Source organism: Lissotriton vulgaris, chromosome 8 (genome assembly GCF_964263255.1).
Source record: "Lissotriton vulgaris chromosome 8, aLisVul1.2, whole genome shotgun sequence".
Classification (NCBI taxonomy): domain Eukaryota; kingdom Metazoa; phylum Chordata; class Amphibia; order Caudata; family Salamandridae; genus Lissotriton; species Lissotriton vulgaris.
The window spans coordinates 447,109,868-448,263,300 of NC_141696.1; positions in this window are offsets into that span (position 1 = coordinate 447,109,868).

Consider the following 1,153,433-nt stretch of genomic DNA (forward strand, 5'->3'; position numbering starts at 1 on the left):
TGCCAATTTCTCCGCTACACTAGACCCAGTAGCTAACGCTTTGCCCAGTTGTCTCAGAGCTACGGCAGCTGCGGCAATTTCTATTAGACAGTCTGCTGGATTAGTGTTGGATAACACACTCATTGTTATGGTTCCACATGCAGTGGATACTTTGCTGATTAGAACCAAGACGCAGCATCTCACGAGTGCTCGTTTGTCTGGTTACGAGCTGACACTTCTAGCGAGCCATGTACATATTAAAAGATGTAACACGTTAAATCCAGCTACACTGTTGCCGCTCCCAGATGAGAAAGACGATCAGGAAAAGCATGATTGTTTTCTTCGAATAGAAGAAAAAACAAAGGGTAGGATTGATTTAAAGGACACTCCGCTGAAGGATCCGGACGGGATCCTATGGGTGGACGGTTCTTGTTTCAAGCTTCCAAATGGAGAAACTACTTCTGCCTATGCTGTCACCACCCTAAGCACAATTGTTGAGACGGCACGTATTGGACATAATTCAGCCCAAGCAGCTGAATTGATAGCCTTGACTAGAGCGTGCGTGTTATCGAAGGGAAAGAGAGTGAATGTGTACACAGATAGTCAGTTTGCTTTCGGTGTTTCACATAGTTTTGGCAAATTGTGGAGGGAGCGAGGATTCTTTACCTCCCACGGGACAAAGATTCAGCATGGTCAGTTAGTGACTGATCTTCTTGAGTCACTTACCTTACCTGCACAGATAGCGATCATAAAGTGCAGCGCATATAAGAAAGTCATAGATGATGTGGGTCGTGGAAATGCGTTTGCAGACGAGGTAGCGAAAACTACAGCTAGGAACACCACTAGTCGAATGTATGTGGCAGGTCCTGCAAACTGGGTTAGGGAAATTGGAATGTGTGAAGACACGATTGAGAGTGTGAAAACGATTCAGGGACAGGCTACTGAGAAGGAATTGAGTACGTGGAAAGAAAGTACGGGAATGTTAGATTTGATGGGTTGTTGGACGGAGTTGTCGGAACATCAGCGATGGTTGTTACCGGACGCTTATGTGTTACCGGTCGTGACTATGGCTCATGGTCCAGCTCACATTAGTGCAAAAGGAATATGTAAGCTTTTGGCTCCTGTGTGGCAGAATGAAGGAATTACGAAATGTGCCGAAAATATGGTTAAGCATTGTATTGTTTGTTTAATGCATAATACAGGAAAGGGTACCCCAACTCCGGCAGGTCATTTTGCTCCCCGTCATATCCTTTTGAAGTGTTGCAGATCGATTACATTCATATGGATCGCTGCAACAACCTCAAGTATGTTCTGGTGGTGGTATGTGCCTTTTCCTGCTGGATAGAGGCCTACCCCTTGAAAGATAACACTGCTCTGTCGACTGCTAAAGTGTTGATTAAGGAGTTCTTCCCCAGATTCGGTTTGCCGCGCATTGTCTGGAGTGACAATGGAAGTGAATTTGTGGGCCAGATTATGCAGAAAGTATGTTCTGGTCTTGGTATTAGACAAAAATTCCATGCGGCAAACCATCCACAGTCAGCGGGTTTAGTTGAGTGTTACAATGGTACACTCAAGCTTAAGCTGGCCACGATTCAAGCCAGTACGGGTCTTGCTTGGCCTGATGCTTTGCCCCTAGCCCTTTTGTCAACCAGAACTACTGTGCACTCTCGCATGGGACTTAGCCCATATGAAGTGGTATTTGGACGCCCAGCAAATGTTTGGGGCGTCCCCCATCCCAAAAGATATTCAGACATACCATATCCTCTGTTAATTGACTATTTGCATGATTTGACTACTAAATTAAGTGTTATTCGCCAACAGGTACAAAGTGTTTTGCCGGAGGCCTCCACAGACCCAGGTCACACCATCTTGCCCGGTGACTGGGTCTGTATAAAGAATTTTCAACGGACTAAGAACTTGAACTTGGAGCCTCGCTGGTCTACGCCTACGCAAGTTTTGCTCGTCACCCGCACAGCTGTGAAAGTGGTTGGCAAGCGTAACTGGTTGCATGGCGTGCACTGTAAGAAGGTGCCACTTCCATTACCCTTCGACCAGTGGATTCGCAGTGGTGTAAGGGAATCGGATGCTGCAGCGGTTCCTTGTTTTGTTCCTTTCAGTGATGCTCAAGTTTATGGGACTCAGTCTGAAAAAGCAGATGATGATATTCTTCAAGCCGCTGTGCTTGTGCATCATCGAATAGACACCACCAATCCAGAAACTCTATTCAAGGACCAGACAGTGCCGAGCAAAACACGTTACAACCTAAGACCGAGAGCTAACAAGGAGAACTGAACATTTTGAACATTTTTTATTACTTAAAGACATTTCTTTGAGGGTCCCCTTTTTGCCTACTTGTTTTTTGATGTGATACTAGTATTATATGTGCCATCTGTCTCCGTCGCAGGGTCACAGTAGGAGACTCAGACTGTAACCTGATTTTTGTTCTTTTAGTAAGTGGCTAGTGCCTCAGGATATACAGAAGTGAGTAGCTGAGTGAATAAAGGAAGATTGCCGTGAGTGACATTTTTTTAGATAAAGATGGATGGTACAACAATTGTAGGTAGGGAAAATAGGAAGCAGGAAATTAGATCAAAGTATTGTAAATTATTGGGTAGTCGATTTGGCGTAACTTTGTGTGTTCTTATGTTTTTGTGTATTTTATTAGCTTGCACAGGTTGGATCGTGCATGTTTTACAATCAAGAAATGTTGTTAATTCTACAATCTCTTTGCCTTCTCGTCTTTCTGTCTTTTCACACAAAATGCATACTCTACCCCCTCATGAACAGATAAGGAGAGCCGAATATATGAATAATACGTTTATTCTGTTGCTGCACCAACATCAGTTGGCTTTTAATATGACTGACTGTTGGGTGTGCGGACTCATGCCACACAATACACAAAAGGGAATGCCATATCTGGTTCTTCCTTTTTCATATGAAGGTTCAGCTTGGGCCTATTTGACTATGTTTTCAGCCGCATACCACAACAGACTTAGAAGCCCTGTAAGAACTTCTGGGAATGGATTAGATTTCAGTCACTGCTCCTTGATTAAAGGTATAGTGGTAATGGCTAAGATTATAGAGAAGAGATAGCTATATGGTATTAAGGAGAAATTCTAACGTACAAGACTGGAAAGGCAATGTTCAGTAGAGTGGTGCTGGGAGGGGGGGAAGTGGTGGGGGGAGGAAAGTCGACTACTACAGGGGAGATGTCACGAATACTGGGGTGCACAATGGCCATGATGTGGCAATGTACATGTTGGGGAATGTTATTTTAATTACTACGGACACGGTAGGGGGGGGAGGGAGGGTGCGGTATAAACAAAAGCAGGTTACCAACTGGACATGGAAAGCCCTAATGGACAATAACTTTACAATGTTAGCGGATGAATCGACACAGCGCCGTCCGGCCTCAGGGATGTGGGCTAATGGGCCGTGATAACACATGAGTTCAATAGCAATGTAAAATTGGCAGTTTTAGTAATGCGGCAAATGGGCTGACGTGATTCGTGTACCCTGCAACAAAAATAAAGTTTAAAAAAAAAAAAAAAGATTATAGAGAAGAATAAGATTCCATTAGATGAGAAGAGAGCTTATGATGGATGGAATGTTACCCACTATGTATCTATCCTTTGGTGACAAAACTAAGAAGGGTGAGTCTTCTCCAGTATGGAATGTACCCCATCAAGGTAATTTTTGTCTCCAAGTTAATAGCAAGAAAGCTGATATCAAGCAGAAATGTTCATACACGTACATTTTCTCGTCCCCTGATTTCCCTCCGTTAGTTCCGTCTCAAGGAACATATTTTGTCTGTAATGACCGAGCGTATACTTGGCTTCCTTCCAACTTTTCTGGAACTTGTTACATAGCTTTTCTCCTCCCCCCCACATATACGGCTTCATCAGACCACCACAGAGTTAGACATAGCAGAGGTGTATTTGATGCCAAAGACACAGCAGAACAAGAGTGAGGAGATTTCCTTAAAGGATTCCTTCCCTTTTGGGGCCCGATGGTCAACAGCAGACACATCAGGCAATTGGTTCGAGTGGTTGAGACCACTATTAATGTTACTGCAGGTGCGATAGGTAACATTACAGCAGAGCTTCAGGCCGACCGTCTTATGACGTTGCAAAATCGGATTGCGTTAGATGTGATCTTAGCAGACCGAGGAGGTGTCTGTAAATTGATCGGATCTTGTTGCTGCATTTATATTCCAGATGATGCCCCAGCAGTATACCAAGCCATTTCCAAATTGCACACGGTCTCCGAGTCGATTCATCAGGACGAAGGAGATTGGTCTTTTATGGGATGGTTTTGGGGAATACTGTCAACTTGGGGATGGAAGATATTAACGTTCCTTGGAGCAATTTTGGCCATCATATTCTCTTGTTGCCTAGCGTTCAATGTGGTCCTGCAGTTTGTGGCCTGTTGGCTACTTTATGTGTTCCACAATCTGCAACTCAGAAGACAGAGAATATTAGAATGATGGTGCAGCAACAGCTTGAGGATCTTATGAACATCAGTGTTGATTCCGACTCAGATTAGCATGAGTTGGTTTGTTTTTGCCTGAGTAATGGCAAAAGGAGGGTCTGAGGTTCTGTAAATTACGAACTTGTTCATGCTCAGCCTCCATTTTGTGATCGCCGCCATTTTATGTTGCCCTCACTCAGGCAGCTCGGGGAACGTGATGTATTTGTCGTTTCTGCCTTTGCGTGTCAGGTGGCTTCTTTGCTTATGTTTACTAACGAGTGTCAGGGTCTGGTCGAGTACACTAATTCCTGTCTGAGCTGATTAATCCCCGTCCGGACTACATGATGGTTCACACCATTGTTTCCTTTAAGTTATCTTATCTGCTGTCCTTCGCTACATGTCTCATGCATTCTCCTGTTTCACGACTGTCCTTCTATAACACGCAGCTGTGTTTTCTCTACTTGTAAATCAAACTGTGTGGATTCATTTGTAATTTACTTAAGGGGTCCAGTGATAAACAGAACCGGGAACTTGAGTTGCTTTGGTCTTAAAACATTGTCTATAACGTTTGCCTATAGCTCATGCTCTAGTGTGATTGCATTTTGCATTGTATTGTCTCATATATAAACCTGTGCGCCACAGGGTTAAGTGGCAGTCTCTGAACCTCGTTATACTGACGATTTCTAAGACCACTGTACTAGCTGCAGCTAATGAATACCATCTTCTACGTCAGACGAAGAGTCCGTGTCTCTGTTTCTGACAGGGCAGGGCCATGACGGAACCGCTCCGTCATCAGCACAGCCCCACCGCAGCTGATGACGGAGCGGTTCCGTCATCAGCAGACAAGGGGTTAATCAAGAAAAAGGTGATTCTGGAGAGGTGTCCACACTTTTTATTAAAAAAGGTGAACTTGCGTCCAGATGTCTTATGAACTTTAAACTTCTCTCTTCATATATCCACTAGCCCGATGTCTGACATTAATTGTCTCAGGGCCGTTCTCATTTTTTGAATGGCGGGGCCTGCTCTAATTGATGTGGAATCTTGCTTTTGGTCGAGGACCAAGTTGAAATCTCCCCCGGTTATAATCTGATCATTCACATTTACCAGATGGTGAAGTATCGTATATAGGGTAGTTGGGTCATCTATATTTGGCCCATAGTAACTTACAAAGGTTATCCACATGTCCTCTATCTTTACTCTGGCGATGACCCACCTCCCCCGAGGGTCAACCCGGCACTCCCCTAACAAAGCCTGGGCTGATTTTTTTATTAAGATGGCCACTCCTTTTACTGTGCAAGATTGTGTTGTTCAGACACAGTGTTCAATCCACTTTTGCTGTTTTACAACCCCCATCCCATTCCTCTTTAAGTAAGTGTGATTTTTGGACCAGGAAGACATTACACTCTGACAACTTTAAGTATTCTAATATTCTATTCCTTCTAGAAGGAACCCTTAACCCATTAACATTCCAGACCTCAGACACACTGAAGACCCTGCCATCATTTATAGTTCAACCACAGGCCTTCGAGCCTGTAAAACCCTCCTTGATAAAAAAAAGAGTATATGAGGACAATTTTTTTTAGTTTTTCCCGCATGCTCCCCCACCCTCTGTGCAGTATTTTTACTTTTCCCATTATACGTGAAAACCACCCACCCCCCCTGGGGAACCCTCCCTTATTTCTAGTAGAGGTAAGATTGTATACCTATAGTTTTCTTTTATTTAGGCTCTCTATTGGTCTGGCGCGACAGATATACACCTTAATCTATTCACTTGGCTGTGCTCCTAATTTTCTCAATTAGAGTGTTTGCCTCTTGGGGATCCCTAAAATTGTACATTTTATTGTTCCACATGACTTTGAGAGAAGCAGGAAACCGCAGGTTTGCTGTAGAGTGCAATTCGGAGTTCCTGCATCGATTTCCCTAACTCCCACTGTTTATCCTGAGTTATGTGGGAGATATCTGACCTTATGCGGAACGACCAATTGGCTCTCTTGTACACCCCTGCTTTTAGACCTGCAGCCAGGATTTTTTTTTAAGAGCATACATTTTAAAATTCACTAATATCCTTCTTGTTTTTTTTCACCTGGTTTTTTTGAAGTATGGGTCACGATGAATTCTTTGTATGTCGTCATCTAAGATTTGCTTCTCTACATCCGGGTGTAATTCCGCAAGCAGATTAAGTACAAAGGTTCTGATATTACCGCACTCCATATCCTCAGGAACATTCAAGAGCCTGATGTTATTTCCCCGTGCATCTTACCTGTTCTATAATGCCAGCTTTGTGGGGAGGAATGCGTGTTAGATATCTGTTCGACACTCCCATCAGCAATGCCAACAGATGTTGATGCTTTGCTTGGTTCGGTAATGGCTCATGCATTGGGTTGCCCCCAACAGCTACTAATCCTGATGACGGCATTCATTGAGGTCTCACAGACGCAAACTGCTGCCAGTGAGATACGTGGACCAACAGGCACACAGGTACCATCTATTGTGAACATTGCAAAAGTGACTGACGCTGATGGCGATGCATCTCATCTGTGTACGTTTGATCTACTTAATGAAGTGGTTCAACTTTCACCTACTGTGGTAGAGGATTACTTTGTCAGCTTAGACGATTTAATGTTTCCTCCTGACACCGAGAATAACTTTTGAAATTTGCACACAGCGTTCTCTCAACTGAGAATTCGACCTTCATTTTTTCAAAACAAATCTTCTAACTTTGGAACTCTATTTTTCTACTATTTTGATTTGATCTTTTTCCAAAACTGACCTTTTGTGGCACAAAAGTAATCTGCTTAAAGTAGAACTATTAGAGAACAAGAATTCTTTGAATCCTTCCAAGAGACAATATTTGATCTTGCCTACTACCAAAACAGTTTTATATATTCTGCTATAGAATGGTCTCGACCCTTTTATTCTGTAATTAAGAGCCATTTCATAATTGTAATTTCATGATTCATTCGGTTAGCATTACCAAATGTCATACTATATGCTTACAATGAAATCATTGCTTACAAATGCGTACAGTACAAATGCTCATTTTGTGTACAAACCATTTTTGAAATGCATCTTAAGTATTTTTTGGTGGGATTGTAAACACATGCTTTAGATATGTTTTAGTGCTTATAATTTAGTAATGTCAAACATAATAAAGTGGAGTGGGTGTTGTATAGGATTTTAGGACCCTAGTGTAATTTTCCAGATTCCTGCATTTATATAGTTATAAATCACCCTATTCTTATATAGGCATAGAAATCATAACCATATTTAGACAAAGCTCATGCAGTCCAAATACGGCATGGCTACTTCCACTAGTTCCGAAAACCACAATGATTTCTTGGAAAACGCCTTCAGCAGTCAGGGACTTCCCCTTGCTTAAATATTGATTTGTCCAAGAATTCATGGAGTTATCAAAGAACTGAGACTCTTTGATGACGTTATTATGTCCAACCTTACGTCAAACTCAGCACCTTCAAGGTATAAATATGCCCACACTTGCCCAAGCAAACACACAGTGGTTCGGTGCAGTTCGACTATCTACTTGCCCCGGTGGTGAATGGAGAGATTAGCATGCTGATGTGAGGGAGGGGTACACCTGGGATCTGAATAGGGCAGGGTTTTCCCTCCTCAATGCTGGATCCACCCCCTGTGGTGCATCTGATGTCCCTAACCTGGCCAGTTAAAGGGAGTTCCCCATAAGCAGTTGTAGCTGGTTCTCACATTGCCTACACCCTGCTAGACAAAGGGATTTTTGTGTATAAAAAGGGTGCTGTAACACCCTGAAAATGTTCTTGTGCTTCACTTGAAACAAACCAGGGGCGTGCTGCTACTGGGGCCCACAGGAAGACTTGCCTCCCTGGGCCATGCCCAGCTCCTGGATGGAGGAGGACTCTTTGTTGGGAGCTGGTTGGCTCCATCTTTGTTCTTCCTGGACGGCTTGTGGCCCTAGTGACTTGGGGGCTGCCCCAGCACATTGTGAGTGCTGGCGTTGTTTTGGAATGCCCCTGGGTCTCTCTCTGCGCACTGGAGCGCTTGAGTTTGACTTCTGGTAGAGCGCTGTGGTTATCCCAGGGGGAAGCGCTCCTGCATTGCATTGGCAGCGCCAGGCTGCCATTCCTCTTTATGGGGGTCCCCCCCCCTGCAGCTGGTGCATCGCAGGAGCCCACCCTGCGTAGTCAAGTCATTGATTTATGTTGCGGGTGTCACCCCGTTTATGGCACCGGTAGTGAGTGCCAACCTCGCTTCGACATTTTAATTACGCACCGAGGGAGCCTACCCCTCGTTATGCCCAAAAGGATTTCACCGCCGCAGCCCGGGGAAAACGCCGGAAGGAGATGTCCGGCCCTCCGCCTGGTGGGGGGTGGGGCCAAGAGGACATTGTTTCCGCTTCCCCCTGCCTGGGGGAAGCCCATCCTGGCACTTCTGGTCTCCCATGCGGAGAGGGAGACCGGAGATGCTGCGGCAGAGAGAGAGAATGCAGCAGGAAGGAGGTCGGGAGCCTACCCCGCCTCCAGAAACCTGAGGAAAAGCCCCTGAGTCCCAGGAGGGGGCCCGGGTGCCGAGAGATTGCCACCGGGAGAAGCCGAGGAGGAGAGTGCTGGAGTCCCCCGACAGACGCCCGGTGAGTAAAAGAGGGCTGGGGCTCCACGAGTCCGATGGTGAAGCCGGTCCCAATCCGGCTCCTGTGATGAGCAGGCCCGCCGTTGCTGGCCGCCTCCACGTGGAGGGGGACTAGGGAGTTCTGAGACCCCTGGGAGGGGCCCGGAGATCGAACGGCCCCGGTTGCCAGCGGGCCGCTCCGCCAGTGATAGCCTGTTGTTCCTGGCCCTACGCGTGTCTCCTGTTTTGGGGGGCACTTCAACTGTTTAGAGAGCCTGTGTGGCTCCGACTGGTTAATAGGTGTTTAAAAGGGTCCCGTGGGGGCCCGTGATCTTTCACCAAGCCAGCGTGCTCCAACATGGGGGTGCCATTGATGTCAGAACCTACGTGGCTCCAGCCTGGGGGCATGTTTGCTTTAGAGCCGTGAAGGCTTCCCTGAGGGCCCCAGTGAGTCCCAGTGTCAGAGGGCTCCAAAAGTGTGCAATGTGTATTTCAGAGCCAGATGGCTCAGCTTGGCGCAGTTTTGTTCTAGGGCCAGTGAGGGCCCTGGCGCAGTTTGGTTGATTTATAGCTGCCCAGCAAGTAGTGGGCAGCTGCACCTTTTAGGCTTTTTGTTTCTTTTAGGGGGACCTGTTCTTTGTGAACCCCGGAGTGAGTCGCACTCTCTTCACCTCTACCTTGGCCTGTCACAGCTGCGCAGCACTTATTGCCAGCTGCAGCGTTTAGACCCTTGTGATTGTTCTCAGCTGCCCAGCAAGTATTGGGCAGCTGCAACATTTAGGTTTGCGCCGGTGGCGCACCCCTGACTGGCGCTGCGATGGCAGAGCGCCCTGACATTCTGGACACAGGGCATTTGAGCCCTTCTTGAGATGGCCAGTTGGCCAGGGGGCTGATATGTGGGTAGGGCGCAAGGCCCTAATGTGATTTTTTAAGCAAAGTGATGTTACTATGTTTATGATGTTAATTGCCAAATGTGATTTATGGGCTAGATTGATGTTGTGCTAGGAAATGTAAAGCATTTAGTATGTTTTACGCACCCTGTGTTGATACCTCTAGAGATGGTTCTACCTATGGAGGTTGGTGTTAGTGAGATTTTACTTCACTGTGAGTTACGCCCCTGAATGTGAGTTATGCTTAGGGGGAGGGTCTAATGTGTTTAGACTAGTGAGGAGATTGCCTACCGTATTTTTACTGGTTGGACCTAAATGTGAGTTATGCGTAATGTGCAATGCCATTATGCATGTGATACCTCTAGATGTGCATTCATGCTGAGGAGGTTGGTTTGCCTAGTATAGTTTATACTAGAGAGGTTATGTGTCCATGCGTGATCTAGGCCTATGGTTATTAGTATTGAGTAGTGTGTACCTATCTGTTACCAGTGGTCACTGGTTGTGATCTTGAATTGTTATTTTGTGCTACACTTATTCTAAGTTCTAGAAGTGCTATTTCTGCTAAGTGTTGATTCGGACAGTGGCCCATGTGGCCCTGTCCTGGTGTAAATAATCCCGTGTGAATATTGCCCGTGCCAGTTGGCACAATGTATATTGTGTGATTACTATCTGATGTGTTTTGACAAAACAAAAGTTATTTTTATATAACCTCTTGTGGAGTTCCTTTTGTGGTGTGCCTAGGATGTTGTTGCTGTTGTGTGCGTGCGCAAATGCTTTACACATTGCCTCTGGGATAAGCCTGTCTGCTCGTGCCAAGCTACCAAGGGGGTGAGCAAGTGTTATCTTGGCGTGTGACTCCCTTGCCCTGACTAGAATGGTGGTTTCTGCCTGGCTTTGGCGTAAGCCTTAGCCAACCAGAAATCCCAGTTCTAACAGAGACGCTATTTTTTCTCTTGCCGAGAAATCCAGCTCCAGTGTTTCCAAGCTACCCTTGCAGGTTGTTGGGAAAACGAGTCCTGAGACAGAGAGATACCAGACCTCCTTCATTCTAAACCAAGGTACGGAGCTGATTAGACCCTAAGAAAAAATCTTGGATAGATTCTTGGCAAAGAGAAACTAAACTTATGCTACACCACACTTACTTCTTCCCTCGTACTAGACTTAGGTTAGGTACATCGGGGTAGGCGTACTTCAGAAGCACCAGTTGAGTACTTTTAGTCCTTATTTATTTAATGTATGTATTCTATGTATTTTATGACTTAGAAACCATACCATGCTTTTACAGTATTATTTTATACTGTACCCATTGTACTTTACAGCCAGTATTAAGATTGTAGCAGTTCATTTCCACTGCATGAGAAAGAAGACTGTTCAATAAATACTTTTTATTGAAAACACCCGTCTCTCTATTTCTCTGCACCTCTGGTGAAATGAAGCATGCACGATTGACTGAGTAAAATATCTATCTATTGTTTCCACGACTCTGAAGATCAGTTTTATCTTGGAGAAACAAAGTTGTCATATTTATGCGGTTGTCAGAAACTAATCCCTTCTTGTTTATTCAAGAAAGTTTCTAGTGACCTCTGAGCTAGCTGGCACTCACAATTAATAAGTCTAATATATTCAATAGAGACCTAGTAGACATAAGTCCTATGTCAATTCTATAGTATATATTATTCCAATGCGCAGAGCCTATTGAGAATGTAGGAACTATACTACATAGTGTTCACCAATCACTGTACATGAGTCACAAATGCCAATTCGAATCCCTTCCGCTGACTACCAATGTTAGAATTGGGGGTCTCTAGTTGGCACAGGTAGGTACTTGTGATAAATAGGGCCCCTCTCCTCTAGTCAGGATGAGGGGATTACACTCCTAAAATAACCCCTGCTCACCCCTTTGGTAGCGTGGCACGAGCAGAAAGGCTTTATCTCAGAGACGTTGTAAGTTAGGCATTTGTGACCACATACAGTAACCCAGTGACGACACTACAAATGGACACCACACAAGGTTGTATATCCAAAATAAGTATATTTTATATAGAGTTACCAATAAACAACGAAAAGAATCCACAGTACTATTAGATTTCAAGAGTTCTGGTTAAAAGGCTTAAATCAAGATTCTGTGCGAGTCGGTAGCCTGGTCTAGCTACAGCTTTGTTGAAAATAACACAGAGTCTAGCAAATCCAGCGGACCGCGTCGGTACGGGCCCACTCAAATGTTGACAGACTCAGTCACTGTACCTTTTACTTGGGGCGGCGGGCACGGATGTGCGAGCCGGTTCCGGTGTTCATCGCGGTGCAGAAAGGAAGCGTTGCAGGACGCGTTGTCCCTCGATGCGGTGCAGGCAGCGGCCCGTTGACAGAGTCAGTGGCTCCAAGGTGTGCGTAGCAGTGCAAGACGGTGATTCGATGCGGTGCTTGCAGTGCGGCGACAGAGCTGAATTTCGGGAGCTGGAGTCGATCAGTCAGGACAGCAGTGCGAATCGGGTGGTGCGTCTGGAAGCTTGCAAGGCGGTACCCAACTCTGGTGCGGTCACAAGACTCGGAGTCAGCAGCAGGGACCTCTTCGGTCAGACCAGTATGAGTCGGTGTAGTGAGGCGTTGCATGTCGCAGTGTCCACCTGTCGCGGTGCAGAATACGGCTCGGTGACGGCGTCAGCACGTAGTCGGTGAGCGCAGAGCTTGTGTTGTTCAAGGCGGACGTTGCTTGATGCGGTGCCTACAGGACACCGGGCCGGTCGTGAGAGTCGGTCACAGCTCCCTGCCTCTGTAGCCTCTGAAACAGCGTTTTCAGCAGCAAATCACAAAGGCTGGTGAAGTCCACTGCTCCTGGGACTTTGGTCAGGGGGCATGCTCTCTTCCAAGCCCTTGGAGATCTTTTGAACAAGTTGAAAGTAAAGTCCACAAAGTTCTTTCTCCTCTCTTTGGCAGTAAGGCAACCACTGCAGGCCAATCCCCCAAGCAGCACTTCAGCTTGGGAATAGTCTCTCCTCAGTTTCTTCAGGTTCCTCTCCTCATCAGAGGTTTCGTCTTGTAAGTCCAGAAGTGATCTAATTTCTTGGGATCAGGGTCCCAATACTTATACCCCAAAATCCTTTGTTCTCTGAGGGGAGAGAGGCCTTTGCCTAGTCCAAACCAGTTCCTGAGCATTCTGTTTACCAGACCTCTCCTTTCCTTTCACAGTGCAGGGCAGCAACATCAGACGCCCCACAGGAGGTGGAGCCAGCATTGTGGAAGGCAAATACAGTCCGGGAGCACTTTGTTGACAGTCTTCCTTCTCTTCTTTCAGTGTGCAGGGCAGAGACATCCAGCGCACCACAGGGGGTGGAATCGGCATTGTAGAGGGAAGGCCCAGCCCTATTCAAATCCCAGGTGCAACTCCTCCCTCTCAACTAGATGCAGATCTCTCTATTCACCACTGGGCTGCCCCAGCTTGTCTCCTGGAGTCCCTCAGCCCTGTCACTCACAAACCCAGACAAAGGAATACACAACCTGGCAGAGGAAGGCTTAAATTGTTAGGCAAGGAAATACCTACTTTCTAAAAGTGGTATTTGCAGACACAGAATATTAAAATAAAATTCACTAAAAGATGTATTTTATTATTCTGAGTCCAGGCATACTAAACTCGAATTTCTACCATGTTCTCTGGGTCAGTTAGGATTATAAGCATGTAATAATCTAGGAGCCCATTCTGGCCTATGGAGAACAGGTAGCCTTGCAATAGTGAAAAACAAAAATGGCTGTAATTTACTATTAGGCCATGCCACACATATCAGGGCTTTTCCTACCTCATACTTACAATGCAACCTGCCCTTGGGCCTACCATAGTGGTGACTAATATGAAGACAAGGGAAGGGTTAGGGACTGGCAAGTGGGTGCACTTGCCCAGTCAGCATGACAGTACCAGATTGCATGCAGGCCCTGCAATGGCAGACCTTAGACACGTTTTACAAGCCCGCTTCTGTGGGTGGCACAACCAGTGCTGCAAGCCCACTAGCAGCATTTGGATTTACACTCACTGGGCACACTCAGTGCACTGTACTAGGGTCTGACAAGTAAACAAAATATCCAATCATGGAACCACTAATCAATCCATCAATTTACAGTAGGGAGCACTCGCACTGTGGCACGGAACAGCAGTGGCACAGTGCCAAAAGCATCTAACACCAGCAAAAACACATGAGGCAACAGCAAAAATGGATGGGTGACCCACGCCAATGGTGCCAGGTCTCTGGCAATACACTTGTTTCTTCCAAGAATGGCAATGCCGGGTGGCTCAACAATGGCACAGAGGGGAAAACAGCATCTCTATCTGTGTCCTGCGACACGGCTCTCGCCATTCCCATGCCGTGCATCCAACCGTGTTTATCGTTGAGCGTGGCCTAGTCTGCAGTCTGTAAAGTACCATGTGTAAAGACGTTGAAGTAGTGTGGTCTTGTTCTGGCGACTTGTGCGCCATAAATTGAATTGTATAGAGCCAATAAAACCCAAACTAAGCTTACGCATAGTTGAAGGAGAGCTCTATGTCTGGGGCCCCTAGACCTCCCTGTTCAAAGGACAATGTCAGCGTCTCCCAAGAGACCCTGGGTTGTTTAAAGGCCGAAACAAGGCTGATCAGATTTGAGCGCAGTCTGCACCTAAAGTGTGTGGTAAGGGAGAGCGGGAGGTTAGCAAATAGAGCAACTTGGTAAGCACGACCATCTTTGCTATTGCTAGTCACCCCCTGAGTGACAGCGGCAGTGCTGTCCAGTGGCCTAGATGACTTTCAAACCATTCCAATGGTCTTCTGTAGTTGTATCGCCAGAGCTCCTCGATGTTATGGCTGAGCTAGATTCCCAGGTATTTCCCTGAGGTCTCTGCCCAAGTGGGTATTCCGACTGAATACGTTCAGTGACTGTTGTCAGAGGGAAGATAACCAATTTCCCCCAATTAATAATGACGCCTGCTAGACCACCAAATATTATGATTTCCCTGATCAGGGGGTCTAGATCCTCGTCTAGAAGCTTGACATAGATTCACATTGTCTGCGTACAGTGACACAAGGACCACCCTAGGGATAAATGCCAGTCCTCGTGTGCATGGTGCTGCCTCAATCACGCCACCAGAGGCTACATGGCCACGGCAAAAAGGAGGGGGGGACAACAGGCCCCCCTGTCTCATGCCACGAGCCACAGCGAAGGATGGAGAAATGATCCCAATAATCCGGAGCCTCGCCATCGGTGAGGAGTATAGCACAGAAGTCAACTTTAGAAATGTTGGGCTCATGCCCAGGAGGGATAGAAGTGCAAAAAGATATGGTCATTCCAAGGTCTCAAAGCCTAAGTGGTGTCCAGGAATATCGCAGCTGCCGAGAGGGAGGGGTCTATTTCTTACGAAGTCATGAAAAAGGTGCAAAAGTTGTGGGATGTACCCCTGCTGGGGCTCCAAGCTGCACTAGTTGTGGAGCAGCACAATGGGAAGCAGCGGGAGTAGTCTTGCTGCAATTAATTTAGCGTGAATTTTGTTGTCTAGGTTAACCATTGATAACAGTCTGTAAGAATCACACAACAGCGGATCCTTATCGGGTTTAAGAATTGTGATGATCAGTGCCTCTCAGAGGGATGGAGGAAGCATTCCTTACTCCATTGATTCCTCATAAATATTGATGAGGTGTGGCACCAGCAGCGGGACAAATTATTTGTAAAAAGTGGCCGTCAGGCCATCTAAACCTGTGGCATTATCTCCAGGCAAAGCACAAATCACTCCTAACACATCCTCCTCCAAAAACAGCTCCTCCAGATATTTACGGTGGCCGTCCCCTAGCCAGAGCAGCTGGATGGAATCAAAGAAGGCAGTCAGGTCAAGGGGGCAGATCGCCGACTCATTCTCTGCTGTACCTAGCTAACAAATGTAGTCATTGGCCCAAGGTTTTTTAAGGAGACTGGTAGGTGTTTTGCCCACACAGTCCTCCTCACCATACCATCTTGCGCTTGCTTCTTTCCCTAGGTAGAGTATTTACCTTAAAGTTTCTCCTCAAACTCGTCAATTTTACCTCCGATGTCCCTAAGAATCTCTGTCTTATTAGTGTTGACATATTCATTTTTGAGATCTGATATTTCTACCTCAAGGCACCTAAAATCCTCACATAGTGAGTGGAGTACACCAGCCTATTTAGTGATACATTCACCTCTAATCACAGACTTAAATGTCTCCCACAATGTGGAGGGGGATTCTACTACTGTGCCCTCATTCAGTGCAAAGTACTCTACAATTGCTGATCGGATAGCGTCGCAAAATACCTGGTCCCGCAGAGTCCCCTGTGAGATTCTCTAGCTAAATGCACTATTGGAAACGCCAGATAGGGTGAGCTCAAGCAGCACAGGAGAATGATCCGATAGAGTGCCAGCTAGGTAGGAAACCTTGGAGACCCATTTCACTACATCCTTCAAGTTCAGCCAGAAATCTATTGTGTACCAAGTAGGGCCAGCTGCACACACGCACGTTCCTTCCTCTTTGTGCATGCTATGGTAGCGCTAAATATCTGCCAGGCCGTAATCTATCATGAAAGTTTGCAGCTGAGATGCTGCCCGTGGGTGGGGGTGTCGGGAGTCTCCCGACTAGTTTCTGTTCGGTTCCAAGTCGACCCACCACAGTATCACTCTTGGACCCAGCGTCTTCGCCAGTCCCCACACCTCCCCAAAGAAGTCTGGTTCATCCACGTTGGCCCCTGTATACCGAAATCGGCCTAAATGGGTGTCCCTCCCTCAAACATACCCACTAATAGTACATGTCTTACCTGTGGGTCACATATTGCAGTGTTCGTGCACCAGTGTAGTCCATTTCTAATGAGAATCACAGTCCCTCTCACGTAACTGGAATAACTTGCAACTTATTTGTCCCCAATCCATCCTGCCCGCTGGTGCGCACAGTTAGCCCCCCTCAGATGCAATTCTTGTAAAAACAAATATCCACCCATGAAGGATAAGATATTCAGGGAACAGCCTTACTCTACTGCTATAATTCAGGCTGTGGACAATCCACGTTATTGCTTTCAGAGTTGTCACATTTTCAGTGGGTACGCCCATGCACCCAGCTGCAGTCTCTCCAGCATGCTTACCAGTTCAGCATCACTTAATGTGTGACATGGTAAACAACCGGATCCCCAATAACACCCCCCACCTCACACTACAGCTGCCCAAATTGGCAGAAGAAAAACAATTCCTCATCCCCAATACGGCCTTGAGTGTCCAACCAGCAAAACCAGAGTAGGAATCATCCCTGAGGGAGAACCACTAGGGGCTTAGCATATCGCAGCTGGTGGAAACTGGGTGGCGGGAAAAGGTTCACTCAGCAGGGGAGTCTCCGCTGTCAACAAGGCAGAGAATACAAATCCTTAAAGGGTGTCCTGAAAGGGTAAGTTTGACATGGAGATACAATGAAAGAGGAGGCCCAGCCATGCCAACCCGCAGAATATTGATCATTAGGCCAGCAAAGGACAGGCATTCAGTTGTTTTCACTGAGGGGGTCTCCCTCCGCCGTGTTCCTCTCCGATCGTGAAGGACGCTTGACTGGTCGGAGATACCGGGCAGATTTTGCAGCTAACTTGGGGTAAGTGAACTACGAAGTTTTAACCAAATAGAAAATACATAGTTTTGAGGAGGAGAGCAAAGAGTATTTAATGTCCTGTTTCTGGAGCATCCTTTTCACTGGCACAAACTCCCTTCTGGCAGCAAGTACAGCCAGGTTAAAAAACAGACACAAGGAGGCAGCGTTTCCCTGGTATATTGTTTCTTGCTGATCTCTGGCCTTGAGTAGCACAGTGTACAGGTAGTTTAATAAATTGGCTATTATTGGCTTAGCCGGGGTTCCCTGGGGAGGTCTTGGGCCAAGGTCTCTGGCGGCCAGCTCTACAATGCAAACTGCTGACAAGGAGTCACCGTACAGGGAGTACAACAAATCCTCCACATAATCTTCAACACAGTTCATAGCGGTGGACTCCGGATTCCCACAATGCGCAGGTTGTTACATCTAGATCCATCTTCTAAGTCCTCATTCTTGTTACTGATCACCTCTAAGACCTTTTCCATACAGAGCAGTTTTTTCTGCATTACTGCGCTCTCATCCTCAAGCGCTGAGGTGCATTATTCAACCTGACAATTGCATTCATCATGGCTCGATACCTTCTCCTTTAGCCTGTCCAATCTGTCAGAAATAGAGTCCCTTTTTAAGTCAATAGCTGTTAATGATTGTTTGAGCTCTTTGTACATTTCCCGGATGTTAGACTCTTGTGTAGGCGTTGCACCTGACTTTGCCTCCATCTGTTTGTCCTCCGAGGGGTTGCTGCCAAGGGGAAGTCTGCGCTGCTCATAGGACAGCTTTGATTGCCAGGTATCCATCTTCCCCATGATCACCCATCTCTTCTTGAATGTCTTCGGGGCCCTCTATAATGGTCCAGCAGGTATTGCTCTTGTCAGGTTTCCCCCAGTAAGTGCCAGTACCTCCAGGGGCAGCTCTTCTGGGTCCCCGGGCCGCCACCTGCGGTCCTCACTTATTCTTGATGATAAATTTCAAGGGTGGGACAAGATCGGATCTGGTGCCACCCTCAATAGGGAGGGGGGGGCGCCTCTCACCCTGGGCACCCACAGTGAGTAGTCTGCCACAGCACCGAGGCAGTATTTAACTGGATACTCGATTGTCGAGGGGCAGTCCCAGGCCCATTTAATGCCCCTGCACCTGTGCACGCCATGTGGCGCTCTTCCAGGTTCAATGGTCCAGCGTCCGCCACTCGGGTCCACTCAGCTGCGTAGCTCCCCACCGGGTTGCCCACTGGTCATCTTGGCTGGGGGGCCAAGAACTGTCCCCAACCTGGAGGAGCATGTTTGAGATAACATAATTTCCTCAGACCACAACCTGCTGGTGTAGGTCTACCAGTTCCTCAAAATCGGAATCAATTCAGATCCCAAACCACAGACTCAATAGGATCCTGGGCATTTATTCCCTGCGGCTGTCAACGTCGACGTTGCAGTCACACTAGTCCATGCAGCTTCCCTGACCCCATTATAAAGTCACACTTGGGTCATGTATTCATGCTTGTAGGAATGGACAGTTCAACTGTTTTTTGTATTGTCGTATTTGTTACCCATTTGTATAGTATATATATATATATATATATATATATATATATATATATATATATATATATATATATATAGCACTTTTTCACCACCACAAGTCACCTTTTCTGCACTTTAATCACTTCATCGCCATGCATTGTATTGCTTTACTGACAGCCATATGCATTGATATGTATACATAATATTCATACAATACAATCGTCATTTTTTGACCAAAAATATTTGTCCTTATGGTGTGTTCCATTTATCCCAATTTAGTTATTGAAAAGCGTTGTTGAACCATTTTCTACATTTTTTACATTAGGTTTGTAATGTTTGTGAAAATAAAACATTTGAGATGTATTACACACATTGAACAATGAAATTGTCACTCTCCAGACAGGACCAGTTCTTTACATATCATACATACCCAGGTTCTGAAGGACACAGGGTTACCCCATTATTGCTAATGGTTTACCAAGATCCTCAGGGGCAGTTTCCTCACCAGGGGCCAGATCATCTTCCTGAGGAGTCTGATTTTCAGTTGAAGTCTGGGTGGAGGATACTTTCTTACCCTCCCTACCTCTCTTTTTAGGAGCTGTCTGTGCCATTATTTTAGGCTCCAGTGTTCCTTGCTGTCCCTGATTCTTGACCTGTGCTCCAGTTGTCATAAATGCAAAAAGAACAATTGATGGACAGAATGCAGAACAATGGCACACATTTACCCTAGTGCAGAGATCTGGGCCCAAATCCATAGTTTTTTTTGCTCCCCACTAGGGTGGTAAAGTGAGCTAAAGAACAAAGATAGATTCAACCCAGATCTGTGAAAGGGGGTGAGTGTCTGAAAAGTTTCAGCACTCTATCCATCACCTCCTTGTGTTTGCTTTGTATGCCCTAAGTTGGCAGGATATGCCCAGACATAGGTCCCTAACTCTATTTGCCACTCGATTAAAGCTAGCCTGGCTGATGATGGGTGTCACCCCAAAACCAGTCCCAGTATGCTCGTTTCTGGTTTAGGGAAGACCTGGCTTGGCAGTTCAGGCTGCACTGTTCCCATGAGGAACAGGGTCAAGACTGATTTGCATATGGCTGGGTATGAACTGGGGTGGCGAAGTGAGCTAAAGAACGGTGATGGATTCAATCCAGAGCTGTGACTGTGAGTGACTGTGTGAAAAGTTTCAGCACTCGGACCATCATCTCCTTGTGTTTGCTAGATCTCACAAAGACATTTCCAAGGAGGCACAGCACGGCTGCATGGGCTTGTAACTCCACTTCATTTGAGGCTGAAGTCTCCAAATCATTGCCCATAAGACACCCTACAGGAACAAATGAGGATAACACAACACTTTTAGGGCCAGTAACCCCCCTAGTTGAAAATATTCACTGCCATGGAGTGGTTCTTGGTGATGTTCTCTGCATGGGTAACCTGGTAAGTGTGCCCAAGTAAAATCTGCTCAAGTGACCAGTTTCTCAGCCACTATAGTGACACTTACACATGTGCCCCTGTAAGCTTCTGCCTCAGTACTATTAATGAGAGAATGCTGCCTGTATTACCACATATTAGGAGGCCAGGCAGTCGAAGGGTCAAGGTCAATACCATCCTCTGATACCAGGGCAGCCTCAGTGGTATCTCTGACTAGGCTAGAGTCCAATGCAGTACTCAAAGTGAACTCAGCTAAACCCTTGGAGGTAGTACTGCTACTAGTGCTTCTACTAGGGGCACTAGGGGAAGTAGAAGCAATGTTGGTGTTTTTTCTTAGGTCAATGGGACCAGATGTATCATAAAAGGAAGTGTTATATTTGGGGGTCTCTAGTTGGCACAGGTAGGTACTTGTGACAAATAGGGACCCTCTCCTCTAGTCAGGGAAAATGGATAACAAATCTAAAATAACCCCTGCTCACCCTCTAAGTGGCGTGGTACGAGCAGTCAAGGCTTATTTCAGAGGCGTTGTAAGTTAAGCAGTTGTCACCACATACAGTAACCCAGTGACAACACTACAAATGGACACCACACAGGTTTTATATAAAAAATAAGTAGACTTTATATAGAGTTACCACAAGACCATAAACATCAAAAATACACACTATGATTACTTTAAGATGGTAGATTAAGCTTAGTTCAGCTTAGTTATTAGATGCGGCACTCTGTGTCAATGTACCTTAAGTTGCGTTGCGCTTCCACAACAAGCAATGTCGCAGCAATGGGAAATGTGGCAAAGTTCAGATACAAAGAAATAAAGACGTGAAGATCTTTCAGATGCGACACGCTTCTCAGGGATGCGAGAAGTTCTCGGTCTGATGCGTGGACTACAGCGGTGACATCCAAGATGCGACAACAGCAGCCTCAGAGGCGACACTCTTCTCCCACGATGCATGAAGCTTCCACTCGATGCGACAACTACAGCGGCGACATCCAAGATGCGACGGCAGCAGCTCTAACGGTGGCGTGCTTCTCGGGGATGCGAGGTGCTCTTGATCGATGTGGTGCAGTGCGCCAGTTCCAGCTGCGACACCCTCCTTCTCCGGAGTTGCGACGGCAGGCACAGCGACGGCAACACACTCGGACCTCGTTGCGAGACTCTTCTCCTGATGCGGTGCAGTGCGACAGCTTCAAAGGCGACACCCTCCTTCTTCGGAGGTGCGACGGCAGCAGCAGCGACACGCTTCCTCTTCCTTGCTGCACGCTTCTCTCCGATGCGGTGCAGTGCGACAGTTCCAGCGGCAAAACCCTCCTTTCTACGGAGTTGCGACTGCAGGCACAGCGACACGTTTCTTCTCGTTGAGTCGCGCTTCCAGCTCCTTGCGACACGCAGTTCCTCAGAAGGCCAAAAACTGCAGTAGGCACTTCCAAAAGAACTCTGGGGAGCTGGGGAGTGAAGTCAGTTATCCCTGAGACTTCAGCAGGAGGCAAGCTCTTTTCCAAGCCCTTGGAAATCCTTCACAAGTTGAAAGTAAAGTACACCAAGTTCCTTTCTTCTTCCTTTCCCAGCAAGGCAACCACTTCAGGCCAATCCCCCAAGCAGCACTTCAGCTTGGGAATAGTCTCTCCTCAGTTTCTTTGGGATCCTCTCCTCAGTAAAGGTTTCTTCTTGTAGTCCAAAAGTGATCTAATTTCTTGAGAGCAGGGTAGGGTCCCAATATTTATACCCCAAAATCCTTTGTTCTCTGAAGGGAGAGGGGCCTGTGCCTAGTCCAAACCAGTTCCTGAGAACTTTGTTTACCAGACTTCTCCTTTCCTTTCACAGTACAGGGCAGGAACATCAGACGCCCCACAGGAGGTGGAGCCAGCATTGTGGAAGGCAAGTACAGTCCTGGAGTACTTTGTTGACAGAACTCCTTCTCTTCTTTCAGTGTGCAGGGCAGAGACATCAGACGCTCCGCAGGGGGTGGAGCCAGCATTGTGGAAGGCAGGCACAGCCCTATTCAGAGTTCAGGTGCACTCCTCCCTCCCATCTAAATGCAGTTGGATTAGTTACTTACCTGTAATCCTAGTTCTCTTCCAGGGGTATCCTCATCAAAGTCATAAGCATTAGAATATTCCCGCCCATGCGAGGGACCCCGGAAACACTATATTATATGTGCTCCACATATATATACTCATATATATATATAAACATATATATAAAAATATGCAATAGCAGCCAAATAACATCAGAGCTGAAATATGCTGTGAAGAATTTCCACCATACATGAATAATATGCATTAGAAACATGAGAAACAACACCAAAGATTGTTTAGAAACTGTTTTAATGCTTAGAAATCAGCAGAAATTCTCATAACTCACTGAAAGCATAGACAGCTCCCAGGCTGCATTGCAAACACACAGTCTAAAAAGACTGAAAAGCTAACCTGTAGCTGCATAGCAATAAACTGACACCGTGCCTTTAAGGCACCCATGACCTCCTGTATCCCATCATGCCTCAGGGGTGACAGTTAGGTCAGTTGTTCTTTTCGGAGACTGAAAAACCCAAGTAACAAATAGGTTAACAATATCTCCTTATTAAAGAATGTCCTTTGCCCAGGGAGGCAGGAGGGTTACTTATGACTTTGATGAGGATTCCCCTGGAAGAGAACTAGGATTAAGGTAAGTAACTAATCCTTCTCTTCCAGGGGATCCTCATCAATAGTCATAAGCATTAGAATAGAATAGCGAGCCTTTCCTCATCCCTGCGGGCAAAGGAATAACAAGACAGTAATCTCATCAACAAGCCTGAGCAGGCGATAGGCTACCCAAACAGATTCCTCAAGGAGGCTTGTCCTACTTGAGAATCGGCCCTGGAATCAGATTCTAGACAGTAATGCCTCGTAAAGGTATGAACTGATTTCCAGGTTGCAGCCTTGCATATTTCTAACATTGGAATTTCATGCAAGAAAGTCACTGTGGCCGCTTTCCCTCTGGTAGAATGTGCCTTGGGTGACACCAATAAAGGCTTGCCTGCAAGCTGATAGGCCAATTTAATGCAGGAGACAATCCATCTAGAGAAGGACCTCTTGGCCGCTGGAAAGCCCGTTCTCATTGAACCATAGTTCACAAACAGCTGATCCGACCTCCTGATTCCCTTGGTTTTTTCCAAATAGAACTTGAGCACTCTCTTTAAATCCAAGGAGTGCAATGACCGCTCTGCTGGGGTCGCTGGATTTGGAAAAAAAGAAGGGAGGGAGATGGACTGATTTATATGAAAATCAGAAACCACCTTAGGCAAGAAGGATGGATGAGCCCTCAGGACCACCCTATTGTGATGAAAAACAGTATATGGTTCCTTCGCACAGAGTGCTTGTATCTCGCTTACTCTGCGCGCTGACGTGATTGCCACTAAAAAGGCTGCTTTCCAAGATAGATGTTGCAAAGAGGCCTTGTGGATAGGTTCGAAAGGAGGTGACATTAACCTGGATAGAACCAGGTTCAATTCCCAAGGAGGAGAAGGATTTCGCACAGGGGGATAGACTTTTTTCAACCCCTGGAGGAAGTCCTTAACCACCGGAACCTGAAAGAAAGAAATCTGATTAGGCGATTTCCTGTACGCTACTATAGCTGACAGATGCACTCTAATGGAAGCATATTTCAATCCAGAAGTTGCCAAGGAAAGGAGGTATGGCAGAATTACCACCTCCTGCCCTTTTGTAGGATCCAGGTGATGATCCCTACACCGTATGTAAAACCTTTTCCACTTGAACGCATAGGACGCTCTCGTGGAAGGCCTCTTAGGCTCCTTTAAAATGTGCATGCATTCGGGAGGCAAGTTCAGATGTCCATATTGCAGGACCTCAGGTGCCATGCTGTTAGGTTCAGTGATGGGAGCTTGGGATGCAGTATCTTCCCGTTCATCTTGCTCAACAGGTCCGGCCTGCAAGGAAGACAGATGCAGAAGGTCCGGGTACCACCACTGCCGAGGCCAATCCGGAGCTACCTAGATCATCTCCATGTCTGATCTGAGGAGCTTGGACACTACCTTCGGAATCAGAGCCAGGGGAGGAAACGCGTAAGCGAATGTCCCCGACCAATCCATCAGGAGAGCATTCCCCTGCGTCGTCCCTGGCCGGTGGAACCTGGATGCGAAGGCGTGGCATTTTGCGTTTTCGTCGTCTGCAAACAAGTCTATGGCCGGACGACCCCAGCAACGAAAAAGCTCTTCTACCACTTCGTTGTTTAGCACCCAGTCTGGCTGAACTTCGAAGTGCCTTCTGAGTGCGTCTGGTTTGACATTCAATTCGCGTGGAAGGTGCACCGCCACTACTGCAAGGCCTCGAGAGAGAGAGAAGCCAGTGCCAGATGGTTTGAGCCTCTCGGGAGAGTGGGCATGACCGCGTGCCTCCTTGTTTGTTCAGATAAAACATGGTGGTCGTATAGTCCGTCTGAACTAGGACTGAGTTGGACTCGATTGCTGGAAAGAAAGCTTTGAGAGCTAGAAACACCGCTCTGAGTTCCAGCATGTTGATGTGGTATGTCTGCTCCTGCGCAGACCACTGACCCTGAATCTGAAGCGGACCCATGTGCGCTCCCTAGCCTTGCAGAGAGGCATCCGTCACTATAGACTGGGAAGGAAGAGGTTGGTGAAAAGGCACTCCCACCAGCACATTCCTCGTCCGAGTCCACCATTTGATGGCATCCTTTGTTGCTTGGGAAAGAGTGATACGATCTTCCCAACGCCCTGTCGCTTGGTCCCACTGGTCTTCGAGAGCCTGTTGCTGAGGCCGCATTCTCAGCCTGGCGTTTGGGATGAGAAAAATGCAGGACGCCATGGAACCCAGCAGGGATGCTACTTGTCGGGCTGTTGGAAACCGAGACTCTAGCAGAATCCCACATATGTCATCCACTGGAGAGGATCTAGAAACAGGACTATCCGTTAGCGTAGGAGAGTAATCCCTCTTGGAAGACCTGGTAGAAGAGGTAGATGAAGTAGACGGAGTTCTTCGACGTCTACGGTGCACACCGTGCCTCCTCTCCCGTGATCTTCTTGGGTGGTCTTCCCTTCTAGGAGAGCGAGATCTGACTGGATCTTTTCTTCTGGGTGAACGAGATCTGACCGGATCCTCTCTTCTGGGAGAATGAGATCTAGCCGGATCCTCTCTTCTGGGAGAAGGAGATCTAACCGGATCTTCCCTTCGGGGGGAGCGGGATCTGGTTGGCCTTCTCACAGGTGATTTGCTTGCTTGGCACCTGGGAGGACTGCGTCTGTCCACTTCCTCCACCAGCCTCTGGAGGAGATCTGTGCTGAGGACTGACATACTCTTGCATACGTCTGGCAGCCCCTGACTCTCGCCAATGATCCAAAGACTTGTACCATCTAGGTGACAGTCTGACCTCCGCAGCCGGAGGATCTGGCTGCCATACAGGCGATCTGCGGACAGGACTTCTAGATCTTGAGGATGTTGTCGAAGAGCCAGAAGACTGTGACGTGGAATGGCGAGAAGCTGACTCCGTCACCATGATTACAGAGTTCCTCGATGATGATCGAGCTCTTTCAGAATGCCTCGACGTCGAGCGTTCCGGCGTCGAATGTCTTTCTCTCGAAGCTGAATGCCTCTGGGGAGTCGGTGGGGCCATCAATCTCGACGTCGAATGCTTCGGCAGCGATCGATGTGAGGATCTATGATCTCTCGACGCCGAACGGCCATGAGCAGCCGGCGGCGGAGCCTCCCTCGACGCCGAAAGGCGATGACCAGCCGTCGACGGAGCCATCTCTCTCGACGTTGAATGTCTGTGCGACGACGGCGGAGGGGTATTGGTCACCCTCGATGCCGAGCGTCGTCGAGACGGCGATGGAGACTGCCTCCTCAACGCCGAACGATGTTTTGTTGTCGATGGCGGAGGGGTCTTGGTCCTCGACGCCGAACGTCGTTTCTTAGACGACGGCAGCGGGGTCACACTTCTCGGCGCCGGTCGTCGCCTGGATGACGACGGCGGAGGAGTGACCTCCCTCGATGCCGATCGTCGCCGGGTTGACAACGGTGGAGGGGCCTTGGATCTCGACGCTGACCGTCGCCTGGTTGACGGCGGCGGAGAAACATTTCTCGACACCGGACGTCGCCCGGTTGACGAAGGCGGTGGAGTGACCTCCCTCGGCGCCGATCGTCGCCGGGTTGACGACGGCGGAGGGGATTTCGACGACGGAGCTAGATTCTTCGACGTCGTCGACATACCTGGTCTTGTTTTCGACGGCGAGCCCGCCGTCAACGGTAAATTCGAAGATAAATGACCCACCGGTGGTACTTTCCTCAGCGCCGAGCCCGACGCTGAAGCTGAAGGACGTGAAGACTTCTCTTTTGAAGATTTTCTAGCCTTCGTGGAGCCCTTCTTCACCGGAGACCTTCCTCTGGATGACCTGTGAGCCAGGCCATAAATGCAAATCCTCTCCCTGTCTTTGAGAGTTCTTCCTGACAGGTGCTCGTAGTGAGGACAGGTGCCTGGATCATGTTCCTCAGACAGACAAGGGATACAAACATCGTGGTTGTTTGTTTTTGCCTGCTTGTTGCCACAAGAAGGACATTTGTCAAAAAGCGAAGGCATTCTCAGTTGAAAATGCTCACTGAACTGACTTAAAAAGACAGTTTCTTACTTGACTAGAAGTAAAATGTCAAAGTAAGTAAAAAAGTTGTTAAAAGTGAAGTAATTTTCTGGCAGAAAACATAAATTAGTGGAGCTGTGTAACCAGGATCCTTCATGAAGGAGCCGGAAAGAACAACTGACCTAACTGTCACCCCTGAGGCATGATGGGATACAGGGGGTCATGGGTGCCTTAAAGGCACGGTGACAGTTTATTGCTATGCAGCTACAGGTTAGCTTTTCAGTCTTTTTAGACTGTGTGTTTGCAATGCAGCCTGGGAGCTGTCTATGCTTTCAGCACGTATGATTGGTAGCCCAATTAGAGTCGCACGCGAGGTAGGATGAAAGGTTACCAGCCTTTATTCAAGGTATAGACCAGTTCAATCAGCCAGTGGTTTAAAACAGCCTTGTTGCAGCCTGATGCATTTCGAATCAATCTTCCTCAGAGGCTTTGCGCAAGGTGCGTGCTCCAGCGAACCTTCTCCTCCATTAATGTGCATCTTGACACGCCCAATATATATATGAGTATATATATGTGGGGCACATATAATATAGTGTTTCCGGGGTCCCGCGCATGCTAATGCTTATGACTATTGATGAGGATCCCCTGGAAGAGAACTTTGTATTCACCACTGGGTGACTCAGCCTGTCTCCTGGAATTCCCCAGCCCTGTCACTCATAGAAACGAGACATAGGAATACACAAACTAGTGGTATTTGCAAACACAGAATATTAAAATAAACTTCACTAAAAGCTGTATTTTATTATTCTGAGTTCAGGCATACTAAACACGAATTTCTACCATGTTCTCTGAGCCTGTTAGGATTATAAAATTTAACAATTCTGACAGCCCATTCTGGCCTATGGAGAACAGGTAGCCTTGCAATAGTGAAAAACAAAAATGGCTGTAATTCACTATTAGGACATGCCACACACATTAGGGCGTGTCCTACCTTATACTTACAATGCTCCCTGCCCTTGGGCCTACCATAGGGGTGACTCATATGAAGAAAAGGGAAGGTTTAGAGACTGGCAAGTGGGTGCACTTGCCCAGTCATCATGACAGTACTAGACTGCACGCAGGCTCTGCAATGGCAGACCTTAGATGCATTTTACAAGGCTGCTTCTGTGGGTGGCACAACCAGCGCTGCAGGCCCACCAGCAGCATTTGGATTACACACCATGGCACACTCAGTGCACTACACTAGGGTCTGACAAGTAAACCGAATAGCCAGACATGGAACCACTGATTCATACATCAATTTACAATAGGGAGAACTTGCACTGTGGCACTGAATAGCAGTGGCACAGTGCCCAAAGCATCTAACACCAGCAAAAACACATGAGGCGACTCCAATGGTGCCAGGTCTAACAGGAAGTGTTTGTAAAGTGTAGAGCCGGCAAGTCATACTTTTAATTTTAAGGCTATGTAGCCTGCACATCTATGAGATCTCAAGCTTGCCCCACTTGTAAAGGTGTTTAAAGAGTGCAATGAGGAAGGGTGGGATATTGCTGTGCAGATAGGTAGTGTGAGTCCCAAACACTTGACGGCTGTCAGGGTCCACGTGAAACTCGCTTTGTTAAAGCGTAGCACTCATGGTTTCAGTGGGTCCGCCAACCCCATGCTGTGTGACTTCAAATAGTTAATTTTAAAGCCAGAGTGCTGCATGAAGCAATCCACCTCTATCATAAAAGCCAGGATTGTTTGGTCAGGAACGGTCACAAAGCAGAGGATATTGCTGCAAATAAGGCTTATGTTCTCTGTAACCCACCCTCAGGCCGTGGATGCTGGTATTGTTGTCTATGTTAGCTACTATAGGTTCCACTATTAGGGCAACTATCAGTGTGAGGAGAGGGCATTCCTTCCTCATTCCTCTGGTTAGGGAGTTCGGCATTGTATATTTCACACTTTTCTTGAGTTTGGTGGATGGAAGTTATATGGCTTATGTAGGAAGGTAGGATACTTCTAGCATTGTTAGCACCACTTTTTGCTTGGTGCCAGGGTGTTTTTTACCTAGTCTGCTGGGATTCTGCTAATCAGGACCCCAGCAACTGTGATTCATCCCATAAATTGACATGGTAAGTCATTTGGTACCTCCAGGATTGGCTACTGGTGTACTCTTGTAAGTCCCTAGTATATGGTACTAAGGTACACAGGGTGTAGGTACACCTGGGGTCTCCAATGGGATGCGGCATCTATTATCCCACCCATGGGAGACCACTTAAACTGTGGCTACAGGCCAGCTATTGCAGCCTGTGTGAGATGGAGCTTGTACTTCTCACGACAGATATAAGATTCCCTATATCTGAGGTCACTGCACTCAAAACCCATAAGTCACTCCTATGGCAGGCTTTTCAGTCCTGAGGGCAGGGTGATTGGTTACAAGTGTGAGGGTGTCCCTGCATGAGCAGGACACCCCTATAAACCCCTGAGCCGAATCTATAGGCTTTGTAAGTGCGGTCTGCCATTTTTAAACATATAGTCATTACAAGATGTCTAATTATATAGTGGATGCACCGAACCCGGTCATATTTGGTATAATAAATGTTGAAATCATACCCCAACCTGATCCCAGTGTTGGAAGTATGATCCCATGTACTGGGGGGAGCCCTTTGGGGAACCTACCGTACTCCTGGTAACAGCCTTTCTGGATCCACAAGCAAGCTAGTGCTGCTGCAAACTACACACATGGTTATGCCATCCTGCTGCTGAACCAGGCTCGAGCAGGGGAAGGTAGGACAATTGGTTTCCTGTCACAGGGAGGTGTGACCTCCTACCAGACAGGACTTAGTGTATTGGGCTGGGGTGGGGGTCTTCCCAGCGCCACCATATTGCTTTGAAGGGCACATTTGGTGCCCTCCTTGCAGGCTCCAGTTGAACTAGTTCAGGGAGCCCTTGGCTCTCGCTCTGGCGCAAAACTGGACAAAGGACATGGAAGTATCCTCCCCTCTTTCCAGCCCCTCCTCAAGAGGGACCCCCGAGTCGTCCTAACCCTTTTCTTAGGGTATTTAAGGGATCCTTGAGGGTGGATCCTCAGATTTGTCATGGGACAAGACTCAACTCTGAAACTATGTCGCTATTCAATCGTCTGCACACTTGGACTTCGTTGGACTTTTACTGGAACCAAGACTGCACCAAAAGGAAGACTCCTCCTGATCCTGGTCTAACTGTTCTTAATGTATTCTTCATCATCTGTGTCTGTGCTTCTCCGGGTACTTCAACAGACCTGTGGGTATCGAGAACACCAGAAGAAATCTCCCTTGGAGTGAAGAAGTCACTGCCTTGCATCTGCAGGCACCACCACAAACCTGTTCCACCTGTTTTTCTATGGACTTCCTGAGTCTTGGCTACACAAATGGTGGTTCTGCAACTCCCTCAAGGCCTGACCAATCCTCTGTGTAATCTTGAGGCCCGTACCGCTCGTCGGAACCGCTGGGACCAAATCCCTGTGCACTATGTCGACTTGCTGTTGCCAAGGCTTGTGAGCTCTGCACTACAGAGATCTTCTGGCTACAAGATCAGCATCCTCACTGCATCCACTGCACTGTCGACCTCCATCTTTGGTGAGCTTCTTGAGGTCCTCTTGTGACTCCTGTGCCTCCGTCCTGTGTGTCCTCCTGAGGGTCTTTTCTTGCTTCAGTGGACTGTCCTGCTTGCTCGCAGGCCTGCTCTGACTCTCCTGCTGTTGGTGATTCCCTTGGACTTTGTTGGTCCCAATGTTGCTCTTTTTACATCTTCCACGCCAGTTGCGGCTACGAAGGCCAGTTGGTGCTCCTTCAAACACCGACCACCTAGTCACCGACATCCCACATGGGACAGCTTGTGCAAGGCTCCTGGTCTTCCTCAGCATCGCCTGGTCCTCCCAGCTGCAGCAACAAGGTCACCGTTGACTCTTCAGAACCTCCAAACATTGGTGAGCATTGTGTCTCCGTGCCTGATTCCTGGGGCATCCATGGATGGGGTGGCTCTCCAACCTTCTGTCTTCCATAGGGTTCTTGGGGGTCCTCTGGGAAGGGTCCTTCTTCAGAACTGCAGCTGCAACTTCTCCATTGACTTCCATTGGGCAAGCGGCTCTGTTCCACTCTGCACACAGCCTCCACAGATACTGCTTTGAGTGCTTTCTATGGTTATCAAAGACCATTAAAATCACAAAAAGGAATGTAGACAAAACGTGTTGCACACTAAATTTGAGAAAGTACAGACACAAGAGATGTCTCAATGGACATGGAAAAGGTCAAATTTCCATCGTTGAAGAAAAGGGGACCACAAGTTTTTTGGCTCCTCTTTTATTGCTCATTCATAGCCAGCCGACACGTGTTTCGTCGCAAAGAAAATACACTATTTCCGCGACTCCTCAGGCTGTAGTTAATGGATGCTGAACCACAGGTCGCAGTGCCGGTGATAATTCCGACCCGGCCCCGCTCGAGACCGGGTTAAATGCTTTCAAGTTTTCGTCGTACGTGGTTCAGTTATAGTACTGTCCAGCGCGTATAGGGAGATGCTTCGAGTAGGAATATTAATTCAGTGAGAGAACTTCTGTATAAATTGTTCAGAATGGTGTCTGCGTCCACGTGGTGAACCACGGGGGGTGTAGAGACTCCTAAGTAGTGAAATCCCCGTAGTGCGGGGAGAAAAGTCCGTACTCATCCTGTCAGCTTTTTCTCCCAGCACTACGGGGATTTCACTACTTACGTACAACGAAAACTTGAAAGCATTTAACCCGGTCTCGAGTGGGGCCGGGTCGGAATTATCACCGTCCCTGGAATTATCACCGGCACTGCGACCTGTGGTCCATTTACTTTGCGACGAAACACGTGTCGGCTGGCTATGAATGAGCAATAAAAGAGGAGCCGTAATACTGGTGGTCCCCTTTTCTTCAACGATGGAAATTTGAACTTTTTCATGTCCATTGAGACATCTCTTGTGTCTGTACTTTCTCAAATTTAGTGTGCAACAGGTTTTGTCTACATTGTATATGGTGTGTCTCTTCACACACTTTGGAGGGGTTGTAGGGATTTTCCCCTCACCTGCATCCACCTACTGCCCAATACCACACCTCCTGCGCATTATCCGTGAGCAGTGCGCCCAGTTTTTCCCTCACTCTAAAAAACCCTGTCCGCAATTGTTCATCACCATAAGGAATACCTGGACTAGTGCAAGGTGCCTCACTTGAATACGTGTGCACCATAAAGCCAGCTTCCTACAGCTTCTGTCAATTACCTTAGAGAGGTATGACCAATCCAACCTGTTGAAAGCTTTCTGCGCATCCAGGGAGAGGAGAGCCGTTGGCTGATTTTGATTCACTGTCACCTCCATTAAGGTAACTGCAAGTTGGGTATTATCATTGGTCTGATGATTTTTAATAAAGCCTGATTGATAAGGGGTAATGAGCAGGGCATAAATGATGAAGTCAATGAACCAACATAGATGTAAAGACTTTTATGTAGCAATTGAGGAGGGCTTTTGTCCTATAGAATGTGCATCTTAATGGGTCTTGAGGAATAGAACAAGGTGGGACTCTGCCATTGTATGTAAGATCGCCTGGATCTCTGCTGTCTCTGAGACAAACTACCCATCCTCTGATGTTAACATTTTTACGTTGTTTCTCATGGAGAAAAGCTTGAGCTTGTAGGCTAGCAGCGTATCTGCTTTGTGGCCCTTTTAATAATAGGTTTGGTTAATATATAGGAGTTTCTTTGGGGCATTCTCCCCTGATTCTTCGCAAATCTCTCATAGTTCAAGAGGATTCCCTTTGTTTGTGTCTTAGCTCGGTCCAAGAAAGCTGCTGTTCCAGATCCGCTCTTGTCTCTTTGGCCAGGCATTCAAATGTGGCTGTATGAGAGATTAGGCCTCCAAGGAAAACTTCTCTGGCCACATTCCACATAGTGGAGGGATTAACCTCACCTGTGTCCTTTTCCATGAAGTAATGTTATATTGTGTCTTTGATGCAGTCTCTGAGGATGAGGTCTCGCAAGGCTATTTCATTTGTTATCCAGGGCCTTGAGAAAGGTTTTCAGTGGGGTTACAGGATTTATTCTACGCCAGATAGGGGCATGGTCAGAGTGCAATTTGACATCTATAGATGAGTCGAGAATGTTGGTTCAGTAGGATCTTGTGATTAGTAAATAGTCGATACAGGAACAAGTCTTAGGCACGTATGAATGAAGCATGTAATACCGCTCATCAGGATTGTGGTGACGCCAAACATCCACCAGATTAAGGGCTGTGATGCCTTGGAGCTGGGAACGTGGTGGTTTATTGTCACATAACTTGCATGAGAGCAGCTCAAAGAGGAATATGTGCTATTTTATAATCGCCTCCCATTATTATTTCGCCAGAGGACAATTCTTAGGAATAGATTGGAATCAAAATTGTTTCTATCCTCATTGAGGCTGTAGAGATTATGGTAAGCAGGGTTGAGGCCAAGGTTCCCTCGAAGACCCACGTGGTGACCCTTGTGGTCCTTACTTGTATAGGGACACCTCTTGTTTTACTTGTGTAATTTGAATGAAATTGTACGGGGTACAAATAGAATCGGAGCCAGCAAGCGTTGAGCTTCCTGTAGCAATGTTGAATTGACTTTCTTGTTTTGAGCCACTAAAGCAGTGTTCAGCACTTAATGGGGGAATTCAAGCCCTGTATATTGTTTGAGACAATGTTCAGAATGTTCGGTGATCTGTGTGACAGTAAGACACCAAGAACTATATTCGAAAATGGGCTAGTCAAACTGGTGACGTGATTGCGAGGTCATTTGCCTGTTATATGTCTCTTGCGAGTAAGGTTTATGTGTATCCACATGTGAGGAACTGAATAGGGCACATTAGGTGTACATTGCTGAGGGTCCTGGGTTGTCGGAGAAATTTGAAGCCCAAAGGAAGGCTAGTGTTGATGGACAGAATAATGAGAGCATTGAGGAAATGGTGGAACAGGTAATGAAACAAGAAGTCAAAGGAGCTTGCTCCACTTGTGATCACAAGAAGCGCCCCATCTGTGGAAGGTTAGAAGAGTCAATATCAGCATGTAGCCAGACCACCCCTGTGGATGAAGACTTGTATTCGTGGGATGCTGATTGTCTCCTTTCAAAACTGGGTATCTTACCTGGAGGACAGGTGGCGACATTCTTTGTGCTTTTGATGACGGAGTTGTCAAACGGCCTTCCTGGGTGTATGAAAGCATTAGTCTCCACCTTGGCGTGTCTAGTTCGCTGAAGTGTGGGCTTGATTTTGTTGTGATGATGGTGGGAAGGAAGGCCCAAAATCTTTTACGCCTCCTGTAGGTGTCTCATTACATGACCTTTATCCTTATATGTAAATAGAAGACGAAAGGGCCAGCCCCAGCAATAGGGTATCCTTTCCTTCTGGACATGTTATGTGATTTCTTGCAAGTATTCTGTTTTGCCAATGTGACACATCTTGAAAAATCAAGATAGTCTTCATGGAACAAGAAACATTCTTGATAGGCTGGGTAACCCTATGAGGACACTCAAAGTGGACAGTAGTATCAGTTGGGAGTGTGAATAAATGTGAGAAGAATAAGTAACTTACCTTCGGTAACGCTTTTTCTGGTGGATACAGTATCTGCCTGTGGATTCCTCACCTTGTGAAATTCCCCTCCTCCAGCAGCATTCGGAAATTTTTTGGAGCTCTCCACGCCAACGAGGACGACGTCACAGAACCATGGCTCCATTCGCGACTCCACTGACGTCACTGGAGCCATAAGAGAGCCTCGTCGGCGTTATGACACCAGTTCCGCCCTTTTTTTCTGTGCCTTCGAGGCACATGTTCGGACCGACACAAATATATACAGTATACACAGTATACAGTATTCAAACCAAAACACAAAGTGTGAAAACAATGCAGTAAAGCAAACAAAATTAAACACTTCCATTAAAAGCAACAGTAATAAAATAACATCATTGTGGACACCGGGGAGGCGGGTGGGTCAGTGAGGAATCCACAGGCAGATACTGTATCCACCAGAAAACACTGGGGAGGCGGGTGGGTCAATGAGGAATCCACAGGCAGATACTGTATCCACCAGAAAAAGTGTTACTGAAGGTAAGTAACTTGTTCTTCTGATAGATACATCTGCCAGTGGATTCCTCACCTGGTGAATAGGGTCCCACTGCAGTCATCACTCCTGGAGGAGGGTGTCCACCCTTCTATACCAAAAAGTCCTGAAGGAGGGAACGCGCAAAGTGTCCGTCCCTCCTCACTTCGGAATCTAAGCAGTAATGCTTCGCGAAAGTGTTGAGGGAGGCCCAAGTTGCCGCTCTAGAAATGTCCTTAACAGGAACACCTCTAGATAAGGCGGATGCAGAAGACTTTGCCTTGGTAGAATAAACTCTTAAACCCTCTGGAGGATCCTTACCGGCCAAAGAGTAACACATCTTGATACACAAGACAATCCATCTGGAAAGTGTGCGCTTGTGCACCGATCTGCCTTTCCTGCAGCCAGCATAACCCACGAAGAGCTGGTCATCCACACGATAGTCTTTAGTCCTATCTAGGTAAAAACTCACCACCCTCTTAGAGTCCAAATGGTGAAGCCGCTCCTCCTCCTTGGAAGGGTGAGGGGGAGGATAGAAGGAAGGAAGGGAAATGGACTGCCCCAGATGGAAGGGAGTTACCACCTTAGGCAGAAAAGCAGCCCTGGTCCTGAGAACCATTCTATCAGCATGAATAGTCAAGAATGAGGGTTTTGAACTCAGAGCTTGAAGCTCACTTACCCTCCTTGCAGAGGTAATGGCAACAAGAAATACAGTTTTTTTTATTTCACAAGGTTTTTTATTGGGAGTTTCAGCAAAAAAATACAAGTACAATAAAAGAATGAATGAAACAATACAAAAAAATAGAACAATCTGCAAATCAAGGCTAGGTACAGGATTGCGATGTGTTGATATTGCGTGAACAAAATCAAAAGGCAAGGCAATAATAAGCAACAGTCATGCACAAGCAAGCAAATACATAATAAGATATTACAGATGGTAATTCTTGTTCAGTGGTCGCGACACAGAGCTATATGGGGAAACATGGTATTATGTAGTGGAAAGTGTTTATGGACAATGTGAATTCAGGAAGGTTGGGTACTACAGAGTCTTGGGGCCAAGAGTCTAGAGAGGAGAAGAATTGCAATAAATAGCAGTGTCAGCGTTCACGGGGGCTTGTGTAGATTGAAGTAGGCGTCAAGTGAGGACCACAACATCCTTCGAGGGGGGCGCCAGGGAGTGTTCGCTAGTTCAATGTTATCATCGCCTCTAAGGTTGGCGATCCAATTGAACCAGTGAGGGAAGGAAGCCTTACGGGTATCCTTCCAATTGTTCAGGATTATTTTAACCGCAGCAGTAAGAAGAAGATCTATCAAGGCCCTGTCCTCATCAGCCATTGAGGCCCTGGAGAATCCAAATACTAAGGTGGAGAATTCTCGTGATAGGGAGGTGAAAAACACCTTAGTGATAAATTTGAATATTCTATCCCAGTAGTTCGAGACACATTCGCAACTGAAGATTAAATGTTCTGGATCCCCTCCCTCCCCTTTGCAATTCCAGCATGTGTCGTCATCTCTGATGTTATGCAAGAAAAGTCGATGGGGTGTCCAAAAGGCTTCGTGGAGGAGCCAGAATTTAGTCTGGGAGAGAATTGGGCTAACTTTGTGTTGTGTGGTAGACTCCCATGTACTGGCCCATTCCACGTCTGTGATCGGTGTAGAAGAGTATGAGTCCCAAAATTGTCTAGGTGGGTCAATGAGCTTGGGTTGCTGTGGTCTCAACAATTTATACAGCTTAGAGACCTGGTGACCTAACTTGTTAGGGGAAGCAAGGAAGGTAGGAAGGGAAGGTGTGATATTGTTAAGTTTCACTTTGGAAACCGTGACTTTGATGTTCAGAAAGTAGTAGAAGTCTGCCTCCTTAATACCATATATACCCTTGAATTCGGCAAATGATAATGGCCTGGCTTCGTTATAAAGCTGGTGTGGGAAGAATATCCCTTTTGCCACCCATGAAGGGTTGAAAAGTGGGATCCCTTTATATGTCAGAGTCAGATTGTGCCATAGCGATTCCCATATCGAGCGTTTAAATTGGTGTGGCAAATGTTTGCTGACTCTCAAAAGGGCAGCTTTTGTGTTCCTGAAAATGGGACCGGCGCAGATGGAGGGGCGCAGTGCCATGGTAAGGAAGGCAGCAGGATCGAGGGACTTAAGGAGGGCTCTTTCAACAGTGAGCCACACAGGAGTGTAGCCCAGTTGTGGCGCTAGCCAGTGTGACCCCTGTTTGGCCAAGAAGGCCGTTTGGTAAGATTTAAAATTCGCTTAGTTAACCCCCCCTCTTGCGATTTGTCAAGGCACAGTTTTTTAAGGCTGATTCTGGCTGTCTTTCCTTTCCATAGAAAGGTGGACAACAGGGTGTCTAGTCTGTGGTGGAAGTCATTAGAAAGGGTGAGGGGTAGCATGGTGATGAGGTAGTTGACCAGGGGAGAAATCATAATTTTGATGGTTTCAATTCGTCCCCTTCAGGTGATAAAGCGGGGGGACCAGCCATCCACTAGCCGTTTAAATTTGTCAAGGGTAGTGGTTTCATTATGGCGGAGTGTTTCGATCAAGGTGTCCGCAAACTCGATGCCCAAGTATTTGATGAAGCTGGTTTGCCGAGTGAAGCCAGACGTGCCTAGGACATCTCTGATAGTGTGTACTTTAAGGGGTTTGACCTCTGATTTATCCCGGTTAAGTTTATATCCAGAAAGGGCTGAGTATCTATCAATTGACGCCATATGTCCTTTAATGGATCTTTCTTGGTTTTCAGATGCAATGAGAATGTCATCTGCGTATGCCACCGATTTTACCCGTGTGTCGCCGAACTTCACCCCCGCTATTTCATCATTGCGCTTGATGTCAGTCAGGAGGGGTTCCAGAGCTAGGAGGAACAGCGCGGGAGAGAGGGGGCGCCCTTGTCTAGTGCCCTGGTACAGTGGGAATGACTCAGAGAGGGTACCATTGATGGCAATCCCGGCAGAAGGCGCGGAATAAAGGGCCATTCCCCTAGTAATATATGAGGGATCTAAGTTGAAGGACTGCATACATTGTCCTAGGAAGGTCCAAGAGACCTTATCAAAAGCCTTTTCGGTGTCCAGGGTTATGGCTACTGCAGGGGAGGGGGAGGACTTGGCTTTCTCAAGAATGTGGCACAGGAGCCTGGTGTTATCGTTTGAGAGACGATGTTTCAGGAACCCGACCTGGGAGGTGCTGATCAATTTGGGGAGCAGGACATTAAGTCTGGCCGCCAGGAGCCTCGCATAGACTGTGCAAACTTAGTTTATCAATGAGATGGGGCGGTAGTTCTTGTTTAAGAGAGGGTCCTTACCATCTTTGGGGATCACTATAATGATAGCCTCGCTCATTGAGGGGGAGAGGCTGCCGCTTGCAGCAAATGAGTTGAAATGTATTTGAAGGGTGGTAGTACGTTGCCTGTCAAAGGCCTTATAAAAGGATGCTGAGAACCCGTCAGGGCCTGGCGCTTTGTTATTTTTCAGGCCCTTGATGGCGGATAAGACTTCAGAATCTGTGATGGGTGTGCCAATGTGCGCACTTTCATCCTCTGAAAGCTTGGGAAGATTCAGGGAATCCAAGTAGTTAACACAGGCTTCAGTATCTAGGGACACCTCATTTTTGTAAAGGTCCTCATAATAGGACTTAAAAGTGGCTAGTATTTGAGCCTGCTTCGTGTGTTTTATTCGAGGGGTCCTTAATCGACGCAATGGTGGGTAGCCTCTGTTTATGTTTTAAATAAGAAGCGAGAAGTTTCCCCGCTCTGTTACCGTCACATAACTTTAGAGCTTTGAATTTGTTAACCCAGACCCCGGCCCATCTGCTAGTTATCGCGTTGTATACTTTTTCTTCATTAGGAGATCAAGGGGAACTGTGTTGCTGGGGGTTGCTTTGTAGATTGGTTCTAGGTTCTTGATTTCCCATTCGAGTTCATCTAGCTCCTTATTCAGTTTTTTGTTCGTCCTTGCTCTGATATTTATGATGACCCCGCGGATTGTGGCTTTGAGTGCGTCCCACAAAGTGGAGGGAGCTTTATCGGGGGTAGCGTTTATCTTAATATATTCTTCCATGGCTTCAATTATTTCTTGTTTATATACCGGGTCTGTCAGGGTTTCATTGTTAAAGCGCCAACGCTTGGGAGGTAAAATCGCTCAGGAACCTGCAAGTTTGGCGCTAACACATGCATGATCGGAAACTAGTATTGGGGCAATATCCGTTTCTTCGATGAGGTGAGTGAATGGGCTCGAGACAAGGATGAAATCGATTCGTGAATATGAGTTATGAGGGGCTGAATAGAAGGTGTAGTCCCTACCACTTGGGTTCTGTAGTTGCCAAGAGTCTTTTAGGAAAAAACGGTCACAGAGTCATCTAAGTGAATCATGTGAGCGGGAGGGGTGGAATAAACATTTAGATTGACGGTCTAGTATTGGGTCCATGGGAAGGTTGAAATCACCCCCTACTATTAGGAGGTCATCTTGTGGGATGTGTTCCATTGCTTGGGCTACCGAGTCCCAGAATTCCGGCGTGTCAGAGTTTGGCAGGAAATGTTCCCGACATGGATGGGATCGTTGTCCCTCAAGATATGAGTGATGAGAAGTCTGCCCTCTTCGTCATCTGTGTGAAAGACAACTGAAAGGTTGGACTTTTTCCCTACCAGTGTAATCACTCCACCTTTTTTGTGTACCGCAGGGGAACATAGTGCGTGTGAGATCCAGTGGTGACTAATAAAGCGTGTGTCTTCCTCCGACAGCTTGGTTTCCTGTAGCAACAGGATATCCCCTTTAGACTTGGTGGGGTAGTCCAAGACTTTCCGTCTCTTAATCGGATAGTTTAGGCACTTTACATTCAGGGAGACTATATTAAGGTTGTCTGATATGGATTTAGTACCAGACATTGGTGACATGGAATGCCGTGCATTGTAACATCAGAGCGCTAGAATGGTGTGTATTGCTTATTCTGAACTGCATGAGGAATCTAGAAGATGGGCCTAACCCAAGTCCCGTGACAATGAGTGGGTTGTGTAACAAAATATGTACGTGAGCTGCTGCAACCTGAAAAGACTGTAAGGCGAAATAAATGCAAACAAAGACATAAACAATGCAAAAATACTCCCTTTTTCTCCCCCCCTTTTCTCTAACCCAACTCCCCAACGTCCCGCACCACCCCCCTCCCTCCCCTCCCCCCACCATACACACTTAGGGAGTACCACGGCATACCGTTGCTAGGGGGAACAGGAATTTTAAACATCCTTACAATAACAAAGCGAAATCCCAATCGGGTCAGTTACAGAATTAACCAAAATGGTGATCAAACATATCCGAACAGTTCAGTATATGCCCTTGGTCAGGAGGTAAGGTAGCAACCACCAGGCAATCAATAATGGATCTAAGAACAATTACTCAACTCTCAAAAGAGGCCAACAATATCTAAGTATTCACATTGGTACCGTGTGCCGGCCTAATGATGAAACCGTGTCTAGAAGGCATCTGTACAGATATCAGAGCAGTACATCTGGTCAGTAGCCCCCTTAAGTGGGGCATGGCTAGAGCAATAATAAAACATGTGTTGTCAAGGACAAACCTAATACAAGGAACCAGATATTATAACCAGTAAGACTTGGTAGTCACTCAGTGCGTCACTCACGGTACAGGAAGACCATTATTGGTGGCAATCGGCATGCAGCAATGTCCAAATACAGCTCCCTGGACTGGAACATCAAGGAGCGCATGTGATGCAAGATGACAGTTCAAAATAACCAAGAATATGGCCGGTCGACAGGGATCAAGATGGAACGGAGTCCTGGGAATCATGTATGACTGTCTTCCTCTTATTGGACGACCCGCTTGATAGGTCCATACTTTGTGATGGGCGACCTTCCAAATGAAGCGCTAGATCTCTGGGATCCATGTAGAAGCGAGGATGACCATTCTCTATGATTTTGAACCTGGAGGGACCTGCAAAGGAGAAGGGAATGTTCTTTGCTCTGAGCTTGTCGCGAAGTTGGAGGAAACCTTTCCGGAGGTTAATTGTGTCCTTGGAGAAATCCTGCGTGAAGATAATGCGGCTTCCTTCCCACATGATATGGTGGTTCGTTCTTGCGAATTGGAGGATTGCCTCTACATGTTGGAATCTTAGCGGTTTACAGATCATCGGGCGAGGCCCTTTCCTATTTTTATCAATGAAGGTTGGGATCCTGTGAGCCCTGTCAAGCTCGAAACCATGTGGGAACTCAATTTTGGTCCATGCCTCTAAGAAAGCTACACAAGAATCTGCGTCTTTTTCAGCGTTTTCCGGAATACCAAAGATGCGAATATTCCCCCGTCTGTTGCGGTCCACCAATTCGGTGTTGTGTCGTCTGAGGGAGTCGGCGGTAGATTCCAGACGCTTCACCGCTTTTGATGATTGCAGGGAAAGGTCCTCCACATAGCTCAAGCGTTGTTCAGCTTCCCCGAAGCTTTTATTCATCGCACTCATGTCAGCTCTAATCGCCGCGGTTTCGAGTTGCATAGAGTCCGTGTTACACTTGGTGGACTTGGCCAGGTCGTGGACATCAGCCAACTTCTTAAGTATCATCTCCATGGTGGCTGCCATGTCTGCTTTGGCTTTGATGGGAGAGTCTGAGATCGTTGGTTCCACACGCACCTTCTTGTTATTGCCTCTGCTTTCTCTATCCGCCATCTTGGCCCAGACACGTCAAAACTAGGAAGAAGAGGGAAGAAAGCGTCTGATGGCTGAACTGCAGCGATGACCTGCTGAAGGTGTTCGGATCCGGCTAAGGAGAGCCCTGGTCCGCTGGTCCGCTGGTGAATACTCAGACTGGCGCAGGCCCCAGCTTGCAGTGAGTGGTTCAATTGTGTGAGCGACTGTCTGATGAGACCTGACCAGAGATGGAGTGTGGCCAAGTTACACCTCAGGTGAAACGACGATGGCACAGGGGAGCGTGAAGTTGACCACCAATAGTTAGGAAGTCTGGGCAGTTAGAGCAGTTAGAGAAGTTAAAGCAGGAACTTGGTAAGGCATACACGCAGTACTGGCACCAGGCGCGTTGGTAGAAAGGGCTTGCGTCAGATGGTTGACTGGCTGTTAGATAGAGGAGAGATAGGGATCTCTGACCTTTGGTAGCAGGTGGGCTTGTATCTTGCAGGATGGGTCTCTAGGTTCTAGTCCCGACGGTGGACAGGTCAAAGGACCTCAAGGACATGCGTGGCGTATGGCGTATGGCTAGAAGGCTCCCTTAGGTTTCCACTTCAAAGCTGGCCAAGACAGTGTACCTTAGGCATGTGAAAGAGAGCAAGGCATGCCCGCTGTTATTCCCAGGAGTGTAATGGTGCACTGGAGCAATGTAGAGCGCGGGTGCAGTTTACTGAAATTTATCGCTCTGAATGGGAGCATGCGAGGGCTCACAGGGTCAGCTTGTCAGGGTGTGGGGCAGTGCTGGGAGACAGATACCACTACAGGGAACCGGCCAACAACAGCACTAGACACCCCCCATGATTCTGGCTCTCCAAGTTCAGCCGCGCTGCATATTCGGTCACAACCGCCGCCATTTTAAGGTCAGCCAGGGCGGAATGCTTCAAAGCGAGTGGCCGCTCACAATGGAAGTACGCTCACCGCATAGGGGCACAGAAGGCAGTCCGGGTCCTCCACTTGCGATCCGGCTCATAGACAAGCAGCACTTGGGGAAACCTCAATATTGAGTACCTCAGCATCAGACAACACCAAAAGCAAGGCTTGGCGCCATCTTAGCTCGCTCGTCCCGGATCGCTGGCTCAAGGAAAAGTTGTTTCGGACTGTTCAAACGCTATTTTTCCTCTCCTTCGCCCACCAAGTAGGGTCGCACATCATAGGGAGTCGGTATGTGTAGAAGGCCGCAACCAAGCAGCGGGAAAACTACAGGAGTTTCGCTGAGTCGCTCTACTGTTCAGCGGAGCTCCCGGTTCAGGCAGCAATCTCCACTGCTGTTCAAGCCACGCCCCAAAGAAATACAGTTTTTAAAGACAATAATCTCAAGGGACACTTGTGTAAGGACTCGAAGGGAGAATCCATCACGGAGTTAAGACAAGAAATTAAGTCCCATTGAAGCACAATAAATGGAGTGGGCGGATATTTGTTGGTAAGGCCCTTAATGAATCGTAATACAATGGGTGATTTAAAAAAGCTGGCTGATCCGCCAAGCAAAGGAACACCGACAAAGCCGATAAATAGCCCTTCACAGTAGCCACAGCAAAACCTTGCTGGGCTAGAGAAAGAGCAAATTGAAAGATTTTGGATAAACAAGCTCTCAAGGGATCAACTTCTTCCCACACCAATGAACAAATTTGGACCACCTATTGGAATAGATAGACTTGGTTGAAAGACGTCTGGCGGACAAAATAACATCCACCACGTCAGAAGGAAGAGAAAAAGAATTCAGGTTGCAGCGTTCAATCTCCAGGCATGAAGGTGTAAGCTCTGGAGGTGGGGGTGTAGAACCTGCCCCTGCGACTGCGAGAGGAGGTCTGCCCTGAGAGGGAGATGGAGCGGAGTGCACAAGGAGAGGTGGAGAAGATCTGTGTAACACACCTGTTAGAAATGGGATTTCCTGTTGGCTAAGGCTTGCGCCAAAGCCAGGCAGAAACCACCACTGTAGTCAGGGCAAGGGAGTTACATGCCAAAGATAACCCCTGCTCACCCTCTAGGTATAAACATGCTAAAAACATGGCTCTTTTTGATCCGCCTCTGCCTTGTTCGGGTTTCTGATAGGAGTTTCTTCTGCAAGCGCTCTGAGACCTTTGGGTGATTTATGCGCTATACAAATGAAATAAAAGTAAAAAGTAAAGTAAAGTAGGTAATGTGACGCGAGCAGCAAGGCTAATCTCATAGGCAATGTAGGTTAAGTGTTTGCGCACGCACCCAGCAACAACACCCAAGGCCCACCACAAAGGAAACTCCACACAAGGTTATATATAAAAATAGTCTTTGTATTATACCAAACACATTAGATAATAAACACACACTTTACAATGTGCCAACAGGCACGGGCAGAATTTACAGAGGATATATGTACAGGACAGGGCCACATGGACCACTGTCAGGAATATGCACTTTTAGAACTAGCACTTGGTAGAATTAGCACTTTGTAGGAATAACGCTTAGAACATATAAAAACTGTAGCACCGAATAGCAAATGTAGCACACAACCAGTAATCACTGGTAAAAGGTAAGTACCACCTACGCAACCCTAACCCCCTTAGGAAAATATCACGCAGGGAATCCTGAACTCACTAGCATCACTATACTAGGCAGAACCACCTCCTAAGCATCACAATACATTCAGAGGTATAGGCACAAAGACATCACACATAATGCAGCAATGACATTAGGCAGGTATCACATTTGCGCAAAATATCACATAGGGCATGAACACGTACCCCACGCAAGGGTACAACAACAGAACTGTCCCCAGGCCAACTGGCCTCTCAGGGGCTGAAACACCATGTGTCGAGAAAGTCAGGGCAGGCTGCGCAGGCAGCCAACAGAATATTGCGCAAGGGGGCAAGCCTAAACGAAGCAGCTGCCCACTAAGTGCTGTGCAGCTGTAGGAATGAGGCCTGGGCTCTCAGTAGCCCTTTGAATAGATTGTGCCACGTTGGAGCCCTCTGGCTTGAGAAACAGGATACCCCCTGGAGCCTCGGGGCTCAAAATACCTGTGTGGCCACTGAGGGAGCGGACGGCTGCCAACCGGGGCCGCTCTACCCTCAGAAATTCCTGCGGGAGCTGAAGCCTCGTGGGCTCGAAAGAAAGAATGCCCTAGTGATCGTGAGAGCCTCGACAGGCTCAAACTAAACCACAATGCCCAAGAACCAAGAGAGCACAGGCAGGAAGCGGGGGGGCACTGGCAATTTGCCCCGACGCCCCCTCTAACAACAATGGCCCCCGGAGGTGGAGTCCTGCTCGGGGGACTCAAGACCAGCAAATGCCCCAGAGCCTCTCGTGGGCTCTAGACACAGCAATGTCCGCCACCGTCCGTGGCAGCGGCCCGCTGTCAACCGGGGCCGCTCTATGCAATCAGAAACTGCCCCTGCACTTACTGCAGTAATCCGGGGTAGGCTCCCGGTTTCACAACACGGAGTCCTGGCGGGGAATTCGAGGGGTAGGCTCTCTCAAAATAAATAATAAAGCGGGGAGGCCCCCGTTAAAATCAGCAATCTTGCGGGGAAAATGCCGGGTGGGCACCGGCTTGGAAATGCAGCCAAGGGGGATCCTCCCACACGCTGGGGGATCCCTTAGGTCAAGGATCACCGCTCCAGTGGCGCAAATGCGCTATTTCAAGCAGGGGGAGGCCAGCGCTTCCCAGGGGCTTGCAGGCAGGGATCCCCACAGTCCAGGAAAGTCTTGAGGAAGGAAAATGCAAGGGGGTGGGGGCAAAGGCGGGGCCCAGGGGCCAGCTCACTGGGCCCTCCAGGCAGGAAGGCAGTCCTAGTAGCGGTCCTCCTGGCGCCCAGCAGCAGCAGCAGGCCCCCCTCCAGTCAGGATCAGGAACAGAGAACCTTTAACAAGAGGTCACAGCCTATTTTTATACACCTAACTCCTTTGTCCTTAGGTGCAGGGTGGGGGGAAACCAGTTGCAGCTGGTTTTGGAGCACTCTGTTATGCTCAGCCCCTCTTTTCATTCACAGGGCAGGCTAGGGTCATCAGTCGCACCACAGGGGGTGGAGCCAGCATTGTGTGGGGAAAGCCCAGCCCTATTCAGGTCCCAGGTGCACTCCTCCCCAGCCATCAACATGCAGATCTCCCATTTACCACTGGGGCATACCCATCCTGACTCCTGGAGCCTGGCACACCAGCCAGCTCCAGCCAATCACAAGCCAGACAGCCAATTCACATATTTTACTCAGACAGGCTAACTTCTAGAAGTGGCACTTCCACACTAGACACAATCATGCCGTACACATCATCGCACAGCATTTGATCACACGAGTCCGCACATACTAAACTCGAGCTTGCACCCCCTTTTCTGAATTGCACTCCCCACGCATCAGGAACTACCAGGAAAACATACATTCCCCATGCATTCCTATGGGAGGGTAGGCCAACCTCACTACACGCACGCACTTTACCCTGGGACACAGTGGTAAAGTGTGCAGAAGCCAAAAAACAACTAGCACCATGCCGCAATTGAAAGCAAAAAGTTCAGGGGTGAACCTGCCAGAAGGGCCAAGTCCAACAACACCTTTCTTGGCCACCGGGGTGATCAATATGAATTGGGCCCGGTCTTGGCGAATCTTCCGCAGAACACGAGGAATCAAGGGTATGGGAGGAAACGCGTAAAGGAGTTTTAAGTCCCAATTCAAATAAAAAGGGTCCACCAAGCTCCCTGCATCGGATTCTGGAGACTGCAGTATGACGGGCAGTGAGCGTTCTCATGAGTGGCAAACAGGTCCACCTGAGGAGTTCCCCACATCTGAAAGACGAAACGAACCACCTCCGGATGAAGCCTCCACTCGTGGTTGGCAGAGAACTGTCGACTGAGACTGTCTGCACACACGTTCAGAACTCTGGCCAGATGATTTACCATCAGACAAATCTGATGGTCATGAATCCAGGACCAGAGTCGCAGAGCCTCTCTGCAGAGACAATACAAACCCCCTCCCCACTGCTTGTTAACATACTACATTGCGGTAGTGTTGTCAGTCAGGACTTGCACCGACTGACCGCGAAGGAAAGGGAGGAAGGCCTTGAGTGCCAAATGAATCGCCCGCAACTCTAGAAGGTTTATGAGAAGCAACCTTTCCTCTAAAGACCAAAGTCCCTTGATCTCCAGATCCCCCAGATGAGCACCCCACCCTAGGGTAGATGCATCCATTATCACTGTGGCAACCAATGGAAGAAAATGGAAAGGCTTTCCTTGAGACAGATTGCCCTCCACACTCCATCAAGACAGATCCGCTGCAGCTTCTCTGGAGATCCTCACAGACTTCCTGAGATCTCCGTTGTGCTGATACCACTGTCTGCGGAGGCACCACTGGAGCGTCCTCATGTGCCAGCGTGCATGGTTGACCAACAGAATGCGGAAGCAAACAGATCGAGCAGACAAAGAACCTTCAGGACTGGAACAACCGCTCCATTGTTAAACAAGGGAATAATTTCCTGTATGTCGAGAATTCTTTGAGGAAGTGGGAATGCCTGATACACAGTAGTGTCCAGTACCACCCCTATGAACAGGTTGCACTGAGAGGGCACCAGGTGAGACTTGGGTACATTTATTGAAAAAAACAATTTGTACAACAGCTGGGTTGTATCCTGCAGATGATGAAGCACCTTCTCTGGCCACTCTGCTTTGAGCAGCCAGTCGTCCAGATAGGGGAAAACTGGAATCCCCGATCTCCTGAGACGGGTTGCCACCACTGTCATCACCTTGGTGAAGACTCGAGGTGCAGTAGTAAGTCCAAATGGGAGAACTGCAAACTGATAATGTTGTGACCCTACCGTAAAACGGAGATACTTCCTGTGCGACTTCAGGATCGGGATATGAAATTACGCATCCTGCAAGTTGATCGACGCCATCAAATCCTCTTGTTGCAGCGCTTGAAGAACCTGCACAAGGGTGAGCATCTTGAACTTCTCCTGCTTCAGAAAAAGGTTCAATATCCTGGGATCCAGGATTGGAACTAGTCTGTCATCCTTCTTGGGAATCAGGAAATACAGGGAGTAGCATCCCTGACCTCTTTCTTGCTCTGAAACCACCTCTATCGCACCTTTTTTCAGTTAAGTTAGGACTTCCTCCTGCAAGAGAAGAAGGTGGTCTTTTGAGCAAAGCCCTTGGCAAGGAGGGTAATTTGGAGGGAATTCCAGGAAGGGAAGAGAATACCCATTCTCCACAAGATTGAGAACACAAAGGTCTTATTGTGGGGGCAGATGAGAGTTACATCGTTACATGTCATATAATAAACAAAAAACAAAATGGGAATTAGCCTGCAGTAAACATACATTTCTGGTCAAGAAAGTATTGGTCATTGTTTTTTATTGTTGTTTTCTAGAGTGACCCCCGACAAAGGGCGCTTGCAGACCGAAATGCATTGAGTAATTTTAATAAACACACTGCCTTGGACGAATTCTGCACTAGTCTTGTTTGTGCTAGAGGTCCAGATGGACACAGCGTGAATAACAGAAACTAGGAAAATGGCACACTATTCCGAGTGCAGATTTAAGGAGAAAGTTGAAGCAAAAAAGAAGGTTTAAATGTGATGGTTTAAATTGATAAACAAGGAAGAATATTCGGTTTGAAATGAAGCAAAAATGTTTGCCATGTTAGCGCGATTAGCAGTGCAGTTGATTGGGGCGAGAGGACGCCCCTTTCTCTTGAAGTTGTTAACTACTCAGGTGTCATGTGGGCAGGACACCTCGTCAATTTGCACGCATTTTCTATAAAATAAGGATAAATTTGACCAAATGGAATACTTGGAGTGCATCCCCACCCCCCAAATATGTTCACTGTAGTGATGGATTCCCAGTCTTGCAGAAAATGAGCAAGCCGACCCCCCACAGAACCAACATGATCCAGATTGGTGGATCTAGGGCTGCTTTGCTGTTGCAAGAGGGGGAGAGGTAGAGGAGAGGAGGAGGAGGGCGGACGTCCTCATGGGCAACCTCTGTTCTTGCCCCTGTAGGATTTATATAAGGTGTTTTGCTGCTGCTGTTGCTGCTGCTGAGGCTGTCTATAGGTCCGAAAGGACGACCTCCCAAATCCTCTGTATCTCCTGAAAGACGAGCCTCTAGACTGAGCCTAAAGGCCAAGAGATTTGGCTGTTGCTTTACTGTCTTTAAATCTTTCTTAAGCAGCATCCGCTTTTTTTCCAAAAGTCCTGAACCTTCAAATGGAAGGTCTAAAAGCGTAGCCAGAACATCTGAGGAGAATTCTGATGATTTCAGCCATGCAATCCTTCTAGTAGCCACAGAAGATCCCACGATTCTGGCGAAAGAGTCAGCAGTGTCTAAACCACTTTGTATTACTTGGCGTGCAGCTGCTTGAGTATCTTGTAATACCTCATTAAAATTCTTTCTATCTTCTTCGGACAACTTAGGCGCAAGCTGTTTCGCCGAATCCATTAAAGCATGTATATAGCGACCCAAAAGACAGGTGGCATTAATGGACTTTAGGGCCATGCTTGCAGAAGAAAATACTTTCTTTGCAGACTGGTCGAGTTTCTTCGACTCTCTGTCAGCTGGAACCTGTGGAAAGGCTCCTGAAGATCTTTTTGAACAGGCAGCTTGAACCACTAGGCTCTCAGAAGAAGGATCGGAAGATAAAAGTCAGGATCCCATGGAACCACCCTGTATCTCGTGGCTATGGATTTAGAAACTGCCGGAGCCGAAAATGGCTTGCCCCAGACCTCCATTACAGGCTCAGTGATTGCCTCATTGAATGGCAGTAAAGGTTCTATTACAGAAGAAGGTGAATGAAGAACTTCTGTTAAAATGTTCGATTTAAACTCAGTAGTAGGAAGCTGAAGATCCAAAAATTCTGCTGCCTTTTTGATCACTGTGTGGTAGGGAACCACATCCTTTGATGGAGTATCAGATGTATGCAAAACCAACAGTTGATGGACAGAATGCCGAACAATGATATACATTCACCCCAGTACAGAGATCTGGGCCTAAATCCATCGTTTTTTTGCACTCCACACCACCCCAGTTCAGACATGAACATATGCAAATCAGCCTTGACCCTGTGCCTCATGGGAACAGTCCAGCCCGAACTGTCAAGCCATGTCTTCCCTGGACCGGAATCAAGCATCCTAGGACCGGTTTCTGGCTATCAGCCGTCTTCAGCCAGGATAGCTTGACTCCAGTGGTGTGGAGAGCATGGGACTCACGTCTGAGCATACCCTTCCCACTCGGGGTGACAAATGCAAAACCAACAGTTGGTGGATAGAATGCAGAACAATGTCATACATTCACCCCAGTACAGAGATCTGGGCCTAATCCATCGTTTTTTTGCACTCCACACCACCTCAGTTCAGACATGGCCATATGTAAATCAGCCTTGACCCTGTGCCTCATGGGAATAGTCCAGCCCAAACTGCTTAACTGAGTATCAGATGTAGGCAAAAGTTCCCACCCTGGTGAAACATCAAGGCCACTTGCTTCCCTTAATTCTGTAAAATAGCCATCTGAGTCTTGAACCTCACCTTTCTCCATCTCCTCCAACTGATACCTCTGTTCCTCTATAACCCTGTGGGCTTCCCCGCTAGACCTTATTCTAGGTACCGGCGTTGATGGAGCCCAGACCGACTACGATGGATTCGGAGCCAGCGTCGTACACGGATCCGGCGGTCACAGCCTGCATTGAACGAGGTCGAGCTGACGGCGCCGGTGAAGATGGAAACGGCGTCGACATTCTCGGCACTGGGAAATTCCAAGACTGCGCCGCTGGAAGAAATGGCATGAAAGGGGCCTGGGCATAGGCTTGAGGAACCCCCGATTAAACGCTAATGGACCCATGGGACCCGAAGGCGCTCCAGAGTGGTACATAGCTCTATGGAAAACTCCATACATAGCATTAAGATAATGCAATGGATCCTGACCCGGGCCAGTGAAAGTAGGATAGGCCCCCGGGACAGATTCTGAAGCAGGCGTCACTGTGTTCGGACCAGCCGGCGGAGCCAATGGAGTGACCTGCTCATCCGGCACAGGAACCTCTTCTACTGGAGCTGGAGAATGTTCCAAAGTCGGTGAAGGAACCGGCGTCGGAGATTGAGCTGGAGAAGCTGCAGAAGAAGCCGATCTTGCAGGAGAAGCCAGATTCGAGGGAGAAGGAGACACGAAGTCCTTACGGCATCAATGAGTTGGAGAGGTCGACTTCGGCGCCGCTTCTTCATCAGAATGGCGTTTTGAAGAATGCCTCTTCTTCTTCTTGTGCTTCTTGGCTCTCCAGGCATGACCCGACGTCGACTTCGAGCCCGACCTCAACCTGGAACGAGACCTTGACCTTCTTCTACCTCTTTTCTCCTTCCTCATCCAAGCCATGAAGAGCTTCGCTTCTCTCTCCTTCAGTGCCTTTGGATTCATTTTCCTGCAGCAGGCACATCCCTTGATGCCGTGATCCGAAGACAGACAATAAACACAATCCTCGTGTGGATCTGTAATGGACATATGTCGTCAGCACTCCCTGCAGGGCTTGAACCCGGACTTCCTCGATGACATCCTTGAAAGGAAACAAGAAGAAGCACAGGAATACGGCCAGAAACACAAAGTATCAAGAGAAACTACAGAGAGTCCTAGAAAAACCGATAGCGTTGACGGCGCGGAAAAAAAGGGAACTGACGTCATCACGCCGAAGAGGTTCTCTTACGGCTCCAGTGACGTCAGCGGAGTCGCGAGCGGAACCATGGTTCTGTGATGTCGTCCTTGTCGGCATGGAGAGCTACAAAAAATTTCCGAATGCTACTGGCGCACAGAATATTCACAAGGTGAGGAATCCACTGGCAGGTGTATCCATCAGAAAAGAGCCTGAATGTGAACGTCAAGATCCAAGGCTGTTGTTGCAATGCCTCGGATGTGAATATTATTGCAGCAAGAACAAGTCTCTAGGTCATCTAGCTTATCGAACAGAGAGCGTTGTTGGCATTCCAGTGCTTCTAATTGCGATGTACGATCATTATTCTCCTGGGTGTGATCCGTCACAGTGGTTTCCACTTACCAATGTTCAATCTTGATTGTGCCATGTGTGCATATACTAATTTAATCTCATACTGAGAATCTTATATAAACTTCAATCTGGTGTTCCCATCTTCCCCCTGCTCTACTAGCGCAGTAATTAGGTGACGGAAATCTTGTCTTTACCATATTAGAGATAAAACCACCCACTTAGATACATCAGCCATGCATCCCATCAGTTGCATCCAGGGCCTTGCCTGAGGCAGTGGCCTGTGCCCAACTGGCCATACGTCCCACGGTTTGGAAGCAAGACCTTGTCACAGGCAAGACTTGCAGCCAACCTCCTATACATCATAGCAGGCCTGATAGGGTTTTTAAATTTGTAAACTTTGTGAAATTAGTGAATTCATGAAATCATAGAATTCACTGAAACTCACAAATATGTGGAAAAGGCACTCTTCCAAATAGCAGAAGTGCTCGAAGATTACTGAACATTTTAAATGTATAGTATCTCAAATTGATTTTTACAATTTTTTATACAATGTTTTTAATGCCTCTGTGTATGCGCCCTGGTGCTTAGAAACAGCCATCATGCATCCTTACACTGTACTGTGATAATATTATGGAATTTGACCTTTGCACTATAACAATTAATGTTTTGTTATTAGTACACTTGTTCCAAATAGGATTTGTTACTGGCCCACATTTATTTTCAACAAATGGAAGAAATATATACATTTGGTTTAATTGTCTTTTGACATTAAAAGAGACAGAAAACATTGCCTCTTTACAAAATGTGGGACCTCTGGTAGAGTCTGGAGGACCGAATAATGTCTGCCAGGGAAACCCAGTAAATTACTCCATCACCCTGACAGACATCCTGCCTCCCAAACTGAAAGAAATCCGACAACCCCAAGGACATCTTTGAATATTGGCATGAATTGCCATCTAGGCAGTTCCAATCTGAGTTTTAAAAGTTTGATGGACAACTCTGTTTAAAATGATGGACAGCCGTCAAACTTTCACTGTTTTCAAAAACAAACTCCCAAAGTGGGACTTAGTGTTTGCAAAAAGTATACTAATGACACTCACACCCTGAGAGTATTCTCCTTAGATATGAGGAGATTCATTCGTATTGTTACCGCTCCTCACTGCCAGGTGTTTCCTGACGGTGAAGGACAATAAATAAAAAAGCCATTCAACCACCCACTCTTAATAAAAAAGTCAAATGGCTAACTTTCAACAGCCCATACTCCATCGGGCCATCGGAGCAGTATGTTGGCAACAGAGCCAGAGTCATCTGCATACTGTTGGTCCGCCCACCTCTAAATAGGAAGGTCAGAATGTGTGTTTGGAGGAGAGAATACTCCACCAAACTCTCAGTCGGGCAATATATGTATTTAACATGCGTTCCTGGGATCCATTATCCTTTACAAGTACAAATACATTCAACTCCTAATGAATATCAAAGAAAATCCTTTGATAGAGAAACAATGATAATGACATTATTGTTCATGCGAGAAGGCTTTACAGAACGTTCTTTGTCAGTGAAAAGACGGCTATGAAGTGTGTTTTTGTGCTGTATGTCTATTTTTCAACACATATCAAAAGCTAATTCATAACATCCATTTGTTAATTAATATTGCCAAATTGCTGAGACATCTGGGAGTCTGTATATATTTTAAGTCATCAGTAATCAAATGGTACAAACCATTTAGTGAGAAATTGAGAATACATTTTTACCTTCCTTTACGTTAGTTTCGTTTTTCTTTTTACTGCTTAGTGGTCTGTTTTTGGAACCTGTCCGACCTCTACTCGGCAAAAAATGGCCACTGGTTGGCTTTCCGGAAGAACGGATGATACCAATTCCTAAAGGTAAATATAATGGCAATATTAATAGTATTGCAACAAAGAAATATACATAATAAATTTTGAAAACAAATCACATTTCCCAAAAATTAAAGAAATTGTTTAATTTGGGCTTAGGTCTTCATCATCTTTATTTTTGAATTGACAGATTACTTGCAGTAAAGGGTATGGCTTGACAATTTAGTGGCATTATACATACAGCAAACAGGCATTAAGAGCACAAACGCTTGCTAAGCATACGATTATGGAAGGATGTTGCAAGATTTTGAAATCTTAGGATTGCACTGACATTCCGTTACCAGAGCAAGTAATGTACAGATCGCCACTGAAGACACAGAAGCAGTAGCGAGATATAAAACCTGGTATAGGCCCACTGGTCTCAACATTACTATGTCCAAATACATTGCTTCTGCCTCTCTCTTTACCCTGACTCTCCAAAATATATGGACATTCAGCCCTCATGGGGGGAATGTTCTAGTAGCATTATCGCCTGTAGTAGAAGGCTATGCTGGCCATTAAAGGCATCTCCCTTGTTAAAGGCTCTCGCAGATGCTGGAGTATGCCTTTAATGGTCAGTATAGCCATCTTTTCATTTCCAATCTTTATTTCGACCATTCGGTCATAAAAGATACACAGTACAGATAAAAATCACATGTGACTCTGTCATAAACAGATAAAACATTGAAAACATATGTTAAAAGGATCCTGTACAGACTTAAAACATCTTAAAAAAGAGAAGATTTCTAAGTACTACCCAACATCTTTAAGAAGCGATTACGCGTATACCAGACATTAGTAAAGAATTTGGAAAGTGCAAAAACAGTTGGGCCGGAGACATCAGATTTTAAAATCCTGTACATTGGTGCATATTCCCTGCCACCCATATTCCTTATCAAAGGGAGGAGCCAGTATTTTCTAGCTGCCTTGTAGGCTGGGCAGAAGAAGACCACGTGCAAGTCGTTTTCCTCCTTGTCAGCACAGACAGGACAGTGCTTTGTGGAGGAAGCCGATGACCAGGAGCTTGTAAAGGACCGAAAGGGCAATGTGCCGTATCTCCATTGGAGGAACAGCTTTCTAGCAAGTATGGGGTAGATAGGATCCAATGCCTTCTCAAACCTATAAAGATCCTTGCTTTGCAAGAACACAGATGATAGGGACCCGTCTGGTTGGGTAGCTTGGGCCCTTGCCCATTTGTGTTTGTGGTACAAATTCGCCAGGGACCTCTTGGAGATGTTTGATGCTACAATCGCCGGCTCAGTCCATAAATCAGGGAGCCCTAATTCCATACAAGTAACTTGAATGTTTTTGACCCAGGGAATACTGAGCGCCTTGGGGTGATTCAGTAATTCGACCCATCTAAAGCAGGCCTTAAGGCTATATTAGTTGCTTACCTGTAACACTAGTTCTCAAGAAGTGGTATCTTTCATATTTTGATATGCTTGAATCAATCCCCGTCATCAGGCTAGGAGTCCCCGGTAATCTAAAATAATTAGTAAACAGTGTTAAAAAGGCCACAGGCCACCGTAGTGTTTGTTTAGGAGCGCATCCATCTCATTTGTGGCAACCCAAACATCAGTCAATGAGGTGGAAGTGCCGGCCCCCCTTCTCCCTAGAGGCCTCCGTAGCTCATATTTCTACAGCATGTTGCATGTGAAGGAGTGCCCAAGAAGAGCTGTGCTCTGGGTCTAATCTCTCGGTGACCTTATCCGGACACATTTTCTACTCTACCATGGAATTGGATCAGCCATACCCCCAGCTGCTCTCAGAGTACTGTAAATAGTTTTTAAGGAAATCCTCTTTCTGGGTTAGAGAAACATTTGATCTGCCAACTCTCACCATGGCTTCCAGAGAGAAAACATCTGTTTTCTACCTGTGTCAGAAGAAAATCTACACAGATGACCCACATGACTCTGCATGTATTGCCTTTATCAAGCGCACAAGCCTTCATACTGTGCTACTTGTAGAACATTGGCTTCAAAAACTCTAAAGGACAGAGAAAGGAGACTGGCCCGCTATGTATGTGAAAATAAACATACCCTCCTTCTAAGTTGGGATTCCCTCTACTTAGGGGATGAATTTGTGATAAGTGCACCTCCAAGCACTTCCAATAAGGTGGTGGAAAAGAGGGAAACATACAGATTTCCAGGAGATGGACTTCCAACCTAACCTACCTAGAGCCACCTTCACACACAAAAACGTTGGGGTGTCCTCAGAAAAATGCTCCAGACATGACAGGCACTAGCCTGCTTAACAAATCAAGCTCCCTAGATGTCCTGACTAATTTACAATCTCTGTTGGTGACTTCATCATCATCTACGTCCAGGAAAATTCCACTGTAGTCGACAATGCTTCTATTGGCATCATGCAAAAAGAACAATTAATGGACAGAATACAGAACAATGTCATACATTCACCTCAGTACAGATATCTGGGCCTAAATCCGTCGTTTTTTTGCCATGCCATTCCAGTTTGGGTCCATCCATATGCAAATCAGTCTTGATCCTGCGCTTAATGGGGACAGTCCAGCCCGAACTGCCCGGCCAGGTCCTCCCTGGACTGGAAGCAAGCATCCTAGCACCGGTTTTGGGCTTTCAGCCCTCATCAGCCAGGATAGCTTGACTCCAGTGGCATGGAGAGCACGGGACCCATGTCTGGGCATACCCGTCCCACTCGGGGTGACAAATGCAAAAAGAACAATTGATGGATAGAATGCAGACCAATCTCATACATTCACCCCAGTACAGAGATCTGGGCCTAAATCCATTGTTTTTCCAGGGAGGACCTGGCTTGGCAGTTCGGGCGGGAATGTTCCCATGAGGCATTGATTGAGGGTCAAGACTGATTTGCATATGGCCAGGTCTAAACTGGGGTGGCATGGTGAGCAAAAGAATGATGGATTTAACCCAGATCTCTTGACTGGAGGTGAATGTTTTGATTTGTTCTGCATTCCATCCATCAATTGTGTGTCTTTTTCTATTGGCATCTATACCACAGGCGTCAATAAAGATGTCAATCAGATCCGTGTCAAAGTCAGTACCATCAATGCTCAGATCACCGTCGTCAACAGCAACTCTCGCGACTTCAAGACTATCATCGACAATCAGACTCTCCTAGATGACAATAGCGCTGTCATGTGGAGATCTTTGTTGACCACCGTAGAAACCAACCTTGACTCTGTCAACAACAGTGTTTTCAGTACATATCACTTTTTTTGCCTAGTCAACTCTTCCTGTGCAAATTCTTGATTCTGAGTTAAAGGGTCGCCTCCTACTGAGGCTCGTGCTACAAACCGGTGTGACATCTGGCTCAATAGTCTTTGGGCAAAGCCCCTCTCTATCTATAGTCCAATACCTGAGTGTTTATAGTATCTCATTGGGGAAAAGTAACATTTCATCTTACTACAGCAGAAGAGAAAAAGTGGTCCCAGCAAAGCCCAATAGCCCAACCATTATTGTTCATCAAGCTCATAAAAACACATTGTTGCAACCATCAACTACACCACTTTTAAATTCAGGACTGAGTACTGGTATGACACCCCCCTCCCGATCAGAAAACATTGATAACACAGATAGGAACCAAGGAAACCCAATACATAGAGAGATTATAAATGTGAGTGCTCGAATAGATATTTACCCCTAGAAGATAACTCGGAGGGAATACAAGAAGAGCAAACTATTGGAAAAGATGGAAGTAGTTCAACTAACTTGAGCTTAATTGGTAGACATTAGCAGGTACAGCTACATGACACTCATACACTTGTGTTGGATCTCAATACAAAACTAAATGCAGTCCAAGAAGAGGTTTTGACACGTAAAAGAATGATAGAGGCATTAACTACCCACTTACTTAGAAATCCATAAGTTATAACTAATGCATTAGGGGACAGAAAACAAACAGAGAAGACATCTCATCATACCAATGCGGAGAATCATATAACTAAATTACCATCCAAAGTCACCTCAAATCATCCTCCAAATCAAACCTCAAATTAGGGTAAAAACACAATTCAAAAGCCCTTCCCTTTATCCATCTTGGAGAGACACGCGGCTAATATGCATGACCACTCTAGACTGCCCAAATTACAGCAACAGACGCAACGCACAAATGTAAACCTAGAAACTCCATACCCAAAAGGACCATCAAAGGGTGGCCAGTATTTTGGGAGGGGGTATAGGGGTCCCGAATGGAAACATGGACTATATCAGGCACCTCATCTTCATGAGACATTGTATTCAATGGTTGAGAATAGAGGTGTAATTGATTTTGATTACCAACTTAATGTGGATGCACCCCATGAAGGAGTTAGCCCTGATGAAAGACAAGTAATTACTATTCTGGAGCCAGAAGGGCTTAAATGCGTTAACATCGATGGTTCCCCCACTAATAAATCTTCATACATAACATCAGATTGTGATTGTTCCGCTACTAAGTCAACACATTCAATTCCAATTTGCGTGGAGATATTGTCTTGGAACATAGCCGGTCTTGCAAAAAAACTCTAAGAACCCGACTGGCGGGATTATATTGATACATTTGATCTCTGCCTTTTCCAAGAGACGTGGGCAAGGGAACCACTATTCAAAGTAGGCTATAGAACATTTAGTATAGAGGCCCAACAATCAATCAGAGGAAGACCATCAGGGGGCCTCTTAATCTGGATAAAAAAACAATATAAATGCCTCTATAGACATTCTACCTGCTGCCACAGATGATATACTGGGCTTATGCTTTAATGCTTTAAATTTCCCAATAAATCCTGGTTATACTTATGATATTTATATATATATATATATATATATATATATATATATATATATATATATATATATATATATATATATATATATATATATATATATATATATATATACATATATATATATATATCAAAACAAGGGGTCCTGCAATGCGTCTCCTCGCACCACCGTGGAACAGATCACAAAAACTCCAAAAGTAGATTTAAGATGTGGCTTTATTTTTCCTCGCCATCGGCATGACGCGTTTCGGCCGTCACAAAACGGCCTTGATCACATGGCCTCAAATTACCAATGGGGGTCTTTAAATTAAATACTGTGTCAAACATAGAGGTAGAAATGATAACAGTGAGTCCAGGGGGTCAAGGACATAGAAAAAATACTTTCGTTATGCGCATATGTACAAAATACGAATACTCAAATGGGCATTACATTATCTTGAAAATAGAATAAAGTGCTAGTGCAATAATTAATAATCGTATTTACAGATATATACATAAATGCCAAATGAGAAATAGACTTCATTTCATATATTATGACCGTCAACACGCATGTGCACAATTTTATCAAAACATGTCCAAAAAACATAATACACGACCTCCATTTATGTTATCAAAGAAAAAAGTGCTCAAGTGCCCGTAGTGCATAAAGATTTCGCAGAGAGTACATATATGCTGTGAAAGCAATCAATCATGACACGGAGATGTCATGAACCCCATGTACCTGCGCTAGTGTAATGAAACCCTCCACAGTTAAAAACAAATAGGCATTACTGCTGATGCTCAAAGTTCACTATAGCCATAGTGACTAAATAAAGTTTAAATGCCTAGACCAAAAGTGAATAAATCAGATAAGTTTAGCAAAGCTTATTATAATTTATACAGTTCTACTGAAAATTGGGTCAACAATTAAAGAATAGATTCCACAAGTTACAGCGGGAAAATAAAGAGTACTGACAGTAGTTATTCCAATCAAGTATAGAGCAAGAGGGGTTGATTCAAAGGTGAATTTACAGAAAAACTTGTAAATCTTCCCCCCTGTTAAGCCCATTGGGTATTCGGGTATTTAACAGGACAATATACTTGCTCTCTAATCGTCGCAGAGTCTTTTCACGATCCCCTCCCCGGATGTTTTTAGGGACGGAGTCAATAACAAAGTAGGTTAGATGGTTCAAGTTCTTAGCGTGTACAAGTTCAAAATGCCGGGCAACAGGGTAGTTGGAGTCGGAGTTCACTATTGCCCTAAGATGTTGCAAAATGCGGTTAAACACCTGTAACTTGGTGCTTCCCACATATTTAAGTTTGCATGTACACTCCAAAACATATACAGCATGGTCTGTACGGCATGTATATAGCTCTTTAATGGGTGTGGGCAAGGGATTAAAAGGGGATTGAAATACCTCCGTGTTTACCCCGAACTTGCACGCTCTGCATGAAATGCATTTGTGAAAACCCTTTTTATTGGAAATTCTGACTATGCTATTGCTCACTTCTGGGCTGGTTCTTACTAAATAATCTCTCATCGAGGGTCCTCTCCTAAATATGATGGAGGGTTCAGAGGGCAGTAGAGGAGATAGATTAATATCGGTGTGTAGAATAGGCCAATGTTTCTTCAGGATGCCCCTGATTTTTCTCTCTTCAGTATTAAAGGTGGTAATTAAACTGACCGTGTTGATGTCATGTTTAGGGGCATTCTCTACATTTTCACTGACAACCTCCGAACCATCTTCTCTCACAACATCAATACTGGCTCTGTTAGCTTTTTCCCTAGCCATAAGAAGATTATCCATGGTATAACCACGTTTTACAAATCTTTGAATTGCCTCTTCCTGGCAGATATTCAGGTCAGACTCAAGGCTACAGATTCTGCACATCCTTATAAACTCCCCATACGGGATACTTTTTATGAGGTGTTTGGGGTGCGCGCTAGACGCGTGCAGAATAGAATTGCCTGCCGTATTTTTTCGATGGAGTCTGGTGGCTAAGGTGTTGTGCAAGATGTAAATGTCCACATCCAAAAACTGGATATTCGTTTTACTAATTTGGCTAGTAAAAGAAAGATTCAGATTGTTAATATTGATGTTTTTGACAAAATCAATGGCAGACTTCTCATCCCCTCTCCAAATCATGCAGATGTCGTCAATAAATCTCCAGTAATGGACGATGTTATTGGCGAATTCAGGGAGATGCCTGAGGACATGCTCCTCCCACCACCCTACATGCAAGCATGCATAGGTTGGAGAGAAGCATGCCCCCATAGCTACTCCTCTTAGCTGTTGATAAATCTCTTTGTTGAATAAGAAGTAATTATTCATGAGACACAACCTAATCATAGTGACTAACATTTCATTATGGTTCTTATATATAAGGTTACGCTGACTGAGGTAATACTGTACAGCGTTCAGACCATCTGCATGCTTGATACTTGTGTAAAGGGAGCTGATATCGAGGGCAACCAGACTATATCCCTCTTTCCATTCCACCTCTTTGAGTTTAGACAGAAAGTGCCCAGTATCCTTAATGTAGGAAGGTAAACTAACAACAAAATTCTGCAAAAAGAAATCAACATATTTAGACATTGGTTCCATGAGACTCCCTTGGGCCGAGATAATAGGTCGGCCTGGGACCGGGGACACTTCTTTGTGAATCTTGGGTATTAAGTACATGGTAGGGGTTAATGGATGATCAACTTTCAGATACCCCAGTTCCTGCTTAGTTAAAAGGCCTTCCCTCTTCCATTGGTTAAGTTCTTTATGGATTCTTTCTTTAAGGTTACGTACTTCCCCCAAGTTCGCTTTTCGATAACAGGAAGGGTTTGAGAGGTGGCAATCAGCTTCTGTCAAGTATTGATCCTTTGGCCAGATAACGATATTGCCTCCCTTATCTGCCTTGTTGACAATCAAATTTGAACTGTTCCGCAATTTTTTCATTAGTTTGAAGTACTGTTTTTCCATATATTTTAATCTTTTGTTTTTCCTGGAAGTATTAATTTGCAAAGCCTTCAGGTCCTCTGTTATCATATCATTAAAAGTGTCAATAGCATCCTTAGGCATTAGAGGCATAAATGTGGATTTCGGTTTAAACGGGGTTTCACTTGCTGCATTGATGCTCACCCCCATTCTGTCACATTTAGTCTGAGTGCTGATACTGGAGAAACTCTCATCCAATGCCAGTTCATGGGCCGTTTGCAATGCCCCTATGTCCGCTACTTGGAACATGGAAGAAGGATGTAAGGAGCTACTGATGGTTGTGGCTTTTTCCTGGGCATGAGCAAGTTTAAAATGTTTTTTTAACTTCAGTTTGCGGATAAATTTGAAAGTATCAATCCTGGTTTGTACGTAATTGTATCCGTTCTTAGGACAGAAGGATAGGCCCAAGGACAAAAGTTGTGTCTCTGCTTTCGAAAGAACTTTATCAGATAAGTTGATTACAGTATTATCTAGGCTGGTAGTAGGTTCGCTATCCATGATATCTGGATTGCCGGATTCATGGTTAGTAGGCAGACTTGCGGTATTGTTGGTTTCTAACACAGTTACCATTTCTTGCCCCTCCCTCTTTTTGCGAAACCTCTCCTTGCGACATTTCCTTCTTTCGTGGCACTTGCGGTTTTTGCATTTGCGTTTTTGTTCCGCTGCTGTTGGGTTTTTGGCCGTAGAGTTTTCAACCTGTCCTCGATTAAAAAACCCAATTCCTCCGATGGTGCATAATGAGTGGGTACTGCTGAAGAAACACCCGCTGCTCGTTCATCATCTGAGCCTCCACTACTTGCATTGGAACTTAATTCTTGTTCTGACACAATTATTTCACCACTTTCATTAATTTCAATTGCTGGGGAAACGGCTTTTGGTGTCATAGCCTGTCTTTTCATGGTGTCATATTTCCTTGCAAACGTGAAAATTCTCCCAGTTTCATAATCTTGCTTGTCTCTGGCGAATTTGTATTGTTTGCGCAAGCTAATGGTTTCTTGGTGCTTGTTGAGGCGAGTGTTAATTTCTTCACGATATTTTTTGATATATTCAGTTTCTTTATGAGCATCCAATTCATTATTAAGTGTTTCTATTTCTTTGAGTATGTCTATCCTGTCGATTTCCGCATATTTGATCAAAATGCAAATCATATTTTTGGATGCCTCCAAGTTGTTAGTGGCCCATTCTTTTAGCATGAGGGGGTTAGGGTTTTCGAATGATGGCGCTATGAGTACCCTTAACCCCCTCGGGACTCTTCCCACTTCCAGATATTTTTCAAGGGATCGCTTTTCCCACCATTTTGTGGTCTCAGTCTTCAAAAGCTTTTCCAATTTGTTCAGTTTCCCCTTAAGATCAGTGTTGGGGTTATTATTATTTCTGTTATCTGCAACTGGTCTCACTGTCGGCAGGTTGGCGAACATGGCATCAGCCAATGCCTCCCGGCTTTTCATTGCCTCCGCCGATGAAGACATATTGGGAGGAAAAATAAGCTCTTTAGCCACCGCCCTTCAGAACTGATATCTTTACTCAAAACTGAGGGCGCAAACTGTACGGAGTTCAAAGTATCTCTCCACCCGTGCTATACAACTTCAAGCTCCAATGAGCAGCGGCATGCACTCACCAGTTTACCGCACGAGTCCTCGTAATCCTTCGGGGGTCCTTCGACTCACCAACGGTTTACTTAGAAACGCCGCGTTCTCGCTGGTAGTACTCGCCGCGTAGTTCTCCAGATTGCACGGGGAGCGGCTGCCAAGATTACTCCTTCCGGGTCAAAGAACACTCCGCATGCACGGTTTCGGCCATATCCATACAGCAACTCGGTGTAGGAGAGAGGATCCGTTTAGACAGAAACGGCCGTATTCTGCCTGAATTGTATCAAAACAAGGGGTCCTGCAATGCGTCTCCTCGCACCACCGTGGAACAGATCACAAAAACTCCAAAAGTAGATTTAAGATGTGGCTTTATTTTTCCTCGCCATCGGCATGACGCGTTTCAGCCGTCACAAAACGGCCTTGATCACATGGCCTCAAATTACCAATGGGGGTCTTTAAATACTGTGTCAAACATAGAGGTAGAAATGATAACAGTGAGTCCAGGGGGTCAAGGACATAGAAAAAATACTTTCGTTATGCGCATATGTACAAAATACGAATACTCAAATGGGCATTACATTATCTTGAAAATAGAATAAAGTGCTAGTGCAATAATTAATAATCGTATTTACAGATATATACATAAATGCCAAATGAGAAATAGACTTCATTTCATATATTATGACCGTCAACACGCATGTGCACAATTTTATCAAAACATGTCCAAAAAACATAATACACGACCTCCATTTATGTTATCAAAGAAAAAAGTGCTCAAGTGCCCGTAGTGCATAAAGATTTCGCAGAGAGTACATATATGCTGTGAAAGCAATCAATCATGACACGGAGATGTCATGAACCCCATGTACCTGCGCTAGTGTAATGAAACCCTCCACAGTTAAAAACAAATAGGCATTACTGCTGATGCTCAAAGTTCACTATAGCCATAGTGACTAAATAAAGTTTAAATGCCTAGACCAAAAGTGAATAAATCAGATAAGTTTAGCAAAGCTTATTATAATTTATACAGTTCTACTGAAAATTGGGTCAACAATTAAAGAATAGATTCCACAAGTTACAGCGGGAAAATAAAGAGTACTGACAGTAGTTATTCCAATCAAGTATAGAGCAAGAGGGGTTGATTCAAAGGTGAATTTACAGAAAAACTTGTAAATCTTCCCCCCTGTTAAGCCCATTGGGTATTCGGGTATTTAACAGGATAATATACTTGCTCTCTAATCGTCGCAGAGTCTTTTCACGATCCCCTCCCCGGATGTTTTTAGGGACGGAGTCAATAACAAAGTAGGTTAGATGGTTCAAGTTCTTAGCGTGTACAAGTTCAAAATGCCGGGCAACAGGGTAGTTGGAGTCGGAGTTCACTATTGCCCTAAGATGTTGCAAAATGCGGTTAAACACCTGTAACTTGGTGCTTCCCACATATTTAAGTTTGCATGTACACTCCAAAACATATACAGCATGGTCTGTACGGCATGTATATAGCTCTTTAATGGGTGTGGGCAAGGGATTAAAAGGGGATTGAAATACCTCCGTGTTTACCCCGAACTTGCACGCTCTGCATGAAATGCATTTGTGAAAACCCTTTTTATTGGAAATTCTGACTATGCTATTGCTCACTTCTGGGCTGGTTCTTACTAAATAATCTCTCATCGAGGGTCCTCTCCTAAATATGATGGAGGGTTTAGAGGGCAGTAGAGGAGATAGATTAATATCGGTGTGTAGAATAGGCCAATGTTTCTTCAGGAAGCCCCTGATTTTTCTCTCTTCAGTATTAAAGGTGGTAATTAAACTGACAGTGTTGATGTCATGTTTAGGGGCATTCTCTACATTTTCACTGACAACCTCCGAACCATCTTCTCTCACAACATCATATACAATATATATATAAAAACACAAAAAACCAAGTTGCCCACGTGGAGTCATCACTCGTGGAAGGGAAACAGCACACAGCCCCCGGCAGTATCAGCACAGCGCTCCCATTGCCAATTCTCCTGCAAACTGCCATACGCGTTTTGAGCCCAGTTGGCTCTTATAAGACCAAGAGAACATTCAAAAGAATCACCAATAATCTCAGCATTTAGAAGAAGCCCTCGACTCTATTAAATCTAACGGGCCTATTGTAATTGGAGGCGATTTTAACTGCTGCTATGAACCTTTGTCGGGATTAAATACAATTCTTGGGGTAACCATTGACTCTAAACTTTCATGGAACCCACAGATAATGAAATCGAGATCAATTCTAATGCTAAATTCAGCACCAGTCATAAAAAAACTTTTTGCAACTACGACAACGGCTATTACACCAGCTCTGGAAGTTTACAAGTCCGGGGCCCAAACTGCTGCCTTATATGGCTCAGAGCTGGGGTGGGGGAGTGGGGAGACATTCTCCACTTTAACTGTGGGGGAAAACAAGGTATTAAGAAGGCTAATTGCTCTTTCCAAAAACACACTTATGATCCCCTTAATGAATGACCTGGGCATAAAACGAATCGAACAAAGGGTGGTTTGTATGACTTTGTCATATTGGATAAGAATATGGACCACAGAGGAAGTGCAAACTTATAGACAAGCAATGAGTAAATTATTGGCTCTTGATACTCATGTCACTTTCCCGTGGTTGGCCCATATCCATAAATGGCTTTTGGACCTGGGATTGAGCAGATTCTGGGAACAACCGAGTATGTTGACTTCTGACTCAAAGCGGGAAATCAAAACCATTAACTGGAATTTTATAATGCACAGCGTCACTTTAAACTGTAGATCTGGTACACTCAAACCCAATCTCCGATGTTTAAAATAACCCCCTGTTTTGAACCGTTTTCAGATGAGATTGAACCTCTACTTGCTAAGGTATTGTATCTAAAATTTAGGTATGGTACTCTTCAGTTAAAGACTTTTACATCTAAGTGGGGAACAATACTGGAAGGGGGAAATGATTGTATGTGCACCCAGTGTCATTCAGGAAGTAAAGAGGACATTGCGCATATCTTATTTTTCTGCCCTGCATATGAAAATCCTAGAAAGAAATGGATAAAACCTTTGGGCAAGAAATTGAGTACTAGGAAATATACTGAAATGTTGCGTATTTAAAAAAAAATGACAGCTCACAGCTTATTGTATTTGGCACTAGTGGATTTCTATTTGCTGTTAATTTTATAAGGATGAAGAAAGGGCTTAAATTCAAATTTTATGAATTTATAAAATAAGTTTTGATTTTATGGGAGCCATATGAAATTCAAATGTTGGTGTTGTATATAGCCAATGATAGCACAAATGTACAGTGTACATCTACATTTCTGGAACTATGTTCTGTTAAAGTTGCCTTGATGATACAGTACTCTTCACTTTGCACTTTATCGAATTAATCATATTGTTGCTAACTGTAAAAACTAGCTCTCATGTACTGTATTGTAATGCACATGTTAAAGTATCCTTGATGATATAGTACTTTGCACTTTGCACTTTATGGAACTAATCATATTGCTGCTAACTGTAAAAATCAGGTCTTATGTACTGTATTGCAACCAACATGAGGATCAATGTACTGTATATAATTTTTTAATAACGTTTTTGTATTTATTGATGCTTTGATGATTCTGTGAATCGAATTAAGTTGCTTTGATTGATTGATTGAGTATCTGATTGCTAATTTTTGCTCATATCATTATGGGCAAATCCACTCAAGCAGATTGTTGATGTCTAGGAACTCCAATAACAAAGATATTTCTTGTGATACAACTCTTGTTAGAAGAGTTATTTCATGTATTAGAGTAATTGATGATTCAAACATTGGATAGATAGATGGCCCCTCCTACCACACAGGTTTTAACTTTGGAAGTTGCAAACCACAATAAAAGACTTGTTGCAACATCAGTGGTTAAAGAGGTGCTTTCACACTGATGGATGGCAATGAGGGCATTTCCAGTGAACTCTCCAGGATAGTTTCCTGAAAGGAGTTTATACACAAAAACACGGGTCTCACTTGTGGAGCACTTAGCTTGAGGAACAATAGATCCAGTGCTCACTTAGAGCTGCTTAAATCTATGATAGAATGCCAAGTTCTCTTGATACTGCTTCTTAGTAAGGTATTTGTTACTCATGTTTGTTAGACTAGTTATATTTGTTCACTAGAAAAAGATGAGAAAGCCAAACCCAGTGAGAAGAAAAACTGTTGGATATCCACCACTGAAATCCAAGAATTGAATAAAGAAGGAATAAGTCCAAACACAATCTTAAAACCAGTCAACAGACCAGATCCAATACATTTGACAAAGTGTGCTATGCAAGTTGTGTTGGAACAATTGAAAACAGAATGCAAGAGATCTGCAGAATTATAAGTAAACTAGGTTTGCAGGAGTATTTAAATCCCTGATACAGAGTGGGCTGTTTGTAAGGCAAAGGTTTCCACCACTGAGGTTAAGGACAACTCTACCTGCATTAATATCACAACGCGTTTATTACATTTGTCAAAATGCGTATTATCCAGGTCTATTTTAGGCCAAGTAACATTTTCAAATATCCTACGAGTGAAGGATACAAAGTTATACCACAACATTTTATTGTTCTTCATACAGTTAACACACAGGAGAACTTGCCAGCTACGTATCACATGCTTCATTTGTCCATGGCAAATAGGAATCATTACTCAAGAGTGTATGATAAGAAGGGGTCAATGGAACAAGTGAGACCAACAACTAAAATCTAGATTCAAAAGCTTACAAAATGCATGCAGAGTGATGGAGTCGCAGAGACTCGCAGAAGTGAGTGACCTAGTGCTCTGCCAAGTGGGTCGGTCGTTTCCGTCCCACACGTTATGGTAAACTTTGCTGCATCTCACCTGTCTGATAAAGCTTGTGTGAGTATGGCTCAGGCCTACTCCGACACAATAGGCAACACTTGTGCCACTGAGTCCCACACCATATGTGTGTATTGGCCCAAAACACACACGGTGTTCACCAACCACAGTGCTAGACTTGCGGAAGAGAACATCCTCTCCATTTCGGAGTCAGGAATGATGATGGAGTCAGTGACACTGCAGGACCTCAGCGGCACAGAGAATGGCAGCACTGGAGCTGGGCTCAAAGGAAGACCACGGCCTCACACTTGAAGTTGCTCCTATTCCAACACTGGATTCCATGGGGCCCAACTGGCGTCAGGGGTGAATATGCCAGTGGAGTCCAGTAGGGCCCCCCACACCGGACCTGTGGGGCATGATAGTGTTTCGGAGTGATCAGGCTGCTTGCTCTTTAAGTTAGGTGGGGGTCGCTCCGGGAAACTCAGGGAGGCAAAGAGTGGACCCAGGCACATACTCCACGGAGAAGTGAGGCCTTGAACAGTGTTGTCATTCCTGCGCTAAGACCGGTGACATGGACCTGCGTGGAAGAGCACTTGGACTTCTTTCCGTTGTGGGACTTAACGGATGACTTTGACTGTGAGTACGACCACAGAGAGTGGCTCCTGAAGCGGTCCCAAGACCTGCTGTATGACCTGGATTGAGTGTGTTGAAGGGTCATCCAATGGTGGGTGGGGAAGAGCTTCACGTAATGTTCCCTCAGTGCTTTAGGAACATGGTGCGGCAGTCCTTGCAGGCATTGGAGTTGCGGTCCCACTCCAAGCACCATAAACAGACCAAGTGTGCATCTGTCACAGACATCTGTGTGTAACATGCACCATATGGTTTAAAACGCATTGCTTTCCTGGGAGACATAGCTAACCACACCAGGAGAAAGTATTCTTAAAAAATGCTGTGACAAAATATCAGACAAAACAAAATCAAAATGTGAATGGCAGTAGCTGTTCTAGATCTGCCCTGCCTGGCGCAGATAGGGAAGAATTGATGTCCGTGCGCTAGGGTGGGAACTATATAGGCACTGCACACGCCACATCTGGCGCGGATGACTTTAAATGTTTTAATGTTTATCTTGCACCCCTGGCAAAGGTAATAGAGGCATTTGGGGTCAGAGTGGTCTCCTATGCTGACGATACTCAGCTTGGTATCTCTTTTAGGGACCACTCGGACCATGGATTGGAGAACTTTAAAACATGCCTCTCTAATATTGTCATTTGGATGACTAACAACACCTTAAAACTTAATACCGATAAAACAGAGGTACTATTTTTTAACCAAACATCCCCCTATTGTCGGGCAAGTGGTGACCTATTGAGTTGAATCCGCCCCCTCCCCGGTCAAAGTTGCACGCAATCTCAGCGTCCAAATTGACAATGAACTACCTTACAAAACCCAAATCCATAAGGTCAGTTCAGCCTGTTTTGGCAAACTCCACATGATAAAAAAGATCTCCCCCTATCTTCCCTCGGAGTCAATTAAGACAGTAATCAATGCCCTCATCACGTCTCATTTGGATTATGCCAAGAGCCTCTATCTGGGAGTGCCAGCCTACCTTCTACATCGGCTACAGATAGTACAGAATGCTGCAGCCAGGCTGATCTGTAAGGTCCCATACCACCACTCGATCCCTCCTCATCTGAAGAACCTTCATTGGCTGCCTATTACCGCACGTATCCAGTTTAAAGCCCTGGTGCTTATCTTCAGGGGTCTGAATGGTAAGGGGCCTGGATACCTCAGACGAAGGTTGAAGATAGTCCATTCAACCAGAGCACTCAGATCTAATCACCTGCGGCTCTTGCTTCCGCCCAGATTCCGTCTAGCTAGAAAGGTTGGCAGAGCCTTCGCAGTGGTGGCCTCCAGACTCTGGAATGCCCTGCCTGGATACCTCAGACGAAGGTTGAAGATAGTCCATTCATCCAGAGCACTCAGATCTAATCACCCCCGGCTTTTGCTTCCCCCCCATTTTCCGTCTAGCTAGAAAGGGTGGGAGAGCCTTCGCAGTGGGGGACTCCAGACTCTGGAATTCCCTGCCGGTTTATCTCTGCCTAATGGATTCAGAACCCCAGTTCAGGAGGAAACTAAAGACACTCCTATTCTCCAGCTGCTAACTTTTCAGGTTTCTCTCGTTCGCGTTCCACAGCGCCGGGACACCCCCATTGGGGGTAGCCGGGCGCTCAATAAATGTCAGAATATTAATAATGACTCGCAGCCGAACACCACCACCTATGGAAGGGCAGGGGTTCTGCTTGAAAATGTTTGGAATCCACTCTGAGCCTGGGAATATTTTAAAGTAAGGAATCAGCGACTACAAGACTATCATATACAGTGTAGCTGGCTCTCTCTCAGACATGGTATTAGATCGGTGCATACCTTTTTAGGAATTCAAGAAGAAAAAAATCTATCAGACTATTTTTAAAGGCCTAACTGTCTAGGATACTTTTTAAATTCTAATGCAATCGGACAAGGAGGCCTAACCAGGACCTTACAGATCAAATTCATCAAATTTCGAAACATCTACAAAAATGTAAAAATTATTTTTTAACTAACAGCAATTGTGGGTTTACTCAGTGGAATCACCTATTGACCAAGTGGCATCAGCAAATGTAAAGTCTTGTATCCTACTGCTGAACCAACAACGTAGGAAGCTGGGTCTCTATATAGTGGACCAAAATGAGGTACACTGTGTAGAGAATCCAGGCAACCCTTATTGGGCTACAGAGGCAAAAATGAAAACACTAAAAGCTCTCTTCTGTGGTAGTGTGGGCGATCAGTTTAGGCTTATGCGAGGGTAGTGCTAAGCATCTGTTGTACTCAGACGCAATAAATGTGATACACACTCAAATAATAAATCTTATATGAATTTAGAAAAATAACTAGTATTTTGGTATACATTTTGATACCAAAAACTTCGTTATCAGGTAAGTACTTTTTAAAATATTGAATTTTACAGGTAATTAAAATAGCCACTAAAATGTGTTTTTACGCGTAATGCTTTCCTGTAGGAGAAAAAGGCATACACAGTATAGAGGCCCTTGCAGTAGGTTTCCGGGGGTCCTCTTCAGGACTTAAGGTGGTCGGGGTCAATGCTCAATTTGTAAAAAATAAAATTGCCAGGGCTCTCGTAAGTAGGTTACCCTGACTTGCGCCACCCATTGCCACTGCCTTCGCTGCCGATGCCTTATCTACTAGCCATTACACTGATACATGTGTGACAATTCAGACTGTTCGAGGCCCCCCAACACTATTGGAATAGCTTGGGAGGCAGGTATTAGTTTTTTTTACAGTCAATTTGCCTAATAAACAACTATTGTTGTGGTCATCTCTAAAAGAAGTGACCTGATGCGGCCACCCGGGTCTCCTTGGACCACCTCTCAGCCTTCCATACCAAATGAAGAGTCAGAAGAACAGTGGAGAATATACAAATAATTGTTTTATTCAGATGAACTCAGAGTGGAGCCCAGTCTGTAGAGTCTCGAACAGTGGTACAGAAGGAACCGAAATCAACAAGCATAGAGATACAGTAAGTAGCTTTCAAACCCGGGCGAAGGCACACCCACAGTGGAATTTTCCAGGCAGATGCAGCTGGACAGTAAAATACAAAATATAGGTTTCAATTCTCGTATCTCACACAACCACAATGTCATCTCACCCTTGCGCCCGCCACCAGACAAGTGGGGGAGGGCCTTTATCTAGTGAGAAAGGTATGCATTAATATGAACAGTCTATTCATTACTGAAGCAAAACCTAACATTTCAGAAACAAAACTTAACAGAGGCTTTTTCTCAGAAACAGCAAAGGATTAGTTTCGATCATGATTCAAAATGGCACCTGAACAGAAAATGGTGCAGCGAATGCTAACTTATATAGGGCACTGCGTAAGCAGTCTCCTGTCCATTCTAACAGACCCTCCTTTTAGCATGAGCTAAAACATTTTCAGCTATAGCGGGAAAGAAGAGAAGTGCAGACAATAACAGAATATCAAATTGTGGTACAATTAGGAACATTCCATATCATCAACATCAGACAGTGACACAGCAAGGTGTTATGAATTCTCAAATAATCCTTCATCTATGTTCATGTAAATGTATTGGCATTTATATAGCGCACTACTTACCCGTAGGGTCCCAAGGCGCTTCGACTGCTGCGAAACCCTTCCTGGCTTCCCTGAGAGATGGTCCCTTAATGGGTATCTCCAGGGTGAGACCAGGCATCCCCGGCAGTCTGGTGGGGCCGTTAGTGAAGATGAGGCAAGCTAATGCCCAGAGTTGCCGAGTGTGATCGCTGATCAGAGTGGGCACCGAGGCGAGAGAATTATCGAGTCCGCTGACCCTGGTCCAGAAACCTGCCGCGCCGGGAATCGAACCCTGGTCCCGGGCCGTCCTCTGCTCTCGGGTCTGCCGCCTCTAACCAGTGAGCCACACTACTTCACTTCATCAAATCACCCACATCTTTCTGAAGCATTATGGCGACATTTGTATCATGAATTGATATTTTCTTTTTAGGTGTGAAAACAGTGGCACAATAGGAACAACAAAAAAGGAGACACTGAACAAGGATACAGCAGAGCAACTTATCTTATCCAGAATTTGTACAGCGCATGTACACCTGAGGGTTTCATGGCGCTAACCAACAGTGCTAGAAATTAAACCCAGGGAGGAAAGAGGGGAGATTACGCCAGCATCTGCACAAAGAGCCATGTTTTAAGTTGCTGCCTAAACTGGAGAAGAGTAGTGGAGGAACACATCTCCAGAGAGAGGGAGTTCCAAAGCTTGGTAGCAAGCGTGGCGAACCTACGTCCTCCCTTACGTTGGAATTTGAAACAGGGAATGATAAGAAGGGTTTGAGAGGCAGACCGAAGATTGCGTAAAGGGATGTATTTCGGCAGAAGATCTTGAATAAACTTGGGCTACGAACATTAAGGGCTTTGAACGTCATGCAAGCAGCCTTGAAGAGAGTGCGTTGCACAACAGGAAGCCAATGCAGTTGCTTGAGCAGCGGTCTAGCAGATTGCCAACGAGATAAGTCTGGCGGCTTGGTTCTGAGCCAGCTGCAGACGCTTGCTGAGGGCAACCGGGAGGCCAAGGTAAATGGCGTTGGAATAATCTAAGTGCGACAGCACCAGGGCCATTACAACCTGAGTCAGGGCGGATTGGGTAAACAATCGGCTAATCTTCTTTATTCTGCGAAGCTGGAAAAAACATTAAGACACAACAGCATTAACTTGGGGTCTCAAAGAGAGCTCATCATCAATCAATACCCCAAGCTTTTCACAGATTTGGATGGATTAGGAGGGGGTCCAAGTTTAGAAGGCCAATAATGTGGTCCCCAAAAAAGCTTACTTTTGCCGAAAAGAACCAATTCTATCTTTCCAGGATTCAGCTTGAGATGGTTACTATCCATCCATTGCCCTATAAAAAGCAGGGTGGATTGAAATTGAAGGGCAGATTCAGGGGAGTCGTCGATGGTGAAGGTGAGTTGCAGATCGTCTGCATAGTTGAAGGTGGTTACTTTAAAAGATTTTAATAGGTTCAACAGAGAGAACATGTAAATGTTAAACAGGATTGGTGATAAGGAAGAGCCCTGTGGAACTCCACAGGTAGTGTGCAATTTAGATGAGGAAAAGGGGGGAAGACCTACAGATTGGGAGTGGGACCTGAGGAAAGACCTAACCCAGTCGTGGGCGAGGCCACGTATGCCGGCTAGTTTGACACGGTCGAGAAGGATGTCATGGTCGACCGTGTCAAACGCAGCCGACAAATCAAGCAGAACTAGGGCCTGGGGAATGCCTAGGTCTGCATTGTGGCGTAGAGAATCCAGGACTGCTGTAATAATCGTTTCGGTGGAGTGGGCTGGGCGAAATCCCGCTTGAGCAGGGTCTAAAAAATCTGACTGCTCGAGGAAGTTAGAGAGATGAGTGGTGACGTGAGCTTCCAAGACTTTCGCCAGATAAGGTAACAAAGAGATAGGCCTGTAGTTCGATAGTATGGCAGGATCCCAGCCTGGCTTCTTCTGTAGTGGTACTACCACAGCCTCTTTAAAGGAGCCTGGCACCACGCCCGATACTAGGGAACTGTTAAGAAGTGTCAATATGGGCAGGGGAAGGGCAGTGATCATCTTTTTTAGGATCTGAGGTGGACAACAGTCATGAGGGGAGCCTGACTTGACCCTAGCTATCAGGGCAAGCAAGGAGAGTACATCCAGCAGAGGGAAGGAATCAAGGGAAGAAGTATTGGAAATCAAGGTGGCATCATGGAAAGTGGGAAGGGTGACTGGGATGCTGGACTTAATAAGCTTGATTTTATCTTGAAAATATTTATTGAGGGTAATACAAAATTCCTGTGTAGCTTTAGGTTTGAGCTGGGTTCTTGCCGGATTAGTGAATTTATCGACAATGGAAAAAATGTCCTTCGACCTATTGAGAGAGTTTTCAATAATGTTGGAAAAAAAATCCGCTTTAGCTAATAGAATGGCCTTCATATACGTAGAGCGAGCAGCCAAATATTGGGTTTTCACGGAGGGATCATAATTCCTTCTCCACTCGGTTCCTTCTGACGGACATTAAGTTTCTTAGTCCGGAGGTCAGGAGAAAACCATTTATGAGCGTCAGAATGACGCAAAGTTTTCGACATTTTGGGGGGGGAGTGAATGTTGCTGGCTTTAACCAGCCATTCAGAAATGTTAGCTGCAGATTGATCGGGATCGTCATTATTGGCAGGGACTGAATTCTGCAGACTATCAAGAAAAGCAGAAATGTCCAGAGAGCCCCATTTCCTAATCATGCCTTTATTAATTTCAACATTAGTTGAAAGTTTAGGGATGGAGATACAGAATTGGATCAAAAAGTGATCAGACCATATACAGGGCGAGATCGTGGGGAGTGAAACGCTGAGATTGGAGCTCCAAATCTAATCCAGCGTGTGTCTTTTAATATGCGTGACAACATCAATATGATGGCTAAAATTAAGTCCTGTAAGTAGATCCCTAAATTTGCTTGTTGCCGAGTCTCCAGACTCATTATCCAGCAAGTAATTGAAGTCACCAACCATCAAAATCTTAGAGTAGTCAGTGACCAACATAGCCAACTGATCGCACAGAGAGAGTGGGAAAGAGGGTATGCTTTGGGGGGGGGGGGGGGGGGTCTGTACATTAATATACAGAGAAAGGTTCCTGATCCAGAGTCAAACCTAATCACCAAATTGTCGACTGCTGGGAGGTCGAGTGACGTCAATTTGGTAAATGCTAAATGTTTTTTTATAATAGCAGCAACTCCACCACCTATTTTACCTGGGGTTCGATCTACATGTAAGATATAATAATTCTCAGGAAGTGCTTCTAAAATGTCAGGTGAGGAGTCCGCGTTAAGCCACGTCTCTGAAAGAAGGAGAATGTCGTTTTTTTGTTCGGCTAGGAAGAGAAAAATGTCCAATTGATGTTTAACTAACGATCTTGTGTTGAGATAACAGATGTATAGTTGTTGTTTAATGTCGGCTTTAATTAGGCTAGATGAAGTAGGCCTATAGGGCATAGGAGGGGGGGATTGATAAATACCTAATTGAGTAAGATGACTGATCATAGAAGGGCCAAGAGGTCTAGCGGTGTTACGAATATCTAGCAGGTCTTTCGAGGGGTAGATCAGGGGGGAAGTTAGGGAGGTGGCCCCTGGTCCCGGCCCGTCGCGGACGGGCGCAGACGGGCTTGCCTTTGGCGCGCCATCGGAGCGCCATCGGAGCGCCCGCTGCGCGGCCGGGAGGGGATGCACATTTAGGGTGTGCTCAGGGTCGGTCCTGAGGAAGCTGCAACGCCAACCCTGGGGTCTCTCCAAGATGGCGGACCCCCTGTCAGTCCCGAAGACAGCACCAAATCGGCTGTTCAGGATAAGCAGACAGAGGCAGTGCGGCCGAAATGTAGGAACCAAGGTGCAAAATACAATCTTTAAAAACAGTGGGAAATAAAGGAAGTAAAAATAGCAATCTTTAAAATGACAAGCGTAGCTCCCGGCTTTCCGCCTCAGGAGTTAGATAGCAAGCTACCAATACCACAATAAAATAAATCAACTTTTCAAGGATCCAGCCCCAACTGCAGAAGAGGGACCAACTCCAAATCCCACTCTCCATTCCCCTAAAGTTTTCAAGAATTGTTTGGTAACGTTCATTTCCATATCCTTAATCCCAACCAGACACTGATCGCCAGCTACTGCGCATACACCACCACTTTTAGCTAGGATAAAATCCACTGCATATCTAGTCTGGGGTGATGTCGCACAAAGCTGCCACTGTAGTAGTGGATAGAATTTGCAGCTTACATCCAAAGTATTTTCTAGCTTTCTCACACCGGCCAAGGAAGTAGCACCCAATGTGAAAATAGAAGAAAGGATGTGTCCAAAAGTGATACCATTATTGTAATTATTGACCTCTATATTGGTCACTCTTACACAAAATTCTTCCAATAGTGTCCTTTTAACCCACCTTATTTTAGGCTTGGCATATTTAAAAGGGACGCCCAAAGGCAATACGATTCCAAGAGCTATATCATCTGTACCATTATAGAAATTGGAATAAGTCCCATCAGACAAAAAGAAAAACCCTAGGTGTCCATAAATCGTCCACTCATAATCCACTGCAGCATACTTTGAATTCTTTCCACATGTACTTGGATCCTCCTGTTTCACTAAAAGGATCCTGTGTTTCTGCAACACTATTCCTGAACCATTTATATACATTGAAGTATCCCTACTGTTCACAATAGGACAACAAGCATGGTACTAATCAGCCTCTCGAGGGACTGTCAACTCCTTATAATGCCAACCTAGTAATGTTACATTCTGTTCTTTCATACAAAAATAATCGCAATATGTATTGTTATTACAACCCGCATAACCCACCCCCAGTGGGTTTCTATAGTTTAGACATGGCCCTGGATAACCAAAACCAAACACTCCTTTTACTTCTGTAAATTGGAGTGGTCGAGTATAAATGTAATTTTCGAGTGACAATGGATATTCAGTCCACAGATTGGTATCAGATTGGGTGGGGTAACAAGCAATCCCTTCACCAAAGAACCTCTTAAGTGTTTCCTGAAATATATTACTCGGAACAGTTCTTTTACTTCGTCCCTGGCAAATGACGTTACCCTTACTCTGTAAAGGCACACTGTGAGCATCTTCCAAAACCCATATTACCCCACACAGTGTTGTTATCAGCAGAATTAAAAGAACAACACATATTATTTTTCTCTTTCCTGACCACATCAAACTATGCTGTGCAGTAGGAACCATTGGCTTCTCCTCCTCTATAACCTTCTGTCGAAAGGGTGCATAACAAATTCAAAGGAGTAAAATGCTTGAAAATATAAAGTTCCTAGTGTCCATCAGAGCCTCACTGGTACAGGCTCCTATTGTCCATCAATAAGTTGGGGCTCTTGAGCACCGGCGGTGGAGCTTGCTCTGTCCTAAGCTCTTCTAATCTATCCCACATCGATAAAGGTGGTATACCAGCAGAGCATACTTTTTCCCTAACTAATGTTCAAACAGCAAAGGACAGGTAAACACAGAATTTTCCACTCATCTCAGTTACAGTTATGCGTTGGTATTGTCACTCAATACTACCTATTTTGTACAGTCCATCCCTAATATTTTTTCTCCTTGGATTCAGTAGCCCTCAATCAAGGGTGCAAAATGTATCTGGCAGCCCCAGGCACTGTATGGTTGGTGAACAACATCTCCTAAATAGCTCGAATATCTGGATGAACAGCTTCATTCAAAACATCCTCGTTCTCCTCATCTGTCTGTATTCAGTTCAATTTGGCATCACTAAAGGAGACAAACCTGGGCACCTGCACACACTCAGTGTCGCCGATGCCCTCCCTGACCCACTAATCATACGTTAATGATAAATGAATCCTCCAACAGTGGGTGGCATGCACCCAGTTCTTTTGACCAGCAACCTTTACAGCCGTCCGTGTCACCAACAGAACCTGCTCAGGACTTTTTCAGCAGGGCTCCAGACTTTTCTTCCTCTGGAAGTTCCGCACCAGGATGTTGTCCCCAGGTTGAATGTCGTGGCAGGGTCCCTCTGGTATAGGAGGTAGGGACTCCCGTACCTGTTGGTGAATAGAATAATGACTTTCTGTTAACTGGCCAAGATAATCAAGCAACACAGGCTATTCAATATTGAAATCTTTACAAGGTCGTGGGACGCCCCATACATTTTTCGGGCGTCCAAACACGACCTCGTAATGTGACAAGCCTGTTCTAGAATGAGCTGTAGTTCTAGTTGACAAAAGATCTAACGGGAGAGCATCTGGCCGTTTCAACCCTGTCGTCTCCTGGATTTTTGCCAATATCAATTTGAGAGTACCATTGTACTTCTCAACCAAACCTGCTGACTGAGGTTTATTGGTATATATATAGTAGGGTTCATGCCCAAATTACCCTCATATACCTGAGCAATAAACATCAAAGATGTAGAATCAAAGAAAACGGTATAAAGGGATCAATCAAAGCATTTTATTTTCACCCAGAGTACAATTAATTACCCTGCTAGTCCCAATTCTTATTTATGGCAAATTAATTACTGCTAATACAGCCTGTATACGTGTCAGGTGATGGGGCAAAACAAAATATAGTCACAGCGAACGAATACATATAAAGTTTTCATATATACACAATGTACACTTCATTACACAAACATTTAGAACACACTCATATATATGATACTATACATATATACACTTTATACAAGATATATCTAACATATACAAATATCAAAAACCAGTAGATCAGTAATTGGTTCCCCAATACTGAGAACAAAACACACAGAATGTACACTCTTAATTCAGAGCAATACACTATAAGGTAGTCCCTATTGCGCCTGAGGAATACCACCTCAAAACTATTAAAGTGGCTGTAGGAAGGTAGAACCTGACTATGGTTGCCCCCAACTTTTTGCCATGTGTTTTAGCTGTTTTTTGACATAGTTGGCCTGGGACCCTGCCAATCAGGACCCCAGGCCTACTGCTCTCTCTGTAAAAAGGATTCCATGTACCTTAGGTACATATCCAATTGGTACTGGGCCACCTTATCAGACCCTGTAACTCAGGGCATAGGTGTACCCAGGGCCTACCAGGGGCTGCAGCATGTACTATGCCACCCCTGGCTGGCCATCTAAATCTGACACAACTGGCTGCACGACAGCTGGGGCAAAGTGGTGTAATCACCCTTTGCTGTAGATATAGTATACCTATATCTAACCCTAAAATGGACACATGTATTCCTATCAGTCACTCCTATGGCAGGCCTTAACAATCCTGAAGGCAGAGTGCTTGGAATTATGTGAGATGGTGCTCTGGCATGAGCTGAGCCCGTCTGCAGCTTGCGGAACCAAGTCCTAATAGCTGTTCTATGATAACGCGTACCATATACTTTTTAGGGCATTATAATCCTCGCAGTTATTTGCTATCTTTGGTATCGCTTTATCAAAACATGTCGAGTAAGGTGTCATACGAATTGGAATACTAACCCCTCGCCAATTCTGGCGACTGGGTTAGCATTCCACCCTTCTAGAGGGACACGACATGTGTGTAACTGTAAACCCCGGTTAAAGTTAACTCGAGCCTCAGCATCACAAAATGGATGCTGCCACCACAGACACAAGTCTGACCTCATGCTGCTGGGAGTCCTTCCAGCGAGGAGAGCTTGGACAAAGGGTTTCCTGTCAGGGGCGGTGCTAGCACCATCCAAGACAGGGTTTTGTGTATCCTAGGTAGGCAGGGCTGAATAGGAACGTGACTGCAGGTGGCACCCAGGTGCTCACTGTGCATCTGCCAGTTTGAACCAGTTCCAGGGGCACACTCTTTATTCAGAGCAATACACTATAAGGTAGTCCCTATTGCTCCTGAGGAATACCACCCCAAAACTATTAAAGTGGCTGTAGGAAGGTAGAACCTGACTATGGTTGCCCCCAACTTTTTGCCCTGTGTTTTAGCTGGTTTTTGACATAGTTGGCCTGGGACCCTGCCAATCAAGACCCCAGGCCTACTGCTCTCTCTGTAAAAAGGATTCCATGTACCTTAGGTACATATCCAATTGGTACTGGGCCACCTTATCAGACCCTGTAACTCAGGGCATAGGTGTACCCAGGGCCTACCAGGGGCTGCAGCATGTATTATGCCACCCCTGGCTGGCCATCTAAATCTGACACAACTGGCTGCACGACAGCTGGGGCAAAGTGGTGTAATCACCCTTTGCTGTAGATATTGTATACCTATATCTAACCCTAAAATGGACACATGTATTCCTATCAGTCACTCCTATGGGAGGCCTTAACAATCCTGAAGGCAGAGTGCTTGGAATTATGTGAGATGGTGCTCTGGCATGAGCTGAGCCCGTCTGCAGCTTGCGGAACCAAGTCCTAATAGCTGTTCTATGATAACGCGTACCATATACTCTTAAGTGCATTATAATCCTCGCAGTTATTTGCTATCTTTGGTATCGCTTTATCAAAACATGTCGAGTAAGGTGTCATACGAATTGGAATACTAACCCCTCGCCAATTCTGGCGACTGGGTTAGCATTCCAAACTTCTAGAGGGACACGACATGTGTGTAACTGTGAACCCCGGTTAAAGTTAACTCGAGCCTCAGCATCACAAAATGGATGCTGCCACCACAGACACAAGTCTGACCTCCTGCTGCTGGGAGTCCTTCCAGCGAGGAGAGCTTGGACAAAGGGTTTCCTGTCAGGGGCGGTGCTAGCACCATCCCAGACAGGGTTTTGTGTATCCTAGGTAGGCAGGGCTGAATAGGAAGGTGACTGCAAGTGGCACCCAGGTGCTCACTGTGCATCTGCCAGTTTGAACCAGTTCCAGGGGCACACCAGCCCCTGAGCTGGGGAAAGTCCGGCATGGGAGAGGGGTGTAACCACCCCCCTTCCTGGTCCCACCCATGGGCAGGACCTAGTCCCGTACCAGCCCCTTTCTTTAGTATAAAGGTGGGAGTGGGGACCCTTCCAAATTAGATCATCTTTGAATCCTGAAACTACTTTCTACGAAAGGAACTCAAGACTTCTTCTCAAGATTTCTCCCTTGTGACTAAGGAGTAGTCACCCTGCATCAGCGGGCACCAACTAAGAACACTACGGTTTGCTGCACGTCCTTCCTCAGGAATCCGACCGACCAGCACGACGCGACCCGGCTTCCCTGGCACCTCTGACCTCTACCTACATCATCAGCCCAGCTGAGATCCGTGGGTGTGACGAGACCTTGAGGGACCGGCCATCTTCAGAATTGCACAACGCTTATCCAGCACGACCGCCGAGGGATCCTCGAGTGAGTGCTTTGGGGTGTGAGAAGCCCTAACCCTGAGCAGCTCCAGCACCGAAGTCCAGCCTCCCAGCATCCACGAGATCTGCGTGAGGCCCTTCTGGTCTTTGCTGCTCACCGCGTTATCCGGCCACTTACCTACTGGCTTGTAGCCCTCTCGAGGACGAACGAAGACACTTTCACCGCTGGTCTGGTTGCTCCAGACTGGCCCTTGCTCCCCTCCAACAGAGGAGCACCCCGGACCCTCCTGGTCCACTCCAGACGCCATTTTGAGTCCACCGCGTGGGCTTGCATTTGCCAAGAGTTGTTGCCCCAATCCTGGGTCCAGCGACGGCGACAGCAGATACCATCGTGGGACAGCTCGCACCTCCATCCTGGTCGCCGACAACGCCTCCTGGTCCGAGAGACAGCAGAGCCCAGCGTCGCCCACTCACCTGGTCGAGGTGACTTCGTCCGGTGCCATCCTGGTGCCCATCTAATCACCTGCTAGTGATTCAGAACTTGGTCCCCTCTGCTTACAGGTATCCTCCATCACCGATCCAGGCTTGGATCCCATCGAACTTCATTACTGGTCGTCTGCCAGCAACTTCTTCTTTCAGATTCCATAGACTGCAACGAGGATTCCCGATCTCTTTTCAGACCTATGCAGCCGCAGCCCCTGGGCTAGGTAACCTGAGCATTTCGGTGCTCCGGCATAGCTTAACTATCCAAAGGTCCAGATCCTTTTTCGTTTCAGCTCTACCTAGTCGGATTCGTCCGATAACACTAACTTTACGAAATCTAGCATCCATAGACTTTGTCCCGCATCCCGCGTGAGAGGGCACACTCTGCACCCGATCTCCCTAGGCCTCCTGCTAGTAATCTGAAGGTTCAGTAGTCCAGTCCTAGCGATCCTAAAGCCTATTAGAGTAGTACTTACCTGCTAGTAATTTTGCATTCCACTTTTAGACTATATGGTTTTTCGTGCCCCTCGGGAATTTGTGTAAATTGTGCGACTTTCAGTATTTTTATAAGAGCTTTGTATTGTGCTTAGCGCCCTGTCCTCATAAAGAGTCCAGGGCTATTGTGTTCTAAATAAATATCCTTTTATTTTCATAACAACTTGTGTGGTGTCCTTTCACTTGGTGTTCAAGGGGTATATGTGATGGTATAACAGCTGGCTTAACACGCCCTCTAGAGTTTAGCCTAAAGACTGCTCTTGTCCATGCTACTAGGATAGCTGGTCTAAAGGTTGACTTACAACCAATCATCAATAAGGGTCGTTTGGAATGATACACAGTGATCACTAGAATAGTGAGCACTACATATCAGGCCAACTTCTCACATTGGTGAGCAGCGGTTGGGATTTGAGCTTGCTGTTGTTTTACCACACGTATCCTAAGAATATCATTTGAAAGATCACATAAGTACCCAGGTACATATAACTTAGCTTAGAATACTCTGAGTTCTACTGAACCAGCTGTTGTAGTTCAACAGGGCCTAGCACACCCTGACTACAACTCTTAGCAAGGGATCAGTAGGCAAACAAATAGTGTAGGTAAGTGCACCACTTACACCTCACTAGAAAAGCATGTCAGACAAAGGAGGGAACGCAGAGGCCCCCCTTGTGTCAGTTGACCCTCCACAGGTCGTCTCAAGATATGCAGCTCTTAGCTTTCAGGAGATGAGACAGATATGTACCTCTAGGAAGCTAAAACAGGGTTCTAACCATACAATTCCCTTTCTGATTGGTCTCTTAGAGACTTATGATGCCAGAAGGATTGCTAACACAGATCCTTCTAATCCAGATGGGAACATGCCCCCCCTTAGAGGGAACCCTTGGGGACCCTGACCTCCATCTCAATGGAACAGTTAGTGAAGGAGAGGAGGATCAGGAAGTGTCAGGGGATGAGGCAGACAAGGGTCAGGTAGAAGTCAGTAGACTCACCAGGACCAACTTAAGTAGGCATGAGAATGGATTTGGGGGACCCCCAGGGCCACCTCAGGCAGACTTAACATTGGGAATGGACGAGTTGGGTCTCTATCCAGAGTTTCTAACAGATCCATTCGAGCCAATGGCTCTCAGACCTCTTCTCACAGAGGGATGACATCCCCTCAGAGAAGAGAGCATGAAGCTAAGATGAGGGAAGTCAATCTGAAGATTGAAAGGGAAGAACTTGCCCTGGCCAAAGATAGACTTGCCTTTGCTAGAGAGCAGAAATTGAGTGGGGTAGACCCCACTGGTGGCAGCATTTTACCTAGAGAAAAGGACAGGAGTTTAGACACTAGACACCTGAGTAAGATAGTGCCCCCCTTTAAACAAGGGGATGATATCCACAAATGGATAACTGCTTTGGAGAGGGCCTGCACTGTCCAGTGCGTCTCCCAGAGTCAGTGGGCAGCTGTCTTGTGGCTCTCCTTTGAAGGCAAAGGTAGAGATAAGCTCCTCACTACTAGAGCTGAGGATGCTAACAATTACCAAGTCCTGAAAAATACACTGATAGATGGGTTTGGCTTAACCACTGAGCAGTACAGGTTGCTGTTCAGGGATACCCAGAAAACTCAGTCTCAGGATTGGTCTGACTTTGTGGATTGTGCCACTAAGGCTTTGGAGGGCTGGTTGCTGGGCAGTGAGGTTACTGATTACACAGGATTGTACAATCTCATCATGAGAGAGCAAATCTTAAATAATTGTCAAAATCAGCTTCTGCATCAGCACCTGGTTGACTCTGCTCTGGCCACCCCCCAAGAATTGGGTAGGATGGCAGACAAATGGGTCAGAACCAGGATTAGGCCTAAGAACCAGGGTGGCAACCAAAAGACAGAGACTAACGGATTGGTGTCATTACAACGCATACATTTACAACGACCTACCATTACAACTGAACTTTTACAACGCAAAAACTTTTACAACGCATGTATTTATAACTCATGAATTTACAACGCAGGTACCTTTACAACGCATACCATTACAACGTAAGTATTGGTAAATATATATTAATTTTATAATCATAAATTAATTAAAAAAATATAATTTAATGTAATTTAATTTCATTTAATTTCATTTAATTAATTTAATTTAAATTTAATTTTAATTTATTTTTACCCTGTACCCCTGTACCCCAAAAACCCAAAACTGACCCTCAACCCCAAAAATACCCCTTTACCCAAAAACCCAAAACTGACCCTGAACCCCAAAAATACCCCTTTACCCCTTTACCCAAAAACTAAAAACTGACCCTGAACCCCAAAAATACCCCTTTACCCAAAAACTAAAAACTGACCCTGAACCCCAAAAATACCGCTTTACCCAAAAACTAAAAACTGACCCTGAACCCCAAAAATACCCCTTTACCCAAAAACTAAAAACTGACCCTGACCCCCAAAAATACCCCTTTACCCAAAAACTAAAAACTGACCCTGAACCCCAAAAATACCCCTTTACCCAAAAACTAAAAACTGACCCTGAACCCTAAAAATACCCCTTTACCCAAAAACTAAAAACTGACCCTGAACCCCAAAAATACCCCTTTACCCAAAAACTAAAAACTGACCCTGAACCCCAAAAATACCCCTTTACCCAAAAACCTAAAAACCGACCCTGAACCCCAAAAATACCCCTTCACCCAAAAACTAAAAACTGACCCTGAACCCCAAAAATACCCCTTTACCCAAAAACCCCAAACTGACCCTGAACCCTAAAAATACCCCTTTACCCCAAACATATAACATTTAAAATATAATTATATACTTACCAATACTTACGTTGTAATGGTATGCGTTGTAAAGGTACCTGCGTTGGAAAAAAAAGGCGTTGTAAATACATGCGTTGTAAAAGTTTTTGCGTTGTAAAAGTTCCGTTGTAATGGTATGTCGTTGTAAAAGTTGCGTTGTAAGTGATGTTTCCCAGACTAACAAGCCTCAAGAGAAGGGTGGGGATAAATCTACAGAGAAGACTTCCCTAGGGCCCCAAAACTCCAACAAGGGTGGTGGGTCCCAGAACACCCCTTCAGAACAGAAAAAGCCTTATTGTCATGCCTGTAAACAGGTGGGCCACTGGAAAACTGATAGCAGTTGCCCTAAAAATAGCAATAAGGAGAACATACCCCCAGGTACTACTCCCAGACCTCCTGTTACCACTAGTGGCAATCCCCCAGGTGGTGGGAGTGCCCCCAAGAATGTGGTGGGCATTACATTGGGAAACCAGGTGGATCATGGCCTAGCCAGATCCCCTAACACAACTCTTGTCTGTGAGACTGGCATGGGGGTTGCCAACTTCACTACTGGTTCCCACACTTTGAGAAAGTATAGACAAGAGCCCATTATCAGTGGTCAGAAAGTTGAGGCATTCAGAGACACAGGGGCCAGCATCACCATGGTGATTGACCATCTGGTCCCCTCTGCTCAACTGACCCCTGGTTTTAGTTATCAGGTAACAGATGTTCATGGAGTGAAAAGAAGGCATCCCATGGCAGTAGTCGAGCTCAGTTGGGGTAATGTCACAGGGCCATGAGAGTGGCAGTGACAGACAACCTACCTGTAGATTGTCTACTGGGGAATGACCTGGAACTCTCAGCATGGGCTGAGGTGGAGCGAGAAACCCACTCCATGATGATAGGCCAACCCAGAAAGGTTAGTGGGGCAGTAATAGCTACAGCCCCAATCCAAGCACCAGTCCTCCCTGAACAGGTTGGAAGGGCAGTGGTAGCCACTGCCCAGGCTCAGACAGACTTTCCAGAACAGGATAGGAGGGCTGTGACAGTCACAGCTCACACACAGACGGAGTGCCCTCCTGAAAAGGTTGGTAAGGTTGAAATGGTCTCAGCCTCTACTCAGACAGATAGTGGGGTTGTGAAGCCTGAAGCAATGGATCACTCCACCCAAACTGAGAGCATTGAGGAGGAAGAAAAGTCTTCCCCCTCCCAGACACTAGGTAAGAGCCAGCCTCCTCAGGGAACTGACTCTACCCCTGGTGAAGGAACTGCCCCAGAGGTAGTCAGGCCTAGCCTGGCAGAGCCCCTGATGGCAGTGGACCCTTCCCAGGTGGGACCTAGTCTGGAGCAGGTAGCCTGCACCTCTCTACCCTGCCTCAGTCAGCCCAGGGCTGCAGAGGTCAGGAAGGCCAGTGGACCCCACAGGGCCCACTGTCCACAAGAACCCCCCAATCAGCAGATTAAGGGCACTGAAGCTAGTAATCCTAGCCCAGTGAAAGTAAAACAAACTCCTGAGGGATCCCCCTTAAAATTAGCTAGGGACCTCCCACAGCTGGACACTGTTGGGCACAGCCAAACCTGGGGCATACAAACCCCAAACCTGACCTGTCCCTCCAGTAAGCCAAACAGAGAGACTCAGCCTCCAGATTTAGGTAGCCAGAGGTTGACCCTGAGAGCACAGTGCATCTCAGCTACAGAAAGAAAGGCACACCTGATGGATGGTGATTGGAGGAAGTTGAGCCAAAGGTGGAGGAGCCTCACTTCAGTACTCCATCCCAGCATCAGCCTTTTACTTTCCCAAGACACACCAAAGACAGAGATTCCCTATGGTGGAGACCCTCAGATACCCTTAGGGTGAGGGGTTGCTTAGTGGACCATGACACAGGGGGAAACCAAGCCAGAGCTGGTCCTTCCTTATATGGCCACTTAGGCAATAGAGGCTTACCTGGACAAGGATAGCCTTATCTCCTTTTGTTGGGGGGGGGGGGGGGGGGTTATGTAGGAAGGTAGATTCTGACTATGGTTGCCCCCAAATTATTGCACTGTGTTTTAGCTGGTTTTTGACATAGTTGGCCTGGGACCCTGCCAATCAGGACCCCAGGCCTACTGCTCTCTCTGTAAAAAGGACTCCATGTACCTTAGGTAGATATCCAATTGGTACTGGGCCACCTTATCAGACCCTGTAACTCAGGGCATAGGTTTACCCAGGGCCTACCAGGGGCTGCAGCATGTATTATGCCACCCCTGGCTGGCCATCTAAAACTGACACAACTGGCTGCACGATAGCTGGGGCAAAGTGGTGTAATCACCCTTTGCTGTAGATATAGTATACCTATATCTAACTCTAAAATGGACACATGTATTCCTATCAGTCACTCCTATGGCAGGCCTTAACAATCCTGAAGGCAGAGTGCTTGGAATTATGTGAGATGGTGCTCTGGCATGAGCTGAGCCCGTCTGCAGCTTGCGGAACCAAGTCCTAATAGCTGTTCTATGATAACTCGTACCATATACTCTTAAGTGCATTATAATCCTCGCGGTTATTTGCTATCTTTGGTATCGCTTTATCAAAACATGTCGAGTAAGGTGTCATACGAATTGGAATACTAACCCCTCGCCAATTCTGGCGACGGGGTTAGCATTCCACCCTTCTAGAGGGACACGACATGTGTGTAACTGTGAACCCGGTTAAAGTTAACTCGAGCCTCAGCATCACAAAATGGATGCTGCCACCACAGACACAAGTCTGACCTCCTGCTGCTGGGAGTCCTTCCAGCGAGGAGAGCTTGGACAAAGGGTTTCCTGTCGGGGGCGGTGCTAGCACCGACCCAGACAGGGTTTTGTGTATCCTAGGTAGGCAGGGCTGAATAGTTAGGTGACTGCAAGTGGCACCCCGGTGCTCACTGTGCATCTGCCAGTTTGAACCAGTTCCAGGGGCACACCAGCCCCTGAGCTGGGGAAAGTCCGGCATGGGAGAGGGGTGTAACCACCCCCCTTCCTGGTCCCACCCATGGGCAGGACCTAGTCCCGTACCAGCCCCTTTCTTTAGTATAAAGGTGGGAGCGGGGACCCTTCCAAATTAGATCATCTTTGAATCCTGAAACTACTTTCTACGAAAGGAACTCAAGACTTCTTCTCAAGATTTCTCCCTTGTTACTAAGGAGTAGTCACCCTGCATCTGCGGGCACCAACTAAGAACACTGCGGTTTGCTGCACGTCCTTCCTTAGGAATCCGACCGACCAGCACGACGAGACCCGGCTTCCCTGGCACCTCTGACCTCTACCTACATCATCAGCCCAGCTGAGATCCATGGGTGTGACGAGACCTCGAGGGACCGGCCATCTTCAGAACTGCACGACGCTTATCCAGCACGACCGCCGAGGGATCCTCGAGTGAGTGCTTTGGGGTGTGAGAAGCCCTAACCCTGAGCAGCTCCAGCACCGAAGTCCAGCCTCCCAGCATCCACGAGATCTGCGTGGGGCCCTTCTGCTCTTTGCTGCTCACCGCGTTGTACGGCCACTTGCCTGCCGGCTTGTAGCCCTCTTGACGACGAACGAAGACACTTTCACCGCTGGTCTGGTTGCTCCAGACTGGCCCTTGCTCCCCTCCAACAGAGGAGCACCCGGACCCTCCTGGTCCACTCCAGACGCCATTTTGAGTCCACCGCATCGGCTTGCATTTGCCAAGAGTTGTTGCCCCAAACCTGGGTCCAGCGACGTCAACAGCAGATACCATCGTGGGACAGCTCGCACCTCCATCCTGGTCGCCGATAACGCCTACTGGTCCGAGAGACTGCAGAGCCCAGCGTCGCCCACTCACCTGGTCGAGGTGACTTCGTCCGGTGCCATCCTGGTGCCCATCTAATCACTGGCTAGTGATTCAGAACTTGGTCCCCTCTGCTTACAGGTATCCTCCATCACCGATCCAGGCTTGGATCCCATCGAACTTCATCACTGGTCGCCTGCCAGTAACTTCTTCTTTCAGGCTCCATAGACTGCAACGAGGATTCCCGACGTCTTTTCAGACCTATGCAGCCGCAGCCCCTGGGCTAGGTAACCTGAGCATTTCGGTGCTCCAGCATACCTTAACTATCCAAAGGTCCAGATCCTTTTTCGTTTCAGCTCTACCTAGTCGGATTCGTCCGATAACACTAACTTTACGAAATCTAGCATCCATAGACTTTGTCCCGCATCCCGCGTGAGAGGGCACACTCTGCACCCGATCTTCCTAGGCCTCCTGCTAGTAATCTGAAGGTTCAGTAGTCCAGTCCTAGCGATCCTAAAGCCTATTAGAGTAGTACTTACCTGCTAGTATTTTCGCATTCCACTTTTAGAGTATATGGTTTTCGTGCCCCTCGGGCATTTGTGTAAATTGTGCGACTTTCAGTATTTTTATAAGAGCTTTGTATTGTGCTTAGCGCCCTGTCCTCATAAAGAGTCCAGGGCTGTTGTGTTCTAAATAAATATCCTTTTATTTTCATAACAACTTGTGTGGTGTCCTTTCACTTGGTGTTCAAGGGGTATATGTGATGGTATAACAGCTGGCTTAACACGCCCTCTAGAGTTTAGCCTAAAGACTGCTCTTGTCCATGCTACTAGGATAGCTGGTCTAAAGGTTGACTTACAACCAATCATCAATAAGGGTCGTTTGGAATGATACACAGTGATCACTAGAATAATGAGCACTACATATCAGGCCAACTTCTCACATTGGTGAGCAGCGTTTGGGATTTGAGCTTGCTGTTGTTTTACCACACGTATCCTAAGAATATCATTTGAAAGATCACATAAGTACCCAGGTACATATAACTTAGCTTAGAATACTCTGAGTTCTACTGAACCAGCTGTTGTAGTTCAACAGGGCCTAGCACACCCTGACTACAACTCTTAGCAAGGGATCAGTAGGCAAACAAATAGTGTAGGTAAGTGCACCACTTACACCTCACTAGAAAAGCATGTCAGACAAAGGAGGGAACGCAGAGGCCCCCCTTGTGTCAGTTGACCCTCCACAGGTCGTCTCAAGATATGCAGCTCTTAGCTTCCAGGAGATGAGACAGATATGTACCTCCAGGAAGCTAAAACAGGGTTCTAACCATACAATTCCCTTTCTGATTGGTCTCTTAGAGACTTATGATGCCAGAAGGATTGCTAACACAGATCCTTCTAATCCAGATGGGAACATGCCCCCCCTTAGAGGGAACCCTTGGGGACCCTGACCTCCATCTCAATGGAACAGTTAGTGAAGGAGAGGAGGATCAGGAAGTGTCAGGGGATGAGGCAGACAAGGGTCAGGTAGAAGTCAGTAGACTCACCAGGACCAACTTAAGTAGGCATGAGAATGGATTTGGGGGACCCCCAGGGCCACTCTCAGGCAGACTTAACATTGGGAATGGACGAGTTGGGTCTCTATCCAGAGTTTCTAACAGATCCATTCGAGCCAATGGCTCTCAGACCTCTTCTCACAGAGGGATGACATCCCCTCAGAGAAGAGAGCATGAAGCTAAGATGAGGGAAGTCAATCTGAGGATTGAAAGGGAAGAACTTGCCCTGGCCAAAGATATACTTGCCTTTGCTAGAGAGCAGAAATTGAGTGGGGTAGACCCCACTGGTCGCAGCATTTTACCTAGAGAAAAGGACAGGAGTTTAGACACTAGACACCTGAGTAAGATAGTGCCCCCCTTTAAACAAGGGGATGATATCCACAAATGGATAACTGCTTTGGAGAGGGCCTGCACTGTCCAGTGCGTCCCCCAGAGTCAGTGGGCAGCTGTCTTGTGGCTCTCCTTTGAAGGCAAAGGTAGAGATAAGCTCCTCACTACTAGAGCTGAGGATGCTAACAATTACCAAGTCCTGAAAAATACACTGATAGATGGGTTTGGCTTAACCACTGAGCAGTACAGGTTGCTGTTCAGGGATACCCAGAAAACTCAGTCTCAGGATTGGTCTGACTTTGTGGATTGTGCCACTAAGGCTTTGGAGGGCTGGTTGCTGGGCAGTGAGGTTACTGATTTCACAGGATTGTACAATCTCATCATGAGAGAGCAAATCTTAAATAATTGTCAAAATCAGCTTCTGCATCAGCACCTGGTTGACTCTGCTCTGGCCACCCCCCAAGAATTGGGTAGGATGGCAGACAAATGGGTCAGAACCAGGATTAGGCCTAAGAACCAGGGTGGCAACCAAATGACAGAGACTAACGGATTGGTGTTATTACAACGCATACATTTACAACGACCTACCATTACAATTGAACTTTTACAACGCAAAAACTTTTACAACGCATGTATTTATAACGCATGAATTTACAACGCAGGTACCTTTACAACGCATACCATTACAACGTAAGTATTGGTAAATATATATTAATTTTATAATCATAAATTAATTAAAAAAATATAATTTAATGTAATTTAATTTCATTTAATTAATTTAATTTAAATTTAATTTTAATTTATTTTTACCCTGTACCCCTGTACCCCAAAAACCCAAAACTGACCCTCAACCCCAAAAATACCCCTTTACCCAAAAACCCAAAACTGACCCTGAACCCCAAAAATACCCCTTTACCCAAAAACTAAAAACTGACCCTGAACCCCAAAAATACCCCTTTACCCAAAAACTAAAAACTGACCCTGAACCCCAAAAATACCGCTTTACCCAAAAACTAAAAACTGACCCTGAACCCCAAAAATACCCCTTTACCCAAAAACTAAAAACTGACCCTGAACCCCAAAAATACCCCTTTACCCAAAAACAAAAAACTGACCCTGAACCCCAAAAATACCCCTTTACCCAAAAACTAAAAACTGACCCTGAACCCCAAAAATACCCCTTTACCCAAAAACTAAAAACTGACCCTGAACCCCAAAAATACCCCTTTACCCAAAAACTAAAAACTGACCCTGAACCCCAAAAATACCCCTTTACCCAAAAACTAAAAACTGACCCTGAACCCCAAAAATACCCCTTCACCCAAAAACTAAAAACTGACCCTGAACCCCAAAAATACCCCTTTACCCAAAAACCCCAAACTGACCCTGAACCCTAAAAATACCCCTTTACCCCAAACATATAACATTTAAAATATAATTATATACTTACCAACACTTACATTGTAATGGTATGCGTTGTAAAGGTACCTGCGTTGTAAAAAAATGCGTTGTAAATACATGCGTTGTAAAAGTTTTTGCGTTGTAAAAGTTATGTTGTAATGGTATGTCGTTGTAAAAGTTGCGTTGTAAGTGATGTTTCCCAGACTAACAAGCCTCAAGAGAAGGGTGGGGATACATCTACAGAGAAGACTTCCCAAGGGCCCCAAAACTCCAACAAGGGTGGTGGGTCCCAGAACACCCCTTCAGAACAGAAAAAGCCTTATTGTCATGCCTGTAAACAGGTGGGCCACTTGAAAACTGATAGTAGTTGCCCTAAAAATAGCAATAAGGAGAACATACCCCCAGGTACTACTCCCAGACCTCCTGTTACCACTAGTGGTAATCCCCCAGGTGGTGGGAGTGCCCCCAAGAATGTGGTGGGCATTACCTTGGGAAACCAGGTGGATCATGGCCTAGCCAGATCCCCTGACACAACTCTTGTCTGTGAGACTGGCATGGGGTTTGCCAACTTCCCTACTGGTTCCCACACTTTGAGAAAGTATAGACAAGAGCCCATTATCAATGGTCAGAAAGTTGAGGCATTCAGAGACACAGGGGCCAGCATCACCATGGTGATTGACCATCTGGTCCCCTCTGCTCAACTGACCCCTGGTTTTAGTTACCAGGTAACAGATGTTCATGGAGTGAAAAGAAGGCATCCCATGGCAGTAGTCGAGCTCAGTTGGGGTAATGTCACAGGGCCCATGAGAGTGGCAGTGACAGACAACCTACCTGTAGATTGTCTATTGGGGAATGACCTGGAACTCTCAGCATGGGCTGAGGTGGAGCGAGAAACCCACTCCATGATGATAGGCCAACCCAGAAAGGTTAGTGGGGCAGTAATAGCTACAGCCCCAGTCCAAGCACCAGTCCTCCCTGAAAAGGTTGGAAGGGCAGTGGTAGCCACTGCCCAGGCTCAGACAGACTTTCCAGAACAGGATAGGAGGGCTGTGACAGTCACAGCCCACACACAGACTGAGTGCCCTCCTGAAAAGGTTGGTAAGGTTGAAATGGTCTCAGCCTCTACTCAGACAGATAGTGGGGTTGTGAAGCCTGAAACAATGGATCACTCCACACAAACTGAGAGCATTGAGGAGGAAGAAAAGTCTTCCCCCTCCCAGACACTAGGTAAGAGCCAGCCTCCTCAGGGAACTGACTCTACCCCTGGTGAAGGAACTGCCCCAGAGGTAGTCAGGCCTAGCCTGGCAGAGCCCCTGATGGCAGTGGACCCTTCCCAGGTGGGACCCAGTCTGAAGCAGGTAGCCTGCACCTCTCTACCCTGCCTCAGTCAGCCCAGGGCTGCAGAGGTCAGGAAGGCCAGTGGACCCCAAAGGGCCCACTGTCCACAAGAACCCCCCAATCAGCAGATTAAGGGCACTGAAGCTAGTAATCCTAGCCCAGTGAAAGTAAAACAAACTCCTGAGGGATCCCCCTTAAAATTAGCTAGGGACCTCCCACAGCTGGACACTGTTGGGCACAGCCAAACCTGGGGCATAAAAACCCCAAAACTGACCTGTCCCTCCAGTAAGCCAAACAGAGGGACTCAGCCTCCAGCTTTAGGTAGCCAGAGGTTGACCCTGAGAGCACAGTGCATCTCAGCTACAGAAAGAAAGGCACACCTGATTGATGGTGATTGGAGGAAGTTGAGCCCAAAGGTAGAGGAGCCTCACTTCAGCACTCCATCCCAGCATCAGCCTTTTACTTTCCCAAGACACACCAAAGACAGAGATTCCCTATGGTGGAGACCCTCAGATACCCTTAGGGTGAGGGGTTGCTTAGTGAACCATGATACAGGGGGAAACCAAGCCAGAGCTGGTCCTTCCTTGTATGGCCACTTAGGCAATAGAGGCTTACCTGGACAAGGATAGCCTTATCTCCTTTCGTTTGGGGGGGTTATGTAGGAAGGTAGATCCTGACTATGGTTGCCCCCAACTTTTTGCCCTGTGTTTTAGCTGGTTTTTGACATAGTTGGCCTGGGACCCTGCCAATCAGGACCTCAGGCCTACTGCTCTCTCTGTAAAAAGGATTCCATGTACCTTAGGTACATATCCAATTGGTACTGGGCCACCTTATCAGACCCTGTAACTCAGGGCATAGGTGTACCCAGGGCCTACCAGGGGCTGCAGCATGTATTATGCCACCCCTGGCTGGCCATCTAAATCTGACACAACTGGCTGCACGACAGCTGGGGCAAAGTGGTGTAATCACCCTTTGCTGTAGATATAGTATACCTATATCTAACCCTAAAATGGACACATGTATTCCTATCAGTCACTCCTATGGCAGGCCTTAACAATCCTGAAGGCAGAGTGCTTGGAATTATGTGAGATGGTGCTCTGGCATGAGCTGAGCCCGTCTGCAGCTTGCGGAACCAAGTCCTAATAGCTGTTCTATGATAACTCGTACCATATACTCTTAAGTGCATTATAATCCTCACGGTTATTTGCTATCTTTGGTATCGCTTTATCAAAACAAGTCGAGTAAGGTGTCATACGAATTGGAATACTAACCCCTCGCCAATTCTGGCGACGGGGTTAGCATTCCACCCTTCTAGAGGGACACGACATGTGTGTAACTGTGAACCCCGGTTAAAGTTAACTCGAGCCTCAGCATCACAAAATGGATGCTGCCACCACAGACACAAGTCTGACCTCCTGCTGCTGGGAGTCCTTCCAGCGAGGAGAGCTTGGACAAAGGGTTTCCTGTCGGGGGCGGTGCTAGCACCAACCCAGGCAGGGTTTTGTGTATCCTAGGTAGGCAGGGCTGAATAGGAAGGTGACTGCAAGTGGCACCCCGGTGCTCACTGTGCATCTGCCAGTTTGAACCAGTTCCAGGGGCACACCAGCCCCTGAGCTGGGGAAAGTCCGGCATGGGAGAGGGGTGTAACCACCCCCCTTCCCTGGTCCCACCCATGGGCAGGACCAAGTCCCGTACCAGCCCCTTTCTTTAGTATAAAGGTGGGAGCGGGGACCCTTCCAAATTCGATCATCTTTGAATCCTGAAACTACTTTCTATGAAAGGAACTCAAGACTTCTTCTCAAGATTTCTCCCTTGTGACTAAGGAGTAGTCACCCTGCATCTGCGGGCACCAACTAAGTACACTGCGGTTTGTTGCACGTCGTTCCTCAGGAATCCGGCCAACCAGCACGACCAGACCCGCCTTCCCTGGCACCTCTGACCTCTACCTACATCATCAGCCCAGCTGAGATCCGTGGGTGTGACGGGACCTCGAGGGACCGGCCAGCTTCAGAACTGCACGACGCTTATCCAGCACGACCGCCGAGGGATCCTCGAGTGAGTGCTTTGGGGTGTGAGAAGCCCTAACCCTGAGCAGCTCCAGCACCGAAGTCCAGCCTCCCAGCATCCACGAGATCTGCGTGGGGCCCTTCTGCTCTTTGCTGCTCACCGCGTTGTACGGCCACTTGCCTGCCGGCTTGTAGCCCTCTCGACGACGAACGAAGACACTTTCACCGCTGGTCTGGTTGTTCCAGACTGGCCCTTGCTCCCCTCCAACAGAGGAGCACCCCGGACCCTCCTGATCCACTCCAGACGCCATTTTGAGTCCACCGCGTGGGCTTGCATTTGCCAAGAGTTGTTGCCCCAATCCTGGGTCCAGCGACGTCAACAGCAGATACCATCGTGGGACAGCTCGCACCTCCATCGTGGTCGCCGACAACGCCTCCTGGTCCGAGAGACTGCAGAGCCTAGCGTCGCCCACTCACCTGGTCGAGGTGACTTTGTCCGGTGCCATCCTGGTGCCCATCTAATCACTGGCTAGTGATTCAGAACTTGGTCCCCTCTGCTTACAGGTATCCTCCATCAACGATCCAGGCTTGGATCCCATCGAACTTCATCACTGGTCGCCTGCCAGTAACTTTTTCTTTCAGGCTCCATAGACTGCAACGAGGATTCCCGACGTCTTTTCAGACCTATGCAGCCGCAGCCCCTGGGCTAGGTAACCTGAGCATTTCGGTGCTCCAGCATAGCTTAACTATCCAAAGGTCCAGATCCTTTTTCGTTTCAGCTCTACCTAGTCGGATTCGTCCGATAACACTAACTTCACGAAATCTAGCATCCATAGACTTTGTCCCGCATCCCGCGTGAGAGGGCACACTCTGCACCCGATCTCCCTAGGCCTCCTGCTAGTAATCTGAAGGTTCAGTAGTCCAATCCTAGCGATCTGAAAGCCTATTAGAGTGGTACTTACCTGCTAGTAATTTCGCATTCCTTTTTTAGAGTATATGGTTTTTCGTGCCCCTCGGGCATTTGTGTAAATTGTGCGACTTTCAGTATTTTTATAAGAGCTTTGTATTGTGCTTAGCGCCCTGTCCTCATAAAGAGTCCAGGGCTGCTGTGTTCTAAATAAATATCCTTTTATTTTCATAACAACTTGTGTGGTGTCCTTTCACTTGGTGTTCAAGGGGTATATGTGATGGTATAACAGCTGGCTTAACACGCCCTCTAGAGTTTAGCCTAAAGACTGCTCTTGTCCATGCTACTAGGATAGCTGATCTAAAGGTTGACTTACAACCAATCATCAATAAGGGTCGTTTGGAATGATACACAGTGATCACTAGAATAGTGAGCACTACATATCAGGCCAACTTCTCACATTGGTGAGCAGCGTTTGGGATTTGAGCTTGCTGTTGTTTTACCACACGTATCCTAAGTATATCATTTGAAAGATCACATAAGTACCCAGGTACATATAACTTAGCTTAGAATACTCTGAGTTCTACTGAACCAGCTGTTGTAGTTCAACAGGGCCTAGCACACCCTGACTACAACTCTTAGCAAGGGATCAGTAGGCAAACAAATAGTGTAGGTAAGTGCACCACTTACACCTCACTAGAAAAGCATGTCAGACAAAGGAGGGAACTCAGAGGCCCCCCTTGTGTCAGTTGACCCTCCACAGGTCGTCTCAAGATATGCAGCTCTTAGCTTCCAGGAAATGAGACAGATATGTACCTCCAGGAAGCTAAAACAGGGTTCAAACCCTACAATTCCCTTTCTGATTGGTCTCTTAGAGACTTATGATGCCAGAAGGATTGCGAACACAGATCCTTCTAATCGAGATGGGAACATGCCCTCCTTAGAGGGAACCCTTGGGGACCCTGACCTCCATCTCAATGGAACAGTTAGTGAAGGAGAGGAGGATCAGGAAGTGTCAGGGGATGAGGCAGACAAGGGTCAGGTAGAAGTCAGTAGACTCACCAGGACCAACTTAAGTAGGCATGAGAATGGATTTGGGGAACCCCCAGGGCCACTCTCAGGCAGACTTAACATTGGGAATGGACGAGTTAGTTCTCTATCCAGAGGTTCTAACAGATCCATTCGAACCAATGGCTCTCAGACCTCTTCTCACAGAGGGATGACATCCCCTCAGAGAAGAGAGCATGAAGCTAAGATGAGGGAAGTCAATCTGAGGATTGAAAGGGAAGAACTTGCCCTGGCCAAAGATAGACTTGCCTTTGCTAGAGAGCAGAAATTGAGTGGGGTAGACCTAGGCATGAGCGAATTTTGCGGATCTCGCGTTCGCGAATTTTGCGGATTTGCGGATTCGCAATCCGCAAAATCCGCGAATTCCCGCGAATTTTTTTTTTTTTGTGTTCGCCCGTGTTTCTGCCAGTTCGCGAGGGTTTTGTACACTTTCGCAAATTGCGAACTTACCTGTCGGGTCGCAAGTTTCGCGAACTTGTTGTTTCTACGTGTCCAGCCTGTTTGGGACACTCTTCTTCATCACTGCCACTCTCTGTCACCACTGCCACTCTCTGACTACTCATGCCACCCTCTGGCCCACCCATGCCACCCTCTGTTTCATCACCACACCCTCTGGTTGTCCAGTGTACATTATTTTCGGCAAAGCAAAGCACACCTTCCCTGCCTCAAGTGACCTGAATTAATTTGGGGCTGATTCATGTGTCACAGAATATTTTTTTAGCTGGCACCTGCTTCCTTAGTGCGCCCTGATTAGTGATCTTTTGCACTTGCTAAGTGCTTTCATTGTTGCAAAATTAGTTACAACACCTGCCCTGCCCCAACTGACAATAATGAATTAGGGGCTGATTAATGGATTTTAACTTCCAGCCTGGCTCCTGCTTGTCTCCCTTAGCTGTAATTCAGGACCTTTGTGGCATATGTGTAACTATTCTGAGGTTCAGAGCAGGGTCACATACTAGTTTCAACTGGCAACTGAACTCTGGAGGGGCCCCTCAGGAAGCACTCCAGGAAATGGCTACTAATGATGAGCCTGAACTTTTGAACCTGGTAAGTAGTTACTTTCAGTTTTGCTAAAATCGTATTTCTGCAATTTTGCACTTATTCGCGGGGCGCGAACTCACGCGAACAGTGCGAGCAGTGCGAGCAAAATCCGCTGCTCGCGGATTTGCGGATTTTGCGGGAAATTCGCAAATCTCGCGGATTGCGGATTTCCCGAAAATCCGCAAAATCCGCGAGCGGAACGGATTTTCCGCCCACGCCTAGGTAGACCCCACTGGTGGCAGCATTTTACCTAGAGAAAAGGACAGGAGTTTAGACACTAGACACCTGAGTAAGATAGTGCCCCCCTTTAAACAAGGGGATGATATCCACAAATGGATAACTGCTTTGGAGAGGACCTGCACTGTCCAGTGCGTCCCCCAGAGTCAGTGGGCAGTTGTCTTGTGGCTCTCCTTTGAAGGCAAAGGTAGAGATAAGCTCCTCACTACTAGAGCTGAGGATGCTAACAATTACCAAGTCCTGAAAAATACACTGATAGATGGGTTTGGCTTAACCACTGAGCAGTACAGGTTGCTGTTCAGGGATACCCAGAATACTCAGTCTCAGGATTGGTCTGACTTTGTGGATTGTGCCACTAAGGCTTTGGAGGGCTGGTTGCTGGGCAGTAAGGTTACTGATTACACAGGATTGTACAATCTCATCATGAGAGAGCAAATCTTAAATAATTGTCAAAGCTTCTGCATCAGCACCTGGTTGACTCTGCTCTGGCCACCCCCCAAGAATTGGGTAGGATGGCAGACAAATGGGTCAGAACCAGGATTAGGCCTAAGAACCAGGATTAGGCCTAGGAACCAGGGTGGCAACCAAAAGACAGAGACTAGCAAGCCTCAAGAGAAGGGTGGGGATAAATCTACAGAGAAGACTTCCCAAGGGCCCCAAAACTCCAACAAGGGTGGTGGGTCCCAGAACACCCCTTCAGAACAGAAAAAGCCTTATTGCCATGCCTGTAAACAGGTGGGCCACTGGAAAACTGATAGTAGTTGCCCTAAAAATAGCAATAAGGAGAACATACCCCCAGGTACTACTCCCAGACCTCCTGTTACCACTAGTGGTAATCCCCCAGGTGGTGGGAGTGCCCCCAAGAATGTGGTGGGCATTACCTTGGGAAACCAGGTGGATCATGGCCTAGCCAGATCCCCTGACGCAACTCTTGTCTGTGAGACTGGCATGGGGTTTGCCAACTTCACTACTGGTTCCCACACTTTGAGAAAGTATAGACAAGAGCCCATTATCAATGGTCAGAAAGTTGAGGCATTCGGAGACACAGGGGCCAGCATCACCATGGTGATTGACCATCTGGTCCCCTCTGCTCAACTGACCTCTTGTTTTAGTTATCAGGTAACAGATGTTCATGGAGTGAAAAGAAGGCATCCCATGGCAGTAGTCGAGCTCAGTTGGGGTAATGTCACAGGGCCCATGAGAGTGGCAGTGACAGACAACCTACCTGTAGATTGTCTACTGGGGAATGACCTGGAACTCTCAGCATGGGCTGAGGTGGAGCGAGAAACCCACTCCATGATGATAGGCCAACCCAGAAAGGTTAGTGGGGCAGTAATAGCTACAGCCCCAGTCCAAGCACCAGTCCTCCCTGAAAAGGTTGGAAGGGCAGTGGTAGCCACTTCCCAGGCTCAGACAGACTTTCCAGAACAGGATAGGAGGGCTGTGACAGTCACAGCCCACACACAGACTGAGTGCCCTCCTGAAAAGGTTGGTAAGGTTGAAATGGTCTCAGCCTCTACTCAGACAGATAGTGGGTTTGTGAAGCCTGAAACAATGGATCACTCCACACAAACTGAGAGCATTGAGGAGGAAGAAAAGTCTTCCCCCTCCCAGACACTAGGTAAGAGCCAGCCTCCTCAGGGAACTGACTCTACCCCTGGTGAAGGAACTGCCCCAGAGGTAGTCAGGCCCAGCCTGGCAGAGCCCCTGATGGCAGTGGACCCTTCCCAGGTGGGACCCAGTCTGGAGCAGGTAGCCTGCACCTCTCTACCCTGCCTCAGTCAGCCCAGGGCTGCAGAGGTCAGGAAGGCCAGTGGACCCCAAAGGGCCCACTGTCCACCAGAACCCCCCAATCAGCGGATTAAGGGCACTGAAGCTAGTAATCCTAGCCCAGTGAAAGTAAAACAAACTCCTGAGGGATCCCCCTTAAAATTAGCTAGGGACCTCCCACAGCTGGACACTGTTGGGCACAGCCAAACCTGGGGCATAAAAACCCCAAACCTGACCCGTCCCTCCAGTAAGCCAAACAGAGGGACTCAGCCTCCAGCTTTAGGTGGCCAGAGGTTGACCCTGAGAGCACAGTGCATCTCAGCTACAGAAAGAAAGGCACACCTGATGGATGGTGATTGGAGGAAGTTGAGCCCAAAGGTAGAGGAGCCTCACTTCAGTACTCCATCCCAGCATCAGCCTTTTACTTTCCCAAGACACACCAAAGACAGAGATTCCCTATGGTGGAGACCCTCAGATACCCTTAGGGTGAGGGGTTGCTTAGTGGACCATGACACAGGGGGAAACCAAGCCAGAGCTGGTCCTTCCTTATATGGCCACTTAGGCAATAGAGGCTTACCTGGACAAGGATAGCCTTATCTCCTTTCGTTTGGGGGGGGGGGGGGTATGTAGGAAGGTAGATCCTGACTATGGTTGCCCCCAACTTTTTGCCCTGTGTTTTAGCTGGTTTTTGACATAGTTGGCCTGGGACCTAGCTAATCAGGACCCCAGGCCTACTGCTCTCTCTGTAAAAAGGATTCCATGTACCTTAGGTACATATCCAATTGGTACTGGGCCACCTTATCAGACCCTGTAACTCAGGGCATAGGTGTACCCAGGGCCTATAAGGGGCTGCAGCATGTATTATGCCACCCCTGGCTGGCCATCTAAATCTGACACAACTGGCTGCACGACAGCTGGGGCAAAGTGGTGTAATCACCCTTTGCTGTAGATATAGTATACCTATATCTAACCCTAAAATGGACACATGTATTCCTATCAGTCACTCCTATGGCAGGCCTTAACAATCCTGAAGGCAGAGTGCTTGGAATTATGTGAGATGGTGCTCTGGCATGAGCTGAGCCCGTCTGCAGCTTGCGGGACCAAGTCCTAATATCTGTTCTATGATAACTCGTACCATATACTCTTAAGTGCATTATAATCCTCGCGGTTATTTTCTATCTTTGGTATAGCTTTATCAAAACATGTCGAGTAAGGTGTCATACGAATTGGAATACTAACCCCTCGCCAATTCTGGTAACAGGGTTAGCATTCCACCCTTCTAGAGGGACACGACATGTGTGTAACTGTGAACCCCGGTTAAAGTTAACTCGAGCCTCAGCATCACAAAATGGATGCTGCCACCACAGACACAAGTCTGACCTCCTGCTGCAGGGAGTCCTTCCAGCGAGGAGAGCTTGGACAAAGGGTTTCCTGTCGGGGGCGGTGCTAGCACCGACCCAGACAGGGTTTTGTGTAGCCTAGGTAGGCAGGGCTGAATAGGAAGGTGACTGCAAGTGGCACCCAGGTGCTCACTGTGCATCTGCCAGTTTGAACCAGTTCCAGGGGCACACCAGCCCCTGAGCTGGGGAAAGTCCGGCATGGGAGAGGGGTGTAACCACCCCCCTTCCTGGTCCCACCCATGGGCAGGACCTATCCCGTACCAGCCCCTTTCTTTAGTATAAAGGTGGGAGCGGGGACCCTTCCAAATTAGATCATCTTTGAATCCTGAAACTACTTTCTACGAAAGGAACTCAAGACTTCTTCTCAAGATTTCTCCCTTGTGGAGTAGTCACCCTGCATCTGCGGGCACCAACTAAGAACACTGCGGTTTGCTGCACGTCCTTCCTCAGGTAGACAGTCAAAATATCGAGTTGTTAATGTCGAAGTACCATATTATCGAGTCCTAAATATCGATGGTAAGAAATATCGAAAACCAAAATATCGTCGTAGAAAATATCGATTTATGTGTGTGTCAAAAATATCGAAGACATGAATGTCGAAATCAGTAATATTGAAGCTGAAAATATCGATTGGCAAAAATATCGATATGTAAAAGTGATGTTTTAAAGTATGTTAAGTAATGATATAGTTAAATGTTGTTTATATATAAGGAAATTTTTACATATAATTTAAATAATTTTAGTTAGAAGTGTAGGTGGGTGTAGGTGGGTAGTGTATTAAAAAAGTATAGTGTAAATATGGAATAATACATTTCGCATTTGAAGTAAAATTTTAAATTTGCGAAATTTAATTCAAATTATTTAAAATTGCGAATTTTTATATACATTTATTGAGTATTGTTAAATTATTTGTACTTTGCTTTTGTATATATATTAATAAATTGTGTAAATATATATAATTCTTTTATTTTTTACTAAATAATTGTATATTAATGTTAGGAGCGGGATGTAGAGTTTATAGGGGATAAGGGTGGGTAGTGTTTTAAAAAAGTATAGTGTAATTGTACAATTGTAAATTTAGAATTTCCTTTAAATTTCAAAATTTCGATAATTTAAAAAAATATTTGTAGTAGTCGAAATTTGATCGAAATTTAGGGAGTATATAAAAAAAAATGATTAATTTTTGTGTATGTACAAAAAAGTATTATAAATATTAAAATATTAAATTATATTTTAATAATATTTGTACAATAATTTTAGGAGCGGGATGTAGAGTTTATAGGGAATAAGGGTGGGTAGTGTTTTAAAAAATATAGGGTAATTATATAAATTAAAATTTCGCATTTTCATATAAATTTGCGAAATTTCTAAAATAAAAAAAAATATTTCGAATTATGCGAAATGATATCGATTGTTATCGAATATAGTACATATTTTTTAAGTTTGCTGTTGTGTATGTACTAAAATAGATTTGTAATTATAATATTTTTATATATTTTCAAACAATATTTGTCTAATTATTTTATGAGTGGGATGTATAGTTTCAAGGGGATAAGGGTGGGTAGTGTATAAACAAAGTATACTGTAATCATAGAATTAAAAATTTCGCCTTGTATTTAATTTTTGTTTCTATTCGAAATTTTATATACATATTATTTAAATCCGAAATTATGAACACTATTATGTTTTTGTTCTAAATTGAGATATTTTGTGTATGTAGTAAAAAGTATTAAAAATATATAATTTAGTAGATATTTACTAAAGAAATGTATCATATTTTTAGGAGTGGGATGTCGAGTTTATAGTGGATAAGGGTGGGTAGGTTTATCAAAGGTACATTTTGTGCGTTTAGGGTCTGTTTTTTGTGTATGTGCGAAGGGGTATTTTAAGTGTTCAGGGTCAGTTTTTTGTTTGTGGGTGAAGGGCTTTTGTAAGGTTTAAGGCTCAGTTTTTAGTTTGTGGGTAAAGGGGTATTTTTAGGTTTCAGGGTCAGTTTTTAGTTTGTGGGTGAAGGGGTTTTGTAAGGTTTCAGGGTCAGTTTTTAGTTTGTGGGTAAAGGGGTATTTTTAGGTTTCAGGGTCAGTTTTTAGTTTGTGGGTGAAGGGGTTTTGTAATGTTTCAGGGTTAGTTTTTAGTTTGTGGTGAAGGAGTTTTGTAAGGGTTCTGGGACAGTTTTTAGTTTGTGGGTAAAGGTGTTTTGTAAGGTTTCAGGGTCAGTTTTTAGTTTGTGGGTAAAGGGGTTTTGTGAGGTTTCAGAGTCAGTTTTTAGTTTGTGGGTAAAGGGGTATTTTTAGGTTTCTGGGTCAGTTTTTAGTTTGTGGGTAAAGGGGTATTTTTAGGTTTCAGGGTCAGTTTTTAGTTTGTGGGTAAAGGGGTATTTTTAGGTTTCAGGGTCAGTTTTTAGTTTGTGGGTGAAGGGTTTTGTAAGGTTTCAGGGTCAGTTTTTAGTTTGTGGGTAAAGGGGTATTTTTAGGTTTCAGGGTCAGTTTTTAGTTGGTGGGTGAAGGGGTTTTGTAAGGTTTCTGGGTCAGTTTTTAGTTTGTGGGTAAAGGGGTTTTGTAAGGTTTCAGGGTCAGTTTTTAGTTTGTGGGTAAAGGGGTTTTGTAAGGTTTCAGGGTCAGATTTTAGTTTGTGGGTAAAGGGGTATTTTTAGGTTTCTGGGTCAGTTTTTAGTTTGTGGGTGAAGGGGTTTTGTAAGGTTTCAGGGTCAGTTTTTAGTTTGTGGGTGAAGGGGTATTTTTAGGTTTCAGGGTCAGATTTTAGTTATAGGGGTACAGGGAAAACATAAATTAAGATTCTATTTAAATTAAATTTATTATATTAAATTACATTTAATTATATTACATTATTCATTTTTTAACATTTGATTTACTATAGTAATTTGTTATTATTTAATGTCCTGCAGTTACTTAAATTAATTGTTAATTGGAGTTGGAAGAGTAAATTTAATATGTTCTGTGTCCTGCACTTACTCTAATTAAATGGTGATTGCAGTTGTAATTGTAAATTATTCACGGTTTTTGAGAAGCAATTATCTAAAGTAAATGGTTATTGGAGTCGGAATATTAAAAAAATTAATTATGTGTCTTTCAAATATTGATATTATATGTATATGGGTGTATGAATAATATTTGTTATAACTTCAGTGTATAGTATGTTATTTATTTACATGTGGTATATAGAAATAGATAGAACATTACAGTTATAATACATTTGCAAAAATACATAAAAATGATTTTGTCATAGGTAATACAAAATAATGACACCAGTTTTCTTTCCTGAAATTTTTTTTATTCAACACTTGAAATATACGATCACATATACATTTTATCAAGCTATGTTTGGTATACATATAAACAAAAAAGGAGGACAATGTTCTTTTAATAATCACATTTTAGAGTAGTTTTCTTGAAAAGTACTTTTAATTTGTAGAGAAAAAATGGTTAGTTCACATAATGCAATGTATGATATTATACATACATAATACAATTATTGTTTCTTAATAAAACATTAAACATGTGTAATGAAAAACATAAGTCACAAAATTTTAATACATATAGTGATATACTGATGATGATATTAACATATGAACACTTTTAAATGTATAATATAATATAAATATCCTAATTAGAACATGTACATCATCATCAATGATTCTTTTAACAATACAATATTCTAATGTATGATTATTATTATTAATAAATACGTTTTAATAATAACAATTTTCACATATTAGTCATATTGTAAACAATTAAATCTGATAAACAAATACAATATTACACATTTAGTTATATAATAATTTTAATAAATATTACATTAAATATTTATATATTTTCATACTTAATGTAATAAATATTAAAAGTATGTAATATATAATTAATATACAGGCAAAAAGATTTTCTATTCACAATATACTATACAATTTTTTTAACATTACACATAATTTCGAGCCATATATATAACAATAATGGACATTTATAGTAGTACTTTTCACAGTTACATATAATTTGGATCTTTTATTTTGTAACCACTTTTGTAAAGGGAAAGTCGCGGTTGGAAGCAGGTTCACTTTTGAGTAGGTACGATTCTACTTTTATCTTTTTAAAGTATTGTAAAATTAAAATTAAAGGTTATATTTTGTTATTTTGGGGTTGGTAATTAAAGTATGACTATTTACATATAATGGAGTGGAATCAATACATATTTTCGTTCACGACTTTTTGAGCCATTTAAAATAGTTGGAGTTAATGAGTATGTGGTATAATTTAATTAAAATAAAAATAAATTGGAATGTTATGTGTATATATTATGGGATACTCGTTAGTGTTATGTCGGTGGGATTGTTTAGCTGTTTTTTTTCTAGTATTTTGAAACAGCTATTTCCGTTTCCGATTATTTTTTTTTTGGGGAAAGGAAGTGTGTTTCAGTTGTTAGAACGGAGATGATTTACATTCTTCCTTTATATTTTGAGTTCTGTGAAATATTTTTCACACTTTAAGATAACAGTCGTTATTTTAAATGGCATTTAAATAGTCGTTTAATTTGGATGATGGATAGTTTTAGCAGAGTTAAAGAAAACATAGTTAATGATTTGTTGGATTAAGTCTTTGACATTTACACATTGTATTGTCGGTAAAGGATTATCTTTATTATGTTCTATTTAAAGGTAAGTTATAAATTTATGTTATTTTATTTGGATGGAAACAGTTTTTAAAAACAAATATTGTGATATAATAATATATTTATTTAGTCTTTTTATAATAGTGTTAAAAAATAAATTAGACTAAATAAATATTTTTTTATTATATTAAAATATGTGTTTTATTGGATTAAGGATATTGTTTGATCTTTATCAATTAATTTAGTTATTGCAATTAGTTCAATGTTTTGGCTATCATTTTTAAATATTCCAGTCCTCTTGTTGTAGGATATAGTTGGACTTGCTGTTGAAGATATAAATACATTTGAGCAGTTTGTCTAGAGAGTTTTGGTTTCAGTTGTATGACAGATTGCTGCATACGTAGTTCCTGAAAGCTTTGCTCTTTTTGTATAGCTGTGACTAGCTTGTGTAATGTGGGTGTTGTACGTCCAGTAGAAGAGAGGAAGGCATTGTGCCAACCTTCAACAGCATTGTTCGTTTTTGCCTCTTGGTTGAGTGTTGGTAGATATACATTCCACCAGGGAATTGCAAATTTTGGCTGGCGTCTGTGGCCTGACCTATGTAGTCTTCCTACCCAGTTGTCCTCAAAGTAATCTAAAAGTGGGGCGAGTCTTTGCTCATTTTGGGTGTAGAAAGGACTTTCAATTAACAAATTGTAATGTTCGGCCACATCAGTTACTGGTAAATATGCCAGAGCAATGAGATGTTTGATTTGGCATGCAAAAGTTATATTTGTTGCATACTCAACACTAAGGGCAGATTTTTGTAAATGTCTCCAGAGACATTGATTGAAATGAAAATAACATCCTTGAATGGATGTGTGTGGGTAAGTTTTCAAAATAGAATTAATCATAGCTTGCTCGAAGTCTATGATGATTTTCATTGGGAAGTAGTCAGAAGTTTGTTCTTTTATTTTTTGTAAGATTTCTGAGTAAGTTGTGGCTTGTTTGTTTGGTAATAAACAATATATGAAGGGGATACAGGTATTATGATATTGCCCATGAATTGTGTATAACTGGTAGAAAGGTTTTGGGCATATAGAAAAAGTTCCATCCATCATCCAAGTAGTACTTTCAGTTAATTTCTTTATATTGTTATTAGTTGCAAACATGATTATTCTTTTGTCCTTGCTATGATTATCATAAAAAATAAATGGCTCATCATTATGAGTAATTACAAGCTCTGGTGGAATTATGACTTCTTCAAAAGTTTTAGGAGTTGGTATATTGGGTCTACTTGCTTTTTTTGTTCTTGCTATTGTTCTTTTAACGGAAGCAATAGATGGTAGCTGACCTCTTGCTTCTTTGGGAACTTTAGGTAGTAATTCTTTCAGAATTACGTTGGTAGGTAGTTCTGATCTGGTACTTAATTCTTTGATATTCTCAAGAGTGGATCTCACTTCTATTTCCGAGATGTTTGGTGGGTGATTATGTTCAGTGGTATTAATAACACTAGTTTCCCTTGTTGTAGCACGGCCATAGCATTTATTGGAGTAATATTTTGTACACTTCCAATTCACTTTAAGGTCTTTTTGTTTCTCCTGAGTATAAATGTGGCCCATATAGCATAACAAAAATGTGCCTTTCTGAGATGTAATAAATGTTGCATCATCAGTCATTCTTGAGTTCTGGTATCTAGAAAAGTTAATATACAAATAATAATACAATCAGAAATGTATAAAAGATTTTAAATAAAGCTAGTACTCTTCTAGTAATTTACTTACCAGCAGTAATGTTCTATTTATCGAAAGTAGATGCTTGTTCAGTTTGATGTTGTTGTTCTATTGCCACGGTCTGTTGAGAAATAATTAAGTATGTTATAGGAAAAGTTACAATTCGTTTTTTGGTAACATTTTTTTTACTTTATAACGTCTCTAAAAATAGTTTTGTTTATTTGGATTTAAAAAGAGAAATTTCCAAGATTATACTAACAGATGCATAAAAAGAGTCATTTTTATTTCTAGCACATTCTATAGAGTTTATAAAGACTAGTTATGTTTTATTTATGAACTTACCAAGAGAATTATAGTAGTAGCAGAATGTTTGTTCTTTGATGTGAATTATCTCTTTTCTGTATCTTTGAGTTCTGTTTAGAGAGAAAGTTGATGAAAATTACTAATGCGTTTATATGTTATATAAATAATACACATTTGTTATAAAGCATTGTTACTTATTTGCTAAAAAGAACCGGGGATGACACATGTATTATGAGTAAAAGCACAAAAAAACATATTTAAGAACAGGAAGATTATACTAACAGATGCATAAAAAGAGTCATTTTTATTTCTAGTACATTCTATAGAGTTTATAAAGACTAGTTATGTTTTATTTATGAACTTACCAAGAGAATTATAGTAGTAGCAGAATGTTTGTTCTTTGATGTGAATTATCTCTTTTCTGTACCTTTGAGTTCTGTTTAGAGAGAAAGTTGATGAAAATTACTAATGTGTTTATATGTTATATAAATAATACACATTTGTTATAAAGCATTGTTACTTATTTGCTAAAAAGAACCGGGTATGACACATGTATTATGAGTAAAAGCACACAAAAACATATTTAAGAACAGGAAGAAAACATTTTTTACACAGCATTGTAACGTTTTTTCCTCAAAACATTCTGGCTTCACAATATGTATTAAGATTTACAGGCTAAGAAACAAAGTATAGAGTTTTAAATTAGGACAATAATTGGCAAATAACGTTAACTAAATGTTAAACATATGTAGATACCTTTTTTAAATTTAAAGTGTCCTGTATCTTGAAGTTGAAGTATAACTTGATTTGTTTGTAGAGTCTGTTTAAAGGTAAAGTACATAAAGAAACAAAAAATTAGGTTACAAATCTTGGTCTATAAGTAATAGCAAAAAAACATTAGAATTTATTAACAGAGGTATATGATTACTTACTTGTAGTTTCAGGACGAATTTTCTTGCAGAGAAGAATATAGATGGTGCTCCCAAAATTGGCAGTATGTGGTCACGAAGAATATTTCCTGCAACTTGTATGGCTGTTTGTGATTGGTTTATATAGTCTATGTGTAATTAAGTTTGCTATCTGATTGGTCAGACATGTAAAGACGAGTTACTATTGGTTAGTTTGAATTTTTTTTAAGTTAAACATTTAAGATATATCTTCTTATATAGTTTATGTTGAGGAATTGAAATGATATATTTATGTTAAAAAAAATCTTGTAATAAATAAAGATTATGTAAAATGAGTACTAAGTATTAAAAAAGTATGTTTACAAAGAGTTTATATACAAATTTCGTCAGTTTGCGAAAACACAATTTTGTACACTAAATGTTACTTAATAAATTGAAAATACATTAGTGAAGTCATTTGAAATGTGTGTATTACTTAGAGAATAGATTTATTGGTGTTATATATAAAAAATGGAGTATTATTTAGCTATCGATATTTTGATATAGACGAAAATAGTGCTATCGAAATTTTAGTATTCGATATTATTGTAGTGTGTTATATGTAGTATTGAGTGTCGATATTATGGTTTTCGAAAATAATGTTAACGATATTTCTGTAGACGATATTTTTGTGCATCGATATAGTTTGCTCGATATTATTGTAGTTTTCATGTTAAGTATAGGGTGTCGATATTAGTGCTATCGATATTTGAGACTCGATGTTATAGTAGGTCGATTTTTTAGAAATCGAAATTCTGTCAGTGATTCCCTTCCTCAGGAATCCGACCGACCAGCACGACGAGACCCGGCTTCCCTGGCACCTCTGACCTCTACCTACATCATCAGCCCAGCTGAGATCCGTGGGTGTGACGAGACCTCGAGGGACCGGCCATCTTCAGAATTGCACGACGCTTATCCAGCACGACCGCCGAGGGATCCTCAAATGAGTGCTTTGGGGTGTGAGAAGCCCTAACCCTGAGCAGCTCCAGCACCGAAGTCCAGCCTCCCAGCATCCACGAGATCTGCGTGGGGCCCTTCTGCTCTTTGCTGCTCACCGCGTTGTCCGGCCACTTGCCTGCCGGCTTGTAGCCCTCTCGACGACTAATGAAGACACTTTCACCGCTGGTCTGGTTGCTCCAGACTGGCCCTTGCTCCCCTCCAACAGAGGAGCACCCCGGACCCTCCTGGTCCACTCCAGACGCCATTTTGAGTCCACCGCGTGGGCTTGCATTTGCCAAGAGTTGTTGCCCCAATCCTGGGTCCAGCGACGTCGACAGCAGATACCATCGTGGGACAGCTCGCACCTCCATCCTGATCGCCGACAACGCCTCCTGGTCCGAGAGACTGCAGAGCCCAGCGTCGCCCACTCACCTGGTCGAGGTGACTTCGTCCGGTGCCATCCTGGTGCCCATCTAATCACTGGCTAGTGATTCAGAACTTGGTCCCCTCTGCTTACAGGTATCCTCCATCACCGATCCAGGCTTGGATCCCATCGAACTTCATCACTGGTCGCCTGCCAGCAACTTCTTCTTTCAGGCTTCATAGACTGCAACGAGGATTCCCGACGTCTTTTCAGACCTATGCAGCCGCAGCCCCTGGGCTAGGTAACCTGAGCATTTCGGTGCTCCAGCATAGCTTAACTATCCAAAGGTCCAGATCCTTTTTCGTTTCAGCTCTACCTAGTCGGATTCGTCCGATAACACTAACTTTACGAAATCTAGCATCCATAGACTTTGTCCCGCATCCCGAGTGAGAGGGCACACTCTGCACCCGATCTCCCTAGGCCTCCTGCTAGTAATCTGAAGGTTCAGTAGTCCAGTCCTAGCGATCCTAAAGCCTATTAGAGTAGTACTTACCTGCTAGTAATTTCGCATTCCACTTGTAGAGTATATGGTTTTTCGTGCTCCTCGGGCATTTGTGTAAATTGTGCGACTTTCAGTATTTCTATAAGAGCTTTGTATTTTGCTTAGCGCCCTGTCCTCATAAAGAGTCCAGGGCTGTTGTGTTCTAAATAAATATCCTTTTATTTTCATAACAACTTCTGTGGTGTCCTTTCACTTGGTGTTCAAGGGGTATATGTGATGGTATAACAGCTGGCTTAACACGCCCTCTAGAGTTTAGCCTAAAGACTGCTCTTGTCCATGCTACTAGGATAGCTGGTCTAAAGGTTGACTTACAACCAATCATCAATAAGGGTCGTTTGGAATGATACACAGTGATCACTAGAATAGTGAGCACTACATATCAGGCCAACTTCTCACAGTGGCGCTTTCTTTCGTTCACACAACTCTAAGTGATGGGACTCCTTTGCGAATGTCGACGCTGGCGCTGTTGCGTTTCAGCCAGAGATTCCTTTTGGCTTCATCAGGACAGGGGGTTCAATATCTCTACAATAACAATAATAAATAATATATTCTGTATCTCATCAGATTAAACCAATTATCATGACTCAACTCACCCTTCAGTGACCGTGCAGCGCCGGAAAGGATCAAGTACTGTGCTCTGTGATGGGATGGAAGGAGAACACTCGAAAGTGCCCCAAACTCTCAAACAAAAGAGACCAAAAAAGAACAACAGAGAACATGTAACCAAGTCAAACATGCTCAACGGGTGTCAATGAAAGAAAAAGCCATCGCAAACCAAGAAAAAAACAATACCAAGGCAGCAAGGCAAATGACACACACAAAGTGGGCTAAAGCTTCAATTACCTGAATGGAATGTTAGCTCTCATGGGTAAACACTAAGTATGAGCGGAAAATCCGTTCCGCTCGCGGATTTCGTGGATTTTCGGTAAATCCGCGATCCGCGAACTCCCACGAATATACTGAAAATCCGCAAGATCCGCGAGCGGCGGATTTGGGGGGCAAAAGTTCAAGCCTGTTGAACTTTTAACTATTTTAGGATGGCGCCGGCAAGCTGCCAGCGCCATCCTAAAATAGTTACTAAGTTAGCTTCAACAGGAAGCACTAATAGATAAAATAAAGCAGGTGCTCGAGCACCTGCTTTATTTTATCTATTAGTGCCCTGATGAAGCTAATTTAGTAACTATTTTAGGATGGCGCTGGCAGCTTGCCGGCGCCATCCTAAAATAGTTACAGGATGATGTTTTTTTTTCTGTTTTGTCGAGGCTGGGTAGGTGTGCGTTCTCCCCATATCCATCGTCGAAAATGAGCTATGATGCTTGATGGAGGCCTTTGCATAATTGACTTTCACAAGCTCAATCCCTGTGCAGGTCCTGTGACCACGAGCTTCTCTGATCCATGCCTGTCCTTTTATACACACAAGAGGCATGTGAACTCGCATATAAGCCCCGTTCGTTTGGCCCCTCCCCACACACTAGTGGTGTGTGCACCGTCTTCGCGCCCTTTACCCACTTGATGGACAGCTCACTCGAGGGACCCGGGCGCTCTTTGGTGTGATGGCAAAGTTAATCAGCCCCCCAAAAATGTGTGTTTTGTCGAGGCTGGGTAGGTGTGCGTTCTCCCCATATCTATCATCGAAAAATAGCTATGATGCTTGATGGAGGCCTTTGCATATTGACTTTCACGAGCTCAATCCCTGTGCAGTTCCTGTGACCACGAGCTTCTCTGATCCGTGCCTGTCCTTTTATGCCGACAAGAGGCATGTGAACTCGCATATAAGCCTCGCCCGTTTGGCCCTGCCCCTCACACTAGCGATGTGCACTGTTTTCCCGCCCGGCCATTACCCACACAATCCGCAAAATCTGTGAATCCGCAAATTCGCGGATTTTGCGGATCGCGAATTTGCAAATTCGCAAAATTCGCGAATTGCGAAATCGCAAAATTCGCCCATGCTTAGTTAACATGGCTGGCAGGGACCTATCCCGCTGCCACCTTGCCGACAGTGGCCAATGAGCCCTAATACAAGAAAAACAACAGCATACACTACTAAGTAACATGCAAAGGCTGCGCAGGGACACTATCAATATTTCGATGTACCAGCTTCAGACAAAAAAGCCTTACTCCTACCTTGCGAGGCTGTATTCCACTCGTATAATGTAATGTAACGTCAAAGGTCTACTTAGTTTAAAGTTGAAAGAATACGCATGCACTCAATACCTAATGAACCAAATGAAAAGAGACAGATGGCAATTAGGGAAATCCTCTTCTCACGCTCCAACAAACCACATCGAGTTTCACGTGCTCGCAGAAAATACCAAATGTTAAGCACCTCCAGGGCAAATTACCTGCAACCACGAGGTCCCGTCACGAACACAAGGTTACAATCCACCTGCAACAGCAAGTTCCGCCGGACTCTAACATCGAGGAGGGACTACCAGTAAAGGCATCATCTAATACTACACAACCCAGCATCTAATACTACACAACCCCTCCTTAAGAAGCCTGGCCTTGCCCCTGAGGTTCTGGCCAACTATAGGCCCATCTCTCTCCTCCCTGCACTGGTTAAGATCTTGGAGAAACATGTGCATATAGTGCTCTCCAACTTTTTGGAGTCCCACGATCTGCTACACTCCTCTCAATCTGGTTTCCGCCCCAATTTAAGCACCGAGACGGCGCTTTTGGAGGTGTCTGATGCCATTAAAGAGTCGCTGGATTCGGGAGGCAAAGCCATGCTTGTCATGCTTGATTTGTCGACGGCTTTTGACACCGTCCCCCATGAGGGTCTCCTCGCCAGACTTTATGAGATCGGTCTGAGGGGGACGGTGCTCAGCTGGTTTAGATCCTTCTTGGCTGACCGTCGACAAACGGTTTGGGCCTCTGCTAGCTCTGCCGAGATGCCGCCCCTGGGAGTCGGAGTCCCTCAGGGCTCCGTGTTGAGCCCGACTCTCTTTAACATCTTTATGACCCCTCTGGCGGCATTGGTGGAGTCCTTTGGGGCCCAGATCGTATCCTATGCCGACGATACCCAGCTCCTCTTTACATGCCGGAAAGGAGAAGACTTCGACGGAGAGAGTATCCGCGAGTGCCTTGGGGCTGTTTTCAAATGGTTCCAGCTTAACAGCCTCAAGTGCAACTCAGATAAATCTGAGATACTCTTCTTCGGCTGCTCACTCGACCCAGATTGGCATGAATGGTGGCCTGCTGACATGTTCCCTCCAGCGCATTCGTCCCAGTTAGCTAAGAACCTGGAAATTAAGATTGATAACGGGTTGACGTTATGATCCCAGGTTCTGGCTCTCACGGGAACCTGCTTTGGCCTTCTCAGGATGCTCCGGAAGTTCTTCCCCCTGCTTTCTGAAGAGCATAGGAGGACTACGGTTCAGGCCTTAATTGGCTCAAGATTAGATTACTCCAACATACTATATCTTGGCCTGCCGGAGTATCTTCTGCAACGCTTGCAGGTGGTCCAGAACACGGCCGCGCGGGCCATCTTTGGCCTCCACAGGCGAGCCAGAGTCTCTAGCCTATTGCAGTCGCTCCATTGGCTGCCTATCCGGAAGCGGATAGTGTTTAAGGCCTTGACCCTGGCTCACAAGGCTCTGTATGCCTCGGGAGCTCAATATCTCCAAAGGAGGCTTGCCTTTTACCATCCGGCTCGATCTCTGAGATCTGAGTCTTTGTTCCTGGCTGTGGTTCCCCGAGTAAAAAAGGCCCGCATTGGAGGCCGCTCTTTCAGGTTGCGGGCTCCGCAGCTCTGGAACTCTCTTCCCTTGACACTACGCAGTACATCTAACCTACTGGCTTTTAGGAAGGGCCTTAAAACATGGCTCTTTGCTTGTTAGTGCGCTTTCTTTCTATTGCTGGATCTTCCTTATTCCTTCTGTAGTGGTCCTGTTTGTTGTGTGTTGTTTGTCTTTTTTCTGGTTGCTAATAAAAGCGCCGGGACACTCTATTGGAGTAGCCGTGCGCTATAGAAGACCAATCTAACATAACATAACATAACATACCACAATCGAAGGTAACGGAGCAAGGCTTCTGAGCAATAGCGGCATGGAGGAGAGTAGCCATAAAATAAGGTTAAACTAAAACCAAAATACTAAATAAAAGATAAATAAATTAATACAGAAAAAATGACTAATGCACAAATTATAAACACACATATCCCACTGCTATGCTCCAGGAGTTCAGGAACTCTCACACACTATACTATCAAATGGTAACCCTATCACAGAGTGTACACATCTACAGCAGAACTCCAGTCCTATAGAATCAGCCTAACGACGCATAACGAATATCAAGATACTAAAATCAAGTTCAAGTTCAAAACCACTTTAATCGATTAATTAAAATCCTAAAAGTTCATCAATATCACAATACATTACAAAAATGCATATGGATAACAGTGTTAATAAAAGAAGTTATCAATATACAAATATATATCATATATTATGTTAAAAATACACTAAAAATGCAAAGATCATTCATGTAATGGTCAATACAGGGCATCTAATTTTCTTCTTCCTAGCAGCAGCTACTAAAAAGTTTGCAATGTTCTAAATAACCCATGGGGTGTCCAGTAGTTGCAAATACAATAAGGCTGGTTTCACCTGTAAAAACCCCTTTCCTCTTAGTGGCATAATAAACTTTTTCCTACAATCGGAGTACAAGTCACAGAACAACACAAAATGGGAGGTATCTTGGATTGAGGTGTGGTCACATTCACAAAGTGCTGCATCCTCCGGTTTATTTCAGCCTTGATAATTCCCCAATATAAAATGAATCAGGTTAAAACGGAACCTTATCAATAACCAGCGATGGAACGGCTTGGTTACTGACTTAAGGTAGGGTTCGATAAATGGAGATGTGGTTAGAAGAAAATGAGCCCTTACCATGGGTTTTTTAAGTTCCTCGCTCTCACTTTCCTGTGCCATTAAAGACAAAAAATGTGTTTTTACCCAGCTAACGTCAGCTTTAGTGACTCCCACCGGTTTAACATACATTTCTGGGCGCCCTAATTTATGAAACATTTCCTTAACGTAAGAGAGCCATGGGATATTAGTTGCTCTATCTAAAAGCATACAGTCCTTTAAAATCAGACGATTCATAATGAGTTCTGAGTTCAGCCATGTTTTTATCCAGTGGATTAGAGGGGCCATGCTTATCAGATCTGAAACATAACCCATCCCCAGCTCCTGGTGGACAGCAAAAGTAGATGAAGATTTGGGTAGGGAGAGCAGGGAGCGAAAACATTTATTTTCAGCCGGCTGGACCCCCTCTGCTTTCTTATACCCCCATATTCCTGCACCATACACCACTATTGTGATGCATTTAGCTTTATAGATTGCAAGGATCGCCTCACTTGGCTTACCACCCAGACGACGAGCAAAACTTAGTATAGCAGATGAAGACCAGCTTACACTGTTACGTTTAGCTAAAAATTGGGGGGCCCATGACCCTCTGTCGTCAAATAAGACTCCTAGGTAAGTAAAAACCTTAATCAAAATACTCAAATCATATAATCGGTAGACACAATCCATACTGCAGGCAACGTAAAATAAACAGACACTGCACGGTCACCTACGAGAGTGCACTCTAAATAATTAAAAGGAAGGTACCTAAAGAAATAAAGGCCCAAGTAGAAATGGGACTGAGGATAAATGGCAGCATGAAATTTCTGTCTAATATGCAAACCATCACAAATCAATGTAATCACGTTCCCATTAAAATAAGACCCGTTGTCACTTCAGATAATTCGGGGAAGCCAAATTGAGGGCCGTACTCTTTAAGGAGTACCTTCACAGTTTTAATGGCTGTATCATTTTTAGTGGGGTAAGCCTCAACCCATTTGCTAAACACACATATAACCACCAAAACATACTTAAGATTATGCCATCTCTCTAGTTCAATGTAATCCATCTGGAAGAACTTCAAATGGAAAAGTAGGTGGTGCAAAATTACCAGGCGGTGTAGGGATACCCTTCCCTGGATTATGCCTGATACATGTCATACAATGTTTCACCAAATGCACAGCTGTCTTAGAGATGGTATCATTATGCCAAACAGGGGCTAACAATTTACAAATGCCTTTTGCACTAATATGGGCCTAGCCATGGGCCAATTTAACCACAGGAAGGACATATGTATCCGGCACCATCCATTTATGTTCTCCAGATTTATCAATCCAACATCCATCCTCATTTAACTGTGCTGAACTCTTCTGCCATTTCGCAAATTCCTCTATTGCGGCTTCACTTTTTATCTCCTTCACTCTTTCAAGTGTTTTCAAACATAGCAACTTCAGGAACCCACCTACTTGGACCTGCAACAAACATGTGTTTTATTATACTTCGAGCCATCTCCTTGGCTACCTGATCTGCAAATGCATTTCCTCTACCCACGTCATCAGTAACCTTCCTATGTTCGCTGCACTTAATGATTGCTAATCTCTTGGCTGATGAACTACGGGAGGCAATTTCGCCCTCTCGAATGGCAAAGCCCCCGGCCCGGATGGGCTACCAGCGGAGTATTACAAGGCCTGCTCCGACATCCTGATCCCGGAGCTACTCAAGGTGTACTCGACAGCGCTGGAAGAATCGGCTTTGCCCCGGTCAATGAATGAGGCGACGCTGGTGTCCCTTCTCAAACCGGGTCGAGATGGTTTGTCACTGGGGTCGTACAGGCCACTGGCGCTGCTGAACACAGACTATAAGATTCTGGCGTCGACTCTGGCCAGGCGCCTAGCAACCCTGGTGCCCGCCCTGATACAAGCTGACCAGAACGGCTTTGTGCCGGCCAGATGTACCTCCCAAAACATACGCAGGTTGTTTCTGGATGCAGACCTATGCGGTGCAGGAATGGCCGAGATCGGGCTGTCTGGTTTTGGACCTTGAGAAGGCATTCGACTCGGTGGAATGGCCTTATCTACTGTCAGTGTTGCGCAAATTTGAGCTAGGAGACGACTACATTGAGCTAGTCGGACTGCTGTACAGACACCCAGAAGTGCGAGTCCCCACGGGCAAGCTAATGTCCGACCCCATTAGAGTCCTACGCGGTACCAGGCAAGGCTGCCCGCTGTCCCCGCTGCTCTTTTCACTGGCTAAAGAACCCCTGGCCGAGATATTGCGCGCCAAAGGCACGGACTGGGGCATCCCGATGACGGACGGCATGCACATAGTGTCGCTATATGCGGACGACCTGCTCCTTTATGTCAGAGACCTCACTCAACTGCCGCCAGAGCTGTCGGACATCTTCCAGACCTTCGAGTCCATGTCTGGCCTCAAAGTTAACTGGGCCAAATCGGGAGCGTATGCGTTCGCTCCGGACACTCCTGACCCAGAAATCACGATAAACGGCGAGCGACTGCCATGGTACCACACCACGTTCAAATATCTGGGCATTCACGTGTATAGAACACCCCAAGATATCCTAGATGGCAACCTGACCCGCGCCATAACGTCCATAAGATCCCAGATTTCCTTCTGGAAGTCACTCCCTCTAAATGTGCCGAGCAGGGTGACGCTGGTGAAAATGATCGTCCTACCCAGACTCCTATATTATTTCGCCAACATACCGATATACGTTCAGGTTCGCACTTTCAGAGAGCTGGAAACCATGGTCAGAGACTTGATATGGAACACCGGGAGACCCAGAGTGGCCCTGAAAAAGCTATACGTACCGGTCAGTGACGGTGACCTCGCAGTACCAAATCTAGAGCTTTACTATCTGGCTGCACAACTGCAATGGGTGACTGCCTGGCTCGCGGGGAGAAACCTAGAAGACACGGCCTCGACAACAAATATGCTGTCCCACACACAGATACACTCCCTCTTCCACCCTCTGGCGCCCACGAGGAAAACCTCACAATTGCATGCGACTGTAGCCGTCAAATGTTACACCAGGTGGTTAAAACTAACCAGTCATGTCAAACCATATGACCCGGCACTCCCACTCTTGGGCACCCCCAAATCCACATCTGTTGTCACGGAAGTGGCGCTGGAACACTGGACACGTGCAGGGGTGGACACCATGGCAGACCTATACGAGGATGGCACCCTGCTACCTTTTCTGACGCTTACCAGCGACACGGGTCTCCCAGCAGGGCATTTCCTACAACACGCCTCCATCATCAGGGCATACACGCAACGATGGGGGAGCATCACTGAGGAACCACCCACTGATCAACTAATACAACACCTACATGTCATGGGCAATGGCACACACGTGGTACACTGGTTAACCCAAGCGCTGCTGTCCCACACGCAACATACATTACAGCCGCTACGTGACAGATGGGCAACGGACAGGGGCAGGGACTGGACAGATGGAGAATGGGCGATGATACAAACGGGCCCCAAGAACGACCCCTGAAATGCGCGTTTTAAGCTGATTCAATTTTACATACTGCATCGAGCATACCTCTCACCGGACAAAAGAAATCGATACTTCCCAGGCGCCGCAGCCAGCTGCCCGAGATGTACTCTGGAGGGTGCGGACTTGCTACATATGCTATGGCATTGCCCGCAGCTTCAAACATACTGGCAGACAGTGCTGCCAACTTTAGAGCGCTGCACCGCCATGCCGGTGCCACATACATGGGAAGCATGCGTACTGGGCCTATTCAAGCGGACCAAACATAATAAAGTCCACTCCCGTTTCTGGGACCTTGGCCTCCTCAAGGCCAAAAGGCTGATAACAAAGCATTGGAAACGTACCAGCCCACCCCTAGCGGACCACTGGCGCACTTCCCTAGACAATTGGGCACGGGCAGAAAGCATAACACTCCACAACGAGGAAACGGTGGGACTGCGAAAGTTCCCGATCGCGACACTATGGGACGAGATGTTGGGCTCTCTACATAGAGACGCTGAGACGCCGGCTGATGATACCCCACCTTGACCGTCATGTAGACACCCCACCTGGCACTCCACACGCACTACACCCCCCACCCCCCGTTACCGACCCATGCCACTCCCCGGCTCCTGCAGAACTCCTGTAGTCCATACTCGGAGGCACCCAAGAGCTCCCAATGCACTGATACACCCTAGCTCCGTAACACACACCACGTCCCCAAGTTGGGAGACCATAGCCCTCGTTTCACATATCCTTTGACATTTTCCTTTTTATTTTCTGGTTGAGAGATTCTGATGTCGTCTTCTTCACAGAGCCGACACGGCTGGAACATTTGTACTGTAATTCTGATGACCTGTATGCAACGCTGTACCACTGTAAAATAAGTTGCGTCCCGCGACCATGACTAGCATCCTTGTGATGTAGGGAAAAAACAAACACAAAACCTAGTGAAGAAATCAGATACAATCTCATCCTTCTTCTGTTGACAAGCTGTCAATCTAGCCCAACTTACTTTCTTAAGTGGAATAAGGATAAGCATATATGTAATAATACAACCAGGCAAGGCGAGTATCTCCACACGCAGCTTATCTCCTGGCTTCCTTTCTTGATCCCATCCCTTAATCACATCCCATGTGCCACCCAACGCTCTCTTGAGTGTGCACCTGCCGCCAAATATCGACCGGAAAAAGAAGACAAAGAACGTTTCAATAACAGCAAGAGTCATTACAGTAGAAGAGGCAGCTTCTGTTAATTCCTTATAATAAACTGTGGGATTTTTCCTAGGATCGAGCAGAGTTGTCTTAAGGGCTAAAACCTCACATCTTTTCCATGGAATATAAATCCTTTGCTCCTGAAAGCGGGCAGCTACGGCCGGTTTAGTGACCGTACCGCGCTGGTCCATTAATTCAGGTATTTCTGAGTGGTAAATCGGGTGGACTTCACGCATAAGGAACTGAGTTATTTCAGTAAGGCTCTTATCATACCACGGACCTCTATAAGAAACTATGGTAGTATCATTACCAATCACCTGTCCCGGTTCCAAATCGGTAATATAAACCCGGTCTCTAATGTCAAATAATATTTGGGGAGCCTCTGACCCAAGGTGTGTGTGCCAAAGATCAATCAATGCAGCTGACATATGTTGAAGGGCATGCTGTTGTAAAAAGGTCTAAAAAATCACATTTTGTAGTGTAATTCCTATATTCCCAATAGGCTCTGAACATTGGAATAGTATATCCTAAAGATATGACATAGGACTTGAAAGTCAAGCTGGTGTTTTCTTTCCATAAAGAGCTTGTAGAACTCAGTTTAGTTTACTCATAGTTAGGGTCATAAGGCATCCTCTAAAACTTTGGTTAAGGAAAATGCAGTTGAAGGATTACAACAATGCTTCAAACCAGTTTAAGGTAAATGGAGTCAATTATAGTTTGCTTAAAAGAAAGAATAATAGGAGGCAGAGAGTGAAATTAAAAGTCAATTGTCGTTGTTTTCCCTTAGAGCACAGACTGTTAGAAAAGAGCAATTACCAACATAAGAGAGAAGCCATAGCCTAGGTTTAAATAGGTAAATACTCTTCACATTAATAGTTACAAAATGTTTCAGAATATAGAGGATGTGCATATATACATGCACATGTTTTCCAATTGTGTCTTTGTTCAGGTGTGATCCAAGAAGGCACCATACAACCGACAGGTGAAGAAGACGTCAACTCTTCTGAACTGAGGCTGTGTCTCTTTTTCTTCCACTTCCCCTTTCCCCCCGCTTTAGACGTTACCCTGGATATTTAATATTCGGTGGCAGTTGAGGTGGCAGGGCAGTGGGACCATTGTCGATTCCTGTGGATATCCAAGGCACCTGACAGATCGAAGTGCCATACCTTATCCACCCGAGTTGAGATAGCGGAGGGTTTTGATTTAAAGACCCTAGCGGGAATCTTGGAACGGGTACAGAACCAATTGGCACAATCTGCTGAGGAAAATAGGAGTCTTAGGGAGGAAATTAAAAGGTCACAACAAGAAACCCATCGGATTAAACAGAGAATGGATGAACTTATAGCCAGAGCCACTCCGTTATCAGGGTTAGACCCAAGTCGTAGATCAGCAGCAGAAGTGGCTACTCAAGTCATACACTCGGTGGCACCCATAGTTCCTTTGGCCAATCCCGAGAGGTTTAGTGGGGACCCACACAAGGCCCAAATATTCCTCACCCAGTGTTCTTTACATTTTCTGTCCAGATCAGTAGTGTTTAAGGAGGATCAGGCGAAGTTTGCATTCATGCTGTCCTATTTGAGTGGTGATGCTGCTGCTTGGTCAATGTATTTAGTTTCGCGTAATGACCCAACTCTGTATGATTTTGAACTTTTCAAAAAAGAGTTTTTGAGGATATTTGATAGGAGAACTGCGAATCAAGCGACAGACAACGAACTGCTGGACCTTAAGCAGGGAAATCGTGATCTAGTAGCCTACATAGCACAATTTAATAAATTAATTGTGGAGACAGACTGGCCTGGAGGTAAACGATCAGCTATATCTTACAGAGGCCTTAAAGATGAACTAAAAGATGCGCTGACCCAGATACCTAAGAGACCACAGGAAATTTCTGAACTAATTGATCTAGTCCTTCAGATAGATCATCACTTATTTGAGAGATGTTCAGAAAAGAAGAAAGAATTTAGATCATTTGTTCCACGATTAGATCGCATAAAGTCAGAGGGTAACAAGGCCGAGGCTGCCTCAGGAGAGGAACCAATGCAGATTGGATCTATCAGAGGTCCTCTTACAAAAGAAGAAAGAGAAAAAAGGCGAACAAAAAACCTATGTATGTATTGTGGCAGCTCGGGCTATTTTGTAAAGGAGTGCCCTAAAAAACCCAAGGTTAATATGGGGTTAAAAGACAGATCCCACCAGTAGAGGGAGTTGACCTGGTGGGAAATTCTGAGGAGCCAACTCCTGAGCATCAACAGTTAGTCAACACTTTGCAATCAGCAGTCCCACATTTAACCGTTTCATTAACAGTTAGGCTTGGTTTTCAAGAAATTCACGGTGTGTCTGTCATGATTGATTCAGGAGCAACTGGGAACTATTGCGATTTAAGGTATGCGCAAGAAATTGGAATAAAAGAGGTCAAGAAGAAACGTCACGAAGTAGTCAAGGCCGTGGATGGCACCAATCTCACCTTAGGCCCGATAACTGCAGAAACAGAGACATTGGAATTAGTGGGATTACAGGGTCATCATGACTACATCAGGTTCCAACTCATTGATGCCCCTCAGTTTCAATTAAATTTAGGATTGCCGTGGCTGACCGAACATAACCCCACTATTGATTGGGAGAGAAGATAGATGAAAATGGATACGGAAGATAGCATTGAAGAACTGCTTTACAAGATCCAGTCATTAGTTTGAAGGATCCCCCGCCACTGAATTAGCTCAGTTTACCAACAGCAGTTGTGTATTGGAGACACAGGAAATTCCTACAAAATATCACTATCTGCAAGCGTCTTTGATAAGAAAAATGCAGAGAAACTTCCTCCGCATCATGAGTACGACTGCAAAATTGAGTTGGAGCCTGGAGCCACATTACCTTGCAGTCACATTTATGAACTGACAGAAGCTGAGAATGTCTACTTGAAGGAATACTTAGACGAGTATTTGAAGATTGGAATTATTAGAACATCACAATCCCCTATGTCATCGCCTTTGTTTTTTCGACCGAAGAAGGATGATACACTTCGCATCTGTATAGACTATAGGGCCTTGAACCAAGTAACTGTGAAGAACAGATACCCCTTACCCCTCACAGCACAACTTTTGGATCAGGTCAAGGGGGCCACAGTCTATACCAAGCTGCATTTAAGAGGGGCATACCATTTGGTGAGACTATCTGAGGGCGATGAATGGAAAACAGCTTTCAGAACAAAATATGGTCTGTTTGAATACCAGGTGATACTTTACGGTTTAAGCAATGCACCTGCAGCCTTTCAACACCTGGTCAACGATGTCCTTCCAGAGTTCCTGGACCGAGTTGCTATTGTTTACATAGATGACATATTGATTTTTTCTAATTGCATGGAGGATCATGTGAAGCATGTGAAAGCTATCCTAAAAAAACTGTTGGAAAATCATCTATTTGTCAAGCTCGAAAAGAGCGCCTTTCACACAAGTCAAGTGGAATTCCTAGGGTTTATCCTGTCTGCTGAAGGAGTGGCTATGGATCCTGCGAAGGTGCAAGTCATACACGAATGGTCTTCGCCTAGAAATGCGAAAGAAGTAAAGAGTTTCCTTGGCTTTGCTAATTTTTACAGAATATTTATTCCCAACTTTTCCGCAAAGGTCTCACCAATTACTCAACTTTTGAAGAAAGGAAAGAAGTTTGATTGGTCCAAAGAGGCGGAAGAAACATTTCAGTTTCTTAAAAAGGCCTTCATCACAGCCCCAATCTTGATGCATCCTGACCCAGAGCAAGCCTTCTTTGTCGAAACTGATGCATCCGATTTCGCTACTGGAGGAATTCTGTCTCAGAGAGACAAACAGACTGGACAAGTTCATCCTGTGGCTTACAGATCCAGGATATTGCCAGAACCCAAAATTAACTACTCAATAGCGGACAAAGATTTGTCAGCAGTAAAAGAAGCGTTTCAGGATTGGCAACATTACGTGTTAGGTGCCAAACATGTGTACTTGTATTCACAGATCATCGCAATTTACAACTTTTAAAATCAGCTAAAACGCTCACCCCTCGAAAATTAAGATGGTCCTTATATTTTTCAGAGTTTGATTTTGTGATCACATACAAACAGAGTGTGAAGAATGGAAAAGCTGATGCTTTGTCTAGAATTAATTCATCTGACGAAGTGAAAACTCCTCCTAAGGAATCCATTATACCTCTGAGCAAAATTGTTGGAGCAGTTCATTTGGAAGAATTTACCCAAGAGATTCAGAGGAATAATTCGAACGAACAGTTGAAGGCTTGGGTTGAAGATGACGACAAGAAAACTCTAGTAGAAGGTGTTCCACATTGCGAAGGGAAGTTATATCTTCCCACTAAAGAGATGCAGCAAAAGGCTATGAGAGCATTTCACGATGATTGACTGGCTGGTCACAAGGGCATTAGGAAAACCTTAGAGTTGATCAGGAGGTTGTTTTGATGGCCTGGCATTGCCACTCAGATGGGACAGTATGTTACAACTTGTGAGTTATGCATCAAAGGGAAACCAAACAGACAAGCTCCACAGGGGTTGTTGCAGCCTCTACCTAATGTACCACATCCATGGCATACTGTGTCACTAGACTTAATTGTGGACCTTCCAGTTAGTCAGGGCTACACTGCCATATTTGTGTTAGTAGATTCATTCTCTAAAATGAGTCATTTCATTCCATTAAAAAATATTCCCACGGCACCACAGTTAGTCCAGATATTCGATCAGCATGTGGTGCGAGCTCATGGAATCCCTCAAATAATCATTTCAGACAGAAGACCTCAATTTTTGTCTAAATTTTGGAAAAAGTTCATGCACAATTTGGGTATTGACACTCGGTATTCTACCAGTTACCACCCTGAGAGTGACGGACAAACAGAGAGAGTGAATCAGGAGTTGGAACAATATCTAAGACTCTATTTGTTGGAACAGGAGGGAAACTGGTCAGGATTACTGTGGACTGCAGAATTTGCTTACAACAATGCTGTACACAACTCCACTGGGTATTCCCCCTTTTATGTAAACTCAGGTAGACATCCCAGTTTAATGATAGAAAAACAAGATGAGACAATGCCCGGAGTCACCAATGAAGTGAATGAATTAAAGAATTCACAACCAAAGGCACAGAGAAATTTGCTTAAAGCAAAATAATCTAACAAAAAACAAGCAGATAAGAAAAGGAGAGTCGGGCCAAGTTCGAGGTAGGAGATCAGGTTTGGTTGTCCACTAAACATCTAAGACTGAGAGGGAGTAGTAAATTCCAACCTCGGTTCATTGGCCCTTTCAAGATTTAAAAAATTATCAACCCAGTAGTGGTAAAATTACAGCTTCCTAAAACATTAAAAACTCATTCTGCCTTTCACATTTCACTTTTAAAGAAAAATCCAACCAATGCCAAATTAAAAGAAACTCCATTGCCAATTAGAATAGAGTCCGGAGAAGAGTTTGAAGTCAGCAGAATCGTAGACTCTAAAATTTCAACAAAAGAAATTGTATTATCTGGTAGAGTGGAAAGGTTTTGGACCAGAGGAAAGATCGTGGGAACCCTCTTCCAACGTTCATGCACCAAGACTGATAAAACAATTCTACAAGACTCACCCAACAAAGCCCAAGTTGGGGGAGCCCATTTTGGAGGGAGGTGCTGTCATGATCTCAGTGGTTAATGCACAGGGCGAGAGACTCAGGTTGAGTCAGAACAGGCAAATACAGAGATTGTCCCAATATTCAAGGTGGAGGAGAAAATGCTTGGTTTCCACTTTAATAGTAAGACAATGTCTGAAAAACATGAAAAGACTTTGGTCCTAAAATGGCGGTGCAGGAAGGATGCAGCTGGGGTAGTTCGGCAGTCCAGTATTTCTCGGAACGTGATCAGCCAGGTATACGAGGTGTGCGTTCCAAATAGGAACAACGCACTTCAACTGTGATTTTTTCCGTGAGGATATGCATCTACTCTTTACCTTGGCATATTTTCTCTAAAATTGCTCAGGTTTCAGGTTTCCTCGTATCGTTTGTTCAGAGCACTGAAGTGTGATTAGCGCTTAACGAGCAGTGAAGTAAACCGCATGTGCAACGTGGGAATAGCGATCTACAACGAACAACGAGAAAGACGCGGCTGAGTGACTTTGTGTGCAGACGATTTTAGAAGCTATCTTGAAGTCAGTAGAAACATTAGAAAACTTTATTTCTTGATACCGTTATCACTGTGGCAATGTATTTTACCAGTGTACCGTGACTAGTTAATTAGCCTTTCACTTGAAAGTCAAGCTGGTGTTTCTTTCCATAAAGAGCTTGCAGAACTCAGTTTACTTTATTCATAGTTAGGCTTAGAAGGCATCCTCTAAAACTTAGGTTAAGGAAAATACAGTTGAAGGATTACAACAATGCTTCAAAACAGTTTAAGGTAAATGTATTCAATTATAGTTTGCTTAAAAGAAAGAATAATAGGAGGCAGAGAGTGAAATTAAAAGTCAATTGTCGTTGTTTTCCCTTAAAGCACAGACTGTTAGAAAAGAGCAATTACCAACATAAGAGAGAAGCCATAGCCTAGGTTTAAATAGGTAAATACTCTTCTCATTAACACCATGGCTGCTGGAGACTTTCATCTGCTGTGCTGAGACTCAATATAAATGGGTGTGGTCATGACGAGCTCAGCTCGTCATGAGCACATGAGAGGTGTACCTCATGACAAGCTGAGCTCGTCATGAGCATCGAAGGGATTAATAGTTAAAAAATGTTTCAGAATATAGAGGTTGTGCATATATACATATACATGTTTTCCAATTGTGTCTTTGTTCAGGTGTGATCCAAGAAGGCACCATACAACCGACAGGTGAAGAAGACGTCAACTCTTCTGAACTGAGGCTGTCTCTTTTTCTTCCCCTTCCCCTTTCCCCCCGCTTCAGACGTTACCCTGGATATTTATTATTCGGGTGACGGTTAAGGTGGTGGGGCAGTGGGACCATCGTCAATTCCTGTGGATATCCAAGGCACCTGACAAGGGGCAGTGTATGTAATAGAGGTCACAGTCGTCAAGGATGGCGACGGAAGAGAAAGAATAGGAGGCACAGTTACCAGAGCAGTGGATACAACGGCCGTAGATACAGGGGCAACTTCAGCAGACAAGGCAGGCTGCTGTGTCTGCAAAGAGATAACAGGGTATATACTCTGTTTGGCATAAGAAGGCAGGGGTCGAGTATCTAACAACTCCTCAACAAAGGTATCATCATACTCTTTGGCCACATAGGACTTATAAATATGCTACCGAAATCTCCAATCTTCACATTCTATTCCTGTCTCCTGCTTTTTTCAATCATACGCCACAACTTTCTTTGTAAGAGTCTGCATCCTTTTTTTCTGTGCATCTATCTCCATTTTAAACCATCTTTGCATTGTCTCTTTCAGCCAAGCTCGAAGAGAGTCATACATCAACTGTCTACCTCACCAATTGTTCTTGTAAAGATCCAATCTTCTGTTCATTAAAAGAGCCTGTCAAAGGGCACTGTAACTCAGCATTGTCCCTTGTATATTTAAGTGTCACATACATATCAAAATTTGGGCTGCCTTCAGGAGGCGCAGGCTGAGCTTCTTCCAACCGACATCTGCTACAACGACAACAAAAATTCCCAAACTTACTAAGGCCAGTCATTGCAAAAGAACAACAAAATTGTTATTTTTTTCCTGGCAAAGTATTTGCAAATACTTTTTATCGAGACAGTCCTTAGACCATACCAAACTCAAACCCAAATGGTAACATATCCACAAAGATCCAAAACAATCTCACCTGATATCAGTAGTAAAAACGAACCAGTTTTCCACTGCTGACTCCACAGACCAAACAGTCGGATCAAGGGATTTGCCGTTCAGGACTCCAGTCGGGATGACCACCGGATGAGACACCGTCCGGTGGGACAGAAGGAGCAGCTGCGCGTAATGGAAACTCCTCGTGCAGGGATCCCTGAGCCGTCAGTCAGACCCAACGATGCCCTCGTCCTCCCCCCGTCTGCGACAAGGGGATGGATGGATCAATCACCCGAAGGAGTTCCGGTTCAGGCGCCAACTGAAGGAAGTGACCCGCTTGGGTCAACCCGGGTCTCCTCGGACCACCTCTCAGCTTTCCATACCAAATGATGAGTCGGAAGAATAGTGGAAAATATACCAATAATTGTTTTATTCAGACGCAATCAGAGTGGACCCCCATCTGCACAGTCTCGAAGAGTGGCACAGAGGGAACTTAAATCAACAAGCATAGAGCTACATTACGCAGACCCCCCCAGGATATTGTGGCAAAGATTTGCAAATTTAGCGGCACAAAATGGAAATTCAGCAGCACAAAAATGAATATTTTGCGGCATTATTGCAGCACTTTATTTTACTCATAATCATTCCTTTTCAGCCCTAAATTAATGGAACCTGTTTTAGCATAGTATTCCACTTTAAAATTAGAATGTTTAAAGTTTCTGCAGCTCTACGGAAGCACAGCCACAATCTACTAACCTCATGGGAGGGGGGCCGTAATTCTCCCTGGGATGTTCTGGCACCCATGGATGCACCTCTGTCGGGACACCACTTTCACCACGACCGGGAAGAGAGACGAGACTCCGCCTCGAGAGGCCTGCCATGCTGTGTGTGGCCTAGAGCAGACCTGTGATCCCCGGCCTTGCGTGGCGGGAAGGCCTACTACCCTGGAGCTGAGGACGGACGCGGCCGGCGCCGAGAGTGGATGCATAGCAGCTCAACCCCCACAGCGCTCTTCTGGCGGTGGCGGGCGCCATGGCCGGCGCGGTGCCGGCTCGAGGCCTGGATAGCGAGCCCTGTGACCGGGAGGGGACCCGATCCCCCGGGGCTGTGGCACAGCCGTGATCGGCGGGGGCCAAGCGCAGCCCGGCGACGCATTGGCTCGGCAAGACCTGCACTGCTACATGCAACTGGCGGTGGCGATAGCCTGGATTGAAAGGGGAGACAGAAGGTGACTAGCACGGTGAGGAGCACAAAGAAGAGAGAGAAGCACCTGGCGGATTGGTGACCATCCCGGCGGCGAGGGGTTGGTACCCCCGAGTTGCGGGCCACGACCTGAGGGGGGCCCTCTACGCGGGGCTCCCCGGGGAGAAGGAGGAGGTAACCCCGGCCCCTGGGAGAGGCCGACTACTGAGGACCCCTGGTGGCAGCTGAGGCTCACTGGGACCCATCGAGGCGCTGCTGGCGAGGGCAGGGAAGAGTATAAAGTGTGGAGCACCACATCACGGACCGCTGCCTACTGCTTTCTCTTGCCCAGCGAGGAGGGGGACTCTGGGCTGCGGCGGCTTTGACCTGGAGCGTGGCCGTGGCATAGCGGGCCTGGAGGTGGACGACCCGTGCCGGCCGCTGTGGAGAGTGGAGCTGGCATTGTAGGGGCAAGCACTCATGACGTCCTGGTGGTGGTTCCCCCTGCCCTGAGTGGCGGGCCGCCCCCTGGAGGCCTGGCAGGACTCACGCTGCGGTCACCTCTGAACAGTCTGGAGACGGGTGCGGAGAGCCCGGTGGTTGGAGGCCCTACTACGTCTGGACCCACACCGCGTTGAGGGAGCTTCTCTGCCGGCCCAGAGGCGTCAGGGGAACTTGGTGGTCATTGCGGCGGGGGCACCTAGGGCGTGCCCCGACAAGCACCTGCGGGGGTGTTCAACATCAAGGAGCGGGGGCGCGGTGGCGGCGTGCATGTTCTACCTTACTGGTGATACTGGGCCACGACTGGAAACTTGAGAGATGGGGAAGCCGCGCAAGGTGCCTGGGGCAGTACACACGGACCAGGGAGAGGATTTACCTGACACCCAGGAGCAGGGCCCCACCGGAAACTCGGCTGTTGGGCTGCAACAACAACATATGGCCCAGATACTTAAAGCTATTTCGGACACTAGGGAATCGCTGCATCAGGATATATCGCAGGTGTCAACGAGCCTGGGCTTGCTCAGGGCGGACCATGATAAATTGACGGACCGAATGAAGAGCGCGGAGCTGGTGTTAGAAAAGCTCGAGCCGGCACAGCGAACAACGGATGCAGCGATGGACGATCTTCGGCGCCGAGTGCAACAACTGGAGAAGAGGGCGAGTATGTGGAGGGACGCAATCGGCGCAACAATATACGGGTGGTGGGCCTACCCGAGAAAGTCGAGGGGGACGACATGGTCTCCTACCTGGAAACTTGGTTGCGCAATGTAGTTGCCCCGGAGGGGCTGACGGACTTCTATGCTTTGGAGAGAGCGCATCGAGACCCGGCACGCCCGCCGGCGCCGGGCCACCCGCCTCGTCCGGTGGTGGCGCGCTTGCAGCATTTTAGAGACCGCGACCTCATTCTGCGACAGGCCCGTACATCTGGACCATATAAGGTAGATAATGCCTTTGTTTCTCTTTATCCGGACTATCCCCAGGAGGTACAAGGGAATCGCTTCTCATTCCTGACAGTCAAGAGGGCCCTTCGCGAGGAAGGGGTGCAGTACTCCCTTCTGTTCCGGGCTCGCCTGAAGGTGATGGTGGATGGGGTGGCGATCTTTTGTGACACACAAGAGGAGGCCTGGCAGTGGTTGGAACGCTATCAGGCGGGCGCAGATGGCATTGGCAAATGGGGAGGAACGGCAGAAGCCCAACTGAAGCCTCGACAGAGCTGCCGCAACAGGAAACGTACTCAGGGTAGGCGGTCCCCTACAGCCTCACAGATTGATTTGGAAAGGCACGCGGCGCTGCAGGCAGTATCCGTCATTTCTGGAGTGGTGGCAGCAACGTCTGTGGAGGACTCGGGCTCACAACATGGCTCGGATGAAGGGGGATCGGGAGGATCGGAGGTGAACCCCGACGCCACGGACTGCTGATGGCCTGCTGGATGAGTGACTCTGTTGGACATCAAAAGGTGTACAGTAAGGGGGCCTACCAGGACAGCTGCGGTTGCTAAAGCCTATTGGGATTGGTGCTGGGACATAAGACGGCGGGGGGGGATGCCTGTTGTGTGCCTGAGATAGGGGAGGCCCCAAGGGGGGGCTCTTGTAGATGGGGGTGGGCGGGGTTGTGGAGATTGCCGAGGTGAGAAGGCGTACATGGCAGGGATCAGGTTGATAAGCCGAGCTGGGGGTTCGCGGTCTAGTCCGGTTGGCGTAGGGTCACCCCCTCTACCTCACATATCTTGTGAGTCTCTGGTTGTTACCAGAGTTCCCCCGACAGTCGGGGGTTTGGGTTTGGATGCGTAACGACTGTTTGGAACCTGTTCTGGGGAGGGGAGGGTTGAGGGTCTGTTGGGGATGTTTTGAATTTGGGGGGAATGTCAGTGTGCCCGTGCAGCTGCGTGAAGGCGTAGGTTGTTGTATGCTTGCTTATGGCGACCCGACCTGAACTAAAATGTATAACCTGGAATGTGCGAGGGCTGAACTCCATGAGAAAGCGATATAAGGTGCATGGTTATTTAGTCAAATAGCAATCTTGCAAGAGACTCACATCACGCAGGCGTAGGGGCAGGCGTTGCAGAGGAGGTGGAGGGGTCAGCTATTTTACACCACATATTCGGCATATGCAAGAGGGGCTCTGATCTGGGTGCGCGCGGGGGTCCCTTTTCAGCCCGTGTCCACGATAGTAGATTCAGAGGGGCGCTTTGTGGCGGTGTTGGGCCGTCTGGATGGCCGGGATATCACGCTCTGCAGTGTCTATGCTCTGAATATTGAGCAGGCGGCCTTCTTCTTGCGGCTATCTGGGAGATTGGCGGCCGTCTTGGTCGGCACGGTGTTTATGGGTGGGGACTTCAACTCCGTCGAGGATGCGGAACTGGACAGGTCACACCCGCCATTGGCACAGTCGGCGGTGCGGAGACTGGCCAAGGTATGGCGGGAATGGCAGGCTGAGTGGGGCCTTGTGGACGCCTGGCGGACGCATCATCCCACCGATAGGGATTTTTCATTTTACTCCGCGCCGCATGACCTTCACGTGAGGCTTGATGACTTTTTGTATACACCGGGGGCGCAGGAGCTTACGCTCCATAGCGAGTACCTGGCGAAGACGATATCAGATCATAACCCGTGCCTGCTGACGGTCCTTTGGTCACACCAGCGTCAGGCGATACCCACTTGGCGACTGAACCCTATGGCCCTGGAGGACCCGGTGTTTCACGCGGCGGTCAAGCAGGGCATTGAGCATTATTTCGCCGAAAATGCGGGAATGGCGTCGTCCAGGGCACATGAATGGGACGCCTTCAAAGTAATGGTGAGGGGCTTGTGCATGGCGGCATGTCGCCGGGACACGTAGGACGCTACTGGACGATATAGAAAGGAAAAAAATGTGTTCATCTTCATTTGTTGTTTGTCCATGCTGTGTTTTTTTTCCTCTCTCCATAAAACTTTCCCAAAAACCCCCATTCACATCCAATTTTCAAACCCTAACCCTCTTCCCCCTGGCTGTGTGGTTTTCATTGAGGTGTGACTAAATGACAACAATAATTCCACACACTTGCTGGGGAGGATAAGGTCAAAGCAACAGAAAAATCATTCAAATCAGAAGTTCATGTGCGCTATCGTGGATTGATCATCAACAACATCCTCCTCCTACACGTGACAAATCGACTGCTTAATGCTTATGCTGCTGTGTCCTTCGCCTTCAATACTATTTCTTACAGTAGCCATACTCCAGGGAACTAGTACTTATATTTTGAATACTTTAGCACTGCTTAGGCTACAATTTATGGCACTATTCTCTACCGTACTATATATCGTACTGTTCTAATGCTACGCTCAGGCCACTCAATGTTTCATTTCCTTTTTTTTCGTATGCTGCTACTGCCAGTGTGTACCACTACTACTACCAGCACAACAATGACATTTCATCCGTACAGGATTCCATACCCAACCTTAATCGCCATTTGCCATGCAGCCAGCCCTGTGCCTAGCCCTATTCTTAAACACGAATCACAGGTAAGATAAGCATTTTGGGGAGGTAGAATAATGGGCTAGGACTCGGAAGAGAGGAGAGACTGACAGTAGTAATAGTAAAGTACCAGTAGGGCAATTGAATTCACTAACTCTGTTAGAGGCACTTTTGTACATTTTTGGACGTTTAGATAATTCATGCTGGTAAGTTTGAGGAAACGAAACATACAGAAACCCCCGCCCACCACTACACAAAATAATATGAACACGTATACTATGTTTAAGTATGTAAAATAAATAAATATATTTTCCCTAACAAAAATAAACTATTCAAAATACCCAACTCACCCCTCCCTAACCCCAACCAATGTCCAAATGTCCTCTCTTTGAATCCCCACCGCCCAATTCCCACCCCCCCAACAGTCACTTCTTCCGACGGTGTCCTGTGGACAGGTGGTCCCGCATCTCTTTGCGGAGGTCCCGGAGCCGGAGCTTCTCCACCACGCGCTCCAGGGAGTCTACTCTCCTGCGGAGGCGGCGCTGACGTGCCATCCAGGCTCTTGGGGGGGGGGGTAGCTGATGTTTTACTTGCTGCTTTGAGGCGGCAGCAGGAGGCTGTTGGACCACGGCGCCCTACTGGAGGCTGCAGGCTGGTGGACCCGGGGGCACTGGAGGAGGATGCAGTTGTTGCTGCCTCCTCCTGCTCCCAAGCCCACAGCTGCAGATATTCAGCACAAATGGACAGCCGTCTCCTTCCTGGTGAGCTTTTGTGGAGCATCTATATGAAGAAAGAAAGAAAATACTGTAACCAATACTCTTTAACATTAACACAAAATAATTCAACAGAAAGTTGTCTCAAAGTAACACTAGCAACTTGCAAGCACAGTATAACATTTTGGCATGTATCTTTCCGCCATTTTTGTAGGCCTGTAACATTAGTGGGAGTTTCAGGAATTCTACTAGCAGCACTATGGACTCACTACATAGTCAGAGAGAAGGATAGTACACCAGTCTTCTTCTTTTTTTTCTTGTTTTGCGAAAGAAATTACTTGTACATGAACTTGTGGTAGCCGGCTTAATGCCAGCTCACTCAGCTTGCACCCAAGAAAAACAGACACAAGTCATGATGACGCAGACTCGCATTACTTTAAGCAGTACATGCAGATGGGGATAGGGAAGCTTTTACTTTTCTATAGGGGTGGCACTGGCCATACTCGGTTACATCAAGGGCTACTGCTCAATGTAATTTATATTTTGCACTGCCCCCCGGGGCCTTGACTACTACAAAAGGAAAATTAAGATTATTCATTTCTGATCATATATCCTGCCGATCACATGATCTTTGCTTATAGGATGGATGACTTTAGGTGCTTTGATTTGGTGGATTGAGTGAACAACAGCGATAGCCCACCCATGACACAGCTGAAAGAAAATTATTACCATAGGGAGTGAGTGTGGTACTCATAATTGCCGGAGGAAGGGACTTGACTTGATATAATGTCAACTATACAATACATACACAATATATGCTGTGCTTGCAAAGTAAACTACTGTACTGTTAGTCAAGGGAGTATTTCTGAACAATCACAACTTCTAGTATTTGGATTTCCTCTGCTTTGCTACTCTGGCACGGACATGCTGTTCAAAGTAACTTTCTTCATCCACTGAGCGTCTGCTCTACACATACACCTCTGCTATCTATGAGGAAGAAGATACCATCCAGGCTTCCAAAGTAAACGTCTATCATTCTTCTTAATGTCTCAACTGTACCAACTTTACTTTTTCTCAACAACCAACTAACCCCCTTTTCATTTTATTTGGTAAACCACCGTCTTGACTTGCATTTGAGTTTCACCCAAATGATATATTGCAATGCGCACCACACATGCATTTTCTGATTCACCCACACAGGCAGTCATCTTTTCTTTCTCCTCCAACCATCCTTGCTTCAAGCAGCCATGCATCTGATTCCTTCCTATCAGCCACCTCTGCCTGCATTCAAAAACACGTTTTAATCTTTACAGTCATAGATGTTATGACTTGCTCGTCCTTCTTTACATCCTAAGTTCTTTCCCTTTTCGTTCATCACATCTCTCAAGTTCATCTGATATGACTTGGCTTCACGATAAAAGTTTCCCAGCTGAGTTGAAGTCAAATAGAGGGGGCCATTGCTTGCTCGAGAACTACCGCCGCTAATGCTATTGCTAAGTCAAGGGTGACTGTCTTCTCCGTGATTGGCAACAATGTAGTTCTAAATTAGTAACTGTTCTTAACAGTACAGTGTACTTGTACTAGTGTACTGTCTACTGTACAGTACATAATACACTCCTTTACGAGCCTACTCTAAAATGTCAATAAGTAAGGAGTATAATAACTTACCACCGTCCGCCGCTGCTGAGTCATCCCCCACAGCTCCTCCTGGTGGCACTTGTGGCATCGCCGCTTCACCCCCTGGAGTAGTGGACGCCTCCGCGCTGCTGGCCCCGGCACTGGTGGTGGGAGGTGCCGCATCCGATGTTGTGATGACGCCTAGAAAAAACATGTCATATTTTTAGATGCCATACACCACCCCCTATTTCGTCTCGTAATGGAAGAAAATGTTAATACGGAAACAATTTTTAATCATTGAGAATGAAAAAAGTGACGGTTTCAGGGAGGGTGTTAACCTTTTATATGCTTAGCCATTACATGCTAAACTTTTTGGCACAACTGATGAATGCTTGCTTTTTAACATGCACCATTTTTCTAGTAACAGACAGAAGATTCCATTGCCCTTCTGCCAACAAGAGCTTTTCAATTCACCACCTACTCCTGTCTTCATCACCACCAGTACTTGAAGTTCAAACAAGTTGAGGGCTCCCGCACAGTTATTCTAATAATTAGATGTGTTAAGTTGAAGTATATTGATTCTAGGGAAGGGTGTTTAAACTTTAACGTCATTTATCACCACTGCTCGCTCGGAATACTGCGCTAATAAAAATAAAGAAATTGTTTTTTTATTTCTTATTTGAAAACAAAACTTTAAAACTAAAAAATAATGTGTGGTTTTTGTTCACGAGTGAGTGAGCGGAAGGGTTTGCACTTCTGCACTTTTCAGACATGCTTCGGTGACTCTTATAGGTCGGGACTCGGCAGTAGTCTTCTTCTGTTCTTCTGGGTCGTATAATCATTGGTCAGACACACTAGATAGCCGGTCAGGGGATTGGGGGTTCAACTTCTGTTCGGACTGAGGTATGTGGAAAGTCGAACTGCACCTATCATCAACAATATCCTATTTCTCTTGTCCATACTTCTGTATGAGCAGAATAGTCCCTGAAACACTAGCGGTATGGTATGTGCTCCTATAAAATCAAAAAAGCCAACTACTAGCTTATTCTTGGTGGACACATTGACATTTTGTTGTTGGAAATTGTCAAAGTACTTACATTAAGAAGACTGGAATAGACAGCAAGGGCAACCCAGAGGACTGCACTCAGTGCCTAGAGCTATTGCTGGATTAGAGTTTTGTTTAACACCGTTTGCCGACTGGGCAAGCTTAGCTACCTACACAGACCAAATCATAATAATAGTAAATAGTAATAGCATAGAGAGTGATAGTAGAGGCAGGATAAGAATGTAGAAACAGCCTACAAGAAGATCAAAGACTATTTTGTAAAAAATAGAATTAGGAAACAGTTTGGAAGGAATAGGTGCTGTAAAAGTTAGGGAAGTATAATTAATAATATTAACAACAGAACAACTTACTGGGGCGAGCAGAAGAGACTGCAGAGGGCGGATCCTGCCCACCTTGTTCCGCCAGCGTCGCTGTCGTCCTCTTGCCGCTGGGAGTTGCTGATGACCATTAAATAAACACAAACATGGATGATTGTTTTTTTTAACACCATCAATGCTGATGGTATTCCCCTCCTGTGCTGAACATTATTGTTTCCCATTGTTCATGACGAGCTCAGCTCGTCATGAGTGTACGAGAAATGTACCTCATGACGAGCTGAACTCGTCATGAGCGTCGAAGGGGTTAAAAATATTTGATTTCTTTCACCACAATCTAAAATTATCTCGGGGAAACAAATTACCAACAATTGCACTACATGTATTGACCTATCTGATCGGGTCAACTAGGAGGATAGTACAGTATTGCTGGATTCGCAGACCGTCTACTTTGAAAGTTATGTAAATCACTAACTAAACCAACAACAAAAATGTTCTACTACGACTGCCAGCACTAAGCAGCACGCGACGTGACAGACACAGTCCGTCATCATGATTGCAGACCACTAAAAAATGTCCTACTACTAATAACAAGTCATAATATACTCAACCTATGAGCACAAAGTTGCTAACAAGTAAGCATAGCAGCAATGCCACTGAGCAGGCAAGCAGTGCACCTGCAATCACAGAAGCTATAAACATTAATTTACCTGCAATGTAATCGTATCGGCAGCATTCTTGCTCTTCGGGAAAAACATATATCAGCAATATAATAATAAAACAGAGTAGTTATTAAATAGCTACTCACCAAGCCCGGGGATCTCCACGCCTAGCAGGTCGAACAGGTCCTGCTCCCGGTCAAGGAGGTCAGCCCACCGGTGTGTCGCCTGATGGTAGGTGCGCCGGACCCCCGACTCTCTAAACATGGCCCGGCACACCTTATCCCAAAGCTTGCGACGCTCCAGGAGGCCATACTCTGCACCGGGCCTGCCACCTGCTGCGACGGTCTTCGAGAGGTGGCGCTGAACATAAAAGATAAGTGCGGCCACCTCCACCGCGCTGAAAATCTCCCGGGCCAATACAGCCTCCCCCCTTAATCGCCCGCAAGGGAGCCGGGTACGGGGTGCGGGACCCTTCCCCTTGTTCTTCCCGGCTCCCTTTGCCATGGTCCTGGACAGGAATGGAAATAAATAGGAAATAGAATAGGGAAAAAGTAAATAAAAGAAAAGAGTTAAAAAAAGTAGTTTTAAAGTAACCAAAAGTAGAAAAAAACACAAAATATAGATGTAGAAAAAGAGAGGGATAGATAATGAGTAAAAAAGATTTAAAAAAGTTCAAACAAACATAGGATTGCAAAGATGAAAGCAGGATAGAAAAAGCATGGCCATAACCATAGCAATGAATATAAAACAAGATGGCCGTGCCCATTGAGGACCGCGTGGGTAAGTTTGCGCGATATTTCCCCCGCGAGCACGCAAAAACGGACACGATGACGTAATTGCGCACTGCGCGTAGGAAATGCCCAACACGAGCATGCAACTAGCGCCCAGAAACGGAAATACGCTACGCGAACACTGAAAACAAGATGGCCGCACCCATGTACGACCGCAGGGGTAACTTCGCGGCCGGCGCGCTGAAAAAACCCCCGCAAACACCCAAAGCGCCTTGCGGACACGCAAAAAAATTTGCGCAAATTCGTGAATTTTGCGGACCGCGAATTCGCAAATTTTGCCCGTACTTAATCACAATGGGCTTTTCTGGTGCAGAGCCAAGAACGTTTATTTAGGATTTTTTTTCTGTTTAACTGCATCTATTTTACTGTCTTGATAGAAAACGACCATCAGAGGTCAGTAAAATACCAGAATTGCTTTCTGCTGAGGGACTTTCTTTTTTCAGTTTATCTGTCAACTGCATCTATTTAACTTTCTTGGTAGAAAACCGCCAGCAGAGGTCAGTACAATACCAGAATCACTTTAGCATTCTCTATATACCAGTCTATAGAAATTGTCTTCCACAAGCACCCGTAGACAATAATATTTTTGAAAAATCTTGTATTTTCAGTAATGTGACAACCAAAGGCCCTGATTTTATATTAAAAAACAAAACTTTGGACTATACCATTTCCCGCTGAAAGGCAATATTTCTCTCCATGTGTTGTCACACCTGGGGCTCGATTCAGATCCGGAAAAAGGCGTTTTGAATTACCGTACGAAGCGTTTTTTCACATACAAATCGTATCCGTACGAATCTGCAAGTACGATCTCAATCCAAAGCAGCACTCCGTACAACTCGTAAAAATCTACATACAAATCGAAAGTCCATACAAATGGCATTCGGATGACGATTCACGCTACGTCCGAACTTAAATTGACCGCGTCATCCGTACCAGGAAGTACGATCCGTGTCGAAGACACTCCGTACGACTCTTCTGCTACGAGAGTCAAAAACTGCCGTAAAAACAGAGTCCGTACCAACCCGCACCCCGGTACGCGACAAACAAGACATGAACCCCATCGTCCATGTCATACCAGTCCTGTACGCCCACCACCTCGTACATAGAAACCGACGACGGCGCACGTCATCGATTACGGGGTGCGGTACGTGACCACACAACACCAGTGCAATTGTCAGTCGTGCCGCACCCACGCCATCGATTTCGGGGTGCGGTACGCGACCGCACATCACCAGTGCAATTGTCAGTCGTGCCGCACCCACGCCATCGATTTCGGGGTGCAGTACGCGACCGCACATCACCAGTGTAATTGTCAGACGTGCCGCACCCACGCCATCGATTTTGGAGTGCGGTACGCGACCGCACATCACCAGTGTAATTGTCAGACGTGCCGCACCCACGTCATCGATGTCGTGGTGCGGTACGGGACCGCACATCACCAGTGTCATTGTCAGACGTGCCGCACCCAAGTCATCGATTTCGGGGTACAGTACGCTACCGCATTTCACCAGTGTAATAGTCAGACATGTGGGACATAAGTCTGAAGTCTCAGTGCAAGTGTAAGTGATGTGTACAAAACATACCCAGCAGTGTCCATCATCAGAGTGTGTGTGTGGCAAAGAGCCCCACCAGTGCCCAGCAGTGCCCAGCATAACAGTGTGTGGCCAAGACCCCCAGCAGTGCCCAGCATAACAGTGTGTGGCTAAGACTCCCCGCAGTGCCCAGCACAACAGTGTATGTGTGGCTAAGACCCCCACCAGTGCCCAGCATAACAGTGTGTGGCTAAGACCCCCAGCAGTGCCCAGCATAACAGTGTGTGGCTAAGACCCCCAGAAGTGCCCAGCATAACAGTGTGTGTGTGGCTAAGACCCCCACCAGTGCCCAGCAGTGTCTAGCATAACAGTGTGTGTGTGGTTAAGACCCCCAACAGTGCCAAGCATAACAGTGTGTGTGTGTGGCTAAGACCCCCACCAGTGCCCACCAGTGCCCAGCATAACAGTGTGTGTGTGGCTAAGACCCCCACCAGTGCCCAGCACAACAGTGTGTGTGTGGCTAAGACCCCCACCAGTGCCCAGCACAACAGTGTGTGTGTGGCTAAGACCCCCACCAGTGCCCAGCATAACAGTGTGTGTGTGGCTAAGACCCCCACCAGTGCCCAGCATAACAGTGTGTGTGTGGCAAAGAGCCCCACCAGTGCCCATCATAACAGTGTGTGGCTAAGACCCCCAGCAGTGCCCAGCCTAACAGTGTGTGTGTGGCTAAGACCCCCACCAGTGCCCAGCATAACAGTGTGTGTGTGGCTAAGACCACCAGCAGTGCCCAGCATAACAGTGTGTGTGTGGCTAAGACCCCCACCAGTGCCCAGCAGTGCCCAGCATAACAGTGTGTGTGTGGCTAAGACCCCCACCAGTGCCCAGCAGTGCCCAGCATAACAGTGTGTGTGTGGCTAAGACCCCCACCAGTGCCCAGCAGTGCCCAGTATAACAGTGTGTGTGTGGCTAAGACCCCCAGCAGTGCCCAGCATAACAGTGTGTGTGTGGCTAAGACCCCCACCAGTGCCCAGCATAACAGTGTGTGTGTGGCTAAGACCCCCACCAGTGCCCATCATAACAGTGTGTGTGTGTGTGGCTAAGACCCCCATCAGTAAAAGCTGGAACATACCATTGGTAACCTCATTACCATCTGGAAATAGACACATGTTAGTTACTATACCCAAATGTGAACATCACACCAGCTCCCAGGCACACAGCAGTCAAAGACATTAACAAACAAACTAAAGTACAGAAACAGAAATAAATAGCTTTATTCAGCTGGATCCAAAATGAAAATGCAAATAAGAGTCCTTGCTCTTTGAAGGCCAACGGCCAGTCCAAACAAGTGATCAAAACAGATTGTGCCACAATGGATGTTGAGACACCCAAACTTGCCTGCACATAGAGTTCAATCCGCAGTGGAAACAGTGGGGGCATCATCTGTGGAATCCCCCGGCACCGCAGGGACAGGGGAGGGAAGGACAGGTGTAGTGGGTGCAGGTGGTGTGGATTCATCCACACTGGCCGGTGCATTGCAGAATGTAGCAACATAAACTTTGCTGCACACTTCAGCCAGTTCTGTAAAACTTCCACCTGAACCCGGGGACACATTGGGGGTGGAGGTAGAAGGTTGTGAGTCTGTGGTTGTGGTTTTGTGGATGTGTGTGGTATGTCTGTCCCCTCTCCCTGTGGGTGTGCCTACATTCCCTTGAGATTGGGTACGTGGTGATTTGAGTTTCTTCTGCCGTGAGGGTGTGCTGGGTGTGTCTGTTGTTGTGTCTGCCCTGTGGTGTCTGCGTGTACTTTTGGAAGGTTGTGAGAGGCTGAGGTGGATGGGTCAGAAGGAGGGGGGCAGATGCTGCAGGGTGGACATAGCTGCCGTCAGTGTTGAATCTATGGCAGCCACACTCTGACATAGATCAGACATGCCAGATGACATGCCCTCCATGAACGACAACAACTGTGTAATGAGTTGTGTCTGTCCATGGAGGACAGTCAAAATGGATGTCTGACCTACTACACGCTGCCGGAGTAGGTCCACAGACTCAGCACTGAGGGCAGCAGGGGACACAGGGGCAGGTGCTGCGGTGCCGGGACCAAAGGAGACACAGGGCTAGCACGGACCCTAGGGACCCTAACAAGTGGGAGGGTGGAGATGGTAATGGAGGAGGAGAGGCCAGCCAAAGGTGAAGAAGAGGCCATTTCTGCATATTCCCCTCCTCCTGAGAGTCTGATTCCAAGCCGTCCGCATGGTAGGATGTGTCGGTCACATGGGGTCCGGCCCGCAGACTCTCCTCACCCTCCGTGCCACTGGCTCCCTCCGACTCCTCATAGTAGGTGGCACTGTTGCTGGGTCCCTCTGTGTGGCCCGTGTCTGTGTCTCCTCCAGATTGTGGTGATGATGCTGTTGGCAAGGAGAAAAAGAAATACATATCAGTCTCCTGTACACATCTGACAAATCCGCTTTAAAAAAATAGCACACATTTCTAAACATGGCCTGCATCATGAGTCCAAATCCACTGAACTATGCACAATGCCAAGCATAGTCTTGGGCAATATGAAGAGAAACTAAGTTCAATGTATACTAGGGTAGAAGTAACAGGCAAGGCAACAACTTGTATGAGAGAGACACATTGATGACCGACTGCCTGACAACCGGATAGATGATGATCAGTCACTGTTCATTTTCCCACCCTAACACACAAAACCAGACCTGGTGATGGTCGAATTGCTGTGCCCCTGTGCCACATGCTAAAAGTCCTTCATGAACTGCCATGTTAAGCCATCCTGGGAACTGGAGCCAAGTGTACCTTCACTTCGCACTGGCATGACAGATGTCTACACACAAAGTCACATTGTCTGGTTGACCATCTATAGGATTTCATAACAACATGCAACACATTTTGAGTATATGCACACACACACTGCACAGTGTGAGTATGCACAAGCCGAAATATTTACACATGTACAATGTGGTCCTGTAGCCAAGACATCACAAATAGAAAGTACACCATGGACCAAGGCCCCTGAGGCTGACTCTTGCAGAAAATACATGTTGATACTCAGTAGATCAGTGGGAAAATATGTAGAAGGGCAGACCCAGTGCACATGTGGTGCTACATGTAAGGTAACAACAGGTGTCACAGACCTCACTCCAACATGATGATGTGCTAAGGAATTTGCATATTAACACATAGCACCTTAGGAGTACCTGTGAAAGAAAAAGTGTTGGCACAGAGCTGGGCAAATGTGGCGTAGGGCAAGGCATGTAAAAAGCATCTCCTGAAACTTGGCCATTCTCATGCCAATGCATGAAGTGGCTGTCTGACAACACCACTCCAACTGTGGGAGTGTTAGCATGCCTGGGAGCACTGCAGGTAGCATGTGACACACATGACAACAAACAGACATGTACCTACCCCCTTCTTGCTGCTGTCTCCCCTGCAACTGCCTATGGAGGTCTGGGAACACCACTTCCAGGACCCGGAGCATGTGGGGGGTGAGGTGGCGGGTTTTGCCATGCCGGCGTGGAGCTTCCAGCTTCAGCTGTACTCTGGCGATGCGGCGGGTCCAGCACCAGATGTCCTGCCACCTCTTCTTGATGTTTCTGAGCCTCCTGCGAGGCCCCCCTCTCTCCTAACAGCCCTGGCGATGTTCAGCCAGATGTCACCCTTCTCATAGGCAGATACCTGTCACAAATGTAAAGATAAAGAACATCAGTACACCTGGTCCATGTCCCAAAGACACACATATGCACAAAATACTTGAGGACAACAGGCTATAGGATGATGAACACACTTGCATCATTGTCCAGGACGATGTGGCCTGTGAGCAAACAGAAATGCACTACATGCCATTGCAAGGCTACAGATGACATAAGGGCTGAAAACCACTCATTCAGCATGGCACTCACTGAGCAACATCTGCCACATCAGGCTGCACTGCAGCACGTGACATCCAGTCACACACCCCACTACAACAAATAACCCTCTTCAGACAATACTGTGCACATCGGCACTCCCTCAAAACAACATTGCATCTCTGAAACATACATACACAATGGCTGCAGTGTCACACACACAACAGGTGCACACTCCAAGGTCATGCACACATCACTCACCTGATCCTCTGGTCTCCCATACAGCTTGTTGTAATTGGGCAGGAGGGCATCCAGCAGGGCCTTGTTCTCAGCATCACTGAATGCAGGTGCCCTCTCCATGCTCAGCTAATCAGGGTCCAGAGGATACAGAGACAGCAGCTGTGTTTACCACTCCAAATTTGTGCAGGCAAGTGCCCTCCCTCAGCCACATGCTGCCTTATATCTGTGCTGCTGAGGGTCTGTGAGTGCAAGGAGTAGTGTGTGATAGGCCACAATAGTTAGCATGCTATATTCCATCCAATCCGATGACACATAAGGCCATGACACACATATGCATGGTTTGAAAAGTGAGCCAGAGCTGAACAACAACTTTTGCAACATTGTATTCTTTTGCCCAAGAATTTTCCAGATCACCTGTAGGACACTCTCAAATCTCTGTAACCATGAAAACCTGGCTGCATTATAATCCTACCACTGTTGCTCTAGATGTTTTCTATGTATTTTCTGAATATACACACAAGTACGGTGCGATTGCACTCGCAAACGCAACTCATTCAATGGTGAAACGAGGCGTACACAGGCACGTATGATTGGGGTACGCTCTGCTCGCGTATGTCTACAATGCATTGTGGAACGAGGCCTACACACGCACGTACGATTGGGGTACGCTCTGCTCGCGTATGTCTACAGTGCATTGTGGAAACGAGGCCTACACACGCACGTACAATTGGGGTACGCTCTGCTCGCGTATGTGTACAATGCATGGGGAAACAAGGCCTACACACGCACGTACGATTGGGGTAGCTCTGCTCGCGTACGTGTACAATGCATTGGGAAACGAGGCCTACACACGCACGTACGATTGGGGTACGCTCTGCTCGCGTATGTCTACAATGCATTGTGGAAACGAGGCCTACACACGCACGTACGATTGGGGTACGCTCTGCTCGAGTATGTCTACAATGCATTGTGGAAACGAGGCCTACACACGCACGTACGATTGGGGTACGCTCTGCTCGCGTATGTCTACAGTGCATTGTGGAAACGAGGCCTACACACGCACGTACGATTGGGGTACGCTCTGCTCGCTTATGTGTACAATGCATTGGGAAACGAGGCCTACACACGCACGTACGATTGGGGTAGCTCTGCTCGCGTATGTGTACAATGCATTGGAAAACGAGGCCTACACACGCACGTACGATTGGGGTACGCTCTGCTCGCGTATGTCTACAATGCATTGTGGAAACGAGGCCTACACACGCACGTACGATTGGGGTACGCTCTGCTCGCGTATGTATACAATGCATTGGGAAACGAGGCCTACACACGCACGTACGATTGGGGTACACTCTGCTCGCGTATGTCTACAATGCATTGTGGAAACGAGGCCTACACACGCACGTACGATTGGGGTACGCTCTGCTCGCGTATGTGTACAATGCATTGGGAAACAAGGCCTACACACGCACATACAATTGTGGTACGCTCTGCTCGCGTATGTCTACAATGTATTGTGGAAACGAGGCCTACACATGCACATAACATTGGGGTACAGTGCGTCAGACATGCTCAATTGAATGGTTGTGTAGGCCGCGTCCATGACCTCATACATGTCAACATTGGGAGAGTGAACCTAGCAAATCACATGGCAGGGATGTAGTGTTCACTCATGCTGACCATGTGGATGTATACATCTGCATGGCATCCTTCCATCAGCAGGCCCTATGTGTGGCAGGCAGTGATGAAGCACAGGAAATGTCATCTTGTGGCTCAGTTGATGTGTGAAGAGCTTTTGAGACATGTCAATTATCATGTTGCACATGTGGTTCACATACATACAACACGTATCACCTGAGTAACGTCTGCAACATATTGTGATGCACATCAACACTGGAAGTGCACACCATTGACTACATGGAACTGTCACATCATGACATTGACATGCCCACTGTCACAGATGTGAAATTGAAGCACACCATGACCCGGTGTGACCACGTCATGTGTGTGCCACATTTAACATTGTGCATGCTGACAGCATATGCAATGATCAGGTCAGTATAATTTTCCTCCCCTTACAATATCCACAAGCGTCAGACTGGATCTGCAAATTTGTGCTTAGCAGTACCCTTGTACGTCGTTGGCGTTGTGTGCGCCGTTATGACATTGTCTGAGTACTCAGACCCCGCCTACGTGTGCTGACGTCAGCTCCGATTTTTTCACACCAGGAGCGCAGTGCTGGTATAAGTGTCACCTAAGTTATTCAAAATCAAAACCTTGTACAATCACTTTTGATGACTTTACTTGAATTTTCTACTCTGGACGGTGCCAATGGGGATGTCCGGTGTCAAGCCTGTGAGGATAGCGACCGACTGATGTCGGTGACTGACTCTCACCGTCGGTGTCTCCAATGTCCCCACGTCAACCACGACAACAAGAGCTGCCCCAACTGCCGGGCCCTGACTTTGGAGGCTAGGCGGGAGTGGTCCCGCAAGCGGCTCCGACTACAGCAGTTGGCCTGCACTGCAAGAGCCAGGGTCTGGACGGAGGTAGAGGGACTGGGCGTGGGGTTTGAGCCATCAGAGCTCCGGGAGTCAACATCACTCCTCTGTGGCTAAGTCGTCAGCAAAACACAAGAAGTCAGAGAGGTCATCGCTCTTCCAAATCCCCACGATGCACGTGCAATGTGGCAGGGGACTTGTGTGACACCGCCCACACAGCTCTGTCAGAGTGGCGTGCGTCGTAGCCTGCCCCACAACCTCCGGTCCCTGGGCAGCATGGAACGCAGGATGAGTTTGAGTGCTTCCTCATGGCCATGATGTCCCTCACTCCTCCGACGGGCAATGCGGCGGCTTTGGGCCCAGCGGACACGTCTGGGGTCCCTAGTGGGTCTGGTGCTACTGGTCCAATGCCAACAGGTGCTTTGGCTCAGATGGTGCCGCCGCATTTGGCCCTGCACCGCTGGCCCACACTGGATCCAAAACTTGTTTCTGGTCCTGGCTGGTTGACCTCACGCACTCACCGTCTACAGTCCCCCAGGTTTCACCCTCAGCGCTGTCCTCGGGTGGTGCCGTCCCCAATACCACACTGTAAATGGCTCTGGCGTGGGAACGGCGCAGCCAAATGCCGCATTTGATGTTGCATGGGGATTATAAATTAGAGTAGCCGGCCACATCTGTTCACAACCCTGATAAGCATGAAATGGGTGTTAAGGAGTATTGGGATTGGTCTGAAGACCAACTGACACGTGAGTGTCAGTCCCAAGACGAATGGACAGGTGGACTGTGGGATGCGAGTGGTCTGCACACCTCGTCTGACACTGGTTTTGTCACAAATCCAACCGTGGCTTTTGAGGAGGGGCCAACCTACAGTGTGGTGTTGACGTAGGCGGACAAAGCCTTGCCCCTTCGTCTCACTGTCGCAGCCGTGAGGACCGACCTCCTCACTGAGGTCCTTAAAGTGCAAACACGCTTGGCTGAGCCTCTGCAGCCGTGTCATGAGGCATTGACTGACGCTATTTTGTGCACTAGGTCCAGGCCCGATGCAGGTTCGGCTGTAGATATGCACGTGGGCAGATGCCAACACCCGCCACCGGACGACCCATGTGTCCTGTCCTCCCACCCCACCCCAGAGAGCCTGGGCATCCAGGCTTCCAAATCACACACCGCATTCCCATCTGCTCCGCCGGGCAGGGTATCCAAGAGGTATGAGCAGTACGGCAAGATGGTATCATCCTCCCTGAGTCTGGGACTGCGGTCTCCCAATGTCACATGCCTCTTTGTCCGCTACACCCACTCTTTACGGGACACAGTTGCCGAACTGCTTCCCGTTGTCGGTACGGGCAAAACTTGCACGCGCCCTTGTGGAAGGGCAAGCTGCGGCATGGCATTTGATGCGGTGTGGGCTGGATCACATCAACTCACTGGGCAGGGCGATGGCAACCACGGAGCCAAATTGTAGCAAAGCCTGGTTGGAGTCCAACCAATTTGTACCCGATGTCCAAAGTACACTCATGGACATGCTGTTTGATGTTAGTTGCCGTTTTGGCAACAAGGTAGACCATGCGCTGTAGCACATTAAGGACTCCAGGGCTACGGGCAGGTCCATGGGCCTGTTGCCCCTGCACCAGAAAACTGGTACCTTTTGCTCTTTTTGTGGCCAAGGAAGTGGCACACACACATGTTCTGGCAGCCACGCAACGCTGACTAACATCCACCGCAGTAGCACCAGAGGTAACCGCTGTGGCGGCTGTCGGGGACATCGGGGAGGTCAGTCCACACCTCCCCTGCAACATCTGCCTACACACACACCTACTCTGTACTTTCAGGGCCATGTGACACCAGTGGAGGGCATGATTCGGCAACACCTCCACCACTGGCGCACTATCACTTTTGACAAGTTGGTGCAGAAAATCATCCCAAGCGGCTATTCCCTCACCCTTGATGCAACCACTGAAGCCATGCCACCGCAATACAAAAGCGTATGTGGAGATCATTGGCAACTGCAGCATGCAGGAGTTACAGCCCTCTTGGCCAAGGGGGCCATCATCCCCATTCCTGGGCCCAAAATAGGGTGTGTCTGCTACTCCGACTTCTTACTGCTACCCAAGAATGCCAATGGGGGCCTACCCACTATCTTGGAAACATGTAACGACAATGGCTTCCTCCGGAAGTAGACGCTCAAAATGCTGATAGTGGCTCATGTCCTACCTGCCCTGGACCAAGGAGACGGGATGGTAGCGGTGGACTTGCAGGATGTATATTTCTGCATCCCCATCCTGCCGGCCCGCCGGCCCTACCTGCGGTTCATGTTAGGCCACAAGCACTTTCTGTTTCCCAGATGCACTTTGGCCTTAGCTGCGCAACACGGATGTACATGTTGGTACTGGTATCCCGAGTTATCAGTATGTCAGTTGACCAGCCAGTTCACCTGCCTCTCGTGGAGGACCCTATGTTGCAGCAGCAGAGGACGGTCCACCACCCGTACCTGTACAGTCTCCACCTCCATGCTTGGAGATTGAGCGGCGACAGTAGAGGCCATTTGACTTTCATCCTAAAGTCTGTAATATCATCCATGCTGCCAGGCATCACTCCACAAAGTTGGAATACGCCTGTAGGTGGACCAGATTTGTGGCATAGTGCACACCAAGGGCTGTGGACCCTCCTTCTGCACCTCTTCATGAATTTCATCTCTTCCTTCTTCCTCATGCCCAGCAGGGCTCTGCTCCGGCCACTGTCAAGGGCTACGTTCCTGGCCTTTCACCCATACTAAGGCTGACTGATCAACTTTCTTTGTACTAGTCCCCTATTGTGAGTTGTTTTCTGTAAGGCATCAGACACACGTTTCATCATGTTCCGTATGTGATGACTCAGTGGGACTTCAACATGGTTCTTACATTTCTGATGTGTGCTCCCTTTGAGCAACTGCACAATTTTCTTCTCCACCTTCTTACTCCGAAGACTGCTTTTCTCTTTGCCATCAACTCTGCCAGGAGAGTGAGTGAGGTTCAGGCTCTTTCTACATAACCTTCTCACCTTTCAGTCTATCCGGACAAGTTTGCGTTTCAGAAAACACCCTATTTCCAGCACTAGTTTGACAAGGACATCCACATTGGGCACTCTTTCACCTTGTACACCTTATTCCTGCCTACGGATCCCCCAAAGGAGATGGAGCAGCTACACCGTCTGGACCCAAAATGTGTGCTCACATACTATGTGGATCGCACACAACAGTTCCTGGTGGATGAACACCTTTTAGTCTGTCACGTGTTTGCTGTAAAGTGAAGGCCGGTACACGAGCAGACCATCTCTCTGTGTGTTGTCTGGTGTATGAAGGCTCGGTACCCCTTCCCAAATACGTAGACTCATGTTGGGTTGAGGGCCCATTCCACTCGGGACACGGTGGCTACTACTGCCCTTGGTCGGGGAGTCCCCTTGCAGAACATTTGTCAGGCAGCTACGTGGGCCTCAATGCACACGTTTGGAAAACACTACTGCCTGGACAACCAAGTCCGGAGGGATGTCTTATTTGGCCGCTCCGTCCTCCTGGATTTTCTTGTGTGATTATTTTTTTCAAGACCCACCACAGGCATTGGTCTTGCTGGGGTATGTTTTCCAAGGTAGGAATCTGATGCAGACTACTGTTACAGATGATTCGTTACAAAAGGTATGTAACTTGTTCATACTGTTAAGTATATCTGCTGTAGGAGCATAGATGATGTGTCCTTGCTGTGATGAGAGGGTTTCCCATGTACGCACACCATGCCACTTGTTCCAATGATCCGTCCATATGTGTGATGGCATCATACACAAATAGTCAATAAGATAAATTTATGCTGTCTGATGATGCCTATGTTTGACTATTGGAAATGTCACACCGCAAAGAGAATATGTCTGATCAGTGCAAATGATGGAACATGTGTTGTGGGTGTGTGCACTGCTGTCTGGAGGTGCAGACAACCTCCTAATGCAAATCACGTGACGTGTGTGACTGACCAGATACATTGTCCCGCTCACTCAGACCTTCCCATCAGATCATTTGTATGCATGTCATATCCATTCCACAAACCACAGGTCTTGTACTTTACATGTAGGAGTGGCTTGGAGCTGTCACATGTTTCCTGTGTGTGTAGCCCACGCCACACTCACAATTGTATTGATGTGTTGAGCAGTGTTGCTTGTGCCATGTACATTGTAATTTTCTTTGTCTGACAGTTGTACACAATTTTTCACCGGAAAATATTTTGCAGGGCACCCCCTCTCGAAAGGCCGTTGCCAGACTTGGATGCCATGAGGGAACGTGATTGCATACGGCGTTACCGCTTCCCAGCACAGTTGATTCAGGACCTGACGGACAGACTGGAAGCACACCTGCTACCTTGACATAGGTATCCGACTGCGCTGACACCCAAGGTAAAGGTGATGGCGGCACTACATTTCTTTGCCACATGTACGTTCCAATTTACCATAGCTGATGTGGGAGGGATGTCACAGACAATGTTCAGCCGGGTATTAAGTGATGTATTGGATGCAATGTTGCTGCACATTGATGAATTCATCACATTCCCTACTCCTGAACAGTTGACAGATGTCAAGGGGGAATTCTATGCCCTGGGACGCATCCACATGTAATTGGTGCAATTGATGGTACACATGTTACTCTGGTGCCACCACAGGCTCAGGAGCAAGCGTACCGCAACAGGAAACACTACCGCTCGATAAATGCCCTGGTGGTGTGTCTTGCCAACATGCTTATCTCACATGTTTGTGCTCGCTTTCCAGGATCGTGCCACGATGCTTTCATCATGAGGCGTAGCAGGATACCACAGATGATGCTACAGCTGCACAACGATCGAGCATGTCTAGTTGGTGGGTGTACTCTGTTAGCCATGTATGTCAGTATGTCATTACTTCATGAACGGCATCATATTACACACTCATTTCCATGATGTCAATTTGCAGGAGACGCAGGATATCCAAACATGCCGTGGCTAATGACTCCCCTACGCAATCCCAGGACAGCTGCAGACCAGCGGTACAACAATGCTCATGGGAAGACCAGGCGGGTGATCGAGCGTACATTTGGACTCCTGAAGAGCAGGTTCAGGTGCCTGGACAAGACAGGCGGTGCACTCCAATACACCCCACTCAAGGTGTGTAACATCTTCATTGTGTGCTGCATGCTGCACAACATGGCAGTGGAGAAGGCTGTGCCACTCATCCTAGATCCTGATGAGCTGGAACATCCGCCCGTTGAGGACGAAGTCCTTGGCCAGGATGCGAGTGACGAGGAGGTTGAAGATGATATCCGGAGTCACCTCATCCGCAACTTCTTTTCATGATGGTGAGTCATAGGTGAAAATTGTCCAAACCTCAACTTTAGAGTTGCATGGGTAGCATGCTGTGTATGCAGCTGACTGTATGCAATGTCAATTTTATGTTTGATGTGCAGTGTCACACAGGTGCAGATGTATTGCAACACACATATGTGCTATGTGTGTACTTGGAATGTATAAGTGTACTACAACATCAGGCTAATTAACATGAGTATGTCAGAATGACATTCTACAGGACTTGACCCCTTGTGCGCCTCTCCCCAGCTCGCCCTGCCTGTTGTCCGCTGGTGCCATCTTGGTCATCCTGCTATTGCTCATCATGATTGCAATATCAGCCGAATCAAGGGAGCATGCATGGACATGTGGAAATGTCTATTTGGGTAAGGACTCATATAAGGCTGTTTAGCGTTGGTATGTTTTCAATAGTGTGGTACATGTTCTTGCGCATCTTGTTTGACCATGCATACATGTAACCACATCATGTTTCCTATTACATGTAGGCCCACTCCCATGACAGGATAGTCACCCCACCTGACAGTCATCTGTAGTTGTTTTAGACTCTGATGGCAGTATTAATGTGTGTTGACATTGACACTGAGACATTGCAAATACCATGGTTTGACATTGTGTGGGAGGTCACAACCACAGACTCAGTGGGGGATTGCAGCCTCACTGTGTGCATTACAATCACCTCCACCTTGTGGACCAGTCCAGTTTGGTACATAACAACCATGTTGTGTAGGTGTGGCCCAGTGAAAGTTCCACATGTTAAGACAACTGTCCTGTGATTCTGCTCGCATGGATGCATTACTCCTTGTTGCAGTATGTCATGTCGCTGTTGTGTCGTTACCTCACTGTAGGTTGTGACTACCGCTACACCACCTTCACTGTGTGAATGATTATTTGTAAACACAAATCTCATTGCATCGTAGCAGACTTGTGACCTTTACACAAGACTGAATTAGGTGACAGGCTGTTCTAGGTTTCATGTGTCCGTGTTACGTCATCTGCTCTTATGTGATAGCATGATGACTGCTCTCTAATTGGCTACAGTCGGTACACTTCACAGGTGTGACTGGTACAGTGAATATCATGTGGTATTTGTAGTGTCTGTGACATGAGATTGTACTCCTAATGCTTTTTTGCCTCTGTTTCAGGTCTCCCTCCCTGCAGTTCCCATCCTCTCCTTCCCTCGCCTGATCACCCTTTTGTGTCTGTCATTTGTACTCAGACCAAGGGGCTATTTGGAGGTGGAACCCTTTGAGCATCACACCACTCTGATGGAGTAAGGTACGGCCAGTCCCTGGCAGTCTAGTGGCGAATGTTTCAGCTGCATTCCAGGTGAGATCATTCAATGACTTATTTTGTCTACTGGTCAATGGCACTGACCATGTATGTTGGATTTTGCTCCATGGCCTCACAAGGTAAATCATCATGTTGTGCATGACATGTCATTCCAAACTAATATTGTGCATCCTTGATGTCAAGGGGCGTGGCTTGCAGCCGATGGGTACGGACGCAGCCTAGCCAGGCTCCTCGCCCACAGCCCGATAATCCTGAAAGGATCCGGAACCAGCAGAGGGATCCCCGTGAAACTCGGGTCGATCCCACAAATATCATCTGTGCCTACTCAGGCCGAGTGACGAGCCGACCGGACGCCTCCAAAGGGTGAATCGAGCCACAAAGGGCCCGGACCGGGGAGACACGAAATGGCGGCGCGGAGCTCGCCGATGACTGCTGGTGACCGCTAGAGCTGTTCCGTTGCCCAGACGGTCAACGACTGCAGTCCGGTGACCGGGCGAGCGCAGCCCTCAGCCCGACTCAGCACTCCGGCGGACCCGAGGTTGGCAAGCAGCGAGGCGGGGCCCGGACGGCCTGGCGGAGTCCCGGCCCGGAGCAGCTGAAATCTACACCCCGGCTTGGGGGCCTGTAACCCTAACGGCGGAACCCCACCGTTAATGTGCACGGCGGGACCAGAGCTGCAAATACGGCTGAAGCGAGCCGCACTACCTGCGACGTCAGCGGGGAGCCTGATCCGGGGCTGCTGAGTGGCAACGACCATCCGATGTCAGTGGCTCTGACCCGGAGTCTATTGGCCTGAAGGTAGGAGAGCAACGGAAACGGTGCGCAGGGATTGCCTGGGAATCCGTCTAGATTACTCGGACGCAGCCAGCGCCATTAGCGGAGCCCTACCCAGCCGGTAGCTAAGCTGTGTGTGTCCCGAGACCGGGCTCAGCTGCCCAACAAGTGCGCCCTACTACTGCAGACTATACTGGACACAGAAGGCACCGATAAGCGGGGACCTCACCTCCTCCGCGAAAGTTGTACCCAAGCCCCGGCTTTGCGGGGGTGCACCCTCGACCTACGCACCAGGCAGACCACCGGGGGGGGGGGGGGGGGGGGTAACCCATGAGGGTCCACACGACTGCTCCGAGCTACTGGTGACGCCACCGATGTGGGGCCCCTGCACTACCCAGTAAGGGACCCGGAGGAGTAGCAGAGGCGAGAAGGGTTAGCCCACCCTGGGTACGAAACCTTGACATCCCGGTTTTAGACCCTACTAACCCCCCCCTGCTGTGCACAGAACTACATCCAGGAACCCAGCACAGCAGCAGTGAGGAGCGCCCAGAGGTGGAGTGCCTAGCATCGGTGATCGGGAACTGAGCGGAGAGAGGAATCCAGGCGCGACGGAGCCCCATCACTGGGAAGTACGCCCACAGACACCATTACTGCTCCCCAAAAAAGGCGAACACACCACTGAGGCGGCAGAACCGAGGCCCCGACAGGCACCACCGGAAGGGAATCGGCAACCTCCGCGACACGAAAAACACCTTTCAGCAACGCGCACAGGGCTGGGGAGTGCGAACTGGCCACCTGCTGGGAGACCCGGCGACCAACGACTGCTTCATCGGAGACAGCTGTTCCTGCCAGAGCGACATGGGTAAGCCGCGGGGTCCGAAGGGGGACGCTGGCCCGACCGTGGAAGCTCCAGAGAACACTCAGCAACCTCCATCGGAGCTGCAACAGATGCAAGACAAGATCCTCAACGCTATCGCGGCCACAAAAGACGCCCTACACCGGGATATTGCCCAGGTATCGACAGGGCTGGGACTCCTAAGAGCGGACCACGGGAAATTGGCCGATAGGGTGAAGGAGGCGGAGGCCACCCTGAAAGATATCGTGCCGGAACATGCTCCGACGAAGGGGAGGCTACCTGAAGCGCTGGACCGCATACAAGCGCTAGAGAGACGGGCGGAAGACGCCGAAAATCGCAGTCGGCGGAATAATGTACGCTTGGTAGGCCTTCCGGAGAAAAAAGAGGGAACGGACATGGCAGGCTACCTGGACGACTGGTTGAGAACTGTGGTGGCCCCGGAGGGCCTATCCCCTTTCTTCACTATAGAACGGGCACATCGAGTCCCGGCCAGACCCCCGAAGCCGGGTCTACCCCCTCGTCCGGTGGTAATCAAATTACTCCACTACAAAGACAGAGACTGGTTACTGCAGCGAGCGAGGGAAGTGGGGCCCTTCCAAGTCGACAATAAAAATGTCACGCTCTTCCCGGATTACACCTTCGAGACTCAAAAACTACGTGCCTCCTTCCTGTCCATCAAAAAAGAACTGCGTACGGAGGGGCTACAATACTCGCTGTTGTTCCCGGCCAAGCTGCGGATACTAGTAGATGGGAAGGCCTTATTCTTCATGACATCTGCGGAGGCATGGGACTGGTGGGAAACTTATAAGGCTGGGACGGACGGGGCTCGCCACAGAGCGGAGGAAGAGCTTCACCAGCGCCCGGCACGGCAATCCAAGAGGCCCGGGACGTATAGGCGCAACTCCAAAAAACCAACGGACTCTCAGACGGAAGAAGAAAGGAAAGCAGCACTGCAAGCAGTGAAGAAGGTTTCTGGCACAACGCCGACACTAACGGAAAGGGACTCGAACTCAGAGGAACAAAAAACAGGCTCGGAGACGGAATTGTCAGAGGAAGACAGCACAAAAGACCCGAAGGTTACGCCGCAAACGGCAGAAGAAATCTTCGGCATCTGAGCATGGAACGTACAGATCTGACAAGGACTGCCACGGCTGATCCGGCACTCACGAACACTTGAGCAGGCAGCTGTAAGACTATACTACGTAAGCCTTGATACGCATCCCAGGGTGAGGGAATGGGGTAAGCGAACTGAACAAAACAAAGCTAATACACGCACCCAGAGGCCCATAAGGCCACTGCAGTACAAACTGCGGAGTACGAGGAATTGAGAGCACGTTGCTCTCCAGTTTGGATGGGGATAACTCTTTTGCGGTTAGGTCCTGTTCTGGGGAGGGGGGGGCCTGGAGAGGTTGGGGTTTCTCAGGGCGTAGTTGAGGGGGGGGGGGAAGGGTCTGAGCTGGGAAAAGCCAACGCTCAGAGAGGGAGTTTTGGGGTTTTGTTGGGGGCAAGTGGGATTGATGTCAAACCTGTAGTCTGGTCGCGAACGGAAATGGGTTTAATCCGACTGCAACGAGACAATGGATAATGTGGGATCATTAAAATGTGTGTCCTGGAATGTGCGAGGGCTGAATTCAATGGCGAAGAGATACAAAGTACACTCCTACCTGGTCCGTAGGGGGATTCACATAGCCTTTCTACAAGAAACCCACCTCACCAAGAAAGAAGGTATAGCACTGCAAAAGAGATGGAGGGGGCACCTGTTCTACACCTCATATTCAGCATTTGCTAGGGGTGCACTCATTTGGATTCGGGCGGGGGTTCCCTTCCAGATTACTAGGCACACTACAGATCCAGATGGGAGATTTGTAGCAGTTGAGGGACTACTCAGAGGCCGCCATATAGCACTATGCAGTATTTATGCGCCAAACATAGAACAAGCGGCATACTTCACTAGACTCTCCAAGACATTAGCTACCTACCTCACCGGGCCGCTGCTGATGGGAGGGGACTTTAACTCTATCGAAGACATCACACTAGATAGATCACACCCACCGCTGCATACATCCCCAATACACAGACTAGCGAAACATAGATTAGACTGGCGACAGCAATGGGACCTGACGGATGTATGGCGAATACAACATCCTACAGAGAGGGACTATTCCTTTTATTCCGGCTTACACGACCTGCATGTCCGATTGGATGCCTTCTTGTGCTCTCCACCGGTGCTGTCAATGGTGGCCCGGACTGAATATTTAACACGCACAATTTCAGATCACAACCCTCTGCTCCTGACGCTGGATTGGATGAACGGTATTACGCGGATCCCGACGTGGCGGCTTCGGCCTGACACGCTAGACGACCCACCGTTCCGTGCAGCGTTAGAGGATAGGATCTCCCAATACTTTGCAGAGAACGAGGGTACAGCTTCATCTAGAGCCGCGGAATGGGACGCGCTTAAGGTGGTGATACGAGGGCACTGCATAGGAAAGTTTGCGGGCGCACGACGAACATTGCAGGATGATTTAGACAGAGCGGAGCAAAACTTGAGAAGGGCAGAAAAAGAACGGCCTAACCACCCCGAACTCCAAGAGAGGGTCTGTACTGCGCGGGAGGCGGTGGCAGTAGAAGTAGAGCGCCTTCGTAGCTTTGACTATAAAACTTACCTGACTAAAACACTAGCTGAAGGGGATAAAACGGGGACGCTCCTGGCCTGGCTCGCCAACCCTACCAGGGGCAACACCCCGATCCTGTCCTTGAATGGACCGGGTGGCGAAGTTTATACTACCCAACCGGACATATTAGATTGCTTTAGGGTGTATTATGAACAACTATATAGAAGGGACCTGGGAGACCGACACGAGGCGATAGAAGCGCTACTGTCTGAGGTACGTCTGCCGCACCTAGACCAAGAACATACTGCTGCCATCGGGGGACCGATCACATTGACGGAAATCAGGGGAGCGATAAAAGGGATGGCGCGTAATAAAACGCCAGGAATGGACGGACTGCCCATAGAATTTTACGGGAAATATATAGATCTACTAGCCCCGAGACTCCAAATAATTTATACCGAAGCCAAAGTGAAGGGCATGTTACCCCACTCCATGCGCGAGGCGGTCATGATCCCCCTCTTAAAACCACGTAGGGACAGCGCTGAACCGGCTTCATATCGACCGTTGTCAATGTTGACAACTGACTATAAAATCCTAAGTACGATTCTAGCCACTAGACTGGTAGCCCACATGCGAGACCTGATCCATACAGACCAGTCGGGATTCATTCCTACCAGGAACACTTCGCACAACATCCGCAGGTTACTTCGGTTCATAGCAGAACCCCCACCGAATGCGAGAGCCCCCATGGTACTGGCGATCGATATAGAGAAGGCCTTCGATAGCCTAGAGTGGAACTATTTATACAAAGTAATGCACAGTTTCGGCCTAGGCGAGGGTTACATACGGTGGACGAAAGTGCTCTATGCATCGGCGGGCGCTAGAGTGAGGGTGGGGACTCTGATATCGGATCGATATGAGATACACAGGGGTACTAGGCAGGGATGCGCACTATCCCCTCTCTTGTTCGCGCTAGCGGTAGAGCCCTTAGCTGCATTGGCTAGGAATGGTGGTTATTACCACGGCCTGGAGGTTGGAGGGGCCCACCACTATATTTCACTATACGCGGACGACCTCCTGCTGTTTTTAGATAACGCCGAGGAGGCAGTGGCGGGGGCGGAGGAGCTCCTGGCACGGTTCAGAGATGTCTCGGGTTTAAAAGTTAACTGGACGAAATCTTGCCTCTTCCCCATATGAAGGACAGAAAAATGCTCCCTGGTCCATCCTCTACTACGCTGGGAGGCAGACTGCCTACACTACCTCGGGGTGTATATCTACCACGCGCCCGCAGACCTCTTGGACGGCAATATAGGCCGCTGCATCCGAGCACTGCGGGGCACCATGTCCTTCTGGGCCACCCTCCCCCTATCCATGACAGGCCGAGTGTCACTACTCAAGATGATAGCCCTGCCACGATTGCTATATTTCTTTAGGACCCTCCCCATATGGATACCGAGAGCGGTCTTTACACGCCTAAAATCCCAAATAGTGTCCTTCCTATGGGGAGCAGGCAGGCGGAGAATAGCACTGGCGACCTTGATCCGCCCGAAGAACGAGGGGGGACTGGCGGTCCCTGACTTCGAGTTATATTACCTGGCGGCGCAACTACAGTACTTCACGCAAGAGGTGGCGAGAGTGTACCGGGGCCCGGACCAGGAGAGGGATCTAGGCACCCCCCGCCACGTGTTGGCGTTTATAACCCTCCAACAAAGGTTAGTACTTGGCGGGCTATCCCAGGAAGAACAGACGATGAGGTTATGTTGGAACCGCATGCAAAAGCGGGCTGGTCCTGAACACCCCTATGCGCCTGAAATCCCGATAGGCATGTTAACAGCGCTGCCACATGGTGGAGACTGGTCGAGACTCCAACTTTGGGAGGAGGCTGGACTGCAAATGGTGGGGGACCTCTTTGACGACGGAGTAATGACTCCCTACCAGACCCTGCTAGAGCGTTACGACCTCCCCAGAGGCGACTACTTATTACATGCGGCTGTGACAAGGGCCATACAAGCACACTGGGGGGAGGGACTGATTGAACCCAAAACAACATCAGCATGCCAATACACGATGATGGTGGCGGGTACATACAAGGCAGTTACATGCCTTTACTCCAGAATGCATACGGAGAACATCCAACCTCTTACTCGCCTCAAAACTCAATGGGAAGCTGACCTACAAAGAGAGATCCCTGACACAACATGGTCCCAACTGGTTCAGAGAGCCAGGAAAAGCACCAGGAACGCCCGCTTCCAGTTAATACATCTTTACATTATCCATAGGGCTTATCTCACCCCACTCAAAATAGCAACATACTTTGATGCAGAGGACGCAGCATGCCCCAGATGTGCGCAACTGCATGCTGACCTCCTACATATGCTACGGGACTGTCCGCATTTGCAGGATTACTGGAGGGAGGTGGGCGACACCCTGAACGAAGTAGCAGACAGAGAACTGCAGTACGACGGCGCAGTTGCGATATTACACTGGTTCCCGCACACACGCAAAACCAAACTGTCAAGTAAATTTATAGACATGGGCTTACTCATAGCGAAGAGGGAGCTAACTAGAGGGTGGAAATCAAGGGCGGCGCCGACACACAGACGATGGCTGAACGAGTTCCTGAAATGGGCTGCGGCGGAGAGCACAATTAGGTACCAACTAGCCCGGCGTGGATCAGATGAGAAGGCTCAGGAAGCAGCAATGGCGTGGGAAATCCTGGTCCAGGCTCTCAGAGATAGTGCAGTGGAAAGCGACGAGGAGGAGGAGGCAGTTGACCCTGGGGCCCTGGGGGAGGCGATCCTGAACCCGGCACTAACACCGGACACATGAACACAACACTAGGCATACGACTCCTGGCATTCCCAATGCAGCTGGAACTCCCGACACCAGACTAGATCCAGACATCAGGGGGGAGGGGGGAGGGCGAGGGGAGATGAATCCTGATAATGATAGCAAACATATAAGCACCACATAGTTGATTGGGGGGGAGGGGGGGAGAAAAATTCAATGCGGAGAGCGGTAGACCAAAAGTGATGACAGCACTCATCGATGGAATGTACGGCCTACCACTGTTATGAGAACGCCACCCAGCCTCCGGGATGTGGGTAGTACGGCTGTGTGCTTGATTACCGGATGGAACCGAAGGACTGTGGGTCCCGCAACAAATATTGCCAATATTCTGTTCTACTTTCATTGAACTCTGCAATAAAAATTGTTTTACCAAAAAAAATCCTTGATGTCAATGCACATGTCCTTCTAATGTACATGTATAATATATGAACTATTGTAGGATCATTGATGATAGGTGTTTATGTGTACTGTGACAACATAGATGGTGTAGGCTGAGGCTTAAGTACAGTATTGTGTGTGAGGTAGATGTTTGTGTAGCTGCTGTTTTGCTTTAGACACAGTACATGTAGACTACACTTGCTGATGGTGTGTGTCCTGTGCCCCACTAAGGGGCCAGGTCCTGTGACTGTCATCTTTGCTGATTACTGTGTCATTTAATTTGCAGTGACCCTGAGTGACGCAGACACTCCTGCTTCCACATACACATGTGAATTAGTGGCTTGACAATGCCCTTGTGGTACGTGCTTGTTTTGCAAGTTGTCGCACACCTTCAGCCGTAATCTCTTCACTCATTACTGCTGCTGCATACACAGCCACTATGTTGCGCACACTACCCAGATCCAGGACCACACACGCCTAGAGATTACCCCTCCTTCAAGCCATTAGTAGAGCATGCTCCAGCCATCCTACACACAGGGAACACCAGACAATCATCCACCTGGTATCTGAAGACCTCAACCTCACCCCTCACCCATGACGGATCATCTGCCTGTGTGTGCAACACATACTGGCAAGACTATGCAGAGACACCTGACAGTGTGTCGACGTACAACCAGGTAATGTGCCTCGTAGGGCACACACACACACCTTCCTTACACCAAAATATGGACAGTGTTACCTTGTCAGCACCACAGCATCACACCTTGCCTTCCTTACAGTAACGTGGCAGTACACTACCTTGGCAGACCTGTTCTACATTTCCCTCACAGCTAGTGGATTAGCCACCGGGTACACACACCATTACCACGTCTCTTGGGTGTGGTATGATGTGGCCGTTCTGGTGAAGATAATTGTCACACGTGGCTAGGTGTTCTGTAGGCGTTGCACACATCACATCAGTTGTGTACTTGTAACTCCATAGGGGGAGGTCACGTGATCAGGTGAGCTTGTGTAGACTGATACAGCCCATAGGCCACAGTCTGTGCTGCCACCCTTTGCCTGTGCACCATTCATCACATCCACAGTACAGCAGCATGCTGATGATAGTTGACATACCTGAGGACACAGTTGTAGGTACTACCAACGTGGCCACCTAGCTTTATAGCCCTGATCTATACACCTCCAAGTGACTCTCCTGTGCCTGTCATTAACAGCAGTTTTGTGAGGCAAACCACCCTCCAGCATTTACTAACCATCACAGGTGTGTGTTTCCATCCATGTATCTAGTTGTTGGAATATTGTTACCTATGTGTGTCCTCATCCAGACGCATATCCAAGTGTGTGGATGGCTACAGTTTGTTGCGTACTCTTGCATTTCATACATTTGCACACACATGTGGCTACAGGATGACTACACAAATGTGTGTGATGAAATTTGAATTTATTAGGTGATCTTGTGCAGGAAACGTGAGTAGGTGCTGTACAGAAAGGGGGGAATCCAATGTTTACTGCTGGAGATGAGATGCCTTGCAGTTAAAGTCAACAGAGTCCAGCACACAGTGCTTGGCATCATTGGGCAGATTGTGACCAGCAAGTCCATGTGGGAGAGTCTGATGGGTGATGCTATTGCACGCAAGGCCAATATGCCAGGTCAGGTGTCCTGGAAGTTGTCCATGACCCACTGCCTCTCAACGTCTTAGCCGTGGATGACCCTTCTTCCTTGGGGGACCCTCAGGTGCAGGCCTGGGCGATGCATGGGACGCTATGTCAGACAGTTCCTCCTCCTTCTCCTGCATGTTACCAGCAATCCGAAGTAGTGATTGGCTCATGTCCCGATGCACCGTCAAGAGCTCAGCCAGTGTTGCCTCCACCCGTCCATAATGTTGTTCTTGCCTGGCATGTTGCTCAGCCTGCAGTTGTTTGAGTTCGGTGAGGGCCTCCGCTACCTGGCTAACCTCCCTGGTGTCCCGCCGGTATGCCTCCAGGATGGTAGTCAGTTCAGACCGGTCCCTGCAGCTGACTGGCCAGAATCTCGCCTCCACCTTGCACCACTCCCACCACCCTGACCCAAACAAGCACGGTCTGCGCTTGTGGGCACATCCGATCGACGGGACCCCCGAGTGCTGGCAGGGTGGATGTTGTCTGCCACCTCAAGGGTGCCTGTCAAAGAATGTCCCTCATTTTCAGACTGGCTGTCTGTTGGATCATGGGCAGGGATCTGACCTGTCTGCTGGGATGTGGTGGGAATGGGTCTGGTGGTTGGCACAGATGTAGCTGGGACAGTTGCTGCAGGGGTTTGGGATCCAGAGGGGCCAGATTGGTTAGGGTCATCTACAGTGCGTTGAGTGGCGTTGCTGTCGGTGGGGTGAGGGTCCTGCTGAGCCTGGGACTGGGATCCTTCTCCCCCCTGGTTGGGGGTGGTTTCCACACGGTGCCCTGTGTGTGTGAGAGACAGACACAGTTAATGCACTATCAGGATACAAAGATATTTTTTATCCATTATCAGCATCACAGTTCCACAAGCTTGACATTGTTGTCACTGTTCAGTTGTGTATGTAATGGTAGCAAATAGACATGTGGTAAAGTATTTTTTCCTTCTTCCATTCTCTTGACAATGAGTGACACAGCCATTGCTGTGTCTTGTCTTGCCAGCACAACATATATACATTTCACGCTACATTCAGGATACAGTGTCAATCCTTATGGCTGCGTCAGGCATGTACAGAGTTTAGATGCAGCAGGTTCTTGTAAGAGACAGAGTTTATTTTTTACTGATACATTCCAGTACTTTGGATAGTTGTTGCTGTTCTGTGATGGCCAAGCAATGCCAACCCCCCAGGACCTGTACACCCACTTCTGCATCATGGCTTTAGGACGTGGCACTTGTCCTAGAGGCATCACCGTGGCAATACACATGTCCATGTTGGGACTTAAGTGCATGCACAACGTTCATATGATGGGCCAAGTGCATTGTGTGAGAGGCACAATGGACTTGAGCATCTGCACTGTGCGTGTTATTGTTGTATGTGTATTCATATGTGAAACTGTTTAGTTGCGGTACATGACCATTGTGACAGTGTAGCACTCCATTGCCTGTCCCCATGGGATTACTTTCTGTACGGGGTGTGTGTGACAGGCCATGCTAGTAGTTGGTATGTCATTTGCAATCTTCCATCTTTTGGTGGTTTGGCTGTGCCCACATGAGACATGCTACCTTAATCGTGGTTGAGGGTTCCTACACAGGATGTCTGACCTTGTCCTGGAGTTTTTGTTTGCAATGTTCACAGGAGTGCCTTGTTCTGACTTCACCAGGGCCCATTGTCTACTACAGAGCGTTACAGACTGTGTGTCCTGTAACAGTACTGTGTCACCTGTAAATGCTGGGTGTGTCGCAGGCAGTTGGCACATTACTGCTGGTAATTGAGTAACATCCCTCGACACTCTGGTGTATGTTCTTTAATGGACCTATGATGTGCTGGGGTGTGACTGTGTGTGCCCAGGTCACTGGGGTGAGTTGACCATAGGAGGATAACTGAAGGCCTAATACAGAGGGAGGAGCGTGACAGGGTGTGTTATCCAGACCTAGGTAGGGAGACAGACAGAGGGAGAGTGAGCGGGACGGAGTTAGAGGGGGACGGAGACAGAGGGACAGAGACAGAGGTTGCCAGACACAGGGAGACTGTCGGAGGGAGGGAGACAGACAGATGGAAGAGGGCAACAGAGGGATGGAGACAGGTGGTTCGGCCTCACTCGCTTGCTACACTGCCTTACGGTGTCACCAAATGATGCATCTACAAAACATGTCTCAAGAACATGGAAAAAATAGTTTTGTGTGGTGTGCTGTCTTGTCTGTACTTTCACACTCCCTGTGCATTCAGCATGGTGCTTGTGTGTGTATCTGGGTCATATGGGATGAGAGCAGCCTCCTACCCTATGACTCCTACCCTTTCTGCCTCCCCCTTGCAACTACCCCCATACAGTTTTGCACAGCTGTGACTCATGGCCACCCACCCCACACTGCTGTGCACTGTGGTAAGTTCCACCATATTACATGTATTTGTTCTGTACTCACCAGGCTCAATGTCTCCTTCTATTCCGTGTACTCCCACCGGTGGCAGCAGGGTCATGACTTTCTCCTCCCAGGGATGGTATACTGGAGGTCTGCGGGGACCACCACCGCCAGTGTGGTGTGCAGCGGCGTAGTCCAGGTCCACCTTCTTCTTGACCATCCTCCGTAGATCATACCACCTGGACTGGCATTCCGCCTTGGTGCGTCTGATGGGTGCAACAGCATTGACCTTGTCAACGATCCTCTCCCACATGCGAGTTTTGTCAGCACTTCTGGTCTGTCTGACCAATGCGCCAAACAGCTGGGGCTCGACTCGGATGACTTCATCTACAAGGATCTCATTTTCCGGGTTGGTGAACTTTCGATTCTTTTGTGTGGTCATGGTGTGGGGTGTGTGTGATTGAGAGGTTGATGGTGTGTATGTAAGAGGGTGTGTGTGTGTCTGATTGTGAAGGGGGGGGGTGTGGGTGTATATGTAATAGGTTGTATGTGTGAAGGTTAATGGGTGCAGTTGGTGATGTGCTGGCAGGCTCTTCTTTTTGCAAGTAGGTATGTTGCAAGGGATGTTGGGTTGTATGTGTGTCCACTTTTATTGGTCCATTTGTGGGTGTGGCTTAGTTTGAATTGGTGGTGTGCGTGTTATATGGGGGGGGTGACTTGTGCCCTCTGTTTGGCTGTGGCCAGTACTTTGTTTGTCAATGGTGTGTACACAGGAGACATGTTTAGTGTTGTTGTGCGACTAGTTTGAATAGTCCTTGTGTTGGTTTTGGGGTTTGCGTTGTGTGTGCGTGTGGTGTTTGTGCGTGCGGGTGACTTGTACGGGCCGTGGGGATGTTGGGGTTCGTGTTCGCTTGAGGGGGGGGTGTTTGTGCGTGCGGGTGACTTGTACGGGCTGTTGGGGGTGTTGGGGGTCGCGTTCGCTTGAGGGGGGTGTGCCTGTGGTGTGCACGCGTGCGGGTGACTTGTAAGTGCCATTGGGGGCGTTGGGGGTCGCGTTCGCTTGAGGGGGGGTGTGCATGCGTGTGGGTGACTTGTATGGGCCGTTGGGGGTGTTGGGGTTTGCGTTTGCTTGAGGGGTGGATGTTTGTGCGTGCAGGTGACTTGTACGGGCCGTTGGGGGTGTTCGGGGACGCGTTCGCTTGAGGGGGGGTATGCGTGTGGTGTTTGTGTGTGCGGGTGACTTGTACGGGCCGTTGGGGGTGTTGGGGGTCGCGTTCGCTTGAGGGGGGGTGCATGTGGTGTGCGTGCGTGCGGGTGACTTGTAGGGGCCGTTGAAGGTGTTGGGGGTCACATTCGCTTGAGGGCGGCGTGTGCGTGCGTGCGGGTGACTTTTACGGGCCGTTGGGGGTATTGGGGTTCGCGTTGGCTTGAGGGGGGGTGTTTGTGCATGTGGGTGACTTGTACGGGCCGTTGGGGGTGTTGGGGTCGCATTCGCTTGAGGGGGGTGTGCGTGTGGTGTTTGTGCGTGCGGGTGACTTGTACGGGCCGTTGGGGGTGTTGGGGGTCGCGTTCGCTTGAGGAGGGTGTGCATGTGGTGTGCGTGCGTGTGACTTGTACGGGCCGTTGGGGTTCGCGTTCGCTTGAGGGGGGTGTGCGTGTGATGTTTGTGCGTGCGGGTGACTTGTACGGGCCGTTGGGGGTGTTGGGGGTCGCGTTCGCTTGAGGGGGGTGTGCGTGTGGTGTGCGTGCGTGCGGGTGACTTGTACGGGCCGTTGGGGGTGTTGGGGGTCGCGTTCGCTTGAGGGGTGGTGTGCGTGCTTGCGGGTGACTTGTACGGGCCGTTGGGGCTGTTGGGGTTCGCGTTCGCTTGAGGGGGAGTGTTTGTGCGTGCGGGGGACTTGTACGGGCCGTTGGGGGTGTTGGGGGCGTGTTCGCTTGAGGGGGGGTGTGCATGCATGCGGGTGACTTATACGGGCCGTTGGGGGTGTTGGGGTTCGCGTTCGCTTGAGGGGGGCTGTTTGTGCGTGCGGGTGACTTGTATGGGCCGTTGGGGGTGTTGGGGTTCGCGTTAGCTTGAGGGGGGGTGTGCATGTGGTATTTGTGCATGCGGGTGACTTGCACGGGCCGTTGGGGGTGTTGGGGTCGCGTTCGCTTGAGGGGGGGTGTGCGTGTGGTGTGCGGGTGACTTGTACGGGCCGTTGGGGTTCGCGTTCGCTTGAGGGGGGTGTGCGTGCGTGTGGGTGACTTGTATGGGCCGTTGGGGGTGTTGGGTTTCGCGTTCGCTTGAGGGGGGTGTGCGTGCGTGCGGGTGACTTGTATGGGCCGTTTGGGGTGTTGGGTGTCGCGTTCGCTTGAGGGGGGTGTGCGTGCGTGCGAGTGACTTGTACAGGCCGTTGGAGGTCGCGTTCGCTTGAGGGGGTGTGTGCGTGTGGTGTTTGTGCGTGCGGGTGACTTGTACGGGCCGTTGGGGGTGTTGGGGGTCGTGGTTGCTTGAGGGGGGTGTGCGTGCTGTGTTTGTGCGTGCGGGTGACTTGTACGGCCCGTTGGGGGTGGCGTTTGCTTGAGGGGGGGTGTGCGTGTGGTGTGCTTCATGCGGGTGACTTGACGGGCCGTTGGGGGTGTTGGGGTGCGCATTCGCTTGAGGGGGGTGTGCGTGCGTGCGGGTGACTTGTATGGGTTGGAGGTGTTGGGGTTCGAGTTCGCTTGAGGGGGGTGTGCCTGGGTGCGGGTGACTTGTACAGCCATTGGGGGTCCTGTTCGCTTGAGGGGGGGTGCGTGTGGTATTTGTGCGTGCGGGTGACTTCTATGGGCCGTTGGGAGTGTTGGGGTTGCGTTCGCTTGGGGGGGGGTGTGTGTGTGGTGTTTGTGCGTGCGGGTGACTTGTACGGGCCGTTGGGGGTGTTGGGGGTCGCGTTCGCTTGAGGGGGGGTGTGCGTGTGGTGTGTGTGCGTGCGGGTGACTTGTACGGGCCGTTGGGGGTGTTGGGGTTCGCGTTCGCTTGAGGTGTGTGTGCGTGCATGCAGGTGACTTGTATGGGCCGTTGGGGGTGTTGGGGTTCGCGTTCGCTTGAGGGGGGTTGTGCGTGCGGGTGACTTGTACTGGCCGTTGGGGGTGTTAGGGGTCACGTTCGCTTGAGGGTGTGTGTGTGTATGCATGCGGGTGACTTGTACGGGCCATTGGGGGTGTTGGGGTTTGCTTGAGGGGGGGTTTTTATGCATGTGGGTGACTAGTACGGGCCGTTGGGGGTGTTGGGGGTCGCGTTCGCTTGAGGGGGGGTGTGCGTGTGGTGTGCGTGCGTGCGGGTGACTTGTACGGGCTGTTGGGGGTGTTGGGGTTCGCGTTCGCTTGAGGGGGGTGTGCTTGTGGTGTGCGTGCGGGTGACTTGTACGGGCCGTTGGGGGTGTTGGGGTTCGCGTTCCCTTCATCGAGGGGTACACGGTTGGTATGTTTCGCTGCCGCTTGCTGTTAGGAGATGTTTCCGTACGAATCAGTCTTCATGCGCGACTACTTTGGCCCGTACGAATCGCGTACAGGCTTTCCGCACCGGATCGTACTAGTGTTGTTGTACGGCATGTTTAGTAATCGTACGGAAGGATTTCTGAATCTAATTCGTACGGGTCACCGACTTTGATTAGTACGGTGCGATGATTTTCGTACGGTAATCGACGAAAATTAATCGTACTACGCAGGTCGAACGGTACTTTCCCATTCGTACGGATTCCGCTACGAATACGAATCGTACGGCGGATTTTTTTTCCGGATCGGAATCGGCCCCCTGGTGTGTCATCCGTATTGGTGCTTACTTTCCCTCCATGGTAAAGAACAGTAGATGTTTCAGCACCCAGGCTATTGTGCTGCATAGCTAAATACATATAAGGTTGATTGCATTGCAAATGCTTCTTCTGTGCTGCAGTGAGTAAAGAGAATTAATTGAACTGAATATTTCTCTGAATCAGTACTTAATTTTTAGATAATATACTTTCAAAACAGTGGGCACTTGGCAAAACAGGAAGAGTTTCTTTAATTAAACAGTTCAGCCAGGAGTACCTTTAAAGGCATGAGGTTTGAGGACCGTCTCAATTTAAATTGGAATTGTGCTATTCTTATAGTCGGATCACTGACATAATATCGTCGACCACAATATTGAGTTGAAAAAATATCGGCGATATAATATCGACTACCATTATATCGACATCCAATACTTATTTAAGAACCTACAAAAATATCGACTACTAATTATCGAATATAATAAATATCGACAACAATAATATCGAAAGACAAAATATAGAATAAACAAATATTGTGTATTAAAAATGTAAACAGGACACAACAAAAATATAGAAACTAAGAATATAGATAACAGTAATATCGACAAAAATGGAATATTGACTCAATAAAATATAGCGAAAAAGTTTTAAATACTATCCAACTATATATTTTAAATATATAATAAACTCCACAAAAGATATAATACAAACATTAAGCATTTTATTCCACACATACAAGAAAATTATAACTTTTTACATTTATCATCAAAACATTGCAGTGATTTTATAAATAAACATGATACTTTTCACAAATATGTGCAAATTATTATAGCATACATTTTATAAATAAGAAAAACAAACCTGGTTTACTGCAAAACTATTAATTAAATAGCATTTCCACAACACCAAACATCGCAATTAAATTTTAAAAAATTCAAAACAACCAATGAAAAGCTCCCATTCTTACATCATCCAATCAAATGAAGTAACTAATCAAATACACAGTATAAAAAGATGACTTTGCTACTGCTATTTCTTGCTTCTAACTCTAGAGAGAGAAGAAGGTGACACTCTGACCAACTGTTTCCTGAGAAAACTACTTTTCCTGAGAAGACTCCAACAGAAATAATCAAAGTAAGTTAAACTAATTTTTAATTAAAACTAAAGTAGAAGGCTAAAAGTGTAACTATTTCTCTAAACAGTTTAAATAACATTTTTTTTACCTTTTACATTTCTTCTACAGACATCTCCAAAACACAGCTATAAAAGTAGAACTGATTTTAGACTACTAAATCCTTATTGTAAGTATTTTTAAATGTTCTCTAACCCACCAACTGCATTAATTGAAACCAAATATCTAATACACTTTTTATCTTTATTCTATCTTCCTAACATATTTTTTGAAGACATCCCAAAAATTACTCCTATAAAGCTAAAGAATACACAAAATAAAATTGTAAGTATATTTGGTAAATTATTTAAAAACGCTACAATTCTAACAACAAGACAGCTTCCCCCTAGAAACCGCACAAAATTTTATAAAATACTAGATTATCTAATCAGTTTCATTTTCTACCAAGAGAAATATAACAAGGAAATACAAGAAAAAGCTTGAAAACACCTTCTCAACATTTCAAATTACGACAAAGAACAAATGTAAGTATAATCATAGAAATATGAATGCATATAAAACATATATAGCAGTATTTAAACTTAAAATATATTTCTTTCTAAGCTTTCCTAGCACTACAAATAGAAACATGACTGAAGGTGCTGAGTTTGTTATGTCGCAGAAAAACATGCTTTTACTATGTTATATGGGGTATGTTTATACCCAAGAAAAACAGTCAGGACGCAAAGTATTTTGGAAATGTAGCAAATACTACTCTAAGAAATGCGTTACTTACCTGTAACTGCAGTTATCCAGTATTGGTATCTTTCATAGATTCACATGCCTGAATCATTCCCCGTCATCGGGGTGGGAGTCCCCGGTATATAAAGAAAGTAATGTCATAAAGACATATACATAACAATAGGCCAGAGGCCTCTCATTAGTAACATATCCATGTCCTTTTGTAAAAAGGACTGAACTTTGGCCAAGAGCCAATCAGATCTCACCACCCTCTAGAACCTTCCTGGAAGGAGCCCTAGTCCCTCAGATTTTCGTAAACACAGTGCTAAATAGTACCTACTGAGAGAACTAAGGTGAGCCCTTCCAGGGGAGGTGGGTGGGTTGCATGTGAATCTATGAAAGATACCAATACTGGATGACTGCAGTTACAGGTAAGTAACGCATTTCTTATCCAGTATTATGGGTATCTTTCATAGATTCACATGCCTGAATCAGAGTAACAAGCAATATCTAGCACATTTCGTAAGGTACAACATGTAAAATCACACGATATAAGAATACCATTTGTGAAACAGAACAAGTACCTCAAAACAATGAAATAAAGAAATGTGCAAGAATGCAGTAGGAAGGTGGGATGAAAGAGAAGGCTCACCTCTAGTGAAATAGATGACGAAGTACTGCTTGACCCACAGCTGGATCTTTCATGAGTTCAGAATCCAAGCAGTAGTGCTTGGTGAACGTATGTGGTGTCTTCCACGTCGCTGCTCTGCATATGTCGAGAATGGGCACTCCTGCAAAGAGTGCCATTGAAGTAGAGACAGCTCTGGTAGAATGAGCTCTCACTCTTGAATGCAGAGGATGATTTGCCTGTTGATGGCAGAAAGTTATTGCCGCTGAGATCCAACGGGAAATGCTCTGTTTTGTCAGAGGAAGGCCTTTTCTAGGCCTACTGAAAGCAACAAACAGTTGGTTGGATTTCCGAAACTGTTCTGTTCGATGAATGTAGAATTTTAGACAACGCTTGAGGTCTAAAGAGTGGAGAGACCTCTCCGCTGCAGTAACTGGATTTGGGAAAAAAGTCCGCAAAATTACAGGCTCATTCAAGTGAAAATTAGATGGAACCTTAGGGATGAATTTAGGATTCGTTCGTAGAATAACTCTGTCCTGTTTGAATTGCAAGAAAGGATCCTGAATGGAGAAAGCTTGTAGCTCACCAACCCGCCTTGCAGATGTGAGCGCCAGCAAGAGAGCGGTTTTCCAGGACAGGTATTTGATGTCTGCTTTGTGTATCGGCTCAAATGGATGTTTCATGAGTTGAGCAAGGACGATGTTCAATTGCCAGGTGGGTGGTAAAGCTCTCACCGGAGGAAATGTCCTGAAAAGGCCTTTTAGAAATTGTTTAACTAGTCTCTCGGACCAGAGAGTAGAGCCAGTCGATGAACGCCTGAAGCGCGAAATTGCAGCCAGGTGAACTTTAATAGAGGCATGCGCCAGTCCTGAATGCGCTAAATGGAGCAGGTAAGGAAGGATTTGTGCTGGAGTGGAAGAAAAAGGATGTATCTTATTTGTTTTACACCATACACAGAACCTTTTCCATTTAAGAGAATACGTTTTGTTTGTACTCTCTGCCCGAGCCCGGGCTAAGATGGTCCTGCATTCTTGAGAAATGTCTAGGTTCTGAAACTCTCTGAACTCAGGAGCCAAGCCGACAAACTGAGAGATGCTGGATCCGGATGCTGGACTTGACCTTGTTTCATTGTCAGGAGAGTCGGGCCAGGTTTGAATTGGATTGGCGGTGCCTGTGATAGGAGGTGAAGCTCCGTGAACCAGTGTTGGCGCGGCCACGCTGGCGCAATTAGGATCAGGGTGCAATGTTCCGCCTTCAGTTTCCGAAGAAACCTGGGAATCAGGGGAAATGGCGGAAATGCGTAAGCAAATACGTTGCACCAACTGATCGAAAATGCATTCCCCAGGGATCCTGGTTGGGGATGCCAGCTTGCATAATGTTGGCATTTTGCGTTGTGGTGAGTCGCAAACAGATCCACAGGTGGCTTGCCCCATCGGGCGAATACCGAGCTGAGAAGATGACGATCTAGCTCCCACTCGTGGCACATGGAACGTTGCCTGCTGAGAGAGTCCGCCAGGACATTGTCCGTCCCTGGGACGTATTCCGCCCGAAGGGAAATGTTGTGTTGTGCAAGCCAAGTCCAAATTTTTTGAGATTCTTGAGACAACGACAGAGAGCGTGTTCCCCCCTGTTTGTTTAGATAGTGCATTGTGGTGGTGTTGTCCGTTTTCACAAGCACTGGGGAATTCCTGATCCTGGGTAGAAACACTTTTAGTGCCAGGTATACCGCTCTCAATTCGAGGAGATTTATGTGTAGTTGTTTCTCTGCTAGGGACCATTGCCCATTGATTTGGAGGTCCTGAAGAAACGCCCCCCATCCTTCCAAGGACGCCTCCGTCGTTATTACGTGTGGCGAGGTTGGAAGCATGAAGGATAGGCCTCGTCGCAGATTTTGAAACTGACGCCACCAATCCAGAGCCTGGATTATGGCAGGAGTGATCCGGACGACGTCGTCGAAGGATCCTCTGCATTGAGTCCACTGAGCAGATAGCGCCTCCTGAAGTGGGCGCATATGAAGGCGGCAGTGTGGGATCAAGAGGATGTTCGAGGACATCATCCCTAGCAAGGACTTGTAGAGGCGCACGGTGATAGATTTTTTGGACCGAATCCGGGTGGCCAAGGTCCTTAGTTTTACTCGTCGTTCTATTGAAGGTAAGGCCTTCCTTTGAGCAGTATCTAGGACAGCTCCGAGGCACGTGATACACTGGGACGGTTGAAGGACAGATTTTTGTTCGTTGAGTTTGAGTCCCAGAGCACTGAAGAGTTGCAGACAGGCGTCGGAGGACTTGGTCACGCCCGCGTGAGTAGGTGCCTTGACTAGCCAGTCGTCTAAGTACGGGAATACCTGGTGATGTTTTTTGCGAAGGTATGCTGCTACTGGAGACAGACACTTGGTGAAAATGCGTGGGGCAGATTTTAGACCGAAGGGTAACACTCGAAACTGGTAGTGCTTGCCCGCCACCTTGAACCTGAGAAATTTCTTGTGGTTCTTGTGGATCAGAATATGAAAATAAGCGTCTTGAAGGTCGAGAGACACCATAAAATCATTTGCATTGAGGACTTGTAGCACCTCCTGGATGGAAACCACGCAAAATGACTGTTTTTTGAGGTATTGGTTGAGGTTTCGTAAGTCCAGTATAGGTCTCCATTTTTTCACCTTTTTCCGAATTAAAAAGAATCGGGAATTGAACCCTTTGTTTTTCTGAGATCGGGGAACTTTTTCTATCGCTCCTTTTCTGAGCATGAGGGAGATTTCCAATTGTAGTAGATCGTGGCTGTCGACAATGTTAACGGCAGGGCTGAAGATGTCACCAAAGGTTTCTTGAAGGTAGGATCCTGTAGAGAAACCTTTACAGCAGTGGCCTTAGAACGATCCTCTGAAGACTTGGACGTCTTCTTTTGAGGGGGCTGTACAGATGGTCCTGGAGATGAAGTTCTAGGCCTTTTAGGAGTAGAGTGTACACTCCCCATGGAACACTCACTCTCACCTGAAGAGACTGGTAGATCTTTTTCCTTAAGACTCTGGAGCCATATCAGAAGTCGGCCCTCTCTATCCTTGAGAGTTTTGGCCGAAAAAGTACATCAGATTTTACAGTCTTTAGCTGAATGGTCAGGATATAAACAGTACAGGCAGTCCTCATGCCTGTCATCCACATGAAGCCTCTTTTTGCTACAAGAGGCACAAGGTCTGAAAAGTCCTTTCTTTGGAGAATCAGTCATGACAAAAGCAGAAGATTCCTCGCAGGAATGAAGTTCTGAGTAAAATTGTGGAGATACATTCAGGAATATAAGGAAAACTGAGCAGAGCTCAGAGGAGACTCCCTTAGCACGACGTGCGGTAGAAAATCTGAGGGACTAGGGCTCCTTCCAGGAAGGTTCTAGAGGGTGGTGAGATCTGATTGGCTCTTGGCCAAAGTTCAGTCCTTTTTACAAAAGGACATGGATATGTTACTAATGAGAGGCCTCTGGCCTATTGTTATGTATATGTATTTATGACATTATTTTCTTTATATACCGGGGACTCCCACCCCGACGACGGGGAATGATTCAGGCATGTGAATCTATGAAAGATACCCATAATACTGGATAATAAATGTTATGGTAGGGCTACAACAGAAGAAGCTAATGTACTATCTACAAAGGAACACAATCCTCCCCCTAATATAACTGAAATTGGGGTTAGGGATGCCTTTGAAAGCATAAAAGAAGCAAGTACAGGGACTGACAAACCAACAACCCAAATACTAAAAGAGGAACTCTTAAAAGTTCCTCAACATGCTTCTGGCCAACTCCCCTCAATTGACTCCCTAACACGCACAATTGCAAGACAAAAAAGACTCACAACAACTACTCAACCTAACCCTCAAACGTTAGAAGAAGTAGTTATTCCCCCTGAACTGAGTATAACACATAATAATGAACCATTCTTACTATTTGACAACAAATGCCCTACCAACCGAATTATAATGTTTGGTACTGCTAACAATCTAAGAAAATTACAAGAGTGCCAACATTGATGATGGATGGGACTTTTAAAACATGTCCTAAACCATTTTACCAACTCTACAGCATACATGGATTGTACCATCATTCAAACATCCCATTTATTTACTGCTTGTTGCCCAACAAACAACAAAATACTTACGCAGAAGTCCTAAACACTATAAAACAGGAAACAAATAATTATTTTCCACAGAAAATAATTATTGATTTCGAACTAGCTATGATCAATAGTATATTAAAAACTTTTCCACACCCAGCAATACAAGGTTGCTATTATCATTTTAATCAAAGCATTTGGAGACAGCTCCAAAAATATACTTTAAGCATACAATATGCTACATACAGCACCTTTGCATACCAAATTAAACACTTAATAGCCCTATCATATGTGCCTGTTACAGACGTAGCAGAACATTATAACATCCTAATCAATAGCCCATATTACAAAAAAAATGAGGAAAAACTAGCACCACTCCTAGACTACTTCCAGAATACATGGGTGGGAAGGTTACATAGATCGGTACACAGACGCCAACCTAAATTTCACATAGCTTGGTGGAGTGTATATTTAAGTACACTGGATCAAGAAGCTAAAACTAACAACAGTGTCGAAGGATGGCACAATGCATTTCAAGCTACCACTAGCAGAGGAAAACCCACTGTCCAAAAACTAATAGAAGCTTTACAAAAAGAACAGAGCTACCAAGAGCTACGTATACAACAATCAGTAACCCAAATAGGACCTAAACTAACTAAACAAACAAAACAAATATTTAGACTACTCCAAAGCCAAGTCACCCTATATCCTTGTACAAGAGGCCTAGACTATCTATCCTTAATAGCCAAAAGCCTACTGTGAATTATCTACACATAAATAACAATACTCTCATTTATGTAAAAAAATTGCGATAATTAGCATAAACATTTTATATCATAATAAATATTCCATAATTGACTAACATATTTATGTACAAAAAAATATTTGTAGACAATTAAGCAATATTTGATATGATATAAAATATAACAATAATAATAACAATCACATTTCTCACCCAAATCAACATTTAATTAAATTACTTACAAATCATGTTGCTGAAGAATACGTAATCCAACCACTTGCAATCCGTGTACTCCACTGGTAATCCATTATAAATCCAATTTGTGAACCCTCAAATACCCGAAAACAACTTAAAATAGGAAAAAACGCTCCATGAAATCCCGCAAAAAAAAGTATGGTAACTTTATTAGTTAAAGTAACATACACACACTTTTGTAAAACAAAAAAACGCATGGTCTTCTTCCAATCCAAATCGATACCCTTAAAAACCCGAAAAATAGTCAAAAAGTGTACAAATCGCTCCATGAAACCACGAAAAAAAGAGAGAGAGTATAAAAACAATACTTTAATAAAGTAATACGATCTCTTCTCCCAAAAAAAAAAACGCATCCTTCTCCGGAACGAAATGGCGAAATCCCACAACCTGTAAAAAATATCGACAACAAAACCACCCACACAAAGACCCCAAACATTTCCAAATATACATAAACATTACTGTAAAACATTAAAATACACATATTTTTCTATCAAACTCTGAAAATACACTAGTCCTCAAACACTCACAACACCTCCGTAAAAGCCAAGTAACACCTAAAACATACCAAAGCCACAACTAAACACACACAGTAACACTACACACCTCCAAAATACACTCAAACACTACTACTCTAGAACATATAATAGTTAAAATTCACCTTACCTTTCGCAACGCGACGCTGCATCCAACCGCGAGCTTCTCCAGTCCTGAGTGAAGCAAAATAACCTTAAGCAGTTAAAAAATAGTCCCATTTAAACAGTAATAGAAAGTTAAACATATTAAATACAATGTTCTGAGTAAAATTAAAATACACTACTAGACTTATAAATTTATACAATTTTTTCTACCACTTATAAAAATAATCTTACAATAAATCTCTGTAGCAAATTATTAATAAATAAAAATAACATATTATTATTTATTATTAATACTTAATGTAATATATTTACATTGTAATAATTACACATAACGAATAAAACTTGTTTATATATTATTTACATTTATTTTTTATTTTTAAACTTACTATATAAATATATAACATTTGTAAATAATCATAATAATAAATAATAAAAAATATTTATTCTTATTATTAATCCTATTTATGTCTATATATTGTAAATAAATACAAATCCGAATTTACACTTCAATGATTATGTTAAAAATATGTTTATGTTATTTTTAAAAATATTTTATAATTATTTTACATGTGTAAATTAATAATATTAATGAATATAATATATTATTTATTATTATTAATAATTGTATGTATGTATGTAAATAATTTACAAACACATATCGAACATTGTATGCAACTGTATAAATGATTTACTATTTTATATTGTATTAAATTATTTTTTTTAATTTAAAAGCTTAGTATATACTTAATATTAATTAATTACAAATATTAATTATTATTAACAACATTGTATTTAATATGTATAAATGATATACAAAATATATTTAGCATGTAAATGCAGCAAATATATACTTACCTGTTTATAATTTTCTGTTCATGTAAATATTCGAAATATTTAATTAATACGATTAATATAGTATATATTAACATTATTAATTAAATATTTAATGAAAATTGAAAAAAATGTAAATTGAAAAAGAATAAAAAGTTAAAAATTGGTAACAAAGTTTATAACAATTTTGAAACAACATTATATATAATTTTTGAATAAAACTGGTAAAAACTTTATTTTTAAGGAATGTAAAACATTTATGAATACAAATATATGTAATGTAATACTTTCAATTTACCTAATTGTTTATAAAAAAGCGTACATAATTTTTATACTGTACTGTACATATTACAAATACAATCTGTCAATAAAAAAATTCAAAAACTGCATGTCTAATATTTTTACTAATAATAATAACATTTTATATTTAAATTGTGATTATTATAATAATATTTATATATTTACATCTACCTTTTTCCATTATTAATATTTATTCTACAATTATAATACTAAATCATATTTTTTTTACATTACTTTTCTGATTTAACTTTCTAACATATATAACTTACTATTCCCACTCTAATCTAATCACAGCCAAGACGCCTAATCTGAATATCAACAATCTCAGCAACTATCGCCCAATCTCCCTGCTTCCCTGGGCCAGTAAGTTACTGGAAAAAAATATCAACAGCCTCCTGACCAATTATCTAGAGAAAAACAGTCTCCTTGATCCCTCGCATACCGGCTTCCGCCCCAAGCATGGGACGGAATCGGCCTTATTGGCGGTCCTGGAGGAAACAAGGGGCATTTTGGATCGGGGAGGATTGGTGGCAGTCATCCTCCTCGATCTAAGTGCCGCTTTCGACACTGTAAACCTTACTATCTTATTACAGCGCCTCCAGGAGATTGGGATTCAAGGAGGAGCGTTGGAGTGGATTCGTTCATTCTTAACCAATAGAAATTTTCAGGTCTTCGAGGGAACTACCATCTCTACCAGCAGGCCCTTGGATTGTGGAGTCCCACAGGGTTTTTCGCTCAGCCTGACATTGTTTAATGTCTATATGAGGCCGCTAGCTGGGATCGTGCGTCCATACGGTATTAAGATCGTGACCTATGCGGACGATACCCAGCTGGTGGTCTCTCTGGTGAGGACCCTGTGGGTACAGTGGATCAGGTGGGCTGCTTGAGTGAGGTCAGCAGCTGGATGACCCTGTCTTGTCTCAAACTTAACGGGGACAAGACAAGGTCATGCTGTTGGGCCGCTCAGTTCCATCTGCGATCGACCGGATCTGGCCAGCCTGCTTGGGCACTCCTCCAGTCCCTAGGGATGTCATCAAGAGCCTGGGTGTCTGGTTGGACAAGTCCTTGACGTTTGACCATCAGGCTGTTGTACTATCTGCCACCTGTTTCGGCCTCATCAGAATGTTGAGGAAGATCCTTCCGTTGTTACCTTTTGAGGCAAGACAAATTGTGGTTCAAGGACTGATTCTTTCGAGGCTGGATTTCGGAAATGCGCTTTATCTCGGGCCCCAGATTTCACACTAAAGAAGCTACAGGTGATCCAAAATTGTGCGGCTCGGACCCTGCTTCAAATCCCCCGCAGGACCTCTGTGAAACCTGGACTAACAAAACTACACTGGCTCCCGGTGAAGGATAGGATTAGTTTTAAATCTCTCTGTGTCGCTCACCAGTCTTTCTGGGAAACTGGTCCAATGATCAGCCGACCATTAATTACTCCTTACCTTCCTTGCAGACAGCTATGGTCTACCAATGCTTTACGTGCTGTTGTGCCAAAGGTCAAACGGTCTAGATCAGGAGGTCGCTCCTTTTCCCTGAATGTGGCCAGGCTCTGGAACAGTTTACCTTTTTATTTAAGGTCCAATTCGGACCATACCTATTTTAGGAAACATTTGAAAACGTATTTGTTCAATAAATAGTTTGGTTCTGTTCTGCTCACTTACTCAACTGACAACACACTGTTAGTTTTCAGCGCTTGGACGCCCCAGGGCAGCTATCTGCGCTCTACAAAACCCATTTTCATTTCATTTCATTCATTTCATTTCACAGTTAATCAAGTTGCTGGACAGTGACGCAATATAATTTACTATTCCAACTCCAGTCATATGAAATACAAGTAAGGTGCTGGACAGTGACCCAATATAATTTACTATTTCAAATCCAGTCAAATGAAAAACAGGGAAGTAGCTGGACACTAACCATATACAATTTACTATTCCAACTCCAGCCACGTGAAAAACAGAGAAGGTGGTGGACACTAACCATATACAATTTACTATTCCAACTCCAGTCAGATAAAACTCAGGGAAGGTGCTGGACAGTGACCCAATATAATTTACTATTCCAACTCCAGTCAGATGAAAAACAGGGAAGGTGGTGGACACTAACCATATGCAATTTACTATTCCAACTCCAGTCAGATAAAACTAAGGGAAGGTGCTGGACCCAATATAATTTACAATTCCAACTCCAGTCATATGAAATACAAGTAAGGTGCTGGACAGTGACCCAATATAATTTACTATTCCAACTCCAGTCAGATGAAAAACAGGGAAGGTGCTGGACACTAACCATATACAATTTACTCTTCCAACTCCAGTCAAGTGAAAAGCAGGGAAGGTGGTGGACACTAACCATATACAATTTACTATTCCAACTCCAGTCAGATAAAACTCAGGGAAGGTGCTGGACAGTGACCCAATATAATTTACTGATCCAAATCCAGTCATATGAAATACAAGGAAGGTGCTGGACAGTGACCCAATATAATTTACTATTCCAACTCCAGTCAAATGAAGAACAGGGAGGGTGCTGGACACTAACCACATACAATTTACTATTCCAACTCCCGCCAAGTGAAAAACAGGGAAGGTGGTGGACACTAACCTTATACAATTTACTATTCCAACTCCACTCAGATAAAACTCAGAGAAGGTGCTGGACAGTGACCCAATATTATTTACTTTTCCAACTCCAGTCATATGAAATACAAGGAAGGTGCTGGACAGTGACCCAATATAACTTACTATTCCAACTCCAGTCAGATGATAAACAGGGAAGGTGCTGGACACTAACCATATACAATTTACTTTTCCTACTCCAGTCAAGTGAAAAGCAGGGAAGGTGATGGACACTGACCATATTCAATTTACTATTCCAACTCAAGTCAAACGAAACTCAGGGAAGTTGCTGGACAGCGATCCAATATAATTTATTATTCCAACTCCAGTCAGATAAGATACAAAGAAGGTGCAGGACAGTGACCCTATATAATTTACTATTCCAACTCCAGTCAGATGAAAAACAGGGAAGGTGCTGGACACTAACCATATACAATTTACTATTTCAACTCCAGTCAAGTGAAAAACAGGGAAGGTGGTGGACACTGACCATATACAATTTACTATTTCAACTCCAGTTAGATGAAACTCAGGAAAGGTGCTGGACAGTGACCCAATATAATTTACTATTCCAACTCCAGTCAGATGAAATACAAGGAAGGTGCTGGACAATGACCCAATATAATTTACTATTCCAACTCCAGTCAGGTGAAAAACAGGGAAGGTGGTGGACACTAACCATATACAATTGACTAATCCAACTCCAGTCAGGTGAAAAACAGGGAAGGTGGTGGACACTGACCATATACAATTTACTATTCCAACTCCAGTCAGGTGAAAAACAGGGAAGGTGCTGGACACTAACCATATACAATTTACTATTACAACTCCAGTCAAGTGAAAAACAGGGAAGGTGGTGGACACTGACCATATACAATTTACTATTCCAACTCCAGTCAGATGAAACTCAGGGAAGGTGCTGGACAGTGACCCAATAAAATTTACTATTCCAACTCCAGTCATATGAAATACAAGGAAGGTGCTGGACAGTGACCCAATATAATTTAATATTCAAACTCCAGTCAGGTGAAAAACAGGGAAGGTGCTGGACACTAACCATATACAATTTACTATTCCAACTCAAGACAGATGAAACTCAGGGAAGTTGCTGGACAGTGATCCAATATAATTTACTATTCCATCTCCAGTCAGATAAAATACAAAGAAGGTGCAGGACAGTGACCCTATATAATGTAATATTCAAACTCCAGTCAGGTGAAAAACAGGGAAGGTGCTGGACACTAACCATATACAATTTACTATTCCAACTCCAGTCAGATTAAACTCAGGGAAGGTGCTGGACAGTGACCCAATATAATTTACTATTCCAACTCCAGTCAGATGAAATACAAGGAAGGTGCTGGACAGTGACCCAATATAATTTACTATTCCAACTCCAGTCAGATGAAAAACAGGGAAGGTGCTGGACACTAACCATATACAATTTACTATTTCAACTCCAGTTAGATGAAACTCAGGGAAGGTGCTGGACAGTGACCCAATATAATTTACTATTCCAACTCCAGTCAGATGAAATACAAGGAAGGTGCTGGACAGTGACCCAATATAATTTACTATTCCAACTCCAGTCAGGTGAAAAACAGGGAAGGTGGTGGACACTAACCATATACAATTGACTAATCCAACTCCAGTCAGGTGAAAAACTGGGAAGGTGGTTGACACTGACCATATACAATTTACTATTACAACTCCAGTCAGGTGAAAGTCAGGGAAGGTGCTGGACAGTGAACCTATATAATTTACTATTCCAACTCCAGTCAGGTGAAAAACAGGGAAGGTGCTGGACACTAACCATATACAATTTACTATTACAACTCCAGTCAAGTGAAAAACAGGGAAGGTGGTGGACACTGACCATATACAACTTACTATTCCAACTCCAGTCAGATGAAACTCAGGGAAGGTGCTGGACAGTGACCCAATATAATTTACTATTCCAACTCCAGTCAAATGAAATACAAGGAAGGTGCTGGACAGTGACCCAATATAATTTAATATTCAAACTCCAGTCAGGTGAAAAACAGGGAAGGTGCTGGACACTAACCATATACAATTTACTATTCCAACTCAAGTCAGATGAAACTCAGGGAAGTTGCTGGACAGTGATCCAATATAATTTACTATTCCAACTCCAGTCAAATGAAATACAAGGAAGGTGCTGGACAGTGACCCAATATAATTTACTATTCCAACTCCAGTCAGATGAAAAACAGGGAAGGTGCTGGACACTAACCATATACAATTTACTATTTCAACTCCAGTCAAGTGAAAAACAGGGAAGGTGGTGGACACTGACCATATATTTATTTATAAAATTTCTAGAGCGCACAAATACCTTCCGGTGTCTCGGCGCTAGAGTTCGTTGAGATTGCAGAGAGCTTCTACAGAACTTACTGGTTGAAAAGCCACGTTTTAATGTGCTTCCGAAATATAAGTAGGGAAGAGCTTGATCTAATATTAAGGGGGAGCTCATTCCACAATTTAGAAGCAGCAATTGTGAAGCGTTTATCGCCCCATGTTGCTTTCTTAGTGCGTGGAATATGAAGTAGCTGGGATGCCGCAGAGCGTAAGGAACGATTGGGTTTATAGGGAGTGATGGATTTTTTTAAAAAGTCCGGTCCGGTATTGTTCAATGTTTTATAAATGATGCACAAAGCCTTGAACTTTGTACGGCTTCTCACAGGCAGCCAATGAAGTTGGCGAATAATGGGAGATATGGATGAGAATTTGGGTGTACCGGTTAAAATTCTTGCCGCAGCGTTTTGTACTAATTGTAATTTATTCATGACTTGTTCCTGTGCATTCAGCCATAGTCAATACAATTTACTATTCCAACTCCAGTTAGATGAAACTCAGGGAAGGTGCTGGACAATGACCCAATATAATTTACTATTCCAACTCCAGTCAGATGAAATACAAGGAAGGTGCTGGACAGTGACCCAATATAATTTACTATTCCAACTCCAGTCAGGTGAAAAACAGGGAAGGTGGTGGACACTAACAATATACAATTGACTAATCCAACTCCAGTCAGGTGAAAACCAGGGAAGGTGGTGGACACTGACCATATACAATTTACTATTCCAACTCCAGTCAGGTGAAAGTCAGGGAAGGTGCTGGACAGTGACCCAATATTATTTACGATTCCAACTGCAGTCAGGTGAAAAACAGGGAAAGTGCTGGACACTAACCATATACAATTTACTATTCCAACTCCAGTCAGGTGAAAAACAAGGAAGGTGGTGGACACTGACCATATAAAATTTACTATTCAAAGTCCAGTAAGAATAAATTCTGAGAAGGTGCTGGATAATAATCATATTTACTTTAATTATCCTAATACCATACATTTAAATAAAAATTAAAGTATTTACATCTCACTCTATATCTAATAATCCATATTAAATAAACCTCACATTCATATATTATATTATTTCATTCTAAATTTCTATAAAATGAATAAATATTCCTAAATATTTATACATATTTTTATAAAAAAATTATTATTTTGCAATTTTGATCAAATATTATACATTTTTATAATTATTTTTTAAATTCCCTAAAAATGTTTTAATTTTTTTATACATTTTTTGGGAATTAATTAATTATTATTTTTTAATTATTTATAACAATTTAATTTTTTTTTTGCAATATTTTAATTTTTTTAATTCTCTATAAATTTGAATGATTTTAATATAAAATATATATTCTAAAGCTCAATAATCACCATTAAACACAATTAACCACATACATTTTTTTATTTAAAAAAAAATTGTAAATTTAAATGTACATTTTTTTTGCATAAAATACAGTTTAAAAAAAAATAATATTAATAAAATATATACATAATTTTAACAGATCCTCACTCTTATCCCCTATTAACCCAACATCTTGCTCCTAAAATAACATATTAAAATATTAAGAATTACTTACATTTTTTTAAAAACTTTATTTAAAACACTCCCCACTCTTATCCCCTAATAACCCAACATCCCGCTCCTAAAATAACATAATAAATTTATTAAAATATTAAATTATTTTATTTTTAAATAAACTTTTTTTTAAAACACTCCCCACCCATCCCCTAATACCCCAACATCCCGCTCCTAAAATTTTAAATACTTTTAATAAATTGTAGAAAAAAATGTATATTTATTTTCTTTCATTTTCTGAAAAATTTATTATTTTTTTAAATTAATAAATATTATTTTATAACACTCCCCATCCTTATCCCCTATTAACCCAACATCCCGTCACTAAAAATAAACATAAAATACACAACTAAAATAATTATTACTTTTAACATATTATAATTTTTTTACACATTCTACAATATTAACCATTTATTTTTTTATATTATTAGAATTGTATACATTTTTCGATATTTTTTCCTGTCTATATTTTTTCCGATATTATTTTCATTCTATATATATTATTTCGATATTTTTAACTACACTAACAATTCGAAATTAACACTACACGATATTTTTGATTCGATACTTTTTTACTTCGATATTATGTCTTTCGATATTTCTCTACCAACGATATTTTTGACTCGATATTTAGTCCATTCGATATTTTGAATTCGATATTATGCCCAGTTACCCTTATATACATAATTACAACAAGCAATAGAAGTTACTGGCGTACCATATATGGGGAGGAATGTTGGTTGCTGCCTTAGAGTCATAAATGAATGGTCAAATGTATAATACAGGTGGGTCTCACCCTTGCATGGACAAAGTGTGGCCAGTGGTGAATGTGTCCACATGTCCAGCATGGGGAGGGCATGATAAGTATGTGTGCTAGATCCTGATTGGCTGTGTCTTCCTAACACATGTGGCATCTGCCATTATCGTATTTTCAGAAGCGCGTGTACCCCCTCCGCTATGTGTGCTTTATTGGGGCAATCTGCCCTGACCATTGTAATGTCGCTGTGCCTATCTGTGGGATTGATCAAGAGTTTCCTACCCAAGTGTTTGCATGACAGCTAAGCACCCTCCCATTTGCGACCATCAATCAGTAATCCAGGGCCTACGTCGCAGGGCCTGCCTGACTACATACTTGCGTGTCGAGGCAGATGTGGAGTTCAGAACGGGTGGTTCTATTTATAAAGACGATAGTTCATTTTTATCGATAAAAGTATTGTTATCCATATTAGCAAAAGATTGCCTGTTTCTGCTTCTGACAGGAAGTGTCTGAAAATAAAGCACTAACTCAGAGAAATATTGGGTTAAATTAATTAATTTTATATACTGAAGGCACATAAAACAGGTCTTATGTTCTGCGCTAACAAAGCCTATCTTGAAACAGTCCCACGTGTTAGTTGATGGCAGACAGAAACGTGAAGAGGCACTAAACGGCAGGTCTGCACCATGTATATCAAATAAAACAGCTGGCTGCAAATGTAGAAAAATAATGCCACTGAGAGACAAACAAGGTTGCACTGTATCAAGTAATTAGTCACTCATCAGTGAAGAAGGAGGGGCACCAACTATAGTTTGCTAACAGTATGTGTTTGAAAAATAGGCATAGTCGCTAGTTAGATGTTTTGATTTGATGAGTAGGACATTTGGAATATTCTTGGGAAACATATTGTATGCTATCCTTACTTTAGGAGGCTTGGGTAAGTTTACTTCATCCATTGACTTCATTTGTCAAAGAACCTTCAGTCATTGACTTGCGACATTGTCAATAACATGTTAAGTAGGCCAACAGCTGTTTGAGTGTGTTCTACCTCCATCGAATGCATAAGGAACAATTTTACATCTCAAATCAGATAGCAAGTGAGCAATAGCGTTGGAGAGTGAACACCCCCAAAAAAGGATTGCTTCAGAAAAAGTTGGTTTATTTTCTGTATTATCCATTTTTCAGATGCGTTGTCAGTACTTGCTCCCGAGTACTGCAACATTTCTCCCAAGTTACAATAAACGTTGTTGATATTTTGGAATGGTATTCTATTCTGCTTAACCAGCTCCTGATGGCCGCCACCAGTATAGTCAGCGAGTGAGCGGCCCGGCAGCACTAAGGTGCGAGCGCGGACAAAAGCATTTCAGAAAATTGATGATACAAAAAATAAAGCAAACATTTTAAGGTCTGGCAACAGATAGCTTTTGCACGGTAGCAGACCTTTTTTACCAATTCTATTAAATACAAATAGAGTGGTATTAGGCAATGTGTGTCTCATTGCATGCAATCGGTTGTTTGGTGTATCATTCCACCTCCTATGGCATTTTTACACTGCAATCCATAAAGGCCTATCTAAATACTACACTTATTCGTCAAAAATTCAAATCATACATATAGTCTATCCATATCACAATTACCACTCACATTACAATCACTATTCCTACCACCACAATTACCACTATCACTATTATCATCACTAACATTACTTTCATCACCACCATCACTGCCACTACCACCACTGGCTTTACTCACCACTATTGTCATCACTACCTTTATTGCGTGCTTCCTACCAGGAATAACGCACACATTAACAATCCTTGTTTTTCAGTAGCATTTACATTTCAGATACTCGTGTCTGTTCCTTGGTACAAGGGCTTGCATGCCACACAAGCCTCAAATCTGTTGACCTCTGTTTATTTGAAAGAACACTGCTCTTTCTTGTGTACAACACTGTACCCGAGTTTGAAATGTACTACCAAGTCCTTGGGTAAAAAGTCTTCACTACCAGCTAAACCTATTATTGAAGAGTGAGGAGTGTATAGGGTTACTTGGTCATTCCAAATGCAGTGGCGGCCCGTCAGTGCAGGATTCAGGGCTTCCCCCTCCTTTTCCAAAGCATGATGAGTGTCTGTCAGGTTATGCAAATGAATTCCTGACAGCCTCCAAATATACCAGGGTCAGGCAGCAAGATGCTCTACATGCACAGGAGCCTGGCAGCACGAGTCCAGGTTTGCTAGGCTGAAGATCTCACGGTCCTGAGGGCAGTGACTTCATCAGCCCGGAAAAGCTCCATGAGTATCCTTCCCCTGAGGATAAGCCTGCCTTGAGCTTTATGTTTAAGCCCTGAAATAACCAGGGCTGTCTATCAGTGGCCCTTCCTTCTACCCTTTCCCAACTCATCAGTGAGTGGGGAGGGATCAACAAGTTTCACTGACCCCCAATCTGTGACTACTTAGGAAAGTTCTTTCTCTTATTGGGTGGCCCATGATAAGGCTAGCGATTGGTAGGAGATGGCTGGATCTTCCCTTTCTTCCTTCCCTTTAGAAGCCTCCAGCTCCTTTCAGACAGTTGTGCTTCTCTCTCCTGCCACCCACTTGTCCTGCCTTCACTGCCATTGCTGGCCAGGTAAGTGCTTTATTGAATGTATAAGTGTATGTATAAATATATGTGTCTGCAAGTGCATGCTTGTAAATCAGTATATGCTTGTAATTGAGTGGGTGTGAGTATGCACACACACGTTAATGAATGGGTGGGTGTGAGTATGTCTGGGCATGTGTGTTTGTGAATGGGTTGGTGAGAGAATGTGTGCTTGTGCGTGCTTGTGAATGGGTCGCACGCGGATTAGTGTCTGCCCCTCTACAATTAACCAGCGGTCACTGTTCAGTTGGAGTATTAAGTCCCAAGAAGTTGAGACTTCCGTGGTAAGCAACAGAATACACTGTGAACACTACTCAGCAGGACCTTGAAAAAAAAGCCCACATTTTTTTGGGGACAATGTCTTATAATAATCATATGATACAAAACATTTTTAGCTTTACATTCAGAACAACATCCATTGCTTTATTACCTTTCATTCCTTTATGCACGCTACCTTTGCTGTTAATTCGAGGTCTGCTGCTACTTGTAGCTAAATTACATTGTCCCCTCACAAAATGACGTCCATAATAATACTTGGAGTTTGAAGCAACACTAGCTCCTAAGAAAAGGAGAGATTAGCCATGCTGTTGAAATGTTCATCAGATACTATTGTTGATAACACACAATAAGTACAATTTTAACAAGTGCTTTAATGCATAAGCCAGGATTACATTTATTTAATTACAACGCTTTTGCATAAACAATCCATATGTAGAAGTAAATCATCCATCACATGAATTCTCACTGAATCAGGGTGCGGTTACATTAATCATTTGGCCATATAACACCCATGAACCTTGTCCCTTTGCTAGTTACTCAAATGAGTGTGAATAAAGTACACTTACCATAAAGTACCATATAATAGGTGCCGTAAACAACGAGAAGAGGATTATATTGCAGACAGCAGGTAATGGGGGATTCAAAAATAACAACAGGAGGTAGTCACTGTGAAATTCATTCAGGAAAATCATATCTAGACCTTAATCAGCTAAATGTTAAAACCAAATTGGTAGTCAGTGTACATTTAGAATTCATTTAGAATATTTATTAAATTTGATGCCCACCAAGGATTGGGTCTCCTGGGGTCATAGAATAAAGCTATGTACTAATGATGAGATAGACTTACAAAACCACTAGCAAGGTTTTACATTTCCTCGGAATGGATTTTTAATGGTGTACCTCCTGTTTGAGTTCTTGAGGAAGTGCCAAACGTATTGAGCAGAAACGAGTGACATTACCATAAAGGAGAACAAGATTATACATTTTTCTCTGAAAATACAGTATTTAAGGAAGCATTTCCAAATGTCAGTGATTATTGTATTACATTCTTCATTGGAACAAATTATAATTTCATCAATAGATGATCCAAAAGGCTTTGAGATGTATTGACTTCGGTTGCAAGCATGAATACCATAACATGCCAAATACTTAGCAAGAGAAACAAGCCAAGCCTAAACTTACTCTTGGTTAATTCTGTAATATTCTTATTTAACAATCTTTGTTTGCAGTTAAAAAAACTAGTTCTGCAGGTGTTCAAACCTATGGTGAGATGAAGCTTTAGAAGCTCCTACATACCCGCGCTGTTTGTTACACTGTGTGACCCATGCGGTGATAGCTGTACCTTTATCCCAAAATATTCAATTTATCCCAAAATGCAAAGTTCCAGGCAGCTGAACTCTAAAATCATCTTGATGTTTTAATAGAACTATGCCTTCAAACCTATGCAGTTATTCAGTCAAAAAAACTCTTGATAACCCAGAAGAAGGGAGGATTGTTCCTAAATTTAGCAAAGCAAGTATGGGGGATATTCTCAAGAACGTGTGATAATCATCGCAAAAGTAACTTAACGCAACACATAACATTGCAGTCTATCGTGGGAAAATTAAGCTGTGATAACCAAGTATTCACAACCAGGCGGTACCATGCAATAGTCTCCAGATAAGGCGTCAAATAACTGCGTTAAAATCAATGCCACAAAAATGTTGCGATGAGGTCAATGGCGATACAAAAATCAGCAACAGTCCTGCAATTCATACATGTCAAGCGGGAACAATCAACATAAAAGTAGAAAGAAACAGACAAACAAATGACAAACAACAGCGAAGCACAATGGAGGCTACCAGAGCAAGTATGGAGGAGAACCAGAAACCCACAAGCCCCCTGGAGGACCAGCCTGGGACCTCGGGGTCAGGGAAGGCCAATTAGAAGAAGAGTAGGAAGAAGCGGTTCAGTCCGCAGGAAAACAGGATCATGATAACGGACGTGCTAGAACACCATCAACAACTGTTTGTCACCTCCACTGTCACTGGCAACAAAAAATGGACTATGGCAGTCCATCGTGGACAAGGTGCATGTATTCGGAGCCCTAAAGAGGATAATGGTAGAGGGCAAGAGGTGCTGGAATGATGTCAAGCGCAAAACCAAGCTGAAACTCGCCAGCAACTAGAAGGCAGCAATGCAGACTGGAGGTGGGAGTCCTGTGCCACAGGAGGAGCTGGACAAGATGGAGGAAATGGTGTCCACAGTCATCAGTGGGGAGACGGTGGCAGGAGTCGGGGGACAGGACACTGCTCAACATGACCGGACACAACAGCACCAGGGTAAGTAACGACCAGGCACTGGGGGGACAGGAGGAGATGGGCAAAATGGCACACATGCACAATGAAGTAGAGCACATCTGCGGACAACCCATGCCCTGGACCACCAGCTCCCACCAAGAGACCAATGTACCCAAGTATGCTACATGTCAGCACTGTACAAGCACAGAATTCAAAGGCACACCGCATGAACGGGATAAGGGGCAGCAAAATCAGAGCTGCAGGGGCGACTCCCCCAAAATGCAGCACACACACATAACATGCAGAGCACACACTGACAACAATGTTGTACAAACCACAAAATACCTACGACAGAACACAGGACACAACTGGTGCTGCTTGGGAGCAGACACTGGACAATCACGTTTGGCATTGCAGGGAAATGTGAGTTCATAATGTACAAACACAAACACGTCTGTTGTCGAAATGTCCAATGTCCCACATCAAATAGGCAGCTCCTCCCAAACAGCCACCTCAATGTACCCAGTTGTTCTGTCTCTATGAAAATATGTACAATGCAACAACATACATGTGGACACATTGTTAAAATGCATCTCCCCTTCACATTGCAGAGGGAGAATTAACACCTCCTACAGAGATGCCGACCCTCTCTTCTCTGACGACGAAGAGGACCACCACAGCTTCGACTCTTATTCCCTCCAACAGCTCATGGACAGCCTACTCAGCCCACTTCCAGGAGCTGGGCAGCCCAGCAGCTATGAGGACTCCCCACCCCCTTCACAGACCACACAGCAGGCAACACCCACCACCACTGCTGCCTCCCAGGACCCCCACGAAGAACACATGGCCTTCCAATGCTGTGTGTTGGGGTGCCAGGAGAATCTGGCTGAACAGGTGCGGTGGGCTTCAACCGCATGGCAGACAAACTAGATGCCATACGTGGGTGTCTAAGTCCCAACAGGGACCACTCACGGTCCCTAACGGACACCCACAGTCCATTACAAGCTCTCCAATGGACCATGGTTGACATCACTGGAGCCCTGACTCAGAAAAGATAACAACTGTCCAGTCAGAGTGGCTCTACGGATGTCACACAGGAGTTGGGAAAGATGCGGAGGTTAATTGAGACCATGGAGCGGGCAAATGTGGAACAAGCGGCTGCCAGGGCTGCACACCAGTGAGTGGTAGCTGGGTTTCTCAATGACCTCAAGACCATCCTCATGGCACTGCTGCCACAAGGCCTGACGCGGTTGCATGCTACTGCTACCACTACATCCACATCTCCGCCCCTGAAGTGTCAGTGCCACACAGTGTGGCAGACCTTCCACCTCCGGACACTGATATGTAACTGCCACACAGTGCTGGAGTCAAAATACCACCACCCCCACGTGAGGCACATGAAACAGCAAAGGACGAAGATGCGGATGAATCTGCCCTTGTGGTAAGAAGGACGCAGTAGTATGCATCTCCACCATATGGCCGGCTTCAGCTTGGTTCTGCCCTCTGCATCATCACCTTGCACTGTCCCCCGATGCACTCTGCGACATTAACCTTGGACCTCGACATGGACTGCCATATGGTGTTTGATCGCCAATGACACAGAAATCTGACTATGGACTGAACTCTTCCTCTGGACTTGTCATTCCCTGAAGGACTCTGGCTGGCCCTCTATGGGCCAACATCATCATGTGGGGTTTGCATGGCCCTGCATGGCCCTGTACCACTCCAGATGCAACACTCCACTGAATGTGCAATAAACATTCATAATCACACATATGTGTCATGTCTATGGTCTTTTAAGTGTGGAAGTATGGATAAATGTAGGCTCACTGGATTCCTCTTTCGTCCATGTGGCTCATATTGTAGAATAGGGGTCACAGGGTGACACATTGCGGAATTATTATTATTATTATTATTATTATATTCTTATATAGCACCAGAATCGACCCCCGAAGGGGTATCTCCGCGCTTGCCTTGGGAACCCGTCCTGGTTTTTCCCTGTGAGATAGCCCCTACAGGGCATCCCCAAGGTGAAAGCCAGGCATCCCGCCGCGGGGGGGGCCGTTGTGGAGATTAAGCAAGCTTAATGCCCAGAGTTGCAGAGTGTGAACCCATGATTAGGTCAGGCACCGCAGCGAGAATTATCGAGTCCTTGGACATTTGAGCTCAAGACCCTGCCGCGTTGGGAATTGAACCCTGGTCCCGGGTCTGACCTCTGCTTTAGGGTCTGCCTGCTCTAACCAGTGAGCCACACTTCTCCACACTTCTCGGAATGCGGTCCGGGTGGCGCTGACACAACAACAGGGACACACACATGAGTTACTTCCTTGTCCAGCCCAGTATTCAACCACGCCCAGGTCCCCGGGGTAATTTACCAACCCTTACAGTTGGACTTGGCCCTTTTTGCAGGGTCATCCCTGAACTTTTTGCCTTCCTCCTGTATTTTGGCTGACCTGTTTTTGTTGGTTTTATGACTGGGAACTTTACCACTGCTGATCAGTGCTAAAGTGCATATGCTCTCCCTATTGTAAATTGATGTATGGATTAGTGACTCCATGATTGGTTTATTTGGTTTACTTGGCAGACCCTAGTCCAGTGCACTGTGTGTGCCCAGGGTTTATAAATCATATGCTGCTGGTGGACTTGCAGCAGTGATTGTGCCACCCACCAGAGCAGATTGTAATATGTGTCTGAGGTTTGCCATTGCAGAGCCTGTGTGCAGACTGGTACTGCCATATTGACTAGGCAAGTGCACCCTCTTGCCAGTCCCTAAACCTTCCCTTTTCTATAAATTAGTCACCCCGAAGGTAGGCCCAAGGGCAGGGTACATTGTATGTAAAAGGTAGGGCATGCCCGGATGTGTGTGGCATGTCCTGATAGCGAATTACAGCCAATTACGTTTTTCACTATTGCAAGGCTACCTGTTACCCATAGGCCAGAATGGGTAGTTTGATTAAAACATCTTATAATCCTAACTGACTCAGGGAACGAGGTAGAACTTTGAGTTTAGTATGCCTGAACTCAGAATGATAAAATACATCTTTTAGTGAAGTTGGTTTTAACACTCTGTGTTTGAAAATACCACTTTTAGAAAGTAGATATTTTCTTGCCTAACTATCCCCCAGGCGTCAGACTGGTCCTGGAAATTTTTGCGTAGCAATACCCCTGCGCGTCGGTAGGCGCCATCTGCGGCTCCGCGTCTGTCGTTGGCGTCGTTAGCGCCGGAATGACATCGTCGGAGTACTTAGACGCCGCCCATGCGCGCTGACTTCAGTTCTGAAACACAGCTTTTCGGCGCCAGATACGCAGAGCCATGATAGAACCAACACTGGTGCCATGAAACTAGGGCCCTGAAAGGGGATGACCTTAACCCTAGATATCGGTTCGCAGAACGGGGAGGATGGGTGGGTCGGTAAGGAATCTATCACTAACTAATGTCTCTTACAGATATATTGTTACACAACTAGTAACTTGTGCATCTGAAAGAGACACGTTAGTGATAGATTCCTTACCTTTGAATAGATACCCCAGCAATACCAACCCCGGTGGTGGGTCTGTGAACCAATATCACACCAGAAAGTCCTGGAGGACGGAACGGCCAAAGAAGCCATCCCTCCGGACTTGACTGTCCAGGCAGTAGTGTCTTGCGAACGTGTGCAGCGAGGCCCATGTAGCTGCCTGGCAAATATCCTGTAAGGGGACTCCTCGGCCCAAGGCAGTTGTTGTTGCCGTGGCTCGAGTGGAATGAGCCCGTAATCCAACAGGGGGCTCCTTTTTGGCCATGGAGTAACATGCCTGAATACACAAGATGATCCAACGCGAAATGGTCCTCTTGTGTACTGCCTTTCCCTTCTTCGCTCCCACGCAACCAACAAAGTGTTGGTCATCCACCCCGAACTGGCGTGTGCGATCTAGGTAATAAGAGAGCGCACGTTTTGGGTCCAGACGGTGGAGCCTCTCTTCCTCTTTCGAGGGATGCGGAGGCGGAAAGAAGGTGGGCAAAGTAATGGACTGCCCGATGTGGAAGGCCGTGATAACCTTGGGCAGAAAGGAAGGTCGTGTACGCAACACCACCTTGTCCGGATGAACAGAGAGGAAAGGTGGAGTAGAAGAAATAGCCTAGAGCTCACTCACTCTCCTGGCAGAGGTGATGGCAACCAGGAAAGCAGTCTTCAGGGTGAGAAGACGGAGAGGACAGTTATGGAGCGGCTCAAAGGGAGCACACATTAGATAAGTGAGTACAAGATTCAAGTCCCACTGGGGCATCACGAAGGGAACAGGAGGGAACATGTGTGTGATGCCCTTCAGAAATCTATTTACAATGGGGGACTTGAATAAGGAAGGCTGATCAGGAAGCCATAAGAAGGCGGAAAGAGCAGAAAGGTACCCCTTAAGAGTGCCCAGAGCAGAGCCCTGCTGGTCAAGGGAAAGAAGGAAGAGTAGAACTTCAGAAAGGGGGGCAGAGAGATGGTCCACAGCCTTTGCTGTGCACCATGCCACAAATTTGTTCCACCTGCAGGCGTATACCGACTTTGTGGAGGGACGCCTGGCTGCCAGATTGATATTACAGACTTCGGGAGGCAAGTCAAATGGCCTCAACTGCCGCCACTCAATCTCCAAGCTTGTAGGTGGAGCCTGGACAGGTTCGGGTGCAGGACCGTCCTCTGCTGCTGCGACAGAAGGTCCTCCCGAAGAGGCAGACGAATTGGGGGATCGACTGACATGCTGAGTAGCTCGGGATACCAGTATCTTTGTGCCCAGTCCGGAGCCACAAGGATAACCTGGGCCCGGTCGCACCTGATCTTCTTCAGCACTCTGGGCAGAAGTGGTATAGGCGGAAAAGCGTACAATAGACGGCAACTCCACTCGTGATGAAAAGCGTCTCAGAGCGAGTGTCGCCTTGGAAATTCCAATGTGCAGAACAGAGGACATTGCGCGTTCTCTTCTGTGGCGAATAGATCTAACCAAGGCTCTCCCCATTGCTGAAAGAGGCCTTGCGTCACGTCTGAGTTCAGACGCCATTCGTGATCCATCATGCACCGACGGCTGAGTTTGTTCGCCCTGGCATTCAGAGAGCCTGCCAGGTGTTGAACCACCAGGGTCACGCCCTGACGTTCCAGCCACTGCCAGAGACGCAGAGCCTCCTGGCAAAGGGTCCACGACCCCACCCCGCCCTGTTTGTTGCAGTACCACATGGCGGTAGTGTTGTCCGTGAACACCTGCACTACACTCCCCCGGACAGAGGGGAGGAATGCCTTCAGTGCTAGATGAATCACCCGCAGCTCCAAAAGGTTGATGTGGAGCCGGGACTCCACCGGAGACCAGAGGCCTCTGATCTCTGCCTCTCCCATGTGGCCTCCCCAGCCCTGGAGGGACGCGTCCGTCACAACCATGTGCTCCGGGTGGGGTAGGGAGAGGGATCTGCCATTGACCCAATCGCGGTCCGTGAGCCACCACTGCAGTTGTCTCACAGTGCCCTCCGAGATCAAGACATGGTTGGACAGGTTGCCCTGATGCTGGGCCCACTGAAACTTCAGGTCCCATTGCAGAGCCCGCATCCGTGATGCACCAGAAGGATGCAGGAGGGCATCAGCCCCAGAAGCCGCAGCGTCAACCTGACCGAGACTCGGGATAAAGGCTGAAAGATGGGAATCAGAGCCTGTATATCCCGAACCCGCTGTTCGGGTGGGTAAACCCGAAACTGCGCCGAGTCGAGAACCGCTCCGATGAAGAGGAGCTTCTGAGAGGGACACAGGTGCGACTTCGGCACATTGATGGAGAACCCCAGCAAATGCAGGAGGTCGGCCGTAGTCTAGAGGTGGCTGACGACTGTCTGGGGCGAGCCCGCCTTCAACAACCAGTCGTCTAGGTAGGGTAAGACTGATACCCCTAACCTGCGCAGATGAGCTGCGACCACCGCCATCGCCTTCGTGAACACCCGTGGGGTGCTGGTAAAGCCGAAGGGGAGCACGGTAAACTGAAAGTGCTCTTGGCCTACCGTGAACCGCAGGTAACGCCGGTGGGCCGGCAGGACGGGGATGTGGAAATAAGCGTCCTGCAAGTCCAACGCTACCAGCCAGTCTTCTGGGTCCAGGGCAGCTAGGACCTGAGCCAAAGTCAGCTTCTTGAACTTCTCCTTCCGGAGGAAGCCGTTGACGTTCCGCATGTCCAAGATAGGGGGTAGGCCCCCTTTGCCCTTCTTGGGTACCAGAAAGTAGTGGGAGTAACATCCACACCCTACTTCTGGCCCAGGAACGCGCTCAATGGCCCCCTTGGCCAAGTGGGCCGTGACTTCCTCTTGCAGAAGTTGCAAGTTATCCCCCGACACGGGGTGGCATTGCAGTGGCATGGATGGAGGGCTCGCCTCGAAGGGGAGGGAGTAGCCCCTTTGGACGATCTGCAGCACCCACCTGTCCGGTGTGATAAGGCGCCAGTGGGAGAGGTGATGGCGAACCCTGCCTCCCATAGGCGTCACATGGGCCTGAAAACTCGGACTAGGAAGGTTTTGAGGCGGGTGCTGTGGAGGGAGGTGTGGACTGGCCTCGCCGTTGTCCCCGACCGCCACCACGGCGGTTTCCACGGCCGCCACCGCACTGTTGAAAATTCTGCGGCGCGTGGCTGGCAGCACGTGTGGGGGTGCCCCTTCCGTGGCCACGAAAGGAGCAAAAGGCACCCGATTGCTGGTGTGGGGCCGAGAGGCCCAAGGACTTGGCCGTAGCCCTGGAGTCCTTAAAACGTTCCAGCGCATGGTCTGGGGCCGATGGGAATGCGGTCTGGGAATTTGAGGCCTGGATAACCAGGCTCTCGGGGGTGGGGTGGGTGGACAAAAAGCATTGGTCACCCGGGGCCGGGCAGTATCGTCTGACCACGTTCCTATCCACAGGCGGACCTGTGGCGGGCTTGGACCAAGTGCCCCCAAGAACGTCACACAAGGCCTCATTGAACGGCAGCAGAGGCTCGCTGGAGCTTGACTGCGGTTTGAGGACCTCGGTGAAGAGGTTAGTCCTCACGGCCGCGACGGGGAGCTCAAGATTTAAGGCCTTGGCTGCATTCGTCAACACTACGCTATATCTAGACCCCTCCTCCGAAGCCACAGTCGGAGGGGAGACAAATCCAGTGTCTGGCGATGTGTCAATACCACTGGCCTCCCCAAGCTCGTATGTCCAGTCCTGTTGAGACTGGCACTCCCGTGCCAGAGGGTCCTCGGATCTCTCCCAATCTTCCTCGTCACCTGTGTCCTGTAAAACAGGATTAGTAGACAGGGCCTCCTCATGGAGATAAAAATCCCCAAAGGCCGACGGAATCGGCGCCCAGCGGCGCCGTTCCGGTGCCAGAGTCGGACCGCAGGAAACATTGGGGACGGCGTCCAGAGTTGGGGCCAGGGGCGACACCCGTGAGGCCGGTGCCGGAGAGGTCGTGAGGTCGATAGGATCCAGTGAGGTCCTGCGGCGCCGGGACCGAAGTCGCCGGCGGCGCCGGGCTGAAGCACCCGACGGTGTCGGGGCCGAAGCACCCGACCCACTAGGACCTCCAGTCGGGACCGTTGGGCCCGGAGGCGCCACGGAACCCGACTGAGGAGGGAGGGACCTAATGGCCATGAGGTACTGCGCGATCTCCTCCGGCATCGCGCTGTGCCCAGGGATCTGAAGGTGTGGGGCAGGCGGCGACGCTTGCGACTCCCACGGAGCCGCGTGGGCGGTGTCGCCTGAGCCCCCGGCCGCATCGTGCGAGCGTCGGGGTGGGTCGGAGGAACGATGACGTCTCTCCGACCTCTCATGCCTCTTACCTGAGGACTTGGATCCCGACGACCGGTGTCCACTCCCGGAGCTGCGATGACTCCGCCCCCGCGACCTGTCCCTCGACCTCCAGTGGGACCTGGAGCAGGTGCGGTCGTCGGGATCGAAGCCTAAGCACTTCAGGCACCGGCGATGGGGGTCCGTCACCGACATCAGTCGGTCGCACTTCGAGCAGGGTTTGAACCCGAGCATCCCTACCGGCACCGATAGAGTCGAAGACTCGAAGAAAAAGAATTATCAAAAAGATCAAAAGTTTAGTCAAAAAATGACTAGGGGTAGAGCTTCTCCGGATCTGCGCTAGCTGGCGCAGAAAAAAGAAGAACTGACGTCAGCGCGCATGGGCGGCGTCTAAGTACTCCGAGGACATCATTCCGGCGCTAACGACGCCAACGACGGACGCGGAGCTGCAGACGACGCCTATCGACGCGCAGGGGTATTGCTACGCAAAAATTTCCGGATCCAGTCTGACACCTAGGGATATTCTAAGGTAAGAAATCTATCACTAACGTGTCTCTTTCAGATACCGAAAGTCAAAGGAGTCGCCGCCTAGTGGTGGGGGCAACCAGTTATTGGTCTGCTCCGGCAGTGCAGAAGTTGCCCCCGCTCCAGCCCAGAAAGGGACTGCTTTACATCAGGCGCACCACTGTCCCGCCTGTCCACAATGTATCAAGCACTGGCTCCTTCTCCTCCATGCGCTGGTAAGCAGGAAGATTATCTATAGTGCAGGGTTCTCTGTTCTCCAATAGGAGGACCGGGCGCAGTCCACACTCCACTGTCCCCCTGCTAGCCCAGGTGTCCCTGCGCTTTCGTTGGCCCTATTTGTCAGTTGGTGGGCTCGGTCAGTTTTCAGTCTGCTAAATCACCTCCGGTGGGGTAGGTCCTGTTTGCCACTACCGACCCTCCGTTTGAACCTCTGCTAGGACATACAGGACACTGGCACCAACTCGAATGCACTCCTGCCAGTTCAGGTGTCACTCTGTACAGGCTCCCCACCGCAGCCTCAGTCCCCAGGGCCCCGCGGGCGTGCTTACCTCTTGAGGCACTTTGCAGGAAATGGGGGCGATCCCCTGTCTTCTGACCGGGCCAAGCCGCACCAGCCACCTCATGCACCCACACTCTCTCACCACTAGCTGAAGGAAAGCTCACCAGAGTCAATTCTGGCAGCGCCGGTACCCAGATCACTTCTCACCCTTGCTGAGTGCACTCCCACCAAGGCGCCCTAGATCAATTCTTCTCACCGGGCCAGATTGCTGCAGGACATAGTGCGTTAATCAGGTTGACATTAGAGGAGTGGACGAGTTGGCCTCCAGGTGGGCGCCATCTTAAAGTCAGTGCTACCAGATCCTCCTCACAGCAGTATATCGGCCCGGAGGTTCCCCAGCATGGGCCAGCACCCTCCAAGACGCACAAGACTTCAGGGACCCCAATGGGGCCAGTGGAGAACCGCCACAGTTGGTCTCCTCGATGTCACGGAAGGCGCTTCAGGGCGCGGGTGATGCGGCCGCCATGTTATCGCCAGCCTCAAAAACACAGCAGCCGGTCACCGGAATTGGGCGCACTGGTCAGCATGACAGCCTTCGCTCTGCCCCCAACTCTGCTGCACACCATTGGGCTCCACCACCCGGTACAGCCTTCTCCGTCATCATCAGAACGTCCGTGCAATCCGCCGGGCAGCAGCGGCAGCTGGAATCATGAGCCAACCGCCATTTTGTGCCAGGGTCCGCCCGGACAGGAGCTCTAGAATTTCTCCGCAGTCACCACCTCAGAGCCATTCCAGGGCTCCGCCGTCGGAAGCACCCAATTTCCGGTGCTGCACTCTGCAGATTCTGGCTCCCCCACCATGTCTGGGGGTCAGGATACTTGTGCACAGGGAAGCGGCGGTCCGAGCTCCTCAGCTCACGTCCGTCACCATTGGCTGCAAGCCACGCCCTCATATTGTTTTTAACAATATCTAAGTTACTATTATAATTAAAAAAATATCAAAGTCATTAATAGCGTTTGCAAAAATATTGTTGCTAAAAATATAGTTTTTTGTTAGTGTTATGTATTTTAGAATGTATTTTAAATGTATGTGTTCTATTTTTTTGTCTTCGTATTGCATTTGTCTTTTAATAAATGTATTACATTTTTAGAAGTTATTAATTTTATTTTAAGTACATTTTGTGGTTTAGTTCCATAGCGGGTTGTGGATTTATAGGGGATTAGGGTGGGAAGTAATTTAAGTATTATGAATGTATTAATAATTTTTAGAAGTTTTAATTTTATTTTAGGTAATTGTAAAGATTGGTGGGTGTAACCAGGGTTCACATACAATAGGTCATGACCCTAATATGGGTTGTGTGAATATAGTACTCAGGCAAATCTCTAATAAACACTAGCACATGAACAATGGCATTTGCCAAACAAAAAAATAAAAAGTGATCAAAACAAGTTTTTGCACCTTGGATACATTTTAATTAATTATTATAAAACATTATTCAATTATAAAAATTTGGTACATTCATATACATGAATGATAAAGTGTTTCAGCATTATAACATATGCATAAGTTCAGACATTTATCAAATACATTTACAATACAATTAAAAGATGGTTTCCTGTCTACGTGTTTCGACACAGGTGTGTCTTCCTCAGGACTGTACCATCGTATTTCTGTAAAACATATTAAAAATATTTACAAATCTATGTATTACAGTGCAAAAAACCGTTTCTGATTTAAGTTATGTTATTACATATACAAAGCTAGTGTTTCTCAATTCACATATTTGATAATACCGCTACGTACTGATGTATGAGTTTGCCAAAGAGAAAAAGAAAACATCATTTCTACATATATACATATATCTATATACAAGTCCTCAGACACCTATATACATAATTACAACATATCTCTGAACACCTAATGTTGTTTACTGTAGATTTTTTGTCTTAATACCCTCCTATTGAGGAGTATATTGCCTTTGAAACAAAACTTACCAACAAACAGACTTATGATAGAGGGTGAAAAACCATATAAGTGGACTAGAAATAATCCGCTAACGCCACCAAATCTGCGATGGGGAATGGTGAAATTCAGAAAAATGCAAAGCCAAAGGAGCTGCCAATTTTCGTGTTTTAATAGCAGATCTATGTTCAGTAAGTCGGAGTTTCATAGTTCTTGAGGTCTCTCCAACATAACCTAAGTTGCATGTCATTTTCCTTACTTAATTGGATTTATAACTATGTAGAATAAGCTCGATAAAATAATGAGAAAACATGCAGTAGCAGATAATAGATGAAATAATGTTGACTGTAAGGTTGGATTACTGCAATGAATTTTTGAACCCTTTTGTGCAGAGTCTAATATTCCTTATCCGTTTTCAGGAATTTTAATCAGCTGACTCCATACATCAATATATGACGTTAGCCGTTATTTCTAGTCCATCTAGGTAAGCGGATACTGAAATAAAACGCTGAGTCAACTGCAAACTGCCTGACGTGTTTTTTTGTAATATTCAAATAACCCAAACAAATCAGATAATGTGATACACATCATATAAAATCATTATGGGTATCTTTTGGGACATATCACTCTAATGTCTAGCCAAGGTACTCAAAATTCTACACAAATATTTCCTGTTTTTCCTGTCTCCCCCACTTGTATGGTTTTTCACCCTCTATCATAAGTCTGTTTGTTGGTAAGTTTTGTTTCAAAGGCAATCTACTCCTCAATAGGAGGGTATTAAGACAAAAAATCTACAGTGAACAACATTAGGTGTTCAGAGATATGTTGTAATTATGTATATAGGTGTCTGAGGACTTGTATATAGATATATGTATATATGTACAAATGATGTTTTCTTTTTCTCTTTGGCAAACTCATACATCAGTACGTAGCGGTATTATCAAATATGTGAATTGAGAAACACTAGCTTTGTATATGTAATAACATAACTTAAATCAGAAACGGTTTTTTGCACTGTAATACATAGATTTGTAAATATTTTTAATATGTTTTACAGAAATACGATGGTACAGTCCTGAGGAAGACACACCTGTGTCGAAACGTGTAGACAGGAAACCATCTTTTAATTGTATTGTAAATGTATTTGATAAATGTCTGAACTTATGCATATGTTATAATGCTGAAACACTTTATCATGCATGTATATGAATGTACCAAATTTTTATAATTGAATAATGTTTTATAATAATTAATTAAAATGTATCCAAGGTGCAAAAACTTGTTTTGATCACTTTTTATTTTTTTGTTTGGCAAATGCCATTGTTCATGTGCTAGTGTTTATTAGAGATTTGCCTGAGCACTATATCCACACAAAATGTTTTGCCCTGACTCAGGAAATTGATCCATATCAGGGGGTCCTTGTTTGCTTCACAAAATATTACCCACGGACCTTCCGTGTGGGACTCTAACTGCTATCTGTTGTTTACATACCGCTTTTTGTAATTTGAATATTAGAGTTTGTAATTGTAACTTCACTGTTGTATGCGAGAGAGATTATCTTAATATCTGTTTATGTAATAACTTTGCTTTCATTCTCCTTTTCCTCCTTTTTGTCTTCCTTATACTGTTCTTATCTCACAAAAAATGGCTCAGATGGAAACCTTTGGTTTCTCATACGAAGACTTTGCCACACTAGTAGGCATACCTGTACCTCAAAACCAAAGTTTGGCCCCTATTTTTCAAAATAATAGTGATTTAGGAAAATTATCTAACTTACGGAAAAAACTAATAAGGATAGAAGCCCATGGTGAGTTCATGTTGAACTACCTTAAAGCAGGTATTATCCCACTAGGACTAAGAATTAGGAACATCCCAGGGTTGTTCGTAGATGTAAAAACATTCCTCCATAAATGGAGTATGATAGCGAGCAGGTGTTCACGAGATCTTATGATCCTCATCATCGCAAAATCCAAAGAATTGGCTACAGAAGTCAAAAAAGAGATAGAAGAATTAGAGGACAAAATAAAAAAATCTACCACATTTGAGGAGGCAGAAAAACAACTGGAAGCTTTAAAAAAGGATATTCTGTCCTTCTCTGAATACCTCTCAAAAAGAAAGAATGAGAAATTTGCAAAGGATAAAAGATTTTACACAATTGAGCGAACTTACCCATATCTGGGGGATACCTTTTATAAAGCAGAATACCAACAAGGAGGACCTAACTATAATCCACCAAAAATTAACACCTTTTCTGACTCCTCAGACCCAGAATCAGATGGTGATTCCAATTATCAGGATGAGGGCCCATATAACCCAAGCAACGGACATAGAAATCAGCGCCAACCTTTTTTAGGGCAGCGCGGAGCGAAACGGGGACGACAACGAGTTCGATTTCAGCCCCAATCGAGAGGCCACTACCAATCTCATCAATACCCAATAGAGCCCCAACAATTTCTGGAGACTCGGAACAAACAATATCAAAGGCAGTGGATGTAATACCCATCTTCAACCTCTCTAAGCATATCCTCTCAGATTTTGATGTTTCCATCTTAACTAAAGGCTTATCATTCGTACCCCACTCCAACACCAATTTGTTTGAACTTCACCAAGATATACACTCCTTCTTTAGAAAGATCAGGTTACAGAAGTTCTTCATGAACAGAGAAAATATAGAGACAGAAGCAGATACTTATAACATCGTATTTTTACCATCCACCCTAACCCCAACCCTAGACCAGCTAGGTCCTGAGATGGCTATTTTTGAAAAGGTAGTCATCAATAAATTAACATCAGCTCTTCGGTATGTCCCCGAACCGAGATATAATATCTCAAAAGAGGAGCATACCGCTTTACACGACCTAAAGAATAACAAATCAGTAGTGATAAAAAGTAGTGATAAGGGTGGAGGCATTGTTTTAATTGATTCAGTTGCATATGAAACAAATATGCTTTCTATGCTCAATGATCCGATATTCTATTAAAAAATCACAAAAAAAATCCAGCAGAAAGAGTAGTCAAACTAATCCATAAAATAACAACTCAAGCTTTGAACAAGGATATAATTACAAAGAAGGAATATGAGTACTTAAACAAATCCCAGAAAAAGATAGCCTGTATTTATGGTACTCCTAAAATGCACAAAAATGAGCAAAAACCCCCTTATCGTCCGATTGTGTCGACAATTGGCACCCCTACGGAAGCCTTGTCAAAATATCTTGATAACATTCTAAGACCATACATCCAATTTACTCCCTCATATATCAAAGATACGGGGGCGATCATTGCTAAAGTTGAACATCTACCTTTCAATGAGAATAAGGATCTTTTAGTAACGTTGGATGTTGAATCCCTCTATAGCAATATCCCTCAAAATGAAGCTATGGAGGCCACGAGTTGGTTTATTGATTTACATCAGATACCATGCAATAAGCCATTCATTTTACAATGTCTGTCAGTGGTACTCAAGGAAAACGTGTTTCAATTTGGAGAACACATGCACCAACAGACGAGAGGCGTCAGTATGGGGGCAGCAATGGCTCCATCAATAGCCAATATATACATGGCTAAATTTGAATCCCAGAATATACATAATGAGATGGCACCATTCTATGAGTCTGTTTCCCATTGGTACCGGTTTATAGATGATATCTTTTTTATCTGGACCAATGGGGAACAGACTCTGCAAGAGTTTTTAGAGTGGCTGAACCTGGCACATAGCAATCTTCGTTTCACTGCACACATAGACTCAGCTAAGGTGGAGTTTCTCGATATACATATAAAACACGTATCAAATCAACTTGAGGTTGATTTACATATTAAGCCAACAGCAAGAAATACGTTGCTCCATTTCAGCAGCTACCACCCAAGGAACCAAAAAGATGGCATACCCTTCTCTCAGTTTCTTAGGGTACGTAGAAATTGTACCAATATTAAGGACTATGATGCTCAATCTGAACAGATGAAACAGAAATTTATTGCACGAGGTTACCCGCACAGATTAGTACGTGATGCATACAAACGAGCACGATACTTTGACCGAGATGTTTTGCTCAATTCTAACAAATGCCAAAAAGAACAAAAACTAGTATGTATCACTAAACACTCTCCTTTGAATGCCACTGTCAGACAAATCATCAATTCAAATTGGCATTTGTTAAATGTAGAACCCACCCAACATAAACTATCAAAGCCTATGTTTGCGCATCGTCGCAATAAAAACTTGAAAGATCTAGTAGTGAGATCACGCTTTGAGGGTTCCAATAATAAGATCCCATATATACAAAAATCATTTGAAGGCGGCAACGCGATCAAAGGAACCTCTAGATGTGGTACATGCCAATCATGTGATGGCATCATCTTAGGTGAAACCTTTACATTCAATCAAATTAAAATACAAGCCAAGGAACTATGGACATGTAATACTAGTAACATCGTTTATCTATTACTATGTCCATGCAACTTAGGTTATGTTGGAGAGACCTCAAGAACTATGAAACTCCGACTTACTGAACATAGATCTGCTATTAAAACACGAAAATTGGCAGCTCCTTTGGCTTTGCATTTTTCTGAATTTCACCATTCCCCATCGCAGATTCGGTGGCGGATTTTAGAAAAGATCCATACACGTAACAACAATGGTGGAGATAAAATAAGAAAAAAGAGAGAGGTGTATTGGATCTTCTCTCTGAACACATTTACCCACGGTCTAAACAATGATTTGCCATGGATAAACGCGATACTGTAGTAAATAAATAGGTTTAATATGTTACCTTTAACCATGCTCAATACTAAAAATAAACATATACTCAATCCCCCTATAATATGTGAACACAGGCTTTATAGATAGAAAGGTTTACATTACTGTCTAGGCAAAAATGAAATGCTTTCCCTTTAAGATGCACGTGATCGCAATTAAACCAACGGGTGTAGTCGGTACTTAAACCAATGCCTGCTTGCGGTTTAGATTCTTGCCGAAAAATTAGATACCGCCGGGATCTCCTTGCCACCGGTCCGCGCTTCCGAGGATAAATCACGGTAAGCCGAGTACTAGAGAAGCGCGCTATAAGTTAGTTTTATACCTTCCTTTTAATAATGCGAGTCATGTCTGTGTTTCCGCTATAGAAATAAAGACGCCGGGTACCATTTGCAGCCGGTTTACTCCGCGTGACATTAAAACAGGTAAAAACAATGATTATCATTAAGAGGTCGTCTATAGTTAGTAGATCCTTTCTGTTAATGACGCCAGTTCCGTTTCCGTCTTTTCTGTGTAGATACAAAGACGCCGGGAACCTTTGGCAGCCGGTTTATTTAAACTGATAACACTACAGGTAAAAATAATGTTTTTTGTCATGAGGTGCAGTAGGTCTAGGACACTTTATGATATAATCCATATAGGTCAATAACAATTACGTACGCTTTTCCTTTGATATCCTCAGTAAAGACGCTAACATCCGCGGCGCCATTACCAATCTATTTGAAACGTGACCACTAATCTGCTGGCTTTTTTAAATATGGTAAGAAGGCTATTATCTGCGATCCTATTAGGATATAATATGTTCTAAAACTTTAGAGGCTATAAAAGCTAATTAATAGAGTGAAAGATTAAGATCATTGGATATAACCTAATGCGTACCATACATCTTCTTTAAAATTTAAAACAAAATTTCCCAGTAAGGATGTTCTTTTCCATCAGCGCCTCACGGAAAATATCATTACAGATTCGTTTTTTACTTGGTAAGAAAACCCCTGCAAAAAATATTCTGTGAAATATGCTAGATTCTAACTAGGCATCTATTTGAGGAATTTACCACTGGCCAAGTATGACGCATCATGTCATTTTCCTTACCTAATTGGATTTATAATAATAAACTTTATTCAGATTTTTTAAAGATCCATAAAAGCAGTACAGATAAAAATAAATCTGCGGTACGATATGATTACAGATTACTTAAAAACAGCAAAGAGGAGTATCGGTGATTTATACAGTACTGTTATATTTAAAGGTTTTTCCTGTGTCCGTGTATACATTTCAGAAAGTTAAGAACATGGTAACATGTGGCTTCAGTATCCAAAAGCTGCAAGCTCAACATGGCTACTCGGCATTGTCTGAGACCCCAAGATTTTAAAAGAGTTAGTAACCAAAGTTTGCGGTGTTCCTGATAAAATTTGCAGAACAGAACAGTATGAAGGGTGGTTTGTGTTGATTTCCCATCGCATGGACATGGAAGTGGATTTGGGTCCCAAACGTTTGGCGTTGGAAAAGCTACCAGTTTGTGAAATATGTTCAGTCTGAATCTTATCAGGAGAAATCGGTCGAAGGTGCCAATGTCGAGGTTTAAATAGGGCTGCATTAAAAGAGTAGATTGGACCATTATTGCGTGCTGCACCGACTGTTTCCCAGCTTCTATTTGTAGTCTCAGATTACCCAGGTGGTCCAAAGCTCGTGTTTTTAAATTATTTTTTGAGAGTTCTCCAATTTTTTCGGGGTTTGAATAATATTTTTCTATTCCAAGGTCAGAGAGGAAGGTCCGGATATAGGCCAGCCATTTAATTTTTAAAACGTAGTCCAGAGACATTGCATCTGCCAGTATTGATTTTGTGATGTCGTTTTTATCTGAAGCCCAGATACGTCGCCAAAGGAGGAGTGGTTGAATTTTCGCAAGATCTTCGATATATGGCACCCCCAATTCTAAGTGGCAGGCGTAAGTCGAAGAACTTTTGGGGGCAGATAAGAGGAATCTGAAAAACTTGTTTTCTGCAATTTGCAGAGAGGTAACATCTGTGTGGCCCCATAGTCCTGCTCAATATAAAGCTGTAGATTGACATTTGGCTTTGTATATGGTCATCAATTCCCTGGGCGGACGTTTTCCTAATTTTTGTGTAAACGACACCAATGCGGCTAATGCTCTTTTAAAACAATGTTTTCTGGCTTCTACTGCTGGTTTCCAGGAGAGTTTATTATCTATCATGACTCCCAGATAGCAGTATTTATTTGTAGAATCTATTTTTTGGCTGTCAAGGTAGATAGAATTTTGCTGTTTCCTCCCAACCCCAGCCTTCATTACGAAAGTCTTTTTTACGTTTATATGAAGGTCAAGGGTTCTCATGAACTGCGAATATCTATTAAGGGACCTTTGGAGTTCACGGGGGGTTTGTGCAAGGAGGACGGCGTCGTCCGCGTAGAGCAGAGCGGGGATCGGGCGATGTTTGGCCAGTGGAAGATCGCGGGCACCCTTCAGGAGCTCGACCTCCAAGTTGTTGGTGTAGAGGGAGAAAAGGAAGGGTGCCAGGACACATCCTTGTCTGACCCCACGCTCTACTCTAAAGGACGCCGTCAGTTCCCCCTTTGTGCCGTAGCGGACTCTTACGGATGGGTTGGAATAGAGTTCCCTTAAAAAGTTCAGGAGTGATGGATCTACCCCCATCTGTGCTAAAAGGGACCACAATTTTGTATGGGAGACGCAGTCGAAAGCCGCGGACAAGTCTACGTAGGTCATGTAAAGTTTTGCTTTCTTTGCATGCACATATTTTCCAAGGATTACCGATAGATTTAGGGCTTGTTCCACAGTACCTAGTCCTTTTCTAAATCCGAATTGAAGGTCGGATAGGATGCCTCTCTCTTCCGCCCAGTCCTGAAGTCTTTCTAGGATCACTCTCCCTGCTATTTTCCCCAGTGAGTCCAGCAAAGAAATTGGGCGATAGCAGGCAGGGTCCATGCGGTTACCTTTTTTAAATATCGGCACCATGATGGACCTTGTCCATGACTCCAGAATTCCTATTTTTGCCGTTGCAGTGCAGACCCTTGTTAAAATCGGTGCCCAAAGTTCTGTTTGGTGTTTAAAAAAGTCTGCCGGGACTCCGTCCGGCCCTGGAGCTTTTCCCTTTTTGGTTGAGTTCAATGCCACAAGAATCTCAGAGATTTCGAAATTTATGTCTATAGGGTATGGTAGGAATGTTTTTTCCTCCTCTTCCGTCTCTTGATCAGAGGTTGGTTTTTGGAAGATGCTGGTAAAGTGTGATACCCAAGTTGCAGCGTCTATTGCAGCTTCGATTTTTGGGCACGTGTCGTCTGCCAAGAAAGGGGAAGATGCTGGTAAAGTGTGATACCCAAGTTGCAGCGTCTATTGCAGCTTCGATTTTTGGGCACGTGTCGTCTGCCAAGAAAGGATTGCAGCTTCGATTTTTGGGCACGTGTCGTCTGCCAAGAAAGGTATTTGGATTTATAACTATGTAGAATAAGCTCGATAAAATAATGAGAAAACATGTAGTAGCAGATAATAGATGAAATAATGTTGACTGTAAGGTTGGATTACTGCAATGAATTTTTGAACCCTTTTGTGCAGAGTCTAATATTCCTTATCCGTTTTCAGGAATTTTAATCAGCTGACTCCATACATCAATATATGACGTTAGCCGTTATTTCTAGTCCATCTAGGTAAGAGGATACTGAAATTAAACGCTGAGTCAACTGCAAACTGCCTGACGTGGTTTTTTGTGATATTCAAATAACCCAAACGAATCAGATAATGTGATACACATCATATAAAATCATTATGGGTATCTTTTGGGACATATCACTCTAATGTCTAGCCAAGGTACTCAAAATTCTACAAAAATATTTCCGGTTTTTCCTGTCTCTCCCACTTGTATGGTTTTTCACCCTCTATCATAAGTCTGTTTGTTGGTAAGTTTTGTTTCAAAGGCAATATACTCCTCAATAGGAGGGTATTAAGACAAAAAATCTACAGTGAACAACATTAGGTGTTCAGAGATATGTTGTAATTATGTATATAGGTGTCTGAGGACTTGTATATAGATATATGTATATATGTACAAATGATGTTTTCTTTTTCTCTTTGGCAAACTCATACATCAGTACGTAGCGGTATTATCAAATATGTGAATTGAAAAACACTAGCTTTGTATATGTAATAACATAACTTAAATCAGAAACGGTTTTTTGCACTGTAATACATAGATTTGTAAATATTTTTAATATGTTTTACAGAAATACGATGGTACAGTCCTGAGGAAGACACACCTGTGTCGAAATGCGTAGACAGGAAACCATCTTTTAATTGTATTGTAAATGTATTTGATAAATGTCTGAACTTATGCATATGTTATAATGCTGAAACACTTTATCATGCATGTATATAAATGTACCAAATTTTTATAATTGAATAATGTTTTATAATAATTAATTAAAATGTATCCAAGGTGCAAAAACTTGTTTTGATCACTTTTTATTTTTTTGTTTGGCAAATGCAATTGTTCATGTGCTAGTGTTTATTAGAGATTTGCCTGAGTACTATATTCACACAAAATGTTTTGCCCTGACTCAGGAAATTGATCCATATCAGGGGGTCCTTGTTTGCTTCACCTAATATGGGTTGTGGCACAAACCAAAACGGTGGTTTCCCCCAGATACCACATGGATCAAAGCAATGAGCTGTGTGATTGGTTTTGTGCTCTTTTAAATAGGGATTTCAGGGGTGCTTGAATCACCCAAATCATTTTTATGGTGTTCTTTTCCTCTTCATTTGAAGACATGTGCAGAAACAGAGAAACAGCACACACGTGTTTTGCCCGGTGCCAGCAAGCCAGGGCTTTCTCAATGCTGAAAGTGTTAGGTTTAAGAGGCTACGCATGTTAGGTATGTGGTGAATAGAGATTAAAACAGGAAAGGTGGAAAGTCATTGAGTAAGAGAGTGAGGGTAAAACGAGACGAGGATGGTAGAAAAGGAAAAAGAGAAAGGAGAGTGATGAAGGGAGAGAAAGAAAAAGTTAGGGCAGCATCAAAGAGAGCGGTTGATATAGTGAAGGAGGGGGTTGTTGGGTGGATGAGTGACATACAAAAAGCCCAGAGTGTATGAGGATACATTGAAAGTGAGAGGAAATTGTGAGTAAAAGTGTGAGAAAAGGGCAAGGTAAGTTGAAAGTGAGAAGGGGTACAATACAAATCATAATTAGGGATACAGTAATATTGCCAATGTAAATAATTAGGTCATTTCAACATTAGTCGTAAGCATACACCCTAGAGAAAACATACATATATAAGGCAAAGTTTGGAAAACTGGAAAATATGGTCATTAAATTGGCAACAATATATATCATACTACTACGATTCTGAGGAACAGAGCCACATTGGAGGCCTAACCAATTCTATCACCGGTAGGTCAGACTAGATTTAGCTTGTGTAACAAGTGTTTGAGATAGAGAGGGCAAAAGTACATTATACACATTGAATCATATAAGAGATTCTCCATTAGAGGCAACAAACTTGAGGGGACAACAGGGCAAGCTCATACAGGTTCAAGTATCAAGGTGCATATAGGCAGTAGAGTGTGGCCTGTGTGGTTTATATGTAGTGGGACACGGGGTGAAAGCATTTTTAGCCTGCATACGGTAAAACAAATGAGCAGTAGTTGACATAGTATATCTACGAGTATCTTTAACTCAAAATGGGAACATACAGTACAATACATTACCAGCTGTTGGTAACGTGCAGGTACTATTCTCTCTAGATGGGAAAATGCAGTACATAAGGTTACAGTGCAGAAAAAGCATTACACTGAAAAGGAACAACCAATATAGGAATTAATGAAGTGGTTGTGGAATGACAGTCGAGTTCAATTTAACATTTAACTCTTCTGTGGTTGGTGTGGCGTGTGGCGTATCTGTAAAGTGTTAAGATAGAGTTTGAGTGAAAAGTGATTCGAAAGGAGAGGCAGGAACCAGGTGATGGGAACCGGCGGTGCAACGACCCATGTGGGTGGTGCATCGCCAGGTCGAGACTGGGGGGTCGCGATGCCAGAGAGCGTAACATGCGGCCGGGCAGTGTTACCGTCGGTGAGCTAAGATTGGACAACAGGGCCAGGGAGGGTTATGATAAAACACTAAAACCGCATGAACAGGGAGACAAGAAATCCTGTGTAAGGATCTGGATCTGGGGCGTGAGGGGAAGTACTGGATGTACGAGGGTACAGTAACTTGCAGATCGAAGTGCACAACAGCAAGTGTAAACTGCTGGGTCGAGACTGGGGGGTCGTGATGCCAGAGATAGTATCATGTGGCCAGGCAGTTATCTAGTCGGTATGCTAGGATTGGACAAAGGTCCACGGAGGGTATGATAAAACAAGTAACTGCATGAAAAGGGTGACGAGAAATCCGGTATAGGAATCTGGATCATGGTTGTGATGGGAAGCTCCAGGTATGCGGGGGGTACAAATACTTACAGATCAAGGTGCACGATGGCAGGTGTAATCTGCTGGGTCCAACTGCGGTCTATGTAAGTTTACCGCGGTTGCTGCTCGGTCCTTATGTTGGACGAAAATGCTGCAAAACGAGAGAGGGGTGACGGCAAAGAGCCGTAAAAATGTAATTTCACGAGTTCTATTGTCAGGGTTTGAGGCTGCAGTCCGCAGTCTGTGAAGGAAACAGATCCTTCCTAAATTTCAAACAGGCTAAAATAAATAACACAGTTAATTGTTATATGAAAAAACCCACTCGGTAAACAAGGTGGTGGCTGCAGTAAAATTTACTGGGGGCCATAAAAAGTCAGCTTAAAAACCTGGAGCAGGAGTTTGAAGCTGCAATCTGCAGTATCTTGGAATTGCAGCCGGAGATAGTGAAATAAACATATTGTGTGCAGAATGTCAATGTACTCGGTAAACGAGTTCGCAGCTACAATAAATTAACCTGAAGTCCCGCGAAAGTGTCAAGTCAGATACCTGATGCAGGAGAAACAAGGCTGCAGTCTACGATATCAGAAGGAACAGATCCTTCTTGAAATACCAAAAAGTAGAAAGGAAATATGCATGTTCTAAAACTCGGCAAACAGGATAAAACAAGAACTAATCCAAACGGGAAGGACTACTTAATGAAACAATGGTTAGCGGCTGCAGTGCGTCTAGTGAGGGCTAGATCCGAAAAGGAGTCATCAAGGATAAAGTGTAAGTAGCGTTGGTAGTTGAAGCGAGTGAAAAGAGAGCAGGTCTTGAGTAGATAAAATAGGAAATGTATAATTTGGCAAGTAATGCGAGAAACAGGCTCGGGACAGAGATCAGGGGAAGACCTGAGAACGGGGGTCCGCTCATAGGAAAAATCTTTTGTGTGGGACCAGTGGTAGACTCAGGGCCATTTTAGGGTATCTTAGGACCCAACATTATATAGCCATATTCTTTGTGGAACCAGTGCCAAATAGTGTAGAAACAGATTCAAGAGACGTGTGATGGATCGGTTGATCGTCTGATTTATGCACAGGACTAGACAGTATTGAGTTAACTCACTTGTATAACCAGAAATGCATTTCTGCATCCCTGTTGAGCCCGGTATTGACAGAGTCCATGCGTAGAATGATTTCACTTTCTTTTTGCCACACCAGGAGTTCTCGGTTTCCAACTTTAAGGTGTTGCTTCACCTGTTCCAATCCGAAGAATTTGAAAGTTTTGTTGTGCGGGTGGTGTTCCTGAAAGTGTTCCATTAGTGGTGGGCCTGTTTCTGTCTTGTTGCGGTAGTGCTCTAGAATTCTGGTTTTGAATGGTCTGATTGTGATGCCTATGTAGAGTTTATTGCAAGGGCCGATGATGATGTAAATTACATAGTTCGAGTTACAATTTATCCACTCTTTGATCTTTATTGTTTGTTTGCCATAGGCAGCACTATAAGACCACTCAAAACCAGAATAGTAGTGTTGCCATGCTTGGTATGTTTAAAATGGTATTGATAAATCCTGCTTAGTGGTGTAGTTGGATTTTACATTACTATTTTTGAATGGCACTTTTAGAAAGTGCAAAAGCAACAATTGGTGGACAGAATACAGAACATTGTCATACATTCACCCCAGTACAGAGATCTGGGCCTAAATCCATTGTTGTTTTGCTCCCCATGCCATTCCAGTTTGAACCCAGCCATATGCAAATCAGTCTTGACCCTGCGCCCAATAGGAACAGTCCAGCCCGAACTGCCAGGCCAGATCCTCCCTGGACCTGAAACAAGAATCCTAGGACCGGTTTCGGGGTTTCACTCCTCAACAGCCAGGATAGCTTGACTCCAGTGGCATGGAGAGCATCGGACCCACGTCATGGCAATACTCGTCCCACAAGTGGTGACAAATGCAAAAACAATTGATGGACAGAATGCACAACAATGTTATACATTCACTCCAGTACAGAGATCTTAGCCTAAATCCATAGTTTTTTTGCTCCCCATGCCATTCCAGTTTGAATCCAGGCATATGCAAATCAGTCTTGACCCTGTGCCCATTGGGAACAGTCCAACCCGAACTGCCAGGCCAGGTCCTCCATGGACTGGAAACAAGCATCCAAGTACGGTTTCGGGGTTTCACCCCTCATCAGCCAGGATAGCTTGACTCCAGTGGCATGGAGAGCACTTTGCCACTGGATTCAAGCTAGCCTGGCTGATAAGGGCTGTTAACCTGAAACAGGTTCCAGGATGCTTGTTTCAGGTCCAGGAAAGACATGGCTTGGAAGTTCGGACTGGATTGTTACCATGAGGCACAGGGCCAAGACTGATTTGCATAAGCTGTGTCTGAACTGGGGTGGGGAAGTGAGCTAAATAATTTTGATGGATTCAACACAGATCAGTGACTAGGGGGGGGAGTGTCAAAAAAAGTTTCAGCACTCCATCCATCATTTCCTTGTGTTTGCTTTGATCGCCCTAAGTTGGCAGGGTATGCCCAGACGTGGTTCCCTAGCTCACTTTGCCACTGGATTCAAGCTAGCCTAGCTGCTGAGAGCTGTTAGCCCGAAACAGGTCCCAGGATGCTTGTTTCCCGTCCAGGAAAGACATGGCTTGGCAGTTCGGCTGGACTGTTACCTTGAGGCACAGGGTCAAGACTGATTTGCATATAGTTGTGTCTTCACTGGGGCAGCAAAGTGAGCTAAAAATTATGATGTATTCAACCCAGATCAGTGACTGGGGGTGAGTGTCTGAAAAGTTTCAGCACTCCTTCCATCATCTCCTTGTGTTTGCTTTGTTCATCCTAAGTTGGCTGGGTATGCCCAGACGTGGGTCCCTTGCTCACTTTGCTGCTGGATTTAAGCTAGCCTGGCTGATGAGGGCTGTTAGCCCGAAACCGGTCCCAGGATGCTTGTTTCCAGTCCAGGGAAGACATGGCTTAGCAGTTCGGGCACACTGTTCCCATGAGACAAGGGGTCAAGAATGATTTTCATATAGTTGTGTCTGAACTGGGGTGGCGAAGTGAGCTAAAGAACGGTGATGGATTCAACCCAGATCAGTGAGTGGGGGTGAGTGTCTGAAATAGTTCAGCACTCTGTCCATCATCTCCTTTTGTTTGTTTTGTTTGCTAGTTCAAGGAGACCCGGCACTAAGGGAAGTAGGCGGCTCCTCAAAGTTCTGTGGTGGAGTGTTTCAAATATGACTGATGAAGAAACAGTAGGTGCCGACATATCAATGTTCAGTTTGTTGGCACCCCGGCATAGAACCTCATTAAAAGTCCCGATATCATCAATAGGAGACACTCTGGCTGGGGGTTCGCCAACTATGTTGGTGAATAGTCCCTCATAGATGATCTTGAGGACAAGGACCATGAGGGAGACCTCTGTCTCCTCCTTCTCGGAGTAGAAGAATGGCGAGATCTAGATTGTCCACGTGGTGTTCTGGAGCGTGAACGTTGAGCCAATGGAGACCTAGCTCTCCTTGGGGACCTGCATGGAGATGCCCTTGTGGATGTGGTAGGAGGAGCCCCAACAGAGACTCTGGAAGGAGAGTATGTTTGGGAGAAATCCGAGCCTAGACTTCTGTGTGGAGCCTTCCAGTTTCAGGTACTCTCTAGCCACCATGGTGAAGGGTAGGCGGGCGGAGTCTGCTCTCCCGGAACCAGAGATCCAGCCGGTGTGATCTGTTATGTTATGTTATACCTTCTTGTATAGCGCTCGAATCACCGTGGGGCATCTCGGCGCTTAGAACTTACCCAGGAGAAAAGGAACAGAGAGGAAAGGATCCTTTAATACAGAAAAGCCTTTAGATGTTTCCTAAAGACATGATAGGATGGAATTTCACGTAGGGAAATAGGATGGCTGTTCCTGTATTTGGGGGCCAAGTAAGAAAAAGCCCTACCTCCTGACCTATGAAGTCTAATGCGAGGGACCTGTAGTAACAGCTGCGAGCTAGATCTCAGAGGACGGCTCGGGATGTATTTTACCATCTTATTCTGCAGGTATTGTGGGCCCTGACCCTGAAGGGCGTTAAAGGTCAGGCAACAGACCTTAAAGAAGGATCTTTGCTTTATATGCATCCAGTGCAGTTTTTTCAGCAGAGGCAGCGAGGAAGATCTCGCCGGCATGTTCAGCACCAACCTTGCCGCTGTATTCTGGATCACCTGCAGTTTTTTCAGGGAGTTTTTCACCGCTTCTGCTAATAGGGCATTACCGTAATCCAAACGGCTAATGACCATCGCTTGGGTTAGGGTTCTTCGGTGCTCTAGCGGGATAAAAGGGAGGATCTTCCTCAGGGGTCTTAGCCTGTAATAGCAGTACCCAGAAACGGCAGCTACATGATCCTGCATGGACAGAAAGTGGTTGATCTTAGTACCCAGGTTGTTAACACATTCTTTGGGTGTGGGTGGGGCACCCAGTTGTGTAGGCCACCACTCCTTGGACCAGACTGCCGAAGCCTTACCCAGCAGCATGACTTCAGTCTTCCCCGGGTTCAACTGGAGAAAGTTGTTGGTCATCCAGTTAGAGATTGCCAAGATACTCGAGGAAAAACTAAGTCTGTCTGCCTCCTGGTTTGGGCCGATGTTAAACAGCAGCTGGGTGTCATCAGCGTACGAAACAGTTTCGAACCCCAGGGCTTCCACTACCTTAGCCAATGGTGCCATATATATGTTAAAGAGCGTGGGGCTAAGGTAGGAGCCCTGGGGGACGCCCTTGTCCAATGGAGTTTTTTCTGCCTGATAGGGGCCCATGATGACCGTTTGGGATCTATCTATCAGCAAATTCAGCAGCCATTTGAGGGCTAGTCCCTGAATTCCAATGGCTCTTAACATCTCCGCCAGCCTAGCATGTGAGATGGTATCAAAGGCCGCAGAGAGGTCAAGAAGGATCAGGATTGCCGATCCTCCAGCATCCACCGACATCCGCAGGGAGTCAGTAACGGCTAAAAGTGCCCATTCCGTACCTAAACCCTTACGGAAGCCGGACTGCGAGGCGTCCAAAATACAGTTTGATTCAAGGTAGCTGTTCAATTGCTGATTGATCATGCTTTCAAGCGTTTTACCCAGTAAGGGGAGCAGCGAGATCGGGCGGTAATTGCCCAACTCTTGAGGGTTAGCCATAGGTTTTTTTAAGATAGGATGGACATGCTTCCTTCCAAGGGACTGGAATTACGCCCTCTGCAAGTGAGAGGTTAAAAAGTTCCTGTATAGTGGGAGCCAGAATGTAGGACAGAAGTGCCATGGCTTTTGGGGTACAGGGTCCACAGGGGAGCCTGATTTAGCGCTCTCTAGTGCTTTCTGAGTTTCTGCTAGAGTGATTAGTCTAAAACATTCAAGGGAGCAGTCAGACAGTATAACTTGATAACCTGAATTAGAGGAGGTAGGCGCGTCGTGTGAGAATTTGGAATAGATAATTTCAATTTTCTCCTGAAAGAACCTTGCCAGTGAGTTGCAGAGATCTTGGGACTCTGCAGAAGATTGCTTACATGCAGCTGGGGACACGAAATCTTTCACAATATCGAATAGCGCGTTACCAGAATTAGTGGCATTCTCGAATTTGGTTCCCAATGAACACACGTCTCGCAGCCTTTAGATTGTGATGGTAGGTTGTCAGGGAAGATTTAAAAAGAATTTTTGACTGGCGGGATTTTTTTCGTCGCCAGAGTCTCTCCAATCTTTTGCAAGACGATTTTTCCTGCTTAAGTTCAGATGTATACCATTGGGCGAAGCGTCGATTCAGCTGAGGAAACCTCCCGCTCCTCTAACATAGGGGGCACTGAGAACACTGCCTCGAATGCCTGGGGGGTGAGCTTGTTCCAAGGCCGCTGCATCAATTGGTCTCTGCCAGCGGGCTGTCCCGTACACGGAAATCGACGAGGCAAGCTCATAAATTTAATCATGGAGTGATCTGACCAGGTTAGAGGCCATGGTGCATCATACGCAAGCAAGTCGATATTTGTGAATAATAGGTCAAGAGTGTGTCCCCCGTTGTGGGTAGGGCCCTAGATTCTTTGGGAAAGCACAAGATGCTCCATATCTGTGAGGAGTTTATTCACTTCGGGAGATTCATGGAGCTCGCCCTGAAAGTTAAAATCACCTAGTAGTAGGAATTTGCTAGAGGCCAAGACGTGGGTAGCTATCAAATCTACAAGCCTATCTGTGAAATCCACTTTAGGACCAGGCCGGCGGTAAACTAAGGCCCCAGTCCAACTTTCTGGCGGAGAGAATGTGACTTTAAAAAGACCCAACTCCAGGTGTTTATCAGAGATCTTTTCAATCCAAGCAACTTTCAGGTGCTTTTTGAAAGCTATAGCAATGCCCCCCCCCACGGTTTTCCCCACCCTATCCAAATGGGTAAGCCCATAGTTGTCTGGGATAGCCATATTGAGCATCGGGAGATTGGCGGAATTCAGCCAGGTTTCCGTCAGGAAACAAATCTCCGGAGCATGAGAGTGGATCATGTCCCAGATTTCAAATGGGTCTTTAGCTAAGGACCGGACATTGCAATGGATGTATGACAAGCCCTCCGACGACGGGGTCCTGTGTGGGCGTGTTAATGGAACATGACTAATAAGTTGGTCCCTTGAAAGGAGCAGCTCCTACAGGCTATCGGACCTTCAAGGGGGTCGGGGAGTTTTGGTCGGACAGGTTAGCATGGCGCCCGATATGCCAGAGGCAGACTTCAGTATGTTACGGAGTTCCATGGACGAGTAACCGATCTTAGCCTGGGTATTGACCTCTGGCTGGATTCGAGCAGGGGTCGTGGGCTCTGGGCTCGTCAGAGCTCGGACGGGCGCAGACGTGCTTACCTTTGGCGCACCGTCGGCGCGCCGCAAGGGGCGCCCGCTGCCCGCGTCCGCTGCACGAAGACATGGACGTCTTCCTTTGTATTGATGCAGAGCGCATCAGAGTGCAAGACCGCCACCCCCACCGTCCCATCAGCAAGGTGGTCGTGGGGAGTGCCGGCAGGCTTACTAGCTGGTGGAGACTCCGCACCTAATCGGCGAAGTGAAGGACAACAGTTCCTCTAATCAGGCTACGTGCAAGTTTAAAAATACAGCAAGAAGTTAAGTACCAAAGTAACAAATTATTTTAAAAACATAAGCAGCGTGCAAAGGATTCTAGCTCCCTGCTTTCCGCTTCAGGAGTGTTCTCGGTGGGGCGCCTACGCGCAAGGATCTCCCTTTGTACTGACGCAGAGCGCGTCAGAGTGCAAGACAGCCGCCCCCACCGTCTTGTCAGCAAGGTGGGCGTGGGGAGTACCGGCAGGCTTACTAGCAGGTGGAGACTCCGCACCTAATCGGCGAAGTGAAGGACAACAGTTCCTCTGCACAATGTTAATGCCAGGAGAAGATGACACCTTCCTCGACATCAACAGTATAGACTTCAACATCAACCTCGGCCTGTCTAACAGTTCCACAGATGGCGCCGTAGTATTTCTTTCCCTCGACGTGGAACAATGGCCTCTCACCGATGACACAGATTGTGCCACCTTCTATGCTACGTATTCGAGGAATCCCGTCTATGCGAAGATGCCCTCAACGTCGGTTCCCTCGACGTCGACTGTCTGCAGGACTGCAATGGAGTCCTTGACGTCGCCTGCCTGCGGGACTGCGGCTGAGTCTTTGACGTCGTTCCTCTTGACACTGACTGTCGTGACGGCGGCAGAGATCTAGATGACGACCGGTGTCTCGATAATGATGGGTGCTTTCTCGGCATCAGTCCAGGCTTTGACATTGATTTAGGTCTCTCAGGAACAAAATACTTCGAGCCCGAAGTAGTATGCCTTGACGCCGAGTTATGTTTTGGCAACGGAGACTCTTGTTGCTTCGACGCTGAGGCATGCCTTCTTTGCTCTTCCAATGTCGATCCCTGCGCTGACAGTGAACAGTCAGGGATTTGCTTCCTTTTTGATGCTGGGGAAGCAGATCAGCGACGTTTTCTGTGTTTTTCCTGAAAGGAGGGCTCTTTCAAAGCAGGATTACTCTCAAGGCCACTTTTTGAAGGTCCCTTTCCTCTCTCCAGCAGGGTATGTAGCTTTATCTTCTCACTGTCACGAAGAGTTCTTCTGGAGAATTGCTGACAGTAGTAACCTTTTTCTCGATTGTGTGATGATGGTAAGCACACAATACAGACCGAATGTGGGTCTGATTTAGCCATTTTCTTACCACAGGAGGGATATTTTTTAAATAAAGTTGGAATTTCTGCCAGAAAAAAAGTTTTCAAAAATGTCGGAAAACACTGAAAAAGCTGCAAGCGGTCAAAAAAGTTGTGTAGAGATTAAATACAACAATTTCTGAATGGAATATCAAACTTTAACAAGCTTAATGCTCCAGGATCCTCAAAAAGGAGCCGAAAATGGGGGTCGTGGCTGTTAGAAGGGGCGATCCGAAGGGGGACAGAGGACACTCTCCTGACCACCCCGTGACCCACCTCTCCCAGGAACGCTGCCGAGCACAGGCATGAGACCCTTACAGGAGAGGGCTTCGCATTTAGGATCGTACACGCTGAGATTCCCCCACTCTATAAATGGACACCACACAGTGGCTTACTGAATAAAAGGTTCTTTATCCAACAGTAGTTATTATGTTCTTTCAGGTCAAACAGTCAGGTATTTACATTTAGAGCGAGGGTTCGTAAGTTCTTGGTTGCAGGGGTGTGGGAAGCGGGACAGTCACGGTACTGGGGCCAGTACGAGGAGTATCCGGCGCACGGCTCTCAATCCTCGAGCCGGGGGATACGGGGCTGCTATAGATGTAGGTCCTACTGGTTGCTCCACTCACTCTCCTCGAGCCACGTTGTTTCGGTAGTGCCGTCGGTCCAGCCGGACCAGAGTACCCCTCGAGCCATGACCAGGTCAGCAGGGCTCGAGCAGTAGTGAACGGAGTGTCCTTCAGTTCTTGGAGAGCCGCGACCACGTCAGCAGGCTCAAGCAGAGGTTGTTACAGCGTCGTTAGATTTCAAGGGAGCCGCGATTAAGTCAGCAGGGCTCAAGCCGAGGTTGTTAAGCGTTGTTTAGAGTTCAAGGGAGCTGCGACCAAGTCAGCAGGGCTCAAGGAGCTTCAGGCGGACATTCTTCTCCGCCAGGATGAGCCACGACCACGTCAGCAGGGCTTGCAAAGATTCCAAAGTTCGGGTAGCGATCTTCTTTTGAGATGGTTGAGTAGTGACCAGGTCAGGAGGGCTCTCCTCTTCCAGGATTCAACTGCCCGCTAGTTCCAGAACGGCCTTGTTATAGTCCTGTTTCCCTTTGAAGTCCGAGCCCTCCCAGGCGGCTATCTAATGTCCGGGGGCTGATTGTTGGGGTTTCCTGCTATCCAACCCTTTGATCACTTGAAGATGGGTCCGGGGGTTTCCAGACACCCAGCAGGGAGTGGGGCCAGCTCTCGGGGAGGCCGGAGGTGTGATCAAAATCAGTCTTCAGGGGGAGGCCAGAGGTGTGATCGAAACTACTCCACCCAGAGGAATCCCTTTACCCCCAGCCAGGCATGGCGCGTCTGGTGCCTATGTTTCTCTCAGGCCAGGGTCATGCAGGGGGCTATGGAGTCCGGGATCTTAGGGAAGGGTGATGGCTACCATAGGCCATCGGGGTTGATGTGGGTTGTGGGCGTCCGGTACCGGGAGGATAGATGACGGGATACGGGGGTGGTCGTCCTTTCTGTAGGGTCATGGAGGGAGCGGGGCGGACAGAGGGCGGGACGACAGGGGGTTTCTGCTGCGCTGGGGTAACTGTCGGGGCGCTGAGGGTTGGGGGAAACCACACAACGAGGCCAGGTCTAACACGCGTTCCCCCAGCTGAAAGGCAGGGAGAACTACCCATCCCCTTGGGGGTTCTCTTCACTGAGGTGAAAAAACCTGGACAGGCCGTCAGCGTTGGCGTGGTCAGTACCGGGGCGGTGTTCTACGGTGAAGTCCATCCCCTGGAGGGAAAAAGACCACCGCAGTAGCTTGGGGTTCTCTCCTCTCATCTGCATTAACCATCGTAGGCCGATGGTCGGTTTGGACCCGGAAGTGAGTTCCGAACAAGTATGGCCGCAGCTTCTTCAGGGCCCAAACCACTGCGAAGGCCTCCCGCTCGATGGTGCTCCACCTTTGCTCCCGGGGTAGTAACCTCTGGCTAATTAATGCACCTGGCTGATCTAGGCCTTTCTCGTTTAGCTGGGATAGGACTGCCCCGATGCCATGCTCGGAGGCGTCAGTTGGGACCACAAACTCCAGATAGTAGTCGGGGCCTGGAGTACTGGGGCGGTGCACATGGCGGTCTTTAGAGCTTCGAACGCCTCTTGGCAGGAGGGGTCCAGCGCATCTTCTTCGGCTGTTTCTTGGAGCTTAACTCTGTGAGGGGGACTACTATGCTGCCATATCCCTTGATGAATCCCTGGTAGTAACCGGTGAGCCCTAGGAAGGCCCTCACTTCCGTCTGGCTCGTGGGGGGTTCCCAGGCCACGATTGCGTCGATCTTGGGTTGGAGGGGGGCTACCTGTCCGCTCCTGACCTGGTGCCCTAGGTAGACCACTGATCCTTGCCCAATCTGGCACTTACTGGCCTTGATGGTAAGGCCCGCTCGACGCAGGGCCATCAACACCTCCCAGAGGTGCCGCAGGTGTTCGGTCCATTTGGGGCTGAACACCGCAATATCGTCCAGGTACGCGGCGCTAATTTCTTCCAGCCCTGACAGTACCCGGTTAACCAGTCTCTGGAAGGTGGCAGGGGCATTTTTCATTCCAAAGGGCATCACCCGGAAGTGATAGTGTCCATCCGGGGTGGAAAAGGCGGATCTCTCCCTTGCCCCCTCCGTGAGCGCAATTTTCCAGTACCCGCAGGTCAGGTCGAAGGTGCTGAGGTAGTGGGCAGATCCTAGGCGGTCAATTAGCTCATCCGCGCGGGGAATAGGGTGTGCATCGGTTCGGGTGACCGCATTGAGCCTGCGGTAGTCTACACAGAACCTCAGCTTGGGGGCGGTGCCTGGAGCCGCCGCCTTCGGAACCAGAACCACAAGGCTGGCCCACGGACTGTCAGAGGACTCGACCACCCCCAGGGCTAACATTTTAGAGACTTCTGCCTTAATGCAGGCCCGGACTCTGTCAGGGACGCGGTAGGCTCTGTGCCGTACCGAAAGGCTGTCCCCAGTGTCCACATCGTGGACGCCCCAATCGGTGACACTGGGGACGAGGGAGAATAGGTCTGAGAATTGTCCCAATAACTGGTGACAGTCCTCGCGTTGTTCTGGGGTGAGGGAGGAGGAGAGACTCACCCCCTCCATGGAGCCATCTTTTTCCTTAGCACACAGGAGATCGGGTGGAGGATCAGTGTCCTCTTCCTCTCCATCGTTGGTGGCTAGGAGCAAGCTCAACTCAGACCTCACAAAGTGAGGCTTGAGGTGGTTCACATGGAGGACCCTTAGCGGGTTCCGGGGGGAATGCACATCTACTAGGTAGGTGACTTGGCTCTTGCACTCCACCACTTTGAAGGGCCCGGTCCACTTGTCCTGGTGAACACAAGGTTCCACCGGGGCCATCACCCACACCTGCTGGCCCGGTTGAAACTCGACCAGAGTGGCATTCTGGTCATACCAGCGTTTCATTTCCTCCTGGGTTGCCTCCAGGTTCGCCTCTGCGAGTTCCCTGAATTTCCGAGTCTGATTCCGGAGGGTCAGGATGTATCGAAACACATCTCGGGAGGGTCTCGGGGCGCCGCCTCCCAGCCCTCCTTGACCAGGCTGAAGGTTCCCGGACGGGGTGTCCGTAAAGCAGCTCGAAAGGGCTGAACCCCAAGGACTTCTGGTGGACTTACCGGTAGGCGAACAGGAGGCAGGGTAGGAGGATGTCCCACTTGCGCCTCAGGGGCTCTTCGAGGACCATGATCATTCCCTGAGGTTCCGGTTGAATCGCTCAACCAGGCCATTACCTAGGGGGTGGTACGGGGTGGTTAATTTGTATGTCACCCCACATTGTTGCTACAGGGACTTCATATATTTCGAGATGAAGTTCGTTCCTCTGTCGCTCACGACCTCTCGCGGGAATCCCACCAGAGAGAATATCCCCATCAGGGCCCGCCCCACTACGGGGGCCGTCTCCGTTCGGAGGGGAATGGCCTTGGGGTACCTGGTGGCATGGTCCACCAGGACTAGGATGAATCGGTGGTCCAGGGCAGTCCGGGGATCCAGGAGTCCCACAATGTCGATTACCACCCGTTCAAAGGGGGTACTGACTACGGGGAAGGGTTGGAGGGAAGCCATGTGCTTCCCTCTGCTCTTCCCACTAGCCTGGCAGGTCGGGCAGGACTTGCAGCGGGTTTCCACGTTGACGCGAATTTGTGGCCAATAGAATTGGGTGACCAGCCGGTGATAGGTCTTATCCCGTCCCAGGTGTGCCGCCAAGGCACGTCATGGGCCAGGCCCAGGAGGAAGTCTCGGAATCGTAGGGGTACCACCAGCACCCGGGCTGACCCTAGTTCGGCAGACTTTTGCTCACTGTACAAGAGTCCATTCTCCCAGTAGGCCCAATGGGATACGGACTGGTCGCCAGCGGACTGGTCGCCAGCGGCCTGGGCGGTGGCCTGCTGTCGCGGACCGACGAGGGAGGGGCAGGTGGCCTGCTCCTGGCAGAACTCCTCCCGAGAAGGCCCACCTTCTTGGCGCCACTGAGCCAACTCAGGCAGGTCGCCTAATTTGGTGATTTGTTCGACGGTAGGGCCTAGGGGGCCTGCGTCGGGTCGATTTCTTATCACGTGGGGAGACCAAGGAGCTCTGGTAGCCCGCCCCCTTCCCCGTCGTCTGAGGTCTGGCCTATGCTCTCTGACTCTACCGCCCCGGGGGTGGGTAATCTGGCGGTCATGGACCGAGTAGTGGCGCACACCCATTCGGGTAGGCCCAGCATCCCCAGTTGAGCCTTCCGCTCTGCCTGCGCCCATGGGGAGCTCTCCAGATCGTTGCCCAGTAAACAGTCCACCGGCATGGTGGGTCGACGGCTACTTGCAAAGTACCGGAGACTCCGCCGCACACGAAGGGAATTTGAGCCATTCTGCAGAGACTTTCAGAATTGTCTGCCAAAATAACAGGGCAAAAGACGTGTGGTATCATTTGTTCTTCGGTGACCAGGTGACAGCGAACAGCCGTAACGCTCGCCCCGGTGTCGTGAAGGGCCCCTATGCGGCGCCCATTGACCGTCACCCACTGGCGGTATTTCTTGGTGTTGGCCAGCAGGGGGGCTCCAGGGATCATTTCTTTATCTCCTCGGGAGACAAGGGACATGGCTGCAGGCTCCCATTCCTCCGTATCCTCAACCTCTTCTTCTAGGGCAACAGTGGCTATCTGGCAGGCTGGGGGGCCCGCAGCAACAGGCCTTTTGTTCATGGGACACTGGGGGTCACTGGCATAGTGGCCTGGCTGTAGACATTTGTAACACGCTATGTTGGATCTTGGCCCCTGCCTACCCGGGGGGGGGGCCCTGCGCTGGACGTGGAGGGAGATGGAAAGTTTTGGGGCTAGTTCCATGAAGGGCTACGCTGGGGTCCTGACTAGAATTCTCGTTGTCTACCTTGGCCTCCCCACCCTCTCTGGCGGGAAGGTCCCTGACCATTCTGGGCATAGTCCCCTATGGGGTCCCTGGGGACCCGGGTGTTCACCCAGCGATCTGCCTCGACGGCGAGCTTTCAAGGGTCCGTCAGCTTGCTGTCAAGGAGATGCTGGCGCAGTTCTACAAAACAATTCAGGGACAGGTGCTCCCATGCTATTAAGTCAAACAATTCCTCAAACGTGGTGACCTTGCTGCCCTTGATCCACCCTTCTAAGGCCCGGCTGTAAAAGTTAACATACTCCACCCACGTGGTGCCAGGGATCTTTTTGCAGTCTCGGAATTGCTGTCTGTACATCTCAGGGGTGAGCCCATATCTAGCTAACTGGGCCTCCTTCATGTGGCTGTACGAGTTCAGTACAGTGGATGGCAGGTCTAGCAGGGTGTCTCTCCCCTCACTCAGGAACCGCCCCCACAACCCGGCCCCCTAATCCTTCTGTGGGACTCGGTGGGAGGTCATAGCTACTTCATAGGCTTTAAACCATTGCTGAATGTCGTCACTTTTAAAGTAATCTTTCACCACATCTTTGGGAATGTGTACTTTAGCCTCCACAGGGGGAGGGCTCCCTCGCTTCCGCGGGGGGGGGGGGGGCGGTTTCCTCACTCCTCGCCTTGAGCTTGATCTCTTTCAGGCTGCGTTCATGCTCCAATTGAAGTTTTTTTCCTTCATGTTCCCTCTTTAGTTTCTTCTCCTCCAACTCTCCTTGTAATCGCAATTGTTCTACGGGCAACTTTTTTTCGGCTAATTTGAGCTCTCCTTCTATTTTGATCTTAGCTAGCTCTAGCTCGTAGATTCTGCTTCTCTCTCGGTCCATCAGCTCCTCTGGGGGACAGGCCCCTCTCTGATGCGCTACTCCGTGCTGGGGGGTCGGTTCTTTCCCCCTCTAGGACTCTGGGTTCGTTCTGCTGCCACTCCTCCATGCAGTTTCCTTCTGTTTGGGGAAGGGGTGCCCCGGACTCCACCCAGGCCTTCAGGGCTTTTTGGAAATCCTCCTTGGTGCTCAAACCAGTGGTAGTGATTTTAAAGTCTTTACAGAACTGTTTTAGGTCTCTATGAGTGTATTCCTCCAAACGGTCCTCTTGGAATGTTGGATTCGCGTTGGCTCCAGTGGGACTCATGGTAGTTCTTTCTTTTATCTGTTTTGGGTCTTCGTTAGGCAGTGTGTTAGCCGCTCACTAAACGATCTCTAAATGTCGGCTCGGATCCCGTCACTTGCCACTAATGTTAGAAGGGGCGATCCCAGGGGAGACAGAGGACGTTCTCCTGACCACCCCGTGACCAAACTCTCCCAGGAACGCTGCCGAGCACAGGAGTGAGACCCTTACAGTAGAGGGCTTCGCAATTAGGATCGTACACACTAAGATTCCCCCACTCTACAAATGGACACCAAACAGTGGGCTACTGAATAAAAGGTTCTTTATCCAACAGTAGTTTTTATGATCTTTCAGGTCAAACAGTCAGGTATTTACATTTAGATCGAGGGTTCGTAAGTTCTTGGTTGTAGGGGTGTGGGAAGCGGGACAGTCACGGTACTGGGGCCAGTACGAGGCGTATCCGGCGCACAGCTCTCAATCCTCGAGCCGGGGGATACGGGGCTGCTGTAGATGTAGGTCGTACTGGTTGCTCCACTCACCCTCTTTGAGCCACATTGTTTCGGTAGTGCCATCGGTCCAGCCGGACCAGAGTACCCCTCGAGCCGCGACCAGGTCAGCAGGGCTCGAGCAGTAGTGAACGGAGTGTCCTTCAGTTCTTGGGAAGCCGCGACCACGTCAGCAGGCTCAAGCAGAGGTTGCTTCAGCGTCGTTAGATTTCAAGGGAGCCGCAACCAAGTCAGCAGGGCTCAAGCTGAGGTTGTTAAGCGTCAATTAGAGTTCAAGGGAGCCACGACCAAGTCAGCAGGGCTCAAGGAGCTTCAGGCGGACGTTTTTCTCCGCCAGGATGAGCCGCAACCACGTCAGCAGGGCTCGCAAAGATTCCAAAGTTCGGGTAGCGATCTTCTTTTGAGATGGTTGAGCCGCGACCAGGTCAGCAGGGCTCTCCTATTCCAGGATTCAACTGCCCGCTAGTTCTAAAGCGGGCCTTGTTATAGTCCTGTTTCCCTTTGAAGTCCAAGCCCTCGCAGGTGGCTATCTGGTGCCCGGGGGCTGATTGTCGGGGTTTCCTGCTATCCGGCCCTTTGATCCCTTGAAGTTGGGTCCCGGGGTTTCCAGACACCCAGCAGGGAGTGGGGCCAGCTCTCAGGGAGGCCGGAGGGGTGATCAAAACCAGTCTTCAGGGGGAGGCCAGAGGTGTGATCGAAACTACTCCACTCTATCTCACTCAGAGGAAGCCCTTTACCCCCCCAGCCGGGCATGGCGCGTCTGGTGCCTATGTTTCGCTGGGGCCGGGGTCATGCAGGGGGGCTATGGAGTCCGGGATCTTAGAGAAGGGTGATGGCTACCGGGGTTGATGCGGGTTGTGGGCGTCCGGTACCGGGAGGATAGATGGCGGGATACGGGGGTGGTCATCCTTTCTGAAGGGTCATGGAGAGAGCGGGGCGGACTGAGGACGGGACAACCGGGGGTTTCTGCTGCGCAGGGGTAACTGTTGGGGTGCTGAGGGTTGGGGAGAACCACGCCTCGAGGCCAGGTCTAACAGTGGCCAAGATGGCGACATAGACGGACGCAGGCTCCGGAGGCTCCTCCGCCCGACTCTCCTCTCTCGGCCAAAACAGCCGTAATTCACCCCATCTCCCCACCAAAATGTGCTAAGAGCCGGGGGAACACATTGAGCCTGTAATATTGATTTTAACATCGGCCCAGCAGCAACAAGAGGCAGATCCTGTCCAGCGGCCTGCGTCGCAAAATGGCGGCCTGAGCACCTTAGCCTCGTGGCGACTCCATCCAGCAGAGGGGCTCTCAAAACCACGGCAAGCGCCCAGCGCTCTCATGACAAAGACGCTGAGCCAATCTAAGCAGGGCCAGACAGGAGGCAAAGGTGAGGAGGAAGACAAGCGCAAAGTGGGGCGTGAGTGAAGCTCTTCGGCAGCGAGCGGCGTGAGCACCATGGAGCGGGCGGCAAGACGTAAATCGAGCCCGGGGCTTTTGGGCCTTGGAAACCTCTGGTGACAGCCGCTCGTGGTGGGCCCCTGCAATATCTCCACTCCTTCCCCCTCGCGGCACGTGGGCAGGCCCCGCAGGATCTCCAGGATGCGCAAGGCTGGGGGGGAAAGGCGACGGCAGCACCTACCCCTGGTGGGGCCCCGGACTGCCGAGGCCTTCCTGAGCAAGGCCAGGTTAGCGGGGACCGCATCAAGTGCAGGCAGCACGCTGGTCTGCGTGCAACACTGAGGGCTCTTTCGAGGGCAACAGACCACCACCAGAGGAGGCCGCAGGAGGGCCCTACAGCATCACAGTAGCAGCGTGGTTGGGAAAAGATAGTGGGGGCGCCACGGCTGACGACGCCCGGGCAGTAATGAGACAACTGCGGGAATCTAGAGAGGCTGCGAAGGCACCATCTTCTGTTACCCCGCCAGTTCCGGCGGCGGAAAATGCAACAGGCCCAAGTTCGGCGGCTAATGCAGCATCTGGTTCAGGTAAGCGGCCATTGCCGATTGCGGGGGAGGGGTCTGTACCTTCACGAAGGGAGAAGGTGGCTCAGCACGTTCCACTGGAAATTAAGGAAAAGATCTGGGCGAATAAGTATGTGAACATTTTTTCTTTGCTTACCGACCATTACGAGATGGAGCATGTTAAGAGCCAAAAGGAGCTCATGCACCCGAGTGTTTGGCGCGCAAAAATGGCCGCCTTTAAGGTTGATGAAAACATAGGTACTTGGGGCAGAGCATGGGGCATTTTTACCTCCATCGTGGGCGAACGCAGGCTCGAGTTGCTGACCGAGTTGCCTATTTATCAGTCACGTATCATGGAGTATTCCGGATCGTACGGGGGCAATCAGTGTTTCTGTTATGACAATATTTTTAGAAAAGCTAAGGAGCACGACCCCGATCTGACTTGGGATTGTTTCGACTCCGTTTCATGGCAAAAAATGGAGAGTTCAGGAATGTTAAAAGTGCCATTGTCGGGGAGTAACGGGGGTGAATCTTCCCGCCAATCCTCTGGGACACCCTTTCGGACGGGTGCAGGTAACGAGCACCACTCGAAGTCGAGTGGCAATGCAGGTAAAAGGGGGATTTGTTGGAATTTTAACAGGGGAAAATGTACGAGGCCCCAGGGGTCATGCAAGTTTAGACATGAATGTGGGGGGTGTGGGCAGCCATCCCATCCAGAGTCCATGTGCAGAGCCAAAACGGGTGATAACGGTGGTAGGGGAAGCGCCAAACAGGTCTGAAATAGTCCGAGGGGCGCCTTTACCTACTCCGATTGATACCATGGCGATGATTCCTTGACTCAGCGAATACCCGGATCATGCTTCCGCTGGGGTGTTGCGTGACGGATTTTCATATGGTTTCCGCATTCCAGTGGGGGATTTTCAGGGTGTAGCAAACTGTAAGAATCAACTGTCGGTCTTGCAGCATACGGCGGTGGTACAGGTAAAGATTGGGAAGGAGGTAACTCGAGGTCGTGTCGCCGGTCCCTTTGATTTGCCACCGGTTGCTAACTTTGTTTGTTCCCCTCTAGGGGTGGTCCCCAAGAAGGACCCAGGTGAGTTTCGGCTGATACATAACTTGTCAGCCCCACGTGGTCTTTCCGTGAATGAAGCGATTGACCCGGAAGTGTGTTCGGTGCGGTACGCAGCTTTCGATGAGGCCGTTGCCATGTTGAATCGCCTGGGGCCTGGGGCGCTGATGGCAAAATCAGACATCGAGTCAGCGTTCCGGTTGCTCCCGGTGCACCCAGGCGATCAGCGTCTCCTTGGTTTTACGTTTCAGGGTCGCTATTACATGGACAGATGTATGCCAACGGGGTGCTCTATATCCTGTGCCTACTTTGAAAAGTTCCGTTGTTTTCTGCAATGGGTATTCACAAGGAAGACGGGTTTTCAGCATGTTATGCATTATCTCGATGACTTTCTGTTTTTAGGGGCAGCCGGGGGTAATGAATGTGGACAGGCCTTACATGAATTTTGTGTCTTAATGAATCAATTTGGTGTGCCATTGGCACCGGGTAAGACTGTGGGTCCCTCAACTTTGCTTGAGTTTCTGGGGATCGAGCTCAACTCGGAAGAAGGTTGTTTTAGATTACCCAGAGAAAAAGTGTTAAAATTCAGGACATCCCTGGAATCATGTATTCGTGCGACAAAAGTAAACCTGCATCAATTGCAACAGGTGGTGGGTCAGTTAAATTTTGCCCTGAGAGTAATGCCAATGGCCCGCCCCTTTTCACGCTCGATTGCACAAGCCATGGTAGGCCTGAAGGAAGGGCATCACCGCACGAGGCTCTCGGCAGAAGTTCGCCAGGACATGCGCATTTGGTTGGCATTTCTGGCGGATTTCAATGGTCGAATTGTCTGGAACAAACCTGCGGTGTCCTCCGAGGAGCTGGGGCTTTGGACAGATTCGGCGGGGAGTGTAGGTTTTGGTGCCATATTTGGTACACAATGGTCGGCTCAAAAATGGCCGTCATGGTGGCACGAGTGCGGGCTGACGACTAACATTGCTTTTCTCGAACTCTTCCCTATTTTGGTGGCCTTGAAAACATGGCCGGAGGGGTTTCGGGATCACTCTGTGGTGTTCTGGTCTGATAACATGACCGTGGTTGAGTGTATCAATAGTCAGGCAGCACGTTGCAAATGGATTCTGAGACTGCTCAAAGAAATTGTGTTATTGTGTATGCAATTGAATGTGCTCTTTAGGGCAAAACATGTCCCGGGGGTACTGAACCAAGCGGCTGATGCACTTTCTCGTTTCCGTATGCAGGCCTTCTGGGGTTTTCTGCCCACAGCGGACCTGGTGGCGGCACCCTTTCCCGAAGCTCTCTGGTCTCTCGGTGCCCCGAACTACAAAACCTCGTGGGAGAGAGCTTAGCACCCAGGACAAGGAAGGCATATGAAGGGCGTTCCGTTCCTATTTGTCCTTTTTGGGTTCTGCTGGGGGTGAGCTTTGGGGACAGGAAGAGTTTGTCGTAAAATTTTTGCTGTCTTTACATCAGGCAGGCAAATCAGTAGCTACGGCCCAGAGGCATCGGGCCGCCATTTCCTTTATGGCAAGGGCTCATGGGATCCAGGACCCGACAGCGTCTTTTGTGGTACAGAAAGCGCTACGTGGGTGGCAACGCCTTGAGGGTCGCAGAGCAGATGAGAGGCACCCGATAGGTCTGGATAGGTTGACCCTGTTATTGTCCGTACTCCCTGCAACGTGTTCATCCCAGTATGAAACAGTGTTGTTCTGAGCCGCATTTGCGCTAGCATTCCATGGGGCTATGCGGGTAAGCGAACTAGTGGCAAAGAACAAGCAGGATACGATGTGGGGACTGTGCCGGGAGCACATTCAGGTCAAGGTAGAGACGATGACGGTCTCGTTTGTCAGGCCCAAAACCGATCAGGGCGCAATTGGGGACTGCATAGTCATTCAGAGGATTCACGGGTCTGCCATGTGCCCTGTTGTTTGCGTAGAGGAATATTTAGCGCAGAGGGTGGCATCATGGGGGGGGACCTTGTTGAGACACGCTGACGCCACCCCACTGACGAGGTTTCAGTTCCAGCGGGTGCTTGCGATGTCGATTTCGGCCGCGGGCTTGAACCCCGGCGAGTTCGGGACCCATTCCTTTCGGATAGGGGCTGCTACTGAGGCTACAGCCAGGGGTCAAAGTGTTGAAGAAATAAAACGTTTGGGGCGTTGGTCCTCGAACTGTTACAAAAGGTATGTGCGGTTGCACATGTTGTGAAGCTGTAATAATGTACTCACGCTTCTTGTTTTTGTTTGGTTTTCAGTTGCGCAAGCTTACGAGGCGGGGCGGACTGTGCAGTCGACCCGACACCTGGGGACCAGCGGTCAGACATCACCGGCTGCGAAAAAGGAGGTGTGGGTCGTGGGCCACTCATACGTGAGGCGTGCCGCGGACGTATTCAAAGCAGGTGACATGATTCACGTGGCTGGGGAATACGGGTACAGGGTGACCTTCTACGGAAGGGGCGGGCTCTGTATTGACCAGTTTCAATCCTTTTTCGAGGGTTTGTTAGGGCGGACAAGGTCACCGCCGTCTATAATCATAGTCCATCTTGGGGGCAACGATTTGGTGGCCACTGGTAGACGACTTCTTCTTGAGGCAATGCTTTCTACAGTAAGTTGGTTGGCGAGAAGAGTTCCAGGGTGCACAATTGCATGGTCCCATATGATCCCACGGAAAGTGTGGCGGGGGGCTATTTCGGTTTCTGCTCTGAATCATTCAGTAAAGAAAATAAATAACAAATTGAGTAGATTGTTTCGTTCAAGTACACTGCATTCTGTTCAGCATGGTTGTATCAAAGGGGGCAGTATGTATTTGGAGGATGGGGTTCATTTGTCCCGGGTGGGCAATGAGTTACTCATAGGTGATCTCATAGCTTGGCTAAAGAGTTTAAACCATGACCTTTAGGCAGGATTTGGTGTGGGGGGTCCGGATAGCCGGTCAACTATCCGGCCTGTGGCGGTAAGGTCATGATCGGTGAGCAGTAATTGGAAGATCCCTATGGGGGGGCGTCACCCATTACGGATGGGAGCGCTCGGGGGAGGTGGCCATTGGCCCCTGAACGGGGAGGCGGTCCCTTCTAAGGATGGGCCGCCGGAAGGAAAGGAAAGGCGGTCAAGGCCCCTTCCTGGATAGGAGGGGCTACGGGCCCTCCTGGGGAATTTCCCGGGGCCAGGACATCTGCGACGGCAGATGGGGTAAGTTGTGTGGGGGTTTGGGAGGGGGTTTACGCTACCTTTTAGACACCTCACACGAGTCCTCGGACAACCGTTAAATGGCGTCGAGTTCATTGGGGCCCCCGTCAAGTCAAAGGGAAATTGGTAGATGCACGTGAGGTACGCCTCTGTGCGGTCGCTCCCCTCACAAGTGAGGGGGGTATTCTGGTTTAGGGATCTGACACCGGTTACGACCTTGCCGTTGGCCCTTAACGTTAGGATGTACAATTTCAAGTCAAATGTTTTGTAGGATGTTAGTTCGGCTAGGAGAACCTTTGTATTAGAGATCTGTTAAGGTTAGCCAAACATCGTAATGTGGAAATGAAATTGTACATAATATGAAACTGTTATTTTAATGTTTTGATTTTGTTTCATATTTTAATAAATACGGCCGGGAGGGTCACTCCCTCCCGCCTTCCAAAAGTTCAGAACTGTTTCCGGTTTCCCATCCTTGGGGATTGTGTTGAGAGGGGGTGGCGGGTATCTCAGCCATATGGAAAGGGGCGACCATTCGGTCCCCCCGAACGTATAGTGGAGTACCCCGATCCCCCGGGAAGCCATCTTGGGCGGGAGGCGAGTCTCGGCTGGTATGCCCAAAGCGGCGTAGCCGGGGCGCGCTTTTTCCCGCCCTGGAGTGGGTTGTCCTAGACACTGACGCGGCCGGCCACGCCCTCGGAGGCAGGCGGGGGCGGGTTTACGCCCGCCCGAAGACGGATAAAAGAAGCAACAAGCCAAGAAAGCATCCTCTTGTTCCTGTGCTCTGAAGCCGCACCTCCCCGCTGCATGTGAGCTCGAGACGGAACGAAGAGCCAATTTTGACCCACCCACCAGCCCCTGAGGACAGCTAGTTGTTTTGAATATAGTTTTGATGTGGTAACTTTCTTTCTTGCAGGTTGTGATGATTGTCGTAATATTCTGAGTATGCATTAAAGAATGGTCATTTTCAGTAAGTTTTTTCAAATAAAGTAATTCTGCACTAGGGTGATCAGTAATCATACTTTAATAGTTATGGTTGTTTTGTAATTTAGTATCTTAGGTGATCAGTGATCATACTTTAATAGTTATGGTTGTTTTGTAATTTAGTATTTTAGGTAAATTGTCGTATTTATTTTGGTCGGGCGGTAAGGTCATGATCGGTGAGCAGTAATTGGAAGATCCCTATGGGGGGGCGTCACCCATTACGGATGGGAGCGCTCGGGGGAGGTGGCCATTGGCCCCTCAACGGGGAGGCGGTCCCTTCTAAGGATGGGCCGCCGGAAGGAAAGGAAAGGCGGTCAAGGCCCCTTCCTGGATAGGAGGGGCTACGGGCCCTCCTGGGGAATTTCCCGGGGCCAGGACATCTGCGACGGCAGATGGGGTAAGTTGTGTGGGGGTTTGGGAGGGGGTTTACGCTACCTTTTAGACACCTCACACGAGTCCTCGGACGACCGTTAAATGGCGTCGAGTTCATTGGGGCCCCCGTCAAGTCAAAGGGAAATTGGTAGATGCACGTGAGGTACGCCTCTGTGCGGTCGCTCCCCTCACAAGTGAGGGGGGTATTCTGGTTTAGGGATCTGACACCGGTTACGACCTTGCCGTTGGCCCTTAACGTTAGGATGTACAATTTCAAGTCAAATGTTTTGTAGGATGTTAGTTCGGCTAGGAGAACCTTTGTATTAGAGATCTGTTAAGGTTAGCCAAACATCGTAATGTGGAAATGAAATTGTACATAATATGAAACTGTTATTTTAATGTTTTGATTTTGTTTCATATTTTAATAAATACGGCCGGGAGGGTCACTCCCTCCCGCCTTCCAAAAGTTCAGAACTGTTTCCGGTTTCCCATCCTTGGGGATTGTGTTGAGAGGGGGTGGCGGGTATCTCAGCCATATGGGTCTGGTTATAGGCGCTGCGGTCCAGCATATTTTATCGCTTTGGGGCACTAACACTAGGCCCACACATACCGGTTGGCTACATAAAATATGGTATTTTTACAGGACAAGGGAAAACCCAAAAGGAGTAGCACTAGGGTCCTTGGGCAGTAATCTATTATACAAGACAGAAGACCCTAGTTATTTAGGATCATGTAAATGATAGACATATACTGAATAGTATATAACCTCTGTCCAGACGGACAGGAATTTATTGTTTAAATTTCTTTGTAGTAGTTCAGGTATTTCAACATTTATACAAAAGTGGCACAACCTGTGACCCACAGGAGACAAGACAAAACACGTGACAAGAATTTATGTAAAAAGCGCATTACATTGCATTTAGGGTCGGCCAGCTCGGGAAAACTACCGGGAATCGGTAATGTTCGTTCCTAGGTCGGGAGCGCGGCACTGCAGGGCTTCCACATGGGATGTGTGAGAGGTCTTGCTCGATGGCAGGACGGATGGGGTTCTGGCGGTGTGGAAGCCCTGCAGTGCCGCGCTCCCGACCTAGGAACCAACATTACCGATTCCCGGTAGTTTTCCTGAGCTGGCCGACCCTAAATGCAATGTAATTGTCTCGCGGCACCTTGACTGTAATACTGCTATCTTGCTCAGCCCCACCAGTGGTTATGTGACAATGTAAATAATTTCAAGACAAACATGACTTAATGGTTTTGTCCTGAAGATGATGCATGTATTTCTGAATTGCATCGAAACGTCGTCGACTTTAGAAGCACCATATGTTGCTTTGAAATCAAAGAAATGTCTTTAACAATGGGTTGCTTAAAATGAATCTTAGTCTGTTATACTGAATAATAGTACAGACCGCCTTGTGCGCTTTTTACATAAATTGTTGTCACGTGTTTTGTCTTGTCTCCTGTGGGTCACAGGTTGTGCCCACTTTTGTATAAATGTTGAAATACCTGAACTACTACAAAGAAATTTAAACAATAAATTCCTGTCCGGCTGGACAGAGGTTATATACTATTCAGTATATGTCTATCATTTACATGATCCTAAATAACTAGGGTCTTCTGTCTTGTATAATACATAAAATATGGTACACGTTGGGTATGGACTCCGGAGCCCATTCAGGCTACGACTTTGCAACCTATTTTATCACTCCTATCAATGGAATTTAACGAAATAACATGTCCAAAGTACCTCTGCCTTTTCCGCCTTACTAAGAGACCACCTCCTGAAGACGGCTCCGAAACCTAGTCACCAAACTACTTTCATATGTAAGACTTACATAAACTATGACACGGCACACTGGTTGGGGTGGGGGGAGTTTTTTTTTGGGGGGGGGGGGGTTCTGTTCTTGTTGATTGTGTTCGGGATGGGCACGAGTCCAGAAGCAAAAGCCTAGACTCAGATAACACCCAAGATTATGCGTCCCATCGACGAGCTTATGAATATCTGGGTTATCGAACAAAGGATAAGCCGGTACCATGTACTATAGTCACTCTAATCTTGTGGGTGTACATGAGAAATGTGCTGTACTTGCTTTATGTGAAACTGAATAAAACAAAGTTAAGCAAAAAAAAGGAGCCGGAAAAAAAACTGTCCTAACTATCACCTGTGGTGCATGATGAGAGCAGAGGGCTCTTGGAGGTCTTAAATTTAAAGGCATGGTGTCCAGGTTCTTGGAATCCTAAAAGGCAGGGTGCAAGTTCTTTAGTACTGTGAATTATTTTAATCTATGAAGCCTAGGGGCTAATTGCCTGTGATTTCTTACCCTTTTCTCTAAAAATAAAGGGCAGTGTTGGAACACTATTGCAGTGTATGTTCTCTGTTACAGAATTGATATGGGAGATTTGTTTCATTTAATGAAAAACCCTTGCATTCCTGGCATATTAGCCTATTTGAGTTATGGTAGACTGCATGTTTACATATGTATACATGTATATATGTATGTTTTGAAGGTACTCTGTACTTCTTGAACTAAAAATACACAAATATATGTATTTTTGTATATGCTCTGGGGTCCCGCACATGGGTGGGAATTATTAAGTGCTTATGACTATTGACAAGTATACCCTGGAAGAGACCAGTCAGGCTTAACACAGAGGCAATGCGTAAAACAAAGGCACAGCAGTCACTTTCGACATATACACTTAGCATCACAAAACAGACTTCAAACAGGATGTATGTAAATAACGATTGTATTCAATACACATAGTCAATCATTATATTTTGTACATATCGTATTTTGGGCATAAGACACATTTGGAAATATTACTAGCAATAATTGTAAATTCTAAAACAGTGTAAACTCAGGGAAATAACCAAGGCCCTAACAGTTAATTTTAGAAATGTAGAAAATCAACTAATTGAAAACATGCAAGTTAACTAGAGGCAATTTTGGGATTTACTTGTGTAGTCACTTACTGACCAAGTGGTATCGGCAAATGCAAAGTGGTAGACTCCACCGCTGATCCACCAGTGAATGATGCTGGCTCTCTATATGGTGCACTAACACAAAGTAAACTGTGTAGAGAGTTCAGTGGGTCCCCAATTGGTTTACAGAGGCTAAAGTAGATAATACTAACGCTCTCTTTTGTGGTAGTGTGGGCGAGCAGTTAGGCTTATCAGAGGGTAGTGCTAAACATTTGTTGTACTCACAGAGGTAATAAATGAGACACACAGTCAAAGAATAAGTCCGTAAGCAAATTTGAATAATAAAACTAATTTTTATATGTTGGAAAACCAAGCGCTTTGTTCAAAAATGAGTACCGTCTTTGTTAGCAATTTTTACAGGTAAATAATCTTTTCAAAGTTGTGTGTAATTATGCACAATGCAATCTTGCAGGAGGAAAAGACATTTATGTATAACAGTAAGTACAGTGGGTTTCAGGGGTTCACGCTCTGTTTTTCGTATTGTAGTGGGCCAAGATCCAAAGTACTACCAGCAGTCCTTCAGGAATTTAGCATGAAGCAGGGTGCTGGTTAGGTTGCTAGCTGTGCGAGCTACCGAGAAAGGGGGGGCAGCAGGAAGCAGGCTGCACTAGGGGAAAAGTACGAGAGCTCCCAAACAAGGGCTTGAGTCACAAGGGGCCTTGGAGCATGGGGGAACAGCCGGTTCTTCGGTACTCGGACCGAACGGCTCAGGTGCAGAGTTTTTAGATTGACTAGGCTGAATGCGCAAAGGTGCTCCTTGCGGTTAGCAACAAACAGCTGGAAGGTGCAAAATCAGGACAGCTGGGCCACTCATTAAGTGGGTCTTAGTGATGCAGATGTCCCTCAATTGCTGCTAGGTTGTGGTGCAGTGAGAATCCAGATTGGACTCTCGCTGTCAGCGTTTGGTGCAGGGCATCAAGAAGCCTGCAGATTGATGCTGAATGGCACCGGTTGGAGCACCTCCTCCTGGTCATCTATAGCATCGGTCAGGCCAGGCAGCTGCAAGGTGGTGCACCAGACTCTGCTTTTTTGGTGCCTGAAAACTGCAGGGGAGTAGCTCCTCTACGCCAAGGGAGACTCTAGGCAATTTTCGAAGGGCTGGCAGGCTACCCATGGCTGTGGTAGATCCCCAGATTGTAGGACGAGTCACTTTGTCGCGATTGTCGCGAGAGCTGCAAGTAGGCAGGGTTTTGCGCCAGAAGTTCACAGTTCTTCCACAGTTCTCAACAGACTCTTTTTCATCCTTCTTCTCTTGAGCCATAGAATCTGAGTTCTTTGCTTCTGGGGGCCAGCTAAATACCTCCATTTAGGGACATTAGGGAGAGTGCCAGGTAGCAGTCAATGGGTTGCCTACCTTTAGGGTGTCTACACTCTCTATGGGACCACCTCCTGCAGGAAGGGGGGCATAACACTGACCATAGAGGGCTAATTTTGTCCAAAACAACAATGAAGAATCTGAAATGGTGGTGTCCACATCAGCTAGTCCACCTTAGGGGTGGTGCTGGCTTGATGTGGGACACACTCCTAGTCTTACTAATTTTTCAGTTTGTCTTGCTGCTAAAAGTGGAATCTGGACAGGGGGGCGAGCCTTTCCACTTTCTGGAGAGGCCAGGGTCGCACAACGAAGGCAGTAGGGCCTTTGAAGCTCCCAGTCATGGACCGACCTCTCTGAGTAATGGCTCTCATCTCAGGAGGTCAGAAACATGTCTAGGGTGGTCAGCTGGTTGAGCCCAGTCTGTTAACACACTAGTAGTTAGCAGACATTCAGGGGGCACATCTAAGGAACTCTCTGGTTGCATTTCTTAATAAATCCAACACCGGCATCAGTGTGGGTATATTAAGACAAGGTGCTTGGTACCAAACATTTGGGATTATAACAAAGCCATCATGTAGCTGGGGAACTCATAGTCACGAGTGTCCAGCCCATGTACTTGGTATGGCTTTCCTGTGCACTTGTGGTACCTGAGAAGGGACTTAGATATCACAGGGACACATCCACACACGCAGATATGACCACACATGGGTATAGTGCACCCTGCCTTGGGGCTGTAAGGCCTGCTGTAGGGGAGATTATCTATACCACATGTAGTGCTTTGCAGGGCATGGTACACAGGGATGTGTGTCAGGGATGTGTGCCATGTCAACTCTTCACTTTTCCCTGCACCAAGACAAGCAGACTGTGATGGCAGTTTGCATGAGCTTGGTGAAGGGTCCCCCAGGGTAGTTCAATTCATGCTTCAGCCCTTAGGGACACTCTTTACCCCCAATGTCCTAGGTACCAGGGGTACCATTTGCTAAGGACTTACTTGGAGACTAAAGTGGTGCCAATTGTGGAACAATGGTACACTTTAGGGAAAGAATACTGGTACTGTGGAACTGGTTAGCAGGGACCTAGTAGACTTTCAGTCACTGTTGCCAGGCAAAAAGTGTGGGGTAACCATGTCAAAAAGTTGCACTTTCCTACACAACCCTCCTCAAACAAAAGAGGATGAGACTATCCTTTCCGAAGAGAGTCTTCATTGTCTAATTGGAATACCCTGAAAAGACCATCTGCTTTGGCATGGTCAGTCCAAGGTCTGTCTTCCATGGTAATGTCCATTCCCTGTAGGGAGATGGACTACCTCAAAAGTTTTGGGTATTCACCTTCCATCTGGATCAGCCATCTGAGAGGTCTGTGGTGATTGGACAAGGAAGGGAGAACCAAACAGGTAAAGTCTCAACTTCTTCAGGGACTACAATACAGCAAAGGCTTCCTTCTTAATGGCACTCCCACACTGCTTGCAGATCGCAACGAGGTACCGACGGACAGAGCGGGGCCTCTACCACCGAGCTGTTGCCAGTTGAGGTGGGGCTTACTCCCACAGAAAGCTGGGAATGACGAAATTGTTCTTATCTACACACACATGGGATTCATGTCGGGTAGGGTGGTAATAAACCACTGATCTATTCATTCTTTCACGTGTAAATTATCATGTACAACACATTTCATTGATTGCTTTTCCTGCAGTAGCGTTTAACAACTACTAGGTCCTGAAGAAAGCCGGGCTTGTTGGCCATACGGCTGAAACATGTCGACCTCAGTATTCGCCAGGAGATTGTAACTTTGTTTCATACTATCAGGCGATCCATTTAATCTCATGGCATTTGGAAAATACCTAATAAACTTATTTTTTTGTCCTTATAGTCATTTTTAAATTGCACCAGTTTATCACTTGCACTGCACTCCATCAGTTGTCTCATATCTTGAACAACTACTGTGGCTGAGATTACTGAGAGTAAGAGGTCAGGTATCTATCTATGTTAGCCTTGGAGCAACATTTGGCAACATTCGACCCTCCTCCCATAGTCTTCCAAATGACGAAGTTCCGCCAAATGGGTGGGCTGATGGAGACTTTTCTTATGCCAGGTACTGGGCAAGCTATTTACACCTGGTGAGCAGTTTCCTTTGAGCATTTGGGGTTTTGTTGTCATACCACTATACTGACCTTCTCCCTGTAATTGTGCAACTCCAACACCATTCCCTAGGGCGTAACCTCCTGCTAATAAAAGCAGCAGGCTGGTTATGGCCATTATAATTCGTTTAGGATAGGATGGATCTTATCCCTTTCTCAAAGGCATCAGTCTGCACAATGAACTTTCTAAAGTAAGTACTTTGCAGGCATGGCACACAGGGATGTGTTCCATGTCAACTCTTCATTTTTCTCCCCACCAAGGCATGCAGGCTGTAATGGCAGTTTGCATGAGCTTGTTAGGCGGCAGCTTAGGGAGGCACAATACGTACTGCACTCCTTAGGGTCCCTCTTCAGTCCCAATGCCCTAGGTATCAGGGGTACCATTTAATAGGGAATTGGAGTCTAAAGTGGTGCCAATTGTGGCACAGGGGTACAGTGTAGGGAAAGAACACTGGTACTGGGGACCTGGTTAGCAGGGACCCAGTACACTTTAAGTCAACGTTACATCAGTTTGAATGACAAGATCACAAAGAATTGCTTTATGCAGATAATCTCCAACTTGCCCTGACAGAGCCAAGCACTTTCCTTCCCCCGGTGGTCTATGCTCTACAGACCTATGAGCAAGTATCTGGGTACAAAATTAGCCTCATTCTCCTGCCGCAACATCTCCAATGCCTACAGGCACTTACCCCATTTCAATGGTCCTCTCACTCCATTCAGTACCTAGGAAGGAACCTTGTAGTTTAATTGATCACGCTATAGTAAGGCAATAATTGAAGACCTCCGGGCCTGAAGACCGCTCCACATTTTTCTGGGTCTCTGCCCTACATCATTGGCTGCAATGAAGCACACAGACTAGAAACTAATACGCCATTGGACGGGCACTGCCAAACAGCTTATAGCTGATCCTGGAGGTCTCCCTCGGCAGCGTCCTAGTTCACACAGCTTTGGCACACCATTGCCATGCAGCAGATAACACACAAAAAGTCCTTCATAGATAAAAGGTGCCTGTGCCTCTGGACACCTCTTATTGATTATATGACCCACTTAGAATACTTATGCTTCCAACCCTCCTGAGTGTGCCCCCTTTATCTGTTTGACACATCAGGGTAGGGGGAAGTTCCCTCCTGCCTCCTCTGGGTTCTAGCAGCTTGAAAACTACACTGCGACCAGCATCCCCCATCCTCCAACACTTCCACAATCAAGAGACACCGGCTGGAGACCCCTCCAACCTTCCTGATGTCCTCCTCTTCCCCTCCCTCCCCATCCCTGTTTGCTCATCTGTTTCATTCTTCATACAGGCATACAGCAACATGGGACCAAAGCACTTTTTCCTCCTCTTAGATTCTCTTGGTCTTGCCATCAGGAGCAATTTAGCTAACTGTAGGCCCTCCTCTTCACAGTTGTTTGGGACAGCTTCAATGTGTTTCCTACATATCTTCCTGTATGTACTGCTAATGGTATGCAAATGCTTATTGATTGTTCTTTCAATTGCAAATGTGTTGTAATGTTATGGAAGACTCAATAAACAGATCCTGAGTAAAAAATAAATTTCGCATCAGATACGAGGCAAAAAGTGGAGGGTAACCATGTCAAAAAGAGACACTTTCCTATACCCTTTCAAACTCTTCAATCAGAACCTTTGGAACCCTTGGCTATGCCAGACTGCTTAGATACCAGCTGGCATCTCCCTGTTCACTGACTTGTGCTGTTATATAGAGCCCGAAGATGTCCACTTGCATCAAGGCTGTTGAACAAGTTAGAACAAGGATCGCAGAGATATCACGTTCCCATTTCAGTAGTCATGCCAAGTATTACTCAGTGTGACTCTTGCGTCCTGGTAAAGTTGCCTAATGTTAGCCATCTGATCACTTGTACCTTCAAGTCTTGCTGTAGTTGTTTCCTAATCCCACATACTTTACCCAGCCTTTTCCCACTGATCATCACCTTTATTGCCTCCCACATATTGGCTCTGGTAGCGTGGTGTTACATTTAGCTAACATTAAATATTCGTGAGGAAATGGGGCGTATTATATGGAGTAGATGTGCGACCTCACCATGTATTACACTTACCAACCCCTTTAGGACCCTTGGGTTTCTTTGAAAAACCTTCAGCTCAGCCCTGGGTAGCTGCGGCTCTGAGCAGCAAGGCTCACACAAAGAATCAAGTATAAAGCATTTAAACAGCACCAAAATGAAAGTAGAAAAAATCAACAATACTCTAAAGACATCCAACCGTATTTTTATACACCTCAACAATAAAAATCCACCAGAGAGATCCAGAGATATAGACAACCAGTAGCCCAGTATCGTGGTCACTGGTCAATCTTTCCTGGATCGTAACTTGTCCTCTGGGGATCCCAGCTGTACTCTGATAGCACTCCTGGGCTCAGCAAACGTGGGTGCAACTTTGTGCATTGAGTCCTAGTCCCTGCTACAGGGCAGCAGCTGGTGGCATGTTAAAGACTTCAAGCTACCAACTTGCCCCAGCAGGCTTTTTTAGCTGTTGTACCCCTGTGCTGTGACAGAAGGCCAATGAGTTGGCCCTTGGAGTCGTTTGTCTTGAGCTGGGCTCTGGAGATGACTTCTTCATGAGCAGAACATAGCAAGCACAGTCCCTCTCCCGAGTTACTAACCAGGTGCAGCCCATGACGGTGCAGCCTCTCTTTGCTGGTTCCACACTGCAGAAAGGCAGTTATTTTTCCAGTCCAGCCAAGATGTGAGTTTGTGTGCCCCACTCATGCTCAGGGAATGCCCTCAGAGCAGCATGTGTCTGATAGCGAACGGCATACCAGGTTCTCTCCCACCTGATGACCACTTCCTGAGAAGTGTGGCATCTGCGCATCCCAGGATGCACCATTCTGCCCTCTTCCAATATGGCAGGATCCCTCTTCCATGTGTGGAACTCCCTAGCCCAACTCAGAGATGTGGTTGCCAAGGAGTTTACACGCCCCCAGAAAACCAGTTTAGCAACTGGTTTCCCCTCTCCTGTCTCGGGTCCAGCCTGTCTGCATGAACAAAAGAGGAGTCCCTCTCTCAAGCTTTCCTCATTTGCCCTTCAAAGGCGGCTTCCCCTTTGAACCTTGCGTTGTGGGCCAACACCTGTGTGGCCTCCGACCGGAGGGAGGTGACACCTCCTACCAGAGCAGGCCTCTGTTGTATCCTGTCTTGGGAGTTATTAGCATGTCTCCCAAGGAGGGCAGGAAGCTGTCTTGGCGAGAGGACCCCGTGTGTAATCGGTATGGGAACAGGGGACTAAAGGCAACAAAGTGGCAACTTTGCTAATGTTGCACACTGTAACTTGTTGTAATAATTTCAACTTGAGAATCAAGTCAGGCTTAATGTAACAAGTTGTTTGATACCTTGGATGACCCACTTTGGTCAGACAGTTCCAGAGTTAGTACAGATGAGAGGGTCAGCGTGTAGCTCTGTACTCGCCAATCGAGCGATCAAGCCTTTTCACACTAAAAACAACAGTTTTGCACTTTTACTATCGGAACATGTAATATTGCATGTTCTGCCTGTGAGATATGTTGCACCCGGCCTAAGTACTCGATAGGCCTGCCATAGGGACAACTTATACATATACTAGGGGGAAGAAAATAAGTTACTTACCTGTAACATCCGGATTGCAACTTAATGCATCATCAAGGGTAGATTCTGTACCAAGTACTTTCCAGTGTTTCCTTAAGCTCTTTTGTACTTGCCAAGATTTAGAGTGACAGGTGGCTACAAATCTGATCTTATTGCCATCCAAGTCGAGTGGTTTATCCTTGGGTACTAATAGTTCTGCCTGGCTAAAGGAACTGGCTTTTACAAATGCTGCCTTGATGATATTGACATTATAGCCTCTCTCAATGAAGCGTTCAGTCATACATTCAACCTCAGCTATGAAATCCTGTTCAGAGCTACAATTTCTCCGGGCCCGGAGGAATTCACCAAATGGTTTGCTCCGAATAAGAGATTTCGGATGGCCACTGTCTGCGTGTAACAGGGTGTTACCAGCAGTTTCTTTCCTGAAAAGCTTGGTAACAAGTTTCTTATTTGACACCTGGACAGTCAGATCTAAAAATTCCATCGTGCTGTCACTCATTTTCCCTTCTAGGCTTAGGTTCAGAGTATTCTGATTGAGTGTTTGGATGAATTGTTCTGCCAGTGTGCATGGACCGTCCCAGATGATAAACAGGTCATCAATGTATTGCAGCCAAAGGATCACATGGCTGCAATACAGATCTTGAGTCCGGGCAACTTGCTGCTCCCAGCTTGCCATAAACAAATTGGCAAAGCTGGGAGCAAAACAAGTTCCCATGGCAGTCCCTTGTCGTTGCCTAAAGTAGGTGTCATGGAAAATGAAAAAAATATTTTCCAGACAGAACAGCATCATCTGGAGTAACATCTCAGTATGGTTTAGAAATGAGATTGAATGGGCCTTCAGAAATTGACGACATGCTTGGATACCGTCAGCATGTCTAATTGATGCATATAGGCTACATACATCTAAAGAGATCAGCAGATAACCATCTTTCCAGTCTACATTTTTGATTTTAGTAATGTAGTCTCTACTGTCTTTCAAATAAGACAGATGTTTCTCTACAAAGGGACGCAAGAAGTGGTCTATATATTTAGATGTTTTCTCTAATAACGATCCCATAGAGGAAACAATAGGTCTCCCTGGGGGTTCCACTGCGTTTTTGTGCAATTTGGGTAAGAGATATAAAATTGCCACTTTAGGATTGCGATTGAGTAGAAAAGAATATTCATTCCACTCTGAGATCCCCTCTGCATGCCAGTTTTTCAACATCTCATGGTACACTTTGTTAGAGCTTTCAATTTTATCCAATGTTGTAATCTCATAGCAATCCGTACAGTTCAGTTGACGCATCCCCTCCAGTATATATTTAACAGTGTCCAAAACAACAACATTCCCCCCTGTATCCGACTGGCGGATTACAATTGAGGGATCACATTCTAGGGTACGTATTGCTAAACGTTCAGATTTGCTAAGGTTGTCATTAGACCAATGGTTTATTTTAGCCAATTTCTTTAAGTCATTTATCACAAGATTCTCAAAGGTATCAATGCCACACAATGGTAATGTGGGGTTAAAGTTAGATTTAGGTTTGCAAGTGTTGATGGTATTAAGGTTAGTATTGAAACCCAAGGATACTGCATTGATAGTTCCATCCTCCAGGTCTTCATTCTCCAATTGTTTCAAAACAATGAGAGTTTCAATCTCTCCTATAGTTTCAGTAGCTGGCGGCACCACTGCAGTATTTTTGACAGTGCCCTTAACTTTAAGTTTGTGCTACTTATGGAGTCTTAGTTTTCTGGTGAATTTGAACAAATCAAGGCGTTCTTGGGAGTAACAGAAGTTAGAGGTAGGGCAAAAAGAAAGACCATGTTGCAAAACATTATATTCCATATTAGATAGTGAACGGGAAGACAAATTTACCACATTCTTTAGGTTCAGGTTCAATTTCTTCGTTTTCTTTGACCCTGTGTTTCCACTCCCATTGGGGTTGCATTCATTTTGCTTCCTCCCTCCTCTCCTGGTTTGTTTTTGGATTGTATGGCCTCTCCTCCATTGTTGCCTTTTCCTCTCCCTCTTCCGCGAAAACCTCTGCCCTTCCCTCTGCCTCGATCTATCTGCCAGTTCTGCTGTTGAACAGATTGATTCATCATGCGAAATTCCTCCCAAAAATTTGACGATTTTGGAGGATTTTGTACTCCAACTGGCGTTGTGCCATCCTCTGAAATATCATTTTCACTTACTTCACCATCCACATCATTGCCTGCTTGTACCATATCCAGATTAGCCTGAATACCTTTCCGTTTCATGTTATCATATTTGCGGCTAAAGGTAAAGATACGGCCAGCCTGATAGTCAATCTTGTCTCGTGTAAACTTCCTTTCTTTTTTAGCCACAATCTCATCTTCATGCTTGCAGATCTGTTTGGTTATTTCTTCCATCTTCTTAATGAAATTCTCAGCTGTTTCTTCCTTCTCTATTTCATCCTTGAGTTCTGCAATTTGTTTAAGTAGCGCAAGTCTGTCTTTCCAAGCATGTTTAATCAATATTGACATCATTCTGTTTGAACAGTCCATGAGGTTCCCAGCCCATTCTTTAGCCAATTCAACATCAGGTTCCTCATGTGAGGGGGAAATCAAGATCCTTAGACCCCTAGGAACTCTCTTCTCTTCTTGATATTTTTCTAATGTTATTGCTTCCCGCCAACGGGACACCTCTTTGCGGATCAATTTCTCTAATTTTTGATACTTGTTCACAGTAGTATTCGAAATTGTTGACTGTTCTTTGTTAGACGCCTGCTTGTTTCGTTGTAAAAACATAGACTGCGCTCTCAGCCTCCTGCGTAACTCAATTTCATCTTCCATCCTGCTCGATATTTCAGGTGCCCTGCACCTATTATCCATGCATAATCATTTTTATTTGTTATCCCGATGTTCAAGCACGAATATCGTAAAATTTCTGATTTTTGGTGGTAAAGTTGGAGGTCCCCGCTGCCACGTACCAGTTAAACAGTGAACCGGAAAGTGGGCAGGGAAAGGTCGCGCTGCCATTCACGGAGCTTCACAATAGATTGAATGATGCGTGTAATTCAAAAACAGTACCGCGAGTTCATTACAGCCGGCAAAGGATAGAAACAAAGTATCGTCTGGAACTCACCCTGCGGGAACCAAGGGCAGTCGCTTGTTACATGCGCATAGTAGTCAGCGCTTTGTTTCTTCGATTCTTCCGTCGCCACAGGTTTAAGGTACGAGTTCGAATCCCGCCAAACTGTTTTGCTCGCAGTCACCGTTACTAGGAACACAGCAACAAACACGGCGCGCGGCAGTGCGGTCAACCGGATTACTTGACAATTAAGTTCCACACCTCCTCCGAGGTTGCCGGGACTCCAGGACAGCGGTGCACCCCAGGGTCGGAGGTTGCCCCGTCACGTAATCACAGATTCCCAAAGCACAAAAAGGCTGGCGCTCTCCACTCCAAAGAACGTATTACCACTTCATGGTTAAGTTTGCAGAAAAATCGGGTTTATTTAGTTCATGATGTTAAGCATGGTATATCGAGCCAGATGGAAAAAAACATCCAACACGTTTCGACGAAGAACTCGTCTTGCTCACGGGTAACACTCATGTCTCATGCAGTTCATTAAATAAAGTTCATACAAAGTGACAACACACAGAAAATGGGTAATCAACATGGGTGAAGGACTTCACATTGATTGCTATTGCAAGCAGCGGCCATCTTAAAGAGGGGTTTTCTATAGATAACAACTATCGAATGCTATCTAGATTCTATAGTACACAAATAAGTTGTACATCATTGAAGTTCATGGCAACGAAATAACCGCCTACATAGTATCAGGCATCAAAACTTTAGCATTTAGATTATTGTGATTCACATAACCATTGTGAGGGTAAAGCAATTTAAATCGAGTGGGTACTGCCAAATACTTTTGCCACGTTAATTGAAGCATTCAAAGGTGAAAGGGGCATTTAGTACCACACCAATGCAACAAGATTTGATTATTTATGGCTTATTTCAACTGTTGACCCTGCAAGATACAGCACGAATTGTCCATTGTTTATTACTAACATGTCCCAATAACTATCGCATGATTGCGCTCCTCGACTCCATCGGAAAGGTCTTTGCGAAATGCCTCCTGAGTTCTCTTTCCGATTGGGTCGAGGAGCGCAATATCCTGCCCTTGGAACAGACCGGTTTCCGAAGGGAACATGGTACGCTGGACAACCTGACTGCCCTGCAGGTTATTACAGATAAATATGTCCAGGTGAGAGGAGGAGTGGTATACGCCGCATTCATTGATTTCTCCACAGCGTTCGACAAAGTAGATCGGGGAACGCTGTGGAGAAAATTGGCGATGCTGGGCCTCCCTTCACACCTGTTGGAATTGGTGCGGGCTCTGCACACTGAGACCTGGTGCAGGGTCTTAATGGGGGGTGAAAGGGGGCTTTCGGCCAAAATTCCAGCTCAGAATGGCCTTAAACAGGGTTGTCTATTGGCGCCCCTGTTATTCTCCTTATATACAACTGACCTCCCTGCTGCTGTGTCCCTCAGCGAGGGGATCGCTCCATCGATAGGAGGGGTGCCAATGGCCTGCCTGATGTATGCCGATGATGTGTTATTGCTTGATTTAACACCCGTGGGACTGGCAAATCGGCTTCAGGCTTTGCAGGGTTTCGCCAGGGAGCATCATATGAAGATCAATACCAATAAAAGTAAAGTGATGTGTATTGCTGGTCGAAAGAAATGCCGTTCCACAGACTTTCGTTGGGCCATCGGAGGGCACAGATTGGAGGTTGTTACTTGTTATACCTTTTTAGGGAAAATATTCTCGGCCAATATGAGCGAGAGTCTTCATATAGAGCATTGCTCTCGCAAAGCTCTCGCCCATGGCAACGGGTTAAAGTCCCTATATCTGGCAACGGGGAGAAGACATTTTTCTAGTCTCTTGGAAGTATTTAGAGCTAAAATCCCCGCAACCATTTTGTATGGTATAGAAATAATTGAGTTAAAATATTGGGACTTTTGCAACAAGACTGAGGGAAAACTCCTTAGATCCCTCTCGACTCTCAATAATGCCTGTTCGCTGGCCGCCTGTAGGCTGGATTTTGGACTCAGGAGTGCCTGGGTGCAGGGTCTATGCGCCTTAATAAGGTGGGTAGCCAGTCTGGCTAGAGCGAGAGAAGGAACCTTGCGAGCTTTGCTCAAAAAAGAACTTTTGGGCAATTTCAAGGAGTTCTCCAAACTCGTTGCCAATTTCAGAAGGGCGGTGAAAATTTTGGGGCTGGAGGAAAGTGCACTGTTCTCCTACACTCCCACGCAGTTAAAACAGGTCCTTAAGGAGGCTTCATGGGAGTACTGTTTCTTAACCGATAAAAAAACAGTTGGTGACAAAAGGAACGTGGAGTCGTTAATCTCCTCCTATAGGTTGAAACAGCCCCAACCATACGCCCTGTGGAATTTACCACATGGCATACGCAGGTTCTGGTTTTTATTACGGTATGACTTAATCCCTCTTAATGTGCTGCTGTCCAAATGGTATGGCACCTCGCCGTTGTGCAATTTATGTAAATTGAATAACCAGGACTGTATGCATGTACTTTTGATCTGTCCTATGTTACGTAGCTTGCGCAACCGATGGCTTAAAGTAATCTGTCTACGCCTCAGCATCGTCACTTTTCAAGACTTTCTTCATGCACTTTATTGCCCACCAAATGAAATGTTCTGTGCCTATGTTTTTAACTTTTTTAAAGGATTTTTAGCTATTTATTAATCTTCTGGAAGGTGGTCCTGGCCTGGGCTTGTGGGACTGATGGTTTGCAGTGCACCTATCTCGATTTGTATAGTATGTTTTTACAATTCTTGTATTCTATTGTGTTGTGTTTTATGTACATGTTTATGTGGCCCTCTTTTGAGAGCCAAAACATAATAAATAAATTTGAATTTGATAATGTCATAGGTTATTACCAGCTTCTTTTACCTTTGAATGCTTCAATTCACGTGGCAAAAGTATTTGGCAGTACCCACTCGATTTAAATTGCTTTACCCTACCGATGGTTATGTGAATCACAATAATCTAAATGCTAAAGTTTTGATGCCTGATACTATGTAGGCGGTTATTTCGTTGCCATGAACTTCAAAGATGTACAACTTATTTGTGTACTATAGAATCTAGATAGCATTCGATAGTTGTTATCTATAGAAAACCCCTCTTTAAGATGGCCGCTGCTTGCAATAGCAATCAATGTGAAGTCCGTCACCTATGTTGATTACCCATTTTCTGTGTGTTGTCACTTTGTATGAACTTTATTTAATGAACTGCATGAGACATGGGTGTTACCCGTGAGCAAGACGAGCTCTTCGTCGAAACGCGTTGGGTGTTTTTTTTCCATCTGGCTCGATATACCATGCTTAACATCATGAACTAAATGAACCCGATTTTTCTGCAAACTTAACCATGAAGTGGTAATTACGTTCTTTGGAGTGGAGTGCGCCAGCATTTTTGTGCTTTGGGAATCTGTGATTACGTGACAGGGCAACCTCCGACCCTGGGGTGCACCGCTGTCCTGGAGTCCCGGCAACCTCGGAGGAGGTGTGGAACTTAATTGTCAAGTAAGCCGGTTGACCGCACTGCCGAGCGCCGTGTTTGTTGCTGTGTTCCTAGCAACGGTGACTGCGAGCAAAACAGTTTGGCGGGATTCGAACTCTAACCTGAAACCTGTGGCGACGGAAGAATTGAAGAAACGAAGCGCTGACTACTATGCGCATGCAACAAGTGACGTCCCTTGGTTCCCGCAGGGTGAGTTCCAGATGATACTTTGTTTCTCTCCTTTGCCGGCTGTAATGAACTTGCGGTACTGTTTTTGAATTACACGCATCATTCAATCTATTGTGAAGCGCAGTGAACGGCAGCACGACCTTTCCCTGCCCACTTTCCGGTTCACTGTTTAACTGGTACGTGGCAGCGGGGACCTCCAACTTTATCACAAAAATCAGAAATTTTACGATATTCGTGCTTGAACATCTGGATAACAAATAAAAATAATTATGCATGGATAATAGGTGCAGGGCACCTGAAATATCAAGCAGGATGGATGATGAAATTGAGTCACGCAGGAGGCTGAGAGCGCAGTCTATGTTTTTACAACAAAACAAGCAGGCGTCTATTATTATTATTATTTTTTTTTTTTGCACTTATAATGCGCACAGATACCCACAAAGGGTTTCCCGGCGCCAGGACTGAGAGGCCGAAAACACAGAAAGCAACCCGGTCAAGACCACAATTATTTATTAAAGAGCCAAGTTTTAACGTTTTTCTTAAAACTGGCGAGGTTTTCCTCCTTACGTAAGGCTAAGGGAAGGGAGTTCCAAAGGACTGGTCCCAGATGGGAAAAGGACTTTCCCCCCACTCGGGCCAGTTTAAATCTAGGAACCAAAAATTTGCTCCATTTAAAGAACGGAGGTTGCGTGCAGGAACGTAGGGCCCAACCAGTTTTTGCAGGTACTTTGGTGCGGTCCCTGCCTTGATCTTAAACATGTAAGTCAACGCTTTGAACCGGACCCGGTTCTCAACTCTGAGCCAGTGCAGGTCCTTAAGGTGCTTCGAGATCCTTGCTGTCCTAGGGATCTTACACAGCAGCCTGGCTGCGGAGTTCTGGACAAGTTGAAGCCGCCTAATCACAGCTAAATTGGAACCCAGATATAAGATGTTACCGTAGTCAAGCCTAGATGTAATCAGTGCATTGACTACGGTCTTCTGGGTATCCACAGGCAGCATCCAGATGATCTTCCGCAGCCATTTGAGGATAGTGAAGCACGTACCAGCCGCTTTATTGACCTGCTGTTTCATCGATAAAGAATCATCGATGCACACCCCTAAGTTTCTGACCTGGGTAGCCGGGCTAGGAAAAGCACCCAAGGATGGCGGCCAATGGGTATCCTGCCACAGATCTCTCTTTTTACCTAGGAGAAGGATCTCCGTCTTCTCCCCATTGAGCTTCAGCTGGTTCGTTGACATCCAGCTGAAGACTTCGTGAAGGCCTAATTTCAGCGCAGAGGGGGATGAAGGCTTTGAGTTGGTAAGAGAAAAAATAATCTGCGAATCATCCGCATAGGTCATGAGTTCTAGACCTACACGCTCTGCTAGATCGGCGAGAGGGCAGAGATACAGGTTAAAAAATAGCGGACTCAGAATTGAGCCCTGAGGCACGCCATGGGGTGAGAAAAAGGTGTCTGACTGAGCTTGCGAGGACGAGATCTGAAACGTCCGGTTGCTCAAGTAGGACGCAATCCAGTCCAGCGCTTTCCCTCCGACACCATCCTCACTCAGCCTGGTAAGCAGTCTGTTGTGTGAACAAAGAACAGTCAACAATTTTGAATACTACTGTGAACAAGTATAAAACATTTGAGAAATTGATCCGCAAAGAGGGGTCCCGTTGGTGGGAAGCAATAACATTAGAAAAATATCAAGAAGAGAAGAGCGTTCCTTAGGGGTCTAAGGATCTTGATTTCCCCCTCACATGAGGAACCTGATGTTGAATTGGCTGAAGAATGGGCTGGGAACCTCATGGACTGTTCAAACAGAAGGATTTCAATATTGATTAAACATGCTTGGAAAGACAGACTTGCGCTACTTAAACAAATTGCAGAACTCAAGGATGAAATAGAGAAGGAAGAAACAGCTGAGAATTTCAGTAAGAAGATGGTAGAAATAACCAAACGGATCTGCAAGCATGAAGATGAGATTGCAGCTAAAAAAGAAAGGAAGTTTACACGAGACAAGATTGACTATCAGGCTGGCCGTATCTTTACCTTTAGCCGCAAATATGATAACATGAAACGGAAAGGTATTCAGGCTAATCTGGATATGGTACAAGCAGGCAATGATGTGGATGGTGAAGTAAGTGAAAGTGATATTTCAGAGGATGGCACAACGCCAGTTGGAGTACAAAATCCTCCAAAATCGTCAAATTTTTGGGTGGAATTTCGCATGATGAATCATATTGCTCAACAGCAGAACTGGCAGATAGATCGAGGCAGAGGGAAGGGCAGAGGTTTCCGCGGAAGAGGGAGAGGAAAACGAAACGATGGAGGAGAGGCCATACAATCCAAAAACAAACCAGGAGAGGAGGGAGGAAGCAAAATGAATGCAACCCCAATGGGAGTGGAAACACAGGGTCAAAGAAAACTAGGAAAATGAACCTGAACCTAAAGAATGTGGCAAATTTGTCTTCCCGTTCACTATCTAATATGGAATATAATGTTTTGCATTATGGTCTTTCTTTTTGCCCTACCTCTAACTTCTGTTACTCCCAAGAACGCATTGATTTGTTCAAATTCACCAGAAAACTAAGACTCCATAAGTGGCACAAACTTAAAGTTAAGGGCACTGTCAAAAATACTGCAGTGGTGCCGCCAGCTACTGAAACTATAGGAGAGATTGAAACTCTCATTGTTTTGAAACAATTGGAGAATGAAGTCCTGGAGGATGGAACTATCAATGCAGTATCCTTGGCTTTCAATACTAACCTTAATACCATCAACACTTGCAAACCTAAATCTAACTTTAACCCCACATTATCATTGTGTGGCATTGATACCTTTGAGAATCTTGTGATAAATGACTTAAAGAAATTGGCTAAAAAGAACCATTGGTCTAATGACAACCTTAGCAAATCTGAACGTTTAGCAATACGTACACTAGAATGTGATCCCTCAATTGTAATCTGCCAGTCGGATAAAGGGGGGAATGTTGTTGTTTTGGACACTGTTAAATATATACAGGAGGGGATGCGTCAACTGAACTGTACAGATTGCTATGAGATTACTACATTGGATAAAATTGAAAGCTCTAACAAAGTGTACCATGAGATGTTGAAAAACTGGCATGCAGAGGGGATCTTAGAGTGGAATGAATATTCTTGTCTACTCAATCGCAATCCTAAAGTGGCAATTTTATATCTCTTGCCCAAATTGCACAAAAACGCAGTGGAGCCCCCAGAGAGACCTATTGTTTCCTCTATGGGATCGTTATTAGAGAAAACATCTAAATATATAGACCACTTCTTGCGTCCCTTTGTAGAGAAACTTCCGTCTTATTTGAAAGACAGTAGAGACTTCATTACTAAAATCAAAAATGTAGACTGGAAAGATGGTTATCTGCTGATCTCTTTAGATGTATGTAGCCTATATACATCAATTAGACATGCTGACGGTATCCAAGCATGTCGTCAATTTCTGAAGGCCCATTCAATCTCATTTCTAAACCATACTGAGATGTTACTCCAGATGATGCTGTTCTGTCTGGAAAATAATTTTTTCATTTTCCATGACACCTACTTTAGGCAACGACAAGGGACTGCCATGGGAACTGGTTTTGCTCCCAGCTTTGCCAATTTGTTTATGGCAAGCTGGGAGCAGCAAGTTGCCCGGACTCAAGATCTGTATCGCAGCCATGTGATACTTTGGCTGCAATACATTGATGACCTGTTTATCATCTGGGACGGTCCATGCACACTGGCAGTACAATTCATCCAAACACTCAATCAGAATACTCTGAACCTAAGCCTAGAAGGGAAAATGAGTGACAGCACGATGGAATTTTTAGATCTGACTGTCCAGGTGTCAAATAAGAAACTTGTTACCAAGCTTTTCAGGAAAGAAACTGCTGGTAACACCCTGTTACACGCAGACAGTGGCCATCCGAAATCTCTTATTCGGAGGATACCATTTGGTGAATTCCTCCGGGCCCGGAGAAATTGTAGCTCTGAACAGGATTTCATAGCTGAGGGCGAATGTATGACTGAACGCTCCATTGAGAGAGGCTATAATGCCAATATCATCAAGGCAGCATATGTAAAAGCCAGTTCCTTTAGCCAGGCAGAACTATTAGTACCCAAAGATAAACCACTCGACTTGGATGGCAATAAGATCAGATTTGTAGCCACCTATCACTCTAAATCTTGGCAAGTACAAAAGAGCTTAAGGAAACACTGGAAAGTACTTGGTACAGAATCTACCCTTGATGATGCATTAAGTTGCAATCCGGATGTTTCATACCGTAAAGCAAGTTCCTTGAAGGACAAACTCAGCAGGAATGAGGTTAGCTCTCTGAAGAATAAAAAATCCGATATAGAGGGTTTCTTCAGCTGTATGGCCTGCAAGGCTTGCAAATTCAGTACTAATGTGAAAAAGGTCTACTTTTCAGTGGAAGAAAGGGATAGAACTATTAAAAAACATCTGTCGTCCTTGTCAGACTACTGTGTATATGTTTTGATCTGCCCATGTGCGAAGAAATACGTGGGCAGCACGATGTTCCCTGCCAAGAAACATATTCTTGAGCACATGAGGGCAATCCAAAACAAGGATCAACTGTCGCCGATTGCTAGACATTTTGAAGAACAGCACAAAAGCAATCGCAATTTGTTGAAGTTTTTCGTTATTGACCGTGTCCCCCCAATGAAAAGAGGAGGTGACAGAATACGGAAACTTCTACAGTTGGAGAGCCATTACATTGTGGATTTAGATACTTAGGGCCGGATGTAGGTCGGTCGGTAACGGCCGAAAATCGGTATTTTCGGCCGTTACCGACCGAGATTCACAAAATGGTATGTAGGGCCACATATTTTACAGATTCGGTAAATTTACCGATCGGTAACTTTACCGAATCTGTAAAATACCGAATCAGTATTTTTACCGATTCGGTAACAATGAGATGTAGGTGGGACTCTTCTGAGTCCCACAAGCCTTACAGAATCGGTATTTTACCATGAAATCCAACTTCATGGTAAAATACCGATTCCGGTGTGCATGCACATGTGTGCATGCACACCTGTGCCATATGACAGGCAGACCTGCCCTTAGGGCAGGTATGCCTGCCACATGGCCCCCGAATCTTTTTTGGGGGTGCTAGAGGGTGTCAAAGTGACACCCCCTGCACCCTTGTCAAAATCGATATTTACCGATTCGGTAAATACTGACCGGTAATGTCCCATTCATTCCTATTGGCTTCAAAGCCCATAGGAATGAATGGGGCATTACCGGTTGGTATTTACCGAATCGGTAAATACAGATATTTACCGATTCGGTAAAAGGAACATCTGGATGTTCCTACATATCCACCCCTTAGATTTACCGATTTTTAATTACCGAATCGGTAGAATTCGGTAATTAAAAATCGGTAAATCTATTTTACCTACATCTGGGCCTAAGATTCCAGGTGGGCTGAACTCTGAGGAAGAACTGTCATGGCATTTGGGGGAATAACTTGAGCTGAGATTACGTTTGGTTGTTCATTCCTTTTTCTGAACTAACAACTTGAGTGTCCTGATTTACTTTGTTTTTATTGTGATCTTGAATTAGCCTCCTGCATTTGGGCTTAACTGTCGTTTTTAATCTTCACGTAACTTTATTAACCACTGTCTGTTTATTTGTAACTGTTGCAAGCTAGGGCCGTAATGTAAGATATTTTTCCCCTTTTGAAAAGTTTTTATTGAGTTGGTTTTCTTTTGTTTTGTTCACACAACAGAGCAATCAAGATATGACATTGTGAAGATCAACCAGCATTTGGACAATTTGCCATGAACTGTCTAATTGACCCGCGGTTATTGGGTATCATTGTGTTGAATTGAAAATTTCCCCACTTGGGATTACTAGGAATTATTCTTCTATGTGGTTTCACCATGTCGTAATGTAAAACTACAAACAGTTGGTCAATTTAATTCAGTATTATTAGCCGTTGTTGCTGTGATTCCTTGATGGAATGTGTTTCACTTATTAACTTCCCACTTGGGATAGAACACTGACTTTTTACCACTGGGGCATTTAGTACCACACCAATGCAACAAGATTTGATTATTTATGGCTTATTTCAACTGTTGACCCTGCAAGATACAGCACGAATTATCCATTGTTTATTACTAACATGGATAATGTCATAGGTTATTACCAGCTTCTTTAACCTTTGAATGCTTCAATTCATGTGGCAAAAGTATTTGGCAGTACCCACTTGATTTAAATTGCTTTACCCTCACGATGGTTATGTGAATCACAATAATCTAAATGCTAAAGTTTTGATGCCTGATACTATGTAGGCGGTTATTTCGTTGCCATGAACTTCAATGATGTACAACTTATTTGTGTACTATAGAATCTAGATAGCATTCGATAGTTGTTATCTATAGAAAACCCCTCTTTAAGATGGCCGTTGCTTGCAATAGCAATCAATGTGAAGTCCTTCACCTATGTTGATTACCCATTTTCTGTGTGTTGTCACTTTGTATGAACTTTATTTAATGAACTGCATGAGACATGGGTGTTACCAGTGAGCAAGACGAGTTCTTCGTCGAAACGCGTTGGGTGTTTTTTTCCATCTGGCTCGATATACCATGCTTAACATCATGAACTAAATAAACCTGATTTTTCTGCAAACGTAACTATGAAGTGGTAATACGTTCTTTGGAGTGGAGTGCGTCAGCATTTTTGTGCTTTGGGAATCTGTGATTACATGACAGGGCAACCTCCAACCCTGGGGTGCACCGCTGTCCTGGAGTCCCCGCAACCTCGGAGGAGGTGTGGAACTTAATTATACTTATATATATATATATATATATATATATTCAGAAGCATTATCCTTCCTGGGAAGTAGAAGAGGCGGTACAAAGGTACGTTTGAACTCCAATTATTCAACACATTGCAGAAGCGTTTCGCTTACTACCTTCTTCTGATGCTTTGTGTCGACATAGTTCCACTGGTGCCATTAGCTTCTGTCTCTGACTCAACCACTGAAGTAGTGTTGAGGGTGTCCGCAAAACATGGCACGGATTGCACCAGAGTTCCCGTTAGTAGAACTACGTTACCCAGCAGGCATTGTTCCACACTTGCTGGTCAGTGGTCCGTTTGCTCTGCTTGCACTACATTGTCCCAACGTGCAGCCGAGTAACAATGTTCGCTGACTGAAGCCATGGCACTTGTTCTGGGAAACAGAGTTCATTTCCCTCACTCTCATGCCTCACGGTACCATCGGCTCGAAGGCTCGGGGACCTCGATGAAGTAAAGAAACCCCTCCATGTGGTATGAACTGTCCTTGACAGCGTCGTACTCCGGCCTCTGATTTGTGCGGCGGTCCGGGTCACCCCCATTATCACCCTTCCTTCAGACACTCGCTGAGAGGTGCCAGGCCCGTGTGTAATGGGTTTCACGCAATGTATTCCGAAGCATTCTCCTTCCTGGTAAGTAGAAGAGGCAGCACAAAGGTAGGTTTGAACTCCATTTATTCAACACATTGCATGACGCGTTTCGGTTACTACCTTCTTCTGATGCTTTGTGTCGACATAGTTCCACTGGTGCCATTAGCTTCTGTCTCTGACTCAACCACTGAAGTAGTGTTGAGGGTGTCCACAACACATGGCATGGATTGCAACAGAGTTCCCGTTAGTAGAACTACGTTACACAGCAGGCATTGTTCCACACTTGCTGGTCGGTGGTCCGTTTGCTCGGCTTGCACTACATTGTCCCAATGTGCAGCCGAGTAGCAATGTTCGCTGACTGAAGCCATGGCACTTGTTCTGGGAAACAGAGTTCATTTCCCTCACTCTCATGCCTCACAGTACCATTGGCTCGCAGGCTCGGGGACCTCGATGAAGTAAAGAAACCCCTCCATGTGGTATGAACTGTTCTTGACAGCGTCGTCCTGCGGCCTCGGATATGTGCGGCGGTCCGGGTCACCCCCATTATCACCCTTCCTTCAGACACTCGCTGAGAGGTGCCAGCCCCGCGTGTAATAGGTTTCACGCAATGTATTGCGAAGCATTCTCCTTCCTGGTAAGTAGAAGAGGCGGCACAAAGGTACGTTTGAACTCCATTTATTCAACACATTGCATGACGCGTTTCGGTTACTACCTTCTACTGATGCTTTGTGTCGACATAGTTCCACTGGTGCCATTAGCTTCTGTCTCTGACTCAACCACTGAAGTAGTGTTGAGGGTGTCCACAAAACATGGCATGGATTGCACCAGAGTTCCCGTTAGTAGAACTACGTTACCCAGCAGGCATTGTTCCACACTTGCTGGTCGGTGGTCCAGGAACCATTTTAATCTGTACAACGTTGTAATCTATAAAGTGCCATCATTCAACATTCTGAAGAGATTATCCAGGTATCATTTTTTTGTTTTCTATCTATATCTGTAAAGAGACACCCTCATCCTTTCTAGACCAGTGTGAGGATTTTAAACCCCCTTTATGGTAATAAAACAGTGTATTATACAACCTAGGAGTATAGACCCGTTCAATACACTATACTTGTGCCACACATAGTACATACAATTCTTATCCCTGCAGACACCTTTAATAATAACCATCTGTATTTACAGGAATTTATCCTATTTTACTTCTTAAAAACGTGGTAGAGAACAGACCCATCAGCTTATCGCATCGCACAGAAATACACCGGTAAGATGGAAATTGTATTAATCGTATCATAATGGCATCAGGGTTATCCAATAGTGCAAGTTGTACTAGGAGCCTTTCCGCTTTAATATACGGGTGTAACGGCCTCAATATCTCCCATATGCACTCCAATCCCACATTAAATAGGAACAGGGGGTTCGCACAATCATGAAAATATCAGTAACATTCCAACAGCACCTGATAAGGATCTTTGCAGCATCATACCCAATTAGGGATATAGAACTTAAATGGACTCATTGTTTTCCTAGCTAGTCCCAAAGAATCTCACAGGGACCAGGTAACACTGTATCCAAGCAGTGATCAAAAATAGTGACTGTGTTCTTATCCGTTTAATCCCTAGCAATTTAGACTTGGTTATTCTTGCAACAGCAAACCATGTGGGAGATTACAGAGATATAGTATGACAGTAAATAGAAGCTGATGAATGTACTATGCTAGTTGTAAGACTTTCCCTGTAATAGGAATGAGTAGCTAACCAAGGATCATCCAATTGTAGAGTATCAACCAAGTATGATAACTGTGATTGTTTTTTTGCGGAAATGGAAGATTAATTGTATGTATATCTATTGTAGGGGAATTGTACCGACCCTGAAACAAGACAGACATCGAACCTTAGTCTTGATAAAGGTGGAACATATTTGCTTCAGAACCACCGAAACGCGTCGGAGCCAAACTCCTGTACAATTCAAGTCCTCTCCTCCCCTGTTGATATACAACTTTGTGGCCATAAAACTAGGGAGTGATGACATTGTAGTATTGAATGTACCACTTGTATTTTACAATTTTTTATGTTTTACAACAAATTTCTGTCTGTCTGTTGCATTGTGCAGGTCACAATAGATTGTATTATTAGTTGAAATTTGTATTGTTTCTTCGTAATTGTATGATGTATAAATGTAAGAAATGCGTTACCTGTAACAGCAGTTATCCAGTATTGGTATCTTTCATAGATTCACATGCCTGAATCATTCCTCGTCGTCGGGGTGGGAGTCCCCGGTAAATAATAATAGTAATGTCACATAGACATATACTTAGTACTAGGCCAGAGGCCTCACATTAGTAGCCTATCTAGGTCCTTATGTAAAAAGGACCAAACTTTGGCCAGGAGCCAATCAGCTACTATCACCCTCCTCACCTTCCTGGAAGGAGCCCTAGTCCCTCAGATTTTCGTAAGCACAGTGCTAAGTAGTACCTACTGAGAGGGTAAAGGTGAGCCCTTCCAGGGGAGGCGGGTGGGTTGCATGTGAATCTATGAAAGATACCAATACTGGATAACTGCTGTTATAGGTAAGTAACGCATTTCTTATCCAGTATTATGGGTATCTTTCATAGATTCACACAGTTTACTTGACACTCACAACCTGATAAGAAATGTGCGATAAATTACCTGGAAGGTGGGATGTTAGGAAGAAGGCTCACCACTAATGAAATAGATGACGTAGGACTGCCTGTCCCACTGCTGCATCCTTCATAAGTTCAGAGTCCAAGCAGTAGTGCTTGGTGAACGTATGTGGTGTCTTCCATGTCGCCGCTCTGCAGATGTCGACAATGGGTACCCCAGCAAAGAGCGCCATGGAGGTGGATACCGCTCTAGTGGAGTGTGCTCGAACCTTTGAAGGCAGAGGATGGCCCGCCTGTTGGTGACAGAAGGCGATGGCCGCTGAAATCCATCTGGAAATGCTCTGTTTTGTCAATGCTAGGCCTTTTCTGGGCCTGCTAAATGCAACAAACAATTGGTTGGACTTCCTAAATTGCTCCGTCCTGTGTATGTAGAATTTGAGACATCATTTGAGGTCCAATGAGTGTAGAGATCGTTCAGCCGCAGATGATGGATTCGGGAAGAAAGATCTTAGGACAATAGGTTCGTTGAGATGGAAAGAGGACGGAACCTTCGGTATAAACTTAGGGTTAGTCCGTAGAATGACCCTGTCGTTCTTGAACTGGATGAAGGGGTCTTGCACAGAAAAAGCCTGCAGTTCGCTCACTCTCCTTGCTGACGTGAGCACCAGTAATAGCGCTCTTTTCCATGACAAATATTTTAGATCTGTTCTGTGGATTGGCTCAAACGGGTGTTTCATTAGTTGAGCTAGTACCACATTTAGTTGCCATGTAGGTGGAGACGCTCTAACTGGAGGGAAAGTTCTGAATAATCCCATCAGAAACTGTTTGATTAGTCTGTTGGTCCATAGTGAAGCTCCACACGAAGATCGTCTGAACCTGGACATGGCCGCTAGGTGGACTTTTATTGAAGGGTGTGCCAGCCCTGAATTGGCTAGGTGGAGCAAATAGGGCAGAATTTGTGCTGGAGTAGAAGTGAACGGATGTCATTTCTGAGCTCTACACCACAAACAGAACCTCTTCCACTTGAGAGAATACGTCTTATTAGTACTTTCAGCCCGGGCCCGGGCTAAGACGACCCTGCATTCCTGTGGAATATCTAAATCCTGGAACTCTCTGAACTCAGGAGCCAAGCCAATAATTTTAGAGATGTTGGATCCGGATGCTGGACTTGTCCCTGGTTCATTGTGAGGAGATGTGGGCATGTCCTGAATAGAATTGGAGGTTCCAGCGATAGAAGGTGTAGTTCTGTATACCAGTGCTGGTGCGGCCACGCTGGGGCTATCAGGATCATGGTACAAGTCTCTGCCTTCAGTTTCCGGAGAACCCTGGGGATCAGGGGAAACGGTGGAAAAGCGTCAGCAAAGACGTTGCACCATGTCATCGAAAAGGCATTCCCTAGGGACCTTTTCTGGGGAAGCCAGCTTGCGTAATGTTGGCATTTCGCGTTCACTTCCGCCGTAAAGAGATCCAGGTGAGGCTTGCCCCAACGGGAGAACACTGAGTCGAGCGTCTTCTGGTCGAGCTCCCACTCGTGGCAAATGGAGCGCTGCCTGCTTAGCGAGTCTGCCAGGGTGTTGTCTACTCCTGGGACATACTCTGCCCGCAGAGAAATGTTGTGTTGTAGCAGCCAGATCCAAATTTGCTGAGATTCTCGAGACAACGTCCTGGATCGAGTACCCCCCTGTTTGTTCAGGTAGTGCATTGTGGTGGTGTTGTCCGTCCTCACAAGCACTGGGGAGTTCCTGATTCGGGGTAGAAATGCTTGAAGTGCCAAGCGCACTGCTCGTAACTCTAGCAGATTGATGTGGAGTTGTTTTTCTGCCACTGACCACTGACCGTTCACTTGCAGTTCTTGAAGGAACGCCCCCCCATCCTTCCAGTGAAGCGTCTGTGGTTATCACATGAGGAGAGACTGGGAGTAGAAAAGGGAGACCCTTGTTTAAGTTGTCGCCCAGAAGCCACCATCTCAGAGCTTTCTTCATGACCTGAGTGATCTTGATCCAGTCGTCGAAAGATCCTGTACTTTGGATCCACTGATTTATTAAGGCTTCCTGTAGAGGCCGCATGTGGAGGCGACAGTGAGGAATGAGAAAGATGTTGGAAGACATCATTCCTAGCAACGACTTGAATAGTCGAACCTTGACTCTCTTTTTGGTCTGAATGTGGACGGCCAGGGTCTTCAGCTTGACCTGCTGTTCTCTGGAAGGGAAGGCTTTCTCCTGTTGTGTATCCAACCTTGCTCCCAGGAAATTGAGACGCTGTGACGGTTGGAGAGTTGACTTTTCCTGTTGGAGTTAGAGGCCCAGATTCTCGAAGAGATGATGGCAGGCCGAAGAGGACCTGGCTAGGCCTGTCCGAGTAGGAGCTTTGACGAGCCAGTCGTCTAGGTAGGGAAAGACTTGGTGATGATGCTGGCGAAGGTATGCCACTACCGGAGACAGACACTTTGTGAAGATGCGTGGAGCTGACTTCAGGCCGAATGGTAAAACTCTGAACTGGTAGTGTCTGCCTGCCACTGCAAACCTCAGGAATTGCCGATGACTCTTGTGAATGAGGATATGAAAATAGGCATCCTGGAGGTCTAAGGATACCATATAGTCTTTTGAATTGAGTAGGTGTAATACCTGCTGGAGGGTAACCATACGGAAGGACTGCTTCTTGAGGTATTTGTTTAGGTTTCTCACATCCAGTATTGGTCTCCACTGCTTCTTCTCCTTTTTTCTGATCAGGAAGAATAGGGAATAGAATCCTCTCCCCTTCTGACCTCGAGGAACTCTTTCCACTGCTCTTTTCTGGAGCATTAGAGAGAGCTCCTGTTGAAGTAGGTTTAGATTCTTGTGCTGCATAGGACATGGTGGGTTCGGAGGAGGATGCTCCACAAACTCCAAAGTGTGTCCGAAGCGAACTAACTGCAACACCCAACGATCTGTTGTAATTTACTTCCAATTGTGAAGGAAGTTGGTAATTTTTCCTCCAACTACGAATTGTGGAGAAGAGGTGGAGGCCTGCCGGAGAAAGCAGTCATTGGCGTCTGTAATTATCTTTCTTTCCTCCTTTCCCTCGAAAGGACAACTTGTTGTATGAGGATCGTCCTTGTTGATGCCTCTGCTGATATTGAGGCTTGTACTGCTGGGAAGAGTTATAAGTGGATTCTGTTGCCCTCTACCTCTGGATCCTCGAAAGGAATTAGTTTTGTATTGCAGGGTGCCTAGGGCTTTCGCCGTGTCGGTATCCTTCTTAATACCCTGCAGCATGTCATCGATATGTTCACCGAAGAGCAGTTCTCCATCAAATGGCATGTCTAGAACTTTGGCTTGCACTTCAGGCCGGAATGCTGTGGCTTTAAGCCAGCCCTGGCGTCTCAAAACCGCTGCTCCTGCCAATTGACGAAAACCTGTGGAAGCGATATCCAAGGCCACATCGATCATCTCTGAGGCAGAGCGTTCGCCCTCCAGCAAAATCTTCTTAACCTCTTCTTTCTGGTCTTCTGGGATCGCTCCTAGATATGGGGCTATATCTGCCCATATCTGTCGATTGTAGCGACCTAGTAATGCCAGAGAATTTGCAGCCCTGACTGATAGGGCGGACATGGAGGAAAATCTTTTGCCAATGGCATCAAGTTTTCTCCCCTCTTTATCAGGAGGCGCTGTTATTGCCGCTGACGGGTTGCTGGGCTTCTGTTGAGCGGCCTGTGATATAACCGAGTCAGGTTTAGTTTGGCCAGTTAAACATGCGGGGGCAGTGTCTGGGGCTTTGTACTTCCTTTCAAGTCTAGCCGGCACTGGAATAAGAGAGGAAGGATTTTTCATTATTTTAAGTCCTTGCTCCCATATATAATCGATTACTGGAATGGAGCGAGCAGATCTCTTGAAGGGTTCCTTAAAATCATGAAGGAAACAGTCCTGTGTTTCCGATGCTATTTGGATGTTGAACCTTGCAGCCGCTCTCCCTATGATATTATGGAATCCCCCTAAATCTTCAGGGGGTGAATCATCCTGTACTTGGTCTAGTGATGCTGAATCCGCGTTGGCGTTATCCTCAGAATCATCGTCATCATCATGTATTTCACCTCCCTCCTCTTGGGCTGCGTCACCTCTCATTTCTTCTTCATATTCATCCTCGTCCGAAGAAATTTGAGGAGGTAATTTCTCTTGTTCCTGACGCACAACCAGCGGAGGTGGCCGCTGTCGATGTTGAGGAGTTGGCCCTTCCTGTTGCGCCTGTACTCCTGATGCAGGAGAAGGTGATGGGAATCTTTGTTTATAGTCCGCAATTAGAAACTGGAGGTCAGAGACAACTGACGCTGGAAGGCACACCATAGGCAGGACAGTGGTATGCTGTTGAACTTCCTCTTGAATTGTAACCTCCTCTAAATCCTCACAGTCCGAACTCTCATGAACTTTTATGTTAAGATGAGATGGACTGGACGCTATGGGAAACATGGTCTCCATCTCAGGATCTTCTGTTTCTAGAAACTGCGTTGGCAGCAGCTGTTGGACCTTGCTAGGTGAGGTCATCTCTGGTGTCACCCGGCATGATGACATTTTAAAATGTGTATATGTATACTTTAATGAAGGATAGCCTTTAGCTTGTAGATCCATTGACGCGGTGTCCGTCTACGGTGGAGCGTCTACTGATTTGTAAGATTTATCAGGCGTTTTCATCCTCGACTGTATCGTCGTCATTTATGTTCTCGTCGACGACGACGACGTCTTCGTCGACGGCGGCGGCGACACTGTAGAGGTCGAGGTCGACGGTGTCCTCGTAAACGGTGTCCTCGTCGACGATGTAGTCTTCGTCGACGAGGTAGTCTTCGTCGACGGTCTCGACGTCGACGGGCTCGTCGATGATGGAGTCGACGTCGACGGTGTCCTCGTCGACGGTGTCCTCGTCGACGATGTAGTCTTCGTCGACGACGATGGGATTTTCGTTGACGCTGGAAACTTCGCCTTCGTCGACGATGAAGCAGACGTCGACGGGAGCGTCAACAGAAGCGTCGTCGACGGTTTTGTGACAGGAATGACAGAAGGTATTGACCTACCCATCGTCGACGATGTTGTAGCCGTCGATGCCATGGAGAAAGTAGACGCCGTGGATGTCGAAATGGAGACTGTCGACATTCACAGGCAGGCCATCTGAAGAGAAGGTTTGACCTTAGGATGACCATGGACTTTGGCTTCTTGTGAGGAGGCGCAGCAGACTGACCTGGGGATGTCTGTCGAGGCCTTTTAGGAGAGGAGTGGAAGCTCCTGAAGGAACACTCGCTCTCACCTGAGGAGACTAGCTGCTCTTTGTCCTTCAGTCTCTGGAGCCACAGAAGCAGTCGCCCTTCCCTGTCCTTCAATGTCTTGACCGGGAGAGTGCGACAAATCTTACATTCCTTGGCAGAATGCTGAGGATAGAGGCAATACAGGCAGTCTTCATGCTTGTCCTCTATATGTAACCTCATTTTGCTACAAGAGGCACAGGGTCTAAAAAGCTCTTTTTTAGGAGTAGTAGACATAATAAATACCAATACTCCTTTCAAAGTTGAAATTGAAGGAGAAAATAGGATAAATCCAAAGATATGGGAAAAAACCTAAGCAGAGCTCAGTGGAGACTCCCTTAGCACGACGTGCGGTAGAAAATCTGAGGGACTAGGGCTCCTTCCAGGAAGGTGAGGAGGGTGATAGTAGCTGATTGGCTCCTGGCCAAAGTTTGGTCCTTTTTACATAAGGACCTAGATAGGCTACTAATGTGAGGCCTATGGCCTAGTACTAAGTATATGTCTATGTGACATTACTATTATTATTTACCGGGGACTCCCACCCCGACGACGGGGAATGATTCAGGCATGTGAATCTATGAAAGATACCCATAATACTGGATAAACTGTTTTTATTTCTGTTACTTTAATAAATTGATGTGTACCTTATCTTTAGAATCGTATTAGTTCATGATTCTATCGTTGGTTGCTTTAAAGCTAAGTTTTAGCTTATCCTGTATATGTCTCAAGGGAACAAGTCTAATTTCTGGGTCCAACACCCCACTTCCCTTAACTAACTCAAGGGGTTCCTCTCTTTTCTTACAATAAATTTCACGCAATGTATTCCGAAGCATTCTCCTTCCTGGCAAGTAGAAGAGGCGGCACAAAGGTAAGTTTGAACTCCATTTATTCAACACATTGCATGACGCGTTTCGGTTACTACCTTCTTTTGATGCTTTGTGTCGACATAGTTCCACTGGTGCAATTAGCTTCTGTCTCTGACTCAACCACTAATATACATTTGATTTAACCGATTAATAAACCTGTGTGCAGTCGTTTCTTTTGGTAATCATCTCCCAATGTACACTTTGGCAAGACCCAAGCCACTTTCAACGGCGGGTAGCACGGCCGGGACGCCACTCCGAAATACTCCAACACAGTCCAGCTGAACGAGAAATGAAACTCACTGGTGCCGTGGCCTCGATGCAAAATAGAAGAGTTTATTTACAGCAAACGGGTGACCCTACGTTTCGGAGTTCCCTCACTCCTTGTTCACAGGTAAAGTTTACAAGTGTAGTGAAAACATTTAAAGGTACAGTGTTCGTTTCCTGTTTGTCATAATAGGCATAGTAGAAATACTACATAGCGCGATCTGATGGCACATTGAGTTAATTTGTACATTTATTCCATACGAGAGGTATACATATTTTAAATTGTATGATAAACCTTTGGAAAATAAAATAAAACAAAATCAAATCGTATTCAATTGGGTTAGCATTACAATCAGGCTGTTTGTCATAACGTAGTGAACATAGTAAAATTACTACATAGCTCATTTTCATGCAGCCTTTAGTCCACTCATTATTGGATCACAATTCCATGCAAGAAGAGTAATTACACATAAATTTATAGGACAAATAATCATAAAAAATATTAATAAAATGAATCATGTTCAATTTTACCCAAGTGGGTTAACACTGCATTCGGGCTAATCAGTCCATAACTAACAATGTTGCACATGCTGAATAAAGCTCAAGTGAGCACTTGATAAATGTTTCTTATCCTGAAAATGGATTGCGACCTTATTTCTACTATGCCTATTATGACAAACAGGAAACGAACACTGTACCTTTAAATGTTTTCACTACACTTGTAAACTTTACCCATGAACAAGGAGTGAGGGAACTCCGAAACGCTTAGGGGTACCCATTTGCTGTAAATAAACACGTCTATTTTGCATTGAGGCCACGGCACCAGTGAGTTTCATTTCTCGTTCAGCTGGACTGTGTTGGAATATATAATCATCTATACACAAAATCCTAACTCTATTGTGAGCAACCTATTAAGTATATTAAAAGCATATAGGAAAGTAGGCATTGCTTACGGCTTCCAGACAATAATGCCATGTAAACGTATACCTGCTGGACCAGGTTGCCCCTCTGAAAATCTGTTGTATGGGCACACCGGCAAAGAGGGCTGTTGAAGATGGCTCTCGTTGAGTGGGCTTTCGCTATTGAAGACAGTGGTTTGGCTGCTTGCTGATGGCATAACTGTATGGCTGTTGATATACTTCAGGCTATAGTCTGTTTAGTAACAGGATATCCTTTCCTGACATTTCCATATGCCACAAGTAGCTGGTGTGCTTTGCGGAGGCTGGGGGTTTTCTGCAGACAGAATTTAATACATCTCTTGAGATCCAAGGAGTGTAATGATCTTTCCGCTGGTGTTTGCGGATTTGGTAAAAAAGTTTTTAAGACGACTGGTTCATTTAAATGAAAATCCAATAGGACCATAGGGATGAAAGTTGGATTAGTGCGAAGTATTGCAGAGTCCCTTGTAAATTGAAGAAAAGTGTGATGAATAGTGAAAGCTTGTATATTGCTTACTCATCTAGCTGGTATAGGAGCCAGCAGTAGGGAAGTTTTCCATGTGATACATTTATTGCTCTGCTCTATGAATAGGCTCAAATGGTCCTTTCATAAGTTGAGCAAGCACAATGTTGAGATGCCAAGTGGAGGTGGCCGCTTTATTGGTGGGAACATCCTAAACAGTCCCATTAGAAAATTGCTTCATGATTCTTGAAGAGCAAAGCGAATGTGAACCAATATACCATTGAAATATGGATATTGTGACAAGGTAGACCTTTATGAACAAATGAGAAAGACCAGATTTTGCCAACTGGAGAAAAAAAAGGAAGTAACAGCTCTGATGGATAGGATGCACTTTAGAGCTTGTTCACCAGTGACAGAATCCTTTCCATTTGAGCTTCTGTGTTTACCGGTGGCCTGTGCTCTAGCATTAGCAAGGACTTCCCGACAGTCAGCCAGGATGACTAAACCGAAAAACTCATAGTGTTCAGGAGCCAAGCCGACAATCGAAGAGATGTCGGATCTGAATGACGGACCTGGCCGTGATTTGTCGTCAACAGGTTTGGTATGGGTTGTAACTGAATGGGTTCGTACTCCAAGAGATGGAGAAGCTCCGTGAATGAGAACTGGCGAGGCCACCTGGGAGCTATGAGCAATAGCCGACAAGGTTCTTTCTTCATTTTCTGGAGCACCCTTGGAATTAACGAAATCGGAGGAAGAGTGTATGCATATATCTTTGACCAACTGATCAAAAATGCATTCCCCCATGATCCTCGTTGGCGTAGCTAGCAGGTGAAGTACTGGCATTTGTGGTCTGGATGGTCACAAATAAATCCAAACTTGGTTTGTCCCACAACTGAAATAGGCAGTACAACGTTGGTTGGTGCAGTCCCCACTCATGGCTGACAGAGCTTGCCCTGCTTAGGGAATCTGCAAGAATATTGGCCACTCCTGGAACATGTTCCGTCCCTAAAACTGTACCCAATTGGCATCTCTGGCCACAGGTCAGCCCCATGTCGAATGGTACCACAGGTACCCAGGACACTGTGACCAGGGTAACCCTCTAAGGCCTGCAGAACATATGGTGCCACCCTTAGAGGCTCTCTACCATTACACTACCACACTGCCTTTGTAGGTTGCATGTCTTGGTGCAGAGCAAAGTGAAGAGCCAACATGGCACACTGTGCCTTGCCTACAACTCACTGCCCTGGCATAGATCAGTTATCCCTCTAGCTGGGTCCCCTATACCAGTGGTGAGGGTACAGGAGCACGAGCCCTGTACCCCTACAGTGTCTAAGTCCATTCTTAGACATTGTAAGTGCAGTACTGCCATTAAGGGTATATGGTGCTGGGAGTTTGTCATTACGAACTCCACAGCACCATGATGGCTGCACTGAAATCTGAGAAGGTTGGTATCAAACATCGCAGCACATTAAACTAACACTGATGCCAGTGTGGGATTTAATGGAAAATGCATAGAGGGTATCTTAGAGATGCCCCCTTTCAGCTGCCACCACCAGACATGTTTCTGGACCCCTGGGTAGAGAACCTGCTGCTCTCGGGGGCCTGAAACAATGCACATTCTGGGATGAGGTGCCAAGCCTCCTCCCCCAGGATGAGCAGGGTCTACGTAGTGGAAGCTTCAAAGGCTTGCTGCCTTTTTGAGATTCCCCAGGCCACCTGCTGCTTTCAGCAACTGGTCCCAACTGGTTCTGACCACCATTTTGGGCGGGAGGTCCGGCGAGAAAAACAAGTGAGGAAGAGAGGTGTGCCCACCTCTGCCAACTCCAACCCTCAGGTGGGGGAGGCAAGGTGAAGCACAACTCTCAGTCCCCACCATCCCACATATGGGGGGATTCAGCCAAACAGGGAAAGGATTATGCCCCCCTTCAACTGGTGGGTTGTATAATAGGGGGTGTACTGACCCATTGGTCCCAACCTTTACACCTACCTGTAACGCCCCTAAATCTAGTATTTAGGGGCACGCCCTTAACCTTACTTCCTCAGACCAAAAGAAACTACAAGAAAAGAAGTAGGACCAAACAGCCATGCCAAAACTAACAATAGGAAGACACCCACTGACTTGGCCCCAGCCCTACCGGCCTGTCTCCACCTCGAACCTGCTCCTGCGAAATCCCAGTGTGTCCTGCAGCCAGCATTCCGAAAACTCTGGAGGAGCTGCCTGCCTTCAACCACATAGACTGTCTCCCGTGAGCACAGGATTTGTTCATCTCCAACCTCTGGCCGGACACCTCAAAACTGCACCACTCTGCACCCGCCGTCCACGGCCCGAGATCGAGTGGGCAAACACCACAAGGAGGTTCCCCTAGCAATCCTGACTGGAGATCTGGCAACCCCTGACCTGCCTCAAACCTCCAGCCGACGCCTGCAGCCTCAAACCAGAAGGTCCCCCTAACTGAGACCAGGAGCTGGTAAAAAGATCCAAAAAGTTGGACCCTAAAAGGCACCCCTGCATCCAATGCCCCACGGCCTTGGGTGGCCAAACCATTGGTGCCTAACAGACCCCCAGCATCCCAACTTACCTCTCGAAGTGGTGGTCGCACCCAGGAGACCTTCGTCCCCAAGCCTGCAGTGCCTTTGCAAACCGAAGGTTCCCCATTGCAAACAACAGGGCGCCAGATGTCGAAACAGCCCCCTGAACCCGGCCGCTCTAGTGCTGCTAAGGGTGCACCTTTGAGCTACTTTGTTTCCCCATTTGCCCTGAGCTGAAGTCTAGGAGCTTAGCTCCCACAGCCAAGTGGCCTGCTCGTCAGAAGCCACCAACTGGAGGCCCCCAATTCCCCTTTGGATAACATTGGGCCTCAGCACTATGCACCAGGCCGCCCTAGTGCTGCTGAGGGTGTAACCAGAGTGCATCCCTGACCCTGGGTGACCCCTGAGTCTACCCCCAGAACCTCAACTCCCACTACTGAATACTTACCCTAAAACCGATAACACTATTTTCCTCCATAGGATAACATTGACTGTTTTCTTGGAAAAGTTTTTAAGTGTGGAGTTTGAAAACCTAAAAAAATTCTTTAAAAATTGTACTATTTAACAAAAGCACTTTTACTTACCTGTAAAAGTAACTAACCTTGTATTTTACTGAAAAGCCCCTTCAAGACTTTGTACTGTATTTACAAAGCATTGCATTTCTCTGAAACAATACTGTAAATCAAAACAAAGTGCATACCAATCCAATCCAAACTATTACAACTGTATATTTACTGTAAAGTACTTATCACTCACCTGTGCCAGGCTTGCTTGGTTCTAGGAAATAAAATATCTAAAAGAATATTTTTATACAAAAACAATTGGTCTGAAGTTCAGTCTTTGTGTGTGTGTGAAGTAATTTGCTCATTGAGTGTGTGCAACAAATACTTAACACTGTTCTCTGATACTGCCTTACTGCTCGACCAAACTACCCCAAATAGAGAGTAAGGTTCTTTCTACTTTTACCTCTGCCTATCTTTTGGGTTTCACTGGACTCTGTGCACACTATACCTCACTTAGGTATAGTATTTACAGTGCCATCTTCCTACACCAGGCTAATGTGCTGCATAGCTAAATACATATAGGGTCCCAAAGGCAAGACGGATTGCAGCTGTCAGCCTGTGTATCTTTTCTTGCCTTTCCTGTGAGGCAAAATCCTTTGCCTGTCGAGTGCCTAAAGTTGCTCCTAAAAACTTTCTGACCTTTGAGGGAATTAGTTGAGATTTTGGAATGTTGATGGACAGCCATAGAGACTGGAAAAGAGATAGGCACTCCTGTGTATGTCTGCTTGCCATTGTAGAGGAGTTTTCCTTTACAAGGCAATCGTCCAGGTAAGGGAAAATTTGAATCCCTGCTTGTCGTAGTTGAGCCAACACTGTTACTAGAACCTAGGTGAACACTTGACGTGCAGAACGAAGGCCAAAGGGCAAAACCAAGAATTGAGAGTCCATGTCGGCCACTCTGAAGAGTAAGAATTTCGTACGTTTGGGGTAAATTGGGATGTGGAAATCGGCGTATTGAAGATCCAAGAAAGTCATGTGGTCTTGATTCATGAATTGAAGCATCTCCTGAAGAGACAACATACAAAAGGTTTGTTTTTTCAGGAATTTGTTGAGGCGACGGCGGTTCAAGATGGGGCGCTATTCTCCTGATTACTTTCTTATGAGGAAAAACCTTGTTGTGCACTTTGTACCAATGCGATCGCTCCCAAGCGCAACAAGATGTTTATCTGAAACAGTAGTTCTGTTAGATGAAAAGGTCAAGTTCCCAGAGGTGGACAATTTTGAGGAATCTGTTGAAATTCCAATATGTAACCATTGGAAACTATATCTAGGACCCATCTGTCAGTTGTTATCATAGCCGATTTGGGGAGAAAACTGGAAATCTTCCACCAACTGGTAGGGAAGTGGTGTGATTTGTGGCCGAGACCAGGGGTTAGTCACTGCTTCTTGGAGATGTCTCTGCTGCTTAAGGCTGTCTTTCCTCTATAGTGTTTGTTGGAGACGGCAGGTGGTTGCTTGTATGAATGCTGATGCTGTTGTGCTGAGGAGTATCGGGATTGCCCCCGATACCGCTGAAAATGTTTGCATTGGTTATAATCTACCCAAAAGGAAGACAAGCCGCGGCCTCAAGCTCCACCAAAGGCTGCCTTTTAAATTGCAGGGTGCCTGTGGGAGGGACAGGGGGAACACAAATCTAGGAGGACCGAGGTGTTTATCTATCTTGTTGTTTAGTTCTTTGTAGTAGTACAGGAAGGAAAAGAAAAGAACTGATAACACAAATAGCAGGTCCTGTGTGGAAAATCAGAAGTCTTAGGATGGTCGTTTTTTGGGTCTCTATTGATTTTTCCTTTAAGGTGATCTTCTTATATGCTTCTCCTTTTCTCTTAGGTGCAATGTTCTGTGGTTTGCCCTCTCCGGTTGCTCCAGAAAGAAAACAGGGAGAGGGCGGAAAGTAAAAGTATGGAAGATTCTATGGAGAAGGGGTACAGACTATCTCCACACCCATGGGTGTAGACAATCAATTTACCTTTTTGTTCGGGTTAGGGGTTTCCACTCCACTCCTCTCCCTCCCCCTCCCCTCTTTTTTCTGAATCATTTGCCTTTTTTCTGCTAAGTGAGGATGGGGAAGTGCTCAGGAAGAGAGAGTGAATATGTGCATCCTGTCCCCAATACTACTGTCACTTTATGCCCCTCTCTTCGGTTTTCTATGGGCACTCTTCAAGTTTTTTTGGGGGGAGATTGTCTATTTTAGCTTTATCCCCTTTTCTTTGCACCCCTCCCCCCTCTTAGTACCCAAACAAAAAAACTAAATGCAGTCAGCACCAGCGGGGCAAATAAGCATAGATAATAACAATGAAAATTCAAATAACCGACTATGGGATACAGCGGTTTTAGCTGCTCTCATCTAAAGCTACATGTCAGGCTTTTTATTTCTAACCCGTGCAACCCATTCCCTTCTTCCTCCCTGTCTGTTCCCTCAATTATCCCTCCCAGTACCCGCACGTACTGTGCAGGCCCAACTCTCCTGATTTGCAGCGGGGGAGTCAGGCTTCCCGGGGCGACCACTACTCCTCACTCCAGGTTTCTGGTGTTTCATTGTCGTATTCCTGGAGCGGTCCCGCCTCTCCGTCTTTTCGTTCTGCTCCTTTGGCGGTCTCTCCCTCTCTAGCCCAGTTGGTTCCACGCCGTCTGGGTCTAAGCTACTTTCCTCCACGTCTTCCGGGTGCTGCCCCCTTTTTTCTGCAGCCAGTCCCTTTGTTCGCCACCAGGTTCCTTCTTCCTGCTGTGATTGGTCCTTAGTGCCAGGAGCTCCATCCCGTTCTGTCATCAGTGGTTCCGTGTGGTCACCATTAACCCTTTCTTTGTCTATTTTTGTATAGGGAAGGAGTTGTTGCCGTTATCCGTTCCGTCCGTCGTGCTGCAGTGAAAAAGGTGCGTGAAGAGCGGAATCTGTTATAGAGCCCTGATGATTCTTTGGGGTTGATGGGGTGGTTGCAGGGAGGGGGAGCGGGGTATCGCCTGCCTCACATCCCCCCCACTCTCACTTTCTTGCTTGCAAGATCGCTTTCTACAGGATGTCTGGATAAAAAATCGGCATTGGTTTGATGTTTTCATTTGGGGTGATAGGTACGGAATCGAAAGGGTTGTAGGGCCAAGAACCATGTCAATTCCCTGTCGTTATGTCCTTTGTTACGTGCCAACCATTCTAATGGGGCATGGTCCGTGTATAACACAAATTCTCTACCCTCAAGATAATATCGTAGGGATTCAATAGCCCATTTATTGCCAGGGCTTCCTTTCTATCACAGCATAGTATTTCTTTTGTGGAAACCATTTGCTGCTGATGTATATTAAGGGCCTTTCTTGACCCTGTTGGTCTACCTGGGAGATAACCGCTCCCAATCCATGATCAGATGCATCGGTTTGTAGAATGAAGGGTTTGCTGTAAATCGGGCTAAGAAGGACCGGTTCAGTGGTGAGGATGCACTTTAACTGTTGAAAGGCATGTAGTGAAGCGTGCAATGGGTTCTTGAGTTCTTTCTCTGTTTTGCTCTCTTTCCTTAATAAATAATTCAGAGGGGCAGCTATTTGCGAGAAGTTTGGGATAAATTGTCTATAGTAACCCAGGACACCTAAAAAGGCTCTCAGATCTCTTCTGGTCTTTGGGAAGGGTAGGTCTAATATTGCTGCAACCTTTTCTTTTTGGGGCTTTATACAGCCCAACCCCAAAAGATATCCTGAGGCAGTAGTCTTTATAGAGGAATCAATGTCATTGTTAGGCAAAGGATTGTCCTTGGTTTTTACCTTCTGTAGCCACAGAAGAAGCCATCCCTCTCTATCTCTCAAAGTTTTTTTAGAGAAAGTCCTGCAGATTTTACAGTCTCTCACCTGGTGGAGGGGGTAAATAATCTTTTTGTGCGGATCACTCGAGTGCAGTCCGAGCTTCCCACAGGTGTCACAGTGCCTAAATAGGGACCTCTTGCTTGAAGACATTCTGTTCTGAAGAAAAAACTTGACCAGCAGGCCAAAAGAGAAAAGTACCGAGCAGAGCTCAGGGAGACTCCCTTCTCATGACGTGCAGTAGAAAATCTGTGAGCCTGGAGCCTCTGTGGAGAGGGTTCGAGAGCAGGAGTCTCGAACCGGTTGATCGCGAGCTACTGGTAGCTCGCAGACCCCCTGGGAGTAGCTCGCGCCAGTATCTAATAAGGCTTCATTCTGAGCATTAATTTATTATCAAGTCGGTGTGTTTTGCCCGCCCTCACCCAAACCGGCTGCTCAGAATGGCTGAACTGAGCTTAGATGGAGAGGGCAGGCCAAAGAACGTAACGTTCTTCCTGCACTCTGCACAGTAACGCGCCTTTTCCAGGCAGGCACAATGCTTGATATCTGCCACTGATCCTCACCGAGTGGCTGCACAGAAAGGCAAGCATTTGTTCTAGTACCCGCATATTGAGTAAAAGAGGCTCAGTGCAGGCAAAGCCCTTTGATTATAGCGTCGCCTGCCACGCGCTTGAAATCTGCCTTCAATAATAAAACGCAGTGGCAGCCAACGTTTAAAATCCAGGTCCTTGCCTTCACTGGGCGAGTACCGCATTTTACATTGCCGTCCACATTAAAGTGCGGTGGCACACCATGTTAAAATTCAAGTCCTTGTCTGCGCTGAGCCACTTTCAGTGACTACATCGCGCTTTAGGTTTGCATGCGCGTAGTAGTCAGTGAAAACGGCTCAGCGCATGCAAGGCCCTTTGTTTTCAACGTCGGCTGCCACCGTGCTTTACATCTGTGTTCAAAGTAAATCGCGGTGGCAGCAGTGGTTAAAATCAAAGGGCCTTGCATGCACTGAACTTCTACCGTGCTGCACATCGCCTTCAATAATAAAGCGGGGTGGCAGCAATGTTAAAATCCAAGGCAGGTCCTTGCATGCACTGGGCCTCTTTTACTGACTACACCGTTCTCCATTCGCATAATAGTCAGTAAAAGCGGCTCAGTGCATACAAGGCCCTTTGATTTTAACATCGGCTGCACTGCGCTTCTCATCTACCTTCAGTAGTAAACCGAGGCGGCGGTCGATATTAAAATCAAAGATCCTTGCCACTTCATTTGTCGCGCTTCATCTTTCTTCATGGGCGGCGCACTCTCTTGTTTCATTTTGATCAAGCCTAGGGAGGCAAAAGAGTCTCTCCCTTTCAGTGAGATTCCTTTATGTAATATTTTATTTTGCGCCGTTGTTTTCATAGTGGCCATTTTGGTTTGGAATTTGTCTCCCTGCTTGCCAAAACCCACATGGTGAAACAGATCCAGAGGAGGGCACTGCCCTAATGGAGGCTCGGGGTAGGACATTCAACTAATCTGACTATCAGAAATACCCTTCTCTCGCAGTTTAAATAACCTTTGGTCTCTGTTGAGAAGAGCTGCAAGAATAACCCAAAAGAAGGCATCATTATCGCCATGGGTCCCAATTCTTCCCTTTACACTGGACTGTACTCTGTGCAGAGGGCTCTGCTTGTGATGTCAGCATTAGTGATATAATGTTGCATCTCCTTTCTGCGGACTCACATCACTCATCATCCTGAGCTGCAAGTTTCCCCACTCCAGCATGGCAAGCACCCAGGACAGCTCTGTAGGCCTTTTCTGTCGCTGTGTTGGTGTCTGTCTTCCTCTGTGCAGTCAGGCTGAACCTCCGGTCTGCAGGGAGGGCTGCTGGTACTTAGTGGTAGCTGTGGAGATATCGAGCGGCGTAGACGGAGAAATCGGATGCTTCAAACTGAGGAATAAGCACAACATGCGGCTTACATAACGGCACCACAAACTTTGAATACTACATACTGTTGTTAAAGGATTATTGTCATCCGATGGCATCATGTATTAAGAATACCTAACTAGAGGGTCGTGGCTAGCAGCCGGAGGGAAAGGTCGCTTGTTAACGCGGCTCCTGGCCCTCGCCCGACTATCTGTCCCATAGCTCCGTTAATTGACTGGGGACACCCCTAAAATCGGGAAGTCCCCAGCGCGAACATCTGGTGCACATCTGAGCTGCAGCGACGACCGGGCGGAGGCCGCCGTGAGGGAGAGAGACCCCGGTAAAGGTAACCCCCTTCGCTGGCCGCTATAGAGGTCCGGCTCCAAGGCGGGGCCTGAGGCGTGTGAGGACCCGTAGAAGCGCGGCGCACCCCTCCAGCAAACATCGGAGCAGGTGGGACGTCCTCCGCGTCTGCCGGAGACCCACCACGTCGCTTAGAGGCCTGACAGTCCTGCGCGGAATGAGCTGGTGGTCCCTGCCCACGCCCCGGGGAGACATACACGCAACGTCACGGCTTTGCGGCCCGGGTGGTCTGGGGGCCCCGGCTTGGGATCTTCCCACCCCTGGCACCGGCAGCAGTCATCTCCGCCCAGGTGCCCTGACGGCCATCTACCACACTGCCAAGATTGGAGGTTGGCTCCCTGACCTCCCGAGGTGGACGAACTCCGGACCCTGGAGAACAAGGCCTGGGGAACCCAGAGGTGTTCGAGCAGCGAGTCCTGCCTGCATCACGGACTTGAAAGACAGGCCCTGCTACTCTCGGCGAGACTGGAACCCCTGTGGTGCTTTGGAAGGCCCCTATTTTTAGCGTTATTGCTCTGGTGTTGGGAGACATTACAGACCTTGGCTGGTGGAGGCCGCGAGGCGCAGCCCACCCGTGGCCCCCCATAATTCCTTGCTCGTGGAAACCTGGGACTGGACAACCTGAGCCCCTGATCAACACACAGTTGGCTTGGAGACTGGACCCCCCGGATTCTCCCGTACTGTAAGGGGCTACCTCTATCTGGACGGGTGCCCACATCGCTAGCCCCGGGTAGAATCGGAGCGCCGGAGGCCCGCCGCCTGCCCTGAACTTTGTCAGGACCGAGGGGACGGCCCACAGAAAGTGCAGTTTCTCTCTCGTGATACCCCAGTGGTGGCCCGACTGGGCGGACTAGTGACGGACAGGAGCGGGGTCACTCCCCTGAATTGCGAACTGCCTCGCATTCAACCTGCTGCTTTGAAGGGCAGGTGTTGTAGTTCCGAATGGTGTCCAACAAAGGGGCCAAGCCGTCCAATCAGAGGCAAATCAACAAGCTCTCCTGGGGCACTAAAGGGGACGGTAAGGACACGCCTTCGTTTGGCGACCCCAAACCCGCGTCCCCCTCGCCAGTAGCAAAGTCTCTCACCCTAGAAGACGTCATGGCAGCGATAGCTGGGGTCCGGACCTCCCTGGAAACCCGTATTGATTCTGTCAACATTGAAGTGACCCTACTACGGGCTGACCTTTGTAAAATGGACTCAAAGGTCAAGGATGTCGAAATCAAAACCGCGGCCCTCATGGACGACACCTCCACCCTCCAGCAACAGGTCGCCCAACTCCAAAAACAACAGAAGCAAATAAGTGACCAGCTGGACGATTATGAAGGAAGGGCTAGAAGGAACAACATCCGTATCCTAGGCGTTCCGGAACGGATGGAGGAGCCAGCAGCGGACCTCTTTGTCGAAGACCTAGTCACTAAACACCTTAAGCTAAAGCACCTCTCAAATTATTTTTCAATCGAGCGAGCACACAGAGTCCCGGAGGGAGGCTGAAGCCGGGGGCCCCTCCCCGTCCCATCATTGCGAGAGTCTTCAATTTCCGGGACCATGATACCATTCTCCCAACGGCTAGATCGGGACCGCCTTTACGCCTGGACAACGCTCGTATCACGATGTTTCCGGACTTCACGATGAAGGTGCAGGCCCGAAGACGCAGCTTCCTGGGGGTTAAGAGGGCCCTGCGTGATAAACCTATAAAGTACTCCATGCTCTTTCCTGCAAAGTTGCGCGTGGAACTGGATGGTAAAGCATGGTTATTTTTGTCGCCGGACGAGTTATGGGACTGGATTGAGGGATGGCGCAGAGTTGAGAGATCTCCGAAGACACGCAACCTTCCAGACGACCGTTCGCAGGATGGCCAGATGCCGGGAAGATGGAACCTTTTCACTGGGACTGACAATGCAGTGGAATGATCTGCCTTTGACATGCAGGGAATCTTTAAACGGCTTACTGTTGGCTCTACTACACCGAACTTATTTCCTTGGTCTAGTCGCTGCTGCGGGAGACAAGACGCGGCCTGATGTATAACTCTGCTCCCGAGAGGCTCTTCCGCAGGTCCAGTTCAGGCTGCACATACTGACTGTAAAGTACCTTTTCTAATATGTGAATATTGCACCCAATTGGGTTTTGGGATTTGTTCAATGTATTTTTATTACCACTCTACTGATATTGGGCGAGCGGCTTCAACGGCTCACAAGGTACCCCTGATATTGTTGGGAGGTCGAGAGGCACTCTGCCTAGTTGGGGTGTGGATAGTTTTAAATCCGCGGGCAAGGAAGCAGGGAGGGGGGTAGGGTTGGGGGGAGGGGGGTACTAATCGGTTTTGTTATTGCTTTTTTCTTTCTTCGTATTCCTAGCAGAGTCCTTTTCTGTCACATTGCACTGCTCCTTCAAGGTCCACCACTGACACTAAAGGCGGGTAGGCCACCCTGGGAATTTTCTTGTTCCAGGGATGAACAGAGTCCTCCTGATCCAGTGTCCCATCATGTTCTGATGACCCAGCGGCCTGAGTGGGCTCTCTCCCACTGCCCTTTCCATGGCCCCCATTCTATCCGCCACCATGTCGAAGCCCATCTCTAGAACCCTCACAGTTATGTCCTGGAACGTCAACGGTCTGGGGCACAAAATAAAACGGGGCATAGTCCTTCAGTACATACGGCGCCACTCCCCAGACATCACTCTTTTGCAGGAAACGATCCTTGCAGGAAACACTTGTCAGGCTCTCCAGAGAAGTGGCTATAAACTATTGGTCCACGCGGAGTTCACCACTGGATCCCGCGGTACCAGAATTCTTGTTAAAAAGAGTCTTGCGCTTACCCATACTAAGACTTGAGCTGACCCCCTGGGACGCTTTGCGCTGGTTGAGGCTGCATGGGAGGGGCGCCCGTTGAATGGAATTTCGGCATACCTTCCGCCGACCCTGGTTCGTGACTACCTCAAGGAGCTGGGCGTCTGACTGTTGGGCCTTTTACTTTGCGGAAAATGTCGGTTCTGTGGACTCGGCGGTCACGCTCTGGGAGGCCTACCTAGCGGTAGTTAAGGGTGAGGCTCGATCATTTAAGATGGGATATCCACGGAAACACAACGAACAGGTTCTCCAGGCTGAATCTGACCTTATTAGCCTCGAAACATCCTACAAGGTGCCCCATTCAGATGACACAGCTCGTCGTCTCCGAGCCCAGCAATTGGCCTACAGGGCGCTAGCGCAGGAAAGGACGCAAGCGCGGCTGCTCCACACGCGTCTTCGGGTTTATGAGTTTGGTGACAATGCCAGTAAAATGCTGGCATGGCTGGAGCGACACGACCAAGGGTCCAGGTGGGTGCCATCCATAACCAGACCGGACGGATCCACTGTGGTGGATCCGCAGGAAATCGCAGAGGCCTTTGCCGATCACCTGGAGGTCAAATATACCGCTGGCGCATGCTATACGTCAGAAGAGTCCAGACAACTTCTGGATGAGATGCGTCTACCTACCATCTCGGACGCTAATAAGGACGCCTTAGATGCCGCCATCACAGCAGAAGAGCTCACTACGGCGCTCTTTGCCGTTAAATCTGGCAAGGCCATGGGTCTCAATGGGGTCCCCATCGAATTCCTGAAAGTATGGCCCCGGGAATTGTTCCCCACCTCAAAAATATGTTGGAGGACAATTGACCGAAGACATAACGGATAAAAATTCCCTATATGCCGACAACATCCTGGTATACATAGCTTCCCCCCAGTCCTCTATCAATAGTTTGTTCCACTTTCTTACCAACTTTGGGAAATATTCCGGCTATTTAATTAACTGGACTAAGTCGACACTGTACATGTTACACGGCTCTCCACCCCGTTTGCCCCGGGGATTTCCTATCACAGTGGCTCCAGAGGGATTCAGGTACCTCAGTATCTATATCACGCCCGACCCCAAGATGTTCTACGATCATAATTTGTTGGGTCCCCTGCGCAGACTTCACAGTGACGTGACCCATTGGAGGTCCCTTCCACTCTCCCTCCCTGGCAGGGCAGCATTGTTCAAAATGCTTGCTCTCCCGCGCTTCCTGTATCCCAGACTCCTATTTTAATACGGTTGAGAGTGAAATCCGTCTTCTGTTGTGGGATGGTGGGGCTGCTCGTATTGCTCTTTGCAAACTCTTCCAGGGATGGTACGATGGAGGCATTGCATTACCCAACCTCAGCCTCTACCATTGGGCATCGCAACTGGTGGCTGTTAACCACTGGATCCACGGCTCGCCACTGAATCCGGCCTTCATTTTGGACAGATGTCAGACTGGACGGGAGGGGTACCTAGGGGCCCTCTATAGCAAACCGGTCAAAAATAGATATGTCGGGCCCATGGCGCACACGGTTGCGATATGACATAGGGCCAACAAGAGTATCGGGTGGTCGGATAAACTCACTGAGGCTACTCCCTTATGGTTGTCACAAAGACTAGGCTCCCTCTGCTTCCTGCAGGGCTTCGACTAATGGGACACAATAGGGATTTCGGTGGTGGGGGACCTCGTTCATAGGGGTACATTTTTGACATTTAGCGACCTCCATTCCAAATACTCCCTTGCCCTAACTGAATCGTTTCGATATATGCAAATCAAACACGCCATCCTGGCTGCGATTCCGGACCTCACATCCCTACCAGAGGCCTCCCCATTAGAAGACAGACTACTGTCCGAACCCCTTCTCGCGAAAGCCATCTCCTACACATACCGCAAGCTCTGTAACAATCTCCCTGATCCCTTCCAGTCCCTGCAGGCCAAAAAAGAGGAAGACCTGGGTCCCTTAGATGAAGAGAAGTGGCAATCGGCCCTAATGTCCCCTAGAGAATCAGCAATCTGCCACAGGTTCAGACTCATCCAACTAAAAGTGCTACACAGGGCCTACGTGTCCGCCCTTACCCTGGCTAAAGTAGGGAGACGCCCTGACGCACTAAGCCTGCGGGGCTGTGGCCTACCCGGAACCTTCTTTCACATCTTATGGGATTGCCCTGTGGTACTACTCTTCTGGGGTGGGGTGCTCCGAAAAATATCCAGTTCCTTGGGAAAACCACTCCTACCATCACCAAAAGAATGTGTCCTGAACGTATGGGGGGCCAATGACTTGAATGAACTGGAACTCAGTGTTGGAACTAGAATTGGATTTTTAATCTGGACTTTTTTGTAAAAAATAGTGTTTGTCCCCTGGTATTTGAAAGTGTGGAGTGGGTATCTGGATAGGTCCTGAGGAAGGTGGTTGTCACAGTTCAATCCCACCGAAACGCGCGTTGACCCTGCGTGGAACCCTGTGGAACATTCTGTGGTTCTAGTATGGGCAGAGGTTTTCCCTGTCATACAATATACTCTACTGTGTACAAATACTGGATGTATGTGGTTGGTGTGAAAGTGAATGAATTGGAGTGATTGTAGTATGATTGTATTTATTGTATTCCAAACCAGGGGCTTGTGTGTTTCTTTTTGAAAAATAATCTTGCTTTGCTATGAATTTTTTTGCATTGAAAAAGTTATTAATTAATTAATAATTTATGTCTCATATGAAACTGAGATGAATCATGTACTAAATGCTAATATAAAGAATATGTTATATTTATAAAAAAAAGAAAAGGAAAAAAACTGTTTGAAAAAAGAGAAGAAAGTTTTGATAAAATAAAAAATAATAATCAGGTAATGTGTCACTGTTGTGTTCTGATGTTTCATGAAATGGATATGAACAATGCTCAAATGTAAAATCATATAGGCTATGAGGGAATTATTTAGCGTGGTACTTAGTCTCCACCAGTGGTTCTGACTGTTTGATTTTAATGTTGGCTGCCACCGTGCTTTACATCTGCCTCCCATAGTAAAGAGTGGTGGCAGCCGATTTTAAAATCAAAGGGTCTTGAATACACTGAGTCACTTTCACTGATTGCCAAACGAAGGCAGATATAAAGCACGATGTTGGTGAACAGACAATAACTGTGTATTTTCTGAGAATGGACTTTGCCAATTCGAGCCATGTGTTCTAGCACTGAGTGAATTGCTTTTTCAGAGAGAGTTGAGCATTGGCATGGTGGAAAAAGGACAGTTTTTTTTAATAAAGGTTTGCAAAAAACGCAATAAGGTGGGCATGTGCAGAGAGAGCATGGCCTTTCTGGGAGCTTTGCAGGGTGTGTAGGAGGCAGCATTGACATCTGCTAACAAGTCCTAAGATTCAATACGTTTTATAGTCATGCTGTAGAAAACTACGCAAAAAAACTAATACTGTCAACATTCAAAAGTAATGCTTTAGAGCACCCAGTGTTTAAATGTGGTTTTATAATAATATTTAAGTAATGGGGGATCCAGACTTACAGGCAAAACTGGTACCAGGAAAAAATACAAGTATTGGGGGCTAGGCTGCACAGAGTGGTGCCTCTGCTTACTATGTAACCACAGTATGGGCTCCAAAGAAACTCCGCTTAAAATTACTGAAGCCGGGTGTGAGACGCTCTCGCTCGGAAAAATGTGCGCGCTGTGTGGCCTTTAGTAGCTCACAACCATTTTCACTGATCAGAAATAGCTCTCACTGCAGACTTGGTTGGAGACCCCTGTTCTAGAGGGTGCTGTTGCCTGATTGGCTGGGCTTTGGACCATTCCTAATTACTAAGACAAGACATTAAAGTGAATGTTTTCTCCATTAAATTCAATGTTAGTGTCATTAGTTACTGTTTTTATTGTACCGTGGGACTTCCACTACGATGACAGGGAATGATTCAAGCATGTGAATCTATGAAAGATAGCAGCTTTAAACTACCCTTGAATCTCGTTTTACTGGTATCATACCCAGAGTGGCACAACCAGTGCAGCAATCACTAAGAGGACCAGTTAACTTACATTCTCTGGGTACCATTTACTAGTTACTTACAGGAAAGATAGCTCAGCAAATTGGCTATCAGCCAATTCGACATACCTGTTTAAGAGTAAGGCCACAGTCACTGACGTCTGGTTATCAGGTATCAGTGCACTATCACAGTCGAAAAACCTAGCATCATCAGTCCAAAAACTTGGGGGTGACCTTACAAAAAGAGGCATTTCATTACAATAATTGATTGTGTAGATCACTTTTTTACGAAAACCCACACATAACTGGATGCCAGACTCAATACATTCAGGGCAACAATGAAGTACTACAAAAAATAACATATTGGGCTTTACCTACCAATAGCTCCAATATCATTTACCCAATAACCTGTCAGTTGACAGTGAAGAAAGTTCAATCATTTATTAATCGAAATACTCTATAGAGGAGCCTCTCCAATCCAGACCCATGAGGTGCGCGGAGAAGACTGCTGGCTTACGGTCAAAACAGAACATATATACTTTCAAATCAACACATGAAGTCACCGTAAATGGAAAAACACCACTTGGCTCCTGGGCCCAGAGGAAGAACCATATATGGCACACATGATTGGTTCAAAGCTTTACTTAGTTACTACTGGGAAGGTCAGGAGGGGTGACTCCCTTTCGTCCTGGTGCCCGGGAGTGTAGGCACGGCGCCTCCAGGAATGCGCTTATCGCACCCAAAGCCAGATGCGACCTTGAGTCTCTGGACAGAGGGAGAACAGTTTGCTTTCAGCTGCCCTCAGTAACTCAACTGAACTGGGACCTGACAGCTACTGGAGAATAACACGTGATCACCGTTTGGGTCTGAGACTATAATATAAGACGGCGTCTATGTGGTTCTTGGCTTATTCTATTAACAGGTATACAATCAAAAGAACTCCTACTCGCTAAAGCACATAAAAGATGTGTAAGGTCTGTGGCATAAATATATGAACACGAAGATATATAGATACATCATGCTAACACAATATATATTTGTCTGATGCATCTTGTACAGGGAAAATCTAACTTCCATCCCTCAGAACGACCCTTTTAGCATGATGTAGCTAACAAAGCAGTTCAATCTTCAAACATCCCTTCATCTATCTGCATCATGTCCTGTATTTCTTGTTGCACCAATTGGGCTTTAACTACAGCTGGGAAAGAACTGGCCACAGAGGAGGTGAGTTTAGTAGCACAGTAAGAGAAACACGCTGGTCCACATTATATGCAAAGGCAGCAGGTAAATATGATACCGGCTATACCTGTCAGTACCATCAGGATTTTCCATCCCCAAGTGGATAACAGGCCCCAGAACCAACCAGAGAGGGACCAGATACCAGTTTCTGCATGCACTTCAGATGCCAACCGATGTAGCTTCTGGATGGCCAAATGAACAGAGGGGGTGGAGTCAGGAATATATATGCAGCAGGAACTGCCGATCACTCGACATTCTCCTCCTCGATCAGCCAAATTGATGTCTAAAACCATTTTGTTCTGAAGCGAGACGAGTCTCGTCGCTTGAAGCTCTACTGTTATATTGGTCAATATACCTGCAGTAGTGTTGATCACTCTCTCAACTACTCTGGACAAACGCCGTACTTCCTTACTAGTAATGATGGGTCCCCAGATAGGAAATACCCCCTTCAAAATGTCTGTGAAATGCTGTTCAGGAGTATCTGTTTGATCTATGTCAGTGGTATCAATCTCTCTTCTATTTCAGAGAAACGACAGGCTTCGCTTATTCAAACTATGATCCTTATGATAATTGGAAGGGGCTATATAAACTGGAGACAACAAGAATGACAAATAGCAACGTCCAGCCATCCTCTGGGTAGCCAAGTATAAGCATTTTCTCCACAAACAAAATATACATTGAGTGGAGTCAACAAGGGTGGGCTACTACAGGTACGTAACCGGTAGGTGTAATTGCATCGACTTTCCCCTACGGAGATGGACCCTGCTCCCTGAACACAAAATGCAGAGGTACTGTTTAATATAGGTACTGGAATAGCCTTATTATCAGTAACATTTCTTTCTTTAAACTGTTGGAAATACTGGGTGAAATTGAATTCTGCAAAATCCAGGATTTCATGTTGTAACCAGCTGACGTTTTCATATTCAGTATACACATTCATACATGCACTCGGATCAAAGGATCCCTCCCCATCATTTCCCTTAGGGTCAAATCCTTGGAGTACTTCTATATATGCCAAAATCATCTCATAATCTTTCTCTGAGCATCTTTTTTTTTAAATGTTTTTATTGGTTATAAAACAGTTACCAGAAACACAATTTACATGTGCTAAATTCAAGGTTATACTAATTAAGAAACAATTGAGACATTGATTTTCATCATCCCCTGTCCCACCCACTTCAATCTAAAAGCAATCTAAATAACACATCGCCCACCCCAACCTTTCAATCATCCCCGGAATCATCATCTGAGCTCTCATCGTCAGACTCAGCAATGGGGTCGCAGATGTCCCCCCTGTAAGTATTCCAGGCAGTCCATGTTTTGGTCCACTTTCGGGGGCATTTCCGATTCAGATAAACAGACCTTTCAGTAATCATGGCAACATCCATGTCCCTGCACCATGTCTCCAATGAGGGCAGATCGGCGGATCCCCACTTCTGCACCACATTCCGTTTAGCTACCATGAGGCCTAATGTCGCCCACGTTTGCCCATGCCGCGATAAGTCGTTTGGTTCCCAAATATTTAAGAGTCATCGTCGTGGTTCAGGCAGTAATGAAATATATAGAGTGTGTGGGACATCGTTCGTAGGACTTTGCGCCAATAGTCAGTGAGTAGTGGGCAATCCCAAAGTGTATGGAAAAAGGAGCCCTCGTTCCCACATCCCCTGAGGCAGTATGGATGCTGCGCCCTGCCTATTATGTGGTGTGTGGTTCTAGTGAGATAAGCGCAATGTAAAAATTTAAGCTGAACGAGCCTGAGTCTGGCTGGAATTCCCACCTCTCTGGGCGAAGCGAGCGCTGCCTGCCACTCAACCTCATCCGTGGCGCCAATGTCTGCAGCCCACTTTTCGTGTAAGGCTGTCGTGGGATCTAATTGATTATTAATCAATTTGCGGTATGTGAATGAAGTGGCACGTTTAGGCATAAAATCTGTAAGTAGCCTATCCTCTAGGGGAGAAGCCTCGGGCACGTCTATGTTCTGGGGTAGTACTGCCAAGAGTGCGTGTCTGATTTGTATGTATCGGAATGTTTCAGTAGGTGCAAGCTCGTATTGTCTTTGAAGCTGATCAAACGGGACGACCGTCCCTTTGTCCCACATGTCGCCCACTGTGGATATGCCAATGCTGTCCCAGTGCTCAAATCCCCTGCTGTTCCTAAGTGACCCTAGCTGTTTTGCGTCCCAAAGAGGAATGAGCTTGGTGATGGTCGCCCTCCATCCCAAATGTGCCTGAGCTGTGTACCAGAGCATGACTGTGTGTTTCGTTGGGCCCTCCAGCTTCAGTGCCCTTCTCCTGTTATACAAGGCTGCCAACATATTATCTGTTCCTAGCTGCGCCATATCTGCCTTGTATGCAGGGTCGGTTTGAGGGGTGTGTAGCCATTGATTTATGACTTAAAGGTGTGTTGCCCAATAGTAAAGGCGTATGTTAGGGAGTGCAATGCCTCCATCGTACCTGCTGCTGTGTAGTTTAGCCTGAGCAATGCGCGCCGGCCTGTTGCCCCAGAGTAATGTGGACACCAGTGCTGCTTTCTGCCTAAAATATCGCAAGGGTACCAGAAACGGCGTGTTTTCCTGCGCATACAAAAATCGGGGCAGGGCCATCATTTTGAATAAAGCTGCCTTCTCTAGCAGCGTTAGGGTTAGCGATTCCCAGTGCGTCACGTCTCTACACAAGCGCTCCAGTGGGGGTGTCAGATTCTTGGAGAAGAAGGCTGCAGGGTCAATAGTTACATGTATACCTAGATACTTGAACAAATCTTGGGATACCGCCAGTGGGCAGTGAGGGAGGAGTCGCGGTATTGGTCCCTTAAGTAGATATAGAACTGATTTAGTCCAATTTGTGGTGTAACCCGAAATTGCCCCAAAAGCGTCGCAGATCTCAAATAAGACCGGCAGAGCGTCTTCCGGGTCAGAAATACACCAGAATATCGTCTGCGTAGAGGGATATACGGTCTTCCCATCCTTCCGCCCATTTAATACCTCATAAAAGAGGGGTCTCACGAATTCGCGCTGCCAGAGGCTCCAACACCAGTGCAAAAAGAAGCGGCGATAGAGGGCAACCCTGTCGAGTTCCTCTTGTCAATGGAATAGTGTCCGAAAGTCGTCCATTCACCGCCACACATCCCACCGGGTCTGTATAAAGGAGCCGGACCCATGCACAAAATTTAGGCCCGAAGCCCAATCGCGGAAGGACTGCAAAAAGGTAGACCCACTCCACCATGTCAAAGGCCATTCACGCGTCTAGAGAAAGGACAGCTGATGGCTCAGACAGGACATGGTCCCGTGCCAGTGCATTATGTAGGCGCCTAAGATTAAGTGCAGTGTTCCTGTTTGGCATAAAGCCGGACTGGTCCGGGTGAATTAAGTTGGGAAGGTGTGCTTGTAATCTATTCGCAATCACTTTGGCCAGTATTTTGGACTCCGCGTTGAGCAGCGATATCGGGCGGTAGGAGAGACATTCCGACGGGGGCTTCACTGGTTTCAGAATAGTCACTATCGTGGCCATTCTCTGGTCTGGAGGCAGTAGTCCCTGCTCAAGACTATCGTTGTACATATCAAGTAGGCGGGGGCAGAGAGTGTGTGCCATGGACTTGTAGAGCTCCAGCAGGATTCCATTGGGACCCAGGGCTTTGCCGGATTGTAACGATTTAATTGCTGCGCCCACTTCCTCAACAGTTAGATCTGCCTCAAGCTCCGTGAAGGCCTCCAGCTCAAGTCCAGGCAGTTCTATGTCTCGCAAAGAATTTGCTGCATCTACCTCTGTAGTAACAGAGGACGAAGTGTATACCGCTCGGAAATGTTCAGCTAGGGCATTCGCTATGTCCCCTGGGTTTGATGCAAGACGCCCCTTAGCCATACGCAGTTGCGCTATGTTCCTGTTCCCCCGTTCTCTTCTGTCTAGCCAGGCCAATAATTTCCCTGCCTTATCACCCACATCATAGATTTTATGTCTGGTTGCTGTAAGGGCGGCCATAGTTTCTTGTCTGAGATGTTCCCTGTATTGTTGTTGCTTTAGATGAAGGGTGTGTGCTGAGTCGGATGTTGGGTTGGATGTGTGGTCAGTGTCAGCTGCCTGCAACACCTGTTCCAGCGTTACGAGGTCTTGATGTTTCGTGCGTTTGTACCCTGTGATGGATGCAATAGCTTGTCCCCTGAGGACCGTATTATAGGCCTCCCACAGTATGGCTGGGGAGCTAACCGAGGCTACGTTCTCGGCAAAGAAATGTTTGGTGGTCTTACGGAGTTCCTTCCGTATCTGTGGGACCTGCAAATAACCTGGATAAATTGGGTAAAGTCGTTTGTGGGAAGTGTGGTGGGAAGAGTATGTTAGAACTACTGGTGAATGGTCAGATATAACCCTAGGCCCAATAGTAATGTTTTCTACATAAGAGAGACTGGAGTCTGAGGCCAGGAAATAATCTATTCTAGATAGACTGTTATGCACAGCCAAGTGAAAGGTAAATTGCTTTGCTACCGGGTGCTTATGTCTCCATACACCCACTAGACCGATTACTTCTGTAAAGCTCTGTAGGCGGGAGACTCCGGGTGTCAAGGCCCTCACTTGGGTGTCTGTCTATGCTGGCATCCATTGTGGCGTTAAAATCTCCACCAATGAGAAGGTCCCCATGAGGTAGAGACAACAAAAAGTCACTGAGGGCCGGGAGTGCCACCGTCTGTAACGCTGAGGGGATATATACCGACACCACATTTACAAGTCTGCCCTCCCACTGACCATGTATTGCTGCAAACCTACCCTGATCATCATGCCTGGTCTGTAAAACTATAAAGAGTGAGTTCTTTCGCAGTAGAATACCCGTCCCTCTAGACCCTGTGGAGAACTCAGAGTGTACCACCATTTTGAACCCCCATCTGTCCATTGCTTTACATGCCGCGCCCGTGAGGTGAGTCTCCTGCAGAAGTACTAGTGCAGGGGTCGGACCTTTCAGGGCACGTAATACTAATCCCCTTTTAATTTTATCTCCTAGCCGGTGGACGTTCCACGTGAGCAGTGTGAGTGGGGCTACCGGGACTAACGGGGCCTCTGTCCGGGCGTTAGTGTGATTTGTGACTGTCACCATTAGTGTGCGGAGTGAGAAATGGGAATTGCAACCCTGTCATGTCATGTGAGGATCTAATAAGCAGTTAACCATGCTCTGTGATCTGTTCCGATGTTAACAAAAACGAACAAACAAGAAATCTGAACTTCCCTGCCCCACAATTCCACCCCCCTCCCTGCCTCCTTGCCCGACGGACTTTGAACTGCCCGCCACCCCAACACAGCAGAGTGCTCCATCCCAACCCACGACAGTGTACTTGCGTGTAGGGGGTACAAAGTGTGAGAAGTTGGCCTGATATATAATGTTCACTATTCTAGTGAGCACTTTGTATCAGTCCAAACAACCCTTATGGTGATTGGTTGTAAGTCAACCTTATAGACCAGCTATCCTAGTAGCGTGGATACGAGCAGTCTTCGGGCTAAACTCTAGAGGGCGTGTTAAGCCAGCTGTTATACCATCACATGTACCCCTTGAACACCAAGTGAAATGACACCACACAAGTGTTATGAAAATAAACAGTGTATTTATTTAAGTCACAACAGCCCTGTACTCTTTATGAGGACAGGGTACTAAGCACACAACAAAACTCTTACGAAAATACTTCAAGTTGCACAATTTACACAAATGCCCGAGGGGCACGAAAAACCATATACTCTAAAAGTGGAATGCGAAATTACTAGCAGGTAAGTACTATACTAATAGGATTTGGAATCGCTAAGACTACGTTACTGAACCTTCAGATTACTAGTAGGAGGCCTAGGGGACTCGGGTGCAGAGTGTGCACTCTCACGCGGGATGCGGGACAAAGTCTATGGTAGCTAGATTTCACAAAGTTATGGTTATCGGGCGAACCCGACTAGATAGGCTGAAAAACGAAAAGGATCTGGACCCTTGGATAGTGAGGCTATGCTGGGGCACCGAAATGCCGAAGTTACCTAGCCTAGGGGCTGCAGCTGCATAGGTCTGGAAAGACGTCAGGAATCCTCGTTGCAGTCTATGGAGCCTGAAGAAAGAAGTTGCTGGCAGGCGACCAGTGAAGATTGTTCGATGGATCCAAGCCTGGATCGAAGATGGATGACACCTGAAAGCAGAGGGGACCAAGTTCGTGACCACTAGCCAGTGATCAGATGGCACCAGGAGGGCACCGGATGGTAGTCACCTCGACTAGGTGAGTGGGCGACGCTGGGCTCTGCAGTCTCACGGACCAGGAGGCGTTGTCGGCGACCAGGATGGAGGTGCGAGCTGTCCCATGATGGTTGATGCTGTCGACGTCGCTGGACCCAGGATTGGGGTAACAAGTCTTGGCAAATTCAAGCCCACGTGGTGGACATAAAATGGCGTCTTGAGTGGACCAGGAGGGTCCGGGGTGCTCCTCTTTTGGAAGGGAGCAAGGGCCAGTCTGGAGCAACCAGACCAGCAGTGGTGATGTCGTCGGGCGTCGTCGGGAAGGCCAAAAGCCAGCGGGCTAGTAGCCAAACAACGCGGTGAGCAGCAAAAAGCAGAAGGGCCCCACGCAGATCGTCGAGATGCTGGGGGGCTGGACTTCGGTGCTGGAGCTGCTCAGGGTCGGGGCTTCTCGGACCCCAAAGTTGAAAGTCCCTTTGGTTGCAGTCTGTTTTTTATCAATTCTTCCACATATAGGTCAATGGCCTGAGTACCCTCACTCTCTGGAATGCCTAAAATGCGAACGTTGTTTCGACGTGATCGCCCTTCCTGGTCGTCCAGCTTTTCAGCTAGCATCTTTTCCCCAATTCGAGTCGTGAAACCACTTTCTGCAATACTGCTGTGTCGCTAGCCAAAGACTTTGTGGTTTGCTCTACCTCCGTAACTCTGGCAGTAATTTTCTGGAAGTCCGCACGAAGTAGTGACAAATCTGTGGAGATGGAACCCACCATGGTCTGCACGTTGGCCAGTGCTGCCATAATGTCCTCCAAAGTTACTTTTTTGGGGACGTCCTCTCCTTGTGCTCCACTCATCGACTTTTTCCCCTCCGGCAGTGGGGGAAAAGTCTTTCGTATATGCGTATTTATCTAGCTTGCTTGTGTATTCTGATTTCTTGGGCCTCTGCCTGACATGTTGGCACCCCGGGTCGGCAGCAGGGACCGTCGTGGAGCGTCCTCCGCAGCTGTAACGGTAAGAATGAGCAGCTGCCCCCAAATGCGCTTTGGTCTCCCCCGTGTATCTCCCCGCCCCGCGCAGGGACTTCAGTGTGTTTGCCAAATCAGGGGGGGGGATGGGAAGGCACGATCGTGTTCGTCGTGGCCCGGGTGGGTCACCGTTTCCCGAGACGAATATTAATAGGGTTTCAGGTCTCTTTCTCGATATGGTTAGTGCGGTTTGAAAGAGTCAGTGTTTTCCACCTCCAGGACCACGTGGGAGGTGTTGGGGGGCACACAGCTGGAATGGGACCTCACCGCAGATATTCCCGATCAGCCTCCCTCCGTTGATAGGGCCTGCCAAGGAGCCCACAGCCAGAGCCCCAGGCCCCCGGCAGCAGCACTGCGATCTGAGAGTGACCGTCAGGTCCAGGATGTGTCTTCGGGGGTAGGGGGGCCGAGATGTGTAGTCCGGCACAACCAAGTCACCCCAGCGGTGGCCCAGTCCCTCCACATGCATCCGTGTGAATGCGGTTCGTCGATCGCCGTTAATCCAGGCCCCGGCAACACAAACAACCAGCCTCTTTGCACCTTGAACTAGGCCTTCAGACTACGTTCCGATTTCAGTGGCCCCCGTGTGCCGTATGAGTATTGGGGAGCCCGCCAACCTCTTCTCTGTAACTGGGCCCGTGGCGGTCCCGCCGCTTCCGCCGTCACCGCACTTCTCTCGGAGCCCGCCCGGGCAGATGGTTTACTCGAGGCCCCGGCTTCTGCCGAAGCACTAGTCCGCCGGTCCATGGTCGCCACAAACCCCGGTTCTCTTTGTCGGATTTTGACCGGAACTGTGGCAATCAGCGTCACTCGGTCACGGACGTCTGCGGGAGCCCCTGCCTCTCGTCAGTTTGCAGGATAGGTGTGCGGATTTATGAGGAAGGGCACCTCGTCGCCGGAGCCTTCTCAGCAAGCAGCCATCTTGCCGACTGCTAGCCACGCCCCCCCCCTCTCCGAGCATCTTTGGGTATCTACCGTATAATGCATATACATCATGGAGAATAATTTAAACCAAGCTTCAAGGCTTCCTAAATAAGAAAGGGGTAGGGATATAAATAAATCGTGCTTATGCATCACGGAGGGTAAAAGGCCGCAAACCCAACAATTTGTAGTATTAGTAGCACTGTGCACTAGATGAAGCATTTCAACAAATACATTTTTCGTGTAAGTCTGACGATGCCTTTCCTTATGTGGGGCTAAAGTATAAAATACATGTTCCGGAGGCGGGGCAGTAGTACCTAAGACAGTATGCATGGGGTGACGAAGTTCTAAGTACACAAACACACTCCTTAATATTATTACCAAGATTGCTATAGGGACCACAAAGGCAATGTTAACACGTTTTGTCCAACTAGAAAAAACAGACATATTTACAGGATAATGACGTGGTGCAAAAGGACGCTCCTCTTCGGGAGCGAAACGGGCACAGGGGTACACACATTAGCTAAAAGTCCAAAAACAAACTTGGGCTAAACTTGGGCAATGCAGTCCAACCTGCCAGAGGGTGCTTCTTTCCTGTGTCCGTCTAGAGCCTCACAGGCAGGCTCCTATTGTTCTTCAAAAGCAACATTTCTCACGTTGGAGCTATGTTCACACACAACCCTTGAAGAAAACTCAATCTAGGCCCCTTCTTTCAAAGAATTCAGTCTTTCTTTCTGAACAGAGCAAACAAGTGTTCAAGGCTCTCAGCACATTCAGTCCAGTGTCTGGCTCAGTACCCCAGAAGCGTATTTCACAAACCCTATTACTCAAGTCTCTCCCTATCTCTTGTCATCTTCCCCTGGGGTACAGTGTCGTTTTATGGGCTGCAGATTGTATCGACCATGGCCAGGCGTTTCCTGATCAGGGAACAAAACAGAGGAGGATGAATCAGTTGCAACAGGAATATCACAAACCTCTCGTTCAACTGCAGGGGCAACAGAATGCGGGGCAATCACTTGTGCAGATGACAAAATCCCTTTCGGGCCCGAAGCTCCTTTCCCTTGCCCTTCTCCAACTTCCAGGGTATCAGAAAAAGGGACAAAACAAGGGGCCCGTTCACTCTCCTGGGTCAAAATTCCCTCCTCGTTTCGCTGATCATAAGGAAGCGGAAGAGGCAGCTTTTTAACGTGGGAGACTTGGATCCAATGTCTCTTTCCGTTCACCTTCACCGCAGTCCGCGTGGCCTGTAGGATCTGATGAGGCTTCGACCAACGAGGGTCCAGACTGGATTTCCGTTGATAGTTGCGGACCAAGACCCACTGTCCTGGCTCCAAACGATGTCCGGGACCCTCCGGCAGGGGCTGCAACACGGTGGAGACCTGTTGATGAAGGGAATGAAGATCTTTAGTCAAAGCATACAGATAATCTGTCATCATAGGATATTTGATATCACAGAACGTCCTGGGTCTCGGGACGCCCCAGACATTGGCAGGGCTCCCAAAGATCACCTCATAAGGAGATAGACCAGTTCGAGAATGTGGGGTAACACATATTGACATTAATGATAATGGCAGGGCATTGGGCCACTTTAACCCAGTTTTGAACCCAGAACCCTCTTGAATCTTTGCCAGTTTGAGTTTCAGTATTGCATTATACTTCTCGACTAGGCCAGCTGACTAGGGGTGTGGGCCGCATGGAATTTTTGCTTAATTTGCTACCCATTACAGACATGACTGATAAGATCTGCATTAAAGTGCCCCCCTTTATCACTCCATATCACCCGGGGCAATCCATAGTGTGGGAAGTATTCCTTTAGCAGAGCCTTTGCTGTTGCTAGGGCAGTGTTTTCCTTAGTCGGGTAAGCCTCTACCTGTTTACTAAAAGCGCACACCACGACCAGAACATACTTTAAATTGTTCACACGCTCCAGCTGGATATAATTAATTTAAAGCACTTCAAAAGGCAAAGATGGTGTTGCAAAATTCCAACTCAGAACAGATTCCCTACCTCCAGGATTATGTCGTAAACAAACCATGCAGTATTGAACCACATGGGCAGCAGTTCTTGGGATGTTAGGGTTGTTCCATACAGGGTCTAAAAGAGCACAAATACCTTTCCTCCCAATATGTGCTGAACCATGCGCCATAATCACTACAGCATTCACTAATGCATTGGGCAACAACTATCGCTGTTCCTCAGTTAAATCGATCTAGCAATCGTTTACATCTAGTCTCCCCACTTCCTTTTCCCAGTGAGCCAGTTCGGTGGGGGTAGCTTCTTTCTGTATCTCTCGGGCACTCTCCATAATGTTATCAAACATTTTCGTTTCCACCACCCTCCTAGCAGAAGTAGTCACGAACATCGAGGACATTTTTGAATTGGCAGTTTCTTTAGCTGTCTGATCGGCAAAGGCATTACCCTCACCTACTGTATCCGCCACTGTCTTATGCGCACTGCATTTTACTACAGCCACCTGTTCTGGTAATGTTAGCGCAGTCAACAATCGTCGGATTAAAGGACCATGTTGTATTCTCTGACCAAGGGAAGTGAGGAAACCCCTTTCCACCCACAGTCAGTCAAAACTGTGAGCCACGCCAATGGCGTGTTGGCTATCTGTGTAAATATTTACTCTCAATCCTTCACTCAACTCACAGGCCTGTAGTTATGCCCCTAACTCAGCTGCCTGTGCTGACTGATAGGGTACTCGAGCAGCCTCAACTACAGTGTGAAGAGTCTTAATCGCATATGCAGCAGTTGTCGTGCCATCTGGTAACTTGAAACAAGAGCCACCCACATACAATTCCCCTTGAGGGTCAGATAGAGGAATGTCTGTGAGATCTACCCATCCCTTCATCGCTTCCTCTGTCCGAAATATACAATCATGTACATCATTGTCTGTCTCGTCCTAAGGGAGGGGTTGTAACGTGACAGGATTCAGAGTTGCACACCATTTAATGGTAATATGAGGAGCAAACAAAGTCAATTCGTATCCAGTAAGACGCGCACTCGTAAGGTGCTGAGTCTTTGTTTTGTTGAAAAATGTATCCACAGCGTGCGGTACCATCACTGTGAGATCAGTATTCAGAACGAGCCCTTCCGACTGTCGAATGGCCACTGCTACCGCAGCAGTTTCCCTTAAACAGCTCGGAAGTGCTCTGGCAACATTATCCAATACTGTAGAAAAATAAGCACAAGGTCTCCGCTTACCACCAAATCCTTGTGTTAACACAGAAAGCGAACAACCGTCCACCTCATGTACGTAGTGCACAAAAGGTTTTCGGTAGTCAGGAGTACCCAAGACGGGCGCAGAGCAAAGTGCAGATTTCAAAGAGTCAAAGGCTTTCTGACACTCATCAGTCCAAGGTAGGAGTTCATGCACATCTTTAGTAGTAAGATGCAGGAGGGGTCTAGAGAGAAGAGAGAAATTAGGAATCCTTAGGCGACAGTAAGAAGTTATGCCAAGAAATGCACGAACATCACGCTGAGTACGAGGTACATATTAGAAATGGTAGTCGCATGCTCAGGGGTTAGTCTCCTCCCCTCTTTCGACAGTAGATGACCCAGATAAGTCACCTCCTGTCGACAATATTGGAATTTGGAAAGGGATACCTTATTGCCATGGGCCGCCAAATGAGACAATAGTCGGACAGTAGCCTCTTTACAACCGTCTTTAGTTTTAGTTTTAGTTTTAGAAGCCACCAACAAATCATCAATATACTGCAAGAGCACAATACCAGGGGGTAGGGTCGGATCATCCAATAATGTTTTCAGAGCTTGACTATAGATACTAGGACTCTCAGTGTACCCCTGGGGAGCACAGCAAAACTGGAAACTGCGACCAGATAAGGAGAAGCCAAAAATTTGACGGCTATCAGGGTGAATTGGAATCATTGTAAGAATAGTAGCGATGTCAGAAACCATAGGGTATTGCGGCACCACTATTTTATTGACTTCCCGCAGGTCAATTACAAAGCGGTAAGTATCAACATGGTCAGGATTGCTTCCAATAGGGGCCTTCTTTAAAATCGGGAGAATGGGACTGTTGCATACGTTGGCTGCTGTTTCCTCCACAAATCCCTGGTCGATCATATCTTGTATGATAGAGAGTAAAACTTTCTCACCTGCAGGTGAGATTTTGTATTGAGGTATACGTGGTAAAAGAGCATAACGTTTCAGAGTAATAGAAACAGGCGGAATCTTTAACAATTCCACATCAGCATCTCCAGTGGCCCATAGCGTCGCTGGGATAGCAGCGAGCTCAGGAGGGAGGGGTTTGATTTTAGCAAAACACTGCAAAGTATGTTTAGCAGGGGATTGTATAGTCACATTAAAACCATCGGGAGAACAATGAATCTATGCATGCAACTTTTTTAACAAATCCAGTCCTAGCAGATTCTCCCTGCAATGTGACATCATGAAAAACGGGGAGTCCACTGTAACAGGACCTATGGTAAACGGAATAGGTTTAGAGATGGGGCTCACCCCCAGGATTCCATAAAATCCGACCGAAACAGTGTTCTGCCGGACAGAGCAGCCCCTGGGACCAGCGAACGAGAGATAGAACTAATCATCGCACCCGTATCAACTAGGAAGTTTTCAGATGTCCCCATCAACCGCCCCCGCACATGAGGACCTTGCTGATCGATGGGTATTGTCACCTGGCCCCCACTCTGTCCTTGGCTGTCCTATGTGTAAGCATAAGCTTCGGTCCTGTCAAACACACAGTCTTCATTATAATTCTTTTTGCATTCAGCGCGCGTTGCCTCCTCTCTTCGCATATCACTTCTGTAGAAGATTAGGGTCTGCTTCCTATGGTCGTCCCCACTTTTTGCTGTGATTCTCTGGTTTTTCGACTTTAGTGTGGCTGTGGGCCTGCTAATCAGACCCACAGCCTAGCTGTTCTCTCTCTAAATTGATATCATGTACTTTAGGTACATACCAGATTGGGTATTGGGTCACCTTTGTGAGCCCCTGTATAGTGTACCATAGGTACCCAAGGCATAGGTGCATCCAAGGCCTACCAGGGGCTGCAGCATGTATTATGCCACCCCTGGCAGGCCCCCCAAACTGACACCACAGGTCTCTTCACACAGCCTGGGTAAGGTGGTGTAATCACCCCTAACTTAGATATAGTATACCTATATCTACCTTATATATAGACACATATGCACCTATAAGTCACTCCTATGGTAGGCCTCGACAATCCTGGAGGCAGAGTGCTTAGTTTTATGTGAGAGGGTGCCCTAGAATGAGCTGAGCCCCTCTGCAGCTTTCAGAACCATCTCCTTATAGCTGTTCTATGATATAGCCATACCATATACTCTTAAGTGCATTATAATCCACGCGGTTAATGCTAACTTTGGTTTGGCCTTTATCAAAACATGTCATGTAAGGTGTCAAACACTTTGGAATACTACCCCCCCCCCCCCCCCCCACCAGTCCTGGTGGCGGGGGTAGCATCCACCCTTCTAGAGGGAGAAGACATGTAGTTACTGCTTTACCCGGCTGAAGTTAAACGGAGCCTTAGCATCACAAAATGGATGCTGCTGCCACAGACACGAGCCTGACCTCCTGTTGCTGGGGGAAACTCCAGCAAGGGCGGCCTGGACAATAGGTTTCCTGTCCAGGGTGGTGCCAGCACCTCCCCAGACAGGGGTTTTGTGTAATGGGGCAGAGAGGGCTGCATTCAGTGAATTCATCTAGACACTGCCTGGGGCACACAAGGTGCTCCATGCATAGCCCAGTTCAAACCAGTTGCTGGGGCACTCCAGCCCCGCTCTGGCGCAAAACTGGACAAAGGGAAAGGGTTGTAACCACCCCCTTCTCAGGTCCACCCATAAGGACCTAGGCAGGTAATCCAGCCCCCATCCTTAGTATAAGTATAGGAGCTGTGTCCCCAGGACTTCAGATTATCCTGGAACGAAACTTTGATACAGAACTCTTGGACCTTCGACATTCTATTCTGACTAGAAGATGGAAGACATCTCCCTTGTGGTCAAGGAGTGACCACCCTGTGCAAACAGGCGCCATCAGCAACTTTGCTGGTCTGCTTTGTCGATTCTCCCGCTGGAACCCGAAGACTCAGCGACACAGGAACCGTACTTCCAGACTTCTCTGACTCCGATCCACATCCACAGCAAAGCTGGGTCCCGTGGCGGACACAAGAGATGTGGGACCGGACACCCTGGACATCTTGCAATTTGCTACTTGCTCAACTCCCGAGGTACCCTTGCAGTTGTGCATTGGGGTGCAGAAAGCCCCAACCCAGAGCATCATTTGCATTGAAACTCAGCCCTTCACAATCCACGAGTGCTGCGTGGGGCCTGCTCTTGCATTTCAGCTTGATGCGTCTTCCCGGTTCCTTGCCCATTGGCTTGTGAGCCCCCTGAAGACATTTTCTTGAAACACACTTGCTTTCCTGGTTGCTCCAGGCTTGCTCCAGCTTCCCTCCAAAGGAGAAGTGCCACAGACCTTGCTGGTCTGCAACAGAGCCAATCTTGACATCCTGCGTGGGTTGCGTTTGCCAAGGCTTGTTGGGTCCAATCTGGATACCGACACCGCAGTCAACTAGATCCATTGTGGGACAGCTAGAATCCAGCACCTGGTCAACGTCAATGCCTCCTGGACCTCGTGGCTGAGGAGACAAGCTCACCTTCTTCACCTGAGATCATCATGACATCTCCTGGTTTCTTCCTGGTCACTGGCTAGTGACCCAGACTCTATCCCCTCTGCTTTCAGGTTCTTCAGATCTTCGATCCACCCTTGAATCCACCCGGACACTTTTCCTGTGGTCGCCTGCAGCACTTCTTTGCAGATCTCCATGGAAAACGACAATGAAACCCGACACTGAAAGGCACCTATGCACCCGGCTTCCCTGGGTGAGGTAACACGAGCACTCCAGTGCTCCTGTGGGTCTTGACTCTTGAAGTGTCCTAGTCTAAAGGGGTTTTGTTGTAGTCCATCCGGAAGTGCCCTTAAATAGTAACTTTGTAACTTCTTTGTTTGCCATTATACGTCAATGGTAACTCGCGCCTGTGTTTAGACACTGCACGCGTCTCCCGTGGGCCTCCTACTTCCTAACCTTTGGTGGTTTAGTGTAGCCCCAGTGATTCCCTAGGTCCTAGGTCTACTTTCTATTTCAGACATAGTTCTTATACTACTTTCTTAGTATATGGTTCGTGGGGCCCCTAGGTCATTACTGTATTTTGTGCAACTTATCGTATGCTAATTGAGTAACTTGTGATGTACTTTGACCTCTGACCTCATAAAGAGTGCAGAGGGGTTGTGTTAGAAATAAATACATATATATTTGATATATACCTTGTGTGGTGTCCTTTCATTTGGTATTCAAGGGATTATAATTGGTAAAACAACCAGCTTCACATGCTCTCTGAAGTCTTAGCCTGTTGACTGCTGGTCCATGCTACCACTAGGGGAGCATTCTTTAAGGTTGACTTTACAACCACCATCAATAAGGGTCGATTAGACTGGTGCAAGGTGCCCACTAGAACTAGTGGACATCATATGCCAGGCTAACTTCTCACAACTTTGATCCACGCCACCTCGACCTGTCCCTCTCCCTCCCCCATTCTGAGCCAACAACAGTGGACACTTAGATCGCCAATGCCCTTCCTGTTTACAATACGGGCATTGGTTTATTCCCAATGCAACAGCTGGTCCTCCGCCTCGTGCGGTTCCTGCCCCTCTCGGGGCAAACCCTCTACTGCCCCTCTCTCTGCCTCGTCACCGGGTGACTTGTTGTAACAACACGTGTGTCTTAAGATCCTTTGCTTTCTTTTCTGTCTTATCCTTACTCTCATTGTCCCAGTGTTCGTAATACTGAGCCATACTCAGTATAATCGAAGGTGTGGAAGTGGTCCAAGTACTTTCAGCGGCTTGTAGCCGCGCGGAGACAAATAACCGTATACCACCCTCCACTGACAAGTCCTGTCCACTAAAATCAATGAATACACCCTCAAATCTAGTGAAGAAATCCGAAACATTTTCATCCTTTTTCTGCTTACATGCTATCAGCATGTCCCAATCTACTTTACGGGGTGGAATTAAGGAATGCATGTAGGTAATAATCTATTCAGAAAAGGGGGTGGTGATGAACAGAGTGTCTGAATTAAGCAGACCACTCTTACCCCGTCCAAAGATCAGGGCTTGATCCATCACCGTTATTTATCTCACTGCACCATCCCAGCTCAGAACCTGGCTATATGCAAATCAGCCTGTCCCTGGCCCAGTGCATCATGGGAACAGGGCAGACTAAACTACTGAATCATTTTGTCCACCATAAGCGTGGAAGGGTATACTCAGATGGGAGTCCCTTGCTCATTGCACCATCAGGATTCAAGCAAGCCGGGCCGACGACGGCTGAAATGCCAGAAACCGGTCCCCGGAAGCTTGTTTCCTTCCCAGTATAAGAATTGGCTTGGTAGTTTGGTTTGCCCTGTTCCCATAATGCACTGGGACAGGAACAGACTAATTTGCATGTAGCCAGGTTCTGAGCTGGGATGGTGCAGTGAGCTAAAAAACGGTGATGGATCAAGCCCTGATCTTTGGACTGGGTAAGAGTGGTCTGCTTAATTCAGACACTCTGTTCATCACCACCTCCTTTTCTGAATCATTTTGTCCACCATAAGCGTGGAAGGGTATACTCAGATGTGAGTCCCTTGCTCATTGCACCATCAGGATTCAAGCAAGCCGGGCCGACGACGGCTGAAATGCCAGAAACCGGTCCCTGGAAGCTTGTTTCCTTCCCAGTATAAGAATTGGCTTGGTAGTTTGGTTTGCCCTGTTCCCATAATGCACTGGGACAGGAACAGACTAATTTGCATGTAGCCAGGTTCTGAGCTGGGATGGTGCAGTGAGCTAAAAAACGGTGATGGATCAAGCCCTGATCTTTGGACTGGGTAAGAGTGGTCTGCTTAATTCAGACACTCTGTTCATCACCACCCCCTTTTCTGAATCATTTTGTCCACCATAAGCGTGGAAGGGTATACTCAGATGTGAGTCCCTTGCTCATTGCACCATCAGGATTCAAGCAAGCCGGGCCGACGACGGCTGAAATGCCAGAAACCGGTTCCCGGAAGCTTGTTTCCTTCCCAGTATAAGAATTGGCTTGGTAGTTTGGTTTGCCCTGTTCCCATAATGCACTGGGACAGGAACAGACTAATTTGCATGCAGCCAGGTTCTGAGCTGGGATGGTGCAGTGAGCTAAAAAACCCTGATCTTTGGACTGGGTAAGAGTGGTCTGCTTAATTCAGACACTCTGTTCATCACCACCCCCTTTTCTGAATCATTATAGATAATAATCTGGCACGGTAAAGCCAATAATTCGGGTTTCAGGTTATCACCAGGTTTTCGGTCCTTGTCCCAATTTTTAATCTGATCCCAAGTTCCGCCCAACTCTGCGGCATGGTCCTGATCATGCACCTGATGCCACACATCAACAGGGACTAATAGGCCGAAAAATAGCTCTATGTCAGCTAAGGTCATAATAGCTGATGAGGCAGCCTCTGTGAGCTCCTTATAGTAAGCCATAGCATTTTTGCGGGGGTCAGGGAGCTGCGACTTTAGTGAAAGGAATTTGCTCCTTTTCTAAGGGGTATAAACCCATTGCTCTTGGAATCTCGTCTCCACGCCAGGTCTAGTCACTATATTCTGATCGTTTCTCAATTCCGGTATTTCGGGATGGTAGATAGGATGGACTTCCCGCATAGGGTGCTGAGAATCCCAAGTCGGGCATTTCGAGTGCATCCGCCCTCGATAATTTAATAAAACCTCGACGTTCCTATAACGTCCTCTACTCCTAATTCAAACTTATGAGCCCTGTCCTGAATGTCATACATCATCTCTGGGGCCCTTCCTGAGAAACATTGTTCCCATAGGGAAATAAGACGTATAGCCATATGCTCTAGGGCATGCTGCTGCATGACAGGCTCATAATCTCGAAGTGTACTCCATATATCTGCTTGAGTATAAATAGGATTGAGCATCCACTGGGATGACTGATTCACAATCATCAGCTTTTCTTCTGGTCCTACTGCCAAACAAGTAAACAATCTTCGTGTGCCAAGATCCCCTTGATCACGGGAAGGAGTAGGATCAGCAAGGGTTGGGGTCGTGCTCGAAGACTGGGTTGGGGGAGACAAAACAACTGTAGTCGCAGTGGGGGATGGCAATGCATTGGACCATAAAGTAGCCAATTCAAATGATGAAGGCGACAAAACGGAGGACGTTCCCGGAGGGGCGAGGGAAGAGGACACAACAGGCACAGAGGCCTTGGGAACCGGAGCTGGGTTTAAAGGGACAACAGGATATATGCGTTGTGGAGCATAAGGAGGATGCGGACGCACATCCAATAAATCCTCTATCTCATCCTCTGGCTCAGCCCTAGTTACATAACTTTTATCCACTTGTAATCTAAATTGCCTATCTGTGCAATCAATTCCCTTCTCAGTTTGCTCTTTATCAAATGCTATGGATTTCTGCGTAATCGTCTGACCCACTTTCATTTTACATAACTTCTCTTATGTTATTCGTCTACGCTTTGCTTCCTTCTGCCACATGTTTAGAGAATCAAACATTGCTTGTCGACTTCGTTTAGAAAACAATCGATCCTGCAGGAAATATATTTTTTTCTCATCGAAAGACCCAGTTAAAGGCCATTGCAATTCCACATTGTCTTTAGTATATTTATGCCATTGCGTATTAAACAAAATGGGCAAAATACCATGTTTAACATACATATCATGACTTGGGCTGCCTTCTGGCGGGGCAGGCTGTTTTTCCTACAATCATGTGTTTTTTGGCGACAACAGCATCCGAAACATCTTTTACTAAAACACAGCAATATTACTATTTATCAGTTCCGATTTCGTTCAGAACAGCAGTCATTCAAACATGGCCATTTTCACGCATTCTCAACATTATCACTCATTTCTTGAAGTCAAATATGAACAAGACAATACACACAAATATTTTACAAAAACAAGGTTTTCAAAATGACGTCTTTTCCAAACAAAGGAATGGAGCCCGTCAACTCTCGTTCATGGAGAACTAATCAGTTCAGAATCCAGACCAACAGATACCAAAACCAAGCAGACCAAAGACTACCAAGAGACCGTCGGACAGGTATAACCACAGACTGACCTACAGACCATCCTGGAATCTTCCTGGTTCACCCTCAGGACTATTCTGACTAAGCCTGCTACCTTAGCACCGCTTCAGATGTGTCCCAAAGGCTACCCAGGTTCAACCACGGGCCTTTCCGAGAGCAATCCAGCCGAGTGCACACCACACGTGCCACACCAAAGCGTCCGATCGTCGTCTCTATTATTCATAAAACAAGTCTGTGGAGAATCTGTCCATGCAGCCAAAGTGCTGCTCCGTCAGATCCCCAAGTTCTCAGTGGTACACCGACCACCAAATCCAAAGAATTTAACTGTTTCCAAAAGCACTGTTCAACAGCGCATTCCAAAGACACTAAAAATATCTCACCCACCTGGTGCACACAGATACAATTGCGTATTCTCCACTGCCAGTTCCTGAAATCCAACACAGCCAGCTCCTGGGTTAATCCCGTAGGACTCCGGCAAAGGGTCACTAGCAGCTGGGGCTCCCCGATCGCGAGAGCGGAGTAAGTTAGAATTTCCGGTCAGTCCACCCCATCGATCAGAGCTCCCCTTTCTTTGTCCTTTCTACCCGGTTACGGCAGGACGACCCTATCGCGGAGTCCCAGTGGAGTCGCCAACTGAAGTACTACACAAAATACCATATAGGGCTATACCTACCAATAGCCCCAATGTCATTTACCCAATAACCAGTCAGTTGGCAATGAAGAAAGTTCAATCGTTTATTAATCGAAATACTCTATAGAGGAGCCTCTCCAATCCTCACCCATGAAGTGCGCGGAGAAGACTGCTGGCTTACGGTCAAAACAGAACATATATACTTTCAGATCAACACATGAAGTCACCGTAAATGGAAAAACACCACTTGGCTCTTGGGCCCTGAGGAAGGACAATATATGGCACATATGATTGGTTTATAGCTTTACTTAGTTACTACTGGGAAGGTCAGGAGGAGTGACTCCCTTTCGGCCTGGTGTCCGGGAGTGTAGGCATAGCACAAAAAGCCAGATGCGACCTTGAGTCTCTGGACAGAAGGGCAACAGTTTACTTTCAGATGCCCTCAGTAACTCAACTGAACTCGGTCCTGACAGCTACTGGAGAATAACATGTGATCACCGTTTGGGTCTGACACTAAAATATAAGATGGCGTCTATTTGGTTCTAGGCCTACTCTATTAACAGGTATACAATCGAAATAACTCCTACTTGCTAAAGCACATAAAAGTCGTGTGAGGTTTGTGGCATAAATATATGAACACGAACATATATAGATACATCATGCTAACACAATATATATTTGTCTGATGCATCTCGTATAGGGAAATCTAACTTCCATCCCTCTACATTTCTATGCTTAGTAATCTGTGATTTAGTTAAACAAGATGAATGGTGGAACCTTCTTTCCAAATGCACCTAACCAAAATAACCACAATCGTAATTTTCCCTTTGTATTTAAGTAAGGGATCAGTGTGCACACCGAAAGTCACCCACCATCACGGTGATAGTTCCATACAGAACTTTAACGTAATTAAATTTGAAAGCACAGGTGCACCACATGTAGAAATTGTACAAACTAGGTCACAGGTTTGTCACAAACGATACTGAAAACAATGTCCGATTATTTTTCAAAATATATATATTTTTCTTTATTGTTCCATTTGTAAGAAAGTACAGCCGATGCGTTTTGTCCCTAATGGGACTTCTTCAGGGCTGTATTGTAACAAAAACAAAAGATATAAACATACAATTAAAATCATTAACTGTCTACATGCGCAGCCGAGCTACAAATAATCACATTAAAAACACATAGCTACCAGTGTTACAGTATCAAATTCAATTTTGATGCACAAAAGAAAAGGCACAAAAACTAGGGCCAGGGTGATGGCCATCGCTTCACCCAACTTGTTACAAAGTTGTATACTCAATATCATCTTATTCATTTGGCTTGTATCTATTCCAATTTCCAATTTAAAAACTAGACATTTGAGAAGACGAAAGAAAAAGGACAATCCTAGAGAGCCAGTGGCAGAGCCATCCTCTGCTTTTACAAGTAAAGCAAAAACAATATTGTATTACAAGATTATTTTTTATATTATTTTTATTTTTTATTTTTTATATATACTATAGTAAAAAGAAAAAGAAAGAGAAAAAGAAAAAGGAAAGAGAAAGGCACATGCTGAGCCATGGCAATCATACGCTTAAGAGTTAGTGGAAAAGATGATGTACATCTAAAGACCTTCCGAAATGAGTTAGAGAGTCATAGGCAATTCAGCAGGTCGTATAAAGGTGGACAATCGTGACGAAGATTGCTATGTTGTATGCAATCTGGATGTATCTATTCCTAAACACAAGAAAAAAGCAAGACACGTGTGTAAGTCTAAAGAAGTCACTATACATGTTCACCTTCCTAACTTAAACCTACCCACCTCCCTGTCATCCATCATGCAGTATGTAATTGCCCCAGTTGAAGTATAGGGATAGTCACTCAAGTTTAAAAAAATATAATGCACTTTATCTTTGAAGAAGATGTCACTGATCAGGATACGGAGGATAGGGAGCTGCGGTTTGTACTGTAGAAGATATTTAAAAAATAAATGTTTGATTTGAGCTTTCATATAGGTGAAAAGTCAAGCCCTAACCAACATTTAAAAACATAATGAGATCGAGATTGTGGACCTCCTATACATATCTAGAATCCATAATTTGTTTAGAAGATAATATTCCCTATGTCTCATGATCTCGTTCACATCCATATGCCTATAACCGAATACACATGTCGTTTACTGACTTTCCCCTAGGGGGAGTACCAAACGACTGTCCACACCATGATCCAACATGAATAAAAATATTATTCGTGCGCATTTCATCCATACCTAGCTTAGGACCGTTAATGTTCGAAAAGCATAGAAAGAAATAATGTAAACATGACATCTTCGTACATTCCCCTAGGGGGAGCTCCCACGGGTAACCATATAGGGATTCCTCCTGTACAGATAATGCTTACCCTTTATATGTCAAGGCAACCCAGAAACCTATATGGTATACAGGCGAGCACCATCTATCAAGTGTACCCTAAAGGCCTAGGAGGGAGAGCAAGAAAAGCATGATTGTTAGTTAATTTGTTGTATTGAGCATGATGCGCAACCGTAACACTAGAGTGCTGCATTACCTGGTTCCCAATTTCAAGCTTAAGATCAGTATTCCAATGTGTCAATTAACAGCCTTCCTATATTCCTGAACAATTCTACAAGAGGTAAGAAAATGGGATTATTTGATCGAGAAAGATTTTAGGTTTTTAATTTTTTAGATTTTTTAAATATTTAAATAGTTGACTATGTAACTGGACCACGTCGGCGGCATTTTTAAAATGTCTAACTTTGTAACTAGATCCCGTCATGGAACATAGATGTACTGTATTACCTGATCCCTGATATTGTGGCTCAGGTCGGCAATCACCAGTGCGGAACCAAACCTTCATATGTTCGCGGCCGACTTTAAATACAAATAAGAGCTGAAATTAATTGCCGCTGGGATAAAGGGATTATAAAGTTCCCTAAATAGACAAGGTATTTGATTCAAGTGATCGCCCTAATGGAAATACACAAACTTGTGAACCAAGTATTTTAAACCTGTTTGTGTCCCTGAAAAGGTCTAACTAAACTCCCTGTTTAAATAACTGTGGGTAATTGTGGTTATCGGAACTATCGTCCTAACATATATTTAAGAAATTAATACAAACAAAACAAAAGTTTGTTCTCAACACGCAGATGAACAGGTAGCAAATAGGCTGAAAAACTACCTCCCACATGCCCTTGAAGTAGACAAAATGTCCAACATAGGATTCTTCACGAGTATTAATTTGCATTAGCTCTTACCTCGAAAAGATGGTAGAATGCGGATCGACAGGTCTCCTTCAATGTGCGTCTTCACTCCTCCAGTACGTATAGCAGCTGGTAGAAGTGGGTGATATCAGAGTAGATATATATATATCCCCAACTAACTAATTTGACACACCTGTGTGAGTCTAACCCGGGCGGTAGAAACGCGAACCCAGCAGACCTTGTATAACACGGCCGCCATATTGTAACATACCAAATATTTATCTAATACGTAATATGGTTCAAAGTATATATGAGAAAAAAAGGTGATCCTAAGGAAACAAGAATGTATATATGAGACTATTTGTATCATTGGGATAAAGGTACCAATATTACAAATCGAAAACCGGAAGGTAATTCCATCCCGATGTTGACAATGTGCCCAATCAAATGCAAGTGGTGGCCATCTTGGAATGGTCAAAGACTTTCAATGGTAGAAATGAGGTGGTGGTTATCTTGGAATGGTCAAAATGATTTACAGTAATCGAAAGACAATAATTCTGTCCAAAAAGAAGTGGTGGCCATTTTAGAATCTTCGAAAACTTTCAATCCTCAGAAGGAAGGTGTTTCCATCCCAATATTACCAGCGTATCTATCCAATGGGGATAGTGGCCATATTAGAGTGGTAAAAAACCGATCCAAAAGGAGTATTAAATTATAAAATTATAAAGGCTTTTGTGGCGCGCTCTGTTACTAATAAATAGTATCCTGGCGCGAAAGGGATGAGAGGCTGGGCAGAGGGGGACTCTATACAGTGATATTGAAAAGGTGGGTCTTCAGTCCCTTCTTGAACAGAGTGATGGATGGGGCTGTTCTTAGCTGCTGCGGAAGGGTGTTCAATGCTCTCGCCGCTCTGACTGAGATGGATTGGCCTTCAAGCCTGCTGTATTTGAATTTTGGGACAGTCATTTAATGCAGGTTAGATGATCTGAGGGGGCGGTTGGGAACATATAGAGAGAATCTTTTCCTCAGGTAGGCTGGACCAGCTTGGTGGACAGCTCGATAGGCGAGGACAAGGATTTTAAATAGAATCCTGTGGGCAACTGGGAGCCAGTGTAGGGAACGAAGAGGTTGACGGACACTTAAACTTTTTGGGATATTAAACAGAAGCCGGACAGCGGCATTTTGTATGACTTGGAGGCGATGGATCAGGTAGGCAGGAAGGCCGCAAAAGAGGCCATTTGCGTAATCCAGTCTGGATAAAATGAGGGCACGGATGACGGTTTCTTTGGCCGCTCTCGGGAGGAGTGGAAAGAACCTGCGTAAAGTTTTAAGTGTAGCAAAGCAGATCCCGGTAAGTTTTTTTAAATGATCCTCGAATCTGAGGTCATTGTTGAACCAGACTCCAAGGTTTTTGGCAGGGCCTCCGATGGATTTGGGGCATGGAAGATCGGCCGGCCAGAGAGAGTTGCCGAAGTGGTCTGGGAAAGAGCCATATAACAAGATTTCAGATTTGCTTTCGTTGCATTTTAGTTGGGCGAGGGCAAGCCAGCGAAAGACAGATGACAAGCAAGTTTGGGCTCCAGATGTATCCAGGTTGTTTTTGGGCCACGTGAACAGGAGCTGAGTATCGTCAGCGTAGGCCATTATTTTTGCTCCCAGTTGTTCAGCGAGGTAAATGAGGGGGGTTAGATATATATTAAAAAGCAGGGGGCTGAGGGTGGAGCCCAGAGGTACACCTGTTGCAAGTTTCTTGGGGGAGGAGGCAAAAGGCGGCATCCAGACTTGTTGGAATCTATTGTCCAAAAAAGACGTTAGCCAGTCAAGGGCGGAGCCCGTGATGCCTATGGCCGCTAATCTGGTGAGCAAAAGGGAGTGAGGGACAGTATCGAAGGCGGCAGAGAGGTCTAATAATATCAGAGCCGCTCTGCTACCTTCGTCCAAACACTCCCGGATGGCCTCAGATATTTCCACCAGCGCCGTCTCCGTACTGTAGGCTGCTCTAAAGCCTGACTGCGCAGGATGGAGAGCCTGGGAGTTTTCGACGAATTTGTCTAGCTGAGTGAAAGCGACCTTTTCACATACTTTTGCTAGAGCCGGCAGCAGTGATATGGGCCGGACGTTAGCGGGGATAGCAGGATCTAATCCATTTTTCTTTAGAAGTGGAAGCAGTTTAGCTTGCTTCCAGCAGGCCGGGGAGAGAGCGGTTGATAATATGCGTTACCTCGTTGCCGATTGTGTCTGCGAGACGCGCAAGCACTCTGGCAGTACAGGGGTCAGAGGGGGATCCTGATTGTAGGGAGGCGAGGATGCTAACAATGTCCGTGTTTTCTGCTGGGGTGAACTGGTGAAACTGTTCCGTGGGGGTAGGTAGTACAGGAGACGGAATGGCCAGTGTGGGTGGAAACCTGTTGCATACAATAAGTAGATCATCCTGGATTTTGGTGATTTTGTCAACGAAGAAAACGGAAAGTTCTTCGCACCATTTCTCCGAGGAGGCAAGTATGGGTTGGGCAGCGCAGGATGAGGTGAAGCTTTTCACTATAGCAAAGATTTCTTTGCTATTATTATTGGCCTTAGTTATGCGCCCTTCGAAATATTGCCTTTTTGTGGATCTGATCGCCGCATAATGGTAAACATATACGCAATATGAAAAGGGAGAATTGGGAAAATTGGGAAAATTAACATCCAAGGGGATCACAGTAAGGGTTATAAGCTGCGTCACGCAGAATTGCCATCGCTCAGCGAGAATTGCATTATTTTTAGAGGAAAAGAAGAAAAAGAAAGAACATTTAAATATAAAGGAATAAACCATTGTTTTCACTATGTAAAGACACAGGGCAAAAGTATCCTCTCTGTTTGGATTGTTCATTTTTGGCATCTGTCATCTTTTGGTGAGGAACATACAGATAAGCATTTATATGATGCAGTACAATACACAGTTTTTTAGGCAAAGTTCACAGATTGAGCCTACCAATAATATTTAACTTTTCCACAGTGTATAAGGTTCTCCTACACACTGTACATTCTGATCGTTTTCTGAGAGTCCAGCACATGTGATATAAGACAAATAATTATTTATATCAAACAGGGGCAGATGATGACAGTAATACAAAACATGCAGATCCATATAAAACTTTACAAGGCCCAATACAGAGAATTTCATGTAAAAAAATAATGCATCTCATCATCAAAATTATGTTGTTAATCTGCAGATCCTGGTCGCCTCCTTCTTTCTTAAGGCTAGGAGTCTATCCCCACCTCTAGGGTGTATGGGGACATGCTCTATACCCATAAACCATATGGTGTCTTCAGGAGTGTGTCTGTCCTGCATATGATGGCTCATTGGGTACTTAAGGTCACCGTTTTTATGGGCTCTGACGTGTTCCTGTACTCTGACTTTTAGCGCCCGTTTCGTGCTGCCCACATATATTTGTCCACACGGACATCCCAAGACATAAACTACATACTCAGTGTTGCAGTTAATGAAATAGTTGATCTTATGTACTCGTGTAGTATTAAAACAGAACTCGCTTGCACATATTGTAGATTCTACAAGTATAGAAACCCACCAATTTGTTGTTTAGCCAAACAGTTTTTTTCTCCCTTGTGATGTAACTTGGGCAGAGAATGTTTCTCAGATTATTGACTCTTCTATATGTTACCCTAGGTTTGGCAGGCAAGATCCCCTGTAGACTAGGAATGGCTGTAAGCAGATGCCAATGCTTGCGTAGAGCATTGTAAATTCTACCACTCTCCTCTGTGTAAGGTGTATTAAACGCAATAAATGGCTGCTTGGACTTACGTTTTTCGGACGGGGCCAGGGTCACCTCCCTAGTTACTTTGGTGACTCTCTTGTGTGCCTTGTTCAAGATACTGGGGGGGTACCCCCTTTGTAAGAAACGTTCTGTAGTCTCAGGGATTTTTTTTTGGAAGGTATCTGAAGTACTACAATTGCGTCGCATCCTAATCATCTCCCCATATGGGATGTTATTAATGACGTGAGGGGGATGTGCACTAGCAAAATGGAGAGTACTATTGCAACTGGTGGCTTTCCTACGGGTCTTACTGTTGATCTTGTTATTTTCAACAAAAAATGTCACATCAAGGAAGTTGATCTCCTTATTGCTGTATTCCTTCGTGAGGCGTACATTAAAAGGGTTGTCATTGAGGTATTCATAGTAGGCCAGGAGGTCTGGGGCAGGTCCATTCGCGTTCTCCGGGTTCGCGTTTCTACCGCCCGGGTTAGACTCACACAGGTGTGTCAAATTAGTTAATTAGTTGGGGATATATATATCTACTCTGATATCGCCCACTTCTACCAGGTGCTATACGTACTGGAGGAGTGAAGACGCACATTGAAGGAGACCTGTCGAGCCACATTCTACCATCTTTTCGCGGTAAGAGCTTATGCAAATTAATACTCGTGGGGACTCCTATGTTGGACATTTTGTCTACTTCAAGGCATGTGGGAGGTAGTTTTTCAGCCTATTTGCTACCTGTTCATCTGCGTGTTGAGAACAAACTTTTGTTTTGTTTGTATTAATTTCTTAAATATGTTAGGACGATAGTTTCGATAACCACTATTACCCACAGTAATTTAAGCAGGGAGTTTAGTTAGACATTTTCAGGGACACCAACAGGTTTAAAATACTTGGTTCACGAGTTTGTGTATTTCCATTAGGGCGATCACTTGAATCAAATACCTTGTCTATTTAGGGAACTTTATAATCCCTTTATCCCACCGGCAATTTAATTTCAGCTCTTATTTGAATTTAGAGTCGGCCGCGAACATATGAAGGTTTGGTTCCACACTGAGGATTGCCGACCTGAGCCACAATATCGGGGATCAGGTAATACAGTACATCTATGTTCCATGACGGGATCTAGTTACAAAGTTAAACATTTTAAAAATGCCCGCCGACGTGGTCCAGTTACATAGTCATCTGTTTAAATATTTAAAAAATCTACAAAATTAAAAACCTAAAATCTTTCTCGATCAATTAATCCCATTTTTTCACCTCTTGTAGAATTGTTCAGGAATATAGGAAGGCTATTAATTGACACATTGGAATACCGATCTTAAGCTTGAAATTGGGAGCCAGGTAATACAGCACTCTAGTGTTACGTTTGCGCATCATGCTCAATGCAACAAATTAACTAAGAAATGCTTACTTACCTGTAACTGCAGTTATCCAGTATTGGTATCTTTCATAGATTCACATGCCTGAATCATTCCCCGTCGTCGGGGTGGGAGTCCCCGGTATATAAAATAGTAATGTCCTAAAGACATATATACAAACTAATAGGCCAGAGGCCTCACATTAGTAACCTATCTGAGTCCTTTTGTGAAAAGGACCAAACTTTGGCCAGGAGCCAATCAGCAACTACCACCCTCTAGAACCTTCCTGGAAGGAGCCCTAGTCCCTCAGATTTTCGTAAGTACCGTGCTAAGCAGTACCTACTGAGAGAACCAAGGTCAGCCCTTCCAGGGGAGGCGGGTGGGTTGCATGTGAATCTATGAAAGATACCAATACTGGATAACTGCAGTTACAGGTAAGTAACGCATTTCTTATCCAGTATTATGGGTATCTTTCATAGATTCACATGCCTGAATCAGAGTAGCAAGTAGTAGGCAGCACATTTCGCATAACATAGTATATAAGACACCTGATAATAACTTATCAATAGTGCAACAAAAGAAACTGCAAACAGTAGCAAGATAAGAAATGTGCAATCAGTAGGATAGGAAGGGTGGGATGAAAGGAAGAAGGCTCACCTCAAATGGAATAGATGACGGAGCACCGCCTGTCCCACTGCTGCATCCTTCATAAGTTCAGAATCCAAGCAGTAATGCTTGGTGAACGTATGTGGAGTTTTCCATGTCGCCGCTCTGCAAATGTCGACAATGGGCACCCCAGAAAAGAGCGCCAAGGAGGTGGAAACCGCTCTAGTGGAATGAGCCCGAACCTTGGCCGGCAGAGGATGACCCGCCTGTTGGTGGCAGAAGGCGATAGATGCAGGGATCCATCTTGAAATGCTCTGCTTTGTCAATGGTAGGCCCTTCCTGGGCCTGCTGAAGGCAATGAATAATTGGTTGGATTTGCAAAATTGCTCTGTTCTATGAAGGTAGAATTTCAGACATGTCTTCAGATCTAAGGAATGTAGAGATCTTTCTGCTGGAGAGGATGGATTAGGGAAGAAAGATCTCAGGACAATAGGTTCATTCAGATGAAAAGCAGACGGAACCTTAGGAATGAATTTGGGGTTAGTCCTTAGAATGACTCTCTCCTGTTTAAACTGAAGGAACAGGTCTTGAATGCAGAAGGCCTGTAGCTCACTCACCCTACTTACTGACGTGAGAGCCAGCAAGAGAGCTGTTTTCCATGACAAGTATTTGAGCTCCGCTTTATGTATCGGCTCAAAGGGGTGCTTCATCAATTGTGCCAGGACAAGATTGAGCTGCCATGTAGGCGGTAAAGGCCTCACTCGAGGATAAGTCCTGAATAAGCCTTTTAGAAACAGCTTGATCAGTCTATTAGACCATAGAGAAGCACCAGACGAAGAGCGTCTGAATCGAGATATGGCTGCCAGATGGACCTTGATTGAGGCATGAGCCAGTTCTGAGTTGGCTAGGTGAAGCAGGTAGGGCAGCAGTTGTGCCGGAGATGACGAGAACGGGTGCAGATTGTTAGCTTTACAATTAAACAAGGTTCTGAGCTGGGATGGTGCAGTGAGCTAAAAAACGGTGATAGATCAAGCCCTGATCTCTTGACTGGGTAGGAGTATTCTGCATCATTCAGAAACTCTGTCCATCACCTTTTCCAAAATTGATTTTATCCACACTAAGTGTGGGAGGGTATACTCAGACGTAAGTCCCTAGCTCATTGCACCATCAGGATTCAAGCAAGCCGGGCCGATGACGGCTGAAATGCCAGAAACCGTTCCCCGGTAGCTTGTCTCCTTTCTGGGGAAGAATTGGCTTGGTAGTTTGGTCTGCCCTGTTCCCATCATGCACTGGGACAGGAACAGACTAATTTGCATGTAGCCAGGTTCTGAGCTGGGATGGGGCAGTGAGCTGAAAAACGGTGATGGATCAAGCCCTGATCTCTTGACTGGGTAGGAGTATTCTGCATCATTCAGAAACTCTGTCCATCACCTTTTCCAAAATTTATTTTATCCACACTAAGTGTGGGAGGGTATACTCAGACGTGAGTCCCTAGCTCATTGCACCATCAGGATTCAAGCAAGCCGGGCCGATGACGGCTGAAATGCCAGAAACCGGTCCCCGGTAGCTTGTCTCCTTTCTGGTGAAGAATTGGCTTGGTAGTTTGGTCTGCCCTGTTCCCATCATGCACTGTGACAGGAACAGACTAATTTGCATGTAGCCAGGTTCTGAGCTGGGATGGTGCAGTGAGCTAAAAAACGGTGATGGATCAAGCCCTGATCTCTTGACTGGGTAGGAGTATTCTGCATCATTCAGAAACTCTGTCCATCACCTTTTCCAAAATTGATTGTATCCACACTAAGTGTGGGAGGGTATACTCAGACGTGAGTCCCTAGCTCATTGCACCATCAGGATTCAAGCAAGCCGGGCCGATGACGGCTGAAATGCCAGAAACCGGTCCCCGGTAGCTTGTCTCCTTTCTGGTGAAGAATTGGCTTGGTAGTTTGGTCTGCCCTGTTCCCATCATGCACTGTGACAGGAACAGACTAATTTGCATGTAGCCAGGTTCTGAGCTGGGATGGTGCAGTGAGCTAAAAAACGGTGATGGATCAAGCCCTGATCTCTTGACTGGGTAGGAGTATTCTGCATCATTCAGAAACTCTGTCCATCACCTTTTCCAAAATTGATTGTATCCACACTAAGTGTGGGAGGGTATACTCAGACGTGAGTCCCTAGCTCATTGCACCATCAGGATTCAAGCAAGCCGGGCCGATGACGGCTGAAATGCCAGAAACCGGTCCCCGGTAGCTTGTCTCCTTTCTGGTGAAGAATTGGCTTGGTAGTTTGGTCTGCCCTGTTCCCATCATGCACTGGGACAGGAACAGACTAATTTGCATGTAACCAGGTTCTGAGCTGGGATGGTGCAGTGAGCTAAAAAACGGTGATGGATCAAGCCCTGATCTCTTGACTGGGTAGGAGTATTCTGCATCATTCAGAAACTCTGTCCATCACCTTTTCCAAAATTGATTTTATCCACACTAAGTGTGGGAGGGTATACTCAGACGTGAGTCCCTAGCTCATTGCACCATCAGGATTCAAGCAAGCCGGGCCGATGACGGCTGAAATGCCAGAAACCGGTCCCCGGTAGCTTGTCTCCTTTCTGGTGAAGAATTGGCTTGGTAGTTTGGTCTGCCCTGTTCCCATCATGCACTGGGACAGGAACAGACAGACTAATTTGCATGTAACCAGGTTCTGAGCTGGGATGGTGCAGTGAGCTAAAAAACGGTGATGGATCAAGCCCTGATCTCTTGACTGGGTAGGAGTATTCTGCATCATTCAGAAACTCTGTCCATCACCTTTTCCAAAATTGATTTTATCCACACTAAGTGTGGGAGGGTATACTCAGACGTGAGTCCCTAGCTCATTGCACCATCAGGATTCAAGCAAGCCGGGCCGATGACGGCTGAAATGCCAGAAACCGGTCCCCGGTAGCTCGCTCCTTTCTGGTGAAGAATTAGCTTGGTAGTTTGGTCTGCCCTGTTCCCATCATGCACTGGGACAGGAACAGACTAATTTGCATGTAGCCAGGTTCTGAGCTGGGATGGTGCAGTGAGCTAAAAAACGGTGATGGATCAAGCCCTGATCTCTTGACTGGGTAGGAGTATTCTGCATCATTCAGAAACTCTGTTCATCACCTTTTCCAAAATTGATTGTTAGCTTTACACCATAAACAGAATCTCTTCCACTTAAGGGAATATGTCTTATTGGTACTGTCAGCCCGGGCCCGGGCTAGGACAACTCTGCAGTCCTGAAGGATATCTAGGTCCTGGAACTCTCTGAACTCAGGAGCCAAGCCGATAATCTGAGAGATGTCAGATCTGGATGCTGGACTTGTCCCTGGTTCATGGTGAGGAGATGTGGGTAAGGCTTGAAAGGAATCGGAGGCTCCAGCGATAGAAGGTGGAGTTCTGTAAACCAGTGTTGGCGTGGCCACGCTGGGGCTACCAGGATCAAAGTGCAATGCTCTGCTTTCAGCTTCCGAAGGACCCTGGGGATCAGGGGAAATGGTGGAAAAGCGTAGGCAAAGACGCTGCACCATGTCATCAAAAATGCATCCCGAGAGGCCCTTTCTGAGGAAACCTGCTTGCGTAATGTTGGCATCTTGCGTTGATCTTTGTCGCAAACAGATCCAGGGGAAGCCTGCCCCATCTGGAGAACACGTCGAGGGCATGTTGGTCTAGCTCCCACTCGTGGCAGATGGAGCTTTGCCTGCTTAGAGAGTCCACCAGGGTGTTGTCTGCTCCCGGGACGTACTCCGCCCTCAGCGAGATGTTGTGTTGGAGTAGCCACTTCCAAATTTGCTGAAATTCTTGAGACAGCGTCATGGATCGAGTTCCCCCTTGCTTGTTTAAGTAGTGCATTGTGGTGGTGTTGTCCGTCCTCACAAGCACTGGGGAGTTCCTGATTCTGGGCAGGAAAGCTCGAAGAGCCAGGTATACTGCCCTCAATTCTAACAGGTTGATGTGGAGTAGTTTCTCCGCTGGCGACCACTGACCATGTATCTGAAGTTCCTGCAGGAACGCACCCCATCCTTCTAACGATGCATCTGTTGTTATCACGTGTGGGGAGACCGGAAGCAGGAATGGTAGGCCTTGGTTCAGATTTTTTAGTTGAAGCCACCAGTGTAGGGCATTCACCATGAACGGGGTGATTCTGAGTCGATCGTCGAAGGATCCCGTACTTTGAATCCACTGGGCTGACAGTGCCTCCTGTTAGGGAGGCATACGAAGGCGGCAGTGTGGAATCAGGAGGATGTTGGAGGACATTATTCCTAGCAGTGACTAGAAAAGTCGCACCTTGATGGTCTTTTTGAGCTGAATGTTTGCTGCCAGAGACCTCAGTTTGGCCTGACGTTCCCGAGATGGAAAGGCCTTCTCTTGATGTGTGTCCAGAATCGCCCCCTTGAAAGTGAGCCGTTGAGAGGGCTGTAGTACTGACTTTTCCTGATTTAGTGTAAGTCCTAGTTTCTCGAAGAGCTGAAGACAGGCGTTGGAAGACCTGCTCACGCCTTCTAGAGTAGGGGACTTGATGAGCCAGTCGTCCAGGTAGGGGAATACCTGGTGATGCTGTTGGCGAAGGTAGGCTGCCACTGGAGATAGGCATTTTGTAAAAATGCGTGGCGCCGACTTTAGGCTGAAAGGCAACACTCTGAACTGGTAATGTCTGCCCGCCACAGTGAATCTTAAGAATTGGCGTTGATATTTGTGGATGAGTATGTGGAAATAGGCATCCTGGAGGTCTAAGGACACCATGAAATCCCTGGAATTGAGGAGTTGTAACACCTCTTGAATGGATACCATCCGGAAGGATTGTTTTTTGAGGTATGTGTTGAAGTTCCTTAGATCCAGTATAGGTCTCCATTTCTTCTCCTTTTTTCGTATCACAAAGAACCGTGAGTAGAATCCTTTCCCCCTCTGACCTCTGGGAACTCTCTCTACAGCTCCTTTTGAAGCATTAGTGAGAGTTCCGCTTGAAGAAGATGAAGATTCTTGTGTGACATGGGACATGGAGGGTTCGGAGGAGGAGTGTCCACAAACTCCAGGGTATGCCCGAACCGAACCAGTTGGAGAACCCAACGATCCGTAGTTATCTGTTGCTAATTGTGGAAGAAGTTGAAAATTTTTCCTCCAACTACGTAACATGCAGAAGAAGCGGAGGCCTGGTTGAGAAAGAAGTCACTGTCTTCTGGGGGGATCTTTCTTTCCTCCTCTCCCTCGAAAGGAGGACTTGTTGTAAGAGGACTGGCCTTGTTGTTGCCTCTGTTGGTATTGAGGCTTGTATTGCTGGGAGGAGCTGTAGGTGGATTTGTACCCCTGGTATCCACCTCTTGTTTGTTGGCCTCTTCCTCTGGAGCCTCAAAAGGAAGTATTCTTGTACTGTAGTGTTCCCAGGGATCTTGCGGTCTCGGTGTCTTTCTTGATACCCTGGAGCATCTCGTCGATATGCTTCCCGAAGAGAAGCTCGCCATCGAACGGCATATCCAGTACTTTGGCTTGAACTTCTGGTCGGAAAGATGTAGCTTTCAGCCAGCCTTGGCGCCTAAGGACAGCCGCCCCCGCCAGCTGGCGAAATCCTGTTGAGGCGATGTCCATAGCCACATCAATAATCTCCGATGCGGACCGCTCTCCTTCAAGGAGGATTTTCTTGACTTCCTCTTTCTGCTCCTCTGGCAGAGAGCCTAGGTATGGTGCTACATCTGCCCACATCTGGCGATTGTAACGTCCCAGGAGCGCAAGTGAGTTTGCTGCTCTGACTTTAATGGCCGACATCGAGGAGAACCTCTTCCCGATGTTATCGAGTTTACGGCCTTCCTTGCCCGGAGGCGCAGTCAGTGCGGCAGCCGGATTGTTGGACTTCCGCTGCGCGGCCTGTGTGATCACAGAGTCCGGTTTAGTATGGCCTGTAAGACATTCCGGTGCCTTGTCCGGGGCCTTGTATTTCTTATCAAGTCTGGCCGGCACTGGAAGCAGAGATGAGGGGTTTTGCATAATCTTTAATCCCTGATCCCAGATGTGTTCGATAATCGGGATTGACCAGACAGTCTTTTTGAATGGCTCCTTAAAGTCATATAAGAAGCCGTCCTGAGGTTGTGTGGTCATTTCTATTTTAAACCTCGCTGTTGCACGTTCTATGATATTGTGAAACCCCCCGATGTCCTCCGGAGGAGAGTCCGCCTGTGCCTGATCTGGGGAAGCTGGATGTGAGATGACATATTCGTCCCACTCGTCCTCTTGTATTTCTCCCTCTTCTTGTTGACCCTCCTTTTCCTCTTCCACTGCTTCCTCTTCGTCCAAAGATTGCTGCGGAGGCAGGGACACAGGATCTGGGGAAATAACCAGTGGAGGTGGTTTATGGCGAGGAGGAGGGGCTTCGTTGTCAATGGCCTCGTCGACGAGGTGAACGTCAACGTTGAAGGGACTTTCGTCGACGACGAAGGAGCTGTCGACGACGGAAGTGTCGTCGACGGTCTTTTGACAGGAATAACAGATGGTATAGACCTACCAGACGACGACGAAGTTGAAGTAGATGTCGTCAAGGCGGTGAAGGCAGACGCTGTCGACGTAGAGATGGTGACTGTCGACGCTGTCACTGGCAAGGCAGAAGACACAAGCACAGGCTTCTTGAATGTAGTTTCCTGAAGAGAAGTCTTCACTGCCATGGTCTTTGGACAGCCCTCTGAAGACTTAGGCGTCTTCTTTTGAGGAGGCCTATTAGACAGACCTGGAGAAGTCTGTCTCGGCCTTTTAGAAGAGGAGTGTGAGCTCCTGAAGGAGCACTCGCTCTCACCTGAGGAGACTGCTTGATCCTTGTCTTTCAGTCTCTGGAGCCACAGAAGCAGGCGTCCCTCTCTGTCCTTAAGAGTCTTGACAGAGAAAGTGCGACAGACCTTACAGTCCTTGGCAGAATGGTCAGGGTAGAGACAGTAGAGGCAGTCTTCATGTTTGTCATCTACATGCAGTCTCAGCTTCTTACACGAGGCACAAGGTCTAAAAAGCCCTTTTTTAGGAGTGGTAGACATAGTAGACTCTAGCCCTCCTTCACAAGAGTAAACAGCAAGAGAAAATATGGATAAAGTCCAGTAAAAACCAGAAACCTGAGCAGAGCTCAGTGGAGACTCCCTTAGCACGACGTGCGGTAGAAAATCTGAGGGACTAGGGCTCCTTCCAGGGAGGTTCTAGAGGGTGGTAGTAGCTGATTGGCTCCTGGCCAAAGTTTGGTCCTTTTCACAAAAGGACTCAGATAGGTTACTAATGTGAGGCCTCTGGCCTATTAGTTTGTATATATGTCTTTAGGACATTACAATTTTATATACCGGGCACTCCCACCCCGACGACGGGGAATGATTCAGGCATGTGAATCTATGAAAGATACCCATAATACTGGATAACAATCATGCTTTTATTGCTCTCCCTCCTAGGCCTTTAGGGTACACTTGATAGATGGTGCTGGCCTGTATACCATATAAGTTTCTGGGTTGCCTTGACATATAAAGGGTAAGCATTATCTGTACAGGAGGAATCCCTAAATGGTTACCCGTAGGAACTCCCCCTAGGGGAATGTACAAAGATGTCATGTTCACATTATTTCTTTCTATGCTTTTCGAACATTAACGGTCCTAAGCTAGATATGGATGAAATGCGCACGAATAATATTTTTATTCAGGTGGGATCATGGTGTGGACAGTCATTTGGTGCTCCCCCTAGGGGAAAGTCAGTAAACGACATGTGTATTCGGTTATAGGCATATGGATGTGAACGAGATCATGAGACATAGGGAATATTATCTTCTAAACAAATTATGGAATCTAGAAATGTACAGGAGGTCCACAATCTCGATCCCATTATGTTTTTAAATGTTGGTTAGGGCTTGACTTTCCACATATATGAAAGCTCAAATCAAACATTTATTTTTTAAATATCTTCTACAGTACAAACCGCAGCTCCCTATCCTCTGTATCATGATCAGTGACATCTTCTTCTTCAAAGATAAAGTGCATCATATTTTTTTAAACGTGAGTGACTATCCCTATACTTCAACTGGGGCAATTACATACTGCATGATGGATGACAGGGAGGAGGGTAGGTTTAAGTTAGGAAGGTGAACATGTATAGTGACTTCCTTAGACTTACACATGTGTCTTGCTTTTTTCTTGTGTTTTGGAATAGATACATCCAGATTGCATACAACATACCAAATCTTCGTCACGATTGTCCACCTTTATACGACCTGCTGAATTGCCTATGACTCTCTAACTCATTTCGGTAGGTCTTTAGATGTACATCATCTTTTCCACTAACGCTTAAGCGTATGATTGCCAAGGCTCAGCATGTGCCTTTCTCTTTCCTTTTTCTTTTTATCTTTCTTTTTCTTTTTACTATAATATATTTAAAAAATAAAAATAATGTAAAAAATAATCTTGTAAAACAATATTGTTTTTGCATTACTTGTAAAAGCAGAGGATGGCTCTGCCACTGGCTCTCTAGGATTGTCCTTTTTCTTTCGTCTTCTCAAATGTCTAGTTTTTAAATTGAAAATTGGAATAGATACAAACCAAATGAATAAGATGACATTGAGTATACAACTTTGTAACAAGTTGGGGGAAGCGATGGCCATCACCCTGGCCCTAGTTTGTGTGCCTTTTTTTTGTGCATCAAAATTGAATTTGATACTGTAACACTGGCAGCTATGTGTTTTTAATGTGTGATTATCTGTGGCTCGGCTGAGCATGTAGACAGTTGATGATTTTAATTGTATGTTTATATGTTTTGTTTTTGTTACAATACAGCCCTGAAGAAGTCCCATTTGGGACGAAACGCATCAGCTGTTCTTTCTTACAAATGGAACAATAAAGAAAAAAAATATTTTGAAAAGTAATCGGACATTGTTTTCAGTATCGTTTGTGACAAACCTGTGACCTAGTTTGTACAATTTCTACATGTGGTGCACCTGTGCTTTCAAATTTAATCTATGATTTAGATTTGTCTATTTAAGAAATCCAACAAAATACTGAGCAAATTTGTAAGACAAATTGAAATATCTCTAATTTTTCATTATAACTTTTGACTGCATTGAGATATTGATGCAGGGTTTGGAAAATGCAAAGTCAAGAGTGTGTCGAAAATAAAAACAAACTAATGCTGAATTTCTGGGGAAAAAAATGCAGCACAGAAGTGCGCAAACAACCCAGCAGTGAAAGAAATAAAAGCAGGTCCCTTTCTCTTGATGTGCAATAGAAAATCTGGGCCGCAGTGACCACTAATGGAAGCAGAGCCCTAGGGCATACCCTGCACTTTGTTAAGTGCATGCATTCTGATGCTACTGATTTGTATCCTTTCTACGAGGGATTCCCATCTTAGTGAATAAAAACAGCATGTAACTTGTATGAGAGATCACATTTTGGCAAAAGAAAGGTGACATGAGACCAACTGCGACTGGAACCCTTGTGAATTATTCTAACTGTCAGTCCTGGCCTATGTCCAAAAGGAAGCTCGATAATGGATGTCAGAGAAAAGCTTTAAAAATGTCCAGTGAATTCTGACTTTGGTTTCAGAACCTGCTGTTGGAGTCAGAGAAGCCCATCAAAACGGCAGTCTAGGCTAAAAGGGACTCCTGAAATGATTGTGCGCATACTAAGCTGTTTACACCAGTGGCGGCTGGTGACATTTCAAAGTGGTGGGCGTAACATTGTCGTACTGCACTGCTGCAAGCGTTTTGGTGGGATTCTTCCCCCAAGAAAATTTTGAAAAAAGATTGGACAAATGGTGCATTTTTAAGCAAATTTGAGGAACCAGGAAGGTTAATAAAGCAGTGAGTGCTGGGCCTAATAAACATAGATCATAGAAACTTGCGCAACACTTAAACAAAAGCTACATTTACATCCAAAGGGGAGCGGAATAACAGAACAAAATCCTTAAAAAAGTAACTTGAGTCCCTCTCGGAAAACAGAGTGGGCCTCTCACTCAGTCTTGTTTCCCGCATCGCCACTGCACCTGTTGCACCATGATAACTAAGCAATTGACTACACATTTAATACACCTCGCCAACATGTATTTCTCCTAAATGTGCCGCACTCCCAGGGATCATGGTTTATTGAGGACAGTAAAATCTCCGTTCAAATGTGAGAAACAGGAGTGTCAACTGTTTCAAACCATGCCATTCCCTCTTTTCAACAGTCGCCTCGCTTCCAAGTTTAAAGCACTACCAATCAGCCATCAATTGCACTTTTATGCAACAGACTACCTTTGTGAGCCATGAAACAGATATGCAGCTCAAGGAGTTACACGCTCGCCGCTGACGCAAGTGGTAAACTGCACGTTCCAAGTTCGAATCCAGGCAGATTTCACTCAGTCGTTTTAGGATGTAGAAAGTATGCTACAATTAAATAAGTGTGCAAAACGGCAAAAGAGTTGTGTTAAAATGCTTTATTAACATGCTAGCTGCTGTCTCCCAATTACCTTGATGAGAGTAATAATGAGAATCTACTACTGCTCCAGGGTTCACTTGCCTAACTGTAAACTACCTTAATTCATACCAGATTATAGACCACAGCACCTAATTCCAATCTCACACACATATTCTGGTCAAAATGAGTTACGAAAGGAGCATAGAGGGGAAAATACCAACCATCACCTAAAACACAGATATTTAATTAGAACAGTGAAATATTAACACTGCGCTATTTTTGTTCCAGCGTATTATATGCATGTGATAAATGGAAAGCATATTTCACCAGCATGAGAATTGCACAATGCTTAGAATAGCATAATTGCAGACAGACTCAAAAGAGAGGTCTGTTGTGTGTGTTCGAGTGTGCCAGAAAGGAAACCGTTTGACATCAGACAATGCATGAAGGTACCACAGGCTTGGAGTTCACTCACCTCCAGCAAGAGTCAGTCAAGCCTGGGCTGCAGCAGGGCAACCAGAGCCTCCTCCTGCCCATACCCTTACATGGTACCCAGCCTTCCTGCCAAAACAGTGAGTGCCTCTTCCCTACGGACCCTGCACTGGCACCCCTGCTCCTCCAGGGTGCTGACCCTGCCAACCTCACAGTCATGGCTCGCAGTACGCGTGGGGGGGGGGAATCTCGGAAAGGGTGGGGGGTGGGGGCGAGGGAGAATACAATTTAGAAAACAACTTACCAGACCGCCTCTGCTCCTGGTCCGCTTTGGCACTTCTTAAGCCTTCGTCAAACAGGAACAAGGACATCAGCACTGGAGTGGCAGCCCCTCAGCCAATCCTGGCGCTGCTGCAGCACCAGGAGTGGCTTAGGGCACAAGTTACTCCTCGGGGGGCTCCTAATGGGCATGCGCAGGGATGCGCAAACCAGTTCAAACGCAAGTGCGCATGAGTGGGCATGGGCAAAAAATGTGCCCTCCGTCCCCACTCATGCGCACTTGTGTTGTGCTGCTGCCTGCTGCCCCTGCCATGTCTGACAATGCATGTCAGTCAACATGACGCCAGACCGCCCACCCCCTTCAGACTCTGAAGGGGTGGGCGGTCCGAAGTCATGCTGACTGACACCATTGTTGTTCTCCCTCTGCGTTTTTGCAGGCAGGGGGGATACGCCCCCACGCCCCAATGGACGCACCGCGCCTGGTTTACACATGCCCTTATGATACTCTTTCAAAAGGTATTCACTACCCAGAACCATTCATGAGGGAAACGACAAAGGATATCTTCAGAAAGGTTAGAAATAAAATTTTTACGGGACCACAACATATGTCAAAGTCAAAGGATCACAAAATTGGGTGTTTTCTAATGTACATTTTAAAAGCTATCTCTCTAATTAACCATATCGTAAAAATCATTGCATTTTTACCTCGAGCCAATCTTGACCATTTCTTTTCTGTTACGTAGAATTCTCTTTCTTCGTTATCAAGTAGCGTTAGAGGATAATCTTCTTTGAGAAAAAAAAAATAAGCATCATTACATGTTTCATCCATCATACATGCTAAGCAACGTTTTATTTTACTTAAGACAAAAGTAAGTTTGAACCAATCAGGATAAAACAACGGTTATCTGAGCATTGTTTCTCACACTAATAATCACTATTTGGATATTGTTTTATATCATCAGTGTACCTGAGAAGAAAACTTCAGTTTCCTGAAAACAGGAACATGCTGCATAGAGCCTTCAGTGGTATATTTATTTGCTTGTAGTTTTTTCTGCAACTTAGGAATACTCATTGAAGTCAAAAACATAAAAATAATTTCTTGCTGCATGCGCAGACCCTGAATTACTTCAAATTCAATATTTGTCCATATAACAATGTACATAAGGTGCCAATGTCTTAATGTCATTTGGAGAGTAGAACCCTCATTGTATTGGGTACAGAAAAGGTGAAAATCAGTGTTTCTTATAACTATATAGAACTAATATTTAACAATAAGAGAACGGGTCGAAGTCTGTAGTAGAGGAGGCGGGAGAAGGGGCAGTAACACCCCGTGAGGGGCCCAAGGTAGTGCATTACCCCTAACACCCCCCCCCCCTCCCCTCCCAGCTCCAGGAAGCGTTGCAGTATGAAATACAGGCGGCAGGGCCGACCTTAGGCATGTGCAAGCTGTGCACCTGCAAAGGGCCACCAAACCCCAGGGGCCACCATGCCAATATATATCCTTAATATAATAATCCTCTGAGGATGGATACATATTTGCGTGGCGGCCCCTGGCAGGAATTTGGTAGCCTCCGGCTCTGTTCCACTTTCAAACACCCTGAACCCCCCCTCTTTACTGGCCTCCGCGCTCCCCCCCCCCCGCTCGGACCCTCTCTTCCGGGGCCCCCTACCTACGCTCCCTGCCCAGGGCCGCCATGAGCCTAGAGCCGCCCCTGCAGGCGGTGGCTTAGTCAAAGAGTTGAAGCAAATAATGAAGCTTCACGTGGCTAAAGCAAGTGAATTCTATGTACATAGGATACTGAATTAAGGGTTTCCAAGTGCGTTAGACGTTTTTAGCCGTATTTGACAAGGTGTGAGATATGCGCTTCATAGCTAAAATGTGCCAGACGCAGGCAAACCATTGCAGTATGGAGAGTGGGAGGGGTTCTGTTTCCACATAAGTGCTATGAGCTGGCGCGCTGCTAGGAGAAGATAACTGATGAGTTTCCAGTCAGTGTGAGTCATGGCACAGGGATACGAGGGCCTAATGCCTAGAATGACCGTGAGGTATGAGGATGGGAGGGGATGGCCTATGACCTCCTTAATGTGGCCCAGTATCTCTTTCCAATATGTCGTTATAACCTTGCAGGACCACCAAATATGTTGAAAGTCTTCCACTTCGTCCCCACAGCACCAGCATTGAGAGGGTGTTCCGGTGGTAGATTATAAAGAGACGGGTTGGTGTAAGGCACCATTAGAACATCAATTTATAAGCTGTTTCCCTAAGTGAGATACTGCAATATGCCTTAGGCATGTCCTGCCACAGGGTCTCCCATTGCTTGGGCGATAACACTGCCTACCCTGTGGTCTGCCATGTGGGCTGGTAGGTGTATGTGGGCGATGGTGTGGAGTGTTTGAGTACCTGATAGGTGTTAGATATGAGACCCTTTGAGCCAGTAAAGGTGCAGACATGTGTCTCAAAGAGAGTGTATGGTCAGATGGCTGCTGGGTACACTGAGAGGTGACTGAAGCCGAAAGGTGTCTGTGAGATGGAAGTCTACCCTGCACTGATCGAAAGTCTTCATGTTGACTCCCACAAATAGACCATTAAGAGTCCAGTATTTCCCCTCACTCCGGTGGTGGAATGATAGAAGGGAAAGCACTGGGGGGAAATCAGAATTGTGTGTGATCTGTGTGTTTGCGGAAGGGAAGATAGGCCTTTTTAGAGGCCCACTATGTCCCAAATGTCAAGTACCGTACGGGTTGGGGTGGCGATGTATGTACTATGGGGCCGGGCGTATTTAGGCAGCCATGCTAGGTCCCACAGTAGACAGCATGCCTCTGCCCTGTCCATATGGAACCAGTGCTTCACACTGTCCCGGACCACCCACTCGGATAGATAACGTAAGTGGGCAGCCAAGTAGTATTCCAAACAGGTGGGGCATGCTAGACCTCCCCTGTCCCATGGGAGCATAAACAATGTATTAGCTATTCGGGAACACTTCCTGTTCCAAATAAAGTTTCGGACATTGCGTTGTAGGCGTCAAATATCATTTTAGAGGATTGTGTGGGCAGAGTTTGAATTAGGTTGAGGACTCATGGAAAAACATTCATTTTTACAACGTTCACACGCCCCAGCCATGATACATATAGAGGCTTCTATCTCTAAAGGTCCATCAAGATGGTGCGAAATAGGTGAGGTCAGTTGGCTTGTGACAAAGAGGAGAGTGTGGGGGTGATATCGAGGACCAGCTTTTTGATAGCATTGTGGGTCTACTGGAAGGAGGCTAGACGTTGTAGGGCTGGGAGGTCCTGGATGGGGATGTTCAAGTTGAGCACTGAGGATTTAGGAGGCAGTGCACCACCCCTGGGAGTGACGTCTCAGTCTGGGTGAGTGTGAAGAGTAGAACCTCAGCAAAGAGGCTAAGCTTATGTTGTTGTCCCCCGAAAGGATCACCTTTCACTTTGTCTGCGTTGCGGATCATAATGGCTAGGGCCTCGAGCGCCAACGCGAATAATGGAGACGATAGTCGACATCCCTGCTGTGTACCACACAGTATAGGGAAGGGTTTTGTAAGCTGCCCTTTGACCCTGACCCTAGCCTCCGGTGCTGTGTACGAGGTCATTATTTTGGAAACCAGACCTGGGCCTAGCCCAATCTTTTCGAGGACAGCATGTAGGCAAGACAATTTACCATATCGAAGGCCTTCTCTGCATCAAGTGAAAGCAGGCAGGCAGGTATATTATGATGGTCTGCCTTTTCCACCAGGTGTGCTATGCGTCGCACATTATCAGCACCCTGCCTGTGGCGTATGAAGCCAACTTGGTCCAGATCGATGAAGCCTGGAAGAAAGGGTTCCAATCATTGTGACAATATTGTGATAAATAATTTTGCGTCAGTGTTAAGCAAGGCAATTGGGCAGTAAGAGGAGCAAGAGGCAGGGTTTTTACCTGCTTTATAAATGAGAGATTTCTGAAGGCCATTGTGCGCGTGAGTCCAGTCTCATGAGAGAAATAGTTGAATAAACAAACTAGGTGATCTTGTAAGTGGAGCAGAAAGAGCTGGTAGAAGGAGACTGGAAAGCCGTCTGGTCGGGGGTGGGGGGAGCTTGCAAGTAGGAAGAGCTCTTAAGTTCCTCAAGAGTAATCGGTTTGTCAAGGAGGTTGGTGTGATATTAGGACAAAGTCTCCCACTCAGAGACAGTGTGTAGGTACTCCTGAGACAATCTAGACAATACATAGATGTGTCGTGCAGAGGCCTAGCAAGTAAATTGTCAAACAAACAAAGCAAAATGCAAAGGTTCTTGATTTATTATATGTTTATAAAAAGGAAAGGAATATATATTAAAAACAAACAAGATTAAAAATCTTTGTATCTCAAAATGCAGTACATGAAATATTCAATCATAATATACAATATGCATTAAGTGAGTGTAAAAAAATCATCATTAAAAAAGTACATTATTTAGACAGTGCATAATATCATATTGTCAAGGGTGTGGCGAGATTAAGATAAATTCCGACGCGCGTTTCGGCGCTATACCAGCGCCTTCTTCTGGGGAATCGAGCCACAGATTCCTGAGTCTATGGATGCAGACGTGAAATGAGCGATATGGAACTCTTCCAATCTTTAAAATGAGGACGCAGTGGTTATTCTGTGAAGGGATAACGGTATTTCCTCCAATTATTCTGTATGTAGTAATGTTCTTAGCAGGCGTAGATAGAGGATGTTCTTCTACTTTGTCATAAGATGGTGATATAATGCCTTTCTCCAGTAAAACCACAAGAAGATAAAAATCGGGATAATTTTTCCGTAGATGTGTTTATTAATGGCGTTGACCGCTGCCCGGGCCGTTGTGAAATATCATTATCTGGATATTTCACAACGGCCCGGGCAGCGGTCAACGCCATCAATAAACACATCTGCGGAAAAATTATCCCGATTTTTATCTTCTTGTGGTTTCTCAAAAACAACCCTGCCCACCAGAAAATCATACTTTGACGGGCCTTCAATCTCCAACAGAATCTGTCCACATCAAGCCCAGTTTTACTGGAGAAAGGCATTATATCACCATCTTATGACGAAGAAGAAGAACATCCTCTATCTACGCCTGCTAAGAACACTACTACATACTGAATAATTGGAGGAAATACAGTTATCCCTTCACAGAATAACCACTGCGTCCTCATTTTAAAGATTAGAAGAGTTCCATATCACTCATTTCTCGTCTGCATCCATAGACTCAGGAATCTGTGGCTCGATTTCCCAGAAGAAGGCGCTGGTATAGCGCCAAAACGCGCGTCGGAATTTATCTTAATCTCGCCAAACCCTTGACAATATGATATTATGCACTGTCTAAATAATGTACTTTTTTAATAATGATTTTTTACATTCTTTTTTTTATATTTCTTTTTAATAAAGCAAGGTAACCACAGAATACACGAGTGCATAGAACATACGAGGGTCGTCCACAATATCAGCATATGATACAATTAATGATGAACTGAGGGGGGGAGGAGAGAGGAGGAGAGGGTATGAAGAGATACAACGTCAGCGCTAACAGTATGGGGTTACAGAGAAAGTGGGACATCAAGGGTTGCAGTCGTAGGTGGTACACATATGTTCCCCCTGTATCGATTCCACGGGCCCCATACATTATTCCATTTCCTCGGGCGGCGCGAGCCAAATACAGTTTTTTCCCCGGAACATGCACCAATCCATGTTTTCTATCCACACCTCAATAGCGGGTGGCCTCTGGGATCCGCACTGCTGTGCTATGTTCTGTTCAGCAATCATGGCCCCCAAAGTCACCCATTGAGTCTGTGCCGTATTGAGATCAGTCGGCTCCCAGACATTCAACAAACATCGCCTAGCTTCTGGCAAGAGAGCCACCCCTGTCACTTCCTGCATCACCTCGTGGACCCTGCCCCAATATTCAGCCACATATCGACATTCCCATATGATATGCAGAAACGTCCCCAAGTGACCACATCCCCGCTGACACAGACCTTCCGTCGTGAACCCCATTCGGATCAAACGGGGACCCGTGACATAGACTCTGTGTAGTATTTTAAGTTGAACCAATCTCAATCGCGCAAGAATCGCGACCTCCTTTGGTGAGGAGATTGCCGATTGCCAGTCCTCATCATCAAGTTCTAGGCCGTCTCGGGTCCACTTATCCCGTAGTTGTGTCAAAAGGTCAGCTCTATGATTGATCAGCTTCTTATAGACAAGGGAAATGGTACTATCAGGCAGATAACCGTCCAATATACGGTCCTCTAATGGGGTTGCCTCCGGTATCTCCACCCACTCCGGGAAAACCGATGTCAGTGCATGACGAACCTGCGCATATCGAAAGTATTCCGTCTCTCCCAATTCGAACTCAGTCTGTAAGGCTACAAATGATTTAACCTTTCCCTTCACCCAGAGGTTGCCCACTGTGAAAATGCCAATGAGATCCCATTTGTCGAAACCCTTAGTATTCCACAGTCTGCCGAGCCTGTCAGAGCCGAAAAGCGGGGTCGCTAAAGTCAACCTGTCTTTCCATCCAAGTGAGCTAGTAGCATCATGCCATATCCGCACTGCCGCCCTAGTCTGCCCAGTAAAAACTCTTCTCTACAGACCTAGTATACAACGCTCTGTTATAATTGCCTCCAGGAAGCATCCATCTATCCATGGCATAGCCAGGATCAGACACAGGGCCGTACGTACCATGATTAATAGCCCCCAGCTGCGATGCCCAATAATATCTTTTAATATCAGGGAGAGCAATCCCTCCATCATACCACAGGAGCGTCAATTTAGCCAACGCTATATGCGGTCTACCATCCCACAACAACTTCGGTTGCAAACCCTCCAATTCGCAAAAATAACTAGCTGGAACAATATCAAGAGTATTTTGAAGGGCATAGAGAAAACGAGGAAGCGACATCATTTTAAAGAGGGCAGCCCGCCCCAACATAGATAGCGGAAGCTTCTGCCAGCACGCAACATCACGCTTCAGCCGAATCAACGGAGGGAGAAGGTTCTTTTCGTATCTGACCACGGGATCTATGGAGACATATATCCCGAGATATTTGAACCAGTCTTTTGTAATATGAATCGGACAATTACGAGGCAACACAGGTGCATCACCACACAGAACATACAAATAGGATTTCGCCCAATTTATAACCAATCCCGAATTTCTACCATAGGAAGCCAGCATATCGCAGAGTACATTCAAAGATTTCCTGGGAGAGGTCAGATACAATAAAATATCATCCGCATATAATGAAATGCGATTTTCGAACTGCGGAGACCATCGAATACCCTTGTTCGAAGGCTCCCAGCGAAGCCAAGCCGCGAGAGGTTCAAGGGCCAAAGAAAACAAAAGAGGAGAATGTGGCCAGGCCTGTCGGGTGCCCCTCCCAAGACGAAATGGCGCCGAAACATGACCGTTAACCACTACCTGAGCGAGGTGTGCTGTATAGAGAAGATGCACCCAGCCGATGAAGTCCGGGCCGAAACCAAATTTGGCTAACACTGCCGATAGATACGGCCATTCAACTGTATCAAAAGCCATTGTGGCGTCTAACGACGCCAATACGGCCGGCTCCCGTAACGTAGAGGCCCTTGCAAGAACCCCATGCACACGCCTAAGATTTAACGCAGTATTCCTGTGCGGGATAAAGCCAGATTGATCTGGATGGACAAGCTCACTAATGACCTTAAGCAATCTAGTAGATAACAATTTAGGCAAAATCTTGGGTTCCGCGTTTAACAACGAGATCGGCCGATATGAAGCACATCTATTCCTAGGCTTCACTTCCTTATGAATCACCACTATCGACGCCAGTCTCTGATCTCGGGGGAGAAGACCACACTCCCGAGATTCTAGGAACATGTCTCTCAAATAGGGAGCAATCTTGTCTGGCCTAAGCTTGTAAAGCTCAATCGGGAAACCGTTGGGGCCCATCGCCTTACCCGAGTTCAGGGAGCGCGCTGCTAAGGCCACTTCATCCACGGTAATCCTACCGTCCATGAGGTCACAATCCTTCACAGACAGGCACGGAAGCGCTATGTCCCGTAACAATAAGCGAGAATCCTCCTCCGGTCTATCAGATACAGAAGAGTAAATAGAACAAAAGTGATCGGCGAAGCAGTCCACTATCCCCTGCGTATCAGTTATACAAATACCACACTCCGTCTCAACCTCAGGAACTACGCGACTAGCTCTATCTTTCTTGTCCAGCCAGGCAATTAATTTACCAGTCTTGTCACCAACGTCATAAAGACGCCCTTGCTGTTCTCGACTAAGGGCCTTCGCCCCGTCCGTAACCAACGTTCTGTATTCTAGCTGCTTTAACTGCAGGACATGTAGTCTAGCACAGGTCACTCCTTGCTCTAGCTCCAGTTCTAAGTCGACGATTTTGGCCACACCAAAATATCTTCATCCACCCCCTCTAGCTGCTCTTTCAGAACTCGTCAAAGCTAGATATCCTGGAAAGCATTTATGGCATATATGTTAAGCAGTGTAAGCTTTTGCTGTCCCTTAAGTAGGTGAGATAGCGTCCTTCCCTATCCCGCACCACCTTAGTGACAAAGGAGTAAAAATCTGCCTTGCACAGGATGCCCACCCCAAGTCTTTTCGTGATCGTATATGTCCAGTGACGTTTTTGGTATCTTGGATGCGCCATGTAGTGGCGATCTGTTTTCAGCAGGTGGGTCTCCTGCAGAAGGAGAACATCTGGATCGTGGGGTAATATTTATCGCCAGAATTGTTTGCGCTTACTGGTGAAATTTAAGCCCATACGTTCACAGAAACGTCCAATATCTCTATCTCGGACCACTCGCATATTGAACTGATATGGGAGAGTATTAGCCGCCTCGCGAAAACTCAGCCACCATGGCGCCTTCCGCCACACCTTTTGCAAAATCCAGTTGATATGGCAGAGATTCAGAAAAGCATCACTGAATATTTCTCCCTTAACGACCTCCCTGCACTCTCTTTAGGATGGTTTTAAGGCCACTATCTGAGACACAATCACATCTATCGCAATTGCTCAGGGAGGAAAATCTAAGCTAGTGGAATCCAATCGCACTGTAGAATCAAAGATTTAGAACAGCAGGACAAGGCTAATCCCACCCACCGCACCAAATGGCAGCTTGCTGTGCTACAAGGGCAGCCTCGCACACGTAGAATGGGGAGGGCAGAGCGAGTGCTACTAGCACTGAAACAATGCCACTACAAGGGGGGTGACAAAGAGGGTAGGCTCTTGGCCCACAGGCTTCGTCAGACATGTGCCAAGACCTATATTACCAAGCTGCGGTCAGAAGATGGAAACCAGATGACAGCGGAGGGAGATAATCTCCAGACCTTTTACGCCTATTATCAAACTCTATACACGTGGAAACAACCCACCATGGAAATGATAAAGTCCTACCTGGATGTCTGTGAGTGGGATGCGATAACAAGGATCCCCTGGTTCTATAGAGATTTCTAGGGTAGGGTCAAACTGCGGCCCAGGCGTTTTATGTCGCTGAGGTCAGGCATATGGCTAGAGGTGTCTCGGATCATTCCCCGCTTTGGCTTAGATTTGAACTGGCTCTGGGCTCAGGGGGGAGGATAGCCCCCATTAACCCTTGGTATCTGCGCAATCCTAAGACTCGGAATGATTTGATAAAAGTGTTGGAGCATTATTTCCAGGATAATGAAGGTTCAGTCTCCTTGTCGGTCTCGCTATGGGAGGCTTTTAAGACGGTGCTTAGGGGTCAGGCTTTGTCCCTTATTACAGGTGTCAAAAGGCAGAAGGAGGAAGATGTGGTTAGGGTTGAGGCCCATCACCGCCAGAAAGGTGTAAGTAAACCTCAGGACAGTATTAGATGAGGAACTTCAGCCAGCAAGTATGGAGAGAGGAACTGATTCAGAAGGAGCTAGCAGTAGATTGCCTAGGGGACAAAGTCCCTTCAAGGCTCCGGGGATGGTGGATTATGTCCTGCTTGGTTTCCTGTGTGGATTCCTCAGCCTGGCGTTTATCGGATAGTGGAGACTTAACTATGGTCCAGGCCGGTCAAAGATCTATTCTTGGGGGGCTGGGGGGGGGAGGGGGGGTGTCAGTGTTCTCTGGTCAGTGGGTCAAAATGATTGCCAGTGTCATCAGGGAGGCAGACACGGTGCTTTTTCATCTGCAAGTAATCAACAATCAACACCTGCCCTCCTAGAAACAGAAAGGCAAAAGGGTGACCCCACTGATATCGAATCCCCAGCTCACAAAGCTTGTCAGTGACTGGCTTAAATTCCCGTGGTTTCTGCAGTGTGACAGGGGACAGATCTTTATATAATCACACCGTGTGACCCCGAAAGTTCAGTTCAGTTTTTCCCCTGGAAGCATGTAGTATTGTTTCTTTCTCAGTAAAGAAGTGTACTTGGGTCAGAATGTCCGATGCCACATCCTTCCGCCCCGGGCCACAGCCACTCAATGCATCCTTTCAAGGGTTGGAGGAGAGGCATCTTTATATCCTCAGATCTCTTGGAGGATTTTGGCTGTGTAGGACAGGATGTCGTTGCCCTCTGCACCTTTAGGAACTCCCCGTATGCGTATGTCATTACGGCTGCTTCTATTTTCCAAGTCTTACTGCTTAGATTGGATCTCAATATTTTGTTCTTCTGGGCTGTCACCCGCCACCATAGCATCTCCTGATCTTCTGACCATGCATCCATGGTGTGTTCTAGATTGTCAACTTGCTAGCCTATATCTATAACATCCTTCCGAATGTCTCTCAGGCAAGATCTTAACTCATATTTCAGCTAATGTCAGAGCGGATCCTCTGCAGGAAACGTCCATCTAGGCTTGCGTGATCAGGGCCATAGGTGGGGGCTTCATCGTCAGTGCCCGGGAGACAGTGATCCAGATTCAGCAAGCAGCACCTTCGACCAGAGGGATGTCACCGGGTTATCTTATATTGCTTTGGAGTGTGGCATATCCACGTAGTCTCTGTTAGGGGCTGGTTGGGTGTATAGGGCCTTCAGGTGCATCTTAATGTTCCACGTGCAGTGTGGATATTAGAGTGAGGGCAGGGAAGTAGCTGTATTTGCGATCTAGATAATATTTGGGAAAGCAGCAGAGGCTAAGTCCCTGGGCCCGGGAGGGCAAGGGGTGCAATGGCAAATCTTTAGTTGTTGCTGGATCTCATTTATCGTTTTACCCAGCCCCTCTTTCACCAGGCGGGTAGGAGCCCTTATTAACTAGTGAAATCCACCCCATGGGGGTTGGGGCGTAGGTCTCGCTGAGAGGTGGGGGTGTCACACTGAACTATCCTGTAATCCTGTAGAGAGGGGTGCCTTGGCGACTCAGGATGCTCCCACGAGGAGGCAGAAGGAGGCCTTCTGCGGGCCAATACGTGAAACTGTGAGGAGGGTTCCCCTCAGTAAGTTCACACTTGCCATGCTGTAATCGCCCAGGGGGACGGCGCCCACTGCTCAGGCTGCACTGGTGGGAGGCACCGCCACAGAGTCCCTTGTTCACCTCTCCATGGGGTGGGTGCTAACCAGGACCCCACTTACAGCTTAAAGGCCTCCTTTGCCCCACAGCAGACAAGGCCTCCCTTCGTTGATGTAGGCCACTAGGCCTAGGAGGTCTCATAGGTTGGGGACCTGTGGCAGGGAGTGAGCAGACAGATCGGCAGCCTCCCTCCCTAGCCGTGAATGTCTCTGAAGTGTCGGGTACCCCTGTGCTCGTCCTCATGTTCTTTCACCAGTTAAGAGATCCGGAGGCCCTCAGAATGTTCAAGCGGGCCGGGGAGATCAGGAGTCAATGGTGTGTCATCTGGTAGGTGTCTACCACTGCAGCCCCAACACCAGTGTGCCTCTATGCCCCCCCAAGTGATCGGGCCGCAGGTCTAGCATCCCCTCCGAGACCCCACAATGCGCAGGTCGCAGGGTGAGCTCTTCAGTACGACAGCCTTCCCATTCCCCTGACACGTCACTCCGGGGCACAGGGGCTGGGGGGCCTCTTGTAGGACCACATGTAGAGCAGATGGTTGCCACAGCCCAGCTGGAGGCAAAATGACTCACTTCTCAGCTCCTTGTGGGAAGAGCGCTCGGTCAGCAGGCCCAGGGGCTCCCTGCTGCCGGATGCCGCACCCGCCTGAGGAGCGCACCATCGTCTTAGGTTCAGCGCCAGATCTCACAGTCTCTTCCCGCTCTGTGGTTGTGCCCAAGTGTCGCAGCCCTGGCCTCCACCAGAGCGAGGGCAGTTCTTTTCTTCGGCCACCTGGTAGGTGGAGGCCAAGTTCAGCCACTCTACCCCAAGATCCAGACAATTCTGGACTGGGAAGCTCCAACAACCCAGACCCAAGTCAGGCCATTTCTCGACATGACTGGGAAATACAGGAGATTTGTGAAGGCTTATGGGTACATGGTACCCCCCTCGCAGAACTCACCTCTCAGAAGATGCCCAAGAAAGTGAACTATACAGTGAGCTGTCAAAAAGCTTTTTACACTCTGAAGAATGCAATGTGCTCTTTCCCAGCCCTGAGAGCTCCTGACTACTTCAAGCACTTAACTGTGCAGACTGATGCCTCTGAGAGTCGGATAGGTGCAGTCCTAGCCCAAACAAATGATGAAGGACATAACCAACCTGTTTCATTCATAAGCAGGATACTACTCCCTTGAGAGCAGCATTGGTGTGCCATCACTGTTTAGAATTCCCTTGCTAGTTCAGACAGACCACAGGCCTCTCAGATGGCTACAACAAATGAAATTTGAAACCCCCCCCAACTGTTAAGGCACTCCATATCCACACAGAGAATGGATTTTTTAGCAGAACACAGACCTGGGACTGCCCATGCCAAAGCAGATGGCCTTTTCAGGTTCTTGGATTGGATTAACATTTATAGAGCGCATGAATGCCGAGGCATCTTGGCACTGGGGTGGGGTCGAAGATGAAGACTCTCCAGGGTGAGGTTAGTTTCATCCTCTTTTGTGTGGTGGGGGGTGAGAAAGTACCTCTTTGACATGGTTAGCCCCCTCCCTCTTTTTGCCGGGATAATTATGTGGTTTTGATTGCTAGTGTCCAGGGTCCTTGCCCACCTGGTCCCCAGTGACAGTGCTCCTTCCTTAAACTGTACCACGATTGGCATTACAGACCCCCCTTTTAAGTCCCCAGTATTCGGTACCCTGGTACCTAGGGCATAGGGGCTGAAAAGGGTCTCCTCAGGACCCTTCACCCAGGTCATGTAAAATGCCACTGCAGCATGCATGCCTTGGTGCAGACAAAAACGACAAAGGCGACATGGCACACTGCCTGTGTACCATGCCCAAAAGCGCCGCCCAAGGTATATGTAAGTCAACCCTCTAGCATGCCTTACCTGCCCCAAGGCAGGGTTCACTATATCTTAGGTGTGGACATATCTGCATGAGCACATATACCCCTATATAGCTAAGATGATTCTTAACACCATGCGCGCTAGCGGAATTCCGCTCGTACGCTGGGATTTGCGAAAACGCACTTTACGTGACGAGCTGGGCTCGTCATCAGCGTGCGAGGAGACTACGCCATGACGAGCCCAGCTCGTCATCAGCGTGGAAGGGGTTAAATATAAATATTGTAAGTGCCAGTGAAGCCATAGAGGGTACATGGGCTAAAAACTCACCTTTGGTATCAAATGTGAGAATCTGGCTTGGTATAAGGTGGACACTTATGTAAGTGGGCACCCTGCACCAATTCAAACAACCCTTATGGTCTTAGACAACCTTAGAAAGCTCTCTACGTGGTAGCTGTGGAGAGCAGCCTTCAGGCTTAGTCCAGAAGGAGTGTAAAGCAGCTTGTTTTACTAGAGCATCATCTTATTGGTATAGATTAAGTGAAAAAGAACCACATGTTATATTATTAAAATATGTATTCATTACAATAGACTCAATAACACATTCTGATATCTCCTACCCGGAGATATACATAATGCACGCAATACTTTGCAATAGAAAAAGGTAGGTAGCATGAATACATAGTGGTTGCCAGGGAGAGACCAAACCATATACTAAAACAGTGGTATGCGACCGACAACTCAATTCAAGACTATACCTAGAAGACGTAAAAGTGCTGGGGACCCAAGGAACCACCAAGGGTAAGTAACCCGGAACCCCACAGAGGCCGTGTGCAGAGTGGGAAAACGACTGCATGCTCAATACAAGTCGACGGGTAAGCCGCGATTGCAATTTAAAGAAAAAGGTCCCTTTCCAGTGGACCCAGAAGAAACCCTGTGGAGGACAGAAGGTTGGAAAGCCACCGACCCGAGGATACCCTAGGAACCAGGATATCTTCACCAGTGAAGCCGGGTGCATAGGTGTGGAAGTGGAGTCAGAAACCGCAATCAAACTCAATGGAGGACTTCAGGAAGATGCAGCTGCAGGAGAAAGTGAAAGTGTCTGTTGGAACCCAATGGTGGATTCAAGATGAGAAGCACCTGCAAGCAGAGGGGACAGAGTCTCTGCCACTCAAGAGTGACCAAGAGGCACGGAAGATGAATGCCCACCGACGTCAGGAGCTGCTGGAGAGCTGGCTATAGCTGTGTGATGCTGTGGAAGACCAGGAGTCGTTCATGAGCTATCCCACATAGGATGTCAAGAGTTGAGGGGTTGGTGTCCGGTGAAAGCACCAACAAGCCTTGGCAACTGCATCCAACGTGGAAAGCAAAGGAGGTACAGTATAGAGACCAGAGAGGTTCAAGTGGGAAGCCAGGGCAGGCCCTGAGCAATCAGGCAAGCCTGCTGAATTCAAAGAAGACCCCCAAGAGGACCCACAGGCCAGAAGCACTGGAGTCACAAAAGGACCTCGAGCAGCTCTCAAAAGATGCAGGTCCACAATGCAAGGGATGCGGTGAGGATGAAGATTTTGGTCACAGGAGATGCTTGAGGTTGGGGCTACTTGGAGCCCGAACATCTTGGAATAAAGAAACCAACAAGCCTTTGTAACAGCAAGTAAACGCGGTGCACAGAGGTTCAGTTCCTGCAGCTCGAAGAGGGATACTGGCCTCAACCATAGTGAGAGGACAGTGAAGGCCTTGAGGTGAGTGAAAAACCACCACCTGTGTTGCTGATGCTTTCGGAGTCCATGGGAGCTCAGGATCAGCAGACCGGTCAGCTTTGTTGCAGTGCCTGCAGATGCAGGGAAGTGACTACTTTACTTCAAGGGAGATTCCTTCAGGTGTCTTGGATGTCTACAGGCCTTGGAAGGTTCTTGTATGGAGCACAGGAACGCAGGTTGCAGCAGATGAGCAGGACGATGAGACCAGAAGCAGCAGGAGTCTTCCTAGTTGCAGTCTTAAAGCCCAGAGCGAAGTCTAGCGAAGTCCAAAGTGCCCAGACGGTCAAAGAAGAAGTGTTGTCTTGATATGAATCTTGTCTCATGACAAATCTAGGAACCCACCTATAGGTAAGCCCTTAAGTACCCTAAGGAAAGGGTTGAATCGATTCAGAGTTACCTCTCAGGGGACAGGTTGGACAGTGGTGAGGATACTCCTATGTCCACTGTCCAGTTTCACGCCAGAGCGGGAACCAATAGCTCCCTGTGCTGGTTTGAACTGGACTATGCACGGAGGGCAACAAATGTGCCCTTCAAGCAGACTGAATGGCGCTGGCTAGCGTTTTCACCGGGTCCCTGTATAATAAACCCTGTCTGGAAGGTGATCACATCTCTCTGTGACAGAATACCTATTGTTCTGACTTCCCCTTCTCCAGCTTGGCTCAGTAGCAGGAGGGCAGAATCGTATCTCTGGTCGGCAGCAGCCATGTTGTGCTGTTCGGGTCTAGAAGACTGGTACCGGGAGCACTGAGGGCCTCCCAGAGGAGCGTTACAGTGCATGAAACCATACCTCCCACACTGTTTATGGTGTGGGTGTATGATTCCTACTTGTTTGATACCAAACATGACAGGGCTCGGTACAGCCTGTTTCGAGATAGTCATCGCATAATGACGGATGGCCACTCTGTGTATCGTAATGGTAATGCACTTACAACCCGGGAGAATGGACTCCGAAGGTTGTAGAGGTGTCCTGCTAATGCAGGGGCACCCATACACTTAGAACCCAGCACCCTGCCTGCAGGATTGAAAGGCCTGCATTAGGGGTTACTTTTAGGTTTTAAGTGCAGTGACCTTAGATATAGCAAAACCTATATCTGTCATAAGTGGTGCTTTTGGTGCTAGAAACAGCTTACACAGGCTACAATGGCAGGCCTGTAGTTACAGTTCAAGTGGTCTCCCATTGGTGGCATAATACATGCTTCAGCCCATGGGGGACACCTGGTGTACCTATGCCCTGGGTACCTCAGTACCATATACTAGGGACTTATAAGGGTACACCAGTATCCAATCTGGGATGCATCTAAGTGCTTACCATAACCAATTTAGGGGAGAAAGCACAGAAACTGGGGTCTGATTAGCAGGATCCCAGTCAGACTAGTTGGAAACAGCATAGCACCAGGCAAAAAGAGGAGGGGGCAACCATGTAAGCAAATCCTACTTTCCTAGACCAAATAACTCCTCTCAATAAACCCACACTGATGCTATTATGGGATTTATTGAAACAAGTACCCAGAGAGTACCTCAGGGGTATCCCCTGAAAACCTACCAACCCTGGTTTGGTCGCTGACTGGCTTAAGGCAGCCTGCCACCACCAGACATGTTTCTGCACCCTTGGGAAACTTAGTAAGACTAGGAGGTGTGCCCCCATCGCCTACTCTATCCCGCTGGTGCTGGAGTTGAAATGATTCAGAAAAGGGGGTGGTGATGAACAGAGTGTCTGAATTAAGCAGACCACTCTTACCCAGTCCATAGATCAGGGCTTGATTCATCACCGTTTTTTAGCTCACTGCACCATCCCAGCTCAGAACCTGGCTATATGCAAATTAGTCTGTTCCTGTCCCAGTGCATGATGGGAACTGCACCATCAGGATTCAAGCAAGCCGGGCTGAAGACGGCTGTAATGCCAGAAACCGGTCCCCGGAAGCTTGTTTCCTTTCCAGTAAAAGAATTGGCTTGGTAGTTTGGTCTGCCCTGTTCCCATGATGCACTGGGCCAGGGTCAGACTAATTTGCATGTAGCCAGGTTCTGAACTGGGATGGTGCAGTGAGCTAAAAAACGGTGATGGATCAAGCCCTGATCTGTTGACTGGGTAAGAGTGTTCTGCTTAATTCAGATACTCTGTCCATCACCACCCCCTTTTTTGAATCGTTTTGGCCACTACGAGTGTGGAAGGGTATGCTCAGACATGAGTCCCTTGCTCACTGCCCCATCAGAATTCAAGCAAGCCGGGCCGAAGACGGCTGTAATGCCAGAAACCGGTCCCCGGAAGCTTGTTTCCTTCCCAGTAAAAGAATTGGCTTGGTAGTTTTGTCTGCCCTGTTCCAATGATGCACTGGGCCAGGGTCAGACTAATTTGCATGTAGCCAGGTTCTGAACTGGGATGGTGCAGTGAGCTAAAAAACGGTGATGGATCAAGCCCTGATCTGTTGACTGGGTAGGAGTGTTCTGCTTAATTCAGATACTCTGTCCATCACCACCCCCTTTTTTGAATGGAGTTGAAATGAAGCCCATTCTTCTGTGCTCACCATCTTGAAGATGGTAGGAGTTATCCTTTCAGGGCTAGGGCAATGCCCCCCTCTCACAGGAGGGTGGCATAATAGTGGGTGTAGATACCGCTGGTAAGGAACCCATTGTTCCCTACCTGTTACTTCCTTATAATTCCCCTAAATCTGGTATTTTGGTGGCTCCCCCAGACCCTGAAATCATAATCCTGACGACCTACGAAGCCCGGATGCTGAACAGCTGGACCAGCAAGAAAGAAGAAGGATGGGGGAACCGTTATAAGACTTAGAATAGTGATACTAGAGAAACTCTAGTTGCATCCCGTGGTTGGCACACAAGAGGTTGTGTTTCCTTTATGCAAGAAAACAGTTTCCATTCGATTTAGTATAGTTGTTCATTTTATTGTTTACTTAGTTCACATATTTCAATGTTTGATAAATCAGTTCATGAATTCAGTTCAACTTTCATTCCAAATCATAGTCATCATATTATAGATCAAGCACTGTCAGTTAAATGTGTCCAATGCATTTCGGGCATTGTTGGCATGCCCTTCGTCAGGGAATTGACACTAGAAGTAAATGATAATGGCAAAGGTTAAAAAAGGTTGTGCATATATCGAAAAGCAGTGCAAACAAATAGCGTTACATTGTGGCTATGTGAATTAGCGGTGGTAGCCTAGTTACATTATGGCATTTAGGGAAAACAGCGAAGTGAATTAAGTTAACATGTGTTGTGAGAGCATGTTTCAAAAAGTTATTCTGGTGGTCACTTACGTGCCTGTTGAAAAAAGGTTGCGATGTGATCTGGAAAAAAGGGAAGATAAACAAGGGATCTCGTCAGCGCCTATGGGCGTGCGGTAAATCGTGGTGCTCTCGTATTAGAATGCTAGGGATGTTGAACACTAACCTGTTGAAAATGTAAATGAAGTGTAGTCGTCCGGTACTCGTCTCCGAAGAACGCCGGTGAAAGCAATGGCTTCCCGCGTTACTTTGTTTCAAAACTCGGGGGTCAAGTGATGGGTCACGAGTGATAGATTTGGAAAACAGACTGACGGGATTCCAAGTCCGTGGAGAGGAGTAAACTGGGAGGGTGCAAAAAAGTGAAAGAATGTGGGTGGTGGAAGCTTTCAAACTTAAAATGTAGTTGAAGGCTGAAAACAAAGTTGGAGGCAAGGAGCATCGGAAAATATAGAGGAATGCGCAATTAGTCTACGGATACATGCTAAATGGCCGGGGGTGAAAGACATGGTATCTAAATGTTGTGTTGATATTATATGAGGAGAACAGAGTAATGTGTGTGAAGGTGTGAAGTGTCAATAGAATATGGAACATACACATTAACAACAATGTCGATTATTGGAGCAAATTAATTACAAGTAACATGCAAATTCAGTTCTTTCATTTAACCCAGTGGGTTTCTGGGTTGATAGTTTATAGATCCAGTAGTTCTCTCTTCTTAAGAGAAATGTATTATTGTCTCTCCCTTCTTGTTTGGATGCAGTCTCAAGAACGATGAACTTTATTTGGGAAACATTGTGATTTTTCTCAACAAAATGTGCCGATAGTGCTGATGTAGAATTTTTGAGTCGGATGTTGGACTTATGTTCTGTGAGACGAACTTTGATGCGTCGTTCAGTTTTGCCTATGTACATTTTTCCACAAGGGCACTTTATACCATAAATCAAATTGGCGGTATCACAAGTGGCGTTCACTTTAAGTTTGATGGCGTAACCTTGACTTGGATGGTTGATGGTGTTGCCTTTAATAATGTTATTGCAGTTACCGCAATTTAGACAGGGTTTGGTTCCCTTGTATGTTGTGATTTCCTCAGGTTTGTGATGGAGGATTTCTCCTAAGTTTTTTGCCCTGGTATATGCAAATATTGGTGGTTGAATAAATGCATTTCTAAAATCGGGTTCCATATTGAGTATTGGCCAGTGTCTCATGATGATCTGTTTGTACTTTTTGCTGCTTGTAGAATATTTGGAGACCACTACTGTCCGTGATTGCTCTGTTTTTGTGGTTGGTGTTAGAAGTTTAGGTCTGTCCAGTTTCTCAATTCTCGATTTAGTTTCTTCAATTAAGGCCTTCGGGTAGCCTCTGTTTGTGATTTTTTTGGACATCTCTGTGAGCCTTTGTTTGAGTGTTGTAGTGTCAGAGGTAATCCTTTTGACTCTGGCCATTTGAGAATATGGTAAGTTACGTATCAGGTTGGGTTCATGGAAGCTAGAATGTAATAGCATATTATTCCTGTCAGTAGGCTTGACATACAGATCGGTGATGAATCCATGGGGGGTTACCGCCACTTTGACATCTAAAAAATTGACTGATGTTTCTGAAATGTCCCAAGTTAGTTGGATTCGTTGGTCGATGGAGTTGAATTTGGTAAGTTCCATTCTTAGTGTCTCTTCTGTGTCCGTCCATATGATAAAGTAATCGTCAATGTATCGGATTAACAATTTTAGATGATTAGTCCAGTTGGTGTTCTTGAGAATGTGCTGCGTTTCGTACCAATGCATGAACAGATTGGCATACACGGGTGCAGCCGAATTGCCCATAGCCATCCCGGTAAGTTGTTGGTACCATTCGTCTCGAGTTTTGAAGTAGCTGTGGTATAGGGTGAAATGCAAGAGTTCCATTAGGATGGAATGGAACTCTTGCATTTCACCCTATACCACAGCTACTTCAAAACTCGAGACGAATGGTACCAACAACTTACCGGGATGGCTATGGGCAATTCGGCTGCACCCGTGTATGCCAATCTGTTCATGCATTGGTACGAAACGCAGCACATTCTCAAGAACACCAACTGGACTAATCATCTAAAATTGTTAATCCGATACATTGACGATTACTTTATCATATGGACGGACACAGAAGAGACACTAAGAATGGAACTTACCAAATTCAACTCCATCGACCAACGAATCCAACTAACTTGGGACATTTCAGAAACATCAGTCAATTTTTTAGATGTCAAAGTGGCGGTAACCCCCCATGGATTCATCACCGATCTGTATGTCAAGCCTACTGACAGGAATAATATGCTATTACATTCTAGCTTCCATGAACCCAACCTGATACGTAACTTACCATATTCTCAAATGGCCAGAGTCAAAAGGATTACCTCTGACACTACAACACTCAAACAAAGGCTCACAGAGATGTCCAAAAAATTCACAAACAGAGGCTACCCGAAGGCCTTAATTGAAGAAACTAAATCGAGAATTGAGAAACTGGACAGACCTAAACTTCTAACACCAACCACAAAAACAGAGCAATCACGGACAGTAGTGGTCTCCAAATAGTCTACAAGCAGCAAAAAGTACAAACAGATCATCATGAGACACTGGCCAATACTCAATATGGAACCCGATTTTAGAAATGCATTTATTCAACCACCAATATTTGCATATACCAGGGCAAAAAACTTGGGAGAAATCCTCCATCACAAACCTGAGGAAATCACAACATACAAGGGAACCAAACCCTGTCTAAATTGCGGTAACTGCAATAACATTATTAAAGGCAACACCATCAACCATCCAAGTCAAGGTTACGCCATCAAACTTAAAGTGAACGCCACTTGTGATACCGCCAATTTGATTTATGGTATAAAGTGCCCTTGTGGAAAAATGTACATAGGCAAAACTGAACGACGCATCAAAGTTCGTCTCACAGAACATAAGTCCAACATCCGACTCAAAAATTCTACATCAGCACTATCGGCACATTTTGTTGAGAAAAATCACAATGTTTCCCAAATAAAGTTCATCGTTCTTGAGACTGCATCCAAACAAGAAGGGAGAGACAATAATACATTTCTCTTAAGAAGAGAGAACTACTGGATCTATAAACTATCAACCCAGAAACCCACTGGGTTAAATGAAAGAACTGAATTTGCATGTTACTTGTAATTAATTTGCTCCAATAATCGACATTGTTGTTAATGTGTATGTTCCATATACTATTGACACTGCACACCTTCACACACATTACTCTGTTCTCCTCATATAATATCAACACAACATTTAGATACCGTGTCTTTCACCCCCGGCCATTTAGCATGTATCCGTAGACTAATTGCGCATTCCTCTATTTTTTCCGATGCTCCTTGCCTCCAACTTTGTTTTCAGCCTTCAACTACATTTTAAGTTTGAAAGCTTCCACCACCCACATTCTTTCACTTTTTTGCACCCTCCCAGTTTACTCCTCTCCACGGACTTGGAATCCCGTCAGTCTGTTTTCCAAATCTATCACTCGTGACCCATCACGTGACCCCCGAGTTTTGAAACAAAGTAACGCGGGAAGCCATTGCTTTCACCGGCGTTCTTCGGAGACGAGTACCGGACGACTACACTTCATTTACATTTTCAACAGGTTAGTGTTCAACATCCCTAGCATTCTAATACGAGAGCACCACGATTTACCGCACACCCATAGGCGCTGACGAGATCCCTTGTTTATCTTCCCTTTTTTCCAGATCACATCGCAACCTTTTTTCAACAGGCACGTAAGTGACCACCAGAATAACTTTTTGAAACATGCTCTCACAACACATGTTAACTTAATTCACTTCGCTGTTTTCCCTAAATGCCATAATGTAACTAGGCTACCACCGCTAATTCACATAGCCACAATGTAACGCTATTTGTTTGCACTGCTTTTCGATATATGCACAACCTTTTTTAACCTTTGCCATTATCATTTACTTCTAGTGTCAATTCCCTGACGAAGGGCATGCCAACAATGCCCGAAATGCATTGGACACATTTAACTGACAGTGCTTGATCTATAATATGATGACTATGATTTGGAATGAAAGTTGAACTGAATTCATGAACTGATTTATCAAACATTGAAATATGTGAACTAAGTAAACAATAAAATGAACAACTATACTAAATCGAATGGAAACTGTTTTCTTGCATAAAGGAAACACAACCTCTTGTGTGCCAACCACGGGATGCAACTAGAGTTTCTCTAGTATCACTATTCTAAGTATTTAAACCGACGCCGTTGGACCCTCGACGCCACCGGGTTGTGCACCACCAAAGATCCAAAGCATAGATTAATTTTTTGTCTACCGTTGAATAAACATATTGCTGTGCATCTTCCGCATTATACTACTGGAACCGTTATAAGAGACACCTTTTATTCTTGAACCTTACGTTAGCTAAGCGAGACATAGCGCAGCACTGGAAGGACCCATCTCCACCCAGCGTCACTAATTGGAAAAGGGCATTAGATAGATGCATGTCTGCTGAAATTGTGGTTTTCCAGGCGAGAGCGCACCCACAGAAGCACAAGAAGATCTGGTCTTGGTGGGCCGCGTACAGAGGTATAGATTTGTCCCCATTGTCGCAGGCCGCCCCTTCTGATCCCATTGAACAATTGCTTGTGAGCAATTCACCCGTTTAGTGCACTGTCATTGATGATACGTGGCTGGAAATTTATAAATCATGTACCTGATGTAGGAAAGTAGGGTCTGCAATCCTATGATCACCCCAGATTTTTGCTTTTTTTGCTTCACTGGTTTACGACTTCCCTGGCTGTGGGCCTGCTAATCAGACCCACAGCCTAGCTGTTCTCTCACTAAATTGACACGTGTACCTTAGGTGCATTTACCAATTGGTACTGGGCCACCTTATCAGTCCCTGTACCCAGGGCATAGGTGTACCCAGGGCCTACCAGGGGCTGCAGCATGTATTATGCCACCCCTGGCTGGCCATCTAAATCTGACACAACTGGCTGCACGACAGCTGGGGCAAGGTGGTGTAATCATCCTTTGCTTTAGATCTAGTATACCTATATCTAACCCTAAAATGGACACATGTATTCCTATCAGTCACTCCTATGGCAGGACTTATCAATCCTGAAGGCAGAGTGCTTGGAATCATGTGAGATGGTGCTCTGGCATGAGCTGAGCCCGTTTGCAGCTTGCGGAACCAAGTCCTAATAGCTGTTCCATGATTACGCGTACCATATACTCTTAAGTGCCTTATAATCCTCGCGGTTATTTGCCAACTTTGGTATCGCTTTATCAAAACATGTCGAGTAAGGTGTCATACGAATTAGAATACTAACCCCTCGCCAATTCTGGCGACGGGGTTAGCATTCCACCCTTCTAGAGGGACACGACATGTATGTAACTGTGAACCCCAGTTAAAGATAACTCGAGCCTCAGCATCACAAAATGGATGCTGCCATCCATTTTGACGTCTGACCTCCTGCTGCTGGGAGTCCTTCCAGCGAGCAGAGCTTGGACAAAGTGTTTCCTGTCAGGGGCGGTGCTAGCACCATCCTAGACAGGGTTTTGTGTATCCCAGGTAGGCAGGGCTGAGAGGAAGGTGACTGCAAGTGGCACCCCGGTGCTCACTGTGCATATGCCGGCTTGAACCAGTTCCAGGGGCACACCAGCCCGTGAGCTGGGGAAAGTCCGGACAGGGGAGAGGGGTATAACCACCCCTCTTCCTGGTCCCACCCATAGGCAGGACCTAGTCGCGTGCCAGCCCCTTTCTTTAGAATAAAGGTAGGAGCGGGGACCCTTCCAAATTAGATCATCTTCGAATCCTGAAACTACTTTCTACGAAAGGAACTCTCGACTTCTTCTCAAGATTTCTCCCTTGTGACTAAGGAGTAGTCACCCTGCAGCAGCAGGCACCAACTAAGTATCTTGCGGTTTGCTGCACGTCCTTCCTCCGGAACCAGACCGACCAGCACGACGAGACCCGGACTCCCTGCCCTCTCTGACCTCAACCTGCCTCTACAGCACAGCTGAGAACCGTGGGTGCGACGAGACCAGAGGAACCGGCTAAAATCAGAACCAGCACGACACTGATCCAGCACGACCGCCGAGGGACCCTCGAGTGGGTGCACTGGGGTAAGAGAAGCCCCAACCCCAAGCAGCACGAGCACCGAAGTCCAGCCCCCCAGCATCCACCAGATCTGCGTGGGGCCCTTTTGCTCCTGGGTTGCTTGCCACGTTCTCCGGTCACTTGCCCGTTGGCTAGTGATCCTCCAGACGACGTCCTACGTTTGTTTCACTGCTGGTCTAGCTCCTCTAGACTAGCCCTTGTCTCCTCCTGAAGAGGACCTTCCTCGGACCTTCCTGGTTCACTCCAGACGCCATTTTGTGTCGCCATGTGGGCTTGCCTTAGCCAAGGCTTGTTGCCTCCTTCAACGGATTCAGCATCGCCAGCAGCAGACATCCGACGTGGGACAGCTCGCAGACCTCCAGCCTGGTCGACATCAGCGCCCTGGTCCGTGCAGCAGCAGAATCCAGTGTCACCTCTTCACCTGGCTGAGTGACCTTGTCCGGTTCCATCCTGGTGCCCACCTAATCACTGGCTAGTGATTCAGAATTCGGTCCCCTCTGCTTACAGGTATCCTTCTTCACTGATCCATCCTAGGATCAGCCCGGAACATCTTCATTGGTCGCCTGCCAGCAACTTTTACTTCAGGCTCCTGGTCCATCAACGAGGATTCCCGACGTCACTTGAACCCTATGCAGCCGCAGCCCCTGGGCTAGGTAAACCGAGTACCACGGTGCTCCAGAGTAGAACCACTCTCTAAGTGTCTAGATCCACTTTCGTTTTTGACCTACCTAGTCGGGTTCACCCGAGAACACTAACTTTGCATTTACTAGCATCCATAGACTTTGTCCCGCATCCCGTGTGAGAGCGCACACTCTGCACCCGATCCCCCTAGGCCTCCTGCTCCTAACCTGAAGGTTCAGTAGTGTAGTCCTAGCGATCCTAAAGCCTCTGGATCCAGTTACTTACCTGCTAGTAATTCGCATTCCACTTCCATAGTATATGGTTTGTCGTGCCCCTCGGGCATTTGTGTAAATTGTGCGACTTTCATTATTTCTTTAAGAGTTTTGTATGTGCTTAGCGCCCTGTCCTCATAAAGAGTCCAGGGTTGTTGTGTTATAAATAAATATCCTTTTATTTTCATAACAACTTGTGAGGTGTCCTTTCACTTGGTGTTCAAGGGGTATATGTGATGGTATAACAGCTGGCTTAACACGCCCTCTAGAGTTTAGCCTAAAGACTGCTCTTGTCCATGCTACTAGGATAGCTGGTCTATAAGGTTGACTTACAACCAATCATCATAGTGATCACTAGAATAGTGAGCACTGCATATCAGGCCAACTTCTCACACCTGAAATGTTTTTTTAGTATGTTTGGTGCATCTTGGGTGGGCGGGGGTTTCTTGTTTCCTTTTGTCAGTTGTTCCACAGACTCTTTGGGATTTTTACGATGTACCTAGAGATTCTATCTTATGCAATTCCCTTGTACTTTCCCTGTTGGGTTACACCCATCTGGTACACTGAAAACTCAATAAAATGTGTAAGAAAGAAGAAGGATTAGTGACTGACATGGCGCCTGCCCTGTCAGCCTGTCTGCTACCATTCGTCCTTTGGTACAAAAGTCAACTCATCCTGCAGGCCAGCAACCTCCAAAACCCTGCCTGTCTTCTACAAAGACTCTAAATTTCCGGTGGACAATGGGCCTGTCTAGAAGAAACCAAATTTAAAGAAAAAGAACTCTGCACTGAGGAACCGCGAAACTGCCTCCGCCCGACCTCTGCATCCAATGCCCACGGCCCGAGTCCAAGTGGCCCACCAGTCCGGCGAAGGTTCACCAACGATTGTGAGCCTGAGTCCACCGTGGGCAGATCCCTGCCGGACTCTACCTTGACGCCAGCAGCCTGAATCCAAAGACTCCCCCCGACCGCGACCTGCCCGGTAAGCTGTGCCTGACGCCAAAGGTCATCCCTGCACTCAAAGCCCCTGGGCCTTGGGGAGCTTGACTAACAGTGTCCCTACATTCCCTAGCATCAGCGCTTACCTGGGCAGCTGTGGGTTTTCTTTGTGCAGTCTCTTGGCCAGCGCCTGCAGCCTCTATCCAAAAGCGATCTCCCTCATTGAATTGCAATGGGTGCCCAACGCTGTGTCGGCACTCTGCACACGGTGGCCGCTGAGCCATTGAGGGTGTAAGCTTCGTACTGCCTTGTGGCCCACCCTGTACTTACCTTAAGTATAAGAGATCGACCCCTGACTCTGTTTTACTCACGTGTGAGCAGCACATCTTTAATCAGCCCCTGTCTCCAATAGTTAACATGGGGCGCCTGCGCCCGAACTTGACCTCTGCACCCGGCCACCCCTGTGCTGCTGGTGGTGCCAATTTGAACCTTGCCTGTTGTTGACCTGAAATCCCAAAGACTGGATCTGTAAGTTGTGTACTTACCTGAAAACTGCATTCTTTTTTTTCTCCATAGGTTAACATTGCACAGCCTGAACATTTCCTGAAAAACATACTTACCTTTTTGATTTCATCTTGGTCTAAAATACATCTTGAAATAAGCCTATTTTTCTAAAATGTCTTATCATCCACTGTGTTAGGCTTAAGGCATTTTGTCTGCTCGGTCCTGCAGGACTTTCTAGTTTGACATATTAGTCCACAGTCCACTGCCGGGATGGTATGGCTTGGGTATTTAATTCAAAGATAACAAATCTGCAGTTAAAATTCTATATCAGATGAACAAGTTACTTACCTTTGGTAATGCAATATCTGGCAGAGACTCTATGTAGCTGCAGGTTCCCTACAGCCCCATCCATGTCTACCCGCTTTACGGACTAATACTGTAGGGCTAGGGTTACCCCCCCTTTCAGGGCCCTAGTTTAGCACACAACTGTGTCAGTTACTTTGTGGCTCTGCACTTCTGGTGTCGAAAAAATGAAAAGTTCCGACGTCCGCAGGCCTGGGTGGTGCCTATGTAGGTGACCTCTATGTCATAATTGTATTGTATTGTATTGAATATTGGAAAACCCGTCCTGGCTTTTCCCTGTGAGATAGCCCCTACAGGGCATCCCCAAGGTGAAAGCCAGGCATCCCGCCGCGGGGGGCCAATGTGGAGATTAAGCAAGCTTAATGCCCAGAGTTGCAGAGTGTGAACCCATGATTAGGTCCGGCACCGAAGCGAGAATTATCGAGTCCGTGGACATTTGAGCTCAAGACCCTGCCGCGTCGGGAATTGAACCCTGGTCCCAGGTCTGACCTCTGCTACCGATGCCGAGGCCGTCACACTGAGCCGAATAGAGCCACCCGACGTCGCATGCAAGGGGTATTGCTCAGCAAAAGTTTCCGGATCCAGCCTGAGACCTAGAAAATTCAAAGGTAAGTAATCTGCAGCTAGAAGTCTCTATCGGTTGTAATCACTTTTAGGTATACCATATATAGAGTCAGTTTGCTACACCAAGATAACCCAGCCAGGGAGGCGGGTGAGTCATTTATGATTTAAATGACGAGTCCTATGATGCACAACCAGGATTACAAGTAAGAACCATTTCTAATTCATCGCAATATCATCACTGATATTCAAAAATTTTAGAATGGAGTAGCATTCTAAAAACAAATTTTATGATTCTTGATAACTCTTGGACAAACGAAAGAAATTGATAAGGAATAATTAACATTGTCTTCAATATCTCACAATTAGCCATACAAATTGTTTAAGGTGGCTTCACTTACTTCAGCATCAACCTGAAAATCTGAATCGAGTAGTCCTTTGTGAATGTGAGCACTGATTTCCAAGTATCAGATTTGCAGATATCTGTTAAGGTGACATTTCTAAACCTCACTGTTGTTCATCTAGTTGAATGAGCTTTTGGTCTACCTGGAAGAGGTTTTTGAACTAGTTGTAACATAATGATATACAAGTCACAATCTATCTGGAACTATATGATTCTGCGGCGTTTTCCACATAATTATGGATTTGTGGCATTTGCCTCATAACAAAACAAAATTGTTTCCAGCTTGCATGGATCAAAAGTTATTACAATTGCATTGAGATACATGTTGCCACACAGTGGAAGGTCCTATACAACGGTTGACTAGTCACCTTTCCATTGCTTATTACTGTATTTTAGTGTTAAACTAGAATCAAGGCAGTGACTCATTCACCAAGACAGTGTTAACATGTTTAAAAATTACAAAATAATGAAGTTAGACTATCACAATGTGCCGCCTTACATTGCATAATTTACCTTTTCTTGCCGCATAATGTATTCAACTCCTACTCATTATTTGGTCCTCCTAGCTACATAATTCGAGGGGCCCTGCATACGGCCAACACCTGCCCGGTGTGTCCATAAGTAATAAAGAGTTGCTTGGATTTCCTATAGGTCTTCATCTTATCTAGGTAAAAGCAGACTACTTTTCTAACATTCATTGAAAGTAGAGATATTTTTGCTGGAGTGGATGGATTGGGAAAATATGACGCTACTTTGGGTTAGAAAGATGGAGGAGTCCTCATACCTACCCTATTTGCATGGAATACTGTGCATATGCCTACCGCTCATAGCGCCAGGAATTAATTTAGTCTCCTAGCAGATGGTATTGCTATTAAAGCACAAGTTACTACTTGTGTAACAATACATCTGTAAGAGACATTAGTTAGTGATAGATTCCTTACCATAGAATATCTCCAGGCGTCAGACTGGATCTGGAAAGTTTTGCTTAGCAGTACCCCTGCGCGTCAGTAGGTGGCGTCCTGCGGCTCCGCATCCGTCACTGGCGTCGTCAGCGCCGAGATGATGTCACGGAGGGTACTTGGGCACCACCATTGCATGCTGACGTCAGTTCTATACACGACTTTCTGAGCCCGGAACGCAGAGCCATGCAAGACACTGACCATTGGTGCATACAACTAGGGCCCTGAAAGGGATGACCTTAACCCTAGTAATCAGTTCGCAGAACAGGGAGGGTAGGTGGGGCGGTAATGAATCTATCATTAACTCATGTCTCTTACAGATATATTGTTACACAAGTAGTAACTTGTGCATCTGAAACAGACATGTTAGTGATAGATTCCTTACCTTAGAATAGATACCCCAGCAATACCAACCCCGGAAGTGGGTCTGCGAACAAAAATACACCAGGAAGTCACGGAGAACAGAATGTCCAAAGAAGCAGTCCCTCCGGACCTGACTGTCAAGGCAGTAGTGCTTTGTAACCGTGTGCAACGAGGCCCACGTAGCTGCCTGACAATTGTCCTGCAAGGGAACGCCGTGACCCAAGGCAGTAGTGGCTGCTTTTGCCCTGGTGGAATGGGCCTGGCAGCACCACAGGAGGCTCCTTCTTGGCCAAGGAGTAACATACTTTGATGCACAAAACAACCCCCCCGGGAGATGGTCCCTTTCAGCACGGCCAACGTTTTTTGGCGCCCACGTAGCAAAAAAAGAGCTGATCATCCACTTGGAACTGTTGTGTACGCTGCAGATAGAAGGCGGTACAAAAGGGGGTGGTGATGGACGGAGCATCTGAATCAATCAAACACTCACACCCAGTCAAAAGATCTGGGTTTAATCCATCACCGTTCTTTAGCCCACTCTGCCACCCCAGTTCAGACATGGCTATATGCAAATCAGTCTGACCCTGTGCCTCATGGGAACAGTCCAACCCGAACTGCCAAGCCATATCTTCCCTGGACCGGAAACAAGCTTCCGAGGACCGGTTTCTGGCATTCCAGCCGTCTTCAGCCCGGCTTCCTTGAATCCAGTGGCAAAGTAAGCAAGGGACTCACGTCTGAGCATACCCTGCCACACTTATGGCGGCCAAAAGCGGTACAAAAGGGGGTGGTGATGGACGGAGCATCTGAATCAATCAAACACTCACACCCAGTCAAAAGATCTGGGTTTAATCCAACACCGTTCTTTAGCCCACTCTGCCACCCCAGTTCAGACATGGCTATATGCAAATCAGTCTGACCCTGTGCCTCATGGGAACAGTCCAGCCCGAACTACCAAGCCATGCCTTCCCTGGACCGGAAACAAGCTTCCGAGGACCGGTTTCTGGCATTCCAGCCGTCTTCAGCCCGGCTTGCTTGAATCCAGTGACAAAGTGAGCAAGGGACTCACGTCTGAGCATACCCTGCCACACTTATGGCGGCCAAAAGCGGTACAAAAAGGGGTGGTAATGGACGGAGCATCTGAACCAATCAAACACTCACACCCAGTCAAAAGAGGCAGAAGGATCGGGGGATCGACGCTCATACTGAGTAGCTCGGGATACCATACTCTTCAAGCCCAGTCCAGAGCCACAAGAATGACTTCCTGATCTTCTTCAGCACTGTGGGCAGAAGTGGTATAGGCGGAAAGACGTATAACAGACCATAACCCCACTCACGAAGAAAAGCTTCTCCGAGCCAGTGCCGCCTTGGAAATTCCAACGTGCAGAACTGATGACATCGCGCGTTCTCTGCGGTGGCGAATAGATCTAACCAGGGCTCTCCCCACTGCAGAAAGAGACCTTGCACGACGTCCGAGTTCAGACACCATTGATGATCCATCATGCACAGACAGTTGAGTTTGTCCGCCCTGGTATTCAGAGAACCTGCCAGATGTTGAACCACATAGGTAATGCCTTGATGTTCCAGCCATGTCCAGAGGCGCAGAGACTCCTGACACAGGGTCCAGGACCCAAATCCGCCCTGCTTGTTGCAATACCACATGGCAGTGGTGTTGTCCGTGAACACCTGCACCACACTTCCCCGGACAGAGGGAAGGAATGCCTTCAGTGCAAGTCAGATCGCCGCAGCTCCAGAAGGTTGACATGGAGCCGGGACTCCGCCGGAGACCAGAGGCCTCTGATCTCCGCCTCTCCCAAATGGCCTCCCCATCCCAGGAGGGAAGCAACGGTCACCACTGTGTGTTCCGGTTGGGGAAGGGAGAGGGATCTGCCACTGACCCAATCTTGATTTGTGCCCACTGGAACTTCAGGTCCCACTGCAGAGCCCGCATATGCCATCTGTCATGTGTCACCAGCAGGATGTAGGACGCTATCAGGCTCAGAACCGGGAGGGTCATCCTGACCGAAACCCAGGATAGAGGCTGAAAGATGGCACCTTTTTGGATCATGATGCGAATCTGTTGGAAAAGTTCTTTGCGGTGCGCTGGAGGCAGACCAGTCGGAGGAATATGAGGAGGAATCTTGACGAACTCCTGGGCATGGCCCCTTGATACAATGTCCAGCACCCAACGGTCTGAGGTGATTGAGGATCATTGAGAAAAGAACAGGAAGATTCGACCTCAAACTTTCAGCGGGCAAGGCAAGTCATTGTCTATTGGAAGCAGAGCCTCTATAGGAAGACTTTCCTCGGTACGATCTGGAAGACTGCTGACGAGAGGACTGCTGCGATTGTGAGGAGTACCGCTGATTTCCTTGACCATAGAAATGGTACTGATTTGATCCGCCACGAAAAGAGGAAGAGGTGGTGCCGCCTCCGCGCGCACCACGAAAAGGCTGTTTGCGGAACTGTAAAGTGCCTAAGGAACGAGCTGTTTCTGTATCCTTTTTTATCGTATGCAATGCTTCATCAACATGCTGACCGAAGAGTGACTCTCCGTCATAAGGCATGTCCAGGATTTTTGCCTGAACCTCCTGGCAAAAAGAGGTAGAACGAAGCCAGCCCTGACGCCGCAGAACAGCTGCCCCTACGAGCTGACGGAAGCCACTCTAGGCGATATCCGCAGAGCAGTCAATGATCTCTTCTAACGCTCTCTCCCCCTCTTGAAGAATTTTTAGAGCCTCTCCTCTGGAGGACTCAGGAATGAGAGCTGTAGGAGAGTAGGGTCTGCTTCCTATGGTCATCCCACTTTTTGCTTTGCTTTACTGGTTTTCGACTTAGATATGGCTGTGGGCCTGCTAATCAGACCCACAGCACAGATGCACTCTCTCTAAATTTACACCATGTACTCTAGGTACATCCACAATTGGGAATTGGTTCACCTTGTCAGCCCCTGTAGAAGTGTACCCTAGGTACTCAGGGCATAGGTGTAACCAAGGCCTACCAGGGGCTGCAGCATTTATTATGCCACCCCTGGCTGGCCACTCAAATAGACACAACTGGCTGATCACTCAGCTGGGGCAAGGTCGTGTAATCACCCCTTGCTTAGGTATAGTATTCCTATACCTACTTAGATATAGACACATAGTAACCTGTAAGTCACTCATATGGCAGGCCTTAACAATCATGGAGGCAGAGTGCTTGGTTATGTGTGAGAAGGTGCTCTAGCATGAGCTGAGCCTGTCTGCAGCTTTCAGAACCATGTCCTTAAAGCTGTTCTATGATATCGCCATACCATATACTCTTAAGTGCATTACAATCCTCGCGGTTACATGCTAACTATGGTTTGGCTTTATCAAAACATGTTGAGTAAGGTGTCATACGAATTGGGATGGGGCGACGGGGGTAGCATTCCACCCTTCTAGAGGGATAAGACATGTTGTTCTAACTATTCCCGGTTAAAGTTAACCAGAGGCCCAGCTTCACAAAATGGACGCTGCTGCCACAGACACAAGTTTGACCTCCTGCTGCTGGGAGTCCTTCCAGCGAGGGAGGCTTGGACAATAGGTATCCTGCCTTGGGAGGTGCTAGCACCACCCCAGACAGGACTTTGTGTATTGGGACAGAGAGGGCTGAAAGGATTGAGACACTGCCTGGGGCACACAAGGTGTCCCATGCATTGGCCAGTTCAAACCGGTGCTGGGGCTTCCCTGCCCCAGCTCTGTCACAAAACTGGACAAAGGGAAAGGGGTGTAACCACCCCCTTCCCTGGTCCCACCCATAGGAGGGACCTAGCAGGTAATCCAGCCCATAAGATTGGTATATAGGTAGGAGCTGAGTCACTAGGACTTCAGATTATCCTGACTGAAACTCTGAAACGAAACTCTGGACCTTCATCACTCTACTTTGGAAGAAGACGACTGAAGAATCTCCCTTGTGGTCAAGGATTGACTACCCTGCACAAGCAGGCACCATCCAGTGATCGACGACTTGCTTTGCCGCCGCCTCCCGCCGGAGCCCGAGCCCAGAGCCTGACAAGAACCTGATTCCCTGACATCCAACACCCCAATCCACAGTCCCTGCAAAGCTGAGACCCGTGGAGGCGACGTGAGACGTGGGACCGGCCATCTTGAAAAGTCTGCGACCTGCTAACTGTGCAGCCCCCGAGGCCTCCTCGAAGCTGTGCATTGGGGATTGAGAAACCTCAGCCCCGAGCAGCATCTGCATCGAAGATTAGCCCTGCACACTCCACGAGTTCTGCGTGGGGCCCTTTTGCATTTGCCTGCTTGACGCGTCTGCCCAGTCACTTGCCCGTTGGCTAGTGGCCATCTTGGCATCGAATCTTCAATTTTCCACTGCTGGTCTGGTTGCTCCAGACTGGCCCTTGATTTCCGCAAAAGAAGCAGCCCCTCAGACCTTGCTGGTCTGAGTAAGAAGCCGATATCGTAACCTGCGTGGGTTGCCTTTGCCAAGGCTTGTTGTCTCCAATCTTGAAGCCGACACCGCCGACAGCGAGAGCCTTCGTGGGACAGTCCGTGCCTGACTCCTGGTCATCGTTGATGACTCCTGGTCCACGTGGCTGAAGAGACAAGCTTCCCATCAGTACCTGATGGCATCCAGACATTGCCGGGTTCGGTCCTGGTTCCATCCTGGTCACTGGCTAGTGACCCAGACTCTGTCCCCTCTGCTTTCAGATCTTCTACATCTTCGATCCATCCTTGGATCCAACCGGACTCTTCTCTTCTGGTCGCCTGCAGCATCTTTACTCCAAGGCTCCATAGATCTTCACGACGAAACCCGACACACTGTTGGACCTATGCACCCGCTTCCTGTGGGTTAGGTAACGCGAGTACTACAGTGCTCCTGTAGAGGTTTACATCCCTAGTGTCCTAGTTTCCAGTGGTTAAGTTCTAGTCCAGTCGGAAGACTCCCAAATCTTTAACTTTGTGATTTTTACGCACCCATTGAGTTCAATGTGGAAACGCGTGTGCCTGTAGACACTGCACACGCATCCCGTGGGCCTCCTGCTCCCTAACGACTGTTAGTCCAGTGTAGCCCCAGCGATTCCCAAGGCCCTAGGTCTTACCATTGTTCGTGACGTGGTACTTATACCACTTTCTTAGTATATGGTTTAGCGGGCCACCCCGGCCTATCCATATTTGTGCAACATTTGTCTATTCTATTAAGTTACTTGTTTTGCGCTTGTGCTTCTGCGCTCATAGAGAGTTCAGGGGTTTGTTTAGAAATGAAATACATATATATTTTCTATATATATCCTGTGTGATGTCCTTTCATTTGGTATTAAAGGGATTGCATATGGTAAAACAGCTGGCTTCACATGCCCTCTTGAGTTTTGCCTAAGACTGCTTTGTCTATGCTACCTATAGGATAGCTAGTCTATAAGGTTGACTTTACAACCATCACCATATGGGTTGTTTGGACTGGTGCAAGGTGCTCACTAGAATAGTTACCATCATATACCAGGCCAACTTCTCACAGGAGTACCCTTTGAAAGAGTGGGGATAGACATTAATGGACAAATGGACCCCCAAACAGCATCTGGGCACACATTTATACTGGTGGTAGTGGATCATGCCACCAGGTATCCAGAGGCTATTCCCCTGAGGACCACAACAGCTCCTGTTGTGGCAAGGGCCCTACTTGGAGTTTTCTCCAGAGTGGGGTTTCCAAAGGAGGTTGTTTCTGACAGAGGTGCAAACTTAATGTCAGGATATTTGACTGCAATGTAGAAGGAGTGTGGTGTCAACTATAAGTTCACCACCCCCGATCACCCACAGTGCAATGGGCTTGTGGAGAGATTTAACAAGACCCTCAAAGGGGTGATAAAAGGTTTACCAGAAAAGCTGAGGCGAAGATGGGACATCCTTTTACCCTGCCTTATGTTTGCTTACAGAGAGTTCCCACAAAAGGGGGTTAGCTACAGCCCTTTGAGCTTTTGTTTGGGCATCCTGAAAGGGGACCCCAATGTCTTGTGAAGGAAGGATGGGAGTTACCTCTCAAAAAGCCTTCACAAGACATAGTGGACTATGTACTTGGTCTCCGCTCCAGGATGGCTGAGTATATGAAGAAGGCTTCTAAAAACCTTGAGGCTAGCCAAGAACTCCAAAAAGCTTGGCATGACCAAAAGGCTGTACAGACTGTGTACTGTGGGTGTTGGAGCCAGTCGCCCCAGCAGCACTCCAGGGCAAATGGTCTGGACCCCATACTATAGTTGAACAGAAGGGAGAAGTCACCTACTTGGTGGAAATTGGGACTCCCAGAAGCCCCCACAGGGTGCTTCATGTCAACACACTCAAAGCATATGTCGACAGGGCAGACATGGGATTGCTCATGGCTACAGATGAGGGGCAGGAGGAAGAGAGTGACCCTCTCCCAGACCTGCTTACTCAGAACCCTGATGATGGTTCAGTAGATGGTGTAGTCTTTGCTGACAGCCTCTCTGAACCTCAGCAACAGGACTGCAGACAAGTTCTTCAGTCCTTCAGATATCTGTTTCCCTGACCCCAAGTCAGACAAGCTGGTGCACCCATGAGGTAGACACTGGTGGCAGTCTGCCTGTCAAGAGTAAAATCTACAGGCAACCTGACCATGTCAGGGACTGTATTAGGACAGAGGTCCAAAATTTGTTGGAACTGGGAGTTATAGAGCCCTCAGAGAGTCCTTGGGCCAGTCCAGTAGCCCTGGTGCCAAAACCTCACACCCAAGATGGTAAGAGAGAGATGAGGTTTTGCATGGACTACAGAGGTCTCAATGCTGTCACTAGGATAGATGCCCATCCCATCCCCAGGGCAGATGAACTCATTGATAGATTGGCTTCTGCCAAGTTCTTGAGCACATTTGACCTGACAGCAGGCTACTGGCAAATCAGATTAGCTGAGGATGCAAAAGCCAAGACCGCATTTTCGACCCCAGGAGGACATTATCAATTTGTGGTAATGCCATTTGGTTTGAAGAATGCACCTGCTACTTTCCAAAGGCTGGTGAATCAAGTTCTAACAGGACTGGAGGACTATTGTGCAGCTTATCTAGATGATATTGCTGTCTTTAGCTCCACCTGGGAGGATCACCTGGTCCACCTGAGGAATGTTTTAGAGGCCCTGCAAAAGGCAGGCCTCACTATCAAGACTACAAAGTGCCAGATAGGGCAGAGTAAGGTTGTGTACCTGCGCCACCAGGTAGGTGGGGGACAGGTTTAACCACTGGAGAGCAAGATTCAGACCATTAAAGACTGGACTCCTCCAACCACCCAGACACAGGTCAGAGCTTTCTTGGGCCTGTCTGTGTACTACAGGAAGTTTGTTAAAAACTATGGGTCCATTGTGACACCACTGAATGATTTAACTTCCAAAAAGATGCCAAAGAAAGTTCAGTGGACAGTTAGCTGTCAAAAGGCATTTGATGTACTGCACCTATTCTAAAAAGTCCAGATTACTCCAAAGAGTTCATACTCCAAACAGATGCTTCTCAGTTGGGTGTGGGAGCTGTACTTTCACAACTGAATATAGATGGTCAAGACCAGCCCATTGCTTTCAGAAGCAGAAGGCTGACCCCTAGAGAGAAACGTTGGTCAGCTATAGAGAGGGAGGCCTTTGCTGTGGTTTGGGCCCTGAAGAAGCTGAGGCCATACTTGTTTGGCACTCACTTCAAGATTCAGACCGGCCACAAACCCCTCCTATGGCTAAATCAGATGAAGGGTTATAACCCCAAACTTCTTAGGTTGTCCATTTCCCTACAGGGAATGGACTTTACAGTGGAACATAGACCTGGGACTGACCATGCAAATGCAGATAGACTCTCCAGATATTTCCACTTAGAACATGAAGACTCAACTGGTCAAGGTTAGTTCAATGTCTCTAAGTTGGGGGGGGGTCGTGTAGGAGAGTAGGGTCTGCTTCCTATGGTCACCCCCACTTTTTGCTTTGCTTTACTGGTTTTCGACTTAGATATGGCTGTGGGCCTGCTAATCAGACCCACAGCACAGATGCACTCTCTCTAAATTTACACCATGTACTCTAGGTACATCCACAATTGGGAATTGGTTCACCTTGTCAGCCCCTGTAGAAGTGTACCCTAGGTACTCAGGGCATAGGTGTAAGCAAGGCCTACCAGGGGCTGCAGCATGTATTGCGCCACCCCTGGCTGGCCACTCAAATAGACACAACTTGCTGATCACTCAGCTGGGGCAAGGTCGTGTAATCACCCCTTGCTTAGGTATAGTATTCCTATACCTACTTATTTATAGACACATAGTAACCTGTAAGTCACTCCTATGGTAGGCCTTAACAATCCTGGAGGCAGAGTGCTTTGTTATGTGTGAGATGGTGCTCTAGCATGAGCTGAGCCTGTCTGCAGCTTTCGGAACCATGTCCTTATAGCTGTTCTATGATATCGCCATACCATATACTCTTAAGTGCATTATAATCCTCGCGGTTAATGCTAACTTAGGTTTGGCTTTATCCAAACATGTCATGTAAGGTGTCATACGCTTTGGAATACTACCCCTCGCCAATTCTGGCAACAGGGGTAGCATTCCACCCTTCTAGAGGGAGAAGGCATGTTGTTGCTGACTATCCCGGTTAAAGTTAACCAGAGCCCCAGCATCACAAAATGGACGCTGTTGCCACCGACACAAGTCTGACCTCCTGCTGCTGGGAGTCCTTCCAGTCACGGAGGCTAGGACATTAGGGTTCCTGCCTGGGAGGTGCGAGCACCACCTCAGACAGGACTTTGTGTATTGGGACAGGGAGGGCTGAATAGAATGAGACATTGCCTGGGGCACACTAGGTGCTCCATGTAGGAAGGTGGATATCTGACTATGGTTGCCCCAACTTTTTGCCTGGTGTTTAGCTGGTTTTCCGACTTAGTTGACCTGGGGCCCTGCTATTCAGGACCCCGGGCCCACTGCTCTCTCTGTAAAATGGATTCCATGTACTCTAGGTACATATCTAATTGGATACTGAGTCACCTTATCAGCCCCTGTACAGTGTACCTTAGGTACCCAGGGCATAGGTGCACCCTAGGCCTACCAGGGGCTGCAGCAGGTATTATGCCACCCCTGGCCGGCCATCCAAATCTGACACAACTGGCTGATCAATCAGCTGGGGCAAGGTGGTGTAAACACCCTTTGCTTTAGATATAGTATCTCTATATCTAACCCTAAAATGGACACATATACCTCTATAAGTCACTCCTATGGCAGGCCTTAACAATCCTGGAGGCAGAGTGCTTGGAATTATGTGAGATAGTGCTCTGGCATGAGCTGAGCCTGTCTACAGCTTTCGGAACCAAGTCCTTTAGCTGTTTCCATGATAACGCTATACCATATAATCTTAAGTGCATTATAATCCTCGCGGTTATTGCTAACTTTGGTATAGCATTATCAAAAGATGTCGAGTAAGGTGTCATACGAATTGGAATACTACCCCCTCGCCAATTCTGGCGACGGGGGTAGCATTCCACCCTTCTAAAGGGACACGACATGTATGTAACTGTGAACCCCGGTTAAAGTTAACTCAAGCCTCAGCATCACAAAATGGATGCTGCCACCACAGACACAAGTCTGACCTCCTGCTGCTGGGAGTCCTTCCAGCGAGGGAGGCTTGGACAAATGGTTTACTGCCTTGGGAGGTGCTAGCACCACCCCAGTGTTGTAAATAAAACAGCGATAATGTTAAGCATTATTTGTAGACATGGTATGTGATCTGTTTATCTGTTTTCCCGCTTCTATTCCAGTTTTGGCCAGACTCCATTTTGTTTTCTGGCCTCCATCTTGCCTTTTACATATTGCCATGTGCCCGACATGTGGTGAGTCCTACCTCTCCGCTACTCACCCCTGAAGTTTGCCCAGCAACAAGCTATAAATAGTCCTTTGTGCGTTTAGCGCATGCCCAGTAGGAGTCACATCTGTCTTTGATTAGCGTAGATAGGATTGTGCATTTCCGCGGGTCTCAAGAACCGTTAACTCCACCCATGTATTGATCATGTTCAAGAAATGTCCATATATGGTTGTAAATCATGTCTTGAGTTGTATCCGCCTACTTATGAGCCCCTTCATTGTGTGTAAAAGGGGACTGTGTGCTCGAGTTCTTTGTGCTACCTTGTACAATAATGTAGAGTGTTGTGTGGGCTGTAGTACCACCTTTAAAGGTTTATTAAACTATGTGTTTGTATTTTCAGTTTCCGTGCCTCAAACCCTTTGCACTCGCAGGCCTTGCTGAGGCCTATACTCATCAATTTGCACCCGTCACGTGGGGCTCATCGGCGACTCGGATGCTTGAAGGATTGGTCGTGACGAAGGATTGGAACCTTGCCGGGGATGTGATCACTGCCAGCAGCGCCTTTAGTCCTGGCATCCCGAGGTGTTCTTCCTTCCCTTCCGATCTGACCATCTGGGTGGCGCCGGTCCTCGGCTGAGTCCTCTTCTGTCGGTTTGCCGTGCAGTGGCCGTTTGGGCGAATTTGGAACTTGGTAGTTGGAATCTGGACGCTCTTGACTGGTAAGAACCGTTGTACGATACTTGCTGCGAGCCTTTGGTAGTCTTGATTGGCAAGGCAGTTTTAGGATACGCTTGCTGTGACTAATTTGTTTTAAGTGAGTAGTCATATGTTTGGTTTGGATTTGGGATATATGCGTTGCAACACATATAATTAAACAAGGGGTGGTGATGGACAGAGTTTCTGAATTAAGCAGAATACTCTCACCCAGTCAAGAGATCAGGGCTAGATCCAACACCGTTTTTTAGCTCACTGCACCATCCCAGCTCAGAACCTGGCTATATGCAAATTAGTCTGTTCCTGTCCCAGTGTATGATGGGAACAGGGCAAACCAAACTACAAAGCCAATTCTTTCACTGGGAAGGAAACAAGCTTCCGGAGACCGGTTTCTGGCATTACAGCAGTCTTCGGCCCGGCTTGCTTGAATCCTGATGGTGCAATGAGCAAGGGACTCACATCTGAGTATACCCTTCCACGCTTATGGTGGACAAAATAATTAAACAAGGGGTGGTGATGGACAGAGTTTCTGAATTAAGCAGAATACTCTCACCCAGTCAAGAGATCAGGGCTTGATCCAACACCGTTTTTTAGCTCACTGCACCATCCCAGCTCAGAACCTGGCTATATGCAAATTAGTCTGTTCCTGTCCCAGTGTATGATGGGAACAGGGCAAACCAAACTACAAAGCCAATTCTTTCACTGGGAAGGAAACAAGCTTCCGGGGACCGGTTTCTGGCATTACAGCCGTCTTCGGCCCGGCTTGCTTGAATCCTGATGGTGCAATGAGCAAGGGACTCACATCTGAGTATACCCTTCCACGCTTATGGTGGACAAAATAATTAAACAAGGGGTGGTGATGGACAGAGTTTCTGAAATAAGCAGAATACTCTCACCCAGTCAAGAGATCAGGGCTAGATCCAACACATATAGGCAGGCAATGTGGAGATATTTCACCTTTGGATTTGACAGCGCAACGTTTTAAGTGCCATTTTAATTATAATATTGCATATTTTGCACTATTTCTGACATGCCTGTTTTTAGCGCACTTCGTAAGTGGTGCTGCTGTTTTGGAAGTGACCGGTTAAGAATCGAGGAATCCCTGCCGGCTCCCCCGGAAGGGACGCCGAATAGGGATATGTATGTGAAATTTGGTCTTTCCCCTATAATGTACAACACATTATGGAGGAAATATACGAAAAAGGATCCTGAGTTACGTTGGCCTCTGTATGGATCGTTTGATTTGCGAAAAATTGACTATGTGGAGCAGTGTATGTGTAAGCGACGAGCGAGGCAAGATATGTTTGAATGTGTGCGTATGTGGGTGGAAGAAGTGCGTGAGCGCGAGGAACGTGAGCAAGCGCTGATTGAGAAGGAGCAACGAAAGAGTGAGAGTGAGAGAGCGCAAGAGTCGAAAACGCGTGAAGCTAAGGAATTAGAAGAAAAGCAGGAAAAGGAACGTCGGTTGCAGATATCTGGCCAGTATGCTGTTCGACAGCCTCTTTATCCTGTCCTTAATAAACATGATGATGATTTTTTGTTATTAGATCGCTCTCCGCACCCGTACACTGGTCTGTCCGCCCGAGAGGAGGAGGTCAGGATTCTGGATCGCCCCCAGGGAAGGTGGATACGCGGTCCATGTAATCGACCGATCGTATGGCTGACCTCCGAAAGATTGCTTATCGAGTTAACAAGGCTACTTTTTCTCTCCCTGAGTTAATGCAGGATCTTGAAAGATGGCAGGATAGGGAGAAATTATACTTTGCCGAGACCCTTTCTGATAAAGTTGTTACATCTTTTCGGAAGTATTCTGATGTTCTTGAACCTGCTGATGTGGTAGCTGATTCTAAAGAATTGCGTAAAGGTCTTCTTCTTCCTTCTCAGGTGCCTGATGCGGTTCAACGGCTGTTTGCGTTACGGGACGAGATGTTTCGGCTACGGGATGAAGCGCGAAAAAGGAAGGCGGATTAGGAGAACACGAATCCGAGCGGCGGCGGGAAGCAGTCATCCATCTTTTATTCAGATAAGATCGATCCACTGCATGTTAAGCCGATGCGAGAGGCAGCGCCTTTGTGCGTTCCTCCTAAAGGAGCGGGTACTAGTTCGGATAAGGGTTCTCCTGATGCAAAAGGGTATTTTATTTATAATTGGGTCTATATTCCTTGGAATAGAGCAGTTGTTATGGCATTAAAAGCTGCATTACCTGATCCACGAAAGAATCCTCGTGCCTCTTATGAGGAAGTTGAGGGGGCCCTAAATTCTTGTACCATGACCGTAGCTGATATTGGTCTATTCTTTGGGCTTATATTACCCCCCTATATGTGGAGATCTGTGCGGAAAGTAGATGATCTCGTAATCTTTAAGGCAAAATGGGCGGATCATGAGGATGAGGATAGAGGCAGGAAGCCTGCGCAAAAACCACCCCAGTCGATTTTAGATCTCCCTGCTGCCATTTTGACTAAGCTAAAAACGATTATCCCCCCAAAAAAGATTGATTGGACCATGTTAGCATCGTGTAAACAAAAGGTAGATGAATCGGTTTCAGATTTTTTTACGCGATTCGAGGAGACTTTTCATGATTTCAGCGGTCAGTTGCTTACGGACGACACGGGCCGACATCTTTTTGTTGATAAGTATGTTTCGAATTTATTACCAGGAATGGCAGCTCGGTTGAAAGCGAGTGAATGCTCTTGGACGACTTTGTCTCCGGCATCTCTCCTGACGATGGCTCAGTATTACGAGCGTCAGGAATTAGAAGCGAAGGGTAATGAAGAAAAGAATTCTAAGGATTTAAAAACAAAGGTTATGTTAGCACAAGTGTATGGACCGCCCCGTAGAGGTGCTGATAGGGGTGGTCGAGATTCTTCTGGTTCTTCTTTTGGCCGTTCGGATTTGGCCAGGGATCAATGTGCATATTGCAGGCAGAGAGGCCATTGGGCGAAAGAGTGTCCATTGCTGCGCGCACCGCGGCAAGAGCGCGTTCAAGGACCGATGAGAAATAGAGGAGGCTTGTCAGGTCCCAGGGTCAACGTGAACGATCGTGCTAGGTTTGACTCTAGTATGCGACCGCAAGAAGGGTCCAAACGTTTTTGATCGGCGGAATCAATGTCAAATGTCTGAGTATGCACGTCCTGAATGTCATGATTCACAGTATGCATAGGATTGCGTAGGATGGGGTAAGGAATCAGTCGAAGTGCCAGTAGATCAGAGGGGTCCTTATGTTACAGCACATGTTTTGGGTTCTACTGATCGGTTCCTGGTTGATACAGGAGCTACTCGTAGCGCTTTGTCTAAAGAATTGGTTCAGAGGGCTCCCCTGTCTGGCTTAACAATTGCATCTATAGGGTTCAATGGAACGCCTTCTCTTAGCCCACTATCACAACCTCTTGCACTTCATGTAGATAAGTTTGTTGCACCATGTCCATTTTTGCTCTCCCCAAACACGCCTGATAACATTGTGGGTGTGTATATGCTCAAGCATTTTCGGGCCACAATACAATGCTCCCCTGAAGGAGTACGTGTTATTCTGAATGACAACCATCCGACAATGGAAAGGGTGTGTACGATTAAAGAAGATACTGCATTGGCCTCTTTACCTCATACCTTGTGGGCCACTTTGGATACTGATGTGGGTCAGATGATCATCCCCCCGGTACACATTAGTGTAAAGGAGGGAGCAGTGTTACCACGCCTGCCTCTGTATCCAATCTCACAGGAGGGGGAGAAGGCGCTTACTCAGATTGTGCAGGATCTTATTAAAGTAGGGGTTGTAAAAGAAGTTCCATACTATGTGTATACCAGTCCTATACTACCGATTTTGAAGAAAGACACTGACACTAGGATCTATCGATTTATTATCGATTTACGGGAGGTGAATAAGATAGTGATACCTCAATACCCAGTGGTTTCTGATATTACGACACTTCTTACTCTGGTTCCGCCAACTGCAACAACGTTCTCTGTTATAGATTTGAAGAACGCTTTCTTTTCGATCCCTATTCATCCTGACAGCCGATATCTTTTCGGATTCACTTTGAATAATCGATTGTACAGATTTTGTAGAGTTCCTCAAGGCTATACTGAGAGTCCCAGCATTTATAGCCAAGCGCTGAAACGACAATTGGATTCTTTCATTTTACCTGAAGGTGTGGCGCTTATATAATATGTTGACGACATCTTGTTGGCGGCCGATACCCCTGAACAATGTGAGGAGTGTACATTGTCCTTGCTTGCTTTCCTGGCATCACACAATCACAAAGTATCAAGGAAGAAATTGCAATTTTGTAGACCAAAGGTAACCTACTTAGGTCACCTTTTGTCTAAGGAGGGGCACTCACACCAGATCGTATTCAAGCAATTTTGGACACACCAACACCCTCCACGCAGAAAGATGTTCGAGCTTTCTTGGGTCTCACTTACTTTTGTAGACAGTGGATACTGGGTTTTTCACACATAGTCAAACCACTGTTAGCGCTTTTGACAAAAGATACTCCAGTTCCCCTTCCCTGGACAAATAAGTGTGAGAACGCTTTCCAACAATTACGACAGGCTCTTTGTTCAGCACCAGTGTTAAGTACCCCTGATTACACATTGTACGTGCATGAGAGAGAAGGATGCGCATTATCAGTGTTAGTGCAGATGCACGGTGATAAACAACGCCCTTGTGCATACTTCTCGGCAGTACTTGATCCTGTTGCTCGAGCGTTGCCTGGTTGTTTTTCGTTCGGTTGCAGCGACAGCTGTGTCAATACGTCAGAGCGAGGGGATTGTGTTATCTCATAAGCTGTTGGTGTTGGTCCCCCATGCTGTCGATGCTCTTTTGAATCAGATAAAGAGGCAGCATTTAACTAGTGCTCGTCTAACAGGATACGAGCTAACGCTGTTGGCTCCTCATATTACATTGAAGAGATGTGCAACACTAAACCCAGCTACATTGTTGCCCTTTCCGGTGACTCAGCCTGAGGCGCAAGAAACACATGATTGTGTCTTTGTGACTGAGGAACAGACAAAGGGTCGTATTGATTTGCAAGTTACGCCCTTTACAGATGTGGATGGAGAGCTGTGGGTGGATGGGTCTTGTATGAAGTTACCAGATGGGATTACTTTAGCAGCATATGCAATTACTACATTACACACAATAGTGGAGACAGCACGCATACCGCAGAAATCAGCTCAAGCAGCAGAACTGATAGATTGACACAAGCATGTGAGCTTAGTGCAGGACTATGTGTGAATGTTTACACGGATAGCCGCTATGCTTTCGGAGTAGCACGCGATTTCGGTCTGCTCTGGAAGGAAAGGGGCTTTTTGACATCACATGGAGCACAGATAATGTACGGAGAGTTAGTGCATAACCTCTTGACTGCATTGACCTATCCAAAGAAGATAGCTATAGTGAAATGTAGCGCGCACAAGAAGGTGACAAATAAAGTGGGACAATGAAATGCTTTTGTAGATCGAGTAGTACGTGAAACCGCGATGCAGCCTGACTCCACATCGATGTATGTTGTGAAGTCACAAGCTGAGCGGTGGCACGATGCTAGGAAAGAGGTGCTAGAGATACAAAGGACCGCTTCTGACAAAAAAACGGGAGCAATGGTCCAAGGATGGAGAGTTGGATGATGAAGGTTGTTGGAGGAATAAGCAGATGGATAAGTGGAAGTTACCCACAGCCTTTGTACAACCTATGGTCCAGATGGCACATGGGCTAGCACATGTTGGAGCTTCGGCAATTGTGAAATTGCTTACGCAAGTTTGGGAGCATCCAGAGATTGCTAGCACGGCTAGAAGAGTAGTACAGACCTGCATGATTTGTCTTAAATACAATCCTGGAAAAGGGACACGAACTCCAGCAGGAGGATTTGCAACACCTACTGCACCTTTTGAAATATTGCAAATGGATTATATTCAGCTGTTTTGAAATATGTCCTCGTTGTGGTTTGTGCATTCAGTAAATGGATTGAAGCATACCCTACGAAGGACAATACTGCAATGACTACGGCAAAGGTGTTATTGAAGGAATTCTTTCCTCGATACGGTGTTTGCAGATTGTTGTGGAGTGACAACGGGCCTCATTTTATAGCGGACGTTGTTAAGTATGTCCTGAAAGGATTGGGAATAGTACAAAAATGTCATGCAGTGTTCCACCCGCAATCAGCAGGATTGGTGGAAAATGATAATGGTACACTGAAACTTAAGTTAGCGAAAATACAGGCTTCTACCTCTTTGACTTGGCCAGATGCTTTGCCTTTGGCATTATTGTCTATCAGATCAGTACCGCATTCTCGGACAGGCCTTACACCCTACAAGATCGTTTTCGGGCGTCCCATGAACATATGGGGAGTGCCCAGGCCAAGCTCAGTGTATGATGTACCTTGTGTCTTAATGAATGACTATTTGGCACAATTAACTGACAGTCTGGTTTCCATTCATCAACAGGTTCAAGAAGCACTCCCGGACCGGTCCACAGGAGAAGGCCATAATCTACTGCCTGGCGACTTCACCTCATCAAGTCCTTTGAGAGGTCGAGTAGTCTGGAGCCGAGGTGTTGCGGTCCCGAACAGGTTCTCCTTGTCACAAGAACAGCTGTCCGAGTCACCAACCGGAAAAACTGGATCCATTCGATCCATTGCCTGAAGGTGCAACCTGGCCTGGTGGAGCCTGCTGTATTGAACGACCATCGAGAAATCCTGACCGCGGAGAAAGGCCGTGCTGTGGTACCTGACGAATCTGAGGAGTTCTTCCCGGACCCGACAGTCCCTGGAGCGAGAAGATATAATCTGCGACCAAGGAAAGAGCCTGCTATTGTGGAGAAGTTGTCAGAACGGTCCCTAGGTCAGTGAAACGGAGAGCCGATGAGGCAAGGGGGGGGGATCAGCCCTGCATTAGTGTAGCAACACCCGTCTTGGCCCGCTGGTGAAGAAATCAATGGCTACCTAGGGGGAAGAGTTCTGACAACACTTTAGTTTCAGGAAGATACTGTTTTGTACATTTGTTCGAATGGATAAGAAGAAGATGTTTTGTTCTGTAGGGTTCATTGCTACGGTAGCAGTTGTTGCTACCGTCACGTGGTTCGTTGAGGATAAAATTCCTGCTCATGAGCTGTATGTTGTTTCCACTCCAGTCCCAGATGAGCATTTCTTTTATACACTCCCATATCAAGAGTTGAAGCATCGACAGTCGTATTTGAATAACACTTTCATTCAGATGCTGCACCATACCCACGTTGCTACTAATGCCACGAACTGTTGGATATGTGGGATGATTCCGGCACACCAAAAGAAAGGGGGAACACCAATCATACCTCTCCCTTTCTCTCATAATGGCTCTTGTCGAGCATGGTACACTTTGCTTTTTGCTACAAGAAAGCCTACAGTGGGCAGATTACTTTTAAGACTGAATAAAGAATGCCATCAGGACAAAGAAGGCTATCCACAAGCCAATGGAACTATATGGGAGTGCGAAGAATATCGATCGGACAATGATTCAACACCTTATATTTTTACGAACACTAGAGACACTGTTGGTAATGAAAAATGTGTGATTTCAGTGGCCCAGGCACAAGTAGATTTATGTGGCCATATTCCTGTAGGTGTTAGTGATTGTATTGTTGTATTGAATATTGATGGTCTAAATAACAGCACATTCCTTGCCTCTCATAACACTTATTTTGTATGTGGAAATAGGGGTTATTATCGATTACCAGCTGGATGGTCTGGGATATGTTATGTATCATTTCTACTACCACCTGTATTCTTGGCACCTGCATCATATCATAAAGACTTGAAATTATTGAATAATGTGACTGTAAACAGTTATAAACTAACTTTGTCCGTTGATGATATAGACCAGACAGACACTAGTCTGCAGCAATATATAGATTTCAATTTAGGATTGTTTTTCTTTGTTGGAGCTGCTCTAAATAGTAGAAAGATACGGCGATTAACTAGAGTAGTAGAAGCTGTTACCAATCAAACTGCCGCAGATCTTGGCAATCTCACAGAAGAATTACAAATTACTAGGATTGTTGCATTACAAAACCGAATGGTTTTGAATGTAATGTTAGCAGATAGAGGTGGTGCTTGTAGAATTATTGGGAGTAGTTGTTGTGTATTTATCCCCGATCATACTCCTTCCGTGTATAAAGTCATCAATAAATTACATAAGATCGCAGCTGATATACATGTCGAAAATGGGACTAGGACGTTATCGAACTGGTTCTGGACTCTGATCTCCACATGGGGTTGGAAAGTTCTCACTGGGCTTTGTATAATTATTGCAATTATTTTTACATGTTGTGTATGTATCAAATGCAGTCCCATGATATGTCCTCTGTGTGTTTCATTTTGTGTGCCTAATAAAAGAACTGTTGCTGAGGCTGTCCACCAGAAAAGTATACCTAGAGAGATAGCTGATATGATGAGCATCGATATTAGCGATAAGTATGAACAATAGTTACTTACCTGTAATCTGTGGTTCTCCAGTATTGGTGTCTTTCATATATTCACATGCCTGAATCATTCCCCGTCGTCGGAGTGGGAGTCCAACGGTACATAAAAAAGCAATAATATTCCATAAATATGTAGTAAATACCAATAAAAACCAACCAGGAAGTAAAGTAGCAAAAGCTACAGTAGAAAAAACTTCCACATCTATGACTATCTGTGTCATTTTGTATAGTCCAAACTACAGCCAATCAGGCGCTAGCACCCACCAGAATGCTCTCCCGGGAGGCTCTGTCTCTCAGATTTTCTCTCAAGGAGTGAAGGTAAACCAAAATAGCCTAAAGGCCTCTGAGGGGAGGTGGGTGGGTTGCATGTGAATCTATGAAAGACACCAATACTGGAGAACCACAGATTACTGGTAAGTAACTATTGTTCTTCTCCAGTATTAAAGGTGTCTTTCATAGATTCACATGCCTACATCAGAGTAAATAGCAGTACACCATTCCTTTGCTCTTAGACGCTATCTTGTATAATTATGCATATGTCAATGGTACAATAATATATAGACATAACATAGGCGTCTAGTAAAGCACAGAGGAGGAGGGAAAAACAGAGGCTCACCTTATTTAAAAAGATTGCGCAACACTGCTCGTCCCACCGAAGTATCTGCATCGCTGCTACTCTCCAGGCAGTAGTGCTTGCTGAAAGTATGTGTGTTGGACCAAGTTGCCGCTCTGCATATATGGTGCAGGGGCACTCCAGCAAAGAGGGCCGCTGATGATGAGACCGCTCTTGTAGAATGCGCTCTAGGCAAGGATTGTAGTGGCTTTCCTGCTTGCTGGTGACATAAACCAATTGCTGAGGACAACCAACGAGCTATAATTTGCTTGGTTACTGCGTGTCCTTGTCGCATTCTGCCATATGCTACAAAAAGCTGATCTGTCTTACGCAATGTAGCCGTTCTCTGAAGATAACATTTTAGGCATCTCCTGATATCCAGAGAATGCAAAGTTCTTTCTGCTGTCGTTTGTGGATTAGGAAAGAATGTCTTTAAACACACCGGCTCGTTAAGGTGAAAGTCAGATGGGACTTTTGGCATGTATCTTGGATTTGTGCGAAGCACCACTGAATTTGAAGTAAACTGCATATAAATGTAAATGTATAGGCATTTATATAGCGCACTACTTACCCGTAGGGTCCCAAGGAGCTTCGACCGCTGCGAAACCCTTCCTGGCTTCCCTGAGAGATGGTCCCTTAATGGGTATCTCCAGGGTGAGACCAGGCATCCCCGGCGGTCTGGTGGGGCCGTTAGTGAAGATGAGGCAAGCTAAAGCCCAGAGTTGCCGAGTGTGATCGCTGATCAGAGTGGGCACCGAGGCGAGAGAATTATCAAGTCCGCTGACCCTGGTCCAGAAACCTGCCGCGCCGGGAATCGAACCCTGGTCCCGGGCCGTCCTCTGCTCTCGGGTCTGCCGCCTCTAACCAGTGAGCCACACTACTTCACATATAAGGAGCCTTGATGGTGAAAGCTTGAATGTCACTGACTCTTCTCGCTGACGTTAGAGCCAACAGAATCGCAACCTTCCAAGAAAGAAATTTCAGATCCACCTTATGAATGGGCTCAAAAGGATGACGCATGAGCTGAGAAAGTACCACATTCAAGTACCATGATGGAGGTGGACGTCGAACAGGCGGGAACATACGGAACAGACCTTTAAAGAATTGCTTTATTATCCTAGATGAGTACAGAGAATTAGATCCATCTTGCCGGAATCTGGAAATGGCCGCTAAGAACACTTTCAGTGTGGAGTGAGACAAGCCAGACTTAGCCAATTGGAGAAAGAACGGTAAAATCTGTTCTGGTGTCGCCTGAAGTGGATGTAAATGGGCCGCAAGACACCAATTACAAAACCTTTTCCATTTTAGCTGGTAAGTCTTTATAGTAGCAGGTGCTCGGGCATTGGCTAATACCTCTTTACAATCCTCTGGAATATTTAAATGAGCAAATTCGACGTGTTGAGGAGCCAAGCTGCTAATTTAAAGGAGGCTGGGTCCGGATGACAGATTTGACCCTCCTGCATTGTTACAAGATTTGGCAGAGTCCCAACTGTATGGGTTTGCACTCCGATAGAAGTAGGAGCTCTGTGAACCAATACTGGCGAGGCCACCTGGGTGCGATGAGGATTAGACGGCAAGGTTGTTGTTTCATCTTCCAAATGACCCTGGGAATTTGAGGGATCGGTGGAAAAGCGTAGGCAAATATTTGATACCAACTCATCGAAAGTGCTTCTCCGCACGACTCCTTGTGGGGAACCCAGCTTGCGAAGTATGGGCATTTGCAATTCTGCCTCGTCGCAAATAGGTCCAGCTCGGGATGACCCCACTTCTGAAAAATCTTGTCGAGAGTGGTCTGATGAAGTTCCCACTCGTGATTTGTTGTTGTCGCCCTGCTGAGTGAGTCGGCGAGCACATTGGACAATCCTGGAACGTGTATTGCGGACAGATTGATCCCTTGATGTAAAGCCCAACTCCAGATTTCCTGGGCTTCCTGTGGGAGAAGGGCTGATCTTGTGCCCCCCTGCTTGTTCAGGTAATACATACTCGTTGTATTGTCTGTTCTGATGAGTACTGTTGATCCGTGAATCACTGTTTGAAAAGATTTTAAAGCCAGGAAAATTGCTCTCAACTCCAAAAGATTGATATGCCATCTCTTTTGATCTTTGCTCCATTTGCCCTTGACTGTCATTCCCTCTAGGTGCGCTCCCCATCCTTCCAGGGACGCATCCGTGGTGATGGTGTAAGTTGGTATTTCCGTTAGGAAGGAAAGTCCTTTTTCCAAATTGCCTGTCTGCGTCCACCATGCAAGAGCGTCTCGCATTCTGCAAGTTATGCGGATCTTGTCGTCGAATGACCCTGTCACCTGAATCCATTGAAGATTGAGCTCATCTTGAAAAGGACGCATACGCAGACGACAATTGGGTATGAGAGGGATGCAGGATGATAGCATCCCTAGGAATGACTTGTAAGTCCTTACTGAGACGTACCCTTTTTTCTGTAAGTTGAGGGCCATCTTGCAAATCTTGCACTGTCTTTCTTTTGAGACAAAGGCTTGGGTGAGCTGAGTGTCTAATGTCGCTCCCAGAAATGATATTCTCTGTGATGGAACAAGGTGGGATTTTTTGAAATTGACTGTGAGTCCCAGGGATTGAAATAGTGAGAGGCATTTCTGGACATGCATTGTAGTTGTCTTTAAAGAACTGGCCTTGATAAGGCAGTCGTCCAAATATGGAAAAATCTGAATGCCTTTTAAGCGAAGATGCGCCGCTACTGGTGCCAACATCTTTGTGAATACTCGAGGCGCTGACCGAAGTCCAAACGGAAGAACTTTGAACTGAAAATCCCTGCCAGCCACTCTGAATCTTAGAAATTTTCTGTGCCTGGGGAGAATAGGCACATGAAAATAGGCATTTTGAAGGTCCAAGGAAGCCATATGGTCGTTTTGGGACAAAAGCTGAAGGATTTCTTGGAGTGTTATCATTCGAAAAGATATCTTTTTGAGATATTTGTTGAGGGCGCGTAGATCGAGGATGGGACGCCATTCCCCTGTCTTTTTCAGAATGAGGAAAAATCTTGAGTAGAAGCCTCTTCCTCTCTGCAACTGAGGAACAGTCTCGATTGCGCCTTGTCGAATCATAATATTGATTTGGGAAAGAAGCTCCTTGATGCAAGCTGGTGGGGGACCTTTTGGAGGCGAAGTTGGGGGAACTTTGATAAATTCCAAAGGGTGACCTCTGGTTACAACATCCAGAACCCACTTGTCTGTTGTAATCTTTGACCAATTTAATGAGAAATGGGATATTTTTCCTCCAACTCTTGATGGTATAGTTGTCAGAGGTGGTGACAGGTGACTGTTCTCATTGCCTCTTAGCAGAATCTTTCCCTCGGTAGGAAGATCTTCTTTTGCCTTGTGAATAGTTGCCTCGTTGTCCGTATGATTGCTGCCTATACGGCTGGTATCGCTGGTTACTTTGTGAGGACTGGTAAGAACGTTGTTGGGAAAAACCGCCTCTATTTGAATAGGACCCCCGTCCTCTGGCGCCACGAAAGGACGATCTACGAAACTGTAGCGTTCCCAGAGATTTTGCCGTGTCTGTATCTTTTTTTTTTTTTATTATTTTATTACAGATACATACAGTGCATAATCATTCTTATCCACATTCCTGCTTTGACATTAACAGGGCATAGGTCATTATATAAGACATTACACAGCCGTCAAACCAGTATCCCGGAGGATGGGCGGCACTATTCGTAAAAGCGATATAAGTATAGTAGTAGAGAACAAACGCAACAGTGCAGCAGGAAGTCCTTGCATCTGCTTTTCTATTTTCACCCCCCCCCCTACCTAATCCCCAACACAGAAACCATTATAACCCCTGGGGGCCACAGCACAATATCAACACAGTTTTTCTAGAATGGTTGTATCCCTTTCCCCACAAGGCAGTATCCCACCCACACGTGTCATCCTCAGCTAGTGACCGTATGTTCCAGATCTCTTATCCCGCCCTCTTCCGTCTAAGTGTACATCATCATTTTACAGTCGAAGTGTTCATCTATTACAGGTCTTTCTGCTCTACCCATCCACCATCTCTGGTCCCTCCACTTTCCCCATGGCCACTGGCCCGTTCACAATTGCTTAGGTCCATTCAGAGCCCCCCGCCTAGGCCATGATATCGTCTACATTTACCCCATACTTTGCGGAATTTCCTCGGACAGCCTCTCGCTTTATACGTAACTCTTTCTGCCGCCATGTAAGTATCTAAACCCTTCCTCCATTCCCCCACCGAGGCGTGTCAGCCGCTCCCCACTTCTTAGCTACGTCTTTTTTGGCCACTACCAAGGCCAGCACCAGAAATATTAGCAGTGGGCGGGGCAGATCTATGTCATTGGTCATTCCCAGTAGGATCAGCTTCGGTTCCAGTGGAATATCTATCTCCAGTATTTTACTTAGTTCAGCCGTGATCTCGCTCCAATAGGCCTGTATATGCGTGCATGACCATAGTATGTGTAGGAAAGTCCCGTTCTCATGTCTGCATCATACGCATCTAGGGTCTGACACTCTCTCCATTTTACATAGTCTTATCCTGTCGTAATATACCCTGTGCAAGATCTTAAACTGGATTAATCGTAGACGCAATTTGATTGCTACTTCCCTAGGGTGCATCAGCACTCCCCCCAGTCCACCTCATCCATTGCACCCACCTCCCGCTCCCACGTGTCTCTAAGGCTTACCAGTGTGTTCGGTCTATTATTCATGATTGTCTTGTAGGTTAAGGAAACCGCCCTCTCTGAGATCTTTTTCTTGTAGTAAACGGCCCTCTAGCGGTGCGTATTCGGGGAGTGGCTCACGCAGTGTCTCTTCCGCCATGTAGGCGTGTCTGAGTTGTATGTATTTAAAAAGAACGTGTCGTAGCCCAAATTTGGCTTGCAGGGTGGCAAAGGGTTTCAGGGCGCCGTGTTTAACGACGTCTCCTAGTGTGGAGATGCCGATATCGTTCCATCTCCGGAACCCCTTCAGCTTGTGTAATTCCTTAAGCCATGAGCATTCCCACAATGGTGTTTGCTTCGCAGCCCTGTATGTCCATCCGGTGGCCTTCGTGGCTTTATTCCACGCCTCTAGTGTAATCCTTGTGGCCGCCAACAGTGTAACCTGTCTCTTTCCCTCATATATGTAGTGTAGGCGTGAGTGCGTGCCCATTTGGTACTGTTCTAAAGCATAAGTGGGGTGAGTGGCAGGCGCGTGGATCCAGTCATTAATGGGAGCTAGGTGTTCTGCCCAATAATAGGCCTCCAGGTCAGGAAGGGAGATCCCCCCTCATATTGGTGCCTCTGTAGCGTTCTCAGCGCGACTCTGGGGTGTTTACCCAGCCATAGAAATGACCGGAGGTCCGCATGTATATTTTGGAGCGTTTTGAATGGTATCTGGTAATATTCATTTCGAAGGGCGTAGAGAAACTTCGGGAGCGATATCATTTTGAACAAGTCTGTGGCAGGCCATTCCTTCCGTCCTCGAGGGTCATAGAGTACTGATTTGTGCCAATTAATCTGATATCCTGACCTCGCGCCATAGTTGGCCAGCTCATCGAACAGTGCCGGTATTGAGCTCTCAGGACGTGTGATATAGAGGAGAACGTCATCTGCGTAGAGGGACAGTTTCTCACCTCCCGTGTCCGCTTGGCTGATATAGAACCCCGTGATCCTCTCGTTTTGTCTGACCGCAGAGGCCAGCACCTCAATTGTAAGGGCAAACAGCAGGGGTGACAGGGGGCATCCCTGCCGGGTTCCCCTTTGTATGGAAAAAGACCTCGACATCACCCCATTCACTCTTACTCGAGCCTCAGGGCCTGCATATAATAGGCTGATTTTCCTCCTGTGCTTGGGTCCAAACCCCAGCCGTTCCAATAATCCCTCCAGGAAGGGCCAGTGGACAGCATCAAACGCCTTTTCAGCGTCAAGGGATAAGAACCAATGTGGGTCGGCCCTATCTTTTACCACGTGTAGACAATTATGCGTCCTCCTCAAATTATACCTGGTGGCCCTTTCTGGGATAAACCCTGTCTGATCCATGTGTATCAGGTCGGGGATGACCCTTCTCAGACGTGATGCCAGAATGGTTGCATATACCTTGGCCTCCACGTTTATCAGTGAGATGGGGCGGTACGAGGTGCAGTCCTCCGGTGGCTTCCCAGGTTTATGGATCGGGACAATCGTAGCCTGCCTCAAGTCTAGAGGGAATTGCCCCTCGTCCTCTGCATCCTGGAACATGCCCAGCAAGTGCTGCGGTAGGAGGTCAGCCATGCTCTTAAAGAGTTCTGCAGGAAAGCCGTTAGGGCCCGCTGCCTTCCCTGTACGGAGTTTGGCCAGTGCCTCTCGTACCTCCTCTCCCGTAATGTCTGCCTCCAGATCTGCACAGTCAGCCTCCTCAAGAGCTGGGAGGGTAATAGGTGTCATATACTGTAGTTCCTCAGTTTTGGAGCCTAGATCTCGGGCCGTGTACAAAGTTTCATAGCATTCAGCAAAAGCTTTGGCTATCCTATCATCTGTGCAGGCCCACACGTCCGGGGCAACCCTAATTTTCTCAACCCAGCGTGCATCCCTTTCCTTTCTACTGAGCCAGACCAAGAGCTTCCCAGTTTTATCACCAACATCATAAATACGATGTAAGGTTGCCAGTGCTTGCGTCCTGGCCTCTCCCGTCACTAGTTGCCTATATTGTGCCTGTGTGTCTACAAGACATCTTTGGGTCCCTACATCTTTCGTAAGTAAGTGTTCCTGTTCTAGCTGTAGTATTTGCGCTTCTAGAGTCTGTACGTCAGTTTGGTTCTTTCTTCCAGCCTCCGCCAGTCTACCGCGGGCCCTATCGCGAAGTACTACCTTGGGCGCCTCCCATAGGACTACACGGGAATCCACAGATCCCTCGTTTTCCCTTAGAAACACCTTTACGTCGGCTCTGAGCCCCTTCCTAATGTCCGGGTCGTGTAAGTGTCTGTATCTTTTTTAATGGCTTGCAGGGCTTCATCGACATGTTGACCAAAAAGATACTCCCCATCATAAGGCATGTCCATGATCTTTGATTGGACTTCCTGTCTGAAATCAGTTGACTACAGCCAACCTTGCCTCCTTAGTACAGCTGCTCCTGCCAGCTGTCTAAAACCTGTGGACGCGACATCCACTGCTGCGTCGATCATTTCTGCCGAGACGCATTCACCCTCATGAAGCACTTTCATTGCTTCCGATCTTTCTGGCTCTGGAAACTTTTCCAAAAATGGAGACATGTCTGACCACATCTGTCTTTCGTATCTCGCCAAGATTGCTAGTGAATTTGCTGTTCTGACGGTAGTCGCAGCCATCGTGGACACCTTTTTTCCAATAGAGTCAAGGCGTCTTCCATCCTTGTCCGGTGGAGCATTGACCTGTGAGGCCGAATTTTAGATCTATTTTGTGCCGCCTGAACAACTACAGATTCGATCTTTGCCTGTCCAACAAGGCGTGCAGGAGATGCCTTGGGTGCCTTGTATTTCTTCTCCAGCCGTGGTATGACTGCAGGTAAAGAATTTGGCGAAGACATGATTTTCAAGCCTTCTTTCCAAATAAAGTAAATTATCGGGATCCTTCTTACTTGTTTGTGTGGTTGATCTTTAAAATCATATAAAAAACACTCTTGCTGTGCAACCTCCATAGCGATCTTAAATCTTTTTGTCGCTCTACCCATGACCAGGTGAAAACCTCCAATGTCAACAGGCGGTGAGTCCGCTGTTTAAGGAGCAGTTGGTGATGGGGTCTGTGTCTGATAATTATCCCACTCCGAAAAGGGGGTGGTGATGAACAGAGTGTCTGAATTAAGCAGACCACTCTTACCCAGTCCAAAGATCAGGGCTTGATCCATCACCGTTTTTTAGCTCACTGCACCATCCCAGCTCAGAACTTGGCTATATGCAAATTAGTCTGACCCTGGCCCAGTGCATCATGGGAACAGGGCAGACCAAACTACCAAGCCACTTCTTATACTGGGAAGGAAACAAGCTACCGGGGACCGGTTTCTGGCATTTCAGCCCTCTTTGGCCCGGCTTGCTTGAATCCTGATGGTGCAATGAGCTAGGGACTCACATCTGAGTATACCCTTCCACGCTTATGGTGGACAAAAATGATTCAGAAAAGGGGGTGGTGATGAACAGAGTGTCTGAATTAAGCAGACCACTCTTACCCAGTCCAAAGATCAGGGCTTGATCCATCACCGTTTTTTAGCTCACTGCACCATCCCAGCTCAGAACTTGGCTATATGCAAATTAGTCTGACCCTGGCCCAGTGCATCATGGGAACAGGGCAGACCAAACTACCAAGCCACTTCTTATACTGGGAAGGAAACAAGCTACCGGGGACCGGTTTCTGGCATTTCAGCCCTCTTCGGCCCGGCTTGCTTGAATCCTGATGGTGCAATGAGCTAGGGACTCACATCTGAGTATACCCTTCCACGCTAATGCCAGAAACCGGTCCCCGGGAGCTTGTTTCCTTCCCAGTGTAAGAATTGGCTTTTGTAGTTTGGTTTGCCCTGTTCCCATCATGCACTGGGACAGGAACAGACTAATTTGCATACAGCCAGGTTCTGAAACTGGGATGGGGCAGTGAGCTAAAAAACAGTGTTGGATCTAGCCCTGATCTCTTGACTGGGTGAGAGTTTTCTGCTTCATTCAGAGACTCTGTCCCTCACCACCCCTTGTTGTAAATATTTTTGTCCACCCTAAGCGTGGAAGGGTATACTCAGACATGAGTCCCTTGCTCATTGCACCATCAGGATTCAAGCAAACCGGGCCGAAGACGGCTGTAATGCCAGAAACCGGTCCCCGGGAGCTTGGTTCCTTCCCAGTGTAAGAATTGGCTTTTGTAGTTTGGTTTGCCCTGTTCCCATTATGCACTGGGACAGGAACAGACTAATTTGAATACAGCCAGGTTCTGAAACTGGGTTGGTGCAGTGAGCTAAAAAACGGTGTTGGATCTAGCCCTGATCTCTTGACTGGGTGAGAGTTTTCTGCTTCATTTAGAGACTCTGTCCCTCACCACCCCTTGTTGTAAATAATTATCCCACTCCGGCATTTCTGATTCTTCATCAACCTCTCCTTCCTCTCTCTCATCATCATCATCATCATCAACAGTCTGATGCGTATGCTGGGATTGTGCTGGAGATGGAGGGTCATTAGTTTGAGCCTCAGGTATTGGCATTAATGACGACTGTCTCGGTACTGTAGAAGCTGAGACATGTTCTTGCGTCATTGGAGTCGCCGGACGTGATTCTCCAGACTCTGATGGAGGGAACCTGCGGTAATAATCACTCAGCATATATTGTAGATTATTCAAAAGATCTAATGGCATTTGTGCCGTAGGTATCGGTGTTGATGTTTGACCCTTTTGTGCTGCAACAAACTGTTCTTCCTCCTGATCTTCCTCTTGTGTCTTGATGAACAATTCTGAAGGACTTCTGGCTACTCTGAAATTGCCATCATCATCAGAAAAATCCTGATCTACCTCCTCTTCTGAATATAGTAATTGGTCAGGTAACTTTAATGGGGAAAGAGGCTGTAATGTAGAGCTTCTTCTTTGAAGTAATGATGCTCCTGTCGACTGAGAAGTGTCATAAGCAGTATGCGACGTAGAGGACCACACCTGTATATCTGTACACGATGATAAAAGTGGCGTAGACGGGCCCATCGTCGACGGTATCGTCAACGGAGGCTTGACCTGCATCGTCGATGGAGCCATCAGTGATAAAGTAGTTTTCGTCGACGATGCTCTCGACGACGATAAAGTTTTCATCGACGATGAAGTCGTCGACGATTGTATATCTGTCGTCGACGGAGGATCCTTAGTCGACGGTGCCGTCTTCGACGACAATGAACTTTTCGTCGACGGCAAAGCTGTCTTCGTCGACGAGGAATCCGTCGACGGAGAAATCTTCGTCGACGGGCTTAGCTTCGTCGACGATGTACTCGTCGACGGAATTATTTTCTTCGTCGACGACGAAGAAACGTCGACGCTCGATGGTTGGATGGTCGTCGACGAGATGGGTCTTATTGACACAAACACCCTCGTCTGCGAAGAAGACGTCGACGTCATTATCATGTGTGGCTTCGGAGACGAGAAAGTAACCGTCGACGTAGATGCAATACTGTAGACAGGACCTGTCGACGGAGCCGCCGTCGACGATGAGTCCGTCATCGAGGTTTGATTCTGAGATGATTTTTTGTCTGAGTGTCCTTTAGATGACACAGGCTTTGCAGACTTTCTCGGGGGCGATTTTAATCCAGAAGTAGAAGGTGCAGAAGCCTTTTGCTTTGAAGGAGAGGAAGGCAAGTCAGAAACCTTGACTTTTTTCTGCATCTTAGCCCCAGGAGAAGAAATCTTTTCCTCAGTCTTTCTCTTTCTCGATGACACAGAGGATTCAGAAGCCACACTTCCTACCTCAGAAAGAGCATCCTCCTCTCCTTTTAATTTCTGCAACCACAGCAGCAAACGACCTTCCCTGTCTCTGAGGGTCTTCTGTGGAAAAGTCCTGCAGATTTTACAGTCTTTCACCTCATGTTCAGGGTATAGACAATATATACACTTCTTGTGGGGATCTTCTTTAACCCCTTTACTGCTAAGGCTATTTTACTACTATAATGTAATTTCCATTGAAATCAATGGAAAGTTCATGACGAGTTACCCTTGTCATTAGCGGCGAAGAGGTTAAAAAGCCTAAGCTTTCCACAAGAGTCACAAGCTCTAAAGAAAGACTTTGAAGACATTCCAATTCTGAAGAAACACTGGTAAAGTTGAGAAGTACTGAGCAGAGCTCAGGGAGACTGCCTTTCACACGACGTGCGGTAGAAAATCTGAGAGCCTGACCCTCTGGGGAGAGCATTTTGGTGGGTGCTAGCGCATGATTGGCTGTAGTTTGGACTATACAAAATGACTGGGATAGTCATAGATGTGGAAGTTTTTTCTACTGTAGCTTTTGCTACTTTACTTCCTGGTTGGTTTTTATTGATATTTACTACATATTTATGGCATATTATTGCTTTTTTATGTACCGTGGGACTCCCACTCCGACGACGGGGAATGATTCAGGCATGTGAATCTATGAAAGACACCCTTAATACTGGAGAACTAGATTATACTAGAAAATCAAATGTCTTCAGCTAATGCTGAAAGGGTCGTCTGTTGTAAATAAAACAGCGATAATGTTAAGCATTCGTTGAAGACATGGTATTGTGATCTGTTTATCTGTTTTCCCGCTTCTATTCCAGTTTCGGCCAGACTCCATTTTGTTTTCTGGCCTCCATCTTGTCTGATACATATTGCCATGTGCCCGACATGTGGCGAGTCCTACCTCTCCGCTAGTCACCCCTGCAGTTTGCCAGCAACAAGCTATAAATAGTCCTTTGTGCGTTTAGCGCATGCCCAGTAGGAGTCACATCTGTCTTTGATTAGCGTAGATAGGAATGTGCATTTCCGCAGGTCTCAAGAACCGTTAACTCCACCCATGTATTGATCATGTTCAAGAAATGTCCATATATGGTTGTAAATCATGTCTTGAGTTGTATCCGCCTACTTATGAGCCCCTTCATTGTGTATTAAAGGGGACTGTGTGCTCGAGTTCTTTGTGCTACCTTGTACAATACTGTAGAGTGTTGTGTGGGCTGTAGTACCACCTTTAAAGGTTTATTAAACTATGTCTTTGTATTTTCAGTTTCCGTGCCAAATTCTTTGTGTAGTCTGAGGACTCCGTGCACAGAAGGGCGAACCCTTTGCACTCACAGGCCTTGCTGAGGCCTGTACTCATCACCAGACAGGATTTTGTGTATAGGTAGGACAGGGCTGAAAGGAATGAGACATGCCTGGGGCACACAAGGTGCCCTGTGCATACACCGGTTCAAACCAGTTGCTGGGGCACTCCAGCCACAGCTCTGGCGCGAGACCGGACAAAGGATAGGGGGTGTAACCACCCCCCTTCCTGGTCACACCCATAGGAGCGACCTAGTGATAGTGCAGCCCCCTTTAGCAGGATAAAGGTAGGAGCTGGTCCCATTCCAAAGCAGATTAACCCTGAACTGAAATTCTACAAGAAGAAACTCTGGACTTCGACTTTCTACACAGAAGACTGAAGAAATCTCCCTTGTGGGCAAGGAGTGTCCACCCTGCACAAGCAGGCACCATCAAGCGTCCAGCAGCTTCACTTTGTCGTCTTCCCTCGAGGATCCAGACTTCAGAGCCCGACGAGACCCAGATTCCCAGACCTCTCTGACCTCTACCTACATCTGCAGCTCAGCTGAGATCCGTGGGTGTGACGAGACACGTGGGACCGGCCATCTTGAAGAAACTGCCCTTCGCTTCCAGCATGACTTCTGAGGTAACCTTGACAAAGTGCTTTGGGGATTTAGAAGCCCCAGCCCCGAGCAGCTCCTGCACCGAAGACCAGCCCTCCAGCATCCAAGAGATCTGGTGGGGCCCTTCTGCCTGTTTGCTGCTCGACGCGTTGTCTGGTCACTTGCCGGCTGGCTAGTGGCCTCCTAGACGAAGATCCATGACATCAACACCGCTGGTCTGGTTGCTCCAGACTGGCCCTTGCTTCCTTCCAAAAGAGAGGCACCCCGGACCCTCCCGGTCCGCACCAGACGTCTTTTCCACTCACCGCGTGGGTTGCCTTTGCCAAGGCTTGTTGACTCCAAATCTGGATCCGACACCGCCGACAGCAAGAGCCTGCGTGGGACAGCTCGTGCCTCCATCCTGGTCGTCAAAGACACCACCTGGTCCACGTGGCTGCAGAGTCAAGGGTCCACTTTTCACCTGATCGCAACAACCGCCTCTGGTTCCTTCCTGGATCCACTCCAGTCACTGGCTAGTGACTTTGAACATTGTCCCCTCTGCTTTCAGGTCTTCAGCATTCTTGATCCACCCTTGGATCCCACCGGACATCTTCCTCCTGGTCGCCTGCAGCATCTTTTCTTTCAGGCTCCATAGACTTCAACGCAGAAACCCGACACAACTTCGCACCTATGCACCCGCAGCCCGTGGGTGAGGTAACAAGAGCATTTCGGTGCTCAAGGGTAGATTGACTCTCCTAGTGTCCAGTTTCACAGTAGTTTTAGTCCTAACTACTCAGGATTGTCCCTACTCACCTTTTTCTTGAACTGTACTGTCCATAGACGTTGTTACGCATCTCGCGTGTGAGTTCACACTCTGCACACGCGTTCCGTGGGCCTCCTATTACTTACCTAAAGTTAGGATAGTGTAGTCCCAGCGATCCTACAGCCTCTGGACAGCTCCATTCCTTCTATCGACTTCCTTATACCATTTACTTATTATATGGTTTGTTGAGCCCCTAGGGCAACATTGTAACTTGTGCAACTTAACATATTTTTCTTAAGAGTCTTGTCATGTGCTTAGCCCTCTGATCACATAAAGAGTTCAGAGGTGTTTGTTAGTTAATAAATATCTTGTTTATTTTCATAACTACCTGTGTGGTGTCCTTTCATTTGGTATTCAAGGGGTTATATGTGGTCAGACAGCTGGCTTCACATGCCAAAAGAGTTTACCCTAAGACTGATTTGTCCATGCTACCATTAGGATAGGTGGTCTATAAGGTTGACTTACAACCAATCACCATAAGGGTTGTTTGGACTGGTACAAGGTGATCACTAGAACTAGTGAGCATCGTATATCAGGCCAACTTCTCACATTGGTGTGCAGTGGTTGGGATTTGAGCTTGCTGTTGTTTTTACCAAATATAATCTTGAGATATCATTTGAAAGATCACATAAGGTACCATAGGTACATATAACAAAGCTTAGAAATACTCTGAGTTCTACTGAACCAGCTGTTGTAGTAGAAAGGGAGTAGCACACCCTGACTACAACTCCTAGCAAGGGATCAGTAGGAAAACCCATAGTGTAGGTAAGTGTACCACTTAGACCTCACTAGAAAGCATGTCTACCAAAGGAGAGAACACAGTGACCCCCTTGTGGATAGTGACCCTCCACAGGTCCTTTCCAGATATGCAGCACTCAGCTTCCAGGAGATGAGACAATTGTGTACCTCCAGGCAACTGAAACAGGGTTTAAACCCTACCCTTCCTTTTCTGTTACGTCTCTTAGAGACATATGATGCCAGAAGGGCTTCTAATACAGGCCCCTCTAATCCAGCAGATGGAAGCATCCCCCCAGTAGAAGATGACTCCAACCTCCCTGAGACAGAGGATGTGGAGGAGGAGGATGGAGACTCATCTGATGGAGAGGTAGACAATGATCAGAATAGAGTCAGCAGACCTACCAAGGCCAACTTAAGCCTACATGAGAATGGAACTGGGGGACCCCCAGGCCCAATCTCAAGCAGGCCTAACATTAGGAATAGACGACTTAGGTATCACTCCAGGGGCTCTAACAGATCTATTTACACCCATGTCTCTCAGGCATCTTCTCAGAGGGGGATGACATCCCCTTAGAGAAGAGCGCATGAAGCTAAGATGAGGGAAGTGAATCTGAGGATTGAGAGGGAAGCACTCGCCCTTGCCAAAGAGAAACTTGCCTTTGCCAGAGAGCAGAAATTGAGTGGGTTAGAACCCACTGGTGGCAGCGTTATCCCTAGAGATAGAGAGTAGACATGAGTTTTGATAACAGAAACCTGAGTAAAATAGTGGTGCCCCCCTTTAAGGTAGGGGATGACATCCACAAATGGATGACTGCTTTGGAGAGAGCCTGCAAAGTACAGCAGGTACCCGGAGTCAGTGGGCAGCTATCTTGTGGCTCTGCTTTGAAGGTAAAGGAAGAGACAAGCTCCTCACTGTTAGAGATGAGGATGCTAATGATTACCAAGTCCTGAAAAATGCACTGATTGATGGGTTTGGCTTAACAACTGAACAGTACAGGTTGATGTTCAGAGACACCCAAAAAACTCAGTCTCAGGATTGGACTGACTTTGTTGATTGTGCCACTAAGGCTCTAGAAGGCTGGCTACTGGGAAGTAAAGTTACTGACTTCACATAATTGTATAATCTTATTATGAGAGAGAAAGTCTTAAATAATTGTCAGAACCAGTTATTACACCAGCACCTGGTAGACTCTGATCTGACCTCTCCACAAGAATTGGGTAAGAGGGCAGACAAATGGGTCAGAACCAGGATTAGGCCTAAGAACCAGGGTGATGACCAAAAGAAAGAATCAACAAAGCCTCAAGAGAAGGGTGGGAATACATCTTCAGATCAAACCACATCAGGGCCCCAAAAATCCTCTGAAAAGGGTGGGTCCCAGAATCCTTCCAATACCCAAAATAAACCTTATTGCCATACCTGCAAACAGGTAGGCCATTGGAAAACTGACAGCAGTTGCCCAAAGGCCAACAATAAGGAAAATATTCCTCCAGGTAATACTCAAACAACTCCTGTTACTACTAGTAGTAATCCCCCAGGTGGTGGGAGTGTACCCAAGAATTTGGTTGGGTATACTTGGGGAACCCAGGTGGACTCTGGCCTAACCAGGTCCCCTACACCAGATACTCTTGTCTGTGAGACTGGCATGGGGTTTGCCAACTTCACTGCTTGTCCCAACACTTTGGACAAGTACAGACAGGAGCCCCTCATCAATGGTCTAAAAGTTGAGGCCTATAGAGACACAGGGGCTAGCATCACCATGGTGACTGAGAGCCTAGTCCCCTCAAGGCAACTTATACCTGGAGCCACATACCAGGTGACCAACATTGATGGAGTACAGAGAGATCATCCCAATACAGTGGTCAATCTCAGCTGGGGAGGTGTCACTGGCCCCAAGAGTGGCAGTGTCATCAAATGTGCCTGTAGATTGCCTACTGGGGAATGATTTAGAGATCTCAGAGTGGGCTGAGGTAGAGCAAGAAATCCATTTTAAAATGGTAAACCTCCATGGTAAGGTTAGTGGGGCAGTGATGGCCACAGCCCCAGTCCAAGATGTCCTCCCTGAACAGGTCAGGAGGGCTGTGCCAGTCACAGCCCAATCTCAGACAGATTCCTTCCCTGAACAGGTTGGTAAGGCTGTGATGGTAACAGCCCATACCCAAACTGAGTCCCTTCCTGAAAAGGTTGGAGTTGTGATGGCCACAGCTCAAACTCCGACAGATGATAGTGTTGTGAAGCCTGAAACTATGGATCACTCCCCTCAAACAGAGAGCATTGGGGAGGAAGAGAAATCTCCTTCCCACCAGACTTTAGGACAGGATCAACCTCCTCAGGGATCTGATCTGACCCCTTGTGAAGAAACTGCTCCAGAGGTAGTCAGGCCTAGCCCGGCAGAGCCTCTGATGTCACTTGACCCTTCCAAGGTGGGACCCAGTCTGGAGCAGGTAACCTGCCCCTCTCTACCCTGCCTCAGTCAGCCCAGGGCTGTAGAGGTCAAGGAGGCCAGTGGTGGACCCCAAAGGCCCCCCCTGTACAAAAGAACTCCCCAATCAGCAGATTAAGGGCACTGAAGCTAGCAGTCCTAGCCAAGTGAAAATAAAACACACTCCTGAGGGATCCCCTTAAATTTAGTTAGGGACCTCCCACAGATGGACACTGTTGGGCACAGCCAAACCTGGGACCTAAGGGCCCCAAACCTGACCTGTCCCTCCAGTAAGCCAAACAGAGGGACCCAGCCTCCAGCTTTAGGTAGCCAGAGGTTGACCCTGAGAGCACACTGCAACTCAGTCCTGGAAAGAAAGGCACATATGGTGAATAGTGATTGGAGGAAGTTGAGCCCAACATTAGTGGAGCCTCACTTCAATACTCCATCTCAGCACCAGCCTTTTACTTTGCCAAAACACACCACAGGTAAAGATTCCCTATGGTGGAGACCCTCAGATACCCTTAGGGTGAGGGATTGCTTAGTGGAACATGAGATAGGGGGTAACCATGCCAGTGCATATACCACCTCATATGGCCACTCAGGCAATATAGGCTTACCTGGTCAATGATAGCCTTATCTCCTTTCATTGGGGGGCGGGGGGGGGGGTTATGTAGGAAGGTGGATATCTGACTATGGTTGCCCCACCCTTTTTGCCTGGTGTTTAGCTGGTTTTCCGACTTAGTTGACCTGGGGCCTGCTATTCAGGACCCCGGGCCCACTGCTCTCTCTGTAAAATGGATTCCATGTACTCTAGGTACATATCTAATTGGATACTGAGTCACCTTATCAGCCCCTGCACAGTGTACCTTAGGTACCCAGGGCATAGGTGCACACTCTAGGCCTACCAGGGGCTGAATCAGGTATTATGCCAGCCCTGGCTGGCCATCCAAATCTGACACAACTGGCTGATCAATTAGCTGGGGCAAGGTGGTGTAAACACCCTTTGCTTTATATATAGTATCTCTATATCTAACACTAAAATGGACACATATACTCCTATAAGTCACTCCTATGGCAGGCCTTAACAATCCTGGAGGCAGAGTGCTTGGAATTATCTGAGATAGTGCAGAGCTAAGCCTGTCTACAGCTTTCGGAACCAAGTCCTTTAGCTGTTTCCATGATAACGCTATACCATATACTCTTAAGTGCATTATAATCCTCGCGGTTATTACTAACTTTGGTGTAGCATTATCAAAACATGTCGAGTAAGGTGTCATACGAATTGGAATACTACCCCCTCGCCAATTCTGGCGACGGGGGTAGCATTCCACCCTTTTAGAGGGACACGACATGTATGTAACTGTGAACCCCGGTTAAAGTTAACTCAAGCCTCAGCATCACAAAATGGATGCTGCCACCACAGACACAAGTCTGACCTCCTGCTGCTGGGAGTCCTTCCAGCGAGGGAGGCTTGGACAAAGGCTTTCCTGCCTTGGGAGGTGCTAGCACCACCCCAGACAGGATTTTGTGTATTAGGTAGGACAGGGCTGAAAGGAATGAGACATGCCTGGGGCACACAAGGTGCCCTGTGCATACACCGGTTCAAACCAGTTGCTGGGGCACTCCAGCCCCAGCCCCAGCTCTGGCACGAGACCGGACAAAGGATAGGGGGTGGAACCACCCCCTTCCTGGTCCCACCCTGATAGTGCAGCCCCCTTTAGCAGGATAAAGGTAGGAGCTGGTCCCATTCCAAAGCAGATTAATCCTGAACTGAAATTCTACAAGAAGAAACTCTGGACTTCGACTTTCTACACAGAAGACTGAAGAAATCTCCCTTGTGGGCAAGGAGTGTCCACCCTGCACAAGCAGGCACCATCAAGCGTCCAGCGGCTTCACTTTGTCATCTTCCCTCGAGGATCCAGACTTCAGAGCCCGACGAGATCCGGATTCCCAGACCTCTCCGACCTCTACCTACATCTGCAGCTCAGCTGAGATCCGTGGGTGTGACGAGACACGTGGGACCGGCCATCTTGGAGAAACTGCACTTCGCTTCCAGCACGACTTATGAGGTAACCTTGACGAAGTGCTTTGGGCATTGAGAAGCCCCCCCCCGAGCAGCTCCTGCACCGAAGACTAGCCCTCCAGCATCCACGAGATCTGCGTAGGGCCCTTCTGCCTGTTTGCTGCTCGACGCGTTGTCTGGTCACTTGCCGGCTGGCTAGTGGCCTTCTAGACGACAATCCACGACATCCAGACCGCTGGTCTGGTTGCTCCAGACTGGCCCTTGCTTTCTTCCAAAAGAGAGGCACCCCGGACCCTCCTAGTCCGCACCAGACATCTTTTCCACACTTCGGGTGGGTTGCCTTTGCCAAGGCCTGTTGACTCCAAATTCGGATCCAACACCGCCGACAGCGAGAGCCTGCGTGGGACAGATCGTGTCTCCATCCTTGGATCGTCGGAGACACCACCTGGTCCACGTTGCTGCAGAGTCAAGCGTCCATTTTTTACCTGATCGCGACGACAGCCTCTGGTTCCTTCCTGGTTCCACTCCAGTCACTGGCTAGTGACTTTGAACATTGTCCCCTCTGCTTTCAGGTCTTCAGCATTCCTGATCCACCCTTGGATCCCACCGGACATCTTCCTCCTGGTCGCCTGCAGCATCTTTTCTTTCAGGCTCCATAGACTTCAACGCAGAAACCCTACACGACTTCGCACCTAAGCACCCGCAGCCCGTGGGTGAGGTAACAAGAGCATTTCGGTGCTCATGGGTAGATTGACTCTCCTAGTGTCCAGTTTCACAGTCGTTTTAGTCCTAACTAGTCAGGATTGTCCGTACTCACCTTTTTCTTGAACTGTTCTGTCCATAGACGTTGTTACGCACCTCGCGTGTGAGTACACACTCTGCACACGCGTTCCGTGGGCCTCCTATTACTTACCTAAAGTTAGGATAGTGTAGTCCCGGCTATCCTACAGCCTCTGGACAGCTCCATTCCTTCTATCAACTTCCTTATACCATTTACTTAGTATATGGTTTGTTGAGCCCCTAGGGCAACATTGTAACTTGTGCAACTTAACGTATTTTTCTTAAGAGTCTTGTCATGTGCTTAGCCCTCTGATCTCATAAAGAGTTTAGAGGTGTTTGTTAGTTCATAAATATCTTGTTTATTTTCATAACTACCTGTGTGGTGTCCTTTCATTTGGTATTCAAGGGGTTATATGTGGCAAGACAGCTGGCTTCACATGCCAAAAGAGTTTACCCTAAGACTGCTTTGTCCATGCTACCATTAGGATAGCTGGTCTATAAGAAAACAAGTTACTTACCTGTAACTTCAGTTATCCAGTATTGGTATCTTTCATAGATTCACATGCCTGAATCATTCCCCGTCGTCGAGGCGGAAGTCCCACGGTAAATAAAAAAGCAGTGCCAAAAGCACTTTGCAGTAGTGGGCCCTAGAAAAAGGCCTGAGGCCTATATTATAGTAGCCTATCTACCTCATTATGCTAAGAGACCCAAAGTCTTTGCTCCAACCAATCAGCTCACAGCACCCTCTAGAACCTTCCCTGCAGAGCCAGCTCTCCTCAGATTTTCGTAGCACAAGTGGGAACAAGTATCCCAAACTTAGAGAACTGACTCTCCGGGTAGGAGGGTGGGTGCATGTGAATCTATGAAAGATACCAATACTGGATAACTGAAGTTACAGGTAAGTAACTTGTTTTCTTATCCAGTATTGGGGTATCTTTCATAGATTCACATGCCTGAATCAGAATAGCAAGCAGTAAGCCAGGCAAAGTCGGTTGCGGATGGTGGGAGACTTATTGCAGTGCACCCCCATGAATGTATCGTCAACAACCAACAAACGCCTAGAGATTGAACTATTAATAAATCATGTTCAAGTTCAACATTGAAATTATGCATTTTCTTTCTGGAAAGAAATCTTAAGCATCATACAAAAATACACAACATGTTAGCATGTGTCTGCATATTTAAAAACAATCTATTAAATTGCATGTACTTTATATGAAATAAGTGAACATCAGTACCTGAACATACTCCTTATGGAAACAGGTGACGTAAAACAGCTTGGCCCACTGCCGCATCATCCTGATTTGCTGATTGCAGGCAGTAATGTCTTGTAAACGTGTGGACATTCTTCCATGTCGCAGCACGGCAAATGTTCTCAAGCGTCACTCCTGCAAACAAAGCCGCAGACGCTGCTACAGCTCTTGTGGAGTGAGATCGAACAGACCTTGTCAATGGTCGATTAGCCTTGACGTGGCAGAATTGAATCGCGGATGCGATCCATCTTGAAATTGTGGCTTTAGTGACCGCTTTCCCCAATGTAGTCTGGCCATAAGCTACAAACAGTTGATCTGATTTTCTCAAAGCCTTGGTTCTCTGAAGATAGAATTTTAAGCATCGTTTGATGTCTAAAGAACGCAATGTCTTTTCAGCCGGGGTTGACGGGTTTGGAAAGAAAACTTTCAGCTTGACAGGTTCATTTAAATGAAACTGGGAAGGCACTTTCGGTATGAACGTTGGATTCGTTCCTAAAGTGACATAGTCCTGGGAGAAATGTAAAAAGGGCTCCTTTATAGTGAAAGCTTGAATTTCTCCCACTCTTCTTGCGGAAGTTAGCGCCAATAATAAAGCAATCTTCCATGTCAAGAACTTTAGGTCGGCTCTATGGATAGGCTCAAACGGATGCTTCATCCACATTCGGTCCATCACCTGTTGTGTTTGCATATTCCGCCCTAAGTGCGCTGGGGATGCCCAGACGTGGGTCCCAGGCACTTCACACCACTGGAGTCAAGCTAGCCGGGCTGATGAGAGGTGTTACCTCGAAACCGGTCCGGTCCTCGGATGCTTGATTCCGTTCTGGGAAGGACATGGCTTTTGTAGTTCGGACTGGACTGTTCCCATGGGGCACAGGGTCAGAGCTGATTTGCATATCGCCATTGTCTAACCCAGGGTGGTGTGGAGTGCAAAAAAACGATGGATTTGGGCCCAGATCTTTGGACTGGGGTGAGTGTGTGACATTGATCCACATTCGGTCCATCACCTGTTGTGTTTGCATATTCCGCCCTAAGTGCGCTGGGGATGCCCAGACGTGGGTCCCAGGCACTTCACACCACTGGAGTCAAGCTAGCCGGGCTGATGAGAGGTGTTACCTCGAAACCGGTCCGGTCCTCGGATGCTTGATTCCGTTCTGGGAAGGACATGGCTTTTGTAGTTCGGACTGGACTGTTCCCATGGGGCACAGGGTCAGAGCTGATTTGCATATCGCCATTGTCTAACCCAGGGTGGTGTGGAGTGCAAAAAAACGATGGATTTGGGCCCAGATCTTTGGACTGGGGTGAGTGTGTGACATTGATCCACATTCGGTCCATCACCTGTTGTGTTTGCATATTCCGCCCTAAGTGCGCTGGGGATGCCCAGACGTGGGTCCCAGGCACTTCACACCACTGGAGTCAAGCTAGCCGGGCTGATGAGAGGTGTTACCTCGAAACCGGTCCGGTCCTCGGATGCTTGATTCCGTTCTGGGAAGGACATGGCTTTTGTAGTTCGGACTGGACTGTTCCCATGGGGCACAGGGTCAGAGCTGATTTGCATATCGCCATTGTCTAACCCAGGGTGGTGTGGAGTGCAAAAAAACGATGGATTTGGGCCCAGATCTTTGGACTGGGGTGAGTGTGTGACATTGATCCACATTCGGTCCATCACCTGTTGTGTTTGCATATTCCGCCCTAAGTGCGCTGGGGATGCCCAGACGTGGGTCCCAGGCACTTCACACCACTGGAGTCAAGCTAGCCGGGCTGATGAGAGGTGTTACCTCGAAACCGGTCCGGTCCTCGGATGCTTGATTCCGTTCTGGGAAGGACATGGCTTTTGTAGTTCGGACTGGACTGTTCCCATGGGGCACAGGGTCAGAGCTGATTTGCATATCGCCATTGTCTAACCCAGGGTGGTGTGGAGTGCAAAAAAACGATGGATTTGGGCCCAGATCTTTGGACTGGGGTGAGTGTGTGACATTGATCCACATTCGGTCCATCACCTGTTGTGTTTGCATATTCCGCCCTAAGTGCGCTGGGGATGCCCAGACGTGGGTCCCAGGCACTTCACACCACTGGAGTCAAGCTAGCCGGGCTGATGAGAGGTGTTACCTCGAAACCGGTCCGGTCCTCAGATGCTTGATTCCGTTCTGGGAAGGACATGGCTTTTGTAGTTCGGACTGGACTGTTCCCATGGGGCACAGGGTCAGAGCTGATTTGCATATCGCCATTGTCTAACCCAGGGTGGTGTGGAGTGCAAAAAAACGATGGATTTGGGCCCAGATCTTTGGACTGGGGTGAGTGTGTGACATTGATCCACATTCGGTCCATCACCTGTTGTGTTTGCATATTCCGCCCTAAGTGCGCTGGGGATGCCCAGACGTGGGTCCCAGGCACTTCACACCACTGGAGTCAAGCTAGCCGGGCTGATGAGAGGTGTTACCTCGAAACCGGTCCGGTCCTCGGATGCTTGATTCCGTTCTGGGAAGGACATGGCTTTTGTAGTTCGGACTGGACTGTTCCCATGGGGCACAGGGTCAGAGCTGATTTGCATATCGCCATTGTCTAACCCAGGGTGGTGTGGAGTGCAAAAAAACGATGGATTTGGGCCCAGATCTTTGGACTGGGGTGAGTGTGTGACATTGATCCACATTCGGTCCATCACCTGTTGTGTTTGCAAGAACTTTAGGTCGGCTCTATGGATAGGCTCGAACGGATGCTTCATCAGTCTTGATAGAACCGCGTTGAGCTCCCATTCCGGTGGTGAGGGCTTGACTGGGGGATAAGCCCGGAACAGACCCCTCATAAATTGCTTGATTAGCGATGAAGAGCAGAGTGACTGAGAGTTGGTCATCTTTCTGTACCTGGATAAGGCCGCTAAGTGGACCTTTATTGATGAAAAAGAAAGGCCAGATTGCGCTAAATGTAACAAATAGGGCAATATCTTTTCTGCCGGTGCCTCTATAGGGTGTAAAGCACTAGAGATGCACCATGCGCAAAAACGCTTCCACTTGAGACGATAAGTCTTTAATGTACTCTGGGCTCTTGCCTTCTCTAAAATGTCCCGGCATTCCTGTGGAATTTGAAGATGCTCGAATTCTAAGAAGTTAGGAGCCATGCGTGCAATTTCAGTGATTGAGGATCTGGGTGAAGTACCTGACCCTCGTTGCGTGACAGTAGCTTCGGAGTTACCCGCAGCTTGATTGGTGGCTCCTGAGAAAGTAGCATGAGTTCCTGAAACCAATACTGGCGAGGCCACTTGGGAGCAATGAGGAGAAGGCGACAACTCTCCACTTTCATTTTGCGCACCACTCGTGGAATCAGAGGGATCGGCGGAAAAGCGTATGCATAGGTCCCTGACCATCGCATCGAAAGGGCATTCCCCCTTGACCATTGTTGAGGATATCTGCTGGCGTAGTACCGGCATTTCTTGTTCTGTTGGGTCGCAAATAGGTCCAACCTGGGTTTGCCCCATCTCTGAAACACATAGTTCAACTGGCCGTTGTCCAGTTCCCACTCGTGGCAATCTGACAATGTTCTGCTCAGTTTGTCTGTCAAAGTGTTGTAGAGGCCTCTGACGTGCTCCACTTTGAGGGTTATGTTGTGAACTGTTAACCATTTCCATAACTCTTGGGCTTGTTTGGATAGCGTTGCCGATCTCGTTCCTCCCTGCTTGTTGATATAAAACATGCTTGTGGTGTTGTCCGTTCTGACTAGAACCGAGGATCCCACTATCCTGGGGAGGAACGCTTGAAGAGACAGACAAATGGCTTTCAACTCTAGGCTGTTGATGTGGCATTTCTTGTGTTGCTGAGACCATCTTCCCTGCACTTGCAGTTCCTGGAGATGACCACCCCAACCCTCCATGGACGCATCCGTTGTCAGAATAAAATCCGGAGGATTCTGCAAGAATGAAAGCCCCTGTTCCAGATTGCTGATCTGAGACCACCATTGAAGTGCGTGCACCATCCTGTTGGTGATTGTGATGGTGTCCTCGAATGAACCTGTCGCTTGATGCCATTGACAGTTTAGCTCCTCTTGCAGTGGTCGCATCCTTAGACGCGCCAATGGAATGAGGTTGATGGCTGAAGAACACATCCCCAGAAGTGATGCAAATAGGCGAACTGAAAGTGACCTTCTTCTTGCCAGTTTTCTGGCTAACGCCTGCAGACGGAGTTGTCTCTCTCGAGATAAGGATGCCTTGCATTCCACTGTGTCCAAGCAAGCTCCTAGGAACAACAGGCTTTGTTTTGGATGCATCTGAGATTTGGTTTTGTTGATTGTGAGGCCTAGCGATGCGAAGAGATTGCGGCATGCCGTAATGTCGGCTCTCACTTTGGCTTCTGATGGACCTTTGACTAGCCAGTCGTCCAAATACGGGAAGACCTGCACTTTTGCTGCCCGAAGAGCTGCTGCCACAGAGGCCAGGCACTTCGTGAAAATCCTTGGGGCCGACTTGAGGCCAAATGGGAGAACTTTGAATTGATAATGGGCGCCGGCCACAGTGAAACGGAGGTACTTCCGATGGTTTGGTTGGATTGGGATGTGGAAGTATGCGTCTTCCATGTCCAAGGAAGCCATGTAATCTCCCTCGTTGAGGCAACTGAGAATGTCCGAGAGGGTGACCATTCGAAATCCCTGCTTCTTGAGATATTTGTTCAGATTGCGCAGGTCTAGGATCGGTCGCCATTCCCCTGTTTTCTTTTTTATGAGGAAAAAACGGGAATAGAAACCTGTCCCTCTCTGATGGATTGGAACCTTCTCTACTGCGTTCTTGAGTAGCATAGCTTGCACCTCCTTGAACAATAAGTGAAGACGAGGGGGAGGGGGACCCCTGGGCGGAGTTGGTGAAGGTTTGGTGAAGAACTCTAGGGTGTGACCATGTTGGATCAAGTCTAACACCCACCGATCCGATGTTATATTCTGCCATTGCTGTTGGAAAGCAGATATTTTCGCGCCCACGGGAAGGTAAGGGGTTGGAGGTGGCGCCCAATTGCTCTCACTGTTTCTTGTGACTGTCTCGTCCTTGGTTGTTTGCGCGCCTTCTTCCTCCTTGACGAGAGAAACCAGCCGATCCAGATTGTCTGTAAGAGGACTGGTAGTTTTGACGGTATTGTGGTTGATACTGTCTGCCTTGCTGGTAATAACTTCCTCTGGACGAATAACCTCGTCCTCTAGCTCCTCTGAACGAACCTCTTTTATATTGCAAGGATCCTAGCGACTTTGCAGTATCTGTGTCAGTTTTAATCGTCTGGAGAGCCTCATCGACATGTTTTCCAAAGAGGGACTCTCCGTCATAAGCCATGTCCAGTATTTTCAACTGAACCTCCGGACGAAACGTAGTGGCTTTTAACCACCCTTGACGTCTCAGGACAGCTGCCCCAGCCAACTGCCTGAAATTCGTATTCGCCATATCTAGAGCGCAGTCGATGGATTCTTCCGCTGCCCGCTCTCCTTCCATTAAAACTTTCCTGGCTTCGTGTCTTGAGTCCTCTGGCAATAGCTCTATGAATCTAGCCATCTCCGACCACATTTGGCGATCGTAGCGTCCAATAATCGCCATTGAATTTGCTATCCTGATGGATGCTGCAGCCATAGTGGAAAACTTCTTCCCAATAAGGTCTAATCGTCGCCCCTCTTTATCTGGAGGAGTAGAAATAGGGGTAGCTGGATTCTTTGACCTTTGCTGCGCCGCCTGAGAGATTACGGAATCCGGGCGTGGATGACCAATAAGGCACGCCGGACTAGAGAGCGGAGCACGATATTTCTTTTCTATTCTGGGTAACACAGCAGGCACAGATGCAGGGTTTTTCATTATCTTTATGCCTTCCTTCCAAATAAAATCAATCATGGGAATGGCTCTAGATATCTTCCTTGTTTCCTCCTTAAAGTCATGGAGAAAACACTCCGTTTGCTCCACTGTAACCGGGAGCTTAAACCTGGTTGATGCCCTCTGCATCAGGTTGTGAAAGCCACCTACATCTTCAGGCGGTGAATCTGAAGGTTGTGGAGTTGGAGGGGACGGCATGGGTATAACATATTCATCCCATGGGTCCGATGAAGGTATGTTAGGCAACTCTCCATCTTCTACCTCCTCTTCTGATGATGTATCCGGAGTTTGTGGAGGCAAGACCGGTTGCGGAGTTTCCACAATTGGAGAAACCGGTGGCTGTTGCCGAGGAGGAGCTACCGTATCAGATTGAGGTACTTGCGGAGGAAAACGCTGCTTGTAGTCCGCCAGCATAGCCTGTAAATCCTGTATCAAATTAGGCGGCAACTGAGTGACTTCCGGGACTCTAGGCCGTCTCTGATGTTCCAATGAATGAGGCACTATGATATCCTCTTGGTAGTAGTGCTCAGCGTATGAATCCCCTTCATCATCATCTTGGCACTTGATGACAAGCTCGGATGGGTGACGTGCCACACCAAAAGCACCCTCATCATCATCGTCTTCAAAGTCATCTTCTTCATCATCAGCATAAGTTTCTAGAAGATGAGTTGGCATAAGTGGAGATATATATGAACCCTGTTGTCTCTTATAAGACACTAGTTGAAAGTTCTTTGTTGCTATTGGCGTACAAAAGGCCTGATTCCCAGTGGTAGGTCTTAGTAAAGCTGATCCCATCGACCTTGATGACCCCGGAGACCAAGGTGCAACTACTTGCTGAAAAGATGGCGTCGTCGACGGATTTATCGTCGACGAGATCGTCGACGAGGGCATCGTCAACGATAGACTTGCCGTCGACGGGACTGTCGTCGACGGGCTCGACGTCGACGGGACAGTCGTCGATGGACTCGTCGTCGATGGAGCCACCGTCGACGGGACGGTCGTCGACGGGGTAACCAAGGACGGGCTCGTCGTCGACGGGATAGACGTCGATGCTCTCTTCGTCGACGAGGCAGTCGTCGACGGCGGCGTCAACGACTTCGTCGACGGGCTCTTCTTAGATGACGAATTTTTTGATGATGACGGCGTCTTCGTCGACGAGTCGTCCACGAGAGTTCTTTTTGTCACAATACTAATTTTAGTAGACACAATCGGAGTAGTAATAGATGTAGTGGATATCATATCCATAGAAGAAGAGGTTGAAGTAGAGACAGTGGTCACTGGAGAGGAGACAGTAGAAGTCTTACTCACAGTTTTCTTTGCCGGATCGTTGGTGGCTGAGGCTCCAGAGACAGAATGTTTGGATCTCTGTGAAGAGCCTGAAGTAGAGTGGGAGGTCTTAACATGTTTTCTCCCCTCACTTAACTTATCCTCTTGAGACCTCGCCCTCTTGCTAGAGGTAGAGGCTCTGTCGTCATCATCCTTGGAAGAGGATTTAAGCCACAAAAGGACTCTGGCCTCCCTATCCCTTAAGGTCTTGGCAGGGAAGGTAATGCAGATCTTACAGGTTTTTGCCTCATGCTTGGGATACAGGCAATAAATGCAGTCCTTGTGTAAGTCATCCACATGGACCCTCTTCTTCTCGCATGTTCTGCAGGGTCTGAACAAGGCCTTCTTGTCAGACATCTTGAAGCTCTTGAAGAAAAAACTGAGTCAAGACTCAGGGAGACTCCCTTCCACACGACGTGCGGTGAAAATCTGAGGAGAGCTGGCTCTGCAGGGAAGGTTCTAGAGGGTGCTGTGAGCTGATTGGTTGGAGCAAAGACTTTGGGTCTTTTAGCATAATGAGGTAGATAGGCTACTATAATATAGGCCTCAGGCTTTTTTCTAGGGCCTACTACTGCAAAGTGCTTTTGGCACTGCTTTTTTATTTACCGTGGGACTCCCGCCTCGACGACGGGGAATGATTCAGGCATGTGAATCTATGAAAGATACCCCAATACTGGATAAGGTTGACTTACAACCAATCACCATAAGGGTTGTTTGGACTGATACGAGGTGATCACTAGAACTAGTGAGCATCATATATCAGGCCAACTTCTCACATTGGTGTGCAGCGGTTGGGATTTGAGCTTGCTGTTGTTTTTACCAAATATAATCTTGAGATATCATTTGAAAGATCACATAAGATACCATAGGTACATATAACAAAGCTTAGAAATACTCTGAGTTCTACTGAACCAGCTGTTGTAGTAGAAAGGGAGTAGCACACCCTGACTACAACTCTTCGCAAGGGATCAGTAGGAAAACCCATAGTGTAGGTAAGTGCACCACTTACACCTCACTAGAAAGCATGTCTACCACAGGAGAGAACACAGTGACTCCCCTTGTGGATAGTGACCCTTCACAGGTCCTTTCCAGATATGCAGCACTCAGCTTCCAGGAGATGGGACAATTGTGTACCTCCAGGCAACTGAAACAGGGTTCAAACCCTACCCTTCCTTTTCTGTTAGGTCTCTTAGAGACATATGATGCCAGAAGGGCTTCTAATACAGGCCCCTCTAATCCAGCAGATGGAAGCATACCCCCAGTAGATGACTCCAACCTCCCTGAGACAGAAGATGTGGAGGAGGATGGAGACTCATCTGATGGAGAGGTAGACAATGGTCAGAATAGAGTCAGCAGACTTACCAAGGCCAACTTAAGCCTACATGAGAATGGAACTGGGGGAGCCCCAGGCTCATCCTCAAGCAGGCCTAACATTAGGAATAGACGACGTAGGTCTCACTCCAGAGGCTCTAACAGATCTATTCACACCGATGACTCTCAGGCATCTTCTCAGAGAGGGATGACATCCCCTCAGAGAAGAGAGCATGAAGCTAAGATGAGGGAAGTGAATCTGAGGATTGAGAGGGAAGAACGTGCCCTTGCCAAAGAGAAACTTGCCTTTGCCAGAGAGCAGAAATTGAGTGGGTTAGAACCCACTGGTGGCAGCGTTATCCCTAGAGATAAAGACAGGAGTTTTGATAACAGAAACCTGAGTAAAATAGTGCCCCCCTTTAAGGTAGGGGATGACATCCACAAATGGATGACTGCTTTGGAGAGAGCCTGCAAAGTGCAGCAGGTACCCCAGAGTCAGTGGGCAGCTATCTTGTGGCTCTCCTTTGAAGGTAAAGGAAGAGACAAGCTCCTCACTGTTAGAGATGAGGATGCTAATGATTACCAAGTCCTGAAAAATGCACTGATTGATGGGTTTGGCTTAACAACTGAACAGTACAGGTTGATGTTCAGAGACACCCAAAAAACTCAGTCTCAGGATTAGACTGACTTTGTTGATTGTGCCACTAAGGCTCTAGAAGGCTGGCTACTGGGAAGTAAAGTTACTGACTTCACAGGATTGTATAATCTTATTATGAGAGAGCAAGTCTTAAATAATTGTCAGAACCAGTTATTACACCAGCACCTGGTAGACTCTGATCTGACCTCTCCACAAGAATTGGGTAAGAGGGCAGACAAATGGGTCAGAACCAGGATTAGGCCTAAGAACCAGGGTGGTGACCAAAAGAAAGAATCAACCAAGCCTCAAGAGAAGGGTGGGAATAAATCTTCAGATCAAACCACATCAGGGCCCCAAAAATCCTCTGAAAAGGGTGGGTCCCAGAATCCTTCCAATACCCAAAAGAAACCTTATTGACATACCTGCAAACAGGTGGGCCATTAGAAAACTGACATCAGTTGCCCAAAGGCCAACAATAAGGAAAATATTCCTCCAGGTAATACTCAAACACCTCCTGTTACTACTAGTAGTAATCCCCCAGGCGGTGGGAGTGCCCCCAAGAATTTGGTTGGGTATACTTGGGGAACCTAGGTGGACTCTGGCCTAACCAGGTCCCCTACACCAGATACTCTCATCTGTGAGACTGGCATGGGGTTTGCCAACTTCACTGCTTGTCCCAACACTTTGGACTATTACAGACAGGAGCCCCTCATCAATGGTCTAATAGTTGAGGTCTATAGAGACACAGGGGCTAGCATCACCATGGTGACTGAGAGCCTAGTCCCCTCAAGGCAACTTATACCTGGATCCACATACCAGGTGACTAACATTGATGGAGTACAGAGAGATCATCCCATGGCAGTGGTCAATCTCAGCTGGGGTGGTGTCACTGGTCCCAAGAGAGTGGCAGTGTCATCAAACTTGCCTGTAGATTGCCTACTGGGGAATGATTTAGAGATCTCAGCCTGGGCTGAGGTAGAGCAAGAAATCCATTTTAAAATGGTAAACCTCCATGGGAAGGCTCGTGGGGCTGTGATGGCCACAGCCCCAGTCCAAGATGTCCTCCCTGAACAGGTCAGGAGGGCTGTGCCAGTCAAGCCCAATCTCAGACAGATTCCTTCCCTGAACAGGTTGGTAAGGCTGTGATGGTAACAGAAACAAAATAGAATCCACTCTAGTGGTAGTAGTGGTCCCTACAGTGGTGGGGAACACACAGTGTTGTGTAAAATACCCCTAACACACCAACAGGCCCCTTGGTGTCATGCTTCATCATTGGGGTCTTCGCACCCCTCTACGGGATGCGGCGTGCTCCGACTTACGACTACGTAGGAGCACTTGAAGTGAACTATGTGTTAGTGTGTGGGTTTTTTTTTTTAAAGTGTGAATGGTGAAGAGGTGAGAGGTGAAGGTTAAAAAATACCTGGCTCGTAGGGAAAAAAATAGACCTTATTAAGCCCTCAGCTGGTATCATTAAAAGGGTGCAGGGTGAGGTTGTTACTGTGTTTTAAGGTACATCAACCTCAGAAAGTGCGTCGACATGACATGTTTCGGAGTGTGGAAACTCCTTCTTCAGGACGGGAGAGTGCACAAACCTCCTCACCTTACTCACATGTAGTGTAAAAGTTAAAGTATTTGTTACAAAAATATATTCTATAAAAAATTAGGTGTAATGTTCCTAATTATGTTTTTCATGTCAAAAGTCTGTTGCGCCCAGTTGGCGATACTAGAACAAGACCTGTAAAGATAAAAGGCATGATAAATCAAAACATCACAGTAGAACATAGATTCTCATCAGGGAAATAGCCTGTTCAAAAATAAAGGGAAATCTATGACCAAGTTTGGTCCAGAACCCTGAAAAGAAAAAGACAAGGACACATATACAGACAAGTACACAACCATTACAATGATTAAGTCATATGCTTCTCCTAGGTAGTTGTATTGTAGGAGATAGATTGGTTTGTTCAATGCTTACTTATATATCTAGGCAGGGTGGCCTCATGAGCCCTGCGTGGTATTGGGGGTTGTCTTCCGGCTCAATGTGGCTACCTAGAGGACATAGGAAGCTTAATTTAGGAATTGTAAATACTACTCGAGGGTAAAGTGGGCTCGGTTCCCTAAGCAACAAACTCACGGTTACAGCATGCCTCGATGGGCTGTCATCCTCTCAACGCGGCTCCGATGATATTGCTGTGTGCATGCGGGCTCGTCCCTTATATACTCCCAAATATGCTCTTAATTGTTACTTAATTGGAAGAGGAAAAAGCCCAAAGAAGGAGAGGAACCCTGATTAGTTTGCTGGATGTGCGCGAAAGAGATGGGTGTTTTTTTTGGTAAGACGCGCATGCGCGCAGGAGTAGCAATAGTCCCTGTTCTCAGTGGAGAACGGGCAAAGCGCATGCGTGGAGGAGCAGCGCAAGGTCCAATGCGCAAGTGACGCATAGCGCTACTGGCCAAAGCGCATGCGTGGAGGAGCAGCACAAGATCCAATGCGCAAGCGTCGCATCGCGCTGCAGCCCAGCGCGCATATGAAATGGACCAGACAATTAAAAGTATGGGGCAGAGCACGAAAGTCGAAAAACACAACACAGACTTCCCAGATGAGCACTTGAACCTCATCTGCGTGCAAACAATCGCTGAAATAAACAGGGACATGAATAGGGAGAGTTGTTTGCTCAGATCTTGTTAAGCAAGGACAGTGTGGACAAAACCCTTGCATATATCAATCCATTTAAGGAGCGCTTGATCCTCTACAATGCCCTCACTTTTGTTGATAGGTGTGATGTCAGATATAGCTGGTTTTTTGAGGGGGTTATTTTGGTGAGACCTATGAGCCCATAGGTCATCGCAATTGGCCCCATGGGATAGAGTCATTAAGACCGTTGGTATCGGTGCCCAAACGGAAAACCCACCTCTGTTCCTTCTCAAATAGGCCGGCATCGGTGAGGAGCTGTTCAATTACTGTCCAGTGTAGTTCATTGACACAATGTTGCGCCTCCCAAAAATGTGCTGCCATTTTAGTGGATGACTTTTTGCACCTCACGTTGCTTTCATGCTCATTTATTCTGGTCTTCACTGCCCGAGTGGTCATACCCACATAATCCAAGTTACAAGGGCAAGTGATAAGATACACAACATTCTTGCTATTGCAATTGGTGAACACTTGTTGCTCCTATTTTGTGCCATTCTTGTAGGTTAGAGTGTTACTTTTCTTTGTTAAATGGCAACTATTGCAATTTCCGCATGGGTGATGTCCCTGCACTCCACATAACTGCAGTCTGGTTACTGTGCTTTGTGGTCTTGTGTGCACAAGAATGTCTTTAAGGTTCCTTCCTCTTCTGTGGGCAAAGAGAGGTTTCTCCAAATTTAACGTACCACTCGTGAGTATGCGCCAATGTCTGTTTACCAGTTTGGTTACCTGGTTGGAAAGGGTACTGTATGTAGTGACACATACTGGTCTGTTCAAGGTATCGTCTTTTGGAACCTTGTCCTCCAGGAGTGACTCTCGATTGTTATTACGAGCCCTTGTCCCTGATGTACCTTAAAACACAGTAACAACCTCACCCTGCACCCTTTTAATGATACCAGCCGAGGGCTTAATAAAGTTTTTTTTTTCCCTATGAGCCAGGTATTTTTTAACCTTCACCTCTCACCTCTTCACCATTCACACTTTTAAAAAAAACCCACACACACTAACACATAGTTCACTTCAAGTGCTCCTACAAAGTCGTAAGTCGTAGCACGCCGCATCCCGTAGAGGGGTGCGAAGACCCCAATGATGAAGCATGACACCAAGGGGCCTGTTGGTGTGTGAAGGGTATTTTACACAACACTGTATGTTCCCCACCACTGTAGGGACCACTACTACCACCAGAGTGGATTCTTTTTTGTTTATGTATATTGCCAGGGGAGATCGAATCCACTTTCACTCTCCCTCCCTCCTTTGTTAAAAACTTGTGATGGTAACAGCCCATACCCAAACTGAGTCCCTTCCTGAAAAGGTTGGTGGAGTTGTGATGGCCACAGCTCAAACTCAGACAGATGATAGTGTTGTGAAGCCTGAAACGATGGATCACTCCACTCAAACAGAGAGCATTGGGGAGGAAGAGAAATCTCCTTCCCACCAGACTTTAGGACAGGATCAGCCTCCTCGGGGAACTGATCTGACCCCTTGTGTCAGTCAGTCAAAGAAACTTTATTCGGTTATTTAAAACCATAAAAGCAAAACATAGTATATAAAACAATTTTTTAAAAATTCAATTCAACATATATGGAAAGACATTACTACACCTTCATAAAAACACAAAAGAATTTTTGTTTGAAGTTAGTGACTATATCAGCAAAGTAAAATGGTGTCCAACAAGGTTGTACAAGTGTCAAGTTTGGTTGTTAGGGATCGCAGCCGTTCTTAATTTGTTTTGTCTGGCAGCTGCTGCCAGAAAACAAGCTACCCCATATGTTGTCTGTACCGAATTCAGCATCTGTAGATATAATAATGCTGGCCGTACCTGGACAAAGTTCAAATCTTTCAGAATCGGTACCAGGAATTTTTTGCGAGCCACCAAATAATGTTCACACAGCATAACTAAGTGGAGGGTGTCCTGTATAGAGAAACAGTCGCAGGTACAGGGGGGTAAGCTTTCTGGTAAGCCCCACTTGGATTGTGAGCCGAGCACAAGGTGTATTAGGTTAAACCTGAACCTTATAAGTAAAAAGCGATGGTAAGGCTTGGTAACATATTTCAGATAAGGTTCCATGGCTAAAGTTGAGGAGAGTTGGAAAAGTGAACGTACCATTGGTTTACCTAATTCAACCGTTTCCCTTTCAGACTCCAACAAGTTTTGAAAATGCAGCTTGACCCACTTTACGTCCTCTTTTTTTAAATTGTGTGGTAGATAGTACATTTCTGGTCGCCCTAGCCTCGCGCATGCCGCTCTAACATACGCCAGCCACGGGATGTTATTGGCTTTATCCAGAGACATACAGTCTTTGAGGATACAATGATTTAGACTAATTTCCTCATTTGTCCACGTTTTAACCCAGAATATCACTGGGGCCATTTTTAAGAGATCAGTAACGTGGCCCAAGCCTAGTTCATTATGAATTGTATGTATTGGAGAAGATTTGGGTAGTGATAATAACGCTCGTAAAAAGTTATTTTCTGCAATCTGGATACCTGGACATGAAACATAGCCCCATATGGCAGCCCCGTAGGAGGCAATTGCCAAACATTTAGCTTTATAAATACGGGTCATAGCTTCCATGGGCTTTGATCCCAGTTTTTTAGAGAAATGCAGGAGGGCTGTAGTGGATCTAGTGACTCCATGCTGTTTTAATCTCATTTGAGCACCCCATGTTCCTTTCTCATCGAAGGTGACACCCAAATAGCAAAAGAAAGGGACCCTGGAAATTGGTGAACTATTACAGCTAAAAGATCTGATCTTCGTTTGTTTTTTCCGTGAACCCGTAATCATAACGTGAGATTTGGTCGAGTTAATCTTGAGATCGAGTGCTTCCATAAAGAGGCCAAAGTGATCTAATAATTTTTGAAGGCCTGTGCCAGTCCGAGCTAATAGGACGGCATCATCCGCGTATAGGAGGACCGGAATAGGTACCCCCCCCATACGCGGAATGTCTGGGGTGACTGAATTCAATGAATTGTCCAGGGAGTTGATGTACAGTGTAAAAAGGAGAGGTGCCAGAATGCAGCCTTGTCTGACACCTCTTCCAGACTTGAACTTCGCTGTGCACCTCCCATCCCTGTTCACCCTAACAGATGCAAATAAATTTAAATGGAGGTCGTGCAGAAAATTAACCAAAATAGTGTCCAAACCCATATTACGCAAAATAGTCCACAATTTAGAACGATTGACCAAATCAAAAGCGGATGATAAGTCCATAAATCCCAAATAAAGGAGTCCCCCTTTCGCCACGGTGTACTTGCTGATAATTAAATGAAGGTTAAGACATTGGTCCATAGTCCCTCTGTGTGCTCTGAAACCATATTGTAACTCCGAGAGGATCCTGCTCTCTCCAAGCCAATCCTCAAGCCTCTGCAAAATGACTCTGCCCAAGATCTTAACGGCAGAGTCCAGCAGGGAGATTGGCCTGTAGCAAGCCGGGTCCCCCCTGTTCCCTTTCTTGAATATAGGCACAATAATTGAGGTGGACCAAGAGGAAGGGAAACCAGCTGTGGGTATTGCATTAAAAACGTTCATTAGTATCTTCGACCAGAATTGTGGGTATTGGATGTAGAGATCTGCAGGGACCCCATCAGGGCCCGGGGCTTTGTGTTTACTTGTGTCTCTGATCGCCCTTTCAACCTCCAAACTAGTGAATTCCATAACCAAGTTAGTGGATTTTTGGACGTTATCAGTTAAACCAGATGCTGTGGATTCATAGATCTTTTCGAAGTGAGCTACCCATCTGCCGTCTTCTATCACACAGTCCATATCGGTCTTTCCATCCTTGGAGAAGAAGGGCTGGTTCACAATAGCCCAAAACTTTTTGCTATCTCTCAATACATCCGTAGATAAGAGACTCTCCCAGGCTTCTTCTTTGATTCCAGATTTGCGTTTAAGAACTGCAATTTTGTAATCCTTCCTTAGATTGGCCACCAAAGACCTGTCCCTGGGTTTTTGTTTCAGAGCTTTCAACAGGGCGCTATGTTTCTGGGAGCATTCTTTATTGAACCATTTCTGGGGTTTCTTAGTCCTTTGCCCAGTAGACCTTAGCTCCAGATTTTTAGCAATCCTTCCGCATATCTCCTCATATGCGGTTACTACATCCGGGCCACGAGCCGTTGGGTCAAGACATGCTGCCATATCAGCCTCTGACTCTTGGGCAAGTAAATGGAAGAATTGTTCAGGGACTATCTGTTCCCATTTTAGGCGCCTTCCCTGGTCTTTGGCTATCAAGTCCCTTGGGGCTGCCACATCTATTGGATTGTGGGTCCGGAAACAGTCTAGATCCAGCATCAGGAGGACAGGGTTGTGATCACTGAAACTAGCGGTGACCACCATGTACTCGCGTGCCTTAGCTAGTACCCCAGATGAAACAAAAATGAAGTCTATAATAGTATTAGCGTCTTTCCCCACAAAGGTTGGGGCTCTGGAATCGTTCTTACTTTGAGCAATTTCAAATAAATTTAAAGTCGCCAGGAAAGACTCAAGGCACTCGCCCTCAATTGTGTGCTCGAAATGGGGAATGGCTTCCGTCGGTGAACCCCCATAGCTATCATTAAGGCAATCACCCTCGCAGGGATGAATATTAAAATCCCCCAGAATAATCATCTCTAGGGAAGAGGTGCAGTTGCTTCTATAGGCTGACAAAAATTGTAATAAGGAAGTCAGATGTTCATTCACGAGGGAAGAGTCCCTAGAATTGAAAAATTGACTACTAAAAAAGGTTGGGAGCCAGGTAAGGTCCACTCCACGACAAGGGTATTTGCGGGAGCTGATTCTATTTGTTTAAAAACCCCTACCAACTCTAAGGAACACAATGTAAGTAGGCCTCCTTTTGCTCTTCCTCTTACACTAGGGGCTGCAGGGGAAAAGAAACTACAAAATCCATCTAGTGAAAAATTGGTTGTGGTATCCCAGGTTTCTTGCAAACCCACTATGTCGTATTGTTTTACGAGTTCTTGCCATATGGGGTCTAGCGCCTTTGCATTTATACCTGCCACATTCCAAGTAAGAAATTTACAGAGTGGCAGAGGTGCGGCTGGGAGAGAAGATGGCATGCTCCGGCTCTGCACCTCCAACGCTCTATCAGGGGGAGTACAAAAAGGTTTATCCATAGTCAAGACCACTGATGCCACATCCTTACAGGGGAAAATTAAAGTGGTCTGAAGTCCCCTTCCCTTTGGAGAGCCCTGCATATGTCAGTCCACCCAGTCTGTATTAGAGAGACAGTCGAAACGATTCGCCATTGGGAAGTACAGTGCATTGGCGGGTCCATTACGCTGTTGGGGGTGATGGTATAGTTGAGAGGGGTGCGAGCCAAAGAAAGGGCCGCCTTGCGGTGGTCTGCCTCCTCTATTCCCAACCAAGTTCCAACCCCCACCCCATTCCTCCTCCCAACCAGGGGTTTGTGGCGCCCAGGGAAAATTGGGTCTCTGTCTGGGTTTACGATCATGGGGGCCCTTAAGCCAACTCCAACGATTGTCGGCTTGATTTTGTGGGAGGTAAAAATACGAGAGGGGTCTAGCAGTTACTGTGCTCACCTGGTATCTTGGGGCCCTTCTGCTGCAAATGAATTCTACGACCTCAGTGTTCTCGAAAGTAACCACTACACAATCCCCTGGGAGGTTTTTCCTATTATCTCCTACCCATGGGGCTCTCTCTATCATCAGTATATTACAGGGAATGTTTGGCGGGAGGGGGTAGTTATTGGCTAACCAATGGCATACTTTATTTTTTAAAGTTTGGTATGACTCTTGTTCAGTTGCGGGTATTTCGGTAACCCCGGTAAGTATAACAACATAGGGACAGGCATCAGGAGGCAGATGGATGTTTTTTCGAGCCTTACATTTAATATTATCGAGTGCTTCGGGGATTGCCTGTTGGGATAGACCATCTCTGGAAGTAGCCTGAGGAGTTAAATTTGAATTGTTTTTGGAGGGTATATGGGCGGGATTAATTTTCTTACTTCCCTCTGCTGTAGGGGGCTTATTGTTAGGAATAGTCTGAGTTGGAGTATGACTACGGTTCTTGGGGACCCCTTTATTAGACTCCAGTGTTTTGTTGGGGATCGCCTGAGGTTTTAGTGGTTTAGGCTGATTAACAGTCTGGACAGTTTTATTGCTTAAAGAGAAACTGGGGGCGCTTATGTCCTTGTGTATATTTTTTAGGACAGTTTCAAGACAGCGCAGTCTTACCTCTATGGGTTCTAACAGTGATTTCAGCATATTGAAAATCACAGAGTTGTTGATAGATAGACCAACATCCTCCTGTGCTGGCAGTATAGGAGGAGGATCACCAGCATCTACGCTAAACTGTAAAATTTCCTCCAGGCTTTGATCAATTAAGGTATCGTCTGGTAGATTTAAGGGTAAACCGACCTTAATTGGAGGTGTCCTCACAGTTGAATTAGATGGAACCTCTGACAACTTCTCGGGATTAGGGGGGTTGGGGTTGTGGTGTGTCTGGCCCTTCTTTCGTTTAGAGGTAATTTGTTTATTACCCTTCTGTTTCTGCTTGGGAATAGCCCCTTCAATCCTACCCCTCTCAGAGTTAACATCAGTAGTGTCACAAGTGTATGACTCTTGCGGTTGTGTTCCACTCAAAGTTAAAATGTTAAGGTTAGGTGAAGCCTCCAAATCCTGAATGATATCCCTATTAATATTAGGGGCATCCGTAGCCCTAGTTCCGCCGTGACTATGTACTAAAGCCTGGGTTTCTGGGCGACAAACAGTGGTGGGTGTTTGGGCCTGCGCAATCAGACCCAGTGATGAACGTTTGGCCATGGCCAGGTCTTGTGATACTCTCCTGTCCATTAATGTAATTCCCTCGTCGATTAAGGCGTGTGTTCGGGTAATAAAATCGTCCAAGGTGCCAGTGAGTTTTTTAGCACTAGCAACAGCCATACTTCTTGTTTTATGAATGGACATAACCCGTATGCCCTAAGGGTACAAAGTGCGAGTAAGATAGATACAATCAACCAGGGTCAGTGGCCCAGCCCGGCCTCCTCTGGCCTCTGACGGCCACAGACGGTCCCGCCCTTGTCCCGGGCTTCTCCCGGCGCCCTCCCGCGCAGCGGATATGTCCACTCCTCTTTATAGGTGACCTTGAGTTACCAAGGGGGCGGGGCCGGCAGGGAGAGGAGCCCAGCTGGAAACGGGCGCGCGGGGACTCCTGGTCCGTGGAGTCCACCCGCTGTTTCCTCGCAGCCCTGCCGGTCACCAGCTGATACCCCTTGCAGACAAGCAAACAGCCGCTGTCACCGCGAAGCGGGACCCGCGCAGCGGGTCCGGCGAGCAGCAGCGGTTCAGCAGGCTGATTCAATGGAGGTCCGTGGTGAGTGGCGTGGCTTGGCTCCAAACAGCAAATCCCTTGTGAAGAAACTGCTCCAGAGGTAGTAAGGCCTAGCCTAGCAGAGCCTCTGATGTCAGTGGACCCAGTCTGGAGCAGGTAACCTGCCCCTCTCTACCCTGCTTCAGTCAGCCCAGGGCTGTAGAGGTCAAGGAGGCCAGTGGTGGACCCCAAAGGGCCCCCTGTCCAAAAGAACTCCCCAATCAGCAGATTAAGGGCACTGAAGCTAGCAGTCCTAGCCAAGTGAAAATAAAACACACTCCTGAGGGATCCCCCTTAAACTTAGTTAGGGTCCTCCCATAGATGGGCACTGTTGTGCACAGCCAAACCTGGGACCTAAGGGCCCCAAACCTGACCTTTTCCTCCAGTAAGCCAAACAGAGGGACCCAGCCTCCAGCTTTAGGTAGCCAAAGATTGACCCTGAGAGCACACTGCAACTCAGTCCTGAAGAATACACTGGTTGATGGGTTTGGCTTAACAACTGAGCAGTACAGGTTGCTGTTCAGAGACACCCAAAAAACTCAGTCTCAGGATTGGACTGACTTTGTTGATTGTGCCACTATGGCTCTAGAAGGCTGGCTATTGGGTAGTAAAGTTACTGACTTCACATGATTGTATAATGTTATTATGAGAGAGCAAGTCTTAAATAATTGTCAGAACCAGTTATTACACCAGCACCTGGTAGACTCTGATCTGACCTCTCCACAAGAATTGGGTAAGAGGGCAGACAAATGGGTCAGAACCAGGATTAGGCCTAAGAACCAGGGTGGTGACCAAAAGAAAGAATCAACCAAGCCTCAAGAGAAGGGTGGGAATAAATCTTCTCATCAAACCCCAGGGCCCCCAAAAATCCTCTGAAAAGGGTGGGTCCCAAAATCCTTCCAATACCCAAAAGAGACCTTATTGTCATACCTGAAAACAGGTAGGCCATTACAAAACTGACAGCAGTTGCCCAAGGGCCAACAACAATAAGGAGAACATACCCTCAAGTAACACTTCCAAGCCTCCTGTTACTACTAGTAGTAATCCCCCAGGTGGTGGGAGTGCCCCCAAGAATTTGGGTGCATTTACTTTGGGAGTTCCTGGGGACTCTGGCCTAACCAGGTCCCCTGACTTAGATACTCTTGTCTGTGAGACTGGCATGGGGTTTGCCAACTTCACAGCTTGTCCCAACACTTTGGACAAGTACAGACAGGAGCCCCTCATCAATGGTTCAAAAGTTGAGGCCTATTGAGACACAGGGGCTAGCATCACCATGGTGACTGAGAGCCTAGTCCCCTCAAGGCAACTTATACCTGGAGCCACATGCCAGGTAACCAACATTGATGGAGTGCAGAGAGATCATCCCATAGCAGTAGTAAATCTCAGCTGGGGAGGTGTCACTGGCCCCAAGAGAGTGGCAGTGTCATCAAACTTGCCAGTAGATTGCCTACTGGGGAATGATTTAGAGATCTCAGCCTGGGCTGAGGTAGAGCAAGAAACCCATTTTAAAATGGTAAACCTCCATGGTAAGGTTAGTGGGGCAGTGATAGCCACAGCCCCAGTCCAAGATGTCCTCCCTGAACAGGTCAGGAGGGCTGTGCCAGTCACAGCCCAATCTCAGACAGATTCCTTCCCTGAACAGGTTGGCAAGGCTGTGATGATCACAGCCCATACCCAAACTGAGTCCCTTCCTGAAAAGGTTGGTGGAGTTGTGATGGCCACAGCTCAAACTCAGACAGATAATAGTGTTGTGAAGCCTGAAACTATGGATCACTCCACTCAGACAGAGAGCATTGAGGAGGAAGAGAAATCTCCCTCCCACCAGACTTTAGGAAAGGATCAGCCTCCTCAGGGAACTGATCTGACCCCTTGTGAATAAACTTCCCCAGAGGTAGTTAGGCCTAGCCTGGCAGAACCCCTGATGTCAGTGGACCCTTCCAGGGTGGGACCCAGTCTGGAGCAGGTAACCTGCCCCTCTCTACCCTGCCTCAGTCAGCCCAGGGCTGTAGAGGTCAGGGAGGCCAGTGGGGGACCCCAAAGGGCCCCCTGTCCAAAAGAACTCCCCAATCAGCAGATTAAGGGAACTGAAGCTAGCAGGCCTAGCCAAGTGAAAATAAAAAACACTCATGAGGGATCCCCCTTAAACTTAGTTAGGGACCTCCCACAGATGGACACTGTTGGGCACAGCCAAACCTGGGACCTAAAAACCCCAAACCTGACCTGTCCCTCCAGTAAGCCAAACAGAGGGACTCAGCCTCCAGCTTTAGGTAGCCAGAGGTTGACCCTAAAAGCTCACAGCAACTCAGTCCTGGAAAGAAAGGCATATATGGTGGATAGTGATTGGAGGAAGTAGAGCCCAACATTAGTGGAGTCTCACTTCAGTACTCCATCCCAGCACCAGTCTTTTACTTTGCCAAAACACACCACAGGTAGAGATTCCCTATGGTGGAGACCCTCAGATACCCTTAGGGTGAGGGATTGCTTAGTGGACCATGAGATAGGGGGTAACCATGCCAGTGCATATTCCACCTCATATGGCCACTCAGGCAATATAGGCTTACCTGGTCAAGGATAGCCTTATCTCCTTTCGTTTGGGGGGGGGGGGGGGGGGGGTTATGTAGGAAGGTGGATATCTGACTATGGTTGCCCCCAACTTTTTGCCTGGTGTTTTGCTGGTTTTTCGACTTAGTTGACCTGGGGCCCTACTATTCAGGACCCCAGGCCCACTGCTCTCTCTGTAAAATGGATTCCATGTACTCTAGGTACATCACCAATTGGTACTGGGCCACCTTATCAGTCCCTGTACAGCATACCTTAAGTATCCAGGGCATAGGTGTACCCAGGGCCTACCAGGGGCTGCAGCATGTATTATGCCACCACTGGCTGGCCACCCAAATCTGACACAACTGGCTGCACGGCAGCTGGGGCAAGGTGGTGTAATCACCCTTTGCTTTAGATATAGTATTTCTATATCTAACCCTAAAATGGACAAATGTATTCCTATCAGTCACTCCTATGGCAGGCCTTATCAATCCTGAAGGCAGAGTGCTTGGAATTATGTGAGATGGTGCTCTGGCATGAGCTGAGCCCGTTTGCAGCTTGCGGAACCAAGTCCTAATAGCTGTTCCATGATAACGCGTACCATATACTCTTAAGTGCATTATAATGCTCGCGGTTATTTGCCAACTTTGGTATCGCTTTATCAAAACATGTCGAGTAAGGTGTCATACAAATTGGAATACTAACCCCTCGCCAATTCTGGCGACGGGGTTTGCATTCCACCCTTCTAGAGGGACACGACATGTATGTAACTGTGAACCCCGGTTAAAGTTAACTCGAGCCTCAGCATCACAAAATGGATGCTGCCACCACAGACACAAGTCTGACCTCCTGCTGCTGGGAGTCCTTCCAACGAGGAGAGCTTGGACAAAGTGTTTCCTGTCAGGGGCGGTGCTAGCACCATCCCAGACAGGGTTTTGTGTATCCCAGGTAGGCAGGGCTGAGAGGAAGGTGACTGCAAGTGGCACCCCGGTGCTCACTGTGCATATGCCGGCTCAAACCAGTTCCAGGGGCACACCAGCCCCTGAGCTGGGGAAAGTCCAGACAAGGGAGAGGGGTGTAACCACCCCCCTCCTGGTCCCACCCATGGGCAGGACCTAGTCACGTGCCAGCCCCTTTTCTCAGGATAAAGGTAGGAGCGGGCCCCCTTCCCAAATTAGATAATTCTGAATCTTGAACTACTTTCCACGAAAGGAACTCTTGACAATTTCTGAAGGCTCTCCCTTGTGGCTAAGGAGTAGCCACCCTGCACCCGCAGGCACCACCTAAGCATCGCGGTTTGCTGCACGTCCATCCTCCGGATTAAGACTGACCAGCGCGACGAGACCCGGATTCCCTGGCATCTCTGACCTCTACCTGCATCATCAGCCCAGCTGAGATTCGTGGGTGTGACGAGACCTGAGGGACCGGCTATCTTCAAAACCTGCACGACACTTAACCAGCACGACCGCCGAGGGATCCTCGAGTGAGTGCACTGGGGTTTGAGAAGCCCCAACCCTGAGCAGCTCCAGCACCGAAGTCCAGCCCCCCAGCATCCACAAGATCTGCGTGGGGCCCTTCTGCTCTTTGCTGCTTACCGCGTTGTCCGGTCACTTGCCCGGTGGCTTGTGGCCCTCCTGACGACGTACCACGACGATTTCACCGCTGGTCTGGTTGCCCCAGACTGGCCCTTGCTCCCTTCCAAAAGAGGAGCACCCCGGACCCTCCTGGTCTCCACCAGACGCCATCTTGACTCCACCGCGTGGGCTTGCCTTTGCCAAGGCTTGTTGCTCCAATCCTGGTTCCAGCATCGCCGACAGCAGACACCCTCGTGGGACAGCTCGCACCTCCAGCCTGGTTGCCGACAAGGCCTCCTGGCCCGTGTGACTGCAGAGTCCAGCGTCGCCCACTCACCTGATCGAGGTGACTTCACCCGGTGCCATCCTGGTGCCCACACAATCACTGGCTAGTGATTAAGAACTGAGTCCCCTCTGCTTTCAGGTCGTCTCCATCACCGATCCAGGCTTGGATCACACCAAACTTCTACACTGGTCGCCTGCCAGCAACTTCTTCTTTCAGGCTCCATAGACTACAATGAGGATTCGCGACGTCTTTTGAACCCTATGCAGCCGCAGCCCCTGGGCTAGGTAACCCGAGCATTTCGGTGCTCCAACGCAGGTTCACTATCCAAGTGTCCAGATCCTTTGTCGTTTTAAGTCTACCTAGTCAGATTCGTCCGAAAACAGTAACTTTAGAAATACTAGCCTCCATAGACTTTGTCCAGCATCCCGTGTGAGAGTGCACACTCTGCACCCGATCTCCCTAGGCCTTCTGCTCCTAACCTTAGGGTTCAGTAGTGTAGTCCTAGCGATCCTGAAGCCTCTGGATCTTGTTACTTACCTGCTAGTATTTCGCATTCCACTTTTAGTGTATATGGTTTTTCGTGCCCCTCGGGCATTTGTGTAAATTGTGCAACTTGAAGTATTTTCGTAAGAGTTTTGTATTGTGCTTAGCTCCCTGACTCATAAAGAGTTCAGGGTAGACTTGTTATAAATAAATATACTTTATTTTTCATAACAACTTGTGTGGTGTCCTTTCACTTGGTATTCAAGGGGTATATGTGATGGTAAGACAGCTGGCTTAACACGCCCTCTAGAGTTTAGCCTAAAGACTGCCTTTGTCCACGCTACTAGGATAGCTGGTCTATAAGGTTGACTTACAACCAATCATCAATAAGGGTTGTTTGGTATGATACACAGTGATCACTAGAATAGTGAGCACTATATATCAGGCCAACTTCTCACACTAGGTACATATCTAATTGGATACTGAGTCACCTTATCAGCCCCTGTACAGTGTACCTTAGGTACCCAGGGCATAGGTGCACCCTAGGCCTACCAGGGGCTGCAGCAGGTATTCTGCCAACCCTGGCCGGCCATCCAAATCTGACACAACTGGCTGATCAATCAGCTGGGGCACGGTGGTGTAAATACCCTTTGCTTTAGATATAGTATCTCTATATCTAACCCTAAAATGGACACATATACTCCTATAAGTCACTCCTATGGCAGGCCTTAACAATCCTGGAGGCAGAGTGCTTGGAATTATGTGAGATAGTGCTCTGGCATGAGCTGAGCCTGTCTACAGCTTTCGGAACCAAGTCCTTTAGCTGTTTACATGACAACGCTATACCATATACTCTTAAATGCATTATAATCCTCACGGTTATTGCTACCTTTGGTATAGCATTATCATACATGTCGAGTAAGGTGTCATACGAATTGGAATACTACCCCCTAGCCAATTCTGGCAACGGGGGTAGCATTCCACCCTTCTAGAGGGACACAACATATATGTAACTGTGAACCCCGGTTAAAGTTAACTCATGCCTCAGCATCACAAAATGGATGCTGCCACCACAGACACAAGTCTGACCTCCTGCTGCTGGGAGTCCTTCCAGCGAGGGAGGCTTGGACAAAGGGTTTCCTGCCTTGGGAGGTGCTTGCACCACCCCAGACAGGATTTTGTGTATTAGGTAGGACAGGGCTGAAAGGAATGAGACATGCCTGGGGCACACAAGGTGCCCTGTGCATACATCGGTTCAAACCAGTTGCTGGGGCACTCCAGCCCCAGCTCTGGCGCGAGACCGGACAAAGGATAGGGGGTGGAACCACCCCCCTTCCTGGTCCCACCCATGGGAGGGACCTAGTGATAGTGCAGCCCCTTTAGCAGGATAAAGGTAGGAGCTGGTCCCATTCCAAAGCAGATTAATCCTGAACTGAAATTCAACAAGAAGAAACTCTGGACTTCGACTTTCTACACAGAAGACTGAAGAAATCTCCCTTGTGGGCAAGGAGTGTCCACCCTGCACAAGCAGGCACCATCAAGCGTCCAGTGGCTTCACTTTGTCGTCTTCCCTCAAAGATCCGAACTTCAGAGCCTGACGAGACCTGGATTCCCACACCTCTCTGACCTCTACCTACATCTGCAGCTCAGCTGAGATCCGTGGGTGTGACGAGACACGTGGGACCGGCCATCTTGGAGAAACTGCACTTCGCTTCCAGCACGACTTCTGAGGTAACTTCGACGAAGTGCTTTGGGGATTGAGAAGCCCCAGCCCCCAACAGCTCCTGCACCAAAGACCAGCCCTCCAGCATCCACGAGATCTGCGTGGGGCCCTTCTGCCTGTTTGCTGCTAAACGCGTTGTCTGGTCACTTGTCGGCTGGCTAGTGGCCTCCTAGACGACGATCCACCACATCAACACAGCTGGTCTGGTTGCTCCAGACTAGCCCTTGCTTCCTTCCAAAAGAGAGGCACCCCGGACCCTCCTGGTCCGCACCAGACGTCTTTTCCACTCACCGCGTGGGTTGCCTTTGCCAAGGCCTGTTGACTCCAAATCCGGATCGGACACCGCCGACAGCGAGAGCCTGCATGGGACAGCTCGTGCCTTCATCCTGGTTGTCGAAGACACCACCTGGTCCCCGTGGCTGCAGAGTCAAGCGTCCACTCTTCACCTGATCGCGACGACAGCCTCTGGTTCCTTCCTGGTTCCACTCCAGTCACTGGCTAGTTACTTTGAACATTGTCCCTTCTGCTTTCAGGTCTTCAGCATTCCTGATACACCCTTGGATCCCACCAGACATCTTCCTCCAGGTCGCCTGCAGCATCTTTTCTTTCAGGCTCCATAGACTTCAACGCAGAAACCCGACACGACTTCGCACATATGCACCCGCAGCCCGTGGGTGAGGTAACAAGAGCATTTCGGTGCTCAAGGGTAGATTGACTCTCCTTGTGTCCAGTTTCACAGTCGTTTTAGTCCTAACTAGTCAGGATTGTCCATACTCACCTTTTTTTTTAACTGTACTGTCCATAGACGTTGTTACGCATCTTGCGTGTGAGTTCACACTCTGCACACGCGTTCCGTGGGCCTCCTATTACTTACCTAAAGTTAGGATAGTGTAGTCCAAGTGATCCTACAGCCTCTGGACAGCTCCATTCCTTCTATCGACTTCCTTATACCATTTACTTAGAATATGGTTTGTTGCGCCCCTAGGGCAACATTGTAACTTGTGCAACTTAACGTATTTTTCTTAAGAGTCTTGTCATGTGCTTAGCCCTCTGATCTCATAAAGAGTTCAGAGGTGTTTGTTAGTTAATAAATATCTTGTTTATTTTCATAACTATCTGTGTGGTGTCCTTTCATTTGGTATTCAAGGGGTTATATGTGGTAAAACAGCTGGCTTCACATGCCAAAAGAGTTTAGCCTAAGACTGCTTTGTCCATGCTACCATTAGGATAGCTGGTCTATAAGGTTGACTTACAACCAATCACCATAATGGTTGTTTGGACTGATACAAGGTGATCACTAGAACTAGTGAACATCATATATCAGGCCAACTTCTCACACTCCATGCATACCCCAGTTCAAACCAGTTGCTGGGGCACTCCAGCCCCAGCTCTAGTGCGAAACTGAACAAAGGAGAGCGGGTGTAACCACCCCCCTTCCTGGTCCCACCCACAGGAGGGACCTAGTCAGTAATCCAGCCCCTTTTAATAGTATAAAGGTAGGAGCTGAGTCCTGAGATTTTAGATTTGATCCTGACTGAAAACTTGAAACGAAACTCTGGACCTTCGACATTCTGCTGAAGCTGAAGACTGAAGAATCTCCCTTGTGGCCAAGGAGTGACCACCCTGGGCAACCAGGCACCATCCAGCAAATCAACAGCTTGCTTTGTCGACGTTCCCGCCGGAACCCAAGCACAGAGTCTGACAAGACCCAGACTTCCAGACCTCTCTGACCCTCTCTTCACGACTGCAGCATAGCTGAGATCTGTGGAGGCGACGAGACATGTGGGACCGGACATCTTGAAAAGCCTGCAACTTGCTACCTGTGCAGCTCCTGAGGTACCCTCAAAGCTGTGCACTGGGGATTGAGAAGCCCCGATCCCAGGCTCCATCTGCGACGAAGATCAGCCCCCACACTCTACGAGTTCTGCGTGGGGCCATTCTGCTTTTGTTCTGCTTGACTTGTTGTCCGGTTGCTGGCCCGTTGGCTAGTAGCCTCTGTGACAAGAATCCTTTTAGGTTTAAAGCATTTTATGAAGACAAAAACATAGGGAGATGGAACAGGAGGTTAGGGTTACATACACTTAAGCGAAGGAAATGAGCATGACATTACGAGTGCGACGGTGGACTAGTCCGCTGTGGAAAAGGAAGCAACAGCCAATGGAAAAGACTAAATATACGCAATACCTCCATTCTGAGCATAGTCAACACCATCAGTCTGAGTAGAGAATAATGAGCAATAACACAAAGGAACCCAACCCACCATCCCCCAGAACCCCCCCCCCCCAAACACCCCAACTCCCCCCTGTGAGAAGTTGGCCCGATATGCAGCGTTCGCTATTCTAGCGACCACTATGTATCGTTCCAAACAACCCTTATGGTGATTGGTTGTAAGTCAACCTTAGACCAGCTATCCTAGTAGCGTGGATACGAGCAGTCTTCGGGCTAAACTCTAGAGGGCGTGTTAAGCCAGCTGTAATACCATCACATACCCCTTGAACACCAAGTGAAAGGACACCACACAAGTGTTATGAAAATAAACAGTATTTTTATTAAGAATCACAACAGCCCTGGACTCTTTATGAGGACAGGGTACTAAGCACAGAACAAAAGCTCTTAGAAAATACTTCAAGTGCACAATTTAAAACAAGTGCCCGAGGGCACGGAAAGTTTAGTGGTCTCGGGCGGACCCGATAAGGCAAGTCGGAAGCGAGGGACTCGGGACTCTAGAGTAAGGAGGCACTGCAGGCACCGAAATGCCGAAGTTACCTAGCCACGAGGGCTGCGGCTGCACAAGTCTTACAGGCGTTGGGGTCTTCGCTGACGAGCCAGGAGCCGGAAGAAAAGGAGTTGCTGGCCGGCGACCAGTGATGAATAGTTCGTAGTGATCCAAGCCTGGATCAGTGATCGTTGATACCTGAAAGCAGAGGGGACCAAGTTCGTACTACTAGCCAGTAGTCAGAGGGTACCAGGAAGGCACCGGATGGCCGTCACCTCGACTAGGTGAGTGGGCGACGCTAGGCTCTGCAGTCTCACGGACCAGGAGGCGTTGTCGGCGACCAGGATGGAGGTGTGAGCTGTCCCACGAAGGTTGGTGCTGTCGGCGTCGCTGGGCCCAAGATTGGGGCAACAAGCCTTGGCAGATCTAAGGGCCACGTGGTGAGCCTAAGATGGCATCTGGAGTGGACCAGGAGGGTCCGGGGTGCTCCTCTCGAAAAAGGGAGCAAGGGCCGATCTGGAGCAACCAGACCAGCAGCGTTGGTTGTCGGATGTCGTCAAAGAAGGGCACAAGCCAGCGGCTAGTGACCAGACAACGTGCTGAGCAGCGAGCAGAAGGGCCCCACGCAGATCGTGGAGATGCTGGGAGACTGCACTTCGGTGCTGGAGCTGCTCAGGGTCGGGGCTTCTCGGACCCCAGAGCACTTACCAGAGAATTACTTCGATGGGCGTGCTGATTAAGAAAGCGTGCAGGTTTTGATGATGGCCGGTCCCTCGAGGTCTCGTCGCACCCACAGATCTCAGCTGAGCTGACGACGTGGGTAGAGGTCAGAGGTGCCAGGGAAGCCGGTTCTCGTCGAGCTGGGCAGTCGGATCCTTGAGGAAGGACTTGCAGCAAACCGCAGAGTTCTTAGATGGTGCCCGCTGGTGCAGGGTGACTACTCCTTAGCCACAAGGGAGAAATCTTGAGAAGAGTCTCGAAGTCCTTTCGTAGAAAGTATTCTTGATTCAAAGATGATCTAATTTGGAAGGGTCCCCGCTCCGGCCTTTATCCTAATGAAAGGGGCAGATACATGACTAGGTCCTGCCCTAAGGGTGGGACCAGGAAGGGGGGTAGTTACACCCCTCTCCCCCTGCTGGACTTTCCCCAGGTCAGGGGCTGCGCGCCCCTGGAACTGGTTCTAGCCGGCAGATGCGTAGTGAGGGGTGCCACTCCGCAGTCACCTTCTTGCAAAGCCCTACCTACCCAGAATACACAAACCCTGCCTGGGACGGTGCGAACACCGCCCTTGACAGGAAACCCTTTGTCCAAGCTCTCCTCGCTGGAAGGACTCCCAGCAGCAGGAGGTCAGACTCGTGTCTGTGGTGGCAGCATCCATTTTGTGGAGCTGAGGCTTCAGTTGCTTTTAACCGGGGTTCACAGTTACGTACATGTCGTGTCCCTCTAGAAGGGCGGAATGCTAACCTCGTCACCAGGAATGGTGGGAGGGCAGCACCCCGATTCGTATGACACCTTACTCGACATGTCTTGATAACGCGATACCGAAGTTACCGATTTGATACGCGTTATCATGGAACAGCCATTGGGGTTGGTTCCGCAAGCTGCAACCGGGCTCGGCTCGTGCCAGAGCCCAATTCACACGATTCCATGCACTCTGCCTTCAGGATTGTTAAGGCCTGCCATAGGAGTGACTGAGAGGAACTCGGGTGTCCATTTTAAGGTTAGGTATAGGGATACTACACCTACAGCAACGGGCGAGTACGCCACGTTGCCCCAGCTGTCGTGCAGCCAGTTGTGTCAGATTTAGACGGCCATCCAGGGGTGGCATAATACATGCTTCAGCCCCTGGGTACACCGATGCCCTGAGTTACAGGGTCTGACAGGGTGGCCCAGTTCCAATTGGGTAATGCACCTAAGGTACACACAGCAATTTAGCGAGAGAACAGCTAGGCTGTGGGTCTGATTGGCAGGCCCACAGCCCGAGAAAGTCGTAAACCAGTGAAACAAAAGCAAAAAGTCCGGGTGATCATAGGATTGCAGACCCTACTCTCCTACACCCCCCACCCCCCCCGTCCAATGTACCGCTAGTAACACTACCTGCCCCCCCACCGCACCCCCCCCTCCAGGAACCCAGCCCCGCTGCCCCTCCTAGTCTGCTGGAATCACCGGTGGCGTCAACCTTAGGAGCCTGAGGTACCTCGGACAGGTGAGTTCCCTAAATTCGGTAGTTAATAGCGCACGAAAGGGTTGCCACAGCTCATCAAATTGGTCTATCTCCCCCGCTACCGTGAGTGACAATTTTTCCATACCCAGCACATGCCAGAGCCTGTGCAACCAGCCAGTGATGGAGGGGACCGTGGTGGTGCGCCAGTGGATTAGGATGTTCTGAACCGCTGAGCCCAGCGCTATCGTGATTTGCCTGCCCCTATGGGACTTCAGCGGATACATCAGGCCATTAGGAAGGCCCAGCAATATATACGCCGGAAAGCGCGGTAATTCAATTTCAAAATGCATATCAACCTCATCAAGAACCTCCTTCCAATAAGCGGCCAATAAGGGGCAATCCCAAAGAATATGCGAGAGGGTCCCCACCTGACCACAACCTCTCCAGCACTCCTTCTCGATATGCCTGTTCATCTCGTGCAGTCTCTCTGGGGTGTAATACCAGTATGTGGACACCTTGGTGAATGTCTCAGTGAGGCCAGTGTGATAGGCGGAGTGTCTCGCACGGTGTGCAATCTGGTCCCACTCCTTGTGGCTAAGTGTCCTACCCAATTCCCTGTGCCATTGTTCCCTGCCCGGATTATAGTAGTGAAACGGAGGGGGCTGTAAGAACTTGTAAAGATCAGTGATCAGTTTAGCATCAGAGGCGCAGGTCACCAGCCACCGCTCATATGGTGTTATCTGACGATCAGCGGTGTCCCGCACCTGGGGTTGAAGCGCCCAGTGCCGGACCTGCATGTATCGCAGTCTATCCGACTCTAGCAGGTGGAACTCCTGTTGAAGTTGCTGAAAGGGGACCACTCCCTCCGACCCATAAATCTGAAAGAGCGCTCGGCAGCCCGCCGTCCTCCAATGGGAGAAAGCGCCCGGCTCCATCCCTGGGGAGAAATCAGGATTATCCACTATGGGCGTAAATGGCGAGGGGAACATGGTGAGTTCCCGAACCTCGCAAACCGTGTCCCAACCCTCAGGGGAACCCGTGTGACAAAGGAAGCATAAAGGTTGGGGGGGGGGGCGGTGAACTCGGCGCAAGAATGGAACTTCCTGGAGGGTACGCCCTGCCACCGCCTGGTCCTGAAAGAGCCAGTGCTTATCGGATTCCCACCTGCTCCACTCCACAAGGTATCGCAGCTGCGCCGCCTAAAAATATTTCCGGAGGTCCGGAATACCAAGGCCCCCCGCCGGCGGGGCAAGCGTGGAGAGAACCCTCTTCATCCGCGGCTTGCGGCCTTGCCAGACAAAGCGTGCAATGTCAGCTTGCGTCTGCCTGATCCAACCCACTGGAGGCTGGAGCGGCAAGGCTCGGAAAAGATATAGGATCTGGGGCAGAACCGTCATCTTGACCGCAGCAATCCTGCCAAGCCAAGACAACAGGCTCTTGCCCCAGCGGCCAAGCTCCTCCTTGATCTTCTTACTAAGAGAGGTGTAATTAGCCGTTACCATCTCTGGCAACGTCGGCGCCAACAGAATCCCCAGGTATGGCACCAGGGACGACGACCACTGCATGGGAAAGAGCCGCTGAAGGTCCCGTCTAGTATCCGCAGCCAGAGACACATCTAGAGCCACCGTCTTGCCCATGTTCATTTTGAAACCGGCCACGCGTGAAAAAGCATCCAACTCGTGGATGCAGGCGGGAAGGGACCTCCTGGGATCGTCCAGGGTCAGCAGGACATCATCCGCATAGAGGCTGACCGTGTGAACATACCGCCCCATCTTGATCCCGATTGCATCCGGGTTTTGGCGGGTCCTCTGGGCAAACGGCTCCATGTAAAGAGCAAAGAGGAGTGGGGAAAGAGGGCACCCCTGCCTCGTGCCGCGCTCGATTGCAAAACTACGGGAGCTGCACCCATTGACCCTCACCGTCGCTGAAGGGTACCTGTAACAATTGAAAACCATCGAGCAAAATTTATCACCGATGCCCAGTTTCTTGAGCACCTGCCCGAGGTAAGGCCAGTGAACCCTGTCGAAAGCTTTCTCGGCATCCATCGCCAGCAGCATCCGTTCGCCTGGGATCCGCGAAGCCTTCTCCAGAATGTGCGTCACTCGCTTAGTATTATCGACAGTTTGTCTGCCGGGCACAAAGCCAGCCTGGTCGGCCTCAACCAGACCCGGGAGGTGCAGGGCCATACTGGATGCCAGAATCCCAATGTACAACTTGAGGTCGACATTCAGGAGCGAGATGGGCCTATATGAGCCACATAAGGCCAGATCCTTCCCAGGCTTCGGGATCACTGAGACCGTCGCCCTCAGGAGATCCGGTGGGATGGCTCCCGATTCGGAGAAGGAGTTAAACAGCCGGGCGAGGATAGGGGCCACAACCGGGCAAAAGGTTTTGTAAAACAGGGACGTGTAACCGTCCGGGCCCGGGGCTTTCCCGTGCTTAAGTCTGGCTATCGCGGAAATCACCTCCTCAACGTGGATATCGCGCTCAAGATATTCCGCCTGAGCGGGGTCTAACGCCGGAAGGGTCACAGATTCCAGATATTCCACGGCTTCCCGCGGCGAGGAGGGCTCCCCGGTGTACAGCGCCTCATAGAAACCACAAAAGGTTTCCGCCACCGCCGCATCACCCGAGACAGCCACCCCGTCCTTACCCAAGAGTTCCTTCACTACGTTACGCTGTTGCGCGACACTGAGCCTGTGTGCCAAGAGTTTGCCACACCGATCTCCCCCTGTGTAGAATGCATGTTTCAGACGTAACGCTGCGTATTCCGCCTTGTCCATGTCCAGCACCGACAGGAGCTTCCTGGCAGCCTTCAACTGCCTCCAAACCCTTGGAGCACCCGTACGGCGGTGGACCTGTTCGAGCTCCCGGACCGGGGAAGTCAGCTCCTCCCTCTTCCGCTGTCGCTCCCTGTTTTCTGCCGAGGAGATGGAGATGAATTCCCCCCTGAGGACCGCCTTCAGCGCCGCTCACTGTGTCGCCAATGAGGTGTCTGAGTTACTGTTGTGTGCCTGGTAGTCCCGTATCGCCTCCTCAATATGTTTTACAACTGTTTTTTTGTGCAGAAGGGTGTCCCTAAGGCGCCACACCCCCCGAGAGGGGGAGGTCGCCGGCCACGCAAACGTGCCCACGACCGGCGCATGATCAGACAGTGTCAGGACCCCAATGTCCGCCGCCGTAGCAGCGGCACGCATCGGTCCACTAACCAAAAAGTAGTCCAACCGTGCGTAGGTCCAGTGCGCATGCGAATAATAGGAGTAATCCCTATCTGTAGGGTGGAGGGTGCGCCAAAGGTCATGCAAATCCATGTTGGTGATTCGGGCCTTCCCGGCCTGGGAAAGTTCCCCAGTCTGGTGGAATCGCTGCGCTGACCTATCTAATGCCGAATCGAAGACTATATTTAAGTCACCCCCTAGGATAACATGACGGTCGGGGGAGGCAGTAACATCCACCAGCACCGAGTCTAAAAAGCGTTCTTGATGGTCATTCGGGCTATATAAGGAGCCAATAGTAAATGATATGCCACCCAGGCGGAGGCGGTATGCCAAAAGCCTCCCCTTCTGTTCAGCAAATTTATACAACACCTCCCCCTTGAAGGAGCTCGCCAGCAGAATAGCCACCCCCGCAGTCTTGGACGCAGCAGAGGAGAAAAACTGGGTGGGAAACCTGGCAGAGCGCATTCTGTGACAGTCACGGGGCAACAAGTGGGTTTCTTGCAGGAGGCATATATCAGCTTGTGTCCCCTCCAGTAGAGACAAAATCGCCCTACGCTTTACAGGGTTATTCAGACCCTTAACATTAAGGGTCACCACCTTCAGGGACGACATATCTCCCAGAGTCCGGAGACGCTATGTCGCGGGCAGGCAACCGGAGGGGGAGGGGCGCAGGGCAGCAGCGCAGGACAGGCAAAATAGGACCAAGCGTTAACACAGGAAACATCGGACGGTTCCTTCCCAACCCCTGAACAACTCCCGACCCCACCCCAAACGAACCAATGGCAACTAGCCGAATTCCAACACAAACACAAACAACCCATTGTCCCAGTCAAGTCCCAAAACGGACAAGACTGCAGAAAGTACCAAAAGTGGACGTCCAGCCACTCGCTTCCCCCGCTCCCCCCCGACCCTCCCTCCGACCCCCGAACCTGGCCATGTCCATCTCCCCCCGGAGTGAGTCTAGGCCGTCAAGGCCACACTGTTCGAGGCGGCCGAGTCCCTGGCCGCTTCTCTCAGGGCACTGGCCATGTCCGCTCTGATGGTGGGCGAGTCAGGCCGCCCAGCGCTCGCCGCCGATCTCCTTCTCGCCGACCGCCGTCGTCCTCCTCTATCCGAGCGCCTCTAGGTCGGTGTTGCTCCATCCTCTTCAGTAGCCGTGAGCCCCAAGACGCTGCAAACATCCTGTAAGGAGCGCAGCTGGTGCAGTACCCCGTTCCAACGGAATATCAAGCGAAAGGGATGCCCCCAGGAGTACGGTGTCTCGTGCTCGCGCAGGAAATCGGTTACAATCTTGAAGGACCTGCGCTTCTGCAATGTGATGGCAGACAGGTCCTGATACAGCGCCACAGGTCGCTCTCGGAACGTCAATGGTTGTTTCCTGCGGGCCTCGGACATGATGCGCTCCTTCATCGAAAAGTCAGGGAGGTAGGCCAAGATGTCCAGCGGAGGTGCCGCCGACTGTCGCTGTCTGCCGACTCTGTGGGCCCTGTCAAAGCGGATCGGAAAGTCCGCGGCTTCTCCCAGAATCTCCAGGAACAAGTCCTGCAAATTGCCCACCAGGTCCGTCCCCTCATCTGCAGATCTGTTCTCCAGGTCCTCGTTATGGGCTTGGAGTCCAACATGTTGTTCCCTGAGACGGAGAACGTCCTGTTGCAAATGGCCAATCTCGTCGTCCCGACGTTGGGCCGCTGCCTCCACCGTCTCCATCCGCTCACCAAGGCCCTCCACCTCCCTGCGGACCTCGCGTACTTCACTGGCCACCTCCTGCTTCAGCATCTGGAAGTCTGCTTTAAGCGAGCTGAACAGGTCCTTCATGAAAGACCTCGTGACGGGGGGCTCGCCCCCGGTCGGGTCCGCAGCGGCCCGGGAGGAGCCCGGAGACGGTTGCGCCCTGTCCCGCTGTTGCTGGGCCCTGCTAAGCATGTCCGGCAGGGTGCGATCCCCCTTCCTCGATCCCCCTTTTCCGGACATTTGTGTCCCGTACTCTGTCGCACTCAATTGAAGCAGGAACACTGGCGTCGGCCACTTCCAGTAGGCTCAGCCCTCAATGAGTTTCCAACGTTCGGTAGAGTCCCTCAAGAAGGAACTCCCAGCCGGATAGGGGACCTGCGCCACCGATGACAAAATGGCGGGTCAGTCTAGTCACAGAGAGCCGTTCGGTGCTCAGCCAAGATTCCAATAGGGACCCCCGCTAGGGGAACCCCGGCTGGTGCGTCCCGCAGGGAGGGAAAGCTGTGCAAAAGCAGAGATGTAGGAGACAACCTCAAGCGACACTGAAGGAAAGCTGCGTCACTGTCACCGTCGCTGTGAAGACAAGATGGCGGTTGGACGGGGCCGGGTAGATCGTCCAGGCCCGGCGATGCCACCAGGGCCACTCTAGAAGCCAGGCATACGGAGGAAAGTTCTAACCAGGGCTGTCCAGCTAGAGAGGAGAAACAGTAGATCCGGCTCCGATCCTAAGCATTGTCGCCCCCCGGCCACAGGGCCGGGGCCCGCACCACATGAGAGGCCACCACCGCAAGTCCAAGCCCCGCCACGATCACACGGCAGGGTCCTCGCGCAGTGAAGTCGCACAGCTGTTATCCCTCTGACGATCCCCGTCGAGCACCGGGGCGAGCTCCACTCCAGATCGCTAGACATCAGCACCATGCCCCAGCCGAGGCATCCGGACAGCGCCCCGCTCTGCTCCGCCTCCAAGGCGCTCCGCCGTCCTGCAATCGGTCTTTTAGCGTGTTTCCGCCGGAGCGATCGGAGCCAAAGTAGCATCAACGCGTGCCCCAAGGTCTCCGCCGCCCGTCTCACAGCCGCTGAGCTTCAGCGGGGGGAGAGAAGCTAACGAAAAAGGGCTCTCTCCTAGTCGGGCCGGAGGAGCTGCGGGAAGAAGCGTCCGCTCACCCCGCCATCTTGGCCACGCCCCACGAGATTCCTTTTAAACCACATCGCTGGTCTGGTTGCTCCAGACTAGCCCTTGCTTCCCTGCAAAGGTGAGGCACCCCAGATCTTGCTGGTCTGCACCAGAAGCCTTTGTTGTATACTGCGTGGGTTGCTTTTGCCAAGGCTTGTTGACTCCAATCCGGGAATCGACACCTCCATCTCCGAGATCCTTTGTAGGACACCCCGTCTCCAGCACCTGGTTGTCGTTGACGCCTCCTGGTCCACGTGGCTGCCAAGACAAGCTTCAAGACAGCACCTGATTGCTCCGCGACATCATCTGGTTTCTTCCTGGTTCCACTCGGTCACTGGCTAGTGTCCCAGACTCTGTCCCATCTGCTTTCAGGTCCTCTTCATTCTCGATCCACCCTTGGATCCACCCGGACATCTTCCTCCTGGTCGCCTGCAGCATCTTTCTTCAGGTCCCCATAGGCTCCAACGATGAAACCAGACACATCTTCACACCTATGCACCCGCCGCCGTGGGTGAGGTAAAGCGAGTACTTTGGTGCTCCCAAGGGTATTGACTATCCAAGTGTCTAAGTCTCTAGTTGTTTCCTCCTAGCTAAACCGGAAGTGCCCTAAATCCTTCTAAATCTAACTTCTAAGTTCCCATTGACTTTGCATTGAATCCCGTGTGTGTGTAAAGACACTGCACGCGCCGCCTGTGGGCCTCCTACTTCTGAGCTATTGTTAAGATAGTGTAGAAGAAACAACCTTTACAGCGCAACTTTTACAACGCACTACCATTACAACAAAACTTTTACAACGCAACATCCATTACAACGCATGCCATTACACCGCAACCATTACAACGCATGACACTACAATGCATACCACTACAACGCATGTCATTACAACGCAGTCATTACAATGCATACCATTACAACGCATAGCATTACAACACATAGTACCCTTACACTATCCAAAACTTACCCTACTGTTGCACCCCCTGGAGTTAGAATAGTCATTTTTACCCCTACACTATCCAACACTTACCCTACTATTGCACCCCCTGGAGTTAGAATAGTTATTTTTACCCCTACACTATTCAACACTTACCCTACTGTTGCACCCTCTGGAGTTAGAATAGTAATTTTTACCCCTACACTATCCAATACTTATGGAGTTCTGGACTTTTTGGTTCCGTCCAGAGGTGTCAGGGAACAACACCCAAAGACCCCGGAGTTCCACCTGCCTTGGTGCACAAATGAACAGAAACACGGGCTTCTCGATGGTGGCGTCCAAAGACCAAAGGTTTATTACTGCAGGGACACAGAAGTCACAGAAACTACGCATGGGCAGTAACTAGGAGCCTGTTCAAATTGTACAAAGAGGGTTGCTCCTTATATACTAAATTTTGGCCTTCAGGCGAATTCTTCACATGTTGGTACGTTCCCAAAACCTTTGTGTCATAAACAATAAATATTTGGCGTACACAGGAATCGTTGATAAAATCTGATACCAAACATCTACGAAGAGGGGTTCCCACTAGTTCATCACAATCCCTTGTCAATATTGCATTCAAGAGCCGGACCGCCTCATCGTAAATTTCGTTACCTCCCCCTAATAAAGATTCAGAAAGAAAGAAACGGAGCCAGGTGTGGAAGATAGGAAAGCGGGATAAGAGATGTTTGTGGGTCGTAAATGGGCAAGGCTACCGGCTTCGGCCGCCTAATCGTGATCAGGACAATGGACACGAAGACCAGTTTAGCAGGACCGGCCTCGGGCAGAGGAGGCAGCCTTTGTCGAGTCATGCAGCTACAGCATGATCTGGTTTAAGGTGCACGTGTCATGAAAGAGGTGAATCTCCGGCTAAGGCTACGTGTCCTTAATCGAAATGAAGTGATCAGAGGTTATTGCGTATGTGAGGGCAAGAAACACAAAATGGCAGCCATGATCTAAGATGGATGCCGTGGGTAGATCAGAGATGTGTTTATAAAAGGAGTGCTCTTGCTCGTAGCGTAGCGAAAACACCAGGATATGCTAAATGGATCATTTGCGGTTCGCTGATACCAATATTATGTATTTCCGACAATATTGAAAACACGGGTTCAAATCGTCACGGAACCTCAGACCCTCCTTTTGCCCTTACATAGGCAATTACTTAATCTATGTCAGAATCTAATTCTATGCTCATCAGGTCAGTGACATGCTGTTGTATCATCATCCTTTCTCGTGCCTTTTCTCCAAACGCAGATGGTTTTCTAAGACAAGTTGCAGCACAAAGACTACACAGAGCAGGACCACACTGGATAATCAGGCAACATGAGAATAGGAATACTAAGATGACACCAATGACCATTAGAACCTTCCACTCCCACGCTGAGATCAGAGTCCAAAACCACTCCATGAAGGACCAGTTTCCCTTGTCTATGTGTATAGAGTCGGAAATCTTGTGTAGCTTAGAGATCGCCTCATAGACTGTTGGAGCATTACTAGGAATAAAGACACAGCAGCTCGATTGGATCATTCTGCATACCCCACCTCGATCTGCAAGGATAACGTCTAGAACCATACGGTTCTGCAACGTCATGAGTCTATCCGCCTGAAGCTCAGCTGTCAGATTGCTAAGGGCACCAGCAGTTTCGGTAATAGTAGATTCAACTACCCGTGTTAGCTGACGTATGTTTCTACTATTGGCCATAGGCCCCCAGAACGGAAGAAAGCCTTTGAAGAAGTCTCCAGCTTCCTGACCAGCAGTATCTTCCTTGCTGAAGACACCTCTCGCTATTCTGGTTCTGTGGTAATCAGATGAAGCAGTGTATGTTGGGGGCAACAATCGAGCAATATAGCATGAACCTGAAAAGTCGGCAGGCAACCATGTATAAGCTCTGTCTCGACAGATGAAGTAGGTACCCCTAGCAGTAAGAAAGGCAGGTGAAGAGTTAGCCGAAAACACATAAGTCTCTACGCACTCACTCCTCCCTAGCTGAGCTCTCGGATTCCTCCCATTACCTTGCAAACAGACCTGACCTCGGTGAGGTACGACCCAGATTGGAGTTGAGCTTTTACGCTTGCTTTCTCCTAAACTAAGGCGATACTCTGAAGTATTCCAACTTAAATACACTCGCAATTCGTCTCTAGGGTATGATGGAGTATTATTGACATCCTTGATCATGTCAATATTTCCCTGGACTAAAGCTTTGTTGGCAGAGTTATATTTAGTGGAACGTGGTGGACGTGGAGGATAGGTTTCAAGGGCATAAGCAAAGATGGTTTGAAGGGCCTGAAATGATCCATTGTAGCTGAAAGGCAAAACCAGATAAGGAATACCTTTATCCATAGTGTGGGGTATCAAGCCACACACCCAGCAGTCTGTAGTGTTAACTACCAGTTGGTGTTGGTGCAAGAGCTGTACAAAAGTGTTGTTAATGAATTCTGAGCGTCGGGCTTGCTCATGTTCAGGAAACGAGTGAAAAGAATGTATAGAAGAAACAGTAGAAGTAGCAGGATCAAGGGGAGGTACTGTAGTAACTGGCACAAAAATCAAATTTATACTGAAAACGATTCCACCCACCAATGTTATCAAGACAATCAAGAATGTAATGGCACATTGCATCAAAAAGCATTTGCTGTGAAGGATTCTGTAAAGTCTGTTTCTGCGAACATAAATCACATTTTCTCGTTGCAGCGCAGGAAGCTCCATCTTCTACAATCCGCTCGCGACCACTGATGATGTGTACGTAGATGAAAATGCCTCTATCAGCCCTGGGAGTTCCCAGAACCAACAGAAAGATCGACCTTGTGTCAGACCCCCGCAGATTCAACTAGGCACACAGCCACGACCCTACGGCTACCCAGACGGCAAGGCAATTTTAAAACAACAAAATAATAGCAAACTTCCTGGCTGAAGGCAAAAGTTCAAAATTTCAAAATATCGCAATGGGCAGTTGCCTGCTTTATTTGTCCATTTTACGGTTTCGTAAATTATATCTTTGCTTCGCAGGTACTGTCTGATCGGCAAATAACGTTTCACTGGTAGCTGTTGCAATGTTCAAGTTCGCAGATGACAGAGTTTTTTCTGATGCAGGGGACAAATGTTCAGTGTTCAAAGGAGTCTTTTCCGAAGGAGAGTCAGAGCTTGGAGTGTCAATGATCAATTCGGCATCGCTGAAAGGGATGAACTTTGGCGTGCTTTCAAATTCGGAGGAACTAATTCCCTTCTTCACCCAGTCGTCGTAAGGAAGTGGCAAAGGTACACGCTTTACGTGGGATGCATACACCCAATGCTTGCGACCAGCCACACGAACTGCTGTTCTGGTTACAAGTAGGACCTGGAAGGGGCCGACAAATCTCGGCTGAAGGTTCTTCGTCCTCGCGAAATTCCTGATAACCACAAGATCTCCTGGTTTCAGCTGATGCCCTGGACTCTCCGGAGGCTTTGGTAAAGCATCGAAAACCTGTTGGTGAATAAGACTCAATTTAGCAGTCAAGTCGTAAAGGTAGTCTATCAACATAGGATATTCTAGAGAACAAAACTCCTTAGGCCTCGGCACACCCCAAATATTTGCCGGACGGCCAAACACTATCTCATAAGGGCTAAGCCCCACTCTAGAATGCACAGTTGCTCTCGTTGATAACAAGGCCAAAGGAAGTGCGTCTGGCCAGGCTAAACCTGTGGATGCTTGTATTTTAGCTAGTTTCAGCTTGAGGGTGCCATTGTAACCCTCCACTAAACCAGCAGACTGGGGATGGTTCGCACTGTGGAACTTTTGTTTCAGACCTAGGCCGGCACACACACTCTGCATAACTTTCCCTATAAACTCACTTCCGTTATCTGACCATACAATCCGTGGCATACCGAATCTAGGGAAATATTCTTTGAGAAGAATCTTGGCAGTTGATAGGGCAGTGTTGTCCTTTAGTGGGTATGCTTCGATCCACCTGGAAAAAGCACAGACTACCACCAGGACATATTTCAAATTATTACAGCGATCCATGTGAATAAAATCTAACTGAATCACTTCAAAGGGGCAGGAAGGAGGAGCGAAGTGACCAGCAGGAGTTGGAGTTCCCTTGCCAGGATTATGCATCAGGCATACCATACAATTTTTCACCACCCTCTCTGCACACTTACTGATCCCATCATTCTTCCAGACCGGAGCCAACATCTTACAGATTCCTTTAGAACTTATATGCGCTACTCCATGCGCCATCGTCACCACTGCAAGCACATACGCGTCAGGCAACATCCAACGCTGCTGTTCTGTCAAATCAATCCAACACCCATTCGGATCCAACTTGCCCGTACTTTCTTTCCATACACGTTTTTCCTCCTCAGTTGCTTCTTTCTGAATCTCTTTCACACTCTCCATTGTATCCTCACACATTCCAGACTCAGCAATCCATCTTGCAGACGTAGCAACATACATTCTGCTCATCATGTCTCTAGCTGTCTGTTTAGCAGTTTCATCAGCAAAAGCATTCCCGCGACCAACATCATCCGTGATTGCTTTATGAGCACTGCACTTTACAATCGCAACTTCAGTCGGCAAGGTTAGAGATTCCAACAAGTCGTTAACTAGCTGACCATGTTGAATCTTAGTCCCATGGGACGTAATGAAACCTCTTTCTCTCCACAAACGGCCAAAACTATGGGCCACGCCAAATGCGTACTGACTATCTGTAAAGACATTCACTCTCTTTCCCTTAGCTAAAAAACACGCTCTTGTTAGAGCTATTAATTCTGCAGCTTGGGCAGAATTCTGACTCACTCTTGCAGTCTCCACAATCGTCCTCAAAGTCGTTACTGCGTAAGCAGCAGTCACATCACCATTCTCCAATTTAAAACATGACCCGTCCACATACAGTGTGCCATCTGGATCGGATATCGGAGTATCCTTTAAGTCGATTCGTCCTTTTGTCGCTTCCTCCGTTTTAAAACAACAATCATGTGGCTCGGAATCACTCGACTCTTGATCAGTCGGCAACAACGTTGCTGGATTCAATACATTACATCTTTTGATCTGAATATGACTCGCTAGTAATGTCAGCTCATAACCAGATAGTCTCGCACTGGTAAGGTGTTGTGTCTTTGTTCGATTCATGAGTGTATCCACCGCATGAGGAACCATGACCACTAGCATGTTGTTCATCACCAAACCAGCAGATTGTCGAATGGAAGCCGCAGCTGCCGCTGTAGCTCTCAAACAACTAGGCAACGCTCTAGCTACCGGATCTAATGTTGATGAAAAATACGCACAAGGGCGTTGTTTATCACCAAACTTCTGTGTCAGAACACTCAACGCGCAACCCTCTCTCTCATGAACATAGAGCGTGAATGGCTTGCTGTAATCAGGTGTACCCAATACAGGAGCTGAACACAATGCTTTTCGTAATTCAGTAAAACTCTCTTGACATTCATCAGACCATGGCACCGGACTCGGAACATTTTTCCCAGTCAAAGCTACCAACGGTTTTGCTAAAAGAGAAAAATTTGGGATCCACTGTCTACAGTAAGAGGTAATACCTAGGAAGGCACGTACTTCTCTCTGTGTGCGTGGAACACTCATCTGCGTAATTGCTTTTATTCTCTCTGGGGTCAACTTCCTTCCCTCCTTTGACAAGAGATGACCTAGGTAGGTCACTTCTTGGCAGCAGTATTGCATTTTCGAAGGTGACACCTTATGATTCAAATTAGACAAATGATGCAATAACGAGATCGTAGCTGCTTTGCAAGTTTCTTTGTCATCGGCAGCCACTAAAAGATCGTCTACATACTGTACTAGAGCAGAACCTGGAGGAAGGACAAAGGAATCTAACTGACTTTTTAATGCTTGACTATAAATAGATGGACTCTCACAATAGCCTTGTGGAGCGCGTTTGAATCTGAAACTTCGACCTCCTAGACAGAAGCCGAAAATATCTCTGCTTTCCTCGGCTATCGGAATGCTGAAAAAGGCATTTTTCAAGTCGATGACTGAGAACCAAGTGGCTGTAGCAGGAATCAATGTTAGCAAGGCAGTGATGTCTGGAACCACGGGAAACTGCGGAACTACAATCTTATTAACTTCTCTGAGGTCGATAACAAACCTATACACTGGAGGCTTTGTAGGATCAGTTCGTTTCAGAATCGGTAGCACAGGACTGTTACAGACATTTCCTCTAGTTTCTTCAACCACCCCTTTCTTAATCAAATCTTGCACGATCAATAAAAGTGCGCGCTCACCTTCACTAGATATTTTGTATTGAGGAATTCTTGGAAATTTTACATTTTCTTTCAAAGTTACTACATATGGTGGTATTTCTAAAAGGCCTACATCATTAGGACCAGTCGCCCAAAGAGAATCAGGGAGTGAACGCAGCTCTGGCGGGAGTGCATCCATTGACAAGTACATCGGAGAAGTGATATTTTTACCCAGTGTAAGCTGTACTCCTTCCGGAGAACAGTACAATGTCGCATATAGTCGTTTTAACAAATCTAAACCAAGCAGATTTTCATTACAACCTGTCGTCAAAATCAGGGGTGCTTTCAAGTGACACGGTCCCACAGAAATAGACAAAGGACCAGATATAGGGTTGTACACAGGGGCGCCTGAAAAACCTACAGAAACATTTGTTGAGCCGGACAAAGGTGCGCCAGGGAGTTTCGCATGAATGATAGAACTTTTTGCGGCACCAGTATCCAACAGAAACGGTTCGACTACACCTGATGTTGCTACTGCGACATAAGGTCCACTCTGATCCACTGGAACTGATACTACTCCCTCTCTTTGTCCATGGCTGTCCTAGTACCCATTTTGCTGAAATCCCTCATCCACTTCACAATAGTCTTCAACAAGATATTGTTGAGATCTATTTTGCTGAGTAGACTGTCCATTTCGTTGATCAAAGTGATTGGAAGGACGATCATTCGTTTGTGGAGGCATAGCACCTCGCCCTCGACCTCTAGAATTCTGCACAAAACCACCACGACCTCTCTGAGCTGCTGCATTATTTTGCGCTAAGATCGGACACTCATTTTTATAGTGACCCTCTTTCTTACAGTACGCACATTGGTTCCACTGATATTGAGGTCTCGATGTACTATAATCTGTCCTTTGATATGAGTTCTGTTGCGTATTAGTCTGATTCATGCGAGGCGGATACGCCTGTTGCAAAAGAACTTTAGTCTTTAAGTCTTTCGTTTTCTTGTCTGATTTCTCCTTTTCCTCTTTATCCCTATTTTCGTAATACTGTGCAGTTGCAAGTATTTGCGCAGTTGTGGAGACAGCCCACGCACTCTCGGAATCTTTTAATTTATTGCATAACTCAGGTAACAAATTATGCACAAATTTATCGACAAACAGTCTCTGTCCTCCTTCTGTGCTCATGTCCTGACCACTATGATCTACAAAAGTCTCTTCGAACCTCGTGAAAAAGTCGGAGACACTTTCGTCTTTCTTCTGCCTGCATGCGGATAACTTGTCCCAATTAACACGCAATGCGGGCATCAGAGTCTTCATTAGATCAATTATCCTACCTGGAAGATTAGCAATTAGGGGTTCAGGTTTTGCACCACCTATTTGCTGACCATCCGCTGCAGTGATAGCTGCCCAATCACCACCTAAGGCAACTTGATGATCCTCTCTACGAATTTTAGCCCACACTGGTTGTGGAACTACATTGCCAAATAACATATCGATGTCTGCTAAGTTCATTATACAAGCCTCAACTGTCTGTGTTAATTCCTTATAGTATCCAGCAGGATTCTTACGCGGATCTGGCAAGGCCTGCTTCACTGCTAGCACTTCAGCTCGCTTCCACGGAATGTGTATCCACACCCTTTGGAATTGCGCTGGAGCAGCTACAATACCATTATTATGATCAGCTTGCACAGCTTCGCGCCAAATTGGAGGAACCTCCCTCATTGGATATTGGCGACTTAATTTCATTTTACTTTTCTCTAGATCTCTCGGTGAACGAAGTGATGGATCATTCCTATAACTTAAAATCAGTTCCATCGCTTCTTCTATATTATCACCCACTATCATTCCAGCAGCAAACTCTTTCTGAACCTTAATTAAGTCTTCTAAATTTGATTCAACATCGTCTTCTTCTATCTCCTCACGTAACAACGAGCACATCTCATCAAAGACATACCGTTGCGTTGGTTCTTTCCACTGCATAAATGTATCTAGCACATCTCTCGTACTATATCTTCTACTCTTAATCCATCTGAGAGCCGTGGAATCTAAAATTCCCCGTTCCTCAGTATTTGGAAGCTGACTACGTCTCTGAACAGAGTCGGAAGTAGGAGTCTTGATTAAGGTTTTATAGAAAGGAGACAGCATACTAGACACAGAATCAGTGATTCTCCGACGAACAGAAAGTGGAGTCAACACACTCGCAGATGTAGAAAACACAGTAGAGGTAGGAACAGATAGCGGAACAGTAGGAGTATCGAGAAAAATAGTTTGTGGAACAGTAGGTGTAAGCGAGACAGATACAGGTATAGAAGTCGGCAACCCAGGAAGAGGAGGAGCCGTAGGAACATTTACATTGACCACAGGAGGTACGGGAACTTGATTCTGAGGAGCAGGAATACCGGGTTGTCCAGCAACCGGCAATTGAACATTCGGTAAAGGTGGAGCCGTAGCACCTTGTGCATACGGTGGAGGTGACCGTAACAAATAAGATAACAGAGGATCGTTTTCAGAATCCTCCAGTATCTTAGCTGTTTTCGATGGCAAGGCAGGATAGCACTTGTCAATCGCTAAATTGTGTTCTCTAATGGCCACCTCTATGGCTTTCTCACACTCGTTATCCTGCAGCTGCTTAGTTGCTTGTTCTAGAGTCAACTCTTCTTGCTCTTTCTGTTCTTTCTTTAACCTTTTCATTTCTCTCTGTTTGGATTCTTTTCGCCAGTAACGGAAAGAATCAAACATTGCCGGCCGGGCTTTCTTCCTAAACAATTTCGCTTCTAAATTGTCGAGAATTTCGGGTTCAAAACTACCATGCAGTGGCCAACTAAGGACACCATCTTTCTCAGTGTATCGGACCCATACCTCATTATAAGATATAGGACCCACACCATGTTTACAATACAAGTCATATAGGGGAGTCCCAATCGGAGGAACCAGACATGAGTCCTCCAATCGTGAGTCACTGTTGCAACTAAAACACGACAACATACAGTTTCTCCGACTTACCATTTTTCAGTCCGGAACACAAAACAAACAAAACACGAAACAGATATGTGCACTTTGAACCAAGAACTTAGGCCTACCAAAACGAACTGATGTATCGATACCCAAACTAAACCAAATAGATTATCGTAACTAGAACAACCAGTGATAATCTTACGAAACTAAACCAAACCAAGAACCAAAAAGGATTTTAACAACCCTTACAAAGTAACTAGCTAGCAACCACTAAATACTTAACTGAGGCACTGAAGACGTCACCAAGGAGAAACCCGTCACGTTTCGCTGTACTAAGGACTGCACCTCGGGTCCAAGACAGGGCGACGGTCAAGGCAACGGCCCACTGCAGCCGTCCTGAACGGGAACCCTCGTGGAAGAGAACTTCGGGCCACTTTTGCGATATGCCGGGATCGATGAAGGGGGGCGCCTCCCTCAGGAATCTTCACACGAAGCTTCTCGAACTCTTCAGGCTTTTGGACCGGTACCGAATGACGTCGCCCCACGTTGGGCGCCAATTGGAGTTCTGGACTTTTTGGTTCCGTCCAGAGGTGTCAGGGAACAACACCCAAAGACCCCGGAGTTCCACCTGCCTTGGTGCACAAATGAACAGAAACACGGGCTTCTCGATGGTGGCGTCAAAGACCAAAGGTTTATTACTGCAGGGACACAGAAGTCACAGAAACTACGCATGGGCAGTAACTAGGAGCCTGTTCAAATTGTACAAAGAGGGTTGCTCCTTATATACTAAATTTTGGCCTTCAGGCGAATTCTTCACATGTTGGTACATTCCCAAAACCTTTGTGTCATAAACAATAAATATTTGGCGTACACAGGAATCGTTGATAAAATCTGCTACCAAACATCTACGAAGAGGGGTTCCCACTAGTTCATCACAATCCCTTGTCAATATTGCATTCAAGAGCCGGACCGCCTCATTGTAAATTTCGTTACCTCCCCCTAATAAAGATTCAGAAAGAAAGAAACGGAGCCAGGTGTGGAAGATAGGAAAGCGGGATAAGAGATGTTTGTGGGTCGTAAATGGGCAAGGCTACCGGCTTCGGCCGCCTAATCGTGATCAGGACAATGGACACGAAGACCAGTTTAGCAGGACCGGCCTCGGGCAGAGGAGGCAGCCTTTGTCGAGTCATGCAGCTACAGCATGATCTGGTTTAAGGTGCACGTGTCATGAAAGAGGTGAATCTCCGGCTAAGGCTACGTGTCCTTAATCGAAATGAAGTGATCAGAGGTTATTGCGTATGTGAGGGCAAGAAACAAAAAATGGCGGCCATGATCTAAGATGGATGCCGTGGGTAGATCAGAGATGTGTTTATAAAAGGAGTGCTCTTGCTCGTAGCGTAGCGAAAACACCAGGATATGCTAAATGGATCATTTGCGGTTCGCTGATACCAATATTATGTATTTCCGACAATATTGAAAACACGGGTTCAAATCGTCACGGAACCTCACTTACGTTACATGCAATGTAATGTTATGCGTTGTAATGGTATGCGTTGTAAAGGTAGTATGCGATGTAATGGAATGCGTTGTAAAGGTAGTTTTTAAAAATTCGCTGTAATGGCATGCGTTGTAATGGAATGCGTTGTAATGGATGTTGCGTTGTAAAAAATGTGTTCTAAAGGTATGCGTTGTGAAAGTATGCGTTGTAACGTCATACATCTAGTGTAGCTCCAGCAATTCCCTAGGCCCTAGGCCTTTCCTTTTCCCGTGACGTGGTACTTATACCACTTTCTTAGTATATGGTTTGCTTCGTCCCTAGGGCCTAACCGTAAATTGTGCAACTTAACAAATAATAACTGAGTGTCTTGTTATGTGCTTTGGCCTCTGACCTCATAAAGAGTTCAGAGGAGTGTGTTAGAAATAAATACATATATATTTTTATATCTATCCTGTGTGGTGTCCTTTCATTTGATATTCAAGGGGTTACATATGGTAAAACAGCTGGCTTTACACGCCCTCAAGAGTCTTTTAGCCTAAGACTGTTCTGTCCACGCTACCACTAGGATAGCTGGTCTATAAGGTTGACTTACAACCATCACCATAAGGGTTGTTTGGACTGGTGCAAGGTGATCACTAGAATAGTGAACACCATATACCAGGCCAACTTCTCACAAGAGCAACAAAGGCAGACATGTCAGACCACATCTGGCGGTCGTAGCATTCTAGTATGGCCAGAGAATTTGCAGCCCTCGCTGTAGTGGAAGCCATAGTAGGAAATTTTCACCTAATGGCATCAAGGCGATGACCTTCGCCATCAGGAGGAGACATAATTGAAGAAGAGGGGTTTCTGGAACGGCGCTGGGCAGCCTGTGTGACCACGGAATCTGGTTTAGGCTGCGCAACCAAGCAAGCTGGAGAACCATGGGGCACCTTATACTTCTTCTCCAAACGAGGTAACTGTGCCGGGATGGAATTTGGCGTTTGCATCAACTTGACACCCTCGTTCCAAATAAAATCAATGATGGGGACTGTCCGGACCTGTTTGAAAGGTTTACTTTTAAAGTCGTAAAGAAAACAGTCTTCGTCCTTTTGGACCATAGGAAGTTTAAAGCGGAGCACCGCTCGATCCATCAGCTGGTGGAAACTTGAGATGTCAACAGGAGGGGAATCTCCTGGAGTCGCAGGAGTCGGAGAAGGTGTTTGGATCTGGTAATCGTCTCAATCTGCCATATTGCCATCATCATCGTCATCCTGAACCTCGCCGTCCTCTCGCTCTGGACGAGCATCAACATCATCATCCTCGTACACTGTAGCATGGACCTGAATAGAGGTCGCAACCGGAACAGATGGCGCTGCTGGTGGTGGCTGCGGAGCAGCAGCAGGAGCTGCTGCCGGAGCGGGCGCTGAAGGCAAAGGAGAGCCATGGCGAGATGGCGGAAAACGCCTGTTGTAATATTCCAACATATAGTGGAGATTGGAAATGAGGGAAAGTGGTAGTGTCGCTGTAGGAACCTGAGTAGAAGGTTCCTTCTCTTGTAAATACGAACCATCCTGATCATCCCCATAATCTTGACATTTTATGACAAGTTCAGAAGGGCTTCCTGCTGCCCGGAAGTGTTCGTCCTCCTCAGAACTAGACTACTGTTCAAAACCTGTGGCAAACAGGGGTGATGGAGGCTGTGTGTCACTTGGAATATTGAGCTGGTCCAAAGGCACCTGGCGACGTTGATGCAGAGGGTCAACAGCGGAAGAACCAGACCCAGATGAAGAAAGTGGCACCAAAGGCAGAGATGCGAAGGATGATGGCACCACCGTCGACGGGGTCGTCGTCGAAGTTGTCGACGACGACAGTACAGACGTCGATGGAGTCGCTGTTGACGGAGCCGTCGACGGAGCCGTCGTCGATGAAGCAGTCACCGACGACGAGGAGGCACTCTTCACAACCGAGACAGTTTTAAAACTGAAGCATTCCTTCCTTGATGCAGACGACGTCGACGCAGCCACCGTCAACGAGCTAGAACCAACTGTCGTCGTCACTGTTGTCGTCGACGAGCTGGAGACGGCAGATCTCGTTGTCGGGACGATCCCGTCGACGATTTTGCACGTTTTTTGACAGAAACATGCTTTGAAAGAAGCCGAAGACGCCTGAGAGTCAGATCTCGGGGGCGTACGCGTAGCAGGAGGAGGTAGAGACACCGCAGGAGCATCCATGAGAGAAAGTTTAATTTTCTTCAAGAAGGGGGAAGGCAGTTCCTGCACACTGCTATGCTTAGACGCCAGGCTTTCTGCATCAGAAAGAGCTGAGTCCTTGTCTTTCAATCTTGCAACCAAAGGAGACGACCCTCCCTATCTTTAAGGGTTTTTGTGGAAAAAGTCCTGCAGATTTTACATTTGCCTACCTCATGGTCAGGATAGAGGTAGTATATACACTTCTTGTGGGGGTCCTCAGAGAAGAGCCGTAACTTCCCTCAAGAATAACAAGGTCTAAACAAAGACTTCTTACTTGAAGACATAGTTGAAACACTGGAAAACCAGAAGAAATTAGAAAACTGAGCAGAGCTCAGGGAGACTCCCTTCACACGACGTGCGGTAAAAAATCTGAGGGCCTGAGCCTCTGAGGAGAAAGTTCTGAAAGGGTGCTTGCGCCTGATTGGCCGTAGTTTGGACCACCATAATGACATGGATATGTTATACAGGTTTTTTCTTTTCTCCATGTGTTTCTATGTGGTTATGCTAACCAGGTACTTATAAGTATTTCTGGTGTTGCAAATTAGGTGATATGTTTTTATATACATAATTTATTGGGATTCTTTTTATTGCTATTTTATTTAACGTGGGACTCCCACTTCGACGACGGGGAATATTCAAGCATGGGAATCTATGAAAGACATCCTAATACTGGAGAACAAGGTCCAAGTCCCACTGAGGCATCACAAAAGGAACAGGAGGGAACATATGAGTGATGCCCTTCAAGAACCTATTTACAACTGGGGACTTGAACAAAGAGGGCTGATCAGGGAGCCTTAAGAAGGCGGAAATGGCAGAGAGGTAGCCCTTGATAGTGCCCAGAGCAGAGCTCTGCTTGGCAAGAGAAAGAAGAAAGAGGAGAATCTCAGAAAGAGGGGCAGAGAGTGGATCCACAGCCTTTGCTGTGCACCATGCCACAAATTTGTTCCACCTGCAGGCGTATACCGATTTTGTGGAGGGATGCCTGGCTGCCAGAATAACATCACAGACTTCAGGAGGCAAGTCAAATGGCCTCAACTGTCGCCACTCAATCTCCACGCATAGAGGTGGAGGCTGGACAGGTTCGGGTGGAGGACCGTCCCCTGCTGCTGCGACAGAAGGTCCTCCTGAAGAGGCAGACAAATCGGGGGATCGACTGACATGCTGAGTAGCTCAGGTTACCAGTATCTTCGTGCCCAGTCCGGAGCCACAAGGATGACTTGGGCCCGGTCGAGCCTGATTTTCTTCAGCACTCTGGGCAGAAGTCGTATAGGTGGAAAGGCGTACAACAGACCGCAGCTCCACTTGCGACGAAAAGCGTCTCTGAGGGAGCGCCGCCTTGGAAATTCCGATGCACAGAACTGATGACATTGCGCGTTCTCTTCTGTGGCGAATAGATCTAACCTAGGCTACCCCCACTGCCGAAAGAGACCTTGCGCCTCGTCCGAGTTCAGACGCCATTCGTGATCCATCATGCACCGACGGCTGAGTTCATACGTCCTGGCGTTCAGGTAACCTACCAGGTATTGAACCACCAATGTCACGCCCTGATGTTCCAGCCAAGAGGCGCAGAGCCTCCTGGCATTGGGTCCATGACCCCATCTGCCCTGTTTGTTGGAGTATCACATGACGGTGGTGTTGTCCGTGAACACCTGCACTACACTCCCCCGGACAGAAGGGAGGAATGCCTTCAGTACAAGCCGGATCGCCCTTAGCTCCAGAAGGTTGATGTGGAGCCGGGACTCTGCCGGAGACCAGAGGCCTCTGATCTCCGCATCTCCCATGTGGCACCCCCCAGCCCTGGAGGGACGCGTCCGTCACGACTACATGCTCCGGTTGGGGTAGGGAGAGAGATCTGCCGCTGACCCAATCGCGGTCTGTGAGCCACCACTGCAACTGTCTTGCAGTGCCCTCCGAGATCAAGACATGGTCAGACAAGATGCCCTGATGCAGGGCCCACTGAAACTTCAGGTCCCACTGCAGAGCCTGCATCCGCCACCTGGCGTGATGCACCAGAAGGATGCAGGAGGCCATCAGCCCCAGAAGCCGCAGCGTCAGCCTGTCCGAGACTCGGGATAACGGCTGAAAGATTGGAATCAGCGCCTGAATATCACAAACCCGCTGTTCGGGAGGATAAACCCGAAACTGCGCCGAGTCTAGAACCGCTCCGATGAAGAGGAGCTTCTGAAAGGGACACAGGTGCGACTTCGGCACATTGATGGAAAACTCCAGCAGGTGCAGGAGGTCGGCCGTAGTCTGGAGGTGGTTGACGACTGTCTGGGGCGAGCCTGCCTTCAACAACCAGTCGTCGAGGTAGGGGAAGACTGAAACCCCTAACCTGCGCAGATGAGCTGCGGCCACCACCATCACATTCGTGAACACCCGTGGGGCGCTGGTAATGCCAAAGGGGAGCACGGTAAACTGAAAGTGCTTGTGGCCTACCGTGAACCGCAGGTAGCGCCGGCAGGACGGGAATGAGGAAATAGGTGTCCTGCAAGTCCAACTCTACTGTAGGAGAGTAGGGTCTGCTATCCTATGGTCACCCCAAATTTTTGCTTTTTGCTTCACTGGTTTATGACTTAATGTGGCTGTGGGCCTGCTAATAAGACCCACAGCCTGCTGTTCTCTCTCTAAATTAATGCCAATGCACTCTAGGTGCATTATGAATTGGAACTGGTTCACCTTGTTGGCCCCTGTAACAGTGTACCCTAGGTACCCAGGGCATAGGTGCATTCAAGGCCTACCAGGGGCTGCAGCATGTATTGTGCCACCCCTGGCCTGGCCTCCATATTTGACACAACTGGCTGATCACTCAGCTGGGGTAAGTGGGTGTAATCACCTCTTACTTAGATATAGTATCCCTATATCTACCCTTAAACTGGACACATATGTTCCTATCAGCCACTCCTATGGAAGGCCTCACCAATCCTGGAGGCAGAGTGCTTGGAAATATGTGAGATGGTGCTCTAGCATGAGCTGAGCCTGTCTGCAGCTGTCGGGAACCACTCCCTAAGCTGTTCCGGGATATTGCCATACCATATACTCTTAAGTGCATTATAATCCTCGCGGTTATATGCTATCTTTGGTTTGGCTTTATCAAAACATGCCGAGTAAGGTGTCATACGAATTGGAATACTATCCCCTCGACAGTTCTGTCGACGGGGATAGCATTCCACCCTTCTAGAGGGACACAACATGTGTGTAGCCTTAACCCCGGTTAAAGTTAACCAGAGCCTCAGCATCACAAAATGGATGCTGCCACCACAGACACAAGTCTGACCTCCTGCTGCTGGGAGTCCTTCCAGCGAGGGAGGCTTGGACAAAGGGTTTCCTGCCTTGGGAGGTGCGAGCACCACCCCAGACAGGGTTTTGTGTATTGGGTAGGACAGGGCTGAATAGATTGAGACATGCCCGGGGCACACAAGGTGTCCCCGTGCATAAGCCAGTCCAAACCGGTCCTGGGACTTTCCAGACCCAGGCCTGGCGAGGAGCTGGACAAAGGAAAGGGGGTGTAACCGCCCCCCTTCCTGGTTCCTCCCAGAGGAGGGACCTAGTAGGTGATCCACCCCTCAGATTGGGAATAAGAGTGGGAGCAGTGCCATTGCACAGCAGATCATCCTGAATCAACTTTACACGAAGAAGAAGTCGGGACTTCGACATTCTGCTGCACAGAAGACTGAAGAGAATCTCCCTTGTGGCCTAGGAGTGGCCACCCTGCGAAAGCAGGTACCAATCAGCGAATCAACGTCCGCTTTGCCGCCGCCTCCCGCCGGAGCCCGAGCCCAGAGCCTGACAAGACCCAGACTCCCAGATTTCTCAGAGCCCGATCCACAGCCCCTGTGCAGAAGGGACCCGTGGAGGCACCGAGAGACGTGGGACCGGACATCTTGGAAGACACCCGAAGAGCTGACAGCGCAGCACCAGAGGCATCCTCGACGTTGTGCTTTGGGGCCTGAGAACCCCCACCACCGAGCAGCCCTTGCACCAAAGATCAGCCCCCCAGCATCTCCACGATCTGCGTTGGGCCCTTTTGCATTGTGCCACTCGACGCGCCATCCCGGCCACTAGCCACGTGGTCAGCGGCCATCTTGGCGATGAAACCGACGAACTACACTGCGGGTCTGGTTGCTCCACACTTGCCCTAGCTCCTGCAGAAAGGAGCCCCCGCTCTGACCTTGCTGGTTCGAGTGGTAAGCATTTTTCGACTCTGGCGTGGCTTGCATTAGCCAAGGACTGTTTGCTCCGATCAAGTTGCCGACACCGCCAACAGCGAGAAGCCTGCGTGGGACAGCTCGTGGCCGACTCCTGGACGTCCTTGACCCCCGGTGTCCACGTGGCTGCAGAGAGAAGCTACACCTCAACGCCTGTTTGCACCTGACATCGCCTGGTTCCAATCTGGTTCCATGGTAGTCACTGGCTAGTGACTTTGAACATTGTCCCCTCTGCTTTCAGGTCTTCACATCTTCAGATCCACCCTTGGATCCACCGGAACTCTTCACATCGAGCCGCCTGCAGCATCTTCAGCTCCAAGCACCATCGACCAGCGTGACGAAACCCGACACTACTTCGACCCTGTGCACCCGCTTCCTGTGGGTGAGGTAACTCAGCTCCGCCAGTGTTCCTACACTGGTACACATCTCAAGGGCCTGTGTCTTAAGTTTCAGCGTTCTAGGTCACTCGGAAGGTTCCGAACTAACTAACTTTGTACTTTTTACGCACCATAGACTTTACATTGGTGAGTGCGTGCACTTTAAACACTGCACCCGAGTCCCGCGGGCCTTTCCCGACTTAGTCACTGCTAGTCTCGAATAGCTCCAGCGATTCCCAAGGCCCTAGGCCTGTTTTCGTTCTGATTGGTATCTCTTATACCACTTTCTTAGTATATGGTTTAGGTGGCCCCTAGGGCTCATCCATATTGTGCAACTTTTGTGTATTTTAAATTGTCTTGTGATTTAACGCTTGTGCTTCTGTGCTCATGAAGAGTCCAGGGGATATTTTTAGTTAATAAATCAATATATATTTTCAATATATATCTGTGTGGTGTCCTTTCGTTTGGTATTCAAGGGGGTTGTGTATGGTAATACAGCTGGCTTCACATGCCTTTCAGAGTTTAGCCTAAGACTGCTTTGTCCACGTTACCACTAGGATAACTGGTCTATAAGGTTGACTTACAACCAATCATCAATAAGGGTTGCTTGTGATGGTACAAAGTGATCACTAGAATTAGTGAGCATTATATACCAGGCCAACTTCTCACATCTACCATCCAGTCTCCCGGGTCTAGGGCAGCTAAGACCTGAGCCAAAGTCAGCATCTTGAAGCTGTTGACGTTCCGCAGGTCCAAGATAGGGCGTAGGCCCCCTTTGCCCTTCTTGGGAACCAGAAAGTAGTGGGAGTAACAACCACACCCTACTTCTGGCCCAGGAACGCGCTCGAAGTCCCCCTTGGCCAAGAGGGCCGTAACTTCCTCTTGCAGATGTTGCAAGTGATCCCCCGACACACGGTGGTACTGCGGTGGCATGGCTGGAGGGGTGCCTCGAAGGGGAGGTAGTAGCCCCTTCGGACGATTTGCAGCACCCACCGGTCCAATGTGATGGAGCGCCAGTGGAGGAGGTGATGGAGGAGGTAATGGCGAACGCTGCCCCCACTGGCATCAAATGGACCTGAAAGCTCGGACTAGGAAGGCTTTGAGGCGGATCCTGAGGGGGCAGATGTGGACTGGCCGCGCTGTTGTCCCATTTTACCACCACAACGGTAACCACGCCCGCCGCCGCAGTGAATGGTAGTCTGCAACCCGTGGCTGGCAGGACGTGTGGGGGCGCCCCTTCCGTGGCCACGAAAGGAGCGCTGGGCAGAAGATTGCTGGAGGGAGGCCGACAGGCCCAAGGACTTGGCTGTAGCCCTAGATTCCTTAAAGCGTTCCAGGGCACTATCTGCCTTGCCACCGAAGAGGTGGCTGCCATCAAACGGCATGTCCATAAGAGTGTTCTGGACATTGGCCGAGAAGTTGGCGGACCTCAGCCAGGCCTGGCGGCGAACCGCCACAGACGTGGAAATAGCTCTCCCCAGCAAGTCTGTGGTATCTAGCCCACATCGTATGGAACACTGCGCTGCGTATCGTCCCTCCGCAAGAGCTAGAGCAAGCTTCACCCAGACTCCCTCTGGGCACTCAGGCAGCACGGCCGCAACCGTATCCCACAGGGAGTGGGTGTAACGGCCCAAGAGGCACGCGGTGTTGACCGACCGCAACCCCAAATTAAGGGAGGAGAACATCTTCTTGCCGAATTGCTCATACCTCTTGAATTCCCGATCCGGAGGTGCAGTCGGGAATGCAGATTGGGAAGTAGAGGCCTGGATAACCAGGCTCCCGGGGTGGGGTGGGTGGACAGGAAAGTAGGGTCGCCCGGAGCACGGCGGTGGCGCCTAGCGACGTTCCTATCCACAGGGGGACATGTAGCGGGCCTTGACCAAGTGCCCAACAGGACGTCCGTGAGAGCCTCATTAAACGGCAGTAGAGGCTCAGGGGAGCTTACCTGTGGTTTAAGGACCTCGGTGAGGATGTTAGACCTCACTGCTGCGACGGGGAGCTCAAGAGCCAAGGCCTTGGCCGCCCTCGTCAGCACCACACTATAAGCAGCCCCCTCTTCCGTAGCCACAATAGGAGGGGAGACAAAACCAGTGTCTGGGGAGGTATCCAGGCCACTGGATTCCCCTAGTTCATGTGTCCAGTCCTGAAATGACTGGCACTCACATGCCAGAGGGTCCTCAGACCCCTCCCAGTCTCCCTCGTCATCCATTTCCTGGAATTCAGGGGTAAAGGATGGACCCAGATCCTCGAAGAATTCCTCTTCGGCCGGTGCCGAATGCGGCGTCGAGCGAGGCCGCTCCGACATTAGATCCGTACCGAGGGGTGGACCAGGGACGGCGTCGTGCGGGGGCGGCGCCCTAAGGGTCGACGCCGGTGGGGTCGTAAGGTCGGCCAGCGGCGACCCGGATCCGGAACCGGATCCAGTGGGGCCTTGCGGCGCCGACGGTGCCCGGGCCGAAGCACCCAACGGCGCCGAAGCACCCGGCCCGCTTGGGCTCCCAGTCGGGGCCATGGGGCCCGAAGGCGCCGCGGAACCCGACAGAGGAGTGAGCGACCTCGAGGCCATGAGGAAGGCATCGGTCTCCTCCGGCGTCGCATTCTGCCCAGGGACCGGCGGGTATGGAGCAGGCTGCAACGCCTGCCGCTCCGGTGGAGCCACGTGGGCGGTGTCACCCGAACCCCCAGCCGTGTCGCACGAGCATCGGGGGGAGTCAGAAGAGCAATGTCGCCTCTTCGATTTCTTGTGCCTCTTACCTGAAAACTTGGAGCCCAACGAGTGGTGTCAACTCGCCGAGCTGCGATGACTCCGGCCCCGCGACCGGTCCCTCGACCTCCTTCCGGACCGGGACCTCGAACCGCGTGGGCCAACTGCCGGTGCTCAAAGCGCTTACGGGACCGCTCCCGCCTAGCCTTCCACGTCAAGGCCCGGCAGTCAGGGCATGACTTGTCATCATGGTCGGGCCCCAGGCAATGCAGGCACCACCTACCGGCACCAATGGAGTCGTTCGACTTGAAATGGATCCAAAAAGGATCGAAAAAGCTTAGTCAAAAAGTGACTAAAGGGTACTACTTTCTCCGACCTGCGCTTGCTGGCGCTGAAAAAAGAATAACTGACGTCAGCGCGCGAGGGCGGCATCTAAGTACTCCGGCGACGTCATCCCAGCGCCAACGACGCCGACGACGGATGATGGGCCGCAGACGATGCCTACCGACGCGCAGGGGTACTGCTACGCAAAAAATTCTGGATCCAGACTGACGCCTGGGAATATTCTAAGGTAAGGAATCTAATACTAACCTGTTTCTTTCAGATCTTTTTTTATTTCAAAGGCAAAGTGGTTGTTTCTTGCAGATTCTACACTTAGAGCAGATTGTTGGTGATGTCTCCAAATGCTGGGTATTTGTATAGTTTAAATATTGTTTGTATAATGGCTTGTTTGAAAGCAAATTATTATTTTATGTGGGGAGTAGTTTATTTTATTTTATTTTAATGTGGTTTAATAGTTGTAATAAGTGGCACTTTGTTTATTAGATAGTCAGGTATTCACCATGTATGGTGTATTTCTAAATTAATGTTGTTCCATCCCTCATTCATGTTTGACATTGGTTTAGTTTTAATAAGTTATATGCAGTAGCAAATAAAATAATGTGTTTCTCATTATTGAAATTGTCATGGAGGAGGAAATGTTCCTAATTATGTGTGGTGATTAGGAGTGCAGGAATTTGGATGTCTTTATATCTGCAGGGGTCTCCAACCTTTTCTGTACTGAGAGCCACTTATGTTCAATAAAATGCATTGAGAGCTACTAATATTATTAGTGTTGTATAATTTCAATGTTGATATATGTATATTAATGCAACTAAGCAAAAGCTTACTAATTTAATAAGCTGGGCTGCACACAGGTGAGCTACTCAGAGGAAGCTCAAGAGCTACCGGTTGCAGAGCCCAAGGGGCAGGAGGAGAGTCACTGGTGCTACTAAGCGTTTCAAAGTGGATATAGCTGGTGGCTGATTTGTGATGTGATAAGATACCTTTGGGAGTATATGTTTAGTATTTTAGTAGTGGGCTCTTGGGAACTAGTGCTTGCCTCTCTTAAATCTTGTAGTATATGCCTTACTTCGATTTCGGTCACATTCAGGGGTGATTGTCTTTTCTCAAATTAATACCATCATCTCACTCCCATAGCAAGCATTAAAGTAATATTTTGTATGTGCTTTTGGTGCTTGTACTTTCTTGGCTGTAAGGGTAGCCTATGTCATAGAGTAATTGTTTAACTTTCTGTGATGTATCCTGCTCTGTTATTATCTGAAAATAGTTTTATAATACAATTAAATACATTTAAAAAGGTATACTTAGGCTTTCCTGTTTTCAGTTTCTATTTTTGGTATATTCTGGTGGGGTTTTTTCAATGTTTTCAATATCTTAAAAAACAGTAGTTATCAGTGGTTACACATTTTCGCGCCACTAAAAACAATATAAAAAGTGTTTTTCCGGTGTTTATGGAACGTTTTGCTTTCATTATTGCTTGCTTTCTGCACTGAAAGAACATGGTATATAGACAGTGTACTTAGAGTGTATATGAGGTCCTAATAGATTTTTGCAAATTAATCTTATTGTAGTACACCATACAATACTTCTTCAGTGAGTCTTTGGGTCATGTGCGTTCGCTCTTTCCTTCCCATGTAAACCTCTGTGAAAAGACCCTCTCAGCATTCATAGCCCCTTGGGCTGAGAACCATCAGCTAAGGGACCCAGTTGGGATGACTCTTTCTTTGATGCCACATAAAGCACGAAATGATAAATATTTGTGTTTTAGTTCCTGTGCATAAGAAAACAGTGCACCAGAATGGACTAAAAAGTCAATAGCATACCTCATTAACTCTAAAGATTGTAAAGGTGCTTTCAGCATACTATCTAACAAGTGGCAAGGATCTCCTACAGGGAATCACTTCAGCTCGGGTATCAATTTTGACAGGTTATCACACAACTTTTTTATATACAGAGCTGAATCACTGCAAATACAAACAATATCACTCTAATCTTTGTTGAACTTGCAAAGAACCTTTTTTTGCAGAGCATTACAAGTGACACTGCGTTCCATGTTTTCCAAAAGTCTGGTGTCATGTTTTCACCACTATCCGAGATGCTTGGTGATATATATATACTTGTCACTATACCTTGCATTGAATGTTTAAAGCTGAGGTGTTGGCAATTCACCTACTATCAATATCAACCCAATAGAAACTATGGTCTGATGTATTAAGGGTTTTTACCAATTCTCTGTGGGTATATGTGATGACACATAATAGGAAAGATTTTCATGAAACCTACCATTTTACCTATCGGTGAAAGAATCAAATGCAGCCAAAATATCAAATATGAGTTTGATATTTCCTGATTCTCTATAGTTTATAAAATAATTAAACTAGACCGAAAACATGAAACTAAACCCTGCATCTTTAGACCAAAGGCCACAAAACTGAAAAAAAGTAAAAGGAAGAAGAAACAATATTTTAGTGGCATCCCTAAAGAACAAAACTCAAGCAGAGTCAGTCTTTCTTACTGCTAGCTTGTATAACAAAGTTACATTGTATTGACCCCTTCAGGAAGAAAAAAAATGTCTTTCACTCTCTTTTTCCTTTCTTTGAATGGCATTTAGTTTGTGGTTGTCGAGGTGTTTTGTCAGTGTTTATATGTTTTCACTGGTGAGGGCTATTTTTCTTTCAGTGGGGTTTTATCTGTTATTATAGGTTTAAACCTAAAAACCCCACAGCCTAGGTATACTTTATGTTCGAAATGTGCATACAAAATTATGGAAATTATTTTCTATTTTATACTAGTTTATGTTTTGTTGATGCTAACTGCAGTTATTTTTTTCTTGTTTTCCTTTTGAGGTGTTTCAATATGGATCATTTGGCTTGTTTTCTGTTGGGGAAATAGTTATTTTAGGTTTATTTGTTTGGTGGTCGTTAGTAGGGGCTAAAAGCTTTTAGTTTCATATTTTGTGTTTCTGGTTAACTAGATATTTAGAACTGTATTAGATTCACTTATTTTTTACGTGTCTTTTCCCATGCATTCGATTGCTGGAGTTTGTTGGTGGGCCGGTATCTTGTCTATAATGTCATTTTTTAGATAAAAAAATTAAGGTTGTTTTGTTAGTTATTTATAAATGAATGTTTCTTAAATCATTTTTTAAGTATATCCAATTAAATATTTTACTTACACTTGAAGGTCGTTGTATGCTTTCTTCCACTTCTGTTTTCTGATTTTATGTAGGAAATTTGGCAGATCATCGTCATAGTACACCTTTAGTATTCTTGGTTTAGTAAGTGATCACATTTTGGGCTCCATTTATATTGTTATTTTTATTGGGTAGATATTTTTATTTGCTAGTGTACTTCACATTTGTTTTTATTGGTTAGTGTTTCTTCAGTCTGAATTCTTTTGTTAGTTTTAGCCTTTTATGGTAGAGGCTAATTAGTGTTTATTTTCTAATGTTATGTATACATTTCTGCTTTAGTCTAATTTTGGGTGTGTTATTTATGCATAAATACCAATGTATTTCTGTTTAATGTTTATATTTAATTACTTACCGTAAGTGTGTTTAGTTTATTATTAATTTGAAGTATTTACATGTATATTTTAGGGGTGCTTTAAGTCCAGTTTATTGATATAATATGATTATAATGTTTTCAGAATTTAGTTTATTTTTTGTTTAATGGAAAATACTATTCTTATATCATTTTGTTATCATGTGTCTTTATTTTTTTGCAATTTTAATGCAGTCAATAAGAACAATAGTTACTTATCTGTAATCTGTGGTTCTCAAGTATTGGTGTCTTTCATGGATTCACATGCCTGAATCATTCCCCGTTGTCGGAGTGGGAGTCCCACGGTACATTAAAAAAGTATTAATTACGCACATATTAACCAAAAAACTTGGTGGTATACAACCAGGAAGTAAAGCAGCCCAAAGCTACCAGAAAAAAACTTCCACACCTATGACTATCCTAGTCATTCTATACAGTCCAAACTGCAGCCAATCAGGTGACAGCATCCACCAGAATGTTCTCCCCAGAGGCTCAGGTTCTCAGGTTTTCTCGCACAGGAATGAGCTAAAGGTATGAGAGCATAATCAGCCTCTGAGGGGAGGTGGGCGTGTTGCATGTGAATCTATAAAAGACACCAATACTGGAGAACCACAGATTACAGGTAAGTAACTATTGTTCTTCTACAGTATTGGGGTGTCTTTCATAGATTCACATGCCTGAATCAGAATAGGTAGCAGTACAGTAACATAGTGCTCGTGAGACGCTTATATAAATACATATCCATATACATAAAGATATCTAAAAACATACTGATGTAATGAAATATCAACACAGTTATACTCCTGCATACATATCATTGTGTTTAACATATGCAGAACAATTTAGGATATTGAAAAAGAAATATGTTGATAAGCGTCTAAGAAAGAGCATAGTGGAGGAGGGAAAATAGAGGCTCACCTTATTTAAAAAGATTGCGTAGAACAGCTCGTCCCACTGATGTATCTGCATCACTTGAAGCCTCCAAACAGTAATGTTTGGTAAAAGTGTGTCTGCTGGACCAAGTTGCCGCTCTGCAGATCTGATGAAGAGGCACATCAGCAAAGAAAGCGGTAGATGAGGAAATCGCTCTTGTAGAATGTGCTATTGGCATGGTGTGTAAAGGTCTTCCCGCTTGCTGATGACACAAACTAATCGCCGCGTACATCCAACGAGCTATGGTCTGTTTGGATACAGAGTAACCTTGATGTTATCTTCCGTATGCTACAAATAGCTGATCTGATTTCCGAATTGTTGCAGTTCGTTGAAGATAGAACTAGAGACATCTCCTGATATCAAGGGAATGCAAGGCTCTTTCAGCAGATGTTTGAGGATTTGGAAAGAAAGTTTTCAAAATTATCGGTTCATTAAGATGGAAATTCGTAGGTACCTTAGGCATGAAGCTGGGATTAGTACGAACTACCACTGAATTTGAGGTGAACTGTAGAAAAGGTGTCTTAATCATGAATGCTTGAATGTCTCTGAACCTCCTTGCTGATGTCAGCGCCAAAAGCAAAGATACCTTCCAAGAAAGGAACTTTAAATTCACTTCATGAATAGGTTCAAAAGGGTGCTGCATAAGTTGCGTGAGCAACATATTTAGGTGCAAGGATGGAGGTGGATGCCATAAAGGGGGAAACATTCGAAATAACCCTTTGAAGAATTGTTGAATAACTCTAGTAGAGTAGAGAGAGTTGGAACCATCCTGTCGGAACCTTGAAATAGCTGCCAAGAACACTTTCAACGTGGAATGAGATAAACCCAAGCTTGCCAATTTAAGAAAAAAACGGTAAGATCTGTTCTGATTTGGCATGAATTGGATGTAAATTGGCAGATTGACACCAAGTGCAAAATCTCTTCCATTTGAGTTTGTATGTCTTAATCGTGGCAGGTGCTCGAGCGTTGGCTAAAACTTCTTGACAGTCTGTAGGAATATCCAGGTGTGCAAATTCAAGGTGTTGAGAAGCCAGGCTGCTAATCTCAAGGATGCTGGGTCCGGGTGACAGATCTGGCCCTTCTGGATTGACAGACGGTTCGGTATTGGTGGAAACTTAATGGGATAGCACTCCGAAAGGAGGAGAAGTTCGGTGAACCAGTATTGACGAGGCCATCTGGGGGTAATGAGAATGAGGCGACAAGGCTGTTTATTCATCTTGCGGATGACTCTGGGAACCAACGGAATTGGAGGAAAGGCGTAGGCATATCTGTGACCAGTTCATTGAAAGCGCATTCCTGCACGAGTCCTTGTGGGGAAGTCAGCTTGCAAAGTGTGGGCATTTGTGGTTCTGGCTGGCCGCAAACAGGTCCCGATCGAGATAGCCCCACTCCCGGAAGACTCGATCCAATGTCGGTTGATGCATCTCCCATTCGTGATTGGATGTTGCAGATCTGCTGATGGAATCCGCTAGGGTATTGGAGACCCATGGAACATAGACAGCTGAAAGGTTGATCTTGTGACGCAGTGCCCAGTCCCAGACCTCCTGGGCTTGTTGAGAGAGCAGGGCCGACTTCGTACCGCCCTGTCTGTTTAAGTAATGCATACTCGTAGTGTTGTCTGTCCGAATCAGTACTTAAGCCCCTTGGATGATAGTTCGAAAGAACGTCAAGGCCAAGAAAATGGCTCGCAACTCCAGGAGGTTGATGTGCCACTTCCTATGCTGTACATTCAAGTTCCCGTTGACCGTCATTCCCTAAAGGTGTGCCCCCCATCCTTCGAGGGAAGCGTCCGTGGTGATGGTGAAATTTGGTACTTGCGCCAGGAATGTCTATCGATGTTCCAGAGAATGGAACATCGATAGACATCCTTGAACATGCGCGCTTGCCTTTGAAAAAGAATTCGCCTTGATAAGGCCATCGTCCAAATATGGGAAGATTTGAATGCCTTCTAAGCGAAGGTTTGCGGCCACCGGAGCTAGAACTTTTGTGAACACACGGGGTGCTGACCGTAGTCCAAAGGGAAGGACACATGAAAATAAGCGTCTTGAAGGTCGAGGGTGGCCATGTGATCCCCTACCGAAAGATGCTGGAGGTTTTCTTGAAGTGTTAATATCGGACAGTTTTTTCAGGTATTTGTTGAGGGCGCGCAGGTTGAAAATGGGGTGCCATTCTCCCGCCTTTTTCCGTATAATGAAAAATCTTGAGTAAAATCCTGTTCCTCTTTGCAAATGAGGGACTTTTTCAATCGCTCTCTTCCAAATCATCACATTTATTTGGGAAAACAGCTCCTTGAGATGAGCAGGAGGTGGGCCCTTGGGAGGAGAATTTGGAGGGATCTTGATGAATTCCAAATTGTGGCCTCTGGCCACTATATCCAGGACCCTCCTGTTTGTAGTAATTGCGGACCAGTTCGAGTAGAATTGGGATATTTTTCCACCAACCTTTGACTGGGGGAAGGGCAGAGATGGTGGCAGGAGGCGTGTCTCATTGTTTCTTGGTGGAATCTCGTCCACGGTAGGAGGGCTTCCTTCTTGATTGCGAGTAGGAGTTACCTCGCTGTCCGTATGACTGTTGCTTGTAAGGTTGATATCTCTGATTACTTTGAGAGGTTTGGTATGACCTCTGTTGATTGTAGCCCCCTCTATTGGAGAAGGATCCATGTCCTTTAGCACCTCGAAAGGACAACTTACAGAACTGAAGGCTACCCAGTGATCTTGCCGTTTCTGTGTCCTTTTTGATAGCCTGAAGGGCCTAGTTGACATGCTGGCCAAAGAGAAACTCCCCATCAAATAGTATGTTGATTATTTTAGCTTGGACTTCTTGGCGAAAGGATGTAGATTTCAGCCAACCGTGCCTCCTTAGCACTGCTGCACCCGCTTGCTGCCTGAATCCTGTAGACACCACATCCACTGCTGCGTCGATCATTTACGCAGAAGTACATTTTCCTTCCAGTAAGATTTTCCTTGCCTTGGATTTTGCAGGTTCTGGTAGCATTTCAACATAGGGAGAGATGTCTGACCACATCTGCCTGTCATATCTCCTTAATATTGCTAGAGAGTTTGCGGCACGGACATTTGTTGCTGCCATAGTGGAGACTTTATTCCCAATGGAACCCAGCCGTCTACCATCTCTGTCTGGTGGAGCAGTTATAGGCGAAGAGGGGTTCCTGGCCCGTCTCTGAGCCACTTGGGCAAAGACCGAATCAGCTTTAGGCTGTCCTACGAGGCATGCAGGTGAGTCGCCTGGTGCCTTATACTTTTTGTCCAACCAAGGAAAGACTGTTGCCATGATCTTTAACCCTTTCTTCCAGATTAAATCTATGATGGGAATGGTCGTTACTTGCCTTCGCGGCTGATCTTTAAAATCATAAAGAAAGCAGTTGATCGACGATGAGGCAGTCTTCGTTGATGAGGTAGTTTTTGTCGATGACGAGGCAGTATTCGTCAATGATGCAACCATCGACAGGATCTTCTTAACCTTCATCGTCGTTGACGGAGCATCAACAATAGATGACATTTCCTTCATTGATGAGATGGGTCTAACTGCCACAGAGACCAGCGTCGACGGAGATGAAGTTGACGACATTATCATCTTAGGTCTCGGCGATGAGAAGGTAGCTGTCGACGTTGAAGTAGCGTCGACAATGAGAATCGTCAACGGAGGAGCTGTTGACGACGCAGTCGACAACGGGGTTTTCTTCTGAGGAAAATCTTTCTCAGGAAGCCTTTTTGACGCCAGAGACTTTCCAGTCTTTCTTGGGGGTGACACAGGAGTTGATTTTGAAGGTGGGGAAACCTTTTTTAAAGAAGGCAATCTAGAACACTAGAGGGTTGAACTTTTCTTGACACCTTAGCCAAGGAGAAGATGAATCTTCCTCTTCCTGGAGGACACGGATGAACCTAAGGCCACACTTCCCACCTCAGATAAAGGGTTATCCTGAACTTTAATTTTCTGTAGTCACAGAAGTAGGCGACCTTCTCTATCTCTGAGGGTTTTCTGAGGGAAGGTCCTGCAAATCTTACAATTTCTCACGTCATGATCTGGATAAAGGCAGTAGATGCACTTTTTGTGGGGAATAGCAGATTCCCAAGGCCTAAAGAGATATTTCTTAGCAGATTACATCTTGAAATGTAGATAGTGAAGTACTGAGCAGAGCTCAGGGACACTCCCTTCACACGACGTGCGGTAGAAAATCTGAGAACCTGAGCCTCTGAGGAAAACATTCTGGTGGGTGCTGTGGCCTGATTGGCTGCAGTTTGGACTGTATATAACGACTAGAATAGTCATAGGTGTGGAAGTTTTTCTCTGGTAGCTTTGGGCTACTTTACTTCCTGGTTGTACACCATCAAGGGTTTTTGGTTATTATGCGCATAATTATTGCTTTTTTTATGTACCGTGGGACACCCACTCCGACGACGGGGATGATCCAGGCATGTGAATCTATAAAAGACACCCCAATACTGGAGAATGTATGTTTTGATATTGTTTCAGCACTCCGTTCATCATCTCTGGGTATGAACTGGGGTGGTGAAGTGAGCTAAAGAACGATGATGGATTCAACCCAGACCTGTGACTGGGGGTGAGGGTCTGAAACATTTCAGCACTCTGTCCAGCATCTCTTTGTGTTTGCCTCGTTTTGATATTTTGACATTTGATATGTTTATTTAAAGGTAGCAATATTTTTATTTGTGATATTTGTTTTATCGTAATAAGTAAAAAGTTTAGCGTGATGTAGCTAACTAAAGGAAGTACTAATCCTGGAAAACTTCCTCATCAATGGCCATTAACTCACAAATCTCCTGTTGGAGCATCTGAGACTTAGAAGGGATAGGAGAAGGGACGAGCATGGCTGTCAATTTGGTAGCACAATATGAGTAACAAGCTGGACCACATTGCATACAAAGGCAGCAAGTAAAGAGGATACCTGCAGCTCCAGCTACTATCATCAATAATTTCCAACCCCAAGTAGATAGAAGCCCCCAAAACCAGCCGGAGAGTGACCAGGACCCATTCTCAGTGTGCATTTCCGACGCAATGCGATGCAATTTCTGAATAGCTCAAATGAACCGTGGGGGCGGAGTCTGGAATGTACACACAGCAGGAGCTGCCGATCACCCGGTATGCTCCTCTCCGATCAGCCAAGATAACGTCAAGAACCATCCGGTTCTGGAGCGAAACGAGCCTCGTAGCCTGAAGCTCTACAGTAATATTTGTCATAATCTCAGTAGTGATATTAATGACATTCTCAACTATTCTGGATAATCGTCTTATTTCTCTATTGAATATTGCCCCCCAGAAAGGGACCACTCCTTTAGTAAAATCTGTAAACTGTTGTAAGGAAGTATTGGTTTGATTGACCTCAGTCATTCCGAGCTGTCTTCGCTGTCTATTGGAAACCACTTTTGTGCTATGAAGTTGGTGGGTTTTATGATAATCTGATGGTGCTATGTATACAGGGGGGTACAGGAAAGATAGGTAGCATTGCCCTGCCCATCCCCGTGGTAACCAGGTGTAAGCATTTTCCCCACATACAAAATACACATTCGGGGGTGTCAACAGTAGAGAGCTGCTGAAGATTTTCATTCTATTTGTATAATTACAGATGCTATTTCGAACTTGAACGTGTCCAAGTCCTTGCACACAAAAATCGGAGGAAGTATTCAAAATAGGGACGGGCATAATGCGTTCACTAGTGACATTCCTGGTGACAAACTGTTGAAAATACTGAGAATGATTAAATTTAGTAAAATCATAAAGTTTATCTCTTAACCAAGTACTGTTTTCATTAATAGTATACAAATTCATACAAGCATCCGGGTCCAATGACCCCTCTCCCCCATTTCCTGCTGGATCGAATCCCTGGTGCGTTTCAATGTAAGCTACAATCATATTATAATCCTTTTCTGAATACTGTTTGGGGTTTTCCACATAATGGTTAGACATGGTATAGAACATTTGGAAACACGCTTCAAAGCTACCTAAATATGAGAAGGGCAGTGAAAGAAATAGGTCGTGTTTATGCATAACTGATATCTCCAACGGCTCCTGTCCTCATTTATTCAATTATTCCTCAATGTATAACAAGTCGTTGTGACTGTTTAGCCCAATCAAAGTAACTGTACTCTGTTCACACAATTATAGCATTTAATTGATATCGATCCTGAAACTATTTCGAGCACCATTGTAGCCTGTAACCCCTTACCAATCCTGTCATGGGATCGATCTGCCACCATGTTATGATATATCAAGGGATACTCTTTCCCGTGCCTAAATCATATATTTATATATTAAATAGGTTATGTGTCCCACTCTCCAGTCCTGATGAAGACCCCACAGCAAGGATAGCACTAGTACCTGCATATATGAGGGTCGAAACGTCGACAACTACCTGCCTTTGAATATCAACTTCACGCCCTATTGTTTTCATTCATTGAACTATGTGGAGTATGCTTTCCTTTGAAATAATTGTTTTGAACTGATGGTCCTGGTCTCTGTACATATTATGTAACATTGACAAATGATCTATATTTGTTGATTGTACTGTCACTTAAGAATTATCCTTCTCTTCTTTCACTTCATCCTCACACGATCACCTACCACCCCCCCTCCTTACCTCCTCTCCCAATTTGGGGCACTGTCAAACCACTAATTTATTGTTCGAATATACTGTATATTTAATATACGCTCCCATTGTGATTAAAACAGTGTGGACTGATTTGTTGTTTGGTTGACTTATATTTTTACTTTTCTTGCTTATTGTTCCTATATAACTGGGACCCCTTCCTATAACTATTTAGATAGCCCAGGTCCCGGTGACTTTAGCTGGGTAAATCCCCTATCAATATCCTATGCATAACTGATGGCAGGAGTCCACAAACCCAACAATCGGTCATATTAGTACTACTATGGGTTTGGTGGAGCATTTCTACAAATACATTCTTAGCATAGATCTGGCGGTGTCTTTCCTTATGTGGTGCTAAGGTGAACATCAAGTGCTCAGGCGGGGCAATGGTAGAGGGCATCATCGCTTGCATAGGATATTTATACTCTAAGAATACGAATATACTCATAAAAATGGCTAATATAACTGCTATTACTAACACAAAGACTAATTTTACACGCATGGTCCAAGCAGAAAACATTGGCTCATAGAATGGCAAATATTGTGGTGCAAAAGGACGCTCTTCTTCAGGTACAATACGATCAAAAGGGTACATACCTAACTAAAAGTCCAAAGCTAAACTCGGGCACAGCAGTCCGTCCTGCCAGAGGGTTCTTCTCCCTGAGTCCGTCTAGAGCCGTGGCTCCCAAACTGTGCGCCGCGGCGCTCTGGTGCGCCGTGATGAGCAGCCAGGGGCGCCACGCCGCCACACAGGAAGTAGGTCATATGAATTGCAGCCCAACATGCGGGGGGTTTAAAACACTACCTTTGAAATGGTTTTGCCCACACACTGCCGCCATACGCTTCCGTGCGTACGTACTCACGCATGTACGCGCTGTACTTAAGCTTGGAGCGTCCGAGAAACGTTGCTGGTGACCCCCGTGTTGTGCCCTGCTTGGAGCGTCGGTGAAACGTGGCTGGTGACCCCTGTTTTGTGCCCTGCTTGGAGCATCGGTGAAACGTTGCTGGTGACCCCCGTGTTGCGCCCTGCCCTGCCATGCCTCGCCTCGTAGGACCCTGTTCAAATCGGTACGTAAGCGGTGTTCTGTCTGATAGGATTATTCCCCATACTGCTAAACTTTTATTAATATTATTATTGGAAATTCACCCGTAAGTAACTATCGCACAGAATCGCTCAAAAAACGGCATCTTGTACATGTTCGGACACAACCGGCATTGAAGAGAATGGTCCTGAACAGCGCACTCAGGAAGTGAAGTTAAGAAGGCAGCGGCTCTTAAAATCTACTGGGACTTTTAAGTTGCAAAACGGATGTAGCCAGTTTGGCCATGTCTCGAGGAGTCCAGATATTCTTTATGACAGCGACTTCCGTGTCTTCTTTTTTTTATATCGCTTTGAAGTGGAGTGACAATTGGTTCCAGTGAACATTGGTTGTCTCCCGTTGATTAAGAGGAATATGCTGATTATAATAGGCTCACAGCGACGCTACACTGCTGATAGAGAGAGACACTTTGTTCAGTGTTAATCTAACAGCACCTTCCATGTCTGTCCATGGTTAATAATGAGCTGGAATAAATGCAGGACTGTTGCACTTTCATATTAATATCGCTTTAGAATTGTCTGCCTTCCCTTAAACCTGCTTACTCCAAGTGGAAGAGGAGAGAGGTGACATGGGGGTCTGTCCCTTCTGCCTGGTGCTCTGGGGAGCTGTGACCCCGTTTATATTTTTCTGCCCCATGTGCACTTCACCAGACATCAAGGAGGTTAATCCAATCTGTGTCACCTGGGTGTCTGGACCTGCACAGAGGCTATTCTTAGACAAGAGACACATGAACCGAGGGTCTTCGCCACTACAAGAGGTTTAAACTGCCACAGCATACAAGGGCTTGAAGTCTTAACTAGATTATTATCTCTTCAAACACACCTGTACCGTCGGCGGGGACATTAATATGATGTTTTAGCCTGGTGTATCTTTTATTTCAGGTTAAAGCAGGGCTCACTTTAATATGATTCCATGACCATCCTTATGTAACGAGGGTTCATTCTAGTACCACTCGATTCTCTACAAGCCATACATTTTTAAAAGCGAGCCAGATGATCAAACCTTTCAGAACAGTTGCTTTTCAAGTCTTTTTCCAGCTTTCCGGTGGCTTTTCCAGTCTTTCTTGAACCCGTGTGTTCTCTGCTTTTCAGTGGGAGATAGTGTGAAGGGAGGTCTACGTGGAATGCCCGAAGATGTCAGAGCGCTTCACAATAGGAACAGTAATGATACATGAGAACATTACAAGTGACCAAATTACAAAAGCAAACGTTAAGTTACATGAGGCAGTAATATGAGCAAACAAAATACAAGAGGTAGCAAAAGGTACATTACAGGGAGCGCACAGTGGCAGGTCTGGGGGGGGTGGTAAATAGTCCGAAATTAACCAGGACTGTTGGGAATAAAGCAAAGCACACACAAATGAAACATCTGTATTTTGCAGTCATGACTGCAACCTTGCAGTTTTCCAATCATGGGTTTCCAAAACTGTATTTGCAAAAACTCCGGGTAAAAAGGCAAAACAACAGAGTCAGGTGCTTTAATGCCACACCTTCATGTTATGCCCCATTTACAATGGAGTGGAGCTCAGAATTTGGAGGTATTTACCACTTTGTTTCTCACCTAACAAGTTTTTATTAAACAACTGTTATCTTCTTATTTTGTTACTAACATCATTATAATACCTTCATTGCGTCCCAATTACTTTAAGGAAGACAACTGGAAGTACTCCCGAGGTCGGGCTTACACCGGTAAAAATAAATGGTGGGGAGCCACGGCCAACTGCCGATTAGTTCAAGGGAGCCACGGGTCAACAAAGTTTGGGAACCACTGGTCTAGAGTCTCACAGGCAGACTCCTATCGTTCATCTCAAGAAAACAAAACGTTATCGTCAAGAAAATCCAATGTACAACCTGGCCGTTTACATGTGTCAGTCTTTCTTTCTGAACAGAGCACAACAAAAAAGTTCCAGCTCTCAACGAGTTCAATCCAGTGTCTCGCTCAGTACCTCAGACTCGAAATCTAGCAAACCCTTTCTATTTAAGTCTTTCCTTATCTCCTAGCCGTGGTGTCTGAGGCACCGTGATGTTTTCTTGGCCGTAGGTTGTATCGCACATGACCCGGAACTTCCTGATCAGAAAATAGCAAAGAAGGTACTTTCCCTTCATCAGAGCCTCTGCTTACTGCAATATCGGTGATAGGATTAAGGGCAATTACGGATTCAACTGGGTCCGTTTTGCCCGATACCGTCACTCCTTCTTCTTGCCTTTGCTCTGTTTCACAGGAGTCTGAAAAAGGAACAAATACAGTGGCTCTCTCACTTTCCTGGGTCAAAATTCCACCAGAGTGCTGCTGATAATGAGGAAGCGGGAGTGGTAACCATTTGAGGTGAGAAACATGGATCCAGTGTTTCTTCCCATCCACTTTTACAGCCGTCCGCGTGGCAAGAAGGATTTAGTAGGGCTTGGACCACCTCGAGGCCAGGCTGGTGTCTCGTTCGTATTTCTTGACTAGTACCCACTGGCCAGGTTCCAGTCGATGTCCGGTGCCCTCTGGCAGGGGCTGCAGTACAGATGCTACCTGCTGGTGAATAGAACGGAGGTCTTTAGTCAAAGTATACAAGTAATCAATCAACATAGGATATTAAACATCGGTAAATGACCGTGGTCTGGGCACTCCCCATATATTAGCAGGTCGCCCGAAGATTACTTCGTAAGGAGAGAGACCAGAACGTGAGTGAGGGGTAACTCGTAATGACATGAGGGCCAGGGGCAAGGTATCGGGCCATTTCAAACCAGTACTTTCCTGAATCTTAGCCATTTTTAGTTTCAAAATCCCATTATACTTTTCCACTAATCCCGCCGACTTAGGGTGTCGAGCTGCATGGAATTTCTGTCTTATCTGCAGCCCGTCACAGATATGTCTAACAAGGTCCCATGAAAATGTCCCCTGTTGCCTGACCAAATTAAACGGGGCAATCTGTATCTAGGGATAAACTCCTTGATGAGAGCCTTCGCTGTAGCCAAAGCAGTGTTCTCCTTAGTTGGGTAGGCCTCAACCCATTTACTAAAGGCACAAACCACTACCAAAACATACTTTAAGTTGTTGACGCTCTCCATGTGGATATAATCCATCTGGAGTACTTCAAACGGTAAAGTTGGGGGTGCAAAGTTCCCACTCAAAACACTTTCTCCCTTTCCCGGATTGTGTTGCAAACAGACCATACAATATTGGACCAAATGCACAGCCGTCCTTTGAATGTTGGGGTTATTCCATACTGGGTCCAGCAAAGCGCAAATTCCTTTAGCTCCAATATGGGCTGGACCGTGGGCCATAGTTACGACGGCTTGTACCAAGGCATTGGGTAACAGCCATCTTTGCTTTTCCGTCAAATCAACCCAACAGTTATTTTCATCCAATCTTCCCACTTCCTGCTCCCATCGCACCAATTCAACTAGAGTGGCTTCTTTCTGTATTTCTTTCACACTATCTATGGTATTATTGAACAAATCAGATTCTTCCACCAACTTTGCAGAAGAAGTTACAAACATAGCTGATAGTGTGGACTGAGCCATCTGCTTAGCAACCTGATCAGCAAAAGCATTCCCCTCACCCACTTCGTCCACTACTGCCTTATGGGCACTGCCTTTTATTATGACTAGCTTCTTAGGTAAGGTTAGGGCAGCAAGTAATTGTAACACCAAGGGGCCATTCTGTATTTTCTGACCATGAGAGGTGAGGAAACCACGCTCCCTCCACAGCTGCTCAAAGCTATGGGCCACACCGAAGGCGTATTGGCTGTCTGTATAGATGTTAACCTCGAGTCCTTCACTTAATTCACAGGCTCGTAATAAGGCCACCAGTTCAGCAGCCTGGGCAGATCGATAGGGAACTCGAGATGTTTCAACTACCATTTTTAGTGTGGTTATTGCATATGCAGCTGTTGTTGTGCCATCTGCTAACTTGAAACAAGACCCGTCCACATATAATTCCCCTTGAGGGTCAGATAGAGGAATGTCAGTGAGGTCAATCCTACCCTTTGTTTCTTCCTCAGTTCGAAATATGCAATCATGTACATCATTTGTAGTTTCATGTGAAGGGTGAGGCAACAATGTGGCAGGGTTTAAGGTGGCACATAGCATAATCGTAATATGTGGAGCAAATAGTGTCAATTCATAACCAGTGAGGCGTACACTCGTAAGATGCTGTGTCTTACTTTTATTTAACAATGCATCCACAGCATGTTGCACCATCACTGTTAGGCTGGAATTGAGAACGAGCCCCTCCGACTGCCGGATGGCCACCGCAACAGCTGCAGTGGCCCTCAGACAGCTAGGAAGTGCTCTGGCAACATTATCCTATGTGGCCGAAAAATAAGCGCAAGGTCTTTGCTTACCACCAAATCCTTGCGTTAACATTGAAAGCGAGCAACCGTCGACCTCATGCACGTATAGTACAAAGGGTTTACAGTAATCAGGAGTACCCAAGACGGGTGCAGAACAAAGAGCAGATTTCAAAGAATCAAAAGAATGCTGACATTCATCCGTCCAAGGGAGGGGTTCATGCACATCTTTAGTGGTTAAATGCAACAAAGGTTTAGCAAGAAGAGAAACATTAGGTATCCATTGGCGACAGTAAGAAGTGATGCCAAGAAAAGCATGAAGTTCACGTTGAGTGCAAGGGACAGACATGTCAGAGATAGTAGTAATACGTTCAGGAGTGAAACGCCTACCCTCCTTCGACAGTAGATGACCTAAGTAGGTCACCTCCTGTCGACAGTATTGAAACTTAGACAGGGACACCTTATTACCCTTCGCCGCCAGATGGTGCAGTAATTTAACGGTGGCATCCTTACAACCCTCCTCAGTGTCGGGTGCTATCAACAGGTCGTCTACATATTGCAAGAGCACGTTGCCTGCGGGCAAAACTAAACCGTCCAACAGGGCCTTAAGGGCCTGGCTATAGATGCTCGGACTTTCAGTATAGCCTTGAGGTGCATGACAGAATCTAAAGCTTCGGCCAGATAACGAGAAGCCTAAGATCTGCCGGCTATCAGGATGAATGGGGATACTGAAGAAGGCATTCTTCAGATCGATGACCGAAAAATATTGGGCAGTTGGTGGGATCATTGTGAGTATAGTGGTAATATCAGTCACTACAGGGTACTTGGGCACTACAATCTTATTAACCTCCCGCAGGTCTATCACAAAACGATATGCATCAATATTCCCCGGGGATCCAGAATCAGAACATTTCTTCAAAATCGGTAGAATAGGACTGTTACAAACATTTGCAGCTGTTTCCTCAACCTCCCCTTTGTCAATTAAGTCCTGAATAATTGAGAGCAAGGCTCGCTCTCCAGCTGACGAAATGTTGTACTGAGGTATACGTGGTAATTTCACACCAGGTTTCAGTGTGATATGGACGGGTGGGATGTCTAATTTACCAACATTCGCATCCCCTGTTGCCCATAAGGCAGTAGGGATGGTATCAAACTCAGGGGGAAGAGGTTCATTTTTAGCAAAACATTGTTTCATATTGTCTGTGTGGGGTTGTATCGTTAAAAAAACACCGTCTGGGGAACAATATATTTTCGCGTTCAACTTCTTCAACATATCCAAACCCAACAGGTTTTCACCACAATGTGAAGTCAACAGGAAAGGCGAATCAATAGTAACAGGACCAATAGTGAAGGGGAGGGGTTTAGAGATGGGGCTTACCACCGGAACTCCTAAAAATCCCACAGATACATTATTTTGCCCGGACAAAGCCACCCCTGGAACCAATGATTGAGCAACAGAACTATTCATTGCTCCTGCGTCATTTAGAAAATTCTCAGAAGTCCCCATCAATTCCCCTTTCACATAGGGTCCTTGTTGATTGACTGGGATCGACACTTGGCCCCTACTCTGTCCCTGGCTTTCCTATGGATGAACATATCCATCCTGATCTCCAAATGCGTAATCCTCAATAAAGTATTGCCTACCTTGAGGGTTATCAAAGTGGTTCCGTTCAGGCTTGCCCTGAGCAGCTTCTTCCCTATACATATCACTCCGGTCTGGGCCACCTCGCCCACGCCCACTCCCTCATCCCCGAACCGCTCCGTTCTGGGCAAGCAGTAACGGACACTGAGCTTTATAATGTCCTTCCTGTTTACGATAAGCACACTGATTTATCCCTAACGGCGGGGCCACACCTGCGCCTCTGCCTGTCTCCACCCCTCTAGATACTGGCCCTCGGACTCCTCTCCCTCCTCCTTGTCCTCGAATGACTTGCTGCAGCAATACTCGGGTCTTAAGATCCTTGGCCTTTTTCTTCACTTTATCCTTGCTCTCATTTTCCCTGTGCTCATAATATTGGGCCATGCTTAATATCATGGAGGGAGTAGAGGTAGTCCAGGTACTCTCGGCGGCTTGCAACTGAGCAGAAATTTCAGGCATCAAGTTGGTCACAAACCGATTTACAAAGAACCGGACCCCGCCTTCCGTGGCTAGGTCCTGTCCGCTGAAATCAATGAAAGTTCCTTCAAACCGAGTGAAAAAATCAGAAACACTTTCGTCTTTCTTCTGTTTACAAGCTGTCAATTTATCCCAGTCGACTTTACGGGGGGGAATCAGTGTGTGCATGTAGTCAATTATCTTCGCTGGGAGATTAGTAATTTCATTTCTGGGCTTGTCTCCGGGTTTTCGATCTCGGTCCCAGTCTTTCAACTAGTTCCAAGGTCCCCCTAGTTCCGCTAAGTGATCAGTGTCATGAACCTGTCTATATATCTACAGGGACCAATAACCCGAAGAACAGTTCGACATCCGCTAAAGTCCTTACAGCTGATGCTGCGGCTTCGGTTAGTTCTTTATAGTAAGCGGTGGGGTTCTTACGAGGGTCAGGCAACTGTGATTTTAAAGCAAGGACCTCGCTTCGTTTCCACGGTGTATATATCCATTGTTCCTGAAACCGTGCGTCTACTCGAGCTCTTGTAACTTGGTTATAATCATCATGCGCTTCAGGCACTTTAGGAGGAAAAATAGGATGCACTTCCCTCATGGGATGCTGAAAATCCCAGTTGGGACATTTTACAAACATTCTGCCTCAGTATTTTACTAAGGTTTTTACGTTTTTGTACACTTCCACCGGACTTACATCGAACTTATGAGCTCGGTCCAAGATATCATACAATATTTAAGGTGCTAATCTGTCCTGAAAGCATTGTTCCCATGCATCAATAAAATAGCGGGACATTTGAGGCAAAGCATGTTGCTTCATAACCGGTTCGAGATCCCTTATGGTACTCCACAAGTCGGCTACTGTATATACATCCTTCCGCATCCATTTAACTGCCTGTTCTGCTATAGCCTCTTTCTCACTTTAGCCCAAAGAGGCTCTCGTAAATAATCGTCTAGCATTCATTTCATCGGGATCCCCCAATGGAGTACTCTCCCTATCTTCGTGGGTCGCACTAACTGATTGAGATGTCCATATGGGACTCAGGGCTGCCAAAACTGTACCGGAAGTTGCTGGGGGATGCCGTGTATCAGGGATAAGAGTAGCCTTGTCTCTCAATGAGGTAGGAGTGGCACGAGTAGTACCTCGGGGGATGAGAGACACGTCTGCCTCCGAGGCGGAGGCTAAGGAGGCCGTAGCCGGAAGAGGCACAGCGGGGTATATGCGCTGAGGCGCATACGATGGGGGAGGCCGCACATCCAATAAATCCTCTATCTCATCTTCGGCTTCATTTCGAGTCACATAACTTTTGTCTACCTGTAACCTGAACTGCCTATCTAAACACTCGATGTTTTGCTCGGTCTGATTTTTATCATGAGCAATGGCTTTCTGAGTTACAGTCTGTCCTTGCTTTATCTTTATTAATTTTTCGGCCCTGATACGCCTCCGCTTTGCTTCCTTCGGCCACTTATTAAGAGTATCAAACATAGCTTGTCTGCTGCGTTTAGCGAACAGACGATCTTGCAAATACTAGATTTTTTTCTCATCAAAAGATCCTGTCCGCTGCCACTGTAGTTCTACGTTATCTTTGGTGTACTTATTCCATAACGTATTAAATAGGAGTGGGCCAATCCCATGTTTACAATGCATATCATGGCTGGGGGTTCCCTCCGGAGGGGCTGGCTGGCTTTCGTCCAATCTTGTACCTCCTCGGCAAATACAGCCGAAGCATAGCTTACTAAAACATGGCATTGCCTCTCCTCTAGAATTTAACTACTTCTAGCTGAAAAGGAAAGGGTTATTTACAACACTCTCATACACATGGCCATGTTTACAATTAAATCCAATTTCACACAAATAAATCGACCACAGTTTTTACATTGACATAAAAAGACAAGCAAACTTATTTCAAACAAAAGGTGGAGCCCGTCGACTCCCACCTATGGAGAACTCTATCCAAACCTCTGAAATAAAAAGGCCCAGAAGCAAAATCAAACAGTCTTGTCCTTAGAGTGCCTAGAGATAGACACACAGGTTTCTTCAAACCACAGACCGACCTACGGACCATCCGGCAACCTTCATGGTTCACCTCCCGGGCTATTCTGGCTGAGCCCGCTTTTTCAAGCGCCGCTCCAGATCTGCCCGAGAGCTACCCAATCTCAGCCGTCAGCGTTTCCGAGAGCAGTCCGGCCGGATGTGAACTTCTTTCACAAGTTACACCAAGGTGTCTGGTCCTAATCTCTATTACTCTCTAAAATATTCCAAAACAGGAGCGCCTGCCCATGCAGTCTCAATACTTCCCCGTCAGACCCCCTTCTGAGTTCTCTGTGGCCTGAAGCCACCAAATTCTAAATTCAAATTCAAAGGATATCCAACACAAATCAAGACAGATCACTCACCTGGTGCACTCAGGTTCGATTGCGAGCTTCTCCACTACCAACTCCTGTACACCAACGTGGCCCATACTCGGGTTACACCTGAAGGACTCCGGCGTGGGGTCACTAGCAGCTGGGGCTCTCTCGATCGGGAGAGCGGAGCAACCTCCAAACTTTTCGGTCGATCCCCCCCCCGATCCAGATCACCCTTCCCAATGTCCCTTTCCTTTCTGATTACAGAGGGACGACCCCCACGCGGAGTCCCGGTGGAGTCGCCAACTGAAGTACCGAAAAATAAATTACAACCCAATAGAGCTATACTTACAAATAGCCCTAAAACCAATTACCAATAACCAGTCAGTTGGCAGTGTAGAAGGTCCAATCGTTTATTATAACAAACAAACTCTGCTGGAGGAGCCTCTCGCGACCTAACCCCTCGAGGTCCGCCGAGAAGACTGCTGGCACATTTTCAACAGATCACATATATACTGTTACATTTCGAAACCGTTACCTAAGAAGGAAAAATACAAGTTGGTACAGGTTGGTGCAAAGGAAAGACTATATATGGGACACAAAGCTTCCTTAGTTTAGCCCAGCTCGTTATAGCAAGGTCGAGAGGGTGACTCCCTTCTGCTAGCTCTAGGAGAGTCCGCACAGCGCTACCTGGAATGTGCTTATCCAGCCTACCCCCACCTATAACCTTGACAGGCCTAACGTGCAGAAGCAGCAGTTTGTTACATTTGTCAGACTATTTCTCAGGAGAACGGCTCTAGCTAACTGTAATGGTAGGTTTCCACTAATGCTGCAAGCAGACTAGGCCACAAAATGGAGCTGGTCGGGTCAAGCTATATTGCCTACAAGGAGATGAAAACATATAATAAGGCGTATATTAGTCCCTAAGATATTGCATATGTGAGTTTATTAATGCTCGAATACCTACACTGCCCTAATAGGTACATCACGCTAATTACTAATAGTGACTATATGTTTTACTAGGCCTAATTCAGATTCCGGTTCCTCAAAACAATATTTAATATCTCACATTTTTAGGATTCAATATTGTTTACATTGATATTAGGTCTTTGATCCTACATGTCAGTACTGGTGGGCACTTGCTTGATGCTTCTACCTAGCTTATTCTCTACCTCTTCAGAATCTTTTTTTGTGATGTGTTTTCTGGTGTATGAGCTTAAAGACATCCACATATTCACTTACACATGTTATCTTTTGTACGTTGAAAGAGGTGAACTCCCAATGGTGACACCACACCCATGCAGGATAACTTTTATGCAATGCTGAGCTAGTATCACCCGCTGTTGTGCAGTTCATATAAACCCTATATAGGATCTGCACGTTTAGACAACATACACTGTAGGATTGATGTCAGACTGATTCTAGACAACCCCACCGGGTATGTTGGTCTGTTTACCAGCTAGCTCACAGTGCCACTAGAAACTCCTCTTACCAGGGAGAGAATAGTTCTTGGCAACTATCGAACATGACAACCCTGATCCCTCAGGACTGTGGAAACCGTGTACTACTTTTTGCTCAGTCACTCAAGCTTACGTAGTCTCAGAGAGATACACAGAATAAACAATATGGGCATTTTTCTATAAGCATTTATTGAACAGTTGTTATTCTACTGTAAAATAGGTGTGCTGAAACAACCATTAGACAGTAACAGATATAAATGATTAGAAGCACTAGGAAAGTAAAGGGATGGTAGATTTCTACCATTTTGCTATAACCATGAATACAGGCAAGTATATTAAATACATGACAATAAAAATGTGCACTCCTATGATGCTACGCTAACTAGATGTACCTAAGTGTACCTAGCATGTATGTAGGTGTTACGCCAAAAATCCCTCTAGGATAAAGTCAACCCCATTACCTGAAGTGAGAGATTGTGGGACCCCGTCTTGGTCTCGAGTTGGACACCCTGCAAGGGATGTTAGACCACTGTGAGCTGGAGTATCTGCATGCAGGAACCTCAGCTTCTTGCGTCAGTGTGTCGGCAGGGAAATCATGATCTCCTCCGTTTGTCTCAGCAAGATGTGATGTTTATATACGCAAAGTCTTCCCCGGGGTTCTACCTTGCTGTGCCACTTGTCGGATTTAGGATGACGTCAGGAATTAACTTTATACATAGTTATTATACAGGAGATGGTAGTTCTGTTGAGTTTCCAAGTATCCTCATGCATAATGATTGGGACTTTTACCGGGGAAAATCCCTTGTTCTGTGTGCAGCGTCGTATCTAGGTAAAAGGTCAGAACCGTTATGTCTGTAATGTAGGGAAGAAAATATGTGAAAGGTTAGGATGTTACCTGAGCCTATATTGGGGTACCTATATGGATTATAACACTGCATCCTTATAGTCTGAGAGAACAATTCCACCTCACCCTTTTCTGTTGTGGTCAATGCTCCTAAGTCTGTACGACTAGAAATGGTATGTATGATACTGTCTTCATGGTGCAGCAGATGGTCCGTATATCAGTTTTGTTAGAAATGGGATTTCTGGTTGGCTAAGGCTGGCGCCAAAACCAGGCAGAAACCACCACTCTAGTCACGGCAAGGGAGTTACACGCCAAGATAACCCCTGCTCACCCCCTTGGTAGCGTGACATGAGCAGTAAGGCTTACCCCGGAGGCAATGTAAGTTAAGTGTTTGAGCACGCACACACCAGCAACAACATCCCAGGCCCCCCACAAAAGGAACTCCAAACAAGGTTATATCAAAAATAGCCTTTGTATTATACCAAACACATTAGAATAGTAATCACATTATCTACACTATGCCAACTGGCACTGAGCAGAATTTACAAGGGATGACATACAAGGGACAGGGCCACGTGAACCACTGTCAGGAATAAGCACTTTTAGAACATATAATAATTGTAGCACCAAATAGCAAATGTAGCACACAACCAGTAACCACTGGTAAAAGGTAAGTACCACCTTCGCAACCCTAACCACCTTAGGAAAATATCACGCAGGGAAACATGAACTCACTAGCATAACTATACTAGGAAAAACAACCACCTAAGCATAAAAATACATTTAGGGGTGTAGGCCAGAAGCTTTACACATGATGCATAAAAACACATTCAGAGGTGTCAGAACACAGGGTGCGCAAAACATACTACACACAGTACATTTCCTAAAAACCAAAGCATTAGCGCATGAATCATCATAGCACATGAATCACATTTAGCGCAGAAATCACATTTAGCGCATAACTCACATCAAAGTCCAGGTCGCGCCATCTAAACGTAGCAGCTGCCCACTACTTGCTGGGCAGCTGGGGACAATAGCAAGGGGCCTAAACGCTGCAGCTGGCACTAAGTGCTGCGCAGCTGGGGAAGGCCAAAGTAGGGATGAAGGAGTGCGACTCACTCCTGAGTCCAAAGAACAAGTCCCCTAAGAAGCAAAACCTAAACGGTGCAGCTGCCCACTACTTGCTGGGCAGCTGTGAACTCAAAACTGCGACTGGGGCTCTCACTAGCCCTTAGGAGCAAACACTGTGCAATAGGTTGGAGCCCTCTGGCTGTGAATGAACAACAGTGCATTGGAGCCCCCTGGCTCTAGGAATAACGTTGGGGCGGCCCACTGCCATCCGGGGCCGCCCGAAATGTACCCTGGCCGTGGGGCCTCAGTCAGGCACTAGGGGTTTCTTTAAATCCAATTAGCCCCATCGTTGGAGCCACTGGGCTCAGGACGCGCTCCTCAGGCCCTGTAGATCAATATTGACAGGCTAGGGTGGCCCGCTGCCAACCGGGGACGCCATGAAGGCATCTCTGCACTGTGTATCTCGTGGACTCCGAAAGTCATTATGCCCCCATGGAGCCCTCAAGGCTCGAAAAAGAACAACTGGATCGATGGCGGAGCGGCCCGCTGCCAGACGGGGCCGCTCGGACACTGCCTTCCCCTCCCTCTGAACTCCCCCGTGACACTCACCGGTGGGGGGATGGAGGCAGGACTCGGCTCCTGGTTCGTGCGGCCGGCGCGGGGCTCTCCCTTCAACTTGGGAGCCCCTTTGACCGGCGACTGCGCTCTTTTCTCCCAGCTGGCGGCGGCCAGCATCTCCGGTCTCCCTCTCCAGACAGGAGACCGGCAAGGCGCTCAAAGGCTTCCCCGAGCGGGGAGAAGCGGAACAACGAGCACCAGGCCCCGCCCACCTCCAGCACTTCCGGGTCGCGGCAGACAGCGGCCCGGCAACGGTTTACAGCCCACAACTCGGGCTGCGGCGGTGATCACTTTTCTCGGGGCCAAACATGAGGGGTAGGCTCCCTCTCACAAACGACCACATCGGGTTAGCCATGCGATCCCCATAAAGCGGAGTAGGCTCCCGCTATTAAAGTACCACGGATTCACTTGGGCAAGATGCAGGGTGAGCACCTGCGCACCATAAGGGGGACAGCTCGATATATGGCGCTTCCCAGGCGCTAAGGGAGACAGCCATCTGTATTGTACTAAAGCAATTTAATAACAAGGGTCCCAAGAAAAAGGTCCTGGGGGTAAGGTGGAGCCAGCAGCTCCCAACAAGGAAAGTCCTCCAGTATCCAGGGGCTGGGCAGGGCCCAGGGAGGCAAGCCTTCCCCTGGGCCCCAGCAGCAGCACGCCCCTGGTAGATTCAAGTCAGGAAAACAAGAACATTAAACATGAGGTCACAGCCTCATTTTATACACAAAAAATTGTCTCTAGGGTGCAGGGTGGTGGAAAACCAGACACAGCTGGTTCTGGAGCACTTTGTTTTGCTCAGCCCCTCTTCCTATTCACAGGCTAGGCTAGGGTCATCAGTCGCACTACAAGGGGCGGAGCCAACATTGTGTGGGGAAAGCCCAGCCCTATTCAGGTCCCAGGTGCACTCCTCCCCAGCCATCAACATGCAGATCTCCCATTCACCACCGGGGCAGACCCAGTGCTTAATTTGTAAAATATGAAGTGCAGGTGCTCAAATCTTTGTCGGAGGCCACACCTACATTTCTATGGCTCCACCCACTCCCTCCACTGGCTCCACCCACTTACTCTATTAGCTCCACCCACATCTTCAACTGGCGCTGCTAAAAATGATGAAGGTAATTTGATACAAATTAAACACGTGGTCAGGCATGAGAAGAGTGTGGAAAGGGACTAGTAAGTATGCGGCCTCAGGCAGAGCGAGAAATAACAAACAGAGAGGAGATGGTCTTTTGAGTATAGCATGGTCTCAGAGTACTGTCTTGCACACAGCAACATTATAGTAGAGGAATTCTCTTGTATCGTTCGGAGGGTGTGCATTTGTCTTTCATGGCAAATAAGCGTATCTATCTGCTGAATTTAAGAGAAAAAGTGGTAAGCATCTAGGGGAAAAACCTGTGGTGCTAGAAAGATCAGTAATGTTGGTACCCACCATATTGTTTAATGAGCTAAATCAGTGTAAGTCTCAGAAAGAAACACGGGCGAAAGACGCTTGGAGGTGCAAACATATTTTGATTTTATACAAAGTGCATTTTGGGTTTGTTGATAACAGCTCATAAAATTTCTAATTTACTGTGCACCTTTTTTCTTTGCTGGCTGTGCATGTTGACAAACACGTACTCTGGCGCATAGGCGATAAAGTTCGGCTCTGTTCTAAGACAACAGTGAAGAAAAAAAAAGTAGACTTGTTCTTATTGACAGCTGCTTTAGCCAGCCGTCTCTTCTTAAATAACAGCCCGGAAAAACAACCTTGTTAACACGCTGATGCCTATGGTGATGTGACACATGACACAGACATTTTGTTCTCACCTTTGTGGCTAATGCCACAGACCCTGGTCTCCCTGGCTGGCCCCCCCTTTGGCGGTGACCCACAACCCACAATGCTTTTGCATTGGTGGCGCCCAGTGTGACAGCCTTTGTTGGCACCCCCAGAACCTTCTCCACAGATTCTCTCACTGCCACCAAACAACAGTGACCCTCATGCTTCCATAGACTATCTTTCATATTAATTTTATTTATAGCACCACTCATTGTAATGTAGGCTATCAGAGTGCTTAACATTACACAAATGCTATGCAGAGTTAGTGAATCATACAAGTGTGTAAACCAATGTATAGGAAATGTTACATTAGACAACAAAAAGGGCTACAAGGTTTGCCACCCTGCTGCTAGGCAGTATATTTTAAGAATGCTCCTGGAGAAACACAAAACCAGGATTTAAAACATAATTCAGTGGCTGGTGCTATCTATACTTATAAGAATTTTTCACTACACTAAGGAACCTTTTTTAGCAACCTTAGAATAACAAAAGTTGGAGGAAACAATTTCTAATGCTTTGCCTTGCAGTTTGTCTGTAGTTCTTAGAAGGATTGTTATGCACAAACTGCAAATGGCAAAAAAAGTCCATGTCAAACGCAGTAACCCACTTTTCTGCATAGAATACACATTTATGACCTTCGTGTTACACGTTGCGCAGGGTTTCGTTGTGACTTCCTCCCCAGACAGTTTCCTTAAATGTGCCTGTCCATCCCCTAAAAGTCAAACATTCCTGCTCACCACTCATCCTCCCTAAATTTTGAGCCTAATGGCTGTTCCATTCTGCAGCTTTCTTTTAACACATGCATGCTGGAAAATGAAGTTTTGGTTCACTTCCACCGACCAAACTGGACTAATACACCATAAAACTCTGGTTGTTGGTCCATGGAGCGCGTTCCTGTTAAACACGTTGAGGCTCCGTGCCAACCAATTGGTGGATGCTAAGGTATGTACTTACAAGCACCCATAACAATGGCACAAATAAACAAAACAATCATTTGTGAGCACGTTTGGAAATAAAAAAACACGAGAGCTTAGGGTAAAATGCTGGATTGGGGAGGGGGGGGGATTACTTTTGTCACACAAAAAAATGAATTCTCAAGGGACGGAGTGATAGATGTTAGAAATAAGCTGCAGACCAATTAAGAACAAAACGTTATTGTATTGCACAGTGATGTCTAATTAACCCCTCCACCCTCTTTCATCTTCCGTTTTGGTGGCTGACCACTCATACTGCTGTGCTGAGAAATCGAGGATCATGTAAATGCCATTGGTGCCGAGCAGGAGCCCGCGCTTACCTGCGAGTTTCAGAGCTCCAGCAGCAGTTCTACTCTTAGGCAACCTGGCAAATTTAAGTAAATTCCATGTACGAAGGTAGCACGGAAACTGACCCACCAATGTCGATTAACTCTGAACGCCCCTTGGATAGTAAAGCGGAGAGCAGCAGGCCAGCTCTGCACTCTGCACCATTTCCCAGCACGCAGTGTGCAGGTTACTTAAGGACCTGGGGAATTTTGGGCGCCAGTGAACAGTTGCCAGGTATTATGGGTAAACTAAGCTTCCCACAATACCCTTGTTAACTGCTTGCTACCCTCCAGGACTGGCGGTTCGTCTTAGCTGGAGCACCAGGCCAGCACTCATTGAGTGGGCAGAGACGCCTTGGGTGAGAGGGGGGTGGGGGGGGGGGGGGGGGGGGGGGAGAAGGACAAGTATAAGCCCAAATTTGACAAACGACCAGAGGAGCTTTTTAATGCACAAATAGGAAAATGCGGCTCATTTCATTGGGAATAAGCAAAGCCCAATCAGGCAACACTGTTCGTGCATGCACTCTGAACTCCCAGAGGAGTATGCTTGTAAAGTGCATGCACAAACGGCGCCCCAGAATTTAGCGCCTAGTGCGGCGGTACCACCCGTACGTACCGCCCTAGAGCCGGCCCTGCCCACACTCTGGAACACACTATGAACACAGTAGTTTGTTCCTTAATTAGTTCAGAACCTGTGATAGCAGGAAGAGGGAATGAATGCTGCTGCCTGCCTATGCCTATCTTTTAGGGAAGGCCTGGGAAAGTGAAACCAAACTGTATCATCTGGAAACTAATTCATGCGCGACTGGCGGCATGTTTGGAGTTAAAGCAGTTTACACAGAAGCCTGAAAGACGAATAGGCAATTTTCAACCACAATGCGTTTCACTATTGAACAGCCTTTCTGAGATATTTCCATAATTTTATGAGCCCGGCTACATAAACACATGAAATTGTTCTTCTGTCCACGTTCAGAAACGGCTGCCAAAACAACACCTCGTTAACTCATCTCGTGCTATTGATTTGTCTCACCTGGGCATTCGGAAGCATTGTTTCTTGTGGTAAATATACTTGAATGAAGCAGGTTCATCATCGTCGTTCAAGTGCGCCACTACCCGACCTACGACGACGTTGAGCCTGGAGACTGTGGGCAGGGCAGGCATGTGCGTGGCCATGTGAAAAAATCTGCGTGCGCTGCGTGCACAGCCCCTACCCCCATCAGAACCAACATCCAGCCCGCCTAAATCAGTGTGTGTGTCCCGGGGCACGCCCACCAGCAAGTTGTAACACTGCACTGTAAACTAAGGACCGCGCCCGCGGCTGTCATTATCTACATAGATTTATTAATTTATGAATCTTCTCTTGGACTAGGGCTCAGCCTCAGGGCAGACTAACTTATTACACTGTGGCTGCGCTGCGTGACGCACCGAGTACAAACTAACTGTAAATTAAAAAAAAACATCAATGTGTGACATGCATGCAGATCGGTAGATCGGTAGACCCGGCCCTGATAATTAAGTGCCGGTGCTAAGCACCGGAAAGCACCGGCACAAATTAAGCACTGGGCAGACCCATCCTGACTTCTGGAGCCTGGCACACCAGCCAGCTCCAGCCAATCACAAGCCAGCCAGTCATTTCAACTTTATTACCCAGATAGGCCAACTTCTAGAAGTGGCACTTCCACACTAGTCACATTCACGCCGCACACATCAACGTGCGGCATTTAATCACACGATTCCGCACATACCAAACTCGAGCCTGCACTCCCCACACATCAAGAACTAACATGGACACATACATTCCCCATGCATTCCTATGGGAGGGCAGGCCAATCTCACACACGCACGCAGAGAGCGCACACACTTTCCACTGAGCCACAGTGCTAAAGTGCGCAAAGACCAGAAATCATTATAATTATGTAACACTAAAAGGCAAAAAGTTCAGGGGTGAACCTGCCAGAAGGCCAAGTCCAACAAGTTTCCTTTCTCCGCTGTCTCACTGCCACCCTCACCATTCATGCTCTTGCGTCCTGGGACCATGAGAACGCTCTTATCCAGGCATCTGTCCCAATAATCCCACTTTGCCTTTTCTAACATCACAAAATAACATTATCCCATCTCACTTCCTAGGTTAGTTGTCATGCCTCCATATTCTCTTGCTTTTGACACCAGATTCATTTATCTCCAAGGATCCCACAGGTTGCCTTTATACTCATGCTTCATGTACACTCTGCTAACACTTGGTTTACTCGTCCACCTTGAAAGCTGCTCTCCAGCCACTTCTCTGTTTCTCAGCCACATCACCAACAGCTGTCTATGTCTCTCACCAGCCCACTTTCTGCAACTGGTGTGAGACTAATATTAATTGCCCTCAACTACACCTCCCCACAGTACGTAATAATGAAGTCTCTTGGGGTTCTTTGTTGCCTCACTTAATCAAAACCATTTGTTAATAACCTGCATCTTTTCATCTGTCTGTTTTCTATCTTAGAGCCCTCCTGTTTGTTCTCCTCTATGCCCTGAATTACAGAGCTCATACATTTCTTCAAGAGCCTCACTTCTCTGACACACAGCTAGGTTATGTACTCCAGTGATCCTACTTGACTCAGGCACCATGCTCCTCACTCAATGTGGCTTCCGCACATCATAAGATTCCTGCAAATGTCCTCCCTGCTATATGGGGTTGAATTTAGTGATTAGTCATGCACTTCTTTGCCTTTTTATACAAATCCAACTGTCACCATTATCTTTTGCCACCTAATTCCTTACAGCAGATGATGCCCTAACTTTCTCTGCTTTCTTCTCTACTAGCCAGTTTGCTCCCATACCCAGGCTTCCTTCATCCTCTGCAGTGAGTTGTAGGCCACAACCATCATGTCCCTTTCTTCTCAGGCTCTCCCTTTCAAAGGTGCCTGCTCCACCATGCTTGCCTCATCTTCACCAAACAATACTAAGTCCCAAAAAGGGGGCAGCCCACTTGCCCTCTCACCCATACTCCTGGCAATTTTTGCTTGACTCTTCTTTATCTCAGCTTCTTTTAAAAGTCTGATTGTCATGATTTTAAACTGCTTCCTATAATGCAGCATGGCACAGGGCACTATGCTTTTCTTGAAATTAGCTGTTTTTGGCTTGCTCACATACACCACTGTCTACAGCTAGGTAGCCACTGGTGATCTACAGGGCTTTGCTTGCATCCTTGCAATCAATCATCCCTTGAGGCCTTTTTTGCCTGGAGTTTATCCCATTAGTGGAGGGGCCCAGACTGTTCCATGCCTTAATTACACTCAGCCTCTTTGCAGCTCAATATTCCTCCCATCTACTCCATGCACATTTGCCATGATTGGGGAGATGTATGCCAGAGTGTCTGTTGTAACACCCACGGACACAGTTCCCCATGGCCTAGCTGGAGTCTAAGGTTTTGAGGGGATACTTCCATTGTCATCTGGCTAGGTGTCTTTAGCCACGACTTCACTATTCAGAAAGAAGAAAACAAGTTTTCTTACCTGTAACTTCATTTATCCAGTATTGGTATCTTTCATAGATTCACATGCTTATGATCATACCCGCCGACGAGGTGGGAGTCTCGCGGTACAATAAAAACTATACATTATAGTCATAATAACATTATACCATAGGCTATAGTGTATAGCAAAGTCACTACATTAGCCTATCTTAGTCTTTTTGTAAAAAGAAACCAGCCAATCAGGCAGCAGCACCCTCTAGAACCTTCCCCACAGAGAGACAAACCCTCAGATTTTCATAGCACCAGTGATATTATTAAACCATCATGATAAGGTAAGCCTCTTCGGGTGGCATGTGAATCTAGGAAAGATACCAATACTGGATAACTGAAGTTACAGGTAAGTAACTCGTTTTCTTATCCAGTATTGGGGTATCTTTCATAGATTCACATACTTAGAATCAGATTAGCTAGCAGTAAATAATACTTATATGCATAGTGGATGGTGGTTATCATAAGAAGTTCAAGAGATACCATATCAACCCAATGCAAAATATACAAACATATCTATTTTGTAAGAAAGAGTAAGTCATACACATACACAACAATGGTCGTATGCAATAAAGAATCTTTACAATATCAGAAACAATATATTCTTGTCATCAGGCTTACCTTATCTAAAAAGGTTTCGTAGTACTGCTTGTCCAACTGCTGACTCAGCCTCTGTTTCCAGATCCAGGCAATAATGCCGAGTGAAAGTATGTACACTCTTCCAGGTTGCGGCCCGGCAAATCTTGTCCAAAGACACACCAGCAAACAATGCCGTAGATGAGGACACTGCCCTGGTAGAATGAGCTTTTGGCTTGCTGGACAATGGATGGCCTGCCTTGCAATGGCAAAATTGAATAGCGGATGCAAGCCACCTTCAGATAGTAGCTTTTGATACAGCTGATCCTGGTTTGGGACCACCATACAAGAAAAATAGCTGATCAGATTTTCTGATGGACACAGTCCGAGATATGTAGAATTTCAAGCATCTTTTGACATCTAAAGTATGCAATGACTTCTCCGCCGCGTAAGACGGATTAGGAAAGAATGTCCGCAATATCACAAGTTTATTGAGATTAAATGAAGTAGGAACTTTAGGTATGAACGTGGGATTAGTTCGCAAAAGGACATTATCATTAGTAAATATGGTTGTCTTATAGTGAACGTCTGTATTTCATTCACTCGTCGGGAAGAGGTGAGTGCCAACAGTAGAGCTGTCTTCCATGAGAGATATTTTAATATCTGCTTTAAGAATGGGTTCAAATGGATGTTTCATCAGTTGTTGTAGAACCTGATTCAGTCTCCAATCCGGAGGAGGAGCTCTAATAGATGGGAAAGTTCTGAAAAGTTCCTTCAGGAACTGCCTAATGAGACGATTGGAACAAAGTGATGCCATCCCTGAAGATATTCTGTATGTAGAAATAGGGGCTAAACGCAATTTAACCAATGCGAACATCAGACCAGACTTTGAAAGGGACAATAGATAAGGCAGAACCTTATCGGGAGAACATTCCAGCGGATGTAAGTTGTTGTTAGAGCACCAGGAACAGAATCTCTTCCATTTTAAAGCATAGGACCGTAATGTAGAAGGGGCTTTTGCTTTATTCAGAATTTCCCTGCATTCTAGAGGTAAGTCTACATCCTTGAAATCTGCGAGTCCAGGAACCAAGCATGGAGTTGCAGTTGAGCTGGGCAAGGATGAAGAATCTGACCTTCGCTCATTGATAGCAGATTCTGTAGTATCGGAAGGCGGAATGACTTGCACTTGGAGAGAAGGAGAAGTACTGTGAACCAGTGCTTACGTGGCCATTTCGGTGCAATCAGAATCATGCAGCATGGTTCCTTCTTCATCTTGAGCAGAAGTCTCAGGATCAGAGGAAAGGGAGGGAATGCGTAAGCAAAGATTCCCGTCCACCTCATCATGAAAGCGTTCCTCCAGGAACCTTTCTCAGGCTCCCAATATGCAAAGAAAAGGCACTTCCGATTGCTTTTGGTGGCAAAGAGATCCAGATTCAGCTTGCCCCACTTCTGAAAGATATTGTCCAGTATTGTTTGATCCAGTTCCCATTCGTGAAAAGATGTTGTTGTCCTGCTGAGAGAATCTGCCCAGGTGTTCTGGACTCCTGGAAGATGTTCCACCTTGATTGCGATATTGTGCAAGAGAAGCCACTTATAGATGTTTTGCGCTTCCTGGGACAGAATGTGAGACCTTGTACCGCCTTGCTTGTTTAGATGATGCATGCAAGTGGTGTTGTTGGTTCTGATGAGAACTGTAGATCCCTGAAGTCGAGGTAGAAAAGACTGCAGGGCCAGTGAATTTGCTCGAAGCTCCAGAAAGTTGATGAGCATTTTCGCCATTGCTGAAGGCCATTTCCCTCTTATGCTGAGGTCTTGAAGATGGGCACCCCAATCTTCGAGGGAAGCATCTGTAGTGATGATAAAATCTGGAATTGGAGGCTGAAAAGTGAGCCCTACGGAGACATTCTTGGAACCCCTCCACCAAGAAAGCGTTTCTTTCATAACTGGAGTTACTTGAACTGTCGTCGAACGAATATGAGATCTGGAGCCACTGATTGTCCAGTTCCTCTTGAAGTGGCCTCATTTTTAGCCGCGCCTGAGGCACTAGCAGAATTGCTGACGATAAAATCCCCAGAAAAGATTTGATCATTCTCACTGAAGCAAACTTTCTTTTTCGAAGAACTGAAGCCAGAGAGAGAAGGCGATATATTCTGTCTGCAGACAAGAATTCCTTTTCTTGAATAGTCTAATTTTGCTCCCAGAAATTGTATTACTTGAGAAGGATAGAGGCTTGACTTTTGGGCGTTTAATGAGAGGCCTAGAGAGTGAAACATTAGCAGGCATTTCGTTGTTTCAAGAGAAGCCTGGTGAAACGATGGAGCCTTTATTAGCCAGTCGTCCAGATATGGGAATAGTTGGATGCCTTGCAGTCTAAGATGAGCTGCTACCGGAGCTAGAAATTTGGTAAAGACTTGGAGCCGAGCGTAAGCCAAATGTAAGGACTTTGAATTGGAAATGTCGCCCCTGCCACAGTGAATCTCAGGAACTTTCGATGTTTGGGATGAATTGAGATATGGAAATACGCATCTTGGAGATCCAAGGTTGTCATAAAATCTGCATGATCTAGAAGCTGAAGAATTTCCTGGAGTGTTACCATGCAAAAGGATTTCTTCTGACGGTACTTGTTCATCATTCGCAAGTCTAAGATCGGCCTCCAATCCCCAGATTTTTTCTTTATCAGGAAAAAGCGTGAATAGAACTCCTTTCCCGTTTGAGAGAAAGGAACTTTTTCTATCGCCCCTTTTGACAACATTGCTTTCACCTCTTTCCTGAGTAGAGAAAGATGTGGTGGGTTTTTCTTTAGAGGTGGATGAGGAGGAGGAAATTTGGTGAACTCCAGGGTGTGTCCAAATGTTATGATATCTAATACCCACTTGTCCTTGGTTATTTTCATCCAATTGTTGAAATGTTGGGAAATATTTGGAATTGTGAATGCTTGAGGCATGTCTGGTGCAGGTGCAATAGGAGTGTCACTGCCTTCTGGCATAATCTCTGCCTTGAGGTTGAAATCTCTTGCCTTGTTGCCTGTAGGCGGCTGCTGGAGTATTCCTGTAGGTTTGCTGTTGTTGTTGGTAATTATATCTGTATTGACCCTGGTTCCCCTGTTGTTGGTATTTTTGGTAACCCCCACGAAAGGAGTAGGAACCTCTGCCTCTTGCTCCTCGAAAAGGTGTCTTCCGATACTGCAAGGTACCCAATGATCTTGCAGTATCTGTGTCCTTTTTAATTTCCTGCAGTGCGTCATCAATATGTTTGCCAAACAAGAGGTCGCCATCAAAAGGCATATCCAGGATTTTCGTCTGGATTTCAGGGCGAAAATTGGTGTATTTAAGCCAGCCCTGATGTCTAAGTGTAGCCGCTCCGGCGTGTTGACGGAATCCGAGAGACTCTATATCCATAGAGATATCTATGACTTCGGAAGTGGCTCTTTCACCCTCCGTGAGAATTTTTCTTGCCTCCATTTTCTTGTCATCAGGCAGATTTTCTATATAGGGCGAGATGTCTGACCACAATTGTCGATCATATCTGCCTAAAATGGCTGAATAATTCGTAGCCTGAAGTGTAGCGCCTGCCATGGTGGTAAAGCGTTTGCTTATGTTGTCAAGGCGCCTTCCATCTTTGTCAGAAGGAGCTGTTATTGGAGTGGACAGATTCCGAGATTTTCTCTGCGCTGCCTGAGAGATAACGGAGTCTGCTTTAGGGTGACCAAAAAAGGCAGGCAGGTGCATCATCCGGCGCTTTGTATTTTTTGTCAATCCTGGGGAGGATTGCAGGAATGGAGAATGGAGTTTTCATGATCTTTACTCCCGATTCCCACAGTGTTTTAGCTAGAAGTTATCCTTGGCCAAATTCCCAGCTGTCAGGCGTGTGTAGATCCCACTGTTCTGAAAGATATAGGAGTCGTGGGTACTTCCTGGAAACTTGGCCACTATGTCCGTGATAATGTAGTTTGCATCACAGATTACCTGTCCATTTATTGTGTGGGTAGACTTCCTGTTCCTGTAAATGTACTCTGTGGCAGCAGGTGGGCAAATTGGGATGTGGGTGCCATCAATACAGCCGATGATGTTGGGGAAATGTGCTATTTGATAGAAGTCTGTCTTGGTCCTGAGAAGTTCTGCGTGCGTTTCAGGGAAGCTGATGTAATGATGCGTTTTCTGCATCATGGCCTCTAGGAACTTCCTAAAGAAACAGGACAGGCAGCTCTGGGACACCCCACCTACCGCAGCAATCACACTCTGGTAACTCCCAGAGGAGAGCAGGTGTATGCTACACAGCACCTGCAAATGGGGTGGGATGGCGTGCGCCCTTGGGGTTGGGTGCTCCAAAAGTGGGTGCAGGTCCCTGATCAAGTCCAGGATGGTTTGTGGGTGTAGCCTATATCTTTGTAGGATCTCTGCCTCAGTTAGTTGGAATAGGGTGATCCTCTGCCTGTAGACCTGCTCCTCCCTTCACCAGACCCTCTCTCCTTCTGCCTGTAGCCCTAGCCGCCTCGCTATGACGTAGAATGCCGCCATTCTGGTCAAAGTGTTGCATTTTGGGGGCTTTTTTTATAGCCTGCACCTGGTTACCACCTGCTTTCAATGCATGGTAAATACAGACTCTTAAATACCGAATTTCATGCAAATTCGGTATTTTAGAGGTTACCTACGTCTCAAAAGTCAATTTTTCGATTTCTTATTTAGCGATTCGGTAAATTTACAGATTCGGAAAATTTACCGATTCGGTAACTTTACTGATTCGGAAAATTTACTGATTCGGTAAATTTACCAATTCGGTAAATTTACCGATTGGAAACATTTTTTGATCCCTACATCTCAATATCCAAATACCGGTCAGTAACGGCCGAAATTCTGTATTTTCGGCCAATACCAACTGGTATTTGGTTACCTACATCTGGCCCTAAGGAACAATATACTCTTGGGTAAGGAATGCTAACTTTCATCATGTGTTATTCAATTAGAAATTCCCATTAAATTGTATAATTAAAATCTTGTTATAATAAAAAAACACCAGACCACAAAAAGACATAGAATGAAATGGAAAATAAAAGGAGAATGTTCCTATTCATCTCTATCCACTCTAAAGGTTAGATAGAGTGTAAGCACTTTTTAGTTAAATGTTTCAGTGGAGTCTCGGATTTATTACAATATCATTTGGGATAGGTTGGTGTTTTAGAATATTTTGTAAATATTGTATAGTTTTGTGGAATGTAAGGAATTTTTAAAGTTGCTAATTGTATAAACTGTATAAAATTACATGTGTTTAGTCTGTAAATAATTTGTTATATATATATATCATTTGTAGCCCTGAAGAAGTCTCCTTGTTGGCCGAAAACGCGTTGGCTACGGCTATGGTCTGTTTTTATTGGAGAAAAACTTAATGAAATAAATAAAGAATACACTACAAACAACAACTCCACTGAAGATTCATCATTTGCTCTGAACAAGATGTGTCCATAACTGAAATGTTTATTGTTACATAGGTTGTAATTACCGTGAAGAGTGCTGGGCTAATGGATATTTGTTCATGGTTGAAGTTGTCGTCGACGGTGGACTCGCCATCGAGGGAATAATCCTCGTCGACGGAGAGATCGTCGACGGTGGGCTCGTTGACGGTAATGTCGTCGACAGTGGGCTCGTCGACGGTAACGTCGTCGTCGGCGGGTTCGTCGACGGAACTTGAAGCATCGTCGACGGGATACTCGTCTACGACGGGAGAATCGTAGTCAACGGCGGAGGCATCGTTGACGGGATCCTCGACGACGAAGCCGGCATCGACGTGATGAGAGTCTTCGACGGTGTAGGGACACTCTTTGACTGCGTCGTCGTCGAAGATTTTGTCGACGGTGTATTTTTCTTCGACGCTGAAGATCCACTCACCTTCTGTGGCGATTTTCTCGTCGATGAAGATGTTTTACATGTCGACGGAGGGTCCTGAAGAGATTTAGAGGTAGTTTTCAGAGAAACCTTCACCTTATCTCTAGATTTTACCTCAGAAGAGACTTTCTCTTTTTTAGAGGAAGAGTGACCCACCTCAGAAGAGGATGTTTTCAAGGTCTTACTCAGCTTCTCAGGAGGATCCCCAGATCTATCCCTCTTCTTGGATATGGCGGTGGATCCTTGAGGACTAATACTGCCTTCATATACCACCTAAGATGATGTCTTTAACCCAAGTCACAACATGTCACACCCCTTCTTAAATCTCTTCATTGGCTCCCTGTTCGGCAACGTGCCCTATTCAAGCTTGGCTGTATCATCTTCAAAGCCCGGTCCGGCTCTGCTCCGTCTTTTATTAGTACAGCCATTCAAGACTACACTCCGCCTAGAGAACTGCGCTCTGCCACCCATCAACTTCTTGTGGTCCCTCGCTTCAAACGGAAAAAGTGGGGAGGTTCCAAATTTTCCACCACGGCTCCCGCCTTTTGGAACTCTCTCCCACTCCATCTGAGATCCTGTCCTCAGTATCCCCTATTCCGTAAAGGCCTCAAAACCTTTCTTTTTACCCAAGCCTTCCCCTCTTAAACATTCCTTATCCCTCAGCCTTTCTGCCCCCTGAGTAGTAGTATTTACACAGCGCCAAGAAACCGCCTGGTGTATGCGCGCTCTACAAATTCCTTAAACTCAAACTCATTCTCCAACCAAACCAGAGGGCGTCCTTCTCGATCCTTCAAGGTCTTGGCAGGAAAGGTTCTACAGATCCTGCAGTCCATGACCTTGTGTGCTGGGCAGAGGCAGTAAATACATTCCTTATGTGGGTCCTCAAAGTGTAGTCTCTTCTTCCCACATGAAGAACGAACAGGCCAAAAACAAACTCTTCTTGGAATCAGACATACTTTTTCTCAGGAAGAAAGGTGTAAGGAAAACAACTGAGCAGAGCTCAGGGAGACTCCCTAACACACGAGGTGCAGTAGAAAATCTGAGGGTTTGCCTCTCTATGGGGAAGGTTCTAGAGGGTGCTGCTGCCTGATTGGCTGGTTTCCAAGTTTGGTTCTTTTTACAAAAAGATTAAGATAGGCTAATGTAGTGACTTTGCTATACACTATAGGCTATGGTATAATGTTATTATGACTATAATGTATATGTTTTATTGTACCGCGAGACTCCCACCTCGTCGACGGGAATGATTCTAAGCATGTGAATCTATGAAAGATACCCCAATACTGGATAAACTATGTTTATCTTCTGCACAGATGTAGGGATGCCTATTCACACCAACATAATGGCCAAGAAGCTGTCAAGTGAAATATAAAGCCTCTGCTCACTTCCAAAAATCCCTGGGTGGAGGGTGCAGTTCCCTCCCCTCTGCCTTGGGCTCACCTCAACATGGTTTGATGAATTGTCAAGTTTAGTACGAAGGAAAGTAGTCACACTATTTGGACAGTAAGGCTTGACTGAATACACATACCTTGTTTTTTATTTTCTTTCAATTGCTCACCAGGTCCCGCTGAATGCCTTCCCATTTCTTCACTTCTATAGAAAAGTGCATTAATCTTTTCCAAGTGATATGCCATTTTTTTTTCTAACAGTATATGCTTCTGCAAGAAAACAAGAAAGGCATGCATTTGTAAAATTGGCTAATATATTAATATGTGAAAAAGAAAAGTTATTTACATTTAATGGTTATTCTCAGTCATTGGTAGCCTCGCTGAATTCATAAACATTTAAGCACTCATTTAAAGTTCCCTGTAAACTCTGCATGGAGATATCGGGGACAGAATTAACAATTTTGTTGTGTATCTCCTTGTGAGGTAACTGGAATTATGAGTCAAAGTCCCCAGAATGGGAAATATTTTGCTGGACCATTTGCCACATATTTTCACCAATTGGAGGGATTTCACCACAGATACTTACCACTTGCTGTAATTAGGTGGAAAATATATCAGGGGGGCCCAGTCTGTGTCAGTAGGTGTTGGGTGTGGGGCGGGGAAGGACCTCTGAGAGCTGGAGATGCTTGGGAGTACCTGGGGGAAGCAGTGCCCGCTCTCACAGTGGTACAGAAGGGGGCAGATGGGGCTGGATATCCCTCTGCTCGCAGCCCCTATCCTTCTGTACCCCGGATTTACAAAGGGTTAAACTAGGTCTGGTATTTCCAGGCCTGATAATTTTGTGTCAAGTTGTAGTTTTTCGGAGCGGGATTCTCTTGTTCCCTGGAGTTAGAGTTCTAGACAATTGATAATGAAGGCATAGATATCTGTGCCTTGATAATGAGATAAATGAGGTCCCCTTCACGAAACGGGTGCATGAGTAGAAGAAATAGATTCTTTAAGCACTCTTGGCTTACACCGGGCAATCAGGAGTACTACTACAAGAGTTAGGGCCTGATTTAAATGTTGGCAGAGAGGGAACTCAGTCGCAATAGAAATGGAGTTCTCTCCCTGCCAGCATTATGGTCTTTCTGCCCGATTTAGCATTGGGGGACCATAGATTTGATGACAGGAGAGACTACTTCAAATCTGCTGTGGTCAAACACCTTTGACAGCCAAACAGAGTAAGTCTCATTGGAAGTTTCACTGTATGTCTTGCTACTTAAACTTTATCATACAGCTCTGTCGTGTTAAAGGAGCCATCTGTCAAACTTACAATGCATTGACAGAAATCAATCTGATGGCGGTGGAGGAAGGTGTCACATTTTGCAAGTTTTTTTTTTTTTTAAACATTTTTATTTGCATTTTAGTGTAACTCAACAATTCAATCATGTTATCTCCAGCGCACATTTCCTGCTCTCCCATTCTCCATCCCCCCAAACATCTGTAGCTAGTTCCAAGGCAATGTAAACTAGAGTCCAAAGTGCAATAGTACAGTAGTCTCTCATATTCGGCCTGTGATGTCTCCCTAGTTGGCTTAGACACATTCCTGATTCCCCTCTAAGTACATAGCCTTCATAGCCCAGCATCCAGCCCGTGGTATGTTCTCCATTTGCCCCAGACCTTACGGAACTTCTTCGGGCATCCCCTCGCCCTGTAAGTGACCCTTTCAGCTGCCATGTAAACGTCCATTCCTCTCCTCCATTCCTCCAATTCTGGTGATTCTGGCGCACCCCAATGGTTAGCCATGTCCCGTTTGGCCACTACCAGCGCCAGGACCAAAAAGGTCAGCGGGGGACGTGCCAGATCTACGTCATTTGTCATTCCTAGAAGGGCCAATTTGGGCTCTGGGTCGATAGGGGTCTCCAACACCTCACTTAACTCCATTAATATAGTTCCCTAATATGCTTGGATTGTAGGGCATGTCCATATGATGTGGTAGAAGTCTCCTCCCGTGTTCCTGCATCTAAAGCACTAAGTGTCTTCTGTCCGTTCCATTTTATGAAGCCTCACTCTGTCATAGTATGTTCTGTGCAGCACATTAAACTGGATGAGTCGCAATCTAGACTTAATGGCCACCTCCCTGGGATGCATTAGGACCATATTCCAATAAATTTCCTCCATGTCCCCCATCTCACTCTCCCATGTTCTCCTGAGTATTTCCAGGTCTCCTAGCATATTGTTTGTCAATGTTCTATATGTGAGAGATACCGCTTTTTCCTGTACCTGTTCCTGTAACAACCTACCCCCTAGAGGTGCGTAATCCGGGAGTCCCTCTAGTGGTATTTTTTCCGCTCGCCAGGCGTGTCGTAACTGGGCATATTTGAAGAACTGCATGCGGTTCAGTCCTAATTCGGACCTCAGTGCTGCGAATGATTTCAGGTCTCCCCCTGCCACTATGTTGCCCAAGGTGGAGATTCCAATATCGTCCCACCTCCGGAAGCCTTTTAGCTTATTCAATTCCGCGAGCCACACACAGTGCCAAATCGGTGTCTGTCGGGTGGGTTTGTTTCCCCAGCCCGGGCGACTCATCGCCTTTTTCCACAGTTGTAGGGTATTACTCGTTGCGGGGAGAAGCTGTCCTCGTCGAGCACCCCCATACAGACAGTACAACAACGGACTGACTGAGATTTTATGTCTCTCAAGAGCATAGGTGGGGTGGTCTGCCGGTGCATGCATCCAGTCATTGATCGGGGCTTTATGTTCCGCCCAGTAGTATGCCTCCAAATTCGGGAGTGAGATCCCTCCGCTGTATTGATGGCGTTGGAGCGTGCGCAGTGCCACTCTGGATTGTTTACCCAGCCACAGGAAGGACCTAAGTTCCGCATGAATTCTCCCAAAGACTTTGGTCGGGAGAGGGTAGTACTCATTCTGTAGGGCATATAAAAATTTGGGGAGTGAGATCATCTTAAACATAGCCGCCCGGCACAGTATGGTGAGAGGGAGCTGCCTCCACCGGGTTGCGTCCTCTATAAAATTCAATATTATTCGTTCTACGTTCCGTTGGTAGGACTGTGTGCGATCCAGGGTGACATACACTCCAAGGTATTTAAACCCCTCCACTGTCGTCAACAACATTCCAGGAAGGTCCGGCCAGCTTCCCTGTCCCTTGGGATCATAGAGGACCGACTTGTGACAGTTTACCTGGTAGGTTACTCAAAAGGGGATGTCAGGGGGAGAAAGGCTATATAGGGCAGCCCCCCACTCAACGCATATGAAACAGAAAGCCCTATTAAGCCTGCATGATATAGTTCTCAGAATCTGTAACTACTGGGGCCACACATCATATCGGCTCACCCAGAAAATACCAATATATATAATTAATGTGTTACAGGTCCGGACATGCCTTAAAATACATAAACATGAATGTGTACAGACTCAACCACATAGAAAAAATATGTGAGAAAGCCAGGAAAGTACCTCACGGACGCAACACCCGAGGGGGTTCCCGGTTTGTTAATTACCGGTATACCCGCTTCTCATCATCGGCTACTTTCCTGGCACGGAGGATGAAAAAAGTGCAAGAGAGAAGTGCACCAAAGAGAATAGAGAAGAGGAAAGACAAGGAGTGTACAGTTACACTTCCTAGTGGGACAGACAGAGGTATTGAAACCAGAAGTGCCCACACCCAACACACAAAAAATAATTAAAAATGTGTAGTTTGGCTGGCTGAGTCGATTTTATTCTGGTGCTGCCAAACTGCACGTTTAAAAATGGTTCAACTAATACCATAAGTTTTTACGACTGGACCGACATGTTTCATTGCCTTGTCATTGGCAACTTCGTCAGGGCAAATAGTTGGGTCTCTATTCAAAATCCTCCACCTTTCGTATGAGGACCTTATGCTCGAATATGGTACTCGTACCCTCGAGCATCAAGAAGACGGTGTGTCACAGATCACGAGACCGTCTTGGAAACTCCAAGAAATGAGTTTACCACTGCCGAGTCCCTCCGGCGCTTCCGACGTCTCAACATTCCAGGAAGGTCCGGCCAGCTTCCCTGTCCCTTGGGATCATAGAGGACCGACTTGTGACAGTTTACCTGGTACCCTGCATGCCTGCCATATCGTTCAAGTTCCAGAAACATTTCCGGAATTGTGGATTCCGGTCGTGTAATGTATAAGAGGATGTCATCCGCATAGAGTGATATTTTTTCGTCTGCGGAGTCCAACTCACTCCGTCTAAATCCCCTAATGGCTACATTCTGGCGCACTCTAGCTGCCAGCACCTCTATCGTGAGTGCGAACAGGAGAGGGGACAACGGGCAGCCCTGTCTGGTTCCCCTTTGGACTGGGAATTCCCTCGATACATCTCAGTTCACTCTCACCTTAGCTCTAGGTTCTGTATAGAGCAGCTGAACCCATTTCCGGAATTTGGTGCCGAAACCGAACTTTTGCAGGACACCCTGAAGAAATGGCCAATGTACCATGTTGAAAGCTTTCTTAGCGTCAAGGGAGAGGAACCAGTGTGGATCCTCCCTGTCTCTCACTTCTTACAACCAATTGTGGGTACGTCAGAGATTTAACCTAGTGGCCCTATTCGGGGGGAACCCTGTTTGATCGAGATGGACTAGTTCCGATACCACCAGGAGAAGGCGCAATGCTAGGATAGTTGCCAGAAGTTTCGCCTCTATATTCAAGAGGGAGATAGGGCGGTACGACGCACAATCGTCGTGTGGCTTCCCTTCCTTATGTATCTGGACTATTATTGCCAGACTCAGATCTGGGGGAGTCTCCCCTCTTCCAACCTTCCGTTGAATAGTCCCTTTAGATGGCGTGTCAAGAGGTCCGCCGTACGTTTAAAAAACTCGGCCGGGAAACCGCTGGACCCGGGGTTTTACCCGGTCTGAGCCTAGCCAGGGCCTCGGTGATATTGTCAAGAGCAATATCGGCCCCTAGGCCTTGATGGGCCTCAGAGGATAGAGTCGGTAATTCAACCGTTTCCATGTACTGTAGCGCCTCCTCACAAGTCCCTAAATCTCTAGCTCGGTAGAAGCTTTCATAATGGTCTGCAAATGTCACGGCAATAATAGCTTCTGACCTTATCAGTACTCCCTTAGTGTCTCTGACTTACTCCACCCATCTCGCTGCGCGCTCTTTTTTAATGAGCCACGCCAGTAGTTTGCCCGACTTATCCCCCACATCTTATAGCTGATGCAACGTGGCTAGTGCCTGGGTTTAGGCCTCTCCCGTGACCATCTCTCGGTACTGTCTCTGAGTGTCTGTCAGTCGCCTGAGAGTCCCCGTCTCTTTCGAGACCTGGTATTCCCTCTCCAAATCCAGAATGCTTGTCTCCAGCGCCACTGTGTCAGCATGGAGCTTCCTCTGTTCAGCCGCTAATCTATTCTGTGCGCTGTCTCGCATGACAGTTTTTAGAGCCTTCCAGAATGTTACTTTGGAGTGGACCGTCCCTTCATTGTCGGCCACATAAACCTTCACGTCTGCTCTCAGACCCTTCAATACACTCACATTTTGTAAATCCCAAGCCGTCAATCTCCAGGACCCTCCACTCCTATCTCTCCCCAATCCCACTCTTGCTAGAAGTGGGAAGCGATCAGAGATCCCTCTTGCCTTATATTCGGCCGTGTCATCTATTGCCAGGTGTTGCCTAGACATAAAAATGTAATCCATCCTCGAGAACACTTTATGCGAGCCCGAGAAGAAGGAGTAGGTCCTCTGGTCTGAGTGTAACCACCTCCACACGTCTGTGAGTCCCATGTTTGTAATCATTTGGGACATGGGGGTCCGGGTTTGGTCTCTGGACGCCAGTCCCGTCCGGTCCATCCCTGGGTCCATCACATCATTAAAATCCCCAAGGATCTGTATAGTGTCAGCTGTGTCAAGGAGTATATCTACTACTTTCTTAAGCATGTTAGCCTGCAGTTTCGGGGGGGCGTATACTGAAAGTATTGTGTACTCACGTCTATTCCAAGTCTCCTTCACCCCCGCATACGTCCCCTGTGTATCCGTCCATGTTTGAGTTATGTAGAACGGTGCAGTCTTCTTCAGAATTATGGCCACTCCTCTCGAGCACGTGGTGTACCCTGCATGTGCTAGAACCTTGTAGTGTCCCCTAGCTAGGAATGCACAATTTGTCCCCTTGAGGTGCATTTCCTGCAATAGTGTTATGTCAGGACTTAGCCGTTTAATGTAGGAATTCACCAGCCCCCTCTTAATCTTACTGCCAAGCCCGTTTACGTTCCATGTTAGGACGCTGAATCCCCTTTGGTCCCTGTGGTTTCTCCTATCGTCACCTGAGAATCTGGCGTGTGTGCAGCTTAGTGTAGTCGGCCTCCTACAAGGAGGTGTCTTCCGAAGATTTGAAGGTGCGGCTAGTATGACATGATTGTCCCCCCCCTCCCCATCCCCCCTCCCCCCTCACCCCCAACTCCCCCCCCCTGGTACCTACAACCCCTCTATTAAGAAACTATGAACAACCCCAACTTTCCCACGCTCCCCCCTCCCCACCTTCCTCCCCCATCAGTCCCACCATCTACCTCCCTCCGCGATAGGACTTATTGGCCACATTTTGCATGGTTATCCCCCACTTTCTGTCTGGTTTTTTGTGCACTTTGACTGAATGAGCACTGGTGCCTGCTAATCTGGATCACGGTGCCTGTGTTCTTTCCCAAAACTGTACATGTGTTGCCACAATTGGCACACCTCTGGCACACATATAAGTCACTTGTAAAAGGTTCCATTGGTACTAAGGGCCTTTTTACCAGAGAGAGTCTCTAAGGGCTGCTGCAGCATGTATTGTGCCACCCTCATTGACCCCTTACCAAACACACACTCACTGCCCTTGCAGACAGTGTGTTTAAGTGCAGCTAAACTTGAAAAGTTAACATGGCACACATCCCTGTGGGCCATGCCTGCAAACTATTGTCTGTGGCATAGTTAATGCAAAAAGAACAATTGATGGACATAATGCAGAACAATGCCATTCAGCCAACCCAGTACAGAGATCAGGGCCTAAACCCATCGTTCTTTTGCTCACCATGCCTTTCCAGTTTGCACCCAGCATATGCAAACCAGTGTTGACCCTGCGCCCAATGGGAACAGTCCAGCCCAAACTGCAAGGAGAGGTCCTCCCTGGACTGGAAACAAGCATCTTAGGACTGGTTTCGGGGTCTCCAAAGTTAAGGCTGAAGATGCAGAGGTGCCTTTAGAAGTCAGATCTTTACTGGAGCAGGTCGCAGTCAGGAGGACCCTTCATGATGAGCCTGCAGGCATCTTATGGAGCCCAGAAGAGGTAGGTCACAGATGACTTCACAGTTAGGATCGCTGGAGAGACCTGGGCAACGGTTGGTGCCCAGGTGTTCACCAACATCCCAATTTACTTGCCCAGTCATTTGTCACCTTTGTCCACCCTCTTGGTCCGAGCTTGCAGCCTCTTTGTACAGCCAAATGTACCCATTCACTTGCATTGGGCACCTGATGCCATCTTTACACCCTGCACATGGCCGCCCCTGTGGCACTGGTGGTGTAAGCTTGGTGCTGCTTTGTGGTCCCCCATGCTTGCTTGAACCCCCGAGGCATGTGCTCTGAAACCGCTGGTGCTTACCTGCAAACGAACAAGTTACTTACCTTCGGTAATGCTTTTTCTGGTAGATACAGTATCTGCCTGTGGATTCCTAACCTTGTGAATATCCCCTGTTCAGCAGCCAATCTGAAACTTTTGTAGCTCTCCACGCCGGCGAGGTCATGGACGACGTCACAGAGGGTACGACTCCGCTCGCGACCCCGCTGACGTCACTGGATCCATAATACGGCCTCGTCGGCGTGATGACGTCAGTTCCGCCCTTTTTTCCGTGCCCCCGAGGCACACGGACGGACGGACCGACATAAACAGCAATAGTATACATAGTACACAGAATTCAAATCAACACACACAGTGTGAAACCAATGCAATATGCATGAACATATAAATACATCCTTTAAAAATGATTTCACATACACACTTAGAAGGTATAGAAGAGTGGACAACGGGGAGGCGGGTGGGTCAGTGAGGAATCCACAGGCAGATACTGTATCTAACAGAAAAAGCGTTACCGAAGGTAAGTAACTTGTTCCTCTGTTAGATACATCTGCCAGTGGATTCCTCACCTTGTGAATAGATTCCCACAGCAGTCCCCACTCCCGGAGGAGGGTGTCCACTCAGCTATACCAAGAAATCCTGGAGGACAGAGCGTGCAAAGTGGCCGTCCCTCCTCACTTCGGTATCCAAGCAGTAATGCTTCGCAAAAGTGTGGAGGGAGGTTCAAGTCGCGGCTCTACAAATACCTTCAACAGGCACACCTCTAACCAAAGCAGATGTTGAAGACTTTGCTCTAGTAGAATGAGCCCTTATACCCTCTGGAGGTTCTTTACTAGCCAGGGCTTAGCAGATCTTTATACACAGGATAATCCATCTCGACAGCGTGCGCATGTGCACCGCTTTTCCTTTCTTACAGCCAGCAAATCCAACAAAAAGCTGGTCGTCCACACGATCGTCTTTAGTCCTATCGAGGTAGAAACTCACCACCCTCTTAGGGTCTAGACAGTGAAGCCGATCCTCCTCCTTGGAAGGGTGAGGGGGAGGATAAAAGGTAGGAAGGGTAATGGACTGCCCCAGATGGAAGGGAGTTACCACCTTAGGCAAAAAAGCAGCCCTGGTCCTAAGTACCATTCTCTCAGCATGAATGGACAGGAATGGGGGTTTCGAACTAAGAGCTTTAAGCTCATTTACCCTCCTTGCTGAGGTAATCGCATCAAGAAAAACTGTCTTAAAAGACAGCAGACTCAGGGGACACTTGTGTAAAGGTTCAAAGGGTGAACCTATCAAATAGGTTAAGACAAGATTCAAGTCCCATTGAGGTACATAAATGGAGTTGGCGGGAATTTGTTGGTAAGACTTTTTATAAAACGTAATACAATAGGTGACTTAAATAAAGACGGCTGGTCCGGCAAACAAAAAGGAATGCCGACAAGGCCGATAAATATCCTTTTACAGTCGCCACAGCAAAACCCTGCTGGGCCAATTAAAGAGCAAACTGAAGTATGTTTGACAAAGGAGCTCTCAAGGGGTCAATAGATTTCTCTCCACACCAGAAAACAAATTTGGACCACCTATAGGACTAGATTGACTTGGTGGAAAGACGCCTGACCGAAAGAATTACATCCACCACATCAGACGGTAGAGGAAAAGAATTCAGGTTTCCCCGTTCAATCTCCAGGCATGAAGGTGTAAGGTCTGGAGTTGGGGGTGTAGAACCTGCCCCACCATCTGAGAGAGGTGATCTGCCCTGAGAGGGAGACGGAGCGGCGGGCACGAGGAGAGGTGGAGAAGATCCGTTTACCACACCCTTCTTGGCCAATCCAGGGCGACCAATATAACTTGGGCCCGGTCTTGGCAAATCTTCCTCAGAACCCGAGGGATCAAGGGTATGGGAGGAAACGCGTAAAGGAGTTGTGAACCCCAACTCAACTGAAACGCATCTTCCAAAGCTCCCTGCGACGGATACTGGAGACTGCAGAATGAGGGGCAGTGAGCGTTCTCGTGAGTGGCGAATAAGTCCACCTGAGGAGTTTCCCACGTCCGAAAGACGTGAAGAACCACCTCTGGGTGAAGCCTCCACTCGTGGTTGGCTGAGAACTGCCGAGAGAGGCTGTCTGCGCGAACTATCAGAACTCCGGCCAGATGATTTGCCATCAGACAAATCTGGTGGTCCTGAACCCAGGACCAGAGACGCAGAGCTTCTCTGCAGAGAAGATGCGACCCCACTCCTCCCTGCTTGTTGACATACCACATCGCGGTCGTGTTGTCCGTCAGGACCTGAACCGACTGACCGCGAAGGGAAGGGAGGAAGGCCTTGAGTGCTAAACGAATCGCCCTCAATTCCAAAAGGTTGATGTAAAGCAACCTTTCCTCTGGAGACCAAAGACCCTTGATTTCCAGATCCCCCAGATGAGTCCCCACCCTAGAGTGGAGGCATCCGTTATCACTGTGACAACCAATGGAGGCAGATGAAAGGGCTTTCCTTGAGACAGATTGCCCTCCACGCTCCACCAAGACAGATCCACTGCAGTTTCTCTGGAGATCCTCACAGACTCCCTGAGATCTCTGTTGTGCTGATACCACTGCCTGCGGAGGCACCACTGGAGGCCCTCATGTGCCAGCGTGCATGGTTGACCAGCAGAATACAGGAAGCAAACAGACCGAGCAGGCGAAGGACCTTCCGGACTGGAATGACCGCTCCATTGTAAAACAAAGGAATCATTTCCTGAATGTCGAGAATCCTTTGAGGTGGAGGGAATGCTCGACAAACAGTAGTGTCCAGTACTGCCCCTATATACAGGTTGCACTGTGAGGGCACGAGGTGAGACTTGGGTACATTTATCGAAAAACCCAACCTGTACAACAAATGAGTTGTCTCCTGCAAATGATGGAGCACCTTCTCTGGAGACTCTGCTTTGATCAGCCAGTCGTCCAGATAGGGGAATACAGGAATCCCAGACCTCCTGAGATGGGCTGCCACCACTGCCATCACCTTGGTGAAGACTCGAGGTGCAGTAGTAATTCCAAACGGAAGGACTGCAAACTGATAACTGTTGCGACCCCACCGTGAAACGGAGATACTTCCTGTGCGACTCCAGGATCAGGATATGAAAATACTCGTCCTGTAGGTCGAGCGACACCATCCCCCCGGCGCAGCGGATTTATCGCTGCCGCGGGCTACAAACAAACTTTCTTGACGCCATTCCCTGGGACTCCCCAGGCCACGCCCTCTATTGTTGTCCACACCCCCCCGCCAAAAACTACTTAAACGCGCTGAATACAAGCGCGAGCCGGACACAGTCATCTCCTGAGGCGGAAGCCGGGAGAACGATCGCTTGCAGTTCTTAACATTTGTGTTGTAATATTGTGCCTTTAAACTTACCAATTCGCTCTCCCTGGGCACTAATTATTTGTTTTTCACTCACTGGCATCCCCCCGTGCAGCGGATTTATTGCTGCCGCGGGCTACAAACAAACTTTCTTGACGCCATTCCCTGGGACTCCCCAGGCCATGCCCTCTATTGTTGGCCACGCCCCCCGCCAAAAACTACTTAAACGCGCTGAATACAAGTGCGAGCCTGACACAGTCATCTCCTGAGGCGGAAGCCGGGAGAACGATCGCTTGCAGTTCTTAACATTTGTGTTGTAATATTGTGCTTTTAAACTTACCGATTTGCTCTCCCTGGACACTAATTATTTGTTTTTCACTCACTGGCATCCCCCCGCGCAGCGGATTCATTGCTGCCGCGGGCTACAAACAAACTTTCTTGACGCCATTCCCTGGGACTCCCCAGGCCACGCCCAATATTATTGGCCACGCCCCCCCCTCGTCTCCTCTCGCCTATAAATCATGTGCACCTACCGGACGCGCAGCGGACGAGTGCAGTGGGCGCGCGGTCTGCGCGCCGAAGGCGCGCCTAAGGCAAGCCCGTCTGCGCCGAGACCGGGCCCAGGGCCACCCCCCCTGGCCCATTTCTCCCTACCTTAATCAAATATACCTCCTCCCAACTACTAGCACTTAATCCTTCGGCCAACCTACAGCACTCTATACCACAATTTTTATATACGGAACCTTTGATAGGTCCATTCAAATGTCCTGCTTGTACTAACCACACTCTCCCTGCTAATACCCCTAAACAGGTTCTAGCTGCACTAATTAATGTACGTTCACTCCCAAAACACAAACTCGACATCCTAGAGTTCATTGTGTTACACAATCTCGACTTATTGTTTATCACCGAGACTTGGGGTGACAACTCCTCTGGCCCTGACTTCAAAGCAGCCCTCCCTGAAAACTACTGCGTTCACAGATTGGATAGAACCAAAAAAAATGGTGGCGGTATAGCCATCATTTACAGAAACCGCTATAAAGTCAAAACCACTGCTCTTAACTACAGAGACTGTGAAGCTTTTAGTCATTCACAGGCACTTTGCTCTACCGCCCTCCTGGCCCTAGACCTAACTTCCTTAACAGCCGCAATAACTTAATCGAAGTTACAGCTGGAGCTCCTCAATACACCATATTAGGAGACTTCAATTTTCATTTAGAATCCATAAGCGACAACGACACCATTGCCCTTATCAGTGATCTTTCTGCAGTTGGACTTCATCAAATTGTCACCCAGCCTACCCACAAAGCAGGTCACACCCTTGATGGGATATTTACCAACAACCCTGACATTCTGATTTCCCCTCCTATTACCCTCATTTGGACAGATCATTTAGCAGTCTGTTTTTCTATTAAAACTAAGTCCCCGCCATCTCAAATCGGACCATCTTCCCCTATCTCAACACGAGACTGGAAAAACATTGATATTTCTCATCTTGCATCTATGCTGACCGATGGCATCAATACAATGGAACCGGATCCGTCATTAGCTTCTAGTAACTACCTGGACATCTTGGACACGGCATGCTCCAAACTGGCACCTCCCAAAACCTCTCACCGCAATAGAAAATCTCCTTCCGCCCCATGGTTCTCTGAATCCCTACGTCTACAAAGACAACATTGTAGAAATCTGGAAAGACACTGGCGCAGGCACTACAACCCTATTGACAAAATTTCATATAAAAGCGCCCTATCCAAATACAAAGACCTCATCACTTCAGAAAAGACGATCTACTATACTTCCCAAATTAATCAGGCTCAAAACTCCGCAAGAAAATTGTATCAAGTGGTCAATCATCTCTCAAACCCCCCTGTTCCCCCTTCCGACACGTCTCAGTCCTTCTACAATGCCCTCGCAGACTTCTTCATGGACAAAGTCACTTTTATCTTTTCAGCCTCTCTTCACACACCTTCTTCAACCAGCATAGTTAAACAATCTCCAGCCATCAACGTTCCCTCTTTCTGTAACTACAAATCAGTCACTGAGGAACAAGTCTCTCGTCTAATCTCCAGTAACAAATCAGGATCACCCCTGGACCCATGTCCACCTTCCATCCTCAACCTCATCCCTGATGCCATCTCCCCCGCTTTGACCAACATTTGTAATACTATGTTCACTACTGGCTCATATCCCACTGTCTGGAAAAAGGCCATCATCAAGCCACTCTTGAAAAAACTCACCCTTGATCCCGCCTCCCCATCCAGCTACAGACCGATTGCATGTCTTCCTTTCCCTGCAAAAATATTTGAAAAAGTAATGAATATTGTGGTAATGGTTAGAATTAGATGATGCGGTCATAATGCAGTGGAATTGCATCAATGTGAATGTTCCAATTTAAACCAGTATTTGTGGATTTGCTGATGGTTGCTGTACTTGACTTGTACTGAATAAAAGTCATCTTAACTCAACTTTTTGAGTGGATTACTACATATTTTGGCGACGAGGACCTGCGCAGAGGACAGGTAGTGGGTCAACCATCACCTCTGGAACGATGCTATATTAATTTAGCACTATTGAAGAAACGGAAAAAGGAAAATTCCATCTTAAATTGTAAGTGCTTTTTATTTATTAATAAGCAACAAGACTTAAACTTCATGAAGATCGAATTCAACAATTTAAATTTAAAGCAAAGCGGTATATTGAAGCCTTTAATAACTCTTTATAAATGGGCAAGTTAAAGGAGTATTTTTGAAGAGGATTTCTGAAACGTTTTATGCTGAGCGATTAAATACATGCTGAACAGTTTTCTTAAAAGACTGCTGTGACTCGTTTTGAAATACATCAACCCTAATTCATCAAGCGCATGTATTTATTTCAATCTCTTGAATTAATGCTTTGTGGTCGAATGGAAATAATGCCATTAAGTTAAGAGCCTACGCGGAGCCCTCGTATCCTTGAAAGTAAACATCAGTCACAAGGCGCGCGATCAAGCGTGAAGGGAAGCTAATTGAAAGAGCCTAATTGAAAACAAACATTAGCGTGGTTCAAGCGTAAAGGGAGCTTGATTGAAAACAAGCATTAGCGCGTGTGTGAGCCTAATTGAAAACAAACATTAGCGCACGTTCAAGCGTGAAAGGAGCTTGATTGAAAACAAGCATTAGCGCGTGAGCCTGGCTGCTGAAGTGCGCGATCACGAAGAGAAATCAAATATAAATAAACGTTAGCGCGTGAAGCGTGTTGCCTGAAACATGATGACTGAAATGTCCGTTTAAAGTATTTCACACTCGTGCAGATTAAGCGTCAAGGAAACAAATACAACGTGGCACATTTAAAAGAAAAGCACACGATTTATGAAGGGAAACTATTTACGAAGGACTAGATCTAGAGTGGAAAGCACTTACAGAAAGCTGTCTTGGAGTCTGTTCTGTTCGAGGTTTCTGTGTAGCTAAAACAAAGAAAGGACTTCACCGGCTTATTCAATGAAATAAACAACAGACTCTATCCACAGACCTGCATCTCATATGGATTAATTATTTTAAATTATTATTTCAATCTATTATGTTAATTAATTATTTTAGGTTGTTATTTTAATCTATTATGTAAATTCATTATTTTTGCTTGTTGTTTTTTTAAACTTAATTTGCAGGTATGTCTGATGAATTGATGTCTGCACCTCCTAAATTTTTGGCAGTCCCTGGTGAACCTTCCATGCCATGGAAACGTTGGAAAAATATATTTTTAACTTATCTATTAGCCATTGGAGGGGACAAATATGGTCCTGTCCGGAGACAAGCCATACTTTTGCATCACCTCGGTGTGGAGGGTAGAAGAATATATGATGACTTGCCAGAAATATCTTTAGGCACAGAAGATGGTCAAGCAGTGAATATTTATGAAATGTCTCTACAAATGTTAGAAAAACACTTCACTCCAAAAGTAAATATTGTTTTTGAGAGACATAAGTTCTTTTGCAGAGTACAAAGGTTTGATGAGAGCATTATGTCATATGTGGCGGATTTGCGTGGTCTTGCTGTCACATGTGATTTTCAAGGTTTATGTGATTCTTTAATAAGAGATCAAATTGTTAGATGTACAAGTAACAAAAGACTAAGAGAAAAATTATTATCCAAAGATCCTACTTTAGAACAAGCTATTAGAATTGCTAGAAGTATGGAAAGTACTGACATATGGGTCAAAGAAATTGATAAAAGAAGTTTCTGGAAATCCGGCTGTGGTACCAAGCAAGGAAACTGCTGTGGAAGTCAAAGAAGTAAAGAATGAAATGTATAAGAAACCTCAAATAAGAAGCAATGAAAATGGATTGACCAAAACAAGTGATAAGAGACCCATAATTTGCTATAGGTGTGGATGTCCGGGTCATGTAAGTTCAAGCTTTGCATGTGGAGCGAGGAATGCAACATGCAGAATATGTGGAAAGAGGGGTCATCTGGCAAAGGCTTGTAGATCGAAGGGATACGCTAAAAATGCTAGCATTAAAGAAATAGAGAATGGCGAAGAACAAAAAGAAGAGTTGTTTCTTTCTGTTGAAACTGTGGAAGATCCTTCACAAGTTATTGGGTCAGTGGAACACTTTGACTCTGATGTATCAAAGATTGGTGAGGCTTGCACGAATTTAAAAAGAGAAAGTACAACTAAGTTAGAGAAACCTCACTGTGAAATCGTTCTGGGAAAAGGAACTGTAAGTCTTTTGGCTGACTCTGGTAGCCTTTGTGCTTTAATTTCAAAAGAGACTTTCATAGAAAAGTTAAATGGAGAAATGAAAGATTTGTTACCTGCGGAAATGAGAGCTGTAGGGTACAGCGGATCAAAAATTAATATTCTTGGAATGCAATGGATGGACATTGTTTTCAAAAAGAATGGGGTCCATGGAAGAGTATATATTACCAAGGAAGGATCTAATTTGCTCGGATGGCGTCATCAGAAAGACTTAAATATTGTACTCAATCCAAATGCTGTGGAACCTGTAATGATTATTGAACAAGATGTGGATAATGTATCTTCTGGTGGGGAGTTGGAGAATGAATGGGGTAAAAAGTTAATGGAAAAGCATTCTCCGGTATTCTCTGACAAATTGGGTATGTTGAAAGGATTTTCACATTGTATAATTTTAAAGAAAAATGCTAAGCCAATAGTTCATAAGGTTAGAACAATACCACACATGATGAGGGAACCACTTAGCAAGGAGTTAGATAAGCTGTTGGAGGCTAAAGTTATAGAACCGGGGAGGCGCTAGGGGGCGCACAGAGGAATGGCTGCCTGAACTGCAGCTCCGCCGGGCGATCACCAACAATGTGATCTATTGCCGCTCCAACCCCGCTAACCCACTCTCCGCGACCATCCACGTGTGGGGGAAGATGTGGAGCATCAGCAGACGTGGAGAGACTCGACCACTACTCCTGTTTTTTGGACTTTTGCCGTGAACATTGTAGTGCGCAGCGGCCCGCCTGACAACATGGCCGACATAGGCTTACGGACCTCTGACTTGCACGGCGGCCTCGGCGTGGGATCGGCCTACTAAACCAGCATCCGCAATCCGGGGGTAAGAACCTGCTTACCGGACCCAAGTGACTATTGTGATTTGCTTTCACCCCCGTGTACGGCCAGTTGATTCTGCTGTCACCCTGAACCACGCGCCTGACAACATGGCGGCGCGTAGTGCCCGAGTGGAGCTGCCGTCGCCTTTGCGCCAGTGAATACAGACTCGGCCGGGCTGGGCTCACCGCCTGGCGGATCAATGGGGATCACCACTGGATGTGTCACTGCTGGGCGTAAGTGCTTACGGACTGCTCTCTAACGGCGTACCGTCACTGCCCGACCTAACGAACCGGCGGGAGGTTCGCCGGATTCACGAGCAACTTCTGCGACAGAGTGTCTCGCAAGGTGGGCCGTGCTCCCACATCCTGCTGACTGAGGTGGGGACCCGACCGGAGGTACAGGCGCTCCCTGTCGCCTTAGATCGCGTTGCTGCTGGAGTCGCCTGACCACGTCCCCCCCATAGCCCACACGATCTGGCGAGGGGCACCTGGAGGCCATTTTCCCAGTTGCAGAGTCGATACCACGTGCAGCTAATCGCTACCCTTGCTGGTGCATCACGGCGACGGCGGTCAGAGTCACGAGGGCGTCTGGGCCCGCATTCAGGAAAGCGACTTCTCCGACCGCCACAATGGGGAAACCTGATAAACAACAACCAAAGATATCATTTGACAACAGAAAGGCGACAAAGCCTGCAGAGGAGGTGGTGGAGTCCGTCGGCTCTACCGAACCAATGCCAAACAGCAACATGGAGAAGATCCTTTTGGCAATTCAGTCAAATCTGCAGGACATAAACGGTAAGCTGGACAACCTGACGTGCAGAATGGATAGCATGGCCGCTCGGCAGGAGAAGCATGGCGAACGTTTAGATGAGGCGGAGACGAGAATATCGGCCATTGAAGACGAAGCGCGAACCTCCACCACCAAATGCGCGGAAATGGAACGAATCCTGGAGGTGATTAAAGCGAAGGAGGAGGATTTGGAAGCGCGTTCAAGGCGCAATAACGTGAGAATCACTGGCCTGCCGGAGTCGACCAACACTGGGCGGATGGAGCAATACGTTGAAAATCTATGTAAAGATCTCTTTGGCGCGGAGGCCTTGTCGCCAATCTTCATATTGGAGCGGGCCCATAGATCGTTAGCCCCCAGGCCACCGCCCGGTGCAACGCCTAGGCCAATTGTGGCGAGGATACTCAATTATCGGGACAGGGACACGATCCTCAGGCTCGCAAGGGAAAAAGGCAAAATCACCCATCAGGGCAACTCCCTGGAGTTCTACCCGGATCACACGGTCGCAGTCCAACAGGCACGTAAGGAATACACCTCCGTGAAAGCTGAGCTGCGTGATCTGAACATTGTCTACTCAATGTTATATCCAGCCCGACTTCGAGTGGTGTGGAAGGAGAAGACAATCGTGCTGGCAATACCCAAAGCGGCCCAAGACTTTGTTAAGAAGGCACAGCGTGAGTCGAGATGGGAGTCGCAAAATGATCAACACAGGGACTCGGACTGATGCCACCGGCGGTATTCCTCGTCGGACAGCGGTGAGTTTTGCTGTAAAGTTGGCTAACATGGATTGCTACATGGCCGCTCTAAGCCGTACTGGGCAGTTCCGCCTGGTGCAAGACTCCTAAAGTGAAGGCTATGGCGCTTTTAATGGAATCACTGTATATCAGAAGGGCTGGTATCCATTGGGGTAGCGAGGGCTGAAGTACACTTCTGTCATTTGACTGTGACCGTTACCCGTGGCTGACCCATACTACCATGCCCTCCCCACGGTGTATTTGTTCATAAAGCCAAGTCAGGACGGTGCATTTTCTGGCGCTCAAGGCGAATGTCCAGGTCCTTCCCCATAAGTAAGCTCGTAAACCCTCCTGTCGAGAGCAATGGGGCAATGGGGGCGGAAGTGCATTCAACACTACGTTGCACACAACATTGCGGTAAGGAACCTTGCAGATATGCGCTCGTTCCTGCACGCCTCAATTGACCTAGCTACTTGCGACCACGCACTTGATGTGTGGGGGCGATATGGACGCTGGGCGATATGGGACTTGTAACTAGCACAAACGTCTGATGGCGTCAGGGTGTCGCTGTGCTGCCCCTATAACAGCGCTGCTACTTGAGTAATGTTGCAGAGTCATTGAAGGGATGAGGGGACAGCGGGTCAATGGACACATGTATTACGAATATGTACAGTTTTCATAGTATCGCCCGACCCGTCCACCGGGTGAAGGGTTGTGCTCCTGGCGGTCCTCCATGAGGGCAATACCTACCACGAGTTCTCAGAATGGGCACTGAGTTGTTGGTTATGTGTTTGTGGGATTTGTGCTCTGAGGGGCTATGGCTTCGGCAGGTTGGGGTTGCTGGAGTGGGTGGGGTCAGGGGAGGGGGGATGTTTGAATGTTTACGAAAGCATTGCATATGTATAACTTCATAGGTTCTCCACCGAGATGGACTGCCATTAGTACGTATGTTCCTTATACTGAGAATGGGCTGACACCACATGTAGCAATGGAATGTACAGGGATGAGGTGTTTTGCATTATCTGATGTCAACGGGTTCTAGAAATGAGGGCAGACTGTGCTTGAACGTTCTTACTTGGAACATACGGGGGTTCTCGCGGCCTCAGAAAATCAGACAGGTTTTTGCTAGTCTTGCCAGATAGAACATTGATATAGCATTCATACAGGAATCACACCTCGCACCGCACACACACGCACACTTGGGGTCGAGATGGGCGGAGTCAACATACAGGGCCTCCTATTCCTCCTACTCCCGTGGGGTGCTTATTTTGATTAAGAAAGGGGTCAACTTTGAGGCACAGCACGTGACGCATGATCCCTCTGGCAGGTACGTGCTTGTGACGGGTACATTGAGGGGCCAACGCGTGACATTCCTTAACGTATATGGACCGAACACTGACGCTCCAGAATTCTTTCGTGAAGTCTGGGGTCATTTGCAAAAACATACCAGCACACACATATTATGCGGGGGGGACTGGAACGTGACATTACAGGACGGGCTGGACCGCTCCTCTCATTCGTTAGAGCAGCACAAGCAGTCGAGGCTGATGGTGGGTCACATGATGGAGGACCTGGCCTTAGCGGATCTCTGGAGGCTGCAACACACTGACGCGCCAGGCGCCACACACATAACAGCGTCTCACAATAGTTGGTCCAGGCTGGATTACTGGCTGGGTTCTAGGGACATGGCTCTGTGGGTTCGTAAGTTACAAGTACTGCCACGCACATTATCGGACCACACCCCTGCCTGTTGCAGATAGAACTTCCACGTTACGCACCCCCCCCATTCCAGTGGCGGTTTAATTCCCAGGCCCTCTCAGATGCAGTCTATGTTGGCACCTTAAAAAAAGCAATAAAGGACTACTTCGATATTAATGCACAGACAACGGAAGACCCGTGCCTCCTCTGGGAGGCATTCAAGGCCACGATCAGAGGTGTCTGCATTGGCACCACCATAGGGGTACTCAAGGACATCAAGTGCCAGATTCGCCGCTGCGAGCAGCAAATGAGGGACTTAGAATTGCTATATGAGACAACGCAGGATGTTTCACTGTTACCCAAGTTGCGCAACTTACATACTGAGCATGCTGACTTTCTGGAGTCCGAAATATAGTACTTAGACCGCAAACATGTAGCTAGAACCTTTGGGGAGGGGGGCAGGCCAGGGGGTATGCTGGCGCGGAAAATATGTGAAGGACGGGGACAATCGGCGATACTCCGAGTCAAATCTGAGGAGGGTATATTACAAACACACTCCGCAGATATATTGAAATGCTTTGTGGACTCCTTTAGCTCGCTATATCAATCGCAACCCACAGCAACAGTAGAAGAAACGTATGACTATTTACATGATGTGGCGATTGGCTGGCTATCGGATGCACAAAGAGAGTACTTGGCTAGGCCCATCACAGTGGAAGAAGTAACTGAGGTGATCAATTCGCTACCAAATGGCAAGGCACCGGGCCCTGACGGGTACACGTCTGAATTTTATAAACAGTTTGCGGACATTATCGCTCCCTATTTAGTGGACATGTATGGTACCTCCTTTGAGAAATCGTTGCTTCCCCTCACTCTGCGAGAAGCACTGGTCATTGCTCTCCTAAAACCATCCAAAGATCCGGAGGAATGCGATTCCTACAGACCTTTGTCCCTGATTAACGTGGACTCGAAAATCCTCGCAAAACTTCTAGCGGTTCGGCTGTCCCCTTTGATGACCCGCCTGGTCCTTCCGGATCAGTCAGGGTTTGTACCCACTAGGTCCACCTCGCATAACACCAGATCCCTGTTTGCACTCTCTCACTACCTGCGACCCTCGGTTAAAGCGGTGGCTGTCATGCTTGACGCCGCGAAAGCATTCGATTCCATTGAATGGCGTTATATGCTCACCGTCCTAAACAGAATGGGTTTCCCTAAACGGTTTGTTCAATGGATCTCCTTGCTATATACAAAACCATGTGCCAGGGTCCGGATCAATGGCTATGTCTCAGCTGCGTTTGGCATTGAGCCTGGCACGCAGCAGGGCTGCCCACTATCACCCCTGCTATTCGCGCTGGCGCTGGAGCCCCTAGCGTGCATAGTGCGACAAAACTACAAAGAATCGGCGCTGCAATTCGTAGCTAGGCCGCTTCACATATCGCTCTACGCGGACGATATGTTACTATACGTCCGTGACCCTGGAACCCATCTAAACCCGCTGCTCAGAGAGTACATCCGATTCGGCGGACACTCGGGGTTAGCGATTAATTGGTCCAAATCCTCCATAATACCTCTAACTGACACTACATCTCCCTTTGAAGTCAATTTCCCGCTGGAGTGGCAACAGGACCCGATTCGCTACCTAGGGGTCATGTTTCACAGGGATCCAGAGGAAGTCATGCGAGCAAACTATGGGGTGGTACTCTCTAAGCTTGAAGATAAGGTCCACCGGTGGATCCATTTGCCTCTATCACTAGCTGATAGAATCGCAATCGTCAAAATGAACGTGTTACCCAAATTGTTATACCTTTTTAATAACATACCCATCACGCCGACACGGGAAGTCTTCCGCCGCATTAACTCCCTGGTGCTGACCCTGATATGGGCAGGTAAACAAGCTCGTATTGATCTGCAGACACTGACACTCCCGTTTGCGCAGGGCGGCTTCAGTGTGCCTGATTTTCTCCTCTACTACCTCTGTGCCCAGGCGCAATATGCGGCATATTGGTACCATGAGGTCCCCTATCTCACCCACGCGGCCATAGAAGAGGGTGATGCCCATCCTGTCCCCCTATCTGCGATCATATCGCACACCAGGCCACCACTACATGCAAAGGACATAAACACTGTAGACACCACGGTCAAAGCATGGCGCAGACTTGGACAGTTGGTTCACAAAAGAAATGCGTTACTTACCTGTAACAGCAGTTATCCAGTATTGGTGTCTTTCATAGATTCACATGCCTGAATCATTCCCCGTCGCCGAGACGGGAGCCTCCGGTACATAAAAAAGTAATGTCCTAAGGACATACATAGAGAATATAGGCCGAAGGGCCTCCCCTTTTGGGGCCTTTCCACGTCCTTATGTAAAAGGACCGAACTCTCATCGTTAGCCAATCAGCTCCGACCTCCTTCTAGAACCTTCCCGGGAGGAGCCTCCGTCCCTCAGATTTTCGTACGCACCCAGCTAGGGTGTCGCAATGTAGACCCAGAGGTACGTGAGTCCTTACCGGGGAGGCGGGAGGGTTGCATGTGAATCTATGAAAGACACCAATACTGGATAACTGCTGTTACAGGTAAGTAACGCATTTCTTATCCAGTATTTGGGTGTCTTTCATAGATTCACATGCCTGAATCAGAGTAGCCAGCAGTTATACATGCATAGCGGTAAGGCACATTCTCACATACAGTAGGCCTGCAGAAAGTACAGGCAACCTGAGAGAAAACATGGTAATATATATTCATGCATATAGCAGAGAAAACCATTAAGAATGTGCATACCTGGATGGCGGGACGAGGTAAGGCTCACCTTATTGGAAGAGATGGCGCAGCACCGCTTGTCCCACTGCAGCGTCCTTCTGCAGTTCGATGTCCAGGCAGTAGTGCTTGGAAAAGGTATGCGGGGACTTCCATGTCGCCGCTCGGCAGATGTCCAGGATCGTCACTCCAGCGAAGAGCGCCGCTGACGTTGACATCGCTCTGGTCGAGTGGGCAGTCACTCGGTCTGTCAAAGGTCGTCCGGCCTGATCATGGCAGAAAGCAATTGCTGAAGAAATCCAGCGTGAGATGCTCTGTTTTGTCAAGGGTAACCCCATGCGCGGGTTGCTGTAGGCTACAAAGAGTTGAGAAGACTTCCTGACGTCTTTGGTCCTGTCCACGTAGAATTTGAGACACCTTTTAATGTCCAGGGAATGCAGCGCCCTTTCCGCTGCCGTGGAAGGGTCCGGAAAGAACGACTTGAGGACAATTGGTTCGTTCAGATGAAAGTCTGACGGCACTTTGGGAATGAATTTAGGGTTGGGCCTGAGTACCACTCGGTCGTGCCTGAATTGGAGATACGGTTCCTGAATGGACAGCGCCTGAAGTTCGCTGACCCTTCTGGCCGACGTCAGGGCTAGCAGGAGAGCCGTTTTCCAGGAAAGATGCTTGAGCGATGCCCGGTGTATGGGCTCGAATGGGTGTTTCATCAATTGGTTTAGCACCAATTTCAACTGCCAGGTTGGAGGAACTTTCCGAGGCCTCGGAAAGGATCTGTAAAGTCCTTTTAGAAATTGCTTCACCAGTCGACTGGACCAGAGGGAGGGTCCCGAAGGGGTCCTGGTGAACCTAGAAATCGCAGCCAGATGAACCTTAATGGAGGCGTGAGCCAGTCCCGATTGAGCCAGGTGCAGCAGGTACGGTAGCAGCTGTACTGGGGTGACCCGGAGCGGGTGTAAGTCGCGTTCCGAACACCACACGCAGAACCTCTTCCATTTCAGCGAGTAGGTCTTGGTCGTGCTGCTCGCTCTCGCTTTGGCCAGTACTGCCCTGCAGTCCTGTGGTATGTCTAGCTCCCCGAACTCACAGTGCTCAGGAGCCAAGCCGATAAGTTGAGCGAACGGAGGTTCGGGTGGTGTACCTGGCCTCCGGACATTGTCAAGAGGTTCGGGAGTTGTCGCAGGTGAATCGGCGGCCTGATGGATAGGCGAAGAAGATCCGAGAACCAATGTTGTCTCGGCCAGTACGGAGCAATCAGGATCAGCGTGCACGGTTCCGTCCTCATCTTCCGGAGGAGCCTCGGTATCATCGGGAACGGCGGAAAAGCGTACGCAAACACGCTGGACCAGCCGATGGAAAAAGCATTTCCCAGCGACCCCCGTTGGGGATGCCAGCTTGCGTAGCTTCGGCATTTGGTGTTCTCTGCCGTCGCGAAGAGATCGATCCTCGGGGTGCCCCATTGTGAGAAGACGTGGGCCACCGTGTCGCCGTTGAGCTCCCATTCGTGGGAGAGAGAGGTCTGCCTGCTGAGGGCGTCCGCGATAGTGTTCTCCTTCCCTGGAACGTACTCCGCCTTGAGGGAGAGGCCGTGCGCCACCAACCAGTTCCAGATTTTTTGCGATTCTCGTGAGAGAGAGAGAGATCGCGTTCCCCCCTGTTTGTTCAGGTAGTGCATCGTCGTGGTGTTGTCTGTTTTGACGAGCACAGGGGAAGAGCCGATGCGTGGCAGGAAGGCCTGAAGAGCCAGGTACACTGCCCTCAGTTCCAGGAGGTTGATGTGTAGTTGTGTCTCCTGGGCGTCCCATTTGCCGCTGACTCGAAGGTCTAACAGTACTGCGCCCCAGCCTTCCAGTGAGGCATCGGTCGTGATGACCAGTGGTGCCGGCGGCAGGAGGAACGGCAATCCGGCCGTCAGGTGAGTCCTGTTTCTCCACCACAGCAGGGCCTTTATGATGGCCGGCGTGATTGTGAGAATGTCGTCGAAGGAGCCCGAACACTGTTTCCATTGTCTCGCCAACGCCTCCTGTAGGGGGCGCATGCGGAGCCTGCAGTGCGGTACGAGGAGAATGCATGAAGACATCATCCCTAGCAAAGAGGTGAACGTCCGGACTTTGATGCGAGGCTTCTTGGCCACCGCCGCGGCCAGAGACAGTACTTTGCAGATCCTGTCCTCTGAGGGGAAAGCCTTCGCACGCTCCGTGTCCAGGGTTGCCCCTAGGAAGGTGATCCTCGTTGACGGAGTAGTGCATGATTTTTTGAGGTTGATCGTCAGACCCAGCTGTTGGAAAAGAGCGCTGCAGGCGTTGAAGGAAGCCAGCGCGTCCTCCGGGGAAGGAGCCTTCACCAGCCAGTCGTCCAGGTAGGGGAACACCTGGTGACCCCTTTGTCGCAGGAAGGCAGCCACGGGCGCCAAGCACTTTGTGAAGATACGTGGGGCAGATTTGAGGCCAAACGGCAAGACCTTGAACTGGTAATGTCTGCCCGCTATTTCGAACCTTAGGTATTTCCTGTGCCTGACGAGTATGGGGACATGGTAGTAGGCGTCCTGTAAGTCCAGGGAGACCATCGAGTCGCCTCTTTCCAGTGCTCCTAGGATCTCCTGGATTGTGACCATCCGGAAGGATTGACTCCGTAGGAAGGCATTGAGTGCCCGGAGGTCTAAGATCGGCCTCCACTTGTCCCCTTTCTGTTGGACCAGGAAGAAGTGGGAATAAAAACCCTTCCCTTTCTGGGAGTCCGGGACCTTTTCGATGGCTCCTTTGTCCAACATGGCAGAGACTTCCTGGAGAAGGAGGTGCAGGTGTCTGTGAGCACGCTTCAGCGGAGGGGTGTTGGGAGGGGTGTTGACCAGTTCGAGGGAATGTCCAAATTGAATTATTTGTAGTACCCACCGATCCGTAGTGATTTTTCGCCAATTGTGGAGGAAGTGGGTCAGTTTTCCCCCAATTCGAAAGGATGGAGACGGTGGTGGGACTGGCTGGAGTAAGTGGTCACTGGCGGCCGCCAGCGCCCTTCTTGGCGGATTTGCCTCTGAAGGACGATCTCCCATAGGATGACTGTCGGGACTGTTGTTTCTGTTGTGGTTGGTTCCTGTTGCCATAGGAATAGGACGACCGATTTTGGTAGGAACCTCTGTAGGAGTACTGACCTCTGGAGCGGCCTCCCCGAAAGGATTGGTTCCGGGACTGGAGGGAGCCCAGAGCCCTCGCCGTGTCGGTGTCTTTCTTGATGGCCTGGAGTGCCTCGTCTATCTTCTCCCCAAAGAGGAATTGCCCATCGAACGGCATATCCAGCACCTTAGATTGGACCTCCTGCCGAAAAGACGTCGCCTTGAGCCAGCCCTGGCGGCGGAGCACGGCAGCCCCGGCCAACTGGCGGAATCCCGTCATGGCTGCGTCGATGGCGCAGTCGATAATTTCAGCCGCGGAGTTTTGTCCCTCCGCCAGAAGAGCTTTCACCTCGTCCTGGACCGTGGCCGGCAGGCCTTGCAGGTAGGGAGCTATGTCTTCCCATAGCTGGCGGTTGTAGCGGCCCAGGAGGGCGATGGAGTTTGCCACCTTGATCGACATGGCGGATGTGGTGGAGAACCTCTTGCCTATGGTGTCCAGCTTCCTTCCTTCCTTGTCCGGGGGCGCGGACAGCGGCGAGGAGGGGTTTCGGGATTGTTTTTGGGCCGCCTGAGTGACAACCGAGTCCGGTTTGGGGTGGCCGGTCAGGCAGGCAGGTGCGGAGTTCGGGGCCTTATATTTTTTGTCTAGGCGCGGAACCACCGCCGGCACCGAGGCAGGCGTGAGCATCAGCTTCTTGCCCTGTTCCCAAAGAAAGTCTATCAAAGGAATAGACTTGGTCGATTTCTGTGTGTGCTCCTTGAAATCATGGAGGAAGCATTCCGTTTCCGCGGATTCCACCGCCATGTGAAACCTCCTTGCAGCTCTGTCCACCAGTTTGTGGAAACCTCCCACGTCCGCCGTTTCAGAGTGGCGCGGTCTCGGGGATGCCGGGGCAGACGAATGGTGTGATGACGCAGCATCGGCATCTTCGTCTCTGTGGTCCGAGGCGACGTCTTGTACCTCGCCTTCCTCTAAGTCCGTGTCATCCTCCTCGCTTTCCGATGAGTCCTCCGCCTGTGTTTGCGGTCGGAGTTGGCTCCGAGGACGGGCCGGGGGAGCGGAAGGGTGCGAGGCCGACGGTTGCGCTTGGGTGACCGGTACCTGGGCACCGCTGTCTGCGTCCGGGAACCTTCGTTTATAGTCCTGCACCAGGGATTTCAAATCGTTGACCAGAGACAGTGGCAAACAGATCATCGGGGTTTTCACCGTGTCTACGGTCAGGGAGCTGCCTTGACACATCATCTCTTGGACGTCCTGGTGTTCTTCGTGAACCTCCTGTTCTTCGTCCGACTCCTCACATTGTAGTGTGTCTTGTTCTTCCTCGGGTGCCAATTCCATCGTTGGGCGAACCGAGGGCGTTGGAATCGAGTGAATAGAGACTTCGACCAATCTCGATTCTTTCCAAGATGGCGCCGGGGTCTCTTCCGACGACGTGCGTGAAGATGGCGCTCCCGCCATGTGTGTTGGTGATTTGGGCACCTCCGTCAGGGTTAATGGTACCAGTTTTTGCGGGGATAAGGGTTTCGCCGCCTTACTGATGGTAGGGTCGTGGACTTGAGATGCCTTTGTCGGAGGTGTGGTTTTTGAACTGGACTTCGACTGTTTAGGAGACGAACTTGACTTCGATGTCTTGGGTGACGAGCCTTCGGTATGAGGTGTTTTCGGCGAAGGCGTGCCTGAAGATTTAGACCTCTTAGGTGACGAAGAGGCGGCCTTCGTATTGGATGAGTGTTTCAGAGGAATGGTCGAGGAGACCGGTGCGCCCGAGGACGCAGTGGTGGCCGTCGTGGTCGCCGCGGAGGGCGATGAGGCCGTAGCAGTCGACACAGTGGTCGTGACTGAGGTGGTCCGCTTAGTAGATGGAGCGGGCTTCTTGAACCTCTGGCCATCCTTAACAGACACGGAGGAGGTGGTGGAGCGTGCCTCCGAAGGCTTCCTGTGCGCCTTCTTAGGAGGAGTGTCTGTCTCTCCAGGGGACTGCACCCTGGGTCTCTTCTTGGAGACTTTGGAGGTCGCGGAGACACTACCCTCGGAAGATTCCAGAGTGTCTCGGACCTTAAGCCTGTCGAGCCATTCGCGAAGGCGAGTTTCCCGTTCCTTAACCGTCTTCTTTGGGAAGGCTCTACACACCCTACACTTGTCAGTGACGTGGTCAGGGTACAGGCAATATAAGCACAGGTCGTGCTTGTCCTCCGCTTGAATCCGCTGCTTGCCGCAGGAGGAGCAGGCCCTTAGGAGGGCTTTCTTCTGTGAGTCCGCCATGGACGAAGTTTTCTTATTAGATTCCGACACGTAGTCGATGCTAGGATGAAATCCTTTTCGTACAAAGTGAATTTCGGTGAAGTTTGAGACTTCGAATTTTGGAAACCTGAAGAGCTCAGGTTGGAGACTCCCTAGCACAACGTGCGGTAGAAAAATCTGAGGGACGGAGGCTCCTCCCGGGAAGGTTCTAGAAGGAGGTCGGAGCTGATTGGCTAACGATGAGAGTTCGGTCCTTTTACATAAGGACGTGGAAAGGCCCCAAAAGGGGAGGCCCTTCGGCCTATATTCTCTATGTATGTCCTTAGGACATTACTTTTTTATGTACCGGAGGCTCCCGTCTCGGCGACGGGGAATGATTCAGGCATGTGAATCTATGAAAGACACCCAAATACTGGATAACCCCGCTGTATGCACCGGACATTCCATTACAACATGATCAGGCGCTGTCCGTCACTAGTGAAAAGGTAGAAATGTCCTTGCTGAGTAGAGCTGGAATTGACAAGCTGGGTGATGTGTTTAGAGAAGGCACATTCATAGGCCTCGACCAATTGACTTTTATCCAAAACCAGACGCCCATGTTTCGCTTCACGTACTATAGATTAACCAGAGCGTTAAGGGAACATTACCCGACATTCCCTACAGAACCAGAATGCCTTGCACCTCTGCAACTACTGATCACTACACGGGACCTATCACATCTGGTGTCCAGACTATATACTGCTGCACAATCGGAAATAACGGGACACACACTTAAGGCTAAGGGGCGGTGGGATGCGCTATTAGACACTCCGTTAACAGATGCGGAGTGGCATAGCACCTGCGCGTTAACACAGATACTGACGCCAAACGGCAATTTGAGAATTATACATTTTAAATGTATTCACCAAGCCTACTACACGCCAACAAAACTGCTTAAATTTGGCTTACAGGAGGAAGACAGGTGCAAGAGGTGTAACAGGGAGGGTGCAGACTTTGTACATCTGGCCTGGGATTGCGCGAAGGTGGCGGGGTACTGGGGGGAGATCACTACCACACTAGCTGTCATGTTGGAGGAAGAGGTACAGTGCACGCCTAAGATCTGTTTGCTGGGTATAGTGCCCCAATTCAGAGCGCTAAAACGCAAGTTCTGTGCAATTGCTTTATTGTTAGCAAAAAGGCAGGTGGCGCAATGTTGGCACAGCGTAAGGTACCAACGAAGAAAACGTGGCTTCATGACATGTCCACCTGCCGTGACAAACTGCAAACCTATTGAGGTTCCGTGACGATTTGAACCCATGTTTTCAACATTGTCGTAAATACATAATTTTGGTATCAGCGAACCGCAAATGATCCATTTAGCATATCCTGGTGTTTTCGCTATGCTACAAGCAAGAGTACTCCTGTTACAAACACATTTCTGATCTACCCATGGCATCCATCTTAGATCATGGCAGCCATTTTGTGTTTCTTGCCCTCACATACGCAATGACCTCTAATTACTTCATTTCGATTAAGGACACGTAGGCTTAGCCGGCGATTCACCTCTCTAGTGACACGTGCACCTTAGAACAGAACATGCCGTGGCTGCATGACTCGACAAAGGCTACCTCCTCTGCCTGAGGCCAGTCCTGCTATACTGGTTCTCGTGTTCGTTGGCCTGATCATGATTAGGCGGCCGAAGCTGGTAGCCTTGCCCATTTACGACCCACAAACATCTCTTATCCTGCTTTTCTATCTTCTGCACCTGGCTCTGCTCCTTTCCTTCTGGGCCTTTATTAGGGGGAGGTAACGAAATTTACGATGAGGCGGTCCGGCTCTTGAATGAAAAGTTGACATGGGATTGTGATGGAATAGTGGGAACCCCTCTTCGTAATGTTTGACATCAAATATTATCGACGATTCCTGTGCAACGCCAAATATTTATTGTTTAGGACACAAAGGTTTGGGAATGTACTAGCATTGTGAAGAATTCGCCTGAAGGCTAATATTTCGTATATAAGGAGCAACCCTTCTTGTACAAATGGAACAGGCTCCTAGATACTGCCCGTGTGTAGTTTCTGTGACTTCTGTGTCCCTGCAGTAATAAACCTTTGGTCTTTGACGCCACCATCGAGAAGCCCGTGTTTCTGTTTATTTGTGCACCGAGACAGGTAGAACTCCGGGGTCTTCGGGTGTTATCCCTGACACCTCTGGACGGAACCAAAAAGTCCAGAACTCCAATTGGCGCCCACGTGGGGCGACGTCATTCGGTACCGGTCCAAAAGCCTGAAGAGTTCGAGAAGCTTCGTGTGAAGATTCCTGAGGGAGGCGCCCCACTTCATCGATCCCGGCATATCGCAAAAGTGGCCCGACGTTCTCTTCCACGAGGGTTCCCGTTCAGGACGGCTGCAGTGGTCCGTTGCCTTGACCGTCGCCCTGTCTTGGACCAGAGGTGCAGTCCTTAGTACGGCGAGACGTGACGGGTTTCTCCTTGGTGACGTCTTCAGTGCCTCAGTTAAGTATTTAGTGGTTGCTAGTTGGTTACTTCGTAAGGGTTGTTAAAATCCTTTTTAGTTCTGGTTGTTCTGGTTACGATAATCTATTGGTTTAGTTTGGGTATCGATACATTGGTTCGCTTTTGGTAGGCCTAAGTTCTTGGTTCGAGTGCACATTTTTGTTTGTGTTTGTTCGTTCTGTGTTCCGGATTACAAAATGGTAAGTCGGAAAAATTGTATGTTGTCGTGTTTTGGTTGCAACAGTGATTCCCGGTTGGAGGACTCATGTCTGGTTCCTCCGATTGGAACTCCTCTATATGATCTTTATTGTAAGCACGGTGTGGGTCCTATATCTTATAATGAGGTGTGGGTCCGATTTACGGACAAAGACGGTGTCCTTAGTTGGCCACTGCATGGTAGTTTTGAACCTGAAGTCCTTAACAATTTAGAAGTGAAATTGTTTAAGAAGAAAGCCCGGCCGGCAATGTTTGATTCTTTCCGTTACTGGCGAAAAGAATCTAAACAGCGAGAAATTAAAAGGTTGAAGAAAGAACAGAGAGAGCAAGAGTTGACTTTAGAACAGGCCGCTAAGCAGCTGCAAGTCAACGAGTCTGAGAAGGCAATAGAGGTAGCTACTAGAGAGCGTAATTTAGCGATAGACAAGTGCTATCCTGCCTTGCCATCGAGTACAACTAAGATAGTAGAGGACCCTGAAAACGATCCTCTGTTGTCTTACTTGTTACGGTCACCCCCACCGTGTGCACAGGGTGCTACGGCTCCGCCTGTACCAAATGTTCAATTGCCGGTTGCTGGACAACCTGGTATTCCTGCTCCTGCCCCTCAGAATCAAGCTCCTGTACCTCCTGTGGTTAATGTGAATGTTCCTTCGGCACCTCCTCTTCCTGGGTTGCCGACTTCTTTGCCTATACCTGTATCGCTTACACCTGCTGTTTCACAAGCTACCTTACCTGATACTCCTACTGTTCCTGTCCTATCTGTTCCAACTGCTACTGTGTTCTCTACATCTGCTAGTATTATGACTCCGCTTTCTGTTCGTCGAAGAATCACTGATTCTGTCTCTAACATTCTGTCTCCCTTCTATAAAACTTTAATTAAGACTCCTACTTCTGACTCTGTACAGAGACGAAGTAGGCTCCCAAGTACTGAGGAACGGGGAATCTTAGATTCCTCGGCTCTCAGATGGATTTCGAAGAGTAGGAGATATAGTACTAGAGATGTATCAGATACTTTTATGCAGTGGAACGAACCAACACAACGATATGTGTTCGACGAGATGTGCTCTCTTTTACGTGAGGAATTAGAAGAAGATGACTCTGACTCGAATTTAGAAGAATTAATTAATATTCAGAAAGAGTTTGCTGCTGGTACGATAGTAGGTCAAAATATAAAAGAGGCGATGGAACTAATTTTAAGTTATAGGAATGATCCATCACTCCGTTCACCAAGGGAGTTAGAGAAGAATAGTACGAAGCAGAATCGCCAATATCCAATGAGGGAGGTTCCTCCAATTTGGCGCGACGCTGTACAAGCTGATGCTGTCAATGGTATTGCTGCTGCTCCGGCGCAATTCCAAAGAGTGTGGATACACATTCCGTGGAAGCGAGCCGAAGTGTTAGCAGTGAAACAGGCCTTGCCAGATCCACGTAAGAATCCTGCTGGATACTATAAGGAGTTAGCACAGACAGTTGAGGCTTGTGTAATGAATCTAGCGGACATTGACATGTTGTTTGGGAACGTAGTTCCGCAACCAATTTGGGCTAAAATTCGTAAAGAGAATCATCCCGTTGCTCTAGGTGGTGATTGGGCAGCTATCATTGCAGCAGATGGTCAGCAAATAGGTGGTTCCAAACCCGAACCTATAATTGCTAATATTCCAGGTAGGATAATCGACTTAATGAAGACTCTGATGCCAGCATTGCGCGTTAACTAGGACAAGTTGTCCGCATGCAGGCAGAAGAAAGACGAAAGTGTCTCCGACTTTTTCACGAGGTTCGAAGAGACTTTTGTAGATCACAGTGGTCAGGATATGAGCACAGAAGGAGGACAGAGATTGTTTGTCGATAAATTTGTACACAATCTGCTACCAGAGCTCTGAAATAAATTGAAAGATTCCGAGAGTGCGTGGGCTGTCTCTACGACTGCGCAAATACTTGCAACCGCACAGTATTACGAAAATAGGGATAAAGAGGAGAAAGAGAAATCAGATAAGAAAACCAAAGATTTAAAGACTAAAGTTCTTCTGCAACAGGCATATCCGCCTCGCATGAATCAGACCAATACACAGCAAGGGTCGTATCAAAGGACAGATTATGGTTCTCAGAGACCGCAATACCAGTGGAATCAATGTGCGTATTGTAAGAAAGAGGGTCATTATAAGAATGAGTGTCCAGTATTAGCGCAGAATAACGCTGCAGCAGCTCAGAGAGGTCGTGGTGGTTTTGTGCAAAATTCTAGAGGTCGAGGACGAGGTGCTATGCCTCCACAAACGAACGATCGCCCTTCCAATCACTTTGATCAGCGAAATGGACAGTCTGCTCAACAGAATAGGTCGCAACAATATCATGTTGAAGACTATTGTGAAAATGATGAGGGATTTCAACAAAATGAGTACTAGGACAGCCATGGACAGAGAGAGGGAGTAGTGTCAGTTCCAGTGGATCAGAGTGGGCCTTATGTCGCAGTAGCAACATCAGGTGTAGTCGAACCGTTTCTGTTGGATACTGGTGCCGCAAAAAGTTCTATCATTCATGCGAAACTCCCTGGCGCACCTTTGTCCGCTCAACAAATGTTTCTGTAGGTTTTTCAGGCGCCCCTGTTTACAACCCTGTATCTGGTCCTTTGTCTATTTCTGTTGGACCGTGTCAATTGAAAGCACCCCTGATTTTGACGACAGGTTGTAATGAAAATCTGCTTGGTTTGGACTTGTTAAAACGCCTATATGCGACATTGTACTGTTCTCCGGAAGGAGTACAGCTTACGTTGGGTAAACGAATCACCTCTCCAATGTACTTGTCAATGGATGCACTCCCGCCAGAGCTGCGTTCACTCCCTGATACTCTTTGGGCAACTGGTCCTAACGATGTAGGCCTTTTGGAAATACCACCATATGTAGTCACTTTGAAAGCAAATGTCAAATTTCCACGAATTCCTCAATACAGAATCTCTAGTGAAGGTGAGCGTGCACTTTTATTGATTGTGCAAGATTTGATTAAGAAAGGGGTGGTTGAAGAAACTAGAGGAAATGTCTGTAACAGTCCTGTATTACCAATTTTGAAACGTACTGATCCTTCAAAGCCTCCAGTGTATAGGTTTGTTATCGATCTCAGAGAGGTTAATAAAATTGTGGTTCCGCAGTTTCCTGTGGTTCCAGACATTACTGCATTGTTAACGTTAATTCCTGCCACAGCTACATGGTTTTCAGTCATCGACTTGAAAAATGCATTTTTCAGCATTCCGATAGCCGAGGAAAGCAGAGATATTTTCGGCTTCTCTCTAGGAGGTCGAAGCTTCAGGTTTAAACGCGCTCCACAAGGCTATTGTGAGAGCCCATCCATTTACAGTCAAGCATTAAAAAGTCAGTTAGATTCCTTTATACTTCCTCCTGGTTCTGCTCTAGTGCAGTATGTAGATGACCTTCTGGTGGCTGCCGATGACAAGGAAACTTGCAAAGCAGCTACAATTTCGTTATTGCATCATTTGTCTAGTTTGAATCACAAGGTGTCACCTTCGAAAATGCAATACTTCTGCCAAGAAGTGACCTATCTAGGTCATCTCTTGTCAAAGGAGGGAAGGAAGTTGACCCCAGAGAGAATAAAAGCAATTACGCAGATGAGTGTTCCTCGCACACAGAGAGAAGTACGTGCCTTTTTAGGTATTACCTCGTACTGTAGGCAGTGGATCCCAAATTTTTCTCTTTTGGCAAAACCATTGGTAGCTTTGACTGGGAAAAATGTTCCGAGTCCGGTGCCATGGTCTGCTGAATGTCAGGAGAGTTTTTCTGAGTTACGAAATGCACTGTGTTCAGCTCCTGCGTTGGGTACACCTGACTTCAGTAAGCCATTCACGCTCTATGTTCACGAGAGAGAAGGTTGCGCGTTGAGTGTTCTGACACAGAGATTTGGTGATAAGCAACGCCCTTGTGCGTATTTTTCATCAACATTAGATCCGGTAGCTAGAGCGTTGCCTAGTTGTTTGAGAGCTACAGCGGCAGCTGCGGCTTCCATTCGACAATCTGCTGGTTTGGTGATGAATAACATGTTAGTGGTCATGGTTCCTCATGCTGTGGATACACTCATGAACCGAACCAAGACGCAACACCTTACCAGTGCCAGATTATCTGGCTACGAGTTGACATTGTTAGCAAGTCATATACAGATCAAAAGATGCAATGTATTGAATCCAGCAACATTGTTGCCGGCTAATCAAGAGTCGAGTGATTCCGAACCCCATGATTGCTGTTTCAGAACCGAGGAGGAGACAAAAGGACGAATTGATCTAAAAGACACTCCGTTGTCAGATCCAGATGGCACGTTGTATGTTGATGGGTCATGCTTTAAATTGAAGAATGGTGATGTGACTGCTGCTTATGCAGTAACGACTTTGAGTACGATTGTGGAGACTGCAAGAGTGAGTCAGAATTCTGCCTAAGCTGCAGAATTAATCGCTCTAACGAGAGCGTGTGTTTTAGCAGAGGGAAAGAGAGTGAATGTGTTCACAGATAGTCAGTACGCATTTGGCGTGGCCCATAGTTTTGGCCGTTTGTGGAAAGAAAGAGGTTTCATTACGTCCCATGGGACTAAGATTCAACATGGTCAGCTAGTTAACGACTTGTTGGAATCTCTAACCTTGCCGACTGAAGTTGTAATTGTGAAATGCAGTGCTCATAAAGCAATCACGGATGATGTTGGTCGTGGGAATGCTTTTGCTGACGAGACCGCTAAACAGACAGCTAGAAATATGATGAGTAGAATGTATGTTGCTACGTCTGCGAGATGGATTTCCGAGTCTGGAATGTGTGAGGACACAGTGGAAAGTGTGAAAGAAATTCAGAAAGAGGCGACTGAGGAGGAAAAGCGTGCATGGAAAGAGAGTACGGGTAAATTGGACTCAAGTGGATGTTGGATTGATTTGTCAGAACAACAGCGTTGGATGTTGCCTGATGCGTATGTGCTTGCAGTAGTGACAATGGCGCATGGAGTAGCGCATATTAGTTCTAAAGGAATCTGTAAGATGTTGGCTCCAGTCTGGAAGAACGATGGGATTAGTAAATGTGCAGAGAGAGTGGTGAAAAATTGTATGGTATGCCTGATGCATAATCCTGGCAAGGGAGTCCCCACGCCTGCTGGTCACTTAGCTCCACCCTCTTGCCCCTTTGAAGTGATTCAGTTAGACTTCATTCACATGGATCGTTGCAACAACCTAAAATACGTCCTGGTGGTAGTTTGTGCTTTCTCCAGATGGATCGAAGCATATCCACTGAAGGACAACACTGCCTTATCAACTGCCAAAATCCTTCTCAAGGAATACTTCCCTAGGTTTGGAATGCCACGGATTGTATGGTCAGATAACGGAAGTGAGTTTGTAGGGAAAGTTATGCAGAGTGTGTGTGCCGGTTTAGGGATCAAGCAAAAATTTCACAGTGCAAACCATCCCCAGTCTGCTGGTTTAGTTGAGGGTTACAATGGCACCCTCAAGCTGAAACTTGCTAAAATACAGGCATCCACGGGTTTTTCCTGGCCAGACGCACTACCCTTGGCTTTGTTATCCACGAGAGCGACTGTACATTCTAGAGTAGGGCTTAGTCCTTATGAAATTGTCTTTGGTCGTCCCGCTAATATTTGGGGAGTGCCAAGGCCAAAAGAATTCTGTTCTCTGGAATATCCAATGTTGATTGATTACCTTTACGACTTGACTGCTAAATTGAGTCTTATTCACCAACAGGTTTTCGATGCATTGCCAAAGCCACCGGAGAGTCCAGGTCATCAGCTGAAACCAGGTGACCACGTTGTGGTGCGCAACTTTGCGAGGACGAAGAATCTTCAACCCAGATTTGTCGGCCCCTATCAAGTGCTGCTGGCGACGAGAACTGCTATTCGTGTGGCCGGCCGCAAACATTGGATACATACGACGCACGTCAAACGTGTGCCCCTGCCACTTCCTTATGACAACTGGGTTAAGAAGGGAATTGGTGCCTCTGAGTTTGAGCGAACACCCAGGTTTATCCCTTTCAGCGATGCGGAACTGATAACTGACACATCGAACTCTGGCTCTCCTACTGAAACTACTTCTTTGACTCCTGAACACTTGCCCTCTGCATCAGAAGAAACTTTGCCATCTGCGAACTTGAACATTGCAACCTCTGCTGATAATACACTGTTTCCAGATCAAACAGCTCCTGCAAAACTGAGATACAATTTACGGTCTCGCAATATGGACAAATAAAGCAGGAAACTGCCTATTTTACACATTTGAAATTTTTGATACTTTGCCTACAGCCAGGAAGTTTGCTATTGTTTTATTGTTTTTAAAATTGCCTTGCCGTCTGGGTAGCCGTAGGGTCGTGGCTGTGTGCCTAGTTGAATCTGCGGGGGTCAGACACAAGGTCGATCTTTCTGTTAGTTCTGGGAACTCCCAGGGCTGATAGAGGCATTTTCATCTACGTACACATCATCAGTGGTCGCAAGCGGATTGTAGAAGATGGAGCTTCCTGCGCTGCAACGAGAAAATGTGATTTATGTTCGCAGAAACAGACTTTACAGAATTCTTCATAGCAAATGTTTTCTGATGCAATGTGCTATTACATTTTTAATTGTTTTGATAACATTGGTGGGTGGAATCGTCTTTGGTGTGAGCCTAATTTTTATGCCAGTAACCACAGTACCCCCCCTTGATCCTGCTACTTCCACTGTTTCTTCTATGCACTCTTTTCACTCATTTCCTGAACATGAGCAAGCTCGACGCTCAGAATTTATTAATAACACTTTTGTACAGCTCTTGCATCAACACCAAGTGGTAGTTAACACTACAGACTGCTGGGTGTGTGGCTTGATACCCCACACTATGGATAAAGGCATTCCCTACCTGGTTTTGCCTTTTAGCTATAATGGATCATTTCAGGCCCTTCAGACCATTTTTGCTTATGCCCTTGAAACCTATCCTCCGCGTCCACCACGTTCCACTAAATATAACTCTGCCAACAAAGCTTTAGTCCAGGGAATTATTGACATGATCAAGGACGTCAATAATACTCCATCTTACCCTAGAGACGAATTACGGGTATATTTGAGTTGGACCTCTACAGAGTATCGCCTTAGTTTGGGAGAAAGCAAGCGTAAAAGCTCCACTCCAATCTGGGTCGTGCCTCACGGAGGTCAGGTCTGTTAGCAAGAAAATGGGAGAAATCCGAGAGCTCAGCTAGGGAGGAGTGAGTGCGTTGAGACTTACGTGTTTCCGTCTAACTCTTCCCCTGCCTTCCTTACTGCTAGGGGTACCTACTTCATCTGTCAAGACAGAGCGTATACATGGTTGCCTGCTGACTTTTCAGGTTCATGTTATATTGCTCGACTGTTGCCTCCAACGTACACTGCTTCTTCAGACTATCACAAGACCAGAGTAGCAAGAGGTGTTTTCAGCAAAGAAGATACCGCTGGTCAGGAAGCTGGAGACTTCTTCAAAGGTTTCCTTCCGTTCTGGGGGCCTATGGCCAATAGTAGAAACATACGTCAGCAAACACGGGTAGTTGAATCTACTATTACCGAAACTGCTGGTGCCCTTAGCAACTTGACAGCTGAGCTTCAGGCGGATCGACTCATGACGTTACAGAACCGTATGGTTCTAGACGTGATACTTGCAGATCGAGGTGGGGTATGCAGAATGATCCAATCGAGCTGCTGTGTTTTTATTCCCAATAACGCTCCAACTGTCTATGAGGCGATCTCTAAGCTACACAAGATTTCCGACTCTATACACGTAGACAAGGGAAACTGGTCCTTCATGGAGTGGTTTTGGACTCTGATATCAGCGTGGGGATGGAAGGTTCTGATGGTCATTGGTGTCATTTTAGTATTCCTATTCTCATGCTGCCTGATTATCCAGTGTGGTCCCGCTTTGTGTAGTCTCTGTGCTGCAACCTGTTTCAGAAAACCACCTGCGTTTGGAGAAAAGGCGCGAGAAAGGATGATGATACAACAGCATTTCACTGACCTGATGAGCATAGAGTTAGACTCTGACATAGACTGAGTAATTGCCTATGTAAGGGCAAAAGGAGGGTCTGAGGTTCCGTGACGATTTGAACCCGTGTTTTCAACATTGTCGTAAATACATAATTTTGGTATCAGCGAACCGCAAATGATCCATTTAGCATATCCTGGTGTTTTCGCTATGCTACAAGCAAGAGTACTCCTGTTACAAACACATTTCTGATCTACCCATGGCATCCATCTTAGATCATGGCAGCCATTTTGTGTTTCTTGCCCTCACATACGCAATGACCTCTAATTACTTCATTTCGATTAAGGACACGTAGGCTTAGCCGGCGATTCACCTCTCTAGTGACACGTGCACCTTAGAACAGAACATGCCGTGGCTGCATAACTCGACAAAGGCTACCTCCTCTGCCTGAGGCCAGTCCTGCTATACTGGTTCTCGTGTTCGTTGGCCTGATCATGATTAGGCGGCCGAAGCTGGTAGCCTTGCCCATTTACGACCCACAAACATCTCTTATCCTGCTTTTCTATCTTCTGCACCTGGCTCTGCTCCTTTCCTTCTGGGCCTTTATTAGGGGGAGGTAACGAAATTTACGATGAGGCGGTCCGGCTCTTGAATGAAAAGTTGACATGGGATTGTGATGGAATAGTGGGAACCCCTCTTCGTAATGTTTGACATCAAATATTATCGACGATTCCTGTGCAACGCCAAATATTTATTGTTTAGGACACAAAGGTTTGGGAATGTACTAGCATTGTGAAGAATTCGCCTGAAGGCTAATATTTCGTATATAAGGAGCAACCCTTCTTGTACAAATGGAACAGGCTCCTAGATACTGCCCGTGTGTAGTTTCTGTGACTTCTGTGTCCCTGCAGTAATAAACCTTTGGTCTTTGACGCCACCATCGAGAAGCCCGTGTTTCTGTTTATTTGTGCACCGAGACAGGTAGAACTCCGGGGTCTTCGGGTGTTATCCCTGACACCTCTGGACGGAACCAAAAAGTCCAGAACTCCACTATGAGGAGCAATTACCAGCGAAATCCAGACCAAAGGACATATGGTGTTTCTTAACAGACTACCTTAACTCACTGCAGGACAGTGAGGAGGGCTAGCTCATCTTCTGTTTCATTCTGACATGTGTAATGTTTGGTGCACGAGTTCATATCTGATGGCGGCTGACCCTTGGGGGGAACCGGAACCAATGTCGCACTTACTGTCTAGGTTGTGAGTGATGGCGATGTAAGGTCTTAAGTTGGGGTATGTTGAATTTTCTTCTCTCTATAAAATGATAAAATGTAAGACTCATATCAACTGTCAGCTAAGAGTCCTACGGAGGGTGTGAAGGGCGGTTCTACCTAAAGATTATACGCTATTCTTCATGGCTAATTTGTTACTTCTTGGATGGTCATTATAACGTGGCGAGCCGGCCCCAGGGTTGTAGGCTCATGCTCTGTACTTTGCTTTGTGTTAATAAAGGTCTTACACAAAAAAAAAGAGCAAAGTTATAGAACCAATTGAATCATCAGAATGGTTGTCCCCAATTGTTGTCGCACCGAAGGAAGGGAACAAAATTTGTTTATGTATTGATTTGAGGGATTTGAATCGTAATATCTGGGTAGATAGACAACCTTTACAGAATAGTGGAGAAATGTTGGGTAGAATGGGTGGAGGTTGTGTTTTTAGTGTGCTCGACATGTCTTCCGCTTATCATCAAGTGAATTTACACCCTGACTCACGACCTTTAACATCTTTCGTGACTCCTTTGGGGGCATTTAGGTACTGTAGGATGCCGTTTGGGTTGGCGTCAGCCTCAGCCGTATTTCAACGCATTATGCAGAATATTTTTAAGGGAATGGAGAGAGTGTTGTGTTTTCAAGACGACATTATGATTGTAGGAAGGTCATTTGAAGAACATGATCAGTTGATGAATGAAGTGTTGCGTAGAGTTTTGGAGCATGGTTTAACAATAAAAAAAGAGAAGTGTCAGTTAAGGTTAAGTCAAGTTAATTATTTAGGTCATCAAATATCAGCAGATGGTATAAGACCAAAAGGTAGTATTGTGAAAGCTGTGAGGGATGTTCCATCTCCCACTAATAAGGAACAGTTAAAATCATTTTTAGGTCTCGCAGAATATTGTGCTAAATTTGTGCCTAAATTTTCTGACTTAGTGGAACCAATGAGAGTTCTTTTAAAAAAAGGAGTGTTATTTGAATGGAGTGTTGGATGTCAGGACGCGTTTGTTAAGGTAAAGGAATGTATTTCAAAGGCTCTGTCATTAGGACATTTTGACTTTAAGAAAAAGTCCATATTAGTCACAGATGCGAGCAATGTTGTATTGGGGGCGGTGTTGATACAGGTGTCAGATGGTAATGAGACCATCATTGGGTTTGCTTCACGTAGATTGCAGGGAGCAGAAAGATCGTATTCTACCATAGAGAAGGAAGCACTGGCATGTTGTTGGGGGATAACACATTTTAGGTATTATTTGTGGGGGTTGCCATTTGTGGTAAAGACAGATCATAAACCTTTAGTTCATGTTTTTAAAGGAGGACGAGGTTTGGATGGAAGTGTGACTCCCCGTATATCAAGGTAGTTACTATCGGTCTTAGATTACAATTTTGTGGTGGAATATGTGCGAGGAAGTAGGAATGTCATTGCAGATTGTCTTTCTAGGATGCCAGTAGAGGATGATATTTGTGTAGAAATTTTAGAAGACTATGTGGTGAATATTGACAGTGAGTTCGCTGTTAGTCAAGAAGAGTGGAGAGAAGCTTTGGAGTTGGATATGGAATACAAAAAGATAAAAGAATTGATTATGAATTCTTGGGATGGATCTAGTGAAGAGATTGTACATAAGCAATTTATATCTGTTAAGGATGAACTTAGCTTGCAAGGTGACAAAAATTTTAAGAAGAAATAGGATAGTTCCACCAATTTTGTTGAGGTCAAAGTTCTTGAGAATTGTACATGAGGGACACCTAGGTAGGAGTCAGACTAAACGTAGATTGAGAGAATTTTATTGGTGGCCAGAAATGGACAAGAATGTGGAGGATCTTGTGCGTGATTGTCATGCTTTTAGCAATAGTGATAAAGTGAAGATTACAAGGGAACCTCCGTTGAGGTGTGTGGAATTGCCCATGAAACCTTGGGAGAAATTAGCCTTGGATGTTTTGGGTCCAATTGACAAATTGGGTTGCAATAATCGGTTTTTGCTAGTGTTGGTGGATTACCATAGCAAGTGGTTTACTTGCAAATCAATGGGGCAAATTTGCACTTCAAATGTGATTGCATTTTTGAAAGAAGTTTTCCTGGAAAAAGGGGTACCCAAAACTCTCATAACTGACAATGGTGTTCAGTTAGTTTCTTCAGATATGACTAGTTTTCTTCTAAGTTTGGGCATTAGTCATGAGAGAGTGGCTTTGTTCCGTCCGCAGGCAAATGGACTTGTAGAGAGGGTCAATAGAATGATAATGGATTCCATACAGCTTTCTTTGGCTAATGGTTTATCTTGGAAGGATGAGTTGTGAAGAATGATGTGGGGTCACAGAATTACATGACATTCAGTTACTGGAGTTTCTCCTTTTGTGGCTTTGAAGGGAAGAGAACCAGGTACTAAGGAGTCTCCAATGTGGTTGAAGGAGAAAAATCAAGTTTGGGTTGATAGGGAAAAGATGAGATTGAGAGCTATTGATTGTCAGTGGCGTAACAAGATGGAATTTGATAGTAGGAGACATGTTAAGGATTTAATTTTCAAAGAAGGTGATTGGGTTGTTGTGAGGAAGTTTGGTTTTGTAAGAAAGGGGGACAGTAAGTTTTCTCAGCCACATAAAGTTGTTTCATTTGTAAGTATGTTTTGATGCAATGCAAATTGTGAATGTGATTTATTTGTAAAATAGTTCATTGATATGTATTGTACTTTGCAATGTGTTACATTTTCTAATGTTTTCTTACTTTCTTTCTTTTTGATTCCATAGGGGGGAAGATATGTGGTAATGATTAGAATTAGATGATGCGGTCATGATGCAGTGGAATTTTATCAATGTGAATGTTCCAATTTAAACCAGTATTTGTGGATTTGCTGATGGTTGCTGTACTTGACTTGTACTGAATAAAAGTCATCTTAACTCAACTTTTTGAGTGGATTACTACAAATATACAGCTTTCAAAATTCATTGATGAAAATAACTTACTGGATGACACTCAATTTGGATTTAGGCAGGGACACGGAACAGAGACAGCCTTAATAAAAGCAGCTGATGAAATAAGAATGACGTTAGACAAAGGCGGCGCAGCAGTATTAATACTGCTCGATCTATCTGCGGCTTTCGACGCGGTCGATCATGCTACTCTGATCGACCGTGTCTCAGCAATCGGCATCCAGAACAATGCCAAAGATCTTCTCGCCTCCTTTCTGGCAAACCGATCACAGGCCGTAAAACTGGGCCCTTTCTTCTCCCACACTTTCTCCCTTCCATGCGGAGTACCACAGGGCTCCTCGCTAAGTCTGACCCTGTTTAATATCTATGTTTCGGACTTAGCGAGGGTGATTAAGTCCTACGGCATTAGTCTCAATACCTATGCCAACGACACAAAACTGGTTTTATCTGCACACAATGATGGACCTATAGTTGCAGCAAACTTTCAAGAGGGAATGCTCGCCATCAGCTCCTGGATGTCGTCAAACTGTCTAAAATTAAACTCTGAAAAGACAGAGGTTATGACATTCGGGAAATTGGAACCTGCCTGGTCCCCCCTATGGTGGCCTAACGAGATGGGACCACCACCAGAACAGTCACTAAGGTCCGCAACCTCAGAGTGATGTTTGATGACAGACTGCTTTTCCACCACCACGTCAACTCGGTAGTCTCCACCTCCTTCTTCACTCTGAAGAAGATCAAGAAGCTTCTTCCCTACCTCCCCACCTCAGCTGGTAAAACTCTGATCAGCACCCTCGTTTTTGCCAGAACGGACTATTGCAATGCCCTTCTTCTCAATGCACAGAAAAACGTTCTTAAAAGGCTTCAAGTAGTGCAAAACGCCTCAGCCCGAATCTTACTGGGCATTCCCAAGTTCACCTCCATCACCCCTTACATTCGACAGCTCCATTGGCTTCCTGTCAAAAGGCGTACAAAATTTAAGGCACTGTGCATTGCATACAAAGCCATCAACAACTCAGGCCCGCAGTTTCTCAAAGATGCCCTCCGTCCTCTCGAAAATCCCAGAACTCTTCGCTCATCTTCGGCGAAGCTGCTCAATGTCCAACGCACAAGGAAAGCTAACTGGGGTGACAGATGCTTTGTGATCTCCACAGCCAGACTATGGAATTCACTCCCTCTTACCATCAAAACTGCCCCAACTCTCCTTAGCTTTAGGAAGAGATTAAAAACCTGTCTGTTCTCACATTAAGATCTGCTATAGCCATCATCTGATCAGTTAAGCGCCGAGACACCCCTGGGTATTTGCGCGCTATAAAAATTGCCAAAATATAAACATAAACATCCAGTCTTCTTCCAGCAACGCCTGAAGAACCTGCGCAAGGGTAAGCATCTTGAACTTCTCTTGTTTCAGATAAAGATTCAAGATCCTGAGATCCAGGATTGGGCGAAGCCTGCCATCCTTCTTGGGAATCGGGAAATACCGGGAGTAGCGTCCCTGACCCCTTTCCTGCTCTGGAACCACCTCTATCGCGCCTTTCTTTAACAAGGTCAGAACCTCCTGAAGGAGACGGAGATGTTCCTCTGAGCAAGCCCCTTGACAAGGAGGGTAAGTTGGAGGGAATTCCCTGAAGGGAAGAGCATACCCATTTGCCGCAAGATTGAGAACCCATTGGTCTGTAATGACCGATTCCCAATCCCCCAGAAAATGAGTAAGCCGACCCCCCACAGGACCAACATGACTGGGAATGGGGAATCTAGGGCTGCCTTGCTGCGGCAATAGGAGGAGAGGAAGAGGAAGAGGAGGAGGAGGGTTGACGACCCCGTGGATGACCTCTGTTTCTTCCTCTATAAGATTTATACAGTGCATTTTGTTGCTGCTGCTGTTGCTGCTGACGAGGTTGCCCTTGTGAATGAAAGGATGACTTTCTGAATCCTCTGTACCTACGAAAGGATCCTCTGGACTGGGACTACAAGCTAAGTGATCTTGCAGTGGCCTTACTATCTTTGAATCTTTCAAGTAATGCATCAGCCTTCTTACCAAACAGACCCGTACCATCAAATGGTAAGTCCAACAAAGTAGCCTGCACATCTTGAGAAAAGTCTGAAGACTTCAACCAAGCTCCCCTTCTCGTTGCCACTGCAGAGCCCATAATTCTTGCCACTGAGTCAGCTGAATCCAGGCCACTTTGAATGACCTGGTGTGCAGCATCCTGTGTATCATCCAAAACCTCCTGAAAGTTCTTCCTGTCTTCATCAGACAGTTTTGGCAGCAACTGTTTAGAGGAATCCATCAAGGCATGGATATACCTTCCCATCAAGCAAGTTGCATTTAATGACTTCAGTGCCATACTCGCTGAAAAGAACACCTTCTTAGCAGACTGGTCAATCTTTTTTGACTCCTTGTCAGCTGGAACCTGTGGGAAAGCTCCTGAAAACTTCTTTGAGCAAGCCACCTGAACCACAAGGCTCTCATGTGAAGGGTGATCTGACAAAAATTCTGGATCCTCCGGTGCCACTCTATATCTCCGTGCCACAGTCCTAGAGACTGCAGATGCAGACAAAGGCTTCTTGCAAACCTCCAACACCGGTTCCAGAATTGCCTCATTAAAAGGTAACAAAGGCTCAGTCACAGAGGATGGAGAATGCAACACTTCAGACAATAGATTGGACTTAAATTCAGTGGTAGGCAGATTAATGTACAATAATTCAGCAGCTTTTCTCACAACTGTGTGATATGGGACTACCTCCTTTGAAGGAGCATCTGAATCCGGAGAAAAGCCCCACTCAGGGGAGACATCAAGACCACTTGCATCTTTTAATTCCGCAAAATAGTCCTCAGATTCAGGAAGTTCACCTTCCTCCAAGTCCTTCTGATAGCGTGCCTCTTCCACAACTCTCTGGGCCTCCCTCCTGGAGCGGATCCTCAGGACTGGAGTCGATGGATCCACAACCGACTCCATCGGATTCGGGACCGGCGTCGAACGCGGATCCGACAGCGCCGCTAGCACTGAACGAGGACGAACAGGCGGGGCGGTAGATTCTCTATACGGCGCCGGAGATTCTCTATACGGCTTCGGAGATTCTCGGCGCCGGATAATTCCAGGACGGCGTCGCTGGAAGAAAGGGCATAAATAGAACCTGGGCATATGCCTGAGGGACACCCAAATCGAAGGCAAAAGGACCCATGGGGCCCGCAGGCGCACCAGAGCGGTACATAGCCCTTGCAAAGACACCATACATAGCGTTCAGATAGTGTGATGGGTCTTGGCCTGGAGCTGGGAAAGGGGGATAATTTGCCGGCGCCGGCTCTGAAGCCGGTGTACCTGGAGTCGGGTCCGTCGGCACCGGCAAAGGAACCTCTTCAGGCTGCTCCTGGACTTCTTGCTCTGGCTCGGCTTCACCCGGATCCGAAGAATGGACCGAATCCAATGGAGCCGGCGTCGGTGATCGAGAGACTTCGACTTCAGGAGACACTTCCTTCTCTGGCGAGACCGGATTTGAATGAGAAGGATCGACCTCACTACTGCGACGTCGAGGAGAAGATGACTTCGGCGCCGGCTCCTTATCAGAATGACGCCTCAAAGAGTGCTTCTTTCTCTTATGTCTCTTCGACTTCGAATGTCCCGACGCCGACTTCGAACCAGACCTGGATTCGGAACGAGATCTCGACCTCGATCTTCTTTTACTTGCCTTCTTATTCTTCTTCACTTTGGCGATAAATAACTTAGCTTCCCTTTCCTTTAATGCCTTAGAGGTCATCTTCCTGCAACACGCACATCCATCGACATCGTGATCGGAAGACAAGCATCATAAGCAATCCTCGAGCGGGTCAGTGATGGACATCTGCTTCCCGCACTCCCTGCAGGGCTTGAAACCAGATTTTCTTCCAGACATCTTCAAAAGGAAACGAGAAGAACAGACAAGAACAACTATAATAACAATGTTACTACGGAGAGTCCCAAGAAACCGTTGGCGCCGACGGCGCGGAAAAAAGGGAACTGACGTCATCACGCCGACGAGGCCCTATTATGGACCCAGTGACGTCAGTGGGGTCGCGAGCAGAGTCGTACCGTCTGTGACGTCGTCCATGACCTCGCTGGTGTGGAGAGCTACAAAAGTTTCCAATTGGCTGCTGCACAGGGGATATTCACAAGGTGAGGAATCCACTGGCAGGTGTATCTATCAGAATGTGCAACTTCAACCACCCCCAGTCTCCATAGACTAACATTGTTCCCCTGTGCTGCATATTTAGTGCCACTTGAACCTTAGCCATCGTTGGTCCAAACCCCCTAAGACTGGGGTTGTAAGTCATGTACTTACCTGCTAATGAGCATAACTCTTTTCCTTCTATAGGATTACATTGTATTTTCTTGCTTTTTGCACTGTCTATTTTCTGCATTGCTAAGCATTGCTACTGTTGATTGACACCACAAAGTATTTCTAATACTAATGTAAAGTATTCATATTGCTATTTGCAATACATTCATATTGTACCTGAAAGTATTGCTATTTTTTAATTGGTACCTCCCTGCAACTGAGTTATTCTTGGTTCTGAAATAAAATTAACAAAGTCATATTTTTATACAAACATTGGACTGGGGGGGGGGGGGGGGGGGGGGGTGCTAGTTAGCCCGGCAGCAAGACAGAAAATCAACCTAGTATCTGGGATTTGCAGCTGGCATAAACGCATGTTACCCAGTGGGGGGCACCCAGATGCCAATGGAGACCTGAATGGTGTCGCTTTTGTGAGAAGCAGTGCATTAGAAAAGGCCTGGAGCCCTGGTGACAGCTGAGCGGGGATGCAGCCCAGTTGAGATCTGAAAAGCAGCAGCGCATCTTGCGTGTGAAGGGACTGATGGCCTGCACTCGCTGTGAACGAGACCTAGAGGGCGCCAATCACCACCCCCGAAGAATCGGCGAGCTGTGTCAGGTTTGCTGTGCTGCCACCCAGTCAAGTTCTGCGCTGTTGGAGGTGCGCCGTGAGCAGCGTGGAGGAGCACCTTCGGCCGCCATCGGAGGCAGGCCAGGTTCTACACAGGGGAAGCCTGCCCGAACTGCTTGACGACTGCCACAACCCACGGCAGGAGGTAGGAGTGCTGCGGGGGCTGCTGCAGGGCTGTGAACAAAGACACTAGACGGCCTAGCTAGCCTGCATAGATCGCACATCTGGCACAGTTGAGGGTGAGAAGCAGCACCAAAGAAATGGCCTGGAGCTGGAACCTGACCTGGCGATAGCAGAGCGGGGATGCAGCCCATTTCAGATCCGATAAGCAGCAGCTGATCCTGTGAAGGAGGGAACTGAAGGCCTGCTCTTTCTGTGAGTGAGCCCTGGAGGGCGCCCCTCCCCTCTTTGAGGAGCGGAGAGCGGTATCCGGCCTGCCGTGCTGCGGCCCAGTCGAGACTTGCACTGCATCGTGGAGTCGTGCCCGAGGTCAACATTGGAGGTTGACCAGGTGCCATACAGGAGAGGCCTGCCCAAACCGCCCAAGAACCACCGCAGCAGAAGGTAGGAGTGCTGCAGGGGGCTGCCGCTGGGCTGCAATCAAAGGCACTAGGATTGCACGGAGGTGGCCTGCTTCACTCTGCAGTCTCTGTCCAGCGACCCAGCCACTATCAGCCGGGATGCCCCAGGCACCTAGTCTGCCCCCTCCAGCCCCCAGGGATGATTCCTACTCTCTGTGTAGTTCACGAACGGAGTTGTGACTGCAGGGTATTTGGGGATAATGTTCAGCATGTTAGGGGGCTGGAGTGGGAGGGCGGGCCTCATGAGGGGTGTTTTTTCTGTTGAATTTTAAACGTGTTCTTCCGTCTTTCCTTCCTCTTCCTCCTCCCCGACCGGCCTCAGCCCCATTCCCTATATTGCGGGGGCACATCAGGCAGCAGGGAAGTACTTGATGCCGAATGATCAGTTGCAAGGTAGAAAGACATGACTAGATTGAAGTGTATAACATAGAATGTCCTTAGCATGAATGACAAGCGCAAGGCGAGGATGGTCGCTGCACATCTAGATCACCATGGGGCAGACATTTGCTTTTTGCAAGAGCTTCACTTCACAGAGCATACGAAAGAGCTCTTGTGAGCGGGATGGATGAGTGAAAGGGATGTAGCATGCTACTCCAACTATGCACCTGTGGTGGCCATACTACTTAGGAAGGGATCACACTGGTGCACGTGCAAGGTCATATGCAACAAACAAGGAAGATATGTGATGCTAGCGGGCTCATTGAGAGGACACCCTTTCAGGCTGATCTCAATATATGGTCCCAATATTGATGACCCAGACTTTTTTGTAGAGATTTGGAGATTTGCGGACTCTCTCAATCCGGGCGCGGTACTGTGGAGGGGAGACAACAATGTAGAGCTCAACTCTAGAAAAGACAGATTCGGCAACTACAGTCGTCCCCACCCTAGGGCCTCAGCACAATTACAGGCTATAATAGCTGATGGAGATCTGGTAGACATCTCCCAAACGGTGCACAGGGCACATGTGTGTCTTCTGCCGGGCTCTCCTGGTCGATAATTGACTACTGGCTGGCTTCCCGCAACGTAACGGCCCGGGTCGCTGCGGCGACAGAATTGTCCCAGATCCCTAGTGAGGCTCACATTGGACATACCTGAGTACCCGACCTGAGCATTCAGCTGGAGGCTTCTATCGGGAGCATTGCGTGATCAGGTACTTCCAGGAAACCATTAGACAGGCAATATCTGAGTACTTCATACTCAACGAGGGCACAGTCAACCGCCCCCTCGACCCTATGGGAAGTGTTCAAAACCATCATACGGGGAGAATACATCGTCAAGCAGGCCGAGGTTCCTCACTCGCTCAGTAGGGACCTTAAACGACTTGAAAAAGAAATACAGGCCTCAGAACAAGATTTTTATATCACAAGAAATAAGAACTTGCTGCGTCAAATTAGAGAAAAATTAGGTGACTTCGAGGAGGCTGCCACCTCAGTAAGGAGATGGAGATTGTGCAGGAAAGATACTGATGGGCCTCCTTAGGAAGCCCTGGGCCTGTGACTACATCAGAGCTACGCACATCTGAGAACAAATTGGCAGTGGGTCAGACAGCTGTTCAATCCAAAATGGTCTACTTCTGTTCGTCCCTATACAGCACTCAACAAGGGATCTAGCAGAGTTCTTTGACTCTATGCAACCTTTGTGGCCGGAGAAACGACACAGATCCTATCGGCATGAGCCATTTACGGAGGAGGAGGTGGTCAGAACCATTAAGGCCTTTCCAGGAGACAAGACCCTGGGCCTTGATGGCTATCGACTGCATTCTAGAAATTAGACACATTACTTGCCCCACCCCAGTTCAGACATGGCCATATGCAAGTCCAGCCCGTACTGCCAAGCCATGTCTTCCCTGGACCGGAATCAAGCATTCTACGACCGGTTTCTGGCTATCAGCCGTCTTCAGCCAGGATAGCTTGACTCCAGTGGCGTAGTGAGCACGGGACCCACGTCTGGGCATACCCTATCCACATAGGGTGAACAGGAAAACACACAAGATGATGGACGAAATGTTGCACAATGGCAAAACATTGACCCCAGTCATAGATCTGGGTTTAATCAATTGTTATTTTGCTCACCAAGCCACTCCAGTTCAGACAAGGCCATATGCAAATCAGTCTTGACCCTGTGGCTCATGGGAACAGTCCAGCCCAAACTGCCAAGCCGTTTCTTCCCTGCACCGGAATCAAGCATTCTAGGACCGGTTTCTGGCTATCAGCCGTCTTCAGCCAGGATAGCTTGACTCCAGTGGCGTAGTGAGCACGGGACCCACGTCTGGGCATACCCTTCCCACACAGGGTGAACAGCAAAAAACACAAGATGATGGACGGAATGTTGCACAATGGCAAAAAATTCACCCCCAGTCATAGCTCTGGGTTTAATCCATTGTTATTTTGCTCACCAAGCCACCCCAGTTCAGACATGGCCATATGCAAATCAGTCTTGACCCTGTGCCTCATGGGAACAGTCCAGCCCGAACTGCCAAGCCATGTCTTCTCTGGACCGGAATCAAGCATTCTACGACCGGGTTCTGGCTATCAGCCGTCTTCAGCCAGGATAGCTTGACTCCAGTGGCGTAGTGAGCACGGGACCCACGTCTGGGCATACCCTTCCCACGCAGGGTGAACAGCAAAAAACACAAGATGATGGACGGAAAGTTGCACAATGGCAAAGACATTCACCCCCAGACATAGATCTTGGTTTAATTCATCGTTATTTTGCTCACCAAGCCACCCCAGTTCAGAGATTGCCATATGCAAATCAGTCTTGACCCTGTGCCTCATAGGAACAGTCCAGCCCGAACTGCCAAGCCATGTCTTCCCTGGACCGGAATCACGCATTCCAGGATCAGTTTTTGGCTACCAGCCGTTATTCAGCCAGGATAGCTTGACTCCAGTGGCGTAATGAGTATGGGACCCACGTTTGGGCATACCCTTTCCACATAGGGAGAACAGCAAAACACACAAGATGATGGACGGAATGTTGCACAATGGCAAAAAATTCACCCCCAGTCATAGATCCGGGTTTAATCCATAGTTATTTTGCTCACCAAGGCACCCCAGTTCAGACATGGCCATATGCAAATCAGTCTTGATCCTGTGCCTCATGGGAACACTCCAGCCTGAGCTGCCAAGCCATGTCTTCCCTGGACCGTAATCAAGCATTCTAGGACCTGTTTATGGCTATCAGCCGTCTTCAGCCAGGATAGCTTGACTCCAATGGCATAGTGCTCATGGGATCCTCGTCTGGGCATACTCATCCCACATAGGGGGAACAGCAAAACACACAAGATGATGGACGGAATGTTGCACAATGGCAAAACATTCACCCGCAGTCATAGATCTGGGTTGAATCCATCGTTATTTTGCTCACCAAGCCACCCCAGTTCAGAAATGGACATATGCAAATCAGTTTTGACCCTGTGCCTCATGGGAACAGTCCAGCCTTAACTGCCAAGCCATGTCTTCCCTCACCGGAATCAAGCATTCTAGGACCGGTTTTTGGCTATCAGCCGTCTTTAGCCAGGATAGCTTGACTCCAATGGTGTAGTGCCCACGGGACCCTCGTCTGGGCATACTCGTCCCACATAGGGAAAACAGCAAAACACACAAGATGATGGACGAAATGTTGCACAATGGTAAAACATTCACCCGCAGTTATAGATCTGGGTTGAATCCATCGTTATTTTGCTCACCAAGCCACCCCAGTTCAGAAATGGCCATATGCAAATCAGACTTGACCCTGTGCCTCATGGGAACCGTCCAGCCCGAACTGCCAAGCCATGTCTTCCCTGGACCAGAATCAAGCATTCTAGGACCAGTTTCTGGCTACCAGCCATCTTCAGCCAGGATAGCTTGGCTGCAGTGGCGTAGTGAGTACGGGACCCAGGTCTGGGCATACCCTTCCCCCACAGAGTGAACAGCAAAACACACAAGTTGATGGACGGAATGTTGCACAATGTCAAAACATTCGCCCCCAGTCATAGATCCGGATTTAATCCATCGTTATTTTGCTCACCAAGCAACCCCAGTTCAGAATTGGCCATATGCAAATCAGTCTTGACCCTGTGCCTCATGGGAACAGTCCAGCCCAAACTGCCAAGCCATGTCTTCCCTGGACCGGAATCAAGCATTCTAGGACTGGTTTCTGGCTATCAGCCGTCTTCAGCCAGGATAGCTTGACTCCAGTGGAGTAGTGAGCACAGGACCCACATCTGGGCATACCCTTCCCACATAGGGTGAACAGCAAAACACACAAGATGATGGACAGAATGTTGCACAATGGCAAAACATTCACCCCCGGACATAGATCTGGGTTTAATCCATCGTTATGTTGCTCACCAAGCCACCCCAGTTCAGACATGGCCATATGAAAATCAGTCTTGACCCTGTGCCTCGTGGGAACTGCCAAGCCATGTCTTCCCTGGACCGGAATCAAGCATTCTACTACCGTTTTCTGGCTATCAACAGTCTTCAGCCAGGATAGCTTGACCACAGCGGCGTAGTGAGCACAATGACCCACGTCTGGGCATACCCTATCCACATAGGGTGAACAGCAAAACACACAAGATGATGGACGGAATGTTGAACAATGGTAAAACATTCACCCCCAGTCATAGATCTGCGTTTAATCAATCGTTATTTTGCTCACCAAGTCACTCCAGTTCAGACAAGGCCATATGCAAATCAGTCTTGACCCTGTGCCTGATGGGAACAGTCCAGCCCAAACTGCCAAGCCATGTCTTCCCTGGACCGGAATCAAGCATTCTGGGACCGGTTTCTGGCTATCAGCAGTCTTCAGCCAGGATAGCTTGACTCCAGTGGCGTAGTGAGCACGGGACCCACGTCTGGGCATACCCTTCCCACACAGGGTGAACAGCAAAACACACAAGATGATGGACGGAATGTTGCACAATGTCAAAACATTCACCCCCAGTCATAGATCCGGGTTTAATCCATCGTTATTTTGCTCACAAAGCCACTTCAGTTCAGAATTGGCCATATGCAAATCAGTCTTGATTCTGTGCCTCATGGGAACAGTCCAGCCCAAACTGCCAAGCCATGTCTTCCCTGGACCGGAATCAAGCATTCTAGGACCGGTTTCTGGCTATCAGCCGTCTTCAGCCAGGATAGCGTGACTCTAGTGGAGTAGTGAGCACGGGACCCACATCTGGGCATACCCTTTCCACATAGGGTGAACAGCAAAACACACAAGATGATGGACAGAATCTTGCACAATGGCAAAACATTCACCCCCAAACATAGATCTGGGTTTAATCCATCGTTATGTTGCTCACCAAGCCACCCCAGTTCAGACATGGCCATATGCAAATCAGTCTTGACCCTGTGCCTCATGGGAACAGTCCAGCCCGAACTGCCAAGCCATGTCTTCCCTGGACCGGAATCAAGCATTCTAGGACCAGTTTCTGGCTACAAGCCGTCTTCAGCCAGGATAGCTTGACTCCAGTGGCGTAGTGAGCACGGGACTCATGTCTGGGCATACCCTTCCCACACAGGGTGAACAGCAAAACACACAAGATGATGGACGGAATGTTGCACAATGGCAAAACATTCACCGCCAGTCATAGATCTGGGTTTAATCAATCGTTATTTTGCTCATCAAGCCACTCCAGTTCAGACAAGACCATATGCAAATATGTCTTGACCCTGTGCCTCATGGGATTAGTCCAGCCCAAACTGCCAAGTCATGTCTTCCCTGGACCGGAATCAAGCATTCTAGGACCGGTTTCTGGCTATCAGCCATCTTCAGCCAGGATAGCTTAACTCCAGTGGCGTAGTGAGCACGGGACCCACGTCTGGGCATACCCTTCCCACACAGGATGAACAGCAAAACACACAAGATGATGGACGGAATGTTGCACAATGGCAAAACATTCACCCCCAGTCATAGATCTGGGTTTAATCCATCGTTATTTTGCTCACCAAGCCACTCCAGTTCAGACATGGCCATAAGCAAATCCGTCTTGACCCTGTGCCTCATGGGAACAGTCCAGCCCGAACTGCCAAGCCATGTCTTCCCTGGACCGGAATCAAGCATTCTAGGACCAGTTTCTGGCTACCAGCCGTCTTCAGCCAGGATAGCTTGACTCCAGTGGCGTAGTAAGTACGGGACCCACGTTTGGGCATACCCTTTCCACATAGGGTAAACAGCAAAACACACAAGATGATGGACGGAATGTTTCACAATGGCAAAATATTCACCCCCAGTTATAGATCTGGGTTTAATCCATTGTTATTTTGCTCACCAAGCCACCCCAGTTCAGAAAAGCCAATATGCAAAAAAGTCTTGACCCTGTGCCTCATGGGAACAGTCCAGCCCGAAATGCCAAGCCATGTCTTCCCTGGACCGGAATCAAGCATTCAAGGACCAGTTTCTGGCTATCAGCCGTCTTCAGCCAGGATAGCTTGACTCCAGTGGTATAGTGAGCATGGGACCCACATCTGGGCATACCCTTCCCACATAGGGTGAACAGCAAAACACACAAGATGATGGACGGAATGTTGCACAATGGCAAAACATTCACCCCCAGTCATAGATCTGGGATTAATCCATTGTTATTTTGCTCACCAAGCCAACCCAGTTTAGACATGGTCATATGCAAATCAGTCTTGACCCTGTGCCTCATGGGAACAGTCCAGTCCGAACTGCGAAGCCATGTCTTCCCTGGACCAGAATCATGCATTCTAGGACCGGTTTCTGGCTATCAACCGTCTTCAGCCAGGAGAGCTTGACTCCAGTGGCTAAGTGAGAACGGGACCCACGTCTGCGCATAACCTTCCCACATAGGGTGAACAGCAAAACACACAAGATGATGGACGGAATGTTGCACAATGGCAAAACATTCACCTCCAGTCATAGATCTGGGTTTAATCCATTGTTATTTTGCTCACCAAGCCACCCCAGTTCAGACATAGCCATATGCAAGTCCAGCCCGTACTGCCAAGCCATGTCTTCCCTGGACCGGAATCAAGCATTCTACAACCGGTTTCTGGCTATCAGCCGTCTTCAGCCAGGATAGCTTGACTCCAGTGGCGTAGTGAGCACGGGACCCACGTCTGGGCATACCCTATCCACATAGGTTGAACAGCAAAACACACAAGATGATGGACGGAATGTTGCACAATGGCAAAACATTCACCCCCAGTCATAGATCTGGGTTTAATCAATTGTTATTTACTCACCAAGCCACTCCAGTTCAGACAAGGCCATATGCAAATCAGTCTTGACCCTGTGGCTCATGGGAACAGTCCAGCCCAAACTGCCAAGCCATTTCTTCCCTGCACCGGAATCAAGCATTCTAGGACCGGTTTCTGGCTATCAGCCGTCTTCAGCCAGGATAGCTTGACTCCAGTGGCGTAGTGAGCACGGGACCCACGTCTGGGCATACCCTTCCCACACAGGGTGAACAGCAAAACACACAAGATGATGGACGGAATGTTGCACAATGGCAAAACATTCACCCCCAGTCATAGATCTGGGATTAATCCATTGTTATTTTGCTCACCAAGCCAACCCAGTTTAGACATGGTCATATGCAAATCAGTCTTGACCCTGTGCCTCATGGGAACAGTCCAGTCCGAACTGCGAAGCCATGTCTTCCCTGGACCAGAGTCATGCATTCTAGGACCGGTTTCTGGCTATCAACCGTCTTCAGCCAGGAGAGCTTGACTCCAGTGGCTAAGTGAGAACGGGACCCACGTCTGCGCATAACCTTCCCACATAGGGTGAACAGCAAAACACACAAGATGATGGACGGAATGTTGCACAATGGCAAAACATTCACCTCCAGTCATAGATCTGGGTTTAATCCATTGTTATTTTGCTCACCAAGCCACCCCAGTTCAGACATAGCCATATGCAAGTCCAGCCCGTACTGCCAAGCCATGTCTTCCCTGGACCGGAATCAAGCATTCTACAACCGGTTTCTGGCTATCAGCCGTCTTCAGCCAGGATAGCTTGACTCCAGTGGCGTAGTGAGCACGGGACCCACGTCTGGGCATACCCTATCCACATAGGTTGAACAGCAAAACACACAAGATGATGGACGGAATGTTGCACAATGGCAAAACATTCACCCCCAGTCATAGATCTGGGTTTAATCAATTGTTATTTACTCACCAAGCCACTCCAGTTCAGACAAGGCCATATGCAAATCAGTCTTGACCCTGTGGCTCATGGGAACAGTCCAGCCCAAACTGCCAAGCCATTTCTTCCCTGCACCGGAATCAAGCATTCTAGGACCGGTTTCTGGCTATCAGCCGTCTTCAGCCAGGATAGCTTGACTCCAGTGGCGTAGTGAGCACGGGACCCACGTCTGGGCATACCCTTCCCACACAGGGTGAACAGCAAAACACACAAGATGATGGACGGAATGTTGCACAATGGCAAAAAATTCACCCCAGTCATAGCTCTGGGTTTAATCCATTGTTATTTTGCCCACCAAGCCACCCCAGTTCAGACATGGCCATATGCAAGTCCAGCCCGTACTGCCAAGCCATGTCTTCCCTGGACCGGAATCAAGCATTCTAGGACCGGTTTCTGGCTATCAGCCGTCTTCAGCCAGGATAGCTTGACTCCAGTGGCGTAGTGAGCACGGGACCCACGTCTGGGCATACCCTTCCCACAAAGGGTGAACAGTAAAACACACAAGATGATGGACGGAATGTTGCACAATGGCAAAAAATTCACCCCCAGTCATAGCTCTGGGTTTAATCCATTGTTATTTTGCTCACCAAGCCACCCCAGTTCAGACATGGCCATATGCAAGTCCAGCCCAAACTGCCAAGCCATTTCTTCCCTGCACCGGAATCAAGCATTCTAGGACCGGTTTCTGGCTATCAGCCGTCTTCAGCCAGGATAGCTTGACTCCAGTGGCGTAGTGAGTACGGGACCCACGTTTGGGCATACCCTTTCCACATAGGGTAAACAGCAAAACACACAAGATGATGGACGGAATGTTTCACAATGGCAAAACATTCACCCCCAGTTATAGATCTGGGTTTAATCCATCGTTATTTTGCTCACCAAGCCACCCCAGTTCAGAAAAGACAATATGCAAATAAGTCTTGACCCTGAGCATCATGGGAACAGTCCAGCCCGAAATGCCAAGCCATGTCTTCCCTGGACCGGAATCAAGCATTCTAGGACCAGTTTCTGGCTATCAGCCGTCTTCAGCCAGGATAGCTTGACTCCAGTGGTATAGTGAGCATGGGACCCACGTCTGGGCATACCCTTCCCACATAGGGTGAACAGCAAAACACACAAGATGATGGACGGAATGTTGCACAATGGCAAAACATTCACCCCCAGTCATAGATCTGGGATTAATCCATTGTTATTTTGCTCACCAAGCCAACCCAGTTTAGACATGGTCATATGCAAATCAGTCTTGACCCTGTGCCTCATGGGAACAGTCCAGTCAGAACTGCGAAGCCATGTCTTCCCTGGACCAGAATCATGCATTCTAGGACCGGTTTCTGGCTATCAACCGTCTTCAGCCAGGATAGCTTGACTCCAGTGGCTAAGTGAGAACGGGACCCACGTCTGCACATAACCTTCCCACATAGGGTGAACAGCAAAACACACAAGATGATGGACGGAATGTTGCACAATGGAAAAACATTCACCTCCAGTCATAGATCTGGGTTTAATCCATTGTTATTTTGCTCACCAAGCCACCCCAGTTCAGACATGGCCATATGCAAGTCCAGCCCGTACTACCAAGCCATGTCTTCCCTGGACCGGAATCAAGCATTCTACGACCGGTTTCTGGCTATCAGCCGTCTTCAGCCAGGATAGCTTGACTCCAGTGGCGTAGTGAGCACGGGACCCACGTCTGGGCATACCCTATCCACATAGGGTGAACAGCAAAACACACAAGATGATGGACGGAATGTTGCACAATGGCAAAACATTCACCCCCAGTCATAGATCTGGGTTTAATCAATTGTTATTTTGCTCATCAAGCCACTCCAGTTCAGACAAGGCCATATGCAAATCAGTCTTGACCCTGTGGCTCATGGGAACAGTCCAGCCCAAACTGCCAAGCCATTTCTTCCCTGCACCGGAATCAAGCATTCTAGGACCGGTTTCTGGCTATCAGCCGTCTTCAGCCAGGATAGCTTGACTCCAGTGGCGTAGTGAGCACGGGACCCACGTCTGGGCATACCCTTCCCACAAAGGGTGAACAGCAAAACACCCAAGATGATGGACGAAATGTTGCACAATAGCAAAACATTCACCTCCAGTGATAGATCTGGGTTTAATCCATTGTTAGTTTGCTCACCAAGCCACCCCAGTTCAGACATGGCCATATGCAAGTCCAGCCCAAACTGCCAAGCCATTTCTTCCCTGCACCGGAATCAAGCATTCTAGGACCGGTTTCTGGCTATCAGCCGTCTTCAGCCAGGATAGCTTGACTCCAGTGGCGTAGTGAGCACGGGACCCACGTCTGGGCATACCCTTCCCACACAGGGTGAACAGCAAAACACACAAGATGATGGACGGAATGTTGCACAATGGCAAAAAATTCACCCTCAGTCATAGCTCTGGGTTTAATCCATTGTTATTTTGCTCACCAAGCCACCCCAGTTCAGACATGGCCATATGCAAATCAGTCTTGAACCTGTGCCTCATGGGAACAGTCCAGCCCGAACTGCCAAGCCATGTCTTCTCTGGATCGGAATCAAGCATTCTAGGACCGGTTTCTGGCTATCAGCCGTCTTCAGCCAGGATAGCTTGACTCCAGTGGCATAGTGAGCACGGGACCCACATCTGGGTATACCCTTCCCACATAGGGTGAACAGCAAAACACACAAGATGATGGACGGAATGTTGCACAATGGCAAAGACATTCACCCCCAGACATAGATCTTGGTTTAATTCATCGTTATTTTGCTCACCAAGCCACCCCAGTTCAGACATTGCCATATGCAAATCAGTCTTGACCCTGTGCCTCATAGGAACAGTCCAGCCCGAACTGCCAAGCCATGTCTTCCCTGGACCGGAATCACGCATTCTAGGACCAGTTTTTGGCTACCAGCCGTTATTCAGCCAGGATAGCTTGACTCCAGTGGCGTAATGAGTACGGGACCCACGTTTGGGCATACCCTTTCCACATAGGGAGAACAGCAAAACACACAAGATGATGGACGGAATGTTGCACAATGGCAAAAAATTCACCCCCAGTCATAGATCCGGGTTTAATCCATCGTTATTTTGCTCACCAAGGCACCCCAGTTCGGACATGGCCATATGCAAATCAGTTTTGACCCTGTGCCTCATGGGAACAGTCCAGCCTTAACTGCCAAGCCATGTCTTCCCTCACCGGAATCAAGCATTCTAGGACCGGTTTTTGGCTATCAGCCGTCTTCAGCCAGGATAGCTTGACTCCAATGGCGTAGTGCCCACGGGACCCTCGTCTGGGCATACTCGTCCCACATAGGGAAAACAGCAAAACACACAAGATGATGGACAAAATGTTGCACAATGGTAAAACATTCACCCGCAGTCATAGATCTGGGTTGAATCCATCGTTATTTTGCTCACCAAGCCACCCCAGTTCAGAAATGGCCATATGCAAATCAGTCTTGACCCTGTGCCTCATGGGAACAGTCCAGCCCGAACTGCCAAGCCATGTCTTTCCTCACCGGAATCAAGCATTCTAGGACCGGTTTCTGGCTATCAGCCGTCTTCAGCCAGGATAGCTTGACTCCAGTGGCGTAGTGAGCACGGGACCCACATCTGGGCATACCCTTCCCACATAGGGTGAACAGCAAAACACACAAGATGATGGACGGAATGTTGCACAATGTCAAAACATTCACCCCCAGTCATAGATCCAGGTTTAATCCCTCGTTATTTTGCTCACCAAGCCACCCCAGTTCAGACATGGCCATATGCAAATCAGTCTTGACCCTGTGCCTCATGGGAACAGTCCAGCCCGAACTGCCAAGCCATGTCTTCCCTGGACCAGAATCAAGCATTCTAGGACCAGTTTCTGGCTACCAGCCGTCTTCAGCCAGGATAGCTTGGCTGCAGTGGCGTAGTGAGTACGGGACCCACGTCTGGGCATACCCTTCCCACACAGAGTGAACAGCAAAACACACAAGTTGATGGACGGAATGTTGCACAATGTCAAAACATTCGCCCCCAGTCATAGATCCGGGTTTAATCCATCGTTATTTTGCTCACCAAGCCACCCCAGTTCAGAATTGGCCATATGCAAATCAGTCTTGACCCTGTGCCTCATGGAAACAGTCCAGCCCAAACTGCCAAGCCATGTCTTCCCTGGACCAGAATCAAGCATTCTAGGACTGGTTTCTGGCTATCAGCCTCTTCAGCCAGGATAGCTTGACTCCAGTAGACAAGTGAGCACAGGACCCACATCTGGGCATACCCTTTCCACATAGGGTGAACAGCAAAACACACAAGATGATGGACAGAATGTTGCACAATGGCAAAACATTCACCCCCGGACATAGATCTGGGTTTAATCCATTGTTATGTTGCTCACCAAGTCACCCCAGTTCAGACATGGCCATATGAAAATCAGTCTTGACCCTGTGCCTCATGGGAACTGCCAAGCCATGTCTTCCCTGGACCGGAATCAAGCATTCTACAAACGGTTTCTGGCTATCAACCGTCTTCAGCCAGGATAGCTTGACTACAGCGGCGTAGTGAGCACAATGACTCACGTCTGGGCATACCCTATCCACATAGGGTGAACAGCAAAACACACAAGATGATGGACGGAATGTTGCACAATGGCAAAATATTCACCCCCAGTCATAGATCTGGGTTTAATCCATCCTTATTTTGCTCACCAAGCCACTCAAGTTCAGACATGGCCATATGCAAATTAGTCTTGACCCTGTGCCTCATGGGAACAGTCCAGCCCGAACTGAAAAGCCATGTCTTCCCTGGACGGGAATCAAGCATTTTAGGACCAGTTTCTGGCTACCAACCCTCTTCAGCCAGGATAGCTTGACTTCCGTGGCGTAGTGAGTATGGGGCCCACGTTTGGGCGTACCCTTTCCACATAGGGTGAACAGCAAAACACACAAGATGATGGACGGAATGTTGAACAATGGTAAAACATTCACCCCCAGTCATAGATCTGCGTTTAATCAATCGTTATTTTGCTCACCAAGTCACTCCAGTTCAGACAAGGCCATATGCAAATCAGTCTTGACCCTGTGCCTGATGGGAACAGTCCAGCCCAAACTGCCAAGCCATGTCTTCCCTGGACCGGAATCAAGCATTCTGGGACCGGTTTCTGGCTATCAGCAGTCTTCAGACAGGATAGCTTGACTCCAGTGGCGTAGTGAGCACAGAACCCACGTCTGGGCATACCCTTCCCACACAGGGTGAACAGCAAAACACACAAGATGATGGACGGAATGTTGCACAATGGCAAAACATTAACCCCCTGTCATAGATGCGGGTTTAATTCATCATTATTTTGCTCACCAAGCCACCCCAGTTCAGACATGGCCATATGAAAATCAGTCTTGACCCTGTGCCTCATGGGAACTGCCAAGCCATGTCTTCCCTGGACCGGAATCAAGCATTCTACAAACGGTTTCTGGCTATCAACCGTCTTCAGCCAGGATAGCTTGACTACAGCGGCGTAGTGAGCACAATGACCCACGTCTGGGCATACCCTATCCACATAGGGTGAACAGCAAAACACACAAGATGATGGACGGAATGTTGCACAATGGCAAAACATTCACTCCGGACATAAATCTGGGTTTAATCCATCGTTATGTTGCTCACCAAGCCACCCCAGTTCAGACATGGCCATATGAAAATCAGTCTTTACCCTGTGCCTCGTGGGAACTGCCAAGCCATGTCTTCCCTGGACCGGAATCAAGCATTCTACAACTGGTTTCTGGCTATCAGCCGTCTTCAGCCAGGATAGCTTGACTCCAGTGGCGTAGTGAGCACAGGACCCACGTCCGGGCATACCCTATCCACATAGGGTGAACAGCAAAACACACAAGATGATGGACGGAATGTTGCACAATGGCAAAACATTCACCAGCAGTCATAGATCTGGGTTGAATCCATCGGTATTTTGCTCACCAAGCCACCCCAGTTCAGAAATGGCCATATGCAAATCAGTCTTGACCCTGTGCCTCATGGGAACAGTCCAGCCCGAACTGCAAAGCCATGTCTTCCCTCACCGGAATCAAGCATTCTAGGACAGGTTTCTGGCTATCAGCCGTCTTCTGCCAGGATAGCTTGACTCCAATGGCGTAGTGCCCACGGGACCCTCATCTGGGCATACTCGTCCCACATAGGGAAAACAGCAAAACACACAAGATGATGGACGGAATTTTGCACAATGTCAAAACATTCACCCCCAGTCATAGATCCGGGTTTAATCCATTGTTATTTTGCTCACCAAGCCACTTCAGTTCAGAATTGACCATATGCAAATCAGTCTTGATCCTGTGCCTCATGGGAACAGTCCAGCCCAAACTGCCAAGCCATGTCTTCCCTGGACCGGAATCAAGCATTCTAGAACCGGTTTCTGGCTATCAGCCGTCTTCAGCCAGGATAGCTTGACTCCAGTGGCGTAGTGAGTACGGGACCCACGTTTGAGCGTACCCTTTCCACATAGGGTGAACAGCAAAACACACAAGATGATGGATGGAATGTTGCACAATGTCAAAACATTCAACCCCAGTCATAGATCCGGGTTTAATCCATCGTTATTTTGCTCACCAAGCCACCCAGTTCAGAATTGGCCATAAGCACATCAGTCTTGACCCTGTGCCTCATGGGAACAGTCTAGCCCAAACTGCCAAGCCATGTCTTCCTTGGACCGGAATCAAGCATTCTAGGACCAGTTTCTGGCTATCAGCCGTCTTCAGCCAGGATAGCTTGACTCCAGTGATATAGTGAGCATGGGACCCACGTCTGGGCCTACCCTTCCCACATAGGGTGAACAGCATAACACACAAGATGATGGACGGAATGTTGCACAATGGCAAAACATTTACCCCCAGTCATAGATCTGGGATTAATCCATTGTTATTTTGCTCACCAAGCCAACCCAGTTTAGACATGGTCATATGCAAATCAGTCTTGACCCTGTGCCTCATGGGAACAGTCCAGTCCGAACTGCCAAGCCATGTCTTCCCTGGACCAGAATCAAGCATTCTAGGACCGGTTTCTGGCTATCAACCGTCTTCAGCCAGGATAGCTTGACTCCAGTGGCTAAGTGAGAACGGGACCCACGTCTGCGCATAACCTTCCCACATAGGGTGAACAGCAAAACACACAAGATGATGGACGGAATGTTGCACAATGGCAAAACATTCACCTCCAGTCATAGATCTGGGTTTAATCCATTGTTATTTTGCTCACCAAGCAACCCCAGTTCAGACATGGCCATATGCAAGTCCAGCCCGAACTGTCAAGCCATGTCTTCCCTGGACCGGAATCAAGCATTCTACGACCGGTTTCTGGCTATCAACCGTCTTCAGCCAGGATAGCTTGACTCCAGTGGCGTAGTGAGCACGGGACCCACGTCTGGGCATACCCTATCCACATAGGGTGAACAGCAAAACACACAAAATGATGGACGAAATGTTGCACAATGGCAAAACATTCACCCCAGTCATAGATCTGGGTTTAATCAATTGTTATTTTGCTGACCAAGCCACTCCAGTTCAGACAAGGCCATATGCAAATCAGTCTTGACCCTGTGGCTCATGGGAACAGTCCAGCACAAACGGCCAAGCCATTTCTTCCCTGCACCGGAATCAATCATTCTAGGACCGGTTTCTGGCTATCAGCCGTCTTCAGACAGGATAGCTTGACTCCAGTGGCATAGTGAGTACGGGACCCACGTCTGGGCATACCCTTCCCACACAGGGTGAACAGCAAAACAAACAAGATGATGGACGGAATGTTGCACAATGGCAAGAAATTCACCCCCAGTCATAGCTCTGGGTTTAATCCATTGTTATTTTGCTCACCAAGCCACCCCAGTTCAGACATGGCCATATGCAAATCAGTCTTGACCCTGTGCCTCATGGGAACAGTCCAGCCCGAACTGCCAAGCCATGTCTTCTCTGGACCGGAATCAAGCATTCTAGGACCGGTTTCTGGCTATCAGCCGTCTTCAGCCAGGATAGCTTGACTCCAATGGCATAGTGCTCACGGGATCCTCGTCTGGGCATACTCATCCCACATAGGGGGAACAGCAATACACACAAGATGAGGGACGGAATGTTGCACAATGGCAAAACATTCACCCGCAGTCATAGATCTGGGTTAAATCCATCGTTATTTTGCTCACCAAGCCACCCCAGTTCAGAAATGGCCATATGCAAATCAGTTTTGACCCTGTGCCTCATGGGAACAGTCCAGCCTTAACTGCCAAGCCATGTCTTCCCTCACCGGAATCAAGCATTCTAGGACCGGTTTTTGGCTATCAGCCATCTTCAGCCAGGATAGCTTGACTCCAATGGCGTAGTGCCCACGGGACCCTCGTCTGGGCATACTCGTCCCACATAGGGAAAACAGCAAAACACACAAGATGATGGACGGAATGTTGCACAATGGCAAAAAATTCACCCCCAGTCATAGATCTGGGTTGAATCCATCGTTATTTTGCTCACCAAGCCACCCCAGTTCAGAAATGGCCATATGCAAATCAGTCTTGACCCTGTGCCTCATGGGAACCGTCCAGCCCGAACTGCCAAGCCATGTCTTCCCTCACCGGAATCAAGCATTCTAGGACTGGTTTCTCGCTATCAGCCGTCTTCAGCCAGGATAGCTTGACTCCAGTGGCGCAGTGAGCACAGGACCCACATCTGGGCATACCCTTCCCACATAGGGTGAACAGCAAAACACACAAGATGATGGACGGAATGTTGCACAATGTCAAAACATTCACCCCCAGTCATAGATCCAGGTTTAATGCCTCGTTATTTTGCTCACCAAGCCACCCCAGTTCAGACATGGCCATATGCAAATCAGTCTTGACCCTGTGCCTCATGGGAACAGTCCAGCCCAAACTGCCAAGCCATGTCTTCCCTGGACCAGAATCAAGCATTCTAGGACCAGTTTCTGGCTACCAGCCATCTTCAGCCAGGATAGCTTGGCTGCAGTGGCGTAGTGAGTACGGGACCCTGATCTGGGCATACCCTTCCCACACAGAGTGAACAGCAAAAAACACAAGTTGATGGACGGAATGTTGCACAATGTCAAAACATTCACCCCCAGTCATAGATCCGGGTTTAATCCATCGTTATTTTGCGCACCAAGCCACCCCAGTTCAGAATTGGCCATATGCAAATCAGTCTTGACCCTGTCCCTTATGGGAACAGTCCAGCCCAAACTGCCAAGCCATGTCTTCCCTGGACCGGAATCAAGCATTCTAGGACTGGTTTCTGGCTATCAGCCGTCTTCAGCCAGGATAGCTTGACTCCAGTGGAGTAGTGAGCACAGGACCCACATCTGGGCATATCCTTCCCACATAGGATGAACAGCAAAACACAGAAGATGATGGAGTGAATGTTGCACAATGGCAAAACATTCACCCCCGGACATGGATCTGGGTTTAATCCATCGTTATGTTGCTCACCAAGCCACCCCAGTTCAGACATTGCCATATGAAAATCAGTCTTGACCCTGTGCCTCGTGGGAACTGCCAAGCCATGTCTTCCCTGGACCGGAATCAAGCATTCTACGAACGGTTTCTGGCTATCAGCCGTCTTCAGCCAGGATAGCTTGACTACAGCGGCGTAGTGAGCACAGGACCCACGTCTGGGCATACCCTATCCACATAGGGTGAACAGCAAAACACACAAGATGATGGACGGAATGTTGCACAATGGCAAAACATTCACCCCCAGTCATAGATCTGGGTTTAATCAATCGTTATTTTGCTCACCAAGCTACTCCAGTTCAGACAAGGCCATGTGCAAATCAGTCTTGACCCTGTGCCTCATGGGAACAGTCTAGCCCAAACTGCCAAGCCATGTCTTCCCTGGACCGGAATCAAGCATTCTAGAACCGGTTTCTGGCTATCAGCCGCCTTCAGCCAGGATAGCTTGACTCCAGTGGCATAGTGAGCACGGGACCCACGTTTGGGCATACCCTTCCCATACAGGGTGAACAGCAAAACACACAAGATGATGGACGGAATGTTGCACAATGGCAAAACATTCACCCCCAGTAATAGATCTGGGTTTAATCCATCCTTATTTTGCTCACCAAGCCACCCAAGTTCAGACATGGCCATATGCAAATCAGTCTTGACCCTGTGCCTCATGGGAATAGTCCAGCCCGAACTGAAAAGCCATGTCTTCCCTGGACCGGAATCAAGCATTCTAGGACCAGTTTCTGGCTACCAACCCTCTTCAGCGAAGATAGCTTGACTTTCGTGGCTTAGTTAGTAAGGGACCCACGTTTGGGCGTACCCTTTCCACATAGGGTGAACAGCAAAACACACAAGATGATGGACGGAATGTTGAACAATGGTAAAACATTCACCCCCAGTCATAGATCTGCGTTTAATCAATCGTTATTTTGCTCACCAAGCCACTCCAGTTCAGACAAGGCCATATGCAAATCAGTCTTGACCCTGTGCCTGATGGGAACAGTCCAGCCCAAACTGCCAAGCCATGTCTTCCCTGGACCGGAATCAAGCATTCTAGGACCGGTTTCTGGCTATCAGCAGTCTTCAGCCAGGATAGCTTGACTCCAGTGGCGTAGTGAGCACGGGACCCACGTCTGGGCATACCCTTCCCACACAGGGTGAACAGCAAAACACACAAGATGATGGACGGAATGTTGCACAATGGCAAAACATTAACCCCCTGTCATAGATGCGGGTTTAATTCATCATTATTTTGCTCACCAAGCCACCCCAGTTCAGACATGGCCATATGCAAATCAGTCTTGACCCTGTGCCTCATGGGCACAGTCCAGTCTGAACTGCCAAGCCATGTCTTCCCTAGACCGGAATCAAGCATTCTAGGACCGGTTTCTGGCTGTCAGCCGTCTTTAGCCAGGATAGCTTGACTTCAGTGGCGTAGTGACCACAGGACCCTCGTCTGGGCATACCCTTCCCACATAGGGTGAACAGCAAAACACACAAGATGATGGACAGAATGTTGCACAATGGCAAAACATTCACTCCGGACATAAATCTGGGTTTAATCCATCGTTATGTTGCTCACCAAGCCACCCCAGTTCAGACATGGCCATATGAAAATCAGTATTGATCCTGTGCCTCGTGGGAACTGCCAAGCCATGTCTTCCCTGGACCGGAATCAAGCATTCTACGACTGGTTTCTGGCTATCAGCTGTCTTCAGCCAGGATAGCTTGACTCCAGTGGCGTAGTGAGCACAGGACCCACGTCCGGGCATACCCTATCCACATAGGGTGAACAGCAAAACACACAAGATGATGGACGGAATGTTGCACAATGGCAAAACATTCACCAGCAGTCATAGATCTGGGTTGAATCCATCGGTATTTTGCTCACCAAGCCACCCCAGTTCAGAAATGGCCATATGCAAATCAGTCTTGACCCTGTGCCTCATGGGAACAGTCCAGCCCGAACTGCAAAGCCATGTCTTCCCTCACCGGAATCAAGCATTCTAGGACAGGTTTCTGGCTATCAGCCGTCTTCTGCCAGGATAGCTTGACTCCAATGGCGTAGTGCCCACGGGACCCTCATCTGGGCATACTCGTCCCACATAGGGAAAACAGCAAAACACACAAGATGATGGACGGAATGTTGCACAATGTCAAAACATTCACCCCCAGTCATAGATCCGGGTTTAATCCATTGTTATTTTGCTCACCAAGCCACTTCAGTTCAGAATTGACCATATGCAAATCAGTCTTGATCCTGTGCCTCATGGGAACAGTCCAGCCCAAACTGCCAAGCCATGTCTTCCCTGGACCGGAATCAAGCATTCTAGAACCGGTTTCTGGCTATCAGCCGTCTTCAGCCAGGATAGCTTGACTCCAGGGGCGTAGTGAGTACGGGACCCACGTTTGGGCGTACCCTTTCCACATAGGGTGAACAGCAAAACACACAAGATGATGGATGGAATGTTGCACAATGTCAAAACATTCACCCCCAGTCATAGATCCGGGTTTAATCCATCGTTATTTTGCTCACCAAGCCACCCAGTTCAGAATTGGCCATAAGCAAATCAGTCTTGACCCTGTGCCTCATGGGAACAGTCTAGCCCAAACTGCCAAGCCATGTCTTCCTTGGACCAGAATCAAGCATTCTAGGACCGGTTTCTGGCTATCAACCGTCTTCAGCCAGGATAGCTTGACTCCAGTGGCATAGTGAGCACGGGACCCACATCTGGGTATACCCTTCCCACATAGGGTGAACAGCATAACACACAAGATGATGGACGGAATGTTGCACAATGGCAAAACATTCACCCCCAGTCATAGATCTGGGATTAATCCATTGTTATTTTGCTCACCAAGCCAACCCAGTTTAGACATGGTCATATGCAAATCAGTCTTGACCCTGTGCCTCATGGGAACAGTCCAGTCCGAACTGCCAAGCCATGTCTTCCCTGGACCAGAATCAAGCATTCTAGGACCGGTTTCTGGCTATCAACCGTCTTCAGCCAGGATAGCTTGACTCCAGTGGCTAAGTGAGAACGGGACCCACGTCTGCGCATAACCTTCCCACATAGGGTGAACAGCAAAACACACAAGATGATGGACGGAATGTTGCACAATGGCAAAACATTCACCTCCGGTCATAGATCTGGGTTTAATCCATTGTTATTTTGCTCACCAAGCAACCCCAGTTCAGACATGGCCATATGCAAGTCCAGCCCGAACTGTCAAGCCATGTCTTCCCTGGACCGGAATCAAGCATTCTACGACCGGTTTCTGGCTATCAGCCGTCTTCAGCCAGGATAGCTTGACTCCAGTGGCGTAGTGAGCACGGGACCCACGTCTGAGCATACCCTATCCACATAGGGTGAACAGCAAAACACACAAAATGATGGACGGAATGTTGCACAATGGCAAAACATTCACCCCAGTCATAGATCTGGGTTTAATCAATTGTTATTTTGCTGACCAAGCCACTCCAGTTCAGACAAGGCCATATGCAAATCAGTCTTGACCCTGTGGCTCATGGGAACAGTCCAGCACAAACGGCCAAGCCATTTCTTCCCTGCACCGGAATCAATCATTCTAGGACCGGTTTCTGGCTATCAGCCGTCTTCAGACAGGATAGCTTGACTCCAGTGGCATAGTGAGCACGGGACCCACGTCTGGGCATACCCTTCCCACACAGGGTGAACAGCAAAACAAACAAGATGATGGACGGAATGTTGCACAATGGCAAGAAATTCACCCCCAGTCATAGCTCTGGGTTTAATCCATTGTTATTTTGCTCACCAAGCCACCCCAGTTCAGACATGGCCATATGCAAATCAGTCTTGACCCTGTGCCTCATGGGAACAGTCCAGCCCGAACTGCCAAGCCATGTCTTCTCTGGACCGGAATCAAGCATTCTACGACCGGTTTCTGGCCATCAGCCGTCTTCAGCCAGGATAGCTTGACTCCAGTGGCGTAGTGAGCACAGGACCCACGTCCGGGCATACCCTATCCACATAGGGTGAACAGCAAAACACACAAGATGATGGACGGAATGTTGCACAATGGCAAAACATTCACCAGCAGTCATAGATCTGGGTTGAATCCATCGGTATTTTGCTCACCAAGCCACCCCAGTTCAGAAATGGCCATATGCAAATCAGTCTTGACCCTGTGCCTCATGGGAACAGTCCAGCCCGAACTGCAAAGCCATGTCTTCCCTCACCGGAATCAAGCATTCTAGGACAGGTTTCTGGCTATCAGCCGTCTTCTGCCAGGATAGCTTGACTCCAATGGCGTAGTGCCCACGGGACCCTCATCTGGGCATTCTCGTCCCACATAGGGAAAACAGCAAAACACACAAGATGATGGACGGAATGTTGCACAATGTCAAAACATTCACCCCCAGTCATAGATCCGGGTTTAATCCATTGTTATTTTGCTCACCAAGCCACTTCAGTTCAGAATTGACCATATGCAAATCAGTCTTGATCCTGTGCCTCATGGGAACAGTCCAGCCCAAACTGCCAAGCCATGTCTTCCCTGGACCGGAATCAAGCATTCTAGAACCGGTTTCTGGCTATCAGCCGTCTTCAGCCAGGATAGCTTGACTCCAGGGGCGTAGTGAGTACGGGACCCATGTTTGGGCGTACCCTTTCCACATAGGGTGAACAGCAAAACACACAAGATGATGGATGGAATGTTGCACAATGTCAAAACATTCACCCCCAGTCATAGATCCGGGTTTAATCCATCGTTATTTTGCTCACCAAGCCACCCAGTTCAGAATTGGCCATAAGCAAATCAGTCTTGACCCTGTGCCTCATGGGAACAGTCTAGCCCAAACTGCCAAGCCATGTCTTCCTTGGACCGGAATCAAGCATTCTAGGACCAGTTTCTGGCTATCAGCCGTCTTCAGCCAGGATAGCTTGACTCCAGTGATATAGTGAGCATGGGACCCACGTCTGGGCCTACCCTTCCCACATAGGGTGAGCAGCATAACACACAAGATGATGGACGGAATGTTGCACAATGGCAAAACATTCACCCCCAGTCATAGATCTGGGATTAATCCATTGTTATTTTGCTCACCAAGCCAACCCAGTTTAGACATGGTCATATGCAAATCAGTCTTGACCCTGTGCCTCATGGGAACAGTCCAGTCCGAACTGCCAAGCCATGTCTTCCCTGGACCAGAATCAAGCATTCTAGGACCGGTTTCTGGCTATCAACCGTCTTCAGCCAGGATAGCTTGACTCCAGTGGTTAAGTGAGAACGGGACCCACGTCTGCGCATAACCTTCCCACATAGGGTGAAGAGCAAAACACACAAGATGATGGACGGAATGTAGCACAATGGCAAAACATTCACCTCCGGTCATAGATCTGGGTTTAATCCATTGTTATTTTGCTCACCAAGCAACCCCAGTTCAGACATGGCCCTATGCAAGTCCAGCCCGAACTGTCAAGCCATGTCTTCCCTGGACCGGAATCAAGCATTCTAGGACCGGTTTCTGGCTACCAGCTGTCTTCAGCCAGGAAAGCTTGACTCCAGTGGCGTAGTGACCACGGGACCCTCGTCTGGGTACTCGACCCACATAGGGTAAACAGCAAAACACACAAGATGATGGACCGAATTTTGCACAATGGCAAAACATTCACCCCAGTCATAGATCTGGGTTGAATCCATTGTTATTTTGCTCAACAAGCCACCCCAGTTCAAACATGGCCATATGCAAATCAGTCTCGACCCTGTGCCTCATAGGAACAGTCCAGCCCAAACTGCAAAGCCATGTCTTCACTGGACCGGAATCAAGAATTCTAGGACTGGTTTCTGGCTATCAGCGGTCTTCATCCAGGATAGCTTGACTCCAGTGGCGTAGTGAGCACGGGACCCATGTCTGGGCATACCCTTCCCACATAGGGTGAACAGCAAAACACACAAGATAATGGGCGGAATGTTGGCCAATGGCAAAACATTCACCCCCAGTCATAGATTCGGGTTTAATCCATCATTATTTTGCTCACCAAGCCACCCCAGTTCAGACATGGCCATATGCAAATCAGTCTTGACCCTGTGCCTCATGGGAACAGTCCAGCCTGAACTGCCAAGCCATGTCTTCCCTGGACCGGAATCAAGCATTCTAGGACCGGTTTCTGGCTACCATCTGTCTTCAGCCAGGATAGGTTGACTCCAGTGGCGTAGTGACCACGGGACCCTCGTCTGGGCATACTCGACCCACATAGGGTGAACAGCAAAACACACAAGGTGATGGACGGTATGTTGCACAATGGCAAAACATTAACCTCCAGTTATAGATCTGGGTTTAATCCATCGTTATTTTGCTCACCACGCCACCCCAGTTCAGAATTGGCCATATGCAAATCAGTCTTGACCCTGTGCCTCATGGGAACAGTCCAGCCCGAACTGCCAAGCCATGTCTTCCCTGGACCGGAATCAAGCATTCTAGGCCTGGTTTCTGGCTAACAGCTGTCTTCAGCCAGGAAAGCTTGACTCCAGTGGCGTAGTGACCACGGGACCCTCGTCTGGGTACTCGACCCACATAGGGTAAACAGCAAAACACACAAGATGATGGACCGAATTTTGCACAATGGCAAAACATTCACCCCAGTCATAGATCTGGGTTGAATCCATTGTTATTTTGCTCACCAAGCCACCCCAGTTCAGACATGCCATATGCAAATCAGTCTTGATCCTGTGCCTCGTGGGAACAGTCCAGCCCGAACTGCCAAGCCATGTCTTCCCTGGACCGGAATCAAGCATTCTAGGACCAGTTTCTGGCTATCAGCCGTCTTCAGCAAGGATAGCTTGACTCCGCTGGCGTAGTGAGCACAGTACTCACGTCTGGGCATACCCTTCCCACATAGGGAGAACAGCAAAATACAGAAAATTGATGGAAGGAATGATGCGCAGTAGCAAAACATTCACCCGCAGTCTTAGATCTGGGTTCAATCCATCGTTATTTTGCTCACCAAGCCACCCCAGTTCCGACATGGCCATATGCAGATCAGTCTTCATCCTGTGCCTCATGGGAACAGTCCAGCCCGAACTGCCAAGCCATGTCTATCCTGGACTGGAATCAAGCATTCCAGGACCGGTTTCTGGCTATCAGCCAGCTTCAGCCAGGATAGCTTGACTCCAGTTCCGTAGTGACCACGGGACCCTCGTCTGGGCATACTCGACCCACATAGGGTAAACAGCAAAACACACAAGATGATGGACGGAATGTTGCACAATGGCAAAACATTCACCCCAGTCATAGATCTGGGTTGAATCCATTGTTATTTTGCTCAACAAGCCACCCCAGTTCAAACATGGCCATATGCAAATCAGTCTCGACCCTGTGCCTCATAGGAACAGTCCAGCCCAAACTGCCAAGCCATGTCTTCACTGGACCGGAATCAAGAATTCTAGGACCTGTTTCTGGCTATCAGCCGTCTTCATCCAGGATAGCTTGACTCCAGTGGCGTAGTGAGCACGGGACCCACGTCTGGGCATACCCTTCCCACATAGGGTGAACAGCAAAACACACAAGATGATGGACGGAATGTTGCACAATGGCAAAACATTCACCCCCAGTCATAGATTCGGGTTTAATCCATCATTATTTTGCTCACCAAGCCACCCCAGTTCAGACATGGCCATATGCAAATCAGTCTTGACCCTGTGCCTCATGGGAACAGTCCAACCTGAACTGCCAAGCCATGTCTTCCCTGGACCGGAATCAAGCATTCTAGGACCGGTTTCTGGCTACCAGCTGTCTTCAGCCAGGATAGCTTGACTCCAGTGGCGTAGTGACCACGGGCCCCTCGTGTGGGCATACTCGACCCACATAGGGTAAACAGCAAAACACACAAGATGATGGTTGGAATGTTGCACAATGGCAAAACATTCACCCCAGTCATAGATCTGGGTTTAATCCATCGTTATTTTGCTCACCACGCCACCCCAGTTCATAATTGGCCATATGCAAATCAGTCTTGACCCTGTGCCTCATGGGAACAGCCCAGCCCGAACTGCCAAGCCATGTCTTCCCTGGACCGGAATCAAGCATTCTAGGCCCGGTTTCTGGCTATCAGCTGTCTTCAGCCAGGATAGCTTGACTCCAGTGGAGTAGTGAGCACAGGACCCACATCTGGGCATACCCTTCCAACATAGGGTAAACAGCAAAACACACAAGATGATGGACAGAATGTTGCACAATGGCAAAACATTCACCCCCAGACATAGATCTGTGTTTAATCCATTGTTATGTTGCTCACCAAGCCACCCCAGTTCAGACATGCCATATGCAAATCAGTCTTGATCCTGTGCCTCGTGGGAACAGTCCAGCCCGAACTGCCAAGCCATGTCTATCCTGGACTGGAATTAAGCATTCCAGGACCGGTTTCTGGCTATCAGCCGTCTTCAGCCAGGATAGCTTGACTCCGGTGGCGTAGTGACCACGGTACCCACGTCTGGGCATACCCTTCCCACATAGGATGAACAGCAAAACACACAAGATGATGGACGGAATGTTGCACAATGGCAAAACATTCAACCCCCGTCATTGATCTGGGTTTAATCCATTGTTAGTTTGCTCACCAAGCCACCCCAGTTCAGACATGGCCATATGCAAGTCCAGCCTGAACTGCCAAGCCATGTCTTCCCTGTACCGGAATCAAGCATTCTACGACCGGTTTCTGGCTATCAGCCGTCTTCAGCCAGGATAGCTTGACTCCAGTGGCGTAGTGAGCAGGAGACCCACGTCTGGGCATACTCTATCCACATAGGGTGAACAGCAAAACACACAAGATGATGGACGGAATGTTGCACAATGTCAAAACATTCACCCCCAGTCACAGATCTGGGTTTAATCCATCGTTATTTTGCCCACCAAGCCACCCCAGTTCAGAATTGGCCATATGCAAATCAGTCTTGACCCTGTGCCTCATGGGAACAGTCCAGCCCAAACTGCCTAGCCATGTCTTCCCTGGACCGGAATCAAGCATTCAAGGACCGGTTTCTGGCTATCAGCCGTCTTCAGCCAGGATAGCTTGACTCCAGTGGCGAAGTGAGCACGGGACCCACGTCTGGGCATACCCTATCCACATAGGGTGAACAGCAAAATACACAAGATGATGGACGGAATGTTGCACAATGGCAAAACATTCACCACCATTCATAGATCTGTGTTTTAATCAATCGTTATTTTGCTCACCAAGCCACTCCAGTTCAGACAAGGCCATATGCAAATCAGTCTTGACCCTGTGCCTCATGGGAACAGTCCAGCCCAAACTGCCAAGCCATGTCTTCCCTGGACCGGAATCAAGCATTCTAGGACCGGTTTCCGGCTATCAGCCGTCTTCAGCCAGGATAGCTTGACTCCAGTGGCGTAGTGAGTACGGGACCCACGTTTGGGCGTACCCTTTCCACATAGTGTGAACAGCAAAACACACAAGATGATGGACGGAATGTTGCACAATGGCAAAACATTCACCCCCAGTCATAGATCCGGGTTTAATTCATCATTATTTTGAGCACCAAGCCAAACCAGTTCAGACATGGCCATATGCAAATCAGTCTTGACCCTGTGCCTCATGGGAACAGTCCAGCCTGAACTGCCAAGCCATGTCTTCCCTGGACCGGAATCAAGCATTCTAGGACCGGTTTCTGGCTATCAGCCGTCTTTAGCCAGGATAGCTTGACTTCAGTGGCGTAGTGGCCACAGGACCCTCGTCGGGGCATACCCTTCCCACATAGGGTGAACAGCAAAACACACAAGATGATGGACAGAATGTTGCACAATGGCAAAACATTCACCCGCAGTCATAGATCTGGGTTGAATCCATCGTTATTTTGCTCACCAAGCCACCCCAGTTCAGACATGGGGATATGAAAATCAGTCTTGACCCTGTGCCTCGTAGGAACTGCCAAGCCATGTCTTCCCTGGACCAGAATCAAGCATTTTACGACCGGTTTCTGACTATCAGCCGTCTTCAGCCAGGATAGCTTGACTCCAATGGCGTAGTGAGCACAGGACCCACGTCTGGGCATACCCTATCCACATAGGGTGAACAGAAAAACACACAAGATGATGGACGGAATGTTGCACAATGGCAAAACATTCACCGCAGTCATAGATCTGGGTTGAATCCATCGTTATTTTGCTCACCGCACCACCCCAGTTCAGAAATGGCCATATGCAAATCAGTCTTGACCCTGTGCCTCATGGGAACAGTCCAGCCCGAACTTCCAAGCCATGTCTTCCCTCACCGGAATCAAGCATTCTAGGACAGGTTTCTGGCTATCAGCCGTCTTCAGCCAGGATAGCTTGACTCCAGTGGCGTAGTGAGTACGGGACCCACGTTTGGGCGTACCCTTTCCACATAGGGTGAACAGCAAAACACACAAGATGATGGATGGAATGTTGCACAATGTCAAAACATTCACCCGCAGTCATAGATCTGGGTTGAATCCATCTTTATTTTGCTCACCAAGCCACCCCAGTTCAGAAATGGCCGTATGCAAATCAGTCTTGACCCTGTGCCTCATGGGAACAGTCCAGCCCGACTGCCAAGCCATGTCTTCCCTCACCGGAATCAAGCATTCTCGGACCGGTTTCTGGCTATCAGCCGTCTTCAGCCAGGATAGCTTGACTCCAGTGGCATAGTGAGCAGGGGACCCACATCTGGGCATACCCTTCCCACATAGGGTGAACAGCAAAACACACAAGATAATGGACGGAATGTTGCACAATGTCAAAACATTCACCCCCAGTCATAGATCCGGGTTTAATCCATCGTTATTTTGCTCACCAAGCCACTTCACTTCAGAATTGGCCATATGCAAATCAGTCTTGATCCTGTGCCTCATGGGAACAGGCCATCCCAAACTGCCAAGCCATGTCTTCCCTGGACCGGAATCAAGCATTCTAGAACCGGTTTCTGGCTATCAGCCGTCTTCAGCCAGGATAGCTTGACTCCAGTGGCGTAGGGAGTACAGCACCCACGTCTGGGCGTATCCTTTCTACATAGGGTGAACAGCAAAACACACAAGATGATGGACGGAATGTTGCACAATGTCAAAACATTCACCCCCAGTCATAGATCCGGGTTTAATCCATTGTTATTTTGCTCACCAAGCCACCCCAGTTCAGACATGGCCATATGCAAATCAGTCTTGACCCTGTGCCTCATGGGAACAGTCCAGCCCGAACTGCCAAGCCATGTCTTCTCTGGACCGGAATCAAGCATTCTACGACCGGTTTCTGGCCATCAGCCGTCTTCAGCCAGGATAGCTTGACTCCAGTGGCGTAGTGAGCACAGGACCCACGTCCGGGCATACCCTATCCACATAGGGTGAACAGCAAAACACACAAGATGATGGACGGAATGTTGCACAATGGCAAAACATTCACCAGCAGTCATAGATCTGGGTTGAATCCATCGGTATTTTGCTCACCAAGCCACCCCAGTTCAGAAATGGCCATATGCAAATCAGTCTTGACCCTGTGCCTCATGGGAACAGTCCAGCCCGAACTGCAAAGCCATGTCTTCCCTCACCGGAATCAAGCATTCTAGGACAGGTTTCTGGCTATCAGCCGTCTTCTGCCAGGATAGCTTGACTCCAATGGCGTAGTGCCCACGGGACCCTCATCTGGGCATTCTCGTCCCACATAGGGAAAACAGCAAAACACACAAGATGATGGACGGAATGTTGCACAATGTCAAAACATTCACCCCCAGTCATAGATCCGGGTTTAATCCATTGTTATTTTGCTCACCAAGCCACTTCAGTTCAGAATTGACCATATGCAAATCAGTCTTGATCCTGTGCCTCATGGGAACAGTCCAGCCCAAACTGCCAAGCCATGTCTTCCCTGGACCGGAATCAAGCATTCTAGAACCGGTTTCTGGCTATCAGCCGTCTTCAGCCAGGATAGCTTGACTCCAGGGGCGTAGTGAGTACGGGACCCATGTTTGGGCGTACCCTTTCCACATAGGGTGAACAGCAAAACACACAAGATGATGGATGGAATGTTGCACAATGTCAAAACATTCACCCCCAGTCATAGATCCGGGTTTAATCCATCGTTATTTTGCTCACCAAGCCACCCAGTTCAGAATTGGCCATAAGCAAATCAGTCTTGACCCTGTGCCTCATGGGAACAGTCTAGCCCAAACTGCCAAGCCATGTCTTCCTTGGACCGGAATCAAGCATTCTAGGACCAGTTTCTGGCTATCAGCCGTCTTCAGCCAGGATAGCTTGACTCCAGTGATATAGTGAGCATGGGACCCACGTCTGGGCCTACCCTTCCCACATAGGGTGAGCAGCATAACACACAAGATGATGGACGGAATGTTGCACAATGGCAAAACATTCACCCCCAGTCATAGATCTGGGATTAATCCATTGTTATTTTGCTCACCAAGCCAACCCAGTTTAGACATGGTCATATGCAAATCAGTCTTGACCCTGTGCCTCATGGGAACAGTCCAGTCCGAACTGCCAAGCCATGTCTTCCCTGGACCAGAATCAAGCATTCTAGGACCGGTTTCTGGCTATCAACCGTCTTCAGCCAGGATAGCTTGACTCCAGTGGTTAAGTGAGAACGGGACCCACGTCTGCGCATAACCTTCCCACATAGGGTGAAGAGCAAAACACACAAGATGATGGACGGAATGTAGCACAATGGCAAAACATTCACCTCCGGTCATAGATCTGGGTTTAATCCATTGTTATTTTGCTCACCAAGCAACCCCAGTTCAGACATGGCCCTATGCAAGTCCAGCCCGAACTGTCAAGCCATGTCTTCCCTGGACCGGAATCAAGCATTCTAGGACCGGTTTCTGGCTACCAGCTGTCTTCAGCCAGGAAAGCTTGACTCCAGTGGCGTAGTGACCACGGGACCCTCGTCTGTGTACTCGACCCACATAGGGTAAACAGCAAAACACACAAGATGATGGACCGAATTTTGCACAATGGCAAAACATTCACCCCAGTCATAGATCTGGGTTGAATCCATTGTTATTTTGCTCAACAAGCCACCCCAGTTCAAACATGGCCATATGCAAATCAGTCTCGACCCTGTGCCTCATAGGAACAGTCCAGCCCAAACTGCAAAGCCATGTCTTCACTGGACCGGAATCAAGAATTCTAGGACTGGTTTCTGGCTATCAGCGGTCTTCATCCAGGATAGCTTGACTCCAGTGGCGTAGTGAGCACGGGACCCATGTCTGGGCATACCCTTCCCACATAGGGTGAACAGCAAAACACACAAGATAATGGGCGGAATGTTGGCCAATGGCAAAACATTCACCCCCAGTCATAGATTCGGGTTTAATCCATCATTATTTTGCTCACCAAGCCACCCCAGTTCAGACATGGCCATATGCAAATCAGTCTTGACCCTGTGCCTCATGGGAACAGTCCAGCCTGAACTGCCAAGCCATGTCTTCCCTGGACCGGAATCAAGCATTCTAGGACCGGTTTCTGGCTACCATCTGTCTTCAGCCAGGATAGGTTGACTCCAGTGGCGTAGTGACCACGGGACCCTCGTCTGGGCATACTCGACCCACATAGGGTGAACAGCAAAACACACAAGGTGATGGACGGTATGTTGCACAATGGCAAAACATTAACCTCCAGTTATAGATCTGGGTTTAATCCATCGTTATTTTGCTCACCACGCCACCCCAGTTCAGAATTGGCCATATGCAAATCAGTCTTGACCCTGTGCCTCATGGGAACAGTCCAGCCCGAACTGCCAAGCCATGTCTTCCCTGGACCGGAATCAAGCATGCTAGGCCTGGTTTCTGGCTAACAGCTGTCTTCAGCCAGGAAAGCTTGACTCCAGTGGCGTAGTGACCACGGGACCCTCGTCTGGGTACTCGACCCACATAGGGTAAACAGCAAAACACACAAGATGATGGACCGAATTTTGCACAATGGCAAAACATTCACCCCAGTCATAGATCTGGGTTGAATCCATTCTTATTTTGCTCACCAAGCCACCCCAGTTCAGACATGCCATATGCAAATCAGTCTTGATCCTGTGCCTCGTGGGAACAGTCCAGCCCGAACTGCCAAGCCATGTCTTCCCTGGACCGGAATCAAGCATTCTAGGACCAGTTTCTGGCTATCAGCCGTCTTCAGCAAGGATAGCTTGACTCCGCTGGCGTAGTGAGCACAGTACTCACGTCTGGGCATACCCTTCCCACATAGGGGGAACAGCAAAATACAGAAAATTGATGGAAGGAATGATGCGCAGTAGCAAAACATTCACCCGCAGTCTTAGATCTGGGTTCAATCCATCGTTATTTTGCTCACCAAGCCACCCCAGTTCCGACATGGCCATATGCAGATCAGTCTTCATCCTGTGCCTCATGGGAACAGTCCAGCCCGAACTGCCAAGCCATGTCTATCCTGGACTGGAATCAAGCATTCCAGGACCGGTTTCTGGCTATCAGCCAGCTTCAGCCAGGATAGCTTGACTCCAGTTCCGTAGTGACCACGGGACCCTCGTCTGGGCATACTCGACCCACATAAGGTAAACAGCAAAACACACAAGATGATGGACGGAATGTTGCACAATGGCAAAACATTCACCCCAGTCATAGATCTGGGTTGAATCCATTGTTATTTTGCTCAACAAGCCACCCCAGTTCAAACATGGCCATATGCAAATCAGTCTCGACCCTGTGCCTCATAGGAACAGTCCAGCCCAAACTGCCAAGCCATGTCTTCACTGGACCGGAATCAAGAATTCTAGGACCTGTTTCTGGCTATCAGCCGTCTTCATCCAGGATAGCTTGACTCCAGTGGCGTAGTGAGCACGGGACCCACGTCTGGGCATACCCTTCCCACATAGGGTGAACAGCAAAACACACAAGATGATGGACGGAATGTTGCACAATGGCAAAACATTCACCCCCAGTCATAGATTCGGGTTTAATCCATCATTATTTTGCTCACCAAGCCACCCCAGTTCAGACATGGCCATATGCAAATCAGTCTTGACCCTGTGCCTCATGGGAACAGTCCAACCTGAACTGCCAAGCCATGTCTTCCCTGGACCGGAATCAAGCATTCTAGGACCGGTTTCTGGCTACCAGCTGTCTTCAGCCAGGATAGCTTGACTCCAGTGGCGTAGTGACCACGGGCCCCTCGTGTGGGCATACTCGACCCACATAGGGTAAACAGCAAAACACACAAGATGATGGTTGGAATGTTGCACAATGGCAAAACATTCACCCCAGTCATAGATCTGGGTTTAATCCATCGTTATTTTGCTCACCACGCCACCCCAGTTCAGAATTGGCCATATGCAAATCAGTCTTGACCCTGTGCCTCATGGGAACAGCCCAGCCCGAACTGCCAAGCCATGTCTTCCCTGGACCGGAATCAAGCATTCTAGGCCCGGTTTCTGGCTATCAGCTGTCTTCAGCCAGGATAGCTTGACTCCAGTGGAGTAGTGAGCACAGGACCCACATCTGGGCATACCCTTCCAACATAGGGTAAACAGCAAAACACACAAGATGATGGACAGAATGTTGCACAATGGCAAAACATTCACCCCCAGACATAGATCTGTGTTTAATCCATTGTTATGTTGCTCACCAAGCCACCCCAGTTCAGACATGCCATATGCAAATCAGTCTTGATCCTGTGCTTTGTGGGAACAGTCCAGCCCGAACTGCCAAGCCATGTCTATCCTGGACTGGAATTAAGCATTCCAGGACCGGTTTCTGGCTATCAGCCGTCTTCAGCCAGGATAGCTTGACTCCGGTGGCGTAGTGACCACGGTACCCACGTCTGGGCATACCCTTCCCACATAGGATGAACAGCAAAACACACAAGATGATGGACGGAATGTTGCACAATGGCAAAACATTCAACCCCCGTCATTGATCTGGGTTTAATCCATTGTTAGTTTGCTCACCAAGCCACCCCAGTTCAGACATGGCCATATGCAAGTCCAGCCTGAACTGCCAAGCCATGTCTTCCCTGTACCGGAATCAAGCATTCTACGACCAGTTTCTGGCTATCAGCCGTCTTCAGCCAGGATAGCTTGACTCCAGTGGCTTAGTGAGCACGGGACCCACGTCTGGGCATACTCTATCCACATAGGGTGAACAGCAAAACACACAAGATGATGGACGGAATGTTGCACAATGTCAAAACATTCACCCCCAGTCACAGATCTGGGTTTAATCCATCGTTATTTTGCCCACCAAGCCACCCCAGTTCAGAATTGGCCATATGCAAATCAGTCTTGACCCTGTGCCTCATGGGAACAGTCCAGCCCAAACTGCCTAGCCATGTCTTCCCTGGACCGGAATCAAGCATTCAAGGACCGGTTTCTGGCTATCAGCCGTCTTCAGCCAGGATAGCTTGACTCCAGTGGCGAAGTGAGCACGGGACCCACGTCTGGGCATACCCTATCCACATAGGGTGAACAGCAAAATACACAAGATGATGGACGGAATGTTGCACAATGGCAAAACATTCACCACCATTCATAGATCTGTGTTTTAATCAATCGTTATTTTGCTCACCAAGCCACTCCAGTTCAGACAAGGCCATATGCAAATCAGTCTTGACCCTGTGCCTCATGGGAACAGTCCAGCCCAAACTGCCAAGCCATGTCTTCCCTGGACCGGAATCAAGCATTCTAGGACCGGTTTCCGGCTATCAGCCGTCTTCAGCCAGGATAGCTTGACTCCAGTGGCGTAGTGAGTACGGGACCCACGTTTGGGCGTACCCTTTCCACATAGTGTGAACAGCAAAACACACAAGATGATGGACGGAATGTTGCACAATGGCAAAACATTCACCCCCAGTCATAGATCCGGGTTTAATTCATCATTATTTTGAGCACCAAGCCAAACCAGTTCAGACATGGCCATATGCAAATCAGTCTTGACCCTGTGCCTCATGGGAACAGTCCAGCCTGAACTGCCAAGCCATGTCTTCCCTGGACCGGAATCAAGCATTCTAGGACCGGTTTCTGGCTATCAGCCGTCTTTAGCCAGGATAGCTTGACTTCAGTGGCGTAGTGGCCACAGGACCCTCGTCGGGGCATACCCTTCCCACATAGGGTGAACAGCAAAACACACAAGATGATGGACAGAATGTTGCACAATGGCAAAACATTCACCCGCAGTCATAGATCTGGGTTGAATCCATCGTTATTTTGCTCACCAAGCCACCCCAGTTCAGACATGGGGATATGAAAATCAGTCTTGACCCTGTGCCTCGTAGGAACTGCCAAGCCATGTCTTCCCTGGACCAGAATCAAGCATTTTACGACCGGTTTCTGACTATCAGCCGTCTTCAGCCAGGATAGCTTGACTCCAATGGCGTAGTGAGCACAGGACCCACGTCTGGGCATACCCTATCCACATAGGGTGAACAGAAAAACACACAAGATGATGGACGGAATGTTGCACAATGGCAAAACATTCACCGCAGTCATAGATCTGGGTTGAATCCATCGTTATTTTGCTCACCGCACCACCCCAGTTCAGAAATGGCCATATGCAAATCAGTCTTGACCCTGTGCCTCATGGGAACAGTCCAGCCCGAACTTCCAAGCCATGTCTTCCCTCACCGGAATCAAGCATTCTAGGACAGGTTTCTGGCTATCAGCCGTCTTCAGCCAGGATAGCTTGACTCCAGTGGCGTAGTGAGTACGGGACCCACGTTTGGGCGTACCCTTTCCACATAGGGTGAACAGCAAAACACACAAGATGATGGATGGAATGTTGCACAATGTCAAAACATTCACCCGCAGTCATAGATCTGGGTTGAATCCATCTTTATTTTGCTCACCAAGCCACCCCAGTTCAGAAATGGCCATATGCAAATCAGTCTTGACCCTGTGCCTCATGGGAACAGTCCAGCCCGACTGCCAAGCCATGTCTTCCCTCACCGGAATCAAGCATTCTCGGACCGGTTTCTGGCTATCAGCCGTCTTCAGCCAGGATAGCTTGACTCCAGTGGCATAGTGAGCAGGGGACCCACATCTGGGCATACCCTTCCCACATAGGGTGAACAGCAAAACACACAAGATAATGGACGGAATGTTGCACAATGTCAAAACATTCACCCCCAGTCATAGATCCGGGTTTAATCCATCGTTATTTTGCTCACCAAGCCACTTCACTTCAGAATTGGCCATGTGCAAATCAGTCTTGATCCTGTGCCTCATGGGAACAGGCCATCCCAAACTGCCAAGCCATGTCTTCCCTGGACCGGAATCAAGCATTCTAGAACCGGTTTCTGGCTATCAGCCGTCTTCAGCCAGGATAGCTTGACTCCAGTGGCGTAGGGAGTACAGCACCCACGTCTGGGCGTATCCTTTCTACATAGGGTGAACAGCAAAACACACAAGATGATGGACGGAATGTTGCACAATGTCAAAACATTCACCCCCAGTCATAGATCCGGGTTTAATCCATCGTCATTTTGCTCACCAAGCCACCCCAGTTCAGAATTGGCCATATGCAAATCAGTCTTGACCCTGTGCCACATGGGAACAGTCTAGCCCAATCTGCCAAGCCATGTTTTCCCTGGACCGGAATCAAGCATTCTAGGACCGGTTTCTGGCTATCAGCCGTCTTCAGCCAGGATAGCTCGACTCCAGTAGAGTAGTGAGCACAGGACCCATATCTGGGTATACCCTTCCCACATACGGTGAACAGCAAAACACACAAGATGATTGACAGAATGTTGCACAATGGCAAAACATTCACCCCGGGACATAGATCTGGGTTTAATCCATCGTTATGTTGCTCACCAAGCCACCCCAGTTTAGACATGGCCATATAAAAATCAGTCTTGACCCTGTGCCTCGTGGGAACTGCCAAACCATGTCTTCCCTGGACCGGAATCAATCATTCTACGACCGGTTTCTGGCTATCAGCCGTCTTCAGCCAGGATAGCTTGACTCCAGTGGCGTAGTGAGCACAGGACCCACGTCTGGGCATACCTTTCCCACATAGGGTGAACAGCAAAACACACAAGATGATGGACGGAATGTTGCACAATGTCAAAACATTCACCCCCAGTCATAGATCCGGGTTTAATCCATCGTTATTTTGCTCACCAAGCCACTTCAGTTCAGAATTGGCCATATGCAAATCTGTCTTGATCCTGTGCCTCATGGGAACAGTCTAACCCAAACTGCCAAGCCATGTCTTCCCTGGATCAGCCGTCTTCAGCCAGGATAGCTTGACTCCAGTGGAGTAGTGAGCACGGGATCCACGTCTGGGCATACCTTTCCCACATAGGGTGAATAGCAAAACACAGAAGATGATGGACGGAATGTTGCACAATGTCAACACATTCACCCCCAGTTATAGATCCGGGTTTAATCCATCGTTATTTTGCTCACCAAGCCACTTAAGTTCAGAATTGGCCATATGCAAAGTAGTCTTGATCCTGTGCCTCATGGGAACAGTCCAGCCCAAACTGCCTAGCCATGTCTTCCCTGGACCGGAATCAAGCATTCAAGGACCGGTTTCTGGCTATCAGCCGTCTTCAGCCAGGATAGCTTGACTCCAGTGGCGAAGTGAGCACGGGACCCACGTCTGGGCATACCCTATCCACATAGGGTGAACAGCAAAATACACAAGATGATGGACGGAATGTTGCACAATGGCAAAACATTCACCACCATTCATAGATCTGTGTTTTAATCAATCGTTATTTTGCTCACCAAGCCACTCCAGTTCAGACAAGGCCATATGCAAATCAGTCTTGACCCTGTGCCTCATGGGAACAGTCCAGCCCAAACTGCCAAGCCATGTCTTCCCTGGACCGGAATCAAGCATTCTAGGACCGGTTTCCGGCTATCAGCCGTCTTCAGCCAGGATAGCTTGACTCCAATGGCGTAGTGCCCACGGGACCCTCATCTGGGCATTCTCGTCCCACATAGGGAAAACAGCAAAACACACAAGATGATGGACGGAATGTTGCACAATGTCAAAACATTCACCCCCAGTCATAGATCCGGGTTTAATCCATTGTTATTTTGCTCACCAAGCCACTTCAGTTCAGAATTGACCATATGCAAATCAGTCTTGATCCTGTGCCTCATGGGAACAGTCCAGCCCAAACTGCCAAGCCATGTCTTCCCTGGACCGGAATCAAGCATTCTAGAACCGGTTTCTGGCTATCAGCCGTCTTCAGCCAGGATAGCTTGACTCCAGGGGCGTAGTGAGTACGGGACCCATGTTTGGGCGTACCCTTTCCACATAGGGTGAACAGCAAAACACACAAGATGATGGATGGAATGTTGCACAATGTCAAAACATTCACCCCCAGTCATAGATCCGGGTTTAATCCATCGTTATTTTGCTCACCAAGCCACCCAGTTCAGAATTGGCCATAAGCAAATCAGTCTTGACCCTGTGCCTCATGGGAACAGTCTAGCCCAAACTGCCAAGCCATGTCTTCCTTGGACCGGAATCAAGCATTCTAGGACCAGTTTCTGGCTATCAGCCGTCTTCAGCCAGGATAGCTTGACTCCAGTGATATAGTGAGCATGGGACCCACGTCTGGGCCTACCCTTCCCACATAGGGTGAGCAGCATAACACACAAGATGATGGACGGAATGTTGCACAATGGCAAAACATTCACCCCCAGTCATAGATCTGGGATTAATCCATTGTTATTTTGCTCACCAAGCCAACCCAGTTTAGACATGGTCATATGCAAATCAGTCTTGACCCTGTGCCTCATGGGAACAGTCCAGTCCGAACTGCCAAGCCATGTCTTCCCTGGACCAGAATCAAGCATTCTAGGACCGGTTTCTGGCTATCAACCGTCTTCAGCCAGGATAGCTTGACTCCAGTGGTTAAGTGAGAACGGGACCCACGTCTGCGCATAACCTTCCCACATAGGGTGAAGAGCAAAACACACAAGATGATGGACGGAATGTAGCACAATGGCAAAACATTCACCTCCGGTCATAGATCTGGGTTTAATCCATTGTTATTTTGCTCACCAAGCAACCCCAGTTCAGACATGGCCCTATGCAAGTCCAGCCCGAACTGTCAAGCCATGTCTTCCCTGGACCGGAATCAAGCATTCTACGACCGGTTTCTGGCTATCAGCCGTCTTCAGCCAGGATAGCTTGACTCCAGTGGCGTAGTGAGCACGGGACCCACGTCTGGGCATACCCTATCCACATAGGGTGAACAGCAAAACACACAAAATGATGGACGGAATGTTGCACAATGGCAAAACATTCACCCCAGTCATAGATCTGGGTTTAATCAATTGTTATTTTGCTGACCAAGCCACTCCACTTCAGACAAGGCCATATGCAAATCAGTCTTGACCCTGTGGCTCATGGGAACAGTCCAGCACAAACGGCCAAGCCATTTCTTCCCTGCACCGGAATCAATCATTCTAGGACCGGTTTCTGGCTATCAGCCGTCTTCAGACAGGATAGCTTGACTCCAGTGGCATAGTGAGCACGGGACCCACGTCTGGGCATACCCTTCCCACACAGGGTGAACAGCAAAACAAACAAGATGATGGACGGAATGTTGCACAATGGCAAGAAATTCACCCCCAGTCATAGCTCTGGGTTTAATCCATTGTTATTTTGCTCACCAAGCCACCCCAGTTCAGACATGGCCATATGCAAATCAGTCTTGACCCTGTGCCTCATGGGAACAGTCCAGCCCGAACTGCCAAGCCATGTCTTCTCTGGACCGGAATCAAGCATTCTAGGACCGGTTTCTGGCTATCAGCCGTCTTCAGCCAGGATAGCTTGACTCCAATGGCATAGTGCTCACGGGATCCTCGTCTGGGCATACTCATCCCACATAGGGGGAACAGCAATACACACAAGATGAGGGACGGAATGTTGCACAATGGCAAAACATTCACCCGCAGTCATAGATCTGGGTTAAATCCATCGTTATTTTGCTCACCAAGCCACCCCAGTTCAGAAATGGCCATATGCAAATCAGTTTTGACCCTGTGCCTCATGGGAACAGTCCAGCCTTAACTGCCAAGCCATGTCTTCCCTCACCGGAATCAAGCATTCTAGGACCGGTTTTTGGCTATCAGCCATCTTCAGCCAGGATAGCTTGACTCCAATGGCGTAGTGCCCACGGGACCCTCGTCTGGGCATACTCGTCCCACATAAGGAAAACAGCAAAACACACAAGATGATGGACGGAATGTTGCACAATGGCAAAAAATTCACCCCCAGTCATAGATCTGGGTTGAATCCATCGTTATTTTGCTCACCAAGCCACCCCAGTTCAGAAATGGCCATATGCAAATCAGTCTTGACCCTGTGCCTCATGGGAACCGTCCAGCCCGAACTGCCAATCCATGTCTTCCCTCACCGGAATCAAGCATTCTAGGACTGGTTTCTCGCTATCAGCCGTCTTCAGCCAGGATAGCTTGACTCCAGTGGCGCAGTGAGCACAGGACCCACATCTGGGGATACCCTTCCCACATAGGGTGAACAGCAAAACACACAAGATGATGGACGGAATGTTGCACAATGTCAAAACATTCACCCCCAGTCATAGATCCAGGTTTAATGCCTCGTTATTTTGCTCACCAAGCCACCCCAGTTCAGACATGGCCATATGCAAATCAGTCTTGACCCTGTGCCTCATGGGAACAGTCCAGCCCAAACTGCCAAGCCATGTCTTCCCTGGACCAGAATCAAGCATTCTAGGACCAGTTTCTGGCTACCAGCCGTCTTCAGCCAGGATAGCTTGGCTGCAGTGGCGTAGTGAGTACGGGACCCACGTCTGGGCATACCCTTCCCACACAGAGTGAACAGCAAAACACACAAGTTGATGGACGGAATGTTGCACAATGTCAAAACATTCACCCCCAGTCATAGATCCGGGTTTAATCCATCGTTATTTTGCTCGCCAAGCCACCCCAGTTCAGAATTGGCTATATGCAAATCAGTCTTGACCCTGTGCCTCATGGGAACAGTCCAGCCCAAACTGCCAAGCCATGTCTTCCCTGGACCGGAATCAAGCATTCTAGGACTGGTTTCTGGCTATCAGCCGTCTTCAGCCAGGATAGCTTGACTCCAGTGGAGTAGTGAGCACAGGACCCACATCTGGGCATATCCTTCCCACATAGGGTGAACAGCAAAACACAGAAGATGATGGAGTGAATGTTGCACAATGGCAAAACATTCACCCCCGGACATGGATCTGGGTTTAATCCATCGTTATGTTGCTCACCAAGCCACCCCAGTTCAGACATTGCCATATGAAAATCAGTCTTGACCCTGTGCCTCGTGGGAACTGCCAAGCCATGTCTTCCCTGGACCGGAATCAAGCATTCTACGAACGGTTTCTGGCTATCAGCCGTCTTCAGCCAGGATAGCTTGACTACAGCGGCGTAGTGAGCACAGGACCCACGTCTGGGCATACCCTATCCACATAGGGTGAACAGCAAAACACACAAGATGATGGACGGAATGTTGCACAATGGCAAAACATTCACCCCCAGTCATAGATCTGGGTTTAATCAATCGTTATTTTGCTCACCAAGCTACTCCAGTTCAGACAAGGCCATGTGCAAATCAGTCTTGACCCTGTGCCTCATGGGAACAGTCTAGCCCAAACTGCCAAGCCATGTCTTCCCTGGACCGGAATCAAGCATTCTAGAACCGGTTTCTGGCTATCAGCCGCCTTCAGCCAGGATAGCTTGACTCCAGTGGCATAGTGAGCACGGGACCCACGTTTGGGCATACCCTTCCCATACAGGGTGAACAGCAAAACACACAAGATGATGGACGGAATGTTGCACAATGGCAAAACATTCACCCCCAGTAATAGATCTGGGTTTAATCCATCCTTATTTTGCTCACCAAGCCACTCAAGTTCAGACATGGCCATATGCAAATCAGTCTTGACCCTGTGCCTCATGGGAATAGTCTAGCCCGAACTGAAAAGCCATGTCTTCCCTGGACCGGAATCAAGCATTCTAGGACCAGTTTCTGGCTACCAACCCTCTTCAGCGAAGATAGCTTGACTTTCGTGGCTTAGTTAGTAAGGGACCCACGTTTGGGCGTACCCTTTCCACATAGGGTGAACAGCAAAACACACAAGATGATGGACGGAATGTTGAACAATGGTAAAACATTCACCCCCAGTCATAGATCTGCGTTTAATCAATCGTTATTTTGCTCACCAAGCCACTCCAGTTCAGACAAGGCCATATGCAAATCAGTCTTGACCCTGTGCCTGATGGGAACAGTCCAGCCCAAACTGCCAAGCCATGTCTTCCCTGGACCGGAATCAAGCATTCTAGGACCGGTTTCTGGCTATCAGCAGTCTTCAGCCAGGATAGCTTGACTCCAGTGGCGTAGTGAGCACGGGACCCACGTCTGGGCATACCCTTCCCACACAGGGTGAACAGCAAAACACACAAGATGATGGACGGAATGTTGCACAATGGCAAAACATTAACCCCCTGTCATAGATGCGGGTTTAATTCATCATTATTTTGCTCACCAAGCCACCCCAGTTCAGACATGGCCATATGCAAATCAGTCTTGACCCTGTGCCTCATGGGAACAGTCCAGTCTGAACTGCCAAGCCATGTCTTCCCTAGACCGGAATCAAGCATTCTAGGACCGGTTTCTGGCTGTCAGCCGTCTTCAGCCAGGATAGCTTGACTTCAGTGGCGTAGTGACCACAGGACCCTCGTCTGGGCATACCCTTCCCACATAGGGTGAACAGCAAAACACACAAGATGATGGACAGAATGTTGCACAATGGCAAAACATTCACTCCGGACATAAATCTGGGTTTAATCCATCGTTATGTTGCTCACCAAGCCACCCCAGTTCAGACATGGCCATATGAAAATCAGTATTGACCCTGTGCCTCGTGGGAACTGGCAAGCCATGTCTTCCCTGGACCGGAATCAAGCATTCTACGACTGGTTTCTGGCTATCAGCTGTCTTCAGCCAGGATAGCTTGACTCCAGTGGCGTAGTGAGCACAGGACCCACGTCCGGGCATACCCTATCCACATAGGGTGAACAGCAAAACACACAAGATGATGGACGGAATGTTGCACAATGGCAAAACATTCACCAGCAGTCATAGATCTGGGTTGAATCCATCGGTATTTTGCTCACCAAGCCACCCCAGTTCAGAAATGGCCATATGCAAATCAGTCTTGACCCTGTGCCTCATGGGAACAGTCCAGCCCGACTGCCAAGCCATGTCTTCCCTCACCGGAATCAAGCATTCTCGGACCGGTTTCTGGCTATCAGCCGTCTTCAGCCAGGATAGCTTGACTCCAGTGGCATAGTGAGCAGGGGACCCACATCTGGGCATACCCTTCCCACATAGGGTGAACAGCAAAACACACAAGATAATGGACGGAATGTTGCACAATGTCAAAACATTCACCCCCAGTCATAGATCCGGGTTTAATCCATCGTTATTTTGCTCACCAAGCCACTTCACTTCAGAATTGGCCATATGCAAATCAGTCTTGATCCTGTGCCTCATGGGAACAGGCCATCCCAAACTGCCAAGCCATGTCTTCCCTGGACCGGAATCAAGCATTCTAGAACCGGTTTCTGGCTATCAGCCGTCTTCAGCCAGGATAGCTTGACTCCAGTGGCGTAGGGAGTACAGCACCCACGTCTGGGCGTATCCTTTCTACATAGGGTGAACAGCAAAACACACAAGATGATGGACGGAATGTTGCACAATGTCAAAACATTCACCCCCAGTCATAGATCCGGGTTTAATCCATCGTCATTTTGCTCACCAAGCCACCCCAGTTCAGAATTGGCCATATGCAAATCAGTCTTGACCCTGTGCCACATGGGAACAGTCTAGCCCAATCTGCCAAGCCATGTCTTCCCTGGACCGGAATCAAGCATTCTAGGACCGGTTTCTGGCTATCAGCCGTCTTCAGCCAGGATAGCTCGACTCCAGTAGAGTAGTGAGCACAGGACCCATATCTGGGTATACCCTTCCCACATACGGTGAACAGCAAAACACACAAGATGATTGACAGAATGTTGCACAATGGCAAAACATTCACCCCGGGACATAGATCTGGGTTTAATCCATCGTTATGTTGCTCACCAAGCCACCCCAGTTTAGACATGGCCATATAAAAATCAGTCTTGACCCTGTGCCTCGTGGGAACTGCCAAACCATGTCTTCCCTGGACCGGAATCAATCATTCTACGACCGGTTTCTGGCTATCAGCCGTCTTCAGCCAGGATAGCTTGACTCCAGTGGCGTAGTGAGCACAGGACCCACGTCTGGGCATACCTTTCCCACATAGGGTGAACAGCAAAACACACAAGATGATGGACGGAATGTTGCACAATGTCAAAACATTCACCCCCAGTCATAGATCCGGGTTTAATCCATCGTTATTTTGCTCACCAAGCCACTTCAGTTCAGAATTGGCCATATGCAAATCTGTCTTGATCCTGTGCCTCATGGGAACAGTCTAACCCAAACTGCCAAGCCATGTCTTCCCTGGATCAGCCGTCTTCAGCCAGGATAGCTTGACTCCAGTGGAGTAGTGAGCACGGGATCCACGTCTGGGCATACCTTTCCCACATAGGGTGAATAGCAAAACACAGAAGATGATGGACGGAATGTTGCACAATGTCAACACATTCACCCCCAGTTATAGATCCGGGTTTAATCCATCGTTATTTTGCTCACCAAGCCACTTAAGTTCAGAATTGGCCATATGCAAAGTAGTCTTGATCCTGTGCCTCATGGGAACAGTCCAGCCCAAACTGCCTAGCCATGTCTTCCCTGGACCGGAATCAAGCATTCAAGGACCGGTTTCTGGCTATCAGCCGTCTTCAGCCAGGATAGCTTGACTCCAGTGGCGAAGTGAGCACGGGACCCACGTCTGGGCATACCCTATCCACATAGGGTGAACAGCAAAATACACAAGATGATGGACGGAATGTTGCACAATGGCAAAACATTCACCACCATTCATAGATCTGTGTTTTAATCAATCGTTATTTTGCTCACCAAGCCACTCCAGTTCAGACAAGGCCATATGCAAATCAGTCTTGACCCTGTGCCTCATGGGAACAGTCCAGCCCAAACTGCCAAGCCATGTCTTCCCTGGACCGGAATCAAGCATTCTAGGACCGGTTTCCGGCTATCAGCCGTCTTCAGCCAGGATAGCTTGACTCCAATGGCGTAGTGCCCACGGGACCCTCATCTGGGCATTCTCGTCCCACATAGGGAAAACAGCAAAACACACAAGATGATGGACGGAATGTTGCACAATGTCAAAACATTCACCCCCAGTCATAGATCCGGGTTTAATCCATTGTTATTTTGCTCACCAAGCCACTTCAGTTCAGAATTGACCATATGCAAATCAGTCTTGATCCTGTGCCTCATGGGAACAGTCCAGCCCAAACTGCCAAGCCATGTCTTCCCTGGACCGGAATCAAGCATTCTAGAACCGGTTTCTGGCTATCAGCCGTCTTCAGCCAGGATAGCTTGACTCCAGGGGCGTAGTGAGTACGGGACCCATGTTTGGGCGTACCCTTTCCACATAGGGTGAACAGCAAAACACACAAGATGATGGATGGAATGTTGCACAATGTCAAAACATTCACCCCCAGTCATAGATCCGGGTTTAATCCATCGTTATTTTGCTCACCAAGCCACCCAGTTCAGAATTGGCCATAAGCAAATCAGTCTTGACCCTGTGCCTCATGGGAACAGTCTAGCCCAAACTGCCAAGCCATGTCTTCCTTGGACCGGAATCAAGCATTCTAGGACCAGTTTCTGGCTATCAGCCGTCTTCAGCCAGGATAGCTTGACTCCAGTGATATAGTGAGCATGGGACCCACGTCTGGGCCTACCCTTCCCACATAGGGTGAGCAGCATAACACACAAGATGATGGACGGAATGTTGCACAATGGCAAAACATTCACCCCCAGTCATAGATCTGGGATTAATCCATTGTTATTTTGCTCACCAAGCCAACCCAGTTTAGACATGGTCATATGCAAATCAGTCTTGACCCTGTGCCTCATGGGAACAGTCCAGTCCGAACTGCCAAGCCATGTCTTCCCTGGACCAGAATCAAGCATTCTAGGACCGGTTTCTGGCTATCAACCGTCTTCAGCCAGGATAGCTTGACTCCAGTGGTTAAGTGAGAACGGGACCCACGTCTGCGCATAACCTTCCCACATAGGGTGAAGAGCAAAACACACAAGATGATGGACGGAATGTAGCACAATGGCAAAACATTCACCTCCGGTCATAGATCTGGGTTTAATCCATTGCTATTTTGCTCACCAAGCAACCCCAGTTCAGACATGGCCCTATGCAAGTCCAGCCCGAACTGTCAAGCCATGTCTTCCCTGGACCGGAATCAAGCATTCTATGACCGGTTTCTGGCTATCAGCCGTCTTCAGCCAGGATAGCTTGACTCCAGTGGCGTAGTGAGCACGGGACCCACGTCTGGGCATACCCTATCCACATAGGGTGAACAGCAAAACACACAAAATGATGGACGGAATGTTGCACAATGGCAAAACATTCACCCCAGTCATAGATCTGGGTTTAATCAATTGTTATTTTGCTGACCAAGCCACTCCACTTCAGACAAGGCCATATGCAAATCAGTCTTGACCCTGTGGCTCATGGGAACAGTCCAGCACAAACGGCCAAGCCATTTCTTCCCTGCACCGGAATCAATCATTCTAGGACCGGTTTCTGGCTATCAGCCGTCTTCAGACAGGATAGCTTGACTCCAGTGGCATAGTGAGCACGGGACCCACGTCTGGGCATACCCTTCCCACACAGGGTGAACAGCAAAACAAACAAGATGATGGACGGAATGTTGCACAATGGCAAGAAATTCACCCCCAGTCATAGCTCTGGGTTTAATCCATTGTTATTTTGCTCACCAAGCCACCCCAGTTCAGACATGGCCATATGCAAATCAGTCTTGACCCTGTGCCTCATGGGAACAGTCCAGCCCGAACTGCCAAGCCATGTCTTTTCTGGACCGGAATCAAGCATTCTAGGACCGGTTTCTGGCTATCAGCCGTCTTCAGCCAGGATAGCTTGACTCCAATGGCATAGTGCTCACGGGATCCTCGTCTGGGCATACTCATCCCACATAGGGGGAACAGCAATACACACAAGATGAGGGACGGAATGTTGCACAATGGCAAAACATTCACCCGCAGTCATAGATCTGGGTTAAATCCATCGTTATTTTGCTCACCAAGCCACCCCAGTTCAGAAATGGCCATATGCAAATCAGTTTTGACCCTGTGCCTCATGGGAACAGTCCAGCCTTAACTGCCAAGCCATGTCTTCCCTCACCGGAATCAAGCATTCTAGGACCGGTTTTTGGCTATCAGCCATCTTCAGCCAGGATAGCTTGACTCCAATGGCGTAGTGCCCACGGGACCCTCGTCTGGGCATACTCGTCCCACATAAGGAAAACAGCAAAACACACAAGATGATGGACGGAATGTTGCACAATGGCAAAAAATTCACCCCCAGTCATAGATCTGGGTTGAATCCATCGTTATTTTGCTCACCAAGCCACCCCAGTTCAGAAATGGCCATATGCAAATCAGTCTTGACCCTGTGCCTCATGGGAACCGTCCAGCCCGAACTGCCAATCCATGTCTTCCCTCACCGGAATCAAGCATTCTAGGACTGGTTTCTCGCTATCAGCCGTCTTCAGCCAGGATAGCTTGACTCCAGTGGCGCAGTGAGCACAGGGCCCACATCTGGGGATACCCTTCCCACATAGGGTGAACAGCAAAACACACAAGATGATGGACGGAATGTTGCACAATGTCAAAACATTCACCCCCAGTCATAGATCCAGGTTTAATGCCTCGTTATTTTGCTCACCAAGCCACCCCAGTTCAGACATGGCCATATGCAAATCAGTCTTGACCCTGTGCCTCATGGGAACAGTCCAGCCCAAACTGCCAAGCCATGTCTTCCCTGGACCAGAATCAAGCATTCTAGGACCAGTTTCTGGCTACCAGCCGTCTTCAGCCAGGATAGCTTGGCTGCAGTGGCGTAGTGAGTACGGGACCCACGTCTGGGCATACCCTTCCCACACAGAGTGAACAGCAAAACACACAAGTTGATGGACGGAATGTTGCACAATGTCAAAACATTCACCCCCAGTCATAGATCCGGGTTTAATCCATCGTTATTTTGCTCGCCAAGCCACCCCAGTTCAGAATTGGCTATATGCAAATCAGTCTTGACCCTGTGCCTCATGGGAACAGTCCAGCCCAAACTGCCAAGCCATGTCTTCCCTGGACCGGAATCAAGCATTCTAGGACTGGTTTCTGGCTATCAGCCGTCTTCAGCCAGGATAGCTTGACTCCAGTGGAGTAGTGAGCACAGGACCCACATCTGGGCATATCCTTCCCACATAGGGTGAACAGCAAAACACAGAAGATGATGGAGTGAATGTTGCACAATGGCAAAACATTCACCCCCGGACATGGATCTGGGTTTAATCCATCGTTATGTTGCTCACCAAGCCACCCCAGTTCAGACATTGCCATATGAAAATCAGTCTTGACCCTGTGCCTCGTGGGAACTGCCAAGCCATGTCTTCCCTGGACCGGAATCAAGCATTCTACGAACGGTTTCTGGCTATCAGCCGTCTTCAGCCAGGATAGCTTGACTACAGCGGCGTAGTGAGCACAGGACCCACGTCTGGGCATACCCTATCCACATAGGGTGAACAGCAAAACACACAAGATGATGGACGGAATGTTGCACAATGGCAAAACATTCACCCCCAGTCATAGATCTGGGTTTAATCAATCGTTAGTTTGCTCACCAAGCTACTCCAGTTCAGACAAGGCCATGTGCAAATCAGTCTTGACCCTGTGCCTCATGGGAACAGTCTAGCCCAAACTGCCAAGCCATGTCTTCCCTGGACCGGAATCAAGCATTCTAGAACCGGTTTCTGGCTATCAGCCGCCTTCAGCCAGGATAGCTTGACTCCAGTGGCATAGTGAGCACGGGACCCACGTTTGGGCATACCCTTCCCATACAGGGTGAACAGCAAAACACACAAGATGATGGACGGAATGTTGCACAATGGCAAAACATTCACCCCCAGTAATAGATCTGGGTTTAATCCATCCTTATTTTGCTCACCAAGCCACTCAAGTTCAGACATGGCCATATGCAAATCAGTCTTGACCCTGTGCCTCATGGGAATAGTCTAGCCCGAACTGAAAAGCCATGTCTTCCCTGGACCGGAATCAAGCATTCTAGGACCAGTTTCTGGCTACCAACCCTCTTCAGCGAAGATAGCTTGACTTTCGTGGCTTAGTTAGTAAGGGACCCACGTTTGGGCGTACCCTTTCCACATAGGGTGAACAGCAAAACACACAAGATGATGGACGGAATGTTGAACAATGGTAAAACATTCACCCCCAGTCATAGATCTGCGTTTAATCAATCGTTATTTTGCTCACCAAGCCACTCCAGTTCAGACAAGGCCATATGCAAATCAGTCTTGACCCTGTGCCTGATGGGAACAGTCCAGCCCAAACTGCCAAGCCATGTCTTCCCTGGACCGGAATCAAGCATTCTAGGACCGGTTTCTGGCTATCAGCAGTCTTCAGCCAGGATAGCTTGACTCCAGTGGCGTAGTGAGCACGGGACCCACGTCTGGGCATACCCTTCCCACACAGGGTGAACAGCAAAACACACAAGATGATGGACGGAATGTTGCACAATGGCAAAACATTAACCCCCTGTCATAGATGCGGGTTTAATTCATCATTATTTTGCTCACCAAGCCACCCCAGTTCAGACATGGCCATATGCAAATCAGTCTTGACCCTGTGCCTCATGGGAACAGTCCAGTCTGAACTGCCAAGCCATGTCTTCCCTAGACCGGAATCAAGCATTCTAGGACCGGTTTCTGGCTGTCAGCCGTCTTCAGCCAGGATAGCTTGACTTCAGTGGCGTAGTGACCACAGGACCCTCGTCTGGGCATACCCTTCCCACATAGGGTGAACAGCAAAACACACAAGATGATGGACAGAATGTTGCACAATGGCAAAACATTCACTCCGGACATAAATCTGGGTTTAATCCATCGTTATGTTGCTCACCAAGCCACCCCAGTTCAGACATGGCCATATGAAAATCAGTATTGACCCTGTGCCTCGTGGGAACTGGCAAGCCATGTCTTCCCTGGACCGGAATCAAGCATTCTACGACTGGTTTCTGGCTATCAGCTGTCTTCAGCCAGGATAGCTTGACTCCAGTGGCGTAGTGAGCACAGGACCCACGTCCGGGCATACCCTATCCACATAGGGTGAACAGCAAAACACACAAGATGATGGACGGAATGTTGCACAATGGCAAAACATTCACCAGCAGTCATAGATCTGGGTTGAATCCATCGGTATTTTGCTCACCAAGCCACCCCAGTTCAGAAATGGCCATATGCAAATCAGTCTTGACCCTGTGCCTCATGGGAACAGTCCAGCCCGAACTGCAAAGCCATGTCTTCCCTCACCGGAATCAAGCATTCTAGGACAGGTTTCTGGCTATCAGCCGTCTTCTGCCAGGATAGCTTGACTCCAATGGCGTAGTGCCCACGGGACCCTCATCTGGGCATACTCGTCCCACATAGGGAAAACAGCAAAACACACAAGATGATGGACGGAATGTTGCACAATGTCAAAACATTCACCCCCAGTCATAGATCCGGGTTTAATCCATTGTTATTTTGCTCACCAAGCCACTTCAGTTCAGAATTGACCATATGCAAATCAGTTTTGATCCTGTGCCTCATGGGAACAGTCCAGCCCAAACTGCCAAGCCATGTCTTCCCTGGACCGGAATCAAGCATTCTAGAACCGGTTTCTGGCTATCAGCCGTCTTCAGCCAGGATAGCTTGACTCCAGGGGCGTAGTGAGTACGGGACCCACGTTTGGGCGTACCCTTTCCACATAGGGTGAACAGCAAAACACACAAGATGATGGATGGAATGTTGCACAATGTCAAAACATTCACCCCCAGTCATAGATCCGGGTTTAATCCATCGTTATTTTGCTCACCAAGCCACCCAGTTCAGAATTGGCCATAAGCAAATCAGTCTTGACCCTGTGCCTCATGGGAACAGTCTAGCCCAAACTGCCAAGCCATGTCTTCCTTGGACCGGAATCAAGCATTCTAGGACCAGTTTCTGGCTATCAGCCGTCTTCAGCCAAGATAGCTTGACTCCAGTGATATAGTGAGCATGGGACCCACGTCTGGGCCTACCCTTCCCACATGGGGTGAACAGCATAACACACAAGATGATGGACGGAATGTTGCACAATGGCAAAACATTCACCCCCAGTCATAGATCTGGGATTAATCCATTGTTATTTTGCTCACCAAGCCAACCCAGTTTAGACATGGTCATATGCAAATCAGTCTTGACCCTGTGCCTCATGGGAACAGTCCAGTCCGAACTGCCAAGCCATGTCTTCCCTGGACCAGAATCAAGCATTCTAGGACCGGTTTCTGGCTATCAACCGTCTTCAGCCAGGATAGCTTGACTCCAGTGGCTAAGTGAGAACGGGACCCACGTCTGCGCATAACCTTCCCACATAGGGTGAACAGCAAAACACACAAGATGATGGACGGAATGTTGCACAATGGCAAAACATTCACCTCCGGTCATAGATCTGGGTTTAATCCATTGTTATTTTGCTCACCAAGCAACCCCAGTTCAGACATGGCCATATGCAAGTCCAGCCCGAACTGTCAAGCCATGTCTTCCCTGGACCGGAATCAAGCATTCTACGACCGGTTTCTGGCTATCAGCCGTCTTCAGCCAGGATAGCTTGACTCCAGTGGCGTAGTGAGCACGGGACCCACGTCTGAGCATACCCTATCCACATAGGGTGAACAGCAAAACACACAAAATGATGGACGGAATGTTGCACAATGGCAAAACATTCACCCCAGTCATAGATCTGGGTTTAATCAATTGTTATTTTGCTGACCAAGCCACTCCAGTTCAGACAAGGCCATATGCAAATCAGTCTTGACCCTGTGGCTCATGGGAACAGTCCAGCACAAACGGCCAAGCCATTTCTTCCCTGCACCGGAATCAATCATTCTAGGACCGGTTTCTGGCTATCAGCCGTCTTCAGACAGGATAGCTTGACTCCAGTGGCATAGTGAGCACGGGACCCACGTCTGGGCATACCCTTCCCACACAGGGTGAACAGCAAAACAAACAAGATGATGGACGGAATGTTGCACAATGGCAAGAAATTCACCCCCAGTCATAGCTCTGGGTTTAATCCATTGTTATTTTGCTCACCAAGCCACCCCAGTTCAGACATGGCCATATGCAAATCAGTCTTGACCCTGTGCCTCATGGGAACAGTCCAGCCCGAACTGCCAAGCCATGTCTTCTCTGGACCGGAATCAAGCATTCTACGACCGGTTTCTGGCCATCAGCCGTCTTCAGCCAGGATAGCTTGACTCCAGTGGCGTAGTGAGCACAGGACCCACGTCCGGGCATACCCTATCCACATAGGGTGAACAGCAAAACACACAAGATGATGGACGGAATGTTGCACAATGGCAAAACATTCACCAGCAGTCATAGATCTGGGTTGAATCCATCGGTATTTTGCTCACCAAGCCACCCCAGTTCAGAAATGGCCATATGCAAATCAGTCTTGACCCTGTGCCTCATGGGAACAGTCCAGCCCGAACTGCAAAGCCATGTCTTCCCTCACCGGAATCAAGCATTCTAGGACAGGTTTCTGGCTATCAGCCGTCTTCTGCCAGGATAGCTTGACTCCAATGGCGTAGTGCCCAAGGGACCCTCATCTGGGCATTCTCGTCCCACATAGGGAAAACAGCAAAACACACAAGATGATGGACGGAATGTTGCACAATGTCAAAACATTCACCCCCAGTCATAGATCCGGGTTTAATCCATTGTTATTTTGCTCACCAAGCCACTTCAGTTCAGAATTGACCATATGCAAATCAGTCTTGATCCTGTGCCTCATGGGAACAGTCCAGCCCAAACTGCCAAGCCATGTCTTCCCTGGACCGGAATCAAGCATTCTAGAACCGGTTTCTGGCTATCAGCCGTCTTCAGCCAGGATAGCTTGACTCCAGGGGCGTAGTGAGTACGGGACCCATGTTTGGGCGTACCCTTTCCACATAGGGTGAACAGCAAAACACACAAGATGATGGATGGAATGTTGCACAATGTCAAAACATTCACCCCCAGTCATAGATCCGGGTTTAATCCATCGTTATTTTGCTCACCAAGCCACCCAGTTCAGAATTGGCCATAAGCAAATCAGTCTTGACCCTGTGCCTCATGGGAAGAAATGCGTTACTTACCTGTAACAGCAGTTATCCAGTATTGGTGTCTTTCATAGATTCACATGCCTGAATCATTCCCCGTCGTCGAGACGGGAGCCTCCGGTACATAAAAAAGTAATGTCCTATAGACATACATAGAGAAAATAGGCCTAAGGACCTCTCCTTAGTAGCCTTTCTTTGTCCTTATGTAAAAAGGACCAAACTCTCACAGTCAGCCAATCAGCTCCGACCTCCCTCTAGAACCTTCCTGGGAGGAGCCTCAGTCCCTCAGATTTTCGTACGCACCCAGCTAGGTTGGCGTAATATTGTCAGAGAGGGATGTGAGTCCTTCCAGGGGAGGCGGGAGGGTTGCATGTGAATCTATGAAAGACACCAATACTGGATAACTGCTGTTACAGGTAAGTAACGCATTTCTTATCCAGTATTAGGGGTGTCTTTCATAGATTCACATGCCTGAATCAGAGTAGCTAGCAATCAGATATGCACATGTGTGATGTAAAGTCGTCCTGCAGACATGTTAGACAATGCATATATTATCATATAACATGGGGACAGCATAATTGGAACATCACAAGAGCAAAGAATGTGCATACCTGGATGGCGGGATGTAGGAAGGCTCACCTCACTGAAAGAGATGGCGAAGCACCGCCTGGCCCACTGCCGCATCCTTCTGAAGTTCGATATCCAGGCAGTAGTGTCTGGAGAAAGTGTGCGGTGACTTCCAGGTCGCCGCTCTGCATATGTCCAAGATTGGCACCCCAGCGAACAGTGCTGCTGACGTGGACATTGCCCCGGTGGAATGAGCAGTAACATGATCAGTCAAAGGCCGTCCGGCCTTGTCGTGGCAGAATGCAATCGCCGAGGAGATCCATCTCGAGATGCTTTGCTTCGTTAGAGGCAGGCCCATTCTTGGTCTGCTGTATGCCACGAACAGTTGTGAAGACTTCCTGAGAGCCTTGGTTTTATCCAGGTAGAACTTTAGGCATCTCTTGAGATCCAAAGAATGCAGTGCTCTTTCTGCTGCTGTGGAAGGGTTCGCAAAGAAGGACCTAAGGACAATTGGTTCATTGAGATGAAAGTCCGAAGGCACCTTTGGTATGAATTTAGGGGTCGGTCTCAGCACCACCCTGTCCTGTCTGAACTGCATATATGGTTCCTGAATGGACAAAGCTTGTAGCTCGCTAACTCTCCTGTCCGATGTTAAAGCGAGCAAGAGCGCCGTTTTCCAGGAGATGTATTTGATAGATGCTCGATGAATGGGTTCAAACGGATGTCATGAGTTGGTTGAGTACCAGCTTCAGTTGCCATGTCGGAGGGACTTTCCGAGGCCTCGGAAAGGATCTGTAGAGCCCCTTCAGGAATTTCTTGACCAGCCTACTTGACCACAGAGAAGGCCCGTGAAGGTTCTGGTGAACCTAGAGATAGCTGCCAGGTGAACCTTAATGGATGCATGTGCCAGTCCTGACTGTGCCAAATGTAGGAGGTATGGTAATATCTGTTCAGTGGTGACAGCGAGCGGTCGCAGGCCCTGGTCTGAACACCAAATGCAGAACCTTTTCCACTTGAGAGAGTAGGTTTTGTTTGTACTGTCCGCTCTCGCTTTTGCCAGGACATCTCTGCAGTCCTGTGGGATATTTAGGTCACAGAACTCTGTGCTCAGGAGCCAGGCCGATAACTTGAGTGATCGGAGGTTCGGGTGCTGTATCTGTCCGTTGGACATCGTTATGAGGTTCGGGTGCTGCCTCAGACGAATCGGTGTCCTGATGGAGAGGCGATGAAGATCCGAGAACCAGTGCTGCCTCGGCCAGAACGGGGCAATTAGGATCAGGGTACAAGGCTCCGCCTTCATCTTCCTGAGAACCCTGGGAATCATCAGAAATGGTGGAAAAGCGTACGCAAATACGCTGAACCTATCGATGGAAAAAGCATTTCCGAGTGACCTTGGTTGGGGACGCCAGCTTGCATAGTTTGGGCATTTGGCGTTCTCCTTGGTGGCAAACAGGTCGATTCCTGGGGCCCCCCATTCTGAGAATATGTGATCCAGCGTACTCTTGTCGAGCTCCCATTCGTGGGAGAGGGATTTCTGTCTGCCTAGGGCGTCGGCAATGGTGTTGACCTTGCCCGGGACATAGTCCGCCCTGAGCGTGATCCCGTGGAGTACAAGCCAGTGCCAGATCTTTTGCGACTCGCGTGATAGAGTGAGCGAACGCGTTCCTCCCTGTTTGTTGAGATAGTGCATCGTCGTGGTGTTGTCCGTTCTGCCGAGCACCTGGGAGTTCTGGATGCGTGGTAAAAAGGCATGTAGTGCTAGATACACAGCCCTTAGTTCCCGAAGATTGATATGGAGTTGCTTCTCCTGAATTGTCCATTTGCCGCTTATTTGGAGATCCTGGAGGACAGCTCTCCAGCCTTCCAGGGATGCATCCGTGGTGATCACCAGAGGTGCTGCTGGAAGTAGGAATGGCAGTCCTATAGACAAATTCCTGTGATTTCTCCACCATTCCAGGTTTGTAGGTTCGAACTCTTAGGGACTTCCTTGATGCCACAGCCGTGGCCAGAGATATTATCCTGTTTTTCCTGTCCTTTGAAGGAAATGCCCTTGCGCATTCCGTGTTCAAGGTCGCCCCGAGGAAGGTGATGTTTCTTGTTGGGGTCATGCAGGATTTCTCGTGATTGAGAGTCAATCCTAGCTGCTGAAAGAGATTGGTGCAGGTGTTGGAGGATTTGGTCGCGCCTGCAGCTGAAGGTGCCTTGACCAGCCAGTCGTCGAGGTAGGGGAAGACTTGGTGACCCATTTGACGCAGGAAAGCTGCCACAGGTGAAAGGCACTTGGTGAAAATCCGCGGTGCGGATTTGAGGCCAAACGGTAGGACTTTGAATTGGTAGTGCTGCCCTGCCACCTCGAATCTCAGGAATTTTCTGTGCCCCTTGAGTATCGGGATGTGGTAGTAGGCATCCTGGAGATCCAAAGATGTCATAAAATCTCCTTTTTCCAGTATGCCTAGTATTTCTTGGATCGTCACCATCCTGAACGACTGACTCTTCAGGAAAGAGTTTAGTGCCCTGAGGTCTAGTATGGGCCTCCACTTTTTCTCATTCTTGCGTATAAGAAAGAAGCGGGAATAGAATCCTTTCCCTATTTGAGACGAATGAACTCGCTCGATCGCATCGCTCCTTTCTTCAACATCGCAGATATTTCCTGGAGCAGCAGGCGTAGATGTTTGTGCGGAAGCCTGCGGGGAGGGGTTGCTCCAGCCAACTGGCGGAACCTTGTCATCGCGATATCCATCGCGCAGTCTATAGTTTCTGACGCCGATTCTTCACCATCTAGCAGAATCCTCTTTGGATGAATCTGGCAATTCCGACAGGTATGGGGCTATGTGTGCCCACAATTGTCTATGATAGCGTCCCAAGAGCGTTAGGGCGTTCGCGGCCTTTACCATCATTGCCGACATTGAGGAAAACCTGTTCCCAATGTTGTCCACTCTTTTCCCCCCTTATTAGGAGGAAGCGACAAAGGGGCCGAAGGATTCCTGGAGCTCTTCTGGGTCGCCTATGTCACTACGGAGTCCGGCTTAGGATATCCTGTTAAACACGCCGGTGCTGTATCTGGCGCCCTATACCCCTTCTGACTATAGGTAATCGATAATCGGTAATGACCTTAATGCTTTCTTGAGAGGTTCTATGAAGTCATACAAGAAGCAGTCCTGTTCTTGAGAGGCCATTGAGATCTTAAAACGTTGATCAGCCTTCTCTACCACCTTGTAAGAGATTCCAGAATTGTCGGAATGTCCCTCGTCGACGAGCCAGTCGAAGAGATCGCAGTCATAGACTATGCCGTCGTAGACGAGCAGTCATAGACGAGGCCGTCGTAGACGATGCCATAGACGAGCCATCTTAGATGAGGCCGTCGTAGACCAGGCCGTCGTAGACCAGGCCATCATAGACCAGGCCATCATAGACCAGGCCATCATAGACCAGGCCATCATAGACCAGGCCATCATAGACCAGGCCATCATAGACCAGGCCATCATAGACCAGGCCATCATAGACCAGGCCATCATAGACCAGGCCATCATAGACGAGGCCATCATAGACGAGGCCATCATAGACGAGGCCATCATAGACGAGGCCACCATAGACTAGGCCACCATAGACGAGGCCACCATAGACGAGGCCACCATAGACGAGGCCACCATAGACGAGGCCACCATAGACGAGGCCACCATAGACGAGGCCACCATAGACGAGGCCACCATAGACGAGGCCATCGTAGACGAGGCCATCGTAGACAAGCCATCATAGATGAGGCCATCATAGATGAGTCCCTCATAGATGAGGCCCCCCTAGATGAGGCCCTCATAGACGAGCAGTCATAGACGCTCTCGTCGTCGACGCTCTCATCGTCGACGAGCCGTCGTCGAGCCGTCGTAGACGAGCCGTCGTAGACGAGCCATCGTAGATGAGGCCATCATAGATGAGGCCATCATAGATGAGGCCATCATAGATGAGGCCATCATAGATGAGGCCATCATAGATGAGGTCATCATAGATGAGGCCATCATAGATGAGGCCATCATAGATGAGGCCATCATAGATGAGGCCATCGTAGATGAGACCATCGTAGATGAGGCCGTCGTAGACGAGCCGTCGTAGACGAGCCATCGTAGACGAGGCCATCGTATACGAGGCCATCGTATACGAGGCCATCGTATACGAGCCATCATAGATGAGGCCATCGTAGATGAGGCCATCATAGATGAGGCCATCATAGATGAGGCCATCATAGATGAGGCCATTATAGATGAGGCCATCATAGATGAGGCCATCATAGATGAGGCCATCATAGATGAGGCCATCATAGATGAGGCCATCATAGATGAGGCCATCATAGATGAGGACATCATAGATGAGGACATCGTAGATGAGACCTTCGTAGACGAGGCGTCGTAGACGAGCCATTGTAGATGAGCCATCGTAGATGAGGCCATCGTAGATGAGGCCATCATAGATGAGACCATCGTAGATGAGGCCGTCGTAGACGAGCCCTCGTAGATGAGCCGTCGTAGACGAGCCGTCGTAGACGAGCCGTCGTAGACGAGCTGTCGTAGACGAGCCGTCGTAGATGAGCAATCGTAGACGAGCCATTGTAGATGAGCCATCGTAGATGAGCCATCGTAGATGAGGCCATCGTAGATGAGGCCATCGTAGGTGAGGCCATCGTAGGTGAGGCCATCATAGATGAGGCCATCATAGACAAGGCCATCGTAGATGAGGCCGTCGTAGACGAGGCCGTCGTAGACGAGCCATCGTAGACGAGCCATCGTAGACGAGCCGTCGTAGACGAGCCGTCGTAGATGAGCCATCGTAGACGAGCTGTCGTAGACGAGCCGTCGTAGATGAGCAATCGTAGACGAGCAATCGTAGACGAGCCATTGTAGATGAGCCATCGTAGATGAGCCATCGTAGATGAGGCCATCGTAGATGAGGCCGTCGTAGATGAGGCCATCGTAGGTGAGGCCATCATAGATGAGGCCATCATAGACAAGGCCATCGTAGATGAGGCCGTCGTAGACGAGCCGTCGTAGACGAGCCGTCGTAGACGAGCCGTCGTAGACGAGCCATCGTAGACGAGCCATCGTAGACGAGCCATCGTAGACGAGCCATTGTAGATGAGCCATCGTAGACAAGACCATCGTAGACGAGGCCATCGTAGACGAGGTTGGCTTCTTAGTCTTTACCTCAGACGGTATAGAAGACGCCCTTCTGAAGGGTCCCATGACCAGAGGAGGTGATTTTGACGGCTCAGAAGTCGTCTTTTTTACATGATTTTTCTCCAAAAGCCAGGCCTTTACTCTCCTTTTCCACAGAGTGAGGAGATGTTGAAGGACTGTGCCCAGAAGACCCATGAGTGGTCTTTTTGAGGGCCTTCTCAGGACGTTCCCCTGAGGAATGAGTCTGAGGAGATTCTCTTCTCTTTTGAGGTCTCCTAGACGTTGAGGACAACGCCTCATCTCGGTCACTGGAGAAAATAAAAAACCTCCTTTCTGGTCTTAGTGTCTCAAAAAACTTACTTGAGAAAGTGCGACAGACTTAGTCTTTGGCCTGCGGTATAGACAGTAAATGCAGTCGGTGAGAGGATCAGAGCAGAGCAAACTCTTCCTTACCAGACCTTCTTTAAAGAATGTATTTGAAGATAATCCATAGTAGAAAAGAATCCTTGACAACAATGTCATTTAATGAAGTGAAAAAAAAACACAGAATCTGAGCAGAGCTCAGAGGAGACTCCCTTAGCACAACGTGCGGTAGAAAATCTGAGGGACTGAGGCTCCTCCCAGGAAGGTTCTAGAGGGAGGTCGGAGCTGATTGGCTGACTGTGAGAGTTTGGTCCTTTTTACATAAGGACAAAGAAAGGCTACTAAGGAGAGGTCCTTAGGCCTATTTTCTCTATGTATGTCTATAGGACATTACTTTTTTATGTACCGGAGGCTCCCGTCTCGACGACGGGGAATAATTCAGGCATGTGAATCTATGAAAGACACCCCTAATACTGGATAACAGTCTAGCCCAAACTGCCAAGCCATGTCTTCCTTGGACCGGAATCAAGCATTCTAGGACCAGTTTCTGGCTATCAGCCGTCTTCAGCCAGGATAGCTTGACTCCAGTGATATAGTGAGCATGGGACCCACGTCTGGGCCTACCCTTCCCACATAGGGTGAGCAGCATAACACACAAGATGATGGACGGAATGTTGCACAATGGCAAAACATTCACCCCCAGTCATAGATCTGGGATTAATCCATTGTTATTTTGCTCACCAAGCCAACCCAGTTTAGACATGGTCATATGCAAATCAGTCTTGACCCTGTGCCTCATGGGAACAGTCCAGTCCGAACTGCCAAGCCATGTCTTCCCTGGACCAGAATCAAGCATTCTAGGACCGGTTTCTGGCTATCAACCGTCTTCAGCCAGGATAGCTTGACTCCAGTGGCTAAGTGAGAACGGGACCCACGTCTGCGCATAACCTTCCCACATAGGGTGAACAGCAAAACACACAAGATGATGGACGGAATGTAGCACAATGGCAAAACATTCACCTCCGGTCATAGATCTGGGTTTAATCCATTGTTATTTTGCTCACCAAGCAACCCCAGTTCAGACATGGCCCTATGCAAGTCCAGCCCGAACTGTCAAGCCATGTCTTCCCTGGACCGGAATCAAGCATTCTACGACCGGTTTCTGGCTATCAGCCGTCTTCAGCCAGGATAGCTTGACTCCAGTGGCGTAGTGAGCACGGGACCCACGTCTGGGCATACCCTATCCACATAGGGTGAACAGCAAAACACACAAAATGATGGACGGAATGTTGCACAATGGCAAAACATTCACCCCAGTCATAGATCTGGGTTTAATCAATTGTTATTTTGCTGACCAAGCCACTCCACTTCAGACAAGGCCATATGCAAATCAGTCTTGACCCTGTGGCTCATGGGAACAGTCCAGCACAAACGGCCAAGCCATTTCTTCCCTGCACCGGAATCAATCATTCTAGGACCGGTTTCTGGCTATCAGCCGTCTTCAGACAGGATAGCTTGACTCCAGTGGCATAGTGAGCACGGGACCCACGTCTGGGCATACCCTTCCCACACAGGGTGAACAGCAAAACAAACAAGATGATGGACGGAATGTTGCACAATGGCAAGAAATTCACCCCCAGTCATAGCTCTGGGTTTAATCCATTGTTATTTTGCTCACCAAGCCACCCCAGTTCAGACATGGCCATATGCAAATCAGTCTTGACCCTGTGCCTCATGGGAACAGTCCAGCCCGAACTGCCAAGCCATGTCTTCTCTGGACCGGAATCAAGCATTCTAGGACCGGTTTCTGGCTATCAGCCGTCTTCAGCCAGGATAGCTTGACTCCAATGGCATAGTGCTCACGGGATCCTCGTCTGGGCATACTCATCCCATATAGGGGGAACAGCAATACACACAAGATGAGGGACGGAATGTTGCACAATGGCAAAACATTCACCCGCAGTCATAGATCTGGGTTAAATCCATCGTTATTTTGCTCACCAAGCCACCCCAGTTCAGAAATGGCCATATGCAAATCAGTTTTGACCCTGTGCCTCATGGGAACAGTCCAGCCTTAACTGCCAAGCCATGTCTTCCCTCACCGGAATCAAGCATTCTAGGACCGGTTTTTGGCTATCAGCCATCTTCAGCCAGGATAGCTTGACTCCAATGGCGTAGTGCCCACGGGACCCTCGTCTGGGCATACTCGTCCCACATAAGGAAAACAGCAAAACACACAAGATGATGGACGGAATGTTGCACAATGGCAAAAAATTCACCCCCAGTCATAGATCTGGGTTGAATCCATCGTTATTTTGCTCACCAAGCCACCCCAGTTCAGAAATGGCCATATGCAAATCAGTCTTGACCCTGTGCCTCATGGGAACCGTCCAGCCCGAACTGCCAATCCATGTCTTCCCTCACCGGAATCAAGCATTCTAGGACTGGTTTCTCGCTATCAGCCGTCTTCAGCCAGGATAGCTTGACTCCAGTGGCGCAGTGAGCACAGGACCCACATCTGGGCATACCCTTCCCACATAGGGTGAACAGCAAAACACACAAGATGATGGACGGAATGTTGCACAATGTCAAAACATTCACCCCCAGTCATAGATCCAGGTTTAATGCCTCGTTATTTTGCTCACCAAGCCACCCCAGTTCAGACATGGCCATATGCAAATCAGTCTTGACCCTGTGCCTCATGGGAACAGTCCAGCCCAAACTGCCAAGCCATGTCTTCCCTGGACCAGAATCAAGCATTCTAGGACCAGTTTCTGGCTACCAGCCGTCTTCAGCCAGGATAGCTTGGCTGCAGTGGCGTAGTGAGTACGGGACCCACGTCTGGGCATACCCTTCCCACACAGAGTGAACAGCAAAACACACAAGTTGATGGACGGAATGTTGCACAATGTCAAAACATTCACCCCCAGTCATAGATCCGGGTTTAATCCATCGTTATTTTGCTCGCCAAGCCACCCCAGTTCAGAATTGGCTATATGCAAATCAGTCTTGACCCTGTGCCTCATGGGAACAGTCCAGCCCAAACTGCCAAGCCATGTCTTCCCTGGACCGGAATCAAGCATTCTAGGACTGGTTTCTGGCTATCAGCCGTCTTCAGCCAGGATAGCTTGACTCCAGTGGAGTAGTGAGCACAGGACCCACATCTGGGCATATCCTTCCCACATAGGGTGAACAGCAAAACACAGAAGATGATGGAGTGAATGTTGCACAATGGCAAAACATTCACCCCCGGACATGGATCTGGGTTTAATCCATCGTTATGTTGCTCACCAAGCCACCCCAGTTCAGACATTGCCATATGAAAATCAGTCTTGACCCTGTGCCTCGTGGGAACTGCCAAGCCATGTCTTCCCTGGACCGGAATCAAGCATTCTACGAACGGTTTCTGGCTATCAGCCGTCTTCAGCCAGGATAGCTTGACTACAGCGGCGTAGTGAGCACAGGACCCACGTCTGGGCATACCCTATCCACATAGGGTGAACAGCAAAACACACAAGATGATGGACGGAATGTTGCACAATGGCAAAACATTCACCCCCAGTCATAGATCTGGGTTTAATCAATCGTTATTTTGCTCACCAAGCTACTCCAGTTCAGACAAGGCCATGTGCAAATCAGTCTTGACCCTGTGCCTCATGGGAACAGTCTAGCCCAAACTGCCAAGCCATGTCTTCCCTGGACCGGAATCAAGCATTCTAGAACCGGTTTCTGGCTATCAGCCGCCTTCAGCCAGGATAGCTTGACTCCAGTGGCATAGTGAGCACGGGACCCACGTTTGGGCATACCCTTCCCATACAGGGTGAACAGCAAAACACACAAGATGATGGACGGAATGTTGCACAATGGCAAAACATTCACCCCCAGTAATAGATCTGGGTTTAATCCATCCTTATTTTGCTCACCAAGCCACTCAAGTTCAGACATGGCCATATGCAAATCAGTCTTGACCCTGTGCCTCATGGGAATAGTCTAGCCCGAACTGAAAAGCCATGTCTTCCCTGGACCGGAATCAAGCATTCTAGGACCAGTTTCTGGCTACCAACCCTCTTCAGCGAAGATAGCTTGACTTTCGTGGCTTAGTTAGTAAGGGACCCACGTTTGGGCGTACCCTTTCCACATAGGGTGAACAGCAAAACACACAAGATGATGGACGGAATGTTGAACAATGGTAAAACATTCACCCCCAGTCATAGATCTGCGTTTAATCAATCGTTATTTTGCTCACCAAGCCACTCCAGTTCAGACAAGGCCATATGCAAATCAGTCTTGACCCTGTGCCTGATGGGAACAGTCCAGCCCAAACTGCCAAGCCATGTCTTCCCTGGACCGGAATCAAGCATTCTAGGACCGGTTTCTGGCTATCAGCAGTCTTCAGCCAGGATAGCTTGACTCCAGTGGCGTAGTGAGCACGGGACCCATGTCTGGGCATACCCTTCCCACACAGGGTGAACAGCAAAACACACAAGATGATGGACGGAATGTTGCACAATGGCAAAACATTAACCCCCTGTCATAGATGCGGGTTTAATTCATCATTATTTTGCTCACCAAGCCACCCCAGTTCAGACATGGCCATATGCAAATCAGTCTTGACCCTGTGCCTCATGGGAACAGTCCAGTCTGAACTGCCAAGCCATGTCTTCCCTAGACCGGAATCAAGCATTCTAGGACCGGTTTCTGGCTGTCAGCCGTCTTCAGCCAGGATAGCTTGACTTCAGTGGCGTAGTGACCACAGGACCCTCGTCTGGGCATACCCTTCCCACATAGGGTGAACAGCAAAACACACAAGATGATGGACAGAATGTTGCACAATGGCAAAACATTCACTCCGGACATAAATCTGGGTTTAATCCATCGTTATGTTGCTCACCAAGCCACCCCAGTTCAGACATGGCCATATGAAAATCAGTATTGACCCTGTGCCTCGTGGGAACTGCCAAGCCATGTCTTCCCTGGACCGGAATCAAGCATTCTACGACTGGTTTCTGGCTATCAGCTGTCTTCAGCCAGGATAGCTTGACTCCAGTGGCGTAGTGAGCACAGGACCCACGTCCGGGCATACCCTATCCACATAGGGTGAACAGCAAAACACACAAGATGATGGACGGAATGTTGCACAATGGCAAAACATTCACCAGCAGTCATAGATCTGGGTTGAATCCATCGGTATTTTGCTCACCAAGCCACCCCAGTTCAGAAATGGCCATATGCAAATCAGTCTTGACCCTGTGCCTCATGGGAACAGTCCAGCCCGAACTGCAAAGCCATGTCTTCCCTCACCGGAATCAAGCATTCTAGGACAGGTTTCTGGCTATCAGCCGTCTTCTGCCAGGATAGCTTGACTCCAATGGCGTAGTGCCCACGGGACCCTCATCTGGGCATACTCGTCCCACATAGGGAAAACAGCAAAACACACAAGATGATGGACGGAATGTTGCACAATGTCAAAACATTCACCCCCAGTCATAGATCCGGGTTTAATCCATTGTTATTTTGCTCACCAAGCCACTTCAGTTCAGAATTGACCATATGCAAATCAGTCTTGATCCTGTGCCTCATGGGAACAGTCCAGCCCAAACTGCCAAGCCATGTCTTCCCTGGACCGGAATCAAGCATTCTAGAACCGGTTTCTGGCTATCAGCCGTCTTCAGCCAGGATAGCTTGACTCCAGGGGCGTAGTGAGTACGGGACCCACGTTTGGGCGTACCCTTTCCACATATGGTGAACAGCAAAACACACAAGATGATGGATGGAATGTTGCACAATGTCAAAACATTCACCCCCAGTCATAGATCCGGGTTTAATCCATCGTTATTTTGCTCACCAAGCCACCCAGTTCAGAATTGGCCATAAGCAAATCAGTCTTGACCCTGTGCCTCATGGGAACAGTCTAGCCCAAACTGCCAAGCCATGTCTTCCTTGGACCGGAATCAAGCATTCTAGGACCAGTTTCTGGCTATCAACCGTCTTCAGCCAAGATAGCTTGACTCCAGTGATATAGTGAGCATGGGACCCACGTCTGGGCCTACCCTTCCCACATAGGGTGAACAGCATAACACACAAGATGATGGACGGAATGTTGCACAATGGCAAAACATTCACCCCCAGTCATAGATCTGGGATTAATCCATTGTTATTTTGCTCACCAAGCCAACCCAGTTTAGACATGGTCATATGCAAATCAGTCTTGACCCTGTGCCTCATGGGAACAGTCCAGTCCGAACTGCCAAGCCATGTCTTCCCTGGACCAGAATCAAGCATTCTAGGACCGGTTTCTGGCTATCAACCGTCTTCAGCCAGGAAAGCTTGACTCCAGTGGCTAAGTGAGAACGGGACCCACGTCTGCGCATAACCTTCCCACATAGGGTGAACAGCAAAACACACAAGATGATGGACGGAATGTTGCACAATGGCAAAACATTCACCTCCGGTCATAGATCTGGGTTTAATCCATTGTTATTTTGCTCACCAAGCAACCCCAGTTCAGACATGGCCATATGCAAGTCCAGCCCGAACTGTCAAGCCATGTCTTCCCTGGACCGGAATCAAGCATTCTACGACCGGTTTCTGGCTATCAGCCGTTTTCAGCCAGGATATCTTGACTCCAGTGGCGTAGTGAGCACGGGACCCACGTCTGAGCATACCCTATCCACATAGGGTGAACAGCAAAACACACAAAATGATGGACGGAATGTTGCACAATGGCAAAACATTCACCCCAGTCATAGATCTGGGTTTAATCAATTGTTATTTTGCTGACCAAGCCACTCCAGTTCAGACAAGGCCATATGCAAATCAGTCTTGACCCTGTGGCTCATGGGAACAGTCCAGCACAAACGGCCAAGCCATGTCTTCTCTGGACCGGAATCAAGCATTCTACGACCGGTTTCTGGCCATCAGCCGTCTTCAGCCAGGATAGCTTGACTCCAGTGGCGTAGTGAGCACAGGACCCACGTCCGGGCATACCCTATCCACATAGGGTGAACAGCAAAACACACAAGATGATGGACGGAATGTTGCACAATGGCAAAACATTCACCAGCAGTCATAGATCTGGGTTGAATCCATCGGTATTTTGCTCACCAAGCCACCCCAGTTCAGAAATGGCCATATGCAAATCAGTCTTGACCCTGTGCCTCATGGGAACAGTCCAGCCCGAACTGCAAAGCCATGTCTTCCCTCACCGGAATCAAGCATTCTAGGACAGGTTTCTGGCTATCAGCCGTCTTCTGCCAGGATAGCTTGACTCCAATGGCGTAGTGCCCACGGGACCCTCATCTGGGCATTCTCGTCCCACATAGGGAAAACAGCAAAACACACAAGATGATGGACGGAATGTTGCACAATGTCAAAACATTCACCCCCAGTCATAGATCCGGGTTTAATCCATTGTTATTTTGCTCACCAAGCCACTTCAGTTCAGAATTGACCATATGCAAATCAGTCTTGATCCTGTGCCTCATGGGAACAGTCCAGCCCAAACTGCCAAGCCATGTCTTCCCTGGACCGGAATCAAGCATTCTAGAACTGGTTTCTGGCTATCAGCCGTCTTCAGCCAGGATAGCTTGACTCCAGGGGCGTAGTGAGTACGGGACCCACGTTTGGGCGTACCCTTTCCACATAGGGTGAACAGCAAAACACACAAGATGATGGATGGAATGTTGCACAATGTCAAAACATTCACCCCCAGTCATAGATCCGGGTTTAATCCATCGTTATTTTGCTCACCAAGCCACCCAGTTCAGAATTGGCCATAAGCAAATCAGTCTTGACCCTGTGCCTCATGGGAACAGTCTAGCCCAAACTGCCAAGCCATGTCTTCCTTGGACCGGAATCAAGCATTCTAGGACCAGTTTCTGGCTATCAGCCGTCTTCAGCCAGGATAGCTTGACTCCAGTGATATAGTGAGCATGGGACCCACGTCTGGGCCTACCCTTCCCACATAGGGTGAGCAGCATAACACACAAGATGATGGACGGAATGTTGCACAATGGCAAAACATTCACCCCCAGTCATAGATCTGGGATTAATCCATTGTTATTTTGCTCACCAAGCCAACCCAGTTTAGACATGGTCATATGCAAATCAGTCTTGACCCTGTGCCTCATGGGAACAGTCCAGTCCGAACTGCCAAGCCATGTCTTCCCTGGACCAGAATCAAGCATTCTAGGACCGGTTTCTGGCTATCAACCGTCTTCAGCCAGGATAGCTTGACTCCAGTGGCTAAGTGAGAACGGGACCCACGTCTGCGCATAACCTTCCCACATAGGGTGAACAGCAAAACACACAAGATGATGGACGGAATGTAGCACAATGGCAAAACATTCACCTCCGGTCATAGATCTGGGTTTAATCCATTGTTATTTTGCTCACCAAGCAACCCCAGTTCAGACATGGCCCTATGCAAGTCCAGCCCGAACTGTCAAGCCATGTCTTCCCTGGACCGGAATCAAGCATTCTACGACCGGTTTCTGGCTATCAGCCGTCTTCAGCCAGGATAGCTTGACTCCAGTGGCGTAGTGAGCACGGGACCCACGTCTGGGCATACCCTATCCACATAGGGTGAACAGCAAAACACACAAAATGATGGACGGAATGTTGCACAATGGCAAAACATTCACCCCAGTCATAGATCTGGGTTTAATCAATTGTTATTTTGCTGACCAAGCCACTCCACTTCAGACAAGGCCATATGCAAATCAGTCTTGACCCTGTGGCTCATGGGAACAGTCCAGCACAAACGGCCAAGCCATTTCTTCCCTGCACCGGAATCAATCATTCTAGGACCGGTTTCTGGCTATCAGCCGTCTTCAGACAGGATAGCTTGACTCCAGTGGCATAGTGAGCACGGGACCCACGTCTGGGCATACCCTTCCCACACAGGGTGAACAGCAAAACAAACAAGATGATGGACGGAATGTTGCACAATGGCAAGAAATTCACCCCCAGTCATAGCTCTGGGTTTAATCCATTGTTATTTTGCTCACCAAGCCACCCCAGTTCAGACATGGCCATATGCAAATCAGTCTTGACCCTGTGCCTCATGGGAACAGTCCAGCCCGAACTGCCAAGCCATGTCTTCTCTGGACCGGAATCAAGCATTCTAGGACCGGTTTCTGGCTATCAGCCGTCTTCAGCCAGGATAGCTTGACTCCAATGGCATAGTGCTCACGGGATCCTCGTCTGGGCATACTCATCCCACATAGGGGGAACAGCAATACACACAAGATGAGGGACGGAATGTTGCACAATGGCAAAACATTCACCCGCAGTCATAGATCTGGGTTAAATCCATCGTTATTTTGCTCACCAAGCCACCCCAGTTCAGAAATGGCCATATGCAAATCAGTTTTGACCCTGTGCCTCATGGGAACAGTCCAGCCTTAACTGCCAAGCCATGTCTTCCCTCACCGGAATCAAGCATTCTAGGACCGGTTTTTGGCTATCAGCCATCTTCAGCCAGGATAGCTTGACTCCAATGGCGTAGTGCCCACGGGACCCTCGTCTGGGCATACTCGTCCCACATAAGGAAAACAGCAAAACACACAAGATGATGGACGGAATGTTGCACAATGGCAAAAAATTCACCCCAGTCATAGATCTGGGTTGAATCCATCGTTATTTTGCTCACCAAGCCACCCCAGTTCAGAAATGGCCATATGCAAATCAGTCTTGACCCTGTGCCTCATGGGAACCGTCCAGCCCGAACTGCCAATCCATGTCTTCCCTCACCGGAATCAAGCATTCTAGGACTGGTTTCTCGCTATCAGCCGTCTTCAGCCAGGATAGCTTGACTCCAGTGGCGCAGTGAGCACAGGACCCACATCTGGGCATACCCTTCCCACATAGGGTGAACAGCAAAACACACAAGATGATGGACGGAATGTTGCACAATGTCAAAACATTCACCCCCAGTCATAGATCCAGGTTTAATGCCTCGTTATTTTGCTCACCAACCAACCCCAGTTCAGACATGGCCATATGCAAATCAGTCTTGACCCTGTGCCTCATGGGAACAGTCCAGCCCAAACTGCCAAGCCATGTCTTCCCTGGACCAGAATCAAGCATTCTAGGACCAGTTTCTGGCTACCAGCCGTCTTCAGCCAGGATAGCTTGGCTGCAGTGGCGTAGTGAGTACGGGACCCACGTCTGGGCATACCCTTCCCACACAGAGTGAACAGCAAAACACACAAGTTGATGGACGGAATGTTGCACAATGTCAAAACATTCACCCCCAGTCATAGATCCGGGTTTAATCCATCGTTATTTTGCTCGCCAAGCCACCCCAGTTCAGAATTGGCCATATGCAAATCAGTCTTGACCCTGTGCCTCATGGGAACAGTCCAGCCCAAACTGCCAAGCCATGTCTTCCCTGGACCGGAATCAAGCATTCTAGGACTGGTTTCTGGCTATCAGCCGTCTTCAGCCAGGATAGCTTGACTCCAGTGGAGTAGTGAGCACAGGACCCACATCTGGGCATATCCTTCCCACATAGGGTGAACAGCAAAACACAGAAGATGATGGAGTGAATGTTGCACAATGGCAAAACATTCACCCCCGGACATGGATCTGGGTTTAATCCATCGTTATGTTGCTCACCAAGCCACCCCAGTTCAGACATTGCCATATGAAAATCAGTCTTGACCCTGTGCCTCGTGGGAACTGCCAAGCCATGTCTTCCCTGGACCGGAATCAAGCATTCTACGAACGGTTTCTGGCTATCAGCCGTCTTCAGCCAGGATAGCTTGACTACAGCGTCTTAGTGAGCACAGGACCCACGTCTGGGCATACCCTATCCACATAGGGTGAACAGCAAAACACACAAGATGATGGACGGAATGTTGCACAATGGCAAAACATTCACCCCCAGTCATAGATCTGGGTTTAATCAATCGTTATTTTGCTCACCAAGCTACTCCAGTTCAGACAAGGCCATGTGCAAATCAGTCTTGACCCTGTGCCTCATGGGAACAGTCTAGCCCAAACTGCCAAGCCATGTCTTCCCTGGACCGGAATCAAGCATTCTAGAACCGGTTTCTGGCTATCAGCCGCCTTCAGCCAGGATAGCTTGACTCCAGTGGCATAGTGAGCACGGGACCCACGTTTGGGCATACCCTTCCCATACAGGGTGAACAGCAAAACACACAAGATGATGGACGGAATGTTGCACAATGGCAAAACATTCACCCCCAGTAATAGATCTGGGTTTAATCCATCCTTATTTTGCTCACCAAGCCACTCAAGTTCAGACATGGCCATATGCAAATCAGTCTTGACCCTGTGCCTCATGGGAATAGTCCAGCCCGAACTGAAAAGCCATGTCTTCCCTGGACCGGAATCAAGCATCCTAGGACCAGTTTCTGGCTACCAACCCTCTTCAGCGAGGATAGCTTGACTTTCGTGGCTTAGTTAGTAAGGGACCCACGTTTGGGCGTACCCTTTCCACATAGGGTGAACAGCAAAACACACAAGATGATGGACGGAATGTTGAACAATGGTAAAACATTCACCCCCAGTCATAGATCTGCGTTTAATCAATCGTTATTTTGCTCACCAAGCCACTCCAGTTCAGACAAGGCCATATGCAAATCAGTCTTGACCCTGTGCCTGATGGGAACAGTCCAGCCCAAACTGCCAAGCCATGTCTTCCCTGGACCGGAATCAAGCATTCTAGGACCGGTTTCTGGCTATCAGCAGTCTTCAGCCAGGATAGCTTGACTCCAGTGGCGTAGTGAGCACGGGACCCACGTCTGGGCATACCCATCCCACACAGGGTCAACAGCAAAACACACAAGATGATGGACGGAATGTTGCGCAATGGCAAAACATTCACCCCCAGTCATAGATCTGGATTTAATCCATCGTTATTTTGCTCACCAAGCGACCCCAGTTCAGACATGGCCATATGCAAATCAGTCTTGACCCTGTGCCTCATAGGAACAGTCCAGCCCGAACTGCCAAGCCATGGCTTCCCTGGAACGGAATCAAGCATTCTAGGACCAGTTTCTGGCTACCAGCCGTTATTCAGCCAGGATAGCTTGACTCCAGTGGCGTAGTGAGCACGGGACCCACATCTGGGCATACCCTTTCCACATAGGGTGAACAGCAAAACACACAAGATGATGGACAGAATCTTGCACAATGTCAAAACATTCACCCCCAGTCATAGATCCGGGTTTAATCCATCGTTATTTTGCTCACAAAGCCACTTCAGTTCAGAATTGGCTATATGCAAATCAGTCTTGATCCTGTGCCTCATGGGAACAGTCCAGCCCAAACTGCCAAGCCATGTCTTCCCTGGACCGGAATCAAGCATTCTAGGACTGGTTTCTGGCTATCAGCCGTCTTCAGCCAGGATAGCTTGACTCCAGTGGAGTAGTGAGCACAGGACCCACATCTGGGCATATCCTTCCCACATAGGGTGAACAGCAAAACACAGAAGATGATGGAGTGAATGTTGCACAATGGCAAAACATTCACCCCCGGACATGGATCTGGGTTTAATCCATCGTTATGTTGCTCACCAAGCCACCCCAGTTCAGACATTGCCATATGAAAATCAGTCTTGACCCTGTGCCTCGTGGGAACTGCCAAGCCATGTCTTCCCTGGACCGGAATCAAGCATTCTACGAACGGTTTCTGGCTATCAGCCGTCTTCAGCCAGGATAGCTTGACTACAGCGGCGTAGTGAGCACAGGACCCACGTCTGGGCATACCCTATCCACATAGGGTGAACAGCAAAACACACAAGATGATGGACGGAATGTTGCACAATGGCAAAACATTCACCCCCAGTCATAGATCTGGGTTTAATCAATCGTTATTTTGCTCACCAAGCTACTCCAGTTCAGACAAGGCCATGTGCAAATCAGTCTTGACCCTGTGCCTCATGGGAACAGTCTAGCCCAAACTGCCAAGCCATGTCTTCCCTGGACCGGAATCAAGCATTCTAGAACCGGTTTCTGGCTATCAGCCGCCTTCAGCCAGGATAGCTTGACTCCAGTGGCATAGTGAGCACGGGACCCACGTTTGGGCATACCCTTCCCATACAGGGTGAACAGCAAAACACACAAGATGATGGACGGAATGTTGCACAATGGCAAAACATTCACCCCCAGACATAGATCTGTGTTTAATCCATCCTTATTTTGCTCACCAAGCCACTCAAGTTCAGACATGGCCATATGCAAATCAGTCTTGACCCTGTGCCTCATGGGAATAGTCCAGCCCGAACTGAAAAGCCATGTCTTCCCTGGACCGGAATCAAGCATCCTAGGACCAGTTTCTGGCTACCAACCCTCTTCAGCGAGGATAGCTTGACTTTCGTGGCTTAGTTAGTAAGGGACCCACGTTTGGGCGTACCCTTTCCACATAGGGTGAACAGCAAAACACACAAGATGATGGACGGAATGTTGAACAATGGTAAAACATTCACCCCCAGTCATAGATCTGCGTTTAATAATCGTTATTTTGCTCACCAAGACACTCCAGTTCAGACAAGGCCATATGCAAATCAGTCTTGACCCTGTGCCTGATGGGAACAGTCCAGCCCAAACTGCCAAGCCATGTCTTCCCTGGACCGGAATCAAGCATTCTAGGACCGGTTTCTGGCTATCAGCAGTCTTCAGCCAGGATAGCTTGACTCCAGTGGCGTAGTGAGCACGGGACCCACGTCTGGGCATACCCATCCCACACAGGGTCAACAGCAAAACACACAAGATGATGGACGGAATGTTGCGCAATGGCAAAACATTCACCCCCAGTCATAGATCTGGATTTAATCCATCGTTATTTTGCTCACCAAGCGACCCCAGTTCAGACATGGCCATATGCAAATCAGTCTTGACCCTGTGCCTCATAGGAACAGTCCAGCCCGAACTGCCAAGCCATGGCTTCCCTGGAACGGAATCAAGCATTCTAGGACCAGTTTCTGGCTACCAGCCGTTATTCAGCCAGGATAGCTTGACTCCAGTGGCGTAGTGAGCATGGGACCCACATCTGGGCATACCCTTTCCACATAGGGTGAACAGCAAAACACACAAGATGATGGACAGAATCTTGCACAATGTCAAAACATTCACCCCCAGTCATAGATCCGGGTTTAATCCATCGTTATTTTGCTCACAAAGCCACTTCAGTTCAGAATTGGCTATATGCAAATCAGTCTTGATCCTGTGCCTCATGGGAACAGTCCAGCCCAAACTGCCAAGCCATGTCTTCCCTGGACCGGAATCAAGCATTCTAGGACCTGTTTCTGGCTATCAGCCGTCTTCAGCCAGGATAGCTTGACTCTAGTGGAGTAGTGAGCACGGGACCCACATCTGGGCATACCCTTTCCACATAGGGTGAACAGCAAAACACACAAGATGATGGACAGAATCTTGCACAATGGCAAAACATTCACCCCCAGACATAGATCTGGGTTTAATCCATTGTAGGAAGGTGGCTACCTGACTATGTGTGAGAAGTTGGCCTGATAGGTAGTGTTTCCAATTCTGGAACCACTGGTTATCAGTCCAAACAAACCCCAAAGATGTCAGGTTGTAAGTCAACCTTGTAGACAAGCTATCCTAGTGGTAGCATGGACTAAGCAGCCTTAAAGGCTTAACTTAAGAGGTCGTGTTAAGCGAGCTGTTTTACCACATACAATCCTGTAATCAAATGAAAGGACACCACACAAGTATATATTATAAAAATATATGTATTTATTACTAAATTACTCCCCAGTACTCTTTATGAGGAAAGGGGCACAAGCGTTAAATCAAAAGCACTGTTACACATATAAAGTTGCACGTTTATGGATGAGGGCGGGTGGCCACTCAGACCATATATCAAAAAAGTGGTATAAGTAACACTTTACGAACAATGGTTAGGCCTAGGGCCTAGAGATTCGCTGGGAGCAGTCAGGACAAGCAATGAAGAAGTCGGGAGTAGCCCACAGGAGACGGGTGCAGCACGGAAAGTGCGGCGCGCACCAATGCACTGTCAATGGTGCGTAAAAGTCAGTTAAAGTGAATAAAAAGATACTTCCGCTGAACCTAGGAACACAAAACTTTAGACACAGACCCTAGAGGTGTGTACCGGTGTAAAGACACCGGCGTTGCAAAGTTACCTCACCCACAGGCCGTGGGTGCACAGGGTCGAAGTGGCGTCGGGTTCTGTCACGCAGGTTCTGGGTACTTGGAGCTGTTGCAGCTGCAGGCGCTGTGAAGCAGAAGTGTCCGGTGCGATCCAAGGGTGGATCGATGTAGAAAAGTACCTGAAAGCAGAGGGGACAGAGTCTGGGTCACTCAGCAGTGACCAGGGTGGAACCAGGACGGAACCAGGCAATGTCGGGCGCAATCAGGCGGTTGTCGATAGGCTTCTCTCCGCTGTCACGTGGGCTCTGGGGCATCTGCGACGTCCAGGAGCAGGTCACGATCTGTCCCACGTAGGCTCTCGCCGTCAGCACCGTCGGCTTGAAGATTGTAGCAAACAGCACTTGGCAAAAGCAATCCACGCGGAACCGGGAGATTGCTTATCACTCGAACCAGGAGGGTCAGAGTGGGTGCTCCTTTTCACAGGCGCTGGTGCAGATCTGGAGCAACCAGAAAAGCAAGTCGGATTTCAAAGTTCGTCGGCACAGGGGCCACAAGCCAGCTGGCAAGTGACCGGGCCAACGCGTCGAGCGCACACAAGCAGAAGGGCCCCACGCAGCACTCAGCGAGTGTGGAGGGGTGAGCTTTGGTGCAAGTGGAGCTCGGGGCTGGGGCTTCTCAAACCCCGGTGTACAGCTTCGAGGGTCACTCGTGGGCCGCACGGTCAGCGTCTCGTGGCCTTTTCAAGATGGCGTGCCCCACGCTTCCGGTCGCCTCCACGGGTCTCAGCTCTGCAGGGACTGTGGATCGGGCAGGTAGAAGGCAGGCAAGCTTGATCTCGTCGATCTCTGTCGCTCGAGTTCCGGCGGGAACTGCAACAAAGCAAGGGTCGAGGGCTGGATGGTGCCTGTTTGCACAGGGTGGTCACTCCTTGACCACAAGGGAGATTCTTCAGTCTTCCCACGTCGTGTAGAAAGTCGAAGGGTCCAGATTTCGTTTCTTATGTTTCTTCAGGATGATCTGAGTTGCATTGGCACTGCTCCCCCTCTTTCCAATCTGAGGGGTGGATCTCCTGCTAGGTCCCTCCCCTATGGGTGGGACCAGGAAGGGGGGTGGTTACACCCCCTTTCCTTTGTCCAGGTCTCACTGGAGCTGGGGCTGGGCTGCCCCAGAACCGGTTTGACAGGATTATGCAAGGGGAAGCCTTGTGCTCCCCAGGCACTGTCTGGTTTCATTCAAACCTCCCTGCTACAATCCACTATCTCCTGTCTGGGGTGGTGTCACACCTCCCTGTGACAGGAAATCCTTTGTCCAGGCCTCCTCTGCTGAGTTTCGGTCAGCAGCAGGAGGTCAGACATGTGTCTGTGGCAGAAGCATCCATTTTGTGGATCTGAGGCTCTTTTAAAAATCAACCGCATTTTAGCAAAAGTAACATGTCGTCCCCTCTAGAGGGGTGGAATGCTACCCCCGTCGCCAGGACTGGCGAGGGGGTAGTATTCCAATTCGTATGACACCTTACACGACATGTTTTGATAAAGCCAAACCAAAGTTAACATATAACCGCGAGGATTATAAGGCGCTTAAGAGTATATGGTATGGCATTATCCCGGATCAGCTTAGGGAGTTGTTCCCGACAGCTGCAGACAGGCTCAGCTCATGCCAGAGCGCCATCTCACATAAAACCACGCACTCTGCCTCCAGGATTGATGAGGCCTTCCATAGGAGTGGCTTACAGGCTATATATGTGTCCAGATATAGGTTTAGATATAGGTATACTATATCTAAGCAAGGGGTGATTACACCCACTTGCCCCAGCTGAGTGATCAGCCAGTTGTGTCAATTTAGATAGCCAGCCAGGGGTGGCAAAAGATATGCTGCAGCCCCTGGTAGGCCTTGGATGCACCTATGCCCTGGGCACCTATAGTGCTCTGTACAGGGGCTGATAAGGTGACCCAAGCCAATCTAGTTATGCACCTAGGGTACATGGAATCCATTTTACAGAGAGAGCAGATAGCCTGGGGCCCTGATTAGCAGGGAACCAGGCCAACTAAGTCGAAAACCAGCTAAACACAGGGCAAAAAATCTGGGGTAACCATAGTCAGGTAGCCACCTTCCTACATAACCCCCCCCCAAACGAAAGGAGATAAGGCTATCCTTGGCCAGGTAAGCCTATATTGCCTGAGTGGCCATATAAGGAAGTACCTGCACTAGCATGGGTACCCCCTGTCTCATGGTCCACTAAGCAGTCCCTCACCCTAGGGGTATTAGAGGGTCTCCACCATAGGGAATCACTACCTTGGGTGTGTTTATTCAAAGTTAAAGGCTGGTTTGGATATGGAGTATTGAAGTGAGGCTCCACTATTTTTGGGCTCAACTTCCTCCAATTATCTTCCACCATGTGTGCCTTTCTTTCTTCAACTGAGTTGTACTGAGCTCTCAGGGTCAACCTCTGGCTACCTAAAGCTGGAGGCTGGGTCCCTCTGTTTGGCTTGCTGGAGGGACAGTTCAGGTTTGGGCCCTTTAGGTCCCAGGTTTGGCTGTGCCCAACGGAATCCATCTGTGGGAGGTCCCTAACTGTTTTTAAGGGGGCTCCCTCAGGAGTTTTTAAAGTTTTCACCTTACTAGGCCTACTAGTTTTGGTGCCCCTAATCTGTTGATGGGGGTGCTTTATTTGACAGGGGGCCCTCTGGGTCTCACTGTCCTTCTTGTCCTCTGCAGCCCTGGGCTGACTGAGGCAAGGTAGAGAGGGGCAGGTTACCTGCTCCAGACTGGATCCCACCTGAGAAGGGTCCACTGCCATCAGAGGCTCTGTCGGGCCAGGCCTAACAACCTCTGGGGCAGTTCCTTCATCAGGGGTAAGATCAGTTCCCTGAGGAGGCTGATCCTGTCCTACTGTCTGGTGAGGGGGAGATTTCTCTTCCTCCTCCATGCTCTCAGTTTGGGTGGAGTGATCCATCATTTCAGGCTTCACAACACACATATCTGTTTGAGTTTGGGCTGTGGCCATCACAGCCCCACCAACCTTTTCAGGAGGAGACTCAGTTTGGGTTTCTGCTGTTATCATAACAGCTTTGCTATTCTGTCTTGGAAGAGCTTCTGGTAAAGATGGGGCAGAGAGTTGCTCAGCCCTACCAACCCTTTCAGGAAGGACATCTTGAATTGGGGCTATAGCCAGTACAGCCCCACTAACCTTTCCATTGGAATTTACCATTCTAGAATGGATTTTCTGTTCAACCTCAGCCCAGGCTGAGATTTCCAAATCATTACCCAGTAGACAGTCTACAGGCAAGTTTGGTGACACTGCCACTCTCTTTGGGCCAATGACACCTCCCCAGCTGAGACTTACTACTGCCATGGGATGATTTGTTTGGATACCATCAATGTTTGTTACCTGGTATGTGGCACCTGGTAAAAGTTGCTTAGAGGGGACTATACAGTCAGCCACCATGGTGATGCTAGCCCCTGTGTCTCTAAAAGCCTCAACTTTCAAACCATTGATGATGGGTTCCTGCCTATATTTGCTCAAGGTATTTGGGCAAACAGAGAAGTTGGCAAACCCCATGCCAGTCTCATAGACAAGATCATTTGGGGATGGAGACCTGGATAGGCCAGGGTCCCCTTGGGCTCCAAAAGTAAACCCACCCAGATTCCTGGGTGTGCTCCCACTTCCTGGGGGATTACTGCTGACAGTAACAGGAGGTGTTGGAGCTGGCTTTGGAGGTATGTTTTCTTTATTGCCATTCTTGGGACAACAGCTGTCTGTTTTGTAATGCCCAACCTGTTTACAGGCATGGCAATAAGGCTTTTTCTCTGTTGAAGAAGTGTCTTGGGACCCACCCCCCTTCTTGGAGTTTTGGGGCCCTGGGGAAGTGTTTTCTTTACTTTTATCCCCACCCTTATCTTGAGGCTTGGTAGACTCCTTCTTCTGGTTATTGTCCTGATTCTTAGGCCTAATCCTGGTTCTGACCCACTTATCTGCCCTCTTTCCCAATTCTTGGGGAGAGGTCAAATCTGAGTCCACCAGGTGCTGGTGTAAGAGCTGGTTCTGACAATTACTAAGGATCTGCTCCCTCATAATCAAATTATACAATCCTGTGAAGTCATGTACTTTGCTGCCATTCAGCCAACCCTCCAGAGCCTTAGTTGCACAATCAACAAAATCAGTCCAGTCCTGAGTCTGTGTCTTCTGGGTATCTCTGAACTTTAACCTGTACTGTTCAGTGGTTAAGCCAAACCCATCTATCAGAACACTCTTCAGGATTTTGTAATTGCTGGCATCCTCATGTCTGACAGTGAGGAGCCTATCCCTCCCTTTCTCTGAAAAGGAGTACCATAAGATTGCTGCCCACTGTTCCTCAGGAACCTGCTGTACCATGCAGGCTCTCTCCAGAGCAGTCATCCATTTGTGGATGTCATCCCCTTCCTGATAGGGGGGCACAATCTTTGTCAGGTTTCTACTATCATAGGACCTGGGTTTCTCTTTAGGAATTTTGCTGCCACCAGTGGCATCTAAGCCACTTAATTTCTGTTCCCTAGCCAAGGTAAGTTTAGCTTGAGCTAAGGTAAGTTTAGCTTGAGCCAGAGCTACCTCCTCCCTCTCTATCTGGAGTTGGACAGCCCTCATTCTGGCCCTATGCTCTTTTCTCTGGGAGGAAGTCATTCCTCTTTGAGATTCTCTTGAGGCACTAGAAAGATGAGAATCCCTTGATAGAGATCTCACCCTCCTATTACCTGGGAGAATTTGGTTATGAGATCTGGAGTGGTGCTGGCCCTCTCCATTCCCATGTAGGTCCAAGTAGGCCTGGTTAAGCCTGGCAACCTGTACCTGGTTTCCCCTCTGATCCTGATCTTCAGGCTCTTCTAAATCAGAGCCTTCCTCTTCCTCTTCCTCCTCCTCTTCATCTTCTGGAAGATTCTCATTCTCAGGGGAGTGTATCCCTTCACCTGATTCTAAGGGAGCCTGACTCACCTTATCTAGGTCATCCTTTTCTAGGAGAGCTACTAGGGAAGGAATGGTAGGGCCTCTGCCCTTTTTTAGCCCCCTGGCTGTGCACAAGGCACTCAGGTCTTTGTGGCTAAGGTTGTCATATCTGGATGTTGTCCCTATAGGATCAACTGTTACAGGAGCAGAGCCTGAGGCTCTATCTGTATCAGACATGACTGCTAGTGAGGTGTAAGTGATGCACTTACCTACACTAAGTGGTTTCCTACGGTACCTTGCTAGTGAGTTGTAGTCAGGGTGTGCTAATCCCTTTAATCTACAACTACTAAGTTCAGTAGAACTTAATATGCTAAGCTTTTGATTTATATGTACCTAGAGGTACTTGATGTGATCTTTCAATTTGATAAAGATTGCAATGGTAAAACAAACAGCAAGCTCAAATCCGCACCGCTGCACACCAATGTGAGAAGTTGGCCTGATAGGTAGTGTTTCCAATTCTGGAACCACTGGTTATCAGTCCAAACAAACCCCAAAGATGTCAGGTTGTAAGTCAACCTTGTAGACAAGCTATCCTAGTGGTAGCATGGACTAAGCAGCCTTAAAGGCTTAACTTAAGAGGTCGTGTTAAGCGAGCTGTTTTACCACATACAATCCTGTAATCAAATGAAAGGACACCACACAAGTATATATTATAAAAATATATGTATTTATTACTAAATTACTCCCCAGTACTCTTTATGAGGAAAGGGGCACAAGCGTTAAATCAAAAGCACTGTTACACATATAAAGTTGCACGTTTATGGATGAGGGCGGGTGGCCACTCAGACCATATATCAAAAAAGTGGTATAAGTAACACTTTACGAACAATGGTTAGGCCTAGGGCCTAGAGATTCGCTGGGAGCAGTCAGGACAAGCAATGAAGAAGTCGGGAGTAGCCCACAGGAGACGGGTGCAGCACGGAAAGTGCGGCGCGCACCAATGCACTGTCAATGGTGCGTAAAAGTCAGTTAAAGTGAATAAAAAGATACTTCCGCTGAACCTAGGAACACAAAACTTTAGACACAGACCCTAGAGGTGTGTACCAGTGTAAAGACACCGGCGTTGCAAAGTTACCTCACCCACAGGCCGTGGGTGCACAGGGTCGAAGTGGCGTCGGGTTCTGTCACGCAGGTTCTGGGTACTTGGAGCTGTTGCAGCTGCAGGCGCTGTGAAGCAGAAGTGTCCGGTGCGATCCAAGGGTGGATCGATGTAGAAAAGTACCTGAAAGCAGAGGGGACAGAGTCTGGGTCACTCAGCAGTGACCAGGGTGGAACCAGGACGGAACCAGGCAATGTCGGGCGCAATCAGGCGGTTGTCGATAGGCTTCTCTCCGCTGTCACGTGGGCTCTGGGGCATCTGCGACGTCCAGGAGCAGGTCACGATCTGTCCCACGTAGGCTCTCGCCGTCAGCACCGTCGGCTTGAAGATTGTAGCAAACAGCACTTGGCAAAAGCAATCCACGCGGAACCGGGAGATTGCTTATCACTCAAACCAGGAGGGTCAGAGTGGGTGCTCCTTTTCACAGGCGCTGGTGCAGATCTGGAGCAACCAGAAAAGCAAGTCGGATTTCAAAGTTCGTCGGCACAGGGGCCACAAGCCAGCTGGCAAGTGACCGGGCCAACGCGTCGAGCGCACACAAGCAGAAGGGCCCCACGCAGCACTCAGCGAGTGTGGAGGGGTGAGCTTTGGTGCAAGTGGAGCTCGGGGCTGGGGCTTCTCAAACCCCGGTGTACAGCTTCGAGGGTCACTCGTGGGCCGCACGGTCAGCGTCTCGTGGCCTTTTCAAGATGGCGTGCCCCACGCTTCCGGTCGCCTCCACGGGTCTCAGCTCTGCAGGGACTGTGGATCGGGCAGGTAGAAGGCAGGCAAGCTTGATCTCGTCGATCTCTGTCGCTCGAGTTCCGGCGGGAACTGCAACAAAGCAAGGGTCGAGGGCTGGATGGTGCCTGTTTGCACAGGGTGGTCACTCCTTGACCACAAGGGAGATTCTTCAGTCTTCCCACGTCGTGTAGAAAGTCGAAGGGTCCAGATTTCGTTTCTTATGTTTCTTCAGGATGATCTGAGTTGCATTGGCACTGCTCCCCCTCTTTCCAATCTGAGGGGTGGATCTCCTGCTAGGTCCCTCCCCTATGGGTGGGACCAGGAAGGGGGGTGGTTACACCCCCTTTCCTTTGTCCAGGTCTCACTGGAGCTGGGGCTGGGCTGCCCCAGAACCGGTTTGACAGGATTATGCAAGGGGAAGCCTTGTGCTCCCCAGGCACTGTCTGGTTTCATTCAAACCTCCCTGCTACAATCCACTATCTCCTGTCTGGGGTGGTGTCACACCTCCCTGTGACAGGAAATCCTTTGTCCAGGCCTCCTCTGCTGAGTTTCGGTCAGCAGCAGGAGGTCAGACATGTGTCTGTGGCAGAAGCATCCATTTTGTGGATCTGAGGCTCTTTTAAAAATCAACCGCATTTTAGCAAAAGTAACATGTCGTCCCCTCTAGAGGGGTGGAATGCTACCCCCGTCGCCAGGACTGGCGAGGGGGTAGTATTCCAATTCGTATGACACCTTACACGACATGTTTTGATAAAGCCAAACCAAAGTTAACATATAACCGCGAGGATTATAAGGCGCTTAAGAGTATATGGTATGGCATTATCCCGGATCAGCTTAGGGAGTTGTTCCCGACAGCTGCAGACAGGCTCAGCTCATGCCAGAGCGCCATCTCACATAAAACCACGCACTCTGCCTCCAGGATTGATGAGGCCTTCCATAGGAGTGGCTTACAGGCTATATATGTGTCCAGATATAGGTTTAGATATAGGTATACTATATCTAAGCAAGGGGTGATTACACCCACTTGCCCCAGCTGAGTGATCAGCCAGTTGTGTCAATTTAGATAGCCAGCCAGGGGTGGCAAAAGATATGCTGCAGCCCCTGGTAGGCCTTGGATGCACCTATGCCCTGGGCACCTATAGTGCTCTGTACAGGGGCTGATAAGGTGACCCAAGCCAATCTAGTTATGCACCTAGGGTACATGGAATCCATTTTACAGAGAGAGCAGATAGCCTGGGGCCCTGATTAGCAGGGAACCAGGCCAACTAAGTCGAAAACCAGCTAAACACAGGGCAAAAAATCTGGGGTAACCATAGTCAGGTAGCCACCTTCCTACACTATGGTTACCCCGGATTTTTTGCCTTGTGTTTAGCTGGTTTTCGACTTAGTTGGCCTGGTTCCCTGCTAATCAGGGTCCCAGGCTATCTGCTCTCTCTGTAAAATGGATTTCATGTACCCTAGGTGCATAACTAGGTTGGCTTGGGTCACCTTATCAGCCCCTGTACAGAGCACTATAGGTGCCCAGGGCATAGGTGCATCCAAGGCCTACCAGGGGCTGCAGCATATCTTTTGCCACCCCTGGCTGGCTATCTAAAATTGACACAACTGGCTGATCACTCAGCTGGGGCAAGGTGGTGTAATCACCCCTTGCTTAGATATAGTATGCCAATATCTAAACCTATCTGGACACATATAGACCTGTGAGCCACTCCTATGGCAGGCCTTAACAATCCTGAAGGCAGAGTGCGTGGTTTAATGTGAGATGGTGCTCTAGCATGAGCTGAGCCTGTCTGCAGCTGTCGGGACCAATTCCCTTAGCTGTTCCGGGATAATGCCAAACCATATACTATTAAGTGCATTATAATCCTCGTTATATGTCAACTTTGGTTTGGCTTTATCAAAACATGTCGTGTAAGGTGTCATACGAATTGGAATACTACCCCCTCGCCAGTCCTGGCGACGGGGGTAGCATTCCACCCCTCTAGAGGGGACGACATGTTACTTTTGCTAAAACGCGGTTGATTTTTTAAAGAGCCTCTGATCCATAAAATGGATGCTTCTGCCACAGACACATGTCTGACCTCCTGCTGCTGACCGAAACTCAGCAGAGGAGGCCTGGACAAAGGCTTTCCTGTCGCAGGGAGGTGTCACACCACCCCAGACAGGAGATAGTGGATTGTAGCAGGGAGGTTTGAAAGAAACCAGACACTGCCTGGGGAGCACAAGGCTGCCCCTTGCATAATCCGGCCAAACCGGTTCTGGGACACACCAGCCCCAGTCCCAGCGCGGCCTGGATCAAAGGAAAGGGGTATAACCACCCCCTTCCTGGGTCCCACCCATAGGAGGGGACCTAGCATGATGTCCAGCCCACCAGATTCGAATAAGAGTGGGAGCAGTGCCAATGCAACTCAGATCATCCTGAAGAAACATAAGAAACAAATTCTGGACCCTTCGACATCCTTCTCAACGTAGAAGACTGAAAAATCTCCCTTGTGGTCAAGGAGTGACCACCCTGTGCAAACAGGTACCATCCAGCCCTCGACCCTTGCTTTGTTGCAGTTCCCGCCGGAACTCAAGCGACAGAGGTCAACGAGATCAAGCTTGCCTGCCTTCTCCCAGCCCGATCTACAGTCCCTGCAGAGCTGAGACCCGTGGAGGCGACCGGAAGAGTGGGGCACGCCATCTTGAAAAGGCCACGAGACGCTGACGGTGCAGCCCACGAGTGACCCTCAAAGCTGTACACCGGGGTTTGAGAAGCCCCAACCCTGAGCTACACTTGCACCAAAGCTACCCCTCCACACTCGATGAGTGCTGCGTGGGGCCCTTCTGCTTGTGTTGGCTCGACGCGTTGGCCCGGTCACTTGCCAGCTGGCTTGTGGCCCCTGTGCCGACGAAAACTTGAAAACGACTTGCTTTTCTGGTTGCTCCAGATCTGCACCAGCTCCTGTAAAAAGGAGCCCCCACTCTGACCCTCCTGGTCTGAGTGAGAAGCAATCTCCCTGTTCCGCGTGGATTGCTTTTGCCAAGTGCTGTTTGCTGCAATCTTGAAGCCGACGGTGCTGACGGCGAGAGCCTGCGTGGGGCAGATCGTGACCTGCTCCTGGACGTCGCAGATGCCCCAGAGCCCACGTGACAGAGGAGAGAAGCCTCTCGACAACCATCTGATTGCGCCCGACATTGCCTGGTTCCGTCCTGGTTCCACCCTGGTCACTGCTGAGTGACCCAGACTCTGTCCCCTCTGCTTTCAGATTCATCTCGACTTCGATCCACCCTTGGATCACACCGGACACTTCTGCTTTCCATCGCCTGCAGCTTCTCCAGCTACAAGCACCAAGAACCTGCGTGTCAAAACCCGACGCCACTTCGACCCTGTGCACCCACTTCCTGTGGGTGAGGTAACATTGCAACGCCGGTGTCCCAACACTGGTACACACCTCTAGGGTCTGTGTCTTAAGTTTTGTTCCTCTAGGTTCAGCGGAAGTATCTTTAAACTAACTTTGTGTAACTTTTACGCACCATTGACATTGCATTGGTGCAAGCCGCACTTTACGTGCTGCACCCGAATCCCGCGGGCTTCTCCCGACTTCAGCATTGCTAGTCTTGACTGCTCCCAGCGATTCTCTAGGCCCTAGGCCTAACCACTGTTCGACTGGTATCTCTTATACCATTTTTTTAGTATATGGTTTGAGTGGCCACCCGCCCTCATCCATAATTGCGCAACTTTGTATGTTATACTGTGCTTTTGATTTAACGCTTGTGCCCCTTTGCTCATAAAGAGTACTGGGGATTATTTAGAAATAAACACATATATTTTTATAATATATACTTGTGTGGTGTCCTTTCATTTGGTATTACAGGATTGTGTGTGGTAAAACAGCTCGCTTAACACGACCTCTTAAGTTAAGCCTTTAAGGCTGCTTAGTCCATGCTACCCCTAGGATAGCTTGTCTACAAGGTTAAATTACAACCAGACACCATAAGGGATTGTTTGGACTGATACAAGGTGGTCCCAGAATTGGAAACACCACATATCAGGCCAACTTCTCACATTGGTGCGCAGCGGTGCGGATTTGAGCTTGCTGTTTGTTTTACCATTGCAATCTTTATATCAAATTGAAAGATCACATCAAGTACCTTAGGTACATATAAAATCAAAAGCTTAGCATATTAAGTTCTACTGAACTTAGTAGTTGTAGATTAAAGGGATTAGCACACCCTGACTACAACTCACTAGCAAGGTACAGTAGGAAAACACTTAGTGTAGGTAAGTGCACCACTTACACCTTACTAGCAGTCATGTCTGATACAGGTGGAGCCTCAGGCTCTGCTCCTGTAATAGTTGACCCTACCAAGGCAACTTCCAGGTATGACAACCTTAGCCACAAAGACTTGGGTGCCTTGTGCACAGCAAGGGGTCTAAAAAAGGGCAGAGGCCATACCATTCCTTCTCTGATAGCTATCCTGGAAAAGGATGACTTAGATAAGGCGAGTCAGGCTCCCTTAGATTTAGGAGATGGAGTGAACCCCCTTAAGCATGAGATAACTCCAGAAGAGGAAGAAGGAGAGGAGGAAGAGGAAGAAGAAGGCTCAGAGGTAGATGAGCCTGCTCAGAGTCAGAGGGGTAACCAGGTCCCAGTGGGGAGGCTTAGCCAAGCTAACTTGGACCTACTAGGGAATGGAGAGGGCCAACACCTCCCCAGATCCCATAACCTAATTCTCCCAGGCAACAGAAGGGTGAGATCTCCATCAGGGGACTCGCATGTTTCTAGTGTCTCAAGAGAATCTCAAAGGGGAATGACTTCCCCCCAGAGGAAAGAGCATAGGGCCAGGATGAGGGCTGTCCAACTCCAGATAGAGAGGGAAGAGATAGCCTTGGCTCAAGCTAAACTTGCTTTAGCAAGAGAAAGAAAAATGTTTGGATTAGATTCCACTGGTGGCAGCAATATTCCTAAAGAGAAACCCAGGTCCTATGATAGTAGAAACCTGACAAAGATTGTGCCCCCCTACAAGGAAGGGGATGACATCCACAAATGGATGACTGCTCTGGAGAGAGCCTGCATGGTAAAGCAGGTTCCTGAGGAACAGTGGGCAGCAATCTTATGGTACTCCTTTTCAGAGAAGGGGAGAGATAGGCTCCTCACTGTCAGACATGAGGATGCCAACAATTACAAAGTCCTGAAGAGTGTTCGGATAGATGGGTTTGGCTTAACCACTGAACAATACAGGTTAAAGTTCAGAGACACCCAGAAGACACAGACTCAGGACTGGACTGATTTTGTTGATTGTGCAACTAAGGCTCTGAAGGGTTGGCTAAATGGCAGCAAAGTACTTGACTTCACAGGAATTATAATTTGATTATGAGGGAGCAGATCCTAAGTGATTGTCAGAACCAACTCTTACACCAGCACCTGGTGGACTCAGATTTGACCTCTCCCTAAGAATTGGGAAAGAGGGCAGATAAATGGGTCAGAACCAGGATTAGGCCTAAGAATCAGGACAGTAACCAGAAGAAGGAGTCTATCAAGCCTCAAGAAAAGGGTGGGGATAAAAGTAAAGAAAAGACTTCCCCAGGGCCCCAAAACTCCAAGAATGGGGGTGGGTTCCAAGACACTTCATCAACTGAGAAAAATCCTTATTGTCATGCCTGTAAACAGGTTGGGCATTACAAAACAGACAGCTGTTGTCCCAAGAATGGCAATAAATAAAACATACCTCCAAAGCCAGCCCCAACACCTCCTGTTACTGTCAGCAGTAATCCCCCAGGAAGTGGGAGCACACCCAGGAATCCCTGCAAACCGTTTCTGCAGTCGCTTGTGTTGCTGACCGTGGGTGTGCCTCTTCGTGGGATCCCTAGCGCTTTCTTCAGGGACGCTTGACACTTCCCGCAGCGCTTGGCCATCTGGGGCTTCTGGTTGTAGAGAGTACACGGCTGAGGAGCGGGCAGGCAGAGGAGCCGGCGGGGCTGCGAGCACAGGCAGGGACTCCAGTATCCAGGAGCCCCTGCGCGCCCATTGCTCACACCTGGGCTGCTCTCCCCGCTGGCCACGCCCCCCGCCTTGGAGTTGAAAATCGGGCTGTGTCCATCGACCTGTGGAATCCCTGCAAACCGTTTCTGCAGTCGCTTGTGTTGCTAACCGTGGGTGTGCCTCTTCGTGGGATCCCTAGCGCTTTCTTCAGGGACGCTTGACACTTCACCTCGCCGGACCCGCTTCGCGGGTCCCGCAGCGCCTGGCCATCTGGGGCTGCTGGTTGTAGAGAGTACACGGCTGAGGAGCGGGCAGGCAGAGGAGCCGGCGGGGCTGCGAGCACAGGCAGGGACTCCAGTATCCAGGAGCCCCTGCGCGCCCATTGCTCACACCTGGGCTGCTCTCCCCGCTGGCCACGCCCCCCGCCTTGGAGTTGAAAATCGGGCTGTGTCCATCGACCTGTGGAATCCCTGCAAACTGTTTCTGCAGTCGCTTGTGTTGCTGACCGTGGGTGTGCCTCTTCGTGGGATCCCTAGCGCTTTCTTCAGGGACGCTTGACACTTCACCTCGCCGGACCCGCTTCGCGGGTCCCGCAGCGCCTGGCCATCTGGGGCTGCTGGTTGTAGAGAGTACACGGCTGAGGAGCGGGCAGGCAGAGGAGCCGGCGGGGCTGCGAGCACAGGCAGGGACTCCAGTATCCAGGAGCCCCTGCGCGCCCATTGCTCACACCTGGGCTGCTCTCCCCGCTGGCCACGCCCCCCGCCTTGGAGTTGAAAATCAGGCTGTGTCCATCGACCTGTGGAATCCCTGCAAACCGTTTCTGCAGTCGCTTGTGTTGCTGACCGTGGGTGTGCCTCTTCGTGGGATCCCTAGCGCTTTCTTCAGGGACGCTTGACACTTCACCTCGCCGGACCCGCTTCGCGGGTCCCACAGCGCCTGGCCATCTGGGGCTGCTGGTTGTAGAGAGTACACGGCTGAGGAGCGGGCAGGCAGAGGAGCCGGCGGGGCTGCGAGCACAGGCAGGGACTCCAGTATCCAGGAGCCCCTGCGCGCCCATTGCTCACACCTGGGCTGCTCTCCCCGCTGACCACACCCCCCTGTCCACCAACCAATGACTGACACCGATAGGGAATAAAACGGACCGAGTCACCTGCGTCGCGGGAGCGCGCGGGAGGGCGCCGGGAGAAGCCCGGGACAAGGGCGGGACCGTCTGTGGCCGTCCGGGGCCGAAGGAGGCCGGGCCGGGCCACCCCTCTTACCGGCGTCAAACATCATCTATCCCAGTAAGTGACATTGACACTCCAGCTTTGTTTTGATATCAATATGGCAATGTCTACAATTACAAGCTCTGTAAACAGCCACTTGATAACTCCTCCTGTAGAGTCGGGTCCACTGGCAATTGGCCCCTTAGACAAATTCTTTTTTAACCGCTCACTGACAATAGACAAAGAGCTAACCTTGGCAGAGAAGCGCGCAGAGCGTAGATTATCAATTGAAATACTCAAGAATTCAACGGATAAGTTTCCTAATCTAGCTTATCCCACCCTGGTAACCCCCTTATCATCAGTGAACCTCCCAGTTACAAACGAACATTTTGAGGTTCAGGCTGAAAAAATAAATAAGTGTGTTGCGACAGATTCAAATAATCCATGTGGTAGTAAATCCCAACCAACACTGCACTCTGACTCTGGTCTCCAGGTTACATTGGCCCATCCCAAAATCTGGTCCAAAAGGAAACGACCAGCTTCTGTAAAAAAATGTAAAAAGGTGGTCAAACCCCCACAAAAACTCAGGAAGTTACGCAAACTCGTGAACATTGGAAAGGTTGTTACCGAAGAAGTTCGAAGTACAGAAAGTGACACACCCACGATTCTTGTATCCCTGGATAGCCAAGACAAAGTGGACAATTCTTGTACTGTCTCCAATGTACCATGTAAAGAAAATGCTCTATCACTTGCAAATGTACTCCCAGAATTGGAAAAATTGTTTAGACTACTACTTACCCCTATTGAGGATAGAATTGCCAAGCTTGCAGATAGGCTAAACCATTTTGAACAGATAACATTAGACAATTTCTATTCTACAAAATCTCTGATTAAAGCAAATAGGGTGGAAGCGAACACAAATCTTCAGGTCGTAAACAACCCTGTTATCCAGGATAAGGGAAGAAACCCCCGAAATAGCTCTCCTTTACCTCCCAAACAAAGCAAACCTACAGCCAAAGCTACTGTAAAAACCTTAGATAGAGCTGAGAGAGCGACCGCTGGTTCTGAACCATCTCAGTCGACCATAACACATCTTACACAGCCCACAATACCCCAGACACAAAATCCACCGGCCGCTGTGAATGCTGAGGCTACATCGTGTCACTAAGTGGGTAAAGTACCAACACCTGTAAATGTAACTAATAACATACAGATAGCTCCAAACATCCCGGGGGGAGGAAATAGGGCTAACGTATGCCCGTTGGTAGGTAAAACTTTAGTATCGTCCCAAACAAATAACAAACAACAGGCGCAGAAGCCTGCCCCCCAACATGTCCACCAAGTTCCCAAATCTATCCCACCGCCCTTGGCAAAGCCACCCCATAGAAAACCCCCAATTAATCTCACCCCAGACTCCTTCCCCTATGTGGCAGTTCTTATCAATGTACCACCACTACCCCCAGGACAGAGAGAAACATTCCAGATGCTCAAAAACAAGACCATGCACTGGTTAAAGGTAAACCGTCCTCTGCCTGGTGATATCGACGGGCTAATAATAGGGGCAAGGAGAATAGATTGGATGGGATATACACCAAAAACCCTGGGGGGGATTGCATTGTGGTTAATTTTCAAGACCCAAGGGTGGTGGGATGGATAACAAGGCAGGGATGGGGAACAAACAAGGGTGGTATCGGTATTGTGGACCTTACCTTTTTTTACCCCCGACCCACAAGTGTAACGACTAGTCTACTCAATGAACCCTTAATCCCCCCTACTGTATCATGGCCAGTCAATCCTTTACCACCTCCTCCTGTTGGTCATAATCATACCTTATATACATATTACAACCCCCATGTAGGATGGCATGACCCGGGATGGGGATATTGACAAACCAGCACAGATAGTATAGGTGGGATTATAAACGAGCCAAAAGGGCCATGTGATGTTTATGGTAATACCATTGTTACAAACCTATCGGTCAACAATATCGAGACGGGGGGTTTGGCTGAAGAAGGTGGTTTTAGACTGGGAACCCTAAGTACAAATGTCATGATAACATACCCAGCAACAGTTGACTTGACTGTCGATCCAATAGATGACTTAGAAAGGCTGACCGGTCCTATGGAAAGCCCAATGTTAGCCCAAGTATTCCCATTCACTAATGCTCGAGACGGGACAAATGCCGACATTGGTACGCTTTTATCTTGGAATGTCGCCGGGTTGGCTAGCAAGTTGGATTCCCAATCCTGGGTGAATTTTATAAGTGGTTTTGACATTTGTTGTGTCCAAGAAACCTGGGCCTGTGATCCCCTCTTTTGCCTAGGTTACCTGAATTATTGTATACCAGCTTCAAAAGGGGGAAGAGGGCGGCCCAAGGGAGGCCTAACTGTTTGGGTTAGACAGGACCTGCACATTAACATCAAAATGCTGGACCTGGGAAATAGTGATCTGCAAGCATTAAGAATCCCCGTAGCTAAGGGCCAACCAATAGATTTATATAATGTCTATGCGAGAGGTAACAATGTAGCCAATTTACCCACTATTGAGCTGTTATCTGCTGCCATAGAGGCCAATTCCCAGGAAAGTGTAATGATAATAGTTGGGGACCTAAACAGGACTTTTGAACCTTTGGACTGTACAAACGACCTCCTAGATAGTGAGGAGGATAATCTCTGGGGAGTACCATCTCTATGCCTAAAACCTGTGAAGCGATGGACAAAAGAGATCTTATTACTAAATAAAATTTGTATGGAACATGGTTTAAGAGCACTGAATGGGAGGACACCTGGGGACAAGGAGGGCAGCTACACTTTTGACAATGGTATCAATAGGAGCCGAATTGACTACATATTGTGTAGTCTCCAGCTGTGGAACGGGGTTGTCGATATGGCTGTTAGGCCCCGGGTTGAAAGTGACCACAACCCCCTATGTGTGACCCATAGGTGGTGGAATACTGGTGCAGGAAACCCTTTAGAGACACACGACGAAACCCCTGTTATGAGTAACGATGAGCGCAGGTTAAAATGGCCCAAGGTACTGGCAAATGAGGCCACTATGACTTACATCAGTAACGAGGTTGATAGTGCAATTTCCGCGATGGAAGCAGCGGTACCAGTGGTACCAGGGGACAGTGACATCACCGAAATCCACAATAAGTTATTCTCCCTCCTGAGACCATGTTTTTTTTATCAAAAAAAGGAAAGGGAAGAAAGCTAAGGAAGTGGGCAGGTGGTTTGACAATCACTGTAGAACAGCACGACTAGACCTGGGACAAGCCATAAGGAATAGGGACCGCGCTGCAGTGATAAAGAATAGGAAACTGTACAAATTAGCCATCTATCGTGCCAAAAAGAAATGGGACGAAGACCACTGGGCCGAATTAAAAGAGGCCTCTGATAACAAAGACTCAATGTCATTCTGGAAAATTATCAAGTGGGGTAGTGGAGCGGGTCCTGCGAAGCCAGATAATAATGTAGCAGAGGAAGCTTGGGTTGATTATTTTAGACCACAGTATGCGGAGGGTAACCATCCCGTGGCAGCTGACAGTATAATACCGGTTTATGCAACCGATGATCTATTCTCCCTCAGAGAAGCGGAAATTGCCATTGGTTCCGCGAAATGTGGGAGGGCGCCAGGACCAGATGGTATTCCCCCTGATATTTTCAAACACGACGTAACTAGATGGGCGAGATATACCCTCCTCGTAGCAAATGCCCTAGCGAAGGGGGCAGTGGTCCCAGACATTTGGAAGGGTGCAACTATTATCCCCATCCACAAGAAGGGCGATCGCTCACTGCCTGCTAATTATAGGCCTATAAGCTTAATAGCCACCATACAGAAAGTAGTTGGGAGAATGGTAACAAACCAGCTTATGGACTGGGTAGAAGACAACAACGCCCTCTCTCCATACCAAGCGGGATTCAGGCGAGCAACCAGTACCATTGATCAGGTCTTCCGCTTCACCATATTGCGGTGGAAGACCGTTGTACTGGGAAGGGGCTGCCTGTATGTCGCGTTTGTCGACCTGCGGGCGGCGTTCGACCTAGTCCCCCGGTACAAGCTATGGTCAGTTCTCCAAAAGCTAGGGATTCCTGCTGATCTGCTAACATTAATCATGCGACTGCACGAATCCAACTTCGCTAGAGTCCAGTGGGGTGGAAGCGGGGAGACAACAGCGGATTTCCCCGTGGAAAGGGGAGTCCGACAAGGCTGTTCCATGGCCCCTCTACTTTTCTCGTTATTTATTAACGGGATCGTCGAGAGAATGTTGAAGGCTAGTGTAGATGTCCCATCGTTAGCGGACACCAGGGTCCCGATCCTGATGTTCGCCGACGACACTCTTATTCTGTCTAAGACCCCCATGGGGCTGCAACGTGCTTTAAACATTTTCGATGCTTTTTGCATGGAGCATGGGCTAGAGGTAAATGTGGGAAAAACAAAACTAATGGCCTTTTCCACAGGACGCAGGAGTTATCCCAAGGTAACTTTAAATAACAGTAGGCTAGATATTGTTACTGAATTTACGTATTTGGGAGTACAGATCGCAGAGGGCATTGGCTGGACGCATCATGTGGATAAAGTGGTCTTAAAGCACCAGCAGCTTTCAGGTGCTCTAAGGGGGGAACACCGCAAATCCAAAACAAAACCTATAAAACCCGCAATAACAGTGTATGATGCGAAGGTTTTGGGTGCCACTCTATATGGTGCGGAGCTATGGGCTTGTGATAGTCTAGTGGCTCTTCAGACTTCCGAGAACAAGTTCATGCGAGGGATTACAGGACTCCCACAGAGCACCCCCCTAATCCCATTGTTTTTGGAGCTGGGTAGACGTACCATTGCAGACAGAGCCCGATTGCGCCCAGTCCTCTACTGGAGACGCCTCTGGACGACTCCAGAAATAAGACAATATGCAGAGGGTTTTTTATGGATAATCAAGGAAGATATCTTCCATAAGATAAAATGGTTAAAACACCTGAAGACCATGCTAGTAAACTTAGGGTTTTCAAATCTTTGGAACAACCCCGAGGGAGAAATCTTCCCTAGTAAAGAAGCCCTCAAAGAACAATACTGGGATTGGGTGGGTGGTAAGATGCTGAAAGACACCAGGGCTGATTCTATGTCTGGTCGCTTCCTGGAGACAAAAATCCTTCCTGTCCTAGAAAATTACTGGGATAACATCACGGTACCTATGGACAGGAAACTTGTCTTTCAGTTAAGATTAGGTTCTATCCCCCTTAAGAATCTGACATCTGGCTGGCACAGACCCACCAACAACTTATGTCCAGCATGTGAAAATGCCGAGGAGAGCATAGGTCATTTCCTCTTCGTATGCCAAGCCTACGCAAATCCAAGGAGAAAATGGCTCTCGCCGGTATGTAAAAACCTGGGGACACGAGACAGTGCAGTGGCTCTAAGAATCCTACGTACAACAAACCAGGATTCGATAGTCATAGGGGTAGCCAAATACCTGGGTTGGGCTTGGGCAATTAGACGACGGTCCTTGGGGGGTAGCAGGTAATCAGGTATTCCTTTTAATAATGTTTTATGTAATATTATCGGTATAAATGGTCCTTATAAGTAAATGTAGTATGAGCTGTACTCCATGTTTAATGAATTTTTACTCTGTAACTACGTATTATTGTGTAACTGTTTTGATTTTATGTGCTTTTATGAGAATTGTCTCGAATAAAGCTTATACAAACAAACACACCCAGGAATCTGGGTGGGTTTACTTTTGGAGCCCAGGAGGACCCTGGCCTATCCAGGTCCCCATCCCCGAATGATCTTGTTTATGAGACTGGCATGGGGTTTGCCAACTTCTCTGATTGCCCAAATACATTGAGCAAATATAGACAAGAACCCATCATCAATGGTTTGAAAGTTGAAGCCTTTAGAGACACAGGGGCTAGCATCACCATGGTGGCTGACTGTATAGTCCCCTCTAAGCAACTTTTAACTGGTGCCACATACCAGGTAACAAACATTGATGGCATCCAAACAAATCATCCCATGGCAGTAGTAAGTCTCAGCTGGGGAGGTGTCATGGGCCCAAAGAGATTGGCAGTGTCACCAAACTTGCCTGTAGACTGTCTACTGTGTAATGATTTAGAAATCTCAGCCTGGGCTGAGGTTGAACAGGAAATCCATTCTAGAATGGTAAACTCCAATGGAAAGGTTAGTGGGGCTGTAATAGCTACAGCCCCAACCCAGGATGTACTTCCTGAAAAGGTTGGTAGGGCGGAGCAACTCTCTGCCCCATCTTTACCAGAAGCTCTTCCAAAACAGAATAGCAAAGCTGTTATGATAACAGCAGAAACCCAAACTGAGTCTCCTCCTGAAAAGGTTGGTGGGGCTGTGATGACCACAGCCCAAACTCAAACAGATATGTGTGTTGTGAAGCCTGAAATGATGGATCACTCCACCCAAACTGAGAGCATTGAGGAGGAAGAAAAATCTCCCCCTCACCAGACAGTAGGAGAGGATCCGCCTCCTCAGGTAACTTATCTTACCCCTGATGAAGGAACTGCCCCAGAGGTTGTTAGGCCTGGCCTGACAGAGCCTCTGATGGCAGTGAACCCTTCTCAGGTGGGATCCAGTCTGGAGCAGGTAACCTGCCCCTCTCTACCTTGCCTTAGTCAGCCCAGGGCTGCAGAGGACATAAGGACAGTGAGACCCAGTGGGCCCCCTGTCAAATAAAGCACCTCCATCAACAGATTAGGGGCACCAAAACTAGTAGCCCTAGTAAGGTGAAAACTTTAAAAACTCCTGAGGGAGCCCCCTTAGAAGTAGTTAGGGACCTCCCACAGATGGATTCTGCTGGGCACAGCCAAACCTGGGACCCAAAGGGCCCAAACCTGAACTGTCCCTCCAGCAAGCCAAACAGAGGGACCCAGCCTCCAGCTTTAGGTAGCCAGAGGCTGACCCTGACAGCACAGTGCAACTCAGTTGAAGAAAGAAAGGCACACATGGTGGAAGATAATTGGAGGAAGCTGAGCCCCAAATTAGTGGAGCCTCACTTCAATACTCCATATCCAAACCAGCCTTTAACTTTGCATAAACACACCCAAGGTAGTGATTCCCTATGGTGGAGACCCTCTAATTCCCCAAGGGTGAGGGACTGCTTAGTGGACCATGAGACAGGGGGTACCCATGCTAGTGCAGGTACTTCCTCATATGGCCACTCAGGCAATAAAGGCTTACCTGGGCAAGGATAGCCTTATCTCCTTTCGTTTGGGGGGTGGGGGGGGGGGGGGTTGTGTAGGAAGGTGGCTACCTGACTATGGTTACCCCAGATTTTTTGCCTTGTGTTTAGCTGGTTTTCGACTTAGTTGGCCTGGTTCCCTGCTAATCAGGGCCCCAGGCTATCTGCTCTCTCTGTAAAATGGATTCCATGTACCCTAGGTGCATACCTAGATTGGCTTGGGTCACCTTATCAGCCCCTGTACAGAGCACTATAGGTGCCCAGGGCATAGGTGCATCCAAGGCCTACCAGGGGCTGCAGCATATCTTTTGCCACCCCTGGCTGGCTATCTAAAATTGACACAACTGGCTGATCACTCAGCTGGGGCAAGGTGGTGTAATCACCCCTTGCTTAGATATAGTATGCCAATATCTAAACCTATCTGGACACATATAGACCTGTGAGCCACTCCTATGGCAGGCCTTAACAATCCTGAAGGCAGAGTGCGTGGTTTAATGTGAGATGGTGCTCTAGCGTGAGCTGAGCCTGTCTGCAGCTGTCGGGACCAATTCCCTTAGCTGTTCCGGGATAATGCCAAACCATATACTATTAAGGGCATTATAATCCTCGCGGTTATATGTCAACTTTGGTTTGGCTTTATCAAAACATGTCGTGTAAGGTGTCATACGAATTGGAATACTACCCCCTCGCCAGTCCTGGTGACGGGGGTAGCATTCCACCCCTCTAGAGGGGACGACATGTTACTTTTGCTAAAACGCGGTTGATTTTTAAAAGAGCCTCAGATCCACAAAATGGATGCTTCTGCCACAGACACATGTCTGACCTCCTGCTGCTGACCGAAACTCAGCAGAGGAGGCCTGGACAAAGGCTTTCCTGTCGCAGGGAGGTGTCACACCATCCCAGACAGGAGATAGTGGATTGTAGCAGGGAGGTTTGAAAGAAACAAGACACTGCCTGGGGAGCACAAGGCTGCCCCTTGCATAATCCGGCCAAACCGGTTCTGGGGCACACCAGCCCCAGTCCCAGCGCGGCCTGGATCAAAGGAAAGGGGTGTAACCACCCCCTTCCTGGGTCCCACCCATAGGAGGGGACCTAGCAGGATGTCCAGCCCACCAGATTCGAATAAGAGTGGGAGCAGTGCCAATGCAACTCAGATCATCCTGAAGAAACATAAGAAACGAATTCTGCACCCTTCGACATCCTACTCAACGTAGAAGACTGAAGAATCTCCCTTGTGGTCAAGGAGTGACCACCCTGTGCAAACAGGTACCATCCAGCCCTCGACCCTTGCTTTGTTGCAGTTCCCACCGGAACTCGAGCGACAGAGATCGACGAGATCAAGCTTGCCTGCCTTCTCCCAGCCCGATCCACAGTCCCTGCAGAGCTGAGACCCGTGGCGGCGACCGGAAGCGTGGGGCACGCCATCTTGAAAAGGCCACGAGACGCTGACTGTGCAGCCCACGAGTGACCCTCGAAGCTGTACACCGGGGTTTGAGAAGCCCCCACCCTGAGCTACACTTGCACCAAAGCTACCCCCTCCACACTCGACGAGTGCTGCGTGGGGCCCTTCTGCTTGTGTTGGCTCGACACGTTGGCCCGGTCACTTGCCAGCTGGCTTGTGGCCCCTGTGCCGACGAAAACTTGAAACTGACTTGCTTTTCTGGTTGCTCCAGATCTGCACCTGCTACTGTAAAAAGGAGCCCCCACTCTGACCCTCCTGGTCTGAGTGAGAAGCAATCTCCCAGTTCCGCATGGATTGCTTTTGCCAAGTGCTGTTTGCTGCAATCTTGAAGCCGGCGGTGCTGACAGCGGCCTGCGTGGGACAGATCGTGACCTGCTCCTGGACGTCGCAGATGCCCCAGAGCCCACGTGACAGCAGAGAGAAGCCTCTCGACAACCATCTGATTGCGCCCGACATTGCCTGGTTCCGTCCTAGTTCCACCCTGGTCACTGCTGAGTGACCCAGACTCTGTCCCCTCTGCTTTCAGATTCATCTCGACTTCGATCCACCCTTGGATCACACTGGACACTTCTGCTTTCCATCGCCTGCAGCTTCTCCAGCTTCAAGCACCAAGAACCTGCGTGTCAAAACCCGACGCCACTTCGACCCTGTGCACCCACTTCCTGTGGGTGAGGTAACATTGCAACTCCGGTGTCCCAACACTGGTAAACACCTCTAGGGTCTGTGTCTTAAGTTTTGTTCCTCTAGGTTCAGCGGAAGTATCTTTAAACTAACTTTGTGAAACTTTTACGCACCATTGACATTGCATTGGTGCTATTTTTTTTTTAACTTATTTTTATTATTTCCATACTTTGCACAGTTTACACATCATACGTTTATACATTTCGTATAATACATTTCATATTATTTGCCTATAAGGTGAAACATAGGATCGGCAATAACGACTCATTTGATATATGTATAAAAAAACAATAAGGAAGAAACAAGAAAACCACAAGCAAAGGGATAGCCCTTAATCTTACTGAGGCCCAATATTCTCTTTCCATCTAGTTATGGGTTCCCATATTTTTAATCCTCCCACAAACTTTGTGTAACTTTTACGCACCATTGACATTGCATTGGTGCTAGCCGCACTTTACGTGCTGCACCCGAATCCCGCGGGCTTCTTCCGACTTCAGCATTGCTAGTCCTGACTGCTCCCAGCGATTCTCTAGGCCCTAGGCCTAACCACTGTTCGATTGGTATCTCTTATACCATTTTTTTAGTATATGGTTTGAGTGGCCACCCGCCCTCATCCATAATTGTGCAACTTTGTATGTTATACTGTGCTTTTGATTTAACGCTTGTGCCCCTTTGCTCATAAAGAGTACTGGGGATTAATTTAGAAATAAACACATATATTTTTATATTATATACTTGTGTGGTGTCCTTTCATTTGGTATTACAGGATTGTATGTGGTAAAACAGCTCGCTTAACACAACCTCTTAAGTTAAGCCTTTAAGGCTGCTTAGTCCATGCTACCTCTAGGATAGCTTGTCTACAAGGTTGACTTACAACCAGACACCATAAGGGATTGTTTGGACTGATACAAGGTGGTTCCAGAATTAGAAACACCACATATCAGGCCAACTTCTCACATCCATCGTTATGTTGCTCACCAAGCCACCCCAGTTCAGGCATGGCCATATGCAAATCAGTCTTGACCCTGTGCCTCATGGGAACAGTCTAGCCTGTACTGCCAAGCCATGTCTTCCCTGGACCAGAATCAAGCATTCTGGGACCGGTTTCTGGCTATCAGCCGTCTTCAGCCAGGATAGCTTGACTCCAGTGGCATATTGAGTACGGGACCCACGGCTGGACATACCCTTCCCACATAGGGTGAACAGCTAAGCACACAAGATGATGGACGGAATGTTGCACAATGGCAAAACATTCAACCCCCGTCATTGATCTGGGTTTAATCCATTGTTAGTTTGCTCACCAAGCCACCCCAGTTCAGACATGGCCATATGCAAGTCCAGCCTGAACTGCCAAGCCATGTCTTCCCTGGACCGGAATCAAGCATTCTACGACTGGTTTCTGGCTATCAGCCGTCTTCAGCCAGGATAGCTTGACTCCAGTGGCGTAGTGAGCACGGGACCCACGTCTGGGCATACTATATCCACATAGGGTGAACAGCAAAACACACAAGATGATGGACGGAATGTTGCACAATGTCAAAACATTCACCCCCAGTCACAGATCCGGGTTTAATCCATCGTTATTTTGTTCACCAAGCCACCCCAGTTCAGAATTGGCCATATGCAAATCAGTCTTGACCCTGTGCATCATGGGAACAGTCCTGCCCAAACTGCCTAGCCATGTCTTCCCTGGACCAGAATGAAGCATTCAAGGACCGGTTTCTGGCTATCAGCCGTCTTCAGCCAGGATAGCTTGACTCCAGTGGCGAAGTGAGCACGGGACCCACGTCTGGGCATACCCTATCCACATAGGGTGAACAGCAAAACACACAAGATGGTGGACGGAATGTTGCACAATGGCAAAACATTCACCACCATTCATAGATCTGTGTTTTAATCAATCGTTATTTTGCTCACCAAGCCACTCCAGTTCAGACAAGGCCATATGCAAATCAGTCTTGACCCTGTGCCTCATGGGAACAGTCCAAGCCAAACTGCCAAGCCATGTCTTCCCTGGACCGGAATCAAGCATTCTAGGACCGGTTTCCGGCTATCAGCCGTCTTCAGCCAGGACAGCTTGACTCCAGTGGCGTAGTGAGTACGGGACCCACGTTTGGGCGTACCCTTTCCACATAGGGTGAACAGCAAAACACACAAGATGATAGACGGATTGTTGCACAATGGCAAAACATTCACCCCCAGTCATAGATCCAGGTTTAATTCATCATTATTTTGCTCACCAAGCCAAACCAGTTCAGACATCGCCATATGCAAATCAGTCTTGACCCTGTGCCTCATGGGAACAGTCAAGCCTGAACTGCCAAGCCATGTCTTCCCTGGACCGGAATCAAGCATTCTAGGACCAGTTTCTGGCTATCAGCCGTCTTCAGCCAGGATAGCTTGACTTCAGTGGCGTAGTGACCACAGGACCCTCGTCTGGGCATACCCTTCCCACATAGGGTGAACAGCAAAACACACAAGATGATGGACGGAATGTTGCACAATGGCAAAACATTCACCCGCAGTCATAGATCTGGGTTTAATCCATCGTTATTTTGCTCAACAAGCCACCCCAGTTCAGACATGGCCATATGAAAATCAGTCTTGACCCTGTGCCTCGTGGGAACTGCCAAGCCATTTCTTCCCTGGACCGGAATCAAGCATTCTACGACCGGTTTCTGGCTATCAGCCGTCTTCAGCCAGGATAGCTTGACTCCAGTGGCGTAGTGAGCACGGGACCCACGTCTGGGCATACCCTATCCACATAGGGTGAACAGCAAAGCACACAAGATGATGGACGGAATGTTGCACAATGGCAAAACATTCACCTGCAGTCATAGAACTGGATTGAATCCATCGTTATTTTGCTCACCAAGCCACCCCAGTTCAGGAATGGCCATATGCAAATCAGTCTTGACCCTGTGCCTCATGGGAACAGTCCAGCCCGAACTGCCAAGCCATGTCTTCCCTCACCGGAATCAAGCATTCTAGGACAGGTTTCTGGCTATCAGCCGTCTTCAGCCAGGATAGCTTGACTCCAATGGCGTAGTGCCCACGGGACCCTCATCTGGGCATACTCGTCCCACATAGGGAAAACAGCAAAACACACAAGATGATGGACGGAATATTGCACAATGTCAAAACATTCCCCCCAGTCATAGATCCGGGTTTAATCCATAGTTATTTTGCTCACCAAGCCACTTCAGTTCAGAATTGACCATATGCAAATCAGTCTTGATCCTGTGCCTCATGGGAACAGTCCATCCCAAACTGCTAAGCCATGTCTTCCCTGGACCGGAATCAAGCATTCTAGAACCGGTTTCTGGCTATCAGCCGTCTTCAGCCAGGATTGCTTGACTCCATTGGCGTAGTGAGTACGGGACCCACGTTTGGGCATACCCTTTCCACATAGGGTGAACAGCAAAACTCACAAGATGATAGATGGAATGTTGCACAATGTCAAAACATTCACCCCCAGTCATAGATCTGGGTTTAATCCATCGTTATTTTGCTCACCAAGCCACTCCAGTTCAGACATGGCCATAAGCAAATCCGTCTTGACCCTGTGCCTCATGGGAACAGTCCTGCCCAAACTGCCAAGCATGTCTTCCATGGACCGGAATCAAGCATTCTAGGACCGGTTTCTGGCTATCAGCCGTCTTCAGCCAGGATAGCTTGACTCCAGTGGAGTAGTGAGCACAGGACCCACATCTGGGCATACCCTTCTAACATAGGGTGAACAGCAAAACACACAAGATGATGGACGGAATGTTGCACAATGGCAAAACATTCACCTGCAGTCTTAGATCTGGGTTTAATCCATCGTTATTTTGCTCACCAAGCCACCCCAGTTCCGACATGGCCAAATGCAGATCAGTCTTCATCCTGTGCCTCATGGGAACAGTCCAGCCCGAACTGCCAAGCCATGTCTATCCTGGACTGGAATCAAGCATTCCAGGACCGGTTTCTGGCTATCAGCGGTCTTCAGCCAGGATAGCTTGACTCCAGTGCCGTAGTGAGTACGGGACCCATGTTTGGGCATACCCTTTCCACATAGGGTGAACAGCAAAACACACAAGATGATGGACGGAATGTTGCACAATGGCAAAACATTCACCCCCAGTCATAGATTCGGGTTTAATCCATCGTTATTTTGCTCACAGAGCCACCCCAGTTCAGACATGGCCATATGCAAATCAGTCGACCCTGTGCCTCATGGGAACAGTCCAGCCTGAACTGCCAAGCCCTGTCTTCCCTGGAATGGAATCAAGCATTCTAGGACCGGTTTCTGGCTACCAGCTGTCTTCAGCCAGGAAAGCTTGACTCCAGTGGCGTAGTGACCACGGGACCCTCGTCTGGGCATACTCGACCCACATAGGGTAAACAGCAAAACACACATGATGATGGACGGAATTTTGCACAATGGCAAAACATTCACCCCAGTCATAGATCTGGGTTGAATCCATTGTTATTTTGCTCGACAAGCCACCCCAGTTCAAACATGGCCATATGCAAATCAGTCTCGACCCTGTGCCTCATAGGAACAGTCCAGCCCAAACTGCAAAGCCATGTCTTCACTGGACCGGAATCAAGAATTCTAGGACCGGTTTCTGGCTATCAGCCGTCTTCATCCAGGATAGCTTGACTCCAGTGGCGTAGTGAGCACGGGACCCACGTCTGGGCATACCCTTCCCACATAGGGTGAACAGCAAAACACACAAGATGATGGACGGAATGTTGCACAATGGCAAAACATTCACCCCCAGTCATAGATTCGGGTTTAATCCATCATTATTTTGCTCACCAAGAAACCCCAGTTCAGACATGGCCATATGCAAATCAGTCTTGACCCTGTGCCTCATGGGAACAGTTCAGCCTGAACTGCCAAGCCATGTCTTCCCTGGACCGGAATCAAGCATTCTAGGACCGGTTTCTGGCTACCATCTGTCTTCAGCCAGGATAGCTTGACTCCAGTGGCGTAGTGACCACGGGCCCCTCGTCTGGGCATACTCGACCCACATAGGGTGAACAGCAAAACACACAAGGTGATGGACGGTATGTTGCACAATGGCAAAACATTAACCTCCAGTTATAGATCTGGGTTTAATCCATCGTTATTTTGCTCACCACGCCACCCCAGTTCAGAATTGGCCATATGCAAATCAGTCTTGACCCTGTGCCTCATGGGAACAGTCCAGCCCGAACTGCCAAGCCATGTCTTCCCTGGACCGGAATCAAGCATTCTAGGCCCGGTTTCTGGCTATCAGCGGTCTTCAGCCAGGATAGCTTGACTCCAGTGCCGTAGTGAGTACGGGGCCCATGTTTGGGCATACCCTTTCCACATAGGGTGAACAGCAAAACACACAAGATGATGGACGGAATGTTGCACAATGGCAAAACATTCACCCCCAGTCATAGATTCGGGTTTAATCTATCGTTATTTTGCTCACAAAGCCACCCCAGTTCAGACATGGCCATATGCAAATCAGTCGACCCTGTGCCTCATGGGAACAGTCCAGCCCGAACTGCCAAGCCATGTCTATCCTGGACTGGAATCAAGCATTCCAGGACGGTTTCTGGCTATCAGCGGTCTTCAGCCAGGATAGCTTGACTCCAGTGCCGTAGTGAGTACGGGACCCATGTTTGGGCATACCCTTTCCACATAGGGTGAACAGCAAAACACACAAGATGATGGACGGAATGTTGCACAATGGCAAAACATTCACCCCCAGTCATAGATTCGGGTTTAATCCATCGTTATTTTGCTCACAAAGCCACCCCAGTTCAGACATGGCCATATGCAAATCAGTCGACCCTGTGCCTCATGGGAACAGTCCAGCCTGAACTGCCAAGCCCTGTCTTCCCTGGACCGGAATCAAGCATTCTAGGACCGGTTTCTGGCTACCAGCTGTCTTCAGCCAGGAAAGCTTGACTCCAGTGGCGTAGTGACCACGGGACCCTCGTCTGGGTACTCGACCCACATAGGGTAAACAGCAAAACACACAAGATGATGGACCGAATTTTGCACAATGGCAAAACATTCACCCCAGTCATAGATCTGGGTTGAATCCATTGTTATTTTGCTCAACAAGCCACCCCAGTTCAAACATGGCCATATGCAAATCAGTCTCGACCCTGTGCCTCATAGGAACAGTCCAGCCCAAACTGCAAAGCCATGTCTTCACTGGACCGGAATCAAGAATTCTAGGACTGGTTTCTAACTATCAGCGGTCTTCACCCAGGATAGCTTGACTCCAGTGGTGTAGTGAGCACGGGACCCATGTCTGGGCATACCCTTCCCACATAGGGTGAACAGCAAAACACACAAGATAATGGGCGGAATGTTGGCCAATGGCAAAACATTCACCCCCAGTCATAGATTCGGGTTTAATCCATCATTATTTTGCTCACCAAGCCACCCCAGTTCAGACATGGCCATATGCAAATCAGTCTTGACCCTGTGCCTCATGGGAACAGTCCAGCCTGAACTGCCAAGCCATGTCTTCCCTGGACCGGAATCAAGCATTCTAGGACCGGTTTCTGGCTACCATCTGTCTTCAGCCAGGATAGGTTGACTCCAGTGGCGTAGTGACCACGGGACCCTCGTCTGGGCATACTCGACCCACATAGGGTGAACAGCAAAACACACAAGGTGATGGACGGTATGTTGCACAATGGCAAAACATTAACCTCCAGTTATAGATCTGGGTTTAATCCATCGTTATTTTGCTCACCACGCCACCCCAGTTCAGAATTGGCCATATGCAAATCAGTCTTGACCCTGTGCCTCATGGGAACAGTCCAGCCCGAACTGCCAAGCCATGTCTTCCCTGGACCGGAATCAAGCATTCTAGGCCTGGTTTCTGGCTAACAGCTGTCTTCAGCCAGGAAAGCTTGACTCCAGTGGCGTAGTGACCACGGGACCCTCGTCTGGGTACTCGACCCACATAGGGTAAACAGCAAAACACACAAGATGATGGACCGAATTTTGCACAATGGCAAAACATTCACCCCAGTCATAGATCTGGGTTGAATCCATTGTTATTTTGCTCACCAAGCCACCCCAGTTCAGACATGCCATATGCAAATCAGTCTTGATCCTGTGCCTCGTGGGAACAGTCCAGCCCGAACTGCCAAGCCATGTCTTCCCTGGACCGGAATCAAGCATTCTAGGACCAGTTTCTGGCTATCAGCCGTCTTCAGCAAGGATAGCTTGACTCCGCTGGCGTAGTGAGCACAGTACTCACGTCTGGGCATACCCTTCCCACATAGGGGGAACAGCAAAATACAGAAAATTGATGGAAGGAATGATGCGCAGTAGCAAAACATTCACCCGCAGTCTTAGATCTGGGTTCAATCCATCGTTATTTTGCTCACCAAGCCACCCCAGTTCCGACATGGCCATATGCAGATCAGTCTTCATCCTGTGCCTCATGGGAACAGTCCAGCCCGAACTGCCAAGCCATGTCTATCCTGGACTGGAATCAAGCATTCCAGGACCGGTTTCTGGCTATCAGCCAGCTTCAGCCAGGATAGCTTGACTCCAGTTCCGTAGTGACCACGGGACCCTCGTCTGGGCACACTCGACCCACATAGGGTAAACAGCAAAACACACAAGATGATGGACGGAATGTTGCACAATGGCAAAACATTCACCCCAGTCATAGATCTGGGTTGAATCCATTGTTATTTTGCTCAACAAGCCACCCCAGTTCAAACATGGCCATATGCAAATCAGTCTCGACCCTGTGCCTCATAGGAACAGTCCAGCCCAAACTGCCAAGCCATGTCTTCACTGGACCGGAATCAAGAATTCTAGGACCTGTTTCTGGCTATCAGCCGTCTTCATCCAGGATAGCTTGACTCCAGTGGCGTAGTGAGCACGGGACCCACGTCTGGGCATACCCTTCCCACATAGGGTGAACAGCAAAACACACAAGATGATGGACGGAATGTTGCACAATGGCAAAACATTCACCCCCAGTCATAGATTCGGGTTTAATCCATCATTATTTTGCTCACCAAGCCACCCCAGTTCAGACATGGCCATATGCAAATCAGTCTTGACCCTGTGCCTCATGGGAACAGTCCAACCTGAACTGCCAAGCCATGTCTTCCCTGGACCGGAATCAAGCATTCTAGGACCGGTTTCTGGCTACCAGCTGTCTTCAGCCAGGATAGCTTGACTCCAGTGGCGTAGTGACCACGGGCCCCTCGTGTGGGCATACTCGACCCACATAGGGTAAACAGCAAAACACACAAGATGATGGTTGGAATGTTGCACAATGGCAAAACATTCACCCCAGTCATAGATCTGGGTTTAATCCATCGTTATTTTGCTCACCACGCCACCCCAGTTCAGAATTGGCCATATGCAAATCAGTCTTGACCCTGTGCCTCATGGGAACAGCCCAGCCCGAACTGCCAAGCCATGTCTTCCCTGGACCGGAATCAAGCATTCTAGGCCCGGTTTCTGGCTATCAGCTGTCTTCAGCCAGGATAGCTTGACTCCAGTGGAGTAGTGAGCACAGGACCCACATCTGGGCATACCCTTCCAACATAGGGTAAACAGCAAAACACACAAGATGATGGACAGAATGTTGCACAATGGCAAAACATTCACCCCCAGACATAGATCTGTGTTTAATCCATTGTTATGTTGCTCACCAAGCCACCCCAGTTCAGACATGCCATATGCAAATCAGTCTTGATCCTGTGCCTCGTGGGAACAGTCCAGCCCGAACTGCCAAGCCATGTCTATCCTGGACTGGAATTAAGCATTCCAGGACCGGTTTCTGGCTATCAGCCGTCTTCAGCCAGGATAGCTTGACTCCGGTGGCGTAGTGACCACGGTACCCACGTCTGGGCATACCCTTCCCACATAGGATGAACAGCAAAACACACAAGATGATGGACGGAATGTTGCACAATGGCAAAACATTCAACCCCCGTCATTGATCTGGGTTTAATCCATTGTTAGTTTGCTCACCAAGCCACCCCAGTTCAGACATGGCCATATGCAAGTCCAGCCTGAACTGCCAAGCCATGTCTTCCCTGTACCGGAATCAAGCATTCTACGACCGGTTTCTGGCTATCAGCCGTCTTCAGCCAGGATAGCTTGACTCCAGTGGCGTAGTGAGCACGGGACCCACGTCTGGGCATACTCTATCCACATAGGGTGAACAGCAAAACACACAAGATGATGGACGGAATGTTGCACAATGTCAAAACATTCACCCCCAGTCACAGATCTGGGTTTAATCCATCGTTATTTTGCCCACCAAGCCACCCCAGTTCAGAATTGGCCATATGCAAATCAGTCTTGACCCTGTGCCTCATGGGAACAGTCCAGCCCAAACTGCCTAGCCATGTCTTCCCTGGACCGGAATCAAGCATTCAAGGACCGGTTTCTGGCTATCAGCCGTCTTCAGCCAGGATAGCTTGACTCCAGTGGCGAAGTGAGCACGGGACCCACGTCTGGGCATACCCTATCCACATAGGGTGAACAGCAAAATACACAAGATGATGGACGGAATGTTGCACAATGGCAAAACATTCACCACCATTCATAGATCTGTGTTTTAATCAATCGTTATTTTGCTCACCAAGCCACTCCAGTTCAGACAAGGCCATATGCAAATCAGTCTTGACCCTGTGCCTCATGGGAACAGTCCAGCCCAAACTGCCAAGCCATGTCTTCCCTGGACCGGAATCAAGCATTCTAGGACCGGTTTCCGGCTATCAGCCGTCTTCAGCCAGGATAGCTTGACTCCAGTGGCGTAGTGAGTACGGGACCCACGTTTGGGCGTACCCTTTCCACATAGTGTGAACAGCAAAACACACAAGATGATGGACGGAAAGTTGCACAATGGCAAAACATTCACCCCCAGTCATAGATCCGGGTTTAATTCATCATTATTTTGAGCACCAAGCCAAACCAGTTCAGACATGGCCATATGCAAATCAGTCTTGACCCTGTGCCTCATGGGAACAGTCCAGCCTGAACTGCCAAGCCATGTCTTCCCTGGACCGGAATCAAGCATTCTAGGACCGGTTTCTGGCTATCAGCCGTCTTTAGCCAGGATAGCTTGACTTCAGTGGCGTAGTGGCCACAGGACCCTCGTCGGGGCATACCCTTCCCACATAGGGTGAACAGCAAAACACACAAGATGATGGACAGAATGTTGCACAATGGCAAAACATTCACCCGCAGTCATAGATCTGGGTTGAATCCATCGTTATTTTGCTCACCAAGCCACCCCAGTTCAGACATGGGGATATGAAAATCAGTCTTGACCCTGTGCCTCGTAGGAACTGCCAAGCCATGTCTTCCCTGGACCAGAATCAAGCATTTTACGACCGGTTTCTGACTATCAGCCGTCTTCAGCCAGGATAGCTTGACTCCAATGGCGTAGTGAGCACAGGACCCACGTCTGGGCATACCCTATCCACATAGGGTGAACAGAAAAACACACAAGATGATGGACGGAATGTTGCACAATGGCAAAACATTCACCGCAGTCATAGATCTGGGTTGAATCCATCGTTATTTTGCTCACCGCACCACCCCAGTTCAGAAATGGCCATATGCAAATCAGTCTTGACCCTGTGCCTCATGGGAACAGTCCAGCCCGAACTTCCAAGCCATGTCTTCCCTCACCGGAATCAAGCATTCTAGGACAGGTTTCTGGCTATCAGCCGTCTTCAGCCAGGATAGCTTGACTCCAGTGGCGTAGTGAGTACGGGACCCACGTTTGGGCGTACCCTTTCCACATAGGGTGAACAGCAAAACACACAAGATGATGGATGGAATGTTGCACAATGTCAAAACATTCACCCGCAGGCATAGATCTGGGTTGAATCCATCTTTATTTTGCTCACCAAGCCACCCCAGTTCAGAAATGGCCATATGCAAATCAGTCTTGACCCTGTGCCTCATGGGAACAGTCCAGCCCGACTGCCAAGCCATGTCTTCCCTCACCGGAATCAAGCATTCTCGGACCGGTTTCTGGCTATCAGCCGTCTTCAGCCAGGATAGCTTGACTCCAGTGGCATAGTGAGCAGGGGACCCACATCTGGGCATACCCTTCCCACATAGGGTGAACAGCAAAACACACAAGATAATGGACGGAATGTTGCACAATGTCAAAACATTCACCCCCAGTCATAGATCCGGGTTTAATCCATCGTTATTTTGCTCACCAAGCCACTTCACTTCAGAATTGGCCATATGCAAATCAGTCTTGATCCTGTGCCTCATGGGAACAGGCCATCCCAAACTGCCAAGCCATGTCTTCCCTGGACCGGAATCAAGCATTCTAGAACCGGTTTCTGGCTATCAGCCGTCTTCAGCCAGGATAGCTTGACTCCAGTGGCGTAGGGAGTACAGCACCCACGTCTGGGCGTATCCTTTCTACATAGGGTGAACAGCAAAACACACAAGATGATGGACGGAATGTTGCACAATGTCAAAACATTCACCCCCAGTCATAGATCCGGGTTTAATCCATCGTCATTTTGCTCACCAAGCCACCCCAGTTCAGAATTGGCCATATGCAAATCAGTCTTGACCCTGTGCCACATGGGAACAGTCTAGCCCAATCTGCCAAGCCATGTCTTCCCTGGACCGGAATCAAGCATTCTAGGACCGGTTTCTGGCTATCAGCCGTCTTCAGCCAGGATAGCTCGACTCCAGTAGAGTAGTGAGCACAGGACCCATATCTGGGTATACCCTTCCCACATACGGTGAACAGCAAAACACACAAGATGATTGACAGAATGTTGCACAATGGCAAAACATTCACCCCGGGACATAGATCTGGGTTTAATCCATCGTTATGTTGCTCACCAAGCCACCCCAGTTTAGACATGGCCATATAAAAATCAGTCTTGACCCTGTGCCTCGTGGGAACTGCCAAACCATGTCTTCCCTGGACCGGAATCAATCATTCTACGACCGGTTTCTGGCTATCAGCCGTCTTCAGCCAGGATAGCTTGACTCCAGTGGCGTAGTGAGCACAGGACCCACGTCTGGGCATACCTTTCCCACATAGGGTGAACAGCAAAACACACAAGATGATGGACGGAATGTTGCACAATGTCAAAACATTCACCCCCAGTCATAGATCCGGGTTTAATCCATCGTTATTTTGCTCACCAAGCCACTTCAGTTCAGAATTGGCCATATGCAAATCTGTCTTGATCCTGTGCCTCATGGGAACAGTCTAACCCAAACTGCCAAGCCATGTCTTCCCTGGATCAGCCGTCTTCAGCCAGGATAGCTTGACTCCAGTGGAGTAGTGAGCACGGGATCCACGTCTGGGCATACCTTTCCCACATAGGGTGAATAGCAAAACACAGAAGATGATGGACGGAATGTTGCACAATGTCAACACATTCACCCCCAGTTATAGATCCGGGTTTAATCCATCGTTATTTTGCTCACCAAGCCACTTAAGTTCAGAATTGGCCATATGCAAAGTAGTCTTGATCCTGTGCCTCATGGGAACAGTCCAGCCCAAACTGCCTAGCCATGTCTTCCCTGGACCGGAATCAAGCATTCAAGGACCGGTTTCTGGCTATCAGCCGTCTTCAGCCAGGATAGCTTGACTCCAGTGGCGAAGTGAGCACGGGACCCACGTCTGGGCATACCCTATCCACATAGGGTGAACAGCAAAATACACAAGATGATGGACGGAATGTTGCACAATGGCAAAACATTCACCACCATTCATAGATCTGTGTTTTAATCAATCGTTATTTTGCTCACCAAGCCACTCCAGTTCAGACAAGGCCATATGCAAATCAGTCTTGACCCTGTGCCTCATGGGAACAGTCCAGCCCAAACTGCCAAGCCATGTCTTCCCTGGACCGGAATCAAGCATTCTAGGACCGGTTTCCGGCTATCAGCCGTCTTCAGCCAGGATAGCTTGACTCCAATGGCGTAGTGCCCACGGGACCCTCATCTGGGCATTCTCGTCCCACATAGGGAAAACAGCAAAACACACAAGATGATGGACGGAATGTTGCACAATGTCAAAACATTCACCCCCAGTCATAGATCCGGGTTTAATCCATTGTTATTTTGCTCACCAAGCCACTTCAGTTCAGAATTGACCATATGCAAATCAGTCTTGATCCTGTGCCTCATGGGAACAGTCCAGCCCAAACTGCCAAGCCATGTCTTCCCTGGACCGGAATCAAGCATTCTAGAACCGGTTTCTGGCTATCAGCCGTCTTCAGCCAGGATAGCTTGACTCCAGGGGCGTAGTGAGTACGGGACCCATGTTTGGGCGTACCCTTTCCACATAGGGTGAACAGCAAAACACACAAGATGATGGACGGAATGTTGCACAATGGCAAAACATTCACCCCCAGTCATAGATCTGGGATTAATCCATTGTTATTTTGCTCACCAAGCCAACCCAGTTTAGACATGGTCATATGCAAATCAGTCTTGACCCTGTGCCTCATGGGAACAGTCCAGTCCGAACTGCCAAGCCATGTCTTCCCTGGACCAGAATCAAGCATTCTAGGACCGGTTTCTGGCTATCAACCGTCTTCAGCCAGGATAGCTTGACTCCAGTGGTTAAGTGAGAACGGGACCCACGTCTGCGCATAACCTTCCCACATAGGGTGAAGAGCAAAACACACAAGATGATGGACGGAATGTAGCACAATGGCAAAACATTCACCTCCGGTCATAGATCTGGGTTTAATCCATTGTTATTTTGCTCACCAAGCAACCCCAGTTCAGACATGGCCCTATGCAAGTCCAGCCCGAACTGTCAAGCCATGTCTTCCCTGGACCGGAATCAAGCATTCTACGACCGGTTTCTGGCTATCAGCCGTCTTCAGCCAGGATAGCTTGACTCCAGTGGCGTAGTGAGCACGGGACCCACGTCTGGGCATACCCTATCCACATAGGGTGAACAGCAAAACACACAAAATGATGGACGGAATGTTGCACAATGGCAAAACATTCACCCCAGTCATAGATCTGGGTTTAATCAATTGTTATTTTGCTGACCAAGCCACTCCACTTCAGACAAGGCCATATGCAAATCAGTCTTGACCCTGTGGCTCATGGGAACAGTCCAGCACAAACGGCCAAGCCATTTCTTCCCTGCACCGGAATCAATCATTCTAGGACCGGTTTCTGGCTATCAGCCGTCTTCAGACAGGATAGCTTGACTCCAGTGGCATAGTGAGCACGGGACCCACGTCTGGGCCTACCCTTCCCACATAGGGTGAGCAGCATAACACACAAGATGATGGACGGAATGTTGCACAATGGCAAGAAATTCACCCCCAGTCATAGCTCTGGGTTTAATCCATTGTTATTTTGCTCACCAAGCCACCCCAGTTTAGACATGGTCATATGCAAATCAGTCTTGACCCTGTGCCTCATGGGAACAGTCCAGTCCGAACTGCCAAGCCATGTCTTCCCTGGACCAGAATCAAGCATTCTAGGACCGGTTTCTGGCTATCAACCGTCTTCAGCCAGGATAGCTTGACTCCAGTGGCTAAGTGAGAACGGGACCCACGTCTGCGCATAACCTTCCCACATAGGGTGAACAGCAAAACACACAAGATGATGGACGGAATGTAGCACAATGGCAAAACATTCACCTCCGGTCATAGATCTGGGTTTAATCCATTGTTATTTTGCTCACCAAGCAACCCCAGTTCAGACATGGCCCTATGCAAGTCCAGCCCGAACTGTCAAGCCATGTCTTCCCTGGACCGGAATCAAGCATTCTACGACCGGTTTCTGGCTATCAGCCGTCTTCAGCCAGGATAGCTTGACTCCAGTGGCGTAGTGAGCACGGGACCCACGTCTGGGCATACCCTATCCACATAGGGTGAACAGCAAAACACACAAAATGATGGACGGAATGTTGCACAATGGCAAAACATTCACCCCAGTCATAGATCTGGGTTTAATCAATTGTTATTTTGCTGACCAAGCCACTCCACTTCAGACAAGGCCATATGCAAATCAGTCTTGACCCTGTGGCTCATGGGAACAGTCCAGCACAAACGGCCAAGCCATTTCTTCCCTGCACCGGAATCAATCATTCTAGGACCAGTTTCTGGCTATCAGCCGTCTTCAGACAGGATAGCTTGACTCCAGTGGCATAGTGAGCACGGGACCCACGTCTGGGCATACCCTTCCCACACAGGGTGAACAGCAAAACAAACAAGATGATGGACGGAATGTTGCACAATGGCAAGAAATTCACCCCCAGTCATAGCTCTGGGTTTAATCCATTGTTATTTTGCTCACCAAGCCACCCCAGTTCAGACATGGCCATATGCAAATCAGTCTTGACCCTGTGCCTCATGGGAACAGTCCAGCCCGAACTGCCAAGCCATGTCTTCTCTGGACCGGAATCAAGCATTCTAGGACCGGTTTCTGGCTATCAGCCGTCTTCAGCCAGGATAGCTTGACTCCAATGGCATAGTGCTCACGGGATCCTCGTCTGGGCATACTCATCCCATATAGGGGGAACAGCAATACACACAAGATGAGGGACGGAATGTTGCACAATGGCAAAACATTCACCCGCAGTCATAGATCTGGGTTAAATCCATCGTTATTTTGCTCACCAAGCCACCCCAGTTCAGAAATGGCCATATGCAAATCAGTTTTGACCCTGTGCCTCATGGGAACAGTCCAGCCTTAACTGCCAAGCCATGTCTTCCCTCACCGGAATCAAGCATTCTAGGACCGGTTTTTGGCTATCAGCCATCTTCAGCCAGGATAGCTTGACTCCAATGGCGTAGTGCCCACGGGACCCTCGTCTGGGCATACTCGTCCCACATAAGGAAAACAGCAAAACACACAAGATGATGGACGGAATGTTGCACAATGGCAAAAAATTCACCCCCAGTCATAGATCTGGGTTGAATCCATCATTATTTTGCTCACCAAGCCACCCCAGTTCAGAAATGGCCATATGCAAATCAGTCTTGACCCTGTGCCTCATGGGAACCGTCCAGCCCGAACTGCCAATCCATGTCTTCCCTCACCGGAATCAAGCATTCTAGGACTGGTTTCTCGCTATCAGCCGTCTTCAGCCAGGATAGCTTGACTCCAGTGGCGCAGTGAGCACAGGACCCACATCTGGGCATACCCTTCCCACATAGGGTGAACAGCAAAACACACAAGATGATGGACGGAATGTTGCACAATGTCAAAACATTCACCCCCAGTCATAGATCCAGGTTTAATGCCTCGTTATTTTGCTCACCAAGCCACCCCAGTTCAGACATGGCCATATGCAAATCAGTCTTGACCCTGTGCCTCATGGGAACAGTCCAGCCCAAACTGCCAAGCCATGTCTTCCCTGGACCAGAATCAAGCATTCTAGGACCAGTTTCTGGCTACCAGCCGTCTTCAGCCAGGATAGCTTGGCTGCAGTGGCGTAGTGAGTACGGGACCCACGTCTGGGCATACCCTTCCCACACAGAGTGAACAGCAAAACACACAAGTTGATGGACGGAATGTTGCACAATGTCAAAACATTCACCCCCAGTCATAGATCCGGGTTTAATCCATCGTTATTTTGCTCGCCAAGCCACCCCAGTTCAGAATTGGCTATATGCAAATCAGTCTTGACCCTGTGCCTCATGGGAACAGTCCAGCCCAAACTGCCAAGCCATGTCTTCCCTGGACCGGAATCAAGCATTCTAGGACTGGTTTCTGGCTATCAGCCGTCTTCAGCCAGGATAGCTTGACTCCAGTGGAGTAGTGAGCACAGGACCCACATCTGGGCATATCCTTCCCACATAGGGTGAACAGCAAAACACAGAAGATGATGGAGTGAATGTTGCACAATGGCAAAACATTCACCCCCGGACATGGATCTGGGTTTAATCCATCGTTATGTTGCTCACCAAGCCACCCCAGTTCAGACATTGCCATATGAAAATCAGTCTTGACCCTGTGCCTCGTGGGAACTGCCAAGCCATGTCTTCCCTGGACCGGAATCAAGCATTCTACGAACGGTTTCTGGCTATCAGCCGTCTTCAGCCAGGATAGCTTGACTACAGCGGCGTAGTGAGCACAGGACCCACGTCTGGGCATACCCTATCCACATAGGGTGAACAGCAAAACACACAAGATGATGGACGGAATGTTGCACAATGGCAAAACATTCACCCCCAGTCATAGATCTGGGTTTAATCAATCGTTATTTTGCTCACCAAGCTACTCCAGTTCAGACAAGGCCATGTGCAAATCAGTCTTGACCCTGTGCCTCATGGGAACAGTCTAGCCCAAACTGCCAAGCCATGTCTTCCCTGGACCGGAATCAAGCATTCTAGAACCGGTTTCTGGCTATCAGCCGCCTTCAGCCAGGATAGCTTGACTCCAGTGGCATAGTGAGCACGGGACCCACGTTTGGGCATACCCTTCCCATACAGGGTGAACAGCAAAACACACAAGATGATGGACGGAATGTTGCACAATGGCAAAACATTCACCCCCAGTAATAGATCTGGGTTTAATCCATCCTTATTTTGCTCACCAAGCCACTCAAGTTCAGACATGGCCATATGCAAATCAGTCTTGACCCTGTGCCTCATGGGAATAGTCTAGCCCGAACTGAAAAGCCATGTCTTCCCTGGACCGGAATCAAGCATTCTAGGACCAGTTTCTGGCTACCAACCCTCTTCAGCGAAGATAGCTTGACTTTCGTGGCTTAGTTAGTAAGGGACCCACGTTTGGGCGTACCCTTTCCACATAGGGTGAACAGCAAAACACACAAGATGATGGACGGAATGTTGAACAATGGTAAAACATTCACCCCCAGTCATAGATCTGCGTTTAATCAATCGTTATTTTGCTCACCAAGCCACTCCAGTTCAGACAAGGCCATATGCAAATCAGTCTTGACCCTGTGCCTGATGGGAACAGTCCAGCCCAAACTGCCAAGCCATGTCTTCCCTGGACCGGAATCAAGCATTCTAGGACCGGTTTCTGGCTATCAGCAGTCTTCAGCCAGGATAGCTTGACTCCAGTGGCGTAGTGAGCACGGGACCCATGTCTGGGCATACCCTTCCCACACAGGGTGAACAGCAAAACACACAAGATGATGGACGGAATGTTGCACAATGGCAAAACATTAACCCCCTGTCATAGATGCGGGTTTAATTCATCATTATTTTGCTCACCAAGCCACCCCAGTTCAGACATGGCCATATGCAAATCAGTCTTGACCCTGTGCCTCATGGGAACAGTCCAGTCTGAACTGCCAAGCCATGTCTTCCCTAGACCGGAATCAAGCATTCTAGGACCGGTTTCTGGCTGTCAGCCGTCTTCAGCCAGGATAGCTTGACTTCAGTGGCGTAGTGACCACAGGACCCTCGTCTGGGCATACCCTTCCCACATAGGGTGAACAGCAAAACACACAAGATGATGGACAGAATGTTGCACAATGGCAAAACATTCACTCCGGACATAAATCTGGGTTTAATCCATCGTTATGTTGCTCACCAAGCCACCCCAGTTCAGACATGGCCATATGAAAATCAGTATTGACCCTGTGCCTCGTGGGAACTGCCAAGCCATGTCTTCCCTGGACCGGAATCAAGCATTCTACGACTGGTTTCTGGCTATCAGCTGTCTTCAGCCAGGATAGCTTGACTCCAGTGGCGTAGTGAGCACAGGACCCACGTCCGGGCATACCCTATCCACATAGGGTGAACAGCAAAACACACAAGATGATGGACGGAATGTTGCACAATGGCAAAACATTCACCAGCAGTCATAGATCTGGGTTGAATCCATCGGTATTTTGCTCACCAAGCCACCCCAGTTCAGAAATGGCCATATGCAAATCAGTCTTGACCCTGTGCCTCATGGGAACAGTCCAGCCCGAACTGCAAAGCCATGTCTTCCCTCACCGGAATCAAGCATTCTAGGACAGGTTTCTGGCTATCAGCCGTCTTCTGCCAGGATATCTTGACTCCAATGGCGTAGTGCCCACGGGACCCTCATCTGGGCATACTCGTCCCACATAGGGAAAACAGCAAAACACACAAGATGATGGACGGAATGTTGCACAATGTCAAAACATTCACCCCCAGTCATAGATCCGGGTTTAATCCATTGTTATTTTGCTCACCAAGCCACTTCAGTTCAGAATTGACCATATGCAAATCAGTCTTGATCCTGTGCCTCATGGGAACAGTCCAGCCCAAACTGCCAAGCCATGTCTTCCCTGGACCGGAATCAAGCATTCTAGAACCGGTTTCTGGCTATCAGCCGTCTTCAGCCAGGATAGCTTGACTCCAGGGGCGTAGTGAGTACGGGACCCACGTTTGGGCGTACCCTTTCCACATAGGGTGAACAGCAAAACACACAAGATGATGGATGGAATGTTGCACAATGTCAAAACATTCACCCCCAGTCATAGATCCGGGTTTAATCCATCGTTATTTTGCTCACCAAGCCACCCAGTTCAGAATTGGCCATAAGCAAATCAGTCTTGACCCTGTGCCTCATGGGACCAGTCTAGCCCAAACTGCCAAGCCATGTCTTCCTTGGACCGGAATCAAGCATTCTAGGACCAGTTTCTGGCTATCAGCCGTCTTCAGCCAAGATAGCTTGACTCCAGTGATATAGTGAACATGGGACCCACGTCTGGGCCTACCCTTCCCACATAGGGTGAACAGCATAACACACAAGATGATGGACGGAATGTTGCACAATGGCAAAACATTCACCCCCAGTCATAGATCTGGGATTAATCCATTGTTATTTTGCTCACCAAGCCAACCCAGTTTAGACATGGTCATATGCAAATCAGTCTTGACCCTGTGCCTCATGGGAACAGTCCAGTCCGAACTGCCAAGCCATGTCTTCCCTGGACCAGAATCAAGCATTCTAGGACCGGTTTCTGGCTATCAACCGTCTTCAGCCAGGAAAGCTTGACTCCAGTGGCTAAGTGAGAACGGGACCCACGTCTGCGCATAACCTTCCCACATAGGGTGAACAGCAAAACACACAAGATGATGGACGGAATGTTGCACAATGGCAAAACATTCACCTCCGGTCATAGATCTGGGTTTAATCCATTGTTATTTTGCTCACCAAGCAACCCCAGTTCAGACATGGCCATATGCAAGTCCAGCCCGAACTGTCAAGCCATGTCTTCCCTGGACCGGAATCAAGCATTCTACGACCGGTTTCTGGCTATCAGCCGTCTTCAGCCAGGATAGCTTGACTCCAGTGGCGTAGTGAGCACGGGACCCACGTCTGAGCATACCCTATCCACATAGGGTGAACAGCAAAACACACAAAATGATGGACGGAATGTTGCACAATGGCAAAACATTCACCCCAGTCATAGATCTGGGTTTAATCAATTGTTATTTTGCTGACCAAGCCACTCCAGTTCAGACAAGGCCATATGCAAATCAGTCTTGACCCTGTGGCTCATGGGAACAGTCCAGCACAAACGGCCAAGCCATTTCTTCCCTGCACCGGAATCAATCATTCTAGGACCGGTTTCTGGCTATCAGCCGTCTTCAGACAGGATAGCTTGACTCCAGTGGCATAGTGAGCACGGGACCCACGTCTGGGCATACCCTTCCCACACAGGGTGAACAGCAAAACAAACAAGATGATGGACGGAATGTTGCACAATGGCAAGAAATTCACCCCCAGTCATAGCTCTGGGTTTAATCCATTGTTATTTTGCTCACCAAGCCACCCCAGTTCAGACATGGCCATATGCAAATCAGTCTTGACCCTGTGCCTCATGGGAACAGTCCAGCCCGAACTGCCAAGCCATGTCTTCTCTGGACCGGAATCAAGCATTCTACGACCGGTTTCTGGCCATCAGCCGTCTTCAGCCAGTATAGCTTGACTCCAGTGGCGTAGTGAGCACAGGACCCACGTCCGGGCATACCCTATCCACATAGGGTGAACAGCAAAACACACAAGATGATGGACGGAATGTTGCACAATGGCAAAACATTCACCAGCAGTCATAGATCTGGGTTGAATCCATCGGTATTTTGCTCACCAAGCCACCCCAGTTCAGAAATGGCCATATGCAAATCAGTCTTGACCCTGTGCCTCATGGGAACAGTCCAGCCCGAACTGCAAAGCCATGTCTTCCCTCACCGGAATCAAGCATTCTAGGACAGGTTTCTGGCTATCAGCCGTCTTCTGCCAGGATAGCTTGACTCCAATGGCGTAGTGCCCACGGGACCCTCATCTGGGCATTCTCGTCCCACATAGGGAAAACAGCAAAACACACAAGATGATGGACGGAATGTTGCACAATGTCAAAACATTCACCCCCAGTCATAGATCCGGGTTTAATCCATTGTTATTTTGCTCACCAAGCCACTTCAGTTCAGAATTGACCATATGCAAATCAGTCTTGATCCTGTGCCTCATGGGAACAGTCCAGCCCAAACTGCCAAGCCATGTCTTCCCTGGACCGGAATCAAGCATTCTAGAACTGGTTTCTGGCTATCAGCCGTCTTCAGCCAGGATAGCTTGACTCCAGGGGCGTAGTGAGTACGGGACCCACGTTTGGGCGTACCCTTTCCACATAGGGTGAACAGCAAAACACACAAGATGATGGATGGAATGTTGCACAATGTCAAAACATTCACCCCCAGTCATAGATCCGGGTTTAATCCATCGTTATTTTGCTCACCAAGCCACCCAGTTCAGAATTGGCCATAAGCAAATCAGTCTTGACCCTGTGCCTCATGGGAACAGTCTAGCCCAAACTGCCAAGCCATGTCTTCCTTGGACCGGAATCAAGCATTCTAGGACCAGTTTCTGGCTATCAGCCGTCTTCAGCCAGGATAGCTTGACTCCAGTGATATAGTGAGCATGGGACCCACGTCTGGGCCTACCCTTCCCACATAGGGTGAGCAGCATAACACACAAGATGATGGACGGAATGTTGCACAATGGCAAAACATTCACCCCCAGTCATAGATCTGGGATTAATCCATTGTTATTTTGTTCACCAAGCCAACCCAGTTTAGACATGGTCATATGCAAATCAGTCTTGACCCTGTGCCTCATGGGAACAGTCCAGTCCGAACTGCCAAGCCATGTCTTCCCTGGACCAGAATCAAGCATTCTAGGACCGGTTTCTGGCTATCAACCGTCTTCAGCCAGGATAGCTTGACTCCAGTGGCTAAGTGAGAACGGGACCCACGTCTGCGCATAACCTTCCCACATAGGGTGAACAGCAAAACACACAAGATGATGGACGGAATGTAGCACAATGGCAAAACATTCACCTCCGGTCATAGATCTGGGTTTAATCCATTGTTATTTTGCTCACCAAGCAACCCCAGTTCAGACATGGCCCTATGCAAGTCCAGCCCGAACTGTCAAGCCATGTCTTCCCTGGACCGGAATCAAGCATTCTACGACCGGTTTCTGGCTATCAGCCGTCTTCAGCCAGGATAGCTTGACTCCAGTGGCGTAGTGAGCACGGGACCCACGTCTGGGCATACCCTATCCACATAGGGTGAACAGCAAAACACACAAAATGATGGACGGAATGTTGCACAATGGCAAAACATTCACCCCAGTCATAGATCTGGGTTTAATCAATTGTTATTTTGCTGACCAAGCCACTCCACTTCAGACAAGGCCATATGCAAATCAGTCTTGACCCTGTGGCTCATGGGAACAGTCCAGCACAAACGGCCAAGCCATTTCTTCCCTGCACCGGAATCAATCATTCTAGGACCGGTTTCTGGCTATCAGCCGTCTTCAGACAGGATAGCTTGACTCCAGTGGCATAGTGAGCACGGGACCCACGTCTGGGCATACCCTTCCCACACAGGGTGAACAGCAAAACAAACAAGATGATGGACGGAATGTTGCACAATGGCAAGAAATTCACCCCCAGTCATAGCTCTGGGTTTAATCCATTGTTATTTTGCTCACCAAGCCACCCCAGTTCAGACATGGCCATATGCAAATCAGTCTTGACCCTGTGCCTCATGGGAACAGTCCAGCCCGAACTGCCAAGCCATGACTTCTCTGGACCGGAATCAAGCATTCTAGGACCGGTTTCTGGCTATCAGCCGTCTTCAGCCAGGATAGCTTGACTCCAATGGCATAGTGCTCACGGGATCCTCGTCTGGGCATACTCATCCCACATAGGGGGAACAGCAATACACACAAGATGAGGGACGGAATGTTGCACAATGGCAAAACATTCACCCGCAGTCATAGATCTGGGTTAAATCCATCGTTATTTTGCTCACCAAGCCACCCCAGTTCAGAAATGGCCATATGCAAATCAGTTTTGACCCTGTGCCTCATGGGAACAGTCCAGCCTTAACTGCCAAGCCATGTCTTCCCTCACCGGAATCAAGCATTCTAGGACCGGTTTTTGGCTATCAGCCATCTTCAGCCAGGATAGCTTGACTCCAATGGCGTAGTGCCCACGGGACCCTCGTCTGGGCATACTCGTCCCACATAAGGAAAACAGCAAAACACACAAGATGATGGACGGAATGTTGCACAATGGCAAAAAATTCACCCCAGTCATAGATCTGGGTTGAATCCATCGTTATTTTGCTCACCAAGCCACCCCAGTTCAGAAATGGCCATATGCAAATCAGTCTTGACCCTGTGCCTCATGGGAACCGTTCAGCCCGAACTGCCAATCCATGTCTTCCCTCACCGGAATCAAGCATTCTAGGACTGGTTTCTCGCTATCAGCCGTCTTCAGCCAGGATAGCTTGACTCCAGTGGCGCAGTGAGCACAGGACCCACATCTGGGCATACCCTTCCCACATAGGGTGAACAGCAAAACACACAAGATGATGGACGGAATGTTGCACAATGTCAAAACATTCACCCCCAGTCATAGATCCAGGTTTAATGCCTCGTTATTTTGCTCACCAAGCCACCCCAGTTCAGACATGGCCATATGCAAATCAGTCTTGACCCTGTGCCTCATGGGAACAGTCCAGCCCAAACTGCCAAGCCATGTCTTCCCTGGACCAGAATCAAGCATTCTAGGACCAGTTTCTGGCTACCAGCCGTCTTCAGCCAGGATAGCTTGGCTGCAGTGGCGTAGTGAGTACGGGACCCACGTCTGGGCATACCCTTCCCACACAGAGTGAACAGCAAAACACACAAGTTGATGGACGGAATGTTGCACAATGTCAAAACATTCACCCCCAGTCATAGATCCGGGTTTAATCCATCGTTATTTTGCTCGCCAAGCCACCCCAGTTCAGAATTGGCCATATGCAAATCAGTCTTGACCCTGTGCCTCATGGGAACAGTCCAGCCCAAACTGCCAAGCCATGTCTTCCCTGGACCGGAATCAAGCATTCTAGGACTGGTTTCTGGCTATCAGCCGTCTTCAGCCAGGATAGCTTGACTCCAGTGGAGTAGTGAGCACAGGACCCACATCTGGGCATATCCTTCCCACATAGGGTGAACAGCAAAACACAGAAGATGATGGAGTGAATGTTGCACAATGGCAAAACATTCACCCCCGGACATGGATCTGGGTTTAATCCATCGTTATGTTGCTCACCAAGCCACCCCAGTTCAGACATTGCCATATGAAAATCAGTCTTGACCCTGTGCCTCGTGGGAACTGCCAAGCCATGTCTTCCCTGGACCGGAATCAAGCATTCTACGAACGGTTTCTGGCTATCAGCCGTCTTCAGCCAGGATAGCTTGACTACAGCGTCTTAGTGAGCACAGGACCCACGTCTGGGCATACCCTATCCACATAGGGTGAACAGCAAAACACACAAGATGATGGACGGAATGTTGCACAATGGCAAAACATTCACCCACAGTCATAGATCTGGGTTTAATCAATCGTTATTTTGCTCACCAAGCTACTCCAGTTCAGACAAGGCCATGTGCAAATCAGTCTTGACCCTGTGCCTCATGGGAACAGTCTAGCCCAAACTGCCAAGCCATGTCTTCCCTGGACCGGAATCAAGCATTCTAGAACCGGTTTCTGGCTATCAGCCGCCTTCAGCCAGGATAGCTTGACTCCAGTGGCATAGTGAGCACGGGACCCACGTTTGGGCATACCCTTCCCATACAGGGTGAACAGCAAAACACACAAGATGATGGACGGAATGTTGCACAATGGCAAAACATTCACCCCCAGTAATAGATCTGGGTTTAATCCATCCTTATTTTGCTCACCAAGCCACTCAAGTTCAGACATGGCCATATGCAAATCAGTCTTGACCCTGTGCCTCATGGGAATAGTCCAGCCCGAACTGAAAAGCCATGTCTTCCCTGGACCGGAATCAAGCATCCTAGGACCAGTTTCTGGCTACCAACCCTCTTCAGCGAGGATAGCTTGACTTTCGTGGCTTAGTTAGTAAGGGACCCACGTTTGGGCGTACCCTTTCCACATAGGGTGAACAGCAAAACACACAAGATGATGGACGGAATGTTGAACAATGGTAAAACATTCACCCCCAGTCATAGATCTGCGTTTAATCAATCGTTATTTTGCTCACCAAGCCACTCCAGTTCAGACAAGGCCATATGCAAATCAGTCTTGACCCTGTGCCTGATGGGAACAGTCCAGCCCAAACTGCCAAGCCATGTCTTCCCTGGACCGGAATCAAGCATTCTAGGACCGGTTTCTGGCTATCAGCAGTCTTCAGCCAGGATAGCTTGACTCCAGTGGCGTAGTGAGCACGGGACCCACGTCTGGGCATACCCATCCCACACAGGGTCAACAGCAAAACACACAAGATGATGGACGGAATGTTGCGCAATGGCAAAACATTCACCCCCAGTCATAGATCTGGATTTAATCCATCGTTATTTTGCTCACCAAGCGACCCCAGTTCAGACATGGCCATATGCAAATCAGTCTTGACCCTGTGCCTCATAGGAACAGTCCAGCCCGAACTGCCAAGCCATGGCTTCCCTGGAACGGAATCAAGCATTCTAGGACCAGTTTCTGGCTACCAGCCGTTATTCAGCCAGGATAGCTTGACTCCAGTGGCGTAGTGAGCACGGGACCCACATCTGGGCATACCCTTTCCACATAGGGTGAACAGCAAAACACACAAGATGATGGACAGAATCTTGCACAATGTCAAAACATTCACCCACAGTCATAGATCCGGGTTTAATCCATCGTTATTTTGCTCACAAAGCCACTTCAGTTCAGAATTGGCTATATGCAAATCAGTCTTGATCCTGTGCCTCATGGGAACAGTCCAGCCCAAACTGCCAAGCCATGTCTTCCCTGGACCGGAATCAAGCATTCTAGGACTGGTTTCTGGCTATCAGCCGTCTTCAGCCAGGATAGCTTGACTCCAGTGGAGTAGTGAGCACAGGACCCACATCTGGGCATATCCTTCCCACATAGGGTGAACAGCAAAACACAGAAGATGATGGAGTGAATGTTGCACAATGGCAAAACATTCACCCCCGGACATGGATCTGGGTTTAATCCATCGTTATGTTGCTCACCAAGCCACCCCAGTTCAGACATTGCCATATGAAAATCAGTCTTGACCCTGTGCCTCGTGGGAACTGCCAAGCCATGTCTTCCCTGGACCGGAATCAAGCATTCTACGAACGGTTTCTGGCTATCAGCCGTCTTCAGCCAGGATAGCTTGACTACAGCGGCGTAGTGAGCACAGGACCCACGTCTGGGCATACCCTATCCACATAGGGTGAACAGCAAAACACACAAGATGATGGACGGAATGTTGCACAATGGCAAAACATTCACCCCCAGTCATAGATCTGGGTTTAATCAATCGTTATTTTGCTCACCAAGCTACTCCAGTTCAGACAAGGCCATGTGCAAATCAGTCTTGACCCTGTGCCTCATGGGAACAGTCTAGCCCAAACTGCCAAGCCATGTCTTCCCTGGACCGGAATCAAGCATTCTAGAACCGGTTTCTGGCTATCAGCCGCCTTCAGCCAGGATAGCTTGACTCCAGTGGCATAGTGAGCACGGGACCCACGTTTGGGCATACCCTTCCCATACAGGGTGAACAGCAAAACACACAAGATGATGGACGGAATGTTGCACAATGGCAAAACATTCACCCCCAGTAATAGATCTGGGTTTAATCCATCCTTATTTTGCTCACCAAGCCACTCAAGTTCAGACATGGCCATATGCAAATCAGTCTTGACCCTGTGCCTCATGGGAATAGTCCAGCCCGAACTGAAAAGCCATGTCTTCCCTGGACCGGAATCAAGCATCCTAGGACCAGTTTCTGGCTACCAACCCTCTTCAGCGAGGATAGCTTGACTTTCGTGGCTTAGTTAGTAAGGGACCCACGTTTGGGCGTACCCTTTCCACATAGGGTGAACAGCAAAACACACAAGATGATGGACGGAATGTTGAACAATGGTAAAACATTCACCCCCAGTCATAGATCTGCGTTTAATAATCGTTATTTTGCTCACCAAGCCACTCCAGTTCAGACAAGGCCATATGCAAATCAGTCTTGACCCTGTGCCTGATGGGAACAGTCCAGCCCAAACTGCCAAGCCATGTCTTCCCTGGACCGGAATCAAGCATTCTAGGACCGGTTTCTGGCTATCAGCAGTCTTCAGCCAGGATAGCTTGACTCCAGTGGCGTAGTGAGCACGGGACCCACGTCTGGGCATACCCATCCCACACAGGGTCAACAGCAAAACACACAAGATGATGGACGGAATGTTGCGCAATGGCAAAACATTCACCCCCAGTCATAGATCTGGATTTAATCCATCGTTATTTTGCTCACCAAGCGACCCCAGTTCAGACATGGCCATATGCAAATCAGTCTTGACCCTGTGCCTCATAGGAACAGTCCAGCCCGAACTGCCAAGCCATGGCTTCCCTGGAACGGAATCAAGCATTCTAGGACCAGTTTCTGGCTACCAGCCGTTATTCAGCCAGGATAGCTTGACTCCAGTGGCGTAGTGAGCATGGGACCCACATCTGGGCATACCCTTTCCACATAGGGTGAACAGCAAAACACACAAGATGATGGACAGAATCTTGCACAATGTCAAAACATTCACCCCCAGTCATAGATCCGGGTTTAATCCATCGTTATTTTGCTCACAAAGCCACTTCAGTTCAGAATTGGCTATATGCAAATCAGTCTTGATCCTGTGCCTCGTGGGAACAGTCCAGCCCAAACTGCCAAGCCATGTCTTCCCTGGACCGGAATCAAGCATTCTAGGACCTGTTTCTGGCTATCAGCCGTCTTCAGCCAGGATAGCTTGACTCTAGTGGAGTAGTGAGCACGGGACCCACATCTGGGCATACCCTTTCCACATAGGGTGAACAGCAAAACACACAAGATGATGGACAGAATCTTGCACAATGGCAAAACATTCACCCCCAGACATAGATCTGGGTTTAATCCATTGTAGGAAGGTGGCTACCTGACTATGGTTACCCCGGATTTTTTGCCTTGTGTTTAGCTGGTTTTCGACTTAGTTGGCCTGGTTCCCTGCTAATCAGGGTCCCAGGCTATCTGCTCTCTCTGTAAAATGGATTTCATGTACCCTAGGTGCATAACTAGGTTGGCTTGGGTCACCTTATCAGCCCCTGTACAGAGCACTATAGGTGCCCAGGGCATAGGTGCATCCAAGGCCTACCAGGGGCTGCAGCATATCTTTTGCCACCCCTGGCTGGCTATCTAAAATTGACACAACTGGCTGATCACTCAGCTGGGGCAAGGTGGTGTAATCACCCCTTGCTTAGATATAGTATGCCAATATCTAAACCTATCTGGACACATATAGACCTGTGAGCCACTCCTATGGCAGGCCTTAACAATCCTGAAGGCAGAGTGCGTGGTTTAATGTGAGATGGTGCTCTAGCATGAGCTGAGCCTGTCTGCAGCTGTCGGGACCAATTCCCTTAGCTGTTCCGGGATAATGCCAAACCATATACTATTAAGTGCATTATAATCCTCGTTATATGTCAACTTTGGTTTGGCTTTATCAAAACATGTCGTGTAAGGTGTCATACGAATTGGAATACTACCCCCTCGCCAGTCCTGGCGACGGGGGTAGCATTCCACCCCTCTAGAGGGGACGACATGTTACTTTTGCTAAAACGCGGTTGATTTTTTAAAGAGCCTCTGATCCATAAAATGGATGCTTCTGCCACAGACACATGTCTGACCTCCTGCTGCTGACCGAAACTCAGCAGAGGAGGCCTGGACAAAGGCTTTCCTGTCGCAGGGAGGTGTCACACCACCCCAGACAGGAGATAGTGGATTGTAGCAGGGAGGTTTGAAAGAAACCAGACACTGCCTGGGGAGCACAAGGCTGCCCCTTGCATAATCCGGCCAAACCGGTTCTGGGACACACCAGCCCCAGTCCCAGCGCGGCCTGGATCAAAGGAAAGGGGTATAACCACCCCCTTCCTGGGTCCCACCCATAGGAGGGGACCTAGCATGATGTCCAGCCCACCAGATTCGAATAAGAGTGGGAGCAGTGCCAATGCAACTCAGATCATCCTGAAGAAACATAAGAAACAAATTCTGGACCCTTCGACATCCTTCTCAACGTAGAAGACTGAAAAATCTCCCTTGTGGTCAAGGAGTGACCACCCTGTGCAAACAGGTACCATCCAGCCCTCGACCCTTGCTTTGTTGCAGTTCCCGCCGGAACTCAAGCGACAGAGGTCAACGAGATCAAGCTTGCCTGCCTTCTCCCAGCCCGATCTACAGTCCCTGCAGAGCTGAGACCCGTGGAGGCGACCGGAAGAGTGGGGCACGCCATCTTGAAAAGGCCACGAGACGCTGACGGTGCAGCCCACGAGTGACCCTCAAAGCTGTACACCGGGGTTTGAGAAGCCCCAACCCTGAGCTACACTTGCACCAAAGCTACCCCTCCACACTCGATGAGTGCTGCGTGGGGCCCTTCTGCTTGTGTTGGCTCGACGCGTTGGCCCGGTCACTTGCCAGCTGGCTTGTGGCCCCTGTGCCGACGAAAACTTGAAAACGACTTGCTTTTCTGGTTGCTCCAGATCTGCACCAGCTCCTGTAAAAAGGAGCCCCCACTCTGACCCTCCTGGTCTGAGTGAGAAGCAATCTCCCTGTTCCGCGTGGATTGCTTTTGCCAAGTGCTGTTTGCTGCAATCTTGAAGCCGACGGTGCTGACGGCGAGAGCCTGCGTGGGGCAGATCGTGACCTGCTCCTGGACGTCGCAGATGCCCCAGAGCCCACGTGACAGAGGAGAGAAGCCTCTCGACAACCATCTGATTGCGCCCGACATTGCCTGGTTCCGTCCTGGTTCCACCCTGGTCACTGCTGAGTGACCCAGACTCTGTCCCCTCTGCTTTCAGATTCATCTCGACTTCGATCCACCCTTGGATCACACCGGACACTTCTGCTTTCCATCGCCTGCAGCTTCTCCAGCTACAAGCACCAAGAACCTGCGTGTCAAAACCCGACGCCACTTCGACCCTGTGCACCCACTTCCTGTGGGTGAGGTAACATTGCAACGCCGGTGTCCCAACACTGGTACACACCTCTAGGGTCTGTGCCTTAAGTTTTGTTCCTCTAGGTTCAGCGGAAGTATCTTTAAACTAACTTTGTGTAACTTTTACGCACCATTGACATTGCATTGGTGCAAGCCGCACTTTACGTGCTGCACCCGAATCCCGCGGGCTTCTCCCGACTTCAGCATTGCTAGTCTTGACTGCTCCCAGCGATTCTCTAGGCCCTAGGCCTAACCACTGTTCGACTGGTATCTCTTATACCATTTTTTTAGTATATGGTTTGAGTGGCCACCCGCCCTCATCCATAATTGCGCAACTTTGTATGTTATACTGTGCTTTTGATTTAACGCTTGTGCCCCTTTGCTCATAAAGAGTACTGGGGATTATTTAGAAATAAACACATATATTTTTATAATATATACTTGTGTGGTGTCCTTTCATTTGGTATTACAGGATTGTGTGTGGTAAAACAGCTCGCTTAACACGACCTCTTAAGTTAAGCCTTTAAGGCTGCTTAGTCCATGCTACCCCTAGGATAGCTTGTCTACAAGGTTAAATTACAACCAGACACCATAAGGGATTGTTTGGACTGATACAAGGTGGTCCCAGAATTGGAAACACCACATATCAGGCCAACTTCTCACATTGGTGCGCAGCGGTGCGGATTTGAGCTTGCTGTTTGTTTTACCATTGCAATCTTTATATCAAATTGAAAGATCACATCAAGTACCTTAGGTACATATAAAATCAAAAGCTTAGCATATTAAGTTCTACTGAACTTAGTAGTTGTAGATTAAAGGGATTAGCACACCCTGACTACAACTCACTAGCAAGGTACAGTAGGAAAACACTTAGTGTAGGTAAGTGCACCACTTACACCTTACTAGCAGTCATGTCTGATACAGGTGGAGCCTCAGGCTCTGCTCCTGTAATAGTTGACCCTACCAAGGCAACTTCCAGATATGACAACCTTAGCCACAAAGACTTGGGTGCCTTGTGCACAGCAAGGGGTCTAAAAAAGGGCAGAGGCCATACCATTCCTTCTCTGATAGCTATCCTGGAAAAGGATGACTTAGATAAGGCGAGTCAGGCTCCCTTAGATTTAGGAGATGGAGTGAACCCCCTTAAGCATGAGATAACTCCAGAAGAGGAAGAAGGAGAGGAGGAAGAGGAAGAAGAAGGCTCAGAGGTAGATGAGCCTGCTCAGAGTCAGAGGGGTAACCAGGTCCCAGTGGGGAGGCTTAGCCAAGCTAACTTGGACCTACTAGGGAATGGAGAGGGCCAACACCTCCCCAGATCCCATAACCTAATTCTCCCAGGCAACAGAAGGGTGAGATCTCCATCAGGGGACTCGCATGTTTCTAGTGTCTCAAGAGAATCTCAAAGGGGAATGACTTCCCCCCAGAGGAAAGAGCATAGGGCCAGGATGAGGGCTGTCCAACTCCAGATAGAGAGGGAAGAGATAGCCTTGGCTCAAGCTAAACTTGCTTTAGCAAGAGAAAGAAAAATGTTTGGATTAGATTCCACTGGTGGCAGCAATATTCCTAAAGAGAAACCCAGGTCCTATGATAGTAGAAACCTGACAAAGATTGTGCCCCCCTACAAGGAAGGGGATGACATCCACAAATGGATGACTGCTCTGGAGAGAGCCTGCATGGTAAAGCAGGTTCCTGAGGAACAGTGGGCAGCAATCTTATGGTACTCCTTTTCAGAGAAGGGGAGAGATAGGCTCCTCACTGTCAGACATGAGGATGCCAACAATTACAAAGTCCTGAAGAGTGTTCGGATAGATGGGTTTGGCTTAACCACTGAACAATACAGGTTAAAGTTCAGAGACACCCAGAAGACACAGACTCAGGACTGGACTGATTTTGTTGATTGTGCAACTAAGGCTCTGAAGGGTTGGCTAAATGGCAGCAAAGTACTTGACTTCACAGGAATTATAATTTGATTATGAGGGAGCAGATCCTAAGTGATTGTCAGAACCAACTCTTACCCCAGCACCTGGTGGACTCAGATTTGACCTCTCCCTAAGAATTGGGAAAGAGGGCAGATAAATGGGTCAGAACCAGGATTAGGCCTAAGAATCAGGACAGTAACCAGAAGAAGGAGTCTATCAAGCCTCAAGAAAAGGGTGGGGATAAAAGTAAAGAAAAGACTTCCCCAGGGCCCCAAAACTCCAAGAATGGGGGTGGGTTGCAAGACACTTCATCAACTGAGAAAAATCCTTATTGTCATGCCTGTAAACAGGTTGGGCATTACAAAACAGACAGCTGTTGTCCCAAGAATGGCAATAAATAAAACATACCTCCAAAGCCAGCCCCAACACCTCCTGTTACTGTCAGCAGTAATCCCCCAGGAAGTGGGAGCACACCCAGGAATCCCTGCAAACCGTTTCTGCAGTCGCTTGTGTTGCTGACCGTGGGTGTGCCTCTTCGTGGGATCCCTAGCGCTTTCTTCAGGGACGCTTGACACTTCCCGCAGCGCTTGGCCATCTGGGGCTGCTGGTTGTAGAGAGTACACGGCTGAGGAGCGGGCAGGCAGAGGAGCCGGCGGGGCTGCGAGCACAGGCAGGGACTCCAGTATCCAGGAGCCCCTGCGCGCCCATTGCTCACACCTGGGCTGCTCTCCCCGCTGGCCACGCCCCCCGCCTTGGAGTTGAAAATCGGGCTGTGTCCATCGACCTGTGGAATCCCTGCAAACCGTTTCTGCAGTCGCTTGTGTTGCTAACCGTGGGTGTGCCTCTTCGTGGGATCCCTAGAGCTTTCTTCAGGGACGCTTGACACTTCACCTCGCCGGACCCGCTTCGCGGGTCCCGCAGCGCCTGGCCATCTGGGGCTGCTGGTTGTAGAGAGTACACGGCTGAGGAGCGGGCAGGCAGAGGAGCCGGCGGGGCTGCGAGCACAGGCAGGGACTCCAGTATCCAGGAGCCCCTGCGCGCCCATTGCTCACACCTGGGCTGCTCTCCCCGCTGGCCACGCCCCCCGCCTTGGAGTTGAAAATCGGGCTGTGTCCATCGACCTGTAGAATCCCTGCAAACTGTTTCTGCAGTCGCTTGTGTTGCTGACCGTGGGTGTGCCTCTTCGTGGGATCCCTAGCGCTTTCTTCAGGGACGCTTGACACTTCACCTCGCCGGACCCGCTTCGCGGGTCCCGCAGCGCCTGGCCATCTGGGGCTGCTGGTTGTAGAGAGTACACGGCTGAGGAGCGGGCAGGCAGAGGAGCCGGCGGGGCTGCGAGCACAGGCAGGGACTCCAGTATCCAGGAGCCCCTGCGCGCCCATTGCTCACACCTGGGCTGCTCTCCCCGCTGGCCACGCCCCCCGCCTTGGAGTTGAAAATCAGGCTGTGTCCATCGACCTGTGGAATCCCTGCAAACCGTTTCTGCAGTCGCTTGTGTTGCTGACCGTGGGTGTGCCTCTTCGTGGGATCCCTAGCGCTTTCTTCAGGGACGCTTGACACTTCACCTCGCCGGACCCGCTTCGCGGGTCCCACAGCGCCTGGCCATCTGGGGCTGCTGGTTGTAGAGAGTACACGGCTGAGGAGCGGGCAGGCAGAGGAGCCGGCGGGGCTGCGAGCACAGGCAGGGACTCCAGTATCCAGGAGCCCCTGCGCGCCCATTGCTCACACCTGGGCTGCTCTCCCCGCTGGCCACGCCCCCCGCCTTGGAGTTGAAAATCGGGCTGTGTCCATCGACCTGTGGAATCCCTGCAAACCGTTTCTGCAGTCGCTTGTGTTGCTAACCGTGGGTGTGCCTCTTCGTGGGATCCCTAGCGCTTTCTTCAGGGACGCTTGACACTTCACCTCGCCGGACCCGCTTCGCGGGTCCCGCAGCGCCTGGCCATCTGGGGCTGCTGGTTGTAGAGAGTACACGGCTGAGGAGCGGGCAGGCAGAGGAGCCGGCGGGGCTGCGAGCACAGGCAGGGACTCCAGTATCCAGGAGCCCCTGCGCGCCCATTGCTCACACCTGGGCTGCTCTCCCCGCTGGCCACGCCCCCCGCCTTGGAGTTGAAAATCGGGCTGTGTCCATCGACCTGTGGAATCCCTGCAAACTGTTTCTGCAGTCGCTTGTGTTGCTGACCGTGGGTGTGCCTCTTCGTGGGATCCCTAGCGCTTTCTTCAGGGACGCTTGACACTTCACCTCGCCGGACCCGCTTCGCGGGTCCCGCAGCGCCTGGCCATCTGGGGCTGCTGGTTGTAGAGAGTACACGGCTGAGGAGCGGGCAGGCAGAGGAGCCGGCGGGGCTGCGAGCACAGGCAGGGACTCCAGTATCCAGGAGCCCCTGCGCGCCCATTGCTCACACCTGGGCTGCTCTCCCCGCTGGCCACGCCCCCCGCCTTGGAGTTGAAAATCAGGCTGTGTCCATCGACCTGTGGAATCCCTGCAAACCGTTTCTGCAGTCGCTTGTGTTGCTGACCGTGGGTGTGCCTCTTCGTGGGATCCCTAGCGCTTTCTTCAGGGACGCTTGACACTTCACCTCGCCGGACCCGCTTCGCGGGTCCCACAGCGCCTGGCCATCTGGGGCTGCTGGTTGTAGAGAGTACACGGCTGAGGAGCGGGCAGGCAGAGGAGCCGGCGGGGCTGCGAGCACAGGCAGGGACTCCAGTATCCAGGAGCCCCTGCGCGCCCATTGCTCACACCTGGGCTGCTCTCCCCGCTGACCACACCCCCCTGTCCACCAACCAATGACTGACACCGATAGGGAATAAAACGGACCGAGTCACCTGCGTCGCGGGAGCGCGCGGGAGGGCGCCGGGAGAAGCCCGGGACAAGGGCGGGACCGTCTGTGGCCGTCCGGGGCCGAAGGAGGCCGGGCCGGGCCACCCCTCTTACCGGCGTCAAACATCATCTATCCCAGTAAGTGACATTGACACTCCAGCTTTGTTTTGATATCAATATGGCAATGTCTACAATTACAAGCTCTGTAAACAGCCACTTGATAACTCCTCCTGTAGAGTCGGGTCCACTGGCAATTGGCCCCTTAGACAAATTCTTTTTTAACCGCTCACTGACAATAGACAAAGAGCTAACCTTGGCAGAGAAGCGCGCAGAGCGTAGATTATCAATTGAAATACTCAAGAATTCAACGGATAAGTTTCCTAATCTAGCTTATCCCACCCTGGTAACCCCCTTATCATCAGTGAACCTCCCAGTTACAAACGAACATTTTGAGGTTCAGGCTGAAAAAATAAATAAGTGTGTTGCGACAGATTCAAATAATCCATGTGGTAGTAAATCCCAACCAACACTGCACTCTGACTCTGGTCTCCAGGTTACATTGGCCCATCCCAAAATCGGGTCCAAAAGGAAACGACCAGCTTCTGTAAAAAAATGTAAAAAGGTGGTCAAACCCCCACAAAAACTCAGGAAGTTACGCAAACTCGTGAACATTGGAAAGGTTGTTACCGAAGAAGTTCGAAGTACAGAAAGTGACACACCCACGATTCTTGTATCCCTGGATAGCCAAGACAAAGTGGACAATTCTTGTACTGTCTCCAATGTACCATGTAAAGAAAATGCTCTATCACTTGCAAATGTACTCCCAGAATTGGAAAAATTGTTTAGACTACTACTTACCCCTATTGAGGATAGAATTGCCAAGCTTGCAGATAGGCTAAACCATTTTGAACAGATAACATTAGACAATTTCTATTCTACAAAATCTCTGATTAAAGCAAATAGGGTGGAAGCGAACACAAATCTTCAGGTCGTAAACAACCCTGTTATCCAGGATAAGGGAAGAAACCCCCGAAATAGCTCTCCTTTACCTCCCAAACAAAGCAAACCTACAGCCAAAGCTACTGTAAAAACCTTAGATAGAGCTGAGAGAGCGACCGCTGGTTCTGAACCATCTCAGTCGACCATAACACATCTTACACAGCCCACAATACCCCAGACACAAAATCCACCGGCCGCTGTGAATGCTGAGGCTACATCGTGTCACTAAGTGGGTAAAGTACCAACACCTGTAAATGTAACTAATAACATACAGATAGCTCCAAACATCCCGGGGGGAGGAAATAGGGCTAACGTATGCCCGTTGGTAGGTAAAACTTTAGTATCGTCCCAAACAAATAACAAACAACAGGCGCAGAAGCCTGCCCCCCAACATGTCCACCAAGTTCCCAAATCTATACCACCGCCCTTGGCAAAGCCACCCCATAGAAAACCCCCAATTAATCTCACCCCAGACTCCTTCCCCTATGTGGCAGTTCTTATCAATGTACCACCACTACCCCCAGGACAGAGAGAAACATTCCAGATGCTCAAAAACAAGACCATGCACTGGTTAAAGGTAAACCGTCCTCTGCCTGGTGATATCGACGGGCTAATAATAGGGGCAAGGAGAATAGATTGGATGGGATATACACCAAAAACCCTGGGGGGGATTGCATTGTGGTTAATTTTCAAGACCCAAGGGTGGTGGGATGGATAACAAGGCAGGGATGGGGAACAAACAAGGGTGGTATCGGTATTGTGGACCTTACCTTTTTTTACCCCCGACCCACAAGTGTAACGACTAGTCTACTCAATGAACCCTTAATCCCCCCTACTGTATCATGGCCAGTCAATCCTTTACCACCTCCTCCTGTTGGTCATAATCATACCTTATATACATATTACAACCCCCATGTAGGATGGCATGACCCGGGATGGGGATATTGACAAACCAGCACAGATAGTATAGGTGGGATTATAAACGAGCCAAAAGGGCCATGTGATGTTTATGGTAATACCATTGTTACAAACCTATCGGTCAACAATATCGAGACGGGGGGTTTGGCTGAAGAAGGTGGTTTTAGACTGGGAACCCTAAGTACAAATGTCATGATAACATACCCAGCAACAGTTGACTTGACTGTCGATCCAATAGATGACTTAGAAAGGCTGACCGGTCCTATGGAAAGCCCAATGTTAGCCCAAGTATTCCCATTCACTAATGCTCGAGACGGGACAAATGCCGACATTGGTACGCTTTTATCTTGGAATGTCGCCGGGTTGGCTAGCAAGTTGGATTCCCAATCCTGGGTGAATTTTATAAGTGGTTTTGACATTTGTTGTGTCCAAGAAACCTGGGCCTGTGATCCCCTCTTTTGCCTAGGTTACCTGAATTATTGTATACCAGCTTCAAAAGGGGGAAGAGGGCGGCCCAAGGGAGGCCTAACTGTTTGGGTTAGACAGGACCTGCACATTAACATCAAAATGCTGGACCTGGGAAATAGTGATCTGCAAGCATTAAGAATCCCCGTAGCTAAGGGCCAACCAATAGATTTATATAATGTCTATGCGAGAGGTAACAATGTAGCCAATTTACCCACTATTGAGCTGTTATCTGCTGCCATAGAGGCCAATTCCCAGGAAAGTGTAATGATAATAGTTGGGGACCTAAACAGGACTTTTGAACCTTTGGACTGTACAAACGACCTCCTAGATAGTGAGGAGGATAATCTCTGGGGAGTACCATCTCTATGCCTAAAACCTGTGAAGCGATGGACAAAAGAGATCTTATTACTAAATAAAATTTGTATGGAACATGGTTTAAGAGCACTGAATGGGAGGACACCTGGGGACAAGGAGGGCAGCTACACTTTTGACAATGGTATCAATAGGAGCCGAATTGACTACATATTGTGTAGTCTCCAGCTGTGGAACGGGGTTGTCGATATGGCTGTTAGGCCCCGGGTTGAAAGTGACCACAACCCCCTATGTGTGACCCATAGGTGGTGGAATACTGGTGCAGGAAACCCTTTAGAGACACACGACGAAACCCCTGTTATGAGTAACGATGAGCGCAGGTTAAAATGGCCCAAGGTACTGGCAAATGAGGCCACTATGACTTACATCAGTAACGAGGTTGATAGTGCAATTTCCGCGATGGAAGCAGCGGTACCAGTGGTACCAGGGGACAGTGGCATCACCGAAATCCACAATAAGTTATTCTCCCTCCTGAGACCATGTTTTTTTTATCAAAAAAAGGAAAGGGAAGAAAGCTAAGGAAGTGGGCAGGTGGTTTGACAATCACTGTAGAACAGCACGACTAGACCTGGGACAAGCCATAAGGAATAGGGACCGCGCTGCAGTGATAAAGAATAGGAAACTGTACAAATTAGCCATCTATCGTGCCAAAAAGAAATGGGACGAAGACCACTGGGCCGAATTAAAAGAGGCCTCTGATAACAAAGACTCAATGTCATTCTGGAAAATTATCAAGTGGGGTAGTGGAGCGGGTCCTGCGAAGCCAGATAATAATGTAGCAGAGGAAGCTTGGGTTGATTATTTTAGACCACAGTATGCGGAGGGTAACCATCCCGTGGCAGCTGACAGTATAATACCGGTTTATGCAACCGATGATCTATTCTCCCTCAGAGAAGCGGAAATTGCCATTGGTTCCGCGAAATGTGGGAGGGCGCCAGGACCAGATGGTATTCCCCCTGATATTTTCAAACACGACGTAACTAGATGGGCGAGATATACCCTCCTCGTAGCAAATGCCCTAGCGAAGGGGGCAGTGGTCCCAGACATTTGGAAGGGTGCAACTATTATCCCCATCCACAAGAAGGGCGATCGCTCACTGCCTGCTAATTATAGGCCTATAAGCTTAATAGCCACCATACAGAAAGTAGTTGGGAGAATGGTAACAAACCAGCTTATGGACTGGGTAGAAGACAACAACGCCCTCTCTCCATACCAAGCGGGATTCAGGCGAGCAACCAGTACCATTGATCAGGTCTTCCGCTTCACCATATTGCGGTGGAAGACCGTTGTACTGGGAAGGGGCTGCCTGTATGTCGCGTTTGTCGACCTGCGGGCGGCGTTCGACCTAGTCCCCCGGTACAAGCTATGGTCGGTTCTCCAAAAGCTAGGGATTCCTGCTGATCTGCTAACATTAATCATGCGACTGCACGAATCCAACTTCGCTAGAGTCCAGTGGGGTGGAAGCGGGGAGACAACAGCGGATTTCCCAGTGGAAAGGGGAGTCCGACAAGGCTTTTCCATGGCCCCTCTACTTTTCTCGTTATTTATTAACGGGATCGTCGAGAGAATGTTGAAGGCTAGTGTAGATGCCCCATCGTTAGCGGACACCAGGGTCCCGATCCTGATGTTCGCCGACGACACTCTTATTCTGTCTAAGACCCCCATGGGGCTGCAACGTGCTTTAAACATTTTCGATGCTTTTTGCATGGAGCATGGGCTAGAGGTAAATGTGGGAAAAACAAAACTAATGGCCTTTTCCACAGGGCGCAGGAGTTATCCCAAGGTAACTTTAAATAACAGTAGGCTAGATATTGTTACTGAATTTACGTATTTGGGAGTACAGATCGCAGAGGGCATTGGCTGGACGCATCATGTGGATAAAGTGGTCTTAAAGCACCAGCAGCTTTCAGGTGCTCTAAGGGGGGAACACCGCAAATCCAAAACAAAACCTATAAAACCCGCAATAACAGTGTATGATGCGAAGGTTTTGGGTGCCACTCTATATGGTGCGGAGCTATGGGCTTGTGATAGTCTAGTGGCTCTTCAGACTTCCGAGAACAAGTTCATGTGAGGGATTACAGGACTCCCACAGAGCACCCCCCTAATCCCATTGTTTTTGGAGCTGGGTAGACGTACCATTGCAGACAGAGCCCGATTGCGCCCAGTCCTCTACTGGAGACGCCTCTGGACGACTCCAGAAATAAGACAATATGCAGAGGGTTTTTTATGGATAATCAAGGAAGATATCTTCCATAAGATAAAATGGTTAAAACACCTGAAGACCATGCTAGTAAATTTAGGGTTTTCAAATCTTTGGAACAACCCCGAGGGAGAAATCTTCCCTAGTAAAGAAGCCCTCAAAGAACAATACTGGGATTGGGTGGGTGGTAAGATGCTGAAAGACACCAGGGCTGATTCTATGTCTGGTCGCTTCCTGGAGACAAAAATCCTTCCTGTCCTAGAAAATTACTGGGATAACATCACGGTACCTATGGACAGGAAACTTGTCTTTCAGTTAAGATTAGGTTCTATCCCCCTTAAGAATCTGACATCTGGCTGGCACAGACCCACCAACAACTTATGTCCAGCATGTGAAAATGCCGAGGAGAGCATAGGTCATTTCCTCTTCGTATGCCAAGCCTACGCAAATCCGAGGAGAAAATGGCTCTCGCCGGTATGTAAAAACCTGGGGACACGAGACAGTGCAGTGGCTCTAAGAATCCTACGTACAACAAACCAGGATTCGATAGTCATAGGGGTAGCCAAATACCTGAGTTGGGCTTGGGCAATTAGACGACGGTCCTTGGGGGGTAGCAGGTAATCAGGTATTCCTTGTAATAATGTTTTATGTAATATTATCGGTATAAATGGTCCTTATAAGTAAATGTAGTATGAGCTGTACTCCATGTTTAATGAATTTTTACTCTGTAACTACGTATTATTGTGTAACTGTTTTGATTTTATGTGCTTTTATGAGAATTGTCTCGAATAAAGCTTATACAAACAAACACACCCAGGAATCTGGGTGGGTTTACTTTTGGAGCCCAGGAGGACCCTGGCCTATCCAGGTCCCCATCCCCGAATGATCTTGTTTATGAGACTGGCATGGGGTTTGCCAACTTCTCTGATTGCCCAAATACATTGAGCAAATATAGACAAGAACCCATCATCAATGGTTTGAAAGTTGAAGCCTTTAGAGACACAGGGGCTAGCATCACCATGGTGGCTGACTGTATAGTCCCCTCTAAGCAACTTTTAACTGGTGCCACATACCAGGTAACAAACATTGATGGCATCCAAACAAATCATCCCATGGCAGTAGTAAGTCTCAGCTGGGGAGGTGTCATGGGCCCAAAGAGAGTGGCAGTGTCACCAAACTTGCCTGTAGACTGTCTACTGGGTAATGATTTAGAAATCTCAGCCTGGGCTGAGGTTGAACAGGAAATCCATTCTAGAATGGTAAACTCCAATGGAAAGGTTAGTGGGGCTGTAATAGCTACAGCCCCAACCCAGGATGTACTTCCTGAAAAGGTTGGTAGGGCGGAGCAACTCTCTGCCCCATCTTTACCAGAAGCTCTTCCAAAACAGAATAGCAAAGCTGTTATGATAACAGCAGAAACCCAAACTGAGTCTCCTCCTGAAAAGGTTGGTGGGGCTGTGATGGCCACAGCCCAAACTCAAACAGATATGTGTGTTGTGAAGCCTGAAATGATGGATCACTCCACCCAAACTGAGAGCATTGAGGAGGAAGAGAAATCTCCCCCTCACCAGACAGTAGGAGAGGATCCGCCTCCTCAGGTAACTTATCTTACCCCTGATGAAGGAACTGCCCCAGAGGTTGTTAGGCCTGGCCTGACAGAGCCTCTGATGGCAGTGAACCCTTCTCAGGTGGGATCCAGTCTGGAGCAGGTAACCTGCCCCTCTCTACCTTGCCTTAGTCAGTCCAGGGCTGCAGAGGACATAAGGACAGTGAGACCCAGTGGGCCCCCTGTCAAATAAAGCACCTCCATCAACAGATTAGGGGCACCAAAACTAGTAGCCCTAGTAAGGTGAAAACTTTAAAAACTCCTGAGGGAGCCCCCTTAGAAGTAGTTAGGGACCTCCCACAGATGATTCTGCTGGGCACAGCCAAACCTGGGACCCAAAGGGCCCAAACCTGAACTGTCCCTCCAGCAAGCCAAACAGAGGGACCCAGCCTCCAGCTTTAGGTAGCCAGAGGCTGACCCTGACAGCACAGTGCAACTCAGTTGAAGAAAGAAAGGCACACATGGTGGAAGATAATTGGAGGAAGCTGAGCCCCAAATTAGTGGAGCCTCACTTCAATACTCCATATCCAAACCAGCCTTTAACTTTGCATAAACACACCCAAGGTAGTGATTCCCTATGGTGGAGACCCTCTAATTCCCCAAGGGTGAGGGACTGCTTAGTGGACCATGAGACAGGGGGTACCCATGCTAGTGCAGGTACTTCCTCATATGGCCACTCAGGCAATAAAGGCTTACCTGGGCAAGGATAGCCTTATCTCCTTTCGTTTGGGGGGTGGGGGGGGGTTGTGTAGGAAGGTGGCTACCTGACTATGGTTACCCCAGATTTTTTGCCTTGTGTTTAGCTGGTTTTCGACTTAGTTGGCCTGGTTCCCTGCTAATCAGGGCCCCAGGCTATCTGCTCTCTCTGTAAAATGGATTCCATGTACCCTAGGTGCATACCTAGATTGGCTTGGGTCACCTTATCAGCCCCTGTACAGAGCACTATAGGTGCCCAGGGCATAGGTGCATCCAAGGCCTACCAGGGGCTGCAGCATATCTTTTGCCACCCCTGGCTGGCTATCTAAAATTGACACAACTGGCTGATCACTCAGCTGGGGCAAGGTGGTGTAATCACCCCTTGCTTAGATATAGTATGCCAATATCTAAACCTATCTGGACACATATAGACCTGTGAGCCACTCCTATGGCAGGCCTTAACAATCCTGAAGGCAGAGTGCGTGGTTTAATGTGAGATGGTGCTCTAGCGTGAGCTGAGCCTGTCTGCAGCTGTCGGGACCAATTCCCTTAGCTGTTCCGGGATAATGCCAAACCATATACTATTAAGGGCATTATAATCCTCGCGGTTATATGTCAACTTTGGTTTGGCTTTATCAAAACATGTCGTGTAAGGTGTCATACGAATTGGAATACTACCCCCTCGCCAGTCCTGGTGACGGGGGTAGCATTCCACCCCTCTAGAGGGGACGACATGTTACTTTTGCTAAAACGCGGTTGATTTTTAAAAGAGCCTCAGATCCACAAAATGGATGCTTCTGCCACAGACACATGTCTGACCTCCTGCTGCTGACCGAAACTCAGCAGAGGAGGCCTGGACAAAGGCTTTCCTGTCGCAGGGAGGTGTCACACCATCCCAGACAGGAGATAGTGGATTGTAGCAGGGAGGTTTGAAAGAAACAAGACACTGCCTGGGGAGCACAAGGCTGCCCCTTGCATAATCCGGCCAAACCGGTTCTGGGGCACACCAGCCCCAGTCCCAGCGCGGCCTGGATCAAAGGAAAGGGGTGTAACCACCCCCTTCCTGGGTCCCACCCATAGGAGGGGACCTAGCAGGATGTCCAGCCCACCAGATTCGAATAAGAGTGGGAGCAGTGCCAATGCAACTCAGATCATCCTGAAGAAACATAAGAAACGAATTCTGCACCCTTCGACATCCTACTCAACGTAGAAGACTGAAGAATCTCCCTTGTGGTCAAGGAGTGACCACCCTGTGCAAACAGGTACCATCCAGCCCTCGACCCTTGCTTTGTTGCAGTTCCCACCGGAACTCGAGCGACAGAGATCGACGAGATCAAGCTTGCCTGCCTTCTCCCAGCCCGATCCACAGTCCCTGCAGAGCTGAGACCCGTGGCGGCGACCGGAAGCGTGGGGCACGCCATCTTGAAAAGGCCACGAGACGCTGACTGTGCAGCCCACGAGTGACCCTCGAAGCTGTACACCGGGGTTTGAGAAGCCCCCACCCTGAGCTACACTTGCACCAAAGCTACCCCCTCCACACTCGGCGAGTGCTGCGTGGGGCCCTTCTGCTTGTGTTGGCTCGACACGTTGGCCCGGTCACTTGCCAGCTGGCTTGTGGCCCCTGTGCCGACGAAAACTTGAAACTGACTTGCTTTTCTGGTTGCTCCAGATCTGCACCTGCTACTGTAAAAAGGAGCCCCCACTCTGACCCTCCTGGTCTGAGTGAGAAGCAATCTCCCAGTTCCGCATGGATTGCTTTTGCCAAGTGCTGTTTGCTGCAATCTTGAAGCCGGCGGTGCTGACAGCGGCCTGCGTGGGACAGATCGTGACCTGCTCCTGGACGTCGCAGATGCCCCAGAGCCCACGTGACAGCAGAGAGAAGCCTCTCGACAACCATCTGATTGCGCCCGACATTGCCTGGTTCCGTCCTAGTTCCACCCTGGTCACTGCTGAGTGACCCAGACTCTGTCCCCTCTGCTTTCAGATTCATCTCGACTTCGATCCACCCTTGGATCACACTGGACACTTCTGCTTTCCATCGCCTGCAGCTTCTCCAGCTTCAAGCACCAAGAACCTGCGTGTCAAAACCCGACGCCACTTCGACCCTGTGCACCCACTTCCTGTGGGTGAGGTAACATTGCAACTCCGGTGTCCCAACACTGGTAAACACCTCTAGGGTCTGTGTCTTAAGTTTTGTTCCTCTAGGTTCAGCGGAAGTATCTTTAAACTAACTTTGTGAAACTTTTACGCACCATTGACATTGCATTGGTGCTATTTTTTTTTTAACTTATTTTTATTATTTCCATACTTTGCACAGTTTACACATCATACATTTATACATTTCGTATAATACATTTCATATTATTTGCCTATAAGGTGAAACATAGGATCGGCAATAACGACTCATTTGATATATGTATAAAAAAACAATAAGGAAGAAACAAGAAAACCACAAGCAAAGGGATAGCCCTTAATCTTACTGAGGCCCAATATTCTCTTTCCATCTAGTTATGGGTTCCCATATTTTTAATCCTCCCACAAACTTTGTGTAACTTTTACGCACCATTGACATTGCATTGGTGCTAGCCGCACTTTACGTGCTGCACCCGAATCCCGCGGGCTTCTTCCGACTTCAGCATTGCTAGTCCTGACTGCTCCCAGCGATTCTCTAGGCCCTAGGCCTAACCACTGTTCGATTGGTATCTCTTATACCATTTTTTTAGTATATGGTTTGAGTGGCCACCCGCCCTCATCCATAATTGTGCAACTTTGTATGTTATACTGTGCTTTTGATTTAACGCTTGTGCCCCTTTGCTCATAAAGAGTACTGGGGATTAATTTAGAAATAAACACATATATTTTTATATTATATACTTGTGTGGTGTCCCTTCATTTGGTATTACAGGATTGTATGTGGTAAAACAGCTCGCTTAACACGACCTCTTAAGTTAAGCCTTTAAGGCTGCTTAGTCCATGCTACCTCTAGGATAGCTTGTCTACAAGGTTGACTTACAACCAGACACCATAAGGGATTGTTTGGACTGATACAAGGTGGTTCCAGAATTAGAAACACCACATATCAGGCCAACTTCTCACATCCATCGTTATGTTGCTCACCAAGCCACCCCAGTTCAGACATGGCCATATGCAAATCAGTCTTGACCCTGTGCCTCATGGGAACAGTCTAGCCTGTACTGCCAAGCCATGTCTTCCCTGGACCAGAATCAAGCATTCTGGGACCGGTTTCTGGCTATCAGCCGTCTTCAGCCAGGATAGCTTGACTCCAGTGGCATATTGAGTACGGGACCCACGGCTGGACATACCCTTCCCACATAGGGTGAACAGCTAAACACACAAGATGATGGACGGAATGTTGCACAATGGCAAAACATTCAACCCCCGTCATTGATCTGGGTTTAATCCATTGTTAGTTTGCTCACCAAGCCACCCCAGTTCAGACATGGCCATATGCAAGTCCAGCCTGAACTGCCAAGCCATGTCTTCCCTGGACCGGAATCAAGCATTCTACGACTGGTTTCTGGCTATCAGCCGTCTTCAGCCAGGATAGCTTGACTCCAGTGGCGTAGTGAGCACGGGACCCACGTCTGGGCATACTATATCCACATAGGGTGAACAGCAAAACACACAAGATGATGGACGGAATGTTGCACAATGTCAAAACATTCACCCCCAGTCACAGATCCGGGTTTAATCCATCGTTATTTTGTTCACCAAGCCACCCCAGTTCAGAATTGGCCATATGCAAATCAGTCTTGACCCTGTGCATCATGGGAACAGTCCTGCCCAAACTGCCTAGCCATGTCTTCCCTGGACCAGAATGAAGCATTCAAGGACCGGTTTCTGGCTATCAGCCGTCTTCAGCCAGGATAGCTTGACTCCAGTGGCGAAGTGAGCACGGGACCCACGTCTGGGCATACCCTATCCACATAGGGTGAACAGCAAAACACACAAGATGGTGGACGGAATGTTGCACAATGGCAAAACATTCACCACCATTCATAGATCTGTGTTTTAATCAATCGTTATTTTGCTCACCAAGCCACTCCAGTTCAGACAAGGCCATATGCAAATCAGTCTTGACCCTGTGCCTCATGGGAACAGTCCAAGCCAAACTGCCAAGCCATGTCTTCCCTGGACCGGAATCAAGCATTCTAGGACCGGTTTCCGGCTATCAGCCGTCTTCAGCCAGGATAGCTTGACTCCAGTGGCGTAGTGAGTACGGGACCCACGTTTGGGCGTACCCTTTCCACATAGGGTGAACAGCAAAACACACAAGATGATAGACGGATTGTTGCACAATGGCAAAACATTCACCCCCAGTCATAGATCCAGGTTTAATTCATCATTATTTTGCTCACCAAGCCAAACCAGTTCAGACATCGCCATATGCAAATCAGTCTTGACCCTGTGCCTCATGGGAACAGTCAAGCCTGAACTGCCAAGCCATGTCTTCCCTGGACCGGAATCAAGCATTCTAGGACCAGTTTCTGGCTATCAGCCGTCTTCAGCCAGGATAGCTTGACTTCAGTGGCGTAGTGACCACAGGACCCTCGTCTGGGCATACCCTTCCCACATAGGGTGAACAGCAAAACACACAAGATGATGGACGGAATGTTGCACAATGGCAAAACATTCACCCGCAGTCATAGATCTGGGTTTAATCCATCGTTATTTTGCTCAACAAGCCACCCCAGTTCAGACATGGCCATATGAAAATCAGTCTTGACCCTGTGCCTCGTGGGAACTGCCAAGCCATTTCTTCCCTGGACCGGAATCAAGCATTCTACGACCGGTTTCTGGCTATCAGCCGTCTTCAGCCAGGATAGCTTGACTCCAGTGGCGTAGTGAGCACGGGACCCACGTCTGGGCATACCCTATCCACATAGGGTGAACAGCAAAGCACACAAGATGATGGACGGAATGTTGCACAATGGCAAAACATTCACCTGCAGTCATAGAACTGGATTGAATCCATCGTTATTTTGCTCACCAAGCCACCCCAGTTCAGAAATGGCCATATGCAAATCAGTCTTGACCCTGTGCCTCATGGGAACAGTCCAGCCCGAACTGCCAAGCCATGTCTTCCCTCACCGGAATCAAGCATTCTAGGACAGGTTTCTGGCTATCAGCCGTCTTCAGCCAGGATAGCTTGACTCCAATGGCGTAGTGCCCACGGGACCCTCATCTGGGCATACTCGTCCCACATAGGGAAAACAGCAAAACACACAAGATGATGGACGGAATATTGCACAATGTCAAAACATTCCCCCCAGTCATAGATCCGGGTTTAATCCATAGTTATTTTGCTCACCAAGCCACTTCAGTTCAGAATTGACCATATGCAAATCAGTCTTGATCCTGTGCCTCATGGGAACAGTCCATCCCAAACTGCTAAGCCATGTCTTCCCTGGACCGGAATCAAGCATTCTAGAACCGGTTTCTGGCTATCAGCCGTCTTCAGCCAGGATTGCTTGACTCCATTGGCGTAGTGAGTACGGGACCCACGTTTGGGCATACCCTTTCCACATAGGGTGAACAGCAAAACTCACAAGATGATAGATGGAATGTTGCACAATGTCAAAACATTCACCCCCAGTCATAGATCTGGGTTTAATCCATCGTTATTTTGCTCACCAAGCCACTCCAGTTCAGACATGGCCATAAGCAAATCCGTCTTGACCCTGTGCCTCATGGGAACAGTCCTGCCCAAACTGCCAAGCATGTCTTCCATGGACCGGAATCAAGCATTCTAGGACCGGTTTCTGGCTATCAGCCGTCTTCAGCCAGGATAGCTTGACTCCAGTGGAGTAGTGAGCACAGGACCCACATCTGGGCATACCCTTCTAACATAGGGTGAACAGCAAAACACACAAGATGATGGACGGAATGTTGCACAATGGCAAAACATTCACCTGCAGTCTTAGATTCGGGTTTAATCCATCGTTATTTTGCTCACAGAGCCACCCCAGTTCAGACATGGCCATATGCAAATCAGTCGACCCTGTGCCTCATGGGAACAGTCCAGCCTGAACTGCCAAGCCCTGTCTTCCCTGGAATGGAATCAAGCATTCTAGGACCGGTTTCTGGCTACCAGCTGTCTTCAGCCAGGAAAGCTTGACTCCAGTGGCGTAGTGACCACGGGACCCTCGTCTGGGCATACTCGACCCACATAGGGTAAACAGCAAAACACACATGATGATGGACGGAATTTTGCACAATGGCAAAACATTCACCCCAGTCATAGATCTGGGTTGAATCGATTGTTATTTTGCTCGACAAGCCACCCCAGTTCAAACATGGCCATATGCAAATCAGTCTCGACCCTGTGCCTCATAGGAACAGTCCAGCCCAAACTGCAAAGCCATGTCTTCACTGGACCGGAATCAAGAATTCTAGGACCGGTTTCTGGCTATCAGCCGTCTTCATCCAGGATAGCTTGACTCCAGTGGCGTAGTGAGCACGGGACCCACGTCTGGGCATACCCTTCCCACATAGGGTGAACAGCAAAACACACAAGATGATGGACGGAATGTTGCACAATGGCAAAACATTCACCCCCAGTCATAGATTCGGGTTTAATCCATCATTATTTTGCTCACCAAGAAACCCCAGTTCAGACATGGCCATATGCAAATCAGTCTTGACCCTGTGCCTCATGGGAACAGTTCAGCCTGAACTGCCAAGCCATGTCTTCCCTGGACCGGAATCAAGCATTCTAGGACCGGTTTCTGGCTACCATCTGTCTTCAGCCAGGATAGCTTGACTCCAGTGGCGTAGTGACCACGGGCCCCTCGTCTGGGCATACTCGACCCACATAGGGTGAACAGCAAAACACACAAGGTGATGGACGGTATGTTGCACAATGGCAAAACATTAACCTCCAGTTATAGATCTGGGTTTAATCCATCGTTATTTTGCTCACCACGCCACCCCAGTTCAGAATTGGCCATATGCAAATCAGTCTTGACCCTGTGCCTCATGGGAACAGTCCAGCCCGAACTGCCAAGCCATGTCTTCCCTGGACCGGAATCAAGCATTCTAGGCCCGGTTTCTGGCTATCAGCGGTCTTCAGCCAGGATAGCTTGACTCCAGTGCCGTAGTGAGTACGGGGCCCATGTTTGGGCATACCCTTTCCACATAGGGTGAACAGCAAAACACACAAGATGATGGACGGAATGTTGCACAATGGCAAAACATTCACCCCCAGTCATAGATTCGGGTTTAATCTATCATTATTTTGCTCACAAAGCCACCCCAGTTCAGACATAGCCATATGCAAATCAGTCGACCCTGTGCCTCATGGGAACAGTCCAGCCCGAACTGCCAAGCCATGTCTATCCTGGACTGGAATCAAGCATTCCAGGACCGGTTTCTGGCTATCAGCGGTCTTCAGCCAGGATAGCTTGACTCCAGTGCCGTAGTGAGTACGGGACCCATGTTTGGGCATACCCTTTCCACATAGGGTGAACAGCAAAACACACAAGATGATGGACGGAATGTTGCACAATGGCAAAACATTCACCCCCAGTCATAGATTCGGGTTTAATCCATCGTTATTTTGCTCACAAAGCCACCCCAGTTCAGACATGGCCATATGCAAATCAGTCGACCCTGTGCCTCATGGGAACAGTCCAGCCTGAACTGCCAAGCCCTGTCTTCCCTGGACCGGAATCAAGCATTCTAGGACCGGTTTCTGGCTACCAGCTGTCTTCAGCCAGGAAAGCTTGACTCCAGTGGCGTAGTGACCACGGGACCCTCGTCTGGGTACTCGACCCACATAGGGTAAACAGCAAAACACACAAGATGATGGACCGAATTTTGCACAATGGCAAAACATTCACCCCAGTCATAGATCTGGGTTGAATCCATTGTTATTTTGCTCAACAAGCCACCCCAGTTCAAACATGGCCATATGCAAATCAGTCTCGACCCTGTGCCTCATAGGAACAGTCCAGCCCAAACTGCAAAGCCATGTCTTCACTGGACCGGAATCAAGAATTCTAGGACTGGTTTCTGGCTATCAGCGGTCTTCATCCAGGATAGCTTGACTCCAGTGGCGTAGTGAGCACGGGACCCATGTCTGGGCATACCCTTCCCACATAGGGTGAACAGCAAAACACACAAGATAATGGGCGGAATGTTGGCCAATGGCAAAACATTCACCCCCAGTCATAGATTCGGGTTTAATCCATCATTATTTTGCTCACCAAGCCACCCCAGTTCAGACATGGCCATATGCAAATCAGTCTTGACCCTGTGCCTCATGGGAACAGTCCAGCCTGAACTGCCAAGCCATGTCTTCCCTGGACCGGAATCAAGCATTCTAGGACCGGTTTCTGGCTACCATCTGTCTTCAGCCAGGATAGGTTGACTCCAGTGGCGTAGTGACCACGGGACCCTCGTCTGGGCATACTCGACCCACATAGGGTGAACAGCAAAACACACAAGGTGATGGGCGGTATGTTGCACAATGGCAAAACATTAACCTCCAGTTATAGATCTGGGTTTAATCCATCGTTATTTTGCTCACCACGCCACCCCAGTTCAGAATTGGCCATATGCAAATCAGTCTTGACCCTGTGCCTCATGGGAACAGTCCAGCCCGAACTGCCAAGCCATGTTTTCCCTGGACCGGAATCAAGCATTCTAGGCCTGGTTTCTGGCTAACAGCTGTCTTCAGCCAGGAAAGCTTGACTCCAGTGGCGTAGTGACCACGGGACCCTCGTCTGGGTACTCGACCCACATAGGGTAAACAGCAAAACACACAAGATGATGGACCGAATTTTGCACAATGGCAAAACATTCACCCCAGTCATAGATCTGGGTTGAATCCATTGTTATTTTGCTCACCAAGCCACCCCAGTTCAGACATGCCATATGCAAATCAGTCTTGATCCTGTGCCTCGTGGGAACAGTCCAGCCCGAACTGCCAAGCCATGTCTTCCCTGGACCGGAATCAAGCATTCTAGGACCAGTTTCTGGCTATCAGCCGTCTTCAGCAAGGATAGCTTGACTCCGCTGGCGTAGTGAGCACAGTACTCACGTCTGGGCATACCCTTCCCACATAGGGGGAACAGCAAAATACAGAAAATTGATGGAAGGAATGATGCGCAGTAGCAAAACATTCACCCGCAGTCTTAGATCTGGGTTCAATCCATCGTTATTTTGCTCACCAAGCCACCCCAGTTCCGACATGGCCATATGCAGATCAGTCTTCATCCTGTGCCTCATGGGAACAGTCCAGCCCGAACTGCCAAGCCATGTCTATCCTGGACTGGAATCAAGCATTCCAGGACCGGTTTCTGGCTATCAGCCAGCTTCAGCCAGGATAGCTTGACTCCAGTTCCGTAGTGACCACGGGACCCTCGTCTGGGCATACTCGACCCACATAGGGTAAACAGCAAAACACACAAGATGATGGACGGAATGTTGCACAATGGCAAAACATTCACCCCAGTCATAGATCTGGGTTGAATCCATTGTTATTTTGCTCAACAAGCCACCCCAGTTCAAACATGGCCATATGCAAATCAGTCTCGACCCTGTGCCTCATAGGAACAGTCCAGCCCAAACTGCCAAGCCATGTCTTCACTGGACCGGAATCAAGAATTCTAGGACCTGTTTCTGGCTATCAGCCGTCTTCATCCAGGATAGCTTGACTCCAGTGGCGTAGTGAGCACGGGACCCACGTCTGGGCATACCCTTCCCACATAGGGTGAACAGCAAAACACACAAGATGATGGACGGAATGTTGCACAATGGCAAAACATTCACCCCCAGTCATAGATTCGGGTTTAATCCATCATTATTTTGCTCACCAAGCCACCCCAGTTCAGACATGGCCATATGCAAATCAGTCTTGACCCTGTGCCTCATGGGAACAGTCCAACCTGAACTGCCAAGCCATGTCTTCCCTGGACCGGAATCAAGCATTCTAGGACCGGTTTCTGGCTACCAGCTGTCTTCAGCCAGGATAGCTTGACTCCAGTGGCGTAGTGACCACGGGCCCCTCGTGTGGGCATACTCGACCCACATAGGGTAAACAGCAAAACACACAAGATGATGGTTGGAATGTTGCACAATGGCAAAACATTCACCCCAGTCATAGATCTGGGTTTAATCCATCGTTATTTTGCTCACCACGCCACCCCAGTTCAGAATTGGCCATATGCAAATCAGTCTTGACCCTGTGCCTCATGGGAACAGCCCAGCCCGAACTGCCAAGCCATGTCTTCCCTGGACCGGAATCAAGCATTCTAGGCCCGGTTTCTGGCTATCAGCTGTCTTCAGCCAGGATAGCTTGACTCCAGTGGAGTAGTGAGCACAGGACCCACATCTGGGCATACCCTTCCAACATAGGGTAAACAGCAAAACACACAAGATGATGGACAGAATGTTGCACAATGGCAAAACATTCACCCCCAGACATAGATCTGTGTTTAATCCATTGTTATGTTGCTCACCAAGCCACCCCAGTTCAGACATGCCATATGCAAATCAGTCTTGATCCTGTGCCTCGTGGGAACAGTCCAGCCCGAACTGCCAAGCCATGTCTATTCTGGACTGGAATTAAGCATTCCAGGACCGGTTTCTGGCTATCAGCCGTCTTCAGCCAGGATAGCTTGACTCCGGTGGCGTAGTGACCACGGTACCCACGTCTGGGCATACCCTTCCCACATAGGATGAACAGCAAAACACACAAGATGATGGACGGAATGTTGCACAATGGCAAAACATTCAACCCCCGTCATTGATCTGGGTTTAATCCATTGTTAGTTTGCTCACCAAGCCACCCCAGTTCAGACATGGCCATATGCAAGTCCAGCCTGAACTGCCAAGCCATGTCTTCCCTGTACCGGAATCAAGCATTCTACGACCGGTTTCTGGCTATCAGCCGTCTTCAGCCAGGATAGCTTGACTCCAGTGGCGTAGTGAGCACGGGACCCACGTCTGGGCATACTCTATCCACATAGGGTGAACAGCAAAACACACAAGATGATGGACGGAATGTTGCACAATGTCAAAACATTCACCCCCAGTCACAGATCTGGGTTTAATCCATCGGTATTTTGCCCACCAAGCCACCCCAGTTCAGAATTGGCCATATGCAAATCAGTCTTGACCCTGTGCCTCATGGGAACAGTCCAGCCCAAACTGCCTAGCCATGTCTTCCCTGGACCGGAATCAAGCATTCAAGGACCGGTTTCTGGCTATCAGCCGTCTTCAGCCAGGATAGCTTGACTCCAGTGGCGAAGTGAGCACGGGACCCACGTCTGGGCATACCCTATCCACATAGGGTGAACAGCAAAATACACAAGATGATGGACGGAATGTTGCACAATGGCAAAACATTCACCACCATTCATAGATCTGTGTTTTAATCAATCGTTATTTTGCTCACCAAGCCACTCCAGTTCAGACAAGGCCATATGCAAATCAGTCTTGACCCTGTGCCTCATGGGAACAGTCCAGCCCAAACTGCCAAGCCATGTCTTCCCTGGACCGGAATCAAGCATTCTAGGACCGGTTTCCGGCTATCAGCCGTCTTCAGCCAGGATAGCTTGACTCCAGTGGCGTAGTGAGTACGGGACCCACGTTTGGGCGTACCCTTTCCACATAGTGTGAACAGCAAAACACACAAGATGATGGACGGAATGTTGCACAATGGCAAAACATTCACCCCCAGTCATAGATCCGGGTTTAATTCATCATTATTTTGAGCACCAAGCCAAACCAGTTCAGACATGGCCATATGCAAATCAGTCTTGATCCTGTGCCTCATGGGAACAGTCCAGCCTGAACTGCCAAGCCATGTCTTCCCTGGACCGGAATCAAGCATTCTAGGACCGGTTTCTGGCTATCAGCCGTCTTTAGCCAGGATAGCTTGACTTCAGTGGCGTAGTGGCCACAGGACCCTCGTCGGGGCATACCCTTCCCACATAGGGTGAACAGCAAAACACACAAGATGATGGACAGAATGTTGCACAATGGCAAAACATTCACCCGCAGTCATAGATCTGGGTTGAATCCATCGTTATTTTGCTCACCAAGCCACCCCAGTTCAGACATGGGGATATGAAAATCAGTCTTGACCCTGTGCCTCGTAGGAACTGCCAAGCCATGTCTTCCCTGGACCAGAATCAAGCATTTTACGACCGGTTTCTGACTATCAGCCGTCTTCAGCCAGGATAGCTTGACTCCAATGGCGTAGTGAGCACAGGACCCACGTCTGGGCATACCCTATCCACATAGGGTGAACAGAAAAACACACAAGATGATGGACGGAATGTTGCACAATGGCAAAACATTCACCGCAGTCATAGATCTGGGTTGAATCCATCGTTATTTTGCTCACCGCACCACCCCAGTTCAGAAATGGCCATATGCAAATCAGTCTTGACCCTGTGCCTCATGGGAACAGTCCAGCCCGAACTTCCAAGCCATGTCTTCCCTCACCGGAATCAAGCATTCTAGGACAGGTTTCTGGCTATCAGCCGTCTTCAGCCAGGATAGCTTGACTCCAGTGGCGTAGTGAGTACGGGACCCACGTTTGGGCGTACCCTTTCCACATAGGGTGAACAGCAAAACACACAAGATGATGGATGGAATGTTGCACAATGTCAAAACATTCACCCGCAGTCATAGATCTGGGTTGAATCCATCTTTATTTTGCTCACCAAGCCACCCCAGTTCAGAAATGGCCATATGCAAATCAGTCTTGACCCTGTGCCTCATGGGAACAGTCCAGCCCGACTGCCAAGCCATGTCTTCCCTCACCGGAATCAAGCATTCTCGGACCGGTTTCTGGCTATCAGCCGTCTTCAGCCAGGATAGCTTGACTCCAGTGGCATAGTGAGCAGGGGACCCACATCTGGGCATACCCTTCCCACATAGGGTGAACAGCAAAACACACAAGATAATGGACGGAATGTTGCACAATGTCAAAACATTCACCCCCAGTCATAGATCCGGGTTTAATCCATCGTTATTTTGCTCACCAAGCCACTTCACTTCAGAATTGGCCATATGCAAATCAGTCTTGATCCTGTGCCTCATGGGAACAGGCCATCCCAAACTGCCAAGCCATGTCTTCCCTGGACCGGAATCGAGCATTCTAGAACCGGTTTCTGGCTATCAGCCGTCTTCAGCCAGGATAGCTTGACTCCAGTGGCGTAGGGAGTACAGCACCCACGTCTGGGCGTATCCTTTCTACATAGGGTGAACAGCAAAACACACAAGATGATGGACGGAATGTTGCACAATGTCAAAACATTCACCCCCAGTCATAGATCCGGGTTTAATCCATCGTCATTTTGCTCACCAAGCCACCCCAGTTCAGAATTGGCCATATGCAAATCAGTCTTGACCCTGTGCCACATGGGAACAGTCTAGCCCAATCTGCCAAGCCATGTCTTCCCTGGACCGGAATCAAGCATTCTAGGACCGGTTTCTGGCTATCAGCCGTCTTCAGCCAGGATAGCTCGACTCCAGTAGAGTAGTGAGCACAGGACCCATATCTGGGTATACCCTTCCCACATACGGTGAACAGCAAAACACACAAGATGATTGACAGAATGTTGCACAATGGCAAAACATTCACCCCGGGACATAGATCTGGGTTTAATCCATCGTTATGTTGCTCACCAAGCCACCCCAGTTTAGACATGGCCATATAAAAATCAGTCTTGACCCTGTGCCTCGTGGGAACTGCCAAACCATGTCTTCCCTGGACCGGAATCAATCATTCTACGACCGGTTTCTGGCTATCAGCCGTCTTCAGCCAGGATAGCTTGACTCCAGTGGCGTAGTGAGCACAGGACCCACGTCTGGGCATACCTTTCCCACATAGGGTGAACAGCAAAACACACAAGATGATGGACGGAATGTTGCACAATGTCAAAACATTCACCCCCAGTCATAGATCCGGGTTTAATCCATCGTTATTTTGCTCACCAAGCCACTTCAGTTCAGAATTGGCCATATGCAAATCTGTCTTGATCCTGTGCCTCATGGGAACAGTCTAACCCAAACTGCCAAGCCATGTCTTCCCTGGATCAGCCGTCTTCAGCCAGGATAGCTTGACTCCAGTGGAGTAGTGAGCACGGGATCCACGTGCTGGGCATACCTTTCCCACATAGGGTGAATAGCAAAACACAGAAGATGATGGACGGAATGTTGCACAATGTCAACACATTCACCCCCAGTTATAGATCCGGGTTTAATCCATCGTTATTTTGCTCACCAAGCCACTTAAGTTCAGAATTGGCCATATGCAAAGTAGTCTTGATCCTGTGCCTCATGGGAACAGTCCAGCCCAAACTGCCTAGCCATGTCTTCCCTGGACCGGAATCAAGCATTCAAGGACCGGTTTCTGGCTATCAGCCGTCTTCAGCCAGGATAGCTTGACTCCAGTGGCGAAGTGAGCACGGGACCCACGTCTGGGCATACCCTATCCACATAGGGTGAACAGCAAAATACACAAGATGATGGACGGAATGTTGCACAATGGCAAAACATTCACCACCATTCATAGATCTGTGTTTTAATCAATCGTTATTTTGCTCACCAAGCCACTCCAGTTCAGACAAGGCCATATGCAAATCAGTCTTGACCCTGTGCCTCATGGGAACAGTCCAGCCCAAACTGCCAAGCCATGTCTTCCCTGGACCGGAATCAAGCATTCTAGGACCGGTTTCCGGCTATCAGCCGTCTTCAGCCAGGATAGCTTGACTCCAGTGGCGTAGTGAGTACGGGACCCACGTTTGGGCGTACCCTTTCCACATAGTGTGAACAGCAAAACACACAAGATGATGGACGGAATGTTGCACAATGGCAAAACATTCACCCCCAGTCATAGATCCGGGTTTAATTCATCATTATTTTGAGCACCAAGCCAAACCAGTTCAGACATGGCCATATGCAAATCAGTCTTGACCCTGTGCCTCATGGGAACAGTCCAGCCTGAACTGCCAAGCCATGTCTTCCCTGGACCGGAATCAAGCATTCTAGGACCGGTTTCTGGCTATCAGCCGTCTTTAGCCAGGATAGCTTGACTTCAGTGGCGTAGTGGCCACAGGACCCTCGTCGGGGCATACCCTTCCCACATAGGGTGAACAGCAAAACACACAAGATGATGGACAGAATGTTGCACAATGGCAAAACATTCACCCGCAGTCATAGATCTGGGTTGAATCCATCGTTATTTTGCTCACCAAGCCACCCCAGTTCAGACATGGGGATATGAAAATCAGTCTTGACCCTGTGCCTCGTAGGAACTGCCAAGCCATGTCTTCCCTGGACCAGAATCAAGCATTTTACGACCGGTTTCTGACTATCAGCCGTCTTCAGCCAGGATAGCTTGACTCCAATGGCGTAGTGAGCACAGGACCCACGTCTGGGCATACCCTATCCACATAGGGTGAACAGAAAAACACACAAGATGATGGACGGAATGTTGCACAATGGCAAAACATTCACCGCAGTCATAGATCTGGGTTGAATCCATCGTTATTTTGCTCACCGCACCACCCCAGTTCAGAAATGGCCATATGCAAATCAGTCTTGACCCTGTGCCTCATGGGAACAGTCCAGCCCGAACTTCCAAGCCATGTCTTCCCTCACCGGAATCAAGCATTCTAGGACAGGTTTCTGGCTATCAGCCGTCTTCAGCCAGGATAGCTTGACTCCAGTGGCGTAGTGAGTACGGGACCCACGTTTGGGCGTACCCTTTCCACATAGGGTGAACAGCAAAACACACAAGATGATGGATGGAATGTTGCACAATGTCAAAACATTCACCCGCAGTCATAGATCTGGGTTGAATCCATCTTTATTTTGCTCACCAAGCCACCCCAGTTCAGAAATGGCCATATGCAAATCAGTATTGACCCTGTGCCTCATGGGAACAGTCCAGCCCGACTGCCAAGCCATGTCTTCCCTCACCGGAATCAAGCATTCTCGGACCGGTTTCTGGCTATCAGCCGTCTTCAGCCAGGATAGCTTGACTCCAGTGGCATAGTGAGCAGGGGACCCACATCTGGGCATACCCTTCCCACATAGGGTGAACAGCAAAACACACAAGATAATGGACGGAATGTTGCACAATGTCAAAACATTCACCCCCAGTCATAGATCCGGGTTTAATCCATCGTTATTTTGCTCACCAAGCCACTTCACTTCAGAATTGGCCATATGCAAATCAGTCTTGATCCTGTGCCTCATGGGAACAGGCCATCCCAAACTGCCAAGCCATGTCTTCCCTGGACCGGAATCAAGCATTCTAGAACCGGTTTCTGGCTATCAGCCGTCTTCAGCCAGGATAGCTTGACTCCAGTGGCGTAGGGAGTACAGCACCCACGTCTGGGCGTATCCTTTCTACATAGGGTGAACAGCAAAACACACAAGATGATGGACGGAATGTTGCACAATGTCAAAACATTCACCCCCAGTCATAGATCCGGGTTTAATCCATCGTCATTTTGCTCACCAAGCCACCCCAGTTCAGAATTGGCCATATGCAAATCAGTCTTGACCCTGTGCCACATGGGAACAGTCTAGCCCAATCTGCCAAGCCATGTCTTCCCTGGACCGGAATCAAGCATTCTAGGACCGGTTTCTGGCTATCAGCCGTCTTCAGCCAGGATAGCTCGACTCCAGTAGAGTAGTGAGCACAGGACCCATATCTGGGTATACCCTTCCCACATACGGTGAACAGCAAAACACACAAGATGATTGACAGAATGTTGCACAATGGCAAAACATTCACCCCGGGACATAGATCTGGGTTTAATCCATCGTTATGTTGCTCACCAAGCCACCCCAGTTTAGACATGGCCATATGAAAATCAGTCTTGACCCTGTGCCTCGTGGGAACTGCCTAACCATGTCTTCCCTGGACCGGAATCAATCATTCTACGACCGGTTTCTGGCTATCAGCCGTCTTCAGCCAGGATAGCTTGACTCCAGTGGCGTAGTGAGCACAGGACCCACGTCTGGGCATACCTTTCCCACATAGGGTGAACAGCAAAACACACAAGATGATGGACGGAATGTTGCACAATGTCAAAACATTCACCCCCAGTCATAGATCCGGGTTTAATCCATCGTTATTTTGCTCACCAAGCCACTTCAGTTCAGAATTGGCCATATGCAAATCTGTCTTGATCCTGTGCCTCATGGGAACAGTCTAACCCAAACTGCCAAGCCATGTCTTCCCTGGATCAGCCGTCTTCAGCCAGGATAGCTTGACTCCAGTGGAGTAGTGAGCACGGGATCCACGTCTGGGCATACCTTTCCCACATAGGGTGAATAGCAAAACACAGAAGATGATGGACGGAATGTTGCACAATGTCAACACATTCACCCCCAGTTATAGATCCGGGTTTAATCCATCGTTATTTTGCTCACCAAGCCACTTAAGTTCAGAATTGGCCATATGCAAAGTAGTCTTGATCCTGTGCCTCACGGGAACAGTCCTGCCCAAACTGCCAAGCATGTCTTCTCTGGACCGGAATCAAGCATTCTAGGACCGGTTTCAGGCTATCAGCCGTCTTCAGCCAGGATAGCTTGACTCCAGTGGAGTAGTGAGCACAGGACCCACATCTGGGCATACCCTTCCAACATAGAGTGAACAGCAAAACACACAAGATGATGGACAGAATGTTGCACAATGGCAAAACATTCACCCCCGACATAGATACGGGTTTAATCCATCGTTATGTTGCTCACCAAGCCACCCCAGTTCAGACATGGCCATATGCAAATCAGTCTAGACCCTGTGCCTCGTGGGAACAGTCCAGCCCGAACTGACAAGCCATGTCTTCCCTGGACCGGAATCAAGCATTCTAGGACCAGTTTCTGGCTATCAGCCGTCGTCATCCAGGATAGCTTGACTCCGCTGGCGTAGTGAGCACGGTACTCATGCCTGGGCATACCCTTACCACATAGGGGGAACAGCAAAACACAGAAAATTGATGGACGGAATGTTGCACAATAGCAAAACATTCACCCGCAGTCTTAGATCTGGGTTTAATCCATCGTTATTTTGCTCACCAAGCCACCCCAGTTCCGACATGGCCATATGCAGATCAGTCTTCATCCTGTGCCTCATGGGAACAGTCCAGCCCGAACTGCCAAGCCATGTCTATCCTGGACTGGAATCAAGTATTCCAGGACCGGTTTCTGGCTATCAGCGGTCTTCAGCCAGGATAGCTTGACTCCAGTGCCGTAGTGAGTACGGGACCCATGTTTGGGCATACCCTTTCCACATAGGGTGAACAGCAAAACACACAAGATGATTGACGGAATGTTACACAATGGCAAAACATTCACCCCCAGTAATAGATTTGGGTTTAATCCATCATTATTTTGCTCACCAAGCCACCCCAGTTCAGACATGCCATATGCAAATCAGTCTTGATCCTGTGCCTCGTGGGAACAGTCCAGCCCGAACTGCCAAGCCATGTCTATCCTGGACTGGAATTAAGCATTCCAGGACCGGTTTCTGGCTATCAGCCGTCTTCAGCCAGGATAGCTTGACTCCGGTGGCGTAGTGACCACGGTACCGACGTCTGGGCATACCCTTCCCACATAGGGTGAACAGCAAAACACACAAGAGGATGGACGGAATGTTGCCCAATGGCAAAACATTCACCCCTAGTCAAAGATTCGGGTTTAATCCATCATTATTTTGCTCACCAAGCCACCCCAGTTCAGACATGGCCATATGCAAATCAGTCTTGAGCCTGTGCCTCATGGGAACAGTCCAGCCCGAACTGCCAAGCCATGTCTTCCCTGGACCGGAATCAAGCATTCTAGGCCCGGTTTCTGGCTATCAGCCGTCTTCAGCCAGGATAGCTTGACTTCAGTGGAGTAGTGAGCACAGGACCCATATCTGGGCATACCCTTCCAACATAGAGTGAACAGCAAAACACACAAGATGATGGACAGAATGTTGCACAATGGCAAAACATTCACCCCAGACATAGATCTGTGTTTAATCCATTGTTAGGTTGCTCACCAAGCCACCCCAGTTCAGACATGCCATATGCAAATCAGTCTTGATCCTGTGCCTCGTGGGAACAGTCCAGCCCGAACTGCCAAGCCATGTCTTCCCTGGACCGGAATCAAGCATTCTAGGACCAGTTTCTGGCTATCAGCCGTCTTCAGCCAGGATAGCTTGACTCCGGTGGCGTAGTGACCACGGTACCCACGTCTGGGCATACCCTTCCCACATAGGGTGAACAGCAAAACACACAAGAGGATGGACGGAATGTTGCCCAATGGCAAAACATTCACCCGCAGTCATAGATCTGGGTTTAATCCATTGTTATTTTGCTCACCAATCCACCCCAGTTCAGACATGGCCATATGCAAATCAGTCTTCACCCTGTGCCTCATGGGAACAGAGCAGCCCGAACTGCCAAGCCATGTATTCCCTGGACCGGAATCAAGCATTCCAAGACCGGTTTCTGGCCATCAGCGGTCTTCAGCCAGGATAGATTGACTCCAGTGGCGTAGTGAGCATGAGAGCCACGTCTGGGCATACCCTATTCACATAGGGTGAACAGCAAAACACACAAGATGATGGATGGAATGTTGCAAAATGGCAAAACATTCACCCCCGGTCATAGATCTGGGTTTCATCCATTGGTATTTTGGTCACCAAGCCACCCCAGTTCAGACATGGCCATATGATCAGCCTTGACCCTGTGCCTCATGGGAACAGTCCAGCCCGAACTGCCAAGCCATGTATTCCCTGGACCGGAATCAAGCATTCCAAGACCGGTTTCTGGCTATCAGCGGTCTTCAGCCAGGATAGATTGACTCCAGTGGCGTAGTGAGCAAGGGACCCACGTCTGGGCATACCCTACCCACATAGGGTGAACAGCAAAGCACACAAGATGTATGTATGTATGTATGTGTGTTCTTATATAGCGCTCGACTTACCCTAGGGCATCTCGGCGCTTGCATTGGGAACCCGTCCTGGCTTTTCCCTGTGAGATGATGGACGGAATGTTGCACAATGGCAAAACATTCACCCCAAGTCATAGATCTGAGTTTAATCCATCGTTATTTTGCTCACGAAAGGCTGGCAAGTCTAACAGCTCTGAATCTCTCTTCACGCTTTTGTTTCGCTGTAACAACAGATAAAAATTGTACAATAGTGCAGGTGAACATTTACTAAGTCCTTCCCATGGCAGCTGGAATAGGTACAGGAGAACTTGTCTTTCCTCCACATTTAGTGTGCTCACTGTGCTTGGTAGAACCACTCCACAGAGTAAAGTTGAGCTCTTATCAGCAATGTGACTGCCAGAAATCAAGATGACATTTGCCAAAATCCAACTCCCTCTAATATGGTATATTAAGTTAAAAATCAAGATAGATATCCTGGGGCAGACTTTCCACAATTTCATAAAAAACATTTGCTAAAAGATCTAACCAATTACAACTCTAGTAAGCTGGTAACAAGCATTGTCGATGTACATCCAGTTAGTTGAGTCAGTACAAACACAATGGCTCAAGTATAGTCAGTAAAAAAAAACCTGTTATGGATTATGATAACTCTTTGGATGAAAACATTTTCTATGGTGTTCTACTTCAGAAACTACTTTAAAGGTAGCATATGAAAGTTTAAAAATAGGCCAAGAAACATATTTTTCATCCATCTGAAGTTGCAAACTAAATTTCAGTCAGTCAATTTACCAGAAATGTTACTTTGTGTGGTACGAAGTGAAGCCAATTTGAATGCACGGGTCTTCTTCAGATGGGCCCTAGGGACAGCAGGACCAAGCCTTCTCATTTCGTCCTTCCCTAGTACAAACTCTGCACTTTCGATATGCATGACTAAACTAATTTGCAGGAATATGATAAGCAAAGTATTGATCTTAAGTCTTGCAACATTGTCTACAACAGATAAAGTGGGAGGCTTCTGAATCTGCAGCATTGAAACTAAGTATGATGGGCAACTCAAAGTCAAAGAAAGACATCAGTATTTCGTTGGTAAGCATTGTATGCTACTAAATGGATCAGGTGGATAGCAAAGTTATTGTATCAAGTGCAAGTTTTGTGAGTTACATTTTATGGCTGAAGTAACTGGTCAGTTTTATGAACTCCACTAATGTGCTTGTTATATTGAAACATTCAGTTGGGCTTATGAATCTCTGTCAATTAACTGCTAACTGTGATAGGAGAATTGGTCTCATTTGATAGGAAGCTGTTATTGCAATGTAAGGTACTGCACTGACGTATTTGGATTTTTTTACAAACGAGCTTCTGAGGGAATCCCTTGCAGTTGCTTCAGCTGTATTGCTGGAGAGAAACTGTCTATATAAATGTCATAACTTTTAAGAGAGTGTTAGCACTATGATACATACACAAATGACTTGCTACTTCATAATGAGGAAGTGCAACCACCAGATTTATACTGGAGTCCTTTCCAGTATACTCTTCAAGGAGGCTACTGACCGTTGGAAGTCTCGGACAATGTATACATTTTGGTGCCATATCAAGCTCTCTTTTTAGGCTTTCTATGTCTGAACAGCAGCTGTCCTTTGGCAAAGATTAAAGACTTGTCCACTACTGCATTCTGCACTCCGGTAAAAAAACTCAGGAAGATTTGCAGAGAAATTTCAAGACAGGGCGAATTTTTAACTGTCTCTTATGGTCTGGATGGTTTTGTGATGATGCAGCACAGTTATCGTTGTAATTCAGCATGTGATAGCAGAATTGTTGTCAAAATAATCTCTGTTCATGACAGACGGGAAGCTGGGTGTTGCACAAACTGAGAAAGGAGACACGCAAATCTGTACTGAAGGCTCGCCCAATACTCCCCTGGGCAAGTATTGACCCAAATGCTTTGGTGCCCCAGGTTAGGTGGAAGCCCACACCAGTGTCTTAGAATAAGACATCAAAATGACTTCATGTTTACTTAAAAACAGTTTGGCGTGCAAATTAGTCAGTTGCACAATTTCCTCAAGGAAAAGGTCATCCATAAAAATTTAGATGTACTCAATGGGCCAGTCATTTTCAGTATTTACTGTGCATCCAGCAGCTTCAGTGAAAGGAGAAATTGTAGGCTGTAAAATATTACAAGGTTGCCAAGTGATCACACTTGTGCTCTGTGTGGCTCCTGTGTGCATTGTGGATCGCGTTTCAATACCTATATCTCACAATGGCAAAGGTTTTGCTTATGAAGGGACATCATGACCGTGTTGTCATGCTGCATGGCCTTGTTCTTCAGATTCATTTGAAGAGGTGCTATCATTTGATTTAACTCACAAACGTAAAAATCCAATTTCAGATTCCAATTCTTGGATGCTGTCACAGTATCCGATACAGCTTCAGAGCCCTTTTTAATTTGTACATTTAAGGCCTGGGCATTAGTCTAACAGCTAGAGGTCTTTTCTGATTTTGACTTAAAAATACTTTCCCTAACTACAGTGTACAAGGTAGGGTGTAGAGGTAGTCTGAATACACTGTGAATCATAAATAGTGTCTGGGAGCTGTGGGGTGAAAGTGAGATAGCATGGCCCTAACGATTAGGATGGGATACAAAAACGTCTATATAGCAAACAGCAAAAGCGAACATCAAAACAACCATATAGGCCAAGGAATTTGATACAAAATAGTAAAATTGTGCCTGGAAAGCACACTGCAATGTCCATCAGAAAACAATCTACATTGAAATTCTTCAGCGTGCAACACACATTGAGGAATCAAAGCAAAACTATAAATAAAAAGATAATGGTCCAGCACCCCATTTAGCAGTGTAAGAAATACATACAGCGATAAATTCTCAAGAACCGAAGAAGCAGGTCATTGTATGATTTCTTTATTCATAATTCTTCTTTCTAAAAGGACACACTTTATGTAGTCATAAAAACACGAAGTAGCCAACGTGTTTCGTCCTTACGGACTTCTTCAGGGCCAGTGTATTCATGTAACAGGTCCTAGAAGGTCTCTAGATGTAACAGCTACCAAAGAGAAGTTCGAAATGGCATCCAGAAGTGGCCTCAGAACGATCAAAAATTCATATACAGGTGTGGCCGAGCGCGACCTGGAATGGCCGCGTAGCGAGTGAGCTCCACCGAGTCCACTTATCATCCTGTATACTCATCCTGTGCTCCGGAGTGCGTTTCCGAACACCGGAGGGGCGGTGGAGCCTGATCGTCCTCCTCGGTGAAGATTTGCACCCGGATTCGCGGAGCTGGAGCCGTCCGGGCTTCCGGAGGTGACTGGGCCTTGAAGCCGGGGCCCACAGTTGTTCGGCGGGCCGGAGAAGCAACTTCCGGTCCACCTGAGAGGCGTATCTGCGTCCGCGGATTGTGCTGAATCTGCCGCCTGTCGGGACCCGGCCCTGGAGCACTGGGGCTGCCCATCCTTTCTCGCTGAGGGGCCGGACCTTGTCAGACTGGCGGCGGTTGCAGGTAGGCGGCGATCCATGCCGCGTTAGTGCCCGGGAGGAGAGGGGACGACTGCGGGGCCCGAGGAGCGATTGGGCACCCCCCCCCCCAAGCCCTTTGTCTCCTCCTTACGTACTGTGGATCTCTCTCTCCATTTCTCCCCCCCTTCACCCCTTTACCCCAAATGGATGTTGGCGGCCGTTCTGCGACCCAGAAGCCCCCTCTACAAGATATATGCAGGATCGGTCAGCAAGACTGCTGGTGATGAGGCATGTCCTAATGCTAGTGTACGCTGAGGCTAATACCTGAACTACGTTGTCCCCTGCATGCAGCAACTCAGTGGCTGGTCTGGCGGCGACTCTGTTGGTGGAGGGCCTCCCCCGCCCTCCTCTTCTCCCCCCTATTTTATGGATCAAAGGCAGGCGCTGTTTATGTTCGTGAACTGCCTTGGGGGGGAGTGCCTGGAGCTACTGTGGAGCGTCCGGTATTATCCCCGGAGGTGGGGGTGAGGAGTGAGTGGCTGTTGGGTTGCTGCCGGCCTAGCAATAGAAAAGCCTGAGGGAGCCGTGGTAGGGGATGCCTTTTGGTGCCTGTTGAGAGGTGAGGACCGCATTTACGGCAGTGCGCGACTGCAGTGGCCTGTTTAGTAGACTCCTTCATAGCCTGATTTTTTTAACTCACCCTGGTGAAGACGTTACCTGTTTTTGCCTGTGCTTTTGGAAGGGTGGGGCACGCCACTTGGTTGTTACTGAGTCTGACCCCTAACGAACACGGCTGTGTTTAAGATGAAGAAGGTGAAAGACACTGGGACTGAGGGCCCCAAATCGGTCCAAGCCAACAAACTAGATCCCTACACAGTGGGCAATGATTTGTAGAAGGGTCGACTCTCCGAGGATTCTGTGAAGGGTGCCCTGCCGGGGGAAGAACCCGAGCCCTCCTTAAAAAACCTCATGGATGCTATCACCGGGGTTAAAACTTCCCTGGAGCATAAGATGGACTCAATGGCCATTGCATCAATTTGATTTGCGCGGACATGGGGAAACAAAATGAAAAGGTGAAGCAGGTTGAGCTCACAACTTCCAACCTGGTGGATGATGTTTCCCAATTGCAAATGGAAGTCAAGGAATTGCGGGACTCCCGGTCTGTATTTGACCTTAAACTGGATGACTACAAAGGGCCTCTCCGCCGTAATAACTTACGAATCTTAGGAGTGCCGGAAAAATCAGAGGGTCCAGCCCCGATCTATTTGTTGAGGACCTTATCCTCAAACATCTGCAACCAAAGGGCCTCAGTGTGTTTTTTGTTATTGAGCGGGCACACAGGGTCCCGGGCGGGCGTCCCAGACCGGGTGCTCCGCCGCGGCCTGTGTTGGCCCGTGTCCTCAACTATCGGGACAGGGATGCCATTCTCCAGGCCTCGATGACTAATGCACCGCTTCGATATAATAATGCCACCATTTCCTTTTTCCCAGATTTCACGCAAAGAGTGCAAAAACAAAGGAAATCATATCTGTCTGTCAAGCAGGATCTGAGGGGGCATGAAGTACTCGATGTTGTTCCCGGCCCGTCTCAGGATTGAAGCGGAGGGCCGAGCTTGGTTTTTTGATCAACCAGAGGCGGTCGTGGTGTGGCTCTAATACCGGGGATCTCAGGCCCCGGCGGACAACGGCGGCGGTGGCAGTACAGACACTCATCCTTCCTGAAGTTGGGTCTTGATTTGTTCCGGGGGGTGGGAGGTTTTGGGGTTTGTGGGGGGGGGGGTGTTTGGAGGGGGGAGTGAAATGTACGTCTAATTTGAGTTGAGGGGTGTGAGGGGTCTGTCTAATTGATGTTCAACTGGACTACTCATCATGTAGACTGGGCGCTGACCGGGGCTCATGGACTTTAACCCCTGAGCTTACTTTATTGTTCTTTTTTTGAATGTTTAGGGCGACAAGCACTCTGCAGTTTTCAATGGTCAGTTTTACGCCTAATGGGCAGGGCAGCGCGGTGGGGGGGAGTTGGGATGGGAAGTTTGTTTCACCAGTTGTGTGGATTGTTGATGGCATCAGCATATTGCACTTGATTAGCATGCAGCAGACAGAGGATTGTCACTTCCTTTTCATACATGATGATGGGGGTAGGGAACTGAAGGTATTGAGTTGGAATGTGAATGGGTTGGGGACAAAATTAAACGTAGTGTGGTTCTTCAGTATCTTAAACGCCAGGCGCCGGATGTGGTTTTGCTTCAGGAGACACATTTAGTTGTAATTCATGTAAGGCTATGCACAGAATGGGGTACAATTTGGTGGCCCATGCGGGATTCACATCTAGTTCCAGGAGGGTGGGCATCCTAACTCGGAAGGCGCTGCCTTTGGTGATAGACTCCACATGGGAAGATGATAGGGGCAGATATGTTGGCATTGCAGGTCGTTGGGAAGGACATGTTCTCACACTCATGTCTGTCTATGTCCCCCCGGGTATGCGGTCCACTTCAATCGCTGATTTGAGAAAGCTTCTGCTCGAACTGCCGGTTGGGCTCCTGATCTTCGGGGGGACTTCAATGCAGTTGTTTCTGGAACAATGGATAGACATCCCCCGTGGGATATGGGGCGCGCCAAGCGATGGCTACCCCACTTTATTGACGCAATGGGTTTAGTGGATGGCTGGAGATTGCTCCACCCTGATCAGAAGCGATACACATTTCACTCCGGTGCCCACTGCAGCCTTTCCCGTCAGGATTATTCCTTGGTTCCGGCGGCTCAGGCATCTTACGTTTCTGAAGCTGTTCATCTCGCCAGGGGTATCTCTGATCATTCCCCGCTTTGGCTCCAGCTTTGTATCGCTTCAGGAACGGCAGTTAGGGTAGCCCCCATTAACCCCTGGTATGTACATAACCCCAAACTTCGCAAGAACCTCATTAAGGCTCTTGATGATTATTTTATTGATAATGAAGGAACGGTGTCCTCCTCCATGTCTCTCTGGGAAGTCTTCAAAATGGTCATCAGGGGTCAGGCTCTGTCACTGATAGCTGTAACAAAAAAGGAAAGCAATGGAGAGGTTGTTGATGCAGAGACTGTGATTGGTCGTCTGGAGGGGGAACTGGAACAGGAGGTACCGCAGGCTAAATTACATCTTCTAAGCCTTAAGCAGTATGATTATAAATCACTGGTCACTGATAGTGCTAGAGCTCTTGGCAGGGAGAAGCAGGGCAGGCTTTACGACCTCAGGGATAAGGCAGGGAAACTTATTGCTTGGTTGGACAAAAAGGACTGGGCTGACCGTGTCATCCCAGAACTTGTTACAGAGGAGGGAGTGTTGCTCACGGATACGCAGAGTATCGTCGATAGCTTTGCGGCATACTTTCAAACTGTTTATACCTAGGTCTCAGATCGACCGAGGGGGACTCTCATTTGCTGCTTTGTGATTTACAGCTGCTTCGTCTGTCGAGTGAAGACAGCAATTGTATGGATAGTGCCTTAACAGCGGATGAAATAGCCCAAGCTATTCGCTCCTTGAACTCGGGTAAGGCGCTGGGACCCAATGGGTTTCCCAGTTGAACTCTACAAGCTCAGACCCGATAAGCTGGTTCCCTACCTTAAAGGTATGTTTGTCGAGGCACAGGAAAAAGGGATCTTGCCCAGTGATCAGAGAGTCGCGTCAGTGGTGGTGATCCATAAGGTGGGTAAACCCAAGACTAACTGTGCCTCTTATAGGCCTATTTCTTTGTTGAATGCTGAGCCCAAAATTCTGGCCAAGCTTCTCTCTAATAGGCTGGTGAAAGTGGTTAGCGGACTGATCCATCCAGATCAATCAGGCTTTATTCCCCATAGAAATACGGCCCTGAATTTACGCAGGTTGCATGGAGTGATAGCTAGGGCCCACACTCTGCAGGAACCAGCCGTAATTGCTTCACTTGATGCAACCATGGCTTTTGATACCGTAGAATGGTCCTATTTGTGGGCGGTCCTGACGAAATTTGGATTTGGCCCTGACTTTATTGGCTGGGTGCGCTTACTGTACACTGAGCCACTCGCCCAAATAGTCGTTAATTATCGGGCCTCTGCGTCATTTCGTCTTGGTCGGGGCACTCGGCAGGGCTGCCCTCTTTTTCCACTTCTTTTCTCGCTGGCCCTGGAACCCCTAGCTGCTTGGTTGCGCTGGGAGCCTTTTTTCCGGGGCATTCGGTGGTCCCCTGATTGAGAGGATCGAATTTCCTTGTATGCGGACGATATTCTGCTTTATTTGACCTCTCCCCAAAAGTCCTTCACTGCCGTGTGCGACGTCCTGGCCTCTTCTGGTAGGAACTCCGGGCTCTCCATTATTTGGGGTAAATCTTTCTTGTTTGTTCTTAGAGGAGAGCCCCCCGGGCCCTCCGCGAAACTGTCCCATTCAAATTAATACGGACGGGTTCAAGTATTTGGGGATTTTCATCTCTCTTGACCCAGCAGTTAGGTATGTCAAGAATCTCATTCCCCTGTGCAGAGGCATAGGAGTGACATCGCTAACTAGAGGAAACTTCCACTCTCTTTGTTGGGGCGAGCGGCTCTTTTTAAAATGATGTCTCTGCCTCGTTTCCTTTATGCCTTTCAGAATACCCTAGATGTACTGCCGGCCAGTTATTTCCGTGAGGGGGAAGGGTTGCAACATAGTCTTTTATGGGAGGGCAGACCCCGTATCACTTTAGCTAAGCTGGCGCTCCCCTGGGATGATGGAGGCATTGCCCTCCCAGACATTAAACGGTACTATTGGGCTTCCCAGTTGGCCGCGATCAATCATGGAACATATCGCCCTGTCGCCGATCCTGGCTACGCCATGGATAAATTGCTCCTCCCTGGAGGTAGTTACAATAGGGCACTGTACTCTAAGCCAACGAAGTTGGACTTGACAGGGCCAACTAAGCATGCTGTTCGGATCTGGCATGATGCCACAAGTTCTTTGGGATGCAGGGACAAACTGACGCTAGCTACCCCACTTTTTGATTCGGAGCGGCTGGGTAAGCTTTGGTAGACGAGAGGGTTTGATAAGTGGGACTTGATAGGGATCTCCATCATTAAAGACTTCTGGGGCAAGGGGAGGATTAAAACATTTGAGGAAATGCAGGCTGAATTTGAGCTGACGAGATCTGATTACTTCGCTATGAGCAAATTCGACACTCACTACAGGCGGCCCTGCCTGTGGACGCGGACCTCCGGAGGCCTCGCCTCACAAGGATAAACAATTGTTACTTACCTGCAAACAGGTGGTTCTCCAGTATTGGTGTCTTTCATAGATTCACATGCTTGAATATTCCCCGTCGTCGGAGTGGGAGTCCCACGGTAAATAAAATAGCATTCATATACTATATATATATATATATATATATATGTAATAATATAAAACCTGAAATATGTACTAGAAAAAAGGCATAAACAGCCTAACCACATTTCTACATAGGAATGCATGGGAAAAGGAAAAAACCATATGCAGTCTATCCTTGTCATTATGTTGGTCCAAACTGCAGCCAATCAGGCGTCAGCAACCCTCTAGAACCTTCTCCTCAGAGCTCAGCACCTCAGATTTTCGTAGCAGAAGAGTGACCAAAGAGTCTATGAGGAGAAGAGAGCCTCTGAGGGGAGGAGGGAGGGTGGCATGTGAATCTATGAAAGACACCAATACTGGAGAACCACCTGTTTACAGATAAGTAACAATTGTTCTTCTCCAGTATTAAGGTGTCTTTCAAAGATTCACATGCTTGAATATAGAATAGATAGCAGTCAGCACCAAGCAAAAGTTTTCAAGTTACAAAGCATAATAGAATACTGAAAAGCATATATATAGGATATATATAAATATCAACAGTCAATAAATACTTGGAAACCAATAGGAGGAGGGTAGAAACAGAGGCTTACCTTATTGAAAAAGATTACGAAGCACATCTTGTCCAACTGCGGTATCCGCTTTATTCATAGCACCCAGACAGTAGTGTTTCGTAAACGTGTGCCTGCTGGACCACGTGGCTGCTCTGCAAATTTGATGCAACGGGACACCAGCAAATAAGGCCGTTGAGGACGCCATCGATCTGGTAGCGTGGGCACTCACCAAAGACTGCAGAGGTTTACCTGCCCTCTGATTGCAGAAAACAATGGCCGAAGACACCCAACGTGCTATAGTAAGTTTGGTAACTGAACGCCCCTTTTGAAAACATCCATAAGCCACGAAGAGCTGATCAGATTTGGAAACGGAGCAGTTCTGTTGATATAGAACTTCAAGCACCGCTGAATGTCTAAGGAATGTAAGCGCTGTTCCGCAGGAGACTGTGGGACTGCAAAGAAAGTCTTCAGAAGAACAGGTTCATTGAGGTGGAAATCTGAAGGCACCTTAGGTAAAAAGGTAGGGTTGGTGCGAAGCGCCACACAATCCGGTTGAAACTGCAGAAACGGAGGATTGATCATGAATGCATGAATGTCACTCACGCGACGTGCAGATGTTAATGCAAGGAGTAGAGCCACTTTCCAGGTGAGATACTTTAAGTCAGCTCTATGGATTGGTTCGAATGGTGATTTCATTAGTTGTGCCAAGACAATATGAAGGCGCCAAGCAGGGGGAGGGCGCCGAATAGGTGAAAATTTACGGAAAAGTCCCTTGAAAAACTGACGTATGATTCTAGAAGTGGTTAAAGACAAAATTGGTTCTGTCGGGTAACCGAATTTATTGCTTTTAAGTAAGGCTAGGTTAGCTCAACACACAACGTAATAACTCAAGTGCAGTTAAATTGAATGAAACCTCTCTGAAGACAAATATAGTTCAAGGTATTTATATAGGAAACAACGTTACGTATGTAAAACACCGGAATTAATTCATTCCATTTTATACAAATTCTAAGGACAAGTGAAAAGTGACTGTAAGTAAATGAAGTGACTAGTGCAAAAATTGAGTGACACTTATATACAATTATATACAGTACTACACATTGAAAAAGGTCGGGGGGAAAGAACAATTTTGAATTGGCGGTCAGAGATCTTAGTTAAAGCTCCAAGGAGACAGATGATTATTGTGCCCGTTCCTGGAGGTATCTTGACCAGTATTGTGCGTCGACGTTTCGACCCTAATGTGCCCCAGTTGGTGGTCACGGCGGGTCTTTATCAAGACAGGGGAGGGGGGCGACCTAGAAATGAATAATAATAGTGGGTTTCAGAGAGGAAGATGGAACATTAGTATTTGTAGACAAAATCAAGTGAGTGCATTATACTCACACGCGGGGTTATTTGAATTCACAGGAGGCAAGTAATTCACACCCTGGTCTGGATTGCCAGAAGGTCAATCTGGGGGAAAAGGTAGCTAAAGTAAGTCCCTATGTAAGACATGTTCAATTAATCATGGCTCTATGGAATCATGCATAACCTACATTGCTCATGCATTAACTACATATAACATGGGCGTAAATAATAGTTTTGTGTGCCTAATTGCGTGTAAAAGACACCTAGGAACTCCATAGAATATATGGTATAAATAGACACGCTTGAGGGGAAAAGTGAGTAAACCCCTCAGCAGAGCTCATGGTTTAATGTGGTGGAGTGCCTCGGTCAACCACCAGGTGTGTGTGGCAATTTAAAAAAAAACACAGTGCTATTTATTAAAACAAGGCGATCGTAGTGCCGGGAATAAAGGGTTACGTAATGCCTCAGTCAAACACCAGGTGTGTGTAGCATTTAAAAAAAAACAGAGTGGTATTTATAAAACAGGGCTGATCATGGTGCCGATATTAAAGATTAAACGGTGCCAGGGACTGCCAGAGGCACTCGTCTATTGAAAAACGCACGCCGTATGGGGAAAGCTTACCGCAAATTAAAGTGAAACCGAGAGGGTAGCGCTGCTCACTCTCGACACCTCGAGTACCGTCTGGCATCAGTCACGGAGACTCGATTGAGGAAGGTGCGGGGCGCGAGGACTTTATGCACGTCGGTCGCGTAGCAACGCCGTAGCTACAATGAACAGCCGTGTCCCCAACCTCATTGGCTGAGGAGTGCGAGCCCCTGGGTAGCTAAGCAACGCGAAGGGAATTACTATCGCGTTTAGGACGGCGTCAAATGACGACTTGCGCGAACAAAGCAGCGCGTTGGGGAGATTCACAGGAGACGTGATTGGCAACCGCCTATATTAGCGGAAAAGGGCATAAATACAGTATTAACAAGTGAGAAAGAAACATTTCAAAATGAAACACTTAAAAGATAAACAATGGTTGTAATCATGTGGCGCTGAAATGATGCAACATATGGATTATCACAATACTGACTAGTCAAAATGAAACATTTAAAAATGAAACATTTAAAATTAGACAATTGTTGCAGTCATGTGACGCTGAACTAATGCAACATGTTGAAGGTCAAGTCCAGCATGTCTATGACAACATGTAGTTCATACTCAAAAGGCAGACGAGCTTGTCAAGGGGGACGCTAATTTGAAAACAAATCACATGTTCATGGTTAAAGAAATGCATTCATATTCATAGCAAACCCATCTGCCTGGAGATCTCCTCATGTTCATTTAAACCTTGACCCACAGAGTTAAGAATGTGGATCCATTTGCACTCCTTTCTGTTAAGTGCAGAGGTGATGGAGCCACCACGTGGGTTTGCATTGATTTTTTCAAGTATGCGCCAGCGTATACTGTTTGGATCATGATTCTGGCTGACAAAGTGGTCAACCATAGGGGCTCCCTGAACCTTGCAGCGGATTCTACTCATGTGCTGTAATATGCGTACCTTAACTTTCTGTGTTGTCTGGCCTACATATGGTTTGTCACATGGACACAGAATGATGTATATGATATTCGAGGTGTTGCAATTTGTCAGGGAAGGTAATATGTACGTTTTATTGTCATGAGTGAAAGATGGTCCATCAATGCACAATGGGCAAGCTTTGCATGTGCTGCATTTGAAGTGTCCTTTAACTGGGGGCAAGCCCATATGGTCTCTGAGTGTGGCCGGTTTTGGGGGTTCTAGGAATGCCTTTACCACACTGTCCTTTATGTTCCGTCCTCTTTTGAAGGCAAATAATGGACTTTCATTGGTGTCGAGCTCTGAAGCAACCAGGTTCCAGTACTTCTTTATAGTCTTCTTCATGATATTACTCCTGGAATTAAATGTGGTGACACAGACCAGATTGGGGCAAGCATCTTTCTTCTCTTTTGGGGCAAGTAACTCCTTTCTTGGACTGTACCAGGCTCTTTTCTTGGCACGTTTAAGTAACCCCATCGGGTAACCTCGTTCACGTAGGCGGTTGGTGAGTGTCTCACACTCCTTGAAGAAGTCTGTTTTTTTAGTGCAGTTGCGTCTCAACCGTAGATATTGCCCAAAGGGCAAATTATCACGTAGATTACGTGGGTGGTGGGAATCATACTTCAAGAGGGTGTTTCTTTTGTGGATTTTCTGTAAAGATCACAGATGATGAGGCCATCTTCACCCTTGAACAGGAGATCAAGGAAAGCAATGTTTGATTTATCATAAGTCATTGTGAACTGGATGTCGTTGCATCTGGAGTTTAGCCAAAGGAAGAAGTCTTTTAGATCAGCTTCCATATTGAGATTGAATCGACGTATGGATTTCCTTCTGAGTATAGATGTTGTTCCTCATACTGATCCATGTATAGATTAGCCAGGCTAGGGGCATAAGTGGCCCCCATAGCCACTCCCTTGCATTGAATGTAGAATTGTTGCTGAAAGACAAAGAAATTGCGTTTCATCGCGATCTCAAGAAGGTTGGTGAGGAAGTCAGAAGGTATCCAATGTGGTGACGGTCGTTTTTCCAGTACACCCTGTATGATGTTAATTGCTTCATCTTGGGGTATGGATGTATAAAGCGAACCAAACTGGAACTACAGAAATTCTTCCGAAAAATCAGGCTGAGACATTACTTTGGCAAAAATGACTACACCCCGAAAACAGCAGCTACGCCATTTAAGCCACCTTCCTCCTTCACTCCTGGTGCCCATTGTATGAGCCAACGCATACTGGCGTTTGAACAAATAGTCATGCACGAAGTGATGATGAGCCTAGAAGAAAGACACTACATCAAATTTAATATCACGAAGGAAGAGAACCTTGCATTGAAAGCCCTCAGCAGCAACACTTCTATCATTGTCAAAGCAGCGGACAAAGGAGGAGCAGAGGTACTACAAAACACTGAGGACTATGTGGCTGAAATCAGACGTCAACTGGATGTAAAAGAAAGTTACCAGCCAGCAGCGAGGGATCCGACACCTGACATCAGAACCCTAATCGAGACCTTGGCAAACAATGGCGTCAACAAGGGTTTTTTGAGTCCCCCTGAAAGAGATTTCCTAATCAAAAAGGAACCCCGCATTCCCACAATCTACACCTTGCCAAAGGTACACAAGAGGTTGGACAAACCACCAGGAAGACCCATCACTTCTGGATGTGGATCCATATTGGAACCGGTGAATCAATTCATGGACCATTTCCTCCAGCCATTGGTAGCGGAAACCAAATCTTATGTGAGAGATTCGATGCACATCATCCAATTACTTGAAGGTCAACCCTACGATGAAGTCACCCAACTCATGGTAACACTGGATGTTGCTTCGTTTTATACATCCATACCCCAAGATGAAGCAATTAACATCATACAGGGTGTAGTGGAAAAACGACCGTCACCACATTGGATACCTTCTGACTTCCTCACCAACCTTCTTGAGATCGCGATGAAACGCAATTTCTTTGTCTTTCAGCAACAATTCTACATTCAATGCAAGGGAGTGGCTATGGGGGCCACTTATGCCCCTAGCCTGGCTAATCTATACATGGACCAGTATGAGGAACAACATCTATACTCAGAAGGAAATCCATACGTCGATTCAATCTCAATATGGAAAAGATATATTGATGATGTGATTATGATATGGACAGGCACAGAAGCTGATCTAAAAGACTTCTTCCTTTGGCTAAACTCCAGATGCAACGACATCCAGTTCACAATGACTTATGATAAATCAAACATTGCTTTCCTTGATCTCCTGTTCAAGGCTGAAGATGGCCTAATCATCTGTGATCTTTACAGAAAACCCACGGAAAGAAACACCCTCTTGAAGTATGATTCCCACCACCCACGTAATCTACGTGATAATTTGCCCTTTGGGCAATATCTACGGTTGAGACGCAACTGCACTAAAAAAACAGACTTCTTCAAGGAGTGTGAGACACTCACCAACCGCCTACGTGAACGAGGTTACCCGATGGGGTTACTTAAATGTGCCAAGAAAAGAGCCTGGTACAGTCCAAGAGAGGAGTTATCATGAAGAAGACTATAAAGAAGTACCTGAACCTGGTTGCTTCAGAGCTCGACACCAATGAAAGTCCATTATTTGCCTTCAAAAGAGGACGGAACATAAAGGACAGTGTGGTAAAGGCATTCCTAGAACCCCCAAAACCGGCCGCACTCAGAGACCATATGGGCTTGCCCCCAGTTAAAGGACACTTCAAATGCAGCACATGCAAAGCTTGCCCGTTGTGCATTGATGGACCATCTTTCACTCATGACAATAAAACATACATATTACCTTCCCTGACAAATTGCAACACCTCGAATGTCATATACATCATTCTGTGTCCATGTGACAAACCATATGTAGGCCAGACAACACAGAAAGTTAAGGTACGCATATTACAGCACATGAGTAGAATCCGCTGCAGGGTTCAGGGAGCTCCTATGGTTGACCACTTTGTTAGCCAGAATCATGATCCAAACAGTATACGCTGGCGCATACTTGAAAAAATCAATGCAAACCCACGTGGTGGCTCCATCACCTCTGCACTTAACAGAAAGGAGTGCAAATGGATCCACATTCTTAACTCTGTGGGTCAAGGTTTAAATGAACATGAGGAGATCTCCAGGCAGATGGGTTTGCTATGAATATGAATGCATTTCTTTAACCATGAACATGTGATTTGTTTTCTAATTAGCGTCCCCCTTGACAAGCTCGTCTGCCTTTTGAGTATGAACTACATGTTGTCATAGACATGCTGGACTTGACCTTCAACATGTTGCATTAGTTCAGCGTCACATGACTGCAACAATTGTCTAATTTTAAATGTTTCATTTTTAAATGTTTCATTTTGACTAGTCAGTATTGTGATAATCCATATGTTGCATCATTTCAGCGCCACATGATTACAACCATTGTTTATCTTTTAAATGTTTCATTTTGAAATGTTTCTTTCTCACTTGTTAATACTGTATTTATGCCCTTTTCCGCTAATATAGGCGGTTGCCAATCACGTCTCCTGTGAATCTCCCCAACGCGCTGCTTTGTTCGCGCAAGTCGTCATTTGACGCCGTCCTAAACGCGATAGTAATTCCCTTCGCGTTGCTTAGCTACCCAGGGGCTAGCACTCCTCAGCCAATGAGGTTGGGGACATGGCTGTTCGTTGTAGCTACGGCGTTGCTACGCGACCGACGTGCATAACGTCCTCGCGCCCCGCACCTTCCTCAATCGAGTCTCCGTGACTGATGCCAGACGGTACTCGAGGTGTCGAGAGTGAGCAGCGCTACCCTCTCGGTTCTACTTTAATTTGCGGTAAGCTTTCCCCATACGGCGTGCGTTTTTCAATAGACGAGTGCCTCTGGCAGTCCCGGCACCGTTTAATCTTTAATATCGGCACCATGATCAGCCCTGTTTTATAAATAGCACTCTGTTTTTTTAAAAATGCTACACACACCTGGTGTTTGACTGAGGCATTACGTAACCCTTTATTCCCGGCACTACGATCGCCTTGTTTTAATAAATAGCACTGTGTTTTTTTTAAATTGCCACACACACCTGGTGGTTGACCGAGGCACTCCACCACATTAAACCATGAGCTCTGCTGAGGGGGTTACTCACTTTGCCCCTCAAGCGTGTCTATTTATACCATATATTCTATGGAGTTCCTAGGTGTCTTTTACACGCATTTAGGCACACAAAACTATTATTTACGCCCATGTTATATGTAGTTAATGCATGAGCAATGTAGGTTATGCATGATTCCATAGAGCCATGATTAATTGAACATGTCTTACATAGGGACTTACTTTAGCTACCTTTTCCCCCAGATTGACCTTCTGGCAATCCAGACCAGGGTGTGAATTACTTGCCTCCTGTGAATTCAAATAACCCCCGTGTGAGTATAATGCACTCACTTGATTTTGTCTACAAATACTAATGTTCCATCTTCCTCTCTGAAACCCACTATTATTATTCATTTCTAGGTCGCCCCCCTCCCCTGTCTTGATAAAGACCCGCCGTGACCACCAACTGGGCACATTAGGGTCGAAACGTCGACGCATAATACTGGTCAAGATACCTCCAGGAACGGGCACAATAATCATCTGTCTCCTTGGAGCTTTAACTAAGATCTCTGACCGCCAATTCAAAATTGTTCTTTCCCCCCCGACCTTTTTCAATGTGTAGTACTGTATATAATTGTATATAAGTGTCACTCAATTTTTGCACTAGTCACTTCATTCACTTACAGTCACTTTTCACTTGTCCTTAGAATTTGTATAAAATGGAATGAATTAATTCCAGTGTTTTACATACGTAACGTTGTTTCCTATATAAATACCTTGAACTATATTTGTCTTCAGAGAGGTTTCATTCAATTTAACTGCACTTGAGTTATTACGTTGTGTGTTGAGCTAACCTAGCCTTTCTTAAAAGCAATATATTCGGTTACCCGACAGAACCAATTTTGTCTTTAACCACACCTACCCAGGTTCTGAGGGACACAGGGTTACCCCTTTTTGTTAAAACGTATGATTCTAGAAGAGCAGAGGGAGGTGGAGCCATCTTGGCGGAAGCGTGAAATTGCCGCCAGAAAAACCCTTAAAGTGGCATGAGACAGTCCGGACTGAGCCAATTGCAAGAAGAAAGGGAGGAGCTGAGCAGGTGTTGCACGAATGGGATGAACACCAGCAGCAGCACACCAATGGCAGAACCTTTTCCATTTTAACTTGTAGGTCTTTATAATTGAAGGAGCTCTGGCTTGAGCAAGGACTTCTCGGCAATCTTGCGGAATGGCTAGATGGGCAAATTCACAGTGTTCAGGTTCCAAGCAGATAAACTCAGAGAAGAGGGGTCCGGATGGTAAATGAGACCGCTGTCCATGGTGAGCGTATCCATCCGCGGATGTAGAAGGATGGGCTCGCATTGGGATAGCAGAAGCAGCTACGAGAACCATGCTTGATGAGGCCACCTGGGAGCTATTAGAAGGATGTGGCAGGGTTCTCTCCGCATCTTCCAGAGCGCCCGAGGCACTAGAGGGATCAGAGGAAAGGCGTAGGCAAACAGATTGGACCAGTTCATCAAAAGGGCATTGGCCTCAGACCCACTGTGGGGATGCCAACTTGCGTAAGATGGGCATTTTCGGTTCTCTGGTGTTGCGAAGAGATCCAACGCCGGGCGCCCCCATCGCCGAAAAATCATTTTGAGAGTTGGTTGGTGCAGCTCCCACTCGTGGGTCGATGACCGGTGTGAGAAGTTGGCCTGATATATGATGCTCACTAGTTCTAGTGATCACCTTGTATCAGTCTAAACAACCCTTATGGTGAATGGTTGTAAGTCAACCTTATAGACCAGCTATCCTAATGGTAGCATGGACAAAGCAGTCTTAGGCTAAACTCTTTTGGCATGTGAAGCCAGCTGTTTTACCACATATAATACCAAATGAAAGGACACCACACAGGTAGTTATGAAAATAAACAAGATATGTATTAACTAACAAACACCTCTGAACTCTTTATGAGGTCAGAGGGCTAAGCACATGACAAGACTCTTAAGAAAAATACGTTAAGCTGCACAAATTACAATGGTGCCCTAGGGGCACGACAAACCATATACTAAGTAAATGGTATAAGGAAATCGATAGAAGGAATGGCGCTGACCAGAGGCTGTAGGATCGCTGGGACTACACTATCCTAACCTGAGGTAAGTAATAGGAGGCCCACGAGACACGTGTGCAGAGCGTGAACTCACACGCGAGATGCGTAACAAAGTCAATGGACAGTTCAAATTACGAAAAGGTAAGTATTAGACAGTTGCGACTAGCTAGGTCTAAAACAACTGGAAATCTGGACACTAGGAGAGTCAATCTACCTTTGAGCACCGAAATGCTCTTGTTACCTCACCCACGGGCTGCGGGTGCAGAGGTGTCAAAGTGAGTCGGGTTTCCGCGTTGAAGTCTATGGAGCCTGGAAGAAAAGATGCTGCAGGCGGCCAGAAGGAAGATGTCCGGAGCGACCCAAGGGTGGATCGAGGAAGATGAAGACCTGAAAGCAGAGGGGACAATGTTCACAGTCACTAGCCAGTGACTGGAGTAGAACCAGGAATGAACCAGATGCTGTTGTCGCGATCAGGTAATGAGTGGATACTTGACTCTGCAGCCACGTGGACCAGGAGGTGTCTTGGATGACCAGGATGAAGGCACAAGCTGTCCCACGCAGGCTCTCGCTGTCGGCGGTGTTGGATCCGGATTCGGCATCAACAGGCCTTGGCAAAGGCAACCCACACGGTGAGTGGAAAAGGCCTCTGGTGCGGACCAGGAGGGTCTGGGGTGCTTCATCTTTGCAGGGAAGCAGGGGCCAGTTTGGAGCAACCAGACCAGCGGTGTGGATTTCAAGGATCGTCATCTAGGAGGCCACTAGCCAGCCGGCGAGTGACCAGACAACGCGTCGAGCAGCAATCAAGCAAAAGGGCCCCACGCAGATCTCGTGGATGCTGGAGGGCTGATCTTCTGTGCAGGAGCTGCTCGGGCTGGGGCTTCTAAATCCCCAAAGCACTTCATCGAGGATACCTCTGAAGTCGTGTTGGAAGCAAAGTGCAGTTTCTCCAAGATGGCGGGCCCACGTGTCTCGTCGCACCCACGGATCTCAGCTGTGCTGCAGATGTAGGTAGAGGTCGGAGAGGTCTGGAGGTCCGGGTCTCGTCGGGCTCTGAAGTCTGGATCCACTCGGGAAGACAACAAAGTGGACCGCTGGAAAGCTTGATGGTGCCTGCTGATGTAGGGTGGTCACTCCTTGGCCACAAGGGAGATTTCTTCAGTCTCCTGTGGAGCAGAACGTCGAAGTCCAGAGTTTCTTCTTGTAGAGTTTCAAATCAGGATTAATCTAATTTGGAATGGTACCAGCTCCTACCTTTATTCTCCTAAAGGGGACTGTATTATGACTAGGTCCCTCCTATGGGTGGGACCAGGAAGGGGGGTGGTTACACCCCCTATCCTTTGTCCGGTTTCACGCCAGAGCTGGGGCTGGAGTGCCCCAGCAACTGGTTTGAACCGGTGTATGCACAGGGACACCTTGTGTGCCCCATGCATGTCTCATTCCTTTCAAGCCTGTCCTACCTAATACACAAAATCCTGTCTGGGGTGGTGCTAGCACCTCCCAAGGCAGTAAACCCTTTGTCCAGGCCTTCCTCGCTGGAAGGACTCCCAGCAGCAGGAGGTCAGACTTGTGTCTGTGGTGGCAGCATCCATTTTGTGATGCTGAGGCTCGAGTTAACTTCAACCGGGGTTCACAGTTACATACATGTCGTGTCCCTCTAGAGGGATGGAATGCTACCCCCGTCGCCGGAACTAGAGAGGGGGTAGTATTCCAAATTGTATGACACCTTAATCGACATGTTTTGATAATGCTATGCAAAAGTTAGCAATAACCGCGAGGATTATAGTGCATTTAAGAGTATATGGTATAGCGTTATCATGGAAACAGCTAAAGGACTTGGTTCCGAAAGCTGCAGACAGGCTCAGCTCATGCCAGAGCACCATCTCACATAATTCCAAGCACTCTGCCTCCAGGATTGTTAAGGCCTGCCATAGGAGTGACTTATAGGAGTATATGTGTCCATTTTAGGTTTACATATAGGTATACTATATCTAAAGCAAAGGGTGATTACACCACCTTGCCCCAGCTGATTGATCAGCCAGTTGTGTCAGATTTGGATGACCAGCCAGGGGTGGCATAATACAATGCTGCAGCCCTATAGTCATCCCACTCCATCATATTCTCATCAGCATCCACATCCGTAACCTCCCCATCTTCTCGATCAGGTGGGTTCTCCTCCTCATCATGCGGATACACAGTTGCGTGTACCTGAATGGATGTATGTCTCTGAGTAACTGCAGGTGGTGGAGGCACGAAAGGAGCTCCGCCGTAGGTGTTAAGACGGACGTGACAGTAGACACCTGTGGCGATGGAGGGAAACGTCTGTTATAATCATCTAACATATTCTGTAGGTTAGAGATGAGCGACAAGGGTAACGTCGCAGTTGGAATTTGAACAGGCACTTCTTCATCTTGGCCATATTGTTCCTCCTCATCATTGCTGAACTCTTGATATTTTATAACTAAATCTGATGGACTTTGAGCGTTATTGAAGGACTCATGCACATCCACTTCAGACTCTCGGTCGGAGTCCGTAGCAAACAAAGGTGAGGGAAGCAGTGTATCACCAGAAAATGCAAGGTGGCCACTTGGAACCTTATGACCCTTGTGAGGAGTGTCATCCTTTGAAGAACCAGTGGAAGAAAGTGGCAGCAAAGGAAGAGAGGCAAATGTAGAAGGCATTGTGGTTGGATTTTCCATAGTTGAAGACTCCATCGCCGACGGCAATGATCCTGACAATGGTGCCGCCGTCAGCATCGACGACGACGAAAGCTCTTGGTCTTTGTCGTCGAAAACATCGTTGACGGAGACATCGCCGACGAGGCAACCGTCGACAGTGATGTCGTCGACGTCAATGGCGCTGTCGACGGAACCTTCGTCGACGTAGCCGTCAACGGGACCTTCGGCGATGGTAATGACTTCTTGTTCGTCGACTGGGCCGTAGTCGACGGAACACTCGTCGACGGAATACTCGTCGTCGAAGTCGTAGACGAAGCTAGCAACTTTACACCTTTCGTCAACGATGATCTAACTGTCGACGGAAGTTTCTTCGTCGATGACGACAAAATTGGAATGACTGACGACACAGTCTTAGAGCTGAGGATCACCTTCATTGTCGATGACGGAAAAGCTGTAGACAACCCAGAAGCCAGCGTCGTTGTGACCGTCGTCGTCAATGTACCAGAGACAGCCAATCTCGTTGACGGAAGTGTCGTCGACGGAGCAACAGTTTCCTCACAGAAAAACCTGTGGAAATCGCAGTAGTAGCCTGAGAGCCAGGTCTCGTGGGCCCAGAAGTAGCAGGGAGAGGTAAAGACACCGCAGGGGCCAAAGAAAGAGACATTTTCTTCTTTTTTATAAATGGAGAAGACAACTCCTGCACGCTACTTCTTTTAGAGGCTACTTGGGAATGGCCAGACATGAGGCTTTCAGCATCAGAAAGTACATTGTCTTTGTCCTTTAATCTCTGAAGCCAGAGGAGTAAACGGCCTTCCCTATCTTTTAAAGTCTTATTGGAGAAAGTTCTATAGAACGTACAATTTCCAACTTCATGGTCCGGGTAAAGACAGTAAATACACTTACTTGTGGATCCTCTGAGAAAAGTCTTAGCTTTCCACATGAAGACTAAGCTCTGAAGAGGGACTTCTTACTTGAAGACATTTTGAAAACCAGGCAAAAAGCAGAAGAGTAGAGAAAAACTGAGCAGAGCTCAGGGAGACTCCCTTACACACGACGTGCGGTAGAAAATCTGAGGTGCTGAGCTCTGAGGAGAAGGTTCTAGAGGGTTGCTGATGCCTGATTGGCTGCAGTTTGGACCTACATAATAACAAGGATAGACTGCATACGGTCTTTTCCTTTTCCCCTGCATTCCAATGTAGAAATGTGGTTAGGCTGTTTATGCATTTTTTCTAGTACATATTTCAGGTTTTATATTATTACATATATATATATATACATAGTATATGATTGCTATTTTATTTACTGTGGGACTCCCACTCCGACGACGGGGAATATTCAAGCATGTGAATCTATGAAAGACACCTTAATACTGGAGAAAGAATTTTAGATGGTCACCTCCCCGGAAAAACGTTCTCCCTGATGTACAAGAAGCTACTTAATCACAGGGCGAATCTACTTAGGGAGATTAGGGATAAGTGGGTGCGAGACGGAATAGAACTGGATGATAAGGACTCGAAATCGTCTGTTTCCTCTCCTAAAGTGGTTGCCATTCATGCACGACTGCGGCTCGTTCAGCTAAAAATACTACACAGGGTCTATGTCACAGGGCCCGCCTTGTACAGATGGGTTTGTTTGATACCGGATTGTGTAGACGGAAGTGTGGTCTTGTAGGGACGTTCCTTCATATCATCTGGGAGTGTCGATATATCACTGAGTACTGGCGTAAGATTCACAACACTATACACAAGGTCTTGGGGTTCTCCTAGCTACCAGAGGCGAGGAGATCCCTCGTTAACATATGGGAACCTACTGACCTTAACTCTGCACAGACACAGTGGGCCACATTAAGTTTCATGATAGCGAAAAGGAATATTGCCCAGCAGTGGGAATCCGAACAGCCTCCGACCCTTGAGATCTGGAAAAATAACTTCGATTGGAGTATGTTTCGGGAGAAGACTGTTTTCATGGCAAGAGGCCGCCCTCGAAAGTGGGCTTCAATATGGGGACCTTGGAATAAATATAGAGGAGAGATCTGTGTGCCACCTAGGGATGCTGTTTTTGATGTACCCCCATACCAGTAAGGTTTCTGACTTGGATGTATTCTTGTTTCCTGTACCCCCGAAGGTGTTATATTGGCTATGAAATGACTCTTCTGTACTGTGTCTTTTATTGATGCCTTGTTTTAATAAAAAGAATTGTTAATAAAAAATAAAAAAAAACATCAGATACATCGTATATATAATGGCATCATCTGTAATCAGGCCCAACAGTATTAATGATGCTGTATTTTGAATATTCAAAACCTATGCGTCAGCACTCATTTGGGCAGTATTTCAGCGTATCAGTGTCACAGCAGTTGGAAGCAAAACACTGCTGTGACGCTGATACGCTGAAATCTAAGTGGGAACAAAGTAGGCAAAATTGAGTTTTGCACACTCAATGTTTGGTAACATTATGCACAGATTGTTTGTGCTTTCTCGTTCTCGAATGTGCATAACACAATCGGCTGCAAATCGTGCACCCACCTATTTTCACATTGTGTACTTTTGCACATTTGTGGGTATGCAATTTGCCCCGATTTATGTTGATTGACAATAATCAGAGCCTGAGAAAGCAAGTTTATTTGCCCTTTACCTGGTGTAAGTTTGCAAATAAAATATGAACATGAGAGGCTGGCTCCCTGCCCCCATGAGGGGGTGGTGCGGTACCCCAAGTTTGGAGCTGGGTGTCCCCCAATCGGCGTCTGAACTCGAGGCATGTGGGGACATTGGAGCATTGGTGGGGTGAATGACAGGAAGACCCCACCCACCTCGCAACCAATGAGATTCCTTCAAGAGAGGGCCCAACTCGTAGGTGCCTTACTGAGACGAACTGCCACAGCAGGAGGCTTCCCACCCCCAGGAGAGTGTCATAACAACTGCCAGGGGAGAGGAGATTCCCCCCCAACCCCGTTTACCTGCTCAGGAGCGGCGAAAGTGGGACAGAGGTCCCTGGAGGCCCAGACCGGGGACTGGTGCGGCGAGGAGAGGAGTGAGTGACCCATAGCGGGACGGAGAGGACACAGGACATACACAGTGGGTGCCCTGCTTCTGGCCTTCCCAAATAAGGATATCATGCCTGGGGGGAGATAGCTGTACCCACACTGTACATCGGGGGTGCCCCCCGCTGGGATACCAACCCATCACGGAGGTTTGCGTGGCTGGATCAAGGAGAGGTGGATTACTCAGGAGTCTGCAACCTTCCCTGAATGTCCCCTGCTCCATGCAGTCACCCACACCTGAAGGATATTGGGAGAAAACAAAAACAAAACTATGAAACGCACGTCCAAACAACATAGCGTACTTGCGGGCTGCTGGTGAACCCTTCTTCAGAGGCGAGAGTCAGCTACACCATCCCCGAGGGGGTGGGGCCATAGGCTTGGGGCTTGCCTGGTGCCCCCTCTCGCAGTGACGACCGGACCGGTTGTGACCTGTGCTCCCCGGCACTGGGGACTTCTCCACAGCACAAAGTAGAGTAACCACGACTGAGACCGACAGCTGTTATCACCTCCGACCGAGTCGCCTGTGTAGGAACCGTACCACGAGGGTGGGCCACGCTGACAACCAGAGACGGACCCAGAAGGTACCTCATTGTAACTCACAGGGATCCCAGGGCGACATAGGGTGGCCGCAGGAGATCACTGCAACGGCTACTCCGGTAGCGACACAAAGACCCTCTCGGAACCCAATGCCCTCTCGACCAGCAGGGGAAGCGTCCCAGTGCAGACACCACGTCAGACGAGTTGGACCAAGTCCTGGCAGCAATCAAACACTCTTGTGTGACCATGGAGAATAAATTCGGGGAACTAGCCACAGATCTTTATTTGTTGCAAGACGACCACAGAAAACTAGCGGATAAAGTAAAACAGGGGGAGAAGACACTCCAAACAGTGAAACCCCAAGTGCAGGTGCACCAGGAGACCTTAAAAGAACTTCGAACTAGAGTGAAGGCCCTGGAAAGCAAAACAAACGACTTGGAAGGAAGGTCGCGCAGGAGCAATATTCGTGTCCTCAACCTACCGGAGGGGGCACACCCGGTTCGCTACATAGAGACGTGGATCAAAACCTTAATTCGGGAACAGGACTTTACTCCGTACTTTTCAGTGGAGAGAGCTCATAGGGTCCCGGCGCGCAGACCACCTCCCGGCTCGCCACCCCGGCCGTTCCTGTTGAAACTGCTACACTATCAGGACAGGGCCACGGTGCTTCGAGCAGCTAGACAAACAGGTCCATTTCGAGTGGAGGACAAACAGGTCATGCTGTTCCTGGATTACTCTCAAGCTGTTCAGCGCCAGGGAGCCTCTTTTTTTGGCAGTGAAAGGCACCTTACGCCAGAAAAGTGTACAATGCGCACTCCTATTTCCTGCCCGCCTTAAGATCCTCCATGATGGCACCACAAATTTCTTTACGGAACCTACGGCAGCGAGCGATTGGCTGGAACAACATCTGGGAGACTTAGTTGGTCACAGCAACTCGCAGGGTCGGCAACCATCTAACAGACGGCGGCGTCAACATAAGCGAGTCACCCTAACGCAACTAAACCAACAGAAAGACACTCATACTAAGAACTCCCCTGATCTTGAACAAATTATCGCGGAGTGCAGGAGAGCTCTACAAGAAGCAGCAACAGTGACAGGGTTGACGGGAACAAGCTCAGACGGAGAAAGAGGCCCTCACCTGTTCACATGAGACAAGGAAGTCAGCGACGCTCAAAACTCCCACGACTGATCAGTTATGGCACAGATAGTGACACCTCCGACGGCGGACACACTGATTTGAAAGCGACCTTTTGAATAGACCGCAGACGAGAGAAGACAGTTCTTCCCTTCTCCCCCCCTATGGGATCACGCCACCCGACCAGAACACGCCTACACGATGGAGGCGCATTAGGACGATATCCAGAACACCCCGCAACTACAACGTCATAGACCGGTGTGCAGTGAGTAGCATAAGATGTAAAGTCATCCGCAGGCACCATGAATTTTAAATCACTGAGCAGCAGTTGCCGGCCAAGATGGGGACAGCCAATAAACACACACAGTAACCCCCCTAATATAACGAACTACAGTTAGCACACAATGTGCAGTTTGGACATATTACCTAGTGTGATAAGTCTCTCTAGTTGGGACTGTTTCCTGCAGTTTAGGTTACAGTCCCCCCCCCTCTGAGCAGTCCACTAGAACCCCTACAAGAGCACATGGATGGAAGGATGTCAGTCTTCGAGAGGGTGGTCACGCAGATAAGAGGGGGTCCCGAAAGCCAAGCATGATGGCACACAAACAGCTCCCATTCAGAAGACATTTGCCATGACTACACACATTCCTAAAACAGACATTAAACTCATCACCTTAAATGTCCGGGGAATGCACACTGCGAGTAAGCGTTATGCAGTATATGCCTACATAAAGAGGCAGCAGGCTCAGATAGCCCTTTTGCAGGAAACACACCAAACGGCGACTGAAGTAGAGCGCTTACGTAGGAAATGGCGAGGTATTGTCTGCGCCACAGCGTACTCGGCTTTCGCCAAGGGAGCCCTAGTCTGGATCCACCCTGGTACCCCATTTAAGGAAATGACGAGAGAAATAGACAAGGAAGGATGGATACGCTGTGGTGGAAGGCCTATTAGAAGAACAACCTATACTGATAGGAAGTATTTATGCCCCAAACGTAGAATAACCCCCCTTTTGGAATCGCCTCACTGCAATGTTAACGCACGCACACCCAATGGATACCCGGTGGCGACTACAATTGCATCATGGGCACAACCTAAGACAGATCTCACCCCACCCCCCACCCCCAGCGCATTCGCCAGCGTTCAAGCAGGTGGAAATTTTTAACACGTGGGTAACACACTGGGCATTGACCTATGTTTGGCGAAAGCGCAACCCAGTCACCAAAATATACTGCTTCCACTCAGTGCCCCATGACTTACGGGTGCGCTTGGATAGATTTCTCTGCTCTGCCACACTACTTCCAAGAGTACAACATACAGATTATCTGAGGAGGGTTCTTTCAGAGCATGACGCACACGTACTGACCCTAAGATGGAGGCCACCACAACCCCCCATACCCACTTGGAAGCTACCGAGAGACTGCCTCACGGATCAAGTATTTAAACATGACAACGGGGAACATATTCAGGAACACTTCACATTAAACACCAGTACAGTGACGTCTTGTCTGATTAAGTGGACACATACCAAGTAGTGGCAAGGGGGCATTGTATCCAGCAAATAGTAGGGGTATGCAGAACGTTAGAGGAATAGTTACAAAAAGTAGAACAAACCCTGGCGAACCTCTCAAAACGTGAGGACAAGGATGAGGCCACTCCGGAACAAATGGAAGCGGCGAAAACGCTTCATGCGGAGACGCTTAGAGATCTCCGTAAATACAATTTTCAAATGTATGCAGCTAAGGTCCACCGGGAGGGAAACAGAGGGGGAGCGCTCCTGGCCTGGCAAGCCAAGCAAGATATGGAGGTTAAGCCAATCACAGAAATAGTAGATAACTAAGGTGCTCGTCGGCATTCGCAACTCGATATTCTGCGTGTCTTTCATGACTATTACTCTCGCATTTACAGGGCCCCAGAGCGAGATGATCACCACGCGAGTGCCAACTTCTTAGACCCATTACCCCTGCCCAAAGTCCCACCGGAGGATAAAAAACAGTTAGAGGTGAGGATCAACCCTGCGGATGTCTCCCAAGCGATTAGAGCGCTAGCGCGAAATAAGGTTCCAGGAATGGACGGCTTCCCAATAGAATACTACAGCACTTACTCCTCTCAGCTGACCCCATGCATAGCAGTAGTGTATAATGATGCACTTGACAGAGGGGAGCTTCCTGGCTCCCTCAGGGAATGGGTCATAGTCACATTACCCAAACCGCATAGAGACCCAACCCTACCCTCTTCCTACAGACCAATAACTCTCCTCAATACGGATTCTAAGGTACTAGTGAAAATCTTAGCGGAACGATACACCCAAATTTTTACACCATTAATTCACCCAGACTAGTGCGGATTTATCCCAAGGCGCACTACCTCGCAAAACTTATACAGGCCATGTACAGGATGAGACGAGCAGGCAATTCCCTAAAGCAGAGTCTCTCATACTAGACCTTGAAAAGGCCTTCGACATGCTACTATGGCCCTATTTATTTGAGGCCCTCGGCAGGATAAACATTGGCCCCACTCTAGTGGCCTACACAAAACTCCTTTATACAAGCCTTACCTCAAGAGTTAGGATAGGCAAGTATATCTCTTCAGCGTTTGCTATAGAAAGGGGAACAAGGCAGGAATGCCCCTTGTCCCCCCTCCTGTTCGCCCTGGCGGTGGAACACCTGGCAATACGTCTGCGACAGGATGGCGAGGAATGGGGTATCATGTTGGCAGGCACGACACACTGTGTATCCCTCTATACAGACGACCTTTTAATATTTGTCCGCGACGATACTCAAGACCTGACACCCATATGGCAGATACTGCAAGACTTCACGGAGGCTTCAGGTCTCAGAGTTAACTGGGGAAAATCCACTATTTATCCGCTCAGCCCTCACTGTAGGAGGGTGGATACCTGACTATGGTTGCCCCCAACTTTTTGCCTGGTGTTTTGCTGGTTTTCCGACTTAGTTGACCTGGGACCCTGCTATTCAGGGCTCCAGGCCTACTGCTTTCTCTGTAAAATGGATTCCATGTACCTTAGGTGCATTTACCAATTGGTACTGGGCCACCTTATCAGACCCTGTAACTCAGGGCATAGGTGTACCCAGGGCCTACCAGGGGCTGCAGCATGTATTATGCCACCCCTGGCTGGCCATCTAAATCTGACACAACTGGCTGCACAACAGCTGGGGCAAGGTGGTGTAATCACCCTTTGCTTTAGATATAGTATACCTATATCTAACCCTAAAATGGACACATAGATTCCTATCAGTCACTCCTATGGCAGGCCTTAACAATCCTGAAGGCAGAGTGCTTGGAATCATGTGAGATGGTGCTCTGGCATGAGCTGAGCCCGTTTGCAGCTTGCGGAACCAAGTCCTAATAGCAGTTCCATGATAACGCATTCCATATACTCTTAAGTGCATTATAATCCTCGCGGTTATATGCCAACTCTGGTATCGCTTTATCAAAACATGTCTAGTAAGGTGTCACACAAATTGGAATACTAACCCCTCGCCAATTCTGGCGACGGGGTTAGCATTCCACCCTTCTAGAGGAACACAACATGTGTGTAACTGTGAACCCCGGTTAAAGTTAACTCGAGCCTCAGCATCACAAAATGGATGCTGCCACCACAGGCACAAGTCTGACCTCCTGCTGCTGGGAGTCCTTCCAGCGAGGAGAGCTTGGACAAAGGGTTTCCTGTCAGGGGCGGTGCTAGCACCATCCCAGACAGGGTTTTGTGTATCCTAGGCAGGCAGGACTTTAGAGGAAGGTGACTGCAAGTGGCACCCCGGTGCTCACTATGCATAGGCCGGCTAGAACCAGTTCCAAGGGCACACCAGCCCCTGAGCTGGGGAAAGTCCGGCATGGGAGAGGGGTGTAACCACCCCCCTTTGTAGCAGGGTTTCCGTTCTCTCACAGAACTGTGCACAGAGATCTAGAACCTGGGTGAGTTAGGGTGACCCAAAACTCACCTTAGTTTCAGAAATCCCCTTACCAAGCTAGCTACAGTGTCTCATTGGTACTAATAACTTCCCAATGACTTAGACAATCCAGAACATGAACTTAGGGTACCTCAGGTATCGTGGAACACATGAACACTCTTTCGTTATATAATCATTACAAACCAAAACGGGGAGTCAAAGAACACACGTGCAAGTTTGAAATGTTTATTTTTCAATGCAAGGTTCTCAAACGCAGTATCTTATATAATATCAACATACATATTATAAAAATCAGAGTTATCAGCATAGTCACTAGTCCATAATAAGCGAACGGTGATAGCATATTATAATGCAAAATCTATAGAAATTCTGTATCACCTATATTTCGCGCACCCTATTTAGCATACTATATTATATTTAAGAAGGTCTCATTTGGGGTTTTAGCAGGGCGGGCCCATACCTCTAATGGTCAGTAGGAGCAGATCACATCAACAGCTACCAGCTCTCTGCATGCGAAGCATCAAGTGTGTTGATTCATTCCCTGTAACTCTATCTTAAACCCGCGTAGAGCCCAATGTTGGCAGCAACATTATTTGTGTTATGTCTAATGTGGTGCGAGGATCAGGCTTTCAGCAACCTTGTGTTAGGTTATTCTTAGAGGGTGCAGTTCTCAGTGTGCAGACAGTTGTACCAAGCACGACTGATATCAGAGCAATAACATATTATTCTCAAATAAATCACATCTTTCGTCTAGGTTGAAAGCTACAATAACAATTAGGTGTCGTGTGCAAACTGAAGCCGAAGGAAAATATGTTGTTTAAACATTTAATAAACTCATGCTAACTTAACACAATATATAGAAACGCAGTAACCATATGACACCCCCCCAATGATCCAAGGACGGTTAAAAAGGAAGAGAAAAAACAAGCCAATACTATAAGAAAGGCAAAACATGAAAGCAGAGTTCAACAATATTGAGCCAAGCTAAATGTATGTAAATGTATATAAGAATTAATAATACAAAATATGTATGAATGCCTATAGTGGCCACGCAAAAATATAAAAAATTAGAACTTGAGGCCATTTATAAAATCACAGGCCCAGACCATATAAAAGTCGAATGTTCGTAACAGAAAAGGCACCATTCAGAATTACTAAAAAGTTACGTGCCATAATAATGAAAGTCTCCAAAGCCGCTCATGGGTGGATAGAATATGCAAAATAGGTAGCCACAGCTTCCTACATGAAATCACTGTCATCATCCGAAAACAGGTCAGCCATCCAATTAAGCAATGGGAAAGAACATACGTGCTCCTCCAGCACCGAATCCTCTAGCAACATCAGAAGACAACTCGGTGGGTTCTCAAGAACGTTATGTGCCAGAAAGTCATGCGCCGCTGCGGATATGTCCCACTGACCCATTAGTCCATGCATCGCTGCCATGGCCATAACCCTTTCGCCAGAACAAACCAACTCGTGAACAACTACGGGGCTCATCAGCTGATCAAAATCGACGTCAGGAGAAGTCGTGAAGCAGAGACACAAATCAATGGCCCAGTCGAAATCACAGCTCAGGCAATGAAACACAGGCTGGACACATGTGAAATAGGAAAATCGAAACGATAATCCAAAAGCCGTGCTCAAAGTCGCAAGCGGTAAGGTGCCATAGTAATCAAGCATTCGGTTGCGAAACAGTGTTAGAAGGGGCTGAGCGGCTCCTTGTGCAGGATGGGCATCCATGTTTTATAAAGCAAAATATCACCAAAACGCCTGCAGCCAAAGCCAGCAAAACAGGGAATCCGCCAAACAAACTTGCGAATATAGAATGAAAGAACGCAGGGATAATACCAAATACTTTTTCAAACGTAGTCACGAGACCACTGCTAACCAATTTAAAAAAATGTGCGATTCCAGACGTGGAGGAGGCATTAAAGATTTGATGAACCAGCTCGCAGAAATGAAACGGCAAGTCAGTATTTAAAAGTGCCTGCACCTCTGTTCGTGTGTTAGCTATGTGAAGGACATAAGTTTCACGGGCCAAGCTCAGGGCCACTTCTTTTTGAGACAAAAGGGCTCTTATTCGGCTCAAACCGTTGAACTCCGCTCTCAAGGTTGGGATTCGCGGCCAAATGCAAACATCTGAATTCCCATGCGTGGGTGGATATAACACGTTCTTGCACCACACCACACGTTCTGATACAGTAACCACATAGGCGATACCGACCATTAACCCACAACACACCTCGTTATTCAAAAGTAAATAACTACCGTTAGACAATAAAGTGAATGTGGGAACTATTGCAGGAACCGGTGTGCCTTTTAAAACACAGGCTAAATTAGGCCTGTCCTGATTACAAGAACCATAAAACTGGATGTGTCTGCATATTAGTGAATGGTCAGGCGACTGTGTGCATTCTTCACCATTCAGATTCACTTCCTTCCCTTCCTTCAGACATCTGTATGTGTATGGTAAAGACCATGTCTCATGTAGAAAAGCATTGCCTAGTGGTTCATATCGCCCTATAGCAATATATTGCATACAATTTGTAAATTTATACAGAGCAAATGGTAAAGTAATAATACCATGGATAAGCCATGTAGCAGCAGCTGCCTCAGCAATAGAAAAGGGCAAAGATTCTAATTTTTCAATGTGTAACATAGAAAATGATGCATCTCGCATTGAAAGCATGCGCTGCTTGTCAGTCAAATTAAATGGAGCAAATAATGATGAGACGTTCATGTAACTCCAAGGCACTCGACCAGCCTTCAGAGTCTGTAGTGTCCATGCAAACTGCATAACAGAACGCAATTGATTTTGACCATGATATAACACGGACACTTCATCATGCACAATGTCAACAACAGAAGAGACAATATTGTTCAACGTGTAAATTCGGGAAGAAAGCGTGTTAATACTGTTGTCGACAACTGCAAGTACTTTTTCCAAATTTGCTTGGTCAATTGCCCTTAGGCGCTTAGCAGCCTCAATTTGAGAAACTTTCCAAATTTCATTGTAAACTGCATAAATCCACCGTTTAGATCTACCCTTAGCCGAGCCTTTTATAAAATCATTTAAATCCACATTTTCAGTTAACTGAGAAAGATGTAGTTTAACTGCAGCTAACGTGGAATGTTGTAACCAATTCTGACACAGTTTTCCCACAGAGTAAGTGGTGACAGTATAATCAGTTTCAAAACGTGGATCTGGTCTGACTTGTGTGAACCCTTCAGCCAACCCCAGAAAGCGGCGTTGGCAAGAATCAGCACTTCTTTGCCACAACAGCCAACCCTTTGGATCCAAACTGGATACATTAAAGGACGAATTGTGTAATAGAGATTGTATCTCACTAATAGACAAATCAGAAAAATTACCCCAACCTGAATATTCTTCTAATTCGGGGATAATTGGTGTATTTAATTTTTTAGAAGTAGCCAATCCAAAGCACGTTGTTTGGGAAATAGTAGAATTTAGAAACAACATGTGATTCGGGATGAGACATGCACGGTGCAAAGCCTCAGTGCCTTGTACCTGCCAATCTTTGGTACCCCAAACCGATTTAAGGTCAATTGTTCCTTTCCAGAACTCGTAGCCATCTACAGCCAACTTGTCTAGAAAAGACTTCGAATACAGCAACTTTGTATCAGTAAGTCTAACTTTGGACATGGACTTTTCTGTCATTCTGAAGTAAAATGACTCAGGATTTGATTGATTGTAATCTGTAAAATAACTGTATTTTTTCAGAAATGTACTGGAGCTTCCTATTAAAGGAGCTGGGCAGTGCTCCCACTGCGTGTAATTCACAGCAACCCTCCTGGAATTCGTCTTATGGAGAAAATGATTACCATAATGTTGGAAGCAAAACAAATCACCATAATTAATAGAATCTAAATATAAGTCTTCAGCATCAAAAGCCGCATAGTATTTTAAATCAGAGAATAATGCTTCTACGGCCTGAATATCCCAATCATCAGAACGTATATTTTGTTTAATCACATCCCCCATGTTTACTCTAAGCACATTCGGAACATTAATCACTTCAGTGGGGCCATGTATTTGAAATCTATCCGCATCCCACACAATCCCATCAAGGACAGGCCAAGCAGTAATGTTGACTGTATTCAAGTTTCGTTTCAGTCTGTGTGCTGAATGTGTGCTGAATGTGAAGAGGAAAGAGGGGCCAATGTTCCATTAAGGTACCGAATTCCTGTTCTTTCTTTAACATAGTGACCATCGATCAGGCGGAAAAAATAAAACACAAAACCAATTGACATAAAAAGGTAAAATGAAAATAGGATCAACCAAATATATGTCCAAGGGGGAATCAAAAAATGTTTTTAAATAAGGTAGCATATTTTGCAATAGTTGAGGGTTTCTTTGAAAGTTCCGAAACAGAGTCAAAAGAGAATCTGGACTGGTCGGCCAAACGAGTCTGCAAATCAGGCATCGATAAATCAGCAGGGTAGGTGTAGTTCAGCTCATCAATGTTAGTAACAGGAATAGTATTTAACAAAGGACTGGAAATTGCAGGCATCTCGAGGGACACCTCCGGTTCAGCACCAGAAGTTATTGCCAGCACAGAATGTCTCACCATGGTAGGACAGGAAACAGCCGGTGTCATGCTATGAAGAATCGGCCACCGTGTGTGTCTTGACATTGTCAATAGAAATAAATCTGTTTTCCTTACGACCTGGAAGTGGTGGTAAAATGACTGTTCTGGTGCCCTTCACTCCAAGAACTCGAACCAGTGCACGATATGAGGGACCAAACTCTTTCTTGTTATCGATCTTCTCTCGAACCAGTTCTCCAACTTGGGGTAGCCAGCCAACTACCGGGATCTGCAACGCATCATCCGATGTGGAGGGCAAATGTTCCTTAGCTAGACTGTCTCTGGTATTTTGTAGATCCTGTAAAACATTGCAATGTTCATCTACGTCAAAGGCCGCGGCCTGGGCCTTGCAGTCTAGACCGTCGAGGTCAGGTACATACATCTTGATACCAAAGAGCATTTCGTACGGGGTCCGCCCACCCAGAGACCTTCTAGGGAGATTATTAAGCGCACGCTGCACGCCATTGAGGTGGGCTAACCAGTTTCTGCCAGTGCCTATAACTCGGGCTGTCAAAGATTGCTTTAAGTCATGGTTCATTCGTTCCACTACACTGTTACCCTCGGGTCTGTACGGACTCGAAAACTTGACTTGGACCCCCAACGAAACCATAGCATCCTTATACGCCTTAGAGGCAAAAGCCGGACCCTGATCCGAATGGAAGGTACCACAGGCAAAAATCCCTATAAAGACTCGCAAATCCTTGATGACAGTCCGTGATTCAGCGCTCCGATGTGGCCATACCCACACAAAGCGTGTGCATGAATCAACGGCTACTAAGATGTACTTGTATGCAGTATCAGAAGAAAATGGACCGCAGTGATCCAAATAAACGCAACCAAGCGGTTTATTAGAGATGTACAACTGTGTCTGAGGCGGACGCGCAGCAGTCGAAGGTTTAATCTGCTGGCAAATGTCACATTGAAGGACATATTCACGCGTCTGTTTGTACAGTCCCCGCCACCAGAACCTTTGTTGTAGCTGAGTTACAGTGGCTGAGACGCCCGCATGCGCAGACGCCACACCTTCATGAGCCGCTGCAATCAAAGCAGACCTGCGATCCGAGTTGGGAACTAGACGTTCGCCAACATCTGGAATTTTCACATAAGGAACCTTATCGGGACTTAAGTGGTATGTGTACTTAGAAGGGAACCCCGCAGGATATTTACTTCCCTTCGCGGTCGCAGCCACAGCTGCTAAGATGTCATCATCTATTTTGCTTTTGGACCTCGTGACTGCTGCAACTTAGTATTTTGATACCGCTGACTTCGCCGCTTCATCAGCAAGCGAATTACCAACAGCGTGGACCCCCACGCGCTGATGGCCGAGAGTATGAATCACAAACACGAGTGGCAACTTCTCTTTAAGTTCCGCCACTCGGACCCAGATCATTTTATGTTTTATTGTGCTACCTTTGGAATCACGAAATTCATTCTGAATCCAAAAGAACACGTTTTCATTGTAAGACTGGACACAGTAGTAAGAGTCACTTACGATCAAAGTCGTCACACTAGGATCTGCGTACTCCAATGCAAGCATCAGAGCACGAAGCTCTGCTAATTGTGCGGTGCAGTCCCCAAGCGTCTGCGTGTGCACGACACTGGACTTGAACTCATCGTTCACCATGGCACCGACCACAATGGTGCAAGCGGAAACGTAGGCATGTTTAGAGCCATGCGCAACCTGCGCCGAACCATCAGTGTAAATGATGCAATGGAAATCCTCCAACGGCCGCATTGCGAAAGGAGCAGGATGAACAAATTCATACTGTAAGTACTCCTGCGATCGTAAAGTGGCGTCAAAAATAAACGTGACATCCTGGGATGTCAAGGAAGCAGCCCACTGAATCCACCTAGGGTGCAAAGCTTTGGAATTCGGTACACTGGCTTTCGTAACTGCCTCCAAGGCAGGACACGGGGTAACAACCAACATGCGTTTTCCTTGTGAAAGGGCACGTTCCTTAAGAATTGCCATCTGCACAGCCGTTAAAACTTTCTCCACAGTGGAAAAACGCAATTCAGCCGAAGTGTACAAGTGTGACTTGTAAGCAATAGGTACTGTATCTCCTTCATTAAAAGTCAGGTACGTGAAACCCACCGCCCCAGGGATAATTCTTATCACCAGGTTGGTCTGGTTATCACGAGTCTGTAAATATTCAGAAGCGAGCAAATCAGCCTGCAAAGACTGCAGAATGGCTGAATGATCAGGCAGCCAGCATGATTTGGAAAAAGATGGTTGTATCAAAGCATACAAAGGCTTGATACGCTGGGCATATTCCGGAATGTAAGTCCTCCCGAAATTCAAAAAACCCAGCAAAGATTGTAATTTTTTCAGTGTTGTCGGAGAGCGCAACAATGCGCATTTCTCCAGGAAGTGAGGTGCCAACCCCTTTCCCTCGTTGTTAAGCTCATAGCCGAGAAACAACACTGTGTACTCTGCAATGTGCGACTTTGCAAAGTTAAACTTGTAACCTATGTCTGCAAAGTTACAAATTATGCTATTTACTCGACACAGATGCTCCCAAAGATCGTCGTCTGTGAGATAAATGTCATCCACATACGAACAAGCAACTGGGTCGAAGCCCTCCAAAAGAGAGACTATGTGGGCGGAGAATACTCCAGGACTATTCTTATAGCCCATTGGGAGACGCCAAACCATTTTTTGCACACCGCCGCTTGTAAAGCTGGTCCATTGGGAACTTAGACTGTCTAATCTGTGGGCATAAAAACCATTGGAAATGTCAAGCGTGGTTTTGAACCGTTTACGCTCAAGACTATTCACTAACGCAGAGCCATGAGTATTCTGTACTGCGCAGTTACGGCAATGCAAGTTCAAATGCCTATAATCCAAAACCAAACAATATGAACCGTCTGGCTTGTTTACAGTAAAAAGGGGGTTATTCATCGGTGACACACACGTTTCAATTACACCTTGATATTCCAATTGTTATGGGATAGCCGCGACTCGAAGCTTTGGCTTCATGCCGTATGGGATATTGAGGTTGAGGCTGCGGCTGAGACCGTAAAGGAATCTCGTGGCTTGGAGACAATTTATCCCAGCCACACTGATTGCGGTACACAGCTGGCGCAAGCGCCAGAGCCCACTCTTCTGCAAAATGCAGCGCTTCCACTCTCGATACATTGTGCGCGAAACTGGGGAGGTTCACCTCCTCCCCTCGTGGAGCTGCGAGAACAAAAGGTGGGGGCCAGTCAGCCTCCGAAAGCAAAATGTCATACGTAGACGAAAGATTTTCCCAAAATACCCCTTTTACAGTTCGCTGCATGTCACCTTCTATTAACAGGACAATTTCAAAAAGACGTTCAGGGGGAGCAACATGCGTATCAGCAGTTTCAATTACAACATAAGTGTCAGTCGCTGTCACCTTCAACAGTGGACGGAGGGTTCTCTCACTATGGTAATCTCTGCCGCGCTGTCCAGCAAGGTCAGAGCCCACGTCAGATTCCGAAGCCGCGTTCTCACTATCTGGGGCATATCGATGCGCTGTCAGGGCAGCGACTTTCTTCGTGGCAAACTGTGGTCTCTTGGGCGTAGCGCCGTCCTGCTGATCTCCACCGTTACGAGGGCGGGGCTGACCACGTCCTTGCTGGCCACCCCGGCCCCTGCCGCCCCCTCCACCACCGGTTGACGGAGCCGATGAGTCCTGAAAGGAACGAGGAGAGCGTTGGTCAGAAGCCTGAAACCTTTCAGGTGATTTAATCATCGCGCGATCGCGCAAATCATAAACTCGATCCGACTGCGCAGGCAACGGAGACGCAGGAGCAGAAACCTGTGTTTGTTGTTGTTGTTGCTTACCCTGATTCTGCTTTTTAGGCCAATTCTGTTTCTTGGACTTTTGTTGACCACTAGTTTGCGAAGACTGACCCTGGGGCTGCTTTTTCTCTTTATCAGGAAAAGCCTTAAGACCCTTTGCATTGCGGCCAACCGTTTTAGCCGCCACAATTATCCTTGCCAACTGACGGGTTTCTCGGCCTCGGGAATTAACGCCAAAGCGATAGCCACCTGAAAGTTCACTGCATCCCCCTTGACATTTGCAAGGATCAGATCGCAAACTACATCAAAGGTGCCACACAGGCGCATACCCAACTCAACCGCCCACTCCGGTCCGTGGTCATCTTGAACACGTTTAAGGACCGCACCCAGATTGGTCACAGACGGGGTGCCATAGCACCTCGAATAGACCGCTGCAAAAGTCTTACCCCAGGTCTCACAGTCAACAAGTTCAGGTGCCAAATCTTTCGGTAAACTAAGCGTAAGAATCCTGTGTTTGTCACCAGGATTCGTATTAGGAAACACAGCTTCCAGCTGGTCGAATTTCTCTGCAAGCCAGAACGGAAAATCATCCTTGTCCTGAGGCTTTTAGCCCATCACGGAATTCACCATGACAGGATTGATTTTCAAACCAGCCTGTTCTGCACGAAGCTGCGCACCCCTAGGGGCCGCGTCCTGAACATTACGGCTTGTGTAATGAACAAGCGCTCTAATCACTGCCACTGCGACTTCATGAAGCCGCCGCAGATCAGCCACGTTACAAGTGGTGCGATTAGAGTGAGGAGTGAATCCAGCCAAAGCGGGCCAATTTGTGCCCAGAATGGACAAAGGACCTAAACTCGGAGCGGTTAAAGCGTGTGGTAGGGCGCCACCAAACCAAACTCCATGCTGCCAAGCATCAATAGGAACCTCCAGTGCCCTGTACGGAGCATACGCAACCGGTACAGCTGAAGCAGTGTATGAATGGAACACTCCAGAATTAGCGTCCACTGCCGGAAATGTCACCCACGAATAAAACAGTTCGTACGGGTAAGCATGTTCCGCACTCACCACCAGAACCACAGCCAAGCCTTCCACAGGGACATTAAAAGCCCGCAGGTGATCACGCACCGCAATGCGACTATGCTGCAGGATGTCCACGGCTTGTGCCATGGTAGCACAGGAACTCGAAAAAACAAAGAACACTTTGTAGCACAACTGGGTAGTAATTCAAAGAAACCGTTTTTAGATAAATTCAAGCTTGAAAAAAACCTATTTCAAAAATAGGAAGGTTGTCCGACACCACCGTTTTGCGGAAACGGGAATGAAGGGGTTAAGGGTTGAATGATATACTACTCGAGTGTCATGATATAAGGCCAACAACGTATGGGCGCCATGTAGCAGGGTTTCCGTTCTCCCACAGAACTGTGCACAGAGATCTAGAACCTGGGTGAGTTAGGGTGACCCAAAACTCACCTTAGTTTCAGAAATCCCCTTACCAAGCTAGCTACAGTGTCTCATTGGTACTAATAACTTCCCAATGACTTAGACAATCCAGAACATGAACTTAGGGTACCTCAGGTATCGTGGAACACATGAACACTCTTTCGTTATATAATCATTACAAACCAAAACGGGGAGTCAAAGAACACATGTGCAAGTTTGAAATGTTTATTTTTCAATGCAAGGTTCTCAAACGCAGTATCTTATATAATATCAACATACATATTATAAAAATCAGAGTTATCAGCATAGTCACTAGTCCATAATAAGCGAACGGTGATAGCATATTATAATGCAAAATCTATAGAAATTCTGTATCACCTATATTTCGCGCACCCTATTTAGCATACTATATTATATCTAAGAAGGTCTCATTTGGGTTTTTAGCAGGGCGGGCCCATACCTCTAATGGTCAGTAGGAGCAGATCACATCAACAGCTACCAGCTCTCTGCATGCAAAGCATCAAGTGTGTTGATTCATTCCCTGTAACTCTATCTTAAACCCGCGTAGAGCCCAATGTTGGCAGCAACATTATGTGTGTTATGTCTAATGTGGTGCGAGGATCAGGCTTTCAGCAACCTTGTGTTAGGTTATTCTTAGATGGTGCAGTTCTCAGTGTGCAGACAGTTGTACCAAGCACGACTGATATCAGAGCAATAACATATTATTCTCAAATAAATCACATCTTTCGTCTAGGTTAAAAGCTACAATAACAATTAGGTGTCGTGTGCAAACTGAAGCCGAAGGAAAATATGTTGTTTAAACATTTAATAAACTCATGCTAACTTAACACAATATATAGAAACGCAGTAACCATATGACACCTTCCTGGTCCCACCCATGGGCAGGACCTAGTCGCGTGCCAGCCCCTTTCCTTAGTATAAAGATAGGAGCGGGCCCCCTTCCCAAATTAGATAATTCCGAATCTTGATGACTTTCCACGAAAGAACTCTTGAACCTTTCAGAAGACTCTCCCTTGTGGCTAAGGAGCAGCCACCCTGCCCAGCAGTCACCATCCAAGCGCATCGCGGTTTGCTGTAAGTCTCTCCTCCGGAACCAGACCGACCAGCACGACAAGACCCGGCTTCCCTGGCACCTCTGACCTCTACCTGCATCATCAGCCCAGCTGAGATTCGTGGGTGTGGCGAGACCTCGAGGGACCGGCCATCTTCAGAACTGCACTACGCTTATCCAGCATGACCGCCGAGGGATCCTTCAGTGAGTGCTTTGGGGTTTGAGAAGCCCTAACCTTGAGCAGCTCCAGCACCGAAGTCCAGCCCCCCAGCATCCACGAGATCTGCGTGGGGCCCTTCTGCTCTTTGCTGCTCACCGCGTTGTCCAGCTACTTACCTGCTGGCTTGTAGCCCTCTTGACGACGAACGACGACACTTCCACTGCTGGTCTGGTGGCTCCAGACTGGCCCTTGCTTCCCTCCAACAGAGGAGCACCCCGGACCCTCCTGGTCCACTCCAGACGCCATTTTGTGTCCACCGCGTGGGCTTGCATTTGCCAAGAGTTGTTGCCCCAATCCTGGGTCCAGCGACGTCGACAGCAGATACCTTCGTGGGACAGCTCGCACCTCCATCCTGGTCACCGACAACGCCTCCTGGTCCGAGAGACTGCAGAGCCCAGCGTCGCCCACTCACCTGGTCGAGGTGACTTCGTCCGGTGCCATCCTGGTGCCCATCTAATCACTGGCTAGTGATTCAGAACTTGGTCCCCTCTGCTTACAGGTATCCTTCTTCACCGATCCAGGCTTGGATCACATCGAACTTCATCACTGGTCGCCTGCCAGCAACTTCTTCTTTCAGGCTCCATAGACTGCAACGAGGATTCCCGACGTCTTTTCAGCCCTATGCAGCCGCAGCCCCTGGGCTAGGTAACCTGAGCATTTCGGTGCTCCAGCATCGCTTAACTATCTAAGTGTCCAGATCCTTTTTCGTTTCAGCTCAATCTAGTCGGATTCATTCGATAACACTAACTTTACGAAATCTAGCATCCATAGACTTTGTCCCGCATCCCGCGTGAGAGTGCACACTCTGCACCCGATCTCCCTAGGCCTCCTGCTTGTAATCTGAAGGTTCAGTAGTCCAGTCCTAGCGATCCTAAAGCCTTTGAGACTAGTTACTTACCTGCTAGTATTTCGCATTCCACTTTTAGAGTATATGGTTTTTCGTGCCTCTCGGGCATTTGTGTAAATTGTGCGACTTAAAGTATTTTCATAAGAGCTTTGTATTGTGCTTAGCGCCCTGTCCTCAAAGAGTCCAGGGCTGTTGTGTTCTAAATAAATATCCTTTTATTTTCATAACAACTTGTGTGGGGTCCTTTCACTTGGTGTTCAAGGGGTATATGTGATGGTATAACAGCTGGCTTAACACACCCTCTAGAGTCTAGCCTAAAGACTGCTCTTGTCCATGCTACTAGGATAGCTGGTCTATGGTTGACTTACAACCAATCATCACTAAGGGTCATTTGGACTGATACATAGTGATCACTAGAATAGAGAGCACTGCATATCAGGCCAATTTCTCACACTCACATACCCCCATTCGAAATACAGGAAGGGATAACAAACACTTGCTTGGAATGCCGAGGCACCCAGATATCTGGGAGTGAGATTATACCACTCCCCTAAGGACCTGTATTAGGGAATCATGGCAGGGCATTGGCAGGGCTACGTTCGGCTGTGGGGTTCTGAAAAATGCTATCCCTGACCCCCATAGAGCGAGTGGCGCTTGCTAAGATGATCATGGTCCCACGAATGCTATATCACTTTGCCAACCTCCCAGTTATACCACTGAGGCCATTCTTTAAGGAGCTGCACTCCCTACTTACTGAGCTGATCTGGGAAGGAGGTCGTCACAGGGTAGCCCTGTCTACACTACACATTCCCACAACAGGAGGAGGGTTGAGCGCGCCTTCATTTGAGGCATACTTCCTCACAGCCCAGCTGTAATGGCTGTCGTACTGGACGGCGGAGCGCCAAACGGGGGAAACGGTCACCGCGGAGAGCCTCACGCCATTGCCAGTAATCCACAGGAAGCTACTACCGGGCACCAAACCCATGCGTACACGGCGCTTACAGATGCCCATGGCCCGCACCTGTATGTTGCGCATCCACCGCATGTCCATGGAAAGGCCCCCATACTCACCCCTGCTCCCTATGGTATGCTTCCACAGGGAAGATACATACTACACCCCTGGCACTCTTTAAGTCTGGACTGACCTCCCCATCATGGAAATAGAATAGAATCCCTATTTGAGGACGGCCAACATAAAACATACTCTCAGATGACCGAACAGTACGGTCTCCCGCCAGGGCAATTCTTAACCCATAGGCAACTTATTGACAGCACCCGTCGATATTGGGACCCAACAGTAGGGGAGCCTCCGACACACCCAGTTATTCACACTATTCTGCACATGGGGATAGGGCGCCACCTAATTACATGGCTCTATAAAGCTATTCAGGAGCTAATTCTCCCCTCACTGCAGCCGTTACGCCAGAAGTGGGAAACGGAAATAGGGAGGGTATTTAATGACAGAGAATGGGATGTGGCCCTGGAATATCCTCAGAAGGTCTCCAGGAGTGCACGTTTTCGAAACATACAGTTCAATATCCTTCTCAAAGCATACCTCACACCCCACCGGCTCCATAGTTTCTACCATGACACAAATTTTGCCTGCCCCCGATGTCAAGTGCCTGAGGCGAACTTTAAGCACATGTTCTGGAATTGCTCTAACCTTCAAGAGTATTGGGACCAAGTCCACCAGACGCTTAGAGCAACAAACAACATCACAACCATTTCCACCTGGGAGGCGTGCGCCCTTGGATTATTCCGCAGACAGAAGACTCAAAAAGTGCAGTGTCGCTTTACGTCCCTCGCCATCCTCTTAGCGAAAAGGAGAATAGCTATGCACTGGCGGGCCCCCGACAGGCCCCCCGATAGCAGTCTGGATAGGAGCCTTGAAGGAATGGGGGAAGGCGGAGGAGGAGGTGTTGCAGGACGAGGAAGTAAAAGGTACCCGCAAACATCCCATCTCTCTCGAGAGAGGGCACAACTACTGCACACCTTTGCACACAAAACCACCCTTGAGGAAACACCAGCAAACTCTCAACCCCAGGCCTCGCCCACATCCCCTACGGGATCCAATGCAGACACTCTGAGGTCGGAGGAGCGCACTTAGGTTTCCACCAATATTGGAGTCACGCCTGAAAGTCCCCTGGTCGATGTAAAAATACCCAATAAGAACTGTTTCACTCTCCGACCCCCCTCCACTTGCATGAAGGTACATATGTTATCGTATAATTACACTTTCAGGAGACAATACCACCACCCACACCGTTGACCATCCCAAACAGAAATCTGGTGACTCTCTACCTACCCCACCCATAGCTCACCCCAATAGTTACAGGTTCTGATTTCTGCATCAGCAGTTATGGTTCTAATGTTAGTTTGTTGGGAACGCACTCGATCAAGAACGGACACATTACGCACTGAGAGCAGGCACACAAAAGAAGTGGGTCTGCACAGGTCCACTGATAGCAAACACAGCCAAAATCAATACAGCAATTGTCAATGAAGCATAACAGCGGGTGGACCCACTTTCCAAATGACACCCCCTACTGTCAGGCGATTATAATGGATGAATGTTGGCGATACCAAATATGTGTTAGCCGGAGCCTGATCCACACCTTAGTACAAATGTAAAAATATGTATAACTAATGTGTCGAGATGTATGACATTTCTTTTTCTTTTGAAAAACCTCAATTAACAAATTTCAAACAAAAAAACTTCCAAAATCTGAAACTTGAATTGTATGACATTATGTTTACATTCTTTAAAATACACAGCCACATTGGACTTTTCATAACAAGTTTTAATCTTTATTTTCTGTTCGTTTTCCATGTACAGTAATCCACATACAGTAATCCACACAGATATTTGAGTAAGTAAATGCAGTTCTTGTTATCACAAGTTGCGGTATGTTTGAGGTATATTTGATGACCCCGCCATATGCAAATCAGTCTTAGCCCTATTTCCGGCTGGACTATTCCCATGAGGCACAGGGTCAAGACTGATTTGCATATGACTGAGTCCAAACTGGGACGGCAAAGTGAGCTAAAGAACATGGATCCAGCCCAGATCTGTGACTGGAGGTGAGTGCCTGAAACGATTCAGCACCAGTAGCGGTGCGTCCATTGGGGCGTAGGGGCGTAGCCCCACCAGACACCATGGACCCGCATCGCGGCCGCCGGCCGTATCTCTAAATAAAATACATTGCGCTGAATTGCGCAGGGGGGTGGCCTGCTACAGCTTGAGTGACAGTACACACACTCAGGCTGCAGCAGACCGTAGTGCGCAGTCCCGCTGGGGAACTTACAGTGCGCATGCTTGAGAAAGTTGGCAACTTTCTCAAGCATGCGCAGGATTAGTTACTTACCTGTAATCCTAGTTCTCTTCCAGGGGTATCCTCATCAAAGTCATAAGCATTCGAATATTCCCGCGCATGCGCGGGACCCCGGAAACAATATATTATATGTGCCCTACATATACATATACATATATATATAAATATTGATATATATAAAATTAAGCAATTGCAGCCAAATAAAACAGTAGAGCTGGAATATGCTGTGAAGAATTTCCACCATACATGTGAATTAGCATTAGAAACATGAGAAACAACACCAATGCTTGTTTAGAAACTGTTTTAATGCTTAGAAAGCAGTAGAAATTCTTATAACACACTGTAAGCATATACAGCTCCCAGGCTGCATTGCAAATACCCAGTCTAAAAAGACTGAAAAGCTAACCTGTAGCTGCATGTACCAAAACTGACGCTGTGCCTTTAAGGCACCTCTGCCCCTAGCTTCCCATCATGCCTCAGGGGTTACAGTTAGGTCAGTTGTTCTTTTCGGAGACTGAAAACCAAACCATGGTAATAACAGGTTAAAACATCTCCTAATTAATAAACAAAGTCCTTTGCCCGGGGAGGCGGGAGGGTTGCTTATGACTTTGATGAGGATACCCCTGGAAGAGAACTAGGATTACAGGTAAGTAACTAATCCTTCTCTTCCAGGGGATCCTCATCAATAGTCATAAGCATTAGAATAGAGTAGCGAGCCTCACCTCATCCCTGCGGGCAAAGGAATCAACAGATAACATTCATAGTCGTAGGCCCAAAAGTAGGCCTTATTCTACCCAAATAGGTTTCTCAAGGAGGCTTGCCCTACTTGAGAATCCGCTCTGGAATCAGACTCTAGGCAATAATGCCTTGTAAAGGTATGGACTGATTTCCATGTCGCAGCCTTGCATATTTCTGACATCGGAATGTCATGTTAAAACACTATTGTGGCTGCCTTCCCTCTAGTGGAATGAGCTTTGGGTGATTGTAACAAAGGTTTGCCAGCCAGCTGGTATGCTAGTATGATACATGAGACAATCCATCTGGAGATGGACCTTTTGGCTGCTGCAAACCCGGTCCTCATTGAACCATAATTGACAAAGAGTTGGTCTGTCTTTCTGGTGCCCTTCGTTCTTTCTAGGTAAAACTTTAGCACCCGTTTAAGATCCAACGAGTGCAACGACCTCTCAGCTGGGGTCGATGGGTTAGGAAAGAACGAAGGAAGGGTAATCGTTTGGTTTATATGAAAATCCGATACCACTTTTGGAAGAAAAGATGGGTGAGCCCTCATTACCACTCTGTTGTGGTGAAACACAGTGTAAGGTTCCTTGGTGCAGAGTGCTTGTATCTCGCTAACCCTGCGAGCAGAGGTTATTGCCACCAAGAAGGCCGCCTTCCAAGTGAGATGCTGCAAGGAGGCCTTGTGTATAGGCTCAAACGGTGTAGACATCAGCCTGGAGAGAACCAGGTTCAACTCCCAGGGAGGAGAAGGATTTCTCGCAGGGGGATAGACCTTCTTTAATCCCTGAAGGAAATCCTTAACCACTGGGACCTGAAAAAACGATGTTTGTGTAGGTGATTTTCTGTACGCTACTATGGCAGATGGGTGAACCCTAATAGAAGCGTATTTCAACCCTGATGTCGCTAAGTAAAGGAGGTATGGAAGGACTACCTCTTCTTGTCCTTTGGTGGGATCAAAGCCATGGTCCTTACACCAAATGAAAAATCTTTTCCACTTGAGCGCATAAGACGCCCTTGTGGAAGGTCTCTTTGCCTCTCTTAAAATATTCATACATTCTGGAGGCAGATTTAAGTGTCCGTATTGCAAGACCTCAGGAGCCATGCAGTCAGGTTCAGCGACGGGAGGTTGGGATGCAGGATCCTCCCGTTCATTTTGCTCAACAGGTCTGGCCTGCACGGCAGGCGTCTGTGTGGACACAGCGACAGATGTAACAGGTCTGGACACCACCATTGTCGCGGGCAATCCGGAGCAATTAGGATCATGTCCATGCTCGATCTGATGAGCTTGGCCACCACCTTCGGAATCAGTGCCAGAGGAGGAAACGCATAGGCGAACATTCCTGTCCACTCCAGCAGGAGAGCGTTCCCTTGAGTCCCTGGCCGGTGGAACCTGGACGCGAAGGCGTGGCATTTGGCGTTTTCGTCTTCCGCGAATAAGTCTATGTCTGGACGACCCCAGCAACGGAAGAGTTCTTCGACTACTTCGTCGTTTAGCACCCAGTCTGGCTGATCTTCGAAGTGCCTGCTGAGTGCGTCCGCTTTTGTGTTTAGCTCGCCTGGAAGGTGTACTGCCACCACCGACAGTCCCTGAGCCAGAAGCCAGTGCCAGATTGTCTGGGCCTCCTGAGACAGAGGGCGAGATCGAGTTCCTCCCTGCTTGTTCAGATAGGACATAGTTGTAGTGTTGTCCGTCTGAACCAGGATTTTGTCCGTTGTTATTGCTGGAAGGAACGCTTTGAGCGCCAGATGAACTGCTCGAAGTTCCAGCATGTTGATGTGGTATGTCTGAAGGTTGGTCGACCAGCGACCCTGAATCTGAAGATGACCCATGTGAGCACCCCAGCCTTCTAGAGATGCGTCCGTTACCACAGACAGCGAAGGAAGAGGTTGCTGAAAAGGGACTCCCTGCAAGACATTCCGAGGGCGAGTCCACCACTGTATTGAGGTCAGTGCTGCTTGAGATAGGATGATTCGATCCTCCCAATCTCCAGTCGCTTGGTCCCACTGATCTTCCACAGACTCTCGTAGAGGTCGCATCCTCAACCTGGCGTTCGGTATTAGGAAGATGCAGGACGCCATGGAGCCCAGTAGAGACGCTACTTCTCGCACCTTTGGACGATGAAACTGAAGTAACTTTCTGCATTTCTGCCCCATGGAAGATAGTCTCTCCTGCGAAGGAAACGCTCTTCCTAAATTTGTGTCTAGAACTGCTCCCAGATAGTGGATAGTTTGCGTGGGATGCAGGACCAACTTTTCTGTGTTCACGTGGAGGCCGAGCCTGTGCAGTTGTTGAAGACACAGGTGACAGTCTTTGGTGGCTTGACGAGGGGACGGACTCTTCAGGAGCCAGTCGTCTAGATATGGGTACACAAAGAGACCTTTTTTGTGCAGACATGCCGCTACCACTGCCATGCACTTGGTGAATACCCTTGGTGCGGATTTTAGTCCGAAGGGAAGCACTTTGTACTGGTAATGCTTGTTCCCTACCAGAAATCTCAAGTACTTCCGATGACCTGGTGTTATAGGAATGTGGAAGTACGCGTCCTGTAAATCCACCGAACACATCCAATCTCCAATTTGTAGATGAGGACATATCTGATGAAGTGCCAGCATGCGAAACTTCTCTTTGACCACCACCTTGTTGAGGGTTCGAAGATCCAAAATCGGTCTGAACTTGTCCTCTTGGTCTCTTTTGGGGACTAGAAAATACCTTGAGTACACTCCTCTCCCCCTTTGGGATGGGGGTACCTCTTCGATTGCGTTTTTCTTTAAGAGGACGCTCACCTCCCTTTTGAGGAGGTTTAGATGGCACGAGCGAGTCTTTTTTGGAGGAATCGGTTGTGGTCTCTTCCGTAAACGTAGCGCATATCCATTGCGCAGTATATTCAGCACCCACTGATCTTTTGTGATGCTGACCCACTCTGCCAGGTGTTGCGAAGCACTTCCTCCCACTGGAGTGGGCAACGGCGCCAGAGGAAGCCACTGTTCAGGCCTTGCCTCCTCTAGGGGTGGTAGAGGATTGATGATGTCCGCCTCTGCCCGATTTTCCTCCTCTGTATTGCGCCTTCCCTTGTGGCTTGTTTTGAGACCATTGAGGGGTTTGAACCCTCTGTTGGCCTCCCCGGTTCTTGTTGGTCTTGAAGCGTCGCTTGAACGGCTCTTTCTTTTTCTCCAGACCAACAGCCTTCACTGTGTCCAATTCTGTTTTCATGCGGGTCATTTCCTGATCGGCATGCTCCCCGAAGAGTGAAGATCCTGAGAAGGGCAGATTGAGGATGCGCTGCTGGGCATCTGGTTTGAGACCAGTTAAACGCAGCCAAGAAGATCTCCTCGCACATACCCCATGTGAGTAGGCATGTCCTGCTAGAAGGGCGTTATCTGCAGATGAACTAATCATTTGGTTCGCCACCAAACAGCCCTCCGTCACTGTTTCCTCAAAGTCCTTCTGGTCCTCCTTGGGCAATTTCTCTTTGAATTGTTCCATGGAGTCCCATAGAGCTCTATCGTACCTTCCGAGAAGTGCTGATGCACTAGAGACTTTCAGGGATGAAGCTGCTGTGCTGCACACCCTGCGCCCCCAAGAATCTTGAGTCTTGCTGTCTTTGTCAGGAGGAACTGAAGAAGAAGGAGCGACCGTGTGATTCTTCTTAGCTGAGGCTACTATAACTGAGTCCGCCGCAGGCTCTTCCTTCACAAAGATAGGATCCGAGTCGGCCGGCCTATATTTCTTTTGGATACGTGCCGGTACCGCCCTGATCGTTGCTGGCGTGAGGAAAACCTCTTTGATTGGGTCCATTATCCCTGGAACCAATGGGAGCAAAGGTCGTGTATATGATTTGTGACGAAGGGTCTCAAAAATCACAGTAGTGGACACCTCTGGAACAGCCATCTCTATATTAAGTTTGTGAGCACCCCTTTGTAAGACGTCCAGATACTTGTTGACGTCGTCAAGCGGGGAAGCTGTGGAGCGAGGGCTGTCTGCCAGCGTTGGAGAGTAATCCCCTTTAGAAGATCTAGATGAAGATGAAGAGGAGGATGATGGAGTTCTCCTCCTCCTGTGGTGAGATTTCTCCTTCCTCACAGGTGATCTTCTAGGTCGTTCTTCCCTTCGAGGAGAACGTGATTCCCTCTGATGCTCCCTTTGTGGAGATCTCGATCTCTCAGTCTGTACCTCCCTTCTCGGTGTTCGAGATCTGGGTTGCTCCCTCCTTGGTGATCGGGAGACCCTGCGGGTATGTGACTTGTCCGCTCTCCTCTCTCGTGAGCGTGATCGGTGAGTGGTAGGACTCTGTCTGTCTGCCTCTTCTGCCAGCTGCTGAAGAGGGGACCTGTGTTCTGGACTCAAGTACTTTCGTAGTCTCTCCGTCGCTCCAGAATCCTTCCATTTACTCAACGGACCATACCATCTTGGCGAGAGTCTTGCCTGTGTGATATACCGCCGTTGGGGTGTCTTTTGCACCGGACTCCTACTCCTAGAAGAGGACCTCGATGAACCAGAGGTACTTAAGGAGGAATGGTGAGAAGCAGATTGTGTCACTAGGACTGTCGAAGGCACTGAAGGAGATCTCCGTCTCACCGGTGTTGGAGGACGTCTCAAAAGCCTTTCCCTCGACGTCGGACGCCTCTGCGGCATCGACGGAGTGATAACCTTCGACGTCGAACGCCTCGACGCTGACCCATGGTCTCTCGACGTCGATCGGCGATGTCGAGCCGATGACGGAGTCTTCTCCTTCGACGTCGAACGGCGTTGCCCTGCCTTCGACGGAGGTCTCGACGTCGACCGACGTTGGTCTGTCGGCGACGGAGATGGCAATCGACTGTGTCCTGTCGTCGACGATGCCCTAGACGTCGACCTGGCATGTGGCGACGGCGGAGGATCGGACATCCTCGACGTCGAGCGCCGACGCGCCGTCGACGATGGTCCCTTCCTCGACGACGATCGTCCGAGGGGGCTCTTGTTCCTCGACGCCGAGCGCCTCCGTGGAGACGTCGGCGGAGGTGTCACACTCTTCGACGCCTGTCGACGTTGAGACGACGGCGAGTGTGATCTGTCTCTCGACGCCGACCGTCGCCTGGTTGACGGCGGCGGAGTTGACTGATGTCTTGACGCCGATCTTCTCGTCGACGGCGATCTCGTGGCTTCTCTCGACGCCGATCGTCGCCTAGTTGACGACGGCGGAGCTTTCTTCGACGTCGGTGAACTTCTTTTCGACGACGATTTCCTCATCGACGCCGGTCCCGACGTCGACAGAGCTTTTTCTCTCGAACTGTCCATCAGATGCTGTTTTTTCAGCGCCGAGCCCGGTGCTGAGGTTGATGGACGCTCTGACTTGCCTTTGGAGGGAGTTCTAGGTCTCTTTGAACTCTTCCTCTCTGTATATCTTCCCCTCATGGATCTCTGGGCCAGACCATAGAGCCTGTTCCTCTCTCTGTCTTTAAGAGTTCTGTCAGACAGATTTTTACAATGAGAACAGTCTTTAGGATCATGATCCTCTGGCAAGCATAAAATACAGACAACATGAGAGTCCGTTTTTGCCTTCTTGTGGCCACAAGAAGGGCAATCCTTTAATAATGAGGGCATCCTGACAGGAAAACCTCACAAAAAATCGACTGCAAAGCAGTTATTTACTTGACCCTGATGTTAAAAGTCAAAGTAAATCAAAAAATTGTTCTTTTGAAGATTTTCTGACTGAAAAAGGCAGAAAAGTGTAGAGCTGTGTATCCAGGGTCCTTCCTGAAGGAGCCGGAAAGAACAACTGACCTAACTGTAACCCCTGAGGCATGATGGGAAGCTAGGGGCAGAGGTGCCTTAAAGGCACAGCGTCAGTTTTGGTACATGCTTTTCAGTCTTTTTAGACTGGGTATTTGCAATGCAGCCTGGGAGCTGTATATGCTTACAGTGTGTTATAAGAATTTCTACTGCTTTCTAAGCATTAAAACAGTTTCTAAACAAGCATTGGTGTTGTTTCTCATGTTTCTAATGCTAATTCACATGTATGGTGGAAATTCTTCACAGCATATTCCAGCTCTACTGTTTTATTTGGCTGCAATTGCTTAATTTTATATATATATATATTTATATATATATATATGTATATGTGGGGCACATATAATATATTGTTTCCGGGGTCCCGCGCATGGGCGGGAATATTCTAATGCTTATGACTATTGATGAGGATCCCCTGGAAGAGAACTGTAAGTTCCCCAGTGGGACTCAGGGGTGCTTCACCGTGCTGTTCGCCTGCCACAGCCCGGGTTTCCTAAGGGCGACAGGGCGAGCAGCAAATGTGCCCCCCTAGCCAATCCAGGCACTGCATGCAGCGCCAGGATTGGCTGGTCCACCGGCGCAGCATCCTATTGGATGCCGCGCGTGGGGGTGACCCGGCATTCGTCTCAGGAGCCGCAAGCCAAGGAGGACTGGTCGGTGGTGGTGCCCGATCGTGTAGCCTGCTTCTGTTCCTGTGTGTACGCGCCAACGGACCCGAGGCGGCGCAGACCTGGTCAGGTAGGATCTGTTATTTTTTTCATTTTAAAGCTCCCCCCAACCCTGCGAGATACCCCCCCCCCCCCCTCCCGCGAGCCGAGACTGTTAACCAGGCGATATTACGTCAAAAAACCCCATCAAGGTCAGTATGGTAATGGCGCAAAGCATGGACTCTTCATTGGGCAGCAAACTCCCATTTACATCGGAATCGAGATGACTGGCCAGACTGGGTAGCAAACCTAGCCCTGACAGAATAGTTTAAACTAAAGCTACGCAGCAACCAGATCCAGAAGAAGTATGAACTTGCTAAACCAGTGTACATAACTTGCTTTTAAAATTTTTTAATGAATACATTATGCCAAATTAACTTGTTCACAAAGAAACTGTTTAATTCTTTTTTAATTGTAAATAGTTTTGTTTTTATGTACTTTGTATGATTTTATCAAATCTAATAAAGTTAATTTGACTGACTGACTGACTAAAGCTACGCTAATACTTTAGTGGACACATCCGTCTTTAAGTGTGCAGGGGTGCTCTGCCCAAAATAATATTTAAGAAAAATAAATCCAAACCGCTTAAATTAAAGCATACTTTTTAAAAGATGTTGGTCGGATTATTTCACACCTTGTTTTTCAGCACTGCGTTGGCTGCATACCCTTATTGTCCTGCCGTATTTTACCTTAGTGTATGATTTATTACCTACTAACCCTTTTGCTAATATACTACATAAAACCGCAGCAAACGTGACACCCAGTTGAGGTAATAAATCGAAGCTGCAAGGCCATACAGGTGAGAAAGCGGAATATGAGTGTGCAGTGTAATTGGAAGTACTGCAGGTGCATGGATATACTCTTGAAAATATTTTAAGCGCCAATCCCCTCCTACAAGTTGCTGCTCAGAATAGAAGCAGGCAATGTGCAGGCCTTGCTGAATATGCCACGGTTTCTGACAATTGCAAGGGGACAAGTTGCCATATTTCAGTGGGGCCTAACCTCTTGGCAGGTACATGGAGCACACCTTGTGAAAAGAGTGGGTGGATGTTTTTGACCCATGTGTACCCTTGACTTGTGCCTGATTTCAAAGCCATGTACTTCAACATGGCTAATGTCCATCTCTGTGGCCATGTTTAGGTCACCAAATACTTCATAAGTACCTGAGTATGAGAGACAGTGGAGGATGTGGGGCTATTTAATACATGTCCTGGGGCCCAGTTCCACTTTTCAGGTATTGGGTGACCTGGGAACTGAGAGGTTAAATCACAAGAGGGGATGGAAAAGATTGGAAATCATGGGAAGGAAGGCGCATTTATCATGTGGAGGACAAAAGAAAAGTAACTGAGACCTCGAAACAATAAGGGAGTGGAAGGATGAAAAATAATAAAACAGGAAAAAAAAAGAAAAACAAGCAGTGGCTCTGTGTTGAGTAATGTAGTCTTTTTAAACCATACTGCTCACGGTTCACAGGATATAAGCAATACACCGTGATACTGGTCCCCCCAGGGATCTGTAGTGGTGCTTAAAGTTTCAGTAAAAAACTCTTGATTTCTGAATAATAAGTATAAAAGTGTTAAGGTAGCCATGTTGTTCTACTTACATTTCATATGCTTTACTTAATCTTGCATCCATATGAGGGTTTGCTTTTTCCAGGAAGGTACTTTTTTTCCAGGCAGCATATCACTCTTGTGCATAATTTGAATTGAGCCGCATCCAGGTATATGTAGCAGGGCACAACTGGGTTGTAGCTGACGGCAGTGTGGGTGTCTCAGTGGGATAGTATGGTGTTCATTGGGGGATGTGGCACTACGCCAGAGCTGCCGAATTTCAATCTGGGGAACCAGGTTCAGCCTTCATGAACAGTCCACCAGACCACTCTCCTGGATTCCTGGAGTGCCTCTGACTTCGTTCTGTTCGTTACTTTTTGTGACTGTTGGTCCTGCGGGGAAACATTTTCAATTTATGTTGTGTTGTTTACTGGGAGCATTGCTTTTATTTTCCTTTAGTGTAATAGGCTGGCTGGTGAAGTTCACTTCCCATAGTGTACAGTCACTTCAATTTGCCTTTAGGTGACTACCTGGCTTGTTGGTGGTTTTCTATTTGATTTCATGTAACTCCTTGTCTTGATGAGTGCATTGGTTTTAGTTTGTTTGAGGTAACTGCTTCACATGCTGGTTTCATCACACAGCTGACACCCACCCTGAGAAAGCCAGAGCTGCCCTGTTAGTGGTATCAACACCTTACAGCTCCTTCACTTGAAGTGGGTTACCACCTACCCGTTACTTTTTGTATCCTGCTCGTACCAAGTCAGATCCAGACCCAGACCAGTCCCCACAGTTGCTCCGGATTAAGGTACATTGTAATGTCATCTCAGGTGCGATGTAAAGACTCCCAGTGAGCTGAGGACTCTTTTGGCTCAAGAACCAACTAGCTGGAGACCCTTGTGGTTGTTTAAAGATTTAAGATCAGCCTGTAACTCAGTCTTGAGCTGGGTGGGTGACCTCGATTACAAAGTGGCTGTGCCAGATGTCCCATTATGACCCTTTTTGCCCGTCTCCCCTTCAGACGCAGAGGGCATAAAACTGGGGGGTGCTCAACCCTGCCAAAAAACCAAACTGAGGGGTGACCCTAAGAGCACAGCTGCCATCCAATCAGGGGTGGGATGCTTTGGTGTGCTGGTCTGGTTTTCTGGGTGCATTGGCTCAAGTTTTTCCCATGTAATTGATTGGGTGTCTTGGTAAGTTGCTTTTATGTGAATGTCTGACTTATGACTGCGAATTCCTTTCAGTGTGCAATTGCTTCAGTTTACTTTTTGAGTCACTGTCTAGTTTGCTGGATGTATTGCTTTCATTAAACTGTTTGACTTGCTTGGTGCTTTTATGTTGGTGCCTGCATGCTGAGGTGTACTCGTCTTCGGTTTAAATGTATGTGACTGGCCTGTTGACTAGCACCCTGCTTTCAAAGTGAAGGTTCACAGGTTCACACTTGCTTTAGTTTACTTTTGTATGGTTGACTGCATGCACTGTTTTTCTGGATGCATTGCTTTAAGTTACTACTTGAGGCATTGCTTTCAGTTTGCTTTCAAGTAATTGCCTCTCATTTTCCTAATGCTTTGTGAAGGCTGTTTCCCAACTGCTGTGCAACTTCTTCTACTCTTAGAGCTGAGATTTTCATGAAAGTCTTATAGTCTGAATTCAGCACCTGAGCGTAAGAGGACGGAATGAATGAAGCTCTGTGGTTATACTGAATAAGCAGCTACCTATGTTATGCCATCTATTAATGTAATAAGTGCACTTTCACAATTGCTTTATTAACCTTCCTGCTTTCTCAAATTTGCTTGAAAATGCATTTTCTTGGGGGGGAACCCCCCCAAATCCCCCTTTTGGGGTTTGGGCTTGCTCGCTGCGCTCGCTACGGTGCTGTATGCAAATCACTTGGCGCCTCACCACTTTGAAATGTCACCCACCGCCCCTGCTCAGCAATCCGTCCATCATCTCCTTGTGTTTGCTTTGTTCGCCCTAAGTTGGCAGGTTATGCCCAGACTAAGACAAAAAATGCAAGGTTCTGAGTAAAAATTCATTAAAAAAAACAGAGGTGTAAAGGCTCACGTGTTCTGGGATCCTTCTTGTACGATTTAGCAAAAGGAACTAACACTGGTAGGCAACTGCCAATACAATGCATCAAGAGAATGATAGGCTTTTCAAGCCTTTGAAAGACCGTAGTCTATTTTCACAGCCTTCAATGTAATCATAGAATGTATGACGTTACAACGCATACATTTACAACGCATGCCTTTACAACGCAGTTTTTACATCGTAACATCCTTTATAACGCACTCCATTACATCGCATGACACTACATCGCATTTTTACAAAACTACCTTTACAGCGCATTCCATTACATCGCATTGTACCTTTACAACGCATATCTAACTCCAGGGGGGTGCAACAGTAGGGTAAGTGTTGTATAGTGTAGGGGTACAAATTACTATTCTAAGTCCAGGGGGTGCAACAGTAGGGTAACTTTTGGATAGTGTAGGGGTACTATGCATTGTAATGGGATGCGTTGTAATGGTAATGCCTGAGTTGTAGTGACATGCAATGTAGTGTCATGCGTTGTAATGCCTGGGTTGTAGTGACATGACTTGTAAATGATGTTGCGATGTAATGAATGCGTTGTAAGTGTAGTGCGATGTAATGGTTGCGTTGTAAAGGATGTTTCCCATAATGATATCAGCCTGCACTTCACTCTCAATTGCAGACCGGTTTTAAGCTTTTCGAGCCTCTGATGCTGCAGCGCAGTTTTGAAAAAGTCCTTCTGGAGACTGGTGGTCTACATTTTGGAAAAATCTTGCTTTGCATAGGATTCCAAAGGGCGTTACTCATCATAAGGACACAGACAATAACAGTTTATGATTAAAAATGAATATCCTATGATGCAGAAGTGTCATTTCTTCAGCGCAAATAGTGCTTTGTGATGATTTGCGCCACTCTGCGTCACAGGCGATGTTACATGGGTGACATTTAGGCTTTCCTTCAAAAGCAACCCTTGTTTTGGATACAAAGGACCATCTACTAAAATTGTCATAGCGGGATTGCATAAAAAAATAATACATCCTCAAGGCAGGCAAAAAGTTGGAGAAATATATTTCTTCATCAAAACAGTTCACACATTGCATACATGCTTCCCTGTACATACAATGTGAGAGATGTTTAAATTACATTTTTTATTTGCATTTACAGAGAATACAATCACAACCATAAATTGTCTTTACAAAGTTTTTTGCATTTTGCACTAGGAGGGTATACTTTCAATATATAACCTAAGACCTCAGACACACCTCTGCACCATGGTGCAAAGGTGTGTTCATGGTGCTAGGTAGCATGTATGTGTGTCAAAGCAGGGGAAGACAGCATTTGCAGGCCATTCTTAGTAAATGTAGGGCCACAATTACAAACCTATTTGCCAGTTCCAAACGGGCCGATCTCAGAATCGGGCCGTTTGCGAACCCAAAAAGAGTTTTTGGCATGTACAAAGCCCAGATAACAATTCAGTAATTTGCTACCGAATCGTACTTTGGGTTTTGTAATTCGGTATTAGGAAGGGCATGTCAAGTGCGTCCCTTAATAACAGCGACTCGCAGTGCCATGTGCGAAATGTTTTGCGACAGAAATGCGGTCTCAAAAGATTTGCATGCCAGCCCTTACTCCAAGTAGGAGGTAACCCAGGCGCAAATGGGAAGAGGTCCCCATTGTAATTGGCTGTGAAGAACAAGTTACTTAACTTAGGTAACAATATATCTGTAAGAAACAGTAGTTAGTATTAGATTCCTTACCTTAGAATATCCACAGGCGTCAGACTGGATCCGGAAATGTTTGCGTAGCAGTACCCTTGCGCGTCGGTAGGCGTCGTCTGCGACTCCGCGTCCGTCGTTGGCGTCGTGGGCGCCGTGATGACGTCGTCGGAGTACTTAGACGCTGCCTCCGCTTGCTGACGTCAGTTCTAAGACACAGCTTTTCCGAGCCAAAAACGCAGAGCCATGTCAAAAACCAACACTGGTGCCATTGAAACTAGGGCCCTGAAAGGGGATAACCTTAACCCTAGATATCGGTTCGCAGACCGGGGAGGATGGGTGGGGCGGTAAGGAATCTAATACTAACTACTGTTACTTACAGATATATTGTTACCGAAGGTAAGTAACTTGTTCATCTGAAAGAAACAGGTTAGTATTAGATTCCTTACCTTAGAATAGATACCCCAGCAATACCAACCCCGGTGGTGGGTCTGCGAGCCAATAATCACAACAGAAAGTCCTGGAGGACGGAACGGCCAAAGAAGCCACCCCTCCGGACTTGGCTGTCCAGGCAGTAGTGTCTTTCAAACATGTGTAACGATGCCCACATAGCTGCCTGACAGATGTCCTGCAAGGGGACACCCCGGCCCAGGGCAGTGGTAGCCACTGTGGCCTGAGTGGAATGGGCCCTCAGCCCAACAGGAGGCTCCTTCCTTGCCAAGGAGTAACAAGCCTTGATACACAAGACGACCCACCAAGAGATGGTCCGCTTGTGTACCGCCCGTCCCTTCTTAGCGCCCACGTAACCAACAAAGAGTTGGTCATCCACCCGGAACTGGCGTGTGCGATTCAGATAGAATGAGAGAGCACGTTTTGGGTCCAGACGGTGGAGCCGCTCTTCCTCCTTTGAGGGATGCAGAGGCGGAAAGAAGGTGGGCAAGGTGATAGACTGCCCGATGTGGAAGGTCGTGACAACCTTGGGCAGGAAAGAGGGCCTACGATACAACACTGCAGCACTCCACATATCACAATATTTTGAGTCTCTTAATTCAAGAATCAATGATCCAATAATATCAAAGCAGTCCCAAGGCTCTTCCAAAACTTCTTCTTTTATTTTCCAATCCCATGCCAACGCGTTTCGCCGAGGTTATACAGAACCCATCGGCTTCATCAGGGCTGGAAATAATACAAAGAATGCTTTTTTTACAATCCCTATTTCCATTGATATGAAAACTTTTTTACAGAGCCTTACAAGACCCCAAAATAACAACCATGTGCTTGATAGAAACCTCTCCATCGTGGTATATAACACGCTCATTGTACACATTTTAACACCTGCACTGTGTTTCTCCTACATCTTACAGTTGCAAAGTGTGAGAAGTTGCCCTGATATATAGTGTTCACTATTCTAGTGATCACTGTGTATCATACCAAATGACCCTTATTGATGATTGGTTGTAAGTCAACCTTATAGACCAGCTATCCTAGTAGCATGGACAAGAGCAGTCTTTAGGCTAAACTCTAGAGGGCTTGTTAAGCCAGCTGTTATACCATCACATATACCCTTTGAACACCAAGTGAAAGGACACCACACAAGTTGTTATGAAAATAAAAGGATATTTATTTATAACAAGTCTACCCTGATCTCTTTATGAGTCAGGGAGCTAAGCACACAACAAAACTCTTACGAAAATACTTTAAGTTGCACAATTTACACAAATGCCCGAGGGGCACGAAAAACCATATACTACAAAAGTGGAATGCGAAATACTAGCAGGTAAGTAACAAGATCCAGAGGCTTCAGGATCGCTATGACTACACTACAGAACCCTAAGGTTAGGAGCAGGAGGCCTAGGGAGATCGGGTGCAGAGTGTGCACTCTCACGCGGGATGCGGGACAAAGTCTATGGATACTAGTATTTCGTAAAGTTACAGTTATCGGACGAATCCGACTAGATAGGCTGAAAACGAAAAAGGATCTGGACACTTAGATAGTGAACCTACGTTGGAGCACCGAAATGCTCAGGTTACCTAGCCCAGGGGCTGCGGCTGCATAGGGTTCAAAAGACGTTGAGAATCCTCGTTACAGTCTATGGAGCCTGAAAGAAGAAGTTGCTGGCAGGCGACCAGTGAAGAAGTTCGATGGGATCCAAGCCTGGATCGGTGATGGAGACGACCTGAAAGCAGAGGGGACTCAGTTCTTAATCACTAGCCAGTGATTAGGTGGGCACCAGGATGGCACCGGATGAAGTCACCTCGACCAGGTGAGTGGGCGACGCTGGGCTCTGCAGTCTCTCGGACCATGAGGTGTTGTCGGCGACCAGGATGGAGGTGCGAGCTGTCCCACGAAGGTGTCTGCTGTCGGCAATGCTGGACCCAGGATTGGGGCAACAAACCTTGGCAAAGGCAAGCCCACGCGGTGGACTCAAGATGGCGTCTGGAGTGGACCAGGAGGGTCCGGGGTTGCCCTCTCTTGGAAGGGAGCAAGGGCCAGTCTGGAGCAACCAGACCAGCGATGTAATCGTCGTGGTTCGTCGTCAGGAGGCCCACTAGCCAGCAGGCAAGTGACCGGACAACGCGGTGAGCAGCAAAGAGCAGAAGGGCCCCACGCAGATCTTGTGGATGCTGGGGGGCTGGACTTCGGTGCTGGAGCTGCTCAGGGTTAGGGCTTCTCAAACCCCAAAGCACTCACTCGAGGATCCCTCGGCGGTCGTGCTGGATAAGCGTCGTGATGGTCTTGAAGATGGCTGGTCCCTCAGGTCTAGTCACACCCACGAATCTCAGCTGGGCTGATGATGTAGGTAGAGGTCAGAGATGCCAGGGAATCCGGGTCTCGTTGAGCTGGGCAGTCTTGATCCGGAGGATAGACTTACAGCAAACCGCATGCGCTTAGATGGTGCCCGCTGGTGCAGGGTGGCTACTCCTTAGCCACAAGGGAGAGTCTTCAGAAATGTTCAAGAGTTCTTTCATGGAAAGTAGTCAAGATTCAGAATTATCTAATTTGGGAAGGGGGCCCGCTCCTACCTTTATTTCAAAGAAAGGGGCTGGCACGCGACTAGGTCCTGCCCATGGGTGGGACCAGGAGGGGGGTGGTTACACCCCTCTCCTTTGTCCAGTCTCTCCCCAGCTCAGGGGCTGGTGTGCCCCTGGAACTGGTTTGAGCCGGCATATGCACAGTGAGCACCGGGGTGCCACTTGCAGTCACCTTCCTCTCAGCCCTGCCTACCTGGGATACACAAAACCCTGTCTGGGATGGTGCTAGCACCGCCCCTGACAGGAAACTCTTTGTCCAAGCTCTCCTCGCTGGAAGGACTCCCAGCAGCAGGAGGTCAGACTTGTGTCTGTGGTGGCAGCATCCATTTTGTGGAGCTGAGGCTGTGTTAAGCTTTAACCGGGGTTCACAGTTACATACATGTCGTGTCCCTCTAGAAGGGTGGAATGCTAACCCCGTCGCCAGAATTGGCGAGGGGTTAGTATTCCAATTCGTATGACACCTTACTCGACATGTTTTGATAAAGCGATACCAAAGTTTGCAAATAACCGCGAGGATTATAAGGCACTTAGGACTTGGTTCAGCAAGCTGCAAACGGACTCAGCTCATGCCAGAGCACCATCTCACATAATTCCAAGCACTCTGCCTTCAGGATTGATAAGGCCTGCCATAGGAGTGACTGATAGGAATACATGTGTCCATTTTAGGGTTAGATATAGGAATACTATATCTAAAGCAAAGGGTGATTACACCACCTTGCCCCAGCTGTCGTGCAGCCAGTTGTGTCAGATTTGGATGGCCAGCCAGGGGTGGCATAATACATGCTGCAGCCCCTGGTAGGCCCTGGGTACACCTATGCCCTGGATACCTAAGGTATACTGTACAGGGACTGATAAGGTGGCCCAGTACCAATTGGTAAATGCACCTAAGGTACATGTGTGTTAATTTAGAGAGAGAACAGCTAGGCTGTGGGTCTGATTAGCAGGCCCACAGCCAGGGAAAGTCGTAAACCAGTGAAGCAAAAAGCAAAAATCTGGGGTGATCATAGGATTGCAGACCCTACTCTCCTACACAAAGAATCAAATAGAAAAGATTGTTTTTCATCAAACAGTTGTGCCATAAATCAAACGGTGTCGAAATCATTTCATGCGTTTGAAAGTGAGGAGAAATGGTTGATTACAGCTGAGACCACTATTGATTAACCCACTGTACACATATGCATGCTGATCAGGTATTATAAGTCATATTTACCTCAGCTTGGCTTTACTCTATTGCCTATTTGGGATAGAGAAAGTTTGCAACCTCAATCTCTACCCTTTTGGAGTTAGGGCTACACTTTGGATCAATGCGCTATAATTACATGAAGGTTTATTAAGAAACCTACCGCCTGCTTCTCTGTCACTTTTATATATCCACTGCACTCCTTTATCCTTCGTATCAGATACTATCAGATACTATGCACAATCAAAATTGTTTACCTATAAATAAATTTGAGACCTGATTTACTATCTTGTTTGAAGTAAATCATTACGTTATTCTAAAAAACTGAAGTTATATCACCACTGCTTACCTGATATATTACAGGTTGATGCCGAATTATCATTCATATATTAGGTTTGGCACTTCCCCTTCGTGTGGTGGTTAAGTGACCTAAAATCAATAAAGGATTCTTACTTAAAGTGCACCGCCCATCTTGCATTATTCACTCTCTTCCCAATTTTAAAACCGGATTCGTACCTTATAAAGAGCCGGTTTCGTCCATTTCATTTTCTCCCCATTGTATCCGTTGGTTAAGCCTGCAAAGTTATATGTTTGTTTCGTTATTACTCTAATTTCTCCAGTATTCATTTCAGAAAATAGCCTCTATCTGCACCCAGCTTACCTCGCTCGGTAAATCCGGTCACTTCCCGAGTACAGGAAACGCCATGCTCGCTCCCACTTCCTGGTTTAAACAAACGCTAATAAACATTGATGATGGACTTGTATATATGCTTGCAGCCGTGTCCATGTAATGCGGCTGCCATTTTATAATGGTTAATCCCACTTGTTACTTGAATATAGTTGTAACACGCTTATTTGAACAGCTTACTTAACAATAAAATTAAGTTATTATCGTTAGGTTTTTGAAGTTTAGCAATACGGCAGTGCATGTCGATTTTAATTACGTGCATCTCCCATCATATTCCGCCATAGTCTATCAGAAATTTCGTTTTTCTGCGTATAAAAAACGCAGGTTTGCATTTTGGTTGCCAATAATATTAACAGGTTATATTTAGTATTTTGAAAGTAAATACATTATGTGCCCTTTCCTTATTTGATCCTCAGTCGCACATAGGTAATTTACTTTTATTATCTGGAACTTAAATTCCACAGGCACCCATTAGTCGTCTAAGAAGAATTGAAGCTCCTGATCAAAATGTAATCCTTCCTCCACCGCCCTAAGGCGCATGATCCATCGTGCTTCCTGCCTCCTCAATTTTAATTCCCTGTTCCCACCTCGTGGGTCAACAGGTATGATGATCAATGCCATAGAATTTAAAGCTTTTATTGTGATTCTGTTTCTCACAGTTATGTATGTGTTCTGCTATCGGATACCTCACATCATTATTCTTTACTGCTCTTAGATGTTTACTCATTCTTTCTTTGAGTATGCGGATCGTGCTGCCCAAATACACTCTCAAGCATTTGCATTCAATAATATAAATGACAAATTTAGTACTGCATGTGATATTCATTCTGATGTCATATTGCTTCCCATCCCTGGTTTTAAAACATTTAGTTTTATCCTTAGCATATCTACACATGCCACAATGGCCACATTTATAAAATCCCTTAGAATGTTGGTCAAGCCATGTGACATGTCGTTGAGGTAATGGGTAACTGGGGCTTAGAAGAGAGCCCAATGTCTGACCCCTTCTATAGGATATTTGTGGCCATTTCGGACTAGGAAAGAGGGCCTAGTCCGCAACACAACCTTACCTGGATGGACAGAAAGGAAAGGAGGTTTAGAGGAAAGAGCCTGGAGCTCACTCACTCTCCTGGCAGAGGTGATGGCAACCAGGAAAGCAGTTTTCAGAGTAAGAAGGCGGATAGGACAGTTGTGAAGTGGCTCAAAGGGAGCGCACATCAGATAAGTAAGAACCAGGTTCAAGTCCCACTGAGGCATCGCGAAGGGAACAGGTAGAAGCATGTGCGTGATGCCTTTCAGAAAACGATATACAATAGGGGACTTGAACAAAGATGGTTGATCAGGCAGCCTTAGAAAGGCTGAAAGGGCAGAAAGGTAGTCCTTGATAGTGCCTAGAGCAGAGCCCTGCTGGGCAAGAGAAAGAAGGAAGAGAAGAACCTCAGAAAGAGGCGCAGAGAGAGGATCCACAGCCTTTGCTGTGCACCATGCCACAAATCTCTTCCACCTGCAGGCGTATACATACTTTGTGGAGGGACGCCTGGCTGCCAGAATGATATCACAGACTTCAGGAGGCAAGTCAAATGGCCTCAACTGTCGCTGCTCAATCTCCAAGCATGGAGGTGGGGACTGGACAGGTTCGGGTGGAGGACCGTCCCCTGTTGCTGCGACAGAAGGTCCTCCTGAAGAGGCAGACGTACCGGGGGATCGACTGACATACCGAGTAGCTTGGGATACCAGTACCTTCGAGCCCAGTCCGGAGCCACAAGGATGACTTGGGCCCGGTCACGTTTAATCTTCTTCAGCACTCTGGGTAGAAGTGGTATAGGCGGAAAGGCATACAACAGACCGCAACTCCACTCGCAACGAAAAGCGTCTCCGAGCGAGTGCCGCCTTGGAAATTCTAACGCACAGAACTGATGACATTGTGCGTACTCTTCTGTGGCGAATAGATCTAACCAAGGCTCTCCCCACTGCAGAAAGAGACCTTGCGCCACGTCCGAGTTCAGACGCCATTCTCGATCCATCATGCACCGGCGGCTGAGTTCGTCCGCCCTGGCGTTCAGAGAACCTGCCAGGTGTTGAACCACCAGGGTCACGCCCTGATGTTCCAGCCACTGCCAAAGGCGCAGAGCCTCCTGGCAGAGGGTCCACGACCCCACCCCGCCCTGTTTGTTGCAGTACCACATGGTGTTGGTGGTTGTCCGTGAACACCTGCACTACACTCCCCCAGACAGAGGGGAGGAATGCCTTCAGTGCAAGACGAATCGCCGGCAGCTCCAAAAGGTTGACATGGAGCCGGGACTCCGCTGGAGACCAGAGGCCTCTGATCTCCGCCTCTCCCATGTGGCCTCCCCAGCCCTGGAGGGACTCGTCCCTCACAACTACGTGCTCCGGTTGGGGAAGGGAGAGGGATCTGCCACTGACCCAATCGCTGTCCGCGAGCCACCACTGCAGCTGTCTTGCAGTGCCCTCCGAGATCAGGACATGGTCTGACAGGTTACCCTGATGATGGGCCCACTGAAACTTCAGGTCCCACTGCAGAGCCCGCATCCGCCAACGGGCGTGATGCACCAGAAGGATGCAGGAAGCCATCAGCCCCAGAAGCCGCAGCGTCAACCTGACCGAGACTCGGGATAAAGGCTGAAAGATCGGAATCAGAGCCTGAATATCCCAAACCCACTGCTCCGGGGGATAAACCCGAAACTGCGCCGAGTTGAAAACCGCTCTGATGAAGAGGAGCTTCTGAGAGGGACACAGGTGTGACTTTGGCACGTTGATGGAGAACCCCAGCAGGTGCAGGAGATCCGCCGTCGTCTGGAGGTGACTGACGACTGTCTGGGGCGAGCCCGCCTTCAACAACCAGTCGTTGAGGTAGGGGAAGACTGAAACCCCTAACCTGCGAAGATGAGCTGCGACCACCGCCATCACTTTCGTGAACACCCGAGGGGCGCTGGTAAGGCCGAAGGGGAGCACGGTAAACTGAAAGTGCTCGCGGCCTACCGTGAACCGGGATTTGGAAATAAGGGTCCTCCAAGTCCAACTCTACCATCCAGTCTCCTCGGTCCAGGGCAGCTAAGACCTGATCCAGTTTTAGCATTTTGAACTTCTCCTTCCGGAGGAAGCCGTTGACGTTCTGTAGATCCAAGATAGGGTGTAAGCCCCCTTTGCCCTTCTTGGGTTCCAGAAATTAGTGGGAGTAGCAACCACACCCTACTTCTGGCCCAGGAACGCGCTCAATAGCCCCCTTGGCCAAGAGGGCAGTAAATTCCTCATGCAGAAGACGCAAATGATCCCCCAATACGTGGTGGTATTGCGGTGGCATGGCTGGAGGGGTCGTCTCTAAGGGGAGGGAGTAGCCCCTTCGGACGATTTGCAGCACCCACCTGTCCGATGTGACAGTGCGCCAGTGGGAGCAGTGATGGCAAACCCTGCCCCCCACTGGCGTCACATGGACCCGAAAGCACGGACTAGGAAGGTTTTGAGGCGGATGCTGCGGGTGAAGGTGTGGACTGGCCTCGCCGTTGTCCCCGACTGCCTCCATGGCGGTTTCCACGGCCGCCACCGCGTTGGATGTTAGTCTGCGGTGCGTGGCTGGCTGCACGTGTGGGGGCGCCCCTTGCTTGGCCACGAAAGGAGCGAAAGGCACCCGTTTGCTGGCGCGGGGCCGAGAGGCCCAAGGACTTGGCCGTAGCCCTGGAGTCATTAAAGCGCTCAAGCGCATGGTCTGCCTTGTCGCCAAAGAGGCGACGGCCATCAAACGGCATGTCCATGAGGGTATTCTCGACATCCGCTGAAAAGTTGGCGGACCTCAACCAGGCGTGGCGACGAATCGCCACCGTTGTTGCCATCGCTGTGCTCAGTGAGTCGGTGGTATCCAGCCCACACCGGATGGAAAAACATGCCGCATCTCGACCCTCGGCAAGGGCTTGGGCGAGTTTAGCCTTGACCTCCGCCGGGCATTGTGGCAGCACGTCCGCAACCTTGTCCCACAGGGAGTGGGTGTAGTGGCCCAAGGAGCATGCGGTGTTGGAAGACCGCAGTCCCAAACTAAGGGAGGAGAATATCTTCTTACCATAATTCTCATACCTCTTGGATTCCCGATCAGGCAGAGCCAACGGGAATGTGGTCTGGGAGTTAGAGGCCTGGATCACCAGGCTCTCGGGGTGGGGTGGGTGGACAGGAAACAAGGGTCGCCCGGGGCCGGACAGTGGCGTCTGGACACATTCCTATCTACAGGCTGGCCTGTAGCGGGCCTGGACTAAGTGCCCCAAAGAACGTCAGTCAAGGCCTCATTAAACGGCAGCAGAGGCTCAGCCGAGCTTGACTGCGGTTTAAGGACCTCAGTGAGGAGGTTAGTCCTCACGGCCGCGACGGGGAGCTCAAGGCCCAAGGCCTTGGCCGCCCGCGTCAACACCACACTGAAGTTTGCCCCCTTCTCCGAAGCCACGGTAGGAGGTGAGACAAAACCAGTGTCTGGCGAAGTGTCCAGACCACTGGCATCCCCAAGTCCACCTGTCCAGTCCTCCTGGGACTGACACTCATGAGTCAGAGGATCCTCAGACCCCTCCCAATACTCCTCATCACCCATCTCCTGATAATCAGGGTTGTCAAATGACGGGGCCGGTTCATTGAAGTAAAACTCCCCAAACGGCGTCGAGAGCGGCACCCAGCGGTGCCGCTCCGACGCCGGAACCGGGTCGAGGGAGGTATTGGGGACGGCGCCGCCAGAGGACAGCGCCGGAGGTGACACCTGCGGGACCGGCGCCGGTGAGGTCGTCAGGTCGACCGGCGATGATCCGGATCTTGAAGTGGATCCAGTGCAGCCTTGTGGCGCCGGGCCCGAAGCAACCGCTGGCGTTGGGGCCGAAGCACCCGACCCGCTATGGCCCCCAGACAGGTCCGCTGGGCCTGAAGGCGCCGCAAAGCCCGTCGGAGGAGTGAGGGACCTCATGGCCATGAGGAAGCGCTCGATCTAGTCCGGTGTCACTTGTTGCCCAGGGACCGGAGGGTTTGGGGCAGGTCGCGACGCCCGTGACTCCAACGGAGCCGCGTCGACGGTGTCACCGGAACCCCCGGCCGCATCGCGCGAGCGTCGGGGGGAGTTGGAAGAGCGATGACGTCTCTTCGACTTCTTGTGCTTACCTGACGACTTCGATCCTGAGGAGTGATGTCGACTCCCGGAGCAATGATGGCTCCGCCCCCGTGACCGGTCCCTCGACCTCCGTCTGGACCGGGACCTCTCACAGCACGGGGCCGACTGCCGGAGCTCGAGCCGCTTGCTGGACCGCTCCCGCCTAGCTTTCGAGGTTAAGGCCCGACAGTCCGAGCAGGTCTTGTTGTCGTGATCGACGCCGAGACAGTGGAGTCACCGTCAGTGAGGGTCGGTGACCGACATCAGTCGGTCGCAGTCCTCACAAGGTTTAAAACCTGGCATCCCTACCGGCACTGATCGGAGTCGAAGACTCGAAGAATGATCAAAAAGATCTCAAAAAAGTTTCGTCAAAAAGTGACTAAGGTACCACTTTTTCCGGATCTGCGCTGCTGGCGCGGAAAAAAGAACTGACGTCAGCATGCGGAGGCGGGGTCTAAGTACTCCGACAACGTCATCACGGCGCCCACGACGCCTACGACGGACGCGGAGCCGCAGACGACGCCTACCGATGCGCAAGGGTACTGCTACGCAAAAATTTCCGGATCCAGTCTAACGCCTGGGGATATTCTAAGGTAAGGAATCTAATACTAACGTGTTTCTTTCAGATAATGTTTTTAAGAGCAGGAGATGGTTGCAGGGCCTACTACCTATTAAACTGAAACTTTTTATTTTTGAAACGCATCCCGATTTCCTTTAAAGAAAACGGGCTGCATTTAAAAAACAATGTTGCTTTATTCAAAAGTAAACTCAGACATGGTGGTCTGCTGTCCTCAGCAGGCCACCATCCATATATCTTTAGCGATTCCCAATGGGTTGCAAAGTGCAAACTACCTCATGAATATTAACGAGGTACGTCAATTGCAACCCTGTTACGAATTGCTAATAGCAAATCCCCAAAATTCCCTATTAGGAACTCGTACAATTAAAACCTACGTACTGTGGCCCATAGTACTATGATGTTTTCTCCTCCTTGCGCAACACAATGTAGCATCTTTGCCTGCTGCAATGCATTGCACTTTATTTTGGGAAATTCCTGGTCAGGGCTCAAATAGCGGTGGTAACGGAAAGAAGGTGAAAGCCAGAGGATTTGTTGGTAGAGAAGTAGCCTCCCTCTTTTTTTTAAATGTCATCTGTTACATACAAAAAGATAACAAAAAGATAACAAACACATACCCTGTTAGCCTTCTCTGCATTGTTTCGTCTTAGTTGCTCTTCAACCTTGGCTTCTTGTCTTATATTGTTCCCAATCCTCATCAGCAGTTGCATTTCCTTCCGTTTCCATTCCTAAAAGACAGAATTACAATAATGTATTTATACATATATTTGTGTGAATACGTTACTTATCTTCAGTAACACCTTTCCTATTAGACACTCCATCTAACCGTAGATTCCTCACATTATGAACTTTTTCAGGCACCACACTGGATCCGAAAACTTTTGTAGTAATTCTCTTGTACATCAACAGGTGTCGTGCTACTCCACGTCTCGTCAATCCCGCACTGGACATAAAGTTGTGCCCACTATATAAGGCCCACCTCCATGCCGCTACATCAATTTCTCGCTGATCCCCATCCGCACCAACACCCAGATCCACTGATATCAGTCTATGGCTGTGTGCAGACTTGTGATTGGAATCTTATTAATTAAATGTATGAGTCCATTCCAAAGAAAGGGGAGGAGGGTTAGTCGGTGAGAAGTCTGCGGTTAGATGGAGTCATGAACACAAAAGCAATTACAAAGGCAAGTAACTTGTCTTTCTGATGAAGACTTCTAGCCACAGATTTCTCACCTCGTGAACAGATACCAAAGCACTACCTTCCAGGTGGTGGATCTGTGGAATGGCTTAGACAGATCCTATTGAACCTGGCTGTTCAAGGCAGTAATGTTTTATGAATGTGTGGCGGGACGCCCTTAGAGCTGCCAGGCAAATGTACATAACTAGCACACCGCTCGCCAGAGCAGTTGTATCAGCCTGAGTTTTACTGGAATGAGCTTGCAAGCCTTCCGAGGGCTGCTTCTTGGCTAGCCCAAAGCCAATATTGATGGGTAGTACAATACATATTTGGCTTTCTTCGCCCCAGAGAAAACGATGAAAAGTTGGTTGTCCTGTCAGTAATCTCTGTTTCGGTTCACACAACCGAATAGGTTCCATATGGGTTCCAAGTGATGAAATCGTTCTTCCTCCTTGGATGGGTGAGGTGGTGTATAGAAAGTCAGCAAGGTGGTTGACTGCCCTACATGGAAGGACAACACTACCTTGAGCAGAAATGCCGCTTTTATCTGGAGGACTAATCTGCCTGAGAAGAAAGATGTATATGTTGCAGCCAAGGACATTGAATCAGAATCAGAATCAATCATGCTTTATTCGATTTAGTAATACAAATCATAAAAGCACACAGGTTAAAAACAATGAATACAAAAAGTCATAGATGTAATACACATATCCAGATCAAGGTGGTTAATATTACCCAGTAAAAATACATTAAAAATATTTCATTGAATTACGGAACTTTAAGAGCGCAGCTAGGCACACACAGCCTACTGGCCCCATTGTACAACCAGGGTCTCATGACAAAGCTAATAGGCCCAACCAAACACACAGTGGCGCTATGGCATAGGGCACAGACTAGACTCAAATGGAGAGGGGTTATAACGAAACTCACACCTTTGTGGGACACCGAACTGTTAGGATGCTTGAGGTTTAGCAAGGGATTTACCCAATGGGACAACATTGGGATCACCACGGTGGGAGACCTATGGACCAGCGATGGTATGGTCTCCTTCTCCAGCCTACAACAGCAGTACGAGTTGGGTCCCAACGAAACCTACCGATACATACAAATACGACATGCCTTGATGGCGGCCATAGAACCGGGGTCCACGGTCCCGGACTCATCGCCGCTAGAAGACCGTCTGCTCACTGACTTTATACACCACGTCTCTTACTTACCGAAAATTGCTGAACAACTTGCCGGACCCTCTGGTTAGATTAAAAGAGAAATGGGAGGAAGAACTGGGTGCGATGGATGAGACGGATTGGAACGCTGCATTGGCATCCCCACGGGAGGCTGGCGTTTCGACCCGATTTCGATTAGTGCAGTTTAAGATATTACACAGGGTTTACTACACCAGAACTACCCTGCACAAAATACAGAGGGCAGACCACCCAGACTGTCTCCGGAGCTGTGGAGAAAGGGGGACACTGCTGCACACACTTTGGGACTGCCCGATTATCACTGACTACTGGCGGCAAATCATGCGCACCATTTCCCAAACACTAGAGATATCACTGACTCCAGACCCCCGTGTGTACCTGTTGCATGTGTGGGGACAGAATGATCTGACGCGTCAGGGGCAACAATGGGTAACAGTGGGGGTCATGGTTGCCAAATGGGATATAGCGCAGAAATGGGGAGTGGCGGAAATACCGACCCTGGCACAATGGTGCAGGAATATGGACAGACTTATGGTGGTGGAGTGGGCAGTGTACAAGATGAGAGCCAACCCTCGCAAGTGGAATAAGATCTGGCAGCCCTGGAATAGTTATAGGGGGGAACTGTGTGAACCTTTTCCTGAAGAAGATTTAGATAGTTCAGGGGACGAGGAAGAGACAGGCGACTGAGGCACTTAGAAGTCTTCGATAAGGGTCGGGAGGAGGTTGGGTTGTGGAAAAGTCTGGTTGCCTATAGGACTAAGGGTAAGAGGAGATGAGATAGAGGCCGGGGATACCCGCTCACGTGAGCTACTGAATGTACATCGACACCAAGATAAACAGATAAATATTCTTACTGAGTCAAAAGTTGTGTTAAGGTGGGGGGGAAGTAAAAGTAAGACGATTCAGATTATTCACATATTATCACACTGCCTTGTGTAAATTCTCGATCTATTGCTGCCGGACCGGAAGGTTGTCGGCTGAAGAGCTGTGTAACAATTACGGTGACTAATTGTGTGGAAGACAACTGACGTCCGGGTTGTATTAAAATGCAATGTACATTTGACAACTACTAATAAAGTCTTACAAAAAAAAAAAAAAGAATTACGGAACTTTACTACAAGTTTTAGGAAGCAATTCAGTGCATGTATGACCTTATCTTCCTCCAGCTGTTGCAATTTGAGGAAAGCTAACTTACACGTTCGAATCCCCCATGTCCTTAAGATTGGTAATAAGTATGCCCTGCGTGGTGCCTGATAAAATTTACAAAATAGGACACAGTGAATGTCAGATTGATACGTAGTATCATCGCAGGGACATACAAGATTTGACCTGGACCAGATGTTATGTTGGGGGAATGTGACAAGTCGAAAGAAAAAGCCTAGCCTAAAACGAGTAAGCAGTGAACGGGCATAAGGGCTATTCACTAGTGTTAGATATTTTTGTAGCCCTTCATGGGAGGTGATTTGCTGATATCTAAGGACGGTTTGTTTTTCTTTTTCTGCATTCCACCTCGAAGTAACAAGGTGGTGCAGAGCCATCTTTTTATTTAGGCTTCTTGGTACCTTCTCCATCGTACTTGGTTTTGCAAAATATTCCGGATAGCCTAACTCATTGAACATGTTTCTAACATAGTGTAGCCATTTGATTTTGGACACCCGTCGAGCGATAGGCAGTCAGTTATTAAATCCCTATTTAATGAGGTTTCTGGGGTAACCCAGACCTTGTGCCAAAAAAGAATCGGGGAAATCCTTATGGTGTCTGTTATATGGGAAATGCCCGCTTCTATGTGGAACATGTACGAGGATGTAGTTTTAGATACCCCCAATAAATATGCTAGGAACTGGTTTTCACAGCTTTGTATCCCCGGTGCGTGTTCTATGCCCCAAATGCCAGCACCGTAGGTAGCAGTTGAAACACACTTAGCTTTATAAATATAAATTAAGTCTTTAGCTGGCTTCCTCCCCAGTTTAGTGGAAAAATGTCTCAAGGCATCAATAGAGCGCAAACATGCCAGTTTCCTAGCATTAACCGCTGTTTGCCAAGAGCTCCCTCTATGGAAATTTACCCCAAGGTAAGAGAAAGTATCTGTGTTTTCGATTCTCTTGTTATCCAGGAAAATTGGGCAGGATGCCTTTTTTCTACCCTTCCCACAGACCATTGTAAAGGTTTTAGAAATATTTATTCTCAGGCCACGAAGCTTCATATAGGTATTACATTTTTTATAGTTTTTGTTTATAGTTCTTTGTAGGCCGAGTCTGGTCCGTGACATTAATGCTGCATCATCGGCGTATAATAGTAATGGGATGGGGGTTCCTTTAATAGTGGGGTAGTCATGTTGGCAGTTCCTAAGATATTGCCCGATTGAATTAATATATAGGGTGAATAACAGGGGTGCCAAAATGCACCCCTGCCTAACACCCCTTTCTATGGAGAATTTATCTGAGCATTCCCCCCTGGGGCCATATCTAACCCTTGCACCTGGCTCTCTATACAGTTCCCTGATATATAATTAAATATGACTGTCGATCCCCATGTAACTGAGTGTCAGCCATAGGAATTCGTGATCAACACAGTCAAAGACGGAACTTAAATCTATAAATGAAATAAAAAGATTACCGCTCTTAGCCTGAGTGTATTTAGCAATGAGAAGGGCCCAATTTAGGCACTGTTCCGTTGTCCCTTTTCCTGGGCTAAAGCCATACTGTAAATTAGAGAAAATTTGATTTTCCTCCCCCCAGGTTTGTATTCTATTTAGGATGATGCGGCCTGCTACCTTTGCCAAGGCATCCAACAAGGAGATTGGCCGCTAGCAGGTCTGGTCATTCCTCTTGCCCTTTTTGTAGATAGGTATGACTATAGCGTCGGACCAGGTAGTTATGAAACCTTGTTGATTCGCTTTGTTTAAAACGTTAGTTATCATTGGGGCCCATAAGTCTATTTCGGCCTTGTAGGTATCTATAGGGACACCATCCGGGCCCGGTGCCTTGCCCGACGGACTATCCTTTATGCCTTTAATAACTTCCTCATAACTAAAGGTTATGGATAATGGGAAAGGGGTGAGCTGTTTACCTACCAAGGAACTATTAACCTCGTCTATAGGAATGATTCCACCTTCATTGGCAGTCGATCTACAATACAGATGTTTAAAATGAGCTACCCATTGATCGGCTGTAACCGCCAAATCGATGTGGTTCGCCTCTTTGGTTTGTAAGAACGGGTCATTTACCACCTTCCAGAACGCCCTGTTGTCTCTGTTATTCGAGGCTTCTTTAAGGGCTGCCCATACCTTGTTCTTTAGGGTGGCTTTTCTCATTTTTATGGTGTTTTTGTAGGTTTTTCTGGCAATGTGGATTAAATCCAGATTTTTAGGAATTATGTGCAATGCCTTTTTAAGAAGTGTTAGTGCTTTAGTGCACTACTATCAAACCACCTTTGGGGCTCTGAGACCCCCTTCTGATGTTTTCTTGTCAATAAAGATTTGACTGTGGCTAGTATTTTAGAAAAGGATTTCATAACACTATCCGGTGTCTCTTCTCGGGTTAAACAAATCATTATATCATCATAATTAGAAGCAACTAAGTTTTCCAAAAAGCCCGAAGGGTCTACTTTGTCCCATTTAATTGTATATCCGTTTTTTGAGGCTAATCTTATCTCTGGGGTATATAGAGTATTGACCTCAGCCCTGTATGTTAATTTTTTGACTCTGATGCTAAACACTATAGGGTAATGGTCTGATTTTGGAGCCTGGCCCATTTCCCAGGTAGCCACTATCCCGACATGGGATGCAGAAATTAAAGTAAAACCAATTATCGTATTGCACCCCCTCCCATTAAAGGTAGGTTGAAATGGTATACTCGGAATACAAATCTCATTAATGAAAGTTAAATTAAAATAAAAGAGTATGTTATTAAGAGAGATACAGAGTGGCGTATGATTAAAATGGGTAGGGCAATCTTCCCCCTAATCCGATAGGCCGCACAAACCATGCGAGTCATGAGGACAGATCGTGCAGTTAAAGTCTCCGACCCAAAACATATTATTATCACCTACCAACTGATCATGTAGGGAGATCAAAGTCGAGAGAAGTTTACTCAAGTTAGCCTAACTCCTGTCTGGAGGAATATTATTGTAAAGATTTAATATGATGGCATTTTGTAAAGGGCCCATCTTAACCACAGTATCTGATAGAATTCAGTCACCATGAACCTTTTGATTTCAATGCCCCCGGTGGTAGATACAAATGTACAGAGACCCCCTTTGTTGCGGCCGTGAGCACTTTGAACGGCTGGGGTATGAAAGGTTTGATAACCATTAATATGATGTGCGTCCAGGGACCAAGTTTCCTGAAGGCAAATTACATTGTGCTCAATAACAACGTCCAGCCAATGTTTTTGGTACACTTCATCTTCTAAACCAGCCACATTCCAGGAGAGGAAGCTGTAAGTAAGATCCATTAGTTTAGAGGTGTTTAAACGAGAGGGTTCAGGGACATTATGCTGAAACAGAGGTAGATCATCTGTAACAGTTGGTTTAACTAATTGATCGTTCTGTTTTAACGGAGACCCAATATGAACAATTGAAATCATAAGGTCCCCTGCCACAGGGTCAGTTTTTGGACACCCACTATGATAAAAATTTGTTAACGGTGTGCAACCTAATATTTCCGGGTTTTGTGTCACAGTACTTCCCTGTTGTCAATCCAGGTCGTTTAGATCCGAAAAGACATCATATCGATTTGACAGGGGAGGTAACAAGTGTGGTGGATTGAACCCTTGGTGGGTTGACAAATTCCGGCGATTAATTGGCCCTCCTATATTCTCAAAAAGCGAGTGGTCGGTAGACCATGGAGTCATCTTTGGGGGATGGAAAGGATAGAGGTTGTGTTTATAATATGTGGGCACACCACGATGGCCACGGGGGACAATTATTGCCTCTGGATAAAAGTAGGTTAAAGTTCGGGGCACTATGCTGCTAGATCCCTGATGCTGATACCAATCAGCGATGTGCGGGACCACCCTATGGTCTCTAAAATTAATAATAATTACGTCCCCAGCAGTGTCTTTAGGTCTTGAACCTACCCACGCTAATCTTCTGACAAACACTATATCTCCATCTATATGGGGTGGCAATGGCCTCTTTTGTCTGAGCCAATGAATAGCTTTATTCTTTAGCTCAGAGTTTCCTTCTGTGAGCTCTGGGACACCTGTTAAGTCTATGACATATGGGACCGCCTCTGGTGGAAGATCTATATGACATCCTTCAGTTTTTATGGGTTTGCCCGAGGGTTGGCGGGTTACTGTATCAGCGACCTTGGTGCCTGGCTGTTTAGTGACAATTGAAAGAGTATTGCGTGAAGAAGACGCTGAATCTCTAGACCCTGTGAGAGTGGGGTGTGTAGATGGTTTAATGGTTTTATCATTTTTCCCCCGGTTTCCCAAAAGGGGTATTCAGAGCGGGTCGAGTATCTTTAGAGGGCCTAGCGTTCCCAGTGTTCGTGTTAGGGCCGGATGGAATAACTTTAGTGGCGGCTTTATTTACTAATTGGGGTCCACTAGTTTTGATGTTCGTATTAGTAGCTACCAAGCCCTTTAAGAGTTGAGAGTTTAAGGTGGTTTCTACCACTAGTTCATTTAACTGATCACCCAATCTTTTTACCCTTTCCAAAACAGGGAGAAGTAAAGATCTAACTAGATGTTCTATGTCCTTCAGGACTAACTTAGATTCACATGATTGGATCTTTGGCGTGTTTTGAGGTTCCTGGGGCTTTGATTTTGTCTTCAATGGGGGCAAATGGTTCTGTAGTGTTTTATTACGAGTATCCATTTGAGGACTTGAGCCTAGTCTAGGTACTTTGGTTTGTCTGCCCCAGTAATCATTTCCCCCTCTCTTCCTTTTCGTTAGAGTAGGTTGTCTAGATGGTTTTTGCGGGGGTGTATTCTTTACAGTCATAGGGGTCGCATTTGGGAGCTGCAGCAAAGAGGTCTCCGCAGGGGAAAAGTCCAATGAAGAGTCCGAGATGGTTAAGTGATAAGTCAATGTTGGGGCTCCTCAGTGAGACTAGGGTAGAAGTTGGGGAGTTGTCCTGAAGGAGCAGGGGGGTACTTGTGTCCATTGTTGAAGGAATCCCTATGCTCACGGGGATATGTGTTGGTGGGGAAGGTATCTGTCGTATTGGACCTAATGACGAGCGCTTGTTTTTTGGGAGTTAAAGGGACAAGCACGATTCAACAACAGATATTTCATGATCCAAGTTCGAGACCGCCTTTAAGAGAAAGGCGTCCAAGGTGCCTCTTACCTTCCCCCCCGTTTGCGTTTTTCCGCCGTTTCCGGGCTTTGGTGGCATTGTCAATGTTCAACAACCTCGGGGTAAGGAGTGTGAAAAATGAAAAATAAAGAGACGGGGCCCAGCCCGGCCTCAAGCGTCCTCGGACGGCCTCAGAAGGCCCACCCTTTGCCCGGGCTTTGCCTGGCGCATGGCGCCTGCCCGCGCGCGTCCCGCGTGCGTGGTTGAGTCTTTGTCTAAATAGGAAGATAGGAGAATGGAGGCGGGAAGAGGACGAGCTACACTGCCCGCTGGTCCTCGCAGTCTAGCTGTGATCCTGGTGTTACACTCTGAGGTTCGGCGCTGGTCCAGGAATGGCAGGTGAGGACAGCACTCCCTCGGTATGATGGATGCGGGCGGCGCCCGCGAAGCGGGGGCCGCGAGGAGTGGGGTGAAGACCAAGAAACAAACAGGCAAGAGTTCCTTCCGTAAGAAGGCGCAGGGCTACAACAACTGACCATCGCCCAGAGCAGCAAGTTGGCGTGTCTTAATATGAGGTCTGCAACACCTATTCAGGAGGTCCACAAAGTGCGATGTCCCTCCAAGCAAGGACATTGCTTGGAGTTTGTTCACTTGAGTGGCTGATCTTATGGCGCTGAGTAATGCTGTCTAAATGGTAAAAAGACAAAGAGAGCAACGTTGCATATATTTGAAAGGAGTGAACATCAAGTAGGCAGGTACCAAAAAAGGTCCCAGTGTTGCATAACAAATGGAGTTGGCAGGAACATATGGGCCAGCCCCTTCAAAAAAACGCACCACAACTGGTGACTGAGGAAGAATGGCTGGTCAGGTTAAAAGCAAGGACAATGGGGATGAGAGGTACCCTTTTACTATTGCCACAGCAAGATCTTGCTGGCCCAATGACAAACAGAACAGGAGAGCATCCAATCACTGTGCTTTCAGGAGTTATACGTTTTGGTTAGAGTTCCAGATAAAAAACTTCTTCCAACATCCTGCATAAATCAATTTGTTTGATGGATGCCTGACTGCCAAAGTGGCACCAACCACTTCAGGAGAAAGACAGAAAGCTATCAGCTGTCGTTGCTCAACCTCATGCATGGTGGTATAGGTTGTGCAGGCTATGACACTTGACCTGGCCTTGATGCTGCAACAGAAAGTTTTCTGAAGGGGGCTGCCAGATCGAAAGTCAAAGGCTCATGGACAGAAGGCCCGGGTATCACACTCTCCTGGCTCAGTCCGGAGCCAAAAGAATGACTTACTCCCTGTCAATATTGATCTTGTTTAATATTCTTGGCAGGAGAGGGAGGGGCAGATAATGAAAGAGGAGTCCCGATCCTCAGAGTAGAAAGAAGGCATCTCCTAGAGAAGACTGTCTTGGGAAATCTGAGCAAAAGCTTTGACACTGCGCGTTCTCTGCGGTAGTGAACTGATAAAGCCAATGATCTCCCCATTGGTGAAGACGCCCTGTGCCTCCTCCAAGTGTATCTGCCATTCATGATCCTTTAGGAAATGGCAGCTGAGTTCATATGCCCTGGCATTCAAAGACCCTGCCAGGTGTTGTGAGATCAGTGATATATGCCCTGAGCATTCAACCACTGCCGAAGACATAGAGCCTCCTTGCACAGGGCCCATATTCCCACACTGCCCTGTTTGTTACAGTACCTTATGGTGATTATTTTGCCTGTGAGAAGCTGTACCTGTTCCTTTTAACCCGTTAAGTGCTGCGCACGTTCAGAGGATGTCGCGTGCACTACCTCAGTAGTGCTGCGCACGTCCGCTAAACGTTGCGGCCCCGCCGGCGCAATAGATCGTTCCGCACCAGTGCAGAACGTTCAGCGCAGCGGAGGGGTTAATGCTTGGGAGAGAAGCCTTCAGTGCCACGTGAATCGTTCGCAACTCCAACAATTTGATGTAGAGACATGCTTCTGCCAGAGACCAAAGTCCTCTTATCTCCACCTCTCCCAGGTGACCTTTCCTCCCCAGTAACAATGCATCGATCACAACTATTAGTTCTGGGTGTTGCAGGAAAAGGGGTCTGCTGCCGGCCCAATTGTGGTTGAGCAGACCCTACTGCAGGTCTATCACAGTCTCCTTTGACACCTGGAAGGAATCTGATAGATTGCCTTGGTGCTGAGCACACAGAGTTCAGATCCCACTACAGAGCCCACATGTGCCACCTGGTGTGGTCCACAAGCAGAACACAAGAGGCCAAGAAGTCTCACAGCCAACTTCACTTGGACCCAGGCTGCAAGTTCAAACATGAGGATCATTAAAATGTTCTGGCCTCGTCGAGGTGGAAGGATGGCTCAGAAAAGCATTGTATCCAGGATGGCTCTGATGAAGGGGAGCCTTATGAAGGATTCAGAAGTCACTCCAGCAATGTCCACAGGTCAGTTGTTGTCTGGAGGTGGTTTATGACTTCAGCACACCTTTAGCAACCAGTCACTGGTAAATAGGAAGACTGGTATTCCGAACCTCTGCAGATAGGCTGTCAATCAATTAATCAATCAATCAGGGTTTTACATAGCGCGCTACTCACCCATGAGGGTCTCAAGGTGCTGGGGGGAGATGGGGGGTAGCTCGGGATCAGCTGAAGAGCTGGGTCTTGAGGTCCTTCCTGAACGTGTGCAAGGCTCAGGGAGCATCTGATGTTCGCAGGGAGCTCATTCCAGGTCTCGCCTGTTCTGTTTCTGCGGATGCGGGGGACTTCTGCCAGGGCGAGGTCGGCAAATCGGAGGTTCCACTTGGGTGTGTGGAAGGATAATCTTTCGTTGAGGCATTTGGGTCCAATGTTGTTGAGTGATTTGTAGGCGTGGGTGAGGAGTTTGAAGGTGACCCTCTTCTCGACGGGGAGCCAGTGGAGGTCTCGAAGGTGTTGGGTCATGCGTGTGTGGCATGGTGTCCCAAAGATGAGTCTGGCTGCGGCGTTCTGGATGGTTTGGAGTTAGTGTAGAAGGGTTCTGTTGACACCGGCGTATAGGGCGTTGCCGTAGTCCAGTCAGCTGGTTATGAGTGCGTGGGTGACCGTTCTCCTGCAGTCGGGAGGGGATCCATTTGAAATTCTTGCGGAGAATGCGTAGGCAGTTGAAACTGGTAAAGGCGACGGCGTTAATCTGGCGGTTCATGGAGAGGGAGGAGTTGAGGATGATGCAGAGGTTTCGTGAGTGGTCTGTGGGGGTGGGCGGGCTGCCGAGGGTGGCGGGCCACCAGGTGTTTTCCCAGGCCAAGGTGCAGGGTCCGAGGATGAGGACCTCAGTCTACTCAGAGTTGAGCTTCATACTGCTGTCTTTCACCCAGGCTGCCACATTCTTCTATCCATCCTGGAAACAGAGTCTGGTGTCTTCAGGCTTATTTGTGAGTGAGAGGATGAGCTGGGTGTCATTGGCGCAGGATACAATGCTGAGCCCGTGCTGTCTGACCATGGCGGCGAGGGGGGGCTATGTAGACTTTGAAGAGCTTGGGGTTGAGCGATGATCCTTGGGGAACTCCACAGTTGGTATTGGTGGGTTCGTAGAGGAAGGGAGGGAGTCTGATCCTCTGGGTTCGGCGGGAGAGGAAGGATTGAATACAGTCGAGGGTGGTTCCTTCTATCCCCGCATCATGAAGTCTGGCTGCGAGTTTGCGGTGTGAAACTGTGTCGAAGGCTGCGGAGAGGTACAGGATGAGAGCCTCGGTGTGTCCCTGGTTGAGTAGCATGCGGATGTCGTCAGTGGTGGTGAGGAGGGCGGTCTCGGTGCTGTGGTTGCTGCAGAATCTGGACTGGGAGGCATCCAGGATGGAGTTTTCTTCGATGAAGACCGTCAGCTGGGCGTTTACGAGTCTCTCAGTGACTTTGGCAGCAAAAGGGAGGAGAGTAATGGGCCTGTAGTTTTTCAAGTCTGTAGGGTCGGCCGTTGGTTTCTTGAGGAGGGGTTTAATCTCTGCCTGCTTCCAGTCATCTGGGAAGATGCCAGAACTGAAGGAAGGGTTTATGATCCTTCCTAGTTCGGGTACAATGGCAGCGGTGGCCTTGTGGAATATGTGCGGTGGGCAGGGATCCGTGGGGCTCCTGAGTGGGTTTTCTTCATGGTCGCAGTGTTGTTTTCTATGGAGTTCCAGGTCATGATGGATGGCTTATCGGCAGCAAGGGGGGGGGAGGGTGGTGTCCGGCATCTTTTTGTTGAAGTTGTCGTAGAGAACCTTGACCATCAGATGGAAATAGGAGTTATGCTTGTCACAGAGTTCTTGGGAAGGTGTGATGTCCGTGGGTTCGCTGGGGGTTTTTGCAAACTGCTGTATGACCTTAAACGGTAGGGTGTTAAAATATCGATTACAAAAATATAGCTGACATAAATATCGTTGTAAAAATATCGTTTACAAAAATATCGACACCCTATACTTAAACAGGTAAGTACATAAATATCGACTCCAAAATATCGTTGTAATTAATATAGATGTAAAAAATATCGACTTTTTAAAAGAATTAAAATTACTTTAAATAATAAATAAATATAAGTACTATTAACAAAATACATTACATTACTTTTATTTGTTAACTATTTCAAAAAAAATTACTACACTTTTTAATTATAAACTTAATAAATGTGGACATATAAATTGATTTTACACATTACTTTATATAACAACAGTAATACATACATATAATTAAAATACCCCTTTACCCAAAAACCCCAAACTGACCCTGAACCCTAAAAATACCCCTTTACCCAAAAACTGAAAACTGACCCTGAACCCTAAAAATACCCCTTTACCCAAAAACATTTTCACTAAAAAAATCCTGTACACACACCTAAAATTAATTAAAAAATTAACATAATTAATTACATAATTATTATTCAATTAACTAATTGAAATTAATTAACTATTATTTATTACACTATTTATATTCATTTAAAACATTAATTAATCTATTATTTCATTATATTTAAATACCCCTTTACCCAAAAACTGAAAACTGACCCTGAACCCAAAAAATACCCCTTTCCCCAAGAACTGAAAACTGACCCTGAACCCTAAAAATACCCCTTTACCCAAGAACTGAAAACTGACCCTGAACCCTAAAAATACCCCTTTACCCAAAAACTGAAAACTGACCCTGAACCCTAAAAATACCCCTTTACCCAAAAACTGAAAACTGACCCTGAACCCTAAAAATACCCCTTTACCCAAAAACTGAAAACTGACCCTGAACCCTAAAAAGTACCACTTTACCCAAAAACATTTTCACTAAAAAAATCCTGTACACACACCTAAAATTAATTTAAAAATTAACATAATTATTACATAATTATTATTCAATTAACTAATTGAAATTAATTAACTATTATTTATTACACTATTTATATTCATTTAAAACATTAATTAATGTATTATTTCATTATATTTAAATTACTTCCCACCCTACTCCCCTATAAACCCACAACCCGCTACGGAACTATTAATACTAAATTCAACTGAAAATACATTATTAAATAATAATATACTACTAAAAATACTACTTTGACTACAAATATTCATTAAAAACACTACATTACTTATAATTATTTAAAAAACGATATTATTGTAAACTATGTTTTTGTAAACAATATTTATTACAACTATATTAATGTTAACGATATTACTTACCTGTCTGTCGATATTCTGGTCAGACGATATTTTTGTCATCGATATTTCTTCCTGTAGATATTTTTGCAGCGATATTTAGGTTAGTCGATATTTTTACGACGATATTCCTGCTCTGTACCACCTTAAACAGTTCCTTGGCATTGGTTGCTTTGCTCTGGACCTTGTGTCTTAGGAAGGTTCGTTTGGTGTTTCTTTGCACTGATGGTATTCCTTCAGAGCGCTCCTGTGATTGTTCTGTGCTTCAGAGGTTTTCATGTTTCGGCAGGTTTTCTCAAGGCGTCTGCAAGAGCGCCTGGCTTCTTGTAGTTGGTGAACCAGGTGGCCTTCATGGGGATTTGTTTGGCGGGATGGCGGAGGGGTGTGAGTTTGTCGACGCAGCAGGAGATCCAGCGGTGTAGTTCCCTGGCTGTGGAGATGGTGTCCGTCAAGGTAGTGGGGGGTTTGGAGCAAGGTTGTGTTGAGGAGTTCCTTAGAGATCTTGTCTCAGTTCCTTCGTGGCGGGCGAGGGAGAGGCTTGGGTGTGGTGGTGGTGTTAAAGGTTAAGTGGATGCAGTGGTGGTCCATACAGAGGGGCTGGGTGGTGCGGCTGAAGCGGATGTTGGTCCCACCAACAAAGGTTGGGTCAAGGGTGTGTTCAGCCTTGTGCGTGTGCGTGTTAACCAGCTGCTTTAGTCGGAGGTTGGCGAAGTTGTTAAGGAAAGGGATGGAGTCCGGGTTATTGCGGTTGTCGAGGTGGAAATTCACCACCAGCACAAACTTTGTGAAAACCTGAAGTTTACTGGTGAGGCTAAAAGTAGGGGTGGGCAGAATTTGCATAGTTGCGCTACAGTAAGAAATCTCAGCGAACATGCAGAAATTCTGCAAACACGCGGAATAGCTTATTCGCGATGCTTTTTTCCTGTTCACGATAGCTGTTTGCGTGCTCGGGGGGAAATATCATGCAAAACACAGAAGATGATGGATGGAATGTTTCACAATGGCAAAACATTCACCCCCAGTCACAGATCTGGGTTTAATCCATCGTTATTTTGCTCACCAAGCCACCCCAGTTCAGACATGGCCATATGCAAATCAGTCTTGACCCTGTGCCTCATGGGAACAGTCCAGACCGAACTGCCAAGCCATGTCTTCCCTGGCCCGGAATCAAGCATCCTAGGACCGGTTTCTGGCTATCAGGCTATCAGACACATGTTTCGTGATGTTTTAAATAGAGCATGTTTTCGTAATTTGGAAGCGGGTGTAGCTAGAGCATGTTTTGCTACCTTGGAAGCAGGAGCCGCGCTGATACTAAGCTCGGTCCGTGATGTTTTGAAAGCCTGTTTTCCTATTTTGGAAGCTGGTGCAGCGCTGAAACAAAAGAGAGGGTCTCACCTGGGAAACGCCGACACGACCCAGAGTGAATGGCAGAGAAGAGGGCAGAGACAGGATCGCGCAGGAGCTTCTCTTTACGGGGCCATGTGTTTGAAACACATGGCCCCTTAATGATAAGAAACCTTTTGCGACGCACGGAAAGCAGGCGAGCCCGTTCAAGTGGGCCGTCTGAAAAAGCCAAAAGTATACGTCATAAAAAGCTCTTTGCCAATGGCTGTCCACCGTTTAGCATAAACCTTGACGACAGCCAATGGAAAAGAAGGGAGGGGCTTAAAGCCCTTTACCGAAACTCCTCCAAAACATTAAATCTCGCCGAGCGTGCTGCGCATATGCGCAGCAACATTAGCCGAGACCTAAAAAATGCATGGCCAGTCTGGCACCTCGGAAGAACCACATAAAGCGAATCTGTGGGTGCAGCTATCGGTCATAAGATATTTTGTTTATGAAAGTAGCATATGATCTTGGAGAAGAGAAGTACTATTTTAGAGTTTGTGAGTCTCAGAGAAAACCCCACAATGAAGAAGAAAAAGCTATTTACCTGTAACTGAAGTTTTACGGTATTAGTATATTTCATAGATTCACATGCTTGAAGTATTCTTGTCATCGAGCTTGGAGTCCCATGGTAGACATAGTGAGCAGTAAAATGATAAATATATAAAAGTTGCTTTAGCATGGCCACAACAGTAGCCTATTCACTTCATTATAAAAGATCCAAAAGATACAAAACTCAGCCAATCAGAGAAAAATACAGCATTCATCTCTCCTTACTCAGGCCATTATAGTTCAGATTTCAAAGCACTACTGTAGAGGAAGTTTATGTATACCTGAGAAGGGAAGGTGGGTGGGTCGCATGTGAATCTTTAGAGATGCTAATACTCCAAAACTTCAGTTACATATAAGTAACTTTTTTCTTACATATCAGATCTTTCAAGGGTTCACATGTTGGAATTGTGCAAATTTTGCCCACTGAACCCAAGATAAACGTGACTGATAATCCCTAATAAGGGCAAAACAGGTCCTGGGTTGCTTGTGTTCAGGTTTAGGCAGGACCTAACCTGACAGTTCGGGCAGGACTGTTCCCAGTGGAGTAGGGTCAAAACTGGTTTGTATATGGCTGGGTCCAAACTGAGGTGGCATAGGGGCATATTTACCAGAATTGTGGAGTATCCTTGCTATGCTGCCCTGCGACATCATCCCTGATAAGGAGTTGCAGAGTTGTTTTTTCTTTTTGCTGGTGAATTCCTAGAGCTGCCAGGTGTGATACTCTTACTTCTGTTGGGAAGGCTTTGTTCATCCTTGTGTCTAAAACAGCCAGAGAAATTGAATGCTCTTTCGAAGGTGTAGAGAAGATTGTTTTCTTTGTTTAATCTTAGCCCCAGAACTTTGCAGGCAGTTTGTTGTAGAATATGTCCCTATTCTTAATGTTTTTCTTTGATTAGCCAAAAGTCAAAATAGGGCAGTATTGGGGGGCGTGGCTAGCAGCCAAGCATGGTGGCTGTGTAAAAGAGGAGCTCCGTGGTCGAAGCGGCCCCATCCATTAATCCGTACCACATATCCGTCACAAAGCAGCCTCTGAAGACTGATCCCAGGATCGGAACCTGAGCGGCACCGTCTGGTGCAATCCCGGTGCATTTCCGACGCCCTGAACATTAGAAGCAGTGCGGAGTTCGGTGAAGCCTAACCACGCTTCAGCCACACCGGTCTCAAGTTGTCGCATACCCGGGCGAAAGTGAGGGCATAGCGGCGACGACGACCAGAACTCAGCCCTACTCCGGCAGAGGTGACAAGTGTCTGCAGGGCACAGTCCGGAGTGAAAGAACAGCGAACATAGGTTGTACACCCCCACCCAACCGGAGAAGACTTGGACCCCCGCCGGCCACTCGCTTACCTGTAACAACGTGATGGAGGCGTAGATCGCGGCGCATCACCCCGACTGGGAGCGAGGCATTAGTTGCCGAGAACGATCCGGCACAGGTCCACTCATTACGTGGCCTTCACCTCCCCCCCCCTTCCCCCCCGCTGAGCACAACAGAGAGGCAGTCAACGCGACGCCGGTCCTGGCGAGCACACAAGAGACTCACAAGGAGAGGATATCCCACTGAGACAATACCCACTCACTAGACTGTCCCGTGCCCACGCTTCACGACCCGGCTGTAAAAAACACGCAAGCCACGCGGGGGGCACGCCAATTCCGGCAGCAGACAGCGGAGGCCAGTAGGGAAGCGAAAGGATGAATGATGCCTTAGGACATCTAAAGAAACACACGCAGAGAGACTGTGCAATGACCCATAGGTGGTGACGAACGCCACTGCGCAAGGCCTTGGATTCATAGTGACGTACCGGCCACCTCCACTACAGTGGGCTACACAGTTCCAGCGACGGGGGAGATGCTGAGTGAGTAACTCCTGACATTACAGCCATACCTACTGTGGTAAATATTTTACCGTATACGAGTTTGCCAGATAATTTCGGAAAGTTAAGAAAAATAGCTCAATCAAATGAGAGGCAGAGTCCGTGGTGTCAGAGTCATAAGGTCTTTAATCATAAATGACTAAATGACTCGAGTCAATGGAGATCTAATCCATCAATACAAGGGTTCGGGTATGCAATGATGGCAGGAAAAGATGTCAACGATTTATTCACAGTACATGACATATATAGTAAAATGACACAATAGCATTGAATACAGTAGGCGTGACAAGTGAAATGTATATGATAAGAACACATGTGCGTAGCAAAAAGGCGTGAACATGGGTGTGCACAGAGGCGTGAACTAGAAACGTCACAGAAAAGTGTCATAAGTGGGTAAATGCTTAGAGAAATCTTGCAGAGTCAGCTGAAACCTATGGCCTGGATGCGCGCGCAGCTAATATGACGTGCGATTGACGCACATCTGGAGGAAGCTAAGAGTCTGACTTTTAACACTAGTAGAAGAGACAAAAGTCTGGCATGTCAGATCGACCTGTCCCTAAACATATCTGATATCTAATATTTGGAGGATGTTTAATCTGGAGTAAAAGGTCTTTCGGGCAGAGGCTATTCTATACTGAATGTATGCGTGTCTAGGTGCAAATGCTCGGAGCCAGGGGCCTATCATGGTAACGGGAGCAATGAATTTCATGAGGGAGGACAGGAAGGCTTGGCTCTTTGCTCTGCAGTCGGGGATATGTTTTCGTATTTCACTAGACAGGAATGTGTTTTCGAGGAGCTGAGCTGACTATGCTGATAACTTGAAGGCAAAATACTGTTTTTGGCAGGCAGACCAGGCCGAGCCGGGCACCGCACGCTTGGCAGGAAGTAAGGCAGAGGTCAGGGATGCGTCTCCATGCTGCAGCTTTCAGAGACAGAGGCAGAAGTGGCTTGAAGACAGAAATCAGGGCCTAGCTCGGCAGAGCCAGGAAAACGTGAAAGTGCACCACATAAAGACGGTGGCACTGCATACTTAGGAACGGAATTATCGATCCATTCATGGTGGATCTGATAGAGGACATGTTAACGTTGGACGCAAATGTATTAGCGTCTTCAGATTCGGTTGTGGAGGGAAATTACATGTACTTGAAGTGCGTACATGGAGCCGTTGGGGTCTACGTTAGGGGACACACTTGACCATAAAAATTCCAATTACCTCATTCCCTCCTTGTCCCCTACGGACCCTTCATGATATGTCGATGTTCATGAGACCATCAATCTGTTCATATAACATCATCTGTTCTTCTCTCTGTTTTCGGGAATGGGAACGTGCACTTGAGTGGGGAACACATGCTGTGGCGCACAAGCCGCAAATCGCTGGCCCACATTGTAAACATAGACAACAACTGAATACTATGGCCAATATGATTCCTAGGAATGACAGTAGTTTCCAACCCCCAACTGTTATTACACTCCAGAGCCAACCGGACCAAGTCCAGGAGCCTGGATTCTGATGTATCAGATGGGCAATTTCGTGAAGTCGGGTAATAGCTTTATAGACTGATGGCGCATTATTTAGAATAAATACGCAGCAACTGGATCCGATGACTCTACAAGCCCTGCCCCTATCGGCCAGGATGACGTCAAGGACAAGGCGGTTCTGAAGAACAACAAGTCTCATAGCAGACTGCTCCTCTGTTAAGTTGCCCAAAGCTGAAGTAGTCTCATTCACTACCGCTTCAAGTATTCTGGTTAATTTGCGTATCAGTTTACTATTGGAGACAGTTCCTAGATAGGGAAAGAATCCTTTATTGAAATCTGTATATTGTTCCCATGTAGTTTCAGTCTGATCAACTATTGGGAGGTCTCTTTTGTGTCTAACAATATTAAGGCGGGAATTCCTGTGATAGTCAGATGGGGCTAGAAATACTGGTGGCAGTAAGAATGCAATGAAACAGGTACCATCCCAGTCTGGAGGTAAACGGACATAGGCTGTCTGACCACATATAAAATAGGAATGTCGGTAAGCTTTGAAAGTAGACTTGCCTTGATCACTGAATTCGACCACAGTAGTACAGTCACTGTGACCTAGATGTACTGAACCATTCTTTCTGATACATAACACACCTTTTGCTGGTAGAACTGGTATGGATGGCAAGTCTGGACTGGTTTCTGACTGAACATTTAGAATCATGAGGTTAAGTGTAAAATTGCCTAATGCATACACTTCATTTTCTATATCTGTCCCTGTCATTTGTGGAAGACCCTCTTCGTTCGGGAAACATGCTTTGTTCATGACTGTGTTCAGATTTCCCCATATCCAATTGCCTTGGGAAACCTTAGAGTCAGTGTCTATAGAAGATATTAAACTAAACCAGGCACCACAGGAACCATTATGTGTAAACTAGTAAGGAAAGAGAGGCAGAGCTCCCTTGTAGTTCTGATAGGGAGGGAGTCGGCCACATATCCAACAATTAGTAGCATTGTTGATCTGGTGAGTATGGTGTAACATACGAATGAATGTATTGTTGCGCAGCGCAAGTCGATAAGACAATTCGTGTGGGGGTAGAGCACTAAACGTGTGTTCTGCAGTGTTATTAGAAGAATGTGCAAGAGGAAAATACATATATAGCATCCAACTCAAAGCAATAATCGTAAGACTCAGAAAAAACATAATAAGTAATGTGCAGATACATCTGCTCCGGAGACTTTTACAATACTTTCGTTTCTTGGTCTCCTGTCTATCTCTCTCTCTATTTGGGTCTAACTTATACATTGTCAGAACTGCCTAACCGCTTCACCCGAGGGGGACTTAAACAATTAAACTGTCTGACTTACTAGACCTCAGTTTCTGGCGATACTCCTCTTGGGGAGTTTTCTCTAGAAGGGGGAGTTTGGTATCAGTCACTGGTACGTGGGAGTTCTGGGATTCGGATTTTGGCGGAAGTCCATAAAAGCGTTTGACGTGACTGGAGTGCACCCACCCCTTACGCCCCTCGATTTTTACTGCAGTCCTTGTTGTTAACAAAACAATCTTCGGCTCCTTCCAGCGGGGCTCCAACGGGCTTGACCTGTCAAAATTCCGAACGACCGGGGGCGTGGCTTGGCGGGCGAAGATGGCGGTCGCAGCCTTGTAGAGCTCCCGCCGGCCCGGACTTAATTCGATCATTTATCCTGGCCCCCGAGCCCACTGTTGATACCCAGTGGTTGGCATCGATGTGGCGAAGTCTCCTGTCTACTTTGGTGTGTTGATCCTGCATTTCTTCCCTTCCTGTGATCGGAGGGAGGCAACGGCGACGTGCGGCCTGGTGACCGGCCGGAGACCGGGGTCCTCGAGTTTCGCGACGCCTGGTGGCGGTTGCGATCTGGCGGGTGTGGGTGGCATCCGCTGCGCCGCCCTTGGCTCAACTTTACAGCTGCGATAGCCAGAAGATCGGGACGGCGCCACTAGCTCCTACTCTACGCGAGGGCGACCCTTCCCCTGTGTGACCAGAGCGAGGCGACGACACTGCGAGGCCTCGTGACCCGCTGGCGATTGGGGTCCTTGAGCTCCGAGGCGGCCGGTGACGGACTGGCGGACGGTGGTGGCATCCGCTGCACCGCTCTTGGCTCGGCCCGCTGGCAGCGGCTGCCCACGGATCGCGGAGCCGCAGCTTCTTTCTGAGCTTTGGACGACCACTCGTGGCGACGAGTGTGGGTGAGGCCTGTCCTGCTTGGGTGAAGCCGGGACCTCGATTTTCGCGGCACCAGATCTGTGCCGACCGGCCCGCCTTCTCCTTTGTGACTTCATCGCTGCCGTTCCCTCCAAGACTAGAGCAAAAGAGACAGTGCACAACGGTCCCGGGGTGGTGTCCGCCCTGCCCGGTGTGTGCCATGACCAGGGACAGAGGAGGTGGCCCGCCTAAACATGGCCCCATCGACAAATTCACCGGGCCGAGTGGCGGTTCTGGGGCGGCCGGTGGCAGCGGTGGCCCCGGGCCGGACAATGCGGCTATACTGGCGGCCATCACCCAGTCCCGGGACATGCTTGATGCCAAAATTGGGGCGGTCGGGGCGGATGTCACGCTCCTACGCCAGGACCTCCGCAACGCGGTGGAGCGGATCACCGGGGCTGAGACCCGCATCACAGCGACTGAGGGTGACATTGGGGCCCTGAAGAAACGATTGGCGGAGGTGGAGGGAGTTCAAAAGACACTGGCGGCCCGCGTGGAGGATGCCGAAGGGCGCGTGCGGAGGAACAACCTCCGCTTCATTGGCTTTCCGGAGCGGTGCGAGAAGGACAACATGGAGAGGTTCTTGACCCAGTGGCTAGAGGGCTGGCTCCGCGAAGGGGCACTGTCTACGTGCTTCGTGATAGAGAGGGCCCACAGGGCTCTGACCCAGCGGCCGCCGGAGGGTGAGCGCCCACGGCCAGTCATCGCCCGGCTGCTCAATTACCATGACCGGGATGTTATCCTGCGGGAGGCGAGGAACAAGGGCTCGCTCGCCTTCGAGAATCATACCATTATGATTTTCCCGGACTACACGAAGATGGTGCAGCAGCAGAGACAATCCTTCATGGACGCTAAGGCTAAGCTGAGGGGACTCAAGCTCCAATATTCTCTCCTGTATCCGGCCCGCCTGCGGGTTGTGTATCAGTCCCGGACCCATTTCTTTGATTCACCGGAGGAGGTGTTCCGCTGGACTGACGAAGCGGTGCGACTCCGGCCGCACCCCCAGCCGGGACTGGACCCGGGCAGGTCCCAGGGGTCGTCGCCAGAGAGAACGGATCGCCCGAACAGGAAGGGCCGCCATCGGAGGTCTCGCTCTAAGAAGAGGTCGGCCTCCGCCAGTGCATCGCAGTCGGGTGGTGCCAGGGACTCGGAGCACTCCGATGCGGGCAGCTGAACAGTGCTGGGACTAGATTCTTTTTGCTGAACGTTGAGTTGCCCTACTTTGGCTGGTGAGACTGTTCTAGTCTGTCTTTTGTATGCCGGTCGGCTCCCATGTGAGGACTCCAGTTGTTTTCATGGGACACCGTGGGGCTCGGGGGGTACTGTTGTTGGGGGGGGAGGTGTGTGTGTGCAATGGTTGGGTTGTTGGGATCCATTGGTATGGCGGGCCCTGGGTCCTCTGTTTTGGACCCGGGTCTCTCCATGCCGCGACAGATACTTCAACGTTCTCTGAGGTATTGGGGTGGTGGGTGTGGGGTGTGGGGGGTGGCTCTTGTGCTGCTAATGTTGGGGGAGTTCGGGGTTGGGGGGGTTGCTGAGTGTATGGGCTGGGGGGGTCGGACCACACGTGTCTGAGGCCTTGATTTTTGTTGATTTGCGGGTTGCGCCAGGGTGGGACGGAGGGCCAAATTCTGGACTTTGTGAGGATAATGGCTGATACTGTGACTGTGTCTCCTCAAAAGACTCTGAGGGTTGTGACATGGAATGTGAGGGGTATCCTGGATAAAATCCAGCGTGGGGCTGTGCTGCGATGGGGGAAGAGGGAGATGGTGGATGTGCTTCTGCTCCAGGAAACTCACATGCTGGGTTCTAAGGCCCTTAGCCTCCAGAGGTTTGGATATCAACAGGTTTATCATGCAGGCTTCACGAGGGGGTCGCGGGGGGTGGCCATACTGGTACATCGTAGGGTGGCCTATGTTCATGAGAAGCAATGGATTGATCCTCAGGGCCGGTATGTCTTTATCAAGGGCCTGCTGGGTTCCGAGCCAGTGGTTTTTGGTAGTGTGTACGCCCCTCCCCCCCTGCAGTGGGCCTTGTCCGAGCGGCTGTTCGCGCTGTGGGACGAGATTCCGGAGGTTCTGACCATGGTGGGGGGCGATTGGAACGAGGTTATGGATGTGGGCCTGGATCGCCTGAGACGTGCTCCTGTTGTGTCTGACCCCCCCCCCGCGGCTGCCCCCACCAGATTGTGTGCGACTGCGAGTGGTCTGGGCTGGATTGATGTTTGGCGGCATTTTCACCCTGCGGTGCGTGCATTCACGTATGTGTCGGCGGTGCATGGGTCCTTTTCGAGACTGGATTATTTGTTTGTGCCGGGTGCCTGCCTGAGTCGCGTCAGGGATGCTGTGATACTCCCCAGAGGCCTCTCGGATCATTCCCCTGTCCTAGCTACCATGACCCTCCCCTCTAAACGACAACCTTTTCGCTGGCGTATGTCCTCCTGGCAGCTGCAGCGGCCGGAGTATGTGACCCATTTACGTGAGGCGATTGACCACTTCTGGCGCGAGAATTTGGTGGGAAATGTCGATGCACTGGTTGTGTGGGAGGCGCTGAAGCCTACGCTCCGGGGCGTTGATATAGCTTGGTGTGTGGCGGCTCGGCGAAAACATCGGGAGGCCATTGTGACTGCCGCGGCCCGCGTTGAGGAGCTGGAGCAGCGTGGTCGGCTCGGGGGACGAGGGCGTCGTGAGACAGCTCCTGCAGGCTCAACAGATGTATGCCTCAGTCCTGTACGAGGAGGCCCGACTGGCGTGGCTCGCCACGCGCAGCAGGGTGTACCAGTGGGGCGACAAGTCCTGCACCATGTTGCATAGGCTGTGCCAGGCGACTTTCCAGCCCCTAGTGCTGCCTGGTCTCACGGCGGACGATGGTTCGGTCATGACCGACCCAGATTTGCTGGCGGCTAGCTTTGCCCGTTACTACGAGGCGCAATACGCCCCTCGTGATCCTTTGATGGTGGACGAGATTGCCTCATACCTGGATGACCTGCTCCCGCAGGCAGTCCCCGATGAGACCAGAACCGCCTTGGAGGCCCCGCTTACATCTGAGGAACTCGGGGAGGCCCTGGGCCAATTGAACACTGGCAAGGCGCCCGGCCCGAGCGGTTATCCTAGTGAATTTTACAAAAAGTTCCACGTCCAGCTGGGACCCCACTTTCGCAGCGCCCTGGAGGCGGCACGGGCTCGGGGCGAGTTGCCACCGGACTGGCGTCATGCCGAGATAGTGGTATTCTTGAAGCCGGGCAGGGCGCCGGACCGACACGACTCTTACAGACCGATCTCCCTCCTCAACATCGAGGCCAAGATCTTGGCGAAGGCCCTAGCGAACCGCCTTTTGCCTCACATTGCTGACCTGGTCCACCCTGACCAGGCCGGATTCATGCCGCACAGGGCCACCCGGTATAATATCCGACGGGCGCAGGCGGCGGTTGACGCCATGGGCACTAGAGATGAACAGGCGGCACTCCTTCTTGCGGACATGGACCGAGCCTTCGACTCGGTGAGTTGGGCGTATCTGTTCGCCTTATTAGCCCGCCTTAATCTAGGACCTGTCTTCCTGTCGTATATTCGTCTCCTCTACACTAATGTTACGGCTTCGGTCCGCGGGGCCGGCGCTGTCTCTGGACGCTTCCGCATTGGTCGTGGTACTCGACAGGGTTGCCCGTTATCCCCCTACCTATTTGCCCTCGCCATGGAGCCCCTGGCGTCACGGATACGAACGGACGCCCGACTCCGTGGCTTTGTCTGGAACAATGACCTGGCGGATAGGATTGCACTGTATGCAGATGATGTTCTACTATTCCTCACTGATTTACGGCGCTCGGGTCCCCGGGTTTTGGAGATCATTCAGGGGTTTGGCGAGGTCTCGGGGCTCCACCTTAATCTGAACAAATCGACCCTGTGGGTTTTGGGTGGCGGAGTGGTTGCTGACCCTTGGGCTGCCGAATTACGTGTGGCGACAGATGGCCTAAAATATCTAGGCGTCTTCCTCTCGGACTCGCGGGCCGTGGCCTGGGCACGTGGTGTCTTGCCGGTGTGGGAACGGGTCCAGTCGGATGTTAAAACTTGGTCCAGAATGCCGCTCACGATCTTTGGGAGGTCGGCCATCTTTAAGATGGTGGCACTGCCGCGGTTGCTCTACCAGCTCCAAAACTTCCCACACCCCATTGGCATGGAGTGGTTCCGTCAGGTTAACTCGGTGCTGGGCCGCTTACTGTGGGATGGTGGTGCAGCCAGAGTGGCCTTGAGGACGTGCTTTCTGTCCACGTACTGTGGTGGCTTGGCCACCTCGGACCTCCTCTCCTATTACCAAGCGTCTCACCTACTTGTCCTCAATGAATGGTGGTATGGAGACAGGGGGGACCCGGCCTATGCCCTGGAACGACTGCTCATGGGAGATCGCACGCTTCACACTATTCTTTATTCGGCTCGCATACGCCGTGGATTGCCGTCGGTCACTAAAGTGGTCTTTACGGTGTGGCGGCAATCCCTGCGCCGCATGGGATGGTGAGGCAAACTAACAGCTGAAACGCCACTGTGGCACAATGGCCTGCTTCCGGAACTGGCGACCTTGGCTGGGTTTGAGGGCTGGGAGGCTATTGGAGTTACACAATTGGGCCAGGTCATGTCCGGCGCCACCCTCAAGTCCTTCGAGGAACTCCGTGCGGAGTTCCAGATGCCTCAGTCCCAGTTCTTCCGCTACCTCCAGCTGCGCCATGCCCTCGCCCCGAGCATTGCCGGCCTCGACTCCCTGCCAGAGTTCAGCCCGATTGAGGCAAAAGTGTTTATGGGAGACTTGGGAGACAAGAAAGTCTCTAGGATTTATCAGACACTTGTTATCCACTGTTCCTCCACTCTCCGTTCCCTTCGGGAGGCGTGGGAGGTGGACGTGGGTGCCCTTGATGAGGACGATTGGAGGGAGGCGCTGGAATCCCCGCGCGGCACCGCCGTGGCGGTTCGGCTCCGCCTGATCCAATTCAAATACTTGCACCGCGCTTATTATACGCGTGAGCGTCTGTGGAAGGCTGGCTTGATTGCGTCACCGGAATGCCTGCGCTGTGGGGAAGTGCCTGGCTCCCTGATACATACGGTGTGGTCGTGTGGTCGCCTGACTGGATTTTGGAGGGGTGTGTGGAGTTGCCTGGCTGAGGTCCTGGGCTGGGATCTTCCTCGTACCCACCGGCTGGGCCTGCTGCATATTATAGAAGGGGTAGGGGGCAACATATATAAGCGTCACCTGTTGCTCTTGGGGCTAGTTGTGGCCAAACGCGACCTGGCTCGGGCATGGAAATCTGTGAGGGCCCCCCCTGTCTGCATGGAAGGCTGGGCTAGATTATTTCATGGGCCTGGAAAAGCCGGTCTTCGAGGCGCGGGGCTGCCCGCGCAAACATTTCAAGATTTGGAAGCGGTGTGCCGACTACCGTGGCCTGTCCTTGGACCCCCCGGCGGAACAGGAGGAGGACATTTGATCACAGTGACATTTCTGGCCTGATGCGGCAAAGCCCTGGTTGCGTACTACCTGCTTATTCTTTGTGCATTTCCTTTTTTTTGCTGCTCTTTTGTACACGTGTGGTGGGGGGGAGTGTTGGGTACGGGGGGTGTAGTTGGGGGTTAGAGTAGGCTGCGGGGGCATTTCTAAAACTGAGCTTATTTGGCTTTTGCTTCATCCTTTACTGTCTATGACATCGTTACATTGATACTGTTGTGGTGCTCTTGGTGTGTGGAGATACCACATTCTTGATACTTCTATGCTCAATAAACTTGGTTTTGAAAAAAAAATTCTGAACGACCACAACGTCTCCCGGAACCAATTCATGGGGCTTCACCTCGGTGTTGTCTGTGAAGGCTGCCACGACCTGTGAACGACATGATTGTAGTGCAGACATCAAGGAAGCAAGGTAATCTGTCAACATAGTACTATCAACATCGGTAATTTTTCGCGGCAGAGGCGTCCCCCACATATTAGGAGGTCTACCGAAGACCACCTCATACGGGGATAGCCCTGTCCTAGAATGGGCTACCATTCGCATATAGAAAAGTGCAACTGGCAATGCTACTATCCAATCCACTCCCTTCTCTTTACACACTTTTGCAAGGCGAGTTTTCAGAGTCTGATTGTGTCGCTCCACGAGACCTGCTGCCTCTGGATGTCGGACACAGTGAAACTTCCACTGGTACCTCAATAGAAGAGAGACCTGCTTCATGAGTTCGGATGAGAATGGCTGACCGTTATCTGAATACACGACACAGGGCAAACCGTATCGAGGGAAAAACTCACGAACCAACTGCCTGGCAGTGGTCGGGGCAGTGTAATCTGGGACGGGATATGCTTCTGTCCATCGGGATAGGGCACATACGACTATGAGGACATACTTGAATCCTCTGCATCTGTCCATCTGGATATAATCCATCTGGAGGACTTCAAAAGGATAGTCGGGAGGATGGAATCCACCTTGCTCTACGGGAATCCCTTTTCCTGGATTGAACTGACAACAGATCATGCAGGTACGCACTTTCTGTTTTGCTGCTGCTCGTAAATGCTTGTTGAACCAAAGGTTCTGTACACTGTCTAACATGGCTTTTTCTCCTAAATGTGTTGGACTATGTGCTGTGTTAATGATAACTTGAACCATAGAGTCGGGAAGAAACCATGTGGTCTTTCCCCTCGTCATCCATCCTTGGTCTGTCTGGACCCCTCCTTGTTCAGCCCATTTCTTTATTTCATCTGGAGTGGCATGTGTCTGTATGTCGATGACATCTAGTGTGGGGTCCCTGACTGTCATACAATGTGTCAGTGAGGTTACATCTGTCTTGGTCATGTCCGTCGTTTGAGTATGAGTCAGTGCTGTATGTTTCGCTGTTCGATCTGCAAAGTCGTTACCCTGAGAAATCTTGTCTGTGACCTTCGTATGTGCCTTGCACTTCATGATAGCTATAGCTGTAGGCAAATGTATTGCTTCCAATAGGGCTTGAATGAGGGGGCCATGCTGGATCTTGGCTCCGTGAGAGGTCAAGAAACCTCTTTCTTGCCAGAGGACACCAAAGTCGTGTACGACTCCGAATGCATAACGTGAATCTGTGTATATGTTTACTTTCTGGTTCTTGGCTCGTATGCAGGCTTGGGTCAGAGCAATGAGCTCTGCTGCTTGGGCTGACAGAGTGTCAATGCAATGTGTTTCTATGACTTCAGTTTCAGTGGTCACGGCATACGCGGCCACTAACTCTCCTGTACTTGTTCTTAAACATGAACCATCCACATAAAGTGTCAGGTCTGGATCGGGTAATGCGACATCTGTCAAGTCTTGTCTGGGTTTCGTAACTGTATCAACTACTTCTACGCAGTCATGTGGAGTGGGATCTGTTGTGCTCGATGGTAAAAGTGTAGCAGGATTCAGTGTATTACAGCGTCTGATTTCTATGTGTGGTTGGAATAACGTCAATTCATAACCTGTCAGTCGTGCTACAGTCAAGTGTTGAGTCTGGGTTCTGTTTGAAAGAACCTCTACAGAATGTGGAACTTGTACTGTCAATTGATGTCCTAATACAATGGAATCACTTTGTCTGATTGCTAGAGCTGTAGCTGCAACTGACTTTAAGCACGCAGGCAAGGCCTGGGCTACTGGATCCAATGTACTCGAAAAATAAGCACACGGTCTGTGTTTGTCTGCTTGTAACTGAGTGAGAACCGACAACGCTGTGTCATCGCGTTCTGTGACAAAAAGCGTAAAAGGTTTACTGTAACATGGTGTTGCTAAAACTGGTGCCTGACATAAGGCTTTCTTTAATTCGTCAAATGCTTGTGTATGTTCCTGAGTCCATGGGAGAACAGACGAAGACGCTGCCTCCTGTGTTGTCAACTGTATGAGTGGTTTAGCTAGAAATGCATATTGTGGAATCCATTGTCTGCAATAGGAAGTGAGTCCAATGAAGGCTCGTACTTCTTTTTGTGTCTTGGGTTGCGGAAGATGTGCATTTAACTGAATGCGTTCAGGTGTCAACTGTCTACCCCTCTTGGTCAGCAAGTGCCCAAGGTACACCACTTGCTGGGCACAGAATTGTAGCTTCGAAGGAGACACCTTGTGTCCCTTGTCCGCCAAGAAATGCAAGACTGTCAATGATGCTTGTTCACATTCAGGTTCACTACGGGCGGTGATCAATAGATCATCGACGTATTGGAGTAGGGCGGTGTTAGCAGGCATGTGAATACTGTCAAGTTGTCGTTTTAATGCTTGGCTGTAGATGCTGGGGCTTTCTGTGAATCCTTGAGGTGCGCGTGTAAATTTGAAGCTTCGGCCATTTAAACAGAATCTGAAAAGGTATTGGCTTTCCGGGTCAATAGGAACACTAAAGAAGGCGTTCTTGAGATCGATTACAGTAAAGAACGTCGCTTCAGAATCAATAGCTGTAAGTAAGGACGAAATGTCTGGAACCACGGGATATTGTGGTACAATGCATTTATTCAATTCTCGTAAATCGATAACTAATCGATAAACTGGAGGTGCATTTGGATCAGTACGTTTAAGAATTGGAATGATAGGGGAATTACAAACATTTGAGTCGGTTTCTACAACCACTCCTTGTGCAATGAGCTTGTCAATGATTTTCAGTAAAGCCACTACAGCATCTGGTGGTAACTTGTATTGTCGGATGCGTGGTAGTACTACTCCTGGCTTGAGTGTGACACGATATGGAGTAGTGTGCATACAACCTACATCAGTGGGGCCTTTCGCCCATAAATGTGCAGGAACATTTTGTAACCTGGGGTCAAAATCTCTCAATACATAATGTCCCTTAAAATCACGAAGGAACAACCTTACTCCTTCCGGAGAACAACAAATTACTGCTCCTAGAGCCTTCAGGGTCTTTATACCAAGCAAGTTTTCTGGACATGATTTCGTGAGCAGTAAATCTGTAGTGCGGGACAATGGACCAACTGCAAGGTGAACTGGTTTCGATACTTCATTAACTATAGGCTTTCCTGAAAATGCAAGGGAAACATTCTGCGAGCCTGAGAGGGGTGCCACTGGAACCTCGTTGTGACTGATGGTTGTCCTGCTTGCCCCTGTGTCAATCAAAAATTTTCTATCTTTCCCTAATACCTGACTATGTACATAAGGACCTTCTTGATCTACAGGAACCTCAATAAGAGGCAAGCCAACCTCCCTCTCTAGGCTGTTTCATGTGTATTGCTGGTAATCGGGGTAGTCGGATTGCGCATACTGGTACATCTGCTGTGTGACATGTTGTGTTGCGGCAATGGGCTGTGGCTGTGGTACGGCTATAGTCTGTTGTGGAACCTGCATAGGCTGGACATTCTGTGGAACGTGTTGTTGGACCTGGTCCTGTCTAGGAGGACACGGTCTCTCTTTAGTTTTTCCTGTGGCTATGTTGTGTTTCAAAACTGCACAATCGTTTACATAGTGGCCTGGCTGCTTACAATAGTTGCATGTCCCTTTAACAGGAGCTGCTGAATTATTGGACTGTGTAGTACCCCTTTTATGACCGTCAGCTGGAACTGACTGAGCAACTAGTACTTTCATTTTTGTGTCTTTCATACGCCTCTGTTCGTGATCATGTTCTTCCCTGATTCTGTTCTGGTGGTACTGTAACATTTGGGAAGGCGTATTAGCTTGCCAGGTGCTCTCGACTTTCAGTACACGGTTCTTAACCTGGGGCAATGAATTCTCGACCAATTTGGATACAAAAAGGTGTGGGTACGACTCGCTACTTGTTTTCAGGCCACTATTAATAATAAAACATTTCTCAAATCGGGAATAAAAATCACTAGTGTCTTCGTCGGGTTTCTGTTTGCAGGCTGAGATTGCATCCCAGTCCTCCTTTTTAGTTGCTAACAATCTTGGCAAAACCTGTACTAACAATCCTGGTAATGCTTTAGTTTTATCCCCAAGACCTAAACCTGGGGTTCGAGTCGTTTCTTCGGCTTCTAATGCAGCCCAATCAATCTTTTTGTCTCCCACCTCCCATTCTTTTTCTTTGAGTTTCTCGTAAATACCGGCAGGCAATAATACTTTCAATATTTTCATAATGTCGGGATAGGTGTAATCTCCCATGAGTAACATGTCTTTTATTTCACGGTGGAAACCTGCAGGGTCTTTATCATGACTGGGAACTATTTTCTTCATTTCTAATAATTCCATTTTAGTTATGGGCGTGTATACATACACACGTGCAAAGGTATCATCAGGGTTCCGAATTGGATGTACTTCTCGTAAAGGATTCTGTTTGTCTAGGTGATATGGTTGCCTGACTGGGGGTGGAACGGAAACAAGATGTGGAGTCAAGAATGTTCTATATTTGTGGCGTTGTTCTAAAATCGTTTCAATTAGATCGGTACCTAGACCTCTCCATCTTCTCAGGAGTAGGTCTTGCAATAAACTATATAACGGACCTGGATCAGATGCTTGGTTTTCATACTGTATAATGAGGTGTTGGGTCATGTATATACCAGCTAGTCGCTGTTCTTCTGGTGTAAGACTTAAAAACGTTTGCACTACTGAATCGTCTTTATATATGCTATCATCTCCGGCCCACTGTACTGCGGACCGGGCTAGTTCCTGATCACGTAGGGTATTGAGTTCGTGATAACCTACCCTTTCTTTCAGTACTTTATCAGTAGCTTGAAATACATGTTCAAGAGTACATCGCTCTGGTATTGGACAAAGGTAACGTTTCTTGTTTTCTAAACGAATGGGTCTGTCGAAGGGCCTATCAAGAGGATACGGTCTAGGGAGTTTCTCTCTACCTACATATGCCACCATGTCTCTACTTGGTAGTTGCGAGGTTTCTGCTGGATTCTCTGGTTCATCCTCCTGCGAGGAGTCCTGATCGTCTGATTCAAGTTGTTTTTCAGTTTCTCGACGGGCATGTATTGCTATTATTTCTTTACGGATCTTTCTAAACATGGCATGTACACATCTCTCTCTATCATGTTTACCCTCTGAAATGTTTTGACCCCATCTGTTCAATCTATCCATCTCAACTTGTGGAAAGCTGGGCTGATCTTGTTCCCTTATCAAACAATTTACCAAAAATCGCATTATCAAACCTTGAGTCTCAACTTTCTGACGTGACATGGCTTCACCAACACACTCCGGTCTTTCTCCTGTTCTAATAAAATGATACAGATTGTCTAGATGGTCTGGCATTTCTGGTAACAATATCAAATAATTTGTAACACGTCTTAAACGTAGGGAAGCTAACAACATGGGTCCTGTCTTACCAGGCACTGTGTCATATCTGCAATCTGTGAGCTGTTCTTTAAGCTTTTCGGCTGGGGCACCTTTAGGTGTCCGCGACATTGCGAATTCTCTCATTGTCATTCGTTGCAACTGTGGCGGGGTGCGATAACCTCCTGTAGCACCTCCTGAAGCGGAGGCTTGAGCATAACCTGGCTGTAGGGTCGGTATCTGCTGTAACGGGGTTGGAACCTGAACCGTGCCAGACCCAAAAGGATTAAGCGGATGAATAACACGGGGAACAACAGGTACGGGTGCAGGAAGCGGTGCAGGAGGGGTCTGCTGTTGCGGACCCGGGTGCAGATGATCATGGGGTAGGTTATTGTCAGCAGGTGGTACTGGTACATGGGCAGGTACATTGGTATATGCGGGAGCTACGTCGTCTAGATAGGAAGAAAGGAAAATGTCTGCTGCGGTCTTATGACGTAATTTAGTCGGAACCAATGGAGGGGGCAGGTTTTTCGGTGTTTCCGGGGTCGCCTTGGGCAGGCCCTCGGCCAGGACTGGATACAGTCCTGTCATGATGGCATTACTCTGTCTGTCGTGTTGTTCCATTCTAACTCGTTCTCCTTCTTCTAGTAGCTCTTTTTCTTTGGCTTTTTCAGAATCCTCTCTACTTTTCTCTGCCTTTCTGAGTGCTTTCTCTGTCTGTCTATGTGATTCTTTACGCCATAATTCAATGGCATCTTTCTGTGACTGTCTGGCTTTCTTTTTCCACAGCGCTTCCTCTACTCTCATGATGCACTCTGCATCCCATGTCCCTGCAATGGGCCATCTCTGATTCTCTGCCAAGTCTTTCGTGTAGTCCACCCACAAGTCGAGAAATAATATGGCATCTAAGCCGTGCTTGTGGTACATAAAATGCCCAGGAGTGTCCCTTGGTGGGATGGGAACAGCTTCTTCAAGTATCCCTTTCCTAGTTCCTATCTGTCGTAATTTCGAGAATAAAGGCATTGCTACCTCGATCTAGACACTATACACAATAACACAGTAGGAAAAATGCGAACAATCACTCATACCACGACATTTAAAACACATTGAAACATTTCGAAACGAACAATAATAACTATATCATTCAATACTAGATGCACTGCTAAACAGTACAGATACACTGCTAAAACAGTGCAGACCGGGTCTGTGTACCCAAACCCGTCTTGACGGACACAAATTAATACACCCGTCTAGATGCGTCCCCAGCAACGGTACTCACCGGGAAGCACAGAACGGAAGGCCTCGGAAACTCGACTGGACTGGACTGACGTCACTGCTTCTGCCGCGCACTACGCATGCGCCTCAACACTACAGGTGGGCCTCTCGATACCTCGGACACTGCTCTCTCGGCTGGGCTCTGGTCGGGATCACCGCCTCGTCTGGATGTCAGCCGCAGTCTCCGTCACCTCCGTAGGCCTGAGGGAGATACAGGAAATCCTGCAGATGCGCATGGGGTCCGTCACAGCTGTAGTCGGGGGCAAAGCCTGCGACGCATCGCCGGCGCGTGGGTGGGGGGAGGGGTCCCTGTTCGGGCGCCAATTTATGTGGTAAATATTTTACCGTATACGAGTTTGCCAGATAATTTCGGAAAGTTAAGAAAAATAGCTCAATCAAATGAGAGGCAGAGTCCGTGGTGTCAGAGTCATAAGGTCTTTAATCATACATGACTAAATGACTCGAGTCAATGGAGATCTAATCCATCAATACAAGGGTTCGGGTATGCAATGATGGCAGGAAAAGATGTCAACGATTTATTCACAGTACATGACATATATAGTAAAATGACACAATAGCATTGAATACAGTAGGCGTGACAAGTGAAATGTATATGATAAGAACACATGTGCGTAGCAAAAAGGCGTGAACATGGGTGTGCAAAGAGGCTTGAACTAGAAACGTCACAGAAAAGTGTCATAAGTGGGTGGATGCTTAGAGAAATCTTGCAGAGTCAGCTGAAACCTATGGCCTGGATGCGCGCGCAGCTAATATGACGTGCGATTGACGCACATCTGGAGGAAGCTAAGAGTCTGACTTTTAACACTAGTAGAAGAGACAAAAGTCTGGCATGTCAGATCGACCTGTCCCTAAACATATCTGATATCTAATATTTGGAGGATGTTTAATCTGGAGTAAAAGGTCTTTCGGGCAGAGGCTATTCTATACTGAATGTATGCGTGTCTAGGTGCAAATGCTCGGAGCCAGGGGCCTATCATGGTAACGGGAGCAATGAATTTCATGAGGGAGGACAGGAAGGCTTGGCTCTTTGCTCTGCAGTCGGGGATATGTTTTCGTATTTCACTAGACAGGAATGTGTTTTCGAGGAGCTGAGCTGACTATGCTGATAACTTGAAGGCAAAATACTGTTTTTGGCAGGCAGACCAAGCCGAGCCGGGCACCGCTCGCTTGGCAGGAAGTAAGGCAGAGGTCAGGGATGCGTCTCCATGCTGCAGCTTTCAGAGACAGAGGCAGAAGTGGCTTGAAGACAGAAATCAGGGCCTAGCTCGGCAGAGCCAGGAAAACGTGAAAGTGCACCACATAAAGACGGTGGCACGGCATACTTAGGAACGGAATTATCGATCCATTCATGGTGGATCTGATAGAGGACATGTTAACGTTGGACGCAAATGTATTAGCGTCTTCAGATTCGGTTGTGGAGGGAAATTACATGTACTTGAAGTGCGTACATGGAGCCGTTGGGGTCTACGTTAGGGGACACACTTGACCATAAAAATTCCAATTACCTCACTACAACCACTAACGCAGGCGGACCTATTGCATCCTTTCAGCGCTGAGACTGCTGCGATAATACACCACTTTCAAGGCCATACGGAATACTTCTCAATATAACGGCTGTGACACAGAGTGGCTATTTCTGTGCACACACTAGTGGGACACCACCCGCAACCGGAGGACTCACCACACCGACTGCCATGCCGGGCAGAGGACCTAGAAACACCATGGCACAGGCCAAACTAGACAAATACGCATATGATAAGGGCAACCCGCCACAATCAGATATTTGGCGACACAAATACCCCACTCGACGGTACACAATAGTCTGTCCCGTATAGATTAATTTCTGCTGCTGGGAAATGGGATACACGCAGTTGACACCATAGACATACTCCCTAGGGGCATATCAGACCACTCACCAATAGTGCTGACTCTCTCCAGCCAAGAGAAGACTAGGAGGAGAATATACCCCATTTACCCTAATTTCCTGAAAATCCCCAAAATCAAAGCAGATCTTAAGAAAGCGACCAAACTTTACTTTGCCAAAAATGGAACGTCAGTGTCCTCTCCCTCGATTCTTTGGGAAGCGTACAAAACTGTCCTTCGTGGACAAGCAATAGCTTCCATTACGGGGCACAAAAGGACGCAACGGAAGGAACTCTCGGAGCTAGAATTAGCATTACACACAGCGAATGTAGCCCACATGACAGACCCCACGACAGACTCAGCACATATTCTGCAAATATACCAGCAGTGGTATAGAGATCACATCCGCCTGCAAGTCAAGATAATATCTCGGCTACGACCGACAGGATCTATGACTTGGGGGATAAAGCCGGCAAGATGTTAGCCTGGTTGGAAAAAAAGGGGGGAAGCCACCTCCACTACAGTGGGCTACACAGTTTCAGCGACGGGGGAGATGCTGAGTGAGTAACTCCTGACATTACAGCCATACCTACAACCACTAACACAGGCAGACCTATTGAATCCTTCAGCGCTGAGACTGCTGCGATAATACACCACTTTCAAGGCCATATGGAATACTGCTCAATATAACGGCTGTGACACAGAGTGGCTATTTCTGTGCACACACTAGTGGGACACCACCCGCAACCGGAGGACTCACCACACCGACCCTCTGGGCCGGTCACCCCACGCACCGAGCTCACTCCTCCTGGTGTGAGCAGAGTGTGCCCCCGCTGCCGCCAAGTGCCGCCACTGCCCGTTGCTGTGCCCCTGGTGCAAGGCGTGTGCGGCCGCTGCCCGCAGCGGTGCCCCTGGTCCCCGGCCGCTGCTCCTGGTTGTGCCCCGCCTGCGCTGCCTGCTCCTTCCTCCCCCTGCTTCTGAGCTCCGCCGTGTCTCCGTGTGTTTCTGTCTTCTATGCCTGTGTTGCCTGTGCCTGTGTTGCCCCGACGTTGCCAGCTTTTTTCCCGCCTCTGCCCACCATTGTCCCCTGGCCCCCTTGCTGAGGCCAGCCCCTGCCGCGTTTTCCCGCAACCTCCCCGCCGCTGCCCCCCTGCGGCCCCGTCCACTCCCCTGGGTCGCCCACCCATTCGCCGCCCCGCTCCCGCCTCCCAGCTGCTCCTCCCACGCTCCGCCCCCCCACTCTCCTCATATGGCAGAGTGGCCAACGCGCAGCGTTGATGCGCAGCGGGCGCGCCAAAGGTAAGCCCGTCCGCGCCTGGACCGCGCCCAGCGCCCGAACCCCTGGCCCTCACAGACCCCAGCCCACCCGCCGGACGTACGACGCCGCCACCCTCAACGCACTCAACACCGGCCGATTCCCGGGATGCTACCGAGCCACCCCGAGACGCACCCACGGACCCTTCAGCTGCCGCTCCTGCGAGTTCACCTGCATCCGGACCTGCACTACACCCGCACCCACCAAGACCAAGACGAGCAACAGCAGGAGCCACCTGAAGTGCATCCTGCTCAACACCCGCTCCGTCCACAGACACGCCGTCGAGCTCTGGAACCTGCTTGAAACTACTTCTCCAGACGTCGCCTTCCTCACGGAAACCTGGATGAACGCCTCTTCAGCGCCCGACATCGCCATCGCCGTCCCAGACGGCTGCAAGATCATTCGAAGGGACCGCAGCAACTAGACCGGAGGAGGCATCGCCATCATCCACAGGAACACTATCCGCATCACGACCAACACCGACGACACCCTGACAACCGCCGAACACCTTCACTTACAGGTCCACATCAACCCCAAGACCACCCTCATTGGCACCCTCATCTACAGACCCCCAGGACCACGCACACAATTCAGCGAAGACATTGCCGACTTCATCAGCCCGCATGCCCTCCTCTCCGCTAACTACATCCTCCTCGGGGACCTCAACTCCACCTGGAGAACAACAACGACTGCAACACCACCACCCTGCTGGACAGCCTCGCTAACCTCGGACTCAAGCAGCTGGTAACCACCCCCACCCACTACGCCGGACACACACTCGACCCCGTCTTCTCATCCAGCAAGGACATCGCCTTCAGCCACGTCACCGGACTCCACTGGACGGACCACAGCTGCGTCCACTTCAGCTTCAGAAGGACCACGATCCACCACCACCAACAACTAGTTGCACGCAGAAGCTGGAACAAGATCACAGCCGACCAGCTCGCGACTTCCCTGAGCAAGAACCCACCCACCAGCGCAACGAACCCCAGCCAAGCGGCCACCAACCTCACGAAGTGGATCAGCGACTGCGCTGACGACCTCGCCCCCCTGAGGACCCCGCCTAGCAGACCCGGCAGCAAGAAAGCCCCATGGTTCACCGACGAACTCAAGAGCTCCAAGAAGAACTGCCGAGCCCTCGAGAGAACCTGGCGCAGAGACCCAACACCGGACAACATGACTGCCCTCAAGCTCACCACCCGAAAACACCACCAACTCATCCACGCAACCAAGAAAACTGCATTCAAGGAACGACTGGACAACAACGCACACAACAGCAAGGAACTCTTCAACATCGTTAAAGAGAACTCCAACCCCAACGCCGGAAACAACGACATCACCCCTTTGCAAGACCTCTGCAACTCCCTCGCCTCCACCTTCCACAACAAGATCGCGGACATACACAACAGCTTCAGCACTCAACCGACGCACGCCACGACCGAACCACCGCCCCCCACCACCACCCTCCGCGCCTGGACCCCGATCAGCACCGAAGACACCGTCCGCACGATGAACTCCATCCACTCTGGATCTCCGACCGACCCCTGCCCTCACCACGTCTTCAACAAGACCGATGCTGCCATCGCACCCCACAAGCGGAACATCATCAACACCTCCTTCGACACCGCTACCTTCCCGGAGAGCTGGAAGCACGCCGAACTCAGCGCTCAACTAAAGAAGCCATCAGCCGACCCCACCGACCTCAAGAACTACCGCCCCATCTCGTTGCTCCCGTTCCCTGCAAAAGTCATCGAGAAGACCTTCAACAAGAAGCTGGCCGCCTTCCTCGAGACAAACGGATCCCTCGACCCCTCGCAGTCTGGCTTCCGAGCCAACCTCAGCACCGAGACCGCCCTGATCGCCGCCACTGATGACATCCGAGCACTGCTTGACAAGGGAGAAACAGCAGCCCTCATCCTCCTAGACCTCTCTGCGGCCTTCGACACTGTCTGCCACGTACACTAGTGCAGCGACTCAGCAACATCGGAATCCAGGAGAAGGCACTGGAGTGGATCATCTCCTTCCTCACCAGAAGGACACAGAGAGTTCGCCTCCCCCCGTTCAGATCTGAAGCTACCAAAGTCATCTGCGGTGTTCCTCAAGGCTCCTCACTCAGTCCAACCCTCTTCAACGTCTACATGAGCCCCCTCGCAGACATCGCACGCCAGCATAACCTCAACATCATCTACGCCGACGACACCCAGCTGATCCTCTCCCTCACCAACGACCCCACCAGAGCCAACATTTACGAAGGGATGAAAGAGGTAGCCGAATGGACGAAGAACAGTCGCCTGAAACTGAACTCGGACAAGACGGAAGTCCTCATCCTGGGATCCTCACCCTCCGCCTGGGACGACTCCAGGTGGCCCCCCGCCCTATGCAGCGCACCCAAACCTAGGCTTCATCCCGGACTCCTCCCTCTCCATGACCAGACAAGTCAACGCCGTCTCCTCGTCGTGCTTCAACATCCTGCGCATGCTACGTAAGATCTTCCGGTGGATCCCCACCGAGACCAGGAAGACGGTCACCCAGGCCCTCGTCACCAGCCGTCTGGACTACGGCAACTCCCTCTTCGCAGGAACCACCACCAAACTCCAGAAGAGACTTCAACGGATCCAGAACGCCTCAGCACGACTCATCCTGGACATCCCCCGTCGCAGCCACATCCCCGAACACCTGAGAGACCTGCACTGGCTCCCGGTCAACAAGAGAATCACCTTCCGTCTCCTCACCCACACTCACAAAGCCCTACACAACCAAGGACCAGGATACCTCAACAGCCGCCTCAACTTCTACGCTCCCAAACGCCAGCTTCGATTGACCAGCCACGCCCTCGCCGCCGTCCCCCGCATCCGAAGAGCCATCACAGGGGGACGGTCATTCTCCTACCTCGCCGGCAAGACATGGAACTCCCTCCCGACCCACCTCCGCCTGACCCAGGACCACCTCGCCTTCAGGAAGCAGCTCAAGACCTGGCTTTTCGAGCAGTAGCGGTTCCCCCTCCCCGAGCGCCTTGAGACCCTCTGGGTGAGTAGTGCGCCATATAAATGCTTTGATTGATTGATTGAAGCAACAGAGCCATACAGCGATTACATACTACGGAGGGGCACCCTCGGACACACCCCGAGGAGATTGTGAATATACTGGCGGACCACTTTGAAAGGGTATATACCCCTGACAGTGAAGTCACGGAGGATGCAGCCCTAGGCTCCCTTAATCGCATTGAGACTAGGACGCTTCCACAGGAGGCAGTCCAGGGGTTGGAAGCTGACCTCACTATAGATGAAATACAACTAGCTATACGGGCAATACAATCCGGAAAAGCCATGGGCCCCAGTGGGATCCCCATAGAATGGTATAAACTCATGTCAGATGCACTCAGCCCACCGCTGCTGGCTATGTACACGAAAAGTCTCACGAGGGCGGAACTCCCTTGGGACCAGCGAACGGCTACGATAGTGGCAATACCTAAGCCTAATAAACCACCGACCAACTGCGCGTCATACCGCCCCATCTCTCTGATCAATGCAGAAGCGAAGATTCTCGGGAAACTGCTTGCCACTAGGTTGATGACCCATCCCCCACTACTGATCCACCCTGACCAATCAGGTTTTATGCCACACAGGAGTACCACTCATAATCTCAGCTGCTTACACGGAGTGCTGGTGCGGGCTTTGTGACTACTAGAGCGAGCCGTCATCCTCTCACTTGACGCGAGAATGGCTTTCGACATGGTAGAGTGGGGACACTTATTCGCAGTTCTGACCGGCATGGGATTTGGCCCCAAATTCATAGCCAGGATACGCATTCTATATGCCAACACAGTTGCACATATAGTGGCCAACGGTCACATTTCGCGCACAATCCAACTGGCGCGAGGGACCCGACAGGGATGCTCCCTGTCGCCCCTGCTGTTTGCCCTATTGTTGGAGCCGCTGGCGGCACTGATTAGAAGTACAACATTACTGAAAGGTATTGGCTGGAAAGAGGGGTGGGAAGACCGTGTGTCATTGTACGCCGATGATATGTTGGTGGATCTGACGGACCCAGAAAGAAGTGTACCGGCGCTACTGTCATTGTGCGACGAATATGGGGCGACGTCGGGAAACACACTAAACTGGTGGAAGTCAGTCCTGTATGTTCTGAAGGGACCAGCGCTCGCACTTGACAGGGACTGCCCGCTCACGAGAGCCACGACCTCATTCAAATACCTTGGTATATATATCACTGACAATAAAACAGAATTCTATGACAGAAACCTGAAACCACCACTAGACCGACTTCGAAACGATGTGAAACACTGGGCATGGTTGCCACTCATGCTTCTTGGTAGAGCAGCACTCTACAAAATGATGGCCCTCCCAAGATTCCTATACGCCCTAGAAAACTCACCCTGCCCAGTCACACCACGATACTTTGAACAAGTGACAACGTTGGTGTCTAACCTGCTGTGGAATAACCGACTTGCACGTATTGCCCATGCCAAGCTGAATAGAAGTTGGTATGAGGGAGGGATTGCGTTGCCAAATCTGCAACTATATTACTGGGCAGCCCAACTCAAAATAATTAACCAATGGATCCATGCACCCTGGGATGCACCAGCCTACAGGGCTGACTGGGTTCAGCTGGGCACCAATGGCATGCTTTCGACGCTCAATAATAGAAGTCAAGTGGCAGGGTTATTGCACCCAACGAAGCACACGATCACGATATGGCACAGCGCACAGGCAAGGTTGGGCTGGAAGGACACAATTACTAAACTTACCCCACTCTGGGACACCAAAGCACTAGGACAATTAGGAAAGAGTAAAGGGTTCACACAATGGGACAACATAGGGATATCAACGGTGGGAGACCTATGGGATAGAGGGGCAGTAATCCCATTCACTCAACTCCAGCAACAGTATGAACTGGGTCACACTGAAACCTACAGATACGTCCAGATCAGACACACACTACTGCAAGCAATACCAGCGGAGACTGACATCCCGGAGTCTTCCCCATTAGAGGATAGACTACTCACTGACTACATGCAACATAGAGCAACTTCCCTTACTTATAAAAAATTAATAAACAACCTCACAGACCCCACACTGAAACTGTGCGAGAGATGGGTGGATGAGCTGGGCGCTATAGACGATACAGAATGGAATGAAGCGCTGGCGTCCCCAAGGGGGGTGGGCATCTCGGCTAGATTTAGACTCGTGCAATTAAAAATCCTACATCGTATATACCACACGAGAACCACCTTACATAAACTCCAGAGGGCACCGCATCCATATTGTCTTCGGAACTGTGGTGCAGAGGGTACCTTACTCCATACCCTTTTCTCGTAATTTGACGGTGATCGGGTTAGCGTTAAGCTTTGCTACACGTATTTCCCTTATCTTGACTATGGTTGTCGGAAGCCATTTTGTATGTTTCGGCGGCCATTTTAGATGAATGCGTTGCCTCGTGGTCAGCATGCCCTTTTGTCCTTCCTCTGTACCACTGACCACTCGAGTTTGCCCAGCAACAGGCTATTTTTAGTATTGGTCAAGCTCGCAACTGCGCAGTTTAGTTTGAACAGTCAGTTTCAGTTTCAAAATGCTTTATTCGGTTTGTACAAGTACAACCATATAGCAACATACATAAACACAATTCCAAAATCACATTTATGTAGGTATTAAATGATAAAACAGTTTAAATTATATCAATATCTATACACCAAACTCATTTTTCATTATAAAAGCATGTCTCATTTGAGTGCAAAAAAGGCTATTCAGTCACTGTAAACGTTGTAGCAGCAGTTATTATAATAAGAAAAGTTTGTGCAAAAAAAACGCTAGAGTAAAGTGCAAAATACCAATCCTATCGTATACATATGATACTTTCAACAAGTGCAAATATGCAATATAAAGTGCTTAGCAAATAAATAAATATGTAAACAGTTTAACTCAGCGGTTCACACACAAAATAGTACACAAACATAAAGTAGAATCATATTATGATTGATTTCCTTAGCGATATACATTTTAAAATGTAGGTGGCCAGATAGTAACACACATCTGGGGAGGCTAAATTAAATAACAGTTGCATCGCGGCTCTTGTATTGCACGTATTGTAATTTAGAAACAATTGCTTCAGATAAAACTTTCTAAAACCAGTATAAAAATTACAGAATAATAAGAAATGGCAGATGCTCTGTTTGGATTTTCCATCACATGGACACGGACATGTCCCAGGTTTTTTTGCGGTGGGGAAAGCCACTAGGTGGTGAACTATTCCCAGCCTCAGACGCGCAAGGACAAAGCGATGGGAATTAATACTGACAAATATAAGGTATGAAGATAGACCTGTGCTGAGGTTGTATTCCATATATAAATTAAACATACTTTGCATTGCATACTTGTTCATTCTAGTCCCTTTTACATGGGCCAGGTAAGTGGATTTGAGGTCACGCTTTGTTAAAGTTGACTCTGTTAAGGTATCTTTAAATATATCCTGACCAAAGAGGGTCTTGTACCAAAATTGTATATGTTTTAGCCAGGGGATCTTAGAGTGTAGTTTGAACAGTCATCACATAGGAATGTCCCCCAAACTGACCAGTGGAGCTATAACTCCTCCCATGAGTTGGCTGTGTTCCAAAAATGACCATATATGTACCTAAACCTCTGTAACTGTGTTCCGCCTACATTTTTATTACTGTAAAACTGTATAAAAGAAGGACTTGCACCGATGTTCGGTGTGATACTTCTTGCATTGCCGAAGGGTGCGGAAGGAATGTACCACCACCCCATGGGGTCTTAATAAACTTGTCTTTTGCATTTTCTAGTTTCCGTGCCAACATCTGTTATGGTGTAGAGGGTATTCTACGGAGTATGTAGGCCTGGAGAACCCAATACCACAAATTGGCGACCACGAAGGGACTCATCGGCGACTCGGATGCCCGAAGGAGAGGTCGTGACGAAGGATTGGAAATTCGCCATGGACGCGTACGCTGCCACTGAGTGACCCGAGTCTTGGCACCCACGGTGTTTTCTTCCTTTCCTTCTGATCTGATCTTCCAGGTGGCGCCGGTCCTCGACTGAGATCCTGTTCGTTCGAGTTGTCGTACAGTGCCGGTTTGGCTGATTTGATCAAAGACCTTAGCAGTTGGAACCTGGATATCTGAGAATTTGGTAAGCTTGTGATTGGTAAGATAGTCTACGGACGCTTACTATGGCTCTTTGAATATGTTTTGAGTTAGCTAACATTTGATTCTATGATTTGAACTATATGTGCAGTGCACTTCACATAGGCGGGCATGTAGAGATATTTCTCTAAAATTTGTTTGTGTTTGAACGGCACATTTGTGTGGAGTATATTAAGTGCCATTTGTGTGGTATCACGTTTCCATGATACTTTTTGAACATGCCTGTTTTAAGCACACTTCGAGGAATGTGCTGTCTTGGAAATGGTACCACTTATCAATGAAATGAATCTCAGCCAGCTCCCCCAGAGGGGACTCCCAATCGGGAGATGTATGTTAAATCCGGTCTTCCCCCTATATTATACAGTAAATTATGGAATAAGTACACAAGATCTGATCCCGAGTTGCAATGGCCACTACATGGGTCGTTTGATTTACGAAAGGTTCAGTATGTGGAGCAATGTTTGTTTCAGCGCAGGTCAAGGCAGGATATGTTTGATTGTGTACGAATGTGGGAGAAAGCAGTGCGTGAACGAATGAAGCGTGAAATAGCCTTGGCGGAAAAAGAGCAGCGTAAGGCTGCTCGAGATAAGGTTTTACAGCTGGAGAAGAAGGAGTTGCAGGAGAAGAAAGAGAGGGAGGCGCAGGAACGTAATTTGCAAACGAGTGGTCAATTTCCTATTCGGCGTCCGCTTTACCCTGCCCTTACTAATAAAGTTGATGATTTTTCATTATTAGATCGGTGCCCGCCTCCGTACATTTTGCCTACGGCCCCGGACGAGGACTCGGAAGGAGATGATCAAGGGAGTAAGAGTATGAGTGTGGGAAGTTGGCCTGATATATAATGTTCACTATTCTAGTGAGCACTTTGTATCAGTCCAAACAACCCTTACGGTGATTGGTTGTAAGTCAACCTTATAGACCAGCTATCCTAGTAGCGTGGATACGAGCAGTCTTCGGGCTAAACTCTAGAGGGCGTGTTAAGCCAGCTGTTATACCATCACATATACCCCTTGAACACCAAGTGAAAGGACACCACACAAGTGTTATGCAAATAAATAGTGTATTTATTTAGATCACAACAGCCCTGTACTCTTTATGAGGACAGGGTACTAAGCACACAACAAAACTCTTATGAAAATACTTTAAGTTGCACAATTTACACAAATGCCCGAGGGAAACGAAAAACCATATACTCTAAAAGTGAAATGTGAAATTACTAGCAGGTAAGTACTATACTAATAGGCTTGGGAATCGCTAGGACTATGTTACTGAACCTTCAGATTACTAGTAGGAGGCCTAGGGGACTCGGGTGCAGAGTGTGCACTCTCACGCGGGATGCAGGACAAAGTCTATGGTAGCTAGTAAAAGCAACGTTAGTGTTATCGGACGACGCCCGACGACATCACCACTGCTGGTCTGGTTGCTCCAGCCTGGCCCTGGCTCCCTTCCAAAAGAGGAGCACCTCGGACCCTCCTGGTCCACTCCAGACGCCATTTTAGGTCCACCGCTTGGGCTTGATATTTGCCAAGACTTGTTGCCCCAATCCTGGGTCCAGCGACGTCGACAGCATCAACCATCGTGGGACAGCTCGCACCTCCATCCTGTTCGCCGACAACGCCTCCTGGTCCGTGAGACTGCAGAGCCCAGCGTCGCCCACTCACCTAGTCGAGGTGACTACCATCCTGTGCCCTCCTGGTGCCATCTGATCACTGGCTAGTGGTCACGAACTTGGTCCCCTCTGCTTTCAGGTGTCATTCATCTTCGATCCAGGCTTGGATCCATCGAACAATCTTCACTGGTCGCCTGCCAGCAACTTCTTTCTTCAGGCTCCATAGACTGCAACGAGGATTCCCGACGTCTTTTCAGACCTATGCAGCTGCAGCCCCTGGGCTAGGTAACTTCGGCATTTCGGTGCCCCAGCATAGCCTCACTATCCAAGGGTCCAGATCCTTTTCTTTTCTCAGCCTATCTAGTCGGGTTCGCCCGATAACACTAACGTTGCTTTTACTAGCTACCATAGACTTTGTCCCGCATCCCGCGTGAGAGTGCACACTCTGCACCCGAGTCCCCTAGGCCTCCTACTAGTAATCTGAAAGTTCAGTAACGTAGTCCTAGCGATTCCAAAGCCTATTAGTATAGTACTTACCTGCTAGTAATTTCACATTCCACTTTTAGAGTATATGGTTTTTCGTGCCCCTCTGGCATTTGTGTAAATTGTGCAACTTAAAGTATTTTCATAAGAGTTTTGTTGTGTGCTTAGTACCCTGTCCTCATAAAGAGTACAGGGCTGTTGTGATCTAAATAAATACACTGTTTATTTTCATAACACTTGTGTGGTGTCCTTTCACTTGGTGTTCAAGGGGTATATGTGATGGTATAACAGCTGGCTTAACATGCCCTCTAGAGTTTAGCCCGAAGACTGCTCGTATCCACGCTACTAGGATAGCTGATCTATAAGGTTGACTTACAACCAATCACCATAAGGGTTGTTTGGACTGATACAAAGTGCTCACTAGAATAGTGAACATTATATATCAGGCCAACTTCCCACATTGGTGAGCAGCGGTTGGGATTTGAGCTTGCTGTTGTTTTACCACACGTATCCTAAGAATATCTTGTGAAAAATCACATAAGTACTCCAGGTACATATAACTTAGCTTAGAATACTCTGAGTTCTACTGAACCAGCTGTTGTAGCTCCTCAAGGCTTAGCACACCTTGGCTACAACTCTTAGCAAGGGATCAGTAGGCAAACAAATAGTGTAGGTAGGTGCATCACTTACACCACACTAGAAGCAGCATGTCAGACAAAGGAGGAAACTCTGAGTCTCCCCTTGTGTCAGTGGACTTTCCACAGGTCACTTCCAGATATGCTGCACTTAGCTTCCAGGAGATGAGACATATCTGTACATCCAGGAAGCTAAAACAGGGTGCAAACCCTACCATTCCTTTTCTGATTGGTCTCTTACAGACTTATGATGCTAGGAGGGCTGGTAACACAGAACCTTCTCATCCAGATGGGAACATGCCTCCCCTAGAGGGAACCACAGGTGACCCTGACCTTATCCATCTCTCTGCAGAAGGTGAAGAGGAGGATGAGGATCTAGAGCCTTCTGAGGACGAGGCAGACAAAGGTCCAGAAGTAGTTAGCCAGCTAACTAGGGACAACTTAAGCAGGCATGAGAATGGTACTAGGAGACCCCTGGGGCCCCTCTCAGGCCAGCTTAACATTGGGAATGGACGAGTTAGGTCTCTATCCAGAGGCTCTAACAGATCCATTCGAACCAATGGCTCTCAGGCCTCTTCTCACAGAGGGATGACATCCCCTTAGAGAAGAGTGTATGAAGCCAAAGTGAGGGAAGTCAATCTGAGGATTGAAAGGGAAGAACTTGCCCTGGCCAAAGAGAGACTTGCCTTTGCTAGAGAGCAGAAATTGTGTGGGGCAGACCCCACTGGTGGCAGCATTCTCCCAAGAGAAAAAGACAGGAGTTTAGACACTAGACACCTGAGTAAGATAGTGCCCCCCTTTAAACAAGGGGATGACATCCACAAATGGATGACTGTTTTGGAGAGGGCTTGCACTGTACAGTGTGTCCCCCAGAGTCATTGGGCAGCTATCTTGTGGCTCTCCTTTGAAGGCAAAGGTAGAGATAAGCTCCTAACTACTTGAGCTGAGGATGCTAACAATGACCAAGTCCTGAAGAATACACTGATTGATGGGTTTGGTTTAACCACTGAACAGTACAGGTTGATGTTCAGAGACACCCAGAAAACTCAGTCTCAGGATTGGACTGACTTTGTTGATTTGCCACTAAGGCTTTTGAAGGCTGGCTACTGGGAAGTAAGGTTACTGATTTTAAAGGATTATACAATCTAATTATGAGAGAGCAAATCTTAAGTAATTGTCAGAACCAGTTATTACACCAACACCTGGTAGACTCTGATCTGACCTCTCCACAAGAATTGGGTAAGAGGGCAGACAAATGGGTCAGAACCAGGGTCAAGCCTAAGAACCAGGGTGGTGACCAAAAGAAGGAATCAACCAAGCCTCAAGAGAAGGGTGGGAATAAATCTTCTGATCAAACCACAGGGCCCCAAAATTCCTCTGAAAAGGGTGGGTCCCAAACTTCTCCCAAAACCCAAAAGAAACCTTATTGTCATACCTGCAAACCGGTAGGCCATTACAAAAGTGACAACAGTTGTCCCAAGGCCAACAACAATAAGGAGAACATACCCCCAAATAAAGCTTCCCAGCCTCCTGTTACTACTAGTAGTAATCCCCCAGGTGGTGGGAGTGCCCCCAAGAATCTGGGTGCATTTTCTTTGGGGATGCCTGGGGACTCTGGCCTAACCAGGTCCCCTGACTTAGATACTCTTGTCTGTGAGACTGGCATGGGGTTTGCCAACTTCACAACCTGTCCCAACACTTTGGGCAGGTACAGACAGGAGCCCCTCATCAATGGTTCAAAAGTTGAGGCCTACAGAGACACAGGGGCTAGCATCACCATGGTGGCTGAGAGCCTAGTCCCCTCAAGGAAACTTATGCCTGGTGCCACATACCAGGTAGTGAACATTGATGGAGTGCAGAGAGATCATCCCATAGCAGTGGTAAATCTCAGCTGGGGAGGTGTCACTGGTCACAAGAGAGTGGCAGTGTCACCAAACTTGCCTGTAGATTGCCTACTGGGGAATGATTTAGAGACCTCAGCCTGGGCTGACGTAGAGCAAGAAACCCATTTTAAAATGGTAAACCTCCATGGTAAGGTTATTGGGGCAGTGATAGCCACAGCCCAGTCCAAGATGTCCTCCCTGAACAGGTCAGGAGGGCTGTGCCAGTCACAGCCCTATCCCAGAAAGATGCCTTTCCTGAACAGGTTGGCAAGGCTGTGATGGTCACAGCCCATACCCAAACCGAGTCCCTTCCTGAAAAGGTTGGTGGAGTTGTGATGGCCACAGCTCAAACTCAGACAGATAACAGTGTTGTGAAGCCTGAAACTATGGATCACTCCACTCAGACAGAGAGCATTGAGGAGGAAGAAAAGTCTTTCCCCTCCCAGACACTAGGTGAGAGCCAGCCTCCTCAGGGAACTGACTCTACCCCTGGTGAAGGAACTGCCCCAGAGGTAGTCAGGCCTAGCCTGGCAGAGCCCCTGATGACAGTGGAACCTTCCCAGGTGGGACCCAGTCTGGAGCAGGTAACCTGCCCCTCTCAACCCTGCCTCCATCAGCCCAGGGCTGTAGAGGTCAGGGAGGCCAGTGGTGGACCCCAAAGGGCCCCCTGTCCAAAAGAACTTCCCAATCAGCAGATTAGGATCACTGAAGCTAGTAGTCCTAGCCAAGTGAAAATAAAACACACTCCTGAGGGATCCCCCTTAAATTTAGTTAGGGAACTCCCACAGCTGGACACTGTTGGGCACAGCCAAACCTGGGGCCTAAAAACCCCAAGCCTGACCTGTCCCTCCAGTAAGCCAAACAGAGGGACTCAGCCTCCAGCTTTAGGTAGCCAGAGGTTGACCCTGAGAGCTCATAGCAACTCAGTACTGGAAAGAAAGGCACATATGGTGGATAGTGATTGGAGGAAGTTGAGCCCAACAATAGTGGAGTCTCACTTCAATACTCCATTCCCACACCAGCCTTTTACTTTGCCAAAGCACACCACAGGTAGTGATTCCCTATGTTGGAGACCCTCAGATACCCTTAGGGTGAGGGGTTGCTTAGTGGACCATGATACAGGGGGTAACCATGCCAGTGCATGTACCACCTCATATGGCCACTCAGGCAATATAGGCTTACCTGGTCAAGGATAGCCTTATCTCCTTTCGTTTGGGGGGGGGGGGTTGGTTATCATGGAACAGCTATTAGGACTTGGTTCCGCAAGCTGCAAACGGGCTCAGCTCATGCCAGAGCACCATCTCACACGATTCCAAACACTCTGCCTTCAGGATTGTCAAGGCCTGCCATAGGAGTGACTGATAGGAATCTGTGTGTCCATTTTTAGGGTTAGATATAGGTATACTATATCTAAAGCAAAGGGTGATTACACCACCTTGCCCCAGCTGTCGTGCAGCCAGTTGTGTCAGATTTAGATGGCCATCCAGGGGTGGCATAATACATGCTTCAGCCCCTGGTAGGCCCTGGGTACACCTATGCCCTGAGTTACAGGGTCTGATAAGGTGGCCCAGTACCAATTGGAAATGTACCTAAGGTACAGGGAATCCATTTTAGAGAGAGAGCAGTAGGCCTGGGGTCCTGATTGGCAGGGCCCCAGGTCAACTAAGTCGGGAAACCAGCAAAACACCAGGCAAAAAAATTGGGGGTAACCATAGTCAGGTATCTACCTTCCTACAATGAGGTTAAGTGCTAGTGTGACTGCGGAATTGCGCAGTTTTGCTCGCAAGCTTAATTTGAATAAAATAACTATATCAGAGATTAAAGATGAGATGAGTAAGTGGGCGGAGCGAGGACAGTTGTATTTTTAAAACACTTTTGGAGATGAAGTTGTAGAACGATTTGGGAAATATTCGCCCGATTTAGAGCCTAAGGATATATCAGTTCATTGTGAGAATATGAGTAAAGGTTTATTTGTTATTGCAGATGCGGATGAATTTTTCCGACGGTTGATCCAGCTACGGGATGAGGCGTCCAGATTGCGGGAAGCACGAAAAACATCAGACGTGCCTGCGCCGGGGTCGACGGAGCAATCCAAAGAGTGTTCTATCTTTGGAGCAGATACGCGTTCTACAGTTCATGTTATGCCTATGCGTGAAGCTGCACCTTTGTATGTCCCCCCCAAAGGGCAAGGTACAAGTGATGATAAATTGTCCGGGGATGCAAAGGGTTATTTTGTATATAATTGGTTGTATACGCCTTGGAATAAAGCAGATGTTATGGCATTGAAAAATGCTTTACCTGATCCTCGTAAAAATCCGGCAGCTTTCTACGAAGCAGTGGAAGGGGCTATTTCTTCATGTGTTATGACACTAGTTGATATCGATCTTTTCTTTGGGTTAATATTGCCCCCTGATATGTGGAGAGCGCTTCGTAAGTTTGATGATCAAGCGATTTTGGGAGCGGATTGGAAAACTTTAGCCCAAGCTGATTTAGATAGGGAGCCTGCATGTAAGCCTTGTCAATTAATTCTAGATCTCCCAACAGCTATTTTGAATAAATTAAAAACGCTTGTTCCCCCTAAAAAGATTGATTGGACTATGTTAGCCTCTTGCAAACAGAAACAGGATGAGTCGGTGTCTGATTTCTTCTCACGTTTTGAAGAAGCGTTTCATGATTACAGTGGGCAATTATTAACGGATGACACAGGTAGGCATTTGTTTGTCGATAAGTATGTGGCTAATCTCCTGCCGGAGATTGCAAAACGTTTGAAAACTAGTGAAAGTTCCTGGACCACGGCGACCCCTGCATCCTTGTTGACTATGGCTCAGTATTACGAGCGACAGGAATTAGAGGCCAAAGAAAGTACTGATAAGAAAGCGAAGGAGTTAAAGACGAAGGTGATGTTGGCTCAGGTTCGTGCTACGCAGCCAAGAGGGAATGATAGAGGCAGGCGAGGAGGGTATGGTACGTCTTCTGGTCGTACCGACATTGCTGAGGATCAATGTGCATACTGTAAAGAGTTTGGACATTGGGCTTCAGATTGTCCGGTGCTTCGTGAACAACGTAATCAGCGTGGTCGAGGAAGTGGAAGGACACGGAATAGTTATCCGGGAGCGAGAGGTGGAGCAAGTGATCGCGGTAGGTTTGAGGCGAGGGGTCGTGGTCAGGATGATCATAATACTTTTGATCGACGGAATCAGTACCAGATATCGGAAGGTAAGAATGCGGAGTCTCAGGACTATGTACATGCATAGGATTGCGTAGGATGGGGTGTGGAATCGGTTGAAGTGCCAGTAGATCAAAGACGTCCATATGTATCAGCGGGCGTTTTGGGTTCTACTGATCAGTTTTTGGTTGATACAGGAGCTACTCGTAGTGCTCTGTCTAAAAACTTGGTTCCAAGGGCTCCCCTGTCTGGCGAAACGATTACATCCATAGGGTTTGATGGAACACCCTCTCTTAGCCCGTTGTCACAACCTCTTACGTTTTACATTGACAGATTCTTTGGCCCGAGCCCATTTTTATTGTCGCCGAATACTCCAGACAATATTATGGGCATAGATTTGCTTAAATATTTCCGAGCGACAATACGCTGCGCTCCTGAAGGAGTGCGGGTTATTTTGAATGACAATTATCCAGATGTAGGGAGACTGTGCACTATGCAAGAAATTGAAGCGCTAGCCTCTCTCCGACAAACGTTATGGGCTACTTCGGACACGGATGTGGGACAGATGCTCATTCCACCTATTCGAATAACTGTTAAGGAGGGTGTGTCTTTGCCACGTGTACCACAATACAAAATCTCTAGAGAAGGTGAAATTGCCTTGACTCACATTGTTCAGGATTTGATTATTGCAGGAGTAGTAGAGGAAGTTCCCTACAATGTTTGTAACAGCCCGATTCTTCTGATCTTAACACCTTGGCTGCTAGCAGTTTTCCCTTCCTGTGCTGGAAATTGCTAAAGTCCATAAATTATGACGAGCTCAGCTCGTCATCAGCACAGCTCAACCGTGCATCATGACGAGCTGAGCTCGTCATGAGCATGGAAAGGGTTAAAGAAAGATACTGATGACAAAGTCTATCGATTTATTATTGATTTGAGGGAAATCAACAAAATTGTAGTGCCCCAGTACCCGGTGGTGTCTGATATCACCACCTTACTTACTTTGGTTCCACCCACTGCCACCACGCTTTCTGTAATAGATCTCAAAAACGCCTTCTTTTCCATTTCCATACATTCCGATAGCAGATATCTATTTGGCTTCACATTAAATAATAAATCGTATAGATTTTGTTGAGTTCCTCAAGGCTATACAGAAAGTCCTAGCATCTATAGCCAGGCTTTAAAAAGACAGCTCGATTCTTTTGATTTGCAGTCTGGAGTAGCTCTCATCCAGTATGTCGACGATATTTTACTTGCTGCAGACACGAATGCACAGTGTGAGGAGAGTACTCTTGCTTTGCTCTCTTTCCTTGCTAAGAATAATCACAAAGTGTCTAGGAAAAAACTGCAATACTGTAGACCAAAGGTGACCTACCTCGGTCATCTTTTGTCTAAGGAGGGACGTGCATTAACATCTGATCGAATTCAAGCAATTTTAGATACACCAGTCCCCCGTACTCAGAGAGATGTGCGTGCCTTCATAGGTTTAACGTCCTTTTGTAGACAGTGGATAATGGGGTTTTCGCACATTATAAAACCTTTGTTAGCATTATTGTCCAAAACTACACCAATGCCTCTTGAATGGACAGATGAATGTCAGACTGCTTTCGAACAATTGAGACAAGCCCTTTGTTCTGCACCAGTGTTAGGTACACCAGATTACACGAAGATTTTCACGTTGTACGTACATGAGAAAGATGGGTGTGCATTGTCAGTGTTAGTGCAGACACATGGGGATAAGCAGAGGCCCTGCGCATACTTTTCGGCAATACTTGATCCTGTGGCACGAGGATTACCTGGGTGCTTTTGAGCAGTTGCAGCAACAGCAGAGGCTATACGGCAGAGTGAGGGAATAGTTTTGTCACACAAATTGCTAGTGTTAGTTCCCCATGCGGTAGATGCACTGTTAAATCAAACAAAGACCCAGTATCTTACGAGTGCATGTTTAACAGGATATGAGCTCACACTGTTGGCGCCACATATCACACTAAAGAGATGTGCTACCCTGAACCCTGCTACTTTATTGCCGCATCCGGTTGCTGAGGGCCAAGAGGAAGAACATCATGATTGTGTTTTCCTGACCGAAGAACAAACAAAGGGTCGTCTCGACTTACAGGATACGCCACTTCCAGATGTGGATGGGGAACTGTGGGTTGATGGATCGTGTTTAAGGCTGCCAGATGGCACAACTTCTGCAGCATATGCGATCACGACACTTAAGACAGTGGTAGAAGCAGCACGAATACCACAGAAATCGGCCCAAGCAGCGGAACTAATAGCCTTGACAAGAGCCTGCTAATTGAGTGCTGGCCTATGTGTGAACATCTACACAGACAGCCGGTACGCCTTCGGAGTAGCGCATGATTTTGGCCTACTCTGGAGAGAGCGTGGGTTTTTGACTTCGCATGGAGTACATATCATGCACGGAGAACTAGTGCGTGATCTTTTGAATGCGTTACTTTGTCCAAAGAAAGTGGCGATAATTAAATGCAGTGCACATAAAAAGGTCACTGACAAAGTGGGACAAGGAAACGCTTTTGCAGATAGCATAGCGAGAGAAACTGCTATGTTACGAAATGCCTCGCCAATGTATGTAGTGAAATCACAGGCTGAGCGATGGCATGATGCTAGAGAGGAGATACTAGACATTCAGAAATCAGCGTCTGAAGCCGAACTTGCAACCTGGGCAGCAGAGGGAGTGCTGGACGATGAGGGTTGTTGGCGAAGCAAAGATATGGAAATTGCTTGCAGCTTACTTGCAAGTGATGGTCCAAATGACACATGGATTGGCACATGTTGGAGCTCTTGCAATTACTCAATTGCTAACGCGAGTTTGGGAGCATCCTGAGATTGCCAATACGGCCAAAAAAGTAGTGCAGACCTGTCTGATATGCTTGCAGCACAATCCTGCGAAAGGGACGCATACTCCGAAAGGAGGGTTTGTTCCACCTACTGCACCGTTTGAAGTACTGCAAATGGATTACATTCAGCTTGAGCGTTGCAATAACCTTAAGTATGTCTTAGTGGTGGTGTGTGCTTTCAGTAAATGGATTGAGGCCTTCCCCACGAAGGATAGTACAGCGCTGACAACAGCTAAGGTTTTGCTCAAAGAGTACTTCCCTCGCTACGGTGTTTGTAAATTTTTGTGGAGCGATAATGGTCCTCATTTTGTTGGGAAAATCGTGGAATATGTGATGAAGGGATTGGGAATTCAGCAGAAATTTCATGCTGTATTCCATCCGCAGTCAGCAGGTCTTGTTGAGCAATATAATGCTACTCTGAAACTAAAGCTAGCAAAGATCGTGGCATCCACGTCTTTGAAATGGCCGGATGCTCTGCCTCTGGCATTGCTATCTATCAGATCAGTGCCCCATTCCCGAACTGGCCTCACACCTTATGAAGTGGTGTTTGGAAGGCCTATGAATATATGGGGAGTTCCTAAGCCTCGATTGTTACATGATGTGCCTTGTATAATGATGAACGATTATTTGGCACGATTAACAAATGATTTACTTTCTATTCATCAACAGGTTCGAGAAGCGCTCCCCGACAATTCCATTGGAGAGGCTCACAATCTTCGTCCTGGCGACCACGTGATGGTCAGGTCCTTTGGGAGAACAAGCAGCTTGGAGCCGAGGTGGCGTGGCCCCGAGCAGGTGTTGCTCGCAACTCGAACGGCTGTGCGAGTCAGCAACAGGAAGCGGTGGGTGCACTCCACTCACTGCCGCCGTGTCTCTCCGGATCTGGTGAACCCAACTGTGCTGTCTGATTATCGAGACATCTTGGACGAGGAGAAGAGCCCAGCTGTAACGTCTACCGAATCGGAGGGAGCCTTCCCGGACCACACTGTTTCTGGAAAAGAGAGATACAACCTACGACCACGATAAGCAGTTGTTTTGTGCGAGACTGGTTGAGTTACCGCTCCAGCTTTGTGAAACGGAAGCCGGGAATATCAAGGGGGGGGAATCTGTTCTGCCAAGTGTAGCGACACCCGTCTTGAATCTCGGAGAAGAAACCAACGGCTACCTCGGAGCTCAGCACTCATATTTTTATTTTTTAGTTGTTTTTTGAGACATTTTGAACTTATGGCATCTTCTGCAATGCGAAACAAGAGAATTCTTGGTGCAGTACTATTTGTTTTGACAATTGTTGTGATAGCTGTGATAGCTTGGGTAGTAGAACTCTTGGTGCCAGTAAGAGAACATTTATTGCCAACTACCCCGATTTCATCTGAACATTTTCATTTTACTCTGCCTTATCATGAAGAACGACATAGACAGACTTATTTGAATAACAGCTTTATTCAGATTCTGCATCACACCCACAATATGACTAATACTTCCAACTGCTGGGTATGTGGGATGTTGCCTGGACATCAAAAGAAAGGGGGCACACCACTTATCCCACTCCCGTTTTCCCATAATGGTTCTTGTAATGCCTGGTACACACTTTTATTCACTTTGCGATGGCCAACGAAAGGTGGGCTGCTTTTTCGACTCAATAAAATCTCCTTCAACGATCGAGATGGTTATCCACAAGCTGAAGGAACTAAGTTTTAATGGGAGGAGTACCGCCCCGACAATGTGTCAGCACCACGAATTTATAGTAATCAGAGGAATATAAATATGTCCAGTTTACATGTGATTACTGTTATCGATACAAAAGCTGATCTTTGTGTTCGTAATAAAGGTACAATCCCAGTAGGAAGAAGTGAATGCAACACCACTCTCACCTTTGACACACCAAATGGCATTACATTTGTGGCCTCCCGAAATACGTACTTCATATGTGGAAATAAAGGCTATCACTGTCTCCCTATAGGATGGTTAGGAACATGTTATATATCTTTTGTATTACCCCATGTGTTTATTGCCCCACATATGTATCATAATAACTACGTCCTGTATCACGATTTTATATTGAATAGAGTGAAGAGAGCATTAGTTCTTGAAGATATTGATCAGACCGACACAGCGTTACAACAATATGTTGATTTTAATTTAGGCCTCTTTTCATTTGTTGGAACTGCTTTGAACAGTCGGAAAATAAGACGGTTGACACGTGTTGTAGAAGCTGTTGCTAATGAGACAGCTTTTGCTTTAGGAAACTTAACAGAGGAACTTCAGATTACCAGAATTGTAACGCTCCAAAACCGCATGGTGTTAGATGTAGTATTAGCTGATCGTGGAGGATCATGCCGTATTATCGGAAGTAGTTGTTGTGTATACGTGCCAGATAATTCACCTTCTGTGTATGATGCAATATCAAAATTACATAAAATTGCTGCTGAGATACTTCCTGATAATGGTACATGGACATTCTCGGGGTGGTTTTGGTCATTACTTAGTACATTGGGTTGGAAGTTGTTGACGATTCTATGTGTAATAATTGGGATATTCTTCTTCTTTTGCCTCTCTATCCAGTGTGGCCCAGTGTTATGTTCTATGTGCCTTTCTGCTTGTATTCCATCTAAACGAGCTATTACTAAAAATGAACAAATGATTCATAGAGAAGTAGTACAAATTATGTCTATTGATATTGAAGATGAGTACCCTGATTACGTCCACTATGAGGTAGCTTCAGCTAAAATGCTAAAAGGGTCGTCTGTAGTAATTTGACGGTGATCGGGTTAGCGTTAAGCTTTGCTACACGTATTTCCCTTATCTTGACTATGGTTGTCGGAACAACGCACATTCCCTCCCTTTTCCTAAAAATATGCATTTATTCATGACGCTTCGTGGTTTGCTTTCACAGATTATGAAAATATAGATCAAATAAACCTGTTTACAAGCTATACATCTGTTTATCTAAAATAGGTAAGCCGACATAAAAACTAAGGATAAATGACTATGAGCCATTTCAAATAATTGAGTAACTTACTCCTTGTATGTATCTTTCTCTTTTTCTTCTAGACCCCTGACGAAGGGGCAATACATGCCCCGAAATGCATTGGGTTTTGTTAATTTTTTTGCTTATGGTTTGATGATGCACTGTTGATTTTGGCACTAGCTGATATTACTTTATTGTGGATTTTTACAATGATTCTTGCTTGAAAGAATGTATCAATGTACATCACAGAAATGTGATAGAATTGTTTGATTTAAGATATTGATATAAATAAATTTGAATGGTCAAAAGGTAAAGCATTTTGTTTGTAGTGCATGTCAGAGTCCTAGTGATTTTATGCACTTGGCCATATACATTGATTTTCAAGTGGGCAGGCACTGATCTGACATAGCACACGTATCGTAGGAATATTTGAAAACACTGAAAAACTTGAGTGCAGCACCCTTCTTTATTCATATGGTTGTCGGAAGCCATTTTGTATGTATCGGCGCCCATTTTAGATGAATGCGTTGCATCGTGGTCAGCATGCCCTTTTGTCCTTCCTCTGTACCACTGACCACTCGAGTTTGCCCAGCAACAGGCTAATTTTAGTATTGGTCAAGCTCGCACATGCGCAGTTTAGTTTGAACAGTCATCACATAGGAATGTCCCCCAAACTGACCAGTGGAGCTATAACTCCTCCCATGAGTTGGCTGTGTTCCAAAAATGACCATATATGTACCTAAACCTCTGTAACTGGGTTCCGCCTACATTTTTATTACTGTAAAACTGTATAAAAGAAGGACTTGCACCGATGTTCGGTGTGATACTTCTTGCATTGCCGAAGGGTGCTGTAGGAATGTACCACCACCCCATGGGGTCTTAATAAACTTGTCTTTTGCATTTTCTAGTTTCCATGCCAACATCTGTTATGGTGTAGAGGGTATTCTACGGAGTATGTAGGTCTGGAGAACCCAATACCACACTTTGGAACAGTCCATTCATAGCAGCCTACTGGCGCCAGGTGCTGCGCACGATTTCACAAACACTGGGGGTGTCACTTACTCCGGAAACACGTAAATGTCTTTTGAATATTTGGGATCCAAATGACTTATCCAGGTATGGGTTAATATGGGGTACATTGGCCCTTATGGTGGCGAAACGGGACATGTGCAGAAATGGGGCGCAGCTGAACTACCCACACTGGCGCAATGGAGCAGGAACATGGACTTACTAATGTTTACTGAAAGGGCGGTATATGTGACTAGGGCCTGCCCTCGGAAATTGAACAAAGTGTGGTCTAATTGGAATACATATAGGGGGGAACTGTGTGACCTGCTGCCAGAAGAAGATGACACCACCTCAGATGAAGAAGAGGAGTGAGGTGGGGACAATGTCATTTTAACTGCTAACTATAATGGGTTACAGGATGAACTGCCTCTCATGGTAATGTCTTTATTAACCCCGATTATATATAACGGTGTATTTAGATCATAGCTAAATTATTGTCGTGTTGATTGTCAAAGTGCATGGTTAACTACGATGAAAATAATAAAAATTGTTTAAAAAAATAAATAAAAAATAGAGTAATATTTGCAAACGTTTCTCCTGATGAAAAAAGCTATTAGTCCCCTGCACTTTGTAAACATTTGTGGGCCATATTTGAGACTGAATTGATAATAATAGCGATTGGACACCTGGAATCTCAGAAATCAATGCTGAATGGGGTGGATGGGAATTTGACAATATGCATCCTGTAGGCCCAAATAGGTCATATAGTCTTTGTTATGTAGGAATTGTAGACCCTCTGGCAATGTTAAGAAATGTGTTACTTACCTGTAACTGCAGTTATCCAGTATTGGTATCTTTCATAGATTCACATGCCTGAATCATTCCCCGTCGTCGGGATGGGAGTCCCCAGTACATAAATAGAGTAATGCCCCATTAGACATATAGAGTAATAGGCCAAAAGCCCCACATTTGTAACATATCCATGTCCTTTTGTAAAAAGGTAAAATGAACACGAACCGCTGCACTCCAAGGTGGACAAGGTCTACGGGGTGGTAAAAGGTACTCAGATTTATAGGTGCGCAGGAAGTCACCTTCTAGGTCCAAAAGGTGCGTATGAATATCATGAAGAACAGCCTTACAGGGGGTAAGGACAAATCCTAGGCACTCTGATAGGCTGCGTGGTTGCAATTAACAATTTTCCAGAAGTGATTGTTATGCGAGAATTATTGGAGTTTATTTTGAGAAGTCTTTCTCCATAATATTCGTTATATTTGGCAGTTCAATCATTCGATAATCATATTTCAGTCATATGATATGTAAATTGAATTTCAAAAGTTATATAGATCAATGCAGTCAAATAATCCCCAATGCATTTCGTGCAAGGTTGCACTTCTTCAGGGGGAATCTAGAAGGTAAAAGGAAAAGTATGTAGGACGCTAATACAGGAGTCTTAAACACACAATCATGCTTGTGTGAGGATAGTGACACAATATTATATATCGTCCAAGGGAGAGTGATGGTTAACGGTTGTGAAAATATACGCGATGCAAAAATAATAAGGTGCCACAGAGTGACTAAGGATAGACGGAGAGAATCGGAAATGAATGCCAGGGTGTGAATCGTGAGAGTCGCGAATGGCCAGTGAAAAAATATGTAAACCATGGAACCCAAAACTGGGAAAAACATGCGTTTAAAAATCGGAAACAAGTGTAGTTAAATAGTAACCCGTGAACTAGGGGAAAATAGAGTAAGTCGTGCTCTCTTACCGGTTAACCAAGGTGGAGATACATTCTACAAGGTGTTTAGGATGAACTCCGGATAGAGTGTCAGCAAACCCGGAAGACGCTGCGCATGCGTGCTAGGTGGGTTATGTGTACGAAGGGCAAAGTGAGTAATAAAAAACAGACTGAAGCAAAGGGAGGTAGAATCCGGGAAGAGACATGATGGAAAGGGAAAACATTACCGAGTGATAAAGAGGCAGAAGCGTGATCATTATGGAAATAAAAAGAATAGCATAAAGAGGGATAGTAATGAAAAGTTGAAGTAAAATAAAGTAAAATAAAGAGATACAAAAATGGAGATAGCGCGAAAAGGACTTACAAAGTGGAACTATAGTCTGTAAGAAGAGATAAAAATGAGGATGAACGTGAGGGGTAAGAGAAAGATTCAAAGTGGAATCACAATCTATAGGAAAAGGTGGGAAATTAGAAAAAGAAAGTAGATAATACAGTTAAAGTGAAAGTAAAGGTGAAACAGACTGGATAAATGAACATACATAATCCCACGATGTAATGACTATACAAGATGAGAATTTCTTATATAATTTTTTTTGTAAACAATATCAAAACCATGAAAAAACCTTGGCACAAGTCAAACAAAGGAACCGATGGATGGTATTACTACTAAGAGTGATGTGAAAGCTATGAGGGAGATCAGACAAATTAGCAGTTCATAGTACATAAGAGACAAGTACATTAGTGGAGAGTGCTCTAAAGGTAACAACTGTATTCCAGTCTGTCATTTAATCCCTTCGGATGCATGGCAAGAAGACGGTGTATCCAGTATAGTTCGCGGCGAAGCAGATTTTTGTTGTTGTCAATGTGTGGGTATTTGTCCACTACTTCCAGGATGAGGAAGCGGATTTGGCTGGGATTGTGACCATGTTGAATGAAATGAGCCGCTACACAGGACTTGAGATTTTTTGTGCGTATGTTACTGCGATGTTCTGTTAATCTTGTTTTAATTTTTCGTTCAGTCTTGCCCACATATGGGAGGCCACACGGGCATTTTAGCATGTATATAACGTTTGTAGAGTCGCAGGTAGCATTGACTCAAAGGCGGATGGGCGTCCCTTGGGTAGGATGTGATAAACAGTTCCCTGGAATGATGCTGCTACAGTGGCCACAGTTGTGGCATGGTATGGTACCCTTATAGATGGGTTGTTCAGTTGTTGGAGATTGTTTCAACATGGATGCAATGTTTTTGGAACGTTGGTGAGCAAAAATGGGTGGTTTGTCAAATATTTTGTTGAAATCTGTTTCAAGTTGTAGCATTTGCCAGTGCTTGCGAATAGACTGTTTAATTTTGATGGATTGCGTGGAATATTTGGAAACAAAAACAACACGGGTATCCGAGTCTGTGGATTTTTCTCTGGGTTTCAGTAACTCCTGTCTGAGTTTACTCGAAACTCTGTTCTCTGCTGCTTGGGTAAGTTCCTCCGGGTAACCTCGTTGTTTGAATTTCGTGATGATCATGGCGCTGTTTTGTGCGTACTTTTCTGGTGTCGATGCGATTCTTTTGGCCCGCAGGAGCTGCGAGTATGTTAAGTGGCGTTTCAAGCTGGGTTGGTGGAAACTCCGGTAATGAAGGTAATTATTACGGTCGGTGGTTTTAGTGTATATTGAGGTAACAAATTGATTATTGGATAGAGTAATCTGTACATCAAGGAAGGATATGGATTTGGAATCAAGATTGTATGTGAATTGAATGCGATCGTCCACATGATTCAAATCGCAGATGGCCTGTTTTAGTTGGGTTTCGTTACCTTTCCAAACAAGGAAAATGTCATCGATATACCGGTAGTAGGCCTGTAGGTATGGTTGCCACATCTTGTGATTCAAAATATGTTGGTTTTCAAATGAGTACATGAATAAATTCGCATATGCTGGAGCTGCACTGTTTCCCATGGCAACTCCAGATAGTTGTTGGTAAAATTGACCGGTGGAAGATTTGAAATAACTGTGATGTAACGTGTATTGCATTAGTTCCATGATGAAAATTTGTAAATCTGTAGATTTTTGACTTTGTACCAGAGCAGATTCTAGCGCTTCCAATCCCAAATTGTGAGGTATTGATGTGTATAAAGAGTTCACATCGATGGTACATAAGATAACAGATTGATCAGGTGGAATGTTGATATTTTGAAGCTTGATTAGGAAATCTGTAGTATCCTGTATGTATGTTGACATGCTTGTCACAGACTTTTGTAGATGTTTGTCAATGTACTTGCCCGTAGGTTCATGAATAGAGTCACATGTGCTCACTATAGGTCTGAAAGGTGGCTTGGTGGCATGCTTATGGATTTTTGGTACTAGGTAGATGTATGGTACCTGAGGGTGTTCTTGGATGAGGAATTTTTTATCTCTTTCCGTGATGGTACCAGAAGAGACAGCTTTGTTAACAACAGTAATCAAAACTTGTTTGAATTCGCAGGTAGGGTCAGTATTCAAAGGCATGTACAGATCCGGGTTATTCAAGTGGATGTCTAGATTTTGATTGTAGTAACAGGTGTCTAGGGCTACTAGAGCTCCACCTTTGTCTGCTTTGCAAATTTTTAGGTTGCCATTAGAGGAGAGTTGTCGAAGTGCTTGACGTTCATTGGTAGATAAGTTTGAACGGTGTTTTTGAGACGTTCTGAAGATGGTATGTAGGTCTTGTTGGACTGCTATTTCAAACGTGTCCAAAACTTTATGACTGGTAGGTGGGATGAAAGAACTTTTTGGTCTTAGTCCCATGAGTGTTCCTGGTTCTTGAGTTGTTTGAGTAAAAAGGACCATACTCTAGAGAAGAGCCAATCAGCTATCACCTCCCTCTAGAACCCTACTGAATCAGAGTAGCAAGCAATGATAAGCACATTTCGTATGATACAGCATATAAAAATTCACCAGATAACAACGTATCAAAGTTACATATAGAAAAGTATTAATTGTAATCAAAGATACCATCAAAAAATACAATAGAGAAATGTGCGTATACAAGAAAGCATGGTGGGATGAAAAGAAGGCTCACCTCTATCGAAATAGATGAAGAAGTAAAGTACTACTTGTCCCACTGCAGCATCCTGCATGAGTTCTGTATCCAAGCAGTAATGCTTGGTGAATGTATGCAGCGCTTTCCAAGTTGCTGCTCTGCAAATGTCAATGATAGGCACACCTGCGAAGAGCGCCATGGATGTAGACTATGATAGGCACACCTGCTCGAGACAGAATGTAACAGCTGCAGAGATCCAGCGAGAGATACTTTGTTTAGGGAGTGTGTTACATTTTATATATTTACTTATTTGCAATTGTTATGTCACTTTAAATACTGTGCATCTTTTAGTAGTATTGATGTTCTATTTAGAATCTCTAATTGCTGCTAGGCACGAGGTCAGTTGCCACTGTTCCTGTCTGCCAGCCAGATGCTGTATGTTGCTGTGCCGCAATTGCAGGAATAAACTACTTAAAATATACTTGTTCCAGTGTAAGTTTTAACAGAGTGGAAGACCTTTTCTAGGTCGACTGTAAGCCACAAAGAGTTGGTTAGATTTGCGGAAGGTCTTTGTCTTCTCGATGTAAAACTTTAGGCAGCGTTTAAGATCCAGAGAATGCAGAGTTCTCTCTGCCATAGTGCGAGGATTTGGAAACAAAGACGTAAGACTACAGGCTTGTTGAGATGGAAGTCCGACTGGACTTTTGGCACAAATTTTGGATTTGTTTGTTATATCACTCGGTCTTGTTTGAATTGAAGGAAAGGATCCTGAATTGAAAAATCCTGAAGCTCACTTACTCGTCTCGGTGAGGTAAGGGGAGAAGGAGCGCCGTTTTCCAAGAGAGATACTTAAGATCAGCGCTGTGTATCGGCTCAAAGGGATGTTTCATGAGCTGAGGAAGAACTGTGTTGAGTTGCCAAGCAGGAGGTAAAGTCTTCACAGGAGGAAAAGTCCTGAACAGGCCTTTCAGAAACTGCTTGATCAACCTGTTAGACCAGAGAGAAGAGCCAGCATAAGATCTTCTGTAATGGGATATTGCCGCCAAGTGAACCCTGATGGAAGCGTGAGCAAGACCTGAGTTCGCCAAATGGAGAAGTTAAGGCAATATTTGTACTGGAGAAGAAGAAAACGGGTGTATTTTCTGTGACTTACACCAAATGCAAAACCTTCTCCACTTTAAAGAGTATGTCTTGTTAGTACTGTTTGTTTGAGCCCGAGCCAGAACAGCTCTACAATCCGGCGGAATGTCTAGATTCAGAAATTCCTTTAACTCAGGAGCCAAGCAGATAACATGAGAGATGCAGGATCCGGATGCTGGACTTGCCGATGTTTCATTGTGAGGAGAGAAGGGAACGGTTTCAACCGGATTGGTGGTTCCTGCGAGAGAAGGTGAAGCTCTGTGAACCAATGCTGTCGTGGCCAAGCTAGGGCTCTCAGAATGAGTATGCAAGGCTCCACTTTCAGTCTCCTGAGAATTCTGGGAATCATTGGAAATGGTGCAAAGAAGTTGCACCATGCGATCGAAAATGCATTCCCTAGAGATCCCTTCTGGGGATGCCAGCTTGCGAAGTGTTGGCATTTGGCATTCTGCCTTGTAGCGAATAGATCTATGAGAGGAGTGCTCAATTGTGAGAATATTTGGTTGAGGGTCCACTGGTCCAATTCCCACTCATGACACGTTGTCTGCTGCCTGCTGAGAGAATCAGCCAGAACGTTGTCTGTTCCTGGGACGTACTCTGCCCGAAGGGAAATATTGTGCAGGATCAACCAGTTCAAGATTTTTTGCGACTCGTGAGACAGTGTTAGCGAGCGAGTCCCTCCCAGTTTGTTGAGATAGTGCATTGTCGTGGTATTGTCCGTATGCACAAGCACTAGAGAATTCCTGATTCTTGATAGGAAAGCTTGAAGGGCGAGGAAGACCGCTCGCAGTTCGAGGAGGTTTATATGACATTTTTCCTCGAAGGGGGACCACTTCCCACTTATCTGCAGTTCTTGGAGGAAAGCTCCCCACCCTTCCAATGACGCGTCTGATGTGATGATATGGGCGAAGCTGGAAGCAAGAAAGGCAAGCCTTGAGAAATGTTTTGAGGTCAAATCCACCCCTGTAGAGCCTTGACCATTTGAGGGGTCATTCGTATGACATCGTCGAATGAACCTGTGCATTGGACCCATTGAGCTGAGAGCCCCTCTTGAAGAGGGCACATGGGGAGACGACAGTGTGGAACCAGTAAAATGCATGATGACATAATTACGAGCAGGGACTTGAAAAGGCTAACTGTTAAGGACCTCTTGGAACTTATGAGAATAGCCAATGAAAGAAGTCTGTCCTCTCTTTCTTATGATGGAAATGCCTTCCTCTGACCTGTGTCGAGGGTAGCGCCTAGGAAATGTATACACTGGGAAGTCAGGAGGACCGACTTGTCCCGATCGAGTGTGAGTCCCAAGCAATCGAAAAGCTGTAGACAAGTGTTGGAAGACCTGGACGCGTCTTTTAGGGATGGTGCCTTAATTAGCCAGTCGTCCAGATATGGGAAAACTTGATTGTGTTGCTGCCTGAGATATGCAGCCACTGGAGATAGGCGTTTTGTAAAAATGTGTGGTGCAGATTTGAGCCCGAATGGTAGGACACGGAACTGAAAGTGTCTGCCCACTACTGCAAACCTCAAGAAGTTCTTGTGATTCCGGTGAATAGGGATGTGAAAATAAGCATCCTGAAGATCCAGAGACACCATGAAGTCTTCCGCGTCTAGAAGTTGTAGAACTTCATGAATTGTCACCATACAAAACGACTGCTTTTTTCATGAATCTGTTGAGGGATCTTAGGTCTAAAATTGGTCTTCATTTTTTCTCCTTTTTCTGTATCAGGAAAAAAACGGGAGTAAAATCCTCTCCCCCGTTGAGAAAGAGGAACTCTTTCTATAGCTCCCTTGTGGAGCATAAGTGAAATCTCCCAGAGTAGATTACGTAGATTTTTGTGAAGCATACGTCGGGGAGGGGTTCGGGGAGGAATTTGAAAAAACTCCAGTGAATGACCAAATTGAACCAATTGCAGAACCCAACGGTCCGTTGTAATTTGTTTCCAATTTTCCAGAAAATGGGACATTCCTCCTCCAACTTTTGAGGGCGGGCATGAAATGGAGACTGGCTGAAGTGAAGGGTCGTTGTCATAGAGCAGTGCCTTTCTGTTGACCCTTGCCACGAAAGGAGGATTTAGTATAGGACGATTGCTGCTGCTGACGCTGTTGGTACTGTGGTCGATACTGTTGACCAAAAGAGTAGGACGACCGATTCTGGTAATCACCTCCAGAATAGGATTGCCATCTCCCTCTTAATCCACGAAAGGAAGGATTTTTGAATTGGAGGGTACCCAAAGCTCTGGCCGGGTCGGTATCCTTTTTTATACCTTGGAGAGCTTCATCTATATGCGGCCCGCAAAGAAGCTAGCCATCATAGGGCATATCCAAGATTTTCGTTTGTATTTCAGATCGAAATGAAGTTGCTTTCAACCAACTTTGGCTTCTTAACACTGCAGCACCAGCTAGGTGTCGAAATCCAGTAGATGCGATATCCATCGTGCAATCTATTATCTCCGATGCCAAGCGTTCACCTTCAAGCAAGATCTTTTTTGCTGCTTCTTTTGATTCTTCAGGCAAGGCTGCCAGATACGGAGCTATGTCTGCCCAGAACTGTCTATTATAACGTCCTAACAGTGCCAAGACATTGGACGCCCGTAATGTCAACGCGGACGTTGAAGAAAAATGCTTTCCGATGTTATCAAGCTTTTGGCCTTCCTTATCCGGAGGAGCGGTTAGCGGGGCAGAAGGATTCTTTGATTTTCTTTGAGCGGCCTGCGTTATGACAGAGTCCGGTTTGGGATGTCCTATCAAGCAAGCTGGAGCAGTATCGGGTGCTCTGTATTTTTTATCCAGGCAAGGCAATACTGGGGGCACCGAGGAAGGGTAATGCATAATCTTCAAACCCTGACCCCATAAGTATTCTATCATGGGTATAGATCTGACCGACTTCTTGAAAGGCTCCTTAAAATCATAGAAGAAGCAATCTTGGTGGTGTGAAAACATGGGTATTTGAAAACGTTGAGCCGCTCTCTCAACTATGTTATGGAATCCCCCAATGTCCTCAGGTGGTGAGTCAGCCTGCGCAGGCACCGGAGAAGCAGGACAGGGAATGACATAGTCGTCCCATTCATCATGGGTAGACTGGGAATCATGGAGTTCCCCCTCTTCATGCGGATCTTCCTCCTCATCATCAGTAGATGGAGGATGCAGCGAAACGACAGGAAACCTCTGTTTATAGTCTGTAATGAGGAAATGTAGGTCTGAAACCAAGGATGCTGATAGGCAAACCATTGGCGGAGGAGGCGGCTGATATTCTTCCCTATAAGCTATCTGATCCTCCTGATCTTGGTCCTCCTCATCTGAACTATCTTGGTACTTTACATTAAGTTCAGAGGGGCTTGTCGCTGTTTGAAACATACTGCCCTTGTCAGAATCGTCCTCTTCCAGAAGACATGCAGGAGGCAGTGGTTGGACCCTACTTGGAGAAGTCAGGGCCGGTGTCAACATACACTTCGTGATTTTTACATGTAAGTATGCACTTTTTAGTATTAAATCTTTTTTATTGAGCAATAAACAAGCGCAATGCACCTCCCAAAGTCATCTATGCCGGCCCACATAGGAGGCGGCCTAAGACAGAGCCACTGCGTACTCATGACTAACTGACTCAACGGCCAGCACAATTAACACAGCAAGCCGCCTACAACCCATTCGGGCCGGCCGTGTCAAAAGAGGTGCCATGGAGGTGCAAGCAGAGCCAATAAAAGTGCGAGAACGAACAGGAAACCCCACCAAAGCATAAAACAACCCCAGTGGTCCCCCCCCACCTCCCGCTCCCTCCCCTCTCCTTGTCCATCAGGCGAGCATAGGGTTAACAGCCCATCACTGACTCTCTACGAGCCAGGCGGTATGGCGTTTGCTGGGCCTCTGCGCCTGTGTGAGTGTGTCTTAGGCTCTGGGAGTGGGGTGTCTGCAAGTCGTAGCAGCCGTAGATAACGGGGACAGCTCAATTCCCCGAATTCCCCGGTCAGCAAGGTCAGAAAAGGCTGCCATAATGCTGAAAAGTCCGCTCCCATCCCCGCCGTGGCTAATGACAGTTTTTCCATCCCCAGAATCGCCCAGAGACGATGCAGCCATCCCAGTTGTTGCGGGGCCTGGACAGCTCTCCAGTGGGCCACAATGTTGTGAACTGCCGCCCCCAGAGCCAGTGCAATCAGCTTCCCTCTCCAGGATTTCAAGGGGTACATGAGAGCGTTAGGAAGGCCCAGTAGAATGTATGATGGGAATCGAGGGAGCTGCGTATCTAGATGAGTCTATTAGATCAAGAATGGGGTCCAGTAGGGACGGAGTCTATCACAGCTCCACAGCAGATGTTCCAACGTCCCCAGTTCCCCGCAACCCCTCCAGCAGCGATCGCTAACTTGGGAATCCCTCCGGTGCAACCTCTCGGGTGTATGATACCAGTATGTGGCGACTTTGATCATTGTTTCAATGAGACCCGTATGGTGTGCTGAGTGCCTGGCTCTGTAATATACTCCCTCCCATTCCTTCAGCGTGAGTTGGCGCCCCAGGTCTTTCTCCCATCTAGCCCTCCCCGCGTTGTATGTGTGAACATTGGTGAGGAGTAAGTGTTGGTAGAGGTCTGAGATAAATTTTTTGTCTGATGTGCGGGTCAACAGCCACCTCTGATAGGGTGTGAGGTGTCGTTGTGCTCCGGGCTGGATCGAGGGGTGAAGAACCCAATGTCGCACCTGCAGGTACTATAGGCGATCCGTCTCGGCAACGCCGTAGTCCTCTTTCACTTTGTGGAACGGGAGGATACCTTTGAGGTCAAACATGTGTCCCACATCCCTGCAGGGGGTCGCTCTCCACGCCGCATATGCCCTAGAGTCCAGACCCGGTGTGAAGTCTGGGTTATCGAATATCGGAGTCATCGGCGAGGGAAAGGTGGTCAGCCCCCTGGCCACGGCCACTCTGTCCCACACCTCGAGGACCGTGCTCGTGACCTTTGAGGCATACAGGTTGGGGGGGTCTATGACACCGTGGCAGGAATGGGACACCCTGCAGTGGGCGGCCGGCCACCGCCTGATCTTGAAAGAGCCAGTGTTTGCCGGACTCTAGTTGATGCCATTCCACTAGCGTGCGCAATTGTGTCGCCTGGAAGTAGAATGTGAGGTTGGGGATGCCAACAACACCATGGTCAGGTGGCAAAGCAGCAATAGTGTGCTTAAACCGCGGGCATCGGCCGTTCCAGACAAACCGTGCAAATTCCGACTGTGTTTTCTGAAGTCACCCCGCCGGTGGCCGCAAGGGAAGTGTCTGGAACAAGTATAGAATCTGGGGCAGCAAAGTGACTTTGATGGCCGCGATCCGGCCGAGCCAGGACAGAGCGAGGCGTTTCCAACGCCGTAGCTGGTCTCGGAGTTTCTTGCTGAGTTTCGTGTAGTTGGTCTCTGCGGTGCCCTGCACTGTCGGGGCTAGAAGGACACCCAGGTAGGGGATGGAGGCGTCGGACCACTGCACATTGAACTCGGCTTTGGCCTCTTCCAGAGTCTCCGGTAGCAACGAAATATTCAGGGCCTCCGATTTCGCCACGTTTATCTTGAAGCCTGACGCCAGTGCGAAAGTGTGGAGTTCCGCAAAGAGCGCCCGCAGTGACTGCATCGGATTGGTGAGAGACAACAGGATATCGTCCACGTACAGACTAATCTTGTGTGTGTCTCCGCCAAAGGGAATGCCAGAGATGAGTTTGTGGTGCCGCACTCGCTGCGCCAGCGGCTCCATATAGAGCGCGAACAGGAGGGGGAGAGTGGGCAACCCTGCCGGGTTCCTCTGCTGATTTCAAATCGTGGGGAAGTGTGGCCATTAACTCGCACCGCTGCATTGGGTCGGCGATAGCAATTAAATATACGGTGGCGAAGGACTTCTCCGAACCCAAAGTGCTGTAGCACCCGGTCGAGGTAAGGCCAGTGCACTCTATCAAATGCCTTTTCGGCATCGATAGTGAGGAGCATACAGCCCGGTCTCGTACGTGATCCGGCCTCGATGAGATGGAGGACCCGCCGGGTATTGTCGCTAGTCTGCCTTTGTGGGATGAAGCCCGACTGGTCAGGCTCCACCAGTTGCTGCACATAGGGTGCTAGGCGACTTGCAAGAATGCCGGTGTAGAGCTTCAGATCTACGTTCAGTAAGGAGATAGGCCGGTATGAGCTGCAGTTGGTCGGGTCGCGCCCGGGTTTAGGGATCACAGAGATGGCCGCTTCTAGTAAGTCAGGAGGGATGGCGCCGGGCTGATCAAACGTGTTAAAAAGGTCACGCAGTATAGGGGCAATTTGTGGGCAGAATGTCTTGTAAAAGGCTTCTGTATAGCCATCCGGCCCTGGGGATTTCCCCACCTTAAGGCGGGATATCGCCGAGATTACCTCCTCAAGGCCGATCCAGGAAGTCCGCTTGCGCCTGGTTTAGGGAGGGAAGCGCCGCGCCTCGCAGGTAGTCCAGGCCGACTTGTGGGTCGAGGCAGTCGGCATCATAGAGGGCGGCGTAGTAATTACCGAAAGCCGCAGCTATGGCTGCATCCTCTGTGACTAGGGTACCCTGGGTGGATTGGAGGGAACGTACTTGCTGCTTCTGGTTCTGTTCCCGTAGTCTACTCGCCAAGAGCTTCCCACAGCGGTCACCCCCTGTATAGTACGAGTGCCTGAGGCGCATGACAGCGTATTCGGCCACATCTTGATCCAGGGCAGCCAGCATCTTCCTTTCGGTGCACAGCTGGCGCCACGCCCGCGCAGCCCCGGTGCGCTGGTGCATATGCTCCAGTTCAGCTACAGGTTGAGTGAGTTCGGCTCTTTTCAGTGCTCTTTCCTTGTTGTTAGCGGCGGCGATCGATATGATCTCCCCGCGGAGGACCGCTTTGAGGGCCGCCCATTGTGTGGTTTTAGCTGTGTCCCCATTCGCGTTGTGTGTCAATGATTGAGCGATCGCTGCTTTGAGTCGCTCCTGTGTGGTAGGGATCTGTAAAAGCCGGTCTCGTAATCTCCAGTGTCTTTGAGGTCTCGGCGTGGCTGCTACATGGAAGGTCGCCACCACCGGCGAATGGTCAGATAATGAGGCTGGGAGTATCTCTACGTCCTGAGCCTGTGCGGTCAGTTGGGAGGAGCACAAAAAATAATCCAGCCGCGCATAGGTCTTGTGGGCTGCCGAATAGTATGTGTAAGCTGTCGCATGCGGGTGAGAGTGCCTCCACAGATCTGCGAAGCCTAGATCTGAAATGTGTGCATGTCCTGATGTCGAGAGTGCCCCAACTTGGCCGAATCTCTGGCCGGAGCGGTCTGCTGTGTTGTGAAGCACTAAATTGAGATCACCGAGTAGTGAGTGTGGGTGCGTAGTGGCCGTGGCCGCCTCTAAGGCTGTGTGTAAAAATTTCTCCTGGCCCTCATTTGGTGCGTAAACAGTGCCCACTAGTAATGTCTGGCCCGCTACATGAAAGCTGTGGACGAGGAGCCACCCCTTAATCTCAGCCTCCTTCTGCAAGACCCTCCCCTCAAAGGATTAGGCTACCAATATCGCTACTCCCGCTACCTTTTTGTGAGCAGATGAGAAAAACTGCCAAGGGAAGGAGCGTGACTTAAGTCTATGATGGTCTTTAAATACTAGGTGTGTCTCTTGAGGGAGGCAAATGTCAGCTTTCGAGTGTTCCAGGAAGGACAGTATCGCCTTGCGCTTGACCGGGTTGTTAAGGCCCCGTACATTAAGTGTGAGCACAGTCAAGCTGAGGTTCCGTGACAATTGTAAGTGGTGTTTTCGACTCGCACGAATATGGTCGAGTCTGGTATCTATGAACCGCAAATGACGAGTTTAGTGGGTGTACGCGTTTTCGCTGTACTAGCCTAAACCGTTCGTTTGTTTCGTGGGTTTCTTCATCTGAACCCACGGGTTCCATCTTAGATACGGCATCCATTTTGTTTCTTGCCCTCAAGTAGCCAGCGAACGGACGCTGTCCGCTTCGCGACCCTGGGATTCCCAAACTCTTGCGGAAGACACGTTTCCTTTGAAGGTGTCTTTATGATGAGGGGGATGGCACTGTAGGGCAGATGGCCCCGCTCGAGGCTCATCTTGCCGTGCCGGTCTATTGTCTTAGTTGTGTATTCATTAGACACGTCCCCTTTGATGCCTGCAGCTCGTGTTTCCCGATACCTCCCCTTTTACACCCTTTCCGATCTGCTCACTGTTCCTGTCTTCCTCTGCACCTGTTTCTGTCTCTTCCTTGATTCGTTTACTGCTGATTGGAATGTACTAATGGTGGGAAGATGTGCTTTTACAGTTGGGAACTACCAAACGTTACTGTACTTATGTTCCGGGCCCTGAATACATGAAAGCGACCCCTTATGGTCTTTACGATGGGAACCAAGTTGTAAACCTTTGTGTACCATGTTATATTATGCACGAAAACTGTATAAAAGGAGCGATCCACAGATACAAGTTGAAGCAGACTCCTCGAACCTACACGTGTTGTACTTCCTGTGACTTCTGGGTTTCCCTGCAGTAATAAACCTCGAATCTTTGACGCCGAAGGAAGTGTCCTGTGTCTCTGTCATTTGTACGCCGGAACAGGTTACCCACGAAGGTTTTAGGTGTTATCCCTGGCACCGCTGGGCCTTAGAAAAACCCAGTCCTTCAAAGCAGAGCGTCATGGTGGGCGCATTGCAAAGTCAGCTAAGCCCAGAACCTGTTCTGCGTGTATCAGTGGTAGGACACCCCTTCGCCCGACTCGAGTCGGTCTGCAGAACCAAATTGCAAGGTCGAAATCCCCTGGACAAGGAGAGCCCCCTTCCCCCCCCCTAACTCCCTCCCTACCCGAACTTCCGCAACACCCCCCCCAACTCCCCCCCCACCCCTTAGTCCCAACGGTGAAAAAGTCTTGGTCAAACATATTCCCGGGTCCAGTCAGCAGTCCATCTGGACCCGTGGTAGAGTGTATCCGTGATGGGTAGGCAATGGCAACGGCAACCCGTCGGCTCCCCACCCCTGCCCCCGCCCCCATGCCGCTTAGTGGCCATGCTCCACAAAACTTTGACTGCTATGTCTCATGGCCCGCTGGCTGTGTCTTTGGACACCTCTTGAATGGCGGCCGCATGTTCCAGGGCTACTGTTTCGGGGTCCGGCCTGTTAATCTTCTTCTGGCGTTTGTGACGCACCCTTTGCCAGCCTTGTCTGTCGCCCGGCAGAGGCATTGACAATGAAGGGGCCGTCCCGGAGTCGTCTCCTGACTCCTCTTCATCGTGCGAGATGCCCAGTAGATCACAAGTGTCTCTCAGGGATCTAATTTGCAGCAGGGATCCATTCCACTTAAAAATGATGCGGAATGGGTGTCCCCAGGAGTATGGAACCCCTTTCTCCCGCAAGAAGGCCGTGACCGTCTTAAAAGCTCGTCTCTTTTGAAGGGTGATTGCAGACAGGTCTTGGAAAAGTTCCACTGTCTGTCCACGGTATATAGTGGGTTGGTGTTGTCGGGCAGCTTTCAAGATGCATTCCTTGAGAAGGAAGTCCGGGAGGTAGGCGAGGATGTCTGGTGGGGGGTTGGACGCCCGTCTAGGGAGGCCTACTCTGTGCGCCCTATCAATCCTGATCTCGAAGTCGTCCGGCTCCCCCAGTATGTCCCTGAATAGGCCTTCCAGGTAAGCCGTCACATCTTCCCCCTCCGCCTTTGAGGGTACGTTCCGGACGCGTATGTTATTGCGCCTCGAGCGGTTCTCTAGGTCCTCAGTGTGGGTCTGTAGGTCTTTTTGTTGCTCCTGGAGTCTAATTATCTCCTGCTGCAGGATATGCACCTCCTCAACCCTGGCAGCGTCCGTTGACTCCACTTCAGCTACCCGCTCCCCTAGCTCATCCATGTCTTTCCTCAGTTCTTTGTACCCGCCCGCCATTTCCTGCTTCAGTGTTTGGATATCATCTCTGAGGGAAGCGAATAATGTTTCCATGAATGACTTTGTAGCTGGCGCTTCGCCGTCCACACGATCGCCCAGTTTAGGCTGTGTGTTCTGTGCTGGTTTGTCAGGACTCTTGTCCCCCTTGGCCAAACCCTTCGCCAGCATGTCCGTGATAGTGCGGCCCGCGTGGCGGTTGGTGGATGACATGGCCGAGACGCAGCCCGGGGTCTAGGGTTCCCGGGGTTCTGAGCCGTCTGGGGGTTCCCGGTATCCACTCCGGGGTTGTCTGGGGATCGGTCTGCTCCTCACTTCCCCACCTCTGTGGGTGGCAGGCTGAGCCATCCGATCTGTCCGCCGCTACGTCTGGGTAGGTCGAGGTGAGTGGATGGCCGCACCGCGGCGGCACGTGTAGCAGAGAACCCAATCAGCCGGGTGCGTCGCTCTTCGGGGCCTAGCGGCTGCAGCTGTAGGTAGCCCGTAGTCTTCAGACCGGTCGCGCTGCTGCGCAGGTGCTCTATAACGCCCGGTGCCTCTCACTCACCACTCCAGCTAGTGTCCTTTGCTTCTGTGCAGTATGGTGGGGCCTGTCAGGGCCCTGCGCTCAGCGCCTCCGTGTCGCACCTGTGCACTCCTCCTATGGGCCTCAACCTTGCCAACGGCGCCGACGTGACTGCCCCACCACTCCGGCTGCACTGGGTGGGGGTCACGACGTGATGGGCGCCTCGAATCTCGGCGGTCTCCCGGGCAGTCCCCCTGATCTAGGACCCGGCCACGGGGCTCTCCGTGTGATAGGCCGGAGAGCCGGGCACTCGAGTTGGTGGCACGGGGCTCCCCACGTCTCCCCTTTGACCTCCCTCGCGGGCTGCAGCCCGGTCCGTCAAATGTCTATGGTGTCACACACCGGGGGCTCAATGGTGCCCCCCAAGCCTCACACTGATCGCTCCCGTCAAAGCTCCTCACCTCCACGTCTCGGCACTGGTAGCCGCCCGGTCCTCGCTGCTGCCGGCCGTGGCGCCAACTCGTCTGCTTCACCGGTTAATCCACTGGGGGCCAAGGTATCACGGAGCTCCGGGACCTCTCCGTCGTGCCTGGAGCTTCACGGCGCTGTGTCCGACCCCTGGGCCTACGGGGTCTCGCAGCGTCGTTGGCCCAAAGAGCCGGGGCCTGGATTTGCCTCCGCCGGACTGGCAGGGGGAAGGCGGGGCAGGCTCGAGCACTAGGGTCTGGGCTGGATGGCGCAGGGTTCGAATCTCGGGCACAGCTCCCAGCCCAGGGATGGGACCAACAAATCACGGGCCGGTGCCCGCTGTGGACCAGTTGGTGTCCGTCCAGCGCGAGCTGCAGGGCGGCATCAGGGCAGCGCTGGTTCGCGCGTCGCGGAGTCCGCCATTTCCTCGCTCCGCGGTCTGGGTCAGTTTCGCCGTCGGAGCCGTGAGCTCGGTCGGATCGGCTCCGGAATTGCTCTGGCGAGGTGGATCGCGACCGCGGCCACCTGAGTGTCAGTGCTGTGGTCGCAGGGTCCAGATTTATCGCTGTTTAAGGCCGATGGCGGGAGCCGGGGCAGGGAGCCTCAGAGACCCGCGTCCGTTCAGGTCGCCATCTTGGCCACGCCCCCAGTATGTACTTTTTAAACTTGAATGGTGAGTTCCTTCTACTACAGTTATAGATGACGATGGAATGGTGGTGTCATTGGAGATTTTTCGACAAATTGTAATGTGCAACCATATTTTATGAGAGCTAACACCCAGCAGTCTGATATAATGTTGATCCAGTTGTTGTAATGATAGGAGATCTTACCACCTGCAGACAAACTGTAAAGTGCAGTGGCCGTCACCGAGTTGTCACTGCCTCCTAGCTCCGGTTCTCTTGTGAGAGGCCTTGTGCATGATAGGAGATAGAGGGAGGAGCCCTAAATTTCTGTTGCTGGGGCTGGCAATACTGCTATTGAGGTGTAGTGTACTGTTGGCATCTGTAGGGCTGAGAGCCCCCTCTGTATGAATATATATTTCTTCCTCGTACCCCTTGAAAGGAGGGTGTGGATATTTGTTGAATCACAACAAGGGACTGGACCTTTTCTGTGTCTAATCTACTAGACTGTATCGCCGATATGATGGCCAAAAAAGTCTTGTCATCATATGGCATACATAAAATATTCTGCTATGCAATTGAGGTTTAAAGAAGAGGCTTAAAGCCAAGCTTGTATATGCAATACAACTGTTACAGCTGGTTGTCAAAAACTGGTTGATGTCATATCTGTAGCCCTATCAATAACTGCCAAAGAAGTTATTTTCCTTTCTGAAGAATAAGTTTTGCCTCTGCTTTTTTATCACCTAACAAATGCTCTAGATATTGCCCTATGTCAGACCACCTCTGAAGGTCACATCTAGCAAGTATTGTTTTTAAGGCCCTGATGGAGGAGGTTGTTATGGCAGAAAATGACAAGTTACTTACCTTCAGTAATGCCTTATCTAGTAGAGATATAATCTAGCCGCAGATTGCTTACCTATGAACTTCCCAGGTGTAAGACTGGATCTGGAAGTTTTGTCTTCTGCAGTACCCTGCCCCCGATAGGTGGCGATGGTCAACTCCGTGTGACGTTGTCATATCTGTCATTGTGACATCTGAGTCGATAATATAGGAGCCACCTCGGCACACAGATGCCAGTACTTTTCACAACTTTTCACGGCAGAAGCAAGGAGCCATGAAGGTGACTGACAGTGGTTTGTTTAGACAACTAGGGCCCTGAAGGAGGACAGTCCTGACATTAAGAACTGATCCGCAGTGACAGGGAGGATGGGTGGGTTGGTAAGGACTCTGCAGCTAGGTCATGTCTGTACCAGATAAGGCTTTGCCAAATGTAAGTAACTTGTTCATCTGATAGAGGCATCTAGCTACAGATTCCTCACCTTTGAACAGATACCCAAGCTAGATACCTAAGCAATACCATCCCCGATGTAGGGGCTGCGGAAAAGTTTTAAACAGAAAGTCTTGCAGGACTGAGTGACCACAGAGGCCCTCCCTACGGACCTGATTGTCCAGGCTATAATGCATGGCAAAGCGCGCGTGGCCGACCAGTCAACATGGCGGCCGCAACTAGCTAGTGTCCTGCACCTTGATCCCCTATTATCCGCAATAATTCTCCTGGCAAAAACAACAAGTGATGGACTGAATGTGGATCAATGTCACACACTCCCCCAGTCAAAAGAATGTGTGACATTGATCCACATTCTGTCCATCACCTGTTTTGTTTGCAATTACCGCCATAAGTGCGCTGGGAATGCTCAGACGTGGGTCCCAGGCACTCCACACCACTGGAGTCAAGCTAGCCGGGCTGATGAGAGGTGTTACCTCGAAACCGGTCCGGTCCTCGGATGCTTGATTCCGTTCTGGGAAGGACATGGCTTTTGTAGTTCGGACTGGACTGTTCCCATGGGGCACAGGGTCAGAGCTGATTTGCATATTGCCATTGTCTAACCCAGGGTGGTGTGGAGTGCAAAAAAACGATGGATTTGGGCCCAGATCTTTGGACTGGGGTGAATGTGTGACATTGATCCACATTCTGTCCATCACCTGTTTTGTTTGCAATTACCGCCATAAGTGCGCTGCGGATGCTCAGACGTGGGTCCCAGGCACTCCACACCACTGGAGTCAAGCTAGCCGGGCTGATGAGAGGTGTTACCTCGAAACCGGTCCAGTCCTCGGATGCTTGATTCCGTTCTGGGAAGGACATGGCTTTTGTAGTTCGGACTGGACTGTTCCCATGGGGCACAGGGTCAGAGCTGATTTGCATATCGCCATTGTCTAACCCAGGGTGGTGTGGAGTGCAAAAAAACGATGGATTTGGGCCCAGATCTTTGGACTGGGGTGAATGTGTGACATTGATCCACATTCTGTTCATCACCTGTTTTGTTTATAATTCTCCTGGCAGCACTGTCTGAGTTGCTGATGCCCGAGCCTGGATCCCGGAGGGCGTGCTGAGTCCGCAGAGTGCTGGATAGTGCAGCTTGGCCGGCCAGTTGAGATGTGCTGCGGCAGACAAGTGCGCGGCACTGTGTACGATCGGGCTGCAAGCAGACATTTTGTATGCTGGAATGGCGCCATGCTGTGAGCTGTCACTACTGTAATGATGGCGGAACTCTGACGGTGGTGGGCATTGACAGCGGACATGCTCCCCCGCCTCTGGGAGCCTGGTGTCCTGCTGCGGAGCCCCTCGAGACCACAGCAACAAGTGAAGGGGTGCAGCTGTGTGTATGAGGGTGCTTGCGTGGGGTAGTGGTGACTGGGCGGCGGGGGCAGACCCCTGAATTGGCGCTTGGGACTCCAAGGGCGATCGAGTGTAGCGGAGGCCTCAGTGGGCTCTCGCCCGTTCACCAGCCGCGTAAGCTAATATGGACTGCGGGCGCGCTCCCTGTGAGCCCAGGAGTTATGAGCCATGTGGGGCCAGCGGCAGCATGGTATGGACATTATAGGGAACTGTGGTGCCGCTATCGGTAGAGACATGGTGCCCTCTAGGGCCCTGTGAGGTGGGACAAAGCGAGGCCCGAGGATGGGTGAGGACCTGCGAGGTCCAGGTGGATTCTGAAGAGACCTGCAGGCGCGGGGGAGCTCCCCTCCTGGTTTTTAAAGAAGTAGTGTCCTGCTGTGGTGTCCCCTGTGCCTACTGCAAGTGTGTGGTGGAAGGGGGACCAAAGGATACAGCGTGCAATCGCCGGCGCAGGGACTGAAGGCGACATGAAGGCCTGGTGTTGGAGGGTGAAGCGCTCAAGGGTACGGGCGCAGTGGCGGTAAAATTACACCACCGTTTGTACCCATCCCATACTGGTGCTTTTTAAAACAATGCCACAGGTACCCCATCTATAGACCCTGACACTGTGGCCTTGTGCAGCGGGTGGAGGTGCAGAAAGTATATGGCCCAGAACTGCGGAGGCTGCTGAGACCTTGGGTTCGGAATCACTAGGCGGTCCCGAAGAATGATGACGATCATGCCAAGTAGTGCTTCACTGACCCTGTGAGAGGATTGACATGCGGATTATCCTAGAAACAGTCCTCTGGGGGGAGGAAACTATAGGTGGCCTCGTGGGGGCCTGTGGGAGCACCGGAGAGTGGACACAAGTGGCAGGTGGAGCAGTTAGTCCGGGTGGGTACAACTGAGGAACCGCTGACCTTGCAGTAGTGTAGCGACGCAATCAAAGAATCAGTGGTGAGACCCGGCTGGGTTTGAAGGCTTCCAAAGCGTCCCCAGACGGAGGGGGCTTTGGGAGCAAGCAGGCATTGCTTAACCGAAGAGGCGCAAGTGCGAGGCATCACCCAAATGTGACTGTAGTAATGCCTTGCTCTTTAATTATCAGGACGCTGCTGTTGTTGTGCCGCTGCCTGCTGGGGGCCTGCTGTTGGCTAAATCTTCCGGACCTGCGGCGCGAACGCCACCGGGACTGAGTGCGCCACCACCTCTTGCCAGGCGGGATCTATTTGCATGCCCGTGGGCTGATCTGGCAAAAGTGATACACGTGCACCAGGGACTAGTGCTTCAGCTACGGTCACACCGGAGGCGTGGAGAGGGACCTGCTAATGCCCACAGTGCTAACACACAAAAGATTGCCCCCCTCTCAGATTATTTTAGATTGAGGACCAAATGAACTATTGCATTAAACCTGGTCTGGTATGTTTATTTGTACCTTTTAGTTATTTTCTTTCATACAAAAATGATTTCAAATGTCATAAAGAGAATACACAAAACAAGCAATTACTAACAAACCTATCAAATGGACAATTGACACAAAGCATATATTCTAGATCCTATGCAGGGAACTACGGAAGAGATGACGGAACCAGCCTGAGTAGTGAGATTGGCAGGAGAGAATCCCCCTAAGCGGAAGCTTTGTTTCTGGCACGATGTGTCCGATTGGACTGCAGGAGTGAATGAGGTGACACACTGTGAGGTGCGGGGTAGAGCGACATGTCTGATGGGGAGGGGGGTGGGTAGGGCTTGAGGGGGAGGGGTAAGGGAGGGAGTTGTTTTAAAGTTAACTCATGGAATATCGGGGTGAACCGGACTATGATCAAACCTGGAGCGGCAAAGTTTGGACGACCTAACTGGTATGAGAGGTCACATCATCCTAGTAATATTGGCTGGACAGGTAGCTCCAAGACTGTGGATGGCGATGAGAACCACACTAGGACCTCTCTGGAGACCAGAATCGACAAAGTAACCTTGGACTTCACTTTGCTTAACTCAGATCATCGAAAACTCGCTGATAAAGTTGCGACACATGACCAAATTCTGACGGAGCTTAAACCAGTGACGCAAAACCACACGGCTGCACTGCAGGACTTGATAGACCGTGTCCACATGCTGGAAGACCGGGCAGAGGATGCGGAGGGGTGCTCACGCCGTAACAATATTCGTGTGATGGGCCTGCCGGAAGGCGAGGAAGGTAGGATCCCGGAGCAGTTCACGGAATGCTGGCTGTGAGATCTTCGGCCCCAGGGATCCTTGTCTGTACAGTTCATGGTGGAGAGGGCTCACCGTATCCCGGCACAGAGGCCACGGCATGGAGCCGGACCGCGACCCATCATATTCAAATTACTTAACTACAGTGACACGTGAAACAAGGAACATGGACCCTCTTCAGGTGAACGGCAGTACAGTGATGTTTTTTCCAGACTACACTGCTCTTGTACAGAGGCAAAGGAACAACTACACAGCAGTGAAATGTCCGTTCCGAGCCCTGGAGCTCCCTTATTTGCTACTATTCCCTGCTTGGCTATGAGTGGTCACTAAGTATGGGGCCCGCTTCTTTCACTCCCCTGCGGAGGCATGGGACTGGCTAGAGGAGTCAGGATTGTGGACAGGCGTGTGTCCCATGGGCCCAGAAGGCGGCGATATGGTATGAACTCCTTGCTCACCTGGGGCGGTCAGCCTGGAGTAAGATTACGTGTGCTGCTCCTGAAGATTGTGCTTTGCTAATAATGTAGCTCACCTGAGGCGGAAAGCCGGGTGATAATTTGCCTGCTGTTTTTTAAAATATTGTTTCAATTTTATTCTTTGTTTGCGCCGTGTTATGCTGGTTTTAAAATATAGAAATCCTGCCTGACTCACATTCCCTTTGCCTGCATTGTCCCCTCCGCTTGCCGCAGACAATTAGGTGCTGTGGCCGGAGACGCCGCATCCGTTTACACGGCACACCTTTGCAAAGAACTACAAGTCCCAGCGCTCTTGCGCTGTATACGGACTACAAAGCGAGGGGTGATCGCTGGCTCGCGAGAACTCCTTGCTCACCTGGGGCGGTCAGCCTGGTGTAAGATTACGTGTGCTGCTCCTGTAGATTGTGCTTTGCTAATAACGTAGCTCACCTGAGGCAGAAAGCCGGGTGATAATTTGCCTGCTGTTTTTTTAAATATTGTTTCAATTTTATTCTTTGTTTGTGCCGTGTTATGCTGGATTTAAAATATACAAATCTTGCCCTTTGCCCGCACTGTCCCCTCCGCTTGCCGCAGACGATTAGGTGCTGCGGCCGGAGACGCCGCATCCGTTTACACGGCAGACTTTTGCAAAGAACTACAAGTCCTAGCGCTCTTGCGCTGTACACGGGACTACAAAGGGAGATGGCTACTTCTCCGCGTAGCGGACGCGTGCAGCGGGCGAGCCGCTGTCGCGCCGAAGTCCAGCCTAAGTCCAGCCAGTCTGCGCTCATCCGCGCCAGGCCTGGCCCTGGGGCCACCTACTCTATTCAGGAAGAACGTACCTCTGGTTACAACGGTACTATTATTAACTATACTGTAGGGGAATTAAATTCATTTAGACATTTGCCATGTACACATTGTTCTACCTGTATACTTCCTGTTCATGGCTTTAAATGCAATAACTGTGGGCTCTCGTTGGGCAGGATGAACAGGTGTAAACTGTGGAATCGTCCGTTTAAGTATGGCAAATCAAGTGCTATTAGACCATCTACTACTTCTCCCAAACTCCAGTTCTGGAGTATAAACTGTAGGTCTCTCCCTAAGCACAAAAATCATATTTATGATTTTCTAGTCGATGAAAGACCGGATGCCGTGTTTCTGACAGAAACTTGGCTCCACACAAGGTCTGGACCTGACACTGCTTTTGCAATTCCTACTGACTACGTCATGGTCAAGAAGGATAGAGACACTGGCAAGGGAGGTGGTATTGCTATAATTTTTAAATCTATTTACAGTTGTAAGTTTGAAGCCTTTCCCCTTCAAGGATGCGAGGCTGCTCAATTCAAACTAGCAATTAGTGCTCAGATGACTTTATCGGGTCTACTAATATACCGCCCCCCTGGGAATTCCAAAGTATGGACGACATCCTTTTCTGAAATTATTGCCCCGTTGATCTTGAAGGCTGCCAATTTCACCATTCTGGGGGATCTGAATTTACATCTAGAAGACCCTCAATGTACCGTTAGTAAAACCTTCTTAGCTGATTTAGAAGCTCTTAATATTCTGTTGCGCAATTCAGGGCCTACACATTCTGCAGGGCATTTATTGGATCCTGTCCTCTCGAACCTTCCGTACGATTGTGAACCTGCCGCCCGCCCTTTGGAATGGTCTGATCATTTTGCAATTCAGTTTTCTCTCTCTTGCACTAAGATTATAGCAATCAATGGTGTTGATACAGGAGAGAGTATATGTCGCTGGGGCAAGCTTAACATTACTGATCTTAACTCGCACCTGTCTGATACTCTACCGGATATTGACTCGTCTCTGTTGGTGATGGAGGCTGCAGTTTCCAAATGGTTGAGTGCTGCAGTTGACAAAATTGTTCCACTGGTACCTAGGCATCTACTGCCCCACCGCCACCCTGCGTCATGGTTTTCAGAACATTTTAAAACCCTGAAATCTCAATGTAAGGCCCTCGAGAGGAAATGAAGACGCTCATACTCTCCGTCTCGCAAGGTGGCATATAAGGAATCTCTTAAAGACTATCATAAACAATGTAAAATGGCCAGAGCGACCTATATTGCCAATACCGTAACACAAGCCCAGAACTGTCCTCGCACACTTTTCTCTGTGGTAAAAAAACTGACAGGTGCAGACTCTACTCCTGCCCCTCCTGTTTTGAATGAGTCACAATGTAATTCCATTGCTGAGTTTTTCATTACTAAGGTGTAAGGCATCTATGATTCCTTGAATCCTTTATCTTTGAACGAGGAATTATCTATGCCAGTGCCTGTCCATAACAGTCAGCCCCCCCTGACAGTCAAACTTACTGATTGGCCACTTGTTGATGATGTCTCTTTTGCTCACTGCCTAAATAGCATTAAATCTGGCTCCCCCCGCGACCCTTTACCGGCCAAGATCCTTAAACAACTTGATTTGGACTCTCATCGCGTTGTGATGAAACTCCTCAATTCCTCGTTGATGGAGTCTCATTTTCCACAGGAGTGGAAACATGCGATGATAATTTTTTCTAAGATCTTGGAAAGGCAAATCAACTCACAGCTGACTCTCTTGGTAGAGAGTTCGGGCTTTCTGCATCCATCACAATCTGGCTTTAGAGCACACCATTCCACTGAGACCACACTTCTTGGAGTGACTGATAGTTTACGGCATGGTATCGATCGTGGAGAAACATCTGCACTTATCCTTTTGGATTTAAGTGCGGCGTTCGATACCGTGTCCCATTCCATCCTCCTCGAAACTCTTCAATCCCTGGGAGTTGAGGGCTCTGCTATGGCATGGATTGCCTCTTTTTTAAGTGGCCGTACTTTTCAAGTCTTCTCAGCTAAAGCATCCTCTAAAATCTGTTTATCGGCGTACGGCGTTCCCCAAGGGTCTATCCTTAGTCCATTATTATTTAACATCTATGTTAGACACCTGGCCACTATTGTGGAGGAAGCCGGTCTTACTTTATTTTCTTACGCCGATGATACGCAAATTATTTTCTCCCTCTCCAATTCGGAAGGTAATAACATCTCGACTCTTAAGCAGGGTTTGACCCGAGTTTCGGAGTGGATGCAAGGTAATTTCCTCAAGCTAAATGGGGATAAGACCAAGGTTGTGATCCTGGGCAAGGGTAACGATCTATGGGGTCCTCAACATTGGCCCGAGAGTATGGGTCCTACCCCTCAACCCGTTGCTCAGGTTCGCAATCTCGGATTCTTCATTGATGAAAAGCTTACAATGCGGCAACAGGCTGTTAGAGTGGCCTTCATCTGTATTGCAACCTTAAGATGGCTTCAAAAAATCTTATGGATGCTCCCCACCTCTACACAGCGGACCGTGGTCCAGGCATTGGTAGTCTCTCGCCTGGACTACGGTAATGTTCTCTACCTCGGTGCTGATTCAACAACAGTGAATAAACTCCAGGTCGTCCAAAATGCAGCTGCACGGCTCCTACGTAATGTTCCCCCAGAGAACATCTGCTCTTCAAGCCCTTCACGACCTGCATTGGCTGAGAATAAGGAGTAGAATTAAATTCAAATCCTTATGCCACATTTTTAAGATAAAACAGGGCTCAGCCCGAGGTACCTACAGGATCTCATTCAGGCTTACAAACCCAGCCGCTGTTTGAGATCATCGGGAAAAGGCGATTTCATTGTTCCTAGATTTAGGTTGGTGAACATGGGCGGCCGCTCTTTTTCTCATCTAGGCTCTAAGTCTTGGAATGCCTTGCCCGTGACTCTGAAGTTGGAGACGGATCTTCTTCGCTTCCGTAGGGGTTTAAAAACCTGGCTTTTTCAGCAGTGATCAGAGCAGTTTTCTTTAGTAGTCTTCATTGATAGTTTGCTTGGTAGTTCATTCTTCTTTAGTCTGTCCCTTGGCGCTGGGAAACCTATTGCGGGTAGCTGTGCGCATTCTAAGTTTAAATAAATAAATAAATAAATAGATAAATAAATAAATATGTCAAGCAGGAGACCGAGGCGGCAGCAACGAAGGAGCAACTGAAGACAACCAACCCAGGGGCCTCGGCTCCTACCCTGGACAACATGAGGAAGGAACGACGAGACGTGCTGGAGGCAGTCACGACGCTTGAATCCCCATAACCTCATGAACGGTCCGACTGTTACAGACAAGCTGTGCTGGTGTCCAGTGGCTCTTCGTCGCCATCCACAGTCATTTCGGAGGAGCTTGGTCTGCCAGTGGTCACCCCACAAACGGCTGACGGCATTATAGGATGAAGTGATGGACTCCTGTACTTTAATGAGAACTGTTCACGCAAGTAGAATGCTATTCACGGCGTGGCATAATTTGGCTGGCTGGTACCTTTTTTTGGGGGGGGGGGGGGGTACACTCATTTGGGTTGCGCGTCGCACGTCCTTCACAGTGAGACGATACCTTGGTGGGATAACTGTTGGCGAGCAAACGTGGCTCCACCGGAATCCCCGAATATAAATGTCCGGGTTCACAGGTTAACGGGCTGCTGGCCCCACGAGATATGTCTGAAGCTCAGATAGTTGGCACACTACACACATTGCCAGCAAAGGGGAAGGCTATAACGCAGTATCACTAGCACGCAGCCCCATAGATAACACATTGCCTTAGTTTAGGACTTGTTCGTGTTTCAGAAGTTTGGACGGCCATCACAAAATGACTGCCCCAGATGTTCAGTTGTTTATGGTTAGTTTTCTGTTGTTCTATCAGGTGCAGCAGTTTGACACACTTACAGTTCCCGGATCTCCGCACCCCGCGAGTTGCCCCTCCCGGTGCCTCGCTCCTGGTATCCCTATTGATCATTACCAGTAAGAATGGCGCAAGCTGATATTATTACATGGAATATATGTGGTATGTACACACCTGTGAGCCGTTACTCCATATTTGCATATTTACAGTGACACTGGACTGCCATTGCGCTGCTGCAGGATACGCACATGACAAAGCCAGAACTCGATCGGCTGTGTAGGCGCTGGAGAGGGCACATTTATGGCACTAAATACTCGGCGCACGCGAGGGGCATGTTAATTTGGGTGATGGCAGGTACCCCATTCGTTTGCGAGGACACTGTGACTGACCCTGATGGCTGATACACCTTAGTGTCGGGGGCACTTAATGGCCAGCGGGTACTGTCAGACTCTAGAATGCCCCAAACACAGACCAGGCCTCGTTCTTGACGCGACTATCTACAATACTGTCTCCCTACGCAGGGTTGCCCTGGCTATTGGGTGGGAAGTTCAATGCGGTCCTAGATGTACATATGGACAAATCCTTTCCTTTCCGCCCCTCCGGGCAACGGCTGCAACCTCTAATGCGCAGGCACTTGCCGTCTGGTTGACACACTGGGCAATAAAGGATATATTTGGCGCATATTGCATCCAACAGACAGCATTTACTCCTATTTTTCTGCAGCTCACGGTTTACATGTGAGGTTGGATTGGGTGGTGGGTTCTCAGGCTCTGTTCTCCTTGGTTGAGGTAGCGGAATACCTAGGTAGGACGCACTCCGATCATAATCCTTTGCGGCTCCGACTGAACTGGGATCCTGGTCGCCCCCCCATACCCACTTGGCACCTCCAGTCTGCTGCACTAGAGGACCCAGAATTCCGTGCATCACTGGGATCAGCTGCCCTGGAATATTTTGAGCACAACGAGTTGACAGAGAGCTCTACACTAGTGGAGTGGGACGCCCACAAAGTAGCTATTAGGGGGCACTGTCTGGGCTCCACGTGGAATCTGCGTAAGCGGTGCTCACGAAACTAGAAACGCAGCTGCTCCAATATGAGAGAGACGGAGAGGGTGGACAGTCAGTACGATTGGAAGCCCTAAGAACACAGCATGCAGACCTTATGGAGAGATTGTGCTGCCATAATTGCGCAGCTCACACAGCTCGAACACACGCCAAAGCTGACAGGGCAGGCCGCCTTCTGACCTGGCTATTGAAACAAGAGAGTAAACATGCATCAATCAGAGCACTGCGTACACCAGAGGGCTCCCTGGTATACATGCAAAGGGAGATACACAGGGTGATGACGGAACATTACACACAACTGTACCACTCCAGAGGGTGCTGCTCCGAACCAGATCTGGATAGATTTTTTGCTTCAATTCAACTACCGACTGCCTCCAGGGCACAACAGAAGGTCCTCAATAGCCCCCTTACTCTGGAGGAAATCGGGGAGTCTATTGGGTCTATGGCGTCCAGGAAGACACCGGGCCCGGATGGCCTGCCCGCTGAGTATTACAAAGCTTACCGGGACATTCTGACGCAAAGTCTACACACTATCTACTCTATGGACTTGACGGACAATGGATTGCCACCGTCAATGCGGGAGGCTTATCTGGTGTCCCTTCTCAAACCGGTCAGAGACCTCAAAAGCCTGGGGTTATACAGTAGCCACCTGGCAAATGTCAGGGACCGGAACACCACGCTGGAGAGCCGTGGTGGCTGCCTTAGCTCTGGTGGAATGAGCTCTGAGGCATTCAGGAGGCTGTTACATTGTCAGAGCTTCACAAATCTTAATGCAGAGGATAACCCATTGGGAGATGGTCCTCTTCTGCACAGCACGTCCCTTCTTTGCTCCAACACACCCCACAAAGAGTTGATCGTCCACCCAGAACTCTTTAGTGTGGTCAAGATAGAGGATAATGATCTTTTTGGGATCAGGCAGTGGAGATGCTTTTCTTCCTTACAAGTTTGCGGAGGAGCATAGAAGGTGGGCAAGGTGATAGATTGCCCTAGGTGGAAAGGTGTCACATTTTAAGCCAAAAAAAGCCCTAGTGTGGAGCACGGCCTTGCCTAGGAAGACAGTCGGGTAACGAGGCTCATAAGAGAGCGCCTGCAGTTCGCTAACCCTCCTGGCAGAAGATGCTGCTTCTAAAAGCACTGTCTTGATGGTGACCAGCCAAAGCGAGCAATTGTGCAGAGGCTTGAATGGTGCACACATCAGATAAGTGAGGACCACGTGAAGGTCCCACTGGGGCATTGTAGGAAAGTTGGATCTGCTTTCGTGGTTACCCCACTTTTTGCTGGTGTTATGCTATTTTCTGACTAGTCTGACTGGACTCCTGCTAGTCAGGAACCCAGTCACTGTGCTGTCTTGCAAATTTTGACTATGGTTAATAATGCACTGCTGATGACGTCACATATTACATCACTCATGACATGGTCAGTGACATCATTCATGACATCACTGATGATATCCCTGATGACATCATCCAGTGAATGTGTGTCTTTCTGAAAAAAATATATTTTTTTATATATGTATATCTAAAGGTCGATGGAAGAATAAATGGGCAAATAAGTGACTAAATGGATGTTTTTTTTGTAAAATTGATTCTATTAATGAATTATTAAGTATATCTTAGTGAATAGGTGTACTAGCGGGTAATCTTGAAATATTTAAATATCTGTATCAGTGTTTCACTTTGTATATAAGTGGCTGCGTAGGTTGGTGAGTAGCTACATGAGTGTGTATATGGGTTATTAGTTGTTTTTTTGACTACAAAAATGAGTGTTTGTACGGTTCGGTGGGGAGTATTACTTAGCGCACAGATACATGAATGAGTGACTCACTGTTTGTATGTGTTTTGAAGCCAGCATGTGTGCAGGACTGTATGGGTGGATGAGTGTGTGTATGGGTGTGTTAGTGAGTGAATGACTGTCTCAATAGTATCTTTATTGAGGTAATAGAAATTTTCAGGTAGCTAATGTGTCCCCCACTCGCACCCTATCCATGCACCCATGTTCCTTGTATGTTGTGTAACTTCTGTTCCGTAAGTGCTAAAAAGACGCAAATACATTTGCGTCCATCCTTAACATGTCAGCTATCCAGTCATGCAAGAAAATTCCGTTAATTAGGCTTCTAGGCCTATGGTGCCAACGTCTTTACATGGTGCACTTCTGAATCTCGCACACGTTTTTTCTCCATGTTTCCTGGCCCAGTCGAGCTAGGCCCTTAAACGAGGCCCCGAGCCTCATCTCTCCTGTCTCCGAAAGCTGTATGCATCCCTGACCCCTGCCTTACTTCCTGCCAGCGAAGCGGTGCCTGGCTCGGCCTGCTTGCCTGCCAAAATCATATTTTGCCTACAGTTATCTGCTCAGCCTCCTCGAAAACACATTCCAGTCTAGTGAAATAGGTAAACATATTCCCGGCTGCAGAGCAAAGGGCCCGGCCTTCCTGTCCTCCTTGCAAGTGATTTACTGAACCCGTTACCATGGTAGGCCCATGGCTCCGCACATTGCACCAAGACACGTATGCACGCACTAGCATTCTGTATTGAACGGCCTCTGCTCGAGAGACCTTTTTCTTCAGACACTACATCCTCCAAACATGAGATACCAGATATGTTATAGGTACAGGTTGCCCTGACATCCCAGACACCAGTCTCCTCTACTAGTGCTAAAGTCAAAGCCCCCAGTTCTCCCCAGTTACACGTCATGCTCAGTTGCGCGCGCATCCAGGTCATAGGTTTCTGCTGATCCTGCAAACTTTCTCTATGCATCCACCCACATGTGACGTTTCTTGTGACGTTTCTCTGACATGTACAGTGCACGCCCATGTGTACACCTTTTTACACGCCTCCTGTTACGCACACGTGTTCTTATCTCTCTCTTTTCACCTGTTACGCCTACTGTATTGGTTTCAATTGTACCATTTTACTATATATATTGTGTAATGCTAATAAAACGTTGAATGTCCCTTCCTGAACTTTAGTGGTGATGGAACATGATATCCGATCCTCGAGGATCTTTCATTAAAGCCCGTATGACTCAGATCCCACGGACTCTGCCTCTCATTTGATGAGCTTCCTTCTTGCTATTTAATTGTATGGAAAAATGATAAGGTAAAATTAATTTACCACATAATTTGGCGCCCGAATAGGGACCCCCCCTCCCCACTCGCCGGCGATGTTACGCAGGCTTTGACCCCTTCTACAGCCGCGACGGAAACAGTGCACGTCTGCGGGTTTTCCTGCTATCTTCCCTCGGGCCCACGGGGGAGACGGAGACTGCGGTCCGGCATCCAGACGAGGCGGTGAGGAATGCGGAGGATCCCAACCAGAGCCCAAGTCGAGAGAGCAAGGTCCGAGGTATCCGGAGGCCCACCTGTTCCGAAGCACATGCGTGGTAGCGTGATACGTAGCAGCCAGATGTCGTAGCAGTCCAGTCCAGCTTCCGAGGCCTTCAGTTTCTTGCTTCCCGGTGAGTACCGTTGTTGGGAACGCATCTAGACGGGTTCATTAATTTGTGCCCGGTCAAGACAGGTCTGGGTACACAGATCTGGTCCAGACGCATCTAGTTATCCAGTATTCTAGTATGATATCTCGAGATTTTCAGTATTTGTGTTTTTTTATGTACCAGGTAAATATCAGTCTGAACATGTGTTTTAATGTCGTGGTATGAATGATTGTTTGCTGTTCATTACTGTGTTTACTGTGTTCACGTCCGAATCACTCCAATCATGCCACTGTTCTCGAAATTACGTCAGATAGGAACTAGGAAAGGGATACTCGAAGAAGCTGTTCCTGTCCCACCTAAGGACACTCCAGGGTATTTTATGTACCATAAGCATGGCTTAGATGCCGTGCTGTATCTAGATTTATGGGTGGACTACACCAAAGACCTGGAAGAGAAGTATAGATGGCCTGTCTCAGGGACATGGGATGCTGAATGCATCATGAGAGTAGAAGAAGCATTGTGGAAAAAGAAAGCCAGACAATCCCAGAAAGATGCCATAGAATTGTGGCGTAAAGAATAGCATAGAAGAACAGAAAAAGCAATCAGAAAAGCAGAGAAAAGTAGAGAGGAATCCGAAAAAGCCAGAGAAAAAGAGTTACTAGAAGAAGGAGAACAAGTCAGATTAGAACAATTAGACCGTCAAAGAAATGCACTCATTACAGGCATGTATCCTGTTCTTGCCGAGGGCCTGCCCAAGGCGACCCTGGAAGTACCCCGTAACTTGCCACCACCATTGGTTCCGACTAAACTTCGTCACAAACAGACCGCAGCAGACATTTTCCTTTCTTCCTATTTAGATGATGTAGCTCCAGCATATACCAATGTACCCGTACCACCCGTTAATAATGTACAGCAGCCTGCTCCGTCTGTTCATTCCACTGTTCAAGCCACGACCCCTCCACATCTCCAAGACTTGCTTCCCGCGCCTGTTGTCACTTCCCCTACTGCTGCTGCTACTGTTACTGTTCCCCCTACTATTGGTCCTCACAATCCTTTTGCGACAGCTGCAACCCAGAGTCCACCCCCATTACATATACCTCCTATACCCGCTATGACATCAGCAGCTACAACCCAGCCAGTTCATGCCCTCGCTTCCGCCTCAGGAGGTGCCGTAGGAGGTCACCTTCGCACCCTGCCTCAAATAAAACGAATGACAGTCAGAGAATTAGCATTGCAACGTACGCCGAAAGCGGCTACATACGAAAACCTTAGACAGTATATTACAGATTGTAGATATGACCCAGTACCGGGTGTAGGAGACATGATGTTATTTTTGTTGCGTCTACGACGCGTTACAGATTATTTGATTCTACTACCAGAAATGACTAACCATCTAGACAATATATATCATTTTATTAGAACAGGGGAGAGACCAGAATGTATTTGCGAGGCCATGGCATATCAGAAGGTTGAGACACAAAGTATGATCTTACGATTTTTGATAAATTGTTTGATAAGGGAACGAGATCGGCCAGGTGCTAGTAAAGAAGAGATGGATGTACTGATGAAATGGAGTAATAATATAGCTGATGGTAAACATGATAAACAAAACTGCATAGATGCCATGTACAGAAAGATCCGTAAAGAAATCGTAACCATGCATGACAGAAAGAAGGCTGATAGGGAAGCCGAGTCCGACAAGAATGAATCCTCAGAGGAGGAGAATTTAGATGATACAGCAGAAAACCAAGGCACAATAGCGTACGTAGGTAGAGTGAAACTCCCTAAACAGTATTCTTTTGACAGACCTTTTGACAGACCCATTCGTCTAGAAAACAAGAAACGTTTCCTTTCTCCCATACCAGAACAATGTTCTCTTGAACATGTATTTCAAGACACTGATAAAATACTGAAAGAAAGAATAGGTTACCATGAACTTAGTTCCATGCGTGATCAGGAACTAGCCCGGACAGCAGTCCAATGGGCTGGAAATGACAGTATATATAAAGATGATTCAGTAGCGCAAACATTTTTGAGCCTTACTCCAGACGAACAGCGATTGACTGGTATGTACATGATCCAACATCTCATTACACTATATGAAAATCAGCACTCTGATCCAGGTCCACTATATAATATATTGGAAGAATTACTCCTAAAAAGATGGAGAGGTCTAGGTACCGATTTAATTAATACCATTCTAGAACAACGTCACAAATACAGAACTTTCCTGACTCCACATTTTGTTTCTGTTCCACCCCCAGTAAGACAGCCTTTTCACATAGACAGACAGAATCTCTTACGAGAGGTTTATCCCGTCCAGATTCCAGGGGGTGCGCTTCAACGCGTATTCGTATACACTCCTTTGACCAAAATGGAATCATTGGAAATGAAGAAAATAGTGCCTTGTCATGATAAAGATCCGGCAGGATTCCATCGTGAATTAAAAGACATGTTACTCATGGGAGACTATACGTATCCCGACATTCTTAAAATGTTAAAAGTATTGTTGCCAGCAGGAATTTATGAAAAACTGAAGGAAAAAGAATGGGAGGTGGGAGATAAAAAGATTATCTGGACTGAATTAGAAGACGAGGAAAAGGGACGAACTCCAGGTATAGGTCTTGGGGACAAAACTAAAGCATTACCAGGATTATTAGTACAAGTCTTGCCTAGATTATTGACAGTTAAAAAGGAAGACTGGGATGCAATCTCAGCCTGCAAACAGAAACAAGACGAAGACACTAGTGATTTTTATTCTAGATTCGAGAAATATTTCCTTATTAATAGTGGCCTGAAAACAAGTAGCGAATCATATCCACATCTTTTCGTAACTAAATTAGTCGAGAATTCCTTACCACAGGTTAAAAACAGAGTACTGAAAGTCGAAAGCACATGGCAAGCAAATACGCCTTCCCAAATGTTACAAATGTTACAGTATCACCAGAACCGAATTAGAGAGGAACACGATCATGAACAGAGACGTATGAAAGACACAAAAATGAAAGTACTAGTTGCCCAGTCCGTCCCAGCAGATGGTCAGAAGAGAGGTAACTCACAGACTAGTCATTCTGCAGCTCCTGTTAAAGGGAACTGCAACTACTGTAAACAGCCAGGTCACTACATAATGAATGTGCCGTTCTAAGACACAATATTGCTACAGGCAAAACGAAAGAAAGACCGCGTCCGCCTAGACCAGAACACGTTCCACAGAATACGACACAGAATACGCAACCTCCACAGAATGTACAACAACAGACAGTAGCTGTACCCCAACCCCAACCCATTGCCACAACACGTCACACAGCAAATGTACCAGTATGCACAGTCAGATTACCCCGATTATCAGCAGTATACATGAAACAGCCTAGAGAGGGAGGTTGGCTTGCCCCTTATCGAGGTTCCTGTAGATCAAGATGGTCCCTATGTACATAGTCAGGTATTAGGGAAAGACAGAAAATTTTTGATTGACACAGGGGCGAGCAGAACTACCATTAGTCATGACGAGGTTCCAGGGGCACCCCTCTCAGGCTCACAGAATGTTTCCCTTGGATTTTCAGGAAAGCCTTTTGTTAACGAAGTATCAAAGCCAGTTCCCCTTGCAGTTGGTCCATTGTCCCGTACTACAGATCTGTTACTTACGAAATCGTGTCCTGAAAACTTGCTTGGTATTAAAACGCTGAAAGCTCTAGGAGCAGTGATATGTTGTTCTCCGGAAGGAGTAAGATTATTTTTACGTGACTTTAAGGGTCATTATGTGTTGAGAGATTTTGTTCCAAGATTGAAAAATGTTCCACAGCATTTATGGGTGCAAGGTCCAACCGATGTAGGTTGTATGCATATTACACCCTATCGTGTTACACTCAAAAAAGGTGTTGTACTGCCCCGAATCCGACAATATAAATTGCCACCCGAGGCTGTAGCAGCCTTACTGAAAATTATTGACGAACTTATTGCCCAAGGAGTAGTCGTAGAAACTGACTCCAATGTATGTAATTCTCCAATCATTCCGATTCTTAAACAAACTGACCCAAATGCACCTCCAGTCTACAGATTGGTGATTGACCTTCGAGAACTCAATAAATGCATAGTACCACAGTACCCAGTAGTCCCAGATATTTCATCACTATTGACTGCCATTGATTCCGAAGCTGCGTTCTTTACTGTAATCGATCTTAAGAACGCCTTCTTTAGTGTCCCCATTCATCCCGATAGCCAGTACCTTTTCGGGTTCTGTTTAAATGGCCGAAGCTTCAAATTTGCACTTGCACCTCAAGGGTTCACTGAAAGTCCTAGTATTTACAGCCAAGCGTTGAAACGACAACTAGACAGTATTCACATGCCTACTGACACTGCTCTACTGCAATATGTTGATGATCTGTTAATCTCAGCAAGGACCGAACGTGACTGCGAGCGCGCGTCACTGACAGTCTTGTATTTTCTGGCCGAAAAGGGGCATAAAGTGTCCCCTTCGAAGCTACAATTCTGTGCCCAGCAAGTGGTATACCTTGGACACTTGCTGTCCAAGAGGGGTAGACAGTTGACACCAGATCGTATCCAGTTAATTAAACATCTGCCACAACCCAAGACACAAAAGGAAGTACGGGCTTTCATTGGCCTCACTTCGTACTGCAGACAATGGATTCCCCAATATGCATTTCGGGGTAATCTGACTGTGCATACTGGTACATTTGCTGTGTGACGTGTTGTGTTGCGGCAATGGGTTGGGGTTGGGGTACAGCTACTGTCTGTTGTTGTACATTCTGTGGAGGTTGCGTATTCTGTGTCGTATTCTGTGGAACGTGTTCTGGTCTAGGCGGACGCGGTCTTTCTTTCGTTTTGCCTGTAGCAATATTGTGTCTTAGAACGGCACATTCATTTATGTAGTGACCTGGCTGTTTACAGTTGTTGCAGTTCCCTTTAACAGGAGCTGCAGAATGACTAGTCTGTGAGTTACCTCTCTTCTGACCATCTGCTGGGACGGACTGGGCAACTAGTACTTTCATTTTTGTGTCTTTCATACGTCTCTGTTCATGATCGTGTTCTCCTCTAATTCGGTTCTGGTGATACTGTAACATTTGTAACATTTGGGAAGGCGTATTTGCTTGCCATGTGCTTTCGACTTTCAGTACTCTGTTTTTAACCGGTGGTAAGGAATTCTCGACTAATTTAGTTACAAAAAGATGTGGATATGATTCGCTACTTGTTTTCAGGCCACTATTAATAATGAAACATTTCTCGAATCTAGAATAAAAATCACTAGTGTCTTTGTCTTGTTTCTGTTTGCAGGCTGAGATTGCATCCCAGTCTTCCTTTTTAACTGTCAATAATCTAGGCAAGACTTGTACTAATAATCCTCGTAATGCTTTAGTTTTGTCCCCAAGACCTATACCTGGAGTTCGTCCCTTTTCCTCGTCTTCTAATTCAGTCCAGATAATCTTTTTATCTCCCACCTCCCATTCTTTTTCCTTCAGTTTTTCATAAATTCCTGCTGGCAACAATACTTTTAACATTTTAAGAATGTCGGGATACGTATAGTCTCCCATGAGTAACATGTCTTTTAATTCACGGTGGAATCCTGCCGGATCTTTATCATGACAAGGCACTATTTTCTTCATTTCCAATAATTCCATTTTGGTCAAAGGAGTGTATACGAATACGCGTTGAAGCGCACCCCCTGGAATCTGGACGGGATGAACTTCTCGTAAGGGATTCTGTCTGTCTATGTGAAAAGGCTGTCTTACTGGGGGTGGAACAGAAACAAAATGTGGAGTCAGGAAAGTTCTGTATTTGTGACGTTGTTCTAGAATGGTATTAATTAAATCGGTACCTAGACCTCTCCATCTTTTTAGGAGTAATTCTTCCAATATATTATATAGTGGACCTGGATCAGAGTGCTGATTTTCATATAGTGTAATGAGATGTTGGATCATGTACATACCAGCCAATCGCTGTTCGTCTGGAGTAAGGCTCAAAAATGTTTGCGCTACTGAATCATCTTTATATATACTGTCATTTCCAGCCCATTGGACTGCTGACCGGGCTAGTTCCTGATCACGCATGGAACTAAGTTCATGGTAACCTATTCTTTCTTTCAGTATTTTATCAGTGTCTTGAAATACATGTTCAAGAGAACATTGTTCTGGTATGGGAGAAAGGAAACGTTTCTTGTTTTCTAGACGAATGGGTCTGTCAAAAGGTCTGTCAAAAGAATACTGTTTAGGGAGTTTCACTCTACCTACGTACGCTATTGTGCCTTGATTTTCTGCTGTATCATCTAAATTCTCCTCCTCTGAGGATTCATTTTTGTCGGACTCGGCTTCCCTATCAGCCTTCTTTCTGTCATGCATGGTTACGATTTCTTTACGGATCTTTCTGTACATGGCATCTATGCAATTTTGTTTATCATGTTTACCATCAGCTATATTATTACTCCATTTCATCAGTACATCCATCTCTTCTTTACTAGCACCTGGACGATCTCGTTCCCTTATCAAACAATTTATCAAAAATCGTAAGATCATACTTTGTGTCTCAACCTTCTGATATGCCATGGCCTCGCGAATACATTCTGGTCTCTCCCCTGTTCTAATAAAATGATATATATTGTCTAGATGGTTAGTCATTTCTGGTAGTAGAATCAAATAATCTGTAACGCGTCGTAGACGCAACGAAAATAACATCATGTCTCCTACACCCGGTACTGGGTCATATCTACAATTTCCACAATGCTTCTTCTACTCTCATGATGCATTCAGCATCCCATGTCCCTGAGACAGGCCATCTATACTTCTCTTCCAGGTCTTTGGTGTAGTCCACCCATAAATCTAGATACAGCACGGCATCTAAGCCATGCTTATGGTACATAAAATACCCTGGAGTGTCCCTAGGTGAGACAGGAACAGCTTTTTCGAGTATCCCTTTCCTAGTTCCTATCTGACTTAATTTCGAGAACAGTGGCATGATTGGAGTGATTCGGACGTGAACACAGTAAACACAGTAATGAACAGCAAACAATCATTCATACCACGACATTAAAACACATTAAAACATGTTCAGACTGATATTTACCTGGTACATAAAAAACCACAAATACTGAAAATCTCGAGATATCATACTAGAATACTGGATAACTAGATGCACTGCTAAAACAGTACAGACAATACCGGTCCCAAAAAGAGACACGTCGGACCGTATTCACCTAAGTGAACACGTCTGGACCAGATCTGTGTACCCAGACCTGTCTTGACCGGGCACAAATTAATGAACCCGTCTAGATGCGTTCCCAACAACGGTACTCACCGGGAAGCAAGAAACTGAAGGCCTCGGAAGCTGGACTGGACTGGACTGCTACAACATCTGACTGCTACGTATCACGCTACCACGCATGCGCTTCGGAACGACCTGGCAGATCGAACATAATTTATGTTCGATCTGCCAGGTCGTTACCCCGGGAAATAGTGTCGGTGACTTTGGTATGTGCTTTGCACTTCATAACGGCTATGGCTGTAGGCAAGTGTATTGCTTCTAACAGGGCTTGAATGAGAGGACCATGCTGGATCTTGGTACCGTGAGAAGTTAAAAAACCTCTCTCTTCCCAAAGAACACCAAAGTCGTGAACAACTCCGAATGCATACTGTGAATCTGTGTATATGTTTACTTTCTTGTTCTTGGCTAGTATACAGGCTTGGGTCAGAGCGATGAGCTCTGCAGCTTGAGCAGATAATGTGTCAATACGATGTGTTTCTATGACTTCAGTTTCAGTGGTCACTGCATTTGCGGCCACTAACTCTCCTGTGCTTGTTCTCATACATGAACCATCCACGTAAAGTGTCAGGTCTGGGTCGAGCAATGCAATGTCTGTCAAGTCTTGTCGGGGCTTTGTCACTGTATTAATGACTTCTACACAGTCATGTGGTGCTGGATCATTTGTACTCGAGGGTAACAAGGTGGCAGGGTTGAGTATGTTGCAGCGTCTGATTTCTATGTGTGGCTGGAACAGTGTCAGTTCATAACCTGTCAGCCGTGCTATGGTCAAGTGTTGAGTCTGGGTTCGGTTCAGAAGAACTTCCACAGAATGTGGAACCTGTACTGTCAAGGGATGCCCTAACACTATTGAGTCGCTTTGTCTGATAGCTAGAGCTGTTGCTGCAACTGATTTTAGGCACGCAGGCAAGGCCTGGGCTACTGGATCCAATGTACTAGAAAAATAAGCACAAGGCTTGTGGTGTCCTGCTTGATCTTGTGTGAGAACAGATAATGCTGTGCCATCGTGTTCTGTGACAAAGAGTGTAAAAGGTTTGCTATAACTTGGTGTCGCTAAAACTGGTGCTTGACATAAAGCTTTCTTCAAGTCATCAAAAGCTTGCGTATGTTCCTGAGTCCAAGGGAGGACAGTCGAAGTCGCTGCCTCCTGTGTTGTCAACTGTATGAGTGGCTTGGCTAGAAATGCATATTGGGGAATCCATTGTCTGCAGTACGAAGTGAGGCCAATGAAAGCCCGTACTTCCTTTTGTGTCTTGGGTTGTGGCAGATGTGCAATTAACTGGATACGATCTGGTGTCAACTGTCTACCCCTCTTGGACAGCCAGTGTCCAAGGTATACCACTTGCTGGGCACAGAATTGTAGCTTCGAAGGGGACACTTTATGCCCCTTTTTGGCCAGAAAATACAAGCCTGTCAGTGACGCGCGCTCGCAGTCACGTTCGGTCCGTGCTGTGATTAACAGATCATCAACATATTGCAGTAGAGCAGTGTCAGTAGGCATGTGAATACTGTCTAGTTGTCGTTTCAGCGCTTGGCTGTAAATACTAGGACTTTCAGTGAACCCTTGAGGTGCACGTGCAAATTTGAAGCTTCGGCCATTTAAACAGAACCCGAAAAGGTACTGGCTATCGGGATGAATGGGGACACTAAAGAAGGCGTTCTTAAGATCGATTACAGTAAAGAACGCAGCTTCGGAATCAATGGCAGTCAATAGTGATGAAATATCTGGGACTACTGGGTACTGTGGTACTATGCATTTATTGAGTTCTCGAAGGTCAATCACCAATCTGTAGACTGGAGGTGCATTTGGGTCAGTTCGTTTAAGAATCGGAATGATTGGAGAATTACATACATTGGAGTCAGTTTCTATGACTACTCCTTGGGCAATAAGTTTGTCAATAATTTTCAGTAAGGCTGCTACAGCCTCGGGTGGCAATTTATATTGTCGGATTCGGGGCAGTACAACACCTTTTTTGAGTGTAAAACGATAGGGTGTAATATGCATACAACCTACATCGGTTGGACCTTGCGCCCATAAATGCTGTGGAACATTTTTCAATCTTGGATCAAAATCTCTCAACACATAATGACCCTTAAAGTCACGTAAAAATAATCTTACTCCTTCCGGAGAACAACATATTACTGCTCCTAGAGCTTTCAGCGTTTTAATACCAAGCAAGTTTTCAGGACACGATTTCGTAAGTAACAGATCTGTAGGACGGGACAATGGACCAACTGCAAGGGGAACTGGCTTTGATACTTCGTTAACAATAGGCTTTCCTGAAAATCCAAGGGAAACATTCTGTGAGCCTGAGAGGGGTGCCCCTGGAACCTCGTCATGACTAATGGTAGTTCTGCTCGCCCCTGTGTCAATCAAAAATTTTCTGTCTTTCCCTAATACCTGACTATGTACATAGGGACCATCTTGATCTACAGGAACCTCGATAAGGGGCAAGCCAACCTCCCTCTCTAGGCTGTTTCATGTATACTGCTGATAATCGGGGTAATCTGACTGTGCATACTGGTACATTTGCTGTGTGACGTGTTGTGTTGCGGCAATGGGTTGGGGTACAGCTACTGTCTGTTGTTGTACATTCTGTGGAGGTTGCGTATTCTGTGTCGTATTCTGTGGATCGTGTTCTGGTCTAGGCGGACGTGGTCTTTCTTTCGTTTTGCCTGTAGCAATATTGTGTCTTAGAACGGCACATTCATTTATGTAGTGACCTGGCTGTTTACAGTAGTTGCAGTTCCCTTTAACAGGAGCTGCAGAATGACTAGTCTGTGAGTTACCTCTCTTCTGACCATCTGCTGGGACGGACTGGGCAACTAGTACTTTCATTTTTGTGTCTTTCATACGTCTCTGTTCATGATCGTGTTCCTCTCTAATTCGGTTCTGGTGATACTGTAACATTTGTAACATTTGGGAAGGCGTATTTGCTTGCCATGTGCTTTCGACTTTCAGTACTCTGTTTTTAACCTGTGGTAAGGAATTCTCGACTAATTTAGTTACAAAAAGATGTGGATATGATTCGCTACTTGTTTTCAGGCCACTATTAATAATGAAACATTTCTCGAATCTAGAATTAAAATCACTAGTGTCTTCGTCTTGTTTCTGTTTGAAGGCTGAGATTGCATCCCAGTCTTCCTTTTTAACTGTCAATAATCTAGGCAAGACTTGTACTAATAATCCTGGTAATGCTTTAGTTTTGTCCCCAAGACCTATACCTGGAGTTCGTCCCTTTTCCTCGTATTCTAATTCAGTCCAGATAATCTTTTTATCTCCCACCTCCCATTCTTTTTCCTTCAGTTTTTCATAAATTCCTGCTGGCAACAATACTTTTAACATTTTAAGAATGTCGGGATACGTATAGTCTCCCATGAGTAACATGTCTTTTAATTCACGGTGGAATCCTGCCGGGTCTTTATCATGACAAGGCACTATTTTCTTCATTTCCAATAATTCCATTTTGGTCAAAGGAGTGTATACGAATACGCGTTGAAGCGCACCCCCTGGAATCTGGACGGGATGAACTTCTCGTAAGAGATTCTGTCTGTCTATGTGAAAAGGCTGTCTTACTGGGGGTGGAACAGAAACAAAATGTGGAGTCAGGAAAGTTCTGTATTTGTGACGTTGTTCTAGAATGGTATTAATTAAATCGGTACCTAGACCTCTCCATCTTTTTAGGAGTAATTCTTCCACTATATTATATAGTGGACCTGGATCAGAGTGCTGATTTTCATATAGTGTAATGAGATGTTGGATCATGTACATACCAGCCAATCGCTGTTCGTCTGGAGTAAGGCTCAAAAATGTTTGCGCTACTGAATCATCTTTATATATACTGTCATTTCCAGCCCATTGGACTGCTGACCGGGCTAGTTCCTGATCACGCATGGAACTAAGTTCATGGTAACCTATTCTTTCTTTCAGTATTTTATCAGTGTCTTGAAATACATGTTCAAGAGAACATTGTTCTGGTATGGGAGAAAGGAAACGTTTCTTGTTTTCTAGACGAATGGGTCTGTCAAAAGGTCTGTCAAAAGAATACTGTTTAGGGAGTTTCACTCTACCTACGTACGCTATTGTGCCTTGGTTTTCTGCTGTATCATCTAAATTCTCCTCCTCTGAGGATTCATTCTTGTCGGACTCGGCTTCCCTATCAGCCTTCTTTCTGTCATGCATGGTTACGATTTCTTTACGGATCTTTCTGTACATGGCATCTATGCAATTTTGTTTATCATGTTTACCATCAGCTATATTATTACTCCATTTCATCAGTACATCCATCTCTTCTTTACTAGCACCTGGCCGATCTCGTTCCCGTATCAAACAATTTATCAAAAATCGTAAGATCATACTTTTTGTCTCAACCTTCTGATATGCCATGGCCTCGCGAATACATTCTGGTCCCTCCCCTGTTCTAATAAAATGATATATATTGTCTAGATGGTTAGTCATTTCTGGTAGTAGAATCAAATAATCTGTAACACGTCGTAGACGCAACGAAAATAACATCATGTCTCCTACACCCGGTACTGGGTCATATTTACAATTTCCACAATGCTTCTTCTACTCTCATGATGCATTCAGCATCCCATGTCCCTGAGACAGGCCATCTATACTTCTCTTCCAGGTCTTTGGTGTAGTCCACCCATAAATCTAGATACAGCATGGCATCTAAGCCATGCTTATGGTACATAAAATACCCTGGAGTGTCCCTAGGTGGGACAGGAACAGCTTCTTCGAGTATCCCTTTCCTAGTTCCTATCTGACGTAATTTCGAGAACAGTGGCATGATTGGAGTGATTCGGACGTGAACACAGTAAACACAGTAATGAACAGCAAACAATCATTCATACCACGACATTAAAACACATTAAAACATGTTCAGACTGATATTTACCTGGTACATAAAAAACCACAAATACTGAAAATCTCGAGATATCATACTAGAATACTGGATAACTAGATGCACTGCTAAAACAGTACAGACAATACCGGTCCCAAAAAGAGACACGTCGGACCGTATTCACCTAAGTGAACACGTCTGGACCAGATCTGTGTACCCAGACCTGTCTTGACCGGGCAAAAATTAATGAACCTGTCTAGATGCGTTCCCAACAACGGTACCCACCGGGAAGCAAGAAACTGAAGGCCTCGGAAGCTGGACTGGACTGGACTGGACTGCTACGACATCTGGCTGCTACGTATCACGCTACCACGCATGCGCTTCGGAACAGGTGGGCCTCCGGATACCTCGGACCTTGCTCTCTCGACTAGGGCTCTGGTTGGGATCCTCCGCATTCCTCACCGCCTCGTCTGGATGCCGGACCGCAGTCTCCGTCTCCCCCGTGGGCCCGAGGGAAGACAACAGGAAAACCCGCAGACGTGCACGGTTTCCGTCGCGGCTGTAGAAGGTGTCAAAGCCTGCGTAACATCGCCGGCGAGTGGGGAGGGGGGGGTCCCTGTTCGGGCGCCAAATTATGTAGACAGTTGACACCAGATCGTATCCAGTTAATTGCACATCTGCCACAACCCAAGACACAAAAGGAAGTACGGGCTTTTATTGGCCTCACTTCGTACTGCAGACAATGGATTCCCCAATATGCATTTCTAGCCAAGCCACTCATACAGTTGACAACACAGGAGGCAGCGACTTCGACTGTCCTCCCTTGGACTCAGGAACATACGCAAGCTTTTAATGACTTGAAGAAAGCTTTATGTCAAGCACCAGTTTTAGCGACACCATGTTATAGCAAACCTTTTACACTCTTTGTCACAGAACGCGATGGCACAGCATTATCTGTTCTCACACAAGATCAAGCAGGACACCACAAGCCTTGTGCTTATTTTTCTAGTACATTGGATGCAGTACCCAGGCCTTGCCTGCGTGCCTAAAATCAGTTGCAGCAACAGCTCTAGCTATCAGACAAAGCGACTCAATAGTGTTAGGGCATCCCTTGACAGTACAGGTTCCACATTCCGTGGAAGTTCTTCTGAACCGAACCCAGACTCAACACTTGACCATAGCACGGCTGACAGGTTATGAGCTGACACTGTTCCAGCCACACATAGAAATCAGACGCTGCAACATACTCAACCCTGCCACCTTGTTACCCTCGAGTACAATTGATCCAGCACCACATGACTGTGTAGATGTCATTAATACAGTGACAAAGCCCCGACAAGACTTGACAGACATTGCATTGCTCGACCCAGACCTGACACTTTACGTGGATGGTTCATGTATGAGAACAAGCACAGGAGAGTTAGTGGCCGCATATGCAGTGACCACTGAAACTGAAGTCATAGAAACACATCGTATTGACACATTATCTGCTCAAGCTGCAGAGCTCATCGCTCTGACCCAAGCCTGTATACTAGCCAAGAACAAGAAAGTAAACATATACACAGATTCACAGTATGCATTCGGAGTCGTTCACGACTTCGGTGTTCTTTGGGAAGAGAGAGGTTTTTTAACTTCTCACGGTACCAAGATCCAGCATGGTCCTCTCATTCAAGCCCTGTTAGAAGCAATACACTTGCCTACAGCCATAGCCATTATGAAGTGCAAAGTACATACTAAAGTCACCGACACTATTTCCCAGGGTAACGACCTGGCAGATCGAACAGCCAAACTCACAGCTCAGACAGACATACCGACTGACATGACAAAGACCGAGGTAACTTCACTGACACATTGCCTGACAGTTAAGGATCCCACACTAGATGTACTCGACATACAGACCCATGCAACCCCAGATGAAATCAAGAAATGGACTGAACAAGGAGGGATCCAGACAGATCAGGGATGGATGACGAAGGGAAGAGCCACATGGTTCCTCCCCGACTCTATGGTTCAAGTTATCATTAACACAGCACATAGTCCAGCACACTTAGGAGAGAAAGCCATGTTAGACAGTTTACAGAATCTTTGGTTCAACAAACATTTACGAGCAGCAGCGAAACAGAAAGTGCGTACCTGCATGATCTGTTGTCAGTTCAATCCAGGCAAAGGTGTTCCCGTGGAACAAGGTGGATTTCATCCTCCTGACCATCCTTTTGAAGTCCTCCAGATGGATTATATCCAGATGGACAGATGCCGAGGATTCAAGTATGTCCTCGTAGTCGTATGTGCTCTTTCCCGATGGACAGAAGCATATCCAGTTCCCGATTACACTGCTGTAACCACTGCCAAACAGCTGGTACGTGGGTTTTTCCCACGATATGGTTTGCCCCGTGTCGTGTACTCTGATAATGGACAGCCATTCTCGTCCGAGCTTATGAAACAGGTATCACTCCTGTTAGGCAATCAGTGGAAGACTGTGTCCGACATCCCGAAGCCGCAGGTCTCGTCGAGAGACATAATCAAACCCTGAAAACACGCTTAGCAAAAGTCTGTGCAGAAAAAGGTGTAGATTGGATAGTTGCCCTGCCAGTTGCCCTCTTTTACATACGAATGGTAGCCCATTCTAGAACAGGATTGTCCCCGTATGAGATTGTTTTTGGTCGTCCCCCGAATATGTGGGGTACGCCTATGCCCAGACGAATTACAGATGTTGAAAGTAACATGCTGACAGATTACTTGGCCTCCTTGATGTCTGCACTACAATCTTGTCGTTCACAGGTCGCGGCTGCCTTCCCGGACAACACCCAAGTAAAACCGCATGAAGTCGTTCCAGGCGAATATGTTTATGTGAGGAACTTCGACAGGAAAAGTCCGCTGGAACCCAGATGGAAGCAGCCAAAGTTGGTGTTGATGTCAACAAGGACCGCCGTCAAGCTGGAAGGTCGCAAGGGATGGCTCCACTCCAGCCACATTAAGAAATTTCACGGACTGTGTCCAGAGACTCCGATTAAGGACTGCCCACTTTTAGATACTGACTCTAAAATCCCCCTGCTAGAGAAAACTCCCCAACAGGAGTATCGTTCCAAGTTGAGGTCTAGTAAGTGAGACAGCGTTTAATTGTTTAAGTCCCCCTCGGGTGAAGCGGTTAGACAGGTTTCTGACATGTATAAGATAGACCCAAGTAGTCAGAGAGATAGGCGTATCGAAAAGAGAAAACAGTACTGTAAAGTTTTGCACAGCAGATGCATTATCGCATTAATTTCCATGTTTCTTCTGAGTCTTACGATCATATGCATAAGTTTAATGCTACATGTTTTCTTTCCTCTTGATTCTCATGTACATGCTTCCTCTAATGATACTGTAGAGCACACTTTTAGTGACCTGCCTCCCCACGAATTATCCTATCGTTTAGCAATGCGCAACAATACATTCATCCGTATGTTACACCATTCTCACCAGACCAGCAATGCCACCAATTGCTGGGTATGTGGCCGACTCCCTCCCTATCAGAAATACAAGGGAGCTCTGCCCCTCTTTCCTTATCCGTTCACACATAATGGTTCGTGTGGTGCATGGTTTACTTTAATGTCTTCCCTAGATAGTAAGTCCAAGGTTTCCCAAGGCAATTGGATATGGGGGAACCTGAATACAGTTATGAATAAAATATGTTTCCCAGACAAGGAAGGTCTTCCCCAAAGGACAGGGACCGATCTAGAAAATGAAGTGTATGGATTAGGTAATTTTACACTTAACCTCATGATCCTGAATGTGCAGTCTGAGACTAATTCGGACTTGCCGTCTATTACAGTTTTGCCAGTGAAAGGCGAATTATGCGTCAGAAAGAATGGTTCAGTACATCTAGGACACAGTGATTGTAATACTGTTGTCGAATTCAGTGATAAAGGAAAGTCTACTTTCAAAGCTTCCCGCCATTCTTATTTTATATGTGGTCAGACAGCCTATGTACGTCTGCCATTAGATTGGGATGGGACGTGTTATATTGCGTTCCTATTGCCACCTGTTTTCCTAGCCCCGCCTGATTATTATCGAAATCCACATCTTGTGCATGTAAGACATAGAAGGGAGATCAAGACCCCGATTGTCGACCAGACTGAAACAACATTGGAGCAATATACTGATTTCAACAAAGGATTCTTTTTCTTTATAGGACCTGTCCAGAACAGTAAATTGATACGTAGATTAACACGAACTTTGGAAGCAGTAGTGAATGAGACTACTTCTGCTTTAGGTAACCTGACCGAGGAGCAGTCTGCTATAAGACTTGTTGTTCTTCAAAATCGCCTTGTCCTTGACGTCATCCTTGCCAATAGGGGCGGGGCTTGTAGAGTCATCGGATCCAGTTGCTGCGTGTTTATTCCTAATAACGCGCCATCCGTGTATAAGGCCATAACTCGGCTTCATGCAATTGCTCACCTGATACACCAGAATCCAGGCTCCTGGACTTGGTCCGGTTGGCTCTGGAGTGTGATATCCGCTTGGGGATGGAAATTTTTATCATTCCTAGGAATAATATTGGTCATAGTATTCAGTTGTTGTCTCTGTCTGCAATGTGGGCCAGCGATTTGCGGCTTGTGCACCACAGCTTGTATTCCCCATCCAAGTACACGTTCCCGTTCCCGAATAATGAAAGAAGAACAAATGATGCTTTACGAACAGATAGATGGTCTCATGAATATAGATATATCCTAAAGGGTGTAGTAGGGTCCAAGGAGGGAATGAGGTAATAGAAATTTTCAGGTAGCTAATGTGTCCCCCACTCGCACCCTATCCATGCACCCATGTTCCTTGTATGTTGTGTAACTTCTGTTCCGTACGTGCTAAAAAGACGCAAATACATTTGCGTCCATCCTTAACATGTCAGCTATCCAGTCATGCAAGAAAATTCCGTTAATTAGGCTTCTAGGCCTATGGTGCCAACGTCTTTACATGGTGCACTTCTGAATCTCGCACACGTTTTTTCTCCATGTTTCCTGGCCCAGTCGAGCTAGGCCCTTAAACGAGGCCCCGAGCCTCATCTCTCCTGTCTCCGAAACCTGTATGCATCCCTGACCCCTGCCTTACTTCCTGCCAGCGAAGCGGTGCCCGGCTCGGCCTGCTTGCCTGCCAAAATCATATTTTGCCTACAGTTATCTGCTCAGCCTCCTCGAAAACACATTCCAGTCTAATGAAATAGGTAAACATATTCCCGGCTGCAGAGCAAAGGGCCCGGCCTTCCTGTCCTCCTTGCAAGTGATTTACTGAACCCGTTACCATGGTAGGCCCATGGCTCCGCACATTGCACCAAGACACGTATGCACGCACTAGCATTCCGTATTGAACGGCCTCTGCTCGAGAGACCTTTTTCTTCAGACACTACATCCTCCAAACATGAGATACCAGATATGTTATAGGTACAGGTTGCCCTGACATCCCAGACACCAGTCTCCTCTACTAGTGCTAAAGTCAAAGCCCCCAGTTCTCCCCAGTTACACGTCATGCTCAGTTGCGCGCGCATCCAGGTCATAGGTTTCTGCTGATCCTGCAAACTTTCTCTATGCATCCACCCACATGTGACGTTTCTTGTGACGTTTCTCTGACATGTACAGTGCACGCCCATGTGTACGCCTTTTTACACGCCTCCTGTTACGCACACGTGTTCTTATCTCTCTCTTTTCACCTGTTACGCCTACTGTATTGGTTTCAATTGTACCATTTTACTATATATAATGTGTAATGCTAATAAAACGTTGAATGTCCCTTCCTGAACCTTAGTGGTGATGGAACATGATATCCGATCCTCGAGGATCTTTCATTAAAGCCTGTATGACTCAGATCCCACGGACTCTGCCTCTCATTTGATGAGCTTCCTTCTTGCTATTTAATTGTATGGAAAAATGATACGGTAAAATTAATTTACCACATTATAAGTAACTACATATGTTTTAAACTAGTATATGTGAGTATTGATGTATATAAGGGAGTATATCTGAGAGCGACAGATTCTAAGACGTCCTGTATAAATAAGTATGTGTTTCTATAAGTGATTGTTTAAGAGAGTAAGTATGTCTACGATTCTGTAGAACTTAGTGTAGTGGTGGGTGTATAGCTGTATATGCAAGTAAACTGATATTTGATAGTTTATTTGCATGTGTGAGTATGTGTGTGAGTAACTCTATAGATGAGTGTCGGTGTATAACAGGACATATAGGTGTATGAGTACATATGATGAGTCAGTACATGTATGAGTGACTATATAGAACTGTTGGTGAAAGAGTGGATGTGCATGTAGATTTAGGGATTACTCAACAGGTTGGTCTAACTGGAATTGGTATCTCCATTTTTTTGAAAATTTTAGTTTCTATTTTTGATCGTGTGTATTAAAGGTTATATTACAGCAAGAGGAGGTGTGCCACAAGGATGATGTCATCAGTGATGTCATCAGGGATGTCATTTGAGATGTCATCAGTAATGTCATGAGTGATGTTACTGACCATGTCATGAGTGATGTAATATGTTACGTTATCAGCAGTGCATTGCGGGCGCGCAAGTTATACTTAGCTGAGCTAACTGTAACGGAGGAATTTCAAAGGTTTTGTATGAGAGAAATGTTCAGCTAACTATAACGTGTGAAACCTATGTTTTTTTCAATGAATTTGCATGTTTTTTTAAATGCTAATTCCTAACTATAACGTGTGTGAAACCTACGTTTTTTTCAGTGAATTTCAAATGTTTTGTAAATGATAATTTATAAAGGTATTAATTATTATGTCTTTCTTTTTATACTAATTTCTTAAATTTTTAATATAAATATTTATACTTATTTTATTTTTAGATTATATTTCATATTATTATTATAAAATAATAACAAAACTAAATTGCAAAGTAATTTTTGGATGAATTATTGCTTGACGTTGGTTGCAAGTATAACACAGCTCCGGCAATTCTCTTGGGGCCCTATGCTCACAATGCTGTATCAATCCTTACACTGCTTCAAGCATATGCAATGTTTTGACGCAGCATAAGAAAACAAGTTACTTACCTGTAACTTCAGTTATCCAGTATTGGTATCTTTCATAGATTCACATGCCTGAATCATTCCCCGTCGTCGAGGCGGGAGTCCCACGGTAAATAAAAAAGCAGTGCCAAAAGCACTTTGCAGTAGTAGGCCCTAGAAAAAGGCCTGAGGCCTATATTATAGTAGCCTATCTACATCATTATGCTAAAAGGACCAAAGTCTTTGCTCCAACCAATCAGCTCACAGCACCCTCTAGAACCTTCCCTGCAGAGCCAGCTCTCCTCAGATTTTCGTAGCACAAGTGGGAACAAGTATCCCCAACTTAGAGAACTGACTCGCCGGGGAGGAGGGTGGGTGCATGTGAATCTATGAAAGATACCAATACTGGATAACTGAAGTTACAGGTAAGTAACTTGTTTTCTTATCCAGTATTGGGGTATCTTTCATAGATTCACATGCCTGAATCAGAATAGCAAGCAGTAAGCCAGGCAAAGTCGGTTGCGGATGGTGGGAGACTTATTGCAGTGCACCCCCATGAATGTATCGTCAACCAACAAACGCCTAGAGTTCGAACTATTAATAAATCATGTTCAGGTTCAACATTGAAATTATGCACTTTCTTTCTGGAAAGAAATCTTAAGCATCATACAAAAATACACAACATGTTAGTATATGTCTGCATATTTAAAAACAATCTATTGAATTGCATGTACTTTATATGAAGTAAGTGAACATCAGTACCTGAACATACTCCTTATGGAAACAGGTGACGTAAAACAGCTTGGCCCACTGCCGCATCATCCTGATTTGCTGATTGCAGGCAGTAATGTCTTGTAAACGTGTGGACATTCTTCCATGTCGCAGCACGGCAAATGTTCTCAAGCGTCACGCCTGCAAACAAAGCCGCAGACGCTGCCACAGCTCTTGTGGAGTGAGATCGAACAGATCTTGTCAATGGTCGATTAGCCTTGATGTGGCAGAATTGAATAGCGGATGCGATCCATCTGGAAATCGTGGCTTTAGTAACCGCTTTCCCCAATGTAGTTTGGCCATAAGCTACAAACAGTTGATCTGACTTTCTCAAAGTCTTGGTTCTCTGAAGATAACATTTTAAGCATCGTTTGATGTCCAAAGAATGCAATGTTTTTTCAGCAGGGGTTGACGGGTTTGGAAAGAAAACTTTCAGCTTGACAGGTTCATTTAGATGAAACTGGGAAGGCACTTTCGGTATGAACGTTGGATTCGTTCGCAAAGTGACATAGTCCTGGGAGAAATGTAAAAAGGGCTCCTTTATGGTGAAAGCTTGAATTTCTCCCACTCTTCTTGCGGAAGTTCGTGCCAGTAATAAAGCAATCTTCCATGTCAAGAACTTTAGGTCGGCTCTATGGATAGGCTCGAACGGATGCTTCATCAGCTGTGATAGAACCGTGTTGAGCTCCCATTCCGGTGGTGAGGGCTTCACTGGGGGATAAGCCCGGAACAGACCCCTCATAAATTGCTTGATTAGCGATGAAGAGCAGAGTGATTGAGTGTTAGTCATCTTTCTGTACCTGGATAAGGCCGCTAAGTGGACCTTTATTGATGAAAATGAAAGACCAGATTGCGCTAAATGCAATAAATAGGGTAATATCTTTTCTGCCGGCGCCTCTATAGGTGTGTAAAGCACTAGAGATGCACAATGCGCAAAAAACGCTTCCACTTGAGACGATAAGTTTTTAATGTACTCTGGGCTCTTGCCTTCTCTAAAATGTCTCGGCAGTCCTGAGGAATTTGAAGATGTTCGATTCTAAGAAGTTAGGAGCCATGCGTGCAATTTCAGTGATTGAGGATCTGGGTGAAGTACCTGACCCTCGTTGCGTGACAGTAACTTCGGAGTTACACGCAGTTTGATCGGTGGTTCCTGTGAAAGTAGCATGAGTTCCTGAAACCAATACTGGCGAGGCCACTTGGGAGCAATGAGGAGAAGGCGACAACTCTCCATTTTCATCTTGCGCACCACTCGTGGAATCAGAGGGATCGGAGGAAAAGCGTATGCATAGGTCCCTGACCATCGCATCGAAAGGGCATTCCCCCTTGACCCCTGTTGAGGATATCTGCTGGCGTAGTACCGGCATTTCTTGTTCTGATGGGTCGCAAATAGGTCCAACCTGGGTTTGCCCCATCTCTGAAACACATAGTTCAACTGGTCGTTGTCCAGTTCCCACTCGTGGCAATCTGACAATGTTCTGCTCAGTTTGTCTGCCAAGGTGTTGTAGAGGCCTCTGACGTGCTCCACTTTGAGAGTTATGTTGTGAATTGTTAACCATTTCCATAACTCTTGGGCTTGTTTGGATAACGTTGCTGATCTCGTTCCTCCCTGCTTGTTGATATAAAACATGCTTGTGGTGTTGTCCGTTCTGACTAGAACCGAGGACCCTACTATCCTGGGGAGGAACGCTTGAAGAGACAGACAAATGGCTTTCAACTCTAGACTGTTGATGTGGCATTTCTTGTGTTGCTGAGACCATTTTCCTTGCACTTGCAGGTCCTGGAGATGACCACCACAGCCCTCCATGGACGTATCCGTCGTCAGAATAAAATCCGGAGGATTCTGTAAGAATGAGAGCCCCTGTTCCAGATTGCTGATCTGAGACCACCATTGGAGTGCATGCACCATCCTGTTGGTGATTGTGATGGTGTCCTCGAATGAACCTGTCGCTTGATGCCATTGACAGTTTAGCTCCTTTGCAGTGGCCGCATCTTTAGACGCGCCAATGGAATGAGGTTGATGGCTGAAGAACACATCCCCAGAAGTGATGCAAATAGGCGAACTGAAAGTGACTTTCTTCTTGCCAGTTTTTTGGCCAACGCCTGCAGTCGGAGCTGTCTCTCTCGAGATAAGGATGCCTTGCATTCCACTGTGTCCAAGCAAGCTCCTAGGAACAACAGGTTTTGTTTTGGATCCATTTGAGATTTGGTTTTGTTGATTGTGAGGCCTAGCGATGCGAAGAGATTGCAGCATACTGTAATGTCGGATCTTACTTTGGCCTCTGATGGACCTTTGACTAGCCAGTCGTCCAAATATGGGAAGACCTGCACTTTTGCTGCCCGAAGAGCTGCTGCCACAGGGGCCAGGCACTTCGTGAAAATCCTTGGGGCCGACTTGAGGCCAAATGGGAGAACTTTGAATTGAAAATGGGCGCCGGCCACCGTGAAACGGAGGTACTTCCGATGGTTTGGGTGGATTGGGATGTGGAAGTATGCATCTTCCATGTCCAAGGAAGCCATGTAATCTCCCTCGTTGAGGCAACTGAGAATGTCCGAGAGGGTGACCATTCGAAATCCTTGCTTCTTGAGATATTTGTTCAGATTGCGTAGGTCTAGGATCGGTCGCCATTCCCTTGTTTTCTTTTTTATGAGAAAAAAACGGGAATAAAAACCTGCCCCTCTCTGATGATTTGGAACTTTCTCTATTGCGTTTTTTGAGAAGCATAGCTTGCACCTCCTTGAACAATAAGTGAAGACGAGGGGGAGGGGGACCCCTGGGCGGAGTTGGTGGAGGTTTGGTGATGAACTCTAGGGTGTGACCATGTTGGATCAAGTCTAACACCCACCGATCCGTTGTTATATTCTGCCATTGCTGTTGGAAAGCAGATATCTTCGCGCCCACGGGAAGGTAAGGGATTGGAGGTGGCGCCCAATTGCTCTCACTGTTTCTTGTGACTGTCTCTTCCTTGGTTGTTTGCGCGCCTTCTTCCTTCTTGGCGAGAGAAACCAGCCGATCCAGATTGTTTATAAGAGGACTGATAGTTTTGGCGGTATTGTTGTTGATATTGCCTGCCTTGCTGGTAATAACTTCCTCTGGACGAATAACCTTGTCCTCTAGCTCCTCTGAACGACCCTCTTTTATATTGCAATGATCCTAGTGACTTTGCAGTATCTGTGTCAGTTTTAATCGTTTGGAGAGCCTCATCGACATGTTTCCCAAAGAGGGACTCTCCGTCATATGCCATGTCCAGTATTTTCAATTGAACTTCCGGACGAAATGTAGTGGCTTTTAACCACCCTTGACGTCTCAGGACCGCTGCCCCAGCCAACTGTCTGAAATTCGTATTATGAACATTGTGTAGGTGGTCTGCACTCCATTTCTCCTATTATTTACCTTTTATTTAATCTGAAAACATTTTTAACCAGCTGCGTGCGTCCCTGGGTTGTGCAAGCCCAAATGCACCAATACTAAGTAAAGACATATGGGGAGCGCGTGGTGACACGCTCCACTCCCAGGTGCACTGCTTATGAGGATGCCATATCCAACTCAATTTTAAACCATTCGACCTCTTCACAATTTTATGCAAATTCTTCATTAATGTTCGTCATTCTGTTATCATCATATTCATCAAATCCACATATTTATCGTTCTGCAGTTTGGAAACTTCTCATACTTCCATGCGTCCATCCAGACTTCTTTTGGAAATAAGATCCTAATACACTGATTGATTCAGAGCAGCATTCTTTTATTTCTTTTCAAACCCAATGCATTTCGGGCTAAAATCCAGCCCTTCGTCAGGGGTAACTGTAAACGGACAATTACATATAATATCAATATTTGATTTATAGTCTTATTTTAAAAAACATTTCAAATGCAAGCAGTCTAACATTCAGTACTCGGCAATATCAAATAAATACACGAAGCGTGCAATTGCCCCAGTCCATAACTTCGATTAAAACTGTTAATTTAGTTGACCCTTCACCCGCCTAAACAATCTGCTTTGTCACCCCTAGTGAATTCACTTTATCAGGCATTGAGAAAAAGTTTAACCAGCATTACATCAAAAAACAAGTCTAACTAATGCGGTTTTACTCAAAAGGTGCTATTTCCCTTGTTGTGCATTTCACCTTCTAAACAGAACTATGATATGTTAACCTTCCTTTTACACAAACTTTCATGTCATCTTTACACGGTTATACAACAAAATAGAACCCCGTTCTCGTGCTTAACATACCTGCTCATTCTTTCACCTCTTTCAACCCGCGTTACGCGCTGCAAGTAATTACGTCTCACACGTGTGCAAACCTGGGATTTAACCACTTCCTACTCCACCCACTTCCTCCCCAAGCCTCACTCATGCCATTTTGTGCATCTACACTACGTTCCCCACAGTGCATCACAATATATATGCCGAAGCTTATACAAATTTCATGCTTATTATAAAAAATGCATCATTCGCTTGCCAGAAATGTCCGTAATCCATCTCTATTGAAAAATGTTTTTACTGTCCTCACAAATATTTGCGGTTACCGCCGCTGCAGATTGTCGCTCTGATCATGTTGTTCAACTCTATGTGGAGACCCGAATATTTGTCCAACGTCTTATCCATTTTCACTCATGTCGGGTGCAACGACCAACGGGGGGCTTATATTTATATGAACATTGTGTAGGTGGTCTGCACTCCATTTCTCCTATTATTTACCTTTTATTTAATCTGAAAACATTTTTAACCAGCTGCGTGCGTCCCTGGGTTGTGCAAGCCCAAATGCACCAATACTAAGTAAAGACATATGGGGAGCGTGTGGTGACACGCTCCACTCCCAGGTGCACTGCTTATGAGGATGCCATATCGAGGGGCGTGGCCTGAAGCCGAAGATGGTGGACGTGTAGCCCGAGAGCTCCGTCCGTAATCCCTCACATTAGCGAAATATCCTGCTTTCCCCCTCTGCAACCCACCTCATACTTGCACCGGAGGTCCCCGAGGGTGTCATCCTAGAAGCGGAGCGGTGCTTATCCAGTCCGCCCGCTCTGCTGAAGCTCGGCGCGGCTGTCCCGGAAGCGGCCTGCTGCGCAAGGTGAAGCCCCGGGCTCGAGTGGAAATTCTCCCCGGCCTCCCCATAGCCTCTGGCGCGGTAAGACCGGACTCCGCGCCGGACCACTGAGACGGACACCAGCGACGGACATTGCCTGTGGGGGGGTGTCCTGATCGTGCGGTGACCCAGCGACCCCCGCCTACGCTGCGGGGCCCTGCACGGCCATCCTGCTGGGCGCACTGCGGATCGGGCGGAGGCTCTTTCCACATAGCTGCCCGTCTTCATTCACGCGGTGGGCAGGACGCCTGTTCCCTGCTGCGCCGCCCGGGACTGTAAGGCGGACAGCGCCGGACATCAGCTACAAGCGCCGCTTGCTCCGGACCCCCCCCCCCCGACACTGCAGGCCTCATTGGCAGTACTTTGGCGCCATCTTGTTGCTGGGACCCGGCCGGGAGGAGCTCCTCTGGCCCATACACTGGTCGATTGGTGGAACCGCGACTAGGATTCCACGAGGTGCAACGCCCTGCGGAGGGCGGTGTGCCCGGCGATGAGCAAGGGGCGGTGGGCTGCAGGATCTGGCTAACGGGGCGACCGGCCACGAGTGACGACAGGAGAGTGGGACCCCCACCCTGCGGGCCTACCACAACACACTGGCCCAGACTACGAGAGTGCACCTGCGTAGGGCCGATTCATCAGACACTGGCAGCGGGCCACCTTACCTCCTTCATCTGTACTGCGGGAAGCTATAGTCGACTCTGCACACGGGGCCTCCCTGGGTAAGCCGCCAATACTGACACTAACGGCGAGGACAGGGATTCTACTCGCTCCCCGCCGGCCCTAGGCCTGTGCTGCTCCCACCCTTGGACTCCACTCCCTGATCCTGCGGCGGACGCAGCCCGGCGCCCGGAGTAGATACGGGAGAAGGCGGCGGCGATCTGCTGTGCCCTTTCCGGCGCCACCCTGCTAACAAGAGCCATGGGCAAGCAAAGGGGCAAGACTCATGGACAGGGCGCTGCGACGGACCTGCAGTCCACAGGCTCCGAGGACCCTCTGGCCTCCTCCAACATGGACATCATCCCGCCGACTGGGAAAAGGTCCCAGGACGCAAAATTGGACCTTATCCTTAATGAGATACGAGCGACTCGTGAGGCCCTGGAATCGCGTATTGACAATATGGCGACTGGCCTATCATTACTAAGGGCGGACCATAACAAATTGGCGGAACGAGTGGCGGAGCAGAAGCTAGCACTGAATGACCTAGTGCCACAGCAGACGGAGCATTCCACGAGGCTGGAGGGAGTGGAGAAACAGCTTAAACATCTCTGGGATAAAGTGGATGAGGCAGAAGGACGTGCGCGCCGCAACAACGTTCGCATCTTAGGCATTCCGGAGAGAATTGAGGGGAGGAACCCCACCCAATTCGTGGAGGACTGGCTACGGAAGCTAGTGGGCCAAGAAGATCTCACTGCACTGTACAGCGTGGAGAGGGCTCATCGGATGCCTCCTAGGCCCCCCAAACCAGGGGCACCCCCTCGTCCCCTGATCGCGCGCCTCCTTCATTTCAGAGACCGAGACACTGTATTGCGTGCGGCCAGGGAAAAAGCACCGATACGATTTGAGGATAAAAACATTTCAGTCTATCCTGATTTCACGCCCACTGTGCAGCGCGCCAGGTCCACCTTCATGGGTGTCAAACGCAAGTTAAGGGACAGAAATATGAAGTACGCGCTGCTGTTCCCTGCTCGGCTCAAAATCCTGCATGACAACAGATCCCACTTCTTCGACTCACCAGAGGAGGCGGAGGAATGGATGGAGGTCACTCTGACACCGCCGACCTCACAGGACCCATTCGGGGAGCACCAGGGGGACGGCCGCAACGAACGCGGAGATTCACCGGACAGACGACACAACATTCCAGGCCCTGGACTCCACTCATCCCATGGACCCCCTGCGAAGACGCACCCTCCAGATGCTCGAGGGACGAGCAACCCATCGTCATCTCACCGGCAACAGCTCACAGAGGAGGCACTAGCAGCACACGACGCCCAAGCCCTTAACGACAGGCACTCCGCAACCACTGACACCCATACAGAGGTGTCTGGCTCAATGGACAGCTTGCCGCTGTTCCCGAAAATTACAGCCCAAATGGCAGAGGAGTTCTGAATTGCTGGAAATTTGATCCCCTCCGGGTGGTAATGTATACTTGAACTCCCCCCCCCCCCCCCCTCCCCCTCCTTTCGCTAGTGGTGGGTTGCATGGGGAACCCACTTTGTTGAGGACTACCGAGCCTATGCAGATCGTTTAATGACAGTTGACAGAGGCCTGCTAACCCTCCGATCTGCACACGGACTCCAATGACTTGTGCCCACGTTGGGCACCACAGTTTGGATCCCGGGCTCGTTGGCTTGGGGACCTTTTTGTTAAGGGGTTATTTGTTTCCACGACACACTCACCTTATCTCAACGCACAGCTGACATGGGGCCCAGGGAGTTTCACTGAGTCGCACCACATGATTGGATATGGGGCCACTTAATAATTACCAAATGTGCACCTGGAACGTGCGTGGCATGGGAGCAGTCCAGAAACGCCATAGAATTTTGGCCCAGCTCAACCGCAGGGGAACCCAGATTGCATGCCTACAAGAGACACATTTGAACGCCTCTGAAGCTGTGAAACTGCGCAAAAAATGGAGGGGACAATTATTTGCTACCTCTTATTCTGCGTTTTCAAGGGGGGCGGCGATCTGGTTCCGTGGCTCTGTCCCCTTTCAGATGCTAGAGCATAGAATTGATAAAGAGGGCCGATATGTATTTGTGCGGGGGATGTTGGACGGGGATGCTGTTGTATTTGGATGTGTTTACTCGCCGAACTCTAATCAATCGGAGTTCTTGTTGACGGTGAACGGGGTGCTGACGGAGTGGGCTGATCATCGATGGTTTATTGGGGGTGATTTTAATGCTGTGCTTGATGTTACATTGGATAGGTCACATCCCCCTTTAAAGGCAACTGAGAGTAGGAAACAAGCGGATGCTCTTAATCGATGGGCTGAGGGCTGGGACCTGACTGATGTATGGCGCAGTACACATTCACAGGAGAAGGAATATACCTTTTTCTCCCCACCACACCAGCTTCATACTAGAATTGATCACATTTTCTGTTCCCGCTCCGTAGCGGATACAATTGTTAAGGCCCAACACATGGGGAAGACTCTGTCAGATCATAGCTCTGTAGAACTCACATGGCAGTGGGGCAGGCGGCTGGCCCCCATCCCTACTTGGAGACTGTCCCCAGATCTTCTTGAAGACTCAGTGTTCAGGGCCTCCCTGTCCGACGCTATAGGAACATATTTCTCCACAAACATGAACACAGCCAGCACCCGTCAAGTGGAGTGGGACGCATTTAAGGTCTGTCTTAGGGGGGCGGCCATGGCCGCTGGAATGGGCAGGAAAAGGGAGATAATTAATCAATTGAAGGAGGTGGAGGGCTCCCTGGCTTCCCTAGAAAGTGAGGCTGCCGGCACACATGCGCCCTTCACACCACTACAGGAGGCTCACATTCGACACGCAGAGCTATTGGAAGACCTGAGGCTCCTAGACTATAGGGAATATACGAACAGGCAGCATGCACAGGCAGATAGAGCTGGCCCCCTCCTAGCCCGCCTATTAAGGGACTCCCCAGTGAGCCACCCCATTCTGAGAATCTTGGACCAAGCAGGAAATCCAGTCACCACCCAGGTCGGGATCAACACTGCGTTCAGGGAATACTACACAGCGCTGTACAGTCCCCCACAGCCCCTTCCAGAGGTCGCATTCGAGGCCTTTACGAGGGACTTAGCCCTGCCTCGGCTTACAGAAGGGCAGATCAAAGACCTTAAGCGCACCATTACCATAGCTGAAATCAGACAGGCAATACGCGCCCTTCCTAAGGGCAAGACCCCTGGGACAGACGGCCTACCGGCCGACTTTTATGCAACATACATAGACCTACTGGCCCCACGGTTACACGCTATCTACTTGGAAGCGCTGCGAACAACCACCCTACCGCAGTCGTCTATGCAGGCGTTAATCACGTCCCTTTTAAAGCCTAATAAAGAAGGGCTTCAGATGGCTGACTATAGACCCCTGTCCCTTCTCAATACTGACTCCAAGATATTGAGCAAGGTGCTGGCATCAAGGCTCATGCAATATGTACCTCAACTAGTCCACCCTGATCAATGTGGTTTTGTCCCGGGCCGCAATACAGCCATGAACCTCAGGCGACTAGCCCAGCTCATGCTCGGTGATCGAGAGGGCACGAGCTCTGAAGGCTGCATCTCACTAGACTTGAAACAAGCATTTGACTCCCTTAGATGGGATTACATGTTTGACACACTGTCGAAATTTGGGATACCCCCCGAATTCCTCGCTTGGGTCAGATTGCTGTATACAGATCCCACTGCTAGAGTGCGCACCTCAGGTCATATATCAGTTCCTATAGCTATTGCACGGGGCACCAGACAGGGCTGCCCACTTTCCCCCCTCCTATTTGTCCTTGCCCTTGAGCCGATGCTCTGTAGGCTCCGCCACATGGCCCCCCGGTTTGGCATTCTGCGGCATGGGACGGCGCATATAGTGTCCGCTTATGCGGATGATATTATCTTATATTTCCGAGACTTGAGGAGCGACCTGAGCACTGTTGCCCAGGTATTTGAGGTCTTTAGGTCGATCTCAGGCCTGACCATCAGCGAGTCCAAATCATATGGCTTCACATTTGCAGCCGCTGGTCTGACTACTCCATTGCCCTTCGCCCCCCACGAGTTCCAGATAGCTGAAACAACCTTCAGATATCTGGGGATGCAGATTTACAGGGAAGCAGGTCAGATGATCGACGGTAACCTTGGGAGGGCCATTAGAGCACTGAAGTCGCAGATACAATTTTGGCTCACACTGCCACTCTCTATACCCGGAAGAGTGGCGATATCCAAGATGGTGATGCTCCCCCGCCTTCTCTACCACTTCACTAACTTGCCACACCTGATCCCGGCAGCTACCTTTAAGGCCCTAGACACTCTACTCACCGAACTTGTATGGGGGCACGGCCGCAGGCGTGTAGGTCTGTCCAAGCTGCAGCTCCCCTCTGAAGCCGGTGGCATGGGTTTGCCTGATTTTAGGGCCTACAACTATGCGTGTCAACTGCAATGGCTGGCCTTCTGGGTGGCGGGTCGCAATCTTCAGGAGATTAACATGACGGACAGGGATCATGCATTGGGGAGAATACACACGTTACTTTTGCCCAACTCAATTGTACCTAGGGATGTCCCACCTCTCCTCAAACTGGCGATAACATACTGGCAGAAGGCGTTAAAGTACACATCCCCTGAGTCGTCCTATGCCCCCACGATCCCGCTCTTGGGTATCCCGCTGGCTACGGGGACTCTGTCGGCGGACTCGCTGGAGCAATGGCATGACGCCGGAGTGTCGCACGTGGGTGACCTGTTCGCGGAAGAGCGCCTACTGTCCTTTGCAGACTTTAGAACTACCCATGGAGTCCCGGGAGGCACCTTCCTGCTATACTCTGGCCTTCGCCACTATATCACACATAAGTGGTCCCCTAGGGGCCTGGAGCCAGCTACGAATCCTCTCATCACCATGCACTACCTGATGGGCACGGGCGCCCACCTTACTAGGTGGCTCACTGCTAGTATTAAGAAGGGGAGGGCTTTCGATCTGTCGCCACTCTGGGCAGCATGGGAGGTAGACATTGGTAGGCCCCTGAGAGATAAGGAGTGGGAACGTATCCTTCAGTTCCCCAAAAAAGTAGCTAGGAACCCCAAGTTCAAGTTTATTCAGTCGATGCTTCTACACAGAGCCTACCTGACCCCACGCCGCATACACATGATGTTTCCTGATGCGAACAGTAATTGCCCCCGATGTGACACCGAGGACGCAACACTAATACACATGCTTTGGCAATGCCCCAAACTAGGATACTACTGGACCACGGTCCATGCTTCGCTACAGGAAGCGGGTGCTTTGACCCGATCCCCAACACTGGAATGCACGTTACTGGGGTTGGGGCCCTCACAGCGCACTAGAACCGTGGCGACACGCTTCGCGGATCTGGCCCTGTTGCTGGCGAAACGTGCCATCACTATGAGGTGGAAATCAGCTAGGCCTCCTGACCCGGAGTTGTGGAGGGCGGAAGTGGTGAGATGGGGTAAGGCGGAGGGAGTTGCACTACAGAGGGAAGAATACAGGGGTCTGAGGAAAAAGCCAATTTCACTGGACTGGTATACCATATTAGGTATGTTTGAAACTGGGGGAGACGGGGAAGACGAGGGTACAAGTGCCTCTTCGATTGCACGATAAATGTGTCCTTGGTTGGACTGACATGCACGGTCACTAACCGTGGTGCGCTGCGGAGAAATGAGGGGGGACCCCCCATTTTATATTTTCTGTATTGGTCTAGTTCCATCTATGTGGACAGTCGAATAGAGCCATACGCTGTGATTCTCTGAGTGCCCCGGTCAACTGATTAATCAATTATATGTTGTTGTGTGAGTGTCGGATGGATCTGTTGAGGGTGGGGGGAGGGATAGTTTTTGACAGGGGTTTGCATAAACTGTGACGGTTAATGTCACCAACAAAATGAAAAATTAAGACAACTATGCAATTATATATTCTAAGCAATCTTATATGTGTATTACTCTGTATCCCTCCGGGATTGGAAGTATTTGTAACTGCTTTACCTACTATGCTAATAAACAGATTTAAAAAAAAAAAAAAAAAATGAGGATGCCATATCCAACTCAATTTTAAACCATTCGACCTCTTCACAATTTTATGCAAATTCTTCATTAATGTTCGTCATTCTGTTATCATCATATTCATCAAATCCACATATTTATCGTTCTGCAGTTCGGAAACTTCTCATACTTCCATGCGTCCATCCAGACTTCTTTTGGAAATAAGATCCTAATACACTGATTGATTCAGAGCAGCATTCTTTTATTTCTTTTCAAACCCAATGCATTTCGGGCTAAAATCCAGCCCTTCGTCAGGGGTAACTGTAAACGGACAATTACATATAATATCAATATTTGATTTATAGTCTTATTTTAAAAAACATTTCAAATGCAAGCAGTCTAACATTCAGTACGCGGCAATATCAAATAAATACACGAAGCGTGCGATTGCCCCAGTCCATAACTTCGATTAAAACTGTTAATTTAGTTGACCCTTCACCCGCCTAAACAATCTGCTTTGTCACCCCTAGTGAATTCACTTTATCAGGCATTGAGAAAAAGTTTAACCAGCATTACATCAAAAAACAAGTCTAACTAATGCGGTTTTACTCAAAAGGTGCTATTTCCCTTGTTGTGCATTTCACCCTCTAAACAGAACTATGATATGTTAACCTTCCTTTTACACAAACTTTCATGTCATCTTTACACGGTTATACAACAAAATAGAACCCCGTTCTCGTGCTTAACATACCTGCTCATTCTTTCACCTCTTTCAACCCGCGTTACGCGCTGCAAGTAATTACGTCTCACACGTGTGCAAACCTGGGATTTAACCACTTCCTACTCCACCCACTTCCTCCCCAAGCCTCACTCATGCCATTTTGTGCAACTACACTACGTTCCCCACAGTGCATCACAATATATATGCCGAAGCTTATACAAATTTCATGCTTATTATAAAAAATGCATCATTCGCTTGCCAGAAATGTCCGTAATCCATCTCTATTGAAAAATGTTTTTACTGTCCTCACAAATATTTGCGGTTACCGCCGCTGCAGATTGTCGCTCTGATCATGTTGTTCAACTCTATGTGGAGACCCGAATATTTGTCCAACGTCTTATCCATTTTCACTCATGTCGGGTGCAACGACCAACGGGGGGCTTATATTTATATGAACATTGTGTAGGTGGTCTGCACTCCATTTCTCCTATTATTTACCTTTTCTGCAGCGGCGGTAACTGCAAATATTTGTGAGGACAGTAAAAACATTTTTCAATAGAGATGGGTTACGGACATTTCTGGCAAGCGAATGATGCATTTTTTATAATAAGAGTGAGGCTTGGGGAGGAAGTGGGTGGAGTAGGAAGTGGTTAAATCCCAGGTTTGCACACGTGTGAGACGTAATTACTTGCAGCGCGTAACGCGGGTTGAAAGAGGTGAAAGAATGAGCAGGTATGTTAAGCACGAGAACGGGGTTCTATTTTGTTGTATAACCGTGTAAAGATGACATGAAAGTTTGTGTAAAAGGAAGGTTAACATATCATAGTTCTGTTTAGAGGGTGAAATGCACAACAAGGGAAATAGCACCTTTTGAGTAAAACCGCATTAGTTAGACTTGTTTTTTGATGTAATGCTGGTTAAACTTTTTCTCAATGCCTGATAAAGTGAATTCACTAGGGGTGACAAAGCAGATTGTTTAGGCGGGTGAAGGGTCAACTAAATTAACAGTTTTAATCGAAGTTATGGACTGGGGCAATCGCACGCTTCGTGTATTTATTTGATATTGCCGAGTACTGAATGTTAGACTGCTTGCATTTGAAATGTTTTTTAAAATAAGACTATAAATCAAATATTGATATTATATGTAATTGTCCGTTTACAGTTACCCCTGACGAAGGGCTGGATTTTAGCCCGAAATGCATTGGGTTTGAAAAGAAATAAAAGAATGCTGCTCTGAATCAATCAGTGTATTAGGATCTTATTTCCAAAAGAAGTCTGGATGGACGCATGGAAGTATGAGAAGTTTCCGAACTGCAGAACGATAAATATGTGGATTTGATGAATATGATGATAACAGAATGACGAACATTAATGAAGAATTTGCATAAAATTGTGAAGAGGTCGAATGGTTTAAAATTGAGTTGGATATGGCATCCTCATAAGCAGTGCACCTGGGAGTGGAGCGTGTCACCACGCGCTCCCCATATGTCTTTACTTAGTATTGGTGCATTTGGGCTTGCACAACCCAGGGACGCACGCAGCTGGTTAAAAATGTTTTCAGATTAAATAAAAGGTAAATAATAGGAGAAATGGAGTGCAGACCACCTACACAATGTTCATATAAATATAAGCCCCCCGTTGGTCGTTGCACCCGACATGAGTGAAAATGGATAAGACGTTGGACAAATATTCGGGTCTCCACATAGAGTTGAACAACATGATCAGAGCGACAATCTGCAGCGGCGGTAACCGCAAATATTTGTGAGGACAGTAAAAACATTTTTCAATAGAGATGGATTACGGACATTTCTGGCAAGCGAATGATGCATTTTTTATAATAAGCATGAAATTTGTATAAGCTTCGGCATATATATTGTGATGCACTGTGGGGAACGTAGGGTAGTTGCACAAAATGGCATGAGTGAGGCTTGGGGAGGAAGTGGGTGGAGTAGGAAGTGGTTAAATCCCAGGTTTGCACACGTGTGAGACGTAATTACTTGCAGCGCGTAACGCGGGTTGAAAGAGGTGAAAGAATGAGCAGGTATGTTAAGCACGAGAACGGGGTTCTATTTTGTTGTATAACCGTGTAAAGATGACATGAAAGTTTGTGTAAAAGGAAGGTTAACATATCATAGTTCTGTTTAGAGGGTGAAATGCACAACAAGGGAAATAGCACCTTTTGAGTAAAACCGCATTAGTTAGACTTGTTTTTTGATGTAATGCTGGTTAAACTTTTTCTCAATGCCTGATAAAGTGAATTCACTAGGGGTGACAAAGCAGATTGTTTAGGCGGGTGAAGGGTCAACTAAATTAACAGTTTTAATCGAAGTTATGGACTGGGGCAATCGCACGCTTCGTGTATTTATTTGATATTGCCGAGTACTGAATGTTAGACTGCTTGCATTTGAAATGTTTTTTAAAATAAGACTATAAATCAAATATTGATATTATATGTAATTGTCCGTTTACAGTTACCCCTGACGAAGGGCTGGATTTTAGCCCGAAATGCATTGGGTTTGAAAAGAAATAAAAGAATGCTGCTCTGAATCAATCAGTGTATTAGGATCTTATTTCCAAAAGAAGTCTGGATGGACGCATGGAAGTATGAGAAGTTTCCGAACTGCAGAACGATAAATATGTGGATTTGATGAATATGATGATAACAGAATGACGAACATTAATGAAGAATTTGCATAAAATTGTGAAGAGGTCGAATGGTTTAAAATTGAGTTGGATATGGCATCCTCATAAGCAGTGCACCTGGGAGTGGAGCGTGTCACCACGCGCTCCCCATATGTCTTTACTTAGTATTGGTGCATTTGGGCTTGCACAACCCAGGGACGCACGCAGCTGGTTAAAAATGTTTTCAGATTAAATAAAAGGTAAATAATAGGAGAAATGGAGTGCAGACCACCTACACAATGTTCATATAAATATAAGCCCCCCGTTGGTCGTTGCACCCGACATGAGTGAAAATGGATAAGACGTTGGACAAATATTCGGGTCTCCACATAGAGTTGAACAACATGATCAGAGCGACAATCTGCAGCGGCGGTAACCGCAAATATTTGTGAGGACAGTAAAAACATTTTTCAATAGAGATGGATTAGGGACATTTCTGGCAAGCGAATGATGCATTTTTTATAATAAGCATGAAATTTGTATAAGCTTCGGCATATATATTGTGATGCACTGTGGGGAACGTAGTGTAGTTGCACAAAATGGCATGAGTGAGGCTTGGGGAGGAAGTGGGTGGAGTAGGAAGTGGTTAAATCCCAGGTTTGCACACGTGTGAGACGTAATTACTTGCAGCGCGTAACGCGGGTTGAAAGAGGTGAAAGAATGAGCAGGTATGTTAAGCACGAGAACGGGGTTCTATTTTGTTGTATAACCGTGTAAAGATGACATGAAAGTTTGTGTAAAAGGAAGGTTAACATATCATAGTTCTGTTTAGAGGGTGAAATGCACAACAAGGGAAATAGCACCTTTTGAGTAAAACCGCATTAGTTAGACTTGTTTTTTGATGTAATGCTGGTTAAACTTTTTCTCAATGCCTGATAAAGTGAATTCACTAGGGGTGACAAAGCAGATTGTTTAGGCGGGTGAAGGGTCAACTAAATTAACAGTTTTAATCGAAGTTATGGACTGGGGCAATCGCACGCTTCGTGTATTTATTTGATATTGCCGAGTACTGAATGTTAGACTGCTTGCATTTGAAATGTTTTTTAAAATAAGACTATAAATCAAATATTGATATTATATGTAATTGTCCGTTTACAGTTACCCCTGACGAAGGGCTGGATTTTAGCCCGAAATGCATTGGGTTTGAAAAGAAATAAAAGAATGCTGCTCTGAATCAATCAGTGTATTAGGATCTTATTTCCAAAAGAAGTCTGGATGGACGCATGGAAGTATGAGAAGTTTCCGAACTGCAGAACGATAAATATGTGGATTTGATGAATATGATGATAACAGAATGACGAACATTAATGAAGAATTTGCATAAAATTGTGAAGAGGTCGAATGGTTTAAAATTGAGTTGGATATGGCATCCTCATAAGCAGTGCACCTGGGAGTGGAGCGTGTCACCACGCGCTCCCCATATGTCTTTACTTAGTATTGGTGCATTTGGGCTTGCACAACCCAGGGACGCACGCAGCTGGTTAAAAATGTTTTCAGATTAAATAAAAGGTAAATAATAGGAGAAATGGAGTGCAGACCACCTACACAATGTTCATATAAATATAAGCCCCCCGTTGGTCGTTGCACCCGACATGAGTGAAAATGGATAAGACGTTGGACAAATATTCGGGTCTCCACATAGAGTTGAACAACATGATCAGAGCGACAATCTGCAGCGGCGGTAACCGCAAATATTTGTGAGGACAGTAAAAACATTTTTCAATAGAGATGGATTAGGGACATTTCTGGCAAGCGAATGATGCATTTTTTATAATAAGCATGAAATTTGTATAAGCTTCGGCATATATATTGTGATGCACTGTGGGGAACGTAGTGTAGTTGCACAAAATGGCATGAGTGAGGCTTGGGGAGGAAGTGGGTGGAGTAGGAAGTGGTTAAATCCCAGGTTTGCACACGTGTGAGACGTAATTACTTGCAGCGCGTAACGCGGGTTGAAAGAGGTGAAAGAATGAGCAGGTATGTTAAGCACGAGAACGGGGTTCTATTTTGTTGTATAACCGTGTAAAGATGACATGAAAGTTTGTGTAAAAGGAAGGTTAACATATCATAGTTCTGTTTAGAGGGTGAAATGCACAACAAGGGAAATAGCACCTTTTGAGTAAAACCGCATTAGTTAGACTTGTTTTTTGATGTAATGCTGGTTAAACTTTTTCTCAATGCCTGATAAAGTGAATTCACTAGGGGTGACAAAGCAGATTGTTTAGGCGGGTGAAGGGTCAACTAAATTAACAGTTTTAATCGAAGTTATGGACGGGGCAATCGCACGCTTCGTGTATTTATTTGATATTGCGGAGTACTGAATGTTAGACTGCTTGCATTTGAAATGTTTTTTAAAATAAGACTATAAATCAAATATTGATATTATATGTAATTGTCCGTTTACAGTTACCCCTGACGAAGGGCTGGATTTTAGCCCGAAATGCATTGGGTTTGAAAAGAAATAAAAGAATGCTGCTCTGAATCAATCAGTGTATTAGGATCTTATTTCCAAAAGAAGTCTGGATGGACGCATGGAAGTATGAGAAGTTTCCGAACTGCAGAACGATAAATATGTGGATTTGATGAATATGATGATAACAGAATGGCGAACATTAATGAAGAATTTGCATAAAATTGTGAAGAGGTCGAATGGTTTAAAATTGAGTTGGATATGGCATCCTCATAAGCAGTGCACCTGGGAGTGGAGCGTGTCACCACGCGCTCCCCATATGTCTTTACTTGAAATTCATATTAGCCATATCTAGAGCGCAGTCGATGGATTCTTCCGCTGCCCGCTCTCCTTCCATTAGAACTCTCCTGGCTTCTTGTCTTTTGTCCTCTGGCAATAGCTCTATGAAGCTAGCCATCTCTGACCACATTTGGCGATCGTAGTGCCCAATAATCGCCATTGAATTTGCTATCCTGATGGATGCTGCAGCCATAGTGGAAAACTTCTTCCCAATAAGGTCTAATCGTCGCCCCTCTTTATCTGGTGGAGTACAAATAGGGGTAGCTGGGTTCTTAGACCTTTGTTGCGCCGCTTGAGAGATTACCGAATCTGGGCGTGGATGACCAATAAGGCACGCCGGACTAGAGAGCGGAGCACAATATTTCTTTTCTATTCTGGGTAACACAGCAGGCAGAGATGCAGGGTTTTTCATTATTTTTATGTCTTCCTTCCAAATATACTCAATCATGGGATCGGCTCTAGATATCTTCCTTGTTTCCTCTTTAAAGTCATGGAGAAAACACTCCGTTTGCTCCACTGTAACCGGGAGCTTAAACCTGGTTGATGCCCTCTGCATCAGGTTGTGAAAACCACCTACATCTTCAGGCGGTGAATCTGAAGGCTGTGGAGTTGGAGGGGACGGCATGGGTATAACATATTCATCCCATGGGTCTGATGAAGGTATGTTAGGCAACTCTCCATCTTCTACCTCCTCTTCTGATGACGTATCCGGAGTTTGTGGAGGCAAGACCGGTTGCGGAGTTTCCCCGACTGGAGAGACCGGTGGATGTTGCTGAGGAGGAACTGCAGTATCAGATTGAGGTACTTGCGGTGGAAAACGTTGCTTGTAATCCGCCAGCATAGCCTGTAAGTCCTGTATCAAATTAGGCGGCAACTGAGTGACTTCCGGGACTCTAGGCCGCCTCTGATGTTCCAATGAATGAGGCACTATGATGTCCTCCTGGTAGTAGTGTTCAGCGTAGGAATCGTCTTCATCATCATCTTGGCACTTGATGACAAGCTCGGATGGGTGACGTGCCACACCAAAAGCACCCTCATCATCATCATCTTCAAAGTCATCTTCTTCATCATCAGCATAAGTTTCTAGAAGATGAGAAGGCATAAGTGGTGATATATATGAACCCTGTTGTCTCTTATAAGACACGAGTTGAAAGTTTTTTGTCGCTATTGGCGTACAAAAGGCCTGATTCCCAGTGGTAGGTCTTAGTAAAGCTGATCCCATCGATCTTGATGGCCCCGGTGACGAAGGTGCATCCACCTGCTGAAAGGATGCCGTCGTCGACGGGTTTATCGTCGACGAGATCGACGACGGGAGCATCGTCGACGATAGACTTGCCGTCGACGGGACCGTCGTCGATGGGCTCGACGTCAACGGGACAGTCGTCGATGGACTCGACGTCGATGGAGCCACCGTCGACGGGACGGTCATCGACGGGGTAACCGAAGACGGGATAGACGTCGATGCTTTCTTCGTCGACGAGACAGTCGTCGACGACTTCGTCGACGGGTTCTTCTTGGATGACGAATTTTTCGATGTTGATGGCGTCTTCGTCGACGAGTCGTCCACGAGAGTTCTTTTTGTCACAATACAAATTTTTGTAGACACAATCGGAGTAGTAACAGATGTAGTGGATATCATATCCATAGAAGAAGAGGTTGAAGTAGAGACATGGTCACTGGAGAAGAGACAGTAGAAGTCTTACTCACAGTTTTCTTTGCCGGATCGTTGGTGGCTGAGGCTCCAGAGACAGAATGTTTGGATCTCTGTGAAGAGCCTGAAGTAGAGTGGGAGGTCTTAGCATGCTTTCTCCCCTCACTTGTCTTATCCTCTTGAGACCTCGCCCTCTTGCTAGAGGTAGAGGCTCTGTCATCATCCGTGGAAGAGGATTTAAGCCACAAAAGGACTCTGGCCTCCCTATCCCTTAAGGTCTTGGAAGGGAAGGTAAGGCAGATCTTACAGCTTTTTGCCTCATGCTTGGGATACAGGCAATAAATGCAGTCCTTGTGCTGGTCATCCACATGGACCCTCTTCTTCTCGCATGTTCTGCAGGGTCTAAACAAGGCCTTCTTGTCAGACATCTTGAAGCTTTTGAAGAAAAAACTGAGTCAAGACTCAGGGAGACTCCCTTCCACACGACGTGCGGTGAAAATCTGAGGAGAGCTGGCTCTGCAGGGAAGGTTCTAGAAGGTGTTGTGAGCTGATTGGTTGGAGCAAAGACTTTGATCCTTTTAGCATAATGATGTAGATAGGCTACTATAATATAGGCCTCAGGCCTTTTTCTAGGGCCTACTACTACAAAGTGCTTTTGGCACTGCTTTTTTATTTACCGTGGGACTCCCGCCTCGACGACGGGGAATGATTCAGGCATGTGAATCTATGAAAGATACCCCAATACTGGATAAGCTCAAAAGTTACTGAATTAAATGTCATACATTTCACTCAGTCACTTTTAGGAGGCCTTGCTGAACCCCCTTCTGCACAAGAAAGCCTCTTCTGGCGCAGCGCTTTACAATGTAATACACCCTCCAGATGCGTTACATTGTTAATAGCACACACCATGCCACATCTTTTGCACCACCGCTGTGTCACAAAAGTGACGCAACATCTGTGTAAAAGAGGCACAAGGGGATTGTAATTCTACCCCTTACACAAACAAATTCACCCAGGCACTTTCACCAGCAGCGCAAATTGAAACATAGACTTGTAACATATTTATGTACATATGATACATTCAAATACTTCGGACATACTACAGTATACTATAGATAAACACCTTATAGATTTATGCTGTAGCAGTTCCTTATAGTTCTGCACTTTCACATTCTCCATACACTAGTAACATATTCATTCATTCATTCATGAACTACACATTCATTCTGACAAACTTTTACATACTAACATAGAAATATAGTTCTTTCTTTGAACAGTGAAGGTAGTTCTAAAAAGAACAGTTTTTTATTTTTTTATTTTTTTTGTGTTTTCTTAACAAATTCCAAGCGGAACAAAAGAATGAAAAAAAGAACAACTAATGTCGAGGACAGCAATGATCCTGCATCCTGCTTTTCATCAAGTCTATAGACTGTTCCCCATAACACAAAAGTTTATCGCAATAAATGCATAGAATTTTAACTTTATCAAAGTCAGAATCAATATGTGGGTGTGGACTGCTTGCTGAAAATGCTGCTGCCGCAGTTGATGTGCTGGGTGCAGAAGCAGGTGGGTTCTCGTGCAACCTCCGTCTTGCAGCTCTAGCAAAGTTCTTGGGGTGCAAGTTCTTCACCTGTCGCACCATATTTGCTGTGCCAAAGGAGTATTTTTTACATGGATCACCCCTTGAAAGAGTTGTTTCACAAATTTTACAGGTTACTTTTGGAGCATTAACCTTTTTTTGACCTTCTGGAAAAGTGAAAAACTTCCAAATTAGAGCTTCTTTGGACGTTCTTCAGGAATGAAATCTCCCTCTGAAGAACTGCTGGAAGATGACTCCATTGCTCTTATTATGGTGAACTTCATTCTATTTGAAGAGATTCTCAGAACAAATGCTTCTACTAAGAAAGTGAAAGTCGAATAATTATTAAGGGACGGAACTTTCAACAGTCGCAATAGGAAAAGTTATGAACCAATCAAATCTCTACTTTTAAAGTCACATAGCTTTGCGTACGCTTATGATGCGCTTGCGCAGCTTTTCAATACGAGTACGCATGATGTTCTACCGCGATTTGTGTAATTCTTTTCAAAAGTAATATATGATTATTACAAGTATTAAAAAAAATCATAGTTATCCCAAATGTCTGGTCTTAGTATGTACATTAAATACATACATGTTTTAAACCAAGTAGAAACATTGCTCCCTTTCGCATACAGAATGCCGTACATGATGTCACACCGAAGCTTTAATGCGACGCGTAAAGTCAAAGCATATCCGTACCGTATGTGCGGGTGCACGCAGAGTATGATAAGCAGTACAAACTATGGTGCGATCACCTTCTCAGTGACAAATCAGAGCTCAGGGAGCGCTAAGGAGAATGATTAGAAGTGCTGACTCATTGCAGATCCGATTCTGGGCCTGCCTCTGCGTACATTATAACACCACCCCCATCTCTCTCTGTTGTTAATTGGAAGTGCACACACTCATACTTGCACAAGTGCGGTGCAGGCCCGCCCACACTACCCACATGCCACCACCTAGCATGCTTTCTATCATTTAGCCTGGAAACCAATACATTACCCAATGGCATGTCCCCCAGGGCCATCATTCTTGCAGACCACGAAAACGATACCAATGACGGCCCTGGGCTTGGTTTGGTCAGCCCCTGCAGTTTCCATATAATGCGGGCACTGACGTGAGCACGCTCTCTTTTGCCTGCCTCTGCTGCGGTGACAGACTGTTGAAAACACCCCAGACTCAGCGACACGGTAGCCTTTCAAGACACGACAAAAGACGACAGAAGCAAAGGTAAGAGAATACGTCACAACATCAGCCTCCACTGTAAATTGTATATGCATAATGCTATTTTTTTATCCTTCATATGGCTTTCCTACCCCTCAATGGTTTTAAATTGTACTTACATAATTGAAATATTTCTTTATAAGTCACGAGGTCCTATACACCTCTAATCTTAAAAATTATGCGTGCATACATTTCTGTGTCGTATTTCTGTACTACGTCACGTGCTTAGGCCTCTATTATTATTAATTGGGCGTCCATGATAGTATTTTCTTTCCTGCGTCACAAGGCCGTCCCAGGCCTCTATTAACTTATTGATCTTCCTTTGTTTGCTGGAGCTGCAACAGTCGGAATACGGAATATTAAGAACCCACATTAAAATTCACTTTTGATAGTTACGCAACTCAGTTTACGATGACTAATCAAAATGTCATTTTGTTTCCTTCAGCAAACATCGTTCAGAAGCACCCACGGCCTATTGAGCAACAGCAATGGAATTCTCTGCAACTTATTGAATATACTTTGACGTACAAAAGCAGAGTTCAAGTCAAATGGTTAACTCCGGTAGCCGCATTCTTTATACAAGGTAAGCACAGGAGCCTAGATCTACAAAGCCTTCATGGCAATGCATTAGAAATAAGTCGCCATAACGTCCGTCAGCAATGCAGTAGGCACTTCCATATAGACACCACTTGAACGTGGCACTATAACAACTGAAATATACCAGGTACACTGCACTCGTAAAACTTTAGTGTTAGCTTTATTTGTGAAACGAGAGAGGGCCATGTTATCAAGCCTGGACGACAAAATTATCGCCACTTTATCGGCAGGAAAGTGCTGCTAAAGTGGCGATAATATGCTATATGGAATCCCAATCGAAGCTCATGTTACATGTGAAGGACATCAGACATGAGCTTCGATTGGAATTCCATAGAGCATATTATCAAACCCATTATCGCCACTTTAGCAACACCTTCCTGCTGATAAAGAGGCAATAATTTTGTCGCCCAAGCTTCATATTATGGCCCAGAGTGCGTAGTGTACAGCAGCTTCTCTGCAAAATCTATATTTACCTCCGAGCAGTGACAACAGATACCTTACAACAGTCTGACAAACAGATCCACAACCTTATTACGCCACTTTTGAGTCACTTTTAACATGGGAAAAGTGATGCAAGGAGCTAGTAAATCTACGTCTGACTTTACAAGAAAAAATCTCAACTCCAGACTCGGTGGCGCAGTTTTAATGTTGTTTTCTCTCTCTTTCTCTCTCTCTCTCACTCTGTGACATAATTTCTCTTTCTCTCTTAAACTTAGACGCTGCTGTCTGCTTGGACGTGTAGACGTGTAGAAGAATTGTTCAGAATAAGTTGTGACACCAACTGCCTGAAATGTTTACCCGCAAGGTTTATACAACGGTAAGCACAGAGGCCTACATGTACAAAGCCTTCATAGGAATGCATTAGAAATAAGTCACCATAACGGGCGTCAGTAACGCAGTAGGCACTTCCTTATAGACACCACTTGAACTCGGCACTGTAACAGAACTGGAATGTACGAGTCACACTGCACACGTAAAACCGTAGAGTTACCAAAACTTGTAGGGACATAGTATCAAGAATGGCGATAAAATAATCGCCATTTCAGCGGCAGGAAACTGCCGCTAAAGCGGCGATAATATATATATATAAGTCGAACATGGCAGGGATTGGACAAACCATGTGATAACATGGATTAGGTTTATAGATGACCTATTTATTATATGGAAAGGGTCGAGAGAGTCAGCCCAAGAGTTCATAAACAAACTAAATGAGAACACTTTGAATTTAAAATTCACAGAAAATATAAGTGCTGTCCAAGTAACATATCTCGATCTGGAAGTCTATATATCGGATGGGGAGATCCATACAAGAGCCTACAGAAAACCAACCGCTGGAAATACAGTGCTCCATGCGGCAAGTTTTCACCCTCCTAGATTAAACATGAGTATCCCCTATGCAGAGAATCTGAGAATGAAAAGGAACTGCAGTGAGGCAGCTACTTTAAATAAAGCGATGGATGACATGACAGACCGATTTCTGCAAAGGGGCTATAAAACTGAAATTCTCAATCAAGCAAAGGAGAAAGTCAAGGGAATTTCAAGAGATGACCTATTGAAACCTGGGGATGACAAAGTGGCGTCAAAACTGAAAGACTCAATGCCAAATAAGAATGATTACAGGCTACAATGCTTATCACAAGCAAGTAAGAGATAGTTTGTGTAGACACTGGTATCTCGTAAAACAAGACTCAGTCCTACAAGAACAATTACCAAAACGCCCTATGATAACATATAACAAGGCAAAATCTATGAGGGACGATCTATTTGAAACAGACCCAGAAGTAAAAAAGAAAAGTGGATGGTTTAAAGTGAGCCCGGGATTTTATAAGTGTTACAAGTGCAAAGCTTGACAGCATGGGAGGAATGAAAAATCAGTAATTTCCTCATTATTGAATAGCCTGTGGAACATAAGACTGCCATTAAACTGTAAAAGCGATTTTGTAGTTTATTTCCTTAAATGTTTGTGCCCCAAAATGTATATATGGAGTACAATTCATATGGTACATGTTCGTATCCTTCAGCATTTGCGAGCAGTAAAAAACAATGACAAAAATTATGTAGTGGCCAGACATATTAATGAGATACATAAAGGCAATTGTAATGAGTTGGAATGTGTTGCAATAGACCAGGTTCCAAAAAACAAGAGAGGGGGTGACCGAGAAAAAAAGTTGAGAAAGTTAGAATCTAAATACATACTCCTCTTTAACACAAAGAGCCCTCATGGTTTGAATATAGAAGAGGATCTGCATGTACATTTACTATAGAAATAATACCATTTGAATATGACATTTTAACTGTTTTTATTAACTATACCAGAGAAAGTCCAGCTAAAAAGATATATTGGAACCCATTTTATACATGTATATATTAAGAAAATTAGTAAAGAAAGGTTTGAAATGTATAATTTGCTGAGCACTAGCACTTTATGAAAATAATAGTACTGTATGAAATAAGCACTTTATATGCCTAAAGCACTTTCTTTAATAATTTGCCTATTTGCACAGATAAACTGATGAATTTTTAAGTGTGTATATATTTTAATATAAGCTTGTTTAATTATTCTATTATGTAACATAGCTAATATACATTATGAACTTGTGTACATCTAAATATTGGGCTCATTATAAATATCTTTTTTGACAGATTGGCAAGTGAAGTATGAATAGAATATTTCATGAAACAGTAATAGGGCACTTGCCCAGTGTCTTCTTGCTGGTGAATAATCCAGGGTTCACACCTCTTATATGGCAAAACAACATCCGAGCAATGCAATTAGAATCTTTTTTTTTAAAATGGATTTTAAAGATGGACTTCTGGTAAATGTATTTATTGTTGTAAATATGCCCAGAATTTCTATGCGTTTTAATAGAAAATGTATCAGTAATTTAATCGGATGTTGTGAAAAATGGATACAAAGTGAGGAAAACAAACAAGTGTGTTGTCCATGACCATGGAATTAATGACCATGTGATAGAGTCGGACACGGGATATTTGGAGTCCTCGGAGGGGAGATACAGAACCTCTCAAAGAAGATATATGCGGAGAAATCAATTAAGGACATTGGAAGTTTATTGAAATAATCGCGTCGAGATATTGTTACTGCAAATTCTGAAAGAAATTAATGATAAAGACAAACGTGAGGAACGAAGAATAGAAAGAAAAGCCCTGAGGAAGTTATGTGGCATGAGATTAATGCCCTACGAAACACGTGTTGGCTGCAGTGATTGTTTTCTTTGAGGAGTTTTTGACTATAATTTGGAATATTGTACCTTGAACTTTGGATTGGAACTTGGAATTGAATTTTGATCCGAACATCGTCTGGATTGAACTTTGAGAATTGCATTAAAATACGGATCAATGTATTACAAGACCCGGGAGTCTGGAGAACTTATTGGATGAAATTTTGAACTTTTTGCTTTCAAATTTGTTTTTGAAATTTCATTAATACTACATGTGCTGTTCATAAATATCACATAATTTTGATTGCTCGGCAGGAGTGTTTATAAGCTTTTCTCTGGGACGCGTCCTTGAGGTTTAGAGGGGGTTGGGTAACCTCCCTTTCCGGCCTAGTAGCAATTCACTTAGATACGTGTGTACTTTACTTATAGCCATACTCAGCTGTGCGCCCTTATACCCTGTTACCTGCTAGTTCGTTCATGTGACTTTCTACTCTGGTATATGAAAATGTTGTATTTTAAAGGCTGCCCCATGTGAACAAGGCAGGTATGCCGAAACGCGTCATGCTTTTATAAATAAACAACCCTGAAAAGGCTGATGATCTACTCTGCTCCTGTGTCGGTGTCCGGTTCTTGAAAAGAAAATCGGGTTTGGTTGGAATATATATATATATATATTCACTGAAAAAACCATAGGTTTCACACCAGTTATAGTTAGGTGGAAATTTTACTCGCATAAAACCATTGAAATTCCCACGTTATAGTTAGTTGGACTCACTATAACTTGCGCGTGGAATGCACTGATGACGTCACATATTACATCACTCATGACATGGTCAGTGACATCACTCATGACATAAAATCCAATGTTCTTTCAAGTGCAGTTGAAAGAACATTAAAAACCCCAGCCTAATAACGCCAGCATTTTGGGAGCCAGAGGAGCATGGAGGAGAGCGAAACATTGCAGCCCGTGTAGCTCAGGACTGTGGTTTTCAACCCACTGGGGTTTTTAATGTTCTTTCAACTGCACTTCGTGAGACTCTCACTTGAGGAATATCAGGCTATGCACTACAGGAACCAGCAGGCAGTGCCTGCCGCTACACCCACTGAGGCAAACGTTAGTTAAATGGTGCTGGCAACAGACTCATGGAATGCATTGAAGAAATCTGCCCGTGATCAAGTGCTCGGGGAGCACGAAACGCGTTGGGCACAGACTTTTTGAAGACACTGTTTAGGCTAAGCAGGGTGCTGATTTTACCTCCAATTAATTGCTGAAACTTACCTGTGGCTGTGCGGCTTCGTTCAAGTGGGCAACTCTTGTGTTCTTGGATTAAATGCGGCTAGTCCGGTCGCGAATGAAGCCCCACCGCGTAGCGGATCTCAGCTGACGCCTAATAACGCCAGCATTTTCGGAGCCAGAGGAGCATGGAGGTGGGCGAAACATTGCAGCCCGTGAAGCTCAGGACTGTGGTTTTCAACCCACTGGGGTTTTTAATGTTCTTTCAACTGCACTTCGTGAGACTCTCACTTGAGGAATATCAGGCTATGCACTACAAGAACCAGCAGGCAGTGCCTGCCGCTACGCCCACTGCGGCGAACGTTAGTTAAATGGTGCTGGCAACAGACTCATGGAATGCATTGAAGAAATCTGCCCGTGATCAAGTGCTCAGGGAGCACGAAACGCGTTGGGTGCAGACTTTTTGAAGGCACTGTTTGGGCAAAGCAGGCTGCTGATTTTACCTCTAATAAATTGCTGAAACTTACCTGTGGCTGTGCGGCTTCGTTCAAGTGGGCAACTCTTGTGTTCTTGGATTAAATGCGGGTAGTCCGGTCGCGAATGAAGCCCCACCGCGTAGCGGATCTCAGCTGACGCCTAATAACGCCAGCATTTTGGGAGCCAGAGGAGCATGGAGGTGGGCGAAACATTGCAGCCTGTGAAGCTCAGGACTGTGGTTTTCAACCCACTGGGATTTTTAATGTTCTTTCAACTGCACTTCGTGAGACTCTCACTTGAGGAATATCAGGCTATGCACTACAAGAACCAGCAGGCAGTGCCTGCCGCTACGCCCACTGAGGCGAACGTTAGTTAAATGGTGCTGGCAACAGACTCATGGAATGCATTGAAGAAATCTGCCCGTGATCAAGTCCTCGGGGAGCACGAAACGCGTTGGGCGCAGACTTTTTGAAGACACTGTTTGGGCTAAGCAGGCTGCTGATTTTACCTCCAATAAATTGCTGAAACTTACCTGTGGCTGTGCGGCTTCGTTCAAGTGGGCAACTCTTGTGTTCTTGGATTAAATGCGGCTAGTCCGGTCGTGAATGTAAATTGATACTTGTATAGCGCACTACTCACCCGCAAGGGTCTCAAGGCACTTGTACGAATACAGCTGTGGAACCCATCCTGGCTTTCCCTGTGAGGCGTCCACTTCTGGGCACCCCCAGGGTGAAGGCCAGGCATCCTTAGCGTTGAGGGGGCCGTTGTGGAGATTAAGCAAGCTATTGCCCAGAGTTGCAGAGTGGGACTCTATGATTAGAATAGGCACCGAGGCGAGAATTATCAGGTCCATGGAATTTTGAGCCCAAGACCCGCCGAGGCGGGGAATTGAACCCTGGTCCTGGGCTAGACCTCAGCATCAGGGTCTGCCGCTCTAACCATTGAGCCACACTTCTCCACTGGGCCGCTACGCCCACTGAGGCGAACGTTAGTTAAATGGTGCTGGCAACAGACTCATGGAATGCATTGAAGAAATCTGCCAGTGATCAAGTGCTCGGGGAGCACGAAACGCTTTGGGCGCAGACGTTTTGAAGACACTGTTTGGGCTAAGCAGGCTGCTGATTGTACCTCCAATAAATTGCTGAAACTTACCTGTGGCTGTGCGGCTTCGTTCAAGTGGGCAATTCTTGTGTTCTTGGATTAAATGCGGCTAGTCCGGTCGCGATTGAAGCCCCACCGCGTAGCGGATCTCAGCTGAGGCCTAATAACGCCAGCATTTTGGGAGCCAGAGGAGCATGGAGGTGGGCGAAACATTGCAGCCCGTGAAGCTCAGGACTGTGGTTTTCAACCCACTGGGGTTTTTAATGTTCTTTCAACTGCACTTCGTGAGACTCTCACTTGAGGAATATCAGGCTATGCACTACAAGAACCAGCAGGTAGTGCCTGCCGCTACGACCACTGAGGAGAACGTTAGTTAAATGGTGCTGGCAACAGACTCATGGAATGCATTGAAGAAATCTGCCCGTGATCAAGTGCTCGGGGAGCACGAAACGCGTTGTGCGCAGACTTTTTGAAGACACTGTTTGAGCTAAGCAGGCTGCTGATTTAACCTCCAATAAATTGCTGAAACGTACCCGTGGCTGTGCGGCTTTGTTCAAGTGGGCAACTCTTGTGTTATTGGATTAAATGTGGGTAGTCTGGTCGCGAATGAAGCCCCGACGCGTAGCGGATCTCAGCTGACGCCTAATAACGCCAGCATTTTGGGAGCCAGAGGAGCATGGAGGTGGGCGAAACATTGCAGCCCGTGAAGCTCAGGACTGTGGTTTTCAACCCACTGGGGTTTTTAATGTTCTTTCAACTGCACTTCGTGAGACTCTCAATTGAGGAATATCAGGCTATGCACTACAAGAACCAGCAGGCAGTGCCTGCCGCTACTCCCACTGAGGCGAACGTTAGTTAAATGGTGCTGGCAACAGACTCATGGAATGCATTGAAGAAATCTGCCCGTGATTAAGATGCTCGGGGAGATTTAAAAACCCAGGGGGAAGAGATTATTCTTTCTACAGTAGAAGATATGGGCACCATTCTAGGATAGATTTTTTCCTGGTAGATAAGAACCTCTCATCGGCAGTCGACTATATCTTATGTCCCTGCAATTCTGTCAGACCACTCAATGGTGGAAATGGTAGTCAATATGAAACAGAAAAAACCTTTCAGGAGATGGACACTGGATCGGACGCTGCTGCTAGAAGAAGGAGTCAGACAGGATTTAGTTACCCAGTCTGAAGAATTTTTTATGGTCAATACAGGGTCAGCAAATAAACAAATCGTCTGGGAATCGTATAAAGCTTTTTCCCGAGGCTTGTTAACAACTCTGATGATCAGGAGGAATAGACTGAGGAAAGAGAAAAGGGAAGCATGGATTTCTAGAATCAAGCTTAAGGAGCTGGAGTTACAGAGGGCATCGGCAGAGGAGTCGGACAACAGGCAAATACATCAGAGAGAGCTCGATTGTCTGCGAGCAGAATTTCAAGCAGGGTTGGACAAGGATTTGAAGGAAAAGTGGGACATTAGTAATTTACAGCAGTTTGCTTACGGTGAGAAGTGTGGACGTCTCCTGGCCTGGAAGGCCCGAGCCGACAGAACAAGAAATCAGATAGATAGTTTGGTTTTATCAAGTACAGGGGAAAAAACTAACGAGGATGACTGTATCAGAGAAGAAGCAAAGAGATACATGCAGTCTCTTTATGGACCTAACTCCTCTAGGGGTAAGCAACAAGCAGAATCCTGGTTTGCAAATGTCCAGCTCCCTAAGCTATCTGAGACAGATTGTTCTTACCTTAGTTCAGAAATCAAAGAAGGGGAAGTCAGGGCTCAGGTGGCGAAAATGGCTAAGGGCAAAGCCGCAGGCCCAGATGGGCTTCCAGTGGAGCTGTTTAAGATCGTTTTAGAGCAGATCATAGGGGTTCTGACCCTATTGTTCAACGAAGTCTTACTTAGGGGAGGACAGGTCCCTAGGTCTTGGGCTGAGGCAACGGTCACATTACTGTTGAAGCCAAATAAGGACCCGAGTAGGATAGAGTCCTACAGGTCCATTTCACTACTAAATGTGGACTATAAAATATTCGCGGGGGTATTGGCTACGAGACTAGCAAAGGTAGTAAAATCGGTAGTACATTGTGACCAAAGGGGCTTCATTCCGGACAGGCAGCTCAATGAGTTGACCTTTCAAGTGGTGGCAGCGATTGATGTAGCTCAAGAAAAGAAGCAGCCTCTGACTATAGTAGCAGTAGACGCCGCAAAGGCATTTGACCAAGTTGACTGGAACTACTTGTGGTTGGCGATGGAAAAATTTGGCTTTCCGATGAACTACATAACAGCCATTAAGCTTTTATACTCAGACCCGACAGCAAAGGTCCTAGTAAATGGTTCACTGACTGAGCAGTTTCATATCTCCCGAGGCACTCGTCAGGGATGTCCCCTATCCCCCCTTTTGTTTGACTTATATATAGAGCCCTTCGTTTGTTTATTAAGAGCAGATCCAATAATTAAACCCTTTAAGATTGCGGATATGGAGTTTAAGTTGGCTTTGTACGCGGATGACTTGTTAATGTATACAATAAATCCGGATGTGGCAATCCCCAGACTATTAGATCTTGCAAAGGGGTTTGGTAATATTTCGGGGTACTCATCAATGCCGAAAAGACGGAAATAATGGAATGGAACCAGCAGTCTAGCTCGATAGGGAAGAAGAATAAAATGAGGTACCTGGGAATCCATTTGGTCAATGAGATAGATGAAATCCCCAAAATTAACTTAGAAAGGATCATTAAAGATACAATTGCTTTATTGCAACGTTGGTCCTCTCTGCCTTTAAACATATATGGGAGAGTGAATCTCCTGAAAATGATAGTGCTCCCTAAGGTCACTTTTCTATTTAATGCCATCCCATTATCTTTTCCAGCACCCTTAATTAAAAAACTACAAGGAAAATTGGGCTCATTCATTTGGAATGCCAAAGGCCCTCGTATAGCATGGAAGAAATTAAGAAGGGGTCTCAAGACAGGAGGACTCGCCTTTCCAGACTTAATGCTGTATTGCCACGCTTTTCATTTTAAGCATTTTAGAATCATGGCGGGTCGTATGGACCAATCATCAATGGGGTTGCTATTCTCTGTTCTATTAAAGGAGGTTCCTCAGGGTTCCAGTTTTTTTTCTTTACAAGTTTGGGGACCCAAAATTCTTTAAGAAAGTAAGGTTGAAGATTTTAAGGTCAGCTTTGAAAAATTGGGTATTTGTAAGGATTAAACTAAACATTACTTATTACGCGCCGCAGGCACCCATATGGGACTCACCAGGCCTCCCAGCCTGCCTTAATGATCAACTGTCACTACCTTTGAAGCAGGCAGGGCTGGAGAGGTGGGGAGATCTGCAGGGAGATGGCCAACTCTTAAGCTGGGACACATTGTCCAATCTAACTAGGGGGGCCCTGACGCGGTTTAAATACTACCAATTGTCAGGCTGGTGGACAACGAGATCTGGGATACCCAATGATAATAACCCCCCTAACCCTAAATTTGATGCGGTAGCTAGAAGGGGTAAGTGGAAAAGCCAAATATCTTTTTGGTATTCGGCAATGTTAGAAGGGGAGGATGTGACGGAGGCTGAAATCAGTAAATTGTGGTGTAACGCTCTTACCCCGACTAACGGGCCTTTTTTGGATTTCTGGCGCGACTCCTTCAGGGTGTTAAATGCCGTAATCAAGCCGGCTGCACTGAAAAGGAATCACATATACACCATGTATAGGATCTATATAACTCCGAAGAAATTGGCAAAATTCTCAAATATTGACTACAATTGCCCAAGGTGTGGCCTCTTGAGGGCAGACGATGTTCATATGTTTATGGATTGTCCTGATTTAGCGGACTATTGGGGGAAGATAAAGAAATTTTTGGAAGAAGTTCTCTCAATGCCTATAGCACTCCCAAGGTTTACAGTCATGTTTGGGCTTGTTATGAACTATCAAGTTAATGACCTTCCCACTAAATTTGTATTTTTTACCATCCTCTTAGCAAGGCGCGAGATTTTTAGGGCATGGAAAGATCCAACTCCCCCAACCTTTGCTAATTGCCTGAGGCAGATTATGTTAACTTGTAAATCAGATGTGGCATGCGATCCCAGAAGTGTGACGAATGTTTGGGCAGCCTTGGTGGCATGGCAATCTCGATGATTGGTTTTCCAATGATTTGTCTGGAGCCCTGCTGGTTCCCCGTACTCCTAAGTAGCAAGGGGCGCACACAGATCGGCGAAAGAAAAGGAGTTTGGAGGGGAAGGTAGTGGCAGCTTGAGGGTACGGGCAAACCAACTTGCATCAGGCCAAAACCAACGAGGGTCGGTGCAGAACGGCCAGCAGTGCATGGAGGAGCCAGTGTCCCATCAAGAGTTCCATTTGTGATATATGAGGATTACCAAAAGAAAAAAAAAGAGAAAAGAAGAAAAAAAAATTAAAATAAAATAAAATAAAATAAAAATAAAAAAATAAAAAAGATGCTCGGGGAGCACGAAACGCATTGGGCGCAGACTTTTTGAAGACACTGTTTGGGCTAAGCAGGCTGCTGACTTTACCTCCAATAAATTGCTGAAACTTACCTGTGGCTGTGCGGCTTCGTTCAAGTGGGCAACTCTTGTGTTCTTGGATTAAATGCGGGTAGTCCGGTCGCGAATGAAGCCCCACAGCTTAGCGGATCTCAGCTGACGCCTAATAACGCCAGCATTTTGGGAGCCAGAGGAGCATGGAGGTGGGCGAAACATTGCAGCCCGTGAAGCTCAGGACTGTGGATTTCAACCCACTGGGGTTTTTAATGTTCTTTCAACTGCACTTCGTGAGACACTCACTTGAAGAATATCAGGCTATGCACTACAAGAACCAGCAGGCAGTGCCTGCCGCTACGCCCACTGAGGCGAACGTTAGTTAAATGGTGCTGGCAACAGACTCATGGAATGCACTGAAGAAATCTGCCCGTGATCAAGTGCTCGGGGAGCACGAAACACGTTGGGCGCAAACTTTTTGAAGACACTGTTTGGGCTAAGCAGGCTGCTGATTTTACCTCCAATAAATTGCTGAAACTTACCTGTGGCTGTGCGGCTTCGTTCAAGTGGGTAACTCTTGTGTTCTTAGATTACATGCGGCTAGTCCGGTCGCGAATGAAGCCCCACCGCGTAGCGGATCTCAGCTGACGCCTAATAACGCCAGCATTTTGGGAGCCAGAGGAGCATGGAGGTGGGCGAAACATTGCAGCCCGTGAAGCTCAGGACTGTGGTTTTCAACCCACTGGGGTTTTTAATGTTCTTTCAACTGCACTTCGTGGGACTCCCACTTGAGGAATATCAGGCTATGCACTACAAGAACCAGCAGGCAGTGCCTGTCGCTACACCCACTGAGGCGAACGTTAGTTAAATGGTGCTGGCAACAGACTCATGGAATGCATTAAAGAAATCTGCCCGTGATCAAGTGCTCGGGGAGCACTAAACGCATTGGGTGCAGACTTTTTGAAGACACTGTTTGGGCTAAGCAGCCTGCTGATTTTACCTCCAATAAATTGCTGAAACTTACCTGTGGCTGTGCGGCTTCGTTCAAGGGGGCAACTTTTGTGTTCTTGGATTAAATGTGGCTAGTCCGGTCGCGAATGAAGCCCCACCGCGTAGTGGATCTCAGCTGACGCCTAATAACGCCAGCATTTTGAGAGCCAGAGGAGCATGGAGGTGGGCGAAACATTGCAGCCCGTGAAGCTCAGGACTGTGGTTTTCAACCCCCTGGGGTTTTTAATGTTCTTTCAACTGCACTTTGTGAGACTCTCACTTGAGGAATATCAGGCTATGCACTACAAGAACCAGCAGGCAGTGCCTGCCGCTACGCCCACTGAGGCGAACGTTAGTTAAATGGTGCTGGCAAAAGACTCATGGAATGCATTGAAGAAATCCGCCCGTGATCAAGTCCTCGGGGAGCAGGAAACGCGTTGGGCGCAGACTTTTTGAAGACACTGTTTGGGCTAAGCAGGCTGCTGATTTACCTCCAATAAATTGCTGAAACTTACCTGTGGCTGTGCGGCTTCGTTCAAGTGGGCAACTCTTGTGTTCTTGGGTATATATATATATATATATATATATATATATATATATATATATATATGAAGGAAAATCTCACTAAGGAGGTCCTTGGCAGAAAAGTAAACTAGCACATCAGGATTCGTTTTAGCAGAAGGTGTATTTAGTGGCGACGCGTTTCGAGCAGAAGCTCTTCCTCACAAGCCTTAGAGTTTACACAGTAAACCACCATTAAAAAGTGCATAACATGAACATAGAAAACGGACCAACAACTCCCTGATGAAGCTGGAAGACAGACTTTTCGACAGTGCAAGTTTCTCGGCAGATTTTACATATTGTTAAATACAATTGCAATTAAATTTAAAAAAAGGGGGTTCAAACATGCATTCATAACATAGTAAAAACACATTTTACATATTTTATAAAACATTACTGTGGGACACCGAGCTAAATCCCTGTGTGTCATTTTTTCTCTCTGCCATGTTTGCAAACTCTAATAAGCACCATGATGACTACATTCAAAGCTAGGGGTTAACACAAGAAAGTTCTTTCTGAAGCTAGACAGAAGGCAGCCGCCAAAGAAAGACCCACCCTACTGGTCAAAAGACCGGCCAACAAGGATCCCTGCAGCAATGTTAGGATGATTACCACATACAATGTAGAAGCAGGAGCAGTCTGAGAAACTCTAAGAAAACACTGGCACTTAGTGAAAAATGATCAGATCATAGGTCCCTCAGTGTCTGCACAGCCACAGATAAACCTTCAGGAAAGCACGCTCCCTTAAGGACATGCTGGTTCAAAGCTACTTGGGGGGAGCCAAAAAACTAACTTGGATACAGCAGCAAAAAGGCTTTTCCAAGTGTGGTAAATGCAAAGCCTGTTCTACAAGCAAAAACGTCAAGACTTACCCACTCCCCACAGGCAAAACAGGGAATATAACCAAATTTATGAACTGTAACACGGATTTCTGTGTGTATGTAATTGTTTGCTCGTGTCCTATGATGTATGTTGGCAACACAATCTTTCCTATAAAAAAGTGCATTCTGGAACACCTGAGAGCGATAAAGAATGTTAATCTGAACTATTAAACCGCACAACATTGGCTCAGACATCACAACAAAGATGTTAACTGTTTTTCTTTCTTTGGCATTGACAGGATTCCGGCAAACCCCAGAGCGGGAGACCGTGAAAAGCAACTCAGAATCCTGGAATCCCAGTACATCATCAAGCTAGAGACTAAGAACCCTTTTGGATTGAATGAGGATGAGGAACTCCATGTCCACATTGGATGAGTACCCAACCCTTTCTGTCCCTACTGCACTCGCTGTGACTCTGATTTCTTCTCTGTAATTTCTGTGAGCTCTGGGAGGTGGGACCACCACCCAGACACAGTGCTACGAAGTTGAGAAATTTCCCATGGAGCATAGTCCACCTGAGCATAATGTGATGTAACGTTATGTAGTCCACTAGGAAATTCAGGAAATTTACTTGAATATGGTTTTGTTTGGTATAACTATAGTGATTTTTCTCAGGACTGTCTTGCCCCACTGTAAACCCCTTGCTCTCCTTTGCTGTTTAGTTTTTTCAATTTTTTTTACTATGATTTAAACCACACATAACCACCACTGGTCACTCTCTCACCCTCCCCCCAACACTTTTTCTGTAAGTGTGGTTTCTTTGTAAATAACCCCCCTCACTGTCCTAAGTGAGGACTCTGTGATAGTTACTACAATCTCTTTTAACACGGGTAGGGCAGTTGGCTAGTAGGAGCCGGGACGGCAATTTCTGGATTGCATCCGGGTTCACCAATTTTTTTGTTAGGACCATACATGCCACTTGGCTTGGACACACAACCATGACCACTCGGTCTGATACTAGTATGATAATTACAAATGTTCAGACTTAAATGTGAATTCCAACATTTTTGTCCTAGAAGGCAGTACATCACTAGGCTTATTAAAGTTTGCAAACATGGCAGAGAGAAAAAATGACACACAGGGATTTAGCTCATTGTCCCACAGTAATATTTTATAAAATATGTAAAATGTGCATTTAATATGTTATGAATGCATGTTTGAACCCCCTTTTTTATAATTTAATTGCAATTGTATTTAACAATATGTAAAATATGCCGATAAACTTGCACTGTCGAAAAGTCTGTCTTCCAGCTTCCTCAGGGAGTTGTTGGTCCGTTTTCTATGTTCATGTTATGCACTTTTTAATGGTGGTTTCCTGTGTAAACTCTAAGGCTTGTGAGGAAGAGAGTCTGCTCGAAACGCGTCGCCACTAAATACACCTTCTGCTAAAACGAATCCTGGTGTGCAAATTTTCGTTTCTGCCAAGGACCTCCTTAGCGGGATTTTCCTTTGTTACATACCGGGCTTCCTGACGGCCGAAACTCGCAACGACCCCGTTAGGAGTGAAATATATATATATATATATATATATATATATATATATATATATATATATATATATATATATATATATATATATATATATATATATATATATATATATATATATATATATGTATATATATATATATATATATGTATATATATATATATATATATGTATATGTATATATATATATATATTCTCGAAACAGTCCACTCCAGTCTGGCTAGACAAAAGACCAGCACACCATACCGTCGATTTTAAAGGTATTTAATTAATGCCCCACAACAGACGCGTTTCGCCAGAAGGCTTCGTCAGTGTTCACCCGTGTTACAATACACAACGCCATTTAAAGCTAACTCGTCATGAAAATCAATAACGGTTTACCATTTTCGAAATACAAATCGTGGCAGCCATCTTTCAATGTGCAAATTTCGCAAAAATGTATACATTTCATGACGTTGTGATAACATAAAGTGCTCAGTGCAAATTAAAAACATTAGGTAAGCAATGAATATATTTCTCAAAAGTGCATGCATGCTTATACTTTGTCAAACACAATTTTGCCTGTTGCGATATAGATGTTCTTGTTTCTTTCACTTTATATTTTTCAAATTGTTAACGCACACAGGAATTTCTACTGAGTCAGATTTGCGCCCTGGATGGGCTTGTTCAACCCTTCTAAATCTGAACATTTTATTCAGCCCTGAATGGGCAAACAATCAAAAAACAAGGGTAAATGACAAGGGAGATTTGAGAGTGCGGAACAGCAAGGACCTGCATCAGAAATGTGGAAATTGTTTGATGTTACACAATACATAGTTGTTATTCCAGATGTACCCACATTTCCTCATTGTTGTTCAAACCCCAGGGAACCATAGTTTCTAACCCGATAATGCATTTGGACTCTAAAGTGCGGAATTTTCTTTCTCTGTCACCACCCCTTTCGCTGCGTTCCGCCTGATCGATACAGTAAAAGCTTAACAGATCCCTGTCGCTTTTATGGAACTCCGCGAAGTGTCGTGCCACAGGGTACGACTTGTCCCTGTTCACTATTGCCCGTAGATGTTCGAGAATTCGCATTTTGGTAGGCTTGATAGTGCTGCCTATATAGCGTTTCCCGCATGGACAAGTGAGGCAGTAGATGGTGTACTCAGAGTTACAATTGAGTAGTTTTTTGATATTTCTCTCGGGTTCATTTTCGTCAGTTTTGCCTGGGTAAGTTTATATTATTTTACTATTCTTACAGGCCTTGCAGGCTCGACATGGAAAGAATCCTTTGGATTTCGTGATTTGGACAGGCTTCTTTTTATTTGGCACAAAATGGCTATGGACAAGATAGTCCCCCAGAGATTGACTCTGTTTGTATGTTAAAATGGGTCTCTCTGGAAGGACTTTACTGATTGTCTGATCTGTTTTGAGGATATGCCAGTTCTTTTGAAATGTGTGCATTTTCCTGCCTGACTTCGAGTTGAATGTGGTGATCATTCTTGGATTTTCCTCATTTTTCGACACCTGTTTCTCCACCAGGAGCTGGTCCCTTTGGATTTTTTTGGATTTCTCTTCCGCACTTGTTAGTACGTTCCAAGAATATCCTCTAGTCTGGAACCTCGTTTTGGCTTCTTCCTTTGCCCGAACGTACTCCCCCTCATCCGAGCAGTTTCTTTTCAGGCGAAGGAATTCGCCATATGGTATACTTCCTATAAGACATTTGGGATGTTGACTCGCTGCATGTAGAACAGCATTACCGGCCGTCGGTTTTCCATACAACCGGGTCTGTATTTTCCCACTGTCTACATAGACCTCCAAATCAAGGTAATATACCCTGGTGTCGCTGATTTCACTAGTAAATTTGAGGTTCCAATTGTTGTTGTTGAGTGCGGCAATGTATTCCTCAGCCGAGGATCTGCTGCCGCGCCAAACCACAAACAGGTCGTCTATATACCTTGTCCATAAAAGAATATTGTCTGTCCACTGGTCGTTGGGCTCCCCCCAGGCCTCCTGCTTCTCCCACCAGCCGACGAAAAGATTTGCGTAGCTGGGAGAGAAGCATGAGCCCATTGATGTTCCTCTAACCTGTCTATATAGCTGTCCTGCAAACAAAAATATGTTGTTGTTAAGGCAGAAAGTTATAAGTTGTATTAACATTTCATTGTGGTCCCGATATTGACCATGTTTCTGATCAAGGAACCACTTTACTGCAGCAATACCGTTCTCATGGGCAATACAGGTATAGAGGTTGACAACATCAAGAGTTATTATTGGAAAACCAGGTTCCCAGGCAATGTTGTCTATTAATCGAAGAAAGTCCTGTGTATCCCTCACATAGGAAGGAAGTTCTTTGACAATTGGTGCGATATAACCATCAATAAATCTAGATGCGTTCTCTAGTAGACTGCCAATTGCCGAGACAATTGGCTGTCCTGGAGATCTCTTTGGATCCTTATGGACTTTTGGCAAGTGATAGAATGTTGGAAGGATAGGTGAATCACATTGTAGGTAACAACAGTTCGTCCATGCTTAGCATTCCTTTCTCTCTCCAAACTCCCAATAGTTTGTTGAAGTCCATAATGCTTTTGTTGTATTCCTGCCTGTTGATTGTTCTATAGCAGTCTTTATGCCTTAGTTGTCTCAGGGCCTCATCCTGATAGTTCTCTTTAGAAAAAATAACGATGTTTCCACCTTTATCGGAGGGTTTGATTTCAATAGTTTCATCACTGCTAAGAGATTTTATCGCTTCCCATTCTTTTCTAGTTATGTTTGATTTTTTCACATCCAGTTTTTCTTTTGCCAATTTTTCAAGGTCCATAAGCACTGCATCACTAAAGACGTCAATTGCATCATATTGTGTTTTAGGAAGTTTTTTCGATTTCTTTTTCATGTTGCTGGGATCCCTTATTTGTTTGCTCGCACTAGATGGAGTTTGTGCCTCAGTGTCTTGTTCATTTCTCATGGTTTGGGCAGTATCATTTAATGTCTCCACAAGTTGGGTAAGTGTGACACTATCATCAACTTCATTTTCTGTTTGGTAACTCTCATCGCTTGGATTTGTGGGATGCATGGCGAAGATCTTTTGGAATTTCAGTTTCCTGATAAATTTGAAGAGGTCAATTTTGATGTCTACCAGATTGAAATCCTTGGTGGGGCAAAAACTCAAACCTTTCTTGAGTATAATTTCCTCATCTCTCGATAGTTCTCTTGAGGAGAGATTGATGATGGTTTGATCTTCTACCATTTTGTGCATTTTGTGGAGCACTCCTCGTTACTCTTGGCGAGGCGGTAGCCACATTTCCCCCTCTTGCCCCTCCTCTTTTTCCTCTTTGATTTGGAGGGTGGTTGCGTTGTTGTGGCCTCTGTCTGGTTTCCTTTATCACCTGAAACTCGTCGAAAAAAAACATTCTCGTCTTGTTCCTCGCTATTTTTGTTACTGCTCCCATGTGCCCCTGTTCGTTATTCATCAGAAAGTTCAACTTCAGATTCAGAAGTTTCTGCATTATTAGCTGCGGGGCCCCTTGTGCCAAGCATTTCCTGGTCGCATCGAACTTGCGAGCAAAAGTCAAAATTCTTCCAGACAAGTAATCTTGTTCATCTCTTAGGAATTTATTTTGTTTTCTCTTTCTAATACCCAGTTCGTATTCCTTAACTCTTTTCATCATTGTGGCTCTTAGGTCATCACTAGTTTTGGTATCTTTTTCATTAGCGATCGTTTGTTCCAGGTCTGCTATCTCCTTTAGACAATCATCTCTGTCTATCCAGGCATATTTTATTAGCATTTTCACCATTCCTTTGGAACTCTCTGCTGTGTATTCAGCCCATTCCTTTAGTAGGGCTGGGTTTGGTTTTTCGTATGAGGGCACTGTGAATATGCGGAGACCCCTTGGAACGCGATCGCAGTCCACATAACGTTGCAGGGAAGTGGCTTCCCACCACTTTCTTACTTCTCTTTCCATTAATTTTTCGACTCTTTGAAATAATATTTTTAAATTGCTGGTCGGTGCCGGAGTTGTAGTTTCTTTCCCAGCTTTTGTTTGTTTGTCTTTATTTGTTTTAAACATTATTTCTGCCGTAGATTCTCTCTCAAGCATCCAATCTCCTGTGTTTGACATCGTGTTTAGTTGGTTTCGTATTTGTTTGTATTACGCTTTCAGCATGCAAAAATAATTTTAAAATATATATATATATATATATATATATATATATATATATATATATATATATATATATATATATATATATTCCAAGGATAATCCGGCTGCAAGGCAGGCTCAGCTCGTCCTGAAAACACAGACCCAAGTTTTGTGCAAGGTGGTTTATTCGGTGTTAGTGCTCCCAGCCATCATGACGCGTTTCGCGCTACACAGAGCGCTTGATCACATGACACAGGTAAGTTTTTGGCATTGGTTTAAATACATTGCTGACGTTACAGGTATTGGCCTATAGGTTACATAAACATAGAAGAAATCCTGGTTTGTGAACTACAAAATCTTTTTCTTTTATCAGTTCATTTTGAATACCAAAGATGCTATGTATGTAAGTTTGGCCACTAAAAATAAATGCAAACCTGTGTACTAGTATAAAAACATACAATGCCTGATTTTCGTGAAGGTGAGAAAAAGTAAATAAACGTGAATAAAATAAATAAATTCATTATTGCTAAATCTCAGTGCGGCTTGAATCCTGATGTTTGTACTAAATCAATAGACTTAGAATATAGCAGCATGTTTTCCTTAAATCCCTGGGTGTATTTTTGGGTGGATCAGTATGGAGCCCCATACGCTTGAAATGTCCAATAATTACAGGTCCCAAAGGGATGGAGATAAAGTGCAAACGGGCATAAGAGTTAATCGCCGAAAGAGCCACTTGTATTGGGAAAGGATGTAGTGCCATTGAAATACCATAGTGGTAAAAGACTGGCCACAATTTATGTGCAAAACAACGCATATCATATATGGATCTAGAAATTCATATCTATAAATGAATTTCAATCTGTACATTGTCAACCATCAACAGCAAAATATACACAAGCAAATCAATTAATTATTACACCTATAAAAACCTTAAATGGTATATAAAGGCTAAAATTGATTTATATTTTAAGTATATCTAAAATGACCATCACAGTAAATTTCATTGCTAAAAGATGGCATTACAAAACAGATTAAAAAAATCTTCATCAGAATAAATATGTATCTAAAATCCATAAAATATGTTAATTGATAGTGCAAATGAAGTAAATCCTATGCCATTAGTGCCTCAGGTTTACCCACTATAAACATGTGTAAAGATCTTCGGTAATGTTAAGACCTGAAGGATGCTTAGTATTAAGCGCAAGTATATAATGAGTCTGAAGGCGGCGAAGTTTGGCCTCTCGGTTGCCACCTGGTCTACTTGCTGGTACGCAGTCTATTGCATAGTACCTGAGTTTGTTGCTCTTAGAGTCATGCTTGGCTTTAAAATGTCTCGCGACAGGATAGGTATTGTCTTGATTGTCAATTGCTCTTAGATGTTGAAGGATTCTTTTATGTACGGGATGTTTGGTACTCCCGACATAGAGCAGTTCACAAGGACATATCAAGACATAGACGGCGTATTCGGTTTTACAAGTTAACACCTTGTCTATTTTGTGTTCCCTCCTGTCAAATGGCGAGAGGTAGCAGGATTTGTTGACTGCTTGTTGGCAAGCCTTGCATACCTTACAATTAAAAAAGCCTGTATGTGTTTGATACCATACTGTTGACTCTAAGACTTCTGGGCTGGTTTTTACTAGCTCGTCCCTCATAGACTGCCCCCTGCTGTAAGTAATAGAAGGTCTTTTTGGGAGATCACTCCCTATCACTGGGTCACTGAGGACTAGTGGCCAATTCTTGCTGATGATAGATTGGATTTGTTTAAATTGTGCGCTGTACTGCACAATTATCCTGAATTCAGGTGGCCTGGTGACTATGGCTTCCCCTTCAAGCGGTAACTTGGTGTGTCCTGACAACAGTTCGGATCTGTCTCTTTGTGCAGTTTTTTGTATAGCTGCATCTATGATTTTATTAGAATACCCTCTCTGTAAAAATCTGTTTTTGCTCTTTCTTTGGGCGTCTTTCAGGTCACTCTCCCTACTATGGATCCTCTTAAGCCTTAGCATCTCCCCATATGGGATGCTGTTCACTAGGTGTTTGATATGTGAACTTCTGGCGTGTAAGGTAGAGTTCCCAGCGGTGGATTTGCGGTGCAATCTGGTCTCTAGTTTGTTGTGTTCAACAAAGACTTCTGTGTCTAAAAATCTAATGGATGTATCGCTTATAGTGGCATATATATATATATATATATATATATACAGCCTAAAATAGTTCCAATAGGCAAAATGCCAAAATTACATAGGTTTTCTCTTGTATGAAAATAATCTCCTAAATACAACTTGTAATAGAGAACATACACTGTAATAGTGTCATACAAGAATCCTTTATTTTTAGAAAGGAAAAAGCAATTAATAGCAGGCAGTTGGCCCATAGGCTGCATAGATAAATAACATCACAGTACAGTTAAAAACTGGCACCTTGCCTTTAAGGCTTCCAAGAACCTGAACACTGTGCCTTTAAGACCTCCAGGACCCACTCTGCTACCATCATGCACCACAGGGAACAGTTAGGTCAGTTCTTTTTTCAGGCTCCTTCTGTGAGGATCCTGGAGCTTCAGTTTTTGACTTTCTTATTCAGAAATTGATTTTCTTCTCTTAATTTTGACATTTTTGTCTGCTGGTAGTTGGTTTCCACTGTTTTCTGACAATTTACCATCCTTTTTTCTGTCAGAATACAAGCTTTATTCAATAAATATCCGTCTTGTGGTAAAAAGATGGCTAAATCTGACCCACCCTCAGTGTGCATTGTGTGTCTTTCATCTTCCCACAAGCCTGAAATGTGTTACTTCTGTCAGTAGTTTTCTAAAAGGACCCTTCATGACAGGGAGAGGATTAAACTCTATGCCATGTTGGAGTGAGAAAAAAGTAATCCCAAAAGTGGCCTTGGGAGTCAAGAGCCCTACTTTCACCAAGAACATTGAAAAAAACGTTGATCTGCCTCTCCAGGGTCAAGAAAGAGGCAGATTCCAGATAGTTTGCCTGTGGCGTCGTGATCTCCGTCGAAGAAGCAGGTAAGGCATTCTTCAGCGTCAAGATGGCGAGAGCCTCTGTCACCAAGAAGGAGATCGACGTCGAGGCATACTACTTCGGGTACTAAGTATGTTGACCCTGAGAGGCCTAAAACTAAGCACCCGTCGAAGTCTAAACAACCGTCGACGGCAAGGCACACTCCGCCACCTTCCAGGAGGTCGGCGACGAGGCATTTGCCAACTAAGACTCTGCCAAGTGCCTACAGACTGGAGAAATCATGATCACTGTCACCATTGAGGCGTTCGCAGTCGAAGAAGCACCAAAGTAGATCGAAGCGGAATTCTCCAGTTCGATCTCATGGGCGATCAACGTCGAGAGCATTGCAGAGACAGGAGTCTTCCAGCATCTCTCTGCAGAGGAGGTTGACATCGAAGACGTCTGTCTGTGTCGTTGTCGAGACATCGGTCGACGTCGAGAGACAGAAATCCTGCCATTGCCTCGGAGGAGGTGACAGAGAGGCCAAAGTCGAGGTTAAGACGTTGGAGGTCGAGAGACTAGAATCCTGCCATCCTCTCGGAGGAGGTGACAGAGAGACCAAAGTCAACGTCGAGGGCAAGACGTTTGACGTCGAGAGAACTGTCGTCATCCCCTGGCATTAACATTGTCCACATTTCCCCGGAGGGCTCTCGGATGGATGCTAAAAAGTCTCATCTTTTTAACCTTTCACCAAGGTGGCTGGAAAGTGTCAGACGCAAGGAAGCAGGGCGTGCTTGTCATAGAAGTCCGGGCTCGGATTTCTCTCGTACCTATTCTCCTTCAGGAGTCTCAAGGGATCCTCTTCCAACGGCTTCACAGAGAGGGTCTCCGAGACGCTTCCTCTCCAAAACGTAGGTGACGTAGATCACCAACTTGGTCCACGTCCACCAGGTCTTTGATAAGGGACTATTTCCCAACTCTGTTGGCAATACCTCCATCCAGAGTGTCCCCGATTGACGACATAGGTACTTTCACCAAAGTTCTATGCAGAGGGGCCAACAAACTAAACATAAGTATGTCGGCTCCAACGGTCTCCACTTCTGTTATTTTAGAGATCTTAGATCATCGATCGTCAGCTAGGTCTCTGCTGCCGTTAGTCCCAGGCCTCTTGGAACCTGCCATGCAGACTTTCAGAACTCCCTCAAGAATAGGTGCAGTACCCTCTCACATTGCCAAAAAATACAAAGCCCCTGATCAAGATCCGTTTTTCCTACGTTCTGATCCTCCCCCAGCAGCCAGGAAGATGCACTCTGTGACATCCTCATCTTCAGTCCCTCCTGAGAAGGACAGCAAGATTAAGGACTCTTTGGGCAAGAGGATGTGTAATACTTCAGCCTCAGTCATGAAAGTTGCCAGCGCCTCAGCTCTCTTGGGGAGATATGACAGGTCACTATGGAACTCTCTATCACGATTTACTGAGAAACTCCCAAAAGAAGACCAGGAGGATTTTCGGGAGATACTGCAGGAAGGGGGATTGGTGGCAAACAAGGTAATAAGTGGTGCTGCGGATTCATCTGATCTGGCTGCGCATGGCTATTCGCAAGGCATCTGTTCTAGATGCACGGCCTGGCTGTGTCTTACAGGTCTTAAGCCTGATGCACAACGGAAGATCGTCAACCTATCGTTCAATGGTTCTTTGTTGTTTGGGTCTCATGTAGATGATGAGATGTCCAAAATGAAAGCTGAATTAAACACTGTGAAGGCCGTTGGACTAGAGAAGCGCAAGGAATTACGCAAATGGTTCAGTCCCTACAACAGGCGTTCCTTCCAACAGAGGGGTCAAACCCCTCAGTGGTCCTCTCAAAATCAACAACGGCAGAAGTCGCACTTCCACCAGAGAAGACCTGGTAGAGGAAGAAGAAACAACAGACTGCAGGCCTCAACTATTAAACAACCAGCCAAACAATGAACACATGCTTCCTCCGTGCCTGTTAGCCACTCTGGGTAGAGTGTCCCCTCTGTTTGCAGGTACTTCTCTTCAAGAATCCATTCTGGGATTCCTCTGTACTCTTTCACCTTTTTCATCAGCTGTATCTTTTCTGAAGTTCTCCATTGTGGTCTATGGGGGTTTACAACATCACTTTTCCACCTATGCACCCGGCTTCCCTGGTGTAGGTATTCTGGTTTCTGGGATTATCCATGGGCAGGGTGAGACTCCAATCTTCTGTCTTCCACTGAGTTTCTTCAGGGTCAACTGGCAAGGGTCCTACTGCTTTGAGTATACAGCTGTATTTCCACTCTGTATACAGCCTCCCTGGGGTTCCTGGATACTTACCTTGTTTGGGTCCTTATGCTTCCAGCTCTTCTGAGTCTTCTGGTCCAAGTTCCGACTTCAGTCGCAGTTTGCATTCCTCTCCTTTAGTAAATGGTTTGGTCTCCCCTGGAGACCACTGTGAATTTGTGCTTACTTACCTCTCTACCTTTGAAATATTGTGTTTATTGTGTAGATATCTCTGGGTAGGACATATACCAATGTATTAGTGAGTGTGTATAATAAATATAACTATTTTTATAACTACACAGTGTAGTTCTTTTTCGTGTAACCTACACACAAGGAGTCTGAGTTCCGCAAGCAATTGAAAACCTGGATTTACAATCTTCCAGACACAATGGCCAGAGCGCTAGTGTGATCCCGGTTATGGTCTCCTTAAGCAGTAAGGCAACCTTTTCATCTGGTTGTCCTCATATTGGCGCCGAGATGCTCCTTGGAACGATTGCTAGCGCGTTATAAATGGACTCTACATCTACATCTACTATATGATTAGTTCTGGTGAAACAAGCTGCATAACGCTCCTGCTGGATTAAGCGGGAAGGCTGCTATCCACAGCTACCACTTAGAGAGCTTTCTATGGTTGTCTAAGAAAACTAAACTCACAATAAGGGTTATCTGGATAAGTGCAAGGTGCTTCACTTAAATAGGTGTGCATCATATACAAAGCCAGCCTCCTACAGGCATGATGAAAGGTGAAGGGGGAAACAAATATGTAGGCCCCTTCAAAACTCTATGTACAATAGGGGACTTGAATAGTGATGGTTGGCATGGCAACTGTAGAAAAGAGCACAGCTGGGCAAGAGACAGAATGAAAAGGAGAATGTCAGATAGGGAAGCAGATAAAGCGGCACTAGACCGTTATGTACACTATTTAAACTAAAATGTTGCCATCAGCAGGCGTATATCAACTTAGTGGAGGGACGACTGGCTGCCAGAAAAACATTGTATACTTCGGGAGGAAGGTTGCGTGCTGTCAACTGTCACCGCTCATTCTCAACACAAACAGGTGGAGGGTTGACAGGTTCGGGTGGAGAACCCTAACCTGCTGCTGCGATAAAAGATCCTCCCAAAGGGGCAACATCATCGGAGGGTCGATGCTCATTAGCAGAAGCTCGGGATACCATACTCTCTGTGCAAAGCCCAGAGCCACAAGAATGGCTTGTGCCCGGTCGATCCTGATCTTCTTGAGTACTCTGGGCAGGAGAGGTATGGGTGGAAAGGCATAAAAGAAACCTGAGCTCCACTCGAGACGAAAAGCATCGCAGAGCGAAAGAAGCTTTCAAAACTCCAACGCATGAAACTTCTGAAATTGCGCGTTCCTGGTGGAGGCGAACAGATCTCACTAAAGCTCTCCCGATCGCTGAAATATTCCAGGCACCATCTCTTGATGGAGACGCCACTTGTGATCCGCTAGGCACCGACGGCTGAGTTTGTACGCCCTGGCGTTCATGGAACTGGCCAGGTGTTGAGCCACCAGAGATATGCCCTGTTGTTAAAGCCAAGTCCACAGATGATGGGTCTCTTGACAGAGATTCCCTGGCCCCTCCCCACCTTGTTTGCTGCAGTACCACATGGCAGTGGTGTTGTCCATGAACACGTGAACCAGTCTTCCCTTGAGAGATGGTTAGAAGACTTTTAGTGCCAATCGGATCACACAATGCCCCAACAGGTTGATGTGGACCCCAGCTTCCACAAGTGACCAGAGTCCCCTGATCTCCACCTCCTCCCAAATGGCCGTCCCATCCCAGTAGTGATGCATCTGTCACCACTATGATATGTGGGTGGGAAAGGGAGAGGGTCTGCCTGTAACCCATTTGCAGTTTGTCATTGACCACTGCAAATCTTGCGCAGTTCCCTCTCAGATTTGAACCAGGTCGGTGAAATGTCCTTGACGATGCGCCCATTGGAACTTCAGGTCCCACTGCAGAGCCAACACGTGCCATCTGGAATGATTCCATAGCAGGATGCAGGAGGCCATAAGGCCCCACAGTCTCAGAGTCAGCCTCAACAAAATCCCCAGCCAAGCGAATATGTTGTGTAAAGGCCACAGCATACAGTAAACCTTTATGCATCCCTTCTGTCTGCAATAGCTTGGGAGAGGATAGCCCGGGTCTCCTCTGGGACATGTGGCAGCACATGCTCAACCGACTCCCATAAAGAATGGGAGTAAGACCCAAGAGGCATGAAGTGTTTACTGGCCGCAATGCAAGGCTGGTGGAAGAAAATATTTTCTTTTTGACGCAATCCAGCCTTTTAGATTCCCTATCAGGGTGCTGAAGGGAACGCACCATGGAAAGTAGAGGCTTGGACCACCAAGCTCTCGGGGTTGGGTCAGAGGTGAGTAAGACTGGGTCACGCAGTGCAGGGTGGTGGCAGTTGGAGATTGTTCTATTCACAGGAGCCCCTGTGCAGGGTTTGGACCAAGTCACCAGAAGAACATCAATTAACAGCTCATTAAATGGCAGCAAGGGTTCCAAAGTGGAGGCTGCAGGAGCTCTGCCAAGACATTGGTTTTGACTGCCACAGTTGAAAGCTGCAGGTCCAAGACCTCCACAGCCCTACACACCACCATGGCAAAGGAAGTTTCCTCCTCCGCAACCAGATTAGGAAGGAAAACATGCAAGGCTCTGGAGAAGTATCCAAGTCACTGGAATCACCCAGGTCCTCATACCAGTCCAATTTTTCCATATAAGGAGGGACTTCTAGGGGATCATGCATCCCTTTCCAATCTTACTCCAATTCTTGCCCCTCCTAATAAGGCTAAGGTTTCGTCAGCACCAGTATCGGCATCGGTGGACACCCGACCGGCTCATTGTCATCAAGGATGAGAATGGACTGGCGTCAGATGCGGTGCTGGGGGAAGGTCAAGTGGGTACAACTGGCGCCGGACTGGATCCAGGAACCGATGCTTGAGGAGGAGCCCTGGGCGTAAAGGCCAGAGCCAACAGGGAGGAACCCAATGGGACTCATTGAGCTGAGCCAACGGAGCCAGAAGGCGCACTGGTGGAGCCAGGCCACCCAAATATGGCACACATGGCATCATAAAACTCCTTTAACTGGGAGGGGATTGCTCCTGGTCTTGGAAAGGGAGTGAAACGCAGAGTTGACCCAGGCACACTCTCCATAGAACAAGGTCTAGAATGTTGAGACTCCTCCGTTGCATCAGGTGACTGACAGGGTGACGTTGAAGCATGCTTCGACTTCTTGTGCTTCTTGTGGTGCTTCTTACCTGACCCCTTCAAGGACTTCAAATGGGAGGATGAAGAAAACAAGTTACTTACCTGTAACTTTTGTTCCCCAGTATTGGTAACTTTCATAGATTCCCATGCTTTGTATCGTTCCCCCGTCGTCGGAGTGGGAGCCTCGGTAAATAGAAAATACCATAGCAGTAGGTACAAAAGAGAAAACTAGGCCTAGGCCTCATCTCATTTTGTAGCCTATCCACCTCTTTTTGTAAAATAGACCAAAAAAGTTGCAACAACCAATCAGAATAGCCTCATCCCATAGAATCCTCCTGAGCGAGCCTCAGATTTGAGTAGCCGTTGTGTAACAGTAACTGTGAGAAGGTGGCCTGATATGCAGTGCTCACTATTCTAATGAACACTATGTATCAGTCCAGCAACCCTTATTGATGATTGGTTGAAAGTCAACCTTATAGACCAGCTATCCTAGTAGCATGGATACGAGCAGTCTAAGGCTAAAGACTCGAGAGGGCGTGTTAAGCCAGCTGTTTACCACACATATACCCCTTGAATACCAAGTGAAAGGACACCACACAAGTGTTATGAAAATAAACAAGATATTTATTAAGAATCACAACAGCCCTGTACTCTTTATGAGGACAGGGTACTAAGCACAAAACAAAACTCTTTCGAAAATACTTAAGTTAGCACAGTATATACAAATGCCCGAGGGGCACGGAAAACCATATACTCTGAAAGTGGAATGCGAAATTACTAGCAGGTAAGTACAGTACTAATAGGCTTTGGGATCGCTAGGACTTGACTATAGAACCTTCAGATTACTTACAGTAGGCCTAGGGGACTCGGGTGCAGAGTGTGCACTCTCACGCGTGATGCGGGACAAAGTCTATGGTAGCTAGTAATGACAAAGTTAGTGTTCTCGGGCGAACCCGACCCGGTAGGAGGAAAACGAAAGTGGATTCGGACCCTTGGATAGTGAGGCTATGCTGGGGCACCGAAATGCCGAAGTTACCTAGCCCAGGGGCTGCAGCTGCATAGGTCTCAAAAGACGTCGGGAATCCTCGTAGACGGACCAGGAGCCTGGAAGAAAGATGCTGGCAGGCGACCAGTGAAGAGAGTTCGAAGTGATCCAAGCCTGGATCTTGAAGACAGATGACACCTGAAAGCAGAGGGGACCAAGTTCGAGACTACTAGCCAGTAGTCAGTGGGCACCAGGAGGGCACCGGATGGTAGCCACCTCGACTAGGTGAGTGGGTGACGCTGTGCTCGCAGATCTCACGGACCAGGAGGCGTTGTCGGCGACCAGGATGGAGGAGCGAGCTGTCCCACGATGGATGAAGCTGTCGGCGTCGCTGGACCCAGGATTGGGCAACAAAGCCTTGGCAAATTCAAGCCCACGCGGTGGACTCAAAATGGCGTCTGGAGTGGACCAGGAGGGTCCGGGGTGCCTCTCTTGAAGAAGGAAGCAAGGGCCAGTCTGGAGCAACCAGACCAGCAGCAGTGATGTCGTCGGGCGTCGTGAAGAAGGCCACAAGCCAGCCGGCTAGTAGCCACACAGCGCGGTGAGCAGGCAAAAGCAGAAGGGCCCCACGCAGATCGTGGAGATGCTGGAGGGCTGATCTTCGGTGCTGGAGCTGCTCAGGGTGGGGGCTTCTCGGACCCCAAAGCACTCACCAGTGGAGCACACGGTGGGCTTGTTGCAAAGAAGTCGTGCAGTCTTGGCGATCGTCGGTCCCTCGAGGTCTCGTCGCACTCACAGTTCTCAGCTTGGCTGTAGAGGTGAGTAGAGGTCAGAGGTGCCAGGAAAGCCGGGTCTCGTCGAGCTGGGCAGTCGGATTCCGGAGGAAGGACTTGCAGCAGACCGCAGTGTTCTTAGGATGGTGCCCGCTTGATGCAGGGTGACTACTCCTTAGCCACAAGGGAGAATCTTGAAGAAGAAATCTTGATGTCCTTTCGTAGAAAGTCGTGTCTTGATTCCAAAGATGATCTAATTTGAACAGGGGGCCCGCTCCTATCTTTATACTAAGAAAAGGGGCTGACCCGGTGACTAGGTCCTGCCTATGGGTGGGACTAGGAGGGGGGTGGTTACACCCCTCTCCCATGCCGGACTTCCCCCAGACCAGGGGCTGGTGTGCCCCTGGAACTGGTTCTGACCGGCCTATGCGTAGTGAGCACCGGGGTGCCACTCAGCAGTCACCTTCCTGTAAAGCCCTGCCTACCCAGGATACACAAAACCCTGTCTGGGATGGTGCTAGCACCGCCCTCGACAGGAAACCCTTTGTCCAGGCTCCCCTCGCTGGAAGGACTCCCAGCTGCAGGGGGTCAGACTCGTGTCTGTGGTGGCAGCATCCATTTTGTGGAGCTGAGGCTTCGTTTAACTTTAACCAGGGTTCACAGTTACATACATGTCGTGTCCCTCTAGAAGGGTGGAATGCTAACCCCGTCGCCAGAATTGGCGAGGGGTTAGTATTCCAATTCGTATGACACCTTACTCGACATGTTTTGATAAAGCAATACCAAAGATAGCATTTAACCGCAAGGATTATAATGCACTTAAGAGTATATGGTATGCGATATCATGGAACAGCTATTAGGACTTGGTTCCGCAAGCTGCAGACAGGCTCAGCTCATGCCAGAGCACCATCTCACATGATTCCAAGCACTCTGCCTTCAGGATTGTCAAGGCCTGCCATAGGAGTGACTGATAGGAATCTGTGTGTCCATTTTTAGGGTTAGATATAGGTATACTATATCTACAGCAAAGGGTGATTACACGACTTTGCCCCAGCTGTCATGCAGCCAGTTGCGTCAAATTTAGGAGGCCAGCCAGGGGTGGCATAATACATGCTTCAGCCCCTGGTAGGCCCTGGGTACACCTATGCCCTGAGTTACAGGGTCTGATAAGGTGGCCCAGTACCAATTGGTAAATGCACCTAGGGTACATGCGGTAATTTAGAGAGAGAACAGCCAGGCTGTGGGTCTGATTGGCAGGCCCACAGCCAGAGAAATTCGTAAACCAGTGAGATCATAGGATTGCAGACCCTACTCTCCTACATTAACCCCCCCAAACTTTGGGACAATAAGCTAACCTTGACCAGGTGAGTCTTCTTGTTCTAAGTGGAAATATCTGGAGAGCCCATCGGCATTGCCATGATCAGTACCAGGTCTATGTTCCACTGTAAAGTCCATCCCCTGTAGGGAAATGGACCACCTAAGCAGTTTGGGGTTTTCACCCTTCATCTGATTTAGCCACAAGAGGGGCTTATGGTCGGTCTGAATCTTGAAGTGAGTGCCAAACAAGTATGGCCTCAGCTTCTTCAGGGCCCAAACCACAGCAAAGGCCTCCCTCTCAATAGCTGACCAATTCTTCTCTCTGGGGGTCAGCCTTCTGTTTATAAAAGCAATGGGCTGGTCTTGACCATCAAAATTCAGTTGAGATAGAACAGCTCCCACACCCAACTCAGAAGCATCTGTTTGGACAATTAATGGTTTGGAGTAGTCTGGACTCTTAAGGATAGGTGCTGTGCACATGGCCTGCTTTAGGTCATCGAATGCTTTTTGACAGCCTGCTGTCCACTGAACCTTTTTTGGCATTTTCTTACTTGTCAGTTCATTTAATGGAGTCACAATTGATCCATAGTTCCTGACAAACTTTCTGTAGTAACCAGTCAGGCCCAGGAAAGCTCGAACCTGAGTCTGGGTGGTTGGAGGAGCCCAGTCCCTGATTGACTGTATTTTGCTCTCCAGTGGCTGAACCTGGCCTCCACCTACAAGGTGGCCCAGGTATACAACCTGTGTCTGCCCTATCTAGCACTGTGGCCTTGATAGTGAGGCCTGCTGCTTGCAGAGCCTCTAACACTTTCCTCAGGTGGACCAGGTGATCCTCCCAGGTGGAGCTAAAGACAGCAATATCATCTAGATATGCTGCACAGAAGTCATCCAGCCCAGTGAGAACATGATTCACCAACCTTTGGAAGGTGGCAGGTGCATTTTTCAGACCAAAGGGCATTACCACAAATTGATAATGCCCACCAGGGGTAGAAAATGCTGTCTTGGGCTTGGCATACGCAGCTAACCTGATTTGCCAATACCCAGCTGTCAGGTCAAATGTGCTTAAGTAGTTGGCAGAAGCCAATCTATCTATAAGCTCATCTGCCCTTGGTATTGGGTGGTCATCAGTCTTAGTGACTGCATTGAGACCCCTGTAGTCTACGCAGAACCTCATCTCTCTCTTACCATCCTGAGCGTGAGGTTTTGGCACTAGAACTACTGGACTAGCCCAAGGGCTATCAGAGGGTTCAATGACTCCCAACTCCAACATTTTCTGCACTTCAGTTTTTATGCAGTCTCTAACATGATCAGGCTGCCTGTAGAGTTTACTCTTAACTGGCAAGCTGTCACCAGTGTCAACCTCATGGGTACACCAATTGGTCTGACTGGGTGTCAGAGAGAACATATGTCTGAAAGACTGAAGAACCTGTTTACAGTCTTTCTGTTGATGCTCAGAGAGGCTGCCACAAAAGACAACACCATCTACTGACCCATCATCAGGATTCTGAGTGAGCAGGTCTGGGAGAGGGTCACTCTCTTCCTCATGTCCCTCATCTATGGCCATGAGCAAGCTCATGTCCTTCCTGTCGACATATGCTTTGAGCCTGTTGACATGGAGCACCCTGTGGGGGCTCCTGGGAGTTCCAAGGTCCACCAGGTAGGTGACCTCTCCCTTTTGCTCAAGAATTGTGTGGGGCCCAGACCATTTGTCTTTGAGTGCTGCTGGGGCCACTGGCTCCAACACCCACACCTTCTGTCCAGGCTGGTAAACAGTCAGGACAGCCTTTTGGTCATGCCAAGCTTTTTGAAGTTCTTGACTGGCCTTAAGGTTTTCAGATGCCTTCTCCATATACTCAGCCATCCTGGAGCGGAGACCAAGTACATAGTCCACTATGTTGGTTGCAGGCTTTTTGAGAGGTCTCTCCCATCCTTCCTTCACCAAACACAGGGGGCCTCTCACAGGATGCCCATACAAAAGTTCAAAAGGGCTGTAGCCAACCCCCTTTTGTGGGACCTCTCTGTAAGCAAACAGAAGGCAGGGAATCAGGACATCCCATCTACGCCTGAGCTTTTCAGGTAGTCCATGAATCATCCCTTTTAGGGTCCTGTTGAACCTTTCAACAAGCCCATTGCATTGTGGATGATAGGGTGGAGTGAACTTGTAGTTGACACCACATTCCTTCCACATAGCAGTTAAGTAGCTTGACATGAAGTTTGCACCTCTGTCAGAGACAACCTCCTTAGGGAAGCCCACTCTGGAGAACACTCCAACTAGGGCCCTTGCCACTACAGGTGCTGTAGTGGTCCTAAGTGGAATAGCTTCAGGATACCTGGTGGCATGATCCACTACCACCAGTATAAACTTGTGCCCTGATGCTGTCTGGGGTTCCATTGGACCAACAATGTCAATCCCCACTCTTTCAAAGGGCACCCCCACCACAGGCATTGGTATTAGGGGGGCCTTTGTTGTGCCACCTGACTTACCACTGGCTTGGCAAGTGACACAGGAGCGACAACACTCCTTGGTATCCTCATTCATGTGAGGCCAGTGAAAGTGTGAGACAAGCCTGTCCCAAGTCTTTGTCTGGTTTAAGTGACCTGCTAAGGGAATCTCATGGGCCAAGGTAAGGAGGAAACCTCTCTGAGTCAAGGGTACAACCAGCCTCCTGGTCATGTCAGGCTTGGGGTCTTTTGCCTCAGTGTACAGGAGTCCATCTTCCCAGTATACCTTGTGGGTACCTGTGGCGTTCCCAGCAGCCTCAGCAGCAGCCTGCTTTCTGAGGGGTTCAAGGGAAGGGCAGTCTAACTGTTCCTTCCCCAGGTCTTCTCTTGAGGGTCCCCCTGAGCCCAGAAATTCAACTTGATCAAGTTCAAACTCTTTAGGCTCAGTTTCCCTCAATTCTTGTAGGTCAGCCTCCTCAGAGACTTGATCCTCAACCTGGGGCAAGGGGGAAGGCACAGCCTTAACCCTACTGCTCTTCTTCTTGGAAGGTGTCTGGTCCATTGTTCCAGGATCCAGCACCTGTTCAGTGGGGCATTTCCTGACCTGTGACCTGGTCACAGCAAACACATGTGCTGGCAAGCCTAACATTTCCATGTGAGTCCTCTGCTCCACTTCTGACCATTGTGATTGTAAGAAGTTGGCCCGATATGCAGCGTTCGCTATTCTAGCGAGCGCTATGCATCGTTCCAAATGACCCTTATGATGATTGGTTGTAAGTCAACCTATAGACCAGCTATCCTAGTAGCGTGGATTCGAGCAGTCTAAGGCTAAAGACTCGAGAGGGCGTGTTAAGCCAGCTGTTTACCACACATGTACCCCTTGAACACCAAGTGAAAGGACACCACACAAGTGTTATGAAAATAAACAGGATATTTATTAAGATTCACAACAGCCCTGTACTCTTTATGAGGACAGGGTACTAAGCACACACTAAATCTCTTAGGAAAATACTTCAAGTGCACAGTTAAAACAAGTGTCCGAGGACACGGAAAGTTTAGAGGTCTCGGGTGGACCCGATAAGGCAAGTCGGAAGCGAGGGACTCGGGACCCTAGAGTAAGGAGGCTATGCAGGCACCGAAATGCCGAGTTACCTAGCCACAAGGGCTGCGGCTGTACAAGTCTTACAGGCGTCGGGGTCTTCGCTGACGAGCCAGGAGCCGGAAGAAAAGGAGTTGCTGGCCGGCGACCAGTGATGAATAGTTCGTAGAGATCCAAGCCTGGATCAGAGATCGTTGACACCTGAAAGCAGAGGGGACCAAGTTCGTACTACTAGCCAGTAGTCAGAGGGTACCCGGAGGGCACCGGTTGGCCGTCACCTCGACTAGGTGAGTGGGCGACGCTAGGCTCTGCAGTCTCACGGACCAGGAGGCATTGTCGGCGACCAGGATGGAGGTGCGAGCTGTCCCACGAAGGTTGATGCTGTCGGCGTCGCTGGGCCCAGGATTGGGGCAACAGCCTTGGCACATTTCAGGGCCACGTGGTGGGCCTAAAATGGCGTCTTGAGGGGACCAGGAGGGTCCGGGGTGCTTCTCTCAAAGATAGAAGCAAAGGCCAGTCTGGAGCAACCAGACCAGCAGCGTTGATTGTCGGATGTCGTCCCAGAAGGGCACAAGCCAGCGGCTAGTGACCGGACAACGTGTTGAGCAGCGAGCAGAAGGGCCCCACGCAGATCGTGGAGATGCTGGGAGACTGCACTTCGGTGCTGGAGCGGCTCAGGGTCGGGGCTTCTCGGACCCCAGAGCACTCACCAGGGAATTACTTCGATGGTCGTGCTGGTTAAGAGCGTGCAGGTTTTGATGATGGCCGGTCCCTCGAGGTCTCGTCGCACCCACAGATCACAGCTGAGCTGATGACGTGGGTAGAGGTCAGAGGTGCCAGGGAAGCCGGTTCTCGTCGAGCTGGGCCGTCGGATTCCTTGAGGAAGGACTTGCAGCAAACCGCAGAGTTCTTAGGTGGTGCCCGCTGATGCAGGGTGACTACTCCTTAGTCACAAGGGAGAAATCTTGAGAAGAGTCTCGAAGTCCTTTCGTAGAAAGTAGTTCTTGATTCAAAGATGATCTAAATTGGAAGGGTCCCCGCTCCGGCCTTTATCCTAAAGAAAGGGGTGGGTACATGACTAGGTCCTGCCCTAAGGGTGGGACCAGGAAGGGGGGTAGTTACACCCCTCTCCCCTGCCGGACTTCCCCAGGCCAGGGCTGGCGCCCCTGGAACTGGTTCTGACCGGCAGATGCGTAGTGAGCACCGGGGTGCCACTCCGCAGTCACCTTCTCGCAAAAGCCCTACCTACCCAGAATACACAAACCCTGTCTGGGACGGTGCGAACACCGCCCTCGACAGGAAAACCCTTTGTCCAAGCGCTCCTCGCTGGAAGGACTCCCAGCAGCAGGAGGTCAGACTCGTGTCTGTGGTGGCAGCATCCATTTTGTGGAGCTGAGGCTTTAGTTAACTTTAACCGGGGTTCACAGTTACGTACATGTCGTGTCCCTCTAGAAGGGCGGAATGCTAACCTCGTCGCCAGAATTGGTGAGGGGGCAGCATCCCGATTCGTATGACACCTTACTCGACATGTCTTGATAACGCGACACCGAAGTTACCGATGTGGTACGCGTTATCATGGAACAGCCATTGGGTCTTGATTCCGCAAGCTGCAACCGGGCTCGGCTCGGGCCAGAACCTAGTTCACACGAGCCCACGCACTCTGCCTTCAGGATTGTCAAGGCCTGCCATAGGAGTGACTGATAGGAACTCGGGTGTCCATTGTATGGTTAGATATAGGGCTACTATACCTAAAGCAAAGGGTGAGTACACGACTTTGCCCCCAGCTGTCATGCAGCCAGTTGTGTCAAATTTAGGAGGCCAGCTAGGGGTGGCATAATACATGCTGCAGCCCCTGGCGGCCCTGGGTACACCTATGCCCTGCGTTACGGGGTCTGATAAGGTGGCCCAGTACCAATTGGTAAATGCACCTAGGGTACATGTCGTAATTTAGAAAGAGAACAGCCAGGCTGTGGGTCTGATTAGCAGGCCCACAGCCAGAGAAAGTCGTAAACCAGTGAAACAAAAGCAAAAAATCTGGGTGATCATGGGATTGCAGACCCTACTCTCCTACATGACCCCCCCCCCCAAACGTTGGGACAATAAGCTAACCTTGACCAGGTGAGTCTTCTTGTTCTAAGTGGAAATATCTGGAGAGCCCATCGGCATTGCCATGATCAGTGCCAGGTCTATGTTCCACTGTAAAGTCCATCCCCTGTAGGGAAATGGACCACCTAAGTAGTTTGGGGTTTTCACCCTTCATCTGATTTAGCCACAAGAGGGGCTTATGGTCGGTCTGAATCTTGAAGTGAGTGCCAAACAAGTATGGCCTCAGCTTCTTCAGGGCCCAAACCACAGCAAAGGCCTCCCTCTCAATAGCTGACCAATTCTTCTCTCTGGGGGTCAGCCTTCTGCTTATAAAAGCAATGGGCTGGTCTTGACCATCAAAATTCAGCTGAGAAAGAACAGCTCCCACACCCAACTCAGAAGCATCTGTTTGGACAATGAATGGTTTGGAGTAGTCCGGACTCTTAAGGATAGGCACTGTGCACATGGCCTGCTTTAGGTCATCGAATGCATTTTGACAGCCTGCTGTCCACTGAACCTTTTTTGGCATTTTCTTGCTTGTCAGTTCATTTAATGGTGTCACAATGGAACCATAGTTCCTGACAAACTTTCGGTAGTAACCAGTCAGGCCCAAGAAAGCTCGAACCTGAGTCTGGGTGGTTGGAGGAGCCCAGTCCCTGATTGACTGTATTTTGCTCTCCAGTGGCTGAACCTGGCCTCCACCTACAAGGTGGCCCAGGTATACAACCTGTGTCTGCCCTATCTGGCACTTGGTGGCCTTGATAGTGAGGCCTGCTGCTTGCAGAGCCTCTAACGCTTTCCGCAGGTGGACCAGGTGATCCTCCCAGGTGGAGCTAAAGACAGCAATATCATCGAGATACGCTGCACAGAAGTCATCCAGCCCAGTAAGGACTTGATTCACCAACCTTTGGAAGGTGGCAGGTGCATTTTTCAGACCGAAGGGCATTACCACAAATTGATAATGCCCACCAGGGGTTGAAAATGCTGTTTTGGGCTTGGCATCCTCAGCTAACCTGATTTGCCAATACCCAGCTGTTAAGTCAAATGTGCTTAAGTAGTTGGCAGAAGCCAATCTATCTATCAGCTCATCTGCCCTTGGTATTGGATGGGCATCAGTCTTAGTGACTGCATTGAGACCCCTGTAGTCTACGCAAAACCTCATCTCTCTCTTACCACCCTGGGTGTGAGGCTTTGGCACTAGAACTACGGGACTAGCCCAAGGGCTATCCGAGGGTTCAATGACTCCCAACTCCAACATTTTCTGCACTTCAGTTTTTATGCAGTCTCTAACATGATCAGGCTGCCGGTAGATTTTACTCTTAACTGGCAGACTGTCACCAGTGTCAACCTCATGGGTACACCAATCGGTCTGACTGGGTGTCAGAGAAAACATATGTCTGAAAGACTGAAGAACCTGTTTACAGTCTTTCTGTTGATGCTCAGAGAGGCTGCCACAAAAGACAACACCATCTACTGACCCATCATCAGGATTCTGAGTGAGCAGGTCTGGGAGAGGGTCACTCTCTTCCTCCTGTCCCTCATCTATGGCCATGAGCAAACTCATGTCCTTCCTGTCGACATATGCTTTGAGCCTGTTGACATGGAGCACCCTGTGGGGGCTCCGGGGAGTTCCAAGGTCCACCAGGTAGGTGACCTCTCCCTTTTGCTCAAGAATTGTGTGGGGCCCAGACCATTTGTCTTTGAGTGCTGCTGGGGCCACTGGCTCCAACACCCACACCTTCTGTCCGGGCTGGTAAACAGTCAAGACAGCCTTTTGGTCATGCCAAGCTTTTTGGAGTTCTTGGCTGGCCTTAAGGTTTTCGGATGCCTTCTCCATGTATTCAGCCATCCGCGAGCGGAGGCCAAGCACATAGTCCACTATGTTGGTTGCCGGCTTTTTGAGAGGTCTCTCCCATCCTTCCTTCACCAAACACAGGGGTCCTCTTACAGGATGCCCGTACAAAAGTTCAAAAGGGCTGTAACCAACCCCCTTCTGTGGGACTTCTCTGTAAGCGAATAAAAGGCAGGGGATCAGGACGTCCCATCTACGCCGAAGCTTTTCAGGTAGTCCATGAATCATCCCTTTTAGGGTCCTGTTGAATCTCTCAACAAGCCCATTGCATTGTGGATGATAGGGTGTAGTGAATTTGTAGTTGACACCACATTCCTTCGACATAGCAGTTAAGTAGCTCGACATAAAGTTTGCACCTCTGTCGGAGACGACCTCCTTAGGGAAGCCCACTCTGGAGAATACTCCAACTAGGGCTCTTGCCACAACAGGTGCTGTAGTGGTCCTAAGGGGAATAGCTTCAGGATACCTGGTGGCATGATCCACTACCACCAGTATAAACTTGTGCCCTGATGCTGTTGGTGGTTCCATGGGACCGACGATGTCGATCCCCACCCGTTCAAAGGGCACCCCCACCACAGGCATTGGTATAAGGGGGGCCTTTGTCGTGCCACCTGACTTACCACTGGCTTGGCAAGTGACACAGGAGCGGCAAAACTCCTTGGTATCTTCGTTCATATGAGGCCAGTGAAAGTGCGAGACAAGCCTGTCCCACGTCTTCGTCTGGCCTAAGTGACCTGCTAAGGGAATCTCGTGGGCCAAGGTAAGTAGGAAACCACGCTGAGACAAGGGTACAACCAGCCTCCTGGTCATGCCAGGCTTGGGGTCTCTTGACTCAGTGTACAGGAGTCCATCTTCCCAGTATACCTTGTGGGTACCTGTGGCGTTCCCAGCAGCCTCAGCAGCAGCCTGCTGTCTGAGGGGTTCAAGAGAAGGGCAGTCTAACTGGTCCTTCCCCAGGTCTTCCCTTGAGGGTCCCCCTGAACCCAAGAATTCAACTTGATCAAGTTCGAACTCTCTCGGCTCAGTTTCCCTCAATTCCTGTAGGTCAGCCTCCTCTGAGACTTGATCCACGACCTGGGGCAAGGGGGAGGCGCAGCCTTAACCCTACTGCTCTTTTTCTTGGGAGGTGTCTGGTCCGTTGTTCCAGGATCCAGCACCTGTTCAGTGGGGCATTTTCTGACCTGTGACCTGGTCACAGCGAACACATGTGCGGGCAAGCCTAACATTTCCATGTGAGTCCGGTGCTCCACTTCTGACCATTGTGATGACTCCAAATCATTGCCCAACAAACAATCCACTGGGAGGTCTGAACTAACTACAACCTTCTTTTGGCCAGTTACCCCTCCCCAGGAGAAAGCTACAATTGCCATACTGTGATTGGTAATGACATTGCTTGCATTGGTCACCAGGAATTCTGTACCTGGCATGATCTGTCCAGGGTCCACAAAGTTAGGTGTCACCATGGTGACACTGGCACAAGTGTCCCTATAGGCCTGAGCCATTTTTCCATTTATGAAAGGTGTCTGTCGGTATTTGCCCAAAGTATTGGGACTTACGTCAGGGGATATATCCACATCCCCTGTACTGACAAGGACAGCCTGAGTGAGCGTACCAACTAAGTTGTCACGCCCCTCAGAACCCAGAGTTAACCCTACTAAACCCTTGGGAGGTGCACTACCACTGCTGGCTGTACTAGGGGGCACAGGTGCCTTAGGGGCTGCAGTGGCAGGAGTCTGCCCTCCTCCTTTCTTGGTGCACTCACTAAACCAGTGAGATTTACTTTTGCAGTACTGGCACCATCTTTTGGATTGGCCTTCTTTCTTCTTTTGGGGAGCCTGACCCCCACCCTCTTTGGGTTGTTTGGGACCTGTCGAAGACTTCTGGTCATTTTGTTCCCCCTTAGAATCTTTACCCTTCTGGTCTGCTTTCTTCTGACCACCTTGATTCTGGCCCTGGTTCTGTTTAACTCTTGTACGAACCCATCTGTCTGCCTTCTTTCCCAATTCTTGGGGAGAGGTCAGATCCGAGTCGACAAGATGCTGATGCAACAACTGGTTCTGACAATTGTTTAAAATTTGTTCTCTCATCATCAAATTATACAATCCTTGGTAATCAGTAACCTTACTGCCCAGCAACCAGCCCTCCAAAGCCTTAGTGGCACAATCGACAAAGTCAGACCAATCTTGAGACTGCGTTTTCTGGGTATCCCTGAACAGCACCCTGTACTGCTCAGTGGTTAGGCCAAACCCTTCAACCAGTGTGTTCTTCAAGACGTGGTAATTATTAGCGTCCTCTACCCTTGTGGTGAGGAGCTTGTCTCTTCCTTTACCTTCAAAGGAGAGCCACAAGATAGCTGCCCACTGACTCTGGGGAACACCCTGCACAGTGCAGGCCCTCTCCAAAGCAGTAATCCATTTGTGGATGTCGTCCCCTTGTTTAAAGGGGGGCACAATCTTACCAAGGTGTTTCGTATCAAAACTCCTTTCCCTATTACTAGGTACAATGCTGCCACCAGTGGGGACTACCCCACTTAACTGTTGCTCTCTAGCAAAGGCAAGCCTTTCTTTGGCCAGGGCAAGTTCTTCCCTTTCGATCCTCAGATTAGCTGCCCTTTCCTTAGCTTCGTACACTCTCCGCTGAGGGGACGTCATCCCCCTTTGAGAAGAGTTGTGAGAGCCATTGGTTTGAAGGGATCTGTTAGAGCCTCTTGATAGAGACCTAGCTCGTCCATTCCCAATGTTAAGCTGACCTGATAGTGGCCCCAGGAGTCCCCCAGTACCACTGTCATGTTTGCTTAAGTTGGACCTGCTTAGTCTTACGACTTCTACCTGTCCCTTATCTGCCTCATCCCCAGAGAGATCCTCATCCTCATCCTCCTCTACATCTTCATTCTCAGTTGAGAGGTGGATGAGGTCAGGATCGCCTCTGGTTCCCTCGAGGGGAGGCATGTCACCATCTGGATTAGAAGAGCTGGGAAGGGTCTCAGCTTTTCTGGCATCATAAGTCTCCAAGAGACCAATCAGAAAGGACGTTGTGGGGTTAGACCCCTGCTTGATCTTCCTGGAGTGACACACTTGTCTTAACTCCTTGAAGCTCAGCACAGTATATCTTGAAGGGATGACCTGTGGAGGGTCAACTGACACAAGGGGAGACTCAGAGTTTCCTCCTTTGTCCGACATACTGTTTCTAGTGTGGTGTAAGTGATGCACCTACCTACACTATGTGTTTACCTACTGATCCCTTGCTAAGAGTTGCAGCCAAGGTGTGCTAAGCCTTGAGGAGCTGAAACAGCTGGTTCAGTAGAACTCAGAGTATTCTAAGCTTTAGTTATATGTACTAACAGTACTTATGCGATCTTTCAACAAGATATTCTTAGGATACGTGTGGTAAAACAACAGCAAGCTCAAATCCCAACCGCTGCTCACCAGTGTGAGAAGTTGGCCCGATATGCAGCGTTCGCTATTCTAGCGACTGCTATGTATCGTTCCAAACGACCCTTATGATGATTGGTTGTAAGTCAACCTATAGACCAGCTATCCTAGTAGCGTGGATACGAGCAGTCTAAGGCTAAAGACTCGAGAGGGCGTGTTAAGCCAGCTGTTTACCACACATGTACCCCTTGAACACCAAGTGAAAGGACACCACACAAGTGTTATGAAAATAAACAGGATATTTATTAAGATTCACAACAGCCCTGTACTCTTTATGAGGACAGGGTACTAAGCACACACTAAATCTCTTAGGAAAATACTTCAAGTGCACAGTTAAAACAAGTGTCCGAGGACACGGAAAGTTTAGAGGTCTCGGGTGGACCCGATAAGGCAAGTCGGAAGCGAGGGACTCGGGACCCTAGAGTAAGGAGGCTATGCAGGCACCGAAATGCCGAGTTACCTAGCCACGAGGGCTGCGGCTGCACAAGTCTTACAGGCGTCGGGGTCTTCGCTGACGAGCCAGGAGCCGGAAGAAAAGGAGTTGCTGGCCGGCGACCAGTGATGAATAGTTCGTAGAGATCCAAGCCTGGATCAGAGATCGTTGACACCTGAAAGCAGAGGGGACCAAGTTCGTACTACTAGCCAGTAGTCAGAGGGTACCCGGAGGGCACCGGTTGGCCGTCACCTCGACTAGGTGAGTGGGCGACGCTAGGCTCTGCAGTCTCACGGACCAGGAGGCGTTGTCGGCGACCAGGATGGAGGTGCGAGCTGTCCCACGAAGGTTGATGCTGTCGGCGTCGCTGGGCCCAGGATTGGGGCAACAGCCTTGGCAAATTTCAGGGCCACGTGGTGGGCCTAAAATGGCATCTTGAGGGGACTAGGAGGGTCCGGGGTGCTTCTCTCAAAGATAGAAGCAAAGGCCAGTCTGGAGCAACCAGACCAGCAGCGTTGATTGTCGGATGTCGTCCCAGAAGGGCACAAGCCAGCGGCTAGTGACCGGACAACGTTTTGAGCAGCGAGCAGAAGGGCCCCACGCAGATCGTGGAAATGCTGGGAGACTGCACTTTGGTGCTGGAGCGGCTCAGGGTCGGGGCTTCTCGGACCCCAGAGCACTCACCAGGGAATTACTTCGATGGTCGTGCTGGTTAAGAGCGTGCAGGTTTTGATGATGGCCGGTCCCTCGAGGTCTCGTCGCACCCACAGATCACAGCTGAGCTGATGACGTGGGTAGAGGTCAGAGGTGCCAGGGAAGCCGGTTCTCGTCGAGCTGGGCCGTCGGATTCCTTGAGGAAGGACTTGCAGCAAACCGCAGAGTTCTTAGGTGGTGCCCGCTGATGCAGGGTGACTACTCCTTAGTCACAAGGGAGAAATCTTGAGAAGAGTCTCGAAGTCCTTTCGTAGAAAGTAGTTCTTGATTCAAAGATGATCTAAATTGGAAGGGTCCCCGCTCCGGCCTTTATCCTAAAGAAAGGGGTGGGTACATGACTAGGTCCTGCCCTAAGGGTGGGACCAGGAAGGGGGGTAGTTACACCCCTCTCCCCTGCCGGACTTCCCCAGGCCAGGGCTGGCGCCCCTGGAACTGGTTCTGACCGGCAGATGCGTAGTGAGCACCGGGGTGCCACTCCGCAGTCACCTTCTCGCAAAAGCCCTACCTACCCAGAATACACAAACCCTGTCTGGGACGGTGCGAACACCGCCCTCGACAGGAAAACCCTTTGTCCAAGCGCTCCTCGCTGGAAGGACTCCCAGCAGCAGGAGGTCAGACTCGTGTCTGTGGTGGCAGCATCCATTTTGTGGAGCTGAGGCTTTAGTTAACTTTAACCGGGGTTCACAGTTACGTACATGTCGTGTCCCTCTAGAAGGGCGGAATGCTAACCTCGTCGCCAGAATTGGTGAGGGGGCAGCATCCCGATTCGTATGACACCTTACTCGACATGTCTTGATAACGCGACACCGAAGTTACCGATGTGGTACGCGTTATCATGGAACAGCCATTGGGTCTTGATTCCGCAAGCTGCAACCGGGCTCGGCTCGGGCCAGAACCTAGTTCACACGAGCCCACGCACTCTGCCTTCAGGATTGTCAAGGCCTGCCATAGGAGTGACTGATAGGAACTCGGGTGTCCATTGTATGGTTAGATATAGGGCTACTATACCTAAAGCAAAGGGTGAGTACACGACTTTGCCCCCAGCTGTCATGCAGCCAGTTGTGTCAAATTTAGGAGGCCAGCTAGGGGTGGCATAATACATGCTGCAGCCCCTGGCGGCCCTGGGTACACCTATGCCCTGCGTTACGGGGTCTGATAAGTTGGCCCAGTACCAATTGGTAAATGCACCTAGGGTACATGTCGTAATTTAGAAAGAGAACAGCCAGGCTGTGGGTCTGATTAGCAGGCCCACAGCCAGAGAAAGTCGTAAACCAGTGAAACAAAAGCAAAAAATCTGGGTGATCATGGGATTGCAGACCCTACTCTCCTACAGTGATGACTCCAAATCATTGCCCAACAAACAATCCACTGGGAGGTCTGAGCTAACTACAACCTTCTTTTGGCCAGTTACCCCTCCCCAGGAGAAAGCTACAATTGCCATACTGTGACTGGTAGTGACATTGCTTGCATTGGTCACCAGGAAATCTGTACCTGGCATGATCTGTCCAGGGTCCACAAAGTTAGGTGTCACTATTGTGACACTGGCACAAGTGTCCCTATAGGCCTGAGGCATTTTTCCATTAATGAAAGGTGTCTGTCTGTATTTGCCCAAAGTATTGGGACTTATATCAGGGGACATATCCACATCCCCTGTACAGACAAGGACAGCCTGAGTGAGTGTGCCAACTAAGTTGTCATACCCCTCAGAACCCAAGGTTAACCCAACTAAGCCCTTGGGAGGTGCACTACCACTGCTGACTGTACTAGGGGGCACAGGTGCCTTAGGGGCTGCAGTGGCAGGAGTCTGCCCTCCTCCTTTCTTGGTGCACTCACTAAACCAGTGAGTTTTACTTTTGCAGTATTGGCACCACCTTTTAGATTGGCCTTCTTGATTTTTCTTTTTCTGGGGAGCCTGACCCCCACCCTCTTTGGGTTGTTGGGGACCTGTTGAAGACTTCTGGTCATTTTGTTCCCCCTTAGAATCTTTACCCTTCTGGTCTGCTTTCTTCTGACCACCTTGATTCTGGCCCTGGTTCTGTTTAACTCTTGTTCTAACCCATCTGTCTGCCTTCTTTCCCAATTCTTGGGGAGAGGTCAGATCTGAGTCAACAAGATGCTGATGCAACAACTGGTTCTGACAATTGTTTAAAATTTGTTCTCTCATCATCAAATTGTACAATCCTGTATAATCAGTAACCTTACTGCCCAGCAACCAGCCCTCAAAAGCCTTAGTGGCACAATCTACAAAGTCAGACCAATCTTGAGACTGAGTTTTCTGGGTATCCCTGAACAGCACCCTGTACTGCTCAGTGGTTAGGCCAAACCCATCAACCAGTGTGTTTTTCAAGATCTGGTAATTGTTAGCATCCTCCACTCTAGTAGTGAGGAGCTTATCTCTACCTTTACCTTCAAAGGAGAGCCACAAGATAGCTGCCCACTGACTTTGGGGAACACCCTGCACAGTGCAGGCCCTCTCCAAAGCAGTAATCCATTTGTGGATGTCATCCCCTTGTTTAAAGGGGGGCACTATCTTATTCAGGTGTTTTGTATCAAAACTCATTTCCCTATTGCTAGGTATATTGCTGCCACCAGTGGGGACTACCCCACTTAACTGTTGCTCTCTAGCAAAGGCAAGCCTCTCTTTGGCCAGGGCAAGTTCTTCCCTTTCAATCCTCAGATTGGCTGCCCTTTCTTTAGCTTCATACATTCTCCTCTGAGGGGAAGTCATCCTCCTCACAGCAGAGTTCTGAGAGCCATTGGTTTGAATGGATCTGCCAGAGCCTCTTGATAGAGACCTAACTCGTCCATTCCCAATGTTAAGCTGGCCTGAGAGAGGTCCCAGGGGTCCCCTACTACCATGCTCATGCCTGCTTAAGTTGGACCTGGTTAGTCTGCTGACTTCTACCTGTCCCTTGTCTGCCTCCTCCCCTGATAACTCATCCTCATCCTCATCCTCATCCTCAGCATCATCTGCCTCCTGGAGAGGATGGTCATGGTTATCAAAGGGACCCTGTAAGGGGGGCATACTCCCACCTGGATTAGAAGGGTCTGGGTTACCAGCCCTCCTTGCATCATAAGTCTCTAAGAGACCAATCAGGAATGGGAGTGTGGGGTTAGACCCCTGTCTTATCTTCCTGGATGTACAGAGTTGTCTCATCTCCTGGAAGCTAAGGGCTGCATATCTAGAAGAGGCCTGTGGAGGGTCCTCAACCACCTGAGGGGTCTCAGTAGACTCTCCGTGGTTAGACATGCTTCTAGTGTGGTGTAAGTGATGCACCTACCTACACTATGTGTTTGCCTACTGATCCCTTGCTAAGAGTTGCAGCCAAGGTGTGCTAAGCCTTGAGGAGCTGCAACAGCTGGTTCAGTAGAACTCAGAGTATTCTAAGCTAAGTTATATGTACCTAACAGTACGTATGTGATCTTTCAATAAGATATTCTTAGGATACGTGTGGTAAAACAACAGCAAGCTCAAATCCCACCCGCTGCTCACCAATGTGAGAAGGTGGCCTGATATGCAGTGCTCACTATTCTAGTGAACACTATGTATCAGTCCAGCAACCCTTATTGATGATTGGTTGTAAGTCAACCTTATAGACCAGCTATCCTAGTAGCATGGATACGAGCAGTCTAAGGCTAAAGACTCGAGAGGGCGTGTTAAGCCAGCTGTTTACCACACATATACCCCTTGAATACCAAGTGAAAGGACACCACACAAGTGTTATGAAAATAAACACGATATTTATTAAGAATCTTAACAGCCCTGTACTCTTTATGAGGACAGGGTACTAAGCACAAAACAAAACTCTTTCGAAAATACTTAAGTTAGCACAGTATATACAAATGCCCGAGGGGCACGGAAAACCATATACTCTGAAAGTGGAATGCGAAATTACTAGCAGGTAAGTACAGTACTAATAGGCTTTGGGATCGCTAGGACTTGACTATAGAACATTCAGATTACTTACAGTAGGCCTAGGGGACTCGGGTGCAGAGTGTGCACTCTCACGCGTGATGCGGGACAAAGTCTATGGTAGCTAGTAATGACAAAGTTAGTGTTCTCGGGCGAACCCGACCTGGTAGGAGGAAAACGAAAGTGGATTCGGACCCTTGGATAGTGAGGCTATGCTGGGGCACCGAAATGCCGAAGTTACCTAGCCCAGGGGCTGCAGCTGCATAGGTCTCAAAAGACGTCGGGAATCCTCGTAGACGGACCAGGAGCCTGGAAGAAAGATGCTGGCAGGCGACCAGTGAAGAGAGTTCGAAGTGATCCAAGCCTGGATCTTGAAGACAGATGACACCTGAAAGCAGAGGGGACCAAGTTTGAGACTACTAGCCAGTAGTCAATGGGCACTCTTTCGAAAATACTTAAGTTAGCACAGTATATACAAATGCCCGAGGGGCACGGAAAACCATATACTCTGAAAGTGGAATGCGAAATTACTAGCAGGTAAGTACAGTACTAATAGGCTTTGGGATCGCTAGGACTTGACTATAGAACCTTCAGATTACTTACAGTAGGCCTAGGGGACTCGGGTGCAGAGTGTGCACTCTCACGCGTGATGCGGGACAAAGTCTATGGTAGCTAGTAATGACAAAGTCAGTGTTCTCAGGCGAACCCGACCTGGTAGGAGGAAAATGAAAGTGGATTCGGACCCTTGGATAGTGAGGCTATGCTGGGGCACCGAAATGCCGAAGTTATCTAGCCTAGGGGCTGCAGCTGCATAGGTCTCAAAAGACGTCGGTAATCCTCGTAGACGGACCAGGAGCCTGGAAGAAAGATGCTGGCAGGCGACCAGTGAAGAGAGTTCGAAGTGATCCAAGCCTGGATCTTGAAGACAGATGACACCTGAAAGCAGAGGGGACCAAGTTCGAGACTACTAGCCAGTAGTCAGTGGGCACCAGGAGGGCACCGGATGGTAGCCACCTCGACTAGGTGAGTGGGTGACGCTGTGCTCGCAGATCTCACGGACCAGGAGGCGTTGTCGGCGACCAGGATGGAGGAGCGAGCTGTCCCACGATGGATGAAGCTGTCGGCGTCGCTGGACCCAGGATTGGGCAACAAAGCCTTGGCAAATTCAAGCCCACGCGGTGGACTCAAAATGGCATCTGGAGTGGACCAGGAGGGTCCGGGGTGCCTCTCTTGAAGAAGGAAGCAAGGCCAGTCTGGAGCAACCAGACCAGCAGCAGTGATGTCGTCGGGCGTCGTGAAGAAGGCCACAAGCCAGCCGGCTAGTAGCCACACAGCGCGGTGAGCAGGCAAAAGCAGAAGGGCCCCACGCAGATCGTGGAGATGCTGGAGGGCTGATCTTCGGTGCTGGAGCTGCTCAGGGTGGGGGCTTCTCGGACCCTAAAGCACTCACCAGTGGAGCACACGGTGGGCTTGTTGCAAAGAAGTCGTGCAGTCTTGGCGATCGTCGGTCCCTCGAGGTCTCGTCGAACTCACAGTTCTCAGCTTGGCTGTAGAGGTGAGTAGAGGTCAGAGGTGCCAGGGAAGCCGGGTCTCGTCGAGCTGGGCAGTCGGATTCCGGAGGAAGGACTTGCAGCAGACCGCAGTGTTCTTAGGATGGTGCCCGCTTGATGCAGGGTGACTACTCCTTAGCCACAAGGGAGAATCTTGAAGAAGAAATCTTGATGTCCTTTCGTAGAAAGTCGTGTCTTGATTCCAAAGATGATCTAATTTGAACAGGGGGCCCGCTCCTATCTTTATACTAAGAAAAGAGGCTGACCCGGTGACTAGGTCCTGCCTATGGGTGGGACTAGGAGGGGGGTGGTTACACCCCTCTCCCATGCCGGACTTCCCCCAGGCCAGGGGCTGGTGTGCCCCTGGAACTGGTTCTGACCGGCCTACGCGTAGTGAGCACCGGGGTGCCACTCAGCAGTCACCTTCCTGTAAAGCCCTGCCTACCCAGGATACACAAAACCCTGTCTGGGATGGTGCTAGCACCGCCCTCAACAGGAAACCCTTTGTCCAGGCTCCCCTCGCTGGAAGGACTCCCAGCTGCAGGGGGTCAGACTCGTGTCTGTGGTGGCAGCATCCATTTTGTGGAGCTGAGGCTTCGTTTAACTTTAACCGGGGTTCACAGTTACATACATGTCGTGTCCCTCTAGAAGGGTGGAATGCTAACCCCGTCGCCAGAATTGGCGAGGGGTTAGTATTCCAATTCGTATGACACCTTACTCGACATGTTTTGATAAAGCAATACCAAAGATAGCATTTAACCGCGAGGATTATAATGCACTTAAGAGTATATGGTATGCGATATCATGGAACAGCTATTAGGACTTGGTTCCGCAAGCTGCAGACAGGCTCAGCTCATGCCAGAGCACCATCTCACATGATTCCAAGCACTCTGCCTTCCGGATTGTCAAGGCCTGCCATAGGAGTGACTGATAGGAATCTGTGTGTCCATTTTTAGGTCTCGCCTGTCGATGCGCATGCGCATCGAGCAAGCGAGACTATAGGGGCTCATCTACTCTTTATCCGCACTGCAAGGAATCGTGGCGATTCCTTGCAGTGCCCGTGACTTTTAAGGTCAATGCGCATGCGCATTGAGCTTATGCGCATGCGCATTGACCTTAAAAGTGCGTGCGCGTGCACGTCCGTCTTTGTTTACCCCTCCGCCCCCTCCCGCCGTGTCGCATTTCTCCTCCCCCTCCCCTCTCTTCCTTCCGTCTTCCTGCCGCGTCGCACCTCTCCCCTCTCCGCCCCCTCCCCTGCCCGCCCCTGCCCGCCCCCTCCCGCCGTGTCGCATTTCTCCTCCCCCTCCCCTCTCTTCCTTCCGTCTTCCTGTTTTCGAAGCAAGCTTCCCGTCCCTCTGCTGCACTTCATCACAATCTGCCTTCTTATTTTGCAACTCCTTCCCCCCCCCCCCAAACAAGAGAATACAGAACATGAGAATACTACAAAGACCAATTGCATCTTGGTATGATACATTTGTGCAAACTGCTCGTTAATTTTGTCGTGTTTTGTAAAGAAAAAAATGCAGAAGTCGCTGAAGTCTGCCAGTTATTATCTTTAAAAAGGATACAGCATGTATCTTCGTAATCTCCTATATCTGATTAAGGGATGAACACTGATATGTACAGATAATATTAAAAAAGCTCCAGCACTGAACTTTGCAAAAAAAATTCTGCGACTTTTTCTTCTTACCTACCACACAATGAATTCAACATAGTGTCTTTGGTCAGATGGTTGCAAACAATCTGCCTCCTCGGAACGACCCTCTTGTTTTAAGAGTTGCCCTATGCACAAATTGTATGCACCTGAAAAACCGGATAGTCGGCCTCGTATTTGTTCACACTCCTCGATGTTAAGTTTGAAAGTCCATTAAGGCTCTGGGTTTGCTTTTAAGTGAAGCTGCACTGATATTATCTTTTATTTAAATTGCGTACTTTTTCACTGTTCGTTTACATTCTTGTACGCAGGCTTACTATGCCTTCTGTCTGTAAGTAAAATAAACTAGCGATCAGATGGTATTTGACATTATTATCGCAGAAATGTGCTTAAAAGGACGGAAACTTGGATAATACTTAAAGATGCTTTTGTTTTTATGGATTCAGTCAGTGTTTCTTAACCTGTACCCTAGAACACCACGGGGCCAAGGACTCCGCCCCCTCCCCTGCCCGCCGTGTTACTTGCTCGCCCAGTTCCACCCCCTTCACCCGCCCTCATTAAGCGTATCTCTCCCACCCGCTCTGCCACTCTTTCACAGTCTCTTTTTGCGACTTCCAGTGTTTCATGGTCTCTCAATCTTTTCCAACCTTCTGTGGCCTCTTACAACCCCCTGGAGTGCCTTACAGTCTTTTGTCGCCTCTTACATTGTCCCATAGTTGCTTTCCGCCCATCGCTGTCGCGGATGTCTACTCCATCTGCCTCTTAATTTTTCCTGCTACCAGTAACACAGCTATATCCTTGGCATGTGCTTTATGTTTCAGCACAGCACCCAATTTGCTCTTGCACCCATTCTGCTTGTTTTCATTTCGTGGTGTACAAAGCATTCTTTTTCGCGCTGCTCTGGTTTCACTTTCTATGTTGTGTAATTATCCGGCTCCTACTCCCCACTCTCTACTCTCCATCCCCCTACCCCTCCCTTACAATCACTCACGGGGCCCCATCATGCTCCTGTCTGACAACCCTCACCCCACTACCGCCTCCTCGCAGCTTGCCCCCTCCTTGTTTAAAATTCATATTAGTTTCCTGCCTCCTGCGCCTCGCACGCTTTATGGTTAACGCTCCTGATATCAGTGCTGCATAGGAGAGAGAAGGTATTTTTCGATTTTTGTCTTTTTTTGCTTCTTTTCTTACCTTCTCTGAGTTCTCGCCTGCCCCTGCTCTCTGTTTCCCTCCCACAGCCCTTTTCTCCCACTCGGCGCACAGCCTGTGTGCAGCCTCCCAAATACGCATTGTTATCACTATATTTCAGATATTTAAATAGTCAGACATGAGGTTGCTTACTGGGAAGCAGTTGCGCCATATCAGTGAGAGCGGGTTTGCGAGCTTCATAGCACACTGTCTCCTGCTCGTTACCACGTTTACATCCCTGATGTGCGCTACAAACTTTTCAAAGACTGGACGTATTTTCGAAATTCTGCTGCTGTTTTTGCAGGTCAGTGTCCTTACACTGTTGACAGGTAAAGGGTATCAGTCCCCAGTAAAATGACTGTTGACTGGGTAGGGGAGAGTGTGTGTTTCAGTAGCGCTTGTAATTTCAGCTGATCCTTGTTTATTGCCTGCAAACTAACTAGGATCGGCTTAAAACACAAGCTGATCCTCGTCCCTCTCCTCCAGCCCCTCTAGCCCCTCTCTCCTGCTTTACCTTTCAGCAACCAAGCATAGTCCCTAATTCACTCCTGCCGTTGCTTGTGTTGCCTTCCCTCCTCCCTCACATCTCGCTTCCTCCCAGCTGTATCTGCTTGCTTTCCTACTCCCTGCCACACCATCCCACCCTCTGCCCTGCTTTAACTACCACCAACATTTCTCCCTCGTGTTGCTTGTTGTATACATGTATTTACTATTTGTGTATGATTTTGTACTATATGAGGATAAAAAGAGAGCTAAGGTTGTCTCCAGGCCAGACCTTAAAAACAGTGTCAATCGTTCAGCTAGTCAAGTTCCTGGATTATTGTCAAGAATTAATCAGATTCAAGATAACCTCTTCCACCAAGTAAATTTGGTTAATTACCATGTGCTAAAGCCTAAACTGTGGCTAGGCATTATAACGTGCATCCGTGACTGCACGTTCACGAGGGAGGCAGTAAAATCAACAGAAATCAATGGAAGAAAAGGCACCCTAGCACCGTAGCTGGCTCAAAAGACACACTAGGGATTATCCTGGGAATGTTTGCATTTTCCATTTGTTTGCCTCTTAATCGCTTCATATATACAGCATCGCAATGCAGAATACAAACTTTAATTAACAAATACTGATTGCTTAAAATCTCTAAACTTAAAGGTTGTAAGGCTAAGCATTTGTTGATAGGGAATATAACAATATGCATGTCAAGTCTTTTATTTTAGTTTTTGCCCTTTTCTACGAGATTAGTCTTTTTAATATAAGCGAAACACCTCACCCTCAACCCCTCACTCACCCTCACTCACCCTCACTCACCCACCCTCACTCACCCTCACTCACCCTCACTCACCCTCACTCACCCTCACTCACCCTCACTCACCCTCACTCACCCACCCTCACTCACCCTCACTCACCCACCCTCACTCACCCTCACTCATCCTCACTCATCCTCACTCACCCTCACCCTAACTCACATTCACCCTCACTCACCCTCACCCTCACTCACCCTCACTCACCCTCACCCCCTCACTCACCCTCAACCCCTCACTCACCCTCAACCCCTCACTCACCCTCACTCACCCTCACTCACCCTCACTCACCCTCACCCTCACTCACCCTCACCCTCACTCACCCTCAACCCCTCACCCTCACACAGTGCAATAGGTCTCGGAGGATTTTTAGTTAGAGCTTTTAGAATTGTTTATGGCTTTTTTTATTTGTAATTCTTTAGCATTGGCTACAGGAAACAAAAATGCTAAAGATTTACAACAAAAAACCCATAAACAATTCTAAAAGCACTAACTCTAATGCTGCGAGACCTATTGCATTTCCAATGCTTGTTAGGGTTAGATATAGGTATACTATATCTACAGCAAAGGGTGATTACACGACTTTGCCCCAGCTGTCATGCAGCCAGTTGTGTCAAATTTAGGAGGCCAGCCAGGGGTGGCATAATACATGCTTCAGCCCCTGGTAGGCCCTGGGTACACCTATGCCCTGAGTTACAGGGTCTGATAAGGTGGCCCAGTACCAATTGGTGAATGCACCTAGGGTACATGCGGTAATTTAGAGAAAGAACAGCCAGGCTGTGGGTCTGATTGGCAGGCCCACAGCCAGAGAAAGTCGTAAACCAGTGAAACAAAAGCAAAAAATCTGGGTGATCATAGGATTGCAGACCCTACTCTCCTACAGTAACTACATCTGTAAAAGGCTAAGCTTTTCACAGAGGAGGAGGGTGGGCGCATGGGAGTCTATGAAAGTTACCAATACTGGGGAACCAAAGTTACAGGTAAGTAACTTGTTTTCTTGTCCCAGTATTGAAACTTTCATACATTCCCATGCTTTGTATCAGAGTAGCTAGCAGTAAGCAATAAATCACATTTTGTTACATGAGTATCAATACATCCTATCACACTTGTTATCATAGGAAACAAAAATAATCTGCTACCATAAAAAGGAATACAGTATGTGATATAAAATGTGCAATACATGAAGGAGGAATTGTAGGAAAAGCTCACCTCTCATTGAAAAAGATTTCTCAGGACTGTTAGTCCAACTGCAGCTTCGCTTCCCATTGAAGAGTCCAAGCAGTAATGCTTTGTGAACGTGTGGGTGCTTCTCCACGTAGATGTTCTACAAATGTCTCTGATCGGGACTCCTGCCAAAAGGGCCACAGATGATGAGACTGATCTTGTCGATTGAGCCCAAACACGTCTTTCCAGCGGTTTGCCCGCTTCTTGGTGACAAAAGTGAATTGCATTGGAAATCCAACAAGATATGCCTTGTTTTGAAAGCGGAAACCCCTTCCCCGGAGCACTGTAGTAAATAAAGAGTTGGGATGATTTCCTGAAACTCTTTGTGCGTTCCAGATAAAATTTCAAACATCTCTGGACATCCAAGGAATGTAAAGACATTTCTGCTGGAGAAGTTGGTCGAGGGAAAAAAGACTTTAGAACCACCGGCTCATTCAAATGGAAATCGTCGGGACCTTTGGAATGAACTTTGGATTTGTTCTAAGGATTAGAATGTCTTTCTTGAACTGCATAAAAGGTTCCACAATCGTGAGTGCTTGGAGCTCACCTATCCTCCTAGCCGATGTTAAGGCTAAAAGAAGAGCCAGCTTCAATGAAAGAAATGTAAGATCCGCTCTGTGAATCGGCTCAAATGGGGTTCTCATGAGATGAGCCAGAACTAAGTTAAGTTGCCATACAGGAGGTGGAGGTCGGACTGGAGGAACAACCCTGAAAAGGCCCTTCAGGAATTGCTTGATAATTCTCGCAGACCAAAGAGAAGGACCAGTGGATGTCCTTCTACATCTAGAGATAGCAGCTAAGTGCACTTTGATCGAAGAATGTGCCAGACCCGACTTAGCTAAAGAAAGAATGTAAGGCAAAATCTGGTGAGGAGACGAAGTATACGGATGGAGGCTCTGCCGCTGACACCATAGACAGAAACGTTTCCATTTTGCATGGTAAGTCTTATTTGTACTTGGTGCACGGGCTTGAGATAGTATCTCCCTACATTCCGTAGATGGGTTTAAATTCTGGAATTCTCTGTCAAATGGAGTGAGCTCGGATTCGGATGCAGCACCGACCCTGAGACATTGTCAATAGGGACGGAATGGACGGTAGGTGTATCGGCTGGTCTTGAGAGAGTAGGAGGAGTTCTGTGAACCAGAACTGCCGGGGCCACGTTGGTGCAATCAAAATCATTCTGCAAGGTTCTGTCTTGAGTTTCCTGAGCAGCCTCGGAAGTAGGGGTATTGGCGGAAAGGTGGAAACAAATGCGCTGGACCAGGCTATCGAAAGAGCATTACCCCGTGATCCTCGATGGTGATCCCTGCATGCGTAGTATTGGCAATTTTTGTTTTCTGGGGTCGCAAACAGGTCTATGGTTGGAGTGCCCCAACTTGAGAAGATCTGATTGAGAGTGTCCTGATCCAGTTCCCACTCCTGACTGATTGATTTCAGACGACTGAGTGCATCCGCCGTTGAATTGAGTGTACCTGGAAGATGTTCCGCCGTGAGAGAAATCCTGTGGAGAATTGCCCAGTTCCATATTTCTTGGGCCTTCCTTGAAAGAACTCGATATCTTGTCCCGCCCTGTTTGTTTATATAGTGCATGGCCGTCTTATTGTCCGTACGAACCAGCACAAATCCATTCTGTATTCTTGGAAGGAAGGCATGCAATGCTAAATGAATGGCTCTGAGTTCCAGCACAGTTCCAGTTACTTACCTGTAATCCTAGTTCTCTTCCAGGGGTATCCTCATCAAAGTCATAAGCATTAGAATATTCCCGCCCATGCGCGGGACCCCGGAAACAATATATTATATGTGCCCCACATATACATATACATATATATATAAATATATATATATAAAATTAAGCAATTGCAGCCAAATAAAACAGTAGAGCTGGAATATGCTGTGAAGAATTTCCACCATACATGTGTATTAGCATTAGAAACATGATAAACAACACCAATGCTTGTTTAGAAACTGTTTTAATGCTTAGAAAACAGCAGAAATTCTTATAAGACACTGTAAGCATATACAGCTCCCAGGCTGCATTGCAAATACCCAGTCTAAAAAGACTGAAAAGCTAACCCTGTGGCTGCATGTACCAAAACTGACGCTGTGCCTTTAAGGCACCTCTGCCCCTAGCTTCCCATCATGCCTCAGGGGTTACAGTTAGGTCAGTTGTTCTTTTCGGAGACTGAAAACAAAACCATGGTAATAACAGGTTAAAACATCTCCTACTTAATAAACAAAGTCCTTTGCCCGGGGAGGCGGGAGGGTTGCTTATGACTTTGATGAGGATACCCCTGGAAGAGAACTAGGATTACAGGTAAGTAACTAATCCTTCTCTTCCAGGGGATCCTCATCAATAGTCATAAGCATTAGAATAGAGTAGCGAGCCTCACCTCATCCCTGCGGGCAAAGGAATCAACAGGTAACATTCACATTCGTAGGCCCCAAAAATAGGCCTTATTCTACCCAAATAGGTTTCTCAAGGAGGCTTGCCCTACTTGAGAATCCGCTCTGGAATCAGACTCTAGGCAATAATGCCTTGTAAAGGTATGGACTGATTTCCATGTCGCAGCCTTGCAAATTTCTGACATGGGAATGTCATGTAAAAACGCTGTTGTGGCTGCCTTCCCTCTAGTGGAATGAGCTTTGGGTGATTGTAACAAAGGTTTGCCAGCCAGCTGGTATGCTAGTTTGATACATGAGACAATCCATCTGGAGATGGACCTCTTGGCTGCTGCAAACCCGGTCCTCATTGACCCATAATTGACAAAGAGTTGGTCTGTCTTCCTGGTGCCTTTTGTTCTTTCTAGGTAAAACTTTAGCACCCGTTTAAGATCTAACGAGTGCAACGACCTCTCAGCTGGGGTCGATGGGTTGGGAAAGAACGAAGGAAGGGTAATCGTCTGGTTTATATGAAAATCCGATACCACTTTTGGAAGGAAAGAAGGGTGAGCCCTCATTACCACTCTGTTGTGGTGAAACACAGTGTAGGGTTCCTTGGTGCAGAGTGCTTGAATCTCGCTAACCCTGCGAGCAGAGGTTATTGCCACCAAGAAGGCCGCCTTCCAAGTGAGATGCTGCAAGGAGGCCTTGTGTATAGGTTCAAACGGTGCAGACATCAGCCTGGAGAGAACCAGGTTCAACTCCCAGGGAGGAGAAGGATTTCTCACAGGGGGATAGACCTTCTTCAATCCCTGAAGGAAATCCTTAACCACTGGGACCTGAAAAAACGATGTTTGTGTAGGTGATTTTCTGTACGCTACTATGGCAGATAGGTGAACCCTGATAGAAGCGTATTTCAACCCTGATGTCGCTAAGTAAAGTAGGTAAGGGAGGACTACCTCTTCTTGTCCTGTGGTGGGATCAAAGCCATGGTCCCTACACCAAATGAAAAATCTCTTCCACTTGAATGCATAAGACGCCCTAGTGGAAGGCCTCTTTGCCTCTTTTAAAATATTCATACATTCCGGAGGCAGATTTAAGTGTCCGTATTGCAAGACCTCAGGAGCCATGCAGTCAGGTTCAGTGACGGGAGGTTGGGATGCAGGATCCTCCCGTTCATTTTGCTCAACAGGTCTGGTCTGCATGGCAGACGTCTGTGTGGACACAGCGACAGATGTAATAGGTCTGGATACCACCATTGCCGCGGCCAATCCGGAGCAACTAGGATCATGTCCATGCTCGATCTGATGAGCTTGGCCACCACCTTCGGAATCAGAGCCAGAGGAGGAAACGCATAGGCGAACATTCCTGTCCACTCCAGCAGGAGAGCGTTCCCTTGTGTCCCTGGTCGGTGGAACCTGGACGCGAAGGCGTGGCATTTGGCGTTTTCGTCGTCCGCGAATAAATCTATGTCTGGACGGCCCCAGCAACGGAAGAGTTCTTCGACTACTTCGTCGTTTAGCACCCAGTCTGGCTGATCTTCGAAGTGCCTGCTGAGTGCGTCCGCCTTTGTGTTTAGCTCGCCTGGAAGGTGTAATGCCACCACCGACAGTCCCCGAGCCAGAAGCCAGTGCCATATGGCTTGGGCCTCCTGAGACAGAGGGCGAGACCGTGTTCCTCCCTGCTTGTTCAGATAGAACATTGTTGTAGTGTTGTCCGTCTGAACCAAGATCTTGTCTGTTGTGATTGCTGGAAGGAACGCTTTGAGCGCCAGATGAACTGCTCGAAGTTCCAGCATGTTGATATGGTATGTCTGAAGGTTGGTCGACCAGCGACCCTGAATCTGAAGACGACCCATGTGAGCACCCCAACCTTCCAGAGATGCGTCCGTTACCACAGACATCGAAGGAAGAGGCTGCTGAAAAGGGACTCCCTGCAAGACATTCCGAGGGCGAGTCCACCATTGTATTGAGGACAGTGCTGCTTGAGATAGGATGATTCGATCCTCCCAATCTCCAGTCGCTTGGTCCCACTGGTCTTCCACGGACTCTTGAAGAGGACGCATCCTCAACCTGGCGTTTGGAATTAGGAAGATGCAGGACGCCATGGAGCCCAGTAGAGACGCTACTTCTCGTACCTTTGGACGAGGAAACTGAAGTAACTTTCTGCATTTCTGCTCCATGGAAGATAGTCTCTCCTGCGAAGGAAACGCTCTTCCTAAATTTGTGTCTAGGACTGCTCCCAGATAGTGGATGGTTTGCGTGGGATGCAGGACTGACTTTTCTGTGTTCACGTGGAGCCCCAGCCTGTGTAGTTGTTGAAGACACAGACGACAGTCTTTGGTGGCTTGATGAGGGGACTGGCTCTTCAGGAGCCAGTCGTCTAGATATGGGTACACAAAAAGACCTTTTTTGTGTAGACATGCCGCTACCACTGCCATGCATTTGGTGAACACCCTTGGTGCGGATTTCAGACCGAACGGAAGTACTTTGTACTGATAATGCTTGTTCCCTACCAGAAACCTCAAGTACTTCCGATGACCTGGTGTGATAGGAATGTGGAAGTACGCGTCCTGTAAATCCACCGAACACATCCAATCTCCACTTCGTAGATGAGGACATATCTGATGAAGTGCCAGCATGCGAAACTTCTCTTTGACCACCACTTTGTTGAGGGTCCGAAGATCTAGAATCGGTCTGAACTTGTCCTCTTGGTCTCTTTTGGGGACTAGAAAATACCTTGAGTACACTCCTCTCCCCCTTTGGGATGGGGGTACCTCTTCGATTGCGTTTTTCTGTAAGAGGACGCTCACCTCCCTTTTGAGGAGGTTTAGATGGTACGAGCGAGTCTTTTTTGGAGGAATCGGTTGTGGTCTCTTCCGGAAACGTAGCGCATATCCATTGCGCAGTATATTCAGCACCCACTGATCTTTTGTGATGCTGACCCACTCTTCCAGGTGTTGCGAAGCACTTCCTCCCACTGGAGTGGGTAACGGCGCCAGAGGAAGCCACTGCTCAGGCCTTGCCTCCTCTGGGCGTGGCCGAGGACTGATGATGTCCGCCTCTGCCTCTGCCAGATTTTCCTCCTCTGTATTGTGTCTTCCCTTGTGGCTTGTTCTGAGACCATTGAGGGGTTTGAACCCTCTGTTGGCCTCCCCGGTACTTGTTGGTCTTGAAGCGTCGCTTGAACGGCTCTTTCTTCTTTTCCAGACCAACCGCCTTCACCGTGTCCAATTCGGTTTTCATGCGGGTCATTTCCTGATCGGCATGCTCCCCAAAGAGTGAAGATCCTGAGAAGGGCAGATTGAGGATGCGTTGTTGGGCATCTGGTTTGAGACCCGTCAACCGCAACCAAGAAGATCTTCTCGCGCAAACCCCATGCGAGTAGGTATGTCCTGCTAGGAGTGCGTTATCTGCGGATGAACTGATCATTTGGTTTGCCACCAAACAGCCCTCCGTCACTGTTTCCTCAAAGTCCTTCTGGTCCTCCTTGGGCAATTTCTCTTTGAATCGTTCCATGGAGTCCCACAGTGCTCTATCATATCTGCCGAGAAGCGCTGAGGCACTAGAGACCTTTAGTGATGAAGCTGCTGTGCTGCACACTTTGCGTCCCCAAGAATCTTGGGTCTTGCTGTCCTTGTCAGGAGGAACTGAAGAAGAGGGTGCGACTGCGTGATTCTTCCTAGCTGAGGCTACGATAACAGAGTCCGCCGCAGGCTCCCCTTTAACAAAGATTGGATCCGAGTCGGCCGGCCTATACTTTTTCTGGATACGTGCCGGAACCGCCCTGATTGTCGCTGGCGTGAGGAAGACCTCCTTGATTGGGTCCATTATCCCTGGAACCAATGGGAGCAAAGGCCGTGAATATGATTTGTGCCGAAGGGTCTCAAAAATTACGGTAGTGGAGACTTCTGGTACAGTCATTTCTATTTGAAGTTTTTGAGCGCCCCTTTGAAGAACGTCCAGGTATGTGTTGACGTCGTCAAGCGGGGAAGCTCTGGAGTGAGGGCTGTCTGCCAGCGTTGGGGAGTAGTCCCTTTTAGAAGATCTTAAAGAAGATGAGGAGGAGGTTGATGGTGTTCTCCTTCTTCTGTGGTGAGATTTTTCCTTCCTCACTGGCGATCTTCTCGGTCGGTCTTCCCTTCGAGGAGAACGTGATTCTCTCCGACGCTCCCTTCGTGGAGATCTCGACCTCTCAGTTCGTTTCTCCCTTCTCGGCGTTGGAGATCTGGGATGCTCTCTCCGTGGTGATCGGGAGACCCTGGGGGTATGCGACCTTTCCGCTCTCCTCTCCCGAGAGCGTGATTGGTGCCTGATAGGACTCTGTCTGTCTGCCTCTTCTATCAGTCTCTGAAGAGGTGACCTGTGGTGTGGGCTTACATATCTGTGCAGCCTCTCCGTTGCTCCAGAATCCTTCCACGTGTGCAAAGGAGCATACCATCTTGGCGAGAGTGTTATCTTTCGCTGGGGCAACGGACTTCTACTCCTGGAAGTGGACCTCGATGAGCTAGAGGCCCTTGAGGAGGAATGGTGAGAAGCCGATTGGGTCACCAAAATAGTCGAAGGCACTGAAGGGGATTTTCGTCTCACCGGTGTTGGCGGACGTCTTAGAAGCCTTTCCCTTGACGTTGGACGCCTCTGCGGCGTCGACGGAGTGATAATCTTCGACGTCGAACGCCTCGATGATGACCCGTGTTCTCTCGACGTCGACCTGTGATGTCGAGCCGCTGACGGTGTCTTCTCCCTCGACGTCGAACGGCGTCGTCCCGCCTTCGACGGAGGTCTCGACGTCGAACGGCGTTGCCCTGCCGTCGACGGTGGTCTCGACGTCGAGCGGCGTTGCCCTGCCGTCGACGGAGGTCTTGACGTCGAACGGCGTTGCCCTGCCGTCGACGGAGGTCTCGACGTCGACCGACGTTGGTCTGTCGGCGACGGAGATGGCGACCTGGCATGTGGCGACGGCGGAGGATCGGATATCCTCGACGTCGAGCGCCGACACGTCTTCGACGATGATCCCTTCCTCGACGACGATCGTCCGAGGGGGCTCTTGCTCCTCGACGCCGAGCGCCTCCGTGGAGACTTCGGCGGAGGTGTCACACTCTTCGAAGCCTGTCGACGTTGAGACGACGGCGAGTGTATTCTGTCTCTCGACGCCGACCGTCGCCTGGTTGACGGCGGCGGAGTTGACTTACGTCTTGACGTCGATCTTCTCGTCGACGGAGATCTCGTGGCTTCTCTCGACGCCGATCGTCGCCTAGTTGACGACGGCGGAGCTTTCTTCGTCGTCGGTGATTTTCTTTTCGACGACGATTTCCTCGTCGACGCCGGTCCCGACGTCGACGGAGCTTTATCTTTCGATTTTTCCATCAGATGTTGTTTTTTCAGCGCCGAGCCCGGCGCTGAGGTCGATGGACGCTCTGACTTGCCTTTGGAGGGAGTTCTGGGTCTCTTTGAACTCTTCCTCTCTGTAGATCTTCCCCTCATGGATCTTTGGGCCAAACCATAGAGCCTGTTCCTCTCCCTGTCTTTTAAAGTTCTGTCAGACAGGTTTTGACAATGAGAACAGTCCTTTGGATCGTGATCTTCTGGCAAGCATAAAATACAGACCTCATGAGAGTCCGTTTTTGCCTTCTTGTGGCCACAAGAAGGGCAATCATCGAATAATGAAGGCATCCTGACAGGAAAACCTCCCAAAAATTCGACTGCTAAGCAGCTATTTACTTGACCCTGATGTAAAAAGTCAAAGTAAATCAAAAAAATGTTCTTTAGAAGCTTTTCTGACTGAAAAGGCAGAAAAAACTGTGGAGCTGTGTATCCAGGGTCCTTCCTGAAGGAGCCGGAAAGAACAACTGACCTAACTGTAACCCCTGAGGCATGATGGGAAGCTAGGGGCAGAGGTGCCTTAAAGGCACAGCGTCAGTTTTGGTACATGCAGCCACAGGGTTAGCTTTTCAGTCTTTTTAGACTGGGTATTTGCAATGCAGCCTGGGAGCTGTATATGCTTACAGTGTCTTATAAGAATTTCTGCTGTTTTCTAAGCATTAAAACAGTTTCTAAACAAGCATTGGTGTTGTTTATCATGTTTCTAATGCTAATACACATGTATGGTGGAAATTCTTCACAGCATATTCCAGCTCTACTGTTTTATTTGGCTGCAATTGCTTATTTTTATATATATATATTTATATATATATATGTATATGTATATGTGGGGCACATATAATATATTGTTTCCGGGGTCCCGCGCATGGGCGGGAATATTCTAATGCTTATGACTATTGATGAGGATCCCCTGGAAGAGAACTAAGTTAAGTTGCCATACAGGAGGTGGAGGTCGGACTGGAGGAACAACCCTGAAAAGGCCCTTCAGGAATTGCTTGATAATTCTCGCAGACCAAAGAGAAGGACCAGTGGATGTCCTTCTACATCTAGAGATAGCAGCTAAGTGCACTTTGATCGAAGAATGTGCCAGACCCGACTTAGCTAAAGAAAGAATGTAAGGCAAAATCTGGTGAGGAGACGAAGTATACGGATGGAGGCTCTGCCGCTGACACCATAGACAGAAACGTTTCCATTTTGCATGGTAAGTCTTATTTGTACTTGGTGCACGGGCTTGAGATAGTATCTCCCTACATTCCGTAGATGGGTTTAAATTCTGGAATTCTCTGTCAAATGGAGTGAGCTCGGATTCGGATGCAGCACCGACCCTGAGACATTGTCAATAGGGACGGAATGGACGGTAGGTGTATCGGCTGGTCTTGAGAGAGTAGGAGGAGTTCTGTGAACCAGAACTGCCGGGGCCACGTTGGTGCAATCAAAATCATTCTGCAAGGTTCTGTCTTGAGTTTCCTGAGCAGCCTCGGAAGTAGGGGTATTGGCGGAAAGGTGGAAACAAATGCGCTGGACCAGGCTATCGAAAGAGCATTACCCCGTGATCCTCGATGGTGATCCCTGCATGCGTAGTATTGGCAATTTTTGTTTTCTGGGGTCGCAAACAGGTCTATGGTTGGAGTGCCCCAACTTGAGAAGATCTGATTGAGAGTGTCCTGATCCAGTTCCCACTCCTGACTGATTGATTTCAGACGACTGAGTGCATCCGCCGTTGAATTGAGTGTACCTGGAAGATGTTCCGCCGTGAGAGAAATCCTGTGGAGAATTGCCCAGTTCCATATTTCTTGGGCCTTCCTTGAAAGAACTCGATATCTTGTCCCGCCCTGTTTGTTTATATAGTGCATGGCCGTCATATTGTCCGTACGAACCAGCACAAATCCATTCTGTATTCTTGGAAGGAAGGCATGCAATGCTAAATGAATGGCTCTGAGTTCCAGCAGATTGATGTGGGACTTGCACTGCTCGGGCGTTCAATGACAGCTCACTTGTAAATCCTGAAACACTGCTTCCCAGCCTTCTAGCGAAGCGTCCGTGGTGAGAACCATGGGACACGGGGAGATCCTGAAAGCGAGACCTTTTGAAATATTTTCCTTCATTGTCCACCAGCTGCTTGCCTCTTTCATTTATGGTGTAACTGTTATTTTGTCTTTGAAAGAACCTTCTGCTTGGCACCACTGACTGTCTAGCTGCTCTTGCAGAGGACGCATTCGTAGCCTGCAGTGAGGAACTAATGGTATGCAAGATGAGATCGATCCTAGAAGTGATTTGTAAAGACGGACCAACATAGTTTTCTTCCTTTGTAAGAGACAAGCTGAGAGAATTAGTCTTTTTTGTCTTTCTTTCAAAGGGAAAGCTTTGCATTGATTCGTATCCAGAATGGATCCCAAAAATCTGGCCACCCTGGATGGGTGAAGGACTGATTTGAATTTGTTGAGTTGAAGACTCAACCGGTTGAACAGTTGAATACAGCAGTCAACCTCCCTGGACGCCGCTTGAAAGGATGGAGCCTTTATCAACCAATCGTCCAGGTAGGGAAAAACCTCCAGAAATTGCTTCCTGGGAAACACCGCCACTGGGGCCAACACCTTTGTGAATATCCGTGGTGCGGACCTAGGACCAAATAGAAGCACCTTGAATTGAAAATGGCTCTTGGCTACTGTGAAGCGTAGATATTGTCTGTGAGCTGGGTGAATCGGCACATGGAAATATGCATCCTCTAAATCCAGAGTTGCCATGTAGTCCCCTGGATTGAGAAGACCTAGGATGTCTTGAAGAAACCATTCTAAATGACAACTTTATGAGATAGGTGTTGAGCTCCCTTAGATGTAATATTGGACGCCACCTTTCTACGGTCTTCCGATCCAGGAGAAATCTGGATTAAAAAACCTCTCCTCTTTGAGAGTGAGGTACCCGTTCTATTGCCCCAGTGATGACTAGTTGATGGGCTTCGAGACGGAGAAGTCGCAGATGTTTTGACTCGGTGGCGCGAGGAGCTCTTGAAGGGGGCAATTGTTGAAATTCCAATGTGTGGCCAAATCGAATGATATTCAAGACCCACCGGTCTGATGTAATGAGCATCCAGCTGCGTAGACAATGTGAAATTCTGCCCCCTACTGATGTTACCGGAGGGGGAGGGACAGTAGACAGAGCCAGGAGGCCGCTATTGTCGTTTCAATGAATCCTTTCCCTGCCGACCTTGACGGCCTCTTGATGGTTGCAGAGAGAAAGATGCCGATTGGCCCTGCCTCTGTGAATATGGTGACTTGTAAGATTGTAAAGATTGGGAATAAGAGGAATATTGTTGTTGGTATTGTGAGAAGTTGGCCTGATATGCAGTGCTCACTATTCTAATGATCACTATGCATCAGTCCAAACAACCCTTATGGTGATTGGTTGTAAGTCAACCTTAGACCAGCTGTCCTAGTAGCGTGGATACGAGCAGTCTTCGGGCTAAACTCTAGAGGACGTGTTAAGCCAGCTGTTATACCATCACATATACCCCTTGAACACCAAGTGAAAGGACACCACACAAGTGTTATGAAAATAAACAGTGTATTTATTTTAAGTCACAACAGCCCTGTACTCTTTATGAGGACAGGGTACTAAGCACACAACAAAACTCTTAGGAAAATACTTCAAGTGCACAATCTACCCAAATGCCCGAGGGCACGGAAAGTTTAGTGTTCTCGGGCGAACCCGATAAGGTAAGTCGGAAGCGACAGTGACTCTGGACCCTTAAATAATGAGGCTATGCTGGGGCACCGAAATGCCGAAGTTACCTAGCCCAGGGGCTGCGGCTGCATCGGTCTTTACAGACGTCGGGAATCCTTGCTGACGAACCAGGAGCCTGAAGGAAGGAGTTTCTGGCAGGCGACCAGTGAAGAAAGTTCGAAGAGATCCAAGCCTGGATCAAAGATGGATGACACCTGAAAGCAGAGGGGACCAAGTTCGTAACTACTAGCCAGTAGTCAGAGGGTACCAGGAGGGCACCGAATGATCGTCACCTCGACTAGGTGAGTGGGCGACGCTGGGCTCTGCAGTCTCACGGACCAGGAGGCGTTGTCGGCGACCAGGATGGAGGTACGAGCTGTCCCACGATGATTGATGCTGTCGGCGTCGCTGGGCCCAGGATTGGGGCAACAAGCCTTGGCAAGTTCAGGGCCACGTGGTGGACCTAAAATGGCGTCTTGAGTGGACCAGGAGGGTCCGGGGTGCTCCTCTTTCAGAAGGGAGCAAAGGCCAGTCTGGAGCAACCAGACCAGCAGCGTTGTTGTCGGGCTTCGTCGAGAAGGCCACAAGCCAGCGGGCTAGTAGCCAGACAACGGGATGAGCAGCAAAAAGCAGAAGGGCCCCTGCAGATCGTGGAGGTGCTGGGAGGCTGAACTTCGGTGCTGGAGCTGCTCAGGGTCGGGGCTTCTCGGACCCCAAAGCACTCACCAGAGGATCCCTCGGCGGTCGTGCTGGTTAGAAGTCGTGCAGTTCTGATGATGGCCGGTCCCTCGAGGTCTCGTCGCACCCACGGATCTCAGCTGGCCTGACGATGTGGGTAGAGGTCAGAGGTGCCAGGGAAGCCGGTTCTCGTCGAGCAGGGCAGACGGATTCCTGAGGAAGGACGTGCAGCAAACCACAGAGTTCTTAGATGGTGCCTGCGGATGCAGGGTGACTACTCCTTAGCCACAAGGGAGAAATCTTGAGAAGAGTCGAGAGTTCCTTTCGTAGAAAGTAGTTTCTTGATTCAAAGATGATCTAATTTGGAAGGGGTGGGTACGCGACTAGGCCCTGCCCTAGGGGTGGGACCAGGAAGGGGGGTGGTTACACCCCTCTCCCATGCCGGACTTTCCCCTGGCCAGGGGCTGGTGTGCCCCTGGAACTGGTTCTAGCCGGCAGATGCGTAGTGAGCACCGGGGTGCCACTTGCAGTCACCTTCCTGTAAAGCCCTGCCTACCCAGGATACACAAAACCCTGTCTGGGATGGTGCTAGCACCGCCCCTGACAGGAAACCCTTTGTCCAATCTCTCCTCGCTGGAAGGACTCCCAGCAGCAGTAGGTCAGACTCGTGTCTGTGGTGGCAGCATCCATTTTGTGGAGCTGAGGCTTCAGTTAACTTTAACCGGGGTTCACAGTTACATACATGTCGTGTCCCTCTAGAAGGGTGGAATGCTAACCCCGTCGCCAGAATTGGCGAGGGGTTAGTATTCCAATTCGTATGACACCTTACTCGACATGTTTTGATAAAGCAATAACAGAGATAGCATTTAACCGCGAGGATTATAATGTACTTAAGAGTATATGGTATGCGTTATCATGGAACAGCTATTAGGATTTGGTTCCGCAAGCTGCAAACGGGCTCAGCTCATGCCAGAGCACCATTTCACACGATTCCAAGCACTCTGCCTTCAGGATTGTCAAGCCCTGCCATAGGAGTGACTGATAGGAATCTGTGTGTCCATTTTTAGGGTTAGATATAGGTATACTATATCTAAAGCAAAGGGTGATTACACCACCTTGCCCCAGCTGTCGTGCAGCCAGTTGTGTCAGATTGAGATGGCCATCCAGGGGTGGCATAATACATGCTTCAGCCCCTGGTGGGCCCTGGGTACACCTATGCCCTGAGTTACAGGGTCTGATAAGGTGGCCCAGTACCAATTGGAAATGTACCTAAGGTACATGGAATCCATTTTAGAGAGAGAGCAGTAGGCCTGGGGTCCTGATTGGCAGGGCCCCAGGTCAACTAAGTCGGAAAACCAGCAAAACACCAGGCAAAAAGTTGGGGGCAACCATAGTCAGGTATCCACCTTCCTACAGGTATCCTCCTCTATACTCGGAAAAACTCTTGCCTTTTGCTCCACGGGATGGTAACTTACGGTATTGAAGAGTACCTAAGGACTTGGCTGTTTCAGTGTCCTTTTTGATATCCTGTAAGGCATCATCTATATGCTTTCGAAAAAGCATATCACCATAAAAAGGCAAATCCAAAATGTTATTCTGCACCTCAGGGCGAAACCAGGTAGATCGAAGCCAGCCCTGTCTCCTGAGAACAGCCAAACCTGCCAAGGCACGAAAAGCAGTTGTGGCTATGTCCATGGCGCAGTCAATTATCTCAGAGGAAGAGCGTTCTCCTACCTCTAAAATCTTTCTCGCCTCAGCTTTAGCCGTGTCTGGTAACTGATCAACCAACGGAGACATATCGCACCACATTTGGCGATCACATTGTCCTAAAATTGCAAGCACGTTGGTGGAACGAACCAGTAGACTTGACATTGAGGAGAACCTTTTGCCCACGTTGTCAAGACGTCTATCCTCTTTATCAGATGGAGAAGCCAGAGGGGCCAATGGGTTCTTTGACTTTCTTTGCGCCGCCTGGGAGATCACAGAGTCTGGGCTAGGTTGGCCAACCAGACACGCAGGACTTCCCTCAGGGGCCTTATACTTCTTCTCCAGCCGCGGTAGGACCGGAACAACGGTTGCTGGAGACTGCATGACCCTCAGTCCAAACATGCTCTACGATGGGAATAGAGCGGACAGATTTCTGGCATAGCTCTTTGAAATCATAGAGAAAGCAGACAGACTGAATCACTGGAATTTTTTTATTTTCATTTTTTATTTTCATTTCGTATTCACACAATCATAAACATCAGAAACATCTTTAACCATTAATCATCTCCATCTGTAGTTAATTAAAACACACCATATTGCACTACATAGAGATCAGCCCTTTCCCGGCACATCGTCATTACATTACTATAGGTAACGTCGTTTCCGCGTACCCCTCCCGTATTTGCAACTGCAGGACATAGCTATAACACAGTCTATTTGGTCCTGTCACCGCTCATGGGCTGTCCTCTGGGGTTGATGTTGTGTGTGGCTGAATCGCAGATATTCCCCCGGGACTCATTCCACGTCCCCCATATTCTGGGCCACTTTTTGGGACATCCCCTTTGTGTGTAGACTGCTCTCTCCGCCACCATGGCGATGTCCATGTCATTGCCTCATTGTTGCTGTGTAGGTGGCGTCCCAGAGCCCCAGTTCCTGGCTATATTCCGTTTAGCAATTGTCATCCCCAGCGCCGCCCAGTTTTGTAATGCTAAGTTGAGGTCAGTAGGTTGCCAGATGTTTAGGAGGCAGCATCGGGGGTCTCGCTGGACCTCTGCCCCCCCCACCTCCGAGATCTCGGTCAGTACCTGGTCCCAATATGATTGGATTTTTGGGCATTCCCACATTTTATGATAAAATGTTCCAACATGTCCACAACCTCAAAGGCTAAATGGGTCTGGTGCGTGCCCGAGTTTCTGCAGTGTGGTGCGGGGCTAATATATGCGATGCAGCACTTTGAGTTGTATCAGCTTTAGCCGCAATAGGATCGCTGCTTCCCGGGCCGACGCCAGTGCGACCATCCAATCGGAATCCTCTATGTCTCCCAGGTCTATTTGATAAGAAAGAATAATATGAGCTGAGCACTCCTATTTTTGTTTTTATATACTATTATAATCTATTTTGATCAGTGTGCTACACCTAATTTGAGTATACCTGATTCATTACTCAAAATTTAAGAAAATGACGAAGGGACTGCTACTGTGTCCTGAAATGCGTTGGGCTATGAACATCTTTTGTTGAGGAATTTTTTGTATATCAAGTGAAGCTATAATAATGAAATTAAGTTTATGTATTTCAAAAATGCAAATGTAATGCATTAATTGTGTCTATTTGATTTCTAAAAAAACATTTGTGAATAAATTATGAATGACAATTACGTTGAAATTGTGTTGAAACTATACAGACTTTGTTTATGGTCTACGTACTAGTGCACACCTAAGTCTGAGTTAACATTTTTGTTAACTAGCATTCATTTTGCCAGGTCTATTTGCCATTTGTCCCGCACTGCCAGCGTAGGGTCTGGTTGAATATTAACCAGCTTGCGGTAGGTTTGTGAGATGGCTTTTTTGTCAATGTAGGAATCACTGGAATTTTAAGTCCAAACCGTTTTGAAGCTCTTTCCATGAGGTTATGAAAACCTCCAATGTCAGCTGGAGGTGAGTCGACCAGATCGGGTGAAGGAGACGGTGGATCTAGAATAACATATTCATCCCACTCTCCATTCGGATCTTGAACCACCGTTACATCCCTTCCATCATCAGTGGAATCGTCATCATTGTCACCACAAACATGTCCTGAGGGGACACCCTGTCTCCCCTCCGCAGGAACCTGTTCCCTTGGTTGAACCTCCACAGACGGAGGAGGTGGTGGTGGTGGTGGTGGTGGAGGAGGTGTCTGAATGGATTCAGAGACTTGGGAAGGAAATCTTCTCCTGTAATCCGTTAACATCATCTGCAGGTCACTTATCAAGGAAGAAAGCATAGAAACCATACCCTTCAGCAATAGATTCTGTATTCTCTCCCTAGAAGGAGGCCGTTGTTCTTCCTCATAGTAGCCATCAGAATCAGAATCCTAGTATTTTACCTGGAGCTGAGACCGGCTATAAGCTTCCCCATATGGACCATCATCATCCTCCTCATCTGAATAGTCCTCCTCTAAAGGTGAAGGTAAAGGCGTTACTCTGCATGGGGATGTCATTTCAGGTGTGATTTGGCATCTTCTTATGGAAATTTTGACTTTTTGACCGTCGATGGGACCACCGTCGACGGGATCGTCGTTGACATCACTAGAGACGTAGTCGTCGTCGACGAGAGCACTGTCGATGGAGAAAGAACCATCGTCGACGGAGGGGATATCGTCGACAGCCTCGTTGACGAGCTCGTCGTCAGTATTAAAGCAGTCGTCGTCATTGCCATCGTCGTCGCCGACGTCTTATTCGTGGACGTCGACACCACTGTTGGTGACATCCTCGTCGACGTTGAGGTAATCAGTGTCGTAGACGAAAAAGAGAATGAAGTCCCAGCCGTTGACGCATCCGTTGTCGAGGCTGCCATCGTCAACATTGTCACCGTCGTCGCTGCCGTTGACGAGGCAGAAACAACAGTTTTCTGGATTTTCGTTGTCGTCGTCAACGTACCTGCAGATGTCACTGTCGACGTGCGGGCCTTCTTGTCAGATTTATGTTCCTGAGGTAGGGAAGCAGGTTTCTTAAAACCTTTTGTTTTCCCAGGTGGTGTAGAGACAACAGAAGATCCCTTCTGTGAGGAAACCAGAGATTTACGGGGACTAGACCTACTAGACCTATCAGAGGTCTTTTGAGAGGTCTTAGAAGGAGGCTTAGCAGAAGTTGAAGGGGAAGACCTACCCCTCTTTTCTGAGATCTTCTTGATGAGGATGCTGAAGATGAATCTTCGCTGTCACTGGAAATGACCTCCTTTCTAGATTTCATCTTTTGCAGCCAGGTCAGAAGTCTTCCTTCTCTGTCCCTCAATGTTTTAGTAGAGAAGGCCCTGCAGATCTTACACTCTGTAGACTTGTGGTCCGGGTACAAGCAGTATATACAATCTTTATACTTGTCTTCTACATAAAGTCTTTTCTTTGAACAGGTACTACAAGCCTTGAACAAAGCTTTCTTCTCTTTATCTGACATCTTGAGTAAAAGGTTGATTTTCCAAGTTGTAGAATGAAAAATTGAGCAGAGCTCAGAGGAGACTCCCTTAGCACAACGTGCGGTAGAAAATCTGAGGCTCTGAGGCTCTCTCAGGAGGGTTCTATGGGGTGAGGCTATTCTGATTGGTTGTTGCAACTTTTTTGGTCTCTTTTACAAAAAGAGGTGGATAGGCTACAAAATGAGATGAGGCCTAGGCCTAGTTTTCTCTTTTGTACCTACTGCTATGGTATTTTCTATTTACTGAGGCTCCCACTCCGACGACAGGGAATGAAACAAAGCATGGGAATCTATGAAAGTTCCAATACTGGGGCGAGACTTGGAGCCCCCGGAGCGGTGCTTGGACCTTTCTCTCACCCGAGACTGGGAGCATGAACGAGACCTCCGAGGATATCTCCGAGGTGCCTGAGGATGGTCCGCAAGCAGCTTTAGGGAACGCTCCCTCAAAGCTTTAGGAGCTATGGTCCGGCAGTTGGAGCACGACTTTGAGGTCGGGATCCCTTGGCCGATATGGGGCGGTGACAGGTGCCGCACGGTTTGAATCCTGAAGGTTTCTTATACATGATGGAATTCTACACAGAAAAATTGTCGACAAAAGTCGAAAAAAAGTCTGTTGAAAAATGACAGGCTATAGCTCTCTTCAACAGATCTGAGCTAGCTGGCACAGAAAGAAATTAACTTACGTCAGTGCGCCGAGGTAGTTCCTATATTGACAACATCAATGTCACGATGACGAAGCTGACAACTTCATGCAGACTCGACCAATGCCACCTTTTGGCGCACAGAGGAAATGCTCAAGAAAAATCTTCCAGATCCTGTCTGATGCCTGGAAAGTTCAAAGGTAAGGAATCTGCAGCTAGATGTCACTATAAGATATGTTTGCTAGTGTCACCAAGTCTCTTGCTCTCTCTATTTGGTGGTACTACACATGGTGATATAAGGTTTCTAGATCACTTTCGAACACCTTGAAACCTTGCATGACAATGAAATCTGCTCAGGAAAGGTCAATTAGACATACAGGAGTGTTCCCTGGTGCTTTGTATTTTTTGTCCAGGTGTTGAATCACTGCTGCAAATGTGGCTGGTGCTGTCCTCATTTGTAGACCCTATGCCCAAATGTGAGTGATTATTGGTGTGTGCTAACTGTCTGCCTACATGGTCGCCATCTGTATCTGGTGCTATTGCAATAAGGGACTGTGGCGGAAGGGGTGAATACAGTTGTGGCTGGTGCAGGTAAGAGCGTTGGGGTGCAGAGTCCACAGATGATGACAAGGAAAAAAGAAAGAAAACCACTTACTTTGCGCTTGCTGTATCATTGCGGTGGCGATGCCGCAAGAGCAAGATAAGTGGTTTTCATTTTTTTTCTTTTCTCCCTCGTTGTCTGTCGGCTACTTCCCCCACCCCGCCCCCCCTGCTCTTACCTGCAGATCAGCAAATGTGTGAATGGTGCTCTGATGGAGGTGGAAAATGTACTGGGGTGTGTGGTGTAATTGGTCTTGTTTGTGGTCTGGAACCTCTCTGTGTTATAGGTTTCGAAAGTTGTCTTTGAGGAAAGCGCCTATACTTGTATAACAGAATGAGATGCAAGACTATGGCCAAGGCTACAGCCATTTGAAATGTGTGTTCAGAAGTGCCCAAACTATATTGCTATTCACCTTCATCATCATCTTGATGTTTCAGAAAAGACTGACAAGTTTGTCTTTGATCTGATGGGAATTCAGTTTCTACATAGTCATCATCCTCTTCTTCTGGATCCCGGTAATTCACCTTTAATTAAGTAGAACTGTCTGCTGGTTTAAAGTGTCATTTCTCATCTGAGTTCACCCCAGTACAGAGATCTGAGCCTAAATCCATCGTTTTTTTGCACTCCACACCACCCCAGTTCAGACATGGCCATATGCAAATCAGTCTGACCCTGTGCCTCATGGGAACAGTCCAGCCCGAACTGCCAAGCCATGCCTTCCCTGGACCACAAGAACAATAGTTACTTACCTGAAATCTTTGGTTCTCCAGTATTGGTGTCTTTCATAGATTCACATGCCTGAATCATTCCCCGTCGTCGGAGTTGGAGTCCCACGGTACATAAAAAAGCATATGCCATAAATATGTAGTAAATACTAATAAAAATAGACCAGGAAGTAAAGTAGCCAATGCTACAGTAGGAAAAACTTCCACATCTATGACTATCCTAGTCATTTTGTATAGTCCAAACTACAGCCAATCAGGCGCCAGCACCCACCAGAATGTTCTCCCCAGAGGCTTAGGCTCTCAGATTTTTTCGCAAGGAGTGAAGGTAAACCAAAATAGCCTAAAAAGCCTCTGAGGGGAGGTGGGCGGGTTGCATGTGAATCTATGAAAGACACCAATACTGGAGAACCACAGATTACAGGTAAGTAACTATTGTTCTTCTCCAGTATTAGGGGTGTCTTTCATAGATTCACATGCCTGAATCAGAGTAGCTAGCAGTACATATCCTTGCTAGGCAGACGCCAATGGTTGTAAAGTTTGTCAGCATATAAGTCATAAGACAGTGTAAACTGAAAATACACATATTATTTAAGCATAGGAAAATGCAATCATGTAAGCATGTGTAAAAACATAACATATAAAGCGTCTGACAGCAGTAAAGGAGGTGGGAAGCAGAGTCTCACCTTATTTGAAAAAATTTCGTAGAACTGCACGACCCACAGAAGTCTCAGCTTCGCTGGCTGTCTCCAGACAGTAATGCTTGGTAAATGTATGGCGACTAGCCCAAGTAGCCGCTCTGCAGATCTGCTGAAGAGGAACCCCAGCAAATAAGGCCGTAGACGACGACATTGCTCTTGTTGAATGAGCTCTAGGAGCTGCTTGCAACAGTCGTCCTGCTTGCATATGGCAAAAGGCAATGGCAGAAGATATCCATCTTGCAATAGTTTGTTTTGAAACTGCCTGCCCCTTATGAATAGCACCGTAGGTGATAAACAGTTGGTCAGAAGAGCGTAAGGCGGATGTCCTCTGTAGATAGAATTTAAGACATCTTTTAACATCCAGCGTATGCAACGGCTTTTCCGCCGGTGTTTGCGGGTTAGGAAAATTTGACTTCCGAATTATAGGTTCGTTAAGGTGAAAGTCCGAAGGTACCTTGGGAATGTACTTCGGATTAGTGCGGAGTATTACAAAGTCACTTGTAAATTGCAGGAAAGGATGGTGAACCGTAAAGGCCTGAAGATCACTGACTCTTCTGGAGGATGTCAACGTCAGCAACAGTGCTACCTTCCACGAAAGATATTTGAGGCCGGCCTTGTGGATGGGTTTGAAAGGATGACTCATAAGTTGTGCCAGGACAACGTTAAGATGCCACACCGGAGGTGGTCGTCGTACTGGAGGGAACATCCTAAAGAGTCCTTTAAAGAATTTTTGTACAATCCTCGCAGAGTATAAGGAATTAGTACCATCCTGCCGATATCTAGAAATCGCTGCCAGGAAAACTTTCAGAGTTGCGTGAGACAGGCCTGATTTTGCTAAATGTAGGAAGAAAGGTAGAATCACTTCCGGCGTTGCTGAAAACGGGTAAACCCCGTTAGCATGACACCAGATGCAGCAACGCTTCCATTTTAGACTGTATGTCTTTATGGACCCGGTGCCCTTGCCTTGGCCAGTACCTCATTGCATTCCTCTGGGATGTTTAGGTGGGTGAACTCACGGTACTCAGGCGCCAAGCCGCTAATCTCAGTGAAGTTGGATCTGGATGATAGAACTGACCGTTCTGCATGCTGAGTAATTTCGAGAATGGATTCAACTGAATCGGTTTGCACTCTGACAGCAGAAGTTCTGTAAACCAATACTGGTGCGGCCATCTGGGGGCAATCAGGATCAGTCTGCTCAGTTCCTTTTTCATTTTCCGCAGAACCCTGGGGACAAGTGGAATCGGCAGAAAAGCGTATGCATATGTCAGAGACCAGTCTATCGAAAACGTATTCCCCTGAGAGTCCTTGTGGGGATGCCAGCTTGCAAAGAATTGGCATTTGCTGTTGGCTTTTGTCACAAATAGATCTAGGTCTGGACGACCCCACAGGCGAAAGATGCGTTCCACTGTCTGCTGATGTAGTTCCCACTCGTGAGTGGAGACCGTCGTCCTGCTGAGTGTGTCTGCCAAGACATTCTCTATTCCCGGAACATGCACTGCTTGAAGATTTACATTGTGCTTTAAGGCCCATGCCCATAATTCTTGGGCTTCCTGGGAGAGGAGAAGAGATCGAGTTCCTCCTTGCTTGTTGACGTAATGCATGCTTGTTGTGTTGTCTGTTCTTATCAACACATTGGAATCTTGAATGATTGCATGAAACGCCTTGAGTGCAAGAAAAATGGCTCTCAGCTCCAGACGGTTGATGTGCCATCTTTGTTGTGGAGCAGTCCACTTGCCGCTGATTGTGAGTAAGGGTGGGCGTAGTTCGCTAAGTAGCGCTATGCAAAGCTACGCGAAGTGCACTTCGCACTACGCGAACTTCACGTAGCACTACGCGAGCTGCGTAGTAGCATGTTCGCACTGTGCAAGAAGTGTTTTCAATGATTGCACAGTGCGGACAAGCATCCGGCACTGTGCAATCATTGAAAACGGCATCTTGCACAGTGCGAGCTGTAGTTTTCTGCTGCTCGAGTAGATTATTACTCGAGCTGCAGCTTTCTCAACGCAAACTGGTAGTTTCTCATTGAGAGCGGTCGCGAGCATGCGCAACCACTCACAATGAGAAACCTTACCTCCCCGCATTGAGAATCCCGCCGGGATGTCATTTTGCTTGCTCGCGGTCGCAAACATGACGTTCAGGACCATGAACAAGCAAAAAATGAGCTCTGCACTACGATACGCTGCACTACGCGTGTTCACAAGGTGCAACGTGCAGCTCGCGTAGTGCGAAGTTGCGCAAACTTCGCAAACTCCGCGAGCGTAGCGTAGTGCTTCGCCAAGGCCTAATTGTGAGGCCTTGAAGGTGCGCTCCCCAGCCCTCGAGAGACGCATCCATCGTGATGGTGAAACTCGGTGACTCTTGAAGAAATGCACACCCCTGCTGGAGATGTCGTTTTTGTGTCCACCAGCGTAGTGAGTTTTGCATTAGCGGTGTTATCCTGATAAGATCCTCGAACGTTCCGGAGACCTGTAACCACTGCCCGGTTAGCTCTTCTTGGAGGGGTCTCATTCTGAGGCGACAATTCGGCAGCAATGGGATGCATGAAGATACCATCCCCAGAAAGGACTTGTATATCCGAACTGAAACTGACTTTTTTGATAACAGATTCTGCGCCATGTTTTTTATCTTTATTTGTCTGTCTTCCGAGACAAAGGCTTGGAGCTTCTGGGTGTCCAATGTTGCTCCCAAGAAAGCTTGTCTTTGAGAAGGTCTCAATTGGGATTTTTCGAGATTAATGGAAAGGCCCAGAGATTGGAACAGGTGTAGACACTGTTGTAGATGGGATTGCACGACTTCTCGAGAATTCGCCTTTATAAGGCAGTCGTCTAAGTATGGGAAAATTTGGATTCCCTCCAGCCGGAGGTGTGCCGCTACTGGAGCTAGAACCTTGGTAAAAACCCTTGGCGCTGACCGTAGTCCGAAAGGAAGAACTTTGAATTGGTAATCCCTGCCAGCCACCCTGAAGCGCAGGAATTTTCTGTGGCGAGGTAGAATGGGAATATGGAAATATGCATCTTGGAGATCTAAGGTGACCATGTAATCTTCCGCTGCCAACAGATGCAATATTTCCTGAAGCGATAGCATCCTGAAAGTTAATTTTCTTAAGTACTTGTTTAGAGCGCGAAGATATAGAATTGGGTGCCACTCTCCGTTTTTTTCCTTAATAGAAAAAATCTGGAGCAAAATGCCATTCCTCTCATTTTCTGAGGTACGCTCTCGATCGCTCCTTTTTGCATCATCAATCTGATTTGGGCAAATAGCTCCTTCAGGTGAGCTGGGGGTTGTCCTTTCAGGGAAACATTTGAAGGAAATTTCTCGAATTCTAGGGCATGACCCATGGCCAAAATGTCCAGGACCCATTTGTCTGATGTTATTGACTGCCAACTTGGGTAAAATTTGGATATTCGTCCTCCAATTCTTTCTTGTGAGCAGGGCAGCGGTGGTGGCCGGTGAAAAATCTCATTGGCGCTTATCTTTTCCGCGGTAATTTGCCTTTCCCCTGTTTTGGGCACAAGCTGGCTTTCTTTGGCCGTAAGATTGATAGCGTTGAGTATGGTATCGTTGATTGTTTTGTCTGTAAGAGGATTGTTGGTTATATCCACCTCTGGTAGAGGACGCTCCTCGTCCTCTCGCTCCTCGAAAGGGCGGTTTGCGGAATTGAAGGGAACCTAAGTATTTTGCAGTTTCAGAATCCTTCTTTATTGTTTGTAAGGCGTCATCCACCTGAGGGCCAAACAGATATTCACCATCATATGGTAAGTCCAGCACCTTATTTTGGACTTCTTGTCTAAAGGAAGTAGACCGTAGCCAACCCTGTCTGCGAAGAACCGCAGCTCCCGCTAGCTGAAGAAACCCCGTTGAGGCAACATCCACTGCTGAGTCAATAATCTCTTCTGAGATTCTTTGACCTTCCTGAAGTATCTTGAGCGCTTCAGCCTTAGAAGGTTCAGGTAGGAGATCGAGAAATGGTGCAATGTCCGACCACATCTGTCGGTCATACCTTCCTAAGATGGCCAATGAATTTGCCGCTCGAACTGTCGTAGCCGCCATAGTGGAGACATGTTTACCTATCGAATCAAGGCGTTTGCCATCTCTGTCTGGCGGGGCCGTAAGCGGAAAAGAGGGATTCCGAGCCCTCTTTTGTGCTGCCTGGACTATCACAGAGTCAAAATTCGGCTGTCCGATAAGGCACGCAGGAGATTTGTCCGGTGCTCTGTATTTCTTCTCCAAACGTGGCAGGACTGGAGGAATGGATGCCGGGGTTGCCATGACCTTTATACCCTCCTGCCAAATAAAATCAATGATGGGTATAGATTTAATCTGTTTCCTGGGATGATCTTTAAAGTCATAAAGGAAACAGTCTTGCTCCTTATGCTCCATGTTGATATGAAAACGTTTAGTAGCACATTCCATTAAAAGGTGGAAGCTAACCACATCCATTGATCCTGATATTCATCCCACTCCGACTCATCCTGTACCTCTCCTTCCTCTCTTTGCTACTCCTCATCAGAAGACTGAGGATCTACTTCCTCCACCTGAGACTGTGAAGTAGGTGAAGCCGGATTTGTTGGTTGCAATACTGGCACCGGTACTACAGTGGCCGGAGTAGCAGGCACTGAGCCCGTAGTTTCGGAAGGCAGAAACCTATAGTAATCGTCCAACATGTATTGAAGGTTGGTCAGTAAAGCTACAGGTACTTGTGCGACAGGTAAACTGTCCACCTGGGGCGCCATCTGTACGGGTGGTTGTTCATCCTCCTGTTCGTCCTCCTGCAACTTGATATTCAGCTCAGAAGGACTAGTGGCCGCTCCGAATGTATGAACCACATCATCCTCGCTATCCGAGTCTTAAAGCCGGTCAGGCACCTGTGATGATGGCTTTGGTGTAAAGAACACCGTAGACGGTGACCATACCTGCAACGCAGTGCAAGATGAGAATTGCGGCCTCAACGGTGTGTTTTCCACTGCTTCAGTAGCAGATATCAAAGGCTCCGCCGACATTGTCGTCGACGGGGCAGATTTCGTCGACGGAACGGACTTCGTCGACGGAACGGACGTCGTCGACGGAACGGACTTCGTCGACGTGATAGACTTCGTCGACGGGATGCTCTTCGTCGACGGGATGGTCTTAGTCGACGGAATGGACTTCGTCGACGGAATGGACTTCGCCGACGGATCGGGCTTCGTCGACGGGATGGTCTTCGTCGACGGGATGGTCTTCGTCGACGGAATGGACTTCGTCGACGGAATGGACTTCGCCGACGGATCGGGCTTTGTCGACGGGATGATCGTCGTCGACGGTACTACCTTCGTCGACGCCTTCGTCGACGGTGGCAACTTCGTCAGCGGGATCGAGCTCGCCGATGAAGCGGTTGATGACATCTTCTTCGTCGACGGCAGAGCCTTCAGAGTAGACGACGACGAGGTGTCGACGATGGTCGTCGTCGACGAAATTGGTCTTACCGTTACATAGACCATGGTAGGGGAAGAAGCTGCCGTCGTCATAATCATCGAAGGTTTAGGAGATGAGAAGGTCAGTGGACGGGGATGATGCGTCGACGGAGGACTTAATCGATGAAAAAACAGAAGAAGGCGTCGTCGACAAGAAAGAATATTCCTGAGGTGAAATCTTGTCAGCTTTCTGAGGCAAACTCTTGGTGGACCGTTTTTGAGGTATGGAAGAAACCTCTAAATCCTTGCCTGAGGGGGCAACCTTGGAAGAGGAAGGCCTGTCAGAACCTTTAGAAGATTGATGCTTCTTAGCAACCTTAGCCCCAGGAGATGGCAAAACCTCAGACGCAGGCCTCTTTTTTGACACTGAAGTGGAACCCGAGGCAATACTGCCAACCTCAGACACAGGATTATCAGAATCCTTAAGCCTTTGTAGCCACAAAAGCAACCGACCCTCTCTGTCTCAGAGTCTTTTGAGGAAAGGTTCTGCAGATCTTACAGAACTTGACTTGATGATCTGGGTAGAGGCAATAAATACGTTTCTTGTGTGGGTCCTCTTTAAAAAGCCAGAGCTTACCACAAGATTCACAGGCTCTGAACAGAGACTTCTTTGAAGACATACTTGAAGAAATGATCCAAAAGGAAGAAAAGTTGGAAGAACTGAGCAGAGCTCAGGGAGACTCCCTTCACACGACGTGCGGTAGAAAATCTGAGAGCCTGAGCCTCTGGGGAGAACATTCTGGTGGGTGCTGGCGCCTGATTGGCTGTAGTTTGGACTATACAAAATGACTAGGATAGTCATAGATGTGGACGTTTTTCCTACTGTAGCATTGGCTACTTTACTTCCTGGTTTATTTTTATTAGTATTTACTACATATTTATGGCATATTATTGCTTTTTTATGTACCGTGGGACTCCCACTCCGACGACGGGGAATGATTCAGACATGTGAATCTATGAAAGACACCCCTAATACTGGAGAAACAAGCTTCCGAGGACCGGTTTCTGGCATTCCAGCCGTCTTCAGCCCGGCTTGCTTGAATCCAGTGGTGTGGAGAGCATAGGACTCACGTCTGAGCATACCCATTCCACTCGGGGTGACAAATGCAAAAACCACAGTTGATGGACAGAATGCAGAACAATGTCATACATTCACCCCAGTACAGAGATCTGGGCCTAAATCTATCGTTTTTTTGCACTCCACACCACCCCAGTTCAGACATGGCCATATGCAAATCAGTCTGACCCTGTGCCTCATGGGAACAGTCCAGCCCGAACTGCCAAGCCATGCCTTCCCTGGATCGGAAACAATCTTTCGAGGACCGGTTTCTGGCATTCCAGCCGTCTTCAGCCCGGCTTGCTTGAATCCAGTGGTGTGGAGAGCATGGGACTCACGTCTGAGCATACCCATCCCACTCGAGGTGACAAATGCAAAAATCCCAGTTCTACATGTTCCATATAAAAAGTATTTATTTCAAGCTAAATATATGGTCTGATTTATCTATAGCTTAATAAATAGTTAAATTCATCCTAATTTTTCTATTGTTATTTATGAAGAACAAAAGAGAGACCCAGATCATCGCCATCGTACATCGGCGAACGTCATCGCCACGCCGGGCAAAAAACAAAGACATTGTCATTTATCTCACTGAAAGTGTAGAGCTCAAAAGCGACTCCAATCTCACATAACTTGAGGTAGAAATCTGAACTATGGTGGCGCGATCTATATGTTTAAATCTGTACTTTCTTTGTCTACTGTGGAAGTCCCAGCTCAACGAAGGGGATGATTGAAGCATGTGAACTGGCTTTTTCAGAACAAAAGGAGGTTTTATATCACTTTAGTCAACATCTGACACATCGAAGAGGTGGAATACATTTTCGGAAAGGCAAAAATTCAAAATAGGAGGTTGGGTCAGGTGGCAGACTTCCACCATTCTATCCCCACATGAATGGATTGGCACATTTTCTCTTAAATCTCTTTCTAGCCAGAGAAGCTGAGGGGCACTTATGGGGCAGCAACCGCCAGATAACTGGGCTGCTCCAGTATAAAGAAAAGGAACACTCTTTGTCTCTGGGTCTTAGGGCCCGATTATGAGTCAGACAGAATGACATTAACACATCTTTTCATGCTTTCATTTTGTTTGGCCTGATTATTATGAGTTTTTCCACAACTGTTTCTTCCAGGTTGGAAGAACCAGACGAGATTTTCGCAACCATTAAAACTGGTCAGAAAAATCCCACAAAACCTTGGTTGCAGGAGTGTATTTTTTTTTCTAACACCCTGAAGCAGCTATTGCTTTCCCTGCTATAAAAAGGCTTCCTTTTCCCTCCTCTACTCCCTCAACCCCACCCCCCTAACCTCTAGTCTTCATCTCCTACTATGCACACAGCCCTCCGCATACATTTATCACCGGCTCCGAGTCAGTGGTAAATGTATATGTTAAACCTCACTGGTTTGGGAACTTTATTTGGTTGTATTGTAGGTAAACCTGGTCCACCAAACAAACTGCACATTCCAAGGCGATTAACTTGTTATTGGTATGTTCTAGGAGGGTTTACGTCATGGTAACAGCAAATTTGCATGCACATTTACTTTGCTGAAAATCCGCTCCAATACTTGCAACTAGTAACTGGGACAATAATGTTGATAAAAATCAGAAATATACTTTCATTAGGCTACACCTATTTCAAGGCAGTATTTAAAGCCAAGTTGACAAGATTGAAGTGTAGTGAATGCATCAATGGGAAATGCATCTCGCTGTCAAGCATTCTAGAAGGTGTACAGGGAGGCGTTTACTTGGATCCTAAGCAGAAAGCTATATCAGGATCGCTGTTAAGATACGATAGCAGATGCAATAAATTGTGAAAAGTGCACAGTTTGGTTCGAGAATTTGTTTCCCATGATGGGCAGAGGAAAATATGACAATGACCTTCATTGGGTGGAGTACAAGTCTCTCTACCTCCCTGATTGCATAGCAGATCAAACGAAAAAGGTGGGTAGGCTGCACATATCACAAACAAATATATGTATATATATATATATATATATATATATATATATATATATATATATATATATATATATATATATATATATATGTATATAAATATAAATATATATATATATATATAATACCTCTTGTGAAACTTTACACCTTTAAGACAGTGAACAATGCATATTAATCTACAAAAGAGCCAATGCTGGAAAGTCAGCAAAACTGCATAGTTTTAAAAACAAATGGAAATTGTGAAACTCCAGGAAATTTCACAATGTCACACTTTCAGAGCAAAATGGCAAAATGTGGTTGACCGGTATTTATCTTAATTTTTTTAAGCATGCAGTATTGTTGAGTAAAAAAGTCTCAAGATACCGGCAAGAAAAAGGTTGAACCAGAAAAATGTCTCTCGGCAAGACATTTTCTGTGCAAACCAGTCTCCACTTGGTATCTTGAAAGACTTTTATGCACGAGGTGCACGTGTTTTAAAAAATAATTAACCACAATTCTGTAATTTGAAATTTTGCAAATGTCGTGAGAAGCAATATGAACAAAAGTTACTTACCTGTAAACTGTGGTTCTCCAGTATTGGTGTCTTTCATAGATTCACATGCTTGAATATTCCCCGTCGTCGAAGTGGGAGTCCCACGGTACATAAATAGCAGTAATATATATGCATGTATACATGAGAAATATCATAAAATAAAAATACATACATATAATGCAATAGAAATGTAAACCTGAAAAAGTACCATAGAACAGAATAGGCCCATTGAAAAGCCCAAGGGAGAATTCACTTTAGTAACATATTAGAGTCATTATGTGTTGGTCCACATTCCAGCCAATCAGGCTGTAGCCTCCTCTAGAACCTTCTCCTCAGAAGCCCAAGTCCTCAGATTTTCGTAGCACAAGTAAGTATAAATGCTTGAGGAGAAGAGAGCCTCTGAGGGGAGGATGGGAGGGTCGCATGTGAATCTATGAAAGACACCAATACTGGAGAACCACAGTTTACAGGTAAGTAACTTTTGTTCTTCTCCAGTATTAGGGGTGTCTTTCATAGATTCACATGCTTGAATAAGAATAGAAAGCAGTAAATCGTACATTAGTCATAAAGGAATATACAAATTAAGTCTTGGCAAAACATATCACTTAATAAGCAATAAAAAAACAAAACATGACAAAACCTTTATGACTGGAGGCGGGTAGCAACAGAGGCTCACCTTTATCGGAAAAGATTCCGCAGAACCGCTTGACCTACTGCCGCATCCGCTGCATCTGTTGATTGCAGGCAGTAGTGCTTCGTAAAAGTATGGCTGCTAGACCAAGTAGCAGCTCTGCAGATGTGTCTCAGAGGTACCCCCGCAAAGAGGGCAGCAGAAGTCGACACAGCTCTCGTGGAATGCACTCGAGCCGGTGCAGGAAGGGGCTTGCCAGCCCGTTGATGACAGTAGGATATGGCAGACGATATCCATCTGGTGATAGTCTGTTTAGTTACAGGTTGTCCTTTGCACACTGGGCCATATGCTACAAACAATTGATCAGTCTTCCTAAAAGTAGCTGTGCGTTGAATGTAAAATTTAAGGCAGCGTTTCACATCCAGAGTGTGCAAATTGCGTTCCGCTGCAGATTGAGGTGCAGGGAAGAAAGTCTTAAGGACAATAGGTTCATTGAGATGGAAGTCACTGGGAACCTTAGGAATAAAACTGGGATTTGTTCTCAAGGTAACAGCCTCGTTGGAGAATTGTAGAAACGGTGGCTGTATAGTAAAGGCTTGAATGTCGCTGACGCGCCTGGATGAGGTCAGAGCAAGCAACAGAGCCACTTTCCAAGTGAGGAATTTTAGATTGGAAGAATGGATGGGCTCGAATGGGGGCAAAAGCAGCTGAGACAAAACTAGGTTGAGTCGCCAAGAAGGTGGGGGCAGACGGATTGGTGGGAACATCCGAAAAAGGCCCTTGAAGAATTGTCTTATTATCCTGGAGGAGTACAAAGATGTTACGCCATCATGGCGAAAACGAGAGATTGCAGCTAGAAAAACCTTTAGAGTGGAGTGTGATAGTCCTGATTTTGCTAGTGACAAAAAGAATGGCAAGATTTGTTCTGGCTCTACACACATGGGATCTATTGTTTTAGTGGAGCACCAAGCACAGAAACGCTTCCACTTCAACTGGTAAGTTTTGATGGTAGACTGGGCGCGAGCACTTGCTAGCACTGCCCTACAATCTTTGTCGATATTCATGTGTGTAAATTCATTGTACTCAGGTTCCAGGCATGAAGTTGGAGGTATGCTGGATCCGGATTGCATATTTGACCTTGTTGCATTGTGAGAAGATGTGGCAGAGGATGCAATTGTATCGGGTGTGTCAGAGAGAACAGAAGAAGATCTGAGAACCAAGGACGTCTCGGCCATTTGGGTGCGATCAGGATTATCCGACATGGTTGGAATCTCATTCTGTGTAACAGACGAGGAATGAGCGGCAGTGGAGGGAATGCATAGATGAAGTCGTTCGACCAGTCTATTGAAAAGGCATTCCCGCTCGACTCCTTGTGTGGATGCCGGCTCGCAAACCGTTGACACTTCCTGTTGAGAACAGTGTAGGAGAGTAGGGTCTGCAATCCTATGATCACCCAGATTTTTTGCTTTTGTTTCACTGGTTTACGACTTTCTCTGGCTGTGGGCCTGCCAATCAGACCCACAGCCTGGCTGTTCTCTTTCTAAATTACCTCATGTACCCTAGGTGCATCTACCAATTGGTACTGGGCCACCTTATCAGACCCTGTAACTCAGGGCATAGGTGTACCCAGGGCTGCCAGGGGCTGCAGCACGTATTGTGCCACCCCTGGCTGGCCTCCTAAATTTGACACAACTGGCTGCATGACAGCTGGGGCAAAGTCGTGTAATCACCCTTTGCTGTAGGTGTAGTATACCTATACCTAACCCTAAAATGGACACACAGATTCCTATCAGTCACTCCTATGGCAGGCCTTGACAATCCTGAAGGCAGAGTGCTTGGAATCGTGTGAGATGGTGCTCTGGCATGAGCTGAGCCTGTCTGCAGCTTGCGGAATCAAGTCCTAATAGCTGTTCCATGATATCGCATACCATATACTCTTAAGTGCATTATAATCCTCGCGGTTAAATGCTATCTTTGGTATTGCTTTATCAAAACATGTCGAGTAAGGTGTCATACGAATTGGAATACTAACCCCTCGCCAATTCTGGCGACGGGGTTAGCATTCCACCCTTCTAGAGGGACACGACATGTATGTAACTGTGAACCCCGGTTAAAGTTAACTGAAGCCTCAGCTCCACAAAATGGATGCTGCCACCACAGACACGAGTCTGACCCCCTACAGCTGGGAGTCCTTCCAGCGAGGGGAGCCTGGACAAAGGGTTTCCTGTCAGGGGCGGTGCTAGCACCGTCCCAGACATGGTTTTGTGTATCCTGGGTAGGCAGGGCTTTACAGGAAGGTGACTGCTGAGTGGCACCCCGGTGCTCACTACGCATAGGCCGGTCTGAACCAGTTCCAGGGGCACACCAGCCCCTGGCCTGGGGAAGTCCGGCATGGCTGAGGGGTGTAACCACCCCCCACCTAGTCCCACCCATAGGCAGGACCTAGTCACCGGGTCAGCCCCCTTTTTTAGTATAAAGATGGGAGCGGGCCCCCTGTTAAAATTAGATCATCTTTGGAATCAAGATACCACTTTCTTCGAAAGGACTTCACGATTTCTTCTTCAAGATTCTCCCTTGTGGCTAAGGAGTAGTCACCCTGCATCCGCAGGCACCATCCTAAAGAACACTGCGGTCTGCTGCAAGTCCTTCACCACGAATCCGACGACCCAGCTCGACGAGACCCGGCTTCCCTGGCACCTCTGACCTCTACTCACCTCTACAGCCAAGCTGAGAACCGTGAGTGCGACGAGACCTCAAGGGACCGACGATCGCCAAGACTGCACGACATCTTTATTGCAAGCCCACCGAGTCTTCCACTGGTGAGTGCTTTGGGGTCCGAGAAGCCCCAACCCTGCGCAGCTCCAGCACCCAAGATCAGCCTCCCTGCATCTCCACGATCGGCGTGGGGCCCTTCTGCTGTTTGCTGTGCACCGCGTTGTTTGGCTACTAGCCGGCTGGCTTGTGGCCTTCTGAACGACGCCCGACGACAACTCTTCTGCTGGTCTGGTTGCTCCAGGCTGGCCCTTGCTTCCTTCTTCAAGAGAGGCACCCCGGACCCTCCTGGTCCACTCCAGACGCCATTTTAGGTCCACCGCGTGGGCTTGAATTTGCCAAGGCTTTGTTGCCCAATCCTGGGTCCAGCGACGCCGACAGCTTCTATCTTCGTGGGACAGCTCGATCCTCCATCCTGGTCGCCGACAACGCCTCCTGGTCCGTGAGATCTTCGAGTCAAGCGTCACCCACTCACCTTGTCGAGGTGGCTACCATCCGGTGCCCTCCTGGTGCCCACTGACTACTGGCTAGTAGTCTCGAACTTGGTCCCCTCTGCTTTCAGGTGTCATCTATCTTCGAGATCCAGGCTTGGATCCAACTGAACTTTCTTCACTGGTCACCGGCCAGCATCTTTTCTTCCGGCTCCTGGTCCGTCTACGAGGATTCCCGACGTCTTTTCAGACCTATGCAGCTGCAGCCCCTGGGCTAGGTAACTTCGGCATTTCGGTGCCCCAGCATAGCCTCACTATCCAAGGGTCAGAATCTACTTTCGTTTTCTCCCTACCAGGTCGGGTTCGCCCGAGAACACTAACTTTCTATTTCCTAGCTACCATAGACTTTTGTCCCGCATCTCGCGTGAGAGTGCACACACTGCACCCGAGTCCCCTAGGCCTCCTAGAAGTAATCTAACGATTCCCTAGTCAAGTCCTAGCGATTCCAAAAGCTATTAGTACTGTACTTACCTGCTAGGAATTTCGCATTCCACTTTCAGAGTATATGGTTTTCCGTGCCCCTCGGGCATTTGTATATACTGTGCTAACTTAAGTATTTTTGTAAGAGTTTTGGTTTGTGCTTAGTACCCTGTCCTCATAAAGAGTACAGGGCTGTTGTGATCTTTAAATAAATAACTGTTTATTTTCATAACACTTGTGTGGTGTCCTTTCACTTGGTATTCAAGGGGTATATGTGTGGTAAACAGCTGGCTTAACACGCCCTCTCGAGTCTTTAGCCTTAGACTGCTCGTATCCACGCTACTAGGATAGCTGGTCTATAAGGTTGACTTACAACCAATCATCAATAAGGGTTGCTGGACTGATACATAGTGTTCACTAGAATAGTGAGCACTGCATATCAGGCCACCTTCCCACATTGGTGAGCAGCGGTTGGGATTTGAGCTTGCTGTTGTTTTACCACACGTATCCTAAGAATATCTTGTTGAAAGATCACATAAGTACTGTTAGGTACATATAACTAAAGCTTAGAATACTCTGAGTTCTACCGAACCAGCTGTTGTAGCTCCTCAAGGCTTAGCACACCTTGGCTGCAACTCTTAGCAAGGGATCAGTAGGTAAACACATAGTGTAGGTAGGTGCATCACTTACACCACACTAGAAACAGTATGTCGGACAAAGGAGGAAACACTGAGGTTCCCCTTGTGTCAGTTGACCCTCCACAGGTCATCCCTTCAAGATATACTGCGCTTAGCTTCCATGAGTTACGACAAGTGTGTACCTCTAGGAAGATTAAGCAGGGGTCTAACCCCACAACTGCCTTTCTGATTGGTCTCTTAGAGACTCATGATGCAAGGAGGGCTGGTAACCCAGACCCTTCTACTTCAGATGGCAACATGCCCTCCTTACAGGGTCCCTTTGATGCCCAGGACCATCCTCTTCAGGAAGCAGATGATGCTGATGATGAGGATGATGATTTGGTATCAGGGGATGAGGCAGAAAAGGAACAGGTAGAAGTCAGCAGACTAACCAGGTCCAACTTAAGCAGACATGAGATGGGCACTAGGGGACCCCTGGGGCCACTCTCAGGTCAGCTTAACATTGGGAATGGACGAGATAGATCTCTATCAAGAGGCTCTATCAGATCCCTTCATACCAATGGCTCTCAACGTTCCTCTCAAAGGGGAATGACATCTCCCCAGAGGAGAATGTATGAAGCTAAGGAAAAGGCAGCCAATCTGAGGATTGAAAGGGAAGAACTTGCCCTGGCCAAAGAGAGGCTTGCCTTTGCTAGAGAGCAACAATTGAGTGGGACAGTCCCCACTGGTGGCAGCATTGTACCTAGCAATAGGGAAAGGAGTTTTGATACAAAACACCTGGGTAAGATAGTGCCCCCCTTTAAACAAGGGGATGACATCCACAAATGGATTACTGCTTTGGAGAGGGCCTGCACTGTGCAAGGTGTTCCCCCAAGTCAGTGGGCAGCTATCTTGTGGCTCTCCTTTGAGGGTAAAGGAAGAGACAAGCTCCTCACCACAAGGGTGGAGGATGCTAATGATTACCAAGTCTTGAAAAGTGCACTGGTTGATGGGTTTGGCCTAACCACTGAGCAGTACAGGGTGCTGTTCAGGGATACCCAGAAAACTCAGTCTCAAGATTGGGCTGACTTTGTAGATTGTGCCACTAAGGCTTTTGAGGGCTGGTTGCTGGGCAGTAAGGTTACTGATTATAAAGGATTGTACAATTTGATGATGAGAGAGCAAATTTTAAACAATTGTCAGAACCAGTTGTTGCATCAGCATCTTGTTGACTCAGATCTGACCTCTCCCCAAGAATTGGGAAAGAAGGCAGACAGATGGGTTAGAACAAGAGTTAAACAGAACCAGGGCCAGAATCAAGGTGGTCAGAAGAAAGCAGACCAGAAGGGTAAAGATTCAAAAGGGGAACAAAATGACCAGAAGTCTTCGACAGGTCCCCAACAACCCAAAGAGGGTGGGGGTCAGGCTCCCCAAAAGAAGAAAGAAGGCCAATCTAAAAGGTGGTGCCAATACTGCAAAAGTAAAACTCACTGGTTTAGTGAGTGCACCAAGAAAGGAGGAGGGCAGACTCCTGCCACTGCAGCCCCTAAGGCACCTGTGCCCCCTAGTACAGCCAGCAGTGGTAGTGCACCTCCCAAGGGTTTAGTAGGGTTAACCCTGGGTTCTGAGGGGAGTGACAACTTAGTTGGCACCCTCACTCAGGCTGTCCTTGTCAGTACAGGGGATATGGATATGTCCCCTGACATAAGTCCCAATACTTTGGGCAAATACAGACAGACACCTTTTATTAATGGAAAAATGGCTCAGGCCTATAGGGACACTTGTGCCAGTGTCACAATGGTGACACCTAGCTTTGTGGACCCTGGACAGATCATGCCAGGTACAGAATTCCTGGTGACCAATGCAAGCAATGTCACTACCAATCATAGTATGGCAATTGTAGCTTTCTCCTGGGGAGGGGTAACTGGCCAAAAGAAGGTTGTAGTTAGTTCAGACCTCCCAGTGGATTGTTTGTTGGGCAATGATTTGGAGTCATCACAATGGTCAGAAGTGGAGCAGAGGACTCATCTGGAAATGTTAGGTTTGCCAGCACATGTGTTTGCTGTGACTAGGTCACAGGCCAGAAGATGCCCCACTGAACAGGTGCTGGATCCTGGAACAATGGACCAGACACCTTCCAAGAAAAAGAGCAGTAGGGTTAAGGCTGTGCCTTCCCCCTTGCCCCAGGTTGTGGATCAAGTCTCAGAGGAGGCTGACCTGCAGGAATTGAGGGAAACTGAGCCTAGAGAGTTTGAACTTGATCAAGTTGAATTCTTGGGTTCAGGGGGACCCTCAAGGGAAGACCTGGGGAAGGACCAGTTAGACTGCCCTTCTCTTGAACCCCTCAGACAGCAGGCTGCTGCTGAGGCTGCTGGGAACGCCACAGGTACCCACAAGGTATACTGGGAAGATGGACTCCTGTACACTGAGTCAAGAGACCCCAAGCCTGGCATGACCAGGAGGCTGGTTGTACCCTTGTCTCAGAGAGGTTTCCTACTTACCTTGGCCCATGAGATTCCCTTAGCAGGACACTTAGGCCAGACAAAGACTTGGGACAGGCTTGTCTCACACTTTCACTGGCCTCACATGAATGAGGATACCAAGGAGTTTTGTCGCTCCTGTGTCACTTGCCAAGCCAGTGGTAAGTCAGGTGGCACAACAAAGGCCCCCCTTATACCAATGCCTGTGGTGGGGGTGCCCTTTGAAAGAGTGGGGATTGACATTGTTGGTCCAATGGAACCCCAGACAGCATCAGGGCACAAGTTTATACTGGTGGTAGTGGATCATGCCACCAGGTATCCTGAAGCTATTCCACTTAGGACCACCACAGCACCTGTGGTGGCAAGGGCCCTAGTTGGAGTGTTCTCCAGAGTGGGCTTCCCTAAGGAGGTTGTCTCTGACAGAGGTGCAAACTTCATGTCAAGCTATTTAACTGCTATGTGGAAGGAGTGTGGTGTCAATTACAAATTCACTACACCCTATCATCCACAATGCAATGGGCTTGTTGAAAGGTTCAACAGGACCCTAAAAGGGATGATTCATGGACTACCTGAAACACTCAGGCGTAGATGGGATGTCCTGATGCCCTGCCTTCTGTTTGCTTACAGAGAGGTCCCACAAAAGGGGGTTGGCTTCAGCCCTTTTGAACTTTTGTATGGGCATCCTGTGAGAGGCCCCTTGTGTTTGGTGAAGGAAGGATGGGAGAGACCTCTCAAAAAGCCTGCAACCAACATAATGGACTATGTACTTGGTCTCCGCTCCAGGATGGCTGAGTATATGGAGAAGGCATCAGAAAACCTTAAGGCCAGTCAAGAACTTCAAAAAGCTTGGCATGACCAAAAGGCTGTCCTGACTGTTTATCAGCCTGGACAGAAGGTGTGGGTGTTGGAGCCAGTGGCCCCAGCAGCACTCAAAGACAAATGGTCTGGGCCCCACACAATCCTTGAGCAAAAGGGAGAGGTCACCTACCTGGTGGACCTTGGAACTCCCAGGAGTCCCCACAGGGTACTCCATGTCAACAGGCTCAAAGCATATGTCGACAGGAAGGACATGAGCTTGCTCATGGCCATAGATGAGGGACAGGAGGAAGAGAGTGACCCTCTCCCAGACCTGCTCACTCAGAATCCTGATGATGGGTCAGTAGATGGTGTTGTCTTTTGTGGCAGCCTCTCTGAACATCAGCAGAAAGACTGTAAACAGGTTCTTCAGTCTTTCAGACGTATGTTCTCTCTGACACCCAGTCAGACCAATTGGTGCACCCATGAGGTTGACACTGGTGACAGCCTGCCAGTCAAGAGTAAAATCTACAGGCAGCCTGATCATGTTAGAGACTGCATAAAAACTGAAGTGCAGAAAATGTTGGAATTGGGAGTCATTGAACCCTCAGATAGCCCTTGGGCTAGTCCAGTAGTTCTAGTGCCAAAGCCTCACACCCAAGATGGTAAGAGAGAGATGAGGTTTTGCGTAGACTACAGGGGTCTCAATGCAGTCACTAAGACTGATGCCCATCCAATACCAAGGGCAGATGAACTTATAGATAGATTGGCTTCTGCCAACTACTTAAGTACATTTGACTTAACAGCTGGGTATTGGCAAATCAGGTTAGCTGAGGATGCCAAGCCCAAAACAGCATTTTCAACCCCTGGTGGGCATTATCAATTTGTGGTAATGCCCTTTGGTCTGAAAAATGCACCTGCCACCTTCCAAAGGTTGGTGAATCAAGTCCTTACTGGGCTGGATGACTTCTGTGCAGCATATCTAGATGATATTGCTGTCTTTAGCTCCACCTGGGAGGATCACCTGGTCCACCTGAGGAAAGTGTTAGAGGCTCTGCAAGCAGCAGGCCTCACTATCAAGGCCACCAAGTGCCAGATAGGGCAGACACAGGTTGTATACCTGGGCCACCTTGTAGGTGGAGGCCAGGTTCAGCCACTGGAGAGCAAAATACAGTCAATCAGGGACTGGGCTCCTCCAACCACCCAGACTCAGGTTCGAGCTTTCTTGGGCCTGACTGGATACTACAGAAAATTTGTCAGGAACTATGGTTCCATTGTGACACCATTAAATGAACTGACAAGTAAGAAAATGCCAAAAAAGGTTCAGTGGACAGCAGGCTGTCAAAAAGCATTCGATGACCTAAAGCAGGCCATGTGCACAGCACCTATCCTTAAGAGTCCAGACTACTCCAAACCATTCATTGTCCAAACAGATGCTTCTGAGTTGGGTGTGGGAGCTGTTCTTTCTCAACTGAATTTTGATGGTCAGGATCAGCCCATTGCTTTTATAAGCAGAAGGCTGACCCCCAGAGAGAAGAATTGGTCAGCTATTGAGAGGGAGGCCTTTGCTGTGGTTTGGGCCCTGAAGAAGCTGAGGCCATACTTGTTTGGCACTCACTTCAAGATTCAGACCGACCATAAGCCCCTCTTGTGGCTAAATCAGATGAAGGGTGAAAACCCCAAACTGCTTAGGTGGTCCATTTCCCTACAGGGGATGGACTTCACAGTGGAACATAGACCTGGTACTGATCATGGCAATGCCGATGGGCTCTCCAGATATTTCCACTTAGAACAAGAAGACTCACCTGGTCAAGGTTAGCTTATTGTCCCAAAGTTTGGGGGGGGGTCGTGTAGGAGAGTAGGGTCTGCAATCCTATGATCACCCAGATTTTTTGCTTTTGTTTCACTGGTTTACGACTTTCTCTGGCTGTGGGCCTGCCAATCAGACCCACAGCCTGGCTGTTCTCTTTCTAAATTACCTCATGTACCCTAGGTGCATCTACCAATTGGTACTGGGCCACCTTATCAGACCCTGTAACTCAGGGCATAGGTGTACCCAGGGCTGCCAGGGGCTGCAGCACGTATTGTGCCACCCCTGGCTGGCCTCCTAAATTTGACACAACTGGCTGCATGACAGCTGGGGCAAAGTCGTGTAATCACCCTTTGCTGTAGGTGTAGTATACCTATACCTAACCCTAAAATGGACACACAGATTCCTATCAGTCACTCCTATGGCAGGCCTTGACAATCCTGAAGGCAGAGTGCTTGGAATCGTGTGAGATGGTGCTCTGGCATGAGCTGAGCCTGTCTGCAGCTTGCGGAATCAAGTCCTAATAGCTGTTCCATGATATCGCATACCATATACTCTTAAGTGCATTATAATCCTCGCGGTTAAATGCTATCTTTGGTATTGCTTTATCAAAACATGTCGAGTAAGGTGTCATACGAATTGGAATACTAACCCCTCGCCAATTCTGGCGACGGGGTTAGCATTCCACCCTTCTAGAGGGACACGACATGTATGTAACTGTGAACCCCGGTTAAAGTTAACTGAAGCCTCAGCTCCACAAAATGGATGCTGCCACCACAGACACGAGTCTGACCCCCTACAGCTGGGAGTCCTTCCAGCGAGGGGAGCCTGGACAAAGGGTTTCCTGTCAGGGGCGGTGCTAGCACCGTCCCAGACATGGTTTTGTGTATCCTGGGTAGGCAGGGCTTTACAGGAAGGTGACTGCTGAGTGGCACCCCGGTGCTCACTACGCATAGGCCGGTCTGAACCAGTTCCAGGGGCACACCAGCCCCTGGCCTGGGGAAGTCCGGCATGGCTGAGGGGTGTAACCACCCCCCACCTAGTCCCACCCATAGGCAGGACCTAGTCACCGGGTCAGCCCCCTTTTTTAGTATAAAGATGGGAGCGGGCCCCCTGTTAAAATTAGATCATCTTTGGAATCAAGATACCACTTTCTTCGAAAGGACTTCACGATTTCTTCTTCAAGATTCTCCCTTGTGGCTAAGGAGTAGTCACCCTGCATCCGCAGGCACCATCCTAAAGAACACTGCGGTCTGCTGCAAGTCCTTCACCACGAATCCGACGACCCAGCTCGACGAGACCCGGCTTCCCTGGCACCTCTGACCTCTACTCACCTCTACAGCCAAGCTGAGAACCGTGAGTGCGACGAGACCTCAAGGGACCGACGATCGCCAAGACTGCACGACATCTTTATTGCAAGCCCACCGAGTCTTCCACTGGTGAGTGCTTTGGGGTCCGAGAAGCCCCAACCCTGCGCAGCTCCAGCACCCAAGATCAGCCTCCCTGCATCTCCACGATCGGCGTGGGGCCCTTCTGCTGTTTGCTGTGCACCGCGTTGTTTGGCTACTAGCCGGCTGGCTTGTGGCCTTCTGAACGACGCCCGACGACAACTCTTCTGCTGGTCTGGTTGCTCCAGGCTGGCCCTTGCTTCCTTCTTCAAGAGAGGCACCCCGGACCCTCCTGGTCCACTCCAGACGCCATTTTAGGTCCACCGCGTGGGCTTGAATTTGCCAAGGCTTTGTTGCCCAATCCTGGGTCCAGCGACGCCGACAGCTTCTATCTTCGTGGGACAGCTCGATCCTCCATCCTGGTCGCCGACAACGCCTCCTGGTCCGTGAGATCTTCGAGTCAAGCGTCACCCACTCACCTTGTCGAGGTGGCTACCATCCGGTGCCCTCCTGGTGCCCACTGACTACTGGCTAGTAGTCTCGAACTTGGTCCCCTCTGCTTTCAGGTGTCATCTATCTTCGAGATCCAGGCTTGGATCCAACTGAACTTTCTTCACTGGTCACCGGCCAGCATCTTTTCTTCCGGCTCCTGGTCCGTCTACGAGGATTCCCGACGTCTTTTCAGACCTATGCAGCTGCAGCCCCTGGGCTAGGTAACTTCGGCATTTCGGTGCCCCAGCATAGCCTCACTATCCAAGGGTCAGAATCTACTTTCGTTTTCTCCCTACCAGGTCGGGTTCGCCCGAGAACACTAACTTTCTATTTCCTAGCTACCATAGACTTTTGTCCCGCATCTCGCGTGAGAGTGCACACACTGCACCCGAGTCCCCTAGGCCTCCTAGAAGTAATCTAACGATTCCCTAGTCAAGTCCTAGCGATTCCAAAAGCTATTAGTACTGTACTTACCTGCTAGGAATTTCGCATTCCACTTTCAGAGTATATGGTTTTCCGTGCCCCTCGGGCATTTGTATATACTGTGCTAACTTAAGTATTTTTGTAAGAGTTTTGGTTTGTGCTTAGTACCCTGTCCTCATAAAGAGTACAGGGCTGTTGTGATCTTTAAATAAATAACTGTTTATTTTCATAACACTTGTGTGGTGTCCTTTCACTTGGTATTCAAGGGGTATATGTGTGGTAAACAGCTGGCTTAACACGCCCTCTCGAGTCTTTAGCCTTAGACTGCTCGTATCCACGCTACTAGGATAGCTGGTCTATAAGGTTGACTTACAACCAATCATCAATAAGGGTTGCTGGACTGATACATAGTGTTCACTAGAATAGTGAGCACTGCATATCAGGCCACCTTCCCACAAACAGTTGCAAAGAGATCCAACTGTGGTCGGCCCCATTGTCGGAAGATGAAATCCAACGTTGGTTGGTTGAGTTCCCATTCGTGGTTGTCCAAGAGGGCTCTGCTGAGCGAGTCCGCCAGCACATTGGCCACACCTGGGACATGGATAGCTTGGCGATGTATTTGGTGTTGGAGAGCCCAATCCCATATTTCCTGTGCCAGTTGTGACAGCACAAGAGATCTTGTGCCACCCTGTTTGTTGATGTAGTGCATGCTGGTGGTATTGTCCGTCCTCACCAGCAATGTCTGTCCCTGCACTACTCTCTGAAAGGACTTCAAGGCCAAGAAAATCGCCAGTAGTTCTAAGCGATTTATGTGCCAAGTGCGCTGAGACGCCGTCCATTTTCCCTTCACGGACATCCCGTCGAGATGAGCTCCCCAACCTTCCAGGGAAGCGTCTGTCGTCAGTGTAAGTGTTGGTGGTTCGTCCTTGAATGAGCGACCTGTCGCTATGTTTGGAGGATGAGCCCACCACTCCAAAGCTTTTTGAATGTGGGCGTTAGATGGATTTTGTCTTCGAACGACCCCGATACCTGCTTCCACTGGCTGTCCAGTTCTTCTTGAAGGACTCTCATGTGCAGTCTGCAGTTGGGAATCAGTTGAATGCACGAAGAAGCCGTGCCGAGGAATGATTTGTACATCCGGACAGAAACGTACTGCCTTGACTGCAGGAACTGAACTTTCTGTAACATTCGGCTCTGTCGCTCCTGTGAAACGAACACTTGCCCTAGCCGAGAATCAAGTGGGGCTCCTAGAAAATCTCGCTGTTGAGAAGGGTGAAAGTGTGACTTTAGACAATTGATGGAGAAGCCTAACGTTTCGAACAGGGATATGCAGACTTGTGTGTGCTGTTTCGTTAGTTGGAAAGTCCTGGCCTTTATCAGGCAGTCGTCCAGATACGGATAAAACTGGATGCCCTGTAAACGCAGGTAGGCGGCCACCGGGGCTAGGATTTTGGTAAATACCCTCGGTGCCGATCGAAGGCCGAATGGTAGGACCTTGAATTGATAATGAAATTGGCCGACTGTAAAACGGAGGTATTTCCTGTGCCTGGGATGAATAGGCACATGGAAATATGCATCTTGAAGGTCTATTGTTGAAAAGTACTCTCCTGGAATGAGGAAATTCAAGATTTGAAGCAGGGTAAGCATCTGAAAAGTCTTTGATGCAATGAACTTGTTTAGAGCTCTCAAATCTAAGATGGGGCGCCACTCTCCTGATTTTTTCTTCACTAGAAAGAAACAGGAGTAAAACCCCCTGCCGCGTTGACATTGCGGTACCAATTCTATGGCTCCTTTCCTGATCATAAGCTGCACCTGGGCCAACAGTTCTTCGAAATGGGGGGAAGGTGGACCCGAAGGCGGGCGAGCGGGGGGAAATTTCGTAAATTCCAGGGTGTGTCCTTTTAAAACAACGTCCAAGACCCATTGGTCGTTGGTAATGTGCGACCAATTGCAAAAGAATTTCGAGATTCGACCTCCAAGATGCACAGTCATCTCACTGTTTTTTGCTGGTGTTCGCACCACCTCTGTAGTAGGACTTACGTTGGTAAGGTCTGGAGGTGGATGAACGATTTTGGGACTGATAGGATCCTCTTTGTCTGTTTTCGTTGTAATTGTATCCTCTATATTGGCCTGTTCCACGAAAAGTAGAGGTTCCTCCTCCTCTACCGCGTGCCCCACGAAATGGCCTTTTCCGATATTGAAGAGTTGTTAAGGACTTTGCTGTATCTGTGTCCTTTTTTATAAGTTCCAAAGCATCATCAATGTGCTTACCGAACAGAGACTCACTGTCGTAAGGTAAATCTAACACTCTGGATTGAACTTCTGGACGGAAGGTGGTTGATTTCAGCCAGCCTTGACGGCGCAAGACTGCAGCACCCGCTAGTTGTCGGAAACCAGTAGAGGATATATCGACGGCACAGTCGATTATTTCCGCTGAAATTTTTTCTCCTTCGAGAATGATGGCCTGCGCTTCATCCCGGATGGAGTCGGGCATTTGAGGGATTAGACCAGCGATCTCAGACCACATTTGACGGTCGTAGCGACCTAGAATGGCTAAGGCGTTGGATGCTCTCACCGTTGTCGCTGCCATAGTGGTAAATTTCTTTCCAATTGAGTCCAATTTATGGCCATCCTGATCAGGCGGAGATGTCAGGGGTATGGCTGGATTCCGAGACCTTTTTTGTGCCGCCTGAGTGATAACAGAATCTGCCTTAGGTTGTGAAACCTGTGGTAAATAAATTTACCGGACTATTTTTCTATACATTAAATATCAATAAAAGACAGCTCAATCAAATGGGAGGCAGAGTCTGTGGTATCTGAGTCATATGGGCTTTAATTATGCTTCTCGAGTAGCAGGATATCATGTTCCATCACCACTAAGGTTCAGGAAGGGACATTCAACGTTTTATTAGCATCATACATTATATATAGTAAAACAGTATAATTGAAATGAATGCAGTAGGCGTTACAGGTGAAAAGAAAGAGATAAGAACACATGTGCATAACAGGAGGCGTGTAAAAAGGCGTACACATTGGCGTGAACTGGACATGTCAGAGAAACGTCACAAGAATCGTCACAAGTGGGTGGTTGCATAGAGAAAGTTTGCAGAATCAGCAGAAACTTATGACCTGGATGCACGCGCAACTAAACATGACATGTAGCTGGGGAGAACTGGGGCTTTGACTTTAGCACTAGTAGAGGAGACTGGTGTCTGGGATGTCAGGGCAACCTGTACCTATAGTATATCTGGTATCTCATGTTTGGAGGATGTAGTGTCTGAAGTAAAAGGTCTCTCGGGTAGAGGCCGTTCAATACTGAATGCTAGTGCGTGCATACGTGTCTTGGTGCGAGGCGCGGGGCCATGGGCCTACCATGGTAAATGGATCTGTAAATCACTTGCAAGGAGGACAGGAAGGCCGGGCCCTTTGCTCTGCAGCCGGGAATATGTTTACCTATTTCACTAGACTGGAATGTGTTTTCGAGGAGGCTGAGCAGATAACTGTAGGCAAAATACGAATTTGGCAGGCAGTCCAGGCTGAGCCGGGCACCGCTTCGCTGGGTAGGAAGTAAGGCAGAGGTCAGGGATGCATACAGCTTTCAGAGACAGAAGACAGAAAAGACTCGGAGCCTCAATTAAGGGCCTAGCTCGAGTGAGCCAGGAAACATGGAGAAAAACGTGTGCAAGATTCAAAAGTGCACCATGTAAAGACGTTGGCACCATAGGCTTAGAAGCCTAATTAACGGGATTTTCTTGCAGGACTGGATAGCTAACATGTTAAGATTGGACGCAAATGCATATGCGTCTTTCTAGCATGTACGGGAAGGAAGTTACACGACATACAAGGAACATGGGTGCATGAATAGGGTACGAGTGGGGGACACATTGGATACCTGAAAATTTCTATTACCTCATTCCCTCCTTGGCCCCTACTACACCTACTAAGATATATCTATATTCATGAGACCATCTATCTGTTCATAAAGCATCATTTGTTCTTCTTTCCTTATTCTGGAACGGGAACGTGAACTTGGACGGGGAATACAAGCTGTGGCGCACAAGCCGCAAATCGCTGGCCCACATTGCAGACAGAGACAACAACTGAATACTATGACCAATATTATTCCTAGAAATGACAACAATTTCCATCCCCAGGCGGATATCACACTCCAGAGCCAACCGGACCAAGTCCAGGAGCCTGGATTCTGGTGTATCAGGTGAGCAATTTCATGAAGCCTTGTTATGGCCTTATACACGGATGGCGCGTTATTAGGAATAAACACGCAACAACTGGATCCGATGACTCTACAAGCCCCGCCCCTATCGGCCAGGATGACGTCAAGGACAAGGCGATTTTGAAGAACAACAAGTCTCATAGCAGACTGCTCCTCGGTCAGGTTACCTAAAGCAGAAGTAGTCTCATTCACTACTGCTTCCAAAGTTCTGGTCAATCTTCGAATTAATTTACTATTCTGAACAGGACCTATAAAGAAAAAGAATCCTTTATTGAAATCTGTATATTGCTCCCATGTTGTTTCAGTCTGGTCGACAATCGGGGTCTTGATCTCCCTTCTATGTCTTACATGCACAAGATGTGGATTTCGATGATAAACAGGCGGGGCTAGGAAAACAGGTGGCAATAGGAACGCAATATAACACGTCCCATCCCAATCTAATGGCAGACGTACATAGGCTGTCTGACCACATATAAAATAAGAATGGCGGGAAGCTTTGAAAGTAGACTTTCCTTTATCACTATATTCGACCACAGTATTACAATCACTGTGTCCTAGATGTACTGAACCAATCTTTCTGACGCATAATTCACCTTTCACAAGTAAAACTGTAATAAACGGCAAGTTTGAATTAGTCTCAGACTGTACATTCAGAATCATGAGGTTAAATGTAAAATTACCTAATCCATACACTTCGTTTTCTAGATCGGTCCCTGTCCGTTGGGGAAGACCTTCCTTGTCCGGGAAACATATTTTATTCATAACTGTATTCAGGTTCCCCCATATCCAATCGCCTTGGGAAACTGTGGTCTTACTATCTAGGGAAGACATTAAAGTAAACCATGCACCACACGAAACATTATGTGTGAACGGATAAGGAAAGAGGGGCAGAGCTCCCTTGTATTTCTGGTAGGGAGGGAGTCGGCCACATACCCAGCAATTGGTGGCATTGCTGGTCTGGTGAGAATGGTGTAACATACGGATGAATGTATTGTTGCGCATTGCTAATCGATAGGATAATTCGTGGGGAGGCAGGTCGCTGGAAGTGTGCTCTACAGTGTCATTAGAGGAAGCATGTACATGAGAATCAAGTGGAAAGAAAACATGTAGCATTAAACTTATGCATATGATCGTAAGACTCAGAAGAAACATGAAAATCAATGCGAGAATGCATCGGCTGTGCAAATTTTTACAATACTGTTTTCTCTTTTCAGTTCGCCTATCTCTCTGACTACTTGGGTCTATCTTATACATGTCAGAAACCTGTCTAACCGCTTCACCCGAGGGGGACTTAAACAATTAAACGCTGTCTGACTTACTAGACCTCAACTTGGTACGGTACTCCTGCTGAGGAGTTTTCTCTAACAGGGGGAGTTTAGAGTCAGTGTCTGAAAGGGGGCAGTCCTTAATCGAAGTCTCTGGACACAGTCCGTGAACTTATTTAATATGACTGGAGTGGAGCCATCCCTTGCGACCTTCCAGCTTTACAGCGGTCCTCGTTGTCATCAACACCAACTTTGGCTGCTTCCATCATGGTTCCAGCGGACTTGCTCTGTCGAAATTTCTGACATATACGAATTCTCCCGGAACGACTTCATGCGGTTTTACTTGGGTGTTGTCCGGGAAGGCAGCCGCGACCTGTGAACGACAAGATTGTAGTGCAGACATCAAGGAAGCCAAGTAATCGGTCAGCATATTACTGTCAACATCGGTTAATTTCCTGGGCATCGGCGTACCCCACATATTCGGGGGACGTCCAAAAATGATCTCATACGGGGACAATCCAGTTCTAGAAGGAGCTACCATTCGCATGTAAAAGAGGGCAACTGGCAGGGCTACTATCCAATCTACACCTTTTTCTGCGCAGACCTTCGCTAGGCGTGTTTCAGGGTTTGATTATGTCTCTCAACGAGACCAGCTGCTTCAGGATGTCGTACGCAGTGGAATTTCCACTGGTAACCTAACAGGAGTGATACCTGTTTCATAAGCTCGGACGAGAATGGCTGTCCGTTATCAGAGTACACGACACGGGGCAAACCATATCGCGGGAAAAATTCACGGACCAGCTGTTTGGCAGTGGTTACAGCAGTGTAATCGGGGACTGGATATGCTTCTGTCCATCGGGAAAGAGCACATACAACTACGAGGACATACTTGAATCCTCGGCATCTGTCCATCTGGATATAATCCATCTGGAGGACTTCAAAAGGATGGTCAGGAGGATGAAATCCACCTTGTTCCACGGGAACACCTTTTCTTGGATTGAACTGACAACAGATCATGCAAGTACGCACTTTCTGTTTTGCTGCTGCTCGTAAGTGTTTATTGAACCAAAGATTCTGTATGCTGTCTAACATGGCTTTCTCACCTAAGTGTGCTGGACTATGTGCTGTGTTAACGATAACTTGAACCATAGAGTCGGGGAGGAACCATGTGGCTCTTCCCTTCGTCATCCATCCCTGATCTGTCTGGATCCCTCCTTGTTCAGTCCATTTCTTGATTTCATCTGGTGTTGCATGTGTCTGTATGTCGAGTACATCTAGTGTGGGATCCTTAACTGTCATACAATGTGTCAGTGAAGTTACTTCAGTCTTTGTCATGTTAGTCGGTATGTCTGTCTGAGTCTGAGCTGTGAGTTTAGCTGTTCGATCTGCTAGGTCGTTACCCTGGGAAATAGTATCAGTGACTTTAGTATGTGCTTTGCACTTCATGATGGATATGGCTGTAGGCAAATGTATTGCTTCTAACAGGGCTTGAATGAGAGGACCGTGTTGTATTTTGGCACCGTGTGAAGTTAAAAAACCTCTTTCTTCCCAAAGAACACCGAAGTCGTGAACGACTCCGAATGCATACTGTGAATCTGTGTATATGTTTACTTTCTTGTTCTTGGCTAGTATACAGGCTTGGGTCAGAGCGATGAGCTCTGCTGCTTGGGCAGATAATGTGTCAATACGATGTGTTTCTATGACTTCAGTTTCAGTGGTCACGGCATAGGCGGCCACTAACTCTCCTGTGCTTGTTCTCATACATGAACCATCCACGTAAAGTGTCAGGTCTGGGTCGGATAATGCAATGTCAGTCAAGTCTTGTCGGGGCTTTGTCACGGTATTAATAACTTCTACGCAGTCATGTGGTGCTGGATCAGTTGTACTCGAGGGTAACAATGTGGCAGGGTTAAGTATGTTGCAACGTCTGATTTCTATGTGTGGCTGGAACAGTGTCAATTCATAACCTGTCAGTCGTGCTATGGTCAAGTGTTGAGTCTGGGTTCGGTTTAGAAGAACTTCCACAGAGTGTGGAACCTGTACTGTCAAAGGATGTCCTAATACTATTGAGTCGATTTGTCTGATAGCTAGAGCTGTTGCTGCAACTGATTTCAGGCACGCAGGCAGAGCCTGGGCTACTGGATCCAATGTACTAGAAAAATAAGCGCAAGGCTTATGGTGTCCTGCTTGATCTTGTGTGAGAACAGATAACGCTGTGCCATCGCGTTCAGTGACAAAAAGCGTAAAAGGTTTGCTGTAACATGGTGTCGCTAAAACAGGTGCTTGACATAAAGCTTTCTTCAAGTCATTAAAAGCTTGTGTATGTTCCTGAGTCCAAGGGAGGACAGTCGAAGTCGCTGCCTCCTGTGTTGTCAACTGTATGAGTGATTTGGCTAGATATGCATACTGAGGGATCCATTGTCTGCAGTAAGAAGTGAGGCCAATGAAGGCCCGTACCTCCTTTTGTGTCTTGGGTTGTGGCAGATGTGCAATTAACTGGATACGATCTGGTGTCAACTGTCTACCCCTCTTGGACAGCAAGTGTCCAAGGTATACCACTTGCTGGGCAGAGAATTGTAGCTTCGAAGGGGACACTTTATGCCCCTTTTCGGCCAGAAAATACAAGACTGTCAGTGATGCGCGTTCGCAATCACGTTCGGTCCGTGCTGTAATTAACAGATCATCAACGTATTGCAGCAGAGCAGTGTCAGTAGGCATGCGAATACTGTCTAGTTGTCGTTTCAGTGCTTGACTGTAAATACTAGGACTTTCTGTGAACCCTTGAGGTGCACGTGCAAATTTGAAGCTTCGGTAATTTAAACAGAACCCGAAAAGGTACTGGCTGTCGGGATGAATGGGGACACTAAAGAAGGCGTTTTTAAGATCTATCACAGTGAAAAACGCGGCTTCGGAATCAATGGCAGTCAATAATGATGAAATATCTGGGACCACTGGGTACTGTGGTATTATACATTTATTTAGTTCGCGAAGGTCAATCACCAGTCTGTAGACTGGAGGTGCATTTGGGTCTGTTCGTTTAAGAATCGGAATGATTGGAGAATTACATACATTGGAGTCAGTTTCTACGACTACTCCTTGGGCAATGAGTTTGTCAATAATTTTCAGTAAGGCTGTTACAGCCTCGGGGGGCAATTTGTATTGTCGGATTCGGGGCAGTACAACACCTTGCTTGAGTGTGACACGATAGGGAGTAATGTGCATACATCCTACATCAGTTGGACCTTGCGCCCATAAATGCTGTGGTACATTTTGCAATCTTGGATCAAAATCTCTCAACACATAATGACCTTTAAAGTCACGTAAAAACAATCTCACTCCTTCTGGAGAACAACATATCACTGCTCCTAGAGCTTTCAACGTTTTGATACCAAGCAAGTTTTCAGGACATGATTTAGTAAGTAACAAGTCTGTAGTACGAGACAATGGACCAACTGCAAGGGGAACTGGCTTTGACACTTCGTTAACAATAGGCTTTCCTGAAAATCCAAGGGAAACATTCTGTGAGCCTGAGAGGGGTGCCCCTGGAACCTCGTCATGACTAATGGTAGTTCTGCTCGCCCCTGTGTCAATCAAAAATTTTCTGTCTCTCCCTAATACCTGACTATGTACATAGGGACCATCTTGATCTACAGGAACCTCGATTAGGGGCAAGCCAACCTCCCTCTCTAGGCTGTTTCATGTATACTGCTGATAATCGGGATAATCTGACTGTGCATACTGGTACATTTGCTGTGTGACATGTTGCGTTGCAGCAATAGGTTGGGGCTGGGGTACAGCTACTGTCTGTTGTTGTGCATTCTGGGGAGATTGCGTATTCTGTGGAATATTCTGTGGAACATGTTCTGGTCTAGGTGGACGCGGTCTTTCTTTCGTTTTGCCTGTAGCAATATTGTGTCTTAGAACGGCACATTCATTTATGTAGTGACCTGGTTGTTTACAATAGTTGCAATTCCCTTTAACAGGAGCTGCAAGATGACTAGTCTGTGTGTTACCCCTCTTCTGACCATCAGCTGGGACGGACTGGGCCACTAGTACTTTCATTTTCGTGTCTTTCATACGTCTCTGTTCATGGTCGTGTTCCTCTCTAATTCGGTTCTGGTGGTACTGTAACATTTGTAACATTTGGGAAGGAGTATTTGCTTGCCAGGTGCTTTCGACTTTTAGTACTCTATTTTTAACTTGTGGTAAGGAATTCTCGACTAGTTTGGTCACAAAGAGATGTGGATATGATTCACTACTTGTTTTCAGGCCACTATTAATAATAAAACATTTCTCGAATCTGGAATAAAAATCACTAGTGTCTTCGTCTTGTTTCTGTTTGCAGGCTGAGATTGCATCCCAGTCTTCCTTTTTAATTGTCAATAATCTGGGCAAGACTTGTACTAATAATCCTGGTAATGCTTTGGCTTTGTCCCCAAGACCTATACCTGGGGTTCGCCCTTTTTCTTCGTCTTCTAATTCAGTCCAAATAATCTTTTTATCTCCCACCTCCCATTCTTTCTCTTTCAGTTTCTCGTAAATGCCAGCTGGTAACAATACCTTTAACATTTTAAGAATGTCGGGATATGTATAGTCTCCCATGAGTAACATGTCTTTTAATTCACGGTGAAAACCTGCTGGATCTTTATCATGACTGGGCACTATTTTCTTCATTTCCATTAATTCCATTTTAGTCAGGGGAGTGTATACAAATACTCGTTGGAGTGCACCCCCCGTGGTCTGGACGGGATGAACTTCTTGTAAGGGATTCTGTCTGTCTATGTAAAATGGTTGTCTTACTGGGGGTGGAACAGGAACGAAATGTGGAGTCAGGAAAGTTCTGTATTTGTGTCGTTGTTCTAGAATGATATTAATTAAATCGGTACCTAGGCCTCTCCATCTTTTTAAGAGTAATTCTTCCAATATATTATATAGGGGACCTGGATCAGAATGCTGACTTTCATATAGCGTAATGAGATGTTGGATCATGTACATACCAACTAATCGCTGTTCGTCTGGGGTAAGACTCAAAAATGTCTGCGCTACTAAATCATCTTTATATATACCATCATTACCAGCCCATTGGACTGCTGACCGTGCTAGTTCCTGATCACGCATTGTACTAAGTTCACTGTAACCTATTCTTTCCTGTAGTATCTTATCGGTGGCTTGGAATACATGTTCAAGAGAACATTGTTCTGGTATGGGAGAAAGGAAACGTTTCTTGTTTTCTAGACGAATGGGTCTGTCAAAAGGTCTGTCAAAAGAATACTGTTTAGGAAGTCTCGCTTTTCCTACGTACGCTATTCTGCCTTGGTTTTCTACAGGATTATCTATTTCTTCCTCCTCTGAACTTTCATTCTTGTCTGTATCGGCTCCTCTAGCCGCATCTTCTTTTGTGTGTATTAACACGATTTCTTTACGGATCTTTCTGTACATGGCTTCTATGCAATTCTGTTTATCATGTTTACCATCAGCTATATTGTTACTCCAATTTATCAGTACGTTCATCTCTTCTTTGCTTGTACCTGGCCGATCTCGTTCCCTTATCAAACAATTAATCAGAAATCGTAAGATCATTCTTTGTGTTTCAGCCTTTTCATGTGCCATGGCCTCGCGAATACATTCTGGTCTCTCCCCTGTTCTAATAAAATGATATATATTGTCTAGATGGTTAGTCATTTCTGGTAAAAGAAGTAAATAATTCGTAACACGTCGTAGACGTAACGAATATAACATCATGTCTTCCTCGCCAGGTACTGAATCATATCTACAATCTGTAATGTACTGTCTAAGGGCTTGGAAAGTCGCTGCTTTGGGCGTACGCTGTAATGCTATTTCTCTGAGTGTCATACGTTTTACTTGAGGCGGGGTGACAGGCTGACCTCCTGCGGCGCCTCCTGAAGCGGAAGCATAACCATCAACTAGATGTGTTGATGCTGCTGGTGTCATAATCTGAAAAACAGGTGCAGGTAATGTAGGCTGACTCTGAGTTGTCGGTATAGCGAAAGGATTGTAAGGACCGATAGTAGGAGGAACAGTAGTAGTGGTAGTAACAGGAATAGTTGTGACAGGAACAGTAGTGACAGGATGGGAAGTGACAACGGGTGTGGAAATCGAGTCTTGAGGGGGTGGAGGTAACGCGTCTTGAACAGACTGAACCGGCTGAGTAGGTTGCTGTATGTTTTGAGCAGGCGGGATAGATTGCTGTACATTATTAACTGGTGGTACGCGTACATTGGTATATGCTGGAGCTACATCATCTAAATAGGAAGAAAGGAAAATGTCTGCTGCGGTCTGTTTGTGATGGATTTTAGACGGGACTAATGGTGGTGGCAAGTTACGGGGTACTTCCGGGGTCGCCTTGGGCAGGCCCTCGGCAAGAACAGGATACATGCCTGTAATGAGTGCATTTCGTTGACGGTCTATTTGTTCTACTCTAACTCGTTCTCCTTCTCCTAGTAACTCTTTTTCTCTGGCTTTTTCAGATTCCTCTCTACTTTTCTCTGCTTTTCTGATTGCTTTCTCGGTTCTTCTATGCGATTCTTTACGCCACAATTCTATGGCATCTTTCTGGGATTGTCTGGCTTTCTTTTTCCATAATGCTTCTTCTACTCTCATGATGCAGTCAGCATCCCATGTCCCTGAGACAGGCCATCTATACTTCTCTTCCAGATCCCTGGTGTAATCCACCCACAAATCTAGGTACAGTATGGCATCTAAGCCGTGTTTGTGGTACATAAAATATCCGGGAGTGTCCCTAGGCGGGACGGGAACTGCTTCTTCGAGTATCCCTTTCCTAGTTCCTATCTGACGTAATTTCGAGAACAGTGGCATTTTCGGACTGACTTGAACGTGAACACAGTAAACACAGTAATGAATAGCAAACAATCATTCATACCACGACATTAAAACACATTGAAACATTTCAGACTGATATTACCAGGTACATAGAAAACACAAATTCTGACAATCTCGAGATGCAATACTAGAATACTGGATTACTAGATGCACTGCTAAAACAGTACAGACAATACCGGTCCCATAAAGAGACACGTCATACCGCATTCACCTAAGTGAACACGTCTGGACCAGGTCTGTGTACCCAGACCTGTCTTGACCGGGCACAAATTAATGAACCCGTCTAGATGCGTTCCCAACAACGGTACTCACCGGGAAGCAAGAACTGAAGGCCTCGGAAACTGGACTGGACTGGACTGGACTGCTACGACATCTGGCTGTTACTACGCATGCGCTTCGGAACAGGTGGGCCTCCGGATACCTCGGACCTTGCTCTCTCGACTTGGGCTCTGGTCTGGATCCTCCGCATTCCTCACCGCCTCGTCTGGATGCCGGACCGCAGTCTCCGTCTCCTCCGTGGGCCCGAGGGAGATAGCAGGAAAACCCGCAGGTGTGCACGAAGTCCGTCGCGGCTGTAGAAGGGTCAAGGCCTGCGTAACATCGCCGGCGAGTGGGGAAGGGGGGGAGTTCCTATTCGGGCGCCAGATTATGTGGTAAATAAATTTACCGGACTATTTTTCTATACATTAAATATCAATAAAAGACAGCTCAATCAAATGAGAGGCAGAGTCCGTGGTATCTGAGTCATATGGGCTTTAATTATGCTTATCGAGTAGCAGGATATCATGTTCCATCACCACTAAGGTTCAGGAAGGGACATTCAACGTTTTATTAGCATCATACATTATATATAGTAAAACAGTATAATTGAAATGAATGCAGTAGGTGTATCAGGTGAAAAGAAAGAGATAAGAACACATGTGCGTAACAGGAGGCGTGTAAAAAGGCGTACACATGGGCGTGAACTGGACATGTCAGAGAAACGTCACAAGAATCGTCACAAGTGGGTGGTTGCATAGAGAAAGTTTGCAGAATCAGCAGAAACTTATGACCTGGATCCGCGCGCAACTAAACATGACGTGTAGCTGGGGAGAACTGGGGCTTTGACTTTAGCACTAGTAGAGGAGACTGGTGTCTGGGATGTCAGGGCAACCTGTACCTATAGTATATCTGGTATCTCATGTTTGGAGGATGTAGTGTCTGAAGTAAAAGGTCTCTCGGGTAGAGGCCGTTCAATACTGAATGCTAGTGCGTGCATACGTGTCTTGGTGCGAGGCGCGGGGCCATGGGCCTACCATGGTAACGGGATCTGTAAATCACTTGCAAGGAGGACAGGAAGGCCGGGCCCTTTGCTCTGCAGCCGGGAATATGTTTACCTATTTCACTAGACTGGAATGTGTTTTCGAGGAGGCTGAGCAGATAACTGTAGGCAAAATACGAATTTGGCAGGCAGTCCAGGCTGAGCCGGGCACCGCTTCGCTGGGTAGGAAGTAAGGCAGAGGTCAGGGATGCATACAGCTTTCAGAGACAGAAGACAGAAAAGACTCGGAGCCTCAATTAAGGGCCTAGCTCGAGTGAGCCAGGAAACATGGAGAAAAACGTGTGCAAGATTCAAAAGTGCACCATGTAAAGACGTTGGCACCATAGGCTTAGAAGCCTAATTAACAGGATTTTCTTGCAGGACTGGATAGCTAACATGTTAAGATTGGACGCAAATGCATATGCGTCTTTCTAGCATGTACGGGAAGGAAGTTACACGACATACAAGGAACATGGGTGCATGAATAGGGTGCGAGTGGGGGACACATTGGATACCTGAAAATTTCTATTACCTCAAACCAAACAGGCCGGAGAAGTAGGTGGCGCTTTATATTTTTTGTCCAATCTAGGTAGAACGGCCGGCATGGAATTAGGACGTTCCATTAACTTTAGACCCTCTTCCCATATGTGGTCTATGATAGGGATGGTATGAGTTTGCCGTTGCGGTAAGTCCTTAAAATCATACAAAAAGCATTCCGTTTGTTGTGCCTCGATTGTTAAGTGGAACCTCTTCGCTGCGTGAACCATAAGGTTATGGAAACTCGCAATATCCACTGGTGGCGAAGTTCTTGGTGATGCTGGTGGAGTAGAGGGTGTCTGTGCCCTATAATTGTCCCATTCCTGCATTTCATCATCAGTGTCATTATCCCCAGTGTTATGAGGAGTTTGAGTCTCATTATCTGTATCATGAGCAGCACCCAAAGGAGACGTAGGTGCTACAGGCGAAGGAGCTTGAGGCCTAGGTGCTGGAGACTGTGGTCGAGGTGCTGGAGACGGAGGGCGAGGAGCTGGAGACTGAGACCGGTGTACCTGAGGTGCTGGGGAAGGAGGCAACGATGGTGGAAACCTACGATTGTAGTCATCCAGAATATGTTGCAGGTTTTTCACCATAGACAGAGGAATTTGCGTAAACTGTTCGTAAGTTGGTGGTTGTGATCTATCTATTGGAAAAAGTACATTCCCATCTTCGACGGTATTATCCACATCCTCATCCTCGTCACTGTAGTCTTGACATTTAATGTGTAACTCAGAAGGACTGGATGCTGGTTGATAAGTTTGATCCATTTCAGAATCATTTCCGGACTCCTCTTCTCCAGACTGAAACAATTTTTCCGGAGGCTGAGATCCACTCCTAATTGTACTTAACTGTATTAGTGGTACAATCTTGAGAGACGAGGCAGTAACCACTTTGAAGGTGGTAGTAGTCTGTAGGGGTTGGTGCGTCGTCAACGAGCCCGTCGACGAAAGTTCTAAAGCCTTAGCACCCCCTGGTTGTTTTTTCGTTGTCGCCGCAGAATCCGGCGTAGGAAGTAACAGCTTAGTCTTGGTCGACGAAGATTTTTTGGTCGTCGACGAGGTTGCATTTTTCGCCGTCGACGATGAGGCTGTCGACAACGAGATAGTAGCCGTCGCCGGGGGGTTCACTGTCGACGGAGATGTAATCGTCGACGGAACAGTCGTCGACGAGGAAGATCCGGTCGTCGGAACAGGCGTCGACGACGATGGCTTGCTCTTTGTAGACGGAGGGACCGTCGACGGTGGGCGCGTCGACGATGATTTCTTCGTCGACGGTTTGATCGACGAGATCATAATAATGGACGAGATGGGTCTCACCTCTATGCTGCTCGTCGACGAGATGGTCGTCGTCGTTGCAGAGCTGGTCGACATGGAAGAAGTAGTCGTCGACATCGAAACTGCCAAAACGGACTTTGTAGACGCTGAAGACGTCGACGGACGCGTCGACGAGCCCGTCGACGAGCCAATGCCCGTTTTTGAAGAGGAGGGTGTGGTAAATTTAAATTACCTATACTTAATTTATGCGGTAAAGTTCAATAGGAATAACTCAGTCAAAAATAAGAGGCAGAATCCGTGGTATGTGAGGGTTTAAAAGGGGTTTTATTCCTTAAAAAGGAATTGGTTCGAACCAGGCAGATCGCATTCCGTCACCACGAAGGTTCGGGAAGGGATAGACAATACTTTATTGACAGGTTATCATATATATAGTCAATGCATTACATTAAGGCATATGCAGGAGGCGTAACAGCTGAGAGGAGAGATAAGAGTACACATACGTAATGAAGAAGGCGTTACAATAGGCGTGCATGAGGGCATGTACTAGAATTGTCATTATGAGGATGTCACAGGTGGGTGGATCCATAAGAGAATCCTACAGTGTCAGCAGAAATATATGGCAGAGATGCGCGCGCAGCAGCATGACGTGTGATTGACGTGTGACTGGAGGGTGAAGGGGACTTGACATTTAGCCCTACATGAGGAGACAGAAGTCTGGGATGTCAGATCAACCTAATCCCAAATCGTATCTAATATCTTGTGTTTAAGGAACTGTATTATCTGGAAGGAAAGGTCTCTCGGGCAGAGGCTATTCTATACTGACTGCTAGTGCGTGCATATGCGCCTACATGTCTGCATGAGATGCGAGGGGGCATGGGCCTACCATGGTAACAGGAGCTATGAATTACTTGTACGGAGACAGTGAGGCCGGGCCCTTTGCTCTGCAGCTGGAAGGATGTTTACCTAAACTATTAGACAGGAATGTATTTTTCGAGGAGCGGAGCAGATAACTTGAAGGCTGAATACAGTCTTCGCAGGCAACAGGCCGAGCCAAGCACCGTTAGCCGCGCAGGGAGTAAGACAAAGGTCATGGATACAGATGCAGGGCCAGGCTTGGAGCATTCAGAGGCAGAAGGCAGGAAAAGGCTCGATGGCAGAATTCAGGGCCTAACTCGCCAGAGCTAGAAATACATGAAAGTGCACCACATAAAGACGTTGGCAAGGTACACTTAGGAGCAGAATATCTGACCCATTCATGGTGGATCTGAAAGAGGACATGTTAACGTTGGACGCAAATGTATTTGCGTCTTCATAGCTGGAAGTGGAGGGAACATACATGTACTTGTAGCACGTACATGGAGACGTTGGGGTCTAAGATAGGGGACACAATTGATCATAAAAATTCATATTTCCTCATTCCCTCCTTGTCCCCTACGGACCCTTCATGATATATCGATCCTCATGAATCTATCGATCTGTTCACGTAACATCATTTGCTCTTCTTTCTTCTTATGGTGTTTTGAATGAGAACTCGAATGAGGAATACATGATGTAGCGCACAAGCCACATATCGCTGGCCCACATTGTAAACATAGGCAGCAACTGAATACTATGAGAAGGGCAATACCTAGGAAGGATAGGACCTTCCATCCCCAGGCTGTCAACGTGGTCCAGAACCAACCGGACCAAGTCCAGGTGCCTGGATTCTGGTGTATCAAACTTGCAATCTTATGAAGACGGGTTATGGCTCTATATACTGATGGCGCGTTTTCTGGAATGAAAACACAGCAGCTCGATCCGATGACTCTACAGGCTCCGCCCCTATCGGCCAGGATGACGTCAAGGACAAGACGGTTTTGAAGAACAACAATCCGCATAGCAGACTGCTCCTCTGTTAAGTTGCCTAGGGCAGAAGTAGTTTCATTCACTACAGCCTCGAGGGTTCTAGTTAATTTGCGTATCAGTTTACTATTAAAGACAGCACCTAAGTAGGGAAAGAAACCTTTATTGAAGTCTGTGTATTGCTCCCATGCCGTTTCAGTGTAGTCGACAATCGGGAGATCTCTCCGGAGTCTATTTGTTACTAGATGGGTTTTCCTATGGTAATCAGGAGGGGCTAGGAAAACAGGTGGCAGAAGGAATGCAATGTAACAGGTACCATCCCAATCTAGAGGTAAGCGTATATATGCGGTATGACCACAAATGAAGTAGGAATGACGGGAAGCTCTAAATGTAGACTTGCCTTGATCACTGAATTCGACCACAGTAGTACATTTACTATGACCCAAGTGTACTGAACCATTCTTCCTTACACATAATTCACCTTTGACTGGTAATACTGACATAGCAGGCAAGACTGGTGCAGCTTCGGATTCAACATTCAGAATCATGAGGTTAAGTGTGAAGTTACCTAATCCATATACTTCATTTTCTAGATCAGTTCCTGTCCTTTTTGGTAAACCCTCCTTGTCAGGGAAACATATTTTATGCAGAACTGTGTTCAGGTTTCCCCATACCCAGTTGCCCTGGTAAACTACGGTATCTGAATCTAAAGAATTAATCAAACTAAACCATGCGCCACAGGAACCATTGTGTGTGAACGGATACGGAAAGAGGGGCAGAACTCCCATGTATTTCTGGTAGGGAGGGAGTCGGCCACATATCCAACAATTTGTAGCGTTGTTGGTCTGATGGGAGTGATGTAACATACTAATGAATGTATTGTTGCGCAGCGCAAGTCTGTAGGACAACTCATGCGGAGGTAATTCGCTAAAAGAGTGTTCGGCAGTGACGTTGAAAGCAGAATGTACATGCTTGAAAATAGGGTTGTAGATGTGCAATAATATACTTGCAGCAATAATCAGTAGACTTAGAAAAAACATAATCAATAATGTCACTATACAGTGACTACGAAGGGATTTACAATATGCACGTTTCTTGAGCTGTTTCTGTCTATCTCTCTCTCTATTTCGGTCTAGGGGATACATGTCAGAAACTAATTTAACCGATTCACCTAGGGGAGGACTTAAACAATTAAGCTGTCTGACTTGCTAGACCTGAGTTTCAGTTTGTATTCTTGGGAAGCGGTTTTCTCAACAAGGGGGAGTTTTGAGTCAGTTTGTGGAGGAGGGCAGGGCTGAGAGTTCAAATCGGAAGGCAGTCCATGAAATTTCTTGATGTGGCTCGAGTGCAGCCACCCTTTTCGGCCCTCAATCTTCACGGCTGTCCTCGTCGTCAGAAGCACCAATTTCGGTGTTTGCCAGCGGGGCTCCAGCGGGCTTCTTCGGTCGAAATTTCTCACAAATACATAATCCCCGGGGACCACTTCATGGGGCTTCACCTCGGTGTTGTCAGGAAAGGCTGAAGCTACCTGTGAACGACAAGATTGTAGTGCAGACATCAAGGAGGCAAGGTAATCTGTCAGCATAATACAGTCAACATCAGTTATTTTACGAGGTATAGGCGTCCCCCACATATTTGGTGGCCTACCGAAGACCACCTCATACGGGGATAGCCCTGTTCGAGAATGCGCTATCATCCTCATGTAGAAGAGCGCAACTGGCAAAGCTACTATCCAGTCGACGCCTTTCTCTCTGCAGATTTTAGAAAGTCGAATTTTCAGAGTCTGATTATGGTGCTCCACGAGACCTGCTGCCTCGGGATGCCGGACACAGTGGAATTTCCACTGATAGCCTAACAGGAGTGTAATGTGTTTCACAAGCTCGGATGAGAACGGTTGACCGTTATCTGAGTACACGATACGGGGCAAACCATACCGTGGGAAGAATTCGCGAACCAGCTGCTTGGCAGTGGTCGGAGCAGTGTAATCTGGGACTGGATATGCTTCTGTCCACCGGGAAAGTGCGCATACAACTACGAGGACGTATTTGAATCCTCGACAGCGTTCCATCTGAATATAATCCATCTGGAGGACTTCAAAAGGGTGATCGGGAGGTTGAAATCCACCTTGCTCTACAGGAATGCTTTTACCTGGGTTGAACTGACAACAAATCATGCAAGTACGCACTTTCTGTTTGGCTGCTGCTCGTAAGTGTTTATTGAACCATATGTTTTGTATACTGTCTAACATAGCTTTTTCTCCTAGGTGCGCTGGACTATGTACTATGTTAATGATAACTTCAACCATAGAGTCGGGGAGAAACCATGTAGATTTTCCCTTCGTCTTCCATCCCTGATCTGTTTGGATCCCTCCTAGTTCAGTCCATTTCTTGATTTCATCTGGTGTAGCATGTGTCTGTATGTCAATTACATCATGGGCGGGATCCCTGACTGTCATGCAATGTGTCGATGTCGGAACTATTGTCTTTGTCAAGTCAGTTGCATGTGTCTGAGCTGTATGCTTGGCTGTTCGGTCTGCCAGGTCGTTACCCTGGGAGATGACATCGGTGACCTTTGTATGTGCCTTACACTTCATGATAGATATCGCAGTAGGCAGATGTATTGCATCTAACAGAGCTTGAATGAGGGGACCGTGTTGGATGTTGGCACCGTGAGAAGTTAAATAACCTCTCTCTCGCCAGAGAACTCCGAAGTCATGAACGACTCCGAATGCATAACGTGAATCTGTGTATATGTTAACTCTCTTATTTTTGGCTTGAATACAGGCTTGTGTCAGAGCGATGAGCTCTGCTGCTTGAGCTGATAAGGTGTCGATACAATTTGTTTCAATAACTTCGGTGTCTGTCGTGACTGCGTAGGCGGCCACTAATTCTCCTGTACTTGTTCTCATGCATGAACCATCCACATAAAGTGTCAGGTCTGAATCTGGTAATGGAATGTCTGTCAAGTCTTGTCTGGGTTTCGTCGTAATAGTAATGACTTCAATACAATCATGTGCCAATGGGTCTGTTCCACTTAATGGCAAAAGTGTGGCAGGATTTAATGTGCTACAGCGTCTGATTTCTATGTGTGGCTGAAACAATGTCAATTCATAACCTGTCAATCGTGCTATAGTCAAGTGCTGGGTCTGTGTACGGTTTAAAAGAACTTCCACGGAGTGTGGAACTTGTACTGTCAATTGATGTCCTAACACTATAGAATCACTTTGTCTGATTGCTAAAGCTGTCGCTGCAACTGATTTCAAGCACGCAGGCAGAGCCTGGGCTACTGGATCTAATGTGCTAGAAAAGTAAGCACACGGTTTGTGTGAACCTGCTTGTTCCTGAGTGAGTACTGACAAGGCAGTACCTTCGCGTTCTGTGACAAAAAGTGTAAAAGGCTTACTGTAACATGGTGTTGCTAGAACTGGTGCTTGACATAAGGCTTTCTTTAAGTCTTCAAAAGCTTGTGTATGTTCCTGAGTCCAAGGAAGGACAGTCGAAGACGCTGCCTCCTGGGTTGTCAACTGAATGAGTGGCTTCGCTAGAAATGCATATTGGGGAATCCATTGTCTGCAGTACGAAGTGAGGCCTATGAAGGCCCGCACCTCCTTTTGTGTCTTGGGTCGTGACATATTTACAATTAACTGGATGCGGTCAGGTGTGAGCTGTCTCCCCCCTTTGGACAGCAAGTGGCCTAGGTAAACAACTTGCTGAACACAGAATTGCAGCTTCGAAGGGGACACCTTGTGCCCCTTGTCGGCCAGAAAATGTAAAACCGCCAGTGATGCTTTTTCACATTCGGGTTCGCTTTGGGCGGTGATCAACAGATCATCGACATACTGAAGCAGGGCAGTGTTATCAGGCATGTGAATACTGTCAAGTTGTCTTTTCAGTGCTTGGCTATAGATGCTGGGGCTTTCTGTGAATCCTTGAGGTGCGCGTGCAAATTTGAAGCTTCGTCCATTTAAACAGAATCCGAAAAGGTACTGGCTTTCCGGATCGATTGGGACGCTAAAGAAGGCGTTCTTGAGGTCAATTACAGTAAAGAACGTTGCTTCTGAATCAATAGCTGTCAACAATGAAGAGATATCTGGAACCACGGGATACTGTGGCACAATGCATTTATTTAATTCGCGCAGATCAATAACTAATCGATAAACTGGTGGTGCCTTTGGATCAGTACGTTTAAGAATCGGAATGATAGGAGAATTACATACATTGGAGTCGGTTTCCACGACCACTCCTTGTGCAATGAGCTCGTCAATGATTTGCAGTAAAGCCACTACAGCATCCGGGGGTAACTTGTATTGTCGAATTCGTGGTAATACCACTCCTGCTTTGAGTGTGACTCGATATGGTGTAATGTGCATACAACCTACATCAGTGGGGCCTTGTGCCCATAAATGTGCAGGGACATTCTGTAACTGGTGATCCATGTCTCTTAATATATAGTGACCTTTAAAGCCTCGCAAAAATAGTCGTACTCCTTCCGGAGAACAACATATTACAGCTCCTAGAGCTTTCAGTGTCTTTATACCTAACAGGTTTTCTGGACATGATTTTGTAAGCAATAAATCTGTAGTACGTGTCAATGGACCAACTGCAAGAGGAAGCGGTTGTGATACTTCGTTAATAATAGGCTTTCCTGAAAATCCAAGGGAAACATTCTGTGAGCCTGAGAGGGGTGCCCCTGGAACCTCATCGTCACTCACAGGAGCTCAAAACTGCTGCTGATCTACTGTTTCTACTTCTGCTGAGCAAGAGAACTCGTTTTACCGTCTGCAGCCTGTGCTGGCTGTCTGAAGCTGACGCTGATTCCTCACTGTGTCGTGGCGCTGCCTCCCCCTGACTCGCTGGTGTGAGCGTGAGCTGCACTCGGCACGCTCTGCCTGTCGCTCCCAGCTGGAGTCAGAGGGGTTGAGGCCAGGGTGCAAACTGCGAGAGCACCTAGCCTGGGGGACTGCGAGGACCAGAATCCTTAGCGGAGATCACCTGGTTCCTCTTCCCCCAGGCGAACCGCCCACGGACACGCCCCCAACGACCTGGATAAAGATTCGTGACACCCGCTTCGCGGGCGCCACTCACAGGAGCTCAAAACTGCTGCTGATCTACTGTTTCTACTTCTGCTGAGCAAGAGAACTCGTTTTACCGTCTGCAGCCTGTGCTGGCTGTCTGAAGCTGATGCTGATTCCTCACTGTGTCGTGGCGCTGCCTCCCCCTGACTCGCTGGTGTGAGCGTGAGCTGCACTCGGCACGCTCTGCCTGTCGCTCCCAGCTGGAGTCAGAGGGGTTGAGGCCAGGGTGCAAACAGCGAGAGCACCTAGCCTGGGGGACTGCGAGGACCAGAATCCTTAGCGGAGATCACCTGGTTCCTCTTCCCCCAGGCGAACCGCCCACGGACACGCCCCCAACGAAACGTATATAGATAACATCTCGCATCCCGCGACGCGGGACGCGCGCGGGACTAAGCGCGGGGATAAGCCCGGGCAAAAGGGCGGGCCGTCTGTGGCCGTCCGGGGACGACCGAGGACGGGACGGGCCACCCCACTAACGCTCACTACAAGAGGAAACTCTTCAACTTAACTATTGATTCATACGTGTAAAAAAACCCTCATTCCTTTACTGATCAACTGAGATAGTGTGATTAAGACAAGCCACAGCATATTATTAATACTATACATTACATCTATAAAACAGATTTCTGTCCCCAAGTATGAGGGCGCTAAAAAAACTACGCTCACGGACAATATACATGAGGCGAATGGGGACGGACGCAGCTGTAAGAAAATCTGTAGACAAGTCACTAAAACCAGGACAAATATCAAGCACTCCTGCTATAAGTGAATACTTCTCTACCCTCTCCAAGAAAAAGTTTCTTTCCCCAAACTCTAATGATGATCAAAATAAGTTGGTTGAACCTGATCCGTTACATTTTTCTGACCAGAAATCCAACAAACAAGGTCAAATAACAATAGAGAGTAATTTGGCAAATTACTATCCTTCGGAAGAATGTCAAAAATCTTGTCTAGTTGTATCTCAAATAACAACTATAACACCTATAAAAAATCAGGACAACGACTTATTTTTCGACGTATCCGCAAATCATAACTCAAAGATCGAAGAAGAAAATAAAGAAATATTGCTAAGTCAAAGACATCCCCAAACCAGTTCGCCAGAAAAATCACCTAACCTTTTTTCTAATCTGAACAATCTATCAGACCCAAATTTTATAAACCTAAACTCTGGAAATACTGCCTCTCCCATATCAAAAGCACTCTTCTCACTGCAAGAAATTCTGGATTCAGTACTAACACATCTTGGACACATTTTAGCTAACTCAGACGATACTTTAGACGTACAAATAGGAATACTTAAATTCCTGGTTGAAGAAAAAAAGAAAAAAGATCTAACTAAAGTCTCATCAAAACAAACCGGAGAAGTCGAATCACAACAAACAGATGAATTTCATAAAAATGGAAGTGCCACCCCAAAACAACAGGAAGCAAGCACACAAACGAACGACGTACTAATAATCAACAATAACACTAACGGATCAAAAAACAAAGAAAAACCTCCTATCATATATTCACTTAAAAAACTGTTCAAAGAAGAACTGGAAATCAAAGCAGAGAACAATACCAAACACTATCCGATTTTTTCGAATAAAGTATCCGATAACAATCGCGATCAGATTATCGGAAAAAATAAAACTGAGCTATCAGGAGTTACTGTTGAACAGGATTTCAACCAAAGAGAACAGTCTGAAAAAAGTAATACTAGGGAAAAAGTAAAGGGGAAGAAGAAGAGAAAACCTATGAGGAGAATACAGAGGAAAAAAGGGAATAAGCTCAAATTCCAAAAATTTAATCCTGTAAACCTGGTGAACACTCCAGTAATTCAAAAAACATCATCAGAAAAACCCTTAAATCCTGAAGCAGATGATTTTTGTCCTCCGATAGAAAATAGACCTACATCGCAAAATAACATGGACATAAAAGAACCATATGACAATAATTTCCAACCATGGGAAATAAATCCATCAAAACACATAACTATTGAAGAGCTATTTCCTTCAGATAAGGAGCCGTTTAATCGCGGTAAAATCATCAATCTATTACAAGAAATTCCATCCTTGAATTCTCTGACCAGCAAAGAAATTGACTTAGTTCTGTTTCCAATAAAAGAAAATAACAAACTAGTACAGGTATCCTTTTATTCACCGGTTTTGCCTGGAATAATAATCAGAGAGAAGGAAATTCTTCACAAAAATGGCTATGATGTAATCTCGGTGGAAGATTTCAAAACCAACAACTCAAATAATGGTATAATAGGACAAACCCACAGAAGAAAAGAAAACAACAGTTCTAATTGGGGAGACCTAGCATCAAGTACTATGAGGAAAGATCTACTTAAAATACAAGTAATTCAAGGAGAGAGGTCAGTCTGGTCTCGGAATCCCACCTTTAGCAACACTGAGAACTCAATAAAATCATGGGCATGGTTATCAGAAACCTTAAACAGCAAAAAAATGGTAAATTCACAACAACGCGAAGTTTAGCAAAGGTGTGACGTTATTGTCCTGGAACCTGGCAGGGAAAACTGATATAAAAATGAAACATGCAATTAAAAATTCCCCTGATATCATCGCCCTCCAGGAAACATGGTTAATCAATACCTTTACTCAAAGAGGATACTATGTATACGAAACATTGGCAAAAAGATCAAGAAGGGGACATGCCAAGGGTGGTCTGGCAATATTATTAAAAGAAGATCACTCTTGGTCACAGGAAATAATTAACACAAACACAGACAATCTACAATGTTTAAAAGTATCCCTTAGAACCCATGCCTCAGCCAAACTAGAAAAAATATTACTTTTCAATATTTACGCACCTCCAAGCAGTAATAATAATGATTTGCTGTTTGACCGCCTAATGGAAATTATCACTCATATAATTGATGAACAATCTCACTTGCCATACCTCATAATGGGGGACTTGAATGCTAAAATTTCTAACTGCGAGATAAAGAAATGGGCTCGTCTCCTCAAAGAGGAATCTCTGGAATCATCACTCCCTGAATTCCCAAAAGGAACTAAATCGGATAAGAGGGGACGCGCACTACTAGCTTTTCTCTCTGGCATTAATGGGATTATATTAAACGGTAACATCAATGGTGATATACCAGCAACATACACACGGCAAGGAAATGGATCTCCTTCAACTATTGATTACTTTATATGCGGGATCGAAGGAAAAGAACAAATGAGTCAACTTTCGATAATATTCACTGCAGAAAGTGATCACGCTCTTTTAAACCTTTCAACCCACTGGATTGCACCGTCCTCTTTTTATAACCAGCCACTATTTCTTACAGAAAAAACGGAAGTAAACACAGCTAGGCGTCGCATTTACTGGGGGACAGAAAATCTGGAATATCTGCGGCAACTAATTACTGAAACCAATATATTGACCAACATATATTCAGATGACCCTGTAAAGAACTTTGAACATCTAACGAATAATCTCAAACAAGCTCTGCAAAGTAAGCTAGAATACCATAGACCAGCAAAAAGAAAATGGAAAAACAAGAATAAAAACTGGAATCAACCAGTCGTAAAACAAATCAATAGACTGATACGCGCCCAGTATCTGGAATTCTCGTCAATAAACAAAAAGGAAATCAATAGATTAAAGAATCAAATACGACGAGAAAAAACTAAACAGAAAAAACTGAAGCAGGACTTTAATTGGACTGAAATCCAGCTAGCAGCTAAACATAATAATCAACGTAAATATTGGTCACTGATCGCAACAATGACAGGATCCAAAAAAAAGCTGGAGGCTACACCTGTATCAGAAGAAAACTGGGACATATACCTACGTGAGCTATACAAACAGAATCAATATATTAAAAATGAAGAAGTAGGAGGAGAAAACGTGGAAACTAAAGATATTAAGATTAATAAAACGTCGGCAGTGTCAGTCTCTATGAATATCAGGAAGGCAAGGAGCACAGGTGCATCTGGCCCCGATCAGATACCTGTCAAAGTCTACCAAATTGACCATAAAGAGTGGGGAACGGTGCTCTCGCCGCTATTTAACTATGTATTCGACAGTGGTCAAATGCCAAATTCCTGGAAAGGAAGTATCATAATCCCGATTTTCAAAAAAGGAAAAAGAAACACACCGGGAAATTATAGGCAAATTGCCCTCATGGACGCTGCTGGGAAGATTTTTGCAGCAGAAATCCTGGACAGGCTGAAAAATTGGGCTTTCTCATTAGGTCTAATTCCTAAATTTCAGTCTGGATTTCGCCCACACCATTCTGTCACTGACAATGTAGCAATCTTCCAAACTATTTTAGATAAGTACGCAACAGGGAAAAAACAAACTATTTACGCAGCGTTCATTGATTACTCGACAGCCTTTGATCGAGTGGATAGACCGACCCTGTGGTCAAAATTGAGAATAATGGGGATCCCGGAGCAGCTATTACATCTGATAGTGAATCTACACAGTGACACCTGGTGCCGCGTCCAAATGGGAAGTGACAAGGGCCTATCGAAGGTAATACGAACATCAAATGGCCTGAAACAAGGGTGCCTCTTGGCTCCAATTTTATTCTCACTGTATTTAAGTGACCTACCTTCCCAACTGCAGCAAGGGATATGTACTCCTCCTAAGATAGCCACTGAATATATCCATTCCCTGCTGTATGCAGACGATATAGTCATGTTTGACCTAACACCTTTCGGACTACAAAATCTTTTAGATATTTTATATAAGTACTCAAGGAAAAATTACCTAATCCCAAATACGAACAAAACAAAAGTGGTTGCCTTTTCATATCAGAAGAAAAGGGTCCGGTACGAATGGAAGCTGGGAGGTGAGAAACTAGAACAAGTAAAGGAGTATACATATCTGGGTAGAATTTTCTCACAAAACATGAGCAACATCAATCAAATCAACCACCTGAAAAGGAAAAGTGATCTGCATGCTGGGGCCTTGTCACGCTTATATTCGGCCACTGGACATAGACATTTCTCTGCACTGATTCAAGTCTATCGAGCTAAAATCACACCGGTCCTGTCCTATGCATCGGAATATATTCCTCTAAATCAATGGTCATATATGGATTTAACAGAAGGAAGAATATTGAAAAAACTACTGAAGATTTCAACATCTACCCCAGTACAGGCATTGAGACTGGAATGTACCATCACGAGCGCATATGCTACAGCTATAGCGAGCATCATAAGGTGGGCCCATAATCTTCTTCTTTCAAAAGAAGGTACTTTAAGAAGATTGCTAAAAGTAGAGACATTCGAGAGTAGCACTACTCATACTACCTTTACTAAAAATATGCGAGAGGCTCTACAGCTTGCAAAAGTCAATGTGGAAATTTTGTCTACGTGGTCACCAGCTCAACTCAAACTTTTTCTAAAAAACTTCACTCCCAAATTGAGCTACGAGATTGATCACTCTCATTGTAATAGATTATCATCATATAAATTTTATGTAGCCTCGCAGGAATACAAACAACGTCAGCCTTACCTAGAGTATACTCTTCAACATGGCGCAAGGCGTGCAATTATGATGTTGCGCCTTGGAACACTTCCTGTACAAACTTTTACTTCCTCTTGGAGGCCCGACAGCTCTGCCCTTTGTACCCTTTGTCAAGGAGGCAACCAAAATTTGGAACACTTATTTTTTATATGCCCTAATGCAGAAATTGTAAATGCAAGGTCAACATGTCTTAAGCCCATCTACCGGTCCTGCAGGATCACTAGCTCACAAGACTTTTTATCACTATGTAAAAGCCCCCCTAATGAATTTGTTTGTTACAGAATTTTTAAGTTTTTGAAAATCTCATTGAAAATGCATTAATATGGAATGTATAAATGTATATTTTATTTGTGGTCCTCGTAAGAGTACCGTAACAAAAATAAAAAACTTTGAACTTTGAACTATAGTTGTTCTGCTTGCCCCTGTATCAATTAAAAACTTTCTGTCTTTCCCTAATACTTGACTATGTACATAAGGACCCTCTTGATCTACAGGAACCTCAATAAGAGGCAAGCCAACCTCCCTCTCTAGGCTGTTTCATGTGTAACGTTGATAATCGGGGTAGTCATTTTGTGCATACTGGTACATCTGTTGTGTCGTGTTTTGTGTTGCGGCAATAGGCTGTGGCTGTGGTACCGCTACGGTCTGTACCGACTGTTGTGAGGCTTGCATAGGCTGTACATTCTGGGGTACTTGTTGTTGGACCTGATCTTGTCTGGGCGGACGCGGTCTCTCTTTGGTTTTACCCGTGGAGATATTGTGTTTCAGGACTGCACAATCGTTTATATAATGACCTGGCTGTTTACAATAGTTGCATGTCCCTTTAACAGGAGCCGTCGAATTACTGGGCTGTGTCGCACCCTTTTTATGACTGTCAGCTGGAACTGACTGAGCAACTAACATTTTCATTTTCGTGTCCTTCATACGTCTTTGTTCGTGTTCTTGTTCTTCTCTAATTCTATTCTGGTGGTACTGTAACATTTGTAACATTTGTGAAGGGGTATTAGCTTGCCAAGTGCTCTCGACTTTTAGTACTCTGTTCTTAACCTGGGGCAGGGAATTCTCGACTAATTTTGTTACAAAAAGATGTGGATACGATTCGCTACTTGCTTTCAGGCCGCTATTAATACCAAAACATTTTTCGAATCGGGAATAAAAATCACTAGTGTCTTCATCGGGTTTCTGTTTGCAGGCTGAGATTGCACCCCAGTCTTCCTTTTTCGTAGTTAATAAACGTGGCAATACTTGTACTAACAATCCTGGTAATGCTTTAACTTTGTCCCCAAGCCCTAGGCCTGGAGTTCGGGTATTTTCTTCATTTTCTAAGGCAGCCCAATCAATCTTTTGCTCTCCCACCTCCCATTCTTTTTCTTTGAGTTTCTCGTAAATACCGGCAGGCAATAATACTTTTAATATTTTCATAATGTCAGGATAGGTATAATCACCCATGAGTAACATGTCCTTTATTTCACGGTGAAAACCTGCTGGATCTTTGTCATGACTGGGCACTAATTTTTTCATTTCCAATAGTTCTAATTTAGTTATGGGTGTGTACACAAACACGCGTCTAAAAGTATTATCATCATTTTTAACTGGGTGCACTTCTCGTAAGGGATTCTGTCTGTCTATGTAATACATTTTTCTTTCCATGGATGGAGCTGGATCAAGCTGTGGACACAAGAAGGCACTATATCTGTGCCGATGTTCTAGAATTATTTTAATTAGATCGGTACCTAGACCTCTCCATTTCCTCATGATTAGTTCTATCAATATATCAGGCAGGGGACCAGGATCGGAGTGTTGGCTTTTATACAATATAAGGAGGTGTTGTATCATGTACATACCAGCTAAACGCTGTTCGTCTGGTGTAAGATTTAAAAACGTGTGTGCTAGCGCGTCATCACTGTATTTATCAGAACTGTCAGCCCACTGTACTGCTGACCTGGCTAATTCTTGTTCGTCCATAGAATCGAGTACATGGTACCCCATTCGTTCTTGAAGTATTTTATCAGTGGCCTGAAATAAGTGTTCAGGGGTCTTTGGATTTGACATGGCTGCTTGAAAAATTATCTTACTTTCTGGACGTACTGGACGCATTGAATTATTAAAGGGTCTTCCCTTACCTACATAAGCTATCATTTCTCTAGCCGGTAATTGCAATTGTCCTGTTGTCGTTTCTGGTAGTTCCTCCTCCTCTGAGGATTCAATCTTGTCTGAATCTATTTCTGGTTCCGGCTGTCTTCTTTCATGTATTTGTTCTACTAGTTTTCTGATCCTTCGGTACATGTTGTCTATACTACTTTGTTTATCATGTTTTCCGTCCGCTATATTCTGACCCCATTTGTTAAGTGCTTTCATTTCTTCCGGGTCTGCACCAGGCCTATCTTGGTTTCTTATTAGGCAGTTTATGAAAAAACGTAATATCATCTTTTGAGTATCAACTTTCTGGTATGCCATGGCGTTGCCAATACTTTCGGGACCTTCTCCTGTTTGGATGAAGTGGTATATCTTGTCTAGATGATCAACCATCTCTGGTAGTAACATTAAGTGGTTTGCAACTCGTCTTAGTCGTACTGATGATAGCATCATTCTGTCGTCATCCTGTTTGCCGGGTACCGGATCGTATCTACAGTCTGTAAGAGGCTCATTGAGTATGTTGTAATTCTCTGATTGGGGTGTACGTTGTAGTGCTAAATCCCTATAAGTCAATCGATGTGCTTGTGGTGGCGTTTGGAAACCTGTTGCACCTCCTGAGGTGCCAGGTAAAAAAGGGTTTAGTGGGTTATAGCCAGGAAGAATAGGTGCAGGGAGAGTAGGTGCAGGAAGAGGTGGGGGAACAGGTGGCGGGTGTGGAGCGGGAGGAGGAGTATGTTGCTGCAGAGGTGGGGGCGGATTATCTCGGGGTCTAGCGCCGCCAGCAGGTGGAGTGCGTGGCGGTGGAACATTAACATATTCGGGGGCTGCATCGTCTAGATAGGAAGAAAGGAAAATGTCCTTTGCGGTCTTGTGGTGCATTTTGGTCGGGAGCAATGGAGGTGGCAGATCTTTTGGTACTTCCGGGGTGGCCTTAGGTAAACCCTCGGCCAGAAGAGGATACATACCATTCATAAGAGTGTTTCGTTGTCTGTCTACTTGTTCTGCTTTTACTCGTATACCTTCCCCAACTAATACGTTTTCTCGGACTTTGTCTGAATCCTCTCTACTTTTCTCTTCTTTCCTGAGTGCTTTTTCTGTGCGTCTATGCGATTCTTTACGCCATAATTCAATGGCATCTTTCTGTGACTGTCTGGCTTTCTTTTTCCATAATGCTTCCTCTACTCTCATGATGCAATCTGCATCCCATGTCCCAGCAGCGGGCCATCTCTGATTCTCTGCTAAATCCTTGGTGTAGTCCACCCATAAATCAAGGAATAATACGGCATCTAGGCCATGTTTGTGGTACATAAAGTACCCTGGAGTGTCCCTAGGTGGAATAGGAACAGCTTCCTCTAGAACCCCTTTTCTAGTTTTTATCTGTCTTAGTTTAGAGAATAACGGCATCTTGAACCTTACTACTCGATACTTTACTTGGATTTAAACACAATTAATATAATGACCACGATAATGCAGATCGAACAATCATTCATACCACAACATTAAAACATGTTTGACACATTTAAGAACGAACAATAATAATTAAAATAAAACTAACTAACTGCATAATACTAGATGTACTGCTAAACAGTACAGATACACCGCTAAAACAGTGCAGACCGGATGTACTGCTAAACAGTACAGATACACCGCTAAAACAGTGCAGACCGGGTCTGTGTACCCAAACCCGTCTTGACCGGCACAAATTAATGCGCACGTCTAGATGCGTCCCCAGCAACGGTACTCACCGGGAAGCACGGAAACGGAAGGCCTCGGAAACTCTGGACTGGACTGGACCGGACTGGACTCGACTCAACTCGTGACGTAGATACTTCGGAACTTCGGAACCTGGTGGGCCTCCGTATACCTCGGATCTTGCTCTCTCAGCTAGGCTCTGGTCGGGATCCTCCGCACTCCTCACCGCCTTGTCTGGGTGTTGATCGCAGCCTCAGTCACCTCCGTTGGCCTGAGGGAGATACAGGAAATCCTGCGGGTACGCGTAGTTGTCCGTCCGGCTGTGGCAGGGGACCGGGCCTGCAACGCACCTCCGGCGCGTGGGGTGGGGGAGGGGTCCCTATTCGGGCACCAATTATGTGGTAAATTTAAATTACCTATACTTAATTTATGCGGTAAAGTTCAATAGGAATAACTCAGTCAAAAATAAGAGGCAGAATCCGTGGTATGTGAGGGTTTAAAAGGGGTTTTATTCCTTAAAAAGGAATTGGTTCGAACCAGGCAGATCGCATTCCGTCACCACGAAGGTTCGGGAAGGGATAGACAATACTTTATTGACAGGTTATCATATATATAGTCAATGCATTACATTAAGGCATATGCAGGAGGCGTAACAGCTGAGAGGAGAGATAAGAGTACACATACGTAATGAAGAAGGCGTTACAATAGGCGTGCATGAGGGCATGTACTAGAAACGTCATTATGAGGATGTCACAGGTGGGTGGATCCATAAGAGAATCCTGCAGTGTCAGCAGAAATATATGGCAGAGATGCGCGCGCAGCAGCATGACGTGTGATTGACGTGTGACTGGAGGGTGAAGGGGACTTGACATTTAGCCCTACATGAGGAGACAGAAGTCTGGGATGTCAGATCAACCTAATCCCAAATCGTATCTAATATCTTGTGTTTAAGGAACTGTATTATCTGGAAGGAACGGTCTCTCGGGCAGAGGCTATTCTATACTGACTGCTAGTGCGTGCATATGCGCCTACGTGTCTGCATGAGATGCGAGGGGGCATGGGCCTACCATGGTAACAGGAGCTATGAATTACTTGTACGGAGACAGTGAGGCCGGGCCCTTTGCTCTGCAGCTGGAAGGATGTTTACCTAAACTATTAGACAGGAATGTATTTTTCGAGGAGCGGAGCAGATAACTTGAAGGCTGAATACAGTCTTGGCAGGCAACAGGCCGAGCCAAGCACCGTTAGCCGCGCAGGGAGTAAGACAAAGGTCATGGATACAGATGCAGGGCCAGGCTTGGAGCATTCAGAGGCAGAAGGCAGGAAAAGGCTCGATGGCAGAATTCAGGGCCTAACTCGCCAGAGCTAGAAATACATGAAAGTGCACCACATAAAGACGTTGGCAAGGTACACTTAGGAGCAGAATATCTGACCCATTCATGGTGGATCTGAAAGAGGACATGTTAACGTTGGACGCAAATGTATTTGCGTCTTCATAGCTGGAAGTGGAGGGAACATACATGTACTTGTAGCACGTACATGGAGACGTTGGGGTCTAAGATAGGGGACACAATAGATCATAAAAATTCATATTTCCTCAAGGGCATAGTCTTGGGTCGAGACGCCAGAGAGCCAGGTCCTGTAGGCGCGCCCTGAAGCAAGTCTTGTGGGGAGACATCCTTGAAAGAACCCAACTTTTTACTCTTTTTAAGAAAAGGAGAGGGAACTTCAGTCTCAGACCCACGCTTCTGAGAGGATCTTGAAAAACCAGATGACATACTCTCAGCATCGGAAACCACATTCTCAGATGTTTTCAACTTCTGTAGCCACAGAAGGAGACGGGCCTCTCTGTCCCTCAATGTCTTAGGGGGAAAAGTGCGACAGAACTTGCAGGTAGAGGCAATGTGGTCCGGATAAAGACAGTAAATACAGTTACTGTGTGGATCCTCATGAAAAAGGCGCAATTTACCACAGGATGGACAAGCCTTGAACAAAGTTTTCTTTGAAGAAGACATTTCTGAAGAAAATAGGTAGAAACTGGAAAAAACTGAGCAGAGCTCAGGGAGACTCCCTTCACACGACGTGCGGTAGAAAATCTGAGGACTTGGGCTTCTGAGGAGAAGGTTCTAGAGGAGGCTACAGCCTGATTGGCTGGAATGTGGACCAACACATAATGACTCTAATATGTTACTAAAGTGAATTCTCCCTTGGGCTTTTCAATGGGCCTATTCTGTTCTATGTACTTTTTCAGGTTTACATTTCTATTGCATTATATGTATGTATTTTTTATTTATGATATTTCTCATGTATACATGCATATATATTACTGCTATTTATGTACCGTGGGACTCCCACTTCGAAGACGGGGAATATTCAAGCATGTGAATCTATGAAAGACACCCCTAATACTGGAGAATCAGGAATTCCCAAAACTTTGCTGCCATAATTAAAATTTTGGCCAGACCTAGAAGCAATGTATACCCTTAAGGATGAACATACAAAATGTAACAGTTGTAACCCTTTTGGAAGAGTCTAACACAAGATACAGAATCTATACAAGGTTGCTTGCTGCAGAAGTCTTTCTGGATATTATGCAACTTCATTATCACCAAATCATTATTTTTATATTGATTATTAACACAATTTCTGACCTCTTCCAACTTTTTCCGAAGAATTTTTTTCTTCTTGTACTGGTCGTGTTCTCTTTTTTCTTCTTTTGTAAGACGCAAGTTGCGTTGTTCCTCTGCTATGAATTCCAGTTTTTCCAATTCTCTGTTTAACATATCCAGATATCTTTGAAGATAAGTTAAGCGTTAGCATTTTCATAACTTAAATTTGCATTAAGCATTACTTGATAATATACAAGCAACAAGTTCAACAGTGCAGAATTGTAGTCAGTCCTAATCTATATTTCATACCTGTTCTTTCCTCTCGTCACTTTCTTTTGAAAATGGATTTTCCCTTCTTCTAGGAGGTCTTCCTTCAACTGCATGATGGGGTCTTGTGGTACTAGATTTTTTCCGTGAAGCTTTGCAACTTGCTCTTCAATCAATCTCTAAAAAGTTAAATTGTTTACAATTACAAAATAATGTATGTGGCTTTTTAAGAGATGACTTTATACATGACGATACATCGGTGTTCCATACCAGATGAATTACTTAAACAATGGGGGTCAAATGAATTAAGCCAAGGAGCAAGTTACCTTGTTCTGAAACTAATGGTGTAAGCACTGTTTGAACTTCCAATCTGACGGTGGAAGAGAGCGCCCCCAGTAAACAATATTCAGTGTCCGCCAATTGCAAATATTTCAAAACAAAGCTGCTTACCATATAATATTGATCAATCTAAAATTCATCAGAATATGTCCCCTTTTCAGGCCAACTGTGGAACTTTAAAACTATCCACTTACCTCTTTCCTCAGTTCAAAAACACAACTACAGTCATGAGACAAGTAATCTACGCTGGCTCAGATTTCCATATACTTGTATGCAAGGAAGAAATGCGTTAATTACCTGTAACTGCAGTTATCCAGTATTGGTGTCTTTCATAGATTCACATGTCTGAATCATTCCCCGTTGTCGAGACGGGAGTCTCCGGTACATAGAAAAGTAATATCCTATAGACATATATAGAGAGAAGTAGGCCTAAGGGCCTCACCTTAGTAGCCTATCTATGTCCTTTTGTAAAAAGGACCAAACTCTAGAATAGAGCCAATAAGCTAACACCTCCCTCTAGAACCTTCCTGTCAGGAGCCTCAGTCTCTCAGATTTTTGTATGCACCAAGCTAAGTAGGCGTAGCACTGGTAGAGAGATAGGTGAGTCCTTCCAAGGGAGGCGGGAGGGTGGCATGTGAATCTATGATCTCTGGTATTTTGATATATCGACCACCGGGTAGATTATATGACTTTACTTCCACCCTCATGAAGGCGGTCACCCATCTTGCATTAAGGAAATCTAAACTGTTAGTTCTGGGTGACCTTAATGCTCACTTTGATGATCTTTTAGATAAAGATGCAGATGACATACGTATGGAACTGCAATCGGTTCAATTTGACCTCAAAAATAAAGAACCCTCACACCAACTAGGGCATCTGTTAGACCCCGTCTTTGGTAACTGGCTGGGAGTGCATACTACAGATCCTATACCCATACCCTGGTCGGATCACTATATCATCCCCATCTCAGTCCAACTTGAAAAAACTGAGCTTTTTCGTCAGCATTCTCTGCGTTACAAACGCAGGAAATGGAAGAATTTTTCCTTAGACTCCTTCATTCAAATTGTCCAAGATGAAGGTCCTCCGAAAGGAGCTGACTGTGAGGCTGCCAATGAAAACTTAAACAATATTGTCACTAAGGCTCTGGACATCACAGCCCCTAGTCGCACCATGTCCAATGCTAGGAGGTCTAAGAAAAGTGCTCCTTGGTTCGGACAAGAACTACAGACCATGAAAACGGCCTGCAAGAAACTTGAGAGAGCCTGGCGTTATAACTTCTGTGCAGATATAAAAATACAGTATAAAACAGCACAGAAAGAATATAACAAAGCCGTTCGCCTGGCAAAAGCTGAGCATTATCATATTCGTATCACGGAAGCAGGCAACTCCTCTAGGGAATTGTTTCAAATATATAAGGAGATATCCATAGTGGAGATGTCCTCCTCCATCCAAAATGACTCAGTGGAATCATGCAACAACATTGCTCAGTATTTTGCTGGTAAAATTAGTAAAATCTATACCAGTTTCTCTAAACAGGGAGCCCCGGCCGCAGATTTTACTGAAAATGAGAAAATTGTAAACACGCCGGTCTGTCTCAAATCTTTTGAAGTTCCTTCCTATGAGATGCTGTCCAAGATGTGTAACAAGATCAAATCAGGATCGCCCCGAGACCCGGCTCCTCCAAAAATTTTAGCTGAAGCTTTTTCAGTACTGGAACCTCACCTGAGGCACCTGTTACTAACTTCTTTTTCAACCCCTTGTCTTCCGGAGGAATGGAAACAGGCAATAGTGCTACCTATTAAGAAAAAGCCCAACATCAGCGTGGACGTAATGGATAATTTACGACCCATATCCCTGCTACCGTATGTGGCCAAGTTGGCGGAGAAAATCGCTAACACCCAACTGATGGAACATCTTGAGACCCATAATGTTTTCCATAAATCCCAGTCGGGTTTTAGATCAGGTTTCTCAACGGAGACAGCTCTCCTGAGGGCCACAGAAACCCTACGTGAGGGAGCAGATGAGGGAAAGACAATGGCCCTCATCATGCTTGATCTCAGTGCCGCTTTTGACACTGTAGCACATTCCATCTTGCTACAGTGTCTAAATAAAGCGGGAGTCACCAATAAGGCACTGGGATGGCTGAAGGCATTTTTGCTTAACAGAAGCTTTCAAGTCCAAAGGGGGAGCTTTCTCTCCGATAGGGTGAGGCTTGAGCAGGGGGTGCCTCAGGGCTCTGCCCTGAGCCCCACCCTGTTTAATCTATATATGGCCCCACTGGCAGAGGTAGTGCAGTCGTTCGGCGTGGAGCTTGTCTCCTACGCCGACGACACGCAACTTCTCATATCTCTGACCCAAGCCCCTTCCAAGGAAGCTGATAACTTCAATGCCTGCATGACTAAACTTGCCACATGGATGAACGGCCACTGTCTGAAACTTAACGGGACTAAGACAGAGGTCCTCATCATGGGAGGCAATGAGGCTAAATGGACGACTGAGTGGTGGCCCAGCTGCCTTGGTCCTTTGCCCTCCCCTTCTCGAGAGGCGAAGAATTTGGGTGTGTGGGTGGACAATAAATTGTCCTTTGATAGCCACATAAGAAAAACGGTGGGCAAATGTTTTGGGGTAATGAAAACTCTGAACCGCACCCTTGACCTGTTACCTATTAATTCCAGGCGTACCATGACGCAAGCACTGATAACGTCCCGTATTGATTACGGAAACGTGCTGCTCATGGGTACATCTGAGAAAAATATTAAAAAGCTTCAGGTGTTACAGAATTCGGCAGCTCGCCTGGTTCTAAGGCTCCCTCGCCGAGCACCATCACGCCCCTCTCTCGTAGCCCTCCACTGGCTGCCCATCAGGAAGAGGATTGATTTTAAAGCTATGCTTTGGTGCCATAAAATAATTCATCACAGAGCACCGGCCTACATGTCGGATCTGGCTTCTGTCTATGTACCTAGCAGGTCGCTTAGATCTAAAGGTATGGGCCTGCTCAGAACCACATGCCCCAAAAAAGCCAGAATGGGAGGCAGATCTTTCCGGACTTTAGCGGCCAGGAAATGGAACCTTCTTCCTGTGGATATCAGGATGGAGAATAATGAAATCCTGTTTAGGAAGAAATTGAAAACCTGCCTCTTTACTTGGTGATGGGTTTTCCTCTACTCCTTCTCACACTCTCTCCACAGCGCGGGGACACGCCGGGAGGCGTCACCAGGCGCTCTACAAACTCCTTTAAATTAAATATGAAAGACACCAATACCTGATAACTGCAGTTACAGGTAAGTAACACATTTCTTATCCAGTCTTAAGGGTATCTTTCATAGATTCACATGCCTGAATCAGAGTAGCAAGCAATACCTTGTGCACATTTCTGATGGAGCATCATACACAAGTCATAGACAATACATATCATGCAACTATGAACCATCAATAGACATCAACAAGAAGCAGTAACAGAGAAATGTGCATACCAGAAAACGATGGAGGGATGGAGGAAGGCTCACCTTACTGGAATAGATGGCGTAGCACTGCTTGTCCCACTGCTGCATCCTTCATCAGCTCTTTATCCAGGCAGTAGTGCCTGGTGAAGGTATGCGGCGACTTCCATGTTGCCGTCCTGCAGATGTCAATAACTGGCACTCCTGAAAATAGCGCCATAGAAGTCGACATGGCTCTTGTAGAGTGCGCCCTGATTTTAGAGTGCAATGTCTGCCCGTTTCTGTCGTGGCAGAAGGTAATTGCCGAAGAGATCCATCTGGAGATGCTTTGTTTGGTAAGCGGTAGACCCTTCCTAGGCCTACTGAAGGCTATGAAGAGTTGGTTAGATTTTCTGAAATGTTTGGTTTTATCAATATAAAATTTTAGACATCTCTTAAGGTCCAATGAGTGCAGCGATCTCTCAGCAGCGGTGCTGGGATTTGGAAAGAATGATCTGAGAATCACAGGCTCATTTAAGTGGAAGTCCGACGGGACCTTAGGAATAAACCTAGGATTGGTCCTTAAAATTACTCTGTCATCCCTAAACTGCAGGAAGGGGTCTTGGATGGAACGAGCCTGCAGTTCACTGACCCTCCTTGCTGCTGTAAGCGCCAGGAGGAGAGCCGTCTTCCACAAAATGTATTTCAAGTCTGCCCTGTGAATGGGTTCAAACAGGTGTTTCATCAGTTGGTTAAGAACCACATTTAGATGCCATGTTGGAAGGACCATCCATGGTCGAGGAAAAGATCTATAGAGACCTTTAATGAATTGCTTTATCAGTCTACTAGACCAGAGAGAGGGCTCTTTAGGTGTCCTTTTAAACCGTGATATCGCCGCCAAATGTATTTTTATGGAGGAGTGGGCCAGGCCCGACTGCGCCAGATGGAGCAAGTAGGGTAATATTTGTTCTGGAGAGGTGGCGAAGGGACGTAGACCTTTGTCCGCACACCAGATGCAGAAACGTTTCCACTTCAGGGAATAAGTCTTGTTAGTGCTGTCAGATCGTGCCCTGGCTAAGATATCTTTACAATCCTGCGGGATGTTTATTTTGATGAATTCTTGGTACTCAGGAGCCAAGCCGATAACCTGAGAGATTTCAGATCCGGATGTTGAACCTGCTTGTTGCTCATCGTGAGCAGAGATGGATGCTGACGTAGATGGACCGGCGGCTGCAGTGAGAGGCGATGAAGGTCTGTGAACCAATGTTGCCTCGGCCAGAATTAAAGTGCAAGGCTCGGCCTTCATCTTTCGGAGGGCTCTGGGAATCATCGGAAATGGCGGAAATGCGTACGCAAAGACGTTGCGCCATGCGATGGAAAATGCATTTCCGAGAGATCCTGGTTGGGGATGCAAACTTGCAAAGCTTTAGCATTTGGTGTTCTCCCTGGTCGCAGATAGGATGATTTGCGGCGTTCCCCACCTTGAGAAGACTTGAGCGGTGGTCGCCTTGTCTCGCCCCCATTTGTGTGATGAAGACCTCTGTCTGCTTAGGGCGTCTGCGATGACATTGTCCTTACCTGGGACGTACTCCACCCTCAACGATATGTTGTGGAGAATGAGCCAATTCCAGATCTTCTGCGATTCGCAAGAGAGTGTTAGCGAACGTGTCCCTCCATGTTTGTTCAGGTAGTGCATTGTCGTAGTGTTGTCGGTCCTGACGAGCACTAGGGAGTTCTTGATCCTCGGCAAGAGGGACTGCAAGGCTAGGAAGCCTGCCCTCAGCTCCAGCAAGTTGATATGGAGCTGTGTCTCCCGTTCTGACCATCTGCCACTGATCCGTAATTCCTGCAGGACTGCTCCCCAACCCTCCAGTGAGGCGTCCGTTGTGATGACATGGGGAGCTGCAGGAAGCAGGAACGGCAACCCTTGCGAGAGGTTCTTGAGCGACCTCCACCACTACAATACGTTGACGATCTGCCTCGTGATCTTTATCCAGTCGTCGAACAATCCCATACAGTGCGTCCACTGCTTGGAAAAAGCTTCTTGGAGAGGACGCATCCATAGCCGACAGTGCGGTATGAGTAGGATACACGAGGACATCATTCCCAAGAGGGATTTGAAGGTCCGGACTGTTAAAGTCTTCTTCGAAGCCACTGATACGGCTAGAGAGACAAGCTTGCGTTTTCTCTCCCGAGACCGGAAAGCCTTCGCAACTTTTGTATCTAGTGTTGCTCTGAGGAAGGTAATGACTCGAGAGGGATGTAAGGTGGATTTTCTTTATTGAGTGTAAGACCCAAGTGCTTGAAGAGATTGAGACAGGCGTTGGAGGATTTGGTCGCGCCTGACAAGGATGGTGCCTTCACCAGCCAGTCGTCCAAATACGGGAAGACTGGATGCCCCTGCTGTCTGAGGAATGCTGCTGTAGGAAGGTACCTCCTGACTATGGTTGCCCCCAACTTTTTGCCCTGTGTTTTAGCTGGTTTTTGACAAAGTCGACCTGGGACCCTGCCAATCAGGACCCCAGGCCTACTGCTCTCTCTGTAAAATGGATTCCATGTACCTTAGGTACATTTCCAATTGGTACTGGGCTACCTTATCAGACCCTGTAACTCAGGGCATAGGTGTACCCAGGGCCTACCAGGGGCTGAAGCATGTATTATGCCACCCCTGGCTGGCCTCCTAAATTTGACACAACTGGCTGCATGACAGCTGGGGCAAAGTTGTGTAATCACCCTTTGCTGTAGATATAGTATACCTATATCTAACCCGAAAAATGGACACACAGATTCCTATCAGTCACTCCTATGGCAGGCCTTGACAATCCTGAAGGCAGAGTGCTTGGAATCGTGTGAGATGGTGCTCTGGCATGAGCTGAGCTTGTCTGCAGCTTACGGAACCAAGTCCTAATAGCTGTTCCATGATAACGCATACCATATACATACCATATATATAGTGCATTATAATCCTCGCGGTTAAATGCTATCTTTGGTATTGCTTTATCAAAACATGTCGAGTAAGGTGTCATACGAATTGGAATACTAACCCTTTGCCAATTCTGGCGACGGGGTTAGCATTCCACCCTTCTAGAGGGACACGACATGTATGTAACTGTGAACCCCGGTTAAAGTTAAACGAAGCCTCAGCTCCACAAAATGGATGCTGCCACCACAGACACGAGTCTGACCCCCTGCAGCTGGGAGTCCTTCCAGCGAGGGGAGCCTGGACAAAGGGTTTCCTGTCAAGGGCGGTGCTAGCACCGTCCCAGACAGGGTTTTGTGTATCCTGGGTAGGCAGGGCTTTACAGGAAGGTGACTGCTGAGTGGCACCCCAGTGCTCACTACGCATAGGCCGGTCAGAACCAGTTCCAGGGGCACACCAGCCCCTGGCCTGGGGAAAGTTCGGCATGGGAGAGGGGTGTAACCGCCCCCCTCCTAGTCCCACCCATAGGCAGGACCTAGTCACCGGGTCAGTCCCTTTTCTCAGTATAAAGATAGGAGCGGGCCCCCTGTTCAGGTAGATCATCTTTGAATCAAGAACTACTTTCTACGAAAGGACATTCAAGACTCTTCTCAAGATTTCTCCCTTGTGGCTAAGGAGTAGTCACCCTGCATCCGCAGGCACCATATAAGAACTCTGCGGTTTGCTGCAAGTCCTTCCTCAGGAATCCGACGACCCAGCTCGACGAGAACCGGCTTCCCTGGCACCTCTGACCTCTACCCACATTGTCAGCTCAGCTGAGATCTGTGGGTGCGACGAGACCTCGAGGGACCGGCCATCATCAAAACCTGCACGCTTTCTTAATCCAGCACGACCACCGAAGGAATCCTCTGGTGAGTGCTCTGGGGTCCAAGAAGCCCCTACCCTGAGCAGCTCCAGCACCGAAGTGCAGCCTCCCAGCATCTCCACGATCTGCGTGGGGCCCTTCTGCTCGCCGCTCAGCCCGTTGTCCGATCACTAGCCGCTGGCTTGTGATCTCCTTGACGACATCCGACAACCAACGCTGCTGGTCTGGTTGCTCCAGACCGGCCTTTGCTCCCTTTTATGAGAGGAGCACCCCGGACCCTCCTGGTCCACTCACGACGCCATTTTAGGCCCACCACGTGGACCTGAAATCTGCCAAGGCGTGTTGCCCCAATCCTGGGCCCAGCGACACCGACAGCATCAACCTTCGTGGGACAGCTCGCACCTCCATCCTGGTCGCCGACAACGCCTCTTGGTCCGTGAGACTGCAGAGCCTAGCGTCGCCCACTCACCTAGTCGAGGTGACGGCCATCCGGTGCCTTCCTGGTACCCTCTGACTACTGGCTAGTAGTACGAACTTGGTCCCCTTTGCTTTCAGGTATCATCGATCTCTGATCCAGGCTTGGATCTCTACGAACTATTCTTCACTGGTCGCCGGCCAGCAACTCCTTCCTTCCGGCTCCTGGCCCGTCAGCGAAGACCCCCGACGCCTGTAAGACTTGTGCAGCCGCAGCCCTTGTGGCTAGGTAACTCCGGCATTTCGGTGCCCGCATAGCTTCCTTACTTAAGGGTCCTGAGTCCCTCGCTTCCGACTTGCCTTATCGGGTCCGCCCGAGACCACTAAACTTTCCGTGCCCTCGGGCACTTGTATTGATTGTGCACTTGCAGTATTTTCCTAAGAGTTTTGTTCTGTGCTTAGTATCCTGTCCTCATAAAGAGTACAGGGCTGTTGTGATTCTAATAAATATACGGTTTATTTTCATAACACTTGTGTGGTGTCCTTTCACTTGGTGTTCAAGGGGTATGTGATGGTATAACAGCTGGCTTAACACGCCCTCTAGAGTTTAGCCCGAAGACTGCTCGTATCCACGCTACTAGGATAGCTGGTCTAAGGTTGACTTACAACCAATCACCATAAGGGTCGTTTGGACCGATGCATAGTGGTCACTAGAATAGTGAACACTGCATATCGGGCCAACTTCTCACAGCTGCCACTGGGGAAAGACACTTGGTGGAGATCCGGGGCGCAGACTTGAGGCCAAAAGGGAGGACACAGAACTGATAGTGTTGGCCCGCCACTGCAAATCTTAGGAATTTCCTGTGATTCTTGTGGAGTGGGACATGAAAGTATGCGTCCTGCAGGTCCAAAGACGTCAGGAAATCTCCCTCCTCCAGTAGGCCCAAGATCTCTTGAATCGTGACCATGCGGAACGATTGCTTCTTTAGGAATGTGTTGAGCGCCCTGAGGTCTAGAATGGGCCTCTATTTCTTTTCTTTCCTTTGAATGAGGAAGAAGCGGGAGTAAAATCCTCTCCCCTTGTGAGCTGACGGTACTCGCTCTATTACCCCTTTTCGAAGCATGATTGAGATTTCTTGAAGAAGCAATCGCAGGTTTTTGTGGGGCATAGGGCGAGGAGGGGTTGTTGGAGGGATAATTTCGAATTCTAGAGAATGTCCAAATTGAATTAACGGGAGGACCCACCGGTCCGTTGTTATTCTCCTCCAGTTGTTGAGGAAATGGGCCCGTTTTCCTCCAATTTTCAAAGAAGGAGATGAGGGATGGACTGGCTGTAGTAATAGGTCATTGGTGTCCGCCAGCGGGCTTTCGTTGGGTCTTTCCCCTAAAGTTGGACTTTCCAAAAGAGGACTGCCTGCCCTGTTGTTGTTGGCGCGGCTGGTATTGTGACTTGCCCTGGCCATAAGAATATGAGGATCTATTTTGATAATTGCCTCTGTAAGAGGATTGTCCTCTGCCCTTGATCCCTCGAAAGGACTGTTTTTTAAATTGCAGTGTGCCGAGTGCTCTCGCTGTATCTGTGTCCTTCTTTATTGTTTGTAGCGCTTCATCAATCTTGGCGCCAAACAGTTGTTGACCATCGTATGGCATGTCCAGGACCTTAGACTGTACCTCCTGTCTGAATGAGGTAGACTTGAGCCATCCCTGCCTTCGCAATACAGCTGCTCCTGCTAGTTGTCTGAAACCAGTGATTGCAACTCCAGAGCACAGTCTATTAATTCAGAGGCCGAAGACTGACCTTCTAGAAGCAGAGATTGAACCTCCTCTTTCGTGTCGTCCGGCAGTTCAGCTAAGTACGGAGCAATGTCTGCCCATAATTGTCTATTATATCTCCCTAGCAGCGCAATTGAATTTGCCGCCTTTATTGTCATTGCCGATGTGGTTGAGAATCGTTTTCCGATATTGTCCAGCTTCATGCCCTCCTTATCTGGTGGGGCTGTTAACGGTGAGGAGGCATTCCTGGAAATTATTCTGCGCCACCTGTGTAACCACAGAGTCTAGTTTGGGGTGCCCTGTAAGACAGGCTGGCGCCGATGCTGAGGCCTTGCATTTTTTGTCCAGTCTTGGAACCAGCGCTGAAACTGAGGCTGGTGTCTGCATCAACTGTAGACCCTCTTTCCATATGTATTCAATGATGGGAATTTATCTGGTTGTCTTCCTAAGTGGCTCCTTAACCCTTTCGCTGCGGCGGCTATTCCGCCGTAGCGCTAACGGGGCGGGGCAGCCGCGCGGCGGCCGCATGCTGGTGACAGAACCGCTCCGTCACCAGCCGCGGTTGAGCTGTGCTCCTGACGGAGCGGTTCCGTCATGGCCCCGCCCACCTAATAGAACGCGCCACGCAGGCGCAAAATCAGCGCCGCGTAGGCGCGGCGGCCGAGCTATGACGGTACCGCTCCGTCATCAGCACAGCCCAACCGTAGCTGATGACGGAGCGGTTCCGTCATCAGCAGGGGAGGGGTTAAAATCATAAAGGAAACAATCAGTTTCCTGAGCCTCCATCGTTATGTGGAACCTTTTGGCTGCTCTCTCCATCAGATTGAGGAACCCTCCTATGTCCGCCGGTGGTGAACCTGATGTTGCGGGCTCCGGGGACGCTGGAGAAGAAATTATGTAATCATCTCCATCATCATGATTGGAAAGGTCATCTTGGATCTCCCCCTCTTCATGTGGTTCTTCCTCATCTTCAGATGATGGAGGATCTTGTACTTGTTCCCTTTCCTGATGAAGCACTAATGGTGGTGGTCTGGACCGTGGAGACGTAGCTGCCCTCGCCGCTGGAGGAGCCTGCCTATCCGCTGGAGCCGAGGACTCAGGGAATCGTTGTTTATAGTCCTGTATATCAGACACTATAGATGCTGGTAAACATACCATGGGCGTAATTTGAGTCCGAACCTGTGCCTGAACATTATGCACTTGGGTAATTTCAGCATCATTGTCATCCTCATCCGTACTTTGGCATTTGACCACTAGATGAGACGGACTGGTAGCCTGCGTGCTATCCTCCTCATCCGACTCCTCATCTTGTAGGAGACGAGCCGGAGGCAATCTTTGCACCCTACTCAAGGACGTTAACTCAGTTGTAATTTCCATTGAAGAACTCGTCGACGACAGGATTCTAGACGATTTATCTTCTACGGAGTGTAGGTCTTGTGTCTGTCTCATCGACGGTGGAATTGTCGGTGACTGCTTTCATTGTGGCGTCGACGATGTCCTCGTCGACGGTGTAGCTGACGACGGTATGCCCATTGCCTTCGTTCCTTTCGTTGTCGATGTTGTCGTCGACGATGACTTTGTCAACGATACTCTCGTCGACTATGGCACTGTCAACGGTATTTTTCTCGTTGTCAATTCTTTCGTCGACGGCAAGGATTTCGTTGACGGTACACTCGTCGACGACAATGATTTCGTCGACGGCACACTCGTCGACGATGAAGGCTTCGTCGACGGTACAGACGTCGACGGCGCTGGTCTCATCGTTGACACTGACGACGACGATGTCGTTGACGATGACGATTTTTCGATGATAATAATCGACGACAAAGGCTTACCCGCCATCAATGAAGGTATAGTCGTCGTCGATGATGAAAACGTCGACGATGCTGACGTTGTCGATACTGTCCTTGTCGATGCCGAGACATAGACGTGAGACACAGTCTTCTTCTGCACAGATGAGGGCGTCGGCGATGTCGTTGTCGACGACAGCGCAGGCTTTTTGAAGGTTTAATATACCTCTGAGCACTCAACGCTATATACTATGGTCTAGTGTACCGAAAAGCTATTCATGTGCTCTGAATTACTCAGAAGTCCACAAAATTCAAAACAGTTGCAAATCCAATTTAACAAAGTAAATGTCTCTTGTTCGTCTTCAAAGATTTATTCCAAAGTTCCACGCAAATTCCAAAATTCCAGTTATATATCTTCAATACATCAATTCCAGTGAGGATAATACTGCTGCCATACACTTGCCAACACGTGTTTCGTTGTGTGTAAATCTAACACATAGACTTCCTCAGGGCTGAAAATGGTAATCCTCTCCTGTAAGTATGACCTCCTCTTACTGTTAACTTGGCAAATGTCCATGTATTGTATCAATATTTCAATTTCAGTTGTATCCAACTCTCGTAACGTTCCTCCCATGTAACAGCGGCAAGTGTCCTCGCTGTCCGTCGGCGTTCTGCAGAACGCCGACGGACAGCGAGGACACTTGCGGCTGTTACACGGGAGGAACGTTACGAGAGTTGGATACAACTGAATTCGATTACCTTACGGTTCTCTGTTATTATTGCGACTACAATTCGAAATAGTGACGTTTAGTATTTGGAACGGAACCGACTGGGGACATTGAAATATTGATACAATACATGGACATTTGCCAAGTTAACAGTAAGAGGAGGTCATACTTACAGGAGAGGATTACCATTTTCAGCCCTGAGGAAGTCTATGTGTTAGATTTACACACGACGAAACACATGTTGGCAAGTGTATGGCAGCAGTATTATCCTCACTGGAATTGATGTATTGAAGATATATAACTGGAATTTTGGAATTTGCGTGGAACTTTGGAATAAATCTTTGAAGACGAACAAGAGACATTTACTTTGTTAAATTGGATTTGCAACTGTTTTGAATTTTGTGGACTTCTGAGTAACTTAGAGCACATGAATAGCTTTTCGGTACACTAGACCAAAGTATATAGCGTTGAGTGCTCAGAGGTATATTAAACTGTTCATTTCTGTGTATAACGGAAAATTTGGGGTGTTGGGTACACGCCCCTCCTCTAGATGCACCATACTTAGATTGAGTACAGAGTACATATTATCCCTGATATTTAGTGAGGAGCGCCCTGAGACTGTCAGTATCCCAGTTTTCAAGGCTTTTTGAAGGTGTGAACCTCCTTCTCAGACGCTGATGACTTGACCTCTGAAGACTTTTTTGCAGTCTTCTTTGGAGGAGTGTCTGTAGTTCTAGGGGAAGCCACCCGTGGCATTTTTAAAGACAGCTGTGAGGAGACCGAAGAGTACTCATCCTCCTCCGAAGATTCCAGATTGTCTCTGGTCTTGAACCTGTTCAGCCAGAGTAAAAGACGTCCTTCTCTGTCTTTCAGCGTTTTTGTAGAAAAAGTTCTACAAATTTTGCAGTCTTTTGCTGAATGGTCCGGATACAGGCAATACAAGCATGTCTTGTGCTGGTCTTCAACATGTAACTTCTTTTTTCCACAAGAAGTACATGCTCTGAAGAGACCCTTCTTCTTCTGAGTATCAGCCATAATCAGTGAGAAATGCAAATCTGTGAAGAAATAAGCTATAGTAAGGAAACCTGAGGAGAACTCAGGTGGAGACTCTCTTAGCACAACGTGCGGTAGAAAATCTGAGAGACTGAGGCTCCTGACAGGAAGGTTCTAGAGGGAGGTGTTAGCTGATTGGCTCTCTTCTAGAGTTTGGTCCTTTTTACAAAAGGACATAGATAGGCTACTAAGGTGAGGTCCTTAGGCCTACTTCTCTCTATATATGTCTATAGGACATTACTTTTCTATGTACCGGAGACTCCCGTCTCGACGACGGGGAATGATTCAGACATGTGAATCTATGAAAGACACCCATAATACTGGATAACAGTTACATACTTGCAATGTGTAAAAAAAACTGACCAAAAAATCTAGTGTCAGTGATGTGATGCAGTAAAATTGGCTTAAGCATATAAAGAAAATCATTTCTTTTTGTTGTGCTTCGCAGTGCATGTGCATATTGGATAACAAGGGAAAGCTTTGCATGCCTTATTCTTTCTGTTCCTTCTTGCATAGGAGAGGCACTTCTTGGTGCATTCTACAAGTAACAACCGGCTCCTAATTTTCAGATTTTGGCTAAACCGGTGTGTTTTCTTGTGCACCAGATCCATTTCACAAGTGTCCTGGCAAATGCTTTACACACTTTTGTCTGTTGCGCAACAACAGATAGCTAGTGTCTGTTGCTCAATAGTAGTACACCAAAAAGTGGTACTCCTAACATGGGTGGCTACAGCCCACAAGCCCAGGCTATAACTCTGTTAGGAGTTCGTGGTAGCTGATTATTGTAGTAAATTAGAAAATGAAACTGCCTTGTAATCCTAGTTCTGCGTCATAGGTATTTTAACTGACACCATAAGCACTAAATAATACCTACTAGCGTATGCAGATCTGGAACACTTTTAATTTATACGTTGATTATAAATAGAAGTATGCTAAGGTGAATTTTGCTATTTGTAACTCAAGATAGCCTATGCTTTGTCAACTGAAATAGTACCATACGTAAAAGAACCTTGTAGTACAAGGACCTTAAAACGTCTGCAAAAAGAATAATCTAGGTAAACCCGGGGGATAACTAATGCACAACATAGATCCTACTAGGTAGTAAGCAGTGCCAAACTAAAACTATGCAGTCAACTGGCAGTTACCAAAGAAACTGTTTCTCAGAAGAGTCTCTAGCATCCACATCCTCTAAAACCTATAGCCACCTAATCAGAAGGAAGCGGGGAAGCGAGTGAGTCATTTATGACATCAATGAAGATCTGTATAGGGGCGTGGTCTGGCTATGCAGCAAGATGGCCGCTTTCTGAGCGAGCTCTGCCGGTGGAGGAAGTAATCATGTAATTATCTGCTGCAATGGAGGGTCATCTTAGGTGCAAACGAGCCCCTGCGACTCGCATGCTGCGGGGGCTGCCGAAATAGCCTGTCGCTGGAGCCGTTGTGGGCATCGGCGCCAGGATTGGAACCCGGACCCGAGGTGGCCTACGTGTGAAAGTCGGGCCTGCATCGCCTGGGAGAGGTCCGGTGACCCCGTGCTGCGGCTCCCTTCTGTAATCTCCCGCGGTCCAGGCCTGTCAGGGCCTCTGCCCACTCTTGTTGTTTCCTGGTGCCCCGGTGGCCGGCCGTCGTTGGCGATACTCCGGACGGTGGCGAAGACCGATTTGGGCCCCTTGTGGAGGCAAGACCGCTGCCGCATTCGGCGAGGAGGGAGGTCCCGTGCAGCGGCATTCGCCAGTGTCTTCCCACGACCAGCACCAGGGGGAGGGGATCCTCGCCTCATTGGATGGCTGCAGCTCTGGTGGCCTGCCTTGTTGGCATTACCAGTGAGGCCTTGCCGATCATGCTTAACAGTGACGCCAGTGCAACTGGGCCCACTATTCCTCAGACAGGGACATTCCTCTCTGCAGGCACAGAACTCCACCAAACAATTGGAGCCACACTGCACCCATTCTGACACTAACGCGCAGTGGCCTTATGGACTGAAGACTGCTCTGATCTGACCGGGTGCGGCTTCACCGGTGGCCCGGTTGCCGGTCAACTCTGTGGGCTGGTGACTGTAGCATTGATATCTGGGAACATTTGCAGTGTGTTTTTGCCAGGAGGTGGATTGCGAAGCGCTCAGTTGGAGATCGTTGCCCACAGCTGCGTGGTGTCACCAACATCACAATAATGGGCAAACAGGATGAAAAGCAATCTAAGTTAACCTTTGAACAAAGACTTACCACCAGAATGACGGAGCAGGATCTGATTTGATTTGATTGATTTGATTTTGGGTTTTGTAGAGCGCTCAGCTACCCTTAGGCATCCCGGCGCTGGTGAACACATCCTGGAAGGTGGGAAGTCGAGTGGGGGAGCGCTCAAGGGAAAAGTAGGGTCTTCAGTCTTTTCCTAAATCTGAGATGGTTATGTTCCTGCCTAAGGGAGAGTGGGAGGGCGTTCCATAGCCTGGGGGCATTGTACGAGAACTGGCGACCACCTGTTCTGGCCTTCGAAATTCTGGGGATTTTTGCCAGGGAGAGGGAGTTAGATCTGAGATGTCTGCTAGATGTTTGGTGGGACACCAGTGGCCTAAGTATGGGAGGGCCTTCATTGTGCAGTATTCGGTGGGTAATGCACAGGGTCTTGAAGTCGACCCTTTCCTTGACTGGTAGCCAGTGCAGACTTTTGAGAGCTGGCTTAGCGGAATTCCTTGCAGCGGTTCCAGTAAGTATTCTGGCCGCAGCATTTTGTGCACATTGGAGTCTGTGGACTACCGAGACTGGGGCCCCCAGATATAGGACATTGCCATAGTCCAATCTGGAGTTCACCAGCCCCTGCATCAGGAGCTTCCTGGATTGAGGGGGGAGAAGATGGAGAATCTTTCATGCCATCTTTATGAGGCCGAAGCACGTTCCCGCAGTTTTTCTCGCTTGTGTTTTGAAACTGAGCTCCTGGTCTAGCCATATCCCTAGGCTTTTTACTTCAGATTTTGGGGGTGGTGGGGATCCCATGCATGGTGGCCAGGGAAGAGGAGTGGGGATTTTATTTGGGTTTCCTAAGAGGAGTATTTCCGATTTTTCCCCGTTCAGTTTCAACCGAGACTCGCACATCCACTGGTGCACTTTTTCCAGACAGCTACATAAGTTGGTGAGGGCGTTGTCTGGTTGGTTTAGGGAAACGACGAGCTGGGTGTCATCAGCGTACATTATTGATTTAATCCCGAAGGGTTTGACAACATCCTCAAGGGGTGCCATGTACACGTTAAAAAGTGTGGGGCTAAGGGAGGACCCCTGAGGCACCCCACACTTGAGTGCCTGAGCTTTGGAGAAGGAATGCCCATCAGTTACTTGAAAAGACCTGTTCACAAGAAAAGATGAGATCCAGGCTAGGGCGGAGCCCGCCACTCCGGTTAGTTCAAGACGGTGAACAAGGGTTGCGTGGTCAACCGTGTCGAAGGCGGCACTTAGATCGAGGAGGATCACTGCCACTGATCCTCCTACGTCAAGTATGCCCCTAGCTTCTTCGACCACGGCTAACAATGCGGTATCCGTCCCTTGTCCAGGTCTGAAACCCGTCTGGGTTTGGCGGAGGAGGTGGTTGGTCTCTAGGAACTCAGAAAGATGATGGTTCGCTATTCTCTCTGCGACTTTGCTCATTGCAGGCAGCAATGAGATAGGTCTGAAGTTTGATGGATCTGCTGGATCAAGATGTGGTTTTTTTAAAAGGGCTTTAACCGTGGCTTTTTTCCAGTTTGCTGGGACTGTGCCAAGTTCAAAGGAGGTGTTGATCAAGTTGGTGAGAGGAGGGGCTATAGTGGAAGAAACTTGTTTCAGTTTACTGATAGGATCTGGGTCTGAAGGGGCGCCGCTTTTGACTTTGTGAAGGACGTTGAGAAACATTTCAGTGGTGATGTGGGGGAAGGAGAGCAACCTCGGGGTGTTTTGGGAGATCGAGTGGTGAGGACTTTTTAGAGTGGTACTCACCGCCGGAAGGGAGTTGAGAATTTTTTCGATTTTATTCGAAAAAAATTCGGCCATCTGGTTGCATTTTGAGCCATCCAGGTCGGGCGGTGAGGGGGGTTCCTGGATTTTGGAGAGGCCTTTGACTATCCGATAGGTCTCTTTTGCGGAGTTGGTTGCCGCTGCAGTTTGGTCCTCAAAGTAGACGGCCTGTGCCGTTTTTAAGGCGTTTTTGTAGAGCCTAATGTGGGCCTTGTATCCACTTCTATCGTCTGTGTTCCAGTTCTTTCTCCATTGGCGTTCACGCCTTTTGCCTTTCCGTCTTAATTCGCGCAGTTCCTCGGTGAACCACGGTAGTGTGGAGGATCTCCTAATGGGAGGGAGGATTTTTAACGGTAGGACTATATTGAGAGAGTCGCTAATCCAGTTGTGTAGTTGAGTTTCGGCTTTGGAGGGGTCGGGGTCAACTGTGGGTAGAGTGGAGGACAGAGAGCGTTCCCATAGGTTAGCGTCCAGTTTTTTCCATGGGCGTGACGGGGCCCGTGGGAGAGGGATATCCGTGATCTTCCCTGGAAGTTGGAATTTGAAAGGGACCAAAAAATGATCAGACCAGGGGAGAGGGAGAGGAATATGAGCAGAGAGTTGGGAGAGGTTCGAGAAGATGGGGTCCAGTAGATGCCCTTTAGAGTGAGTGGGGTCGCTACTGAGTAGTCGAAGATTCAGAAAATTTAGTTCAGTTTTTAGGTCTGTGGCGAGTTTATTGTTTTGGTCATCGAAGTGGAGATTTAAGTCCCCGAGGATGGTGAAGTTTGGGGTTCGACAGGCCAGGGAGGAGATGACATCAATGAGTGAGTTTATGAAACGTCCTACCTGTCCTGGCGGGCGGTAGATTAACACCCCCGTAAGAGTGGTGGAAGGTGGCAGATGTAAAGAAAAGAGAATATTTTCACTGTCGAGAATGGGGCTGTCTTTGAATTGACATGTGAGGTTGTCGCGATAGATAATCGCAATGCCGCCTCCCGTTCCTGTAGGTCTATTGAGGGAGGGGAGCGCGGAATGGCAGTCTGATTCGCAAACCGAGGATCATGGTGAAGACCTTCGCACACTGATGCTGGAAATGCATTCCAGCCCCGGTGTGAGAAGTTGGCCTGATATATGATGCTCACTAGTTCTAGTGATCACCTTGTATCAGTCCAAACAACCCTTATGGTGATTGGTTGTAAGTCAACCTTATAGACCAGCTATCCTAGTAGCGTGGACAAAAGCAGTCTTTAGGCTAAACTCTGAATGGCATGTGAAGCCAGCTGTTTTACCACATATAACCCCTTGAATACCAAGTGAAAGGACACCACACAGGTTGTTATGAAAATAAACATATATTTATTAACTAACATACACCTCTGAACTCTTTATGAGGTCAGAGGGCTAAGCACATGACAATACTTGAAAGGAAATACGAGTTCGCACAGTATTTACAAGAACGCCTGAGGGGCGCAACAAACCATATACTAAATAAATGGAATGCGAAAGTCAATCAAAGGAGTGGAGCTGTCCAGAGGCTGTAGGATCGTTGGGACCACACTATACTAACTGGAGGTAAGTAATAGGAGGCCCACGGAACGCGTGTGCAGAGTGTGAACTCACACGCGAAATGCGTACAATCGTCTATGGACAGTACAGTTTAAAAAAAAGGTGAGTACGGACGTCCCTGACTAGATAGGACTAAAACGACTGTGGAACTGGACACTAGGAGAGTCAAGCTACCCTTGAGCACCAAAATGCTTGTGTTACCTCACCCACAGGCTGCGGGTGCATAGGTGCCAAGTCGTGTCGGTTTCCGGCGTTGAAGTCTATGGAGCCTGGAGGAAAAGATGCTGCAGGCGGTCAGGAGGAAGATGTCCGGTGTGATCCAAGGGTGGATCAGGGAAGAGAAGAACCTGAAAGCAGAGGGGACAAAGTTCAAAGTCACTAGCCAGTGACTGGAGTGGAACCAGGAGTGGAACCAGATGTTATAGTCGCGATCAGGTGAAGGTGGACGCTTGTCTCTGCAGCCACGTGGACCAGGTGGTGTCTTCGACGACCAGGATGGAGGCACGAGCTGCTCCACGCAGGCTCTCGCTGTCGGCGGTGTCGTCTCCGGATTCGGGTTCAACAGGCCTCGGCAAAGGCAACCCACGCGGTGAGTGGAAACGGCGTCTGGAGTGGACCAGGAGGGTCCGGGGTGCTCCTCTTTTGGAAGGGAGCAAGGGCCAGGCTGAAGCAACCAGACCAGCAGCAAAGTTGTCGGAGTTCTTCGTCTAGGAGGTCACAAGCCAGCCGGCAAGTGACCAGACAACGCGTCGAGCAGCAAACAGGCAGAAGGTGTAGGATGGTGGATATCTGACTATGGTTGCCCCCAACTTTTTGCCTGGTGTTTTGCTGGTTTTTCGACTTAGTTGACCTGGGGCCCTGCTATTCAGGACCCCAGGCCCACTGCTCTCTCTGTAAAATTGACACAATTGTACCTTAGGTGCATTTACCAATTGGTACTGGGCCCCCTTATCAGTCCCTGTACAGCATACCTTAGGTATCCAGGGCATTGGTGTACCCAGGGCCTACCAGGGGCTGCAGCATGTATTATGCCACCCCCATTCAAATCTGACACAACTGGCTGCACGACAGCTGGGGCAAGGTGGTGTAATCACCCTTTGCTTTAGATATAGTATGCCTATATCTAACCCTAAAATGGACACATGTATTCCTATCAGTCACTCCTATGGTAGGCCTTATCAATCCTGAAGGCAGAGTGCTTGGAATTATGTGAGATGGTGCTCTGGCATGAGCTGATCCTGTTTGCAGCTTGCAGAACCAAGTCCAAATAGCTGTTCCATGATAACGCACCATATACTCTTAAGTACATTATAATCCTCGCGGTTATTTGCTAACTTTGGTATCGCTTTATCAAAACATGTCGAGTAAGGTGTCATACAAATTGGAAAACTAACCCCTCGCCAATTCTGGCGACGGGGTTAGCATTCCACCCTTCTAGAGGGACACAACATGTATGTAACTGAGAACCCCGGTTAAAGTTAATTCGAGCCTCAGCATCACAAAATGGATGCTGCCACCACAGACACAAGTCTGGCCTCCTGCTGCTGGGAGTCCTTCCAACGAGGAGAGCTTGGACAAAGGGTTTCCTGTCAGGGGCGGTGCTAGCACTATCCCAGACAGGGTTTTGTGTATCCCAGGTAGGCAGGGCTGAGAGGAAGGTGACTTCAAGTGGCACCCCGGTGCTCACTGTGCATATGCCGGCTCAAACCAGTTCCAGGGGCACCCCAGCCCCTGGGCTGGGGAGAGACCGGACAAAGGAGAGGGGTGTAACCAACCCCCTCCTGGTTCCACCCATGGGCAGGACCTAGTCGCGAGCCAGCCCCTTTTCTTAGAATAAAGGTAGGAGCGGGCCCCCTTCCCAGATTAGATATTTCTGAACCTTGAACTTCTTTCCACGAAAGGAACTCTTGACTTTTTCTGAAGACTCTCCCTTGTGGCTAAGGAGTAGCCACCCTGCACCCGCAGGCACCATCTAAGCATCGCGGTTTGCTGTAAGTCCATCCTCCGGATCAAGACTGCCCAGCTCGACGAGACCCGGATTCCCTGGCATCTCTGACCTCTACCTGCATCATCAGCCCAGCTGAGATTTGTGGGTGTGACGAGACCTGAGGGACCGGCCATCTTCAAAACTGCACGACGCTTAACCAGCACGACCCCCGAGGGATCCTCGAGTGAGTGCTTTGGGGTTTGAGAAGCCCCAACCCTGAGCAGCTCCAGCACCAAAGTCCAGCCCCCCAGCATCCACGAGATCTGCGTGGGGCCCTTCTGCTCTTTGCTGCTCACCGTGTTGTCCGGTCACTTGCCTGCTGGCTACTGGCCCTCCTGACGACGTACCATGACGATTTCATCGCTGGTCTGATTGATCTAGACTGGCCCTTGCTCCCTCCCAAAAGAGGAGCACTCCGGACCCTCCTGGTCCCCTCCAGACGCCATCTTGACTCCACCGCGTGGGCTTGCCTTTGCCAAGGCTTGTTGCTCCAATCCTGGTTCCAGCATCGCCAACAGCAGAGATCCTCGTGGGACAGCTCGCACCTCCAGCCTGCTAGCCGACAACGCCTCCTGGCCCGTGTGACTGCAGAGTCCAGCGTTGCCCACTCACCTGGTCGAGGTGACTTCACCCGGTGCCATCCTGGTGCCCACACAATCACTGGCTAGGGATTAAGAACTGAGTCCCCTCTGCTTTCAGGTCATCTCCATCACCGATCCAGGCTTGGATCACACCGAACTTCTTCACTGGTCGCCTGCCAGCAACTTCTTCTTTCAGGCTCCATAGACTACAACGAGGATTCCTGACGTCTTTTGAACCCTATGCAGCCGCAGCCCCTGGGCTAGGTAACCTGAGCATTTTGGTGCTCCAACGCAGGTTCACTATCCAAGTGTCCAGATCTTTTTTTGTTTTTAGTCTACCTAGTCGGATTCGTCCGGAAACAGTGACTTTAGAAGTACTAGCCTCCATAGACTTTGTCCCGCATCCCGCGTGAGAGTGCACACTCTGAACCCGATCTACCTAGGTCTCCTGCTCCTAACCTTATGGTTCAGTAGTGTAGTCCTAGCGATCCTGAAGCCTCTGGATCTTGTTACTTACCTACTAGTATTTCGCATTCCACTTTTAGTGTATATGGTTTTTCGTGCCCCTCGGGCATTTGTGTAAATTGTGCGACTTAAAGTATTTTCTTAAGAGTTTTGTATTGTGCTTAGCTCCCTGACTCATAAAGAGATCTGGGTAGACTTGTTATAAATAAATATCCTTTTATTTTCATAACAACTTGTGTGGTGTCCTTTCACATGGTGTTCAAGGGGCATATGCGATGGTATAACAGCTGGCTTAACACGCCCTCTAGAGTTTAGCCTAAAGACTGCTCTTGTCCATGCTACTAGGATAGCTGGTCTATAAGGTTGACTTACAACCAATCATCAATAAGGGTCGTTTGGTATGATACACAGTGATCACTAGAATAGTGAGCACTATATATCAGGCCAACTTCTCACATTGGTGGGCAGCGGTTGGGATTTGAGCCTGCTGTTGTTTTACCACACGTATCCTAAGAATATCATTTGAAATTCAATTCAATTCAATTCAATTAATTTATATAGCGCGCTACATACCCAGAGGGTCTCAAGGCGCTTGAAGAAGGGTGGGGAATTACTTGTCGAATAGCCAGGTTTTAAGTTGCTTTCTGAAGGCTAGGTGGTTCTGAGTGAGGCGAAGGTGAGTGGGAAGTGAGTTCCAGGTTTTAGCCGCCAGGTAGGAGAAGGATCTTCCTCCCATGGTGGTTTTGTTGATGCGAGGTACAGCAGCAAGGGCTTAGTTGGAAGAGCGTAGCTGGCGGGAGGGGCTGTAGAAGGAAAGTTGTGTGTTGAGGCATTCGGGTCCAAGTTCGTAGAGTGCTTTGTGTGCGTGGGTTAGGAGGCGGAATGTTATCCTCTTATTGACGGGGAGCCAGTGGAGGTTTTTCAGGTGACCAGAAATGTGGTCTTTACGTGGGATGTCTAGTATGAGTCTGGCTGAAGCTTTGCGGTGGTACCGGCGTAGAGGGTGTTTCCGTAGTCCAGGCGGCTTGTAACCAGTGCGTGGGTGACCGTTTTTCTAGTTTCGGTGGGGATCCAGCGAAATGTTTTTTTGAGCATGCGAAGAATGTTGAAGCAGGATGATGAAACGGCGTTGACTTGTCTGGTCATCGAGAGTGAGGAGTCCAGGATGACGCCAAGGTTCCGTGCATGGTCCGTCGGGATGGGTGCTTTTCCAAGGGCCTCTGGCCACCAAGAGTCGTCCCAGGCGGAGGGGGAGGTACCTAAGATAAGGACTTCTGTTTTGTCTGAATTCAGTTTCAGACGGCTGTGCTTCATCCACTCGGCTACTTCTTTCATTCCTTCATGTAGGTTGGTTTTGGCGGTGTTAGGGTCTTTGGTGAGTGAGAGGATCAGTTGAGTGTCATCAGCGTAGGAGATGATGTTGAGGTTGTGTTGGCGTGTGATGGCCGCGAGGGGGCTCATGTATACGGTGGAGAGGGTGGGGCTGAGTGAAGATCCTTGTGGCACGCCGCAAATGACTTCAGTGGCCTCTGACTTGAATGGTGGGAGGGGGACTCTCTGGGTTCTTCCGGCAAGGAATGAGGTGATCCATTCCAGTGCTTTTCCTTGGATTCCGATGTTTCTGAGGCGTTGTAACAGGGTGCTATGACAGACTGTGTCGAAGGCTGCGGAGAGGTCGAGCAGGATGAGGGCGACTGTGTCTCCATTGTCCAGTAGAGTTCGAATGTCGTCTGTTGCTGTGATGAGTGCGGTCTCAGTGCTGAGTTTGGCTCGGAAGCTGGACTGTGAGGAGTCGCGGGATTTGTAGGTTTCGAGGAAGGCGGCGAGCTGGTTGTTGACAGCTTTCTCGATGACTTTGGCCGGGAATGGAAGGAGCGAGATGGGGCGGTAGTTTTTGAGTTCGGTGGGGTCAGCTGTGGGTTTTTTCAGAAGGGCGCTGAGTTCGGCGTGTTTCCAGCTTTCCGGGAAGGTGGCGGAGTTGAGGGAGCAGTTGATGACGTCTCGGAGGTGTGGTGCTATGATGGAATCTGCTTTGTTGAAGATGTGGTGAGGGCATGGGTCTGTGGGGGATCCAGAGTGGATGGAGTTCATCAGGCGGATGGTGTCCTCAGTGGAGACTGGGTTCCAGTCATTAAGGATGTTCAAGGGGGGTGAAGGTACGGCAGAAGGTTAGATGGGTTGGTCTCCGGGTTGGTTGTCGAAGCTGTTGTGGATGTCTGCGATTTTGTCGTGGAAGAACGAAGCTAGGGAATTGCAAAGGGTTTGAGAGGGAGTGATGTCGTTGGAGTTGGCAGTGGGGTTGGTAAACTCTTTGACGATGTTGAATAATTCCTTGCTGTTGTGGGCATTGTTGTCTAGTCGGTCTTTGAATGCGGCTTTCTTGGCAGTCCGGATCATTTGGTGGTGTATGCGGGTGGCGTTTTTGAAGGCGTCCCTGGTGCCGGTGTTTGGATCTTTTTTCCAGGCCTTCTCAAGGGAGCGACAGAGTTTCTTAGATTTCTTAAGGTCATCGTTGAACCAGGGGGTATTTTTGCTGCCTAGTTTGATTTGGCGGTTTTTTCAAAGGTGCTAGGTTGTCGGCGCTGTTGGTTAGCCATTGGGTGAGGTTAATGGCTGCTTGGTTAGGGTTTGAAGAGTGGGCAGGGGGGTTTTGAAGAAGCGATGAGGAGATCTGGTCGATGGTGATTTTGTTCCAGTTTCTTTGCAGAGTAGGTTGAGGATGGTTGTGGGTCATGGTCTTTTTGTAGGTAAAGTGAACGCAGCTGTGGTCCGTCCAATGGGGAACTGTGGTGTGACTGAAGGAGATATGTTTGCTGGAGGTGAAGATAGGGTCGAGTGTGTGACCTGCGTAGTGAGTGGGGGTATTAACAAGTTGTTTGAGTCCGAGGTTGGCGAGATTGTCCAGAAGGGTGGTGGTGTTGCTGTCGTTGCTTTTTTCCAGGTGAAAATTGAGGTCTCCCAGTAGAATGTAGTCCTCGGAGGGGAGGGCGTGTGGGGTGATAAAGTCAGTGATGTCTTCAGTGAATTGTGCACGGGGTCCTGGTGGTCTGTAGAGGAGGGTGCCTCTGAGTGTGGTCATGGGGTCGGTGTGGATCTGGAAGTGAAGGTGTTCGGCGCTAGCGAAGTTGACGTCTGAGCTGGTTGAGATGCGGATGGAATTCTTATGGACGATAGCGATGCCTCCTCCTGTTTGCTTGGTGCGGTCTTTTCAGATGATCTTGTAGCCTTCCGGGATGGCAATGGTGATGTCTGGGGCTGAGGAGGCGTTCATCCATGTTTCTGTTAGGAAGGCGACGTCCGGAGAGATGGTGTCTAGTAGATTCCAAAGGTCGATGGCGTGTCTGTGGACCGAGCGGGTGTTGAGCAGGATGCATTTTAGGTGGTTGGTGTCGGATCTCTGTTTGGTGTTAGTGGATGAGGAGTTGGTCTTGGCGCCGTCATACTTGCAGGAGTTGCATGTGAAGGGTCCATGGGTGTGTCCAGGAATGGCTTGGGCGCAGTTGGAGAGTCGACCGGGGTTGAGGGCTAAGAGGGTAGAGGCGTTGTATGTAATGCCGGTGGGGTGGGTGGTACCGGGGCCAGGGGGTCTGGCGCTGGGCGCAGGCTTGGCGCGGACGGGCGTAGACGGGCTTACCTTTGGCGCACCTTCGGCGCGGCCGTAGCGCGTGGACGCTGCACGTAGGTCCATTGGACATAAATGGAGAGGGGAGGGGGGCGGGGCGTGGGAGGGTCAGCTGGGAGGCGGGAGCGAGGAGGAGGGAGGGTCTGGGACGGGTCAACAAGCAGAGCAAAATGGCGCTAACAATAACAAATACTGAGAGGGTACAGCAACTAATTTGTCAATGGAGCGCTGTGTTACAGATGCTTCTCAAGGCAGCAATGGGTAAGCGCAATGCGATCGGCGGTAGGCAAGCAAAGTTGCACACACAGTAAAACTGCACAAAAGCAGAGTAATGCCCAGCAGTGTCGAGCGCCTCAAAGCGCTTCACAATCTCAAATGCACAGGGTTGAAAATGCAGTAATTGAGCAGACAATCGCAAAGATAACAATCAGGCAGGCAGTCGCTTCAAAGCGCTTCACAAACTCTAATGCACAGGGTTGAAAATGCAGTAATTAAGCAGACAATCGCAAAGGTTAATAATCAGGCAGGCAGTTACAATATTCACGATACCGGAGGTGGGGAGGTGGAGAGCGACCGCTTCTGTAGAAAACAGGACGGTCACAGCTTCCACGAGGGCGAGGGCAGCTCCTAGTTTCTGTGGGTGGGAGGGTCAGCTGGGAGGCGGGAGCGAGGAGGAGGGAGGGTTTGGGACGGGTCAACAAGCAGAGCAAAATGGCGCTAACAATAACAAATACTGAGAGGGTACAGCAACTAATTTGTCAATGGAGCGCTGTGTTACAGATGCTTCTCAAGGCAGCAATGGGTAAGCGCAATGCGATCGGCGGAAGGCAAGCAAAGTTGCACACACAGTAAAACTGCACAAAAGCAGAGTAATGCCCAGCAGTGTCGAGCGCTTCAAAGCACTTCACAATCTCAAATGCATAGGGTTGAAAATGCAGTAATTGAGCAGACAATCGCAAAGATAACAATCAGGCAGGCAGTCGCTTCAAAGCGCTTCACAAACTCTAATGCTCAGGGTTGAAAATGCAGTGATTAAGCAGACAATCGCAAAGGTTAATAATCAGGCAGGCAGTTACAATATTCACGATACCAGAGGTGGGGAGGTGAGGGGAGCGACCGCTTCTGTAGAAAACAGGACGGTCACAGCTTCCACGAGGGCGAGGGCAGCTCCTAGTCTCTGTGGGTGGGAGGGTCAGCTGGGAGGCGGGAGCGAGGAGGAGGGAGGGTGTGGGACGGGTCAACAAGCAGAGCAAAATGGCGCTAACAATAACAAATACTGAGAGGCTACAGCAACTAATTTGTCAATGGAGCGTTGTGTTTCAGATGCTTCTCAAGGCAGCAATGGGTAAGCGCAATGCGATCGGCGGTAGGCAAGCAAAGTTGCACACACAGTAAAACTGCACAAAAGCAGAGTAATGCCCAGCAGTGTCGAGCGCTTCAAAGCGCTTCACAATCTCAAATGCACAGGGTTGAAAATGCAGTAATTGAGCAGACAATCGCAAAGATAACAATCAGGCAGGCAGTCGCTTCAAAGCGCTTCACAAACTCTAATGCACAGGGTTGAAAATGCAGTAATTAAGCAGACAATCGCAAAGGTTAATAATCAGGCAGGCAGTTACAATATTCACGATACCGGAGGTGGGGAGGTGAGGGGAGCGACCGCTTCTGTAGAAAACAGGACCAAGGTACATATAACTTAGCTTAGAATACTCTGAGTTCTACTGAACCAGCTGTTGTAGTGTAACAGGGCTTAGCACACCCTGACTACAACTCTTAGCAAGGGATCAGTAGGCAAACAAATAGTGTAGGTAAGTGCACCACTTACACCTCACTAGAAAGCATGTCTGACCAAGGAGAATCTTCACAGACTCCCCTAGTGGTCATTGACCCTCCACAGGTCATGTCCAGATATGCAGCCCTTAGCTTCCAGGAGATGAGACAATTGTGTACCTCCAGGAAACTAAAACAGGGTTCTAACCCTACCACTCCTTTTCTGATAGGTCTCTTAGAGACTTATGATGCCAGGAGGGCTTCTAACACAGGCCCTGCTAATCCAGATGGGAGCATGCCCCCCTTAGAGGGAACCCTTGGGGACCCTGACCTCAACCTCAATGGAACAGGAAGTGAAGGAGAGGAAGAGGATCAGGAGTTGTCAGGGGATGAGGCAGACAAAGGTCAGGTAGTAGTCAGAAGGCTCACCAGGACCAACTTAAGCATGCATGAGAATGGAACTGGGGGACCCCCAGGCCCACTCTCAGGCAGACTTAACATTGGGAATGGACGAGTTAGGTCTCTCTCCAGAGGCTCTAACAGATCCATTCGTACCAATGGCTCTCAGGCATCTTCTCACAGAGGGATGACATCCCCTCAGAGAAGAGAGCATGAAGCTAAGATGAGGGAAGTCAATCTGAGGATTGAGAGGGAAGAACTTGCCCTTGCCAAAGAGAGACTTGCCTTTGCCAGAGAGCAGAAATTGAGTGGGGCAGACCCCACTGGTGGCAGCATTATCCCTAGAGATAAAGACAGGAGTTTAGACACTAGACACCTGAGTAAAATAGTACCCCCCTTTAAACAAGGGGATGACATCCACAAATGGATGACTGCTTTGGAGAGGGCCTGCACTGTCCAGTGCTTCCCCCAGAGTCAGTGGGCAGCTATATTGTGGCTCTCCTTTGAAGGCAAAGGTAGAGATAAGCTCCTCACTACTAGAGCTGAGGATGCTAACAATTACCAAGTCCTGAAAAATACACTGTTTGATGGGTTTGGCTTAACAACTGAACAGTACAGGTTGATGTTCAGAGACACCCAGAAAACTCAGTCTCAGGATTGGACTGACTTTGTTGATTGTGCCACTAAGGCTCTAGAAGGCTGGCTATTGGGTAGTAAAGTTACTGACTTCACAGGATTGTATAATCTTATTATGAGAGAGCAAGTCTTAAATAATTGTCAGAACCAGTTATTACACCAGCACCTGGTAGACTCTGATCTGACCTCTCCACAGGAATTGGGTAAGAGGGCAGACAAATGGGTCAGAACCAGGATTAGGCCTAAGAACCAGGGTGGTGACCAAAAGAAAGAATCAACCAAGCCTCAAGAGAAGGGTGGGAATAAATCTACAGATCAAACCACAGGCCCCCAAAAATCCTCTGAAAATGGCGGGTCCCAAAATCCTTCCAATACCCAAAAGAAACCTTATTGCCATACCTGCAAACAGGTAGGCCACTTGAAAACTGACAGCAGTTGCCCAAGGGCCAACAACAATAAGGAGAACATACCCCCAAGTAACACTTCCAAGCCTCCTGTTACTACTAGTAGTAATCCCCCAGGTGGTGGGAGTGCCCCCAAGAATTTGGGTGCATTTACTTTGGGAGTTCCTGGGGACTCTGGCCTAACCAGGTCCCCTGACTTAGATACTCTTGTCTGTGAGACTGGCATGGGGTTTGCCAACTTCACAGCTTGTCCCAACACTTTGGACAAGTACAGACAGGAGCCCCTCATCAATGGTTCAAAAGTTGAGGCCTATAGAGATACAGGGGCTAGCATCACCATGGTGACTGAGAGCCTAGTCCCCTCAAGGCAACTTATACCTGGAGCCACATACCAGGTAACCAACATTGATGGAGTGCAGAGAGATCATCCCATAGCAGTGGTAAATCTCAGCTGGGGAGGTGTCACTGGCCCCAAGAGAGTGACAGTGTCATCAAACTTGCCTGTAGATTGCCTACTGGGGAATGATTTAGAGATCTCAGCCTGGGCTGAGGTAGAGCAAGAAACCCATTTTAAAATGGTAAACCTCCATGGTAAGGTTATTGGGGCAGTGATAGCCACAGCCCCAGTCCAAGATGTCCTCCCTGAACAGGTCAGGAGGGCTGTGCCAGTCACAGTCCAATCTCAGACAGATTCCTTCCCTGAACAGGTTGGCAAGGCTGTGATGGTCACAGCCCATACCCAAACTGAGTCCCTTCCTGAAAAGGTTGGTGGAGTTGTTATGGCCACAGCTCAAACTCAGACAGATAATAGTGTCGTGAAGCCTGAAACTATGGATCACTCCACTCAGACAGAGAGCATTGAGGAGGAAGAGAAATCTCCCTCCCACCAGACTTTAGGAAAGGATCAGCCTCCTCAGGGAACTGATCTGACCCCTTTTGGAGGAACTGCCCCAGAGGTAGTCAGGCCTAGCCTGGCAGAACCCCTGATGTCAGTGGACCCTTTCAAGGTGGGACCCAGTCTGGAGCAGGTAACCTGCCCCTCTCTACCCTGCCTCAGTCAGCCCAGGGCTGTAGAGGTCAGGGAGGCCAGTGGTGGACCCCAAAGGGCCCCCTGTCCAAAAGAACTCCCCAATCAGCAGATTAAGGGCACTGAAGCTAGCAGGCCTAGCCAAGTGAAAATAAAAACCACTCCTGAGGGATCCCCCTTAAACTTAGTTAGGGACCTCCCACAGATGGACACTGTTGGGCACAGCCAAACCTGGGACCTAAGGGCCCCAAACCTGAACTGTCCCTCCAGTAAGCCAAACAGAGGGACTCAGCCTCCAGCTTTAGGTAGCCAGAGGTTGACCCTGAGAGCTCACAGCAACTCAGTCCTGGAAAGAAAGGCACATAGGGTGGATAGTGATTGGAGGAAGTTGAGCCCAACATTAGTGGAGTCTCACTTCAGTACTCCATCCAAACACCAGCCTTTCACTTTACCAAAACACTCCACAGGTAGAGATTCCCTATGGTGGAGACCCTAAGATACCCTTAGGGTGAGGGATTGCTTAGTGGACCATGATATAGGGGGTAACCATGCCAGTGCATATACCACCTCATATGGCCACTCAGGCAATATAGGCTTATTTGGTCAAGGATAGCCTTATCTCCTTTCGTTGGGGGGGGGGGGGTATGTAGGAAGGTGGATATCTGACTATGGTTGCCCCCAACTTTTTGCCTGGTGTTTTGCTGGTTTTTCGACTTAGTTGACCTGGGGCCCTGCTATTCAGGACCACAGGTCCAATGTTCTCTCTGTTAAATTGACACACATGTACCTTAGGTGCATTTACCAATTGGTACTGGGCCACCTTATCAGTCCCTGTACAGCATACCTTAGGTATCCAGGGCATAGGTGTACCCAGGGCCTACCAGGGGCTGCAGCATGTATTATGCCACCCCTGGCTGGCCATTCAAATCTGACACAACTGGCTGCACGACAGCTGGGGCAAGGTGGTGTAATCACCCTTTGCTTTAGATATAGTATCCCTATATCCAACCCTAAAATGGACACATGTATTCCTATCAGTCACTCCTATGGCAGGCCTTATCAATCCTGAAGGCAGAGTGCTTGGAATGAGTGATCCATAGTTTCAGGCTTCACAACACTATTATCTGTCTGAGTTTGAGCTGTGGCCATCACAACTCCACCAACTCCACCAACCTTCTCATGAAGGGACTCAGTTTGGGTATGGGCTGTGACCATCACAGCCTTGCCAACCTGTTCAGGGAAGGAATCTGTCTGAGTTTGGGCTGTGACTGGCACAGCCCTCCTGACCTGTTCAGGGAGGACATCTTGGACTGGGGCTGTGGCTATCACTGCCCCACTAACCTTACCATGGCGGTTTACCATTTTAAAATGGGTTTCTTGCTCTACCTCAGCCCAGGCTGAGATCTCTAAATCATTCCCCAGTAGGCAATCTACAGGCAAATTTGATGACACTGCCACTCTCTTGGGGCCAGTGACACCTCCCCAGCTGAGATTTGCCACTGCCATGGGATGACCTCTCTGCACTCCATCAATGTTGGTCACCTGGTATGTGGCTCCAGGTATAAGTTGCCTTGAGGGGACTAGGCTCTCAGTCACCATGGTGATGCTAGCCCCTGTATCTCTATAGGCCTCAGCTTTTGAACCATTGATGAGGGGCTCCTGGTTGTACTTGTCCAAAGTGTTGGGACAAGCTGTGAAGTTGGCAAACCCCATGCCAGTCGCACAGACAAGAGTATCTAAGTCAGGGGACCTGGTTAGGCCAGAGTCCCCAGGAACACCCAAAGTAAATGCACCCAAATTCTTGGGGGCACTCCCACCACCTGGGGAATTACTACTAGTAGTAACAGGAGGCGGGGAAGTGTTACTTGGGGGTATGTTTCCTTATTGTTGTTGGCCCTTGGGCAACTGCTGTCAGTTTTCCAATGGCCTACCTGTTTGCAGGTATGGCAATAAGGTTTCTTTTGGGTATTGGAAGGATTCTGGGACCCACCCTTTTCAGAGGATTTTTGGGGCCCTGATGTGGTTTGATCAGAAGATTTATTCCCAACCTTCTCTTGAGGCTTGGTTGATTCTTTCTTTTGGTCACCACCCAGGTTCTTAGGCCTAATCCTGGTTCTGACCCATTTGTCTGCCCTCTTACCCAATTCTTGTGGAGAGGTCAGATCAGAGTCTACCAGGTGCTGGTGTAATAACTGGTTCAGACAATTATTTAAGACTTGCTCTCTCATAATAAGATTATACAATCCTGTGAAGTCAGTAACTTTACTACCCAGTAGCCAGCCTTCTAGAGACTTAGTGGCACAATCAACAAAGTCAGTCCAATCCTGAGACTGAGTTCTCTGAACATCAACCTGTACTGTTCAGTTGTTAAGCCAAACCCATCAACCAGTGTATTCTTCAGGACTTGGTAATTGTTAGCATCCTCAGCTCTAGTAGTGAGGAGCTTATCTCTACCTTTACCTTCAAAGGAGAGCCACAGTATAGCTGCCCACTGACTTTGGGGGATGCACTGGACAGTGCAGGCCCTCTCCAAAGCAGTCATCCATTTGTGGATGTCATCCCCTTGTTTAAAGAGGGGCACTATTTTACTCAGGTGTCTAGTATCAAAACTCTTGTCTTTATCCTTAGGGATAATTCTGCCACCAGTGGGGTCTGCCCCACTCAATTTCTGCTCTCTGGCAAAGGCAAGTCTTTCTTTGCCAAGGGCAAGTTCTTCCCTCTCAATCCTCAGATTGACTTCCCTCATCTTAGCTTCATGCTCTCTTCTCTGAGGGGATGTCAATCCTCTCTGAGAAGATGCCCGAGAGACATGGGTATGAATAGATCTGTTAGAGCCTCTGGAGTGAGACCTAACTCGTCTATTCCCAATGTTAAGCCTGCCTGAGAGTGGTCCGGGGGGTCCCCCATGTCCATTCTCATGGATGCTTAAGTTGGTCCTGGTGAGCCTACTGACTACTACTGGATCTTTGTCTGTCTCGTCCCCTGATAATTCTTCCTCTTCCTCCTCTTCCCTTTCTGCTCCAAGGAGGTTAAGGTCAGGATCACCAAGGGTTCCCTCTAAGGGGGGCATGCTCCCATCTGGATTAGAGGGGCCTGTGTTAGAAGCCCTTCTGGCATCATATGTCTCTAAGAGACCTATCAGAAAAGGAGTGGTAGGGTTAGAACCCTGTTTTAGTTTCCTGGAGGTACACAATTGTCTTATCTCCTGGAAGCTAAGAGCTGCATATCTGAAAGTGACCTGTGGAGGGTTAATAACCACAAGGGGAGTCTCTGCAGACTCTCCATGGGTAGACATGCTTCTAGTGAGGTGTAAGTGGTGCACTTACCTACACTATGGTTTACCTACTGATCCCTTGCTAAGAGTTGTAGTCAGGGTGTGCTACTCCCTTTCTACTACAACAGCTGGTTCAGTAGAACTCAGAGTATTTCTAAGCTTTGTTATATGTACCTATGGTACCTTGTGTGATCTTTCAAATGATATCTCAAGATTATATTTGGTAAAAACAACAGCAAACTCAAATCCCAACCGCTGCACACCAATGTGAGAGGTTGGCCTGATATATGATGCTCACTAGTTCTAGTGATCACCTTGTATCAGTCCAAACAACCCTTATGGTGATTGGTTGTAAGTCAACCTTATAGACCAGCTATCCTAGTAGCGTGGACAAAAGCAGTCTTTAGGCTAAACTCTGAATGGCATGTGAAGCCAGCTGTTTTACCACATATAACCCCTTGAATACCAAGTGAAAGGACACCACACAGGTTGTTATGAAAATAAACATATATTTATTAACTAACATACACCTCTGAACTCTTTATGAGGTCAGAGGGCTAAGCACATGACAATACTTGAAAGGAAATACGAGTTTGCACAGTATTCACAAGAACGCCTGAGGGGCGCAACAAACCATATACTAAATAAATGGAATGCGAAAGTCAATCAAAGGAGTGGAGCTGTCCAGAGGCTGTAGGATCGTTGGGACCACACTATACTAACTGGAGGTAAGTAATAGGAGGCCCATGGAACGCGTGTGCAGAGTGTGAACTCACACGCGAGATGCGTACAATCATTTATGGACAGTACAGTTTAAAGAAAAGGTGAGTACGGACGTCCCTGACTAGATAGGACTAAAACGACTGTGGAACTGGACACTAGGAGAGTCAAGCTACCCTTGAGCACCGAAATGCTTGTGTTACCTCACCCACAGGCTGCGGGTGCATAGGTGCCAAGTAGTGTCGGGTTCCGGCGTTGAAGTCTATGGAGCCTGGAGGAAAAGATGCTGCAGGCGGTCAGGAGGAAGATGTCCCGTGTGATCCAAGGGTGGATCAGGGAAGAGAAGAACCTGAAAGCAGAGGGGACAATGTTCAAAGTCACTAGCCAGTGACTGGAGTGGAACCAGGAGTGGAACCAGATGTCGTCGTCGCGATCAGGTGAAGGTGGACGCTTGTCTCTGCAGCCACGTGGACCAGGTGGTGTCTTCGACGACCAGGATGGAGGCACGAGCTGTCCCACGCAGGCTCTCGCTGTCGGCGGTGTCGTCTCCGGATTCAGGTTCAACAGGCCTTGGCAAAGGCAACCCACGCGGTGAGTGGAAACGGCATCTGGAGTGGACCAGGAGGGTCCGGGTGCTCCTCTTTTGGAAGGGAGCAAGGGCCAGGCTGGAGCAACCAGACCAGCAGCAAAGTTGTCGGAGTTCGTCGTCTAGGAGGTCACAAGCCAGCCGGCAAGTGACCAGACAACGCGTCGAGCAGCAAACAGGCAGAAGGGCCCCACGCAGATCTCGTGGATGCTGGAGGGCTGATCTTCGATGCAGGAGCTGCTCGGGGTCGGGGCTTCTCAGTCCCCAAAGCACTGGGCGAGGATGCCTCTGACGTCGTGCTGGAGCGAAGTGCCGCTTCTTCCAAGATGGCCGGTCCCACGTGTCCCATCGCACCCACGGGTCTCAGCTGTGCTGCAGATGTGGGTAGAGGTCGGAGAGGTCTGGGAATCCGTGTCTCGTCGGGCTCTGAAGTCTGGATCCTTGCAGGAAGACGACAAAGGGAAGCCACTGTACGCTGATGGTGCCTGCTGGTGCAGGGTGGACACTCCTTGCCCACAAGGGAGATATCTTCAGTCTTCTGTGGAGCAGAACGTTGAAGTCCAGAGTTTCTTCTTGGGAAGTTGTTCAGGATAATTCCTTTGTCCGGTCTAAATTTGACCGCGAGGTTCATAATGCACTTAAGAGTATATGGTATAGCGTTATCATGGAACAGCTATTAGGACTTGGTTCCGCAAGCTGCAAACGGGCTCAGCTCATGCCAGAGCACCATCTCACATAATTCCAAGCACTCTGCCTTCAGGATTGATAAGGCCTGCCATAGGAGTGACTGATAGGAATATATGTGTCCATTTTAGGGTTAGATATAGGAATACTATATCTAAAGCAAAGAGTGATTACACCACCTTGCCCCAGCTGTCGTGCAGCCAGTTGTGCCAGATTTGGATGGCCAGCCAGGGGTGACATAGTAAATGCTTCAGCCCCTGGTAGGCCCTGGGTACACCTATGCCCTGGGTACCTATGGTACACTGTACAGGTGACTCAGTATCCAATTAGAGATGTACCTAGAGTACATGGAATCCGTTTTACAGAGAGAGCACTGGCCTGGGATCCTGAATAGCAGGGCCCCAGGTCAACTAAGTCGAAAAACCAGCAAAACACCAGGCAAAAAGTTGGGGGCAACCATAGTCAGATATCCACCTTCCTACACCCGGCACCATAGACGTAATGTTAGATGTGCTTATGTCTCAACTGGATGCAATTAAGAAATAGGTGGGTGCACACGAGACGCGCCTAGACGCTTTGGAGAATCGCAAAAAGGATTTCCACGAATTCCAGGTCGAAACTTAAGAACAGCTCTTGCACATGGACAAGGTTCTAGGTCTGATAAGATCTACAAATGAGGACTTGGAAGCCCACTCCCATCAGAACAACCTACGGATCACGGGAAGACAATGGCTATATCAAAAATGGAGAACTATGTGGCTGATCTACTGCACAAACTATTCAATCCTACCCTTTTGACAGTATTCGGGATTGAGCAAGCCCATCGCTCTTTGAGTCCCAGGTCTCCTGTCGGTGCACCACCTCGGCCAATATTGGCTCGGATCCTGAACTATCAAGACCGTGCTCTTATCCTACTTTTGGCCAGAGAGCGGGGTCCATTACCCATCAGGGGAACTCTATATCCTTTTATCCGGATTTCATGCCTGCAGTACAGGCGGCACGTCGGTAATTACTCCCTGCAAAGAAAATCCTACTTCAGGCCAAGATCCCGTACTCGTTGTTATACCCTGCGAAAACTCATGGTGTCCCACAAGGGCACAGCTCATTTTATCACGGATGCCAACTCAGCCCTCAAATTCGCTAAGCATGTTCGGGGCAAAAAGAAGCAGATGCGGGGTCCGGGTTCTGAAGAGGCGGCAGGAGACAGGCTAAGTGACAATGTTTAGTACATGACGGGTCAATGTAATACTGTTGTAGTGTTTTTTTCTCTTTTAATCCTGCCGTATATATCTGGGTTCAAAAAGTCATGATTGTACAGTGGGTCTGCGAAATGTTAGCAGCGAGTCATATGAGGGAATGTATACTGTGTTATATACTAATATGTTGTCCCTCCACCTTACTCCTGGCCACCCTGCATTATTTGCGGGGGTGTATGCCGGCTACGCTGTGCCCCCAGGGAAATCTCCCATTGATGATGTACCCTTTCTGGGATACACCTCTTATTTGTAAGTTGTTGGCGGGGGTGAATAATGCACAACCTGTTTGGGGGGGTTGGAGTGGGTGGTGGGGGGAGGGGGGTTGTTGCAACATTTTTAGCCAGATTAATGCTTCTTGGACTTGTGGGCACTGCCTGTACAATACATATTTTATTTGCTTTACATATAGTATATTTGAAAGGTTGGCTTCTACACGACTATCATTCCACCATAAGGCATTGTTTCTGTAGAGAAGTGCGCTCGTGGGGTCCATTCTCTGGCACTTTACTGGAGTTTAAATCATTGGTGATGTTAAACTTTAATTTCTTAACCTGGAACATTCGTGGTTTGAACGATCACAGGAAGGCATGGCTGGTTCACTCCTAATCAGCACGACACCACATCGATGTGTGCCTACTACAGGAGACACATCTTAACACCACTCCAGCCACTAAATTACAGCACAGATGCTGGGGGCACATCTTTTCTTCTATATAATCTAACTACTCACATGGAGTAGCGGTGCTGATAAGGTGGAGACTGGACTGGAAGGAGGGAGGCTCCTTCTCGGACCCTGAGCGTAGGTACATCATACTGCAGGGAGCTTGGGGGGAACCCAGTTGGTCATAGAGGCCGTCTATGGGCCGAATGCAGACATGCCAACCTTTTTTCAGGATATATGGGCCAGGATTAGTGCAACGGAATGAGACACGGTTATATGGGGGGACTTTAACGCAATACTGAACGATGCACTAGACAGGAGAGGACAGTCTAGTTCCCTACACCCCAACACAACTGCTGCTCTGCAAGCCATAATATCTGACAGCAATCTTATCGACATTTGGCGCCATAAGCACCGATTAGCAAGGGAGGGTACATGCATCTCCGAATTCCACAAGGCTTGGTCACAACTGGATTATTGGTTGGTGTCAAAGGATATAGCAACATGGACAAGCACAGTATCTCATCTACCATGGTCCTTGTCGGACCATGCGCTAAGTCTATTGTGCCTTCCATTACCAAATTCCCCCACTAAAATGTTCAGTTGGAGACTCCCCCTATTGCTCTGCTCGACAAGACATTTAAGGAGGAGATAAGAGGAGACATTACTGACCACTTTGATAATAATGCTGGCTAGTTTCCACCCACGCTTCTTTATGGGAGGAATTGAAGGTAGTAATTATGGGACAATGCAAAGCCCGACAAGCGGGGGTGCTGAAAGCCATGAGGGGCACACTTGAGTCCTTGGAGAAGCAGTTTAGGGAGCTTGAAACACAATTGTTTTTACTGCTAATGACCCCACTCTCGTGGCAAAAATAAAGAAGACACTGCTGGACTTTAAGGTAGAGTCCCAGTGCAAAGTTATGTTTTTAGGCAAATATATACAAGCCAGGAGGTATGGGGAGGGCGACAGACCTGGGAGGACCCATGCGACAATGCTCTGCGTTCCGCGCACAATGGCCAACATCAGGAAGATCAGGGAAGACCCTCTAACTGTATCAAGTGGTCCACTAGACATACTTCACAAATTGACATAATTTTATAACTCATTATATACATCCACCCATAGCTCGGTTCAGGACACCCTTCAGCCATATCTAGACTCTCTTGAGTTGCTGTGGTTGGGCCAGGGGCACAGGGAGCATCTTGATGTTCTGTTTACAGTGGAGGATGTAAAACAAGTAATCAAAAGCCTCCCACCGGAATAGGCGCCTAGGTCTGACGGGTTAACCACAGCTTTTTACAAGGCTTATGCTGAGGAACTGGCCCGCACCTCATAACGCTCTACGAGGAGGCTCAAACCTCGAAAATGTTACTGCGATCCATGCGAGAGGCCATTATAATTACCTTGCTTAAGCCAGGGAAAGCCAAGGACGAACTGGATTCAAACCGCCTACTGTCACTGATTAACGTGGATGTTAGTATCCTGGCAAAACTGTTTGCCAATCGACTGCAGCCTCTCCTCCCATTAATCGCATGCCCTGATCAATCCGGTTTCATCCCTGGGCGTTCTACATCTCGTAATCTGCGTACTTTTTTCTCTGTTGTGCATTATCTCAATCCGGACTCGAAGACCATTGCCATTTTTTGGGACGCCACAAAAGCATTTGATTTGCTGGAGTGGTCATTTCTTTTTGCAATCCTGGAAAGGAGGGGTATTAGCCCTGTTTTTAAGTCTGGTACGTCTGCTCTACACTAGGCCATCAGCCAGAATCAGAGTAAACGGAATGCTATCTGACCCGTTCACTTTTTTGCGGGGCTCGAGACAGGGGTGCCCGTTGTCTCCCCTGCTTTTCACTTTTGCGATGGAGCAATTGGCGGCCTGCATCAGGCAGCATCATACAGCCAGTGGTCTGGGGTTCAGCACGAGAAGCCTCTTGATCTAATTATATGCTGACGATGTCACCCTGTACCTCTGAGACCCAGAGACGAACACAGCTCCTATTCTCTGGGAATTGTTCAAATTTAGTGGTCTCTGAAATTTTGATAACTTGGTCGAAATCTTCAATTTTTCCTCTAACTGACGCTACTACAGCTTTTCCCCTCGATTACCCACTGAAAAGGCAGATGGCCTGGTGAAATATCTCGGGATTTGGATCAGCTGAGAAACGCAAGAAATATGGGAGATGAACTTTGGGCGTACAGGTTTCGTGGTTAGAAGATAAGGTCACCATGTTCGCCGGCCTACAACTATTTCTGGCTGGGAGAATAGCCATTGCAAAAATGGTGCTACTGCCGGAATTGCTTTATCTTTTTGTCAATATTTCGCTTTAACTCTCAACTTTTTTCAGCACCATTCGCTCCTTATTAACCTCTATGATTTGGGCGGGGCGACAAGCGTGGGTCTTGTGGGAACTGTTAACACTACCACTATCCCAGGGTGGCATAGGTGCCCCGGACATTCAGCTGTATACTTTTAGTGCGCAAGCACAGTTCTTACATTTTTGGGTGCACCCAACTCCTTTCCAACTGCATACTGTGGTGGAGATGGACGTTGCGTCGCTTGTCCCTTTGCAAGTGGCATTGTACCAAACCTGCAAGCGTTCTCGTGGTGACATCGATACAGTGGAAACCTTGAGTTGGGCATGGGACTGGCTGCTGGACAGAGCACGGCATAAGATTTTGTATCCCCCATCCATCCCCTTCGCTCTCAACCCAATGCTACCCACAATGGGAGAAGTTGTAAGTAGAGCAATAGCACTCAAAATGGGTATACGTACCTTTGGTGACCTATACCCGGAAGGGGTGCACAGAGCTCCTCTCGAACCTACAGAGTGGCTCTCAGTGTCCTTTTCTGAATTAGTCTTCCACCACAAGCTCAGGGCCATGTGCAGATCACTTCACGGCTTGTTCCCTACTTCACCTCCTACATTGCTGGTCTTGGAAAATGTGCTGAAGAACGACTCACCCCACAGACTTATTACGAGAATTTATAACAACATGCAGCAATCTGCACCCATATTGACACCCAAAGCCCTTCAAGCTTGGAACACGGACTTGCTCACTCAGCTATCTGGAGACCATTGGGGGTTCTGTTGCAACCAACTAACGGCATTGTCCCCAAATATAAAATTTGCTTAATTCATTTAAATGTTTACATAGAATCTATAGGACTGCCTCTCAGCTTCACCATATGGGGATTAGGGCAGACAACAGCTGTTGGCGATGTGGCTACTCACCAGCTACATTTCTGCACATGGCATGGGACTGCCCTCAATTAGTCACTTTCTGGGTTACGATTTTTGACACCATATACAAGATCATTGGTACACCTAGAGACCCTGATCCCCTATTGGGTTTATTGGAATACGTCAAAAACACACCTAAAGGTACCAGGAAGTTACACGCTATGCTGTTGCTGTTAGCCAAGCAGAGGGTTGCTATGCATTTCGGAAGGAAGGGAATCCCCTCTATGAAAGACTGCATTTGAGATGTTACATTCAGTCAAATACAATTTTCCGCTTTCTGGGAGCTGATGCCATCGGCCTCCCGGCCAAGAGATCTATGCAGTCCTTTCTTGGAGTGGGCCTGCACGCGTCAACAGGACGCCACAGACACCACAGGATCACCTGCTAATCAGTAGTCGTACACACCCGGGCCTGGGGATGTCTAGTGAATAAATATGTTAAACACTTGTGTATGTGTCATAACCGAGTTCATCACAGTGGATTTGAATGGGCCACTTCCCTTGCTCGATTATCAGATGCAAGTACAGTTTTTCTTTTGCTAAAGTATTTACCTACCAGTATATAGATATAGAATGTATGAATTGCTTTTTTTATTATTATTAAGATATCAGACCAATAGATGTTCTTTTTCACGTATAGACAGGTGGACATTACTCATACAAAGCTGATGTGCGTTATGACGAGAAATATCTGGCTACTATGTTTTTGTTCTTTGTTGAAATGTCAATAAAAAAATTTAAATAATTAAGATCTGTATAATGCAGAAGATAGGGCTGAATTACATTTTGTTTGACTGAGGTTTTGCATTCAGGGCGACAGAGCAATTTACTCCGTCACCTTTATTGCATCACTGCATGCCAAATCATAAAATGACCAACAAAATGGTGGTAATTTCTAAAGCATTGGCAGGAATCGCAATCACAGTGGTTCCTGTCAATGCTTTTCACAATTTAGTACACCAAACTGTTTTCTATTTTATTCTCAATAAGAAAGTCCCAAAGTGGTATTTTTGATTTTGAAAATATATATATTTTTTTTTAACCCTTGCCATGGGAGTGTTCTGGCATGGCAAGATGGGCATTCTTTGTTTATACTACCCCTTCCAGCTATGGTTTGCCGGGCGGTGACGGAAAGTTAAAATATGGCTCTAGGTCCAGCTATCCTAATTAAGTGGGTGGCCATATAGCTAAGAAGAAGTAGCCTCCACCATGGTCAAACTATGATCCTTCTGCTTTTAAATTCAGCGGCTGGACAAAATGGTGCATAGCTTATCAATATTTAGGGAAAACACATTACAGAGGCAGGAAGGGAGTAAAATCAGAAAACAGCTTTACTAATCCAAAAACCTTTACAAGATTATTATGTATAAAAGAAAGTAATTAAATGGAAATGTCTCTAAAGCATGCAACCTTTTAAAAAAAATATATATATATTTTCATTATTATTTTGATGTTTTAGATAACAAACATACAGGGGTTTATTACGGGGCATAGCCTGGCCGGCTAAGATGGCAGACGTGCCTCTCTAATGCTCCGTCCGGCGGCCCGCGCAATCCGCGATCATCAATGCCATAACCCCCTCCAATCTCACCGAACCATATGCTAAAGCTGACATCACACTCCTGGCCCCCAGCTGACCTCAGAATTGGGTACTGAGCAGCTCTCCCTGAACTGTACACAGCCTCTCTGGCAACCCAGCAGTAAGACCAAAATGACGTCACCCACCGAACGCTGAACGCCTGTGGTAAGGACGGAAGGGATCACGAGACCCGCTGCAGGGTCCCTCGGTGTTTCCTAGCCCGACGGCGGGGAAAGCGATAACGAGAGCCCCTCCAGGTGCACCTGCAGCCCCAGGGACAACAGGTGAAAGCGCGACCCAGGGACAGCGCAGCCCCTGGAGGCCACAGCAACCAAAGCCAGGGTCAGACTGAAGCGCGAACTGAGACAGGTAGCCGGTTACCGACCCCCCAACGTGAGGTGCTGACTTCCGCCACCCGACAGCACTTGAACACAGTAACCTCCCCCCGCTCGGCGCTAGGACTCGAGGCGTGCAGCGAGAGGCACAAGCACACTGGGGGCACAATGAGCAGCCGATCACACCAGAACTCCGCAATCACAGGCCGGTGCCCAACACGTTCCCAACACCGAGACGGCACCAGCGGCCGTAGGCATTGTGGAGGACACCAAGAACCCTCTCGACAGCGGTTATGTTATAAAGGGATTTATATCGCGCACTGCTACTCAAGAGTGTCCTGGCGCGTGGGGAAACGGTAACTTGGGAGGCAGCAAGGGCTAGATGGATTGTTTAAACCAATGAGTTTTTAGGCGCTTTTTGAAGATGGACAGTTCCTTAGTGTGCCGAAGGTCATCTGGTGGTCTACTACCTTGGCAGAAGCCAACAGGCTCCGAATCTCTCTCTGGGCCCTGGGACCCCGTCTGCACGTCGCCAGGCCCCGAGGTGCACGACGACTGGGGCCACTGGGAAAACATGACCGACTCACCCGGGAAGTAGAGGCCCTTTTCCTCCCCTCATGGCACTAGGACTCGAGGCGTGAGACCGGGGGACGGGGACAACGGAAGGTAGCCCAATAGAACGTTTCACAGTTTGGGACCCCCTGGCCTGTCCCAGCAGATGTAGAAAGATTAGTTGGCTGCACACCGCAACCCAGGGTCACATCTAACTCTCACCCAATATCGGAAGTCAACTGCTGGCCATATGCTCATGGCCTTCCGCCTCGTTTGAATTTGGCAACTTCGCCTTCTCCCCCCAGAGCCCCTGGGCCCGACCATATGGCGTCAGACCCCGAGATGTGTGGTGGTCGAGAGGATTAAGTAGAAGGGGATAACCCTAAGACACCAGGACTCATTGGCTCGATCCCGCACTGCTTCGGCAACTATAGAAGATCTGGCGTCCACACGTACACAAGGCATGGTAACACAGAGAGAAGCTGACCTTCCAGGATACCCTATGAACCCCCCGACCGGCCCTAACTACACGGCGCCAGGCCACGAGGCACATAGCAGGTCAACCAGGGTGGGTGCTCGTTGGATGGACTACGGAGCCCCCACACCAGCAATATCACCTCGGACACGTGAACCCCCACCGACCAACACGGACACCAACAAATTCCGGAGACAAGGCATATAGGTATCCATTGTTAGTCAACCACATGCTGATCGAGCGTGACACACGGAACTCCCCGCAAACAGCAACCGGACATATCCTAACAATATGGGACGCCAAGGCATAACAGGGACACCAAAGGTGCCGGCGAATCAGAGGCAGACCTCCCCAGACCCCACGATCACCCACTCAGAGGGGGAGCCCTCCCGAGCAGAGTCCATGTCCGACAATTCCTGGGTGACCATGGAAAACAAATTAGCCACGGACCTGAATATCCTTTGGGATGATCATAGGAAACTTGCGGACAAAGTCAAACAGGGCGAAAAGACACTCCAAACCATAGAGCCGGAAGTACAGATGAACCAAGACGCCATAAAAGGCCTCCAATTACGAGTAAAGTCCCTGGAAAGCAAGATGGACGATTTGGAAGGCCGCTCTCGCAGAAGTAATATCCACATTCTGAATCTGCCGAAGGGGTCAGAAGGATCCAACCCTCTCCGATACATCGAGACGTGGATCAAGACATTCACTCGAACAACATACCTGACCACGATTTTGCCATAGAGAGGGCACATCGAGTACCGGCCCGTAGACCACCGCCGGGATCACCGCCCGACCGTACCTATTGAAACTGCTCCACTACCAGGACAGATACACTATTCTCAGAGCTGCTAGACAGAAAGGGAAGCTTCGAGTGGAAGATAAGCGAGTAGTGCTGTTCCTAGATTGCTCCTGCGCCGGCCAGCAACAAAGGGCCACCTTTCTGGCAGTCAAATGAACACTATGCTCTCCTTTTCCCTGCCCGTTTGAAAATCTTGCATGACGGAACTGCACATTTTCTTCACTGACCGAGCGGAGGCAAGTGACTGGGTGGCGCAACGCTTATCAGGACCGGACAATCACAGAAGCACACAAAGCCATCGGCCTACTGGCCGCCAAAGATGACAACACAAAAGAATCACTCTCACGCAGCTAAGCCTGCATTCTGATTCCTTCACAAAACTCTCCCCTGACCTGGAGAAAATGATAGCAGAGCGCAGGAGAGCATTGCAAGCGACAGCGATAGTGCGATCGACAGGGGACAGCTCGGATGGAGAGAAAGGCCCCATCTGTTCACCTCAGAAGAAGTCAGCGATGCACACTCCTCCCGAGATGGCTCAGTCACACCTCTAATAGTAACTCATCAAACGGCGGATACACTGATATAGGGCTCAACTGACAGCGAAGTGACCACAGGGTACACTATTCATGACATCATCTCCCAAACAGTGGACATGGCTACGAGTGCACAGGACACCGCAACCAGATATCCAGAGCGGCAAAACATGACATGCCAGCCTGGAACGCTGTTAATAGACAATGGTGAGGGGGAATCTTTGGGCAACTCTGATTCAGCGTCACAAGGTGTCTGAGAAGCCAGCGACTGGAGGTACCGTGCAGCCACCCCCTACAAGTTACAAACTAAAGACAGTACATGAAGTACACTTTGGACATATTGTCCCCAAAGACATGTCCTCTCATTTGGGAATGCTCCCTGTTGTTTAGGTTTAGTTCCTCCTTGTTTCAGGTTTCCCAAATACCCTTAGTGGAATTGTAAGATGCAAGTGGGCAGTTGACATTTAGTTGGGGGAGACCAGGAGGGGGCGAATGGGCATCACAAATGCATGACCTGATCGTAGACAACGACATGACAACTAAGATCCCCAAAACGAATATAAAAATTATTAAGATAAACGTTAGGGGCATGCACACAGCAAATACGCGCTACGCCGTCTATGCATATATAAAAAAGCAGCAAACACAGATAGCTCTCCTACAGGAGACATACCTGTTCGCGATTGAAGTGGATCACCTGCATAAGAAATGGTGGGTATGTGGTGCCACCACATACTCAGCATTCGCCAGGGGCGCCATAGTCTGAATTTGGCCTGGGGATCCCCTTTAGGCAACAGTCACGTATAGTAGATAAAGAAGGTCGATATTCCGTAATAGAAGGACTGTTGAGGAGCATATACGCTCCCAATGTAGACCAGGACCAGTTTTGGAGGCGCCTCACAAGAGTACTAACCTACTACACCTCGGTTCCGTGGCTCTTAGGGGGTGATTACAACTGTGATCTGGACATCAGTCTTGATAAGTCCCATCCCCCTCCGGTACACTCACCAGCATACAAGCAGATGGACCAATATCAAACATGGGTGAAACACTGGGCATTGATGGACCCGTGGCGAGAGAGGAATCCGGACACTGGAATTTACTCCTTCCACTCCATCCCACACAACCTACGAGTGCAACTCAACAGATTCCTTTGCTCCACAACATTGCTCCTGGGAGTACAACAGACAGACTAAGGTGCTATCGGACCACAACGCACACATAATGACCATCAGGTGGAGGCATCCGCCCCCCCCCGTGCCCACCTGGAAACTGCCACATGACTGTCTCACAGGCCAGGTGTTTCACCACGAACATGGGGATCACATTCAAGAGCATTTCATCCTCAACTCTGGTACGGCGACATCTACACTAATAGAATGGAATGCATACAAAGTCGCAGCCAGAGGGCATTGCATACAACTAATAGTGGGGGTACGTAGGACACTCGAAAGATCACTACAAAGTGCGGGGATGGCGCTAGCCGCTCTCAAGAAACAAACAGATGCTGCTGGAGCCACCCGACCAAATAGCAGCGGCCAAAACATCCCACACGGCAGCAATGAAGGACTTACGCAGATAAAATTTTCGGGCTTATGCCTCTAGAGTACACAAATAGGGCAATAGAGTGGGGACACTCCTGCCTTGGCTAGCCAAGCACGACACAGACGTGAAACCGATTACGGAACTACTCGACAAGACCGGGAACCCTCGACACTCGCAGATAGATATTCAGCACATTTTCCACGACTATTCCTCAAGTGTTTATCAGGCCCCTGCACAAGCAAATCAACACGTAATCACCCAGTTCCTTCGCCCATTGCCTATTCCCCGCATACTGCCCGCAAATAAAAAAGCATTAGAGACAAAGATCAAACCCCCAGACTTCACCCACGCCATTAGAACACTAGCACGAAACAAAGCTCCAGGAATGGACTGCTTCCCGCTCGAATATTACAGTACCTTCTCAGCTCACCTGATCCCCTGGGTGGTAGCCATGTACAGGCATGCGCTAGACAGAGGCGAACTCCCAGGTTCGCTCAGAGAATCTATCCTGGTTGCATTTCCAAAACCCCACAGGGACCTAACTCTCCCCGCCTTGTACAGACCAATAACGCTGCTAAACGCAGATTTTGAATTATTAGGACAAATTCCTAGCGGACCCGTATACCCAGATTCTTACGCCATTGGTCCACCCCAACCAATTCAAATGCGTTCTGAGGCCTAACACCTCACAGAACCTACGCAGATTGTTTCATGTCCAAGACAGGGAGAGAACGCACTTCCCTAACACGGCGTGTCTGATCCTAGATGTCGAAAAAGCATTCGATACCTTGCTATGGCAGTACTTATTTGCCGTCCTTCGTAGAATAAATGTAGGACCTACCCTGATGAAGTACACGCAACTCCTCTACAAAGGCCTAACGTTACGGGTGAGAATAGGTAAATATATTTCCACTCCCTTCCCTGTCGAAAGACAGACTAGACAGGGGTGATATTGGTCCATCTGCTTGTGTGCTGGTGAGTGTACCGGAGGGGGATGGGATCTATCGAGACTGATGTCCAGATCACAGTTGTAATCATCCCCTAAGAGCCACGAGACCAAGGTGGATTGGCTTATTCGCCCTGGCAGTGTAACTACTGGCAATAAGGCTACAACAGGAGGGCATCACTTGGGGTATTCTGATAGCAGATACAGTGCATTGTGTTTAATTATACGCAGATGATCTCCAGATATATGTCAAAGATGTCACAAGTTACCTCACTCCAATATGTCAACGTTGCGTGACTTTGCGGCGGTTTCCGTCCGGCCTCAAAGTCAATTGGGCCACTGAGCCCGCACTTGGCCCGCTCGACATATCTGTAGAACTCACACACTCGCCTGGAGCACTGCTGCACCTAGATATCTGGGCGTGAGACTGATTCATTCACCCGCAGACTTGTACGGAGGGAACCACCGTGGGAATACACACGGTGGTGGGCTTCTGGAAGACATTGCCTCTCGCCCCATTGGACGAGTAGCCCTTACGAAAATTATCATGGTCCTCAGGCTCCTCAACCATTTCACCAACCTTCCTGTGATACCGCCACGCCCTTTCTTTCGGGAATTAGACACGCTACTAACCACATTGATATGGGTTAGGAGGTAGACATAGGGTGGCCTTAACCACCCTATACTTGCCCACAAATCAGAGAGGACTGGAATCTCTGTCATTTGAAGCATACTTTCTGGCGGCTCAACTCCAGTGGTTGACGCACTGGACAGCGGAGTGTCACATAGGAGAAACAATCACAGAAGAAGTGTGGATACCCCTCCCAGCAATACGGAGATTGCTGATGCCAGGTACCAAACACCTCCGCACTTACCCTTTGCAAGTATCCATAGCCTGTACGTGCATGCTGAAAATTCATTGTATGTCCAGGGAGAAACCCCCTTACTCACCTCTACTCCCACTGGTAGGGTTTCCTCACAATGATAAATATTATACCGCCCGCGCCCTTCAGGTATGGACTGATATTTCAATCACAGAGATGGAGTCCCTGTTTGAAGACCGACAGCTAAGGACATATGCCCAAATGACCGCTCACTATGACCTTCACCCGGGCCAGTTCCTACTACATAGGCAACTACTAGACAGCAGTAGTCCCTACTGGGATCTAAACAAGGGGGCGCCCCGACACACCCGGTGATACACATTGTTGGACTTGGCCCTTCAGGCAGGGTCACCCTTAAACTTTTTGCTTGTCAATGTGACTTGGTGTTAGTTATTTTTTGGCTTCTGCGCACTTTCACTGTGTCCCAGTGTAAAGTGTGCGCGCACTCTGAGTGCGTGTGTGAGGTTGGCCTGCCCTCCTATAGGAATGCATGGGGAATGTATGTGTCCATGTTAGTTCCTGAAGCGTGTGGAGTGCAGGGTTGAGTTTGGTATGTGTGGACTCGTGTGATTAAATGCTGCGAGATGATGTGTGTGGCGTTAATGTGTCTAGAGTGGAAGTGCCACTTCTAGAAGATGGCCTGTTTGTGTACTAGAGGTAAATTGGCTGTCTGGCTTGTGATTGGCTGGGACTGGCTGGTGGGCCTGGCTCCAAGAGTCAGGATGGGTCTGCCCCGGTGGTGAATAGGGAGATTGACAGCCAGATGGGTGGGAGGAGTGCACCTGGGACCTGAAAAGGGCTGGGCTTTCCCTACACAATGCTGGCTCCGCCCCCTGTGGTGTGTCTGATGTCCCTAGCCTGGACAGTGAATGGGGAGAGGGGCTGAGCATAACAGAGTGCTCTAAAACCAGCTGCGACTGGTTTTCCCCCCACCCTGCTCCCTCAGACTAAGAAAATGTGTGTATAAAAAGGGGCAATAACAAGTTGTTCTCTTGCTGATCCTAACCTTGAGGGGGACCTGCTGCTTTTGGGTGGCAGGAGGACCGCCACTGGGAACTGCCTCCCTGCCTGGAGGGCCCTGCGAGCTGGCCCCTGGGCCCAGCCTTCCCCCTGCCTTCCTAAAAGACTTTTGCTGGACTCTGCCTCTAAAAGTGCCAGGGGAGCGTTATGTCCTGAGTGCTGGGAGCACTCCTAATATTAACTACAGCCCGGAGCTGCTTTCGCCTCTCCGAGGGATTCCCAGGCTTGGGGATCCCCCTTTGATCATCGGCACGGCACGAAACGGCACGGCTCATTGCCGTGTTTCTTTTTAGTGAGGTAGCGGGAGCATACCACACGTATTTATACTCTCCTAACCCCTGACGGGTGCCCACCCCGCCAGGGACTTGTGCATTTAAACGGGAGCCTACCCCGTATTTTGAAAACAGAATCACCGCCGCCGCCCCGGGGGCTTCATTCGGAAGAGCGCGCTGCCATTGGCTAACGCGCCCACCTCCGGGGCCGCGCTGCCATTGGCTGAGGCACCCCCTGAGCCGGGAGGCTCGTCTAGAGGGTCGCGCAGCGATTGGCTGCCCTTCCCGCCTGCATCTCGAGCCGGGGAAGCTTCCAGGTGTCGTAGCTGGAGGCTACGACACCTGGGGTCCCATACACGAGGAGCCCAATGAAGAGGGATCCCCCCCGAGCAGCCCCCGCCCCGGAGTAGCGCCGGGACCAGAAGGAGTCCCCCGCAGAGTCCCGGTGAGTGCAGGCGGCTCGAGGCAGGGATACGGATTCTTTGGGCGGATTTTAGTCGTGGGTGGAGCGACCCTGGAAGGCAGCGGGCCGCTCCAACATTGGTGGCACACTTTGCTTTCGAGCCCACAAGGCTCAGAGGGACCATCGTTTTCCGAGTCCCCAGAGCGGGACTCCAACGATTCTGGGGGCATTGTCGTAATTAGATTCCACGAGGCTCCACGAGGGCATTAGTTTTCGCTCCCACGTTGTCCCGGGCACATTGTTATTTTGAGCCCACAAGAGGCTTTTGGGAGCATCTCTTCTCGAGCCCACGAGGCTCCCACTGTGTTTTGGCCCCATTGGTTCTTGGGACCCCCAGGAGAGAGCCAGGAGGCACGCTGGTGACAGGCTCAGTTCCAGCTGCACAGCACTTAGTGGGCATCTGCTTCATTTAGGCCACTTGCGCATCTCCTTTTGCTGCCTGCACAGCCTGCCCAGACATTTTTGGACACAGGGCGTTTCAGCCCCTGAGAGGCCAAGTTGGCCTGGGGGACAGTTTATGTGTTGGGCCCTTGCGTGGGGTACATGTTTTTGCCCCATGTGATCTTTTGCGCAATTGTGATTACCTGCCTAATGTGATTTCTGCATCATGTGTAATGCTTTATGCTTATACTCTGAATGTATGTTTATTCTTAGGAGGTTGTTTTCCTAGTATAGGTTATGCTAGTGAGTTCATGATTCACTGTGTGATATTTTCTAAAGGTGGTTAGGATTGCGTAGTATGTACTTACCTTTTACCAGTGGTTACTGGTTGTGTGCTACAGTTGCTATTTGGTGCTACAATTATTTATGTTCCAAGTGCTATTCCTACAATGTGCTATTTCTACCAAGTGCTAGTTCTAAAAGTGCTTATTCCTGACCATGGTCCATGTGGCCCTGTCCCATGTATATAATCCCCTGTAAATTCTGCCCGTGCCAGTGGCACAGTGTAAATTGTGTGTTTATTATCTAATGTGTTTGGTATAATGCATAGGCTATTTTTTTATATAACCTTGTGTGGAGTTTCCTTTGTGGTGGGCCTTGGGTGTTGTTGCTGGGTGTGCGCGCAAACGCTTTACATATCGCCTCCAGGATAAGCCTGACTGCTTGTGCCAAGCTACCAAGGGGGTGAGCAGGGGTTATCTTTGGCGGGTGACTTCCTTGCCCTGACGTAGAATAGTGGTTTCTGGCTGGCTTTGGCACAAGCCTTAGCCAACCGGAAATCGCCATTTCTAACACACATCATATTGCATATGGGGGCAGGTAGGCATTTAGTGACCTGGCTATACAAAGCCGTTCGGGAATTGATCTTCTGCCCATTAGACTCACTACGGCAGACATGGGAAGACGAAGCGGGCCGGGTATTTAAGGATAAACAGTGGGAAGTTGGTAGGTCCGCAACAGCTTCCCCAGTTCACCCCCAAGGTTAATAGTTTTACCCCTACATCGATGGTTCAGAAACCGATGGCCTTTAAATGGGAACGCATTCACCAAACGCCATGCAAGAATTCACAAAAAACAGAACTCGAAAGGAACACATAGTAATCCTCGACCATGGATAATATACTCAGCCGAAGGCTAGTAAGTATACTAATACAAAATCAGCTGTTAGGTACGGAAATAACATCTAGAATGTTCTACAGTACCATGTCTGAAATGTCGGAATATGTAATAAGCGATGATTATAGATATCTGTTAATGTATTTTATAATGAAATGATGTTCATTGATGTAATGAAATGCAAAATCCCAATAAAAAAAATGTAAACAAAAAAAAAATGGGTTTATTACGATGTAGTTGCAGATTGTGAACCGCCCGACCTTCGGTAGGTGGTTCCGACAGCAGTATTTGGATGCAACGCCCATAGGACGGTCTGAAACAATCATTTTTCAATGGAAACTTGCACGGCGGGCAGAAAAGGCCCGCAGCACAAGCTTGCATTGAAAAATTGATGTTTTAAAACATCCCTGCACCATGTGGCAGGCACCTCACAATGTCTGCCACACGGTGCAGGGATGTTTAGGGGGAACCATAGGTGGGCCCTAGAGAGGAGGGCTAGGAGTGAAGGGGGCCCTGCTAGGGATAGTCCCTAATGTCGCTTTCTGACATCCTTTCCATGTTAGAAAGGCAGACATGGAATGGCTGTTGGAAACCAACATCATAATCTCGACTACGTAGTTGCCGTCATTAAGGAAGTGTTTCGGTCAGACCGCAGCAGCAGATGGAGGTCGGACCACAACTGACGAGCTGTCAGTTGCAGTCGGACCGCCATTGTAATCAGACCCCCAGTCTTCATAACATTAACTTCTGTCGCGTAAAGTATATTCATCAAGGAGAGAGTATCATCAACACAGATGTACTCATTTAGAGATAATACATATTGTAGAAATTTGGTGAATCCCAGTTCCATATCCTGGCTTAAGAGCAGTGACAACATAATGGATTCTAATCCAGTGATGACTTCAGTGTTTGGTGGTAAGGATTAGTTACTTACCTGTAATCCTAGTTCTCTTCCAGGGGTATACTCATTAAAGTCATAAGCACTGAATTATCTCCGCCCATGACCGGGGACCCGGAACACATAAACAATATACATATATATGTTTAAATATAACCAAAAGTACATAGTACTAAGTAATTATACACATATACATGTATAATAACCATAATATGCAGCCTAAAATTAATACATAGGCTAATCAAACCAAACCTTACACACGTTCTGAAGCATGAAAATATGCTGTATATAAATGCAATAAACAGGCATGAGCCTAAAATGCATTTCATAACCATGAAAAACCTTTTATTTTCATCAAAGAACCTGTTGTAAACAGTTATTAGCCTAAAAAGGCTGCATATGAAAAATTGTCTGTGAACAGAAAATCAGACTGGCACCTTGCCTATAAGGCCCCAGAGAATCTGCACACTTTGCCTTTAAGGCCTCCAGGAGAACTCTGTTCCCATCATGCCCAACAGGTGACAGTTAGGTCAGTTCTTGTGTACGGTACAGTAAACTTTAGCAGGAATCTGCACTTAAAAGGAATTAGTTACTTACCTGTACACTATAGTTCTCCAGTATTATCTTTCATAGATTCACATGCTTGTATCTTCCCCGTCGTCATGGTGGGAGTCTCACGGTAACAGAATGACCAAGCAGTATCATAGAGAAGAAAAACTGCATAGAAAATCCCCATAGGGGCTGTATTATTTGGTAACCAGACCATTTCTTTGTTTGGTCCAAAAGCCAGCCAATCAGCATTGCTGCCCTGCCCTCACACTCCCCAGCAGAAGCTTCCTGCCTCAGATTTCCGTCCCCGAGTGAGAGACCTGGATAAATACCGAGAAACAGGTTCTGTCTGAGAAACGGGGAGGCGGGCAGGCGCATGTGAATCTATGAAAGATAATACTGGAGAACTATAGTGTAGAGGTAAGTAACTAATTCCTTCTCCAGTATTACATCTTTCATAGATTCACATGCTTGTATCAGAGTAGTAAGCAGTGCTCACAATATTTGTAGCGTTTCCAGGACAGAACTCATAAGGAAGCTCTGCCGCAAAGCAATGATATAACAGTACATCTGAATACATAAGTAATACGATAAATGCATGTTTAAATATAAATCAAAGCACTGTATAGAAAATACATCATGCCAGTAGATCATACCTTACTGAAATAGACGTTTCAGAACAGCTTGTCCCACTGCCGTGTCTTCCTTCCACGCAGTGTCTAGACAGTAGTGTCTTGTAAATGAATGCACACTCTTCCACGTTGCTGCTCTGCAGATGTCTGGCAGCGCCACTCCTGCGAACAAGGCCATCGAAGTTGCCATCTTCCTCGTGGAATGTGCATGCACCTTAGAACATAGCGGCTTCCCCGCTTTTTCATGGCATTTCAGGATAGCTGAGGAGATCCATCTGGCAATACTCAGTCTTGACAAAGGAAGACCTTTCCTTTGTCCTTCGAATGCAATGAATAATTGCTTGGACTTGCGGAACGTTTTTGTCCGTTCAATGTAGAACTTTAGGCATCTAGAAATGTCTAGAGAGTGTAAGGCTCTTTCTGCTTCCGATGAAGGATTGCTGAAAAAAGTAGGCAAGATAATGGGTTCATTGAGGTGAAAAGACGTTGCCACCTTGGGAATAAAGGTAGGATTTGTTCTTAATATAACCCTGTCCTGACGAAATTGTAAGAAGGGTTCCTCCACTGAAAAGGCCTGGATCTCGCTAACCCTCCTTGCTGATGTTAAGGCGAGAAGGAGGGCTGTTTTCCATGACAGGAACTGTAAGTCTGTTTTGTGTATAGGCTCGAAAGGTGGCCTCATAAGCTGCGATAGGACTGTATTGAGGTGCCACGGCACAGGTGGGCGTCGGATGGGTGGGAAAACTCTAAAAAGTCCTTTGATAAATTCCTTTATTATTCTGGAGGACCAGAGAGATGGTTCATTTGGCTTCCGCCGGAAGCGCGATATTGCTGCCAAGTGTACTTTGACCGAGGCATGCGACAGACCTGCCTTAGATAGTGACAGCAGGCTAGGAAGGATACCTTCAGGTTGTACCTCAAACGGATGCAAGTTTTGTCTGTTGCACCAGTGGCAGAAACGGGTCCATTTCGCTGCATATGTTTTGTTTGTTGATATAGCTCTGGCTTGTGAAAGAATCTGCCTGCATTCTTGCGAAATATCTAGATTTTGAAATTCCCGCTCATGAGGTTCCATGCTGACAATTTTAGTGATTGCAGATCCGGATGTAGAATCTGCCCTTCTTTCATGGAGATGAGGTCTTGAAATGTCGGGAGCTGGATGTTGTCGCCCCTCGACAATTGAAGTAGGTCTGAAAACCACGCCTGTCTCGGCCAGGCTGGTGCTATCAATATGATCCGGCACGGTTCCAATCTCATCTTGCGCAGGATTTGCGGTATCAACGGGAACGGAGGGAACGCGTAGGCAAACCTTCCTGTCCAGTCCATGAGGAATGCATTTCCCTTGGAGCCCTGTTGACGGTACCTGGACGCAAATTGAACGCACTTTGAGTTGTTTTGTGTTGCGAACAAATCTAATGTGGGAGTGCCCCACCTTTGAAACAAGATGCGAATCTGAGTGTCGTGTAGTTCCCACTCGTGCGTCGCATTGGGAGTGCGGCTCAGGGCGTCCGCCCGAGTGTTGAGGACTCCCTGTATATGCTGAACCTGATTTGAAATTCCGTTGGTTATGAGCCATTTCCAGATTCTTTGCGCCAATGTCGACAGCTGTTTGGATCTCGTTCCGCCCTGTTTTAGCAGGTAAAACATGGTCGTGGTGCTGTCCGTTTGGACAAGTACTGACGATTGGCGTATTCTGGGAAGGAATGCTTGAAGCCCTAGGAACACCGCTTTGAGCTCCAACATGTTTATGTGAAGCTGAGCTTCCCAACCTGACCAAAGGCCCTGAATTTCCAGCTCCTGAAGATGCGCACCCCATCCTTTCAGCGAAGCGTCCGTTGTCATCACGAAGTCGTGATCTCGAGGAATAAAGCTCAAGCCTTGGTCCAAGGGGATTTCAATGTGCATGCTGATGTGGCGGCTTGTCCACTTGCCGAACGGCTTATTTCAACACTGAATGCCGCGAATTTGACACTATGCAGCACAGCTCCCACACACAAAGCAGGCCATATGCTTGACCTAATTTTCTCCAATATGAATGATCTGGTTGTGGGTTCACCTATAGAGCTGACTTGGTCGGACCACGATTTAATCCCATTCTCGGTCAGGCTACCCGGGTCAGGGCCCAAAACAGGGAGACGCTCCTTTTTGAAGAGGCAGTGGAAAAGCTTGATCCCTGAAAACATAGGCCCTGTCCTGGCCCACAACCCTCCTATACTCTCATCTGATGTTAATAAGGATGCAGTGGCTATGTCAAAATGGATTGGCGATATGGTGAATTCCATTGCGCCAGCTAAACGGGCTATGTCCCGCAGAGACTCCCCCTCCGCTCCCTGGTTTTCTGAGGAACTGAGGGCGGAGAAGTCCGCCTGTAAAAAGTTAGAGCGACTTTGGAGGGTGGACTACTGCAGCCTGGCGAAGGCACGTTACAAGGCCGCCATCCGCGCGCTGCACAAATCTATAAAAATTGCTAGGAAACTTTTTTTCCTTACCTCCATCCAGCAAGCAGAACACTCTAGCAAAGAAGTGTTCAAGATAGTGCAGTCTTTTTTTAAACCCAGATGTATTGAGCTGGATGTGACTCCGTCTGACAAACTCTGCGATACTATATCTGAATATTTTGAGAACAAAATTCTGAAAGTATCTGACTCTTTTACTCCTGCAGTAAGCACTGTTAAATCTGATGTTAGGGAGCATAGAGCGCCGCAACTAACTTTGGGCCAATTTCAACCAATCACACGAGATGCTGTTATACAGGAAATTAACAGTTGCAAATCAGGATCTCCTGATGATCCCTGCCCACCAAAACTCTGGAGTTTGATGGCGGATTTTGTGGCACCTACTCTCCAGCACATATGGAATGTGTCCATTTCTTCTGGAGTGTTCCCAGAGTGCTGGAAACATGCTACCTTACTCCTGTTGAAAAAAAAGCCAAACGGGGCCCCAGAAGATTTGAGTAATCTTCGTCCCATTTCCTTACTGGCAGCGCCGGGTAAAATGCCTGAGAAATTAATCCAGAGGCAGCTAAACAAATTCACGGAGGACAGCAATGCTCTGCATGAAACACAATCAGGCTTTAGAGCCGGTTTCAGCACCGAGACCGCCCTGATTGAGGTGGCCGAGTCAGTTAGGTGGTTGCTGGATTCAGGAGCATCGGCAATGCTGGTGCTCCTGGATCTATCGGCTGCCTTTGATACGGTGGATCACGACAGGCTATTACAACGCCTGGCTGGGATCGGCCTCCACGCCCAGGCATTAGGCTGGCTCCACTCCTATCTGTCCAACAGATCGCAGAAGGTGGCTCTTGGCACCTTCTCCTCTGATTCCAGGAGTTTGAACTGCGGGGTCCCACAGGGCTCTGCCCTGAGCCCGCTGCTTTTTAATATTTACTTGGCCCCTCTGTTCACACTGATTGCCAACTGGGGAGTCACTGCAATTTCCTACGCTGATGACACCCAGCTGGTCTTCCCATTCTCTGAGGTTTCGGAGGCAGCATTTTCCAACTGTAAGGGCTGCCTTCGCGACGTGGCCTGTTGGATGAATACCAACAAACTGAAATTAAACGCAGGCAAAACGGAGGTGATCTTCTTTGGCACAAGCGACCACCCCCCCGCTGAGCTTTGGTGGCCGGAAGAGATGGGTCCTGCGCCATCTCCGAGCATAAAGGCAAAGAATTTGGGGGTTACATGGGATAATGGCCTTTCCTTTGCTCCCCAGATACAGAAGGTCGTTGGAGGATGCATTGGTAAACTGAGGAGCCTACGCAGATTTCTCCGACTGCTCCCAGTGAGCTGCCGCAAAACGATTATCCACGCCACAATCACTTCAAGGCTTGACTATGCCAATGGCCTCTATTTAGGCCTGCCGAAGTTTTTATTGCAAAAGATGCAAATCGTTCAGAATTCAGCGGCTAGATTACTCAGGCAGGTCCCTTTCAGACATCACATTTCTCCCCACTTGCGCATGCTACACTGGCTGCCTGTGGCAAGTCGCATAAAATTCAAGGCGCTCACCTTGGCCTACAGAGCCCTTCATGGGACCTGCCCAAATTACTTAAAAAAACGACTGCCTAGATATTCTCAGGTCAGACTCCTAAGGTCTAACTATAAGGTCCATCTCCACGTTCCTCGTGTGAAAAGGGCGCGCTTAGGTGGAAGAACTTTTTCTGTAAGTACGGCACGGCTTTGGAACACCTTGCCACAGGAAATCCAACAAGCACCCTCCGAACCTTGCTTCAGAAGCCTACTGAAAACATGGCTTTTCACGCAATAAATCTCATCTCTCTTGCATTATGTTTCTCACTGCCCACGCCAGCGCCTGGACACTTCCTACGGAGGTAGCTGTGCGCTTTATAAAACTCAGTATTATTATTATTATTATAAGTTCTTTTGAATCTTCCACCATGACATGGCCACCTTCATATGGTTCGTGATGGTAATGCGATCCTCGAAGGTTCCTCTGGCCTGGACCCACTGCTCGTCCAGTTGTTCCTGCAAAGGCCTCATTCGAAGACGACAGTTTGGTACCAGTGGGATGCAGGATGATATCATCCCCAACATGGACTTGTATATCCTCACGGAAGTGGACCTTTTTGCTTGAAGTGATGCCGTTAGCCCCATGATCTTTCTCATTCGGTCTTCGGAAGGATAGGCTTTCCCTGCTCTGGTGCATATCCATGCCCCCAGGAACTGGATGCCTTGGGCCGGAGTCAGCGAGGATTTCTCTAAGTTGGTCCTAAGGCCCAAGCGCTGAAACACCCGGATGCAGCTCTGAAGAGATCTTGCTGCGTCCTTGAAAGATGGACCTGTCACCAACCAGTCGTCCAGATATGGGTAAATGTAATGCCCTTGCAGTCTTAAGTGGGCCGCCACCGGGGCCATGCATTTGGTGAATACCCTCGGGGCTGACTTGAGTCCGAATGGCAGGACTTTGAACTGGAAGTGGCGACTCTCCACAACAAATCTTAAATACTTCCTGTGCTTCCGATGAATGGGAATATGGAAGTACGCATCCATGAGATCCAAGGACGCCATGTAGTCTTTTTCCTTTATCATGAGTAGGATCTCTTGCAACGATAACATTCTGAAGGGTATCTTTTTTATGTATTTATTGAGATCCCTGAAGTCCAATACCTGTCTCCATTTCCGGGTTTGTTTCTTTTTGATGAGGAAGAAATGCGAATAGAAGCCTCTCCCTCTGAGATGTTGCGGCACTTCCTCTATGGCTCCCTTTCGCAGAAGCGAGTGTACTTCTTTCTGCATTTCCTGGCGATGTTGGTTGAGCCTGAGTACTGGGGGGTGATCCGGTGGTATTTCCACAAATTCCAGAGTGTGGCCCCCGCTTATGACGTCTAGAACCCATTTGTCCGATGTTATGGACATCCAGTTGGTGTAATATTGAGACAGATAGTGGTCGTTTTCCGGGATCTGTTGTGTGGGGAGCGCCGGCCTGAAATCATTGACGTCTATTAGACTGCTGAGTTTTCCCCCTGGCGTTTGGTTTACCTCTGGACTGTTGTTGATAAGAGGAGTTGGAGGACCTGAACTGGTTGTTAGTATTATACTGTCGATATCCCTGTTGATTATACGGTTGATATCGGTTGGACTGAAAAGAGGGTCTTTGATTAAATTGACCTCTTGCACCCCTCTTTCGAAAGGACTGAAACCTTCCCTGCTGAAGAGATCCCAGCGCTCTAGCTGTATCCGTGTCCGACTTTATGCCTTGCAACGCCTCATCGATATGCTTCCCAAATAAATTTTCACCGTCAAAAGGCATATCGACAATTTTCGCCTGCACCTCTGGACGAAAAGAAGTCGCCTTGAGCCAGCCCTGCCTGCAAAGCGAAACCGCTCCAGCCATTTGCCTGAAGGCCATAGACGAGACATCCATGGCGATGTCGATAGATTCGGCAGCAGATTTAGCTCCTTCTTTGAGGAGGGCTGCCGCTTCCTCCTTTCTATCTTCCGGAAGTGCAGAAAGTATGGATGCCAGATTGGACCATATTTGTCTGTTGTAACGGCCAAGCAGTGCCATAGCATTTGCCGCTTTAATGGTAGAGGCTGCCATGACCGCAAACCTCTTACCTGCCCCATCCATTCTCCTTCCTTCCTTGTCTGGTGGCACTAGGGAAGTAGCCACCGGGTTTTTTGAATTTCTTTGCGCCGCCTGCGTCACTACTGATTCCGGCCTGGGGTGCCCAATGAGGCAGGCTGCTGTGGACTCAGGAGCTCTGTACTTTTTTTCAATTCGGGGAACTAAGACCGCTATAGACGCCGGTGTTTTCAGAATTTTTAGGCCCTCCTCCCAGATGTGAGGGATAATCGGAATTGAGCGAAGCGATCTTTTGTTATCATCTTTGAAATCGTACAAGAAACAATCCGTCTCTTGCACTTCCACATCCAGATTGAATCTCTTGGCCGCTCTTTCCAAGATATCATGGAAACCTCCGATGTCTTGAGGAGGAGATGTAGATGGTAGTGGGACAGGTGACGAAGCTGATGGTAAAATGTATTCGTCCCATTCCCGTCCAGAAGCATCGTGAACAAGCTCTCCTTCTTCAGGCTGTTCATCTTCGTCGGATTCAGTTATGTCATCCCTTATAGTGACCACCTGCGGTGATCTCACCCCTTGCTCTTGTGAAGCAGGTGCCTTAGGCGTCTGGGAGGAAGGTGCCTGCGAAGCTGGTTGCGAGGAATTCGCCTCTGGGAAACGACGGTAGTAGTCGTTTAACATCAACCGAAGGTCGGACACAAGAGTGAGAGGTATTGAAACCGTCTCTTGACGTTCCTCCTCCCGTGAGTCCTCATGCTGCTCCTCCTCCTCATCATAACCACCAGATTCCTGAAATGACTCATATCTGGAAGATTGGGGTCTGTCCCTGAAGGAATATACCTCCTCCTCGTCCATGTCTTGACTCTTTATCTGAAGCTGAGAAGGGCTGTAGGCGGCACCTGAGGACTCCTCTCCATCTGAGTCCTGCTCCAGCAATGAGGATGGTGGCAAAGGAGAAATCTTTGTCCATGAGGTGAACTCCGCAGATTTACTGATAGTAGCCGAACCTCTGGTCGACTGAAAAGACCGGATCGAGATCATGGTCTTCGACTGCGGTGATTTGAATGCTTTTGTAGATGATAGCACAATTTTCGTCGACGGCGCCGTCGACGGAACCATCGTCGACGGAACCATCGTCGACGGGACCTTCGTCGACGGGACCTTCGTCGACGGGACCTTCGTCGACGGGACCTTCATCGACGGTACCTTCGTCGACGGAGCCTTCGTCGACGCGACCATCGTCGACGGTGCCCCCGTCGACATCCTCGACATCGAACCTGTCGTCGACGGAGTCGTCGTCGTCGTCGTCGACGGTCCTTTCGTCGACAGTGAAATTTTACTCGTCGATGTTGTTGTCGTCGACGTCGTAGCCGTCGACGTAGCCTTAGATCCTATCGTCGATGAAGCTGTCGTCGTCGACGAAGTCGTCGTCGACGGTGAAGTCGTCGACGGAGCTGAAGTCTTCACCACAGGTTTTGGAGCAGAAGCTAGGGAGCTGGTCGAAGGTGCAGACCCAGGCCCTTTAAGACTTGACTGCTTTTCCAGAGGAGTAATAGGAAGAGATGAGGTTGATTTCTCCTTAGATTTACTCCTTTTAGACTCTACTCTCTCCACAGAAACAGAGGCCTTTCTTTTCTTGGGAGTTGAATGAGAAGATTCCTCCTCAGAGTCTGAGCCTGATGTGGCCTTCTTCTTCTGAAGCCATAACAGTAATCAAGCCTCTCTGTCTCTTTTAGTTTTGTCAGAAAATTTTCTACAGAGTTTACAGTCTTTCACCAAGTGTTTAGGATAGAGACAGTAAAGGCAGTCCTCATGTGGGTCCTCAGAGAAAAGTCTGGCCTTCCCACAGGACCTGCAAGGCCTGAACAGCCTCTTTTTAGAGCTTTCAGCCATCATGAGGAAAAATAAGTACACACAATACCTTAATCCAGCAGATAGAAAATAAGATTCCAAAGGGTCAAAAGTTCACACAGGAACAGAAAACTGAGCAGAGCTCAGGGAGACTCCTTTCTCACACGAAGGCGGTTGGAAATCTGAGGCAGGAAGCTTCTGCTGGGGAGTGTGAGGGCAGGGCAGCAATGCTGATTGGCTGGCCTTTGGACCAAACAAAGAAATGGTCTGGTTACCAAATAATACAGCCCCTATGGGGATTTTCTATGCAGTTTTTCTTCTCTATGATACTGCTTGGTCATTCTGTTACCGTGAGACTCCCACCATGACGACGGGGAAGATACAAGCATGTGAATCTATGAAAGATGTAATTCTGGAGAACCTTCATAACACATATTGGAAACGATAACCTCAATGCTACTGCTCGCCCGGGGAGGCGGGAGGGTGCTTATGACTTTAATGAGTATACCCCTGAAAGAGAACTAGGATTACAGGTAAGTAACTAATCCTTGTCTTCCAGGGGATACTCATTAATAGTCATAAGCACTGAATAGAGTAGCAAGTTCATACCCACCAGAAGCGGGCGAACAGATAAAAGCATAGCCACACTTTAAAATCACAGTGTTTAACTAGAATTAGCAAACAAATTTCTGAGTGATGCTTGTCCCACTTGTGCATCAGTCTGCGCATCAGAATCCAAACAGTAATGGCGTGTAAACGTATGCACTGAACGCCAAGTAGCTGCGTCACAAATCTCTGACATAGCCACATTCCTAAGGAGAGCTGTGGTAGAAGCTTTTCCCCTCGTAGAATGAGCCCTAGGTCTACCTGATAAAGACTTGTGGGCTAGCTGATAAGCCAGTAAGATACATGACACTATCCACCTAGAAATGGATCTCTTGGATGCTGCCAAACCAGTATTCGTAGGACCATAGTTCACAAACAGATGGTCCGTGTGTCTCAAAGACTTTGTTTTATCTAAGTAAAATTTCAAAACCCTTTTTAGATCTAAAAAATGTAAAGTCCGTTCTGCCGGACTCGAAGGGTTCGGAAAGAAAGTAGGCAATGTTATGGATTGGTTAATATGAAAATCCGACACCACCTTAGGTAGGAAAGCAGGATGAGTCCTGAGCACCACTCTGTTTCCATGAAAAACTGTGTACGGTTCTTTGCAACACAAAGCCTGGATTTTGCTCACCCTACGAGCAGAAGTGATGGCCACCAGGAACGCTACTTTCCAAGACAGGTGTTGCAAAGACGCTTTATGTATGGGCTCAAATGGGGGACCCATTAACTTAATCAACACCACATTAAGCTCCCAAGGTGGAGAAGGAGACCTGACTGGAGGATACACCTTCCTTAACCCTTCCAGAAAATCCTTCACCACAGGCATCCGGAAGAAAGAGATCTGTGTTGGCGATTTTCTATAAGCAGTTATTGCAGCAAGATGGACTTTGAAGGAATTAAACGGCAAACCACACTCAGCAAGGTAAAGAAGATAAGGCAAGATCACCTGTTCTTGACCATGAATAGGGTCAAGACCCTTACTCTGACACCAAAGGTAAAAGCGCTTCCACTTAAATCGTTGGATTGTCTCGTAGAAGGCCGCTTTGCCTCCTTAAGGATGTTCATACACTCCGGATTCAGCTGTAAGTGCCCGTACTGGATGACTTCAGGAGCCATGCTGCCAAGCGCAGGGAGGGCAGATTGGGATGAATAACTCACCCCTTCTGCTTGGACAGAAGATCCGGGCGACACAGCAATCTCCTGTGCGGTGTTATTGACAACTGGAGGAGATCTGGGAACCATCACTGGCGTGGCCATTCTGGGCAAATTAGTATCATTCTGGAGTGAGTCTTGTACAGCCGATTGATCACTGCTGGTATCAACGGTGTTGGTGGAAAAGCGTACAGCAAGTTTTGACACGAGTCTATCAAAAGGGCATTCCCTTGAGACGCTTTCTGGTAGAACCTGGACGCGAAGACGGGGCATTTTGCGTTTGCCGCGTCTGGGAACAGATCGATGTCTGGTGTTCCCCAGTCCTGGAAAATGCTGTGCGCGACGTCTTCGTTGAGAACTCAGTCGTGCGCTTCGACGAAGTCTCTGCTGAGGTCGTCTGCCTGTGAGTTGAGACTCCCCGGTAGGTGAATTGCTGTTATGGACAGGTCTCATGCAAGTAACCAATGCCAGATGGTCTGGGCTTCTATGGAAAGAGCCCTGGATCTGGTACCCCCCTGCTTGTTTAAGTAATACATTGTTGTTGTATTGTCTGTTTGCACCAGGAGGGACCGAGCCTGAAGCGATGGCGCCAAGGACTTGAGAGCAAGATGGAGCGCTCTGAGTTCGAGTAGATTGAAGTGATATCCTTTCTCGAAGTCTGACCATAGCCCTTGTACCTGAAGAGGGCCCATATGCGCCCCTAGCCTTGGAGAGAAGCATCTGTTATCAGAGTCTGCGTTGGTGGGTCCTGATGAAAAGGAACTCCCTTCATCACATGCACCTTCTTCATCCACCACCGGATGGAATCTCTTGCAGACTGTTGGAGATGAATTCGGTCCTCCCAGCATCCCGTCCTCTGTTTCCACTGATCTTCCAGACACTGTTGTAGAGGACGCATCTGCAAATGTGCGTTTGGCACGATGAAAATGCACGACGCCATGGACCCCAGGAGAGAGGACACTTGCCGAACTGTCGGACGTGCAGACTGAAGAAGAAGCAAACACTTCGCCTTGATGGATGACCACCTCTCCTCCAAAGGACATACGTTTTCTTCTTCCGTGTCCAACTGAGCACCCAGATAGTGGATCTTCTGGATGGGGTTCATTATGGACTTCTTGTAGTTGACTTGCAGACCCAACTTGTACATGAGTTGGAGGCATATCGACAGATGTTCTTCTAGAAGTGATGGGGATGAACTCTTCAGAAGCCAGTCGTCTAAGTACGGATATATGAAAATCCGCCTCTTTCGAAGACAAGCCGCCACTACCGCCATACATTTTGAAAATGTTCTGGGAGCCGATCTCAGGCCAAAAGGGAGGACTGCGTACTGATAATGACGAGCCGCTACTTGAAACCTGAGAAATTTGCGATGTTTTCTGGATACCGAAATATGAAAATAAGCGTCCTTCAGATCGATGGAGCACATCCAATCCCTCTGGTGTAATTGAGGGAAGATCTGGTGAAGAGCCAGCATTCAAAACCTTTCCTTCCGAATGAATTTGTTCAATCGTCTCAAATCCAGAATGGGTCTGAACTCTGTAACTGGACCTTTTTCTCTACGAGAAAGAATCGATAGTACAGGCCTTGAACTCTCTGCTGAAAAGGAACTGGTTCTATGGATTTCTTCTTCAGAAGGACGTTTGCTTCCTGTTGTAAGCGCTTTATATTCCACTGTACCATCTTTAAAGGACGCATGACAGGGGGTGGCTTCTAGAATCTCAAAAGGTACCCGCTCTGAATGATAATCAGCACCCATCTGTCCTTCGTGATCTGTTTCCACTCGCCCAGATAACGCACAATACTTCCTCCGGAGTGGGACACGGTTGTAGAGGAAGCATCTGTTCATTGTTGCTGAGGCTGCTTGGTAGCAGATGATTGCTGCCTATTCCCATTGCCTCTGCCTCGTCCAGGCCGTCGCTGTTGGAATTGCGACCTCTGCTGATTCTGGCCTTGATTTTGCGAAGACCAATTCGTCTGTTGGCTCCTTTGCTGAGAAGATCTCTTGTCATAGGACGAAAATTACCCCGACGTTTAAATTATTTTTTCTTCTCAAGGCCTACGGCCTTAAGAGTGTCCAACTCCACCTTCATTTTAGACATCTCGTTGTCTGCGTGAGATCCAAACAGAGTCGAACCATTAAACGGTAAATTTACCATTTTCCTCTGAGCCTCCGGCTTTAGCCCCGTAAGGCGAAGCCAAGCTGTACGTCTTGCGCAAACACCGTGTGCATAACCATGATCTGACAAGTCCGCCGCATCAGCAGCCGCGCTAATGCTCTGGTTAGCCAACAATCCTCCTTCTTCCAATATTTCCAGGAAGTCTTTCTGATCCTTCTTAGAGAGTTTATCTGCAAAACAAGTCACTGAGTCCCAGAGCAGACGGTCAGAGCGGCCCAATAGAGCTGCCGCACTGGCCACTCGCATGACCGACCCTGAGGTATTGCACATTCTTCGCCCCAAGGAATCCATACTCTTACTATCCTTTTCAGGTGGAGCAGAAGAGGTAGATGCTGCAGAATGCGCCTTTCTGACTGCTGCTACAATCAGAGAGTCTGGTGGTGGGTCAGACCGCAAAAACATTGGATCTTCTTCTGGAGCCTTGTACTTCTTCGCAATCCTAGAAGGACCTGAACCCACCGTGGCCAGAGTTAGGAATGTTCTCATTGCTGGTTCAATCAACCCGGGCACTAACGGCAGAAGAGGCCTGCCAGTCGTCTTGTGATGCAGGGTTTCGAAGATGACTGAGGTGCTACTTGGGGAACCTCCATCTTGATGTTGAATTTACTCGCTCCACGACATAACACATCATTAAATGTGCTCAAATCGTCCACGGGAGACACTCTGGAAGGAGGAGTAGATTATATAGTTGGAGAATAGTCTCCATATGAAGACCTTGAAGAAGAAGAAGATGATGTAGAAGATGGAGTAGGGGTTCTACGTCTTCTCTGAGGAGATTTCTCTCTCACTAAGGATCTTGAGCCTGATCTTCTATGCATCTCCGTCCGAGGGACCGGAGCTCTCTCCCCCATTATCGGATGCATCTTCCAATGCCTTAAACTTTCCAGCCACCTCAGTGACAAGTTAACAGGCCGTTCTGTATGCTCAGCTGAAGCTTCAGGTGACACCTGCACAATATTCAGCCCTACTGAAGACTTGGAAGCTCTGGAAGCTGCACTGTGTTCAGAGACCAATGAACCAGACGGAGTCCGTGTTCTGGGCACCAATTGTCTGTCATCTGACACCTGCCCTGAGGTTGAGCCCGAATGAGCCACCCCAGAAGAGTCCTGGTGCACTTTCTCTTGCCCCACTGCAGATCTGTCGTCTTGCTGATAATGCGGGGAGGTCTCCACTATAGGTTCAGGACTTATTTCTGACCTCGACAAAGACCTAATTGAGGTCCGAGAGGCTGGTCTTGACAGTCTCAACGCCGACCTATGTTCAGGTGGGGGAGACCTAGACACTCCATGCTTCGAGCCCGAAGCAAGCTTCGACGTCGACCTACGTCGCAATGGAGACCTTGACCATCCCTTTTTAGGTCTCGACGTCGAATCCTTCGACGCCATTCTTCCTCTCGACGTCGGCTTTTTCCTCGACGACGACGTACGTCTCTCTCTCGACCTCGGTCTATCCTTCGACGTCGACCGATGACTCTTTCTCGACGTCGACACTTTACCCTTCGACATCGACATCGACACACGATCCTTCGACGTCGGACGTCTCTCTTCCCTCGACGTCGACCTCTCACGATCCTTCGACGTCGAACGTTGCACTCCTGACGTCGACCTTACTGCAATCGACACCAATTGTCTCGACGTCGAAACGGATTTCGACGGCGAATGTCGAGACGCTGAACTTTAGGCTGAGAAGATGGCTTAGCAGATGATAACAAGCCTTTGGAACTCTTACCAACAGTTTAGTCAGAAAAGGATAACAAACCACCACCAAAGCTATACTTTGTCAAAAAATGACAAGAAAAAACAACTTCTGACAGAAAATACTACAAATGAGCAGAGCTCAAGTTCCAGGTTCCTCACAGAACAAGCCGGAAAAAAGAACTGACCTAACTGTCACCTGTGGGGCATGATGGGAACATAGTTCTCCTGGAGGCCTTAAAGGCAAAGTGTGCAGATTCTCTGGGGCCTTAAAGGCAAGGTGCCAGTCTGATTTTCTGTACACAGACATTTTTTCATATGCAGCCTTTTTAGGCTAATAACTGTTTACAACAGGTTCTTTGATGAAAATAAAAGGTTTTTCATGGTTATGAAATGCATTTTAGGCTCATGCCTGTTTATTGCATTTATGTGTTCCGGGTCCCCGCTCATGGGCGGAGATAATTCAGTGCTTATGACTATTAATGAGTATCCCCTGGAAGAGAACATCATATACAGCGGTTGATGACATGGGTATGTGTGTATATCATCCAACATGTCTAGACCGTAGTAACACCTCTAGGCACCCCATATTTTACTGAACCTTAGGGGTCAACCCCTGCTATTGTATGTAGTATGTTCAGGGGCCAAATATGGTCCATCCCCCTCCTTCACTCCTGCACCATGGGGAACTCTTCTACACCCCACCACATAGCTTCATCTATCTGGGCAACCACCAGACCTAAAGAGCCAGAGAGCAGTTGAGCCCTGTTGACGTTGACATCATTAGGGGTTCCCAGGAAGATAAATCCAGGGCCAGCCAGCAATGGTACCTCTATAATCACACCAAGCTCCCTGTAGGAAAGTAGGATCTGCTTTTATGGTTACCCCCACTTTTTGCCTGGTGCTACGCTGTTTCTGACTAGTCTGTCTGGGATCCTGCTGATCAGGACCCCAGTCTTTGTGCTTTCTCCCCTAAATTGGTCATGGTAAGTACTTAGGTAGATCCAAGAATGGCTACTGGTGTTCCCTTATAAGTCCTCAGTATATGGTGCTGAGGTACCCAGGGCATGTGGACACCTGGGGTCCCCCCATGGGCGTAACCATGTATTATGTCATCCATGGACGGCCATTCCAACTGTAAATACAGGCCTGCCATAGCAGCCTGTGTAAGCTGGTCCTAGCACTACTTACAACAGATATAGGTTTCGCCATATCCAAGGTCACTGCACTAAAATCTATAAGTCACCCCTAAAGCAGGCCTTTCAATCCTGAAAGTAGGGTGCTCAGTGCTAAGTTTGAGAGTGCCCCTGCATGAGCAATATACACCTACAACCTTCAAAGTCCATTCTCCCAGGTCGTAAGTGCATCAGCCATTACCACTCCCAGAAAAGGGAACCCTCTTCTCTAATAGTTCAATTAGGTCTGGGAGAAAAGGGGACAAGCACACCAAGTATATCAAAAAGCCTCCAACTTGACCTCTATTTTTTTGATTTTTTTGGGCTAAATCTGATCCAATGGGCTGTCAATGTACACTCTGAGACATGATATATACAACATCATCATTTAATCAAAAACATTTTTTTTTTTTTTAGATTTAAACTTATTTATATTCGTGGTATCAAAGAAAGAGTTAAAAAACATATATGTTATTGAAGATTTTTTTCTTTTGTACATTTCATAAGTAGACAAAAAGTTGGGTACATAGTTACACATAGGATACAATTCTCTTCATACGTCCCCAATTTATTCACCACACAATGAAACTGACCTTTCATATCCACATTCATACTCTACCAAACCATCCATATGGACAACCAACCCAGGAGCACATACACCTCCTGGTAAAAAGGGGACAAATGGGACTCATTTGTATATGCCCCCAGCCCACAACATGGTCATGGAGACCTAAAACACCCCTGCCCCCTTTTGAACAGGAGGTGTATGTGCTCTTGGGTTGGTTATCAGTTTATACCGAAGAATAGAAGGGGTATCATAAGTAAATAATCTGTTTTCACAGTCTCGAACACAATGTGATTTTAGAGAGGCCCTTTCCAGGCATAGGGCTTACTCATTCTTTTAGAGGCAGTCTAGTTAACTCACCCCTTCTATTCTTCGGTATACATTTTACCCTTAACACAAGGTCCTGAAGTAGGTGGCTGCAAATAAAGTTTACCCACTGAAACTTAAGTCGACCTAACCTATTAGGCAACCATGGCTACTAAATGAAATGTCCTTTCCATGTGATGAATAGTGTATGCCTTTCTAACTGGGTGAAATGGGTGTGTGACGTATGAATGGGTGAGTGTGGTAAGTTAGGTTGTGATGTTTTGTGAGTTAGTTGTGGTGTGAGGCTAACCATGGTATAGGGTTTCTTTCTTATAAATAGGTTTTACCATGTACCATGTATTACATTTTGTACTATTGAATCATGGTTAAACAGAAAAACCTTTTTCCTTTGTATAAAAAACAAAAAGAAATGTATGTGTATTTTGAAAATGATCTTTTATTCTCTGAAAAATAAAAAATAAATGAATTTTATAAATAAATAACAATAATTATATGTATAAAGTAGTGTTGTATCTGATGCATTGACATAAGCAAAGGGACTGCCCAAGGTGCTTCCCTAGCCGGAATTGAAGAAATACAGGTCGAGTGCGAGTGCTCTTGAGCGTTTGTTTCAGTTTTCTGTTTTTTCCCCCTTCTCCCAGACCTACATTGCAATTTTCGGGGGTACCTACCGTATATTATATACAAAATTCATATCAAGACACCACTTCTTCTACCGTCTGGGCACTCTTGACTTTGCTGGACTGGGCTCTGAGTATAGAGACTGCAACTGGTAAGACTCCTGCTGCTCCAGGTCTCGTTACCCTGCTCATCTGCTCCAACATCTGTGCCTACGCTCCATACAGGAACCTTCCAAGGCCTGCGGACATCCAAGACACCTGAAGGAATCTCCCTTGAAGTGAAGGAGTCACTTCCCTGCAACTGAAGGCACCACAACTAAGCTTATCGGTCTGCTGATTCTGGGCTCACGAGGACTCCGAAAGGCTTAGCAACATAGGTGGTGGTTCTTAACGTCCCTCGAGACCTGCCTTGTCCTCTTACCAAGTTTGAGGTAGTATCCCTCAGCGGAGCCACAGGAACAAAACCCTTGTGCATCGAGTCAACCTGCAGTTGCAAAGGCTTGCTGGCTGACTCCCACCAAGATCTTCGGGCTCCAAGCAGCCTAAACCTCAAGCATCTCCTGTGACCAAGATCTTTGTCCTGACTGCATTTCTTGCATTGTGGGCTTGCATCTTTGGTGAGCTGCTTGAGGTCCCTTCACGACTCCAGTGCCTCCGGCTTGTGGGTCCTCTTGAGAGTCTAGTTTAAATTCGGTGGGCTTCCCTGATTGCTCGGGTCTGCCCTGACTCCCCTGCTTGCAGTGAGTCAACTGGAGCCTGCGGTTCCCGACACTGCACATTCTTCGCTTTTCATGTTGTTTGCAGTTGCCAAGGCTTGTTGGTGCTCTCGAAGGTCTGCGACCCCTCAACTCTCAACATCCGACGTGGGGCAGCTCATGAACAGCTCCTGGTCTTCCACAGCATCGCCTGGTTCTCAGAGCTGCGGCTCTAAGGTCACCATCAACTCTACTGCAACACTGGTGGGCATTCAACATTCTGGGACTTGCAGTCCTGTTTAACACCACAGGACCATGGCGGCAGCAGGCTAGCTGCCGCGGTACTCTGCTCTGAGCCCTATCGGAGTGTCATGCCAGTGAGCGCTACGAGAAACTAGAATCAGGCATTCTGCTGAAAACCTTGATGCTTAGTCTGATCGTGTTTATTCTAAAAAGCTTATTCTTAAAAGCTTTTGAAGCTTTCTTTTTCTTGACTCTCGGTTGTGAACGCCGCGGCACTGCGGTCTTTCCTCCGTGTCTATGTGCTTCCAGAGGGGTGTGCTTCAGTTTGGTCCAGAGACTCCTGGCGTTCCCGGTGTTCCTGGCGTTCTAACGCATCCACTGCCTACGGGTCTGAGGCCGTGGCATCAGGCTGCCCTGGAGCTCCGTCGAGGAAGACGCTTGCGGTGTCTCTGGAGAGATCCTCGTTCAAGCGTGTTTGTGAGGCACGGAGAGCCGCTGGAAGGGACTGAAGGGGCCGAAGTAGCAACTTCGACGGCAGCTATATTAAAGGAGGTGAAGGGGCGGCCCGTAAGTAGGGGGTCAGTCGAGTGTGAGCTGGTCCCGTCTCCTGCAGTGGTGGTACTGGGTTTAGGGCCAGGACTGGGCACGGAGCAGGGGGGCGCACTACATCAGTCACCACACGAGCTGCCACACAAGCTGCTGCACAAAGAGAGATTAGCCTAAAGATTAGCCTAAACCCAGTTCAATCCCCCCCCCCAACGTGCAGCCTTTTCCATCTGTCTCTGCTGCTGGGGTATCGCTGTTGACATCTAGTCAGGGGGCACGCAGTAAAGGCAGCAAAGGCAAAAGCAGGGGGGCATATTCTTTAAAAAGAAAGAGGGGAGGAGGGGGCGGACTGCGGAATCGGCTGTACAGGCTCTTTCAAAGCTGGATTCTGGGGTAGCGATCCAGGGCAGCGCCGAAGGGGGTCAGGAGTTTTCTAAAACGCCTTCTAAAACGCCTTTTTCAAACCTCATCATATCTTTCTACTGAAGTGAAAGATAAGCGTGCAAAAAAGACTAAAAAGTCAGCTAACACAGCCAAATCTGTCCTTGATTCAAGCTCTAGGATAACGCCTTCTCTGCGCTCCTTTTTCAAAGCCATCCCTCAGGTGTTAGACCTAGTTCAAAGTCACTCTCCTCAAGTGTTTGGTCTACCTGCTCTACCTATAATCCCGGCTCATTCTGATCTTTTGGGCCTTGCTGACCCTCTAACACCATCTGCTCTTGAGTCACCCTCTCGATTAGTCTCTTTATCTGCCTGTACACCTATTGCTGCTTTAGCTCCAGCAACAATTGTAAATATGGAGGAGGTCTGTAAGGAACTTCAACCGACACCCCCCCCCGATAAAGGACAACTTTGCCTTGTCTCCAACCCTACTGACAAAATCACCAATAAAATCAAATGCCAATATCAATGTCATTGTCAGTGCTCCCCTGGAAGCGGCACCCACGGTGCCCAGGATCGAATCGGGGAATGGGGCAGTAAATTCCAACACATTAAAGTAGTTCCGTCACAGTAGGAGGTTGCAGCAGTTCTGACGAGCCTAGCAACGACATATGCCATGAACTAGGCACGAATCTAGAACCAGACGTCTTGGGTGCCAAAGCCAGGAGGAGCACCTAAATTTAAATATCTCACAGCAATTTGTTTTCAATACATCTTCCATCTGCGGCACCCCGTCAGTTCCTTCAACCTCCACCGCAAATATGCCTCCAGATCTCTCAGTCTCTTCCTTACAGCTTATGTTCTCCACCTTGTCAGCTGACATCAAACGGGGTTTGAAGAGTCAGCGATAATCCAGAGAAAGATCAGAACCTACTGTGAATCCTTAGACAGTAAGATTGATGGTCTTTTCTCAAGGACTGGAGTGTTGGAAGAGATAGTTGCGGGCAAGGCTTTAAGTGGGATGAAAAAACTGTGGGGTCTCTCAAAGGGGCGTGGCCACTAATTAGGGGCGTGGCTTTTAAACACTTGCGCTAAAAATCTTTGTTTAGTATAGTGCGCAGCCCAACTTGAATTTTGCTGTTTCTATCATTGCATCCAGATATGTGATACAATAAGTAACATCATACCTACAACAAGTAAGGACTATTGGCTTTGTCAATGGTTATTAGTTGCATAAGATAAATAAGCTGCAACTATATCTTGTTACATATAATATTGAAAAAGCTTCCAATTAAAGCCCTGGTGACCCTTCCACAATGTTGCTGCTCTTACGTTTCAGAAAGTGAAGGGAAATCCAGAGAGAAAATGACTCTCTCTAAAGGATTTCCCTTCTCCCACAAAGCTCACCTGGCATGACGTCATGCCGTAACTTCTCCATTAGTAAGAAGTGAGCAGTGTGTGTAGCGCACATCCATGTGCTTGTCTCGAAACGGGTCTCTATCTGGCTGTTTTGTGCCCTGGCACTTTTTTTCGGACTGCAGTGACAGTAAACTGCTGTCACTGCAGTCTGGAAAAAAAACGGACCGCCAGTGCCAGGGCTCAAAACAGAGCCCGATAGAGACCCGTTTCGAGGCCTCTTTTAAAAAACTCCCGGTGCTCAGACCCCTTGAGACCCGGCCCACTTAAAGCCCTGGTTGCGGGGATGTCTGTTGAACTGGACAATGCTAAAGAGGAAATTGTGAAACTAAAAAAAGAGGACATCGCTTTGGCAGACAGGATGGAGATCTTGGAAAATATTGCGAGGCGCAGCAATATTCGGATTTTGAATATACCAGAAGGCAGTGAAGGATCAGACATCAAGCGCTACATCATCCCGCTTCTAAAGAAGTCTCTCAACTTGGACCAATCTGAAGAGGAGCTAGCAAATGACATTCAGCGGATACACAGGGACCCCTTCAGGCGAAGCCCACAGAGGACTAAGCCAAGAAAAATCCTAGTGAACTTTCATACTTATTCATTAAAAGACCACATTCTTAACCTAGCCCTCAAGCAAAAATCCTTATCGGGAGCAGGCTTTAATTTTCAGATAAGATCTGACTTATCGAGGGTTACCCTGGAAAAACAGTGGGAACTGGGTAGGAGAATGGAGGCCTTTAGGAAGTTAGGTACAACAGTGGAGTTGAGTTTCCCTGCTGCTCTGAAAATAATGTTTAACAATAAAATGTTTAACATCAGCTCAGTTCAGGCGGCGGACGAGCTACTGATGTCCCTTGGTGGGGCCAAGGGGGCTGATGGGGGTTCCGGCTGAGAGCGCGGGTTCCTAAGGTAGGAGATTCGGGTCGTATAACTTCCTGACTCTCCTTGTTGCTCCGTCTTTTTCTTTCTTCTTTTCTCTCTTTTTTTTTTTTGGACACATGGTGATAAGGTTAGAGGAAAAAAAAAAGCGGGGGGCAGGCACATATATTAAGAGAAAAGGGGGAAAGGAAAGAAAGGGAAAGAAAAGGGAAAAAAGGGGAAAAGAAATAAAAAAGCAAGAAATTTAATAGACAAAAGTTAGGCTGTATCCCTACAACTAAAACTGATTTTTTTTTCTCTTTTTTTTTTTTTGTCAATCGGGGGGAATTCAGTAGGTAAAGAATAAAGCAATAGTAATCTAGTTCTCAGCTGTATAGTAAAAAGCACTCTGTTGGGGCTCGTAATGGGTAAGGGGTACCACCAACCGGACATGTTCCGGTTAGATAGTACAAGGGTTCCTCAAGGGAGGGGGTTGGGTACAAAAGCATAAAATGTTCCTCATTTCCGATTTGGTTCTTGATTTTTTTTACGTGGTATGGGCAAGGATCGCATTACTGGTAATAGCTATGGGCTGTATGCCTTATGTATATAGACACAGAGGACATGGTACTAGATATGAGTAATCTTAAGATCCTCTCCTGGAATGTTAATGGCCTGAGCAGCAAACAGGATCTTACAATATTTGCAGGATTCTGATGCGCAGGTCATTATACTTCAGGAGACACATCTAGTTGAGGCTGAGTTACATGACTTGGCTAAAAAGAACAGATGGATAGATCTGTCAGTATCTACCTTCCAATTGTCTAATACAAGGGGTGTGACTATTCTTTTTAAAAAAAACATTACCGCAAGATTAATTACGCAGAAGGTAGACTCGGCAGGTAGGTGGGCAATCGCCATTGTGGTAATAGGTGGTTCACGGTTAACTATAGCTGGTTAATATGGACCTAATCGGGATGATCCCTCAGCTTTAGAATCCCTATTCTCCCCACGTTTGCACTTCTCAGAACCTATCATAATAGCAGGGGATTTTAACATCATGCCCGACTATTCTCTAGATAAGACTCCATCTAGTCTACAACAAATATTATCCAAATCTAGAGCTTTTTTTACTTAAATGCATGCATCAATACGGCTTCATAGACATCTGGAGAGTAAGGGCAGGTCAGCAACCTGGTTTCTCGTTTCGGAATCTTAAGTATCACCACCAATCCAGGATAGATTTTTTCCTAATAAGTCGAGCTTTGGTTGATTTTGTAAAAAATGTTAGCTATTTACCATCGCACCTGTCGGGCCACTCGTCAGTTTCTTTAGATCTTGTCGGTGTTATTCAATCCCCGACTAGGTCATGGTCTTTTGACCGGTCCTTTCTGTCAACGTTGGATGATGTCTTAAACATTAGAACAGAAGCACAGGAATTTTTGCGAATTAATATCGGCTCGGCAAGTCCTAGTACGGTTTGGGACGCCTTTAAGTGTTCCCTGCGAGGGGTCATTAAGAATAAGACTGTATTCCGCAGAAGGCAGTACATGCTAGAAGTTACATCTATAGAGACTAACCTATTAACAACGCAAACTGAACTGGATGCTTGCAGTAAAGTTTCCAACCCTACTTCATTGGCCAAGCAGGAGAAACTGCTGGAACTTAAAGGGCAACTGGCTTCTGTTCTAAACCAGCGCATCCTCCAGAAATGGGAAGCAAGTAAATTAGCCCACTTCGAATTTGGTGAAGGGGCAGGCAAACTGTTGGCCTGGAAGTCTAGAAACGATCAGGCACGCAATAACATTGATTTTATTACAACTAGTGCAGGTACCGCGTCTTCTGATATAGAAATCAGATTGGCCTTTAAAGAATTCTTTCAGAATATATACCAGGAGGACAAGAACATCTCCCCTGATAGCATAGGTGAGTGGCTGAACGGAATTTCATTACCATCGCTATCGCTAGAACAAAGTGCTTCTCTAGATAAGGCGATTACAGAAGAAGAGGTGGTGATGGCGATACAAGGTAGTAAGGGGAATAAGGCTGCGGGTCCTGATGGTTTGCCAGCCGAGATTTACAAGCATCTTGTGGGTGAAATAGCTCCCTTCCTTGCAGTACTATTCAATCAAATATTACAGGATGGAGCACTTCCCCCAACTTCCTGGAACAACGCGTCTATCACACTTATTCTGAAACCAGGCAAGGTTGCTTCTGATTGCGGTTCATACCGCCCCATATCAATCCTCAACGCTGACTACAAAATCTTTGTGTCGCTCCTGGCTAAGAGGTTGGGCCAGTTTGCTCCTGCAGTTTTACACCCCAATCAGAAGGGCTTTGTGAAGGGTCGCCAGCTCTTCGAATTGACGTGGGATCTTATAGGAGCAATAGATATGGCGACCATGTCCTCAATGCCACTGGCTATCCCTACGCTGGATGCTACCAAGGCCTTCGACAGGGTCACTTGGTTGTACCTGTCGGAGTTCAATTACAAAAAATCCCTGTACCCTAGACATTAGTTAGCATTCGTCTGTTAGGCATGAGAACATAATGTGCTGGAATAATCTATCATATAGTTCCAGACTCACCCCCTCTCAATTCTATGGTTGGGTGTGTATTCTCTAATGCCCTACTGTCCATACCAAACCACTGTTTGTAACTACTAGTAGGAAATTCCAGTGTGTATTCAACTTGACATATCCTATGATGTCTGCCCTAGTAATACAGTCCATCCACCCACACTTAAATCAAAACAAAAAATGTGTGGCGGAGAGGAAGGCACCTCACAGGCGAACACCCTCGGGGAACTTGGCAGATGTTACCAATACTATGCCCCTTTCTCATCATTGGTTGCCATTCCTTTTCCAGGAGAAAATGGTGTCATAACACAAAAAGTGTAAAACAAGAAGTGTAAAACAAGTGCTAAACAAGGAGCTCAAGAGATAGCTCCCTGACGTGATAAAACAATGCAGAGTGAAAGTAAAATCAACAGACACACCAACTATACCACTTTATTACTGACTTAGGTGTGTACTGAGGAGTTAAAAAGGCTGGTAGCTTACTGTCGCATACCACTACCTGTAACCAACATGTTTCACTGCCCACTAAATTTTATGGCAGATTCATCAGGGTTCACCACTCTGTCACCGCACCAGTGTTGGACATCTTTTAATCAGGAAACTGTCAAGTTGAAAAACACATTTAAAACCAATTAAAACCAATTCCGGACCAGACATCTCTCCACATTTATCAAATCATAAGACGGAAAATTAAGGGGAACATTACCCTCAACCAGCCATGTCCTCTCGAAACCAGCCGGTCAGGCAATTATCCGCCCTACTGTAGATTGTAGTATCAATCTGCAAGTAATTCAAATGTGGTTAGAGAGAAATTTACCCAACCAAACAGTACCGCTGTCATGCAGTGTACTGATGTTTAAAAACATGCATCAGATGGTCATTACAGATCTGTCCATCATAAGTTTCATCCAAGTTTTTTATTTCGAAACCCCATGAGAGACGTAACGCACTTCCGGCACGGGTTTTCATGTTAAAAATCATACCGTTTTGTTTCAAGGTATAGTTTCTAACCAGCTAAACTAGAAGCCCAGTTGCGCAAAGAAGTTTCAAATAATGCAGCACAGTTTATGACAAAACCAGTATCTACCAATGTTTGTTTGTACATCAAACACACGTTCACAACACTGCATTTTGGTGTTTGGCAGTAGCCTCTATTCAAAGCTATTCTCGAAGGTGCTTTTCTCGAAGGTGCTTTTATCAGCTAGTAACTTGCCACAAAGGTTAAGGCCATATATAACGTGCACTCGATAGTATTTCCTTCTACGCAAGTATAAATCCTTCTTGACGCCCCCCACTCCTTACCGTACAGTTATGGTAACGGGACCTTAAATCATCCCAGGAACGCCATAGAACACACGTCCGCGCCTTTTAAAGTTGCACCAATGTTATTGCTCACGGACGCGGCCGGTCACGTGATCGGAAGGGCGCGTTGCAATGGCAACGTTCTGATAGAGCTCTCGACCTCCATGCAATAGTGCGGGCGCAATCTTAGAGTGGAGTTGTATGAAGAGACAGTCCACTATCTTATTATTCCAGATCTAGAGCCCCATCTAAACATATATTCAGAACTGTTAAGATATCGAGTTTATGTTAACAATGGACATTATTTTTCTAGATGACTATTTTGTAAAAACCATGCTCCGTGCAAGAAATTATTTGAATTTTTTGTTTATTTATAGTGCGCTAATCTCACATCATCCTAACAGACAGAAACGATATAAGAGTGCCGGGTGGTGTAATACAGGGCGGAACATAGCCCTAAGGAGAGGATCCTCTGTTGACAATATCTACAATGTAAACCCTCCCATATTGACAACACGCCATGTGATTCCCTCAATCTATACAAGCCATTGGATTGCAATCAAATCAGTACCCTATGGCAACAGCACCCATCACTTAACGGGTTAGGAGTTTATTCCATTATGTAAGAGTAGCCATTCAATCAAAGATTTAGTGTATGGTATATATATTACAACAAAGGGAAAGGTAGGGAGATTCAAGGACACTCTCTCAGTCCCCGGTTAAATGCACTTCAACAAAAAAAGAGAGGTCAGGTCAGTCTTAGAACTGCCACAAAACTGGAGCAAAATTTAGAAGAGTAACACACTCACTCAAGTTGAGTAGGAAGGCCCTCACACACCGACCTAGTCAGTGTCATGCTTCATCACTGGGCCCCACCAAAGAGGCCGAGTGCCTCTTTGGTGTGCTGCGACGCCAGAAAGACTGCGGAGCTGGTTGTGTGAAAAGGGCGTGAAGTGAGAGTAACTACAATTAAAAGTGCCTAAGAGGGTATCGAAATTTTTTTTTTTAATGAGTGATCCCTAAGACACAGGTGAGTAGTATTTATGTGTCTGAATTTACATGCCAAGGTTTTAGGATTGGTTAAATTCAGCTAAATACAAAAAGTCAGTCAACATGTTTCTGCCATACGGGTGGTTTCAATTTACCAAGGCATTCATCAGGACTATACCCCGGCGGTATGGACTCTCTAATCGTCCACCCTAACCTGGGGGCGTGAAAGTGAAAATAAAAAGGTGAAAAAAGTGCTTAAAAAATTAGAAGAGCGAGTCGCTCATTCTAAAGAAAAAAAACTCCAAATTCAGGAGTGTCTCAGCACCTGTAGAGTGAAAATACACAGACAAACATACACAGACATACATATAATTAATATGCGCCATTGCAATTGATCATAGTGCTCCATAGATGGTGGCAAACAATGGTGTGCCCACAGTAAACGCTATTTTTAGCACCATCCAAGTAGCCCTGTGGGGATGATAGCGATTAACTCTGGGAAGTGAAGTGCTAGAGGTGTTTTGTTAAAACTACAACTGTAGATGTGGGGTTAAAAACACGATGTAAATTCTCCTTAAAGGAGGGATCAATGGACCAAGAGGTCTGTGACCCCCCTAAGATGGTAACTTGGGTGATATCTCACTTTAAAATAGGGCGCTACTTGCACCATGGGTCTCGGGAGGAGGGTTGGAGCGCACCTGGCACATCCTGAAAAGAAAGAGGATTGAATGTAATTGCTTCCAAAGCATTTGGTACTTAGCTCATTACACCGGGATACCAGTCCTGTGTCCAAAGTACACTCACGCCCTCAGCGCTCACAGCCCGCTCTGAACCTTCGGATTGCCTCAAAACCGGACCCCGACGATGGTGAACGGGGCCGGTGAGTGAGTATAAATGCGTTGTTGCTCTCGGGCGCGTTGTTCCGGGTGGGCGTGTCTCGCCCAAACGAGGCCTGAGACGCACACGCCCACGTTGGGGGGGCGCGGCCCGTTTCCAAAGCGAGGCTTGGAAGCGGGAGCCTATCGGGACTAGGCCAGGGTATTAGCCAGTAGGCTTCTGTAATTGTAAGGCTGTTTTCGTAGCGATGTATGGAAGACTACAGGGGCATTAATGAAAAAGATGGGGAATTGTCAAAGGTGTACCAAGGCAGTGGGTACTTGAGGCGGAATTACAGCACTGTGTGTGCTGAATTGTTGGTATGCTAACTCAACAGGGATTACTCCTGCATATTAGCGCGGAGTGGGAAAGCAAGTGTATAAAGGCAATGGGTACTATTGTGCGAGTTTGCAGCACTGTGTGCGCTGAGTTACTGATGCACTGTCTCAACAGGATTACTCCTGCTTATTTGCGCTGAATGGGAAAACGAGAGGAAAATATTCCTGGGATAGAGTGTTCTTACTGATAGGTAAGGGAAAAAGAAAGAAAACGCACATGCATTCAGATGTTAAGCACATGTTACTAGAATTACTGACATTGATTCGAGGACCCCAGCTACTAGGTTCACGAAAGGACAGTGTTCCACGGGATGTCGTCGTTGAGGCCATTGGTGTTAGTGCCTAAACGATACACCCAGCGTTGCTCTTTTTCGAACAGTCTGTTTGTTACATTTCTTGTGCCATCAATTGTTTCAATAATGGTCCACCTCATGTCATTAGTGGTGTGGTTATTGTCCAAGAAATGACGGCTCAGTTTGGTTGTTGCCTTTTTACACCTCACATTGCTCCGGTGTTCGCAGATGCGCTGTTTAATCTTGCGTGTAGTCATGCCCACGTAGCGGAGCTGGCAAGGACAGGTGATTAGATGGACCACATTCATTGAGTTGCAGTTAGTATGTTCCCGCTGAGTCCACACTCTACCTGCTTCCAGTGACAGTGCTTTAGTTGCTTCTGTTAAATGGCAGACGCTGCAGTCAGAGCAGGGATAATGCCCTGTGATTTTTGGCAAACCCCATGCTGCAGTCACTGTGGGCATTGTGTTCGGTGGTTTTTCTTTTGGGCGAGTGTGGACCAATGCGTCTCGCAAACTGCGTCCTTTTTTGAAAGAAAATAGGGGGTTTTCCCAATTCTCTATACAAGATGTCAGAATGTTCCAATGTTTATTAATCCTTTTTTTCATCGGATTAGAGAGGCTGCTATATGTGGTAACACATGTAAGCGGTATTGGATCAGAATTGTTCGTCTTTTCTTCCAAGAGTGCCTCACTTGGATGGTTTCTTGCTCTTTTAAATCCCTTGCTCAGGATAGACTCTGGGTAGCCTCTGTTTTTTAGTTTTTCTGTGAGGTTCGCGGACTGATCTTTGAAGTCTGAAGTAGTACTACAATTCCTCCTTAGTCTCAGATATTGCCCGTAAGGGAGGTTTTCCTTTAGAGGGCGAGGGTGAAAACTACTGAATTCAAGGAGGTTGTTTTTTGCAGTAGGTTTGTTATGGGTTTTGGTAGTGAGTCTAGTCCCATTCACAGAAATGACCACATCCAGGAAGACAATGTCTGTTCTACTTATAGTGTTGGTAAACCTAAGATTGTGGTCTAAGGTATTGATCCATGCCAGAAAACTCTCAAGGTCACTGTTGTTGCCTGTCCAAATGAGCAAGACATCGTCTATATAGCGCTTCCATAGAAGCATTGACGATGAAAAAACTGCGTTAGGTGGCAAAATGTGTTTGGCCTCAAAGTCAGCTACATACATACTTTTTTCGCAAACTGAAATTTAAAGCGTTTTTTGAAGGCAAAACAGACCCAATGGAAGCAATCAGGAAAGGCGATACGGGACTTAGACCGAGTTCCACTTTCACCCCCCCTCCGCACACTATACCTGCGGCCATCACCGCCTTTGAGCAGGCTGTTTTTAAAGACCTGGAAACCTGCCAGAACCCAAAGACATTTGGGAATTTCAGTACTGCTGAATTCCAAGCACTACACCAACTGCAGAATGACACCTCAATAACTATAAAGCCTGCAGACAAAGGCGGAGGTATTGTCATCCAAAACACAACTGATTACGAGAATACTTGTAACAACTTACTTGGGGATCCCAGAAACTATACCCCACTTATGTCTGACCCTACTGCTGACCTTACTAAAAGGATAACGACTCTGGTAAAACAGGCAGAGGAACAGGGCCACCTGTCAAAAAACGAAGCGGAATTTTTGAACAACACAAGCAGTGTCATACCTTACTTTTACACTTTGCCCAAAATGCACAAAAACAGACTGCCGCCCCCCGGACGTCCTATCGTCTCAGGGATTGGCTCTCTTTTGGAGCCTCTGTCTCAGTTTTGTGACTACTTTTTAAAGCCTCTAGTACAGTCAACCCCTACCTACCTGAAAGACACCAAGAGCCTGTTACGACTACTAGCAGAGATCACGTTCCCAGAAAACTCAATCACTCTCGTGACCCTGGATGTAGAAAGCCTCTACACAAGTATCCCACAGGATGATACCATTGAAGTCCTGACTAAGGTACTAGACTCTATCGTATGGGATTACCAGACACCGAAGAACTTTATCATTGAATGTGCCACTATAGCGTTGAAAGAAAACTTTTTCTCTTTCAAAGACAAGCTATTCCTCCAGTGCTCAGGGACATCTATGGGCAGTACTTTTGCCCCTAGTGTGGCCGGGTTGTATGTAGCTGACTTTGAGGCCAAACACATTTTGCCACCTAACGCAGTTTTTTCATCGTCAATGCTTCTATGGAAGCGCTATATAGACGATCTCTTGCTCATTTGGACAGGCAACAACAGTGACCTTGAGAGTTTTCTGGCATGGATCAATACCTTAGACCACAATCTTAGGTTTACCAACACTATAAGTAGAACAGACATTGTCTTCCTGGATGTGGTCATTTCTGTGAATGGGACTAGACTCACTACCAAAACCCATAACAAACCTACTGCAAAAAACAACCTCCTTGAATTCTGTAGTTTTCACCCTCGCCCTCGAAAGGAAAACCTCCCTTACGGGCAATATCTGAGACTAAGGAAGAATTGTAGTACTACTTCAGACTTCAAAGATCAGTCCGCGAACCTCACAGAAAAACTAAAAAACAGAGGCTACCCAGCGTCTATCCTGAGCAAGGGATTTAAAAGAGCAAGAAACCAGCCAAAGGAGGCACTCTTGGAAGAAAAGACGAACAATTCTGATCCAATACCGCTTACATGTGTTACCACATATAGCAGCCTCTCTAATCCGATGAAAAAAAGTATTAATAAACATTGGAACATTCTGACATCTTGTATAGAGAATTGGGAAAAAACCCTATTTTCTTTCAAAAAAGGACGCAGTTTGCGAGACGCATTGGTCCACACTCGCCCAAAAGAAAAACCACCGAACACAATGCCCACAGTGACTGCAGCATGGGGTTTGCCAAAAATCACTGGGCATTATCCCTGCTCTGACTGCAGCGTCTGCCATTTAACAGAAGCAACTAAAACACTGTCACTGGAAGAAGGTAGAGTGTGGACTCAGCGGGAACATACTAACTGCAACTCAATGAATGTGGTCTATCTAATCACCTGTCCTTGCCAGCTCCGCTACGTGGGCATGACTACACGCAAGATTAAACAGCGCATCTGCGAACACCGGAGCAATGTGAGGTGTAAAAAGGCAACAACCAACCTGAGCCGTCATTTCTTGGACAGCAACCACACCACTAATGACATGAGGTGGACCATTATTGAAACAATTGATGGCACAAGAAATGTAACAAACAGACTGTTCGAAAAAGAGCAACGCTGGGTGTATCGTTTAGGCACTAACACCAATGGCCTCAACGACGACATCCCGTGGAACACTGTCCTTTCGTGAACCTAGTAGCTGGGGTCCTCGAATCAATGTCAGTAATTCAGTAATTCTAGTAACATGTGCTTAACATCTGAATGCATGAGCGTTTTCTTTCTTTTTCCCTTACCTATCAGTAAGAACACTCTATCCCAGGAATATTTTCCTCTCGTTTTCCCATTCAGCGCAAATAAGCAGGAGTAATCCTGTTGAGGCAGTGCATCAGTAACTCAGCGCACACAGTGCTGCAAACTCGCACAATAGTACCCATTGCCTTTATACACTTGCTTTCCCACTCCGCGCTAATATGCAGGAGTAATCCCTGCTGAGTTAGCATACCAACAATTCAGCACACACAGTGCTGTAATTCCGCCTCAAGTACCCACTGCCTTGGTACACCTTTGACAATTCCCCATCTTTTTCATTAATGCCCCCGTAGTCTTCCATACATCGCTACGAAAACAGCCTTACAATTACAGAAGCCTACCGGCTAATACCCTGGCCGAGTCCCGATAGGCTCCCGCTTCCAAGCCTCGCTTTGGAAACGGGCCGCGCCCCCCCAACGTGGGCGTGTGCGTCTCAGGCCTCGTTTGGGCGAGACACGCCCACCCGGAACAACGCGCCCGAGAGCAACAACGCATTTATACTCACTCGCCGGCCCCGTTCACCATCGTCGGGGTCCGGTTTTGAGGCAATCCGAATGTTCAGAGCGGGCTGTGAGCGCTGAGGGCGTGAGTGTACTTTGGACACAGGACTGGTATCCCGGTGTAACGAGCTAAGTACCAAATGCTTTGGAAGCAATTACATTCAATCCTCTTTCTTTTCAGGATGTGCCAGGTGCGCTCCAACCCTCCTCCCGAGACCCATGGTGCAAGTAGTGCCCTATTTTAAAGTGAGATATCACCCAAGTTACCATCTTAAAGGGGGGTCACAGACCTCTTGGTCCATTGATCCCTCCTTTAAGGAGAATTTACATCGTGTTTTTAACCCCACATCTACAGTTGTAGTTTTAACAAAACACCTCTAGCACTTCACTTCCCAGAGTTAATCGCTATCATCCCCACAGGGCTACTTGGATGGTGCTAAAAATAGCGTTTACTGTGGGCACACCATTGTTTGCCACCATCTATGGAGCACTATGATCAATTGCAATGGCGCATATTAATTATATGTATGTCTGTGTATGTTTGTCTGTGTATTTTTACTCTACAGGTGCTGAGACACTCCTGAATTTGGAGTTCTTTTTCTTTAGAATGAGCGACTCGCTCTTCTAATTTTTTAAGCACTTTTTTCACCTTTTTATTTTCACTTTCACGCCCCCATGTTAGGGTGGACGATTAGAGAGTCAATACTCCCGGGGGATAGTCCTGATGAATGCCTTGGTAAATTGAAACCACCCGTATGGCAGAAACATGTTGACTGACTTTTTGTATTTAGCTGAATTTAACCAATCCTAAAACCTTGGCATGTAAATTCAGACACATAAATACTACTCACCTGTGTCTTAGGGATCACTCATTAAAAAAAAAAAATTTCGATACCCTCTTAGGCACTTTTAATTGTAGTTACTCTCACGTCACGTCCTTTTCACACAACCAGCTCCGCAGTCTTTCTGGCGTCGCAGCACACCAAAGAGGAACTCGGCCTCTTTGGTGGGGCCCAGTGATGAAGCATGACACTGACTAGGTCAGTGTGTGAGGGCCTTCCTACTCAACTTGAGTGAGTGTGTTACTCTTCTAAATTTTGCTCCAGTTTTGTGGCAGTTCTAAGACTGACCTGACCTCTCTTTTTTTGTTGAAGTGCATTTAACCGGGGACTGAGAGAGTGTCCTTGAATCTCCCTACCTCTCCCTTTGTTGTAATATATCATAGCAGCGCACAGCTGTGAGAGCCTGTCTTTTATTCCAAGCAGGATAATACCTTTTTATCATTGCTTGTTTTTATCAATCTCCTTGCATTGATATCTCACCATGGCTAACCTGGGTCTGACATACTCTGAAGCTGAAATTGAGGAACTAATGTCAGATGTAACCATTTTTGCAGATCCACACATATCACAGGCAATAGCTAATACCACCGAATGTGAAAACTTAACAGAGAAAAAGAAAGACCACATACGCACTATCCTCCACGGCACAATCCTTAAGGATATCTGGTTTCCAACACAGCACCTAAAGGTTTGTTGGTCACAAATGCCCCTCGCATCTTTCTCAACGATGCTGCTTTCAGAAAGGACTGGGCCATGATCGCGTGGCATTGCACGCGCAACTGGATGGTCCTAATAATAAAGACAGCACTTAGACTCTCTGAAGCTCTAATGGTAGGAATCAGAGAGACTGAATCCCATTTTAAAGCAACAATCACTGGTTTTAAAAAACGGCTTGACGAACTAAATAAAGAAATGAATGAGTACAAAGACAATTTGATGCAGTCAAAAGCTACCAAACTTCAAAAGGATCAAAAGAAGTTTGAGTTTGAAAAGGTGTATCCCTATTCTGCTGCAACCTTTACTCCACCGGCCGGCACGTAATGCCAACAAGTCTGATTACTCAGACGATGACTCCTCTAACAGTAGTGGATCAAGCAGCAGCTCCTTCAAACAAACAAAGAGAAGAGGGAACCGTGGCAATAGGAATAACAGAGGGGGGCAAAGCAATCAAGGTAACCATCAACAATGGTACCCACCACAAATCGGGATGGGCCCACATCCTTATGCCTACCAGCAGCCACCATATCCCTTTATGGGCTGGAATCCGGGCTTTATACCCCCGGCTAACTTTCAGAATCAATACAGACAGCCTTTTTTAGAGAGCGGCCGGAGAGGCCGAGGCAAAAGGAGAGGCAACAACAGAGTATCCTGGGAAGAGGACGGCTCGGTAGCGAACCACACCCGGAGCAACCAACAGCCGGGATAGAGCGGAACATGAGCTTAGTGACTAATTTGTCTGTAAGGACTTTAACCCAAATAGAAACCCAAGTACTAGAAAAGGGCTTAGGTTTTGTACCAACAGCGAGACCTGACAAGTTTAAGCTGCACTGCGAACTTGCCGCCTTTTTCCGCAAACTGAAATTGAAAGCGTTTTTCGAAGGCAAAACAGACCCAATGGAAGCAATCAGGAAAGGCGATACGGGACTTAGACCGAGTTCCACTTTCACCCCCCCTCCGCACACTATACCTGCGGCCATCACCGCCTTTGAGCAGGCTGTTTTTAAAGACCTGGAAACCTGCCAGAACCCAAAGACATTTGGGAATTTCAGTACTGCTGAATTCCAAGCACTACACCAACTGCAGAATGACACCTCAATAACTATAAAGCCTGCAGACAAAGGCGGAGGTATTGTCATCCAAAACACAACTGATTACGAGAATACTTGTAACAACTTACTTGGGGATCCCAGAAACTATACCCCACTTATGTCTGACCCTACTGCTGACCTTACTAAAAGGATAACCACTCTGGTAAAACAGGCAGAGGAACAGGGCCACCTGTCAAAAAACGAAGCGGAATTTTTGAACAACACAAGCAGTGTCATACCTTACTTTTACACTTTGCCCAAAATGCACAAAAACAGACTGCCGCCCCCCGGACGTCCTATCGTCTCAGGGATTGGCTCTCTTTTGGAGCCTCTGTCTCAGTTTTGTGACTACTTTTTAAAGCCTCTAGTACAGTCAACCCCTACCTACCTGAAAGACACCAAGAGCCTGTTACGACTACTAGCAGAGATCACGTTCCCAGAAAACTCAATCACTCTCGTGACCCTGGATGTAGAAAGCCTCTACACAAGTATCCCACAGGATGATACCATTGAAGTCCTGACTAAGGTACTAGACTCTATCGTATGAGATTACCAGACACCGAAGAACTTTATCATTGAATGTGCCACTATAGCGTTAAAACAAAACTTTTTCTCTTTCAAAGACAAGCTATTCCTCCAGTGCTCAGGGACATCTATGGGAAGTACTTTTGCCCCTAGTGTGGCCGGGTTGTATGTAGCTGACTTTGAGGCCAAACACATTTTGCCACCTAACGCAGTTTTTTCATCATCAATGCTTCTATGGAAGCGCTATATAGACGATGTCTTGCTCATTTGGACAGGCAACAACAGTGACCTTGAGAGTTTTCTGGCATGGATCAATACCTTAGACCACAATCTTAGGTTTACCAACACTATAAGTAGAATAGACATTGTCTTCCTGGATGTGGTCATTTCTGTGAATGGGACTAGACTCACTACCAAAACCCATAACAAACCTACTGCAAAAAACAACCTCCTTGAATTCAGTAGTTTTCACCCTCGCCCTCTAAAGGAAAACCTCCCTTACGGGCAATATCTGAGACTAAGGAGGAATTGTAGTACTACTTCAGACTTCAAAGATCAGTCCGCGAACCTCACAGAAAATCTAAAAAACAGAGGCTACCCAGCGTCTATCCTGAGCAAGGGATTTAAAAGAGCAAGAAACCAGCCAAGGGAGGCACTCTTGGAAGAAAAGACGAACAATTCTGATCCAATACCGCTTACACGTGTTACCACATATAGCAGCCTCTCTAATCCGATGAAAAAAAGTATTAATAAACATTGGAACATTCTGACATCTTGTATAGAGAATTGGGAAAAACCCCTATTTTCTTTCAAAAAAGGACGCAGTTTGCGAGACGCATTGGTCCACACTCGCCCAAAAGAAAAACCACCGAACACAATGCCCACAGTGACTGCAGCATGGGGTTTGCCAAAAATCACCGGGCATTATCCCTGCTCTGACTGCAGCGTCTGCCATTTAACAGAAGCAACTAAAACACTGTCACTGGAAGCAGGTAGAGTGTGGACTCAGCGGGAACATACTAACTGCAACTCAATGAATGTGGTCTATCTAATCACCTGTCCTTGCCAGCTCCGCTACGTGGGCATGACTACACGCAAGATTAAACAGCGCATCTGCGAACACCGGAGCAATGTGAGGTGTAAAAAGGCAACAACCAAACTGAGCCGTCATTTATTGGACAATAACCACACCACTAATGACATGAGGTGGACCATTATTGAAACAATTGATGGCACAAGAAATGTAACAAACAGACTGTTCGAAAAAGAGCAACGCTGGGTGTATCGTTTAGGCACTAACACCAATGGCCTCAATGACGACATCCCGTGGAACACTGTCCTTTCGTGAACCTAGTAGCTGGGGTCCTCGAATCAATGTCAGTAATTCAGTAATTCTAGTAACATGTGCTTAACATCTGAATGCATGTGCGTTTTCTTTCTTTTTCCCTTACCTATCAGTAAGAACACTCTATCCCAGGAATATTTTCCTCTCGTTTTCCCATTCAGCTCAAATAAGCAGGAGTAATCCTGTTGAGGCAGTGCATCAGTAACTCAGCGCACACAGTGCTGCAAACTCGCACAATAGTACCCATTGCCTTTATACACTTGCTTTCCCACTCCGCGCTAATATGCAGGAGTAATCCCTGCTGAGTTAGCATACCAACAATTCAGCACACACAGTGCTGTAATTCCGCCTCAAGTACCCACTGCCTTGGTACACCTTTGACAATTCCCCATCTTTTTCATTAATGCCCCCGTAGTCTTCCATACATCGCTACGAAAACAGCCTTACAATTACAGAAGCCTACCGGCTAATACCCTGGCCGAGTCCAGATAGGCTCCCGCTTCCAAGCCTCGCTTTGGAAACGGGCCGCGCCCCCCCAACGTGGGCGTGTGCGTCTCAGGCCTCGTTTGGGCGAGACACGCCCACCCGGAACAACGCGCCTGAGAGCAACAACGCATTTATACTCACTCGCCGGCCCCGTTCACCATCCTCGGGGTCCGGTTTTGAGGCAATCCGAAGGTTCAGAGCGGGCTGTGAGCGCTGAGGGCGTGAGTGTACTTTGGACACAGGACTGGTATCCCGGTGTAACGAGCTAAGTACCAAATGCTTTGGAAGCAATTACATTCAATCCTCTTTCTTTTCAGGATGTGCCAGGTGCGCTCCAACCCTCCTCCCGAGACCCATGGTGCAAGTAGCGCCCTATTTTAAAGTGAGATATCACCCAAGTTACCATCTTAGGGGGGTCACAGACCTCTTGGTCCATTGATCCCTCCTTTAAGGAGAATTTACATTGTGTTTTTAACCCCACATCTACAGTTGTAGTTTTAACAAAACACCTCTAGCACTTCACTTCCCAGAGTTAATCGCTATCATCCCCACAGAGCTACTTGGATGGTGCTAAAAATAGCGTTTACTGTGGGCACACCATTGTTTGCCACCATCTATGGAGCACTATGATCAATTGCAATGGCGCATATTAATTATATGTATGTCTGTGTATGTTTGTCTGTGTATTTTCACTCTACAGGTGCTGAGACACTCCTGAATTTGGAGTTCTTTTTCTTTAGAATGAGCGACTCGCTCTTCTAATTTTTTAAGCACTTTTTTCACCTTTTTATTTTCACTTTCACGCCCCCAGGTTAGGGTGGACGATTAGAGAGTCCATACCGCCGGGGTATAGTCCTGATGAATGCCTTGGTAAATTGAAACCACCCGTATGGCAGAAACATGTTGACTGACTTTTTGTATTTAGCTGAATTTAACCAATCCTAAAACCTTGGCATGTAAATTCAGACACATAAATACTACTCACCTGTGTCTTAGGGATCACTCATTAAAAAAAAAAAATTCGATACCCTCTTAGGCACTTTTAATTGTAGTTACTCTCACGTCACGCCCTTTTTACACAACCAGCTCCGCAGTCTTTCTGGCGTCGCAGCACACCAAAGAGGCACTCGGCCTCTTTGGTGGGGCCCAGTGATGAAGCATGACACTGACTAGGTCGGTGTGTGAGGGCCTTCCTACTCATCTTGAGTGAGTGTGTTACTCTTCTAAATTTTGCTCCAGTTTTGTGGCAGTTCTAAGACTGACCTGACCTCTCTTTTTTTGTTGAAGTGTATGGTATATACCATATACATTACACACAAGACCCTAAGAAAAATTGGCGTATCTTCAATGCCATTTCAGATGTAATGCCACAGGTGAGGTACACAATTATGGGCCCTACAGCAGTTTAATCCAGGTGGGCAGCAAGGGCACAAGTCAGAGAAATATTTATGGGAATGGAAAGACCAAGCGGGGAGGTACTACTTAACTCTGTTCCATTCAATAATTTCATTCAGGCCCTGCCTGTCACTTCCCTCTCTAAAAATCCAACTGGTTTCTTTTGTTATTAACACAGACTCAATGTTGTTCGGGTTGCCCTTTACTGTCTCCAGGACAGTCCATGTGAAGCTATGTTTTTCTTGGTGACAATGTTGAACCAGTTTAGTAGTCAGTTTCCCGGCCATTATTGTACTGAGATGTTGTTGTATGCGAACCTTTATTTTCCTCGTGGTAAGTACAATATATTGAAGGCCGCAGCTGCATAGTAATCTATAAACCACATTGGTGGTGTTGCAGTTGCTATATTGGTTCAAAAACCATTCCTTTCCTGTGGACAACGTAACGCTACTGCATTTCTTGGTCAGTGGGCAAACTGAGCACATCCCACACGGATAGTGCCCATTAGGCAAGGTTGTAGATTCATTTCTAGGGGGCACCCGGTCCCGGGTGTGGACAAGCCTGTCCTTAAGATTACCCGACCGTTTAAAGGCAAATCTAGGTGGGGGCATAGGAAAATCTTTGTTGCTTAATAGATTCCAATGCTTTCTGATTAACTGCCTGATCTTGGTGACCATGGGGTCAAATGTCATCACTACTGGTAAGCAATCTTTTCGTTCTTTGCTAGTATGTTGAAGGAAGGCACTGCGTGGGGTGTTAAGTGCCCTCTTCCTAGCGTTCTTGACAACCTTTCGAGGGTAGTTTCGCTGTTCAAGTTTCTTGGTAAGTTCACCAGACTGCTCCACAAACTTATCTGTGGCTGAGCAATTTCTCCGGTATCTGAGAAATTGACCCACCGGAAGGTTATCCCGAAGGGCCCTCGGATGGTATGAATTGTACAAAAGGAGGGAGTTCCTGTCGGTGAGTTTTTGATGGACCCGAGTGCTTAGACCTCCCTCTCCACCTGCCTCTATGTCAAGATCCAGATATGTAGCACTGGTACGGCTATACGACCAGGTGAACTTAAGACTTTGATCCTGTGAATTTAGCCAGGTTAAGAACTCCAGCAAAGACTCCTCTGAGCCTGACCATACGCAGAGGACATCGTCTATATATCTCTTCCAGAGACAAATCTGACTCTGGAAGGGGTTGGTATCAGGATAGACGATGTGCTCCTCGAACTGGCCAACATATATACATGCCAGACTGGGGACCATAGTGGCCCCCATAGAAGTTCCAGAGGTCTGCAGGTATATAGTTGGTCTTTGTACATAAAGTAGTTACGGGTAAGGGCCAATTCAACAAATTCCATGACAAAAGATTGTGGAACGTCATAGAACCATTCGAGATCCCCCAGGGCGCGCGCTGCCGCCACCAGCGTTGCGTCCTGGGGAATACTCATGTACAGGGACTCGACGCCAATTGTTACCAGCCACTGTACTTCTGGGTTATATGGGACATTCTCCAAGATGTTCAGGACATCAGTGGTGTCCTTAACAAAGGACTGCTGGTTAACCACCGCTTCGCGGAGAAAATAATCTGCATATTGAGAGAGGGGCTCCAGAACTGACTGTTTACCCGAAACTATAGGTCTGCCGGGTGGGGGACGGGTTGGTTTATGTATCTTTGGTATGATATAAAATGCAGGAGTCCTGGGGGTATCATTTACAAGAAACTCCGCTTCTATAACAGAAATCCATGTATTGGTCTTAGCTCTGCTCACCATTTCACGGATGGTCTTCAATAGATCCTCAACAGGATCCCTGTTGAGGGGTCTGTAATTTACACGTACATTTAGTAGGCGTTGTACCTCTGCGTCATAGTCCTGGGTATTCAGGACCACGACCGCACCCCCTTTATCCGCGACTTTATAGTCAGGGATCTGTTCTGCTCTAGTCCCTTGACTACCTCCCAATCATCGGTGGTCATATTTGTGTATTTGCAATGTTCCTGGGATTTCTCAAAAATTTCAATATCATGGAGGACCTTCTCCTCAAACACCGCCACTTCTGGACCTACTGCGGCCGCAGGAGGACAGAATGTCGAAGGTTTTTTCTGATTGGTACCTCGAAATGAATCAGTGTCTTTTTCTTTGTTCGCAAAGAATTTCTTCAATTTAATCTTTTGCATCGTTTCATGGAACTCAATGCGACACTTTAATGCATCATGTCTGGGCGTCGGGACAAAGCCCAATCCCTTGTTAAGAACTTTTTCCTCACTAGATGTTAAGGTATGATCTGACAGGTTAAAAACTATACTCTCATTTAGTTCAATGTGCGGCCTCGGCTGCGGGTCACTCTGGGTGAGTAGGTCTGCCATTGGGGTGTTAGATTGCCTCTCCCTCTGCCTCTTCCTGGGGCCCCCCTTCCCCTGTTGTGATTGGTTCTCTGACCCTGTCCTAAAAAAGAACGTAACAGAGCGCCCAGATCTTCGTTCTGGCGGTCCTGTTAGTTAAATCTCACCCTATTGCCCTGCTGGGGTTCTTCTTCTTCCTCGCTTGATGTATTTTCAAACGTCCAGTTATTAGGTGTACGTCTAGGCTGTTGTCTACCTCCCCTGCCTCTCTGCCGGGTTCCTGCACTGGGCTGCTCTGATCCCTGTTGATAGTATTCCCCTTTCGCATAAGGAAATGCCCACTCATGTGTGAACCTTTCCAAATTTCTAGTTAACCCTTTTATATTTTGGTTGACCATATCATTCTTATAGTCTGTGAGATCGTCCTGAATTCTCTGCAGGTGCTCCTTACTGTTAGCTATACTTTCTTCCAGCTCTAGGATCTCTTTAAGAAGATCCTCGCTCAGTCGTTGGGCAGTGCTAATTATTAGAATGAGCCAATCCCTGGTGCACTTGTTGGGGATGAAACTCCAATCAAGGCGGAACTTACTGTCATCCAGGAATATTCGTGGCTCAATCCTAACCAACAAACTCCGGGGCGCTACTCCTGCTGTATAGTATTCAGTCATCAATGCGCCATGTAGCGCAATTCTTACTTGTTTCTTTTTTAAAGTTGATCATTTTTTCCATTCCTCCAGAGCAGAGGTAGTCCCTCGAAGAGGGGCACCTGGAAACAATGACGGGCCTGACAAGATCGCTGCTATCTGGTCATCAGTGAAAGCCAGACAATTGTTATCCATCTGGAACACTCTTTTTTGTTTTATATAACAAACTAGGACAGTAAATATCCCAACCCTGTTGTCGGAAGGCAAATTAATTTATAGCCAAACTAGTGGTGAACTTAGACTGTTTAATATCACACCACATCTAGTGTAGAGAGTATAAAGAATGGTCCAGAAGGTCCAGAAAAGGGGTCTCATTAAAAAGGGAACCCCCCAACGTATTTTTTAAAAAAGCTCTCATGGCTGAGCCACCGTACAACACATACAATACCAAAGGGAGCTAAGAGGGAAAGACGGGTACCAAAGGGATAGCCCTCCACTCAATGCAATTCAATAACAAAAAATCCCTGTACCCTAGACATTAGTTAGCATTCATCTAGGCATGAGAACATAATGTGCTGGAATAATCTATCTTATAGTTTCAGACTGACCCCCGTATTAGATATATACATGATAGGCCCACTATGTGTCATATAACTGTGCATACGTAAGAATAACCATATAATATCATGTAGATATGCGCATGCTTGTTGCATTATTCATGCAGGCCTATTCAGGCCTATTGATATAACCACGGCTTGTTCTATTGTTTACCCGTGTTCATGTACCATTTCCTTCAAGTCACGTGAGTTAGCCCTCGAAAGGAAACCATGTGCCATGCTTCGTTTCCCTCTCTGATCTTTAGTGTGTAGCTCAGGGAAACTCAAGGTCGCACCTGCCTTTCTCGTGGAATGCGTGCATTTCAGCAGAGCCCGTTCCTGTACTCCCCGGGCTCCAGATAGACAAGAAGGCACCTCATTGACCTACCCCCGGAATAGCTTCAGCTTAGCTAACAACAATTTGTGGTGCCTTATATGGGTCTTCCTGCTGGCTTACTGACAACCTGTGTTTTTCTTTGTAGGGTGTTAACCTGAATGTGTGAAAACGTATATATGCTTTGTATCACTTGTATTAGTCAGTCTCCTCTGCGCACCTCCGAAGGGTCGTGTAGACCGAGGTTCCCCTGTCAGGGATTGCATTGATTTGAATAAACGATTCGACCTTCTCCATTGCCGACTACTTTATTGTTCGTTTATGTTATATGCGGGCTATTGGTAAGTATAGTCCGGACTATCAGAAATTTGGTTTCTTCAGTTGGCGACTCCGCCGGGACTCCGCATTAGGGTCGTCCCTCTCCTGTAAACATGAGAAGACAGGACAGGGAGGAGTTCGGGCCGAGTGGGTGGACAAACAGAATTTTGATTTAAAACACCCGTTTTGCGGTATGTTACTTGGAAGTTCCGCCCTCGAGCCCAGTATCCCTCCCAGCTGCTGAAGACCCTACGCCGGAGTCCTACGGGCTTAACCCGAGAAAAGAACCAACTGTGTTGGTCTGTTTAGAAGTCGGCAGTGGAAAATTCGTGATCGGCCTGAGTGAGTGAATTTTGTGATTGTATTTAGAAATGACACTTGGAAAAAGCGCTCGCTTGGCAACAGCAGTCTGCTTTTAGGAGTGGTGGCCAGGGAAGCTGGTACACAAGGGAATCAGGGAAGTTTGAAGTTGTGGCGCAGGGGCTGCACGGGTAGACTCCTCATGGATTTGTTTTGAATTTTGAATAGGAATGCTTGGTGCCTTCGCAGAGCACGGAGTGCTTGCTTGGCTGAGCCCACTCTTGGAGAATCCTGGGAGCAACTGGGTAAGCTAAGGCTCTGGGGCCGTAGGTCCCGAAGTCCGGCCCAACCAGAACAGGACCAGGTGATGATCCAGGAGTGAGTTTGTGGTTCGCCTACCAAGTGATTCTTAGAAACGGTCTACGGACTATTTTTTGTGGTGGAATTCTGGTTGGCTTTGAAATTCTCTTTGAATTGATTCCCCGAACAGGAGTCGACGGGCTCTGTTCGTTTTGGAGACATGTCATTTGCATTAGAATTTGTATTGAGCTCATTTTGAACCCTTCTTTGTTTTACAGCATTTTATATGGTTGAAAACTAGAAAGAGTGTAAGAAAGTGAATGGTGAATGAAGCGCGCCCGTGTGTAAGAAATGATTGAAAGTTATAACATAAAATTGTAATACTGTTTTATAATGCCTTGTTTCAGCAAAATATGTTTTGGGTGCTGCTGTCGGCGAGGGGGCTCGGCTGGAAGAAAGACAGCCCGCCCCTCCCGAGGGAAGCCCTAGCTTTGATATGTATGTAAATCACGGTCTTACCCCGATCCTGTTCAATACCCTATGGCACAAATACACTAGGGATATACGGATTTGCAATGGCCTTTAACAGGATCATTTGATGAGAAAAAGATTAATTATCTCCAGAATAAGATGTTTATGAAAAAGAGTCGTCAGTCGATGTTTGACTCTTTGAACCTATGGTTGAAGGAAGCAAAATGACGACGAATAAGAGAAGAGAAATTGGGAAAGATTAAATCAGGACAGACTGTCACTCAGAAAGCTATAGCTTAAGATAAAGGGAAGGTGGAGGAAAATATTGCCCAGATGGATAGACAGTTCCGATTAGAAACAGATAAAAGTTATGTGGCAAGACCCAATACTGGAGATGAGATGGAGGATTTATTAGAAGCCCGTCCTCCTCCTCCTTATGCTCCACAAGGTTTATATCCAGCAGTTCCGGTGGTCCGAGTAGACCGACCAGGGGCCGCGGCAACCATTACGGTTCCAGTTGGTACAGTAGCCACGGCCCCATCTGATGGATCCATACGAAGTGCGCTATTGTCCCCTCCCTCACTCCGACCAACTACCTCACCTTTGATTTCATTACAACCAGATAAGGTTATTTCCTCTCCTTTGTGCCCGGTATTTCTCTGTCCCCCGGCCCGAAGTTCTTTAGATCCCCGAGCTTTGGCTACCGTAGATACTACGCCTAAACGCTTTGGATCTGATTCGAGTGATCAACGAATCTTTACTAGATCCGCGTTAGGAATGGAGGAAAGAAAGACAATGGTAAATCAGGCGTCCCAGTGGATGCGGAATGCCATTTATACAATGGAGGATATTTGGAGTACTATGAAAGATTTCGAACCGGTTGCTCAGCAACTGGCTTTAGAAAATATGGCGATTCGATTAATTTTGCTCTGGGAACAGTGTTTTGAGGAAGGGATCGCTCCTCAAATATTGAAGGATATAAGAGAACGAGCCCATAAGTTTCAGTTGCAGGCTGATGAAGTGTATCAGAATGTAGCGGTTCTGTTACAATATCGAGAACGAATGCATCGGAAATGTGCTGATTGGGGGACACAGAATCCTATGAGGGAGGTACACCCTCTTTTCTTTCCCGAATTACCAGAAATAAAAGACGCTGGGGGCGCAGTCACTAGAGCAAGGGTAGACGCAAGGCTCCAGGAACAATGGGTTTACACCCCTTGGAAGCGAAGTGAGGTTCTCACATTAAAAGCTCAGCTCCCTGATCCCCGTAAGAATCCCACAGCTTATTATGAGGAATTGACAGAGGCTCCCCATTCCACTATTATGACGGTCCCCGACATTGAGTTATTTTTTGGTCGTCTGATCCCGGTTGATATCGGGAGGCAGATACATGATACAGATCATGCCCCCGAGTTAGGGGGAACCTGGGATCAGCTGAAGAATTGGGATAAGGAACGAAAACCTGGTGAGAAACCTCGAGATGAAATTTTAGCGGTACCGGATAAAATCATCACATTTATGCAGACCCTCCTCCCTCCTAAAAAAATGGCTTGTAAACAAAAAAAGGATGAAAGTGTATCAGACTTTTTCACCAGGTTTGAGAAAACGTTCATAGATTTTAGTGGACAAGATTTGTCCACAGATGGAGGGATTCGATTGTTCGTGAACAGATTCGTTACAAATCTGCTCCCGGAAATCATGTCTCGCCTCCAAGCAGCAGAAAGTACTTGGACTACGGCCACCCCGTCCTTGATCCTCAGTATGGCCCAATACTATGAGCACAGAGAGAACGAGAGTAAGGAAAAAACTGAAAAGAAAACGAAGGATTTAAAGACCAGAGTTCTGTTGCAACAGGTTAGCAGAGGACAAAATACGGGACGAGGTGGGCGTAGTTTCTCCCAAAGGGGATTAACAGGCGGTAGAGGAAGAGGAGGTCCCCCGAATATCGGTTTTAATCAATGTTCATATTGTAAACAAGAGGGACATTGGAGAGCGGATTGTCCATTGTTACTGGCAAGAAATGGTCCCACTAGGGGACGAGGACGGGGTCGAGGACATATGGATCGTAACAGTATGAGACGGGAGGAGGAGGATTCTCGGAAAAATTATTTCAATAATCCGCAGAACAGGCAGTACTATAATGGGAATTATAGTGACAACGGATATGATGGACACGATTATGCATGAGACAGCCAAGGACAGAGAGGGGGCCACATTACAGTACCAGTTGACCAAGAGGGACCTTATGTACAAGGGGAACTGTTGGGTGCAGCAGGAAAATTCCTATTGGATACTGGAGCAATGAATAGTTCTGTTGCTCATACCATGGTCCCAGGGGCTGCTCTGTCTGGCTAAAATAATGTATCAGAGGGATTCTCTGGAATACCTGTGGTAAGCCCCGTTTCTAAGCCCTTGCCTTTTACCGTTGGTCCTATTTATATACAGTCACCTTTTCTGTTGACATCCAACTGTGGTGAGAACCTTTTGGGATTGAATATTTTAAAGAAGTTACATGCACAAATTTATTGTTCGCCAGATGGAGTGTATTTGACCAGGCAGAAACCTTCCCCGTCAGACGCACAATACTTTGCAAAATCTGAGCGTCTTCCTCCCGAATTTTCTACGATTCCTCAGACCCTGTGGGCTACTGGAGACACTGATCTTGGCCTGTTAAAAATAGCCCCAGTGTCCATTACTTTGAAACCTAATGCACAGCTGCCTCGCATTCCTCAGTATAAAATTTCACCAGAAGGTGAACGAGCTCTGTTGCACATTATTCGTGACCTTATTCAAAAGGGGGTGGTAGAAGAAACAGCAGCAAATAGGTGTAACAGCCCAATTTTACCGATTTTGAAGAAAGCACCAGTTGATGGTGCTCCAGATTATAAGAATACATATCGTTTTGTCATTGAGCTCCGAGAGGTTAATAAAATAGTGGTCCCACAGTATCCGGTGGTACCCGATATAACTGCTATTTTGACCATGATTCCTCCCACGGCCCAGTACTTTTCTGTAATTGATCTCAAGAATGCCTTTTTCAGCATCCCGATTCATCCCGATAGTAGGCATATCTTCGGATTCTCATTGCCTGGCCAAAGTTTTAGATTTACACGCGCCCCCCAAGGCTATACTGAAAGTCCCAGTATTTATAGTCAAGCCTTGAAGGGAGTTCTGGATGAATTGATTTTACCTGCTGGGAATACGATTATTCAATATGTTGACGACATTTTGGTGGCCTCTGATACAAAAGAGGATTGCAAAGAGGCTACTGTAAAATTATTACTTCATTTGGCTGATAAGGGAAATAAAGTGTCGCTTTCTAAATTTCAATATTGTCGTCCGGAAGTGACCTGTCTAGGCCATTTCCTGTCGAAAGCGGGGAGGCGACTAACTCCTGAACGAATATCTGTTATAACTATCATGTCTGTACCTCGTACTCAGCGTGATGTTCGTGCTTTTCTTGGCATAACTTCTTACTGTCGCCAATGGATACCTAACTATTCACTTCTCTCTAAACCCTTGTTGCATTTGACAACCAAAGATGTGCATGAACCCTTGCCCTGGACGGAGGAATGCCAAGAAGCCTTTGAATATTTAAAATCTGCTCTTTGTTCGGGACCTGTGTTGGGTACTCCAGATTACCGGAAGCCTTTTTCACTTTATGTGCACGAGGTGGACGGTTGTTCGTTATCAGTATTAACTCAGACTTCTGGTGGGAAACAGAGACCCTGTGCATTTTTCTCTTCCGTTTTAGATATTGTTGCTCGAGCCCTCCCAAGTTGTTTGAGGGCCACAGCTGCAGTAGCATTGGCCATCCGACAATCGGAAGGACTAGTCCTAAATACTGATCTCACAGTTATGGTACCGCATGCTGTGGACATTCTCTTAAATAGGACGAAAACCCAACACCTGACGAGTGCTAGATTAACAGGATATGAACTGACACTGTTTGCCCCACACATTACTATCAAGAGATGTGCTACTTTGAACCCAGTTACATTGTTACCTCTTCCTGAGAATGACGAAAAAGATGATGTGCATGATTGTATATTTAGAACAGAGGAGGAAACAAAGGGACGTGTGGATTTGACTGACACCCCTTTACTCGAAGCAGAGACAGAATTGTATGTAGACGGTTCTTGTTTTAAATTACCAGATGGCACTGCGACAGCTGCATATGCCATTACGGCTTTGAAGACAGTGGTAGAAACCGCGAGGATTTCACACCACTCAGCTCAGGCAGCTGAACTAATAGCTTTGATGAGAGCATTTGAATTGAGTGAGGGGCGGAAGGTGAATATTTTTACAGACAGCCAGTACGCCTTTGGCGTTGCCCATAGCTTTGGGAGGCTGTGGAGGGAGAGGGGTTTCTTTACTACACATGGCCAGAAAATTCAGCATGGTCCCTTGATTGATCGATTGTTATTTGCCCTAACCTTAAAGAAGAAGTTAGCCATTATTAAATGCAGTGCACACAAGAAGGTTGTAGATTCTACTGGAAAGGGGAATGCCTTTGCCGATTCAGTAGCAAAAGAAACGGCTCAGGATAAAGGAAGTCCCATGTTTCTCAGTACATCTGCCCGATGGCCCACCGAAATATCTCTTTTTGATGATACCCTTGAAAGTGTGAAAGAATTACAGAAAGAAGCGACTGTCGAAGAAATGCAGAAGTGGGAACGGGAGATTGGGAAACTAGATGAGAATGGATGTTGGATAGACCGATCTGAGAAGCAGCGATGGTTGCTCCCTAATGCACTGGTGTATGCAGTAGTCACCATGGTGCATGGCCCGGCCCATATCAGTGCTAAAGGAATTAGCACAGTATTAGACCCGGTATGGAATAACACCAACATTTCCAAAATAGCAGCCCACATAGTCAAATATTGTCCGGTGTGTTTACGATATACCCCTGGAGGTAGGGAATCTGTTTTGAGTGGCAATTTTGCCCCGCCATCTTTGCCCTTTGAGGTTCTACAGATAGATTTCATACAAACGGAACGTGTGAATAATTTGAAGTATGTATTGGTGGTGGTATTTGCTTTTAGTAAATGGGTCGAGGCCTACCCTACCAAAGATGCCACTGCAATTACCACTGCCAAAGTTCTGATAGAGGAGTTTTTCCCTAGATATTGTTTGCCCCGAATTATCTGGTCGGACAACGGGCCCCACTTCAATGCCACACTTGTACAAAGTGCTTGTGATGGACTAAGAATTAGACAAAAATTCCATGCCGCTAGACATCCACAATCAGCGGGCCTGGTCGAAAAAAATAATGGCATATTAAAGCTTAAAATGGCCAAAATCTGTGCAGATACTAGATTAAAGTGGCCCGATGCCCTCCCATTAGCCTTGCTATCCCTTAGAACGACTCCTCATTCTAGGACTGGTCTGTCCCCATATGAGGTCATATTTGGCCGTCCCGCCAATGTTTGGGAAGTCCCTAGGCCCAGATCTTTTAGAGATATTGATTATCCATTGATGACAGACTACCTTTATGCTTTGACTAAAGATCTGCGTTCTATTCACCAACAGGTATCGAACACATTGCAGCCACTTCCGGAGGGTCCTGGACATCGATTGGAGCCTGGCCAGTGGATACTGGTGAAGAATTATCAACGAACATCGAGTTTGGAGCCCAGATGGTCTGATCCCTATCAAATTATCTTGGTGACGAGGACGGCGGTGAAGGTGCATGGCCACAAACACTGGATACATGCAAGCCACGCCAAGCGCCTCCCGCTGCCCCTGCCCTCTGACCGAAAAAACAAAGACGGAGTGCCGAGTCAGGAAGGAGAATTGATTCAAAGCTTTGTGCCCTTTTCGGATGCTCAAAAAAAGGGCAACCAAGTACAGTGTTGCCTGAAGGGGGAGGTGAGATAGCTCAATCAGAAGCAATTGCCAGTCCCGAGGCAGCACGAGAGGTGACCGAGTCTGTTACCCATGCCACTGAATTGTTTTCTGACCAGGAGCAACCTGGCCGTTGTCGATACCATCTGCGGCCCCGAAAACAGTGCGGCACCCCACTCTCTCATGGAAGAAATTAGACCAAGACTTTGTGATAAAAAACGTTGGGTAGAGTGATTGGGGTGCTGAGCGAGACACTGGACTGAACTCGCAGAAAGTTTGGAACATTGTGTAATAGGCTGTGTTCAGAAAGAAAGACTGAGTTAAGGGCCGCAATCGTACTTCTGGAATCTGAAAGTCTGTTGTTTTCCTTGGAAGTGATAAGGGTCTGCCTGCAAGTCTCTAATACGGACACAGGGAAGAAGATCCCTTTGTGGGAAGAAGAGACCCTCTGGTGGTGTGCGTGCTCTGTGGATACAAAGTTTAGATTTTTGGACTTTTAGCAAAGGACCGAGATAGATTTGGACTTTTAGCAAGCATGTTTCCCTTTGATCGATTTGTGATGGAAGATGAAAGACCACTTGCCCCTCGACGTCATATTCATGATATGCAATTGTTTTCCGGATGGCCCACTAGAGTGAAGGTGGCATTCGTTGCTTGTATTGTTATAATTACTGTAATAATGATGAGTGTGTTTATATACTAAGAATTTCAGCATCCAGTGCAGAAATTTTTGAAAACTACTCCTGCTCCAGAAGAACATCTCTTTTATTCTTTGCCTCCACATAAGGCTAGACATAGGGAGACTTTTTCGAAAAATGTTTTCATAGAAATGTTGCATCAAACCCACAGCACTACGAACAAAAGGAACTGTTGGGTTTGTGGATTATTACCGTCAGTCATGCATCAACATGAGATATTTATCTCCCTTCCTTTGTCTTATCTAGCCAGTTGCGAAGCTTGGTGGCAATTGTTGTCATTAATGTATTCACACTCTGTTGAAAATCCTAAAATATATTCCGAGAAAGACTATGAAGCTATTCTGAAATACATAGAGCGACACCAGGGATTTGATGCTGAAGGGGATGGAGGTCAGGGTTCCTTAGATCCAAATGCGTGTATGAATGTATATACCGATAATGCTAATGATACCTGGTTACAGGATGAAATTCAGGATTTTGAACTTTTCAATTCTACTTTGTATTTTCAGCATTTTCAGGAACGAAATGTTACAAATGACAAAGCATTCCCGATCCCCATAATCAATGCCACCTCTTTGTTCTGTATTAGGGGGCGGGGTCACGTTAAGGTCGGGAGTAGTACCTGTAATTACACCTATACATTGCAGACTGACAGTACTCCTCCAATGATCACACCTCCTAATGTATATTTTGTGTGTGGGGAAAATGCTTATACCTGGCTCCCTCGAGGATGGTCCGGGCGGTGCTATCTGTCTTTCTTTATCCCCCTGTCTATAGTGCCCGTTCGGATTATCACAAGACCCATCGATTGGTAAAAAGAATGGTAGAATATAATAGAACCATTAGAAGTTATGATACTGACAGTACAGATCAAACAGATACTTCACAGTAGCAATTTGAAGATATCTCAAAGGGCCTGGTTCCATTTTGGGGTCCGATCTTTAATAGTCGGAACATAAGACGCCTGTCCAGAATAGTAGAAAATGTGGTTCAGACCACGACCGAAATTTTAACCGACCTTACCGTTGAACTTCAGGCTACAAGTCTTGTTTCTCTTCAAAATCGGATGGTTTTAGACGTCATCCTGGCAGATAGGGGTGGAGTTTGTCATGTGATTGGCAGCTCTTGTTGCGTGTTTATTCCTGATTCGGCCCCAACCATACACCTTGCAATTAAGAAATGACATCGATTAGCGAGTGAACTTCATGAAGAGAACGGTACTTGGTCCCTTAGTCAGTCCCTCCAGCTTATCGCGATTTCGCGATTTGCAAACAAATCGCGAAATCGGCCGATCTCGGGAAATGCCGCGATATTTGCCATAAAGCCCGCGAAATTTGCAGTTTCCGCGCCCGTCCGCCGTTTCCGCCTTAAAAGAAGGCGCGAGGCACCCATTTTCCCATTCCCCCCAGGATTTATTTGCGGAGAAGGAGCCAGGAGGAGCCAGGAGGTCGTGGACGGCGAGGACGGCGGCCGAGCGAAGGGAGAAGACCAGCGGAGAAGCGGAGAAGACCTGCACCACACCAAGAGGGGGAGAGAGCACGAAGCAGCAGCGACACGAAGAGAACCGGGGCTCGGAGCAGGAGGAAAGCCGGCCGGCAAACAGACGACAGGTACGTCCGTCCTACACTGTGGGGGCCCGCCGCGCACATAGGGGAGAGCGGAGTCCGGGTTGGAGGGGGGCTCAGTAGAGATGTGGCGGACCTGGCCCACCGGCCTGGGCTGCGTATTTGGGACAGCGCTGCCCGGGTTGCTGTATGGGGTTGTTGCACTTACATGGCTTACTTACGGACTCCATCTGCACTTTGCAGTGATTTCCAATGAAAGGGTTCATCCTGCTTAAGATAATTCTGCAATCCATATATTTGTAAAACATGCTCTAATCCTAAATGTCTTGCATATAAGAATTCTTAGTCACAGCAAAATGTTCAGTTTTCGGCAAACCATAATGTTTATGCTATTTTTGGCCAATGGTCAAAATACACATTTAAACAAGTGTCTTTACCAATGCATGTTTGTTTTTGGGGTAGTTTAGTTTCCAAGTAGGCTTTGTCATTAGACAAACTGTCGGGTGTGACTTACCAGTAAGGGTTTGGATGCTCTACAATCTTGGGATTAAAAATGCCCAAATAATTGAGCACTGCTATTTAAAGACTGTTTCGTTATTTTTGACCTCATTGATCAGTTTGTAAAATCCTGCCAGCAAACGCAAACAGTGGCTCTTCCACAAATTTTGTTTATAGAAATATCCAGTCCTAATTAGGCAAGGGACTGCAAGTGTTGGATCAGCTTCACACTCGGTGCCTGAATTGTCACAAGAATTGCCCCATAACATGCTTTTAAACCTGAGGAAAAGGAGACCCTGAAAGCCTCAGACGTACAAAGCCTAGAGTCCCATTTTCCCCATTGTATGACTTGTGATGGTAAATTGCTAGGCCTCAATATTTCCTGTTAAACAAGCTGTAGCCTGACATCCAAGATCAGGTCCTGAAATTGTTGCTCAGTGTAGGGCCCACATTATTTTTGACAACTTGTTTGTTGCAATCTAGTTGCCAACTTTAAGTTTTTGTCTTCAGAAGACAAACTTTGGTGTTTGATTATTAAACTTGTACATGCAATTCATGGTTAGTTTGCTTCCCCGACTTAATGCTCACCATAGATAATTCAGGATGGCTAGATTGTAGATGTGAGGAAGGGTGCCAGTATGCTAGGTACCAGCCTTCAAGGGGAAACATTAAACATTTGAGGACTCGTGCGGAGAATTTATCAGGTAAAAAGTGGGTGCTGTAACAGTCCATTAGGCCATTCACCTTTTTATTTGCTTAACAAACGTCATTGATCAGAACCTGCAACAAATTGTTAGAAAGTAAGAGTTGTTATAGAAAACCTGCAGTCACCCAAACAAACAGTTTTCTAGGATTTTGTTGTAGTTGATCCATGCTAGCATTCTTGAAGCTCCAACATCCATGAACCTTTGAATAACTTGTTTTAGCGAAATGTTTGCTTTACCAGTTCACTTTCAATGCTAGCCTGTTTTAAGTTTGAACTTGAATCATTCAAATTATCTTTCTATACTGAACCCCACAGCTTGCGATTGAACCTTTTATAGTGGAAACTAGCAGAATAATCTGCACTGAGCTGAAGGCCACAGCTGAAGCAGAGCCCAGCTTTGTTTTATGCCAGGCTTCGTACATCACACTTGTTTTCAGTGGCACACCAATATTTCCTAAGTTGAGTGACGCACAAAGGATGAGCACCAGTGGACAACACCCTACATCTTCCCCAAAAGTCCTAGTAACCCAAGTTGCTCTGTTAAAAATGAATTGCATTAATAAAGGTGGGCCTAAGTGAATACAAAGCAAACAGTTGGGGCTTCTGTAAGCAAGATAGCTAGGTCTCATCCACTATTTATCATTGTTGGCCTATACTCATCTATTTGGTTAGTTTTATTAAAAGCAGTTTCTTTATCATGATGCATTCTTTATGTACGAACCCGGATCTAGGCTGCTCTAGCCCTTCTTCTGATCCCACCTTTGTCCTCACATGTAGCGGAGCAATTGGGGCATTTGCTGAACAGCGGCAATCGCTCCTAGCTTGGCGGACGGGTCCGGTCTCCCGAGGAGAAGGAGAGGTGCGGTGGCGCTCAGCACGACTGCTTTAAACAAGATTGTGTAGATCATCATACTAAAAGCGTGTGTACTCAGGACGCAACTCAGCGTACTGGTAAGTTTGGGGTTGTGGGCACCTCAGGGGAATTTATTATTTGTTTATTTTGGTTTGGGACAATTGCTGTTTTCTCTGTGGGGAAGGGGGCATGCGGTTTCGAGACTCATTTGCCCAGCTGCCGCAGCGCACTGGTAAGTTTGGGGTTGTGGGCACCTGATGAGTTTCCTAACTCTTTATTTGGTTTCTTTTGCAGAGCATCACTGGGAAGGGTCTGCTGTTGAAAGAGCCAGAATTGGGTCAGCTGCCGCAGCGCACTGGTAAGTTTGGGGTTGTGGGCACCTCAGGGGAATTTATTATTTGTTTATTTTGGTTTGGGGCAATTGCTGATTTCTCTGTGGGGAAGGGGGCATGCGGTTTCGAGACTCATTTGCCCAGCTGCCGCAGCGCACTGGTAAGTTTGGGGTTGTGGGCACCTGATGAGTTTCCTAACTCTTTATTTGGTTTATTTTGCAGAGCATCACTGGGAAGGGTCTGCTGTTGAAAGAGCCAGAATTGGGTCAGCTGCCGCAGCGCACTGGTAAGTTTGGGGTTGTGGGCACCTCAGGGGAATTTATTATTTGTTTATTTTGGTTTGGGGCAATTGCTGTTTTCTCTGTGGGGAAGGGGGCATGCGGTTTCGAGACTCATTTGCCCAGCTGCCGCAGCGCACTGGTAAGTTTGGGGTTGTGGGCACCTGATGAGTTTCCTAACTCTTTATTTGGTTTCTTTTGCAGAGCATCACTGGGAAGGGTCTGCTGTTGACTGCGCCACAACCGGGAGATCTTCTGTTTTACAAGGGAGCCACAAGCCACCACAAGAAAAGCAGAATGGATAAGTTTGTGCAGCTTGCAAAGGGTGTGAAGCACAGATCACATCTGCCCACCCAGATAACCGCAGCAGACCGGGCCAGAGACTACAGCAATGTGATGCACGCTGATGGTGGGGTGCTGTTTTGCAGTGTGTGCAATGTGGCGGTGGACCACATCCGGAAGCACACTGTGGATATGCATGTGCGGTCCCAAAAACATTTGAAGCGCTGTTCAGATGATCCTGACCTTCAATCTTCGCCGAAACGTGCACGGCAGATGATAGTGAACTCGCTATTCACCAAGAGTACAGCTGCCGGTGTCGCAAACCACGAAATGATAACTGAGTGGGTTAACGTCTGCACCGCGTTGAACATTCCGCTCAGCAAAACCGACCACCCTGTGTTGCGCAAGTTCCTGCACGAGCGAGTACGGAATGGTGGAGCGATACCTGGGAGTCATCAGCTGCAAGAACGGTATCTCCCAGAGAGATATACAAGTGCCAAGAACAAGCTGAAAGAGCTCTTGAAAGATCAGAAGATCAGCGTTATCTTTGACGAAACACCAGATGTCGAAGGGCGGTGTGTTTTGAATGTGCTAGTTGCAGCAGTCTCTCCGCAGGGTGCTCGTCAGATCCATACCTACCTGGTGGACACAGTCTTCCTATCCCAGTGCAACCATGGGACTGTAGCGCAAGCTGTTGTAAAGGTGCTCACAGAGTACAGCATAGACTTCCAGAACGTTGTTTCCTTCAACACTGACAACGCGGCATACATGCTCAAGGCATTCAACACAGTGTTGAGGAATCTGTACCCAAACTCCATCCACATCACCTGCTTGGCACACATAATGAATCTTGTTGGAGAGTCATTTAGGAAGCCTTTTGTGGAGCTAAATGCTTTCCTGCTGTACTTCTCCCGCATCTTTTACATGGCCGGCAGCAGAAAGAGAAGGTACTTGCACCATCTTGCAGAGAACCATGGGATGAAGGCACGGGTGGCACCTGATCCTTGCAGTACCCGCTGGAATTCCTGGTTTGCCGCTGTCCAGTACCACTGCAAGCACTTTGAGGCCTATGCTGGGTTTGTGGAGTCAGAGATGCAACTCAGCAAGTCTCCCCCAGACTCCCTTGAAAACCTACAGAAGATTTTTAACACCGACCAAAGGGAGTGCATAAAAGTCCAATTGGACATTGGGGCAGAAAAATGCCAAAGCATTTTAAACCTGATGGAGTTATTCCAGAGCCAGACACCAGTGACCATGAAGGTATATGATTATTTGGAGGACCTCCACATGAACCTAACCAACAATTCAGTCCTCACTGTGGAGTCACTAGAGCCATTTCTACGGACCACTGCAGGGGCAAAATTAAGTCTGGCACAGAAAAAAAAAAATAACAGCCCAGCTTAATGAAGCTTTTGAACATTCATTAGAAAAGGTGGCCAAATACATGGGGGAGGCCCAGCCAGGCATACAATTCTTAAAACAAGTGCGCATTTTTAACCCTGCGCGGCTCTGCATCCTGCCTAATGACAAGACTGCCTATTCAGCCATCCCTGGTTTCAGCGAAGTTCCCGATCAGGAGCTTCGCCTGTACTTTGAAAATGTAGGGCCAGAAGCAGTGCAGGCGTCTGTTTCTGGACTTATTGACACCGACCTCTTTTGGCGTGGGCTGGCTGACCGCATTCCAGCTCTTTCCCAACTTGCAGCTGTGTACAAAGACTGTGTAACAAGCTCTGCAGATGCTGAAAGGAGCAACAGCATATACAAAATTATTCTCTCTTCCAGACGACGGTCCCTTTCAGAACAATCGATCCGGGCATTATTGTTTTTACATTATAACCAGCAACACAATACTGGTCTAGACTTGGAGTGCTCTGAAGAACTGAACGTACATGGCCAAGATTAACATGCCTTTTACCTAAAACAAATGGGTTGAATTGTAAATAAACAAAATGTACATAGCTCCATGTTGTCAAATAACTCAAACAGTAAGATATCTGTGTTTGGTGTTGCAAAAAACCCCAAATAAAATGCCGCTAAATGCCGCTAAATTTCCATTTTTGTGCCACTAAATTTTCATTTTTGTGCCGCTAAATTTGCCAATCCATGCCGCTATATCCTGGGGGGTCTGCTTAGTGGATGGTTCTGGGGCCTCCTTGCAACCTGGGGTTGGAAAATATTTATGATCTTAGCAGGAGCATTTGGGGTTATTTTTACCTGTTGCATATGTCTTCAATGTGGTACAGCGTGTTGCACCTTTTGTGCCGCCAAAATAACCTCAGCCCTAACCAATTCCAGACAGGAAAAGATAGAGACACAAATGATTCAGAAGGAGGTAGCAGACCTCATGCAGATTGATGAAGGGGTGTTTGTAGAGTAGAACAGTTATATTGGCCATAGTAGGCCAAAAGGGCCGTCTGTTGGGTTATAAAATTAGATATATACAAGATTGGCCCACTATGTATCATATAACTGTGCATACGTAAGAATAACCATATAATATCATGTAGATATGCGCATGCTTGTTGCATTATTCATGCAGGCCTATTCAGGCCTATTGATATAACCACGGCTAGTTCTCTTGTTTCCCCGTGTTCATGTACCGTTTCCTTCAAGTCACGTAAGTTAGCCCTCGCTACGAAACCATGTTGCCATGCATAGTTTCCCTCTCTGATCTTTAGTGTGTAGCTCAGGGAAATTCAAGGTCGCACCTGCCTTTCTCGTGGGATGCGTGCATTTCAGCAGAGCCCGTTCCTGTACTCCCCGGGCTCCAGATAGACAAGAAGGCACCTCATTGACCTACCCCTGGAATAGCTTCAGCTTAGCTACCAACAATTAGTGGTGCCTTATATGGGTCTTCCTGCTGGCTTACTGACAACTTGTGTTTTTCCTTGTAGGGTGTTAACCTGAATGTGTGAAAACATATATATGCTTTGATTCACTTGTATTAGTCAGTCTCCTCTGCGCACCTCCGAAGGGTCGTGTAGACCGAGGCTCCCCTGTCAGGGTTTGCATTGATTTGAATAAACGATTCGACCTTCTCCATTGCCGACTACTTTATTGTTCGTTTATGTTATATGCGGGCTATTGGTAAGTATAGTCCGGACTATCAGAAATTTGGTTTCTTCACCCTCTCAATTCTATGGTTGGGTGTGTATTCTCTAATGCCCTACTGTCCATACCAAACCACTGTTTGTAACTACTAGTAGGAAATTCCAGTGTGTATTCAACTCAACATATCCTATGATGTCTGCCCTACTAATACAGTCCATCCACCCACACATAAATAGTCAAAACAAAAAATGTGTGGCGGAGAGGAAGGCACCTCACGGGCGAACACCCTCGGGGAACTTGGCAGATGTTACCAATACTATGCCCCTTTCTCATCATTGGTTGCCATTCCTTTTCCAGGAGAAAATGGTGTCAAAACACAAAAAGTGTAAAACAAGAAGTCTAAAACAAGAAGATGCTAAACAAGGAGCTCAAGAGATAGATCCCTGACGTGACAAACAATGCAGAGTGAAAGTAAAAGCGATGTTTGAGGAGAAGGTACTCCATGATATTGAAATTTTTGAGAAATCCCAGGAACATTGCAAATACACAAATATGACCACCGATGATTGGGAGGCAGTCAAGGGACTAGAGCAGAACAGATCCCTGACTATAAAGTCAGCGGATAAAGGGGGTGCGGTCGTGGTCCTGAATACCCAGGACTATAACGCAGAGGTACAACGCCGACTAAATGTATGTGTAAATTACAGACCCCTCAACAGGGATCCTGTTGAGGATCTATTGAAGACCATCCGTGAAATGGTGAGCAGAGCTAAGACCAATAAATGGATTTCTGTTAAAGAAGCGGAGTTTCTTGTAAATGATACCCCCAGGACTCCTGCGTTTTATATCTTACCAAAGATACATAAACCAACCCGTCCCCCACCCGGCAGACCTATAGTTTCGGGGATACAGTCAATTCTGTAGACCCTCTCTCAATATGCGGATTATTTTCCCTGCGAAGCGGTGGTTAACCAGCAGTCCTTTGTTAAGGACACCACCGATGTCTTGAACATCTTGGAGAATGTCCCATATAACCCAGAAGTACAGTGGCTGGTAACAATTGACGTCGAGTCCCTGTACACAAGTATTCCCCAGGACGCAATGCTGGTGGTGGCAGCGCACGCCCTGGGGGATCTCGAATGGTTCTATGACGTTCCACAATCTTTTGTCATGGAATGTGTTGAATTGGCCCCTACCCGTAACTACTTTATGTACAAAGACCAACTATACCTCCAGGCCTCTGGAACTTCTATGGGGGCCCCTATGGCCCCCAGTCTGGCATGTATATATGTTGGCCAGTTCGAGGAGCACATCGTCTATCCTGATACCAACCCCTTCCAGAGTCAGATTTGTCTCTGGAAGAGATATATAGATGATGTGCTCTGCGTATGGTCAGGCTCGGAGGAGTCTTTGCTGGAGTTCTTAACGTGGCTAAATTCACAGGATCAAAGTCTTAAGTTCACCTGGTCTTATAGCCGTACCAGTGCTACATATCTGGATCTTGACATAGAGGCAGGTGGAGAGGGAGGTCTAAGCACTCGGGTCCATCAAAAACTCACTGACATGAACTCCCTCCTTTTATACAATTCATACCATCAGAGGGCCCTTCGGTTTAACCTTCCGGTGGGTCAATTTCTCAGATACCGGAGAAATTGCTCAGCCAAAGATACATTTGTGGAGCAGTCTGGTGACCTAACCAAGAAACTTGAGCAGCGAAACTACCCTCGAAAGGTTGCCAAGAACGCTAGGAAGAGGGCACTTAACACCCCACGCAGTGCCCTCCGTGAACATACTACCAAAGAACGAAAAGATTGCTTACCAGTAGTGATGACATTTGACCCCATGGCCACCAAGATCAGGCAGTCAATCAGAAAGCATTGGAATCTATTAAGCAACAAAGATTTTTCTATGCCCCCGCCTAGATTTGCCTTTAAACGGTCGGGTAATCTTAAGGACAGGCTTGTCCACACCCGGGACTGGGTGCCCCCTAGAAATGAATCTACAACTGTGCCTAATGGGCACTATCCGTGTGGGATGTGCTCAGTTTGCCCACTGACCAAGAAATGCAGTAGCGTTATGTTGTCCACAGAAAAAGGAATGGTTTTTGAACCAATTTAGCAACTGCAACACCACCAATGTGGTTTACAGATTACTATGCAGCTGCGGCCTTCTATATATTGGACTTACCACGAGGAAAATAAAGGTTCGCATACAAGAAAATCTCAGTACAATAAAGGCCGGGACTCTGACTACTAAACTGGTTCAACATTGTCACCAAGAAAAACATAGCTTCACATGGACTGTCCTGAAGACAGTAAAGGGCAACCCAAACAACATTGAGTCTGTGTTAATCACAAAAGAAGCCAGATGGATTTTTAGAGAGGGAAGTGACAGGCAGGGCCTGAATGAAATTATTGAATGGAACAGAGTTAAGTAGTACCTCCCCGTTTGGTCTTTCCATTCCCATAAATATTTCTCTGATTGGTGCCCTTGCTGCCCACCTGGATTAAACTGCTGTAGGGCCCACAATTGTGTACCTCACCTGTGGCCTTACATCTGAAATGGCATTGAAGATACGCCAATATTTCTTAGGTTCTTGTGTGTAATGTATATGGCTATATACCATACACTAAATATTTGATAGAATGGCTACTCTTACATAATGGAATAACGCCTAACCCGTTAAGTGATGGATGCTGTTGCCATAGGGTACTGTTTCGATTGAAATCCAATGGCTTGTATAGATTGAGGGAATCACATGGCGTGGTGTCAATATGGGAGGGTTTACATTGTAGATATTGTCAACAGAGGATCCTCTCCTTAGGGCTATGTTCCACCCTGTATTACACCACCCGGCACTCTTATATCGTTTCTGCCTGCTAGGATGATGTGAGATTAGCGCACTATAAATAAACAAAAAATTTTAATAATTTCTTGCACGGTGCGTGGTTTTTTACAAAATAGTCATCTAGAAAAATAATGTCCATCGTTAACATAAACTCAATATCTTAACAGTTCTGAATATATGTTTAGATGGGGGCTCTAGATCTGGAATAATAAGATAGTGGGCTGTTTCTTAATACAACCCAACTCTAAGATGGCGCCCGCACTATTGCATGGAGGTCGAGAGCTCTATCAGTACGTTGCCATTGCATCGCGCCCTTCCGATCATGTGACCGGCCTCGTCCGTGAGGAATAACATTGGTGCAACTTTAAAAGGCGCGGACGTGTGTTCTATGGCGTTCCTGGGATGATTTAAGGTCTCGTTACCATAACTGTACGGTAAGGAGTGGGAGGCATCGAGACAGATTTATACTTGCGTAGAAGGAAATACTATCAAGTGGACGTTATATATGGCCTTAACCTTTGTGGCAAGTTACTAGCTGATAAAAGCACCTTCGAGAAAAGCACCTTCGAGAATAGCTTTGAATAGAGGCTACTGCCAAACACCGAAATGCAGTGTTGGGAACCCGTGTTTGGTGTACAAACAAACATTGGTAGATACTGGTTTTGTCATAAACTGTGCTGCATTATTTGAAACTTCTTTGCGCAACTGGGCTTCTAGTTTAGCTGGTTAGAAACTAAACCTTGAAACAAAACGGTATGATTTTTAACATGAAAACCTGTGCCGGAAGTGCGTTACGTCTCTCATGGGGTTTCGAAATAAGAAACTTGGATGAAACTTATGAGGGACAGATCTGTAATGACCATCTGATGCATGTTTTTAAACATCAGTACACTGCATGACAGCAGTACTGTTTGGTTGGGTAAATTTCTCTCTAACCACTTTTGAATTACTTGCAGATTGATACTGCAATCTACAGTAGAGCGGATAATTGCCTGACCAGCTGGTACGAGAGGACATGGCTGGTTGAGGGTAATGTTCCCCTTAATTTTCCGTCTTATAATTTGATAAATGTGGAGAGATGTCTGGTCCGGAATTGGTTCTAATTGGTTTTAAATGTGTTTTTCAACTCGACAGTTTCCTTATTAAAAGATGTCCAACACTGGTGCGGTGACAGAGTGGTGAACCCTTATGAATCTGCCATAAAATTTATTGGGCAGTGAAACATGTTGGTTACAGGTAGTGGTATGCAACAGTAAGCTACCAGCCTTTTTAACTCATCAGTACACACCTAAGTCAGTAATAAAGTGGTATAGTTGGTGTGTCTGTTGATTTTACTTTCACTCTGCATTGCTTGTCACGTCAGGGAGCTATCTCTTGAGCTCCTTGTTTAGCACCTTCTTGTTTTACACTTCTTGTTTTACACTTTTTGTGTTTTGACACCATTTTCTCCTGGAAAAGGAATTGCAACCAATGATGAGAAAGGGGCATAGTATTGGTAACATGTGTCAAGTTCCCCGAGGGTGTTCGCCCGTGAGGTGCCTTCCTCTCCGCCACACATTTTTTGTTTTGACTATTTAAGTGTGGGTGGATGGACTGTATTAGTAGGGCAGACATCATAGGATATGTTGAGTTGAATACACACTGGAATTTCCTACTAGTAGTTACAAACAGTGGTTTGGTATGGACAGTAGGGCATTAGAGAATACACACCCAACCATAGAATTTAGAGGGGGTGAGTCTGGAACTATATGATAGATTATTCCAGCACATTATGTTCTCATGCCTAACAGACAAATGCTAACTAATGTCTAGGGTACAGGGATTTTTTGTTATTGAATTGCATTGAGTGGAGGGCTATCCCTTTGGTACCCGACTTTCCCTCTTAGCTCCCTTTGGTATTGTATGTACCTGTCGGGGGCCTTGGCTAGATTCGGGGGGGGTGAGGCTTTTCGCAGAGCGGTGGAACTCCTATACCATAGGCCATCCGCATCCGTCCTGGTTAATGGAGGTCTGTCCGAACCATTTGATATAACAAGGGGAACACGGGAGAGCTGCCCTCTATCCTCGCTGCTCTTTGATCTCTATATAGAGCCGTTTGCTCAAAAAATTCGAGAGGACAATACCATCAAGCCTTTTATATATAGAGAGTGGGAAAGGAGGGTGTCCCTCTATGCTGATGACGTCATGATTATGACGTCAGAGATTAGTACCGCGTTCACAGCAGTTATTAATTTAGCTCTGGAATTTGGGAAAATCTCAGGGTACGAGGTAAACGCCTCAAAAACTGAAATAATGGTTTGGAATAGCGATGAAACAGGATTTAATGAGCAACTAAGCACAAATCTGAGATATCTTGGATTAAGAATTGTTAAAGATATCAATCTGATCGCTGCAACCAATTTTGCTATAGTTGCTAAAGAGTGCCAGAAGTTAATGGAGTCCTGGGGGCATCTCCCTCTGACTGTTCTGGGTCGTGCAAATCTGGTGAAAATGTCCATTCTACCTAAGTTGTCCTTTTTTTTAACACCATTCCACTTTATTTATTGTCACACGCACGAATGCTGCTAAAAATGCCAACAGATCAGGGTATAGGGACGATGTTCTCGGCCTTATTGAAGGGTGAAGGAGTTGAAGGACTGGGTTATTTAAGACCCAGTGGTGCCAGGGGACAACACCTGAAACCTTCGTGGGTAACCTGCTCCGGCGTACGAATGACAGAGACACGGGACACTTCCTTCGGCGTCAAAGATTCAAGGTTTATTTACTGCAGGGAAACACAGAAGTCACAGGAAGTACAACGGGTGTAGTTCGTGGAGACTGCTTCCAATTGGTTCTGTGGATCGCTCCTTTTATACACAATTCTCCCATAGGTTTACATGGTACACAAAGGTTTACGACTCGGTTCCCATAATTATCCCCAAGAGGGATCGCTTTGGTCACTTTGATACATTCAAGGTCCGGAACATAAGTGCGGAAACATTTGGCGGTTCCCAACTGTAAAAACCCATCTTCCCACCATTAGTACATTCCAATCGGCAGTAAAACAGATCGAAGAAGGAACAAGGACAGGTGCAGAGGAAGATGGAAACAGTGGGGAGATTGGAAAGGGTGTAAAAGGGGGGGTATCGGGAAACACGAGCTACAGGCATCAAAGGGACGTGCCTAATGAGATGCACGGCTGAGACAATAGACCGGCACGGCAAGATGAGCCTCGAGCGGGGCCATCTGCCTTACAGTATCATCCCCCTCGTCATAAAGACACTTTCAAAGGACATGTGTCTTCCGCAGATATCTTGGGAATCCCAGGGTCGCGAAGCGGACAACGTCCGTTCGCTGGCTACTTGAGGGCAAGAGACAAAATGGATGCCGTATCTAAGATGGAACCCGTGGGTACAGATAGAAAAGCCCACGTAACAGACGAACGGTTTAGGTTAGCACAGCGAAACTGCGTACACCCACTAAACTCGTCATTTGCGGTTCATAGATACCAGACTCTACCATATTCGTGCGAGTCGAAAACACCACTTACAATTGTCACGGAACCTCAGAGTTGGGCAGTCGGGTTTTCTTTTTAAGTTTGGCGACCCCAAATTTTTTAAAAAGGTTAAATTGACGGTGCTGCAGGGCCTACCAAGAACTTGGTCTAATCTCAGGTCTTCTATAAAACTGGGGTACTATTCTAATAGATCTCCCACGTTGCTCTAGGTTGGGTGAGCGATATACTAGCAATTCCACTTAAGGATGCCGGAATATCAACATGGGGTGATCTGTTTGTGGAAGGGACTCTGCTTCCATGGGAATATTTAGTGAGCAAAGTGGGTCCTAACCTCTCAAGACTTAAATATCTGCAGATATCAAGTTGGGCTCAAGCCTTTTCCGCTAAAACCCCTCGTCGCAACATCATGCCTCTAGGGGGAGGCAGTCAATTAGAATCTCTCCTGCTGGATAAATCATCTGTATTGAAAAAAGTTTCTTTATGGAACAATTTAATCCTCGAAGAGATTGATGGGGAATTTCATCTCCCTGACCTACTGTGGGGTTTCTCGATGCCTACCCTGAACTTGAACAATCTGTGGCTAACGTCTAGTAATGTTTTATGGGATCTAGTTAAACCAGCCTGGCTCCGTAGGAACCACCTTTTCACCCTACATAGGGCCTACTACTCTCCTCAGAGGTTGTCTAAATTCTCCACCGGTGCCCTGGTGGCCTGTGCCCGGTGTGGGCTAGCCGCGGCCTCTGACGTGCATATGTTCTTCGATTGCCCTCACTTGACGTCTTTTTGGGATTCAATCAGCAATAAACTTACATCTTCCCTGGGCTTTACAGTGGTTATGGACCTTCGCCTCGTAATCTTCGGTGTAGCAGATCAGAGTCGGAGCCCAGCCAAGAACCTTTTGTTCTATTCCATCCTGGTGGCGCGCAGAGAAATTTGTAAGCGATGGAAAGAGGCGTCCCCTCCTACTTTACATGACTGGTGTACATCAATCCTCCAAATATCGAAACTAGATCTCGCCAGGGCTGGGAAGCCAGATAAAAGAGCTTTCTGGCATTTACTTGACTGGCCCCACTAGTCGTACTGGGGGTTTTTTTTTCCCCCAGGTCCGATGAATATGTAGCCAAGGTACATTCTCCCTGCTAAGCCACTTCGCCTCTTTTTTTGGCACATTGGTGGATATAAGCAATATCTGGCTTATGGTTAGCATCTGCCAACCGAGCAACAAGATGTCAAGATTGGTTCGGTGTTTGACGTAGCTGTTGGGTTATGGTAGTCCCACTCATCTCTTTACCCTTACCAGTCTTTGACTGAGGCAGCACGTCAGTACCACTTACTAGCCTTTCTTCCTTGTTCAGTAGTTCGGCAGATCACAACCATGGTGGAGATGAGGACAAAAAAACAATAGAAAAAAAAAAAACACTGGTGGGCATTCATCTTCTGTGCCTTCTGAGCCCAGGACCTGTGTGAGTTTGAACTCTATTGCTGACCAATAATGGGGCACGGTTAGGGCATGTCCAAATCATGTGGTAGAAATCCGCCGGTTCTTGGCCGCAGTGCATGCAGTTCGGGGAGGGACACAACCCTGCCCTGTGTAGGTGTGCTGGGGTGAGGTAGGCAGCATGCAAATAGTATAATTAAATTAGGAGGAGTCTGGCTGAGGTTGTGATGGTTTTGGGAGCCATAAGGACGTCACGTCAATCCTCCTCTTCCAGGGGACCCAACCATCCCTCCCACGGGGTCCGGAGCAGATCGAGTGTTGCCGGGCCATTGCTGACAAGGGTACGATATATTCGGGACACCCCTCCTCTCCCAAGTTCCCCATCATGACCTGAGCTTCTAGTGGCCTGAATTTGGGGAGTGACATGCCTGTTGAGACTTGTGCGCTGCGGGCATGACGGAGCTGCAGATGTTTATACAATTGTGAGGTGTGGAGGGTGTAGCGCTCTTGTAGGTCTTTGAACGTCCTAAAATGTGGTCTCCCACCCAAACATTGTCCAACAGTGATACACCTATGTGGTCCCATTGACTGAACCCCGTAAGTGCTGCCACCTCTCTTAACCACGTGCCTTGCCAGAGAGGTGTGTGCTGTCTGGGATGGAGTTGAATAAAAAGACACTCGTTAAACAATGAGGTAAGGACTTTAGGTCAATATTCAACATCCCTCTTGAAAAGTGCAGCAGGTAAACAACCTTGGCCAGGAGCAACGTCTTGTTTTGACTTGATAATTTGAGAAAAAAAAAATAATAGTGAAAATAGACTACTTGCATTAGTCATGCAAATGTTGTGCTGTTCCAAAGTTGGAGCTGTACAACCAATACCATACAGATTGGCCGCATAGGTAATACAAATTTCCTCATTAATGTTTGAATTGTATGCTCAAGTATATCTAAAGCTAATATTATTAACTAAACACCAAAAGATTTTAGCATTGTTAGTGCGACAATGGTAATGCAAAAGAGACCACTTATATATATATATATATATATATATATATATATATATATATATATATTAACAAATATCCCATGAAAGAGAAGCGCCTTTGTAAATTCACTTTCCAGACACAAGCTAGTTAAATCTCATTATATAATGCTTATCGGACACAAATTAATTGGGTCACTTAATGAAAACTGTTGAGTCTAGCTCCAGCAAACCAAGAAGTCAGTGACCTACAACATGCATAGGGTCGCAGTCCACTGTGCAAGGAAAATAGCAGACATAATTCCCCAACCACAGAATTTAGTCCTGACGTGTCTGAAAAACGCAGGTTGAAGAGAAGGAGCCTTATAACTCGACCAAATGATCAAGAGGAAAGGATTATGATTCTTTGTCATGAATCAGAGAAAAGGGCAGGTCATGAAGGTATGCCTTTTTAAAGAAGTACGATTTACAATGTTGCACTTACTTGCTCTTTCAAATAACATTTCTCAAAATCCAACTTGATGCTGGTCAAGTACTGTCGATATTCATTGAATTCCTTCAGAGTACATACAATCTAAACAACAGGAAATTTAATAATGAATTATTTTCATATTAAAGATGTCATCATGCTGCAATATCCATCAGTGAAGGTAGGTAGTCTTTGACTTTACTATGTCACAAATATTTAAATGCTATAGGTGAATGACATTATTTTCCTAGCATAGGTATCATAAAGACATTCTTATTCACAAATACACTGTACAGTTGTTTTAACAATACATAAAGCAGAAGCAAACGTGCTCAATTAAGCTCCAGTTCCCCTGCATGGTCTTCGATAATTATTTTCGTAGAATGAATATTGCACTTGTAAAGAGCGACTGTCAGTCCAAATGGAGAATACTGGCGCTTAGCAGAAATAATAGAGTTCTAGAGGTGAACTGAAAGTGTTTGTGGCCTTCTGTAAACCACAGGTAACGTCTGTGAGCATGCATAACAGGGATGTGGAAGTATGCATCTTGCAAGTCCAGTGCTACCATCCAGTCTCCCAGTCCATGGCAGAAAGGACTTGAGCAGGAATGAGTATTTTGAATTCCTTCTTTTTCTGTCAAAACTGAGGGGGTGCAGGTCTAGGATAGGATGAAGGCCTACATCCTTCTCGGGACCAGAAATTAGAGAGAGCAGAAACCATGACACACTTCTGATGCCATCAACCTCTCAATGGCTCCCTTGGTTTAAAGAGCCACCACTTCTTGGTGGAGTAAGAAGATATAGCCCTCCAATAACATGCCGCAAGTGGGTGGCATAGGTGGAGGAGGAGTCCCAAAGGGAAGGAAGGAGCCCCTTCGGACAATTAGTAGAACCCAGCAGTGGGATATTATTGACCTCCAGTGGTGCAGGTGATGGGGTATTCTGCCTCCCACTGGGTGCCCATGATAATCCGAGGGCAAACTAAAGACATTTGGAGGCTGTGTTTGCTGGGGGAGTGGTGGACTGGCCTGACCTCTGACTACCTGACCCAAGAGGTCTGTGGGTTACCACATCCTTGGCCAAGCAGGGGCTGGGAAGCTTGTGAAGCGTAGTGGTTGACCGGTTGGAGACTTGGTTGGAAGCCCCTTTCATGGCAACAAAAGGAGTAAAAAGTGGACTGGGATTGGTGAGGGCCATGGAAGACCCAAGGAGCTGGGTGTAGCTCTGCTGTCCTGAAGCACTCTAGCGTTGAGTCCGCTTTTTCTCTGAAGAGACGGGCGCCAATAACGGGCATGCCCATGAGTGAGACCTGGACATCCACTGAAATGTCAGTGGTTCTCAACTAGGCAAAGCGCCTAAGGGCCACAGACGAAGAAACCACTCTGTCTAACGAGTCAGTCGTATCCAGCCCACAGCGTAGGGTGAATTTGACTGCATTATTCCCATCAGCAATACCTTGAGATAGCTTCAAGACCATAGGGAGCACCTTCACAATCGAGTCCCAGGATGAGTATCGGCCCAAAAGGTACACATGTTCTCCAACTGGAGGCCTCGCTAGCGGAAGAGAACATCGTCTTTCCTAAGGTATCCAACCTCTTGGATTCCCTGTCTGGTGGAGTGATCGGGAATGCGCCGGGATTTAGTTTGGCAGTGGAGGATTGGATCACCAAGCTCTTCGGGGTGGGGCAATGGTGGCAGGCAATTGTCCTACACACAGAAGCCCCTGTGCAGGGATTGGAGAGGCCCTGAGCAGGACATCTGTGAGGCCTTTATTAAAAGGGAGAAGTTGTTTGGAAGCTGTAACTCCCAGATGAAGCCCCTCCGTCAAGAAGTTTGTCTTGACAGCCATGGAGGGAAACTGAAAGTTCAGGACCTCAGCCGCCCTACTCACCCCAATTAGAAATGAGTCTCCCTCCACCATAGTGAAGGTAGGCGGAGGGAGCCAGTCAGTATCTGGGAAA